Raw genomic sequence first — 1,132,557 nt, 5'->3', positions numbered from 1 at the left:
ATGTGCTAGAATAATGAAGACACTATTAAAGAAGGCTAGTAAGAGGGAATCTGACCTAGCAGATAGCAAGACACTAGTAATTACAGTAATTAAAAGAATGTGGTATGAGGACTGTAAGAGACAAAAAAAATATATTTAAGACCTAACATCGTGTCTAGAAAGAGATCCACAAATATATGAAAAATGAGTATTGATAAACAGTGTTGCAAGAAATGTAATTCTGGAAAATGCAAGTAATCTAGTCACAGAAAACATCCGAAGGGGCCTGGTTTGGAGAGAGGGGAATGGGTTACCCCAGGGCATGGGGAAACTTTGGGGATAACAGATAAATTCTCAGTCTTGATTGTGTTGATGGTCTCATGACCGTACACTTACGTTAAAATTCATCAAGTTATATGATTTATATATATGCAATTGTACATCACTTATGGTCAATAAGACTGCAACAAGAAAGCATGCTTAAAAGCCATATTTAAGGGCGCCTGGGTGGCTCAGTGGGTTAAAGCCTCTGCCTTCGGCTCAGGTAATGATCCCGGGGTCCTCGGATCAAACCCCATATCGGGCTCTCTGCTCAGTAGGGAGCCTGCTTCCCTTCCTCTCTCTCTGCCTGCCTCTCTGCCTACTTGTGAAATCTGTCAAATAAATAAAATAAAATCTTTTTCTAAAATACGTTTTATATGTGTAACTTGTATAAGTACATAAAAAGCTAAGAAAAGCACTTGTATTTTAAAATAGTTAAATAAAGGGGGAGACTGGGTGGCTCAGTGGGTTAAGCCTCTGCCTTCGGCTCAGGTCATGATCCCGGGGTCCTCGGATCGAGCCCCATATCGGGCTCTCTGCTCAGGAGGGAGCCTGCTTCCCTTCCTCTCTCTCTGCCTGCCTCTCTGCCTACTTGTGATCTCTCTCTGTCAAGTAAATAAATAAATAAATCTTTAAAAAAATAGTTAAATAAAAATCAAACAACAATAACAATATCCAGTTCCAAAATAAAATGACCATATTTGATAACGAGGCCCTCGAGCCCACAGAGGCACTGGAAGGAACCTCGAGGAGCCACCGTCAGGATACCTGTCCGGAGCGTGGAGAAGAGGAGCCAGGCGCAGTGAGAGGCACCCTGTCACCACCTGACCTGGGCAGATCCGCTTTGCACTGAGCGAGGATGATGCATTCACAGGCGGACCCATCAGCATCACAGAGCAACCAGAGGACCCTGAGCCAGCCGCTTCGCCTCTCTAGAGCAGTTGTCCTGTCCATAACAATGAGGGTGCACCAGGAGGTTAGATATGGACTCCCTTGCCCTGATATTCTGCGATTCTCTTTGTCTCTCTTCACCCAATTCCCTCCCCATTACACCCTTTCCAAATTTTGCATTTTCTTGAGATCCCCATGAAAGCTGGCAGGACCTCTAACTCCTGTAAAGCAACTCTGCCTACCATTTGGGTGCTCACCCGTTCACTATTTTTTAAATTTACTCACCGAGAAGCATTTATGCATTTATTTAATTATTCATCCATCCACTCCTTGACTCATTCTGTACACACACACACACGTCACACGGGCTGGGGGCCGACCTGTAAGTGTGGGCCCTGACCCTGAGTCACTTTCTCCAACTTTTCCACACTAATTAAGATTTCCAAAGAGACTCTGTGTAATTGGGTCTTTGGGACATCATCCCTGAAGCACCCCAAAGTTTCTAAGCTGGGCGCCTTTCCCCTTCTCCCTCTAAATTGCCTTGGGGATTGCACAATCCCTTGGCACATAGGGAGCTTTGAAAGGTGCCTACTCCATTTGGCCTGCCTGCTGCCTGGGAGGCCATCGGTCACAACGGAGCTGGGAGCTGCCCAGGTCAGAGAGACCCTGGCCACCCACAGTAAGCTACTGAGGACCCTGTGCAGCCTTGAGCACACCAGCATCTCCTAATTCCACCAAACCTGACACCCTTTAGAGAACCTCCACTGAATTCTGAGTACTTTGCCTAATTCCACCCAATTCTAAAAGCTCCACTTAATTCTTTCAAGTTGCAAACACATCCCTGAATTCTGCACAAATCTAGGCATGTGTTCTTAGTTTGGAAAGCTGGGTCAGTGTGAAACCCTGTGTCCTGACCACCAGGGTTCCCGGGGGGCCCACTTCCTTCTTTGAACGTTGTTCTCCGAGCTGCAGCCAAAGAAGGCTCCTGGCCTCTGAATTATCTTCAGGGAAACAGGGAACATGGATCAGAAAGAGCCTCAAGGTAAGTAAAAAAGAGGAGATGTGGGGACAGGGGAAGGGGCCTTGGCTGGGAGTCAGGAGCCCCAAGGAATTACTGGACCCTTGGCTTCCCCCTCCAACTCAGTATGTGATGATGCTGGGCACGCCTCTTCTCCTCTCCGGGTCTCAGTTTCCATATGGAAAGAGGGGTGGTCTCCATGAGCTTCAAGACCCTCCCGGCTCTGCCAGGTTATTGTCCAGATTAGGAACAGCTTATGATTGTCACCCAGCTGCTCGTTCCCAATTTGTCTGAGCCCCATGAAGTCATAGCAAGACAGGAAAGAGTTGACTATGACCAGGCTGGGGGCTTTAACTTGGCCTTCAGAACCTGGGTGAGGAGGGGAAGGAGGTGGCACCCCTACAGGCTGGCAGGGTAGGCAACAGACGACTTTGGAAATGCCAACACAGGGCCATGGTGCACAAAGGAGAGGGTTCAAACTGGCCTGGGAGAAATAAAAGAAGGCTCCCTGGGAGAGATGACATCTGCACTGGTTTTTAGGTAACCTATGTCCAGGAGTAAGGAGAAGGCAGAAAGGATACTGTGGGCTCTGCAGACAAAGCTTCCTAGCCCTGCTTTGGGAACCAGAGTTCCCCGGCATCCAGCCACATCCCTTCTTGGCCTCTCTTCCTACAGGCCTCCAACCCCCCAGCTGAAGGAGAGACAACAGAGCAGGGAGACCTGCAACTCAGCACTCAGGCTGGAAAGCAGACAAGACATTGAGCTAGTGGTTCTGTGACCATGTCCTCACTCTGATGTCTCTTTCTCCTCCTGGTTCTGCCCAAAGTTTGCTCCCCGCCACAAAGGCTGCTCCTTCTCTACTGTACCTCCAGGGCCCCTGCTTGGTCTCCACTCATCCTAGTCATCCTGCTTGGTCCTCTGAAGCCCTGACCACAAGTCAGAGTGTCTGCACTACTGGTGTGTGTGTGTGTCTGTGTGTGTGTGTGTGTGTGTGTAAGAGAGAGAGAGAGAGAGGGAGGGAGAGAGAGAGAGAGCACACAAGAAAGTGAGAGTGCCTGCTACCCACGTGCACACCTTCACATGAATGACTGTACAGGGACACACATGAGCCTGTGTGTGTCATATATTTGCACAGCCACATATGTGTGCACATGGGGTCAGAGAGTTGTTTGCACATACACACGTGGCTGGGGGCCGTATGTGGGGACATGATGTGGGTGTGTGTATCTGAGATAGAAAGCCAGTGGCTGCCCATGTTTGCTAGTGACTTTAGGGGACAGATTATAGTATGTGGAACCACATGAAGGGGAAGCTGTAGCCTGACCTGACTAGTGGGGCTACACAAAATGCCCTCTCTCTCCACCCACGGCCCTGGCAGACGCTGGTCTGTGGCTATTGACACTCAGTTAAACAGAAGTGCCCCTCCAGGAGCCCAGTCTCAGGTTTCCCAGCTGTTTCTTGGATGGAGCTTGTAGATCACGCTCCCCTGACCCCACAATGTCTCTAGACACAGCCAAGAAGAGACAAGACCTTCTACCTGAGGTCCCAAGGCTAGAGCAGAGCTCTCCCTCTGCAGAAGGGGCCCTTCATCCCTGCGGTGGGCCCAGCACTCTGGACCCCATGTTTGTTCCATGCAGGAGGGAAGCGTCCACAGGGATCACTCAGCCTGTACCTTGCTGGATGGTGTAGGCCCAGTAACACCCAGAGACTCTGTATGAGGAAGGATGTTTTGTGACCCCCCGCATGGCTTGACAGAAAGAGAAAAAAAGTGGGGGGGAGAAGAAAAGTATGTCCATGGGACCATGGGACAAACAGGCTTCTTATCTTACCACTAGAGGCCTGCAGACAGAAGCAGGATGAGGCTAGGCACGGAAACTGGAGAGGATTTCTGCCTAGGAATGGTTTGAATTTAGTGGCCTGGGAGCACATACGTCCTCATTTGTTCCCCTAATGCCTAGCATGGTACCAGGTGTGTGGCAGGAACTTAATCTCTTCATTCTGGAACAGATAAACACGCAACAAGTAAAAGGGAACTGTCTCAGGCAGGTGAGGCACCCCCAGGAAAAGGTGCTCCCTCCAGACCCAGGTCTGGACAGCACGTCCCATGGGTTTATTGACATCAATGGCAGGTGCCCGAAACACTAAGGAAAAGTTGACTTATGCTCATTAACCAGTGGGAAGATTAAGGGGAGAACAGGGGAGAAAGATGTTCACGCAGTGTGATCAAAGGACCACCACCATATGGCCCTTGACAGAAACAAACATCTGCTGAGCATGATGTGGGTGTGAGCATGATGTGGGTGTCATACAGCTGCGAGGCCTGGATTCTGGACTCACCGTGCCACGGACCCATGATGCGATCTGTTTCCTAGCTGCACAGTGAGATCCAACAGGTTCACCTCTCAGGTAGCCTTCCACGCTGATGCCCTACAAAGCCATGGGGTCAAAGCAGCTCTGGCTCAGGCCGGAGAAATTAGGGGTTGGGGGGCCAGGCCAGCTAGTCCTACAAATTGCAGCTCGAAAGCCCACAAGGAAGGCAGATTCTGAAGGTCAGTCCACACACAGTAGCTGACAAACAGGCCCTGTGGAGGGACAGGTGGATGAGCCCGCTGACAGGCTCAAGGTTCAGCCGTCCCTCCAATGAGAGGCACAGTGTATGCCTCATGCATGGAGACCAGAGCTAAGCTAAAGACACAGCCAGACGTCTGCAGGCTGAGAAATAAAGGAGAAGGGCATTCCCAAGAGCGGGAAGAGTGTAAGGCAGCTCAGAGTCTTCCTAAAAGTCAGGAAGACCCTCAGGAACCATCTAGCCCAGGGATTCTCAGGTGTGCCACCACGCTCAGCAGAAGCAGCATCTTGCAGACTGAGTCAGAAGCTCCGGGGATGGAGCCCAGCAACCTGTGTTGTAACAAACTTTCCAGGTGATTCTGCTACACATGAAGATTTGAGGACCTCTGATTTTCCCCGAACTATGTTAGTAGAACACTCGTCTGCTGTAGGGGTGCCCGGGTGACTCTCGGTTTCAGCATAGGTCATGATCTCGAGCCCATGTCCAGCTGTGCTCAGCAGGAAGTCTGCCGGAGATTCTCTCTCTCCCTCTCCCTTTGCTCCTCCCCTCTTGTGCACTTTCTCTCTCTCTCTCTCAAATAAATAAATCTTTAAAAAGGGAAGAATACTTATCTGCTGCAGATTCATGTAAAAAAGAGGACCCATGATCAAGTAAGTTTGGGGATTACATGCCCTATACCACGTTTGGAAGTCACAAATCGCACTGGCCTATATGAAGTCCTGCAGTAAAGGGCTTTATTTACTTTCAGTTAATTTAGTGTTGTCTCAGATTAATTTTTCAGATTGCCTACTAACATTCCCCCTAACACCCTCTCAGGGAAATGCTGATCAAGAGCAACGCTCACGTCTCACACAGATGAACTGCGGCCCAGAGGTGCACGGATTACCGGAACTCAAGGACGGAGCATGTGTAAGAACTGGAAAAGGCCTTAGCAACATATCCCCACCCAAAAGAGGCCCTGTGGGCTGTCCCCCACCCTGCACCCTCCTTCCCTCCATCCCAGCTGTGTGCCCCCTTGAGCACAGCAATATGGAGCTGGTCAATAGGACAGAGATCTCTGAGTTCTTCCTGAAAGGATTTTCGGGCTACCCAGCCCTGGAGCACCTGCTCTTCCCTCTGTGCTCAACCATGTACCTGGTGACCCTGCTGGGGAACACAGCCATTGTGGCAGTGAGCATCCTGGACGTCCGCCTGCACACACCCATGTACTTCTTCCTGGGAAACCTCTCCATCCTGGACATCTGCTACACATCTACTTTTGTGCCCCTTATGCTGGTTCACCTCCTGTCGGCCCAGAAGACCATCTCCTTTATTGGCTGCGCCCTCCAGATGTGTCTGAGCCTCTCCACAGGCTCCACGGAGTGTCTGCTTCTTGCCATCATGGCCTACGATCGCTACCTGGCCATCTGCCAGCCTCTCAGGTACCCCGTGCTCATGAGCCCTCGGCTCTGCTTGTCACTGGCGGGAACCGCCTGGGTCCTCTGTCTCTTCAAATCAGTGACTGAGACAGTCATTGCCATGAGGCTGTCCTTCTGCGGCCACCATGTGATTAATCACTTCACCTGTGAAATCCTGGCAGTGCTGAAGCTGGCGTGCAGTGACACCTCAGTCAGTGAGGCCCTCCTGCTGGCGGGGGCCATCCTGCTGCTGCCTATCCCCCTGGCCTTCATCTGCCTGTCCTACGCCCTCATCCTGGCCACCATCCTGAGCATGCCCTCAGCTGCTGGGCGCCGCAAAGCCTTCTCCACATGCTCGGCACACCTGGCTGTGGTGATGCTGTTCTATGGCACCGTCATATTCGTGTACATGAAACCCAAGAGCAAGGAGGCCCGCATCTCCGATGAGGTCTTCACGGTCGTCTATGCTGTGGTCACACCCATGCTGAACCCTGTCATCTACAGCCTGAGGAACAAGGAAGTGAAGGAGGCAGCCAGGAAAGTGTGGGGTAGGAGCTGGACGTCCAAGTGAGGGAGGCCTGGGATCTTCAGGTTAGTGGGTGAGCCCTCCACAGGCCCACAGTGAGGACAGGTGGTGCACAGGGCTGAGCCTGGAATCCTCCTCCCGGAAAGCCAGCACCAAGTCCCACTGATGCCCCTTCCCTGGCATCGCCCTGGCCGGCCCTCCACATCGCTTCCTGCACCTGTGCACCAGCTCCCGGCTGGCCTCAAGGCTGCACTCTTAGTGGTCCTTCCACTCTGTCATCCCCGGGGCATCCAGAGGGACTTCTAGGAAAAACAAATGGGATCGCATCCTCTCCTGATTGGTAACCCCCAAACGGCTCCCCCTACTCTCAGGACAAAGTGTAAGCTCTTCCCGGAGCATTCTAGGCCTTCACAAGCCGGCCCTACTGGTCCTGACTAACCCCCAGCCTTTTGCCTCACCTTCTCCTCCTGACAGCCACACACAACAGCATGTGTGAGCCCCGATGTTGCCCAGCCTTGCCCAGCTGCGTGCTCCTTCTGGTTCTTTCCATGAGGCAGCCACATCCAGCACGGCTTGACCCTAAAAGGCCCAGCTCAAAGGCCACCTCCCCCAGGAAGCCTCCTCACTGAGCTCCTCCTGCTTCACTTGTGGTGTTATTATAAGAGCAGACACAGTCAGAATCTACTCTGTCCCAAGGTCCGGCCCTACGCAACCCTAGGCCCCCTCATAGGTTTTGTAAATAAATACATGAACACAATGTTGCAGGGTTGATAGTGGCAAAGCCTGAGGTCCTTCCTAAACCTGAGCAGAGCAGAGACAAGTGTTCAAAGATGACAGGCATGGCCTGGTGTCCTGGAAGGCGACAGCAGAGGCAGCGATGAGGCCCAGAGCCCATGATCCCCAGAGCGGTCCAGCCCTAGGGTACCGATCACCCTGAGCAGCCCAGGGCCTGTATTCCCAACATCTGTCTGGAACAGCAACAGCAACCATTGCCGTGCCTCCCAGTCCAGCATCCAGGCCTCACCTGGCTTTGGGGAGACTTGCTCTACCCTTCCTTATCTCATCACAGGGATCCTGCCAGAACTGCCCCTTCCTGGTGCTCAGCCTCTTCCCACTTTCCTCCTGACAACTCAGTGAGCACACAGTAGAAACGGAAACAGATTCACAGAGTATCTCCATTCCCTGCCCACCATTCCCCGCCCTCCCCCCACCCCCGGCCTCAGTGGCATCATCTATAAGAGGAGGAGCTGGCCTCAGCCTCCAAGAAGCAGTCCAGCTCTCCTGTCCTCTGCCACAGGGAAGCCCAGTCCCTGCTAGAGCTCTCAGTTCCCCTCCAATCCCGCTTTCTGCTTTCCATGTTGGTAGGAGAGAGCCCAGCCTGCTCCCTGAAACTCAACCCTCTCTGACCAAGCCAGATGAAGGCTGCCCACCAAGATAACCAGCTTTGAGGCCACGATAGGAGTTTGGACGTTATCACGTGGGCACTGGGGTTTATAATCACATTTACTTTTAGTTAGATCACTGATTAGATACCATTTTTCACCCATGAAATTGGGGAAGAATTTTTTTAATGTCTACTGGTAATGAAGGTATAGTGAAGAAATAATGTCATACGCTACTGATGGAGATGGGAATAACTTAATATAAACTTCCTGAAAAGTCACTTGGAAGCATGAATCAAAAGACTTAAAAAACTGCTAGACTCTATGAGCGAACCCATCTACTTCTAAGAATTAGTCTCATATGATCATTAGAAACACAAAGATTTATGAATAAGGATATACAAATAATAAATCCTGGTGGTATCCAATGACAGAATGTGATGCAGCCTTCAAAAAAATTCCTCTTTCCTGAAGAATATTTGATAATGAGAAATGCCCACAATGTAATTAATAGAAGAAAGCAAAATTCATAATTTTGCATTTACTATGATCCTAATGTTATTTTTTGAAGTATTTTTGTTATGGATTTATGAATTAGTATAGATGCAAAAAATCCTGGGAAACTATGAAAAAATATTGAGTTGTTTCCACTGGATGGTGGGGTTAAATCGGATTGATCAGATAGAGCTGATTATTTTATTTAATTCCAATAGTTCCAATATTTATAACATGAAAGTGACTTTGAACTTAAAAATAAGGTGATGCATTTTTTTTTTTTTATTTGACAGAAATCACAAGTAGGCAGAGAGGCAGGCAGAGAGAGAGGAGGAAGCAGGCTCTCCGCCAAGCAGACAGCCCGATGCTGGGCTGGATCCCAGGACCCTGGGATCATGACCTGAGCCGAAGGCAGAGGCTTTAACCCATTGAGCCACCCAGGCGCCCCAAGGTGATGCATTTTTAAGAAATGGAAGATCACCTGGTTCCAGAATACAGCACTGATGAGGCCTCCAGCCTGAGGGACAAGAAGTGAGCAAGCTGCTGCCCTGTTCCAGGTGCTCATGGTGGGGATGGGAATAAGTCAGGGGCAGCCTGACCCGGTGGGCAACCAAACAGAGAGAGGGCAGCTCAGAAACACTTGGGATACACAGATGACTGCAGAGCTAGAAGATGGAGAGAGAGGCCTGTGGGATGCAGCCTGGGTTTCTGGCTTATTTAGGTAGCCAGCACTGTTGCCCCGAGACAGAGATGGAGAAGATGAGAGATGCAGCGGGATGGTGTTGAGTTCCAGGTATCCACAGGTGACAAGAGGACATTGTTCTATGAGCATGGATAAAACAAGTGGTAACAGTCTTCAAATGTTTGACTTTGACCTGGGATCTTGATAAAGATTCCAGAGGACAAATCACAGTATACGGGGAAAATCTGTAGCTGCTGCTGCTTTATTTAAGGTTGTGTTGTAGTCTCTACAACTGTTTCAGCTGTTTTTCTTTATTATGAAAGGAAGGAGAGGAAACCTGGAGAGACCCAAGCACCTGACTGAACCCAACTCAATGTCCCTCACAAGTGCTCATGGCCTCACGCTCTGTACAGCAATGCGCTTTCCAGAACTTTCATGAGTCCTGATCCTCACAACATTCTGGAATGGAGACACCCTTTTCATAGACCAAGACACCCATGCCTAGGACAGGGGGCCACAGACTTCAATCCTCGGATCCAAGGGGTAGGGTGGCAGCAAGACCCAATCGGAGTCTGTCCGGTGTCTCTCCTGTACCCATCTCACCACAGCCAGGCGTTCCCAGGGAAGCGCACGAATCCCAGGGTCTCTAAGCCCCACAGCTGCCAAACCTGCAAACATGTATAGTTCCAGAGTTTGAACTTTAAATTGGGCAGGGACTGTGAGGTTCCCCAGGGCATAGAGCAGAGAGCTCTGTGGCAGGGGACCAGGAGGCTGGTCCTCGAGCTTTGGCCCTGGCCCAGCCCAGCCCAGTGTGTCTGCTGGTACTGAGCTCAGCACCTGCTGGCTCTGCTCTCCCAAGCCCTGCCTGGGTCAGGACACCTGGCAGCCTGCTCCACCTACCCACCTGTGTGTGCTCATGCCACTGGGCCACAGGTATGATGAGGTAAGGACGATCCATTGTCCAGCATGTGGGCTATTCTCATGAAATCTTTTCTGAACATATGAAAACCAGAGTATTTGCTTGTGAAAGAAGACATAGTGATACTAGTGATATTGGCTACCATGTACTGATTACTTACCACGTGCCAGGCTCTGTGCTAAGAGCTCTGCATGCCCCATCTCATTGGATCTTCAAAATAACCTCACAAGGAAACACTGTGCTTATCTCCACTCGACAGGTAAGGGAGGTGAGACTGAGATAACTGCTAGCAAGTGGCAGGTCTGGGACTTGAGCCCTGGTGGGTCGGACTCCAAAGCCTTCACTCACCTGCTCTGCCATCCAGTGAGGAAGTGGTCAAGCAGGAATCCTAGATCCAGGCATGTCAGGGAAATTGCAACAGAAGCTTCGGTCCTTTTATGCCCATGCCCTTTCTTTTAAAATAATTTGTGAAGCTTAAAATAAAATATTAAATGGTTCAAACTAGATTTGCCAGCCAATGAAATTGATAGATTTACCTTGCAAAGTAACCCTGGGTCTGTCAGACCTTGGGGATGGAAGTTGCTAGACAGAGTGAGGAAATGTTTCAGAAGGGACAGGGTATTATATGTCACCTAATTGAGTGGTTCCATTCACAGGAGAAATCTGACCAAAGTCATACAGCAGAATCAGAACAAAAGCTACCATCAAACCTGAATCCCTCACTCCTGTCACAAGGCTCCCGGTCCTGGTTCATGGCATCACCCTGCCTCTCAGGAGCTCTAAAACTGGGGTGTGGAATTCAATAGTTATTCTCAGATGCACTCAGCTTCCTATCTCTCCGTGAACCTGATTTTGCAGGACACGACAGCGTGTGAGATGCTGGCAGGTAGATGCCAGAGTGGTTTTCCGAGTGTATTGAGAAACCACCTCATGCCCAGATAGTCAACAGATTTCAGGTTTCCCTTCTCCTAGCATGTGGTAGGGTCACACAGGGCCAGTGAAGTGTGGGCAGAGGTGACCCGTGACACTTCTGGGGCGGAGCATGTAACAGCTGGTGTGAATGCCTAGTGTGTCCTTCTCCAGACATAACTGATGATGTCCAGATGGCGGGGCCTCCCTCAGCCAGGGTCTCTGAGGAGCTCAGCAAGGAACAGAGCCCCATGAAAAGCTACAAAGGACATGGAGAACGAGAAAAAAACTGTTGTCATGGTAAGTCACTAAGATTATGTGTGTTACTGCAGCAAAACCTAGCTCATCATCACTGATGCACCCAGGGAACGGGGGCTGCTCCCTGACATCCCCTCCCGTGCCCATGGTGCAGAGTCAAAGCTGCTGGTTACCTGGAAGCATGGTATTTCCTAGACACAGACCTGTTTCTTGGGGGCCAGAAGCTGGTCTCTCCACGAGCTGGCTCTAATTTCCATGAATGTGTCATAATCAGACTCTTAAACTATGAGAGACCCACTCCTCTCTGAGTAGCTCCTCAGACAGAGCAGGGAGAAGCCCGGCACCCCCAGGGCTCTTCTCCAAAAATCACAACAGCTCCTTCTCTGTTGCTATGTGTGTGCTTGTGGGGAAGGTACTCTCAAGACGAGACATCTGGGATGAGGGATTTGGGGCAGTGGAACAGCACAGGCTCTCAATGGCAATCCCCAGCACCCACCGGGTGCTGGCACTGGGGAGCAGCAGTGATGGATCAGACACAAACCTTTGATTACAACAGCTCCCAGTCTATGAGAGAGAGACCGCACACTACCACACAAGGCAAAATTCGAGTACCCTGTGCTTATAGCAGTGAGCATCATGTTGTTGGGATGTGACCATCCCAGAGTTCTACGAAGGCCTCTGAGTAGGCTATGCAGAGGAAGGGTGTGAGAGCCAAGCCTCGAAGGATGAGCAGCAGAGAAAGGTTGATCCAGGCTGAGGAAAGAGCATGAGAAGAGGGACGAGACAGGAGTGTGCGGGTTTGTCCGTTAGTGGGGAATTGTCTAGTGAGGCTGGAGCAGAGTGTGAAGGGATGGGCCCTTCACAGGGTGTGAAGGCAAGTGGGTGGGCCAGCGCCTGTTCTGAAAAGCCCTTAAATGCCTCTGCCATTCTTTTTTTTTTTTTTAAAGATTTTATTTATTTATTTGACAGATAGAGATCACAGGTAGGCAGCGAGACAGGCAGAGAGAGAGGAGGAAGCAGGCTCCCTGCTGAGCAGAGAGCCCGATGTGGGGCTCCATCCCAGGACCCTGGGATCATGACCTGAGCCCAAGGCAGAGGCTTTAACCCACTGAGCCACCCAGGCGCTCCCTGCCTCTGCCATTCTTACTTGGGTCTTTCTGTTATAGAGGAGGGAAGGAAGAGAAACAAGGAGCCAGGTGGTTTCCCATCTTTCACCTGCTTGAGACCCCCCCCCCACACACACCCTTATGTTAGGTGTCAGAATTCGAGGTTAACATAAGTAATTTTGTAATAATGCACCCAATGAAGACCAAACCCTTATACTTGCATCTGAAATGCTGTGGGTATAATCCAGACACATGAAGTCATAACCTAGAAAAGGTACTTCCTTTTAACTTCTTTACAGATTTCAAGTTTTACTTTGTCTTTCCATCTCAGGTTCTCAAAGAGAACCTCAGGTTTTAACGTCCAGAGAGAGGAAGTGATGTGTCCAAGGTCAGCTAGCATGAGGGAATGAGTGTAAACTCTGTTAGGGCGGAAACCGCATCTGCTTCTGCTGTATCCCCACCTCTCAGCACAGGGCCTGGCACAGAGAAGTGCCCCACAGCTATTTGTTTAATGAGTGGATGAAGGAGCCTCCACCACACTCATGCAATTCTCTCTGTTTTTGCCAAACCTCAGCAAGAGAAACCTTAACCTTAGCTGTTCGTGCAGATAAGATTTAAGGTCAGGTGCTGACCCAGATTAATCCACTGCCCCTGTGCACTCTAGAAATGCTCTTAACAATCACCCCGATTCAGGCTGGAGGAGGGGAAAGTGGCACAGGCTCTGGGGATGGAGTGGACCATGAGAGGCTTGAGCTCTCATCGGGAGGTGGCAAGCACAGATCCAGCAGGGGCCCTCTGGCTGAAGATAACAGTCTTTGCTCAGGATCCTCAGACAACAGGTGGTGCTGGGAAGCTCACGAGCATCTTTGTGGGTATGTCTTATCTGAGCTACACAGCACTTCCATTTTTCAAAGGGACACTGAGTCTCGGAGAAGCCACATGATGTAGTCAACCTCACACAGTTAAGTAGGACAGACTCTGGGATGCAAAGCTTGAGTATCTGTTGAGTGACTGCTCTTGACAGTACTCACTGTGGGCAGTGTGGGAAGGAAGGAGACAAGGTCCTGCTCTCAAGTGTAGTAGAGGAGACAAGTGCACAGAACACAGCAGGAGAACACAGAGGGACAGCGAAGGCCTAAGAGAGTGCAAGAAAGGAGAAGGTCACCCCTCAAGAGGCCAGAGGGAGAGGAGAGAGAGATGGAACTGTGGTCTGAGGGACGAGCAGGAAGTCCCCACGGGGGAAGGGAGGGAGGGCACTCCTCTAAAAGGGAACTTCGTGGGGCACAGTGTGGCTCAGCCAGTTAAGCTGCTGACTCTTGATTTCAGCTCAGGTCATGATCTCACGGTCCTGGGATCGAGCATCTAGTTGGGCTCCACGCTGAGCAGGGAGTCCGATTAGGATTCTCTTTCTCCCTCTGTCCCTCCCCCTGCTCACTCGCTCTTTCTCTCTCTAAAATAAGCAAATAAATCTTTAAAACAAAACAAAATAAAAGGGAACTTCTTGGGCAAGATGTAGCACTGGAAAAGACAAGGTCTATTCAGCAGAGGGTGAGGCCACCAGCCCCTAACAAATGCTAGATGCACTGAGGTGGAGGAATAAGGGGCAAAATCCAGCCCTGAAGGCTGGGGCTCCAGTGCTGTCACAGGACATCGGTCTCTCAGTCAGCCCAGGAATGAGGAGGTGACGTAGGTTAAATTTCATACTCAGCTCCAATTTCTGCTTTAGACCAGGGGTCACATGGGCCATAAGACAGCCTTCCTGCCTAACAAGACTGCCGTGCCTTGGGGACATTAGGGCTCCCTCCTGTGAATACCTGACACTGGAATTTTCCCAGGAGGCAGAGCAATGAAAGCCATCTGGGAGAAAACTGAGGCCCTCCCCCACTTGCCCTCCTTTTTAGAACTAGTCACTGACTGACAACGCCCCTGCCAGATTAGAACCTGGTTTTCCCTTCTCCTGGGACATCACTGCCAAAATCATTTATCCCACAAGGCAATATGGAGGCCAAGAAGGGAGTCACTTGGCTTGCATGACCACTGGAATATATATGTTCTTGTATGTTCTTTTAAAAATCAACAGATGAGGGGCGCCTGGGTGGCTCAGTGGAGCCTCTGCCTTCGGCTCAGGTCATGATCCCAGGGTCCTGGGATCAAGCCCTGCATCGGGCTCTCTGCTCAGCAGGGAGCCGGCTTCCCCGTCTCTGCCTACTTGTGATCTCTGTCTGTCAAATAAATAAAATCTTTTAAAAAAAATAATGTTAAAAAAATATCAACAAATGAGAGGGCCACCTGGTTGGCTCAGTCAGCTAAGAGTCTAACTCTTGATTTAGCCTCGGGCCATAATCTCAGGATCCTAGGATCAAGCCCCGAATTGGGGTCCCCGCTCAGCAGGGAGTCTGCTTGTCTCTCTCTCCCTCTGCCCACCCCCACACCCCTTCTCATGCTCTGTCTCTCTAAAATAAATAAATAAATAATTTTAAAAATTCAGCAGATGAGGGAACGGGGAAAAAACGATAGCCTATCATTCCTTAAAGAGAGATAACTGCACGTCGGCTTACACATCCTGTGGAGTGAGAATGTTTGATCCTTAACACCCAAAGGCACCACTCATCCCTCACCCATGGGCCTGCAAGAGCTCATGTCACCTGATTCAGGGACATGGGAAGAAGGGGCAGCCTTATGATAGGTGTGGTATGTTTCTGTCCACTTATTTTTCTTACTGTTGTACCCCCAGCACCTAAACAAGACCTAGCACAGAATCAATATTCAGAGCACATTCAGCAAATGAATGAATCTGAAATACCATGAGCATAATTCAGCCATATGAAGTCATAACCTAGAAAGGATGCCTCCTTCAACAGCCAAGAACACTAGATTATGACAGAGTGTGCCAAACATGAATCCTCCTCTCTTGTCTCCCCTGCCCCCACCACAGGAAGAATGAGGAGCCTAGGGGGCTAGAATGTCCTCATTTCCCTAAGTCACATCAGAGCTGCAGAGCTGAGAGGGCCAGCTTGCAGTCCTGAAGTCCAACCCTCTCATTACACAGATGGTGAAACTAAATCACAGGGGCAGAGATGACCTGCCCAAGGTCAGGTTGCTTGGTTTCCAGGCCAGCAAGAGCTTCTTCTGACTCACGTGTGGTCTGGACAGGAAGGAGGGACAAGGAGATGACAAACCGGACGGCTGTGACAGAATATGTCTTGCTGGGGCTCCAAGAGCACCATAACCTTGAGACAGTCCTGTTTGTGCTCTGCCTGGGCATCTACGGTGTCAATGTCCTGGGGAACTCCCTCCTCATGGGGCTGAGCGTGCTGGACCCCCACCTGCACAGCCCCATGTACTTCTTTCTCAGCAACCTCTCCCTCATGGACATCTGTGGCACATCCTCCTTTGTGCCTCTCATGCTGGTCAACTTCCTGGAAGCCCAGAGGACCATCTCCTTCCCTGGCTGTGCCCTGCAGATGTACCTGACCCTGGCGCTGGGTTCCACAGAGTGCCTGCTCCTGGCCGTGATGGCCTATGACCGTTATGTGGCGATCTGCCAGCCACTTAGGTACCCAGAGATCATGAACGGGCAGACTTGTGTGCGGATGGCAGTGCTGAGCTGGGGGACAGGCTTTGCCAACTCACTGCTGCAGTCCCTTCTCACCTGGAGCCTCCCCTTCTGTGGTCACAATATCATCAACCACTTCTTCTGTGAGATCTTGGCAGTGCTGAAACTGGCCTGTGGGGACATCTCTCTCAATGCACTGATGTTAGTGGTGGCCACAGCAGTCCTGACGCTGGCCCCACTCCTGCTCATCTGCCTGTCCTACGTTGTCATCCTTGCTACCATCCTTAGGGTGCCCTCTGCTGCAGGCCGGCGCAAAGCCTTCTCCACCTGCTCTGCCCACATCACAGTGGTGGTGGTTTTCTATGGAACCATCTCCTTCATGTATTTCAAGCCCAAGGCCAAGGACCCTGACCTGGATAAGATTATTGCACTGTTCTATGGGGTTGTGACACCCTCACTGAACCCCATCATCTACAGCCTGAGGAACGCAGAGGTGAAGGCTGCTGCCCTAGCCCTGCTCGGGGGAGGCCTGCTCTCCAGGAAAATGGCCCACCCTCTCTGTTGCTCTTCACCTCTATCATGCACAGTAGGCTAGGTCCATCGTGGTAGAGACTTAGAATTGCAGTGGCTGAAACCCAGAAGGGTTTATCTCCCACTCCTGCTGCAGGTCCATTAGCAGCTGACTGGTGGCTGGGGTCTGCTCTCAATCGCCTTCATCCCTCTGGGCCTCAGGATCAGCAGCTACCATCAGGAGCACTGCTGGTCACCATGACAAAGCCTGCACTGGCTTCGCTTCCACCTCCACTTCGTCCACCAATGCAAGCACGTGCCACAGCTAACATCAAGGGGCAGACGAAGCACACTCACCACGTGTTTGGAAGGAGCAGGGAGACTGAGAAATCTGTGAATAGTCATCAGCAATAATGGCTGCCACCCTGTCCTACAGTCGACCCAAGAGCCACTAGATATTTGCCTTCCTCTTCTCTCACCATCACCACCCCACACATCCAGTCAGTCATGAAGTCCTAGAGAAGCCATGGCCTAAGACCTAAATGGGTCCCCTCCTTTCTCCTCACAGTGCCTCCTCAAGAAGCCTTCACTCTCTCTCTCAAATACTGCAACAGCTGTGTCACTTTTGTCCTACAAACGCCCTTCAAAATCAACCCTCTGCACTAGCTGTCAAAACGCCAATCTGAAAAAACCCAAAAAACAAAATACCAATCAGATCATGCCGCTCTCCTGCTTAGATCCCTCCAATGGCTCATTTCCCATGGGATAAAAGCCAGACCCCCACCTCTCCATCCACCTCATACCAGCTGCTTTCCTCAGCCTCTCTCCACCCACACACACTCTCCGGGTCCAGGTCCCCTGAACTATTCCCAGTTCCCCAGCAAGTATCAGTCTTTTCTGCCTCTGTCTCCCCCTTGCTCTTCCCTCTCATGTCCAGATGCTTCTTGATCTTTAGCTAACATGTGCTGGATCATAGACCAGGCCAAGCCCTATACTGTGTCCTAAGTGCTTTACTGACTGGGGATCACTTGGAATGAGTGGAGGAATACAATATGGACACTGGTGACCAGAGAGAACCCTCTCCCAACACCTTGGCATTACAGAAATGTATTTAATCCTTACTCAGATCTGCCCCCCTCTTCCAGAAAACCCCTTCTGACCCCTCCTAGCAGGGTGCAGTCTGTCCCAGCTCTATGTCCCTCTTCACAGAAGGACTCTGTCCTGAATCCTACCTATTTGGGTTCAAGCATCCTAATGACCTGACTCTATATATCCTAATATGAAGGACTAGTATTTCTGATACAAGGAAGAGACATCAAGCCCACACCTCTTGACTCACCATTCAGTTGGCCACATCGCTCTACTCAGGGCCCCAAGGAAGAGACAGAATTGCAGAAAGCAGAGAACAAAGGGATTTTTCCTGGTTTTTGAGCTTTAAAAGCCTAGGCTCTAAAGTCTTCACAGGAGAGAATGAAGGCATAGACAAGAACTAAGAGAAAAACCTAAGTAAAAGGGAGTTTTCCCAACCTCCAGATTAATGCTCTAAGCTAGGGAGAAGGGAGAGAGAGAAGGGGAGGCAGTAAGAGCACTGGCAAAGAAGGGTCCCAAAAGGAAGAGGCCCTGAGCCATACTCCCTAGGCCAAATATCCGGACAGATTTGTAGGATCTGAAAGATGGTGGAACTCATGCCTTGTTGGTCAGGTAAAACCCAGAGCAGGCCCCCAAAGTAGAAATGGCTTCAAGGTGTGTCTGGGCTCTCCAGGCCTCACAGGTCTTTGTGGTTGGCACGGAAGTCAGGGAGGGCCGCAGCACTGAAAACGGTTATGCAGATGGGAATAAGACAGCACTCTGGGATGGCCTGCCTACACTGCTAACTGGGGACCAGGTGGAATGATGGAACTCACAGGGGATGGGTCCAGTGTGGAACCCAGTGACCAGAAAACAACCTCCCAACATCTTCCCATTATTTAAGATCCTTAAGACTCAGCTGTCACCCTTATAGAAAGAGAGGAACTCCCAAATTGAAAAAGGATATCGCTCAGGCCAAAAAGAGGACACTCGGGCATAATGGGGGCTCAAAATAGAAGTTATGTTCCTGTGATACTTCTCGCACATTTGTGATTTGTACCAGCTAGTCCAATTTCCTGAGACCTCAGCTTCCTTTCCTGTTGGGCGTGGGCACAAGGGAGGTCTGTCTCACTAATTTAAATCACCCTAGCACGCGCGCGCGCGCGCGCACACACACACACACACACACACACACACCCCTACTCCCAGCGGTTGCAGCCTGCCATGATGGAGCAAAAGACTCCAGCAGAAGCTCCACCAGCTCATTCCATCTGGGCTCCCACCAACCCTGCTCATTTTTTTGGACCCTCTCTTTCTCTCTCCTCCCCACACCCTTGGCCCAAGGAAAAAAGGTGGCACAGAACCAGCAAATACTTCATTGGAGACACACCAAACTCCACCTGCATCAACTCAGGATACCAGTGCCCCCAGCCCCAGCCCCACGTGCCCTGTAATCCCCCTCCCGGCACAGCACAGCATGGCATGGCACGGTATGGCCCAGACGCTGCCTTGGGAAGGAAGCCTGAGACCAGAGTTGCTGAGCTGCTGGGAAGATCTGGAGACTCAGTGTCCCCAAGATGGACTCCATTTCCTCTGGAATGATGCCATATCCTGAGAGGGCTTTGTCTCCCTGGGAAGGAATCCATATCCTTAGGAGGGCTCCACATCCCTGGGAAGGACTCCACACCCCTAGGAGGGACTCCTTGGTCTGGAGGGGCTCTAGGGGCCTACACAGGCTCCATCCTTAAGAAGGACTCCATGGATGCAGGAAGACTCCAGGCCTTCAGGAAGTTCGCCAGGTCCCTAGAAGAGCTCCATGTCCTTAAGAAAGACTCTATGTCCTCGAGAAATACAACCTGTCTCTTATCCAGAGAAGGTTCCACACTCCCAGGAAGGGCTCTCTGCCCCTAGGAAGGGTTCATGTTCCCCAAAGGCCAGGCCCAAAGCCCCACTCAGCTGGAACAGATGCTGCTGACAGTGGCCCCACCTGGACCAACAAGGCCCAGCTCCTCCTGCTCATTGATGCACAGCTGGTAACCGCAGCCCCGGGCCCGAGCTCCAGATGGGACCCGGTGGTCAGTCTTGGCACGTGGGGGCAGCAAGAAGCCCACGCTGCCAGCGATGAGCATATGCCAAATGCTGTGAATGTAGAAGTAGTTGTCTCGGGTCTCCACAAAAGCATAGAGTAGGACAGCACTGCCTGCAATCAGGCTGCCTGGACACAGGTAGAAAAGCCAACGGCGCCATGTGGGTGGGTAGCAGTGCCGGCGGCGGACGCTGCGTACTGTCTGGGGGAAGCAGAGAAGTGGGACTCAGGAATACAAGGCCTTGGAACCCAAGCCAGAACTGGTCATTCCCAGGTTTCCCGGAGCCCTCATCATGACCCAAAGGCACCTGCGAAGTCTGGAGTGGGCACCATGAACAGCACAGTGATGATGACAGGATCCAAGCCCACCTTAAATTGGGGACCAGATCCTTAGGGCCCTGTACCCAAGTCCTGCTGGGACGCCCCCCTCCCCAAGTCCTCCCAACCTTACCCAGGCTGTGGCCAAGATCCCCAGGGCGAAGAGACTGGGTCCAAGCAGGTTCCAGAGTCCATGCCGGTCAAGCTGTAGAGCCATAGACAGCAGCATAGCCCCCAGCAAATACAGCACCTGGAGAGAGAGGACTCCAGGGGCTGGGCCGGGATGGCAGCAGGCTCTTGGCAATGCCCCCAGGGAGAGGTTGGGAGTGAGTTTCAAGTGGACTTTGCCTACGGTTGTCCCCCAGGGCCCACTCTGGACTGACCTGCTTGACTACAGGCTGTAAACGCGCCATGGCAATGACAGTGACCCACACGGACATTAAGGAGCCCAGGAAATCACAGAACTGCAGCACATCGTAGTCCATGATGCAGAAAACCACAATGCCTGGCTGGTCACAGGCATGGTAAAACTGGAGGAAGAAATGACAGGCATTGAGAGAACTTAGGGCAACGGTTCAGGTCCATGAAGCAGGAGAAAGAAGTCACGAGGATGGTGTGCTGCTGTCAGAAAAGCAGAGGTCAGAGGTCACAGACTGAGCAGAACTGGGAAATGCCTGACTCCCTGCTCCTGAAAGAACATGGTAGGGAAGCCTGGTCTGCCTCGTAAGCTGTTATGTATACGCCAGCCCTGACCCTGTCCTTACCTTCCTAATCTTCCCAATTCTGGAATGTACTATGGAGAGCGCAGGCCGGTGGGGATTCCAGGTATGTCAGTCTAAGGCCTATCCTTCCCTTCTTCTCATGCTCACCATGGGTCCCACCTATAATACCCATCACTGGCCCAAGCTATGGGGCTAGACACTGGTCTCTTGGCCACCCTAGACCCTAAGCCTCCCCTGCATATCCCAGTTTCCCCTAATAGCTCAGACTCGGAGTTAAGATTCATCCTTAGGCCTTACGCTAACTGGCCCTCTTCATCCCCTCCCTCCCAAAGTCATGGGTGGAGGGATGAGGGGGAAAGGAAGAGAAAAGGCAGACCCTGGACTATGGAGAAAAGCACAACACTTTACACCATGGAGAAGAATACAGGGAAGGGACAGCGTCCGCCTAGCCTCTACTGTGGGAAGGATGGTAAAGAGGAGTTACGAAGGGGGCACAGGGGACACAGGTGTGATTAGATCAGACTATACTGGGCACCCCAATTAAGAAACCAAGGTCTGAAGTTAGCCCCCCTTGGTCTGTGGTCCCAACCCCTGTGCCTCTCTGGACAATGCTATCATGGCTGCAGGCATCCTGTGTTCCCTTATTTGTAAAAAGGGGCTAACCAAAAATGATCTGCATTCTTTTTACCTTAGAACATTTGCTGTCACCGTCTCTGAACTTCTGTGTAGAATTTATGTGATTTTTCATTGATGCCAAACACTAAGAACATGTATGGTTTTAAGATTATCTTTGGTGTGAAGATGACAGGAACGTGTATCCCTATGAGCTCACCCAAAGACAAGACACTGGATAAGAACTATGAGGACAAACAGCTCCAGACCAGGAATAAACATCACAGTGGCATGCTCACTCTCCTATCACCTGATATTGCCCCTTCTCCATGTCACAAAGAACAGACGGTTGTGGTGATGAAAAAAGAAAATTAAAATGCTATAATGGGAGAGAAAAGGTTTTTGGCCTATATAAACTTGGTGAAAATCTACTCATTGCAGTTGACCTTGAGACATTCCAGCAGATTTTACAGGATCAAAAAACTGACTCAATCTGCTCGATCTCTGTCCCCTGCATGTTAAGCCCAGTCCTCAGACAACCATGGCGGCTGAGGGCACCCCTTGATAGAAACAAGCTGCTAGAGTTGCCATGGTTGGACTGAAGTTCACCAGGCTGAACTGAAACTGGGGCAAGGAGGCTACGGGTTGTACCACCCAAAGGTGGCCATGGAAGTGGCTTGATCTCTGACAGAAGGGGCCCTTCAGGTACCACTTTCAGCCCAGGTCAATCTCTTCATCATTATGGAAAGGCAACCCTAAGTGACAAGGGCTCTGAGTCTAGAAGAGAGGTGGACTTACAGACCTCAGTGAGACTGGCAGCCTGGCCCTCCAGAGGCATATCCGTGACTGTGGGTGGAGGGCAGGGAGATACGGCCCACCGCTGAGGAAAGAAGTAGCTGAGCAATATTACAGAGCATTCTCTTCTGGCAGCAGTGGCCTCTGTAACCTCGGGGAAGGATGGCAATGGGAGAACCTGGTCTCCTGTTTGGATGCATTACTGCTGAGAATGAGAAGGTGGAGGTGAGTTCAGGGAAAAGGAGCATTCTATCCTGAATTCAAATCATAAAGCATGACACCCCAACCTTAATCAAATAGCATCCCCCTTAGAAAAAAGCCGGTGGGAAACTGAAGCAAGTCTATTGTGAAAATTGGCAGAATCCAGTCCAGGAGCAGAGCTGCCAACAGTAGAGTGGGAAGGCAATTCTTTCTTTCTCTTGTACATGCTGATTAATTGGGAGTTGAGTTCCTAAGCAAAAGGATTATTTTGGTCTTTTGCTATTGTAGCTATTGGATATTGATTATTCTCTACCTCTAAGACCAGCTATAAGTACTACAGCTACTAAATTACCCAATACTAGTTTCTGATTTGGATTTTATTCTAAAACACCAATTTTACATTTCAGGCCTTCACCAAGCTTGCTCCATCTGCCTGACTCTCAAGTATATATAAGGAAATGCCCAAACATATCTCAAAGAGGGACTGGTAATAAATCCTTCAATTTCAGATAAGAGAAGATGTGTATCAGAGAAAAGCAAAGCTAAATCACCTAATATTGAAGACACATATAAGGGAATAACTAACTGAAGGCTGATTGTCTCCTAAGAAATTTCTGTGCAATGAAAAAAGAGTAGGGGATAATGGAGAGATTGTCTCTGGAGTAGAGAGGTTTGGGGAGAAATCATTGCACTAGTACTGACTGATTATTCTCCAAGCATTCTAAAAGGTCAGAGAGATTTTTAAGGTCGTAGAAAACCAACAGGAATAGAGTAAGTTAAAATTGCTATGTGAGGTGAACAAGATGATGTACCCTTCACCAATCCTGATCTGGCTATGGTCACCGCTCAGTGTCTAAAAACACCATTGGTAAAGTCCATCACTGACTCCTTCGTGGTGCTCAATTCACTAGGGAAACCAACCATCAACCTGTGTCAGCTTACTTCACTGAAACTTCTCAACCTGGAGAAGACAGCATCTTGTCATCATATATTCTAGGTATCTATCTGTCCCTTCTACCCGCACTGCTTCCACTTGCTTTATTTTTCATGGAGCAGAATCCACTGTCCATTGCCATGGCATCCCACTCATTACCATCTTTAACCAGGAGATACAACTTAAACAAAGCAAAGCAAATCACTTACCACCACAGAGTTCACTGGTATAAACCTACTGCCCATCAACTAGGAGCAACCAGCTGAACAAAACACTGGAATGACCTACTGAAGGCTTAGTTACGGTGTCACCCGGGAGACTCTACTCTGTAAGTCTGGAATAGTCTCCTATGTTTGGTGCACAGTGTGTCCTCAGTAAGCTCTCATCATCTCATACTTTATGCCACGTATGTTCATGAGAGAACATCCCTACACTAATAAACTTTCCTCCATGCAGAAACAAAGAAAGAAACTTGCAATACTGTTGATCCACTGAAAACTGTGGGCTAATTTTTACACTGGTATTTCTTCTGTCAACAGAAATAAAAAGAAATGACAGAAATAACAAAGAAAGATTGGGAAGTTTAAAAAAAGAAATTTAGATTATAAACTGGCTTCTGTTAATATCATTCTAATCTAATTTGACATCTTCCTCAGCTTTGGACAGTTTATGAGGTAAAATTTTTTTAAATTAACCTAAGTTGTTTTCTGTGAGATTTCATATTTTTATAATATAACTATATAGTTCATCTGATGCTTCAAAATGGAGTATCCAGGCACTACAGAGTGTAAAACTGGAGATGCAAATACATTCAATCCATGCAGGGACTGGAATATCTGCACTCAGGATATAATGGAATTTATGGCTATTCCCTTATTATCTGCCTTCATTCCCTCTTGGAAACAGTCAAGTGGGATTTTGCCAAGGGCCACTAAGAATTACTTATGAGGTGTGAGGAACAGAAGAGATAAGAAGAAGGCAGGATATCAGCAATCAGCAAGAAAGTCCCCAGGGACCCCAGGGACTTTCGAACATCAGCTTGTGGGAATGGATTGTGAGGCTCCAACTGACACTGGGAAGAATCCACGGTGTGAACTGTATGGGCAAGAGCCATACAACTGCAGCGTTTGCTGTATTCCCCTTGATGACTTCTTGCATTTGGTTATATTTTTTGGGCTTTTGATCAGCTCTTCTTATCTTTTAAGAATTTGAGAACTATTTTTAAAGAAGAATGTGAGAACTATTAAATGAGGTCGTAAGTTTCTCTACATATTCCAGGACTTCTGAGAAACTGACATCAGGTTAGAAATTTACCAATGCGTCCTCTCTGCCATGGTGCCAGGAGACAATACAGCTCAGTGATTACACGTAAGGCATCTAGAGTCCGGCTGCATGAGAATTCTGGTTCTACCACTCATGTTACACCTCAGACAAAGTATTAAACTGCACTCACCTACAAAAAGGGATGATGATGATAATATAAGTGCCTATCTATTACTCTAATGGTATTGTGAGGACAGTTTGCAGTGTCTGACACACTAGATGTTATTTTGCTGTTTCCATTATCTGAACTGGTCTGGCTATACACAAAACAAAGTGCTGGATTTGTGACCTATTTTTAACATATTTTACATGTTATGTAATATATTTTGCATTTTCAATTTACACTCTAAACTCTTGAACAAACCTACTGTCTGCTCCCATGCCCTTGATAGGAATCGATGCACTACTCCCAGGTAGAGACTGTCCAGGCTTTGAAGACAGGGGAAAAAACAGTTATCCACGCCCTGGTAGTTCTACCTGCAATTTGACCACTGGATCTTTAAATGGAGACTACTGGGGAATGAAGTAAGTGCAAACTAAAGAATGAGAAAGGAACAATGGGGAACCTGCCCAGGAAAACTGGATGACCAGTATCACGTTTGGCCCATGTGGAAAAAGAAGAGGAGTTAGAGCAAGACTACAGGCGACACCACAGAGCCGGCATCATTTCCTTGATTTTTTGCTTATTACCCTATTATTTTTTCTTTTTTAAGTAAGCTCCACACCTAACATGGGGCTTGAATTCATAAGCCTGAGATCAAGAGTCTCATGCTCTACTGACTGAGCCAGCCGGGCACTCTGCTTATTATCCTAGTTAAATGGAAGCTCTGCATGTGATGTCAGCCATTGTAGGCTCCCCTTGTGTTCCAAATGGGGAAAAGGCCTTTTCTTTCAAGGATGATTTGCCATTGTATCCAGAATATAAGGAGTCACCTGGTACTAAACATTCTAGAGCCAACACCCAGGATGCTTGTGCAAAGTGCAGGAGAATGAACACATTCTGATAGTGTTCCAGGATCCTGATACACTTAGGAACTGTTACTGATTGTGAGTCCTATTAGAGCCTCATGCAGCCTAGAGTGGGCTGGTGGAACAGCTGATGCTACAGGATTTGGTGAGCAACAGTATAAAGGGCATCTGGCAGTTAAAAAAAAAAAAAAGAGAGAGAGAGAGAGAGAGAGAGAAACAGTGTCTACTGTAAAAATAGAATGAGGCACTATCAGAGCAGGTCTAAAAAGGGGGACAGCCAACCAAAATTAGAGTGTACTCTTCTCACCCAGCTTAAGAGGGGAAGGTCTCTCTACACAGCATGGTTCTAGCCTCCTCTTCCTCATCTGTGCATGTACATCCCAGAGGACCCTACAACATGCCCCTCAGTTTCAGAACATTCACCTCCCCCTCCACTTTCTGCTAAATGATAAGTAGGATTTTTGTAATTTGGACATATGTCTGATCTATTAATGCCGAACAAAAGGGAAGCACATATTGGTTTTTGTGATATTCTTGTTGCCAAGACATGAGGAAAGTCTGAATCCATCTAAGATTTTTGCAGAGCTCAGAGTCAGGCACTGTATGTCACAAGATGCCAAGAGCCCAGAGAGGAACTGAAAAGATCCCTAGATGCAGCATCTCAGGGGGAGAGTCTACATGAGGGCTAAGTCACGTTAGCAGACTCACTCCTCTATCCTTTCCTTATTTATGGATTTATTTACTATTTATGAAGCTTGCTATATGAACTTTTCTGATTATGGGAAAACACAGAGGGGGACTGTGAACATTCTGTAATGAGAGGTGAAGGATTTAAAACTATATTAAACTTCATCAAAATATGTTTCTTTGCACTGGAATTTGGTATCACGCTGCCACTTCCCATGCCGTCTCAGGATATAGTTGAGTCCACAAAATTTTTTAGGATCCCAAGAGCCAGAATGTTGTATAAATTACCCAGTTATAGAGAACCTCCCTGTCTTCCAAAAGTTCCCATGAGAAATCAAGAGGGCCATGGTGACTGAATGGGGAGATACCTTTTCATACCATGAGAAAGAACAAGCTAAAGATATAGAAATGCCCAGTACAACGAAGAACATGAGCACAGTACAGCCAGCCCTCACATCACCGGAGATGAAAGTGGAGACTCTGTAGAGACACGGGAGAAAGTACAGATCTCTTGTCACCATACCAAGGAGAAAAGGGGAAGCTGCAGACACCATTCCATACTGTAGGACAGCCAGTATATTGCAGAAAAGCTCCCCCTGGCCCTCAGTGTATGAGACAGCTGGAGACCACACAACTCTTTCTAGCAGCTGTTGGTTATCTTAAGTTACAAACAGCCCTGTTCATTTATCCTGATGTGCCTTACAAAAATTACCATATTCTACCCATGCCGTGAAGAGGGAGACATCCTCATATAATGAAGGTGTAGACATGCCCAAACCCGTGGAAAACACGGTGGAAATGCAGACCCCCACCCATCACCATGAATAAGGACTCGGTGAAGACACAGATGCGCCACATACCGTGGAGAAGAACATGGTGAAGGTGTAGACAGCAGCTTCCAGCACATATCGGCTCCGAATGGCCAGGACCACAGGTGGCAAAAACATGAGGTTGCTCAGGCAGAGTAGTAGTGTGGACAGCAGCTGGAATCCATAGGTGAGCGCATCCGCGCTGTCAGTGCAGCCCCAGCCCCTCCACCCTGCGAGTGGGGAGGGCACAAGGTAGAAGGTGGAAGAGGGCCCAAGGCAGCCACAGGTTCGCACTCCTGCTGGAGGCCTCTCGCCAACCCTACGACACTGCCAGGGAAGGTGGTCTCCGGCCTCCCATTCTTTCCAAACCCATCCTCAATTCAAGGTGCCACTGCCCGTCCAGCCCCCACTCCCAACCCAGGAAGCGCGCGCCCACTGCTCCTTCGCCAGCCCAGCCCGCTCACCGGCCTTGCACTCGCAGGCCGCGTACAGGTAGTTATGTGTGCGCAACAGCTTGCACTGGCCGTAGGGCCCGCAGTCGTCCACGCAGGGGGAGAGGAAAGTGCGCAGCCGCACCTCCGCCGTCGCGTTCCGGCACCGCACGTACCTGCGCACACCCGGCTGTCAGCAGGGTCCAAAGCCGCTCCTTCCCTGCCCGGCCCCGCCCAGCCCTGCCCAGCTCACCGAGGCCCCACCCCGCACAGGGAGCGCAGGGTCAGGAACCAGGTCCCAGTCTGTGGGAAGGGGATTCGCAGCCTGGCCACTCTTGAAGTGGCACTGACGGAGAGGAGGAAGCCAGCGAGGGACTCTTAGGGAAGAAGGTAGAAGAGAGGGTATTAGCGAGAGGGAAGAGGAGTCTGTATGGGGTCAAGACCTAAAGAACCTTCACCCACCTGACCCTTCCCTAGCCCATCCTTCCTCCATACCATTCCCCACTGTCACCAGCTCCAGAGTTAAAGACTCTTTTGCTTTGCCCATTCCTCACCCCCACCTTTAGAACACGTCACCGCTGCATCCCCTAGGCTCAAGGGCACCTCGTGAGTCAGGCATCCAAACACCGTCACATTTTCCTGGTGCAGGGAGCTCTGGGGAGGACAGGTATGAAGACAAGGCGGTCACACCCTCCAGACCCTACCATCACCCCGCCACCCCCAGACTCCTACAGCTGTTGAGCCCTCTCCAGAAACCCTTCCAGGAGCTCACTGGACATCCCATTCCTGCAGGTGCTCTCCACCACAAAAGCCGGCCTGCCTGCCTTTCTTTCTTCCTTTCTTTCTCTGTCCTTCTCTCTTTTCTCCCTCTCTCCCTCTCTTATCCACATTCTTAGAAAAACTGGAGAACACCAGATTCTCCACAGCAGAGATCTTTCAAAGACTGATGCAAATGCAAGGCCCAGTTGTCTTTGAGCAGAATTGTTTAAACTCTGTTCAAACAAGAAAGAACACCCTGTTTCAGTCCCATCTAGCTTATAGGAAGGAGTGGGAGGGGGGCTGTTGCTAGATGTAGAAACTAGTTGTGAACAAAGGAAACTGTAAGGTTTTCAATCATCTTCACTTGGGTCTGAAGGCAGAAGGAGTGTAAAGAAATGTACTCTTCCCTGGGTGAAATGATCCTAGGTACTGAACAGCGGAAACAGAATGTGGTGGTGGAGGGGGGCGGGAGATGAAGCAACCTGTCTGGGGTTTAAAGAAACCAGATATCCATAGGAATAAATGTAAGGAGTGTCTATAAGAATAAAAGTAACAGAATGCCATAAGCTCACCTCATTCAGGAAGGATTTGAGGTAGCTTATTAAATGCATATAATAAGGTAAAAAAATGGATGAGGGAGATTTAAAAATCAAGATAAAAAAAATAAAGTCTGTCCCTAGATGTAAGCCATATATTTGATGCTGACTTCCAAGCAACCAAAGCAAAAAAGGAAACATAATGAGTTACCAGATTTTATCTTACAAGTCCATAAGATAAAATTTAATTAGAGTCTCAAGAGAAGCACAGCATCCAAATGGGTGGTTCTCAGGAAAATTCTCATCAAAGAAGCACCATGTTCTGTGATGCATCCTATCTTCAACCACAAGTGTGAATTTCATACAACTTGCTTTAACTTCCCTCAGTGCAAGCCAGGGTAATATACCAAAGTATTATTCCATAAAAGTCATACTAGTGGGAAGCCAAGGCCGGGGGGTGGGGGGTGGGGAGGTGTCCTCTAGGTATGCAGTTCTCCGATCCAAATGTTCAGTTCTTGATTCCAAGGGAAAAAATAAAAATACTCAGAGGGAAAAATCAGAGTAGATGAGCCAATATATCTTTCAGAATAAATATAATGGGTTGTTTGAGGTGTGCAGCAAGTGTCATGGCAGATGGGTGTAATATAAGCAGATGAATGTAGTGAAGGACAGGGTGAGGGGCTGCAGGGGTTTGGGGCCTCTACTCTCAAGATAACTGAGGAAGAACAAGTATGGGTTGTACTGGTCTCTGAAACAGGCTATATAGTTTCAAGGTCAAATCAAGACCTCACTGTCATGGTCCAAAGGCAGTAAGAGTAACAGAGATTTTAAGTATGAAAATAAGGAATGTCTTTGGGTTTAAGAATCTGATCTGTCCCGGGGCGCCTGGGTGGCTCAGTGGGTTAAGCCTCTGCCTTGGGCTCAGGTCATGATCTCAGGGTCCTGGGATCAAGCCCCACATCGGGCTCTCTGCTCAGCAGGGAGCCTGTTTCCTCCTCCCTCTCTCTGCCTGCCTCTCTGCCTACTTGTGATCTCTATCTGTCAAATAAATAAATAAATTCTTTAAAAAAAAAAAATCTGATCTGTCCTTACCAGCAGGAGGACTAAAAAGTTCTGAGCCATGTTCTAAAAAAGGCCACATCTAGCCACAGACCAGGTCTCAGGTTGGCTGAAAGGGAAATGGTTCCCCTCCCCGCAGAGCTGGAGACTAGTACATAAATTATTGGACCGATGCCAATCTAAGACAGTCACTAATGGCCTGACACAGGGCTCTGCCCTAAGCTTGGTCTTATTTAATGCTGAAAATAATAACTAAGAGGTACAGAATGCTGGCTTTTCAAGCATGTGAATTACACAAAGCAGGTAAGACCCAAAACCCAAGCTAGGATTAGGCAGTGGTTCAAAGATGGACATAAATTCTTTCACTCAAGTTAAAAGTTTCACTGCAAGAATATGAGGTGGAAATTAGCAGCGGTTCACGTGAACCAGCTCAGGGCACAAAACTGTGTTCCTTAGTGACAAGTAGACAAACACAGAACTTAATGTGAAAAAGGACTGAGAAGACACACAGTTTTAGGTCTTCTTCAATTTTCCAAAGCTTTGACTTGTGATCCTATTACTTTTATAATAAAAAAGTAAATGTATACAGCTGGTTTGAGAAAATAAAAAGAAAAAAGGAAAAGACTCTGAGATCTTAATTCACCACAACCCCAGGTAATCCCCCAGTGTGATGTGGTAGCTCAAAAAGGCAACTTGACCTCAGGCTGCACAAAACCGCATGCCGCCCCGGTCAAAGCCCCTTGGATCACTTATCTCAGAGACACCAGGACCAGAGGAGACAGAAGAGGATGAGGAGACGTCTAAGATGCTGAGGTTGTTCGGCTTTGGGGAGATGAGGGGCATCTGAAGGATTGCTAAACAGGATTGGAATGTAACAACTGTACCACAATGAAGATGTAAAATAATAGGGGAAACTATGCAGGGAAAGAGGGGGGATATGGGAACTCCCCATACTTTCTGCCCAATTTTTCTGTAAGCTTAAAACTGCTCTGAAAAAAGTCTATTAATTAAAACAAAAAAAGGACAAGGATAGATTTACTGGATATAGCTTCTGGGGCAAAACAAAGATTGGTGGGTAGAAATCCATGGAGGCAGATTTTCATGGAATGTCAAGACAGCCTTTAGCAATCAGAGCTGTCTAAATATGGACTGCATGGCTTCAAGTGGTGGGGAACTCCCCATCACAGGAGATGCAAGAAAAGTGAACACCTGCCAAAGAGGCCCTTGGGAAATAGAAGTTTAGCCTATAAAACTGCGATAACTTAGCCCACTCTGAGTTGCCCTGGCTCACCCAGCCTATCTGTAGTAGAATCAACACTCAGGAATGTTTGTATGTTTGTCTTGGACAGAGACATTGTCCCTAATTGTAAAGTGGGCCCAGAGCAACCCAGATATGCTTTGAGAAGGTAGTAAGAACCCCTATATCCCTGACATCTTCTCCTTCAAGTTCCCCTCCAGGGCAAACCCCCCCACCCCACTTTCCACCAAGAGTACCACATTGAGCTGGAGCTCCAGGCTGAGGACGCCTCCACTGTCCAACACGGGCAGCAGCCTCAGGGCAAACACTGCAGGGCGCTCAGGGGGCAGGGCCACACTGGGGCCGAAGAAGATGTAGAAGTGGACGGAGAAGGTGTCCAGCTCATTGCGCAGTGTCGGGCGCACCGGCCAGCAGTGCTCTGGTGGGGATGTGGCCCCAGGCCCCTCCGCAGAGGCCCCCAGAGAAGGCGGCTCTGGGGGCAGTGGCTGGTTGCCCAGTGACTGGGGCATATTCATGGCAGCTCCAGGGACGAGGACACGGGACAAGCTGGGCTGTGGGCACTCTGTGGGCAGAGGAAATCAGTGCTGGGGACTGCTGCCCTCACAAGACCTACAGCCCCACAAACCAGATCTGAGCCAGATAGGAATTAGCAAAGGGTAGGGAGGGATGAGAATTAGAATCAAATGTCCCTTGGAAGTATGGGGCATCCAGGGTCACAAGATAGGGCCCCGGGGGGGTTCCTAGTGGTCACTGCCAATGGAATGTCATGTGGAGGGAGTCAAGGTCATCTCTCCCTCCCCAAGGACAGTGAAGACACTGTAGAAACCGATGATGGGCTCTCTCACAGATTTGCATGGGCTCTGGCAAGGACAGTGTCCCAGAGGTTTTAGATGCCCCCACCTACCCCCAGGAAACTGAACGAGATTCAATCAAGGGGAGTAATGAGGTCCCTTAGTTAGCCCCAGACAAATGCAAAAAAATATCCAAAGGCCTTCCAATGAATCGAAGATCCAAGTGGAAGGGCTTTAGGGAGTGTGAAGGAGCCTGGGGAGTTGGGGAGATTACAGGGACATCACAGAGGGTCAATGAACACAACCACCATGGCTGCCTCTTCTCGGCCACCAATGTCGGCACAGGCTGAGTGGCCAAGGCAGATGTGGGGCTTCTGACCTTGCAACCGCACACACAGCTGGAACCGGACAGTCCTGCCAGGACCCCGGGATGGGATCTCCACACGCACGTAGACCCAATGCCCCCAGGGGGGCAGTGCCAACTCCAGCTGGCACACCGAGGCACCGCCACAGGACAAAGAGCTTGAGTTGTGCAGGGGTGGGGCCTTGGGACGTAGGCGCAATGTCAGGGGGCAGGCCAATGCCCCGCGGCTCCCCACACATACCAGCTGTGCTGAAACCCTGTAAGTAAAGCTGGGCACAAAGACCCTGGGCAAAAGGGAGGTTGGGGGTAAGAAAGGTGAGAAAGTGAGAGGGACACCAGAATGAGGAAAATGCTTAGGAAGGAGGTAGCACAGAGGGATGGGGAAACAGGAGAACAGGAAGATTTTTTTGCTTCCTCCCATCTTGCTGGGAGGGAAGCAGGGGTCCAACCCACCCTGGGGGCTCTGGGTGACCCCACAGCCCAGGTTGTCCAGTGGAACAGTAGGAACAGGTAGAGAGGCTGAGTAGCCAAGAGAACACTGTTCCCTCTTTGAGGCCAGGGAAAGAAGAGGGAAAGGGTCAGGTTCAGGGGAGTATTCGACTTACTTGTACAGTGCTGAGCGATTGTGGGCCGAGAGGGTTTGCTCTGAGGGACGGCCAGGCACCAGCACAGCAACATCCAGCAAACGCCGGATAATCAGCTGTGGCTGAAGGAGGTACTGACACTCATCCTGGAGACCCTGAGACAAAAGCAGGAGTGGTGGGAGGAGAGACCACAAGGGTGCTACTAAAGCAAGGCAAACAGAATCTGCTGAAGGGTGGGGGACAAAGCTCCCAGGACTAGGACTGAGGTCCCTCTAAGCTCTGAGTCCCTCCTGCCTGGTCTCCACCTCTGTCTTTCCTAGGTGCATAGGATCTGCTATGATCCTCAGCATTGGCTGAGGCTTGGGGGCTCAAAGCACTGCCATCCTGACAATCAGGCCTGCACCTCCTCCACCCTAACCCCTCCTCCTGGGCATTCCTAGACAGCCCCTCGGGGTAATTTCAAAACACTCCATTTCCCCTCCAAGCCTTCAAGAACTCAGAACACTGGCTCTCTTCTGGGGTTAGAAGCTCCGTGAGGCCTCTAGTCCAAACCCACCCAGTCTTCCTAATCTGAATCTCTCATTTCCTTTATTCCCTACTCAGCCCTCCCAAGTGCTGGTCCAGTCTCTGCTTTAACACCCCCAGGGAAGGGCCACTCTACCTCCTAGGCATCTCCAGAGTGTAAGCAATTTGCAAACAGGAAACTTGTCTTATTTTATTTTTGCTCCTCCAGACATGAAGCCTAAAGTAAAATGCATGCTTCACAGACAAATGTCTGCTGAATAAATGAATGAACACAGCTCTGATGTTTATGAAGCCAGAGCATGTTTTCTGTCTCCCCTCCCACTGCTCTGCCTCAGGGGACCCACAGGTACCACTGCTCCTTCTGAATCAGGGTGGATTTCTTCCATTACTAGACACAACAGCCACATGTAAGCGGCTCTTCTGTGTGAGATCCCTGACCCTTGTAGACACAGTTCGCACCACCCCAGCACGTAGAGCCTCCTCACTCCTCCAAGGGCACAGTCCCTTATGGCCCGTCCTCTGCAGCATGTGCAGCTACCTAAGTCCTCTGACCCCAGCAGTTCAGAGGAGGACAGGGCTCCTGGTGAGGCTTTGCTGTTCTTCTGGACAAATGACCTTATGCTGGCCCAATGGAGGCCACTGTTAACTTATGTGGTTATTCTGACCGAGACAAACCTCTAAACCTCATTCTGACAAAAGTTCCAGGCTCTGACATCCTACTGGGTTCCATACTGTGGAACAAGCCCCAAGGTACTGATTTCTAGCAAAGCTCCCCAAGGCTGGAAGGAGGCCTTGATGATGCCAGGCCAGAAGACCTCACTACCCTCTGCCTGGGATTCTTCTGTGCCTTTTGCATCACTGCATTCCCAATGCCTAGCACACTACCTGGCAAATACTAGGTGCTAAAAAAAAATCTGTTGAGTTAAAGAATGGGTGACAAAAAGAGGGTCCTTTCAGGGCACCTGGGTGGGCTCAGTGGGTTAAGCCTCTGCCTTGGCTCAGGTCATGATCTCAGGGTCCTGGGATCGAGTCCCGCATTGGGCTCTCTGCTCAGCAGGGAGCCTGCTTCCTCCCCTCTCTCTGCCTGCTTCTCTGCCTACTTGTGATCTCTGTCAAATAAGTAAATAAAATCTTTAATATTTATATTTATATTTATAGGTATATATATATATATATATATATATATATATATATATATAAATAAAGGGTCCTTTCAGAGAGCTCCTCAACCTACCTAAGTTGCTCAAAGACCTCCATCTCTGGGTGCCTGGGTGGTTCAGTCATTATGTGTCTGCCTTCAGTTCAGGTCATGATCCCAGAGTCCAGGGATCGAGTCCAACCTTGGGCTCTGTGCTTGGCGGGAAGCCTGCCTCTCTCTCTCCCACTCCCCGTGCTTATGTTCCCTCTCTTGCTGTCAAATACATAAATAAAATCTTTAAAAAAAAAAAAAAAGACCTCCATCTCTGATACCCACAGCAGATGTCCTTCATCTTTGGTGTCAAACCCTAAGGATCAGAAATACTACCACACATCATCTCATCAACCCCACTTCCTATGGGAGCAGTCACTGCCAGAATAACCTTGCAGTGAGCAAACTCAAGGGTGAGGGGTAACCCCTTTCCTTGCTGGATGGACAATCCAGGGGGAAGAAACACTTTGTTCCACATCTTTCTTGCTGTTGGCTTAACTGAAGGATTAGTGGACATGACCTTAATGGTTAAAATGTGCTACTTCCTTAAACTATATAATGTGCACATCAAAGCTCCTCCCTTATTGCAGAGGGAAGCATCCAATCAGTGGAGAGCAGGGAAGGTGCAGAGATGCAGCAGCCTTCACCCTGTGATAGGGCAAGAGGAAGGGCACCAGAAGCCAGGTCTTCAGGAGCTGCCAAGGCATAAGCCAAGTAAGAGTGCCCAAACTGAGCCAACATCAGCAGTCATGTAAGGAACGGGGCCAAAGCAAGGACACTTGAGAAACCAGGAGGGCCAAAGTGAGAAGCAGGGTGGGAATAAGTCTGAAAGAAGCTGGGGAGGAAGGCCTTTGACTGAACCCTAGTATGGCTGGGCTGAGTTTCCTGAGGAAGGTCTCAGCAGGGTGGCCAGTGCCAGACTCTGGATAGGGCTTACAGACTAAGATGCCCAAAGATGCTTGCCCTTCCCTATAGGAATATCCCAGGACCCAGCACAGCCTCTGGCCCTCAGTCAGTCAGCACCAATCAACACACAAGAGTGCTGGTCAGACTGCAGGAGGCAAGAGTGCAAGCAGGGAGATGACTGCGAGGCTACTGCGGTGGCCCAGGAGAAAGCTCAAGAAAGGTATGCTCAGGATGAAAAGAGAGAAGCAGATGCATCGAGCATACTTTAGAAGTAGAATCAACAAGACTTTTTCTTTACAGACTAGCTATAAAGAAAGAAAAGGAAAAGAAGAATCAAGTATGCCACCTAAATTTGGGGTTTAAGCAAATGGTGAATGGCAGTGCCATTGACTGAGAAGACCAGAGAGAAGAGGCTTGGGCTGGGAGAAGAATTGGAGTCAAAGAGATTTTCTGTTTGGGTTCTGCTTTGATTTGTATATGCCAAGTCTGAGACATTTCTTGGACATCCAATCAGAGATACCAAGTAAGCAGTTAAATACAAAGTCCAAGATGCAAAGAAATTAGGACTCATGGAATACACTTAGAAGATAAAACTTACAGGTGGTATTTAAAACTGGAGACACCTAGCAAGAAAATGGAGAAATAAAGAAGGAACTGCCTCAGGACCAGGCACTGGGGCCCTACAAAATGCACCAAGCAGAGAAGACATCAAGAAAGGAGACAGAAGGAGTGGTGGGCAGGAGAAAATCAGCACAGTTCTATAACGTCATAAAGGCCACGAGGAGAAAGTACTTCAAGAAGGAAAGAGTAATAGAAGGAACTAGTCAGCAGCTAGTTACTACTTAACTCTGGAGAGAGAAGTGGGGACTGGAAGGAGTGAAGGGAAGAGGAAGACTTACTTTTCACTGTATGTCTTTTGTACCTTTCGAATGTTGTACCAGGTGCATATATTACCTATTTGAGACACAAATATAATAATTTAGAAGGAGGAGAATGAGCACTGTTAGCAGATTTTAATCTCTTCAAGTTGAGATACAGAGTTACACTTGGTCTGGTTGATGGATTCAGTCGAATCCTTTCTTCTCTACTATCTGCTTCTTTGCTTTCCTTATCCTTGATTTCATTATTTTACCTGCTTTCACTTACTTTCAAATCTTGGAGCTGGAAGAAGGAAGCATTTGAGGAGAACACTGCTCCAGACATTTGGAAAACTTTCCCCTAATGAGCCATGTGGTGCCAGATGTTACCTATAGTCCAAAGGCCAGTCCGTCAGTGCAGACTGGGCTTCACAGAATGAACACATGCTCCAAAACAGAGAAGGCAAGGCAATGGAAGGCATAGGTCAAGACAGAAGAGGTGGACAGGAAAAGGGGGAAAAGGAAAGAAATGAGAGGGCGCCTGGGTGGCTCAGTGGGTTAAGCCGCTGTCTTCGGCTCAGGTCATGATCTCAGGGTCTTGGGATCGAGTCCCGCATCGGGCTCTCTGCTCAGCAGGGAACCTGCTTCCCTTCCTCTCTCTCTGCCTGCCTCTCTGCCTACTTGTGATCTCTGTCTGTCAGATAAATAAATAAAATCTTTAAAAAAAAAAAAAAAGAGGAAAGAAATGAGATCAGTTTTGAACACTATGAATTTGAGAAGATAGCAAAAGAACAGTAAAAATCGGCCATGCCCCCACTGTATGCCAGGCTCTGTGCCAGGTACTAGGAATATGGTAGTGAGTGGCACAGACACAGGAGCTCACAGAAGTGTAAGACTAGAGCTCAGGAGAATGGCCTGGACCAGAAAAGTTACTTCCCTTTAACAACCTCTTAAAAGTCCTGATCAGTCTCAGGATAAAGTTCAAATTTCTAGGTCCTTCACGATCTGGCCTCTGCTCATTCCTCTAGCTCCCTTACCCAGTCCAACAACCAGTCCTCACCGAACCACTTCAGTTCTCCCTTCTGCACATTAGCCCATGCTAACTCCCACCACCTGGAATGCCCTCTCTTGCTTTTTCAACATCAGGCCTCACTTCCTGTTTCTTAAAACCACCTCTACCATACTACCAAACTGAGTTAGCCTTTTCTCCTTTGTCCTCTTAAAACATCTCCTGTATCTCATTAATACGCATCTTATTTATCTGTGTCCCTTGCATGCAATCCAAGGTCTGGGACAAAGCAGGTGTCCAAGGACTAATGTCTAAAGAGAGGTCTGAGCTCATCCCCAAACCTGGGGAGGGCCCTAGAAACAGTGCTGCCTTCTTATGGTCAGGACTCTTCAGTCCCCACCTGAGGCCAAGACCCACAGTAAGTCAGGACAACAATATAAGGAAAAAGCAAGTCAAGAAGACGGAGCCCTGGAGGAATGGTCTGGACAATTAACTCACAGGCTGGAGTCTAGGGAATTTACCAGAGAACTTAAGAATCCTTAGAGGCCCATATAAGATTCCAAAAGATAATCAAATTCTTAGAGGAAACACAAGGATGATCCTTGCCCACCCCTCACCCCCAAGTCTCTAGAAGATGCCTTAACTAAAGACCTACATCTCTCATGATATCCAGGTCTGCTGTCATTCATGGGCAAGGTATAAATGTGCCACCTTATCTTTAATATCACCATACCTCAGGAGTTCTGCCCACTAGCCCCCCAGCTTGCAGTTCCAAGTCTCCAGACCCCACTTGCTGTATTTAGATGCAAATGGTTATGTCAAGGCTGGTTCTGACCTCTCCTAACCAGGCACCCAATTCCTCTTGCTCATCCAGAAGTGTTTTTAAATAACGAGAGCAGGGCTTCAGAAAGATTTTTCCTGTCAGTTCTCACAAAGAGAATCAAGGATCAAAGTTACAATCAGGAATGGGCTCTTTGGGATTTGGCCAAAGACCTAAGGCATTTCTTGAAATAGAATAACCCTTAGGTCTGATGAGAATCAAGACCTACCTAGAACCCAGAGCCATTTCTAGGTGAGTTCCCGACATGCTGTCATCCACAGGGCTCCCAGGCCTTGACAAGAAATTCTCTGGGACAGCCCTTTCAGCAAAAATAGGCCCATCACTGAGGCCTTAAGATACGACCTCAGCCACAGTTCCCATCGCTGACAACAGCAGTGCCAGTGCACCTGTCCTGTATAATTCTCAGCTCATTCAAAAGCATCATAACACCTTCTCTGAACACTGTGCTATAGCAGGAGGAGGAGAGGTGAGTTTGGTGTAGTCACAGTGCCGCTGTCCTCAAGGAACTCAGCCTGGAGAGATACAGCTGAGTCAAATCTTCCCCTGATTGGAAATTTCTGCCCTTTTCAATGATCAATGGCCAAGTCCCACTAGCGTTTGTGTTCTTCAGCATCCTGTTCTTTAAATCCTTGCTCTGCTTATGCTCAGTCTTTCACCCTTACCACTGGCCCCACACACGTAGCCACTCCACTCTGCCAAAGGCCAGCTTATCATACCCTCCCTTCTTGCCAATGGACAGGAGTAAGAAACCTATAGATCCTCTCACTACAAGGAGGAAATCTAGCTCATTCCTGGGAGGGACAGGAAAACTTTGTGGCATTTCTTTCCCCTCCAAACCAGAATGGAGAAGCATCCTGACCTTTGAACCTACACTGCACACTTTAAACACCTCTATTCTATGAAATCAGAGCTGACATTTGGAGAAAAGAAAAGCAACAGTCAGGACAGACACCAGCTGCCCAAGGCCTCCTTTTAACAGGAAAGGATTTCCCTGTCCCCAAATGTTCTTCTGTGGCCTTCCAGAGGGTGTAGGGAGCTGAAATCATGATAGAAGAGGAATGTTTTCTCCCAGATGGACCAATAACTGGGCTGGAGCTTATGAGAGTCTGCAGGACTATTACCAGTCAAGATGTAGAACAAGACCAGTCCTGGGTTTGTGCAGCAGCATATAACCAGTCCCTGGCTGGCTTCTGATCACCTTGAATAACCCTTACACCTTCTAACAGGGACACCCCTCCACAGTGCCAGGGCCTGTGACTGACTCCAGACTCTGCACTTTCCCTTCAGGACCCACTATGTCCTCCTAAGGCTGCACTCACTATATCCTCCTAAGGCTCCCAAATTGCCTCCAAAAGATCACGACCTCTGGCCCACCAGGTAAACTGCTGGCCTCTAGCCATGGGCCACCCTAGCCACCCTTATGCTGTTGCCCACCCTGGCACAAGGCTGGTATGCCAGGTGGCCTGTGAGGGGGATTCAGCAGATATGGAGAAGCAGCTTTGGCCCCCTCCTACCCTGGGCAGCATCAACCCACCTTGACAGAGATGTGGCCATGGGCCTGGGGAAGGTGGGCAGCCAAGAACCAGTCCCCAGGTAAGGGGCTGCTGACGTTAAAGATGCCTGAGGTGCGGTTGGGCAGTGTCCAGCTGAGGGTCAGGGAGAAAACCCCAGGAACAGCCGTGTCCCCTGGGAAGTGTGTGTGCAGGGGATTGATGACAGGGGGTGCCCCGGACCGGAAATACCTGGGGGACCAGAATGAGAAGAGGAAGACAATAGGCAATGGGGTGGGAGACGGGAAATGGGGAAAAGAAAGAACTGTCACTCATTGCCAATAGCACACGTGAATTCCCTATACTGAGACATACAGCAACATGTTCCAGGTCAGGAGTCAGGGCATAAAGAGTAAAACATCAGCTCAGGCTCACACAGTCAAACAGTAGTCAGGAGACAGAGGTCTTGTCCCTTACTCAGTCACACTTCAGTCTGGACAAGGGTGAGGGGACAAGGCCAGGAGGTCAGTTTAGATACTCATACAGTCACACTTTAGTTTGGGAAGTGCTCTAGGGTTGGAGGTGGGGGTCAGAATGTTAACTCAGACACTCACACAGTCACACTTTGGTCTGGGCAGTGGTCCCCAAAGGTTCCTCCCTGTTCCTTGAAGATGATGAGGTTCCAAACAGCCAGGAATGTGTCCTCAGGAACATGGAAGTGGAAGAGCTCGGTGCTGGCAAAGGAGCGGAATGGACTCAGCTTTCGGGGTGAGCAGGTGGAGTAGTCAGTCAGGAAGAGGCCTCCTGGGGAGCAGGCAAGAGAGAAAAGAGCAGGGTTGGACACAGGGTACTTTCATTAAGCAACAGAAACACCAGTCTTCCTCACCAATAGCACCAACTCAACAAATATTCTTCCCTGAGCCAGGAGCTGAGGCTCATGGTGGCCTAGTCATCATCTGCTTTAATCCTTATAATGACCTTGGGGGAAAAATGACCTGTTTTTACAGATAAGGAAACTAAGGCTCAAACCTAGATCAAACTGAGGATTCAAACCTAGATCTCACTACATCCTAAACCAGGACCCTTTATATACCCCCCACAGCGTCCCTCACTGAAGAGTCATTGTTCTCTTCTTAGCAAGCTTAACAAAACAGAGGTGTGAATGGCATGTGTTTGGTGGGGGGGCAGACGGTGGGGCACATGGGTTCTTTGGCCACTGAACAGACTAGAACTCCACCTGTGGAGCTTGGGAGTCAGCACTGAACTGTGTAACTTCCTTGTTTATTTTCTTCCCCTTTCTATTCCCCTGTGGTTCCAGGAGCAGTAAAAACCCTCAGAAGCTTCACAAAAGCTGTCTGTATACTGGCTCAGGGCAGGAGGGGCGAGGGGGGGGAAGTGTGGTGAGGATGCAAGGGGCCTGCTTGGGTGGCAGAGGCAAAAACAGGAGCTTGTAGGCCACCATGAGAACTCCCAGGAGAGGAGGGGAGTCATCAGGTCCTGTAGGATTCAGAATGAGCAACCAGAGGGCGTTTCCCCAGAGGGAGGCCCAGTGATGCAGTCAGTCAGTGACTCAGTGGAATCTCAAACCACCTGGAAATATTCACACTTGGGCTTGGGGGGACAGGTCATCTCCAACTGAAGTGTCAAAATACAAGTACCTGATCATGGTTGTTCACAGCAGAGCCAAGGTGAGCAAAAAAGTCTGGTGTCAGCAGCTCTCCAGGCAAATGCATGGGCACTCGGACTACTGTTGACAGTGAAAACCACCCAGTAACTCAGAGGCACAGAAGAGTGTCCCTGATGGCAGGCAAAGTTCTGGAGAATCTGACTGCTCTGGAAACTTAAGATCAGCCCTAGAGAAGCACAGAAGGGTGCCCCCAGGACTGATGAGAAGGCTGGAACGCCAGCAGCTTTCAGGACAAAGCAGGGGATAGAGGGGAAACTGCGGTGGGGTGTTTTCAGCCAAATAGTAAATACCCACAGGGCATACCTAGTCTGACAAACTCCCTTCCAGAAATGGGAGCTATACCTCAAGATGAGGTATTGAAATAACAGAGAAAGAGGCATCTGGGAAAGGGAGGTTGCTGAAGGAGGGAACACTGGAAAGGAAGGTGCTATTGAACTTCAAGGTCACCCTGCAGGGCGCTGCCCTAAAGTATGTAAATATTGGCCCTAGACTGGCCTATGCTCAGCTTCAAAGCCATGGCTTCAAAGCCAAGGACTAGTCAGTCCAGTTCAGACCATAGGATCAGTCTCAACTGTCAGCAAGGAAACCCTGCCCCCTTTCGAAATAAGCTCTGATAACAGAGAAGCCAGAAGCCAAGAGCAGAATAGCCTGGCTACTATTGTTTACAAGGAAGTGGAGCTCTGGAGCACCCTCTGCTGGGTTTAGGGGAGAGCTTCTCCTCCCCAAAGCTGGTACTAGGGATGGGTCATCGGATGGGCCACCGCTATTGCTAGGAAGAAATACTGGCCAGGCCCTCAGGGCAGACCCTCAGAGAACAGGTGGTGAAAAGCAGCTAATGACTTTTGGGAAACAATGGATAAGCACAAAGTACAAAAGTACAAGTCCAAAAAAAACCCTGTGATTCAAAGGAACATGGCAAGGCCTGGAGAACTGGGAAACTGGTTAAGCCACCCAAAAAGTGGCCAGGGGCTACAGAGGTCATAGAATGGGCTGGTGGGAAAAGTGAGTGAGCAGCAACTGGACATGATGGGAGGAACCTAGAAGTTCTGAGGGCAAATGCTAGAGGAGGTGTCCACAGCCCCATTCACTCCAAGCTTTGGTTTGGCATTTCACAATGGCCTACAGAGCTGTGTCCCAGAGGAAGCATGAGTAAAGCCCTAGTCAAGCTCAGACAAACCTGCCCTGGATGTTCCATGCTTCCACATGAAGCTATGGTGATTCTCCACCACCATCTGAAACACACATGCGCATGCGCGCGCGCACACACACACACACACACACACACACACACACACACAGGCAGAGGCTGGTCCTGCTAGTGACAGCACTAAGTAAAACAAAAGGTCACTTCCTGGGATGGCAAGGCACACCTGAGCTACGCAACTATAGTCAACTGAGCCCAAGGAAAAGACCCAAGGATTAGGACAGACCAGGAGACCCAGGAGGTACCTTCCATTCCTAAAATGAGACTGAAGCCAACAAAAAGCATTTACTAACATGCTATGTGCTCTGATGTGCTGTGATGGTCCTGTGACACTGCCAGCCTCTCCTCAGGTGAAACCTGTCACCACCACCAGGTCACAGAGCACCTCTGCAGGCCAGGACACAGCCACCAGGGCAGGGATTATTAACAACATGAAGGGCAGCCCTTAGTAGAGCCTCTTCAGAGCTCTTTTCCAACTTCATTACAATTCTCCCCAAAGCACCTGAGCCTACTTCTGGACAATCGTCTTTTAATCCACATCTTTGAGCTTCCTACAGTTCTGTGGCTGTCAGCCACCGTCCTCTCCTAGCCAGCCCATGCTTGCTCAATGGGCTCGCGAACAAAGAAGCCATGCTGGTAGGGATGGAAGCTAGAACTGGGCTCAATAGTAGATTCTCTCTCACCTAAACTGAAAAACTGGTTTGGCTACTACCTCTACTGAGTGCCTAATTTGCCAGCAGCAGTCATCAACACTGAGCCCCTCTATAGCCCCTTCCTTCCAAGAGTCAGGCTAGGGGCACATGGATTACTCCTAGATGTTGTGGGAGGCAGCAAGCACTGCCTCCAACTAAGAAATGCACTTGGAAAGTGACACTTCGTGATCTGTCTATGAGAGAAGGAAGAGCTGAAGAGGAATATGTGTGGCCACAACACGTACTCTCCCCCTCACGCTATAACATAGGTACTCGGAGGACTTAGGGCCTCATATGCACGCCACAGAACATACTAACCACAAGCATGCATACACACTGCACATGACCAGCATTTCCCCAGTCCCCTCAGGTACACAAACACATAGGTACCCAGATGCCAGTGAACACACATATAGAGCTTGGACACTTCTGCAGGGGCATGACCTTTGGCCTGTACTGATCTCCTCAAGCTTATACACTGAACTAGGTCCCCAAAGCTCACTGAAACTCAACTCCCACCCCAGCTGTTCTGTTATTTTTTTGCCAAAGACTCCCTTAGGCACATCTCCATCCTATCTAGAGTGCCAGAGGGGACTGGGGGCTATGAGGCCATGAAGACTACAGTCATCTCCTTAAGATGGGGCCAACTTGGGGCGCCTGGGTGGCTCAGTGGGTTAAGCCGCTGCCTTCGGCTCAGGTCATGATCTCAGGGTCCTGGGATCGAGCCCCGCCACGGGCTCTCTGCTCAGCGGGGAGCCTGCTTCCTCCTCTCTCTCTGCCTGCCTCTCTGCCTGCTTGTGATCTCTCTCTGTCAAATAAATAAATAAAATCTTTAAAAAAAAAAAAAAAGATGGGGCCAACTTTATGGCCTATCTCCTACAGCCAGGACCCCCTCCTGCTCCCACTTTCCACCCATTAAGAAGTTGGGCCTCCCCTTCTCCAAATCACTTGCACCCTGGATGGTGCTCCTAGGCTAACAATTGGCTAATGAGGAAGAGTTTGTGGATTAAGCACCTGTGTGAGCAGACAGAAGACAGGACAGGTTGTGCTTTCAGTCCTCTCTCAACTGGGTCTATTTTCCTAACAGGCATATGTTGCAGTGAAAACAAAAAACACTAGTATGAAACAGGAATTAGGAAACTTTTTCTAGCCCCAGTACTGCCATTTACAAGCTGTATGACCTTGGGAAAACTGCCCCATAACTGAGCCTCAGTTTCCCGATCTATAAAATGGCCTCTGTATTTCAAGACTGCTCTAAAAGTATCAGGAGGGCGCTTGGGTGGCTCAGTGGGTTAAGCCTCTGCCTTCGGCTCAGGTCATGATCTCAGAATCCTGAGATGGAGTCCTACATCATGCTCTCTGCTCAGCAGGGAGCCAGCTTCCCCTTCTCTCTCTACCTACTTGTAATCTGTCTCTCTCTGTGTCAAACAAATAAATAAAATCTTTAAAAATAAATAAAATAAAAGTATCAGGAATTATTCCTAAGCAAATCAAACTTATCTGGAATAAGACTCATTACAAGAAGAAAACTAACCCATGTCCATCTGTTTGCTACATGCTGTTCTCAAAACTGTTTTCTTAACCCTGTTTTAATGCATGCCCAGTATCTCAAAGTTCAGGCTAGATATTCCCACACTGGACTAGAGGCTCTCTGATATAGGATCATGCCTCCCCCATAGAACTTCCCTTGCAGAAGAAGCTTCCAAGTTTTCCTTCTTGGAAAAGCAAGAGTCAAAGCAGGGTCAGGATGCCACCAGGAAAGAAAACCTTAGGGTCTCTGACCTGGGGACTATTAGGCACATGCTGAGCCTCAAGCCCACAATTTCCTCTCTTCCTACCCTCCCAGTTTCTCTCAGTTGTGTAAGATCTCTCTCCTCCCTATTTCTCCCTACTTCTTCCCCAGTGATCTAGTTGCCCAGGTCCCAAGTCTCCTGAATCCCTCCAGTCCACCCCTCCCTGCCAGAACCCCATCCCTGCCTCAATCTTCCTGCTTCTGCACTCACCAGCCCCTGGGCCAAGGACAGAGAACAGCAACAGCAGCAATAAGGCTGGCGGCAGCTGGAGCCCAGACCTGAGTCGAGGCTGGGAGAGGGGCAGGGTATGAGAGAAAGGGGTGGGTAGTGGGAGAGACTTGGGTAAACACAGAGATGAGGGCAAAGGCTGAGATAATGGATTAGGCTGTGCTGGGCACTGGGGCTTGAACAAGGGCAGGGAATGGGATGGAAGGAGGGGCTGTAATGGGGACTGGGGCAAGGGCAGGATTTGCGCCCCGGGTTTAAGCAAACACTGGGAATGGGGTTGGGACAGGGGTTGGGCTGGGATTTGTGACAGGAGGTGGAACAAGGGCAAAGGAGGGGTTGGAGGCCAGGACAACCACAGGGACTGGGACTTGGACTGAAGAGGGGGCCTGGGTTGAGACTCGGATCTGGGCATTCGCTGGAACCCAGGCCGGGGCAGGGGCCGATTTGGGAAGCGGGGCGAGGGCGGGGCTGGGGGCCAAGGGCTGGATGAGGATAGGACGAGGGGCCGGGACAAGGGCTGGGCCATGGCCGGGGGAGGGGGCGGGGCCGGACAGGCCAGCGCGGGTCGCGCGCGGAGCTGACCCACGGCTCCGCTCCCCACCCCCAGGGAGTGGCTTTCGATGTCCTCGTGGGCCCGGGGCCGGGGTCAGGCCGGCTGAGGCCAGGCCGGGGACCTGGGTAGGAGTTCAGGCCTGGGCGACTCCGGGCTGCGCTGGACGGGCGATAACCAGGCCCCGCGGCGGCGGCCTCAGTCTGACGTAGTTATGACGCTCCGCCCCTCTATTAGCTCGATTGGTTCTTCTCAGTATAGCCCACCCCCTGCCCTATTCTATTGGTCTCCAACTTGATTCTGCGGGCCTCCGAGGACAGACTCCGCCCCAGCCCCTTGATCCCCTGCCTTTCTCACCCCAACCTCGGAGCCCGGTTGCCAACCTCAGATCCTCACAGCCCCCAGTGATAGAACCACAGACATCTCATAGGAACCCTACAGAGACCCTCACAAACCCAGACACCTACGGACGTCCCCCCAGATGTCCGCAGACTATCCAAACACTCTCACAGAGATCCCGCAAACCCCTTTAAAAGAAGTGAACCCTCTAGGCTCGTCCCCTCCGGGTCCAATGCAGCCTCCTCTGGAGACCAGTGCTGTTGCCACGGAGACTCCTGGGCGTTCCGGTTGCCCTGGAGACGGATCCCTCCGCTCCCGGCCCGGGTTCCAGAGGTTTCAGTCAAGCTCCTCCCTCATCGGCCCCGGAACCCCTCATCCCTCCCCGTCCCGCCCTCCCCCAGGTCTGGCCAGAGTTCCTTTGCAAATTTCTGCAGGTGTCCAACTTCCCTCCCCAAGTGGTAGACTTGAAGGCAAGGCTTCTCATTACATAGCAACCGCAAGGCGGGTCTCATCCAAGAGCTATCCACCCCTCGCTAACATTTCCCCTTCCCAGCTTAAGACGAGATTGTGACCTAAGGAAGGACTTGTAACAGCCAAGCCAAAGCCCAGAGGTAGGTGGTTTCTCCAAAGCCTCCTCTTCCAAACTCTCATACCACTCCCCTCCTAACACCTTCTGCCCCTTTCCAACTCAGTCCAACCCCCCCCCAATTCTGTATTTTTCATCCTTACACTCCCCCTCCGCCACGTTTACTCCCCACAATTCCCTCTTCCCCTTCTTTTTCTCCTTCTTCTCCCATCCTCTGGTTCTCCACCCTCAATTATCTTTTTCCTCTTGCTGAATGCCTAGTCAGATTCCTATCACCCTACCTCTCTCCCTACTTAATGTCCCAAACTTCCCCTTTAGAAAGACTCTAATGAGTGGTAAGTGGTGTGTTTAGTATCTCTGGAGCATGGCGGGAAAGTAAGGACAACAGAAGGCTAAGGCTGGAATACTTAGGCTCTATTGCAAATAATGACAGGCCTTGAATTTCAGGGCCAAGAAATTTAAACTTAATCCTTAGGCTGAAACAATTGAGTGTTTTGTTTTGCTTTTCTTTAAAGATTTTATTTATTGGGGCGCCTGGGTGGCTGAGTGGGTTAAAGCCTCTGCCTTCAGCTCAGGTCATGATCCCAGGATGGATCATGGGATGGAGCCCCGCATCAGGCTCTCTGCTCAACGGGGGAGCCTGCTTCCTCCTCTCACTCTCTGCCTGCTTCTCTGTCTACTTGTGATCTCTGTCTGTCAAATAAATAAATAAATCCTTTAAAAAAAAAGATTTTATTTATTTATTTGACAGACAGAGATCACAAGTAGGCAGAGAGGCAGGCGGAGGTGGGGGAGGAGGCAGGCTCCCCGCTGAGCAGAGAGCCCAACCCACGTGGGGCTCAATCCCAGGACCCTGAGACCATAACCTGAGCCAAAGGCAGAGGCTTAACCCACTGAGCCACCCAGGCGTCCCCAATTGAGTGTTTTTAAGCAAAGGAATGACATTTTTAGGTTTATGTTTTTAGAAAGATCTCCATTGGGTCATTAATGAGGACTGACTTCTTTTGGACATCCTTCCAAGACAAATTTGTCACACCCCACTCCAGAGCGTCCTGACCTTACCCCAGCACAACACCAACTCATCTGTATTGTTATTTTGGTTAGCCAGATCTCCTTCCCAGGTTCTTTCAACTGAGTCCAGTGCTTAGCACAGTGCCTAGGTGAAAGTGTAAGATTGAGTTGTTTATAAAAGCAAAAGTTACATAAATCAGTGAAAGAATGGCTGAGTGGATTAATACGCTGGAGGAGGCAGAGGGGTGAAGTTACTATATAATCAAGGTAGAAAATTCTGAGAACTTGAACAAAATTAGAGGGAAAAGAAAAAAGAGAGTGGATTTTGGAATTATTTAGAAGATAGGAAATACAGTCCTTAGTGCCTATTTGTAGATGAGGTTTGAGGGGAAAGGATAAGACCAAAAATGGGGCGCCTGGGTGGCTCAGTGGGTTAAGCCGCTGCCTTCGGCTCAGGTCATGATCTCAGGGTCCTGGGATCGAGTCCCGCATCGGGCTCTCTGCTTGGCAGGGAGCCTGCTCCCCTCTCTCTCTCTCTCTGCCTGCCTCTCTGTCTACTTGTGATCTCTCTCTGTCAAATCAATAAATAAAATCTTTAAAAAAAAAAAAAGACCAAAATAATTCCCATAGTTCAGCTTTCATGCCCTGCCGGACATCCATTTAGCCATGGGTATGAGTGTTAAGTACAGGGATTAAAAGGTCTGAGCTGGAAGTATGGATTTAGGAAATCATCCACATACCAGCTAGAAGTAACTGAAGCCTTGAACTTGAGTGACATCATCAAGGAAGGGTGTATGTGGTCTCTAGACAAAACCAGACTGCACTCAGGGCCCTGCCGAATGCATCATGGCATTGTCTTGTACTCAGGAGCAAACCCCCACTTTGGCTTGGTATCCCAGTCTCTAGAACTCTACTGCCTGACCTCTATGGTCCTAAGGCCCAGGACGTGCTCTTGGACTAGTCAAGTTGCTATGTTCAGTCTCCCTCCTGGGTCACGGTCCTCTATTACCATCTACTGATGGGATTCTGACCGTTTCAGCCTTTTTCTCTCTAAATTCCAGCTCCCTCACAATCTGTGGCCACATGTCACATGGGGTCTAGGCACACAGAAGAACCTCCTGGCACCGAAGTTCATCTTGCTTCCCCCTTATATCTCAGGTGCACAGAAATCCTTATCCTAACTCCATAACCCCCACTGTACTCTGACTTGCAGACCCTCCAGTCCCAACCTAATGAAGGCTGTACCCTATTCTACCACTAGATGGAAGCAGACAAGGTCACAGAAGAGCCTAATAGCACCATGGATACAGAGGAGCACCCCTCTTCAAAGGACCTCTCTGCTAAAGAATCACAGGAGCCCCCTATCCCTGAAACACACTTTGAGACTTCCATCTCTGAGACCCCCTTAGAGCCCCTTGCCGCTGAAACCCTTTTGGAGCCTTCCATCTCTGAGACTCCCTTAGAGCCCCACACCTCTGAATCTCATATGGTGCCACCTGCTTCCCAGGCCCTTTTAGAGACCCATGCCTCTGAAACCTCTTTGAAACCTTCCATCTCTGAGACCCCTTTAGAGACCCACACCTCTGAATCTCATATGATTCCATCCACCTCCCAGGCCCCTTTAGAGACCCCCACATCCAAAACCTCTTTGAAAACTTCCATCTCTGAGACCCCTTTAGAAGCCCACACTTCTGAATCGCCTATGGTTCCATCCACTTCCCAGGCCCCTTCAGAGACCTATACCTCTGAAACCCTTTTGGAGCCCTCTATCTCTGAGACCCCTGTAGGATACTCTGAGAACCCTTTGGAAACCCCTATGCCTGAGACCCTGTTGGAGACTCTCATCTTTAAGGACCCAGAGAAACGTGTTTTTTCTCATACCTCATCACAAGACCATGTTCCTGTATCTTCCCCTGATACTCTGGAGGAAGACCTCTTTAAGTATTCTCCCAGTGAGGTCTTGTGGAGAAGGAAGTCCAGCCAGATCTCTGAGTATGAGAGCCTTCAAAAGCACTCCCTTTCAAGCCCTTCAGCCCCGGTCCACCTGGACACATCTGCAAAGGAAGAGGAAGAGGAAGGAGAGGACAAGGAGCAGGTGGAGGCCACTGACAGCAGCGCACACACAGCTCAGCCAGGACAACAGCCGGGCAAGAAGAAGGGGAAGAAAGGATTTAGCCGTAATTGTGCCTGCACTTTTCCCCATTCTCATCACTGTCTTATACCTGCCCCAGGAGGAGGGGATTGGGTTACTCTTTAACCTGGCCTCTTCTCTTAGTTTTAGGGCCTCCACACTTCTCCTTGGTTACTCAGCTTCTCCCTTCCCAGATTACACAGCCCACCCAGTGGTCCCTGCCGAGCAAACAGAGCTGGTGGAAGTGGCTAAGGCAAGGCCCAGAGAGAAGTTCGGTGCTCAGATGAACTATCTTTTCCAATGGGAGAAGAATGCAGCCCTGAGTGCCATCCAGACAGGTGAGCCCAGAAAACCCTTCAGAAGCCTGTGACAGGCCATGGCCATCCTCCAATCCAACTGGACCAGGGAACCTGCCCTGATCAATGGATTGCTGTCCCCTGTGGAAATGGCAATGCTAACTGCCTTTAATCTAGGAGGGGAGAAGCCAGGTGGGCCAATGTGGATAGCATGGTACAGAAAAAAAAGTGGGGATATTCATATAAAGCCCAGGGAGGGACAGGAAGCTAAACTAAAGTTGTTAAAAGGAAAAAAAAAAAAAAAAGAATGGCCATACACTAGACCCACCTCTAGGGCTCTGAAAGCCTGGACCAAACAGACCTTAAGGCAGAGATGGCCCAGGACCCTAGACAGTCCAGGAGACTTGTGGCTCTGACATGGCAAAAGGCCTTGGTCCCCTTGGTGGAACTTCACTAAAAGGCTGTCACCCAGCATGCCAGACTCATTATCACCTAGGTACCCAAAAGCTGTGAGTCTCTTCACCAAGGAGGAGAGTGGGAACTTCAAGCCCTGTTGATTCCAAGTCTCAGCCCAGAATCAGTACTCTTGCCAGCCCCATAAGTGGCATGCTGTGCTTATGTATGCCTGCGTATAAAAGGTGTGCAGATGGAAACCCATGCCCCCCAGTGCAAGCATGTATACCTGTGTTGCTGAAATTCATGTCTATAGCAAATACCTTCAGAATGAAGGCCACCCCGACCTGCTCTGCAGATTCTGGGGTTTCTAGACAATTCAATAGACAGGAGTTCATTTATTTTTGTCTTTCATACTTCCTTTCCCCTTATGATAGTAAGAGGGTTATGTTGAAACTAGATGGGCCTAAGATATAAAGACAACCAGGCAATCCTATGTCTTCTCACTCCTCATGCAATTTACTCTCCTCATTCTCATGCTGGGACCCTTCCCCCTGTCCCCCTGGCCAAGAAAGTCACAATGATCTCATCTGTCTTAATTCAGGCATTGAAATGGCTTTGTTTGCTTATTTTAACATCTTCTGTCACCCTTATTCTTCCTGGAAATGCAAGGTCATTCTCAGAACCTCCTGCCTGCTCCTCATTTTTCAAGGCTGCTATACTTCTCCACATGGAGCTTCTTCATTTTCCTGTTTAAACAGGCAGCTTTATGTAGTAATTTAAGTGTCATTCAATCCTGAAAAAGGTATTTAGGGTTCCCTCCTAATATTGGGGATCTTGAGTCCCTAGAGAATCAGTATGTGTGCTGTGTAGAGAAGGATCAAATGTAAGCTTTTCTTTTATTTAGTCAGCATTTACTGAGCACCAGCTGTGTGCCAGGCATTGAGCCAGGTGTGGAAGCAGTGGCTGGTGGGATGTCAAAAACAAAATCCTTCAAAAAATGTGTACTCTAGGGGTGCCTGGGTGGCTCAGTTGGTTAAGCATTTGCCTTCAGCTCAGGTCATGGTTCTAGAGTCCTGGGATCAAGTCCCGCATTGGGGTCCCAACTCCAGGGGGAGTCTGCTTCTCCTTCTGACTTTCTCTGCTCTCATGCTTTCTCTCTCTCTCTCTCAAATAAATAAATCTTTAAAACAAAATGTGTACTCGAATGAGAGACACCAATAAGGATAATTATAATTCATTCTAATAATTTCTATGAGTGAGGTCAGTCCACAGTGTCTCATAAGCAGAAAAAAAAGGGCACCTAATCTTGGGTGCTCGGGGAATAAGTCTTGGAAGGGATGACTTCTCAGCTGGAATCTGTAAGATGAGTAAGAAGAGGGGGACAGGTAAAAAGTGAGGGCAAGGTGCCAGTAGGAAAGTGCAAGAAATGTTGAACAGAGCTCAGAGCTCAGCTCTGGAAGGGCAGAAGTGTACAGGCATTTCTGTGCAAAGCTCAAGAGTTGGGATTATAACCTAAGGGCAACTGAGAGTTACCAAAAGGTTTTAAGTGGGACAATAACATGAGCAAATTTGTGGTTTTGAAAGACTGCTCTGGCAGTAGTGTAGACTTCAGAAAGATAAGACTGCACATAGGAAGACTACATTGGGCAGTGGTAATAATAATCCAGGTGAGAAGTAGATGCATGGAGGTGGAGAGAAATAGAACGTTCAAGAAATGTTAAGAAGGTAAAACTGACCTTTGGATCTTTGGATGTATGGGATAAGAGAGAAGGACATGCCTGGAATGACCCCCAGGTTTTTGGCTTAGATACTGATTGGATGATGATGCCATTAGAGAAACAGAAAAGATGCATGATAAGTATGTGTTTGGATGAACAGAAGACAAAGCTTGAGGGCCAGGTTTGAAAGGAATAATTGGCTGTACCACACTTGAAGAGCTGGTGGAACATGCTGTTGAAAAAGTCTGGAGATACCTGACTATATGTCTGGACTGGAGACATCCTTCACGTAAAAATAGCTGTATGTTGTATGGAGATGTTCTAAGCAAAAAGAGATGTTATCACGCAAATATTATATGAGCATGGAATCAATTGTCCCTGTCTGGTATTTTCAGAGTAAACATCTGTGCCATAGACACCTTTGCCACAAATAGTGCACCACAAAATTAATTGACCATAAGGCAATTTGCCATAAAAGATAAAAAAAATAACTAGTTGGTAGTTTTGTTTGGCAGTTTGTTAGTTTCATCAACTGGTTGAGTTTGGTTTCATTTCTCCATTGACACAGTTCTCTTATTTTTTTTTTTTAAAGATTTTATTTATTTGACAGAGAGAGATCACAAGTAGACAGAGAGGCAGACAGAGAGAGAGAGGGAAGCAGGCTCCCTGCTGAGCAGAGAGCCCGATGCGGGACTCGATCCCAGGACCCTGAGATCATGACCTGAGCCGAAGGCAGCGGCCCAACCCACTGAGCCACCCAGGCGCCCCAGTTCTCTTATTTTTATATTACATAAATCTTGGGCTTCATAATTCACTGTGTCTACACAGTGACACAGAGTTTTAAACCCACACAACTTCCCATACAACTTTGGAATGTCTATCAATGGACATGTGACAATCTGTCGAGAACAAAGAGCAGTGTAGAAAGCTTTCAGAACATAATACAAAGCTCAGTTACAAATATGTATCCTAGTACTTGGAAACTGATACCTCTTAGTGAAAGGGAAAATTTTAGCAAAAAAAGAAAAAGTGATGAATAATGAGCAAAAAACAAAACAAAAACAAACTGATGAATCAACACGCCAAAAAAAACCCAAAAACAAAAACAAAAAACAACCAAAAAACAAAAACATATACTACTATGAATTTAAGACTTTGAAGACAAGTGGTTAGGTACGATCCACAAAATAAAATGAGTTATTTGCATGCTATTGCCATGAATCTGTTCTATACATTTTAAATTCATTTTAAATTCAATTTTTTTGCATTTTGCAATAAAGCCATTTTTAATTTTGATATTCAGTTTCCATGTTTCATTATGCCCTTTTTAATGAATGTCCTTTTTTTTTGTAATTTTATCTTTTGTGGCTAAATTGTCTATGGCCAATTGATCATGCAGTGAAAATGTTTGCAGTGAAAATGCTTGGGGCAAAGATTTTTAAGGCGAAACTACATAGAATCACCTTGTACAGAGTCAAAATGGCATCCCAGATAATGCCTCCTCCCCCTGCCAGTCCTTGTCCACTTATAACAGGAAGAGTGTTTGGAATCAGAGCAGAGAGAGGAGGGTTCCACTCTGGACTACATGGCCTGATGTCAACTGTCCCACTTTAAGAGCACGGACACCTATAATGGAGTCTGAGGTATAGTCACCAGTCTCTGTTAAAACTCTAGTCTTCATCTGAGAGCTGAACACTGACTCCTATATCGTTACTTGGACTTGACTCTCCCAGGCCCCCAGGCAGGACCTCAATCTATGGGAACTGACCCTCCTTCACCTCCACACCTCATCTGCTCAGCCTCTAGAAGGAATTCAGAATTCCTCTAGTAGAATCCTGGCCCCCGCTCACCTCCATTGTGACTCTGCCCATACGCTGCCCCTTCGACCAAGCCTTGCTGGTGTAATGGGGTGCTGGCACTGTGGGCTGTCAGTATCAAGACAGAAGTAGCAAAGCCAAAAGCCACATCTGGACAGGCTTTAGACCCTTAAAGACCATGGGTAAGGCAAGAAAACCTAGACTGACAATTAGGCACAGAATTGTGAATTGTGGCCCTGGCCAAAGTCAAAGACCAGAGGACACTAACCTCAGGGATATGCCTATAATACAGGGTCTCTCTTCCCTTCTGAAGGAATTTCCTCCTTCATTTACTCAGTCAAGGAGTCTGTGCTCTCTGAGCACCTATTTCGGGCCAGGCCCTAAGCTAGGACAAGAGATGCAAATGAAAAGCCAGACCCCTCCTTAGAAGAACTTAGTTTAAGAGAAACATAAGTGAAAAAATCGATTCCAATGCATTGTACTGTGATAGGAGTAGCGGGAAAAGTCAAAATCATGGGCCCCTAGACAGAAAGAGGAAGTCAGGGAAAACTTTTTAGCGGAGGTGACACTTCACTGTAGCCCAATGGGAATGGGTCCTATGGCTGAATGTCCCATTCCATGAGGACTCATCCAGGATTCTTGCCTAGAAATTGGAGTACTCTCAGGTCTCCTAAAGGGTGAGAAAATCTGAGTGGAATGTACTCTCTGGCTCTCCTCCCACATTTACATGGCTCCACCCTTGCCTTGTAGTACTGCCGACCTGTGAAGCCAGTTTCAGATCCCACTGTGGAAACCAGGCTCTCAAGGGTTGTGGCATCTCACTGGTGCCTGCTCTCAGGGACACGTCTTAGCCTCACAAGCTTCGATTTCTTGATCTTCACCACTCATGACTTCTGGCCTACCTCTTTCTCCTGATTCTTGGAGAACCATAGGCAGACCTTCTCAAGTTCGCAGACAGCATTAGTTCCGTAACACCAGGAACACAAAAAGGAAATATGAAGGTGCGAACCTTGAAAAGTGAGGAAAGCCCTCCTCCTGGTCCGAGAGCTGCCCAAACTCCTCCTCCTCTGCCTCTGGTGCCTTCAAAAACCATGCTTCTGAGGTGCCAGTCCTCACCACCTCCTCTACACCTGGCCAGTCATCTTCCCTTCCCTCACCTTAGACACTTCAAGGAAACAAAATAAAGTTGGGCTTTAATGTGGGAAGGGGAAGAGATGGGAATCTTCACAGTCACAGAGAACTTGGCAAGATTCATGTTCATCTTCAAATAAAATTTCATTTATAATTTTGAAGATGGTCTTCAGTCATTTCTGACAGGCTAACAGAGATGGAGTGGATCCTGGGGTGGGAAAGGAACTGAAACCCTTGTGGAACACTGAGAAAACCTGGTGGGAAATTGTCTAAAGGGGTGGGGATGGGAACTTCATGGGTGGAGGTGAATACATCTAGGCGGAGAGGTGAGAACGCCTTGGGCAGGGGGCTTGCGCTATTTTTCCTTCTCACTTTTCCTTGTTAATCCCTCCATACTCAGGTCTCTACATTGGCTGGCGCTGCCCCCATTATCTATGGGACTGTTTCCGGATTGGAGATGAGTCCAAATGCTTTTGTGGACACTTGCTGAAAGAGCACCAGATCATCTCAGGTAGGGAGAACTGACCAGCCTCTGTCAGGGGAAGGGATAACTATACTCTGGCCATATGACAGAAAAGTGTGTGTGTTGGTATGGGGGGTGGGGGGAGTTGGCATGGGAAGGCCTGGATCTATTAGGTGTTCCCCATTCCCATTAGACATTTCTCCCCATTCCCTTAGACATATCCGTGCCCTGCAATGTGGGCCAGTGTCGCTGCCTCATGTTCTGCTTTATCCCATCACGCCCAGAGGAGGTGGGTGAGTTCTGGCTCAAAAGACGAGCTACCTTTGACCCCAAGGCCTGGAGGGCCCAATGTCGCTGCAAACACAGCCATGAAGAGCACACAGCTACTGGGTCCCATCCCTGCAGGGTGAAAGGTAATTTCTAGGGTGAGGGGAGTACAGGGGTGGGCATGGGTAGGATGCAAATAGTTTGGGAATAAGGATAGGGGAACTGGTAGAAGAAACCTGTGTTTGTGGTTGGTATGGAAGAGATGAGAATGTAGTCAGCCTAGGGGGAAACACCAATTCCCTATACTTGTCTTGGCTTCCTCCTTGCCCCAGGTTGTTGCTGCAATTGCTTTGAGTCTAATTTCCTCTGTGCGGCCTGTGACCGTCGCTGGGAGGAACATGAGACTTTCTTTGAGACTGAGGAGACCCGGCGACGAGGAGGGAGGCCTCATGGTGAGGGGGCAACCTAGAACAGTGGGGGTCTTAGTCAGAAGGCCGGCAGGAAGGTGCTCCCACCCTCAACCATCCCCTCCAGGACTACCTCACCCTCTCACCCGCTGCACCCCATACTTGCACCGGTTTCTACCCCCAGGAGCAGACTATATGCCTTTTGCAGAGATGCCTACCTTCCGAGAAGCCATCGTCAGCAACTCTGACTCTGAGGCTCTACAGAAGCAGGGGCCCTCTGGCCGTCCTGGCTCCCACTGCAGAATCCCGGGGCCTCCTGGCCCACACAGCCTCTGGCCAGACCCTATGTCTGACTCCCACACCTGACCCTTTCACCTCTGCTTTTCCCTCCTCCAGGCACAGACACTATCAACACCTGGCGCAGGCCTCTTTGAACCTGGCTCAAATCATCAATAAAAGGGAAGTCCCTGGAATCTGGCCTGGTTCTGTATGGGGCAGATAGATCCTAGGATCTTAGAGTTACACATAATGCGGGCAAGAGAGAGGACCACAAAGGAGACAGGCTGGATCAAGCCAACTGCTTCCACCAAACCCACATTTGAGATGCTAGTCTGGCATCAGAAGGACAGAGTGGCTTCAAGGAAGCCAGGGAGGGAGGGGGTTTTTGGAAGAATAGAGTGAACACTGGTGTTGGATGCAGTTGGAGATGCCAGTAATAAAGACTGAAAAATGTCCACTGGATTTTACAATTAGGTCTTTTGGGCACTTCAGATAATGTAGTTTCAGTGATGCAGTGGGGGCAGAAACCAAACCCAGTAAGTCTGAAAGAGTTTCTTTAGGAAGCTTGGATGAAAAGAGCAGGAGAGAAGTCAGACAATATCCAGAGAGAGATGTGGAATCAAGAAACAATTTTTAGGAGGGAAAAAGGGGAGGAACCAGTAAAGGAAGATCTTGAAGGATACCGAAGAGAGAAAGAGATGCCTGGTGAGACATCCCAGAGATGGAGGGAGGAAATGAGATCAGGGCAGAGGTGAAGGGATTTGCTCTGGACAGGAGAACCACCACCTCCTAAGACCAAGAGGAAAGAAGAAGGAAAATGATGGGCCTTCACTGAGCTGCAGGAAGCAGGATCTTGTGGAAGTTCTCCCTGTGAAGTAGGAGACAAGGTCAGTTGCTGGTCATGAAGGCAAGGGGTAGGAGTGGGGAGTAGGAGAGAGGAGAAGATTTGGGAAGGCTAATGTGGGAAATCACAGAAAAACCTAATCAGTGGGCAGTTGAGGATTCAAGTACAGCTGGAAGCAGGAACCTAAAGAGGAAGAGAAACACAATAGTTAGATTGAGTTAGATTGATAGCTGATGATGGGAGGGTGTCAGGAAGGATTATCAGGAAAGTCAAAAAGAAGGCTTGAGAATGTGGGGAGAGCTGACCACACAAATGGACAGAACGTAAAGCCAGGAAGCAACTGACAAACTGAAAAAAAAGAACAAAGGAACAGAAGTCTCTAATGAGGTCCAGTAGCTGATGTAGTGGTGGGGATCAGTACAGGAGACATTGGTCAGAACCTACAGAGAGCTGCAGCTCTTAGATGAGAGCATCTGCCAGGGATCACAAAGACTTGGAGTAAAGAACTGTGGACAAGAGGCTGAAACCAGTGACTGTGGCCCAAATCAGTGAATCATAGTTATTTTTACAAGGAGTAGGAGATTCGGGCTCTAATGGGCTCTGTGATCCTAGGCAAGCCGTCTCTGGGCCTCAGTTTCTGGCTCTGTAAAAGAATAATCACTGTGCTACCTGCTTTCCCTGAGAACCCAAAGAAATAACCAGTTTCAAAGCACTTTGTTGTCGTCTACCATGCCTGGCCAGTTTCCTTCCCCTTCCTAGATCCCAGCTGCTCTTACCTCTTGAGCTTCTCCAAAGCAGCTCTATGGGCTGCTGCGTTCTCAGAGTCACCACAGAGAACTGCATGTAACCTCTAGGGCACAGAAAAGGCCAGTCTTCATTTCCCCACATTTGGGGAAGCTAGCTATACTTCCAAAGGAAGAGATGCAATCTGGACTGCTAGAACTCCTAGAGGAAAGTACAGGGTCAAATGTCTGCCCTTTGGAGGATAAAAGGACTTTCTAACAATAATACAGCTATAGCAAATGTGGTTACTATCTCTGGAAGTAAAGAGTTCTTGGCTGGTGATATGCAATTAGCGCCATAATGACCATTCACTAAAACTAATTCAAGAGTCAGCAGTAAAGGAATGGCTACTGTGAAAACTCATTCAAACAATATGCAGAGGGTGCCTTTGTGGCTTAGTCACTTGGGCATCTACCTTGGGCTCAGGTGGTGATCTCCAGGTCCTGGGACGGAGCCCTGAATGGGCTGAGGCATCCTGCTTCCTGCTCAGCAGGGAGTCTGCTTCTGTCTTCTCGCTCTGCCCCCATCCCACCGCTCATTCTCTCTCTCTCAACTAAAGTAAAATCTTAAAAACTAATAAATAATAGGCAGACATTACAAAGTATATTTACATAGACTAATAATATGGAAAATTGATTGTCAGGGGCATTACATATTATGAAATATTACATATTATGTAATATTTTAAAACATTTTTTAAAAAGATTTTATTGATTTATTTGAGAGAGAATGAGTGAGAGAGAGCATGAGAGAGGAGAAGGTCAGAGGGAGAAGCTGACTCCTCAAAGAGCTGGGAGCCTGATGCGGGACTCGATCCTGGAAGTCCGGGATCATGACCTGAGCCGAAGGCAGTCGCCCAACCAACTGAGCCACCCAGGCGCCCCATATTTTAAAACATTTTAAACATTACATGTTTTAAACATATATATTTTAAACATATTACATATTATGAAAGCAAATGAAACACCAAATATTATTCATTCCACAATCGTTGAGCACCTATCTATGTCAAGGACATGAGCTAAAACAAACAAACAAACAAAAAAAAACCTAAAGATACAGTGGTGGCTTTGTCCTAAGTGTTGAAGTCATACTAAAACTTAACTGTGTTAGTATATCAGCACTCTGTGACCCCTGTTCCTTCTGTCAAAAATATATATTCCGGCAAAACAAAATATACTACTGAGGCATTTTCCCTTGTTCTTCAAACCTGACTAACTGAAAATGACAGGAGCAAGGCTAACCATTTCCGATTAGGAAAGAACACTGGATACCTATGCCTTTGCTTATTAGTCGTGTGGCAAAGACAGGCCCCTCCCGTCGCACCCCCGTTTAAAAAGAAAGGGAAAAAAAGGGGGGGGGGGAATGCCCTGAAAACAAACTGCAGAATCTTCAATCTTGGTGTTTGGACACAAGAACATAAACTAAGGAGAAACTGCCCTTAGATGAGTAAATTTTAAAAATCTCTGAAATGCTCAAGGGGCTGAAATGCCCTTTTAGGAAGGAAGCTGGGTATCTATCCCACCAGTTAAAGGACCCCCCTCCCAATTCGCCTTCTGCCCCACTCGCCTGGAGCCGCCGCCCCGCCCCCCTCCGTGGTCTTGGCCTTCGCGGGTTGCGGTGGTTCCCGGAGCCAGCCAGCGCCGAGGTTTCACAGAACCCGCCCTCTTCCTGGCCAATGCCGGGAGAGGGGCCACGACCTTAGGGGCTTGGTGCCACACGAGTGTGGTGCAGCAGAGCCAATTGGAGGAAAATCCCACCTGGTGGTCTAAGCCTTCCAATGGAGTGAGATACTCTCTTGGCGAAACTACTTAGGGGGCCCAATGGCGAAGGAACCTTCACTCTGACCAGAAGTCGAGGCCAATGGAGTGGAACACTCGCCCTCCAGCTGGCAGAAGAAGCCAATGGGATGAAAAGATTCCGCCTCCGGGGTGGTGGCGGAGCCAGCGGAGTGAACGGCACCACCCTCTGGGCTAAAGGGCAGCGAGCGGCCCAGAAGCGCGACCAATGGGATGGTAGGGCTAGCTCGCGGCGGCTGGCGGAGCCAATGGCTGCCGCTCACTGGCTCCCGGGCGGACCCACTTCGGGCTGGCGGCGGGGCCCGCGTACTGGGGTTCGGAGAAAGGTTCGGCTACTGAGGGGCAAGATGGCGGCCGCCCTGGCGCTGGCTGCTGGGCTGTGCGTGGCGCGCAGGGCGGTGGCGGTGGCGGGGCCGCGGGGGGCACAGGTGAGAAGCGACCGTGGGAGCGCAGAGGGCGTCCCGCGGGCACTGCCGTTCTCCGGGCCAGGGGTTGGCGTTCCTCCCCCAGGCGCGCGCGGCCCTGCGGCCTCGCGGGAACGGAGCCCGGACGCCGGGCAAGGAACGGCGCCCCTCCCGTGGTGCAAGCTCCGGGGCTGTGCAGTGAGGTCGGGCTGGTGGGCAGCGGTGGCCGACGCCCTGCACCGGCGGGGGCGCCGAGGTCGCGAAGGGTCAGTGGATTGGCTGCTGCCTTCTAAGCCTACCTGAAACCCAGGTGACCGAACGCCTGCTCCGGGCAGCCTCCTCGGCGCCCCCTGCAGGAAGTGAAGTTTGTCTTCTCGGAGCCCGTCTCCTGCCCCTGTCAGGCCCTTGGCCGCCTGAGCACGCGTATTAACCTCTCATCTTCTCCACTTGTCAGAGGGGTCAGGTTCATCCCACCTCTTTCTCCCACAATGTGACAACACTGACTTCAGCCTTCTCTGAGCCCCTGGGAAACTGGGTCCTCCCTACCCACAATCCCCTGGGGCTGGGGTTGCTGAGTTCACATAATTCTGCCCTTCACTGATTTAAGGGACTGAAGTTAAAATTCACAGAGGTCAGATCTGACATCAAGACGTGCTTGTGTCAAACTTGAATAAAACGGGTAACACAACTGAAAGATCAGGCAACAGGTAATGGAAATAAGTGGAAACTTAGTAACAAGGTGTGAGTAAATGGAAAGGGCTCCAGTGGTCTCAAAGGTGATACAAACCACTCCCTTTATTTTATATTTAAAGCCAAGAGGAGGGATTTATCTAAGGTAATTCAGTGGTAAAAGAAGAACTGGGACCTAAGTGTCCAGTTCTCATCCTGTGTCCTTTCTTCCGAACAGTAACTAAATTTACTAGACATGTTAGGAACAGGAATCAATTGCACTGCTGAATCCTGCATTGTAATACGGCCTTTATCTAACCAAGCTCAGCACTATAACCCTACTCTCTGCTGCTGATGTTCTGAAATTCAGGAACTTGTCTTTTGGATGGGAAATACTAATAGGTTCTTAGAAGAATGAAGTTAATGACTAACAGAACCCAGCCTTTGCCAGCCCTGACTCACTATATGGGAAAGGTATTGTCAGCTCCCTCCCTCGGGTATGTCTGACACACCTTCAGGTCCGAGGAGCTGCAGGTGTGACTGATGGAAATGAAGTGGCCAAGGCTCAGCAGACAGCTCCTAAGAGAGCAGCCCCAACGGTCTTCTCCCGGATCCTGGATCGAAGCCTCCCAGCTGATATTCTATATGAGGACCAGCAGGTGGGGTGCCTTTAGGGTTCGTCCCCTTAGGAACTTGTGAGATACATCAGCCTGTTAAAAAGTAACATGGTGGCCTCTGGCCTGTCACTACTCCCAGTGTCTTGTATTCCGTGATGTGGCGCCTCAAGCTCCTGTGCACTTCCTTGTCATTCCTAAGAAGCCCATTCCTCGGATTAGCCAGGCTGAAGAAGAGGACCAGCAGGTGGGAAGAGCAGAGCCAACATTTGGCTTTGGGGCAGGGGAGCCCTGGACAACAACTAGAGGTTTTTCCTCCCTGTAAATGAAGCCACCTGTCTCCCTCCCCTTTCCCTGTAGCTTCTAGGACACCTTCTCCTTGTGGCCAAGAAGACAGCAAAGGCTGAGGGCCTGGGAGATGGATACCGACTTGGTGAGTAACTTTTGGTCCTTGAGCCCCTCACCTATAAATTCTCAAACCTGTCCCTCAGTCTGATCTTTAGTCTTTGACCTTTCCCATGTTCCATAACCCCACGCTCTATTTCAGTGATAAATGATGGGAAGCTGGGTGCACAGTCTGTGTATCATCTGCACATTCACGTACTTGGGGGTCGACAGCTCCAGTGGCCTCCAGGTTGAACCTACCAACTGACCAAGAACCCCAGACCTGGATGCTTGGAGTGTGGGGGGGAATGAACCCTATGATGCTAATAAACTTGATCTCCCTCGATTTTGGATCACTGTCTTAAATATATAAAGATACCACAAATAGGAAAGAACACTGATTAAACACAATGATCTCTATCAACTATGGACTGAGTGAGAGACATTAAGGAGGCCCATCCTGTAGTTAAAGAAGCATTTGCCTATAGGTCTGTGAGTCCTCATGACTAATGATCCACCTGGGTCAAGCTTCTAGAAAAGTAGCAGTAGGAATAAGCCTGTGTGAGTAGGAAGAGACTGAAACCCAGGGAGGAGACCTGCTCAATCCTGGCCCTCATTCAAATGCCAAGCCAAGTTCTAGGGGGTCTGAGAGGAGGATGGCCTTAACATGAGGGCCTTTTACTGAAGAAGTAACCACACGAAAAAGGCTGCCACCCTTTGACTGATCCCCATGTCTCACCGTTTTGCTTTTGAGTTGTCTAATGTATTTTCAACCTTAAACATTTTAAAAAGACTACCTCCACTTTTGAGAATGAACTAAGGGGAAGTTACTGTTGCCCCTACACAAGCACACCAAGTATGCTTTAGTCTGATACCCCAGCCCTGTGCTTGTCTCCAACACAAAGAACCACCTTAGAAAGCCTCAAAAGAATCACGCTTAAGTGTAGAAGACAGGGCCGTAGGCCAGCGGAACCTTAAAAGCTAGGCTGAGGCGGAAGGGAGTCTAAATGGAAAGCAAACTTCCCAGACAGCCACAGGTTGAAGACTTCCGCCCCGCAGAGAATTTGCCTTCACCCCCCCCCCCAACACTTCCGCCCAACTCTAGTTCTGCGCAGACTCCTGGAATTATTTGCCGTCTCTATGGCAACCCAGTAGCTGCTGCCGGAAGATGGAGACCACTGAGCCTACCAAGGGATCGCGGTCTCGGTGAGAGCGGCAGCTTTGGCTGCAGGTGTAAGGGTACAAGAAAGGTCAGCCGACTTACTGGGCTGCGCTTTTGATGTATTCGCTTCCTTTTAGATCTTTGGACGTGCAGCCTGGCGCTGGAGGGCTCAGGTCTTCTTCAGAACCGTTTCCTTTGGATGGCCGTCCTAGGTCGGTCCTGGCAGCTGCAAATACTGCATCTGCAGCTGCCTCCACCGCCAAAACCGATGCGTTATCTACGAAGACCCGAGTCCGCTACTCTGAGCCGAGTGTTCTCATGGACCGCTCCTCTGACAGTCTTCCTGGGGAGCCCTGCACTGGAGCCAGCTTTACCCACAAGATAGACCAGAGGAGACTTGGCTTTGAGCCTGTCTATGCTTCCCGTTTCACCCAGGATCCCTGTACTACAAATGACCGTAGCTCTAGTCCTGGCCCTGTTACTGGCTCCAGTTCTGGTCCTGGCCATGGCTCTGGCCCTGGCTGTGACTCTGGTCAAGGGACTGGTTCTGATTCTGGCCCTGGTCCTGCCACTGAATCTGGGCCTAGTCCAGACCGTGGCCATGACCCTCAGCTCAGCCTCTGCAATCTCCCAAACTTCAGAAACCTTGGGGCAGAGCTGGTCCCTAATTATTCCTGCTGGAATCACTACTGCTGCTGGGAACCTCAGAAACAACCCTGGAAAAGTTTGCAAGTCCCAGAACCTGGTGCACGAGGGCAATGGAAGACCCCCCAAGTTGAAGAGAAGTGTAAGGTTCTCAAAGAAACATTGCCACGGGGACACTGCCTTCTCTACAACTGGGAGGAGGAGGTATTAAGGTTTCAGCCTTTTCCTGAAGACTGCCCCCAGTTTCCTGGGGGAGGCAGTAGTTTATTATGAGGGTGGGTACCATAAAGGATATCTTGGTCACTCACCTTGGGGCCCACAGAGAGCCACCAACCACCTGGATCGAGTCCCAAGCATGCAGGATGGCTCTGAGAGTTTCTTCTTCCGACATGGACACCAGGGACTGCTGACCCCACAGCAACAGTCACCCATGTCCTTCAGCACCACCCAGAAAGACTCGTACCAGCCCCCACGAAACTACTATCAACCAATTCGAGGTGGGAAGCATGAGAGAATGGGCATGAGCCCATTAGAGAAAAGAGAGAGGAAAGAATTTCTGGTAGGACTATGGATTGTCTGATGGGTAGAAGGGTAAAACCCGACGATTTTCCTTCCTTTTCTCACATTTGTTTCTTCTGGGCCTGCTTCTTAACCAGACTCCCCCACTCTCTCCACTCCCTGCCCTCCCACAGGAAAGCGGGAAGCCATGCTGGAGATGCTCCTGCATCATCAGATCTGGTAAGAAGCTGGGAGAAGGGTAAAGGGGGTGGGGGAAGACAAAAATCTGGAAAGAATGGCTCTGACATCTCCCAGGACTATATAGTAAAGAGGTGCAGGCAGAGCAGGAACCCACAGGGAAGCACTCTGAGGTCGAGTCTGTGACACACCATGACTACCAAAAGGAGCTGGTACACGCCGGGCCTCCTGCCCCAACCAAGGTGAGAGTTTATCCCATCCCACTTGTACAGCTGGCTTCTAATGGGCTGTGGGAAAGTAGCAGAGGTTAAGAGAGGAAGATTCAAACCAAGAGCTTTTCAGGTTTTCTCCCTTACAGCCTCATGACTACCGTCAGGAGCAGCCTGAAACCTTTTGGATACAGAGGGCACCGCAGCTACCGGTGTGTGAGGGTGTTGGGAGTCGGGGAGAAGAAGGAGGGGAAGAGGCTGTTCTGTTCAGGCTTGGCGCAGAGCAGGATCTGTCCTCATTCTGGCTCTCCCCTAGGGTGTCAGTAACATCAAGACACTGGACACACCATTCCGGAAGAACTGCAGTTTCTCAACACCAGTGCCTTTGTCTCTGGGGCAGCCTTTGCCCTATGAACCTGAGAATTCTTCCCACCAACTGGGAGAAATATCCTCCCTTGCCTGTCAGGGAGCACAGGGTGGGGAAATGGGTAGAACTACTAACTAAGAGTTGAGGCGGGAAGAGGGGTGTGGAATACAGAATCCATTTCCGTCTGTACTGGAGAGGTGGGAAGGAAGGCGATTCTGTCTGTACTTGGTGAAGGGGCTTTCCATAAAGGGTTCTCTCTCACCCTGAGACTGCTATTTCAGTGAGTCCACGCGTTACCATGTTCACATCCCATAACCTTTCCTTGGACTTGCCCCTAACCCAGACTCTGACATCATGACATTTTTTGTTGTTTTATATTTGGCCAAAATATTCTGGTTTAAATACAGATATTTACAGAAGGTAAGGAAGAAGGGAACCTAGCCAGAGCGAGGCAGGTATATGTACAAGGCTGAGCTGCAAAGAGCAACAACTTCCATATAAGGCAGGGTTTGTGCATGTTGGTTTCCATCTTACACAACAATGTCCATTTCTGGTGTGTGGAGAGATGGTGACCACTGCCCACCCAGGTACCAGCAGCAGGAGACTGTCTGACTTGGGAAGAAGTAGGTTCTACAGGAGTCCAGTGGGTCCTTTCCGCTCTCCTAGGAGCCAGTAAGTTCGCATCTTTCCTTTTCCCTGGAAGTGGGGGAGTGAAGATAATTCAGATTCTTCTATGGTATTCCTTCATCTCTGTCTTTCCCCCCTGGTCCCATAATTGCTTTCATCCTCCCTTTCCCTGATCCCTCCTCATGGCCTGCCATCACCTTCATCTCCACATCCCCCCGAAGCTCTAGCTGGAAGCATCCTAGCTCATCCAGGGCATCCTTGGTGGTAGAGGAGACATGGATCTTCAGGGCTGGAGTGGGATGGGGTGTGGGGATGGTGGGGAGATGAATCAAAGAAAAGACAATAGAAGAATTGGCGGTATCGGAGAGAGCGTTACCAGACCACCACCCCTCAGGAGGCTCTCAGTCTTTCCCAGGGCACAGGCACTAGAACCAAAATATGTCCAAGGATGGGGCAGTCAGGAACTGTGGTCTCTCAGATTGAGAGATTTGGAGGAACTCTGAAAAGAAGAAAAGGACAACACACATTGAGGCTAAGGCTGGGGTTGAGGGCTGATGTTTTACCTTGACCGTTAGACTCCATGCGGGAAGCAGTGTTCACCGTGTCTCCAAAAAGACAATAGCGGGGCATCTTCAGGCCAACAACCCCAGCGCAGACGGGCCCTAAGAGAAGAAACAGGTTGGGAGAGCCTGGGGAAAGCAGACACAAGGACTGGGGGGAAAGTCAGCCTTACCCGTGTGGACCCCTATGCGTAGCCTCAGCTGGTCATGGGGTCGGTGCCGGATGCGGAAGGAAGAAACTGCATCCAGTAATGCTAGGGCCATACGAGCAATTTCCGGGGCATGGCGCTGACCGTTTCGGCCTGGGAGGCCAGATACCACCATGTAGGCATCTCCAATCGTTTCTACCTGATTGAGATGGGGATTAAAATGTCACCTCTATGTGTATCAGTGGGAATGGAGAAGCATAGAAGGAGAAAAGCTGGACACCACTGTGAGTCAACTGAACAGCCTGGGAGGCCAGCACATTGACTGGAAAATAAGTGAGAATTGGTGGGGGTAGAGGTGGGTGGGTTCAGTTTAAGGGAATCTTTAAATCCTCCTATCCTACCCCTGTACATGGCGAACATTCAGTAAATGTTTGCTGAATGAATGGATACCCGCTCTGCAACAAGACATGGACAAATAAGTTCTGCTGTCAGGAAATGGGAAGCAAGAAAACAGGGCTGCCCTGAAGAGCACAGAGGCTGGAGAGGAGGGCAAGCAGGCCCATTGAAATAGGCCTCAGACAGCCTGAACTGTGCAAGGTAAGAAAGCAGCCGCTTGGCTTTGTTAATTGTACTGAAGTACACAAAAGAATGGCCTGTTTTTAGGAACTAGACACTGAACCATTTAGGGATAAAGGGGCATCATGCCTGCAACTTACTCTCAAATAATCCAGAAAATAATTATATAGATTTTTTAAAAATAAGGCAAGTGAGGTACATTACAAATAACTGGTGATTCTGGGTGAAGAGTGTACGGGAGTTCTACATTACAGTATGAAAGACATGGTAGAGTAAGTCCAAAGGGAAGGGACAGGAATAGTATTAACTATGCAGTATTAGACACTTTCCACAATAAATCTATTATTCCTAACTTATAGATAAAATTCCTGACACTCAAGGAGATTTTCAGTTACTTGCCCAAGGCCACACAATTAGTCACAAAATCAACACCTAAATCCCAATGGTTTTTACTCTGAAGTATAATAAAGCTCGCTCTGTGCCAACTCAATGACTTAACAAAATTTTTTACAAGGTAGCCTGTCCCTCGCCCTAATAAATCATTCTGTACCTACATCCCATATGATTCTTCCATGTCTAGAAGGGATGGAGAGATTGAGAAAAGATGGATAGGCTGTATTTATAACCCTAGGCAAAAAGTGGCAGATGGGGGCTAAATCCTGTGATCGTTCTGATTAGGGAAGCCTAAAGATTCACAAGAAATCAGAAAGATACAGTAAGAGGGCCAGAGCCTCATTTGTCTACAAAGAGCCCCCAGTATTAGGGTGTTGAGAGCCAGGAGGGCAAACTGACCATCGAGCAGGGTAAGGCATATAGGGTTTGGAGAGATTGGGTTTTCAAAGTGGTCTCCAAAGGAGGGTAGCCCCAGCTCTCACCTTGTAGACGTCAAAGTTGTCAATTATGGCATCAAAGCAGGTATACAGGTCATTAAGAAGTGTCACCACCTAACAAGGATGGGAAAGTAGAGTCCCTGAGACTTGAGCCTAGTTTTCTAAGAATTCTTAACCCATGAGCCCTAACAAAAATATGGGATCTCCAGAACAAATGAATCTCCCCTACTATCAAGGCTCCTTATGCCCCCAACGAAGCTCCCCCAGATCCCTATCCCGCCCCCTACTTCTCACTCCTGGTTCTCACCTGCATGGGGGTGCTCTCTGCTGACAAAGCTGTGAAGCCAACAATGTCACTGAAGTAGATGGTAACACTGTCAAAGGCCTCAGCCTGTACAGTCTCTCCCCGTTTTAACTGCTCTGCCACTGAACTAGGAAGCAAGGGCCAAACTCAGAGAGAGAGGATGGGAGGAGAGAGGAAATGAGTGCGTGGCAGAGCAGAGACACATTATAATGTGAAAGCTAAGCCGGGCAGAAGAGAAGAAAGGTGACGGGACTAGCTCAAGGTAAAGTATTTAAGTGGTGGGGGTTGGAAGGGGACCCCTGGGGATGGGGGCTAAATGTCTCAAATTGGGATTGTCCTATATCCACTTGCTAGAGCAAAGGCATGGTAGAGCCGTGTCCTAAAAAGAAGGGATGGGAAGCCAGGAAGAAGGCAGCATATCTCATTCAGGGACAGAATGAAAACACACAGGCTATAGCCAAAAAGTCTCACTGCGTCAGGATGAAACAAAGCAGGGTTCTAAGAGCTGGGAAGTGAGTTCTCAGGAGCTTGAGCAGGGAGAACCCAACAGCGCAGAATACCAAAGGAAAATCTGGGAAGGTGACCAAAGTCTCACTGGGGTAGAATTTGGTAGAGCAGAGCCTCAGCCTTGCGTTTCTCCTCCAGATAGGCCTGTGTGCGCTCCTCCACCAGCTTCTCCAGGTTATTGGCATACTGCTCCATGCGCAACAGCAGGTTGTCCAATATGCTCGTGCCGCCCTCCCTGGGGGGAGGCCAGGATATGGTACCTGCTCCCACTCTCTCAAGACTCCCAAGACTTCCTACCCAACCTACCCTCTTTGCCCCACCAGCCCCACCTCCTCCACCAAAACTGATGAGGCTTCTATCCCTGGGGAGCCCATGCCCCTTCGTGCCCTCTCACTTGTTAAAGCGGCGAATGAAGCCCTTAATTTGTCCAAAGTCTGGCCGCTCAGTGGGTTCCTGGGCCCAACATCGCTCCATCAGCAAGACCAGCTCTTCATTCAGTTGGGTCCGGTCAATGCTTGGCCGGAAATATGGCCGCTGACCATTTCGGACCTTCTGGACAATCTCTGAGGGTGATAAAGGGTTTGGATGAAGAACAGTGTCCCCTAAGTAGAGGAGTCTATGGGCAGTAGATTGACTCTCACCTTTGGGGCTGAGGTCCAGGCCCTCCAAGTAGAAAGGGCCACTGCGAAGTGCTATCTCCTGTAAGATGATCCCGAAGCTATAGACATCAGCCTTCTGCATGCCCGTGGTTGGCAGTGGGTTCCCGCCCAACAGTTCTGGGGCAGTCCACAGCTTCTCTGAAAAGAGGGAACAGGCTGGCCAGGTCCTCAAAAAGAGTGTCCCCCGCCTGGGTGGCTCAGTTGGTTGGGCAGCTGCCTTCAGCTCGGGTCATGATCCCAGTGTCCTGGGATCGAGTCCCGTGTCGGGCTCCTTGCTCCGCAGGGAGCCTACTTCTCCCTATGACTCTGCCTGCCACTCTGTCTGCCTGTGCTCGCTCTCTCTCTCTCTGACAAATAAATAAATAAAATCTTAAAAAAAAAAAAAAAGAGTGTCCCCAAGCCCATAATACTCCCCATATTACTGTCATTCCATCTCCCTCTCCCATACTCCCTAGGTGGAAATGGTCAAGGCCAGAGGAAAATATAAAAGTGGGTTGTGGGGGAGGGCCTCACTGGCATAGAGGGCGTGGCTGTCATCAGGTTCAGCAGTTGAGCGGAAGCTGGCCAGGCCATAATCTGTGATTTTGAGCACAAAACGACTATCCACCACGCAGTTGGAGGACTTGAGACTCCCATGGGATGCAATAATGCTGTTATGGAGGAAGGCCATGCCCTGCAGGATACAGATCAAGTCATGGGTTTGGATTATATCCGGCTTAGGATACCCCCTTCTCCATGAGATGGGCATTAACTAGGTGTCTAAAGAGCTTGGGACCATAAAAACACTAAGCTACTTTTGGAAGGTGTTCTTTACAGTAAGTTTCTATGAACGGAAGTGGACAGAATAGGAGAGTCATCCCTTCCTGGTACCATTAACAGTATATTGGCACCACAGCACCAGGGACAGGTGAAATGTTTAAGGGGAGGGACAAGGGGAGCTATAAGTTATTGCCCTGGAAAGGGCAGTCAGTCTTCTGAGTAGTGAACAGAACTATGAAGATAAACTCCAAGCATGATATGACTGACACTCGTGATGGCTTCAAATGTATGGCCACTACTTAGGAAGACGTGGCTAGAGACCCCGGTATCCCGAGTACCTAGATGCATTGAGGAAAACTAGCCACTTGCAAACTTTAACATACAGCCATGTCTGGGTAGGCAAGTCAGGATGGAGGAAGAAAGCAGTCTACTAGAGAGAATGCTGGGCAAGAGAGAAAGTGGAAAAAATAATCAATTAGTAAAGCCCTGGACGATGGACAAAAGTGGGAGACAGCTGCCAAGCCAACACAGAAGCCAGAAGAGAAAAACTTTTGCTTATGAGGGACTATAAGGTAGGTCCTAAGAAGGCAGAATGGTGCTTCCCAAAATGAAACCCTGGGAGCCCTCGCAAGTCAGGTAAGGTGGAACAGAAAAAGGAGGCAGTGTTCTGTATGCTAACCAAAATACCTCTGTCTAAATATTTGGCCCTGGACCTACACAATTCATAACTCTAGTGTCTGTGAACGCCTTCCTTTTATTCCTTTTGATAGCAACAAAACCTTCGAGAGTCACCAAATTTGTGAATACAGAAAGGATTAGACTTCTGGCTTTGTTCTAAAACACTTTTCCACTAAATCATGAATTCTCTCCACACCATAAGAGACTCTTAATCTCACAAAACAAACTGAGGGTTGCTGCGGGGTGGGAGGTCGGGGAGTAGGGATAGGGTGGGTGGGTTATGGACATCGGGGAGGGTATGTGCTATGGTGAGTGCTATGAAAAGTGTAAACCTGATGATTTACAGACCTGTACCCCTGGGGCAAATAATACATTATATGTTAATTTTTTAAAAATCATGAGTTCCCTCAAGAGTCCTGTTTTTCTTATATTATCATCACAGTCAGCCACCACATCAACTCTACCTAATATTTTATCTCTCACATGATGGCAAATTTTCACACACAAAGACTGTTTTAAGTAATCTCATGAGAATTAAACAGATAAACCAAAGCCAGCTTCAGGTGTGGTACAAGTGACCCACTAGGCTAGCTCACTGGCTGCAGGAATTGCTCTACACACCTGTCTGACCCATGCAAGATTCAAATTCATACCTTTGCAAACCCATGCACCACTGGGGTCACTTGAAAATAGCTAAAAACTAATATATGGGAAGATACCAAAGGTTTAGTATAATTTTCCTTCGTTTCTCTTAGTTTTACTAGTTAGTGTTCTTTTTTTTTTAATTTTGGTTTTTCTGGGGGGGGGGGGGGGGAAAGAGCAGCTATGCCCAAGTCGGTCAGAGAATAAATGATGAGAAAAAACAGGAGAGAATTATGTTTGGAGACCCCATTCATCTTTATCCTGCTAAGAAATCTTAATATAAACTCTTGGAGGTTTGAAAAAAAAAAAAAGATGATGGTACACGATCTGAGATATCTAAGGCAGGATCACAAAAATTCTTTTCAAGTGCAGGACTTTTTGTGGCAGATAAATCTCCCCCAATTAAAAACTCCAGACCTGAAGACATCCAGATGGCCAACAGACACATGAAAAAGTGCTCCACATCACTCGGCATTAGGGAAATACAAATCAAAACCGCAATGAGATACCACCTCACACCAGTCAGAATGGCTAAAATTAACAAGTCAGGAAATGACAGATGCTGGCGAGGATGCAGAGAAAGGGGAACCCTCCTACACTGTTGATAGGAATGCAAGCTGGTACAACCACTCTGGAAAACAGCATGGAGTTTCCTCAAAAAGTTGAAAATAGAGCTACCCTATGACCCAGCAATTGCACTACTAGGTATTTACCCTAAAGTTACAAATGTAGTGATCCGAAGGGGCACGTGCACCCGAATGTTTATAGCAGCAATGTTCACAATAGCCAAACTATGGAAAGAACCTAGATGTCCATCAACAGATGAATGGATAAAGAACATGTGGTATATGTATACTATGGAATATTATGCAGCCATCAAAAGAAATGAAATCTTGCCATTTGCAACAACATGGATGGAACTAGAGGGTATTATGCTTAGCAAAGTAAGTCAATCGGAGAAAGACAACTATCATATGATCTCCCTGATATGAGGAAGGAGAGACGCAATGTGGTGGGTAGGAAACGAATAAATGAAACAAGATGAGATCAGGAGGGAGACAAACCATAAGAGACTCTCAATGTCACAAGACAAACTGAGGGTTGCCGGGGGGATGGGGGTTGGGAGAGGGAGGTGGAGTTATGGACATTGGGGAAGGTATGTGCTATGGTGAGTGCTGTGAAGTGTATAAACCTGGAGATTCACAGACCTGTACCCATGGGGCTAATAATACATTGTATGTTAGTAAAAAATTTAAAAAAAAAAAAACTCCAGACCTTTACCCATTATTATCCAATCATTAGAATAAGGGGAACTGGAGAGAATGGGACTTTCATAGGACTAGAAGGAGAAACTGAAAGCAAAGATCAAGAAACAAAGGCATTTTAGGGGCACCCGGGTGGCTCGGTCATTTAGGCATCTGCCCTCAGCTCAGGTCGTGATCCCAGGGTCCTGGGATGGAGCCCCACATAGGGCTCCCTGCTCAGAGGGGAGTCTCCTTCTCCCTCTGCCCTTCCCTGCCCCATTCTTGCGCTCTGTCTCTTTCTAATAAATAAATAAAATCTTAAAAAAGAAAGAAAGACATTTTAAAGCAGATGAACTCTTAAGGAAGAGCAGGGAAGACTCACCTTAACTAGGTCATTAATGAGGGAATAACGAAACATCCAGTCCAAGTTGATGCTGTCATTTTCCAAAATATCCTGGTAGTGACATGGAACAGATTATGTGACTATCCTAGGCCCACTAGCTAACATGTGCTTATCTCCCCCATCCCTAAAATCTCTACCTTTCCTTTACCTGTAAACTCCCCCGAGGACAATACTCGGTCACAATGCAAATGTTGGGGGGATCAATGCAGGCACCAATGAAGCGAGTGAGATGGTTGAACTGAACATCTCTCATCTAACAAGAACAACAAAAAGTGGGAGAGGAAAAAAGAATTGAAAGAGATTAAAAATTAGATACAGAAATAAACCACTACATTGAACAGGACCTTTCTCTTAATTGTACCTACAACTTAAAATCCTTTATAAATAAGCCCCTTGCCTTCCTACCCAATTTTACTATTCTCCTTTTCCCCCTCCCCTCTTTTCTCCATTCCTATTTACCCCTCACCCTTAACCCATACACCATTACATACGTGTTTGAGCTCAAACAGGACCTGCCGGGTCAGCTCAATGCGCTTCTTATTCACATGTTTGATGGCAACAACATTGCCCTGATGGTGGGAGTGAAAAGGGGAAAAGGGAAGTTAGTATCAGGAGTTCTTGGGAGGTAGGAAATCCTGGAGAAGTGTGGGAACATCCAGGAGCTCAGCTAGACATAGAAAGGAAGGTTATGAGGGGCAGAGGTGCATGGCAAGAGGTGACAGATGGGGATGAGACAGGATGAAATGGTGGGGACCAGAACAAGCGGATGACTGTTCACCTTGAAGTGACCGGTGTTGGCAAAGATCTGGTATTTCCCATGGGCTGTCATGAGCGAGCCGTAACTGGATCCCCGCTGGGGCCAAGGGCAACATGGAGGCGGAAGGATGAAAGGAACATTAGATGATGGTGGCAGTGCAGGGGCTATCGTTACAAGCCAATGTGCTGGGAAAGGTCCAGGGTACAAAAGAACAGGCACTCAGAGGGAAGCAAAGGGACAGCTGAGACCAGAGCTCACCAGCGACAGTGTGAGGCGACTGCCTGCACCTTTATGATATCGTTCTGAATTGCCAAATTGCAGTTCTTCCCAGCGAATGCGCCACAACATGCTAGCCAGCTCCTTCTCCAGCATCAGCTTTCTGTAAGGACTGCACACCTCAGTTGACTGGCAAGCCCGATCCTCCCACCCCATGAGCTAACAGTGCGGTTGCAGGGGCTTCCCCGCAGCTCCCGGAGCCGCCACTGTTACACCAGAGGGAGAACTTGGAGCAGGTCTGCCACAGGAAGCTGCGTTCCCCACCCCACAAGGATATGTGCCCTGTGCTCATTGCAAAACACAGAGGCTGAAGGTCAAAGTTCTTAAAATGGTAGCATTCCCAGAAAATTCACCTTTGCCCTTAGAAGACCCCATGCAAAACCCCTTTTTAAGACGCTCAGTCTAGGACCAAAAGGGGGAAAACAACACCTAGGCTGAAAGCTCAATGAGAAAGGCTAGAGAAGAAGGTGTTAGGCCTAAGAGGTGACCATCAAGCTAAGAGTCCCGCTAACCTCCAGAAGGCTGAGCGGCGGGAGGGAGGGGCAGGTCAGTGGGAAGCCCAGGACTCACCGGAAGATGAGGAAGCTGGAAACACCAAACATGATGAAGGTGATTCCTGTGCCCAGAGCCACAATCGCCAGTGTTGAAAGTGGAGCTGAAGGAGGGAAGGGACCCTGAGAAAGACTGTGTGGAGTTGTGGATGGGGAGGGGTGGTGCTCAGGGTGCAGGGTGCAGTCAGATTTCTTGAGGGAAAGGAGTGAGGAGGGGGTATACAAGTAGAGGGAGTCAGGGAGAGGAGATGAAAGGATAGAAGTAAGGGGAGGAAGGATGACTCCCAGCCCCTGCACACACCCACTTTTATCACAGGATGGGTCGTCCAAGTCAAAGGCACAGGGGGGATTGTCCAGGGGGGGGGCCCCCTTCACCCAGGGAATAGGCCGTCCTGTCCACCAAATCTGCTTCTCAGCTCCTGAGTAGTGGGCTGCAGGCTGTGAGGAAGGAGAAAACTGGGCCCATGGGCCTGCTCCCACCAGCCTCTCCCCAAGACCCCAGTGTTTTGGCTGCTTTTCTCCCCAGCCTACCACCCACCCAGGACAGAGCTCCAGCCAACAAGTGTCTGCCTTTAGTACCTTGGATTTTCTGCCCCACCAAACCCCTGAAAGCTGGCTATTCAGGGCCTACAATCTCCTCCCTGCCTCCTCCCCCCATCACCTGGAAGTCCCCAGAATCCAGGTCTCCCATGGCCCACAGGACAAAGTCAGTCTCTCGGTCATTGTTCTTGTCCATAACAACCAGTCCAGTTACACCTAAGACAGAAAAGAGTAGCCCTTCCTCTGAGATCTACCCTAGGCCTCTCTCCTGTGCCCGATTCCTCCGATTACCTCGGATCCCTCCCAGCCCATGTTCTTTTTTTTTTTTTTTTTTTTTTTTTGACAGATAGAGATCACAAGTAAGCAGAGAGTCAGGCAGAGAGAGAGAGGAAGGGAAGCAGGCTCCCCGCTGAGCAGAGAGCCCAATGCGGGGCTCGATCCCAGGATGCTGGGATCATGACTTGAGCGGAAGGCAGAGGCTTAACCCGCTGAGCCACCCACGCGCCCCAGCCCATGTTCTTAATACACGGCCACCTTCACCATGTTCTCTGACCCTTCCTAACTCTTTCTCTGCCCCTGGCATCTGTATTTTCTTCTGCCTATTCTGCTCCCTGGCCCAACCACAGCACTCTGGCCTCCACCTGACCCTCTCCATTACCGTGGTATCTTCGTCCCTGCATCTTCTCCACAATTCGAAGTCCATCTTCCCGGGTGCCTCCCTCCTGGATTGTCTCATTCAGGACCTCAGCATACAGCAGGATCCCATCGTAGAAGCAGCCAGCAATGAGGTTCATCTAGGGGTGGTAACTTCAGCAGGGCTCTCCAAATGTCCAGGCCCCTCCCCAGCCCCCTTTCCTGTCTCTGGGGTCTCTTTCTACCTCTTCTCTCTTCTCTGGTTTGCTTCCTTCCTTCCTCTCATTCCTAACATGCCATCCCTACCTCACTGGACAGAAGAGCAGAAGGGAAAACCCTGGATGACAGCAGATGGTCCCCAAATTGGGCTGGCTCCATGGCCAAGGCTGAATTAGGGAGAAGAGGCTTTCCTCAAAGCCTGGCCCAAATCTCAGGAAAGCGAGATCTACTTACCAGGGAGGGGGCCAGCTCCACACCAAAATCTTCCCGGGCTCTTATCAGCAGACGATTCTGGAATTCCTGATACTCGGGATTTGGGGGTTCTCGGTAAGTGATCACCAATACTGTCTGTACCAACAGCACATGGGAGAGAGTGAACAGAATTCAAGATAGGCATTGGGGAGGAGAGGAAGCAGGACAGGGAAGCTCGGTGAAATATTCATGATACACAATATACACAGGTGAGTCTGAAGGGCGAAAGGATACGAAGCTCTGAGTTGTGCGTGTACCTGCGTGTGCAATGTACGTGTGGTGTGTATTTAACACATCGGGGAAGATGGGAGTAGCACTCCTCCATGAAAGGTGCACAGTTCTAGAAAGATGGAACCTGGGAAATAGATATCAACTCCAACCCCCAGACCTGCCCCTCATCTTCCTGAAGCCCCTACCACCAGGTAGCCCTCCCTGCCAGGCTGCCACAGCCCTCACAGCTGCTCCACCCCAGCCTCTCTGGGCACCCACTCGCTATCAAGGACAACACAGATCAGCAGCTCCTCTCTGAGGTGTTCATTACTGTTCATGTGATCAGTAAAATGTTGATATTTTCCTCTGGGCCACTTGGACACAGTGCCTCCACCCAGTGAATTAAACAGATTTCAGGTTCTAGGACACCCGAGGACAATACCTAGAGACAACATTTCTGTCAGTGAAAAGCTGTGGGTCCATTCACTTAACGTGTGCAGAACACCCACCCTAAGCAGCCCTTTCCTGCATACTGGTGTGGTCCTATATGTCACTAAGTAATACACACGTGTCACAGAGAAAACACAGAGTCATATGCCCACATGCATTTCACAGCTACACAAATGACACACTCAATCTCAGCTGGGCCCACAGCTCACTGGCCTTGGGTCAGCGCATCCCTGTCTCTCACTAGGACGCCCACTTGGCGTCACACACTGCCCCTTCCTTAGCTGATGGACGTGTTAGCCTCTGCCTACACCTCAGGCTCGCACAGTGACTGAGACCAGCCTTTGCCTTGGATGGGAAACTGGGCAAGACATCATTCAGATCAACGCATTTTGTGAAATGATAGCTTAAAATCTATTCACTTCTACCAGTTTTGTTCATTCCTGTCACTGAAAGTACATGTGGACAAGGAGATACTAGATAAATCACCTATACATGATTTATTTTATATCAATTCATTCTAGGAAGGAAATAATAAAGTTGGTTTCTAGTATGTATTCATTACATTAGACTAGTGTTTGCTTCATAGTGTAATTATTCTTACTGGAGCATTAGGGTCCTTGATCACATTCTTGTAATACTCTCCCCTACTCAGGTAAAATTTAAAAGGAGAAGGGGGCTGGAATTTAAAAGGAGGATGGGGTTGGAAAAGTTTGTTCAGTAATACCTATTTCAAGAATAAAAGAAAAATAGAAGGGTAGGATATTGTTGACAAACAATGTTTAAAAATGTAAAAAAGCTCAAAAAGATTGTGTTAACACAATTTATTTTTCAATAATAAATGCTGATAACATTTAATGCTTTTTAAGCACTTCATAATTCTCTAGTCTTCTCTGTTTCCTAGACTAGCTGTTATCACACTTTTTGATTTCATGACCCCTTTATACAACTAAAAGTTACTGAGGACCGCAAAGAGTTTTTGAGATTATGGATTACATCTATCAGTATTTCCATTTTAGGAATTAAGACACAAGAATACACAAGTACACCTTCTCCAACTGCCAGGCTGACAAGAGCAGCCCACGTCATGTAGCCTCTGGAAAACTCCACTGTACAATCGTGAGGGATAAGAGAAAGGAGGCAAATAAACATCTTAGTATTGCGTTTTAAATAGTTTTGACCTCGTGGTCCTTCTGATAGGATTTCAAAGGCCCCCAGGGTCCCAAGACCACATTTTGAAAACTGCTATGCTAAACTGTCTTGCTGTGGTTCCTATCTACTTAAAAAAAGAAGAAGAAGGAAAGAAAAGAAAGAAAGAGGAAAAGAAAGCAAAGAAAAAAGAAGACCCTCCAAAGAATTTCTGTGCTTGCTCAGAGCTACATAGAGAGAAGAAGGTAAAGGCAGGTAATGGTGTCCCTTTTCACAGTGGACCCACCCCAGGTGAGAAAAGAACAAGCAAAAGCTGCCAAAAATGGGTTTAGCCGTAGCTGAAGGCAGAAATGCAGCTAGATGCCAGCCTGTGCCTTGAGGCCTACTCTGGAGGCCCTCTACCGCCATGGCAGGAAGCGCTATCAACAGTGGCTTAAACAAATTCTTTGCAGGAGAAAGTCGACTTACACAGCCCTTGGTTCAGAGCTTACTTCCATTCTAGCTGCTGGTGTCCCCCTCTGTAATGCAATCCATACTGGTCACCTAGGCTGTGACCTCTGCCTAGGTTTCAGACCCGGAAGGCCTCAAATGCACAACCTGGGCCTCGGAATCCTTACAGACTGGTCATTTGCTTATTTAGTTCTTTTGTATCTACTTGTTCTTCCCTATCCTGGTTGATCATCTTGGTTTATGGGACCTGCCAGCTCCACTCCTCTGTAGACCAATTCCTATTCCTATCTCCACTTCTCGCCAACACACACCTTACTTCAATTCAGTAAGTATGTGCTAGGCAAATTGAGAATGATCAAGCAGCTGTGGCTTAATGAGAGAGAAAAATAATATCAATATACTTAATTTCAGAGCCCTCTCCCCTAATAGCCCAGATATCTCTAGGGTAAGGGCTCTCTACTCGTTCACCCCTGGCTGGAGCTGACCACCCAACTTCCATCACCCCCTGCCCTGCTTCAGCACTGGAACAGGATAAGTAGCTTTTCCAGAGAACACCCCATTACCCCCTTACCCTCACCCCACGCCAAAGCCTTGATCTTTCCCTCAGCATAGTCTTGATTGCTGATTCCCCCTTCTCTTGTGTCCTAGCAAAATCTCCCTATGTTTTTCTATCTGAATAATGCCTGCAGTGAGTGAGAATTAATTTATCTGACTGTTGGCTGACTTGATCTCATTTCCCCCTACCCTAAGTGCTAGGGCCCCTTCCTTGCCTGGCAGGAATTCCCAGGTAGGAAAGAGAGGTGTTCCTTCCACAAAAAAAAAAATACAGCCCAAAAGGCTATGGAGTCCTCCCATCTAGGAGAGTCATAGAAATCTTCCTCGACCACACTAGCTAAGGTACAATTCCCTTGTTATTCCCTTTACATGAGAGGCCTTTGTTTTGTTTTGGTCTTTGTTTTTTGTGGGTTTTTAAAGTAACATTCATTGCAAGTCATCCTAAGTTTGTATTTATTTGCTTATTTAGTGTCTGTCCATCCTACTAAATGTAAGCTCCAGGCAAGGACTACATCTGTTACATTCTCCACTGTATACCAGTACCTAGCAGAGTGACTGGGATATAATAGGGGTTTGTTAGATACTAACAGAATGAGTCAATCTTTGAATGAATCAAACAACTGAACAATGCGGTAAATTCTACAGAAGACAGAGTTAAGCACAAGAATAGGAAATCCAGTCCAAATCAAGGATTGTTTCCTCAAAGAGAAAATAACTCATCTGAGTCTTAGAGAACACATAAATATTATTCAGACAGACAAAGGTAAGAAGGTTCTTTTAGGCAAAAGTTACAGCATAAATGAAACCCATCCTGCCATGGCCCATGTTCAAGTGTGACAGTCATGGACTCAGACCCAGACATGTCACTCACAGTCAGATACAACCAAATCTATACTGATAGCCACATAAAACTTTACTCATTGGGGAAGACAACAATCAAAGTCCAGCCCTTGTACACATCTACTGAATTTCAGACTCAGAGATTCCCCATAGGCCCCCTCAAATCCTTTTCAGGAAAAGGAGGGATGTGAATAAATAAATAAGAAACACATATATATATAAAATAGTGAAAAATTGGTGAGAGTATCAGGGAACAGTTTGTGGGTATGATTTGAAGAGGCAGAGATTTGGGATGAGGGAAGGAAGTACATTCCAGAAAAAAGGAGCAAAGAGCACAAAGGCAAGAGGACAGGGAGGCCCAGAGGCTAGGGAACTGAGAGAGGTCTGTTTGGTTAGAGTACTGGGCATGAGGGACACCAGGAGGTAAGACTGAAAAACTGAGCTGAACACAGACTGTAGAAGGTCTGAAACGTTGTGATAAGGAGTCAGGATTTTATTATGTAGAAAGTCAGTCATTAAAAGTTTTGAGGATTGGGGCGCCTGGGTGGCTCAGTGGGTTAAGCCGCTGCCTTCGGCTCAGGTCATGATCTCGGGGTCCTGGGATCGAGTCCCGCGTCGGGCTCTCTGCTCAGCAGGGAGCCTGCTTCCCTTCCTCTCTCTCTGCCTGCCTCTCTGCCTACTTGTGATCTCTCTCTGTCAAATAAATAAATAAAATCTTAAAAAAAAAAAAAAGTTTTGAGGAGTGAAATGAATGGAGTCATGTCAATTTCCCCCATAAATTATTTTGTAAATTCATGTCTTTCCACTCCTACTACTGCCACTGTCGTTCAAACCCATATCACTTCACCCTATTCAAGACCCAAGTATAGGCAAGCTTACTGCCTCTAGCCTCCTCCTCTCCTAACCCAACCTGAATTCTGTCTCTGTATTTCTCTTTGAAAAAAAATCTCAAGGACCCCACATTCAAGTCCAAGTATCTTAATCTTAGGTTCAGGGCACTCCTTAATTTGATTATACCTCTGCAACATTATTTCCTATATCTGCTTCAAGCCAACCTTCTTTCTTGGCAGGTCAGTGTCTTCTTGGTCCCCCAAATATGCCCATTCCTATCTTTTTCTCTTTGTTGAGGCTGCTGCATCTTTTCTCCCACCCAGACTAGGAAGATGACGTCTATCTTCCAAGTCATAATAGATTCTTACTCCTTTATGAAAAGGTTTTCCTAAACCCATTCAGTCTCCCTCCTCTGAACCCCCTCAAGTTCTTAGTGTCTGTTCTGGGACACACAAGCATCATCTTTCTCAGACTTGTAGCTAACTGTACTACAATCATGCCTCACTTGTCCAGAAAGGTTGGAAGTCCTCTCAGGGTCTGGAACCAGGTCTTTTCTAGAACTTCTCTCTCTCACAGTATGGGACTTAGGAGTGTTCTGGGGTCTTGGGAGGTAGTGCCGACACCAAAAGAGCCACAAAAGTGGAGAAGTAGGAAAGAATGATATGAAACTTAAAAAGCCTCTGTTCATTTCCCTCCTATAGTTCATAATTCCAGCCCAATGTCTGGGGTTTCTGCGGGTCTTATGAGAGACAGAGAATGTCCAAAGAAGCTCCTCTTCCCCCTCCTTCAAGTCTGGCCCAAATGATACCTGAAAGGCCTCTCTGAGGGCCTGGGCCTGTTCCCGGGTGCGATTGTCTTGCCACGGCCGGCCTGTGGAGCGTGTGGGGCCAGCACGGAGACTCTCCCCAAAGACATCCAGGTAAAAGAAGACATAATCCCCATTGGTCAGGTTCTCCCTCTGGGCCTGAAGAAGAATCTCATGCAGCATCTCCAGAGGGCCACAGATATACACGACTGAGAACAGGTACAAGACAGAGGGGAATTCTTAGAAAGGATCCAGTCCCCACACAGCCCCCTCTCTGAACCATCTGCATTTCCATCTTTAGCAAGGAAGAGAGTGCCCTAACCTATCAACCACCCAACATATGCTCCCCATCCCTCCCCCTTGGAGTCTATGTCATAAGTACCCTGGGGCCTTATGGACCATCTGGCAGAGGTCAGAGTGTGACTCCAGACCCCAGAGGAAGGGGCCTATCAGCTTTAAGCCCCTCCTCTTCCCAGAGCTCTGACTGTTGCCCCAACCCAGCCCTCCGCACTGCCCTGCTGTTCTCTAGGCTCAAAAGCACTGACTGCTCAGAATTTCTCTCAGTGTCAGCTTTACCCTGTCTTTCCCAGACAAATCTGCCGAACCTCAAAAGTTCATTTACGGAGTCCTCACTATTTTTCTGCCACCAAGGGGTATTGGTGCCCCAGTCTAAGAAATCTCTGTTCACAGATGGATACACATGCACTACTCCAGGGCACTCATTTCACACTGCTCCCCAAACTCAATTTCCACCCAATCCCACATTCTTCCCTGACACAGGATTCACCTCTCATTCTACCTTAACTCTTATCCCTGGTTTACAGCTGCCTGTGCCGTCCACGAGCTCCCCTAATAGAATGCCTTCACCCTCTCACAGGTGCTCTGTCCACGCGTGTTTCTTGACCCCAGCCACCAGCTCCTCAGTGCCCACCTCCATCCACCTTCTCCCAGTGCTAAGCTCCAGGGCTATGGCGACCCTCTTCCCCCCCAACCCTGACCTGGACCTGGACCTGGACCTGGACCTGGACCTGGACCACACTCACTGCGCCCGTTGGCCCGGATGAAGTGGGTGGCCTGCTCCGGCCCCCCTGGCTCTCGGGCATACACCTGGTGCTGCACACTGAGGTTGCTGCCCTGCAGGGCTTCAAAGACGCCCTCGATGGTGAAGTAGTGAGGCCGGTCATCGGTGCGGGCGTCCAGATACAGCAAGGCAGCACGGGCCGTCCAGTTGAAGTGCCCGTGTAAGGTCACTACAAACTCACCCAGCTTGGGAGCAGAGGGGCCAGTACGCACCAGGGTACGATAATGCTCATTCTTAGCTGCAAAACCAGAGGCCACAGCACCCGCAGTCAGCAGGGGAAGACGCCAGTGTGAGGCAAAGCGGGCCACAGAGGCAGCAGGGTACACGCAACCGGGGCCCAGCAGAAGGTCAGGATCGTGGTACAGCTTGAGGTCCACCGCGCGCAGTGGTGCCAGGTACTCAGAGCAGGCGCCGTCTAGTTCAGAGCTGACAAACCGGAGGTCCACGGGCAGCGCCCGGCCCAGCGCCTCCATAGCTAGTGCCACTGCGGGACCCACCCGTGGCCAGGCCCAGGCATAGCTCAGGTTGTGTTCCGGCAGCACCACCGCCAGTGTCAGGTTCCGTGCCCCGGGAGGACGCACCCCACCTGCCAGGGCCGCCAGCAGCAGCAGGAGTGATGGCAGTGCCATGGGGAGAAAGCAGCAGCCCCAGCACCCGCAGAACCTGGTGCCACTCTGGCCTAGGGGGGAGGCACGAGCACAGCCCAGCCTGGAACCTGGGGAAGGTGGCCGGGAAGGGAAGTGGGGTAGGCTAGGTAGGCTGGTATACGGAAAGCGGTGGGGATGGGAGAGGGGGAGATGGGACGAAACCCCACGGGTAGAGGCAGGGAGTGGGTCTACCAGCCCGGGGCAAGGAGCGAGGGCTGAGTAGAGTGGCACGAACAGGGAGGGACCAAGGGGGCCTGCGACTGGGATGGGGACTGTGAGAGGTGAAGGAACCTGCTAAAGCTGAGAAAGAAAAGGGGATCAGAGACTGGGGGGTGGGGGGTGGGGGGAGGCTGGTACAAAGAAAAGGCCCTGGGGGACCTCCCCGCTGAAGGGGCTGGGAGGGCTGAGAACTGCGAAAAGGAGGACCAAGGGGGTAAGGTGGGAGGGGGTCTGCGCCGCGGAAGGACTAAGACCATGGGCGGGCGGGGAGCGAAGCAAGGCCTGGGCGGGAGGAGAGGGAAAGGCAGGGGTAAATCTCCCTGTGAAGGCTTCTCCAGAAGCTCCTGCTTGGACTAACGGGCCCAGGGCGCTGGTCCCATCCGGAGCTGCGGCGGCCCCGCCCGTGTCCCAGCTCCTCTCTGCTCCGCTCCTCCTGGGCCCCGGCGGCCGGCGCTGCCCAGCGCTTCCTCCCGCCCCCTGCCTGGGCCCCCAGGCGCGCCGCTTGTCCAGGTCAGGTCGCCGCGGCCGGGGCCCGTCTCCGCTCCCTGCGCCGGCGGCGGCGGCCGAGTGTGACTCCCTGGGCAGGCCGCCCGCCCCCGCCCCCGCCCCGCGCCTTCCCCGCCCCCTCCCCCCCGCGGCCCCTCCTCCTCCCCCTCGGGCCCCACCCTCCGGCGCCTGCTGTCTCCCCCCACCCCCTTCCCTGACGCCCAGGGACAACCCAGATCTCCTACCCACCCAGTGACAACTCGGGGGCTCCACACAAGGGCCTCTCAGGCCGGTGAGGTTCCTGGGTGTCCTCTCACTTTAAGGGCCTACCCCTGTCTCCCCCCAAGCCCCTGGCCCACTCCGCCACTCTCTCCCCATCTTGCACGATGCCACAAGCTCAGAATTCCTCTTCTCCCCATACGTGTACCCCATTGTTCTTGGGGTAATCTCTCAACTCCCCTGAGTCTCTCCAACAGTCTAGTATCCAGAAAGCAGTCAGGAATCCCCAAATATCTGGTATCCTCACTAGTCCTCCGCCTAGTAAACCATAGCACCCTTCCCATTGCCAGGAACCTCTCACTCCTTCACCATGAAGACATGCCTGCTACCTGGCAGATGGTGCCTCCAGGACCAACGGACTCCGATGGCTGATTTTTTTCCTGAGTCCTTACAAAGTCCTTGGGTGGGTTTCCTTCCATAGAACTCAACCCTCCGACCTCCCTCTTCCTTCCCCATGCTCCCTTCTGTAGTCTCCCATGTCCTCAGAGGCCCGCTGTAGCCCACTAGGCCTCTACCACACCATCTGCTCTAGGGACCCAGCCCCGGGACGGCCACTCCTCTTTTGTCTCCCTGCACAGCCCAGGCTTACACCTGATAACAGCTCACAGACTGACTAAGCAAAACATTCCCCACCAACAGTGGAAGCCCATTGTATCCCCATTGGGCCTCCACCCTGCTCCCAAGCCACCAACCTAGAAGGCTCTCCCCAGATACCCCATATCTGGCATGCCAATCTGATCCCAAGAACAGCTTATGAGGAATGATATCATGGTTGCTGGGAGGAACTGCTATGGGACCTTGGGGAATGTCTCTCAAACTGTCATAAAGGAGAAGCATATAAATCCATTTTCCTCCCCTCTCTTTGAGCCAGTTTGTCTCCCCACTTCAAGCCTCTTCTCCAGAAATCACAGTGCCAAGAAGCTGAGAGCTCCAAGAGTAAAGGGAGGGGTGTAGGTGTGTAGGGGGAGAGGAGGGGCCTAGTTTCTCCGAGATGAAGGCGACACCTAGTGGTTTTGAGGGGGAAATTAAGAACAATGACATTTTATTCTTAGGTGTGATATTTCTTTAATTGAACACTGGCTGACTTGCATAAGCTGTAGGGATGAGTACAAGAAAAGCTGAATAATGTAGCCCTTACCTTGGAGGAGTGTGTAGTTGGAATCCATGGGGTGCAGAAGCCAAAGGCAAGCCCCCAGCAACAACTTGCCCAAGTGCAGTAGAAATGGAAGCTTTAGGACTTCTTTGACACAGAGGGATGACAACTCCAAGTCTAGCTCCTGACACTGTGAATAAAAAGGAATTTTGTCCTATCTGAGCAAGGAAGAGAAGGACAAAACAGTCAAAAGGGTGATGGGACAACCTGAAAAAAATATGGTTCTAACTTCAGATCACATCAACCAAATGATATGTTTTAAGCAATGATATGCAGTTTAATAAAAAAAAAAAAAAAGCAAATCTATAATGACACAATCTCTGCCAGAATCACTAAATTTCAGGGCCAGGAGGAGCCTTATAAATATATCGTTCAATAACCTTATTTCTAAAAACCGGGAGCCCAGGTTGGCTCAGTTGGTAGAGCATGTGACTCTTGATCCTGGAATTGTGAGTTCAAGCTCCAGGATGGCCATAGAGCCTACTAAAAATAAAAAATTAAAAATTAAAAAAAAATAACAGAAAACTAAGTCCCAGAAAGGGAAACCATTCCTCCTCCAATCCTACATGGCCTTCTAATAGCAGAGACCAGAATCCAGGTAAAACTCCATCTAGATATTCTCAAGGTGGGGCTCTGTACAGATACTGTGCTAACTCATGAACTTACTGTACGAAGCCATGTTTTTAGGATAAAAGACCACCAAAGACAGAGACAAGTCTTTCTGGAACACCAGCAGACCCTAGTGAGGACGAACACCACTGTTGTCCAGACTCCCACACAAGTTCAAGTACATGATATGTCATTATTCTGAATATTAAGAACAACTCTTCATTATGCTATGGATTAAACTTTTAATCATCTTGCCCCTTTCCTTCCCACTAATACTAGAAAGTGGGAAAGGGCAGGGAAATAAAAGTTAATTGCTTAATCCAGTTTCTTATTACCATCCAGTGAAAGGTTTTTTGTTGTTGTTGTTGTTGTTGTTGTTGTTTTTAAAGATTTTATTTATTTATTTGACAGAGAGATCACATGCAGGCAGAGAGGCAGGCAGAGAGAGAGGAGGAAGCAGGCTCCCCGCTGAGCAGAGAGCCCGACCACACGGGGCTCAATCCCAGGACTCCGACCTGAGCCGAAGGCAGCGGCTTAACCCACTGAGCCACCCAGGCGCCCCGCAGTGAAAGGTTTTTGTTTGTTTTTTTCATTTTTGAGGAGAGACTGAAAATATTATGTAAATGAGAACTTTGGTTGTCTATTTATTCCCATTATCTAAGTGATCACTGTTCTCATTGATGTGGACAAAAAGATTTTGGCTGTATTTGGCAACCTCATTGTAATTCATAGAAAACCTGAGCAATCTAAAGACCCTGATAGCCTGACCAGCACCCAGCCAGGCTCCACCTTTCTCTCCGTAGGGTTGGTATGGCCTCCCACTACTTCGCAGACACCACCTATAATTTCTTCTAGAATAGGGCCCAGCCCAAACACCTCTTTTCTCATCCACTACGAAACTGCCAAGCATCAAATCAGCTAGCTGCTAAAAGCTGCTCTGGTTTCCAAAATGCCCGGTTCCTCAGCAGGAAAAAAAAATCCTACCTCCAGTCACACTCAGGCCAAAGGAAGCTCAAAACCCTTGCCAAGTTCTGGGGCTACCATGGGATTTAGGCTCATGCTAATCCTCTCCGTGGCAGGCCCTGAGGCCCCAAACTGACTCCCAGTTCGGTACTGAACAATGTTAGAAATTACCTGATTTCACAGCTAACTCTGGACCCTGAGGTTTGCTCCACACCAGACCATGCCTCCAGACCATGTCTCCAGACTTGAAGGGTTCCAGGAAAACAAGAACAAAAACAAAACAAAACAAAATGAAAAACAGAAACCACACACCTTCCAGTCTTCTCTCTGCTTGACTGACCTAATATGCAGAAAAGGCCTTTAACTATATGTGAATTTTCTCCTGCATACAACATGGACAGGTCCAAAGGAACCTGCCAACAGAGGGCAGAGAACAGCCATGGAAAGCGGGATAAAATAAAGAAGAAAAGATACACTTCGAAACAGCATTTCAATAAAGGGAGAGGAAGAGGCAGTGTAAAAAAGAGAAACACAATGAAACATATTGAAGGCAAAGAGAGAGTTTACAAAAATTCTACATTGCTTCTTTTAACCCCAGTGAGGGAAGAGAATCCTGAAAACAGGTCAAACTCCATTATCACTCATATAGCCCACTCCTCTACACCTCCTTACTCCCCTCATGTTCTATACAGCAGTGCACAAAATGGCTTCAGACCTTGATAATACTCAATATCTTTCAAGAGCTGCTATTATTGTTTAAAGGGTCAAGGGTTTTTACTTTGTATTCACACATCAGTTAAAAAGATTTTGAATTTAAAGTACTTTCAAGGGTGCATGGGTGGCTCCATGGGTTAAATTCTCTGCCTTCGGCTCAGGTCATGATCCCAGGATCCTGGGATGGAGCCCCGCATCAGGCTCTCTGCTCAGCAGGGAGCCTGCTTCCCTTCCTCTCTCTCTGCCTGCCTCTCTGCCTACTTGTGATCTCTGTCCATCAAATAAATAAAATCTTTAAAAATAAATAAATAATTTTTTTTTAAATAAAGTACTTTCAAATCAGAAATCAGATCCCAGCTTCTAACTTACCTGTCTAGATATGTATGCTGAAAGTCAAACTGGTACCAGACTCTGAGGGCCAGAAACACGAGTTTTGTGAAAAAGTGGTTTTTCTAAGGATTCTTGAGTTTAAGAACGTCAGGAGGAGCAACTGTGTGTTTATCTTCACGACAGTTCATGCCCCAGGTGAACCCTATTTTTTACCCATCTACTCCATTAAAGCCTGGACCTGCACCTCTATGCATTCCCAGTGGTTTCCGTTGTTCTTCCACACGTGACATGTTTTCCCAGATACATATACTGCTTCCCTATGTTCCTAATACCATCCTTCAGCATTATTACCAACCCCAGTAATTACTTAGCTCCCACTGGGAGCACTGGATAATATAAAGCTTCAGATATAATATTCTGTGTATATTTCTTTCTCCACTCCACTTAAAAGTCTACTGTCTTTACAAAATCTTTCACTGAGAAAAAGAGACACATGTTCCTGCCCCACAAATATGTCACATAAAAAGAAGTAAAGGAGGGGTGCCTGGGTGGCTCGGTCAGTTAAGCATCCAACCCTTGGTTTCAGCTCAGGTCCAGATCTCAGAGTCCTGGGATGGAGCCCTGTGTGGGGCTCCGTGCTCTGTGGGGAGTCTGCTTTACAGTCTCACTCCCTTTCCCTCTCCTTCTTTCCCTCCGCCCACCACTCATTCTCCCTCTCTCTCATGAATAAATAAATCTTTAAAAAAAAAAAAGCAGTGGCAAAGGAAACATGACCACAACAGCTTCTAGAGAATGGAAATGTATTAATCACTTTTTAAATATTTCGCTCTACTTAGAATTTCCTAGAGAAGCCAAAGACTGGGAAGAGGAGGAGAAATCTGAAACAGGATCTGACAAAACTGTGCTCTTTTCGCATGGCTACAATATGTCATAAAAACCAAAAGAGTAGCTAGTTTGGGCCATGTAGAATTGGTTGGTAGACAGACTAAAAGCAGGAAGACCTGAAAAGAGGTCAAACTCCATTCTGAGGCTCCTGGAGAAATCCAACATGAACTGCTAAGTGCCTGATCTAGGGTGATGGAATAGTAATGGAGAGAGAAAAACAAATATGCTATAATAGGAAGGAAGAAACAACAGGACTTGGTGGCAGACTAGAGCCATAGGATGAAGTGGAAGAAGGCAAAGACTATGCTAAGGTGGGGGGTCTCACAGGTAAAGGCCAGGGTGAAAAATGTAAATGTGAGAAGGAGCTAGGGGTCTGCAAACCCTGAAGCCCCTGCTCCATCAGATGTGGATGCCCCCGCTCTGGGATGGAGCCCAGAGTCATCAGCTGGTACAATTCTCCTTTAGGACTGTTTCGACAGCATCTGTGACAACTCTCTGGGGCTCCAGTCTCACGTCCCTCCAAGTCATCCTCCATGATGTGCTCCGATGCCAAAGTGACCTTTTGAAACAAAAACCCAAGTATGTCACTTCCCTGCTCAAAATCCTTAAATGGTTCCCCATGGAAGATGTGTTTTTCAAGCTGTTATTTTTAGTATCAAAACCCTTCCTTCAGGGGCGCCTGGGTGGCTCAGTGGGTTAAGCCGCTGCCTTCGGCTCAGGTCATGATCCCAGGTCCTGGGTTCGAGCCCCACATCGGGCTTTCTGCTCAGCGGGGAGCCTGCTTCCTCCTCTCTCTCTGCCTGCCTCTCTGCCTACTTGTGATTTCTCTCTGTCAAATAAATAAATAAAATCTTTAAAAAAAAAAAAAACCCTTCCTTCAAACCACAAATTTAAATGTAAAACAGAAATGAAGCCCAGCTGTTCCAGAAGCAATAGCAGTGGCAGGCCCAGACGCCCATGCCCCCTGCCCTTCGTGGCTCTCCACGCAGAGCCCCCGGGCCTCTGGACGTCTCCCCTTCACACGTGGGGAGCACCGATTATCCAAAATGTATATATGTAAGATGGTTTCAAGGAATCCACTTCCAGATCCTCACCTTCCATATGTACTCATTCCTAAATGAGCTGCCAAAGAACAACCTTGTGCTCACACATACCTCCTGCTTTAAGAAAGAAAGCCATGTCCCTCACTCATGCCAAAGCTAAGGATGAGGAGTTGTTCTAGGGAGTGAAAACTGCTGGGACACCAAGCAAAGGGATATATAAATGAAGACATTGATCCAGGAAAACTTTGAAAGATGAATCAAGGTGCCTTAAATTGATAGGCTTCCTGCCTTTTCCCCACCCTACACATAATTCTGTAAAAGGTAAAACAGCACTGGAAATGGCAGGTTTAGGGGTGCCTGGGTGGTACAGTTGGTTAAAGTGTCCGACTCTTGGTTTCAGCTCAGTTCGTGATCTCAGTCAGAGTCTTGAGATCAAGCCCTGCGTTGGGCTCTGCACTCAGTGCAGAGTTTGCTTAAGACTGTCTCTCCAGGGGCACCTGGGTGGGTCAGTTGTTAAGCATCTACCTTTGGCTCAGGTCATGATCCCAGGGTCCTGGGATTGAGCCCCTCCTTGGGCTCTCTGCTCAGTGGGAAGCCTGCTTCTCCCTCTCCAGCTCCCCCTGCTTGTGTCTCTCTCCCTGTCAAATAAATTAAAAAAAAAAAAAAAAAAAAAAGACTGTCTCTCCATTTCCTTCTGCCCCTCCCTCTCCAAATAAATGAATAAATCTTAAAAAAAAAAAAAAAGGCATGTTTAGCCCAGGCTGGAATTCATTAGCCAAAGGATACATTAGTGATATATTTTGCCCTAAAAGTAACTGAAATACACTAAAATAATTGGATTTTACTATATATAAATTATACCCCAGTAACTTAACTTAAAACAAATCAACCAAAAAAAAAAAAAAAAAAGTAACTGGAAAGTTCTGCAGGTCATCAAAAAATTCATTAAATAAAAACCACAGGTAAGGTAAAAAACTTATTTAGTATTTAGTGTGCTTTAGAAAATAGCTAAAAATCTACTTTATTGAATTGCCATGAGATATCTGCTACAATTACAGTCAATCCTCAGTTCATTCCGACTTGTAAAAATGATCAATGTTGGGGCGCCTGGGTGGCTCAGTGGGTTGAGCCGCTGCCTTCGGCTCAGGTCATGATCCCAAGTCCTGGGTTCGAGCCCCACGTCGGGCTTTCTGCTCAGCGGGGAGCCTGCTTCCTCCTCTCTCTCTGCCTGCCTCTCTGCTTACTTGTGATTTCTCTCTGTCAAATAAATAAATAAAATCTTTAAAAAAAAATGATCAATGTTTTCCATCTCCTATTAACAATACATAAAGGTAAGCTTGGATTATAAATGTGAGATTTCAACTTAAAATTGTGTAAGGGGGTTATTATTATTTTAGGGAGCTCAGGAGCAAAAAAGTTAAAGGTCTGTGGCTCAAAATAACACTATGAGGGGTACCTGGCTGGCTCCATCTGAAGAGCATGCAACTCTTGATCTCAGGGTCATGAGTTCAAGTCCCACATTGGGCATGAGTCTACTTTAAAAGATAAAATAAAGCAACACTTTGAAAATCAATGGCTACATAGTAACTCTTGATCCTATCAAGATGTTAGTTTCCCTTCTGCTAATAAATATTTTAAATAACAGCAACTTATTAACTTAAAATGAAATTCAGAGATAATATAAGCTATCTATACACATAATTTCAAAACACCAATGAAATGTCCTAGCTGTAATAGAAAACAGAAGTAAAAGACAGTAACTGGTGGTAAAATAGTAGGCATTTCAATACATAAGTGATTGGACAGAACTATGATAGAATTTTCAAGGAAGCGGGGCGCCTGGGTGGCTCAGTGGGTTAAAGCCTCTGCCTTCGGCTCAGGTCATGATCCCAGGGTCCTGGGATCGAGCCCCACATCGGGCTCTCTGCTCTGCAGGGAGCCTGCTTCCTCCTCTCTCTCTCTCTGCCTGCCTCTCTGCCTACTTGTGATCTCTGTCTGTCAAATAAATAAATAAAATCTTAAAAAAAAAAAGAATTTTCAAGGAAGCACTCACATGTTTTTGCACCTAATTTTAAAGAACGAGTAAATAAGGATTTAAGAGATCAGAAGCCATCCTATTAAAAAAAAAAAAAAAACCTAGATTAAATATCAGTGTTAGGACAAGTAATAACAGACCAAATTTATTTATATATGATACCCTACACAAATGTTCGGTGGAACATTTGAGAATCATACAGAACTCAGGAGATCTAAATCATGCAGAATCCAGAGCTTTTGACAACCAAAATGTACTGCCAGTGTTGAAGTACAAAGACTGACAAGATAAAATTCCTTCTCTTGTGGAATACATGACCTAGTAGCAAAGGTAGAAAAGTAGAGGTAGAAAGGTAGAAAATACCTGCTTTAAAACAATATTCTCAGTTACATGGATCTGCTCTCACACTGAAGTCTAGCATCTGTGGCTCCAACTACTAACAGGACACGAGCACCCACCTCCCATCACTATAGCAATGAAAAATGTCCCACAAATGTCCAAAACACCCCTCCACGAGCAGTACCACTGCTGTTAAGAACTTCTGGCCTCCAGGATAGAGAACAAGCTCGTTAGCCCATCAGGATCTGGGTGCCAGCTTTTATTTCCTGCCTCCTCTGCAGCCTTCAAAACATACAGAACTCTCTATTGTTCCCTAAGTGGGCCACACTACTCCATGCCCATCTTTTTTCCAACAGACTGAAATGTCCTCTCTTCCCTTGCCTTCTGACTAACCACTCATCTTTGAGGCCTTTCAGGCCACTTTTTGTAACCCTTACTACATCGTCTTTAAAGTAGGTAGCTACTTTCTACCTACCCTACTAGACTATGAATTCCATGAGGGAAAAAATTCTGCCATGTTTAATCTTTGTACCTCAACACCAGCAATACATTTCAGATGTCGTATCAATGTTTTATCAATGAATAAACAAGGGGACAGTTGAAGGGATTCACTTTACAAGAAAATTAGTTATTTCCTCTGAGACAGCAGGGAAAATGGGACAGGATCCAAGGATGGAATTAGTGATAGATAAATTTAACTTCTTTGTTGACCACTGAACTCAGCTGGGCATAAACATAAACTCCCACCCTATCACAGTCTTAATCTGTGCCATGACAAATATCTTCTTCTCACTCATCAGTATGGACAGATTCTATAACTCTCTGTTCCCTTTCTGTTCTGTAAAAACTCAATCCAATCCAACTGGTTTAAAAGCCCATCCCAGGTCCAGTGAGAACTCATCTACCCTCTTCCAACCCAAGCTTAAGCTGTGGCTTAAGGAACCTGAAGTTGAAAGGGGACTATTGGGATGCCTGGGTGGCTCAGTTGGTTAAGCCTCTGCCTTCGGCTCAGGTCATGATCCCAGGGTCCTGGGATTGAGTCCTGCATCGGGCTCCTTGCTCAGGGGGGAGCCTGCTTCTCTCTCTGCCTCTGCTTGCCGCTTTGCCTGCTTGTGCTCTCTCTCTCTCTCTGACAAATAAATAAATAAAATCTTAAAAAAAAAAAAAAGATGGGGCGCGTGGGTGGCTCAGTGGGTTAAAGCCTCTGCCTTTGGCTCGGGTCATAATCCCAGCGTCCTGGGATTGAGCCCCACATCGGGCTCTCTGCTTAGCGGGGAGCCTGCTTCTTCCTCTCTCTCTCTCTGCCTGCCTCTCTGACTACTGGTGATCTCTGTCTGTCAAATAAATAAATAAAATCTTAAAAAAAAAAAAAAAAGAAAGAAAGAAAGAAAGGGGACTATTGTCCCTGCTATGGCTTCTCCTCTTCTGTTTCTAGTTCTCTAGAAGGTTCTCTAGGGAGGCTCTAGCTCTTCAGGGGTTGGGAACCAGGAGGAGAGCAGAAAGGAAAGAAGTAACTGTCTCTTTACTAAACAAAGCAGTTATTGCAAACCACTCCTGGCCATGGATGACAGGCCATTAGAGCCTGTTGCTTGGCAGATATCAAAATGCCAGATATCTCATACAGTGCTTGTCTGAGTTCTTTATAAAGTCCCATGAGGACTCTCCACTGAGCTGTGCTCTAATGTAGACAATCCTGTTCCAAGTCATTTCCCTTAACAACTCCTAACTTCCGTTCAGCAGGTAGCTTCTTGTATGGGCTACCAGCAAGATAGATGAAGCCAGCTATCCTTTTCAGGGTCCCTTTGACCACAAGAAACACAAATAACCTTGCTAAGCCGAACACAAGGAATACAGGTTATTCCACTGCTAACCCCCTTTCCTGCCCTACTTCTCTCTAATTGGCTTTTCTCTTCTCAGATAAATGCAGAGCTGAACAAATCCACTGTCCAAACAGTCCAACCAGGAAATGAGAAATCAGTCGCCTTTATACAGACTCTCTTTGATAGCTTCTTGCTTGGTTTGGGGGCTAAAGGAAGGGAAAGCATTCCCTGCTAGGGTCATGATGCCCTCCCCCTTGAGTCATCTTACATCTTATGCAGACTGGGAGTGAGGTGGGGTAATGAGGAATGGGTGGGACTAGTGGCTGGAGGTTCCAGGGCCAGTTCGGCTCCTTCTTTATAAACGCTGGAGAGAGTGACTGACCCCAATTACTAGCAACTCTCTCTAGAATGTGTGTTACTTAGTGTTTCTTTGTCCCCCATCTTTGGAACCTAGTCACCAACTCCAGGGCAAAAGGAAGGACTCAACTCAATATCTGCTACAATATGCTGAAATGAATGAATGAAAGGGTATATGAAATAAACAGCTCAGCTACATTCCTAAATGAGGAGGCAAGGTCATCTTCCGAGTGACAGAAAGAACCAGGAGTTAAAAGTTCAGGCAGAATATGGGGCACCCTGGTGGCTCAGTCAGTTAAGTGTCTGCCTTTTGCTCAGGTCAAGATTCCAGGGTCTTGGGATCGAGTCCTGAGTCAAGCTCCCTGCTCTGCCTACTTCTCCTTCTCCCCCACTTATGCTCTCTAGCTCTAGCTCTCTCTCTCTCTCTCAAATAAATAAATAAATAAATAAATAAATAAAATCTTTAAGAAAAAAAGGTTCAGGCAGAATAAAGAAGACAGGCACAGACTGTGGATAGAACATCAGATAAAAGCCATGGATAATGTCCCCTCAATTAAAAAAAAGGCACATATACATATTACCCATAAAATGCTGCATATCATTTCAGGGGCACAAGGATCCAGGATCTCTTAAAACATCCAAAGGGGCCAAAGGACCCCAGATTAACAAATTTTAGGCTAAGAGAAAGCAAGCAGGAAGGTAACAGTTGATCATATATGTAGGAGGAAGGAGTGGTATTTATGCAGGTAAAGCAAATGCTAGAAGGTCAGAAATTTAGGGACACAAATACCCAGAGGCAGTCCGTGTCAGATGCCAGTTTTCTTTTTTTTTTTTTTTTAAAGATTTTATTTATTTATTTGACAGAGAGAGAGGCAGAGAGGCAGGTAGAGAGAGAGGAGGAAGCAGGCTCCCTGCCGAGCAGAGAGCCCGATGCGGGGCTCAATCCCAGGACCCCGAGATCATGACCTGAGCCGAAGGCAGCGGCCCAACCCACTGAGCCACCCAGGCGCCCCAGATGCCAGTTTTCTAAATGCAATATTTAATCCAAACTATTCTGATTGCTTAACACTATTCAATTTATTTTTTAGTATCATGCCATGATGCATCCTTCTATATAGTAAATATAACAAATAATTGAGGGACTTCAGAAAAAGGACCAGGTATTTGATTATGCCTAAAAATATAGTTGGGGCACCTGGGTGGCTCAGTGGGTTAAAGCCTCTGCCTTCGGCTCAGGTTGTGATCCCAGGGTCCTGGGATGGAGCCTCACATCGGGCTCTCTGCTCACCAGGGAGCCTGCTTCCTCCTCTCTCTGCCTGCTTCTCTGCCTACTTGTGATCTCTGTCAAGTGAATAAATAAAAAATCTTTAAAAAAAATTTAAAAATTTAAAAAAATAAAATATAGTTGTTAGACTAGAAATCAGTAACACCGATTGCCTCTGTAAGGGGAATGAGTATCTAAGGGGCAAGAAGGGACATATTTTTTTAAATTATATATTATTTTGTATTTCTTTAATTTTGTAACATGTACAATTATTACTCAAAAACTTTAGTTGAAAATTAATATTAACCATAAACCAAAAAGTATAAAAATTTAATATTGATAAAGCATACTCGATACTTTAAATATATTAAAGGAAGATAATGGGACATCAAAACGAAAGATGGCATTTCCTTAAATAGGTAAATCCACATGATATATTCCTCACAGCTGCACTAGGAATATTTAAAATATTAGATAGTGGAATGGTGACATCAGAGCTGCTATAGATTAAATGTCTGTGTCCTCCCAAATTCCTATGTTGAAATCCTAACCTCCAAGGTGATGGTATTAGGAAGTGGGGCCTTTGTCAGGTGATTAGGTCATGAGAGTGAGTCTTCATGAGTGGGATTAGTGCCTTTATAAAATAGATGCCAAAAAGCTCCTTCACCCAAGTGAGGACACAATAAAAAGACCACTGTCTATGAGAAAGCAGGTCCTCACCAGACACAGAATCTGCTGGCACCTTGATCTTGGACTTCCCAGCCTCCAGAACTGTGAGAAATAAATGTTTGTTGTTTATAAGCCACTCCGTCTGTGGCAGTTTGTTACAGTAACCCAAATGCCCTAAGACAAGAGCTGAGAGGCTTCTTCTGAAAACCAGTGACTTGGGGCAAAAAAATCATCAAGTGTTATAGAAGTGTAATCCGATATTAGCAGATCTTAGAGTTAGGACTAGAATGTTTTTACAAGAAATGGGTACTTAAAAAACTCTCCAAACATGATTCAGATAATTTCATGTATAATGTGATAAAAACAAAGCTAAGATTGGTTGGGGTGTCTCTGGCCCAAGAACGCAGTCATGAAAGCAATTTGATTTTCCATAAAGCAATCTTGGCCAAACACCAGACAAGACAAACCATAAGGTTGATTTAGACTCTTGCTTGAGGACTGAGCCTGATTATTAAAACACAGAAGTACGTACATGGACAGTCGGATGAGAATAGGGCTCTAAAAACAACAAGTGTGATATGTATGACTATAAGACCTGCACGGGAGTAGATGAGTCAGACATCGTCCTCAAACACCTGCTAGGTCCCCGAGAGAGAAAAATGGAGTGGTAACACGATGCCAGCCTCTCCAGCCAAATGACAGCTGAGAACCTCTCTCATAGGCTACTGAGTAGCAAAATTGTCTAACAAAAAGGGAATAGAAGGTTGTCCCTCGTGTGAGGTTCAGAAGAAAAGAACCCTAATGTTTCTCTTTAGACTCTAAGCTTTACAATAACCTGGCAGGGATCAAATAAACAGATTCCAGGATCCCCAGACTTATAAGGATCCTTTCCTTATAAGGAACCCCTTATAAGGAAAACAAACATAAATGTACTTTGTAAACTGTCTTGCATTGTATACATGTTAATTATTATGGTAATTATCAGAGATATTTACCACCCAAAAATGAACTAGACCTCACCACCAGCAGGTTGAGGTCATATTCTGGAAGGTGAAATGTTTTAAAATAATGAGATTATTTGCTTTTATACTAGTGCACAAAGGTTTTCAACTTTTCATCTCTTCATTGCAAAGTCCGAAAAGAGGAGCCAGTCAGTGACACATGACCAAAAGAGTTTAGTAACTGTGAAGTTCAGTTCAATAGAAGAAATATTTGTTGAGGGGCTGTCAGAAGATACAAAGGTAAGTGAGATACAGTTCCCTGCTCCACCCACACTTAAGAAGTATACTAACTAGGGGGGCACCTGGCACCTGGGTGGCAGCCCAGGTCATGATCTCAGGGTCTTGGGATGGAGCCAGCCCCGTGGTGGGCTGTCTGCTTCCAGCTTCTCACTTACACTGGCCTCTGGTCTCCTCCCATTGTTCCTTCGGCCTAGGGATGACAGAAGATTCCTGCTGTTGGGAATCTCTGGGTTGCCTCACCTTCCCTTGAATGGCTTCTCAACTCTTCTTTAACTTTTATAGCTAATTCTCTGGATGAAATTCTCTCTGGTTTAAACACTTAGAGTGGGGCCCCTGGGTGGCTCAGTGGGTTAAAGCCTCTGCCTTCGGCTCAGGTCATGATTTCAGGGTCCTGGGATGGAGCCCCGCATCGGGCTCTCTGCTCAGCAGGGAGCCTGTTTCCTCCTCTCTCTCTGCCTGCCTCTCTGCCTACTTGTGATCTCTGTCTGTCAAATAAATAAATAAAATCTTAAAAAAAAAAATTAATTAAAAAATAAACACTTAGAGTGACTTCTGTTTTCCCCGGCTGGAACCTAAATGTGGCAACTAAGTAAAAAACGAATTTACTGGTATGGAGAGCAAAGACCCTGATTCCAAAATCTGCTAAATTCAAAATTAACTGCTATTGGTGTGAGTCCAGATGAGTTATGCAGAGAAGCACAGAGAAAGAACTGATTTCCCTCTTTTCCCAAAAGAACACAGGAGAGAAAAAAACGTTTGGGGAAGAGAGAGAGATGGGAGCATTATGGGTTTCCTACTTCCCCATCCTCAGGGTAATATGGGGAAAGGGCTGCTAAAAGGACCAGGACATAATTGAATCCCTCCTTAAAATCTGGGATGAGTCAAAGAATGGATCTGCATAGGACCAGATTAAGGCCTTTAGAAACCCAAAACACTGAAAGATTATGGCACTCCACCCCCCCACCACGCCCCCACCAAAATAAATAAAATCAATCCTTAAGTGTAAAGAAGTATAACAAATTGATTTTTAACAAAGTAATTACTTTCACATTTTAAAAAATACATCAGATCGGGGTGCCTGGGTGGCTCAGTGGGTTAAAGCCTCTGCCTTCAGCTCAGGTCATGATCCCAGGATCCTGGGATTGCCCCGCATCGGGCTCTCTGCTTGGCCGGGAGCCTGCTTCCCTTCCTCTCTCTCTGCCTGTCTCTCTGCCTACTTGTGATCTCTGTCTGTCAAATAAATAAATAAAATCTTTTTTTAAAAAATACATCAGATCTTTTCCTCTAAATCTATCTGGTAGCCCTGCTTGGCTGGTACCCGAGGCACACACACTTAGTCTGCCCATTGGGTCGTCCAGTGATGAGTCCGTGCAACCTGCCTTGTCCATAGCTCCAGTGGCCAGCTTCTCAGGGATGGCGCATTACATGTTTCTATGGGGATGCTGGGGGTTGGAGGCTGCATCACCTGAGGGCCCAGGAGTAGAGAAAAAGGACTCTGAAGCTCGCATGGGCCCAGACGGAGCTGGTGTGCCAACAAAGGATCTGTGAAAGAGCAAGAGGATGTGCAGGGGTCACCTGCTGGTGTAAGGGTTACAGTGGATGTGTTTCCAAATGGTTAGCCATATATGGAAAAAGCTAAAGCACCATACAACAAAACCACCATCCATCAAAACCACCACTGGGGGGGCGCCTGGGCGGCTCAGTGGTTAGAGCCTCTGCCTTCGGCTCAGGTCATGATCTCAGGGTCCTGGGATCAAGTCCCGCGTCGGGCTCTCTGCTCAGCAGGGAGCCTGCCTCCTCCTGTCTCTCTCTGCCTGCCTCTCTGCCTACTTGTGATCTATCTGTCAAATAAATTTAAAAAAAAAATCTTAAAAAAAAAAATACCACCACTGGCCATCATCTTCTTAGAACCGACCATGGGGGAGGGGAAGGCATGACAAGCTACTGCAGAGAGGAAACAACTAGATGAGACCAATAACAAGGGTATAAGCCTCCCCTATAAGGACCTGGCTATGTACAGGTTCTGACAGAGAGAACCAAATAGGCAGGGAACAGGCATAAAGCCCAGAGATGGAGCTTTGAATTGGACTGGGAGTTGTAAATCATGAATCTTAGTTTCCACATGCACAGGCGTGCACGCACGCGCGTGCACACACACCACTGAATTGAACCAAATATACCAGAAAGATACAATACTAAGTTTTCCTCTATTAGTGTGCGGGGGTGGGGGGGGACATCAGCTCTGAAAACAAAAGTTAAGATCTCTGCACGTCCAAGTCTGTGACTATGCAATTACATACTGACCCACTTCCATGATTTTAGCTAGCGCCAGAGGTCGGTAATGCCTGCATCACCATCTCCAGCTTTACTTGCCTTCTTCCTCAGGTGATTCCTTCTGCCAAGAGTACCCTCACGACTCCCATTACATATTTTGCATATTCAAGTTTAATACTTCAAGATCTGGTTCAAGTGCTGCCTTCTGTCGAGAACTGTCTTACTTGAACCTTCACAGTGTTTTATCTGCCTCTCTTTCATGGAGGCTTTCGCGTCTGGCCTCATAGAACAGTATGGGTATATTTCATTGCTCCTGCTAGGCAGTAAGCTACTCGAAAACAGAAGACATGTTTTATTCATCTTTGGATCCCCTTAGCACTTACGGTATTTGTTGACAGGAAGAACACTATCCTTCAGAGTCTAGATGATTTCTCCTAAGAGGATGTCTTTAAAAACTGTTCCTGAGGGGCGGTCTGGGGGGCTCAGTCAGTTGAGCAGCTGACTCTTGCTTTGGACTCAGGTCACGATCTCAGGGTCCAGGGATCAAGCCTTGCACTGGGCTCTGCTTTTGGCGTGGAGTCTGCTGGAGATTATCCCCCTCCCCCTCTCCTTCTGCTCCTCCCGTTTGCATGCTCTTTCTCTTTCTAAAATAAAAATAAAATATTTTATTTTATTTTTAAGATTTTATTTATTTATTTGACAGAGAGTGAGACAGACAGCAAGAGAGGGAACACAAGCAGGGGCAGAGGGAAAGGGAGAAGCAGGCCTCCTGCCTAGCAGGGAGCCCAATGCAGGGCTCAGTGCTAGGACCCTGGGATCATGACCTGAGCCAAAGACAGATGCTTAACGACTGAGCCACCCAGGCACCCCCAAAATATTTTTTAAAATAAAATAAAAAATGTTCCTGCGACTCCACTTTTGATGCTCCTTGCAGCTTAAGAGTCACACAAGAAAATCAGTCTCACCAATAATTATTGCTAATACTTATTTTGTGCCATATGCCAACTACTGGGCCATGAACTTCACATCTAGTACCTCATTTAATCTGCCTAACAATCCTCTAATACAGGTACTATTATAGTGAGGCTTGAGATTGTTAGAGATGTTAACCAATTGCCCAAGGCTACCCATTAAGTGACACAACTAGGATATGACCGCTTCAGAGTCACATCCACAGTCAATCAAAAACAATATTACACAGACTGTTTTTTCACTTCATTAAATCAATTCAGAATTTTTAGCTTTTTAAGTAAAATTTATCTTCAAAGAATAAGTATTTGCCACTAGTATATCCATGATATTTTATATATATATATATATATATATATATATATATATATATATATATATTATAGTGGCTAAAAAATTGAAATAACAATGAAGGACTACTTTATTTTTACCTATAGAAAAGATTTCTAGTAATAATACCTAATTTTAGCAAGTGTGCAGGAAAATGGTACTCTCATACATAGCCAGTGGGAGAACAATCTGGTACAACTTCAATAATGAGGATAATTTTTCATTCTTATTTTATTTTATTTTATTTTAAAAGATTTGTTTATTTATTTATTTGAGAGTGAGTGAGTGAGTGGGAGGGAGAGGGAGAGGCAGAAAGAATCTAAAGCAGTATCCGTGCTGAGTGCAGAGCCCAACCTGGGGCTCAATCCCACAACCACAAGATCATGACCCAAGCTGAAACCAAGACTCCAATGCCAACTGACTCAGCCACCCAGGTGCCCCTTCTTTTTTTTTCTTTTTTTTTAAGTAGGCTCCACAGTCAATGTGGGGCTTGAACTCATTACCCTAAGATTAAAAGTCACATGCTCTACTGACTGAGCCACTCAGGTGCCCTTATGTAACTCCATTTTCAACGATATGTATTACTCTTATAATAAGAAAAAATTATGAGATTCTTTAAAAAGGCATCAGAGATAAAGGATACCAAAAGATTTTAAGAAAAGTACTTTTTTTTTTTTTTTTTAGGGAGAGAGAATGTCGGGGCAGAGGGAGAGAGAAAATTGTAAGCAAACTCCATGCCCAGCATGGGCAATGTGTGGCTCAATTGCATGACCCTGAGATCATGACCTCAGCGGAAATCAAGAGTCAGACACTTAACTGAGCCACTCAGGTGCCCCCGAAAGATTTTTTTTTTTAATCTCACTGAAATAGGTCTGTAGTTTCCATTTAACAAATATACCAGATAAAACTGATGGGAGTTTTTATATATAAATTACCAGTATATTTATTTAAAACATTTGATGCTTCTTTCATATAACTGCAACACAGTTAGTGTGCAGCTCAATAAAAACTTATTGAATAATCTAGTGTAAAATTTTTATTTAGTGTACAGCTCAATAAATACTTGTTGAATAATCTAGCGTAAAATTTTTATAAATGATTTAGATGAGAAAGAACACAGAGATGTTCCTGGTTTACACATGACAGTAAGTTCCTCTGTTTACATTTCAATCGCATTTGCCATTGTTAACCACCACCTAGTTCTTGAAACCCTCCAGACTTCCAACACAGCTCATTCGCCTAGTTACCCTCCCATCTCAGTATCCACTAATCTCTTACTGGAGCAAAGGTCCTCGTCCTCTGCACTGTGAGCTTCCCCCAACCCCCTCCCCCCTTACCCTGGTCCTCAGCTTTCTGCATTCTTTTTTCCATGCTCATTTCCTTGGTGAGTTCACCTGCAGTCATGGCATCATCACCTGTCACCTCAACGTAGATAATTTCTGATGGAACATGACCTTGTTTCACTGGGTGTGGGCATGTGTGCTGTTACTGCTACATGTAAAAGGTATTCCAGTATTGTGCAACAGTAATGATGAGAATTTTATGCAACTCACCAAGGAAAAGATTGCTTGGAGGATCTGAGGATGAGTTGTTGGCATCAAAGGCAATAAATTCCTTCCCCTCTTTATAAAGTAAACCAAATAAAAATACATAAATAGAAGAAAAGTCAGCAAAGCACATGTGTGAAATTCTCAGGCAATGGTATACCTTGTTTGGGGGAAGGAATAAACTAAGAAAATTAGTTCATTGACCAATAGAAGATTTTTTTTAAGACTCTAGATTCTACATTTATAAAACTCACTTAAATGAAGAAAGCACATATTTTTATTAATCACATCTTTGTTTTATTATTTTGCTGGTAGTCAGTCCTAGTCAGCCAATCACATTACTCTTGTGGACTCAGCTTCAAGACAGACTTTTTTTTTTTTTTTAAAGATTTTATTTATTTATTTGACAGAGAGAAATCACAAGTAAGCAGAGAGGCAGGCAGAGAGAGAGGAGGAAGCAGGCTCCCTGCTGAGCAGAAAGCCCGATGTGGGGCTCGAACCCAGGACCTGGGATCATGACCTGAGCCGAAGGCAGCGGCTTAACCCACTGAGTCACCCAGGCGCCCCCAAGACAGACTTTCTAACTGCCTCCCTCCCCCTCCGATCAGATTTCTTTTTTTTTTTTAAGATTTTATTTATTTATTTAACACAGAGAGAGAGAGACAGGGAGAGAGAGTGCACAAGCAGAGGGAGTGGCAGGCAGTGGGAGAAGCAGCTTCCGGCTGAGCAGGGAGCCCAGTGGGATGATGACCTGAGCTGAAAGGCAGATGCTTAACGACTGAACCACCCAGGTGCCCCTCCAATCAGATTTCTGCACTTAAGTTTCTCCTGTATAAAACTGCAGGCTTGGGGCGCCTGGGTGGCTCAGTGGGTTGAAGCCTCTGCCTTCGGCTCGGGTCATGATCCCAGGGTCCTGGGATCGAGCCCCACATAGGGCTCTCTGCTCAGCAGGGAGCCTGCTTCCTCCTCTCTCTCTCTGCCTGCCTCTCTGCCTACTTGTGATCTGTCTGTCAAATAAATAAATAAATAAATCTTTTTAAAAAATTAAAAAAAAAACTGCAGGCTACAGGGAGCATGCAAATGTATTATTTAGACCTATGGTATATTACTCATAGGTCCTGAAATAAGGGCTATAGGTATTCCTGACCCAATATACAGAACAAAGAGTGTAAAAGACTTTTGGAACAGGAAGATTGAACTTTTTATTAATTTTTGCCTAATCCCAGCAGGAAAGCAAGCACATGGTAAAAAGCTCCACAGAATATTACTCCATAGGAAAGGTCATCAAAACCCTTATGGCCATAAGCAAGACTAGGCCCAGATAGTAGCTCAGAATAGCAATAAAAGCCAAGACTCACTGAAGGGTGAACCAGCCTTTAAGATCTATCTAATAAATAAGCTTCAGACAAGCAAAATAGGAGAAAAGGAGATGGTTGAAGAAAACAACACTTCTAAGGGTCCAAGCCACTAACACCTCTGGGTATCTACAGTCCTGGGCCGTACTCTGTGGTGAGTGCTTATTGGGGCGGTGGGTAAAGAGGCAGCGTCTGGGGCTTGCCAGCCATGCAGAGGGGTTATTAGAAGTATGTATATATGGTGGGGTGCCTGGCAGTGAAGCGGCTGCCTTCAGCTAAGGTCACAATCCCAGAGTGCTGGATCAACCCATCAGGCTTCCCGCTCAGCAGGGAGTCTGCTTCTCCCTCTCCTTACCCACCCCCGCTCATGCTCATGCTCCCTCACTTAACTCTCTCACTCTCTAATAAATAAATAAAAATCATTTAAAAAAATAAGTGTGTATATATGGAAGTTACTACTCAGAAAGTAACCAAAACAAAGACCAAGAACCATGGGAAATGAATTAGGCACCAGAATCAGAATGGCAAAGACGGAAAAGAAGGTGAGGATCAGCTTTGGGAAAGTGGTAAAGTTGTAACAAAATTTGTGGGATGGTTCAGGACAATAGACAGGGATTCCCCTGGATCCTGCTGAACCTGACCAGGTTAAAGGTGGAGCTTTGAAAGTAATACAGCTGTGTGGGAGCCTTCTCCTTCCTCTGACCCCCTGCTACCTCCTGGAATCTAGGTTTCTTCAGATTTGACAGGCAGAAGGCCACCATGTTATTAGGGAGACACTTAACGTGACGGTGAATTCTGGGTCTACTCCTCTGATCCTCTGTAGCCCACCCACCCTATCAGATATTACAGGTAACTTCAGCAGCACCAGGAGTCCAGCCAAACACTCTGACATTTCTCTACAATAGACTATAATGGGACAACTTCTGTGACACCACCATACCATAGGTTTCTTTCAACAACCTGGCAGCTCTCTCTCAGTTTCTTACTGGCTTTTCCTTCACTACCTGTCCCTCGGGTTCATTGGTATTCCTGGAGGCTTTATTCTAAATTTTCTTTTTTCTCCACTCAACTCTCAATAATTCTATCCACACCCATGCATAACTCCAATAACTATTTCCACGTGCCAAGCATGGATTTGGTCAGCTCTATATTAATATATCTAATTGTCTACTGGATCTCTTCACTTGATGGACTTGCAAGCACTTCAAACCCAATGTCCAAAATCAGACACATGATTTTCCCCCAAAATATCTTAACACCCTGAATTTCTCTTACTGGTAACTGCACCATCATCCACCTACATGCTCAAGCCAAACCTCAAAGTCATCCTTGAATTCTCATCTCCCTCACTGTCCACATCTAAGTCTCGCTGGATAGACCTCCAAAATATTCTCTCAAACCATCCACTTCTCCACTGCTCTACCCTACACAGGGAAAACCACCACCATCTTCTACCCGAACCAATGTAACTGCCCTCTAACTTGTCTCCTAGAGTCTAGTGTTGATCCTCTCCAGTCTGTCTATAAAACAGCCAAAATGCAGCACTGGCCAACTCACTCTTCTGTGTACAACCCTAGACTGGCCTCCCCTTTATAGGATGAACTACAAACAACTTATTGTGGATTTCAAGGTGCTCTGTGATCTGTTCCCTTACTTCCCACATGATCACCTCAAAATCATTAATGTCACCATATAAACATAGCTACTTCTTTAAACATTCATTTTAGAGAGAGAGAGTACACTTGAGTGAGTAGGGGAGAGGGAGATAGAGAAACTCAAGCTGACACCTCTGGCATCTATCCTAGCCTACCTAGATGGGTCTAATCAGCCCCTCTTGGCCACAGGTGCACAGGCCTGCATCATTCTACATTCAGTCCTGCCTTACCTTATCAAAGCTGGTGGATGAGCTGATACCCTTTACTCACATGAAGGTCTTGTACATCATCACAGTTGCCGATACCACATCCTTTGGAAGTTCCCAACCAGTTTAACAAGGTCAGATCTGATCATTTAAAGTCTGTAAGTACTGCTCAGACTCTCTTGAATTAAAGTTGCTCAGTCTCTTAGAGAGCCACCTCTCCCCTGCTTTTCTGTCTGGAATGGATCTGGTTGTATGAGGGGAAGGGGACTTTGTGCAGCAAGAAGTTGGACTCCTTGAGCAAGTGGTCCTCTGGGTTCCCAGATCTCCAGTGCAACATTCTTTTGTCTTTGCTGCTTAGTCTGCAATTGTGGCCCAGCTCTGTGATAGGTATAATTCTTCATTCACCCAATAAGAGATATTGGTGAAAAATAAGCACATGAAAAGATGCTCAGTACCATTAATCACCTGGGGAAATGCAAATTAAAGCCACAATGAGATATCACTACACACCTACTAGAATGATTTTAAAAACTGACAATACTAGGGACGCCTGGGTGGCTCAGTTGGTTGGACGACTGCCTTCAGCTCAGGTCATGATCCCGGGGTACCGGGATCGAGTCCCACATCGGGCTCCCAGCTCCATGGGGAGTCTGCTTCTCCCTCTGACCTTCTCCTCGCTCATGCTCTCTCTCACTGTCTCTCTCAAATAAATAAATAAAATCTTTAAAAAAAATAAATAAAAAAATAAAAACTGACAATACTGAGTGCTGATGGGAATGCAGAGTGACCAGAACTCTCAAACAATGCTGAGAATTGTAAAGTGTACAGGCATTTTGGAAAACAGTTTGGCACTTTTCTCCTACATTAGGATAAACATTCACTTACCACAAGATCTAAGATTTCACTCCTAAGTATTTATCCAAGAACAATGTAAACATATATCTACAAAAACACTAGTACATGAATGTTCAAGCAGCTTCCAAAAAGTGGAAAACCACCTAACTGTCCATCAGCAGATGACTGGATAAATTCAGTACCATAATCTTTGGGGAAGTAATCGTGGTGTATCCAACAATGAAATACAGCTTAGCAATAAAAAGGGATGGACTACTTATATACACAAAAACATGAATGAATATGAAAAACATAATGCTGACTTAGAGAAGCCAAGAACAGTATACACACTGTATGATTCCATTTATATGAAGCTCTACAATAGATGGTACTCATCAGCAAATATCTGGGGTGGGGGGATGGGAAACTAGAAAGAATAACAAGAGAATTTGTGTTTGTAGGGGCATAACAGAAATTTCTACAACCTGGGAAGATGATTATATAGGTGCAAACAGCTTTGCGCAGTGGCAGTATCGTAGCCAATGAGGTTTATCCGAGGCGCGATTATTGCTATATAGGTGCAAACATCATCAAAACTCACTACGTTTACACTTAAAACACATACATCATCTTGTTTGTATATTTCCATAAAGTTGAAAAAATAATTATTTTGCAACAGTTGAGGAGTTGTATAAGTCTTTTTTGTTACCTATAGTGGCTGGCCAGCAAATCATTATAGAAGTTAAGCAGCCCATGGGTAGTATAGAATTATCCTTGATCCATCAGCCTGCTGCAACATACAAAGGAATGGATTTTCTGTCCAGTGGAAATGGAAGGAATTAGGGAATTTGCTTCCCAAGTCATAGAAGTTAGAGTGTGAATTTGCACACCCTCTCGTGATTAACCCAACCAAGTCAATCTTTTAAAAGGATTTTATTTATTTATTTACTTATTTGAGAGAGATTGAGAGTGAGCATGAGGGAAGGGGAGAGAATCTGAAGCAGACTCACTGAATGCAGAGCCCAACATGGGGCTCGATTCCACTTCTTCAAGATCATGACCTGAGCTAAAACCAAGAGTCAGACACGTAAACAACTGAGCTACCCAGGGGCCCCTAACCCAAGTCAATTTTTTAAAAATCAGGTCTAAGCAATGGTAACAGTTAAAGAAAACTATTTTTTTTTTAAATCAGGAAGTTAATGCTTCAAAAGTAAAGAATTCCCAGTGTAGGAAAACAAAACATTTCTAATATATGCTCTGACTGGGGTCTGGACCTTCCAAAGAACATGGAGAATCATCTGATGTGTTAGCAGGAACACACACACACACACACACACACACACACACACACACACACACGAGATGAGCAGAAATACCTCCCTGGCTACCCTCTTTATGGCACAGGGGAAGAATGGCTCCACCATCAGAGAAGCAGCCAGACAGATAGTCTTTATTTGTAACTTGACTTACAAATGTTTATTATGATCATTTTTTAAATGGCCGGACGCTGGAAAGGCTTTCATGTAAACACAGGAAGGGCAGAACACAAAGTAAAACCCATCAACTGCCCTTTCTACCTGCTGTCTTGCACTTCTCTCCCTCATCCCCATAACTCACTGCACCTTAGTCTCCAAAGTAAATGCTAAAACTAAACCTGAGGACTTGGGTTAAGCCAAAAGTAAAGAAAGATAAAGTAAAGACTTCTAGGATGGAAGTGTAGGTAAGAATTGAGAGGAGGGGTGATGAATTCAGTGGACATTTGTCCTTTCTAGTTCCCACCATCCGTGCCCCCTTCCTAAGACTACTCTGCCGTCATTTCAGGCAATTAATTCTCCTGTTCTCTGTACATCTTTGTTGGGAGAGGAAAACCAAAAGTTTTCCCTCCCTTCACCAAAACCAAGGACTTTCTTGGGGTGCGGGTGGGGGCTCCTTCTCCTAGACCCTTTCTCTCTATACCCTGATAAAGCCATAGATGGCCCTTGGTTTAAGCTTAGCCAATCAAACGATCTCTTGGGACTTCACTTCTTTAGCAGAGTGATGCAAGAAGCAAAGAAATGGGTGGCAGTGGATCCGGCAAGACAGTTAAGCAGTTCCTTCTCTGTCAGCTCCAAGCCTGCTTCCTCAGGTTTCCCTTCCACCCTGTGAGGCTCTCCTCAGCGGAGAAATAATTATTTTAAGTGCCCCCCCCTTCCTCCACTGTCTCCCACTGTTCTTCAATCTCCCTCCTTTTTTGTCAGAGAGAAAGAGAGAGTGCACAAGCAGAGGGAGCAGCAGCCAGAGGGAGAAACAGGTTCCCTCCCAGATGAGCAGGAAGCCTGATGCAGGACTTGATCCCAGGATCCTGGGATCATGACTGGAGCTGAAGGCAGATGCTTAACAGACTCCTCCACCCAGGTGTCCCTAGAGAAGGTTCTTAAGCAGTGAAATCCCATGATAAAGACAATGTTTCAAGAAGAATAACATGGATGGGGCGCCTGGGTGGCTCAGTGGGTTAAGCCGCTGCCTTCGGCTCAGGTCATGATCTCGGAGTCCTGGGATCGAGCCCCGCATCGGGCTCTCTGCTCTCTCGGGGAGCCTGCTTCCTCCTCTCTCTCTGCCTGCCTCTCTGCCTGCTTGTGATCTCTCTGTCAAATAAAAAAAAAAAAAAAAAAGAAGAATAACATGGCAACCATGTATATAACATAGACTAGAAGAAGAAGAGATTGGAGAGCAGGGAGACTAATTCAGGGGCTAAAAGAAGACAGTTCTGAAGAAATAAAATTCTGGATTACAGTGGGGCCAGAGAAATGAAGAGAAACTTGTACTGAATTATAAGAAGTTGGGCTAGTAGACTGGAAGATTAAGATTAGAAGGGTTCAATTTGAATTCCAACTCTGAAATTTATAAGCTGTGTGACTTCTGGTGAGACCCTTCCCTGCTCCATATCACAGTTTCTTTGTCAGTAAAATGAAGAACTTAGAATATTAGGCTTTTGCAAGTTTTCCCCCCAATGGGACCCTTTTTTTCTGGGGGAAAAAACAAGGCAAGATTGTTCTGGCTGAGCATAGGTAAAGAGATCAGAGCCTTAGCTAGCCTTCAATTCATTTCTCTCAGCCACCTCTGAGGCATTCTTGAGTGATCTCCAGAGGACTAGGGAACAACATTTGAGAAATTTCTAAAGATTCTACTACCAACTCTAATATTCAATGACTCAAGGGGGTAAACTTGGCAGAGGTGCTTAGGAAAACAGTAATGACTTTAAGAGTTGCCACAGAATCATATAACAGAAAGGGTAAATTGCCCTCCAATAAATTTGCCTGCTTTTCCTTCCAGGCCAAACTCAATTTAATGTCCCAACTCTCACCCAAAATCTTGTGCAAGCAGTAATCTAACCTCCATATAAACAATACAGTCACAAATAGTTCACTGCCTAACAATCAGTTCATTCCAATTCGAGGTTCACCAACTAATAGTGGAAGTCTGTCACTCTATCACTGTCATCTGAAATAAAGGTGCTTATTCTAATTTCTGGACCTAAAGCAAGTAAATCTAGCCCCTCCTCCATAGGAGAATCCTTCAGCTTTTCGAAAAGAGCTATAAAGGCTGCCTTATCACCTTTTATTCTCTTTTGCTCCAACCCTCCAAGAAGCTCCATGGAGGTGGCCTGCTCTAGCTCTAGATCGATTCAACATTTTCTAAGCATCTAAGTGCTTAGGTGTGCAAGCAGATATTCATTTATTCAGGGCTTTAAAGACTTAATCAAACCAGATGATCTTCCTTAAAACAAATGACTAGCTTTATGGTGAAATGTAAATAGAATTCAAACTCATTATCTGGTAACTATTCTTTTCTTGCTTAACATTAGCTGCTCCCAGTTTATCAGAAGTAGATTGCTAAGTCTTTTGACCCAAAGCTAATTGTGAAAACATCTCTCCAGGAATCCAAAAAGATCTAAGACTCAAGGTCCACTGAGGCAACTACAAATAATAAAAATAAATTAAGCATTCTGACTCCAAAACCTGTAATGTCATCAACTCGCAAGGGAATATAATTCCCACCATATAAAATTCAATTATCACCAAGGTAACACGGAATATCATCAGTGTTAGTAAGAAAGGTTCATTCACCATTCTCCGTGCCACCCGTTGCGTATTCCACCACCAGATCTGTAAAATCAGGGTCTGTCGCTTGGGCCTGGGCATCTGCCAGTCTGGGGAATTTGGGGATGGGAAGTAGAAAGTAAGACTGAGCCCCTAAGGAGAAATCAAGCCAGTGCAGCCACAGTCCATGATGCCTGTAGGAGCGTAGAACCTTTACAGTTTCCTGTGCTCCAGTTGTCCTGGTAACCTGAGGCCTCCTTATTTGTGTTGGCATCTTGGGGCCAAGAGCGGAAGCAAAGCTGGAGCACCAGCAAGATCTGCAGGAAAAAAATGTGGGTAATGCAGCAGTTATGCCACAGGAAGGTCAAGCCTGGGGCATAAGAATTACCTGGTTAGGGGAGAAGAGGGTGTAGTGTCTTATAAAAATCAGATTTCCAAATTTCATTTCCAATGTTTCTTTTTTTTTTTTAAATATTTTATTTATTTATTTGAGAGAGAGAGAGAGAGAGAGACAGTGAGAGAGAGCATGAGCGAGGAGAAGGTCAGAGGGAGAAGCAGACTCCCCGTGGAGCTGGGAGCCCGATGTGGGACTCGATCCCGGACTCCAGGACCATGACCCGAGCCGAAGGCAGTCGCTTAACCAACTGAGCCACCCAGGCGCCCCATTTCCAATGTTTCTGATTCAATGTTTCAATGTTTCTGATGAGCTCAGAAACCTGCAATTTTAAGAAGCCACCTCCTACCAAGTAAGACAAAGACCACACTTTTGAAAATTCAGGCTAAGCAAACAAATCAGCAGTCGGAGAGAAAAAGTATAGCCACCTATCAATTTCAGAAAGCCCATATTCTAGTACAGTAGTTCTAAACATGGGGAGCGGCTTACTGATTTTGCCTTCCAGGGGGACATTTTGGCAATGCCTGAAGACATTTTTGGCTATCACAGTGGAGGTCAGGGATGCTCCTAAACATCTCACAGGTCATAGGACTGGCGCCAAACAATAGTCTTATCCAGCCCAAACCCCAGTGCCGTGGTGCAGGATATTCTGCTCCTCAGCACCACCATTCCCAATCCACAGAAATCAATGCTACATACACAATTTTGGTCATAGTACAGAAAATTATGTGAAACCCCTGGAAAAAAATGAGACCCCAAAAATCACTTTAAAAAAAAAACAGTGAATGTTATTAAAGATATGGATAAGAAGGAGACTAGAACAACAGACAACACGGGCACGTGGTTGGCTCAATCAGCAGAGCATGTGACTCTTGATCTCAGGGTCCTGAGTTCAAGCCCCACAATGGGCATGGAGCCTACTTAAAAACAAAAACAAATGAACAAAAATTAGAACAGACAATGATGGGAGGTAGGTATGGACAAAGATGGTGAGCCAAGAAGGAAATGAAGAGAGGACAAGGCACCGGGTGACAGCAGCGAACAATGAACACCACTCCCTCAATGGACGCAGCCTCTCTCCACATGTAGAGGATTGGTAAAGAGAAACCTATTAAAAATAACATAAGCAAAAAAAGAAAAGGAAAGGAAAATGGATAAAGGAACTGTAAAGAAGGAGCTTTAGGATACATCAAGCACAGATCCGGAGTGAAAAAAGACAATAGAGATTCCTTTGTAAAAGAAAGCTAAATAAAGACTCTTAAACAATGGTAAGAAAATGAGAAGACTCCTAGGAGGAGATTGGGAATTATGCGAGAAAGGAAAAAATATTTTTTTTATGATCTTCTAGCCCTAATTTCCTCCCCCACCTTCACCCCAAGAAAGATGATCCTTTAAAAGTTCTTTGATTTGGGGTGCCTGGGTGGCTCAGAGGGTTAAGCCTTTGCCTTCGGCTCGGGTCATGATCTCGGGGTCCTGGGATCGAGCCCCGCGTCGGGCTCTCTGATCGGCGGGGAGCCTGCTTCCCCCTCTCTCTGTCTGTCTCTCTGCCTACTTGTAATCTGTCTGTCAAATAAATAAATAAAATCTTTAAAAAAAAAAAAAAGTTCTTTGATTTTATCAAGCAGACATAATGAAGGCAGGGTGGGGGTGGGAGGGGGTGACTGGCTCAGTCAGTTAAGCAGCTGCCTTCTTCAGCTCAGGTCATGATCCCAGGTCATGATCTCAATCTGGGGATTGAGCCCCACATTGGGCTCCCTTCTCAGCAGGGAGCTTGCTTCTCCCCTATCTGCCATTACCCCTGCTTGTGCTTGCTCTCTGTCTCTCTCTTGCTTGCTCTATGTCAAATAAATATGTATTTTTTAAAATCTTAAAAAAAATAAAATAGGGTACCTGGGTGGCTCAGTGGTTAAAGCCTCTGCCTTCAGCTCAGGTCATGATCCTGGGATCAAGCCCCTTATTGGGCTCTCTGCTCAGCAGGAAGCCTGCTTCGCCCCCTCTTTCTGCTTGCCTCTCTGCCTACTTGTGATCTTTGTCTGTCAAATAAATAAATAAAATCTTAAAAAATAATAATAATAAAAATAAAATAAATAATGAAAGGGAAGGGAAGTTGGAGAAAGAGGAGCACACCTAAGAATTCTTTTTTTTTGTTCTTTTAAGATTTTATTTATTTATTTACTTATTTATTTAAGAGAGAACAAGCACAAGCAGGGGAGTGGCAGGGAGGGAAGAAGCAGGCTCCCTGCTGAGCATGGAGCCCCCACAATGTGGGCCTCAAGCCCAGGTCCCTGGGATCATGACCTGAGCTGAAGGCAGACACGTGACTGAGCCACCCAGGCACCCCTAAGATTTCTTCTCAAAGGAGAAGATGGTCGTGCTCAAAAAAAAAAAAAAAAAAAAAAAAAAGACTCAAAGAGAAGGACAAAAGATGTTTTGGGGAGAGAAGAGAAAAGATGAGGGAGAGATCTGGTAGCAACTTGAGGGAGAGGGACTTTAAGGGCTCTTTTTCTTTGGGAAAGAGAAATTAAATGAGGATTTTTTTTTTTTTAAGCATTGTTTCTGGGGTACGAGAGATGAGATATAGCCTTTATCTTCTACCCCTTCTAAGGAACCTTCAGTAAAATCTGACTTTACTTTGGGGATTGGGTCTGCATTTTTTCTCAGTTGTGACAACATGTAAGATTGGCCTTTAGGCAGATCAAGAGCCCAGTTACATACATTTTTACCATGTTTGAAGTGACTGTAAGATTTCCGGAGCAACCAAAAGAAAGCCATATGACAATAAACTAACTCCCAGAGTTTAGAGCTGTACCAACATAAGTTATTCACCTCAAGGGGCTATTTAAATTTAAATTAACTAAAATTTAAAATTCCATTTCTCAGTCACACTAGCTATATTTCAAGTGCTCAAAAACCACATGTGGCTAGTGGCTAAGGATTAGGCAGGACAGGCAGAAAACAGTTCCATCACCACAGAAAGTTCTACTGGACAGCACTGGAGTAAAGAAAAAAGCTTAGACAAATAGCTAACAAAAAATGAACCCTTTTCAAATCTTTAAAGAGCTGCCATATTGAAAAACAAGTAGATTTTTTCCCCATGTTGTTTCAAAAAGCAGAATTAAGGGGGGAAATGAGATGCCGTAACATGACAGATTTCAGTTTAACAACTCTCTAGTACCTAAAGCCAGATAACAGTAGAAGGGACAGCCTCTGACCGCAGAAGGAAGTGACCCGTTTCATTCAGTAGAGACAGTCAAGCAAAGACCAACTTGATCATCTTTCAGAACTAACAAAGAACTAGATGCCTTCTAAGTATCTAGTTTTGATTCTAGAATTTTAAGAAAAGAGCAATTGACAAATAAGATAAAAGTGAGAGTCATCAATACAATTTTAAAAGTCACTACTGCCACAAGTAGACTATAGAGCAGGCAGGAACAATGAAAACATTTAAGTGGACAGGGAATTTAGTCAAACATTAATGGTGGTTAGTTAGGGGTTAATTACTGGTGGTACAGGCTATCATGAATGTGGTAATTTGTAAGGAGAAAAAAAATTGCACGAACTTGTTAAGAATGGTACCAATGGTTCAGAGACAAGGTGGGAAAACTTCAGTACAGGTTATTAATGGAAACTTGACCACAGTTGAAATCGGTACTAGAACCAGAGGATCTTTTCTATTCTCTGCCAAAGAGAACACCAGGCTAAGTATAGCAAATGAATGTTCTTGGAACTCTTGCCCCTCCATCCCATTCCCCTGCTGCTCACCCACGGTCTTATTTATCATCTCTCTCAACTCCTGAAACTCAGTCTCCTTCATGTGATCTCCTCATCTGCATAGGAACAGCTTCTTTCAACCTTCTCATCTCAATAGGGAATGCCAAAGGATGAGGTCTCTTAACTTTCTACCCTAGCTATGAACTTAACCCATCTTCATCCTCCCCCCCAAAATGTACTTGGCTTGATTATAATGTAACATACTGAATATATATTCATATACATGTACTGACTTGTTACATTATCTGTGCATTTTAGTGTTTATGTGTACATGAGAGAATTCATGCACACGCATGTGGTAACATCCTTTCTTGGTCAACACTGAGGAATCTGGCGCCAAAATTGTGAAATTCACTCTTCAGTGGCTAGCACACCAAGCTTAAGTGGAGTCATCCAACGGACTCTACAACTGACCATGTCATGCTTCTGAATGCAAAATAGTGGAAGAAGAGACAGTAGTAGATATAAATTTGAAAACTTTTATTCTTGTAGGAAAAATAGTGGAAACATAAGCGTCTTAGAGGAAGACTAGCTTAATCTAAGGGGAAGGTTGAAGCCTTGGTGAAAGCAAGCATAAGAGGCTTTCCCAACAGTCCAGAATCAGAAAAGGGTGAGAGGAGAGGAAGGAAGACAGAAGTAGATCATACAGAATAAATAAAATCCAACCTTTAAAAAAAAAAAAAATCTAAGGTCTTACCAAAGAGAAAGGTGGAAAAAAAGAAGATTTCAACACGAGTGTTAAAAATGGAAAAGAGCCAGAAAGGGCTGTAGGCTTTAAAAAAAAAAAAAAAAAAATCAATGAAGAAGTAGTGGTGTATGTTGGCAAAGAGAAGTGTAGAGTTGAGGGAAGGGATAGAATTTATGGTAGGGGAAGTTGGTGTGAAGTTTTCCTCTAAAGATGCCCAGCAGAGCAAAGAAGGAATGAAGGCAAAAGCCACTGGGAATAAGGTAGGGCTGGGACTAAAACAGCAGAGGAGAAAGCAACAGGGTCCAAAATAGGAAATTATTTTCTTTTTTTTAATTAACTGACCCAGATTTTCTTGTCTGGGGCCAAAGGCAACTGTAGGATTTAAAGATCTTTAAAATAAATCATAAAGATCCTGTTCCTTAGAATTGCCTTTGGCCCGAAATAAAATAAACTATAAAGATCATGACAGAATTAGTGTCAGTTTCTGAGACAAGTACAAAATACCATTGTGGAGTTGATTTTAGAAATCAGACTAAGTGCTGTTAAAGAAATGCTACTGTGAATAAAACACCTTTACCTTTCTCTTTTTATCAGTCACAGGGTAAATATAGAAACTTCATAGTTACACATGTCCACAGAAGACAGTAAGTGACCTAATATATATGGTAAAACCGAGTTGTTTGTCTTTGTATACTGTAGCCTAATGCCCACCCCCCCAACAAATGTTTTACTTGGTTCAGGATTCACAGGACAGGTTATAGGGCTGCACAGAGAAAAGTTAAGCTTAAAAACAAAGACCGTAAGATGAGGGAGGGGGAAATGAGAGGTGTTGTGCTGATACAGTATATGTGCTGCCGAAGTGAGCACTGTTGTGCTGATACAGAACTGAGGCATTACAAACACAGATTCACGCAAGTCAGCGAGGGGGGGAAAAGGCACAAAAGCATGGCAGTGCCATATAACTAATCTTGACAGCCTCACTGTGGGTGTTAAAACACTGAATCCGGACTTTTAAACTCTTTCTCTTTTTAAAACGTCAACATTTAATAGCTTGATATATGCAGTTATGTGATTTTAAATGACTACTAAAATTAGCACATCAATGCCTAATTCTTTGGCAAAGACCGAATGGCAGGTGGTAATGTTAGACACAGATAACCTCACCTTTAAGTCACTCACTACTCTTCCGGCTCGGAAGGCCATAGATTCTACCTGCGAGGGCAAATCCCAATTCCTCACGCCAGCATTCAAAGCTTTTAATGACCTAGCCACATGGTACCTACATAACCCTAAGTCCCCTACCCCCAAAACCTAGCCTCCACTGTCAGAGTGCACAGACCTCTAGACAGACCGTATCTCTGCGATCTGGCCATTTCCACCTTCCTACCTGATGTGGAAGTCACCTTAATTTACAGGTTCTGGCTCGCCAAGGCCTACACTGGCGCTGCGCTCCTCCAGCACTCCAGTACACCTCGCTCTCGCTCCGCAGCCCCGCAATCCGCCCCTCCCTGGGCCACACCACCTCGCCCACTTGCTGTTTTGCCCCTGGGCCCCTTTCCCTCCCCACCACCAGCTCTCTGGGGCCTTCTCCCTGCCCCCAAGAGATTCTCCCAGCGGACGTTCCTGGCCAGCCTCCATTCGGTCGCAGGCTCTGTATTCGGTGTCTGATAGGGGCTTCAAGCCAGGGGTGAAAATGGGACCTGGACCCCGCAGGACCCGTCCCCGCTTAACTCCCAGGCGCTTCAGTGACCCTCTCGGGGCTCCGCCACCCACCCAGCCACCCTCAGGGGCTCCAGCCACCCAAATCTCCCCGACGCGGCGGGTCCCTCCTATCCGGCGACAGGCAGCGGGGGGTCGGCAGTGACTCACCGGAGGGCCAGCGGCCGGAATACGCTCACTTCCTCTCCGCGCGCACCTGCCGGGCCCCGCTGGAGCGCCGCCCGGCCGGGCCTCCGGCGGATGTTTTTTCTGTCCCCGCGCTCGCAGCCAGTGCGCGCCAACCACCGCCTCCCCGCCGCTCCCCGCGCCCCCTGCAACTGGCACCCCCAACCACCGCTGCCCCGGGAATCACAAAATTGGACCCTAAACACTGACATCCCCAACAGACAAGCGCGCACACACAGAGCAACCACAAGCGTGGCCTCCAGCCCCGCGCAGCTACAGAAACGCACACTTGAGCACACCCACCAGCTGGAATCCAAGTGGGTTCAACCAACACCTTCCAGACACCCACAGCCCCACAACTTCTGAGAGGGATCCTGGCTCAGCCCCAGCCTTTCTTTCCAGAAGCCCCTACTCCTGCCCATAAGCCTACCTTCTCTTCGTTACAGACGGCTCTCCCTTCTGTCCCCATTACCTCACACACCAATCCCCATTGGGCCCCCTTTGCCTTCCAGCATCATCACCACCTTCAAGCTTCCTAGCTTCCCAGTCGTGTCTGCCCCCTACTGGGTTGGTTCCAGGTTGCAGGAGCAAAAGACTGGTCCAGACTTCCAGGGTGTCAGCTTGTCCCCCTTCCCCAGAAAGGCAGCGGCAGAGCTATTGACCACTGACAAGACTTCTGGGCCCTTGTGCTAGAAAGCCTTCTCATCCATCTCCTCCAGCCAAGAGAGCAGTCCAGGGCCATGCCTCCCACACGCCAGCCTACATCAGAGCACCCTGTTTCAACCACTGAGTCTTCTTTTTTCTCTCACTACTCCTCTGCAATAGAAAGGTATCAGACCTGACTAGGGTGAACATGTGGTACAACTTGGCATCTCCATCCACTTAAGCTATCTACTTGGAAGAGGACAGACAGGGAATCTGAGGTGGATGGATGAAGTTGTGTTTCTGAATGGTGAAGAGGTCAGGCAGGGTGGCCCTCTAAAAAGGTCAGTCAGAAGTATTCTTATCTGATCTACTGGGTGACAGGGAATGGGAGTCTTGCAGTAAAAGGGACTGGAGACTCAGAAGGAAAAATAGAATGTCAAAGTGATTAGCGTAGGAGGGGAATAACCCAGATAGGGTCTTTGGAGTGTGGCAGACTGAGAGAGAGGGGCCATTAGTAGCAAAGAGATGGCCCCCATTAGAGTGGTCAGAAAGAAGAACTTGAGAGTTCACATGAGTGGGGATGGGCAGCAATAGATCTGAATCCTAACATGAAAAGCTGGAGCCCCCAAGTTAGCTGGAAGGATAAGAAAAGGACACCTCTTCCCAGGGCAGAAGTGAGGGGACTGAGCTAGGAAAAGTGGGTTTATCGGCAACACTGTTTCTCAAACTGGAGGTGCTAAGGGTGACATGGAACACAATTGCGAAAAGGGCAGACGTCTGTGGTAGGAGACCGCAGCCCCTAACCGAAGCCCTCAGCTATGCAGAGCTGCTCAATGTGATTTAAACAAAGGACTGTACCCATTTTGTCTCTGAACTCTAGCACCAATCACAGCAGCTACTATTTTCTGGGGGCCATGTGGCAGGGACAGTACTAATACCATTACATGTATTACCTCATTGAAAGCCTCTTAACAACCCTATGAGTTAGTATTACTATCCCAATGTAAAGATAAGGAAACAGGTTTTAGAGAGGTGAAGTAGTTTGCCCAAGGTCACAGTCTTAAGTAGAAACAGAATCTGAATCCAACTAGTCTGATTCTATAACCTATGCTCTTAACCACCCACCTCGGGAGTCTCTCGAACCTGAAGGAGGATGTCAGAGGACTCCTCAATTCTCATTCCATAACGTACAAGAGGAAAGCAGCATACCTCTGTGAAATGAGTGACGCATATCGCCTGGGTATTTGAAGACGTTCCTCTTTGAAAGTACCACCCCTAGCTATGGGAAGATCGTGTATCTACTGGGTGTTTGGAGGTACTGAACAATGCATCCTCAGGACGCTTGTGGAAGAGACACCTGCCTCCCCATCTCTGAGGGGTAGCCATGTCTCTAGGATACTTCTGGGAGATTCTGCCATAGGGTCTGAGAGAAATATTCTGCACTCCGGGGGCCTGTTCGCTCTCCTGGAGCCTCTGGCTGTTGCACCCTACTGCACTCCTTGGTTTGGCTGGCGCACAGGATTAGCCATCCCCAGGAAATGCCTCCCTCCGGTCCAGGCAAGGATCCCAGCACACACACCCCTGGAGTGTGTATGTGTGTTGGGGGCAGGGTGGAATGCTTCCTTCTCTCCAGGTCAGGGAAGAGATGGGGGGACCACCTGGGGGCCCTCCCCCCCTCCCTCCTCCTTGCTGGGGAAATGCCCAGTCCAGTGCCCCTTCCATGGCCACCTCCCTCCCCCTAGCTGTGCTTGGGCATGAATCAGCTCTCACAGCTTGTTAAAGCTGGACCTCTTGTTTTCATGCCCTCACCTCAGGAAACAGAATTACAGCTTTTCCAGCTCTACTCAGCAGGGGGCCAGGGTCCTCACTTTATAAACATTCCCAAGCCTGTGAGAGCAGAGGGCACGGAGATGGTGTGAGACAGAAGCCCAGGGGAGAAAGACAGAAACTAAGACCGAAGGAGAAAAAGAAAAGCCAGAGACAAGACCAGAAGAGAGGCCAAGAAGGGATCGCGAGGGCTGTGCTACAGGAATGACCCTAAGGATGCTCTGGGCTGGACAGGCGAAGGGGGTCCTGGGAAGCCGGGGGATCATCTGCTTGGTGATCTCTCTGCTCCTCCAGCAGCCAGGAGTCCACAGCAAGTGCTACTTTCAAGCTCAAGGTAAAGCTGGGGGAGGCATTAGGAAAGGACAAGGAGAGAGGGAGCTGGGGCGAGGGGGCTTAGAGATGATCCTCTACCAGAATACCCAGACTCCCTCCAGCTTGGAAACAGGAGAGACTAAATGTGGGGGCAATATGCACTTACTTTCTCCCATTCCAGACCACAAGCGATTCTGTCGGCCACCACCAATCCCCAAACACACTAACATTTCCTGTTCTTCCCTAGCCCCCTGCCACTATGAAGGGAAATATTTTACCCTGGGTGAGTCTTGGCTCCGCAAGGACTGTTTCCATTGTACCTGTCTGCATCCTGTCGGTGTGGGCTGCTGTGACACGTGAGTGACCAAAGACAGCCAGAGAGAATGGCTCTGACATGAGTGACTAAGGGCTGGCCAGGGTGTAACCAGATTGCTGTGATGTGAGAATGAACAGAACAGAGGTACGAGGCAGGCTGAACCTGAAGTTACCAACAAGAATTTGAGAGATAAGGCTGCAGGCTACAAAGTGAGGGATGTAGGGGTGGGTCTGGAGGGGAAGTATTTCTGCTGTGAAACGAAAAAATCCATATATGGTAGGTGAGAGCTTGGCTGGGGGACCAAGAGGGCACTAAAGATATGGGAAAGATATGAGAGGAATGCTGGCAGAGAGAAGTGTGGGGCAGTGACAAAGGTGGCCCTTCACTGTGCTGAATCCTTTCCGATCATTTGGTTCCCCAGGTCCCAGCATCCCATCGACTTCCCTGCAGGCTGTGAGGTACGTCAGGAGGCAGGAACCTGCCAATTCTCCCTGGTGCAAAAATCTGACCCTCGGCTGCCCTGCAAAGGAGGAGGGCCCGACCCAGAATGGGGCTCAGCTAACACCCCTGCTCCTGGGGCTCCTGCTCCCCACTCCAGCTAAACTCAACTGATCACCCTTCTGCCGACTGCCCACTGCTGCTGCCACTTCCAGGGAAACCACTAGCAGCTGCCAATTTATTCTGAATAAATAAATTAATGCTACAGCTGAAAGCCTGCCTCTTGTGTCCGTGCCATTGGACCCCACGTGGGAAAAATGGGTCCTACTAGAGTCCAGGTGCTGAGTTCTCAGTATCCTGAAGAAAGATAGTGTCACGGTGATCCATTTTCAGATGGTTATGGTGCTGGTGCTGGGGCCTGGGGCTGCATATGAGGCCAGGGTAGGGCTTGTGGGCAGCACCTTGATGGGGAGGTCCCAGCTGAAGGTGTCCACGGGCACCTGCTCAGGCCCTGTCCAGGTGACAGGCTCAGGCTGTTCCAAAGGAGGTAGGAGCACCAAACCTGGTTCTCGTGATGTTACAAATTCAAAATGCAATCGCCACTTCAGGGACACTGTGGAAAAAAAAGATAAAGGCAGAGGCATTAGAAGCCAGGAGTAAAAACGAGTGTAGGATGTGGTTCCTGAATGAGAAAAAAGGCAGTATTCGGGAAGAGGAGGAAAAGCCACAGGGCTAGGATCAAGGGTTTCTCTAAAGAAATCTGTTAACCAGAAATGTGACAATCAGGACAGCAAGGTCAAGCACCTAATAACCACAGCATGGGACAGTCAGGACTTGGAAGCTTGACGTAAACATGCTAGAGCATCAGAGATCAATGTGCCACAGGGTCACAGTGGGCAGGGGAAGGAAGAACACCCACAAAGCTCTTAAAAGTTTAAGTGTCAGTGCATCTAGGAAATAGGCTGAAATCAGAAAAAGTGTTAAGGGTCAAAGGCTGGGTATGGGTATGGCCAGGAATTTGTTAAGAATCAGGACCCATTACACTCTAGAGAAATAGGGCATTTTACTCTCTTCCCCCATCCGATAATGGTCAGGATCTCACCAATGGCTGTGCAGAAGCCTGGGGTGGAGCTGAGAGGGATGGGGAGAGAGAAGCTGGTTCTGGTTGTATGCAGGCAGGACTCCTGGTGCCGGGCATGAGTCACATGAGACACGGAGGGGACACCCCCCGTCCTGCGGCGCCTCTGGTACTCGGGCTGTACACGCTCCTCAGTCTGTAAGCTTACTGAAAACTGGGAGCAAGAAGAGAAGTGGGTGCTAGCAGGCACTGGGAAGTGCGGACTCTAGATGAGAGGCTTGAGCCCAACCTCAAGCTTTTTTACCAAGAGGACCCTGGGTGACCACACTCTTCACTTCTATATACCACCCCTCTTTATGCAGGCCCTTCTCCTTCCTCCCTAGCCCTCCAAGCCCAGCACCCCAAAAGCCCCTTTCCTTCTCACCTGCAAACAAGCTACAGTTCCTTCCCCTAAGTTTAAGGTCCCCACCACATCCTCGCCGAGTCTGTATACAGATTTGAAGATGCCAAATGTCCCAACTTTTCCTCGGCCATCACTGATATTATATAGATCTGGGGAGAATGGGACACTATAAGCGTGGAGTCCACACTGGAGCTTATCAAGGGCTGGCCAAGGTGGGGCTTTTTGTTATAATGTGGGATATCAGTGAGTCCTTAGAAGTATGGGCAATTAGGAAAATCTATAATACTATGGGAGGATTGGTGGAGGGGGCCAATTGTGAAAGGATTCTCACGGAGGCTGCGGCAGGATGTGGCAGCCATGAGACGCTCCCCAGCCAGCTCAGCTATCCATGAATCCTTCTTCCCACCTTCATCCTCTTCCAGGAATGGGCTAGATGGGGCTATGGCCTCATCCTGGGGAAACCGGACATCTTGAAGGCCTACAGAGAGAATGAGCAGAAAATATTGCTAGGAGGGAATGGACAGTAGAGATTAGGTTTTAGACTCCAACCTGTGAAGGCTGAAGGTAATGGGAACCATGCCCCAGGTACCCATCTTAACTTATTGTCCAGAACCTCCCTCCCCAACCCCCCTGCACCTTTACTTAGACCAGGAAGCCTTTCTCCAGCCCCCCACACCCACAAGCCCTCTTTAGATCATTTCTGCTTTGGTGAGGCTCTTCCCAAGCCCTGGATTTCGTCCAGAAATCCTTACTTACCCGTCAGCACAAGAACCCTCAGAGGAACCCTGAGTAAAGTGATGGGTGAGTTGACACGCTGGCAGCCAATGGTCAGTTTGTAGACATACTTGACTGACTGACCCCGAAAGGAGGGTGGTCCCTCTATGGGCAGCACCTCACTGTAGGAGTCTGGTTGGGAAGTAGTAGTCAGGGCAGCCAGAGGCAGCCAGAGAAGTCCTCCCTCCAGGAGCCTTAGAAGGCAATCCAGGGGTGGGGAGGAGGCAGTCACTCACATGATTTGGACTCTCCAGGATCTAGCCTCAGATCACAGAAAAGGATTTTTGGTGGAGTGGAAAGGATACACTGACCTCTCTCACCTAAAAGAGATTAAAACAAAAGAAAACAAAAAAAACCCCTGCAATTTAATGACCCCATTGTCCAGTACTGGATGAAGCTAGCGCAGCAATAGGGGCCACAAGCACTGCCAACAAAGGGCAGCCCAAAGTAAGCTACCCCTCTTTTCTAATTGTAAGATAGGATCAGTCTTATACCCCCAACATTAACAAATACCTTCCTCCACATCTCCGATATGACAAAGACTAGAAGCACCCCCTAGAACAATTTAACAAATTCACTCTCAGGTGGCAATGACTCCGCCCCCTTCCAAAGGCAAATGCCCATCTCTAACCTCGGTGTGGCAGAAAGACAGTCTGGCTCTCTGGCTGGACATCTGGCTGACTGGAGTCAGGGGGAGGTAGTGCTACTCGACTCTCACTGGCATGGAACTGGCAGTGGATTTGGGCACTGGCCCAGGCCAGAGCCTCACTACGGGAGGAGGAAAAGAAAAGCATCAGGGGGGCGATCCTGACCTCACAAATACTCTCCCAAGCTCCCTTATCCCCCTGAGGAGACCAACACCATCAGGTGACTGTCCTAGGAGTAAGGGAATCTAGAACCCCAAAGAGAATCCATCAGACAAAGAGAAGTACGCTATGGGTAGAAACGGGAATGGGGGAGAAGAAAGGAAGGGAGTGTGGAGGGCCCTGTCAATCCCATCTTCTGTTAAACAGCCCTTTCCTACAAGAGAACACAATGAGCAAGAAAGTGGTGGTGTAGCTACACGACAACCTGAGCTCTGGCTTAGCAGTATAGATACCAGGTTTTCTCCCAGAAGAGCCACCTCCTTCAGTATCTGCATACCTACCTGGATGCAGAAGTGGCCGTGGGGGGCAGGGGGTTGGTGACCGTCACTACACACTCCAGCGCCTCCCCCGCCAGAAACACAGGACCTCGGCTCAGCTCTGCTACCACTTCAATCATGGCAGCTCCGGAATGAGAACTAGAGGTAAACGGGGGTGGGGGTGTCAGAGGTCAGTACCATGGCAGGGAGGGGCGTCTGCAGCGAGCCTGGGGGCGAGGACAGAGAAGACGGGCAGTCACCGCCACGGAGTCTGGGAGAAGCATCTGGATTTGGGATGCGGGAGGTGGATGGCAAGTATGGGTAGCAGCTGACTCAGTAAAGATAGGACTTCGCTCGGGGCCCCAGACCCCCGCCCCTCTTAGCGCCGAGTTAGTTCCCTTACCACCCACCCCCGAACCTCCAAACCGGCCTCCGCCGCCCTCCCTCCAGATTCCACGTCCCAGCCCAAGGCCGCCGCTGCCCGTCACCTCGTGCCCCTAGCCCGGGCACCTCGCACGGTCGAAAACTGGGTCTCGGCACACCGAGGCCCTCACCTGCCCGCCCCTCCAGAACCAGGCCAAGTGCGTGGCGGCGTCCGCGACAGAGGCGGGACTTCCCTTCAGCCCCGCTTCCCCACAGAGCGCCTTCCGGCCGGAAACGCCCGGCGGGCCCAACCGGAAGGGGCTCGAGTCGTCCTGCAGCCTTGGGTCACCTTCCCACGGGCTGGCACCTGGGCGCAGGCGCTGTTTCAGACACCAACCGGCGGGACCCGGCGTCCCACCCAGGGAAGGGCCTGGCGCGACGGCCAGGGGACCAGGCTGAGGCTGCCGAGAGCTCCCAGGCGGGTCCCGGGGGCGGTTCCTTGCGGGCTGGCCCCCGGGGCTCCTCCCCTTTCCGCGGACTTGGTAGCTCTTTGGTCGGGCAAGCTAATCACCGCGGCCCAATGACGACGAGGCCCGACCCTTCCCTCCCAGAACCCAGAAAGACTACTGAGGGGGAGCCCGAGGCGGCTTCATTGCTGTTGCCGCCAACACCGCTGCAACAACAGCTCCCAGGCTCCACAGAGACACCAGTTCACCTCGGCTTTCCCCAGCGCCCGGATCTCCGAGACGACACCTAACTACCACAACTCCCCACATCTGGACTTGGCTGGCGAGGTATTTTGTACCAAAAGACTTGGGACCAGGGACCATCGAGGTCGTGCGGACCCAGGATCCAGGGAACATGGGAACTGGAGTCCCAGCCTCGGAGCAGACGAGGTGTGCCAAAGGGGATCCACAGGTTTATTGCCCTGAAAATGCTGGAAGCACTGAGGCTGAGCAGGTTACAGACCTCCAGAGCCCTGAAGACAATCGACCCCAAAGTGAGCCGGGCGGCAGCAGTCCGGAGGACTCTGGGCAACTGATGGCATCCTATGAAGGTAAAGCTAAGGGCTACCAGGTGCCTCCCTTTGGCTGGCGCATCTGCCTGGCTCATGAGTTTGCAGAGAAGAGGAAACCCTTTAATGCCAACAACGTCTCCCTAAGCAACTTGATAAAGCATCTGGGCATGGGCTTGCGGTGAGTAGATCTCATTGCCTACAGTATGTTAGGTTTCACTTTGTTCCAGCACAAGCCTTCCAGCAGAGGTGAGAAAGGGTGAGAAAGCAGGTGAGTGCTTTGTCCCAGTCAAGTGGCCCCCAACCCCCAACATATTCTAAGCCTGTGGTTTTAGGGGGTGAGACTGGATCACATTTCTGCAACCCCCATCCTCCCAGTAACTTAACCTCCTAGTAGGAAAGAACAGGAACATCTGGGCCTGTAGTCAGCCTTTCCCATTTAGGCTCCTTCTCACACACTCCATCTTATCCAAAGACCGCCCTTTGGTATTTGCTATACTTAGTGGCAAGGTGAGAAAGGATAGTCTGGCTGCTGCGGTGCTGACACAATGTTGTTTTATTCAGGAGGAGGAAGTTCTTGACCCTGATTACCCTGATTACCCTGAGCTGCTGGGGTACTCTCTGCCTCATTTAGGCACACATTACGTTTCTTTCCTCAAGCTTTGGCTCCGGGAAGTGGGTTACAGCCTGCCTGCTCTCACCCCAAGGAGAGGGTGTGAGAGGTGCTGTTCACTCTATTCTCGGATAGCCAATCCCTGATAGAAAAAGCAAAGACCTCTGGCCAGAGAGGCAGTGCTGTAAGTGTCCCCGGTAATACAGTGTTCCAGAGCCTGCATTGATGCCCTTTCCGCCAAGGGTTACAGACAACCCACGTGCTTACCCTGAGCTGTAGAACTCCTTTAGATCCCTACAGATCCCCTCTGAGTTCAAAAGCTAGTGATGAGGAGCCACGACCTATTAACAGGAACAGGTGGATATGAGGACAGAAAGCATCACCCTGAGGTCATCCTGAGTCAACCCACACTGTAAACACAGGTGGCGATGGAAGTATAAAGGTTGGAAAACTCAGCCCTAACAGCCTCTAAACTAGGGGATCCTTCCCTCTCTGTCAGTGCTGTAGGGCTGGGCTGGGTAGCCCATTTACCTAACCCCAGCTCTAAGCAGTGGGAAGGACCTGGCACTGCCTGGGTATCTGGCTCCTTTGCTAGATCCTGTGGGTGGCTCGTACCAGAGAACAATCATCCCTCCAGGCTACTTCAGAAACTGACTCAGCCTAACTTTGACCCCCAAAGCTTCTGGGTTAAAATAAGATGGAGGGCTAGCGTGCTGAGAGAAGCACACTGGGGTGCATGTGGTAGGGACACTGAGATCAGGAACAGGTAGGCATCCTAGCCCCTCAGTCCCTCACTGTGAGCTGAGTCAGAGGCCTGAAACTGTGCTAAGCCCCCTGGACCTTGGCTCCACATGCCAGGATAGGGTGGACATCACCAACACAGGTCTTTTAGAACAGAACATGGTCCTGCATTGAGGAGAAAGCAGGAGTGAGACAAGGAACAATTCTGAATGATAATTCTTAAATTGGGGCTGACATATGGAGAAGGCCAAATAGGTCAGGAACGGCCAGCTGCCAAGTTAAGGGAATGAGATGTGAACCCTAAGAGGAAGTCAGACTGGGGGTACTCTAATCAGGCGTTGCAGCAAGCCAGCATTCTCTTGGCCTCATTGTGGGAAGAACTCCATTTTGATTGCTCTCCCTTCTAGCTAGAGTCCATTGGTTCATAAGTATTTATTGAGTGCTTGTTCTATGAAGATTCTCCTTTGTTCAGCATATCTCCCTGTCTTGCATTTCTCCCTTGCTGCCCTAATGCCTGCTGCACCCTCCCCTCTCTTCCCCAGTTCTTTCTGGCCTCTAGTTTCAAAGTCCAGTTTACTCTAAAACGGCAGGACTTTATACCTTCCCCTACTCCCAGAATGTATCCTCCCTATTCTGTAATCACATTTCATCTCCCCTTGCTCCTCTTTGTGTTCATCTGTCTAGTGCCCCAGTGCTTATATAATTATTGGTAAATTCAGCAAATACTTAACCAGCTCCAGACCATGTGCCCGGCCTGTGGTTGAAGCTGCGGGTCATCAACTAGTCTTTGTCAATATCCCTTTCCCCATGGAATGTAAATGTATGTCAGACTTACATGAGGAACACTTAGAAATAACAAGACAGTGTCTGATGGGAGTTCAGATAGTGTATGTACAGGTCACGATCATACCTGACACTCATACTTCACTTGATGGCTTTCCCACTTGTTACACCATTTGCTCTTTCAACCATTCCATGAAGTAGGTAGAATAGGAGGTACCCCATCTTGTAGATGCGGAAACTGAGGCTCTGAGGAGTTACTTACCCCAATTACATGGTTACAGGTGATATGCTTGAACGATGGGTGTAAAATAGGTGGGTAGGGAGGACAGTGGAATTGGGAGAGTCTGGTGGGGCAAGGGTTGCTTAGTGAGGACCCAGTCTGAATGGGGATTTACAGGGCTTGAGATTAGAAGTTAGGCTGAAACAGATGTCAGAGCCTTGGATCCCAAACAGAATCATTTGTCTATTGGAGTTATGACAAGACCAGGAAAGTGTGGGGATTTTTTTAGGCTTTACTAGGATGTTATGAAAGCGCAGACTCAGAAACCTTACAGTTTAAACACTGAACTTTTAAAAAAGACTTAAAAGGATATGCCCCGGGGCGCCTGGGTGGCTCAGTGGGTTAAGCCGCTGCCTTCCGCTCAGGTCATGATCTCGGGGTCCTGGGATCGAGTCCCACATCGGGCTCTCTGCTTAGCAAGAAGCCTGCTTCCTCCTCTCTCTCTGTCTGCCTCTCTGCCTACTTGTGATCTCCCTCTGTCAAATAAATAAATTAATTAATTAATTTTAAAAAAAAAGGATATGCCCCAAAATGTAAATCCTGGTTGTCTATGGGTGGGATTTTTTGACCTTTCATCTGGTATATTCTACAGATTTTCACCTTTTTTTTTAAAAAAAGATTTTATTTATTTATTTTACAGAGATCACAAGGAGGCAGAGAGGCAGGCAGAGAGAGAAGAGTGGGGGGAAGCAGGCTCCCTGCTGAGCTGAGAGCCCGATGCGGGGCTCAATCCTAAGTCCCTGGGATCATGACCCGAGCCAAAGGCAGAGGCTTTAACCCACTGAGCCACCCAGGTGCTCCCAGATTTTCACCTTTCACAACCAGGAAGACAAATAGTCCTTTAAAAAAGAAGAAAGTTATCTGAGTGGGCTGTGCCTATTGGGGGGGGTATAGTTGGGAAACCAAAACTGGCCCTTTCAGCACCTCAAACAAAAGCTCCTGGGCTAAACTCAAGCAGTGGTAGTGGAATTAGAGGTGAGGCAAGGTCAGAAAGCTCCTGAGAAACAAAGGGGAGAAACAAAGACAGTTCCTTGCTGTAAACTGGGGTGACTGGGAAGAGGAGAGGACTTTGAACTGTGGAGAGATAGAGAGGAGGAAAGATTTGGAAGTGAAGGGAATGGGTCTTCTGCAGACCCATTTAATAAATAAATAAATAAATTCTAAATATTTTTATTTATTTTTAAAGATTTCATTTATTTATTTGACGGAAAGAGGAAGAATGAGCACAGGCAGGGCGAGTGGCAGGCAGAGGGAGAGGGAGAGGCAGGCTCTCCACTGAGCAGGGAGCCCGATGTGGGACTTGATTCCAGGACCTTGGGATCATGACCTGAGTCTAAGGTAGACACTTAACGACTGAGCCACCCTGGGGCCCCTCTGCAGACCCATTTAATGGGAAGTTACACCTGGGTGTCTAGAGAGAGGCAGGTGACTGCAGCCCAGGAGGTACCACCTCCTGTCCCTTCCACTCACACTGCCTCTTGCTCCTCAGGTACCTGCAGTGGTGGTACCGGAAGACCCAGGTGGAGAAGAAGACACCTTTCATTGACCTCATCAATTGTGTACCCCTGAGACAGATCTATGGTGAGCCTCACCCCAGCTCTACTCTGCACAGAGAGGGCCCAGCCTCCGGGGCTACTGCAGAGCTAGGCAAAGAGGCTTCTCGCTTAAGCACGTTGCACCACCCCATCGCTGGGGTTTTCTTTCCCCAGCTTTGCTGAGCTATAATTGATACAAAACATCCTGTAAGTTTAAAGTGTACAATGCATTGATATGATATTCCCGTAGTTTTCAGAAAAACTCATCTTTATCATCTAGAAAGAAATGGGCTTCTTTTCCTCTGCCATGCCCCACTAACCATCCTGATTCTACCTCTAGGTTGTCCTTTAGGTGGCATCGGGGGAGGCACTATCACCCGAGGCTGGAGAGGTCAATTCTGTCGTTGGCAGCTTAATCCTGGAATGTACCAGCACCGGACAGTCATTGCTGACCAAGTAAGAACCAGGAGATGGAGGAGAGGTCCAGAACAATACCCCAGGTCAGGAAGAACCTCTTAGCCTGTGTAGGATGTGGACGTTAGATGTGCACATATGCACATGGTTCACTCTAATAAGTATTTTCAGGATGCTTTCCGTGTGCCCAGCCTTGTGCTAGGATGTACTAGGAATAAGATACTCCAAGAGCACACATTTCTTAAAAGCATAAACAGCCCCAGCACTCCCTGTGCCCTCCATTTCTCTAGTAAATGTCTCTTATGTCCTTCACTGTCCCAGCTTCACTAGCTAATCCAGTACCCAGCCACAGAGGGTGCAAGGAATTCCCAGATCACTTAACCTGGTTGAAAGAGTATTTAGTAGGACCAGAAGGGAAAACAAACCCAAAAGTCTATAAATGCGGGGGAATAAAGATGTACAGAATACCCACTATTCACCCTGATTTGCCAGTCTTCAGCCTGAGCTCAGCTCCTCTGCTGCTGATCACTCCTCTGCTGCTGATCTCTCTCTCCAGAGAGAGACCTGAGAGCCTGGGAAGCCCCTCCTCTCCCAGGCATAACTCTCTAGCCTTTTCCCCTTCTCAGAATCTTCACTTCTTTTCGCTCTATTCATTCATCACATCTGGGCCTTCAGTTGCCAGAGTCATGTGGTCTGCCTTTCATCATCATCTCTCCAGCACCCTCAGAGGTGGAGCTGTCCACCACGTTCCCATTTCCTGTCTGAGGGATGCCTCCAGCTTTCAGCTCATCTTCAAAGAAAAAAAATGACTAGCCGACCTTGAGTCCAATTAATGACAATGGCCTTCCTAGTTCAGGTTTACCAGTGCCCCAAGTGCCCAGTGCCCCAAGCTTCCTCTCTGGCTCATCCATTAGGTATCCTGAGGGGAAGTGCCTTCCAGAATTATGACTCTAGAGTTAAAGTAATTATTGCATACTTAACATGTGCTAGAGATTGTGCTATGCATTTTGTACGATATTTAATATTTAAAGACAGTCCTACAAAGTAAGTACTATTATTATGCCCATTTTATAGAGGAGGAAACTGAGATCCAAAGAGATTTTAGTAATACGCCCAAGATCATGTGGTTGGCAAAAGGAAGTATGTTGGGATTCAGAACCAGCTTTCACTGTGGTTAAAAGGCCATGGTCTTAACCATTCTCTACCATTCCAACAACATAAAAAATTATTGTATACATACATTAAAAATGTAATGCATATTTTCAAGCAAGGGAAGAGATACTAACCCCTCATAGACCCTATGCTCCAGAAGCTTATATTTTTATTAGAATGGGACTTTGAGAAAATGGAGACTGTGAGACCATGTAAGAACCAAAATGAGAGGGATAGATAGTACGCTGAGAAAAAAGGAATACTGCTCTAGACTTTACCCATTTTCTCTCTACACATGCCAGCTATGCCTGTCTCTGGTGGTGGAGGCGTAGTAGAGAGGGGGGCCTCAGTGAATTGGAGAGGGCCCTGCCCTCAATGAACCCACAGAGCAGTCAGGGAGTCAGAATGTAAACAAAAACATTATAACATGCTAGACTAGAGAGGTAGGGGAACATACAGGGCAATGACTCACTGCTTGAGGATGGAGATGGCATTTGGCCTAGGCTTTGAAGGATGAAAGGTTTCACCAGATGGAGAATGAGCAGGAGCAAAGGCACAAGGAGGAAATGTATAAGTGCTTGAATAGGTCATAAATACAATGGGCAGGGACAGGCCAGATCAAGGACCTTGAAAGCCAGGTAGAAGAGTTTAGACTTTAGCCTGAGGGCCATGGGGAGTCACTGAAACATAAATACAGACTTACATATCTTGATTCGTGTGTAAGAAAGATCACGCTGATACCAGATGGGAGGAGGCAGAGCATAAACACAGATATGGTGAGGGCACAAAGACCACCATAGTAAGAAGGGAGAGAAAGCCACGGAGAGAGGAGGTAGGACCTGGTGGTGACTCAAAGTGTGGGAGAGGGGCCAAGTGGATGAGCGAGGCTGTGGCACAATGACAACTCCTGTAGGCTCAGAAAGGGGAGAGGAGATGAGTTTGAGGTGCCTGTGGTTACCCCATTCCAGCCTATCTGCCTTCTTTAGTTCACAGTTTGCTTGCGTCGGGAGGGGAAGACTGTGTACCAGCAAGTCCTGTCCGTGGAGCGCCCAAGTGTCCTGCGCAGCTGGAACTGGGGCCTGTGTGGGTACTTTGCATTCTACCACGCCCTCTATCCCCGAGCCTGGACTGTCTATCAGCTTCCTGGCCAGAATGTCACCCTCACCTGTCGCCAGATCACACCCATCTTGCCCCATGACTACCAGGTGAGGCTCCCACTGTGTTTCCTCCATTGCCCTCCCTTCCCTGAAATCTGTCTCTGCTGTAAATTCCATAATCTGTGAAAGAGAGGGGACTGGAACATGACATCATGCTGGTTTTCCAGGACCTCCACTCAGTGGTAAGACAGCCTGCCTGGGAATATGGGGAGATGCAAGTGGAAACTAAAGAGAGTCCCCTGGGGGCAGGGGTAGTATTTGAGCCAGGTCCTGGGTGTGGAGGAGTGGGACCAGGAGGAGCTACACTGGGACCGTCTGAGTACGATCTTTTGCTCCCAGGACAGCAGCCTGCCTGTAGGAGTCTTTGTGTGGGATGTGGAAAATGAAGGGGACGAAGCCCTAGATGTGTCCATCATGTTCTCCATGCGGAATGGACTGGGGGTTGGAGATGATGTCCCCGGGGGATTGTGGAATGAGCCCTTCTGTCTGGAGCGTGATGGGGAGACTGTGCAGGGGCTGCTGCTGCATCATCCAACCCCTCCAAATCCCTACACGATGGCCGTGGCTGCGCGGCTCACGGTACGTTCCAGCCTACTCTAGACCTTAGCCCCCATGCCCTTCCCCTCAACCTGGCCCGAGTGCACCCCATCCCTGAGTCCTGTCCTCACTACCGCCCTTAAGCCTGTAGAACTTGGAGGTGGGAATTACAGCGGGAACTGGAGAGGTAGCCTGAAGCCAGCGTACTTGTGGAGCTTCCCCTGAGTGTTTGGCCCCCTAACAGGCGGATACCACGGTAACCCACATCACAGCCTTTGACCCTGACAGCACTGGGCAGCAGGTGTGGCAAGATCTACTTCAAGATGGACAGCTGGACTCCCCCACTGGTGATGGGGGGATCTAATAGGGAGGTGTGGGAAGAGAGGTTATCCCTGTCTTGGGAGGAGGGGTGAGAGACCTGGTAACAAATAGGCCTTATTTTCCTATATCAGTGATCCCTGGGACTGAAGGGGGTGCCTATGCCGATTTTTCTTGTGCTTCTCTCAGGCCAAAGCACCCCCTCGCAGAAAGGAGTAGGCATCGCTGGGGCTGTGTGTGTTACAGGCAAGCTGCCACCTCGAGGCCAGTGCCGCCTGGAGTTCTCACTGGCTTGGGATATGCCCAGAATCATGTTTGGAGCTAAGGGCCAGGTCTACTACAGGTGAAGGGACCGAGAGAGTACAGGGATCCAAGGTGCCAGAGCTCTGACCTAGAACCCCAGTTCTCATTTTTCCCCTTTCTTTCCATCCCAGGCGGTACACAAGGTTCTTTGGCCGCGATGGGAATGCAGCACCCGCCCTTAGCCACTATGCCCTGTGCAGATATGTAGACTGGGAAGAGAAGATCTCAGCTTGGCAGAGCCCAGTATTGGATGACAGGTGCCAGTGGGGCTGATCTCTTGCCTTTCTCCCGGGCACTCACTCCAGTTGGGATTCCTTGGTTCAGTCTCCACTCACCAGTCAGCAGAGTTGGGCTGGAATTCACTTGGTGCCCCCTGCTCTGCAGAACTCCAGAATCTTTCCCTTCCTGAGAGGTCCACATTCTAATAAATTAGACCATTCCCTCCTGACTCCTCAGATCCTTGCCTGCCTGGTACAAATCTGCGCTGTTCAATGAACTGTACTTCCTGGCTGATGGAGGCACAGTATGGCTGGAAGTTCCCGAGGACTCCCTACCAGATGAGCTGGTGGGGAGCATGTGTCAGCTCCGCCCCATCCTCCGAGAATATGGTCGATTTGGCTACCTTGAAGGTACGAGCTGCTGGTAGGCCGCAGTATGGCAGGCCATAACCATGGGCCAGTTAGTGCCCTACCACAAGCCAGGATGGTGGGTTTTGCCTACCCTGAGGGACTGGTTGGGATGAGGGAGTAAGTGGCAGCTGTGGGCTAGGCTGGTGCCCCAACCCCAACTCCAGGACAAGCTAGGGAGGGGAACTGAAGGGGAAGCAGGAATTCTGGCACGTGTATCTCCCTCCTTTCTCCAGGCCAGGAATATCGCATGTACAACACATATGACGTCCACTTTTACGCTTCCTTTGCCCTCGTCATGCTCTGGCCCAAACTTGAGCTCAGCCTGCAGTATGACATGGGTGAGGGTCCCTTTTGTGCCCCTTCTGCCCTCTTAGCCCGCCACACCCCTGAATCTTTGTGGTCCCCCAGATTGTCTCCACCCTCCTCTTTACCCAACGTATCTGCATCCTGCTTACTGGTTCCCCTCTAGGGTCATAAACACAGTTCTGAGCCCCACTTCAAGTCTGCCCATTCCCTTCCCCCACCTTGTGTGTCTGCTCCCCCAGCTCTGGCTACACTCAGGGAGGACCTGACACGGCGACAGTACTTGATGAGTGGGGTAATGGCACCTGTGAAAAGGAGGAATGTCATCCCCCATGATATTGGGGACCCAGGTAAAAGTTCTTACACCCCACAGTTTATGTCCCTCTCTCAACCTTTATACTCTCTACTCTACCCCCTCAATGCCAATCAGTCTGGTTTCCTCCCCTCCCACAGATGACGAGCCATGGCTCCGAGTCAATGCATATGTGGTCCACGATACCGCTGACTGGAAGGACCTAAACCTGAAGTTTGTGCTGCAGGTTTATCGAGACTACCACCTGACGGGCGACCAGGGCTTCCTGAGAGACATGTGGCCTGTGTGTCTGGTAAGACATGCATGTGCCATGGCCAGCGTGCCAAGAGCATGACTGGTGTCTGGGGGAAAGTCCAGCTGGCTAGTGTTGTCTCTTTTTAGCATTCATCTAGGTCTTCAGTGTCTTGGTCCCTCTCTAGGCTGTGATGGAATCTGAAATGAAGTTTGACAAGGACCAAGATGGACTCATTGAGAATGGAGGCTATGCAGACCAGACCTATGATGGATGGATCACCACAGGCCCCAGGTTGGGGAATAGGGATTTCCAGGGTGCCTGAGGTGGGGAACTGGGCACCAGGGAATTGTACGCTCAAGAATGACTCATTGCTTGTTATGTTGCATGGGAGCGGCTAGAACTGCCAATCTGACCCCCAAACCTGTGTCCCTGATCAGTGCTTACTGTGGAGGACTCTGGCTGGCAGCTGTGGCTGTGATGGTCCAGATGGCTGTTCTGTGTGGGGCAAAGGATGTCCAGGACAAGTTTTCTTCCATCCTTAGACGGGGCCAAGAAGCCTATGAGAGACTGCTGTGGAATGGTGAGTTGGAGGACCCTAAGGAGTCCTAAGGCAGCTCTGGGGACACAAGGAACATTATTTGGTCTTCCTCTACCCCAGGCCGCTATTACAACTATGACTGCAGCCCTCAGCCTCAGTCTTGCAGCATCATGTCTGACCAGTGTGCTGGCCAGTGGTTCCTGAGGGCCAGTGGTCTAGGAGAAGGAGACACTGAGGTGAGAAAGACTAGCAGGAGGAGCCAAAAAGGTGGGTTTTTCCTGGAGGTGGGAAGCAAATCTAAGAAACCGTAATTCTGCCTTTGCCCCTCAGGTATTTCCTACCCGACACGTGGTCTGTGCTCTCCAGACTATCTTCGAGTTCAATGTCCGGGCCTTTGCAGGAGGAGCCATGGGGGCTGTGAATGGGATGCAGCCCCATGGTGTCCCTGACAGATCCAGTGTCCAATCTGATGAAGTCTGGGTGGGTGTGGTCTATGGGCTGGCAGCCACCATGATCCAGGAGGTAATGCACTGCCTTTCCATTTCTCCACCATCTGTCCCTTGGGCTGGCAAACTTCCTCAGCCATCATATACTTCTGTAGGGCCCTACCCACCTGGAAAGCTTCTCCTTCCCCCTGGCATGCCTTCCATTTTCTGCCTTCAGGCTTGTCTGTGGGTCAGGTTTATTTCTGCCACTAGCTGGGAACTCCCTAAGGGCAGAGGCCTTGTTGTCTCTATCTGTGCAGCTTAAGTAGCTATTCAGGGATTGCCAAGTAATGTGACTGACATCTCTTTCCTACAGGGCCTGACTTGGGAAGGCTTCCAGACAGCTGAAGGCTGCTACCGAACTGTGTGGGAGCGTCTGGGCCTGGCTTTCCAGACCCCTGAAGCATACTGCCAGCAGCGGGTGTTCCGCTCTCTGGCCTACATGCGGCCACTGAGCATCTGGGCCATGCAGCTGGCCCTGCAGCAGCAGCAGCATAAAAAAGCCTCCAAGCCAGGAGCCCAGCAGGGCACAGGGCCTAACCTCGGACCAAAGGAAGCCATGGCAAAACCAAAGGAAGCCCTCTGACTGTGGGAGGGAGGCTCTAACAGCCCAGCCTCCAGCCTGGCCTTCCTCTTCATCACTCCCCCTACCCTCCAAGTCTCCTGCAACCCTGAGCCACCAAGACAATCACGCCCCTTCCCTTCTCCCCACCCAGTCGGGCCAGTAAAGAGGGGCTGACAGTGACCCAAGCATCAGAATCACTTATTTATTTCTCTCACCCAATCCCCTCACTGCATGAAATGTTCAAGGAGGTCGGTTGATTCCCCCGGGGCCCATTCATGGGGTGGTAGATTTACATGGGTACAAATAAAAGACCCAGAAAGCCAGTTAAGTGTGGTGTGTTCGGACTCTCAGTCTTCCTGACACAGGACACAGGAGCTCAGGCTAGCCCCCTCCCACCCCTTTCATGTGGACCCAGACTAGGAACCTCAGGCTCTGGCTTAGCCCCCCATATTCACATCTAGCCTGAATATCTGCCCTGTAAGATAACAGATGTGGGGCTGTGAGGAGGGAGCCATCCCCTACCTCTTGTAAAATTTACATGCAGGGGAAGGACGGGACCTGGGCAGGGGGACTCTGAGGAAGGGACAGGAAGTGGTAGCTTCAGGGGAGACTCAGAACCAGGAGTCTGAGGCATGTGGAAGATCAGGCAGCAAGAGTTGCCAGGAGCCTGGAGCTCCTGGTCTGAGCTGTCCTTCGGTGCCTCTGACTGCAGGGCAGGCAGCTCCAGCTGGCAGGGATCCTCACTGGGGAGGGCACGAAGCTGGCGGGACAACACTATGGAAACAAAGACTCCTCAAGGACTGGCCAGGCTTTCCCCCAGCCCTTCCTGAATGGTATTCCCAAGCCTCTCACCTCCACGCTCAGCTAGGAGGCTCCCCCTTGTGTCAGAGGAGTACATAGCAGGTACGATGATCAGACAGAAGGAGAAAAGTAGAACCTGGAGAACAGGAAAAAATGGAGGGTTCTAGGTTGCAGCCCTGTCCCTGCCACCCAAGAAAAGGATCTCTCCTTCCATCACCATCCTCACCAAGACACAGGTGCTGGTACTGCTCGTTTTGTTTGATATCTGAACCACCATGGCCTGAAGTCTCCTCAGCTGGTCCAGAAGGGACCTGGAAGAAGAAGGGGGACAGTGAGCAGCCCCTAGCCTGGCACCCTGAGATAAACAATGAAACCATCCTGTTAAGGCTGCCCCTCCAACTGTGCAATGAATGATCTCTTTTGTTTTTTATCCTATTTTTAAATGGATTCTTCCTCTCTGTGGACAAAATGCTTGAAGTTCCTCATTAAAACACCTTTCTGTCCTGACCTGATTTAAACTCCTTTGCAAATACCTTCAGTGGTTCTATACTGTCCACTCAGCTATTTACACAGTCTTCACCAGGCATTCGATGTTCTCTTTCTGACTCAACTCACTACGTTCAGGTTCATGCCAGACTGCGCTATGCCACTTTCTTTTCTTTTCTTTTTTGCCCTTTTTCTTTCTGCCTAGAGTGTTCCCTATCCTGATCCCCACCCCAGAATCCTATCTACCATCAAATATCATCTGCCCCATGGGGTTTTCTTTTTTTGTTATTTTTTTTAAATTAACATATAATGTATTATTTGTTTCAGGGGTACCTGTCTGTGATTCATCTGTCTTAGACAATTCACAGCACTCACCATAGCACATACCCTCCCCAATGTCCATTATCCAGCCACCCCCCTCTACTCCAGCAACCCTCAGTTTGTTTCATGAGATTAAGAATCTCTTATGATTTGTCTCCCTCTCTCGTTTCATCTTATTTCATTTTCCCCCTATGAACCTCTGCCTTGCTCCTCAAATTCCACAGATCAGTGAGATCATATGATAATGTCTTTCCCTGATTGACTTATTTCTCTTAGCATAATACCCTCTAGTTCCATCCACATCATGGCAAACGGCAAGATTTTGGTTTTTTGATGGCTATATAATATTCCATCGCACACAGACACCACATCTTCTTTATCCATTCATCTGTTGAAGGACAACTAGGCTCTTTCCATAGTTCGGCTATTATGGACATTGCTACTATGAACACTGGGGTACAAATGCCCCTTCAGTTCACTACATTTGTATCTTTGGTGTAAATACCCAGTAGTGCAATTGCTGGGTTGTAGGGTAGCTCTATTTTCAACTTTTTGAGGAACCTCCATACTGTTTTTCAGAGTGGCTGCACCAGCTTGCATTCCCACCAACAGTGCAGGAGGGTTCCACGGGGTCTTTGTTACTCCCTCCTCTCTCTTTCTGAGTACGTAAATTACTAAGTTACTTGTGAATTCGTTCCCCGTTACTATGAGCTTCTTAAAATCAGATCCCCTAAAGGCCAAGCACCAGACCTTGCATGTAGGAGCTGCCCAGTGTGGAGCAGGGGAAAGAGTGAGATGGCATAAAATGGGAGGGAGAAAGGACGATGTTAGGGAGTTACTTACAAATTCTGTTCCTCTAGGAGCTGTACTTTGTTCTGTAGCTCCAGATTCTGGGCTGTATATTTCAAGACCCTGGGGAAATAATAGGATATGGGGATATGGCCTGTATCCCCACTTCAAAACCCAGTGCTTCCAACTACCTCTGCTCCTCACCCCCCACCCTCATCCCTCCCCCTCTTGTACCTGCTCTCTAAACCTCCCAAATACACCTTCTTCTTCCTGCGGCTCTCTTGAGCAGACTTTTTGTTTCTAATTTTCCTCCGCACTCGTGTCAGAACTTGTTCCTCCATCTAAGAGAACACAGAAAAGAAGTCTCATCAGAAGAACACTGGACCAAAGAGTTGGAATGCAACTAAATTCAATCTCCTTCTTAATGCAGGAATCCCTTCTATAGCTTCCCTGACCAACAGATACTTGGCTTCTCTCTGAACACCTCTGAAGGCCACGGGTTAACGTCCTCATGAGCCAGACCATTTTTAACAATTTTATTAATTAAAACAACAGAAACAAAACCAACAACACCCACACCACTCCCCTTGGGGCGCCTAGATGGTTCAGTGCTTGGGGGTCTGACTCTTTTTTTTTTTTAAAGATTTTATTTATTTATTTATTTATTTGACAGACAGAGATCACAAGTAGGCAGACAGGCAGTCAGAGAGAGAGGAGGAAGCAGGCTCCCTGCCGAGCAGAGAGCCCGATGCAGGGCTCAATCCCAGAACCCTGGAATCATGACCTGAGCCGAAGGCAGAGGCTTTAACCAACCCAGGTGCCCTATTAAAATAATTTTTAAAAAAAAAAATCTTCCTTATCCTGAGCCAACAAATGATTTCTATCAATTGGACTTACATAGCATCTACCTCTGAGGCCATATAGAATGAGTAGAATGAACAGTCTTTATTTTAAGGCACTTAACGTTTCTTCATAGTTAAAAATCTGGGCATAAATTTTAACTCCTCATCTTCTCTCCTCGGGATCAGCATCCTCTTAATATCTGTCAAAGATCTGGGTTCAAAACTAGAAGATGTGCTCTTCTGGCCAGTATAAAGGATAGTAAGACGGTCACTGCCCTTCTACAGACAACACCTCCATTGATACAGCCTTTGAACCCCACTCACTTTGTCATCCCCAACTGCTAACTCATCTTATATTTTTAAGAAATTAAAATTCTCTCAACTTTTCTGTACTGTTGATTTCACAACAGTACCACAATACGGTGCTTGTAAAGCTGCCTCTCATTGCTTGAAACTTTAAAACTTAAAACTTGGGATTTTATAATTATTCTTGCTATTAGTCCAGCCTTGATGAATTCTAAAACTTAATTCTACCGTTCAGCTATAGGTGGATTTCGATGAGGCCCTTACTGAAATCTAAGCATTAGGGCCCTTTGCTTGCACAGTCCTTTCCAGGTCCCTATACCAATGTTGCACTGATGATTCTGAACTCTTCTTTCTTAAAGAGAACACCAAAAATTTGTATAAACCCCACAAAACCAGGATTTGCCTCTGCATCTACCTTATTAATGACATGTTCCAATTTCCTACTAGCAACAAATGGTCTAAGTTTTCTAACCTCAGTCCTCCTGTAATAAAATTAACAGAAGTGGGGGCTTGGGACTCAACCCCCGCCCCAACTTTCACTCCCACCAATGAGACTTTTACCTTAGTAAGAGGAAGTGTCCCATGCAGAGTAAGCCCCTCCTTCTCCAACAGCCTCTTCTCCTCATCTGTCAGTATCAGCCTAGCAATTTCCTGGGATTACCAGGAGAGGTGGGCAGCAGAGTTGTAAGGGGAGGTCAGAAAGGAAAGAGGAATCCGCCCCCACCCCCTGCAATGTGGGAATAATCCCGCCATAAATCAACTACCTGCTCTGCAGGCTCCTCCACAGGCAGTGGAGTCGTCTGGGCCCCCTCTTTTCCATAGTTCCCACCATCTGCAAAAGGGAAAGTATAAATAGCCAGGCCCACAAGTCCTCTCCTCCCAGCAAACCTCACTTATTTGAGACTCACCTAGATCTATGGAGACATGCTGCTGTGAGAGAGAGTACGTGTGATCATGTAGAACAAGACAGGAATTAGAGGAGCTAAGGTCGTTCAACGATGCGGCGGGACTCAGCAGGGAACTCAGGAAATCCTCTGCCTCCCATTCACTCAGTGTCTGCACAGGGTTCAAATTAACAAGCCCTGACCTATTATTACCCACCGCCTCCTGAACGCGGTCCCAGCAACCCCGCGCCTCTCCGACTCACAGCCCCACCCACCTCGGAAAGTGGCTGCTCGGCCTCCAAATCTCCGCTTTCCTCTAGCAGGAAGTCCACCAGGTCCTGGTCACCCAAGTCCAACGCCAGTTCCATACCCGGATATCAACGGGAAGGATGGGCAGAAACACAGAAGCTCACTCCACCACCTACTCGCTGCCCTGAACCAGTCGCTCTCAAACCGCACCAGGCCCCTAGACTCGATCCTCCGCCACTTCCAACACCACGGAAGTGACGCTCCTACTCCCGAGACATTCCGGGACTTGGAGTTCCCTTTGACGCGGAAGTCGCTTAGCAGCTGCACGCCACGTCCCGGGAGCGACGCAAATAGAGGGGACGTCTCTGCTGCCTCCTCACACCCTGGGGGCGGGCATTCTGGGGGACGGGCTCCGCCTTGGCCCCCGGCTGAAAAAGGGAAGGGTTAGAGACTAAAAGGGAACTCGGGCGCTGTTCGAGCATTTGCTCCGGATTGTGCCGCACCCTTGCTTCCTGCCGGGGAGGGGCCGCCTGTCTGAGTCTGGCTCCCGAGCATCGAGTGCTGCGGCCAGAGCAGCTTCCTGCTGCCCCCGCAACCATAGAGCGCGGGCCCAGGGCGCCGCCCGCGGATTGGGGACGTTTCGCGGACGGAAGTGGCCGAAAGAGTGTCGAAGGGAGGGCGAGGCCGGAGCCCGATTGCCACCGGGAGAACGAGCGGGTTAGCGGGCCGGCGGGCGGGGCACGAGCCGGGCAGCACAGGTAGGCCGGACCCGGCCGAGCCGGAGCCTCAGGGTGGGGCCGCGAGGCCGGACCCGGGAAGCGGGCGGGCGGGGGGGGCCCTCTGACTCTCCTGCGTCTCCTATTTCGGGTCCTGCTGGAGAGGTCAGAGTCCAGTGTATCTCGCTTGGGATCGGAGTTAAGTAGGCCGTTTTAAGGGAGCCAGGCCCTTCCTGGGATCAGTCCTCTGTCTGGAATAGTTTTGGGGAGGGCTAGATGTGGGTGGCAGTGAGGCGCAGGGCGGGGATCGGGTTTGAAGTTAGCTGATAGCGGGTATGTGGGTAGGAAAGCTTCGGGTGAGTTTGGGATTAGGTAGAGTTGGGTTTAGGAATCAAGGTTAGTTTAAGGAGTTATAAAGCCGGAGTTGGAAATTTAGTTACTGGCGTGAGTCAGGTCCGTTTTATGTAGGTGAAGTTTGGATTAGGTCATTGTGGAGTTTTTTGGTGGTTTTTTTGTTTTTTGTTTTTTCTGGGCAACGTAAGTCAAAGGTGGGATTCAGGGCCGATTTAAGAGTCAACACGGGAATTAAATTAGAAGTCTAGTTTTAGGGATTAGAGAACATTAGCATGGTACTAGGGATAAATACCAAAGAGATGGGTCAGGAACCAAGTGACAAAGGAGTTTTAGGCTTAGAGATCAACATTTAAGGTTAAGGTCAGGGAATTTGGTGCTGGAGGTAAAAATTAGATCCATATTATGGATCAAGGATTGGGTACAGCGTCTGTTAGGAAAGGGATGAATGTCAAAGCTAGTATTGGGAAACAGGAAACAAACTAGGGTCAGGGTTAATGTTAAGAATTAGGGTTAGTTTTAGGGGCGCGTAGGTGGCTCAGTGGGTTAAGTCTCTCCCTTTGGTTCCCGTCATGATCTCAGGGTTCTGGGATCAAGCCCCACATCAGGCTCTCTGCGTCCCCACCCCCACCTGCCTCTCTGTCTACTTGTGATCTCTGTCAAATAAATAAAATCTTTTTTAAAAAAAGAATTAGGGTTAGTTTTAGGAGGGGGTTATGGTTGAGCTTCGGGTAGTTGGCCTCTGATAGATAAAATTTAAGAGATTGGTAGCAGGTAGGTGCACTCCTTTTGTGGGGAGGTCTCATTACTACATAGTTTCAGTGGTTCTCTAGCCCAGAGATATGGTAAACTAATTTCTCATTAGGGTTCTGGGCTTCACTAGAATTGCATGTATCTGGGATTCCAGCTTCTTTATTTTGCTCTCTAAATCCAGTGCTCTTGCTGTGGTCACCACAGTTTAGGGACAGTGGTTTCTGGACTATGTTACTTACAAGATAGGAAGTGGGAATAGGCCTGGGACCCAGGAGATGTACAAGGCCTAGTCACAAATGGGGGACTACTTAGAGAGAAGGGACTGTGATTAAGGAGAGGCTGACCATGAAAACACTGTTGCCATGGGAGAAAGAAATGACTGAATCCTCTGAAAGTTCAGCCCTACTGCCTCCCAGTTCCCTCATTCTCTGGTTATTAAGTCCTCTCTCCAACTCTCCTCCCTGGCCCTGCAGTTCACACCCTCCCTGCATACCCCTTTCCTCAAGCACAATCCTGCATACAGAGTTCTCCCCTCACCTGTAACTTCTTCCATGCTTGTTCATCTTGCCGGTGGTTCCCAGCTGCAGTTCTGCCTCCCTTTCTGTCCCTGATACTGCACCTCCTAACATATTTTGCCCTCCCAAATCTAAGCGTTCACATCATCTTAAAGCACTCTTCCACACTTTCCCCACTCACCCACCTGCACACCTCCTGGTCATCTGCTGAATACCCTACCCAAAGCCTAACATAACTGTCAAGTACCCGCAGGCCCTGCTATGTGCCAGCCCCTGGCTCTAAACCTTCTTAATTTCTTGGTCCAGTTGTAGATCCCCTTCCCCCACTCCCCAAACAGAAAAGAGGAAATGAGACCCAAAGAGGAAACTGGGTCTTGCTGATCCCACGCCCAGCCAGGCCACTGACCACACCCCCATTTCACTCCCAGCCTGACCCTGCCACTGACCACAGCACTATCCCCTACTCAGTGTGACCCAGCTGCTGGTTATGCCCCAGACCCACCCACCCCAATCAACTCCAGCTCTGCTTATATAATGCCACCATCCCATCGCTCTCCCCCCAACACCATCCTAGCCTTATTTAGCCACTGACCACAGCCCCATCTCTTCTCAGTCTCCTGTAGCCTAATCTGACCTCTGACCTCACTCTGTCATTCTCTGTCTTATAATTATTTTTTCCCTTCGCCTAGCCTGATTCAGTGACTGATCATATATGTATTTTTCCTACCACCGTCTTCCCCAGCCTTCTTCCCCATTTCTAGTTCAATACAGTCACTAACCTCATCCCTTCTGCCGCTACTGGTGCTAACCCCATCCCCATCTCCTATGCCCCAGAGCCTCATCTTCATATACCCAGCTTGACCCAATTCTGGCGTTCTCCCCTTCCCAATTCCTTAGTAAACTCAAGCCACCCCAGCCACTGAGTGGCTACTGATGACAGAAGCTGTGGGACTTCAGTCTGACTTTGGGCCCTGGTCCCTGAAGGTTAAAGGGACAAACCGTCATCAGGTCCTGACAGTTCTACCTCTTCAAACTACAAACGAGCAACGTCCTCCTCTCCACCATTCTAACTACTGTCATCACTTCTCATTTGTGCTAATGCAGTGTCTTTCTGACCTATCTCCAAGGTAACTGCCAGAATTATTTTCCAGAATCTAGTTCTAGTTATGTCCCTTTTCTGCTCAAAGCTTCCCTTGGCCTCCTGGTGCCCTCCAGTAGGTAAAATACTCCTTCCTCTCTAGTCCTCCCCTGCCTTTCCACCCTGACCTGACTTCCCCATCGCTGCTCCCTTGCAGGTACCCTGTGCTTCCGCCAGCCCGCCCGTTCACTTCCCTGAATGCTCCTCCGTGATTTCTCGCTCCTCCACCTTTGCTTATGCTCTTCTCTCTGCCTGGAATGCTACCCCTGACTTACCTCCGGCTGGCGTAGTGGAGACAGCTTGGGCTTTGGAGTCAGAGATATGGGTTCAGATCCTGGCTTCACAACTTATTAGCTGGATGACTTTAGAGAAGTTCCTTGAACAAGTATTTAACATCTTTGCACCTCAGTTTCCTAATCTGTAAAAAATGGGTATAATGATACTTATCTTGCCGGGTTATTGTAAAGATGAAATGAAATTACGTATACAAAGAAATTGTATACAAAAAAATCCTTATGATTTTTACTATCTTTAAAGTCCTAACTTCAAATGACACTTTAAACAGAGACTTTTTGGTCCCTTTTCTGTAACATAAAGGGATCTCTCCCCTGAACACACACATCTTGACTCTGACCACATCCTGCCCTGTATTATAATTCTGTATTTGGCTTACCCACTCAACTAACCGGGAGCCCCTTGAAAGTGAAGACAAGGGCTTGCTCTTCTTGCTTCCCAGTCACTGAGAGTTTGGCCTAGGGCCTGTTTCACAACAGACCCGCAGAAATGCTTGTTGGATGAATGGAGGGAGAGTGTCTGTATAATGGGAAGAGAGATGTCGGGGCAAGTTGTTCTCCTAAGGACAGAGGTGTGTTTGTGGGGAAGCTGTGTGCGTGGGACAGGGTCTTTATGGGAAGATAATGTGGTTGTGATAGGGTCTGTGTAAGGGACTGCATGTTTGAGATAACGTGTATGTGGAGACAGTATTAGTAGCTTTGTGGTAAAGAGCTCTGTGCATAGACGGGGGTGCAGTTGGGGAGAGTGGATATGTATAGATAGGTGTAGGTGGTGAGGGGCTATGTTGAGGGAGATCGGGTCCAGCCCGTCAGCTGCCCAGTCCAGCCTGAAATGAGCCTCCAGCAGCCTGAGGCCGGATATGTCAGTCTCACCCACAACCACCACCCCCCCCTTCACCACCCCCCCCCGTCCCCCCTCCCCCCGCCCCGCGGTTGCGGACTCAGAGGCCAAATTTGGTAACAAACTGAGGGTTACTCCCCCAACCCTCATACATTCTGACTTTGTCTTCAGGTTTCTTTCTCCCTTGTCTCTTTCTGTAGCTCCCATTGTGGGTATCTGTTCGGACTATATTCTCCATGTGCCCCAAATTCTTTACCCCCCCCAGTATACTTACATTCCATTCCTTGCTAGGATTTGACCTCTTGTCCTCCACCCCCCCCCCCCATTGCCCAACTCCTCTGGAATGCATCTCAGGAATGTCTTGAGGGAGGAGGAGTTCCCTGGGAGAGGGATGGGGGGGGCATTGTTGCTGTTTCATAAAACATGGTGGAAAAGGGAGCAAAGTTCTCAGGTCAGAGGAGGAACTGGATGGCTTCTCCCCATACTTCCAAGGGGCTTGTTCTGTGCCCTCATCACCCTCTCACTTCTCAATTCCTTTTCCTCCCTCACCGTCTTGTAGCTATGTGGGTGTCCACTCAGGACCAGCCTGGGAGTAAGGGTAGGCATGACTCATCTCCCTTATCGGGGTCTCACCAGAGGTTTCCGTGCTTGAAGAAGAAGGGGGTGTCCATATGTCCGGAGGAAGTGGGGGAGACGTGCCATTTCAGCTTAGGGTGGAGGGTCCTTCCAGTCCTGCCCACAGCTCCTCTGACTCCTCCACTTCGCTGACCCTCCAGCCCTCCAGCAGCCCCACAGCCAGGTCTGTCAAGCTACTGGGAGAGGTAGCCGAGGAATGGGGGAGGTGGGCAGAGAACTGGGGAAACTGGAAGGGTCCTCGCTTGTTTGGAAATAAAGATAGCAAGCTGTGGTTTCTTATGAGACTCTGGACTGTTTATAAGGTCAGAATGGTCTCTCAGATCCCTGCTCCACACCTTTCCCACATATACCTGTCTCCTGTTTCTAGATTTTTCAGTCTCCACCTCATCCTTCCTAATCTCTTCACCTTCCAAAAACCTATCCCTTCCCAACTTCCCTGGTTCTGGCTTCTGTATCGCAGCACTCCTACCTGTTTCTAACCTAACCCCAGTCGTCTGTTTCCCCACTTGGGGTTTGCTGCTCGCCAGGAGGGGAATGGGCAGCCCGAATTTGCTCATTCTCAGTTGAGAGGAACCAATCCCTGTACCAAACTGGGTCACATCATCAGCTGCCAAGGCAGACTTGTCTTCTTGTCCCCTGGGTGCCACCTGCCACCTGCAAGGGTTCCTCCAGCCTGCTGAGAGGTGCCAAGGAGGGTGGGGGAGGTCGGGGTGGGACTGATATCTCGAGGTGCCCTGAAAACACCATCAAGGGAGGCAATAAGATGGAGGCAGAGCTTGAGAAGGGCTTCCCAAAGACTGCAGAGCATGAGACCAGTTGTCGTGAGGACTGGGTATTCACTTGGTGACTTGGAGCAAGGACCAAGTTAGAAGTTAGACTGAGCTCTTCCTCTGATCTGCCTTGAAACTACCCAACCTGCCCCACCATGTCTGATATCCATTCTGCAAAACTGAGGAGTTGACTAGGTAATTTCTGAGATCCATTTGGATTAGAGAATCATCATTCTAGTTTGACTGCCAGGAAAGCCAGATGCAGGGCCAGGCTCCCTGGGAAGGCCCCTCCCTCTCCAGTTAGACGGCGCAAGCCACCGGTGTTAGGTGTTTCGTCTCCCCGCCCAGCTAGCTGGAGTTGGTGTTTGCAGGCTTCAGGATCTCTTGGGAATTAACTAATATAACGTCCTCATTTTGTAGAGAAGGAGGCTAAAGCTGTCAGAGGGGAGGTCACGTGATGAATCAGGGCAGAGCTCTGAAAATCCCAGACAGGATAAAGCCAGTAAGACCTAGTGAGAGACAAAGAGAAAAAGACTGAACTAAGAAAAGATGAAAACCAGGCAGAGGCAGGGCTGGGAAAAGAGCAAGGTAGGGGCCAAGTGAGAGACACTTGGCACACAGAAGGGAGGCAAAGATTCTAGTGGTAGCGACAGGACGGTGTCTTCAGGGAACACTGCATTGCAGACCAGACTCACAACTAACCACTCTTAGGTGGTTAGGATTGGTTTTTTTGGTATAAATAATTTTTCCATCTTTAAAATGCTTAAATAAAACAAAATAACCACGTAACTCTTTGCTCTGGTGGGTCCCTTTCGAAAACACCCCTCCCTGGGCTCCATCTGGGGGTCCTCCTGTCCTCTAATACGGATGTGTGCTAATGCACTGATGCCACGGGCCAGGTAAAGACAGGCTGGAGAGGAGAAGCTGCCACCATGGTTGCGCTTTCGCTGAAGATCAGCATTGGGAATGTGGTGAAGACGATGCAATTTGAGCCATCCACCATGGTGTATGATGCCTGTCGCATCATTCGTGAGCGCATCCCAGAGGCCCTGGCTGGCCCTCGTGAGTCTGAGTACCCTGGTGGCGGGGGTGGGAGTCTTCCGTCCCTCCTTGTTCCCGGGCTCTTGGCTTTAAGGGATGACCTCAAGGCTACTTATCCCTCAGGCCTGTGCTCCCTGGTTCCCTCTCTCCCCCTTAAGCCCTCAGTCTCTGGGGAAATAGTAAGGGGACCATGCAGCCATTCAGCAACACTGGGGTCCTCGTGAGTCTGAGGTGACCCATCCTCTCTTTTAGCCAGCGACTTTGGGCTCTTCCTGTCAGATGAAGACCCCAAAAAAGGTATATGGCTGGAGGCCGGGAAAGCCTTGGATTACTACATGCTCCGAAATGGGGTAAGTATCCCTTCATCGAGGACCATCAACATCCCCTCCTCTACCTCCTGTTTCAGCCATGTCTATTGTCCCTGAGCCTCTCCAGGCTTTCTATCCCAGGCAGTCAAAATAACCTGCTTTTTGAGTGAGCCACCATAGTGTTGCTTTTATTAATCTACTTGCCTCCCCTCTGGAGGAGAAAGGAAGTAATACCTCTGGCTCCAAGGGGGCCCCTTCTCCTGTTCCCGCCCCACCAGGACACCATGGAGTACAGGAAGAAACAGAGGCCCCTGAAAATTCGTATGCTCGATGGAACCGTGAAGACTATCATGGTGGATGACTCTAAGACTGTCACCGACATGCTCATGACCATCTGTGCCCGCATTGGTAAGGGGTCTCGGGGGGGGCTGAGGGCACAGGAATGGAGGCTCCCGCTCCTCTAGAGAACACAGATGTGGTGCCTGGGGTGCCACCGACCCCTCCCCCTTCCCCAGGCATCACCAACCATGATGAATATTCGCTGGTGCGAGAGCTGATGGAAGAGAAAAAGGAGGAGGTGACAGGGACCTTACGGAAGGACAAGACACTGCTGCGAGATGAAAAGAAGATGGAGAAACTAAAGCAGAAGTTGCACACAGATGATGAGCGTAAGCAGAAATCGAAAAAGAGGGCCCTGGAAATGGTCGGGGTGGGGGGAGCGGGGGGGGCTGTTCATTCATTAGTTATGGAGAATCTGCTTTTGCGAGGCGCCATTTGAGACGCAGGCTGCATCAGTAATAAAACAAAGTCTTACACTCGTGGAACTTCTCGGTGAGAGAAGGTAGGAGATGAAGAGCAAAGAGCAGACAAGGCAGGCGCCCTTGGGGCTCGGCATTGAGGGGACTGTGTGTGTCTCAGTGAACTGGCTGGACCATGGCCGCACGCTGAGAGAACAGGGAGTAGAGGAGCACGAGACGCTTCTGCTGCGGAGGAAGTTCTTCTACTCAGACCAGAATGTGGACTCCCGGGACCCCGTACAGCTGAACCTTCTTTATGTGCAGGTGTGGAGAGGATTTGCCTGGGGTAGGGGAGGTAGGGAGAGGGGGGTGGAAGCACAGCGAGGGGTATCCCCACACCGACACCCAACACCCGCCGCCTTGTGTTTTCCAGGCACGAGATGACATCCTCAATGGCTCCCACCCTGTCTCCTTTGACAAGGCCTGTGAGTTTGCTGGCTTCCAGTGCCAGATCCAGTTTGGGCCCCACAATGAGCAGAAGCACAAGGCTGGCTTCCTCGAGTGAGTGACCCACATCCCACACCCTGTCAGGGCCCAGGACTCACTGGGCCCAACAGCCCTGCCCCCCTCCCAGGCTTTCTCTCTCTGTTCCTCCTCCGATGCAGCAGGGTTTGACCCACACTGGTCCCTTTTTTTTGCTGCCGTCAGCTGTTTGTCTCCTTGCTGGCCCCATATGGAACACGAACGTAGCCCAGAATCTCTGTCTCTGCCCCACACCTCTCAAGCAAGCATGTAGCCTCTCTGAGATTCTCTGAAGAATTTTACTGTAGCAGCCAGAGGAAAACAGAACATTTCTCCTCATAGGGAATATAGACTTAGAAAGCTTCACGAGTCTCATCCACCAATACTCCTCAGAATGTGGAGAGCGCAGCGTGGCTTGCTTGGCTTCCTCCATGCATGGTCATCCTTCTCCTGAACTCCTTCTGCTCTTGGTTCCCTGCAGTAGTGCTCTAGACCCTCTTTCCCTCAGGGACTGAGCCTGCAACTCAGGTTCCCCCAGTCCCTCTCCCTGTAGGGAGAGACATGGGCTGCACTCAAGAGCTCATGCTAGGCCGTCTCTTCTTCATGAATAATCCCAACTCTGTTCCCTTGAGCCTTCCTTCTCCCCAAAGATAACACTGTCCTAGACATTTCCTCACACCCCCAGGCCTACAGTCCATGGCCCACATATCCCTGATGCTGTCCACTATATGCTGACCCTCCCTTTTCTGGTGTAGCCTGAAGGACTTCCTGCCCAAGGAGTATGTGAAGCAGAAGGGAGAGCGTAAGATCTTCCAGGTGAATGTGGGTCGGGGAAAGTGCTGGGGATGCCCTGGGAGCTTTGCTGCTTAAGCCTACTGACTGAATGGACCCCACCCCTTCTTTGTCTCCTCCCACCCCGGTTCCACCCACCAAGCTGCTCTTCCACCTCTCCTGTGCGGAGAAAGCCAAAGACCTGGGCTCCATCACTGCATTTGCTGTGGAATTCAGTTCAATATTCTTGTTTTCTTTTCTTTGCCTCTAACATGAGATGACAGTACCTTCCCTGGGTAGGATTGATAGGAGAATCAAATGAGATAGTATGCCTCATATTACTGTGAAAAGTATATCTTTGTACAAATGTGTTATCCCCACTTCTTGAATACTCAGCCAAAAAGCGATCTCTTTGACCTTCTACTTCTTATCTGTTTGTTTCTAGAACATCTGCAAGTTCTTTAACTGTATCCCCTGAATTGTCGCTTCTGCATATCCTTCATCAGCCCCCAGCCCATCACCCTCTCATTTCTCATATCCTGCACCCCCGAACCTTTCCTCTGTCCCCCATAATATGCTTCCATTGTAGTTAACGTCACAACTCCTTGTCTGTGACACTGTCTGCCCACATTCTGCTAAACGTTTTTTCCCGTTTCCTACTCTCAGGCACACAAGAATTGTGGACAGATGAGTGAGATCGAGGCCAAGGTGCGCTACGTGAAGCTAGCCCGTTCTCTCAAGACATATGGTGTCTCCTTCTTTCTTGTCAAGGTGGGCTACAGACCCTTCTCACTGTCTTCCTCAGTCCTGATCTTTCCTTTCCCCTCAAAGTCTGGCCCTGCCTTTGGTCACATTTTCCATCATCCCTACAAGTCCCATTCTCTGCCTTGCTCTGACCTTGTGAAAACTTGCCCTGTTGTCAGCCCTCTGCCACCACTTGGCTCTCAACCCTGTGTTTTCCCTCGAGGAGCTTGTCCCAGCTCCATCTAGATACCCAGTTCAGCTCTCCCCGTGGTCCTCAGCAACCCCTTGTGGTCCAGATCTGATCTCCTTGTTCACTCACTATGGCCTGTAGCCACAGTACCAAAGACAACCTCTGCCTCACAGGAAAAGATGAAAGGAAAGAACAAGCTGGTGCCCAGGCTTCTGGGCATCACTAAGGAGTGTGTGATGCGAGTGGACGAGAAGACCAAGGAGGTGATCCAGGAATGGAGCCTCACCAACATCAAACGCTGGGCTGCCTCTCCCAAGAGCTTCACCCTGGTGAGTCTGGGAGCCCAGAGGGGAAGGCGCTTTGGAATTTCCAGGCGGGGTTAGCTGCAGAGGTCTCTCCACTCCCTTGGGATAGTGCAGTGTGTGTGACTCCAGAAAAAGGGAGAATTTTATAAGGATTACAGGACCATGGAGATCAGAGTAGAGGAGAAGGTTTCCTGGAGAATAAGTGATGCTAAAATGAAATTGTCTAAAAAATCAGCAGGACAAGGGTGCCTGGGTGGCTCAGTGGGTTAAGCCTCCACCTTCAGCTCAGGTCATGATCCCAGGGTCCTGGGATCGAACCCCGCATCGGGCTCTCTGCTGGGATGAGGAGCCTGCTTCCTCCCCACCCCCGCCTGCTTCTCTGCCTACTTGTGATCTCTGTCAAATAAATAAATAGAATCTTTAAAAAAAAAATCACCTAAAAAAAAAATCAACAGGACAGAACTGTCACCAGCAAGCTGAGCTCGCAGAATACTTGAGGAGAGAGAAGGAAAAGGTGGTAAAAAGATAAGATAAGCCTCCTCTCTTTGAGCAGGAACTATATAATAGTTCCCCCCCCCCCCCCGGCTTTATATTTTCGTGTGCTGGATTGGAAACTGATACCACCTTGATGAAGTGCCCCAGTGAGGGGATGAGAATTTCTTAAAGGCTATTTTTCCATTTTGGATACTAGTGCTAACCTTCAGTTGTGGTCAGTGATAAATGTTTGTCTTCCCAATTTTATTATCAGGGGGAGAGAAAAGAGATTTCATGGATGGCATGCATGTGAACTATGCAGCACAAAGACTCTTCTCAGAAATAAAGTGTTGCCCTCCAGGGAGGAAAAGAAAGAGGAAATTAAAGGGTGGGCTTCTCCCCAGAGACCTGTTGGCAGGGGAAGCCCTCACCAGCTCATCCGTGGGGCTCCCATCCTACCCTTTTCCATCCTGGGTAGATGCTGGCTCTCCCACCAAGCCCCCACCTTGTCACCTAGGATTTCGGGGACTATCAAGATGGCTACTACTCAGTACAGACGACGGAAGGAGAACAGATCGCACAGCTCATCGCTGGCTACATTGATATCATCCTTAAGAAGGTGCCCGCCTCAGCCTTTTCCTTATCTTCCCCCACCTTCTACCCAAGCCAGTCCTTTCAAAGTGGGGCACCAGGTTCTGGAAAAAGGCTGACTAGGGGAAAGAAGAAGCTACCTTTTCCCTGCCTCTCTTTTCTTTAATTGTTGTTCCTTTTTCCTTCCCACAGAAAAAAAGCAAGGATCACTTTGGGCTGGAGGGAGATGAGGAGTCTACTATGCTGGAGGACTCAGTGTCCCCCAAAAAGTACGAAGGGAGCTGGGCTGATCCCGTCCATCAGGGGCAGGGATGGCAGGGCCTGACTCCAATGACTGCTGAGGGGTGGGAAATCCCTAGGACGGTTCTTTAACCAGTCACAGGCTCTCCTAAGACCTCACCTGCCCCACTAGACTCTAGGACCTGCAAAGGTAGTAGAGCTGGGTGGGAAGGGGGTGAGAGCACAGAGTCCTCTGAGTGCTTCCCGGGGTGTCCCCTTCTAGGTCGACAGTGCTGCAGCAGCAGTATAACCGGGTGGGGAAGGTGGAGCATGGCTCTGTGGCCCTGCCTGCTATCATGCGCTCCGGAGCCTCTGGGCCTGAGAATTTCCAGGTGGGCAGCATGCCACCGGCCCAGCAGCAGATCACCAGTGGCCAGATGCACCGAGGACACATGCCCCCTCTGGTAAGAGTGTGCTGCCAACAGGGGGCTAAGCCGTTCCCCCACTGTCAGCGGGGCCCAGCCAGGAGCTAGGCAGTCTTTCCCCACATCCCTGTTTGTATTCCTGTCCCTAGCCTCGAGTTCTTTACCTTCTCTTGCCTCTAAGCATTCCATTTCTCCTGCCCTTGTGTGCAGACATCAGCCCAGCAGGCGCTCACTGGGACCATCAACTCTAGCATGCAGGCCGTGCAGGCTGCCCAGGCCACTCTGGATGACTTTGACACTCTGCCCCCTCTGGGCCAGGATGCTGTGAGTACGGGAGGAAGGAGTGGCCAGAGGTGCTGAGGCCCGGACTCCCTGGAGGGATCGGGGTTGACCAAACCAGGGCAGACCCTGAGCTTTGCTTCTCTGTCTTTCCCTCGCAGGCCTCTAAGGCCTGGCGTAAGAACAAGATGGATGAATCAAAGCATGAGATCCACTCCCAGGTAGATGCCATCACGGCCGGTACTGCCTCTGTGGTGAACCTGACAGCAGGTAAGCCGGGCGCCAGGCTCTCCATGTGGTGGGGAGGGGGAGGAAGAACGTGTGTGAGCACAAGTGTGATGGCTCTGGGTGGGACCGCACCTTGACTCATGGAAGAGACCGTGTGCATGTACGTCTGTCTCCGGATGTATGTATGACTAACGCCTCTGACTGTGCGCCTCCCCAACCCATCGTCTGGCCTGCCCGCCTCTCACTCATGCTCCTCTTCCTTGTCCTCCCTCAGGGGACCCTGCAGAGACAGACTACACAGCGGTGGGCTGTGCGGTCACCACCATCTCCTCCAACCTCACGGAGATGTCCCGCGGTGTGAAGCTGCTGGCGGCGCTACTGGAGGACGAAGGCGGCAGTGGCCGGCCCCTGCTGCAGGCCGCCAAGGGCCTCGCCGGGGCAGTGTCTGAGCTGCTGCGCAGTGCCCAGCCTGCCATTGCTGAGGTCAGGGACCACGGGCTGGCACCAGGGCAGAGAGCCCAAAGGAGAAGGGGGCAGTCCAGGCTGTGGGGTGGAGTTGGGGGGTACCCGTGGGCCTGTAGGACTCAGGGGCATGTGGGCAGGGATTGGGCAGCTTCTGACTGGTGTCCACCCTCCACAGCCCCGTCAGAACCTGCTGCAAGCAGCTGGGAACGTGGGCCAGGCCAGTGGGGAGCTGTTGCAGCAAATTGGGGAGAGTGATACTGACCCCCACTTCCAGGTTAGTGACTTACCCAACCCCTAGAACATAAGCTTCTTGGAGGTAATCTCTGACCCTGAATCTAGCTCCTAATCCTGTTCATACAAATCAATGTCTCAGAGCCAGTCTGAGCCTCTCTTTGTAGGGAATGACACTGGGAACCTCCAGTCCCTTTTTTAGGGGATGAGAATTCAGAATTCCTGAGTCCAAACTAAATCTACTAGTTCACACTTGGCTGATTTATATTTTGTAGCCGCTTGTCATATTTTCCTTGTCTTCCCCATATATAGCCCTTGTCCCAGCTTAACATGCTGAAACCCCCTCCATGCCACCCTGAGGACACTATTCCTCTAGCTGCCCCCTTCCCCACCCCATGCCGGTTTCCTCAGCTGACTTGTTATCCTGGATTTCCCACGCAGATATGTGCACCCAGAGGGGCTGGGGCTCGATCTCCCCACGATACCCCCACGGTAACGGCCTCTGGCCTGGGCCTTCCCAGCTTTGTCCTCTCTGAGCCGCATACACTCGCTCTGCACCTCTCCCTCAACCTCCTAGGGGAGCAGAACATGATGGGAGATGGGTAGGCATGTCAAAGGCAGGGCTTAGAAAAATGGGATCAGGGAGGGTTGTACGGGGTCTCGTACTCCAGGGTGACGGCTTCCAACCAAGATTGAGAAGAAATGAAGGAAAGAAGCTGAGGGTGGGAGGAATGCCAAGGGCTACCTCTCTCCATCCCACTGGAACACCACTGCCCTTCCCTCCCCATCACCATCCGAGTGTATCCGCCTCATGCATTTCTCCCTTTGGTGTAGGCTCTGTTTCTCCTGGTGTAGGTTTGTTCCTTGGTGGGGGTTCTGTCCTACTGGGTGCTCAAGGCAGGGGCTTGGGGTATCTTCTGGTTGCTTCTGCATATACTGTCCTATGATTGGAGTCAGTGGGAATAATGAAACAGCTTATGCCTCTGAGAAGGGTCCCTGGATCCCAAGCCCAATCTCAAGCCCTGCTGACAGCTGTTTCCTCACAGGACGTACTAATGCAGCTAGCCAAGGCCGTGGCAAGTGCCGCAGCTGCCTTGGTCCTCAAGGCCAAGAGTGTGGCCCAGCGGACAGAGGACTCCGGGCTCCAGACCCAGGTCATTGCTGCAGCAACACAGTGTGCCTTGTCCACCTCTCAGCTGGTGGCCTGTACCAAGGTGAGCCCCACAGGTGGCGCTAGCCTGTGCTGCGGGGTGATGGTGCCGCACACCGGAGCCTCTCCCTTCACCTCTTCGGCTCCTTCTTACCTCTCCCAGTGACTGCTGCACACACCACAAACACCCCACCTCGAGACTCCTTTCCCCGGCCTTCGTCTCTCATGTGTGGTTTGCCCGCAGGTGGTGGCGCCTACGATCAGCTCACCCGTCTGCCAGGAGCAGCTGGTGGAGGCCGGACGCCTTGTGGCCAAAGCCGTAGAGGGCTGTGTGTCCGCCTCGCAGGCAGCCACAGAGGATGGGCAGCTGCTGCGGGGGGTGGGAGCAGCGGCCACCGCTGTCACCCAGGCCCTGAATGAGCTGCTGCAGCATGTGAAGGCCCATGCCACAGGGGCCGGGCCTGCTGGCCGTTACGACCAGGCCACTGACACCATCCTCACCGTCACTGAGAACATCTTCAGTTCCATGGGTGATGCTGGTAAGGACACCACTCCCAGGGAGACCACGAACCCCTATGAGGCTCCTTGAGCCCAGTGGACATTGCCTTGCAGACCCGCCACCTCCCCCAAGGACTCAGCACAGTAGGCTAGGTGTTCGGTATCTCTGAAACCTCCAGTTTCTCCTCTGTAAAGCAGGAATATGATCCCTGTTCTGCCTTCTTTGGTGCCTTTAGAGAATACACAGAAGTGTATACAAACACAGCTGGAAGTTGGAAGGTGGCGTTATTAAGAGATAGCCTTCCCCACTCCACCCTACCTGTTCACCCCTAAAAGCCTTCGTAAGAACTGTCTTAACTTCTCAAGACTATTTGCTGAAAATAGCCGTTATAGACCATCTTCCTTCCCACAAATCCCGCCGGGAAATCTCCCTCTCCACGATCCTAAACTCAAAAAAAACAGTAACTCCAGGGGAATCACTTCGAGAACTTTTGTGTCTCTTTAACTCTTCTCAAGAGCACAGTCTATCTTGTCTGCACCCTTTCCCCCCACCCCTGGCACCCTCGCAGTGTCTCTGGCTTCCTTACCTGACTGTCCTGTCCTCTCAGGTGAGATGGTACGACAGGCCCGCATCCTAGCCCAAGCCACCTCTGACCTGGTCAATGCCATCAAGGCCGATGCTGAGGGGGAGAGCGACCTGGAGAATTCCCGAAAGCTATTAAGCGCCGCTAAGATCCTGGCTGACGCCACGGCCAAGATGGTGGAGGCTGCCAAGGTACAAAGCCTTCTGTGCACAATCCTAGACTGAGACCTGAAAGGAAGTAGAAAGGTCCAGAGGGGTCACCCTTTCCTGATGGAAGAGACCCAGGAAAAGCAGGGAATACATGAGAACAAAGAGAAGCGCTCAAGAAGTAAATGCGCCCCAGGCATCCGGTGGATGGCAGCCCAGGCTTTGAGCCAGCATGCCGCTGCCCCTTTTTCTTCCCCCAAGTCCAAAGTCTGCTGTCCTTACTTTCCCCTACTTTGCTACCCGCTTCTTAATAATGCTTCCTGGTCTCTCCTGGGAATGCACAGAAGCATTCAGTCCTCAGCAAGGCAGGGGGACACGGACACAGGGTGCAGAAGACTGTCAGGAAGAAGCAGGAAGCTCTCACACTCCCTGGGCTGTGGCATTCTTCAGCTCGCAGGAGTAACCAGGTCCCCTGATGTGGTTTTTGAGATCCCAGCTCTAAACTTTGTCCCCACCCCATCCCAGAGAGCCCCCCTCACCCGCATTTGCTAGTGGCATCTTGTGGGGAGTAGGGAAAGACACATGGCTTCTTCCCTCAAGAGGGACAGAAGCAATAGTTCCACCTAAAGAGGGTCCAAAGGGAATCCAGGGCCCCCTACACCTCCCTCTTGCCTGCCCGAGGCAGCTCATCTCAGCTGCAGTTAGGTTTAGTGTGGAGAGTTAGAAATGACTTGAGGAGGGGCGCCTGGATGGCTCAGTGGGTTAAAGCCTCTGCCTTCAGCTCAGGTCATGATCTCAGGGTCCTGGGATCGAGCCCCGCATCGGGATCTCTGCTCAGCAGGGAGCCTGCTTCCTCCTCTCTCTCTCTGCCTGCCTCTCTGCCTCCTTGTGATCTCTCTCTCTCTGTTAAATAAATAAATAAAATCTTTAAAAAAAAAAAGAAAAAAGAAAAAAGAAATGACTTGAGGAAAATGTTTGAGTCTAGAGGGGTCCGAGCAGAGCTTATTTGGGGTGCACAGGGACACTGAGTGAGGACTGTCTTTCCGCTTCTCTCAGGGAGCAGCTGCCCATCCTGACAGTGAGGAGCAGCAGCAACGGCTGCGGGAAGCGGCTGAGGGGCTGCGCATGGCAACCAACGCGGCTGCTCAGAACGCCATCAAGAAGAAGCTGGTGCAGCGCCTGGAGGTGAGGCTGGGAGGGGAACGTGGAGCAAGGGTGTGGGCGCCATGGGAGGAATGACAGCGGGAAGGAGGAATGAGGGTGGGAAGGAAGGAGGAGAGAGACTCGAGCAGTATCTCCTCATGGGCTAGCACAGCCAGGGTGGGCCAGAGGCCGAGTAGGGCACTGCCTGGGCCTTGTCCTAATGTTCTGTCCTCACAGCACGCAGCCAAGCAGGCTGCGGCCTCAGCCACACAGACCATCGCTGCAGCCCAGCACGCAGGCTCCACCCCCAAGGCCTCTGCCGGTCCCCAGCCACTGCTGGTACAGAGCTGCAAGGTGAGACTCAGTGGGAGGAGGTGAGGAGGGACTTTCCCCCCCGGTCTGTGGCAAGGCAGCTCTCATGATGTTTTCCCCCACAGGCTGTGGCAGAACAAATTCCACTGCTGGTGCAGGGCGTCCGAGGGAGCCAGGCTCAGCCTGATAGTCCCAGTGCTCAGCTGGCCCTCATTGCTGCAAGCCAGAGCTTTCTGCAGGCAAGGCGCCCTCTCCCACCTCTCAGACAAGACCCTTCCCACCCTCTGAGCCCCCAAGATTGCCTACTGTGTAAAGCTCCACCAATAGGCTCCTTCCCGGATGGAGCCACGGCAGTCCCCATGCCCTCACCAGCATCAGTCCGTGTACCCAAGCAGATGGTACGTTCATCTGCCCGCCTGTTCCCCAACAGCCAGGTGGGAAGATGGTGGCCGCTGCGAAGGCATCAGTGCCAACAATCCAGGACCAGGCTTCGGCCATGCAGCTGAGTCAGTGTGCTAAAAATCTTGGTACCGCCTTGGCGGAACTTCGCACCGCTGCCCAGAAGGTATGGGAGCTGGCGGCTTTGGAAAGTGAGGGGAGGGGCGCCTAGGGCACAGTCAGTTAAGCATCTGACTCTTGATTTCGGCTCAGATCATGATCTCAGGCTCATGAGATCAGGCCCCATGTCAGGCTCCACACTCAGCGCAAAGTCTGCTTAAGTTTCTCTCTCCCTCTCTCCCTCCCTGCTGTGTGTGCGTGCCCATGTGTGTGCTCTCTTTCTCAAATAAGTAAATCTTAAAAAAAAGAAAGAGAATGAGGGTGGAGTTCTGGGATGATGGGGAGTCTGCAGAACCACCTAAAACGGGTACTTGTGTAACCTGGGGTATCACTGAGACACAGCAGTACCTCCTGTATCCAAAACCCCTTATCATTGTAGGCTCAGGAAGCGTGTGGACCTTTGGAGATGGATTCTGCCCTAAGTGTGGTACAGAATCTAGAGAGAGACCTGCAGGAAGTGAAGGCAGCAGCTCGAGATGGCAAGCTTAAACCCTTACCTGGAGAGACTGTAAGTATTCTTAATACTTCTTGGGTGCCTGGGTGGCTCAGTCAGTTAAGCGTCTGCCTTAGGCTCATGTCATGATCCAAAGGTCCTAGAATCGAGCCCTACATCGGGCTCCTTGCTCAGCGGGAAGCTGCTTCTCCCTCTGCCTGCTGCACCCCTGCTTGTGTACGCTCTCTCACTCTCTCTCTCGCTCTCTGTCAAATAAATAAATAAAATCTTATTTAAACAAAAAAACCAAACTCTCATCCTTACTTAAACGCTGAGGTTTTTTTTCCCACCTGCACTCCAGAGCTACCCAAAACCTTCATTTAAACTGCCAGCTGATCCCAACTAGCTTCTCAAGGTCCCATTTCCCAGTTCTTTCTGCCTCTGAGTCTCCCACCTCATCCCTAGATGGAGAAATGTGCCCAGGACCTGGGTAACAGCACCAAAGCAGTGAGCTCTGCCATTGCCCAGCTGCTGGGGGAGGTCGCCCAGGGCAATGAGAATTATGCAGGTATGTGGAGGGGCAGGGGAACAGGAGCTGAAGGAGGGATGGCGCTAACCAAGGAAGCCGTGGGGATTGAGGCCTGGCCGTAAAGGCATCTTTTCCCTTCATCTGCCCAGGGATCGCAGCTCGGGACGTGGCAGGTGGGCTGCGATCTCTGGCCCAGGCCGCTCGGGGTGTAGCTGCCCTGACGTCAGATCCCGCAGTGCAGGCCATTGTGCTTGATACCGCCAGCGACGTTCTGGACAAGGCCAGCAGCCTCATCGAGGAAGCAAAAAAGGCAGCTGGCCATCCCGGGGACCCTGAGAGCCAGCAGCGGCTTGCCCAGGTCAGGTCTGGGGAAGAGGCCACTTACCCCATGGCCCAGCCTGACTGGCGCTGAGTCTCATCCACACTGATAGGCCTCTTCCCAGGTCTGCTCTTGACCACTCCTGTCTGGATTCCATCATTTCCCTCAGTATTGGGAGGAGGGTCTCAGTCAGCCTGAGGCAGGGGCCTCACTGAACACTGGGTTCGAGACAGTTCGATCACTATCACTTGACACCTTAACTTCAGCCCCTTCGGCTGCACACCCCCTTTCCTCTTCACTTTTGGAGGCAGTAGGACATGTCCCCATGAGCGGAGGAGGGGCTCTCCCAAATTGTTTCCATTTTGGCAACACCTGTCTCCTTTTCCACCTCAGGTGGCTAAAGCAGTGACCCAGGCCCTGAACCGCTGTGTCAGCTGCCTGCCTGGCCAGCGAGATGTGGACAATGCCCTGCGAGCAGTGGGAGACGCCAGCAAGCGACTCCTGAGTGACTCGGTAGGAAGACCAAGGGTGTGGGGGGCACATAGGAGCTGAAGAATTTCCAAGCTTCTCCTTCCACCTCTAGACCTCTGCTTGACCTTGACTTCCCAGATTTACCCTCTTTCATTACTCCCAGGCTCTGTGCCCACCTCCCAGCACTCCTTGACCAAACTCTCCCTCGCATCGTTCCCCATGCTCACTTCTGACTTTCTGACTTTCTGACTTTCTGACCCTGCAGCTTCCCCCCAGCACCGGGACGTTTCAAGAAGCTCAGAGCCGGTTGAATGAGGCTGCTGCTGGGCTGAATCAGGCAGCCACAGAACTGGTACAGGCATCTCGGGGAACCCCCCAGGACCTGGCTCGAGCCTCGGGTCGATTTGGACAGGACTTCAGCACCTTCCTGGAAGCTGGTGTGGAGATGGCTGGACAGGCACCGGTATGAAAAGGCACAGGGTCTGGCTCGGGTTCGGCAAGTGGTGCCTGTGTGACTGCTCAGTCCTGACCTCTGCCTGCCTCCTTCCCCCTCCCCCGGCCCCTCCCTAGTCTCTAGCAACATTTGAGTGTTTGGGACAGAAGAGCCCCTTTAGAGACAGATAAAAAAGGACTGACTGGACAATGTGTTGACCTTTTCACCTTCAACAGAGCCAGGAGGACCGGGCCCAGGTCGTGTCCAACTTGAAGGGCATCTCTATGTCTTCAAGCAAACTCCTTCTGGCTGCCAAGGCCCTGTCCACAGACCCTGCTGCCCCCAACCTGAAGAGTCAGCTGGCTGCAGCTGCCCGGTAAGTAGGAGCTGGGAAGCCCCGCTCTGCAATGTTGAAGAGACTGGGGCAGGGGGTGGGGGGGAACATTTCATGAGAAGCCCCAGCTTAGGAGTAGTTACACACAGAAGAGAAACAGACACTTCACATGCATAGAGGACCCAAAACTGATGACCTGTGCATGCATCCACTCCACTTCCTGTTCCTCCCAGGGCGGTGACCGACAGCATCAACCAGCTCATCACCATGTGCACCCAGCAGGCGCCGGGCCAGAAAGAGTGCGACAATGCCCTGCGGGAACTGGAGGTGGGCACTTGGCAGGCTGAGTGGTGTGGAGGCTGAGGAAGGTATTCTGGGTTTAGGCGGGGAAGCAGGTGTCTTGAGTCCTACTTTGTCCTCCCCCTCTACAGACTGTCCGGGAACTCCTAGAGAACCCAGTCCAGCCCATCAATGACATGTCCTACTTCGGCTGCCTAGACAGTGTGATGGAGAACTCAAAGGTAAATGCAGTAAGGCGCCCAGGAGGGCGGGGGGCAGGAAGATGGGGTGAACCGGGGCTCCTCTGCCCCTCTGAGGATAGGGGCAGACTCTTCTGACAGCCTCTGTTCCTCAGGTACTGGGAGAGGCCATGACTGGCATCTCCCAAAACGCCAAGAACGGAAACCTGCCAGAGTTCGGGGAAGCCATCGCCACAGCCTCCAAGGCCCTCTGTGGCTTCACCGAGGCAGCGGCACAGGTTATTCCCCTGCGACGGTCCCTGAACGGTCCCTTGCTTTCCCTCCCCCACCTCCTCAACAGCCTGACGCTCCTGTAGATAACCAAGAAGTGATATATGCAAAACCAGCTCTGTGGAAACTGAGTTTCTTTCCCCTCCTCAGTGGAGATGTTTGTCAGCAACCACAGAGTACCAATAGTACTGGTCGCTGAACCCCTGGTACCTTGGGCTATGATGACACCCTCCGGTCATGGGCCCTTGTCCAGCCCTGGGTTTCGTGGTATATGCTGATTAGCATATGCACGTTCTTTTTCACAGTCTCTAGTACCAGAGACTACATTTCCAGTTAATCGAGTCACCACTTAGCTTTGCCTTTTTATACAATTATGAAATATAAAATAACCTGTTAGCTATGACTATTTTGCTTTTGGTACATGAACCCTTAAGGCAGACCGGCTCGAGAGTTCATCTCAGTCTGTTTTCCTGAAAACCTTCTGTCCCGCTCTCCCATTCTCCCATCACCTCCCTTTGCCCTGTTCTGTTGGGTGGACTATTCTATATGTTGTGACTTACTTCTGGGAAAGCATAAAGAGGAACAAGCAGAGTGACCACGTGTTGAAGTATAAATCAAACCTTCTGATGTTCTTCTAATCATAAAAAACCGTTGGCGGCCATTATACCCATCCTTTCCCTCTCTCCAAATCCCCGAAGCTTGGAGGTGTTAAGAATACAGTGACCCTAACAATCGGCACAGGTTTTGAACTCCTACAAAGGGGCTTTGGGTGTGTGCCACATGTATGTGCCTGCCAGGGGGGTTTTCAAACCTTTTTGACTTCTACTTAAGTAAGGAGTCCTTTTTACCTTATGGTCCCCCAGATACACATCTACACAGAAGTCTAACGAAATCCTTACCACGTGGGGCACCTGGGTGGTTCAGTCATTGGGCATCTGCCTTCGGGTCGGGTCATGATCCCAGGGTCGTGGGATCGAGGCCTGCTTCTCCCTCTCCCTCTGCCTCTGCTTACGTTCCTCTCTGTCTCTTTCCCTCTGCCAAATACATGAGAAAAATCTTTAAAAAAACACAAAACAAAACCCTTACCACATGGTTTTCCTTTTTTTTCTTTTTTACTCTTTTAACCTTCTGAAATGTTCAAACACATTTAACAAAGCAGGAGAGGTTTTTTCCTTTTTTGTAGTGTTACTGTTATTTGTTAATATACCACCACTCGCATAGGACCCTGGCTACCAAACTTACCCCTACTCTCCTTTGTCCCCACTGTCACTAGGCTGTCCACTGAGAGACAGTCTTTCTTCCTCACCCCACCCTCACCCCTCTCTCTCTCCAGGCTGCATATCTGGTGGGGGTCTCTGATCCCAACAGCCAAGCTGGGCAGCAAGGACTGGTGGAGCCCACGCAGTTCGCCCGTGCAAACCAGGCAATTCAGATGGCCTGTCAGAGTCTGGGGGAGCCTGGCTGTACGCAGGCCCAGGTAACTTAAGGGAGCAGGTACTATGGGCAAGACTGCAAAACGGTGCCTGGCCAGGATGGACTGGCCCAGGAGAGAGTTGTGGGAGATGTGGGGGGTGCATCTCTGACCTTCCACACACAGCTTCTCTGGGGGTAATTGTCTTTTCCTGCCATGTTTCTTGTCACTCTTAGTTACTGCTAAGTTCAGAACTTCTCTGTAGCTGTTCACTCTCTTCCTTACCCTCCTGCAGCTTCTCCATCAGCGTGTCTGTCTTCCATCTTCCCCTTCCGACACCCTGTTCATCTTTGGGTATCTCTGTCTCCCAAATCTTCACTTCTCAGGTGACTCCATCTTTCCTAATTAGACTTCCAGAGGTCTTGCTCTCCCTCCCTCACCCCTCAGTAGGCTCCCGCCTAGGTGTGTACACTTCCCTCCTGCCCTCAGGGTGGCTCTGCCACGTGTCTTGTCTCCACAGGTGCTCTCCGCAGCCACCATCGTGGCCAAGCACACCTCTGCGTTGTGTAACAGCTGCCGCCTGGCCTCTGCTCGAACTGCCAATCCTACTGCCAAGCGCCAGTTCGTGCAGTCGGCTAAGGAGGTGGCCAACAGCACAGCCAATCTTGTCAAGACTATCAAGGTTGTCAGTTTTTGAAATTCCCAGCCTCCCTCTGACCTGTCCCATCTCCTGTCCCCTAGTCCCTGCATCAGTCCCTGAGGCCTTTGGCCACAGCCCATCTGCCTGAGCCCAAGCCCTTTCGTGTCCATACTGGTCATCCCCAGCCTCTCCCCACGCCCCCAGTCCAGGAGAGCTGGGCTTCACCTCCTTTGCCTGCAGTCAGCCCTGAGGGCCTGTCACTCCTACTTCAGGCACTTGATGGAGCTTTCACAGAAGAGAACCGTGCCCAGTGCCGAGCAGCAACAGCCCCTCTGTTGGAGGCCGTGGACAATCTGAGTGCCTTTGCATCCAACCCTGAGTTCTCCAGCATCCCTGCCCAGATCAGCCCTGAGGTGAGGCGGTGTGAAGGGAGAACCGATGGGCCGGCTGCCCTCTCATCTTTGCAGGAGTCTTGAGACTCCCCTCCCTGCCTCCTCTCTCCCCAGGGCCGGGCTGCCATGGAGCCCATTGTGATCTCTGCCAAGACAATGCTGGAGAGTGCTGGGGGCCTAATCCAGACAGCCCGGGCACTCGCAGTCAATCCCCGGGACCCCCCACGCTGGTCGGTGCTGGCTGGCCACTCCCGGACCGTCTCAGATTCCATCAAGAAGCTCATTACAAGCATGAGGTATTGCAGGGGTAGAGAACCAGCGTGACTCAGGAACATGCACAGTAGCGGAATGGCAGGGAGGGTGGGTAGTGCAATTGGATGGGATAGTGTTGGAAGAGATCTGTTGTCCAAGATTTGGGGGATATGGGGAAAGCTAGACTAGCCTTGTTTTCAAGGACTGTTCTTGGTGTGGGAGCCTATGATATGTCCACAGGGACAAGGCTCCAGGGCAGCTGGAGTGCGAGACAGCCATTGCAGCTCTGAACAGCTGTCTGCGGGACCTAGACCAGGCTTCCCTCGCTGCAGTCAGCCAACAGCTTGCTCCCCGGGAAGGAATCTCTCAAGAGGTAAGGGGGAAATGGGTTATACAAAAGCTTGCCTCTGGGAAGAGAGATGGCAGACTGGAGAAGGATGGGGGAATCCGGGAGTGTGCCTCACAGAGACGTCAGGGGTATGGGAGGAACACGTCCAGGGGAGTGAGTGAATTCAGTATGGAAAGAAGTAGCAGGCCCATTCCAGGTCGCAGTCAGGGCTCAAATTCGCTTCTCTCCCAGGCCTTGCACACTCAGATGCTCACTGCAGTGCAGGAGATCTCCCACCTTATCGAGCCGCTGGCCAGTGCTGCACGGGCTGAAGCCTCCCAGTTGGGACACAAGGTACCCAGAGAGACAAGTGGGGAGTTCCAGGGCAGGGCAAGCGAGTGTTCCTGGCGCAGCTGACCTCCACTCAAACCCCTCGCCTCAGGTGTCCCAGATGGCCCAATACTTTGAGCCGCTCACCCTGGCTGCGGTGGGTGCTGCCTCCAAGACCCTGAGCCACCCGCAGCAGATGGCGCTCCTGGACCAGACTAAAACCTTGGCTGAGTCAGCCTTGCAGTTGCTATACACAGCCAAGGAGGCTGGCGGGAACCCCAAGGTACCAGGAGTGGGAGGGAGGGGCTGCTACTAGGAAGAGGTCAGAGAAGCAGGACCACCACAGCGCCCCTCCGCTCACTCACTCTGCCCCCGCAGCAAGCGGCTCACACCCAGGAGGCCCTGGAGGAGGCTGTGCAGATGATGACAGAGGCTGTAGAGGACCTGACGACAACCCTCAATGAGGCAGCCAGCGCTGCTGGGGTGGTTGGCGGCATGGTGGACTCCATCACCCAGGCCATCAACCAGGTTAGAGTCCTGGGGTGCCTATGGTCAGAGGCCCCCTGAGCCACGGCCCCTGAGCTCAGTGTCAGAGACCCTGATAATCTTTCTCCTTCCCTATTCCGACCCCTCAGCTAGACGAAGGACCAATGGGTGAACCAGAAGGTTCTTTTGTGGATTACCAGACAACTATGGTGCGGACAGCCAAGGCCATTGCTGTCACTGTTCAAGAAATGGTGAGTTTGGGAGAATATAACAAGGCTACCCCTGGGGAGCTTAGTGTAGGCATAACTTTACTTCTTCTTGTCACCAGGTAACCAAGTCAAACACCAGCCCTGAAGAGCTTGGCCCTCTTGCTAACCAGCTGACCAGTGACTATGGCCGCCTGGCCTCCCAGGCCAAGCCTGCAGCTGTGGCTGCTGAGAATGAAGAGGTAAACGTGGGGGCAGCTTCCATGAAGGCCTGCCCCCTGCCCCTCGTAGAAAATCCCAGTGGCAGGCCCCTTGTTCCCATCAGGTCAGTCTCTGGGGCTATCCCACCCTTATTCTGTCTAGCCGCCTTTAAGAAAGGGGAACATCTCCTCAGGGCCACTCTGCTAAAGAGTGATCAGGGATCGTGTAGAGACAGGATCAAAGTCACAGGGATAGAGGAGACAGCCGACAATCTAGAGATTTCCTGGTCTGCCAACATCCCTCTGGGACTGTGGCTGCTTCTCTGCTATTCTGCAGGTCTGTAATCTCTTCTTAGTTCTTCCCTGTCGCAGGCCCATGAAGTTCTTCCTTCCCTAAGCTCCCGGCTTTCCAAGAAAGCAAGTAATTGGATCTTACTACCACACCTAATCCCCAGCCTCATACCCCTCCACATCCAGGCCAAATTGTAATCCGTGGCCCTCTGATTCAAATACCCCAGCATAAAGTGCTTCTTCCCCACCTCCTCACTGTGCTTAACATAATCCTCACCAGTTGGTGCCTACATGCTATTATTTTCCATGTGTAGGAGGTGACCTCCTGCCTGAAGGATATGAAACAGGAAATCTGCGTGCTGGGCACTTTTTCTCACCGCCCTTTTAGTCTATGATGCATGTTCTGTTAGGTCCTTCGTGACTCCTCCAAGCACAATGGAGGTCCCTGAGTGCTTTTTGTAAAGCTCCTCTCCCTTTCCCATCCGCCTGCAGATAGGTGCCCACATCAAGCACCGTGTGCAGGAGCTGGGGCACGGCTGTGCCGCTCTAGTTACCAAGGCAGGCGCCCTGCAGTGCAGCCCCAGCGACGCCTACACCAAGAAGGAGCTCATAGAGTGTGCCCGGAGAGTCTCCGAGAAGGTGACTGAGCTCATCACTGTGGACTGGGGCCCTGGCTCCCCAACCCTGCGACCCTTCCCATCCTCTTCCTATCTTCCCAGCCCCCTCCTTCATCCCATCTCCCCAGCACAAATGACCTTCCCCTTCCATAAGGCACTGACCGGAGTCACCATGTTCCTTTCCTCCCCCAGGTCTCCCACGTGCTGGCTGCGCTCCAGGCCGGGAATCGGGGCACACAGGCCTGCATCACGGCCGCCAGCGCAGTGTCCGGCATCATCGCTGACCTCGACACCACCATCATGTTCGCTACCGCTGGCACCCTTAATCGTGAGGGAGCCGAGACTTTCGCTGACCACCGGTGAGGAGGGAACTGGGCCTCCCAGATGCAGGGTGGGGTGTGGGGCCAGAAGAGGCTGGAGGAGCTAAGGGAGGTCTGTGAAGGGCTGACTAAGCTGGGCCCTCCCTTAGGGAGGGCATTCTGAAGACTGCAAAGGTGTTGGTAGAAGACACCAAGGTCCTGGTGCAGAACGCGGCCGGGAGCCAGGAGAAGTTAGCACAGGCTGCCCAGTCCTCTGTGGCCACCATCACTCGCCTTGCCGACGTGGTCAAGCTGGGCGCAGCCAGCCTGGGAGCCGAGGACCCTGAGACGCAGGTATCCACCTGACTGACGCCCCTACTTCTGGCCAGACCCACTCACCACCTATTCCCCCTGTTCCCTCCCACGGACCGGAGCCTCTGCCCTCTCACGCAGGTGGTGCTGATCAACGCAGTGAAAGATGTGGCGAAAGCCCTGGGAGACCTCATCAGCGCAACAAAGGCTGCAGCGGGCAAAGTTGGGGACGACCCTGCTGTGTGGCAGCTCAAGAACTCGGCCAAGGTTGGAGGGGAAGGAGCGCAACATCAGGAGTGGGGGCGGCTGGCTGTGCTGCCTCCAGTTCCTTAACATGACCCCCTGTCCAAAACCTCGGATGCCCGCAGGTGATGGTGACCAATGTGACGTCGCTGCTCAAGACCGTGAAAGCCGTGGAAGATGAGGCCACCAAAGGCACACGGGCCCTGGAGGCAACCACAGAACACATACGGCAGGAGCTGGCGGTGAGCGAGGGTCTGGGGCACCAGGGACTTGGGTCTGAGAGGGATCGTGACACACTATGAATCTATATTTCACATATTTCCACAGACATGTAAACAGTCACACTTATTCTCCTCATGCACTGCCACACTTCTTAAGTGAGCCGTGCTAGTGTCTGTCCCCTCCTCGCCTACTTCTCAGTTGTTAGCATTTGACACCTGCCTTCTCCCACCCTCCCACTTTCCCCGACACCTGGGTCCTCCAAGCTGCCACATTCAGTGGCCTCTTCTTGGCCTTCATCTTCTTCAGACATTTCAAAATCATCTGACTTGGTAAACAGGCCTCTCTGGAATTTTCTCTTCCTCGGGCCTCCTGACAGCAGCTTTTGTCTCGCTTCTCCAGCACGTTTTCCGTGGCGTCAGCCAGCCACCTTCGGCCTAGCACGCGCCAAGTCTGGCCCAAACTGGTGCAGATTGCCTGCTTTCTCTGTCCTCTACTTTAACCACTTCCACGGGCGTTCTCTAGCAAGTTGGCTTCAGTTCTGAGTTTAGTTATTGTCCGCTGCCTGATGGACCACCGAATGCCAGGCCTCCCCCCTTCTGGCCAGCATGCCACTTCCTCTTACAGTGGTAGCCGCCTCCAGCTGTGCAGAGTCCTCTCAGTCACCTGCGACTTCCTGGTCTCGTTCCCCGATCTGGGGCATTGCTTGTCCTCCCAGTGCCCTCCTTTCCTGTCCCCCTGTGGGGACCGTGGTTGGAATCTCACCCACTCTCCCTCACTGTGACTGCTGCGGATTTTCTGCCTGGGACTCTGCTGGCCTTCGGTCACTGCCATTCGCGTCTTGCTCATTTCTGAATTCACCTTTCTGATACAGTCCTTGGCGATGCCCAAACTGAAACTTAACTTTCTGCCTCCCAAACCTGATCATTCCTTCGTCTTTCCCTTCTCGGTCAGTGGCACATTTTAATAACTCAGATCCTAAAGGCAGGATATATATAGCTGTAATGGTCGTTTTTCTCTCATTGCTCACATCTAAGCGCATTGCCAGGATGCGTCAGCGCTCCCTCCCGGTGGCTCTCATTTTCTCTTTTCCCCGTCCCCACCACCTCCACCTGTCCAGACCATCACCAGTCCTTTGGTGTATTTACACCACAGCCTCCATCTGCTCTGCCCCCTCCCTCACCCCTCTGATGTGCTCTCTGTACACAAGAGCCATAGAATATAAACCAGGTTATGTCACTTCACTGTTTAAAACCCTTTAGTGAGGGCACCTGGGTGGCTCAGTGGGTTAAAGCCTCTGCCTTCGGCTCGGGTCATGATCCCAGGGTCCTGGGATTGAGCCCCGCATCGGGCTCTCTGCTCAGCGGGGAGCCTGCTTCTCTCTCTCTCTCTGCCTGCCTCTCTGCCTACTTGTGATCTCTGTCTGTCATATAAATAAATAAAATCTTTAAAAAAAAAAAAAACAAAAACCCTTTAGTGAGTGTCCTGGCGTCTAAGGCAAAATCCACACTCCTTACCATCGCCTTCCAAGCCCGATGGCTCCTTCAACCTCCCCCATCTGCTCATCCCCCTCGTCCCCCTTGCGAAGCCCCAGTCCCTGCACTCTGTCCCTCCCTTCCTGCTGCAGGCCCTTGCACTTGCTTTACTCCAGCTTTTTGAATATCTGGCTTCTTCCAGTCCTTCAGGCTGCAGCTTAAATGTCCTCTCCTCAGAGGCGCCTGGCTGGCTCAATAGGTGGAACATGCAATGCTTGATCTCAGGGCTGTGAGTTCGAGCCCCACTTTGGGTGTAGAGATTACTTTAAAAAAAATAAAATCTTAAAATCTAAAAAAGCCCTCTCCTCAGAGAGGCTTCCCCAGCCACCTATCTGAGAAAGGACCTGCTTTATCTTTTTCTTTTTTTTTTAAAGGTTTTATTTATTTATTTGCCAGAGAGAGGGAAAGCACAAGCAGAGGGAGTGGCAGGCAGAGGGAGAAGCATATTCTCCACTGAGCAGGGAACCCAATGCGGGACTCAGTCCCAAGACCCAAGGATCATGACCTGAGCTGAAGGCAGGCACTTAACCCACTGAGCCACCTAGGCATACCTTTTTCTTTTTTCTTTTTTTTTTTTTTTTAGAGAAATTTTATTTATTCATGGACCTCATTTTTATTTCTCAGCACGGCACTCTCTTTTTTTCCTTCACAGTCCTGTTTAGTCTTTCGTTTTTCTGCTTATTTACCTCTTTACTGTCTGTTGAAAACGATAGTGTAAACTTCATGAGAACAAGGGCCTTGTCTCATTTATTCCTCACTATACTCCTAGCACATCACACAGAATCTACCACCTGCTGACTTGTAATAATTTGCTGGATAAACATGTACATCAAAATATTTTTTTTACTTATTATGTAAAATTCTAAGTTTCTTGGTCCGATATTCAAGGCCCCAACAACCTTTTCTCCACCATCCCTATAATTCTAGAACATTTCTTGATACTCTCTCACATGACATCCTGGTTATTCATTGCCCCCTGTCTACCGAAAATGCCCGCCTGTTATCTAGGTCTCTTAAGACCCAGCCCCTTGCCCCACCTCTGCCACTCACCCCCTTCAAGGCTTCTAAACTCTCCCCAATGGGTCAGAAATGACTCAGCAGTCTTAAGTTAACTATGATGTGTGAACTTCTCCAAGGACCTGATATACAATAAGTACTCAGTGAATGCTTGCTATCAATTCTGTGGATGAATGGACCAGATTATACAAGTAGAGGGCAACACTGTCTTAAGTCTCACTCACTGTACAATTTTTCTTCTTGTTCGACCCCCAACAGGTCTTCTGTTCCCCAGAGCCACCTGCCAAGACCTCCACCCCAGAAGATTTTATTCGCATGACCAAGGGTATCACCATGGCAACAGCCAAGGCTGTTGCAGCTGGCAACTCCTGTCGCCAGGAGGACGTCATTGCCACAGCTAATCTGAGTCGTCGCGCTATCGCAGATATGCTTCGGGCTTGCAAGGTAGAAACCCGGATAGCAAGGCGGAAGTCTGAGGCGGTGCGGCAGCTTTAGGGCAGAGCATGGGAGGGGAGAAAGGGCAGAGGCTCTGGGGGCCTGGAGCTCTTTGGGATCCTAACGCTAACTCTGTGGGTTAGGAAGCAGCTTACCACCCAGAAGTGGCCCCTGATGTGCGGCTTCGGGCCCTGCACTATGGCCGGGAGTGTGCCAACGGCTACCTGGAACTGCTGGACCACGTGCTGCTGGTAAGGAAGGCAGGCGTGTTCTGCTTCCCACCAGCTTCCCTGAATACAGTCCTCTCCCTGTGTGCTTCTCACCCAGTTCTTGATTCGTTCATTCACATCTCCCCACCCCACTTTCTATTTCCCAAATCTGTTCTCATTCCCAAGCCTCCCTTCCACTGGGGCCCCATCATTCTTAGCATCTTTGGTTTTCCCGCTCACCTCTTTTTTTTTCATTTCTCTTATCTCCTCTCTTCCGTCCTGAATGCCCCCTTCTCTACCTTCGTCGTCTCTTCTTTCTCATTTCATCATTCTCCTTGCTCCTTGTCAGCCGGTGAGTGACACACCGCCCCACGGTCTTCACCACGTGTGCAGTGTGGGGCCGGAACCACACCTTAAGTGGCGGCTTAGGGTTTGAGGGCTGTAGTGAGCCGTCCCAACCGGGGGCGGGGGTCACGGTTGGGCTGTTTCGTAGCCCTAGTAGAAGCTAAGATCTGATGCTTCCTGCTCCCTGGCCTCTCTTCCCCAGACTCTACAGAAGCCAAGCCCAGAACTGAAGCAGCAGTTGACGGGACACTCAAAGCGTGTGGCTGGTTCAGTCACTGAGCTCATCCAGGCTGCAGAGGCCATGAAGGGTAAGCAGTGACCAGGGGCGGGGGGGAGGACACCCTTTGTCATAAGGAGATCTCTGCCTCCTGCTTGGGCTGCTCTGAGCTGGCCTCTGCCCACAGTCCCCACAGGTGCCAGGCCCCACGTGCTGCCCAGTGCTCCTGACCTCCCTGCTCTGCCTTAGCCCTTTTCTTCGTCCCTTCACCCCACTAGGAACAGAATGGGTGGACCCAGAGGACCCCACAGTCATCGCTGAGAATGAGCTCCTGGGAGCTGCGGCCGCCATTGAGGCTGCGGCCAAAAAGCTGGAGCAGCTGAAGCCTCGGGCCAAACCCAAGGTCAGTCCTCCCCTGTCCCTCTTCCTGCCCCTCCTACTGGCAGTGTCCCCACCTTCACTTTGCATCTCTCTGCAACCTTTGTCTGTCTGTTGTAGGAGGCAGATGAGTCCCTAAACTTTGAGGAGCAGATCCTAGAAGCTGCCAAGTCCATCGCAGCAGCCACCAGCGCCCTGGTAAAGGCGGCGTCAGCTGCCCAGAGGGAACTGGTGGCCCAAGGGAAGGTACGTACTTGGACGCCAAGGAGAATGGGCCCAGCAGCCACTTTGCTGTCCATCCTCAAGTTGATGGGGGGCTTTTACACACCCTGGAGAGCACAGGTCTGAGTAGGCCCTCCTCTTTCCTCCACAGGTGGGCGCCATTCCAGCCAATGCACTGGATGATGGGCAGTGGTCCCAAGGCCTCATTTCTGCTGTGAGTACACAATACCCACTAGGTCCCTCGGCTAGGGAGGCTTGAGAAGGCCGGAGAGGGGAAGGACCAGGGCAAGAGGCATATTCTAATCTAATCCTCCTCACCTCAGGCCCGGATGGTGGCTGCAGCCACCAACAATCTGTGTGAAGCCGCCAATGCGGCTGTACAAGGCCACGCCAGCCAGGAGAAGCTCATCTCCTCAGCCAAGCAGGTGGCCGCCTCCACAGCCCAGCTCCTTGTGGCCTGCAAGGTCAAGGCTGACCAGGACTCGGAGGCAATGAAACGACTTCAGGTGAGGAACCCTGACCATCTGATGGTACCTTGGGCTGTGCTGCTTTAAACCGTTACCCCAGCATGTGCTTCTCTGTGAGGGAGTGGGGCGACTCGCTCACCTGAGTTCCCAGCCTCCTGCTGCCTTCTCTCTGCGCAGGCTGCCGGCAACGCAGTGAAGCGAGCCTCGGATAACCTGGTGAAGGCAGCACAGAAGGCCGCAGCCTTTGAAGACCAAGAGAATGAGACAGTGGTGGTGAAGGAGAAGATGGTTGGGGGCATTGCCCAGGTGAGCTTTGCCCCAGACCCTCCACAGAACACTGCTAGGGCCCCGGCGACCCCACACCCTAAGGCACAGACTTCTAAACCAAGCCCCTGCTCTCCATCCCTCAGATCATTGCTGCACAGGAAGAGATGCTTCGGAAGGAACGAGAGCTAGAAGAAGCGCGGAAGAAGCTAGCACAGATTCGGCAACAACAGTATAAGTTCCTGCCTTCAGAGCTTCGGGACGAGCACTAGGGCAGCCGCTTCTGTTTAATGCAGACCCAGCCCAGAGACTGTGCCTGCCACTACCAAAGCCTTCTGGGCTGTCGGGCCCCACCCGCCCAACCCCAGCACTCCCCAAAGTGCCTGCCAATCCCCGGGCCTGGTCCACCCAGTCCCGCTGCACATCCCCTGTCCCATCCCTGATTCCAAGTGCCTTCATGCCCTAGGGCCCCCTAAGTGCCTGCCCCTCCCTAGAGTATTAACGCTCCAAGAGTATTAACGCCGCTATACCTCAGTCTGAACCTGCTAGGGCTCCTGCCCGCTCCACCCTGCCAACAGCTGCCAGCCAGTCCCCACAGCCTTGGCTCTCCTCCTCCTTTTTTGATACTGCCTGCCCCCACCCCCAGCTACCTTGGGGGCCACGGGGTTGTAAGCCCCAAACAGGTCATGCTCCAATAAAGGTGATTCTGCCTGCAACCTCTGCCTGGCTTTATGAGGAGGTGGGGGAGTCCCCTCAGGGAAAGAGCGTGTAGAGGAAAGCATGCGATTCAGTTCTATCACCAACTTCATCTGGCTCAGAAATGGGCTGGGGACACGTTGTGGCATTCTGCCCCCTGCGGCCCCTTCTTCCTGCCTGTACCCAGATCCCCAAAGTCACCATAGTTCGGAAGCTGAGAAGTCCTATTCCTGTTGTCCCCTAGCACACCGGCCAGTGCCTATGCCTCACCAAGTGTCATTCTTTGGCTGGGACAGCAGCTGCCACTGCTCTTTATGGCTACCAGGGACACTCTGTTCTTCATAACTGCTCAAAGTATTTGAACAAATCCAGTTCCTGCCCAAATTCAAAGTTTGTTGTTTTTTTTTTTTAAGATTTTATTTATTTGACAGAGATCACAAGTAGGCAGAGAGGCAGGCAGAGAGAGACGGGGAAGCAGGCTCCCCGCTGAGCAGAGAGCCTGATGCGGGGCTCGATCCCAGGACCCTGAGACCATGACCTGAGCCAAAGACAGAGGCTTAACCCACTGAGCCACCCAGGCGCCCCATCAAATTCAAAGTTTTAAAAAGCAGTTTTGAGGGAAAGAATAAGCTTTTAAGTTACAAGTGTCTGAGTCTCAGAGACCTATGGCCACAGATCTGGTCGAGGCTGTTAACAAGCAAAGAATCCAACCCGAGGGTGCATCAGGTAGGTTCCACTGCTGACAGGGCACTTGTAGGCCCTCCCAGGCCTTGTTACTCCTGCCTAGAACAGCACTTGAAGAAAAAGAACTGAAAAAGCTTGACCCTGGTGTAAGACCTCATCTGGGGGCACAGCTCCCCTCATGGCCAGGCAGGTACTGGTAGCCCCATTCCAGTTGCCCTGCTAATCTGGAGTTAGGTGGAGGGAAGTGGTCAGGGAGGGAGATGTTTCCACTTCCTTCCATGTTCACCCCCGCCTGCCCCCATGGCATGGACCAGGTGGCGGTCCTCTCAGGCATATCATGATTCTCATGCATGATTCTTTAACCAGCTCTGTTGCCCAGATTATTTCCTTGTCTCTCCTTCCAAGTAAAACACAAACATCACCCACTACTATTCTTGGGTGCATTTCACCTTAAAGCTATCTTCTACTCCTATCCCATCAGAGTAAGTTTAAAGTAGATGGGATTACTTTGTCCTCCCCAGAGCAGCCCATTAGGGAAGGTGCCAACTTCCTACCATTGCTCCTGTCCCCTGTGATTAATTCATTCAATATTTGCTAAGCCATGCCCATGCTAAGCACTGGAAAATAGAGCTGCATTATCACCTCTGACGCAGAGGCCTGGCAACTCCAGTACATACCACTATGGCCCCCTCATTCCAGATTCAATGTCTTAACATCGTGAGTTGGGAACCGTAGCATTCAAATCCCTTCTACAACCTCCCCAACAAGTGGTAGTCCAGACTGTCTGAACCCCTCCAGCTATCAGCCCAGAACAGCTGCTTCTCCAGCTGCCACTTCCCTGCTGTGTTCTCAGGAACTGTGACCAATTGCATACCTCTTACTTGAGATGCCTCAGGGAGCCTTCTGGGGAGAGCTTCGAACACCCATTAGACCAGCAGTTCTTAAAATGTAGTCCTTGGGCACCTACTGGTGCACAAGACCCTTTCAGGAATCCATAAGTTCAAGATTATTTTCATATCACTAAGACATTATTTTCCTTCTTTACAATGTTCAACATTTGTACTGACAGTACAGAAACAATGGTGGGTAAAACTGCCTTAGCACCTAACAAGGCACTGGCACAAACTGTATGGATAATCATAATTCTTCACCATCACACACTAGCAATTTAAAAAATAAATGCCAGCCTCACTTAATGTCCCTGATGAAGCAGTTTTTAAAAATTAATTTTATTAAATCTAAATCCTTGAGTAACAAGTCTTTTCAATATTTTTTTTTTTAAGTAGGCTCCATACCCAACATGGGCTCAAACTCATAACCCTGACGTCAAGAGTCGCATGCTTCCCCTGATTGAGTCAGCCAGGTGCCCCGTCTTTTCAATATTCTATGTGGTGAATCGGGACCAGAACACGTGTGCTGCACACCAAAGGATGACTGTGTCTCAAGGAAAACAATCATTTGACTTGTGAACTGAACCAACTGCTTTTTTTCATGGAATACCACATACACTTGAAAACGACTGACAAACCAGGGTTATCAGCCTTTGGTATCTGGCAGAACTTTTCTCAAAAAGGAACAAAGGGAATCTAGAACATCAGGGGAAAACCCAACAGTATTTTTTTTTTTTAAAGATTTATTTATCTGAGAGATAAATCTGGTTGGGGGGGGGGGATGGGGGAGGGAGAAGGAAAGAGAAGGGGGGACTCTCCAGCACACTGAGATCACAATCTGAGCTGAAATCAAGAGGCAGATGCCTAACTGACTGAGCCACCCAGGCTCTCCAAAACTCAATAGTATTTGTTGGCAATTTGAGCTTTCAAGTAAAAATTAGAATTCTGGAAAATGTGTGTCCGCTACCATGAGCTTCACAGCTTCCCAAAACTTAAAACTTAGACTTTTCCATTGATACCAATCATATTAAGGAATTTGGTTTCTTTTTATAACAATGTATAATGAAATACATCAATATTTGGAACATTTGCATAGCTTACTGAATCAATATTTTCCAAGTGACCAATGCATAATGTTACATAATTATCCCTGGGTAGAAAATCCAGCCAAAACGCAACACTGACCAATGGATTTTAATGTAATATAGTACAAAAAAGTAACTGATGTGGTTTCAGATTCCACATTGCAAATAACCCTTAAGAACCTACAATTTGTCAAGTACTAAGGTACTATCAAAGAAGAATATACACAATTACCTGAAAAGACTATAAATATTCTACTCTCCAGCTATGTATCTATGTGAGACTAGATTTTCTTCCTCATATACAGTACTTTTTTTTTTTAAAGATTTTATTTATTTATTTGACAGACAGAGATCACAAGTAGGCAGAGAGGCAGGCAGAGAGAGAGAGAGAGGGAAGCAGGCCCCCTGCTGAGCAGAGAGCCCGATGCGGGACTCGATCCCAGGACCCTGAGATCATGACCTGAGCCGAAGGCAGCGGCTTAACCCACTGAGCCACCCAGGCGCCCTCATATACAGTACTTTAAACAAACCATCCTATAATAATAGATAGAAAACAAGTAGATTCTGAGAATCCATATGTCCTCTATTAAATCAGATATTATATTAAAGAGATTTGTAAAAATGTAAAATAACTGCCATCCTCTCATTAATTTAGGGAGGTAAATATAGTCTTCATTAAAAAATATTTATGTTCAAAGTAGAAAGGTTCTGGGACACCTGGGTGGCTGAATCGGGTAAGCATTTGCCTTTTGCTCAGGTTATGATCCCAGGGTACAGGGATTGAGTCCCGTTGCAGGCTCTGTGCTCAGACCGGAGTCTGCATCTCCCTCTCCCTCTGCCCAACACCCCCCGCCCCGGCTTGTGCGCTTTCTCTCAGATAAATAAATAAAATCTTTTTTTTTTTTTAAGATTTTATTTATTTGACAGAGAGACACAGCAAGAAAGGGAACACAACCAGGGGGAATGGGAGAGGGAGAAGCAGTCTTCCCACCCATGCGCCCCCATAAAATCTTTTTTTTTTTAAAGCCTTCCTATAAAAAAAACAAATGGACAAAAAAATAGGTTTTGGGCACCTGGGTGACTCAATCGTTAGGCGTCTGCCTTCGGCTTGGATCATGATCCTAGGGTCCTGGCATCGAGCGCCACAGTGGGCTCTCTGCTCAGTGGGGAGCCTGCTTCCCCCTCTCTCTCTGCCTGCAGCTCTGCCTACTTGTGATCTCTGTCTGTCAAATAAATAAAAATCTTTTAAATAAAAATAAAAAAATAAAAAATTTTTAAAAAGTGAATGGGATAACATATTTGCAAATGATATATCTAATAGAGGTTAATATACAATATATGTAAAGAACTTACACAACTCAACACCAAAAGAAACAATCTGATTAAAAATTGGGCAGAGTGGGGGATCTGGGTGGCTCAGTGGGTTAAAGCCTCTGCCTTCAGCTCAGGTCATGATCTCAGGGTCCTGGGATCAAGCCCTGCATCAGGCTCTCTGCTCAGCAGGGAGCCTGCTTCCCCCCTCTCCCTCTGCCTGCCTCTCTGCCTACTTGTGATCTCTCTGTCAAATAAATAAATAAAGTCTTTAAAAAAAAAAAAAAACGGGCAGAGGACCTGACCAGACATTTTTTCCAAAAAAGACATACAGATAGCCACAGACACATGAAAAGATGCTCAACATTATTTTTTTAAAAGATTTTATTTATTTATTTGACAGAGATCACAAATAGGCAGAGAGACATGCACAGAGAGAGAGGGGGAAGCAGGCTCCCTGCTGAGCAGAGAGCCTGATGCGGGGCTCGATCCCAGGACCCTGAGACCATGACCTGAGCCAAAGACAGAGGCTTAACCCACTGAGCCATCCAGACGCCCCGATGCTCAACATTATTAATCATTAGGGAAATGCAAGTCAAAATCACAATGACATATCACTTTACACCAGCCAGAATGGCTAGTATCAATAAGACAAGAAATAACAAGTGTTGGAGAGGGTGTGGAGAAAGGGGGACCCTTGTACACTGTCAGTGGGAATGTAAATTGGTGCAAATACTGTGGAAAACAGTATGGCGGTTCCTTAAAAAAATTAAAAATAGAAATACCACACAATCCAGTATTTCCACTACTGGGTATCTATCCAAAGAAAATGAAGACTCTAATTCAAAAAGATATGTGTACCTTTATGTTTATTGCAACATTATTTACAATACCCAAGATACAGAAGCAACTCAAGCATCTGTTGATAGATAAATAAAGATGTGGTGTATTGAGGGGCGCCTGGGTGGCTCAGTGGGTTAAGCCTCTGCCTTCGGCTCGGGTCATGATCTCAGGATCCTGGGATCGAGCCCTGAGTCGGGCTCTCTGCTCAGCGGGGAGCCTCCTTCCCTTCCTCTCTCTCTCTACCTGCCTCTTTGCCTACTTGTGATCTCTGTCTGTGAAATAAATAAAATCTTAAAAAAAAAAACAAAACTTTAAATTAAAAAAAAAAAAGATGTGGTGTATTGATACACACAATAGAATGTTACCCAGCCATAAAAAAGAATGCATTCTTGCCATTTGCAACAACATGGATGGACCCTAGAGAGTATTTTGAAAGGTGAAATAAGTCAGTCCGAGAAAGACAAATACTATTTGATTTCACGTATATGTGGAATCTAAAAAGAATCTAAAAAAACTAATGGACAAACAACAACAAGGGGCACCTGGGTGGCTTAGTCGGTTGAGCATCTGCCTTTGGCTCTACTTGTGATCTCAGGATCCTGGGATTGAGCCACACGTCGGGCTCCCTGCTCAGCAGGGAGTCTGCTTCTGCTTCTCATTCTCCCTCTACCCCTACCCTCCCATTCTGCGCCACTGCTTGTGCTCTCTCACTCTCTCTCAAATAAATAAAATCTTAAACAGCAATAAAACGGACTCTTAAATACAGAGAACAAACTGGTGGTTACCAGAGGGAAGGTGGGGGGATAGACAAAATACGAAATAGATACAGGGCATTAAGAGGTATAAGCTTCCAGTTATACAATAAATGTCATGGAGATGAAAAGTACAGTGTAGGGAATGCAGTCAGTAATATTGTAGTAACATATGGTGACTACAGTCATCGTGGTGAGATTATAGAATTGTTGAATTAATACGTTGTACACCTATAATTAATATAACATCATATGTTAATTATATATCAATGCAAAAACATTTATGTTAACAGGGTTAGTGTATAATGGGTTTCCATTGTTTTTAACGAATTTGTAAAAATTTAAATTTTTTCTGTTTCCCTTTTTTTTCATTTTTAAAGGTTTTATTTATTTATGTGACAGAGAGAAAGAGAATACAAGCAGAGGGAGCAGCAGAGGCAAAGGGAAAAACAGGCTCCTTGCTGAGCAGAGAGCCCAATGTCGGACTCAATCTCAGGACCCTGGGATCATGACCTGATGCTGAAGGCAGTTGCTTAACCACCTGAGCCACCCAGGTGCCCCTCAGGTTCCATTTTAATACGTTAAGTATTGATAAATATAATCTACTTCAACAAAAGGTTTTTGGATCTTCAAACCCTATTCTTAATTTTTAAGAATATAAGAGGTTCTAAAACCAAAAAGTTTAGGGGGAAAAAAAAGCCTGAGAACTGCTGCACTAGATCATAAGTTCCTTTAGATCCAGACAGTATTAATATTTTTGTGTGCATAAAAAAATTTACCCAGCAGAAGTTTATCAAGTGTCAACTCCTTTTTTTTTTTTTTTTTAAAGATTTTATTTATTTATTTGACAGACAGAAATCACAAGTAGGCAGAGAAGCAGGCAGAGAGAGAGGAGGAAGCAGGCTCCTGACGAGCAGAGAGCCCGATTCCGGGCTTGATCCCAGAACCCTGGGATCATGACCTGAGCCGAAGGCAGAGGCTTTAACCCACTGAGCCACCCAGGCGCCCCTCAAGTGTCAACTCTTATGCCTGATGCTGTATTACACACTGGGGATTCAGAGTTGAAAAAGTCCCTGTTCTTAGAGGATTCACAGGCCATTGAAGAAGACACATAGGTAGGTACAAGAACAACTGTAACAGGAACTATGAGAATTATAGGAGCCTACACTAAGAATACCAATCTATTAGGTGAAGGGAATGAGAGGTGCAGTGACCTAGGAAGGCTTCCCAGAAAAGCCATCATTTGATCTGAGTTTTTACGGCCATCAGAATCAGCCAACAGAAGAGCATTCTAGACAGAGGGAACAGAATGCATAAAAAGTGGAAGCTTTAAGAGAAGTATGGTTATTTCCAGGTCCTGCATGTGGTTCAGTCCGAATGCAGCATGAAGTACAAGTCTGTGTATTGGGGGTGAGGATGGGAATGAAAGGAAATGAGGCAGGGAGGTAGGCAGCAGCCAAAACGCGGGACTTCATATACCATATTAAGAAATGTGGATTTTTATCTTAAAAGAGAGAGGCAGGAGGGAGGGGTTTGGGAGTATTCTAGTATCTTATTGGCAGTAACTTTTTAAAAGATTTTTGGTAACAATGTCAAGGTTCTGTTGAAAGAACATGTGAATTGGGGACCCAAGGAGGAAGACCACAGCAGACACAGGCTGGGCGTACTGTAAGGAGCTGCCCAAGACAACCCCAGAGACACCATGTGTAGGAAGGAGAATCCACAGGATTAAGTGGCTGTGGAAAGTGAGGGACAGGGGAGCGCTTAGTAACCCCCAGGGGGTTAGCACTGGCTACTGGGGAGGGTGGAGGTGTCTTCCACATGTTTGGGGAAAACAGGGAGATGGTCGCAGTGAACGCTGCGAGAGGTCAGGTTTGTTCCACGCGTAGCAAATCGGCAGCTGAGCAGATCTAAATACATTTCCGCACCCCGTCCCCAGCGGCCAGGACCCGGGGCCCTCGGTTCCCACGGCTCACGCCCCCACCAACGCTCAGCCTCAGGGGAGCGAGGAGAACCGCTCCCTCCTAGTTTCCTCCGCCGGGAACCCCCTCCCCCCCCTCCGAAGCGGCTCTCCATTTCCTCTCCCCCCCACCCCGCCCGAGGAAGCACGAAAACAAACAGCCCCGCACCCCGGGCCTCACGCTTCCCGACCCGGGAGCTGCTCCCGCTGGGGCGGCCTCAGGAAGAGGAGGCATCCCGCCCCCGACTCCCGATGCCGGGAGCTCAGGAACTCTTCCCCTCGACCCCCGCCTTCCCCGCTTCAGCCCGGCCCCGCCTCCCCACGGGGAAACAGCCCAAAAAAGGGCAGAAAAGAAATTTTGGCGTAAAGTTGGCCAGCAAGAGACAAGAGAGTCCGCAAGGAGAAGGAAGGGAGGCAGGGCGCGCGGGGCAGCGGCGGCGATTGGAAAGCCGGCAGGGGGAGAGGGAGGGGACGGGAGGGCCGAGTCCCGGGGGGTGGGGGCGGGGAGCGCGTCGGGTCGGGCCGGGCGGGAGCCACGCGGAAAATATGCGGGGCACGTGGGGGGCAGGGCGGGAGGGGCGCGGAGCTGGGTACCTAGCCGCCCCGCCACCGTAGGAGGGGCGCTGCCTCAGGGGCAGGGGCTGGAAGGGGAAGCGAAGGGAAGAGAGGTCAGGCCCGCCCTCGGGGGCAGCAGGCCCGGCCTAGTTCCTCACCGGCTCGGGACCCTGGGCTCCCTTCCTGCCTCAGTTTCCCCAAGTCCCTGGTGAGACTCACCGCTGTCACTACCACGTCGGTAATGCTGACCCAGAGTCTGGGACTCGGGGTAAACTGAGGTACTCGAACCACGGAGGAGCCCCGCCTCCCAAGAGACATTTAATCCAGGGGGATTTACAGGAAACTTCTAAATTAAGGGCAGCGACTGCTGCAGCTGAGGGGGGCACGCGGGTCCCTGCGCCCGCGCAGCTGCCGTGAGCTCACGCCCCGAAATAGCCCCAGGGGCCCCAACCGCAGCTGTTACTGGGCCCGGCTGTCACTCAGAGGAACCTTAGAGCCCCCAGCCCGAGGGTCCCCTCCCCTCCGCAAGGCCAGAGTTCTTCCAGCAGACTGTACTAGCTACTTTACCTTCCGACGGCTGGGGGATGGGGGGAGGGGAGGAGCTTCAAGGGGGGCGGTCCCGAGGGGGTGGGCGCAGGGGGCGGCCGCGTTCCCCCACCCGGCTGAGCTTCTGCCCCTACAAGGTTTGGGCCGCGGTGGGGGAGGGTCCCGGCCCCCGGCTCCGCCCGGCCCCTCCCAGCCTTTTAGGCGCCCGCGCTGCTGGGACATCCCAGTCCCGCTTGGTCCTCCTCGCCCTCCACCCGAGCGCCCAGTCCGCGCAGCCAGCCCAGTTCGTCCAGTCCACACTGCCCGCCGGCCGGCCCGCCCCCCACCGCAGCCATGGACGCGATCAAGAAGAAGATGCAGATGCTAAAGCTGGACAAGGAGAATGCCATCGACCGTGCCGAGCAGGCCGAGGCCGACAAGAAGCAGGCTGAGGACCGCTGCAAGCAGGTGGGGGCCCCGGACCCAGTGCAGCGCTCTCCTCCCTAACGAGGGAGGGGTAGGCCCTGCCCTGTGCCCCCTAGCCTGAGGCCTGCGATTGCAGGCTTTCCCGTCCAGTGTGAGGGCTGGCCTTTCACAGTACCATCAGGGAACCAGCCAAAGCCACACTTAATCTCACCCACCATACCTGGGCAGCTGCAGTCTCCCAATTTCCACACCTGCCCCTGCAGAACAATGATGGGCCCAGCTTCTTGGGGCTGGAAGCTTTATCTCTAGCCCCACCAGGTCCCTCTCAGCACCCCTGGCTGCACTGTCCTTCCTCTGCTCTCCTGCTTCCTACCTGACAGCCTCTAAGTACCTTTTAGTAGCCCCCTCTCCCACAGCCGGGCCTCCTTCCTGAGCCCCCCTGCCTAACTAACCAAGGCCTCTCCCTCCCAGCTGGAGGAGGAGCAGCAGGCCCTCCAGAAGAAGCTGAAGGGGACAGAGGATGAGGTGGAAAAGTATTCTGAGTCAGTGAAGGACGCCCAGGAGAAACTGGAACAGGCTGAGAAGAAGGCTACCGATGTGAGTGTGGACCTGGGATATGGTGGGAGAGTGCACTGGGAGGGGTCCCAGATACAGGAATGAAGGGAGAAGGGGACCTGGACATCCCCAGCACCAGGACAGAAATAGTTTCCTCTCAGAAACCCAGGCTAAGGCAAGGTTGCACAATTAATCTAAGGCAGTGGGTAAATCAAAACCACACACCATTTCCCCCAGAAGACGCAGCCTTGTAAGTCCATTTGGTTCCAGCTCTTAGAACGCCCAGTGATCAAGCAGTTAGTCATCGTGGGGGGCGGGGGTGGTACAAGAATTTACCATCGACCTCAATTAATCCTCTAGCTGAAAGTGGAGAAGAGGCTGTAGCTCCATTTGCAGGGTGTGGGGTGTGGGTGTAGGTACTACTGAGTAGGAGGAGGGAGAGGAATCCAGAGATGGGGCCTGACTTGAGTTACACCCCTGGGGGGCCATTAGAAATTCCCTGGCCTTGACCTCTGGCTCCAGCAGCCCTGCTGTGCTCTGGGGCCCAGCTCAGGTTCTAATGGCCCCTCATTTACCCTCATTAAGCTGTCAGCCTTGAGACCATGCCGGGCCACAGGAGGGAAGGACAGGGCCACAAATGCCAAGGCAGCCACCTTACCAAGTCCTGTTCACTCTGATATTTCTCTGTCCACCCTACATCCCCCTAACCACATTTCTCTACCTTCTGCCATTCCCAGCCCCCACCTTGAGGTTGAAGAATGGCCAAATGACCATCCAGATGACTTTGGTTATGAAACTTGTACCATTCTCTGCCTCAGTTTCCCCACTTGCCTTCCATCCAGGATTAAAATGAGTCTATGATTGGAGGTATGGTAGGATTGGCAAAAGTAGGTCTGAACATCTGAGATCTGAGGTGACATTACTGTTTATGTTGACCATTATCCATGTTCTTCCCCAACACCTCTCCGCCAAGGTTGGTTTCTCTGACCTCCAGGCTTGGTTTTGGTTCTCCACCAGCCCTGGCACTTGGGAGGGAACTGACCTGCAGCTGCTCGCAAAGGCAGCCCTGTGTGTTTGACGCTCTATAAATAACTAAGGCCCAGTGCAGCTGGAGGCAGGACTGGAAACCTAAGGAGCTGGGTGGGGGCTAGAGGGGAGGAGGGGAGGACAGGGACAGAGCTGGGGATGCAGGGCAGCAGTGCCAGGAGTCAGTAGCAAACACTGCCTGGACTTATTGTATGACCTTGAACACAGCACTTCACTTACACAATGCCTCAGTTTCTCCCTTCTCTCTTCACATTTATCCAGTGGGGACAGTAGTGCCTGTCCTCTGGTTGGAGAGCAGCATCTATAACTGGGAAGAGCTTGAGAAGTAGAAAATGTCAATTATCAGTCCTGTGATGAGGACCCCAGGACTTCCCAGACTTTTCAGAGTCATTTGTCATCCCACTATCACAAAGAGAGTTTTCCTTTTATCTTTCTCTAGAGTAGACCCCTAAGGTCCCCCAGAGTCATTCTTCCCAATCCCCACTGCTGTCCCCAGAATCCTTCCACACTGAGTCATCTGGTCCTCTGCCCATGATGAGCTTTTGTCACTCTAGGTGGCCTCAAGCACCTGGAGGACAAGCCACAACTTTATATGGTGCTGAGTTTCCCCTGCTGTTCAATACCACCCAGGACCTGCTTTCTACCTGCTCTGCCCCCAGGGCTGCCACCCATCCCTTCCCTCTTTCACTTCTTCCCCTACACTGGCCCTTTCTCCTTTCCAATCTTAAATCTCAAGGTCTTTGTCTCTGAGGGAGAGACAGGGATAACCTAACATTTATGGAGTGCAGACTCTGCACACAGTGTGCCCAAGTGCTTGCCACATACTGTTTTACAATTTCCCAAACTTGGCTTATCATCAAAATCACTTGGAAGCTTAAAAAAAAAAAGAAAGGTGGGGGGCAGATTTCCAAGCTCCTGCCCTGGAAATCTCATTTCAGTGGACCTAGCATGGAGCTAGAAAGCCTGTTTGGTTTTACAAGCCCTTCCACGTGGTCTTGTTGATTATTAGAAGACCTGCATTACCTCAGAACCACCTACAGAAGAGGAACTGCTTGGGTCAACTCATTTAAAATTTAAAAAGGAGGAATCTGAGGCCTGGAGGGACTAAATAAGTTGCCTAAGGTCACACAAGTGTAGAGTGGGTGAGCTGTAGCTGACTCAGAGCCCATGCTCTTAACACCAAACTGCAGTGCTTCTCTCATTTTCCTTTATTGGAGGCCCTTCTTGCTCTGCCTTCTTATTTTCATAAGGTATCATCATTTTCCGTGGGCCATTCCCAAAACCTCCGTGGTTCTACTTCTACTGCAGATCTGGGGCTGCACATGTGTCATTCACACGGCCCTAGCACCGCCTCCAGGTGCCCCTGGCGGGGCGGGGCACTGTCCAGAAGCCCCTTGTTACAGCCACGGATGTCTCCCTTCGGCCGGGCTAGGCTCCAAGCCCCTTACTGGGAGTCTGACTGGCAGCTGGTGACATCACTGAGCTTGACTCTGTGATTGGCTGTTTTTAGCAGCGGCGCTCTCTGGTTGGCTCGATTTTCCCCACCCCCTTGGGCCAGGCTTTGTTGTGGAGGAGTCAGAAGGACTCAGACCTGGTCTGAGCATGGAGCGCTTTCAGTGGGTACAGAAAGGCCTGCAGATAACCATCAGGAAACTATGCACAGCGCTAGAAGAGTCCCTGAAGCAGAGGAGTGGAGCTTGTTAAGGAATGCATGTTTTGGGCTGGAGTAGAGAATCTGGATAGAAGATGGTTGGTTAGCGGGGGGGAAAAATAAGACTGAAAGTCTGGAAGCCAGGAAACAGATTCTTTCTGACAAGACTCTTACCATCCTCTGGAACCTCTCTGATCCTCATCTAAGGCAAAAAAAAAGCCCCCTGATCTCTGGCCTTTGACCCACAGGCCGAGGCAGATGTGGCCTCCCTGAACCGCCGCATTCAGCTGGTAGAGGAAGAGCTGGACCGGGCGCAGGAGCGCCTGGCCACAGCCCTGCAGAAGCTGGAGGAGGCTGAGAAGGCAGCTGATGAGAGCGAGAGGTGGGCAGGGGGCCTCCCAGAGGGCGGGCCAGGCAGGGGCTGGCAGCCTGTCTCTGCTGGTCCTGACCCAACTTCTATCCCGCACCCTGCGTCTCAGAGGAATGAAGGTCATCGAAAACCGAGCCATGAAGGATGAAGAGAAGATGGAGCTGCAGGAGATGCAGCTGAAGGAGGCCAAGCACATTGCTGAGGATTCCGACCGCAAATATGAGGAGGTGACAGCCCTGCCCCACTTCTTTCTCCCTCCCAAACCACAGATGCTCCCAGCCACTAACCAGAGGTGTGCGCCTTCTGTCCCTCTCCCCCCAGGTGGCCAGGAAGCTGGTGATCCTGGAAGGAGAGCTGGAGCGCTCAGAAGAGAGAGCAGAGGTGGCTGAGAGGTAAGGAGACCCTGGGGCAGCAAATGAAACTTGGCCTGGTCCATGGCTCTGGGGTACTCTGGACTGTGGGAGGCAGTTTCCCAGGCTTGGGGCCATAGGGCCAGGTCCTGTCCTCTGACCCCGAACTGCTGCCCCCAGCCGCGCCAGGCAGCTGGAGGAGGAACTCCGAACCATGGACCAGGCCCTCAAGTCCCTGATGGCCTCAGAAGAGGAGGTAGTGACCTCTCTGGACCTTTCTGGGCAGTGGTGCCTTCTCTCAGCTCACCTTCCCCCCAAGTCTCAGGCTGCTCTCTCACCTGCTGGGGGTTGGGAAGGGCCTGGGGCTTCCAAACTCTGCCTGCTGTCACTCTCACAACTTTGCTCTTCTCTTCTCTCTTCCACCCCTTCCTCACTGTGCGGTCTCCACTGTCTCCCACACTGTGCCCTCACACCCCCGCCCCCACCACACACCCCCTGCAGTAAATGTGGGGACCTAGAGGAGGAGCTGAAAATTGTTACCAACAACTTGAAATCCCTGGAAGCCCAAGCGGACAAGGTAGAAGGGGGTAGACGGGCAGTGAGGATGGGGTCCTGCAGGGGAGGGAGGCGGTACGCTCAGGCAGGGAGGGGCTGGGTGTTCCCTGGAGACAAGATCAGGAGTAGCCTGTGGGCTCAGTGGAGTGAAGGATTTGTGGAGGCGACCTCCTGATGGCATGTGTATGTCCCTAAAAGTATTCCACCAAAGAAGATAAATATGAAGAGGAAATCAAACTGCTGGAGGAGAAGCTAAAAGAGGTGAGAGTCCTTCCTATCCCTGTTCTTCCCTCGAGCCCCAATCCCCGTCAGACTCTGCCTGTGGCAGGGACTTTGGGAATAGGGATGGAAGAGGAGGTTAACTTAAGTGAAAGTACCTGGGAGGGTCTAATTTTTGTCATTCCCCCTTCTTACCTTTACTCCCAGGCTGAGACCCGAGCAGAGTTTGCCGAGAGGTCTGTGGCAAAATTGGAGAAGACCATCGATGACCTGGAAGGTAAAGGGATATTCCCCTAATTCCCAAACCTTTTTAAGTGGTCTGTCTCTTATTACTTGTCCCAGATAAATTGGTGTTGGACCACCTAGGACTCCACCAACTCCCAGGGCTGTGCCCACCATTCAAGTAGCTGCACCTGGGTGCGGTGTGCCCGCTCCAGTGCTTCTCGAACTTGAGCCCTGGTAGGGGCAATACTGCTGGTCCTCAGACCACACTTTGAGTAGCACTGACCTAGACAATTTGTCCCCAAGTGTAACACAATAGCACTATATCACAAAGATCTCTTTATTAAAAATAGAGAGCTTTGGTTTAATATCTAAGTTTTCATGACATTAATGGAAAATACTATTTTAAGCTAGATTTGATGAAAATGAACATCCAGGTATTTGCTAATCTGTGGCTATTTCTCAGTAGTAGCAAGAATGTTGTACCTAAACTGTATTTTCTTTTTTTTCTACGATAACCCTTTCACTTTTGTAATTCCCACTTCTCGTGCTTCTAGCCTTCTCGGCAAGCCTCAATTTTATCTCCAACTTTAGGACCTTTGTCCTTTCTGGTCCTAGCACCCTCCCCTTGAAGCAAGCACTCCTACTCATTCAAAGCACTGTGGCCCCATGTCCCTGAGGGAGGTAGGAGCGCCAAGGAGAAGGACTGATTTAGGCTCCAGAGAAAAAAGAGACAGGGGTACAGAGAGGGGAAGAGGGAGCCCTCAGGGCTGTGCAGCCTATTCTCTGGCCGATTTCTCCTACTCATCTTTGTCCACCTCTCTCTGATTCTTGTTCTTTCTTTCCATTACCCTCCTTCCTTTCCTCTTTCCCTTCATTCCCTCTCCCCACACTCCCATCTGGCTCCCTTCCCCTGGACCCCCACCCCCACCCCCAGACGAAGTCTATGCACAGAAGATGAAGTACAAGGCCATCAGCGAGGAACTGGACAACGCACTCAACGACATCACCTCCCTCTGAGCCCCACGCCAGTGTGGCTCCCTCAGTCCCTTCTCTCTCCTCTTTCCGTTCTCAGTGGGGAGGGGGCAGGCAGGAGGAGCAAAATGGTCAGCATCACACAGCCAGGCTGAGCGCCGCCTCAAAGAGCCCCCACCACACCTGCCGCCCACCTTGGCACTTGCTTCGTCCTTCTATCCACCCACTCCACCCTCCAGCCTCTACCTCTTTCTGCTGCTTAATAAACTCAACTTGGTCTCCATGCTGTTTTCCTGCCCTCCAGAGATCACTTCCTCACCCCCTCAGAGACCCTGGCTTTTATAGATACCCCCAATCTTGCGAGCCCCACCCCCACACTCAGCTCACCCACAGAACACTGTGGCCCACACAGAACCCCCTTCACATGGCACTCTCACTCTGTCACTGTCTCACTGCTGCACGTTGGCACAAATCACCCCGTCAGTCACTGTGAGCCCTCTGCTGCCTCTGAGAGACACTCTCTTATGCTGACCTAGCCCTGTCACTGACCTCAGAGCACGCCACTGCGGTTCCAGGATGAAGGAAGGACTGGAGAGGAGATGGGTGGGGAGGTGCCAAGGAAGGGCCAGAAGGTGGTGAAGGTCTGGGGTGACGTTTGGGAAAACCCTTCATCCCAACATGGGGCTTTCACTGCAGGTCTGGTTTCTGCCTCAAGCCTGTCTGTCTGGCCTTCCCCTTTCTGGCTCAGTCTTTGTCTTCCCTTCTGATTCCAACTCTCGTAAACCCTCTAGAGAAGGAGGTAAAGTAGTTTATGACTCAGGCCTCCCCATCCCATCCCCACAACCCCGAAGCCTTGAGTGAGGCATCTGTCTCTCTCTTGGTCAATCCGTCTATTTGCCCCTGGCACAGGATCTTAAGAGTCCTTCGTGCTTATGTCTTCCTGTGCCTTCATCCCATTCCAAGTCTGCCTCATCCCCCATCTCCCCTCATGTCTCCCTGCCCCTCCTCACATGCTGCTTCCCCTCACAGAGACCTTGGCCAGTGCCAAGGAGGAGAACGTGGAGATACACCAGACTCTGGACCAGACCCTGCTGGAACTCAACAACCTGTGAGGGTTGCTCTGCCCCCAGCCGGGCTGCCTTCGCTGCCCCAACACAATAAAATGGATGTTACCTGCATCACGGGGCCCTTTCAACCTTTCTTTGATGTTAGCAATGGTGGTGGTAGTTTTCCAAAGTAGAAAGGCTGAGAGGATGCCCCGGGGGAGCAGTGGAGTGGAAGGGCCCGAGTGACCATACTCCACGGTAGGACTTCCTTTACCAAGGGAGCCAAGGGGTGGGGGCAGTGGGTTCCCTGAGGAGGGTTGTGAACAGACTGAGTGAAGCGGAGAGGCCCCTCTGGGCTGGGGGAACATCCAGACCCTTATTACCCACATCGCAAAGGAGCTGCAGTCAGCCGTCCCGTGCCATTCCAGCAGCGGCCAGTCTGAAGGAAAAACTACAAAGCTACACAGATTTTACTCGAGCAGGGTCAAAGCCTAAAAGCCTCACTATGATTTTAAGCCTAGAGGCTAAGCCTGCCCTACCCACAGACACATATATTGCTGTCTGTGTGCCCAAGGCCATTCTAACTATCTCAGTCATTTCTACACCCTTCCCGAAAACATCTGTGCTAGGTAGTAATGCCCCCTCACCAAACTGTCCACACCCTGATCCTGTGAAAGGTTACCTTATGTGGGAAAAGGAACTTCATGATTAAGCTAAAGATTTTGAAATTAGGAAATTATCCTAAGTTACCCAAGTAGGCCCAATGTAATCATAAAGGTTCTTATAAGAGGGAGGAAAGGTCAAAGGCAGCTGTTAAGAGATATGACAATGGAAGCAAGAGGCTAGGGTGATAAGAGGAAGGGGGCCACAAGCCAAGGAATATTTGGCTTCTAGAACCTGAAAAAGGAAACCTCCCCTCAAAGTGCCCAGAAGGAACCAGCCCTTACTGACACCTTGATTTTATCCCAGAAGATTCATTGTGGATTTCTGACCTCCAGAACTTAAGAGGATAAATTTGCATTACCATTAGTTTGTGGTGATTTTTAAAGGCAGCAATAGGAAATAAATACACCATCCTCCTGATTTGGGGAACAGAGCTGCCTCCCATATATTTTATTAACATTTATTTTAAAAAATATTTGGACCTTAAAAAGAAAGTGGTATAAAGGGTAGGATAGGACAAAGTCTCCAGCTCCCCCTCAGATTCTTCTGGCTGGCTTCTCTGCACATTCTCCAAGTTCCAAGGCCTCTAGGCAACAGTCTCCGTGACCTCTGCTGGGTGGTAGCTAACATTCCCTTTGGTCCCACTTCGGAATCTACACAACACAAAAGCCCAATCAGAAAACTCCAATGTGCATGAAACTGTTCTGGACTCATCGAGGGAAGTGGGCAGGTATACCTTTGCTGCCTTCTCATTTGCACAAGGAAGGCGATGCTTGTGACTGCAAAGAGGAGGCCAAAAACCAGGGCCAGGATGTCACCTGGAGGGAGAGGAGAGGCTGCCTCAGGGTGACGAGGAGTCTGTAGGATTCCCTCAGCCTGCTTCAGTGTGTCCCCACCCTGCCCCCCCAGGTTCTCCAGCTGCCCTCAGTGTCAGAATCCAGAAGAGGCCCACAAAGGAATGGGGTTGGATACACAAGAAAGAATAAGATAAGCACCTCTTTTTCTTACCTGAAAGCAAAGTAAAAGAGGTTGTTTGAGAAGGAGGATGCTAGGAGATTTCTGTAGCTTCATTCTAATTAACTTTTGCCCTGGGGACAGTGGAACCCCCTCTCCCTTGATCTGACACTCTATCTAACTGGGGTTGGAGGTCTGTTTTGCAGAAAAGAAGAAGGGGTAGGAGTGGTCCTAGCTCCTGAGGCTGAATGATGCCAAGGGGTCAGGGGCCAGAGATGGGGCACAGACTCACCAGCAGCAAGGCAGGAATTCAGGTGGACTGAAGAGGAAAAGGACACATTAGAACCAGGGTCTGTGACTGCCAGTGACAGACACAGGCACAAATGAAGACACATGGGAGGATGACGGACCTGGGATGGGGGGTGGGGGGTGGGGCACGGGGCAGGGCACTATGGGTCCCACAAAGCTGCACCTGGCTCAACAGTCCTGGGGCTGCTCTCTGTTTCAGTGACGAAGGAGGCCTCGATTATTCGCCCATTCAAAGGCTGCCTTGCTCGGAAGTTCAGTTGTAGCTGAGAGTCATCAGGTCCCCACAGGGAGCCAGAGAGGGTGTGGAGCTAGGGAAGTCAGGAGACAGCGGTGGGGGTAGGCTCATGACAAGAAAATGAAATGGTCACAGGCCTACTCACTGCCAGCACTCAGGGCTTCACCCGCTCTGTCCCCCTTGTCCCCCATTCAGGGGCTTCATCTCTTTATCCACCTTGATCACATCCCTACACCCCTTTCCCCCACATCCCTTGTCACCACCATGCCCCAGCCCCACCTGCTTCGCACTCAGCCTCACTGTCTGGTTGAACACAGTCCAGATGACCCCCTGGGCGCAGGGGGGTGTGGTTAGAGACCCCTCATAGCGGAAGTAGCGGCTGAGGTCAGAGGGCAGCAGCGCAGATACATCCAGGCCAGGGACCCAAGTCTCTGAGTCTGTGGAGAGGACCTGTGCCGGAATCCCACCTGGACTGCTTCCCTCCAAAGCTCTGGAGTATAGGGATACAGTTTCACCTCCCAGAAGCCAAGCTGATGCAACTTCCTGAGACCACTTCTTCACTAAGTGTGTCCCTTCCCATAACTCAGCACAAGACCTAACTCAGAATAAGGTAAAAAGTCTATGGGGCCTCACAGAGTGAAAAAAGTGCTCCCAAGGTCCTCCCTGAGTCTTCACTCTTATTCTGCATACTATGATAACATGCTGAACTACAGATTTAAACCCAAAATGAATCAAAAGGAAAAAATGAGGGGGTGCCTGGGTGGCTCAGTGGGTTAAGCCTCTGCTTTAGGCTCAGGTCATGATCTCAGGGTCAGAACCACCCCCATCAGGCTCTCTGCTCAGCAGGGAGCCTTTTTCCACCTCCCCCCACCACACCCCTCTGCCTGCCTCTCTGCCTACTTGTGATCTCTCTCTCTGTGTCAAATAAATAAATAAATTTTTTTTAAAAAGGGGGGGCGGAAATGAGCAGAGTAACTTGTAAGTAAATATAAACATTTGAAACCATAAAAAACAGACACAAAACTCAAAAAAGCACAGTTCCCTCTAGTTTGGTAAAATGTAAGTTCTGATAGTGAGGTTTAAAATTACTTAGAGCAAGGGTGCACCTGGGTGGCTCAGCGGGTTAAGCCTCTGCCTTCAGCCCAGGTCATGATCTCAGGGTCCTGGAATCGAGCCCCGAATGGGGCTCTCTGCTCAGCAGGGAGCCTGCTTCCTCCTCTCTCTCTGCCTGCCTCTCTGCCTACTTGTGATCTCTGTCTGTCAAATAAATAAATAAAATCTTTAAAAAAAAATAAAATTAAAAAAATAAATAAATAAAATCTTTTAAAAAAATAAAATAAAATTACTTAGAGTGACTGAAAAGGCAAAGATTTCCAACAAAAGTACAACTTTAAATATTTGATGCTTATGGAGGAGAAATAGAGAATTTTCAGAAAAAATTTAGCTCTCTGGACTCAGCCTCTGAAGTTCCAAATACTTTTGGGGGGGGCTTGTTTTGCATCTTCTTTTGGTTTTTGTTTTGATTTGGGGTTTTGTGGAGTTTTGGGTTTTTGGGGGGGTGGCGTGAGGTTTTTTGTCTGTTTATTTTGGTTTTTAGCCATAAAGCCTGTGGGCCTCTGCTCAGCTTTGTAATTATTGTCAAGCTCACAGTCAGTTCACACGTTGGTTCCCTGCCTGTGGGAGGTAGCCCATCTCCATCCTCACGCCTGAGGGTTCCCAAGGACAGTTCTTTTTTTTTTTTTTTTTTAAAGATTTTATTTATTTATTTGACAGAGATCACAAGTAGGCAGAGAGGCAGGCAGAGAGAGAGAGAGAGAGAGGGAAGCAGGCTCCCTGCTGAGCAGAGAGCCACATGCGGGGCTCAATCCCAGGAACCTGAGATCATGACCCAAGCTGAAGGCAGAGGCTTTAACCCACTGAGCCACCCAGGTGCCCCCAGACAGTTCTTTATGAACAAGGGCATTGAGGGTAGTGGCCAAACCAACAAACTGACCTTCCTCAGTAATTTCTTCCAAATGTGACAGCAACTGCTCATAGGCACTGTTTTCTTCTGGACCCTCCTGGGAAATGATAGTTCAAGACAGGATTTTACAGGTATCCAAGGTCATGGCTGGAGGCCTGAAGGTGAGGTGGGCTTCCCATACTCTGGGAATGCTGGGAGAACACAAAATCTTGTGTATTACTACTCAGTGGGTTTACTTTTATTTGCAAACGAATTTAACCTGCTTGGTGGACTGATTTTCAATGGTAAGTTGGAGGAGAAGGTGGGTCACTTTCCTAGGATAGGAAGCCTCCAGTGACCTGGGTCCTACTATCTTTTCCAGTCTCACTGATCCTATGTCCACATACACACTCATGGTCTCCCCACCGAAAACCATAATAACCTTTGCATTCACATTTCCTCTACATTCACCTGAATAATTCATGTGTTTGCCTTTGGAGCAAGGACATGCTATCTCAGAGGCACTTCTCTGAACTTTGTGCTGTTGAGGCTGGCGTTAAAGAGTCAGTAAGGCAGGGCGCCTGGGTGGCTCAGTGGGTTAAGCCGCTGCCTTCGGCTCAGGTCATGATCTCAGGGTCCTGGGATCGAGCCCCGCATCGGGCTCTCTGCTCAGCAGGGAGCTTGCTTCTCTCTGTCTACTTGTGATCTCTCTCTGTCAAATAAATAAATAAAATCTTTAAAAAAAAAAAAAAAGAGTCAGTAAGGCAGTGACAGAGCCTAGAAGGTATCTCACCATCTGTCCATTTTACTAGCCTCTTCTAATCACTGTGTATGTAGCCTGGATCCATACAGGTCCAAAATGTCACTAAATACTTCTCTAGACTTCACTGCATTACACAAACTGGAAATTAGAGGTTACAGGAGTATTCAAGAAAATTACTCTTCCTGGCGTTCCCCCCGCCCCCACCCCGTTCAACAGCCATTCCCCGAGTGGATATATTCTTACTCCACATACACTGTTGGCTCTGCATGGAACATCTTTTCTTTTCCACTACTGAAGGCTTCAAGTTTGCCCTCCTCTGTGAAGCTTTCTCTGACCACCTCGTTTACTCTGTGCCCTTTGTATCAGCCTCCCCCACCGGCTGTAGGCGGAGCCACGGTTTTCGGAATCCTTTGTGTGGCTCAGCGCCTGGCCTACAGGGCGTGTCGAATGAATTAATGAGTGAATGAGGACCGCCAGGTGCCAGGGTGAGTGTGCTAGGATGGGATCTCTGGGGTCAAGCTACAGTGAGCCCTGGGGCGTGGGGAAGCAGGGGATAGGGGTGTCCCGGGCTGGTACCTGAAGAAAGGCGGCCAACACTGCCAGCCCCCCGGGGCGCCCCAAGGCCTCATCAACTTTGGCAAATGCAGTGCTGAGGTGAACCACATGGATCTGGAGAGAAAGAGGGTAGAAGTGGGCAAGACCCCCGGCCCAGCGCCCCCCCTTCGCCTCTCCGCTGCGCGCTCACCTCGGCTGGGAAACGGTGGCCGTCAACCGTGTGCTCCGAGCCTGGGCGACCCGCAGCCCCCCAGTGCAGATGCAACTGCAGGGCCCGGTACTCCCGCCCGGGACCCAGGGCCATCTCCAGCCCCGGAGGCAGAGTCAGCTGCACTGCGAGGGAAGAGGCAGGTGAGCCGGGAGGACCAACCTACCCGGAAGGGCCAGCCTAACTCCCAAGCACCCGCCTGGCGAGCCCTCGGCTCTGGACCCGTCCCTGTACAGCAGATACCTTCCCCGCCTCCTCCCCGGGTATCCGCAGCGAGACCCCTCCCTCACCCGTGTGGCCATTGTTGCGCAGGCGCAGTTCTGGGAGTTTCGGGAGCTCAAAGCCCAGGAGTTCTGGGGGTTGCAGAGCCCGGCAGAATGCGGCGAGCTCTGGGCGGATATCTACCGGCGATTGGAAGCGGCCTGCGCAGGCTGGGGACACCTGGGGCCAGGGCGGGTCGCCTGGAGTGAGAGAGTGTGGACCGGCAGTCTGGTGACAAGATCAGAAGTAGGAAAGCGGGGTAGAAAAAGGGAGGGAGGGGGTGGAGTGAGAAAGCATGGGGCGGGAAATAGAAATCAGGGATGTGGACAGAAACAGGGAGCAGGCTGAGCGTTGGGGACTGTCAGACATGGATGCAGTGGGTGGGACACCCAAGATCAGAGTTCGGGATGGCTGGGGGGTCAGATCAGCAGAGCAGGGTGCCCAGGCTGGGTGTGCAGGGGGTAGGTGTCTCACCTCCATAGCGCCAATGACTGTGGTCATCCCCTGCATCAATGAGAAGAATGAAAAGCCGGTCTTCAAGCCCAGTCCCTCCCCAGCGGCCAGAAAGAGATGGATCCCCCTTACTAGTAGGGGTTCTCCAACTCAGATGTCTTACAGGGTCATAGCAGGTAACCAAAATACCTAACGTGGCCAGATATAAAGCACAACAGATTGCAACCAAATGTAACACCATAGCTTGGTAGACCAAAGATCCTACTGGTCTCAGAGATACCAGTTTGCAACCGGTGTCTTTGTAAAGTAGGTGGGGGGCCTCAGTCCCCAGGCCCAAATCAATAGACCCTCTTCTCTTTCTCCTTGTCTCCAACTCCCTTCCCAAGGTTCCTGGTTTCTGAATTGAAATACCAGGTTCCCCTACTTGCTATTCCCTCTTCCCAGGTCTTCATCTCTTCCCAATTTCTTCATCTGTAGACTGAAGATGAGGTGATCTCTACAAGCCCTCTGGCTCCTCCTCTGCTCCCCAACCACCCCTGCCATCCTTTCTCTTCTTTTCCCTCATATTCCTACTTCTCTCCACCCGTCTTCTCTCCACATTCTGCATCTTTCTCCTCTCCAACCTCCCTTTTTTTCTTTCTCATCTCTTCCTGCTCACCTTGCTCCATCTGTGCTTTTTGTCTCCCCATTCATCCCCTTCTAGCTCTGAAAGGGGGAAGGGTCTAGTGGCATGAGATCCCCTGGGGATGGGAAAGACTACTGTCGGAGTACAGACTCCATTCCTTCTCTGAATAATCCCTGCCTGGGCTGGAGTTTAGTGTGGGAAGGACAAATCTCCTGGAGTCTAGATTTGGAGGGCTGATGGCCACTTACCTTTGTTGTGCCTGTAGTCATTATTCTGGGAGCCTTGGGGGTCCCTGGGTGCCTCAACAGTAGGCAGATCCTCTAACTTGAGAGAGTCCTCTTTTCCTGGTTCAGTCTTCATTCCAGATGGGTCCTGCTCTCCAGGTGGGTCCTCGTCTCCGGGTGGGGCCTCTCTGGGTAGGTCCTCTTCACTGGGTAGGTTTTCCCCGTCCAGCTGGTCATCTTCCCCAGATGAATCTCCTCCCAACCCAGGCGTCCCCTGTATACGGGACAGGCTCTGGGGATGGGCAGGCACCAGGAGCAGCAGTGCAAGCAGCAGTTGCAGAGCAGGGCCCGGAGAAGGGGCTGGGATCGACAGAGGGAGCCAGGGTCTGGGGCACAGGGGAGCCATGTGGCTGACTGTGGGGTGTCCCAGACACGGTGTGTACGGGCTGTACGTGCATCGGAAACAGGAGCTGGATGGGGGAGGAGCAAGCCTGGAGGGGAGCAGGCTGACTCACAGAGGGCCCTTTTGTAGAGATCGAGCCAAAGTCCTGTGGGTCTGCCTGGCCCTGTGCCCCCTCCCTGATACCAAAGCCTGAATGGGGGTGGTGCGAGGGGCAGGTATGTGTACAGGCAGGAGGTTATCGGGGTCACAGGCTTAGCCTGGAATCCAAGGCACCACCTGGCACTACACAGGCTCCCCCTGGCACCGCCCAGCTGCTCACCAGCCAGCCTCAGCTAACCCTGGCCTGCTTCCCAGGCCCAGGCAGAGAAGGGGAAAGACAGGGAGTTGGGGCCCCCACAGCCTCTGGCTGAGAGGGGAAGCAGCCCATGTATATATCCCTGGCCTAGCCAGGGAGCAGATAAAGGGGTAGGACAAGCTGCTGGGGAAGCCTGGGAGCGGGAGGACAGATAGGTAGGTGGGAGGCAAATCTGAGTATAAATGAAAAACTGAGTGGGGCACCTGGGTGACTCAGTCCTTAAGTGTCTGCCTTCTGCTCAGGTCATGATCCCAGGGTCCTGGGATTGAGCCCCGAATGGAGCCCCCCATCAGGCTCCCTGCTCGGTGGGAAGCCCACTTCTCCCTTTCCCACTCCCTCTGCTTGTGTTCCCTCTCTTAGTGTGTCTCTGTCAAATAAGTAAATAAAAAAATCTTTAAATGGAAAACTGAGTATATGTAGAAGAGGGACTGTGATGACTTTACAATAAATTTATTTTTCATCATATTATACATCTGCTCGAAAACCTTCATTGGCTTCCATCTGCCCATCTTCTTCCTCTAGTTGACTTTCAAGTCCTTCAAAATCTTACCCAAGAATCCTTTCCATTTTATCTCCTACTATTCTCCCTCATACTCCAGCCAAATTAAAACATTCATTTCTCCCCCCAGACCTCTGACCACCTTTGTTTGTCTAGTTCTCACTGCTGGGAATACCATTCACTCTTATATTTAACAAAATTTATTTAGCATCTACAATGTCCAGCACTGGGCTATGGACTAAATGTACAGAAATGAATAAGACACAATCCCTGTCCTAAGAAGCTCACTGTCTAGTGAGTGAGGGCACAATATTCAGTAGAGAGAGATTAATTCTGCCTTAGAAAGTAATACAGACGTAAGCAAAATCTGATCTGGATTTTGGAGAAGTAGCAATTCAATTGCTAAAAACAATGGGGAGAATGGTATTTTGTGCAAAGGAAAGCCATCAAGTATCTTGTGCAGGAGAATGACAGAATCCAATTCTCATATTAGGTTGTGTTGAGTGCTGGTGTGGAGCATGGATTTGAGGGGGAGAGCAGGTACAAGGAGATGAAGACTGAAAGGACCCTAAGAATGGACTTGGGGTTCCCAGTATGCCTGTTCATTTGAGAAACAATGAGCCTCCCCTAGGGATGCAGCACTGAACTAGAGAACCACCTCTACTGTTCTGTAGCTCACATTCTAGTAAGGTCCCCACAGCTTCAACAAACCAAAAGAGAATAAGGCCATCTCAGGAAGTTCCTATCTGGGGCTAAATTCAGTAGATATGCGCCAGTATGATTGTATGCATTAGAGAAATATGTTGAAATATTTCTCATCCTGGGGGCGCCTGGGTGGCTCAGTGGGTTAAAGCCTCTGCTTTCGGCTCAGGTCATGATCTCAGGGTCTTGGGATCAAGCCCCACGTCGGGCTCTCTGCCTGTCAGGGAGCCTGCTTCCTCCTCTCTCTCTCTCTCTCTCTGCCTGCCTCTCTGCCAACTTGTGATCTCTGTCAAATAAATGGATAAAATCTTTAAGAAAATAGTAAAAAACAAACAAACAAACAACAACAAAAAGAAATATTTCTAATCCTGTTGAGAACTAGTTCCTAGGTTCAGGGCACTCCTTCTACCTCCCTCTTCTCTGGGGACTCTACTGATCTCTTATCTAAAGAGGTAATGCCTAGGGCACCTGAGTGGTTCAGTGGGTTAAAGCCTCTGCCTTCAGCTCAGGTCATGATCTCAGGGTCCTGGGATCAGGTCCCACACTGGACTCTCTGCTCGGCAGGGAGCCTGCTTCCTCCTCTCTCTCTCTGCCTGCCTCTCTGCCTACTTGTGATCTGTCAAATAAATAAAATCTTAAAAAAAAAAAATAGGGGCGCCTGGGTGGCTCAGTGGGTTAAAGCCTCTACCTTCGGCTGAGGTCATGGTCTTGGGGTCCAGGGATCAAGCCCTGCATTGGGCTCTCTGCTTGGCGGGGAGCCTGCTTCCCTTCCTCTCTCTGCCTGCTTCTCTGCCTGCTTGTGATCTCTGTCAAATAAATAAATAAAATCTTTAAAAAAAAATAGGGGTACCTGGGTAGCTCAGTGGGTTAACCCTATGCCTTCGGCTCAGGTCACGATCTCAGGGTCCTGGGATTGAGCCACGCATCATCATCGGGCTCTCTACTCAGCAGGGAGCCTGTTTCCCCCTCTCTCCACCTGCCTCTGCCTACTTGTGATCTCTCTGTCAAATGAATAAATAAAATCTTTAAAAATAATAATGATGATAATAATAATACAGAGGTAATGCCTGGGGCGCCTGGGTGGCTCAGTGGGTTAAAGCCTCTGCCTTTGGCTCAGGTCTTGATCCCAGGGTCCTGGGATGGAGCCCCACATCGGGCTCTCTGCTCCGCAGGGTGCCTGCTTCCTCCTCTCTCTCTCTGCTTCTCTGCCTGCTTGTGATCTCTGTCTGTCAAATAAATAAATAAAATCTTAAAAAAAAAAAAAAAGAGGTAACGCCTGGCACAGTAGAGCCCAGCCAGCTTCCACTGTCATGAATCAGTACTTCTGTACCCGCTACCCTGTAAAATAGTTTTACTGTCTGTCCTAAGTCCCTCCTATGATTCAAGACTTAGCTCAAAGGCCACCTCCTCCACTCTCTTCCATAGGAAGAGATTTCTGGTGCCTCTGAACCACCACAGTTCTTTGCCTACCCTTACTAATAACCTTGCCCACCATCCAAATTATATTATGGTGATTTATGACATTTTATCTGCTCTAATAGCATTGAGTTCCATAAGGGCAGGGTCCAGTATTTGATTCTTTTATTCACCAACCATTATGGAGCATTTTTCTCTCTGCAGATCACCTTGCCAAGACTTGAGGAAAACCAAATCAACTAAGATGGCTTCCCTGCCCTCAGGGAGTACATTGTCAGATGACTTGTGTTTGCCAAACCACAACTGTTCCAAGAGCATGAGGTCACATTTTTACAGCACCCCAAATTATCTGCCTTGTCAGATTAACTGTCAGTGTATACCAAAACTTGCACAGAGCTGAACAATTGCTGTCCTCCAAGGAGGGAGGCAGTCTAACAATCCAGGTTGCTATTTCTGGAGCCAAATTAAGAGCCATCCATGGAAATCTGATCCAGTGTGCAATGTGGAAGGTCAGCTTATTGTCTGGGTTGGCTGTGATGTCAGCACCTTGGTTAGACACTGACACATGGAGGGTACATGCTAGTACCGAATTGGATGGACTTAGACAAGACAGAATGTAGTAATGACAAGTCTAGTTGAGGTGGAAGAGGTCATGGGCAGCCACAGTAGACAGAAGCACCATGCTGTATGTGTGGAGATCTTTCTCCAAGACCCATCCCAGCTTTACTTCATTTTCCCTCTTTCCAAATGTTCTTCATATTTCCATCGTTTTCCTTTTTAGGTCTCTGTCAAGATTTCCTGGTACACTTCTCTGTAGCACTCTATGTCCACCTGCCTCCCTGTCATCTCAGCTGCTTTTAGTCAATGTTTCAGAGCCTAGATCCGTGTCCATGTGCAGGTCTCTCTCTGTTTCAGCCTTTTAATTTTCCAAATGCCATTCTCCATGCTGCCATCTCTTTCTTAAGCACTCTGTTTCTGTGTGTGACTGTGTCTCTGGTCTGGGTGGGGAGTATAGACTCTGACCCTGGATCATGCTTTTGCAGCTGGGAGACTGCCAAACTCTAAGACAGGTTCGAGCTCCCAGAGTCTTACTCTGGGAACTTTCCCAGGTTGGGACATGGTGTACTCAGGACCAACTGACTGGGGCACCACCTGCCTGTGCATGGCCTCTCTGTGGTGTTTATGGCCAAGTCTTTGGTCATTAGGGTCTGTGCCTTCAGACATTTAGGGCCATGTTTCTGCTCATCCCAGGGCTGCAGAAGAGACTCATAGTGATATAGATTACTGTGGGATTATCTGTCCCATTTTGCCATGAACTCCTGGTGTGGACTGCCCCACATTCACTGAAGAGTGTGTAACTAGTCCTCACCTATATGGTATCATCAGTTTCCTTGAGTCCAAGGTACAGTCTGACCCAAACTTTCTCTTTCCGCCATCCAACCCTTCAAGTTGTTTTTCCCTGGTCTAAGTCCAGCATTTCTCCTTAGAATTCTTAGAATGTCAGTGAGCTAGAGGGGACCTCAAAACCCTAACAGTACCCTGGTTTTTGTCTTGGGTTCCAAATTCCTAGAGTTCCACAGTGGGAGGAATGCAGGGTCTGAAAGTTTCTTAACATTTTGGTCTTTAATATTATTTTTTTTCTGGTTAAAAAGTAATGCATGCAGGGCACCTGGGTGGCTCAGTCATTTAAGCAACTGCCTTTGGCTTAGGTCATGATCCCAGGGTCCTGGGATCAAGCCCTGCATCAGGCTCCCCTGCTTTTCCCTCTCCCTCTGCCTGCCACTCCCCCTACCTGTGCTCTGTCAAATAAATAAATAAAATCTTAAAAAATAATAAATAAAATGTAACGCTTGCATGCTCCAGCAGAAAACTTGCAAAAAGGAGGAAAACATTAAGAGAATTTTAAAAATCACCTTATTTGTCCCATTCACCCCTTTAACCTCAGCGATCCAGTGCCTGACACAGATTAGGTGCTTAAAAAAATATTTGTGGAGTGCATTAACTTCAATCCCATCACCCAGAGATAACAACCACAACTACCTCTTGATTGCTTATCCTTCCAGTCCTATATATGCTATACCTAAATGGGATCATATTGTACAGCTTTGTTAGCCTGGTTTTTTTGGTCTTGGCAATATACTCTGCATGTTTTTCCATATTGATAGGTTTTTTACATTTGTAATGCTTTCATATTCCTTCAAATAGCTGTACCATAATTTTCCTAGCCAATTCTCTACCACTGGACATTTAGAAGGCTTCCAATTTTATATCATTACAAACAACACTGTACCACCCATTCTGGTATACATATTTTTGTTCACATATCTGTTTCTTTAGGGTGCATTCCTAAAAATGGAACTTCTAGGTGATAAGAGTAAGCACATTTTTAAAAAAAGATTTTATTTATTTGACAGAGATCGCAAACCGGCAGAGAGGCACGCAGAGAGAGGAAGGGAAGCAGGCTCCCTGCCCAGGAGATAGCACGAAGCGGGGCTCTATCCCAAAACCCTGGATTCACGACCTGAGCCGCCGGCAGAGGGCCCAACCCACCGAGCCACCCAGGCGCCCCAAGAGTAAGCACATTTTAAGACTTCTCATACATACTGGCAAAATGGCTCTGCCAATTTATCCTCTAGGGCTACTGCCAATTTCTCGAAAGACCTAACGAAGTAAGGAAAATCTGGTCCATTTTATCTTTGACGGGGTAACACAGACTAATCAACTACAAGCTTGAGCCTTTGGCCAGAATTACAGCAGTTCTGACCACCACGTTATTGACATTTGCTGATCAGGAGCTAATGGGCTGTCAGGTTTTGGATCAGTATGAAAGGAAAAAACGAGTTAGTAACTTAAAACCTATAAACTTTTGTCCAAGGGCCAAAACATTTCAAGCCTTGTGACCCCTGAGGTTTCCTAGTAGTGAAAGCACTGGGGACGACTGGACCCCAGATCTGGCACAGGCCCAGGAGAGAATATGTACGGTAATTATTGCCCCCTTCCTAATTTTACAGATAGGATACTGAGGTCCCGCTGATGTCTGCTTTCCAAGGTCCAGACTACAGCCCCAGACTACAGCCTCCAGAGGAGGGCCACCCACATGCCTCACTCAACGCTGCCTGAGCTGGCTTCTCGCACCTGCAGCGCCGCCCTGGCGGTAGGGCAAGCGTAGAGACTCAAGGCCTTTCGGCGGGCCGCCGCGCATGCTCCGTCCTGCGCGCAGCCTCCCGGCGCCAGGGGGCGCACTCCTCTCTCTGGCCCCGCCCCCGGAGCGGTTGGGATTTGAATCTCTGGCGGGCTGCGGCCAGAAGAACCGACCCCTCAGCCTGGCATGGAGAGATGGGGCGCCAGCGGACGGTGCACAGTTCAAGAGCAGCGTGCCCGTTGGGAGCGGAAACGCGCCTGCACTGCCCGGGAGCTGCTGGAGACCGAGCGGCGCTACCAGGAACAGCTGGGGCTGGTGGCCACGGTGCGGCCGCGCACGCCCTCCCGTATGGGGCGGGGACCCCAGGGTATGGGAGGGTCTCTGCGAGGTCGGTGATCCCGAGTATAGTGGGTCTTGGGCCGTCCGCTTGCATTTAGGGAGCTCAGGCATTCTAGTTTCTAGCAGCGGCTTGGCATTAGCCTCCTCTTCCGGCAGATTATATACCCGTACTCTCCTTCCGCAGTACTTCGTGGGGATTCTGAGAGCCAAGGGCACCCTGAGACCAGCAGAACGTCAGGCCCTGTTTGGGCCCTGGGAGCTCATTTACGGCGCCAGCCAGTGAGTAGAAGGGGCGAGAGGAAAGAGAAGAGGGGGGGCCTCGCCTCTGGCAGAGCCCGAAGCTTGGAGTCGGGGGAGACCCAAGTTCATATACGGAGTCTGCCAGTTACCTCAACTGTGGTCTTGGCCCAGTGCCTTACCCTGCCCCACCTTCCATCTGTAAAATGGGATAATACCACTACCTCCAGGGCAAGGTTATGAGAATTCAATGAGGTGGTGCCTGAGTAGTTGTTGGACTGCTTTTACTATCCTCACCCACGCAGAGAGCTGCTTCCCTACCTCGAAGGAGGGCACTGGGGACAGGGTCTGGAAAGCTTCTGCCCCCACCTGGAGCTCTACACCCAATTTGCTGCGAATGCAGAGAGGTCCCGGACCACCCTGCAGGTAACCCAAAGATAATCTCAAGTTCTTCCCCTTTTGCCCCATACATTGCCTCTTCCTCTGGAGCTCCAAACTTCACTCATACTGTTCCTACATTTCTACAGCCCCGTAGGTGTCCCCCATCTCTCCAAAGTTCACTGTAGGGCTTCTCTCAGGAGCACACAGTTTACAGAGGGCTGGGGGGTGTGTACACAGATGAATACAATATAAGGAGTGGCTTCTCTCCCTGCTGCCAATCCTTTCCCTATCACTCCAGGAGCAACTAATGAAAAACAAACGTTTCCGGAGGTTTGTGCGACTTCAGGAAGGCCGCCCTGAGTTTGGGAGCCTTCATCTTCAGGACCTGCTCCCTCTGCCTCTGCAGAGGCTCCAGCAGTGAGTAAACTCACCTGGATTCAGCCAACCTCTCTTTTCTGGGTCTGTATGATCCCTGCTCTCAGCTTTGTGGGGTTTATGGCTTCTGTCCCATTGCCTCTCTCCTGGGACCAACCGCTCTTAAAAACCTCTTGCAAGAGTAAATGTGAACCCACTGGAGTAGCTGGAGTCTGCAGCTCAGGCCCTTAGCTAGGAATGTGGAAGTCAGTACTGAAGTGAGGGGGCCTGTAATAGAAGCAAGGTATGGAAGAGTCTGTTGAGATGAGAGGTTTGCCTACCTTAGATTTCTGTTCCTGGGGATGTTAAGAGCATATAGTCAGGTTGTCTCTAGCATCCTCCTTGGATGGATTAATTTTCATTAATCTTGGTAACTAGACTCCCAAATCATGGTCAGTCTGCTCCTGACTCTTCAGTGTGGGAAGATGGAAGCAGAGGGCCATGTGGGGTGAGCCCGGGTTCTGAGTCCCAGATGAAAGAGAGGGATGCAACCATCAGAAGCAGGTCTTTCCTGGCCTTGCAACTAAAGTGTGTGTCGGGAGCGATCTGTAGGTCAGGCAGAAGGAATTCTGCCCAACTCTACTTCCCCTCGTGGACTTCCAACTGTCTAATTCCAGGTATGAGAATCTTGTTGTGGCTTTGGCTGAAAACACAGGTCCCAACAGCCCTGACCAGCAACAGCTCACACGTATGTTCTTGCTCCTCTGAAACACAGGCAGGAGGCTGCCTCTCCTGTTCTGGTTCTGCCCTCTAACAATGTCTGGTATGTCCCTATCTTCCACTGACATGTAAACAACATGCCTGTTGCCCTGCCTGCTCTCTCAGAGGTTAGACCCTCACCCTAGTCCCCTCCAGAATAGCCTTTCCTCACCATCAGTCACCCAAAGTCAAAGCTGTACCAGGAGTGGGGTGGGGGATATTGTTCCAGGGGCTGCCCGGCTGATAAGTGAAACCGCCCAGAGAGTCTACAGCATTGGTCAGAAACAGAAGAATAACCAGCACCTCCGGCGTGTTCAGGCTTTGCTAAGTGGCCGCCAGGCAAAGGGGCTTACCTCAGGTACTGCACGCTCCCCTTCTCTGTGCCCCACCCCATCCCCAATCCTCAAACTCCCCTTTTCTGTATTGCCAGCACAAATGCCCTATTTCCTTAGCCTCCCCTTCTTTCTGCTCCCATGGATCATGGTCCTGGAGCTGCACCAGAATAACAGCTCTCCCCCCACCCCAGGTCGCTGGTTCCTACGCCAGGGCTGGCTATTGGTAGTGCCTCCCCATGGGGAACCCCGGCCCCGAATGTTCTTCCTCTTCTCCGATGTGCTCCTCATGGCCAAACCTCGATCCCCACTGCACCTGCTGCAGAGTGGCACCTTTGCCTGCCGTGCCCTCTACCCCATGGCACAGTGTCAACTCCACAGAGTCTTTGGCCACTCAGGAGGCCCTTGTGGTGGACTGCTCAGCGTAAGTTATGGGCGGGAGCCCTAGTTCAGTAGGAGAGGCTCAAAACAGGCCTCGAATGCCTATGTACTATTTATCCCCTTGGCCTAGGCCCAGGCCCCCTTCAGAGGAACTAAGCCACCTGCATTGAGATGGGGGGGGTTGGGGTTCATCCCTAGTTCTCACCTCAGCCCTGAATTACCTTCATGGAAACAGCAAGGCCTTCAGCTTTAGCCTGGACCTTTCTGAGCCCTGCACTAAGTGGTGATTTCTCCCTAGCTGTCCTTTCCCCATGAGAAGCTACTGCTTATGTGCACAGACCAGGAGGAGCTGTTGCACTGGCACCACAGTTTGACTCTGGCCATCAGGTAAGAGTGCTGTGATGAGGCCCATGGGCCGGGAGCGAGCAGTTCTAATCCTGTCTCACATCTGACACCTGCTAGGCTGCCCCACCCCCAAGGCCATGGGTGATTTTGTCTGAAGAGAGTGCTCATGCCAGTGCCTGAACTGACCATCTTCTCTCCACAGCAGCCAGAAGAACTAGAAGAATCTTAATTCCAGAACCCAGTTTACTTGAGAAACAAGTCAAAGTCAGAGGAGTACAAAGAAATCTTCAGTACTAACTAAACAAAACACACACAACACTTCATGGTTGGAGAAGGGTCATTTCGGGTTTGCTTGGGACCAAGCCGTGCCAGCTCATCTGACCAGCCCTTGAGAATCAGGAAACCAAGTCCCACCCTGGTGAAGCTCTGCTGAACCAGCCCCTTCAATGCAGATGAGGGAATTTAGGACTGATTAAGCTCAGTGCTGGGTCCCTGGGTGGTCGTTTATCAGGACTGCAGCCTTGTAAACATGGATGTTTTTATGTTGAATACAGTTTCTGTAATTTATTTTCCCACTGCATTTTAGTAAACATTTTTTTTCTTCCCCTTTTTGGAAAGGCCTTTCTGTCTCAGCTCTGCAATAAGGGAAAGAGAGGTGTTTGTGCCCTGAAGGCTGCCCTGCTGGTGGCCTCAGGAATACAAGGAAAAGAGCTGGAGCTCCCTCTCTCTCTCAGCTCTCACACTGGAAAGTGGCCTCTTTTTATCCTAATAAGGGAAGCTTTTCAGGAAGGCCCAGTTGTTCTTGGGCACCTAGTATGGGTGTGTATAGGACCAGCTGGAATAGAAAAAGCACACAGGAGTGTCCAGTCACAAGCACAGACTTTGTTTTACTAAACCTTCAGCGGTCATTTCTCCTTGCCGGCGGGGGCTGTGACTGCAGCCCTTCCCACAGCCTTGCTGCATCTTCTCCTTAGCCCCTGCTCCACTTCCCAAAGAGTAGCTAGGTTTCTTGTCTCTGTGCTCCAGTGTAGGGGCTCCTCCCAGGCCTGACTGTCACCAGCCTCCGCCGCCTCCTCTTCTATACATAAGTCCTCAGGAAAGGGTAGGCTGGCCTCTGTGAGGGGAAAGATCAGGGATATTCCTATCTCAGAGACTGTCTCCACCTCCACAAGACTCACACCACCCAACCCTTTACCTGGTTCTGGAACGTCCACACCCTTGTTTGGCTTGCTGTCATTTAACAGCTGGTGGATGGTCTGAAGCTTCATATTCAGAAGCTCTTGCTGGGCTCCAGCCAGGGTAGTCACACTGTAGAAATATCCACTCAGAGGCTAGCCGATCTGTCGCCACCTTTTCCACCTATCACAAAGCTCCCCTGGCCACAGGGTCACTGCTCTTCTTACCGCTCAAAAAGGGGGTCCAGCTGGGCCATCAGATTGTTCAGGTGTTGCTCTGTCTGGGCTAGCTGTTGTGTCAAATGGGCCAGCTGTTGCTCTGGGGGTAAAGGAGAAAAGGAGAGCAATGGTTATTTGTATCTTCTGTGGTCCTGTAATCACCTACCAAATACAGGCTTGTGCAAAACCCACCTGACTGTGATGATTCCTTCTTGCCTTCCTCCTCCTGGAGAACTGCAGCCTCATCTTTCCCCTGATGAAATAGAAGAAAGAGAGGGCTAGCCTGCAGGAACAAGCTTCTCCATCACCTCCGTCTCCAAAGCCATGAGAGGAGAAGGATAATTTTGAAGTCGAGAAAGCCATGGAGATTTTAGAGAATTCATAATCACACCTAGTCTAGCTCCTCACCTGGGATGTGAAGCAACATGTCAGTATGCCCCCACACGGGGTCATTCAGTCTAATGAGACACTCCCAGGAATGAGCATCTCTCTCCAGTTTGATAAAGCTCTGGTTGTTTGTTTATACACAAAACCAAAAACTTTCCTTTATGTATCTTCTTTCCATGTTGCCTTCCAAAACCATGTCTTTTCAACATGATAGCCACTCAGGAATTTGAAGACAATGGTCTTTGCCCACTCCCCTTCCCTATGTCTTCTCTGGTTTAATATCTCTAGTTTTACTCAGTCGCTGTTCATTTGATATGGTTTTCTCTGGTTGCTCTATTGGGCACATAGTGTTCTTAGAAGTAGTTCCCTGAAGAGAATAAAATTCTCTCGAATGTTCTGATCAGAAGATGAGATGCAATACCTTGTTCCTAGCATTGCCTGGGGAAGTGGGTTTCACAACACACGACTGAACTTTATTATTCAACTAATAAACTGCTGCTAAGTTATATGTTTCTTCCAGATAGTACTTGGGTCCACAAATATAATTTATTATTGATTCTCTTTAAATTTCATCGTGATAGTCCCTCATCATAACCTGTCCAGTCTATTTGAAATCATGACTAGCTATCCCTTTTAATTTCATATCCCCTCCAAATTGGTTCAGCCTTCTACTTCCTAATGCAAATAAGTAATCAGGCCAGGTTTGAGGATAGAGCCTTGGAAGGTATTTTCCATTCCAACCATTTCCATACACTAAAATCTACCGTCATTTTACATTTCAGGGCCTCCTTTCTTTTTTTTTTTTTTTTTTTAAAGATTTTATTTATTTGACAGACAGAGATCACATGTAGGCAGAGAGGCAGGCAGAGAGAGAGAGAGAGAGGAGGAAGCAGGCTCTCCACCGAGCAGAGAGCCCGATGCGGGGCTCGATCCCAGGACCCTGAGATCATGACCTAGAGCCGAAGGCAGAGGCCTTAACCCACTGAGCCACCCAGGTGCCCCCAGGGCCTCCTTTCTAAGGAGAACATGAGACTAGGGCCTTCCATATTGTGGCTACAGCAACCAACATTTTGTGCCAAGACTAGAATTTTACCAGCAGCCACACTTCCGTAGTATGGACACATACTTGCTGGGTTCAAATCCCAGTTACTACCAGCTCTGCGTGACTTTGAGCAAATGACTTAATCTCTTCATTGGACTGTTGGGAGAATTAAATGTGGTGGTCATTATTTATTTACAATTTACCAAGAACGCTTCACATCTGCTACCTCGCTGGATGCTCAAAATAACCCTCTAGTGTTGGAAAGCCAAAGAACTACCGTCTCCGTTTTACAAACTGACGAAAAGAAGTGTCTTGTTCATGGTACCATAGCGCCCCCATGGGAGATTCAGGCCCGGAGCATCCCCCCCCCTCGTCTTCCCGCACCTGCAAACACTTGTACAGCACAAAAGCCACGACAGCTGCGGTATACAGCGCCCCCAAAGGCAGAGCTCCCGCCCGGGCCCGCTCTCGCTGGTCCTTGGGCGGCGACCGTCGCCGGGGTTCCGTGGCCTCAGGGCCGACCTGGGCATGGCCCCCTGCTGAGGACGGCAGAGGTGGGTCAGTAGAGCCGGGGCCTGGGGACCCATGGGCAGTCTTAGCCTCCCTCCAGAAGCCCTCGCTGATACCTGGGTGTGCCCGGAGGTCGGGGCTGGGGCGGTCTCCGAGGACCCCGGGCAGTGCAGACACAAGTAGCAACCCCAGCAAACCCGCAAACGGGACCGACCCCGCCATTGCAGGCCACAGAACGAAGGCCCCAGAGGCGCCAGAGTTGGCCGGGAGTCCCGCTGCGCATGCGCAAGAGGGGCGGTGCGAGGGTCGCGTACCCGGACACGCTGGGAGGTCACGCCCACTTAGTGTGTGGGCGGGGCAAGCTTATTAGCATAGGACCTTGGCCCAACTTTACCAAATGAATTCATTTCTCGTCTATTTAGGAATTCTATTAGCCAGAATGCTTCTAGGAGCCTACAATCTTATAAGATTATGCTAGCAAATGGATTTTATTTCTCATACTCTCAACCTATTCACCCTAATCAAAAAATGCTTAGGACAGCGAACCTTAAAAGAATGATCGTGGCGCTCTCCCCATAGTTCGTGCTGAAGGCCTGTTTCCTAGGCTACAGACGAAGGACTTGTTCCTTATTCGTGCCTAGGGGAAAGTCCCCGGACCCTTCGGCAGAGAGTGCCGCGTGCGCGTGCACGTTGACTTTCCCTGCTTAGCACTGTAACGTCCGCCGAGAAGCAATCCCGTGTGCTTCGGGGGAGCTGAGCGGCGTGCTGCGGGGCAGTCGTCCGTCAGCCTTTCTAGTTACGCAGGCAGTGCGCGCGCCTGTGCGCACCAACCACACGGGGCTCATTCTCAGCGCGGCTGACTTTTAGAAGTGGGACTAATAGACCCTCCCTTGCGGAGGGTCTCTGTTCCGGGTTCTGTTAGCGGCTCAAGGATGGAACCCGCAAGTGGATTAATTCACCCCTGAGTCATTTTCTCCTATGACCTAACGCGCTGCTCATACTCTCTCTCTCCCTCTCAAATAGGTAAATATTAAAAAAAAAACAAAACAAACAAAGAATGAAGAAACAAAGGTTCAGGAAGGTTAAGTAAGTTCATCAGGTAAGAGGCAAGTCAGAGATTCCAAAGCTTTCTGCCTGTCTCCCTATCAGTTACCACATATCACCCCCCAAGCCCCCAGCCCTTCCTTTCACCTCCAGGACCTCAGGCAGCTGGAGAGTTCCCATGTTTCATGTTGCCTTTTAATTGTCTGGGACGCATTGGGTCATCTTCCTAATTAGATCAAGAGCCCTTTGAGGAAAGAAACCATTTCCCACTCACATCTTTATCTCCAAAGCTTGGCACATAAGCAAGCAATCGGCACAGGTGACAAATGAATGAGGTTTATGTGTGCTAAATAAATGAATGAACTAGGAGTGTATCTTCTTATTCTTCCAGAAATGGAGGGGGCAGGGCCAGGAGGAGAGACCCGCAGTCACAGGAGTTACCATAGTCTAACTGATCTAGAGGCAGCCTGGTTGCAGAGCCGTGTAGTCCAAACCTTGACCCTAAGCCAGCTGGCATAGTCCACGATAAGTGGCCCTTGACTGATGGTTGCCTTTAGGGAATTTGGGCCCACTATTGCCAGACAGATCACTGACCTCTGGTCTAAGGAACTTGAAATCCTTCTTCCGCATCGATAGCAGCCCATGTGGTTGGGCTGTATTGAGCAGTGCGGGTGCTCCACTTCCTGAAGGGAACAAGTGCAAAGACATGGCTCAGTTTCCAGGATGTACTGGGGTAGAGGTTTCTTTGCCTCAACTAACCTTTGAGACTGACAGTTCTTGGGACAGTTTGGATAAAGTGGGTCGGGAGGGGGAGAATATAAGTTTCCTCTATGCCCTAAACTATTATACCAGTAATAATGACAATGGTCATCTTATCTCCTACACTCAGCCTTAGGGTGTGATGGAATTTTAGGTACTAGGAGGCCTCCCCGTCTCATTCCTCTTGATAGTATGCTCAGTGAGGAATATATTCTCTCTCACGGGTCTCAGAGTGGGAGGGAAAAGGCAGACACCCTGTGGCAGAGAGGAATCTCTGTCCTAAGGCCTGGCTTCCTTGTCTTGTTGGTCCTGCCCCATGATACGTTGTCTCCTGGGAGTCTTCATGGGCTCACCTGCACAGTGGCACAGAAATTGCAGGTCTGCTTCTCTTCTCCGGCCAAAGAAGGTATGGGGCCGCGAGGGGTGGGGGCGGAAGCTTGGGAGATGCTGGGTGGCGCAGGTGCAGGCACAGGGCGGTGTCTTTGTTCTTTCGCTCATCCCTCCCCTCCCCCTTCCTCCCCGGAAACCAGTGACTCTGCCACCAGCAGTATTGGGGATGAACTGTGGGGGCCAGGCCTGGGGAGGGCTGAGAGTAAAAGGGCCTGCAGCAGCAATCAGGCCGTAAGCCAGGCTGACCCCTCAGCGCAGGGCTTGCAGACTCAGCTCCCAGGTCAGCAGTCATGAGCAGAGGTGCCAACTGCACAGAAGTCACAGAACTGCTAGTGCCCGGTGAGCTGGGCGGGGCAGGGGCAGGGGGAGGGATCACATGGCCCCTTGTCCCACCTGCTGGGACCTGGAGGGCTGGGCTGGGCTGGGCAGTAACAGCCCCCATACCCTGGCGTCCACAGGAATCCCCACTGTGACTCAGGCCTGGGGATTGTGGGCCCTCTTAGGGGCTGCGACGCTGCTGCTTCTCATCTCACTGGCTGCGCACTTGTTCCGATGGACTAGTGGCCAGAACAGAAGCCATCCGGGACAGGGACGGTGAGTAGGGACAACAGAGATAGGTGACTGAGAGTTCCCCCTTACCCAGATGTCCCCTCATCCCCTCATCTCTGTCTTGCAGCTCTGGAGGATCTGTGGAAGAGGTCCCCCTATATGGGAACCTACCTTATCTTCAGACTGGTAGGGAACTGGCAAAGGGGAGGGGCACCAAGGCCATGCATGTCCTGGGTGGGTGGGATGAGGGATGGCAGGAGGAAGAACAAGAAGTGACCAGATTACTACTGTTCCCTATCCCAGGTCGGCTGTCTCAAGAACCAGGGCCAGACCAGCAAGATCCAGCTCCTAGAGACCCCGTCACGGTGAGTCAGTTGTGGCTGAGGAAGGGGGGAGGGAAGGAAGTGAGGGCTTTTCCAAGGGTCCAGTGAACTTCTAACAGCCTTGCATCTCCAGGCTACAGAAAAAGTGATGTGCTATACCAGCCTGCAGTTGCGGCCTTCTCAGGGCCATCTCCCCAGCCCCGGAACCCCCATCAAGTACTCAGAGGTGGTGCTGGATTCTGAGCCAAAGCCCCAGGCCTCAGGCCCCGAGCCGGAGCTGTACGCCTCAGTGTGTGCCCAGACCCGCAGGGCACGGGCTTCCTTCCCAGACCAGGCCTATGCCAACAGCCAGCCTGCACCCAGCTGAGACGGAGGAGCTGGCAGAGTGGGACGATCATCACCCCAGCCTCCTCTGCTGCAGGGGTTACTGCTACCCTGCCCCAGCATGACTGTTTCCCAACCACCCCCCAAAGACAGGTAGTCAATGTCCGGTCACAGGAGGTAATGTTTCCCAAACTTCCCTTCTAAGTGAGGGAGACACTTCAGGGGAACGAGTAGGTCCCTGGTTTCTTGGGGATGGAGGAAACGATCTATTCCCCTAAGGCCCCAAGCTCCCAAGTTACTCACTTCCCATCCTTGTGGATTTTAACCAGATCCTCTCTGTTCCGGCTCCCTTAAAGTCTATAGTTCGGTGTCCGCTCAGATACCGGAAGTGGGCAGTGGTGGAGGGGGTAACCGCCTGAGAGAAGGGTGGGTATTCTCCTTGGGACCCCATAGTCTGGAGGGATCCTGGAACCTAGCGACCCGAGGAACCCAAGCCTGGCTTCTTATCTGAGAACCCTGGCTGGAGAATACCAGCCCACATCCTGCTGCCTGTGTTATGTCCCCAAGTTTTCAAATAAAACTTCTCAGCAAGTGTTTAGATTTTTATCTGGAGGCTTCAGACCTGCAACAGGCGCTACATGGTAGGGTTGTGAGCTTTGCTCTCTGTACAGAGCACTTCTGGGGGCGCCTTGCTGGGGAAGATGGACCAAGAGCGTCAGTGGCATCAACACAGCCAGGGTGAGTGCTGGGGTGGAGGCTGGAGCCCAGCTCAAGCTGTACTTGCTGCTAGATCATCGTTAGAATTTGCACTCAGAGCCACCCCACTCCCATCACCTGGTGTTGCAAGCTCCCCAGCTCCTGACCCACTCTCCCCGTGGCCTCTATGACTGTGCTGTCACAACCTCAAGTCTCCACCACTTCACCCTACGGCTTCTGTAGAGGTAAGTCTGGCTTAATAGACCTTTCTGAGGTTTCAGGGCCAGAAGATAGTGGAAGCCAGGCTTCTACTTCCAAACATCTCTCCTTCCCACTCACAGTCCCAGAGAAAACCAGAGTAGGGAACCGTGCTCCTGAGCCTTACCTGGTGGTCCCAATAAGGCAGACCCTCTACACACACAGAGAGAATAACCCAAATGCCAGATCCGCCTCCGTGGACCTCAACTTGGGCCTCCCTCAGCAGAGGCGCCGGTCGCGGTAGGAACAGGCTGCTGAGGCTGTGTGGGAGGGAAGGTGGCTTTGGGGGCCGGCACCGGATGCGGGGAACCACTGGCAGCGGGATGTGGGGTTCTGAGGATTGCTAGTCTGCAGACCGCTCAATTCCGCGGACTGGGGGACGTGAAAGACAGGTTCTGTAAGAGAAGGGGCTTGGGGTCCCGCCAACCCACTGGGACGAGCGGAAAACTGCAGCCGAAGCCTCAACCACCACCATCGCAGGACTTAACACTCCGCCTTACATCCACTCTGTCCATCTCGGGACCAAACCCGGAGCGCCCCCGTCAGGCACATCGCAGCCTTGCCACGGTCTCTGCGCATGCGTAAAACTGCCCCGCCCACAGCATTCTGGGAAATGTAGTCCCGACAGTTCCCCACCCTTCCTCCCTTAATCTTACCCGCCCCACGAGTTTAGCCCTACCCTTCGCGGAGCCGGGACACTGTGGTTCCCAGAACAGCGTTTCGCGGTTCGCGGGACGTAGGGACTCGCTAGATCTGGAGCTGGATGCGGTTTGAACGTTATTTTCCTTCTGGTCCCTGAAGCCCGGATCTTTTACCTTCTCTCTTCGCTACAACCTTTTAATTTTTCTGTCTTACTCGTCTGTCTCCGAGGCTCGTGCCCTGGCCGAGGCCCTCAGGACTGAAGGCCAGGACTGTGTGGCAACGTTCTAGTTGGTCCCTGCGTCTAAGAAAAAAAAAATTGGGGCGGCCAGCTCCACCTCAGACATCTTCGGGGACCCCCTTGCCTCATCTCTCTAAGCTGGTCAGCTCGTTTCCCAAACACCTTGCAGTTGTCTCCCCTTCTGTAGCTCCAGCGGTGCTTTTCTTAGTGGTCTCCCTTCCCTGACTGGTGTAAGATCCAGCCACTAGGAATGCCCTGTTCCAGGGCGCCTGGGTGGCTCAGTGGGTTAAAGCCTCTGCCTTGGGCTCAAGTCATGATCCCAGGGTCCACGAGCCCCACATTGGGCTCTCTGCTCTGCGGGGAGCCTGCTTCCTCCTCTCTCTGCCTGCCTCTCTGCCTACTTGTGATCTCTGAAATAAATAAATAAATAAATAAGTAAAAAGGAGTACCCTGTTCCTGGCAAATTCCCAGGGGAAGATCATTGGGGGAAGCCATGAGAGCCCTCTGGAGTCTGGAGCCCCAGCTTTCCCCCTCTTCCTGTCATCTCAGCTGGGAGGACTGGGGACAAGCCCAAGATCCAAAGAGGAAGGGCCTTTGGGATGGTCAAATGTTCAATGATAGAAGGTTCTTAAGGAATCACTGGTAGGGGCACCTGGGTGGCTCGGTTGTTAAGTGTCTGTCTTCCGCTCAGGTCATGATTCCAGGGTCCTGGAATCAAGTCCCGCATCAGGCTCCCTGCTTGGCAGGAAGCCTCCTTCTCCCTCTCCCACTTCCCCTGCTTGTGTTTCCTCTCTCACTGTGTCTCTCTCTGTCAAATGAATAAATAAAATCTTTAAAGGGAAAAAAAAAAAAAAGGAATCACTTTTAGGTGGAGAGGGGGGCCTATGAAGCCATCCAGCCAAGACCCCCCCCCCCCCATCTTTGGCTTTGCTCTGTACTCTGTAAAGATGAGTCTAAACTTCCAAGCTTGTTTTGGCTTGTTTTGGCTGTAAAGAGGGAAACAGAGCTGGGACATGGAAAGAGACCAAGTTGTAATGACTTCATTTGGAACCTTGGATCCAGACATGCCTAGAGCTAGATCTGCCTCCTGAACTTTTTGGTTATGTAAGCTAATGCATTCTCTTTTTTGCTTAAGTCATTCTATGAGGGAAAGATCAGCACACTAGAGCCAGCAGAAGATGCTGAACCTCTGAGATCTTCCCTTATTGCTCAACTCCTCCACCAGCCCATCCTCTGCTGACTTATTTAAATGAACTATAATGCCATTTGACCCTCAAATATTTCTGCTTGGTGTGTGCCTCTTGCCAGGCTTTTAAATTTCTAGAATTCTACAGCTGGGAGGAGGCAAATCTGGCCCAAACTTATACCCACTGCAGGAGCCATCCTGCCAGCCACTTCTTAAACATTTCCAGGACTAGGGACCTCACTACCTTAACCAAGCACTTATTTCCGATCTTTCTTTTTGAGAGAACTTTTAGGTGGGGAGTGGGGGGGACAAAATCTGCCTGTTACTTTTGTCATCAATTCTCCCTCCTGAGCTACAATCATATAATTGCCCTTCTCCTTCCTGTACATGATAGCCCTGATGGATGGCCTAAGTCTTTTTTTTTTCCCTCCCTCCCGGAAAAAGCTTTCTAGAATTCCTTTTACAGATATTGGCAGCTACTCATCATTCCCACTGTTTTGCTTGAGCAGAGTCTTCAAGTGTGATACTAAGAGGTAAATATAGAACTGGTAGGAAACTGTGGACAGTCCGTCTCTTCACTGGGCACCAAGTCTATGGGGCTTTGTTTGTAAGGAATACACTCACTTAGCCTTGGTTAAGTGAAGGGGTGTTTATTGTTAGGACACTTGTGGCAGGGAGGAAGCCGAATGGAATGGGAATTGCAGAACAGTAGCTATGGTATGACTGGGCCTCTGCAGACTGTTGCTGGATTTCAGATCTCAAATCACAGCCTTGCTGGGGACCTTGGTGACAGGAGTATGCGGGTCTTCCCACTCCGCTCCTCCTGTCCCATGACTCTGACAGAGTTTCTGTGTCTTTTATTTATTCCCAGTTTTTTCCTACTTTGCTAACTTGCTTCCTCATCCTCTACTTCTGGTTTCTGCTTCCTCTCAACTGCTTGATATTTTCTCCTCTGTCTCATGACCTCGGTTCAATGTTTAATTTTAGGAATAGTGTGAATACATGTTAAAAAAAAAAAAAAAAGAACTGAAAGGTAGACACCAATGGTTCTCCACCAGAAGTGACTTTGGCCCCCAGGAGACATTTGGCAATGTGCAGAGATACGTTTGGTCTTCACAGCTGGGGAGTGCCCCGAGGTACTGATCTATAGGGGGTAGAGACCAGGGATGCTGCTAACCAGCCCACAACACACAGGTCAGCCACTCACCATACAGAATTTCGGTCCCCAAAAGTTAAAAGTGCTGAGGCTGAGAAATACTAGAATGGGGCAGTGGGGAGTAAAAGGCCATCCCCCCACCCCATTCCTACTTCTGGTTGTAGTTCACGGAGGCACTTGCTATTAATGGGTTCTGTGTTTAAGTCTTCTGGTGATTATCATTCTGTCAATAATAAGAATACTTCGAGCAAGAGGATTCTAGGTATGTGCAAACCCTGGTGAAGCTCTCCCTTCCACAACCCCTCTGACAACTACCAGCTACAGAGAATGAACTTTAAATGGGCTCTGCTGAATTCCTGGCAGAGTGAATTTCCTGCAGACAAGTTTCTGGAGAACAGTCTCAGAGCCAAGAAAAAGGACCTTCAGGAAGGCAGCAAGTCCCAGAAACAGCTGGCTTCCCAGGAACAATCAATGGCTTTGCTAAGTCTCTCCAGCTCTCTAAAAAACTAATGGTGGAATGAATTTCTCAGCCTTTGAGGCCAGGAGAATGCAGACAAACCAGAGGGCGGAGAGACCTGCTGGAGGAAACAAATGAATCTCTGACTGAATGAGAGCCTGGGGGAGATATTTGTGAAGGTCAAACATAAAAGATTTCCCTGAACTAGAAAATGTGATATCAGAGCTAAAAACTTCCAAACATAAAGCAAAGGAGAGGATGGTTACTGCTAAAACCCCAAAAAGAGGTCCAGAAAATTAAACAGATGAAATATCTCAAAACATGTAACAAAAATACGGAGATGCAAATTATGTGGTGAAAGATGGAAGACTGAAACAGACCCAGGAGATTTAGCCTGCAAATTCTATGAGTTCTAGGAGAAGAGGAACAGGAGAGGAGACGTCATAATTAAATAATTTAACAGGGAATGTCCCTGAGCTGAAGAAATATATAGCCCCATACCGGTGAAAATTTCTGAACTCTAAGGATGAGAACAATGTTACACACATTTCCAGGCAGAAGGAAAGTTCATTTTTCTTATTTGCAATCCTGGAAGTTAAACAACAGCGAAAAGGAATGTGAGGTAATGAAAGAAAAGGCCTGCGACCAGGACCTAGCAAAGGGAGAAAGAAAGATAGTTGAAGATTTACAAAAATCATTCAGTATCTCATGTGAGAAATATTTTAAAGAAAAGGCTCTAATGAGACAACAAATGAATCAGAACAGACTTCAAGATGGGGGAAGGTCAAGGGAGGAGGAGAGAAATCAGTGGGATGCAACGAGCCATGAGCTATGTATTTATATCTATATTTCTACATATGTATAACACATCACTCAAATGCTAAACACCCTTGAAACATAAGGAACACGTTGTAAGGGAAATTCTAATAAGGACTAAATTATCTCAATAAAACTCTGGAATCAGGTAGTGAGGATAAGGGGAAGGTGAGTGTTCTAGGATCCGAGGGGGTAAGGAGGAGGAGGTAGAAAGGTAGTAAAAGTAGTCTAAAGACCATATCTTACTGAGGTGGAGAGGAAGTAGAAGGTAAGTAGAGTACGATGGAAATAGTTGTTCTGTATTCATGAACTAGAACAATCATGTGCATCTATTTAAGAGAACAGGGCAAGGGATGGTAACTATGAATAGAACAACAAACTCCAAATTAACAAGGAGAAAATGGGATGAACAGCCACTCACTAAAGTCCAGCAAAGGTAAAGAAGAGTTCCCAACACTGTTTACACATTTAAAAACAAGTAAGATGGAAATAAATCAAATTTATCCCTTGGTACAGGAAATATGAGTGGACTGAATTCTTCCATTAAAAGACTCTAAGACTCTGTTAGAAATCAAATTCTGGTCAATACTACTTAGAAGAAATATACTTAAAGCAAAGTGATCAAGAAAGATTCAAAATAAAGACGTGGGAAAGGGATACCAGACAGATAAACAGAAAGCAGTGGTAATGCTGGTATCCAAAATGGGAATATAAGTTACCAACTGGAAGTGGAGTGAGGACTGCCTGTGAAGGGGTAGGAAGGAACTTTTAGGGAGATGGGAATCTTCTGTACCTTGACTGTGGTGAAGGCTGTATGACTGAATACATTTGTCAAAACTCATAGGACTGTATGCTTAAAATTGACAAAACTTACTGCAAATTACAATACAGTAAAACTGGCTTCAAAAAAGTACAAAATTATAGTATTTACAAAATGTAAACAATGAATGAAAAAATAGTGAATACTGGATACTCTCTCAATTACCCTGTATCATACATCCTCAAAATGCTATAAAGACAGCAGGCTTAAAAACAGAGAGAGAGAGAGAGAAAATAAAGGGGGTACTTATTTCAATAAATTATAAAAAGAACAAGAAACCAAAATTAATCCGGAAATATCAAAAGCTGACATGAATGAAATGGAGAACAAACAAAAATACTAAAAAGCATGAATATAAAGAAGTTCTTTAAAAGGGTTAATAAGGGGGGCACCTGGGTGGCTCAGTGGGTTAAAGCCTCTGCCTTGGGCTCAGGTCATGGTCCCAGGGTCCTGGGATCGAGCCCCGCATTGGGCTCTCTGCTCAGCAGGGAGCCTGCTTCACCCCCCACCCCCCCCACCCCGCCTGCTTCTCTGCCTACTTGTGATCTCTCTCTCTGTTAAATAAATGAAGAAAAATCTTTAAAAATATTATTAAAAACTAGAAAGGCTAGGGGCGCCTGGGTGGCTCAGTGGGTTAAAGCCTCTGCTTTCGGCTCAGGTCATGATCCCAGGATCCTGGGATCTAGCCCCGCATCGGGCTCTCTGCTCAGCAGGAGGCCTGCTTCTCTTCCTCTCTCTCTCTCTCTCTCTGTCTGCCTCTCTGCCTACTTGTGATCTCTGTCTGTCAAATAAATAAATAAAATCTTTAAAAAAAATAAATAAAAATAAAAAATAGAAAGGCTAATAAAGTAAACTTCTTATAAGCACAAAGAAAGAGAAAAAAGAGCAAAAATAGACAAGATTAGTTCTGAGAAAGAAAACACGACGGAAGAAAAAACTAAAGAATTAATAAAAGGTGGGATGCATGGGTAGCTCAGTCGGTTAAGTGTCTGCCTTCAGCTCAGGTCATGATCCCAGGGTCCTGGGATAGAGCCTGCATTGGGCTCCTTGCTTAGTGGGGAGCCTGCTTCTCCCTCTGTCTGCCGGTCCCCCTGCTAGTGCACGCTTCTCTCTCTCTGACAAATAAAATCTTCCAAAAAAAAAAAAAAAAAAGGAAAGAATTATAAAATGGTGCAATCTAAAATTCCACATCAACTAACTTGAAAATTTAGAGGACATATATACATTTCAGGAAAAAATGTGAATGACCAAAACTGGACCAAGAGAAAGAAGAAAGCTTGAATAGCTCAATCTACCTTTGAAAAAACTAGAATAAGAAGGTGACTATAGAGCTACTTTTGGAAAAGATTGCATTCAAAGGACACCAGAGCTGAGTTTTATCTATTCTTTTTTTTTTTTTTTTTTTTTAATTCATGGGGCAGGAAGAGAGAAAGAGAGAGATGAGTTGGGGAGGGCCAGAAGAAGGAAAAGCAGACTCTTCACTAGACATGGAGCCCAAAATGGGGCTCTGGGCTCGATCCCAGAACCCTGAGATCATGACCTGAGTCAAAGTCAGATGCTTAATGGACTGAGCCACCCAGGCACCCAAGTTTTATTTATTCTTCAATAATGATAATTTCCATGCCATTTAATCTAGTCAAAACTATAGGAAAAGAAGAAAAGCTCCCATATTTAATATTTAGAACCAGAATAATATATTCTTTCCTAATAAAAATTCTAAGTAAAAATGAAAAAGAGGAAAACTATTGAAATATAATGAAGACTTTCTACTAAAACCTAACAGCAGATACTGTTCTTGATGGTGAAATACTAAAACCACTTCCATTAAAATAAACGTTTAGACAGAGGTGCCTGCTATTATGCTTATTTAACATATCTTGGATGATTTAACAAATGCAGGAAGTCCTTAACTACATTTACATTAAAAAATTTTTTTCTTGGGCGCCTGGGTGGCTCAGTGGGTTGGGCCGCTGCCTTCGGCTCGGGTCATGATCTCAGGGTCCTGGGATCGAGTCCCGCATCGGGCTCTCTGCTCGGCGGGGAGCCTGCTTCCCTTCCTCTCTCTCTGCCTGCCTCTCTGCCTACTTGTGATCTCTGTCTGTCAAATAAATAAATAAAATCTTTAAAAACAAAAACAAAAAAAAATGTTTTTTCTTAATAGATTTTATTTATTTGCCAGAGAGAGAGTACAAGCAGACAGAGGAAGAAGCAGGCTTCCCTCTGAGCAAAGAGCCCAAACTGAGACTTACCCCCTGACCCTGGGATCATGACTTCAGGCGAAGGCAGGTGCTTAACTGTCTGAGCCACCCAGGCCCCCATGATGGCCAGTCTGGAGAAGTGATGTGAAGGTCAGTATTGCAAAGACCACGTGTGATACACATGGGGAAGAAGGATCCTACCCTCACACCCTAGTCCGAAAAGAAGGCACTGGAAGGGAAAGCAGAGCATCATAAGGGGATGGGTAGCCACCACCAAAAGGGCTAAGGAGGACAGAGATGCAGGTCCGGCCTTCTTTTTTTTTTTTTAAAGATTTTATTTATTTGACACATAGAGATCACGAGTAGGCAGAGAGGCAGGCAGAGAGAGAGAGAGAGCAGGGAACCAGGCTCCCGGCTGAGCAGAGAGCCCAATGCGGGGCTCGATCCCAGGACCCTGAGATCATGACCTGAGCTGAAAGCAGAGGCTTAACCCACTGAGCCACTCAGGTGCCCCCAGGCCCGGCCTTCTTAATGTACCCATGCCATTGTGGAAACGCAGTCTAGCTCATTCCATTGGCATCCCGGTGTCCTTCCTTCTGAAGCCTCCCCAAGGGCCCGTTTAGGCAGCAGACCCATTGTTTTTTTTTTTTTTTTTTTTTTTTTTTTTTGAGCATATACTGGAAACTTGGTTTGGCATTTTACCTGGTGTCCAGGCCGTGTTCACTTGTGTGTACTGGTTTTGAAAACTAGGGCATTGGGGTGCCTGGGTGGCTCAGTGGGTTAAAGACTCTGCCTTCGGCTCAGGTCATGATAACAGGGTCCTGGGATCTCCCTCAGCAGGGAGATTGCTTCCTCCTCTTCTTCCTCCTCTGTCCACTTGTGAACTCTGTCTGTCAAATAAATAAATAAAATCTTAAAAAAAAAAAAGAAAAAGAAAACTAGGGCATTACCTACAGTTTACTGAATTCCTGCAAATGTTCCCGCAACTGATCTACAGAGAAGAGGCCCCTACCCCCAGACACCACACCCGGTCTCCTGACCACCCGCACCGGCCTCTGCCCCCAGCTGCTCTATATGCTCCCACTCCATCTCACAGGCCCCAGAAGCCCCCAGGGAGCCACCGACTCCCACCACCGTCTGTTATCTGGAGGAAGCCCTGATGGGGGGCTGGGGGAGGGGACCGGGTTGTTGGAAACTTTAATTAAGCAAGGACGGTTAACAGCTGCAGGGTCACCTTAGGAACAAGTGAGCTTGAGAAAAGAAATATTTCCCTCATCTGTCCCCATGACCTTTTAAGACTTTTCTGCAAATGGCTCCTCATTCCCTGTCATGTCTGCAAATGGCTCCTCATTCCCTGTCATGGTAAAAAAAATAGCAGCCATCACAGGCACCCTTCAGCCCACAGAATCCTCTGAGCTTACTCCTTCCAGCAGGCCTTGACCCAGATGCTCACTGCACACAGACGCCCCAACAGACCACGAAGACCTGAGGATGCCTGTTCACACATGCACACTCACATGCATGCACACACCTGCCTCTTCTTCAGGTGACAAATGTGCTTTCCTACCTCGGCGGGCACTTTCTCTGGGAGGGCTGCATGGTGCTGTTGGGCAGAGCTGTCAGCAGACCCACAGAGCCGGGTACAACACCTCTCCACACACCACTAGTCATACACTACAGCTGTCAGTGTGCGGTGAGCACCTCTTCCCCCTTTTTTTTTCCTCCCCACAGGTGCAGCGTGTCAAGAGGTTCTGCGGGGGCAGATGCCACCTACTGCAAGTGGGTTTTTTCCCACCCACAGAGCCTGTCTTGTCTCAGCCCCTTTGCACCCGCAGAAGCAAGCCCTTCTAGGGTCATAGCTTGGTAAAATAATGTTAGGCAGCACCTCTGAACCACCACTGCTCAACAACCCTCCTCTCCCAGCCGGTTTCCCTCCCTCCCATCAGCCATGCCTTCACCACCCATGAGGGCCTCCCAGTCCCTGGTCTTCTCCCACAAACACTCCCTTTTCCCTTGGGGCTGGGTGCAAAGGGACAATGTTGAGGCTTTTTAAGGGACAAACTTTAGGAAGGAAAGAAAAAACAAAACAAAACAAAACAAAAAACCAAGAAAATATCAAAACCTCAGGTCCAGAGTCTGTGTGCTCAACACCCAGCCCTGCTTTGTTTCCTTGCCTCCCTTCTAAGAAGCCACTGCCCTTCTTCATCCCCACCCAATTCCTTTGTTCACCTGCCCCCCAACCCGACCCTCCATGAGGGTGCACAAGGCTCTCAGTACTGCAGGTTTTTCCAAAGGTGCACAAGCTTGGGATTGTCCCTCATCCTCACCCCCAGCCCTAGCTTGTCCGCAAGCCTCTGCCTCCCCGACTCAGTTTGCTGGCTCCAGCCCTGATGCTGGGACATAGGATGCCATGTCCAGCAGGGAACAGGATGGGATGAGGAAGGGGCTGATTGTCCAAAGGTGTGATCAGGAGGGAACAAGGGTGGACAAGGCCAGGGAAAGGCTGTGGAGAGGGAATCTAGGGCAGTTTGCAGAAGAGAAATAGTGTGGTCCCAGATCCATCCTCCAAAGCACTGCCACATTCTCAGGAAGGGCTTTGGGGTGAGAACCTCCCTGTGTGTGAGACCCTCAGCAAGTCTGTAGGACTACTGCAGGAGCGGAGCTGGGTCTACCCTGAAAGCCTCCAAACTGACAGGGAAAAGAGCTCCACCAAATCAAAGGCTCCTTACCTGCAAGGAGCCCATACCTGCTGGGAACCCCAGGATGAGGAGCAAAGGCTCCACACTAGGACCCCCCAGTATGATGGAGAGGATGGAGCTCCACTGTGGGAGATCCTCTGGGTTCAGCTGGGCACAGAAGAGCTCTGACAACACATGGATAAGCCCGTAGACAGAGCAGCACGGGCAGAGAAGAGCAAAGGGCAAACCAGAGTAGATGATCAGGAAGACACGCATTTAGAGCCCAGCACAGCCCAAGTGCATCTGGGACACATGAGGGGGGAGCACAGGCAGGATGAAGGAACAGGTCTGAGTAGTGATCTAGTGACACTTCCAGACTCAACCCCCATGTTCCGGACCTCAGTTTCCCATCCCCTGTCCCTCTAGCAGAGGCTCGGGGATGCAGTCTGCTTCACTGAACCCATTAGTCTGACACTTGTTGACGTCTTCCTCTTTTGTAGCTGAAAGTCACAGGGCAAAGCACTAAGCTGTGCAGTCACAGAAGAGTCTAAGGGTGTGAAGGGACAGAAGGGAGAGTGTCCAGGGAAGAGTGTCAAGGGTGAAGAAGGAGGAGACAGGTGGGAGCAGAGGTGCTCAGGGCAATGGCTGAGGCCATCACCTATGCTGATCTGCGGTTTGTGAAGGCTCCCCTGAAGAAGAGCGTCTCCAGCCGGTTAGGACAGGGTAAGGGTGGAAGGGGCATCTCCTTGATTTTGCATCCCTAAACTCCCTCATGGCCCCACCCCCACCTCCACCTTTTCTCTCCTCTTCCAGACCCAGAGACTGATGAGGATGAGGAACTCACCTACGAGAATGTGCAAGTGCCCTCAGTCTCAGGTGGGCCCTTGAGCTTGGCTTCTTCTGGAGTAGGGGACAAAGCAGGTACGGAGACCCCAAAGGATATATGTTTGACGGGGTGGGGTGTGTGTGGGGTGTGTGGGGTGTGTGTGTGTCTTGAGCTTGGACTCTAGGGTATTCTTGAGCGGGGTTGGGGCCGTACACAATATCCCTGGGAAAGGAGGGGATGCTTAGGAAAGAGAAGAATGAGCCCTGGATAAATGGGAGTCAGGTAAGAATAAAGCTCCCAGGGGCAAGGTGGAAGTCCCAGTGCGGAGACAAGGGCTCAGCGAGGAGACATGAAGGCAGCCCCCGTGGGGAGACGATTTCGAATGGGAAATGGGGAGTTACAGGACAGAGAAGAGGGTAGGAGAGAAGGATGAGGGCACTTTTGGGGAAAAGGTTTAGGGGTGCTGAGTAAAACCTAAAGAGAGACCCAGGAGGGAGACTCGGAAGAGTAGTAAGACCCGGGAGAGACACAAGAGTCCTGGTGGAGATGCGGGACTCCAGGGAGTGCTAAGGGGGTCCCAGAGCATCTCAGGAAGTCGCAGAAGGTATCTCGGGCCAGACTGGAGAGAGAGAGGGGGAGGTGGAGAGGGTGGAAAGAACGGAAATTTCCCGGGTCTTCCCCTCTTGGAAACCGGAGTCTCTGTGGGTCCTCAGGGCTCCAACCCGAGCAGCCAACTGCGTCCTGGGGCTCCGTGACGTCACCGGCTGCCGGGAGGCTCCTCAAGGGTGAGTCCCTCGCCCTCCCTGCGGCGCGCGCCCCCAGCGGCCCGGCTGGTGCTTCGGCGCGCGGGGCGGGGTCTCGGGCTGGGCGGCTCCCCCAACTGCGCCGACCCCTCCCGGCCGCGCGGGCTGTTCACGGAGGGCGAGCTGGCGGGGTCCCAAGGGCATGGTGCTGGGCCCTGCGTGTGCGTGTCCGGTACCGAGAGTGAGCCCGGGTAGCAGCCCTCTGGACTGCGCGGGCAGCCCCGAGAACCCTGCCCTGACTCTTTGACCCCCATACCCAGATGTATCATTCCCACAGGTTGACCCAGATCCTCCGTCCTTCCCCTTTACGGTGGTCCCATTCACATACCCCCGTCCTCTGTCTCCGTCTGAGATTTAGCTCCCATCCTACCAGGTAGCGCCCCTCAATGCTTACCAGAAACGATCCAGCCCTTATTCTGGAACATCTTCCTTTTGCTACCTGCGGAAATTCACTAACCGACAAAACCCATCATGCCTGCACCATATGCTCTGAGAGGTGCTCTTTCCCATGAATGTCCCCCACCCACCCAGCCCCTCATTCTCTAAACTTGGCTGGGGCTCTCTGCCCTTCTTCCCACTATCTCCCTAAGGTCGCGCAGCCTGTATGCAGTACCTCTTTCTCGGCCTGCTGCTCACCAGCCTGCTGTTAGGGGTGGCCGCCATCTGCCTGGGAGTACGCTGTGAGTATGGCTATCCCCCATTTCCCACTTACCCCAAGCCATTTTCTCCCCTACTCTCTACTCTCCCCAACAGCTGCCCTTTCCCTGGGCAGGGCTCAGAGTTACCACCACCATATCCTTAGCTTTTCAGCTAGTTTCTAGTCGGGTCTATTTTAGAGTGCTGTGTCTTCCTAATCCAATACCTCCTAAAGCTTTAGGCAGTCAGCTCTTATATTTCATCCTGTTTTGCAAAAATTTGCAAGAAGCAGAAAAAGGACGGACGCTGAAGTCTCAGGGCGGCAGGGCATGGCTGAAGATGACCTCCAAATCTCTCATTATGGCCAAACAGATCTGCAGGTGTCTCAGCAGCTCCAGCAAACGAACAGGCTTCTGGAAACCACTAACAGCAGCCTGCGACAGCAGCTCCACCTAACGATGACCCAGCTGGGGAAGAAGGAGGAGGATCTGCAGGGGTCCAGGAGGGAAGCAGCCCAGAGTCAGGAAGCACTACAGGAGAAACAGAGGGTTTGCCAGGCTACCCAAGAACAGTTACAGGCCTGCCAGTCTGAGATGGAGAAGACAAAGGAGGACTTGCAAAGTAAGGAGGTGCAGAGGATGACCTTGGAGCAGAGGCTGAGCAGGATGCGCGACACACTGAAGCCCTTATTCACGTGCCCCTTAGAAGGTATCCACTCTGGGAGACAAGAGTTGGGAGGGTCTCTGTAAGGGATGGATTGAAGCGAGGAGACACTCCTGGCAGGTGTCTCTCTGTCGGGGGGGGGGCATTGAGTTGTGGAGGAAAGGGATAGTAAATGAGAGTGGTGGCCAATAGAGAGGAGGATCAAGCTGAATTCTGGATTTAGGGCAAGTCACCCAGCTCTAAGGCAAATCCTATAGGAGGAAGGAGACAGATGGCAATGCAGATCACACTGTCCAAAGCACCAAACTTAAGTCTCTGCTTTTGATATCAATGTCAAATTATCTGGGAACCCCCTGAACTGGGATGTGGAACTGGTTTTTTGCACTTTTTTCTAAAGAGAGGGTCTATACCTTTAATTATTTCTCACCACATCTGAGATTCCCCAAGTGTTAAAAAATCCTGATTACTGAGGTGCAGCGTGGCGGGTGGGGGGCGAGGCAGCTGAAGCTCTCAAGTGTGGGCAGCACTCACAATGAGGTGGGTGGGGGTAAGGTGGGGGAGAGAGCTGGCGGGAAGAGTTCATCTATTTTGAAGGCAGGAGCCCAGGCAGTATGTGGGGATGAGGGAGGGGCCACAGAAAAGGGGAGAGGCTGTGTAAGAAGCAGGCTGAGGTTCGGGGTGGGGAACCAGGCCCAAGGCAACCAGAGTGTTCATGGCCTGGTTACCTACGGTCCAGGTTAGGCTCTGTCTAGCTCAGGGGGCACCCAGAGACTCCCCCAGGCTTAAGATAGTGAGTTGATGTACAGACACCCCCAGCCCTTGTGTCTTTAGCCTTCTCATTCCCTGTGACCCTCAGTCCCAGGCAGTGCTGCCACCCATTCCCTCAGCTGCACCCCAGACCCAAGCAACCTGAACTGTTCTTCTGCTAGAAGGCTGGTTCCAGACCACTCCAACCACAGCTGCCTCCTCCAGTCTTTCCCCACACTTCTTCAATCTCACTGATGCCTCCAACTCACTGTCTCCCCTTTCCTCCCTTTGCCTTGGCTGTCACTTCTCTCTCTACCCATCTTGGCTTCTAGGGCCCATCACTTCAGCCACTTGCTCTTTTGTTCTGTTGTCCTTCTGGTGTACCAGAGGGGCAAGATATTAACTCTGGATGAACTGCCCCCTCTGCCCCTTCCGCACCCAGGTGTGCCATATTGCGGATCATTCTGCTTGGTGCCACCAAAACTCTAGTCTCAACCTCAGCCCAATCCTCGGTACTGCCTGGCAGCAGTGCAGAACTCCTTATCCTACCACCATCTCTCCCACTTTTAGCAGGTGCCGCACTCCATTTTCTACCACTGAGCCTATACATCCATTCACATTTTTGCTCACCCCCATTTTTTGCAAGGATCACTGTGACAGCTTGCTGCGTCATTTCTCCTAAACATCTCTCTCCCTCTCCCACCCATCCACTTGTCATGTGGAAGCCAGGGTAATTCTTTAAAAACAAAATCTGATCATGTCATTCCAGTTAATTAATTACATCTAAAGTCATTGCATACATACTACATGTCCAAGCACTATGTCCAAGCACTTGGGATATAGCCAGTGAACAAAACTTCTCTATGTAAAATGCTACATTGACTTACTCTTCCCTGTAATATAGAAAATTTAAAAAAAAGCCTTAGCCTGGCTTCCAAGGTCCCTGCCTACTTTCAGCATGCCACTTAGCCTCTCACCCTCTTCCATTTGGCTACACTGACTTTGTATTCCCTTTAGTTGCCATAGGACAGAAACTCAAGAGGGTACCTGGGTGAGGACATGAGACAATGTAGACAGAAAAGAGGGAGCTGGGGAAGGAAGGAGGGATCTTTGAGTGTCACAGGTAGGATTCCTGGAACAAAGCAAAGAGAGAGGTGGGTTGGGATCAGGAGCACAGATGGGTGTATGGGTTGTGAAAGAAAGAGGGATTTTTTTTTTTTTAAAGATTTTATTTATTATTTATTTGACAGAGAGAAATCACAAGTAGACAGAGAGGCAGGCAGGCAGAGAGAGAGAGAGAGAGAGAAGCAGGCTCCCTGTCGAGCAGAGAGCCCGATGCGGGACTCGATCCCAGGACCCTGAGATCATGACCTGAGCCGAAGGCAGCGGCTTAACCCACTGAGCCACCCAGGCGCCCCCCAAGGGATGTTTACTGCTTAGAGATAGCCAGGACAGTGGAACAGAGAAGAGAAATTTTGGGGGGCAAGGGAGGGAAATGGAGAGAGTTCACATCAAGTGTCTGACAATTTCAGCAGAACAGGAACCAAGGTTTTTTTTTTTTTTTAAAGATTTTATTTATTTATTTGACAGAGAGAGCTCACAAGTAGATGGAGAGGCAGGCAGAGAGAGAGAGAGAGAGGGAAGCAGGCTCCCTGCTGAGCAGAGAGCCCGATGCGGGACTCGATCCCAGGACCCTGAGATCATGACCTGAGCCGAAGGCAGCAGCTTAACCCACTGAGCCACCCAGGCGCCCCGGAACCAAGGTTTTTACTTATGGAAGAGTGGAGAGAGGGAAGGAGGTGGCTAGCAGCTTGGAGGGTGTGGGCAAGTTTTGAATATGCAGCGAGGAATGCTTTAGGGAGTGATTGAGATGATTATGAGGTTGATTGAACACTTGGGGGGGGGGCAGGTGAGGTCAGCCAAAGTGTAAGGGGGGGGAGATTGCAATCATTCAGAAATTGGGAATAGTACCTCCACCCTATTAAAATAAACCTCCCGGGGCGCCTGGGTGGCTCAGCGGGTTAAGCCTCTGCCTTTGGCTCAGGTCATGATCCCGGGGTCCTGGGATCGAGCCCCACATTGGGCTCTCTGCTTGGCAGGGAGCCTGCTTCCCTTCCTCTCTCTCTGCCTGCCTCTCTGCATACTTGTGATCTCTCTCTGTCAAATAAATAAATAAAAATCTTAAAAAAATAAAATAAAATAAACCTCCCAGACTGTTAAGGAGTGCTGTTGTGAATATTAAAGACTTTTACTAAAGTAAATGCCATAGGAATGGCATTACCAGGGGAGGCCAAAGACAGATTGCAAAGGTGAAGGGCTAGAAGCTAGTGAAGGTGCTGGGACTAGACCAAGGGGGGCACTGTTAGAAACCACACTGAGGAATCATCACTTTTGTCTCAAATGGGGAGATCTCCCTCCTGGGTCTGGGCTATGCTGTTACATTCTTTCTGTTTTATAGATTCCTGCTGTCCCATGGGATGGATACTGAATGAGAGGAGTTGTTTTTACATCTCATACATGGAGAGAAGTTGGGAGGAGAGCCAAAACTACTGTCAATCTCTGTCCTCCGACCTGGCCATGTTCAGTGACATTCCTTATTCAGTAAGCATCCCCTTATTTGCAGACTGTAGCAGGTACTGTTGGGCGAAGGGATATGTGTCAGTGAGTCAGGAATGGCGGTGCACAAAGCACGCGTTCCTTTTCCGGCAGCTTCTCAGCACAGTGCTCCAGGTAGCCCCTACTGGCCTGAGTCGGCACGAGAGTTGAAGCTCATGAACCAACTTTACTTGAACCTGTTTCTCATCTCAGCTTTCTGGTCAACTCTCCAGGGCTGCTTAACAGTGTCTTTGTCTCTCAAGACCTCTCAGGCAGAGGTCCCATATCTGGGGGGCTAGATTGTTGGGATTGACTCCTTATGACCAGAGCAGCCCATGGAATGACTCCTCTTTCAAAGGCTGGCAGAAATTCTTCACCAGCCTGGGGGTGAACTGAAGGGCGAGCCTGCATCTGCAAGGTGGCACTTGAAGGCTGCAGGGACAGGTCCCCAAGTAGCTGATGTCTTGTGCCAGTCAGAAAGGAGTCCTCTTGTCAAAGCCGAGACCTCCCCATAGTGCTCATTTTCTTTCATTGGTCCACATCCCCCCTCCCTACACCGCACCCCCACCCCGGCCCCTCGCGCTGGAATATTTCTCATCATTCTCCACATACCCCTCCTCTGATTCTCCCCTCAGGTTATGAACCACAACAGCGCAAGGAAGATGTTGATGCAAATTAGCCCACCTGGTTCATTTTGGGTTAATCACAGCTTTGCTAAGAGGTGGCAGCAGGTTGACGGCAAACGAGGCCCTGGGTAAGTCTGTTAGGACTTCTGGGCATATTCAACCCCGTAGCTCCTTCATATAGACATAGTAATGAGATTCTCCTCCTGCTCCCAAAGTTTTGGGAGGTCCTGCTCCCAAAATTCTTTCACAAGTCAGTATTGTAATTGCCTACTTGTCTGTTTCCTTTACTTAAAACTCTTTAGGACAGCCTTCTTCTCTGGCGCCTTTCCAGTACCTGGCAGTCCCAAGCACTTTTTTTTTTTTTTTTTTAAGTTACTAGGTTGGGACCTATGTTGTTTTTCTCTCAGAGGGAGAAGCTGAGGCTTTAGCTAGGACTTCACAGCTCATGAACCCCGGCATTCAACTTCCCATCCCTTGACAGCACTACCCAAACTGAGATGGCACTTTCTCAGTCAGGGCCTCTTGGGGGCACTATAGTTACCTCCAGGAAGGGAGCAGTGGGGCAACTTTGAAAATCAACTCCAGGAACCCTGAAACAGGCAGTCAACTCCTATGTTCCCCATGGAGTTTCCATCTTTAATATTTTTGGGTGACTTTTTTCCTCCTCTGGTTCTAAAGCCTCTTTAAGAGTAGCCATCTGTCCCTGAACCATACCCAAACGTGGCCTTAGGCAGGCAGGGCAAATTAGGACTTCACTGTGTTTAACATAGGGCAAGGGGAGAAAGGGGAGCAAAGGCAGGGTGGGAGAGGAGAGGCAGGCCTTGTCCCAGTTCTACCTCACCAATCTTTAGGTATTATAGTCAAAGCTCAAGATGTTATAAGGTACAAAGCAGTTGGCCAAGAACACAGCAGCATGACTGTACTTCTCTTCTTCCCTGCATCTGTGAGATGACAGCTTTCAAGCACCCAGATAGGGACCACTTTTTGCCCTGAGTTGGGTAAGCATGACCACCCACTGAGGCATGGGAGTTGGGGAACAGGGAGGGAGAGGAACTTAGAGCAGGGGCTCGGAAGCCAGAGGTAAAACTTATTCCTGAGAGCGATGGTCACCTCTACAGCCTTCAGGGACTTGGTCTGCTTATGAAGGAGGGTGTTCAGCCGGAAAGTTCTGGAACTGAAGGGAGGCTGTGGGTTCGGCTGTCCAGGGAGGTAGGAGGAGCTGGATGAATATTCTTAGCAATAGTCTACTGCGGACCTCACTGGTGCTTTACTCTTACAGGCACTCATGCCAACAGAAGCCTGCACCCCTCACCCTAACTGCAGTTTGCAGGCCCTAAGATCATCTCCCTCTAGCATTCTCTCACTCTGCCTGTGCAGTGCCTAGCCAAGGGCAGATCCATGCCCAATACTTCTAGCCAGCCTGTTGCCTGCTTGAAATCCTGCCCCAGAAGCTGGACTGTTCCTGGGAAACTGGTGAAGAAGTCACTAGAAGAGATTTTGGCCTCCCCAAGAACTTTCCATAGTGGCACTTCCCATAGTGGCACTGTAGGGGGGTGGAGGAGGGCGCATGGGCTGAGTGGATAGGGGCAGCCCGGAGCCAGCCAGGCAGTTTTATTGAAATATTTTTAAATAATTTGCACGTGTTAGTCTCATGTGTCAGCAGTGCTTTGTCTGGTTCAGTGATCGCCCATGGGAGAGCAGGCCCAGGGGCTAGACAGGAAATGTTCTGTCCCTTGAGTCCATGCTGAGGTTCCCCTACATGGGGAGAAGAGCCGGTCAGCCCTGCTGGGGCTGGCACTGTCCAACATGTGTGCTCTGTCCTCACAGGGCATCCTGAAGGCCAAAGTTGGAGGCCAGAGACCACAGGCCCCACTGTTAAGAGCGCGCCCCGGGCAGCTGCAGGCCGGGTGTGGGAGGCTTGGCATGGTGCCCTCGGTGGCAGAGGAGACTGCCCGCCTCACAGTTCAGGTTGCGGTAGCGGGCAACAGCTGGTGTGGGGCGGGGGCACATGGATAGGAAGCCAAAGCTAAAAGGGCCAAGACAGCAGCCAGGGCAGGGCAGCCCCTCATCAGACTCCCGGGGAGCTGAAGGGGGCGGCGAGGGTTCTGTCCGCTCCAGGGCTGCTGCCCGGGGCAGGCTATGCTGGGCCCGGTTCCACGGCTCCCCAGCCCAGCCTTGTGGGGAGTTCACCACCACAGCTGGGGGGTTGTTGTTAAGGGCAGTCCCTGATCTAGGGGACCAAGGCTGGGAGGCTGAGGAACAAGTGCTGATGAAGTTGTCTGTGGCCACGGCCAGGGGCAGCTGGGGAGCTGGTCCTGGGGGTTCTGGCTCAGGGCTACTGCCCTCACACTCCATTCTTTCTTCAGCCGAGGGGCCCACACTGGGAGGGCCAGGACCTGGCAGTGCTGTTTCCATACGTCGGGGGAGCTCAGGGGATGATGGGAGCGAGCGGCAGCGACGGGCAGGTGTCCCAGGCTGGATGAGGGTCTCTGGAGTGGTCACCAAGGGCAGCTGCGAGGAGGGCAGTGGTGATGGTGGAACAAGGGGCAGGGGGGTAACTGGCTTGCTGGGTGTGTCCAACAGCTTGATCTTGCCTCCCCGGAGGTCTTCCCGGAGTGAGAAGGGATTGACTCGAGTCAGACTGTCCCCCCAGTTGGGGGGTGAGTCTGGTGATGGGGGCAGGAAGAGGTCTGACCGGCTTCGGGAAAGCCGGGGGTCTGGCCTAGGAAGGGTGGCAGAGGGACCCCCTCTTGAAACAGACCCTGTAGACAGAGAAGTCTGTGGTTACTGTTCTCAGCGTTGATCATGGCTCCTTGAGGCCTCATTATTCACCAGGAGGCTGGTGGGACTACAGCTTACAAAAGGGAGTCCCACTGGGTATTTTAGACAGGGGAGATGTCACCTCTAGCCCTCCTTCACCTCTCCTTTCCTTCTTCCCCTCTCTTGGTTCTAGAATTTGAAAATATTTAAGATGTCCTTTCACACCCCCCGCCCCAACCTTCTCAACTAATAAATACAATTTAGTCTTAATCCCTTGAGTTCTAAGGAAGAGGCAAAAAGAATTTAGTTGCATCAAGGTCATGCTCACTTACTCTGATTGTGTGTCAGGGAAGCTCTGGTGAGGGGGGCTGGCTCAGGCAGCTGCTCCAGGATCCATTCCAGATGCTGCGTGATTTCAGTGAAGGGAGCACGAGTGCTAGGTTCCATCTGATGGGTAGAGAGAGGGATAGCTTCACTCAGTGCTCCAAAAGAGAGTCCCTACATTTTCCTCCCACCACCTGGAGCAGGAAAGCCTTGCAGCTGATAGATGGGGGTGGTGGGCAGGGAGAGAGAGGCTCTTACACTGCAGCAGTGGATGGCCAGGAGCAGGAAGGGCAGTGGGCAGTCATCCCCTACCAGGGTCCGGAAAGCAGGCACATCCAGGCCAAAGTCCTGCAGGGACAGAGAGAAGGGGCCTTCAAGTCAGCCTTCCTTGGGTTCTCCTTCTGACCCCCAATCAGGACCTTAACCTCCAGGGAACCCTCCTCAGTTATAAGCTGCCCAGTCTGGAGCTCCCCCTTTTCCAAACTGGAAACATTATTCACCTCAGTTCGGGGTAGGTAATCTGGGTCCGCAGGTACTCGTGCAATGAGCTCACAGAGGACAATCCCAAAGGCAAAGACATCGGCCTCGGGGGAGGAGAGAACGTCAACGGGAGGAACTGATGGTTTTCATGTCAGAATTTTGTCAGAACATGTCAGAATTTGGGGGAGGTCATGATAGTTTCATGCATTGGAGGGGTCCCTATGAGGGGACAAGGGGGAATTTGGGAGTCTCCTAAATATTCAATAAGGCTATTGAAGAACTTGGGATGGGGCCTTATGAAAGTATCTCAAGGGTCTCTGGAAGGCCTTGGAATCTGAAGGATTGATGTCTTACCTTCTCATCATACAGCTCACCCCGCAACACCTCTGGAGCCATCCAGTATGGGGAACCTACCACAGCCAATGGCTCCTTTCTTGCCCCTTCCCTGCAGGGGTAGGGGCAGAGTGATCAGAGACATCCCACTCAGATAACCCCCCTAAACAAAAGGGGATGAGGTCAGCCCCCTCCCCACTCCAAAGGATATGTCTCTGGGGGCTTCATTTAGATAGGGACCTTCTAGAAAGTTTGGGGGGGGGGGGCACAAGGGCATTCACCTCACCTATACACAGGAATCTTTTCAGCCAGCCCGAAGTCACCCACAACAGCCGTGAAGCCTCGGTCTTCCCGTCGGATCAGACAGTTCTGACATACATACAGCATCCCCACACACCCATCACCTTCTGTTTTCTGTTCTCCCAATATATACCCCAAAGCCCTGTCACTCCAGAGTAACTCCAACCCCCTCTGACCTCTCAGTTCTCCAGTGCACCCCAATCTTTCAACATCATCACTCCAAACATAGCATGGTACTCGGCCCCTCAGAGCTCCCCATCATCCCAGTCCCCATTCTCCAGGGCCTTGCTACTCTGGACGTCCTAACAGGTCTAATATCCACACTCCAATCCACACTCGAATCCCCTTTCATGCCTCCACCCACCTGGCCAGCCTACCTTGGATGTTAGGTCTCGGTGGAATACACCTTTGGCATGCAGGTACCGCAGGCCACGGGCAATGTCCAGAGCCAGGCGGAGCCTGACTGGCCAGGACAGGGGTTCTGGGGAGCTGAGCAGCTGTTCCAGGGTCCCCCCATTCATATACTGGGGTATAAGGGGAGAAGGGGAATCAACGTCAAGGTTTCCGCCTGTACTCTACGTCTCCCACTTATAGACCAGGGGACACTAAGGAGGATCACAAAGGTCAGAAGGGGGAGTCTGTGCTCTAGAGTCTCCCACTCATGTTCTAGGGCTGTCCTTCCAAGACATGTGCAACTATTTGAATTATTAAGTTTAAATAAAATTAAACATTTAGTTCCTCAGTCATATTTCTATTGGTCATATTTCTACTGCTCCCTGGCCACATGTAGCTGCAGAACATTTTCATCACTGCAGAAAGTTCTACTGGACAGCACTTGTTATAGCGCATATAGAGAATGTGACCAATGGAGGAATTTTATTTGTGGTTAGCCCAAAGGAAAGTTCAGGGAAGCCTCTCATGGGAGGGGGTCCTGCTGCCTTTCATTATTCCTCAGCAAATGCACCGGGCGTTGACACTCTCTCCCCTTGGTGGTGGTGGGGGTCCCCTCCTTTCTGGCCCATCCTCACCTCTGTAAGAGCGTGCAGCTGCCCCTGGTGCACACAGACCCCCATGAACCTGGAAGAGGATGAAGAAGATAGGAGGGTAGGCTCCTCTAATAAGAGTCCGGGCCCCTCTGCAGTTCCCACTTTTCCCTCGGGATCTTTCCTTTTCTCCCAGCAAGCTTCTCAGCAAGCGGCTGGGGCCCGCTCACCTTAGGATGTTGGGGTGTCGGAGCCGGTTCATCAGCTGCACCTCCCGTAGCGTGTTTCCCCGGTTACTGGGGAGTCTGTTCATTTTCAGCACCATGACTTGCCCTGACTGTCGGTGCCTAACCTGGGGGCGGCAAAGGCTGGCGAGTCCCGGGCAGATCCGCCAGGTCGCGCGGGTCGTTCGGGTCTGGGCCCCTTAGCTCCAGCCTCGCGTCTAAGGCTCGGTCCCGCCCCTCTGCCCTCTCTGCTGATCCTACCTTGTAGACCTCAGAGAAGAAGCCGGCCCCGATCTTCTCCGCGCAGTGGAAATCGTCCACGCGCGCCAGGCTGGAGACGGCGCTGCGGAGAGCCCGGTAGGAGGAGGGGCGGCCCCGGCCCGGGCCTCCACCCGTACTCCCCGGGCCCGGGGGCCCCTCCCCCGGCGCTTCTCCCGGCCCTGGTCCAGGGCCCCGCAGTGGGGGCCGTTCTCCGGCCATGGCCGGGCCCCCAGCCCGGGCCTGCCTCACATGGCAGGGTCCCCGGGGCCCGGGCAGGCCGCGCTTGCCATGGGCGTGCGCCGAGCCCGATCCGGGACGCCGGAGCTCCCGCTCCCGCCCTGGAGAATGGAAGATCCGCGGCAGATCTTGGGCCCGCCCCCGCCGCGCCGGTTTGCAGGGCCCGGGTAGACGCCGCTCCGCTTCGCTCTGCGCAGGGCCTGGGCCTGGGCCTGGGCCGGGCGGTGGCGGTGGCTCTCCTGGGCGCCGGCGGGCAGGCGGGCGGGCTCCCCGCAGGCGGAGGCGGGCTGGCGGGCGGGCGGGCGGGCTGGCGACCGCTGCTCCGCTTCGCCGCTGGGGCTCAGGCTCCGCGGCCTGCCGGGGGCGGGGCTGAGCCGGGCCTCCGCTTAACTCCTTCCAGCCCGGCTCACGGGCAGCGGCCACGCCCCCTCAGGTACGCAACCCCCAACCGGTGGCCGCGACACCCGAGGCGAGTGGGTCCGGGACGTCGAGGCCAAATAAGTTCAGGCCCGAGCTGAATAACTGAAGGAAATTATGGGCTGATTGTGCGTACGCGCAGCTCAAACGTCTTTTAGCTGCCCTAGGAGTCCTTTCTCTCTTCCCACCCTCAGGCCACTGTCTGAGGAAAGCCGGGCTCAGGAAGCCGCCGGATTCTTGGACTCCGACGGCCAGCAGGGCAGAAAAGTAGACCCTTCACGGCCAGCCACAATCGGAGGTAGCCCAGCAACCTGCCTACCTGCCGGGCCTCCGCTCTGGCCCAGCCTGCCCATTTCCCAGGTCTCGGCCCCTACACCTCTGGATTCCCTGACACTTTCCCCTTCTCGGGTGGTGGTGATGCCTCAGGCCTATATAGTGAGCCCGCGGCCCGCCCGTCCCCGGTGTGACCCCACATCTCTTTACTCCATCCCGCCTCCCTCGAATAAAGTTCAAAGGAAGAAAGGTGTATCCTCCCGGTGACCACCCAGCCTGAACCTTCCTCTTACTCTTTCCTCCAAACGGCCCTCTCTGCAGAGAACCCTCCACCTGCCCGGAAGCCCCGCCTTCCGTGGGATTCCACCCCCTCGGCAAAAACCCGCCCCTCCGGGAGACTTCCCTTCGGAGACCCCTCTCCTCCTTAGTGAGACCCTCCCTTCAGAGGGACCATTCCTCAACACGATACTGCCACCGTCAGTGTGTGCCAGAACCCCTCTGTGCGACACCCTTCTTCTGTCTGTTCCTCCCACACAATGAGACCCCACCTCTCAGAGTGACTCCACGGGTCATTGTGACCCCGCCTTTCAACGTGACTCCTCCCCTCAGTGTGGCCCAGCCCTTATCTGTGTGACCCCTCTCAGGAGGTTCCGCTCTCCACCTCGTAAGAATCCGGTCTCCCCCTCAGGCTGGAGGAGGAGCTGCAGCTGGTCTCTTTTAAGGGGGCTCTGGGCCCTGAATGCGCACGCGCTGCGCACAGCCGTCCCCATTGCTTCCGGTTCCCCGCTGGCGAAATAGCCAATTATCGCCAGGGATGAGTGACGTCTCTCGAGCTGACGGACGCCTCCTGGGCAAGCTATTGTGGGCGGCACTGAGCAGCTCGCCACCTAGCGGCGGAATGGAGGGCGGCGGGAGTGGGCGCTGCAAGTCTCGGGAGCCAAATGCGCTGGGACAGAGCTTGAGGGAGCAAGGCTGAATTCTTACCAAAAATTCTCACTCAAGACTGAATTCTTTTAAAAAATTCTCAAGTACTGCATTTCTATTTTTGTGGTAAGATGTAAAGGAAATTTATACAAGCCCAGTCCGCATCCGTGTGGGTGCTCGCCTTCTGACAAGAATCCTGTTTATGAGAGTTGGAGCCGAGTTCTATTTAATTGTCCATTTTTTATTAAAGATTTTATTTATTTTACCTGACAGACAGAGATTACAAGTAGGCAGAGAGGCAGGCTCCCTGCTGAGCAGAAAGTCTGATTCGGGGCTCGATCCCAGGACTCTGGGATCATGACGTGAGCGGAAGGCTTTAACCCACTGAGCCACCCAGGTGCCCTTAATTGTCTAATTTTATTGAGTAGAGAAAAAACAGTCTTCGATTACAAACGGTGCCTCGGGGTGGAGAGAAGGCTAGAGGCTGTGCCCATGCACTGTGCAACTGAAGGTTTCTCACAGGTTTGGAGAGAGAATGGGCGAGATTCAAGGTCGTTCTAGAGCCGGTGGAGCCAGGCCAGTCTTGAGAACAATATATGCCTGGGCTTTGTGCCTCATACTCATTCTCCCAGAGACCGTTCGGTCTCAGCAAAACAGACTCATTCATTACCTTAATGTTAGCATCCACAACTACTTAATTTGTAAGTTTGGTTTCTATAGCTGTTTGAGATCTATAAACACTAGCACTTTATGCTTCATTTTGTTAAAATAGTATTATAATAGATAATTTAATTCACATATATCTGATCCTTTATCTAAGTTTGAAAGTTACTGTTGTTGGTGGTAATAACTCCAAGCAGAGGAGCCAGGATCCTGTTCTAGAAAGATCACTGTGGTTGTTGTATGGAAGCAATGAGACTTGCCAATGCTTGAGTCACGAGAGGATGAGAGACTGAACTAGGATAGGGATAATAGGGAAGGAGAGGAGGAAACATTCAACTAATATGGGAAAACTTGCTGATTGATTTAGTATCCAGAGTTAGTTAGTTCAGTGAAGAGAAGGAGCATCAGCCAGTACAATTTTTTTTTAAGATTTTAATTTTTTATTTGTGAGAGAGAGAATACAGTTAGGGGTGGGCAGAGGGGGTGGGGGAAGCCTGATGCAGGGGCTCGAGCCCAGTGACCTGAGTGGAAGGCAGATGCTTAACCAACTGAGCCAGCCAGGCAGGCACGCTGGCCAAGATCATTTTTATGTTTGTAGCTTAGATGACTGTATGATATCAACTGGGATAAAGAACCCAGAAGGAGGAAAGGTTGGGTGGGGGAAGACAGATGACTGCCATAAGGAAAGGGGTGATGATAAAGGAAATTTTGAAGGTAGATGCCATCATCCAAGTAGGGTGTATAGAGGAGAAATGGGCTGGCAAGAATCCTGGGGAACACCAACATTAAAAGAGAGGGTGGGTGGCTCAGTCGGTTGGGTGTCTGTTTTCAGCTCAGGTCATGATCCCAGGGTCCTGGTATCAAATCCTGTATCAGGCTTAACAGGGAGTCTTTTTTCCCCCTCTCCCTCTGCCCCTCAGCCTACTTGTGCGCTTTTTCTCTCTCTCTCTCAAATAAATTTATATATATATATATATATTTTTTTTTTTAAATTTTATTTATTTATTTGACAGAGAGAGATCACAAGTAGGCAGAGAGGCAGGCAGAGAGAGAGGAAGGGAAGCAGGCTTCCTGCTGAGCAGCGAGCCCGATGCGGGACTCGATCCCAGGACCCTGAGATCATGACCTGAGCCGAAGGCAGTGGCTTAACCCACTGAGCCACCCAGGTGCCCCCTTTTTTTTTTTTTTAAATGGTGGATCGATGAAGAGAATTTCATGAAGGAGACTGAGAAGAAACAAGGTGAAAGACAGGAAGAGAATCTAGAGAGGATGGTGCCATGGAATCCATGGAATGGGGAATTTAGGGAAAGTGGAATAATGAATAGCATTAAATGTATTGAATAGTATTAAATGTAGAGGGGGTCTGCTAAGATAAATTTTAAGTATTGCTCAAGTTAGGCTATTAGAAGATCCTTTTGTTTTTGTTTTTCAGACTTTTATGATGGGAAAATGTCAAACATGAAAAGAAGAACAAGTTGAGAATAGAAAAATGAACCCTTATTTACCTCTGTAAGACCATTTGTGGAGATCCTTGCACTAAATCACTTACGCCTGGGTGGCTCAGTGGGTTAAAACCTCTACTTCAGCTCAGGACACAATCCCAGAGTTCTGGGATCAAGTCCTGCATTGGGCTCTCTGCTCAGCAGGGAGCCTGCTTCCCTTCCTCTCTCTCTGCCTGCCTCTCTGCCTACTTGTGATCTCTGTCTGTCAAATGAATAAATAAAATCTTTAAAAAAATAAATCACTTACCCCTGCCTCAGTTGTGTTGTTGACATAAATGACCTGGCTGAGGTGAAAGTACCTGCTTTTATGTACCTTTTGTGCCAGTGATTCTCCAATGATCAATTCTTGGCCAATCTTGTTTCATATATACTCTGTACCCCTGTGCTCTCCCCTCACCTAATTATTTGGTGTATATTTCTGATACAGCATTTCATCAATAAATATTTCAATATGTTACCTCTAAAAGATAAGGATTCTTCTTTAAAACAAAATCACAGTACCATGTTACATCTAAACCCCCCCCAACTCCTTAATATCAAGTATCTATTTGCTCACATTTCCCCCACTGTCTTATGTTTAGTTTAAAAAAATTGTTTAAATCAAAATCCAAATAAGGTCTATACTTCACAGCTGATATATCTTTTAAATCTTTTCATTATTATTTTTTAAAAGATTTCATTTATTTATTTGTTAGAGAAAGGGCAAGTGGGGGAGCCGCAGGCAGAGGGAGAAGCAGGCTCCCTGCTGAGCAAGGAGCCCAGTATGGGGGCTTGATCTCTGGACCCTGAGATCATGACCTGCCAAAGTCAGCCACTTAACCAACTGAGCCACCCAGGTGCCCTGGGGGCAGATAATCCTTGATTGTTAGGTGGCTGTCTGTGCACTGTAGGATGTTTAGCTGGATCCCTGGCCTCTATCCACTGGATGCCAGTAGCAGCTCCCCTAGTCGTGACATCAAAAATGTCTCTAGACATTGCCAGTTTTCCCCTGGGGGAATGTAGGAGTTAGAAAACAATACTCATGGGGCGCCTGGGTGGCTCAATGGGTTAAAGCCTCTGCCTTCGGCTCCGGTCATGATCCCAGGGTCCTGGGATCGAGCCCCGTATTGGCTCTCTGCTCAGCAGGGAGCCTGCTTCCCTTCCCCTCTCTCTGCCCGCCTCTCTGCTTACTTGTGATCTCTGTCTACCAAATAAATAAATAAAATCATTAAAAAAAAAAAAAAAAGAAGGGGCGCCTGGGTGGCTCAGTGGCTTAAAGCCGCTGCCTTCGGCTCAGGTCATGATCCCAGGGTCCTGGGATCCAGCCCCGCATCGGGCTCTCTGCTCGGCGGGGAGCCTGCTTCCCTTCCTCTCTCTCTCTGCCTGCCTCTCTGCCTACTTGTGATCTCTGTCTGTCAAATAAATAAATAAATAAATCTTTAAAAAAAGAAAAAGAAAAAGAAAAAGAAAAAGAAAGCAATACTCATTCTATTCTTCCTTCCTTCCTCTACAAAGAGAAACTTTTCTATACCTGTTTGTTATGCAGAGATATATTTCATGTAGGAAAGGCAAGAAAAATGCTTGTTTTCTTTTTATTTTCCCAGCTTTTAGTGAGTTGGTTCCCTTACATCCTCGAAAAGTTTGTTTGTTTTTTTTTTAATGTCAGGGTTTTTATTTTTTTATTTAGAGAAAGCATATGAGCAGACGGGGGCATAGGGAGGGGGAGAAAGAATCTTAAGCAGGCTCCATGCTCAGTGTGGAGCCTCATGTGGGGCTCAATCTCACGTCCCTGAGATCAGGACCTGAGCCGAAATCAAGAGTTGGATGCTTGACTGACTGAGCCACCCAGGCACTTTGAGGGTTTTTTTTGTTAATACCCCTTTGTGGTTTTTAGTACCACTGTGAACTCATAGTTTAACATAAGTATGATGTGTCTCAATTGTTGGCTGTTTTTATCATTTTTAAATTGTCCTGTTTTGGCCAGTGGGAGTGAGTCCTTTTGACACAACCCTTAAGGTTTCTTCCTATTTGATATGGTAAAATGTTCCAGGCTCATTTTGTGCACTCCTAGACTAGAGCTGGTATCAGCTATTTTTTCCAAGGATTCATAGTTGCTTTTAGTTAGAAATGGTATTTAGAGAGCACAGTTTGGCTACTAGGAATATAAGATTATTTGGTCTAGGAAGAGCAGTTTTGTGAATACAGTCAATTACGTATTCTTCTCAAAAGAGTCCCCTCTACTATCTCTTTATTCTGAAAATTCAAACATGAAGAAAAGTTGAAGAAATGTACAGTGAATACCTGTGTACCTTCATTTAGGCTCAACAATTGTTAACATTTTGCTGTTCTCTTTGTGTGTCTCTAATGTGGTATATGATGTATGATCTGACAGAATATAATACATTTTTATTGTAGCATTTTTTTTTAAGATTTTATTTATTTGCTTGACAGACAGAGGTCACAGGTAGGCAGAGAGGCAGGCAGAGAGAGATGGGGAAGCAGGCTCTCCGCCAAGCAGAGAGCCTGATTCAGGGCTCAATCCCAGGACCCTGGGATCACGACCCGAGCTGAAGGCAGAGGCTTTAACCCACTGAGCCACCCAGGTGCCCCTTATTGTAGCATTTGAAAATAACTTGTAGACATCATGGCACTTCATTAGCATTGTCTCCTAAGGTCATTTCTGTGTAACCAAAATACCATTATCACATCTTGAATTACTTTCTTCATTTAATTTCTTGATTCTCCTCATATTTTATTGGCTCTTTCTTCTAGGTCTCTTTTGCTGGTCTTCTAGATCTTCCTGATCTCTAAGCAGTGACATACCCAGGGCTCCATCATTGGACATCTGCTCTTCTTTCTACACACTTATGTGGCAGGTCATTCCATTAACTCCATGGCTTTAAATACTATTCATATGCTAATAATTCCCATTTTCTCTCCCACCTTTCCTCTGAACTCAGCTCCTATAATCAGTTGCTTACTCATCAGCTCCAGTTGGATATCTTTTTTTTTTTTTTTTTTAATTTATTTGTCAGAGAGAGAGAGGGAGAGAGAGCAAGCACAGGCAGACAGAATGGCAGGCAGAGGCAGAGGGAGAAGCAGGCTCTCTGATGAGCAAGGAGCCCGATGTGCGACTCGATCCCAGGACGCTGGGATCATGACCTGAGCCGAAGGCAGCTGCTTAACCAACTGAGCCACCCAGGCGTCCCAATATCTTTTTTTTTTAAAAAAGATTTTATTTATTTGAGACAGAGAGAGAGAGTGAGTGCACAAGTTGGGGGAGGGGCAGAGGGAGAGGGTCACCTCTCAGGCCAGGCGCCCTCTAATTGGCTTTTCAAAATCAATGGGTACAAAACGGAACTCTTGAATCTTGTACCTCTTTCCCAGTTTTTCTCTAAGGCTTTCCCATCTCAATAAAATTTAATCCATTGGGTGCTCAGGCAAGACAATTCAGAGTTATCCTTGACTTTTCTCTTTTTCTCTACCCCATATTCAGCATATCAACAAATCGTGTCTGCTAATGTTTGAAATTTATCCATATCTTGATCACTTCTGACATTTCCATTGTCTGTGACCCAATTAAGCCACCTCTGCCTCTTGCCTGGGTTGTTGCAATAGCCTCCTCTTTGGTCTCTCTGCTTATGCGTCTGTCTCCCTATAATCTCTTGTGTATGCAGCAGCCAGAATACTCCTCTTTAAAGTGTAAGTCAGTTCATTTTCTTTCTCTGCTCAAAATCCTCTGTTATTCAGAATCAAAATCCGAATCTTTACTATTGGGACGCCTGGATGGCTCAGTCAGGTAAGCGTCTGCCTTCCGCTCAGGTCATGATCCCAGAGTCCTGGGATTGAGTCCCACATCAGGCTCCTTGCTCAGCAGGGAACCTGCTTCTCCCTCTACCTGATGCTCCCCCTGTTCATGCTCTCTCTCTCCCCGCCCTCTTTCTCTTTCTGATGAATAATAAATAAATCTTAAAAACAAAACAAAAAAACCCCAAAATCTTTACTATATTTTATTTCTCTTCTAATATTTATACCTTTGGTTTCTGTTCTTTTGCTTGAGACCTTCAGTGTAATGTTGAGTGAAGTAATGGCAGTAGACACCTGTATCTTGTTCCTGATCTTTAAAAGAATGCTTTTGATTTTTCACTATCAAGTTTCATCTTTATTGTGGGTTTTTTTTTGTAGCTATGTATACCTGTTTTTTTTTTAAGATATTTATTTATTTATTTGACACAGAGAGAGAGAGACAGCGAGAGAGGGAACAAAAGCGGGGGTGGGGGTGGGAGAGGGAGAAGCAGGCTAACCCCTGAGCAGGGAGCCTGATGCAGGGCTCCTTCCCAGTACCCTGAGATCATGACCTGAGCTGAAGGCAGATGTTTAACAACTGAGCCACCCAGGCACCCCTACCTGTTAGTTCTTATCACAAAAGTGTCATGTAACTAATCACATCCAGTGGCAAAGGGGCATCTGTGTGGCTCAGTCAGTTAAGTATCCAAATCTTGATTTCACCCTGTGACAGACTTCCCACTCAGTAGGGAGTCTGTTTGTCTCCTCTCCCTCTGCTCTTCCCCCTGCTTGTACTCTCTCTCTCAAATAAGTAAATAAATCTTTAAGAAAAACTTTTTTTTTGAGAAAGAGAGAAAGTGCAAGCAGGGTGAAGGGTAGAGGGAGAGAGAGAGAATTTCAAGCAGGCTTCATGCTTAGTGCAGAGCGTGATGAGGGGCTCAATCTCAGGGCCCTGAGATCATGACTTGAGCCAAAATTAAGAGTCAGATACTCAACCAACTGAGCCACCCAGGTGCCCCAATAAATAAATCTTAAAAAAAAAACAACAACACAAAAACCTGGGGCGCCTGGGTGGCTCAGTTGGTTGTGTGTCTGCCTTTGACATGGGTCATCATCCCAGGGTCCTGGGATCAAGCCCCATGTCAAGCTCCCTGCTCAGTGGGACACCTGCTTCTCCCTTTCCCACTCCTCCTGCTGGTGTTCCTTCTCTCACTGTCTCTCTGTCAAATAAATAAATAAAATCTTAAAAAAAAAACACTTACATAAAACAACAATTACTAATTCTCCTAAATCCATGGGTTGACTGGGTCAGCATTCTAAACTAGGACTGGCTAGAGTGTTTTGCTGTGTGCCATCTGTCTCTCTTCCTGGGACCACCTGGATAGCCTAGGCATGTTCATGGTGACAGAAGAAAGGTAAGAGGACAAGTATGGTTTTGCAACTGCTTCCATGTCTCTGGGTCCTAACTTGTCTGTCAACATTCCAGTGGCCAAAGCAAGTTATATGACCAAGCCCAAAGTCTAGAGTGGGGATGGTAGGAAGGGAGAAAAGATTTCTATGCAATGATATAATACATTAATTAATTTTCTAAAATTAAACTAACTTTGCATTTATAGAATAAGTCTAACTTGATCTTGATGTTTTTTCTTCTTCTTCCCCTCTTCCCCCTCCTCCTTCCTTTCCTCCTCCCCTCCTTCTACATTATTAGGCTTGGGTGTTTTTTTGTGTTTTTTTGGGGGGGGTATTTTACAATTTAATTTTTATTAGTTTTATATTGAAATATAATTGAAATACCATATAATTCACCCATTTAAAGTGTAAAATTTAGTGTTTTTTGTTGTATTCACTGAGTTTTGCAACTATCATCACAATCAATTCTAGAGTATTTTCATCATTCTAAGAAACAACCTCATATCCATTGGCAGTCACTCCCTACGTCCCCCTCTGACTCCTTCACCCATAGTTCTAGGCAACCATTAGTTAAAACTTTCTCATTGTGCAGATTTGCTTCTTCTGGACACTTCTATATGGAATGGTGCAATATATGGGCTCTTGTATCTTGCTTTCACTCAGCCTAGTGTTTTCAAGGTTCATCCATGTGCTAGCATGTATCAGTACTTCATTCTTTTTTATTGCCAAGTAATATTCCATTGTGTGTGAATGTACCATGTTTATTTGTTCATCAGCTGATTGTCATTTGGGTTATTTCCACTTTTTGGCTGTTACGAATGATGCTCCTATGAACATTCATGTATGGGTTTTTGTGTGGACATACATTTTCATTGCCTCATGTCCCTTTTGATGTGTTTGTTCCTCTGTTCCTCTTTTACTATCTTTGTTTGGTTTAAGCTAATATTTTTTAGCATATAATTCTAGTTTTCCTAATTTCTTAAACATTTTAGTGTAAGAATTTTAGTTTAGTCTAAGTATTTTAGTTACTTTCTTAGTGGTTGATCTAGGGATTACAATCTAGTCAAATTATTGAAAGGCAAACACACAGTTACCTAATGCAGTTGATTTGCTTATGTAGTTGATTTGCTTTGGGTAATCCTCTAAGGACCACTTAGATGTTCTGAAGTCCCCCAGCATGACATGTAACTGGTAGGTGCTGGCTAGTAAAGCTATTCATATTTGAATTTATTTTTCATGTAATAAGCCGTCTTATACTACTCTTATTCTCATTGTTTTTCAGTGATTTCTTATCTAAGTAGATAATTATTTTCTTCTTTTCCAACATTTATGGTTCTTATTTTTGTTTCATGTACTGTCTACACTATCTAGAATAATGTTGAATAATAAAGGTAATAGTGATTAGTCTTGTCTTGGTTCTGACTTTTAAAAGATTGCCTACGTGAAGGACTATCAACTCTACATGCTGGGATTCTTTTTTTTTTTTTTTTAAGATTTTATTTATTTATTTGACAGTCAGAGATCACAAGTAGGCAGAGAGGCAGGCAGAGAGAGAGAAGGGGGGGAAGCAGGCTCCCTGCTGAGCAGAGAGCCCGATGTGGGGCTCGATCGCTGGCATTCCTCTTATATCCATGGCAAACATAGCTAATCCTTAGCACTTTTTTCTGCTAAGCCATGGCCCTTTTTCAGAAATCTCACAGTAACATTCCCCTAAGTGACTAGTTAATTGGATTTGGCACAATGAATGAGATCTGTTTGGCCTTGGCTTTTCTCTTTGATGTAGTTTGATGTTGGCTGTTCATTTCAAATATTCTTTTTCATGTTTCTGTTCCTGGTTTACTAAAAAGCCTTTTAAAAATCACAAATGGATATTTAATTTTCTAAAAGATTTCCCCAGGGCCTGTTAGAGTGATGAAATGGCTATTTCCTTTGGTTTATTCATGTTAACTACATTGATGAATTTAATAGTTCAATCATTGCTGTAGTCCTAGAAACCTACTAATCTTAATGTGTATTATTCCTTTACAATACTGGTGGGTTTTGTTTAGTTCATATTATGTGCCAGACAGCTCTGCTGCATGCTAGATACACACCTGTGAACAAGATAGACAAAGTATCTGCCTGTATTGGGCTCTCAATTCAGAGGTAATAAAGAGAGAACATTTGCCAGTTATCCCTTATGCTGAGCCTTTGGCAGAAATCACTCAAGGTATGCTGTCTTGATATGGCTCTCCCTTTGTCGCTCCCCCTGCTTGTACTCTCTCTTGAATAAATAAATAAAATATATTTTAAAAAAAGGATATGCTGTCTTAGAGAGCCTTGAGTAGTCCCAGAATGAGGCCATGATCATTTAGTGGTACCTGCCATTAGACTGGAGGACAACAGACAAGCATCCTGCTATTTGCTATCCCTGGTTTGATGTTTTATTTAGAATCTTTCATTGTATAATGTGTGTGAGGTTGTTAGTTCTTGAATATGTCAGGTCTTGAATTAAGTTAACACTAATTTGGTGAATTAAGTGTGATGTGGGTCTTTTGGTGGGAGGTATTTATCTGACCACTTTTTCAGGTTCTTCAGTGGCTATTATTGCATTCGGATGTTCTGTATCATTTGGGTTGATTTTGATTTATATTTTCCCAGACAATATTAATTGCACTGAGACTTTTTGGTTTGGTTACATGGAGTTTTGCATAGTATTCTTCTTCTTCTTCTTTTTTTTTAAGATTCTATTTATTTATTTGAGAAAGAGAGCACAGAGGGACTAAGAGGGAGAAGAAGACTCCTGCTGAGCAGAGAGTCCAACATGGGACTCGATCCTGGGACCCTGGGACCATGATCTGAGACTAAGGCAGATGCTTAACTGAGCCACCCAGGCGCCCCAGGAAGTTATTTTAAGGATATCTTAGGGGTGCCTGCTGGCTCAGTTGGTGGAGCATGTGACTCTTGATCTCAGAATAAGGAATTTTTTTTTAAAGATTTTATTTATTCATTTGAGAGAGAGAGAGCATGAGAGCTGAGAAGGTCAGAGGGAGAAGTGGACTCCCCATGATGCTGGGAGCCTGATGCGGGACTAGGTCCCGGGACTCTGAGATCATGACCTGAGCTGGAGGCAGTCGCTCAACCAACTGAGCCACCCAGGCACCCTGGTAGTTTTGTTTTGTTTTAAATGTAGGCTCCATGCCCAGCATGGAGCCCAGTGGGGGGCTTGAACTCATGACCCTGAGATCAAGACCTGAAATGAAACCAAAAGTTAGATGCTTAACTGACTGAGCCACCCAGACACCCCATAAGGTAATTTGTTTTTGTTTATCTCCCTTGTGGCATTTATTGTGTTTTAACTTTCTCTGTACCTCTGTCTCTTCTTTAAAGATGTAAAATTAATGTATATATATATATATATATATATATATATATATATATATATACACACACACATATGTATATATGTATATAAAATCACCAAGGTTAGGAGTTATATCTAATTCGTCTATTCATCTCTGTATTGATCAGAAGGTAAGTGCCTGGCAGACATGTTTGATATAAGTTAGTGGACTGAATAAATTAATGTTGATCCTTGTGGATTTGAAGAATATTATACATGTAAAAAGGCTGGAAGGAGACTGTGACATCTCCTTTGCTTTGATCCACCCTCTGTGCTCAGAGCAGTGATAACCAGATAGTGGCCTATTTTTAGGAGAACTTATAGTTTAATAAAATTCAACTGGAGCTGCATCCTAGGAGGAAAATGTACATTTTAAAGATCAATGAAACTGTATGGAACTTTTACAAATATAGTTGAATTTAGAAGTGACTCTGAAAGCATGTCCAAGTTTCTTTCTCTCTCTTTTTTTAAAGTGTTTGTTTTTTTAAGCCTATTAAACATTTGCACTGGCAAATAGAGAGGGGAGTTAGAACTGGAAAGGGTCTTTTTTTTTTTTTTAAGATTTTAAGTAATCTTCACACTCAACATGGGGCTTAAACTCACAACTTCAGATCAAGAACTGCATGTTCCACTGACTGAGTCAACCAGGCACCCCAGAATTAGAGTCTTAACCATCCAGTACATCTCTTTCATTTTACAGATGTGGCTCAAAGACTTGATTTGCTCAAAGCTATACCATTATTAGTTCCATGCTCTAGTTAGGACTAGACTATATAACCAGTTTCTTTTTTTTGAAGATTTATTTATTTATTTGACAGAGATCACAAGTAGGCAGAGAGGCAGGCAGAGAGAGGAAGGGAAGCAGGTTCCCTGCCGAGCAGAGAGCCCATATATGACCAGTTTCTAAAGTCCAATGCCCAGATTTGGTTTATCATAATCCTTGGTTTATGATATAGTCTCATCATTGGTCCTGCTTTAATTATTAATGTTTAATAATAAGCATTTATGAAGCCACTATCCCAAACAAAAACTGAGACCTTGATAGTAACGTACATCTAACTGTATGGTCTCTCCTCCCATTTTGTCTCACTCCCTATGAGGTAAGCATCTGAAACTCATGCTCAACATTATCTTGCTTTCCTTTTGATGTAGTTTTATTTCAACTCTCCCTTTCTGTGTATTTCTTTTTGCCTATTTCAATCCTCCCCTCTGTCAACCACCACTTTGTTCTTTATGCGTGTTTCTGTTTGCTCATTTTTTTTTTTTAAGATTCTACATATAAGGGAAATCATGTGGCATTTGTCATTCTCATTCTGACTTACTTCACTTATTAGCATAGTACCTCTAGGTCCATCCAGGTTTTTTGCAAATGACAAGATTTCATTCTTCTTTTATGGCTGAGTAATATTCCATTGTGTATATATATACACACCACATATTTATGCATTCATCTATCAATGGACACAGGTTGCTTCCATATCTTGGCTATCGTAAATAATGCTGCAATAAACATAGATAGGGGTACAGATACCTTTTGAATCAATATTTTCATTTTCTTTGGGTAAATACCCAGAAGTGGAATTATTGAATCATTGTATCTACTTGTTTTACTTTTGGTGGTCTCTTGATCTGAGGAATTTTTTTCAAGGGCCCTGTGATTTTCTTTTAATTCATCTCCACTGAGGGGGATTTATGCTTGCCCAGTATTGTCTTAAAATCAAATGATCTGGGATCCACCTGAAATTTTTTTTTATATATATTCCAAGTGATTTTAAAAATTAAGAATAATAGTTGACATATAATATTAATTTCAGCTGTACAACATAATGATTTCATATTTGCACTTATATGAAATTTTACACAATTCCTGGTCAGGATCGAAGGCAGAATGATAGACTTATAGATTGCTATTTCGGAGACCTAACAGGCTGTGTGGGCAGGGCAGGGCACTGACGTGGCTTTACTAACTGGAACCTCATTTTTTGAGTAGGTGTAATCCCAGTGAAACTTTCTTTCCACCTGCACTGGCTGTGCTGCTCCCAAAACTGGGGTTGCATTGCCATGATGACTATCCCCCGGAATCAGGGGGCACAGAGGCAGTGAGCTATCCTCTGGGCCCCTCAGCTAGTTCTTTCACTTCCTTCCCAGGTTAGAACACCTTCTGATCTTCAGGGACTTAGAAATACCATTTACACAGAAACAATAATAGTAACAGACCATTCACCAAGAGAAGTGGACTGTTTCTTCATAAACACAAATCTAAGACTCACTGTAACTTGCTTCCTAAATTGTATTAATTCACACAGATTCTAACTGCCATGGTCAGTGCTGCAGAATTTGTTCCAGCCTCTACCTTCTACTCTATATCCCTACCTTCACATTCTAACCTTTCAATTTCTTAGCTTCACATGCGTTCCCCTGAACCCCCAACCTCTGTTACTGTCCTCAGCAGTTTTCCTTTCTCCCATTCCCACCACATTCCAACCAAATACTATGAATGGCTCTTTAGTTAGCACTTAACATCAGCTAGACACTGGGGCCAATTGCTCTTTACGTACCATCTTGTGCTACTGTTTTGTCCTGCTCTTTTGTCCTATTCAATGAAGTAGTAACATTAGTGTCTTCATTTTATGGATAAGAGACTGAGGCTTGTTAAGATGAATTTGGACAAGGTCCACATGTCCAAGAAAGCTAGGATTTGAACTACTTTTTGTTGTTTTTATTTTTATGTTATGATGCCTTGTCCAAGTAAAAGAAAACTTAAATTGGCTTTAACAATAATGAAATTATTCATATAAAAAGGTTGGTTAGTTCAGTAGCTCGTCAAGGACCTAGGCCTTTCTATTCTCCCACCCATCCTTGCTGTATTAGGCTTTGTTCCCAGGTTAATCTAGCTTCCCACAAGGTTTCAGAATGTCTACTGAAGTTCTGTCATGTTTGTAGAAATTCTAGAGGCAGGGAGGGACACCATTCCTCCTTGTCCATCTCTCTCTCTAATTTGTCATGCATTAAAAAAAAAAGATTTATTTATTTCAGGGGGGTAAGGGGCAGGAGTAGAGGGAGAGAGAATCTTTTTTTTTTTTTTTTTTTTTTTTTTTTTCAGGGATAGAGAATCTTAAGCAGACTCTGTGCTGAGCATGGGATCCTTCCTTGATCTCTTGACCCTGAGCTCGTGATCTGGGCTGAAATCAAGAGTCATACACTTCACTGACTGAGCCACGCAGGCGTCCCTGTCATGCTTTTAATTTTTTTTTATTTTTTTTTTTAAAGATTTTTATTTATTTGACAGATCACAAGTAGGCACAGAGGCAGGCAGAGAGAGAGAGGAGGAGGAGGCAGGCTCCCTGCTGAGCAGAGAGCCCGATTTGAGGCTCCATCCCAGGACCCTGGGATCATGACCTGAGCCGAAGGCAGAGGCTTTAACCACTGAGCCACCCAGGCACCTTTTTTTTTAAAAGAGCATTTTGAGTTGCTTATTTTTCTTATGACTCTCTCTTATCCTGGCAGATTTTTTATTGTCCAGAATGCCATAAACCCGTGCTCACGAATCACTGGCAAGGGGAATAGGACCAGAATCAAGGGCTTAAAGTAATCAAGACTCATTCCCAGGGCTGGCTTCAAGCTTCTTTGAACCACCTAGCTGCTCCACAGAATAAAATTAAAGTTCTGTTAGGAAGAAGGGAGATGGGGGTAGAGAATGGGTATTCAGTGTGCAACCAGCAATGTCTGTTATAGAATCCAAAGGTCCAGGTTGTGTTTTGTGTGTGTGTTTTTTAAGTTCAGGTTGTTAACCTTGCCACACTGCTGCTTTTCTGGGTTCTCCCCACAGTTCCCATCCCCATCCAGCATATTTCCTTAACAGTGAGCCAAGTCTACAACCATAGCTCTAAATGACACATACCAAGGCTGTCCTTGACAGAACAGTGAGGAACATGAAATATATTCCTTGGGGCTGGTGCTCCTGTGGAATCCACAGGTCAGTGACCCATGCTTGGTCAGACTGGGCGTGTCACACTTGGGTGGGGAGAAGAACAGGGGCTCTACCTCCTGGAAAGGTAGACTGGCCTGACCCTGACTCAGCCCCAGAGCTGAGTTCCAGGCATGTTCCCCCCTCTCTGAGAGCTCTTTTCTGGTCCATACTTCTCTGCTCTTAGGATATTTATTCTTTTTCCTTCCTTCCTTCCTTCCTTCCTTCCTTCCTTCCTTCCTTCCTTCCTCCCTCCCTCCCTCCCTCCCTTCCTCCTTCCCTTCTTTTCTCTTTCCCCTGTTCTTTTCCTTCCTTCCTTCCTTCCTTCCTTCCTTCCTTCCTTCCTTCTTCTCTTCCTTTTCCCTTTCTTTTTTAAGTAAGTTCTGCAGCCAGTGTGGGGCTTGAACTCACAACCCTGAGATCAAGAGTTGCATGTCCTACCAACTGAGCTATCCGGGCACCCTCTGAATTGTTTTTTTGTTTTTTTAATTTATCTGACAGACAGAGATCACAAGTAGGCAGAGGCAGGCAGAGAGAGGAAGGGAAGCAGGCTCCCTGCTGAGCAAAGAGCCCGATGTGGTGCTCGATCCCAGGACACTGGGATCTTGACCTGAGCTGAAGGCAGAGGCTTTAGCCTACTGAGCCACCCAGGTGCCCCTGAATTGGTTTCTTAACAAATTCTAATTTGTCACCAGTCTTAAAACCCAACATTACCATCACATTTCCTTTCCTTAAACTCCCACAGTAGAAAAACCCTTATCCACTGAATTTACTAACCAGTCACAGGTCTCCCATGTGTCTTAGAAACTTAGAGAAAATATTAGACAATAGAGAAGAAAGTTAAGTTTTAATAACTGAGTGCCAGGTGCTGGGGTAAATTCTTTCCTACACTGACTTTATCCTTAACAGCATCCTGGTTAAGTTAGGTTATTTTAACCTTCACTTTGGGTTTAGGGAATTCACATTCAGCAGAAGTTATGTCGCTTGGTCAGATGAGGTAAGGTTGGCTTGAGGCCACAAGCTAGTAGGAGCTTGATAGCATGATCTCAAGCCCATGGTCTTTCCTCTCCATCCTACATGAACTCCATCCTACAAAGACTACATGATCTTTGCTGGTACAAAACACATTTGTATATATTTGAGCCTCACAACAGTAGCAGGGTAAGTCCTGGTATCTGCATTTTGTAAGAGGTGCAGAGATAGGAAATGACTTGCTGGAAGTCATGTGGAGCTTGGCTTTTCTGACTACAAAATATGCCTAGCAGGGCATAATGGTATTTGTTAAATGATTATCCAGATGATGGTGGGTATTCAATAACTGTCAAAGTAAAACGATTGAAAAGCAACTTAATGTCACTGCTTAGAGGTCTCTAGGATCCTTTTTCTCCCTGTCACCTCCCCTCTGGGATCCCCTCAGAGACCTTCCTTTCCCAGGAATTCCATCACTTTCAATCAACACTCAACAAAGAGTAGCACTCACGTGTCTTCAGGCAGGGGGTTTAAGAAGGAAGGGCCCTCTTTAAGATAGAGCTGAAAGGACCTAACAGTGTTTGTTCTCTCATCTCCCACCTGGAATGGGGAGGCAACACTCAGACTTTCCCCTACCCCCACGTGGTAGGCTGCATTTATTCTGGAGTAGACAAACCAGTGCGCCCCGGCTCTCCTGTTCTGCTAGCCTTGGCCCTGGCAGTCCTCACTGGTGTCTCTCCCCTCTCTCCTCCCTTGGCACCGCCTCCTGCCTCTGACCCCGCCCCACAGTCCTGGACACAGTACACACAGCCTGGAGCTTCAGCTCCAAGGGAAACAAAAGCTGGATTCTCATGGCTATGACCAGCACCTTCATACCAGGGCTGAACCCTAAGAACCCTCATTATATCCCAGGGTAAGACTTCTATCTAAAAGCACACCCCTGTTTGCTTCTGGGAATAGGGATGTAAGGACAAAGGAGCTGTGCCACCTAGACCTTGGGGGCCAGCAGACAAACTGGTATGGTAGGCCCAGGGCTGAGATATTTACGGTGCTGGATGGAAAAGGAAGAGCAAGGGGATAGTGGTAGCTGGGCCCAGCACAAAGCTCTGTGTTGTCTTCTCCATGGTAACAGGGTAACAGCAGAGGGGAAGGGTTGAAAACCCAGAGAGGATGGAGAAATGCCTGCTTTAAACAAACATAGAACTGAATCCAGAAAAAAAAAAAAAATCAGGGCTTCAGAGGTCTCTGTTTGTATATCTGGGGGTGGTGGAGCAGGGGGGAGTGTAGAGGCGAGCAGGTGAGTCCTATGCTACAGGTACACTGGACACTGCCCACTACTTCAGTTCAGCATGGGCCAGACCTATGGGCAGATGACCGGTCAGCTACTTCGAGGATCTCCTGGCCTAGCCTGGCCCCCTGCTCATCGCACACTTCTGCCTCCCATCCGGCCTCCAGCATCTCCTGAGGTTCCCAGGCAAAGCCTGCCTGTCAGGCGTGGGCATGAAAGGCTCAGCTCCAGCATGATCCCTGGGTACACAGGTATGTATGGATAGTCTGAACAGATGTCCCAAACCCAGAATGTGTGCCCCAAACACTAATCAAAATCTTCCTTGCCCCCTTCCTCCCAGGTTTTGTGCCCCAGGCACAGTTCATCTTTGCCAAGAACTGCAGCAGGGTCTGGGCTGAGGCTCTAAATGCTTTCACTCAGTGGTCTGGGGGACAAGGCAGTCAAGAGCTGCCAAAGGAGTCCAAGGGTAAAAAAGACACCGAGAAAGACCAAGAGCCAAAGCTGGAGTCAGAGCTGGAGGCAGAGAAGGAGCCAGAGCTGCAGCAAGAGGTGGAACAAGTGAGACCAAGAAGGGTAGAGGGGGTCCAGGGACTTAGGAGTGGGGAGCCTGACCTCTTGTGAGGCTGGGCCTAAGGGTGGCCACCAGTAGCATGGCTATGGGTACCGGGAATGTGGACTCAACCGCCAGCTCCACCTCCCAGGGAGCTTCTGTTGGAGCATGAGGGCTGAACTGGATAGCCTTATTTTTTCTCTGACTTCTCCTCCCAAGGCTTCCCCCTATTCCATGGATGACAAAGATCCTCGCAAGTTCTTCATGCCAGGTGAGAGGAAGTGGGTAATGACTAAAGGCATGGGGAGGCCCCCAAAGGGTCCTGATTCAGTATCCTCACCCCCCAGGCTTCACTGGTTACGTGCCCCGTGCCCGCTTCCTCTTCGGCTCCAGCTTTCCTGTCCTCACCAACCGGGCACTGCAGGAATTTGGACAGATGTATTCAGGGGGCAGACCCCAGAAGGATCCCAAACCTCTCCCTCCACTTTCTAGGACCTACCCTCAGAACCTGGGCCTTTTACCTAATTATGGGGGCTATGTGCCAGGTAAGGATAGCCCCAGAGGGGACTGGACTATTTGTGTGTGTGTGTGTGTGTGTGTGTGTGTGTGTGTGTGTGTGTGGAATGGGTGGAAGTGGCTTGGGAGGGTTGGAATAGATATGGGGGGAGGGTCTTTGGATCATGTACTTTAGCTTTCTCACTGGGCAAAAAAGGAAATGGAGATAGCTCACAGTGGGAAGTTGTGACTGGATTTTAGAGGGCTTAGAAACTGGTTGAGAAATAAATGACTCTCCATGCCACTGGCTACAAGTGATGTGACTCTCTTGTCCATACAGGGTATAAGTTCCAGTTCGGGCACACATATGGGCATCTCACCCATGATGCACTGGGCCTCACCACCCTCCAGAAGCAGCTCCTGGTGTAGGTACCTGGACTTCAAGGTCTTTCTTCTCTGTCTTCCTATCCCAGTCATCCTTTTGGAAGGAAGAGAAGTGGGCCCGAGGGTGAGGGGAGGCACAAAGAGAAATGGTTTGGAGGCCGAGCACCTTTTTTATTAATAGGTGTAATAAATAAATAAATAAATACATAAACAGAAGCCTGGGCTCCTCCTCCCTCTTCTGACCACCAGGCACTGGCCACAGCCTATTTACATTTGGGGACTTAGGGAGCTGGCCCCAATACTGTCACTTCTCCTCCTCACTACCTGGCCTAGGGAACCCTGCAAATGGGCCTCTGTTCACCTCCCTCCACAGGGACATGCTTATCTGTACCTATGGAAGGGCTGGCCCAGATGGGCTGGGGAAATCCTGGCATCCCAGTGTTGCATCCCTTCCCTCCTTTCCTGGGTGGAGGTCTGGATGAGGTCACTGGGACAGTTAATGGGGAGTAATTAATACTGAGCACAGGGATGTATGGCCCCCAGCTCTCAGTCTACTCTCTGTGGCCAAGCCAGAGGGCTTGGGAAGGGCTCTCAGGCTCTGAGTCAGGGGTTATGAGGGTCCCTGAGGCCACCAGCATGCACAGGGCCTCAGTTTTGGCTGCTTCCGGGGGTTGGACTTGGAGTTGGGGTCAAGGTCACATAGGCCAGAGGCACCAGGCCGGTGTCAGGGCCACGGCTGCAGCGCAGCCAGTCTCCTCCAGCTGGCCCCAGCACCCGTAGGATATCTCCCTTGTGGAAGCTCAGCTGTCCAGGGCCTGTAGCCAGATGATGGCACAGTGCCTTCACCTCGCTGGGGAAACAACAAATGGAGGTCAGAGAAACCCCACCCAAAGCCAAACCCAGCCCCCCAATCCTATCTTCCAGGGCTTACCATGGAGGCTTGGAGGCCAAGACTGGGGAGTGTGGCTCCTGCAGGCTCTCCTTGGGCTCTGGCTCTCGGCGGGCACCCACTGTCTGTGCCACTAGTTGGAACATGGACTTGTCCAGGCTCAGCCAGTCAGACGGTAGCCTAGGGGAGAGCAACCAGGGCTCTGGCTCTATCTGTGCTTTGGCTTAGATAGGCTCCCCAAATTCCTCCATCTACACCTTGGGTTGCCTCTCACCTGTTTGTGGGCCGGGTCTCCCGCTGAGCCTTTCGGGAGCCAAAGAGATGTCCCCACTTGATGCCCCCAGGTGAAGGCTCTGAGGCTCCTTCCTCATTTTCTGCTGGGGGGACAGTGGACCCCTCCCTCTCCCGGCTACGCCTCAGCTCAGCCAGCACAGAATCGGGGGGGCTTCCCATCCAGAAGGGCCAGCCCCTGTCCCGGCCAAGGGTCTCCTCAGGGGCAGGGCAGGCCTCTGCTCCCTCAACTACTCCCTCTCGGGGGGGTGGTCCTCCGCCTCCGGCCCCTTTCTTTTTCTCACTGCTGTTATTGCTGCCACCACGGGGGAACCTAGAGCCCTCAGCTGAGCCATCTATGTAGACCTGGGAACTCTGCATGAGCTGGTACCACCAGCCAGCCTGCCCGCCTCGGGCCCACCTGCCACGCCCTGAGCCCCCAGCTGCCTCTGCCACCTCTTCTGTCTCCTCTTCCTCCTCATCTTCTCCACCTTCAGGGGCACCCACACCCTTCACCCGCTCCCCATGGACTGCCCTGTCCATGTCTCCAGGCCCCTCCTGGCCCCTGGCCCGGGCCAACTGCAATGTCGAGTGCGCGGACAGCAGCAGATCCTGGGACACCCGCAGCAGCTCCTTGTGTTGCCGCTGCTGCTGCCCACTTTGCAGGAGCCGGTGCTGGAATAGCAAGTCGAGGCTGAAGGGCAGCAGGGCCAGGGGCTGCAGTAGCAGCAGTAGTTCCTCGAAGAGGCCGGGGCACACGGTATGCGCTGCACTCAGGAAGCCCCACGGTTGGTAGTGGGTCTGGATGATATCTAGGGGAGCAAGAGAGAGAGCCTGAGCCCCACAGAGAAGGAGAGCCTGGCCTGGCGGGGTGGTGCCTCCAAGAAGCGGCCCTGGCAGAGCTGCTGCATACTGCTGCACAGGCGAGGCACTGTGGCTTTGGTAGACACCAGCACAAAAGAGGCCATCTGAAGTTGGTGCAGGTCGTGACCTCTACAACCCTAAGTGGCGGCCTCAAGTTCACAGGAGAGGTGTGGGGGTTCCTGGCCACCCTGACCTCCAGATTTTCTGAGTATCCTGCTGACTCCAAGGCTCTAACACAAGTAGAAGCTGGGGAGAGACTGGGCTGGAAGTCCAGGCTCTGAAGATGATCGCTTGGGTGGTCTCCCTCCCCACCTCCATCATCTGTAAAGAGCCATGTCTCCCTCTTCTGAGCCTCTGAGATCTAGCCTATATTGAGTTTGCAAGAGAGAGTAGTGTTCCGGGCATTACCTTCATGGTTATAGAGGTGATTAAACCAGAACTCCAGGGACCGGATGCTGTAGGAAAATAGGCAGAGTTGAATCTTTGTGAAGACAGCCAGATGATAAGGTACAAAGGAGACAGACAGGGGGTCAAACACAGGCAGAGGCATAGGTGAACACCTCCCTTCTATGGCAGGAATGTTACCTAGTTCATTTCATGTAAAATAGTTCTGGAAAGTCAGTGGGGGATGTTGGGAGGGGGGTGAACATGTGATTCACAAGTCAATGACATCCCTCTAGAATGGATGTGGCTTGCCTAGGGCCCCAGAAGTCAGGGCAGCTACTGAGAGTACAGGGTACACATCCCAAAGGGGATGACCCGGGCTCATACTTGAGAAGCAAGGATACTGTAATGTGGATCTCAAGGGGATCTTATGGTCAGGCAGGATTTGGAAGTAGTGCTGGAAATGGGTGGATAAAGGTTTACAATATCCAGAGAACCACATTAATTTCCAAATAAGCCAGATTATGAATTTATAAAAGCAAAAGACCATGTTGGTGAGCAATGCCAGAGGGCTATGGGTATGGTGGGAAACCAGGGACACACCGAGAGAGGCTGAAGCTAGATGGGGAGAAAGTGAGCCTGGGCCCTGGCCACAGAGCCTGCAAATTCCCTTGCCTCTCTCAGTCTAGGGAGTTGGTTCCACAGACGCGGCAGAGCCCAGGGGTGATGGCTGTGGTTTTTGCTTGCTGCCCCACACACTCACTTTAGCAGGCCGAGAATGAAGGCGTTGAAACGCATGGTGTGACTGGTGAGTTCTGGGAACTGGCTGACCTTGTTGTAGAGGCCATGCAGGACCTTGGTGGACGGGCCTGAGGGGAAGCCAGAGTTAGCAGTCACATGCCCAGTCTCCTGAATCTGAATCTTCACCTGGGGTCATCTTGCCACCCAGCATTTACCTAGCTGTGTGGAAGCCTCAACCACACTCCACGGCATGTTCTTGCGTTGCCCAATGATGACATCTAGCACGAAGGCCTTGAGCCCATCCTCCAGCACAGCCTGGACTGCAGGGCACAAGTACTTCAGAACCAGGTGGCCCACATTGGGGCTCACAGAACTGTTCCCCAGCTTTGCCTGTGGATGCAGTAGAGAAGAAGAGGAAATCGTGTGAGGCCCGACCTTGGTCTTCTCTGACTCTCTTAGGCCTCAGCGTGCTTCTCTTGTGCTCCCCAGCCCAAAGTACCCGATTCTGGTTTCTAGGTGCAGGAGAGCAGAAGGTGGCAGCATAGAATGGGTGAAGGTCATCAGGGTAGAGCTCAGCTTGCCAGTTTTTTGCCTACCTTCACCCCAGGATCCCGGCTTGTGCCAAAATGGGCCACGATGAGGTCCACGGCAGTGTTAACCGCCTTCACCAGCCCTGCAAGTGAGACCTCCATGTTACGGGTTCCTGAGCAAGTCCCTCGGCAACTCAGCTGAAACTGAGCCCTCAGTAGAGAGAGAGAGGGGCGTCCACTCTCTCTCTCTGTCCCTGCACATGGGTCTCAGTCTTACTGAGGACCAGGCCCCGGCCTCTTCCTGTTTTTGCCCAGTTCTCAAGCCTTGTACTGTTTTCACTGCCAGTGGGCCCGTCCCAGTGATTGCATCTTCAAGACCCTCTTACTCCAGTCCTGGATCAAACTAACTATCCATCTTCTTCGCTATGAGAAACCAGGCTAGTGGCTGTTGGAGAAAGTCCAGGGCCACTCACAAGAGTGACCGACAAGGGTACCTCTTTGACACACTGCCTTTTGGTGTGTCTGTTATGCTCTCACATTGCCAAGTTTTTACCCTCTTCTCAACCTCTTGGTTTGACTTTACCAAGAGAATAGAGGCCACTGGTCATCAATTCAACTTCACGGTCCATTCAAAAGACATAGCTACGTTCTGTCTATCTTCCTTCCTGCCCCCCTCAATCTCTATCTTGCTCAAGGTTCTTCCCTTTTCCCAGCTTTGAACTCCACACTCTGCCTCTACAGGGGACTTCAGCTTCATCCTTCTCCCTTCCCACAGGCTTCCCTTCAGCCCACAATTATGCTCAATTCTTTCCCCATCATCTCACTGAAACAGCTCTCTCTTAGTCCAATGGTCCCTTATTTGCTGAGTATCTTAGTAGATGTTACCATCATGCCTACCCAAGCTGTTAGGCCCTGTAGTACTTATACTCCCATTAGAGCTCGTGGCCATTTATGACACAGCGATCTCCCTCACTCTCCTTAGCTCCCTGAGGTAAGAGACCGAAGCCTGATTCTTAAGCATCTGATAAATGATCCTTGTGCACTCATGCACACTCGCCTTACACAATGCACAGACTTCTGCCTCTTGCCCCAGTTCCTGTGCTGATTCCTTTCTAGCACTTTCCCTATCTAAATAGGGAAATATTCTGGAGGACTAGACAGTAGGGCAATAGGCACAAAAAGGTACTGACAACAGAATTCCTGGCTTGACCTGGGGGTCATATTCACCTTTTTTCTGAAGCAGGTCAATGGAAATGGCCTCTGAGTTGCCATCTGGGGACAGACAAAACTCAGCTGGAGGCTTCTCAGTCAAGGAAAAGGGATCTTGGAAGTCAGGGCAGGTCAGTGGTAATGGCTTCACTATTTGACCTGGAAAGAAGAGAAAACTCAATCTCAAGCAACTTCCTTCCAAGAGTCGCAGATCAGTTCAGTGCCTCATACTCTCTGGGACATGTTCCTGTGGGACTGCCCTCTTCCCCAGCCCTACCCAGCTGCATTAGAGCCTGCCCTGGGCATCCTGGGGATCTGGCCCACACACCATTCAGCCGGCAGTTCAGATGGCCAGCACCATTGAAGGAGCCAGGGAACTCAAAGATGGGGTTCCTTCGGGCCAGTCGAGCATCCTGTGGCCTTCGGTCTAGGCTCCCTGACAATCCAGGTGGCCCTAGTGGGTTCTTCCTCCTGTATTCCCGCCACTTGAGTGCTTGAGGGGATAGGTGGTTGGCTGAAAGCAGAACAGATGAGCAGAAGAGACGGGCAAGAGTTAGCAGGAGACAACATTTCACATCCACCCAGTGTGGCCATATAAAATGAGGGCTGGGAGTGCTTGGATATTATTCATAGAAGCTGGGGAAGGAGATGTAAACATGTTAACCCCTGACCCCAGGTCGGAGAATAAGAAAGCATTCAAAGGTGGCAGGGGAGGTGGTGGCGGGGCGGGGGGCGGGGGGCGGGCAGAAATGCTTGCGGTGGAGGGTAAAGCTCATACCGTTATTGGGCCTGGAGGCCATGCTGCCCTCACCACCTCCCCGGGCTAGGCTTTCTGCTCGACTGAGGCTAGATCTCCAGGAGCCCAGAGGAGGCAAGCTTCCTGTTCCATGGAGACGGTACTCAGCCAAGGTCAGTAGCTTCTGATCCTCCTTCTGTGGCTGCTGGGAGGTGGCAGGCCGGGCAACAGGAGGACAGGAGCGGCTCCATGGGGGTGGGCTTTCTGTGGCTGTGGCCTGCTCTGGAGGGGAGCACGAGGTGGAAGCAGAAGAGTCGGTGCTGGGCCCAAAGGGGCCAGCACTGCGGATGGGGGAGTAGCTACCCAGGGGTGATGGGCGTGAGGTTTCTGGCTCAGGCCCAGCTTTCCTGGCACCTCTGTTGGCAGGTGCCTGTGACTCCCCTGAGGGAGCTAAGGCTGGGACTTGAGCAGTGGGGGCAGCCAGTGGGGCAGGCTGCTGTGCACGGCTGCAGCCAGAGAGGCCGTAGAGCTGGGAAAGGCTATGGAGGGCACGGGCCTTGGCCAACTGCTTTGGGAAGTGGTGCTGGAACACGAAGGGCTGGATGGGCAGCGTGGTTGGCCTCTGCTCCTTGCTGTAGCGAAGGACTGGTCGGCTGTCCGCACCACCCCCTGTGGCAACAGTGATGAAGGAAGAATCAGAGAGACAGACCCTAGGACCCCCCAGGGGAGGAAGCAAAGAAGCAGACAGATAATGCTCACAGGGGAGAGGGGAAGAGATGGGCAGGACCCAGGTTGTAGGAATTGAATGCGGGGTAAGGGCAATCCAAGTTTGGGAATGTGACAGTGCTCCTCCCATCTTTTGTAAAACTTTTTCTATTGTTTCTACGATGCTGAACTCTCCTGTACTCTTGACTAGTCACCCCTTTTTCATTTTCTTGACTTCAAGTGTGGGTATATCTTAAGGCTCCATTCTTAGATCTCCCTTTACACTTTCTCCCCTGCATTGTTCAAGTTCAGACATTCATACAGAAGACTCCTGAACCCATAGCTTTAGCCCCCACCTTCCCCTTAATCTTTGGATTATTCTGCTTGAGGATTCTGCTTTCACTTAAAAGGTACTATTTTAAGCGTGTCTGGGTGGCTCAGTCAGTTAAGCATCTGACTCTTGATTTCGGCTCAGGTTATGATCTCAGGCTCTGTGTTGGGCTTGGAGCCTACTTAAGATTCTTTCTCTCCCTCTGGGGTGCCTGGGTGGCACAGCTGGTTAAGCCTCTGACTCTTGGTTTCGGCTCAGGTCATGATCTCATGAGTCATGATCTCATGGGTAGTGAGATCAAGCCCCATGTTGGGCTCTGCTCTCAGTGGGGAGTCTGCTGGAGATTCTCTCTCACTCCTTCTTCCTCTGCCCCTCCCCTGCCTCGCTCACTCTAAAATAAATAAAATCTTAAAAAGAAAAAGACTCTCCATCTGCCCCCCTCCCCATCAAAATTTGCTATTTTAAAGAAGTTCATCTATCACCTTTCCCCTCATGACTTCCATTTCTGTCAAGGGCAGAACTACCATTTCCTTGTTTCTAAGCCTAAAGAGTTGGGAGTAAGGATCACAGATATTCAAGGTAAGATGTTATTTACTTCAAGCTTTTGCTCATCACCAGTCTCCACTAAAGGTGACTCATTTCATTTTTAAGCAAATCTAACCATAACATTTCTTCATTTGCAGCTGGAATCAGCCTCCTGTCCCCTCCACCCACCCCATTCCCACTCTTTCATGATCCTGGCACTGGAGCCTCAGGATCCACATTTGCTCCCTCTACACAGAACTGCGGTCCCCAACACTGGTCCTCTCCTGTTCTTTCAGCCAATCTTCAGGTCAGCATCTCTCAACACACAGGGCTCAGAACTAAACACAAAACTCCAGGATACTGCACAGCCTGTCTGGGTGTGAGTTGTGCTTCTAATAAAACACTGCACGCACTGTAAACATCTGAATTGACACAAGGTGGTGCTACAAGCTTCCATGAAGCCAGAAACCCTGGGTGTGGCTCACTAGACAACTCTGGCTCAACAAATCTATGAGACAGGAATTAATATCCTTACCTGACAGCTCAGGGTATTGGAAATTTAGAGAGATTAAGTCATTTGTCCAAGGTTACACAACTAGGAAGTGCCAGAGCTAGAATTCTGCCTAAGCCGGAGTCTGACTAAGGTGCTAATGTTCTCTTTATCACATTGCACTACACAGGAAATGGTATCCCTCATCTTTTTCCATTTATTTACTTCATTGATTCTTAAGGGGATAGTGATCACAACCCCAACAGGGAGGGGTTTAGAATCACTCCCAGGGTATATATTCAAAATATACCCTCCTGTCATCTCCAATCTGTGCTTAGAGAACCTTTGTCATTCTCCCTTGCTTATTACTATGCTCCAGCCCCACTTCCTTCTGTCCTTAAACATGCCAAGTTAATTAACATCTCAAGGTCTTTTGCACCTGCTGGTTCTACCCGAAATCATCTCATCATTCAGGCATCAGTTCAAATATCACCACCCCAGTGGTGACCACCCCAGTCCCTCTGGGAAGTCACACTCTGTCTCATTACCCTGTTGTATTTTCTTTTCAGCATTTTATCCCTATTAGAAATTATCTTATTTGTTTATTATCTATTACTCCTCATAAGGACTCCAAAAAAGCAGGGTTTTTGAGTTGTTCATTGATGTATCCCAGTGCCTAGACTAGAGCCCAGTATATAGTAGGTACTGAATAAATATTTGTTAAATGAATGAATCCCCACAGTCACCCTTGGTTCAGGCTAGTCTTGTTGCAACCAGATCTTACATAAATCAGATTTCTTCATAAAATACCAGTTTTATCACCTGTGGCCCTACTGCCCACAGAATGAAGTCTAATCTTCTCAAATAGGTATCCACACTTGCCACCAATTAGATTGCTCCACTCAAACTCACACACCTGCCATAGACACGGCTCTTCCCACCCCATTCCCATCTTTAAGTACACAGCCTTTCCTGTTGGGAATGCCTCCTTCCTTTCCATTTATTTAAATATCAAATTTCAAGGCTGAACTGACCCTGGCTTTCAGATTAGGCCTTCCCAACAGTAGCTTTATTATGCCTGCTATATAAAGTATGTTTGAATTAGACTGTTTATTTCTACTCTTTAAAAAAAAAAAATCCTCCCCAAATCCCCAGGATAGGGTTTGAGGCAGAGGAATGAGATAAGGGAAGAAGGAGGGGTCTGACCTGGGGAGTGCGTCTCAGTTTTGTCCCCAGGGAATATAGAGACTAAGGTTTCTCACTTTTCTGTGGGACAGCCCTTGAGAAAATCAGAGACCACATTCACCCAAGTTTGCTGTTCTGTAGGTGACACAACCACAGTCCTTCAGTTCCTTCCTAAAATGGAGTACCCAGAACTTGTAGGTGAGCGCTAACTGGTTCAGAGGAGTAGAGGACTATCAGCTTCTCCCTTCTGGAGTCTATCGATGAAGACAGTCATTTGAACTGTGTGGAAGCCCTTCCAAACTGCTGACTCATTCTGAATGTGCAATCAATTAAATATCACAAGTCAAGTCCAGCTTACCTATCAAACTTCACATTAGCCCCTGCTTTTTTGTTTTGTTCTTTCCAGATTTGGTAAGATCTTTTTGAATCTTGACTCTGCTGCTCAGGATGTCAAAGAGATCTCAGCTTCTTTTGTCATTCATGAATTCATTGAATTGTCATTCACTCTTTAATTTAAAAAAAAAACCAAACAGAATTGAGAGAGGAGCCCTATAGGAAGTCACTGGAGACTTATGCTACAGAACAGCATCTCTATATGAGAAGTCTTATCCAATAATTTAAAAAAAACACACACACAACACTTTAAAATGCCTCTCCCATCTCTGACCAGGACTGTTCTTGCCTTCAGAATGCCAGCCACAGCATCCCCTGGGCCGAGTGGTACCCACCAGGTAGTGAAGTCTAAGAAGGGAGTGAGACTCTGGCCAATCTCTGCTGTTTCAGAACCCCTCCTCCTTGGGGCTTCCCCTTTCATCCTCCATCCCAAAGGCAGCTCCTCGGTGTCTTTTTAGGAGTGTGAAGTCTTCTCAGGCTATGATCTCCCCAACAGCAGAGATTATACCATTAATGGTTCTTTAACCCACTCCCTTCGAGAAGCCAAAGGACCCGACCCGAGCCCACAGCATAGCACATGCCCTTTCATCTCCCTTTCCCTGCTTTATCTCTCCTTCCAAACCTTCTGAGATCCCAAATGTTGTTTTCGGGATTCTTCAGCCTTAATGTTAGCAATTTCTCTTCAAAACTTTGTTGAACCCAACTCTTTTTTTGAAACTTTCACCTCCTCTAGTGCCTGTGGTTTTACTCTCCCCTGATTTTCCTAATTCTTCTCAGAATCTGAGTGTTGCTCTGCTCACCCTTAAATCATTATATCCTCAGGGCTCTCTGTCCTTGTTTCCTTTACAACTCCACACATTCTCCCTGGGGGCTCTCATCTACTCGAAGCTTCAGCTACCTCTATTATTCTGATGATTTTGATCTTGGTGGTCTCCTGACCCCCAGGGCATCCTTTCCAATCCACCTTTCACCCGAACAACCAGTGATCTTTCTAAAATGCAAAGAACATTCCATTAAGCTATTAAAAACAACCAAAATGCCACTTCCCTGATTAAAATCCTTCAATAGTTCCCTCCACACCCTACCAAATTATTTGGCTATACCAAATTACTTACAGTTTTTGTAAGCATCAAGTTACTCTTCACCTTTGTGGTTTTACACAGACAACTGTATGAACCCAGAATATTCTTCGCACAAGTCTCTACAAAGCCTATTCCTCATCCTCTTTCTAGACTGGTTTTAAATATAAATTCTGTTAGCAGTCTTTCCCTGACATTTCAGTCTGTCTAGAGATGCCTCTCATAGACCAGGACTATACACCTTCATCTCTGGTTTTTATTCTTAAGTAGGCTCCAACACAGGGCTTGAACTCACGATCCTGAAATTGAGACCTGAGCTGACATCAAGAGTCGGCTGCTTAACCAACTAAGCCACCCAGGCGTGCGCCTCACCCCATCTCCGTGTATTAATTATGTTACCTTTTCTGTTTTCATCCATAGTCAGAATTCCTTGAGACTAGAGACTGTCCCTCACATCTCTCTATCACCAACATGTAACACAGAGCATTTATAAAACAATTATTTAAATGTAATAAAATAAATAGGGAAAGAGCAGGCCCAGGGTGCTTAAAGGTCAAGTGTCTGGATTCAGGCTCTTTGAAGAGCAGCAACAATCACTGGCCAAAGTACGAACCTCACTGACACCCAGTGTGCTTTGTCTATGGGACATATCTCTTAGGCACTGCAAATTCCTAAATGTCCCAAACTGAACTTGAGACTTTCTCCTTTTTCCAGGAAATCCACTTTTACATCAGTATCTGTGGTCCCTATCCATGTACCATCATCTTTCCAGTCATCGAGGCTTACTATCACAATCTTCTGCATACTTCCTTTCCCAATATATCAATCTCTGACATTTCAGTGTTATTTTTTATCCTTCCCTCCATTACAACTGTAGGACATGACCTGGACTGGAAAGATGATGGATCTAGGCTGAGGAACCTTTAGTGGTTATGGATAGGGTGGTTTTTAGGGCCCTATCACTGAGGAGGCCATGCATATATATCCTGGTATTCTCCAGCCTCTAGGTTCCTTACCGTCAGCTCTAGCTCTTGCATCCTTCTGGGTATGGCTGTTGGCTGGGCTCCCTGAGAGAGCAAGCCCTGGATCCATCAGCTGGGCCAGGGGGCCTTGCCCAGCAGCTCTGAGGCTAGCAGGTGGCATCTCACTGGACTGGGGGCCCTGACAGACCTGGGTGGACCAGGGCTCTGGGCCAATTATGTCCATGCCGGGCCCTGAGGGCATGGGTGGTAGGCTGTGGCTACAGCGAGTGCCCTCGTCCAGTGGGCCCACCCTATCTTGTTGGGCTTCTGGGATGGGTGAGAACTCCTGGGAGGAGTCCCCAATGCTCACTCGAAGTGGCGGGGAGCCAGAGCCTGCAGCTTTCTTCCGGCCCTTGGCGAGCTCAGCAAAGGAGGTGACTCGCCGAGGTGGGGAGCCAGGCCCAGTGAGGGCTGCGGGACCCTCACTCAGGCGCACTGGGCAACTCAACATGCGTTCCAGTGAGCCCAGGCGGACAGGAGGGCTGCGCGCGAGGCTGCGATCACAGCTCCGAGAGCGCTGGCGTCCAGTGCTAAGGTTGGGGGGTGAAGTGTTAGTATACACTTGCCCCTCGATCACACCGGGGCCCACAGGAGCTGCTGCTTCCACCGAGGAACCCACCACTCCTTGTTCCTCTGTCTGGACTTCTGGCCTCTGGAATAGGTAATACTCAGAGGGCTGGCTAGGGCCAGGGTCTGGGCCAGGGCCTGGTGCAGGGCTTATCTTGGTGTGTTCTTCAGAGCAGCTAGTGATGGAAGAGCCAGCTGGGCTTGGGGATGACTGGGAGGAGAGGTCACAGGTGACAAGTTTATAGTAATTCTGGGTGGCCACAACAAGACGGGCCTGGCTCTGGAAGCAGGCTGTGAGGTCAGCCACACCTGGGCAGGGCTCACAGTGTGGGCGGTAGGAGTTGCAGTTGGCATCGAGCTCAGGAGATGAGGCATGAGGACAGCCATAGCTCCCTTCTCTTCCTCTGCTGTCAGGGTGGTGGGACTCATAAGACATCTTCGACTCGGCTGGGGAGGGCTGCAGGTCCAGGTAGAAGGCGCCAGGGTCTGAGTGGCTACAGAAAGAAGAGTTGCTGCAAGACTGTGGGGCGGAGTTGAGATTGGCACGGGAGTTGCCATGCATCTTGTTGTAGAGGGTGCTGAAGGTGACCAGCACACCATCTGAGCTGTTGCAGGAGGAGTCACTCACGTAGCCCATGGACTGGTCAGCCGCCTCGGACTGACTGGAGGTGCTACTGCAGCGGCAGTGCTGAGGCCCCAAGCCTGAGCATCCTGGGTTCCTTGGGGACTCATCTGAACTGAGCTTCCATTCCTGATCGAAGGAAAAGCCAGAGGTATCACTGGCTCCACCCCCACTGCCACTCCCCCCAGGTCCCCCACACTCGTCCAGCTCCATGGTCTCTGCTTCTAGATCTGGCCGGCAGCAGTGGCTAGGGCTGCAGTGCTGGCTCTCCAAGGTGGCCACTGGCTCCTGTTCCTGCCCCTCCACTACTCCAGCCCGACTACGTGTTGCCCCCCATGGCCTGCCCGCTCTGGGGCCATGTGGTGGCAGCTGGAAAGGGGACAGATGGAAGGTGGGCTGACCAGCCCTATGCAGGTGGAAGGACTGCTGGGTGGCACTATCACCAATGCTGTCGTCATACAGATCACTAAGTCCTGGCTCAGCCGCACCCTCCTGCAGCAGGAAAGGATTGTGCCGTTTAGGGGCCCCAGGGCCTCTGCCATCCCGAACCCTACTCTTCGTGCTGTCTGCAGGCCGTGTGGATCCCCCCGCAGCAGAGTGCAGACTGTTGTATAGCAGCGAGTCAGCTTGTCCTAGGTCTTGATCAGGCTGGGTGATGCCCAGGTCAGGGGGGCAGAAAGGATTAGATCTGGTGCTCCCACTACTTCCACTTGCCCCTCCACAGCACTGCCTGTCTGGGACCTGACAGTGCACCAGGGGGATGTGGTGGACGATGAGGGTCTCTCCAGCCAGCTTTGGGGGACTATCCATTCTGGAAATTTCGAACAAGGGCATCAACAGCACCAGACACTGCCCCCGGAGCCCAGTGGGGCAGAACACATTTCATCAGGAGAGCTTGGCACCTGGAGAGAGAGGGAAAGAAAGGGAACCTAATGTCACCTCCCTGGAAGTCAGGGACATGCCCTTCCCCATAGCATTTTCAGATGGAGGAGAAAAGACTCAGAGTCAAGATGGAGCTTGAGAGCACAGCCCGACAGGGTAAGGCCACCCTGCTGGACTTTCCACATGGCACAGGTCCAGCTCCTGAGTGCCTGCTCCATTCCTCATCGGCCATACATCCACCCGTGACAAAGGGCAAACCCCTTTTCATGCCACCTATGAAGGTCTGGGGATCTCAAGAACAGTAATTTCTCCTTTTCTTTCAAGGACATGTTCTTAGCAGTAAACGATGATGATAAGTCCCAACTATAAAAAAAGTATGAATAGTACCTAACTTAGAAAAATCATCTAGGATGCTGAAAGGGTGCTCGGCACTGAGGGGGACAGAGAGATGCCATAGACCCAGCTACAGTTTGCCAGCTCTCAGACAGGGGTAAAATCATGAATACGAACTACATCATGTACTCATGGCAATAAGCTATTAATTTTGCAAGAAAACTGTTTTTAAATATTCTGTATGGTTTGCCCCCATGTCACTTCATTTTCTCCTTTGAGCCCCAGAATGCTTGTCCCTCTCTGTTGGCTGTGGGCTAGTGATTCTCACTCTCCCTCCTACTGTCCTGGAGCTTCTACTTATTTTCCTTTTTCAAGACTTTATTTTACTTTATTTTTTTAAAGATTTAATTTATTTATTTGACAGAGACACAGTGAGAGAGGAACACAAGCAGTGGGGAGCAGGAGAGGGAGAAGCAGGCCTCCCGATGAGCAGGGATCCTGACATGGGGCTCCATCCCAAGGCCCTGAGATCATGACTGGAGCTGAAGGTAGACACTTAATGACTGAGCCACCCATGCACCCCTCATGATTTTATTTTTAAGTAATCTCTGCAGTGAATATGGGGCTGGCACTCACAACACTGAGATCAGGAGTCACATGCTCCACTGACTGAGCCAGCCATGTACCCCTGTCCTGGAGCTTCTTGAATACAGAGACCGAGTTGGGCATCAGAGTGACTACAAGTACGGGTGATGCCAACCTCCTCACTGAGGGGATGGGTGTCTATTTCTATCACTTTTGTATCACTCAGGCACACAGAAGGCCTAGCAAACATCATAGGCATAATACACTCTTGTCCGGCTCAGGATACAGATCTTCTGAAGTGCCCAAATTCTGCCCAGTTTCAGTCCAGAACTTTCACTATCAGGGTCCCCTAGAAAGTATTCTCTTCCCACTTTTTCCTCTAACAGGCTAAGGTAAAGTTCTCTCCTGTTCAAAGTCTCCTGGTCCTAAGCACACACAGCCCATTCGGAGATTCTCTCTCTGATCTGCTGGCTGGACTGTGGCCAAATGGCTTCCTCAAATTCTAGTCTCCTGTGCTACCAAGTTCAAGTCCTAACAGTCGTCGCTTGCTCAGACTCCTCCTATCTAATTTTTGAAATTAGAAATTAGAAATTCATTCATTTCTCTTCTTTCCTTTTTTATTCCTGTCATTTTTCTTCCACCCACTATGAATCTAAATTCCTTAATGCCTAAGTTTTCCGTCATTTAGTTGAATGCTTAACACCAATTTTTAAAAATTTAACTCATTTAGATTACAGGATCACTGCTCTTCATGTGGAGTATAGAAAAGATCCGGGTAAGTCACACATGCTCAAGGACATGAACAGGCAACACATAAATGAAAAAATTCAAGTGGCTGATCAATACGTATGTGAGGAATACAGTTTAAAAATTTATAAATTAAATTACATCAATATTAAAAAGCGAGTGTTGATCCTTTCTCCCCGCCACCCCCCACCTTTACTTTCTGAGAGGAAGACTTCTTTGTTGGACTTCCAACCTTTTGGGAGTTGATTGGGCGTAACGAGTTCATATGGAGAAAAGTAGAAACCAGAGAGGCTAAACTGAGCTATGAGGTTTGAGTTCTACAAGAAAACATGGAAATAATATTTGTTATCTTGGATTGGGTGATGGTTTCTCAGATATGATAGATAAGGTGGACTTCATAAAATTTAAAACCTTCATGCTTCAGAGTATACCATTAAGAAAAGACAATCCACAAAATGGGAGAAAATATTTGCAAAGAGATTACTGATCAAAATATATGAAGAACTCTTATAACTCAACAATAAAAAGACATATAACCCAATTAAAAACTGGACAAAGAACTTCAATAGACATTTCTCCATAGAAAACTTACAAATGGCCAATAAACACATGGAAAGATGCTCAACATCATTAGTCATTATAGAAATGAAAACCATATAGATACCACTTCATCTCCACCACGATGTCTAAGATAAAAGATAGTAATAAATGTTGGTGAGGATATTGGCGGAGATATTGGAAACTCAACCTTGTTTGAGGCATTGTAAAATGGTACAGCCACTTTGGAAAATCAGTCTGACAGTTCCTTAAAATGTTAAACATAGAGTTACCACATGACCCAGCAATTCTACTCCTATGTATATATCCAAGAGAAAGGAAAACACATGTTCACACAAAAGTTTGTATATTAATATTCATAGCAGCATTCACAGTAGCCAAAAAAGTTGTAGCAAGCCATTATCCATTAATAGATGAATGGATAAACATAATGTGATACAGAGGCACCTGGCTTGCTCAGTTGGTAAAACATGTGATTCTTGATCTCAGGGTCTAGACTTCAAGCCCCCCACTGGGTGTAGAGCTTACGTACTTTATTTTTTAAATTTGGTTTCTCTTCTTTTCTTTTTTTTTTTAAGATTCTATTTTTAAGTAATCTCTTGACCCAAAGTGGGGATAGAACCACCCTGAGATCAAGAGTTGTGCACTCTACCAACTAAGCCAGCCAGGAGCCCCAGTGTAGATAGATAGATAAAGCTGCAAAAAAACCCCTGATGTTAAAAAATAATTTGATATAGGGGCGCCTGGATGGCTCAGCCATTAAGCCTCTGCCTTCGGCTCAGGGCTTGATCCTAGGGTTCTGGGATTGAGCCCCTCATCGGGCTCCCTGCTCAATGGGAAGCCTGCTTCTTCCTCTCTCACTCCCCTGGCTTGAGCTCCCTCTCTCGCTGTGTCTCTCTCTGTCAAATAAATAAATAAAATCTTTTAAAAAAATTTGATATATACATGCAATAGAATATTATTTAGCAATAAAAGGAATCAGGTAGTGATCAATGCTACAATCTGAATGAACCTCAAAAAGATAAGTGAAAGAAGCCAGTCATAAAAGGCTTCTTTGTATGGTGTTGTATGATTCCATTTATATGAAATGTCCAGAATAGGCAAATCGAGGGAAAAAGAAAATAGATTAGTGGTTGCCAGGGACTGGGGAACAGGGAGTGACTTCTAATGGGTATGGAAGTACTTTCTGGGGGTGATGAAAATGTTCTGAAATCACACAGTGGTGATAATTATGAAAGTCTGTCAGTAAAATCAAATCCATAGATTTTTATGGCATGTAAATTATACCTTAACAAAGCTTTTATTTAAAACCTTTTTTAAAAATAGAAAAAATATTAGGATTTATGAGAAGAGGAAAGGGGAGATGAGGAAGGGAATGGGTGATGAGCAATGGAGGGGATTAGGCATTTGCAGAGACAAACTGAGAAAGACAAAAGAAAGAAAGCTGCCTTCAAGTATGGGATTTTGTTGAGAGGAATAAAGAGGATTTTTAGGAAATTTAGCTATGAAGTACATGAGATAATTTTCCCTTCACTACTCCCCATCTCTTTTCTTCCTTCACCAAGAAAACTTGGGTTCAAATATATATGCTACAAGGATAACAGAAAGTTGCAAACAACCTAAAATTCTAGTAATAACAATCCACAAAAAAGTACAGAGCAGAGTATCATTAAAATAATGTGTTAATGTGGTTACTGACTTGGGAAAATGTTCATAAAATGTTAAGTAAAACTGCAGATTACAAACAGCATGTAGTGTATGACACCATTTTTGTAAATAAATACATGTCTATTACATGTCTTAGTCTGTTCAGGCTGCTATGACAAAACATCTCAGACTATGTGGCTTATAAACAGAGAAATTTATTTCTCACAGTCTTAGAGCCTGGGAAGTCCAGGATCAAGGTGCCAGAATGGCTGCATTCTGCCCTCTTCCTTGTTCATAGCTGGTACCTTCTAGCTGTATCCTTGTATTGTGTAAGAGACAAGGGAGCTCTCTGGAGCCTGTTTTGTAAGAGCACTAACCCCACTCATGAGTGCTTTGTCCTCATGAGCTAATCACCTCCCAAGGTCCTACCTCCTACTACCACTACCTTTGAGGGTTAGATTCAACATATGAATTTTAGGGGACACAAATATTCAGACCATATCAATATGCATGAGAGAAAATTTGAAGGCATATACAACAAAATATTAATAGTGCTTATCTCTATTGAGTGATTTCGGATTATTTTTAATTTTACTGTTTCATCTATATTTTCTTTTTAAAATTTTATTTAAATTAGTTAATTAACTTATAATATATTATTAGTTTCAAAGGTAGAGTTCGGTGATTCATCAGCATATAACACCCAGTGCTTATTACATCATATGCCCTCTTTAATGCCCATCATCCACTTCCTCAACCCCCTACCCACGATCCCTTCAGAAACCCTAGTCATCTGTATTTTCTAATTTGTATATAATAAATATCTATTATGTACATAACTTAAACAGTTTTGTTTTCTCTCTTTTAGATTTGGGGGGAGAGGTGTGGGAGAGACTCTCAAGCAGGCTCCACACCCAGCATGGAACCTGACGTGGTGCTTGATCTTACAACCCCGAGATCATGACCTGAGCTGAAATCAAGAGTCAGATGCTTAACCAACCGAGCCACCTAGATGCCTCATTTTGTTTTCTTTAAACAACACAGATACGGTGGGTTCAGGGCTTAGAGAGGGCAGCTTCCCCTTACATAGAGTATTAAGTTTCCCCAAAGTCTAGGCTATCATATGACGCCTGGACTAAAAGGAGCATAGAAAACTGTCTTGTACGGATAGGAGTACTTTCAGGAAAACCTATGGGCTACAGCCATCATTTGATCTTCAATGAATAGCAACCACCCCCTGCCCCCAGCACTATTTTCAAGTAGCATTCACAAATAAAATATACACACATAAGAACTTTTGATTTGATTCACAAAACTATTACTGAGTCATACATGCTTCAAAATGGAAAAACATAATGACATAGAGTCTAGAAGGCTGATCCTCTAAACCAGGGAGAGAGAATAAATGGATACAGAAGATGATGAAGAACCTTTGGCTGGAGGATACAGAGCTGTATTACAATGTTGTTTTATGTATCTGTCCCCCAAACTAGAGTTCATTTCCTGAGGTCAGAAACTGGAATATAGTCAACTCCATGTCCCTAGAACCTATACATAGTGCTCGGAATGTGGTAAGTGCTTGGTTATTTGTGGACTCATAAACGTGACTTGTTTATCTTTTTATAATTGAGTTGTAGGAGTTTTAAAATTTCCTTTGTCAGATAGGTCTTTTTTTTTTTTTTAAGATTTTATGTATTTATTTGACAGAGACACTGAAAGAGGGAACATAAGCAGGGGGAGTGGGAGAGGAACAAGCAGGCTTCCTGCCAGCAGGGACCTGATGTGGGACTTGATCGCAGGATCCTAGGATCATGACCTGAGCCAAGGCAGATGCCTAAGGAATGAGCCGCCCAGGCGCCCCGTCAGACATATCTTGAGAATATTTTCTCTTAGCCTGTCTTGCCCATTTGTTTTCTTAATGTTGTTTTTCAATTAATGGGAAGTTTTTAATTATATAAAATCACATTTATCTTTTTTTTCTTTTATGGTTAAAGCTCTTCATGTCCTATCTAAAATGTCTTTGCCTATCCCAAGATCATGAAGAAAATTTTTCCTTTTTTTCCCCCCTGAAAGCTGTATAATTTTAGCTTTTATATTTAGGTTGTGTTGAATCCTATTTTAACTATAAAACTACATCACTGTTGGATTCATTTTATATTTTTGTATCTTAGAGAAGGTCTTATTCCTCCCTGATCTTCACACAACCAAGGGAAATGCCTGCCAAGAGTTCCTTCACAGACAACTCTAGCTCAGCCAACTAAGGTGAAGTTCTGCAGACATCCTATGTGATTTTGTACTCATGCCTCTGCCCCCTCCCCCCCAGCCCACAAATTGTTGTCTCACTGATCCTCACAACAACTCACCAAAGTGGCAGAGCCACTTTCATTTTAAAAAATGAGGAAAGCAACAATCCAAAAACAAAAGGACTTGTCCAAGATCACTCAATGAATAAATGACAGATTAAGACAGGACTCAGGAATCTTACCTTTTGATCAGTTAAGAATGTAATGAGAGTATACTATACATGTGACTTTATTTCAAACACCACAGAGCACATACCTCTTAGACTTCTTTCTTGGGAATAACTTGTTCTATAATAATACAAGTTTAATACTGCAGCCCATGAGCTCTAATAAAGTAAAAGAGAAAACAATGGGGTAGAAGAGCTAATTCCAGACTCATTCTGTACCCTGATTAAGTGGAGAGACATGGAAGATGAAGATGCAGAAGGAACAGAGAATCCAGAATAGGAAGAAAGTGGAAGAAAGCTCTCAGAAGATGGGCCCTCTAGCTATGATTACTAGACAGATAGTGGTGGGTTCAGCCAGCATCAAGTGAGGAAATCTAGCTCTCTAGAACCAGGGTAAGCTTTCCATGAGAGCCCTTTTCCTGGCTCCCATCCCAAATTGGTGTCTCCTGGCCTATCGTAACAATACTATTTATTAGTGATCATTCATTGATCTCTTGCATGCCAGGTGATTTACATTATGTCATCTCTAGTTCCCCTATAACTTTTTAAAGATTTATTTATTTATTTTAGGGGGAGAGGGACAGGTGGGGAGGGGCAGAGGGAGAGAGAGAATCTCAGACTCCCCGCTGGGCACAGAACCCGATGTGGGACTCAATGACCCTGAGATCATAACCTGAGGAGAAATCAAGAGTCAGATGCTTAGTCAACTTAGCCACCCAGGTGCCCCACCACTCTAATCTTTTAAAGTAGGCATGATCACTTCCATTTTACACATGAGAAAACTGAAGCATAGCAAGAGTTAAGTAGTCTGCTCATAATTACACAGCTGAGATGGGACACAAACTCAGGTCTGCCCAATTCTGCCCAGTTCTTAATTCTTTCCACTACAACTCCCTCCCAAAGAAAATGATCAGGGCCACACCCTCTTGGCATTTACCCTGCCAGGCTGCTTCCTACCTTTCCTGTATAGGCCTAAAGTCTTGGCATTTACCCTGCCAGGCTGCTTCCTACCTTTCCTGTATAGGCCTGCACTCTAGCCTCCACTTACATAATTTGTGTTTACCCACTTCTCTATTCTCTAAACCCACTGTCCCTTTCAATATTACTGCCCCAGTAATATGAGTGTTACTAAACAGTCTTCAATTCACCTTCTATTGCAGCTCCTGGTCCTCATCTCCCTGCCCCCTTCATAGTTCCCAAGGCCCCCTTTTCCTGTTCTGTAGTTCACATTCCTAGATGCTTCCTGGGAACTAACAACCTCCCACAACTTCCCAGTGTATTCCCCAACCACATATTTGCACAAAGTGGAACTACTGACTCCTATTAGCATATTTTTGAATCATCCACCAAAGTGGTGAATGGAAATGGGAATTTAAGGAACTCTACCTGCTCAGCAATAAGGTAACTCTGGGCAGGAAAATGTTCTACACTCCAGAAGAAAGGTTTCCTCTGTTTTTGGTCATCAGCATCTCTCTGCCAGTCATTGAACGCCTTCCCTCTTTTTTTGGCCTTCTGAAGGAGGACTGGGATGACAGTGGTACTCAGTTGCTAATATCTAAAAATCTGACCTTGACCTTAGGTCCCATGAGGAGCATCAGTAGGACGGATAGCCTTTTTCCTGTCTGGGTCCCCTCTGTGGCAGGACCGAGAAAGGAGAGGTAGAGGGTGCATTTGGGAGTATCAGCTTATGGTCGGGTCCCTTCCTGTTAGGAATCTAGGTCTGATAAGAAGACCGATTATAACAAGTCAGGTGCCCTCAGTATAACAGTGACCACCTCCCTGCGTGCCCCCAGTAGACTGTGGAGCCTCTTGGTCAACATTCTTTCTTATTCCATCCTTACCGAGAGCCTAGTGGCTTCCATGGTACCAGAAGATATGTGTCCATAGGTATGTATGTTTTTGTATGGAGGAAAAGGAATGGGCTGGATGTTTCCCAGCCCCTCCTCTTGAAAGCTGCTCAAATCCCTGCATTTTCTCCAACATAAACTTATAATAGGTTTGGGGTGTCTCCTCCCATTAAGCCTTTGTTCTTAGATCTGAACCCCTCCACCCTGGCCCACACTATAGTACTTCATCAGAAACGCCCAGAGAGGAAGGAGGGTATCTGCTTCTTGACAAAACAGCATTAGCCCAAGCCTCTGCACCACAGCCCAAATATATGCAAGGATGAGCTCGGCTAATGTTTGCTCTCATGCTCTCCCCCTCTTTCTCGCTCGCTCGCTCTCTCTCTTTCGGAAAGACAAAGCCAACCCTCAGAAACCAGGGCCCAAATGTGCTGATCGGTTATCCTAGCGTCTCTGCCCTGCCCCTCCCCCAGCTCCGCTGAGCCATACCTCTGTAAGGAGCCTTGAGCTGTACCCGGAGGCTTCTGTTCCTTTTGCACTCCAACCAAGCTCTACCTTGACAGTTCCAGCTGAGGCATTGTTCCACGGGACCACACAGAGGGAACTGAACCGATTTCCTAAGATCTGATTTCTGCTAATACAATGGCATCGTTGCTAATGCAGGGAGCCTGCGCAATCCCAGCCCCAGGATCCTCACTGCTGCTGCCGCCGCTGCCACTGGTGCTGCGGTGACGTTGCTGCTAAGGGAAGGGGGAAGGGAAAGGAGCAGGCATGCCCACAGTACAGCCACTCAGCCTCCCTCCCTGTCAGTCCCTGTGGGCCCTTTAGCCCAGGGAGGGGGGAGGGGAGGGAAAGGAGTCAGCCACAGAGGGCAGGCAGTGCTGGAAGGCTGAGAACTCTAAAGGCAGCTAAGAAAATTAGGGAGAGAGCAGGGCCTACCTAGCTTCTCTCTTGTCCTTAGGAGTCTCAGGGAAAGTCTGGGCAGAGGCTTAGAGCTTCCTTTCTTTATGCCCCTCCTTTTAGATCTTAGCCAGAAACCTCTCCCTCCTCTCTTCAACCCACTCTGAATGACTCCTTGTTTTCTAGCTTTTTCCTTTCACTAAGATTCCAGACTAGCCTCAGGGTGGAGCAGCCAGCCTGAGAGGGGGTTCCTGAACCTTGAAGGGAGGTTGTAAGGACCCTTCATCAATCTACCAGCAGGGAGAGTCCTTGCGGATCCCAGTTGGACTTAGCACTAGGCAATTTAGGGTGTGCCTCTTCAGAGAAATGAGGTCTGTCTCAGAGAAAAAGGGAGACTGGGCCACAGGCAGGCTTCTTCTATACACTGGGTGGTAGTGAGACTGAGGACCAAGCTGGCAACAGACCCCTTCCGAACAAGGGTCCAATTCAGTTCCCTGGATTTTCATAGGGCCTATTAGTGTGGCTGGAATAGAACCTTTCCCTTTCACCTACATTAGCTTTTGGACATGTGTCGAGTGGGGTCCAGCTGGGCCTGTGATGAGGCAGAATCCATTTGGCCAGGGTGAGGGGCCAGGAAGCTTCTTTTCCTAGGGAAAGGAAGGCTAAGGAAAGGGAGTGGTCTCCCCTCAGCCACAGAAAAATCTCAGTTCTACCTGTAGACCTACAGAGCCCTTCGCTTCTTGTAAGCTCCACCTTCCTCAGGTTCTGGGGCAGTTCTGAGGGGATCAGTGAACAGTGGAGAAGTCACAGCCAGAGCCAACTGTATAGCAAGCAACAACACTGTCCACTTCATGCCACCACTCCCTGCTGCCACCCTTGAACACAGAGATAGTTGCAAGCAGGGCTTGGCCCCCAGGTATTAGCCCTGTCTAGGTCTCCTCCCAGTGTTGACCAGTATCTGGATTCCACAGCCAAGCCCTTGGATTTCAGGTCCCTAGAAAGAAGCCTGGTATCCACTGGCCGGGACCACAGCAGCCACCACTCAGGATACAGAAGAGATGTAGTTTATCTCCCTTATTGCTTCTTCTATTCCCTGTGAGACCCACTGATGATATGCTGGGAGGTACAGAGTTGTAGAGAGAACAGAAGTGGGTGAGAACCCCCAAACCTACCTCCAACCCTGATCTTTTTGAGGGGCCATGGCACCATGATCCTATAAAGCAGAAACAGTGAGGAAGAGGAGAAAGGGAGTCTGCTTCCTAAAACTAACCATTAGTGATCCTCACAGGGAAGTTGAAAATGGCAGATACGGTGTCACTGTACAAGCATACCTCCTTTTACCGAACTTTGTTTTGCTATGTTTTCAATACTACTTTTTTTTTTTTTTAAACAAATTGAAAGTCTGTGGCAACACTCTGTGGAGCAAGGCTCTTTGGTGCCATTAACATCATTTACTCAATTTGTGTCTCTGTGTCATATTTTAGAATTCTCACAATATTTCAAACTTTTTCATTATTATTATATTTGTTATGGTGACTTGTGATCAGTGATCCTTGATATAAAGCTATTGTTAATTACTTTGGGGTGCCATGAATCATACCCATATAAGATAGTGAACTTCATAAATGTTGTATGTGTTCTGACTGCTCTATTCACTGGCTACTCACCTGTATCTCCCCTTCCCTGTGGGCCTCCCTCTTCCCTGAGATACAATATTAGAATTAGGCCAATTAAAAACCCTAAGATGGCTTCATGGTTTTCAAGTGAAAGGAAGAGTTGTACAACTCTTACTTTAAATTAAAGCTAGAAATGATTAAGCTAGTGAGGAAGGCATTTTGAAAGCTGAGATAGGCCAAAAGGTAGGCCTCTGTGCCAAATGCTTATCTAAGTTGTAAATGCAAAAGAAAGTTCTGGAAGGAAATTAAAAGTGCTACTTTGCTGTAGCATGAGTAGCACTTTTCATATGAATCATTAGAAAGCAAGAGACTTATTGTTGCTATGGATAAAGTTTCAGTGGTCTGGATACAAGATCAGACCAGCCACAACAGTCCCTTGCTCTGGATGAGAGCAAGGCCCTAACTCTTCAGTTCTTTGACGGCTGGGAGAGGTGAGGAAGGTTCAGGAGAAAGCTGGAAGCTAGCAGGGGTTGCTTCCTGAGGTTTAAGGAACGAAGCCGTCTCTGTAACATCAAAGCGCGAGGTGAGGCCCCAGGTGCTGATGCAGAAGCTGTAGCAAGGTCTGGAAGATCGGGCTAAGATTGTTCATGAAGGTGGCTCCACTAAGCCACGGGTTTTTGATGAAGATGAAACAGCCTTCTACTGGAAGAAGATGCTTTCTAGAACTTTCAGAGTTAGAAAGGAGAGAGAAGTCAATGCCTGGCTTCAAACTGCAAAAGGACTGGTTGACTCTCTTGCTCGGGGCTAAGGCAGCTGGTGACTTTAAGTTGAAACCTTGTTGACATACTATTCTGAAAATCCTAGGCCCTTAAGAATTCTGCTGAATCTGCTCTGCCTGTGCTCTGTAAATGGAACAAAGTCTGGATGACAGCACATCTGTTTACAACATGGCTTGCTGAACTTAATTTTAAGCCCACTGTTGAGACCTCCTGCTCAGAAAAAAGATTCCTTTTGAAATATTACCACTCATTGACAAGGCACTTGGTCACCCAAGAGCTCTGATGGAGATGTACAATGACATTAATGTTGTTTTCAAGCCTGCTAACAAAATATCCACCCTGCAGCCCACGGATCGAGGAGTCATTTTAACTTTCAAGCCTTATTTTTTTTTTTAATTTTTAAATTTTAAATTTTATTTTATTGAAGATTTTATTTTTTCATGAGAGAAAGAAAAAGAGAGAGGCAGAGGGAGAAGCAGGCCCCCCCACAGAGCAGGGAGCCCTATGTGGAACTCAATCCCAGTTCCGTGGGTTCATGACTTGAGCCAAAGGCAGACGCTTAACTTACTGAGCCACCCAGGTACCCTCAGGTCTTACTGTTTAAGAAATCTATTTCGTCAGGCTATAACTGCCATAGGTGGTGATTTCTTTGATTGATCTGGGCAAAGCTAATTGAAAACCTTCTGGAAAGGATTCGCCATTCCTGATGCCATTAAAAACACTGGTAATTTACAGGAAGAAGTCAAAATATCAACATTTAACAGGAGTTTGGAAGAAGCTGATTCCAAACCTAAAGGATGACTTTGAGGAGGTTCAACACTTTAGTGAAGGAGGTAAGTGCGGATATGATGGAAATAGCAAGAGAACTAGAATTAGAAGTGGAGCCTAAAGATGTGTCTGAATTACTATAATCTCAGGATAAAACTTTAACAGATGAGGAGTTGCTCCTTATGGATGAGCAAAGAAGTGGTTTCTTGAGATGGAATCTACTCCTGGTGGAGATGCTGTGAATTCTGCTGAAATGACAACAAAGAATTTAGAAATTACATAAACTTAGTTAATAAAGCAGCAGCAAAGTTTGAGAGAATGGACTCCAATTTCAAAAGAAGTTCTACTGTGGGTAAAACACTATCAGACGGCATCAAATGCTACTGAGAAATTGCTTGTGAAAGGAAGAGTCAATTGGTGCAGTAAACTTCACTGTCCTATTTTTTTTAAGATTTTATTTATTTATTTGAGAGAGAGAGAGAGAGAGAAAGAGAGAACACCCATGCATGAGCACAAGTTGGGGGTGGGTGGGCAGAGAGACAAGCAGATTCCTACAGCTAACCAGAGAGCCTGATGTGAGGTTTGATGCCAGGAGCCTGAGATGACAACCTGAGCCAAAGTCAGATGCTTAACGGACTGAGTCACCCTGATGCCCCTTTAGTTGTCTTAGTTTAAAAACTTGCTACAGCCACCCCAGCCTTCAGCAACCACCACCCTGATCAGTCAGCAGCCCTCAATATTGAGGGCAAGACTTTCCACCAGCAAAAAGATTCCAACTTACTGAAAGCTCAGATGATGGCTGACATTTTTAGCAATAAAGTATTTTTTAAAAAGATTTTATTTATTTATTTGAGAGAGAGAGAGAGAGAGAATGAGAGAGAGCGAGAGAACATGAGAGTGGAGAGGTCAGAGGGAGAAGCAGACTCCCCAATGAGCAGGGAGCCCAATGCAGGACTTGATCCCAGGACTTCAGAATCATGACTGAGCCAAAGGCAGTTGCTTAACCAACTGAGCCACCCAGGTGCCCCAGCAATAAAGTATTTTTTAATTAAGGTGTGTACATTTTAAAAGACATAATGCTATTGCAGACTTAACAGACTATAGTATAGTAAAAACATAATTTTCATATGCACTGGGAAACCAAAATATTCATTTGCCTTGCTTTTTTGCAACATTCATTTTATCGCGGTGATCTAGAACAGAACCTACAATATCTCTGAGGTATAGCTGTACTTCCCTCTCCCCTGACAGACACCTCAAAGTGGGTTGGATAAGCAGCTTTAGTATAGGACAAAGTCATTCTCCATGACCAAGTGCTTGGACTTCTAGCTTCTTACTGTAAGATTTCTAGGTCCAGGATCTTGTTCCCTGAAATTTCTGTGAGGCTAAGCCATGTATCACACTGGAGAGCCACTACTTAGGAAATGCTGGTAACTTTCAAATTTTCTATGTTTGGCTTATTTTACCATATCATCACCTACTTTCTACCCACTACTGCTAAAAATCTATAACACCTTTTTTTTTTTTAGTTTGTTTTTTTTTTTTTTTAATTCATTTGACAGGGAGAGAGAGAGATCACAAGTAGGCAGAGAGGCAGGCAGAGAGAGAGGAGGAAGCAGGCTCCCCGCTGAGCAGAGAGCCCAACGTGGGGCTTGATCCCAGGACCCTGAGATCATGACCTGAGCCGAAGGCAGAGGCTTAACCCACTGAGCCACCCAGGTGCCCCTAAAAATCTGTAGTGCTTCTGATGAAAGATCAAATTATTTTCTGGTTACCAACAACAAAAAAATTTTGACACACTATAAACCTCAACTGGCTCCTAATTAGTATTCTCACTTGCAATTTACCTTCCACAACTGCCAGATTCATCTCTTTAAAGTACCATCTTTCTTCAATACGTGACTCCTCTTGCCCCTTTTTAATGGCTTCCCATTACCCAGAGAATCGGCTTTCAAGGTCATCCATCTTGGCTATCTATCTACTCTCTCTTTATACAAACTTACTTCTGACACCCCATCATGTAGTCCTTCAAACCTGTTTCATAATCTCATTTCCACTCTGCCACCCTTATTCACATTCTCCTACCTGTTAAAGTTGCCTGTATTCAGAATTATCCAAATTCTACAAGGCTCAAATCAGTTCCTTCATCAAGTCTTCACTGCCAGAAATGATCTTCCTATCTTCTGAACCTGTGGCTACAGGTTGTTGGTTTTACAGACAAGAAAAGAATCCCACAAAAACCAGTAGATCTATATGGGATCGCTAATTTCTTACATTGCCAAACAGCATCATTTTAAAAATAATAATAAAACTTCGCATCAACTATAATCATTGCATAAGAGAAAGCATATTGTCATTATTTTTCTCACTTCACTGTATACTGATGCAAACTTCATCAAAAAGTAGTATCAGTCCATGAACAGTTTTATTAAATAAATCATTTGTCCTTTGATATGTTTAATGTTCTTTTTTCATATCTACCTTAATGTCTCTTTTGACTGCAAAATCCAAGTTAAATTCATCTTTTTAAAAAATTTTATTTATTTAGAGGCGCCTGGGTGGCTCAGGGGGTTAAAGCCTCTGCTTTCGGCTCAGGTCATGATCCCAGGGTCCTGGGATTGAGCCCCACATCGGGCTCTCTGCTCAGCAGGGAGCCTGCTTCCCTGTCCCTCTGCCTAACTTGTGATCTCTCTCTGTCAAATAAATAAGTAAAATCTTTAAAAAAATTTTTATTTATTGGGCGCCTGGGTGGCTCAGTGGGTTAAGCCGCTGCCTTCAGCTCAGGTCATGATCCCAGGGTCCTGGGATCGAGTCCCGCATCGGGCTCGCTGCTCAGCAGGAAGCCTGCTTCCCTTCCTCTCTCTCTGCCTGCCTCTCTGCCTACTTGTGATCTCTCTCTGTCAAATAAATAAATAAAATCTTTAAAAAAAATTTTTATTTATTTATTTGGCAGAGAGAGATCACAAGTAGGCAGAGAGGCAGGCAGAGTGAGAGGGGGAAGCAGGCTCCCTGCTGAGCAGAAAGCCCGATGTGGGATTCGATCCCAGTACCCTGAGATCACGACCTGAGCTGAAGGCAGAGGCTTTAACCCACTGAGCCACCCAGGTGCCCCAGTTAAATTCATCTTCGCCCAATACCCAGTGTGTTGGACAGAATCATTTTTGTTCTATTTCCCACAAACCTAGCACAGTGGTTGGCAGATACAAGGTGGTTAGTCCAAATCTTGCTAGACGATAGTAGTGTAAAAGAAATGTGCCTTGAGTAAATGAGAGTGAGTGGTAGACAGATCTGACTCAAAAGGCTTAGAAGACCCTGCTATTCATGTGGGGGGGATGGTCTATTAAAAGAAAGCTCAGGTTAAAGCCTCTGCCTTCGGCTCAGGTCATGATCCCAGGGTCCTGGGATCAAGCCCTGAATTGGGCTCCCTGCTCAGTGGGGAGCCTGCTTCCCACCCTCTCTCTGCCTGCCTCTCTGCCTACTTGTGATCTCTGTCAAATGAATAAATAAAATCTTTTTTTTTTTTAAAGAAAGCTTAAAAAAAAAAAGGAATAACTCTTCATAATCTTGAGTTAGGCAATATATTCTTAGACATTCTTAGACAATACCAAAAGTACAAGTGACAAAAGAAAACATACATAAAGTGGACTTTGTGAGAATTTAAAGCTTTTGTGCTTCAAAGGACATAATCAAGATAATTAAAAAAAAAAGCCCCACAGGATAAGAGAAAATACTTGCAAATCAAATTTCTGATAAGGGATTTCTATCCAGAATATATGAAGAACTCTCACAACTCAAGAATAAAAAGACATATAACTCAATTAAAAAATGGGCAAAGGATCTGAATAGCTAGCTATTTTTTCAAAGAAGACATAAAAATGGTCAACAAACACATTAAAAGAATCCCAACATCATTTGTTATTAGGGAAGTGCAAGCCAAAACTAAAATGAGATACCACTTCACCCTACTAGAATGGCTAAAATCTGAAAGACAGATAATAACAAGTGTTGATGATGTAGAGAAATCAGAACCCTCATACATGGCTGGGAGGACTGTAAAATGGTGTAATCACTTTGGAAAACAGTCTGGAAGTTCCTTGAAATCTTAAATATAGAGTTACCATATGACCCAGAAATTCTACTCCTAGATATATACTTATACTAGATAAGAAATGAAAACATATGTTCACACAAAAACTTATATATGGGGACGCCTGGGTGGCTCAGTGGGTTAAGCCTCTGCCTTCGGCTCAGGTCATGATTTCAGGGTCCTAGGATCGAGCCCTGTATCTGGCTCTCTGCTCAGCAGGGAGCCTGCTTCCCCTTCTCTGCCTACTTGTGATCTCTCTCTCAGTCAAATAAATAAATAAAAATCTTAAAAAAAAAAAAGCTTGTATATGAATGTTCACAGCAGTATTCATGATAGCCAAAAAGTGCAAACAACCTCAGTGCCTTTCAGTAGATGGATAAATAAAATGTAGTATGTTCATAAAAGAGTATTATTCAACAACAACAAAAAAGAATGAAATACTGAAACACATTATAACACAGAGGAACCTTGAAAACATGCTAAATGAAAGAAGCCAAATACAAAACGTCACATATGGTTTGACTGCATTTATACGAAATGTCCAGATTAGGCAAATCAATGGAGACAAAAGTAGATTAGTGGTTGCCAGGGACTTGGGAAGGGGAAAATAGAGATTGATTATGGGATTTCTTTGTGGGATAATGCAAATGTTCTAAAATTAGATTATGGTGATGGTTGCTCAACTCTGTGAATATGCTAAAAACAACTAAATTGTATACTTTAAATGATGAAACATGGTACCTCCATTATATCTCAATAAAACTGTTAAAAACAAAAAGCAGCAGCCCAGTGAACAGTGTTGTTTAGCTCCACAGAGAGAGTTTTTGAAGGCTCTGTAACTGGGTGGGGATGGTGGAATTTTAGGTGTACAGAAAGCGGCATCTCCAGCATTGCTGGCATGTCAGCCCAAGGACCTCAGACAATTCCCTCTTTCTTTCTTTCTTTCTTTTTTTTTTTTTTTTTTAAACACAAAAGTTCAGGGCACCTGGGTGGCTCAGTGGGTTAAGCCTCTGCCTTTGGCTCAGGTCACGATCTCAAGGTCCTGGGATCGAGCCCCACATTGGGCTCTTTGCTCGGCCAGGAGCTTGCTTCCCCCTCTCTCTCTGCCTGCCTCTCTGCCTGCTTGTGATCTCTCTCTCTCTCTCTCTCTGTGTCAAATAAATAAATAAAATCTTAAAAAAAAAAACACAAAAGTTCTTTAAAAATAGATTGTATTAACTTTAGTTTCTCCTTAACCATTTCTTAACTACCAGAAGTCTATCTTCTTTTTTTTTTTTTTAAAGATTTTATTTATATATTTGACAGACAGAAATCACAAGTAGGCAGAGAGGCAGGCAGAGAGAGAGGAGGAAGCAGGCTCCCTGCTGAGCAGAGAGCCTGATGTGGGGCTCGATCCCAGGACCCTGAGATCATGACCTGAGCTGAAGGTAGAGGCTTTAACCCACTGAGCCATCCAGGCACCCCAGAAGTCCATCTTATAATACTTGGACTATCTGAACTAGTTTAGTTTTGAACTTATATTACTTAAATTTTCTGATACTTAGCTATCTTCTCCTTTTGAAACCCTCTTCTCCCTTTGGCTTCTGTAACACCAAACTTCCTAGAGCCTCTTCTTATATCAGTCTTTCTTCATTGTTTAATAAAAACGCACTGATAATAATACAATAATAGTAAGGGACTTTAACACCACACTCACTGCAACAGACAGATATCTAAGCAGATCAATAAGGAAACAAGGGCTTTGAATGACAACTGGGCCAGATGGACTTCACAGATATATTCTCAGTATTCCATCCTCATGCAATAGAATACAGATTATTCTCAAATGCACTTGGAACATTCTCCACAATAGATCACATACTGGGTCACAAATCAGGTCTCAACCAGTACCAAAAGATTGGGATTATTCCCTGCACATTTTTAGACCACAATACTTTGAAACTAGTACTGAATCAATTTGGAAAAGTCTCAAATACATGGAGGTGAAAGAGCATCCTACTAAAGAATGGACAGGTGAACTAGGAAATTAAAGAAGAATTTTAAAAATTCATGGAAACAAATGAAAATGAAAATACAACTGTTCAAAACCTTTAGGATGCAGCAAAGACAGTCTTAGGATGGAAGTATATAGCAATACAAGCCTTTTTCAAGAAACAAGAAAGGTCTCAAGTACACAACCTAATCTTAAACCCAAAGAAGCTGGCAAAGAATAGCAAATAAAGCCTAAACCCAGCAGAAGAAGAGAAATAATAAAGATTAGAGCAGGTATCAATGAAACAGAATCCAAAGAACAGTTGAGCAGATCAATAAAACTAGGAGCTGGTTCTTTGAAAGAATAAATAACATTGACAAACCCCTTGCCAGACTTACTAAAAAGAAAAGAATGAAAGAGGAGAGATCAAAACCAATACTGAAGAAATACAAACCATTATAAGAACATATTATGACCAACTATACACCAACAATTTAGGCAATCTGGAAAAAAATGGACGCATTCCTAGAGACATATACACTACCAAAACTGAAACAAGAGGAAGCAGAAAAGCTGAACAGACTTATAACTAGCAAAGAAATTGAATCAGTAATCAAAAATCTCCCAACAAACAGAGTCCAGGGTCATATGGCTTCCCAAGGGAATGCTACCAAACATTTGAAGAATTATTAACACCTATTCTTCTTAAACTGTTCCAGAAGATAGAAATGGAAAGAAAACTTCCAAACTCATCCTATGAGGCCAGCATTACCTTGATCCCAAAACCAGACAAAGACCCACTAAAATGAAGAATTACAGACCAATATCCCTGATAAACATAGAAGCAAAAATTCTTACCAAGATACTAGCTAATAGGATCCAGTAATACATTAAAAGGATTATTCACCATACCAAGTGGGATTTATTCCTGGGCTGCAGGGGTGGTTCAACATTTGCAAATCAATCAATCAATCAATGCGATATACCACATTAATAAAAGAAAGGAAAAGAACCATATAATCCTCTCAATAGACGCAGAAAAGGCTTTGACAAAATACAGCATATAATACAGTTTTTCCTGATTAAAAACTCTCCATTGTGCAAGAACAGAGGGAACATACCTCAATATCATAAAAGCCATATAGAAAAGACCCACACCAAATGTCATCCTCAATGTGGAAAAACTGAGAGCTTTCCCCCCAAGATCAGGAACATGATAAGGATGTTAAATCTCCCCACTGTTGTTCAACAAGTACTAGAAGTCATAGCCTCAGCAATCAGACAAGAAAAAGAAATAAAAGGCATCCAGATTGGCAAAGAAGAGGTCAAATTTTCATGCTTCGCAGATGACATGATACTCTATGTAGAAAATCCAAAAGACACCACCAAAAATTTGCTAAAACTGATACAGGAATTTGGCAAAGTCACAGGATATAAAATCAATGCACAGAAGTCAGATGCATTTCTATACACCAGCAATGAGACAGAAGAAAGAAAAAATCAAGGAATTGATCCCATTTACAACTGCACCAAAAACCGTAAGATACCTAGGAATAAACCTAACCAAAAAGGTAAAGGATCTGTACTTTGAAAACTATAGAACACTTATGAAAGAAATTGAGGAAGACACAAGTAAATGAAAGAAACTGAGGAAGACACAAATAACTAACTCATGGATAGGAAGAACAAATATTGTTAAAATGTCTATGCTACCCAAATCAATCTATATATTCAGTTCAATCCCTATCAAAATATCACCAGCATTTTTCACAGAGATGAAACAAGCAAACTAAAATTTATTTGGAAAAGATCCCAAATAACCAAAGGAATGTTGAAAAAGAAAACCAAAGCTGGAGGCATCACAATTCCAGACTCTCAAGGTCTATTACAAAGCTGTAATCATCAAGAGAGTATGGTATTGGCACAAAAATATGTACAAAGATCAATGGAACAGAATACAGAACCCAGAAATGGACCCTCAACTCTATGGTCAACTAATCTTTGACAAAGCTGGAAAGAATATCCAATAGAACAAAGGCAGTCTCTTCAACAAATGGTGTTGGGAATATTGGACAGCCACATGCAGAAGAATGAATTTCCTTATGCCATACACAAAAACAGACTAAAAAATGGATTAAAGACCTAAATGTAAGACAGGAATCCATCAAAAGCCTAGAGGAGAACACAGGCAGCAACAGCCACTTCTTGCTAGACACCTTTCCAAAGGCAAGGGGAACAAAGGCAAAAATGAACTATTGGGATTTCATCAAGATAAAAAGCTTTTGCCCAGCAAAGGAAACAGTCAACAAAACCAAAGACAAGTGACAGAATGGGAGAAGTTACTGGCAAATGATTTATCAGGTAAAGGGCTAGTATCCAAAGTCTCTAAAGAACTTATTAAACTACAATTAAGAAATGGGCAGAAGACATGAACAGATATTTCTCCAAAGAAGACATACAAATGGCCAACAGACCCATGAAAAAAATGCTCAACATCACTCAGCATCAGGGAAATACAAATCAAAACCACAATGAGATATAACCTCACAGAAGTCAGAATGGATAAAATTAACAAGTCAGGAAACTACAGATGTTGACAAGGATGCAAACAAGGGGGAACCATCTTATCTTACTAGTGGGAATGCAAGCTGGTACAGCCATTCTGGAAAACAGTATGGAGGTTCCTCAAAAAGTTGAAAATAGAACTACCCTACAACCCAGCAGTTGCACTACTGGGTATTTACCCCATAGATACAAATGTTGTGATCCAAAGGGGCACCTGCCCTCCAATGTTTATAGCAGCTATGTCCATAATAGGCAAAATATGGAAAGAGGACAGATGTCCATAGACAGATGAATGGATAAAGACGTGGGGTGTGTGTGTGTGTGTGTGTGTGTGTGTGTGTGTGTGTGTATAATGGAATACTTAGCCATTAAAAAAAATTATGAAATCTTGCAATTTGCAATGATCTGGATGGAACTAGAGGGTATTATGCTAAGCAAAATAAGTCAACCAGAGAAAGACAATTATACTATCTGACTCATATGTGGAATTTAAGAAACAAAACAGAGGATCATAGGGGAAGAGAGGAAAAAAATAAAACAAGATGAAATGAGAGAGGGAGACAAACCATAAGAGACTGTTAATCTGTGGCGCCTGGGTGGCTCAGTAATTGAGCGTCTGCCTTTGGCTCAGGTCATGATCCCTGGAGAGCCCACGGTGGGGAGCCTGCTTCTCCCTCTCCTACTTCCCCTGCTTGTGCTCCCTCTCTGGCTGTGTCTCTCTTTGTCAAAGAAATAAAATCTTAGAAAAAAAAAAAAAAGAGAGAGAGAGAGACTCTTAATCATAGGAAAAACTGAGGGTTGCTGGAGGGGTGGTGGGTGGGAGGATGGGTTGACTAGTGATGTTGGACATTAAGGAGGGCACATGATGTAATGAATACTGGGTACTATATAAGACTGATGAATCACTGACCTCTACCTCTGAAACAAATAATACATTATATGTTAGTTAACTGAATTTAAATAAAAAAAAAAAACACCTGTCACACATATAAATGTAGATTTATAGTCAACTTTACTTAAATTGTAAAATTTAAAAGATAACAGTGGAAAAAAACGTAGATTTATAGCAAGGCTCAGAGGTGAAGTCTTTCCAACTTGAGAAGTGTTTGGCCCTTCCCATTATGCTGCTGATTTCTAAATCTTACATTCTACCAGAATTTCCAGAATCAAATCTCTAATAGCCTACTATACACTTCTTACCATTACCTCAAATTCCACATATCTAAAGTCAAACTGATTTTTCTATTTTTTTTTTCATTATTTATTTATTTGACAGAAGTCACAAGTAGGCAGTGAGGCAGGCAGAGAGAGAGAGAGGGAAGCAGGCTCCCTGCTGAGCAGAGAGCCCAATGAGGGGCTTGATCCCAGGACCCTGAGGCAGAGGCTTAACCCACTGAGCCACCCAGGTGCCCCTGATTTTTCTATTTTAAATCAGCTTTCTTTGAACCATCACTAAAACAAGCTTGAAAACACCAAGAGTCATCTGGACTCTCTCTTTATATTCAGACAATCAACCAAGTCATGCTGAGTCTTTTTTCCAGTGTTTTAGGCATGGATCTAATAATTAATTGTACTTTTACTATATTTCAACTATAATGCTAAGCACTTACTTACATCATCTCATTAGTCTATATAACCACTCTTTAAGCTAAGTGTTATTATTTCTATTTTATGGATGAGAAATGAGGCTCGGGGATGTTAAATCATTTTCCCAAGGTAACATAGTAAATATCTGATCTGGGATTCAGATACAGATCTGTCTGATTCCAAAGTCAGTGTTCTTAACCACTCATTATATTGCCTCTCAAGTTCCCACCCCTACTCCTATTATTCTAATTCAGATCTGCACTAATCTCTCCTCTGAATTATTATATAGTCTTTCTACTAGTTTTATGGCTTTCATTCTGGCTCCTTCCTTCCAGCTATCCTATATGATGACATAAGAGTAACCTCCTCAAAGCACTGTCTTCAATATGTCACCTTATTACTAAGAAGTCTTCACGGCTCCCTATTGCCTACAGGATAATCCCAATTCCTTAATGCGACATTCAAAGTTCCTTCCTACTTATTCAATCATGTTCCCTCACATGCCAAATTTATTAAGAATTCTGAGTTTTGGCTTTCCACTGGGATGATATCTGGAATGCTCTCTTCCTATTTCCCTTGGCCCTCCCTGCAACCTTGAGCTGAGGGGAGGGGAAGGGACAGGAGGGGAGGGAAGGGAGGAAGATAGATTGAAAACCAAAAGGCTGAGCCTTATTAAAAAAAAATCTCAATGCCAAGATCTTAAACTCTTAACCTCTCATTTCTCTCAATTTTCATACTGAGGATGGAAATATGACTAAGCAGCTGTGTCTTCAGTAAGCACTTTCCTACCATTTATTCTGTTATGATCCTAGAACATACACTGCAAAGTCACTCCTTTTGTGTCAACAAGTTTTATGTGGCTTGCAGTCAAAATGCCTCCATAAACATTTTGGAGATTTCTTAAAAAAAAAAAAAAATCATCATCATCATCATCATCATCATCATCTGGATTTCCAGTTTGTCTTGCTCGAAGAATCAGAACTGACCATACCAGGCTCTCATTTCTAGATGGTAACCACTGACTGGAGTTGAGAAGCAGCTGCCTTCATAAGATAGGCATGTGCCCTTCAGGCTGACATGTTCCCACCACTCCTTATGGTCTTTTGCAGCTTCACTGGTTCATTTTATTCATCTGCATTATTTGCCAGGATCCTATAAAGCATTTGAATTTGGAACTCTTGCCCACAATAACAGTTATACTTTTTCTCAATATCCTCAACCCCTGATTTACGTTACATTTCTACAATGATGTTCACTGCAGCAAAAAATTAAAAATATCCTAAATATCCAAATAGGATTGGTATTTATTTATTTATTTACTTATTTATTTATTTTAAAGATTTTATTTATTTATTTGACAGAGAGATCACAAACAGGCAGAGAGACAGGCAGAGAGAGAGAGAGAGGAGAAAGCAGGCTCCCTGATGAGCAGAGAGCCCGATGCGGGGCTTGATCCCAGGACCCCAGGATCATGACCTGAGCCGAAGGCAGAGGCTTTAACCCACTGAGCCACCCAGGCGCCCCAGGATTGGTATTTATGACGGCTGTACAGAAAAAGGCTTAAAAGCTAATTAAAAAATGTATGATATCAAAAGATACAAAGAGGCTTCTCCTTGAATATGATGAACAAGGTACTAAGGAAGTCCTTTCTACTGCAAAAAAACCTAGATCCTGTAGAACATATACCTTTGAAAACATTTCAAGGCTCACCGTAAATAGGAGAAATCTCCCAGGCTACTCCTTGAAGGGGGAAAAAATCATGAGCTATGGAGTAAACAAGGAGGAGGAACAGGGTTCCTTGTGGGCCAATTCCCAAAACATTCTAATTGTGTTCAAAATGACAAGCTCTGGACCAATAAAGGTGGGGGGTCAAACCTGAGACTCCCACATTAAGCTGAGACCTTTGAAGTATGTCCAAGTGATTCAGGGCTAGTGGTTCCCCTTCCCCCAATTCTGGGCAAGAAGCAGATACAAATTTTCACTAGAGGAAACTACTCCACCTTAACTAGATAGGATTCTCAAAATTAAAGAGCAAACAAAAATTTATATCAAAGATCACAAATACACATGGAAGCAAAATACCACGAATGAATAACAGAGAAAACAACAAATAACAGATTTAAACTGCAAGCATTTCAAGTATTAAAAATGTCATACAGAATACAAGCTATGTGTCTATAAGTGAAATGTTTTAAATACAGGATAAAATCTCAAAGATAATCAAATAGCCAGAGATCTAGGGGTGGTAAAAAAAAAACGTAAATGAATATAACCACTGGCTACTAACCATTCCTATTCCTGGTCCAGGCTATTTTAATGGGGTGGGGGGGGGGCACAGATGTCACAAGGTGAAAAAAAAGAATGTGAAGGCTAAAGGAGACACATTATACCCCCAGCTACAGATGTGCAGTAGCTTACTCAAAACACAGTGTGTGAAAGTGCTCTATAAACTATAATTGTTTTATAGAAATGTAAAGCATTGGTACTGCTCTTTAAAAATGCTAGCATCTGGGGCACCTGGGTGGGTCAGTTAAGCATCTGCCTTCAGCTTAAGTCATGATCTCAGGGTCCTGGGATCAGCCCTATGTTTGGTTCCCTGCTCAGCAGGAAGCCTGCTTCTCCCTCTCCCTCTGCATACTCCCCTCCCTGCTCCTTCTGTCTCTCTCTCCCTCTCAATAAATAAAATCTTTAAAAAACTTTTTTTAGGGGCGCCTGGGTGGCTCAGTGGGTTAAAGTCTCTGCCTTCGGCTCGGGTCATGATCCCAGGGTCCTGGGATCGAGCCCCGCATCAGGCTCTCTGCTGAATGGGGAGCCTGCTTCCTCCTCTCTCTCTCTGCCTACTTGTGATCTGTCTGTCAAATAAATAAATAAAATCTTTAAAAAAAAATTTTTTTTTAAATGCTAACATCCATTCATGATTTTTGCTTGAATCAGCTATTACTCTTTCTACATTTATTAGTTGGCATTCTAATACAAGAAAAATTTCTTTTCTTCTTCCCTTCCTCTCTCCCTCCCTTGCTTCCATCTTTTCTCCCCTCTCTCACTCCCTCCCTCCCTTTGGTATCGTATAGAATCTTGGGCTTTTTAAAAAATTGAATGGGTTGTAACCTATTGTTGGTATTGATTTTGATGATCAGATTGTCTCATATCTGGCATTATTTGGCTTTTTTTCATTGTGAAGATCTTTATTGCTGTGTATAAACTCTTTAAAATTATTTATTTTGGAATAATTTTCAATTTTAGAAAATTAACTATTTATTTTATTTAATTTTTATTTTTTTAAGTAGGCTCCAGGCCCAGCATAGAGCGCAATGTGGTGCTTGAACTCACAACCCTGAAATCACGACCTGAGCTGAAATGAAGAGTTGGATGCTTAAATGACTGAGCAACCAGGTGCCCCCAAATTCACTATTTTGAAATAATTTTTGAAGTATCTAAGATTGTTCAGAGAGTTCCTGTATGTCCTTCAACCAATTCCCTGTTATTAGTTTACATAATCCTCATACATTTATTAAAACAAAGAAATTAACATTGAACACATTACTATTAACTAAACTTGCAAAGTATTTGGGTTTTGCCATTCTTCCCACTAAATGTCCTTTTTCTATTATCTGTTTTTTTTAAAAACTAAATGTATATATGACTTTCATAAAACATATGTTAATTATAAACAAAATAAAGCAAAACAAACAAACAAACAAACAAACTCAAAAAGATATTTAGGTGTATACTGGAGGCTGCAGAGAAGCAGCTTGGATGTTGTTCTAAGTGCACCTCAGTAAAGAAAAAGATCTGCATTTTCCACAGTCAAGACACTGAACAGTTCTGGAAACTATCTAGGCAGATGATTTTTAGTGAAAGCAAGCAGTATTTAAAAATAGATAAGACTGGGGCACCTGGGTGGCTCAGTGGGTTAAAGCCTCTGCCTTCAGCTCAGGTCATGATCCCAGGGTTCTGGGATCAAGCCCCGCATAGGGCTCTCTGTTCAGCAGAGAGCCTGCTTCCTCCTTTCTCTGTCTGCCGCTCTGCCTACTTGTGATCTCTCTGTCAAATGGATAAATAAAATCTTTAAAAAAAAAATAGATAAGACTATGTGATCTTACTAGACCTCTGCCCCAAGTCTTTCCCAATAATTACTCTGCTTACCTCAGGACACTCTTCTTTGGAAATCAACAGGAAGTACTTTTGCTTGTGACCTAATCAGATATCCTCTACACCAGCAACAAACTTATTGGTAACAACTTTAGCCATGTTTTCACCAGAAATTGCATGACTGATTCCAGTAGGAAAGGTCAGAAGTGGTCAAATCATAACAAATCAAATAAACTAATGACATACTATACAGTAGTCCCCCTTTATCTGCAGGGGTTCTGTTCTACGACACCTCGTGAATGCCTGAAACCGTGCATAGCACCAAACCCTATATACATCATGCTTTTTCCCTATACATACCTATGGAAGTTTAATTTGTAAATCAGGCATAGCAAGAGATTAACAACAATAACTGATAATAAAACAGAACAATTTTAATATCCTATAATAAAAGTTATGTGAATAAGGTCTCCCTCAATATATCTTACTGTGCTGCACTTACCCTTCTTGTATTGATGTAAGATGGTAAAATGCCTCTGTGATATGATAAAGTGAGATGAAAGACACAGATACTGTGATGGAGCTTTCGGCTACTGACCCTTTGATAATTGTCAGGAGGAGGATCATCTGCTTCCAGAAGGACCATGGTTGAACATGCATGGGTTAACTGAAACCACGGAAAGTAAAACTATCCATGACTACTGTATACTTCTCCCTGATCTAGAAGCATCCCAAGGCCACTAATTAATATCATCTCGGGAGTTAGTTAAGGAAGCAAGCAAGCAAATGAACCACAAACATCCTACTGTGTATAAGCACTATGTTAAGAGCCCAACTTGAGGGGCTCATAATTTTGTTAAAATCATTGTCAACAAACCTCTCCAGAGGGCTAAAGAAGCAAGAAGGACATTTCAGTATGTGAGACAAGGGTTAGAGCAGTGGTTTCAAACTTTTTCAGCCCTCATACATAAAACAGAGCTACTCTGGTTGAAGCAGGGGAGGCCTAAAGCTGTATATACTCCAAATCTCTCTCTCCAATGTGGGGTCCCCAAAGGCACTTCCAGGGGACCCTAGGGCTTAGAGGAAGAAATTCTGAAAACCTCAAGACAAAGGCAAGACTGGCCAACATGCTTTGTTGGGCCAGGGAATGGAATGTGAAATAAATGATTAACTGACAGAGACCATCTCCTCTCTCTTCCTTCATGGCTCCCAAATAAAATAGGCCTGGAAAACAACATCAATTAGCTGCATTAATAACAGACTTACTTCTGAGTACAGAAATGAACTTTTGCATTAATTCAGGAAAATCAGTTTTATATAACTACCCTCTATGCCTACACCAAGCTTCTAGGTCTTTATAGGGCATGAGATTTGATGGAGACTGAATTTGCTGTAAGGTAAGTACTTCTCTTTGAAATGTGTAAGAGATGCCAAAAGAATTAAGAGATTTAAGAATTGGTGTGATAGTGATTCCTGTGGGTGTCCACACTGAGCTACTAGGAAAGAATAAACAGACTGTTGGAGGCCTGAGAGCACCTGGTTATGGCATCAGCAGTCTGATTCCACGAATGAAATAGCAGCCAATGCCCAGAGATCATTTGTCTTTCTTCCTGGTTACATGTAGCTGCTGCTAGCTGAGGAGGCTAGCTGAACTGGTATTATGTTATTTTGGACTCCAAATGAGGCCAGCCAGCATGCTGGGAGTGTGCTGGAAAAGGCCTGCAGGGTTGTCCTAGACACACCCAGCTGCTTCCTTATCAGGACTCCCTAATATAGAATCCTCTTTCCAAGCACAGGGCTTGTTTTGCTTTCAGCTTCTCAAATTATGTTACAGAAAGGTTCAGCTCCAAGTCCACTCCCTAAAGTCCAATACAAACACTATAGAAAAGGCCTGGCTCTGAAGTAGAATGGGCTCTTTCCTAGGACTACCTGGTATGGATAGATCTTTTCCCTAAGTCTATCTCCTCACTTATGGACTGGAAAAATGCAGGCACCTTAAGTGTAACCAAAATCACTGGCAGAACATCCAAGGGTGGAACCTCTATTAGGCCCCAAGCCTTTTACCTCTCAGGTTCAGCTGTGTCCGAAGCTCCCAAGGCCCCAATTCAATGAATGGAGACACAGCACTGGAAATTATAGGCAGGAAAAGAATAAACTAAAAGTCACTAACCCTCACTGAGCTATAAAGAGTTGCTTTCCTTTATTCCATTAAAATTTGGTAATAATAGGGGCACCTGGGTGGCTCAGTGGGTTGGAGCCTCTGCCTTTGGCTCAGGTCATGATCCCAGAGTCCTGGGATCGAGCCCCGCATCGGGCTCTCTGATCAGTGGAGAGCCTGCTTCCCCCCTCTCTCTGCCGGCCTCTCTGCCTACTTGTAATCTCTGTCTGTCAAATAAATAAATAAAATCTTAAAAAAAAAAATTTGGTAATAATAAACCTAGCTTTGTCCCAGAGTCCCTCTTTACTCAAAAGAGGTTATACCTAGAAAAAAAAAAAAAATTCTTCTCTTCTACTCATCCAGCCAGCAAGTGTATAACTTTCCCCAGTAGGTCAATTATTTTATTCCTTCCGTAGTTCAACTTATAGCACCTGTTTAGAGGCACAAGGCTGAATCACATGACTTCTTAAGGTCCCTTTCATATTTAATTACAAACTAAGCCAAATTATAACTTGAGGCTTGGGGCGCCTGGGTGGCTCGGTGGGTTAAAGCCTCTGTCTTCGGCTCGGGTCATGATCCCAGGTCGTGGGATCGAGCCCCACATCGGGCTCTCTGCTCAGCAGGGAGCCTGCTTCCTCCTCTCTCTCTCTCTCTACCTGCCTCTCTGCCTACTTGTGATCTCTGTCTGTCAAATAAATAAATAAAATCTTAAAAAAAAAAGTTTAAAAAATAAAACTTGAGGCTTAAGGAAAGGTTCCTATGCAGGGTGCTAATTAATGTACTTCCACTCACCCTCCTGCCTTTCAACAAAAATAAACAGACACACACACACCTATACCTCCAGGTGCCTGGTTTCTCATTGCTACAGTTAGGAGTCTCTAGAGATTGAGAATTTGCTAAATCCTACTTTTCCCTTCTGAAGATATAGGTTAGGGAGAAAAAAGACCATAGAGAATTAGGAAAGATTTAGTTCCTACCTTGACAGACCAAGTTCTTCAACTGAGGGAATGAAGATGAAGATGGGAGAGATTAAGCCTTCCAATGCTGGGTGTAGGTGAGCCACAAGGGAGGAGAAAACCACCAAAACCTGGCACAGTGTGCCAGAGATGGAGAGTCAGACGCCCGGCTTAGGGTGCTCTGCTAGGAGGAAAGCTCTCAAGTGTGTATCTACAGGAGCAAGTTAGCTGGGACAAAAAAGGCCCAATGTGATCAATCCCTTGTTTTTTCTTTGGCTGTTCCTTTTGGCTCCTAGGCTCCAGGAAGCAAGGCCAGAGTGCTCTCTACTTCCCCTCCCCCAAGGCAGTGGACTGAGACATGCAGGCTGGTAAGCTGCTGTTCTGTCAGTCTTTCAAAAGCTGTAAATAAAGGGCCACAAGTGCACATGGACTATGAGAAGAATCTAGATTGAATTACACAAGCCGGTTGTGGAGACAGGGTGGGGGAGATAAGAGAAGAAGAAAAAGAAGTCTATCCGCCCTTCAAGGAAATATTATCATCTAAACACACTCCTCCCTCAGTGGGACGGCTAGAAGCCATCAAAGCCTTGCTCCCTTAGGAAACTGGGCTCTAGTCTGGGCTTTTTCTTAGTGGAGGGGTCCTAGTCCCTGAGAAATCTTGACCAGAGTCAAATCCTTTTCCCAGAGGTGACTTATCTTCTGACAGGCTTTAGAAAATAGTCTGAGTCCAGGGGTGCCTGGGTGGCTCAGTGGGTTAAGCCTCTGCTTTCAGCTCAGGTCAGGATCTCGGGGTCCTGAGATCGAGCCCTGCATCGGGCTCTCTGCTCAGCGGGGAGCCTGCTCCTCCCTCTCTCTCTGCCTACCTCTGTCTACTTGTGATCTCTTTCTCTGTGAAATAAATAAATAAAAATCTTAAAAAAAAAAAAAAAGAGAGAATAGTCTGAGTCCAGCTCGCCATGCTTGGTGAGAGCACTGGGGCTGCCTCATTAGCAGGTGGTGGCAAAGACCATTTCTGTGTATCAGATACTGTATTTGCTTTAGTTTTAAGACTAAAACGAGAGGGGCACCTGGGTGGTTCAGTGGGTTAAACCTCTGCCTTCACCTCAGGTCATGATCTCAGGGTCCTGGGATCGAGTCCCACATCAGGCTCTCTGCTGGGTGGGGAGCCTGCTTCCCCTCTCTTTCTGTCAAATAAATAAATAAAAATCTTAAAAAAAAAAAGACTAAAAGGAGAGTAATTGATGCATACTTAAATTTTAAAAGCAGGTGGCTAGGGTCTGGCCTGAATCCTGAGTATTCAGGAACCTAGGTTCTCTAATGATTCAGAGCATGGATTTTGGTGTTAATAGGTCTGGATTCAAGTGTAACTCACTGCTTGCTAGCTATGGACTTTGGGAAGTTACTCAACTTCACCAAACTTCAGCTTCCTCATTTGTAAAACTGTCATGTCTTCCTTCAAAGGCTTGAGGTAGAATTAAATAAGATACTGCATGTAAAAGATAAGTGCTCAATCACGGTCACCATTATTATTGTATTTTTGGCAGATGATCATTGGAATCTTTTCCTCTCTTCTTTCCCAATTTCCCAGAAAACCTAAAGCTGCCAGGTCCAGAAAACTGGTAGGTAAAAACTCTTAAAAAGATCCAAAAGAAATGGAAAGAGTCATGTTTCTTTTTTCCCTCCCCTGCACTAGGAATGAATCAGTCAGCCTGTGCCGATTACACTCTAGACTGGTAGGCTGGCCCTGGGAGCCCAAGACTCTCCTAAACCAAAGATACTAATCCATCTCTAGTATTACCTGTTGTGGGGCATGCTCCCAGACTGATGGTGCTTCTCCAAGGGCCCCAGATCAGATCCCAGTAGATGTAGAAAAGAAACAGTCTGATCCCAAGCTGGCAAGATAGGTCCGACCAGGCTGTTGTCTGCCCATCACAGCTGCCTATGAGGCCTATGGGTTAATAATAGCAACTCTGATGCCAATGGATTAAGACAGCACTGTAGGAGGTGTTTATTTTTACACTCTGGCGTCAGTATCAAGTTCTACTGGTTACTGCCCAAATCTAGGACAGCTTCCTGCTATAAGACTGGCCTCAGGCTTCTCCAGGATGCTAAACTGGATCCTGAGGGAAGCAAGCCTTGTTGAAAACAGTTCAGAATTCACAGAGACAGGGAAGGGGAAAGGAAACAAACAGAGCTGTCACCATGTCCAGCTGTATGGTCCTAAATTTCTGGGACTAGGAGGACTTCAATTGAGAAGTGTTCTTCATCGCATTCTCCGGAGCCAGGCAGGCCCCATACAAGAGACCTAATACACTGTTTTGGAAGCGTGTACATACATACACACGATACAAACCAGCTGCACTCAAACCATCTGAATAAAATCAAGAAAAGACTGTGACTCAACTAACCAGAAGCTCAGCCTTATCAGTTACAAGTCCCAGATTAGTGCTGACATTTTAAGAAAAATATATCTGAAACAAAGAATGGTTAGGCTGGTCCTTAACTGATTTGCGTAGAGTTTTTAGCAGGTAGATCAAATCCCTTGAAAATTTATTTGGCCAGAGCTCTTCCTAGACATGGCACAACAGGATAGAGGCACCAAGAAACCAGATCTCATCTTTCTGGCCTGGAGCCAATGCCCAGAACATCTTTCCTGAAGTCTTCTTTATCCCTCAAGGCCTACAGATTGGGGTCTCAGGGACCTTGCAGTTTGACTAGTCTCTGGCTCTCTGTGGCTATCCTACTCATCTCCCTGAAAGGCAGCTTCTAACACAAATTTCATCTTGTCCTATTAGGCAGACAGGGATGTGAAAAGGCTGACAGCTGGACAGCTGATGTAAATAACCTATTAAGGGTCCATGTGCACAGCAGACTGCTGTGGAATGATAAAAATGTACCACACATCAGGTAGGAATGCTGAAGTGCAAAGAAAGCAGCCAAGCAGCCAAGTGCACAGTAACAGTGACTCCATCATCTCCTTGCCTGTGTCTGACTCATAATCATCATCAGTGATAAAATAATCATTATCTTCAGGAGCCAGGGTGCTGGCAAGAAGGTAGGCTGGTGAGCCACTCATTCAATACATTTTTTTCCTGTTATTCAAGGCTTAATCTACCTGATCATCAGAACAACAATGCAGCCTCAGAAACAACCAGATCTGATCACTAGAGATACAGGATTTGATCTCAGTTCCATCTGAAAGCTACCCATGCCTAGGATAGTGGCAGGATGCCCAAGGACAGGAACACTGCTTTCACTCTTGGCTTTTTCTGATTTTCTGGTCATCTGGGGGCAGGGTATCTGTCCTCTCAAAGGTAAAGGAGCTAACCGTATCCATCTTCTAGTGTTGTAGCAAGGAAAAATATTTGAAAAATTAAAACATTAAGTAGCAACAAATGTGAATGCGGTAAATTTTTTGGACCAAAGTTTTTTTTTTTTTAAAGATTTTATTTATTTGACAAAGAGAGAGAAAAAGAGAGAGAGAGAGAGAGCATAAGCAGGGGGAACAGCAAAGGGAGAGGGAGAAACTGGCTCCCCGCTAAGCAGGGAACCTGGACAGTGCTTAATCCCAGGACCCTGGGATCATGACTTGAGCCCAAGGCAGATGCCAGCCACTCAGGGGCCCCAAGCACCAAAGTATTCTAGAAATATAATTGTCATTCATGCATATAGGTCTGGAGCCCTGGCCTTTCAGGTTTTTCCTTCTAGGTCATGGGGGTCGTGTTGGGAAGTACAGTTCCTTTCCTCAGGCCTTCTGGTTTGCGGAACAGTTGAAATAGTTAGATATCTGCTTACCCAGACATAAGGTATTATTTTCCACAAATGTGTAACAAAGAAAGTAAAAACATGCAAGCAGAAAGAACACCTTTACTCACCAACTTGCTCCATCTACACATCTAATTCTCCCTAACCCCTGAGCCCAGGCCACTGATCTGAGGCTTGTATCCTATTGATACAGCAGTTAGCAGCAGGACTTACCAACTGGATTTAGCCTAAAGGCCTGAGAAAGCAACGTTAATGAAAGGATGTATTCCACTGCTCTGTTAGAACAAAGGCAACACTGTGTTCTACACCCAATACAAGCCTTCACTCTTTCTAGCCCAGCAATCCCTCACTATGGGGTTAGTTTGCCAGGTCTCCAGAGTTCATGGAGAAGAGAAACAGAAATCTATTCTTCACTGATGTGACACCTCTTTTTCTGCAAATGTCTACACTGGCGATTCAAAAGAGATGTTCTGATATCCTGCAGCCTCTTGTCAGACCTACCCTCCTTATAGCACACTCTATATGTAAATATGTAAAGGGCCAAAGAGGAAATATTTAGGCTTCATGGGCTGCTTGTATGTGTGTGTGTGTGTTTTTAACAACTCTTTAAAATGTACAAACCATTTTCAGTTTGTGGGCCATTATAAAATCACCCTGGCGTGGGCCACAGTTTGCTGACTCTAGACCTTAAAGGCCCCTCTAATCAAGGTCTGGATCTTCGAATTCTGACTCTGCTGGGCCTGCCTAGAGATCCTCTTGCCTCTTCCTGCGGGGCTTTCGGAGGCAACTCCCCTCTAAGGAGCCACTGAAGAATGTGAAGGAAGAATTCTAGGGTTATTTGTATTGGAGCTAACAGACACGCTAATTCCCCTCATATAAAGCACTTAAAAAACATCTGTGGAATTCAGCATATTGCATTATCATTCTGGAGTGCAGACTAAGCCATAAACAGTCTTATAGTCTTATCTTTCTATTTCTGCTTAAAATACTATACCATGCCTCTGCAAGGCCTTTGTTGTTTGTTTGTTTGTTTTCCCCCTGCTCCCAGGTTCCAAACCCACATTTGAATTGGCTCAGGTCCCAAGTCTCTCTCTCCTCCCCATCCCTTCCACTTCTGTATGTGGTATGGTTGTGGACAGCAAGGAAACTATTAACAGTCAGAAGGGTTTGGGCATGGTAAATATGGATGAGAGGTATGGTGGCAGGGAGGGAATAGTTCATTTTGAGCAATAACTTAGGGCTGACTGTGAATCTACGCTCTATCACAAACACAGGTTTGTGTTTGTTTGTTTGTTTTTTTCCAAGATTTCTTAAATTTATTTATTTGACAGAGAGAAGTCACAAGTAGGCAGAGAGGCAGGCAGAGGGAGAGGAGGAAGCAAGCTTCTTGCTGAGCAGAGAGCCCGAAGCAGGCCTCATTCCAAGACTCTGAGATCATGACCTGAATCAAAGGCAGAGGCTTAACCCACTGAGCCACCCAGATGCCCACAAACACAGGTTTTATAAAACTGGCTCTAACTGCTATAGAAGCAACCTAAGAACAGTGTACATAGGGTCAGGAATATTGGGAATTTTACCTCTCCACAAACCATGGATTAGAAAGAAGTAAATGACTTACAGCTAAAGACTAATACTTATATCAAATCTTCACAATGAGCCTGCAAAGTAGCTATTATTATTTATTTTTTTCCTAAAGACTTCATTTACTTATTTGAGAGACGGAGAGATAGCGAGCAAGAGAGAAAGCATGAGCTGGGAGGAGAGAGAGAAGCAGGCTCCCTGTGAGCAGGGAGCCGGATCGACCCCAGGACCCTGAGATCATGACCTAAGCCAAAGGCGGATGCTTAACAGACTAAGCCACACAGGTGCCCCAACAAAGTAGCTATTATTATCTCTTCTCTGCAGTTGAGGAAACTAAAGCTCTTGTTGAGATAACTTTATCCAAGATCACAGAGCTAGAAAGTAGGGGAGTTGGGCTTGGAATTCCTGTTAGACTCACTCCAAAACCCTTGCTTTTTCCACGTCATACACTACTAATATCCTTGGTGGAGAACAACAATCAGCAAATGTCTTTATTTGGGTCCTATTTAGATTTTGTTCTAAAGAGCAGCAATCTGTTGGTCTGTTCTTTTCTTTTTCTTAAAATATTTTAAGTAATCTCTATACCCAATGTGGGGCTTAAACTTACAACCCCAAGACCAAGAGTCTCATGCTCCTCTGAATAACGCAGCCAGGGATCCTGGCCGGTTCTTTCTTATGGTCTGAATATTAATGAATGACAAGGTGCTTAAAATTACAAGCATGACAATTTTGTGTGATAGTGATTCAGGTCACATCAATACAGCTATATTCACATTTAAGTTGGGGCCTTATCTGAACTAACATACTGTGTTAAATCTCTGCCTAGTTCCCAAATAAATCTCTTTTCAATAGTGGTATATGTGTATCTTTGTGTAAAAATCAACATTACCTTGTAATCAATTTGGCTGAATTGTAGTTCCTACCTTCCCAAGCCCCAGGTTGTTAGTTGCCAATAAAACATCTATTCTCTCTCTTTCAAATTAACAGAAGCCTGATATTCAGCTGGGTATAATGTTTTCCAACTAAAATTCTACTTCCCTTTGAATGAATGAATGAAATTCTCAAAGAGGGTAGCTAAGCAACATGTAACAGAATTTGAAATAAGTATTCTCTTTAATCTACTTCTAGGAAATAAATCTAAAAGAAATAGCATGATAGGGGCACCTGGGTGGCTCAGTGGGTTAAAGCCTCTGCCTTTGGCTCACGTTATGATCTCAGGGTCCTGGGATCGAGCCCCACATCGGGCTCTCTGCTCGGCGGGGAGCCTGCTTCCTCCTCTCTCTCTGCCTGCCTCTCTGCCTACTTGTGATCTCTGTCTGTCAAATAAATAAAATCTTAAAAAAAATAGCATGATAAAAGTACATGAAGATATATACATAAGGATGTTCATTGAAGCACCATTTATAGAAGCAAAAATTTAAAAAATATTCTAAATTCTCTTTCATTAGTGTATTGGTTAAATTATGAGGTAGTCCATAATGGAACAGACTACAAAGCATTAAAAAATATTGTTTAGAATAGTGTTGAGACAAAACTATACACATATTCATCAGCTTTATATAATACTCAGCACTCATTCTATCTGGTGCCCTCCTTAATGCCCATCAACCAGTTACGCCATCACCCCACCGACATCTCCTCCGTAACCCTCAGTTTGTTTCCTATAGTTGAGTCTCCTATGGTTTGTCTCCCTCTCTGATTTTGTCTTATTTTTTCCTTGCCTTCTCCTATGCATGATATAGTTTTTTTAATAATGTAATTTATAAGGTACGATTCATGGTGTGATCCAATTTTAATTTAAAAAAAATACACACATTTAGTTCTTTTTATCAGTAGTTTGAGTTTTCTAGCGGTAAATGGGTTGATGAACCTTTTAGGCCAATTAGGATCCTTATAGGCTGGAAGGTCTGGGCCTCCTGGACCATATCATCATAGGAGACATGAAGGACCAAAAGAGGACAGACACTTTTATCGATAAGTACGTATGAAATGCCTAATACCTATGTCAGGGAAGAAGCAAAAACTACAGGCATGTTCTAGGGCAAATTACAATTCATTGAGAAAGTTATCTTATTTTCAAAGATTTAGGTTATATTTAAAGATCTAAAATGCCTTACATTAGCTTGAAAAAATTATGGAAATAAAAACAACTAAGGTGAGAATATTCTTAAAACTTGTGCCTGCCTCTTTCAGGAGTAATTTGGTAAAATAACTGGTCACATCTGAAGAGGGGAAATTTTGTTGTATTTTTCTTTAGCTTGAATTACCTAGGACATTAGTTCACAGGTAGACATAAACTTGATGGTTACCTTTGTAAGAGTTAAGAACACAAGAACCACATGAAGTAAAAAGAACTATAAAGCAAAGAAATGTATTATAACTAGAATATACATTTCCTCTTTCCTCCTTGGTTGCGTGTTAAGGATAGAGACTGTCTTGCTCATCTCAGTAGTCACTTAACCTACTATAGAGCCTTACATGTGCCTTAAAGTGTTCACTGACTTTAACTAAGGAGTTCACCAAGCTAAACTGGAAATTTTTTTTTCTAGAGCAGAATTTGGTCATTACAGTGGTAGTCATATTTACACACTAGTTCTAGTTCTTTTGGGATGTGAGGTACTGAGAGGATCAAGCGAGTACAGCAGCAGGCCGCCTTCTGGAATGTGCAGGGCAAGTATGCCTAGGTATAATTCCTCTCCGGGAGTTCCCCTCACACCCAGCTCAGCACTCTCCCTACTGCTGGCAGGAGCTGAAGCAAGAGAACCAGAACTGTATGTTCCAGCCACAATGACATACCACACCCCCTCCTCTTTCTTCATCTCTCCCCACTTAACCTCACTGGTCTTCAACTCTGTTCTATGAGCTGCCCCCAGTGGGGCTGCTGAGCATCTAGGAAGGAATGCAGGATGTGTCTCAGAGAGTCCAACACTAGCTGAGGAACAATTTGTTTTTTCCTAAAAATGGGCAGTCTATAAAGTTACGTAAGACCCAGCTCTCTCTGCTGGGAGCTTTTCCAACTCCAGCTGGAGAGATTCCTCAAGCTATTTAGAGTTTCAGGAAAAGGGTTTGGAATTTCCTGACTGGCCAGCTTATACTGGAGACATCTCTGGGCAGAGACAGGGAGGTTCCAGCAAGGAAAAGAGTAACTGAACTCCCACTATACAACTGAACTCCCACTGCCCCTCGAGTGTGGACCCACTGAGTTCTCCTGGAAATAGCCTGATCCGTTTGTATTTAAAAATCTCAGAACGACAAGCCCCACTGCCAAAACCAGAGCCCAAATAGAAGCAAGTCTTTGGGGCTCACTCAAAAGACGCTGGGTCTGGGAAATCTAATAGCCTGACCTAGAAGCATACCAACAGGGCTTTGGAAGGGCTTCCTTTCCCACTTTAGGCAGATGTATGGAGGAATTTGCTATTGGCTTGAAGAACCTCAGATGCCAAAGTCTTGCACAAGGACTGGATTGAATCAGTCAATAAACACTGACTGAATACCTGTGAAGTGCTACAATATGTGAACAGAAAAGACCCGGTGCCTTCCTTCCTGGAGCTTATAGTTCACCTGGGGAGACTGAACAAATAATTGAGTGACTGTGACCATATAAACTATAAAGTAGGCCTCTGGAATATGCTACATTCAAAGGAAAGATAGCTAATCCATAAAAGCCAGTTCTGTGCAGGGAGGCCAATTAACATATTTGTTAATCAGGGATCAGTTTACACTGACTTGGCAACTGAAATGATCTGTATTTGAACTGAAAATTCTGGTCCTCGATGGTGTCACTATAATCTATCAATATAATCTGCAATTATATATCAATATAATCTGCTGGCATTTTACTGACATTCATTTTGTTGGAGTTCAGTCCCTGTTGACTTCAAACACTTTTATTTAAACATAGGAACTCCAGCTAACAAGTTACTGTCCATTTACAGTGAAGAAATAGAACCTTGATTTCCAGCTAGAAGCCATTCATTTCTTTTCCTTCTGGTCAACAGAGAGAGTTATTAAAATGTCAGCATGTAATCCTGTTCTTAAGGACTAATTCTGTAGCAAGGGGCAAGTTATTGGATCCTCCTCAGCCTGTGTTTCTTCACCCTATAAAATGGGAATATCTCTCTTATAGAGTGGCAGTGGGATTGAGAAACAAGATACAGGGTCACCTGGATGGCTCAGTGGTTAAGCATCAGCCGGCCTTCAGCTTAGGTCATGACCCCAGGGTCCTGGGATAGAGCCCTACATCAGGCTTCCTGCTCAATGGGAGCCTGCTTCTCCCTCTCCCACTCTCCCTGGTTGTGTTCCCTCTCTTGGTATGTCTCTGTCAAATAAATAAATAAAATTAAAAAAAGGAAAGAAGATACAGAAAATATCTTGTACAGTGACTGATATTTAGTGAGGGCTTGGTATATGGCAACTATAATAAATGTTAACCAGGAATCTCTTCTTGAACCCAGTACCTCCTATTGCCTTTTCGAGACTGTTCTACTGTTCAATTTACTAATTTACAACAGAAACCTTGCCACATTCATACCCACGTTTTTCTTTTCAATAGGCATACCATTCTAAATTCTTCAACCTTTCTTCATGGCTCTATTCTTTATTCCCTAAGTTGTAAAGTGGTTCTGTCTCAGGAAACATCTCAAAGGAATACAAAGAAAGAAGGTTAGAGTGAGTCTGCAACTCGTCTGTGAATCAAGAATTTCCTAACCAGTGAACACAGTGAATTCAGGCTCTGGACCACCTGAACTGCTCAGGGTCAGCTGAACATGGTGCATGGGCTGACAAGAGTCTCCTTAAAGATCTAATTATTTTTAGACATGTACACCATGAGACTCTTCTCAAGTCCCATAGCTTCTGTGTTAAACGTCTTTCTGGTCTATCCTCTCTTCTAATTCCTACAATTATTACTCTAATTCTAGGTCTTCCTTCAAAACCATTTTCAAGGACTATATTTCAAGGACTATAATCTTTGGATAAAGATTACATGGGCCAGGAATTGAGACTATTGCTAGGAATACAATGGTGAACAAGAGATATTACCCCTGCCCTCACTGAGCTTACAAGCTAATAAAGGAAGACAGACAATCACACAAATAAAAATATAATTATAAAGCGTGATAAATGTCATGAAAGGAAGTACAGAGTATTAAGAGGACTTGATTAAGACTAATTAAGGCACTGGTGAAGAGGTCAGGGAAGGCATCTCTGGAGAAATGATGTTTAAGGTGATCCTTGAAAGGTGAGTTGAAAGGAAGTTAAACGGGTAAGAAGGGGGAAAAAATCCCAGGCGGAGGGAATGACATGTGTGAAAGGCCCCAAGGAAGAAAATGGATGGTTATCTTAGAAAAACTGAAAGGAAGTCACTGTGGCTCAAAGTGTTCATTGTATTTGACAACTTGGAGTTCACTGGTGATCCTGACATAAATCATTTCATGGGAGTGGTAGGAAATGAAGTTAGAAGAGGGTTCAAAAGTAAATGGAGGGGGTACTTGGGTGTCTTGGTTGGTTAAGCGTCTTACTCTTGATTTTGGGTGAGGTATTGATCTCAGGGTTGTGAGATTCAGACCCATATTGGACTCTGTGCTGGGCATGGAGCCTGCTTTTGAGATTCTCTCTTTCCCTCTCCCTCTGCCTACCTGCCCCTCCAAACCCTGTGCACGCATTCTCTTTAAAAAAAAAAAAAAAGAGAGAGAGAGGTACCTGGGTGGCTCCGTTGTTGAACATCTGCCTTCAGCTTAGGTCATGATTCCAGGGTCCTGGGATGGAGCCCTGCATCGGGCTCCCTGCTCGGCGGGAGGCCTGCTTCTCCCTCTCCCACTCCCCCTGCTTGTGTTCCAGTTCTCACTGTGTCTCTCCCTCTCTATGTCAAATAAATAAATAAAATAATTTTTTATTTTTAAATGAAAAATGGAGTAGTGGCGATAGTACAGATGGTCAATGAAGATTGGCTGTTAGAATGAAGAATTAGAGAGTAGAGAAATGGGACAGTACTAAGAGAATGATGTGTGGTCAAAGGTCTTCTAAAAAATTAGTATTTATTTTTATCAAACTGATAAATGCACATGCTTACAAAGCTAAATAGTATTATCACATTTATAATGAAAAATAACAATCTTCAGCCCCAACCTTCCCACCTCTGTGTCATTCTTGAGACCACTACTTTCAAATCTTTTAGCTGTCTCAGCAGGCATTTATGTCGTTTATAAATAATGTGCTTATTTAGTTTCTTGGTTTTAACTTTTTTTTTTGAAGATTTTATTTATTTGTCACAAAAAAAAGAGAGAGCAAGCACAAGCAGGGGAAGCTTCAGGGAGGGACAAGCAGGCTCCCTACCAAGCAAGGAGCCGCGGGACTCCATCTCAGGACCCTGGGAATCATGACCTGAGCCAAAGGCAGGTGCTCAAGACTGAGCCACCCAGGCATCCCTTTAGTTTCTTGGTAAACATTCCCTTTTTACTTCCTCGTATAAGACAAAAACTCAGCAATTTCACACCCACCTTCCTCACAATTTCTAGTTAAATTAATATCTAGTGTTTACTGTGACTTGGTAGCCTGTGGATCCTCACTATTACTATATAATTTATAATACTTGTCTCTCTTTTGGTTTAGTTTGCCATACATTTGCCCCTAATTCTTCCCAAACGGTCTAGCAGAACAGTAAAAATCCCTCTCAATATAATTTTCCAAATGGTCAAATACAGTTTTTTTTGTTGTTGTTTTTTCCTCTAGAAGATCCTCCTGGAACTTTCTATTCTCCTGATGCATTCTGAAGGGACTCTTTTCTGTGTTTATGACACCACTATCAGACTGGGCTTCCCTTTATCAGCATCCTAGGAATTTCCTTTGCCTCTCTCTTATATTAGTTGCCCTAGGTTCTAGATCCCATTTTTTTTCTTATTTACTCTCTTATTTTGCTGCAGCATATTCTTTAGTAGCATCCTAAAAAATGATACACAGAAGGAACATTTTTGAAATGAGTATCTGAAAATATATAAACTTCCACACATACACAAAAACTTTCACAGATGGTAATTTGGTTGTGCATAAAGTCCTAGGCTAGAAATCAATTCTTCTGGGGCACATGGATGGCTCAGTCAGTTAAACGTCCAATTCCTGATCTCAGTTCAGGTCTTGATCTTGGGGTCATGAGTTCAAGCTCCATGTTGGCCTCCACACTGGGCATGGAGCTTACTTTAAAAAAAAAAAAAAAAAAAGAAAAGAAAAACAAAAAGAAAAAAAAATCAATTCTTCTCAGAAATTTGGAAGCATTGCTCCATTGCTTGCTAATTAGATTCCATTATTGTTCAGCCCAATGCCATTCTGATTCCTGATATTTGTATATAACTTTTTCAAGAAGAGTTTTGGATTTCTCCATTATCTCCAGTGTTCCAAATTTTGATGATGAGGTACCCTTGGGTAGGTTATTTCTATTGCTGTAGTAGCACACACTGCGCCCTTTTAATTTGGAGACTCAATGTTCTTCAGTTCTGGGAAATATACTTGTCTGCCCTCCTTCCTTCCTTCCTCCCTTTCCTTTCTTTTCCCTAATTTCCTCCCCACTGATGTTGAATATTTAGAAAAGGGAGGGATTAAATGATAAGCAATATCCTGAGAAGCAGTAGTAGCTCCAAAATTGCTATATAGATTGAATTTGGGATTAGCAAACAGATCAAAAGGTGTGGTTAGGAGTTGGGTAGCATTAGGGAATTGCCTTGAAGTTCCATCTGTATAGCAATCACACTGTTTTTACTCAGGATACAGATTTATTTGGAGTAGCTTAAAAAGTGTATCATTTAGGTATGATACCCTGTGCTGAAAGGACATAAAAAAACAATCTCAAAGCACCTTAAACAATAGAGTAAATTTATTAATCATATCTATCAAGAAGACCAGAGGTAGAGTTACTATAGGGATAGTTAATTCAGAGCCTTAGCATGTCATTCAGATACTCTATTAGGTGAACGGATGACTATCACCATCTCAACCATTACATCCAGCTATGTTAACTTCAGAGGCCAGCAGAGAGGAAGGTAGGCAAACTCTCCTAAATAAACTCTGGTTTCAGTGGGCAGCTAATCAACTGCAAATATTTCAGGGTACTACAATAGCTTAAAAAATAATGAAGGAGGATATGCAATCCCGTGCACCAGGAAGAATCGGCCTTTGCTGAGAGCTGGGATATCTCCCCCATTCCAGTTAGTGAAGAGAGGATGGCTGCAGACACATTTGTAGATTGATAGTAGAAAGTGAGAGAGTTCATACTCTAAGACTTCTTTTCTCTTTCTGAAGTGCATAAGTCAAAGTCATCAACAGAGTGCATGGAGGGAAAAAAGGAGGGTCAGGAACTGCAGAAGTTAGTGAAGGTATAAAATATTTGTGACAAAGAATGGAGGAACAACTTTGTTAGAAAAATATAGTAAGATTGCTGGTCACTGTAAGTTTGGTGATGATGAATTTAAGGTGATATTAAATTTGCTGGGTTGTACAAATTTTCTCTGGCAATGTGTAGCAGTTTGAGTATGACAGAGGAAGGTGAAGGATTATGTTCTTTCAGGGTAAAGGTTTTACTAGATAAATAAATAAATACACATATATATGTATATATATATAAATTTTTTTTTAAAGATTTTATTTATTTATTTGATAGAGACATAGCAAGAAAGGGAACATAAGCAGGGGGAGTGAGAGAGGGAGAAGCAGGCTTCCCACCAAGCAGGGAGCCTGATGCAGGGCTCGATCTGGAATCATTACCTGAGCCAAAAACAGACTCTTAACGACTGAGCCACCCAGGCGGCCCTAGATGTATATATATATATATATTTTTAAAGATTTTATTTATTTATCTGACAGACAGAGATCACAAGTAGGCAGAGAGGCAGTTAGAGAAGAAGGGAAGCAGGCTCAACACGGGGCTCGATCCCAGGACTCCGAGATCATGATCTGAGCCGAAGGCAGATCATGAGCCACCCAGGCACTCCTAGATGAATATATTTTTAAGAGAATGGTTATGTGAATGAAGTTAAAGGGCTACCACTGAGGGTGCTTCAACAAGTGAATGGAATACACTAAGTCATAAACTATAGGGCCTCAATAGCAACATGGAAAAATGCTTAGAAATAATGTTAGTTAAAAGAAAGTAGAGTACAAAATAATTTTATGTTATAATTATATCCCTACAAACTTTATATATGCATGTAAACAGAAAAGATAGGCAGATCTACATGTGATTTAAATTTATTTTATTATCGTTTTATTTTTGTTTTTAAGTATTTTTTTAAAAATTCCTACTTCCCCTTCACTGAATGCCAGCTTGATTTATAGATCTTCTTTTTATAAGGTCTTCATCTAGCTTACCAGTATTAACTGACCAGTCTATCTTCTTTAAAACTTGTTTTAGGGGCAGCTGGGTGGCTCAGTGAGTTAAAGCCTCTGCCTTCGGCTCAGGTCATGGTCCCAGGGTCCTGGGATCAAGCCCCACATCGGGCTCTCTGCTCAGCAGGGAGCCTGCTTCCCTCTCTCTCTCTCTGCCTGCCTTTCTGCCTACTTGTGATCTCTGTCTGTCAAATAAATAAATAAAATCTTAAAAAAAAAAAACACTTGTTTATAGGGCTAAAACCAAACTTATCCTGGGGCCAGGCTAGAATTTCTATGGATGTTAATATCATGGATCTTTGGTAAAAGCAAAAAAATCTTAGGAATATAGATTTGCTGAACTAGACTTTAAGGCAGTTCAGTTACCATAATTCATTCATCACACAAATATTAATTGAGCTTCTATTATTTGTCAGACATTATGTTTGGGACATGAGTATATGTCCCTAGGGAACGGAAAGATCTTTGGCTCAAGTCTGACATTCACACAGGGCCTCAAACTTAGCCTTTTATCCTTATATACAAATGAATTCTATGTATAAATTAGGTATGCAAAATAGCTTTACTGTACATTTTTAAAATGTACAATCAGTGGGTTTTAGTGTATTTATAGGGTTGTGCAACCATCACCACAATCTAATTTTGCAGTATTTTCATCATCTCTAAAAGAAACCCTATACCCATTGATTTTATATCCTGTAGTCTTAATGAACTCATTTATTAGTTATAATAGTTTTTTTGTGGATTCTTTAGGACTTTCTATATACAAGATCATGTCATTTGCTAACAGAATAGTTCTACTTTTTCCTTTGTAATCCGGATACCTTTTAGTTCTTTTTTTTTTTTTTTTTTTTGCTTAAATGTGCTGGCTAAAACCTCCAGTATAATGTTGAAATGGCAAGAACAGATATCCTTCTCCTGTTCCTGATCTTGTAGAGCTTTTAGTTAGGTGCCTGGGTGGCTCAGTTGGTTAAGCAACTGCCTTCAGAGCTCAGGTCATGATCCTGGAGTCTCAGGATTGAGTCTGGCATTGGGCTCCCTGCTCAGTGGGGAGTCTGCTTCTCCCTCTGACCCTCTCCCCTCTCATATTCTTTCTCTAATAAATAAATAAAATCTTTTAAAAAAGAAGAAAAAAAAAAGAAAGCTTTTAGTTGTCTTTTTCCATTAAGTACAATGCTGGTGTGGGGTTTTTTATAGATGCCCTTTATCAGCCTGAGGGTGTTCTCTTCTATTCCTGTTTTTTGTTTTTTTGGTTTTTTTTAAAAGATTTTATTTATTTATTTGACAGAGAGAGATCACAAGTAGGCAGAGAGGCAGGCAGAGAGAGAGGAGGAAGCGGGCTCCCTGCTGAGCAGAGAGCCCAATGTGGGGCTCGAACCTAGGACCCTGAGATCATGACCTGAGCCAAAGGCAGAGGCTTAACCCACTGAGCCACCCAGGCACCCCATTTATTTTTTTTTTCTTATTGTAGATGAATATGCTCACTGTGGAGAATCTAAAAAATAAAGACAAGTATAAAATGAAAATATGCTACTGAATAGTTCTGAAAGCCACATTTTTAAAATTGAGATATAATTGACATACAACATTTGATTTAGTTTCAAGGGTACAACATAATGATTCAATATTTCCATAAATTGCAAATGACCACCACAAAAAGTCTAGGTAACAACCATCACCATACATACTTACAAAAATTTTTTTCTTGTGATGAGAACTTTTAAGATTTACTCTCTTAGCAACTTTTGAATATGCAGTATAGTATTAACTATAGTCTCCATGCTGTACATTATATCCCCAGGTCCTTTCTTTTATAACTGGAAATTTATACCGTTTTTTTTTTTTTTTTTTAAAGATTTTATTTATTTATTTGACAGAGAGAGATCACAAGTAGACGGAGAGGCAGGCAGAGAGAGAGAGAGAGGGAAGCAGGCTTCTCGCCGAGCAGAGAGCCCGATGCGGGACTCGATCCCAGGACCCTGGGATCATGACCTGAGCCGAAGGCAGCGGCTTAACCAACTGAGCCACCCAGGGGTCCCAAAAATTTATACCTTTTTACTCCCTTACCCATTTCTCCCACCCCCCAACCTACCCTCCCTCTGACAGTGACCAGTCTGTTCTCTGAATCTAAGAGCTTGGGTTTTTTTGTTTTGTTTAGATTTTGCATGTAAATGAGATCATATGGTATTGTCTTTCTCTGTTTGACTTATTTCACTAAGCATAGTGCCCTCGAGGTCCACCCATGTTGTCACAATTGGCAAGATTTCCTTCTTTTTTAATGGCTGAATAATAAGAGGAACTCTCTACATTTGTTCTGACTGAAGTCCTTACCCTCACCCACAGAAATATTTCTTTGACTTCTTTTAGAATCTACTCATATGACATCCTTTCTGAAACCTTTCCTAATCACCCCTTGCAAACTTAGGTATGATTTCCACTGTGCTGCCAGTGGCCTTGTCTGGGGCTCCATTATAACAGTTAACACCTAATGGTAAACTCTGGGTGCAGGAATAGTCTTTGAATCCAGGATCTCTCAGAAATCTTGAGAGATCCTGGTCTCATCCAGTATTTGATTTTTAAAAAAAATTTTTTAAGTAGTCTGTGTACCCAACATGGGGCTCAAACTCACAACCTTGAGATCAAGAGTCATATGCTCTACCAAGTGAACCAGTCAGGTGCCCCTAGTTTTTGAAGTTCTTTGTATATTAAAAATGACAGGGCACCTGGGTGGTTCTGTAGTTAAGTGTCCAACTCTTGGTCTCAGCTCAGATCTTGATCTTAGGGTCATGATTTCAGGCCCCACAAATTTTTTTTTTTTAAATGACTGAAATCCAAAAGAGGATTATAATAATTTCAGCATATTTTAAATATTTACATAAACAAACTCTGTGTAGGATAAGAATCACATGATCATTTCAATAGATGCAGAAAAACCGTTTGACAACTTCATAATAAAAACACTCAACAGGGGCACCTAGGTGGCTCAGTGGGTTAAGCCTCTGCCTCTGCCTCAGGTCATGATCTCAGGGTCCTGGGATCAAGCCCCACATTGGGCTCTCTGCTCAGCAGGGAGCCTGCTTCCTCCTCTCTCTCTGCCTGCCTCTCTGCCTACTTGTGATCTCTGTCAAATAAATAAATAAAATCTTTAAAAAAAACACCATTATTAAAAAAGAAAAAAGAAAAAAATGCAAAATATTTTTCAGAAAATATCTTTAAACAATTTTGCTTTAAGTTTCAAAGAGAAAATGTCATAGTACATTTCATTTCATCTTTCTCCATAAAAAGACACTTAAGTTTAAATATTTTCTAGGTTAAAGTCTGGGCAGCTAATAGCATTTCCTTAGAACGATTCTCCACAATCCCTTAATCTTGAATGAGTGAGAGATTTATAATCCTAATCTCTAAAGAAATAAAATCCAGTGTGGAAATGATATGCTCCAAATAACACTCTTAGTGGCACTTTTGCCTTCAATTCTTGGGTCCTGTACATGGGGCTCTCCCCCTGCACCTCCTACCCTCTAATGAAAGTTTTTATATTGATCAACTCTGAAAACCACTGATTAAAAGGCTGAGATCAGAGTGTAGATCTAATAGTAGTTCTGTTCAAAGTGTGGTCAATAGACCAGTAGAATCAGCTTCATCTGGGAATTTATTAGAAAGATAAATACTGGGGCGCCTGGGTGGCTCAGTGGATTAAAGCCTCTGCCTCTGGCTCAGGTCATGATCTCAGGGTCCTGGGATCGAGCCCCGCATTGGGCTCTCTGCTCAGTGGGGAGACTGCTTCCTCCTCTCTCTCTCTGCCTGCTTCTCTGCCTACTTGTGATCTCTTGTCTGTCAAATAAATAAATAAAATCTTAAAAAAAAAAAAAAAAAGAAAGGTAAATACTGTGACACCTGGGTGGCTCAGGTCATGATCCCAGGGTCCTGGGATGGAGTCCTATACTGGGCTCCTTGCTCAGCAGAGAGCCTGCTTCTCCCTCTGCCTGCAGCTACCCCCTGCTTGTGCTCTCTCTCTGACAAATAAATAAAATCTTAACTAGAAAAGAAAAGAAAATGAAACAGAAAAAGAAAAAGAAAGGCAAATACTTGGGCTCCAAGCCAGACTTATTGAATCAGAATTTCAGGGGTGATTTAGGTGATTTTTATGCACCCTCAAGTTTGAAAAGCACATGTCTAGAGGAAATTGGGCAAAGAGGCTAAGGGTACTCAAAAGGAAGGAGGTACAGAGCTCCCCAATGTTGAACATATACATTTTTAAAGCATATACATTATTATAAAATAGTCTAAAGACAAAATCTTTTATTTACTATAAACCAAATGAATGGGTAGAAAAATTTTTCTTGGCTTTGAGCTGAAAAGGGTCAACAAATTAGCACAGGTCTTAGATGAAAGGGCAAAAGGTATCTGTAATTCATGCCTAGTTCCATGAAGTTTGTTAAATTAAGACTATCAGGGGTGCCTGGGTGGCTCAGTGGGTTAAGCTTCTGCCTTCAGCTCAGGTCATGATCTCGGAGTCCTGGGATCGAGCCCCGCATTGGGCTCTCTGCTCAGCAGGGAGCCTGCTTCCCCCTCTCTCTCTGTCTGCCTCTCTGCCTACTTGTGATCTCTGTGTGTCAAATAAATAAATAAAATCTTAAAAAAAAAAAAGACTACCAATTTTTTTTTTAAGATTTTATTTATTTGAAAGAGAGAGAGGGAAAGCAAGAGGGAGAGAGAGAGCATACAATCCCCTGAGCTGAAGGCAGATACCTTTTTTTTTTTTAAAAGATTTTATTTATTTACTTGACAGAGATCACAAGTAGGCAGAGAGGCTCGGAGGGTGGGGGGTGGTGGGAAGCAGGCTCCTCGCTGAGCAGAGAGCCTGATGCGGGGCTCTATCCCAGGACCCTGGGATCATGACCTGAGCCGAAGGCAGAGGCTTTAACCCACTGAGCCCCCCAGGGGCCCCTGAAGGAAGATACTTAAAGGACTTAGCTTCCCAGGTGTCCCAAGACTATCAGTTTTACATAGGAATTTGGGAATCATTTGGTTATATTTTTGCAAAACACATTTCAGTTATATTTTTTTCAAACCATGACTGGCTACTAGTGGGTAGTCAACTGAAGATGGGATCTCAAATTCAATCATTTATGTGAACCTCTTTCTACTTTGGAATCATGACTCAGCAGGAGAAACATCTTTATCAGTGGCTTTCAAACTGTGCTTTACAGAGCTCCCTCATGGGACTGTGAGACAGGGAGATGAAGGAGATGGAGAGGAAAGGAGGGAGAGATGACCAGGTTAGACTCTATTTCCCCAACTCCTTGCCTGTTGTCAACCAAAACAGCTCGGATTTTATCTTTTTGTGTCCACTTTCTTGTGGAATATACTTGAACAAAGAAGTCCCTCTAAAAGAAGTCTGAGATTCTCTACTACAGATCTTCCCAACTGACACAAAGTCACAGCTGTCTTTTGTTCTCATGAGATCAATGACCCTTGTTAACTATCTATTACTACCACTTGGTTGGTAGAAAGGACTCACAAATGCATAATCAGGCAGGTGGTTCTGCTTCCAGGCCTTCCTTCTCTGAGCACTATCATTAGGGATGAATAAACTAGTAGGTTACTGTGTTGATGTCAAGCAAAACACTTTACATAAACCAGCCTATAAACCGAAATAAACACTACATTATCTAAGAAGTTAACTATAGCTTTAAGTATAAAGAAAAGAGAATAAGGGACGCCTGGGTGGCTCAGTTGGTTGGACGACTGCCTTCGGCTCAGGTCATGATCCCGGAGTCCCGGGATCGAGTCCCGCATCGGGCTCCCAGCTCCATGGGGAGTCTGCTTCTCCCTCTGACCTTCTCCTCGCTCATGCTCTCTCTCACTGTCTCTCTCTCAAATAAATAAATAAAATCTTAAAAAAAAAGAAAGAGAATAATATTTTAAAGAAGTAGACTAGCTCTTTTACAACCAAGAGGTAAGCTTCAAAGTAGTCACTTTGAAAGACTTATTTCATTACAGTAGTGCTCCTATACAAAATATTTCTAGAACTCCTGGGATGCCTGGGTGGCTCAGTTGCTTAGGCATCCAACTCCTGATCTCGGCTTGGGTTTTGATCTCAGGGTCGTGAATTCAACACCTTCACCAGGCTCCATGATGGGTGTGGAGCCTACATTAAAAAAAAAAAAAAAATCTAGAGCTCCTATAACAATCTTAAAAAGGGGGCACCTGGGTGGCTCAGTGGGTTAAGCCGCTGCCTTCGGCTCAGGTCATGATCTCAGGGTCCTGGGATCGAGTCCCACATCGGGCTCTCTGCTCAGCAAGAAGCCTGCTTCCCTCTCTCTCTCTCTGCCTGCCTCTCCGTCTACTTGTGATCTCTGTCAAATAAATAAATAAAATCTTTAAAAAAAAATCTTAAAAAGTATCTATGTTTAAAAAAAAAAAAAGCTGGGGGCACCTGGCTGGCTCAGTCAGTAGAGTATGTAACTGTTGATCCCAGGATCTTGAGTTCATGCCCCATGTTGGGTGTGGAGCCCACTCAAAATAAAAATTAAAAAATTATATCAAATATATATATATAAACATTTCTAGAACTCCTCTTTTGGAACTGCAAAAAACCCATCTAGCCAACTCACCAAATTGTGAGGCATAATCATTGTTTTAAGCCACTAAGTTTTGGGGTGGTTTGTTATACAGCAATATATAATAAGTGAGACAGAAAAGTTTAAATCAGGGGCACCTGGGTGGCTCAGTCGGTTAAGCGTCTGCCTTGGGCTCAGGTCATGATCCCAGGTCCTGGGATCCAGCCCTGCAGGGAGCCCGCTTCTCCCTCTGCCTCTTCCTCTCTCTCTCTCTCTCTCATGAATAAATAAATTTTTAAAAATCTTAAAAAAAAAAAAAGTTGAAATCATTATGCTTTGGGGGGATATTGAAGGGAAAAGATTAGCCTTACAGAAAAACTCTAGCTATGCAGCTGTATCTTTTTTTTTTTTTAAGATTATTTATTTGAGAGAAAGAGAGAGAACGCACAAGCAGTGGGGAGAGGGAGAAGTAGACTCCCTACTGAGCAGAGAGCCCGAAGTGGGGCTTGATCCCAGGACCCCAAGATCATGACCTGAGCCAAAGACAGAGGCTTAACCAACTGAGCCACCCAGGTGCCTGTATCCTTAAATAGAATACAACACTTTAAAAAACAAGTAAATAATATTTTGTAAGAGAACTCCATAATGAATGGGATCAGCAGTAGATCCCCAACTTTCTTGAGCTTTTGCTTTTTTCCTTAGGGTCACCTGAACCCTATCTATTTTGACGTTAGGAATACTCTGTTCTCCTGTTCTCTTTACCTGAGCATGGATAAAAATAATTTTCCATTTCTCTCTGAGTACACTAAATATAAGGATACATTTTCTCTTTAAAAAGAGCTGTATAAGAAAAGAAAGTACAAAAGTATAAAAACAGATAAACAAGTTAAATATAGATTTTAGGATACTAAGATAAGCAAGTTAAGTATAGACTTTGGATCCTAAGATAACTAAAGTGTAACCAGAAGCTGGCTGGCCCTGTTTTTCTCTCTATCCAGTTATCAATACACTGTCTTTGACTATAGGGCCTCACACAAATAAAAAACACAGCAGATTATTTCAAAGCTCAATGTCTTAACTTCCTGGAGAAAAAAAAAAGACTATCCTATTAAACCAAGAATTCTAGAGAACAGAGGATTTCTTCCTGAAGCATCAAAATTTTTTAAAAATTTTAGGTATTTTGGTAAATTCCCTTTATTTCTTTTTAAAGATTTTATTTATTTGACAGAGAGTGAGAGAGGGAATACAAGCAGGGAAGTGGGAGAGGGAGAAGCAGACTTCCCATGGAACAGGGAACCAGATGTCAGTCTCGACTAGATCCCAGGACCCAAGAATCATGATCTGAGCCAAAGGCAGCGGCTTAATAGCTAAGCCACCCAGGTGCCCCTTGGTAAATTCCTTTAAAAGTACACTTTTAGGGGTACCTGGGTGGCTCAGTCGTTGGGCATCTGCCTTCAGCTCAGGTCATGGTCTGGGGGTCCTGGGATCGATCCAGCCCCCGAATCAGGCTCCCTGCTCAGCAGGAAGCCTGTTTCTCCCTCTCTCTCTAGCTGTCTCTAAGTAAATAAATAAAATCTTAAAAAAAAAAAAAGATAAAATCTTAAAAAAAAGAAAGTACACTTTTACTGGGGCATCTGGGTGGGTCAGTTGGTTAAGTGCCTGACTCTTGATTTCGGCTCAGATCATCTCAGGGTCATCGGATGGAGTCCCACATCAGGCTCCATGCTCAGAGCAGTCCCCTCGTCCCTCTCCCTCTGCTCCTCCCCCAGCTCATGCTGGTTCACGCTCGCACTCTCTCAAACAAATAAATAAAATCCTTTAAAAAATAAAGCTACACTTTTACTTATACACTTTGTTTCACATACAATATATAGGTAATAACTTTTTTTTTCAACTTTTTCTTAATGATTCACTATGAACACTAATTAATATACTAGGCTAAAATACAATTTTGTTCTCAGTGTCTATTAAGGACTTGCATACCAAATTATCAAACCCCTTTCTAGTCAATAGGCAAGAAAAAGAAATAAAAGGCATCTGAGTCTCTGTTTGCAGATGACCTGATCTTACAAGTAAAAAACCCTAAAAATACCCCACAAAACTGTTAGAACTAATAAATTAATCCAGTAGAGTTGCAGGACATAAAAATCTGTTGTGTTTCTATACACCAGCAAAGAAAGATATGAAAAGAAAATTAAGAGAACAATTTCATTTACAATAACATCAAAAAGAACAAAATACTCAGGAATAAGCTTAACCAAAGAGGTAAAAGACTTGGACACTAAAAACTATGAAATGAAAACACAAATAAATGAAAAGATAACCTGTGTTCATGGATTGTTAAGACTTAATATAGTTAAGATGTCAAAACCTACAATATGTGACAACATAAATAGACATTATGGTAAATGAAATAAGCTAAGCATAGAAAGAAAAACATTACCTGGTGTCACTTATATGAGGTATCTACAATAGGCAAATTAATGAATCAAAGAGTGAAATGGTAGTTGCCAGGGGCTGGAGGAGAGGGAAATGGGGAATTGCTGTTCAATGGATATAAAGTTCCAGTCAAGTAAGATGAATAAGCTCTAGAGATCTGCAGTACAACAACGTACCTATAGCCAACGATATATTGTTAAGTGTTCTTTCCACATTAACTAAAAAAAAAGTACTACCCAAAGCAACCTGCAGATTCAATGCAGTCATTTTCAAAATCCTAACAATATTTTTTGCAGCGATGAAGAAATCCATCCTAAAATTCATATGTAATCTCAAGGGTTCCTGAATAGCAAAACAATCTTGAAACAGAAGAATAAAGCCAGAAGGCTTCTCTTTCCTAATTTCAAAACTTTCTAAAAAGCTGCAGTAACCAAAAGAGTGTGGTATTGGTATAAATACAGAAATATAGACCAATGGAATTGAATACAGAGCCCAGAAATAAACTCTGGCAAATCTGGTTGATGATTTTTGACAAGAATGCCAAGACTATTCAATGGGGGAAAGGACAGTCTTTTCAATAAACGGTGTTGGGAAAACTGATATCCATAGTGCAAAGAATGAAGCTGGGCTTTTGTCTTACACTATATACAAAAATTAACTCAAAATGGATCAAAGACTTAACCACAGACATAAGACTATAAAAAACAGAAAAAAACATAGGGGGAAAACTTCATGACACTGAATTTGGCAATGATTTTTTTATTGCCAACATTGCACCAAAACCACAGGCAACAAAAAGAAAAACAAATAAACTGGTTTTCACCAAAATTTAAACCTTTGTGCATCAAAGGTCAATCAACAGAGTGAAAAGGCAACCCACAGAAGGGGAGATATTGTCTATCACATATCTGGTAAGGGACTTCTATCCAGAATATATGAAGAACTCACATAACTCAATAATAAAAAGATATGTAACCCAATTAAAAAATGGGCAAAGAAGGGGCACCTGGGTGGCTCAGACGGTTAAGAGTCTGCCTTTGGCTCAGGTTATGATCTCCAGGTCTTGGGATCAAGCCCCATGCTGGGCTCCCAGCTCAGTGGGGAGTCTGCTTCTCCTTCTCCCTCTGCCTCCCCCCCACCTGTGCTTTCTCTCTCCCTGCCTCTTCCTTAAAAAGGAAGGAAATTCAGATACGAGCTGCAAAATGGATGAACCCTGAAGATATTATGTGAAGTTAAATAAACCAGTTGCAGATAAATATGATTTAACTTACAGTGGTCAAATTCACACAGTAATCTAGAGTAGTCAAATTCATAGAGGAAAGAAAGCAGAATGGTAGTTACCAGGGGCTCTGGGGAAGAGGGAATGAGAGTTATTGTTTAATAGGTATGGAGTTTCAGTTTGAGAAGATGAAAAACTTTTGTAGATGGATGGTGGTGATGTATGGATAACAATGTGAATATACTGAATGCCACTGAACTGTATACTTCAGAATGGTTAAAATTTCTCCAAAGAAGACATCCAGATGGCCAAAAGAAACATGAAAAGATGCTCAACATCACTCACCATCAGGGAAATGCAAACCAAAACCACAATGAGACACTGCCTCACACCTGTCAGAATGGCTAAAATCAACAACACAAGAAACAAGTGTTGACAAGGATGTGGAGAAAAAGGAACCCCCTCTGCACTACTGGAGAGAATGCAAACTGGTGCAACCACTAAGGAAAACAGCATGGCGTTTCCTCAAAAAATTAAAAATAGAACTACCCTATGATCCAGTAATTGTACTACCCCCACCCCCAGAAAAAAGCAAAAACACTAATTTGAAGGGATGCATGCATTCCTATGTTTATTGCAGCATTATTTACAGTAGCCAAATTATGGAAGCAGCATAAGTGTCCATCGATAGATGAATGGACAAAGAAGACATGGTGAGTGTGCGTGTGTGTGTGTGTGTGTGTATAAAATACAGAATATATATATTATAGGATATTCAGTCATAAAAAAGAATGAAATCTTGTCATTTACAACAACAAGGATAGAGCTAGAGAGTATAACACTAAGCAAAATAAGTCAGTCAGAGAAAGACAAATATCATATGATGTCAATCACATGTGGAAGTAAAGAAATGAAACAAATAAGCAAAGGGGGAAGAGAGACAAACTAAGAAACAGACTTTTTTTTTTTTTTTTTTAAGAGAGTGGGGAGGGGCAGAGGGAGAGGAAGAGAGAAATCCTAAGCCTACTCCATGTCCAGCATGGGGCCTCACACAGGGCTCAATCTCATCACCACCTGAGCCCAAATATGAGTTGGATGCTTAACTGAGTGAACCACCCAGGAGCCCCCAGACTCTTAACAAGGGAGAACAAACTTATGGTTACCAGAATGGAGGTGGGTGAGGGAATGTGGGAAATAGGAAATGGGAATTCAAAAGTATAATTATGATGAAAAAATGATTAAAAAAAGAATGGTTAGAATGGTAGACTTTATGTTATACATATGTCACCACAATTAGAAAAAAAGAGAGAGTTAATGTGGTACAGGAGGTTCTGCTATGTGTTGTACTTTTTTGTTAGAATCTATTCACCCCCATCCCACTCTCATCTCCATTCCTGGCCATCACTCTTAGAGCCATGTTGATATCTGGCCACTCAAAATAATATGTTCATTTTCCATGACAGATTCTTTGACAGGTACTATAATATTGTATGCCAGTGTCTGAGTGGGTGTTTTCTGGGTAACTCAAACACTGATCAATCAGACTACCTTCACAGAGCTTGCCCTTACCCTAATGTGTCATGAGCCACCCCAGTCAAGTGACTTTTAATAGGGTGCTCAAAATTGTGTATGAGTAACAGAAGAGAAGGGTGAGTTATTGTCCTAAGTTTGCAGAGAGAAAATTAGAACGCATAAGCCTTCCCATGAACTAGGGTTGCCAGATTTAGCAAACAAAAATACAGGACACCCTGTTGTTTATCTGAAATTCAAATTTAACTTGGCATCTTGTATTTTATCTGGCAACACTATGAAGTACTAGAAGTTGAAAAGAAAATCAATAAAATAACCCAGAGTGTTCAGGGGTCCCTGAGGTCCTACTTGATAGGGAGTCTAGACAGGTTAAAGTAAAAAAGCTCCTTAAAAATTGGTTCCACTTCCCCCACCAAAAAAACATATTGATCTCCACATGCAATGCTCATGTGGACTCCATCTCAGGAGCCCCTCCCTGGTTTGGGTATCTATGGTCCAGGACTTACTTTATAAAGACAGATCAGAGGGTGAAGAAAAAAAAAAAAAGTGAAGAAGAATAAGTCAAAGCTAGAAATGGGTGAGAACATACTCAGCTTCCCGTTAGGCTGTCCTGGCCTGGAAAAGCGACTTTCAGCACTTAAAATCAGGGGAAATCAGATTTTGACCTGGCTTAAAGTGGAAGAGAAACAAAGGTGGTAAGTATCCTATGGCACTTATAGCAGGAGGGGCACAGGTAACAGAACACAGGAATAGTGGTGGGATCTCTCTTCCTTCCACAAAGCCATACCACTGCCTCCTAAGAAACTCCAATCACTATTTGTACTTACTAATACTCTGAACCCCAGTTAAAACAAGGCCACTACTGGTCAAGCAACTACTTGTCAGCTTATCAGCGCCTACAGCTTCCCAGCCATTGTTTCATGACTGCAGTATCACCTACTTCCCCACAGAACCTGGGCTAAAACAGGTCTCTGAACGCTGTCCCACCTTCAGGAATCTGAATCTGTTCAGGTTATCCTCCTAAGAATCAACAAAAACAGATTTCAGGCTATTCTTTGAGAACGCATCTTTAAAAAGGTTCACATTCTCGTTTATTACTGACACTGTTCACATAGTGGTAATCCCTGTCTGACTCTGGTCTACTGAGCTATAAATGGCTCAATATGGCCTGATCATACTACAGCAGTATTTAGGAATCTTTGATATCTATCACAGTAGGCCTGCCTGGGAGGTCTACCACTCCAGTCTCTGAGGGGTGTGGGTGGGGGTATCCAGGAGCTAAAGAGTAAAATCAATGAGGACTTTCATTCCTCAACCTGTCCTGAACACTAGCTGACTGGCTACACTGAGTCAGCGTTAAAGGCTGTGGCTGACCTCCAGAATTCTTCCCCAGAGGGAGTAGTTAGCCTCTAGGGCAAGAGGAGCAGGTCACTTGGGCAAAGCTCTTTCAAGATTATCTGGGCAGGCTCTAAGGCACTTACCAATAGAATTTCTGCAGCACCCCCGCCCCCTTTTTAGAACATTAGTGGAAAACAGCTGATACATAGAAGGTCCTACCTGAATGAAGTTAGATGTGTGAATTATAAGACTGAATATATTCCGTTGTTGGCTTGCCACATGAGCATCACAAGTAACCGTCCAGATACACCCCCCCATGTTAACTAGAGACACCTTTCCCACCAAAGCACTCTGCCTCACACCTTCTACATTGGGGTCATTCATTCATTTATCCACCCGTCAAATATTACTGGGTGCAAACATGTCAGGTACTGTGCTGGGGCGCTGGAGATACAAAAGAATACAGTATGTTCTTTGCCCCCAGGGCAGTCCCCTGGCGTCTGCTGGGCCAGCCTGACAGTCCCAAACCAGCTCCGGGCACGGGATCACCGTGCCCTTCGCAGCAGGTAAGTGCATGGGTGGGGAACCGGCAAAATGTCCTAAGGTGAGAGCGAGAGAAAGATCTTAGCCTGACTCAGGCAGATACCAACTCCGGAACCAGGGACCAAAGGGGCGGAGGGCACCGACGGCCTGGTTGGGACTGGCTGTGCGGAAGCCCCCGCCACGGTCACGGGGCTGGCTGTTGGGCCGCTGCGCTCTCTCAGGGCCCGCAAAGGAGATGTGGATACAACGATACAGCTGGGCGCGAGTCAGCTGAGGGGTGTCACCGCAGGGACAGTCTGAGGAGACGGTTGGGCTGGATCTGAGGTGACGCCTAAAGGGATGTTTGGTCCTTGGTGCTTGAGGGTTCAGCGGATGGTAGAACTGTAAGGTCAGGAGGAGGTCGGTCCAGAGGGTGGGAGCGGACCGGGAGGGTGGGGATGAAGGGCCACCTACAGGGCTGAGGGGAAGGGCGGGGGCACGGAGGGCTTTCTCCTAAGGGATCCTTTGGAACGTGAGAGCAGTGGGTCTTCCGGACCCCGCCAACCCCAAAGAGGCGTCCCTACCTCGTTTCTCGCCTCAGCGTGAGCCTACGGTGCCGGCGGCGAGGGTGCTGGCGGCGGCTGCGGCGCCGGCGGCCGCGTCTCGCGCCCTCCTGGGGTAGTGCTGCAGCTGGGACAGGCCGGCGCCCCCCTCCTCTCCGGCCGGGTTGGTAATGTCCGGGCCCCCCTGCAGCCGCGGAGCCGATGGTCCGATCTGGCTTTCCCTCCAGCCGCCCCTCCGGACGGCGCGTTGGTTCGGTCCTCTGGGCCGGCCGTGCTTGCCCACCTCCCAAGCTGCTCACTGCGATGGGTGCCGCGAGTCACGCGCAGTGCTTTCCGGCGACCGGAGCCGCGAGGCTTCGGCCGCAGCCCCGCCTTCTGCGGCCCCTGCCCCGCCCCTTTGGGGTGGTGCGCCGCAAGCACGGCTGCGGTACCGAGAGCCCAAGGGACCGTAGGCGCCGGCCTAGTGGCATTAAAGATAGGTATATATCCGTCCCACCCTCTCGTAAAGCAGCAGTTCTCAACCCTGACACCCCAGCAGAACTTCTTAGGGAAAACAGAAACTCGAAATACAGCAACAAAACCAAGGCTTGACCTCGGCAGAGATGGGCTGAATCAGGATCTCCGGGGTGGGAGTGTAGTGGTCCTTGGGTGGCGCCCAGATTTTAATATTTTTAAAAGTATTCCATGCATCACCAGGATTAAGAAGTCCTGGTAAAACCCGGAACTGACGAAGATTTCTCTCTTTTGACCAAAACCTTAGGCTCTTCTGAATTCCCTGCTGGACGAGGCCTGACCTTGGGCTTCCCTGGAGAATCCAATTTGAGGAAGAATCCTAATTTAGTGAGAATCCCCCACCTTTGGTATCTGACCACCCTCCATATCTTAACAGCTTGACCTGCCTTTAGCAATAATTATTAAGACCATCTGTGGTTTGAATGTGTCTTTTAGAAATCCACACATTGAAATACTCCCAAACGCTATGGTATTAGTAGGTGGGTGGGGACTTTATGAAGTGATTGCCTCTCGAGGTTGGAGCTCTCGTGAATTGGATTAGTGCTCTTACGGAAGAGATCTCTCAGAGGTCCCAAGTCAAATTCTCCAGGTGAGGTTACAAGGGGGAAGTCTGCTGCCCAGAAGGGAGCTCTCACCCATCCTTGCTGATGAAGTGGCAGAGCTGGGTTCTTGTCCCAGGAGTGGAAGAATGAATCTCCGTGACAATGGAGAGTGAGTAAATGGATAGAAGTTTATTAAGTGAAGAATCTGAAAAAGTTCTCAAGAGTGAGAGAGGTCCCAACAGGGTTGCCAGGGTTGGTTTTCTATAGAAAGCTAACCGGGGAACTTAAATCCTTTTCAATTAGCAATAATCGCGCCTCGGATAAACCTCATTGGCTACGATACTGCCACTGCGCAAAGCTGGAACTTAAATCCTTTTAACATTCTACTGATATCACCATTGAGCAAGGACTAGTGATAACACCTTGAAATGGCTTACTTCATTTTTAGGGTCTGGTTATTCTTTGTTGGTCTCAGGTGGTTGTCATAAAAAATGACACCCATCCCTCACACCTAGGGCAGGTGATCCACTTTGTTCCCTTATCTCTGGTTTCCCCACAATTCCACATTTTGGGGATTTCTGTGAGCCTGATCACACAGCCCCCTATCTCTCCCTACCTAGCCCTACGTGTCCCTTACTCACTGGTACTCTGATCTTGGATTTCTAGCCTCCAGCACTGTGAGAAATAAATGTTTGTTGCTTATGAAGTGGTATTTCATTATAGCTGCCTGCGCAGACTAAAGACTGCAGTTTTGCATCCACTGCCCCCTACTGTGCTCCTTGGCTAGAAATCCCTGATGAGGGAGCAGAGGGCTAGCTGAAGACAAAGCACGAGTTGACCCCTTGAAACCTCCCCCCACCCCCAACTTCTGGGTGGGACACTTTTGACGTTCTTCAGGGATTTCCCAACTAAATGTTAATACCTTGCTAGAGGGAAAAACAACATTAACTTGACAGTGGCAAGACCCCTGGTATTTTGTAGGTATCTTATAGATCAGTCCTCTTTAGCATATGAAAGTTCTTTTGAAACCTCCCTTTTCCTTCTGTCCCCCAATCCCTGAATATATAATCAGCCCCTCCCCAAGATCCCGGGACAGCAGCTCTTTCTTCCCACAGGTCCTGTCCTCCTGCTTTAATGAGCCACCATTTTGCACCAAAGACATCTCAAGAATTCTTTCTTGGTCGTTGGGTCAGGACTTCAGCCCACCAAACCTCACCTATATTCCAAAACCCCATCAATCCCCACTGTCCTTGAGGGTGTTTGAGTTGAGCTAAATCTCTAGAGCACTATAAGACCCCATTGCAGTGGTCCCATACCAATTGTGATGCCCCTTAAGGTCTACTTTACCATCTTTAACAAGTGTCATGAAAATTTTTTTCTTCAAGAGAATGCATGCTCTTCTCATGGCAGGCCGGATGTATGGGGACATTGGGAATTCTGCTGTCTCCTTCCACCCAAAGTGGCAGGCGGGGGGGGGGGGGGGGGTGGGGCGGAGGCAGGCAGTCATTCAGTAGATAGTTACTAGAAGTTCACTGGTTTCCATGCCCCATGGAAGAGTTAGAGACTAAGACACTACCACTCAGAGTTGTTAGGTCAAAGTCAAGGAAGCAGCTAAATGTCATGCTGTGTAATGCATCCTCAGGCTTCACAGAAGTGGTGTGAGCTGAGTTTTGAAGAATAAGTGAGAGGTAAAGGGTTGGGAATCAGCATGTACAAAGGAACAGAGGGGCAAAATAACTGGTATGATTGAAATGTGGGGTACCATGGAGAGAGCACAGCAGAGATGGTCCGGCATGTGATGAAGAGCCGCCTATGATATACTAAAGAGTCGGGGCTCATCCTGTAAGCAGTGGAAAGACACGGAAGGGCTTTATGCAGTGGGAGGAATGACAAATCACATTTGAATTTTAGAAATAAAATTCTGGGGTGAAGTGGAGAGGGCTAGGACTACCAGTAGGGAGATTAATGAAAAGCTATATGCTTGTACAGTTAAAGTGGTCCAGGGTAGGGACTTAACCCAAACTAGGCCAATTAGAATCTCTTCCCTAAGATTATTATCCCTTGTAATTGGGGGAGAACTACACCCTTACTCATGGCTAGGCTTACAATGGAAATCTGTGACTATCTTTTACTTGCTAAATGGCCTAAGTAGCAAAGAAAACCAGTTTGCTGAGAAGGATCAATCTGTTGCAAAGAGAGGAGCCAAGTCTAGACACAAAGAGACTACTCCCCAACTTCTTGGGTGACCTTCTAGCAGTGGGTTCTCTTCTGAGGGTCAGCTTGATTCCTGCCTTGGGCTCATGGCACATCTTTCTGTCCTTTCATATAGTCTCATTTTTGTCTTCAGCAAGCTTAGGTTACTTCCTGTTATTTATGTTAAGGAATAATTTTTTTAAAGATTTTATTTATTTATTTGATGGAGAGAGAGAGAGTGATCACAAGTAGGCAGAGAGGCAGGCAGAGAGAGAGGAAGGAGGAAGCAGGCTCCCTGCTGAGCAGAGCCAGATGGGGGCTTGATCCCAAGAGCCTGAGATCATGACCTGAGCCTAGGCAGAGGCTTAACCCACTGAGCCATCCAGGCGCCCTTGTTAAGGAATAATTTTTAAAAAGGTAAAATCGTGAGTCTTATACAAACATAAACACATATTAAAACTCACTAATTAATGAGGGGGCCAGTAAGATACTAAAACTGGTTCAGATGAGGATTTGACTTTCATAAATGTGTATTTTCTACCAGGCAAAATTAATTTGCATCATCAGGAACAGGAATCATTTGCTTTGTCATGGGCAGAAACATTTTGCATTATTACCAGTACTCAAAAAGACTTGCACTTTAGAAACCTCACTCTAGTAGGAGCGTGGATATTGAAATAGAAGAAGGTAAAGAGACCAGTTAGGAGACTGGTAATTCTGACGAAAAGTGAGAAGCTCTAAATTAGAACAGTGGCTGAGGGGTTAGAAAAGAGGAGATAGATTTAGGTTATAGAATACGACTTAAAATGGAGGCCCCACTGCCTGAAAATATGTGACCTTTTAGCTACTGTCCTCCTCACTTAGTTTCTCAGAGTTCTAATTCTAATTTCTAGAGAGACAGAAACTACAGTGTGTTATATATCCACTCTTGGCCAGTTGTGTCTAGGGATAGTGGAGTCAACTGGCACCAAGCATGACCACCTAAATTCACCCCTTCATCAGGAGCTGTGTGGAAAGTGTCAGTAATCTATGAATTTAGTACCCTGATTATCAGAGAAGAAGCCACTGAGTAAATCCACAGGATCATTTGCTAAACCAGTGTTTGCATCTTTGGTAGCCAAACCATGAAGTCCTTTGATTCCACCTTCAAAATATATCCTTTATTCAACCACTTATTTCTCCACTGCTTCTATCCTAGTCCAAGACACCACCATGCCTTGTCTAGACAACTATAATTGCCTCCTAGTCTTCTTGATGTTACTTTGCACCCCTATTGTCCATAGAATAGCCTGAGTAATCTTTCAAGCTGGCTTTTTTAAAGTCCTCCAGTGTTTCCCATCGTATCTATCTAAATGTCCTTCTCTTCGCTCACCATGTTTTGTCTGCATTGGCTTCATTTTGATACACACAAAGCTTGCTCCTATCTTAGGGACTTTTAACTAGCTATTTACTTTGCCTTCAAGGCTTTTACATCAGGTTTTTGAAAGGCTAGATCCTTCTAGTCATTTAGGTCTCATTTCACATGCTACTTTCCTCACAGAAAGGGCTTTTCTGACTATAAATTATAAAGTAGCTCCCCTCTTCCTCTTCACAGTCCCTCATTGTTAAAGTATCTTCATAGTACTTATTATCAGAATGATCTTGTCTGTTATTGTCTCTCCTACTAGAATGTAAGATCCATGACAGTAGAACTACCTTCTTGATTTTTGGCTTTCACTGTATCTCCACATCTAGAACAGTACTCAGATTATGGCAGATGCTCAAGAAATATCTGTTGTATGGATAGATGAATGTGATCAGAGAGACAGTGGGAGAGCAGGAGAGAGGGAGACAGGGAGAGAGAGAAGCTGGAACCTTGAAAGAATGGGATTTGTGGGATAGGGATGACTATAAAATTATTTTGTCTTCCACTCTTTAAACCCACTCATGAATTTTCTGGTCATTTTTCAGGTAGCAACCAGTACTTACCAATTTGTCTTACTTTAATAATTAAAATGTTCAGATGATGAAATAGTTTTTTAAACTTCAGACTTTAAAATTACGTTTTTTTCCTGTCTCTGAGCTTGGCCCTACTATAGATGCCCATGTTTATTTGGGAAAAGGTGTGAAGATGAGTAGATGTCTGTTTTTTCTCCTTTCCCCCACTTGCTAACCTTCTTTCTTCAGAGTTTGAGCAGGGTGGAGGGGGAAGAGATGAGGAAGGTTTTTTTCCTTGACTAATGCTACCACAAACTAGTTTTAGTGCTTGGCGGGTGTCTAAAACTGACTCTTTCTCAAGGAACCCTTTTGTAGGTTGTTCAGACAGACCCTCTCTATTGGTGGAGATATTTCTCCTATACCTACTTTAACGTTAGTTACTTTAACGTGGGTGAATTCAGCTCTAGTTGGTCACTTATGACTCCTTTACAAATCTCAAAGAATTAGGGGTTCCTGGGTGGCTCAACTGGTTGAGGGTCAGAGTATTGGTTTCTGCTCAGGTCATGATCTTAGGATCATGGGATCGTTGCACTCCACATCAGGGGGGTAGTCTGCCTCTCTCCCTCTGCCCATCCCCCTGCTTGTACTTAACTCTCCCTCTAAAATAAATACATGAATCTTTTAAAAAAAAACCCAAAACTCTAAGAATTAAAAAGCAACTTTATTGAAGTATAATTTACATACAATAAAATTCAGATACTAAGTGTACAGTTTGATGAGTTTTGACAAATATATACACCCATGTAAACACTTCCAAAATCTAGATACAGCAAATTTACCTTATGCCCCTTCACAGGCAATCAATCCCACCCTCCGGTGACCTTTTATCTAATCAGAAATCTCTAAGCATTTGACAGCAGATCTATTGCTTCCTTCTGCTGAGATCTCCTCAGCTTTTCAGATGCTCTCTCTGACAGAACAAAGAAACTAGCTAACTAGGTCTGTTAGATGGCCCATAAGTAGGTGGTCTATGGGGAGTTTCCATTCATCCCTTTGTCCTGAAAAACACAGTGTAGGGAGTGTAGGCCAATCTCACTGCAGCCACCAGCAGCCACCGCTTCTAGCTCTGCCATAAAACAGATAGCTGATTGTTCTCCTGCTTTTTAGATTTTCCAGGTATGAGTTAGGTGTGCATTCTCTGTATCCCCCAAACACATTTATCATATCAGCCTCTCCAAATAATTTCCTTAAAAACCCTCCCAACTTGAACTGAACTGAGGGTAGACTCAAAGCCCACTAGCAATTCTCTCCATAGATCCCTTATCAATGACTGAATCTCTGGATCTTTTCTCAAGGTGGGTGAGGTGATTAAAAATTGCACATAAAAATTGTTTTTCACACTCCCCTTTTCCAAGTCTTGCATGGCCATCTCACCCCTCAGTGTGCAATATGGCATGTGCTATCTTGGATCCTCAGCAGAGATGGAGACTCATATCTCCCAAGATGCACATAAACCACTGGGAGAGGATGCTGATTGTTCAGGAACATTGGAGGATAATTTAGGTCCAAATTATTTTCTTACAAATGCCTTATAAGGGAGACCAGACCATGAGTGGCCATGTTTCATAAAAAGAGACCCCTAAAGTATAACTAAGCACTAGATACCAAAGGATAAGATTCATTTTGAAAGGACGGGGTAAGGAGTTCCTGGGTGGCTCAGCTTGTGGGGCGACTGCCTTTAGCTCAGGTCATGATCCTGGAGTTCCAGGATCAAGTCCTACCTCCCTGCTCAGCAGGGAGTTTGCTTCTTCCTCTGACCTCTCCCCTCTCATGTTCTCTCTCTCATTCTCTCTCAAATAAATAAATAAAAATAAAATCTTAAAAAAAAAAAAGGACAGGGTAAGAGGCAAGTTTAGGACAAATGAAAAGTAGGAAATTTTATTAATTTACTCATTCACTAAAAAATATTAACAATCTAAATGCTAATACAATGGAACAAAGTTCTTGTCCTCAAGGAGAGCACCATGGCCTAGTAGAGAAGACAGAGAAGTAAATCACAACTAAAATAGGCATGGGAGTGATAATATATTCAAATATTGGGAATTGAAAATAAGAGAAATGTACGAGGTGGTCTAATATAAGGAAGGTCTGGTGCAAGGAAGAGGTACCCAACTCAGAATAGGAGGCTGGGTGTCAGTGAAGGCTCCCAGAGGAAGTGACCAAAGCTGAGAGTGAAGAGCAGTTAGACATTCACTAGACTAGGGAGAGAAGTTTATTTTAAGAGGAGAGAATACAAAGAGCCAAAGCATAGAGGTTTCTGAAGACGATGGAAACTTTGTGAGGAGTTACAAATAGTTTGATATGGCAGAAATGAGAATATATGCAACAGAAAGTAGTGACAAAGCGGGAGAAGTGGAAGCGCCCAGGTAGGAAAGCTACAATGAGTCATTAAAGGATTTTAAACTGGTAAATGACAAGACCTCATTTGTATTTTGAAAGATCATTCTCTGTGGTATGGATAAAGGATTGGAAAGAAGCAGAGTCAGAGGCAGGGAGACCAAAGAGGCAGAGGTTGCTCTAATCTAGACAAGAAATGATGAAAGCAATGGGGCTGGGGATGAATAGTAAGGGAGAGATTTGAAGATATTTCTAGCATAGAGTATATGTAACTTGGTAAAGAATGGACAGGATTGGGCGCCTGGGTGGTTCAGTGGGTTAAAGCCTCTGCCTTTGGCTCCGGTCATGATCCCAAGGTCCTGGAATCGAGCCCCACATGGGGCTCTCTGCTCAGAGGGGAGCCTGCTTCCCTCCCACCCCACCTGCCTCTGCCTACTTGTGATCTCTGTCAAATAAATAAATAAAATCTTAAAAAAAAAAAAAGAATGGACAGGATTAGAAGAAGGAAAGGGAGGAGTCCAGAAAGACCTTAGGTTTCTGATTTGAGCCAGTGGGTGGTGATGCTGTTCAGGAAAGAAGAAAACCAGGCAGAGAAGCACATATGTTTCATTTGTTCATTCTTTGACAGACATTTATTGAAGTCCTATTATATGCTGTGAATAGACAAGTACATCAATGATTCCAATGCCCTGTGATAAAGTGTCACTGAGAGAGTTATTAACAGGGAAGCAAGTAAATACATAGGATAGGTATATAAGTCACACTGAGGGAATTCGGGGAAGCTTTTGGAAGAGACTGCCTAACCTGATCTTTCAAAAAAAAAAAAATCAGGTGCCTGGGTGGCTAAGTGGGTTAAGCCCCTGCCTTTGGCTCAGGTCATGATCTCAGGTTCCTGGGATCGAGTCCCACATTGGGCTCTCTGCTCGGCAGGGAGCCTGCTTCCCCCTCTCTCCCTCTGCCTGCCTCTCTGCCTACTTGTGATCTCTCTCTGTCAAATAAGTAAATAAAATCTTAAAAAAAAAAATTGAGAGGTGCCTGGATGGCTCAGTGGGTTAAAGCCTCTGCCTTTGACTCAGGTCATGATCCCAGGGTTCTGGGATTGAGCCCCGCATCGGTTCTCTGCTCAGCAAGGAGTCTGCTTCCCCCTCTCTCCCTCTGCCTGCCTCTCTGCCTACTTGTGATCTCTGTCAAATAAATAAATTTTTGAAAATCTTTAAAAAAAATTGAGGGGAAACAATTCACCATACAATTCACCATTTCAAAGTACACAATTCAGTGGCATTTAGTACATTCATAATGGTTTTCAACCATCACCTCTATCTAGTTCCAACTATTGTTTTGAAGGGTGCCTAGGACTTTGCTACACGAAGAAGGGAGTGAGGGAAAACATTTTAGGATATGAGAATAGCATGTTTGACGACATGAAGACCAGATGTGGCATGGCTGGAGTGAATACAGATGGGGGAGTAGTAGAAGGCAAGGCTAGAGAGGGCCCAATAATAAAATGTCCAAATTTTAACTTTATCTAGAAGGCACAGAAAGCCACTAAGGGGTACAAAGTCGGGGTTTGACATGATCAAGTTTGCTATTTATTTATTTAAAGATTTTATTTATTTATTTGACAGACAGAGATCACAAGTAGGCAGAGAGGCAGGCAGAGAGAGAGAGAGAGAGAGGAAGGGAAGCAGGCTCCCTGCTGAGCAGAGAGTCAGTGGCCACAGGGCTGGATCCCAGGACTCTGGGATCAGGACCTGAGCCGAAGGCAGAGGCTTTAACCCACTGAGCCACGCAGGCACCCATCAAGTTTGCTATTTATAAATATTACTCTGGAAGTAGTATTGGTGGGATGCTTTAGATAGGGGAAAACAAGGAATGTGAGTTGGGAGACTTTATGCAATAATTCAGATGAAAGATGATCGAAGTCTGAACAAGAGTAGTAATGATGGAGGGAACCGAAAACAAGACATAATAAAGAGGCAAAGTTTACATTTCCTTTTTTTTTTTTTAAGATTTTATTTATTTATTTGACATAGAGAGACACAGCCAGAGAAGGAACACAAGCAAGGTGAGTGGGAGAGGGAGAAGCAGGCTTCCCACTGAGTGGGGAGCCTGACACGGGGCTTGATCACAGGATCCTGGATCATGACCTGAGCTGAAGGCAGATGCTTAACGACTGAGCCATCCTGGCACCCCAGAGTTTACATTTCTTGATGACCTATTAATAGACATCAGACTAGAGGAGGAGTGTGGAATGATTTCCATCACTGCCTTGGGTGACTGAAATCATGGTGGCAGCATCCTGGGTGAAGTTTTGGGGGAAAATGATTAATACATGTTGGTGGACTGAGTGTGAATTTCCTAGGATTCAACTAAATGAAGGATTTCAGAATCAGTTTAATAAATGGATCTGGTTCTAAGAAAGATCTAAGATAGTTTAGAATCTTCTTTCTGTTGATAAACGAAGTCTGGATGAAGTCACTCAACCTAGTACTAAGGTGTGTAAAGGGGATAAAGCTCCGTGGCCAAAGGATGTGGTCATATTGAGGTCAAGATAGAGTTTAGCAACAAAGGACAGAAAAGTGAAATGGAACTGCAAAAGGAGAGAAAGGGGTGGATAGGGCAGTGGGGCCAATGATACTGCTTGGATGTTACTGTCACTGGTATCCAACAGATCATACACATCTCTCCACTCCAAAATAAGCAATTTATTACTCCATAAACTTCTCAGAAACAATTTCCCAAGTACATACAATTTCTTCTCAAAGTAATTTTATGGAATGAAGACAAATGTTCATCAATTGTGGCTTATACCCCCTCAAGAAAGGATTTTTAAACATCCCCAGCAGTCTCCTTCTCCCAGTTCTGAAGCCCGAAAAGGTGTCAGTTCTTGGGTAAAAGGGGTCAAAGAGAGGGGAAGAAGGCAAAATCTTGAGCTGTCTTATCAAGGCAGGAACCAGCTCCCCACCCCACCCCCCCTTTTTTTTCTCTTTCGTCCATAAACTCTCCTTCAGCTTTTTATGACCAACTTCTCATAGCTGCTTCCTCCTTTTGAGACCCAGGGCTAGCAAAAGACTTACCCTGAATTCCCCAGATGAACCCGAGAAAGGTATCTGGTGAGATATACTTGTGTGGAGCCCTGGCAATGTTTACAGTTGCTCTGGGTATGGGAAACAGGACCCAAAGTAAGATTCTTAGGAGATATATATGTATCTATCTATATTTTCCCCCTTTCTTATGTTGCCCCTCTTCACTCACCACTTCCATAGTTGCTTGTGTGGATTAAAACTTGGAAGGGTTGGTGGAAGGGAAGCCTGACGTCACTTTTTCTCGAACCGCTGCAACTCTGACAGATATCTGGAGGTCCTTTCTTTAGCTTTCCTTGCCTTACCTGGCCACAACCTTCTAGGGAATGAAGAGGCTGAGCCCCTAGAGTGAGAGCAGAATGGCAGGTTTATGCTAGTTTCCCTGGGGCTCTAATCCATCCTTATTAATTTGTGTGGATACAAGGGAGGAAGAGCAATGACTGATTCCTTTGGGATTTCCCTAAGGACCTTTACTTTTTAAAAGGAAAGTTGTTTTTCTTGAATACCTTGTCCTTCATTGTTTTGCCTGAAGTGATGAGGGCCCCAAAGCCCTGTTTGTGGGAGAATGCATAGGCAGAACGTCGAGGCCTTCTGTGTCTCAGTTTGGTCTGGGTAGGGGGTAGCAGTGGATGTCTTGTCCAAAGATGAATTCTGTTCATAATCTATAGTCAGAGCATGGAGGACAGGGTTTTTATCCACCGAGGCAAAGGCAGAGAGGACCATGAATTATATCTGGGTAGATTCCTTGTTCCACTCACCTTGTCCACGTCGGCAGGCCAGAACAATGGTTTGAGAAATCGGTACCCAATCACAGGCAAAATACAGAGGACCACGCTGAGGATAATAATCAGCCACATTTGTGGCAGGTTCAGAGTGTTCCTGGCCACACCTGTAAACAATGAGGTGCAGGAGGGAGGCTGAACCAGAGCCTAGAGGAAGGGGACTGTCAGCCAGAACTTAGATAACTCTCCATTCCAAAAAAGGAAGTTACTGGTTTGGAGACCATTAAGTTTCCTAATAATATAAATGCAGAAGAATTACAGTGAGGTCCTTTGGAAAGCCAAAGTCACTGTGAATTCACATGCCTTCATCTCCCTCTAAAGGCTGGGCCGGGCAAGAGAGTGGGGGCAGGATATAGGAATCCTGGAACACTGGCCTGGACACAAAAATGGGATACAGGTTTTTGGAGAGGAAAAATGAGTGGCTTGATGAGAGGTGAGAAGCAGCTACATCTATTATCTACTCTCACTGTATTTTGTTCCCATCAAAGTAGAATGAAAGGTAGGGAAACTAATATGGGAGACAATAAGGCAGTACACCACAGTATAAAGGATACTGGACTGGGAAGCAGGAGAGCTAGATTTGAGTAATTTAATTTTTAAAAACCTTTAGTCTCTAAAATGGTGCTAATAATTCTTGCCATTTCTACCTCATAGGATGCTTGCAAAGATTAAGTTAGATAAGAAATTTGAAAATATCTTAGAAAATCTAATAGGGTAAAGTATTCCCCTGGCTAGATTTTGAGTCCTTCTGGGGCAGAGGCCATGTCTTATTCCTATCTATATCCACTAAGCCTAGTACATAGTAATACCTGGTCAGTGAACCTTTATTAAACAAATATACTTTGTTCACACTTCCCAACCCTACCCTCCACCTACTTGCCACACACTGAGTGGGCATAGCCTTACCTAGGAATTGGAAGACGTTGGGGAACATTAGGCACAAGCCATCACTGTACAGGAGGAATAAGATGCAAAAGTAGAAACCCAGGCTACCCCAGGTGAAGATGTGGCTTATCAACGTCCAGTAGGTTGTGTCCAGGGCAATCTGAAAGGCACTCTTTTATGTGCAATACTGTACAACCTGGGACATATCAGCCACCTCCCTTCTCCAGTCCATAGTGGAGGATATCCCTTCCCACTTTCCCTCCCTCCTTCTTTCCCTTTCTTCCAGACAGGCTCCCCACCCACTCCTCCTCCATCACCCCTTCCTCTCCTCCCCCAGCCACACCTGCACTGTGACCACGCAGAGCAAAGCAGTCTGCACTATCAGGGAGAAGGACTGGTAGTCAGAGATCTCTTTCCCATCACTGTCCATTGAGTTGTGAATGGTCCTCATAGGGATAAAGAACAGCACGAAGGAACTATAGATCCCACGCACTAAACACTTCACAAACTCCTTCTTGTTGAAATAGAGGTTGTGCTGGCCTGGGTCATACAGCTCTGGGAAGCGTAGACTCCATGTTTCATTCACGTCCTGGAAGTACCAAAGGGTAAGGAGGAAAGTTCAGGGTCTCTCCATAGAAGTTCCCATCTCCATCGGAGTAGAAGTTTCTCCCCTCACTGCATCTGCTGACAGCCTGCCTAGGAACTTCTTCATGGATTACTTGAGAAGTGGAACCAGAGAACAGAGCAGTGACCATAAACCCTTCCTGAAGTCCTACACTCTAGAAAAGGATCTAGGCGGTGGAAGAAAGCTAGGAGAAGGTCAAGGTGGTGGTAAGGACCTGGAAGCAGTTAGGAGAGGGGAGATGGGGAGTAACTAGGGTTGGGGGTAGCTGGAAGGGAGGATGGGAGCTTAGGATGGGGGGCAGTTGGTACATGAGGCCCCAATTTTAAGTGTTCCTTTAGTTGAGTAATTTTTGTGTCAAAAGCCAATAAAAGGAGAGGGGGAAGTCAATGGGGACCAGCTAGTCACATGGAGGTATCCATGTTCTGTAATGCTCTTCCCATTTCCATAGCTAATGGTGAACTCAGGTGACAGTATTCTCTGTGTGAATGCCACTGGATCATCTTCATCTCCTAAACCAGAAACTTTGGATAACAAAGCTTGCAGCTTGTTTTTGAGAGGTTGTGGATCCTTAGAATTAGTCAACTGAAGCTTCATTGGACACAACTCATCCCTCTTGTTGCTCTGTAGCTAACAGCTACCTTGTGGAGAATTTGACTTCCTACCCTGATGGAAACCAGGAAACCATGATGCCATGGTGTCCTCTTTCAGCTATTTTATTCCTCTTTGGAGGCTTCTTTTCTATTCAAAGTGCCCAAGACAGGAAGTTGGGACAGAAAAGGAAAGAGAGGTATGATACTAGGACCCCCCAATGCCCAGGAAATTTCTGACAGGGACAGATGATATCCCCTAGGATGACTCCCTAGGACTCAAAATATCATACTCACATTCCCATGCTTGGCCTTCAGGACTCTCACTAGGCCACCCTGCTAGATCCTGCATTGGCTTGCTTTATCTCTGTATGTGTCTCTCACTTCTTGAAGCTCCTTGTTTTACCTAGTCTTGCCCTAATAACTCTATTTCCTTTCACTACCTTTTATACACACTCAATTTACTATAAAGCACATTTACTATGTTTCTCTCTACAAAAATAAAATTAACACAGAAAACTTGGATTTCTAAAACTGATTATTCTCTGTGGAGGAAGATTCTTTACTTTATCCCATGATGCCTCTCCAGGTGATAAGCTCCCTTCCTTGCTCTAGAAATTATTCCATTTACAACTGACTTTGTAGAACTCAGCTCTTGTCCTTCCCACTCTTGGGAATACTCCTCAAGGGCCCAGGGGCTTTAGTCCTGACTAAGAGGCTTGCCGCTGGTCTTACCTGGTCAAACAGACTCAAGCTCAGGACAGGGAGGGAGGTGTAGACCAGGTTGTAGAAAGTGATAAACCAGGTATCATAAACTGTCTAAGAGAATACCAAGGAGATTTCTTAGATTCCTCTGTTTCCCAAAGTCCCAGCTCCACCTCCCAGGTTCAAGAGTCCCTTCTGGTCCCCACCTACCCACCACTACACTAACCTAGGGCAGGATTTGGATTTCAGAAATCTGACAGAGAAGGCTGACCCCCATCTCTGTTTGGTCCTACAGAAGTCAGAATTCTGTGTCCCAGGCTGGGGCAAGGCCACATCAAGCTTGTTTGTGGCCAACCCTACAAGGCTGATTTGGACCAACCTTACCATGACCTGCACTGCCCATCCATGCACAGAAAAGATCCAGAGTGCCTGCTAGGGAATGCTAGCTGTACCCCTGAACTTTCAGGCATGTAAGCCTCTGGGCTCTTTAATCTGATTTATGACATTCAGTAGCTTCTACAACACTGGATACTTTCTAACAGTGGTAAGTAGAATAGACTCAGTAACCCTTTCCTAGCTGGGTGCTCCATCCTTGGGGCCCAGAGAGGGCTCCTTTACTAGCCACAAGAGGTCAGCAAAACACACACATATGAATACACATATGAATGACTTTGTTACACCATTGGTGGTATACAAGTCTATTACTTTCTGCTGAACAATCTGTTTCCCCCAGAGCCCAAGGCAACAAAGGTAGTAGAGATTTCCCAAGATAATAATTCCTGAGGTTGTTTTTCTTAGGAATGTGAGAACCCTGAAAAACTTCTCATAGGAAAAAGGATTCCTCATAGAATATAAAAATCCAGGTCCTACTTCTTTCCATTACTGTGGGGGAGATTTTATACTCAAACGTGGAATTAATTCATTAGAGCAACAACAGTATATGTTTGGGGCACGGAGAAGGGGTGTCAGGGTGGGGAAGCACCCAGTAAGGGAAGCTGTGTTATGAAATGGGGCTACAGGTGAACACCATAACTAACCTGTCTGGCAAGACTCAGAGGCCCCTTGAGGCTTAGTCTGTTCCATAAAGATTGCTTTGGATACTAAAAAAACTACCAGATCCAAGAATTTCCACATACTATCTGTTTGGAAACTAGGTCTCCATGTCAGGTAAAAGGTGAAAATATCTTATGGAGAGTTTTGGAGATAGGAATCAAGTCCAAGTCAAAGCCAAGACAGAAAAGTTAGGGTTTGGAAATCTAAGGTTAAATATAAGGTTAGATGGGATCAGTATGGTTGAGGACCTTCATGCTTAACTGAATGAGCAACCCAAGTGCCCCCATGTGAGAAGCTTTATGGATGGATGACAAGGTCTCTAGAAAAGAAAGGGTCTGAGATGGCTGAAGTGGGGGTGAGTAGAAAAGACCCAGCTGACCAGAGTGGGGAATGTCACCAGATCTCCTACCTGTGCAGAGAACCCGCTGAAGAAGGCATACCAGAAGTGCATCAGGGTGAAGGCAAAGTTTTTGTAAAAGAAGTAGCTGAGAAACTTGCACATGCGATTGTAGGACCATCGGCCATGGACCAAGAGTAGACGCTGAAGATAGTGGAACTGGGAGATGGCATAGTCACTGTTGAGCATGGCCTGCATTCCCTCCTGGCCAGTGATGCCAACCCCAATGTGGGCAGCTGCAAAGAAATCCCATAAGCTTCTCAACCACAAAGGTTGTCTGCTGGGCTCCCAGGTTGGGAAGTGTAAAAGAAAGGCTGAGATCATGTTGTATAAACACCTTATTTTACATTGGAAAACACTCAGGAATGCCTGGCATGGCTTGTACTAGAAAGCTCTCCTAGATGGTCTTTGTACCTACTATAGCCATCTAGGGTCTTTCCTGCTGTCCAGATGCTGAGGTAAAAATTTCTTGTTATCTCTCGAAGCCACTTACATCAATTAAAGATGCAGGATGGATGTCAATCTAATACAATATTTAATTACCAAAGTTTATCTAGAGCTAAAATCCATCTGTTAGGAGGAAATAAATGATGTACCTACTTTGTTAGTGAGAAGCAAGTTCTTCAAGAGGCCTAACATGACTTTTTCTAGATAAAATAAGGATTACACTTGATGGAAAATAAGACCAAAGTTCCTAAAAGTTTTAATTAGTCTCTTGTAGTTTAGGGTAAATTCATTCATCTTCTGGTATATACCTATTGCATTGCTTAATGGAATCGTTGAAATTTCTAAGGCCCTAAAAACCAGAGAAATTCTAGAAAGTGAGGAAGCTATCAAGAACACTTCCTGGTATTAAAGCCACGGCTAGAATGTCTGCTAGTGTTTCCTGGATGGGGAGAGTGGTTGGGCTAGAGGACCTCTAGATGTTGTCCATATTTGACAGAACCACAAGTTGCTGGAAGCTAACAACACTCAGCTGAAATTAAAACAAGTTTCAGCCATTTGCTTCTATTGGTTCAAAGCATCAGTAAGTCTGCTATTCTTCTCCAGCCAGGTGAGTCAGGACAAGTTCTAATGAACACTTCCTCGGGGAAGAAGAAATCCCTACATTGTGCTTCATAGCTAATGCCCTGGTTGAGCAGTCTTGTCTTCTGCTTAACATTGCTCAGGCATACAGCTTTCAAAAAGGGAACAGACTATGACTCTTGCCCAGGGGTTTTTCTGTAGGCTTTGATGCCACCTTGGAAAGATGGTATGGTAGTTCCATGGCCTATTCTGTGAATATATGCATATGTTCTTATGGAAGCCAGGCATATTTGTGTATACATGTGTTAAGTGCATGAAGTTAAATGTGTGCATGTCTGCATATGGACTGATGTATGCTTGTGTAAATAAGTGGGAATGCAGGTATAGAGGAGCATGAATGAAGTTGCAAAACATTATAAATATACAAATATATGATATGCAGGAGTATGAATCCAAAACACAGTGCCACCCAGGTTGGTTTTTGCCCATGGAGGAAGGAAAGGGCAAGCCCTTGGTTGGAGGTTATGGTCCCCCGTCCCTCACATGCCTTTGATCATGCTGACGTCATTGGCCCCATCCCCGATGGCCAGTGTCACCACCTTCTTGTACCTCTTCATCAGCTCTACCACCTGGGCCTTCTGAAGGGGTGTCATCCGGCAGCAGATCACTCCCTTGCACATGCACACTGTTCGCAGCAGTTCCAACTCCAGGTTCCCTTCTAGAGCATAGGCCTGCAGTACCAGGACACACCCACATTTCAGGTTGCCCAAAAAGGCTCTCAGAACAAGATCTTCCTAGGCCCTTCCCCGTAGCCATACTCTCCTGTACTACAAAGGTCAGGCATAGTGGCTTCCAGGTGCTCCACTCCTGAGGGAGGCTAAGTCCCCAAGTCACTTTTAGGCATCCTCACATCTGACCCAGCCTCCAATGGGAAACTGGTCAGCCTTTCTCACTGGGTCAAATCAGTTAACTGGGCTATAAAGGCCAAGCGACTTTTTAGAGGACCTGGTTCTGTTTGCTCCCCACTTCCTCTAACTGATAAGCCGAATCAGTAGTAAAGAAATTGGATAAGGAAGGAACATGTCCTTGGCTTCTCTTTCCTCATTATTCCTGCCTAGAGAAAGATAGGGAAAGGTGTCTGTTAGGAAAGAGCACCAGAAGAGAGGGGGAAAAGGTGACTCGTGAACTAGAGAAGGGGTCTTAAAATTTCCCTGAAGCAGGCTGGACCTAGGAAAAAAAATTCCTTGGGGGAAGAGAATAGAGTTGTAGCTCTGTGTTGCCCACCAGACTGTAGCCATTGATGATCAAGCCATAGTTGCCATTGGGCACCTCCTCAGGTATTCTGAAGGGCATTTGGGGCTTCGTGTTCAGGTAGGTGTTTACTGGGTCTGATTCCAGTAGAGACTCAGGTTTCATCTTGTTCCTTGCCAACCTGAAAGCCAAGAGTAGTGGTTAATGTCTGACTGAAAGCTCCAGAGCTTAGGAAAGTGAAAGTGTCCTAGAATGAAAGTGGGCAAAGTAGGTACATAGCCTCTATAAAGCACCAGCCAAACTCAACTGCCTCCCGAGAACTGCCATTGTCTCAGGTCCCTGACCATCCACACACCACACTTCTCCAACTCCTTGAGCCCTAAAGCTTCTTCACAAAATTATCTCAAGTATTTTAGGGTTTTTTTTTTCCCCTCTTCTCCGTATCTTCTTTGTTCCTTCTGACAGTGTGGGAGTCATACTAAGTGAAGAGCTGTGGCAGTTCTCCCATCTGTACCTGAGTTCTTGCCGAACAGTCTCATCATTCTTGCCTTCCACAATGAATATTCCATCCATTTCTTCCTCAAATATGTTACAGGCATAGGCAACGTTCACAGCAGTCTCTGCAGGGAAGGGGGGAACACTGGCCACATTTTGGCTGGGACAGGGTCTTTACAAAAGTATATATGTACATAAGCACTAATGGTGGGCAGCAGAGCCCATTTGTCCACATTTGCCATGGAGGCAGTCAAAGTATATTTTTCATGAGTCAGTGGAGACCATATTCAAACACACAGGAGACACTCAGCCTAGTACAGACTTGTGAGTTACTTATCAATAACTAGGATCATTCTGGCTTAGTCTTTCTTTTTCTTTCATTTTTTAACAATGAACACTTCATGAATTTGCCTGTCATTCTTGTGCAGAGACCATGATAACCTTCTCTATTTTATTCCAATTTTCACATATGTGCCGCTGAAGCCAGCACCATTCTGGCTTAGCCTTCCAACGGGGCCTTCCCTTATTTCCTAAAACAATTCCAGTCTGCATCCACTTTTCCAAACAGGATGTATTTCCCTATGCCTGCTTTTATGCCAGAGTTTATGGGGAACTGTTTTGGTTGTGGTCTTTACATCAAGAACTCTGGAATTTGGAATAAATTCATACTAAGGAAAACAACTTATGAAAATTTAATCCCGAGCCCTCGCTGCAATGTTATCAAAATTCAGAGGAGAGGGGTGCCTGGGTGGCTCAGTGGATTAAGCTGCTGCCTTGGGCTCAGGTCATGATCTCAGTGTCCTGGGATTGAGCCCCGCATCGGGCTCTCTGCTCAACGAGGAGCCTGCTTCCCCCTCTCTCTCTGCCTGACTCTCTGCCTACTTGTGATCTCTCTCTCTGTCAAATAAATAAATAAAATCTTTAAAAAAAATTCAGAGGAGAGATTGTAATGTCATAGAAACTTTCTTGGGAAAAGACTTTGAAGGACGAGTAAGACTTATTTAGGGGTCAGAAAAAAAACCATTTCAAACAGGGAAACAACCCAAACAGAGGCCCTAGAGTAGGAACTGGATTGTTTGGGACATACTAAAAATAATGGTCACATCAGGATGGAGATAAGTATATGTAGGTAGCAACAGATTATCAAGATCTTGAAGGCTGTACAGTGGAGTCTGACTCTACTACATAGAGTTTCTGAAGGTATCTGAGCAGAGGAATAGCATATAAAAGTAGTATATTTTAGTAAGATCAAGCTGATGGTTGTATATAGCCTATACAAAATCAATAAGGACAAGAGACAGAGATCAGAAGTTTTTTTGTAGACGTACAATCAAAGGGGACAAAGGCTGAACTACGGTGGTGGCACAGTCAAAAGGGGATCTTCAGAACCCTTGGTGGGACATGGTGAGACAATGAATCTTTGGGACAACAGAGAGGGTATATTCCAAGGTAATTCCAAAGTTTTTAGCTTGTGGGTTCCTGGATGACAGGGGTCATGTCTGACTGAATCATCTCCATGTCCTCACTGCCTAACACAGGATCCAGCATAAAATATACTCTTAGAAAACTGTGTACAAAATTAGGAGTGAAGGTGTTCTGTAAGGACTTGACCTGGACTATAAGGTATTTGTCAAATAAATGGCTAAGATAAAAAGAAAATGCAAAATAAAAGAAATGGCTAAGGTGGACAGGGAAGAGAACTGGTGAAGTGAGGAGCTCCCCTTTACCTTGCTTATCTCCAGTTAAGACCCATATCTTAATTTTGGCTTTGTTCAGGATGGTGATTGTCTCAGGTACACCATCCTGGAGCTTGTCTTCTATGGCTGTGGCCCCTAACAGCTTTGGACAGAGAGAACAGTGAGTGAGAAGGAGGGAGAATGTCACAGCATTTAGTGCTACCCAACAACTCAACTGGCACCTCATCATCCTCGTTAGCAAGCTGGCTCTGTCCTGACATAAGGATCCAAATGTTATAAAATTCAGCACCCTCTGCCTCACAACAGATGCAGCTTTTCAACCACATAAATCAAATTGAGACACAGAATGTCAGGGATCAAAGAGGGAAAAGACTTGCCCAAGTCATACATGAAGCTGTGTGCCACTTCTAAACCATCTGTTTCTCAACACACTTTCACTGCTCTTTTGCTTCAGAGCACACTTTCCGGCTTTCCAGTGTTGACCAGAGGGATGGGCACCAGGACTCAGTCTGAGGAACTGACAGATGGACAAACAATTGGCTGATTTCTTTTAGGCCTCCAGAAGGACAGACTAGAACTACTAACTGCTGAACTGATGATGGAAGGAGATGTATGACCTCTGGGATTTCTGTTTTCCCAACTGGTATCAGAAATTTCTGTTTTTAGCCGAGCCAGCCTGTGTCAGTCTGGTCAAAAACTTTTTCTTTTTGACTCAGGTTGTGATGTCAGGGTCCTGGAATTGAGCCTTACATCTGGCTCTGCACTCAGTGCAGTCTGCTTGTCCCTCTCCCTCTGCGCCTCCCCCTGCTCATACTTATTCTCTCTCTCTCAAATAAATAAGTTTTTTTTTTAAACTATCACATCACTTCTTTCATTGAATTCTTCAATGGCTTTCCATATCTCATTGTGAGTACTTATGCTGGCTTATGAGGGCACTCTACTACTTCTCTGTCTCATGACCTTTATTCTCTCCTCCTCACTTATACTTTATCAGCCCCACTAGCTGACTTGCTGTTCAACTAACAAGTTAGGCCTACTCCTGTTTCAGGGCTTTCACTTATGCCATTCCCTCTGTCTGGAAAGCTAATTCCCCCAGAGATCTGCTTGGCTCACCACCTTCTTCAGGTTTCTGCTCAAAGTACCCTATATAAAATAGTAACTATACTCTGCCCTCTCCAAAACATACATGTGTATGCTGATATTCCCTAGCTATCTCCCTGGCTTTATTTTCTCCCATAGCACTTCATTACCTAACATCATATATGTCATTTTTGTCTGTTTTTGTCTGCTGCTACATGCTCAGGGCTTAAAACATTCCTGGCACATAGGAGGCGCTTAGTAAATATGTTGAATGAATGAGTGAATATTTTTATCAGTTAGTTCTGGATTATCTAATCTATGCATTATTCAGATCCTCATTTCTCCCAGATTACTTAGCTTCTGTGAGTAGCTTTGGGATAAAATTTACAAATAGTGCATTCCATCTCCTCACCCCCCCATTATTTATTGATTTCAAAGATCCAGGACATTCTGAATCAGCCTGGATTCCAGTATCCCGTATCCAAAGCACCTGAACCTATTGATTTGCTGGAAGCCACTCTTAGAGACCTTGCTCAGTCTGCTGACGGCCACCCCCAGTGCTACCCCCTATCTGTCCCTGGATTCTTCACACTAACCATCAAGTCTTTTTCCATCTCTCCATAGACATATGACATTTTATCTTCCCGATTTTCCAAAGACAGGCAGGCTTCACTGTGCTTCTTGCTCCAGGCCTGGTAGAAGGCATTATCCACTTCTCGGTAGGCCACCATGAGGGTGCGGAGACCTTCAAAGGCAAAATCCTGGAAGACATGTGTGTGCACTGAGTAGGCCTTGGCTGGGTGAGGGCTGAGTTTAGGAAGAAGCCAACTGACCTCACTGCCTATCTGCCTGCAAAATAGGATTTAGTGATTAGTACCATGGGGCTGGTAGTACCCAGCCTAACCACAAAACAACTGTTAAGCTTTCTCAGAATAATGTCTTAAAGGTGGTGCCAGCATAACTGGGGGCAAAGTTTTGAAAGTACTTCTGAAATATAGAGAGTTCTAGCTTTTACCTGTAGTTAGATAATTTCCTGTGTGACCCTGGGAAAAATTAAGCCTTCTAGATTTTTTTTTTTGTTGTAAAATTGGGATAGTAATTCACTGCCTACAGAGAGGATAATGATGTCTGTAATATGAGAATAGAATACTAAAGTAAAAGGAGTTGTTATAAAATATAATCAAAGGACTTACTATTTTTTCAAGCATACGTTCATTTTTTAAAAAAAGATTTTATTGGGGCGCCTGGGTGACTCAGTGGGTTAAGCCTCTGCCTTTGGCTCAGGTCATGATCTCAGGGTCCTGGAATCGAGCCCACATCGGGCTCTCTGCTCAGCAGGGAGCCTGCTTCCTCCTTTCTTTCTCTGCCTACATGTGATTCTGTCAAGTGAATAAATAAAATCTTAAAAAAAAAAGATTTTATTTATTTATTTGAGAGAGAGAGAGTGCACAAGCCGGGGGAGTGGGGAGGGAAAAGCAGGCTCCCTCCCCCCCCCCCCCCCCCCCCCAGGGAGCCTGATCAGGACTCCGGGATCATGACTTGAGCTGAAGGCAGATGCCTAATTGACTAAGCCACCCAGGCGCCCCATACATTCATTTTATTTTCCTCTTTCCCTGCCTTCCTTCAAGTATCAACAGGCCCCTCAAAAAGCACACACACACTTGTATATTAGTCTACAGCTGATTGGCTGACTCAGTTGATTAGCCACAGCCAGCCGTGTTGACGAGGCACTGCAGAAATGGTCTCTGGGTGAGTTAGCATCTTTTTGCTCTATGGCCACCAGTATATCCTATCTTGTAAACTATATTATATCCTATCTTGCAAAGTATACTCTGGGTCATAAGGAGAGCCAGGTGAGAGTGTGGGTAGTTTAGGGGAGAACTCACATCCAACTGAGGGTGAGTTAGATTTTATTTCCTGAGAATTGCACATGAATAAAAATTCTCCATGATCACTGTTATAGTAAACTTCAAAATAATTCACTTTGGCATTATAAGAGCAAAGAGAAAAAGAATTTTATTATACTGATATTCTGCTCTTAGTTGCCTGTGAAACTCCTGAGTGTTTGACTTTAGCTGTCAGGTGAAATGAGCATAAAACAATGTATGTATGGAATATCATATCTTAAACCTCTGTGCTGTTAGCAGAAGAAGCTACAAAGAGAAGCCTGAGAGAAGATGTCAAAGACTTCTTAGAAGGAAGAGATATGGCACAAACTGATCTTGCATAGGATACTAAACGAGGTTTAACACGCTGACAGATCCTTAATTCATTCAACAAATAATTTAGCAGTCTGCATTGAAGTTATTTCTTACTTACCTCTTACTTGTGTTTTTTTTTCTTTTCTATTGTGGTGGGCAAATCCTGACTGTTGCTTGTTTTTATATGAGCCGTTTGCTGATTCCTGTCTTAGAGGGCCTGGAGCTGTGTTTTTGTAAGAGTTTTTGAATCTTGGGGCACCTGGGTGGCTCAGTCGATTAAGGGTCTGCCTTTAGCTTGGGTCATAATCCCAGAGTCCTGGGATGGAGCCCCTTCTTGGGCTCTGTACTCAGTGGGGAGTCGGCTTCTCCCTTCCCTCTGTCCCTCCCCCTGCTTGTGCTCTCTCAAATAAATAAAATATTTTTTAAAAAAAGAGGTTTTGAATCTTGACTTCTGAGTATAAGCTTCACTCTTACAAGTTTCTCATCTGTGGTTAACAGATTGTAGTGTAGTCAGGCTCCATTATGTGTGTCTGTAAAGGTGGGTAGCAGGACGCAGGTCAAAATATCTGAAACAGTTTTATGACCCACTTTGGAGCCAGCCTGTGGAAATGCTCTCTGAGAAGATACCCCAATTCATGTGTTCTGGAAGGTTAAAAGATAAGTTTTTCAAACTAGCCCGTAGAAAATACTGGGAACCTGTATAGGACATAAGAACTGTCCTATGTTGGATACTCCACCAACTTTTTTTAAAACCTGAAATATAATGTATAGATCATAAAATTCATACTTTTTAAAGTATACAAATCAGTGGTTAAAAAAATTACACTCATACAGTTGTGCATCCTTTACTATCTAATTCCAGAACATTTTCGTCACTCCCAAAGGAAATCCTGTACCCATTAGCTGTCATTCCCATTCTCTTTTCCCCCAGCCCTTGGCAACCACTAATCTACTTGTTTCTGTAGATTTGTTTATTCTGGATATTTCATATAAATGAAATTATACATTATGTTGCCTTTTGTGACTAGCTTCTTTCACTTAACATAATGTTTTCAAGGTTCATCTGCATGTATCAGTATGTTGTTCCTTTTTGGGACTGAATAATATTTGTTGTTTAGATATACCACATTATATTTATCTATTCATCCATGCCATTCATGATGGACATTTGGGCTGTTGCTACTTTTTCACAATTATAGATAATGCTGCTATAAACTATGTGTACAAGTTTTTGTGTGGATGTTTATTTTCATTTCTTGTGGGAATATACCTAGTAGTGAAATTGCTGGGTCATATGATAATTCTACCCTTAACTTTTTTAGGAACTGCCAAACTGTTTTCTAAAATGACTACATCACGAGGTGCCTGGGTGGCTTAGTCCATGAGAATGACTGCATCATTTCACATTTCCATCGGCAATGTATGAAGGTTACAATTTCTCTATACCTTGCCATTACTTATTATTATCTGATCATCTAGCTGTCCTGGTGGGGTGAAGTAGTATCTTGAGGTTTTTGATTTGCATTTTCCTAAAAGTTAATGAAACTAAGTATCTTTTCATGTGCTTATTGACTATCTGTTCTCTGACTTCTGATTATGTGTTAATGTGGGTCAAACCAAAGTGGCTTAATAAAAGAGCATTTTCTTCAATCTATTTCCTCTTAAAAAAAATTTTTTTTTCTGATCTGCCCCTCTCCCATCCCATCTCTTTCCTATTCCCTCAACCCTTTATATATCTAGGTTTATGAGTAGAAATCTTGGAGAATATAGATTTGGTTTTCCTTTCCAGTGCCAGAAGGCTGGAGCCATTCTCTTTCAGATCCATCTCAAATCCTAGAGGGTGGAAGGAGGGTGGGATAGGCAAGGGGGAAGGTACCCCTGGGGAGTCTAATCGTGTGATAACAGAGAATGGTAACAAACAATAGTCCCCTAAATAGCCCAAGCCTGGCTCCTTTTCCTCTATACCTTCAAAGCTGCCATGGCTGGTGAGGTAGCGCCTCCTGTACCAGCAGGCCCAATTCTGAAGTAAATTCTAGGTCTGACCATGGTACCTCCTGAGCCAGGAATCACAGAGAGAACCATTTTGATTGTAGTAAGTGTCCCCACAGATACAATTCTCATCATGCCTTTGTGCCATCTAACTTTTTTTTTTTTAAGATTTTATTTATTTATTTGACAGACATCACAAGTAGACAGAAAGGCAGGCAGAGAGAGAGAGAGAGAGAGAGGGAAGCAGGCTCCCCGCCGAGCAGAGAGCCCGATGCGGGACTCGATCCCAGGACCCTGAGATCATGACCTGAGCCGAAGGCAGCGGCTTAACCCACTGAGCCACCCAGGCGCCCCTGTGCCATCTAACTTCTTGACACAGAAGTTGGCAATGTAGTCGTTAGGAATGCCATACAATGAAGTAGTCTTTATTCTTCCATCAATTAAAGAGACACAGATACTAAAATACATCCATAGAGAAACACACGGACACAATATATGTGGATGCATAATCCATGTACAAAGAACCACCCACAGCTTCCCTCCCCTGCGACCTAAACACTTACATCTAAATGTTCCATGGTTACATCTCTGAGGGATCTACAGGATGGATGGAGCAGCTGACAGAGAATGGTGTCTGCACCCTTGCAGAATAACATTACTCGATCTTCAGGTGTCCTCACTAAGGGCAAACAAAAGAGTAACCATATAGGCCCATTGTTACAAGAACTTGTCTGGGCCACTGAGGGATAGCATGAGGCTGTTCCCATTACATTTGTTTCTGATTCTTTTGGGGGATAAGCACTCATTGAGTGGTTACAGAGGATAAATGTTGCAGTCAGTAAAGGCTGGTGGGAGTGGAAAGAGACCTTATGCAACCAGTTCTTCTATGGGTTCAATGTCATCTTGGAAGACTCTGATGCAGAATCACATTTAGCTTCCCAAGTACAAGTTCCAGACCGAGGCCCATACCTAGTAAGGACCAAGAATGAAGAATGACCCTCTTCCTCTTCAGTCTGAGGCTCAAACTATTTGAGAGTATGATAGTATGAATTTCCCTTATATTGTTTCCCCCTATCTCTTATGGGTTTATTCTCTATTCTTATCTTGGCTTTGAGGTTTCAGATAGGCCACTATCCAGGAACACTTAAGAGGTATATGGTAGCAAGCTCTCAAAGAGAAAATATATAGGATATGTGAAGGAGAAAGTAGGAATGGCTATGTGTTTGTGTTTGAGGCATGGTACCTTTAAAAAGGCATTTGAGTAGGAGAAAACATTTGTGTGTATATAAAAGAGAAAGTCAATGTGTGAATGTATATGAAAGACAAATATAGGGAGAGGACTGAGTAGGAGGGGCACCTACCAATAACAGACATCCTCTTGCGCACATTGCTGAAGTCCAAAATAGCCAGCAGTTGGTAGACTTTGGTCTCACCCATTTCAACTACTATGATCGTCTCAGATGTGCGGGAACGGAATACAAAGCCAAAGTTCCTGGCAGCAGTGACGAGGGCACCTTCATCTGGGGACTGAGCCTGGTACACCAGCTTACCTGGCAGGAGAGAAGAGGGCAACCAGAGCCCAGAGATGTGCAGCTGAAGTCAACCCAGAAGTGACACCAAGGGGCTTATGTAAAGATAGAGCCCAGGAGGGAACATTTTTCTTCAAACTTCCTTACAAGTTTAGCTCTAAAAAGCTAGGCTGCATACAGGTCAGTTTTTCTTTCCCCTTTCCAATATTTTCAACTTATTTCACAGACTTGAGTTAGTATTATAGAGGCACATGGTACATGCAATATACATGAACAAACAAAACATAGTTCACTCTCTGATTTTAGTGGGTAAAGATGGGTCAGGGGGCTTGTTAAAAATGCAGGTTCCTGGGGCGCCTGGGTGGCTCAGTGGGTTAAAGCCTCTGCCTTTGGCTCCAGTCATGATCCCAGAGTCCTGGGATGGAGCCCCACATCTGGCTCTCTGCTCAGCAGGGAGGCTGCTTCCTCCTCTCTCTCTCTCTCTGCCTGCCTCTCTGCCTACTTGTGATCTCTGTCAAATAAATAAATAAAAATCTAAAAAAAAAAAAAAGAAGAAGAAAAAAGCAGGTTCCTAGGCTCTACTCAAACTTACTGAATCCAGAGTCACAAAATATGAGAGGAGGACTCAGGAAATTGAATTTTTAACAAATCTCCTAGGTGAATTTCATGCAGGTTGTTCTGCATACACTGCTCCTACGTAAGACTGGCTAAACCTTGATAAGATAGGTCTATAAGGATAGGATATATAGAACAGGATAATAGGACTGATGATAATAAGACTGATGATTTAACAAACAATTTATATATATATACATGTATATATATATATAAATGAGTATTGTCACCTTTAAAACTCTCACCCTGGGACGCTTAATGATTCACTCTGCTGAACCAGTCTGTCAATCTTATATGACTCAAGACATTTCTGTAACTCCTCTTGAATATTTTTTAAAAGATTTTATTTATTTGACAGAGAGAGATACAGTGAGAGAGGGAATACAAGCAGGAAGAGTGGGAGACAGAGAAGCAGGCTTCCGTCTGGGCAGGAAGCCCAACACGGGGCTCAATCCCAGGATCCTTGGATCATGATCTGAGCTGAAGGCAGATGCTTAACAACTGAGGCACCCAGGCGCCCCACTCCTCTTGAAATTTTTTACAGCGGAGTAAAATAAAATTTATTCTTTCCCATTTTGCCGTTGTAAGGTAATTTCTCTCATGGTTTTCAGTGTCCATTGTTGAAAAAATATTTTCCTAGATTGTGAAGAAACACTTCAGAAAATTAATAACAAAATGCTTGAGGGGTGCCCAGGTGGCTCAGTGGGTTAAGCCTCTGCCTTTGGCTCAGGTCATGATCTCAGGGTCCTGGGATCGAGCCCCGCATTGGGCTCCCGGCTCTGAAGAGCCTGCTTCTCCCTCTTTTTTTGCCCCTCACCCTGCTTTTTTGTCCATCCACTCTCTTTCAAATAAATAAAATCTTTAAAAAAACACCCCAAACTGTTGAATTCAATCCTCAGTTGTGACAGGTATTATTTTTTTCTCATCACAAACTACTGTATTCTAATAACTGGTTCAAATTATTTTGGTCATAAAGAAAACAGAACAAAAACTGCACTGATGAATGCAAACACTATAGCACTGAAAAATGCTTAACTCCTCTTTTAAAATATTACCACAACCTAAGGTATATTTTGGATTATTTCTCTTCTGAAGGTCAATTTGATTTTTTTTATTGTGTTATGTCAACTTGATTTTTAAGATTTTATTTATTTGACACAGAGAAAGAGATCACAAGTAGGCAGAGAGGCAGGCAGAGGGAGAGGGGAAGTAGGCTTCCTGTTGAGCAGAGAGCCTGATGTGGGGCTCGATCCCAGGGCCCTGGGATCATGACCTGAGCCAAAGGCAGAGGCTTAACCCACTGAGCCACCCAGGTGCCCCCAACTTGATTTTTTTTTTTTAAAGATTTTATTTATTTATTTGAGAGAGAGACAGTGAGAGAGAGCATGAGCGAGGAGAAGGTCAGAGGGAGAAGCAGACTCCCCATGGAGCTGGGAGCCCAATGCCGGACTCGATCCCAGGACTCCGGGATCATGACCTGAGCCGAAGGCAGTCGTCCAACCAACTGAGCCACCCAGGCGTCCCCCCCAACTTGATTTTTAAAAACAGTTATGTATCATCAGAGTCTTATACTTGTGAATAAGGCACATGGGACATATAATTTTAGGTCAGATATAAGATGTATCTCTGGGACAGTAAGACTATTGTCTTGTTTCCTACCTCGTCACTTAAGGCAATAAATAAAGACATGCTTCAAGTAATAGCAACTTGGTAGAATGTCAGGTCTGGAGACACCTGTGGTGGGGCAAGATCTCATGGCATGAGATTTGGGTTCTTTTTTTTTTTGTTGTTTTTATTTTTAAATTTTTGTGGTGGGCAGCAAAGCAAAGTTTATTGAGAGTACAAAGCTCCTGAAGAGGGAGGGAACCCGAGAGGGTTGCTTGGGATTTGGGTTCTTTTTTTTTTTTTTAAAGATTTTATTTATTTGACACAGAGAGAGACAGTGAGAGAGGGAACATAAGCAGGGAGAGTAAGAGAGGGAGAAGCAGGCCTCCTGCAGAACAGGGAGCCCCATGCGGGGCTCGATGTGGGGCTCCATCCCAGGACCCTGGGATCATGATCTGAGCTGAAAGCTGATGCTTAAGGACTTAGCCACCCAGGCACCCCTGAGATTTGGGTTCTTACCTCTGCCTTCTTAACTACAGGATTTTAGGCAAGTCATTTAATCTCTTTTAGCTCCAGTTTCTCTCTCTATAAAACTGGGTTCCTTTTTCTTTTTCTGCTTACTTAAGAGGACTGTTGTGAAGATTGTGGGAGATAATATTAATGCAAGCAATTTGGGGCACCTGGGTGGCTCAGTCAGTTAAGTGGCTGTCTTTGGCTCTATTTGTGATCTTGGGGTCTTGGGATGGAGCCTTGTGTCTGGCTTCCCTGCTCAACAGGGAATCTGCTTCTCCTTCTCCCTCTGACTCTCCCCCCTGCTCAAGCTCTCACTCTCTCTCTCTCAAATGAATACATTTTTAAAAATCTTTAAAAAACATGCAAGCAATTTGTAAAACTATAAAGTGATACACAAATATAAGGTGGTCCTAAGGGTAGTAGTATGTTAAAGGTACATTGATTTTATTTATCTATTTAGTTTTTAAAGATTTTATTTATTTGACAGAGAGAGACATAGTGAGAGAGGGAACACAAGCAGGAGGAGTGGGAGAGGAAGCAGCAGGCTTCCCATGAATTAGGGAGCCTGAGGTGGGGCTCGATCCCAGGACTCTGGGATCATGACCTGAGCTAAAGGCAGATGCTTAATGACTGAGCCACCCAGGCACCCCAGGTACATTGATTTTAAAGGATATGATTGATTTGGTTACCTAAATACTTGTTTGTTACAAAAAAAAAAAAGCCTTCTCATTTTTTTAAATTTTAAGTAGTCTCCATGCCCAGGGTAGAACCCAGTGTGGGGCCTGAACCCACAACCTGAGATCAATACTGGAGCCGAGACCAAGGTCAGATGCTCAACCGACTGAGCCACCCAAACGCCCCAAAAGCCTTCTTAATTTTTAATCAGTCATTTCTCATTCATTGTTTCTAAAAGAGGTTTAAGTAAATTCATGGATGTCATAGTCATATTTGATTACTAAAGAAACTAGGATATGTGGGGATACTGTGAAATTGTGAAGCAACAAGACAACTCAACTCCTCTTTCAGGAAGTCTTGTCAGAGATAATGGGACTGATCTTGGGGACAATTCAGGTAGACTCTGCGACAGAACACCACTGAAAATCAAGGTCAGAAGCATCAAGTTTGAACCCTATACAATAACTGAATCTTCTATATGACTAAGAGGTTGTCTTCTACTTGAATATCTCCAGTGACTAGAAGCTCACTAGTTGCCTATCCATCCCATTGCTGGACAACACTCCCTATTAGAAAGCTCTTAGATTAAGCCATTACAAATGATATCAAACCAAGCCCACCTGTAGCCGTCCTAGATTCTATGACATATTCTCTATCAATGAGTCCTCAGGCCCCTCCTCACCTTCCACTTTCTCTTCTGACATCACAGTGTGACACAATGAGAGTGAGAGGAAAAACAAGTGCACCCAGTGATCTCCCTTTTTCATGGCTTCCACCAAAGTATTGTCATAAAATGAAAACTTAGGATCAGCCAGTTTGTTGTAGGAGAAGTCGACCTTTTCTGTTTCCTAGAACATATAAGCCAGAACAAACTTCTCAGTGGCAGCCTGACACTTTACAGAAGGTCTGTTTGGGGACAACTTCTGGAATGGGATGAGAACTCTTAGCAGGAGGATGGGAAGAGAAAATCAAGATAAATAGAGGAGACTCTGTGCTGGTTTCTAAGGCCTTTCTAGCTCTGACTTGGACCATCCATTCCCTTGGGCCAGAAAAGATCCATCCCACAGGAGAAAAACTGAGGGCTGGTTGGCAGACCCTTCTTGTCCCCTTTCTTCCCCAGCTACCCTGAATGATCAATGGCCATCTTTAGGCTCTATTCTTCCAAGTCCCAAATCCATGGTAATCAAACCTGAGGAAATGGGGGTGGGTAACTGCTCCATAACAGTAAATGGTATCTGGAAAAATTTTGTCTCTGGATGCCCTCTGTCTGATTTTGGGGGCTGGGAAGGGAACTTAGCCCTAAGTACAGTGATATCACTGTGTTGCACTATTTCTATCTAACCACACAGGTGGCTAGAGAGAAGGAGCAGGGAGAGAGGGAAAGCAGACTCCCTGCTGAGTGGAGAGCCCAACTCAGGGCTTGATCGCGGGACTCTGGGATCATGACCTGAGCCAAAGGCAGATGCTTAACTGACTGAACTACCCAGGTGCTGTTTCCTATATACCATCTAGAAGGAGTTTTGTCACAGCAGTGAGGAAGTATGGTCAGGTCCAGAACCAAGCCCCAGTCCTGGCCAACCACAGAACTGTGAGTTTTGGGAAGTTTGTGGGTTCAGTAATTTAAGATAATTCACTATGTAGCATCTCCTGAGGCTTTTCTAGAACTGGGATCTTACACCGGCACACTCTTTGAAACTGGAAGCTGGTGAGTGATGAGAGAAAAGTTGGAGGGTAGGCATGAGGTAGATCCTGCATTACCATCTTATATGCAATAGGGAGTCATAGAAATTTTTTTTCTGGAAATGATATAATTAGATTTGTGTCAGAGAAAGTCCTCTGGCAGCAGCAGGAGAATATACTGGAACTAAGAAGATGTGAAGCAGGGAGACCAGTTAGGAGGCCATTGAGTAATTCACAAGAGAAATGATGTAGTAACAATAAATATTAAATTAAGAGGATAGTTTAAAAATATAGGGAGCTAGAACTGATACATGCTATGAGGGGTGACAGAAGGAAAGAGTTAAAAATAATTTTATATTTCCTAATTGGGCCCCTGAATAGATGAAAAGAGCATTCACTGAGATAGGATACCTGTCAGGAGGATATTTTTTACAGTCTGAACTGGAGATACTTGAAGGATTTACAGGTAGTAACGAAAGCAGGCATATATAGTTTGAAACTTAGGTTGAGATCTAAGCTAGTTTCTAATCCCCCCCCTTCCAGACGAGTAATGTTGGAGAACATTAGACCTGGCTGGATACAGGAGTGATACAGGGCAGTCTTGGAGCTGCAGTACAGCATGATCTGAGAGGCAGAATTCATGGAAAATTCTGAAACTGTAAGCCAAAGAACCAGTTAAATAAGGTGGAAAGGCAAATCCAGGTACTACACACAAGGATGGAAACTGGGGATATCAGGTGAGAGGAAAGGGATTCAGAATGGAGGGTAGAGGTAGTAACCGAGTAAACTACTTAAGACACTATGACATAGCTATAGAGAGTTTCTATAAAATATCTTTAGTCATGGCCATGGGTAGGAGGGAGCAACAAAGGATTCCTTAGATAGATGGATTTGGAGGTCATCAATAAGTAGGTGGTAGTTAAAGCCATGTAAATACATGAGATTATTCAGGGAAACTATACAGATGGGGAAGAGGTTCAATAAGAGAGCCTTGGAGAACATCAGCCCCGATGGCCAAGTTGATGAGGAAAAGCAATTAGACAGGAAGAAAAAACAAGAAGAGAGTTATTTAACAGAAACCAATAGACAGGAACTTTAAGAAAAAGTGGAGATGAAGTGTTAAAATCTGCAGAGAAGTTGGGTAAGGATTTAACAGCAAGGTAGTCAACTAGTGACCTTGGCTAGGATAGTTTCAGTGGATATGCTAGGACAGAGTCTGACTACAGAGAGTAGATTGAAGAATGAAAGAAAGGTGAGGAGTTAGAGACCTCTGTAATTGCCTTTTTTACTTATGTGGCTCCTCCTCCAGTCTGCCAACTCTTTGAAGGTAGGGAACATGTCTCTTTTGTTTTTTTTCCAACCTTTAGCATTTACTCAAAGTCTGACATATGGTTGATAGTATTTTGGACTGGTGGAGACAGAAAATGGCTAGAGGGTAATGCAAGAATAGTTCTAAGTGCTTTTAAAAAATATATGAATAAAAATAAAATATAAAAATTTATTATTAGTGGTTATTTCTGTTTAATGGGCTAAGGGTTATTTTACTATTTTATTTATTTTAACTACATATTTTATTTTAAATTAATACTCTTTATTTTTTTAAATTTTATTTTTAAAGATTTTATTCATTCATTTGACACAGAGAGAGAGAGAGCACAAGCAGGGAGAGTGGGAGAGGGAGAAATAGACTCCCCGCTGAGCAGGGAGTCTGACGTGGGATTCAACCCCAGGACCCTGGGATCACCACCTGAGCTGAAGGCAGATGCCTAACCGACTGAGACACCCAGGTGCCTAATACTTTTTTTTTTTTAAGATTTTATTTATTTATTTGACAGAGCGATCACAAGCAGGCAGAGAGGCAGGCAGAGAGAGAGGAGGAAGCGGGCTCCCTGCTGAGTAGAGAGTCTGATGCGGAGCTGGATCCCAGGACCTGAGATCATGACCTGAGTTGAAGGCAGAGGCTTAACCCACTGAGCCACCCAGGTGCCCTGCCTAATACTCTTTTTTTAGAGCAGTATTGGGTTTAGAGAAAAATTAAGCAGAAGTACAGGAAGTTCCCATATACTCTCTCTCCCTCCTTTCTACCCTGGTTTCCTCTATTAACAAACATCTCACATTAGTGTAGTACATTTATTACAATCGCTGATCCAATATTGATACGTTATTATGAACTAAAGTTTGTAGTTTACACTAGAATTCATTCTGCATTATACAGTTCTATGGGTTTTGAAACATGCATATTTTAATGAATCCACCATGACAGCATCACACAGAATAATTGCACTGCCCTAAAAATCTCATGTGCTCCACTGCTTAATCTCTCTCTCCACCTCTCTCCAAACCCCTGGCAACAACTGATCTTTTTACTGTCTTTACTATTTTGCCTTTTCCAGAATGTTATATAGTTGGAATCATACAGTATATGCCTTTTCAGATTGGCTTATTTCATTTAGCAATATGCTAAGTGAAAATTTAAAGTTCTTCCCTGGGGCACCTGGGTGGCTCAGTCATTAGGCATCTGCCTTTGGCTCAGGTCCTGGGATTGTGCTGCACTGGGCTCCCTGCTCAGCAGGAGGCCTGCTTCTCCCTCTCCCACTCATCCTGTTTGTGTTCCCTTTCTCCCCCTGCTTGTGTTCTCCCACTCCCCCTGCTTGTGTCTCTCTCTGTCAAATAAATAAATAAATAAAATCTTAAAAAAAAAAAAAGTTCTTCCCTGGAGGACCTGGGTGGCTCAGTTAGTTAAGTGTCTGCCCTCGGCTCTGTCATGATCTCAGGGTTCTGGGATCAGCTCTGCATTGGGTTCCCTGCTCAGTGGAGAGTCTGTTCCTCCCTCTCCCTCCACCTGCTTGTGCTCTCTCTCTAATAAATAAATATAATCTTTATTAAAAAAAAGTTCTTCCGTGTGTGTGTGTATGTGGCTTGACAGCTCATTTCTTTTTACTGCTGCATGACATTCCATTGTATGGATGTACTAAGCATTATTTTATTTTATTTTTTAAAAGATATTTATTTATTTGACAGACAGAGATCACAAGTAGGCAGAGAGGCAGGCGGCGTGGCGGGGTGGGGGAAGCAGGCTCCCCGCTGAGCAGAGAGCCCGATGTGGGGCTCGATCCCAGGACCCTGATCCCAAGACCCTGAGACCATGACCTGAGCTGAAGGCAGAGGCTTTAACCCACTGAGCCACTCGGGCGCCCCAGCATTTTTTTAAAGAAAGGGAAAACTTGAGTTGAGGGGAAAGAATCACATTAAGGAGATAACTTTCAGATACTAAGAAAGAGAGAGCTTAGGACTGACTGGGGTTCCTGAAGAAGTGGGAAGGATATGGGAAAAAAAGAATTCTCATATACTTTGGTGGGATTATTAATTGATGCAATCTATCTGGAGAGCAATATGGCAATATTAAATGCATTTAAAATGTGGCCACCCATTGACCAGCTTGTATTCCCTACAAACTACAACTTTATTTATATTGCCAAGGTCATTACCAGAGTGCCTGGAAGAGGATTGAAAACAGAAGAAAGAAGAAAGAAGAAAGAAGAAAGAAGAAAGAAGAAAGAAGAAGAAGAAGAAGAAGAAGAAGAAGAAGAAGAAGAAGAAGAAGGGGAAGAAGAAGAAGGGGAGGAAGAAGAAGAGGAAGAAGAAGAAGAAGAGGAAGAAGAAGAAGAAGGGGAAGAAGAAGAAGAGGAAGAAGAAGAAGAAGAGGAAGAAGAAGAAGAAGAAGAGGAAGAAGAAGAAGAAGAAGAGGAAGAAGAAGAAGAAGAACAAGAAGAGGAAGAAGAAGAACAAGAAGAGGAAGGAAGAGGAGGAAGAGGAGGAGGAAGAGGAGGAGGAGGAGGAAGAAGAAGAAGAGGAAGAGGAAGAAGAACAAGAACAAGGAGAGGAAGAGGAAGAAGAAGAACAAGAAGAAGAAGAAGGAGGAGGAGGAGGGGGAGGAGAAAGATGTTCTTTCCCATTCCCAATATTTTTGGAGAGATATGAATGAGGCAGTAGTTGGGAGCTGGAGTTAGCTATTTGGTACATAAGTCAAGTGGCTAAGGGTTTGGAACTGGTTCTAGAAGGAAAGGGACAGGGTAAGGAGTACCATGAAGGTAAAAGAGAAAGCCCTATGAAGGGATGCTTAAAATCAAATCCATAAACATAAACTGAGATTTAATACTTGAGAAAATAGTCAAAATGAACCAGCTAGAAATAGGAAGAATGAATAGGAAGATATTTTTATAATTGTGTGAGTTAGGACTATTAAGTATATCACAAATCCTAAAACTATAAAGGAAAAAGACTGACAGACTTGGTCACACACATTAGAAACCTCTACACAGAAAAAAATGATAAACAAAACCCAAAAGACAAAAATGGGGAAAGTAACTATAATGTACGTGCCAAAGGAAGAGTTGGTGTTTTTACTATATAGAGTGCTTTCAAATAAGAAAAAAAGGGCAAAGAGTATGAACAGGCGACTCATAAAATATTATAAATAGGAAATAAAGTGGGAAGGGGAAGGAAAATAAGCACATAAAAATGATTCAATCTGATTAGTAATCAGAGGAAGATAAATTACATGAGATGTCATTTTTTACCAATTAAATTTCTAAAGATTAAAAGATGATTAATAGGGCGCCTGGGTGGCTCAGTGGGTTAAGCCGCTGCCTTCGGCTCAGGTCATGATCTCAGGGTCCTGGGATCGAGTCCCGCATCGGGCTCTCTGCTCAGCAGGGAGCCTGCTTCCCTCTCTCTCTCTCTCTCTGCCTGCCTCTCTGTCTACTTGTGATCTCTCTCTGTCAAATAAACAAATAAAATCTTAAAAAAAAAAAAAAAAAAAAAAAAAAAAAAAAAAAAAAAGATGATTAATACCCAGTACTGATATGGATATGGGAAGAAAAGAATTCTCAGATACTTTGGTGAGATTATAAATTGATGCAATCTATCTAGAGAACAATATGGCAATATTAATGCATTAAAAATGTGGCTACACTTTGACCAGCCAATTTCAATTCTAGGACTTTATTCTAAAGAAATAATTATCAGAAGAAGAGACTAGAATGTATGTACCAAGCTGCTTACCCCAATATTATTTATAATAGCAAAATAAAATGGAATAAAAATAGGGGGTTGTTTAAATAAATTAAGGTACACCAATACTATTGGATATGTGACTCATTCAAAATGATGATGCAGACCTAAATTTACTGACATGGAAACAAGACTACAATATACATCAAGTGCATAAAAAGGAGGGTGAAAATAGCACATATGCTATAATGCTTCTTCTTCCCTTCCTTTTCTTTCCTTCCTTATTTTCTTTCTTCTCCTTCCTTCCTTCCTCCCATCCATCCATTCATATGTCTATCATTAGATCTCGATGTATATGTGTGTGCATATACACACATGAAAAATATCTGAAAGAGTATACCTCTAAATTTTACACTGGTTTTCTATAAGGGATTGAGTGACTTTAACTTTCTTCTTCATACATTTCTGTATAGTTTGGACTTTTTTTAATAGTAAGCATAGATTGTTTTTTAAACAGAAAGAAACAAAGGTATTTTCATTTTAAAACACAGATTTCAAAAAAGAATTAATCAACAAATGGGAATTTGAACTATAAAATATGAATATTTAAAATGCAAGGAATTCTTGGGATGCCTGGGTGGCTCAGTCAGGTAAGTGTCTGCCTTCAGCTCAGGTCATGATCCTGGAGTCCTGGGTTCGAGTCCTGCATCAGGCTCCTTGCTCAGCAGGGAGCCTGCTTCTTCCTCTACCCCCTGCTTGCGTTCTCTCTCTTTCTTTGACAAATAAAATCTTAAAAAACAAAACAAAACACAAACCCAAATCCCCTCAAATAAACATAGGCCATTTGTACAATGCTTTCTGATATTATGGGGTCAATAAAAGCTTTACTATTTCAGGAGCTAAGGGACTCCCAATTTGTGTCAACAATGTCGCTATGCAGCACAGCCTTAGCTCCCACATGCATTTCACAGGGAGCTGCAATCACTCACCTCAGAGACTTTTACCTTCTGTCCATTCTTGTCATAGCCACAACCTGTTGGTGAGGAAACAGAGCAGAGACTTGGCAAGGGTTTTATTTTATTTATATATTTTTATTTATATAAAAGAGAGAGAGACTCACTGTCTCGAGAGAGGGAACACAAGCAGGGTGAGTGGGAGAGGGAGAAACAGGCCCCCTGCAGAGCAGGGAGCCCGACGTGAGACTCAATCCCAGGACCCTGGGATCATGACCTGAGCTGAAGTCAGATGCACTTACTGAGCCACCCAGGTGCCCCTTGGCAAGGGTTTTAAAGAAAGGTTTAAATTGTTTTGTTGTGGTAAAATACATGTAACATAAAATGTTAACTATTATTTAGTGTACAATTCAGTGGCATTCATTATGTTCCTTTGATAGCTTCTCTCAAGCCTGCTTATTGGTCTGAAGTAGAACCAGGAGATTAGCAGCTTCATCAACATGCTGGTTTCTCTGTCTGATTTAGTATGAGTGAACTGACATTCTCAAGACATCAGGAATACCTTGAGGACAGAGATTAAGTCTTGTACATGTTGGTATTTCCAATTTCCAACACAATGGTTTACCTCTATTAGGTGTTAAATAAATGCTTTTTGGTAAGCAGGTAAATGGAGTCGGGGATCTTTGCCTAGCAAATAGGGAAGGCTGAGGATTAAGAGGTAAATGTGAATTTCAGAGGCATATAGATTTAGAGGGAGATTACTCTTGGAAACAATTTGCAAGGTAGAATTTCTCTAGGACTCAGGGAAAGCAGGAAGGCATGCATACCATAGATTATCCCATTAATAGAACACTTATTGAAAATCATGATGTTCTGAGTCAGGGTTCCGGTTTTGTCGGAGAACACATATTTGACCTGGCCAAGTTCCTCATTAAGGGTGGTGGTGCGAGCCTGTGCTGGTGTGTTCTTTGGTGCATAATACATCTTCCGATCCCAGTTGATATAGCAACTGTTGCCCAATCTTATTATCTCAACACTGAAGAAAGCAAGAAAAGAAGGGTCCTGGGTCAGAAGAGATCAAATACATCATCCTGGTTTCCTTCTTAACAGTCCTATGATAGGTCAGGGTGAGGACCTGAAAATCAGAGTATCTTCCTTGGGAACCTACCAGGGATTTTGAAGGATTCTTCCCACCAGCCAACCCAATGTAATTCTGATTTTGACCATTATTATTCAGGGCTTTACCACATGAGACATACTTAATTTTGCTGAGGCATAACCCCTTTTCATTCTTTCTTCTTCCAAAACATACCCAGGAAAAGTAAAATATTTTGAATTTCTGCAGTAATGCAAAGCCTGACAGAATTAAGAACTAACTACTAAAAGGCTGCCTAGGTTAAATTAGAGGATTACTGTAACTGTCATGTAAATCCATGGTGAAGAAGAGAGAGAAACTTGAAACACTCAGAAACTTCTTTGTACATAAGAAGGGAAGGATGTCTGAAAATTAGAAACAGCTGATTATAGAAGCTGACCTGATAAATTTCCAGGCAGACCCAATCTGCCTGTGGGGTAGCTTCTCCCTCACCGCCAACCCTAATAGTGTCCTCCTTACTTTATCTGAATTTTCCCTATTGCCTTTGTCACATTCCTCTTCTATTCCAAGTCAGGTACATTATAGATTCTTTATGGTTAACAAGCATCTTCATTTTAAAACAGTTAAGATTTTTAAGGGGCCTCCTTCCTATCATCATTCATGCTTAATGTGTGTTAGTTTTGATTGCTTCTAAGAGACAGCTGCACTGAGCAATGTGGATTTTTTTTATTTCAGGTGAGGTGAGAGGGTTCTAGCCCGCATTATTGACTACTAGACCTCATGCACTGACTCTTGATCCCTCCCTTCCTTGCCATACTAACCAACACAGCAATTTCTATAAACCCAAACATTTGATCAGATTATTTCTATCCTTAGAAAGATCTTTCTGGCTTTTAGGATAAAATCCAGACTACTTGTCCTGGCATTTAAGGCTCTCTTGGATCTGATATTAAATTACCACCCAACATTTTATCCTAGCCTACTCACTGTTCTTTGACTAGATCAAGCTTTTAAAAAACACCAAACCTTCATACAAACTGATCTTTCTGTTTGCAATATTGTTTTGCTATTTTTACTTGGTGAATTCTACTATTTTCTCAAGTATCAATTTGATTGTTACTTTTTGGAAATCCCCAAGGTTCTCCAAGTAGAATCAACCCATTCCTCTTCTAGTCTCCTACAGCACCCCCATACATACTCCTACTACATCATTTTCTATACTGTACCATAATTTTTAAAAGATTTTATTTATTTATTTGACAGAGAGAAGCACATTCAGAGAGGGAACAGAAGCAGGGGGAAGGGCAGAGGGAGAAGCAGGCTTCCTGCTGAGTGGAGAGCCTGATACGGGACTCCATTTCAGGACCCTGGGATCATGACCTGAGCTGGAGGCAGACGCTTAACCTACAAAGCCACCCAGGGGCCCCCGTACCATAATTTTTAAAATATCTGTTTCCGTGGCTATGTTATAAGCTTATCTAGAGAAGCAGCTGTCTTGTTATTCATGCTTCTATTTCTAACACCTATTATAGTGCTTGGCACATAGTACGTGCTCAATAAATATTAAATTAATAAGATAATTTTGTCACTTAAGGTGCTTTTCAGGTTGGACTGTCACAGTGCAGGGCTTAGGAAACTTGGAAAGAAGGATACGAAAATGTGTCTGGGTGCATATTGTGAAAGGGAATGATGAAAACAGAAAAAGGAGATCAGAGTAAAAATTTATTTTATCTATTTCAAATTTTTGTCCATGCAAAGGAGGAGGAAACATCCTTTTCTGTACCAACTTTTAGAAACCAGAATTTAGGTCATAATTATACCTATCTACCATTTGTCACATTGTTTCTATAGGAAAACAGAATGTGAGTTCTGATTAAATGATTTACAAATGAATATTTGGAACCTATCTCATTGATTAACTGTGGCTCCCTGGCTTGTGCTTTAGCATCACCCAATTTCTGTACATTTTTTCTAATTATTGTATGGGTTTATATGTCTTAGTCTTTTTTAAAAGATTTCATTTATTTATTTGACAGAGAGAGATACAGCGAAAGAGGGAACTCAAGCAGGGGAGTGGGAGAGGGAGAAGCAGGCTCCCCATGGAGCAGGGAGCCCAGGACTCTGGGATCATGACCTGAGCCAAAGGCAGATGCTTAACAACTGAGCCAATGAGGTGCCCCTAGCCATTTACATTATAAGCCATTTGAGGGTAGGGACGGTTTTCTTTTGTATAACTCACATAGTATCTAGCACAGTATTCTGGATATGGAAAGCACTTACACAATCTCTAGACATTTTTTTTTTTTAACACTTGGATAAGAAGTTTGGCAGTTTCTTATCTTTTTTTTTTTTTAAGATTTATTTATTTATTTGAGAGAGAGAGAGAAAGAGAAGTACAAGCAGAAGGGAGCCAGGGAGAGGGAGAGAGAATCCCAAGGTTACTCCACATTGAGTGTGGAGCCAGATGTGGGGCTCAATCTCAGGACCCTGAAATCATAACCGGAGCTGAAACCATGTTGGTCTTTTAACTGACTGCGCCACCCAGGCACCCCTATCTCTAGACATTTCTCAGAGTGTTTTGTACACTGGGTACTGTGGGAAGGAAACAGTTAAAGAGCACGCAATCTATGTTTTCTAAACATTCACAGTCTATTTGGTGAGTTAAGCAGGAAGTAAAAAGTCAGTTCCCTCCCCCTATAACACAAAGTGGTCAAAAAAGCCTACCTGACATAAAGGGAAATGGGCACCATAGTGTTGAGAATAATGAAGTAGGACCAGAATGTGAGGATGGCAGAGACAACTGATGAAGACACATATTCTTCCCATGGTAGAAAATCCTGGAAGTAGTAGCCTTTTTTGTTTTCCCAAATGCCATGCCCAATTGCTAGGATAAAACACATGCCGCCTAAAAACAGGAAAATCTGAAAAATCAAAAAAAGAATTAACATTTTGTCCAAGACATATGCTGCTTCAGATCTACCTTTTGGAGACTTATCTCTCAACAAACTTCTCTCTCTTCTTGGAGGTGAGGGGGGCCCTATAGTTCATAGGCTCTAACCAGTACTACCCAGGACAGAAAAAAAAAGCCCAGCAGGAGGCATCTTTGGGACTTTGAAGGGAAATAAAAGTAACTAAAGTAGGGGAGCCTGGGTGGCTCAGTCGTTAAGCATCTGCCTTCAGCGCAGGTCATGATCCCAGGATCTGCTCCATGGGAAGCCTGCTTCTCCGTCTCCCACTCCCTTGCTTGTGTTCCCTCTCTCGCTGTGTCTCTCTCTGTCAAATAAATAAATAAAATCTTAAAAAAAGTAACTAAACTATATTAAACACTTATTAAGTATCAGCAACTGTGCCGAGTACTTTATGTATATTATTTAATTTAATATTTATAAAACCTCTCTTTTAGTAATAGATAAGGAACTTGATATTAAAAACAGAAAAGTATATTAAACTTGATATTAAAAACAGAAAAGCTGCTAACTAGCATGGAACCCAATGTGGGGCTCAATCTCATGACCCTGAAATCATGACCTGAGCCAAAAACAAGAGTCAGCCGCTTAACTGACTGCACCACCCAGATGCCCCTAAAGATGATACCTTCCTACGCAAGATCATGGTTCCAAATTAGCTCAATCTGCCATCAGGTTGAGAGAGAAAAGGGTATAGAGGGACAAGGAAGCAAAAAAGACAAATTTGAGAATGATGTTTAGAAAAGAAGTTTGGGAAGAGGAGATAATCTTCCTGAACTCATTTTACAAGGCCAGCATTACCCTTGTACCAAAGCCAGATAAGGACACTACAAGAGAAAAAAGCAATAAGCCAATATCCTTGATGAATATAGATGCAAAACTTCTCAACAAAATACTAGCAAACCAAATTCAACAACACATTTAAAGGATCAAACATTGTGATCAATTGGGATTTAGACACTAATGAAAGAAAGTGAAGATACAAATAAATGGAAAGATATTCTATGTTCATGGACTGGAACAATAAACATTGTTAAATTCTATACTACCCAAAGCTATCTATAGAGTCAATGTAATGCCTATAAAGATTCCAATGTCATTTTTTTCCACAGATAGAGAAAAACTAATCGTAAAATTTTGATAGAACCCTAAAAAACTGTGAATAGCCAAAGTAATCTTGAGAAAGAAAACTAAGCTAGACGCATCACATGTCCTCATTTCAAACTATATTACAAAGCTATACTAATCAAATCAGTATGGGTGCCTCAGTTGGTTAAGCAGCTACCTTTGGCTCAGGTCATGATCCCAGTGTCCAGATTAACCCCCACATCGGGCTCTTTGCTCAGTGGGAAGCCTGCTTCTCCCCTGCCTGCCGCTATCTCTGCTTGTAGCTTGCTCTCCACCACCCCGCCGTGTCACATAAATAAAAGCTTAAAACAAAAAACAAAAGCAACAGTATGATACTGGCATAAACACAGACATATACACCAATGGAACAGAGTCAAGAGTCCAGAAATAAACCCATGCACATAAGGCCAACTGATACTGGACAAGGGAGGCAAGAAAACTCAATGGAGAAAAGACAGACCCTTCAATAAATGGTGCTGGAAAAACTAGATAATCATATGTAAAAGAGTGAAACTGGACCCCTATCTTATACCTCTCACAAAAATTTACTCAAAATGGATTAAAGACTTAAATGTAAGACCTGAAACCATAAAATTCCTAGGAAAAAAGCCCAGAAAAAGCTCTCTGACAGCAGTCTGGCAATGATTTTATGGATGTGACAACCAAAAGCACAAGCAACAAAAGCAAAAATGAATAAGTGGGATTACATCAAATTAAAGTCTTCTGCACAACAAAAGAAATAATTGACAAATAAAAAGGCAATCTATGGAGTGAAAGAAGATATTTGCAAATTGTGTATCTGATAAGAGGTTAATATCCAAAATACATATGGAAGTCATGCAACTCAACAGCAAATAGCAAAAAAGCAAATAATTCGATTAAATAAAGGGCAAAGGACCTAAATAGATAAGAGGTTTATTTTTTAATTAAATTTCGTTTAAGATTTTATTTATTTATTTGCAAGAGAGAGAGAATATGCACACACAAGTGAGGAGGGGTGAGGAGCGAGGGAGGAGAAGCAGACTTCTTACTGCAGAGAGCTGTACATGGGGCTTCATCCCAGGACCCTGAGATCATGACCTGAGCTGAAGGTAGGCATTTAACCGACTGAGCCATCCAGGCACCCCAATAATAGGTTTCAAATATTTGTTTCATATTTAGATTTCAAATGCCCAAAAGGTATGTGAAAAGATACTCAACATCACTAATTATCAGGGAAATGCAAATCAAAACCACAATGAGATGTCACCTTAGAAATGCTATAATTAAAGAATGTTAGAATGGCTGTAATAAAAAAAAAAGATAACACGTACTAGGGGGGATGTACACTGTTGATGGGAATGTAAATTGGTACAGCCACTATGAAAACAGTTTGGATGCTCCTGAGAAAATTAAAACTAGAACTACCATACAATCCAGTAATTCCACTTCTGAGTATATGTCCAAAGGAAATTAAATCACTATCTTGAGGAGTTATCTGTACCCCCATGTTCACTGTGCCATTATTTACAAAAGCCGAGACATGGAAATCACCTAAGTGTCTACTGACCGATGAACAGATAAAGAAAATGTGTTACACACACACACACACACACACACACACACACACACACACACACACACACAGAGGAATATTAGTCAACCATAGAAAAGAAGAAAGTTCTGCTATTTGTGACAACATGGATGAACCTTGATGGCATTATGCTAAGTGAAATAAGTCAGAGAAAGATAAATACTCTGATACTCTATATGTGGAATTTAAAACAAAAACAAAGTCCCATAAAAACAGCAGATTGGTGACTGCTAGGGGCTAAGGGTAGGGGAGGAGGAGTGGGGTGAAGGTGGTCAAAGAGCACAAAGTTCCAGTTATAAGATATTTAAGTTCTGGAGTCATAATGAACAGCATGGTGACTAGGCCTAACAATCCTGTATTGTATATTTGAAAGTTGCTGAGAGAGTAGATCTTCAAAGTTCTTACCACCAAACTAACAAACAAAAGAATTATACCTCTGTGAGGTGATGAATGTGTTAACTATCCTTCTTGTGGCAATTACTTCACTATATATTTGACATATGCATATATCAAATCACTGTACAGTACACCTTAAACTCATACAACATTACATGCCAATTATATCTTAAAGATAAAAAAATCAAAAAATTTTATGTGAATGGAATCATATATGTTTTTTTTGACAGCTTCTTTTGCTCAGCATAATTTTTTTATTTTGAGATTTATTTATGTTTTTGCATCTACTGATGGTTCATTTATTTTTATTGCTGAGTAGCCTTCTATTGTATGGATATTGCACAATTTGTTTACTAATTTGTTGGACATTTGAGTTTTTCCAGTTTATGGCTATTGCAAAGAGCTGTGCCAAATATGTGTGTACAAGATTTTACATGGATATATGCTTTTATTTCCTTAGTAAATGTCTAGAATTGGACTTGCTGGATCCTACAGTAAATTTATATTTAACTTTTTAGGAAACTGCTAAATGCTTTCCAAAGTTGTTGTACAATTTTACATTCCACTTACGTTAGATGCCCACATACATTTAGAGCAGACAGATATGATGTTACTGTTGAACCATTTCTAAGTCTACTCAATGATCTTCACACCTGTGCACTTTGTCACAAAGTGTAACTAGCTCAAAGCAACACATTCCCACTGCTAGATGGCTGGAGTTCTCATCTTTGAGTTGCTGATGGGAAAAGTACTTGTTTTTGAGGGGAAAGTCTTTGAAGACAAATGTATAAAAGGCAGAAGGAGTAGGTCTAACTGAGACCATTCTCAGAAAATGAGATTTAAAAACATTTTCTATTATGAAAAATTTCAAATATATATTAAGTTATATAAATAGTATAATGAATACCTATGTACCCATCACTCAGTTTCAATAACTATCAATTCATTGCCAGTCTTACTTCATTTAAACTTCCTCTTCCCCTTTTCTTTTTTCTTTTTCTTTTTTTTTTTTTTAAGATTTATTTATTTATTTATTTGACAGAGAGAGAGATCACAAGTAGGCAGAGAGGCAGGCAGAGAGAGAGGGAAGCAGGCTCCTCGCAGAGCAGAGAGCCCAACGCGGGGCTCGATCCCAGGACCCTGAGATCATGACCTGAGCTGAAGGCAGAGGCTTTAACCCACTGAGCCACCCAGGCGCCCCCCTCTTCCCCTTTTCTTAAAAAAATTTTTAAAAATATTTTATTTATTTATTTGATAGAGATCACAAGTAGGCAGAGAGGCAGGCAGAGAGAGATGAGGGGGGAGAAGCAGGCTCCCCGCTGAGAGAGAGCAGAGAGCCCAATGTGGGACTCCATCCCAGGACCCTGAGATCATGACCTGAGCCGAAGGCAGAGGCTTAACCCACTGAGCCACCCAGGCACCCTCCTCTTCCCCTTTTAAGCAAATTTCTCACATTATATAATTTTATCTGTTTAATATATACCTCTAAAGGATATTATTTAAACACAAAACCACAATACTTTTATCACTTAAAAATTAAAAGTAAATCCTTAGTGTCATTCAATATTTGAGATTTTAGTGTTGAATGCATAATGGGATGGGGGAGAACCAAACAGAGGAAGAGTGAAAAAAAAAATTAAAACCTGCTTTTATTTCTAGTCAAACGCAGATTCATACTGAGTAGCTGAGCTCTTTGTGATGGTCTCTCTGGGGCTATAAAACCGTTTCTTCTCAATCTTATTCCTATTTCTTTCTCCTTCTCTTCAATGTGAACACAAGGCTATCCTCATTATTCAGATCAAACCTCAATGATGAATTCTATTGGTCCCACCTTCCTTTTTGGATAATCTATGTGGCCAGCATTAAATTTGAGTCCATATTTGGCACTATTTCATCAGCTCCAGTGGGAGAGAAAATGGGGAAGGTAAAAGAATAAATTATTATTTATAAATAGAGATTTATTTATAATTTGTTTATTTGTTATAAATTATTAAATTAATTATTTCTTTCAAAGCTGTGGGAAAATATTACAGGGGAACTTCAACATACTCCATCTCTGTTGCCTGGATAACGGAGAATTACCCATGATTTCTAGTGATGTGACCTGCCTCTACTGTGAGACCATGAGTCCCCCAGGGCCAGATCTTTCTGCTCAGATTAAGCCACCAGAAAGGAAAATTACCTCTATGAGACCAAATTCCATAGGGCAGAGCTTCCCCTTCAGTGTGAGGCCTGTAGGGGCAGGACACAGTCTGCTCTTTCCTCATTCCCAGAACTTTTCCTGCTATCCCAAGGCTTTCTAAGCCCTTGCAGATGTTCTGTGCTCTTATTGTGATGGAGTTTATTGGTATGTAGTCTCTAACACTTCATCTTGCTTCTTTTCTACAGTTAGAAACAAATAAGAAATTGGTTGTGGCTACAAACCCCCAGGTTGCTTGTTTATTATCAGAGCCAGTCAGATCCAAGAAGAGCAGACAGCATTCCATTTCACAAATGTAGTACCAGTAAACACTCAGAGATACTCAATTTTGTCACTGCTGACAAAACTAACAGAGAACTACTAAGGATGTCCCTGTCACAGGGGAGCTCCCAGGTTTCACAGGCAGCTGTAAACAAAAAGTATTCCTTGGTCCTTTGACCTTCACATCTACACTTTTCATTGTTCCTTACCCCCAAAATATATTCTAGATGTCTGGCACCACTCAAATTTCAAACACTCTGCTTCTTTACTCAATAGACACACTCTTACTTAATAGTGTGGGATTTAGAACGCAGTGTCACTGTGAGCTCTGGTCCCTGGGGAGAGAGAGGGGATCAAACTCCAGCTCAGTTGTGGACTCATCAGGAAGCAATTTTGCTAAATATGCTTTTTGTATCTGCCAGATTTTCCCCTAAGAAACATTTCCAAAAATGAAGAAAATGAAGTGTTTAAACCAGGTAAGATTTGTGCTGTAGCTTCAAGAACTGAGAGTGCGTTACATCTAATTACATTAACAATCTCCTGGCAATAAATACCATATAAACAAAACTACAGCGCTGACAAGAACCTAGCTAATTCAAAAAACATTTCCTCATTTAGTAACCATTCAAAAGGTACTTCCTGAGCATTATTTTGTGCAAGGCACTTCCAAGAATATAGAGATGAATATGACCTAATCTCTACCTTAGAGGTTCATAATTTGGTAGCTCAGAGATTCATTCATTTTCTTCATGAACTCAACAAAGAATAGTAAAGCTCTGTTATGTATCAGGCATAGTTCTAGGGACTGAAGATGAAGTAGTAAAAAAAAAGGACAACATCTTTACTCTCAAAGAGTTTACACTGCTGTGGAGATAGGTGACCAAGAGATAGGAAGTTAAAAAAAAATTAACTAGTGCTAAGTGCTATGATGAAAATAAAACAGGTTAACAGAATAAAGAAGGTCTTGGTGGGAGTGACTACTTTAGACAGAAAAGAGGCTTCTTTGAAAAGGTGGCATTGAACTATGAACAAGAAGCAAGCCATGCAAAGATCTGGGGCAGGCCTTGACATGAAGGGTAAAAGTCTTAAGATAGTAACAGGTTTGTTTTTTCACTTGATTTGTAGTTTTCCTGGGTATAGATTTCTGGGTCAAAATAACTTTCATTAAGACCTTCGAAGGGATGATCCTACTAATTTCTAGGACCCAGTTGTATGGGTAGGAAATCTGGTACCAACCTAATTCTCAATTTTTGGTTGGTATCTTATTCTTATCCTTGTGAAAATTTTGAGGGACTTCTCTATACCCTTGAAGCTCTAAAATTCATGATGCTTATTGGACACTTTAGATCTGAAACTCATATCCTTTTTGAATTCTAGGAAATATTCTTTTATTATTTCTTGACAATGTTGTCCCCTCCATTTTCTCTTCCTGATACTCCTGGTAGATGAATTTGGGGGCTACTGGTTTGGCTCTCTATTAAAAAGAAGTATTTATCTCATACATTTTATCTCTTTACCTTTTTATTGGAGAGTCCTTTGACTCTTTATTTCAGTCCTTTTATTGGCTTTTTAAATTTCAGCTATTTTTACTTCTCGAAATTCTTTTCTATTGCTCTTGGATTGCTTTTTTCTTTTTCCATTTTTTAGCAACCCTATTCTTACTTTATTTATGCAATTGTGTCTTCTAAGAATAGTAATAAGAATTTTTGGAAGTTCTTTTCCTTTCTCTGAATTGTGTCTTTTCTGGGGTCAGTTATTCATTTGATTTGGTTTCTTTTGGTTAATTTTGTTTCCCCAGTAGGCCACTCTCCTGAATGGGAACATGGAAGCATGTGTTTTGTGTAGGTAGGCAGTATGTGTTATTGACGGAGCTCACCTTCAGGTGCACAAGGAGCATGCAAGCACATTTAAGCCCCATAACTACCTACCTACCTACCTGCCTGCCTACGTGAGTTATGCTATTTATTTATTTGAGAGAGAACAAGAGAGTGTGTGCGCATGTGTTGGGGAGGAGCAAAGGGAGAGAGAGAGAATCCCAAGCAGACTCCCTGCTAAGTGAGAAGCCTGCTGCAGAGCTTGATCCCAGGATCCATGAGATCATGACCTGAGCCAAAATCATAACCAACTGAGCCACCCAGGTACCCTGCCCCTTGAATTTAAAATGAGTTTTACTCTAAAGTGATGTGATACCCACATTGAGGCACTAGCGCTCTGAGAAAGGTTGTTAAATTTCCTTAGAAAGCAGTTCTCTTGTCTGAGACTGGAAGGCAAATACATTTGTTATTGCTATATACATGCTATAGGGGTGGCAGGGTGGTACAGAGGGCCAATTGTTGCCCACGTTGTTTTATGGGCAGTTTTAAAATTAACCATCCCAATCATTATCCCACCTACCACTTCTGTTCTCCATACCTGCTGATGCTAGCTTGGAGCTATTACCAAGCTCTATCAAGAAGAATGCATTTGCATTGAAGCTTTTACTACTCTGGTTTATCTATCAATATCATCGATCTACTTTCTGCCTTCCAAAAACTCAACACCTTGGGTCTGCTGATGGTTCATCCCCTGTCAGGGCTGTTAGGTATTTACTTCCCATTTGTACTTCTTTACAGTCATTTCATTAAGCATCTCAATGTTCTTCTTAAACTGGATGCCCAAAACAGAATGCAGTAGGCCAGATAATATTTCATACTTTCTGAAGGAAAGATTGCATGAATGACCATAGAAATATAGGAATTTATAGCAACTACTCTGCCAGCTTAGCTGCCCCCAGCATTTTCACTGACTCTCTGCTGCCTCTATCTTGTGAGAACCTGAGCAGAGAACTACATTCTCTCTCTCTGGAGACCCTCACCGCAGGTACCTCAATACTCCTGCTCTAATCTGCACTGGAGTTCTCTAGGCTTGCTATTCACCTATCTTCCTAGGACTCCCTTTCACTTGTCCCCATGTTTTCGGGCTTCTATAATCTTTTTTCTTCGTTTACTTTCTTGTTTTGCTTAAGTATACATACTAGGAGCTTCCTAAGAGGAGAGACATAATGAATGAATCAATTTTTTTGAGGCTTTACAATATGGATATTTCTTTATACTTGAATTTTATCAATAGTTTCCCTAGATTTAGAATTACAGGTTACAAGTAATTTTCTCACACACCTTTGAAGGCATTGAGATTTATCTTCTGCTGTTGCTGTTGAGAAGGTTAATGGTATTCTAATTTTTGATCCTGGTATATGACCGTTTATTCTTCTCCAGAAGCTTATGGGGTTTGCTTTTTAGTTTTAAAATTTCTTCATATGTGGCAATCTGCCTTTTAAACAGGACTTGTCCCTCTAACAGATGTCAAGTATTGTCACTGACCTTCAGATAGGTAAATAAGTAGGTGAACCTTCCTGGGCATATGGGAGACATCTTGTTTTGAAAATAAGTCTAGGCTAAATGACCTAACTTAGTACCTAAAAATACATGTTCCTAATATTGTCAGAGGCGTATTTACCTATGTCATCTTCCTGAATTCTCAAATGTGACTGTCTTCCTCATCAAGAAAATAAGAAATGTCATTTTGTTTCGATTGCTGAAAGCTATGCAGACAATAGAAAGAAAAAGAGTGTATACTAGCTTCTGGTCTCAAAGCCAAATGAACTTTCCTAATTTTCTAAAACCCCATTTACTAAATCCAGAGGATTTAGGGAAAAAACAGTGATATTTCCCATAATTAATAAGGGAGAAGAGGCAGTTTATCATTCAGATATTAAAGAGATATACAGAAAGAAAAGACATTTTTGAATTTTCAGTCCAAGCAATAGAGTAAAAATAAAAATGAAAAGTCATTGAATTAAGTATAGGCACCACTGAAATTGCTGTTATGCAAACAAGTCTATATCTAATAAGAATGAAGGTAACCTGTATAGGGTAGCACAGAAATAAATCTTTAAGTTTCTGTTACCAAAGATATTATTGTCTGTTGAGTGCTTTTCAAATTTCATTTCTTAGCAGCAGAATCTATATTCCAACTGAAATTTTATAGAACAGATAAATATCAAGCTGCTCTTCTTGAAGTAGAATATCAGGATGAGGGGGCCAGAACAAAACTCACTTGATCTTTTCAATCCTCCCTAGGACAGACCTTAGACTCTTCTAAGGAAACAGTTTGAAAATCATCCAGTGTTAAGTAAGGTGTTCTATTAGTCTAAGTAAAGTTTTCTTAAAGTGCTCATGAGTGATACAGGCTATGAGGAGATAAAAATGTGTCAGTGTCTAAAGCAGGGTCCTTGGTCCATCCCAGAATCACTAATCAGAGCACGAAATCTTAAACAAATTGTGACTGTTGTCTACAACAGAGGTGTAAACTAGAGAGAGACTCCCTTGTCAACCAGCTCTGTTCTTTTCTGCTTCTGGTATTAGGAAATAGCGTACCCAAAACCGCTTGAGTTTTTCAAACAACTAAAATCAGTGGGAAATGCCAGCTACTGCCATGAAAGGAAGGAAAGCATGTCTATTTGTAAAGAAGCAAAAAAAATGTCTTTAACTTACCCAGAGCACAAGGACATTCAAGAGATGGTCCATGTGTGTCCGCTTAAAGGTAGACTTTCCACAGTTCTGCATTAATTTGGTGTCTGGTCCTAAGTGAAACAGGGAGACCAGCTCTTAGAATCATTGAATATACTCAGAGGATTGAAAATGGATTGAAATATACATTTCTGATCACCTAATCAAACCTCTCACCAATGGCAGGGGATAATGTAGGTTTGGAGAAATGCTTGCAGTTGGTGCCAATAACTAAAAAAAATGCACATTTTGTTTCTAAGAATAATCCCAACTATTTCTGCAAAATACATCAATGTTAACCCCTTTTTTTGCAGCACCTTAGGCAGTCTAATCTTCCATAGATGGGTTAAGTCAGAATAGGAGCCCCAGGTTTTTTTGTTTTTTAAGTTTTAATTTTAATTCCTATAACTTAACAAGCAGTGTTATATTAATTTCGGGTGTACAATACAGTAATTCAACACTAGGAGCCACAAACTTATCATCATCATCGTCTGGTTTATTTAGCTTAGAAAAGAGATTTTTTGATAAGGAGCTCTCCACCTTCTTTTGATGAAACCCTCTACTGGGCCAGGCTCTATTTCAAGTTTCTAATTGGGAAAGGAAGAACAGAAAAGGCAATGGCAGTGATTTCTTCTGAGGTGGAAGCTGGGGCTTTTCTGGGGCTGAGAAAGACTATATTTCTTCACAATAGGCAGATGGTAAGTATAAGTAAAGAGTTTTAGTGGCCAATGGGACTACAGTTGGGTATTACTGACCAGAAATATGGCTGCACATAAAACGTAAGAGGTTTAAAAGAAAGTATAAGCAGCAATTTCTCTGGTTTTTACCACCTGATTATTTTTACATGTACTCTAATAAAGGAATTTCATTAATGTTTATAGATGAGGGAGCTGGAACTTCCCTAATAATGTGGGCAGACACTGAGAATACAGGGCATAAGCTAAGGCATTTCATGAAGGGCCTAAAGTCATGAGAAGTTTGTCTCAGAGCCTGGAAGCTACAAGGAACAGGATCTTCCAAGGGTCCTTAGAAAGAATGACCCTACCTCATGTTTCAAGAAGGATGTGGAGATCACAGTAGAACCTGGGAACCATGTAGCAGGAACAGCAACTAAATTCTGCACTGAATACTTCAAGATGGTTTTTTTTTCTTTTTTAAAAAGATTTTCTTTATTTATTTGACAGAGACAGAGAGAGAGAAATCACAAGTAGGCAGAGAAGCAGGCAGAAGAGGAGGGAGAAGCAGGCCCCCTGCTGAACAGAGAGCCCGATGCGGGGCTCAATGTGGGGCTCAATCCCGGGACCCTGAGATCATGACCTGAGCCAAATGCAGAGGCCCAACCCACTGAACCACCCAGGCACCCCTTCAAGATGTTTTTAAGTGTTATCAGTTCTCCTTTGCTCTCAGTTTCCCAAAGCTCCAAGAGACTTTTCACTAACATTTAAACGAAGAGTCAATTTTTGGTTTGCGCTAAATTTGTGTTGGTTGGCAACCTCACTGCCATTGCTTTAGAGAGAAACCCTTTGCTGAAAAAATGAGCTTTTTCTGAATGGCGATGTGTAGGAGTAGCTGCTGAAGTACAGTGAAGAAAATAAGTGTACTTCAAATCTTTTGAGTTTGGAGTTAGTTAGCCTAGAAGCTGTCACTATAACTCAAGAACTAATGAAAAAAGTTCCACCAAGGCCTCCCTAGACTCTCAAGCTTCTCTCTAGGGTTTGGATCTCATTATTTTCTCTAAAAGTGAGACATCTAAGATCCCCCTGTCTAAGGGTGAATTCTTTAGAAGGGGAGCTATGAGTTGAATATTCACCGTGGTAAATCTTCCTTGATGCTTTCTTCAGTGATCCCCATCCTTTTACTATGGTTGTTGTCATCAATGCCCATTGTCACCAATGCCCATTATCCCTAAGGGCACAGGGTGGCGCAGAAGCTTCCTCCATCTTCCCAAACACATTAAAATCCACCAAAAAACCTTCACCAGGTATAAGGGATTATGGTTCTAAATGACATCTGAGAAGGGGCCACTGATAATGATTCACATGTGCCTTTTCTGTGGCTTGAATCCTTACATTTTGTATTCTTCTCCATAGTGAGCACCGTGTGTATTCTCTCCTGGGAGTAATCCACATATATACACTCTTCTTTCATATGTTCCCCTCTCACATGGTAATTCCATGTGTACTCTTTCTATATGTTAATCTTCTCCTGTGTCCAGATATGATTAGAAAGACTCATAAGTGCTTTATGGTATTAGAACACAAAGACTTCCTTTAAAAAGGCCGAGCTGATAATGTTGGCAGCTCATTTCTTAGGCGGGGGGGGGGGGGGGGGGGGGGGGTGCCTTTTTTTTTTCTTTTTCTAAGAAGAAAGGTTTTTCTTAAATATTCCATCCACTCATCTACCCATTTATCTACCTCCCTTTCTGTTTGTCTCAAAGCCATGGTGTATGTACATCTGAGTCCCATATTTACATCCTGGAAACTGAGTGCTCATAAATTGATCATGAATGGAGTATAGCAGTTTGGGGTCTGACTGTGACTCTCAGGAGACGTACCAGTGTAAATCACCAAGCCATAGCACCAATCTGTATTCCTGATGATGCAGCCTCGGAGTAGCAGCTTGTCATGGTCCAGGGTGTAGTTTTTTCCCTTAAAAGTCAGTATTCCTGTGAATTTGTCCAACTTGTTATTGGGAGACTCACACCTCACTTTTCCTGAAGAAAAATGAAGGAGTAAGAGTCCAGGCTCTGTAATCTTAGGCCTTTCCTAACAGCAGGCTTAATAGAAAAGAGGAAAGAATACCTCTCTTTCAAAATACATACACATCTTTTTCCTATCCTCTCTCAGCTGCTGCCCACTTCTCACTAGCTTCCTTTAGAAAGGCAGACAAAGATTTCTGGGCACCAAAGATGAGTAATTCTGTATGTGACATGGGTCATCCAGAGAGAGAAAAACCCACGTGATAACTTATCACCATCAGTACTGACAGATCATATGATCTCTGAATCTGAAGAAATTAAAAACTACTTAAAGCAAATCTAGTATTTTTCTCAAAGTGGAAATAATTTGGTTTTTTTCCTGATTACTGAAGTAATATATGTCTTTTGTAAATACATATACAATACTAAGGAGGAGAAAGGAGAAAGTAAAATTGCCTGGAGATAAGTGCTATTATTCTTTTGAAGTACTTCCTTCCAAGTTTTCTATAGATGTACTTGTAAACATATATGCCTCAAAAAACAAGCTTATGTTATTTATTTATTTAAGATTTTATTTTTTTACTTGACAGACAGAGATCACAAGTAGGCAGAGAGGCCGGCAGAGAGAGAGACAGAGGAGGAAGCAGTCTCCCTGCTGAGCAGAGAGCCCCGATGTGATGCCATGCGATGCGGGGCTCAATCCCAGGACCCTGAGATCATGACCTGAGCTGAAGGCAGAGGCTTTAACCCACTGAGCCACCCAGGCGCCCCAACAAGCTTATGTTATATACACTATGCAGAGTTGACTCTTTAATAGTTTTTTTTTTCACTTAATGATATGTTCTGAATATTTTTTTCCATGTAAAAAATATCAACTTGCGGGGCGCCTGAGTGGCTCAGTGGGTTAAGCCGCTGCCTTCGGCTCAGGTCATGATCTCGGGGTCCTGGGATCGAGTCCCTCATCGGGCTCTCTGCTCAGCAGGGAGCCTGCTTCCCTTCCTCTCTCTCTGCCTGCCTCTCTGCCTACTTGTGATCTCTCTCTGTCAAATAAATAAATAAAATCTTTAAAAAAAAATATCAACTTGCGTATTGTTTAGTAAGTTATGAAGTTAGTTAAGTTACTGTACTTTATTTAACCAGTCCTCTACTGATAAACATGTTGGGGGGCGCAAACCTACTTCCTAACTCACCATCAAAAGCAGACAGCAGCCCCAGGTTATCTTCCAAGTTACTGGTAATTGAGATGGACTGCTTCACTTTCAGGTTGGTTTCACTAAAGCAAATGGCACAGAGTCACCAGAGCACAGGACACATGCACAACAGCAGCAGGGGTCCAGTTTCTCCCACTAGGTCATGGGATTTTAGAATACAGATACTGCCAGTAAAGCTTGGGCTACAGGTTTGAGCTGTGAGAGTCACATCTACTCTTCTCTCTCAAGGTCAGTATTGAGGTAGATGGCTCCACAAGGAAGCCAAGTGTTAGCCCACAGTCCCCTCTCCCTGCTCTCATTCCCTACAACACACCACCTCTACTTCAACCAATCCATGAAATCGTGCTGGTCAGGTGCTCTTGATCAAGCTGAAGAGACATCACAAAACAACCTGAAGGTGGCACCTGCTCCCTTCAAGAATAAGGAGCAGGTCTTGGTAAGACTGCTGCACACTTCCAAGTAAACATACTCCTCATATCATAAATAGTTATAGGACACATGAAGGAATCCCAGTTAACCATTTGTTGATACAGGAATGCATAGAGACAGAAACAAAAATGGAAGCCACATTTCAAAAAGCTTGTGAGCACCAAGAGGAATAGTTGTAAGAATGCAATCGATAGAAAACCCTATAGGACAAGCTCTCTGAAGATGGCCTCTATCTTCCTAAGACCTTAGCTTTTGCATGTTAATTAATCTCTACCTTAAATCCTTTATAGAACACGGTATTTTATCAGTAAATAATTGCTCCCATGCTCATCCTCCCCACCTCCTTAACTCCCACTGGAAACTATGGAACTCTTAAAAAAAATTTCTGAAATTTTACAGTTCTATTCACCTCTTTCCTATCACTCAGCATTACTGAATATAGCCAGAGTGTCTCCAGTTTAGAGATGGAGAATATAGAGTTTATTTGTTCAGATTCTGCACCCAGTGGATGCTTGATTATTGCTGTTAGGAGCTCAGTCTTAGACTTGAGGTCCCAAGGGCCTGGCCTTCTCTTTTCGCTTATCTGGATATTTCTAGCATATTTGGCGCTTGCATCTGAGAAAAAAATTCATTCTCTGCATCATGCTCTCCCTCAGTGAGATATTAAGGTGGCTCAATTGTCTTAAATGACTATCAGGAAGGGACACTTACCCATCCAGTTCTGCTGTTTCTATATATGTCAGACCATAGGGCTCACTGCTAGAGAGTAATAGCACATCAGCCTGTGGTCAGAAAAGTCAGAGAAGGTAAGGAAAGCAGGAAGGCAGACTTTTAATATTACAGTGTGACAAAAGCAATTACCTCATGAACAGATATTCATCCTAAAAATTTTATAGACACTTGGTTTTTTCTCTTTGTCTAGGACCCTCTGCTGCTACCACATACAGCCCCCCCCCCCCCCCCCCCCCCCCCCCCCGCCCAAACAAGTCATTCTTTATCTGTAGCTATGGTGAGAGACAGACAAAAACAAGCTTCTTACCACAGGAGCTGTTAATCTCTGGATGCAAAGTGAGGCAGAGAGAGGTCACCAAAAGCAGTGGCCGCAGCAGTGCTAAAAGTGTTCCTTTGTACTCACTCAAGTCAAAAAAGAAAAAGCCACAGCCCAAAGAGGTACTCACCGTGACAGGCTGATTATTTTTTAGTTTTATTATATCTCCCACTTGAATATTCATCCATTTGTCTTCCTTTATCCTGTAAGAAAATGAGCCCTGAATGCCTGCTCTGAGAATTTCTCCACAGCCCTTCTTTGACAATCAAGAAAAGAAATAAAAAAGAGAAAGAAAAAGGCGGAGATGGAGTCAAGACTTACAGGAGAACCAAACTGGTTTGTGATGAATCCTTGCTATAATCAAGAATGTGGCCCATTTCTCTTGACTTCAGGTTATAACGATTTTCTAAAACTCTATAAAAGCACTTGTAGTCATATGCACACATAATTATTCTTTCACTAAAAGGAATATGCATACTGTAAATATGCATATATGCATATGGTAAAAAATAGTTCAACTAATACAGAAGTATATAAAAGGAAAAATTCTCCTCTCTCCCCTGATTTTAGTTCTGCTTTTCAAGGTAGCAACTGTAATTTTTTGTATTCCTTTCTAGAAAATATCAATCCAGTAATAACACATACATTTAAAAGTTACACACTAGATACATAATTTGCTACACTTTGCATTTTTTATGTCTTGCAGAGTACTTATAGAAGATGTGCCTCACTAATTTTTTTGGCTCACTATTTTTGATAAAAATGTATTCTATCATACAGCTGTACCAATTTTATTTACTTATGTTAAAATTGGATTGTTTTATTTATTTTTTTCTTTAAGATTTTATTTATTTAACACACAGAGAGAGGAATCACAAGTAGGCAAGAGAGGCAGGCAGAGAGAGAGTGGGAAGCAGGCTCTCTGCTGAGCAGAGAGCCCGACGCGGGACTCCATCCCAGGACGCTGAGATCATGACCTGAGCCAAAGGCAGAGGCTTAACCCACTGAGCCACCCAGGAGCCCTATTTAAAAAAAAAATTTTTTTTAAGATTTTATTTATTTATTTGACAGAGAGAGACAGCAGGAGAGGGAACACAAGCAGGGGAAGTGGGAGAGGGAGAAGCAGGCCTCCCACTGAGCAGGGAGCCTGATGTGGACCCTGGGATCATGACCTGAGCTGAAGGCAGCTGCTTAACAACTGAGCCACCCAGGCGCCCCTGGATTACTTTTTTAAAAAAATTCAAGTTAGTTAACATATAGTGTATTATTAGTTTCAGGGTAGAGTTTAGTGATTCATCAGTTGCATATAATGCTCAGGGCTCATTATATCAAGTTTCCTTAAAATTGGATTACTTTTGACCCCTCAAATCCTCACTTCCTACAAAAGGCAGATGGCAGTAGGAGCAGATTCTATAGTAGTAACTGGCTCTCTCCCTTTCTTTTTTTTGTATCTCAATTTCCCTAAATGCACAGAGGCCCTAAATCTTTCTGAGAAAGAACTAAGCAAGATAGACACAGTGCTGTGAGCATTTTGGAAATACGAGCTACCTCTTTGCAACAATTCTGTTATGCTAAGCACCCAAAGATGTGGCAAAGAGAAGGCATACCTGGATGCCATTGCTTGTTTTACCTTCAAATGAAGACTTGTTATCTGTAGGCATGACATACATCACAACTTTGCCAGACACACAAATGCATGGGTTTTCTCAGAATGCCTTTTCTGGGAAGATAACTTCTTTAAGAAGGGCCAAATTTCTTTTATCCAAAAAAAAAAATCTTTTATATAAATTCACTCTTTCTTTTAGACAATTTTCTTCCAATTCCTGGGTTATATTTCTTTAAATCTTTTTACAAATTCAATTTTCTCTGCCTGTTATTATTTTTAACAATATTATTTATTTTTGTGGGGGAAGGGCAGAGGGAGAGGGAGAGAAAGTCTTACGCACTCTCACAACCCTGAGACTGTGAACAGAGCCAAAACCAAGAGCTGGAGGCCCAACCAACTTTGCCACCCCTCTCTGCATGTTACAACACAAATGCAAGACTTTGTTGTAAAACCACTATTTATACATCCTCCTTCCCTTGGTTTCAAGTGTCATCTTTACGCAGATAAAATCCAATACCTTTACTTATTTTGTTACTAATTTTCGAATCTGCTTTATAGTTTTGTAAGGGAGTAGCTAAAAGACTTGCAGAAAAACATCTGAATAACTGTTTTGCTTTGTTTTGATGCCACATTCACTTTTGCTAGTTCTCTGGCATTCTGTCTGCCATGATTTTCACCAGTAAAATGTGGCAAGAAGGGCTACACCATTTGGGCTTCTCCAAAAGATTTAACAGCTTATATTTTATTATTACATAGGAGCTTCAAACTATTACCAATTTTTTTCCTGGACATTATAACAATCATGTGTCCCAAATTTAGGATAAGGAAAAATACTGCCTTCCGGTTTAAAATATTAAATCCTGTTATGCCATAAGAATACTTTCCGGGCATTGCATTCTAACTTTTGGTTTAGAAAACACAACCCGAGAGCTAGAGAAGGCAGGGGTTTGACTCCAGAGGAGACCATTCACATTACAGTCTCTTTTTTTGGTGAATGGTACCTCCTGAAGTTCTGTGACATAATGGTACCTTTTCTACTACCAACATTTAGAAATGCTAGATATGCTAAGGCAAACATTCTTTCAAAAGTAAGGCTACGCTTACCACAAAGTAAGGAACCAGGAGAAACAAAACAAGAATCTCAAATCCAAAACAGTCAGCATGTTCTGAAGCTGTTCTTGCTCTGAGTGAAGGAAGGAATTGCCAATCTTAATAATTAGTGACTTGAATTTTAATTTAGCCCACTGAGGGACAGGACATGAAGCCTTAGGATCTTGAGAGGCAATGAGTTGGAACTAAGAACCCCTCATAAAGCCAGGACTCTGAAAGGGCAACACCTTTAGGGAAAGGGTAGTCTAAAAAAAATTCAAACCACTGGCAAGAAAGTTTGTCTGTCTTACTCTGGAGGGTTGAGCATCAGACAGTGAGAACTCCCCCTTAAGAATGTATAGACTAATGAGGTATGGGATTCAAATTTATAACTCCTCAAATTGGTCTCAGTAGGTGATATCCTTGAGTTATGTGGCAGAAGCAAACACACAACCCTCAAGAGGGATACAACCTCAACTCAGAAGATTTAGAATTCTTATAAAGAAAATTCCACTAATGATGTGCTTGTAACCAAAATTATTGAGAAATGAAAATGGCAGAAATCACAACTTGCAAGACAGACAAATTTTTCAATAGCAGTTCTATTCAAAACTATGTATTCTAGAAAAAGAAAGCCACTTTCTGGAATACAGACTGAACAATCAGCTTCACTGAGTGTTCAATTAAACACTGGCTTATAAAAACTAACCAGGGCCCTACTTGTGACCTCCCACCCTAAAACCACTCTATGACAGATTATTTTTAGTCTTAATTTTAGTCTTTTTTTTTTTTTAAGATTTTATTTATTTATTTGACACAGAGAGAGACAGGAAGAGACGGAACACAAGCAGGGGAAGTGGGAGAGAGAGAGAAGCAGGCTTCCTGCTGAGCAGGGAGCCCAATGCAGGGTTGGATCCCAGGACCTGGGGGATCACGACCTGAGCGAAAGGCATACTCTTAATGACTGAGCCAACCAGGTGCCCCTCCAATAGTCTTTCAAAACCCAAGTGCCCAAACTACTTGAGGAGTTCATTTGACTAAATCCATTTGGTCAGTAATTCCTTAGCCCTGAAAATTTCTAAGACACTGAGTTTTGTCTTTTCTTTTCTTTTTATTTCCTTTCTTCCTTTCTTTTAAATTTTCTTTTTAATCACAACTGACTTTTCTGGTGGTGTCTTATGAGAGGCTTCAACAGACCAAAACACTTGAGGAAATAATCCACCAGGAATAAGAATGAGCTGTAACAATAAATAACAGGATTAGATACCCAAGAACTTCACGTAGAAGAATTATGTGATTAAAACTACAGCTCCTGGGGGTTCTGTAAGGCCACTGTGAACAAAGACTGGACTTCAATTTTGAAATTCTTCATGTTCGTGCTTATTTACAATCATGTTACTGCACACACTGGTCATTTTTTCCTGTTTTACAATCTCTATTTGTTGAATTCTTCCCATTCCTTAAGGCCTAGCACAGACATTAGCTATTCCAGAAAGTCTTCCTTGATACCTTTAACCAGTTATGATTTCTCATTTTTATTAATTCTTATAATAATTTTTTGTATCTTTTATGATAGTCTCCATATTTTGTTTTATGTAGGAATTATGGCTGCCTCTGTATATTCCTGACAAGGTAAATTGCTTAAATTTTGTAGGACATCATCAAATATAAACACAGACTCATTGACAATACTTTAGACAGTTATCACCAAACACCACAGCAATAGAGTCAACACCAATACTTTCTTTATTTTTATTATTTTTTTTTAGCCAATACTTTCTTTAGATTGTTAATGAAGATATGACCTGATCAAAGGTTATATAGTATAATGGCCAATAAGCCATTCCAGAATCTAATGATGTTCTAAAGACACATATCTCCATGCTGACAACTACATTAATAATAATCACTTGTATGTCGTAAATTGCTAAATACCTTAATATATATTATTTCATTTTCATTTTTGCAACATCCTCCAAGGTACAGAATATTATCTTCGTTTATAGATAAGAAATATGAGGCTCAGAGAGACCTGAGGTCACACAGCAAATTCAGTGTATGCTAGATCTAGAAACAAATTCTTATGTTCAACCTTAGGTTCTTTTCACTGTTCTGAATTACCTTTCCAAAGTACCCAACACCATCAAGCTTTAGCAAAGACAACCCTTTCCCAGAACTGAGCTACCTAAACTGGTTTCCCTATGACTTACCTGCCATTCATCACCACCAGAACAGAACGGTTGTTGACGTGATTGTCATTTTGGTGCCTTTTCTAAAATTACACAAGAAAATGTTCAGGAAATAGGCATAGAGCAAACTGCATGTAGAAGGTTAGTATTCTGAAATACTACCCAAGGTAGTACTCCTTATTTATAATTTTCCTTTACCTCCTAAGCCTTTCTATCATTAAAACCAGGTAAGAGGTTGATTGTCTCAGAGAAGCTGGGAAAAAAGGTCAGAAAAAGAAGAGAAAAGAAAGAGACAAAATCTTGGCTTTAAATATCAAAAGCCAAAGCCTGGGGGAATGAGAACAAACATCTTAGTTAAAGCCACAGAGGAGAGAATGAAAACTGATGGACAGGACCAGAGTCCCTGTGAACACCTTGGTAGGAGCAGGGAAAAGTTAAGAATTCTCAAGCATACCTCCACTACAGTCAACACACAGAAGCTTCTACAGGAGATGCACTAAGGAAAGAGCAACAGAGGTCTTCTATTCAAAAACCAAATAGAAGTATATGTCCTGATGCTCCCATGAATCTTCTACTTCCAGGTGAGATTACTCCCTGGGAAAAAGGCAGGACTATGAAGAGGACAGGGGGAATCTTGAATTTGTCAGCATGCTTATGCTAAAAAAAGTAAATTCTAACCCAGAAGTAACTGGGTTACCTTGAATTGGCAAATTTAGTTTTCAGCTCTCATTAAAAAGGTTTGGAATGGTGGGGTGGTAGTTGTGAGATATACTGAGTTTAGCTGTAGAGAAATAAAGTCACATTTTGTACATCTGAGTTTTGACTAAAATTTCACTACATGGCTAATTATGGATTTAAAAGAGTTGCAGAGTTAAAAAGCTAGCGTAACATCAAGCTCACAAACTTTGGTCTAAAAATCTATCCTGGCAAAATCAGAAGGACTCTCTTAGGGAAGCTGGATGCAGGTCAAGAGGTCTGACTTCCCAAATCCCACTAGCAGGCTTGGTACTGGGGCTTCACTCTCACCGTTCTATGCCAGGCCTGCTGTAAGGAGCAAAGAGGATGCCAAGCAGCTCACTGTGAGCCAGTTTCTCCCTCCAAGACCAGGAAAGAAACTGGCCTCTGTTTATGTCCTAAGGAGTTCTAAACCCAGAGGGTTCCTAGCTGTATATACCTTACAGAAGTGAAAGTTGGAATGGGAAGTAGGGAGAGCTAGAGAGGAGAAGGGGAATGTGGAAATGGGAGGAGAAAACTAAGAACAGATCAAAGAGGGAGGAGGGGACAGAGGGAGGAAGGGAACAGGAATTAAAAAAAGGGAGAAGGAAGAAGATGAGCACAAACTTGAAGAAAGCCAAGTAAGGGAAGAGGTGGGTTATTAAAAAGGAGCTGGAAGAAAGCCTGAAAGGGGGCTAAATGGTGGCAGAGGAAGACAGAGAGAGGTCTTGCACTGCTACTTTCTGGCCATGCATAGACCACCAATCTTGAGGCTAAGGGAATTACATTTTCTTCTGGGATGGATAAGGAAGCAAGGAAAGGAAACATCTCTTTCCATTCAGTGCTTCTTCCTTGCACTAGGTAATTCTGGGAAGCCTTTTTTGCCCCCCAACCCAACTAGGTACAGTGAAGGACTAGGAGCCCAAAAAGCCACTTCACCACATCATCGATGGCATCCTTCACTGCTGTTATGGATAGCACCACCATCAGGGGTATCACAGTCGTGTACCATGCCAAGGGGGAGATCTGGGGAATCAACTGTGAGAGGAAAAAGGAAGAAACTTGGCTCAGAAAGCTTAAAGGACAATATATTTCCTACCAGCACCACCCACCCCCAAACTCTTTCACTTCCACAGGTTCATAAAAAATTCAACTATCCTAGTTGCTTTCCACTGTTTTGGAAATATAAGTATTATAAGTAAATATATAATACAGATATAAATATTTTGTAAACATCACCAAGAAAAAAAAAAAGAGGAAAAAAAAATCACCAAGAAAGGACAAAAGAATAGGAGACAGTAAGTTGCCAGCCATCTGTCCCAAATCCACTACAATAGTCTTTTTTTTTTTTCTCCATTACAATAGTCTTGATGGGCTATTTCTCCTCTGATGATGAAGGTTCTGGTGAGAGGTAAGGGGAACTGGGAGAGAAGAGTGGACATTGGAAAACCACATCCCCTCATTTATCCCTCAACATAAGGGGAAAAGAGACAATCCATTCCTCTCTCCCAATTTGGTCCAGAACTGCCCTGCTTCCTCGCCCTGTGGTGGTACTCATATGTTCTAAACCATTCTTTTTCTCAGAATTCCTGCATGTTAACTTTCTGTCAGGAAGACTGGGAATGAATGAGAAATGGAGTTGTAGTTGTTGTCGGGGTGAAGAGTATGTGACCTCCTGTGGTCAAACTGAACTGTGGCCATGCAGGCATGGTGGGGAGCTCTCCTTCCTTGGGATTCAGTGATCTTGTGTCCTTCCTTTTGTAGAGACTTATTTCATCCCACCTAATCCTGACCACAGGTACTCTATAGGATTGCCCAGACACTCCAGGCCATCCATTTGCCTGTTATTTAAAGAGACATTTCTCAGTTTAGGGAGAAGAACTGATTATGTAACCAGATCCCAGAGATAGTGACAAAATGCTCTGTGGAAAAGATCCCAAAAGTTAATACCTGTAGGAATAGCAAAATGAGGAAATATGCATTTGCAAGTCTCTGGAATTGTTCAAACAGGTTCAGGGGCAAGAAGTTAAAGACACTGTATCTTGAGGTCTTGATGGTATTGTTCTGTGAGTAAAAGAAAACAAGCACAATTAGAGGAACAAAAGACCCCACCTCCCAGTTTTAACAAAAAGCACCAAGACCACTCCTTGAAACAGAAAGTCTTAGTTCTTCTACCATGGGGTGAGGGGGAGGGAGGGAAAAAGTGTTTGTCTCACACTTTTCTTTTTTTTTTTTTTAAAGATTTTATTTATTTATCCGACAGAGAGATCACAAGCAGGCAGAGAGGCAGGCAGAGAGAGAGGAGGAAGCAGACTCCCTGCTGAGCAGAGAGCCCAATGCGGGGCTCGATCCCAGGACTCTGAGATCATGACCTGAGCCAAAGGCAGTGGCTTAAACCACTGAGCCACCCAGGTGCCCCGTGTCTCACACTTTTCTTGGAGACCTAGAGAATGCAAGAAGGTAAGTCTGATCAATATGGGACTTTTTTGAGGCATGGAATTCTTTGTTTATTGATGTTATTAATAATAATGATGGGGCGCCTGGGTGGCTCAGTGGGTTAAGCCTCTGCCTTCGGCTCAGGTCATGATCCCAGGGTCCTGGGATGGAGCCCCACATCAGGCTCTCTGCTCAGCAGGGAGCCTGCTTCCCCCACCCCCTCTGCCTGCCTCTCTGCCTACTTGTGATCTCTCTGTCAAATAAATAAATAAAATCTTAAAAAAAAAAAGAAAAATGATAATAAAATCAACAATAAAAGCTTACCTTTATTGAATACTTACTACATGCAAGGCACTGTTCTAAGCATTTTATATGTAGCAGCTTATTTATTCCTCACAATAACCCTATGAGGAGAGGACTGTATGATCACTTTTTGAGGATGAGGAAACTGAGGCACTGAGGTTATTTGCCAAAGATCACACAATCAGTTGCAGAGATGGTACTGTGCTGTCCCCTGAGCCCCAGTTCACTTGTATAGCTATCCAAATGCCTTATTTTCATAGATTCAGAGATCCTTCAGTGTCATCTTACCTCACCCACTAGTCCTTCTCAGCCCTAAATAGTAGGCAAGTTTGCCATTTATATTAGCTCTACTCCAGAGGTCTCAAATGAAGTTTTTCTAAGCCTGGCAAATTCAGTTTGGTGTACCTTTATGTACTGTTTTCAATGCTGAAGGATATCAGGTGCCAAAAGCAAATTACTCTTTCAAGTTGAGCCCACTGAAGATTCCCATACTGATCCCTGTCAGCATTGGGAAGTCACTTGCCTTTTAACTGTCTTGACAGTCTGAATAGTTTTGGTTTACATGTGAGTTAGGATTTTGCTGAGTGAAAATGGGAACTTGCTACCTCTTCAATTCTGACTTCAAGATGTTGACAGGATCATCTTATTTTCTACCTTTGGGTCTTCGATCATTTGACTTAAGATGTCAGAGCTTGAATGTAAGAGCTCAAGAAAAGCAAAAGAATAACAATTTTAACCAAACAATTTCCTAAAGACAGGCTTCTCCCCTACCTCCTCCATCTAGAAGGCCAAAACAAGAGAAAAAATCCACATGCAGTCCTGGAGTATAAATATTGCTCAAGTATGAAGAATCTTGCTGGACTCTGCCTTGGGAAAGCATCAGAGACCTTCTCTTGGAAAACCATTTAGTCCTAAGTCTAAAACTTGCCCAGGAAGACTAGATAGGCTCTTCGGTCAAGACATGACTTTCTATTTTCCTAAGGAAGAGAAGCTAGTCATAGACCTTAGGAGTTTAGAGATCCAAGTTACAACTAAGATTTCCTTGGTGTTTTCTCTATGATTTTCTAGTTTGTAATCAATCAAACACTATAGATTTCTCAAGGCTTCTTCTGTTCATAGCCCTATTCTGGGCTATACTAGTAGAGGCTGAAAAAAATTAAACAATATCTATCCCAGAGAAGCTCATAGGTCTGTCTTGAATGAAGTTCTAACTAAATGATTTCTATTAGCCATTCTAACCCTGAGAAAATGTTCTTCTAACATAGAAATAGCTTTCTTTGATCATGAGATACTCTAAATTTTTCAGTGTCTAAGTACAGAAGGTTCTGAAACTTGGAACCAAAGACCTTTTCTGATCTTCAGCCTTACTGAAGTAGCAAGCCTTCACTACTGATTTTCCATTTGATTTTATAACTAATTATCGTATTTCAGGTTTCTACCCACTTGGTAGCATTTGTTTAGTAAACAAAGACAAAAGCCTTGCAGATTCTATATCAAGACAGAAATATCAGTTTTTCTTTACTAACTTGGCAACCAGAATGTTCTGTTCTATGTCAAACCAGAAGGAATATCTAAAGAATGTAGAACATCTGTTTAACTATGAATTTCTTCGGTGTTCAGTTCTTTTTTGGCAGAGGTGACAAAATTTAAGCATGATAGAGGTGGTGGATTTTGGTTTGGGCTGTTTATTTAGGTAGTAAAACCTGACTGTTGGCTAAATGAGGGAATAGAGGAGAACATAAGGCCAAGGCCACAATGGGAATCAGAAGTTAGAGGCTGAGAAGAAGAAAAGGAATACGACTGGAAAAGAGTAGAGAACAGGAGAAAAATCAGTAATTGGCCATGGATATGAAATGGTTGTTAAATACATAAGAAAAGGTATTTATTCAGTAAATTTATCAAATGCCATTTTATGTGCCAAACATTGTGATGCAAACTGTGGATACAGAGATGAATGAAACTTGTACTCTTTCCTCAAGAAGCAATAGTTTCTTGCAGAAAGAGAGACAGTATTATTCACAACTATGTCTAACTCCCACAAGCACCATGTAAGGTGAATTAGGCCCTTTTCACAGATGAGGAAACTCAAGAACAGAAAGGTTAAAAAACATAACTAAAGATGCAAAGTTAGTAAGGAGTAGAGCTGTGCTCAAACTCAGATCTGATGTCAAAATCTAGTTTTATTGCATTATAATGTCTCTCATATATGTCTAGAAGATAGAAAGGGGGAAAGAAAATCTGCTCCCATGGCCATACCCTGAACACTGTTATTATCCAGAACCTCTCTAACTCAGAAATCATAAACTAATGTCCTAGAGAGACTACAAATATGTATGGCTATATATGTATTTATATACCTACAGCTATAGATAGATAGATAGATAGATAGATAGATAGATATAGCTGTACATGCACAAAATAACGTGTATAAAAACATTGCTTGTAACTGTAAATGACTAGAAACAACCCAAATGCCAATTTTGAGAAACTGGTTACATAAACTATGCTAAATCTACATAAGAAATACTATGCAGGTGAAAAAAGAAAAGAAGGAAAAAGTTATTATGAAAACATCTCCAGAATATCTGTAAAGCTTCTGAACAGTTTAAGAAAGCAGCTTTGCTTTATTTACACAAAGAAGCACTGATGAATATACAAGAAAGTAAAATGAATAGTTCTCTACAGGGAGCAGCAGTGGGCAAGGATAAGTGCTGGAATATGAATTTGAAATATATATCTCTTTATGAGTTATTAATAAGTAAGTGAAAAATGAGCAACCTAATAGAAAATGGGCAAAGAGGTAGTTTCCATAAAAAGAAATATAAAAGGTTAATTAGCATGAAAAGATTACTGAACTCACTTGAAATTAAGAAAGGATAGATAACAAAACATCATTTTTCATTCAAGAGCCCGGCAAAGATGAAAAAGATTGATAATACCTAGTCTGGCAGCAATATGGAAAAATGAGCAGTCTCTACTGTAAGTGGAAATATAAGTAGATATAATCTTTTTAGAGGGAAGTCTGGCAATATGCATCACAATTTTTAATGTGTTTTTCCTTTGACCCAGCCAATTCACTTCTAGGAAATTTTCATAAGATATATTCACACAAGGGGTGCCTGGGTAGTTCAGTCGGTTAAGCGTCCAACTCTTGGTTTCTGCTCAGGTCATGATCTCAGGGTCCTGAGATAGAACCCTGCCTTGGGCTCCCCGCTCAGCAGGGAGTCTGCTTCCCCTCCTCTCCCCTTCTGCCCCCTCCTCCTGCTCTTGCACTTTCTCTCTCTCTCTAAAACAAAAATGTCTTTTAAAAAAAGATATATTCACACAAATGTGACAAAATTTATGATTAATGGTGTTCATTCAGAACCCTTTATCATAGCAAAACACTGGGGACTATTTTTTTAGAGGGGACACCTGGATATGAATGGAGGCATTTTATTTTTTTAAGGTTTATTTATTTATTTTAGAGAGAGAGAGAGTGTGTGTGTACATGAGCCAGGGGAGGGGCAGAGAAAGAGGGAGAGGGAAAATCTCAAGAAGACTCTGCCCTGATGTGGAGATCAGTCTCACCACCCCAAGATCATGACCTGAGCCAAAACCAAAAGTCAGACACTTAACTGACTGAGCCACCCAGGCACCCCTGAATGGACACATTTTAAATGTTCATCAATAGGAGACTGGTAAAATAAATTAAGATGTATTGAAAACAGTGAAAAACCATTCCACTGTTAGATCTGTGTATTATTACAGATCTCCAAGTGGAAAAAAGATTGTTGAACTACGACTTCATTTGTGCAAGAAAAAACTACAATATTTCTTTTCTAGAAGTTATATATGAAACCCAAAATCTGAGATATATTCTCTCCTGAGCCTAGGTCACCAGAATTAATTTTGGTTTCTGAGCCCTCACTATACCAGCCCTCATTGTATAGGAGCTTGAAAGAAAGTAGAACCTATGTTGTAGGATCTACATCTGCAATGAATTCCTGCCCTACTCACAAAGGGGAATATTAGAGGAGAAAACTAACCCCTGAAGTAACTAGAGGCCTGATACTCACGGGATATCCAAAGGTAGAGTTGAGTTCTCTGCTATTAGCTTGCAGATATCTCACTTGTTCTGAAAAAGAGGAAAGAAATGATGAGAAGGATAATCCTCTAATGATCAGCCTGGGATGCTGGCTGCTAGTGAAGACTTCACTAGATCTTCACACTTTCTCACTGAGGAGGATTATGTCTACAAATGGGGCTTTTGTCTCTATTAGAAGAATCAAGAAATACAATAATAATGGAAATCCTCAAGTGTTAAAGCGTTCTGGAGGCAACAGGACCAGAAACTTTCGAGGTGTTTTGTACCGTGAATGTCTCTCAGTAATAATCCTAGGTGATGTCACCACAGACAACAGGATGGCTGTACCAACATCACTGCTAAGCACAGAAACCCAGCCCTCTCCAATTAGTCAATCCCAAGACCTTATTTTAAGGTATTTGAGGTTCTTTCCAAGGCAGCTTTTCCTAAACTTACTTAATGAAATTTAAATCAATACATCATTATTAGGCAGCTATTGTACAAAGGCCAGTGTGTTTGATCTTGTGGGGGGATAAAAAGATGAGTAAGACACAGTCCCTGACTTCAAGGACCTGCAGTTTGGTAGTAGTGAACCTGATAACTATAACACATGACAAAACCATCACATCAAAATGCGTAAGTGTTTTATGAACTATTACAAACAGTGAGCCCAAGGCACCTGGGTGGCTCATTGGTTAAGCAATTGCTTTTAGCTCAGGTCATAATCTCAGGATACTGGGATTGACTCCCACATTGGGCTCCCCCTGCTCTGTGGGGAGCCTGCTTCTCCTCTCCCACTGCCTGGCACTCACCCTGCTTGTGCTCTCTCTGTCAAATAAATATAATCTTAAAAAAAATAGTGACCCCATTATTGTGTTATGAAAATTTTTTTGTGTGTATTTCTATCTTGTATTTTTATTTTTTTAAACATTTAAAAATTTAAATTAATTTAATTAACATATAATATATTATTGGTTTCAGAGATACAGGCCTATGCTTCATCAGTTTTATATAATACCCAATGCTCATTACATCACATACCCACCTTAATGTCCATCACCCAGTTACCCCATCTCTCCACATCCCCTCCCTTCCAGCAACCCTCAGCTTTTATCCTATGATTAAGAGTCTCTTATGGTTTGTCTCCTTCTCTGGTTTAGTATTGCTTTCCTTTTTCCTCTCTTCCCCTATGATCCTCTGTTTTGTTTCTTAAATTCCACATACCAGTGAGATCATATGATAATTGTCTTTCTCTGATTGACTATTTCACTTGACATAATACCCTTTAGTTCCATCCACGCCATTGCAAATGGCAAGATTTCATTTTTTGATGGCTGTGTAATATTCCATTGTATGTATATACCACATCTTCTTTATCCACTCATCTGTCAGTGGACATCTGGACTCCTTCCATAATTTAGCTATTGTGGACATTGATGCTATAAACATTGGGGTGCCGGTGCCCCTTCTGGTCACAATATTTATATTCTTTGGATAAATACCTAGTAGTGCAATTGCTAGATCAGAGGTTAGTTTATTTTTAACTTTTTGAGGAACCTCCATACTGTTTTCCAGAGTGGCTGCACCAGCTTGCATTCCTACCAACAGTGTAAGAGGGTTCCCCTTTCTCTGCAACCTCACCAATATCCTTTGCCCTGAGTTGTTAATTTTAGCCATGGTGAGGTTGTATCACATTGTGGTTTTGATTTGTATTTTCCTGATGATGACTGATATAGAGCATTTTTTCAGGTGTCTATTGGCCATCTGTATGTTTTCTTTCGAGAAATGTCGTGTTCATCTCTTCCGCCCATTTCTTAACTGGATTTTTTTTTTTTTGGCTGTTGAGTTTGATAAGTTCTTTATATAGTTAAGTATTAAGTATATGACAAGTCATTTGCAAATATCTCTCCTATCCTACAAGCTGCCTTTTAGTTTTGTTGACTGTTTTCTTTGCTGTGCAAGTTTTTTTTATCCTGATTAAGTTCTAATAGTTCATTTTTGCTTTTTTTCCCCCTTGCCTTTGGAGAGGTCTCTAACAAGAAGTTACTGTGGTACTGTGGCTGAGGTCACAGAGGTTGCTGCCTGTGTTCTCCTCCAGGATTTTGATGGTTCCCTGTCTCACATTTAGGTCTTTCATCCATTTTGAGTCTGTTTTTATGTATGGTATAAGGAAATGGTCCAGTTTCATTCTTCTACATGTGACTGTCCAATTTTCCCAATACCATTTGTTGAAAAGACTGTCTTTTCTCTATGTGAATATTCTTTCTTGCTTTGTTGAAGATGATTAGTTTGCCATAGAGTTGAGGGTCCATTTCTGGGATCTCCATTATGTTTCATTGATCTATGTGTGTGTGTGTTTGTGACAGTACCACATTGTCTTGATGATTACAGCTTTGTAATAGAGCTTGAAGTCTGGAATTGTGATGCCTCCAGCTTCGGTTTTCTTTTTCAACATTCCTTTGGCTATTTGGGGTCTTTTCCGGTTCTATACAAATTTTAGTTTGTTTGGTCCAGATCTGTGAAAAATGCTGATGTTATTTTGATAGGGATTGCACTGAATGTATAGATTGCTTTGGGTAGCATAAACATTTTAACAATATTTGTTCTTCCTAACCATGAGTTTTTCCATTTCTTTATGTCTTCCTCAATTTCTTTCATAAGTGTTCTATAGTTTTCAAAGTACAGATCCTTTACCTCTTTGGTTAGGTTTATTCCTAGATATCTTATGGGTTTTGGTGCAATTGCAAACGGGATCGATTCCTTGATTTTTCTTTCTTCTGTTTCATTGTTAGTGTATAGAAATCCAACTGACTTCTGTGCATTGATTCTATATCCTGTGACTTTGCTGAATTCCTATATCAGTTCTAGCAAATTTTTGGTGGCATTTTTTTGGGTTTTCTATATAGAGTATCATGTCATCTGTGAAACATGAAAATTTGACCTCTTCTTTGCCAATCTGGATGCCTTTTCTTTTTCTTGTCTGATTGCTGAGGCTATGTCTTCCAATACTTGTGCAACAACAGTGGGGAGAGCTGACATCCCTGCCATGTTCCTGACCTTGGGGGAAAAGCTCTCAGTTTTTCCCCACTAAGGGTGACATTTGGTGTGGGTCTTTCATATATGGCTTTTATGATATTGACGTATGTTCCCTCTACTCCTGCACAGTGGAGAGTTTTTATCAAGAAAGTATGATATATTTTGTCAAATGCCTTTTCTGCATCTATTGAGAGGATCATATGGTTCTTGTCCTTTCTTTTATTAATGTGGTATATCACATTGATTGATTGATTTGCAAATGTTGAACCACCCCTGCAACCCAAGAATAAATTCCACTTGGTCATGGTGAATAATCCTTTTAATGTACTGTTGGATCCTATTAGCTAGTATCTTGGTAAGAATTTTTGCATCCATGTCTATCAGGGATATTGGTCTGTAATTCTTTTTAGTGGGATCTTTGCTTGGTTTTGTGATCAAGGTAATGCCAGCCTCATAGGATGAGTTTGGACATTTTCTTTCCATTTTTATTTTCTGGAAGAATTTCAGAAGAATAAGCATTAATTCTTCTTTAAATGTTTGGTAGAATTCCTCTGGGAAGCCTGGGAATCTGGCCCAGAACTCTTGTTAAAGGAAACTAGATTCCCCTCCCCCTCCTCAAGAGCTTTGTACTGTCACTTTGCCATCACTCAATAAACCTTACTTTGCTAAAGACAAAACAAAACAACACAAAACTTTGCTTTGCTGCCACAAAAAAAATAAAAGAAAGAAAGAAAGAGAGAAAGAAAATAGGTTCCAAAATAAGACAGTAAAACTTACATATATATAAACATAAAATATAATAAATTAAAAGGAAACAAAAATAAAAAATATAACATACATATAAAAATAATAATTAAAAAGGAATAAAAAAGAATTGAATAAATAAGAAAATAACCCCCAAAATAATACTATAAGACTAAAGAATAAAAATAAAAAGAATACCATACACTGTTTTCCCCAGGAGCTGAAACTTTGCAACCTTCTGTGATCAGTAAACTTGGTGTGATCCAGTTGTTTGTGCTGGTCTTCTGGCAGAGGGGTCTGTTGCACTGATTCTCAGATGGACTCGCCCTATTGAAAATGTGCCTCCCTTGCACAGAGGCTGGGCTCAGTGTAAGCAAATCTGGATTCCACTCTGTAGCACTGTTTTGCTCCTGAAGGCTTTCAGCACTGATGGGTGGGGTGAATATGGTGGCACCCCACTCTCTAGCCCCAAGCTGGAAGTTTGCACCCCCCCCATTCTTCAGTGAGCCTTCATAGAAAAGCAATCCATCACTCTTGTCTCCCTGGTTTCCGTCAGAACTCTGTGTTCACCTGCCCTGTGACTGAGTTGTTTTTATCTCAGGCCTGTGACTAAATTTCAAAACCCCCAATTTTATGGATTCCTATGGAGTAGACCTCCACTGTTCCTCCTGGGGGAGGGAGGAGGGTCTCACTACCTTCTGCCTTTTGCTGGACCCCTCCCAGGAAAGTGATTGTGCAACCATGTAACAGTTCACAGTTTATGGCAATGTAGAGCAGAAAGACAGCACCTAGACTTAGTGTTTTCAGCCTGCTTCCCAACTCCTACATCTGTGAACTCTGCCCCACTCAGGCACGCCCCATTCTTCTTCTGACCCTGGGGTCCTGAGACAATGCTGTCACATTCTGGAATGTTTCACCACCTAAGCACCTTTAAGCCAGGACATCCCCACTGTAGCAGACTTCTAAGAGTTCTAATTCTGCACTCCACTATTTATAATACTTTGCAGTAGCCTCTGTAAGCAGACTCCCTCCTCTCTGCCATATCCTCAGCTGTATCACCCCTGATTCAAGTCTCTGCAGTTCCTACCTTCCGAAAGGTAGATGGCTCTTCTACTTGTAGACTTGCAGCATTTCTTTTCTCAGATCTCTGATTGGTTTCTCAGGTATTCAGAATGATTTGATAACTAGCTAGCTGTATTTGAGGGACAAGACTTAGGGTCTCCTGCTCCTCGACTATCTTAATTCAACCTTTCCACTTTTGTTTTTTAAAAGATGGGGCAGCGGGAGGCGGGGAGGGTCTCAAGTAGGCTCTACACCTAGCATGGAGCCCAATGTGGGGCTTGATCTCACAACCTGAGATTATTACCTGAGCCGTTATCAAGAGTCAGATGTTTGGGGCGCCTGGGTGGCTCAGTGGGTTAAGCCTCTGCCTTCAGCTCCCGTCATGGTCTCAGGGTCCTGGGATCAAGCCCCGCACTGGGTTCTCTGCTCAGCAGGGAGCCTGCTTCCTCCTCTCTCTGCCTGCCTCTCTGCCTACTTGTGATCTCTCTCTCTCTCTCTCTGTCAAATAAATAAATAAATAAATAAATCTTTTAAAAAAAGAAAAGAAGGGTGCCTGGGTGGCTCAGTGGGTTAAAGCCTCTATCTTCAGCTCAAGTCATGATCCCAGGGTCCTGGGATCGAGCCCCGCATTGGGCTCTCTGCTCAGCGAGGAGCCTGCTTCCCCCACCGCTTACCTGCCTCTGTTACTTCTGATCTCTCTGTCAAATAAATAAGTAAAATCTTTAAAAAAAAAAAAAAAGAGTCAGATGCTTAACCAATTGGGCTCCCTTGGTGCCACTAAATCATGTAACTTTTTTTAAAATTAACATATAATGTATTATTTACTTCAGGGGTACAGGTCTGTGAATCATCAGTCTTACACAATTCACAGCACTCACCATAGCACATACCCTACCCAATGTCCATAACCCAGTCACCCTATCCATTCCCCCTTAACCCCCCAGCAACCCTTAGTTTGTTTCCTGAGATTAAGAGTCTCTTATGGTTTGTCTCTCTCCCAATCCCATCTTGTTTCATTTAAATCATGTAACTTTTAATACAGGATAGCAAGTCTTTTTTTTTTAATTGTGACAAACATGCTATATTAATCTAAGATAACAACAGAGGGTACTGATATGGGTATTTGGGAACTGTCTGTACTATTCTGGTACTAATTCTATAAATCTCTTTATTTATATACTTTTTAAAAAATTTCTTTTCAGCGTAACAGTATTCATTGTTTTTTGCACCACACCCAGTGCTCCATGCAATCCGTGCCTTCCTTAATACCCACCACCTGGTTCCCCCAACCTCCCACCCCTGCCCCTTCAAAACCCTCAGATTGTTTTTCAGAGTCCACAGTCTCTCATGGTTCACCTCCCCTTCCAATTTCCCTCAACTCCCTTCTCCTCTCCATCTCCCCATGTCCTCCATGTTATTTGTTATGCTCCACAAATAAGTGAAACCATATGATAATTGACTCTCTCTGCTTGACTTATTTCACTCAGCATAATCTCTTCCAGTCCCGTCCATGTTGCTACAAAAGTTGGGTATTCATCCTTTCTGATGGAAGCAAGTCTTTTTTTTTTTTAAGTCTTCTTGGCTCTTCTTCTTTCTCTTCTGATAAACTTCAGAATAATTTTGTCCAGTTTCCTCAAGACTGAGAGGCAGAGCTACCTCCCATGGGAGAAACAGTCAGGTCTGGGGAATGATATTACATTTCTCAGGAGCATAAGATCATAGACTTTTTTAAAAGTTTTCATTTTAATTCCAGTTAGTTAACATGCAGTGATATATTCGTTTCAGGCATACAATATGGTGATTAAACAATTGCATACATTATCCAATGTCATCACAACAAGTACACTCCTTAATCCCCATCACAAATTTTACCCATCCCCCTCCACCCACCTCCCCTCTGGTAACCATCAGTTTGTTCTCTACAGTTAAGAGTCTGTTGATTGATTTCTCTCTTTTCCCCTTTGCTTATTTGTTTTGTTTCTTAAATCCCACATATGAGTGAAATCATATGGTATTTGTCTATCTCTAACTTATTTTGCTTAGCATCTCTGGTTCCAAATAGCAAAGATTTCATTGTTTATTTTTCTGGCTGAATAATATTTCATTGTATATGTATACCACATCTTTTTTTATCTATTCATCAGTTGATGGACACTTGGGCTGCTTCCATATCTTGGCTACCATAAATAGTGCTGTTATAAACACAGGGGTGCATATGTCCTTTTGCACTGGTGTTTTTGTGTTCTTTGGATTAATAGCCAGTACTGCAATTGCTGGATTGTAGGATAGTTTTACTCTCCAGCCCCTGCCCCTTTTTAAGTAGGTTCTATGTCCAGCAGAGAGCCCAGTGTGGAGCTTGAACTCATGATCCTGAGATCAAAACCTGAGCCGAGATCAAGAGTTGGACGCTTAACTGACTGAGCCACCTAGATGCCCCAGGGTAATCTGTTTTTTAATTTTGAGGAACCTCCATACTGTTTGTTTTCTAGAGCAACTAGACCAGTTTGCATTCCTACCAACAGTGTACGAGGATTCCTTTTTCTCCACATCCTCGGCAACACCTGTTGTTTAGATCATAGACTTTTCAAATATAGCTGAGGAGATTATAAGGCAATGATAAGGCAGGGACTTTCATGGTTCTTCACATATCTTATTCCTCCTTTGTCCATCAGCAAAAATGCTAAAAATCAAGAAGTTATAACATGAGTAAATTTCTTATAGAAAATACCTAATGGGCCAAAATCTGCACATTGGGCAGTACAAAAATAGAGAATTATGAGGAAGTTCAGGGATCTGCACAAATTATAGGAAAGGTAAAACTGGGATTTTTAGTTAGTTTTACCCCAGGATTTGAGAGATTATACAGATTAAGTGGCATGGAGTTGACATTTTTGCACTGTTAGTCCCCTACTTAGTGACATACTATATATCCCTGTGAGGAAGATAGTTGTTGGTGTATCCCTGAGAAGCCACTCTTTGGTGCATTATTATTTTATCTGTATAGTTATTTTGCTAGCAATATCTATGAGTCTTCCTTGGCCTAGGTTTATGATCCAGCTATGCACCCCTAGTATGTTCTACCAAACTAGTGCATTTCTTTCACATTGTTTAATTCTGGTGATTACTAGGATTACGTGAATGAAGATGGGTAAAGTTGAAAGGAACTGATAGGATCTTTTGTTGGGTCTTGTTTTGACGAGTTAGTGGCGTATTTACAACCTTGTGATACAAGAGCTTCAGTTAACCATTATAGCTTACGTTATTTGAAGAAGTGGAACATGTATGGCTCAGATAATTTAGCTGCATCTAGGATTTAGAGTTGCTAGTTGGCCTATGCAATTTGTGGAGGGACTTTTTTAGGGGCCCAGATAGTTGCCTGATTAGGGCAGAGTATCAGGGAAGCACTGGTATTTCTACCAGTGTTGAGCTTATTTAACCCCTGAGTAGGCTAATATACTATGTTCATACTCAATCAGCTTAGGCAATAAGTAAAATCAGTCTCTCCCATGCCATTTGCCCCTCTAACTATACCCAACCAACCAGCACAGCCTCTCCATTTATTAAAAAATATGTAACTCTCCATGAAGTTCTAATATTTTCTTATTGAATCTTATATTGCTTATTAAATTTAGTCCTAGATATTACTGATTATTTTTTAATTTACCAAGGATCTAATAGGTTTTTCCAGCAACTCATCTGGATGCAGAGGGCTATTCTCTCTAAGCCCACCAGTCCCAAGATACACATGGAGTCCAGGCTCTGCAAACAAAATAATACATACCTTCCTCTTTGAGTCTAAGAGTAAAGTAAAGCAGGTAGATCCCAAAGTTCAGAGCCTGAGTTGGTGGAGATAGACTGAGACTTCAAAGTGGGGGCAGGAGTAAACTTCACCTAACCTTCATCTAGTCTGTTTGATATCACATCTTCCATGAAAGAAGAGAAAGGAGAAAAGAAAATAGGATTTCCAAAAGGAAGGGAAGAGGAATCAAGGCTACAAAGTCAGATTTCAGAAGATGCGTCTAAAAAAGGAAAAATAGGAATGAGGAGAAAAGTGGTTGAAATGTCAGTTGGCACAACCATTTAGGAGAAGAAACTCAAAGTCTGAGACAGAAGACAAGCCTAACAAAAGAAAGTAGTCAGTCATATTTGAGACAATAAAGGTAGGCAGGCAGTTTTCAGATTGGATAATAAAAGATTAATTCAAGATTCACCAAAACGACCATGACAACGACGACAACAACAACAAAAACAACAAAAAAAACAATTTGCTAGGGCTTGTGACTACTGTTGAGAAAAGACTGGAATGACTAATTGCTTACCCCATTACTTGTTAACTCAAAGTTTATTTCTGTTTGGCTGAAACAAGAGTGACAAAATGTGAATTATGGATGAGAGGTTAGAACAATAGAAGGCTAGAAATTAGATTAGACAAGGAGAGTCTAGAAGACAGTCTAGTTGAAGAGGTCCTGACTATGGAATTCAAGGGCACAAATACCTACCTCAGCCTCTGGTGACTAGAAAATGCATCCATCTTTGGTAACTAAGGGTTGAGTCTACAGCCTATTGACTGAAGGCCTGGTTTCACAGGGACCTGTGTTGAGATCAGAGCTGGGCTGTGGGTGGTAAAATAATTGAACTGAAAGGGCCAGACATCTTGGTGAAGCAAGGCAACTCGGTATTATAAAATGTGAACTGGACTTAGAGTTTAAAATCACGGTAGCCTCCAACAGTGGTTAATAACATGAGCAGTTGAGTCAAGCTGCCAAGGTTTAAATATCAGTTCTCCACTTACCAGCTATGTAGCCTTGAGGAAATCACTTAACCTCTCTGAGACTCATTTTCCTCATCTGTAAAATTGAAATGATAATAATATCTACTCATAAGGTTATTGTGAGGATTAATAAATTAAGGCATATACAGTATCATTTTAGAACAATTCTTTTTTTTTTTAAACTACTTTATTAATTGGATCACCTAAGTGGCTCAGTGGGTTAAAGCCTCTGCCTTTGGCTCAGGTCATGATCCCAGGGTCCTGGGATTGAGCCACAAATCGGGCTCTCTGCTCAGCAAGGAGCCTGCTTCCTCCTCTCTCTCTGCCTGCCTCTCTGCCTACTTGTGATCTCTGTCAAATAAATAAATAAAATCTTAAAAAAAAGATTTTTTTTTATTTATTTGACACAGAGAGAGAGAGAGAGCACACACAGGGGAAAGGAAGAAGCAGACTGCCCACTGAGCAGGGAGGCCCATACTTCCTTTTGAACTTTCAGCTATCTACTGTGGATGTGCAAAGCTAATCTAGTCAGTAAAGAAAGAAGGGTACAAAAGCCACAGTCTACTGAGGGGAACTCTACTCAAGCCCTTGGTGGGATGGTAGTAGAAGAAAAGTGTCAAAATAGAAGAAGCCTTTATCTAACAGTGCTAGTATTTTTATTCAAATGCCAGGGTGAAAAAGTTAGCTCTTATTCAGTCTTGATGTAATCCAACCTCAGGTTATAAGGGTTAAAGCTACGGAAGATTGGAGATTAGTTTAGACAAGGAAATGGCAGAAACTAAAAAGGAAAATGAGCTCTGTTAAGAGGGAACTAGAAAAAGAGGCACACTGAAAAGTAAGTAACCAGGAAGAAGAAGGAGGAAGCTAGAAAAAGGGAAGAAGGCCATTGGTCAGGTGGCAATCAGATTTAGGAGGATCTTAGCAAGTATCTCCTTGCTCAATAGTGGGAACTCAATCACAAATGGAATTTTCCAGCTAAGAAAGAAAAACAGTGAGATGATTTTTAGGAGTACAAGTCTCTAGCAGATTAGTTAGGCCCTCTTTCCTTACACCACCAAACTCCCAACTCAATTAAGTCCACGTGCTAGTGGGAGAAACTCAGCAATGGCCCCTTGTAGTCATTCTAGATCAACAGGTCTAGGTGATTTCACCCAAGTCACATAATGCATGTGACTAAAATTTTTCCATCTCTGAAAAGTGAGGAGAGCTGCCAGAGGAAGGATAATTGGCCAATTTCTGTAATTTCTGGTCAGATTATTTGGCATCTTTTTACTTTAGGAATAATGGAATTTTAAAATTCCAAACGATCACAATTTATCCCCCTGTCATCAAATAGTATAATATGAAACATGACAGCTACCAGTAGATTCAGCTAACCATATGACTTCAAGTCTTGGGTACACACATAAAAAAATTTCTATCTCCTCTTCACAGACTGCATTTTTTTTTAATTTAATAATTTTTTTAAAGATTTTTATTTATTTATTTGACAGAAGGAGATCACAAGTAGGCAGAGAAGCAGGCAGAGAGAGAGAGGAGGAAGCAGGCTTCCTGCTGAGCAGAGAGCCCAATGCCGGGCTCGATCCCAGGACCCTGGGATCATGACCTGAGCCGAAGACAGAGGCTTTAACCCACTGAGCCACCCATGCACCCTGACAGACTGCATCTTTAAGATATCTGGAGTTTAGCCAATGAATAATATTTCCATCTAGGAATGGTAAGTAGAATACCTAAATGACATAGAAGAGAGTCATAACAAGAAAGCCAGGGCCTGTAGTCCTGCAGAATAAACAGTAATTCATTTGTTTTCTCATCATTTCATTATGTTTTAGATTTAGTCTATCCACTGCTATGTCTCATGGTTTACATTCAACTCACTTATCTTATTTATTTATAATACTGTAGTCTTCTCCTTCTAAACAAAGAGATACTTAAAGGTAGAGACCCTATCTTTCCTTTTTTTTTTTTTTCCCCTTTAAATCTCTGTATCCTACTACTTAGTTCAGCATTAGGCATTGGATTGAATGAAGATTCACTGAATGAATAAGCATACAAGTAGATGTTTAAAACATGCTTTGTTAAACAGTGGTCAGATTTCTGTCTAAACCCCTCCAACGGAGGATAATTGCCTCCTGCTTGTGGGAGTTTCTACAGAGTCACAGAACAGCTGGGCTGGAAAAGAAACCTCAGCTAATTCTTTGTTGACCTTTCTTTCCTTCTCTCTAAAGATTTTATTTACTTATTTACTTATTTGAGAGAGACAGAGATAACGAGAGAAAGCATCTTTTTTAAAATTTTATTTATTTATTTGAGAGAGAGTGACAGAGATAGCAAAAGAAAGCATGAGTGGCGAGGAAAGGGAGAAGGCGGCTCCCGACTGAGCAGGGAGCCCAACTCAGGGCTTGATCCTAGGACCCTGGGATCATGATGTGAGCCAAAGGCAAAGGCTTAATCAACTGAGCGACCCAGACGCCCCCTTTGTTGATCTTTCTATGCCAAGGTCAGCAAACAGAAGGATATTCAGCATGGTTGGAGAGGGTGGATACAGTGTAGTATCAAAAAGAACCTGGACGGGAGGAGTCAAGATGGCAGAGAAGTAGCAGGCTGAGACTACCAGAGATCAGCTAGATAGCTTATCAAACCATTGCAAACACCTACAAATCCAACGGGAGATTGAAGAGAAGAACAGCAATTCTAGAAACAGAAAATCAACCACTTTCTGAAAGGTAGGACCGGCAGAGAAGTGAATCCAAAGTGATGGGAAGACAGACTGCTGGGGGAGGGGCCGGCTCCCGGCAAATGGCGGAGCAACGGAGCACAAAATCAGGACCTTTAAAATCTGCTCCACTGAGGGACATAGCTCCAGAGGCTAAACCAGGGTGAAGCCCACATAGGGCCAGCGTGGCCCTAGGTCCCGCAGGGTCACAGAAGGATCGGGGGTGTCTAAGTGTCGCAGAGCTCACAGGTATTAGACTGGGGAAGCTGGCTACAGAGACAGAGCCGAGGAGTGAGCTCTCAGCTCAGGATTACCTTGAACCGGTCGCAGGCTGGGTGAGCTCGGAGCACGGCCAAAGGCCAGGGAGACAGGAGTGATTGCGCTCTTTTTTCTGAGGGCGCACTGAGGAGTGGGGCCCCAAGCTCTCGGCTCATCCGGTCTGGAGACTGGGAGGCTGCCATCTTCATTCCCGTCCTCCGGAACTCTACAGAAAGCATTCAGGGGACAAAAGCTCCTGAAAGCGAACCTGAGCAGATTACTTAGCCCAGCCCCTGGTAAGGGCAGTGCAATTCCGCCTGGGGCAAAGACACTTGAGAATCACTACAACAGGCCCTTCCCCCAGAAGATCAACAAGAAATCCAGACAAGACAAAGTTCACCTACCAAGGAGAGCAGCAGAATTCCAGTGGAGGAGAAAGCAAAGCTCGGAACTCATGGCTTTCTCCCCATGATTCTTTAGTCTTGTGGTTAATTTAATTTTTTTTTATTTTATTTTTTTTCTTCTGCTAATTTTTTTTAAACTTTTACCCTTTTCTTTTTTAATGTTTTTAAACTAGTTTATCTAATATATATATATATATATATATATACATATATATATATTTATATTTATTTTTATATTTTTTATATTTTTTATATTTTTTCTTTGTTTTCTTTTTTTAATTTTTTTCTTTTTTTTCTGAACTTCTTTTTATCCCCTTTCTCCCTCCCACGATTTGGGGTCTCTTCTGATTTGGTTAAAGCACATTTTCCTGGGGTCTTTGCCACACTTTCAGTATTTTATTTGCTCCTCCATATACTCTTATCTGGACAAAATGACAAGGTGGAAAAACTCACCACAAAAAAAAGAACAAGAGGCAAGTACTGAAGGCTAGAGACCTAATCAGTACAGACATTGGTAATATGTCAGATATAGAGTTCAGAATGACGATTCTCAAGGTTCTAGCCAGGCTCGAAAAAGGCATGGAAGATATTAGAGAAACCCTCTCTGGAGAGATAAAAGCTCTTCCTGGAGAAATAAAAGAACTAAAATCTAACAAAGTTGAAATAAAAAAAGCTATTAATGAGGTGCAATAAAAAATGGAGGCTCTCACTGCTAGGATAAATGAGGCAGAAGAAAGAATTAGTGATATAGAAGACCAAATGACAGAGAATAAAGAAGCTGAGCAAAAGAGGGACAAACAGCTACTGGACCATGAGGGGAGAATTTGAGAAATAAGTGACACCATGAGATGAAACAACATTAGAATAATTGGGATTCCAGAAGAAGAAGAAAGAGAGAGGGAGCAGAAGGTATATTGGAGAGAATTATTGTAGAGAATTTCCCTAATATAGCAAAGGGAACAAGCACCAAAATCCAGGAGGTGCAGAGAACCCCCCTCAAAATCAACAAGAATAGGTCCACACTCCATCACCTAATAGTAAAATTTACAAGTCTTAGCGACAAAGAGAAAATCCTGAAAGCAGCCCAGGAAAAGAAGTCTGTAACATACAATGGTAAAAATATTAGATTGGCAGCGGACTTATCCACAGAGACCTGGCAGGCCAGAAAGAACTGGCCTGCTATATTCAGAGCACTAAACGAGAAAAACATGCAGCCAAGAATACTATATCCAGCTAGGCTATCATTGAAAATAGAAGGAGAGATAAAAACTTCCAGGACAAACAAAAACTGAAAGAATTTGCAAACACCAAACCAGCTCTACAGGAAATATTGAAAGGGGTCCTCTAAGCAAAGAGAGACCCTAAAAGTAGTAGATTAGAAAGGAACAGAGACAATATACAATAACAGTCACCTTACAGGCAATACAATGGCACTAAATTCATATCTCTCAATAGTTACCCTGAGTGTTAATGGGCTAAATGCCCCAATCAAAAGACACAGGGTATCAGAATGGATAAAAAAACAAAACCCATCTATATGTTGCCTACAAGAAACTCATTTTAGACCCGAAGACACCTCCAGATTTAAAGTGAGGGGGTGGAAAACAATTTACCATGCTAATGGACATCAGAAGAAAGCTGGGATGGCAATCCTATATCAGATCAATTAGATTTTAAGCCAAAGACTATAATAAGAGAGGAGGAAGGACCCTATATCATACTCAAAGGAACTGCCCAACAAGAAGATCTAACAATTTTAAATATCTATGCCCCTAACGTGGGAGCAGCCAACTATATAAACCAATTAATAACAAAATCAAAGAAACACATCGACAATAATACAATAATAGTAGGGGACTTTAACACTCCCCTCACTGAAATGGACAGATCATCCAAGCAAAAGATCAACAAGGAAATAAAGGCTTTAAATGACACACTGGACCAGATGGACATCACAGATATATTCAGAACATTTCATCCCAAAGCAACAGAATACACATTCTTCTCTAGTGCACATGGAACATTCTCCAGAATAGATCACATCCTGGGTCATAAATCAGGTCTCAACTGGTATCAAAAGATTGGGATCATTCCCTGCATATTTTCAGACCACAATGCTCTGAAGCTAGAACTCAATCACAAGAGGAAATTTGGAAAGAACACAAATACATGGAGACTAAACAGCATCCTTCTAAAGAATGAATGGGTCAACCAGGAAATTAAAGAAGATTTGAAAAAATTCATGGGAACAAATGATAATGAAGACACAACAGTTCAAAATCTGTGGGACACAGCAAAGGCAGTCCTGAGAGGAAAATATATAGTGGTACAAGCCTTTCTCAAGAAGCAAGAAAGGTCTCAAATACACAACCTAACACTACACCTAAAGGAGCTGGAGAAAGAACAAGAAAGAAAGCCTAAACCCAGCAGGAGAAGAGAAATAATAAAGATCAGAGCAGAAATCAATGAAATAGAAACCAAAAAAACAATAGAACAAATCAACAAAACTAGAAGCTGGTCCTTTGAAAGAATTAATAAGATTGATAAACCCCTGGCCAGACTTATCAAAAAGAAAAGAGAAAGGACCCAAATAAATAAAATCATGAATGAAAGAGGAGAGATCACAACTAACACCAAAGAAATACAAACAACTATAAGAACATATTATGAGCAAGTCTATGCAAACAAATTTGACAATCTGGAAGAAATGGATGTATTCCTAGGGACATATAAACTACCACAACTGAACCAGGAAGAAATGGAAAGCCTGAACAGACCCATAACCAGTAAGGAGATTGAAACAGTCATCAAAAATCTCCAAACAAACAAAAGCCCGGGGCCAGAATGCTTCCCACGGGAATTCTACCAAACATTTAAAGAAGAACTAATTCCTATTCTCCTGAAACTGTTCCAAAAAATAGAAATGGAAAGAAAACTTCCAAACTCATTTTATGAGGCCAGCATCACCTTGATCCCAAAACCAGACAAGGAGCCCATCAAAAAAGAGAATTATAGACTAATATCCTTAATGAACACAGATGCGAAAATTCTCACCAAAACACTAGCCAACAGGATTCAACAGTACATTAAAAGGATTATTCACCACGACCAAGTGGGATTTATTCCAGGGCTGCAAGGTTGGTTCAACATCTGCAAATCAATCAATGTGATACAACACATTAATAAAAGAAAGAACAAGAACCATATAATATTCTCAATGGATGCTGAAAAAGCATTTGACAAAGTACGCATCCCTTCCTGATCAAAACTCTTCAAAGTGTAGGGATAGATGGCACATACCTCAATATTATCAAAGCCATCTATGAAAAACCCACTGCAAATATCATTCTCAATGGAGAAAAACTGAAAGCTTTTCCTCTAAGGTCAGGAACACGGCAGGGATGTCCATTTACTGCTATTCAACATAGTACTAAAAGTCCTAGCCTCAGCAATCAGACAACAAAAAGAAATTAAAGGCATCCAAATCGGCAAAGAAGTCATCAAACTATCACTCTTCACAGATGATATGATACTATATGTGGAAAACCCAAAAGACTCCACTCCAAAACTTCTAGAACTTGTACAGGAATTTAGTAAAGTGTCAGGATATAAAATCAATGCACAGAAATCAGTTGCATTTCTCTACACCAACAACAAGACAGAAGAAAGAGAAATTAAGGAGCCAATCCCATTTACAATTGCATCCAAAACTATAAGATACATAGGAATAAACCTAACCAAAGAGACTAAGAATCTATACTCAGAAAACTATAAAGTACTCATGAAAGAAATTGAGGAAGACACAAAGAAATAAAAAAATGTTCCATGCTCCTGGATTGGAAGAACAAATATTATGAAAATGTCTATGCTACCTAAAGCAATCTACACATTTAATGCAATCCCTATCAAAATCCCACCCATTTTTCCCAAAGAAATGGAACAAATAATCCTAAAATTTATATGGAACCAGAAAAGACCTTGAATATCCAAAGGAATTTTGAAAAAGAAAGCCAAAGTTGGTGGCATCACATTCCGTCTTCAAGCTCTATTACAAAGCTGTCATCATCAATACAGCATGGTACTGGCACAAAAACAACACATAGATCAATGGAACAGAATAGAGAGCCCAGAAATAGACCCTCAACTCTGTGGTCAACTAATCTTCGACAAAGCAGGAAAGAATGTCCAATGGAAAAAAGACAGCCTCCTCAATAAATGGTGTTGGGAAAATTGGACAGCCACATGCAGAAAAATGAAATTGGACCATTTCCTTACACCACACACGAAAATAGACTCAAAACGGATGAAGGACCTCAATGTGAGAAAGGAATCCATCAAAATCCTTGAGGAGAACACAGGCAGCAACCTCTTCAACCTCAGCTGCAGCAACGTCTTCCTAGGAACATTGCCAAAGGCAAGGGAAGCAAGAGCAAAAATGAACTATTGGGACTTCAAGATCAAAAGTTTTTGCACAGCAAAGGAAACAGTTAACAAAACCAAAAGACAACTGACAGAATGGGAGAAGGTATTTGCAACCGACATATCAGATAAAGGGCTAGTGTCCAAAATCTATAAAGAACTTAGCAAACTCAACACCCAAAGAACAAATAATCCAACCAAGAAATGGATTCTGAAGACATGAACAGACATTTCTGCAAAGAAGACATCCAGATGGCCAACAGACACATGAAAAAGTGCTCTACATCACTCAGTATCAGGGAAATACAAATCAAAACCACAATGAGATATCACCTCACACCAGTCAGAATGGCTAAAATTAACAAGTCAGGAAATGACAGATGCTGGCGAGGATGCGGAGAAAGGGGAACCCTCCTACACTGTTGGTGGGAATGCAAGCTGGTGCAACCACTCTGGAAAACAGCATGGAGGTTCCTCAAAATGTTGAAAATAGAACTACCCTATGACCCAGCAATTGCACTACTGGGTATTTACCGTAAAGATACAAATGTAGTAATCCGAAGGGGCACGTGCACCCGAATGTTTATAGCAGCAATGTTCACAATAGCCAAACTATGGAAAGAACCTAGATGTCCATCAACAGATGAATGGATAAGGAAGATGTGGTATGTATATATATACAATGGAATACTACGCAGCCATCAAAAGAAATGAAATCTTGCCATTTGCGACGATGTGAATGGAACTAGAGGGTATCATGCTTAGTGAAATAAGTCAATCAGAGAAAGACAACTATCATATGATCTCCCTGATATGAGGAAGTGGAGATGCAATGTGGGGGGTTGGGGTGTAGGAGAAGAATAAATGAAACAAGATGGGATTGGGAGGGAGACAAACCATAAGTGACTCTTAATCTCACAAGACAAACAGAGTTGCTGCGGGGAGAGGGGTCAGGAGAAGGGGGTGGGGTTGTGGACATTGGGACAGGTATGTGCTATGGTGAGTGCTGTGAAGTGTGTAAACTTGGCGATTCACAGACCTGTACCTCTGGGGATAAAAATACATTTTATGTTTATAAAAAAATAAAAAATAAAAAAATAAAGATTAAAAAAAAGAGAGAGAATGAAAAGATTAAAAAAAAAAAGAGGGAAAAAAAAAAAAAAAGAACCTGGAGACGTATTCATTCCATAACAGGAAGCTTATATTTCCTGAATAAGTCATGGGAATAAAAGGCACAGCACCAGGAATATAGCCAATAATATTTTAATAGCGATGTATTGATGTATCAGGATAGATGCAAGCCTACACGTGTGGTAAACATAGCATAATGCATAAACTTGTCCCATCACTATGTTGTGTACCTGAAGCTAAGCAATATTATGTGTCAACTATACTCAAATTAAAAAGAAAGAAAATAGGGGCACCTGGGTGGCTCAGTGGGTTAAAGCCTCTGCCTTCGGCTCAGGTCATGATCCCAGGGTCCTGGGATCGAGCCCCACATCGGGCTCTCTGCTCGGCGGGGAGCCTGCTTCCTCCTCTCTCTCTCTGCCTGCCTCTCTGTCTACTTGTGATCTCTATATGTCAAATAAATAAATAAAATCTTAAAAAAAAAAGAAATAAAATAAAATAAAATAAATAAATAAATAAATAAATAAATAAAAGAGGTAAAAATGTTTAGAACATGAAAGGCAGGGAGAAACAGAGACGTTTCACACTGGAGGAGGCTGAAGAGATAATAGGAGCATGTGTTACTGGAAGGGATAGTGTGCCAGAAAGGAAGAAGAGACATTGTTAGGGAAGTTAGTGAAATTTAAAAGGAGGGGACATGGTCGGTATAAGAGTCTATTAACCAAATGATAGTTTTGTATTAATGCTGCTTTCCTGACTTAGAGTGTTACATGGTAGCCAAAGTATCAAAATGTTCTGGATGAGGAGAAATATATATTCAAGTATTTAGTGGTGATGAGATATCATGGATGCAACTTGTTCTCAAAAGTCTCAAAAAATGGAGTGCATGGGTGGCTCAGACAGTTAAGCAGCTGCCTTTGGCTCTGGTCATGATCCCAGAGTGCTGAGATCCAGCCCCACATCAGGCTTCCTGATCAGCGGGGAGTCTGCTTCTCCCTCTCCCCTTCCCACACCCTCCCGTCTCATGCTCTTTCTCTCTCAAATAAATAAAATCTTTTAAAAAAGGCTCAGAAAACAACTAATTATTATATATGTAAGAGATATGTTATATATAAATATATTTATTATATTTATTTAATTTATATATTTATTATATTTACATATATACAGATGAAGCAAATGTGTTAAGATATTAGCAATTAGAAATCTGGGTGAGGGGGGCGCCTGGGTGGCTCAGTGGGTTAAGCCTCTGCCTTCGGCCCAGGTCATGATCTCAGGGTCCTGGGATCGAGCGCCGCATCAGGCTCTCTGCTCGGCAAGGGAGCCTGCTTCCCCCTTTCTCTCTGCCTGCCTCTCTGCCTACTTGTGATCTCTGTCTGTCAAATAAATAAATAAAATCTTTAAAAAAAAAAAAAGAAAGAAATCTGGGTAAGGAGATTATGGATAGTCATTATGCTGTACTTGTAATTTTTTGAAAGTTTAAAAATAAAATCAAATTTATTTTCAATTAAAAAAAAAGAATCTGGAGAGGAAGCTCACTAAAGTCTTGAATGTTATGAAAAGTCCAGTTCTTGAGCTACTGTAGCTCTTCTGTTATCTCTGCCTCTGTCCATGCTCCCCATAGCTTCACTAACTCTCCTGTCCAAGTTGAGTGGAAATAAGAGTAGAATTACTCAAAGGACAATCAAAATAGTAATAAAAGAAAATAAAATAGTACTAAAACAAATAGAAAATCAAAATAGTAATAAAAGCTAATAAAAACAAAACAAAGCACCCACCAAATCCTAATTTAGTAGTAGGGTACCATAGAAGATCTGTCAGTTGGCACAGTTCAAGACTTGATCAAAACTAAAGGTGGGGGGGGGGGGGGCTCCCGGGTGGCTCAGTTGGTTAGGCATGCGACTCTTGATTTCAACTCAGGTCATGATCTCAGGGTCATGACATCAAGCCCCATGCTGGACTCTGTGATCATCAGGGAGTCTGCTTAAAATTCTCTCCCTTTCCCTCTGCCCCTTCCCCCGACTTATCCTCTCTCAATCTCTAAAATAAATAAATAAATCTTAAAAAAAAGAAACAAACAAAAACCCAAACCCAAACCCAAAAAACAAAACTAAAGGTCCTATCCACTATTCCTGTTGGAAACCTTGGGTTTCTTCCCTCTCAAGGGAGAAGCTGAAAGGAATATCCTTCATATCACTCCACATAGATGGAAATTGGGAGTGGTGCTTTGCCATTCTGACATCATTTGGAAAGTAGAGCCAATGATTTTTTATCAATGTGGTAAAAGTAAAATTGATCATGTTTGATTAAACTGCTAGATATCACATTCAGGGTTTCCCAGTCATAAAAAGTTCCTTGGGATAGGAGATGAGAGGTTGGGAAACTTATAATCAAGTCCATCACTTAGAAACAAAATGCCATTCACACAAAGCTGGATCTAATAGTAAAATCCTGGTGATACTAAAGAAGCAATTTCACTCTAAGAGATTCAAAACTTAATTCTCTTTATGACTGCCAGGTTTAGCAAATAAAAATACAAAACCAAAGTATGTCCTAAATATTTATATGGGACATTTTTATACTAAAAAATTATTATTTATTGAGATGCAAATTTAATTTATCTTGCTAACTTGCTCCTGTTACTGGGGTCAGGAAAATTTCCTATGAATTAGTTCAACTGTTAACTTACATTTTCTAAAGAAACATAATTCTAGAAACTAACTCTAAAAACTATAGATGTCTTTTCTATTCTAAATAACTTTATTGAGATATACATACCATATAATTTACCTATTTATTATTTTTTTATTTTACCTTAAGATTTTATTTCTTTATTTGACAGACAGAGATCACAAGTAGGCAGAGAGGCAGGCAGAGACAGAGAGAGGGGGAAGCAGGCTCCCCACTGAGCAGAGAGCCCGATACGGGGCTTGATCCCAGGACTCTGGGATCATGATAGTTGAAGGCAGAGGCTTTAACCCACTGAGCCACCCAGGCACCCCACAAGTCACCTATTTAAAATAAAATGTACAATTCAAAGGTTTGTAGTATGTTCACACAGTTATACAATATACATGTCTATTTTTTGTGTTTAAATGTGGTATTGTGTAGGATTCTATTATTAAAGCTCTGATTAATTTTCTGCTCCAAATGCCACAATATCTATGCCCCTTCTCCTTTCTATTTTTCCTTTTTTTTTTCTTTTTCTGTCCTTTCCTTTTAGTTTCTCCAACTTCCCTCCTTTTGTGATTACACTTTCTCTCTTTTTTATTTATTTGACACAGAGAGAGGGAGATCACAAGTAGGCAGAGAGGCAGGCAGAGAGAGAGGGGGAAGCAGGCTCCCCACCAAGCAGAGAGCCCAATGCGGGGCCCAATCCCAGGACCCTGAGATCATGACCCAAGCCGAAGGCAGAGGCTCCACCCACCAAGCCACCCATGAGCCCCTACACTTTTTCTTTAATGATTTTTCAAACAACCCAAAGTAACACATAAATATATTTTAAATGTAAAAGTTCTAAAATCAGAAATATAAAGGAAAAAAAGTTAAGTTTCCTTTCCCCTCTTTCTCCTTTTCCCAAGGAAAGCACCATTAACAGACTGGTATATACCCTTTGCATCCCTTCCTTTTCAGGGTATTTACATATAAATGTATACATATATACTTTCCAAAACAGAGGAAACTCTGTAGGCACTGTGCCAATTACAATTTAGTAGAATCATACAAGATATAACCAAAACAGTAAAGCAAGAATTCAAAATAGGATATAAGAAAGACTTAAAATGAATTGTAGATTCAAGAAAATTGACATGATATGTTCACACAAAAGCTTATACATGAATGGTTATAGCAGTATTGTTCATAATAGCTCCAGAGTGAAAACAACCCAAATGTCTATCAACTGGTGAATGGATAAATTGTGGTATATACATACACTGGAATGGTATTCAGCCTTATAAAGGAATGGAGTACTGATACATACTACAACATGAACCTTGAAAATAGTAAGTGAAAGAAGCCAGTCACAAAAGGCCAAAAAATAAAAATAAATTTTTTTATCAAAATAAAATTTTGATTTTATTTATGCCATGTCCAGTATAGGCAAATCAAAAGAGATAGAAAGTGGTTGCTAGAGGCTGGGGAAGGCAGGAATTGGGAGTGACTGCTAATGGGTATGGGGTTTCTTTGGGGGTGATGAAAATGTTCTAAAATTAAATTATGGTCACGGTGGTACAATTCCATTAATATATTTTAAAAATCACTAAATTGGGGGCACTTGGGTGGCTCAGTGGGTTAAAGCCTCTGCGTTCGGCTCAGGTCATGATCTCAGGGTCCTGGGATCGAGCCCCGCATCGGGCTCTCTGCCCAGCAGGGAGCCTGCTTCCCCCTCTCACTCTGTCTGCCTCTCTGCCTACTTATGATCTCTCTGTCAAATAAATAAAATATTTTTTTTAAAAATCACTAAATTCTATGCTTTAAAAGGGTAATTCAATGGCATGTAAGTTATATCTCAATAAGGCTATTATTTTTAAAAACTGCAGAAGCTAAGCACTGTAAGTAATCAAGATGGAAAGACAATGCAGGGGAGGGGGCAGGGGGAGGTTGGTGGCTGGAATTGCCAGAGAAGGCTTCATGGAGATAAACTTTCACTAAATCTAAAAGATGAATATAGGTTCAATATAAATATAGGAGACAGGTACGTGGGCAGGAAGAAGAACCTAATGAAAAGTTTGGCACTGAGACCGGACAAGTTGTATGATAGTACAGAAGTAAGAAGAGTCTGAAGGAGGCAGGAAACAAGCCTATAAAGTCAGGGCTTTAATGTTAGGCTGATGACCTTAAAATTATTAGTAGCTGACAAGGAATCCCAGAAAGACTTTGAGCAGGGAAAAACATGATAAAATTGGAATTTCAGAAGATTAAGATGACGGATTTACAGAGGAAGAGACTGCAGACATAACAATGATTTAAAAGATTACTGTTTAGGGGCGCCTGGGTGGCTCAGTGGGTTAAGCCTCTGCCTTCGGCTCAGGTCATGATCCCAGGGTCCTGGGATCAAGCCCCGCATCGGGCTCTCTGCTCAGTGGAGAGCCTGCTTCCTCCTCTCTCTCTGCCTGCCTTTCTGCCTACTTGTGATCTCTGTCTGTCAAATAAATAAATAAAATATTTTAAAAAAATAAAATAAAAGATTACTGTTTAATAGTCAACTTTCAAAATGATGACAGGCTGAACTAAGAAAGGGGTAAAAAATAGAAAGGAGAAGGTAGATAAGCAAGACACTAGAACCAATCAATATTCACTCTATGTACTGTAAGTTTTCCAACCAGAATAGGTTGATAGCCTAGAAAAGGACAGAAGCCAAATTACTGAGTTTGCCACTGTTATTTTGTTGACTCAAGCTAAAAGGCCAACATCTTGGAGGGATCAATATTAATCGCTCATCACTCAAAACAGCACCAGCAATAACTCTAATGTAGTAGGTAGGATTTGCCTACTTAAAGGGGTTTAGGCCAGGAAAAGTGGTTTCAATTATTTTTCACTGGTAAAACTTTGGACTTTTGAAATAACCCCATTTATAAATGTTCAAGTTCTTAATTATCTTTCTGAACAACAACAAAAGCATCAAAGCTCCTATAGATTAGATTATTTTTTTTTACATATTTACCTAGTGTTTACCATATACCAGATAACTGTCCTAAGTGCTTTACAAATATTACTTCATTCAATCCTCACAACACACTTACGAGATAGCACTGTTATTAGCCTAATTTCATAGATGAAAAACTGTAGCATAGAGAAATGAAGAGATTTGCCCAAGATAACATAGTATGTGGCAGAGCTAGGATTGAAGCCTAAACAGTATGGCTCCAGAATCCATGCTCTTAACCACTATACCCCCATATGATCTTTACTTCACAGCACTTATTATAGATATAATTTGTTATTTCTCTGTGCTATTATTTGATGTGTTATTACTTAATTAACGGCTGTCCATCACTAAACCATAATTTCCATAAGAGCAGGGATTCTATCTAGTTTTGTTGCCATTGTATTGCCGGCATGTACCAGAGTGGCTGGCATTCGTTTGATGATCAATAAATATTTGTTGAGTCAGTAAATCAGTCTTTATTGATGACTGCCACTTGTTCTTTTGCCTGAATTTACTGTTCCCTCAAGTATTCTCTCCCATATTTTCTGTTCATAAGAAGATGTAGGAGAAATTGATCAGTTAACTTGTTTTCCTAGCCTTCTTTCCTCTAGCAGTTCTGAGAGTAGGAAAGGACTCCCTGGTTTTTCCCTCAGTTGGGACATCCCTGACTTCCTCTTTCTGGAACTAAAGCCTGTGCCCTTGGGATGGAATTCTTCTTTATGGAACTATGTGCTCTTGAAATAAATTCCCTCCAGGAATCAGACAACTGCACAATGACAGAAAGTAAAGAACGTTTAGTGTGACCTGAAATCAGTAACCTAATTTCATTCTCTGCACCTTCTTCATTCCTCAGAAGGAAGCTAAATATAGAACTACATTCTGGCTTGCTCTTTCAAAACTTTATGTCAGAAAAAAAACCTTTTCATGTCAGTCAGTTCTAAATATAGAACTATATTCTGGCTTCCTTTTTGAAAATTTTATGTCAGAAAAAAATTTTTTCTCATGTCAGGCTTAGGTGTGATTACTCCAGCTCCCTTTAGTACTTGGATGCACCACAGGAAAGCATGGAAATGGTATGGAAATCCTAATATCATAGCCAGATCTATTTGCTCCATTCACAAAGAGTCTGCAAAGGAGGACCTTATCTGTTTCAGCAACTTTTCACACTGACCACTTCTTTTTAGCAGGAGGCAGTTGTGAAGGAGGAGGAGAGGAAAAGGAACACAGACCTTTCTGGTGAATTTCCAAATAAAAGTACAATATAAAATAAAAATAGATAAAAATACAAAAGAGACTGGAACTACTCACATCAGAATTCTTAGATAACCAAACAGAGGAGCTTGTACTTAGAAGGACAAAGTACTTACTTCTGCAAAGTATATTTCCTTTCCTGGTCAGTTGTTTGGTAGATTGGTGTGGTCTGATTGATAGACTGGCCAGTCAGTTTTGTCTGTCATATGTATATTAGCACATGTACTCATGCATGCAGTAATAATGACACAGAGACTTAAATATTTACTAAGTTCAACTACCTTCACTTTGTCTGTCTTCACTTTGGCTTTCAACTAGAGACATTGCAGAATAGTACCAACTATAATTCCATGGAATTTCTGTAAAGGAAATAAAGATTCAGTATAAGAATTTCTCATGCCAATACCATTTCACTTAAACATGTGCTTAAGAAATTTGGAACTTGTTCTCTGAAATCCAAAATAATCTACCTCTAAGATACATATGCTAAATTTTATAATTCATTTCATATATCCTCATCATAAAGCTATATTTTCAAAGCTTGGCAAACAGATTCCACTTTCCGGCAATTAAGTCTAGACTGATGACTACATTTTGTCAGGAAAATTATCTGTAACAGAGCATTGGAAACAGGCAAAAGAATTATTGGGTGTCTCTTAGTACAGTTTTTTTTTTTTTTAAGATTTTACTTATTTGAGAGAGAGAGAGTGAGAAACAGCATGAGAGGGGAAAGGACCAGAGAGGGAAGCAGGCTCCCTACCAAGCCGGGAGCCCGATGCGGGACTCAATCCCAGGACTCTGGGATCATGACTCAAGCCAAAGGCAGTTGCTCAAACAACTGAGCCACCCAGGCATCCCTCTTAGTGCAGTTCTTGATTGACATTTTAAATTTTCTATTGATGGGACTATTCTATAACTCTGTAGGCAGAGCTTAACGTGTAGATTTCTATCCCATAGAGATACAAATATTTTTTGTTTGATGAAAAAGGTAACTCCAAAGGTTATGACTTGTGCACTTTAGTACTTCAGTTAGTTTTATGTATAATTCAGAAATCTTAACTTTTCTTTATTATATTTCCTGTAAATACTTAGCTCCTACATTTTCATTTGAACTGGTCTTAATTTGTTTCTGATTACATCATTAATTAATGAGTTACATAAAATATTCGACACCTGCTCATTGTATTTATGAGTAATGTTTTTTAACCAGTTGAAAATTATACTTTATGAAACCCCATGAGTTTGCTATACAGAAAAACTCTTCTTTCTCTTGATCCTTAACCACACTGAGAAAAGGCCAATAAAGTACATTTATTTTAATCTTTAATTAAATTTGTGTATAATTGTTCTAATATGGTATATAAGATATTAACACAAAAGTACAGTGTGTGAAGAGTATATGGAAATTCTCTAGAAAAGAGTATATATGGAAATAGTATACATATATACTATTAAATCTATTTCTTACAGGTCTCACAAGTCACTAAGTGTGGATAAGCCAAGACTAGAAAACTTTATAGGTATTTTCATCTTAATCATCCCAAACAGGATTAGATGGGGGAAAATTAATAAATTTAGGGAAATGTAAAAGTCTAAATAAAAGGATATTTCCAGCCAAGATCAGGAGAAACAAAACAAAACAAAAGAAAAAAACACAAAAACAACCCACACACAGCTAGCTGGAAAATTGTGATTTGGAATAACAATTTATCTTTCAGTTCTGCTCTGTGTAAGGACCAAGTGACCTCATTAAAGATAAAATTTAGATTTCAGTAATCTAGGCAGAGTTGCGGCAAATAACTCAAATAGGGGCCAGGAAGTTATCAGCAATTAGATGTAAAACAATAGGAAATGAAATGCTGGGTATTGTGACAAACTGGAGAGTGCATGCTTCCTATAAAAGTGTCCAAATGAAAAAGAAAGAAAATTAAATACTGTGCAGGCCAAACAAGATTATTTGTATTTGTTGGCTACTAGGTTTGTATCCCAACCTACTATCTATTTCTCTGTCAATAGAATCTGTGTTTTCCTGTCTAATATTAGCAGTTCTAATATAACCATTCTCTAGGCATCCAGTCTTTCTGTAAGTTGCCTACATCTTCACAGTAGGCTTGGGGTTTCTACAGCTGCCAAGAAAGAAGAGCCAAGTGTGGGATGTCCTGAAGTTCTGGCTTCTCTCCATCCCCTGCAGGGCCATCAGCAGCTCTGAGAGAGTAGTCTGGCCAAATCCACACAAGGAGCATAGCTAGAAATGTCAAATGGTTATAAGGCACTTACTGGCTAGCCAGGGGCCCGAGTTACGACTGTTTAGCTAGAATCAGGAACTCACCCAATCTGGTGACATTCTCTGCACGCACATCACATTACACAGCAGCCAAGTGGAAAGTATATTTAAGCTGTTTAACTCAGAGGAGGAAAAGAAAAACAAAACAAAACAAAAAAACTTCAGAGGGGAAGAATGTCAGGGAAGGGAGGAAGAAATGGAATTTGGGAGGAAAAAGGGAAGAGAGAGAAAAAAAAGACAAGAGAAAAGAAAAAGATTAGGAGCTACAGAACCAGGTTTAATTTCGGTCTGCTACTAATTAATGATAGTTTGAGCTGAGGCAAGTTATTAACTACTTAGAAATCACAGAGCCTTCCCTCAAATTTCTTCTAGACTGAGATTTTAAAAAAAGGAAGAGGAAATTAATTAGGGAGATACAGGATGTTGAAAGGCCCATGAAAGAATAAATCTGTCAGAGAGATGGAGAGTTGGGGGTAATTATGTATTATAAACCAAGTACAGCATTAGTTTCTATTACAGGACTGAGAAGAAGAGTTATGAAAGGATTAAGTTAAATAAGGTATGAAAATGTCTGCCACAGTGCTTGATTCAAAGTAGATAATCAATAAATGGCAACATTTAAAAATTTTAATATACATGCCTGCTAAATTGGTAAAAAGTTTTAAGTCTAATAATACTGTGCCAGAGGAAAAAGTAGAACCAGTGGAACACTTACATACTGTTGATGGTCTTAAAAACTGAAGAAATAGTTTGGGAAACAATTTAACTTTTAGAGTTGATGGGGCATTTACCCTACAATCTAGCCAGTCCATTTTATGTATACACCCTAGAGAGACTCTCATAATATGTCATATACAAGGATGTGTATGGTAGCATTCTTCCTAACAGCAAAACTGGAAACCAACCAAATAGTTATTAATGATAGAATAGAGAAGTAACCTGTGGTATGTCCATATAATGGAAAGCTACATAGCAGTGAAAATGAATGAACTACAGGTAAGCACATTAACATGATTAAATCTCAGGAATATAATATTTAGGGGGGAAATTGTAAAAGAATGCATATGATAGTTCACTTACATAAAGTTAAAAATTGTGCAAAACTGTATCATTAGGGAAACATATTTTCAAGGTAAACCTATAAAGAGAAGCAAGAGAATGAAAAGTACAAAATTCAAGATAAAAATTAAGAGAGGGTGGGGAGGGATGGAAAAGGCGCACTGAGAGCTTCAAGCTACTCTTGTGTTCCTGTTATTGTTACTGTTTAAACTTACACATTTATTATAAACTTTACATCTCTTCAACACATAATAATAAAAGAACTAAAAAATTAAAGTTAAATTAAATACCAAAAGAACTAAAGAAGAAAATATACCAATCATATGAAATACCCTTCCTCTCTTATTCAGGAGAGTAATTTTTAATTTTTTTAAAAAGATTTAATTTATTTATTTGACAGGGATCACAAGTAGGCAGAGAGGCAGGCAGAAAGGCAGGCAGAGAGAGAGGAAGGGAAGCAGGCTCCTCTCTGAGCAGAGAGCCTGATCCCAGGGATGCTGGGCCCAATCCCAGGACCCTGGAATCATGACCTGAGCTGAAGGCAGAGGCTTTAACCCACTGAGCCACCCAGGCTCCCCAGGAGAGTAATTTTTTAATAACCCTTATTGAAAGAAGAGGCCAGTTTGGGCCACCACATTTAAAAGAAAAACATTTTACTTTGAGATTATTTCAAACTTCAGAAGAGCTGCAAAAATAGTATAGAGAATTTCCATATACTCTTCACACAATGTATTTTTATATTAATATTTTATATACCATATTAGAACAATTATACACTAAGAATCTTAACCTTCATATAATAATATAAACTGAAGCGACACCTGGGTGGCTCAGTTGGTTAAGCGTCCGCGTTTGGCTCAGGTCATGATCTCAAGGTCCTGGGATTGAGTCCTGCATTGGGCTCCTTGCTCAGCAGGGAGCCTGCTTCTCCCTCTGCCTGCCTCTCCCCCTGCTTGTGCTCTCTCTCTTTCTCTGACAAATAAATATATGAAATCTTTAAAAAATACATAAACTGAAGTACAGAAATTATTTTTTACCAATTCTTTCCACTAAAGTCCTTTTTTTTTTTTTTTTTTTTTTTGGCTCCAGGACCCAATCCAGGATCCTACATTGCATTTAGCTGTATGTATTCTTCAACTTGTGAATTATCCTGATTCTTTACTTGTTTTTCATGATCTTGACACTTTTGAAAGGTACTGACCAATTGTCTTGTAGAGTGTGCCTCAACTTGGGTTTGTCTGATGTGCCCTTCTCAGTGCATCCTTTCAGGGGATATGTACTGTCATGTGTATTTCTGGTGATATTGAACCTAGATTGTTTAAGATGGTGTCAGCCAGAATTCTCCACTGTAAACTTACTATTTTTCCCTTTGTAATTACTAAATATTTGGGGGCGAGACTCATTACATTTTAAAGAAGGTTGGAAAACACTAGAGATATAAGAAAAGGCATTGAAGAGAAATCAAGGAATAGCACCAGCATCTCTAATACATGGTTATAGGATCTGGGGCACCTGGGTGGCTTGGTCAGTTAGGCATCCAACTCTCGATTTCAGCTCAGGTCATGATCTCGGGGTTGTGGGTTTGAGTCTGTGTCAGGGCCTGAGCTGAGATCAGAGCCTGCTTAACCTTCTCTCTCCCTCTTCCTCTGCTCCCCGCTTCCCACCACTCTCACATGTGTGCTCATGTTCTCCCTCTCTCTCTCTCTCTCTCTTAAAAAAAAAAAAAAGACACGGTTATAGAATCTAAAACTCTTTCATTTAGATATGAGAATGAAAGGTAGAAATAACAGGTCCCACCTTCAGCTGATTATCTTTAAGCTGCCTAGTCCTTGAACTGAATCACATAACATAAAGACAACCTTACTGAAACTTGGGGTTGGGGATGGAGTATTGATCTACCGGTTTCCAGTCTTCCAACTGGCAAAATAGTTCAAACCAACTTCAAGTTCCTCCAAGCCCTAACTGTGATTCTGTGGTGCCAGCATCCTGCATCCCCCCGCCCAGTTATTATACATAAAAAATTAGTAAATTTATTAAATATAAAGGTTGGAGAAAGTCTTTAAGTTTATATTTAGCTCTGTCTGAAAACTACATAAACTATAATAAACACAATGAAGTCTGGCAGTGGCATATTTGTGATAACAGCATAGCTGATGACTCTCAGTACTATATTATCATAGACTGCATGCATACAATTCATAATTGGCTCTTAGTGAACAAATCTGTCTTTCAGCAAATACAGTTTTTCATCAACAAAGGAACAAACTTCCGCATGTCAGAATTTGAGGATAGGACTCTCACACAGAAGTAGATGTGCTCATCATCCCCTGACTAAAACTAAGACCTATATTTCCCCCAGACTGTCATACAAAATCATGAAAGCTTTCAGACTATTCCATTAAGGTTTCCCAGAGTTAGCTATTATATCCAACCCACAAATCCCTAGTTACTCCAGAAATCAGGTTCCCCCATCCCAATTCATATCACATGAATCTCAGCAAAGCTAACAAAAAAAATTCTTTTAGGGCGCCTGGGTGGCTCAGTGGGTTAAGCTGCTGCCTTCGGCTCGGGTCATGATCTTGGGGTCCTGGGATCGAGTCCCATGTCGGGTTCTCTGCTCAGTGGGGAGCCTGCTTCCCTCTCTCTCTCTCTGCCTGCTTCTCTGCCTACTTGTGATCTCTACCTGTCAAATAAATAAATAAATAAAATATTTTAAAAAAAAACAAAAAAAATTTTTTTAAGCAATAGAAGCACATACACAATTAAAAAGGAAGTTTACCCAAATGCTTTCAAGAAGCACAGTCCAAAACCCACCAGGACTCCACATTCTCCCTTTCTTCTCAGTTACAGTCCCCACTTCATCTCTTTATTTCAATCACAACTACTTTCTGACAGGAAAACACTTAAGGGAAACAAGGATCTTCTTTAATATTCTGGGAGGGGTAGGAGGATATTGAAACATGTATTTGTCTATGAGACCATTTAGATGACAAAATTTCCTTCTGTTTTCTATTTCTAACAGCTTCTTGGCTTTGGGAACTTGCTACATTCCTTTGTTGTGGATTTTCTTTCTTTCTTTTTTTTCTCCTCTGTTTTCTCTAGATAGGGAAAGTGAAGTGAGTCTCAGTACCTTGATTTTCAACCTGCTTCTTCCAAAAGTGATTCATAGACCTTGAATAACCTTTCAATTAACTTGGATTTGGTTTCAGGTGGTTTAAAAGAACTAAAGATTAATATAAACTTCAAATACAAAATGGGTAGAAAGAAACCTACAAAATACTACAGTTTCTTAGCTGCTGCTTCTATTTTCAAACTCCAGGTCTTCCTCAGGAGTTATCTGCTTCATCTAGAAGGCAGGTTTTATAAAGCAGTTTTGTGCTACAAAAACCCTCTCTTGTCTGCCTAGAGCTTAAAATTGGGTCTGACCAAATAATCTCCTCCTGGTGCTTGTAATTTTGCAGTCTCACAACGTAAACTCCTTATTAAGTAGTAAAATATGTTTTTGGATATTTTCCTTTTCTTTTAGTCTATATAAGTAAGTTAATGTTTACTTAGTCTTAACTGTTTTGCACATATAGGTAGTTAACAAATGTCTGTTGAATGCAATCTTAGAAAGCAAATGTTATGTTCCTTTTTAAACAAATAAAATTTGTTTTATAACTGGAGTCAAGGGCCAGAAAGAACACTGACTAATGGGGAGTTTGGAAACCTCTGTTCTATTCAGAGTTAGATTCCTAAATTATTTGCACCTAAAGCAAATGACTTTTACCTTCACTTTTCTAGATTTTCTTATCTATAATAATAATCACTTCCCTTTCTCATTCATGAAAAAGAGAAAGTATAGCAGGGGTTTTCAAATGGTGTTATGTAAAGCAGGCAGGTTCCTCTGGGCCTGAAATACAGTTAAGGGTAGAGAGGAGCAAGGAGGAAGTAGAGGGTATTTCCTTTCTCTCAACTTGAATAACTCTACATTTATCTGGTATTTTCCTTTATTTTAAGTTAAAAAAAGCAGTTTCACCTGCTCAAAAGAAGGTTGGAAAATCACCTGGATACTTGTGGGATAAGTGTTTTAGTAAGTTAAAATGTGTAATTGTAGATGAAACTCAACTTCCAGCTAGGCCAAACACAGTTCAAGGTCCCTTCATAGCCTTTCCTGATGTACCTAAGCCCGGCGTCTATGTGGCCTTGGAACCGATTCCCAACAAAAGCTGGAGTTACTAAGAACTATCTGAAGACATTTGCTTCCTTACCAGTCTTTTCTATCCCATGGCCACCACATAGTTCATTAAGATACTTGGGCTTTTCTTTCTTTATTCTCATGACAATTCATTTCCCTCATTTTTCTTCCCCTACTTCTTTGATTGCTTTGCAATGTGTTGTAGCCGTTAGGCTGACCTAAATTTAAACCCTGGAGCCAACACTTATTAATTATGTGACCTTGGGGTAATGAGGTAATCACTCTGAACTTTAGTCTTTCATCTCTCACATGAAGATAATTGCTTCACCTTAGTTGCAAAGACTATATTAAGTATATCAAGCATTTTCTACAGTGCCTTGAACATGGGCTATTCCCCAAAGCATTATTCTCCTCTCTAATGTCTGTGTGTGCTTTTCTTGAATCATGATATCAAATCCTCTCTCTGCATCTCTATACCAGGCTCCTAAAACCATCTATAGTCCCAAATCCATACTGTTAGACATTTCCTCTTAGGAAATGAATCACATAACATAAAGACAATCATTGTCTTTATATAAAGATTGTCTTTATGTGATTTTTTGTTATGTGATTTATATTGTTTTTTATATTTATATTTATAATATTTATAATATATATTTATAATATTTATATTTATATTATATATTATATTTATATATATTTATATTATGAATCACATAACATAAAGACAATGATTGACAATTAGAATATGATTATCAAGATAATCATGTTCCAAAATGATATTTCTTACTTTCCTGATTTTAACATATCTGTTCTTCTGTCTTACTATTCTAACTTGTTCAGGAAATCGAAGAATCACCTTCAGTTCCCCATCTGATTACCTGCCAGATCCTATATATTCTTTCTGAGGATCTCTTGAAGCTATTACTTCCTTTCTAATCCTGCTACTATCATCTCAGATTCCTTTTACTTTCCTTCTGGATTCAATATCCTGTTATCTGCTTCTGACTTTAATAAACTATCCACTGTCACCTTAAAGCAGAACACTGATCAAGTCTTCTTCCTGAGCAGGTCAAAACCTGCAGTGGCTCCCCATGGATTACAGAATGAAGTCCAGATATCAGCCGCACATTCAAGATGCTCTCATTTGAACCCTAACTATTCTTTCATCTTTCTTTTCCACTATTTACCTTTAATGAAACTGACTTATGTACAATTCCCTAAATACAGCCCAGACTTTCCTGCCTCTATGCCACTACTCACACTGTCCCTTCCAATGGTAATGTCCTTGCTCTGTATCAGTAAAAATCCTTCAAAGGTTATCTTAACAAAGGCAAGCTTAAATTCCATGAATCCATGTAGTTTCTCCCTTTCTCTGATCCAGAAATAATTCCCCCACTTCTCCCAACTGCTATCTTACTTCATTGGTATAATTCTAATAATTAGTTCTTCCTTATGTTATAATTTTTTCTTGAATTGTATCTCCTCTATCAGATTGACTAGTGTGAACATGTCTAATTAATTTCTGTGTCTTCTAGAACCCTTGCACAGAGCCTGGCTTCCAAGTAGGGGATTGGCTGAACTTGAAAAAAAAAAAAAAGAATGAAGACAAGCAGTAGGTAAAATTATTAAGAATATTAGCCCTTCTGAAAAATACAAGTATAAGATGTCTCTTGTGATAACTTCATCAAGACAAGTGCTATAAAGCATACAAACACTTTTTCAGGTGATGTTTAAAATCAGCTCTGGGATCTGTACATCTCTTAGTTAAAATCAATCCAAAGACACATTAACTTAGCTTAATTATTGTAGCTGCCTTACTTTATTACAGATGTGGCAGCCTTGAAGTGGAGAGGGTCTGCAACTCACAGAATCCAAAATCGTAAGTTGTGAGGAATTTTCTGGGCCCCACATGTCAGTTTTCTGCTAGTGGTCTGTGCTCTACTACTCTACTTTACGGCAGAAGGCAGAATATTCCTAATGGTACCAGGTCAACAAGCTGTGGGAGTTGAAGACACTCCAGTATTAATTAGGTTCCCTGCTCTCATGTCCCCAGGAAATGCTGGCTTTGAGACTAAACTAGGAACATACCTGGATCATAGTGCCAAATGGAGTTGTCAAGTGGTTTTCTCATATCATAAGGGGTTTTATTGGATCTAAGCAGAGTCATTGAATGACCAGGGTGAACTAAATTAAACTAAGCCCAAGTAAAAATAATTACTTTCAGAATTGCTCTCCACTTCCACCAGTAATGTCTGTTCTGGGAGCCACCCTGGATCCTGGAGAGCCTCTCAGAGTTACTCTGATCCTGGAAATTACAGAATTTCACAACTAAAAAGGGACTGGGAGATACATAATCCATCTTTCCATCCAGAGCAGTCATTCCCTGTGTTTAGCAACCCTAACTAAGTCACATAAATACTTCCAGTATAGAAATCACTCTCTCAAGATGGTCTCTACATTTTCAGACAGCTCTACCTATAAATTCCTTTATTCATTAAATTTCTCCTATAAGCCCTGGAGGCAAGCAAGAGCCAAAAGAAAGCCTGTGTAAGTTCTATCTTTATCTCTTCCCAGCTGGTGAGTACTAAGATAAACACCCAGTCCTTGAGTGTGCTACTTAATATAGTATCATCTTCACCTTCCAGCATATGATAATTGTGGTAACCACATAGGTGTTCAGGGTCCTGAGCCCTAAAATCTGGCTGATCTACTTATTTACTGAATAAGCAGCAGCCAATAAAATGATTTATGAGCACTTTACTAGTTTCTCAGCATACATCTAGGACATTTTGGCTTTGCTGCTTAAATGCACTCCACTCCAAGCTTATCCAACTTCAAACCCTTTTAGTAACTTCAATTCTCCAATTTATTTTTCAGATATTTCCAACATAACTACTGATATTCACTCTACATATTTTCCTTCTAGTCCAACAATTCCAAATCACATGGTCCCACCCAGATAAATGCTGTCTAAAGCAAGGGTAACAGTTCTGACAAAAGATTGAGCAGGTGGGCAACTCCACCTAACAGAAAATCATGACAATCCCTGAATTTCAATAACTACTGATGGGTCATGCTTAGTGGTCAGTTTTATAGTTGATCTCAAGAAGCTGTGTTATGTTTCATAGGGAAGCCATAGTACCCGAAAAAGGTATATACAGAATTGGAAACCAGATTTTAAACATACTCACCAGGCCCTTGAAAGGCAGTTAACAAGAATCAACATTAATAAATGTTTAACCAAAAAAAAAAATGTTTAACCCATCTTTGGAAATATTCCTAAAGTAATCTGTTTAAGAGATGATAGGGGCACCTGGGTGGCTTAGTCAGTTGGGTGTCTGACTCTTCATTTTGGCTCAGGTCATGATGTTAGGGTCATGTTCCACCCTGAGTGTGGAGTATGGAGCCTGCTTGGGATTCTCTCTCTCCCTCTTTCTCTGCCCCCCACCCCGCCACAAATATAAATCAATAAATAAGCAAGCTGGTAAGATTAAAGTACAGCCTAAATATATTTCACACGGAACTTAGGGTTCCTCTCTAGACAGGAAGCCATGAAGTTAAAATAGAGCTAATCTAAGAGAGGCTCTACTCTTTAAAACTAACATGTTGGTCAGGAGAGAGTGAAGGAATGACAGTTTTTAGAAGAGAAAATATTGAAACATTTATCACTGTTTTCAGCCCTTGCCTAGGGAAAGGTTTCTCTCATTGTGATACCTAACAGAGTTATTTGGAAAGAAATATCATTGGATATTTATCTAATATAATGATTAGAACAGAAAAGACTATCAGAGTACATATCTTAATGTAAATACCACAAAAAACATTCAGTTCTCTTTGCTGTGATTCTGGGATCTCTAACTTGTTCTCCTGGGTAGAGATGGCCATGAGAAGACAATGTCCTGGATGTTATTAGATTTTCCATGTTGAACTTCCAACTTAGCTGTCTTGTTGATAAATTATTCTTGCTAGAAAGAAAGGAGTGAATTGATCTCCTGAGACCTGGTCACTCCTAAGACAGGCCATATATTGAACTTGTGAATTTATAAAGCTTAGATTGGTGATGACCACATCAAGATGCAGATTTGAGAGGTCCAACTCTAGCAGTCTATTGTCTCAGTCTTGTTCCCTAACCTCTTTACTATATTTTGTCAAACTCAATGACTAGAGATTCATAAGATCTAAGATTTCAATCAAACCTGTTTGGCCTACTCTGAGTCTTATCTGTACTTGAGAAGGCTGGACAAGAAAATTTCTACTGCCCCTCCCTTCCACTCTTAGAACTACTCCATGACTCTAGAAATTATAGAAATAACAAGATTTTGGTAGGTGCCCAGTCACAAAACAAATTTATAATGAAATAGCCTTTCTAGATACTTATAATAATCACTTAGAAAAAATAATAGAAAAAGTACCACTTAAATGGCAACAAAATTTAAAATATCTATGAGTAAACCTAACAATAAATGTATGGGTCTATATGAAAAAGATACAAATTTTACTGAGGGCCACAGAAGAAAACCTGAATTAATAGAGAAATACCATGTTCCTGGATAAGGAGACTCAACACTACAAAAATACAAATTATCCCCCAGATTAATCTACAAATCTAATGTGTTCACAGTCATTATTCAATAATTGAAATGTATAAATAATTAAAAATGTGTCTGTAAAGAGACTATTCATTCACTACCTCTTTCAAACAGGATTTCCTAGAGCAGGTAGAAATTCATGAGTCCTTTGAATAAAGGGAATATCTGTATACTTTTTGAGGTCAAAACCCATAACTTACATTGTTTAATACATCATCAAGCCTAGCATATATATATGTGATATTGCAAACCTGGCATTCTCAGATTCAATATTTATATAACTTTCAGGAGCAACATTGAAAGCTCACAACACCTTGAAAATCACTATAGAGTGATTTTACTGAAGCATAAATCTCAATTGGATGCTCTGTGTGGGGTGCAGTACTCATTAAGGTAGTGGGTGAATGTAGCCAACTCCTTAGGATTTTCATCTCAAAGATTTTTGTCTACTTGCTATCATTTATGTAGTAATTTTCATTTATGAGCCAGAGGTTACCTATATTTTAAATTACATTTTATTTAAACTATTTTTATTCAATCATATTATATTCTATGGGAGGAATTCTATATTAAAATGATATTTCACAAACTTAGTGATACCTGAAAATCTCATTCATTAATGGACACACATGCACACACACATGGAATCTGTTGGTCATATGATTCTGAAGAAACAGCAAGAGTGTGACGAGTTCAAAGTGGGTAAAAAAAAGTAGCTAGGGATAAATGTTCAAGGATCAAAAAGGAAGTGCAGATTGGAAGAGATGAAAGGAGAATGCAGAAGCTTGTTGAAGGTTAAATAAAATGAATAAAATTATAAAAGAGGTTCTTAGATTCATTTAACAAATTAAGTATTACATTAAGAGCTAGGGAATATAGAAAAGAATCACACAACATCCTTCTCACTGCTGTGAACAAATTCACTTTCTGGTAGAGAAGACATAGGAGTTAAAAACTGCTCTACAGTGTAGTGGATAGTATGATAGAGGTAAAGATAGGGTGTCATGGAAGTGCAAAAGAAGAATATCTAAACCAAATTGTGGCGGTCAGGTAAAGTTTCTTGGAGCAGATCCTGTGCTGAGCCTTAGAGCATAAATATAAGTTAACTTAATGAATATGTGAGACAGAATTTTCCAGGCAGGGCTGAGGAACAACATATGGAAGGTCATGGAGTGGAGGACATTGCAGAATGCCATTAAATACTTTAAAAAGTTAATATAATGTTTTGAAACTTATGATTTAAAGATACATCAGTGTGAAGTGTAGTCTGACTGATGGCCAGAAAATGAGTTGAGATGCTACTATTGTAATCCAGAGGAAAAATAATAAATAGGTGAATAAATAGGCATTGGCAATGGGGAGGTTGTGAAGGGGTTACATTTGACAGTTATATGAGATAAAATTCAAGAAAGTGGAATTTATCTTGTTGAATTCACTTAAGTCCAAAATCTGGACTTCAGTTTTTAGGCTCAGAAACCTGGTTTTGGCTCTTTACTGAGATAGAATATATAATTCAAACTAAAATTAAAAAGGGGTCAGAGGCTGATGTAAAACCAGAATGCTAGATTATTATTTGCAATGAAATAGATTAACTGTCATAATAATGATAATATTTGCTTTGGCATGAAGTTCAGACATTTTCTCCTTGTAAAAAGATACACATAAGAAATGAGACATAATCAGAAAGAAAGTTGCTTGACGAACTTGGAATTTGAGGTAGGGAAATTAAATTGGATGTTTCAAAGGTTTAAGCATCAGGCCATAGATAGGAGATAGGAATATCCAACTTGGTTGGCTACATTCTTTTCCTGGGACAGCTACAACCGCAGTATGCCTTTCAAAGTCCTGTTTCTATGTTGCTACTGCTAACCAACAGTCCTTCAATGAATATTCTTGAGATAAATATCTTTTTTTTTTAAAGATTTTATTTATTTATTTGACAGGGACACACCGAGAGAGAGAACACAGCAGGGGGAGTTGGAGAGGGAGAAGCAGGCTTCCCGCTGAGCAGGGAGCCTGATGTGGGGGGCTTGATCCCAGAACTCCAGGACCATGACCCGAGCTGAAGGCAGCTGCTTAACTGACTGAGCCACCCAGGCGCCCCTTGAGATAAATATCTTTAGTCAAGATTCACAGACCTGTACCCCTGGGGATAAAAATATATGTTTATAAAAAATAAAATTTAAAAAAAATCTTTAGTCAAGTCTTAATTTGTCCAGATTTCCTTTTTAAGGTTATTTTTGATAACTTTGCCTTGATATATATTCATGTTTCAATTTAATTTTCAGTCATAAGTCTAATTTCCTTTATTTCTCTAAGATGGTGGAGTAACAACTGACCTCTCTGTCACTATTTACTTTCTACAAACTCCAGGTGAAAGTTGAAAGACAGTGAGATAGAGAGGGAAATGGGTGGGTTCCAAACAAAATGTGGTTTACAAAGAGAAGGCTCCTAAACTTGCCTGGCTGGCTCAGTAGATAACAGCAGGCAACTCTTGATCTCAGGGCTGTGAGTTAAGCCCCATGTAGGCTGTAGAGATACTTAAAACAAAACAAAACAAAAACCCAAAACAACAACAAATAAAGAAAAGATTCTTAAGGGCAATTAACCCTACCATAGGCTGAATATGTAAAATTCATCACTTAAATGAATCAAATCCTGACATTTTACCACTGAGCCATCTGAAGAGATTGTCTTTCATATAGTCATTTAGCCAGATTTCTTGTCAGAATATACTTTATTTATATTAACACATCTATCATTTACTTAATACCCACAATGTTCCGGTACCAGGAACTATGGGGAAAGTGGAAATTACCAACATATAATCCCTATTCTTACTGAGCTCACTATTTAGAAGGGCAGACAGACATAAAAAAGTAATTACACAACAGTGGGATAATAGAAATAGCTTCAGTTGGAGCACAGAGGAAACAGTAATCACTCCTGTTTGGGGAAACGCAGGATGCGGACAGTAAAGAGTTATGTCACAAAGGACATAATGCCTGTGTGTTGACTCATTACTACCAAAGTTAAACTTGGCAACTGGTTTATTGGAAAGATCTAACTGAATGGATACCTCCACATAGCAGAGGGATTTAAACCACAACTATTAACACTGATCATAAAACACCTCAAATTGTTCTAGCTTTTTCTAAAGTAATGAAGAGATCCTAAAAGTTAAATCTATTAAAGTTTACTGTTTAGTTTATTAAAAGCAATAGAAACAAGTTTGATAAGGGGTACTGTAATACCAAAATCATAGATACAGGATATCACAGTTGCAAAAATGATGGGAATCCATGATACCTTATTTTCATTTTCTAATTTAATCTTTAGTCTATTAAATGTTCACTTAGTACCTACTATGTGCATTTTGCAATATATAAAATTATCATGTTGTAGCTCTTAAACTTACACAATATTATATGTCAATTATATCCCCTCAAAGCTGGGAACAAAAAAACAAACCAACAAAACCCTACCAGTACATGTTACAGTGAGATATAAAAATAAAGACTATGAATGGGGAAAGGAATTAGATCTAATGGTACAAATAAATATAATGCAAATAGTCATTGCCTTAAGGGAACTTGGAGGAGGGGATAGTAAACAAAATACCAAAATGGTTCGGAGGGAAGATAGTTCTTCTAGTTAGAGAAGTCAAGAAGGGTTTAATGGGGAAGATGATATTTGATCTGTGTTTTACAACAGCAGTGTAAATCTTGGTGAAGAATAAATCCAAATATTTTTTTCCATGATAATCGAATAACCTTTTTAAATAAAGATAGGTGTGTAAAGGAAAAACTTCAGTTTTTTTCCTTCCTGTGTAGAGAAAACCCAGTCTTCTCTACTGTCTCTCCTTTGAGTCTCCTTTACTACTCACACAGAACACTTCACCTGACACTTTTGGTCACAAAATGTATGAGGTGGGTGGGGGGGGGTTACAATAATCAAGTCTCTGACAACACCAGCTGGGTATCCTATAATAACTGAGATAGTATCAGATCTCAAGGTAAGGTACAGCCTTACAAGACTCCCCCACTCCCCAATTTCAGACATTAAACTGTAAGTTGTGCTTCTCACCAACCAGCTGTAGATCAGAGGTTCCAATGACCTTCTTCTCAGTTTCAATTAATTTTCTAGAGCAGCTCACTCAGGGAAACATTTATCAGTTTATTAAAGGCCATGACAGAGGATGCAGATGAACAGCCAGATAAAGAGATACAGAGGGCGAGGTCTTAGAGCCTGTGAGCATCTGAGAGCCTGAGAGCAGGAGCATCCGCCGCAGTGAAGTTGGGGTACAAACCCAACTCCTCATGTGGATGCATTTGATAGCCTAGAAGCTTTCCAAACCCCACATGGAATTTTATGGAGGCTTTCTCATGTAGGCATGATCAATTATTAACTCCGTTTCCAGCCCCTCTCCACACTCTGGAGGATGGGGTAGTGATGTAGTGCTGAAAAATTCATGTAGGCCTTACAGAAAAGACTGGACTGAGCAACAACTTGAAGTGGACAAAGGAATTACTCAAAGGCCTATCTGGAGGAAGAGTGTTGCAATCAGAAGGAATAATGAATGAGACCAAAGACTGTTTAAGGAAAAGCAGGAAAGCCAGAGTAGCTGCAACAGCAAGGCAAGGAGCAGACTGGTAGGAGAGATCCGGCAAGGTAGGGGCAGAATATACACAATCTAAAAGGCCATGCGAGGACCTCGACATTTTTTTTTTAACTCAAGTATAATTAACATACAGTGTTACATTAGTTTCAGGTGTATAATATAATGATTCAACAATTCTATACATTACTCAGTGTTCATTACTGTAAGTGTACTCTTGATCCCCTTTATCTGTTTCACCCCTCACCCCACCCACCTTCCCTCTGGCAGCCACCCATTTGTTCTCTGTATTTAAGAGTCCTGGGTTTTTTGTTGTTGTTTGGTAAGGACCTTGGTTTTCACTGAGTGAAAATGGGAGCCATTGTATATCATTGAGGAACATGCCCTGTTTTGCCATTTAAATATTCAGGGCATCCTTTTGTCCATCAATAGTTAAAGTTTTCTTCATATATGTTTTATGTATTTCTTTTTATGCTTAGTCCCAGATATTTTAAGATTTTGTTGCTAATATGAATGGAATCTTTCTTGGATTATATTCTCTAATTGGCAATTGCTATTAAGCAAACTACTGAGGGGTGCCTGGTTGGCTCAGTAGGTCAAGCATCTAATTCTTGATTTCAGCTCCAGTCATGATCTCAGGGTCATGAGATCCAGTCCCACACAGAGCAGATTCAGATACTAATAACCACCTAAGCTGGGTGTGAAGTTGGTAACCTCCTCATGAAAATTAAGAGAACTCCAGATATATAATTAATATAAAAACCAAGTTTTTCAAAGATTTACTTATTCTAGACAGAGAGAGAGTGTGTGAATGAGCAGTGGGGAAAGCAGAGGGAGAGAATCTCAAGCAAACTCCCTGCTCAGAGTGGGGATGGATACCTCAAACTTGATACTATGACCCGAACGGAAACCAAGAGTTAGTTGTTCAACTGACTGAGCCATCCAAGCACAACTGAACAGGGTTTTTTCGTTTTATTTATTTTTTAAAAAGATTTCATTTATTTAGAGAGAGGATGCATATGCATGTGCATGAGCAGGGGGCAGGGCAAAGGGGAGAAGGGGAGGGAAAGAATCTCAAGCAGACTCCAAGCTGCTGGAGCCCAAGCCCTGAGGGTCATGACCTGAGCCAAAACTAAGAGTCCGATGCTTAACTGACAGAGCCACCCAGGTGCCCCTTTTCTGTTCTCTTAACACATCCCTCCCTATATACTGGTGCCTTAAAAAGTTCTTAAAATGTACTAGAGTATAGTCTCAGGGCGTTTTTCCAAATTTTTTGTCCCAAACCTGCTCCACTGCATCCATTAGGATGGCTATTATTAAAAAAAATAAGTATTGTTAAAGATATGGAGAAATTAGAATTCTTGTGCATTATTGGTGGGAATGTAAAATGGTGCGGCTATCACGAAAAACAGTATGGTGAGTCCTCAAAAAATTAAAATTAGAATTACCATACAATCCAGCAATTTCACTTCTAGGCACACACCCAAAAGAACAGAAAGCTGGGGCACCTGGGTGGCTCAGTGGGTTAAGCCTATGCCTTCGGCTCAGGTCATGGTCTTGGGGTCCTGGGATCAAGTCCCGCATCGGGCTCTCTGCTCAGCAGGCAGGGAGCCTGCTTCCCCTTCTCTCTCTGCCTGCCTTTCTGCCTACTTGTGATCTCTCTCTCTCTGTCAAATGAATAAATAAAATATTTAAAAAAAATAGAAAGCAGGGACTTGGGGTGCCTGGGTGGCTCAGTCAGTTAAGTGGCTGCCTTCAGCTCAGGTCATGATCTCAGGGTCCTGGGATCAAGTTCCACATCAAGCTCGAAGCTCAGTGGAGAGCCTGCTTCTCCCTCTGCTTGCTGCTCTGCCTACTTGTGCTATCTCTCTGTCAAATAAATAAATAAAATCTAAAAAAACAAAAACAAAAACAAAACACCTCATTGAAAAAGAAAGCAGGGACTTGAAGAGGTATTTGTATACCCATGTTCATGGCAGCACTATTCATAAAAACAAGGAACAGAAGAAACCCAAATGTCCAACAACATATGAATGGATAAACAAAATGTCTTATATATACATACACTGTAGTATTCAGTCTTAAAAAGGATATTATGACACATGCTATACTATAGATGAACACTGAGAACATTATGTTGAGTGAAATAAGCCAGTCACTATATGATTCCACTTATATGAGGCACCTCTAGTAGTCAAATTCATAGAGACAAAAAGAAAAATGGTAATTGCCAAGAACTAGGGGTTGGAGGAATGATGAGTTAGTGCTTAATGGGTACAGAGTTTCAGTTTAATAAGGTGAAAAGAGTTCTGAGATGAACGGTGGTAATGGTTGCCCAACAATGTGAATGGACTTAATGACACTGAACTGTACACTTAAAAATGGTTAAGATGGTAATATTCTAGGGGTGCCTGGGTGGCTCAATTCAGCTAAGGTCATGATCCTGGGCTCTCTACTCAGTGGTGAGCCTGCTTCTCCCTCTCCCTCTGCCTGCCGCTCCCCCTACTTGAGTGCTCTCTCCCTCTGTCAAATAAATAAGAAAAATCTTTGGAAAAAAAAGATGGTAATATTACATGTGTTTTACCAATTCTATTTTTTTATATTAAAGAAAATTTTAAACCTTTAAAACTTTAAACCTATTTTAAAGAAAATTTTAAACATCAATGTTTGTGTGTTTCTTGTTGCCTCTTTTATTCTGTGAGGCCCAGTTTTTCCTCTGCCTAGGGCTTTGAACTCAACCTTCCTCATTGACCTTTGTTTCCAGTGTTACCTTTTTCTGGGCCTGGAACTCCTGGAGTCCCTCAACATTCACCTTTGCCCAGATTATGGTCTGTTCCCCTTTTCTTTGAGCTCTTGTCAGCCTTTTTTTTTTTTTTTTTAAATCCAGTCTTGTTCCTAAGACCCCCAGCATGGGCCAGTCTCACTTCTAAAGAAAGATCTCAGAAATAAAGCACACAATTCTAGAATACAGACTATCTGTATTCCAGGTATAACTATGAACTTAATGCTGTTTAATATAAATTAAGAAATCACATTTATGGAGAATTGTTTGAAGGATATACTGTTTAGCCACTGCTTGGAATCAGTTTGTTTGCTTGTTTTCGTTTTCTTTTCTAAGTTTATTTTTTTAGTAATCTCTACACCCAACATGGGGCTTACAACCCCAAGATCAATAGTCATATGCTCTGCCTACTGAGCCAGCCAGGACCCTGCCTGTTTTTGTTTTCTGAGCCAAGGCTCAAAAAAGGAGCTCTAGAAACTTTGCGAACCTCCTGAAATTGTCTGTAAAAACCTCTGTGATTTTAAAAGTTCTCAATATACTCTATTATTTATTCCCCCCAGAAAAAGAGTTAAGTATTTCTATATATATTCTAAAATTTGTTATTCCTTGGATTGAAACAGATCATCAAAGCCTTACCTCAACTGGAATATTCTGCCCCAAGCTCAGAATGGGTTTCACTTAACAATGCTTTGGCATTATGCCAAAAACTTACATGGAAGGACATTAAAAGGAAACAGTCTCAATTCTAAAAATCTATTTAGGGAACTACCATAAAAACAAAGAGAGCAAAACAAAGGTGGGCACAGATCTGCCTGGATATCTCAAGATTTTAACCAGATAATATGTCTATAAAGGCAGAAATACGCTGATGCTATCATTAGACAAGAAGAGATTATGAACAAGGCCAAGGAAAATGAAATTCCTTATGTAAGAACTGAGTCAAATGTAATGGCAGCACTAAAGGTTCTTCCTTTAGTGGGATTTGGAGAGCTACCAATGCAGATAATAATGGCAATTTTCAGATAAATGTATATAACATTTACATATACATTGAGTATACCTAAGTTAAAGAAAGGTTCAAACTATAAAAGATAACATGTGAAATTTTTAACAATTCTCCCTTTCCAATTTCAGGATAATTCTCTTTAATGTAACTCTCACATTCCTTGATTTAGCTAAAATCCATCTACCCATTCTTCAAAGCTCAGCTTTAAAAAAAAATATATATATATACTTTATATATATATTTTAATTATATATTATATATAAAAATAAATGTAATTAAATTTTTAAAATTTTATATATATATGTATATATATATATGCATATATATGTATATATATGCATATATATATATATATATATATTTTTTTTTTTTGGCTCCAATGTATTTTGGCTCCACACCCAATGAAGGACTTGAACTCATGACCCAATGATTAAGAATCTCATACTTTACTGACTGAGCCAGCTAGGTGCCCAGTCAGCTTTTAAAATTATGAGAACAAATAAAGTTCAAGTCGAATTCCTTTTGTTTCACTAAACCAAAAACCACCCTCTCTCCTTAAACACACACATGCATAGCTTTTTTTTTTTTTTTTTAAGATTTTATTTATTTGAGATCACAGGTAGGCAGAGAGGCCAGCAGAGAGAGAGGAAGGGAAGCAGGCTCCCTGCTGAGAAGAGAGCCTGATGCTGGGCTTGATCCCAGGACTCTGGAATCAGGACCTGAGTTGAAGGTAGAGGATTAACCCACTGAGCCACCCAGGTGACTCACATGCATAGCTCTTTTACTCTTTTTAAAATTTTTCATAAGCATATCCACAAAGAACTATGACAAAAAGTTTTCCTTTTGTTGGAGGGAACCCCCTCAAATAGTCAACAGTCATTTAGTTGGAATTATGTAGAGAGTTTAGTTCCAGACATTGGTAGCAAGTCTAAGCTTTCTCCAACAGCCACAACAGAAACTGACTAATATTGAGGCCAACTGTGATATTAAGGATGCAAAGTATATGGTCTGGGACTAGAGAAATGAGTTATTAATATAGATGTCTATAGAAAGGGAAATTCAATAAGACCCTTTTGATGGTCTTATCTTAAGCTCACATGGAAAAAAGATGTCGAGTGTTCAAATCGTGATTCATCTTACTATAATATCAATAATTACAATTAAATCAATGAGCACAGTGAAAGTTTCTGTTGTACTACTCCTAGTTCCCTTTGAGAGTTCACAGATGAGAAACATTCACTCAACTTTACCTCTTGCTAAAGATACTTAAACCATGGTTATCACAGCAGACTCTGGCTTTCTGTTTAAACACCTTCAAAAGTAAATCATGCATCTGCCTCAGGTCTTTAGGTTGAACATTCTTCTCACTGCCCTCTAAGAAAAACCCTCAGGGGTGCCTGGGTGGCTCAGTCATTAAGTGTCTGCCCTAGTCAGGCTCCCAGCTCAGCGGGGAGACTGCTTCTCCCTCTCCAACTCCCCCTGCTTGTGTTCCATCTCTAGACTCTCTCTTCAAATAAATAAATAAAATCTTCCAAAATAATGTAATTTAAAAATTAAAAAAAAAACCACTTAAACATTACTGTCTATGTGAATTAATGGGAACTAGTATCATCAGTGGTTCTAGCCAAAGACTTTCTACAATAGTCTCAAGTTCAATTTTTAATTTTTTTTCCTCCCACCTTTGCAGCAAAAATAGTCTCAAAGCCAGGTCAGAGGAAGTTAAGTCTGTGTACTCCCCTAAGAAGTTTTTTAGAGATTCAAAATTGCAAGAAGCTTTTTGGTGGACTTTAGTTCAATCCTTTAATGAGTGCTCTGAGAGCACAGTAACCGATTTCCTGGCTTTGTGGTTAAACATGGTACAGTATAGTAGTTAAATAAGATGTTGAACTTGAGAATCTCAGCAGATATAAGGTGAGCACTTACCTGAAATAAAACATTTTATGTATTTCATTTCAGAGAAACACCACCTAAGGATAAAACAAAAACTTATCAGTCCAGGCCCTGCTGACATACTTATTATTTATCAAAAGTTACTGTGTGTTGGAAACTTTACTATGTGCTTTACCAAGATCATCTTATTTAATTTTCACTAAAACCTGGGCCTGGAAAGAGGATATTATTCTTTCCCACAGATGGAAAACCTGGGCCTAAGATTAAGTCTTGCTCATTGTCATAAAATCAGAAAGCGGTAGAGTCACAGTGGGTAGAGATTTGAATCCCTGCTTGCCTGGATGCTCTTTGTCACAATTTTTATCCTCTCTCTTGTAGACTTCGCCACAGATGAAGAGATGACTGTCAGGTGCATTTCTAGGGCAGTAACTGAAAACTGTGGTCAAATAGAGTAAAATTTGAAGTCTTAAATGCCCACACGCTACTCTTCGGTAGCTCTGGCACTGAGCTCAGAAGAAAATCCTCTATTCCACTATGTCTCTACATTTCAGCAGCCCTTTTTTCTTTACTTTTGACTGAGAACCTCTTAGGGCAATCATTCCCAAAAGCATGGTCCATGAACAAATTGTTTCAAAAACATTAAAAGCCTTTGTGGAAAATACAGACACCTGGCCCCCACTCCAGATGTACCGACACAGAATCTCTGGGAGGGGTGGCAACAAGAAACCCAGGAAATCATTTTGCCTATTAAATTTTAGACTATTCATTGCCTTGCAGCAAAAGAGCTAGCGTAATCAGCAGGAGGTAAACTGAAAGCTAGCCTCCATAATAATCAGTCTGATGCTGGGTCAGATTGGTGTTAAGAAAAAGATAGGACAGAGATCTTGTGAGAAGGCATAGGGTCATAACATTGTTTTGCAGCTGGAAGAAATCTTGAAAACGGTCTATTTCAATGTTTTTCTAATAGTGTTTTATGAAGCTTTAGGAGTTCTAAAATGGGATATGAGAAAAAAAGGACCGGCAGCCAGAGCTTAAAGTCTTAAAAAAATTACTGCAGAAGCTTTACTGGTAACCTGGAATTTTGTGTAAGACTGTACCTGAATACAGTTTTGCTGATTTAAACAAACAAAACAAATCTTGGCTGCAAAAGAGAAGAAAAAATTCTCAAGGCCCAGCATGCATCCCAAACTAATTAAATCAAACATATGCTAGTTTGTTCCAGATAACAGCATTTTTCCATACCAAGTGATTTCAATGTATAACCAAGAGTGAGAACCACCATACCAATTTGCCCTGTGCTTCCTCATTTGAGATAAAAGAAAATTAAGACCCAAAGAATTTAAAGGCAATCAGGATTGAAACCAGCATCTTGACTTCTAGCTCACTATACTGTGTTCTCGCCACAATCCAGAATGAACTAATTATCCCTCTAAAATTGAGGGCATATAAATCAAGATTATTATGTAACCTCACATTTACAGAGTTCTCTGGACTTTTAAAGAGTACTTTATATGTATTCTCTTTTTAGATTTTTATATACTGGGAAGTAGGCAGGGCAAAACCATATCTGTCTCAGAATGAGGAAAAGAGAGGTCAGTTAAGATAACTCAAAGTGGCTTAGGATTAGGTTAGAACCCTAACCCTAACTAATTAATCTTCTAACTTCTGGATTAAGTAAATCTAATTTGACAAGTGTTTGTGTGCCTAGTATGTGTTAAAACATGGTCAAAGATAAGACATCATCCATGCCCTCAATTAGTGTACAATCTTTTTAGAAAAACAGAAATAACTAAAATCCTGTGCAGTCTGGCTTATCCCTTGGACTAGCAGAAGCTGAAAACACTGCCTGATTGGCTTTGATAACAAAATCCAATTCTCTTCAAATTCAGTCTGTGGCTTCTACTTTCTTTCTGACTATGGCAACTAATGTTAGGGAACTCAAAGGATTTGTATATAGCTATTGCATCTCTAGGCAAGGCCACATAGCTGAAAAACGTCTTGATAAGGGTAGAGAAGAAAGAAGAAGGGTGCAGTTTCAGTGAGGTTCATTTCATAATCTCTGAAGCCAAGGCTATGACTTAGCAAAAGACTGGGAGATCCCAAAACAAAGGACTGGATGGATAAGAAAGAATATTCACATAAATAATTATTTCCTTTTCCATGGCATTTTAATAACTTGACAGTTTGTAATTTATGTTGAAGATAAATACTATACACCAAGGAGAAAAATAACATGTAGGGAATAGTATTTGTATTAGTAATCAGAGTGGTGGAGAAGGTCACAGATAGACAAGAATGTTCAGTCAAGTTTTCTCATGAGGAACTCATCAGACATTGCAAAATGTTGCCATCCATATTTTAGCAAATAAAAGATAATGAGAGAACCAGGACACCATGTTTTATTTATGAACTGAAACAAGTTGGCCAGGAATGGTCTATCACAGTTGTTCTCAAACTTTAATTTTCATCAGAATCACCTGGAAGGCTGGGTCCCATGAGTTTCTAATTTAGTAGGTCTGAGGTAAGGCCCAACAATTTACATTTCTTACAAATTCAGGTGATGTGATGTTGATGCTGTTGGTTCAGATCCCATACTTTGAGAACTACTGGTTTATCATAAAGTCCACAATATACTAGATAACACAGGCATGCACACATGCTTGTTGCAAATTATGACAACTTAGTCAATTCTCTATTGTTGCCCTTGTAAATGATACTCTCCAATACCTAATGGCCAAAAATAAGATTAAATCAGGAAGAAGTTAGGGTTAGCCACTTAATTAGACCATCTATTTAAAAGCACAAATGAATGAGTTTATGAAATGAATGTTTGGGTATTTGACAAAGGCAACAAGTGAAGTATATGCAACAACTAGGAAATGACATCGCCCTTTAAAAGACTTTACTTAATCTTGAAGAAGACATCAAATTTATTTCTTGTATTTAAGAGAAGACCCTTTGGACTTCTCACTTTCTTAAATGTTACCCAAGGTCCTATCCCCATTCTTTTCTCACTACTCACTTTCCCTGAGTTTTCTTAATCACTTCCACACCCCCCAACACCAGCTTCATATACTATATACATCATTTGCTAGTAACTTTGTTAAGGTTAAGAAATTCATTTGAGAATCTGATTAATGCCCTTTCTTCATAAAAATAAACATACACACTGGGGCACCTGGGTGGTTCAGTCAGTTAAGCATCTGCCTTCTGCTCAGGTCATGATCTCAAGGTCCTGGGAATTGAGTCCTGCTCAGTGGGGAGTCTGCTTCTCCCTCTGCCCACCGCCCCCACCCCTTGTGTACTCTTTCTCTCTCTCAAATAAATAAATAAAATCTTTTAAAAAAACATACACACCTATATACATTTTACATCTAATTCAAGACTGAGATTTTTCATTCAAGTCTGTAGGCCCCAGATTAAGAACTCTCTATGTACTAATGATTCCAAAATCTATATCCTTCAGTCTGAATTTTTATTTTGAGCTTCAGTATTACATATCCAAAGAGCTACTTAACATCTGTTTTTGGATGTCACACAAGTCTCAAAATCTACAGGTATCGAGGAATGATTGCTTAATATGGATGGGGTTTCCTTTTGGGGTGATGAAAAGGGTCTGGAATAAGCATTAGTGATGGTTGTACAATACTGTGAATATACTTAATGTCACTGAATTGTGGTTAAATTTTTATATAAAGTAGTAAGTTTCACATAATGTGTATTTTCCCACAATTAAAAAAATCTACATTTACAAAACTGAAATAATCTCTATTCCTCAACTCTCACACACCTAGAAGCTGTGCTTTCTCTTGTATTTCCGGTCTTTGAATATCAGTTACTAGTCTAACCATTCACCTAGTGGCCCAAGCCAGAAACCTGAGTCATCTTTGACAATGTTCTCTTTCACTCTCCCATTTGTAATTAATTAGGAAGTTCTGTTTTCTCCCTCATTAATAAAGAGTAAACTCAGGATAGTCATCTACTTCCTCTATCCTCAAAGCTTCTACCTAAGTTCAGGCCACTGTTATTAACTGCAGGGTCTCCAGTGTTGTTCCTTCCCCCCACTTCACAGAATCCTCACAATCATCCTGGGACAAAGGCATTACTATCCTCATTTCACAGCTAAGGAGACTAAGACTTAAAGTGGATTTTGAATTTGAACTTAGGTAATTCTTAGTAAGAGTCCAGAATGATGACTTTTCCTTCCCTAGGTCCCTTGTATGCTGGTTATTCTGTGTACTGTGTCTTCCCCCACCCAACTCCCTCTGCCCTATTTGGGAAGCTGACCTCTCTGAACTACATCATCCAGACTACCTTACGCCTAGGCTTATTTGGATTTTGCCAATGGAAAGTACTAGCTGGAGATATGAGAGCAGGAAGAGAGAGAAAGATTAGAGCATTTATTTCTTTACTTCATTTCTGCTTATAGCAACTGCTTAGCCCTTCTGGCCACAGCTCTTGTCAGGCAGTCCTCTTCCAGATTGTAGCTGTAGGTGGTCTCTAGGAACAACACTCCTTCCCCTTTCCCCTCTGGCCTAGGAGTCCTACTAACTTGCCACTGTTGATGTGTTTCAACATTTCTTTCTAGTTCCTGTGAATACTGATTGTACTTTTGTAAACAATCCTTTGGTTAAACTCTTCATTTAAACCCTTTTGAATGCACCAGCTATTTTTCTGCAAGGATTCTGATAAACTAGGAAAACAAAACAAAAAAATGGCATGTTGTTGCACTTCGATTCATTCAATTTCTAATATCATTAATATTAAAGGAGTCTCCTTTTCCTCTGATCTAAAGTTTTCCATCCTTCTGGGACTCCCTGGTCTTCCAAGAAGCCTCTCTAAAATACTGTTACCTACAGAAAAACACTGTTGTTGCCACTATTGTGCCGTGTGGCATATCTAGTGTGACATTAGTACTCTATTGTCCTATAGTTCTATGATCATTCAGTTTTTTCAGTCTGATCATCCCTGCAGGGCAATAAGCTCTTAGCAGTAGGGAACTTCAGCAATTAGAATCTAATGACAAACACATTTTAGAAGGAAACTTAGAGGTTACCTTGTCTTTTTTATTTTATAGATGTGGTTTAGTTTTACACAGCTACAGAATAGTGGCAAACCCAAACCCATCATCTAGATTCTTCCTATTGTTTCACATGCTGTGATACTGCGCTGGGTATGCAATATGCTAATGACTCGTACTTAAATTTTTTCAGTTTTTGTTTTGTTCAATGCTAAGCCGTGTGCCTAGACAACTATCCAGCATACAGAATATGTCCAGCAAGTATTTGCTCATTTTGAACCTGTGATGCAAGACTAATTCCTTAGAAGTTAATCAGAATTCAGAGGATCGTTATAATAGTAATCCCCCATACACCTAGAGAAAGTGAATAGTTTCAAGGTGCTTTCACATTTAAATGAGCCCATTTGCTCCCTCTGAGGTAGACATGGCAGGAATTATTAGTCTATTTTAACAGATGCAGGAAACTGAGCCTCTGAGAAGTTAAAAAGTAAGGTCCCTTTATTAGTATGTAGTAGAGCTGATACCAATATTCATGTTTTTTTACTTCCACTTCAATACCATTTCCATTATTCCATGTTGCTTCTTCAGCTTTGCTATTCCGCTTCTAGGTATAGCAGTTTCATTCATGGAGTGAGTCTGAATATTCACAATAAATAGGTAAATAAGTAAATAGGTAGATCATATACTTGTGCTCAAAGAAGTGATTTTGCTCCTTTAAAAATCCACTGTTGGGGGCACCTGGGTGGCTCAGTGGTTAAAGCCTCTGCCTTCGGCTCAGGTCATGATCTCAGGGTCCTGGGATGGAGTCCCGCATCGGGCTCTCTGCTCAGCAGGGAGCCTGCCTCCTCCTCCTCTCTCTCTCTGCCTGCCTCTCTGCCTACTTGTGATCTCTACCTGTCAAATAAATTTAAAAAATCTTTAAAAAAAATTTTTTTTAAATTAAAAAAAAAATCCACTATTGGGGCACCTGGGTGATTGGTTAAACAAAGGATTCTTGGCTTCTGCTCAGATCATGATCTGGGAGTCATGAGATTGAGCTCCACGTCAGGCTCTGCTCTCAGTGAAGAGTTTGCTGGAGATTCTCTCTCCTTCTGCCCCTCCTGCTCATGTTCTCCCTCTAAGATAAATAAACCTTTTTAAAAATCCATCATTAGGGGCGCCTGGGTGGCTCAGTGGGTTAAGCCGCTGCCTTCGGCTCAGGTCATGATCTCAGGGTCCTGGAATCGAGTCCCACATCGGGCTCTCTGCTCAGCAAGAAGCCTGCTTCCCTCTCTCTCTCTCTCTGCCTGCCTCTCCGTCTACTTGTGATCTCTCTCTGTCAAATAAATAAAATCTTAAAAAAAAAAATCCATCATTAAAAGTACTTCTATTCTACTTCTGATTAGATAAAGCCTGCAGATTATCACCATTCTTCTTTCTTTTTGAGATTTTATTTATTTGACACAGAGAAAGAGAAAGAAAATGAGACAGAGGACAAGAAGGGGTAGTGGCAGGCAGAAGGAGAGGGAGAAGCAGCCTCCCTTAGCAGGGAGCCCGATATGGGGCTCAGTCCCAGGACCCTGAGATCATGAGCCACAGGCAGATGTTTCACCGACTGAGTCACCCAGGCACCCCAGATTATCACCATTCTTGATTATTATGAGGCCTGTTATTTCCCTGAGGGAGGAAGAAGGTTATCATCGGTGTGTTTTGGAACAAGGGAGATAGCACTTTTGAGACATGACTTCCTATACAGATCTCTTACACTTCCTGTACAGCTGGGGCCTTATAAAACTAGGTCTTCAAAGAGAAACGAGTAACCTCTTGTCCTTGGCCTGACCTCACCAGAGAGGGGCTAGGCACACTGGCTTTCTTTAAGACCAAATGCACCGGAGAACTACTTATAAATATTTTGATTGAATTCTCTTACCACAAAGACTTTGGTACAGATTTCACCCTGGGTTTTAGGTATTAGGACGATTTCTGATCCTAATCGGAACACTGCAGAAACCAAAAAGAATCTAAACATATTAGCCATCTTCTTTGGATTTCAATTTCCACTAAAAGCTCAGAGTGTTGACTCAAAAAATGACCCAAACTAAAGTCCTACATCTTAACAGGGGCACAAACTCAAATGCCTACCAGATGCCAGGCAAATAAAGCAAAGCTCACTGTAAGTAAACAAAGAGTAATGGAGTCTGTAATGAACTATAGTAAATTAACAGTCGCTTTTCAGTTCCAACCACCAGTTGCTTAGTGGGAATGTGAGTTAAAAGTTAACAGATCTCCTTTAAAAAAAAAAAAAAAGGCTGTAAATCTGCATTGTTAAAATGTGAAATCTGGTTTTAAATAGCTACTAATTCAAACTTGCAAGGCTGTTGCAAGCCGTGGGTAGCCAGCCAGAGTTTGACTTTTCTTTATGGAGTAGGTCTCGTGTGTCATATGAGAGAATGATAACAAATGTGCCACTTTCAAGTCAAATGTAGTATAAGATCTATGCTTTTTTCGGTGAATCTGGGTATTGCTGGAGAAATGGACAAACTCCGTGAGTTAATAGAATGCGCCTTAGCTAGGAGTTTGGGGGTATCTGTTTCAAGAGGTAACTGGGTAAATGTGTCCCACTTTGGGAAGTATGTGGTGGGGAATAAAAATCCCCTTTGCTAGGTATTCAGGCAAACTTATCTTCTCTGGAGTGTCTGGGAAACCCTTATGTATATTCAAGTATGGGGAAGGGGCAATAACCTCAGGGAGTATCGGGAGAACAGTTTACAAGAGAGTATGAGGATAGACAGGTGTTAGTGGGAAGTACACACAGCTGTACCCCAGTCAGGCAGTCTCTTCAGGGTTAGTCTCTTCAGTGTTGGGAGGGAGAAGGCAATAACCTCTCCTCCGGCGCCACCTTCGGGCGCTTCTTGCTCACCATTGCCGTGCGGCCGCCAACTTCACGGATCTCCATCTTAACGCTTTCTGCGCAAGCGCCCTAGAGCCCCAGGGTAGGGTTTAGGGCAGAGTCCCGCCTCTGACCACGCCCCTCCTCACTAGCACCACCCCCCCAACCACGCCTCTCTTCTCAGGAGCCCGCCAACTGCCCCTCCCGCCTTGGTTTCCCAAAGCAGTCCTGTAGCTGTTGGCCTCGCTCTAAGTTCCTGACGCTGGGGAATACAGATGAAATACTCAGACCCTGCCTTTGGGTAGATAGCAGACTTTTGAGGAAGACAAACAAGTAAATTATAACTTTTAAGTGCTCTGTGAAGGGGTCCAGGGTTGGTTGGGTCCTAAAGGCTGCCATGAAGTAGCAGAACCTAGAAGGCCATGGAAAAGCCTGCAGGCCATTCCAGGAAGGGGGAACAGAATGTGCAAAGGCACTGAAGCATAGGAGTGCAGTGTGTGTGTAGGGTTGGAACTACAGGGAAGAGCTTTAGAACAGCTAACTACAGGATGGCAGGGGGGTGTCTGCACTGTCCTGGAGGATCTTAGAATTTCAGCCCAAAGGCTAGGATAGGTAACTACTGAATAGTTTTAACAGGAGAGAGACTTACCAGAGTATGTGAAGAGGGCTGGGGCAGAATGGAGGCAGGTGGTTATCACAGTAATATCCAGATAAGAGGAACTAAAAGCCACTATTCCATTTGTGGTACTGGGAACTGAGGTAAGACAATGGATTCAATAGGTAAGTTTAAGGCAGAAATGACAGAGCACAAATGGCTTCCAAAAGAAGGAGGAAGTTTTAAAAATGACTGGGGAACTGAATTGTAAGGATTTATTTAGCAAGCAAATGGAAATGAGGAACTGGAAGGCTGGAGTTAATTCCCTATCCTATGCTCCCACTCAGCTCCCACCCCACAAGGGTTAAGAAACTAGGTAAGCACTTTTTTGTGTCAGTTTCTCTGATCTCCCTGCCAGGAGGCCTCATTTTACCTTGTTTCTTCCAATATAGGAGGAGACTTTTTACTCCAGCTTTATTTCCTTGAATCTTCCCAAATGAAAGTCCAATTTCTACTCTTAGGCCTATTCCTCTGTCCTGTACATGGCAGCCTCAGCCCTCTATCAATCCCCAGAAACACACCCTTACCTTGTCCTCACAACATGGACTAGTTTATACTACTAGCACATGACATCTCCTATTCTTCTGGACCTTTTGCAGGAAGCTGATACCTTGTGTCCCCAGGACTCTGTTACTGGATTGGTAGTCTCAGGTCAAGGCCAAGATGCTAGCCCACATTACCTGCTTTACTGCTTGGTACTTATCCAGAGCTGTTTTACATTGTTGGGGAGAAGAGGCAGCAGAGCCAGGTAAAAAATTTACCATTATACAGGCTTACACAGGATAGTCATTTCTATAGCTTTCCATACCTTAACAGAATTACAGGACCCCAGAGGCTGCTCTAAGATAATTTATTATAGACTAGCCAAAAGTGTCCTGTAACAATGGCACATACAGTAATTAACAACAGCAAAGATGCTTAGTTTCTTGTTATATGTAATGGCTGGTACAGCTGTGGATAACACGGAGTCCTCAAGAGGTCCAGGAGGCTGCTACCAAGGATATCCAAGAACCATGTCACTTCTCTGATCAAGGGCTGAGAAGTTCATATGACCTTCTAAAAGAATTTGTCTTTGACTTCCCAAGGAATGTTGATGGCCCCTCTATCCAGCCTGTACAGAGGGATCATAGTCCAAGCTCCTTCTGTAGGGTTGAACATCTGTGAGGCGAACAGCAGCTGACCTAGATGAAAGGGAGTGAGGCCAAAGACTAGATTCCTTCTGCAAAGGAGAGAACAACCAGAAGGCAGTAGCCATAGGTGAAGAGGACTCCTTCTAGACTGGTTTCTACAATTTTTGGCTTTGTTCAGAGTCTATCCAAGAAGAAAATACAGCCCTCTTTCCTGGATCCTTCAACTAGCCCTCAGGTGCACACACAGAGGAATAGCCTCTCATGTTCTGAAACAACATTGTTCCCCTTCCTCCAGGAGTGAAGGAGGGGGACTCCTGGGCAGGTGGCCTCTTTGGAATATTCTGCTCAGGGCTCTGAAGTATCATGTGAACCTCATTCTACTCATGACATATTTGGGGAAAAAGATTAGCACAGCTCATTTCCAGAAGGTATCTTGTTCAGTCTCAAAGCCTTGTTTTCATGGAGCCACACAAAACCAGTGGATCCTGCTCAAGGGAGGCTCTAAATTCTCTTCTGTACATTCCTGCCCCGGCCATACTCCAATCCAGACTATAGGGCTCAGCAACACCTTGAGGCTCAACTGACTATTTAGCTAACCAGATACATGCTCCAGGCTCTCTAAACTTGTTCTTCTAATGGCTGATATGTATGGGTCTAGCTGGATAAGGTGTGGCATGGAGAGGGGTGTCTACAAAGAATGGCTGATACTCTCAGAAATGTCTGTCCCTCCCTTTATGGAAAACTTCCCTATGCAGTAATACCCACAGGCCAGCTCCTAACACCACAGACCTGCTGGTCAGGGATTCGTGACCCTTTCTGTGAAAAGCCATACTTTCATCACCCCAAATTTTTCCTTTAATGTCCTCAAACTGAAGGAGTTAGCCTCTCAACTATGAGGACCTTTAGCTGACTACACAGTAACTCTCACTGGCACTGATTTGTGGAACTGATGCCATCTGGTTGGCATAGGAACCTAGGTGCTCAGCTCTCCTCTTCTATGGAACGAGACTCCGATTTGAGCTTCACAAACTCTCGAGCCACTTCGTCATTGCTCCTTTGAGATAGAATCCGGAGAATAGTCATTCCTGTCTCATCCATGTGGATCTTCCGGCCCAAGGGGCACCAGCAAGCACAGCTGCCCTTGGCTGCCACATCCCTCAGAGGCATCACAGCCAGCCCCAGAACACGATCCTCACGGGCAAAGCAGTAATCCTTCACACATATTTGCAACTCATATGCTTCTGGTCCCTCTTCATTTCCCAGGAGGCTGTGAGCACAGGGTGGGTGGAAGGGAGGAAGCCAGAGCTGAAAGAGTCTTCAGATGAATTTACCCCAGCCACCATCAGACCCATTCCCTCCTCTTCCCTCTCAAGTCTTACCTCCCAGCTCACCCCCACCCCAGAGTCCTAGAGGTCCCCTACCCTGTAACTCACAAGTGAAATGTCTCATTGTACTTGGGGGCCCAGTTGTTGCTCTTTGATTTGGTTGTGAACTTCCTCTTCTTGTCACTTTGGTGTGGGCCAACCATGGTCACTTCCACAAAGGGCCGGAACATACCTGCTGTCTGCCACTTGAGGTCATTGGCTGCTACCACTGCCCAAACAAAGGAAGCCTGTGAGGGATCCCACCACATGTTCCCAGTTCTTGAGCCCCCAGGTGGCAATCCCCTTGGAGGAAGGCTAAGTTCGAGGACTGAGATAAAGCAGCCCCTGCCTTTAATTGATGAGGCTAGTGCATAAGAAACAGTCTACAACTTGTAAGTCTGTGCCACTCACCTTTCACTGTGACCTTGTGCTCCCCAGTTCCAGGATGTGTAAACAAGTCCACCTGAATGGACACTTCTCCCACAGGATCATCTACACCAGACCCTGAAGGACAGATGGACAGTTGGTCCCTCACTGAAGAACACTAAGACTTCAGGCCTAATTATCCCAGGTAAAACTGAGGAGTTAGGGGGCCACCACCTTATATCCTAAAGTCTGAAGCAATCACCCAAAGTAGCCATGGGGAAGTAAGCAATGGGAGAAGGGAAAGCAAGAGGATAAAGAATGAAGTTGTGTATTAAAATACATTAAGGTGACGACATCTTAGGTGAAATGTTCCAAAAATGCACTGGGAAATCTCTCAGGTTCCCCAAACCTCTCTTATCTCCCAGGCTGAAGAATTTTTCATTGAAAGATATTAGAGAGAAGGACAGTATTGCCACCTTGTATTTTTGTCTGGGAATTATGGCCACCCCACAGTGTCTCAATGGAACAATGTGGGTCCCTTCTAGCCAAAGGCAATACTCTCCACTCTCCCACCTATCCTTGGATTCCGGGACGTCCCTGGTTGGGAGGCTGCCGTGCTCAGACTTTGTCCTATTCACACCTGGACCCCTCCACAAGTCCCAGTCTCTGGCCAGTTTGTAGGCTCCCCTCAGCAGAGGTCTCACTATTTTGATAAAATACCGGTACCCTGCACCCCAGATAAAACTCTGTCCTCAAGTGGAGGGGTGGGGGAATCCTGAGGACAGAACTACTGTCAACCCCTTCTCAGACTGTATGAATACAACACTCATCTCTGAGACTTGGGATAGAGCTTCTGAACTTTGACACATAGCTCCCATACTGCCAGCCTAAGCAGCAGCTCATTCTAGTTCATAGGGAACAGTGTTAGCCTATGTTAGATTCACATGTGCAAGGTATACAACATACCCTTTTCCGGCCGAATGTCCTCATTAGCTGTAAACCTAATACCTTTCCCATCATGCACTGAGTGAGAACAGGCAAGTCAAGAAGTAGTAGCAGCAGCAGGACAGAGAAAGAATAGTCAGTTAGAGGTCTAAGGTGTTAACAGCCATCTGGAGCAACTCTACACATATTTTGAGGGATCACAGAGCTGAGGTGGAGAGAGAAGTCAAAGAGCTGGGGTCAATGCCTCAGTGCTCCAAATTAGACTTCATGGGTCAAAGATCAACCAGATCATGGGGGAAAAGCAAAAGAACATACAGAGAGAAGGTATTTGAGACCATCAGGCCAGGAAAGAGAGATGTTGTAGGCTTTAATTTCCTAGGCCTTAAATGATAAAACAATGGGTACGAAAGGTATACACACACACTTGGATCCTCCCTGCAGGTACTTGCTCTTATCACATACGTGCCCATTTCAGCCTTTCCTCATCTTTACATCTAGCTTAAAGTTCAGGATTTCTAAAAAGTCTTTCTGGATGAACTCAGATCCTCCCCTGATGTTACAGGTCTTTCCATGTACAGCTCTTTAAAAGATCTCCTTGCCCCCTTGAGCAAGGCTCATAACTCCTTTGCTCTCTTTTCTTCCCATCCTGGACTTGAAATAAGAACAGGTGTGGAAAAGGGAGCAGTGCTACAAGTCCCTTGCATCTTTTCACCTTCTATCAACTCTAGTCTAACTGCTTAGATCCCTCTTCCCCTTCAGGTCAGCTCTGCGCTCTGAATCCACAGCCTAAGAAAGCCTAAATTCTCCCACTCCCGCCATCAGATTCACTTGGCATCACACCCAGGGTTCCCCAGATGAAATAATAAATGTGCCTGAAAGTCTTTTCTGGGAGGGCTCTGATCCAGGGCTAGGGGCAGAATTTCAGTCTGAACCATCTCTAGGTAGATGTGTTTTGTTTATAGAGAGGACTGCCTAAAGACAGGGAGGGGTTCTAAGGACTGGAAGTCCCTGGGAGAAAACCAGCTACCTGGGCCCCTACACATAGGCATCACCCATGAGGCTGGAACCTCAGCTATGCACAGAGCCCCAAGATCCACATCCTCTTTTCAACTGCTCCCATAGTTTGCCTCTCCTAGTCTTTTTTCTCATCCACACTAGACAATCTGTAGTCTTTTGCTTTCTCTCTCCAGGATAACTTCCAACAAGATTCCCAAAGCTATGAGTTTTCTTGAGTGTCTCAATCACTCATTCTCCAGGCTTCCTGACAGATACTTCCTAACAGACAGGGTACACTCCTTGATAAACATGCACTAGCCCGGCAATGTCTGGAAAAAGAATCTCAGGCACATTTCCCAGGTACCTGTCATTTTCCTGTCTGGTATGGGTATGGTGTGGGGGTGAGTACTGGGGTCCCTCAAGAAATCCTGGGATCTGAGTTTGATAGGCTCTCTGGAGAAGTACCTGGATCCTTCCTAAGGGCTGGAAGCTAGTGACTCCCTAGAGGCAGAAATGTATCAAGGAACGGAGATAGGGACCCAAAGCCCTTAGGCCTTACCCTGGGCAGTCTGTGAGCGCACAAAGGTTTTGATGAGTGTGTCAGTGGTCTGTGTGTACAGAGATAGGGCATAGCGTAGGGACTGCAGATCTGGGCTCTTCTCCAGGAAGGTTTTCTTCAGCCCATTACCTCCTGCATGAAAGTATTGCTGAAAGACAAAAGAATACCTGCTATAGCCTCCTCCTCTTATAAAGAGGCAGCTTTCCACACTGTACTCAGAGAAAAATCCTATCTGAGCAGAAGCTCAATGAAGATGCCAAAAGAGGATGATGAGGACAATAAACCATTCAATAGACAACAAGATTGGAAAGACCACGCAGAGTCACAATCTCTCAGGTGAAGAGTTACTATTTGTGTAGGAGCAGTGAGGAGGGATGGCCACATTCCTGGATGTGGGTCTTTGAAATATGGATCTATCCAGACAAGCAAAGATATGGAATAGAAGCATTTCAGGCAGAGAATTGCCAGAAGTGCTCTTTTACCCCTCTGAACTCTTATTAGAGAACATTATCCTTTAACATAATTCTCCCAACTGCCCCATATCATGGTTTATGTGTACCTGCCTTACCAAATTATAAGCACCTTAAAGCTAGGAACTATATCGGATTTTCTCTGTACCTTCATGCACAATGTCATGTGCACATGTTGCCTGGCTGAATGAAGGAATGGGTAGTAGAAAGCCCAAATAAATTTATATATAAGTGGAAGAGGGAAATTTCTGCCAGATCTGGGGTATGAGGATCTGAAAGATTAATTCCCAGTGGCAAATATTCAGGAATGGCAATGTGAACTAAGTAGACTGAACTATACTCAAAACCCAGGAATAAGTGCTCTGGGTCTGTGGTAAGTCATCTGAGACCATAAAGGAGGTAACTTTTGGTTGCTCCCAAGCAGAAATATGGATATAACAGGGAAAGTAACAAACATAAAAAATCACTCTCTTCTGGATGTGGGGTGGCAAGAGCCCAGGGGACACCAGTTTGGCAGAGTGGAATTCCAGGAACATGAGGTATGAGTGTCTGGAGAAGAGGCAGGTCTCCACCTTGATGGTGTCCAGAGCGAGGTCAAGGACGGCACACTGCTTTGGAGTGAGATTCCGGGTTTCCTCTCGTACCATGTGGTCCTGGAACCCCAGAGAAAGCAATAGCATCAGGACAGCTTGGGGCTGCCATGACAGTCTTTCCCCATCTGCCAGCTTATATTACATGTTCCTCTCATTCTTTTCCTCTTCCGTCTCCAAAGCTCAAATATTCTTCCTCCTGGCATCCTGTCACCCCCAGCCTGAGAAGGACCCCATACATCCACAGTACCTTGAGTTTGGAAAGATGGCTCAGCTCCTTGGCAGCGGTGAAGATTAGCTGGGTGCCCTGCGCAGAGAGGGGATTGGTCAAAAGCAGAGGACTCCAAACTTGATCAGGAAGTGTGGAGCAAGATAGAGGAGACAGCAGGAGGAAGTGGAAGGGGAGCATCCTTACCGTCTGGTCAGTGAGTGGGGGCAGAACAATCATCCTTTCCATTGTGTTCATCACCACCCGCCAGAGCTCCTTCAGTACACGCTTCAGGACGGTCTTCTCACACACAGTGGCAAAGAGTGTGAGGCTATGGGCCCATGTAACAGGTAAGACTAGAGCTAGAGTTTGAGAGCCCCTTTCCCTGAGAGGCTTCTCCATGTGATTGCCTCTGCCTTGCTTGTCCCACAGGACAGCTGAGTGCTGTACTCACTTGCCATCCAGGAAGTCCATGAGAGGCCGGAGCACACTATCTGCATCCTGAGCCACTGAAGCCCTGGCGTTGGGGGATGCATTCCCTGGGCCCCGAACCTGGCCCAGGATGTCAGCCATTTGTCGAACACACTCATCAATCCGCACCTGAAAACTACACATGTGCCCGCAGTGCAGCCCTCCCCTGCCCAAACATGCACTGTCCTTGGAGCAACACCAGCTATTCAGTCCCACTCCAGCATACTCCTGATGCAGCTCCAACAGGGACAGCCAACAGGAGGAAAGGAAAGATCCACATCCTACAGCTGGATGGAGGGTGTGGGGCAGGGGCTTTGGGACTGGCCAGGGGCCATACCTGGCTCTATGGCTGTATGCTTGGGGCCACTGACCTGTTTCCAAATACCATGCTGAGTTCATCCAAAACTGTATTCAGTTTCACCTGCAGCTCCTTCAAACTGTCTGCAGCTTCAGGGTCCAACTATATCCACAGAAAGTATGCTTGGCTGAGCTGGGTTTTGTATACTTTTCTTCCCTCCTGCACCCCTAAACCCTCCCTCAGAAGGCCTTTACCCCAGTGTCTATTTAAATCCCTCAGCTTAAACCAGCCCAGACCCTAAGCTAAATTGCTGGCATATACCTAGTCAGGAGATGGTAGAGTTCTATGGCCAGGGAGCCAAGGAACAAAGGGAAAGCACAGCAACCCCACACCCTGAGACCTACCTCCTTGCCTCCCATGGCCTCAAACATTTTCTCCAGCTGGACCCTCAGTTGCTGCATGTTGTTCATCAGGATGCAGGGCTTTGGGGAAGATGGAGCTGTTGAGTCTTGACTTCTTTTGGCACAGGACCTATCAGACTAAGGTATCTCTCTCATACTACTCCAAAAATGACACGGAATTTACAACACATATTATATGCATCTCTTCCTAAGCACTGAGATCTGGAACCAATTCAGACAGTTCTCCTTGAACGAAGACTAGGAGCAAATGTTTCCGTTTTTAAGCAGGGTGGTGGGCCTCAGGTGTTCATGGCGTTATTCTTTTAACTCTTTGAATGTCTTAATTTTATTTTTTAAGAAAGATTAAGTAAAGCTCTAGCTTAGTAGAAAATTAAGTACCAAATGGAGGCTCAGACGAAATCCTAGTCAAGTTCTTCTTATTTTGTGTCATAATCTCAAAAGAAGCCCTACTGGGAATCAAGTCAGGAGCATCACCCCCACCCTCAGCTCTGAGGATAGCCTCAAAAGCAAGGATTCAAATGTCTTCCACTCTCTTCTCTAGGCTCCCAGGACCTGACCCTCACCATTTTCTCCTTTGTGCAATAATCTGGGAAGCTCTTTGATAAGATGTTTGCATATTGCATCAGCACCTTCCCGATGGTCTGAAAACAAAAAAGAAAAAGAGAAAAGGAAAGGGAAGGGAACCCTTAGCTTTCCCTACACAGATCTTTCCTGAGATCATACCTGTCATCCCAGAACAACAATAGGGAGGTAGAGAGGAATCTCATAATAAGGGACAAAGCTCCCTCTCAACCCCAGAAACACACCAAGATAAACCCACCAGTCTGCCCCAGACACAAGCAAATGAGAACGGGGTGATGCCAGACTTTACCAGAAGGCCACCACAGCAAGGAATTGAGCTCAGGCCTGTGATGAGGCTGTGAGCATGGTAAAGGCAAATGGAAGGGGAAAGGGAGGGTCATGGTCACCTTAGCAAATCTCCTCATGTAGTGGGCAAGGATGCTGGGGTCTGGGCATTCCAGCTTCCGGATGATTTCAAAGCTCTGGTTTAGCTGTGTGAAGACGTCCACCACAGAGCAGGAAAAGAGTGCATGCTCTGATGTCTGCTGGAACTAAGGAAGGCCAACAATAGGATTGTCATCTTTAGCCACTACGTTTTCCCAAGTATATAGGGTTCAAAAGGGCTCTGCCTAGCAGGGGAGGCTCTCTGGCCCTCCTTACGAACTCCACAGGGAAGAAACTAAAGCCCTGGAACTTATTTATTTGACAGAGAGATATCACAAGTAGCAGCAGAGAGGCAGGCAGAGAGAGAGAGGGAAGCAGGCTCCCTGCTGAGCAGCGAGCCCTAAGTGGGACTTGATCCCAGGACCCCGAGATCGTGACCCAAGCCGAAGGCAGCGTAAAGCCCTGGAACTTTTGCTGGCAGCTAAATGCTGGGACACCTGGCCTGACCCAAGTGTAGTCCAAGGCTCCAACTTACCCCATCCTTCTTATCTCGTTCCAGGGCCCCACGCAGGAATTCCAGGGACACATCCTCATTTTCATCCAGCCATTGCAGGACAAACTGTTCAAACCACCTGCAGCCAGGCAGGAGAATTGGGGGTTAAAGCCAGTGGTTGGCATATGCCATGTGCTTAATTAACAGCTCCACCAGACTAGGGTCTTCTAGAAGATAGGGCACAGTTTGATGCTTTTCTCTTTCTACAACAGAGCCTAGAACTGGCAGTCTTAAGACTGGCTTGCTGAACTGAAATGAAGACATAGGTCCTGCCCACCTCCTAAGATGGAGGGACCCCTTCCCTTCCCCATGTAGTGCCCACATGATGACTCACACTGGGTACTCAGGCACCTGCCCCTGGAGGGCAGGCAGATCTCGCACGTATTCATTGTGGAGCCACTTCACCTTGAAGTGTAGGTTCATGTAGTCAGCACTCTTACACAGCCGGTCTTTCTCATGCTCTAGTGGTGGGGAAGGAAGCTGAGTCAGGTCCCAGCAGCAGAGGCCATGGTTCTTGAGCTTTCCCAAAGCAGCAGATGTGGCCAGGCAGCTCTATCAGAAGTCTTAAAACAAGGGTGATTCCCAACCACTTCCTCACAACCATCACTCCCTACCAGAACTCTGCTCTCCAAGAGCCTGGCCCAAATCTTTTAGAGACTAAACCAAACTCCCCGATAGAAGTCTTCTTGCTCTAGCTTCTAGAAGTGTCAACTGAGATACTGGCATCTGGTGAAGAAGAGGAGAAAGAGATGTGGGTGCTAATGTTGATTAGTGGAGAGGCTGCCCAGGACTAGTGAGGGATGGTGGTTTCCTAGGACTTCTCTAATCCTAGTAGCTGGGCCATTCCCTCAGATCAGCTTAGATGAAGCGATGAGCAGCTACACACAGCATGAATGTGTCAATGACAACTACAGAGACAGGGAAAACCACAATGGGCTGACAGAAAGAGCAGTTAAGCAGCCAGTGTAACAGCATCTTAAGGTAAACTAAAGTGCCCCAGAATACAGTTGAGACACTGAGAAAATGAACTCTCCGAGAAGTATGCAAATAAGAATAGTCAGTTTGGAAACCACAGGAACACAGCAGATGAAAGGGCTATTACTCTGTAAAAAATGGGATGCTTATTATGGACTTTTAAGGTCATCTAACTGGATCTTCAGAGCCTTCTGGAGAATCCAGGACAAACACCACCCATGGACCAGAATGCCTGGCGCACTGGCTACAACAACAGGTTCTCTTCATCCATCCCCTTTATAAATAAAAAATTAATTTGAAATAATAAAATCGAACAATGTGCTTACATATAACATAATGGAGAAAAAGCAGGCAAATGGGGGAAGAGTACTGAGTGACAGAGAAAGGAAGCTCAGGGTCCTTGTGACCTCTACTGCTCAACTTTGAGTTGCTATGGGTGATGCTCCTCCACAGCAAAGCAGAAATCCAATCTGGGGCAGTTGGCCCTTGTGAATTAGTACAACAGACCCTTGTGGAGGAAATGGGAGCTTGGGATTCAGCCGCAAAATGCTCCCAGTCCCAGGAAAGTTCATCTCCTGGCACGGCAGGCAGCACCACCTCTGGGGTCATCAGAGAGACTTCTCAGGGCTTGCCCCTTCTCTTCCACCCCACACTCTGCTATCCTTAAACCAGTGCATGAACCTAGAGACAAAAAAATGTACCATGAGGAGGACTCTCTTTCCTTCCTGTTCAGTAGCCCACTAGAAGTAGAGGCAGTACTGCTCCATCACTCCCCAAACTCCCTAACTGCTTTCTTCTAGGGATCTTCAAGTTACTGTATTTATATAATTCTCCCTTTCTCTGTCAATCCATTATCTGTACTCTGATCCCAAAACTCAATTTCAATATTAATTTCTGTAGTACAGAAACTAACAGGATGACTGCTGAAACAGTGGTCACACTTTATTCTAACAAGTACTATGGAGTCAAGCCCCAATAAAGTTGCATGAGGTTGTTGTTGATAGAAGTACAGGGATGGTTAGTCTCTCCTAAAGGGCTACTGAGTCTCTAAATCTTCTCCTGCCCCTGATTTCCACATCCCTACTTCCACGTATCTTTCATCTTTGGAGTTCTTTCAACCTCATGATTTCAATTATTCAGCTTGCTGCTATCTCCCCCCAAATCTCTCTTTGGTTCTGGTACAGTCTAAGGCCCTACTGGCCATTTCACTTTGCCAGAGTTTAACTCTAGTCCCCATCTTTCACAATTTAACATCTCAGCTGAAGCTGAACCGAGTACACACACTAATTGTAGCCTCTTGTTCAATGATGAGCATCATCATCTTCCTTCTTCCTCTTTAGACATGTATTTGTCAAATTCATCAAAATATAGAGTGTTTTTATTTTATGTATGTAAATTATACCTCAATAAAACTGACTTTAAAAAATTGGGTGAATGATACCATTTTCACAGTTGGAGTCAACACTATCCTTTTATCATCCAGGTCTCCAAACTCCTCCCCTTGTCTTACCCTCCACATTCTGACATCATGAAGTCCTGTTACAACTTCCTTCCAGTGGCTATCGAAACTCATTATTCTCTCTCCAATTCTCTACTATAACCCCAACCACTCAGCCCTAAATTACTACAACATCATCTGCAGTCCCTACTTCTAGTGTCTCCTTGTTCTAGCTGTCCTATTTTCCCCTAACGTGAACTCTTATAAAAATGCTGGGTGATATACTCAACTAATGGATCAATGAACATATCAAAAACTAATCATTTGCTGTACCTTGGCTAGTTGAACTTAAGTTAAAAAAATGCTGTTTTGCAGGGTGCTTGGGTGACTCAGCTGGTTAAATGTCTGACTCTTGGTTTTAGCTCAGCTCATGATCTTAGGGTTGTCAGAGGGAGCCCTGCATCAGGTTCTGCACTAGGTGTGGATCCTGCTTAAGATTCTCTTTCTCCCTCTCCCTTTGCCCCTTCCCACCCACTCACAAGCTCTCACTCTTGCTCTCTTTCTCTCTCTTTAAAAAAAAAAAAAAAAAAAAAAAAAAAAAAAAAAGGCTACTTTGCTCATACTGCATCTCTGCTCATGAGCCTATGGGGTTTTTTATTGTCTTTAATAAGATTTATTCAATGCCGAGTAAATGCCAAGCAGTATCCTACGTGTGTTACACATTATTTCATCAGCTCAATGAAACAGATGCTATTATCACTCCCGTTTTATGGATAAGAAAATGCGAGCTCACAAAAATTGGTCTAAAAACACAATGCTGGGGCACCTGGGTGGCTCAGTGGGTTAAAGCCTCTGCCTTCGGCTCAGGTCATGATCCCAGGGTCCTGGGATCAACCCCGCATTTGGCTCTCTGCTCCGCAGGGAGTTTGCTTCCTCCTTTCTCTCTCTGCCTGCCTCTCTGCCTACTTGTGATCTCTGTCTGTCAAATAAATAAATAAAAATCTTAAAAAAAGGGGCTCCTGGGTGGCTCAGTGGGTTAAGCCTCTGCCTTCAGCTCAGGTCATGATCTCAGGGTCCTGGGATCGAGTCCCGCGTCGGGCTCTCTGCTCAGCGGGGAGCCTGCTTCCTCCTCTCTCTCTGTCTGCCTCTCTGCCTACTTGTGATCTCTGTCAAATAAAAAAAAAAAAATCTTAAAAAAATTTTTTTAAATAAATAAAAATAAAAACACAATGCTGATTAGGTTGTGAAAGTGAGATTTGAAACCAGGTTAACATTACTTCTCTGTCTTAAAGCAGTTTTTCAATCCTTTTGTGTTTGTTGTAAACATTAGCAGAACTCCCCTTTCAAAAGAAATCTCATCTAGAACCCCATATAAAATTGATAAAAGCAGAACTGACTTAACTGGCACCAGGTGAAAGTCCTGGAGCCCAGCAACCCTCTCCCCCTACCTGGCTATTCCCTTTTCACTTAGCTCCTGAGATACCTCTGTTTGAAAACCTCTGCCCCACCTCATACCATGCCTCTTGTGAAACCGATATACTTTTCACAGGTATTTGCCTCCCCACCACCCCCCGCCAAAACCCCTCAGAGCTGGGATTCTTCAAGAACTTGGACCATACTCCCCCAAATTAGGCTTGCTGAGTGCTACTGGAGAGGGGACAAGTGACTTCCTAACTGGCCTGAAAGGGTAAGGCCTGGGCTACAGCCCCAAGCTTGACCCAGTGTGGGCAAGAGGCAGCCATTGCTCTGGGGCAGAATTACAGAATGTACATGTACAGTTTGTGGCTGTCTCCAACTTAAAACAGATCTTCAAGGTTTCTTTTAACCTCAGCTTCTAAACCTCAAAAGTTTAAGTCTGAGGGTTACCCATTTTCCCTGCCACTCCACCAAAATAACAGATCCAGACTCTGATTTGTCCTTACCCCAGGCTGCTCCCTTTCCTTTTAAGTCCACTTGCACAGACTGAGGAGGCAAACTAACATATAGAAACAACAGGAAAGGCAGCTAAATGAGTGAACACAGAAGGGTACAAATGGGAAGGTAGTATACAGGCAGACAGTGATATCTTTGTCAACCAAAGCAGGAAATGGATAAAAGAATAAGCTAAATAAACAAGATGAATAATAATTTGTCCATGACACTGCTTTATAGGAGAAGGGAGGGAAGAAGTATCTTTCTGGCTCTGTCATACCAATCCAGAACAGCTTTTAAGGAAAGCCAGGCCAGGCAGTCTCTAATAAGAGAAAATAATCTTATCTATGTATTTAAGGTTCTATGATTCTTTAAAACTGTAAAGATAAACTTCACAAGACCACTCATACTCCAGAAAGTGGGCCACTTGACAACACCCAGCATGGGATGAGTTGATCTTTGGGTGAGGAAAAGTCTTAAACAGGCACTTGGTCTAAAGCTGGAAGGGGAAATTCACATCCATATAGCCATTTCCATTATTACTTTGGCTGAACCTTTGCCTACCTAAGGACTCCTGACATTACTTAGAATCTCTCTAGTTTCTCACTATACCATTCACCCAGAACTTACAATTGTCTGGGAGAGGAAAGGGACAGCAAACAAGGTGCTTGGGCTAACGGCCTATAGCCCACTACCTTTGGTGTACCCTTACCCTCCAGTGCATATTTCATGTCTTGGGCAAAGAGCTGCCACATCACTTCCGCGCTGACTTTTCCCACATTCAACTCCTGAGGGAACCTGGATGATGGAAGAAGCCACAGTCAGAGAACAAAGCAAGAGCTATTTGATTTGACTGATTCCAAAACTTATGTGCCTAATCTCTTGGAAGTCAGATTGAAGAGAGGAGAAGCCTAGGAAATAGGACTGGGCTCAATCTGGAGAAAAGGGACCCAGGAGCCAGTGGAAGGACAAGTGGGGTAAAGGATTCCCTCAGGCAAGGTGGTCCAGGGAAGAGGATGCCCAGAAGGCAGGGACTTGAGGCCCAGAGAAGGGTTGGAGCTAGAAGGCAGGCCCAGGCTAAAGAAGGTAGACGAGAAAGTTGAAGGAGTGGGCCTAAGAAAGCCCATTATTCACAGTGGACAAACACATACACACATGGTCTCTGGATCCCCTGGGGCTCCTATGGCAGCCATTCCCAGGGGACTTTCACTCCAGGGAGGCTGGCTCAGTCTGGATAGGGCCCCCCATTATGTTTCCACACCTGTCTCCAGAAACAGTTACTCAGATAGATACAAGGGACAGAGGGACAGACGGACGTACAGGAAGAAGAGGTGGCACTGCAAACACACAGAGATAGGAAAGAAAGAGGCTGTTAGACAGATGGACATGCCAACCACCAACCACACAGGGCCAAGTGGATTGATACGCACTGGTTCAGAACGAGTGTGTAGGAATTCTTATCTTCCTCTACGATTGACACAATGAGCGTGATGAGTTTGGGCCAAAAATCCAGGTTCCGAATGCTGGGTCCTTGTTCCTCTGGAGGTAGTTCCTGTTTCTTGTTCCAGAGGAGACAGTGAGAGTCAGAGTAGAATACGGAGAATGTTTCCAATCTTCTTTCTCTTTCCGTCCCCATACCCCTTCCTTTAGAATCAGGTGCCCTTCTTCTCCTAGAGCCTGTCTTCCACAAGACTGCCCATGTTCTGTCAGAGGGGTGACTGTTGGGAGGTCCTTATACACAAAGAGTCCATTCCAGAGAACTTCTCTCCCCACCTCCAAGGAACTAATATGATACGCTTGGTCGGTCTAGGAGACATAAGGATGCCTGACCCCCTTCCTCATTCTCTCAATAGCTATGAGTATAGTGACTCCTCAGGCAAAGTAAGTTGCCCCTCCAGCCTCACTAAATAGGTCTAGTTCCATGTGACCTCACTGGCAGTCTCCTCTGACACCTCCCCTAAATTATCACACACATACATATACATCTCAGCTCTGAGAAGCTCCTTCAAGTTCTGCAGGAGCTACTGCACAGACCTAGCATGCAAGTGGGTCCAACCTTCAGTGGGTTAAGGACTTCCCTTAACCTCATGAATGCTATTAGGAAGAAGAACTGTATCTAGGAAGCTATTTGCCTAGTTGTATAAGATAAGGTCTTGATGAGCCAAGAATACTCAATGTGGATATGAGATAAGATAGTCTCTTCAATAAATGGTGTTGGGATAACTAGATACTCACATGCAAAAGAATGAGCCTTATACTTATTCTTATACTTCTCATAAAAACTAACTCAAAATAGATTAAGGGCTTAAATACAAGACTTGAAAACATAAAACTCCCAGAAGAGAACATAGGGAAAAAGTTCCTTGACAATGGTCTTGGCAATGATTTTTTGGATATGATACCAAAGTACACACATCAAAAGCAAAAACCAACAAGTGGAACTACATCAAACTAAAAAGTTTCTGTAGAGCAAAAGAAACAATCAACAAAATGAAAAGGCAACCTACAAAATGGGAGGAAACATCTGCTAACCTTTTATCTGGTAAGGGATTAATATCCAAAATATAAGTAATTTGCATAACTTAATAGAAAGCAAAAAAAATCTGATTAAAAAATAGGTAGAAGACTTGAATAGACCTTTCTCCAAAGAAGACATACAAATGTCCAGCAGCAAGAGGTGCCTGGGTGGCTCATTCGGCTAAATCTGAGCTCCGCTCAGGTCATGATCTCAGGGTCCTGTGATCAAACCCTGAATGGGGCTCCCTGCTGAAATAAATAAACAACAAAGAATGCCCAGCAAGTACATGAAGAAGTATTTAATATCACTAAACATCAGGAAAATGCAAATAAAAACCACAAAGAGATGTCATCTCAAAGAGATGTTAGAATAAATATTTTCAGAAAGGTAAGAGATGACAAATACTGGCCAGGATATGGAGAAAAGGGAATCCTGACACACTGCTTGCAGGAAATGTAAATTGGTAGAGCACTATGGAAAATACTATGGAGGTTCTGCAAAAAATTAAAAAGAAAACTATCATATAATCCAGCCATCCTACTTCCAGGTATATATTCAAAGAGAATGAAATAACTATCTCTAAAATTTACTGATACCTCCACATTTATTGTAGCATTATGCATAAAAGCCAAGACATGGAAACAACCTAAGTGTACACCAGTGAATGAATGGATAAAGAAAATGTGGTATATAAATATAATGAATTATTACTCAGCAATGAAAAAGGAGGAAAGCCTTCTTTTTGCGGTAACATGATGGACATTGAGGGCAGTATGCTAAATTAAGTAAGTCAGACAGAAAGAGACAAATACAGTATGATCTTCCTTATACATAAAATCTAAAAACACCAAACACATAAAAAGAGTGGAGTGGTGTTTGGCAGGAGATAGGGACAGGGGAAATGGTGAGATGCTGGTCAAGAGGTACAAACTTTCAGTTCAGATGAATAAGTTCTGGGGATCTAAGGTACAGCATGGTTGACTATAGCTAAAATACTGTATTATATACTGGAAAGATCAATATGAGAGCAGAGCTTTAATGTTCTCACCGTAACAACAAAAAATGATAATTATGTGAGGTGCAGGCTTTACTGTGGTAAACATCTCACAGCATGCACTTGTATCAAATCATCACATTGCACACCTTAAGCTTACACAATGTTATACATCAATTATATCCTAGTAAAGCTGGGGGAAGAAAAAAGACTTGGTTGGGAAGAGGTAAAGGAATACAGTGGTGAATCTCAGAAAAAGAGAAGCAAATCTACATTCAGACCCTGGACAGGACAAGGAGGGGTCACTGCTGGAATGGACATTTGTTTCCCACTGGGACAAAAGCGAAGTTGGAACCACACAGAAGAAGAGGGATAGGACTTTTATGTGGGATGCCATATGTCATCACAGTCTCTACAGTCCTTAATAAGCCTGTATTACATGGAAGTTACTAGAAACCAGGACAGAACCCACAGAATGTAGATTCTGCCTGCTTAATATCACTTAAATACATCTTTTCCTTTAACTTTTTCTGCCACTACCCTATCCTTATCATTCAAGGGTTTCCTAACTGGTTTTAATCTTCATTCCAGTCCCCTTCCACATAGTTGTTAGTGATCTTTCGCAAAGAGAATCTCATAGTGTGACTCCTCTGCCCTTCAATGGTCTTCAGTTAAGGCCTTCAGTAAACTTCAATTCCACTGCTTGACACAAAAGGCCTTCAGTATATGATCTGTCAACCCCACACCTTACCAATTCCCTTTCCTCACAGCCATCACTGCCCCCCTACCACCACTTATTTAGTGCTTATTAGGTGCCAGGCACCCTAAGAACTTTACGTGGGTTATCTCATTTAATCCTCCTAACTGCTCCATTGGGTGGAAATTACCATCATCTTAATTTTACAGAAGAGGAGACTGAAGGCAGTGAGGTTACACGACTTGCCCAAGGTCTTATAGCTATAAACAGTAGAACCAAGAACTGATCCCAGATAGCTGAACTCCAAAGCCTGACATGTAACTACCCTAATTATATTGTTTATATTTCTTCAAATAACATACTCATTCAAAATTCTGTGCCTCCAAACATTCTACTACCTCTATATGGCATCCCTCTCTTCCCCAACCCCTTTCATTAGCCAACTCCTACTCATTCCTCAAAATTCCAGTTGAGCTTTACTTTTTTTGAGTATTCCCTGATACCCGTGGTCTGCTTAGATGCCTCCCCTGTTAAGTTCCCAGAACATGCTCTATGAACCTTTGGCAACTACAATAAAATGCAGTAACAATAAATAATAAAAAAGACAATAAAGTAAATAAAAAAAAAACAATAAATCTAGTAATTTGTCCCACCTACCTCCACTAAATGATGAGCTCGCCAAAAAAAGAGATGTGTCTTGATCAACTTTACATCCCTACATGTTCAGTTTGTTAAGGGATTAAATGGATGAATGAACCAATGACTGAGTGGTTGAAAGAAATAAAAAGACACCAATGGTTTACCTCACTGTAAATAATGAATAATGAGAAAATGAGAGTGAAAAAAGTAAAAAACTGTTGGCAAAATTCAAAAGTTAAAAAAAGTGCCTGAATGGTTTATAAGCCCTCTTTCAAAGTCCAGGCTCATCTCATGCTAGGGAGCAGAGACTAAATATTCAGAAAGACCCCTGCATAGTTGAAAAATCAAAGCTGAGAACAGTGTCTTCTCCAACCAAAGAGAATCTACAGATAGATGACAGAGGAGCCCAGAGTGTGGTAAGTTAAACAAAGGCCCCAGGAAAACCTCCCATGAGCTTCAGAACCAAGGGGAGATTTTATAAAACTTAAAAGGAGGAAGCCTTAAAGATAGGGCTGGTGGGGCGCCTGGGTGGCTCAGTGGGTTAAAGCGTCTGCCTTCAGCTCAGGTCATGATCTCAGGGTCCTGGGATCAAGCCCCGCATTGGGCTCTCTGCTCAGCGCCTGCTTCCTCCTCTCTCTCTCTCTCTCTCTCTCTGCCTGCTTCTCTGACTACTTGTAATCTCTATCAAATAAATAAAATATTTTAAAAAAATAAAAAAATAAAAAATAAAAAAAAAAGATAGGGCTGGCACAAAGAGTATGTTTGGGAATGGGAAGAGACAGTGTGAACAAGATTTTAGTCTCTACTGAGGTACTCCTAGGAAGCATTAAAAATTAAATGTATTCGTCAAAGGGCAAATGTTCAAGAGATTTAAGTTGTCCTCTCATTATTTGCAGTCCAAATCCTACTATCTTTTAAGGTTTACGTAAAATGCCCTTGTTTTAGTAGCTTTTCCCAATACCTGATCAAGAGTGACTTCTTCCTTCTTGGAATCCCTTCAATTTTATTCAGCTTTCAAGGCACTTCTCACAGACTGCTTTGATTAGAATTATATATATGTTTACGAACTGTGAACTAACTGAAGGAGCTCTATGCTTTCCTCATACCTGACTCATTCAATACATATTTGTTGGACTAAAGGGCATATATTTTGCAAGTGCATGGTCTGTAAGAATTATTTTGACAGAAACTGTAATCTAGTAACAAGACCCAAAAAGAAGTCCTGGCTTTGAAATGAGAATAAAAGATACTATTGAAAGGATCTTGAGAAACAAACACGGTTACCAGGTAGTAAGTTAGGATGTCAGCATAGAACAGATGATGTAGCTCAGCCTCAAAGACAGAGAAGAGACAGCCTTGACAGTCAGCTGATGAATATATCTCAGAAGACCATGTAGTGCAGAGAGAAGCATCAGAGGGAAAATTTTAATTTTCACAAGCCGGTAGTTCAGAGAGACAACTACAGATCTCAGAGGAAAGCAGCCTGTAACAAATTAAGCTTGGGAGAGAAAAAAGACTCTAGGATGGACCGAGAATTCACCTACTCATCCTCTAAAACTGCCCAATTTTAGTCACTTACTTTAGCACCAAACTAAAACTTACTGTTGCCACTTCTGCTCAACTCAGTTGTCACATCTCATCCAATGGTCCCTATTAACCCACAAATGTCTCACATGGTTTAGAAGGTCCTCACTCTACACTTTACTCATCCTCAAGAACAACAAGGACTTTGGCCTGAGCTCCTTTCCACCATTACCACAGTAAAGGAAAACTGAGGATCCAAGAGCCACTGACAGTGGATCCCACCTGATCCTGAACCTCTTACCAGCTGGTACTGACGACTGTACAAGTCATGGCAGTTGTTGAAGATATACTCATATGTGGAGTTCAAACAGGCCTTCACACAGTCCTTTACCACTTGGCTGGCTCTTGGAGGGCTCTGAAGTTCTTGCACCTGCCAATTAATAAAAGAAATATGGGCCCATGGTCCTTCCCATCTGAGTTGATCTCCTCCTAGAATTCCCCTCAAACTACTCCATTGCATCATCTCTCAACGGGTCCCTGGACCGTACCCTAGGATGAAATTGCTAGGATATCTGATTAGGAGAACCACGCAGCCCATCCCTATTCATCTACAGTCTTCTCAGAGGTAACCCAGAGAACAGGTGTATGGAAATGTGGGCTTAGAGGTGATGAATACTATAGCTTAAGATTGTACCCAATGATTCTTATTCTTCATGTTCCTGTGGCCAGGTGCCCTGTCCATCACCATCTAGCCCAGTTTCTCTCTTACCTTCATTCTGAAGAAAGTAATGCTGGTCAGCAAATCCACTGTTGACTTTAAGTCCTGAAGCCGCTCAGGGCTTCCAGCAGGGAAATTATTCTGTTGCAAATTAAGCAAATTTAAGAAAGGAAAAGAGAAATATGAAAGCCTTCCCTGCAAAAAGCAATGAAATAAAAAGCTTCCTTAACTGCTACCCACTGGGATTTTCCCCAGGTGAGCTGAACTAAAAAGCTGTTAAACTAAGGTCTCCCTCTTTTTTCTACTGACACAGACAGGCCCTTGCCAAACACAGGGGTTAATAATCCCCAGCCCAGCAAGCAACGCCTCCTATGCCAACCTACTTCCTATGCAATGTGTGAGCATTTGTACAAATGGACACACAGACACACAGACACATATATTTTATACACACATTTTTCTTGGGTGAAGATTCTTACACTTAAACAGTGAGTTCTTCGAAAGTTACAATGTAACTATATATTCTGGAATATAAATGGAGCCACACTACGGACCAGACTAAGATCAAGGGTATATACTTTCTATACAAGGGACCCCAGCTATTCCACTTTCCTTCCAGAGCCAGAAGATGGCACAACTCTGAGCAGAACTGTTTTGGAGTGAGTTCTTTAAGACCTTCCCACCATGCCTCACTTCATTCCCCTTGGCATGGGTTTTAGGAGGAAGCTGCCAAGGAGAGCTGAAGGGAGATGTTGAGCCACTCTCCATTTTAAGGGTTGCTTTTTTAAACGCTCAAATGGCTACTTATATGCCAAAATAAGATACATAGTCAACTCTCCATTATTCATGCAAATGGAGGGCACTGAAATTGCAGATAATTAAAACTCCACTTCTTTTTGACTTTGAGGTTATTTTTATACTTACTTTTTAATGTGGGTATATTGCCTGTTCTGGAAATTCACAACAGTTTAAAGCAAGTAACAAAGCCATTCTAAGAAGATCTAACTTAGGAAGAATTGGGAAACTGCCCGTTTTCGTGTCCTTCCCTGTCCCTGGTATCCACCCTCCTAATATATCTATTTTCTCCTTCCATTCTAGGAATGGACATGACCCCTGCTACAAATCACTTGTTGAAGCCAAGCTATCTTTTCTCTCCCTTTAGCCAGATTCTCATACCTCCCTTGAAAAATAAGGAGAATATGAAAAATACAAAAAAGAAATATAGGTATCTAATTTTTAAAGGGGCATTTCTGGAAGAGATATCCACCCTAATGAGAATGTCATCAGAGAGTCTGACAGAGTGACATCAGTATGGTTGAAGAGCCAACTGCCTGTAAAAAAAAATGCCACACCTGTTATTTACAATAGCATGGTCTTTGGAGTTTGGAGAATCACTGGCCCTGTATGTAGGTGTGATGACAAGGACCAATTTTCCTTGCCTTTAATCTTTAGAACCAAGATTGGACTATGGTTTCTTTAGACAGAGCTTGATATGATCTGTTATTCCATCTCACAGTCCTGTCTTCACTCACCCTGTAGGTAGAGAGGTCAATCCTCAGTGAGTTGTGCAACTGGTCCAGTAGTTTTACAAATCTCTCTTTCTGAAGGTAGGAAACAAATAACAGGGAAGAGAGAAATAATCTGAGTTCTCTAGACTGTAGCAGAAACAGAACCATCTCTGGGTGAGGAGGAGACATTGGTTTAGGGACACATCCTATCTCATCCCTGCCCATGAGAAGAAAGAACAATGTAACAGAGGACTGGGATAGGTGGCCCCTGTTCCATCTGTCTCAAACTGGGGAATCTTTTCACACTGGCAAGGTGACAGGAAGTCCCCAGGAGAGAAACTGCTCTTTCTATATAAGAGTCAACGGGAGATGACTCATGCATCTCCATTCCTTTGGGACTCTAACTTCTCTTAGTCAAATAAGAGGAAACTCAAAACACATTCTCCAACTTATTCCTGAGTCTGTGGTCTCCTGACTTACCTTCAGGCAGCTCTTAACAGTTAAATAGCCACTGTCTACCAGTAATCAAGCAAGGTGATCAAGCAGACCTGAGAGCGTTTCTCTTTCAACCATGTTCCACATCTTTTTCCTTAGTTTATATATTTTTTTAAAGATTTTATTTATTTATTTGTCAGAGAGAGAGAGAGAGAGCAAGCACAGGCAGACAGAATGGCAGGCAGAGGCAGAGGGAGAAGCAGGCTCCCTGATGAGCAAGGAGCCCGATGTGGGACTCAATCCCAGGACGCTGGGATCATGACCTGAGCTGAAGGCAGCTGCTTAACCAACTGAGCCACCCAGGCGTCCCAGTTTATACTTTTTTAATGTTAAGATAAATAACATGACACTATTTTTATTTTATTATTATTTTTCACTTAACATATAATGTATTACTTGTTTTAGGGGTACAGGTCCGTGATTCATCAGTCTTACATAACACCCACACTCACCACACTATTTTGATAGTTGATTTTTATAGAAAAGGTATAATTAAATGTGGGGAATCACATGCCTATAGGCTGTTGGTATAGCACTCCTGGAATTCATATACTGATTATATGACAGATCATTAGGTCTTACGTAAATATATAAAATGGGATGAGATAATGAAACACATATTTGAGTGGCTTAATCAATGATGTTAATTCATCTACATAAAGACTCTATCAAAATAAGGGAAGGTGGTTACTCCCAAAAAACAGGACTCAGAGACCCAGTAGATTTGGGAGTATCAGCAGTGTTATTCCTAAAGAGGTAATCTTTGTGGCTGGTCAAAGATATTTCATCTGGTTTACAATGAACTTATGTCAGGTGACATTCTGAACAAAGATTCAACTTCTCAAGTAACTTAAAACCAGGAAAGGGCATATCCTGGATAGGATAAACAGTCCAAACACTAGAAAAGGGATAGGCTCAGGAATATACTGGTATCTTCACTTAGACATCAGTCTCATATGAGCGTGAGTGGATAAGAGTCAGAGAGAAACCATATAAGGTTAAGGAAAGTCTACTTGTGGACTTGCAGAACTAAGGAACATGATGACTCAACCAAGTTCTTGGCCTAGAGAGGTTCTGCCTGAGCCGAGGTGGTACCTCTGAAACCATAGTGATGCTATTCCACTTTCTCTCATTTATCCATGTCTAAGGAGAGTCCATTAGTAAGTCTATCTATCCATAATGAAATAAGGAAGAGTCTACTAGCATGGTCTACACATCCATAAGGAAACAAGTACATCTATCTAAGTGGCAGCTCTCTGAATTTTAGGCATATAAAATAACTCTATAGTACCTACTGGGAAAAATCAAATTTTATTAACTGATAACAAATGAGTAGGTATGTTTTTACATCACACTCACCCCAAAGTTGGAGGCTGCAAAGCGATCAGATGCAGAAACATTGGTGGAGGCAGTTGTGTGGGCATAATAAGCATTGATGTTGGCCAGTAAGGTGCTCATCACTGCAGGCACACCAGGACACATGTACTTGGATGACAAACATGCAAAGTGCCTGAAAAATAGCATCCTCAGCCTCAAAGACTCTTCAGAGCTTGCAGCGAAAACCAAGTAATTAAAAGAGCTCATTGGTGTATATGAAGCTTCCAATAACCTTGGCATACAAGGATCTTCATAATTGGTTCACTCAAATATACATTAGTGAACGCCTACCATGTGCCAGGGCCTGTGCTATGTGCTAGAATCCAAAGATGTGATAGTCTGGCAGAGAAAGCAAGTGTTAGAAAGTCAATAAGCCAAGGCATGCTAGGCAAAACCTAGAAACACACAAGAAGATCACCTCAACCAGAATGGTTGGGGGCTGGAAGGGATTAGAGTAAGTCTTCTCAAAGAAGAGTTGATTGAACCAAGACTTAAAGGATTAGTAGGAATTAGTCAAATGGAGAAGTGTGCAGGCAAAGGAAAACTGCATTGCAAAAGACAAATATATATCAGAGAGACTGATTCATTTGGGAAACCTCAGTTATGGCCACTGTTCAGGTATTTGATAGAGGAATACCAAGAAATGAGAGAGGAGAAGTAAGCATAAAATAGTTAACAGAACTATTTCATAGATAGATATAGATAAAGATATTTTATATTTTACAGATAAACAGGAGAGTTTATCCTCCATATGGTAAATTTTTTTTAAAAGATTTTATTTATTTGACAGAGAGAGGGAGATCACAAGTAGGCAGAGAGGCAGGCAGAGAGAGGGGGGAAGCAGGGTCTTTGCTAAGCAGAGAGCCCGATGTGGGGCTCGATCCCAACACCCTGAGATCATGACCTGAGCTGAAGGCGGAGGCTTAACCCATTGAGCCACCCAGGCGCCCCACCATGGTAAATTTTAACATGAAGGCACAATGTGATCAGACTCGTTTTTCAGAAAGCTCCCTTTGATGATAAATTGGAAAAGAAGGCTTGGAGAGAGATGAGACAAGGACAGAAAGAGCAGTTGCAGAATTAACAATAATCATTCAAAAAAGAAGCAATGAAGCACTAAATGGAACAGAGAAATGGTTAAGAATACTGATTCTACAGCAAGGTTGTGTTTGAATCTCAGCTCCACTATTTACTCAGTGACTTTGGATAAATTTCTTAAGCTTCTCTATGCCTGTTTTCTTACCTGTAAAATGAGAAAGATAATGATACTCCCTCACACGGTTAATATGAGAATTAAATGAGTTAAAATTCATAAAGTGCTTAGACCAGTGCCTGGGATATAAGGAAATGCACAAGGGAGTTGTTATTGTTATCATTATTATTGTGCTATAGTAAAAGTGATGGGTTAAAAACATTTTAAGGAGATACGAATCCAGGTTTCAGAGTTTGGATGTTGGGAGTTAAAGGGGCAGTAGTAATTATGAAAGAAAAGTTTAGGCTGACTCCTAAATTTGTGTGAACACCTGCCTAGAAAATTATTCCACTTACTAAAATAGGAAATATAGGAAGATATCATATATTTGGTGGAGATGATGTTGATTTGGAATTTAGCCATACTGAGGAAGCAGCTGACAATGGATCTGAAATTCAGGAAAAGGTGTGATCTGGAAAAAGAAATTGGGAGTCCCTAGACTATAAGTAGTGGTTAAGGTCATAGGTTTGGATGAGATCATAGAGGAAGAATGAACAGAGTAAGAATTGTAGGGAGGCATTCTCAAAGCTCATTCCTCACCATATTTCTTCACTCCATCTATAATGAACTTCTTGTAATTCCTTGAATAGTCTATGGTCGACTGCATCTCAACACCCTAGCACATGCCTTACTGGAAATGCTCCTCTACCTTTCCTGTATTTCAAGACTCAGTTCAAGTGTCAAGTCTTTAATGGCTTCCCTCACATGCCTCCCCTAAAATTTTTTTTTTTTAAGATTTTATTTATTTATTTGACAGAGAGAGAGCTCACAAATAGACAGAGAGGCAGGCAGAGAGAGAGGAGGGGAAGCAGGCTCCCTGCTGAGCAGAGAGCCCGATGCGGGGCTCGATCCCAGGACCCTGGGATCATGACCTGAGCCGAAGGTAGAGGCCTTAACCCACCGAGCCACCCAGGCGCCCCTCCCCTAAAATTCTGATGCTCTCATAATACCCTGTTATTACTTCTACCATATTATATTGTAATTGTTTGTTTAATGGTCTCTCTTTCCCACTAGACTCAATTCCCCAAGCATAGAGGTCCCATCTTATTCATCTTTGTATTCTCAGCACCTAGCACAACATGTGACACCTAAAAGGAACTTGATAAAAGTTTTTAGAATAAATGAAGCACATCCAGGGCAATAGTTACCCTCTGTTTACCTGGGGCTGCTTCCTGAACACAGCTCTAGTGGCAATCTCGCCAATATACAAACAAAACCTCTTCTCATAGCAGGCAAAAATTTCCAGCATAGGAGTCTTGGTCAACTCCAGACACAGTGGCTTTCCCTATAGTTTAATGACCTCTCTGATATCCAGGCCAATCTATGAAAGCTTGTCCATCACACACATATACATAAGAACACATGTGGTATCTCCTCAGGCCTGTGATGATTGGGCAAGTTTGTCCAGGCATATCCTCTTATGTCCTTTGCCCTTCTTATCTCTGAACTGTCGGGGAGACAGATAAATACCTTCTCCCTGAATTCCTGATAAATATACTCCCTTTTTACATATATTTTCTTTGCCTTGGGGGCAAAGACCCAACTCACCTCAGCTCAGGAAGGAGATCAACAAATCACTGCATACTACCCCACTAAGGACCTGTTCACCCTTCATTAGCCTCCCCGAGAGTTAGCAGCCACTTCCCAAAGCCCCAGGAGAGCCTCACGTCATGGCCTGATATATGGACTCGATGCCATAGCGCATGGCAAATTCATCCACAATTTCTTGGGCAGTCTCATCAAAGTACACCTTCCATGCATCGTCTCCTCGAGCCTCAGGAATCAGGACTCCTCCACTACCCTGAATGTCTGTGAGGTAATGGAAAAGGTTCTGCAGGAGACAGAGCAAAGGAAAGAGTTAAATACGTATTAAAAACAAAACCAAAAACTGGTGGTAAAGTCCAGGAGAATGTGAATAGGGTTCCAAAGAAATTCTGTCTTTCAAGTCATTACTAATTTCTCATGTGGCCCCAGTAGGCTGCTCTTACATTAGTGAAAGAAAACTAAGGCTGGGACTATTACTTGGGCCATCTGGGGTAGCACAGTGAATAAAAAAGAGGGCTCAGATCTTCAACCACCCAGCAATCCCATTTACTGTCAAGGGCCCTTCCCAGCACAGCTTTCTGATACCCCACCTACAAAGGACTAGCTCACCTCATGGAGACACGTATACTGCACATGATATGGTGCTACCTTCTCCTCCCCCTTGATCTCCACACTGATTTGTAGTCGGATAGCCCCTGAGACAGCTGATTTATCTGTCCTCTTCTCTAGGAATAAAAGAAGACGGAGATTGACACCACTGCAACTACAGAGAACACAGACATCCCCCATCCCAGCTTAACCCAAGGAAAAAGAGGACTGATCCAATCAAAGGTTCACCTAATAGGGTGAACTTACTCCAGCAACCACATTGTCTACAAATACCCCAAATATTCCCCATAGAAATTCTCTTATGCCATTAAGAGAACCGGGAGCTAAAGCCATTAGAGGTGAGCATGAGGATTAAAGGGCCTTCTGGAATCTGAAGAATGTCCAGCCAGAGTGAGTGCCAGCCACTTCCACACTTCTGTCCCCCATCTCTACTCATGATCAGTTCTCTGCAGGTAAGGCAGACTCTATATAGAGGAATGCTTTAGGGACTGAATGTTGGTTTTAGTAGATAGGCTTTTCCCTAGATTTTTCACTCATGCTGTCCCTTCTCAGCAACTTTCTCTGGTCTTATTTCCTTACCCAAGTTGTACCAGACATCCATCTCGCCACTCAGTGTCCGAACCTCTATAATGGTTTGGCCAAGGAAATCATCGGATTCTCGCTTCAGCCGCTGCTTTACTCTTGACTTGATGTCATCATCCTCATCCCATACACGTACCTTAATGCGGTCAGAAGAGTTGTGGCACTCGCTGTGAGAGAAATAGGCAAAACCTATTAGGGACCAACCAAGCAGCACCCATTCCTAGTACTTCCAATTTCCTCCCAAAGCTCCATCAACTGTACTTGAGGCCCTGCAAAGGAAGAAAAGGAGTCAGGGAACAGTGTACTAAAGTTCCAAGTGAGTCAAACTATCCTAGTCAGCCTGGAAGGCTGTACATACCATTATCCAGTCCTTATTCCCTTGACACAAAGAAGGGTGAGAGGGGAAGAATAATTAGGGACAATTCTGATTTCCTGTGCAGCTAGCTGTTATCAACAACATCAACAGGTGGACAAATGTCACAGATCCCTAGGAAGCAATTGCTACTTCCCTTCCCAGAGTCAGTAAAGGTGCTAACGTTCATGATATGTCCATCTGGTCATATCTGCTTAGCTTTTCATCCAGCTACCCCATCTATCTAAGTATGTGCTTGCTGAACTTCAATTACAGTTGAATTGTCATTTTTCTCTATGATGTTTCCTTTGGAAAAGGTAGTTTGGCCAGGTACCCTCCCATGTACTCCTTCCCTCGCAGGGGCTTACTGGGTCCTACTGCCTCATATTTGTACTTGATAGAATTTGCTGCTTTTTCCCCTCTGTATTCTCATAATATCTTTGCACATTTCATTAAAATACTATAGTATAACCGCTGGTCTACTGAAAAATAAACATATCAACAAAGAGCTTCTCAGAAGCAGGAATTGTCTTACATATTTCATTTTTTAAGATTTTATTTATTAGAAAGACAGAGAGAGAGAACAAGCAGGAGGAGGGAGAGGCAGAGAGGGAGAAGCAGACTCCCCGCTGAGCAGGGAGCCAGAAATGGGGCTCAATCCCAGGACCCTGGAATCATGACCTGATCTGAAGGCAGATGCTTAACCAATGAGCCACCCAGGTGCCCCATGTCTTATACATTTTAGACACACAATATCATCTACAGTGTTGTGTATAGAATAGGGGCTTAGGAATGTATTTGCTAATATGATCTCCCTGATATGAGGAAGTTGAGAGGCAAAGTGGGGGGTTTGGGGGGTAGGAAAAGAATAAATGAAACAAGATGGGATCGGGAGGGAGACAAACCCTAAGAGATTCTTTTTTTTTTTTTAATTTTATTTTATTTATTTATTTGACAGAGAGAGAGATCACAAGTAGGCAGAGAGGCAGGCAGAGAGAGGGTGGGGGAAGCAGGCTCCCTGCTGAGCAGAGAGCCCGACACAGGGCTCGATCCCAGGACCCTGGGATCATGACCTGAGCCGAAGGCAGAGGATTAACCCACCGAGCCACCCAGTTGCCCTCCTAAGAGACTCTTAATCTCACAAAACAAATTGGGGGTTGCTGGGAGGAGGGGAGGAGGGAACGGGTGGTGGGGTTATGGACATTGGGGAAGGTATGTGCTATGGTGAGTACTGTGAAGTGTGCAAACCTGGCGATTCACACACCTTTACCCCTGGGGCTAATAATACATTATATGCTAATAAAAAAATTTAAAAAAAAGAATGTATTTACTAAATGGATAAAAGCAGCAAAATGACTATACAGTCAGTTTATTTAGAATTAATTTAGAATAAACTGAATTCAAGCAGGAACCACTCAGATTCTCAAAGAAATAGGTGCTCCCCCCAGTAACTATTACCTCTGGACTGGAAGCCAATTGTACTAGGCCCCAATCCCTCACATGAGTTCTCTCAGGAGCCAATAGAAGAAGGTCTCTACATAACCAGCCTGCTTAGCTAATTCAGACTCTTAAGTCCTGGTCCTTGGCCATAGGGGTGTGACAAAGCGTCCAGATTCTCCAAACATTATTCCATGTCCTAGATTAGAGCTTGCAATTTTTCAACAACCATCCCTTACTATCTTAAGAAATAGTCTATAAGAAAGTGACAATGGGAAAAGGAATAGGGGTAGGAGCGGAGGCAGGAAAAAAGCAGGGCCTTTTAAGGGAAATGGAAACTTCTCCCGATTCCAGATTTCCATCTTCAAGCCAGAATTACCCAGTTGTAGGGCACAGGCATTCCTTCCTAACTCTCCAGAAGAGTCTAATCCTTCCTTGGCAGGATGGAAAGGCTGAGAGGTACACAATAGGGTGGTCAGTCCCTGGTTTTGTCACTGAGCAGTAGGAAAATCTTTCTAACTCTAGAAAAAGCAGTATGGAGTGCCCAGGGTCCCCTTTAATAGCCCTAGTTAAGACAGGGCCTGGATAAGGTAACCCTGATATAACAGTCCATGAAAGAAACCCAGGAAATAAATGGCTGTTGCCCAACTGAAGCCTGTGAGAAATGAGTTTTCCCCAGTGCCTCTGCCCCATCCTCTTAGGGTCCACCCAAGAATAATACTATTTAATGCTGCTTCTAAAGCACATACAGTCCCAGGTAAGACAAAGCCCTCTGTGACTTACAAATGGAACTTCTCTTCCCAAACAGGATTCAGGTTCCCAAAAATAGTCTTGGTACGCTTCTTGGTTTTGCCCACTTGCACAGTCACGTAAGGGTCACTGGATCCTGTCTTGTCCTTGGCTTGTAGGCCCTGGGCACACACCACTGCAACCCAATTACAGAGGAGGAAGCTTTAGAGTATGCTCCAGAAATCCAAAGTCTTCCATAGCACCACTCGTATGTTCTCCATCTTAGAGCAGTCTCTATCTTCTCCTTGCAAGGGAACGCTAATCTCAATCTTCCCCATCTATGCTTAGTCCTGGGCCACCAGTCTTCCTCTCAAAGCTTGGCCCAAGAATCCCACCTGCTCACCAGAGCCCTAACTCACCACTTACCCCTATATTGATATATACATGGGTTAGCCACACCCATCTAACTAGTAAAACACTAGTTTAACTATTCCCTGATCTCCTACTTATCTTGTTTCCCCCACCCCTACCTCTTACAATATGAGACTGTTAACTAAGTACATAACATCAGATTGTTATCAAATCCTTCATTATCATTCCTGTCACTTGTAGGTGGTGCTGGACTTGCTCTCCCAGTACCTGATAGCACCATGGTCTAGAAAAGGAAGGCCCTCCCTTCTCCCTCAATTCTATCCTCTTTCTCTCTAGCCCACTGCTCCCTCAAATTCAGGATGCTTCTTCCTCCATGTTTCTCCCCACAGCCTAGGCCTTCCTGTCCTCTCAAACTTTTGCCTACTCACCAGTGATGGTAATTTTGGCCGACCATTTGGAGGTGCCATCCAGTACACTCTGCTTCACTGTTTTCATCTGTTGCACATGGGCAACTTTGCTCACAGTAAAGACATCTCGGATAACCTCAAAGATCTCTGGCTTATTCCGCTCTCGGATCTTCATGCGGTCCTTCATGGCCATGATTATATTCTGGGTCCGGTCCTCAGCTCCATGTTTAGAACTCTTTTCTGCAGCCCCTGAAGAATGGCCAGAGACAGAAAGTAAGGTAACAATAGGCCACCCACCAGACTAAAGGTAAATCTGAGGAATGGAGCCTGGGAGAAATCACTGAGAAGTGGAAGAAGCTTAAGACTGGGATGGCTCTAAGAAAAGCTAATCAATATGGGACCTGCTGAAGTTTAATGCCTGGCTAGTGGAATTTAAGCACCAAAAACTTGATAATTATTATGGGGATTTATTATGCTATTCCACTTAGATATATGTTGAATTTTTCATCAAAAAAAAGAAAGAAACAAAAAAGTGTAGCTTAGCCTGAAGTTGGCCTTGTCTTTCTTCTACCCCACATGGTGGTTGAGAGGTACCTTTCAAGTTGAAGGCCAAAATACCACCAATGGGTATCTCAGTTATCAGGGAGGGTGGGTGGGTGCACATGACAACTCCACCAATCTCATCCAACTTCCAAGCCATGATACAGATCTCAGAGTTCTTCACCACACACACTGGATTCTGCCTCAGGACTCTAACGCCTTTAATCTCAGAAAATACTATAGTATGGTAAGAAGAGTATGGCCTTTGGAATGAGACAAAGTTGGATTCAAACCCTCACTCCACCACTCCTGTAAGGACCTATTTAGCCAGAGTGACTCCATCTTGGTTAAAAGCCATTTTGTCATTTGTGCAATAAAACTTAAACTGACCCTGCCCCCCCTCCCCTCAGAGAAACTTTTACTGGGAAACCAGTAAAATATGGTCAGCTAGATCCTAATAACAGAGCCCAGAATACAAGGCCAGGTCGGCCAGTTCCTGATAACAGAGCCCAGAATACAAGGACGAGTCGGGCCAGGTGGAGACATCCAATCAGTAAGAAACACACATACTTTTCCTCTAACCACCAAAGAATGTAAACCCTGCCGTTTGGGTGCCAACCTTGAGCACCAATTCTGACCAGAGTAATAGGTTAGGTCAAACAGCTATTATAGGGTAAACTGTAATTCAATTGGCCACCTGCGTGTGACCTAACATGACTATAATCTCATTGGCCACCTATGTGTGGCCAGACTTTTGCTCTATAAAAGGTAGTCTGTAAGATGGGGAAGGGTCGCTCTCTTCAGAGGCGGCCCTGACCGGTCAGTCAATTCTTGAGCCTGTAAGCTGGGGGTGGTCACTCTCTTCGGAGACGGTTCTGGCCAGTCAGTCTAACTTCTAATGCTTGGCATAGAATAGAGCTTTGCATAACTTTAACTTGTTTCAGTCTTATTCCCCATGGCCGATCAGCCTGACTTCTAATACTTGTCATAAAATAAAGCTTTAAATAACTTTTACTTTGTCTCAGTCTCGTTTCGTTTAATAACGGAGCTAACATCTCCTAGCTGGGTAAACCAGTTTCTTCTAAGAAAATGGCACTTAACTCTGGGGATTGTAAGAAGCTTTATGTTGGCATATATAAAGCATCTGGCCCAGAGCCTGACACCTAGCAGGAACTCAAATAAATGGTCACTTTTATTGTTATCAGCATCACTACTACCCCCGCAGAGATGGCGAGGGCCATCTTCACCAGCTCTGACCCCAGACAGCTCATCTCAGAGGCTAACAGGTTTTCCCTACTACCCTAAGGACTGTGGCAAAACAGACTCCTCTGATGTATTTCACCAAATGGGCTTGTCAGAAAGGCCCTCTTTTACTGGCCCTGCAGACTGGCTCTTACCTCGCTCTGTTTTCCAAAGGCCTAGGCCTTTTCTGTAAAACCTGGAGCAAACATTAAGGCCAACATCTGCATCCTAACCCTGGAAAGATGGCAAGTGGATCTTCTGTCACAGGAAGCCCACAGTAGGGCATTTCATTCCACTCTAAGCTTCACAGAAGCTTTAGGCAAAAGATATTTTCTGATAAATGAAAAATGACCTGGGCTGCATCCTAGTCTTTCCATTTAGCTAGCACATCCCATACACTGCCACCTCCTTGAACTGGGACCTCTAGAAGGCCCTTGAGAAAAAGGTAGATACCCTTGCTACAGAGCAGCATTTCAGAAGATTTCCATCAAGCTACCTATGCAGTCTGTCTGGCTGCTAGTTCTCAGCAATTAAAGCAAGAGTCTGCTGGCACCTGTGCTTGTAACCCCCTTATAATGGGTTTGGGAAAAGTCATCACCAGCATTCATATTCAGTCTTTTCAAGGCCCCATCTCTTCCACTGACTTTGCTGTAGCCATGCCACAGGTACCAATTTAGGGATCTTTACAGAAAGACATTTTAAAGGAACAATTCTTTGAGACCTCTCTCTGGGCACCATTTATGTCACATATCTTTCCTTGGGATAATGAAGTGCTTATGAGTCTAAAGGTAATCTTCCTTTCTCCTCCTACCAATCCTTGAGGCTTTCATTGCTATGGCTTGGCTCTGAGTAACACATGGAAGACCTGGAGGGGCAAGAAAATATTCTCTCATATCCCTAACCCCTGCTCCTCCTAAGGTCTAGTCACAGTGGTACAAGCCCTGCAGGAGCAGAGCAAGGAGCAAGAACTTGGAGGGTTACCAACTCCTTTGACAGAAACTTGTTGCTTTTCCTGCTCCTATTCGCCCCACTCCATGATGGCACCACAAATCATGAATTTATTCAGGGTCTTAGGAGTTTGGCACATTCTCCTCTGGGACCTCTGCCTGATCCATTTGACACTTCTCTTCCTGGCACTATCTCTAAAAGCTACATCTATAATCAAGGAAAAAGTGCTGCCTTCCCTGGCTCCTAGGGTCTATACTTGAAGACGTTCTTCTCTGAGGCATGGAACCTCATAGAACTCTCTCTTATTAGTTTTGGTCCCCAGTGAAACATGCTCTAGTCATTTGAGCAATATGGCCACTACAGTGTGTATACTACTCAAGCAGATTCTGGGATTATCTGAATCCCAGAAGAGATCCAGTTCTGCCAGAGGGCCACAGAAAGCTCAAAAAATTTTTTCCTAAAGGTGCTTAAGAGAGTACTATAAGACCTGTTATTTGGAAAGGTAATGCCCCTTGACTCAGGACCCTACTTTCTCTGAAAAAGAAAGAGCTTCACAATCAGGTAAACCAGAGGAATCACAGCCTAGCCATTGTAGCTTTTTGTTGAAAGAATATTTTGGAGAGGCCCCTGCTGTCCCTGCTCCACACCCCTCACCACAGGGGCACTCACGCTGCAGGCAGTCGGCGTTGAGCAGGTCCTGGCACTTCTCATGGCACTTGACTCCACACTCGCTGCAGCGCATGCCCTGCCGGGCGATGCCCCAAAGCAGACCTTCACACTCATAGCAGTAGGTTGGGGTAGTGGCCGTCCAGACCTCAAAGTTGTGGGGTGTAGTGCACGAGATGGGGTAGATTAAGGCCTGCAGAGTTTTCTTATACACATGGGATTTCTGAAAGACACACACCCCAGCACCCCCCAACAACTTTAGGTCTCTGCTGAGAGATATCAGAACTGAGATCCTTGCAGGGTAATACAGACCCTGGTTTCTCCTCTGGCAATAAAGGAGATGTGATAGCCAAGACTGGAAGAAAGAAGCCCCACTATGTCATGTGCTCCTGGTCATCCAAGAGAGATCTGACTTGAATGCTGTATCTGAACCTTTTCCCAGCATTCAAGCCTCCTAGGGAAACAGGGTGCTAGCCCCACCATAAAACCCTGAATTCACTGGTCACGTACTCCAACATGAGACTTGGTCTTACCTCTGTTCTGGTCCCATGCCTCTTCCAGTGTGGAAAACTCAGACCAAAGCTTTTTATCTGTTTCTTTAATGATGTTGTGCCCAACACTCTTGAATGCTCAGTTAGTATGGCTATAAAGATGATAACCAGTTTTTAGGCCTGTGGACTCATGGAAGCCCATGGGTCACTTACCAGCTCTTCATCCTTGAGAGATGTGCGTGTAGCCATTGCAGAAGTAATCCCTGCCTTCCGGGACTGGACCAATGACTGTGAGAGAAGACCTGCTGTCAGCCTTGGCTACTGCCAAGGGCTGGCAAAATCCTAGGAAGGGAGTTTCAGTGACCAAAGTGACTTAACTACTTGACTTAGTACCTTCTCTCTAATTGAACTGCCATTCACAGGAACTACCCATGGGTTCTAGGTAACACAAGTCCCAAGTTAAGATCCAAAGCATAAGGCCCTCGGGACTGTTCTAACAGTATTAGAATGGCACTTCTCTTACAGTACCTATCATCCAAAGAGTTTCTCTTTCCTTCCCTATTGGTAGCTTTCCTACCCCTCATTTATAGGAAGGCAAAGGAAAATGACAAGTTTAGAATTACTGTAGGAAATAGTCATTAAGAACAGAATACACTATGTCAGAGTCATATTTAAGAACCATCACTGCAAATGATGCCATGCTATCGTTTATCCCTGGGTACCACCTCACACCCACACAATCCCAGGCAGGTGGCTATAGAGGCCAGCAGCCCAAATGAGGACACTTGGGAAGTGAAAGGGCAATGTAACATCAGTCAATCAAGACAGCGATTAAGCCTGAGAGCTGGGACTGCTCTGCTAGCCAAGCTGTCATGTAGAGGAACCTAATGTATCTACCAAGCCCAGGCTTTAGGAACAGCCCCTGAAGAGGCACATGGTTTCCCTAAGGCAGTGGCTATTGGGCAGACAGGAGATACAGTATCAGCCTAAGCAGGGGAAAGAGTTGGGAGCAGCCCAGGTGGTTTGAGATACGGATTCTTACGAAAGATGGAAAGGGGCTCTGGAGTCACTCACCATAGCCTGTGCAGAGGACAGCAGAAAAAGGAACAACATGATGTTAAAGCCACCCCCAAGAGCACAAAAACACTTGCAGAAGCAACTGAGAGGTTTTTCCACGTAGTCTAATCAATGTGGAGGACAACATCCTAACCCCTTCTTCCTCTACCACTAAAAATTATCTTCAACGCACCCAGGTGTCCAGGGCCTAGAGCTTCTGCTCTAAGAAAGAGTCATGCCAGAAAGTGAAATATAGGCAAGGTTAAAAGATGAGGATGGGAGCGGGAAATGACTAAGACACTGTTATTCAATTAATTAAGCAAAGAGGAGCTGATGTGCAAGAGAGATGGGGGTAGGCAGAGGTGGAGAAAAAGTAGGAAGACAAGAAAAAGGAGATGGAAGATAATGAAAGTAGTAAAGAAGAGATGACCTTAGAACCTAATCCTCATCCAACCAGCTTGATGGTAAGTGGAGACGTACATTAGAAAGAAAAAAAAAATAGAAAGGAGAGATACACATGCAAAAAAAGAGAAAAAAAGAGAGAGAGAGAGAAATGGCAGAGGATTAATCCCATTCAGTCAACTAGGGACAGAGAAACTGGGGGGTGGATTGGGGGGAAGAGCAGGGAATGAAGGAGAAATGGGAAAAGGAGTGGATAGAAAAACAAAACAGACTGAATGGGGGAGGGGGAAGAAAACAGGAACAGAAGATAGTAATAAGAAAAAGGGTTCAAGTCTTACTGAACTTCGAGCTTTAGAGCTCTAGGATTCTGGGAATGCCTGGGCCCCACTCTACCCACACTACCCACTAGTCCATGGAAAATTCTGAGTTGATCCTGCCTCAGGAGGCATCACCCAAGGTGGGACCTTCTAGTTATTCTGGATGTCGTGAGATCAGCTTTAACTCCCAAGCTTGTTTCAATTCAATTCCACAATTTTTTTTTTTTTATCATTATCTCTCAGTGCCAGACACTGATTTAAATACTAGGGACACAGAAATACTCCAGAAAAATCTATCTTAGGAGGAGACTGTCACTTGATCTCCAAGGAGTAGCATCAGTCATGCTCATTATACACTAAATGATCTAGCTCAGTGCTAGGCAGTTATATTCACTTCTATTCTATTCTATAGAGGCAGCTTCTATTCCATATCATCAAAGAAGGTTGTAGAAAAACGTAGAGGAACAAGACACCTAGAGGACAACTTTGGAGCCCAAGCTATAGTTCCAGGTTGGAGTTTTAGCTAATGAAGAACCTGCGACTCTAATGAGGGAGTAAGTTAGAACAGGTCCAACTAAAGTCTCATCACTAAATCTCAATAAAGCTTTAGATGAAACATCTTCAGTCTAATATCTGATGCTAAATGGACCATAACCAGTCCTAATAACATGCCAAGGCCTATTGGGGGATACCCCAAGCCTACAGCCTAGGTCTGCAAAGAGTCACTCACCAAATCACTGACAAGCGGCAGTGGCTTCTTTCTGCGTAGATCTGGCATGCTGTCAATGCCATAGAGCCCTCCAGCTGGCCTGAGGAGAGAAGAAAATATGTCAGGACCTCCAGTCCTGCCTTGTTACTGGCAGATTCAGTGTTCTATTCTCCTTGCTCACTCTGTCTCCAGAGGAAAATTTCTACCATGTGTCCCTGAGAGGGGTAAGGAAGACACAAACCGAGAGAAATAAAGCCATAGAATGACGATCAATGGAATCTGCTCTGAGGGTGCCCTTCTGAGTCTCCTTCCATAGTTCTGGCCAAAAATCGAGAGCTCTTTTATACCATTACAGCACTTCAAGAAACCTCTGTTTATTTGAAGGCCCTTGGTACTCCATAATGCAAGCAGGGAACTGGTAGTTAAGAGGGCTGCTCCCCACACTCAGGCCAGAGACACTGCTCCCCTAAGATCAGGGTTTCCTGGTCTATGCTAGAACAGAGCCCATAGGAATGGCTCTACAGAAGAGGTGCTGCATTAGTAAGCAAGACTGCTAATGACATGTAGGAGATAATCTTCCCCATCCTGAGTAAAAGAGTCACCAGTTCTGTCCATCCAAGCCTCCTGAAGAAAAAGGGTCTCCACAGAAAGAGGAGCTTGCATAACCAAGTGGAAGCAGGGAAGGTGCTTCCTTCAAAAGGCCACTTAGAGAGGAAAAGAGACCATTCAGGAAGGAAACAACAGAATGACTCTGAAAGTCTGGCCTAGCCCTATGGATACTTAACAGGGAATGGGGAAGAAAAAAAAAAAAGAAATTACAGCTGGAGCAACTGGAGATTTCTAAAATTTCTATACCTTTTCTATTGTTATTTTGTTGTTCTTTGCCATTTCTTCCAAAACTATATACAATAAAAATAAAGAGAATGTCCTAGAACACCACTCTCACAATGAGATAACCTGGATTTTATCCCCAACTCTAATTCACTACATGTCCTCCACCAAAATTACTTCCTCTCTTTGGGTCTTGATGCCAATTCTTTTTTTTTTTTTTTAATTAACATATAATGTATTATTTGCCCCCGGGGTACAGGTCTGTGAATCATCAGGCTTACACATTTCACAGCACCCACCATAGCACATACTCTCCCCAAGGTCCATAACCCAGCCACCTTATCCCTACCCGCTCACCCCCCAGCAACCCTCAATTTGTTTCATGAGATTAAGAGTCTCTTATGGTTTGTCTCCCTCCTGATCCCATCTTGTTTCCTTGATGCCAATTCTATAAAAGGAATGAACTACAAAATTTCTCTGACATTTTGGAAGCTGTCATTCTGAGCCTCAATGAAAAGAACTCATGTACTTAACTTTAATGAAAACACGGAAACAGGGAAGGTGGTAAGGTAGTTGGGTGGTGTATCATAACCGGTCTGAAAAGGGATGTTGAGAAGAATAAATAGGTACTGCCAGCTAGCTATATAGGCAAAGAATGAAGCCATGAATTAGGTCAAGGCCAAGAGCTGCAACAGGCAATCTGATATGTTGATTCCTAATAAACTAGCTTCCCAAACACAGGAAATGAACTTTGCTTTCAATTAGACTACCAGACCTAAGGAAGTTCTAAACCTGTGACAGCTTCCAAGGACTCAGCTGAAGGAAAGGAAAGACAACAACTGGGAGGCATTTAGAAAATTACTATACGGCCCCATTTAAAAATAGCTTTAAAAATTAAAAATAAAAATAGCTCAGATATGTTTGTCATGTACGTATTTTCCAACCATTAGAAGAAAAAAGCTAATGTCCTGAAGAAGGGTTGTAGAAAAAGCACCTGGTACCACAAGTTTGTGGTTAATTCTAAAAACTACAGTATGTACCACTTAAGCTTTTTACAACATAAATGGGCTTCAGACAACAGAAAAAAGGATAGTTCATTCAAATAACCAACTCTTGATTTAAAAAGAACAAATCACAAGGAAAAGGAGCATGTGAACACACAGTAGAAAACTTTATGATCTGCTCTTATTTCTTCCCTGGTCATGATGAAGAGGAGGCATCCACTGGGAACTCTCATGTCAGAAGGCCTTTACGGGACAAGGAGAAAAGGAAGATCCTGAGAAATAATGGGTAGGGAGAGGTTGGGGGGACAGGGGTAAACTCTTCCTCTCTTAAGAACAGTCAGTTATAGGCAGCAGTTGAGCCGCTTAAAATGACTCTCTGCTGCAGTCACATGGGCCTGAGACTCCCAAACAAGAAGCACAGACAGAACACACTGAGCTCATAAGGGATGCTACTTATGTCTTGACTAGAGTAGAAGGGAATAAGTAGGTGACTCACAACAGCTGAAGTCAGGACAGAACCCAGAGAGTAATCTAATCGACCATGCTTATAAACAATGCAATAAAAAAGAACTGTGTCAAAGGTAGATATTTTTCTAGTTTCCTCTTTCTTCTACCTAGAGGGTATATAATTACTAAGATGCAAAGAATCGGAAATTCTAGAGGCAAGGATAGAGAAGCCCCAAAGCTCCCTTCCCAGCTCCAGGGGAACCACTCTATAAAGCTCTCTCTTCTGTCTCTGAGGGATCAGTCTGCAGAGTTCTCTCCTCTCCCCAGAAAACCAACCAATCTGTATAGCAGAGCCTCTTCTTCTCCAGGATCCAACTGAGGAAGCTTTTTCTACTGCTTCCCAGGGGAAAAGCTGGAAGTTGAGTGAAAGCCTGTAAAATCCAAGGAAATCTTGTAGGGAATCACTTACCCTTCTGGGAGCCACTGAGGCAAAGAGGAGTGACCATCATCCGGAATCTTTAAAAAGAGATAGGAAAAAAGTTAGATCCTAGAAAAGATGGTAGGCAGTCATCTTTCTTTGGTCAGGCAGTGAGCAGTAAAGTAGGAAACTCAGAGAAGTGTAGGTTACATACAATCTGTGGTGACACAGCCAGACTGATGTCTAAGCCAGTGCCCTGATCAGCCAGAACAAAAAGCAGGTTGTTGAAATGAGCACTACTTTGTCTCCCTTCTCCCCAGTGAATAAGAAGGATATAAAGTCAAGCTCACTGAGATCTCAAGGCTAAGGTTCACTGGGAGTGTGAGAGGTGCCAGAACGTCCATCCCCCTCATACACTTCACTGGTATATATAACAGTAAGTCAAAGCAAAAAAAAAAAAAAGTCCATTTGGGGCTTCCAGGCCTCACCTCACTCACTTAAGCAAAAGGACAACTTCATATAGAATCTTCTTCTAGTTATATTCCTAAGTTCCCTTTGCCGTCACAGAGTGGTGACTTGGTCTTTCTAGATTCCCATTTCATCTTGTGATTTGACTTGGCTTAGGTTCCTTGAAGTCCTGACTCATAGACATTCTACATTTGATAAGCTCTCTCTCTATATATAACAAGAGAACCCAGGATAGATTTGATACTTAGAGTCTATCTTCTGGTGGACATTATGAGCTCTATAATGAGAAATTGAAAACTGAGGTACCAAACAATTCAAAGAAGAAAGTTTGAAAACAGTTTTTAAAGGGTTCTCCATAAGCAAATGAACAAACAAACCCACAGAAAAAAGTCCTTTAAGCAGTGTACAGAGCAAAGTTCCAAAGCTTTGGAACTTTCAGAGCTCTCCAGAGAGCCAATGGTAAAGGCTGTTTAGGCTCAAAAAACCTAGTGCTAGCAGGTCTGGGGCTTCCCGCCCCTTCCTTGTTCCCTTCCACCCGCCAAAACTTTCCTGACTCCTAATACCTGGGCTCCAGCTAGCTATCCTGGAACAAAAGGGCTCCAAAGCAGGGAAGGCAGAAGTAAGGTGTTTAACTATGTACAGGGGGTAAAGTTTTGGGAGAGCCACAGATGGGAGAAGTTATAGATAAAATTAGGCAAGACAAAATAGAAAAGGGAGAGTTAGGACAGCCGTGGCACAGTTGATGTAAAAGTGGATAAGAATTACCCTGGGTCAGCAGTAGGCTCAAGATGAACTTTGTATTTAAGACCCTTCTCAGATTGTCTGTATTCTAAGAAAGCCTATCTGCCTGTTTCCTATAGCCCTTCATGAACCTATTTCACCTTATCTGGCTCTTGCCCTGGTTCTGTGGGTGGGATAGTACTGGCAAAAGGAGAACCAAGCCCAAAAGGAAACCAGAAGTGGTTGATATACCTCTCCTAAGGTTGCTTCTGAGGGGTAGCTCTATCCCTAAATCCCCAAATAGTCCCAAATCCCTAAATCCCCAAATCCAAAATAGTCCACTGTACTGAGCAGATTTTTATTTCCTGCCTAGAATTAGATGTTTGCCAGAAACCACAGACTTTAAGGAAACAAAGTCACAAAAGGTCTCTGGGAACCAGGTTCAACGAGCTCAGATCATACACATTTCCTATGCTTAGAGGAGGTAAAGGGTCTGCTAAAGTCTGCAGACAAAGCATAGAGCATGCACACAGAGGTACTGAAGGAGGACTGAAAGAGGAGATCCAAATAAAGTACCTACAGCAGATATATTCATAGACACAACTTATGCCTGAAGGAAACACATGGTGGTCACGGATCCTGCACATAGGGTGATAAAACATGTGCACACACCCATTTGAAGGATTCAGTGTTCCCCATGGCTGGAATCATAGGCAACAGCAAACCCTCACTGTCTTCAAAAACCAGTGCTTACGGGCACAAAGCATTAGTTATACTGTGCATTCACATGGCATGGGGGAACCACATCACAGGTCTACAGAACCTTGTGCTCACAGAGAGACCAAGAAACCTTTTCAGAAGCACAAAGCACATTCACACTTAGGACCCCAGGCAAGAGGCACAAAATGCCCATAGCAACTCCTGCTCCCAAATACAAAGTGTATGCATGCTGGGCTCAGCCAGGGTTTACAGCATATGCCAACCTGCAGCAACAAGCAAAAAAATGGACAAACACTGTGTAAAGTAGAAGAGGGGGGCAATCAGTGTTTGGGGTAGTCAAACTGAGTACAAGTATAAGCACACACATGCTACATTGAATGTGCACCATGCTGGCACACACATTCTCACACTGTGCTCCAGGGATGTCTGTACACGAGAACGGAGCATGCTTACAAACTGCTTTCAGGAAAAACAAGACTATCTGCAGGAGCCAAAGGTCAGGGGCACAGATCATACATGTGTGTGCAGGGACGCACACATACACACATGTGCACACACATGCACACCGTGCTCAGGAGAGAAGGGTTGAAAACAGACAACAGAAAGGGCCCAAGGGGCCAGAGGCACAACCTGAACGGCTCCTCGCTTTCCTTCTGCAAGGAGAGAAAGAGCAGGAAAAAAGAGCAGAAAGGTTAGTAGATTCAGTCCCATAGCATGGAACCCCAAGAAAATGCCAGCTAAATCTCAAGGGACATGGAGGAAAGAAAAAGGTCCCCTGAACAGCTGGGCAGTTCGCAGAGCCTAATTTCCAGAATCCCTACATACTATATTGGCTGGCCCCTCCTTTTAGTTTAGAACAGTTCCTGTCTGGCTACTCATCCTAAAGGACAAAGTCTACCTGGGAGTTTCAGTCACCCACTTCCCCTTTCCAAGCTGGCTTGCATGCAATGTCAGGGAAACCAGGGCCACAGATTTTGTTACCAAGGGCCACTCCGACAGGCTATCTGAACTGGGTAAGCACAAAGTGAGTTCCTTCCTCAGAAGCTATATGTACTCTCACCCTGGATCTGGGGTAAGTCCTCAAGCCCCAAAGTCCTGGTAATTGAACCATTTCCCATTTTACCATGCAGGCTTGGCCATGCATTTGCCCAGCAAACCCTGGCCTGTTTCCCCAAAGCCTAAGTTAAGTTAGGACAGGTTAAGGTCTGAATTTAAGGCTAGGACCAGGGTGCTTAAAGGCTATAGCTGGAGGCATCACCTGGCCCCTGCCCTAATAGAAGTCACCAAGATCTAGATGATAAAACCATGATAGCAACCCCAGGCCTGAATATCTATTAAATCCAGAACAATACTCCAAAGGAAATGGATGCTTCCAGAAGGACCTTAACAAGCCACAGTAGAGAAAGATAAAGTCCAGAGATTACTCCTTCTACTCATCAGGCTACATTACCTATTAGGAGACATGGATAGCTCCATAGGTTTCCTTCTCTAAGGCAAGTCCATTCACCTGGACTGAGCAGCTCCCCTCCACTTTCTTTTCCCTCCCTTTTAAAGATCTACTGATATTACATAACAAGTAAAACAGAGAATCATAGAAACTAATTCATAAGTTTCCAATTTTTCAGTTATTTCTAATGGCCTAACGGGTCACCTGACTTGACAGAAAAGTGAACTCGGGAATAGGAATCCTCCAAAACAGTGCAGCTACAGAAATGTGGATAAGATGCAAAAAACACTTGCTGGAATGGGGCCATATCTCTTTTACATCTACTCCCACCTCCCCTACTGAACTCTGCTCTCTTTGAAAAAGAAAATAAGGCAAGGAACACTTTAACTGACCTGTGATTCAAATTAGAAAGGTTTCTATCTCCACTATCTTAAAAATACACTCTATACATCATGTCAAAGTTAAGTTGTGTCTTTCTATTCTTCCCAGAGTTCCCCATAATGCGTAAAAATCTGATGACAAGGCTGTCCGTATATATATATAATTTTACTTTTGTAGCCCGAGGGCTTAGGACATTTCCTAGCATTTGTATATGGCAAAAGGAACCTAAACTTTCAGGACTTAGAAAACAATAGCTTCTAAGAACATGTGTTTTGCCCATCACCAGAGAAAACATAGGTCTCTTAGCTAACAGTCTGTACCATTTTTCAGACCCCAAGGAACTGCTGTACTAGCTCTTCAATTTGTCCCACCCACTGGACAAACATAAGAAAACCTTTTTCTTGTTAAGAGTCAAACTTTTTTGTGCGACCTAACTTTCTAAAATGCCTTAACATTTTTCCACTCAGATTTAGTTTTCAGTTTAAGTGCAATGTATCTGTAGAACACCCACTCTGCCAAGAAAAAAAAAAAAATCCCTGACCCCTAAAAATGACTGCACTCTTGTCGAGAATACATTTTATAAGGAAGTAACATACTTCTTCATTATTAAAACAATCTTAACTTCATTGTACTTGGGAGTCAAAAGACTTGAGATACTCAAACTTATTTGAGCCTGCATTTCCTTATCCGTAAAAAGCAGATAAGACTGCTACCTCCCAGGCTTACAGTGAGGATTCATTTCTTCAACAAGTACTTATTGAGAACCTACTGCACACTAGGCACTGTTCTCAGCGCTAGTGATGAAGCAAAGGGAATGAAACAAGCTCCCTGATCTTGAGAAGCTTCTATTCTAGAGGAAGAGCTGATGACTGATCATGACAAAGGTGATGATAGTAGCTAACACTATGATGTATCTGTCATTTTATTTGAATAAGCTCATTTATTTCTCCCAACAACTCTACTGAGTAAATACTATTATTATCTCCATTTTTTTGTTGATTAAACTAAAGATCATCAGGGAGGTTAAGAAAGTTGCCTGAAATCACAGCAAGGGACAAAGCCAAAATTCACAACAGGGCATTTGGTTCCATGACCTAGATCTATATACACACCGTATCTCTTGTGACAGAGACTCTACTTCAAAATTCAGATAAGGTGGGGAAGATAATGCCCCCTATGGTGACATTACAGTTACTATTTTTTTCTTAAAAATTTTATTTATTCAAGAGAGAGGGGGAGTGAGCATGATGGGAGGAGGGGCAGGGGGAAAGGAAGAAACAGACGCCCATCTGAGCAGGGAGTCTGACACAGGGCTTGATCCCAGGACCATGAGGTCATGACCTGAGCCAAATGCAGATGCTTAATCAAGCCACCCAGGTACCCCACTTTAAAAATTTTATAAAGGTTATCAGGGAGGCCTCATCGATAATGTGACATCTAAGCAGAGACCTGAAGGAAATGAGTCAAGAAGTTATTTGGATTCTAGAAAAGACATATCCTAATCCGAACCAGAGCAAGTACAAAGCCTGAGGTAAGATACATTGCACTTAAACTGAAAACTAAATCTGAGTGGAAAAAATGTTAAGGCATTTTAGGAAGTTAGCAAGCACAAAAAAATTGACTCTTAACAAGAAAAATGTTTTCTTATGTTTGTCCAGCGTCTGGTGTTCATGGAAGATGTCTGGGCCAGAGATATAAACCTGGGAATCCTTATGAAACTCATGATATTGAAATAGGTTACTTAGCCCTATAAAAAGAAGAATAAAAAGCCCGAATAAAAAAGAATAAAAAGCCCTATAATAAGCCCGAATAAAAAGAAGAAATCAGGACTGAATTCTGGGATGCTACAGGTTGGGAAGATGAGGAGGGACCAGCAACGATGGCTAAGAAGGAGACACCTGGGTGGTTCAGTTGGCTAAGTGTCTGCCTTTAACTCAGGTCATGATCTCAGGGTCCTGGGAAAGAGTCCCACATCTGACTCCTTACTCGACAGGGAGCCCGCTTCTCCCTCTGCTTGCAGCTCCCCCTGCTTGTGGGCTCTCTCTCTTTCTCTCTCACAAATAAATAAAATCTTAAAAAAAAAAAAAAAAAGGTGGCTAAAAAGGAATGGTCAATAGTACTGGGGTAGAACAAATACAGAGAGGTGGTCTAGAAGACAAGTGAAGAAAGTGTTTCAAAAAGCAGGAACTGAGGCATAAGTATAGACTGCAAGAGTCTTTTTTAACAAATGGTGGTGGAACAGCCATATGTATATGAATGAAGTTACAGCCCCATCTCACACCATATACAAAAATTAACTCAATAGGGATCGTAGACCTAAAAGAGCTAAAACTAAAAAACATTTAAGAAAAAACATAGGTGGGGCGCCTGGGTGGCTCAGCGGGTTGGGCTGCTGCCTTCGGCTCGGGTCATGATCTCAGGGTCCTGGGATCGAGCCCTGCATCGGGCTCTCTGCTCGGCAGGGAGCCTGCTTCCTCCTCTCTCTCTGCCTGCCTCTCTGCCTGCTTGTGATCTCTGTCTGTCAAATAAATAAAATCTTTAAAAAAAAAAAAAAAAAAGAAAAAACATAGGAGTAAATTTTTGTGATCTTGGGTTCAACAATGGTTTCTTACCTGTGAAACCAAAAACAAAATCCACACAAGAAAAACAGATAAATTGAATTTCATCAAAATCTAAAATTTTGCACTCTATTTCATACCCATTATAATGGCTATTACAAAAAAAAAAAAGGGAGAGAGAAGTAACAACTTTTGGCAAGGATGTAGAAAAATTAGAACATGTTGGTAGGAATGCAAAATGGTGCAGCCACTGTAGAAAACAATATGGCAATTCTACTTTAGTTATATACCCAAAGGAAACGAAAGCAAGGATTCAAAAGAGATATTTATATACCAATGTTCGTACCAGCATTATTCACAATAGCCAAAAGGGGGAAGAAGCCCAAGTATCCACCTACAAATGAGTGGAAAAACAAAATGTGGTATATATACATACAAAGGAATACCATTCAGCCTTAAAAAGGAAATCCTGACACATGCTACAACATGGGTGAACCTTGAGAACCATTACAAACATTACGCCAAGTAAAACAGACCAGTCACAAAACAACAAATATTGTGTGATTCCACTTATACGAGGTACGTAGAGCAATCACACTGACAGAGGCAGAAAGTAGAATGTGGTTGCCCGTGGCTGGGGGGAGGGAGAATGGGGTTAGTTTAATGGGTAGAGAGTTTCAGTTGTGGAACATGAAGAAGTTCTGGATATCAGATAATGGTGATGGCTGCACAACAATGTGAACAGACTTAAAATGGTTAAAATGATAAATTTTATATTATGTATAATTTACGGCAATAAAAAATTTTTTAATAAAACATGTATGCTTCAAAAAAAAAAAAACACATCAAGAAAGTGAAATGACAACACAAAGATTGGGGGGAAATATTTACAAATCACATATGTGATAAGAGGCACATGTCCAGGGGTGCCTGGGTGGCTCAGTGGGTTAAAGCCTCTGCCTTTGGCTCAGGTCATGATCTCAGGGTCCTGGGATCGAGCCCCGCATCGGGCTCTCTGCTCTGCAAGGAGCCTGCTTCCCTCTCTCTCTGCCTGCCTCTCTGCCTACTTGTGATCTCTCTCTGTCAAATAAATAAATAAAATCTTTAAAAAAAAAAAAAGAGGCACATGTCCAGAATATATAATTTATATATTTATATAATATATATATACATAATATATATATTTATAATTTATAATTCAACAACAAAAAGACAACTCAATTTGAGTAGACATTTCTCCAAAGAAAATACAAAAATGGCCAATACACATGAAAAGATGCTTAACATCATTAGCCACTAGGGAAATGCAAATCAAACCACAATAAGATACCACTCACACCCACTGGGATGGGTATAATAAAAAATACAGACACTAATAAGTGTTAGCAAGAATGTGGAGAAATAAGGACTTTCATGCCTTACTGGCTAGATGTAAAATGGTGCAACCACATTGGGAAACAGTCTGGAAATCCCTCAAAAATGTTAAACTTAGAGTTAACCATATGACCCAGCAATTCCACTTCTAATACATACCCAAGAGAACTGTAACCATACGTCTGCACAAAAACTTTTACACAAATGTTAATAGCAACATTCATAATAGCCAGAAAGTAGTAAACAACAAAAACCACAAGCCCATCAAATAACGAATAGATAAACAAAATACGGCATATCCATATGATGGAATATTTTCCCACGACAAAAGGAAATGAAGTATTGATACATGTTACAACATGGCTGACTCTTAAAAACATTCTAAGTGGAAGAAGCTAGTCATAAAAGGCCACATATCATATGAATCCATTTATATGCAACATCCAGAACAGGCAAATCCAAAGAATCAGAAAGTAGATTCATGGTTGCTAGAGGCTTGAAGCAAAGGGGATTACCTAATAGTTAAGGGGTCTCTTTTTGGGGTGATAGAAATGTTCCGGAGTTTGATGGTTGCTTAATCCTATGAATCTACTAAAAAAGACCCAATTGTATACTTTTTGAGGGAATTTAAAGGTGAACTTTGTTGTAAGTAAATTATAACTCAATAAAGCTGTTATAATAAAAGAAGGATGTAATCAATTATGTCAAGTTGTTGATTAAGAGGAAGACTAAAAATGGAACAGGAGTTTGACAACATGGTGGTCATCCAATGGCCTTGGCTAAAGCAATTTTGCTAGAGTCGTAGAAATAAAAGAACTGGATTTTCATACAACGCATGTAACAGTACTTAAAACAGTGCTATGTACCCCCTGAAACAGAAGAAAAAGGATAAAAAATAAGAACTCAAATTAGTGGTAAGCTACTAGTAAGCTTAGGCCCTGAGGCCTCAAGCAGAGCAGTGAAAAAAGCTGATTTCTTAAATGTTTCATTGTAGTAGTAGCCACTGTTACTAATACTGAAATATACTGATAAAAGCTTAGGGTGGCGCTGTTGTGGGTGAAAGGCTAACCCTGCCCTATTCTTCCTACCCTATGGAATGCTGTTGGGAGTCAGGCCTAGACCCAGCACCCTTCTACCACTCCCTCTGCAGCCCACAGACCAGACTTGATCTTGGCTAGGGCCCAGAACTCTGGTTTGCTTTCTTACTAGTGCTTCAGAAAACCTACTTTGTCTCATTATCACTGCTGCTGCCACCACCTGCTTACCACAGGTACAAGTTCCTGCATGGCCCACCAGGATATCAGCTTAGAAAGGGAATTTTGCAAGCTGAAGAGCCAGACCAAGTGTGCTGAGTACTCATAACATCAACTGCCACCATTGCTTAAGAAGCTGGTAAGGGGAGCGCCTGGGTGGCTCAGTGGGTTAAGGCCTCTGCCTTCAGCTCAGGTCATGATCCCAGGTCCTGGGATCGAGCCCCGCATCGGGCTCTCTGCTCAGCAGGGAGCCTGCTTCCTCCCCTCTCTCTCTCTGCCTGCCTCTCTTCCTACTTGTGATCTCTCTCTGTCAAATTAAAAAAAAAAAAAAAAAAAAAAGAAGCTGGTAAGGAAGTACTGCTTTGATATTTGTTGTTTCCATTGTTGCTGTGATGTAGTAACTTTTAAATGCCCAGGGAAAAGGAAAAAGGGATGGAAAATTAAGAGGAGAAAGAAATCTCTTATAGCTGAGTAATTACAGAAAGCTTCCTGGAAGAGGTGATATTTTGATTGTATATTAAAGAACTGAGTAAATTCTGCTAGGCTGATTTGATGAACACAGCACCTTAGGATAAAAGAAAGCACGTATATGTGAATATGCTGAGAAAAGACAGTACAAGGTGAATTTGTGACAGCAAAGTTTCCTTTTGGGTGGAGTATAGTGGGACAACTGGAGGTAAGCCTGCAAATGGAAACAAGGGACCAACTGTACTGGTTCTGAATGCCAAGTGAAGGAATTTAGACTTTTCTCATAAGCTATAAGTAGTAGCTTAACTCTAGGGATACTTGAAAGGAACATGATGTGATTTTAATTTTTAATTTTTAAATTTTTATAACTTGGTATCACATTTATTATTCAAATTCTAAAAAGTATTTTAAAAGGTTTACAATGAAAAAAAAATCTACTTTTCACCTTAGTTTTTCACCCAATACCTTTGCTCATGGCAATCAGGTATCAATCAGTCTCTTACGTATCTTTTTTTTTTTAAATTTTTATTTATTTACTTGACACAGAGAGAGAGAGATCACAAGTACGCAGGGAGGCAGGCAGAGAGAGAGGGGGAACCAGGCTCCCCGCCAAGCAGAGAGCCCAATGTGGGGCTCGATCTCAGGACCCTGAGATCATGACCTAAGCTGAAGGCAGAGGCCTAACCCACTGAGCCACCTCTCGTACGTATCTTTGTTAGATATTCTATACAAATAGACACAGATACTATGGGTTTGTGTATTCTTTCCCTCTTTCTTATACAAATGTAGACATTTTATAATACTGTTCTGCATCTTGCTTTTTCATATGGCAATATATCTTAGATACCTCTCCATTTCAGTAAAGAGCTACCTCATTCTTTTTATAGCTGTATGGTACTTGTGGTACTGTATTATATGGTTAGGATGTGCCAGTAGGTTATTTAACCAGTCCTTTTTTTTTTTTTTTCCAAGATTTATTTATTTAAGAGAGAGAGAGAGAGCTTGCCTGAGTGGGGGAGGGGCAAGAGGGAGAGAGTCAGAGACACAGGGCTCCAACCCATGACCCATTAGATCATAATCTGAGCCAAAACCAAGAACTCAATCGAGTGAGCACGTAGGCCCCCCCAAACAGTCTTTCTTAACATTTAGGTTGTTTTCACTCTTTGCTACTAAAAACAATGCTTCAAAAATAGAACATATGTCCTTTACACATGTGAAAATAAACCTGCAGGATATATTCCTGGCAGTGATTTTAGGGCTCAAAGGGTATATAGAATTCTGATATATTTTGCCAATTGTCTTCCTTAGAGGTTATACCAATTTACACTCCCATCCCACCAGCAATGCAGGAGTGCCTGTTCCCTCACACCTTTGTCAACACAATATGCTTCATAATTTTAATTCTCCCTTAGAAACATTAATCAGGTTATATGCATAGGAGGACAACCCCACTTACATTTAAAACTGGATGAATATAGCATATGCTCTTTGGATAAATTTAATTTTGATTGGGAGAAGTAAATTTAAAATGCTGCCTAGAAAAAAAAGTACTCTCACTCCTTGAGTCAAAACCATTCCATTCTCCAGTTTAGGTGAGGACCATTTAGCCAGAAATGGAAGGAGTATGATCTGTGGAAGGCAGAGTCCGGTTCCTGGGTAGGGCAAGGACTGGACAGCTTCAAGTTGAAAATAAGGTTCTGTGTTAAGTCCAGTACTGGGAAGAAGAAACATTAGGATAAGGGAAATTCCCACAATGGCCCATCTCCCTGCTAGGGAGATGACAATCTTATCTCAGCAAGAAACCCATTTAGAATAATTTCAAAATGCAGTGTAGGATTGCATCAGCCCCTCCAGTGCCTGTGAGCAATATATTCATTCCTGCCTCCTACACCATACCTACTTTACAGTGGCATATCCTAAAGGACCTGCAGCTGTAAACTACTGTCTACATATTCCTCCCTTTTTGGAAAGGTAGTTTCTAAAGCTGCCCTCAACTCCTCAATACACTGGAAGCTTCCTACAGGCAGGAACTCCTTTCCTGTTGCTTTAGAACCCTCTTACACTCCATTTCCCACAAGGATTAGCTTAAAATCTGTATTCGAGTAATTTAGACTAATTTAAGCTGTGGCCCTCCCCCATCACCTTGTGAAACTCACCACCAAGGTGGGTCTCAGGCTAGCCTGATAGAAGCCATACCCAGCCAGCTGTGACCCCAATAAATATAGATTTAGAATACCTGAGTGTATGTCTTCTACTGATATATTCTTTGCCTTCTGTACTAGCTCATGCAAAAGTTTTTTCTGCCTCAGTCTTTTCTCTCTCAGAACATTTTTGAAATTGTTGATGCACTTGTTGAGGTAGATGGTCTCTGCACACACTTGTTCTAGGCTTAGTATGCCCTGCTTGGGAGATTCAGGCCTGGAACACTTTTCACCTCCCAGACATGGAGCCAGAGCAAAACCTGGTAATGAATATGCAATAGGTGAGGAGTTAGAAGCAAGAGAGAAGTTGCTGGGATCCTGAAAGGTTTGGTCTCTCTGTGTAGAGGTGTCCACTCCACCAGAGACCACACTGAGAAAGCTCTCACTCTCCTGACTCCCAGGGCTCTCCACAGAGAAATCTTGGGCACCCTCTGAACCCACTGTCCCAAGAAGTCTATCACTGTTCTCCGACTGAGAACCACTCTCATTGCTTTCCAGGTCCTCAGGACTGATTGACCCACTATTTTCCAGCTTCTGAAACACGCCCTGCAGAGCTGAACGGAAGTGGTGAATTGCTCGGCCCAGTTTGCTTTTGTAAAACTTAATTTCAATATCTTCATCCTCCTGCAAGCCAACCAAGCCACAAGATGACTTTTCAAAGACATCTTTAAGGACCCGAGTAGCATGTTCCTCCTCTTCATTCAAGTCAATATGAACCATGTCACTGAAAGTCTCAGGCCCTATGATGATTTCCTCCATCATGTGGTCATGGCTCAGAGTTGCAAATCTTTTGGACTTGTCTGTTAAAAGGTCCTCTAGCTGCTTGGAGCTCAGAATATCAAGCCCAGCTTCACAGGCCATGAGCTTGTCCTCTGTCTTCAGCAACCCAGACAGCGACAGGCAGCTGCCAGTCTCACTTTTATTGCTGCAGTTGTTTTCTCTTTTTGCTACACTACATGTTTCAAATCCTTGGCTGGACTGTTTGAAAACCTGGGATTTCCCAGAACCCTCCTCTTCTGAGATTAACACTGGGGAAGGTTCCTCAGAAGCTTCTCTCCCTGTCAGCTCACCACAACTGCCACTGGTAACTTGGGAGGCTCCTGAGGTTCCTTTTACTTCATCTCCTGGCTTAGATACATCACTTGGCTTTGTGAAATTATTCCTGGGTGGAAAGCAAAGGCCTTGCTGCTCAGGGGTTTGAGGTTCTCTGTGTTGATTTTGAGCCCTCATTTGACATGCTCCAGTTATGGGTCCTGGGTCCCCTGTTTCCATCTGAAGAAGTGGTTCATGCTGGTTTAAAGAATTTGCATTATGATCCTGAAGTTGTTGCAAAAATGAAAGAGACTCCTTTTGAGGATTCTTATAGCACTGTGGCCAGCTTGGTTCTTCTTTGGTGGCAATTCGGACCCCTACACTCTGCAAAAGGATGGATTTCTGCAAGATGAAGTCTCTATGCTCTAGATGGGCAAGTTTCACAACAGTAGGCCTGGGAGCTGGGGCTTTGCCTGCCCTGTAAGCCTCTTTGATGTACCTGTTGCACTGCATGCCGTTAACACGGAGGTGCATGGCCAGAAAGCTGTGTACCAGCTCCATGGTATTTTCCCCGTCTTGCTCAGGAAGTCCATACAGATACAGAATGGCTTCTTCACCGGGGCTGTCCACATGGGGTTCCTGGGCCATTTCCTCCACACACACCTTGGCCAGGGAGCTGCTGCCTACCTGCAAGCCTTCTATTCCACTCAGAACCGAGTCTACACAGCTAGACACTTCATCCACTGAACCCCGGACTTGGCTCAAGTGCTGCTGCAGCTCAGCAATTTCAGTCTGGAGACGGCTGATGCCTTGTAGCTCTCTGATTATATAGTCTACTACATCCCCCAAAGGCTCTCTCTGTTCACAGCTGCAGCCTTGGTGAAGGCCTCTGGACAAAAGGGACTTGGCTTGATTCCTTTCTGAGGGCTCTTGACAGCTTGTGCTTATGCTGACAGACAAGAGGTCCTGAGATCCAGATCCTAAAGCACAAGGAGTGGAGCCCAGAGGAAACTGGCTGCCGGTCTGCTGCTCAAAGCTGCAATGCTGAGCCAGGCCCCCATCTCTATCCCCACCAATGGTTGAGGCTGTTGAGCCACAGTGAGGGAGCAGGGAGCTATCCTCTGGTAAGGATTCAATAGGGCCTGAGGACTTGTTCTTGATGCCACACATAGTCTCTGACTTAGCCTTATCTGGAGAAAGCCTGGAAGAGGGTCCCAAGGTGACCATGATTTCTTCCTCTGACTCTTGCAACAATCGTTTCATTTTCTCCCTCAGGGTCTGAGGGATTCTCTGCTTCTTCCTCTTTCTGGTCAGGGTGCTTAACAGAGATTGTCTTGGAAGACAATATACTGCCCTGCTCTTTTCAGTCTATTTCTAGCAATTATGGCTGGCTGATGCCTTGGGTTTAGCCCACAGTACTGTCTGGAATGATCCCATGTGTAGTCTCCAAACCTGATACATGCCCCTGGATTCTGGCTTCACTCTTATCCTGCAGCTAGTGAAAAAGGAAAATAGTGCACTCAGGTCAGAAAGCAGCAGGATAATTTTAATCTGAATCAAGCTGTCAAGCAGGAATAAGAACATTACCTTCTAAGTCTATAGAAGCCAACCCTGACCTGTCTCCCACTGCTGGCCTTCAAGGCTGTAGGCAGTCACTTCTCTTTTCTTGGCTTCCCATCAGAGTATTGATGTATCAACTCCTTGTGTTCTGGGCAAGTACTCAAAGCCATTAAAATTAAGACAAACTCCTGGGAAGTAGGTGGGTAAGGTCAATGAGTGACTGAACCTTTACAAAATACAACACTAGGGTCTGATTCAGGAATGAACAAATAGATGCTTAACTACCAAAGCTCAAATTACATACACAGTGAAAGACAGAGACAAGACATGGAATGTTTGTTTTCCCAGTTGGATGTTTTGCTGAAAACTTAGCAATTCCAAGGTTGGTTCCTGCCTGTGTTTATAGAGACAGCTTTCTTTCACTTGGAAAAAAAGACCATGGCAATTATTTCAAACTTGGAGGGCAAAAAAAAAATGTTTTCTAAAAATTCTGGAACAAGGTGGCATGACATAGGCAAAAATCATTGTCCAGACCCAGGTGCATTAAGCATGTTTGGATCTAGTGGGGCATGTGGCCAAAGATACACATATGGTGGGTCAGCTAGGGATGAAGGAAGCTCAGGGACAGCCTGGAATCCTGAACTCCATTTAATAGTCCCCAAGCGCTTGGTGTAGCCTAATCAACACACAGGTTTGGCTTTTCTCCTCTACCGTGCATTCAATCTAAGACCTCCTTCAGAGCACCAGGGTACTCCTGGAGTACCGTGGTGTAACAGAGGATTGCTCTAGCCTTCCAGATGGCCTGGAGAGAACAATGCATGGGACAGGTGGGGAACTGGTTATATCACAGAGGGCTTGAGGATACTTTGCTATTCTTCAAAAAGGTGAAGCTAGCCTGCCACCAGTCTTGCCCCATACCCTAAACTACAAGTGACTACTACAGAGGTAAAGATGACTATTACCTTACATGGGGCTGGTATCCTTTTCCTTTTTACTGGGATCATGCAGAGCGTAGGGAAGGAGCAGAGTAGAAAGTACAAAGGGAAAAGCTAGGCGTCCAGGATTACATGGGACTACCAATACTTTCTGGTTCTACTGGGTTCCCTGGGAGAGGTAAAATTGGTTGGCGGGAGACATGCAATCCTTCATGTTGTACAATCAGAGATGACTTCCCCATTGTCTAGATTTGATCTAGATTTCTAAATCATCTAAACTCCTGCCTCCTTTTCTTTTCCCAGTAACTCAAGTTAACCCTAAAAGGGGAAAACTGCCTGTGAAGATCACAAGCTGAAAGCTCCCACAGCAATTCATTTTCAGGAAGGGCTACTATCTACAGTTTATGTGCTTAAAAGTTAAAAACACTGTGCTTTCCCTTCACAGGAAGAATCAGAAGCATGAGTCATAAGACTTGGGATAAAGATTAAGCTAACCCCTTTCACTGGAATTAACCAGGCCAAGAGACTAGAAACCAAGAAACGAGATTAATTCCCCTTTCATGTCTTCCCTTCCGCTCTGTAGTTCTTCTAAAAACTCTACTTCATTTAGGATCTCCTTACCTAAAAATGCTACCCATTCTGTGAGGTACTGCCAAGGCCCAATCACTGCTTTTTTAGCATTGTTGCTTTACTCCTATGTCTCAAGGGGCCAGGATCAGCCACACCCTTAACTGGCCAACTCAGTATAATCTGTGTAAGAGAGGGAGATAGAGAGAAGACACTCCATGTGCACAATCAGAACCACTGGGTCTTGGGCTTAGTGCCTAACTGCCTAGACAGCAAAGCCCCCAATTCTAGGACTGACTGGTCAAATTATTCCTTCTCTCCTTCCACAAGTGCACAACTATATTTCCGAAGCCACCCTTCTCTTTCCCTCAACCCCGGCCCCAACTGTGCAAGTTCTAGGTTCGCCTGATTTTGTCTTGGCACCTGGTATTAGCTTTGAACAAGGTCACTGGTCTGATAAGGGCTGGAACTGGTAATCAGCCTTTCCAGTTTGTCTCAAAGAGAAAGACTGTTTACTAAACCAAGATGGAAGGTCCGCATACGACCACGTGAAGCCGTGAGTAAGTGCTACTAAATTGAGGATCAAAACGTGAGTAAGTGCTACTAAATTGAGAATCAAAAGACTTAAATTCGGTCTTGCTTAATCAGTGACCATGGATTAAACCCTTGACTTTTCTGTTCTTTAGTATCCTCATCTATAATGTGGGGAAGACAGTCACAGGAATGTTGCCAACCATGCAACCACCTATAAAAGGGTAAGGTTTGAGTAAAACATGATTTCTATCTAACCCCAAAACCCCTATCTTTCCCAGTGTCTTTTAATGGTCTGCAGCACTGCTTGGAACCATACCACTGGAGTGTGTCATCCTTTCTTAATCCTGTTTTCTTCTAGAAGTTGTTTCTTAAGATTAAAAAAAGAGAGGGCAAAACAGTGGGTTCCCAACAATTCATTTTCATTCAGGTGACAAGAGGCTTGCCATGCTCCCTCAGGCAGTCTGAAAGCACGAGAAAGGGGCAAACAGCTAGAGAAGGCAAACTTTTCCTTTTTAATGCTGATGAGACCCAGAACTCATTGCCAGGTCTTCCAAGAGACTAACCCCACTTTGGTCCAGAGAAGGCAGCTTTTCCAGAGCAAAAGTGAATCTGATTCTCCTGCTGCATCAGTGCAAGTCAGGTTAACTGCAGGCCTATTTCTGCTTTTCAGATCAATACTCCAGATAGGCTTGGCTTAAATTCCTGGACAGACTTGCCAAGTGTCTCCTCTGAGAGTACAGTGCCTTCAACAATGGCTGGCTAGCCATACAGGGGGCAAATGGCACAGCCACTGTGTTCAGAGTCCTTTCCTACAGCCTCCTGAAGGACTAAAGGCAAAGCTGCCTGGTTTCCTGTTACTAACAAATAGGAAATTTCCAACTATAGCAACTTCTCCCAGACTCAAAGAAAGAGCGTGCTTCCATATCAAACAAACAAACAAACAAACTCCCCCCAAAACTTCTTATGAGTTATAACCACTGCCCGTAGATGAACCTAAGAATCACCTCCTGGGGATATGGGTTCCCTAAAGGCACCAAACCCATTCAGCCATCCAGATATTTGGGTTTTGAAGCAGGGGACAGAGTTCAATGTAATGTCCAGAGAATCAGCCAGTCACTTGGCTCAGAACCCAATAAGATACCAGGATCCAGAAAGCCCAAGTCAAGTCCACCTCCCTCTGAGCCTCTCTTTGTTACTAGCGTCCACAAGAATGAAATAACAAGGGCTAAAGAGTGAGGACAGTTTGATCTCTGAATCCATTCAACTGATTTGTCAGGCACTAAGCTTTGTGCCAGGGATATAAGACACTGTCCCTGCATCCTAATATATCAAGGTTTAGAGAGGGAAATAGGCGCATAGACAATCACAAAATTAAGTGAAACATGTTATAACAAAAGTTGTAATAAGTCATAAATAATAAGCATTTAATTCCAGTGATGGGGAATGAGAAGACAGTGAGAGGCCCAGCAAAACCTGGACAGGAAAAGCCATGGAGAAGAAGTAATATTTAAGCTGTAATGGGATGAGGCACTGGGGTCCACCCAGCTCAAAGCTGACCCTCTGGATTCCTTCAAGGTATCCAGTGCTCTCATTCTGCCCTGCTCTATTAGCCTCTAGTTAACTCTCCAAATTTCTTACATACACTCTCAAAAATGGCCACACCTTTCTGCTATCTTTTCCTAAGGAATGCCTGAAGCTGGGGAAAATAAGGCAGCCCATTCAAGGGATAACTGTCTGAAAAGAGAACATATCAAAACAAAATGTATCGATCCAAAGGAGTAAACTTCAAGGATGGAAAGCTGAGAACTATGGCAGGGAGTAGACCCTTAAATCACATCAGCACCAGACTACCAAAAAAAAGTCAAGAGGAAAAAAAACCCTCTGTTTTCTGAAATGGCTGATTCTTTTTGTCTCTTTCTCTGACATCAAATAAATGTGATTAGCAATGGGAGTACTCCTTGTAAAATTGCTTCTGACCCAACTATTGGCTGGGAGGACCAACTGGGGACCTCTGGGAACAGGGCAGAACTCTCTGTACATATTATCAAGCAGCCTCTCATTCTGGGTGAAACAAGTCCAGAAGACAGAAAGCCAGGAACTCTGAGCACACCTCCGCACACCACTTCTACAGAGGTCAGATCATTCCTGGGCCATTTACCAATTACACTGTATGGCTAACAAGGTGGGAGGAATGGATTTCTAGGGCTACAACAGGAAGGAGTTCTTTTAGGATGTTAATCTTTGGGAAAGAATCAATGTTTACAAAGATTGTCAGAGAAAGTGGTCAGAGTCACACGGCATGAAGAGTGAGATTAGCTAACAGGAATAAAGAATGCCCTAGATCAAACTAGGCACTACAGTTCCTAGGACTTGCCATTCCTCCTCATCAGCATTAGGAGGAACCCCATTTACACACCAGAAGCTAGACATGGTAAAGGAAAGAAAACCTCAAGCATTATATCCAAAAGGGGAGATAGAACTTTGGGTAACATAAAGTAGCATGAGGAAGGATGCAGCCTTCAGAGGGTTAGCATATCAAGACCGTAAAATGAGGAAAGAACACCAGTCACAAGAGCTGGATATTCTTACCCTGTCCAGGGCTCCCTGTCAGCAGTACCAGGTTTACTATACCAAGGAATATAACCAACCATAAAACAAATACATATGCACCCAGAATCAGATACTCATGACAAAGACTCTTTCTTTTGACCAAATCTGAGTCTGGTTGCTCTAAGTCCTCTTTCTGACTAGGCCCCTGATTTTGAGCTCTGTTTAGTCCACTTTTGCCAAGAATCCTGCTGGCTCAGCTTATGAACACTCTTCATCTTTGATATCTGACCAAATTCCTTATCCACCACCTTGGCCTCCCTCCAGCAAAACTCATGTCAAGTCAGTTTAGTCAGACTTCGCCCTACCCTTGCTGTTTCCTCTTAGTAGTTTTGATCCACAGACCCTCCACCTGCTCCCTGACTATAAATTCTCACTTCTCCTTATATTCAGAGTTGGGCTCAATCTCTCTCCCCATTACAATACCCCAATGTAATAATCACCTTGAATATAGTCTGCCTTAATGTCTTTAACAAATATCACAGCATTTTTTTTTTCTGAAGCATGCATTATAATCTTTTTTCCTTACTACTTCATGGTTCTCATGAGTAGACTGAAGAAGTCATGTGAGCAGGAATCTGGTTAGCCCCTGAATACTAGCCCCTCCCAACAAAAAAAATCCCACAATCTCTATCTCCTTACTCTGCTATAGTTTCTTCAAAGAACTTACTACCACCTACCTGATAGGCAATAAACAAGCAAACAAATATATGATCTATCTCTGTAACCACCTCTCTATTCTGGAATGTAAGCAGGAACTTTGTTTTGGTCATTACTATATTCCCTGCACCTAGAACAGTGCCTGGCATGTATGGTGCTCAAAACAAACAAACAAACAAATAAACAAAATCTTGCCATTGAATAAAAGGAATCAGAACACCAAATCAGAAAAGTTTAGAGTTGAAAGAGTCTTTGATAGAATATTAGACCCGTGATCTCATACTACATTGTGATCTAGCTTATGGAGGAGTTGTATTTAGATATCACAGTGTTTTTTTAAATTTTAAATGTATAAGTCTTTATAGGCTAGGCAGCTACTCTAGATCCTCAGAAGCTCTATTACCCAAGTTTAAACCCATGACCTAAAATGACACCCTTGTTGTTGTTAATCTGTTTTACTTCGGCAGACCCCTAAAGGGGAGGTTCTTGCTTAAGGACCCACAGTGGATATGAATTCCATTACATAGGAAGTTGTGCTTTGTTTTTTAATTCCCAACGCCTAGCACAGAGCACTACTATGCCAAGCATATGGCCTGGCAAGGAAAGAATAAATGCCATGGAAAGAATAAATGAGTGATGGTAGAACTGCAATAGTCTAGTCTCCTAAATTCTAATTCACTTTTGTTTCCATAACAATACGTGGCTTCGAGTTCTAGGTTACTTCTAGATTGATGGCTTACAACCCCTTTTTATTGTAAAAACTAAGTTGGAAACCTCTCCTCGAATACACTTAAATTTTCCTGAGGACTCGTGCAGGACAGATAAAGAAGGTAGTGGCAGCAGCTGTGCCATGGTTCCTACCATCCCCAGAGCTGCTATCATGGGGCTTTCATTTGCCCTTCCAGCTGGAAGAGCTACCCCAATCCTTGTGCTGGATGACAGGTCTAGAACAGCACTGTCCATTAGAAACATAATGTGAGCCACATTATGTAATTTAAATATTTCTAGCAGTCACATAAAAAGTTAAAAAAAGTATAATTTAATATATTTTATATAATTCATTATCCAAAATATTAATCATTTCAGCATGTAATCAATACTAAAAAATTATTCATCATTGGGGCGCCTGGGTGGCTCAGTGGGTTAAAGCCTCTGCCTTCGGCTCAGGTCATGATCCTAGGGTCCTGGGATCGAGCCCCGCATCAGGCTCTCTGCTCAGCGGGGAGCCTGCTTCCCTTCCTCTCTCTGCCTGCCTCTCTGCCTACCTGTGATCTCTGTCTGTCAAATAAATAAATAAAATCTTAAAAAAAAATTATTCATCATGTATTTGCATTCTTTTTTCATACTGAGTCCTTGAATTCTGGTATATATCTTACATCTGCAGCACATCTCAATTGACACTAGCCTGCCTGCCAAGTACTCAACTACCACATGTGGCCAGTGGCTACCATATTGGACACACAAGTCTAGAAGGGTGAGAAAGGGGAAACTATATAGAGCCTTCAAAACCTGACACAGATGGCTGGCTGCCATCTCAGGGGCAGCAGAATGCCCTGTTCTTTTACTCATCTATTCACCTTCTCACTTTGATCCTAGCTAGAGCTAGTATATTTCCATTTTGCGACAGGTTCAATCCTCAAGGCTACAAAGAATAAGGCCCAAAACTACAGAGGATGAGACCTTTTCTCTCTCTTAATCTAACCCTTTGTAGACACTCAGTAGCAATAGGTAGCTTTTTTCCAATACTCTGGGCAAAACTACAGGTTAAATCTAATTACTTCGATAAAAGCTACCCTTCTGCAGGGAAGACTTACGGACCTCTTAGACAAGAGCACAATCTCAATGCAGCTGAGTCAAAGACTATCCTATACAACTCACACTAGAGGGACATGTAACAATAGTAAAATTATATTTGTTTAGAATTTTACAGCTTACATGACTCCTATTTTATCATGACATATTATCATCATAACCCTATGAGGCAGGAAGATTCTTCTTATTTCATAAATGAGAAAAATTAGCTCAGAGAGGTTAAATGACTTGACCAAGGTCACTGAGTAGTTAGGATTTGAAAGGGGATCTTCAATCTATAGAGTTAGTGCTATTTTTATCACACACACATGATGCAAATGGACAGATTATTATGCATAGTGTATACACTCAAGACTGAGAAAACTCAAGATGACTTTTCTGTCTATACGGCATATGTACACATGTGAGGAAAAAATTAATACATCACACAGAACAGTATACACACACACTCACACACTGGAAAAATAGTAGGGTTTCTTAATATATAAAGGCATATACCAGAAGAGGAAAGTTACCCAAGTATATACACACATGCATGAGATAAAGAGATTTTATCTATGTACGCACATGGAGGGAGATATGGCTTGTGTATATTCATTTAAAATGAATGAATGAGTTGAGTGAGTTTCTATTATGTGTGTACACACAGGAAAGGAATGGTCAGTTTATAAACATATGGACATATCAAAAGGGAGAAACAGATTATTTGTATGTAAGTATGCACACATTCAGAGGGGTGGCTAAGTTATTTATATACATACAGGAGAGTACCAGATTATCAGCATATAAACACATGCACATGAAAATTCTACCCCCAGTGCTGAGTATGCTATTTTTCACCCATTTTAATGACCCCCACCAGCAAGTTGGCTCAAGCAGTTATGTAATTAATGTAGCTACTCTGTATTCCACCCACAAATGCTTTGCTTTTGTCCCTGCTTGTCGTTCAGAGTCAGTTATACACTCGATACCACTTACCTTGCTGCTGCAATCAAAATAAGAGTTAAGGAAATGAAAAGGAAAAAAAAAAAAACATTAAAATCACAAATTCTCAAGTTTTAGAATGCAAGTGCTGTCTTTAAGAGGAAATCCGCTCAGGAGCACTCCTTGGTTTAACAGAGAAGCCACAGGATGAACTTTCTAAGCCACAGCATGGCTGCTTGCCCAACGGACAAACAGAGCCAAGGAGCTATTATTCTCAGTTGCACCAGCTGGCTGGCTCCACCGTGCAAAGTTGATGATAGGAACAATGCCCAGCAGAGAAATCCCCTCAGTGAAAGGCTGGGCAGGAGTCTCGCTGGCTACAAATCTAGGAATCCAATCTGGTCCAGACTTCTGCTGAGGGGGACTCTGATGACCGGCCCTGCTGAAGGCAATAGCAGCCAAACTTCAATTGGATGTGGAATTCTAACCCAATCGATTCCAGGCTTTGAGACTGAGACAGAAAGCAGGGCAGCTACTGCTCCTGCTGCTGCTCCTCCTCCTCTCCAGCTGCTTCCTGCCTGCAACCTCCCATAGGGCACCAGCCCTCCTCACACGTTTCTGGCGCACACACCCCCTTTCCCAGAACACTCACGCACACACAAACCTCGCCAGCAAGCTCACTCATACACCCTTGGTGAGTGTCTCTCCCTCTCACTAAATATAGATCTTACTCTCTCCCCTCCCCCATTTCTTTCTCTCATTCTTCTCCCCGCCTCCTTTCTTCTCCCCTGACTATCTACCTCTCTCATGCCTGGGCTATCAGATATAAAGAGACATAGGACCAAAGACCTATATACTTTGAGGAGCTCCCAGTCTCAGAGAGAAGACAGAATACAGCAAGAAATTGCAAGAGCACAATACAAAGCAAGTCTTGCCTTCTACTGAAACAAACTGTAGGTTTTTTTGATTAGTTGGTTGTTTTGGGGCTTTTGTTTTTGTTTTTGCTATATATAATCTGTTTTCTGCATTTGGCAAAGCTGGAAAACAGGTTAAGTACCCAAGATCAGTTAACATCAAATAGCACTATGCTCTCAGAGTGGATACTTAGTCCAGTTCTTTCTGAACAGCCACAGCAAAATAACCAACTGGAAAACAGGAACTCCCTTAGGCTATGCCAAGGCAATGATTAGGGAGAAGCAGGGGAAGCTGGTTGGGCTGAGGTAGACCCTCTACTGCAGAAGTCTGGACCACAGATTGTTTTGGGATCCAGAATTAGGAACTAAGTAGACTAAAGTGAAATCACATTGACCAAGCTATTAAGATTCAAGGCCCCAGTTTCATGATCCCAAATTTTGCAGTTCCTCTTTGCCAATGGCAGCCCCATCTCCATGGAGAGCTGCTAGTCAGGTGGTTCTCACGAGGTCCTAATTTCTAATAACTCAACAATTCTACTTAGGACTCATCAGGAAATTGAATGTCCTTATCTTCAAAGAGCACTCAAGTTGTTCATTGCAACATAATGCCAAACATAAGCCTGAAATCCTTGAAGCCATGGAGCATAAAATGCCAAATACATCAAATATACAATATTCCTTTCCACTCTGCACCCACAGGATAGGAAAAACACTGTTTTAGTCCAAAGAAACTCAGAATTCTTTTCAGTATAGGGCTCCAATTAACCAGTAACAATCCAGTGAAGCCATTCCTATTCCACCTCCTCTGAGCCTGATTAAATAAGAAGGCCCTTCTCTTCTTCAGGCCAAAGGAAGGTGGACAGAATTGATTCACCCAGCATGTCCAAGCCAGGCTCTCAACATTCTGCTGTCCTGCAACATTCTTCATGACAATCCATAATCAAACATGGCCTTAATTAGCCAGGAATCAGGAAGTCAGTCTATGGGAGCAACCCGAGAAACTGTCACTGCAGAACAGGCAGCCCTATATGGTAGATAAAATAAGCTTTTAAATGAAGAATGATTTCTTGGCTTATCCAAGATCCTGAGGAGAAAATGCTGATTCCAGAGCCAACATTTGCCTCCCTACTGCCTTTTTCCAATAACATTGCTTCCCCCTCAACCCAGGAAGAAAATTTAGATTCCAAGAGATGTTAAACAACCCATTTCTTAACCATCTACCTCATTATGCAGCCAACACTAACAGCAGAGCAAATACCTCCTAACCCAGTCGGGAGCTGGCTGGATGACAGAAGAGATAAGGACTGACAGTGCAACTATAACCACATCTAAATACAGAAAAAAAAATCACTTGAAAAGTGTCAAATTTCAGTGGAAGTCACAGCCAATTTACTGAGGAGCTTCCCATATTTCAGCCAGAAGAAAGAGGCAAAGGGTTTAAAACAAGAAATACAGGAAAGACTGATTAAATCAGAATTCCCTCCCACTCATAAAGAGCCCAGAGAATGGCTGTCATTATCAGGTTTGGGTGTGGGCTTCCTATTCTGAGAAGCTCAAACTCTCAAGAGTAGGAATGATCTTCAGAGCTAGGACACTGACTAAAAAACCCAATTCTTCCTGCCTCATCCACCAGTGGCGCCAGGACCTGGCTGAGGCTTTAGATGTTATACCTGAGGTTAATGTGACCCTTTCTTATCCAGTTGCCTATTCAAACACATTCAGCTCATCTTCAAATCAACTTAGGTTTTCCAGGAAAATAAAGGCTCAGACAGGAGAAGACATGTTTACAACAGAAGGCATAACAAATTTGCAACCTCTAGTTATGGTCTTCAAACTTCACAAGAGAGTTGATATGGCTTTGACCAAAAATTACCTTTATATCTTTCCACCTTCCCATATTTCAGCAAAGTACGGAGAGTAAGTGGGAAAGTGGTAAACAGCTGTCAGTACAAGCTCTTGTTTTTTAAAAAAAAAAAAAAAAAAAAAAAAGCAGCCTCCTTCTACCAATCAATAGGGCCCATAGACTGCCAGATATCATATGACCAAAGGACAGTTAGTTAGACCTCTTCTGTCTAGCCTTTTGGGATAAACACATACTTTCTGTTTCCTGAGCCATATGAGTAACAATGCAGCCTCCTTGTCACAGTGGATTCGGCTCTCAGGAATCCTAGGCAGGCTAAAAGGATGGGGGTGCTTTTAGGGGTAGGAAATAGCATAAGCACCCACCTCAGTTGGGAAGCTTCCTCAAAGCAGGGCTTTTCAAGAGCTAGCTGGGCAGAATTGGAAAAACAGATTGGGTTAAGAAGGAAAAGGCATTTATCCAGAAGCTGTGAAATGCTCTGAACAGACATTCTCAAGGTCTGGTTCCCAATTTAAATCTTTGCAGGGATCTTCGCCTAGAGATAGATGAGTCAAGATGGAAATTCAACATGAGACACTGACACTCACGCAGAGTTGTGGGAAGGTTCGGAGCTGCAGGAGCTCTAAAGGGGAACCGAATGGGTGGGTTAGTCAGAAGACCACCTGGCACACAAAATTCATCCTTGGTTAAAGCGTCTGAGTGGAGTCACAGGGATACTGGAGGAGGGGCTCACCAACTACAATTCTCCCCTTTTATATAAACCATTGAAGTTGGGGCACCTGGGTGGCTCAGTGGGTTAAGCCTCTGCCTTCAGCTCAGGTCATGATCTCAGGGTCCTAGGATCGAGCCCCACACCAGGCTCTCTGCTCAGCGGGGAGCCTGCTCCCCCTGCCCCCCGACCTGCCTCTCTGCCTATTTGTGATTTTTGTCTGTCAAATAAATAAATAAAATATTTTTAAAAATAATAATAAACCATCTAGGGGCGCCTGGGTGGCTCAGTGGGTTAACGCCTCTGCCTTCGGTTCAGGTCATGATCTCAGGGTCCTGGGATCGAGCCCCGCATCGGGCTCTCTGCTCAGCGGGGAGCCTGCTTCCTCCTTTCTCTCTCTCTGCCTGCCTCTCTGCCTACTTGTGATCTCTGTCAAATAAATAAATAAAATCTTTAAAAATAATAATAATAATAATAAACCATCTAAGTCTCCCTTGGGCCAGATATGACTGGTTCAAAAGCAAAGAATGGGCCTGCTCCAAATCTGGTCTGCCTTTCCAGGTGTCGCTGCCAGGAAATGGTGGGGTCAGAACCAGTAGGTGCCTACCTCATCTCCCAATGTTGACAATCACATACAAGGATGCCAAGGATAGGTGGAGCCAAAGTCTGACTTATATCAGAGTAAGTCCATGACTCTTTTTCTTCTCTACCACTAAGTAAAGCCATAAGCAACAAGAGAGACAGACATGGGTCACACAAGTAGGATCTGTTTCATCAGGAAAATAGTTTGTTCTGGTGCCTGAGAAAATTCTTTGTTCCCCCTAGAATTATGCCCTCCATAAACTACTCAGAAATTGCATGCAAGAGAGAATGATGGGCAATGGGAGGTGATTCTCCTTCTCCCAGGAACATGCCTCCCTAGGGAAGTGATGAGCCTGGCAGGGAAGTGATGAGCCTGGCAGAGATGTGCTGACTTTACTGATATATTGACACATAGCTGCTACACAGACTAAATCAGACCTGACAAGCTGCAAGGCAGGCCTAAGAGTCACAAACTGCTGATAAATTTCAGTTCTACAATCAGGTCAAGCACCATCCCTGATTAGCAAAAACTTAGAGGGATAAACTCCTCAGGACTACCAGGTTAAACAGGTTTTTAGCCTGTACCTCCAAAGGCTGTGGCCCCATTTCTATTCCAGGACCAAATGATTAAAAACTCATAATCGAAGGAGTCTACATGTTTATTGCCCTCTCACATAAACCTGTTCAAATGTCACAGCTCCCAGATTTAGAACTAAGACTGGTCCCGAACTAGTACCTACTTAAATACATCTCAGTACAATCCACAAAGTACACTGGCCCTGCCTCAACCTCTATACCAAGGAAGCCAAGGGACCATATGTGAAGGATTCTCTAATAGGAATCCAAAATTTGAAATTTCATGGAGAAATGAACCCTTTATACCATAAGGTGGCTATATTCTAACTGGCTTAATATCGATCAAATATTTGTGCTTGTTCTGAGATATACCTTAGGGTAAACCCAAATCTGGAGAATTCTTTTAGTATAAGACCTTGATTCCATAAGCTTTTCAAAATACGTTCTTAGCTAGCATATGAATGCTAAGTGTCCTGGGAATCAATGAAGGGACCTCAAAGAGGAGGGTTCTCCATATATTCAAAAATATCTGGTATGAAGCACTGAATTATAAAAAGGTAGCTAACATTCAAATGGGGAAAGAGGCAAGTACTCAACTGGATGAGTCAAGAAAGAAAGCTAGACTTAGCTGGCAAAGCAAGGAATGCCAAGGGAAAGCCTGTTGGTGGCAGTGGCACTGGAGTCCTACACTGCCAACTCACCCATACCAATCACACAGGGAGATGACCTCTGCTCAAACACAAGGCCTTTAAAACCTCTATATTCTAATTCTCCATCCAGTGACAGAATCCCCTGCAAAACCCTCTGTCCATCTATCACATGTCACCAAGTCTAATCTATTGTACCTTTCTATCTATAAAATCTTTCCCCTTCTGGGGGGCCTGGGTGGCTCAGTCATTAAGCATCTGCCTTCAGCTCATGTCATGATCCCAGGGTCCTAGGACAGAGCCTCGCATTGGGCTCCCTGCTCAGAGGAAAGTCTGCTTCTCCCTCTCCCGCTCCTCCTGGCTTGTGTTTTCTCTCTCGCTATCTCTCTGTCAAATAAATAAAATCTTAAAAAAAAAATCTGTCCCCTTCTCTACAACCCTTCATCTAGGCTTCATTATTTCTCACTTGAGTTATAGCAAAATATTCATCCTCCCTAGTCTACCCTCCTGCAATACTACCTCCTACTCCCCAACCATTTTTGACAATTTGTAAGAATACCTACCTTTTATAGCCCTTAGAAGGAATTAACCCTGCTGACACCTTGATCTTGGACTTCTAGCATCTAGAAATATAAGACAATATACTTCTGTTGTTTAAGCCACCCAGTCTGTGGTACTTTGTTATGGCAGCCCCATTAAATAAATACAGTATGTTTGAGAATTACAAACACAATTCTACCAAAAAATTTTTTAAATAAGTAATAAATGAATACTTACTGAGTAACCTAGGTGTTGTACCAGGCATAATGAAAAGATATGATCCTTGCCTTTAGGTAGGTCATAACCTAACAGGGAAATGTTATGATATGGGCATTATTATATCCATACTATATATTTTAAGGGAGAAAAGTATTAGATTTTGTGCTTGGGTGACTGGTAGTACCATTTACTGAAAGGATATACAGGAGATGAGGTGGAGGAGACAGAAAAGACAATGAGTACTGTTTGAACATACTGCACGTGGTGCCTAAGAAAATTCTGGAAACAAGATCCACAGGCAGCTGGATATATGAGTATAGAATTCATGAAAGAAGACTAAGGTAGAGATAGCAATTTGGGAATTACCAGTTTATGAGTAAAGCCAAGGTTGAGATTATCTAGGGTACAGAGAAAGAGGTGGAAAACAGAGTCCTAGGAATCACCAAGTTTTAAGGGACAAGCAGATAAGGAAAAATGCTGTATAGGAAACAAAGATGGAGCTATCATAAGAAAAGGACTTGGAGGGAAAGATATCACAAAAGCCCAAGAAGGAAGAATGTTTTAGGGAGAAACCAGTCAACAGTTTTTTATCTCACCTGTCACAAGAAATGCTCTTAGGTTGCTCCAAGGGCATCTAGAATGCCATCCCTAACTTGTCATCATTGCCTATTTATGTTTGAATGTCCTCAGGTGTGGACCAAATAAACACATTTCCCTAGTATGCTTGAATATGACAACTAGCAAAGGGAAGCAGAAGCCTACAGAATAAGGGGAAATTATTTGTTACAATTTACCTCTTTCCTTTCGCTTCAAGAAGTCCTATTTTATACACTATGGCCGTACTACAGGATGTGCCTATTTTGGAATGGTGGGTTGTTTACAGAAAGAATGTTACTTATAAGGAGGCATGGATCTCCATATAACTTAATGTTACACAGAAAGCAAGTTACCCTTTGATTTCCATCTTTCTAAGTTCATATTACTTTATTTTTTAGGCATTTCTTGATCCTTAATAACAATTGCTGACTTAGTACCCTCTGGGAATTCCTCTTTTTTTTTAAAGATTTTATTTATTTGTTTGTTTATTTATTTATTTATTTGAGAGAGATAGCAAGTGAACAAGTGAGAGCACAAATTGGGGTGGGGTGCAGAGAGAGAGAGAGGAAAAGACTGCCAGCTATACAGGGAGCTTGACTTGGAGATTGATCCCAGGACCCTGGGATAATGACCTGAACTGAAGGCAGACACTTAACCAACTGAGCCACTCAGACGCCCCTCTTTTGACTTTTCTGACCACCCTAACTCAAAGGGTTTGCTCCCTCGATTTTCTGTTACAAGTGTTAATCATTTCTTTTGCAACCAATTACTTATATTGCGGTGTGACTTCATTTCATAGTTTTAAGCAAAACTTTACTGTCTATTAAGTATCAGAGTTAATCAGTTTTTTACCTCAAGTGCAATCTAACAACAGCCCCCCCATCCCTGCAAAGGTAATCACTATTCTACAATTTGATACCACAGATTACTTCAACCTGTTTCTGAACTTAATATAAAAATAATCATACAGTATATATTCTTTTAAGAAATACATAATCTTGGGGTCAAATGCTCACATATTCCAGGATAATAGGATAAACACCAAAACTGACTGTATATGAAATACAATAGAAAAATAGAAATTTTAGTATCTAACTACCCAGGACTTTGAGGAAGGCTTCAAAATATGTGACATCTAATTCGAGCCCTGAGCATGAATGGTAGCCAGGACTAGTGCTCTGTATTCAGAAAGACAATGCTGGCAGTGGTATACACAAGGTAGTCCAAGACAAATAAATAAGATCAAGATAACCTTTGGAAGGTTGACACTATACGCAGTAGAGAGGACCTGAACACAAAAGGGAACAGAGAAGAGACTTATAAAAGAAATCATGGAGAGAAAAAGAGCAAGGTCTGGCAAATGATCCAATGTGGGAGGCAAGAGAGAAGGAAGAATGACACCATGATTTTGAGTGGGTGACTAGCAGAATGATGGTATTTTAATACAAACAGAGAACAAAGAATAGGAATAGGCCCAGGAGGGAAGTTTCAAACTTTGGGAAATTGTGGTGAAAATAACTAGTAAATAATTAGACATGAAGGATAGAACCTAAGGGGAAAAGGACAGTTAGAAGTATAGATTTGGGGGGCGCCTGGGTGGCTCAGTGGGTTAAAGCCTCTGCATTTGGCTCAGGTCGTGATCCCGGGGTTCTAGGATTGAGCTCCGCCTCGGGCTCTCTGCTGAGCAGAGAGCCTGCTTCCTCCTCTCTCTCTCTCTCTGCCTGCCTCTCTGCCTACTTGTGATCTGTCTTTCAAATAAATAAATAAATAATCTTTAAGGAAAAAAAAAGAAGAAGTATAGATTTGGGAATTGTTTGCTTAGAAAGGCCAGCTGGAATTCAACTGGCTACCTAGCACAAAAACCAGGATCAAGCACAGTACTAGCTATTATATAGTAGTTGCTCAATTAAGGATTCTGGATTAGAGGCTGAATAGAGATTTGAGATGCAAAAAAAAAAAAAAAAAAAATGCCTGTGGGGGAATCTATAGAAAGAGACAAGCAGGGAAGGAGATTGGCAAGGTAAGAAAGGAAGGAAGAGAATGGGAAAATCTAGAATAATGGAAGTCACAGAAATAGGAAGTTACAAATAGGGAGTTTCAAAACACACACTGGAATGCTGCAGAGAAAAATGACAATCAAGACTGAGGAAAGTATCTGGGAAAAAAATGAAAATATTTAACTTAATTATTTCTATCTCCCTTGTGGCCTACAAACTCCTAAATGATAAAAGAGAGTCTTAAAATAGCCCCAACACACCCAGTGGTACCCACTTACTGGTTGGCTTGATTAAAAGAGGAATAATTTTATCAGTTGCTCCTTTTGCATAATTTTGGCAACAGGATTTTCTCTCACAGAGGAAAAGTTCCTTCCCAGCAATATCATCAAATGTTCCCATTGGATGGATGTTCAAACAAGCATCAAGAGTCAGAGAAAGTAACAGAAAGCAAGAAGAGCTGCTTTATTATCTAGAAACAAGTAATTTATAATTTCATACAGAGGTATCAATCAGACCAGTTACATAAAAGTTTACTAAGTACCACTCTTTACTGATATTATGCCCAGAAAACACTGCCAGCTGGAGCTAAGCCTGCTGCCAGTATCTGATACCCTCCTCTGACTCTAGGCAAGTCAATGGTATCACGGCATTCCTCAGAGATGTTTTGATATGCACCTCAGAAACCACAGCCAGACTCCACTGCTTCAAAAAAAGCTGCCCCAAATCCCAGGCACAGATGTGACATCTTATAATTCACAGGGTTCAGTCACAGCCTAGAACCAGATCTAAGATTTACAGAAGACCAACCACTGATAAACATCAACATCCAGGCCATAAACATGTCCAGAACACTTCAGGGGGAAAAAAACCGCTGAGAAATGTTAAGCATTTCTCCTGATAAGCACACAAAAGCAGCTCTTGGAAAATATCCTTACAATACTGGAGGCTAGAAGTCCCAGCAGTACCCATGGCAGCCTTTGTCCACCTCCCCTAGACTCCTCCGGGTAAAGCATTCTACTGACTTCTTCCTCTCAAGCCCCAGAGAAGCACCATTAAACTAAATAGAGAGCCTTCTCTGAGTGATCTTTATAGTTATCCCAGGAACCCCATGCTACCAAGGAATCTAGATCCCTATAAAAACCTGAAATCCTATGGCACTGGCTCCTTCCTGCTTTAGCCATCAGAAGCAGTTTCGCTGTGTTCCCACTCAGTAGCAAAGGCTCCAGTTGTGGGCAGCAACACCTATGACAGGTCACTTAGTCCTAGGCTAGGAAGGTATGTGTGAGCCCTGAAAACCAACACTTCTGGTAATAGAAGGCTTATTGTTAACTCTCAAGCAATTATATCTAGAGCTTTACACTTAAATAAATTCAATTTTCTATGATCTCACCAGAAATCTGTAAGAGAAGACAGTTATCCTTAATTTTACAATTGAGGAGACTGAGAAATATAGTGATTTGTTCAAGTTCTCTCGGGTTTTAAGACTGAGCTACTGCGGGGCGCCTGGGTGGCTCAGTGGGTTAAAGCCTCTGCCTTTGGCTCAGGTCATGATCCCAGGGTCCTGGGATCAAGTCCTGCATTGGACTCTCTGCTCAGCGAGGAGCCCACTTCCCCCTCTCTCTCTCTGCCGGCCTCTCTGCCTACTTGTGATCTGTCTGTCAAATAAATAAATAAAATCTTTAAAAAAAAAAAAAAAAAAAAAAAGACTGAGCTACTGCAAGGACCCAATTCTATTTCCAGTTAGTCCATTTTAGTAATAAGAGGGATAATAGTAAACGGATACAAAAGACATGGTACATTGTGAATGGGTTCTCCATATACCAGCCTGGCAACCACATTTCCCACCAACTAGACCTCAGAAAACAGACACAGAAGCTTCTTCTATCATCTTCTTTCCCCTTCTACCTTGAAGGTGTATTAGTATGCTAGGGCTGCCATACATAATATTACAGACTGGGTGGTTTAAGCAAGAGATATTTATTTCCTTACAATACTGGAGGCTAGAAGTCCCAAGATCAAGGTGTCAACAAGGTTGGTTTCTTCTGAGGCCTCTTTTCTTCACCTCAGATAGCCATCTGCTCTCTGTCTTCACAGGCTCTTCTATCTGGGTCCTAAACTCTTTTTATAAGAACACCATTCAGATTGGACATGAGATCATCCAAAACACCTCAATTTACCATAATTACCTCTGTAAAGGTCCTCTCCAAATACAATTACATTCTGAGATACTAAGATTTCAACATATGGGAGGGGAGGTACACAATTCTGAAATCAGGGTTTTGGGGGTATTATGGATTTAAAAGGCAGAAGAAAAAAGGAGACAATCCAGATTCAGAAGCCAGGTACCCTGGTGTTTTCCCTTCCTTTGTAGGGAGACTTTAGAATGGAATAGAATAGAGCGCCTGGGTGGCTCAGTGGGTTAAGCCGCTGCCTTCGGCTCAGGTCATGATCCCAGGTCCTGGGTTCGAGCCCCACATCGGGCTTTCTGCTCAGCGGGAAGCCTGCTTCCTCCTCTCTCTCTCTGCCTGCCTCTCTGCCTACTTGTGATTTCTCTCTGTCAAATAAATAAATAAAATCTTTAAAAAAAAAAAAAAAGAATGGAATAGAATAAACATACTGGCTGTTCGCTTTAAAGGAAGAGAACTTGCCCAGTCTCAGCTTCCTTCTCTGTGTTGGATTGCTTCCTAACAGAACATGGGCAGGAGAACCATGTGTGTCCTTTCCCGGTACTTCTGCTCTGTTCAGTGCAGATGGGGATGGAAAAGGTAGAGGGCCTGTCTTCATGTGTAAAAGAATAAATTTCTTAAGGATACCACTATTAACACCCACGCAACTTCAACTTTGGAATTTCATTCTACCTAAGATTTTAGTTTTTACCAAAGCAGATGAATTCCAAGGACTAAGCAAGATTTGTGTATTAGAGGAACAGAAAAGGAGGGACTGACATAGGCAAGCTACTTCAAAACCCTGTAAAAAAACAGCTTCTTATTATTTCAAAGGCTCAGGTGATGTTGCCAATTTCTCCATAGATAGGCAAGACAAAGAGGAGAAAGAAAGGTTGCAGATTAGCGAACAATTATGGCATAATATGGCAAATTCAAGAAAGGTTCAAAGAAGTTTAAAAGGAACAGGGCTGTTCCTTTTATGCAAATCATATCCTAGATGCAAATCATATATTTGATAAGGGACGTCAATCCAGAATATATTAAGAAATCTTTTTTTTATGTGATTTTTTTTTTAAGATTTTTTAATTTATTTGTCAGAGAGAGAGAGTACAAGCAGTGAGAGCAGCAGGCAGAGGGAGAAGCAGGCTTCCCACTGAGCAAGGAGCCTGATGTGAGACTCGGATCCCAAGACCCTGGAACTGTGACCTGAGCTGAAGGCAGACACTTACCCAACTGAGCCACCCACGTGTCCCCAGGATATATTAAGAAATCTTACAACTCAACAATAAAAAGGTGAATAACCCAATGTAAAAATGGGCAGAAGATTTGAATAGACATTTCTTCAAAGAATATATACAAATGGACAATAAGCATGTGAAAAGATGTGAATTAGTCACTAGAGAGATGTGAATCAGAATCATAAGAGACACCACTTTACACGCACTAGGATGGCTATAACAAAAAGATTAACAAGTACTGGTAAGGATGTGAAGAAACTAGAACCCTCATATGTTGTTTATGGGAATATAAAATGGAACAAACTGTTTGAAAAAACAGTCTGACAGTTTCTCAGAAGGTTAAATGTAGTACCCACATAACATAGCAATTCCATCCCTATGTGTATACCCAAGAGAACCAAAAATTTATGTCCATACAAAAATACGTACATGAATGTTCACAGCAGCATTATTCATAATAGCGAAAAGGTGAAAGCAAACCAAATGTTCAACCATAGATTAATGGATAAACAAAATGTGGTATATCCACAGAATGGAATATTACTCAGCCATATTAAGGAATCAAGTACTGATAGATGCTGCAACATAGATGAACCTTTAAAAACATTATGTTAAGTGACAGAAGACAGATACAACAAGCCACATATTGTATGATTTCATTTATATGACATGTCCAGAACAGACAAATCCATAGAGACAGAAAGTAAATTAATGGCTGCCAGAGGCTAGAGCAAAGCAGAAAATGAGGAATGACTTATTAACGGGTATGGCATTTCCTTCAGAGTGATGGAAATGTTCTGAAATTAGATGGTGATGAAATTGATGGTAATGGCTGTACAACATAGTGAATATACTAAAACACACTGAATAATATGTTTTAAAATGGTGAATTTTAGGTTATATGACTTGTATCTCAATAAAAAGGATATCTGTTACTTAAAAAAGGTGGGGGGCACCTGGGTGGCTCAGTGGGTTAAAGCCTCTGCTTTCGGCTCAGGTCATGATCCCAGGGTCCTGGGATCAAGCCCCGTATCAGGCTCTCTGCTCAGCAGAGAGCCTGCTTCCTCCTCTCTCTCTGCCTGCTTCTCTGCCTACTTGTGATCTCTGTCTGTCAAATAAATAAATAAAATCTTTTAAAAAAACAAAAAACAAAAAAACAGATATCTGTTACTTAAAAAAAGGGGGGGACGCCTGGGTGGCTCAGTTGGTTAAGCCGCTGCCTTCGGCTCAGGTCATGATCCCAGCGTCCTGGGATCGAGTCCCACATCGGGCTCCTTGTTCTGTGGGGAGCCTGCTTCTCCCTCTGCCTCTGCCTGCCACTCTGTCTGCCTGTGCTTGCGCTCTCTCTCTCTCTCTCTCTCTCTGACAAATAAATAAATAAAATCTTTAAAAAAAAATGCGTTGGATTTTAGATGCTGATGGGACAAGCGAATATACAAGAAGCAGTTAGAAATATGAACCTAGAGTTCAGGGGACAGATTGGGGCTAGATACACAGACAGAAGAGCAATCCACATATAAGTAGTAACTGACGTAATGAATGAAATTTCATAACAAGAATGCTGGGGATTTGTATGAAAAGAGGATTGAGCAAAGAACCCCAGAAAGACCAACATTTAAGAAGTGAGAAAATAAAAGAAATCAGAAAAAGGAGCCTAGGGGCGCCTGGGTGGCTCAGTGGGTTAAGCCACTGCCTTCGGCTCAGGTCATGAACTCAGGGTCCTGAGGATCGAGTCCCGCATTGGGCTCTCTGCCCAGTGGGGAGCCTGCTTCCTCCTCTCTCTCTGCCTGCCACTCTGCCTACTTGTGATCTCTGTCAAATAAATAAAAATAAATAAATAAATAAATAAATAAATAAGGAGCCTAAAGAGAGCTTAGGGAAGAGTGACAATGAGGATAGTTTCTTAAATGTCAAAAGAGGAGTGGCGCCTGGGTGGCTCAGTGGGTTAAAGCCTCTGCCTTCGGCTCAGGTCATGAACTCAGAGTCCTGGAATTGAGCCCCGCATTGGGCTGTCTGCTCAGTGGGGAGCCTGCTTCCTCCTCTCTCTATGCCTGCCTCTCTGCCTTCTTGTGATCTCAATCTGTCAAATAAATAAATAAAATCTTTAAAAAAAAAAAAAAAAAAGAGGAGTGTTCAGAGTGTTGAATACTGCAGAGAGGTCCATTAAGATTTAAAAGCAACCACTAAAAAAATTCAATTAATTAATTAATTAAAAAATAAAATAAAATAAAATAAAAGCAACCACTAAATTAGGTAGCTATGAGCTCAATGATGATGCCCAAAAATGCAGTTTTAATAAAATGATAATGAAATCAACTGAGACAGACTTTCTTCAAATGTATTCCTTGGAAAATGAGTCCTACAGAATGCTTCTCCAAACAGTTGTATGGTCAAATAAGTTTGCCATAACACTATGCACATTATATCCTCCTCTTAAAGAAGCATAACAAGCCTATAATAGAGTAATCTGTTGATGTTACACTCTACTGGAACCCACTGTTTCCCAAATTTCTTTGACCATGGAACTCTTTATCACATAATAGAGAATCTATTGACAGTTGTAGAAACTGAAGTTCTGTGGACAGAATTTTTCCATACTCTGGAGTTCTAAGATTATGGTGGGAAATAGTGTTAAAAACATAGGCTCCAGAGTTAAATAGATCTAGACTTGAATGCAGTTCTCTTACCAGCTAAATGACCCCAATCAAGTTTCTAACTGTCTAAATCTCAGTTTTTTTAATCTATAAAATGGGCCAAATAACAAAGCCTGGTTTGTAAAATTACTGTGAGGGATTCATTTGGATAATGCATGTAAAGTATTTATAGTAATAGTAATATCCAGGGATGCCTGGGTGACTCAGTTGCTTAAGCAACTGCCTTTGGCTCAGGTCATGATCTCAGGGTCCTGGGATCAAGTCCCGCACCTGGCTCCTTGATCTGTGGGGAGCCTGCTTCTTCCTCTACCTGCTGCTCCCTCTGCTTATGCTCTCTCTTCCTTGCTCTCTGATAATAAATAAAATCTTTTTAAAAAATAGTAATTCCCAGTAAGTATGGTTATGATGATGATGATTGCGGCAGTAGTTGAGATCAAAAGGAAAATTGTGATATAGGTAATAAAGTTTTCATTGAAGGAGGAATTATGGAAGAGTTGGGACCTAACTGCAACAAGGAAGCTGAGGATCAGAATAGGTTATGTGAATATCTAGTAATGGCCTGGAAGTGGCACAGAGAGACTGAGAAAACTAAGCCTCACTCTTCACCCAGTAACGGGGCATGAAAAAGGCATTACCCTCCCCCTTTAGAAAGGGCTTTAGTGGTGCCTGGCTGGCTCAGTCAGTAGAACATGTGACTTTTGATCTCGGGGACATGAGTTCAAGCCCCACGCTGAGGGTAGAGTTTACTTTAAAAGAGGCGGCACGGGGGGGGGGGGGGGGGGGGCAGGGGGAGGGGGCTTTAGCAAACAGCCAGGTTTTAGTCAGTAGAAAATATACTGATTCCAGTCTCAGATGTCAGTAAGAACTCCAGTTTGCAAAGGGCAGAAGGGACCTGTTGGAGCAACAGCTGGAGCCCTCGTCTAAGAGAGCTTTCTCTAGTTTGTGAAGCAGTAGTAGGACCTGATCTTGAGTAGGGATTACCACGAAGTTTGAAGAGAGATGCTAAAAGTTGTGGTTGAAAAAAAAAAAAAAAGTAAAAGCTGTAGTTGAGAGAGGTCTACAAGTATTCAGGCTTATTACAGGATTTTCATTTTCGACAGTGTTAAGTAGTAGCACAAGATTAGAAACAATTAAAAAATCCATCAAGAGAGGACAGAGTATATAAATTATAATATATCCCCCAAGAGAAATATTACAGAGCTATTAAAAGAGAATGGAATGGCTGTATTTGGACTAATAAGGAAAAATCTCCAAGATATAACATTAAATTTTAAAATGTGAAGGGCAATGTATGTAAATATACACAAGCATGCATGTGCACATACATGCTTATAATTACACAGATTATCTGTGGACTGATTCACAAAACACAGGTAACAAAGGGGGAGATAGGGACTAGAGGCCTGGAAGTTTGAAGTAGGAAGGAAATATTGCACTATACATGTTTAAGTTTATGTTTTGTGTAATTTTCTATTTTTACACTTATTACTTATCCAAAACATTCTTTAGTTTTTTAATTGTTTTAGTAGCGATGGTTAGGAAGAGGGATGACAGATTGTGGGGAAAAAGGAGGGATAAGTGTGGCCTCAATTAGGGCAAAGAGTTGAAGTGGTGAAAGTTAAGATAGGCAGACTTTATCAGAGCAAAATCCTGGAGTTTAAAATTATAGAAAGAATGCTTTCCTGGTGCAACTAAGTCTAAGAGATGGGGTCCTCAAAGGTGCTCCACTTGAGCATTTTCCCCCAAGGGGAATACCTTTTTCAGGGTTTCAATAATAGCAGAGGAAGAAAGTCTCCGCTAGAGAGAGAGTCACAAGAACACAACAGTACTTTGTGGGAGAGTTGATTCATTCTGTCTTAATGATCTTCCCTGAGAAAATGCTGATCCATCTCTCAGGCTGACCAGCCCCAATCTTGGATCTCATGGGATTGCTCCATTTAAACACAGGCCTTCTAATCTATTTGCTCAGTTCCATTTCTGCTTACTAAATAAATCTCTCCTTCTTCAGCTTTCTTTAGCAACCCAAGAGCTTCTGTCAAGGCTTCCTCACGGCCTACCTCCATGTCTTCTCCTTCACTGTCCCTTCCACCTGGAACACCCACCCACCTGCTGCCACCGCAGTCTCCGTTTCTAGAGCTAAAAGTCTCACCTCCTCCCCCAGATTTTTCTGCAGCTAAGCCAAATAAGGTACAGAATCATATCCATTCCACCCACACTACTAACATTACTGCAATGTCATCAAACACTTATTAAGTACATATGACCAGGTGCTCAACCAGCCCAGATACAGAGATGACCTATATGACCTCTCCCCTAAAGCTGCTTATAGGCATGGCATAAGGTAGCTAGGTTCCTATGGTAGTTCCTTAAAGTCTACGGAATGCAGTTATCAGTTGAAGAAGCATGAATGTCCTATAAATTTATCGGAAATATTCAAATCACAATCAAAGAAATGCAAATTAAAACAAGGAGATACCACTCTTCTGAAGAGAGATGTTATTTTGCCAAATTGGCAAATATTTTCTAAAATAATACTCAGTGTTGGTGTGGCACATTCAACTACTTAAAGTATGGATTGGAAAAACCTTTCTGAAAACACATCAGAAGTTTATCAGAAGTCTTTAAAAGGCATATACTCCTTAACTCAGTAATTTATTTGAATCTACTTTGAGAAATCTAAGTTAAAGAAATAATCAAAATCAAAAACAGACTCATGCACAATAATGCTCATCATAGCATTATTTGTAAATTATAAAGAAATATAAGTTGTTATGGAACATCAACAAAATGGAAGATTATTAGTTAATAATAATCATGAAATGTTTCCAAAAAATATTTAATAACCCAAAATAGGGGCGCCTATGTGGCTCAGTCGTTAAGCGTCTGCCTTCGACTTGGGTCATGTTCCCAGTGTCCTGGGATTGAGCCCCACATCAGGCTCCCTGCTCAGCGAGGAAGCTGCTTCTCCCTCTCCAGCAACCCCCACCGCCTGTGTTCCTTCTCTCGCTGTCTCTTTCTGTCAAATAAATAAATAAAATCTTAAAAAAAAAACCCTCAGAATAAAGCTCACAAAAATAATCTAAGTGAGGAAAATTTTATTTTTTTATTTTTTTAAAGATTTTATTTATTTATTTGACAGATCGAGATCACAAGTAGGCAGAGAGGCAGGCATAGAGAGAGAGAGAGAGAGAGAGAGAGAGAGAGGAGGAAGCAGGCTCCCCGCTGAGCAGAGAGACCGATGCGGGGCTCGATCCCAGGACCCTGGGATCATGACCTGAGCCGAAGGCAGAGGCTTTAACCCACTGAGCCATCCAGGCGCCTCTAAGTGAGAAAAATTTTAAATGCACACATAGTATGGTCTAAATTCAGTAACTTTATATTTAATGCATATAAAAGTTATATAAGAAAACATAGCTAATATTTCATAGTTACTAAGCCCTGGAAAAAAATTAAAAATAGATTTAATTAAGAGATAAAGAGGCATGTGGAGACTTCTGTGAAAATGCTGACAGAGTTTTTTGACTAGTTAAGCATCCATAAAAGTTTGGCTAAACACTCTGCTAGGATCTCTACAGGGCTTTCGAACAGCAGCAATAAACAGCATAGCCCCAACAATCAAGAATCTTACAAGTACAGAGGAAAGTTAGATCAAACAGTAAATAAGTAACTATCACACCACAGTAAATGTCAGTCTAGAAAATGTATGCACAGAGTCTGGAAAAAACCTCCAAAACTGACACCTGACTGGATTTTAAATGTGAATAAAAATTTAGCTAAGTGGAGAAAGAGAAAGAGTATTCCATGCATGGCAAACAACACGTGCAAAGTCTCTGAGATTAAAAAAAAAAAACAGAATAGCACAAAGAGGTAACACCAGAAAGGCATGTAAGGTCTGTATCAGTGCTTTTCCAGTTCTTTTTGTGGAGGATTTGTTTTTTTTATTCCAACATGTCATGGACTGATATTTTTTGTCTAAACCCTGTTCAATGAGACAGGGATATTATCATGCACATGGTATTACAGCAATCCAAACTGCCTCTAAATGCTCACTTAAAGTACTTACTTCAATTTCAGTACTTACTTCATCAAAAAGTAGAAAACACTGGGAGTCACACTGAAATTATCAAGGTTTTATTTTATCATGAAGGCAATGTGGAGTCACTGAAGTATATTTTTTCTGATTTCCTCTGTTTTTAAATCATAGTTTTACTAGATAATTTAAAACCCTAAAAAAGGGTACTATTACTTTCCCCATCTTGTGGATTAGGAAAATGTGGCTCATTAAGGTTAAAAAACTTTCTCACAAGGATATATTGAGAAAAAAATATGGCAACTCCTATCACAGGTGTAAGGGCCTACTTAGCCAGAGCGAGCCCATTTTGTTGTTTATGCAGTAAACTTAGATTGAACCTGCCCCTTCCCCCAAGAGGAAAGCGCTTAGAAACAGAACTGGGAAAATACGGCCAAATAGCCCCCGATAATAGAGTCCAGATACAAGGACGTGTCTGGCCAGGTGGAAACATCCAATCACGGAAAGCGCACGTATTACCTCCCTACCCGCCAAGGACGTGTTCGGCCAGGTGGAGACATCCAATCAGGAAAGCACCTCCCTAACCACCCAAAAATGTGGGCCCTGCCTTTTGGGCCGCCAATTCTGACCAGAGTGATAGGCTAGTTCAAATAACTACTATAGGGTGAATTGTAATTCAATTGGCCACCTGTTTGTGGCCAGACTCAACCACATGGCCTTTGCTCTATAAAAGTTAGTCTGTGAGGCTGGGAAGGGGTCGCCTCTTTGCAAGAGACGGCCCTGGCCGGTCAGTTTGATTCTCGATGCTTGGTGCAAAATAAAGCCCTGCTTAACTTTCGCTTTGTATCAGTCTTGTCCTTTTGTCTACAGACCCTTTCAACAGGCAAGGATTAATCTCCCTAAAACTAAGCTCCTGGAATAAAAAGTTCAATAGAAAAAAAAATGAGCAAAGAATATGACTAGACTATTCACAAAATAGTAAATACTAACAGCCTTTACTTGTATGAAAATATTCTTAACTGTACTAAGATACACACACTTAAATTCTACTGACAAAACACTGCCCAGTAGACTAGCAAAAATTCAAAAATTTGAATAAATCACTCTATTGGTGGATTTGGGAAGAAAAAAAGCACCCTCATGACATTACTAGTAGGAGTATAAATTGGTACATTATCTGTGGAAGGCAGATACCCTTTGGGGTAGTCATTAAAGCTGCTCACAAAAGCCTTCTCCTTCTCTTTCGGGTATACTATACTGTTCACTTGAGGTTAAATATGGTTATATGACTTGCTTTAGCCAGGGAAATGTGAGCAAAAGTGACATATTGTATATTCTAGGTGGAAGTTTTTTTGCTTGTTTTAAAGATTTTATTTATTTATTTATTTGACAGAGATTGAGAGAGAGAAAGTGATCACAAGTAGGCAGAGAGAGAGGGGGAAGCAGGCTCCCCACTGAGCAGAGAGCCAGATGCCGGGCTGGATCTAGAACCCTGAGACTGACTGGAGCCGAAGGCAGAGGCTTAACCCACTGAGCCACCCAGGCGCCCCCTGGGTGGAAGTTTTAAGAACCAGAGTGCAATTTGCTAGGTTCTCTTTCATTTATCTTTTCTTTCCCTCCACCACCCATACTGACAAATGTCCTAGATGCAGAACTCCTTGACATGCAGGATGACAAGCAGCATGAACAAAATAAACCTTTACTGTTTCAAGCTACTGACAAATGGAGGGCAACATGACAATATTTATTGAATTTACAAATACATATCCTCTCAAATATACTTGCAAAATGACATATGTAAAAGGTGCTCATTTACAACATGGTTTGTTATAGCAAATGACTGGAAACAACCAAATGAACCAAATTAACATCAACAGAATACTAGTTAAATACTTGCAGGAACTTCATACAGCAAAATATCTGTAACTATTGAGAAAAAATTCTCTTAAAGCTAATATGGAAGGATCTCCAAATGAAAAAACAAGATGTTCTCAGTATGTACACCAATTTTGTTTAAAAAAAAAAAAAAAGGTGAGGGGGTACAATATATATTCATATTTTCTTGTACTTGCACCAAGCAACTATGGAACAGTAAGAAACTAACAATTATTACCTTGGACAGACCATTAAAGGGTGACTCGGTGGAACTTCCAATTTACTCAGGAAAAATATTTGGGGTGCTGTACTTAACTTCCTACTGTCACAACCTCAATTAAGTTAGGCAAATCTCATGTTAAGTATAAATAGCGTACTTCTACCTCTATCTGAAACTGTTCTGATACTCTTCATTAAACTCTGGCTTGTCTTTATCCTCTTGGCCACATCTAATCAGCTTCTAGTTACATTACCTGTGTTATGTATATATTTACTACTGTTCTCTTATTAAGCAATGGTTCTGTTTTTGCTATTCTTTTTGAGAGATTCTGAACTGCCTCTTAAAAAGAAAAAAATCATAGCAAACTGTGCCTGCTCCAATATATTCTTGTTTTTCTCATTCAGAACTTTTATGTGGATGTTATTTGTTTTACTTTCCTTTATAATAAGAATTATAAAACCCTTGCTTATGGAAAATTGCAAATAAAAAGTTAGTAGGTATTCTAACACTGTCTCCATAAATGTTCACTTTAAATGTTTTTGTTTTTTTTTTTTATTTAAAGATTTTTATTTATTTATTTGACAGAGAGAGATCACAAGCAGGCAGAGAGGCAGGTAGAGAGAGAGGAGGAAGCAGGCTCCCTGCCAAGCAGAGAGCCCGATGCGGGCCTCGATCCCAGGACCCTGAGATCATGACCTGAGCCGAAGGCAGCGGCTTAACCCACTGAGCCACCCAGGTGCCCTAAATGTTCACTTTAAATGTTTATATCCTGTCACTCTAGACCAACAGACTCCAAATCTAAAATCTATATACATGTATAACTGTGTTAATACATTACATTATAAAAATGTAAAAAGCATAAAAGAAATAATCATTTAAGATTTACTAATGATAAAAAAGGTTTTCTGCTGTCACTAAAAGTACTAATAATATTTTTAGTGAAAGCAATGTGATACAATATGCCTCATTATTTTTTAAATCTCGGTTTAACATTTCGTTATAGGATTATTTGAAGGTCTGGTTCCACTTTCAATTATTTCAATACTTGGTTTTCAAAGCTGCCAAAAAGATACAGATACATCAGTCAAATGAAAGATGTGCAAGTGGTTCCTACGTAGCAATTATTCAAAGATTTTGTTGAAATTTGGCTAATTAAGTTCTCATTTTCTCTGATATCTTACCAAATAGAAATATTTTTAACAAGTAAGTTCAAACCTCACTGAAAACTTTCATTATAAGTATTTTCAAATATGTTAATAGCTTCTTTCCAAGATTTTAGAACATGTAGTTACTGGGTTTTATAGGTAACAGTCATTGTTTCTGGGAAAAAAAAAAAAAAAAGAACACTTACACAAAAGAAAGATTCTTAAACATCTGTATTCACAGCCGCTACCTTTCCTTTTCTTTTTTTTTTTTTTTTAAAGATTTTATTTATTTGTCAGAGAGAGAGGAGAGTGAGCGAGCACAGGCAGACAGAATGGCAGGCAGAGGCAGAGGGAGAAGCAGGCTCCCCGCCAAGCAAGGAGCCCGATGTGGGACTCGATCCCAGGACGCTGGGATCATGACCTGAGCCGAAGGCAGATGCTTAACCAACTGAGCCACCCAGGCGTCCCACAGCCGCTACCTTTTCAATCATTATTAAAACATCTTCTCTCTGAAGGGTCAAATTAGCAATGCTTGTAAGAAGCTAGAACAATATGAGTGACAAAATAAATGATAAAAATGATTATGACTGTAAAATGTAATACATTATATAATAAATTAGGTATCTATGAGTCCACAGTGACATAAATAAATTGATGGGAGAAAAGGGAAATCTCTTCCCTATAGTAGAATGCCAACTAATGAATGTAGAAAGTATAATGGAAATAGAAAGTTACCATTTGGCAGCCGCCATTAGTGATGTAAGATTCAGACAGGAGACATCAATGAATGCTTAGCTCATTGGTGGAGGTGCAATGCGGAATAAGATACTGGCATATTTTCAGAGTACACAAAACACTTACCAGTTACATCAACTACAAAAGGAAATAAAGGTGCCTCAACAGGTTGGAAACCTGGTCAATAAAAACTTAACTAGGTGACTGAGATTAATATTAAGGGTAGTGTAAGGACCTATTTTATATTTTTATATCTTAGCCAGAGGCTTCCATTGAGGTTAATAACATTGTTGTTTAACCTTTAAACTGTCCCTGCTCCCCTTCCCCCAGGGGACTTACTTAAAAACAAGTCTCAGGTAACAAAGCATAGATACAAGGATGGGTCAGGCCAGGTGAAGACAATCCGATCAGTGGGGGGTTACATACTGTCTCCTTAGCTACCAAGGAGTATGGGCCCCGCCCTTTGGGAGTTTTTTGCGCGCCAATCCTAACCTAAATTGTAATTCAATTGGTCACCTAGCAACACTGTGCAGTTTCTCTGTGTGTTACAATTTCATTGGCCACCTATGCGTGGCCAGGCCCAACCACATGGCCTTTGCCCTTAAAAGCCAGTCCAGGGACGCCTGGGTGGCTCAGTTGGTTAAGCAGCTGCCTTCGGCTCAGGTCATGATCCCAGCGTCCTGGGATCGAGTCCCATATCGGGCTCCTTGCTCGGCAGGGAGCCTGCTTCTCCCTCTGCCTCTGCCTGCCACTCTGTCTGCCTGTGCTCACTCTCGCTTCTCTCTCTATGACAAATAAATAAATAAAATCTTTAAAAAAAAAAAAAAAAAAAAAAAAAGCCAGTCCATAGGGGCGCCTGGGTGGCTCAGTGGGTTAAGCCGCTGCCCTCGGCTCAGGTCATGATCCCAGGTCCTGGGTTCGAGCCCCACATCGGGCTTTCTGCTCAGCAGGGAGCCTGCTTCCTCCTCTCTCTCTGCCTGCCTCTCTGTTTACTTGTGATTTCTCTCTGTCAAATAAATAAAATCTTTAAAAAAAAAAAAAAGCCAGTCCATAAAGGAGAGCGGGGTTGCCCTCTCTCTAAGAGGCGCGGCCTTGGCGGGCCAGTTTGATTCTTGATGCTTGGCACCAAATAAAGCTTTGCTTGACCTTCACTTTGTATCAGTCTTGCTCCTTTAATCACGGACCCATTATTGGGGCATAACAGGTAGCACATGTTGACACGTGTACTTTCTGATACAACTCACTAAAAAGAGCCCAGCATATTTTTGTGTAATTCCTGCCAAGAAAGCATGGCCTGAGTCTGAACATGAGGAAACACTGGATGGACCCCAAATGAACATGCTACAAAATAAAAGGCCTATACCATCTGCCCAAGATAAAACTGAAGAACTATTCCTGATTAGAGGAGACTAAAGAGATATGACTACTAAATGCAACATGTCAGCCTGGATAGTATACCCTGGACTAGGGAAGAAAAGAGACATTGTTGTGATGGCAAAATTTGTATGGCATTTTTATGATGGTGTTGCCATTGTTGATTTCCTCCAGTGGGTAGTTACACTGTGCTTATATAAGAGAATAGCTTTGGCTTTTTGGGAAGTACAAATAGGACTATTTAGGAGTAACACAACATCATCTCTTCAACTTTTTCTCAAATGGTTCAGAAAAAGATTAATCACACATAATGGACAGAAGGTGATGAAAACTGGTGACATCAACAACTAGAGCACCTTGGCAAGAAAGATTTAAGAGTTCTTAATACTGTTATTTTGGCAACTTTTCCCTAAGTCTGAAATTATTTCAAAATAAATTATTTTTCAAGTGTGTTTACACACGTGAGCATGCTTGTATTTTTAATGGAGGTATCTGCCAAGTACTATACTACTGACAGCCACTTGTCATCATTTAAAAACATCCTTTCTGTATACATCACAAAGGCCCCCTCTAACAGGTGAGGCAGTGGCCTTGAAGTGGGTAGCCAAGGGAGACAACAACTGACTCTAAGAGGCCTTGTAATGGTTCCCCATCCTAAACTCAAAATGAAAAGGGCTCAAAGTGACAATGGTACTGAAAAAAGCATTTAACTTAACCTTCAGGCTCTCAACCCACTAGGTCTATCTGATTTCCATTAAACAGCATAGAAGGAAACCAACAGCCACCTCCCATCCCTTAAGGCTCTAGCTTACTTGTCATGCATCCCCAGATGCACACTATAAGGAGATGACTAATCAGTGACTGCCTCGTCAGCACCATATGTCTCCAAATTTCAAAGGAAAAACTGTCCCAACTAGTACTAGAAAAACAGATTTCCTACCTCCTGCAGCCGGAGTCGAACCTTGGTAACTGCTCGGATCCAGTGTGCTCTGGCTTGGGTAAATGGCGAAGAAGCATTCTCCTCAGGAAAACTTGTAACAAAGAAAGGAATGTTTCTTAAGAACAGCCCAGGCCACAGAGTGACCACTTAAGGCAAAAGTGCCAAATAACTTAAGTAAAATACTTTGTATTCATGCCTAGACTTGTTTCATGAGTCAGGCCACTATACAGCATAGTCCTAAATAGCCAATGTGGGGGAAAAAAATCCTCTCTAAAATGACAACTCCTGGGGCGCCTGGGTGGCTCAGTGGGTTAAAGCCTCTGCCTTCGGCTTGGGTCATGATCCCAGGTTTCTGGGATCGAGCCCCGCATCGGGCTCTCTGCTTGGCGGGGAGCCTGCTTCCTCCTCTCTCTCTCTCTGCCTGCCTCTCTGCCTACTTGTGATCTCTGCCTGTCAAGTGAGTAAATAAATAATCTTAAAAAAAAAAAAAAAAAAAACTTTAAAATGACAACTCCTTTTAGCTTTTTATCCATTCCCTCTCTTCTTTCCCCATTTTTCACTTACCCAATAAGCCAGCTCACTAGGACAGTCAGATTTCAGGATTCTAGTAAAAGCAATGGCCAAGGGCCTTGAATCAATGCTAGCACAAAAACTATGCAGACATGTGGACTAATCCTTGTGCCTTGCCTCTCAAGACCACCAGTCTCCCTTGGGCATTCTACATGCCATCCATCCTTAGGGCACAATTTTGTTCCTGCAAACCCTTCCTGCTCCACTAAAAATTTTGGAAGGCTTACCAATTCCTAGACTACAACAAAAATGCTAAGGAAAAAAGCACAGCCTATCTCCTACCATAGTCTTGTTCCTTGAGCTGCCTTAGGGACACCCTCAATGAAATAACAATAAATATAACTAACTAGTTTTGGGACAGGAACACTACACTGTATTAGAACAAATCATCATCTAGTTTCTTAACTGTGGAACAGTAGTCAGTTCTTGGTGACAATGCTTCTCCTCTCTTCCACTGAGGTCTAGTGCCAAGGCAGCAAACAAGCATCCACCATCTAGACATCTGAAATATAGGCCAACCTCTGCTGTCATCTAACTGGATCAACTGTTTTAAAACACTGTGGCCACTGGTGACCAAGGTAGAACTGGACCTCACTTGAACAGCTAGGATCTGAAAGGACACAGCCAGTAGAGAAGGACAAATACTTGTGCTGGGCACTTCTGCTGCTCTACTAAGAACTCTACCCACACAACAGCATCTGCCAAATCTAAGGTCTACAAAAAGCCATTTTTCAGTGGGTCATCAACCACAACTCTTGGATGTCTTGTCTATTAGATGAGCCACTAGAGAGATCTAAAAATCAGGAAAACGTAAGGAGAAAAGAAAGTTTGTATCTTCAGTGGTGGAGTATGATGAAGTTCTTGAACCTAGGTGAGGTTCAGTGGGGAGAGGTTCGGAGCCGACGGCTAAGAAAGAATTCTTAAGACGTCTTTGGTGCAAAAAGGTGGTTTATTAGAGCACGGGGACAGGACCCGTGGGCAGATGGAGATGCTGCCCCATTATCCTGAGGAGTGGCTGATTATATACACAGGAGTTGGGTAGGTGAGGACAAAGGGAGTGATGTTAGTCTCTAAGGAATTTTGCAAGCAAGGTCTCCAGGACCTTGAGGGGCTAGCTATTGTTGGGAGAAAGGTTATTCATTACTAGTAGTAAAAATCTTCTTGTGAGACCCTTTAGATGTATATCAGTGGGCCATATGCTTGGGAATGATTCTCGACACTATCTTGGAGATCTAGAGATAAAGTTTCACATTTTGCCTATCAAGTGTCCTTGTTAGTGAGATTTGGGTTTAGAAGAAATTTAACTTTATTTAGTGCTTGAGGAACTGAGTTACTTGCCTCTGGAAATTGTGCTATTGTTAGATAGCTTCTTTGTTGTAAATCTCTAGGACATTGGTAAACCAAGGGAGACTCCTGTCTTGCAGGACTGTGATCTCTGCAAGTTAACTATTTGTTTTTCTTTTAGGGCAGCCAGATGTGCCTGAGGAATGTCACACATATTACCGAGGGGAGCGGGTGGAGAGGGGGTGCAAGATGCCAGCTTTTGCTTTGTCCTCAGCCAGACTCTTGCTCCCTCATCAGAGCAGATATACCAACAATTCTTCAAACTTTTACCACTTATAACTGCACTCACTGCTCTGACCTTTTGGTGAGAGGCATTATTTTTAGACCTTGAAATCTGAGAATCCAAGTCACCCTAGCCCTTATCACTCTACCACAGTGGTTTTCAACTGGGGACACTTTTGCCCAGCATGGGCAATGACAACATCCGGAGACATTTTTGGTTGTCACAACTGGTAGTTGCCACTGACAAGTAGTACAGAGGCCAGAGATGCCACCATACATTCCACAATGCCCACAATAGCTCCTCATAACAAAGAGTTAACCTGGTCCCAAATGTCAATAGTGCCAAGATTGAAAAATCACACTCTGCCCCAAACTATCAACAAATCTACTGACCAATTCAGCTCAATAACACTCAAACACAGTACTAAACTTCATTACAAGACTGCTAGAAACACAAGTTTAAAATTTTTCTTCTTATGGGTACCAATGAATTCTAGAAACACTGCTAGACCCTGGGGCAGAAGGGTGAGTTAGATCTAACTCTTAGACCAATTCTTTCTTAACTCTGTCCTAGTTTTCTCAATCAGGAAAATACAAAACAAAACAATGTTCACGTAAGAAATTTAAACATTAATAGGCTAGGAGGCCTATTTCATCCAAAGCAGGTCTTTTTAATGAAGCAAGTTGTAGGGCTTGGATCAGTTCCAGACTCAGAGGCTCCCATATATAGGTCAATTAGTAGGCCAATAACTGCAGATTTAAGAAGGCCTGGTACACTGCAGCTAACTACAAAGAACCCACGTGTTCCTCTGAGAGCCTCAAAATATTTAGGGAATTATACCAAAAAATCAAAGGAAGCAGTGCAGACCTAAACCTCAGTATCCTGAATCACTGCCATACCCACCTGTACAGAAAAACAAATGAAAAGCACTTACATCCTGAAATACCACAGGCAGGTACTAAGGAAACCACGTGAATTCCTCAAGGCAGCTATAACCTACCTCTCCTGGGGGCCTAGGATGTGGTCTTTGTGTAGCACCAGATCTGGAGGAGGATGGATTGAGGCATCTTCTTTCCTTTCCTTGGGTTCAAATGCTCTCCCCTTCTCTTCTTCACCTGTTATCTCCAAGACTTTCTCTTGTTCTCCAAAACCCGCTTGGCCATCTCTGGAGAAGCTGCCAGAGCTGTGGCACGAATGAGTTGAGTCCCTCTCCCGACGGTCATCATCTTGTTCGTGACACTGGTCTAGTTCACTCAACTGAGAGCTTCCTTGACTTACATTACAGGAGGAGCCATACCTACTACTGCTGGTGGGGCTGTGAGAATGAGAGGAAGACAGATGAGTATGTACATGCAAATTAGAAACCAGGACAAAAGTAATGGATAAATCCAGAAGTAATGATTCTTTCAGTGGCAAGAATCACAAATACTAGGTTCCTGGGAAGACAGAACCAAACTTCACAATCTAGAAGAACTAGTTTCTAGTCAGCAGAAGCACAAAGGAAAAACAATACAACATGCTGGGTTCTCTAACAGCACTTAATCTCAACCTGTGGCAGACGCTGAAGCACACTTTATCTCAAAGTAATTTTTTAAGTAGCAGTTTAACCTTAATTATTAAGAATTACTAAATATAAAAGTAGCCTCTTGTTTACACCTAATATTCTTTACTTGGACTTCTAAAGAATCTTGTCCAGTGGCTGTGATTAAAGTATTCTAATTTCCATAAAGTAAAATGGATGAGCTCTACTCCCCTTTTCTATTATTTACTAAACTGATGTGACCTTTTCTTCCTCTGTAATTATAAACGTGAATGTCTGTTCCTTAGGATGAGCAAAGGAGATTGGAGATGTTCCTTCAATTATCTCTCAACTATCTACATGATGAGGTAATGGACACGATTGCGAGATGAAATCTATGACAAAAAAAAAAAAATTCCTCTGGGGAATGGTCTCATCAACATGAATGTTACAATATATCCCTGGCAGCACAGGGAATGTCCTAATGAGAAACTTGCCCACCTGTAACTGAGTTGCTCTTGGAATATGGCTCGTTTGGGATAAATAGGACAAAAGCCAACTCCAGAATCTGCATCAGGACCACACTAATATGTTTCTATACTTGAGGAGAGGCCAGCCCAACCCTTACTCAATCACTTGAATTCCCATACCCATAAAAGAAATTTGTTCCCCTGCTCTGACAGCACCTATAGCAGAGAAAGTGGCAGTGAATCATGATTAGAAAGAAGAGCAGTATCCACAAGTTACTCCCTTGAGCTATACACTGAATTTAAGGCAGTCAGTTCTACTCCAGCTAGAGCTTCTAGGTGATGATCTTTAAGACCTATCCCAGTTCATATGGATAGTTCTATCCCAAATCAGGGGAACCCTTTCACCTCCAGTATCCTGCTAAAAAGCTTCCATGCAAAAGGATGAAGAATTTCCTTGCCACAGAGTCAAACCTTTAACTGAAGGGCTTATGTTTACCCTTGACTAAATGAAGATAAATCATTATTGTTCCCCAGGGATATTTTTCCCTATGGTACCTCCTGATTACCTGGTATTTTCAGGCTAATTTCTGATCCTTTGTCCCATGGCACCAGGACAGGTACCAGGTCACTATTATGAACAGTTCCTAACACATGTGTGTATACACACACACACACACACACACACACACACACACACACACGATCTCTAAAATCAACCCCTTTGGACAGGTTTTGGGAAAGAGGTCCTGGCAGCATTCTTAAGTTGTACTGTATACGGTGTTTCTTCTTAGGGGAAATAACGTGATCTTTTCCACGTGGACCCTGCACAATGCTCCAGAATAAAGAACGACAGCAAAGGACAGCCTTAAGCTCCTGTGACACTTTGCTCAAATCACTTACCAGACACCAGTCTTAAGGGTACAAAAAGGCAAAGACTGGAAGAAGCTATGCAAATCCATGTGGAATAGGACATAGAATATAAATTAGCCCAACCTCTGTATCTTACATTTTACTTAATAACCTCATTGCCACTGGAGAAAGCATCTTAGAAGCCTTGAAAAAGCAAAGCACAGTAGATCTCTCCCCAGCTTGTATATATAAAAGTGCTAAAGGCCCAAGGAAGCATCCTAACCTATCATATGTGGTTGTAATTAATATATGCTACACTACTACTTGCTGCCTCTTCCTGACCTCCATTCTCCATTCCACTTTACACAAGGCAGAGAAAACCAGAGTGAGTAAATCCCAGGGTCCAGCCTTTCCTTTAGCAGTAAGTTCCTTCTTCCAATAAATGAATTACATCTGACACTAGAGAGAGGGGAGAGGATGAAAAGACCCTTACATTATTTCTTGTTACTGAACCCCTAGTTAACATGAAGCTCAGATGCTAGGAAAGACATAGGAAAAATAAAAAGCAGGCTACCATTAAACTACCACTAAGTCACTGCATCATAAATGGTCAATTTCTTAAAGTCATTTATGATGCTTAGATTGACAACAGGCCTTTTGTCGGTCTTTGGTTCCTTGATGCCATGGAGAGTAACTGGTTGCTGTATGTCTGAAAGAGAGTCAGTGCTAGCAGGCAACACCTCCTCCTTTTGTGTTTCTGGCTGGTGAAGTAGCTCATTGACAGTGCAGTGTTCTTCCTTATGAGTGCCTGAAGGACAAGTGGAGCTAGAAAGGTTGCTATTGGAACCCCAGTGTTCTCCTGATGCTGAGACTTCTTGCTGGTTTTCCATTTCTCCAGGTCCTGAAAGCTCATGAGCACATATACTTGGCTTGGTCTCCTGCTGCTCAGAGGTCCCAGAGGGCTGACCAGCTGGCTCAGCACTAGCCTCAGTCATTTGAGAAGACTCTAAAGCTTTGTCAGCCTCCCTAGCATTAAGGTCTTGATCACTGCTGATAATCAGAGCTGGAGAAGAGGGTTCTGCAGGCGTTTGTTCAGGGCCCCCTTTGTTCTCTTTTGGCCATGTGAATGAGAGATCTAGCTTCTTTCCAAACCTTAGTTTTAGATCACTTGCCATAATGCTCCCTTTCCCCTCACTACCTCCCTCAAATAGAGTTGACAACTTTTTAAAACTGGCCATTAAACCAGGCTCTACTGCTCTGTTGCCAGAGGAAGGAGATGGGGAAAAGAAAGAGCTCAGTGGTTTCCCACAGTCAGTGGCAGAGGATGGGAAATGGAGTTTTGGCCAACTGGGCATGTTTGGGATCTCAAAGTGAGATCTTGGCTGCTCTGTTTCCTGGGGGATTGCAGGTAGATCTTTCTGAGTATCAAGTATCCCACAACTTTCTTTAGCACAAAGCACAGGTTCCTCTAGCACAGGGTGAGAAAGGTATCCCTGGGTTTCTGGTGTGGCACTCTGGCCAACACTTGCCTCACTCAACAGTGGAGTACTGGTTTCCAGTGAACTGGCTGCCTGTAGTTCCAAGAAATATTGGTTTGTGGAGTCAGACTGCAGAGATGGCTTTGCCTCAAGGGGAATAGATGGCTGAACCAGAGGAGGAAGCTCTTTGGCAATACAGGTAGGATCTGAATCCACATGTGATGGCAATGGAATATGCTCTGCTTCCAATGATGCATCTGTGTCTGTGCCCTGCAACAACCCCATGTCTCCTTCATCACTCAGAGACAATACTCCTTGCCCAGTATCGTCCTCTGAAACAGAAGGTGCAGCCCCAATTGTTTCAGAATCTTGGGGTTCTAGAATATTGTCATGAATATTATTGTTTTCCATTTCAGTTGTTAGCTTAGTATCATCTATCAGAGTCTCTGAGTCTGACTTTGCACTAACTGCAGTCATTGTGCAGTCACTGAGAGTAGCTTCTGAATTGAGGGCTGGAGAGGAAACTTCTCTCCACAAATTTTCTGGAGGTACTGATCCTACAGTATCTCTGCAACAACCATTTTGAGGCCATGCAGTAGCCGGGATAGGTGATTCTTGTTTGTATGCCTCTGGTTTGGGACTTTTAAAAATTCCAAGTAATTCACCTTTGAGGGACTGAGATGATGCACCAGAAGAAAGAGAGAAAAAGGAGTTTTTCTTTGGCAGTTTATGAGGGGAGAAAAGTCCAGAGAAAGTTTTAGGAGGTTCAATTAAGCACCCGGAGAAAGATTTCACTTTTGTCACAAACCCTGAAAGCACCTCTACTGAAGAGCCCAACACTGATTTGTCCTCTTCTTTATCTACCTCTGCTCTCTGGAGATGCCTTGTACACCCTGGCTCCACAGAGGGAGAGGTTGGCTCCAAGATCTGTGTTAAGACTTCACCAGGGGCCTTTTCTAATGGCAAGTTTAAGGGGTCACTAGTAAATCTTTCATTTTGGTGGTGGTTAGTACAAGTGTCTGAATTGTTGAGCTTTTCAGTTGAATGGTTATCATGCGAAAAAGACTGTGCCAATGAGCCACTTGAGAAGGCTTCTGGTATGAAAGGTTCTTCATAAGGAGCTATTCCAGTAGTCTCTAGACCAATGAGCAGTGTTTCAGTCTGTGCCTGAAATTCTGGTGAATGAGGAACAATGTCATTCTGCAACTGATTCATCTGGAAATCTGCTAAAGATGTCCCTAGTCCGTTACTAGGATCTAGTTTTCTCTGATAGTCCTTCTCTCCCTTGAGCTCATCTGTAAGGTAAGTAACCTCAATGCTGTTGCTAATGGAAACACAAGGAGCCGTTTGCTGTTCATGAACTACCTCCTGGACTATGCTATCTCCAGTGCTACTGGAACTTTCTCTAGTCATTGTGCCACCCATGTCTACAAAAACACCTGACTTCTTACAGGGCTGGGAAGTCACTGGAGCAACAATTGAAAGGCTGTGTTTTTCCCCAGGAGTCTGCTGCTTTCCATCCAAAAACGGTAAGCTGAAGAAACTAAAAGAGTTATTATGAGAGGCATCCTTCTTGTTGCTTGAGTTAGTAGTGGAAAAAAAGGAAGGAAGTGTAAATAGCCCTTCTGCTTGAGATTTGGTTCTCAGAGGAGTAGCAGAGGCCCGGTTCTCAGATTTTTCAGATCCAGTCAGGAAAGAAAATATACTCTTTCTGGTGGGCAACTCTGGTTGAGATGGAGAAGTTGTGGGAGTTGAAAAACTCCAATGCTGGTCAGAAAAATGATCTTGTTCCTTTGAATTTCTTGGGCTTGGAATATCAAAAGATAATTTGTTGCTTCTTAAAACTTCTGTCACTGTAGACACATCACTAGTTTCTATTGAAGAATCTCTGGAAGACTCTTCAAGACAGTTTGCTGAGAAAGACTGATTTGGTGATTGCTGGATTAGGTGGTCTCTGGAAGGCACCTCTTTTTCAGTCAAATTATTACCCTGTATATCCCTAGTCAATGGTTCTTTTAGCCCACTGTCATCAATAGTCATCTGCTTGTTCAGACTCCTAACTCGAACCTTCCTTTTAGAGGCAACTGGTATAGCAGAAATTGGCTGTGCAGGATTAGGACTTGATTTGACTTCATCCTTATTAACCAATGAAGAAACAAACATATTTTCATTTGTCTGTATAGAAGATGCATTGGTTTTAAATAAATCCCCAAGGGTACCAAAAAAATTTGAAACACCAGGAGATTCATTCTTTTGTTGAGAAGATATCTTTCTATTTTTATCACCATTCTTTTCTAAATTTGGTGGTCCTTCTTTTTTCACCTGGGTTTTAAAGAGGTTCAAAAATCCAGATGCCTGTTTTCCATTCGATACTGTACTTACTGAAGAGTCTTCTCCCCGAACAAAGAGTTTCAATGCACTTTTAAATAATGTTCTCTCAGACTCTTTGGAAGACTGGTCCTGAGGAATCTCACAGTTCTTGGGTTCATCCCTACTAAACTGTGATTCAAGAGGAATTGAAACAGAGTCAACTGTAATAATTTCATTATCTTCTATATGTGATTTAGCCTGAGGAGTTGTTTGGCTTACCTGTGCGGCAGATTTTAACAAACTTTGTTTTTTCTCATGAAAACTTTCACTTAAAGGGAATTCTTGCTTCATAGTTTTAGTAAATTCTGGTTGCTGAACGTTGGATACTTTTTGTCTTTCTAAATCCTTCTTGAAAAGATTTTCTTCATCTTGTAAGTTACTCTCTAATCGTTTATTCAAGATAAACGACCAAAGACCATCATTTGTGAGCTCTGCTAAGTCTGACTGCTGATCTGTTTTCTTCATGACCAAAGACTCTAAGGATTCATTCTCATCAAAATACAAAGTATTTCCAACTAAAGCAGAAAATAATGAAGCCACTTCATTCAATGATGACATTTCTCCTGTTTGCTGTGGACTGCAAGTCATATTTTCAGGATGAACCAAAGAGGTAGCTTCCTCAGAAGACTGAACCCGGTGTAAACTAGAAGGGTAAACTGATGAATCCTTTGCTAGAGACTGGTTCTTATTTCCTTCTATAAAGTGGTTTTTATTTAAGTCATGATTTATAATAGTTCGGGGCTGATTTCTGAGATCCAATATATATTCAAAGTCTTCATAACCACACACCCTTTCTTCAAAAGATCCAAAATTTCCATTAAATTTCTGAAGATTATAGCCAGAAAAATCTAATGGTTGATCCTTCTGGCCACAACTTGACTCTTCAAGTACTTGTGAAAAGGTTCCTAAATTTAGATACACTGGTCCCTCACTTCTTGGCAAAACTACAGATAAATCAAGAGGGTCATCAACTGGTTCCTCTTTAACACACCAGAATAATTCATCTTCCTTAAAACTATAGGCAGAAATAATGCTGTCATCCAACATAATACTTGATAGATCATTTGTCTGTAAGCCACAATTCAAATACTCTTGATAAGAACAATCAGGTATAAATAAATATGCATATTGCCCAGTAGAATCAGTGAGGATGTAATACATATACTGACCATCATGGAACATATAATATCCATAATTTCCATCTTCTGATGGCCACCACACTCCACTTTGAAGACATGATAACCATTCCTGGTATTCATAACCAACACTTGTAAAAATAAAATTTTCATCCATTCTTAATAATTCTTGATCAACTATGGAACATGTAGTCTTCTCATAACCTGAAGAACAACTTAAGTCAATGGGCAATTCTTCCAGTGAATTCTTAGTCTCAATAACTGGAAAATAAGAATTTCCATATAATGAGTACGCTGCCCACATGTCCCTTCTTAATAAGTTATCTTCATTAAATGCTAACTGGTCCAATGATTCATATGGTAAGTCATGCCAAATGACACTGTTTGGATTTGTTTTCCCCTCCAAGACATTTGCATTTTGATCCTTCTGGCAAAAATTTATTGCTGAATTTTCTGAGTCAGGCCACAAGAAAACATCACCTGATGGGTATGTATTTTGATTCAACATATAATAAACTGGCTGAAGTTTTCTGGAATTTTTGGAGAAATCTTTTATATCAGAGTCCCATTCATAACAGAAAGGATTATTAATCTCTTCAAAAGCCTGATAGTGGTTTGATAAATTAAGAATGTTAGTATTTAATATAGGTAGATATAACTTATTTGAATTTTCATGTATTTTCGCCTTAAGAACATGGTGTGGTGTCAGCCTCTCAGGCAAGGATTTCTCTAAGAGGCCCTGTTCAGTGCTTGGAGCACAGTGAAATACCCTGTTCTCAGAAGAGGGGCAATTCTTTTCTTTTTGCTGGTTCTTCCATGAAGAAGGGCAATGGTTGTTATCAACCCAAGCATCAGATAATGGTATGTTTTCTTTAGGTAAGGATAAAGAGCTTTTTACGAATCCACATATTTCTTCTTTTTCAACATGGTTCTTCTGATTTCCAAAAGTCACACATGAAGTAACAGGGATCTCATCCAAGGATAAATGTTTATTTTCATTCAAACTTTTTATGTTGCCTAAGGACATGGACTTTGCTTCATCTGGTTTATAATCAGTCACACTGTTATTGGATATCAGGTTAAATATTCCCGAGAGTAAGCCTGGGGTATTATTCTTATGATGAGAATCATCACTCTTCAAATTTAATTCTTGTCGACTAGACAAATTTTCAAGAGAAGAAAACCTGTTAAACAGACCAGAAAGGAGGCCTCCTTGAGTTCTTTTCTTGGAAGCTTTATCTACAAGTCTGTCTTCATTAATTTCATTAACCACGGTGGATTTTGAAATGACAGAAGTAGATGCTAATGAATAGTCTGATACTGTTAAAGATGACATTTGTGTAAGAGTCTTACTTAATTCTAAAGAATCTGAAGGAATATATTCTTTGGACACAACTCCAAGGACGGCTGAGGTATCTATCAGACAGTTATCTACTGCTGCATGGTCACTTGAATTTAACCTCTCTATATTCCCAAATTCCCCAAAATCATTATTAATAATTGGAACTGAATTAGACTTTATTTTATTAAGTGTGTCATCTTCAGGACAATTTATTTGGTCATTTTTATTAAATGCTTCTGTATCATCAAATTTCCCTAAATTATTACGAATATTTGGAACTGAACTAGATTTTATTAAACTAAGTTTGGCATTTTCATGGCAGTTTCTTTGGATCTCTTCATCAATGGTTACTGCTGAGTCAGGAAAACTCTGGTCACTGACCGTGATACAGTTGTCAGTGAAAGGAAATTTAAACAAAGGAAAAATGCTTCCTTTCTCCCTTAAATCCTGCTGCTTTTCAGAATGACTAAGAACGCTGAAAAATGGAACATGTAGTTTTCCACTAAAGGAAAAAGAATGTCCATCTTTCTTAGGGTCCCTCTCCCATCCACCCTCCTCCAACTGGTGACTTTTCATAGATTCTGATGAAGTTTCCTTTGAACAGGTCTCAGGTGCAGTGAGCAAAAACTGGCTAAATGATTTTCTGAGTGGCTTGAGAAAATCATCATCACTAGTAACTTTATCCCCCTCTAATGGCTTTGAAGAAGGCTCTTTATTTGCAATTCTACTGCCAGTTATATAAAGTTGTCCTGGAGTGTCTTTAGCACATATTTTTGATTGATTTGGTAACAGAGACAAATCTGTACATGGTTTTCTTTCCAAAAGACTTTCAATATCATCTTTTTTATTTGCAGAACTGCCTAAGTTTGAAGGTTCATTGGCCACTTGGGAAGACAACAATAAATCCTCACTTGAGGGCATTTGGGTTGAGCTTGCAGTTTTTCCCTCATTCTTATCTAAAGTGATGATACTACTGTTATTGCCAGGAGTGTTTTCCCTTTGATTTGACTCTGATCCACACCCAACAAAGTTTTCCTTTCTTGTTGGCTTGTTCTGATCATCATCTTTTTTGGCTTCATCCTTTTCTGAAAAGATCTTTAATGGATTTAGCATGCTAAAAACAGCCTTTATAACTGAACTCTGACTCTGTGGAGTGGAGTCCCTTCCAATAGTCTCTGTTACATCCTGAAAGCTTAAATTTCCAGTTTTACTACCTGTGTGCTCATTTTCAGAAGTTTTGTCATTTCTGCCAAAATCCTTATTATCAATTGCTTGAGGGGATAATGGAAATTGCATGGAAAGATCCTTCCCCAATACTGACTTGGCTCTGGGTTTAGATCCCGAATTAACCGTCTCTATTTGATTAAGAGTTCCTGTTTTCTCTGGAACTAAAGAAACCAGCTTTTCCACGGAGGTTGTTAGATGCTTTGTGCCTGAACCCACTTTTTCTGTGAGTGAACTGAACAAAGAACCAACAGCACATTTCACTCCATTCAGCTCAGGGAAAGAGACAGCCTTGTCCTTGTCATTCTTGACAATGGATGAAGGTGGTATTTGATCCCCAGGCATTTTCTGTTCTCCATTATCAACAGTACTGTTGTGTTTAACTGATTTTTTAGTTTCTGAAAAGGAACCAAATGTATTAATCTCCTCTTCCTTCTCTGCTAAATATTCTGACACTGTTTCTACCAAACACTGAAGCTCACCCATTGTATCAACATAGTCCTTCTTGGGTTCCTCAAGAGAGGAAGGGGTCATCTCTTCCAGGGGGCACCCAGACAGATCTCTAAGTGTGTTTGCATCACAATTTACCTCGGGTAATGAGAATACTGGACTTGTTACATGATATTCTTCAGGTAAGTCTCTAATATGATGGATATTGGATGGATGACTTGTTGGTGACAGTAAACCTTCCTGTTTATCAGTAAGAGGAGAACTCAGAAGTTCATCAGAAGTACTGCTAGTAGAATCTTCAAGAATATCTAATGGAGTGAAATTAGTGGCATGCTGGTTTAAGCCAGATGACTTCCCACAATTCTTAAAACAACCAGAAAGATCATAATCATGATTTTGCAACTTAGTGGTCCATATGCCACTCTTAACCACAAAACCATTTTTGTAAGGGTGCAAAATTGGGTAATTTTGTTTCTTCTTTTCAATGTGGCAAATGTTACAATTTTCAGTGTTAGGATATGTACTTTGGAAGTCAGTGTTAGCTCCTAATCTATCACCATACTGTCTTCTTTCACTGTCTCCAAAATGATGATGTAAGGGCTTGTTTTTCTTTCTCTTATCTATTGTATCATATTTCTGAGGATATCTGAAGAACACGGATGTTTCAAACTTAAGGTCAGAATTAAAGGCAGTAGAATATTCAGTTTCTTGACCCGGAAATGGTATCTTTTTCCAATTCTTGTACTTCAGTTGTTCTTGTTGGCTATAACATTTATCAGTTTTTGAAAGAGTTCTAATTTCTTTTACTTCTGCTTCCTTTAAGTTTATGTTACTGCTTTCCAGAAACTCTTGTGGTATTTTCCCCTCTATTTCCTCATATATACTTTCTTGCTCTTCATAGTCAACATCAGAGAAAGCTGAAATAATCCTAATTTTGTCATTTTTGGCCTGCAAACCTTGTCTGATGTAAAGGGATAAAATCGGAGGAATAATAAGGCAAAGAAAAGAGAAGAAACAGGGAAAAGGAAGAAACAAAGTATAAAATTTAGTGCATATTCAATGAGAAAACTAAAATAAAAAGTCAATATGATAAAAACCATTCAGATTGAAAATACATGATAAATTTGTATGTTCTTAACTCAGTATTAAAGCAATTTAGTCAGTTTTTCCACATCAAAAAAAGAACGGCTATAGCAATAACCATAGCTACTTGCTACTATGAGCTTTTTATGATCCTTTTATTTTCTAAGAATGATAGAAACAAATGAACATGTTTCCTCAGTATTAAGGTTACTTAAAAACCATGTAATTTTGGGGGTGCCTCTCTGAGTCTGTAGGTTAAGCATCTGCCTTCAGCTCAGGTTATGATCCCAGGACCTTGGGACTGAGCCCTGTTTCAGGCTCCCCGCTCAGTGGAGAGTCTGCTTCTCCATCTCCATCTGCTCCTCCCAACCTCATGCTCTGTCTTGCTCACGTGCTCTCTTCCAAATAAATCAATCAATAAATCAATAAATAAATAATCGTAATTTTTTTCTCTGCTAGATATGAAAAAATATTCACTCTTTAACCTCACTTCATATACTGATAGAGTAAAATCAAATTTATATGGGATCAATTAAAAAATTTTAGCACTCTAAAGTGTATCACTAATACTCCTCTAAGTATTATTAATAGGAAATAAAATAACAATAGGGTAATAATTGGGTAAAATGCAGTGCTTTGGAAGAGTATGTTGTCATTTAAGTTGATGTGCCACTATTACTGCTGGCCTACACATCTGAGGTTAACAAATACAGAGGGGAAAAGAGAGTCAAAAGTAGTGGGTTTTTTGGGGGGAGGAGTCAAGATGGCGGAGAAGTAGCAGGCTGAGACTACTTCAGGTAGCGGGAGATCAGCTAGATAGCTCATCTAAAGATTGCAAACACCTACAAATCCAACGGGAGATCGAAGGGAAGAAGAACAGCAATTCTAGAAACAGAAAATCAACCACTCTCTGAAAGGTAGGACTGGCGGAGAAGTGAATCCAAAGCGACGGGAAGATAGATCGCGGGGGGAGGGGCCGGCTCCCGGCAAGCGGCAGAGCAACGGAGCACAAAATCAGGACTTTTAAAAGTCTGTTCTGCTGAGGGACATCGCTCCAGAGGCTTAACCGGGGTGAAGCCCACGCAGGGTCAGCGTGGCCTCAGGTCCCGCAGGGTCACAGAAGGATCGGGAGTGTCTGAGTGTAGCAGAGCTTACAGGTATTAGAACGGGGAAGCCGGCTACAGAGACAGAGCCGAGGAGTAAGCTCTAAGCTTGGGGTTACCTTGAACCGGTCGCAGGCTCGGTCAGCTCGGAGCGCGGCCGGAGGCCAGGGTAACGGGAGTAATTGGGTGCTGTTCTCTGAGGGCGCACTGAGGAGTGGGGCCCCGGGCTCTCGGCTCCTCCGGGCCGGAGACCGGGAAGCCGCCATCTTCATTCCCGTCCTCCGGAACTCTACGGAAAGCGCTCAGGGAACAAAAGCTCCCGAAAGCAAACCCGAGCGGATTACTCAGACCGGCCCCGGGTAAGGGTGGTGCAACTCCGCCTGGAGCAAAGACACTTGAGAATCACTACAACAGGCCCCTCCCCCAGAAGAGCAACAAGAAACCCAGCCAGGACCAAGTTCACCTACCAAGGAATACAGTTTCAATACCAAGGAGAGCATCGGAATTCCAGAGAAGGAGAAAGCAAAGCACGGAACTCATGGCTTTCTCCCCATGATTCTTTAGCCTTGCAGTTAAATTTTTTTTTCTTTTGTTTTTCAATTTTTATTTTCTTCTTCTGCTAAATTTTTTTAACTTTTACCCTTTCTTTTTTAACGTTTTCTAACTAGTTTATCTAATATATATATTTTTTTCCTTTTTATATTTTTTCTTTATTGGTTTTCTTTTTTTAATTGTTTCTTTTTTTTCTTTTTTTTTTCTTTTTTTTTTTCTTTCTGAACCTCTTTTTATCCCCTTTCTCCCCCCTCACGATTTGGGATCTCTTCTGATTTGGCTAAAGCATATTTTCCTGGGGTTGTTGCCACCCTTTTAGTATTTTACTTGCTCCTTCATATACTCTTATCTGGACAAAATGACAAGGCGGAAAAATTCACCACAAAAAAAAGAACAAGAGGCAGTACCAAAGGCTAGGGACCTAATCAATACAGACATTGGTAATATGTCAGATCTAGAGTTCAGAATGACGATTCTCAAGGTTCTAGCAGGGCTCGAAAAAGGCATGGAAGATATTAGAGAAACCCTCTCGGGAGATATAAAAGCCCTTTCTGGAGAAATAAAAGAACTAAAATCGAACCAAGTTGAAATCAAAAAAGCTATTAATGAGGTGCAATCAAAAATGGAGGCTCTCACTGCTAGGATAAATGAGGCAGAAGAAAGAATTAGCGATATAGAACATAAGACCAAATGACAGAGAATAAAGAAGCTGAGCAAAAGAGGGACAAACAGCTACTGGACCATGAGGGGAGAATTCGAGAGATAAGTGACACCATAAGACGAAACAACATTAGAATAATTGGGATTCCAGAAGAAGAGGAAACAGAGAGGGGAGCAGAAGGTATATTGGAGAGAATTATTGGAGAGAATTTCCCCAATATGGCAAAGGGAACAAGCATCAAAATCCAGGAGGTTCAGAGAAGCCCCCGCAATATCAATAAGAATAGGTCCACACCCTGTCACCTAATAGTAAAATTTACAAGTCTTAGTGACAAAAGGAAGATCCTGAAAGCAGCCCGGGAAAAGAAGTCTGTAACATACAATGGTAAAAATATTCGATTGGCAGCAGACTTATCCACAGAGACCTGGCAGGCCAGAAAGAGCTGGCAGGATATATTCAGAGTACTAAACTAGAAAAACATGCAGCCAAGAATACTATATCCAGCTAGGCTATCATTGAAAATAGAAGGAGAGATTAAAAGCTTCCAGGACAAACAAAAACTGAAAGAATTTGCAAATACCAAACCAGCTCTACAGGAAATATTGAAACGGGTCCTCTAAGCAAAGAGAGACCCTAAAAGTAGTAGATCAGAAAGAAACAGAGAAAATATACAATAACAGTCACCTTACAGGCAATACAATGGCACTAAATTCATATCTCTCAATACTTACCCTGAATGTTAATGGGCTAAATGCCCCAATCAAAAGACACAGGGTATCAGAATGGATAAAAAAACAAAACCCATCTATATGTTGCCTACAAGAAACTCATCTTAAACCCGAAGACACCTCCAGATTTAAAGTGAGGGGGTGGAAAAGAATTTACCATGCTGATGGACATCAGAAGAAAGCAGGAGTGGCAATCCTTATATCAGATCAATTAGATTTTAAGCCAAAGACTATAATAAGAGATGAGGAAGGACACTATATCATACTCAAAGGAACTGCCCAACAAGAAGATCTAACAATTTTAAATATCTATGCCCCTAACGTGGGAGCAGCCAACTATATAAACCAATTAATAACAAAATCAAAGAAACACATCGACAATAATACAATAATAGTAGGGGACTTTAACACTCCCCTCACTGAAATGGACAGATCATCCAAGCAAAAGATCAACAAGGAAATAAAGGCTTTAAATGACACACTGGACCAGATGGACATCACAGATATATTCAGAACATTTCATCCCAAAGCAACAGAATACACATTCTTCTCTAGTGCACATGGAACATTCTCCAGAATAGATCACATTCTCGGTCCTAAATCAGGTCTCAACCGTTATCAAAAGATTGGAATCATTCCGTGCATATTTTCAGACCACAATGCTCTGAAGCTAGAACTCAATAACAAGAGGAAATTTGGAAAGAACCCAAATACATGGAGACTAAACAGCATCCTTCTAAAGAATGAATGGGTCAACCAGGAAATTAAAGAAGAATTGAAAAAATTCATGGAAACAAATGATAATGAAAACACAACGGTTCAAAATCTGTGGGACACAACAAAGGCAGTCCTGAGAGGAAAATATATAGCGGTTCAAGCCTTTCTCAAGAAACAAGAAAGGTCTCAGGTACACAACCTAACCCTACACCTAAAGGAGCTGGAGAAAGAACAAGAAAGAAACCCTAAACCCAGCAGGAGAAGAGAAATCATAAAGATCAGAGCAGAAATCAATGAAATAGAAACCCAAAAAACAATAGAACAAATCAACGAAACTAGGAGCTGGTTCTTTGAAAGAATTAATAAGATCGATAAACCCCTGGCCAGACTTATCAAAAAGAAAAGAGAAAGGACCCAAATAAATAAAATCATGAATGAAAGAGGAGAGATCACAACGAACACCAAAGAAATACAGACAATTATAAGAACATACTATGAGCAACTCTACGCCAACAAATTTGACAATCTGGAAGAAATGGATGCATTCCTAGAGACATATAAACTACCACAACTGAACCAGGAAGAAATAGAAAGCCTCAACAGACCCATAACCAGTAAGGAGATTGAAACAGTCATCAAAAATCTCCAAACAAACACAAGCCCGGGGCCAGAATGCTTCCCAGGGGAATTCTACCAAACATTTAAAGAAGAACTAATTCCTATTCTCCTGAAACTGTTCCAAAAAATAGAAATGGAAGGAAAACTGCCACACTCATTTTATGAGGCCAGCATCACCTTGATCCCAAAACCAGACAAGGATCCCATCAAAAAAGAGAACTACAGACCAATATCCTTGTTGAACACAGATGCAAAAATTCTCGCCAAAATACTAGCCAATAGGATTCAACAGTACATTAAAAGGATTATTCACCACGACCAAGTGGGATTTATTCCAGGGCTGCAAGGTTGGTTCAACATCCGCAAATCAATCAATGTGATACAACACATTAATAAAAGAAAGAACAAGAACTATATGATACTCTCCATAGATGCTGAAAAAGCATTTGACAAAGTACAGCATCCCTTCCTGATCAAAACTCTTCAAAGTGTAGGGATAGACGGCACATACCTCAATATTATCAAAGCCATCTATGAAAAACCCACGGCAAATATCATTCTCAATGGAGAAAAACTGAAAGCTTTTCCGCTAAGGTCAGGAACACGACAGGGATGTCCGTTATCACCACTGCTATTCAACATAGTACTAGAAGTCCTAGCCTCAGCAATCAGACAACAAAAGGAAATTAAAGGCATCCGAATCGGCAAAGAAGAAGTCAAACTATCACTCTTCGCAGATGATATGATACTATATGTGGAAAACCCAAAAGACTCCAGTCCAAAACTGCTAGAACTTGTACAGGAATTCAGTAAAGTGTCAGGATATAAAATCAATGCACAGAAATCAGTTGCATTTCTCTACACCAACAACAAGACAGAAGAAAGAGAAATTAAGGAGTCAATCCCTTTTACAATTGCACCCAAAACTGGGGCGCCTGGGTTGAGCCGCTGCCTTCGGCTCAGGTCATGATCTCGGGGTCCTGGGATCGAGTCCTGCATCGGGCTCTCTGCTCGGCGAGAAGCCTGCTTCCCTCTCTCTCTCTCTCTGTCTGCCTCTCCGTCTACTTGTGATCTCTCTCTGTCAAATAAATAAATTAATCTTTAAAAAAAATAATAAAAAAAAAACAATTGCACCCAAAACTATAAGATACCTAGGAATAAACCTAACCAAAGAGACTAAGAATCTATACACAGAAAACTATAAAGTACTCAAGAAAGAAATTGAGGAAGACACAAAGAAATGGAAAAATGTTCCATGCTCCTGGATTGGAAGAATAAATATTGTGAAAATGTCTATGCTACCTAAAGCAATCTACACATTTAATGCAATTCCTATCAAAGTACCATCCATTTTTTTCAAAGAAATGGAACAAATAATCCTAAAATTTATATGGAACCAGAAAAGACCTCGAATAGCCAAAGGAATATTGAAAAAGAAAGCCAAAGTTGGTGGCATCACAATTCCGGACTTCAAGCTCTATTACAAAGCTGTCATCATCAAGACAGCATGGTACTGGCACAAAAACAGACACATAGATCAATGGAACAGAATAGAGAGCCCAGAAATAGATCCTCAACTCTATGGGCAACTCATCTTCGACAAAGCAGGAAAGAATGTCCAATGGAAAAAAGACAGCCTCTTCAATAAATGGTGTTGGGAAAATTGGACAGCCACATGCAGAAAAATGAAATTGGATCATTTCCTTACACCACACACGAAAATAGACTCAAAATGGATGAAGGATCTCAATGTGAGAAAGGAATCCATCAAAATCCTTGAGGAGAACACAGGCAGCAACCTCTTCGACCTCAGCCGCAGCAACATCTTCCTAGGAACATCACCAAAGGCAAGGGAAGCAAGGGCAAAAATGAACTATTGGGATTTTATCAAGATCAAAAGCTTTTGCACAGCAAAGGAAACAGTGAACAAAACCAAAAGACAACTGACAGAATGGGAGAAGATATTTGCAAATGACATATCAGATAAATGGCTAGTGTCCAAAATCTATAAAGAACTTAGCAAACTCAACACCCAAAGAACAAATAATCCAATCAAGAAATGGGCAGAGGCCATGAACAGACATTTCTGCAAAGACGACATCCAGATGGCCAACAGACACATGAAAAAGTGGTCCACATCACTCGGCATCAGGGACATACAAATCAAAACCACAATGAGATATCACCTCACACCAGTCAGAATGGCTAAAATTAACAAGTCAGGAAATGACAGATGCTGGCGAGGATGCGGAGAAAGGGGAACCCTCCTACACTGTTGGTGGGAATGCAAGCTGGTGCAACCACTCTGGAAAACAGCATGGAGGTTCCTCAAAATGTTGAAAATAGAACTACCCTATGACCCAGCAATTGCACTGCTGGGTATTTACCCTAAAGATACAAACGTAGTGATCCAAAGGGGCATGTGCACCTGAATGTTTATAGCAGCAATGTCTACAATAGCCAAACTATGGAAAGAACCTAGATGTCCATCAACAGACGAATGGATAAAGAAGATGTGGTATATATACACAATGGAATACTATGCAGCCATCGAAAGAAATGAAATCTTGCCATTTGTGACGACGTGGATGGAACTAGAGGGTATCATGCTTAGCGAAATAAGTCAATCGGAGAAAGACAACTATCATATGATCTCCCTGATATGAGGGAGAGGAGATGCAACATGGGGGGTTAAGGGGGTAGGAGAAGAGTAAATGAAACAAGATGGGATTGGGAGGGAGACAAACCATAAGTGACTCTTAATCTCACAAAACAAACTGAGGGTTGATGGGAGGAGGGAGGTTGGGGGGGGATTATGGACACTGGGGAGGGTATGTGCTGTGGTGAGTGCTGTGAAGTGTGTAAACCTGGCGATTCACAGACCTGTACCCCTGGGGATAAAAATATATGTTTATAAAAAATAAAATTAAAAAAAAAAAGTAGTGGGTTTTTAGCAATGTTTTTTTTTCCTTAAAGTAGAACAATATAAACAACTAAAATCAAATAAGTAAAAAATACAAATATTCAGCTAATAAACCAGCAAGAAGTAAAGACCAACTACAGTAGGATTCCTGGCATGTTTCTTTTTTAGAATCAGATTATAAAGAGTAAAAATTCTATGTGATGGTTGATATATGAAAAAATTCACTGAAAATATTTTCAGAGGTGATAGTAAACTGAGATAGGATGTTGTCTAGGAGGTAGGCAACCATCTGAGGGTCAGGATAAATATTCACCAGTTTGGTAAAATGAGCAAAAAGAAATATGTTATGGTATGGTGAATTTTAGCAACCAAAAGTATAAGCTAAACTAGAATGGTTTTTAAAATATTAACCTCCAACCAATAATTGATTCAAGCAAGGATCATCAATGGATATTAAATTAATGGGTAAAAAGTTGGGGAAATAGAATAACGACACAATCTAAGAGAGAATGAAATAAAAGTAAATGTGCCAGAATGTTAACACAATTGATGAATCTAGGCAACATGAATACAGGTGTTAATGTAGTATTTTCCCAAATTTTGTCTGAATTATTTTTTAAAGTGGGGGGGAGACAAACATATGCATATGTTTGGTTTTATACTCCTAAATTATGTGATAGTAGTGTATGGAAGGGTACATAAGAAACAAACAAGGGTGGTGTGAGAGCTAGGAGATAGGAAGGGGACAGAATAGAGGAGGACAGGTACGGGTGGGAGATTCTTCACTGCATCTGTATTGTACCTTAACATTTTTTTAAACCATATCAATGTTTTATATATTTAAATTTTTTTTAAAGTTCCAGCATAAGTACTGAATCTGCTATTAAGAGATCATCTGAAGTTCCCAGGGAAACATTTAGGTAGGAAGGATTATCCAAACATTTAACATCTGTGATTTTCTTTCTTTAATCGTGGTGAAGAGTGTATCAGAATCACTAGGCTGGGCAGAGGCATGAGTTGATTTTTTTCAGTGATCCACCCCAAGTTAGGCTGCTCTCACCAGTTGAGAATCACTGATCATAAAGAGAATAGTAATGACAGAAATGTCTAAATGTGAATGTACAGAAGACAAAAAAGAAGACTGAGAATCTATATAAAATGGCTGTGGCTTGGTCTGTCATTCTGTTATACTCCCACTACCACCTCAGGTTAAAGCATCCAAATACTGTCAGTTGCATCTTGGAAACTACATTCCAGGGAGAGAAGTGCTTTGTTTCCAATACCCACCTGAGGGCTCGCCGCTCTGGATAATCAAGATCGTAACTTTGCATTGAGTCATTGTAGGAATCCCGGGAATTGCCCTGAAGTAGCAGCTGTTGTGGCAATCGCACTGGCACAGGGAACTGATGCACAGAAGCGTTGGGCTGGGAAGTCGTATGGTAAGGAGGTGGGATGCTATTGCTGGTCTCGCTGCGATAGTCACTATCTCGGTCATCAACAGCACTATCAGGATCTTCAAAAGCTGTAGAATAAGCACAGTCAATCAAAGCATCCCAGCTTTATTAGCTTTTTAGAATTTTTTCTGCTTCTCACTTAAGTAGCCACAAGCCTAGACCTTGAGAACAAGAGCAAGCTGAGCTGCACGTGAGCCAAGTGACCGCAAACCCATGTGCAGAACTGTTTCGGTTAAAACTCGTAAGTTTCTTTCCTTATTAAATAAGACAAGATCCTTGCTTTCATTTTAGTGTTGATTCTCAGATAAGTTCCAAATTGTATTTTCCCAATGCAGAACTCTCTGGAATTCTGATTCTCTAGCTATCATAACTCTAGTGAAAATCAACTTTTAAATGTCATAGATTGTATTCCTCTATTGTTATCAAAACGGGCAGAAGAGAAATTTTCATTTAGAGTTCACCTGCTGTTTTTAGACTTAAAAAAATACATAGCTGAACCCAGTAAGCAGGTCCAACACCAGAAGGTGGGGAAATAATCAGGAAGGACAAACCCAAGGCTCTAAAGAACCAAAAGTTCTAGATACAACTAAGAACAGTAGCAGTCTTTTACATACTATGCCAAACTTTATTTTATTTGTATTTTTAAGTAAGCTCTAAACCCACTGTGGGCTGGAACTCATGACCCCAAGATCAAGAGTCACAAGTTCCACTGCCAGAGCCAGCCAGGACCCCCAAAACAGTAATAGTCTTACTCTCTGGCTGCAACAACAGGTTTTTCTAACAATTACTACCAAGTACCTCTACCCTGGGGCTCAGCATTTCCACCCAAAATCTGGGGCTAAAGAAGAAAAGGAAAACATAAGCACTATCAATGGGATCTTGCTGACAATCCAGCCAAGTTTATCTAACAACAGTGACTATAATTTCATAGAATTATTTCTGTTCTTCAGGCCAGCATCTAACTGGATAGTTTTATTCTTGATGTTAACTAAAATGACTATAGTTACAAATCCTGCTACAAACACAAATAAAAATATTTAACACAGTACTTGGAAAGGGAGCTCAGCCTAATAGTCCTTCATGGTTTATTTTATAGAGAAGCCATTTCTGACACCAACTCCGTATGTGTATAATTAAGAAGGTCCCAGATGTCCTGTCTTGCCAATTTCCTATTTGGCACAGTGAGGAAAAGGAACATTCATTATCCCAAAGTGGAGATACTTTTAGCAGATGATGAACTACTCATATTAGCAATTTTTAAAAAAATTCTTGATAGTTATGTAGGCAGTAAGAGCTTTCTGAAGACTGTAAGATTGGGCCTTCACAATCACTCAAGCAGGAGATAAGAACCTGCATCCATGCCATGGAAATGTAAAAGAACGGATGAACTAGAAAAAGAAATCCAGACAAATGATAATATGTGGGGACAAATGGAAGGTAACAATGACATGACACCTTGGCTTGCACATCAGACTATCTGGTAGATAATAATTCCACTAAAAGAGACAAGAGGGTGCAAACATGTGGGTTTTACAAACAACAAAGAATATTTGAACACCAGATTCCAGACAACACCATGGATACAGAAGGAGTACGGGTAGAAGATCTCATGAACTTTTCCCTTTTGAGTTTAAGGCAACATGTGAACATAAAACAAGGAGAGTAACCAGAACCTCAGGAGAAAAAAAAATCAGTATGAGAAAGAGGCTAGGGGTTCCTGGGTGGCTCAGTCGGTTAAGAGTCTTCCTTTGGCTCAGGTCATGATCCCAGGTCCTGGGATCAAGCCCTGCATCAGGCTCCGTGCCCAGCAGGGAGTCATCTTCTCCCTTGCTCCTCCCTTTGCTTGGGCTCTCTCTCTCTCTGAAATAAATAAATAAAATCTTAAAAAAAAGATACATAAGAGTATTAAAAAAAAAGGAAGAGGCTAACCTTGAAGTGGTCAGGAAGGGTACTAGTCAAAAATTAGGGGATGCAAAGCATTCTGCTCAGAAAGCACTCTCAACACATATTAGGAAAAAAAAAATAAGACTTCAGGGGCATTGGTTTCTATCTTGATGCATTTGTCATTCTGAACACTAGAAAGAAAGGATCAACGGACAAAAACCAATATGTCTTTCAGACTTAATTCTTTCTGAACCCACAGAAGGAGTCAGTGGAAGAAGAAAGGTGGATTTTTCATGCATACAGATAAGACAGCAGAGGCAACAAGGGAGACAAAACCAAAAGTCTACTTAAACACCACAAAAGTATCAACATATAACCCAGAAAACCAAAGAGGGAGCAGCGATGGACAATCCCACTCATTATGAGGCCAGGAGAGAGTAGCTCAGCCAGAGTTAGGAGCCCACGATCCAGAGCCAGAAACTGTTGGACAGACCCTTGGTTTTTCACTGTGTCTGACCTATTACTCCTAATTAATGCTCTGCTTATTTATTTTGCTAGGCTAAGGGGAAGAATACTCCCAAACTTTCCTAAAAGCTGACATTTCTATACTAAAAAATAGAGGGCAAATATGAAAAAAACAAAGTGTTCATGGAAAGAATAGGTTAGGAGTAGAAGAGAATATGAAAAGTAGGAGAGGGGATGCCTGGGTGGCTCAGTCAGTTCAGCAGCTGCCTTTGGCTCCGGTCGTGATCCCCGAGTCTGGGATCAAGTCCCGCATGGGCTCCTTGCTCGGCAGGGAGCCTGCTTCTCTCTCTGCCTCTGCTTGCTTGTGTTCTTTCTCTCTCTGACAAATAAATAAATAAAATCTTAAAAAAAAAAAAAAAAGAAAAGTAGGAGGGTACAGGAAAAAGGAAATACAAAGAAGTGAGGTGAGACAAAGAAGAGAAACAGAAAAAAGGCAGATGAGGGCAAAGACCAGATTTTTCTCCCCTGAAACTATCCCTGATCTCCCTAGAAAGAAAACCTCCAACCACCAAGGCTGATTACAGACTAAGAAGGGATATTAAGAAAAACGTTTGAGGGACACCTGGGTAGCTCAGTAGGTTAAAGCCTCTGCCTTCGGCTCAGGTCCTGGGATCCAGCCGCGCATCGCATCGGGCTCTCTGCTCGGCAGGGAGCCTGCTTCCCGCCACCCCGCCGCCCCCCCCCCCCCCCCCCCCCGGCTCCTCTCTGCCTACTTGTGATCTCTGTCTGTCAAATAAATAAATAAATAAAATCTTTTTAAAAAAAGAAAAAGGTTTGAATGAAAGAACTGCGCTTTCAGTGTGGCAGTGACAATCTCTTACTGGCTCTACTCTACTCCACAATACCACTGCAGCTGGCTTTACTGAGAAAAAGAACCTGAAAGCAGGTTTGGTTACTCAGCCTAAGAAGGACTTGTGGGCTAGGTTGAGGGCAAAAATTGAAAAGCCCTTGAAAAACTAAAAGGCTGGGAAAATTCACTAATTCAAGTATTAACTGAGTGCCTTTAAGTACAAGGCTAAACAACACAGAAGATTCAGAGTACACAATCAGTCTAAAAGGAGAGAGAAAATATGGATACAAAAACAAAGAAGTAACTATCATGAGAACAGTACACACCAAATGTTATATGAGTTGAAGGTAAGGTCACTTCCTATTAGGGTGAGCAGAAAAAGCTTTATGGAGGAGACAACTTTGAAAGACTGGTAGGTTTTCAACAGGTTAAGTTCAGAGGGGAAGGGGAAACACCTTCTAGAATCAGGATAAAAACAATGGCATGAGTAAAAGCCCAACAGTGAGAAAGGCCATATATATTTTTGAGAAACACTTTGTAGCTCATTTGGCAGGTACATAAAAGGACATGGAAGGGAATGACAGAAAATAAACCTGGGGAAAGTAATCTAATCTGGGGCAAAAATGGGCCCCCAGGTACAGAGCAGGCACTCAAACAATACTGAATGAAATACTAAACAATGAGGATTTCTGGTCCTGGATTGAAATCCTGTCTTTAAATCCAGAATACAGGGAGAACTTTATCAGCCTGAGAAAAAAGGAAAGAGAATTCAAACCATTTTTTTTCATGGCTTAGTTACTTTTTTCTTTGAAAATCTTAAATTATCTCCGCTTTCTTAAGCTGCCTTAGAGCAGTTCCCAGTGGAAACACTAAGGGATCACAGAAAGTACATAGTCATAAGAAATTTCAGGGGCAGAACAAAATTTGGCCCCTCTTAGCACATGCTGGATACCAAAGCACTGGGACTCAACCAAACCCCCTGTAAGATGGGTAATATAGCCAGTAATGACAGCCTAAGGCTGTGTATCTTGCTGGAAAGAACTGACTGTCCACTCTCAAAGCTCTAGAATGAAGATGGCCTCCAGCCTAACTGGGCTGCTTGAAGGAAAGTCAAACCATGTTCTCAGTTTCTTGCTCACAAAAAATACACTTTCAGAAGAAAACTTCCAGTCACTGCACTCCTTAGCCAAGAGACCAAAGGAGAGAGTTTCCCACACTAGTGCTGATGATAGTACTTATCTCTGGGAAGGAAAAATCTAGATACTGCCAAGATTATAACTGGGACTTTGGTTTGAAATTTCTCTCTCTCTCTCTCTCATGCACACATACACACACACACATGCACACAGTCTTCAAAAAATCCAGCATGAGGGGCGCCTGGGTGGCTCAGTGGGTTGGGCCGCTGCCTTCGGCTCGGGTCGTGATCTTGGGGTCCTGGGATCGAGTCCCGCATCGGGCTCTCTGCTCGGCGGGGAGCCTGCTTCCTCCTCTCTCTGCCTGCCTCTCTGCCTACTTGTGATCTTTCTCTGTCAAGTAACTAAATAAAATCTTAAAAAAAAAAAAAAATCCAGCATGAAAGGATTTAACATTCCACTGCAAGTAATGGTCTTTAAGATTTAAGTAGGGGAGGAGAAGGGAGTGAAATTATATTTGCTTGTATGCATGAATATCCAGCTTCACAGTTCAGAGGGAATGTGTTAAAGGGTAAAATCAAGAAAATTATAAGGAATTCAATCTTACGTACTCTGCTGCTCTCCCCAGCCCAAATAGGTCCAGTGACCTAAGAAAACCGCAAATGGTAGCAAAAAAAGAAGAGTGACAGAGACAATTTTAGGAATAATTCAAAGACCATTTCCCCATCCCACCAATGATTATACACCTTACCTTGCTTGAACCTGCCCTACTTGTATTCCATTAATTTTACATAACATGTAGAGAGCCTTCTGCCTTCTATCAGGGATGAGACAAATCTAGAAAATACCGTTGCTCTAATTCACTATATAGAGAATAACAAAAAACTGCTTCTACACTTTTTAAAAAAGTTTTATTTATTTAACCATTTGTCTGTTGAAGGGCATCTCGGCTATGCCTTCATCAGAAAGGATGAATACCCAACTCTTTATCAACATGGACAGGACTGGAGATTATGCTGAGCGAAATAAGTCAAGCAGAGAGAGTAATTATCATATGGTTTCACTTCCTTGTGGAGCATAAGGAATAACATGGAGGACATTAGGAGAAGGATAGGAAAAGTGAATTGGGGGAAACTGGAGGGGGAGATGAACCATGACAGACTGTGGACTCTGAGAAACAAACAGAGTTTTGGAGGGGAGGTGGGTGGGGGGATGGGTGAGCCTGGTGGTGGGTATTAAGGAGGACACATATTGCATGGAGCACTGGGTGTGGTGCATAAACAATGAATACTGGAACACTGAAAAAAAAAATAAAATAAAATTACATTTAAAAAAAAAAAAAGATTTGAGTAATTCCGACACCTAAGGAGGAGCCCAGAATCATGACCCTGAGAATCAAGAGTCACACACTCCTCTGACTGACCCAGCCAGGTGCCCATGCTTTTATGCTCTTTTAAAACTCCTTCTGGCCTAGGACTCAGAACATTATCATTTAGGAGCTAATATACCTTTCCTTATTCAAAATGACAAAAATTCAACCTCTCTCTAAGAAATCCTTCCTATCTCTTCGTTCACCAAACCTGAGCCTACCATAGTATTTCCATGAGACTCTCAAACCTGATACAGTGGAAAAGAGAGTGATTTCCTTGTCTAGGAGTGATGATGTCTAATTTTGATGCTCTCTATTGAAAATTAAAAGGCCAAAGAATGGCATTAATATCTAATCTTCCAAGTAATAAAACACTGTAGCCTTCTGCTCAGAATCATTTTTTCAAATGCCTGCAAAATTTAATAAAATCCATTAAAATACAGAGGCTTTGAATGATGAGAGAAAACTGAACATTTTCTACTCATTTTTCAAAATAAAAAATTCAATGTTAATTACATTTAAATCCTATTCCATATTCAAAACTGAATTTGAGGCAACTAATGTCACACACACACACACACACACACACACACACACACACACACACTAAAAATAGGTCTTTATCCCAAGAAACAAGGAGTAATTTAGCTTCATAATTAAGAATATGAGAACTCAAGCCAAAGCTAAGTTCTTCTAGCTCTACCACTACTCTTTAAAAGGTTATTATAGATATTTCTTCAACTATAATATAAGAATATTATGAGTCTCATTGTTACCGAAGGATTGTAAGAGAAAAATGCATGTAAAGAAACTAGTACAGGCCCCTGGAATGGGGCAAACAGTTGGCATTTCTTGTTGTTGTGTCATGTTGTCAAGTTTTTGCTTGCCTTATAGGTTCCTAATAAATAGGTAGCAGGAAGATCCACACACTGATAACCCTAGTATCTGCTAAGGGATTGTCTATGTTTGGGTTAGAAAGTCCTCAGAGAAAGGAAAAAAAAAAAGTCCTCAGAGTTCTAAGGGTGCAGTTCCCTTGAAAATTTGCTATTAAGACTCAAAATTCTGGAAGCGTTGAATGATGCCAACAGAAGCTGGTTTCATTACCTGAGCTAACTCCCAATCCTGGAAATCAGGGACTACTAGTCAGTCACAGTTCAGGTGTAGAATATAATGATTCAACAATTCCATACATTACTTAGTGCTCATCATGTTAAGTTTACTCTTAATCTCCTTGACCTATTTCACCCATCCCCCATCCACCTCCCCTCTGGTAACCATCTGTTTGTTCTCTATGGTTAAGAGACTGTTTTTTAGGAGCACCTGGGTGGCTCAGTCGGTTAAAAGTCTGCCTTTGGGGTGGGGAGGCCTGGGTGGCTCAGTGAGTTAAGCAGCTGCCTTAGGCTCAGGTCATGATCCCAGGGTCCTGGGATCCAGTGCTGCATGGGGTTCCCTGCTCAGTGGGGAATCTGCCTCTTCCTCTCCCTCTGTCCCTGCCCCCCACTTGTGCTCTCTCACTCTCTCTCAAATAAAATCTTTTTTTTTTTTAGTTTATTTTTTAGTTTATCTCTTTATTTTTCCTTTGTTTTGTTTCTTAAATTCCACATATGAGTGAAATCATATAGTATTAAGCATGGGAGAGAAGAATCAGATTTGTCACTTTAAAAAGAGAATGGTGGTACAGTGTGGCCGAACGTTTGTAGGGTAGATGGACTGGAGGCTGGTGTCAGGGAGGCTGGTAAGGAAGCTACTGCACTCACCTAATGATTGCCCAAACCAGGAAAGTTGCAGAGGGAGTGGAGAGATAGATTCATGAGATAAAATCAAGGGCTTTAGTAAGTGATTAAATGCAGGAGGTGAGGAGAATAAAGCTTAAATAATACTGCTTAGGTTTTCAGCTTGAGCTACTGGGTGGATATGATATCATTAAGAAGAGAAATATGAGAGTGGCAGACTAAAGGAAATGATGAATTCAGTGTTAGATTACTGGTTTTGAGGTATCTACGAAGTATTTTAAATGAATATGTCTGAGAAGACAGCTGGATATATGGTTGTGGAGCTGAGGAAAGATATGTGAAGTCTTAAGTTTTTAGAATACAAGCTGCCATGAAGACAGAGATTTTTCTGCTTTGTTCCTTTCTATATCCTTAGTGCCTAAACAGTGCTTGGCACGAAACAGCAACTCAACAAATATTTGTGAATTAATGGATAAAAATTATAACGTAAGTAAGAAAAAACAATGAGGCAGGGGTCCCTGGGTGGCTCAGTGGGCTAAACAGCCAACTCCTGATTTTAGCTCGGTCATGTTCTCAGGATCCGGAGATTGAGCCCTGCAACAGCCTCCACCCTCAGCAGGGAGTCTGCTTGGGATGCTCTCTTTCCTTCTACCTCTGCCCCTCCACCCCCCACTCTCTCTCTCTCTCCTTTTTGCAAGAATGCAAAGTCGCAGGCCACTTTGGAAAATAAACTGGGTATTTCTTATTAAGTTTTATATATAATCATAAAACCCAGCAATCCCTCTCATATGTATTTACCCAAGAAAAATAAAACATTCACATAAAATCCTATACATGAATGTTCACAGTTGGTTAATTCATATTCACTAATAACCATAAACATAAATGCCCATCTGCTGAATAAACAAACCATGGTATATCCATATAGCAGAAGGCCATTCAGGAATAAAAAGGAATGAACTGACACACACAGATAAATCTCGAATGCAGTATGATTAGTGTAACAAGCCAGACTCAAAAAGCTACATATAATATGATTCCACGTATATGACTTTCTGAAAAATGCAATACCATAGGGGCAGAAAACAAATTAGGGTTTTCAGGCCAGGAATGGGAGAGGTTGACTAAAAAGGGTTCTAGAAAACTTTTAGGGTTGATGGAACTGCTCTATATCTTAACTATGGTTATGGTTACAAAATTGTATGTATTTGTCAAAACTCATATAACTGTACACTAAAAGGTAGAATTTTACTGAATGTAAGTTATACCATAATAAATCTGACTTTAAAAAAAAAAAGGAGGAGTCCATGAAGGAGGCTGTGAAGAAACCAAAGAGAGGAAAACAATGGTGGTGTGGTCTCTGACAGAAAAAAAACAAGGTTTCAAGGAGGCAGTGATTAACAAGTGTTAAGCGCTGCAGGGTAGTCAAACAAAATAAAACTGAAAAAGGCCTACTGGATTTAGAAACAAAAAGGTTAATAAAAACTTCAATAGAAATTTTAATGAATGAAAGCTGGAGTATAGACTGTTAAGAAGCAAATGGAAGCACATACAATGGAATAAGGAGACATCAAGAGATTCTGTAATTCATACAGTAAAACACTGAATATGAGCAAGATGGTAGACACTACTTATCACAGATGCCAAAAAGAAGCAAGCAAGGAACAATCACCAAATGTGTTACAGAAAAAACTGAGTATATTAAGAGCTTCTTACAGAACCAGCAACATTCTCAAATTGGGCATTCACACATATCAAATGTGTGTCAAACTGACAATTATAATGAGCATGCTAATGTTTCCCACCTCCCTAGAGCCTCAAACCTCTTCAGTTCACATATTTAACAAGTGAATAACCAATTACCCTGTAGCTCAGTGGCACCTGATGCTAAGAGTCAGGCAGTCTAGAAAACTAGAGCCACCACTGGCAATGACATTGTATTTACAATGTTATGAGCTTTGTGCAGATTAACTTTACCAAGTTCACCTTAAGCCCAAAACCACTGAACTTCCAATACTTCAAACAGAAACTACAAGACCATTCCAAAATTCCTCTCTACTTTATCTCCCATTTCCAATCTGTCATCAAACTTAATAGTTAATTCCACTTAAGTCTCCTTTCTACTGTCCCTTCCTCCTAGGTTTCACAGTCCTTATCAAGGAACTCGTTACCTCATGCCTGAATTATTACAGATTTTGGCTGAACTTATGACCTTCTAATCTCTGTCCCATTCAATCTACTCAGCAGATGGCAACTAATTTTCCTAAATCCAGCTTCTAATCACATCATCGCCCTTTTAATAACTTATAACCTCTCACTATGTATAAAAGAGTGTATTTCTCTTTCCAGCTTTCGAGTCCTCTATAATCTGATACCAAATAATATCAAAACACACTGTCAACCACTCACCCAAAACAAAGTCGTTATTGGCAAACAGGTCACAGTTCCTGTATCTGCCACACTTGGGAGATAGAGGAATGAGCCTGATTTCCCCTATTTGCCCCTCAACTTCTGAAGCTGGAAGGTCCTTCTTTTCCACTGCTTGTTGGTGTAATGGAAATGGTTTTGAGTTTTGGAACCAGATAATCCTAGGTCCAAAGCCATCATTAGTAGCTGTGTGACCTTAGGCAGGTTAACTTCTCTGCCCTTGTATTCGTCATCTGTAAAAAATGAAGAGTAATACCACTTACCTCTCAAATTTGCATAAATATTGAAAATCATGTATGTAGCATTTAACTCCATGTGCTAGATGAATGATAATTACTCAGTAAATGTTCCCTGTTCTCCCTTATTTGGTTGGTACCCATTCTTAAGTTCCTTTTAAACATCTTTCCTTACACAATGCTCAATGACTCTAGTACAATGTCTCTTATCAAAACAAAAGCCATTTGCCCGTTTCCTTAAAAAGTTAAACACAATCAAAAGATTGGGATCATTCCCTGCATATTTTCAGACCACAATGCTCTGAAAGCTAGAACTCAATAACAAGAGGAAATTTGGAAAGAACCCAAATACATGGAGACTAAACAGCATCCTTCTAAAGAATGAATGGGTCAACCAGGAAATTAAAGAAGAATTGAAAAAATTCATGGAAACAAATGATAATGAAAACACAACGGTTCAGAATCTGTGGGACACAACAAAGGCAGTCCTGAGAGGAAAATATATAGCGGTTCAAGCCTTTCTCAAGAAACAAGAAAGGTCTCAGGTACACAACCTAACCCTACACCTAAAGGAGCTGGAGAAAGAACAAGAAAGAAACCCTAAACCCAGCAGGAGAAGAGAAATCATAAAGATCAGAGCAGAAATCAATGAAATAGAAACCCAAAAAACAATAGAACAAATCAACGAAACTAGGAGCTGGTTCTTTGAAAGAATTAATAAGATCGATAAACCACTGGCCAGACTTATCAAAAAGAAAAGAGAAAGGACCCAAATAAATAAAATCATGAATGAAAGAGGAGAGATCACAACGAACACCAAAGAAATACAGACAATTATAAGAACATACTATGAGCAACTCTACGCCAACAAATTTGACAATCTGGAAGAAATGGATGCATTCTTAGAGACATATAAACTACCACAACTGAACCAGGAAGAAATAGAAAGCCTCAACAGACCCATAACCAGTAAGGAGATTGAAACAGTCATCAAACATCTCCAAACAAACAAAAGCCCAGGGCCAGACGGCTTCCCGGGCGAATTCTACCAAACATTTAAAGAAGAACTAATTCCTATTCTCCTGAAACTGTTCCAAAAAATAGGAATAGAAGGAAAACTTCCAAACTCATTTTATGAGGCCAGCATCACCTTGATCCCAAAACCAGACAAGGATCCCATCAAAAAAGAGAACTACAGACCAATATCCTTGATGAACACAGATGCAAAAATTCTTGCCAAAATACTAGCCAGTAGGATTCAACAGTACATTAAAAGGATTATTCACCACGACCAAGTGGGATTTATTCCAGAGCTGCAAGGTTGGTTCAACATCCGCAAATCAATCAATGTGATACAACACATTAATAAAAGAAAGAACAAGAACCATATGATACTCTCCATAGATGCTGAAAAAGCATTTGACAAAGTACAGCATCCCTTCCTGATCAAAACTCTTCAAAGTGTAGGGATAGAGGGCACATACCTCAATATTATCAAAGCCATCTATGAAAAACCCACGGCAAATATCATTCTCAATGGAGAAAAACTGAAAGCTTTTCCACTAAGGTCAGGAACACGACAGGGATGTCCGTTATCACCACTGCTATTCAACATAGTACTAGAAGTCCTAGCCTCAGCAATCAGACAACAAAAGGAAATTAAAGGCATCCGAATCGGCAAAGAAGAAGTCAAACTATCACTCTTCGCAGATGATATGATACTATATGTGGAAAACCCAAAAGACTCCAGTCCAAAACTGCTAGAACTTGTACAGGAATTCAGTAAAGTGTCAGGATATAAAATCAATGCACAGAAATCAGTTGCATTTCTCTACACCAACAACAAGACAGAAGAAAGAGAAATTAAGGAGTCCATCCCATTTACAATTGCACCCAAAACTATAAGATACCTAGGAATAAACCTAACCAAAGAGACTAAGAATCTATACACAGAAAGCTATAAAGTACTCATGAAAGAAATTGAGGAAGACACAAAGAAATGGAAAAATCTTCCATGCTCCTGGATTGGAAGAATAAATATTGTGAAAATGTCTATGCTACCTAAAGCAATCTACACATTTAATGCAATTCCTATCAAAGTACCATCCATTTTTTTCAAAGAAATGGAACAAATAATCCTAAAATTTATATGGAACCAGAAAAGACCTCGAATAGCCAAAGGAATATTGAAAAAGAAAGCCAAAGTTGGTGGCATCACAATTCCGGACTTCAAGCTCTATTACAAAGCTGTCATCATCAAGACAGCATGGTACTGGCACAAAAACAGACACATAGATCAATGGAACAGAATAGAGAGCCCAGAAATAGACCCTCAACTCTATGGGCAACTCATCTTCGACAAAGCAGGAAAGAATGTCCAATGGAAAAAAGACAGCCTCTTCAATAAATGGTGTTGGGAAAATTGGACAGCCACATGCAGAAAAATGAAATTGGATCATTTCCTTACACCACACACGAAAATAGACTCAAAATGGATGAAGGATCTCAATGTGAGAAAGGAATCCATCAAAATCCTTGAGGAGAACACAGGCAGCAACCTCTTCGACCTCAGCCGCAGCAACATCTTCCTAGGAACATCACCAAAGGCAAGGGAAGCAAGGGCAAAAATGAACTATTGGGATTTTATCAAGATCAAAAGCTTTTGCACAGCAAAGGAAACAGTGAACAAAACCAAAAGACAACTGACAGAATGGGAGAAGATATTTGCAAATGACATATCAGATAAATGGCTAGTGTCCAAAATCTATAAAGAACTTAGCAAACTCAACACCCAAAGAACAAATAATCCAATCAAGAAATGGGCAGAGGCCATGAACAGACATTTCTGCAAAGACGACATCCAGATGGCCAACAGACACATGAAAAAGTGGTCCACATCACTCGGCATCAGGGACATACAAATCAAAACCACAATGAGATATCACCTCACACCAGTCAGAATGGCTAAAATTAACAAGTCAGGAAATGACAGATGCTGGCGAGGATGCGGAGAAAGGGGAACCCTCCTACACTGTTGGTGGGAATGCAAGCTGGTGCAACCACTCTGGAAAACAGCATGGAGGTTCCTCAAAATGTTGAAAATAGAACTACCCTATGACCCAGCAATTGCACTGCTGGGTATTTACCCTAAAGATACAAACGTAGTGATCCAAAGGGGCATGTGCACCCGAATGTTTATAGCAGCAATGTCTACAATAGCCAAACTATGGAAAGAACCTAGATGTCCATCAACAGACGAATGGATAAAGAAGATGTGGTATATATACACAATGGAATACTATGCAGCCATCGAAAGAAATGAAATCTTGCCATTTGTGACGACGTGGATGGAACTAGAGGGTATCATGCTTAGCGAAATAAGTCAATCGGAGAAAGACAACTATCATATGATCTCCCTGATATGAGGGAGAGGAGATGCAACATGGGGGGTTGAGGGGGTAGGAGAAGAATAAATGAAACAAGATGGGATTGGGAGGGAGACAAACCATAAGTGACTCTTAATCTCACAAAACAAACTGAGGGTTGATGGGGGGAGGGGTGTTGGGAGGGGGGGGTGGGGTTATGGATATTGGGGAGGGTATGTGCTATGGTGAGTGCTGTTAAGTGTGTAAACCTGGCGATTCGCAGACCTGTAACCCTGGGGATAAAAATATATGTTTATAAAATTAAAAAAAAAAAATTAAACACACATCTACCCATATGATCCAGCCATTCCACCTCCAGATATTTAACCTAGAGAGATGAAAACATATCATCAAGCTGATGTTCATATTATTCAAATAACTAGGAAAAACCCAAGTGCCTATCAACAGATGAGTTGATAAAAAAAAATGTGGTATATCCATAATAGAAAACTACTCAGTAATAAAAAGAAATGATTTACTGGTAAACCCAATAAAATGGCTGAGTAACAGAAGCCAGATACAAAAGAATATATGGTATGTGGTCCCATTTATATAAAACTCTAGAAAGACAAATTTAATCCACAGTGACCAAAAACCTAACAGTGGTTGTCTCGAGCCAGGAGTAGGGAGAAGGATGAAGTACAAAGGGCATGAGAAAACATTTAGAGGTAACAGAAATGTTCTGCGTCTTGACAGTAGTGGTAGTTTCACTGGTATATACATCTATCAAAACTAACCAAACCGGATAGTTCAAGTGGGTATTTTTTGTGTATATATATCTAAATAAAGTTGATTTAAAATTTTTTTAAAGATTTTATTTATTTATGAGAGTGAATGAGGAAAATAGTGCATGCACAAGTAGGGGGGAGGGGCAGAGACAGAGAGAAGCAGACTTCCTGCTGAGCAGGGAGCCCGATGTGGGGCTCAATCCCAGGACCCTGGAATCATGACCTGAGTTGAAGGCAGATGCTTAACTAACTAAGCCACCCAGGCACCCCTCAATATAGTTGATTAAAAAAAAAAAAAAACCTTTATTTTTTTATTCTGTTAGTCACCATGTATTACTTCATCAGTTTTTGATGTAGTGTTCCATTATTCATTATTTGCATATAACACTCAGTGTTCATTATTTGCATATAACACTCAGTGTTCATTGCAATTCATGCCCTCCTCTAATACCCATCATCAGGTTAACTTATCCCCCCATGCCCCACCATCTGAAACCCTCAATTTGTTTCCCCGAGTCCATAATCTCTCATGGTTCGTCTCCCCCTCTGACTTCCCCTCCTTCAGTTTTCCCTTCCTTCTCCTAATGTCCTCCACGCTATTCCTTATGTTCCACATATGAGTGAAATATGATCTATGAAAATAAAAATGAAATATGATCATTGCCTTTCTCTGCTTGACTTATTTCACTTAGCATAATCCTCTCCAGTTCCACCCATGTCGATGCAAATGGTAGGTATTCATCCTTTCTGATGGCTGATATATACAATATTCCATTGTATATATGAACATCTTCTTTATCCCTTTGTCTGTTGAAGGGAATCTCCGCTCCCTCCAGTTTGGCTATTGTGGACAATGCTGCTATAAACACTGGGGTGCATGTGCTCCTTCTTTTCACCACATCTGTATCTTTGGGGTAAATACTTAGTAGTGCAGTTGCTGGGTTATAGGGTAGCTCTATTCTTAACTTTGTGAGGAAACTCCATACTGTTTTCCAAGTGGCTGAACAAACTTGCATTACCACCTACCGTGTAAGAGCGTTCCCCTTTCTCCACATCCTCTCCACAATTTGTTTCCTCCATTGTTATTTTTGGCCATTCTAACTGGTGTAAGGTGGTATCTCAATGTGGTTTTGATTTGAATTTCCCTGATGGTTAATGATGTTGAACAACCTATACTTTCAATGTCATCCCTATCAAAATACCAAAGACATTTTTCAAAGAACTGGAACAAACAATCCTAAAATTTGTATGGAACCAGAAAAGACCCTGAATTGCCAAGGTAAAAAAGAAAAACAAAGCCAGGGGCTTCATGCTGCCTGATTTCAGCCTATATTACCAAGCCGTGATCTCCAAGACGGCATGGTATTGGCACAAAAACAGACACATAAAGCAATGGGACAGAACAGAAAAAACTTTCTTTAAAATTTAAAAAAAAAAAAAAGACAAAAATAAAAAAGAAAAAAAATAAAATTTAAAAAAGAAAAATCAGAAGTTAAAAAAAAATTTTTAATAAAAATTTTTAAAAACCTGCATTAGAGGGGTGCCTGGGTGGCTCAGTGGGTTGAGGCCTCTGCCTTTGGCTCAGGTCATGGTCCTGGGGCCCTGGGATCGAGCCCCGCGTCGGGCTCTCTGCTCAGCAGAGCCTGCTTGCTCCTCTCTCTCTGCCTGCCTCTCTGCCTACTTGTGATCTCTGTCTGTCGAATAAATGGATGAAATCTTTAAAAAAAAAAAAAAAAAACCTGCATTAGAACTTATCGCTTGCCTTTGTCCAATCCATCCATCCCTAACCTAGGTTGTAAGTTCCTTGAGGGTAAGATAGAAGTTTAATACTTCCTCTATATTTCTCTTAATGGTTGGCACAGAAATCCTATACTGAAGGAGATAACTGAATAAAAGTAGGTTCCTCTTGGGCACGTAGATGGCTCTGTTGGTTATGTATTTGCCTTCAGCTCAGGTCATTATCCCAGAGTCCCAGGATTGAACCCAAATTGGGCTCCCCGCTCAGCAGAGTCTGCTTCTCCCTCTGACCCCCACCATCTCATGCATACTCTCTCTCAAACAAATAAATAAAATCTTAAAAAAAAAAAAAAAAGCAGGTTCCTCTTAATCCAAGCAGGGTCTTTAAATTTTAATAAAAATTACTTAACAGGAGCACCTGGGTGGCTCAGTTGTTAAGCATCTGACTTTGGCTCAGGTCATGATCCCAGGGTCCTGGGATCGAGCCCCGCCTCGGGCTTCCTGCCCAGTGGGAGGCCTGCTTCTCCCTCTCCCACTCCTCCTGCTTGTGTTCCCTCTCTTGCTGTGTCTCTATCTATCAAATAATAAATAAATAAAATCTTCTTTAAAAAAATTACTTAACGGGGTGCCTGGGTGGCTCAGAGGGTTAAAGCCTCTGCCTTCGGCTTAGGTCATGATCCCAGGGTCCTGGGATCGAGCCTTGCTTCCGGCTCTCTCCTTGGCGGGGAGCCTGCTTCCTCGTCTCTCTCTCTGCCTGCCTCTCTGCCTACTTGTGATCTCTCTATGTCGAATAAATAAATAAAATCTTAAAAAAAAATTACTTAAGGGGCGCCTGGGTGGCTCAGTGGGTTAAGCCGCTGCTTTTGGCTCAGGTCATGATCCCAGGTCCTGGGTTCGAGCCCCACATCGGGCTTTCTGCTCAGCAGGGAGCCTGCTTCCTCCTCTCTCTCTGCCTGCCTCTCTGCTTACTTGTGATTTCTCTCTGTCAAATAAATAAATAAAATCTTTAAAAAAAAAAAATTACTTAACAGTATGCCTTTAACTTAACGGTAAGCCTGGCTGACTGTCCGTGGAGTGTGCGACCCTTGATCTTGGGGTTATAGGTTCAAGCCCCACCTTGAAAATAAAATCTTTAAAAGAACAAAACAAAACAGAGCGCCTGGGTGGCTCAGTCAGTTGAGTGTTCAGACTCTTGATTTTGGCCCAGGTCATGTATCTCAGGGTCATGAATTAAGCCCTGCCTCAGAGTCCATGCAGAGACTGGAATCCGATTGGGATTTCTCTCTCCCTCTCCTCCCCACTCACACACTCTCTCCCTCTCTAAAAAAATAAATAAAGACAGAAACAACAACTTAAAAAAAGAAACCAAACTGAGACTCATGTTATAAAATGCAGATACCTAGACCCTACTCCCAGAGAGTCTCATTCAAAACCCCTGAAATGGCTTCAGAATCTCTATTTGTTGTTGTTGTTATTGTTGGAATATGCCTTTTCAGTAAGAAGCTGGGACTCTCATGTCAATGATTTTAAATTACAATTTGAAAAATACAGTTGCAGACTTTCCTATATGAAAAAAGCCAGTCTCTCAGTCAAAAGCATAGTGTTCCTGGACTGATGGAAAAGAGGCAGCCAGATGTACTATCCTATTAAGCTCAAAGACTAGTTCATTGTAAGCATACACATAAGTGAAAAAATTCTAGCAGGTCCAGACCCAATTAAAAATGAATCCTCTTTCCTAGAAGGCAAAACTTCTTCATTTATCCCTACTGATAAGGCTACAGCACATATTCATAGGCTTCTTGTTCTGCCTATTTCATCTTGTTTCTAGTGGAAAATATAAGAAATCAGACATAGTCACATTAAGAAATAAGGCTGATAATTACCAAACAAAACACCCCCAGGCAACTGTTACATCATCAATCAATAGTCCAGTGTTGGTCAATTTCTCCAAGACAATGAAATGACAGGATATTTGATTTCAAGTGAACAGCCATCTGTCTAGGCAATGACAGAACTCCATTATCAATTACTAAACTGTAGTAATTACCAGGTAGCTCACAAAGGACAAAAAAAAAAAAGTCAACCATTAGAAGTTATTCTGTTCTCCCTTTCAAAACAGATAAGTACCACAAAACTTTTCCTTCAATTGAAAATAGTTTTTTAAAAATCTATAATTAAGAAAAGTACTTCAAACCTAACTTAAGAAAAAAAAAACTATTGACCAATCTTCTTTGTGAAGATATGTATTAGAATACAAGCAAATTTAGCCTAACATTATAGTAAAAGAATAATTTACCATAATCGAATAGGGTATATTATAGGAAAACAGAGATGATTTATCAATAGAAACTGATTAATGAATTCATCACATTAATAAGTCAAAGGAACAATGGATACCCATAAACAATTGGGTAAGTACTACTGAGCAATTCTGAAATGTTCAACATCTACTCCTTATTTTTAATACAGAAGCTCTACTGAAATATAAGATGCAGAGAAGTATACAAATCATAAGTGCATTGTTCAATGAATACTGTGAACACACTCATGCAACCATTACATAGATGAAGGAACAGAATAGACCAACATCCAGCAGACCTCTTCCTACTCCTTTTCAGTCATTCAACCACCCTCCTTTTTTTTAAAGTGGGTTCCAACCCCAGCGTGGAGCCCAGTCCAGGGCTTGAACTCACAACCGTGAGATCAACACCTGAGCTGAGATCAAGGGTTGGACACTCACCCTACTGAGCTACCCAGGCACCCCTCAACTAGCTTCTGAACCAGCTATTTCCTCTGTGCATCACACTTTCCCCAGAGAGCCACATTACTAATTTCCTCACCTCCAAGTTTTACACAAAAGTCATCTTCTCACTGTGGCTTAAGCACTAACTACCTTATTTATAATTACAACCCAATTTCAATTCTAGCATTCTCAATTTACTTTCACCATCTACTCTTTTATTGGTCCACTCTCTAAATTCCTACATAATTTCCTATAGGAAATATAATTTCCTATATAACTGGTCCACTCTCTAAATTCCTATATAATTTCCTATATAATTTCCTAAATTCCTATATATATAATAATGAATATAATGTAATACTCATTACATTTACTGTTTCCCCCGACCCAGGAGCTTGATGTGTTTTGCTTCCTCATATATCCCAAGCACCTAGAAGAGAATCGAGACTGTACCAAAAAATGTTTGTAAGGTGCTTGCTGGTTCAGTCAGAAGAGCACCCAACTCTTGATCTTGGGTCATGAGTTTGAGCCCCATGGTGGCTGTAGAGATTACTAAAAATAAATAAACTTTATTTTTTTTAAGATTTTATTTATTTATTTATTTGACAGAGAGAGAGAGAGACAGAGAGCACAAGCAGGCAGAGAGGCAGGCAGAGGCAGAGAGAGAAGCAGGCTCCCCATTGAGCAAGGAGCCTGACGCAGGGCTCGATCCCAGGACCCCGAGATCATGACCCGAGCTGAAGGCAGTGGCTTAACCCACTGAGCCACCCAGGTGCCCCATAAATAAACTTTTAAAAAATGTTTGTTGAAGGAAAGGATCAAGAGATAGAGGGGAAAGAGGCAGTGTAGTTGGAGGTGAGAAAATGAGTATCAGCAGTATAAATACAGATACAATCTTTCTAGAGTATAATTTGACAACATCTAACAAAACTAAAAATGTGTGTATTCCTGGGGCTCCTGGGTGGCTCAGTAGGTTAAGCCTCTGCCTTCGGCTCGGGTCATGGTCTCAGGGTCCTAGGACCGAGCCCCACATTGGGCTCTCTGCTCAGCAGGAAGCCTGCTTCCCTCTCTCTTTGCCTGCCTCTCTGCCTACTTGTGAGCTCACTTGCTCACTCTCTCTCTCTCTCTCTCTGTCAAATAAATAAATAAATCTTTTTTTTTTACAGTGTGTATTCCTTAACTCAGTAATTCCACTTAATAGAAATGCACTAATTCAACTAATATTATTGAGCAAAAGTACTAGGAATACACAAATAAGCATTTTCCTTATAAAATTTATGGCCTAGAGAAGAAAAATATAAATCAAATAATCATATATATTAAGTACTATGAAGGAAAGGTACATAAAATAATGTATGATAGGGAAAGGGAGATTCATTTGCATGTTTACAAAAAACATTTATACAAAGTTGTTCACCATAACACTGTTTTAGGAGCAAAAATTTGGGAAAAATCCAAATATCTACCAATAGGGGAGGAGTTTTAAATTATACATTTCAAATGGAATATATCAAATTTGAATTTCATCAATCTTCTGGTACAACTACCAATTTACAAAAAAAAATATGAAGGACAGAAAAGTAAACTATGCTATGAGAATATACACAGCAAAATTCACAATATGGGAAACTATGAGTCAAACAAAGACATGCAATTAAATGGCTTCACTGCCTCAATAAATAATTGCAAGGAAAAAATTAAGACATGGAGAAGGAATCCATAAATTTTAAAAATTATAAGCTATATCAAAAAGATAAAACAGGTAAAAATAAATTCTAATGTTTAATGATGCACACTTGAGTGATAAAACATAAAGCAAGGAAGTCACTGTCATAAAGGCTGGTAGTTACTTTTAGGAAGGAGATTGGGAAGGGCATGTGGAAAGCTTTCTAGGGTGCCTGAGAAAGGGTTTTTTTTTCCTATCTTATATGAATTCATTAAATGTTTGTTTTATAAAGTTGTCTATCTGTGTTACATTCTACAATAGATTTTTTTTAATGCCTCAAACAAACTGGGTATATCATTACAATTACCACCATCTGATGATTTCATTTCTCTTAAGTCTTCAAAAAGTGCCTCACTGTCTTCAAGATAAAATATAAATAGCTTGCTATGGCTTTCAAACCCAGCATGATATGAAGACTCTATATGCCTTATCTCTGACCCTGCCCCACACTTATTCCCTGCCCTCAAGTCATCCAGAATTTTCAACATGCTTACAAATCATGATTTTTCATATTAATGTCCTAGTACCATAAACTCTTTTCTCCTTTACCTGACTGACTCTTACTTATCTTTCAAAACTCAATTTATGCCAGAGGTTTCAGAGGAAGGAAGGATAAACAGGTAGGGCACAGAGAAATTTTAAGGAAGGGAAACTATTCTGTATCATATTACTAGGGTGAATACATTTGCCAAAACCCACAGAACATACAAGGCAAAGAGTGAACTATAATGTAACCTATGGGTTTTTGTTGACTTTTAAATTCTTTTCAATTTAAATATCATCTTCTCTGGGAAGCCTTTCTTTACTATCTAAAAATTGGATTAAGTTTTCTTCCTCTACTACTCACTGAATCACAAGGCAGTAAATTTCTTTTCCTCTCTGGACCTGAGCGCACTAACGTCAAAGACTTTCATCTCTATATCTCTAGTTCCTAGCATGGTTCTTGATATGAGGAAGAGGTGTCCAATAATTATTTGTGCAACAAATAATTCTAACAATTGTTGACCTCAACAGTACTTTTGTTAATCATGTTTTACCAAATTCATTTCTTCCCACTCTGAACCAACAAAACCAATAATAACAAACCAAAGATGACCATGTTTTTATGGGAATAACAAACTGTCGTATATATACAACAAATACTGTGCCCAGGTTAGGCAGTTATGTGCTATAATCAAATGAAACTTTTTTTTAAGATTTTATTTTTTAAGTAGTCTCTACACCCCACATGGGGCTCACACTCACAATCACAAGACCAACAGTAGCATTTTCCACCAACTGATCCAGGCAGGAGCCCCTCAAACTTGAATACATTAATCTGACATTTTTAACATACATAATTGTGTGCCATAATAATTGAAAATAAATGATAATAAGTTGATGTAATAACTACAATTAGCCACCTCAAATTCTCTCTGGAAAAAGACAGAATAGAAATAAATGAGTCAGAAGACTACAATTAATATTATTTTTATCAGGCAAACCATACTGTTATAATTTCTCTCTTTTCTTTGTTTGCCAAAACCTATAATCATCATCAATATCAACTGCTTATACAGATACCACATGTACAGGGTAAAACTCATCACCCACTCTTACTGACAGAAGTCCCAGACTCACTGCACTGCCCTATTACTAAAATAAGACTCCCTCTACACTCTGTGGAGTCTATAACCAGTATATTTTCCTGACTCTGAGAGTCCTAACCCTGGAATAAAAGTTGCAAAACTATCAATTGATTGATCATCTACTCCCACTACCCAGGGAGGATGTTCTAGCCAGTTATTGGCCAGGACTGAGAGTGGAGGGGGCTATCTTTCAAATTTTCCCTTCATACTTTTCTTTTATCCTACTATGAATATCTTTTTGTTAATTCAATACATTCTAATTAGCTTCTTCAAAGCCATCTCTAAACTCACATCTTCTGGAAAGCTTTCCTGAACAAACTACATGACATTCTTGTTTTTGTTTTTGTTTTTGTTTTTTAAGATTATTTATTTATTTATTTATTTGGCAGAGAGAGATCACAAGTAGGCAGAGAGGCAGGCAGAGAAAGAGAGAGAGAGAGGAGGAAGCAGGCACCCCGCCAAGCAGAGAGCCCAATGTGGGACTCGATCCTAGGACCCCAAGATCATGACCTGAGCCACCCAGGCGCCCCACTACATGCCATTCTTAACCATCTGCTTCTTCCTCAGCCACCTCAGGAAGATACGTGACAAAATTAACTCTAAAATAAATGTACTTCCAGGGCACCTGGGTGGCTCAGTCAATTAAGAGTCTGCCTTCGTCTCACTCATGAGACGAAGGCAGGGTCCTGTAATGGAGCCCCTCATTGCACTCCCTGCACAGCAGGGAGTCAGCTTCTCCCTCTCCCTCTCCCTCTGCTCCTCCTCTTGCTCATGCTCTCAATCTCTCTCAAATAAATAAAATCTTAAAAAAATAAATAATGTTTTAATTAATAAAATTAATTTTATGTAAATTAATTTCATCTCAATTTTTAAAGTGTCCATTAATAGGAACTGGTTCCCTATATAGTGTATATTCAACATATTAAGTGTAGTATATATTCAACATATTAAGTATATATTCAACATATTAAGTGAAAAAAAAGTAAGATATGTTAACATTGTGCAAAGCATACTACATTTGTGAGGGTGACTTTAAGTATATTACATGTTTATGAATGCATAAACTTTTTCTAGAGAAATCCATAATAAATGGCAATAGTGATTGCCTCAAGGCAGAAACTGAATGGCTCAAGGATAGGGTAGAGGGGAAAAAAGCACTGTTTTTCATAGCATACGCTATAACTTTTGATATAAAAAATGAAATTTATGCATGAGGTTCCTTTAAAAAATAATAACAAAAGGGCAAGGAGGGGGTCCTAGGTTCAAGGTAACCAAGAATCAGCTACCCAGGGAACACCAATACGATTAGGGTACTTTAATGTAAGAGCCAGAACAGAAGACTCAAATAGAAGTGGTAAATGGTGGAAGACAGATGGCAAAGAAAGAATATGAGCTCTGGGGTTTTAGTAATGAGAAAGGGAAAAACAGAAGAAATTGATGAGGTGGGAGAATCTGCAGGATAGAGGCCAGTTGGTCAAGCAATCCTATTTTCCTGAGGGCTTATGGTTCATAAGTAAGTGGAAGTAACTAGTGATGTAACACCTGCTTTTCTGCTTTCATTGCTCACAGTAATCAGTCATAAGCCACCAAGATTTTAAGTGGGACAAAGCTTTCAATCCTCTAACAAATTAAAAACGAGAAAGGGTAATAGGTGACGAGAAGGACACTAGGACCTAAAGTGAGAAAGGTTTTCCCCCTGCTGACAGAAGACAGAAAGACAGGAAGGAACGAAGGAAGGAAGGAAGGGACTCCCAGAGGAGTGAATCTGCCAAATTGGGCCAGCCCTGTTTTTTTTTTTTTTTTTTTTTTTGTCAGAGAGAGTGAGCACAGGCAGACAGAGTGGCAGGCAGAGGCAGAGGGAGAAGCAGGCTTCCTGTTGAGCAAGGAGCCCGATGTGGGACTCGATCCCAGGACGCTGGGATCATGACCTGAGCCGAAGGCAGCTGCTTAACCAACTGAGCCACCCAGGCCTCCCCGGCCCTGTATATCTTTACTCTTTGAAGAAGATGATGTACAAAAGAGGGACTCATTTTCCTCAGCACAGTAGCAAGTACAACTTTGGTATCACTCTATTCTCTCCAAGTCAATATGGTCCGCATATAATTTGGCATCTTTTTAATCCTCTTCCCATACTTACCACGTATCCTAGTATGAATAATCTTTGCTTTCAATCAACACATTTCAATTAGCTCCTTAAATATCATCTCTAAACTCATCTCTCTGGAAAGACTTCTTGAACCAACTTTATGCTATTCTTAACTATTTGCTTATTCCTCTGTCACCCAAGTACTTTCCTATTTCCAGGGTATCACATTGCACCTGAGGCTCATCTCATAAATAAGAGCCAAGTTGCTACATTTGTGTATTTGTCCTCTTCTGACCTAAATAGGCTATAAGCTAAATCTTCTGATTCTTTTTCCATCTTTCCATCATTCTTCTTTGAACCCCACAAATACATTCTCTTGTCTATGTATCTATTCATTAAAAACAAGAATACTCCGGGCGCCTGGGTGGCTCAGTGGGTTAAGCCGCTGCCTTCGGCTCAGGTCATGATCTCAGGGTCCTGGGATCGAGTCCCACATCAGGCTCTCTGCTCAGCAGGAAGCCTGCTTCCCTCTCTCTCTCTCTCTGCCTGCCTCTCCGTCTACTTGTGATCTCTCTCTGTCAAATAAATAAATAAATAAATAAAATCTTAAAAAAAAAAAAAAAAAAAAAACAAGAATACTCCATGAAAATACAGAAGCTTCTGGAGAGGAGGAAATGAAAAGATTTAATGGATAAACTTATACCAAAAAGCTTTGAGTTTCTTCTCTGTAATGCTTGTCTGGAGTTTCCAAGTTTCACAAGAGAAGTTAAGAAAAGTATGACAATTCTTTCTGTCTGGCATCTGCTAAAAAGTCTTTATTTCTATGAAGAATAAACATGAACAATTTAATGCTTATAAATTACGACACAGCTCACAAAGCTTTAGTTACTGCCAATATCACCTATCAGTTACCTGATTATGAGTCTTAATATCAGTCCTATTATAGAAGCATCCTCAGAAATCTACACATTCTGAAGAAACTAAATTTTCCCAAAGAAAAAGAATACTTCCTTCCAATAAATAATGCAAATTATACTTTTTCAATAATCATTTTTCTTTTTTCTTTTTTCTCCAGAAAACTTTTCCCCCAAAATCCACATGGGCTGAGGTCTCTCAGAGGCAAAAAGCCAGGCTTCACTCCCTGGTACCTAACATATCACAGAGTGAGATATAGTTGTGCAAATTCCAAAAGAAACAGAAGACTAAGTCCTTGCTCCTGCAATTCACCAGTCTAGTGGAGAAAAAATCCTACCAACCAGGAAAGGAAAGTCTAAGAAAACATGTAGAGTACATCACACTAAACTCTACTAGAAAATAATGAGAGGTGGTGGGCTCATGGGTATTAATTAGCTCCTTTATTCCTCTCCAAAACTTAAATGTGTTACAAGTACTCTCTCACATATTCAGGTACTGCATAATTAAAAATTTTTAACGTTTTCTTTAAGATTTTATTTATATGTTTGAGAGAGACTGAGCAAGAGGGAGAGAGCACAAGCAGGGAGGAGAAGCAGAGGGAACGGGAAAACCAGACCCTCCACTCAGGGAGCCCAACAGGGGGCTTGATGCTCCACTCCAGAGTCATGACCCAAGCTGAAAGCAGACGCTTAGACTCCCAGTACACTCTGTGTACTGAGCCACCCAGATGGCCCGTGCATAATTAAAATTTAACTTGTTTTTTTAATGGGGCACCTGGGTGGCTCAGTCGTTAAGCATCTGCCTTCAGCTCAGGTCATGATCCCAAGGTCCTAAGATGGAGCCCCACATCAGGCTCCCTGCTCAGCAGGAAACCTTCTTCTCTCTCTCCCACTCCTCCTGCTTGTGTTCCCTCTCTTACTGTCTCTTTCTCTGTCAAATAAATAAATAGAAACTTTAAAATAAGTAAATAAAATCTAAGTTGTTTTTTTTTTTAAAGAAAAATTAAGATGTTGGAAGAGTATACTCCAAATTGTGAAAACTAGTTATCTTGGAGTCGGCTGGAGAGGGAGTATTATAGATAACTATAACTGTTTATAATACACATTTCTCAATCACTTAAAAATTTTTACAGAGAAGACATTATGTATTTTGGGTTTTTAAGTTTAGACTAAAAAGGGAATTGATTTAGTATGCTGGGGCGGGGGGCAACAATGCTTTATAACACGTTGCAAAGTAACCACAAAGTTTCCACACAAATTTTAAATTCCAACACATTATCTGGACATGAACTGCCAGAATTTCTTAACCCAGTAACAAACGTGTGAAACTCATTCTATCAGGGTGAATGAGGACAGAGGAAAATTCCTACTGTAGTCAAGGCCAGGATTTCAGGGAAACAGATCTTTGCCATGGCAAGCAACCCAAAAAATAAACAATCTATTCCTTATGACTTCAAGAAATTTTTAAAACATAGTAAGAACCCAAAAGGGAGTATTCAACTCAAAAGGGGTATTCAACTCCAAGTTAGCTCTGAATATTTTTTTTGTAACACATGGTACTCTAAGATCAAGTCAAAGGATAGAAAAAATAATCAAAACGTTTCTCTGATGTATGCACACATACATTTTGACATGTGTAAAATCTCTCAAATTATTAATAAGAAACTGTTAATGATGACTACTTCTGGGGAGAAGACCCAAATAGCTAGGTATAGGAATGGAAGGGAGACCTTTTTACTGTATTCTCTTTAATATTTTAAAGTTTGTGTGGCATATGCATATTTCCTATTTAATGAAGTAACTTTAAAATAACACAAAAGGCAGAAGGCAAATAAGAAGAGCATATTTTTCTGAATTATATCACATTAGATTTTTGACATCAAGAGGTCATATAGGGAAAAGAACATGGACCTTAAGAGTCAAATAGACCAAGGTTTTAACCCCAGTTCACACACTTCCTAGAAACAAGTGGCACAAAAGAAGGTAACCGGTGAGAAGCCCTGATAAAAAGACTCTGGGCTGCTTTCTTCATGCTACCATGCAAAGTGGCCATCAAGATTTTTTTTTTTTTAAAGATTTTATTTATTTCTTTGACAGAGACAGATCAGAAGTAGGCAGAGAGGAAGGCAGAGAGAGGAGGAAGCAGGCTCCCTGCTGAGCAGAGATCCTGATGTGGGACTCGATCCCAGGACCCTGAGATCATGACCTGAGCTGAAGGCAGAGGCTTTAACCCACTGAGCCACCCAGGCGCCCCGGCCATCAAGATTTTAACAAGAAAAGCAATACATTGCCCAACTTTTAATACAAGTGACTTGAAATGAGACCAAATTTTAACATTGAGGACATTGAATAGAACCTTCAAAATTCATGATATGTATTGAAAGCCACATTATGACAAAAACAACTGGGACAGTTTATGAGGTAGCACCACAATGGATGGAGCTAAAAGCCAGCTGGCAGAGGGACTAAACAGCCCACTAATCAGGCTTTGAATTTAAGTGAACAGCATAAGTATTATGGCTTGGGGAGTGAATATATTTGTGATTAAGTCAAAAGTGACAGTGTCCAAGAGGAACCTGGGACAGGAATTCAATAATTTTCTAGGTGTCCCAGGACTATCTTGGACACCTATCACTCAATTTCAGTGCAGGGCATTGTTTAAGAAAGCTATCTGAAGTCTTAGTATACGGTGCTAATGTATGGAAGGATCCTGCCATGCAATAGCAACATGGCGTTGCAAAACATAGGACAAGCTGAGTTCTGTCCGTTCAAAAGTTATGGTGAGGGATTCTTGATCTCTTCAAGACACTGTGGGAAACAGATTCACCCAGCATATGCTCCTAAAAGGATGCTACTCCTAGTCGAGACTGTGAAGCCACAAAGTTCTCTAAGATTTAGATCTCCTGATAGGTAGAGGCTACCAGCATGGAAGCCACTGTCATCTGGAAATAGTAATACAGAAAAGAAAATTGCTGGAGAACAGGCCACAGGACCTGATGCCAGCCAAGCTTCCTTTTTATCTGCAGCTGTGCAAGGTGGTTAGGTCTGAGAGTCATGACGTGCAAGTTGGTGTCCTCTGGTATAAAATGCTGGAGTGACAGTCTCATGGTCTACTCCATATGATCACACCCTGACACAGTAAGTACTTGCTAACTGGGTCTACTCCTTCTGGCAAGGGCTGGGTCCAGAATGAAAGAAGGAAATTCTTAATCAGACACAAATAAAATTTCCTGCCTATTAGAATCCACCATCACCTGACTGGGAAAACAAGTCCTGGTCCCCACGGAGAGAAAACCAGAACACCCCAGAAGCTTAAAGATAGTCTTTTTTATGGTAGGGGGAGAACTAAGATTAAGAGCAGCACTGGCAGTATCAGCCCAGAGTTTTGTTTTGTGTCTGCTTGATTTTGCTCAAGGAATTATACCATCATCTGTATAGTACACTGGAATCTAATCTTCCAGATGGGGAATAACTGGTTATATATAACGAATGACCCATTTCTCTGCCTCCCCAAAAAGGTATATTAGAAGTAAGTCATAGCATGGCAGTGGACAATTTTAGATGGAAACCAAGAAAAATAGGAGAATCTTAGAGGACTATTGGAATGTAGTACAGACTAGGGATACTGCATGTCAGGCCTGATGGCTTAATAGTAGTGGGAAGTACTTCCCACTAGCTCCAGCTTTCTATCAAGGAATCAACAATATCAGTATTATGGATCGCCAGGAAATATAACAGAAAGTTGAAAAGGTAGGGTAAGTCATCTTATAAGAATATGTCTCTTTTCAGTATGATGGCAAAAAAGACCCTTTTGAAATTAGTGGTGGCCAAGATGTCACAACTTAGTAGCTAAGTTGATACTGATTCTACTTCTCAATGTTTGGTCACTATTATTCATGGATGTGACTCACATCCACTCTTCTGAACTGATTCATACTTTTAAGAAAAATGTTAAACAATATGTTGAGCTATGCCCTATTTTACTAATTTAAAAGACTGATTCATACTCAAGAAATTCTGGTTTATGACCTGATATGTCACTATTTATAAGAAATATTGTAATAAAACCAGTGAAACACATCCTTCACAGATAATCAGAGAAATCTCTGAAACACCAATGGTGGGCTGTATCTCAAAAGTTCAAGCTACCTTCAAGGTCATATTACAAATGGAAATAACATAAACCCCAAAACCTTTTTATTTCAGACACAGTAATTGATTAGGAGAGACCTTAGGAATAATCACCAATAAAAGCAATACTGAAACTTCAAGAACTACTTAGAACTCTCGGGGCGCCTGGGTGGCTCAGTGGGTTAAGCCTCTGCCTTTGGCTCAGGTCATGATCTCAGGGTCCTGGGATCGAGTCCTGCATCGAGCTCTCTGCTCAGCAGGGAGCCTGCTTCCTCCTCTCCCCCTCTCTGCCTGCCTCTCTGCCTACTTGTGATCTCTCTCAGTCAAATAAATAAATAAAATCTTAAAAAAAAAAAAAGAGCTACTTAGAACTCTCAATCAAGGAATCAATCACTAGTATTATCAAACTAAACTGTGTCAACCTCAACAACCAACTATTGTTCAATTAAGTCTCAAATCCAAACTGAAAAAGGAAATCTACATGACTTGCCTCTACAATGTCAGGCCTAGGACCATTTTCTGATATTTATTGCTTTTTTAAAATTATCACATACAAAATGCATTTGGAGAAAAACTGCAAAGTTCAAAAGAGTATAAAGAAAAAAAGTAAAACTTCCCTACAATCCTAACCCTGAGAGCCACATTAACACTGTATTTTAGGGGCACCTGGGTGGCCCAGTTGGTTAAGCATCTGCCTTCAGCTCAGGTCATGATCCCAGGCTCCTGGGATCAAGCCCCACATAGGGCTCCCTACTCAGCAAGGAGCCTGCTTCTCCCTCTGCTTGTTCTTTCTCTCTGTCAAATAAATAAATATGGGCGCGTGGGTGGCCCAGTCGTTGAGCATCTGCCTTTGGCTCAGGTTGTCATTCCAGGGTCCTGAGATCGAGCCCCACATTGGGCTCCTTGCTTAGCAGGGAGCCTGCTACTCCCTCTCCCACTTCCCCTGCTTGTGTTCCCTCTCTCACTGTATCTCCCTCTGTCAAATAAATAAATAAAATAAAGAAACAAAATGCTAATAAATAAAACCTTTAAAAAGTACAACTAAATTGTATTTCCTTAGAGCTTTTCTTCCTATGCTTAGCTGTATATAATGTATTCTTTTTTTATATAATTTATTCTTTAGATAACTGAGATCATACTATTTATCACCTTAGGATCCTCCTTTTTAAAGCTTCTTTTTTTTTTTTAAAGATTTTATTTATTTATTTGACAGACAGAGATCACAAGTAGGCAGAGAGGCAGGCAGAGAGAGAGGAAGGGAAGCAGGCTCCCTGCTCAGCAGAGAGCCTGATGCAGGGCTCGATCCCAGGACCCTGGAATCATGACCTGAGCCGAAGGCAGCGGCTTTAACCCACTGAGCCACCCAGGCGCCCCTAAAGCTTCTTCATATAGATATCTCCCATATCTTAAACTATTTAAAAGCATAATACTCCATCACATAGAAATGCCACAATTACCCATTCTTTCAAAATTTTTGCAATTTTTCTCCACTATAATTAAAGTTTATATATAAATGTTCCTTTGCATCTCAACTTATTTTCCTTGAATATCACCTAGAAGTAAAATTACTGAGTTAGAAAGGTTGTGCTAACTTAGACACCCCGAGAGAATGTGTGAGTAGTCATCCCAGCAAATCCATGCCAGATACTAAATCACTTTTGACTCACTTCTCAATTGCAACCAGTGATACCATCATTAATAATACAGCAGGTGTGTTATAACAACCAGACATGTATAAAAACTGAAAATAGCAGGGGATGCCTGGGTGGCTAAGTCAGCTAGGCGTCCAACTCCTGATCTCAGCTCAGGTCTTGATCTCAGGGTCATGAGTTCAGGCCCTGTGTTGAGGGGCTCCATGCTGGGCATGCAGCCTTTAAAAAAAATTGAAAATAGCAGAAAGTTGTAAAAATTAGTAGTCCTAAGGTCATTTTGGTGTGGCAACATGGTGTGCTGTTTCATTCTTTGACAAGACATAGGTAGAAATATCCTTACTGAAGAATGAAGTTTGAATACCTTAGAAAATTTAAATACCTTTGGAAAAGGAATAAACCAGTTTATCTCTCTACACCACCTTCCTGTATGTTTAATGTTGTAACTAAGGTAAATTCACATTATACCATTTGTTGCGAATGAGATTTCTATCTAATCTGCAGACCAAATTGCAGAGCCTCAGAATAGCTCAATAAATTGAACAAGAATGATATAAATATGAAAAAGCTGGCATGCAGATAAGACCTGCAAAAGTAAATATGAGGTTCAAACATGCAAAAAGCATGCATCTGTTGGTATCTGCCACCAACCCTCAGTTGAGGACATATCTGAGGAACACATCCTAAAAACAAAAGTATATTTGGGCACCGGTGTGTCTCAGTTGGTTAAGTGTCTGCCTTCTGCTCAGGTCATGATCCCAGGGTCCTGGAATTGAGCCGCACATCGCACCAGGCTCCCTGCTCAGTGGGGAGCCTGCTTCTCCGTCTCCCTCTCCCTCTGCCAGTCCCCATTTGTGCCTGCTCACTCGTTCTGTCAAATAAATAAATAAATAATCTTTTTTCTTTTTTAAGTGTACTCTCTTTTATGTGACCCTATAAGATCAAATCTGCTAAAAAGTTCTAGAACAAAAGTAATGGGCTGTTGTGCTGGTACTGAGAATGACGTCAAAAAAAGATATAAAGGCGGGGTGGGAGGGCCAGGGCCGGAGGAAGGAGTACGGGCCGCTGCCCGCTGCTGCCCTGCCCGTCGGGCTGTCCGCCCCGCCTACCCCGAGCGAGGCGGAGCCGGCGCCCGGAGGAGCGGGAGGCGGAGGAGAGGTCGGAGCTGTCTTCAGGAGCCCTTAGAGACCGAGTCCCCGGTCGCGGCGGCGGGGGGAGCGCATCGGCAGATTCATTCCACCACTTACAACCTGAAAACGGTGGGCCCCCGGAAGTCTTACTGGTTTCGGGTAGAAACAATAGTTGAAGATGTCCAGCAAAACAGCAAGCACCAACAACATCGCCCAGGCCAGGAGGACAGTGCAACAGTTGAGAATGCAAGCCTCCATCGAGAGAATAAAGGTTTCAAAGGCGTCAGCGGACCTCATGTCCTACTGTGAGGAGCATGCCAGGAGCGACCCTTTGCTGATAGGGATACCGACCTCAGAAAACCCTTTCAAGGATAAAAAAAAACTTGCATCATCTTATAGAGGAACGCTGAAATGGCTCCTCGCCTCTTCTCAACAAAGCAAATTTTGAGCAGCTCCTTGGAAGAAATTCACTTTCAGCTTATTTGGTAACCACTGCTAATAACTAAAATACTCTAACTTGGGGAAAAAAAAAAAAGATATAAAGGCAATTCAGTGGGGGAAAAAAATAACAGCCTTCTTAACAAATGATGCTGGTACAATTGGATACACACATGCAAAAAGATTATCTTAGACCCTTAATTCACACCACCTACAAATGGCAATGAATGAACCTTAGTTGGATCCTAAATTAGGACAAAAAGGCGGCAGGGCATTGGTGGTTCAGTGGTAGAATTCTTGCCTGCCTAAATTAGGACAAAAAGGGCAAAAATATTTTTAGGAAAATTAGAGAATTTTTGTATAAAGAGTAGACATCAGAAGCCACTATGAAATTCTGTTAAATTTTTAGGTGTGATAGTTTTGTAATCCTATGTGAATTATACCCTAAGGTAAAATACAACTTAAAAAAAAAAAAAAAAACTTTCAAGAACACTGAATTTTAATTAGTAGGCCTGTTGTTACTAATAGCATTGGTACATTAATCCTGAAATTTGCCTGTGCACATGATAGGATAAAGCAAATGAGTACATAATTTGATATTCTTGGGAACAAGAGTTCTCACTGAGAGAAAAAGGAACATACAAATATGGAATGGCAGAAGGTGAGGAAAAACCCTGTCATGAAAGTGTTAATTGGTAATAACAGTATGAACATATGAGTTAGGTATGTATGTTTGTTTTCCTAGTTCTGTCCATTCAAAGAACCAAAAAGCAATACTACTCCAGTAGCATTTTTTTTTCATATTCAGTCATTTTAATACACCAATAAATGCGGGAAGGGCAATCAAGACTAAAGAAGGTGCAATGCACAGAGCTGGCACTGGTGGCTAGCTACAAAGGTGACTTGTCTACTGAAGACGCATGGGATCCACCTGTGATGAACGAAATCTGAGATGAAGGCACGCATTCTGCATTACTCTGACCTTTTAGCAGACCTTCTGGTCTGGCAGTAGTGGATTGCTCTGAAGTGAATTCAAATGGCCATTGATGAGAGCTGTGGGTCTATCATGTTCACAAAATAAACTGCCATTGATGTAGTGAAACCGATCTCCCGGGACCAGGCGATTCCGGCAGGTAGAGCATGTAAAACACTTAAGATGATACACATTGCCTTGGGCTCTCATGACGAGTTTGCTCGCAGGGATCGACTGTCCACAAGCACTGCAAGCACCGCTATTCCCAAATAACCTAATGTAGTCATTAGGTAGAGCATGACCAGTTCCAAGATCTTGATTTCTAAATACTATTCCCCACTAAAACAAACCAGGGCTTGCTGGAGAAGTAACTTATTCTAAGACTGAGGCAGTGAAAGGACATGAAGAGCATGGAACATCTACCACCGAGAAAGGAAGGATTTATTAAAGAATGATGGGGCCATGTCAAAAGGACACAGGATCTGGTTTAAAGGGAGTCTCAAAAGCCAAATTTGGGGAAATTTGAGCAAAGACAGTAACAGAGCTATATTATAAAACACTGAGTTAAAAAAAGAATACATGAGGGGTGCCTGGGTGGCTCAGTCAAACATCAAACTCTTGATTTCAGCTCAGGTCATGATCTCAGGGCTGTGATATCAAGCCCCACATCAGGCTCTATGCTAGGTATGGAGCCTGCTTAAGATACTCTCTCTTCCTCTCCCTCTGCCCCTTCCCACCCCCTGCACTCTCTCTCTCACTCCCTCTCTTAAAAAAAAAAAAAAGTATATCCAAATAATTGGGGTCAGAGAAACCTTCACAGCAAAGCTAAGAGTAAGGGCTTCTTTAGAGGAGTAGTCATTTGTGAAAACATTTTGAAGGCATCTCACAAGTAACTGCAGAAGACTGACCCTTAAAGAAAAGGCAGTGGAGGGACCTGTGAAGGTATCTCAGGATTAGGAAGTTACAGGATCATGTGATATGACAGCTAAAAGAAACCTAGAGACACAGTCTTCAGGGACAGGTGGGCCGTGGGGAACATGGTGGCAACAGACATTGCCAAGATCACAGATGTGAACATCAATTCTCATGGCGTCTTCAACTGACATCTGTGACAAAGTACTGGGCAAGACACAGAAGAAGAGCTATAGTGCCTGGGAAGCAGGCCCATCTCCCACCAGACCCAGGACAAGAAGATCTACATGTATGTCTATTCAATGGGTTACGGTCATGCCCAACACTCCATCTCCACCAAGAAGATCAAAGCCATGTACCCTGACTACGAGGTCACCTGGGCCGATGATGGCTACTGAGGTCTGCTTAAGGGGCCAGCTGTACCCCCTGGCCAGACGTTGGAGACCAATACCAGTTTGGCCCAAGCACCCCGGTTTATCTCACGTACAGGAATTAAAAACATTATCACCCCTGCTGCCCCCAACACCCCGCCAAAAAAAAAAAAAAAAGAGAGACCTAGAGACCATTTAGACTAACTCTCCCCTTTTATACATCAAGAAACTGAAGCAGACAAGAAGACTTCCAGAGTCACTCAGAGAGATAGCAGCAAACCCAAATTTAGAACAAGGACTAATTATTCCATTACTCTTCTTAGAAAGTTTTAGCTATTAAAAGTAGTACACTGGGGACGCCTGGGTGGCTCAGTTGGTTAAGCAGCTGCCTTCGGCTCAGGTCATGATCCCAGCGTCCTGGGATCGAGTCCCACATCGGGCTCCTTGTTCTGTGGGGAGCCTGCTTCTCCCTCTGCCTCTGTCTGCCACTCTGTCTGCCTGTGCTCGCTCTCGCTCTCTCTCTCTGACAAATAAATAAATTAAAAAAAAAAAAAAAAAAAGTAGTACACTGTTGGGAGTGCCCGCCTGGCCCATTCAGTAGAGCCTGTGAACTTTGCTCTCAGGATCATGAGTTCAAGCCCCACACTGGGTGTAGAGATTATTTTTTTTTTAAAGTAGTACATCATTAAGTATTTAGAAAATGTAAGATGCAAAAAGGGGGTTAAAAAGTCATAATGCGGGGTGCCTGGGTGGCTCAGTGGGTTAAGCCGCTGCCTTCGGCTCAGGTCATGATCTCAGGGTCCTGGGATGGAGTCCCACATCGGGCTCTCTGCTCAGCAGGGAGCTTGCTTCCCTCTCTCTCTCTCTCTCTGCCTGCCTCTCCATCTACTTGTGATTTCTCTCTGTCAAATAAATAAATAAAATCTTTAAAAAAAAAAAAGTCATAATGCCATAGATGAACAGATAAAGAAGATGTGGTATACATAATGGGACACTACTCAGCCATAAAGAAGAATGAAATTTTGCCATGTGCAATAACATGGATGGATCTAGAGGATATAAGTGTAAGTGAAGTAAGTCAGTCAAAGACAAATACCATATTATTTCACTCATATGTGGAATTTAAGAAACAAAATGAACAAAGAAAAAAAGAGACAAAAAAACAGACTCTTAAATACAGAGAACAAACTGGTGGTTACCAGAGGGGAGGCGAGTGGGGGAATAGATGAAATAGCAGTAAGGGATTAAGAGTATACTTATCATGATGAGCAATGAGTAAATGAGCAATGTACAGAATTGTTGAATCACTATACTGAATACCTGAAACTAATATAACACTTTATGTTAATTATCTGAATTAAAACAAGAAGGAAAACAATAGGTAGTACCACATAAATGTTCTGAGGTTTGAGTCCTTCAAAATAACCTGCTGGGGGGCGCCTGGGTGGCTCAGTGGGTTAAAGCCTCTGCCTTTGGCTCAGGTCATGGTCCCAGTGTCCTGGGATCGAGCCCCACATCGGGCTCTCTGCTCAGCAGGGAACCTGCCTCCTCCTCTCTCTCTCTGCCTGCCTCTCTGCCTACTTGTGATCTCTGTCAAATAAATAAATAAATAAAATCTTTAAAAAAAAAAAAAGAGTCAGACAAAATAACCTGCTGGACTTTCATTTGGAACTACTTATTGATTTCTTTTAGGTTAAAATTGGAAGGACAAAAAAAAAAATGTCAATCCCTCATACCAGAGACAAATTTGATTAATATTTTGGTACTTCTATTTCCAGGTATTTTTCTCCTAATTATATAAATACATTTATATACATGTATTAATCTGCATGGGCTGCCATAACAAAATGCCACAGATTGGGTGCTTAAACAGCAGAAATTTATTTTCTCAGTTTCCAGAGGCTGAAAGTCAAAGATCAAGGTTCTGGTAGAGTTCAGTTTCTACTGAGAGCTCTCCTACCTTGCAAATGGCAACCTTCCTGCTATGTCCTCACATGGGAGAGAGAGCTCTGGTGTCTCTTCCTCTTTTTAAAAGGCAACCCATCCTTTCAGATTAGGGTCCCCCCATGACTTCATTTAACTTTAACACCTCCTCACAGATTCTCTCTCCAAATACAATCACATTAGGGGTTAGGACTTCAATATACGAATGTTAGGGGAACACAATTCAGCCCACAGCATTCCACCTCTGGCCCCTTCAAAATTCATGTCTTTATCACATGCAAAATACATGTTTTCCATCTCACCAGCCCCACAAGTCTCAAATCCAGATCAACCCTAAAGTCTAAAATCCAAAGTCTCACTTAAATAGCAACTAATTAGATATTAGTGAGACTCCAGGTATGATTCCTCCTGAAGCAAAATTCCTCTCCAGTTGTGAACCTGTGAAGCCAAACAAGTTACAACGGTGGAAGGGACAGGAATAAGTGAGAGATTCCCATTCTACAAGAAAGAAAAAGGAAAGAAGGAAGAGCTGACAGATCCCAAACAAGTCCAAAACCTAGCAAGGTAAATTATATTAGATGTTAAAGCTGTAGAAAAATTCTCTTTGGTTGATGTCCCACCTTCCAGACCCACTGGGTTAGCAGCATCACCCCCACAGCTCTTCAGGATGGCCCTGCCACATGGCTTTCCTCAGGGGCCTCCCTCTGAAACAGAAGAGCATTGCCTCACTGGGCCTGTGCTGGGAGTAGCAGCGCTGATATTCTCTGAATTACCTTCCAGGTCATTCTTCCCTTTCTTCAAGAAAAGCACATGTTCACACCAAAATAACGCTACGGTCTGATCCTGTAGAATCCAAGAAGTCCAATAGCCTTCATTCCTTCCCTCTTTGTCTCTGTTAGTTGAAACTGGCATATATACACATATATACAGGAAGTTTTATATAGTTTCTAAAAGATATTTTTAAAATAATCTCTACACCCAACTTGGGGCTTGAACTTAGAACCCCAAGATCAAAGTCACACATTCCTCTAAGCCAGCAGACACCCCTGTTTTATATACCTTTTAACTTAAAGGTCTTTTTTTAAGATTTTATTTTATTTTGAGAGAGAAAAAGACGAGTATATGAGTGGGGAGGGGCAGAGGGAGAGGGAAGAGTTGGACGCTTAACCAACTGACCCACCCAGGGGCCCCTTTAAAGTTTCATAAAACGGTCTCTATTATTATTCAAAGCATAATTTTAATTAATGCATAATACTCAATCTTATGATTATCATTTACTATTAACTATAGTCATTTTTTAACTTTATATTTAAATATTCTGTAAACATCTTTATACACAAATCTTTATCTTTTTTTTTTTTTTTTAGATTTTATTTATTTATTTGACAGAGATCACAAGTAGGCAGAAAGGCAGGCAGAGAGAGGGGGGAAAGCAGGCTTCCCGCTGAGCAGAGAGCCTGATGTGGGGCTCGATCCCAGGACCCTGAGACCACGACCTGAGCCGAAGGCAGAGGCCTCAACCCACTGAGCCACCCAGGCGCCCCCTTTATCTGCTTTTTGATTACTTATAATAAACTCCCAAAAATTCAATGACTGAACCGAATGATCTTCTGATTGGAAAAAAATATATACCACTATAATAAATGACCAAAAAGGCAAGGATTTTTTTATGATTATTAAAGTATATTAAAAAATCAGGACAACTAAGTTAAATGTGTGATTCCTGACTGGATCATACAATGAGGGAAAAAAGAGCTATAAAAATACTTGGGGGATAACTGGGGAATTCTTAATATGCACCATATATTAGATAATATTATTGTGTCAGTGTTAAATTTCTTGATTCTGATCATGGTGATTTGGTTATGTAGACTGTCCTAGCTCTAAGGAGATACATGCTGATGTGTCATGAAGTCTGAAGATTACATCCAAATGGACGGCTCCATACTGAGGCTGCCTGGATGAGGTTCACCAGGTTGCTCTGTCCACCGATTCATGATTTTCTGCCATTTCTTGGCAAAAATGGCAACTAATGGTGCTGTTCTGAAGAGACTGGAACAGAAGGGTGCAGAAGTAGATCAAATTATTGAATATTTAAAGCAGCAAGTTGCTCTTCTTAAAGAGAAAGCAATTTTGCAGGAAACTTTGAGAGAAGAGAAGAAACTTCGAGTTGAAAATGCCCAATTAAAGAAAGAAATTGAAGAACTGAAACAAGAGCTAATTCAGGCAGAAATTCAAAATGGAGTGAAACAAATACCATTTCCATCTGATTATCTGCTGCAAGCTAATTCTACAGTTTCTGAAAATGTGATACAGTCTAGACCAATAACAACTATAACTGCTGGTGCCAAAGAACAGATAGGAAGAGAAGCAGAAGAAAAGAAGATGAAAGAGAAAACTGAAGTGAAAGGAGAGAAAAAGGAGAAAAAACAGCAGTCAGTAGCAGGAAGCATTGACTCTAAGCCAGTAGATGTTTCTCGTCTGGGTCTTCGAGTTGGTTGTATCATCCCTGCCAGAAAACCCCCCGATGCAGATTCTTTATATGTGGAAGAAGTAGATGTTGGAGAAACAGTCCCAAGTACAGTTGTCAGTGGCCTGGTGAATCATGTTCCTCTTGAACATATGCAAAATCGGATGGTGAGACGCACCTGGGGGGCTCAGTGGGTTAAAGCCTCTGCCTTCCGCTCAGGTCATGATCCCAGAGTCCTGGGATCGAGCCCCACATCAGGCTCTCTGCTTGGCGGGGAGCCTGCTTCCCCCTCTCTCTCCCTCTGCCTGCCTCTCTGCCTACTTGTGATTTCTGTCAAATAAATAAATAAAATATTTTTTAAAAATAGGATGGTGATTTTACTTTGTAACCTGAAACCTGTAAAGATGAGGGGGATAATATCTCAAGCAATGGTGATGTGTGCTAGTTCACCTGAGAAAGTTGAAATCTTGACACCTCCTAATGGGTCTGTTCCTGGAGACAGAATTGTTTTTGATGCTTTTCCTGGAGAGCCTGACAAGGAGCTGAATCCTAAGAAGATGATTTGGGAGCAGATCCAGCCTAATCTCTTTACTAATGATGAGTGTGTGGCTACATACAAAGGAGCTCCCTTTGAGGTGAAAGGGAAGGGAGTGTGTAGGGCTCAAACTATGACTAACAGTGGAATAAAATAAAATTAAATGCTTCATTTACTGAACTACATTGGAGAAAACTTTAATAACAATAGAAAGAAATACATTTGTCACTTGTAAAAAAAAAGATTATATCCAAATGATTCAGAAAATACGTGTATTTTTGTGTATGCATATACATAGAAAGAGAGAAATGAGAGGTTGGGACAAGGGAGAGCAAGTGTGGCAAAATGTTTACCACTGAATCTAGTAAAGGATAAATGGGTCCTCATTATACGGTCAACTTTTCTGTTTTGGGGTGTTTCTTTTCCCAAAAGATAGGAACAGACTATTCACAGAAAAATAAATTAGCCAATAAACATATGAAAATTTTAAAATTTTTTTATTTTTAAAAAATATTTTATTTATTTTTTATTTGTCAGAGAGAGCTAGTGAGCACAAGCAGGGGAGTGGCAGACAGAGGGAGAAGGTGGCAGGAGAAGCAAGGTCTCCACTGACCAAGGAGCACAATGTCGGACTGGATCTCAGGACTCTGGGATGAGGACCTCAGCCGAAGGCAGACACTTAACTGACTGAGCCACCCAAGTATGTCAAACCTATTGATTATTTATGGCCTTTTATTTCTACCAGCTCTTTTGGCATTTGATCTCCAGTCACTTCAACTGAACTTCAAAAAGGGTGCAGGAAGGAAAGGGAAGTGAAATCTCAATCACTCCATTTCACATCTCATTAGCAGTCCTGGAGAAAGGTTGAAGAGATTAAAAAGGTCAAGAGTGCCTGGATGGCTCAGTCAGTTAAGCAACTGACTCAATTTCGGCTCAGGTCACAATCTCAGGGTTGTGAGATCAAGCCCCATGTTGGGCTCTGTCCTGATCATGGAGCTGACTGAAATTTTCTCTCTCTCCCTCTGCCCTCTCACTCTCTCTATCTTGCTAAAAAATAACTAAATAAATAAATAACTTAAAAGGTCAAAACTAACTCATTAGAATGAGTTCTGGAAAGGACCTATAGACTTTAATTTACAGCCTGGTTTTCAATTTAGATTCTTCTGGTCTCTTATGACCCTAAATGTTTGATAAATTCGAAGTCCTATATGGAAAAAAAAAGTTAGCAATAAGTAAAATGAAAAATTGCAGACTTTCTCTAAAGAAAGAAAAAATGTTGAGGTCTGCCACTGGTCATACTTTTATCAGGAAAGAAGCCTATAAAATGGAAGACAACCAATGGACTGACAAACCATGAATGGAGGTTTTCCTTCTCAGAAACACTATGAAGGTTATAATGGTTCCAAGTATTGGCTGTGGAGTTAGGTAGTCTGTGTTAGAATATTTACTTAACTACCTACTACCTATCTGATTTGTGTCAAATTACTCAATCTCTTTATGCCTCAGTTTCCTCATCTGAAAAATGGGACAACAGTAAAAACCATGTCTTAGGGTTATTGTGAAGATTAAATAAATTAGTACATTTTAGTTCTTTTTTTTTTTTTTTTTTTTTTTTTTTTTTAAAGATTTTATTTATTTATTTGACAGAGAGAGATCACAAGTAGACAGAGAGGCAGGCAGAGAGAGGGAGGGAAGCAGGCTCCCTGCTGAGCAGAGAGCCCGATGTGGGACTTGATCCCAGGACCCTGAGATCATGCCCTGAGCCGAAGGCAGCAGCTTAAACCACTGAGCCATCCAGGCGCCCCAGTACATTTTAGTTCTGATGACAGCATCTGGCATACCATAAGACCTCAATTTATGTTACTATGGTTACTATGGTTCTTATTATTACCACTATTGCTACAATAACTACTACAACAATACAACTACTACAACAATACAACTACTACAATAACTGCTACAATAACTACTACAACTACTACAACAACTTTCAACCAGCAGCTATTTAGAATTTGGCATCTGGTTCAGAAAAACTATACTAACACAAAAGAAGCACAAAACACACACACAGAGCGGGTGAAAAAGTGAAAGACAAAGACTACAAGTCAGTCCTTTAGTGTCTCCTCAGGCTATTTTGAGAGACACTGAGAAGGGAAAACTACACCAACAAAACACAGCTCATTTCAAGAGTGAATCTTTGTAGTCTGGATAAATTAATCTCAAGAGAAATGACAAATTCTCTCAGTCATTCATCAAACTTTATTGTGGCTTTCTGTACTATGATTCAGGTATTCAGAAAGAGTCTAGAAATATAAAACAGAAGAATGTTTATGCCTATAAAAACTGTGTTCTTACCAAAGAAATATAGACAGATTATAATATATAATGGGTTATACGATTAATGTATGCATAGGATACTATGGAAGCAGAGGAGAGACACCCAAACTAGACATGGGGTAGGGAGGAAACAGCAAGATTTCCCAGGGGTGATGACACTGAAACTGAACTAACTTTAAAGGACACTAACAGGTAAATGGGATACAATGGGGAAAAAAATCATTCCCCCATGGTAAAAGCTTTCACATGGAGATAAAAGATGAGCACCACTGCCCTGCTTACAGCCACACAAAACCAAAAGGACTCTTCCAAACACTAATGACTAGATAACCACTGCAGATATGGGCCTGAATAGGTATGCCTCCAGAATATCTTTTGTTGACATCTCCACCCTCCCCAACTCAAAAAAAGCCATGTTTGGAGAACTGACAGAAAGCTTAGATCAATGATACTCAAAGACAAGTTTCTCACTTACAACACTGGGCGGCAGCAGTGGGCAATGGCTTCCTCTGGTTTTCTTCTTGACTGGAACACTAGAAGCAAAAAGGAGAAAGAAAAAAAAAACACTGATAAGAGGCCCAAATACAGGCAAAAAAAAAAAAAAAAAATCACAGCTGCTTGTGAAAAGATTTAGTGTTTGACTAGAGTTAAATTTTTATTTAACAGAAACAAGTCATCCTGCTGATTTCCCTGTATGATCCTGATATATAGGCCAGACTATATGTCAGATTATGGCCCTTGCCCAATTTAACAGGCTAACTAATGCGGGAGAGCAGAGAGATTGTTTTGATCAAGGGCACCTGGGTACGTACCAGCTCTGCCAGACAGCCCTGGAAGGCTTCGAGGAGCCTTAGAGAGCTTAGAGAACTCAGTCCTCTGAGTTTTCTTATGGATAACATACAGATTTCCGTTTGGTGTGATGGAACTGAAAACCTCTCTGAAACGGGAGTTTTCCCGTCTTTAAAAACATAATCGTGCTTCTTTCCTCACAAGGGCATGTGGGAAGTAAAATTACTTATTTAAGCATGTAATGCAACATCTCATACCTACTACAGTTCCCTTTCCATTCTAGCCTCCCCAACCCAATACCACCATCACAACCAAAAAAACAAATACAGATTACTGAAGCCACTAAAAAAAAAAAAAAAAAGTTCTGTAAAAGAGAGCATAACTAAATGCAAGTCTTGAGGATGGGCAAGATTTGTAAAGGCAAAACAAGAGAAAGGCATAAACAAGTTAACAAAGGTACACAGTCTGAAAAACAAAATATTTTGATCAGAGCCTACTGGGGGATTCAAAAGACATAATTTGGTCCAGCAATTTGCAAATATGAAATCTGGAGTTCTCATCCTGATTCTGCCACTTATTACTATGCTCTGATGTACTGGGCAAGACAGTTCTCTAACACTGCCAACGAATAAGTCACTCATTCAGCATAAAGTTCTTAAGAACCCATTATCTACAAAGGCCTTGATGGAGTTTGTACATCATGGTAAGGAATTCAGATTTCATTCTAGTGTACTGGGAAGCCATTTATAATTTTAGACACAAAAGGGATATGATTCGATTACACTGTAAAAGTCTTTCTGGCTAGTGCATATGAGTGTGAACTATAGGGAACAAGAGGAAAAGACTAATTACTGCAATAATCCAGATGAAAGTTTATGGTGGCTTACATAGGAGTTATTAATGGTAAAGGACATCTCAAGTAGTTGAACACAAAATACAAAACACTTTTTGTATGTAAATATAGTTTTATATGTGAAGTACTTTATAAACGATTAACTATGATACAAATATCAGAGTTAGATACTGCCATTACTAATTCCAATAGAGAATAATGAGAAGTCAAGCACAACCTAAATAATAGTAATAGTAAATCTGCCAATCATAAAAATGCTCAAAAAGGGGGCGCCTGGGTGGCTCAGTGGGTTAAGCTGCTGCCTTTGGCTCAGGTCATGATCTCAGGATCCTGGGGTCGAGTCCCGCATCGGGTTCTCTGCTCAGTAGGAAGCCTGCTTCCCTCTCTCTCTCTGCCTGCCTCTCTGTCTACTTGTGATCTCTCTCTGTCAGGTAAATGGGTAAAATCTTTAAAAAAAAAAAAAAATGCTCAAAAAGTTCTTGAAAGTTAAGCAACCCACCAAAGGTAAAAAATGGACTTGGTTATAAATAGTAACCATTACAAATGAGGATGATTTTTATAGGTAGTACACAGATCTATCAGTGAGAAAATTCTGTAACTTTAATTTTTAATTATTTTTAAGTAGGTTCCACACCCAAAATGGGATTTGAACTCACAGCCCTAAGATTAAGAGTCGCATGCTCTACTAACTGAGCCAACCTGGAACCCCCAAAATTCTATAACTTTAAATATTAAACTAGAAGAATTCAGATTTAAGAAATGAAAGTAGAAGGATGCCTGGGTGGCTCAGTCACTTTAGTGTCTGCCTTGGGCTCAGGTCATGATCCTAGAGTCCTGAGATCTGTCTGCATCAGGCTCCTTGCTCAGTGGGGAGGTCTGCTTCTCCCTCTGCTTGCCTCTCCCTCAGCTTGTGCTCTCCCTTTGTGACAATATTAAAAAGACGCTAAAAAAAAAAAAAAAAAGACAATAGCAGATATTTTCAGAAGACATATTTCATGAATATCCTCTAGGCCCAAAGCAGAAAGATGGAAAACCAACTAAAGCCTAATTAACAATATTAAAAGAGCTAAGGAAAAATCTATCATACATATGTACCAAAACAAAACAAAACAAAACAAAAACAAAAACAGAGGGGCACCTAGCTAGCTCAGTTATTAGAACATACTCTTGATATCTTGGGGCTGTGAGTCTGAACCCCAAATTGGGGGTAGAGTTTACTTCATCAAACAAATGAACAAACAAAAAAACCATACACACACACACATACACACACAGGAAAAAAAATAATCCTAATTATATCCAATCTCATCATGAATATAAGTGGACAATTCTGAAGAGATTACTAAGTCAAATCCATCACATTATTTATCTATAATATATAAGTATTATAATGTTAATATGTAAAGATATGTTTGTACACTTTAAATGTATGCATTGTATGGTATGTGAACCCTATTTCAATAAAGCTTTTAAAAATAACAAGAGGGTGGGGCGTCTGGTGGCTCAGTCAGTTAAGCAGCTGACTCTTGATTTTGGCTCAGGTCATGATCTCAGGGTCCTGGGATCCAGCTCCATGCTCAGCAGGGAGTCTGCTAGAGGATTCTCTCTCTCTCTCTCTCTCAGCCTCTACCTCTACACCTGCGCCTGCTTTCTCTTTATCTTTCTCTTAAATAAATAAATCTTTAAAAACAACAAGAAGAGGGTTATAAAGGAAGGGATGAAAGAAGTAAACTGAGTGAACTCTGAATCCTAGAACAGAAACAAAAAGCAAAAATCTTAGAAGAAGTTGAGAACCACAGACCAAGAATCACCATTTTCAGAACTGTAAAATTCTGCAGTACTTGTATAAGTTACATTCGGTTTTTTATTGTTTTAACTTCTTCATCTGATTCTGCATAGTGACACACAGTAAGCCTATAAAATCAAAAGTACAATGTGGGGTTTTTTTTATATTTTATTTTTAAGTAATTTCTACACCCAGTGTGGGACTCAAACTCAACCCTGAGGTCAAGAGTTGCATGTTCTACCAACTGAGCCAGCCAGGCATTCAGAAATGTGTTTCTTTAAGAGGGAAAAAAAGAAGATGGGAGTTTGGAAAACTGTATACCAGTCTACACCCAGGCTGTGGGAAAAAAAAAAGCACAATGGGTAAAGTGGATATAATGATAAGAGTCTATGTGGCATTTATCAAGGGATGAAGAAAGATTGAAGCTTTCAACAAACAAAAAAAGTTGAGGTGTTGGCTTGGACATGAGAAGAGTTACAAAGTTTAATAATAGGAAGCCTAAAGAGGATTCAGTTAAATTAAGAGAAAACCCTGACAAGAGTAATTTGCAATTATCACAAATTCTATTTCTTCATCTTTGATTTAACTCATTGTGTGTTGAACTGTGTACCTCAAAAAAATATGAAGGGGCGCCTGGGTGGCTCAGTGGGTTAAACCTCTGCCTTCGGCTCAGATCATGATCCCAGAGTCTTGGGATCGACCCCCCGCATTGGGCTGTCTGCTCAGCGGGGAGCCTGCTTCCCCATCTCTATCTGCTGGTCTCTGCCTACTTGTGATCTCTCTCTGTCCAATAAATAAATAAAATCTTTTTTTTTTAAATGAATGTCTTAATCCCCAGTACCTATGAATGTGACCCTATTTGTAAACGGGGTTCTATAGATGTAATCCAATTAATCCAATGACTGTTGCCCTTACAACATAAATGTAAATTTGGACAGAGACACACCAAGAGAACACACTGTGAGGACAGACTGAGAGACAGAGAGGCATGTGATTAACAGAGGCAGAGAATGGAACAATGTGTCTTCAAGCCAAGGGACAGCAAGGACTACTGAAAACCACCAGAAGGCAGAAGAGAGGCATAAGACAATTCCTTAGAGCATCCAGAAGTCCCTGCCAATAACTTAATTTCAGAATTCTAGCCTCCAGATTTGTGAGAAGATAAATTTCTATTTTTGTAAGCCACCTAGATAGTGGTACTTTGTTATGGCAGCCCTAGGAAACAAATACACTCATCAAAATATTTCATTTTGGCTTCCCGCACTAATCCAGAGATATTGGTTATTAATTACCAAATGCAACAGCTCCATTTCACTCCTCATCATCTTTTTTCTCAATAACACTTGACAGTATCAAGAATTTCTGCCTTGGGGCGCGTGGGTGGCTCAGTGGGTTAAAGCCTCTGCCTTCGGCTCAGGTCATGATCCCAGGGTCCTGGGATCGAGCCCCACATCGGGCTCTCTGCTCAGCGGGGAGCCTGCTTCCTCCTCTCTCTCTCTGCCTGCCTCTCTGCCTACTTGTGACCTCTGTCTTTCAAACAAATAAATAAAATTTAAAAAAAAAAAAAAAAGAATCTCTGCCTTAAAACCCTTTGTTCCATGAACCTTTTTCTCTTTCTCCCACTTACTCTCTTCAGGCAACTCTTTCTCCACCTCTTTGGTTTTTTCCATATTCTATCTTTGATGTTCCCCCAAGGTTTTGTCCTCATTCCTCCTCAATACCTTCTATATATTCTACCTGAGTGAATTCTTCTATTCCTGGGACTCCAAATGCTACCATCGTGTTCATGAATCCAAACTCTATGCCTATAGCTCCTAACCCTATCTAACCCTGAGTTTCATATTCTTTCATGAGGTTGCTTACCAGACATTTCCATTGAAATATCCGCTGGCACTCCAAATTCTACCTTAAAATCAGACCAATTTTCTAACAGCCCAACATGCCCCAAAATGAAAATCTTATCTTTTCCCTTCACCACCAATAACAAAACCATTCCCCATTCCTGACTGCCCAGGCTGAGTTGACTGTGTTCCCTTCTGTACACCAGACTTCTCTGTAGAGATAAGACAGGATCAAGCAATGCAATACTCTAAGCATCCCTAAAAAGAACATACTAATAACAATATACAGTTGACTCAGACAATGGGGGGGGTACGGGCACTGACCTTCAACACAGGCAAAAGTTTCCATATAATTTTTTTATTTTTTAAGATTTATTTATTTGAGAGAGAGAGAGAATGAGAGAGAGAGAGCGAGAGAGAGCCCATGAGAAGCGGGAGGGTCAGAGGGAGAAGCAGACTCCCTGCCAAGCAGGGAGCCCGATGCGGGACTCGATCCCAGGACTCCAGGATCATGACCTGAGCCAAAGGCAGTCACTTAACCAACAGACCACCCAGGCGCCCCACATATAACTTTTGACCCCCCAAAAACTTAACCACTAAAAGCCTACTTTTGACTGGAAGCCTTAATAATTAACAGTCAATTAAAGCATATTTTGTATGTTATATGTATTATATACAGTATTCTTACAAGCTAGAGGGGGAAAAAAGTTCATAAAATCACAAAAGTAATAAATACATTTACAGTACTGTATTTGTTTTTTAAAAAATCTGTGTACAGGACACCTGGGTGGCTCAGTCAATTAAGCATCTGCCTTGGGGTCAGGTCATGATCCCAGCATCCTAGGACTGAGCCCATATCAGGCTCCTTGCTCAGCGGGTAGCCTGCTTCTCCCTCTGCTACCACTCCCCCTGCTTGTGCACTCACTCTCTTTCTCTCTCTCTCTCCCCACCATCTCTAACAAATAAAATAAAAATCTTAAAAAAAAAAAAATCTGTGTACAAGTGAACCCACACAGTTCAAATTCCTGTTGTTCAACAGTCAGTTGTATATCCCAAAATCTGGGAATTAGCAGAAGAAATGCTTTTCACTCACCTGTGTAACAAGAGGACAGTTTCCCTAGTATAAGCTCCCACTCAAGAGTCCTCAGTCAGACTAAATACCAACTCAGCGATTGATGGGGGACAATGAGAAAAACAGAAGAAGTGGGAAACAGATCCTTCTAATGAATGTCCAGTGATCTTCCAGTTGCTTTCTTTCTTTAATGCAGCTTAAATTCTTTCATTTTTTAACATGCTCCTAGGTCCTCCCTTGGCAAACTATAGTGTCCTAGAAAGAAATTTTCCCCATCTTTCTGTATTGCATATAAGGCAGTTCCTACCTCACTATTAGCTCCCAAGACATTGATTTGTTCCAACTTGTAGGTCCAATATCTGGCTTCCTCCTCTGGGATATCTACCATGAAAAAGAAGAAACTAAATTACTAGGTTGTTAATTTAATCATGGTTCAATAGTCCTTTATTCCATCAAATAATCAAAGTTAGAAAGTGATGGACTAATTTTACTGGAAGGCTTGGTTCTTGCCATGAACTTCATCTTGAATCTTCACAAAAAAACCAAAATAAGGTACTATTATTCCCATTAGATCAGAGGACTTAATATTGTTAAAATGTCAACACTGCTCAGTGTGATCTATATATTGAATGCAATCGCTATCAAAATCTCAATGATGTTTCTTTGCAGAAACAGAAAACCCCATTCTATGGATAAAGAAGATGTGGTATATGTATACACACACAGACACACATATACACACTGGAATATTACTCAGCCATCAAAGAAATGAAATCTTGCCACCTGGGTACCTCAGATGGTTAAGCATCCAACTCTTGGTGTTGGCTCAGACTATGATCTCAGGGCCATAAAATCAAGCCCCTTGTTGCGCTCCACGCTCAGTGCAGAGTCTGCTTGAAACTCTCTCTCCCTCTCTCTCTGTCCCTCACTCTCTCTCAAATAAATAAATTTTTTTTAAAAATTTTTTAAAGATTTTATTTATTGTGGCGCCTGGGTGGCTCAGTCAGTTAAGCATCTGCTATCAGCTTGGATCATGATATCAGGGTCCTGGGATTGAGCCCTACATAGGGCTCCCTGCTCAGCAGGGAGCTGCTTCTCCCTCTCCTCTGCCCTTCCCCAGCTCATGCTCTCTCTCACATAAATAAAAAAAACTTAAAAAAAAAAAAAGATTTTTTCAAATTTATTTGACAGAGAGAGAGACAGCAAGAGTAGGAACACAAACAGGAGGAGCGGGAAAGGGAGAAACAGGAGGAGTGGAAAAGGGAAAAGCAGGCTCCCCGCTGAGCAGGAAGCCTTATGTGGGGCTCTATCCCAGGACCGCAGGACCTGAGGCAAAAGGCAGACACTTAATGATTGAGCCACCCAGATGTCCCTAAAAATTTTTTTGAAAATAAATGAAACACAGGGCGCCTGGGTGGCTCAGTGGGTTAAGCCTCTGCCTTCAGCTCAGGGCATGATCTCAGGGTCCTGGGATCAAAGCCCTGCATCGGGCTCTCTACTCAGCGGGAAGCCTGCTTCCCCCTCTCTCCCTGCCTGCCTCTCTGCCTACTTGTGATCTCTCTCTCTGTCAAATGAATAAATAAAATGTTTTTTTTAAAAAAGTAATAGACAAAAGTTTTAAAAAAAAATAAAAAGAAACATATCAACATGTAAAAAACATCTCTAGTTGATGAGGTCGTAAGAAATTTTCATGTTCTTTTTGCATACCTATATTTTCTAAACTTTCAACATAATAAATCATGTTACTATTTTTAAAAGATAATGGTATATAACTGAATAGAATATTTCACAGGTTTCTGAATTATCCAAAAGAAAATTCCATTGCCAAAATACGGCAAACTGTAAGCTAAAATTCTTCCCTTAGAAAGACCCTTTATTAAGCCTTTTTAGTTTTCTAAAAGATTTATTTATTTATTTTAGAGAGAGAGCCAGTGTATGCATGCAAGCGGGAGGAGGGGCAGAGGGACAGAGAGAGAGAAGCAAAGTCCCCACTGAGCAGGGAGCCCTACTTGGGGCTCTATCTCATGACCCTAAGACCATGACCTGAGCCAAAAACAAGAGTTGGAGCCTTAACTGACTGAGCCACCCAAGCACCTCCCTTTCTTTTTTTAAATTAATTTATTTATTTTTTATGGCACCTCCCTTTCTTTTTTTTTTTTTAATTTTATTTATTTATTTGACAGAGATCAGAAGTAGGCAGAGAAGCAGGCAGAGAGAGAGAGGGAAGCAGGCTCCCTGCTGAGCAGAGAGCTCGATGTGGGGCTCGATCCCAGGACCCTGGGATCATGACCTGAGCTGAAGGCAGAGGCTTTAACCCACTGAGCCACCCAGGCGCCCCGGCACCTCCCTTTCTTAAGCCTTTTAAAACTGTATCCCCAAAAACATGAAAAAATAAAAAAATAAAACTGAATCCCAAATGTGGTTATCATAGAGGCACAAGCTTGGCACATTCACATTCACTTATCTGAGGTTTTACCTTAACATTTATTCAAAAACCCATTTATCAGACACCTATTATGTGCCAAGCAACTCAAAAGATACCAAAATAAAATACACAAGAGCCCTCATGAAACTGAAATCTAGACAGAAATGTATACAGCCACCAATGACACAATGTAAGTGATACAGTGTTTAAAGAGAAGAATGTCTTTTTAAAATGCCTTGGTGCAGCGGGGGGCCTGACTGGTTCAGTCTGTGGAGCACATGACTCTTGATCTCACGGTCGTGAATTCAAAAGCCCTATGTTAAGCATGAAGCCTACTTAAAATAAAAATAAATAAGTAAAATAAAATGCAATGAGGGATGGATTGACAGTGTGAGGAGCTCCACAGATCCACTCTTTAGCAAAACTGTATATATACAAAAAAACTATTTTTGCCATGATCATGTATTTTTCAGTTTTTATTAAAATTATTTTTATTTTTCATTTAAATTCAATTTAGTTAACATAGAGTATATTATTAGATTCAGGGGTAGAATTTAATGATTCATCGGTTGCATATAACACCCAGTGCTCATTACATAAGTACCCTCCTTAATGCCCATCACCCAATTACCCCATCTCCCGACCCACCATCCCTCCAGTAACCTTCAGTTTATTTTCTAGAGTTAAGAGTCTCTTACAGTTTGCCTCCCTCTGTTTTTATTTTATTTTTCCTTCCCCTCCCTTATGTTCATCTATTTTGTGTCTTAAATTCCACATATGAGTGAAATCATATGGTATTTGTGTTTTTCTGACTTAAAAATTATTTTTTAAATATTTTTCTATTTATTAATGCTACTTCAATGTTTAACTGACAAATCACAAGGTATACATTCACTTCAAGACAATGAATATTAAATTATCAAAAGAATAAATCTTTGTTCTCTAATAAGCAAGTATTTCCTGTCATTAAAATGTCAGAGAAACCTATTGACTTGAAGAGAATGCGCTTAGTATGGATTCTTTAATGAGTACCACTCTACAGTCTGCACCATTTCTGGGCTAGGTAGATGACTAAAGTAGAAGATGTCAGAATGCCCTCAAAGGAGATAGCTGACAAGACAAAAAATACAGTAATCAGACTAGCAAACAATTGTTAACAATATGATAAAAAGTGTTAAGTGGTTTTTAAAGTCTAATTCAATAGACTCACCAAAAGGCAACTCAAATCTTGTATCAAGCAAAATCTTATGAGGAGTCGGGTTTTTCGTTCCACAGATCTCATCATCTTTCATCAATGTCTCTGCCTCCAATGTGGACCACTCCCCAGGCCCTTCCTAGAAAACAGAGGATCTAAGATTAAACTTTATTTCTTCATGACTCCCCTCCTCCTGTTTTAAGAGTTGGGTGTTTTTTTTCTGAATGTCATTGTTGGAGAGCTCCTGGAGACCACTCACATCCTGATGAGGCAAACACACCACTGTCACCACTTGTCTCTGCTGCTATGTGGCTTCTGTTCTCCCTCTTTGGTGGAAGAGCAGCTTACACCATGCTCAGCTCTCTGCAAGCCCAGTGAACATAGAATTCTGGAGTACCAAACTCAAAAACCAAACATCTCAATAGATCAATATTTAATCTGCACAACTTTTAATGGCTGTATCACTTAATATGTATTACTACTTCTAATCAGTAAAGAGCTACTAACATTGCTACTTAAAGTAGACCTGAACTGGAGCCACAATAAAAACGAACTGTCCATCTGCCTAGGGAAGTAGAGATAGCTAGAACTAAAAGACTTTAGGAAAGAGAGGCAAACCTTCACTATTTCTACTCCCAGAGAAAGCACATAGTCAATGTTAAAGCCAAACAGGAATATAATACATTTTTTTCCAGGTTGAAAGTGAGTGTGTATGGGAATATGATGCTGAGTTATGTTTTAATCTGGGAAAATGGAGTAGAAAACCACTCTTGGAAATAATGTATAGAGACAGGGTGAATAACAATTGCTATCCATGTTAATGTCTTAAACTCTGTTAGGGTTACATGTGGAAGATGGAAGACTAAAAGCAGTTCCCTGGCAATTTGTGACTCAAAGAAATAAAGCAGAGAATGGGATCCAGGCTAAGGAATTTTAATGGAACCTCTCCCAGGATAGCATCTTAGAGGAGAATGCAGAAACCAGAGGTATCCTAGATCACAAACATACACTTACTCCCCCTCTTCTCTCCTTTTCCCTCCGAACTCTCTGTCTCTCTCTCTCCCACATACACAGTACTCAGAAGGGGCTATCTACCTAATATGTTCTAAAAAGATGTTCTGGCACCTCTGAGTTCAGTCATAAAACAGAGAGAAAACAAGAATTAAATAAAATCTATTGAACCTCTGTGTGAGGTTAGGAATAGGCTGGTTGCACGCTCACAAATTAGGAAGGGGGACAGAGCAATCTGAGATGCATGGTGTGAACATTAGCTGAACGGAGCCAGGACCGGGACAAGCACGGCTAGAACTGTACCTCCAAATGGGCAATGCATTGACTGACCTCATCCGACTGACGAACAGTCTTCAGTGCAATCCACACGGTCCCCACCATGGTGTCCCAGATCAGTCCTTTGTTCCATACCTCCACACTTAGACCTAGGTCCAGGCGACTAATTTCACTGAAGGAAAAGAAGAAAGCCCTTTAAAGAAGCCAGATAGGGGTGCCAGGTGGTCTCAGTAGGAAGAGCATATGACTCTTGATATCAGGGTTGTAAGTCTGAGCTCCATGCTGGGTGTAGAAATCACTAAAAAATAAATAAATAAATTTGAAAAAAAAAAAAAAAAAGGAAAGCCAAATAATATGAAATATGTATCTCCTACATCTACATCTCCTGTTTTGCTAAACCTTGAATACTTTCTCACCAGGATCCTATTGTCAGGAAAAATCAAAATGTCCCAGAATGCTACAACCATTCTTCAGGTTCCTAGAAAACTATGTAATTATCTATACAAAAATGCCTTTGTCCATCCGTCTCCTCTCCTTTGGAATTACAAATATGGTTAGATTAATGCACTTGCACAAAAAAAAGGGGGTAAATAATAAGGGCATTACTGCCAGGCCTGCAAGTCTATAATCTCTACCCTTACTAACCACTTTTATATGTTTTATTATTAATAGTAACACTGCCCTCAACTTACACTTACAAACTATATATAGGAAACATAGGAAAAGGCAAGCCTTCTTTACAAGACTTATAAAAGGGATTCCAAGCAGAAGTAAATAGGCCCTTGAGAAGATCTAAGTCTGATGGGAACTTGTGGTCAGAGGCAGGTAAGGAACACTAAAGTATGCCAGTTCACTCCACTCAGCCCCTGGAACACCCAGTTAAAACAGACACTGTTCCTTCTAAACAAAATGTTTGTCAGAGGATAGTGATAAACACAATGATTATCCTGTAATAACTAGGAAAAAAATTTTTGAAAAGAAATTCCAGAAAGGGCCACTAACCACTAAGCAAAAACAGCATCATACATGGTAGAATATCAGCTTGGAAGGGCCAACTTAAATATAATTATAGTCTTAAAGGGGAACAAGCAAACACTTATATTATGCTAAAAACATCCTCCAGAAAGCTCTTATTGAAATAGAGAGTTATTTGAAAGGAAATGCAAGAAACATTAAAAAAAAAATTCTAGCAGAAAAAGTAGAAAGGTATTCTCAGTGAGACAAAAGCTATTCATTACATGAAGTTTCAAGTTCGCAGTTTTCTGTTTTTTGTTTTTATGGTGAAAAAATTTGTATTTAGATTTAGCCAGCTCGACTCAGTTTAGATGATCCAAATTTTTTTTGAAACATCCAAAGCATTACAGTCAGGAGCCAGTCAAACATATGCCTTCTTCTCTCCTTCAGGCCTCATCAAGGTATTGACCTTGGCCACATCAATATCATAGAGGTTCTTCACAGCCTGTTTGAGCTGGTGCTTATTGGCCTTGACATCCACAATGAACACAAGTGTGTTGCTGTCTTCTATTTTCTTCATGGCTGACTCAACAGTCGGGGAACTTGATGATGGCATAGTGATCAAGCTTGTTTCTCCTAAGGGTACTCTTTTGAGGATATTTGGGCTGCTTTCAGAGACACAGATTCTTGGCTCGTTGGAACATAGATGACGTGTGGGACAAAAAAATGTGTGACTGTGGATGCCTTTCAGCTCCATTTTCTTGGCCTTTAAAGCCTTTGCTTTGGCTTCAGCTTTCGGAGGAGCAGGGGCTTCCTTCTTAGCCTTACAGTGCCGTCTTGGTAAAAGGGAAATTCACACTTTAGAGAAAGTTTGGTTTCCCTCTTCTAGTCAGATACATGTTCTCGGGCACCTGGGTGGCTCAGCCTATTAAGCATCTGCTTTCGGCTCAGGTCACAGGGTCCTGGGATCAAGCCCCACTTCGGGTTCCCTACTCAACAGTGAGTCTGTTTCTCCCTCTCTCTCTGTCCCTCTGCTTGCTTGTGTGTGCTCCCTCTCTTTCTCTCAAATAAATAAATAATCTTTAAAAAAAAATACACATTCTCAGAATCACAAGTTTAGGATGTGGTATTAGAGCCAAAGACTTCTCATCAAGTATGTTGAAAACAAGTGAAGCAAAGAAAAGTCATCCCTTTTACATAAATACACTAGAACAGAGAATGTACTGAGTTCATTTTTTCACTTAATTAATGTTTCCTCAGCACATAAAATACATATGGTTTGGTATTCTGAGCAAGACACACTATATAGGACCTAATTCCTATCTCTAAAACCTTCTAAGCTATCTTGAGAGCTGTTCAAAATCACAAAGTGACTAAACCCAGCCAGTAAACTAAGGTGTTCACGGCGTGAGGAAACTAAGCTTTTGTCACACAGTTTCATTCAACCTAATTAATCAATTAGCCTTGGAAAAGACATCTGACAACCCCAAATCTTTTGAATATGTAAAAGAAAAATTGGTTGGAGATACATACATAATGTTCCTAAAGCAAGTCCTAAGCAACATATCAATCCAATAGATGAAAGAAATAGCCAGAGGTCTTTACAGCTTAACTGGGACAGAATAAAGTTCTTTAGGGAACTCTGGGTAATAAAACTCAATGAGGCTATCTCCTATAAGAAGCTTCTTCACTCATCTATGTGTGTTCAACAGGCCCAACTTAAAAGAAGTCTGAGAGTTCTGTTCATGCCTCATCCCTAAAGCTCTGGGGAAACTTCTTTTCTCTATTAATTAATCAACAAGTATATATGTATATACATATACAAGATTTGGGGCTAGGGAAATTCACAGTAACTAAAGATGCCCTGCTTACCCTTATATGAATAATCTAGTCCTAGAAATAAGATACAAAAATATTAAAGATAAATAACAAAAATACAAGAATGACTATTAGATACCACCATATAATACATCAGGAAGAAGGAAAAAGGAGAAAGGGAGACAAGAGACCAGCAATGGAGCTGTCAGTAACAAAAGAACAGGGTAGGAGGAATAAGGAATAGGAGCAGAAAAGAGGAAAATGTAGCTAGTAAAATTCATGTATAACAGGGGACAGAGTAAAATTCACACAGCATCTCAAGGTGGGAGATGAAAAAAAATTCATATCACAGAAGGATTGAAAGAGGAAGTGCTATGGGTAATTAGAAAATAAACACACAAGAATAAAGCTAGTTATGCTGATGAGAGGCTACAGAAGATTGCTAGGTTTCATACAATGGGAACAGTTGTAACAGTAAATATTACTGCCAAATGGAAGTCAGAATAAAGTGGAATTTCTGGATTTTATATGCCAAATAGCCATGGGAAGAGACCTGAATAAACCCTCATAGCTGACTATGTACACTACAGGTATAAAGAAACACACAGTCTCACTCTAACATCACTGTAACTGAGAAAGGGAATGAATGAGGCTTATAAACTTGAGAGAGAGGCAACCAATGAGAAATGTGACAACACTGGCCCTCTCTCTTCTTGAAGCCCCAATTCTCTCTCAGCTTCTTGTTTCTCCTTCTCTCTGTTCATTCCTATTTAGCCCCCTCTGTCCCACTTAAAATGCTGGTGCCCTTCCAGGCTTTACCCCAAGCCCTGTTCTCAATTTACTTAGCATCTCCCTAAGCTTCCTCATCTACATCTACAGTTCCAACCGACCAAAATATTTCTCCAACCCTGACTTCTTTCCCAAGTGCCAGGTTCAAGTTCTTAACTATCTTCTATACCTCTCTTCCTATTAGTCCTGTAAGAACCTCAAATATAAGCTCATCCATAACTGATCTTATTATTATCCTCTATCGTAATGAGTAATACAATACCTACCCAATTATGCAAGACAAGTCTACCTCCTTAACACCTTCTTTCCATCTTTTTCTATCCCTTTTGCTACTGTCTTATTAACCCAGCTGTTCATAATCTCACCCTTATTTACAATCTAGTTTCCTAAATGGTACTATAAGAAGTAATACATTAAAAGCTCAAAGGATTGGAACATATCTACAAGAAAATAATCATCCCTATGTGCTTCTGAGGTGCACTACAAAATTTGTAAAGCAATTTCACTTCCATTTCAAAATTCACAGCAATTTTAATACATTTTCTTGTTTGACACCCGCATGCCTAAGTTCCCAGAAAACAAGCATAACCTTGTAAGAAAAATACACCTATATAGGTGAAGTAACTGGTACTCAGAGAAGTTCAATGATTTGTACAGTCCTTCAAAATGATATTCTACATTTTCCCCTTTTCCAGAGCAGGAAAAAAAGGTCTGAAATTTCAGAGGAAAAAAGGGAAATGTCAGGTTTTTAAAGCCAGAGCTTACAATGTACTACATTTTGTGTAATACGTAAGAAATTCTAATAGTTACTCATTTCTATTAATTAGGGGAAGGTAGGACATTTCACTCTATAAAGCAAAAGGATTTTAAGCACAGAAATCCTTATCTTCTATAGCAGGTAATGTGGATATACACACACATATACACATTCTCTCTGTCTTTCTCTCTGTCTCTCTTTCTCTCTCTCTCTCACACACACACACACACACACACACACACACACGCATGCACGCATGAGCACACATAACACATTCCTTCAAGGAGCCTTCTGAGAATCGAAGCAAGATTCAAATTATGTTTACTTTCATGCAAAGTATATTGTACTATATCTTAATTCTGACCACTGGGAAAATCTGACCAGGCAGTATATTTACCCACATAAATGAACTGGGAGTTTACTTACATTCATAATTCGCATAATGTAGGTCAATTACAAACCCAGGAGAGAACAAAACTGCAGATTTACTTCACCCCACCATACCCCTCACTTGTTCTTATAACTCTGTAGTTTTCATAAAGAATACTGTAGGCAGCTACTGCTGCAAAGCACTTACAACATAAAATCTTGTTCCCAAGAAGGTTGATCACCACGAACTGCTACAGTTGTGCTCTTCACATTCTGCACTTTCAGGGTCACATATGTGTTAAATTTATCTTTAAAAAATTGCAAAAAAAATGCACAGTGAAGATGTAATACTTAGTGCTCAAATTGTTAATCTCACAAAGTCTTTGGAACTGAGTAACCCAAATTAAAGTATTATATGATGAAGAAAAAATAAAAGTATATATTGTACTATATGGCATCATTCTAAGCATACAGAGCCGTAAAAGATTATTAAACACATTCTCAAAACACATTATTCTCATTCTAAGCATACAGAGCCATAAAAGATTATTAAACACATTCTCAAAACACATTATTAAACACATTCTCAAAAGCACAAGCTATAATAGTTTTTCAAATTTTAGAAATACATATTTGACCCTGTAGATACACATACACACAAATGAAAACAAAGCTTCATGAAATACATGATGTGATACATTGATATTTCCTGTTCTAATTTATTTAAACTATTAAAACATTAATCATAACCAACTGAATTGATTTTATAGCCAATCTTCAGTTTGAAAAAAACAAATCTAATTGATCTAATAGAAAAGATACATAAATTAACAAAATGAGTAAGTACCATAAGAGAAAGAGAAAAAATGGTAAAGATTGAAGGAGAGGAAAGGATTATCTCTAGCTGTTGAAAGGGACAAGAATTGAGAAAAAAACCTTCATAAAAGAAAGGGATTCCAAGCTTCATCTATTCAGGCTGTCCTAAAACACAACTTACATAAAAAGCAATACTGGGGCACCTGGGTGACTCGATCCATTGAGCACCTGACTCGGTTTCAGCAGGTCTAATTGAGCTCCCCTCTATCCTCACAGGCTCTCCACTCAGCAGGAGTCTGCTTGGGATTCTCTCTCCCTCTCTCTGCCCCTCCCCCACTGTGTACTCACGCTCGTTCTCAAATAAATAAATTAAAAAAAAAAAAGATTTATTTATTTATTTATTTATTTGAGAGAGGGGCAGCACAAGTAGAAGGGGCAGAGAGAGAGAGAGAATCTCAAGCACACTCCATGCTGAGCATGGAACCTGACACAGGGCTCAACCCCAGGACTCCGAGATCACAACCCTGGCCAAAACCAAGAGTTGATGACTTAACCAACTCAGCCACCCAGGCTCCCCTCAAATAAATAAATCTTTAAAAAAGAAAAAAAGCAATATTATTATAGAGTTCGGAAAAGGAGATTCTTTAACCTGAGAATATAAATTGAGTACTACTGCTTAAACACAGCACCTTTATCATGCCCCCTAATACACTGACATGAACCATGATTAGAGGCACTGAACTAATAGTTTACTTTTCTATGTAAGAAATTAATCTTAACATTTTAAAATGAAAAAAAGAATATCATTTTTGACTCCTCAAATAGGCAAAGATTATTTAAAATGATTACCTAATGTTAGGGGTATGAGTTAATAGGCCCTGATATGCACTTCTAACAGAAGGTAAATCTTCTCTAAAGCATTGTTAGAAATTGTGCAGTCTCACAAAAAGCAGAATCATGGGGGACCTGGGTGGCTCAGTTAGTTAAGTGGCTGCCTTTGGCTCTGGTCATGATCTCAGGGTCCTGGGATGGAGTCCCAATTTAGGCTCCCTGCTAAGCAGGGAGCCTGCTTCTCCCTCTGCCCTTCCCCTCACTTGCTTTCTCCCTCCCTCTCTCTCTCTCTCATAAATAAATCTTAAAAACAAAACAAAACAAAACCATGCAGAATCAGACCCAAAAACACAGAGAACAAACTGATGGTTGCCAGATGGGTGGGAAAGGATAAAATGGGGAGTGAGAGATACAGGCTTCCAGTTATGGAATGAATAAGTCACAGAAATAAAAAACACAGCAAAAGGAATACAGTCAAAGGTATTGGATACTACTATATGGTGACAGACAGTAGCTACACTTGTGGTAAACACAGCGTAACGTATAAACTTACAGAATCACGACATTATACACATAAAGCTATAACGTTGTATGTCAACTATACTCATTAAAAAAATTTTTAGGGGTGCCTGGGTGGCTCAGTTGGTTAAGTGTCCGACTCTGATTTCAGTTCAGGTCACAATCTCAGAGCTGTGACACTAAGCCCCATGTTGGGTTCTGCACTGGTCATAGAGCCTGCTTGAGATTCCCTCTCTCTCTCCCTCTGTCTCTCCCCTCTCAAAAAAATGTAAATAATAAAAGTGAGAATAATACAATGTTCTAAGTTTGTTGTGATAATTAAATAAGACATTTGTGAAAGTATTTAGGCAACACCCTGATATAGCAAGTGTTCAATAAATCATAGCCATTTTAACTATTAGGACTATCATTAAATCCTTATGAAATCATTTAAAAAATTACATAGTTTTATACTTAGACATTAGAAGTTTACCAGAATTATACCTAAGATATATGAAAATATAAGTCTGTCTACATGAGAGAATCCCCATCCATATTCAGTAGCAGTGTAATAGACCACTGAGCTATGTTTCCTATCATGATTTTGTACTCCACCCCCCAACATCCAACCACAGCTGACCAGAGCAGGTTTAGATGCCACCCAAGAGCAGCTAATCCCTGAAGTGGTCAACAAAACAAAAACCAATCCAGGGGCACCTGGGTGGCTCAGTGGGTTAAGCCGCTGCCTTCGGCTCAGGTCATGATCCCAGGTCCTGGGTTCAAGCCCCACATCGGGCTCTCTGCTCAGCAGGGAGCCTGCTTCCTCCTCTCTCTCTGCCTGCCTCTCTGCCTACTTGTGATTTCTCTCTGTCAAATAAATAAATAAAATCTTTAAAAAAAAAAAATCCAATTCCCTCTCAAAAGATCTTAAATAAGGAAAATAAAGAAATAGTGACACAATTGGTGGTTGGTGCTGAAGCTCAAAGAAGTATATATACTCCACTGGAGCTGCCATCAAGGGCTATGTACACAACAGGTAAGCAAAGAAAGCCAGCTAGAAGAGAAAGGAAAATAAAACAGATTCTCTGAAAGAGAGACCTCGCTAGTGGAGAGAACAATAGGCTCAGTAACTGTTCTAGTTCCTATTGTACCCAAGGTTTGGTTTTTTCAGTGTTCCATGGGTTCCTAATCATGTTCACTTTTCCCCCGTAATCCACAGTACCTTCCCTTTTCCCCAGCAATAAACAAAATAAGTCTCTGTAACTTGACATTCACAATTAAGAAAATGTATATTAAAACAAGTAAAGACTATTTTCACCTTCTGATGAGTAAAGATTAAAAAGTTTCATACTGGGCACCTGCGCGGCTCAGTGGGTTAAGCCCCTGCCATCAGCTCAGGTCATGACCTCAGGGTCTGGGATCAAGCCCATCGGCCTCTCTGCTCAGTGGGGAGCCTGCTTCCCCCTCTCTCTCTCTGCCTACTTGTGATCTCTCTGTTAAATAAACAAAATCTTTTTTAAAAAAAAGTTTCGGGCGCCTGGGTGGCTCAGTGGGTTAAGCTGCTGCCTTCGGCTCAGGTCATGATATCGGGGTCCTGGGATCGAGTCCTGCATCGGGTTGTCTGCTCAGCGGGGAGCCTGCTTCCCTCTCTCTCTCTCTCTCTGCCTGCCTCTCTGTCTACTGTGATCTCTGTCAAATAAATAAATTAAAAAATTTAAAAAAAAAGTTTCATACTACCTAATGTGGATAAGAATTTGGATAAACACTCATTTTTTTATTACGCTCAGTTAGCCAACATAAACTACATCATGAGTTTTTGGTGCAGTGTTCAATGACTCATTAGTTGTATGTAACACCCAGTGCTCATCAACACTCATATACTTTTAAGTATAATCTCCCCAAAACTTTCAGAAGTGCAATGTGGCAGCAGCTACCATATTTTTTAAAAATGCATACTCTTGTCCCAGCAATTCTCTACTTCTGGACTCCAGTGTATAGATACATTTACAAAAGCAGACAATAATAAATGCACAAAAACATGTATTGCTTATAATAGTAAAAAATGGAAGCAACCTAAATATTCATCAATCAGGTTCCTAGGGTACAAATTTATAACAAAATTCTGTACACTTAAAAAGAAAGGGGGTGCCTGAGTGGCGCAGTGGGTTAAGCCTCTGCCTTTAGCCCAGGTCATGATCTCAGAATCCTGGGATCGAGCCCGGCATCGGCATCAGCATCGGGCTCTCTGCTCAGCAGGGAGCCTGCTTCCCTCTCTTTCTCTCTCTGCCTGCCTCTCTGCCTACTTGTGATCTCTGTCTGTCAAGTAAATAAATAAACTCTTTAAAAAAAAAAAATTTTTTTTTTTAATAGAAAGAACCAGAGGGGTGCCTGCCTGGTTCAGTTGGTAGAGCATGTAACTCATGATCTCGGGGTCATGAGTTCGAACCTCACAATGCGCACAAAGTTAAATTTTTTTTTTAAGATTTACTCATTTATTTATTTAGACAGAGAAAGCATGCATGCACATACATGCACAGCGGGGAGGAACAGCGGGAGAGGGGGAGAAAAATCCAAGCCAACTGCACTGAGCATGGAGCCTGATGTGGGGCCTAGCCCCATGATCCTGAGATCACGACCTGAGCCCAAACCAAGAGTCAGACGCTTAACCAAGAGTGCCATCCAGATGCACCCAAAGTTAACTCTAAATAATTAAATAAAAATAAAAAAGAAGAACTAGATATATGTATACACACACTAAAAGTGATGTGTTATTGGAATAAAAGCAGATTGAACAAGGTTAATCTATTTGTTTATACGTGCATATACAAAGAAGAAATTTGAGAAGGTATATACAAACCTTTAGAGAGTTACGGGGAAGTAGAATTGAGTTGGCCAAGAGTTAAGGGGACTTTAAGTTTTCACTAGATATGTTTCTTTAATGTTTTACAACAGCATTGATTTTTTTCTAGCTTTGCTGAGGTATAATTGACAACTTAAAATTGTTTTGTTTTGTTTTTTATAGATTTTGTGTATTTATTTGACAGAGACAGACACAGCAAAAGAGGGAACATAAGCAGAGGGAGAGGGAGAAGCAGGCCCGATGCGGGGCTCGATCCCAGGACACTGGGATCATGACCTCAGCCGAGGCAGGCGCTTAACAACTGAGCCACAGTCGTCGTTGTCAGGTACTCTGACAGCTTAAAATTGTATATATTTAAGGTATATGACTTGATCTGATACACATTATGAAATAACCACCATAATCAGCTAATTAATATATATTAATGTATTCATCACAACTCATATAATTACCATGTTCTTTTCAAGTTTGTGTATGTACACAACAACTTGAGATCTATTCTCTTAGCAAATTTCAAGAATACAGTAATCATTAATTATGAACATGTATGTTAATTCTCTAGAAATTATTCATCTTGCATTACTAAAACTTTGTACCCCTTAACCAACATCTCCCCATATTGATTTTGAATAATTTAATAAATTTTGTGAATTTAATCAGTGAGTTAAATGAAATTAATGACTGTTTAAAAGACTGATTTTTTTTTAAAGATTTTAAATCACAGCAAGTATGAAGGGAAAAGACATAATAATTAAAGGTTGGCCTTACCTGGTGAGCCCTGGAATTTGGCTCTTTTAACTGCAAGAGAAAAAAAGAGGACACCATGAAGAATTTTTACAAATTCATTAACTAAACCAACATTTCTTAAGCATCTACTATATACCAATGGTAGAGTTAGAACTAGATTTGTAAGTCTAAGTCTAAGAGAAAAGATGCTGGGACATCTGAGCAAAGCTTGAAGGCAGAGAGTTAGAAGGGCCTTTACAAATCATCCAATCTCTTCCTCAACACAGAAATCTCTTACAGCCTCTTGACAACAAGATAGAGGAAACTAAATTACTCCTATGGCAGGCAACCAGTTTCATGTCACATATCTAAGGTTTAAGTTATATGTTTCTCATTTAAAGCCCATCATAGAAACTCCCTCCATTTCATTCATGCCAAAAGACAAGCTCAACAGGCAGATTTAAACAACAGATTTTAAACATTGGGGAGAAGTAATTTCTTGCTGGGAATAAACAAGTTAACAAGAGACGCTCCTATCCAAATGATCACAAAGAGCTATTCACCAAACCTCAGCGCAGGACTGCAAAGAAAAAAGCCCTCACTAGGATTGCAGCATGCCAGCTTCTAGGAAAGGTCGAAGACAACAAACATGCAGGAGAACTGCTAAATTCCAGTAAACATGAAACATTTTCCCATTAATGAAGAGTAGGACAAAGTGTGCAGGGATAGGGGGAGAATAAAAAGAAATCCCAAGACAACTGAAAGCTTCTCCTTAGCTGATATCCAAGCTCTTCCTAACACATCCAAGAGAATGGGTAATTCAGCACCTTTTTACAAGACCCTCTCCATTTTTAGGAGATTTCAGGAAACTTTAGCATTAACACTTAATGCTAAAATCTATTTTACTGAATCAAAGTATGTCTCCCACTGGACTGTCCCTTACAGTCTCACATCAATCCCTCTTCCCAATTATTCAATTATTCTTTAATAGTTTCATTTAATCTAAGACTTACTATAAAGCTACAGTAATAAAGATAGCATAGCACTGGCAAAAATAGACATAGATCAAGGAAATAAAATTGAAATATATATAAGATATATAACTATAACACATTATCTTTACTTCATATACATGTAAAACTTGAAATGGATCATGAACAGAACTAAATATGAGCTAAAACTATAAAATATCTAGGAGAAAAAGGAAAATCTTAGTGATCTTGGGCTAGGCCAAGATTTCTTAAATTGAAAAAAAATCATGAACTTTAAAAGAAAAAAATGGATAGACTAGACTGAGAATTTAAAACATGCATTCCTCAAGACACTATTAAAAAGGCAAGTCTGGGGGCGCCTGGGTGGCTCAGTGGGTTAAGCCGCTGCCTTCGGCTCAGGTCATGATCTCAGGGTCCTGGGATCGAGTCCCGCATCGGGCTCTTTGCTCAGCAGGGAGCCTGCTTCCCTCTCTCTCTCTCTCTCTGCCTGCCTCTCCATCTACTTGTGATCTCTCTCTGTCAAATAAATAAATAAAATCTTTAAAATAAATAAATAAATAAAAAGGCAAGTCTGGGGCACCTGGGTAGCTCAATCAGTTAAGCTTCTGAGTCTTGATTTCGGCTCAGGTAACAATCTCAGGGTCATGGGATCAAGCCCTGTGTCCAGCTTCACACTCAGCATGGAGTCTGCTTGGGAGTCTGCTTAGGATTCTTTCTTTCCTTCTCCCCCTCCCCTGGCTCGCACACATGCTCTCTAAGTAAATGAATAAAACCTTTAAAAAAAAAAAAAAAAGGCAAGTTTAGGAGGAAATATTAGCAAAACATGTATGGTAAGACTGATAAAGGACTATAAGAAGAAATCTCAAAACTCAATATTAAGAAGTCAAGAACCCACATTTAAAAACTGTAGAAAGGAAGGCACTGGGCTGGCTTAGTTGGTAGACCATGTGACTGTTGGTCTATGGGTCATGAGTTTCACCCCCACACTGGGTGTAGAGCTTACTTAAAAACAAAACAAAAAAATTTTAAAACACACTTAACATTTACATTAGCACAAAAGAATTAAATACTTAAGTATAAACCTAAAAAATATGTACCAGATCTAGACGAGGAATACTACAAAACTCTGATGAAAGATATAAAAGAAGTAATTAGAGAAATAATCCATGCTCATGGATAGGAAGAGTCAGTATTATCAAGATGTCAGTACTTTCCAACTTTAACCTAGAGATTCAAAACAATCCTAATCAGGGCGCCTGGGTGGCTCAGTGGGTTAAGCCACTGCCTTCGGCTCAGGTCATGATCTCAGGGTCCTGGGATCGAGTCCCGCATCGGGCTCTCTGCTCAGCAGGGAGCCTGCTTCCCTCTCTCTCTCTCTCTCTGCCTGCCTCTCTGTCTACTTGTGATCCCTCTCTGTCAAATAAATGAGTAAAATCTTTAAAAAAAAAAAACAATCCTAATCAAAATCCCAGCAAGTTAATATTAAAATTTCCTGCATCATTAAAAAAAGCAGTTCAAAAATAATACTTTACACTACAACCCTGCATGACTAAGATTTTGAACATCTAAATTGATGATTTTTACCCATGAGTTATTTAATATTGTTAGCACCATAATATTATATGAGTCACTTATATTTGTATTACCATGTAATGGTAATTGTATGTAAACGTAATGATGTAATTAAACAGAATTCTGACCGTCATAGTCTGCTAACCTTTAAAATGTCACTTATTGGGCGCCTGGGTGGCTGCTCAGTGGGTTAAGCCACTGCCTTCGGCTCAGGTCATGATCTCAGCATCCTGGGATCGAGTCCCGCATCGGGCTCTCTGCTCTGCAGGGAGTCTGCTTCTTCCTCTCCCTCTCTCTGCCTGCCTGTCTGCCTACTTGTGATCTCTGTCTGTCAAATAAATAAATAAATAAATAAAAATGTCACTTATTCCTTCATTCATTGGCTTGCTACTTTCAAAATAAAGTAAAAGGCTATTTAAAAAAAAAAAAAAAATCCCAGCAAACTATCTTGTGGATATGGACAAACTGATTGTAAAGTTTATATGGAAAAGCATAACACCCACAACAGCCAACTCTATGCTAAGTTCCAGACCAATTTTACCCAATTTTGGAGACTTACTATAAAGCTAATAAAAGCTAGTATGGTTTTAGTGAAAAAAACAGACAAATAGATCAAATAGAACAGAACAGAAGAGCAAGAAACAGACCCACATAAATATAGCCACCTAATTTTTTTTTTAAGATTTTATCTTTCAGCAACCTTTACATCCAATGTGGGTGTCAAACTTACAACCCTGAGAGATACCTGCTCCATCCACCAACTGAGCCAACCAAGAGCCCCAGTCAACTAATCTTCAACAAAGGAACAAAGGCAATACAATGGAGGAACAATAGCCTTTTCAACAAATGATGCTGTAACTAATGGATGTGTACATGGTGGGAAAAAAAAATCTAGAGACAGACTTTCACAAAAATTAACTCAAAATGGATCACAGGCCTAAATGTAAAACAAAATTATGAAATTCCTAGAAGATAACATAAGAGAAAACGCAGATGACCTTGGGTATGATTAGGACTTTTTTAGACACAACACGAAGGCACAATTCACAAAAGAAGTAATTGATTAGGGGAAATTCAGTAAATTAAAAACAGCTCTGTGAACGCTCGCTTCGGCAGCACATATAAAAACAGCTCTGTGAAAGGCCATGCCAAAAAGAATGAGAAGATAAGCCACAGAATGGGAAAAAGTATTTGCAAAAGACACATCTCATATAGGACTGTTATCCAAAATACACGAAAAACTACTAAAACTCAACAGTAAGAAAACACACAACTTGATTTTTTTTTTTAAGATTTTATTTATTTATTTGACAGAGATCAGGAGCAGGCAGAGAGAGAGAAGGAAGCAGGCTACCTGCTGAGCAGAGAGCCCAATGTGGGGCTCGACCCCAGGGACCCTGGGATCATGATCCAAGCCAAAGACAGAGGCTTTAATCCACTGAGCCACCCAGGCACCCTGCACTACTTGATTTAAAAATGAACAAACGACATTAAAAGACACTTCACTGAAGAAGATATACAAGAGGGCGCCTGGGTGGCTCAGTGGGTTAAGCTTCTGCCTTCAGCTCAGGTCATGATCTCAGGGTCCTGGGATTGAGGCCCGCATCGGGCTCTCTGCTCAGCGGGGAGCCTGCTTTCTCCTCTCTCTCTCTATGCCTGCCTCTCTGCATACTTGTGATCTCTCTCTCTGTTTCAAATAAATAAATAAAATCTTTAAAAAAAAAAAAAAAGAAGAAGAAGATATACAAGATAGCAAGTAACCCCATGAAGAGATGTTCAATATCATATGTCATTAGGGAATTACAAATTAAAACAATGGTGTTAAGCAAGGAAAAAACTGCCTAAAAACTGAATTAAATGGATGAGGTAGCTATTTGTCTTCTGGGCTCCTTAGTATCAAAACACTCTCCTTCTGAAGTAATCCTGAGAGAGATGGGAGACAGGACCTAAAACACACTACAGAAGCCAAAGGCAACTGACATAGATGCTGTAATCACATACTCCCAACTTCAATTTTGAGGGAGTGAAACAAAGATACAGGGTTGGTTAGAGAAAGCTGCAGAGAAGAGTTCTAAAGGACAACAGTAAATTTCCAGAGTGTTAGAGCACCCCAATGGACCTTTCCTGTTAAGAGATGTTTGGAGCTTATGCTAATTTTCCTTTTTATCTCCATTTTACAGATTAGCAAAATTCAAGCTCACAGAGCTTCTATGGAAGGGTCAGATTAAGAATCTGTTGGCAACATCATATGGATAATAAGTAATGGAGCTTGATAAAGGATTTATGTCTTCTGACTAAAAATTTAGTTCTTCCCATTTCACCAGAATGCCAAAGCAGCAGCAGAAGGAAAAGAAAAAATGAAAAACTACAGTCTCTATGCTAAGGAAGTTGGGAAAGAAAAAAAAAAAAAATGCAAGCACACAGAGGAAAGATCCAATCATAAAATTCATTGTGAGTCTAGAAACCAAAAACCAGTGTTTGGGTGAAATGTGCCACAAAGAAAAGATCAATGAGGAGGGTGGGATAGTAATCAAAGTCTTCTAATGGGTAAAATATAGATAAGAAAAGAGACATAAGAAATAGCATTAAAGGGCGCCTGGGTGGCTCAGTGGGTTAAGCCGCTGCCTTCGGCTCAGGTCATGATCTCAGGGTCCTGGGATCGAGGCCCGCATCGGGCTCTCTGCTCAGCGGGGAGCCTGCTTTCTCCTCTCTCTCTCTATGCCTGCCTCTCTGCATACTTGTGATCTCTCTCTGTCAAATAAATAAATAAAATCTTTAAAAAAAAAAAAAAGAAATAGCATTAAAAAGGCATGGGAAAAAAATCACTGGAGCATCTTTTTCTACATTGTCATGAAGGTAACAGCACCTAAAATCTGAGTGTTTCCCAACATTCCAAAGGCAGGCAAAGTCCACTAGCCCCACAAAATCTCCAAGAGTTTGGGTACAGGTATTTGGGGTTAGTTAGACACGGAACTAAAACAAAGGAGTTATAGTATCTTAAATCCAGAGTTTTTCCTATTTAAGAATAAATCTTAAAAAAAAAAAAAAAAAAGGAAATCTTTCTAAATCTCCTTTGGAAAGACAGCACAAGGATACCAGAAAGTAGAAGTGGACACATTTTGTTCACGTTTCAGCTTTTTCTAGGTATAGTCCCTCTCTTCCTCTTTTATTATTACTTGCTCCTCCTTAAAACTGTGCCAACATGCCTTCCCTCCCATTGTGTATTACCATAAATTCTTAACCTTTTAAAAATTAGACTCCTTTGATAATTCAACAAAAGCTACAGATCTGCTCTCCAGAAAAATGCACATGTATCCACAAAACAATGTGCATATCAAGGGCAAATTCATGCAGTTTAAGATCATCTCCTAATAAAATTGTTTTTTGCTAAAGTTACCAATGTTGTCATTCTCCTTAGATTTTTCTAGTTTATATTTGCAAAAGCCTACTTTACTGACTAGTCTTATGTCTATTTGCTCTATTAAAATGGGCTAATGACATGGTGTTTGCCCATGGTGTCTGCAAGTTATCTCTTTGGAATCAATTCTAATTCAGGGTCTACTCTAGCAGTAGGAATAATGAACATAGGCCCTTGAGAAAATCACAGGAACATGTTTTTCTAAGTATTTGTCATAAAGATACGGCACCTAAAATCTGAGTGTTTCCCAACATTTCAATGATAACTCTTGAAATGTTACATTTAATTCTACAGAAGTGGAACAAAAATAGCAGCAGCTAATGCTAGAAAACCATTGCAGTTATTTGGGAAAAGCACAGGACAAGGAACCAGACCTAGATTCTAGACCTGGTTCTGACACGGCTCATCTGTGGGCCCTTAGATTTAAAAAAAAAAAAAAAAGCATTATCTTAGCCCTCAGGGTTTTCAGATAGAAGGTGAATATTATGTCTGTTCTGGAAAATAAAAGTTCTTGCATATTGAGTTTCTGTGTAAATGGGGAGAGAGGGAGATAAAAGAATTGATGTGAAAGGACAGTGAAATGTAAAAAAGCATTTATTTCAGTTCCCATTTTTAAATTAACTCCTATTTTTACAAATTAAAATGTTTTCATGACATGCATATTTTAGTAAAAGCAACAGCACAAAAATTCACTTGAAAAGTCAAACTGCACTGGAGTTACTTGAAAAATAAGATCCTCAGAAGTCCTGGTGACCTAGTTTTACTGATTTATTTTGGAATTTGGATACTTATACATAGAGAGTAACAAAGATTGCTTCAGCTATCATTATTTTAAATCTTAGAATGCTATATTAAAGTTGACCTATGTCCTATTTTTTACTTTTCTTTACTTGTCATAATATATATGTATATTTAAGTATCACGTACTTTTCTTTATATAACTATAATGTTATTTTTAAAATCTTGATACCAGCTAAGGCAAGAGACTCCTGCCTAGTTCTTTAGTGTTTTGCTTACTCCTTTTTTGCATCTCTTAACATAAGGTTTTTCCCCATTAATTTCTTAATGTTGCTATTACATAAACAGGTTTTCAGATGATAACCAAACCTTTATAAATTTTATAATCAAATGGCAAGTTCCCAAAATCAGTGTTAAGATTGATCAGAACTGCATTTAACATCTATAAATCAAATAAGCAAACTTTACATTTTAAAAATATTTAGGTTTCCGCTGGCGGGTGGAACAGAAATTTTTAGGTTTCTTATACTTGAAAACAGCATGTCTATTTATTTAACCCTTCTTTAACGTCTTAGTTTAATTAATTTAATTTGGCCCCATACATCTTTTGCTAGAACTCACTACAGAACTCTTTTTTTGCTATTGCCACTGATATTTGTACTACATAGAAATGTGGTTAACTTTTTTTTTAAAGACTTAATTTATTTGACACAGAGAGAGAGATCACAAGTAGGGAGGCAGAGAGAGATGGGGAAGAAGGCTGCCTGTTGAGCAGAGAGCCCGATAGAGGGCTCGATCCCAGGACTCTGAAATCATGACCCGAGCCAAAGGCGGAGGCTTAACCCACTGAGCCATCCAGGTGCCCCGAAATGTAGTTAACTTTTGAAAACTACCTTAAGTCCAATAATTCTGTTACATTCTTCTTTTAGGCCTAGATTCTCTAGTTTTCTTTTTTTTTTTTTTTAAGATTTTATTTATTTATTTGACAGACAGAAATCACAAGTAGGCAGAGAGGCAGGCAGAGAGAGAGGAGGAAGCAGGCTCGCCGCTGAGCAGAGAGCCCGATGTGGGGCTCGATCCCAGGACCCTGAGATCATGACCTGAGCCGAAGGCAGAGGCTTTAACCCACTGAGCCACCCAGGCGCCCCAAGATTCTCTAGTTTTCTTTACAGAAAATCACACCATCTATCATTTTTTTCTTTCTTTCCACCTAAAATTTTCCATTCTTTTTCTGATCTTATGGCAGAGGTTAGGACTTCTAATAAACTACTGAAAGTAATAAAAGTTGGCACCCTTGAATTGTTTGATTTTAAGTGGGATTTTTTTTAAGATTTTATTTATTAAGATTTTATTTATTTGACACAGAGAGAGTGTGCGCACAAGCAGGGGGAGCGGCCGTCAGAGGCAGAGAGAGAAGCACTCTGCTGAGCAAAGAGCCTGATACAGGACTTGATCCCAGGATGCTGGGATCATGACCTGGGCTGAAGGCAGATGCCCAACTGACTGAGCTACCCAGGTGTCCCAAGCAGGAGTTTTAAAATATTAACACCTTGGGGCGCCTGGGTGGCTCAGTGGGTTAAGCCGCTGCCTTCGGCTCAGGTCATGATCTCAGGGTCCTGGGATCGAGTCCCACATCGGGCTCTCTGCTCAGCAGGGAGCTTGCTTCCCTCTCTCTCTCTCTCTGCCTGCCTCTCCATCTACTTGTGATCTCTCTCTGTCAAATAAATAAATAAAATCTTTAAAAAAAAAATTAACACCTTGAACTTCAATTTTTTTATTGAAGTATAATGCATAGTTACATTAGTTTCAGGAGTACAACAATGATTCAACAAGTTCTTATGTTCACAAGTGTAGTTACCATCTGTCATCATGCATTGCTATTACAATTACATTGACTATATTCCCTATGCTTTATCTTTCCTTCATCCCTATAATTTATTCATTCCATAACTGGAAGCCTCTATCTTTCATCTACTCCTCATCACCCATTTTGCCCATCTCCCCCACCATCCCAACCCCCTCACATAACTGTATTTATGAGTTTGTTTTTGTGTTTATGTATTTATGAGTTTGTTTCTGTATTTATGAGTTTGTTTCTGTGTTTTGTTTGTTCATTTATTTTTTAGATTCCATTTACAAGTAAAATCGTATTGCATCTGTCTTTCTCTTACTTATTTCGCTCAGCATAATACCCTTTAGGTCTATGTTGTCGCAAATGGCAACATCTCATCCTTTTTATGGCTAAGTGATTCCTTTATGTGTTTGTGAGTGTGTGTGTGTGTGTGTGTGTGTATACACATAAATAATTTTTTAACGTTTCAATATTGAACACAATGTTTATTATAGGACTTTTACTTTGAAATAATTATAGATTTACAGAGAGTTGCAACGATAATAGAGGGATCCAAGGTACCCTTTACCCAGTTTCCCCCAACAGTTAAATCTTACAGAAATCTTATATAATCATACACAATGATATTACAATATCAAAACCAGGAAATTGGGGCGCTTGGGTAGCGCAGTTGTAGAGCATCTGCCTTCAGCTCAGGTCATGATACTGGGATCCTGGGATCGAGTCCCACATTGGGCTCCCTGCTCAGCAGGAAGCCTGCTTCTCCAGCTCCTACCCCCTGTGCTTCTGTTCCCTCTCTGTCTTTCCCTATCAAATTAAAAAAAAAAAAATCTTTAAAAAATAAATAAAAATAAAAGAAAGTGGTCTTTCAAGATGGCCTTTTTCCACTCAGCATAATGACCCTGAGGTCCATCCAAGCTGTTCTATGTATTAATATAGAGCTATGTTTTTACATCCATTTTGCCAAACTCTTATATACCTTGATCATTTACATCTAATGTAATTCTTAAACTGTTAGGGCTTAAGTCTGTCATTTTTTGTTTTCTGTTTGTTCTCAGGTTTTTTTTCTATTTTCTTGACTTCCTGTGGGTTACTAAACATTTTTTTTTGGAACTCCATTTTTATTTATAGCATATTTTAATGTATCACTTGGTACAGATTTTAGCAGTATCCCTTAATATTACATCTTACACATATAACATCACAGTCTAAGGTTATCAACATCTTACCAGTTCAAGTGAAGTATAGAAGCTGTTATATTGCCTTTAAGTCACCTTACCATTCCTCTACTTCTATTATAATGATCTTAAATATTTCCAATACAAAGATAAGAACCAGGGGCACCTGGGTGGCTCAGTGGGTTAAGCCTCTGCCTTCCACTCAGGTCATGATCTCAGGGTCCTGGGATCGAGCCCCACATCGGGCTCTCTGCGCAGCAGGGAGCTTGCTTCCCCATCTCTCTCTCCCTCTGCCTACTTATGATCCCGCTCTGTCAAATAAATAACTAAAATCTTTAAAAAAAAAAAAAAAAGAACTACATAGAACAATATTCCAATTATTGAACATAATTTAGAAACTCAAGAAGCCTATTTTATTTATCCACATTTTTCTCTTTCCATTGTTCTTTCTTCCTGATGTTCCTAGATTTCTTCTTTTATCATTTCCTTACTGTTTGAAGAAGTTTCTTCATCTAAGAACATGTTCATTCTTCAAAGATATTTTCACTGAATGTAGAATTTTGAGTTGACTGCCTTTTTCTTTCTGAATTTGAAAAGTGTTGTACCACTTCCTTCTGGTCTCCATGGTTTCTAATGAGAAATCCACTGTCATTTAAACTGTTTTTATTCTGTATATTTCTCTTCTGCTGCTTTCAATATTTTTGTCTTTAATTTACCAAAGTTTAATTATGACGTGTCTCGGTGTGGACTTCTTTTATTATGTTCAAGCTTCTTAAATTTGTAGATTTATGCTTTTTGCCAATTTGAAAAGCTTTCAAGCCATTGTTTCTTTGAATACTTTTTCATCCCCATCCTCTTTTTCCCCTCTGAAATTCTGATGACATGAGTATCAGATCTTTTCCAGTAATCCCACAGGTCTCTGAGGTTCTCTTCACTTTTTTTAGTCTATTTTCTCTTATTGAAAGAGCACAGTTTCTATTATCCTATCTTCAAGTTCACTGAACCTTTGCTCTCTTCATTCTGCCACTGGGATAATTCATTGAGGGTTATTTGGCGATTGTATTTTTTATTTCTTTAAAATTTCCACTTGGTTCTTCTTTAGATTTTCTATTTCTTTCCTGAGATTTTCTAACTATTCACTTATTTCAAGTGCATTTATAATTGTTCACTGGAGCATTTTTATGATGGCAGTTTTAAAATCCTTGTCAGGTGATTCTAATAACTGTATCATCTCAGGTTTGGCACTTGTTGATCATCTAACACAACGCAGCAAAAATATTCCCTTGAAATAATCAGAGTGATAGTCATAATATGAATGGTTTATAAGAAAGGCCAAATATGTCTTAGATTACGCCTCCCCAGTAGCATTTAACCATACAAAACCAATGTTTTAGTTTAGCTCAAAATGTATGGATACATTAAAATGGAAATCAAAGTACAGCCTGAAAGCAAGTGGTCTAAAGTTTGGTTTGGAACAGAGTCTGGGTCAATACACAGCTGGCAAAGGTGACTGCCATATCATATCAATGCTCCAGAATGGGAAGTTTACAAATTAGAAAAGTTAACACCTTATTTTATCCATAGACTTTTTTTTATTCATAGACTTTTTTTTTTAAGATTTTATTTATTTACTTGACAGATCACAAGTAGGCAGAGAGGCAGGCAGAGAGAGAGAGAGGAGGAAGCAGGCTTCCCGCTGGGCAGAGAGCCCGATGCAGGGCTCGATCTCAGGACTCGATCTCAGGACCCTGGGATCATGACCTGAGCCGAAGGCAGAGGCTTAACCCACTGAGCCACCCAGGCGCCCCTATTCATAGACTTTTAAAATACAAAAGATATAAATGACCAGAAAAGATATCCAGGATGTATTATCAAGTAAAAATATATAATACACTTCATGTAATTATTTTGTAAAATCAAACAAAAAATCTCACACCATATATAAAATTAACTCAAAATAGATCTAAGACCTCTAACTGTAAGAACTCACACTATGAAAAGTCTTAAAAGCACAGATGTAAATCTTTATGACTTTAAATTAGGTCATGTTTTCTTATATAAAACACCTAAAACACAAACAACAAAAGAAAAATAAATTGAACTTCACACTTAAATTTTCTTGTCAAAGGACATGATTAAGGAAGTGAAAATATAACCAGAGAATGGGAGAAAATATTTGCAAAGCATATACAAGGGTTTTGTATCTAGAATATATAAAGAACCTCTATAACTTAATAAAAATAAACTGATTAAAAATGTGCAAAGAATTTGAATAGATGCATTTCCAAAGAAGATATACAAATGACCAACAAACACATGAAAGATGTTAAACATCATTAGTTATTAGGGAAATGTATGTGAAAACAAAACAAAAATGTAAATCGAAATTAGTATTCACAAATGAGATACCATTTCACACCCAATGGGATGGGTAAAATAAAAAAAAATACCCTACTGGCTTGGATATAGAAAAATTGGAATCAATATTCACTGCTGGTTGGAAATGTACAATGGTACAGATACTGTAAAAACGTTCACAGTTCCTCAAAACATTATACACAGAGCTACCATCTGGCTCCTAGGAACAATTACACTCTCAGGTATACATCCAGGAAAAATGAAAACACATGCCCACACCAAAACATGTATACAAATGTTTGTAACATTACTCATAATATCAAGCAATATTCATAGTATCCAACCCAAATGTCCATGAACTAATAAATGGATAAATAAAATGTGATATATCCATACAGAATATTATTCAGCCATAAAAAAGAATGAAATACTGAGGGGTACCTGGGTGGCTCAGTTGGTTGGGTGTCTGCCTTCAGCTTGGGTCATGATCTCAGGGTCCTGGGATCCAGCCCCACATAGGGCTCCCTGCTCAGCCGGGACCCTGCTTCTTCCTCCTCTCCCTTTGCCCCTCCCACCTCTCATGCTTTCTCTCTAATAAATAAATAAAATATATTTTAAAAAAAAAGAATTAACTACTGATAAATGCTACAACATGCAAAAAGGTTGAAAACATTATGCTAAATAAAAGAAACCAGTCACAAAGGACTACAAACTGCATGATTCCTTTTACATGATACAATATATCCAAAATTGGAAAAGCCAGAAGGCAGATTAGTGGTTACCAGGAGATAGAGGAAGAGGGAGTGATTACTTAATAATTATGGGGTATTTTTCTAGGATGATGAAAAAGTTTGAAAACTTCAGAGAGGTGGTGATTGTACAACCATTTTAAATATACTAAATCTCACTGATTTTAATTTAAAATGATTAATTGTATGTTTTATGAGTTCTGCCTCAATTTTTAAAAAATTGTACATAAATGTTCTTAGCAGCATTATTCATAATAACTCAAAAGCAGAAACAACCCAAACGTCTATTAACAGATGAACAGAAAACAAAATATGGTATATCCAAACAATGTAATCTCATTCAGCCATAAAAGGGATAAAAGTACTGATGAAAGCTAAAACTTGAATAAACTTCAAAAACATTATACCAAGTGAAAGAAACCAGCCATAAAAGACAATTATAGTGAATAATTCCATTATATAAAATATCCAGAAAAGTAATTCTATGAAGAGTAAAAGCAGATTAGCAGCTGCCTAAGACTAGAGAGATTGGAGGGGAAAAGCAGAGTAACTGCTAATGGGTAAGGTATTTCTTTTGGGGTGATAATGTTCTAGAACTGATTGCACTGATGGTTGAACAACTCTGAATATACTAAAAACCACTGCACTGTAAACTTTAAGTGGATAAATTGTACAGTATGTGAATTACCTAAAAAAAAAAAAAAAACCTGTTATTTAAAAAAGGAAACAAAAATATATATGTAGGGGTGCCTGGATGGCTCAGTAGGTTAAGCCTCTGCCTTCCATTGGGGTCATGATCCCAGGTTCCTGGGATCAAGCCACACATTGGGCTCTCTGCTCAGCGGGGAGCCTGCTTCCCGCCCCGCCCCCCGCCACTGCCTGCCTGCCTGCCTCTCTGCCTACTTGTGATCTCTGTCAAATAACTAAATAAAAATCTTTAAGATATAATATATGTATATATGCTTGTATATTTCTTACAAATAGGAATAAGAAAGGCGTAGAAAGATACACGTCATGTTGGCTGTTAGTTACCTCAGGAAATGAGACAGGGATAGATGTAAGGTTATCAAATTTTTTAAAGTTTTTAAATCCTTATATATCTTCATATTGTCCACTTATTAAAACAAACAGGTATTAATTTGGAAGTCTGAAAGGTTTAAAGTTTGAAAAGCATTAAATACGTATTTAAAATAAAACATTATACAACTCTACATTATCAACAATTTCCTCAAATCGTTAAAAAAACAGATGAATAAACAAACTTGGTATCTATCTAATTACAAAACTAATTTAAAAGTAGTATTCTCACAGACAAAACTGGGAAGGGCTCCAATCCCCTTTTATCATCTAATTTCACACTACTATTATGTACTTTAAAAAAAAAAAAGTCATAACTGAACAGTTAGGCCCTTTAATACTCCAGCAAACATGGAAACCCTGGAAGTCAGGACTAAAGAGAGAGTCCACAGGAAGAGCATTTGGCCCCAAACTCCTTATAAATAAAAAGCAGAAATAAGAGAAGATACACTGTGCCTAACCCTCAAACCATTAACTTCAGCCCTTGAGTTTCTCTGACCTTGCTGAAGAATCAAATCTACAACTGGCACCCGTGAGATTACAGGAAATAATCCTATTCACACTGAGTCTGCATCCGGTGACCTGGTTCCTCAGACATAGGGAATGGCTAACCTGCCTTGTTCAAGCTTGTCCCACTCAAGAAACAATAATCCCACTGCTGTTTTCAATCTGGCATGGTACACATTTTATATTTATGTGTGCATACATGTATACCTGCAATTATCAATTTGTATATTTTGTTGTATTGCACTTTTACATTTGTCAAATACTTGGACATAAAATTGCACTACTGTGACTTCTGTCAGTCAACTGACCATAGGAGTTGACTTAGCTGTTATGACTGGCTAACAAGATGTCCTTTTTCCTCTCCCCTCCTTTATGAGTAACCAGCAAAGCTGAACACTCTAAAAAGAAAACTATACAATGAAAAATCATTTTCCTCTTAAAGTGATAGCAAATATTTTTTCACGTCTATCCAGTCTTTACAACTATCATTTTTAATGGTTCCCTAAAATAATCATGTTCTAAGTACCATATTATATATTAAATCATTCTCCCATGAATTTACATTTACAAATTATTTTTTTACACTGTCTTAAGCTACTCATTTTTATGAGGGAAAATGAAATTTGGTCCTTAAAAGACATCTGGGTGCCTCAGTTGGTTAAGCATCTGCCTTCAGCTCAGGTCATGATCCCAGAGTACTGGGATGGAGTACCTCATCACCATCATCATCATCATCATCATCATCATCATCAGGCTCCCTGCGGAGCCTGCTTCTACCTCTGCCCGCCACTCCCCCTGCTTGTGTGTGCACGCTCTCTCTCTGTCAAAGAAATACATAAAAACTTTAAAAAAAAAAAAAGTTTCTTGGGGCGCCTGGGTGGCTCAGTCGTTAAGCGTCTGCCTTCGGCTCAGGTCACGATCCCCGGGTCCTGGGATAGAGCCCAGCAACAGGCTCCATGCTCAGTGGGGAGCCTGCTTCTCCCTCTCCCACTCCCTCTGCTTGTATTCCCTTTCTCACTGTGTCTCTATCAAATAAATAAATAAAATCTTTTAAAAAAAGAAAAAAACTTTCTTTATCAAAAGTACTTTGCAAGACTTCTTGGGACCACGGACTGAGAATGCAAGTCTGACTCCTACTTGGCCCTGATAAATCACTTGATAAATTCTTACTGAAATAAGCAAAGACACACAAAACAGGGGAAAGCCTGAAATTAGGGAAGTGCACAAAATGTTTAAGATTTTTGGAATTCTTGATACATACCATACACAAGGAAGTAGCAAACTAGCAGGATTTGAGAAGAGTTGTGGACAGGAGCTCAAAGAGGGTCTTGGCATTGGAGGAACATTCTTACTAAAGCAGTGGGAGGGACCCTCCTCTCATAAGGTGAGGTACAGCACCTGGAGATCAACTTGGCAGAATTTGAGGGTAGTTATATCAGAAAGCCTGGGGCATGAACGTTAGTTGCACAAGTGGCAAACCATTTTCTAGTGTAGCAAAGGTAGCTACACGAAACAGAGCCATACAAGGCAGTGGGGTGGCCGTATTAGAGCTGAACCTGACATAGCAACTTTTCCAAAAACAAAATCCTACAAAAAGTTAAGTTTCCCCTAAAAGAGTACCTTGCAGCCAGGGTTCCCTCCTCATTCCCTTGAGGTTGCCACGTTACTTAACCGGCAATGAGGATCCTATGTTAAAATCTAAGAGGAACTGGAAGTGACATTATCTAAGAAATGGTCATTTGCCTGTTTTGAGGGGGAGAGAGGGATGAGGGGAAAGCCACATATGAATGAAAATCTCATTATTCATAGAAAGAAAAAAAGAACATTTAAACTGTTTTTGTTTGTTTTTAGAGAGGGAAAGGTAGAGAGACAGGGAGAGAAAGAATTTTAAGCAGGCTCCAAGCCCAGCATAGAGCCAAATGCATGGCTTGATCTCATGACCCTAAGATCATGACCTGAGCGGAAATCAAGAGTCAGACGCTTAACCGACTGAGCCACCCAGGAGCCTTCATTTAAATTGTTTCTAAAAAGACCATGAGGGGAGACTGGGTGGCTTAGTGGGTTAAAGCCTCTGGACCCTAAGATCATGAACCTGAGCGGAAATCAAGAGTCAGACGCTTAACCGATTGAGCCACCCAGGAGCCTCCATTTAAATTGTTTCTAAAAAGACCATGAGGGGAGACTGGGTGGCTTAGTGGGTTAAAGCCTCTGCCTTCAACTCAGGTCGTGGCTGCGGGGTCCTGGGTTCGAGCCCCGCGTCAGGCTCTCCACTGGTGAGGAGCCTGCTTCCTCTTCTCTCTCTCTGCCTGCCTCTCCATCTGCTTGAGATCTCGGTCTGTTAAATAAATAAATAAAATCTTTTTTAAAAAATTAAAAATAAATAAATAAAAAGACCATTAAAAAAAAAAGAAACAGACCATGAAATGATTCTAAAACCATGTAAGAACATAACATTCAAGGGTAAAGAGACACTTTTGAAATTATGGATTGCAAAAAGAAGATTCTAGGTAGTATTCCAGAGCCTCTAGTTATTTTCTTAATGGAGTCATAGAAGTAAAAGAGAAAAGGTAAAACAAAAGACTAAAATACTAAGGAAGCTTGATAAGAGATAGACAAAAATAAAAAGGAAGCTCAGTGAGATAAGTATACTGAGGTAAACATGAGGGGAAAAAAAATTTTTAAGACTATTTTTTTTTTCAGTAATCTCTACATCTAACACAGGGTTCGAACCTATAATCCCGAGATCAAGAGTCACATGCTCCACTGACCAGTCTTAAAAATAAAATCTTAAAAAAGAAAAAAAGCACCATCTATCTACAGCTTCTAACAACAAAATATTACAAGCAAGGAATTCTCTGCCCACCCAGTTAAAACCATTCATATATGAAAAAGGAGCCCATTATGCTCTAGGTGCCTCACTAAAATAAATACCTCATCATTGGCCCTGAGCTAAGGAAAAAAGCCCAGTGCAATTCTTCATATTTTTAAGTACTTGTGCCCAAAATGTAACCCTAACATCCTGTCCTCCTTTGATTATACCAAGGGTGATTCTCAAGCCCAAAGGCTACAAAGCAGCAGCAGCTCAACAAATGTCCTGAAGAAAAAACTATGCCAAAAGTAAACACTTATAAGGGGCAATCACTGACCAAATCAATCAGCCACTTAGGGGAAATGTAACTCACAGACACAAGTCTGAGAGTTGGGAGTAAGGCCAAATTAGGGGTGGGGGGGCAATCAAAAACAAAAAAACACTGTCTTTGCTCCATATTGACAAATTTCTGAGGCTAAAGGGTTAACAAGATAGCCTGTTTATTAGAATTGCATTCATTCCTGAACAACCTTTTAGTTTCCAAACTTTTAAGTTCTCTCTACTCAGAGACTGATTCCTAGTTGTGTGGCTTTGGGGGTTTTCATGAAGCTAGGCTGAACATTTGACAGTTCTCTTCATATCTTTCCTTTTAGATATATCATCAAAGGTGAGTGGGAAAAAAGTATTTTGAGGAATCACTGGTAGTTTGATTATAATCAGAACTTAAAGAGTGAGGGTAAGAAATGGCAAAAGTTAAAGAGAAAGCCAGAGACAGCCGTGAAGGGCCTTGTAAACCACATTAGGAATCTGAGGGATTTTAAGCAGGATAGTGCCCTGATCAGATTCACATTTTAGAAAATTTATTCTGGCTACAGTACAGAGAATAAACTGGAGGAAGGCAAGTTGGGGACCAATAAGAAGTCTGTTGCAGGGACACCTGGGTGGCTCAGTTAAGCATCTGCCTTTGGCTCAGGCCATGATCCCAGGGTCCTGGGATCCAGTCCTGCAAAGGGCTCGCTGCTCAGCAAGGAGCCTGCTTCTTCCTCTACCTCGGCCTACCACTCCCCTGCTTGTGCTCACTCGCTCTCTCTCACACAAAAATAAACAAAATCTTAAAAAAAAAAAAAAAAGCTGTTGTAGAATCCCAAGTTAGAGAGGATAGCAGTCTGTACCTAGAAGAGAGATGAAGGAAAAGATGATGAAGTTCTTAACAGGAAAGTCAAAGACTGGGAGAGCTGAGCAACTGCTATAACTCATGGCTGGCATCTCCATATAGAACTGGAGATGCACTGAATGCCAGCCACCCTACACCCCAAGGTGAAGTACAGCATAAGGAAAGCAAGCAGTAATTATCTCAAGGGGAGAGTGGAACAGGTACACAGCTTCTCCTCCCATACCTTGCATACAATAGCAAGCACTAAACTTACACTTCTAATGGGAAGGGATGGGTGGGGGGGGACTGATGTTTGTCCTAACAAAATTTATAATGTTTACTGACTGGCTGTTTACTTTTTTTTAAAAGATTTTATTTATTTGACAGACAGAGAGATCACAAGTAGGCAGAGAGGCAAGCAGAGAGAGAGGGAGAAGCAGACACCCTGCCAAGCAGAGAGCCTGATGCAGGGCTCCATCCCAGGACCCTGAGATCATGACCTGAGCCGAAGGTAGAGGCTTAACCCACTGAGCCACCCAAGTGCCCCTGATTGGCTGTTTAAATTATATGCACATGTAACTTTGATTAAAATATATATATATATATAGATATACATATATATCTATATATATATATAGATATATGCATATATATCTATATATATATATAGATTTTTTTTTTTTAAAGCAACATCTAGCAGGGAAGAAAAAGGCAGGAAAAAAAGATTATAAAGAGAAAATATTTAGAGGCACCTGGAGTGCTCAGTAGATTGAGCATCCAACTCTTGGTTTCAGCTCAGGTCATTACCTCAGGATCCTGAGATCAAGCTATGCACTCAATGTGGGATCTGCTATTCTTCTCCCTCTCTTCCTACCCTGCTCTCTCTCCTATAAATAAATAAAATCATTAAAAGAAAGAGAGAGAGAGAAACATCCAGCTTAATAGTCAGTTGTGGTTGGTCCTAGAATCTGACTACAGAGGTTGGAACCCAAGCTACTTCCATTTATTACCATATGATCTTGGGCAAGTTAATTACTTAATCTGTCTGGGCCTCATGTCTCATTTCCTTTAAAATAAAGATAACAGGTTTGTGAAAACTGAGTTAATAAATGTCAAGCACTTAGAACAGATTCTGGCATAGAATAGGCAATCAATAAATGTCAGCTATTACAAGGATTACTCATAATCTCCTATCAAAATATACTCATATCAAAAATGGCCAAGAAGGGGGCGCCTGAGTGGCTCAGTCAGTTGAACTTCCAACTCTTTATGGAGGCTTAAGTCAAAATCTCAGGGTTGTAAGATCAAGCCTCCACACTGGGCTCTGTGCTCAGCAGGGAGTCTGCTTAGGATTCTCTCCCTCTCCCTCTGCTCCTACCCCCTGCACTCACGTTCTCTCTCTAAAATAAAGGAACAAATCTTTTCAAAAAATAATAGCCAAGAAGTAGATTACATATTTTTTTTAAGATTTTATTTATTCATTTGACACAAAGAGAGATCACAAGGAGGCAGAGAGGCAGGCAGAGAGGGGGGAACCAGGCTCCCGCTGAGCAGAGAGCCCGATGTGCGGGGCTCAATCCCAGGACCCTGAGATCATGACCTGAGCTGAAGGCAGAGGCTTAACCCACTGAGCCACCCAGGTGCTCCTAGATTACATATTATTAATATGACTCCTGTCCTTAATAAGGACAGTCACAGTATACTTCATTTCCACATGTTCAAAATATTCCTCATTTTTCAACACCAAACACAAATACTATCTCTCCTACTAAACTTCCCAATTTTTTCCCCAAATACTATCAGTCAAAAATACTGTCTCTTTGTTCCAAATTACCATAGCAGTTTTTATGTACCTCTTGCTTTCTTTCTCTCCCCTCACCCAGCTTTTATATCAAAATCTTAACTCCAGAGGCACCTGGGTGGCTCAGTGGGTTAAAGCCTCTGCCTTCGGCTCAGGTCATGATCCCAGGGTCTTGGGATCGAGCCCCGAATCGGGCTCTCTGCTCAGCAGGGAGCCTGCTTCCTCCTTTCTCTCTGCCTGCCTCTCTGCCTACTTGTGATCTCTGTCAAATAAATAAATAAAATCTTTAAAAAAAAAAAATCTTAACTCCAATAATGAGCAAAAGCTCTTTAAGGACAGGATTCTTTTTTTTTTTTCCCATCATATCATTGCTCTAAAAATTTGTTGAGTATAATTTTGCTAAGAAGTCCCTGAAACAATTTCTTTTTTTGGAACCTATAACACTCTTCCAAATAACATAAATGTCTTTTTGCCACAAGACTTTCTTTAGTAACCCAACTAACAATTCCCTAAAGTAATTAGAAATCTGTGGGCCTTACATATAAAATTAGTTGATGCAATCTAATTATAGTAAAGCAATTTTGAGTTTAAGTGCCAATGCTACATATAACATATATGATTGGCTTTTTACTTCAGTATTTTCAAGAAGCAAGGGATTATCTGTGCCCAGTCCCTGAATGCCCGGACATATTAAAAGAGTCTAGACCACATGTAGTTGGCTCCATAAAACAAAAGTACCAATGGCCACTTCATTGGGACAACTATAGACAATGGAACTGATGGTTGAAGGGCTAAGGTTCTTTGGGGACCCAAAGGCTGACAAAAGAAACCTACCCATCTTTCTTTGATGTCAGTATATAGCAAAAATATGTGACTCTTGATTTTTGTATTTAGCAAAGGAATTATCCCTTTCTTCCCCACTAGATCTCGGTAAGCAATATTAAAGCTTGCTTTTTTTATCAATCCTTTGTAAGTCTGTGTACTCTGTACAAAAGTCCACTAATTTAGAAGAACTCAATGTTAGTCTTATTCAGATTAATCCAAATATAGATGGCATGTCAAGTATACTAGGCATGGGATGCCTGGCTGGCTCAGTGGGTTAAGCATCTGCCTTCGTCTCAGGTCACGACCCCAGGGTCCTGGGATCGAGTCCTGAATTTGGCTCCTTGCTCGGCGGGGAGCCTGCTTCTCCCTCACCGTCTGCCTCTGCCTGCTGCTCCCCCTGCTTATGCTCTCCCTCTCCCACAAATATATAAATGAAATCTTAAAAAAAAAAAAAAGTATACTAGGCACCATGGAATACAAATTTTAAAATGAGTCTCTTAAAGTGTCTGAGAAAATAAATGTAGAAACAGAAAGTTACAACACAAATGCTATAACAGAAATAAATACTACACTTCCTTGGAATGGGGTAGGATTATAGTGGTAATAGTGAAAACCGTAAAAACAGTAACTACAACTAACATTTTTGAAAACACACTAACTGTACTTAATCTCTTAAATGCTCTCTTAATCCCTACAGAAACTTACAGATAAGCAGCAGTATTATTTCCATGTTATAGATAAGGAAATTGGGTCTTAGAGGAGTTTAAACAATTTGCCCAAAGTTATATAGTAAAAGAGCTGGGACTCAAATTCAGGCAATCTGAATTCAAGTTCTACATATACTCTTAATCAATACGGTAGACTGCCATTCTCATGGCCTGGATAGTATGGATAGGTATCCTTGTTAGATTCCTTCATTTTGAGTGGAAAAGGCTTAAGGAATTTAGTAATTATTTCTTCCTTCAGACCTAGAGAAAGGAAGGCTCAGTCGGTGCCTGTCGTGTATATATATTAGAAACCCTTCCTGAGGAACTGGATTAGGTGGTTAAAGAGGTAGAAGAACATTCCCATTCATGTTTTAATTGGATCTTGAGTCTTAAAATATACTTGTTTTGAAGCTCTTTTGAAGCTTTTCTCCCTGCCAATGTTGTTTTTCCAGGTATATTTTTGGGGTTGGAGGGAAGAGATGGGGAATAGAAATATACAAGAATCCTTCAGTATCAGAATATCAGTTCTTCTAATTCAGTAAATAGAACAGATTTTATTTTATTTTTTTTTAAAGATTTTATTTATTTGACAGACAGAGATCACAAGTAGGGAGAGAGGCAGGCAGAGAGAGAGGGGAAGTAGGCTCCCTGCTGAGCAGAGAGCCCAATTCTGGGCTTGATCCCAGGACCCTGGGATCATGACCTGAGCCGAAGGCAGAGGCTTTAACCCACTGAGCCATCCAGGTGCCCCAGAACAGATTTTAAAAGTGTAAGATATATAATGAGAAGTCACTGGAAGATCGGGGTAGACAGGCAACATGATCCAATTTACATTTTTAGAAGATAGCTCTGACTATTGTTTGGAGAATGTACCCCAGAGAAGCACAAATGAGGGGCACCTGGGTGGCTCAATTGGTTAAGTCGCTGCCTTAGTTAGGCTCAGGTCATCACAGGGTCCTGAGATCGAGCTCCATATTGAGCTCCCTGCTCAGTGAGGAGTCTGCTTCTCTCTCTCCCTCTGCTGCTCCCCCTGCTTGTGCTCACTCAGACTCTCAAATTATTAAAATCTGTAAAAAAGGGGGTGCACAAATGAAAGAAAAAAGATACATTAGAAAGCTATTTCAGTAGTCCAGACAAGAGATGATAGTGACTTAATGTGCATTAATGTAGTAGAGGCAGAGATGGTGAAGAAAGATCTGTGAAAATAAATTCTGTGAAGGATTATGAATTTGCTTCTAGAGCCAAGGCAGAACAGATGAGCATTAACAGACTCTGATACACAGATGTCTTTCCATTTTCCTTCTTCATTTTTCATGCCTTCAATATCGAATGCCTATTATCAGGCAATGTGCTACATATTAGACTAAGAAAGATAATGATACTGTCTCTGCCCTCAAGGATCTCAGAATCTAATAAGGCAATGACCGCACCAGACAGTGTGCTGTTGATGCCCAGATTCTGTTTGACTATCACAGCTGAAGGACATTCTTCCTCCAGTTTCAGTATCAAAACAACCATTTAATTAGCATCCGGGCCCACGAAGGGCTCCTATGGTCAACTCTTTTTATTTTGAAATCCAACAAAAAATGAAAACAAAACAAAACAAACAAACAAAAAAAAAACAGCAAAGGGGGATGCCTGGGTGGCTCCTGATTTTGGTTCAGGTCATAATTTCATGGTTGTGAGATGGAACCCTGCCTCAGGCTCTGCGCACAGCAGGGAATCTGTTTGAGATTCTCTCTCTCTGCCCACCCCCCACTCACATGCTCTCTGTAAAATAAATAAATCTGGGGTGCCTGGATGGCTCAATCGGCTAAGCATCTGCCTTTAGCTCAGGTCATGATCCCAGGATCCTGGGATCCAGCCCTGCATCGGGCTCCCTACTCAGGGGAGGGTCCGCTTCTCCTTACCCCTCTGACTGCTGCTCTGCCTACGTGAGCTCTCTGTCAAATAAATAAAGTATTTTTAAAAAATAAAACAAAATAAATCTGTAAAAAAAAAAAAATGCAAACAAAATACCAGCAAAGGACCTGATATCTCAACTCAGTCCTGAATTATATGCTAGACCCATCTTCAACTTAACTTCCCAACCTGTAACTGGGTTCCTTGGCTCCTTTCATTTCATATTTTCAGGTATTCAACTCATTCCTACAATTTCTTGTACTTTTACTTTTTTTTTTTTTTAAGATTTTATGTATTTGACAGAGACAGAAGCTGACTCCCCACTAAGCAGAGAGCCCAATGTGGGGCTAGATTGCAGGCCCCTGAAATCATGAACTGAGCCAAAGGCAGACACTTAACCAACTGAGCCACCCAGAAGCCCCTCCTTTTATTTATTTATTTTTTTTTAGTTTTTATTTTAATTCCAGTTGGTTAATATAGTGTTACATGTTAGTTTCAGGTGTAAAATACAGTGATTCAACACTTTCATACATCACCCAATGCTCATCACAACAAGTGCACTCCTTAATCCCCATCACCTGTTTCACCCAACCCTCCCCCCCCCCCACCACCACCACCACCACCTCCCTCTGGTAACCATCAGTTTGTCCTCTACAGTTAAGAGCCTGTTCCTTGGTTTATCTTTTTCCCCTTTGATCCTTTGTTTCTGAAATTCCACATATAAGTGGAACCATATGGTATTTGTCTTTCTCTGACTTCTTTCACTTCACATTACACTCTCTAGTTCCATCTGTGTTGTTACAAATGTTAAGATTTCATTTTTTATGGCTGTCAAATACCTCTCTGTCAAATACCACATCTTCTTTACCCACTCATCAATGGACACTTAGGTTATTTTTATATCTTGGCTACTGTAAATAATGCTGCTATAAACACGAGGTGCATGTATCCCTTTGAATTAGTGTTTCTGTATTATTTGGGTAAATAACCCAGTAGTGGAATTGCTGCATCACAGACTAGTTTATTTTTAACTTTTTGGGGTATTCTACACGTTCAAAGAAACTTCTCTAGTAACAAACTATAGAAATGATCTGAAAGTATAGTCTTTATTTTTAACATTTTTTAAAAACTTACGTAGTGTCTTCCAGAGTGGCCGTACCAGTATGCATTCCTGCCAACAGTATAAGGTTCCTTTTTTTTGCCCACGTCCTCGCCAACACCTGATGTTTGTGTTTTTTAATTTAGCCATTTTGACAGGTGTGAAGTGAGATCTCATTGTGGTTTTGATTTGCATTTCCCTGGTAAGTGATGATGAGCATCTTTTTACGTGTCTGTTGGCCTCACTCCTGCCAATCTGATGATTGATACTGCTTCTCTGAATCTAAATAAGCAGACTAAAAGAATTACAAAATTATGAGACCAGAAAGTGGTTATTTTCTCATCTCTGTACTCTTTTGACACAGTACCAATAATGCCTTCTCTTTAGGAAACCCCTGTGGCCCATGGGATTTATGCAGTTCTAGGGCCAGAAAAAAATAATCAAGTAGGTACTTGGGCCTGGACCTGTGAATACTGAGATCTCCTCAGATACCTACTTTCCTCACTGGAAAAGGAAAGCAGATAAAGAATCAAGGTAGAGGGGTGCCTGGGTGGCTCAGTGGATTAAAGTCTTCGGCTCGGGTGGTTGTCCCGGGATCAAGCCCTGCATTGGGCTCTTGGCTCCGCGGGGGGCCTGCTTCCTCCTCTCTCTCTCTGCCTGCCTCTCTGCCTACTTGTGATCTCTGTCAAATAAATAAATAAAATTCTTTAAAAAAATAAAATTAAAAAAAAAAAGAATCAAGGTAGATGCCTTGGTTTAGAATAAAGAGTGTTTATTAACATGAATCATCTGCTGGATATGTCTCTCTTACATCCCCTAATACAGTAAAAAAACATCTAGATGGAGAGCACAGAAATGTTCAAGACAAAGGAACACTAAAAGGAGAAGAGTAAAATGGTAAGAACTTAGGAGAATGAACTCAAAAGGAGGAATAACTAGCATAAACTCAACACTTAAAAACCAGCTTGGAGGAGTGCCTGGTGGCTGAGTTAAGCATCTGACCAGTGATTTCAGGTCAGATCATGATCTCATGGGATCAAGCCCTGCACAGGACAACATGTTGGAGTCAGCTTGAGAGTCTCTCTATCTCCCTCTCCCCCTCCCCCCACTTGCCACTCCCTCATGTACTCTCTAAAATAAAAATATTTAAAATAAAAAAAGTTCGAATTCTAGGGTGTCTGGCTAGCTCAGTCCAAAGGGCATGAGACTCTTGATTTTGGGGTCATGAGTTTGAGCTCTCACTGGGTGTAGAGATGACTAAAAAAACTATAAAAAGTTCAAATGTTTTGCTTTTAACCTAACAATTCCACATCTAGAAATGTATTATGGTTTTTTTTCTATTATGAAACTGGTATATAGTCATTGAAAACATCATAGGGGTGCCTGGGTGGCTCAGTGGGTTAGGCCGCTGCCTTTGGCTCAGGTCGTGGTCTCAGGGTCCTGGGATCGAGTCCCGCTTCGGGCTCTCTGCAAAGCAGGGAGCCTGCTTCCCTCTCTCTCTCTGCCTGCCTCTCTGCCTACTTGTGATCTCTCTCTGTCAAATAAATAAATAAAATCTTTAAAAAAAAAAAAAAACATCATAAAAGATCAACATTTTCCACAGTTCTACCATGTTAATCATTTTAACATTACTATGTACATATTTTTAGTCTTTTATCAATATACATTATTTTTGTTTTACTTAGCTAGTTTGGAATTTACTGTACCTAGCTGGTTTTACAAGCTGTTTTTCCCCATTAACAATGTTTTATGAAACACCTTTCAATGTTACTAGATATTCATTTATAACGTGATTTTTTTAGCTGTTACGGACTGAATGCGTCCCCTCAATGTGATCATATTTGGAGGTGGGGCCTTTTAGGGTAATTAGGTTTAGATGAGGTCATGAGGGTAAGGTCCTCATACTGGGATTAGTATCCTTATAAGAAGAAACCAAAAGGCTAGCTCTCTCCCTCTCTACCATAGGAGGAATGAAAGCAGCCACCGGCAAGCCAAGATGATGGATTTCACCAAGAATTCAACCATGCTAGATACTTGACCTTGGACTTTCCAGCCTCCAGAATTGAGAAATATCAATGTCTGTTGTTTAAGCTACCCAGTCTATGGTATATTGTTGTAGTAGCCCAAGCTGAAACAGCTGCATAAATGGTATTTATACTGTTCACTCTTTCAGGACTTTTACCTTGCTTTCAATTATCAGATATTATTGTTATGGTGTGAATTGTATTCCCCTAAAACTCAAATACTGAAGTCCTCACCCCAAGGAATTCAGAACGTGACCTTATTTGGAAATAGGATCATGCAGCTATAACTAATTAAGGTGAAGTCTTCAGAGTAGACCGTAATCCATTATGCCTCATATCCTTATAAAATGGGGAAGTTTGGACACAGAGACATGCATACCAGGAGAATACTGTGTGAAAATAAGGCAGAGATGCTTCTACAAGCCAAGGAATGCCACTGATTGCCAGAAAGCCAGCAGAAACTAGGGGAGAGGCATGAAATAGATTCTCACACAACCCTCAAAAGTATGCTGCAGACACCCTGATCCTGGACTTCAAGCTTCCAGAACTGTGAGACAAATTTCTGTTGTTCAAGCCACTCACAGTTTGTGGGATTTGTTGATGGCCCTAGAAAATTAATACAATTATAAATAACCATGGATGACTCTTCTCAAAGATAATAAGGGATATATAAAAATTTCACTTTCTTAGGTTAAAGTCCTAGAAGTAAAATTGCAGTAAAAAAAAATACAGTTTAACGGCATATAATATATAATATCCCATTTGACTGGTATTTTCTCAAGAGGCTCTCCTTTAACTTTTCCCTAGGATCCCCAGAAGTGGTTAAGGCAAGAATTATTAGTCCCCTTTTACACACAGGGAAACAAGTTCAGGAAATTCACTAATGTGTCAGTAATCAAACCTACCACTTTTTTTAAAAAGATTTTATTTTTAAAGTAATCTCTACACCCAACATGGGGCTCAAATTTACAACCCCAAGATCAAGAGTTACATGCTCTACCGACTGAACCAGCCAGGTACCCCAAATCTAGCATTCTTTTCAACAGACTAGAGCAGCACTGACCAGTATGGTAGCCAACAACCCCAAAGGGATACTTAAATTAACCAAAATCAAATTAAAGATTCAGTCCTTAGGTCATACTAGCCACAGTACAAAAGCTGAATAGCTTCATCTGACTAGCAGCCACCATACTGAAAGAGCAATAACATGGAACATTTTCATCACTGCAGAAAGTTCTATTCAACAGCACTGGACTAGAACATACTGAGAATCTATAATGCAGCCTTATAATGCTTGGCACAACAGATCTTTGAGTAAGTACTACAAGTAGTTAACCAGGATCGTCAAGAAATTGCTTTATGATGATGTAGCAAATGACATATGTAACATAGTAAAGGCAGGAGCCAAGACATACTGAAGCATAACTATAACAAAAGTCTATCTGAAAAACTACAGGAGCCTCTTAAGGGTAATCACAAATACTGTGACTCGTGCTTGTAGAGCAATGGGCAAATAACATGCACAGAAAGGAGATAGATTCATACAAAGAAATATGTCTAGGTTGAAGCTTTCGTTCCTTATCATGGAAATACATCCACTAATTCTACTTGATATATTTTTACCTATGTCTACATTGAACTAAAATCTTACTAGAGGGGCACCCGGGTAGCTCAGCTGGTTAAGCATTTATTTGCCTTTAGCTCAGGTCAGGGTCCTGGGATAGAGCCCTGTGTCAGACTCCCTGCTCAGCAGAGAGTTTGCTTCTCCCTCTTCCTCTCCCCCCAGTTCATGCACTCATGTGTGCTCTCTCTCTCTCAAATGAATAAAATCTAAGAGGAAGAAAGGAAGGGAGAGAGGGAGGGAGGGAAGGAGGTTGAAAGATCTTACTGGAAAACCTAGAAGATCACCTAAGTAGGTTAAGCCCTCATTTGTAGAAAACTCATTATTCTCTAGACCATAAAACAATGTGCTATTTTTAATAGATATCACTGAGTGTTTTATCAGTGTCATGAATTGGGTACTAATTTTTTTTATATTTTATTTATTTGACAGACAGAGATCACAAGTAGGCAGAGAGGCAGGCAGAGAGAGAGGAAGGGAAGCAGGCTCCCCACTGAGCAGAGAGCCCGATGAGGGAACTCAATCCCAGGACCCTGAGATCATGACCCGAGCTGAAGGCAGAGGCTTCAACCCACTGAGCCACCCAGGCACCCCCTGGGTACTAAATTTTTTAAGGAACTGTGTTTTTTATTTCAATATTTAAAACATACAGGGAAAACAAAAAAAGATTTAAGACCACCCGTATACCTAACAGCCAGACTGGCCAGACCATTATTTTGCCATATTTGATTCAGATTTTTTTCTCTCCAGTATTTATTACAGATACAACTAAAATCCCTACTTAATCCCATTCCTTCCCTCCCTTTAACTATCCATCATCCTGACACTAATATGTATCATTCCAGTCCAAATTTTTATATTTGTACCCATAAACAATATATGGTACTGTTTTTCAATGATTTTAAGTGTTAAATATATGGTGTTGGGGAAACTGGGTGGCACAGTCGGTTAGGTGTCCAACTCGGTTTCCGCTCTGGTCATCTCAGGGCCGCAGGATCAAGCACTTCATAGGGCTCTGTGCTCACTGTGAAGTTAGCTTTGGATTTTCTCTCCCTCTGCCTCTGCCCCCCAGTCATGAACACTCTCACACTCTTTCTCTCTCTCTCTGATAGATGAATCTTAACCAAAAAAAACAAAAATTAAAATTTTTTAAAATATATACATATATTTCATATATATACCAAAAAACAAAAATTAAAAATAAAATATATATAGATATAGATATATAATGTCATACTGTAGTCTGTCTGCAACTTGCTTTTCTACCCATTTTGATATGAAGTCAATCATTATTGATAAATAAAGTTTAGTGTATTTTTTTTTGTATTCTTTTAACTTAGTTAAGTTTAGCATTTCATTTGATTAACACATCACATTATCCACATTTGATTAACATAGCACGCATGGGACTTTTAAGACGTTTAAGTTCTTGCCATTATAAACAATGCAGCAATCAACATCCTCCTGCATGTCTCCCTTGACACAACCACAAGAATTGAAAACACTAGGCTGTAACATACTCTTGTCTTCACCTTTTCTAGGCATTGCCCAATTGCACTCCAAGTGGTCTTAGAAACTTACACTCCCACCTACCATGTATGAGTTCCCAAAACAATACTTTCCCAAAACCTTTCTGTGTCAAGTAATTTTCTAAATTTGAAGTAACAATCCAGTTTTTTATTGTACAGCTCTTAGAACAAAGACCAAATCTGTATAAACGCAACAAAATACAAGAAAGCCAAAATCTCCAATACGATTTCTCCATCTTTCTCTCAGTGTCTATCTATCTATGTTAGGCACTTAATCCTAATGACCATATAAGAAAATATTTATAAAATGTTTATGATAAGAAATATATCTTACAATGTATCTTACAATGCAACAAAGTTCCCATATGCTTACCCACATATGCATTATATACATGTATATATTATGAAACAAAAGTCTCACAAAATAGCATTTTCCCTTATTAAATGCAACTCTTTGTTTATGTATCTTTTTCTCCTTTCACCTGCTAAACTTATTTCAGAACTAATGAATCAGGCCTACAGTTTGAAAAAATACTGCTATAGAGTGTACAATTTCCACTTTACAGATTAACTAAAACAGAAATGTTAAGTAACTTGTCCAAGGTCTCAGACTTAAAACAGTGATATCTGAAACTCAAATCCAGATTCAAAAGCCTATACTTCTTGTGGTCTGCAGCTTTCTCCCTGCAACATTAATGCCAAAATCACACCAAATAAATAGCCAATTCTTTAATTTATGCCCACATAAACCAAGACAAGACAAACAAATTCTGTAAAAATACGGTGGTATAGAGTAATAAAAAAATCAAAGTTGCAAATAAGTAATTATACCTATGATTTCATTCATACACATTTCTCGAAAATATCACTGCAAAGCCTCTACTTGACTTTATAGCTATTTGTCATAACTTAAATAGAATATTATTATAGAATACATAAATATGCTACTCAGTCCTTGAAAAAAGTTTCTGCAAGAATCAACAAGATTTACTACCTATAAACGTCTTCTCAAACCAAAAGACAAACAAGTACTTACGTCAAACTTCAACTAACAAAGCCGATGACTAATTCTAAAGTAAACACAGTCTAGGTTATAACTGAGCACATACAAGTGCTCAAATATACCTTTTTTAAATGTTTTCTAAATAAATAAAGCTTAGATGGAATAGAGTTTATATTAATATACAATCAGATTTCTATGGTAACTACTTATCAGAAATAATTCAAGCTTAGTTATACATGGACTGCACAAGGTCAGTCTAGCCATTTAGCCACCTAATTCCTTCATTAGGCAACTGTCTTACAGGCTATACTGGAGTATAAAGAAAAATCAGGACATTATTTAATTCACTTAGCTTAATGTCATAACTTCAATAACTAAAACCATTATAATAATATACCTTATCTTGCTCATAACTCCTAACTATTTCTTGGTCTTTATTAAAATCCAGTAGGTCTTTATTAAAATCCAGTAATTATCCTACAGAGAAGCCCACAGGATAATTGTTGGTATATACATATATTAAAACAAATCATATGTTTATTGAACATTACTTATCCTGTAAAAGGTTCCCGGGTCCTTTAAGATACTAAATAGGGACACCTGGGTGGCTCAGTCGGTTAAGTGTCTGCCTTCGGCTCAGGTCCTGATCCCAGGGTCCTGGGATCGAGTCCCACATCAGGCTCCTTGCCCAGTAGGGAGCCTGCTTCTCCCTCTGTGCCTGCTCTGCCTACAGCTCTCCATGCTCTTCTGCTCTCTCTGACAAACAAATAAACTCTTAAAAAAAAAAAAAAAAAGAGGGGTGCCTGGGTGGCTCAGTGGGTTAAGCCTCTGCCTTTGGCTCAGGTCATGATCTCAGAGTTATGGGATTGAGCCCCATGTTGGGCTCTCTGCTCAGCAGGGAGCCTTCTACCCCCACCTCCTCTGTCTGCCTCTCTGCTTGTGATCTCTGTCAAATAAATAAATAAAATCTTTAAAAAAAAAAAAAGATACTAAAACTAGCTACAAGCTAAAACTCAAGTCGCAAGGGCAGAGAGGAATGCACACATCTGTGTGTGTCTCTGTGTGGCTTTATTTTTTTTTATTTAATTTTTTATTTTTTTATAAACATATAATGTATTATTAGCCCCAGGAGTACAGGTCTGTGTGGCTTTATTTTTTATGTTTAGATTGGGTTAATACCTTGAAATGTTGATGCTATATAAATATTATAAATAAAATTTAAAGGCAAACTATAAAATGTATATGTTATTTACAAGTACTATATACAAATATGTCATTAACATACTGATTAATCATTAACAGATCAAAATATTAATAATTAATAATATATAAAGACCGCTTACAAATCAATATAAAACACTAATATAAAAAACAGGGAAAAAGGAAAAATAGATGATTCACAAAAAAGATAAATGAATTTCTACTCTAACATGAAAATTTAACTTCACACATGTACAAAATACACTTAGAAAAATTCATGAAAAAAAATTATCAGAAAAAAAATTAAGTAAAAAAAAATTAAGTATCAGTAATAGAGACAGAAAACTGGATGCTGGTGAGGGTTTAAGGAGATGAGCACTCTTACACACAACTCATGAAAATATAAATTGGTATGAGGTAGTACATAAAACAAAATCCTTTTCTACAGAGTAGTTTGACAAATTATAAAAGATCCTTAAAAAAACACTCATTTGGGGTGGCTGCGCGGCTCAGTCATTAAGCGTCTGCCTTTGGCTCAGGTCATGATCCCAGGGTCCTGGGATTCAGCCCTGCATCAAGCTCCCTGCTCAGCGGGAAACGTGCTTCTCCCTCTCACTCCCTCTGCTCCTATTCCCTCTCTCCATGTCTCTGTCTCTCTGTCAAATAAGTAAATAAAATCTTTTAAAATATATATATATTCATTGAGGTTTAACAATCCCAACTTCTGGGACTTTGTCCTTGAGATATAATTAGAAATACAACCAGAAATTTATTAACAAGGATGTTTTTTAAGTTTTTTTTTTTTAAGATTTTATTTATTTATTTGTCAGAGAGAGAAAGCACAAGCAGGCAGAGTGGCAGACAGAGGCAGAGAGAGCCAGCCAGGCACCCCTTGACAAGGATTTTTTTTTCTTTTTAGTGATTTTTAGTAGCTTACCTCCCTTCTCTAGTTGCAACAAAGCATATACAGACTTAGATCTCAAGAAATATAGAAAAGCAAGTTTTCTGGACATTATAAAATAGCACTCACAGATCATAGCAAGAAATACCTGTTATCACCCTGACTCTAGACTACAGTACTGACTCTAGACTGCAGTACTGCTAGAAACGGCTAGATCATTCCAACCAGAGCAACAGATACTGACACCACAAAGAGTTGTTTAGCACCATCCTCTAATATCAAATATTGGTACCTCATTTCATTTCAGTGACTTATTGTGGTTTACTTCACTACAGTGATCACTGAATGGTAAGAAAATTAGATTAATACAGCAATTAATACATGCCCTTGTCTATTTTATTTTTCATATACTTTCTCAAATAGCTTAAAAAGTGCTATCATAACTTCAATAACTCATCACACCTGGAACATCTTAGCTTCCTAGAGTTTTAGCTTACTAGATTCTAAAAATCCTTTCCAATTTCCAAAGAGAGAAGCCTCATCAGAGACAGAAGTAAAGGAGAAGGCTTATCAAATTCTAATCTATATGATAATATCCCACCAGGAAAAAGAAATCAGGGTAAATTTTACATAAAGTAGGATACAATTTTATGTAAAAGAAAAAAGTTCATATATACACATGCCCTACACAAAAGACCAGTGGAATTATTTTTATTTTTCTCTTGATGATTTATTTCCCAAAATTTCTGAAGTGCACATATATCACCCATATGAGAAAAAATAATGGTCACCAAAGAGCATTCCCTTATCATTCCCCAGATGAAATCTATTTCAGTTGTTCCTCTATAATGTTACTTACATTCTGTTCGGTGTCAGGCATATTCTCTCATATTTGTCTTCTCTGTTAGAGTGCAAACTAGTTGGAGGATGAACCACATCTGTTTTTATCTTTGTAAGCAACACAATATGATGTATACAATAAAGCCTTAATATGTATTCCCTAAGGCAGCTTTATGCTTCAGCTAAAATCAGGCATATGGAGCTAACTTCAAAGAGAGCACTTAGTTTCTTGAATACACTATTGGATTGGCAGCAACAAAAACTCTCAAAGATAAATAGATAGATAGACAGATAGAATGCATCTACCGGGGCGCCTGGGTGGCTCAGTGGGTTAAGCCGCTGCCTTCGGCTCAGGTCGTGATCTCAGGGTCCTGGGATCGAGTCCCGCATCGGGCTCTCTGCTCAGCGAGAAGCCTGCTTCCCTCTCTCTCTCTCTCTGCCTTCCTCTCCGTCTACTTGTGATCGCTCTCTGTCAAATAAATAAATAAAATCTTTAAAAAAAAAAAAAAAAAGAATGCATCTACCAATATGAAAGTTCTCTTAACTAGGTATGTTCAAGAACACCTGCGTGGCTCAGTGGGTTAAGCCTCTGCCTTCAGCTCAAGTCACGATCTCAAGGTCTGGGATTGAGGCCTGAATCAGGGCTGTCTGCTCAGTGAGGAGCCAGCTTCCCCGCGAGCTCTCTCTCTGCCTGCCTCTCTGCCTGCTTGTGACCTCTCTCTGTCAAATAAATAAATAAAACCTTTAAAAACTAGGTATATTCGGGCGCCTGGGTGGCTCAGTTGGTTAAACGACTGCCTTCAGCTCAGGTCATGATCCTGGAGTCCCAGGATCGAGTCCCGCATCAGGCTCCCAGCTCCATGGGGAGTCTGCTTCTCCCTCTGACCTTCTCCTCGCTCATGCTCTCTCTCACTGTCTCTCTCTCTCTCTCAAATAAATAAATAAAATGTTTAAAAAAAAAAAAACTAGGTATATTCAAAACCAGTATCATTTGCCCAAGGCCAGCAAACCAGCACCTTGCCAGACCTAAACAAGTAGGAAAGTCTACAGTTTTAACCTGAGTTGTCTTGGTATAGAATGTTCCAATATAATAATTACCTTTCTCATTTTACATGAAAGGCTGCTGCTGTATTTCAGTGGAAGCCCAATTAATTCCCAACTAGTTCTTATATCTTAGATCAGGCTTTAATTTTTTTTTTTTAAGATTTTATTTATTTATTTAACAGAGAGAAATCACAAGTAAGCAGAGAGGCAGGCAGAGAGAGAGGAGGAAGCAGGCTCCCTGCTGAGCAGAAAGCCCGATGTGGGGCTCGAACCCAAGACCCGGGATCATGACCTGAGCCGAAGGCAGTGGCTTAACCCACTGAGCCACCCAGGCGCCCCATTAATTTTTTTTTTTAAGATTTTATTTTGGAGGGGCACTTGGGTGGCTCAGTGGGTTAAAGCCTCTCCCTTCGGCTCGGGTCATGATCCCAGGGTACTGGGATCGAGCCCCACATCCGGCTCTCTGCTCAGGGAGCCTGCTTCCTCCTCTCTCTCTCTCTCTCTCTCTCTGCCTGCCTCTCTGCCTACTTGTGATCTCGATCTGTCAAATAAATAAATAAAATCTTAAAAAAAAAAAGATTTTATTTTAGAGAGAAAGAAAGAGCACGTGCATAGGACCCAGGGGAGCAGCAGGGGGATGGGGGGGGAGGGAGAACCTCAACCAGACTCCACACTGAGCATGGAACCCGATGGAGGCTCAATCCCACAACCCCGAGATCATGACCTAAGCCAAAACCAAGAGTCAGTAGTTTAAATGACTGAGCCACCCATGTGCCCCTTAGGTCAGGCTTTATGAATATTTCCAGCTCCTAAACTTTTCAGAATAATTATACCTACCGGTCTGTACTATCTGAGTCTTTTTTTAAAACTACACAGTATTTGGGGCGCCTGGGTGGCTCAGTGGGTTAAGCCTCTGCCTTCGGCTCAGGTCATGATCTCAGGGTCCTGGGATCGAGCCCCGCATCGGGCTCTCTGCTCAGCACTGAGCCTGCTTCCTCCTCTCTCTGCCTGCCTCTCTGCCTACTTGTGATCTCTCTCTCTGTCAAATAAATAAAATCTTAAAAAAAAAACAAAACTACACAGTATTTTTTTAATCTGTCAGTCTGACCCTCACTCCAATCCAGTAAGACTGGTATGTGTTTTATCTCTTCCATTTGACACATGATTCTGAATGAAGTTAAAAGACTAATAGATAACATTTTAGTCATTACCTAGTGAGACTCAAAACAGGGTTCTCCCGAATCCAAAATCCTGGATTTCCCATTATACCACATATCGTCCCAAGAATAAAAAGAATATAAGTTGTAAACACTATTACAGTAGAGCCATAATGAACTCTCCAATCTATAAAACACCTGTTATTATACTGCCCCGAATACATCCTAAGCAAACAGAAACCACAGCTATAGTGACTGATTCAGAGGCAAGAGTGCACCAAGCTATCCTCCCCTAAACATTATTTATATAGATTTTTTCATGTTCCAAAGCATTATCCTGTATTATTAATTTCAGCTTATACTAAGGATAAAAAGATCTAAATTCAGCATTACAGGATGTTAAAGTAGTAACTTCTGTGAGTCCAGTGCCCTCATCTGTAAAAAGAAAGTAAAGATAAACAAGATTATTAGAATTAAATTTTTTTTGAGATTTTTATTTACTTATTTGACAGAGAGAGAGAGACACACAGAGAGAGAGAACACAACCGGGGGAGTAGGAAAGGAGGAAACAGACCTCACTCTGATCAGGGAGCCTGACGAGGGGCTCAATCCCAGGACCCTGGGATCAGGATCTGAGCCGAAGGCTTGACCACTGAGCCATCCAGGCACCCCCAGAATTAAATTGTTAATGCTTACCTACTTACTGGCAGGCAGCTTGGCAAAGAGAAAAAGGCTCATTAAATGTTAGTTTCAGTATGTCATTGATTTCTAAGACAGGGGGACATTTTCTCATTTAAAAACTGAAATCAAGGGACGCCTGGGTGGCTCAGTTGGTTGGACGACTGCCTTCGGCTCAGGAAATGATCCTGGAGTCCCGGGATCGAGTCCCGCATCAGGCTCCCGGCTACGCGGGGAGTCTGCTTCTCTCTCTGACCTTCTCCTCGCTCATGCTCTCTCTCACTGTCTCTCTCAAATAAATAAATAAAATCTTTAAAAAAAAAAAACTGAAATCAAAACGTGTCTTAAAATCAATTACATAGGTTTTTTTCCCCCAAAGATGACACACAGATGACCAACACATAAAAGATGCTCAACTAGCCACCAGAAAAATGAAAGTCAAAAATGATGCAATATCCCATCAAACCAGTCAGAATGGCTACTGTGAAGACAAGAAATAACAAGTGTTGAAGAGGATGTGAAGAAGGAACCCTTCTGCACTGTTGATGGAAATGTAAATTGGTACAATCATTGTGGAGAACAATATGGAAGTTCCACAAAAATTAAAAATAGAAATACCGTATGACCCAGTTATTCCGCTACTGGGTGTTTACACAAAGAAAACAAAAACTCTAATTCAAAAAGATATATGTGGGGCTCCTGGGTGGTTCAGTGGGTTAAGCCTCTGCCTTTGGCTCGGGTCATGATCTCAGGGTCCTGGGATCGAGCCCCGCACATCGGGCTCTCTGCTCAGCAGGAGCTTGCTTCCCCCCTCTCTGCCTGCCTCCTTGTGATCTCTCTCTGTGTCAAATGAATAAATCTTAAAAAAAAAAAAGATATGTGTATCCCCATGTTTACTGCAGCATTATTTACAATAGCCAAGATACAGAAGCAACCCAAATGTCCATGAATAGATAAATGGATAAAGAAGATGTGGTGTGTATATATATATAATGGACTATTACTTGGCCATAAAAAAAGAATAAGACTTTGCTATTTGTGACAAGATGTATGGACCTGAGGGTATTATGCTAAGTGAAATTGCTAAGAGAAAGACAAAACCATATGATTTCAGGTATATGTGGAATCTTCAAAAAAAATTACAAACAACAAGAGAAGATAAACAGACTCTTAAGTACAGAGAACAAACTGGTGGGGAGGGAAGGAGGTAGGATGGGCAAAATGGGTGAAGGAGATGAAGGAAAGTGGGAAATATAGACTTTCAGTTATAGAATGAATAAGTCACAAGGATGAAAGGCATAACATAGGGAATATAGTCAATGGTATTGTAATAGCAGTGCATGGTGACAGATGGTAGCTATACTTGTGATAAACACAGAATATACAGAGTTGTTCAATCACTATGCTGTATACCCGAAACTAATATATCATTGTGCAGCAACTGTATTTCAACTAAAAAAAAAAAAAAAAAATTAAAGCAAAAAAAAGTCAAAGATGTGTTGTAGTTCAATCAATAGTATTTCTTTCTTAATGGTACATTAAAAAATGGTGTGTCTTACACTCTCTGGCTTCTTACAGTCAATGAAACATAATATATATAAGTAAATGTTCACCCTGACACCATTCCTCCACCCAACAGATCCACAAAGAATCTACACACCTCTAACCATGATCTACCTAGTCATATGTCCAACTGTAAAACATGGACTGCAAGCCCCTCAAATTTAACTTGTCCAAACCAAAATCATCTCCCCCAAAACTGTTAATCTTTGTTTCATATTCCAATTAATGACACCACAATGAAACACCTGACTCCACTTTTACCTCCTTCCTCCCCCAGCTAAGTAAGGCCTTTCCTGTCTCTCACATGGAATCAATCACTTCATTTCTACACCCCATTTTATTTTGTACCCTGTTTTAGAAATTACCAAAATGTATCCTGCAACATATTTAGTTGTATACACAACTATCTCCCCATCTTGGCTGTTTCTTAAAGCCCATTTCTTACTCACTTTTATATACTCAGGGTGACTAGTTCAATGCCTCGCCCATAGTTAAGTGTTCAATAAATGTTTATGGAACTGATCACATCCTCTTTGTTTTTAAATTTCAAAATACTTAAGCCTCTATGGAGAAAAAGTAGACTATCCAAAAGTAATACTTAAGCCTCTATGGAGAAAAAGTAGACTATCCAAAAGTAATACTTAAGCCTCTATGGAGAAAAAGTGGACTTCCAAAGGACTTTCCCACATATGCTCTCATTTAGAATTTAATTCTCAACTCAATGAGGTACATTGACCAGAGAATAACATTTCATTTTAAATTATAACTTAATAAGGGGCGCCTGGGTGGCTCAGTGGTTAAAGCCTCTGTCTTCGGCTCAGGTCATGATCCCGGGGTCCTGGGATGGGAGCCCCCACATCTGGCTCCTCGATCAGTGGGGAGACTGCTTCTCCCTCTCTCGGTCCCCACCACCCTCCCACCATGGCTTGTGCTCTCTCTCTCAAATAAATAAAATCTTAAAAAAAAAAAAAAAATCTCGGGGCGCCTGGGTGGCTCAGTGGGTCGGCTTGGGCCATGATTCCAGGGTCCTGGGATGGAGCCCCACGTCAGGCTCTCTGCTCGGCAGGGAGCCTGCTTCCTCCTCTCTCTCTCTCTCTCTCTGCCTGCGTCTCTGCCTATTTGTGATCTGTATCTGTCAAATTTTAAAAAAAGAAAAAATCTTTAAAAAAAATTTAAAATGAAAAATAAATCAAACTCTTTAGTACAAACTATAGGACCATGTATGATTTAGTCCTGCCTACCTATCACCCTAACTTCCAATAATTCCTTTTGTCCTTCCCCTCAAAATATTTGCTTTCAACTCCCTTTGCTTAAAAAACTTACCTCAGATCTCTGACTGATGATTCCTTCTCATCATTCAGGTCTCAGCCCATATGCCACCACCCTAGTGAGGCCTTCCTGGACAATCCTATTTCAAATAATTCTTCTACTCAAATCACTCTTGGCCCCTTATCTCACTTTTGTCACTACAGGTATCGTTATCTTAGGCTTAATTATTCATTTATTTTATTTCTGTATCTTCCATTAATAGAATGAAACTCCATTAAAAAAAGGGACTTAAGGAGCACCTGGCTGGTTCAGTCAGCAGAGCATGCAGCTCTTGATCTCAGGATCATGAGTTTGAGCCCCATGTCGGGCCTAAGCTTAATGAAAAACAAGCAAAGAAAAAAGAATAGGAACTTACACTTTCAGAACTGATATATGAATATTAAAGATCTGGAAATTAATATTCAATGAGATTAACATATGTAAGGGCACACAACTCACAAGCGGTAGGGATGTATATTCACCAATTCAGGTCTGCCTAAAAACCAAAGCTTTTTAATATCTACCCTATATTACAGTAGAAAAACACAGTGAGACTAAAAGCTAGAAAGACAGATGGGAGAATACAATCAGATAGGTGATGAAATTTAAGATTCCAAAAGTAGAGCGCCATTCCAAGGAGTGACATGCTTTATGATGTGATCATGGGTGTAGATGACTGAAATGAGGTGGACATAGACGTCTATATCTGTATCACTTACCCCCTTCTCCTTAGCAGATTTCCTTTATCTTTCTGTAAATGAAAGCCCTATAAATCTGAATCATAATAGAAATCATTTAAGTGACTAGTCCTTTGATTAAATCATTTTTATCCCCCCTTTAATCACATATAAAAGCAACTACCTTCCCATTGTACAAAGACTAGTCCCTCCTTAGCTTCTAGGCAGATCTTCCTCACTCACTGTCCTCTAGCCTTTCTTCTCAACGTCACTCACAATAAAACACTGTAAAAATTAATAAAGCCAGGATGCCTGGGTGGCTCAGCAGGTTAGGCATTTGGCTCAGGTTGTGATCTTCTGGATGGTGAAATCAACCTCCACCCTACCCCGCCCACCCCTTCTGGGGCCCAGTCCCACCCCCCCACCCCCCCAACCCCACCCTGCCCCAGCCCCCACCTGGCCACCATGCCCCTGCCCTACCTGATCTGGGGACCACCCCACCCCACCAGGGGACCACCCCACCCAGGACCCCACTGGGGGCCCCACCTGGGACAGGATGGAATCTACTTGAGATTTTCTCCCTCTGCCCCTCCCCTCCACTAGAGCTCTAAATAAAATATTTTTAAAAAAATTAATAAAGTAGGGGCGCCTGGGTGGCTCAGTGGGTTAAAGTCTCTGCCTTCGGCTCAGGTCATGATCCTGGGGTCCTGGGATCGAGCTCCGCATCAGGCTCTCTGCTCAATGGGGAGCCTGCTTCCTCCTCTCTCTCTGCCTGCCTCTCTGCCTACTTGTGATCTCTGTCAAATAAATAAATAAATAAATAATAAAGTAAAAAATTTAATAAACCAAACAGTTCCAAGAGAAAATTAACAGCCAAACACAATCCAAAGGCCTATGTGTTCTCCAGTCCAACCAAGTAAGTACTTACTGCACAGAAAGAGAAGCCACGAAAGCAGTAAGAGAAAACAAAACAGGCCTTTCACGGAAATCTGTATTTCCTAAAGGCTCAGAACTGCCTTTCCTAACTTATATTTTTTCAGGAGAAAAGAGTTTGTATACATACACACTAACACAAACTTGTTCCTGTCATATCTTGACCACATTTTTTATCACTCTGGGGTTCACTAACACAAAAAAGGAGCCCTCATGACTTTTTTCCTTTGATGCCAGGGGCCTCTCTCACATGTTCAGTGGGTAGTTGCTTTTGGAGACAACATGAGAATGCACATTCTATTTTTATTGAAGATAAACAGAAAAATGAAATAGATTCCTTGCTAAATTGGACAAAAAATTCTACCATATGCCAACATTTTTACTCCATTTCTCAGTAATCACAAAGAATCTTAACAAAGCAGGAAATGCAAAGCTGTTTATCTAACTTTCCTCATCCACACCAGCTACACCTAAGTACTGCACACAGAAGAAAATGGGACTTATTTTTAAGAGACCTAGAAAAATGAGTTTCACTGCTTTTCTGCAACAGTTCAAATCTCAACAAGAAATTTTAATTTACATTCAATCTAAATTACTCCTGCTATGATTTAAATGCCTTTAATTTCTCCCCCACTTAATCCAGTTTAACAGTCACCAGATTAATAAATACACTAAAGCAGTACTTACACGTCAGGCAGATTCAAATTTAACAAACCCATATGCATAACACTGTCTGTCACTAGGACAAGCACTTTTCTAATTAGTCCTTAATTTTTTTTTGAGATTTTATTCCTTTATTAGAGAGAGAACAAGAGCACAAGAGGGGGTCAAAGGGAGAAGACTCCCTGCTGAGCAGGAAGCCTGACCAAGGACTCAATCCCAGGACTCTGGGATCATGACTTGAATGGAAGGAGACGCTCAACTAAGCTACCCAGGCACCCCCGCCCCTTAATTTCTTTTTTTAAGTAGGCTCTACACCCAACATGGGGCTTGAACTCATGACCCTGAGATCAAGAGTCACATGCTTTACTGACTGAGCCAGCCAGCAGACTCTGTTCTATTTAGTCCTTATAACACTCCTATTATGCAGAATATTTGAATGGTTTTTAAATATCTCCTACAGGGGCGCCTGGGTGGCTCAGTGGGTTAAGCCTCTGCCTTCGGCTCAGGTCATGATCCCAGGGTCCTGGGATCGAGCCCCGCATCGGGCTCTCTGCTCAGTGGGGAGCCTGCTTCCTCCTCTCTCTCTCTGCCTGCCTCTCTGCCTCCTTGTGATTTCTGTCTGTCAAATGAATAAATAAATCTTAAAAAAAAAAAAAAATATCTCCTACAAGGTGCTTATAAGTTACAGGGAACAGAGAGGACACCGGAGAAAAGTTAAACAATATTTAACCAAAATAAATCAAAATTTATTTCACAAAGGAGAGATATGATGTGTGTTTTCTTTTTTTTTTTTTTTTAAGATTTTATTTATTTATTTGACAGACAGATCACAAGTAGGCAGAGAGGCAGGCAGAGAGAAAGGAAGGGAAGCAGGCTCCCCGCTGAGCAGAGAGCCCGATGTGGGGCTCGATCCCAGGACCCTGGGATCATGACCTGAGCCGAAGGCAGCGGCTTTAACCCACTGAGCCACCCAGGCGCCCCTGATGTGTGTTTTCTGATGTTGACACCCTGAGAAGGACACAATATCAACTACTCCAATTCAGATGCTTAACATCAGACAAACCAAAAATGATGAACATTCTACTAAAAAAGGAGAGGACTGCATCCTTTAAAAGAAAATGCCAATATTACAAAGCAAAAATTGTTTTAAGGCTAGGGAAATGTTCTGCATTAAAGGAGGCTGAAGAGATGTGACCACTAAATGGAAAGCCAACTCTTAGACTGGATCCTATACAGGAAAAGGAAAATGTTACAATGGACATTTGACAACTGGGACAACTGGCAGATTAAATAAAATTATTGTACTATGGAGTATTATGCCTCCAGCAGAAAGGATGGATACCCAACTTTTGTAGCAACATGGACGGGACTAGAAGAAATTATGCTGAGTGAAATAAGTCAAGCAGAGAGAGTCAATTATCATATGGTTTCACTTATTTGTGGAGCATAACAAATAGCATGGAGGACATGAGGGGTTAGGAGAAGGCAGTTGGGGGAAATTGGAAGGGGAGGTGAACAATGAGAGACTATGGACTCTGAAAAACAATCTGAAGGGTTTGAAGAGGTGGGGGGGTGGGAGGTTGGGGGAACCACGTGGTGGGTATTAGAGAAGGCATGGATTGCATGGAGCACTGGGTGTGGTACAAAAACAATGAATACTGTTATGCTGAAAATAAATTTAAAAAATGATTAAAAAAATTATTGTACTAAATATTGTGCTAAATTTACTGAAAGATTACTGTGGTTATGTCAGAGACCATCTTTATTCTTAGGAAATATACAATGAAGTATTTAGGGAATAGAGAGCAATGTTGTCTGAAACTTACACCAAGTGGCTGTTCTTATTTTTACTTTTGCAACTTTTCTAGCAGTCTGAAATTATTTCTAGATTAAAAAGTAAAAAATTACTGATGTGTGGGGGCACCTGGGTGGCTCAGTCATTAAGCATCTGCTTCAGTCAGTTCATGATTTGGGGGGGGGTCCTGGGATCGAGCTCTGCATGGGGCTCCCTGCTCAGCGGGAGGCCTGCTTCTCCCTCTCCCACTGCCCCCTGCTTCCATTCCCTCTCTGGCTATCTCTCTCTTTGTCAAATAAACAAATAAAATCTTTAAAAAAAAAAAAATTACTGACATGAGAAAATGCATGTGAAAATTGAGCGCAAAACAAAGTGGTGGGGAGAGTGGCCAAACAGTATGAGGAGGAGTGCTTAAAAGGATTCACATCAAAATATGAACAGTAAGAAGCTCCTAGTGGCAAAAATGAACAATTTGTATATCAGTAACAACCACATAGACTGAAATAAGTTTAAATCTATGACTTCATAATAGTACTGAAGGCAATACCAACTAATTAATTACTGTTAGAGAGTGCTGAGACCAAATCACTATTTTGTGAATTGATAAATAAAAGGAAAGAACCAAGCATTTATCCTGACTTTCCTGTAAGAACCCACTGAGTAGCTAAATAGTAAATATGAGGAAGGGCACTTGGGTGGCTCAGTCAGTTGAGTGCCCAACTCTTGATTTAGGCTCAGGTCATGTTCTCAGAGTTGTGGGATCGAGCCCCAAGTCAGGCTTCACGCTCAGTGGGGAGTCTGCTTCTCTCTCTTTCTCTCCCCTTCTTCCTTTATCCCTCCCCCTGTCACACACTCTAAAATAAATAAATCTTTAAAAAATATTTGTGGTAGTTTCTCTTTACTGAAATATTCTAGCTAACAAATGAAGGAATTATTAGATTATCACCATTTTGCAACCCCTAATGAATTTACTAGACATTAAGTATCAAAAGGCACCAACATCACCAAAAAAAAAAAAGAGAGAGACAGACAGACAACCATTCTGAGTCTTTTGATGAACAACCCAACATTACTCATGAAGTAGCCTTAAGAGAAAGAAAGATCAAGTCTTTAATTCTAACTTCAACATTATAGGAAATATATATATTTTTTAAAGATTTTATTTATTTGACAGAGACACATTGAGAGAGGGAACACAAGCAGGGGGAGTGGGAGAGGGAGAAGCAGCCTTCCCACTGAGCAGGGAGCCCGATGAGGGTCATGATCCCAGAACCGTGGGATCATGACCTGAGCCGAAGGCAGATGCTTAATGACTGAGCCACCCAGACACCCCTAAAGATTTTTTTTTTTTAATCTTGGGGTTGGGAGGGGGTAGTGAGCACAAACAGGGAGAGTGGCAGAAGGAGAGGGAGAAGCAGGCTCCCGGCTAAGGAAGGAGCCCGATGCAGGTCTTGATCCCAGGACCCTGGGATCATGACCTGAGCCCAAGACAGATGCCTAAAAACTAAGCCACCCAGGCTTCTGTAAATATATATAGTTTAAGACTCAAGACCATGTTAAACTCTGCCATAGGGATACAAAAGCAAAATCCAGACTAGGGGACAAGACAAATGATCCAGTTTCTTCAACAAAGAAGTTGAAAAGAACAAAAAAGAGAGTAGGAGAGATGGAGATGAAACCTAAAGAATAAGAGACACAAAAGAACTATCAATCAGGGACACTTGGGTGGCTCAGTCAGGTAAGCCACTACCTCCGGCTCAGGTCATGATCCCAGAGTCCTGGGATCATGCCCCTTATGGGACTCCTTGCTCAGGGGGGAACTTGCTTCTCTCTCTGCCTCTGTCTGCCTCTCTGCCTGCTTGTGTGTGTGCGCGCGTGCTCTCTCTCTCTCTCTCTCTGACAAATAAAATCTTTAAAAAAAAAACAAAAAACTATCAACCAAAAGCAATGTGTAGACTTTATAGTGATCCTGATTCAAACACTCAAATTAATGTTTGTTCATAAAGCATTTATGAACAAACTGCAAATTCAAACAATGGATATTTGGTGGAATTAAGGATTGTCTAAAATGTGATACTGGTTTTGTGGAGGTTTTTTTAATCCTTATCTTTTAGAGATACATACTGAAATATTTACAGATGAAGGGGTGGTGTATGGATTTGCTTCAAGTAGATAAAGGAAGGAGACTGGATGAAGTTATTAAAGAAATAAGAACTGATAAATGTTGAAGCTGGGTGACAGGAACCTGTAGGTTCATTACACTGTTCTACCTACTTTTACATATTTTAAATTCTCCACAGTAAGTTTAAAATCAAACAAAATAACAGTAATATTGAGGGATGAGATTTTAAGTGATTTTGGGGTTTTGTCCTTTGTGTTATTTTACTTTACCACTTTCCCATATTTTAGAGTCGTCTTCATTAGGCCTGTAATAATGTCTGTAAGCTCTGTGATGGCACAGACCACATTTACCTTGTTCACCTACTTCTATATTCTCAGTGTGCCCAGTGGTGCCTGACATATACAAAGCTGATAAGCACTTGAATGAATAACTTCTCTCTTTAGAAAAATGGTATTCCTTCTTAAAAGTATGTAATGTCAGTAAGTACAGGGACTAGGCTATTGTCTTTATCCAACATTATAAACATTAACTCAGCATTTTTTCAATAAATTGTGGCCACAAATTTTAGTATTAAATGTGAGAAATCATCTCAAGCATAATAGATCTCTTCAGGTCACTAAAAAAAATTAAAATAGATATATGTATACGTAAATATCTATTTTATCAAGCCTGAAGGATTAACATGTAAAAATTATGTACTAATGCCTATGAAATGATTTGATAACCTGGCCAAATGCTGAGAATTAAGGGCCATTCAATTCTTTTTTTTTTTTTTTTTTAAGATTTATTTGAGAGAAAGAGAGAGAAAAAGCAAGCCCACTTACACAAAAGCAGGAGAAGAGGCAGAGGGAGAGGGAAAGACTCTTAAGCAGACTCCCTGCTGAGCAGGGCCTGCTGTGGGAGCTTCATCTCACCACCCTGAGATCATGATCTGAATCAAAATCAAGATCTGGGGGCGCCTGGGTGGCTCAGTGGGTTAAGCCACTGCCTTTCCGCTCAGGTCATGATCTCAGAGTCCTGGGATCGAGCCCCGCATCAGGCGCTCTGCTCAGCAGGGAGACTGCTTCCTCCTCTCTCTGCCTGCCTCTCTGCCTGCTTGTGATCTCTCTGTCAAATAAATAAATAAAATCTTAAAAAAAAAAAAATCAAGATCTGGCCACTCCAATGACTGAGCCACCCAAGCGCCCCTCAATTCTTTTCTAAATAATGAATATTAGAGGGGCACTTGGGTAGCTCAGTCAGTTAAATGTCTGGCTCAGTCATGATCTCAGGGTCCTGGAATTGAGTCCTGCGTGGGGCTCCCTGTTCAGCAGAGAGTCTACTTGTCCCTCTCCCTCTGTCTTTGCCCCTCCAACCTTGTGCTCTGTCTCTCTCAAGTAAATAAAATCTTTTAAAAAAATGAATATTAGGAAAACAGTTACAGGAGAGTAAATTGGTAGATTTTTGGAAAACTGTTTCATGTTATCAACTACAGTTGAACATAACCATAACTTATGACCCAGAAATTTTAGTACATCATATATACAAACAACAGAAATACACACAAGGTAAGACCAAAAATACAAACGCTAAGATGGGGGGAAAATATCCAAAGATAAATAAACTGTGGTATATTCATATAATGAGATACTACAGAGCAACTAAAAATCAGTGAACTACAGCTATGCATCAAGTGGAAACATCTGACAAGCTTGTTAGGCAAAAGAACCCAGCCCAAAAGAAATACTGTATAATTCCATTTATTAAAAGTTAATTTGTCAATTCTATCTTTTAATTTTTTAAGGATTTTATTTTTAAGTAATCTCCATAGCCAATATGGGGCTTGAACTCACAACCCTAAGATTAAGAGGTGGCATGCTCTACCAACTGAGCCAGTCACCCAGGTACCCCTCTATTTTGATTTTTTTTAAAGTTCAGAAACAAGCAAAACTTTATGCTCAGTTTTGCTATGAACCTAAAACTGCTTTTAAAAAATAACTGATCTCAGGGTTGTGAATTGAGCCCCACAGTGGATATAGAGATTACTTAAAAATAAAATCTTTAAAAAATTAAGTTTAGGGACACCTGGGTGGCTCATTCGTTAGGTATCTATCTTCAGCTCAGGTCATGATCCCAGGGTCCTGAGATTGAGCCCCGCATCTGACTCCCTGCTTGGCAGGGAGCCTGCTACTCCCACTCCCTCCGACTCCTGCTCCGCCTTCTGCTCACTCTCTGTCAAACAAATAAAATCTTTAAAAAAAAAATTCAGTTTATTAAAAAACAAAAAACAAGCTAAACTACTCTGGTATTAAAGTCAGGTAATAATAGCTTTGGGAAAGTGGGAGGAAATACAGATTGACAGGAATGCTAAGATGGGCTTCTGAGGAGTTAGCAGTGTTCTACTTCTTTTTTTTTTTTTTTTTAAAGATTTTATTTATTTATTTGACAGAGAGAGATCATAAGTAGACGGAGAGGCAGGCAGAGAGAGAGAGAGAGGGAAGCAGGCTTCTCGCCGAGCAGAGAGCCCGATGTGGGACTCGATCCCAGGACCCTGAGATCATGACCCGAGCCAAAGGCAGCGGCTTAACCCACTGAGCCACCCAGGCGCCCAGTGTTCTACTTCTTGACCAAAGTAATGGTCACATGAATATGTTCACCTTGTGATAATTCAGTGAGGCATACACTTTTTTTTTTTTAAGATTTTTATCTATTTATTTGACAGAGAGAGAGATAATAAGAGAGGGAACACAAGCAAGGGGAGTGGGAGTGGGAGAATCAGGCTCCCAGCCAAGCAGGGAGCCAGATGTGGGGCTGGATCCCAGGACCCAGGATCATGACCTGCGAGCCAAAGGCAGATACTTAATGACTGAGCCACGGAGGCGCCCCTCAGTGAGCCATAAACTTAAGACCTGTGTACTTCTCTGTACATACACTATAAATCAATTTTTAAAAATGTTTGATATACAGGGGCACCTGGGTGGCTCAGTGGGTTAAAGCCTCTGCTTTCGGCTCAGGTCATGATCCCAGGGTCCTGGGATCGAGCCCCGCATCGGGCTCTCTACTCAGCGGGGAGCCTGCTTCCTCCTCTCTCTCTGCCTGCTTCTCTGCCTACTTGTGATTTTGGTCTGTCAAATCAATAAATAAAATCTTAAAAAAAAAAAAAGTTTGATATACAAATAGCAAATCTTCCCTGACTTGGACTGTCTAAAACATTTCCCAAACTTAAAGAATCTTGCTTTGAATGTTAGTAAAAATACTGCAGTATCTCCCCACTCCAGTAAGAACTTAACTTATTCTGCTTATCCTAGTTCAGACCTAATAGTCCTAATTCTGGATTTATCTAAGAAAGGAGGGGGCGCCTGGGTGGCTCAGTGGGTTAAGCCTCTGCCTTTGGCTTGGGTCATGATCTCAGGGTCCTGGGATCAAGCCCCGCGTGTGGTGTCGGGCTCTTTGTTCATCAGGGAGCCTGCTTCCCCATCTCTCTCTGCCTGCCTCTCTGCCTACTTGTGATGTCTCTGTCAAATAAATGAATAAAATCTTAAAAAAAAAAAAAAAGGACATTTTTGTTTTGTTTTGTTTTTTAACTTTTATTTGCATTTATTATGCTGATTTACTCCTGGACCATAAATTTTTTATTTCTTCAGGGGTATCTTTTTTCTTCTGTGGAACCTCCTCTTCTGCTTTAGTAACAACCTGCTCTTTTCAGTAAGAATCACCTCAGTGTGGCACGGAGAGTTCATGGTTGGGTTAACCCAACCATGAACTCTATAAGTTTGTTATCTAATCTTAAGGACTTTGTTCACCTGGATATGCTCAATGACCAGAGAATCTACATCTAAACCCTTAAGTTCAGCATCACTCTCTGCATTTTTAAGCATGTGCAGTAAAAATTCAGCACTTTTTTGGAACCACCAACCGTGTGTCCAGCCCCACTGTTTGGCCTGGGCGCACCTGCCAACTCCATTCTAGGAACAGAATAGCACACAACGCTTCACTAAAGTGACCCTTCAGGTATTTGGTGGCTTTTCAGATATGCATATCTTTGATGGCCTGGGCAGTTTCACCTGTGTACCTACAGTGACTACAAAGATTTGAACCTCCTGATTTGCATGATTTTGTAGGGTTTTCTGGGTCAAGGGAATAGCAAACCATTTTCAGAGATCATCTCAGGCTGCTCACAGGAAGAAGAAGAAAGCAGATGTTTTAAAACCTTTAGATTCTTTGGGCTCTTATCTACTATACAGATATGTATCATAAACAGGCAGAGAGAAGGCACTCAACAAATATTACTAATGATTCAAAGCCGAAACTTTAAACAAATTTACATAGCAAAGTCTGAAATACATAGCACAGGCAAAATAGGGTAAAAACTCAGCTTACTGGCCTAAAAAGTACAACTTTCAGAAATCCCACTTTTACAAACCAAGAAATTACAGAATATACTGCTTTTTAGGAAGAGATCAATTCATGACAATTCAGGAAACTGGTCCTTTCCCCTTTCACTCCTGCCTGGCTCAGACAAGGCACAACCTCCTAATGTCATAGCTAAGTGAAAAGAACACAGCAGCAATTCTGCTTTTAAGGACAGGAACTAACTACTCAAACCATGATAGGATAGAAACTGAGCAGCAAGGAGTTAGCAAAGGCAGATGACAATGTTAGGGAAAAAATAAGGTGAAGAAAATACTTGATCACCTGTTCTTGTGCCTGAAAATTCTAAAATCATTACTCTTCTGGGGCACCTAGCTGGCTCAGTCGGTAGAGTACAACTTTTGATCTCAGGGATGTGAGTTTGAGCCCCATGTTGGGTATAAAGATTACTTAAAAAACACATAAAATCTAAAAAAGAAAGAAAGAGAGAGAGAGAGAGAAATTAATTCATTACTATTCTGGCTTCCCACAGTGGCAGTATACCAAAATCTATCTGAAGTCTCCCCAGCCTAGAATTGATCTACAATCAATATGTGTCCTGAATGTCCATCAGAATTCATTTTAAGTTTTTTTTTTTTATTTGAGAGAGAAAGAGAGAGCACATGAGAGAGCACATGCTAGTGAGCACTAGCAGGGGGTTGAGGAGAGGGTGAAGCAGACTCCCCACTAAGCAGGGAGCCTGACCTGGGGCTTGATTCCCCCAGGACCCTGAGGTCATGATCTTAGCCAAAGGCAGAGGCTTAACCAACTGAGCCACCCAGGCACTCCCAGAAATCACTTTCTAGAGAGTCTCCTAGTAGTATTTTTTTTAGTTAATTAGGTAACAAATAAATGATGATAAATATAAGTTTTTCTTTTTTTTTTTGAAGATTTTATTTATTTGACAGAGAGAGAGAGATCACAAGCAGGCAGAGAGAGAGGGGAAACAGGCTCCCTGCTGAGCAGAGAGCCCAATGCGGGGCTCAATCCCAGGACCCTGAGATCATGACCTGATCAGAAGGCAGAGGCTTAACCCACTGAGCCACCCAGGGGCTCCAATATAAGTTTTTCTACGGGCAAGTCAACGTAAATGACTTGATATTACTCTCATCACTAGTGATATTGTTTAAAAACACAAGTAATTAATGTTCAATATGGAAAATAATTTTGCAAAAAAATGTTTGGAAATGTATTTTTTAAAGTTATTTAAATTCTAGTTATTTAAATTCTAGTGCAATATTAGTTTCAAGTATATAATATAGTGATTCAGTATTTCCATACATCACCCAGTACTCATCACAATAAATCCAACTCCTTAACCCCATCACCTATATTACCCATCCCCCTCACCCACCTCCATTCTGGTAACCATTTGTTCTGTATAGTTGAGAGTCTATTTCTTGGTTTGCCTCTTTTTCTTCCCCCCCCTTTCCTCATTTGTCTTATTTCTTAAATTCTACATTTTTGTGAAATCATATGGTATTTGTCTTTCTCTGACTTATTTTGCTTAGCATAATACTCTCTGGCTCCATCCATGCTGTTGTAAATGCCAAGTTTTCACTCTTTTTTATGGCTGAGTAATAGTCTACTGTGTGTGTGTGCATGCGCACGTACATATCACATATGTTTTAATATTTTATTTATTTATTCATGAGAAACAGAGAGAGAGAAAGAGAGACAGAGGATGAAGCAGGCTCCCCACTCAGCAGGGAGCCCCATATGTGACCTGATCCCATGAGATCATGACTTGAGCCAAAGGCAGGCGTTTAACCATCTGAGCCACCCAGGCATCCTCACACCGCATCTTCTTTACCCCCTCATCAACTGATGAACACTTGGGCTGTTTTCATAATTTGGTTATTGTAGATAATGCTGCTATGAACCCTGGGTACATGTATCAATATGAAAAATAATTTTTAGGGGCACCTGGGTGGCTCAGTGGGTTAAAGCCTCTGCCTTCCGCTCGGGTCATGATCCCAGGGTCCTGGGATTGAGCCCCGAATCTGCTCTGAGCCTGCTTCCTCCTCTCTCTCTGCCTGCTTCTCTGCCTACTTGTGATCTCTGTCAAATAAATAAATAAAATCTTAAAAAAAAAAAAAGAAGAGTACATGGAAATCATAGGTCAAACTTACAAAAGCTGAGGTCTTTTGTCTTCTTGATAGGCATAAAATATTTCCTACTGGTAAGGACCTGCCTCTATAGAGGATGCTTATCTGAAAGATGCTGAGGCATGTGATTTGCTAATAGGTCAGTTGAGTGTAATTATGCCAAGGAAACAGCAATGAGCAAACCACACCCAGAGTCCAGGTGGAAAGCTGATTAGAGATATCCAAACAGAATAAAACTATCCACAAGGATGTTCATGGTAGCATTGTTATAACAGCAAAATGAAAAAAATTATTACTGTTCATCAATATAAAACTGGCTAAATTATGTATGCTTATTAATGTGTATGGAATTACACATGGAATTCTCTGCAGCTACTGAAAAGAATGATTTAGGGGTGCCTAGGTGGCTCAGTCCGTTAAGCATCTGCCCTCAGCTCCAGTCAGAAAATCGGAATCCTGGGATTGAGCCCCACATGGGGCTCCCTGCTCAACTAGGAGTCTGCTTCTGCCATTCCCTCTGCTCTCCCCACCCAGACTCGTACCCCCTCTCTCTCAAATGAATAAATAAAATCTTAAAATATATATATTTATTTTTTTTAAAGATTTTATTTATTTATTTGAAACAGAGAGAGAGAGAGATCACAAGTACAGAGAGGCAGGCATAGAGAGAGAGAGGAGAAAGCAGGCTCCCTGCTGAGCAGAGAGCCCGATGCAGGCCTTGATCCCAGGACCCTGAGATCATGACCTGAGCCGAAGGCAGAGGCCTAACCCACTGAGCCACCCAGGTGCCCTATAGATTTATTCATACACACACACACACACACACACATATATATATATATAAAGACTCAATTCTCAAAATGCTTATAATTTGTTGGGAAAAACTACTGACAAATACCAAAACACCAAAAGTTAAAGAAAATCCTTTACTCAAGTTGCTCATGTGGTATTAGACCTTTTGGAAGCAAAAAGATATCAGTAGTATGAAGAAAATTGTGCCAAATTTTTAAAGAAAAACTAAGTGAATTCTATGAAAAGGCGGTTTCTTAAAATTCATCAAGTCCAACCTCCCACTCAATGTCTTTCAGAACATTCTTACCACTCATTCAGTTTCTGCTTAAAATGTCCTTAAAAAAAAAAAATCATAAGTAGTCCATTCCCTTTAAGAACAGCTCTAATTTAACTTTCTTCCTTACTTTATTTTTTTTTTTAAAGATTTTATTTATTTATTTGAGAGAGAGAGAGACAGAGAGAGCATGAGCGAGGAGAAGGTCAGAGAGAGAAGCAGACTCCCCGTAGAGCTGGGAGCCCGATGCGGGACTCGATCCCAGCACTCCGGGATCATGACCTGAGCTGAAGGCAGTCGTCCAACCAACTGAGCCACCCAGGCGTCCCAAACGGCTTCTTGATTAGCAAGCACACACGCGTGGCTGCCACTTCCTTACTTTAAACTAAAATCATTTCCTGGGGCGCCTGGGTTGCTCAGTCGAGAAGCATCTGCTTTTGGCTCAGTTCATGATCCCAGGGTCCTGGGATCCAGCCCCACATCAAGCCTCCAAATGAAGCCCAGGATCCTAAACGGGAAGCCTGCTTCTCCCTCTCCCACTCCCCTTGCTTGTGTTCCCTCTCTCTCCATCTCTCTCTCTCTCTCTCTGTGTCAAACAAATAAATAAAATATTTAATTAATTAATTAATAAGTAAATATCATTTCTTCTAATTTTTTTAATTTAAATTCAATTAGCCAACATATAGTACATCATTAGTTTCAGATGTAGAGTTTCTTATAATTTTCAATCACTGGTCAACTTGCCCCAGATCTGCCCTCTGGAATGAAGTTTTATTTTTGTTTTTTAAGTAATCTCTACACCCAACTTGGGGCTCAAACTCACAACCCCCAGGTCAAGAGTCACATGCTTCATGGACTGAGCCAGAGAGACACCCCTGCAATGAAGTTTTTTAAAACAATTTTCATCTATTATGATACTTCCCCTCTTAAATCATCTCAAAACTAAACCTCTCAATTCCTCAAATGTTTTCTACCCCCTTCATTATTCTAATGATTCTCCTCTGAAGAAATTCTACTTTCTCAATGTGCCTCTTAGAATCAAATACCCCAAATGAACACAAAATTCCAGATCTGATCTGACCATTGTCATTATTTTCTTTGTCTGGGTCACCATAAACAGGAAAAGAAAAGTTGCCCAGCAGTATACAATTCATTGACAAATTAGTAGTACTGTTCAGCCCATAAGTAATTTATATTTAAAGGCATTTATAGTTTAAAAGTGTAAAGGAGAAAAAAGATCACTGAGGACAGGAACTCAGGAACATTTCAACAACAACAACAAAAAAAGTAGACCGTATGCTGGGAAAGGAAGAAAATATTTTTGATAAGCAGAAAATTCAAAAAGAATATTTCAGGGGGTACAAATGCAGAACAGTGGTGCAAAGGCAGGAATGAGCAGAGTTAATGCTATAGCTAAATATCTGTATAAGGATAGGCAAAAATATAGGGCCAAAAAAGAGACCTTAACCCATGGGCAAAAAGACATGATTAAAGGGTTATACCAAGAAACTGACTTTTTTTTTTTTAATTTTTTATTTTTTCAGCGTAACAGTATTCATTATTTTTGCACCACACCCAGTGCTCCATGCAATCCGTGCCCTCTCCAATACCCACCACCTGGATCCCCCAACCTCCCACCCCCCGCCCCTTCAAAACCCTCAGATTGTTTTTCAGAGTCCATAGTCTCTCATGGTTCACCTCCCCTTCCAATTTCCCTCAACTCCCTTCTCCTCTCCATCTCCGCTTGTCCTCCATGCTATTTGTTATGCTCCACAAATAAGTGAAACCATATGATAACGGACTCTCTCTGCTTGACTTATTTCACTCAGCATAATCTCTTCCAGTCCCGACCATGTTGCTACAAAAGTTGGGTATTCATCCTTTCTGATGGAGGCATAATACTCCATAGTGTATACGGACAGAAACTGACTTTTTTAAGATTTTATTTATTTTTGAGTGAGAGAGAGAGAGAGAGAGAAAGCATGTGACCATGAGTTGGGGGAGGGGCAGAGGGAGAAGTAGACTCCCCACTGAGCAGGAAGCCCAATGCAGGACTCAATCCCACAACCCAAGGGAGATGTTAAACCGACTGAACCACTTGGGTGCCCCTCTTCTAGTGATTTCCAATGATACTGTGCCTTTGGTAATTTTGTACTTCTCAGGAGAGATGTAGAGTTTCTTATCATTTTCAACCACTGGTCAACTTGTCCCAATTCTGTCCTCTGGAATGAAGTTTTGTTTTCGTTTTTTAAGAATCTCTACACCCAAGGAGGAGCACCCGAAACTGACTTCTTTAGATGTCTGGAGATAACTAAATACCAGTTTGCCAATTTCTACACCAGTTTCTACTACTGTTTGAACTTTGACTACAGGGGAAAAGTTTCTAATTCAATTCTACACCAAGATGAACTGATATTGAGTTCTGCAATATCATTACACAGGCTTCTTTCATAACATGAACATTTTTAACTGCCAAAATATAATGCAAGAATATCATTTTAGAAAGATTTATTTTGATCCATTTCTGTAAGTTCTCCCAGAATGGATACTTTGGCATTTAATATGAATACTTCTGTATGAGGTACCTGCTTGTTTCAATAATTAATAATCTTCAGGATCTCCATTCAAAAGACAATAACCTGCTGGTCTCTAATCCCCCAGGTTCAAAAGAAGAGAGATTCGACTAATATAATGTGAAAACAGAAAGAAGTTAGCTAAATAGAATTTCTAGACAATGATAGTTGCCCAATATTAGAACTGCAGCAGCTCCTTCTCTGAAGTTATTTAAATGCAATTAAATTGGAATTTCTGGTTTAATAGAGTTGCTGCCTAAACAGTCTTTCATAAGGACTAGCACTATAATACAGTACAGCAGAAGAGATTTAAACTGTCCAAGGGACATTGCAAAACCCAACCTCCCAAATCCTGCTACTCAACAGCAGGGATCTAAAGGAATAAATAGATTCCCAGCTGCTTAGAGAAAATGTCTTACTAAAAGCAGAGCAAAATTCTCATTAATGAAAAATCAACCATGAAGAAAAAAAATTGCCTCCTAATCCCTTGGAAATAGTCAAATCCATTTTGGGTTAATGGAGATTTAACGAAACAGTGGAAGAGAGCAGAGCAAAACAGTTCCCTTTGCCAGGAGCTGGGGGAAACACCCATCAGAGAAATCACAAATAACAATGCTTCTAATCCACAGAGCCAAAAGAAACATGAACTCTATCCAGTGAAGGGTACCAGGAAAAAGCTCTTGCAGATAAATTCTTTCTCTCATCATCAAGCCACCTTATCCTACATCTTGTTGAACACTGATATGATAGGCTGTAACTTCAGTTGTCCAAGATCAAATGCAATGGGTAATCCAAGCCCTGCTTTTTCTAATCAGATAATCTCTAAAATCACAGTACTCCCGTGCATTTATTCAAAGCCAGTACTGAGCTCCTGTGTCAGGCACCAAGAATACAAAAACCTGTAAGAAACAATCTCTACCCTCACAGAGCTTAATCCATGCACCTTGCCTCATCTTAACCCCCAAAGCTCTTGCCTTAAAATATCTTCTTAGATGGGTCAAGCGTCCTCAGCGAAAAAGCAATAAAGGCCCTTTGATTACTGTGATAGAAGCTAATACATAAACATACATATAGGTCAATGCTCTGCTCCAAAAGGAGAGAAGACAACACACCTTTCCAAGTCGAATATTAGAATAACCTTATCCTACACTACAGAGAAGCAGGGAACCAGACAAGCAACAGAAGGTGCCAGCCAAGATATACACTAGAAGAAGGGATGTGACAGCTGTACTACATCGCATTTAAATAGCGATAAAAAGAACCTTCTACTAATCCGCCTGCAGTTTCACGTGCAGGGAAAAGGAAGGGAGACTGCCCACTGTTGACACCAACTATTAGCGGTTTCCTAGCTATTCCACTCTCACTGGAAAAGAGCCCCAGTCATTGTTTAATAGGATCTGGGCCTGCCGGCCAACAACTCTGTCACATGGCCACGGAAATGGAGAGGTTAACAGTCCCCCACAAGAGAGTGAGGGAAAACAAGAAAGGGTGGAAAGAACCTCTTTAAATGTTTATAAATGTGTTAACATAATCGCCCCCCGAGGCACGAACGGGAAGTGAAGTTTGGAAAAGGTGGTAACCCCACGCCCACTGGAAGCGTGTGGGGACACCTCGACGACCCTCGCCCCCTTACCCGCCAGTCCACACACTCACCGCGTACACAGAGCAGTGACATGGCCGAGGCACCGGCGAGCCTCCGCCGTACCCCAGCCGCGCCGCCGCACCCGGCCGCTCCCTCTTTCCTCTCAGCAGGTGCCGCGGCTGCTCCCGCTATCGGCCCCACAGGTCTGACCGCTCCTCATGGTCCCGGTGGCAGGCAGCGTCCCGCCGCTCTCTCGGACCCGCGTCAATTCTCACCGTCTGACTGGGCTCCCAATAGCTGTGAGTACGGTTGGGGAGGCAGGAGACTGGGCGCGGCACCGCGACGCCATCGCTGGGAGACAGGAGCTACCGGGACTACCCCCCTCCTTTCGCTCCACGGGGATCGCGGCGAGCGTCTGGAAGGAGCCTACCCGTGGCGCTCCGCCTCCCAGCCAATCAACTCACGCCCAGTCCACCGACCCCACCTCCCATAAGCACGTAAGAGGCGGGGTTTCCTTCCTCTTTCCTACGTGCAAGAATGAAGGCAGCTCCGCCCGCTAATAAGCGTGGAACAGAGAGGGCGGGGCTTCTCCTCACTAGGAGGAGGTAACTGAAACCCTCTGCTCCTCCTACCCAAGAAGATTTTTTTCATTGAAGAAATTTCCGTTTGACTTCTTACTCTATCGATTACAGCTGACGGAACCCCTACTGGTAATAATTTAGCAAGATCATACCACAAGACAAACATGTTTTAATTAGCAACTACAAAAAAAAAAAGTAAAATAACTGAGTGAGCATAAAGTAAAATGTTTGGAGACCAGTTCTTTTTTTTTCTTGCACGCCGTTGTATCTCCAACGGCTGTAATAGCACCTGGTATATAGAAATGAGGCCGTAAATATTTACTGAATGAAGGATAGAGGGACAATAAGTATTTTAAGCTAGGACTTCTCTGGTAGGATGACAAATGAACATGTGAGGAAGTGAAAAAGATCAGAACAGAAAACAGGAAGACACATAGTATAACGTACAGATCCAACACCCCTTCCACACCACAGTTCTAATCTAATTGGTTTGGGGTATAGCTCAGGAATCCTATGTTTTAAAAGCTCCCCAGGTGATTCTAATGTGATGCCAGGGCTGAGCACCATTAGAGAGGCTTTCTCCCATCCAAGTACTAATCAGGCCCGACCCTGCTTAGCTTCTGAGATCAGACGAGATCGGGCGCGTTCAGGGTGGTATGGCCATAGATGAGGAGAGGCTTTCTAAGACCTCATTAGGCCAACTAAGATTTCAGCATTTGCAACTCTTGGCCCCACGGAATTCTGCCGGCAGTCCCAGGGAGGGTCTGTCAATCTAACAGGGTCTTTGCCCTCCAGAAGCAAACCCAGCTATCATATGATTTCTCTCGGTGGAATAGTTGCTATGAGAGAGTGACACTCCAAATGCAATAGCAAGCAGTAGCAAATGCAATGAAGAATACTTGATCCTTCCAGTGTTCATCCAAATTTGGAGCAATACCCCGAGGAAGATTTTGACCACGGCAAATGAGCCAGCCTTGTCAACAGAGACGCTGACCCTCAAAATAATGGGCATTCTCTGGACTGCTGGAGGTTGGGCTACCTAGCTATCTAGCCCAGCTGTCCTTTATAAAATTGAGGAGAGCATGAAACTTGAAGCCAATCAGATCCACCTGGTATATTATCTATTTTTGTGCAATAAATTACTCCAAAACTTAGTGGGTTAAAACAACATTATCTCACAGTTTCTGTGGGTCAGGATTCTGAGTATGACTTGATTGGATCCTCTGGCTCAGGTTTTTTACAGACTGTTATCAAAGTGCCAGCTTGACTAAAAAAGCATCCACTTCTAAGCTCACTCATGTAATTGTGGGCAGGACTCAATTCCCCCTAGGCTGTTGGCCTGTCTCACTCAGTTCCTTGTCATTGGGCCTTTCCCACATGGCTGCTTGCTTAAAGCATACAAGCGGAGAAGGCAATAAAGTCTTTTAGCAAAATGGAAGTCACATTATTTTTTAGCTTAATCACGGAAGTGACATCCCCTCATTTTTGCTGTATTCTATGCATCAGAAGCAAGTCACATTCAAGGGAAGGGGATTAAACAAGGACATGAATACCACCAGAAACTGCCTCACAGGGACAGCCATCATTGGGGGACCATCCTAGAAATCTGCCTACCACACTTGGATTTGAGTTCTAGCTCTAATACTTTGACCTTGGGCATGCTACATGGCCTCAATTTCCCAAAGAATAATAATCTGCTTTATAAGATGGTTTTGAAGTTTAAATGAGGAAATGCATTTAAATTACCTAGTACATACAAAAGTGCCCAATACATGTTTGTTGTTAACTTAGTTTTGTGGACATGAAGGTAGGAATGTGGCTGGGAAGTAAAGGGAAGGTAAGCAGAGCAAGAGCCACTGTCTAAAGTTTGTGATGTAAGCTCTGAGGAATCCCAGTGTCCCAGTTAAAAGTTCAGAAAAAGGGCACCTGGGTGGCTCATTCAGTTAAGTGTCTGCCTTCAGCTCAGCTCATGATCTCAGTGTCCTGGAATCAAGCCCTACACCAGAATCCCCGCTCAGCAGGGAGTCTGCTTCTCTCTCTCTCCCTCTCCCTCTGCCTCTCCCCCTGCTCCTGCTTTCTCTCTCTCTGTCTCTCTGTCTCTCTCTCTCCTTTCAAATTAATAAAATCTTTTTTTTTTAATGTTCAGAGGAAAAACACAATGATGTCTTTGGTCCTCTTGGCCCTTGACAGGCACCAGTTATACTCATCAACAAGATAAATGTACCTTCAGAAGCAACTCAGACAGGGATAGAAAACCAGCCCTCCATGCCGCACAGTCTTCATTAGTTTTTCCAGTACAGTACTTGAAAGTTCTTCAGCATTTGAATGGAATTCATACTTCAGGTTTAGTTGGCAGGTAGCTGAGAGCTAGGACTCTGAAATCCAGGAAATGAGAAGGAAGAGGGGAGGGATCAAGGAAAGTAAGTAGTGAAAAGAATCCAAGAATCTCAAGAGGTTCAGACCGAAATACCTAAGTTTGGCTCTGTTGCTGCCTTCTTTGGGAGCCCTCAGGCAAGAAAGAAGGGGTCCAGATTAGAACCCTGATGCAGGGGAACCATCTACCAACTTTATGACTATCTTTAAGTCATGCTCCAAGGCCATTAAAAGTTCACTCTTCCTCCAAGTTCCCTATCTCTTAGAAAATATCTCCCAATGCCTAATGAGAAATTTAATATAAATAACTAATTAACACATATTTATTAAGTGTCTTTTAGATCAGTCTTTTTTTTTTTAAGATTTCATTTATTTATTTGACAGAGAGAGAGATCACAAGTAGACAGAGAGGCAGGCAGAGAGAGAGGGAGAAGCAGGCTCCCTGCTGAGCAGAGAGCCCGATGTGGGGCTTGATCCCAGGACTCTGAGATCATGACCTGAGCTTCTGAAGGCAGAGGCTTTAACCCACTGAGCCACCCAGGCGCCCTTAGATCAGTCTTAATGAGAGGATGCAAAAGCAAACAAAGCACAGTTACTATCCATAAAAAGTTTACAAGGTGTTGGGAAAGATCTGTGAAAGAGCGAAGAACTTAACTGGGGCAGTGAATATTGGAACTGAGGGGTACAAGAAAAAACAATCCCTTTAACATATCTCAGTGTTAAGGAACTAATGTGATAGAACTTGGCACACAATGATTGTGAATACAGGGGAGAATAAGAATATCATTTCTTTAGTAGCGAACCATTGGAGGGAGAGAGAGTTTTAAAGTTGGATTGACTGAAAGGATGATGCTACAGTTTACTGATAGAGAGGAAACCAAGGTTTGGGGAGAAACGTTTCCTTTTGGACATATACATTAGGCTTGAGATTGTCATATGTACCCACTAGATAGATAATGTGGACTTGAACCCTGAGAAAGCAGTCCAAGCTAGAGATAGATCTTCCAACCAATAAAGATATAACTATTTTAATCCCCATTTTTAAAATAAAGAAAATGAAGCAAAACTAGAATCCAAACCCAACTGTATCTTTCACCAGAGCTCAGTTAGCCACACTGCTATATTGCCTCTTAAGAACTGGAGAAATTCAGCAGAAGCTATGGAGGAATCAAGATAGGCTTCACAAGAGAGAAGTAGCATGTGGAGGAGGTGGATCTCAATGTATGGACAGCACTGAACATGCACATATGGAAGAAAGGGTATTTCATATATAGAGAGAATAAGTTGCATGATCAAATCAAGAAATGGAATCACTGAACCTGTACAGGTATTTAAGAGTAAGTTGCAAAGAGTTTGAGAGCCCTATGGTTGCTAGGAGACTACATAAACTCAGAAAGGAACAAAGGTCTTTTATGGAGAACACCTACTTTTAAGGAGTAGGAAAACGAGATGGAAAAGAAATGGTCAGAGAGGGTGAACAAGAAAATAACCAAACTACCTGTATATTGTTCCATATAGATCTTATCTTCTTGAAAAATAATTGCATATCTATCCTTTCTTTAGACACAGAGCTCCTCAACAACAAAGAACCTGTTTTCTATATCTTTATCCCTAACACATAACACATCTGGTAATGATGCCCAAAAAAGACTTGTTGACTAATTGAATACATGAATAAATTAATGAATGAGAATGTTTTTAGACTTGGTTATTGTCAAAAATAAAACTGGACATTAGTCAAAGTGATTAGGACAGGGACACGTGGGTGGCTCAGTCGATTAAGCATCTGCCTTCAGCTCAGGTCATGATCTTAGCATCCTGGGATCAAGTCCCACATCAAGCTCCTTGCTCAGCAGGGACCCTGCTTCTCCCTCTGTTTGCCACTCCCCCTGCTTGCGTTCTGTCTCTCTCTGACAGAAAATAAATAAAATATTTTTAAACCATGTTTTTTCTTTTAAATGTTCATTTATTTATTTATTTGACAGAGAGAGAGACAGCAAGAGAGGGAACGCAAGCAGGGGGAGTTGGAGAGGGAGAAGCAGGCTCCCCGCTGAACTGGGAGCCTGATGCAGGGCTCGATCCCAAGACCCTGGGATCATGACCTGAGCCAAGGCAGAGACTTTAACCCACTGAGCCACCCAGGCGCCCCTTAAAGATTTTATTTTTAAGTAAACTCTACACGCAACATGGGGCTCAAACTCATGATCCCAAGATCAAGAGTCATATGCTCCACTGACTGAGCCAGCCAGGTGCCCTTAGCCCAGCATATTTGGAACTCGGTAAATACTCCCAAATGAATAAAATTCCACTGTGGGAATATATTCCATGAAAATAATTCAAATAAATGGGGGGAAAGCTGTGCAAAAAGATATTTGTACAGGATTATCTAAGTAGTGAAATCTGAAAATCAGAATGCCAAATAATTCAATGAATTTCTATAAATCAGTTTAGTCATTCCTATCAAATATTTACTTAATATCTATTTATTAGTAACACTGTAATCCTATACAAATGGATAAATATCAGAGAAAGAGACCTTACAAGAGATGTAAATAAGTGTTGATGCATTCAAGAAAAATTTATTGAGGGGCGCTTGGGTGGCTCAGTGGGTTAAGCCTCTGCCTTCCACTTAGGTCATGATCTCAGGGTCCTGGGATCGAGCCCCACATCGGGCTCTTTGCTCGGTGGGGAGTCGGCTTCCCTCTCTCTCTGCCTGCTCTGCCTACTTGTGATCTCTCTCTGTCAAATAAATAAATAAAATCTTTGAAAATAAAAGAAAAATTTATTGAGCATCTACCAAGTACTACATATCATGCTACAGACACAAAGAGGAATAAGACATTTCTTCAAAGAATGCACAGTCTGGGGATAGACAGACCATGAAAAGTGCTATGATCATGGTTAGAAGGAAGAAGTAGGTTGTTTGCATACATACCTGGAGGTTTCAGAATTATTTGAATACTTAATAAGTGGGGAAGGTATGGTTAACTTAGCAAATATATAAACTTCATGAAGGAAGGGACATGTGTTTCTCACTATTAGAAAAAATTATCCAAGACTTGCAAACAAGCAAAAGAAATTGCTGGGTGTTCTTGCAATTTTAGTACCGGGCACTGTCTAGAGCAGAGAACAGCAAACTTCTTCTGTAAAGGACCATTTAGTAAATACTTAGGTTTTAGGCCAAAAAAAGCAAAATTGAGGCTGTTGTATAGGTACTTGTATAACAAGAGAAGAAACAAATTTCCACAACTTTTTAAATAGTAACATTCAAAATAAACCAATAATAATTGAATACAAGTTTTTGGCACAATAGGTCTACTAATGAGAAGGATGAAATTCTTTTGCAGAGTATGCATTTTGCTTAGTTGGGGTTCAAGTATTATTAGAATCAACTGCAAATGTTCAAGTACTAATGTTGATCTGTAATGAGATCTTATGAATCTCATCTGTCTTTTCTCACAGATAACTACTGTTATATACTGCTATCAGCCCATGAACATGCGATTCAACTGAGCATATTCAATGCTTGGAAAGCATTTATAGAATTCTACTAGATTCTCCTCTTGACATTTGCTCAATTTTCTAAATGAAGTTTTTATTTATTTTTAAAGTAATTGCAGAAAAAATAAATAAACAAATAAATAAAGTAATTGCAGGTTGCCAGGTGACTCAGTGGGTTAAGGTCTGTCTTCAGCACAGGTGATGGCCCAGGATCCTGGAACTGAGTCCCTGCTCAGCGGAGAGAATTCTTCTCTCCCTCTTCCTCTGTCTGCTGCTCCCCCTGCTTGTGCTCTCTCTCTCTCTCTCAATCTCTGTCAAATAAATAAATAAAATCTTTTTAAAAATATATTTTAAAAAATAAAAAATAATAATCTCTCCCCCCAACGTGGGGCTCAAACTCACAACTCTGAGATCAAGAGTCACATGCTCCACCAGCCAGGCACCCCTGCCTAATTTTTGCTCAAAATATCATAATAAAACATTACCAATACTAAGCCATCAAATTGCTGTGGAGTGGGGCAAAGCAAGATATTCAGCTTCTATTTCTCACAAAACAAAAAACAAACAAACAAAAGCTACAGAATTGATGATGGTTGTGTTTGAGAGTGAATGAAGTCAACTGCTGACACTAGTAGTTTAATAACCCATGATAAATTTACATATTTTCTACAAAGTACTTTCTGCAGTGAATAATCATACACTTTTTTTGAAGATTTATTTATTTGAGAGAGAGTGTATGCACGAGCACGCATGCACCCACACAAGTGTGGGGAGAGGGACAGAGGGATAGACTCTTCAAGAAGACTCCCCACTGAGCACAGAGCCCAGCATGGCTGGATTTCACAACCCATGAGATCAAGGCCTGAGCCAAAACCAAGAGTCAAATGCTCAACCAACTGAGCCACCTAGGCACCCCATGAGTAACTGTACACTTTAATACATGACATTTTCACTAGACTTGTAAATTTGTTGAACTAAGCCTTTTTTCTGCTGCACATATATTTTTGCCACCATCAGCTGTGACACAGTTCAGCAGATTCCACTTCAGGTTGTGCTGAATTAGTGCTATCTCAACTTCTTTGAAAACGTTTTTACCTGTAATTATTTCATGCAGACTATTCATCAAGGCTAACTCTTCAGTCACTTCAAATTCATCATTTACTTGTCAAAAAAACAACAACTAAACAGTATTGGCAACTGCAGACTCATCAGGAGCCAAGGAAAACTACTTAAAATAATTTGCTTTAGTTTTTTGTTTTGTTAATCTCTATAGCCAATGTGGGGCTTGACCCCACAACTCTGAGATCAAGAGTCATGTGCTGGGGTGCCTGGATTGGCTCAGGCAGTTGTGTCTGCCCTGGGCTCAGGTCATGATCCCAGGGTCTTGGGATCAAGTCCCATGCCACTGAGTTCTCTGCTCAGCTGGGGGTCTGCTTGTCCCTTTCCCCCTGCCCTTCCCCCCTGCTCTCATGCTCACGCACGCTCTCTCTCTCTCTCAAATAAATAAATAAAATCTTAAAAAAATAAAAAAGTCATGGGCTCTTCCAACTGAGCCAGGCAGGTGCCCCTAAAAATAAAATCTTTAAGGAAAAAAAGACATTCTTAAATTTTAAATTCTTAAATCTACCAAAAGCAGGCTACAATGCATGATCACATAAAATGAACTTTACTTCTTAGCGTTACAAATGTTAGAACACAAAAAGTCCAAAGATGGCTATTACAAGAAATGTACAAAAGAAATTTGCTTAAAAAATAGCAAAAAGTTTTTAAATTGATTTCTCCCCCAAAGTCCAAATAAGTGTGGTCTAGGTAACCATCAGAGTAAAGGCTTTTTTTTTTTTTTTTTAAGATTTTTATTTATTTATTTATTTGACAGCTAGAGATCACAGGTAGGCAGAGAGGCAGGAGGGAAGCAGGCTCCCTGCTGAACAGAGAGTCTGATGTGGGGCTCGATCCCAGGACCCTGGGATCATGACCTGAGCCGAAGGCAGAGGCTTTAACCCACTGAGCCACCCAGGTGCCCCAACCCACTCCCATCTTTATTGTATTCTTCCAAACCACGGCTGTGAGGTGTCCTGTCCTGGAGGTGAAGTCAGGCTGCTGGAAGCTGTAGTTCTTGATTTCTTTGTACCATCTATCAGCCATCTCCTTTCCTGTCTGATCATAGGAGGCCCATTCCAGGTTCTCTCCAAACTGGCTGTGACTGGACTCTGGGTTTGAGCATCCTTGGGCTGGCCAGGACTTCTGAATAATGCTGAGCCTCCTGGTTTGTCTTCTTGCAGAGCTTCAGTGTGTGGGGGGTGGGAAGGGGCGGACACAATGCTGCTGTTGGCACTTGTTGGGGGTCTTCAGGACCTCATTATTAAACTGTTGGGGAGCTGACTTGCCCATGCCCCACTCGGTACTCTCCCCAGCTCCCACTGCTGCTATGCTGTGCCCTCTTGCCTGGTCCTGGGCTTTTGGAGATCAATTCCTATCTTTATAAACCTGCGCAGATGGGCAAATCCAGGTAACTAAAGGAAGTCAACCCTACTGGCAAAAAGAGAATAGTTACTGTTTTCAAGAGCAAAAACATACAAAGGGCCAGAAAAAGGAATAGAGATTTGGGAGTTAGTTAACTTTGGGGGTTATTTGGGGATGCGGTAGAGAGAAGGAACTCAGAACTCACATAGCCCTGCCCAGTGGTCAAGGCACCATGAAAAACTCTATGGCACAGACCAAGGCCTGCCCACAGCCCCAGCACATATACACACAATATCTAGGGCCCCCTTGCTCTTTAATCTCTGTTACTGAGGCTCATTTTCCTCCTCAAATTAGTTAATATAGTCATGAAATAGAGCCCCAAGTCTCTGTGTACAGCCCATTTTTTCCTTCACAAATTCTAACCTTGCTTACATTTGTAAGCAATAGATTCCAAATCTGTGTCTTTAGCTCAGACTGTTTTCATCAGCTTCAGACCCATATGTCCAACAACCTGCTAGATTTCTCTACCTGAAAACTATTCTGGTACCTCAAACTCAACATGTAAAAATTTAAAACCATTGAAATAGGGACACCTGGGTGGCTCAGTTGGTTAAGCAGCTGCCTTCGGCTCAGGTCATGATCCCAGCGTCCTGGGATCGAGTCCCACATCGGGCTTCTTGCTCGGCGGGGAGCCTGCTTCTCCCTCTGCCTCTGTCTGCCACTCTGTCTGCCTGTGCTCACTCTCCCTCTCTCTCTCTGACAAATAAATAAAATCTTTAAAAAAAAAAAAAAAGATTTAAAACCATTGAAATATATTAAAATATACATTCAACTTGTTGACTCACGAATTCCTCTTGGGAAAATAAAATTTCCTTCAATGTTTTGTTCTAAAAGATCAGTGTGCTTAGAGTCATCAAATTATTATATTTCCTTTGGGCTTAAAGTGAAAAGATTCCCATAAAGTCCTACAACCTCCTTATTAAATAAAGGAAAGTTAACATTTATTTGTAAGAGCAAAAAACTAGAAACAATCTAAATGTTTTGTCCGTAGATTCAACACAATCCTAATGAAAATCCTAGTAGGTAGGTTTGTGTGTCTGAGTGTATGATAAGTGATAATCTGGAGGGGAGGGGAGTGGGAGGGTTGGGGTGGCTGGGTGATTGGGTGATGGACATTAGGGAGGGTATGTGCTATGGTGAGGGCTGTGAATTGTGTAAGACTGATGATTCACAGACCTGTACCCCTGAAACAAATAATACATTATATGTTAATTTTAAAAAGTAATAAGGTGATCTTAAAATTTATATAGAGGGGCACCTGCCTGGCTCCATCTGTAAAGCTTATAACTCTTGATCTCAGGGTCATGAGTTTGGCCCCACACTAGGTGTAGAGTTTAGCTAAAAAAAAATTTGATATGGAAATGGAATGGCCAAGAATAGTTAATATAATCTTACAATCTTGAAGTTAGAGGACATGGGCTACCAGATATCAAAATTTATTACAAAATTATAGCTATGAAGAACACTTGTGATGAATACTTATTTTATGAAAAAGGAGATACTGTAGAGCAGTGGGGGTAAAGATAGTTTTTTTTGACAGAAATCATCCACAACTTGGAAATCCTGCAAAGAAAAGGCAGTAGGGCTACTCAAAGGTAAACTATCAAGGCAATATACTTATGCTTAACTCATTCTCTACTTATCATTGATTAAAGACTAAAACTCTGTGAAGTCATGTGTTAACTTATAGATTTTTGTCCAGTAATGATGTAAAGGATTTCTGACTAATAGAAAAAGCTATGGGACACCTGGTTGGCTCAGTCAGAAGAGCATGTGACTCTTGATCTCAGGGTCGGTCATAAGTTTGAGACTTATGTTGCATGTAAATATTACTGAAATAAAGAAATTTTAAAAGGGGGTGGGCACCTGGTCAGTCAAGTGTCTGAGTCTTGATTTTGGCTCAGATCATGATCTCAGGGTCATGAAATTGAGCCCCACATTGGGCTCCATGCTCTCTAGGTAGTCTGCTTCTTTCCCTCTCTCCCTCTCCCCCTCCCCCACTTGTGTTTGCATGCACTCTCTCTCTCTCTTTCTGTGTAAAATAAATAAATAAATAAATAAATATTTTTTAAAAAGAAGAAAAGAAAATGTTATGGTGTTATTATCCTGTAGACATTAACCAGTTTTAACTAACTTTTATCTAACATTCTTTTTTCAAATGCCTATAAGTACCTGTGATGGTTAATTTCACATGTCTGTTTGACTGGGCCGCAAAGTACCCAAATATTTGGTTAAACATTATTCTGGGTGGATGTTTCTGGATGAGATTAACATTTGAATAGACTGAGTAAAGCAGATTGCTCTTCCTAATGTAGGTGGTGGGCCTTGTCCAATCAGCTGAAGCCCTCACTAGAGCAAAACGGCTGATTAGAAGAATATTTCTCTGAGTGCCTGGCTGGCTTGCTCTGTAGAGCATGTGACTCTTGATCTCAGGGTTGTGAGTCTGAGTTTCATGTTGGGTATAGAGATTACTTAAAAATAAAATCTTTAAAAGAGAAAGAGAGAGGAAATTTCTCTCTGACTGGCCAGTTCTTTAAAGTGGGACATTGGTCCTTTATCCTACCTTTAGATTCAAACCGAAACATCAGCTCTTCCTGCTGGCTTTCAGACTGGAACCAGACTGCTGGTTTTTTATCAGGCCTTTGGACTGGGCCTGGAACTATACCATCACTTCTTCTGCGTCTCCAGTTTGCCAGCTAAAGATCTTGGGACTTGTTAGCCTCCATAATCCTGTAAGCCAATTCCTTATAATAAAATTTCTCTATCTCTATCCCTATTTATGTGTGTGTGTCTGTATATGCATATGTATGCACATATATATAAACACATGTATATATGCGTACACATATATGTGCATATATATGCATATATATATATATATACACAAACATCCATATCACCCCCCCACCACAACTCTAATACAATACCCAATTTCCTTGAACGCTCATCAAACATGCTTTACCATCCTCCTTATCCCCTCAATAATGAGTTAAATGAATCTCTGTTATGTTTTCATTCTGTATTTTTATAAGAATCTTGCTTTGGAAATTGTACTTGACAATGTTTTCAACAAAAAGTGCTGGATCATGGGGGCTCAACTGATGAAGCATCTGCATTTGGGTGGGGTTGTGATCCCGGGGCCCTGGGATCGAGTACTGCATAGGGTTCTCTGCTCAGTGGGGAGCCTGCTTCTCCCTCTCCCTGCCTCTCCCCCTGCTTGTGCTCGCTCTCTCTCTCTCTCTTTCTCTCTGACAAATAAATAAATAAATATCTTTAAAAAAAAGTGCTGGATCAATTCCATAACCATATGAGGAAAAAAATGAACCTTGACTCCTACCTCACAAGATATACAAAATCTATTGCAGATGACTTATAAAAGGTAAAATAATAAAGCTTCTAGACAATGACATAAGAGAATATATTCATTTCCTTAGAATAGGCAAAGACTTCCTTTTTAAAAAAATATTTAATTTATTTATTTGACAGAGAGAGAGAGAGATCACAAGTAGGCAGAGAGGCAGGGTAAAGCAGGCTCCCTGATGCAGGGCTCTATCCCAGGACCCTGAGATAATGACCTGAGCAGAAGGCAGAGGCTTAACCCTCTGAGCCACCCAGGCGCCCTTCCTTTTTCTTTTTTTTTAAGGTGGTTTTATTAAACCACAGGTACAGGATCCGTGGACTAGAAGTACTGCCAGGCAAAAACTTCTCAAACAGGTATAAAATGCATTATCCACAAACTATGAAATATATTGAACTATATTAAAGCAAGAACTTCTGTTCATTGAAAAACACCACTTAGAAAATAAAAAAGCAAGCTACAGTGGGGAAAGGTATTTGCAATAGATTTCTCTAACAAAAGGATCAGATCCAGAATATACAAAGAGCTCCTACAAATAGAAAAAAGACAGACAACCAAATAGAAAACTAGGCCGACTTGGCCAGGCAAGTCATGAAAGGTAACCAATAAACATAAAAAAAAGGTGCCCAGATTTACTAGATATCAGGGAAATGCAGACTAAGGCCACAGTGAGATACCAGTGCATATACACTGGAATAGCTAAAATTAAAAAGACTGACAACATCAAGAGTTGGCACGAAAGTGGAGAAACTAGACTTCTCATGTGTTGTGGGCATGTGAACTGTTATAATCTCTTTGAAAAAAATATTGGCAATATCTACTGAAGCTAAACATATACATGCCCTATTACTCAGCAGTTCTACTTCTCAGTATATATCCAACAGAAATACATATACATCAGTCAAAAAATTTATTTTTAAAAAAATGTAAAGGAAGGGGCGCCTGGGTGGCTCAGTGGGTTAAAGCCTCTGCCTTCGGCTCAGGTCATGATCCCAGGGCAGGGTCCTGGGACCGAGCCCCGTATCAGGCTCTCTGCTCAGCAGGGAGCCTGCTTCCCCTCCTCTCTCTCTGCCTGCCTCTCTCCCTACTTGTGATCTCTGTCAAATAAATAAATAAAATCTTTAAAAAAAAAATGTAAAGGAAAAATAAATACCAGTTTGGAATAGTGGTTACTTCTGAGGAGAGAACATGAGGAGCAAGTGAGAGAATGGAATGAGATTAGGAAGGAGTACATAAAAGCTCAACCTCTCTGAAATATTAGTTTCCTGAAGAGAGAATTCAAAGCAAATGTGGTAAAATATTAAGACTTCATAAAGTTCTGTGAGAAGAATGTGGATGCTTGTTATAGTATTCTTTATAACTTTCTCTGTGCTTAAAATATTTCATAAAGAAATCTTTTTTGGGGGCGCCTGGACTGCTCAGTCATTAAGCGTCTGCCTTCAGCTTAGGTCATGATCCCAGTAGGATCGAGTCCCTCATGGGGCTCCCTTCTCAGCAGGAAGCCTGCTTTTCCCTCTCCCACTCCCCCTGCTTGCGTTCCCTCTCTCGCTGTGCCTCTCTCTGTCAAATAAATAAATAAAATCTTTAAAAAAGAAATTTTTATTTATTTTCTTTAATTTTTAAAAAGATTTTATTTATTCGTTTGAGAGAGAGATTTAAAGTAAAAACCTGTAATATGAGTAAACAGTATAATGCCAATACTGTGTATATAAACATACCACATACACACACACACACACACACACACACACAGATTGACATGATATGATGTGATGAAACTGGACTTTTTATTTTATTATTATTATTTTTTTTTTTGGTGAGCAGCAAAGCAAGATTTATTGAGTGACAGCAAAGTTATAGCACAAAGCTCCTGAGGAGGGAGGGGACCTGAGAGGGTTGCCACCAGAACTTCTAAATCTAGGGTTTTTATGGTCTTGTTAGTGGGCTGTTTTAATCTGATTAAACCTTCCTGTACTTGTCATCCAATCAGGTTTTTGTCACCTATCTATCACATGGGAAAGGGTGGAAGGCTCCTTGCAGGGTGGTGTAAAATCCTTTTAAAGGTGGTTTCCTCTTAAGGCAGGAGCCCCCTGTTCCAGCTTGCCTGCCTTCCAACTATCCTTCATCATTTCCTGCCTCTGAAGAGGTAACCCTAACTCCTGTTAGGGAAAAAGGGTGAAAACTAATGGTAGCTACTTCCTGCTGGTCAGGATCTTTGGACTGGGCAGCAGTTAGTGAAACTGGCACTTTAAATCAGGAGTCATCCTTCCCTGAACCCATAACCTCAGTCTAATCATGAGAAACACATCAGATAAATCCCACTGAAAGACATTCTATAAAATATCTAATGGCGGGGTGCCTGGGTGGCTCGTTGGGCTGTGCCTCTGCCTTCGGCTCAGGTCATGATCCCAGGAATCCTGTGATCAAGCCCTAAATCGGGCTTTCTGCTCGGCAGGAAGCCTGCTTCCTCCTCTCTCTCTCTGCTTCCCTCTCTGCCTACTTGTGATCTCTGCCTGTCAAATAAATAAATAAAATTTTACAAAAAAAATCTAATGGTGAAACCATCAAGGTCATCAAAAACCAGGAAGTCTGAGAAAATGTCACAGCCAAGAGAAGTTTAAGGAGACATGACAACCAAATGCAATTTGAGATCCTGGATGGGATCCCGGAACAGAGAAAAGGCATAAAGAAGAACTAAGGAAGGGGTATCTAGGTGGCTCAGTGGGTTAAGCCTCTGTCTTCAGCTCAGATCATGATCTCAGGGCCCTGTGATTGCACCCAGCATCAGGCTCTCTGCTCAGCAGGGAGCCTGGTTCCTCTCTCTCTCTGCCTAGCTCTCTGCCTACTTGTGATCTCTGTCAAATAAATAAATAAAATCTTTAAAAAAAAAAAAAAAGAAGAAGAACTAAGGAAATCTGAATGAGGTATGTACTTTAATTAATGATAATGTATCAATATTGGTTAATTAATTATAACAGATGAATCATACTAATTTAAATGTTAATAAGAAGAGAAATTGGGTGGTGTACAACAGAAACTCTGAATTGCCTTCATAAATGGTCTATACATCTAAAATTGTTCTAAAAATAATTAAGTTTATTTTTTTAAGTCAAGTAATTTAGCGAAATTCATACAGGTAGTAAATACCCAATACCTAAAGTTCAAAGGCCAACACAAATGATTACAAACCCTATGGTTTTTCCACTACCCCAAACCCTTCCAATTTTACTGTCTGTAGGATTATCTAGGTAATTGTATGACAACCTAAATAAGTTCCTTTAGGATAGAGAAAAAACCCTTTTTTTTCTTTGCATACAATTGGTGTTTAGTAAATTATCTTAAGTTAACTACTCACAGAAAGTCCCAGAAACCTAAAGAATCTTCCACTTTCAGAGAACTTTACCAGGTTTGACCGACAGTCTATACCACCAGCTCTATAGAGAGCCGCGATAGGCCCTGGGCTCTCAGCCCTTCAGTTCTGCAAGGGTCCTGTGCTGCCATCTACAGGTATCTGGTAAGCGTGGACTTCCCCCTGCTATATCTTGGGAACTAGTAGGGCGAGTGTAAATAGGAGAGAAGACTCAAGCGCTAATTAAATTACAGAACATATGTAACTGTCACATAGGTCATTTGACACTTGTACAAAGCAAGGGCCCTGCTTCTCTCCGGCGATTGCAGACTCTTCTAACTTCGTATTAACACTTAGGCTTCTAAAATTCACAGAATTCCTTTCTGACCCACCTTCCACAGGTACAGATCTGGCTGTTACGGCCCATCTCCCAGAACTCAGATTCTCCCGTACGGCGGTAGGCTGTAGACACTTGCTCAACCTCACAAACTTGAGACACCACCAACCAGATTCTCCCGTCTTTACAGACTCCTGAAACTCCTTGCAGTACCTTGCAAACCCCATAGACCTCCCCCATTAAAGCAAATGCGTGCGCTAACCCAAACGTCCCCAGAAAAATGCTCAAGTTCCGCAGGCAGTTCACACTAACGCGAAAGCCCGGGAGAGCCCCAGTCAGGCTCGGTACCCTCAGGCTAGCGCTTTGATGCCAGCTCCCGCCCCCCCACCCCCAGTCCCATCCGGTCAGCCAAGGCCCGCACCCTGAGGGCCAAGGCCCCGCCCCTCTAGACCTGTCATCACAGAAGCCGCACGTGGCCGGGGTGGGACCTCGGGCGACCTGCAGCCATCACTTTGTCTCCCCCGCCATCCATTGGGGCCGCCGCCGCCAATCAGAGCCAGCGGATCCGGGCTGGAGCTCTAGCGCCCGGGTGAGGCGGGCGGGCGAAGGGGCGGGGGTAGGAGGGTCTCTGAGACCCGCCCGGGATCGGGGTGGAAGAGGGCCTGGCCTGGATTCTGCCAGGCTGGAATCCGAGGGGCGGGTCCCAGCGAAAGGCAGAGAAACCAGAAGAGGGCGGGGATCAGGGAAGGGGCTAGTGACGGATGTTCCTGGGGAGACGCAGGGGAGAGAAGGGGCGGAGCCCTGGGGCGGAGCTTTGTTACAGGGGAGGAGCCAAAGGAATTAAAGAAACTAGGAAAGGGGACGAGCCCAGAGAAGGTGGGAGGTGGGACAAGGGAGGGGTGGGCCTGGGCGTTGCGGGGGCGGGGCTCGGACTGAAGGGGTGAGGTTTGCAGGCCGAGGCTGCTGCTAGGGCCTCTCTGTAACTGCCCCAACCCACTACCTCCTCAGGTGCAACGGGACTCACGGAACTACAGGTGTGGGGTGGGGTGCGCGTGGAAGGAGGGACAAGGATGGGGGTGCGCTTGGGCAAACAGGAGGTGAGGGGCACGTTAGAGAAGGAGAGAATCTGAGGACTGCTGTGGGGGGGGGAAGGAAGACAGAGTTGGGGGAGGACTTGGGGGCTCAATATGTGGGTAAGCAGGTGCATTCTCCAGGGGCCCTTGTGGGGGAGAGACCGGAGTGTTTTGCGGAGGTTGGAGGTACAGTGTGAGGGGGCTAGGTCGCTGTCTGATGTGGAGGGTTGGAGGCTGGCTATACTTGAGGGGGAGGGGATCTAAAGTTGCTTTGGGGAAAGCAGGTGCCCTATGACGGAGAAGAGCTGGTGGTCCAGAGTGTGGGAGAAACGGAGGGACAGAGGGACTATGCACAGAAAGAAAGGATGGGGTTGTGGGCACTGTGTGAGGGGAAGAGGTTGTAGGCCCCAACTGAGGGGGGAAGAACCACTAGTCCTTTGAGAAAGTCCTGGGGCTTTGTAGAGACTCAGGAAGAGGCTTATGTACTGTGTTCTAGGAATGGTATGATGGAATTGGTGGGGTAAAGAAGCCAGTCCCTAGTGCTCCTGGCTCCTTGGCTCCTAATAACACCTTCAGGCTACCACTCTTAGGGAGGATCAGACCCCACCACTCTTAGGGAGGATCAGGCCCCACTTGCTACTAGGTCTTCTGTGATTGTCTCCTCAGTTGGCTTTGGATCTGTCTGGGTAAGACTGGAGTTTCTTCCCCCAGCTGGTGTTCCTGTTAACCCCCACTCTAGTTCCTGTTCCTCCCAGAAGCTTGCCTTGGTCCCTGTCTTCCCCCTCCCCCACTTTGCCCTGCCCTATGCTCTGGGTGTGCTCATTTCCCACTTCCTTCCTCGCCCTGGGGCCTGGCCTGGGACTTGCCCGTCCAGGAGCTGTGCCCTGCCCGGAACTTTGTGCTCAACAGCCACAGACCCTAGTTACCAGGAGCAAGGCCCAGACCCCACCCCACTCCTACCAATATCTCTTCCAACAGCCTCCACAAGTGACTGGCTGCCACTTTTTCACCACTTGCCACAAACTTACTTTCCCCACCCTTTTCCTTCTCCTGGGTGGGGAACCCTAGGACCTAAAAAATGGGCTTCTTTGGGAAGGCTGAAAATTACTGAGTCTTGGATATATGTTTTGAGAGATGGGCTACTATGGCAGGCCGAACTCCAGAAAGGATATGAGGTTCCAACCTTTGCTGGAAGAGGAAAAAAGAATGACTCCCACACTCCTGGCTTGGAAGCTGATGGTCAGAATGGAGACAAGGGCTTAGACCTCCAGTGAGCCCCTCAGGTTTCCTGAGGAGCCTTGATACAGTGCCAAAGTTCTATTTGCCCCTGGGCTATCTGGGAGAGGGTGAAAAAGGCCAGCCTTCCCCACAGTGGCTGAATGTGTGTGACAGTGTTACTGAAAGGGGCCCCTAGCCAACCTCCTTCTAGCTGTGACTGGCCAGGGAGGGAGGGGGTGCTGAGGCCAGACAAAGCCTTTGGGTAGGGTGGGGTAAGGGAGGGCAGGCTGAAGCCTTTTGAGGAGGAGCTGATTGCTATGGCAACACAGCTTCCCAGACCGTCTCTCAGAGAGGCGGGACTAGGGCAAACACTCCAGCTTCCTCAGGACTGAGGCATTTGTTTGAGTGGGTGGGGCATGAAGAGAAAGGGCATCAGTTTGCTGTGCTGAGGCTGGAATATATAGCCTCTGCTTCAATAAAAGTGGGAGGGCATTCAGACATTTGGGTCCATCCTCTGAAAATGAATTTGAGTGAACAATCGCTATTAGAAACATAGCAATATAAGGCCAGAGTTGCAGAGGCCCTTAGTGGCCATCATTTATACAAACTCCTCATCTTACAGAGTTGAAAATTTACAGCCAAAGAGATTGACTTTCTCTGGGTCTCACAGTGAAAGAGCAGGAATTAGGATCCAGGCCTTCTGATTGTGTTCACGCAGCCCAGGGCTCATCATTTCTTTCAGCCAATGTTTATTGAGTGGCTATTATGTGCCAGGCAATGATGTTGATTCTGGGAATACTGGTATGAACAAAACAACATTGCTGCTCTCATAGAGCTTCCATTCTAATAGGGGGAGAAAGAAATGCGCGTGAGTGTGTGAGGCAGAGAGAGGCCATGCGGTGATAACTGCTATGAAAAAATAAAGCAGGGTAAGAGTTTGGGACAGCTAGGTAGGGCCTCTTGATTGTACCATGCTGTTTTCCTAGGGTACAGAGAGGCCTAGAACATCTTTGATCCTTCCCGCTGAAATGTTGCCCCCTGACCTTTGCAAGTAACTAAGGCCTTAGCCTATGTTAGTGGCAGTAAAACAGAACTTACTGCCTGTTCTGTGGCATCACCAAGGGACTATTAATTTCCTGTAGTGTTCTGTGTCTGTTTGTCTTCCCAGTAAGCTTTTACTAAGGCAGGCAGGTTCTTTCTTTGGTACTCTGCCATTTTGTTCAGGATTTTGAAAATTTCCTGAATCCTGTTCCTTACTATTAGAGAACCAATGAAGAAGTGAGTCCACCGGAACTGGGTTCTTTTTCAGGGTTTTTCTCCTGGTCTGAGGTGAGGAGAGAGGGCCAGAGAGAAGGGTTACTTAGTTTTTCTTCCTAAGTCTAAGGCTGAAGGAGGAAGTAGGGGGAGGGGAGCCTTTCTTTACTGCACACTGACAACCTCTGGGCCCTTGGGGCCTACAGCACAGGCAAGGTAGAAACAAGGATGTTGGGCCTTCTTTGGGCTCTGAACTATGGAAGAATGGACTTCCCCTCTTCTGGAGGCACAACCAGAGAGTCTACCCTCGCTGATGCCAGTTCTCCAGGCATCAGTTTGAGTCTTCCCTCTTTGTTTTGTGTTGTTATTGTTTTAAGATTTTATTTGTAAGTAATCCCTACACCCAACATGGGGTTTGAACTTCCCACTCCAAGATCAAGAGTTGCATACTCCTCTGAGATGATGCCATGAGTCTTCCCTCTTTTGATTCTGGTGTTTGCTTGCTTCTGTGGAAGACTGAAACAAAAAGCTTCTTAAGTTTGGAAACTGACTTATCAACAAGTGCAGACGGGAAGATTGTCAGGGCTACATATATTCTTAGCTTGCCCCTAAAGCAGCCCCTCTAAAAAGTATCTTTTAATGCCCCATCCATGCAGAGGTTCCCCTCCTGGTCATTTAAAGGGTAGAAGGACAAGAATTAAGAATGCTGATTCTGCTGCCACTTAATTTGGCTGATTCTGGCCTGAGCCTGGAGCCCAGTGACTCAGGGGGAGGATAGGGAGTTTCAGAGGAGCTGTGAGTCATGGAAGTGAGCTCCATCAGAAGAGTTTGGCACATCTCACCACACTAATGGCAAAAGCCTTACTATCTCACTTCCCCTGGGTGCTCTGTCTCTTATAAAGAGAGAGTACTGGTAGAAAGGACAAAGCAGTCTGGTCTCAGAATGGTAGTTCAGAGACACAAAAAAGGATGTGTAGGTCCCTGAATTAAAATGTATCCCTATCTCAGGAGTCCTTGGGGTCACTCTCATGAAGGCAAAAGAACATCAATATAGAGTAAGAAAAGGAAGAATACCATTTCTCAGTGGAAGGACACAAGGTCCCACTGCTGGACTATTTCATCTGTTCTGGCATGAGGGATGCTTTCTAGACTTCAGCAGTCCTCTGGTCTCTGAAGCTCTGGTTTGCAAGGAAGGGAGAGATGAGTGGGAGTGGGGATATTTGGGGTTTGGTGTGGGAAGAGCAGGCCGACTTTGGAGATTGCTGAACTTGTCTATGAAAGCCCTAGGGCGTCCTATTAAACACCGTCGGAAGAGGTAGGGTGGAGGTGAGAAGTGGGAGGCCCAAGCCTTTGAAAGGGTTAAATGGAAGGGGAGGGCGCGCCTTTGGATTCCGGCAGATGAGGGGTTAAGGAGATGGGCGGGGTGGTCCCGGGTAGGCCTGCCCCCTTGTGGACCAATGGGCGTGCGTCTCTTGAAGGGGGCGTGCCTCACACTTGAGGTCGTGGAGAGGCTGGACTCCTATGGGCCAATCAGCATGATCGCTGCCCATGGAGGGCGTGGCCTTAGGGGGCGTGGCGGCCGCGTTCGCCGCGGCGGGGGTGTTGGGGCATTGGGCGGGGCGGGCGGCCCCATCAGCTGGTAGGAAATGGCCTGTGAGTCAGAGGGGCAGCGGAGTCGGCAGCGCGGAGCCGGGGCGGCCACCGGGAGGGACAGTCGCTGGGAGGGGTGCGGCAGTGGCTGGGGGGCTGCGGGCTCCAGAGCCCGCTAGTGTTGCACACGAAGCTGAGCAGAGAACAGCCTAGCAGAGCAGAGCTCTGCCTGAGCCACCCTTTGTCTGGGTTGGGGGCCCGTGGCGGGGAGGACCCGGGATTCGAGGGGAGGGACCGGGACGGGACGGAAGGGCCCGGAGCAGCGGCCGCCGCGGCGGAGCCAATTTAAGAGCGGGGTGAGTGTGTGCTAGAGGGGAAGAGCAAATCTCCGAAGCTCCACTAGGGAATGGGGCCTGTCCCAGGGTCTGGGGAGGAGAGGGGTGAAAATGGACCTGGGAGACTAAGCAGGGGTGGGGGAATAGTCCAGAACAAGGAGTCCAGGAAAAGGGGTGAGTTGGCCGGGCTTAATTTGGAGGAGGTGCTGACATCTGCTCCCTCTCCACTGAAGGTAGAGGGTTTTAGGCCAGCCGTCAAGGGGCTGATGAGAGAGCAGAGCTTGACTTTTGTAATCACAGTGGTGGTCCATGGGAGTAGCCCCCCTAGCGTGTGTGGACACGTATAGGGAAAAAATGCAGAGCAGCTGGCTGTTCTCTCTCAACTGGATGAGGGTAGAAAGCACATGGAGAGGAATTCTCCTTCCTGTCACCCTCTTTGATCAGTGTAGAAATGGGTATCTTTAGTACTGAAAGGAAGGGGAGAGTGAGCCTGGAGCTTATATCTATACCAACACCCACCTACCCCACCTCCCAGGCCTAGCAGGTGTCTGAGGTACAGAACCCATGGTATTCTGGGACTTGTTGTTTTTGCTGGCCTTGCTCCCTGGGCATGTTGGGAACTGTAGTCCTTGCCAGCCACAGCCTGGCACAGCTGTTTGACGCCAGCTGCTGCCCACCCCCTGCACAGAGTGAGGTTTGGCCTACTCTGCCCCCCTCCTCCACAGTCCTGCCCCATGAGTCAGCTTGAAGCCATGATCTAGAGCCAGACAGGCTGGGTAGCAGGGAAGTGAGTCTTAGAGCTTCTCATTGACAAAGCAGGAACTGAGAGGGCTCTGGGAAAATAAGCAGATGCCAGGCATGCTGGGGTCAAGTAGGGCATCATGTCATCACCTGGCTTTCCCAGGGCAAGGACTCAAGAGGCCAAGTTGGATGACCAGGGGGTGGAGTGTTATAGAAAAGGCGGTTTCTGAATCTGTATGGTTTGGGTAGAGAAAAGGAGGGGTAGAGATGAATACATGTTGTGCCACTGACAGTGTTGTCATTGGAGTTCTGCCCTTTCCAGATACCCCAACCACCACAGAAAACCAGAATTTTCTTAGGGGTCTTACTTCTAATGAGAATGTGGTGAAATAGGGTAGTGTTAGAGGCAATGATAGGAACTTGGTATAGGAAATCTTTTCAGTCTCTGGGGTACAACTCTCTTTCCCTTTCTCCCTGCCCTCCACTTCCACCTCTCTCGTTGCTGCCTCTCTCTATACAAGAAATATCTCTCTGCTTCTCTCATTCGGGGAGTTTTTCTCTGCACTGCCAGGACCGATTGCACTGCCGAGATCTCTGGGGCTTCCATTCTACTTTTTTGAGCCCTGCTATGTGCTTAAGCCCTATACTTGAAGTTTGGTGGAGGAACAGAACACAAACCTATCCTAAAGAACCCCATAGTCTGTCTAGGAGAATTCTTTCTTTTTTCCTTTCTTCCCCCTTCCCTTCCTTCCTTCCATCTGTCCTTCCTTTCAGATTTATTTATATATTTTAGAGATTTAGAGAGCACAAGTGTGAGGGGCAGAGAAGAGGGAGAGAGAATTTCCAGCAGATTTTACACTGAGTGTGGAGCCAGCACGGGTCTTCATCTCATGCCACTGAGATCACCTGAGCCAAAACCGAGAGTCAGATGCTTAACTGACTGGGCAACCTAGGCACTCCTGTCTAAGAGATTTCTTACCTACAAGAGCAAGCACAACTGTCACTGGATTACAGAAGATAATGACACTGATTTAGGTGGAGTCCAGAGAGGAGAGAGAGAGATTTATGGCTTAGGGTGGCCAGAGTAGGCTTTCTGGAGGGAATGGCGTTTGGGCTAGCCAAGGAGTAAGGACAGGACTTAGGTAGGCATACAGGGGATATTCTTTGAAGGGGAAGAGATATTGTGGATGGCAGTCAGCACAGGCTACTGCACAAAGGAGAAGCTTGATCCTGGAGGCAATATTTCCTTACATAAAGGAAGATGGCCTTCAATTTGACATTCCCCTCACCTAGTATGGGATCCTGGGGATGAACCAGTCAGTAGAGACCATCTTGTGCCCTGGCAGAAAAATAGTGGTTTGCATTTTTGTTTGTGGATCATGTTGTGGCAAAGCGAGGAGGTAGTCTTAGTTGCTTCCAGCTGTCTGACTGCCCCTGCCTTATCTCTAGTTTGCAGGGCCTAGGGGGAGGGTAGGTCCTGAAAAGTGCCTTCTGGCAGTGCCTCCTCCACTCCCCCTCCACTTGTTTTTGATTAGACTTGTTGCCTCCTATTAAAGGGATAGACTGCTGGAGGCAATTGGGAGTTTTACTTTCGAAGGGCCACCTTTGAGCTGACCTGAGGTTTGTACCTCTGAGGAGTGCTCAGGGGATACGAGTTTCTGCAAGATCTCTGCCCTTAGGGCTTTGGGGTAGCACTGTCCCTTTGGAGATAGACTTATGGGAAGGAGTTACACAACTCAGTGGCCTGGACTAGGAGGGCTGAATGGAAGAATTCATTCTTTCATTGTTGGCCCTGACCAACTCTCAGGTGGCATGATCTCTTGGATCCTGGATATTACATCCCCCCCGCTAAAGTTCAGGGCAGAAATCTCTTTGCTGGTGGCCCTGATAAGTGGTCATCCTGCCACAGCTTACTTCTCAAATCCTTACTCCACTGAATGGAGACCTGCCTCTCTCTGACTCCTTAGGTAGCCCAGCTCTGCCCTCTGGGCTCTGGATCCCAAGACTGCTCCTTCTGTTTCTGAAGAGCTTTTCATATGGGAGAAGGATATCCTGGAGGGTACTCTGGGAGCTCACAATTGGAGAGGAGCCTTACCATTGGCTCCAGGCATTCTGGCTTATGTCTGCTCTTCTTTCCTCAGGGTCCGGCTGAGCCCAGGAGCTGCACGGAATGGTGGCAGTCACCTTGCCAGTGCAGCGGGAATGGACCAGACTGCAAGCTAGGAGAGCAAGGCATCAGTCAGGAAGAGGGAACACACATCTAGGCTTAAGGCCTCTTCATCGGGGTGAGTGCTAGGGAAAGGGAGGGGAAGCAGTTCCAGTAAGAAACCTGAGCTAAACATGTTACCCTCTTAGAAGTTCTCGCACTGGTCTATTATTAATGGGATCAATATTCTATTAATTTTTCTGGGGATTTGGACACCTCCACCCCCAGGAACCCCACAAGGTCATCTCTTCAGGCTGGGGGAGGATCTGAAACTCAGGTGGAAGGGAGAAGACTCATTGATTCCTCTGATGGTCTTTTCTTCTCTTCTCTTGCACAGATGTCCCCAGGCCTCCCAGCCCAGGCCCAGCATAAAGGCTGTGTGGGGGGGCCCCCCTGACCCAAGGGGGGCTTCATGCGCCACGTGCAGGCGGAGCCGTCTCCATCCTCAGAACCAGAGGCTGGCCCTTCGCAGCCTGCAGTCAGGCAGGGGGCCCTCCAGGGTGGCCTGCTCATGGGCTACAGCCCAGCAGGGGGGGTGACATCCCCCAGGGTCTACCAGGTATCCATCTTTTCCCCTCCAGCTGGTGCCTCCGAGCCTCATAGGGCCCTCAAACGGCCAGCCCCACCCACTGAGGTTCCCAGGGAGCTGAAGAGAGGTCCTGGGCTGGGGGCCAGAGAGGGACTACCCCCTGAAGAACCATCTACTGTGAGGCTACTAGGCCCAGAGGGACTGGGGCTGGGACTGGGTGTGACCAGCCAGCATTTCTGCCATCATGGCCTCTGTGTTGTGGAACAGGGAACTAGCTCCACCTCACCTTGGACTTCAGGGGCCCAAAGTCCCCCCTGTTCCCCATCAAATGCTTCCTGCAACAGTTTGCACACCAGAGACTGGGCTTCCCCAGATCCAGGGAGACAGGGGTCCCTGGGGGAGTCTCCAGGGCCAGCCCCTCTGGGCCAGCTGCACACATTTGACACTGATTTGCACAGTCTTGCACAAATAGGGGGTAAGAGCCCAGTGGCTGGGGTGGGCAACGGGGGCAGCCCTTGGCCTAGGGAGTCCCCTGGCACTGCCAATGGGCATAGTCCCGAGCACACACCCCCTGGCCCTGGACCTCCAGGCCCCTGCCCCACCAAGCGAAGGCTGCTTCCTGCTGGAGAAGCCCTGGATGTCAGCTCTGAGGATGAGGGGCCAGCCCCTCGGAGGCGCCGGGGAACCCTGGGCCACCCTCCTGCTGCCAACAGTTCTGATGCCAAAGCCACACCCTTCTGGAGCCATCTGCTGCCTGGGCCCAAGGAGCCTGTGCTGGTAAGCCAGGAGAGGAGATGGTCTACTCTTAAGTAGATACATGTATGGGAAAAGGTGAAGACTAGGGGTGGGGGATGTTCCTATGAGAGCTTGTAATGAGTTCCTGCTTACAAACATACTTGGCCTCCACCCGATCTCTTTTTGTAATCTTTCCTCTCCATAGGACCCAACAGACTGCAGTCCCATGGGGCGGAGGCTGAAAGGTGCCCGTCGCCTGAAGCTGTGAGTGATCAGCTTCTCCCCCTGCTCTGTCCCTGCAAATGGGGCAAAAGTCTGTAATCCTTTTTCCAACCCCAGGGTAGGGGACCCCAGGGCAGGAGCCCTAGATAGTGGCAAAAGGTGAACCCAAGGACATGAGTAAGCATAGCAGAATGCTTTAAGCCAACACACTGTGTGTCCCCTCCCCTACCAGGAGCTCCCTTCGAAGCCTCCGGAAGGGGCCAGGCCTGCTGAGCCCCCCCAGTGCCTCCCTTGTTCCTACCCCTGCCGTCAGCCGTACCCTGCTGGGCAACTTTGAGGTAGTTCCCCTTGGATTCTGTGATTGGGGGGCTTTGGGGGAAGTGAGATGGTGGAATGTGGCTTGAATGGGTAAGGAAAACAGCTGGTGTCTGTCTCCTAATATGCTTTCCCCATCTCCACCCCAGGAATCATTGCTGCGAGGACGCTTTGCACCATCTGGCCACATTGAGGGCTTCACGGCAGAGATTGGAGCTAGTGGATCCTATTGCCCCCAGCATGTCACGCTGCCTGTCACTGTCACCTTCTTTGATGTTTCTGAGCAAAATGCCCCGGCCCCCTTCCTGGTATGATCTGACCTCAACTCTAAGTTAGCTTGTGAGGAGGATGAGGGGTTGGTGGCAGAAGGAATTCTTTAGGTGTTCAGGGCCCGGTGGGGAGAACTCTTGTGTGGGGCGAGGGCCAGGCCCAGAGTGAAAGATTATGGAGATGGATGAGACCCCACCTTAGCTGATGGCTCCATGGCCTTTCTAGGGTGTCGTGGACCTGAACCCCCTGGGGAGGAAGGGTTACAGCGTGCCCAAGGTGGGCACCATCCAAGTGGTAAGTTTTCCCTGAGGAGGAGGGAGAGTAGGGAGAGGAAAACAGCCCCTAGACCCTACGAACTTTGTTCTGTCCTGCCCCCAGACCTTATTTAACCCCAACCAGACTGTGGTGAAGATGTTCCTTGTGACTTTTGACTTCTCGGACATGCCTGCTGCCCATATGACCTTCCTGCGCCATCGCCTCTTTTTGGTGCCTGTGGGTGAGGAGGGAAATGCTAGCCCCACCTGCCGCCTCCTCTGCTACTTGCTGCACCTCAGGTTAGGACAGTGCCCAGGGGTGGTTGGGAAGGCCCAGGGAAAGAATTTTCCCCACCCCGGGTTTTCTCTTCTCTGAATAGGATCTCTCCTGGCCTCTAAACTGTCTGGATCCTTTCTTTGATCACCCTGTCCTCCCCCAGGTTCCGGAGCTCCCGCTCAGGCCGCTTAAGCCTGCATGGAGACATCCGCCTGCTTTTTTCACGCCGGAGCCTGGAACTGGACACAGGGCTCCCCTACGAACTGCAGGCAGTGACTGAGTCCCCTCACAACCCACGTTATTCACCTTTGCCCTGATTGTCAGTGCCCTGAACCCATGGAGGCCAAGTACCAGCCCATCCTGCTCCATCCCGAACAGAGCAAATACGTGGAAAGGTGGCAAAAGATCCTTCAGGCTTGAATTAAAGCCCTCACCATGCTCATGCCCAAATTGATTATTTGGGTATTTAAGGCTTCCGATCCTTACCACACTCTGCTCTACTTTGGGTACTCCACGTGCCTCCCCACCCCCTTGGATTTCCCAGGCCAGCTTAGGTAGTGGGGAGACGCCAGAGCTATCCCAAGGTTATCCCAAGTTCCCAGGCAAGTTATGCCAGCGTTGCCTCCCTGTCCTGGGCAGGGGCCACTTATTATTTTATTTATTTTTAATTTATAATTTATTCAAATTGGATTGCCTTGGTAACCTCCCAAACCTGGTAATTGGCATTGCCCCTCCTCCATTCCCACTCTCAGATATTGCTCCAAGCTCAGGAGTTGAAGAAGCTGATGTGGGGGTTAGGGAAGAACTCTTTTTCCTCAGCTGACAGCAGAGAGGTTATCCCAGAAGGACTGAGTCACTAGCCAAAGACTCAGCTTCCCGTGCCCTATTTTATACCTTTCACTTCCCCTACCCTCTGACCCCTCTCTGAAAGCCAGCTGTGTGTGTGTGCATGTGTGTGAGTGTGTGCATGTATGTGCGCACATGCAAGCTTGTATTTGTGTGGTGTGTGTGAGAGAGAGCTTGCATGCATGCACACACACAGGTTAACCACCCCTCATCTAAGTCTCCAGATTCCAGTTGTCCCTCTCCTCTTGCCTGTGTCTCCTTGCTTTGGGGTCCTGACTGAGGAAGGTGTTCAGGGGGCAGAGTCAGGGCCAAGGACCGGGGTGCCTCCTCTCATCTGGCCAGACTCTGACCCACCTACCTCAGCTGGGGTGAGGGACACCCCTCACTCCCAGTCATGTGATTCCCAACTACCCCAATACCCACACCAGATTCTGACCCAGCCTTAGCCCTAACTCCTGGGGCTGGGCTGAGGGGAACAAGCAATTGCTTGAAACTTGAACAAAAAGGAAAAAGGAAAAAATTGTACCTGGTACTTTTTTTCAAGAAAAAAACAAAAACAGAAAGAAAGAATAAATTCTTGTTTGGAAACTTGAGCTAAACCTTACTTTTTCTGTTGGGGAGTCTATGGTAATGGGGATGGAGGGCCTAACTGGAGCTCAGACTCTGCCCATTTTTCCAAAGAGGACACCTGAGGCCTAAGGCCATGAAGTCTTAGGCAAGGTCCTAAAGATTCTCAGGATCTGGTCTTGCTCTTTTCAGATAAATGGGGTTGGGTGGTGGGGAAGATTCAGTCCATAAAAGCTAAACTCTCTGAATGTAGACCTGCATTCCTATAGTGGTTCTTTTGTTACTGATTTTAGCCCCTCTTGAACTTATGTGCCCCGAAATGTAAAATGAGAGTGATTTAATGGAGGTCTCTTAAAAGACGTGACCGAGCATCAGGGATGTGTCCAGTGACATGATCCAGAGAAGGCCGAATGTAGGGGCTGTGTGGGGCGCTATGCAAGGGTGCTAGGCCTGATAAACTGACTGGGAAGAGGTCGAAAGAGGTAGAAAAAGCTGTGGTGCTTTGCAAAAAGAGGGGAAGGGGAAATCTCAGTCCAATCACTAGGCATTGATAGGCCCAGTCACCACGGCGACGGGAATGGGGTCAGTCCCTAGTGGGAGGGCTGGATACAACACAGCTGGGCTACCTGACTATGTCACTATGGCAACCGTAGGAAAGAGCTCCAATCCCCTGGTCGCTATGGTGACAGGAGCGTTTATATGCTCAGAAGGGTAAACTGAGTCTCCGATGGAGGTAAAGAATTCGATGGGAGGTGTTCTTGGGCCAGCTGCATGTGGAAAATAGCCTGTATAGTCACCATGTCCGGGATCTTGGACTGATCAACGAGAACTAGAACGAGTTCCACCCTCCGGCCTTCACTAGAAGGCCTGCATCTCCAAGGAAACAATTTGATACACACTGTAGCTGAATAATGCTGATTGGCTGAGGTTGGGGGCGGGGGACAGACGGCCGGAAGTACGTCTGGGGAGTGGAAATATAGGAGGAAAGGCTCCGGTCCGGGATTCTAGAGCGACCTCTCTGCTCCTCGTCTCGTTGGTTCCGGAGGTCCTTCGGCCGTGGGAAATGCTGGCGCGCGCGGCGCGGGGGACTGGGGCCCTTTTGCTGAGGGTGAGTTCGGGGGAACCTTCTCCAAAGGTCGGGCCAGAGAGCACCTGGGTCCGTACCTGGGAAGAAGCGGGATTCTAAGTTTGGTCAGAGAACTGGGGTCAGAGGTCATGGTATCCACGTGAGTTCCTCTCGGAGGACCCTTTAGGGTCGCGGTTTAGGAAGATGTCTCCTGGACCGGCGCCGAGAGGGGCGGGGTGCCCCGCCGGCTGGGGGTCTCAGCAAATCCTTGTCTTTTCTTTAGGGCTCCGTACAGGCTTCTGGTCGTGCTTCGCGTCGCGCCTCCTCTGGATTGCCCCGAAACACCGTGGTACTGTTTGTGCCGCAGCAGGAGGCCTGGGTGGTGGAGCGAATGGGCCGATTCCATCGGATCTTGGAGCCTGTGAGAACCTCTTCTGCCCACTCAGGGCCAGCCGGATGGCGAATTCCCCCATGACATGGGCGAATGGGGTGGGATCTCCTTTGAGCCTGCCCCCACCTTTGGCTTCCAACTCCCCCAGCCAGACCTAGCAGACCCCAGGCTGCTGAACTTCATACCCATGTTACCATCTTTTCCTGTTTGCTCTAGCATCCCACAGACCCCGTTCTTGGGTATCTCCCCTATCTACTCTCTCAGCTCCACCCCTCTGCTACTCTGCTGGCGCCTATTCCCTTGATTCTCTCTTCCATTCAGTTGTGCCCCCTTGTATTCCTATCCTCTTGGGTTTCCCTACCATTGACACCCCCAGCTTTCTGCTGTACTTGAAATGTTCCACATGTTGATTCCATACCCACTCCAGGCCTAGCTTGAATCCCAACCCTACAACCCTCATCCTGAGGACCCATGACTCCTCTTCCCAGGGCTTGAACATCCTCATCCCTGTGTTAGACCGGATCCGATATGTGCAGAGTCTCAAGGAAATTGTCATCAACGTGCCTGAGCAGTCGGCTGTGACTCTCGGTGAGGGGTGCAGGGTGACACGGGTTTTCTGAGGCCATTAGGATGTGGTTGCAGGAGATCCAGAGCTCAGGAGAAAGAGTTGACTGAAAATTGGAGGCCTCATTTTCCCCCTTTTCTCTCCCACTCCTGTACCTGTAGACAATGTAACTCTGCAAATCGATGGAGTCCTTTATCTGCGAATCATGGACCCTTACAAGGTATCTCCTGCTTGCTTTATTCAGCTTCTGAGTTGCTTTTCTCACTAAAATCCTGCACTCAGGCTTCTTAAACTATCCATGCTCTTTTCAGGCAAGCTATGGTGTAGAGGACCCTGAGTATGCTGTCACACAGCTAGCTCAGACAACCATGAGATCAGAGCTCGGCAAACTCTCTCTGGACAAAGTCTTCCGGGTAAGGGGATCTGAGCCAGAGTTAGTGTTGAAAGACACATACCTCTCACTCTCAGTTCTTTCTGGGGGTCAAGATCAGTCAGAGGCACTTCTCAGCTTAGACCCTTGATCAGTGGGTTGAAGCCATGGAACTTATACCTCTTTTTCCAGGAGCGGGAGTCCCTGAATGCTAGCATTGTGGATGCCATCAATCAGGCTGCTGACTGCTGGGGCATTCGCTGCCTCCGTTATGAGATCAAGGATATCCACGTGCCACCCCGGGTGAAAGAGTCCATGCAGATGCAGGTGGGGGCCAGGGAGGGATGGGGAAGAGGAGTTCAGGATGCTCCAGTCTCATGAGTACCTGGACTCCCTTCCCTATCATGATGGGTACAATTACAGGTCTCTGTAAGAGTTTATTCTGGCTTCTTTTTGATGGGGCTTGTTGGGGGCTTCTAGGTGGAGGCAGAGAGGCGGAAACGGGCCACAGTTCTAGAGTCTGAGGGGACCCGAGAGTCAGCCATCAACGTGGCAGAGGGAAAGAAGCAGGCACAGATCCTGGCCTCCGAGGCGGAAAAGGCTGAACAAATAAATCAGGCAGCAGGTCCGCAGAGGGTAGAGGCTGAGGGAGGAGCAGGGTGTGGATCTTTGAGGGTTGGTGCTGTGACAGGAGCATTGACGTACGCTGACCTCATGAGTAAAGCTTTGTCTCTTTTCTTCCAGGAGAGGCCAGTGCAGTTCTGGCCAAGGCCAAGGCTAAGGCTGAAGCTATTCGGATCCTGGCTGCAGCTCTGACACAACATGTAAGAGGCCCCAGGGTGGGAGTCGGGGACAGGAATTGACACTGGAAGAGGTTTTCTCATCTACCCTTGGGAGAAGTTCCTGCCTTTGTGGGTTCCATTGAGCCAGATTACATGATCTCTTGTATTGTGATCTGCATTGTGATCTGATCCTTTTTTCAGGAATCCGACTTCTTTTTTCTCCCCTTCCCTCTATGTACCCTCTGTCCCCAACCCCTTGTCCAAGTCTGTGATCTGTGTTTTTTTCCCTTCTATGGCCACAGAATGGAGATGCAGCAGCCTCACTGACTGTGGCTGAGCAGTATGTCAGTGCTTTCTCCAAACTGGCTAAGGACTCCAACACTATTCTGCTGCCCTCCAACCCTGGCGATGTCACCAGTATGGTGGCTCAGGTTAGAGTGCCCCGAGGACCCAGCACACCAATGCCAGAAACTGAGACCCCACCACCACCATCACAACTTACACACCATGGAGGCTTTTGGAGTTCCATGAGACCTAGACCTCCTGTTAGCCTCTATAGAGAATAAATCTCTAAAAATGAAACACTCCTTACCCCTGTAGATAGGGGAGCTCTTGAGACATCTCCTTTTTTGGGAGATACCTACACCAGTATTTTGAGGGTGACCCTGTTTTGACAGCTTATAAGATTCTTAGAATCAGCTCAAAAGTTTGAGGCTTGAGAGAGAGAAAGGAAAAACAACCATACTGGGCCCAGCCCCCCTTTCTTTTTAGTCATTGGTGGGTTGGGCTGTGCCTTCTCTCATGTGTCCTCATGGCTCTCTCTTTGTCCCTCTTCTTAGGCCATGGGTGTATATGGGGCCCTCACCAAAGCCCCAGCGCCAGGGGCCCAGGACTCAGTCTCCAGCGGGAGCAGCAGAGGTGTCCAGGGCACAGATGGAAGTCTTGATGAGGAATTTGATCGAGTCAAACTAAGTTAATGGAGCTGGGCTTGGCCAGGGAGGCTGGGGACAGGGAAACAGTACTCCCAGACTCTGGCTCTAGCTTCCCTGCCAAGATTTTGTTATTATTTTTTTATTTGAACTTTAATCATGTAATAAACTTGCCAGTGGCAAACCAGAAACTGTCTTCTTTGATTGGGGAATGAGGTTGGGAAAAAATCACCATTGTTTTCTGTGGATGTCCGCTTCCATCCTCCAGGCCTCTCAGGTCTAGGAAGCTGATTCCTCCACGAGTAAGAATGAACGTGTAAATAAAATCATCCTTTCTATCTTCAGGAGAAGCTTGGGATAGGGTGGAAGGATTAAGCCACAGGTCTACTAAACTGCCAGCTGGGGAGTGTAGTTCCTCCTCCTGCTAACTATGGGATGTGAATTTGAGCAGGGTTTTGGGGGGATTGGTTTCATTTTGTTTTAAGTAAACTCTATACCCAATGTGGGACTAGAACTCACACCCCCAAGATAAAAAGTCACCTGCTTGGGGCACCTGTGTTACTTAGTCCTTCAAATGTCTGCCTTCAGCTCAGTTCATGATCCCAGGGTCCTGGGATCCAGCCCTGTATTGGGTTCCCTGCTCAGCGGGGAGTCCAGTTATCCCTCTCCTTCTGTCCCTGCCCTTGCTTGCATGCATATGTGTGCTCTCCTAAGCTCTCTCAAATAAAGAAAACCTTTTAAAAAAAAAAAAAGTATTTCACATGCTGGATTCCTCTGCTCCACCAACTGACCCATCCAGCAGGTACCCCTGGGGGGATTTTTTTTTATGGGAGGCAGAACTATGCCGGCAGGACAGCCCTGCTGAATGCTTAAAGAGTTTTCAGGAACTGAAGATACTTATTCCTTCAAAAATTTCATGATGTCTACCATAGGCCAACTTCAGTCCTAGACGTAGGTTACAAAAGCATTTTAGACCCACCCAGTGGTTCTTGCTTTCACAGACTCAGGTTGGGCAGGGAAGACAGACAAGGAAATAGATACAAAGTGATAAGTGCTAGGATGGAAGAAGGTTCTGGTGTGGGCAACAAGGCTGCCAACTCTGCCATTGAGCTCAGGCTGGAAAAATTAATGCCTTCACCAGGCTAGGGCTTGGGAATATGCAGAGGCCCACAGTTCCAGAGAAGTTGGAACATTCAGAGTTTGCGAAGGGTGAGGGGTGGGATGTTAGGGTGTGTAACTGTATGACAAGGTCCACAGCACAAGGAGATAGAATACAAAGAATTTGGACTTCAGCCTTAGGCTGGGGAGGGAGCCATGAAGGTTTTCTTTTTTCCCTTCCTGAATTCTTTTAGGAAGATTAAGGTAGTCGTATTAGTGTTTTAGATACAACTGACCTGGTGCAATGTGGACAGGGTATTTGAAGAAGAGATGGGAGGCAGAAAGACAGTAGGAAGGCGGCCTCAACAATCCTGGAAGGGATGATGAGGCCTGAACTGAAGTAAGGACCTATCAGGATGGAGGTGAAGGGATGACATTTTTCAACATATGTCTGAATTAGAAGTTACTCATTTAACCATTTGATAACTATTGAACCTCAAAATACATGCCAGGCACTAAGGATATATAATAATGAAGAACTAAATTCCAGGCTCTCAATGAGTTTAAGGTTTTTTTCTTTTAAGATTTTATTTTTATTTTATTTATAACATTTAATTTTTTAAAAAAGATTTTATTTATTTATTTGGCAGAGAGAGGTAACAAATAAGCAGAGAGGCAGGCAGAGAGAGAGAGAGAGGAGGAAGCAGTCTCCCTCCAGAGCAGAGAGCCTGATTCGGGGCTTGATCCCAGGACCCTGAGATCATGACCTGAGCCGAAGGCAGAGGCTTAACCCCCTGAGCCACCCAGGCGCCCCATAACATTTAATTTTTAAGTAATGTTTATACCCAACTTGGGACCCCAACTTAAAATTGCCAGATCAAGTCACACGCTCTACCCACTTGAGCCAGTCAGATATCCCTCAATAAGTTTTGTTTTTTTTTTTTTTTTTTTTTTTATTTGACAGAGAGAGATCACAAGTAGACAGAGAGGCAGGCAGGCGGGGAGAGAGAGAGAGAGAGAGAGAAGCAGGCTCCCTGTCGAGCAGAGAGCCCGACGCGGGACTCGATCCCAGGACCCTGAGATCATGACCTGAGCCGAAGGCAGCGGCTTAACCCACTGAGCCACCCAGGCGCCCCTCCCTCAATAAGTTTTAAGTTCTATTTGGAAGGGACAAATCATTAATAAGATGTTTAGTATTTCACATGCTGGTGAGTTGTGCTATAGAAGAAAAGGAGGGAAGGTGGGAGAGGAGGCTGTAATCTGTAACATTAATTAGAGTGTTCCTGGAAGGCTCTGGAAGTTATATTTGAGCTAGATATGGAGATGAGGGGAAGATCTATTTGGGCACCTGGGAGTAAACCTGGAGATTCTAAATGTGACAGCGGTAAGGCCATTGTAACTGGAAGAGCAAAAAAGTTACAATAGATGGAACAGACTTAAGGAAGCAAAGAAGCTAGATAAATCAGAGAGGGAAGCCAGAGCTGGCGTGTAGACTTGTAGGACCATGCAGGACTACTACAAGAACTTGGGCTTTACTGTGAAATGTGAAACCAATGGAGAGGGTTTTTGTTTTTGTTTTTTAAAGATTTGATTTATTTATTCGACAGAGAGAGAGATCACAAGTAGGCAGAGAGGCAGGCAGAGAGAGAGGAGGAAGCAGGCTCCCCGCCGAGCAGAGAGCCCGATGCGGGACTCGATCCCAGGACCCTGGGATCATGACCCGAGCCGAAGGCAGTGGTTTAACCCACTGAGCCACCCAGGCGCCCCAGGGTTTTTGTTTTTAACAGTAGCTTTACTGAGGGGCACCTGGGTGGCTCAGTGGGTTAAACGTCTGCCTTTGGCTGAGGTCATGATCCTGGGGTCCTGGTATGGAGTCTTGGGATTGAGCCCTCATTGAGCCCCATGGGGAGCCTGCTTCTCCCTCTCCTTCTTTTTTTTTTTTTTTTAAAGATTTTATTTATTTATTTGTCAGAGAGAGAGAGGGAGAGAGAGCGAGCACAGGCAGACAGAATGGCAGGCAGAGGCAGAGGGAGAAGCAGGCTCCCCGCCGAGCAAGGAGCCCGATGCGGGACTCGATCCCACGACGCTGGGATCATGACCTGAGCCGAAGGCAGCTGCTTAACCAACTGAGCCACCCAGGCGTCCCTCTCCCTCTCCTTCTTGCTTGTGCTCTCATTATCTCTGTCTCTCTCGCTCTCAAATAAATATTTTTTTTTAAAGTAGCTTTCCAGGCGCCTGGGTGGCTCAGTGGGTTAAGCCGCTGCCTTCGGCTCGGGTCATGATCTCGGAGTCCTGGGATCGAGTCCCGCATCGGGCTCTCTGCTCAGCAAGAAGCCTGCTTCCTCCTGTCTCTCTGCCTGCCTCTCTGCCTGCTTGTGATCTCTCTCTGTCAAATAAATAAATAAAATCTTAAAAAAAAATAAAGTAGCTTTCCAAAGAAGATATGGTACATCTATACAACGGAATATTACACCTCCATCAGAAGGGTTGAATACCCAACTTTTCTATCAACATGGATGGGACTGGAGGAGATTATGCTGAGTGAAATAAATCAAGCAGAGAAAGTCAATTGTCTTATGGTTTCACTTTGCAGAGCATAAGAAATAACATTGGGAGGAGGACATTGGAAGAAGAAAGACATTGGGAGAAGGAAAGGAGAAGTGAATTCGGGGAAATCAGAGGGGGAGTGAGAGAATGTGGATTCTGAAAAACAAACTGACAGTTTTGGAGGGGAGGGAGGTGGGGGGGTTGGGTGAGCCTAGTGTTGGATATTAAGGAGGGCACATATTGCATGGAGCACTGGGTGTGGTGCATAAACAATAAATCTTGGAACACTGAGAAAGTAAAATAAAATGTTTTTTAAAAGTAGCTTTCTTGAGATGTAATTCACATAACATTCACCCATTTAAAGTATAAATTCAGTGATTTGTAGTGTATTCAGAGTTGTGCAACCATCACCATTTTAGAACATTTTCATCATCTCTCCTCCATCCCTACCACACCACCAAGACCCTGTACCCATTAGTAGTCACTCCTCTCTTCCCCCAGTTTTAGGAAAACACTAATGTACTGTCTCTGTAGCTTTATGTATTCATGTAAATGGAATAATATAAAATGCTATTTTGTGATTGGCTTCTTTCACTTAATAAGTTTCATCCATGTAATAACACATAGCAGTACTCCATTACTTTTTATGGCAGAATAATATTCTATTGTATGATATACCATATTTTGTTTATCTATCTGTCTATCGGTGAAGGCCATTTGGGTTGTTTTGCTGCTATGAACTGTCAAGTGCAAGTTTTTGTGTGGACATATGCTTTTCATTTCTCTTGGATGTATGTCTAGGAGTGAAACTGCTGGGGCGTATAGTAACTCTATATTTAACCTTTTGAAGAGCTGCCAGACTGTTTTCCAAAGCACCATTTTACAATCCCCAAATCAGTGGATGAGGGTTCAAATTTCTCCACATCCATTGCCAGTACTCGTTTTTTGTCCTTTCTATTACAGCCATCCTAGTGACTATGAAGTGGTATCTCTAGTATTCCCCTGATGCCTAATGATGTTGGACATCTTTTCCTATGTAAATTGGTGGAATGTTAATGTGTATATTTTCTTTGGAGAAAGGTCAGATCTTTTGCCCATATTTATTTATTTTTTAAAAAACATGTTTGTGTTTTAAAAGTTTATTTATTTTGGGACACCTGGGTGGCTCAGTTAGTTAAGTGGCTGCCTTCAGCTCAGGTCATGATCCCAGGGTCCTGGGACTGAGCCTGCATCGGGCTCCTTGCTCAGCGAGGAGCCTGCTTCTCTCTCTGCCTCTGCCTGCCACTCTGTGTGTACTCTCTCTCTCGACAAATAAATAAAATCTTTAAAAAAATTATTTAAGTAGTATCTGCACCAAACGTGGCTCAAACTCACAACACCAAGATCAAAAGTTGCCTGCTCTTCTGCCTGAGCCAACCAGGCGCCCCTTCTTTGCCCATTTAAAAATCTTATTTGGGTGCCTGGGTGGCTCAGTGGGTTAAAGCCTCTGCCTTCAGCTCAGGTCATGATCTCAGGGTCCTGGGATCGAGCCCCACATCGGGCTCTCTGCTCAGCAGGGAGCCTGCTTCCCCCTCTCCCTCTGCCTGCCTCTCTGTCTACTTGTGATCTCTGTATATCAAATAAATAAATAAATAAAAATAAATAAAATTTTAAAAGATTTTATTTATTTGACAGAGAGAGAGAGATCACAAGTAGGCAGAGAGGCTGGCAGAGAGAGAGGAGGAAGAAGGCTCCCTGCTGAGCAGAGAGCCAGATGTGGGGCTCGATCCCAGGACCCTGAGATCATGACCTGAGCTGAAGGCAGAGGCTTTAACCCACTGAGCCACCCAGGCACCCCTATTTATTTATTTTTTTTAAAGTGGGCTCTATGTCGGATGGGAGGCTTGAACTCACGACCTCAAGATTAAGAGTTGCGTGCTCTAGCGACTGAGCCTGCCTGTTGCCACACCTTTGCCCATTTTTAAATTGGAGTATTTTTTAAATTACTAAATTGGAAGATACAGTGAAAATACATGAAGAGGGGGAATAATAAAATCTATCAGTTGGAGTCAGCTAAGCAAAAAGGAGAAAATAAATACTTATCACTACTTTACCGATGAGGTAATGCCCGATAATGCCAGCGAGTGGCAGAGCTAAGATTCAAGCTAAGTTTGATTCCAAAAGGACAGTTCTTAGGCTTAATCAAGAATGACCAGTGCGGGACGCCTGGGTGGCTCAGTTGGTTGAGCGGCTGCGTTCGGCTCAGGTCATGATCCCGGCGTCCTGGGATCGAGTCCCACATCAGGCTCCTTGCTCGGCAGGAAGCCTGCTTCTCCCTCTGCCTACCACTCTGTCTACCTGTGCTTGCTTTCTCCCTCTCTCTCTCTCTGACCAAAAAAAAAAAAAAAAAGAATGACCAGTGCTTCCCTGAGCTCTTCTAGCTTAGCTTCCTGCTCCTAATTCTCTTAAACTACTATGATCTCTCATCAAATTCTCCTGGGGCCAGCCCTGCGCTCCCCGCCGAACTTCTTCGGAGGCGCCGGAAGATGGCGCTGAGGCACCCGCGGGCCGCTCTGTCTGGCGTGCGCTTGTCTGTGGTGCCAGTGGGCAGGCGTTGCTGCTGCGCTTCCGGGCGTCGTTCAAGGTGAGCCAGGGTCTTCGAGAATCTACTCGCTCTTCCTACTGGTCACTCCTCTTTTCCGAAGGGACCCATCCCCCGCAGCTCGCAGCCTAGTGTTCTAAATACCGAAGCCGGGCGCCCAGGAGAAGTCCGGGTAGCCACCAGATGAAGCAGAGTCGTCTGGACGTGTGGGTCCCGGCGAGGCCCAACAGGCTCTAGACCCTGTGACTCTGGTTTGCTGCGCGGGGTAGGTTGCGACTCCGGTCTCCTGGCTATGCTGGCCATCCGGAAGCGGAGCGTGACTCCTCCCCTTGGTCCTCTTGGTCCCCACCAGGCGGCGCCGTCAGTCCCGCCCGGGTTGCCCTGTGGCTGCAAGCCCTGGCCACCCCAGGGATTTTGAGATTGGCAAGGAGAGAGGTGAAGAAATGAGCTATCAGAGAGCTTTCTACCACTAGGAATACGTTTCCTTCGTGGACTGTGCGTTTCATCGTTAGAATCTCTTGGAGTACATGTGCAAAGCCCTAGCTCCACCCCTAAAGATGCTGATTAAGTAGACCTGGGGTGGGGCCTGGAAATCAGCATTTTAAACAACTGCTCCAGGTTGATGCCCATAGTCTGCGGATCTCATCTTTGGAAACACTGGTATAACTGATGGAGAGGAACATTGCATTGGGTTGGCTATGGGGCTGTTTATCTTCTGGAAGGCTTCCAAGAGGAAGTGATTTTAGCTGTGCTTTGTATTGAGGGACCAGAATATACATTACCCTACAGTGATGAATATCTTCCCCGCTACCAGCAGGATGCAGAAGATCTCAGTGCTGCTCTTCCTGGCCTGGGTCTGCTTCCTCTTCTACGCCGGCATTGCTCTCTTCACCAGTGGCTTCCTGCTCACCCGTTTGGAACTCACCAACCATAGCAGCTGCCAAGAGCCCCCAGGCCCTGGGTCCCTGCCATGGGGGAGCCAAGGGAAGCCTGGGGCCTGCTGGATGGCTTCTCGATTCTCTCGGCTTGTGTTGGTGCTGATAGATGCTCTGCGATTTGACTTTGCCCATCCCCAGCGCTCCCACGGTCCTGGAGAGCCTCCTGTCTCTCTGCCCTTCCTGGGCAAATTGGACTCCTTGCAAAGGATCCTGGAGATTCAGCCCCACCATGCCAGGCTCTACCAATCTAAGGCTGATCCCCCCACCACCACCATGCAGCGCCTGAAGGCCCTCACCACAGGCTCACTGCCTACCTTTATCGATGCTGGCAGTAACTTTGCCAGCTATGCCATAGTGGAAGACAATCTCATTAAGCAGCTCGCCAGTGCAGGTTAGTTTGGGCCCCTTTGGAAGCCAGAATACCTTACCATATTTTCTCTTTAGAGGTCAGAGAGCCAGAACTTTGGGTGCTCAGCTGCATGCTAGACTATGCTGTGCGAGGACAGGGGAAGAGAAAGAGACCAGAGCCCTGCATGCAGCAAGTGCAGGTGTGGGGCTTTTTCGTTCTGTAGTTTCTAATCTGCATGGAGTGTTGGTTTGCTTTTGGGGAACTTTCAGTAAGAGGCAGTAGAGCAATGAAGAGGAGATGATGTGAGTCTGATATTCTCACAAGTGTGGAGGAGAGTGCAGAGGGTCCATACCTTGTCCACTCACTGACTTGGAAAAAGCAGCATATACCCAGAAAAAACAGAATAGCAAAAATAGCCAGGAATTGAGAACTAGCAGAGCCTTTTGTAGAAACAAGGAGTGAGAAGTCTGGTTATTGGGGAAAGTATGGTTATCAGGGAAAGCTTTGTGGCAGAAAAATTTAGGCCTTGAAGGATAAAGAGTTGCTGGATGAAATTGCTGGTTGAGATTTCTGAAACGTCTATAAAGGGCCTCCTCTTCTCTTTCCCTCTGCCTTGACTCTTGCTCAGGTTGTGACCCACTCTCATGTCCCTGCAGGAAGGCGTGTGGTCTTCATGGGAGATGATACCTGGAAAGATCTTTTTCCTGGAGCTTTCTCCCAAGCTTTCTTCTTCCCATCCTTCAATGTCAGAGACCTGCACACAGTGGACAATGGCATCCTGGAACACCTGTATCCAACCAGTGAGCATGGGGCCAGAGTCAGGCCTAAGACTGGGAGCTGGGGAGGGCTACTTCAGGTCACAAATTCTGAGCTTCCCGTGGGTGCAGTGGCCTGGGATTGTGTCCCTTCACATAGTGTCAGAGCCTGGCTGGGGTTGAGGAGTGGGCCTTAGTCCCCTGTGCTTAGTGTTTTTCCTTTCACAGTGGACAGTGGTAAATGGGATATGCTGATTGCTCACTTCCTGGGTGTGGATCACTGTGGCCACAAGTATGGCCCTCACCACCCTGAAATGGCCAAGAAACTTAGCCAAATGGACCAGGTGATCCAGTGAGTGTGGGATATTGGCTGGGGGAATGGGTTTGTGTCTGAGAATCTTAGGATATATTGACCCAAGAGAAAAAGTCTTTATCTTGGAGCCTCTTTCCTTGCTGAATTCTGTCTTTTCTAGGCATTTTTCTGAAGCTAGGGGCATCATCCATCTTGAGTAACTCAGCATGTGGCTTTGGGCAGTAGGGTCATGACTGATGAGGTATCTCTTTGCCAAATGTCTAGGCCCTCCTAATGGAAGTTATGGTGGGGGAGAATGGGTCTCCTAGGAAAATCTTTATCCATTCCTACCTCCTGATGTATTTCTTGGCCCTCAGGGGACTTGTGGAGCGTCTGGAGAATGACACACTGCTGGTCGTGATTGGGGACCATGGGATGACCATGACTGGGGACCATGGAGGAGACAGTGAGCTGGAGATCTCTGCTGCACTTTTTCTGTACAGTCCCAAAGCCCTCTTTTCTGGTGCCCCCCCAGAGGTGAGGCCTGAGGTGTTCTTTGTCTGGTCTCTTGGTATTCAATTGAATCATGATCACAGCATTCTTGTGGCTCTCTCCATTTTTGGCCCTCAAATTCATGACTCTGGGCATCCCCCACTCATTTCCTACTGAGGTCGCTATGTCTTCCATCCCAAATCCTGACCTCAGCTCTGTGGTGAACCCATTGGCCCCTCTCCTTTTCCTCTAGGAGCCAGAGATAGTTCCTCAAATCAGCCTTGTGCCTACACTGGCCCTGCTGCTGGGTCTGCCCATTCCATTTGGGAACATTGGGGAGGTGATGACTGAGCTGTTCTCAGAGGTTGAAGACTCCCAGCCTCACTCCTCTGCTCTGGCCCAAGCCTCAGCTCTCCATCTCAATGCCCGGCAGGTAAGTGATGGACTAGGGTGGGCATAGGAGAAGCATAATGATCACTTGTTGTCATTTTTTCACTCTTAATCCCACCTTCCATAGCCATGTCCTCCTTCCCTCCCTTTCCCCCTGTCCCAGACAGAGTTCAGGTCCCTGATTTCCAGATACCCCTTTTGATAACACCTATCTTTGCCTCTGTCCTGGTTGATATCTCTGATGTCTTCCCTTGGTCTCTGACCATTTTTGCCAGGTATCCCGGTTTCTTCACGCCTACTCAGCTGCTTCTCAGGACCTTCAAATTACAGAGCTTCATCGGCTGCAGAACCTTTTCTCCAATGCCTCTGCTGACTACCAGCGGCTTCTGCAGAGCCCCCAGGGGGCTGAGGCAGCACTACAGACTGTGATTACTGAGCTGCAGCAGTTCCTGCGGGGAGTTCGGGCCATGTGCATTCAGTCTTGGGCTCGTTTCTCTCTGGGTCGCATGGCTGGGGGTGCTGCTCTCATGGCCGCTGCCTGCTTTCTTTGTCTGCTGGTATCCCAGTGGGCGACATACCCAGGCTTCTGCTTCCGCCCCTTCCTCCTAATACCCATGGCCTGTGGTCTGGTTGGTACCATATTGTGTGCTGGACTCCTGACAACTACTGGGCTGAAGCTGGATCCAGTGGTCCTAGGGGCTATGGCTGCAGTGGGCTCACTCCTGCCTTTTCTGTGGAAAGCGTGGGCTGGCTGGGGGTCCAAGAGGCCCCTGGCAGCCCTACTTCCCATCCCTGGGCCTGTCCTGTTATTCCTGCTCATTCGCTTTGCTGCTTTCTTCTCTGATAGCTTTGTTGTAGCTGAGGCGAGGGCCACCCCCTTCCTTTTGGGCTCCCTCATCTTGCTCCTGATTGCCCAGCTTCACTGGGAGGGCAAGTTGCTCCCACCTAAGCTGCTCACAATGCCCCGCCTTTGCTTTCCGGCCTCCACAGGCCCGCCCCAGCACAGTGGCACTTATGCCCTGGGACTTGGAGTAGGGTTGCTTTTATGTATAAGGCTAGCTGGGCTTTTTCATCGCTGCCCTGAAGAAACGCCTGCTTGCCGTTCCTCTCCCTGGCTGAGTCCCTTGGCATCCATGGTGGGTGGTCGAGCCAAGAATTTGTGGTATGGAGCTTGTGTGGGGGCTTTGGTAGCCCTGTTAGCTGTCGTGCGCCTGTGGCTTCGCCGCTATAGCAATCTCAAGAGTCCTGAGCCCTCTGTGCTCTTTGTGCGCTGGGGGCTGCCCCTTATGGTACTGGGCACTGCTGCCTACTGGGCGCTGGCGTCAGGGGCAGATGAAGCACCCCCACGTCTCCGGGCCTTGGTTGCTGGGGCATCAGTTGTGCTGCCTAGAGCTGTGGCCGCGTTGGCCGCTTCAGGGCTCATGCTGCTGCTCTGGAGGCCCGTGACAGTGCTAGTAAAGGCTACGACAGGGGCCCCAAGGACCAGGACTGTCCTCACTCCCTTCTCAGGCCCCCCCACTTCTCAGGCTGATTTGGATTACGTGGTACCTCAGATCTACCGACACATGCAGGAGGAGTTCCGGGGCCGGCTAGAGAGGACCAGGTCCCGGGGCCCCCTGACTGTGGCGGCCTATCAGTTGGGGAGTGTCTACTCAGCTGCTATGGTCACGGCACTCACCCTCTTGGCCTTCCCACTTCTGCTATTGCATGCAGAGCGTATTAGCCTGGTGTTCCTGCTTCTGTTTCTGCAGAGCTTCCTTCTCCTGCATCTGCTTGCTGCTGGGATACCCATCACCACCCCTGGTAAATACGTTTCTCAGCCCTTATTCATCCAAGGACAGTAGTGATGTGACTTCGGCCTTGCTTGTTTTCAGGGAGGTGTTGCTCCTCAGATTCTTCACAAAGTTGGGATGGTCTTCCTGGTGTAGCCAAGCTAACTGATCCCTGCCACTGGCTCTCAGCAAGGTTCATGAAGGAGGGAGACAGGAGTACTCCAAGACTCATTTCTTAGTGGAAATGCTGCACCTTCATGGACTTCATTTCCTGATTTTCCAGTAATGGGAGTGGGGAATTACAAGTGTGTAATGTCGTAGTGAGCTGTGTGTATATGAGAGAGAGAGAGAGATGGACCACAGTTCAGATTAGAGAAATGGAGGCTTAGTGCCAAAGAGAGAATTAGAAAAGCAGAGTGTTGCATGTAAGGAGGCCGGGGTGAGGGACATGTATGTGTGTAGCACTGAAGCAGTAGGAGGATCTGACCGCCAGGCAGTAGGCTATGGATTAGGGAATGGGATGTGACTGTGAAGAGGTTTCTGTCTTCCCCCAGGTCCTTTTACTGTGCCATGGCAGGCAGTCTCTGCTTGGGCCCTCATGGCCACGCAGACCTTCTACTCCATGGGCCACCAGCCTGTCTTTCCAGCCATTCATTGGCACGCAGCCTTCGTGGGATTCCCAGAGGGTCATGGCTCCTCCACCTGGCTGCCTGCTCTGCTGGTGGGAGCCAACACCTTTGCCTCCCATCTCCTCTTTGCAGGTACTTCATTCCTCTGTTGCTTCCATTGTTTACCCTGACTTTCTGGAGAGAAAGGAGACCCCTGGATTTGAGTGGGGAGAGGTTATTTTGTTGGCTCTTTGGGCACCCCTTGGCCAGCGCTCCCTGGAGCCTTAGTCAGCTAGGGTGGTTGGGGGCTGGGGTGGCCTGGTTCCTAGGGCCTCCACTGATTCTAGTCCTGCCTTCCCCCTGAGGCAGTAGGTTGCCCATTGCTTCTGCTCTGGCCCTTCCTTTGTGAGAGTCAAGGGCCCCGGAAGAGGTGGCAGTCCCTAGGGAATGAAGCTGAAGCCAGAGTCAGGCCTGAGGAGGAAGAAGAGCCACTGATGGAGATGCGGCTTCGGGATGCACCTCATCACTTCAATGCAGCGCTGCTGCAGCTGGGCCTCAAGTACCTCTTTGTCCTTGGTATTCAGGTGGGTGCAGAGAAAGAACACGGAGTTAGTGACCTTTTCTCATGCCTGTACATCACATTCCTTCATACTTTGCCGAAACCCCGGGGGAGAGCCTGGACCGAAGTACAGATAAGCAAAATGGTTGCCTAAGGCTGTGACCTCAAGGGGCTGGCTGTATTGAGACTTGAACTTGGGTCTCCTTAATCCTAGCCTTGGATTGTTTCCTCTCTATAAGCTAGATCTGGACCCTGCTGATTGCATTTGGAGATTCCTCCATTAGTGGACAGACAGGAAAAACTAAGGTGATGGCCAGGATTCTTTCCCCAGACTATGTCACAGGTCTTCCTTCCCTTCAGAGGCAGAAGGTGTGACTGACATCTTCCTCCCAACCTGGGAGGCAGAGCCTGAGTGTGATCAGCACAGATGGATATGCTTGCCCAAGGTCACACAGTGAGTCATGGTGAGGCCAGGAAAAGACTTAAGTTTAAGTGTCCTGACCCCTAACCTAGGTTTTTTTCCACTGACATGCACTACTTTCCTACTCCTCCCAGTCCTCACAGGGGCAACTCTCCCTTTGACCTGTTTCCTCCTCCCCAAGTAACTTGACCTTTCCTGTCCTCCCTAGATTCTGGCCTGTGCCTTGGCAGCCTCCATCCTCCGCAGGCATCTCATGGTCTGGAAGGTGTTTGCCCCCAAGTGAGTGGATTGGCTTGAGAAGTATTGGTGTTGGGGAGGGTGAAGCCTGGAAGAAAGAATGAACATTAGGGTGGGCAGGTTTTGTCTCATCAGGGAAAAGGCTCTAGACCTACTCTCAGTGTCCCCTGAGAATTCTCCACTTTTCTTTACAGGTTCATTTTTGAAGCTGTGGGCTTTATTGTGAGCAGCGTGGGACTTTTCCTGGGCATAGCTTTGGTGATGCGAGTGGATGGTGCTGTGAGCTCCTGGTTTAGGCAGCTAGTTCTGGCCCAGCAGAGATAGCCTAGGCGGCTAATGCTGGCTTATGGCCACAGGCAGAGCTGGAGAACAGTCTAGCCTGGCCTATATAGGTGCTGGATCATCTGCAAGAGAGGCTTTGCTACACTTTTCCTCCATGCAGCCAGGAGCTACTGACACCTGGGACTTCATTATTTTATAATTCAAAATCATAGTGGGGCCTGCTCCCTAACTCTTGCTTTGGAGGGTGCCCTCCAAAGAAGAATAAAATAATAATGTAAATATGTGTGTCTGAGAGGTGGCGGAGCCCCCATTGTCCTACAGGGACTGGGGGATGATCACTCTCCCCTTCCATGAGGCACAGATAACATCGGCCATCTTATGCAGACCTGCCTACACCTGAAAACCTTTGGAAAGTGTTTGAAAGTGTCTGAATTCTCTTCCCTTACTTCCTCCTGAATCATTCCTGTTATCCCACCTGCCATTTTTCTTTGCCATGTAACATATTTTATTAAATTCTTATCCTTTGGCTGATAGCAGAGACTGCTGGAAAGACAAGCCCAGGCATCATGGAGTACACAGACTCGTCTAAAACCCCAAACGGTGCTGTATTCCCTCCTCTATTGGGTTCTTTCACTCCGGAACACCCTTTGTCCTTCACTTCTAGGACAAAGTGGCCTAGGAGGCCACCCTAGGTTTCCAACCTTTGCTATCATTTATCAGACCTAATGCCCTTCTTACATAGCATTTCATCTTGTCCCATTAGATTATTCCAGACTTGAAACCAAAATTATAAGTTTAAAGCATGACTCTTCTGCTCTCCATCCATCTCACTACTGTGTCACATTGAAGTGCTGGCATGAAATTCTCATAGAAATGTGCATCAAAGGAGGGTGGGGGGAAGCTCTGAAGAGAAGGGTCAGGCCTGCTATTTGATGTTCAAGAATACCCAGGACAGGAGGAGATGAAACAACTGAAAGAAGAACAGATGTAAAATTGTGGAATAGCACTTCTCCTTGGCAGAAAGAAGACAAGCTGCTTAGCATGATTGTGAAGGAAAGGCATTCACTGCTGTGGTAGCTAGAGAAAGAGATGGAATTATTAATGGCTAATAGTCTGTAGTGCTACATAGGTCAAACAGAAAGATGATAAGAAATATATACTATTTCAGGCAGTTAGAGGATAGGACATTGGTAACGTTACCCTGGCAAGAATACGCTAAAAAGGTGAGAGAAGTTAGGCCCCAGCTAAGACTAAAAGATGAATTAGAAAAAAGTCCCTTTGCTTTTCTCTGTCTCGTGGACATGATTCCCAAGCATTATTTAATAAGCACACAGTACCTCTGTGAGAAGAAAAGACCCTATTCCATCCCTAGCACCAATGGGAAGGATTTCAAGACTCCAGTTCCTCAGCTTCTCCTAGTCAGGTTCCACCTCGTCTTTTTTTTTTTTCCCCTTGGCAGGGAGCCTCCTTTCCTGAAGCCTGAAGCCTAAAGCCTAAGGAAAGTATGCCGATCTGCCAACCATCAGCTAATTCCTTTTCTTCTGATCTAACTTCAAGATCCTTTTGGAGAAAGATATATGGTTAAAAATTCTTTTTTTTTTTAATTTTTTAAGATTTTATTTATTTATTTGACAGAAATCACAAGTAGGGAGAGAGAGAGGAGGGGAAGCAGGCTCCCCGCTGAGCAGAGAGCCAGATGCGGGGCTCGAACCCAGGATCCTGGGATCATGACCTGAGCCAAAAGCAGAGGCTTTAACCCACTGAGCCACCCTGGTGCCCCTATGGTTAAAAATTCTTATCCCTGCCTCCTAGTTGACATCAAAACACCCATTCCACACTCATTGTTTTTCTAAAGAGCTTTACTGAGGTACAATTCATATAAAATCTGGCCATTTAAAGTGCACAATTCAATAACTTTCGGTATATTCACAGAGTTGTACAACTCAACAGAGTCAATTTCAGAACATTATCATCACCCCCAAAAGAAACTCGGTACATTTTCCTATCACCCTCCAACCCTCCCCTCCTCCATCCCTAAACTTAGGCAACCATTAATCTCCTTTCTGACTGTATTTTCTATTCTGGACATTTTATATAAATGGAAACCTACAATATGTGCCCTTTTCTGTCTGGCTTCTCACTCAGCCTAATGTTTTCAAGGTTCATCCATGTTGCTTCACGTATCAGTATTTCATTTCTTTTTTATGGCCAAATCATGTTCCACTGCAGGGATATATAACATTTTATTTATCCATTCATTCATTGATGGCCATTTGGGTTCTTAACACCTTTCAATTTTTACAAATAATGCTGCTTTGAACATCCATGTAAAAGTTTTGTTTAGATGTATGTTCTCATTTCTTTTTGGTTTATACCTCGTGGTTAATTGTGGAATTGCTAGGTCATACGGCACATCTATGTTTAATTTTTTGAGGAACTGCCAGTTTGTTTTCCAAGGCACCGTACCGCGTAATACTCTCATCATTAGTGTATAAGGGTGCCAATTTTTGCACATCCATGCCTTATAATTACTTACTTTTGATTCTAACCATCCTAGTGGGTGTGAAGTGGTATCTCATGGTTTTGGTTTGCATGCCCTTGATGACTAAAGATAATGAGCATTTTTCTTGTGCTTGTTGGAGAACTGTCCATTCAGAGTCTTTCTCTGTTTATTAATTGAGTTTTCTTCTAATTTTTGAGTTATAAGCATTGTTTATATATTCTAGGTATACATACCTTGTCAGATATATGATTTGCAAATATTTTGTTCATTCTCTTGAGTTGTCCTTTCATTTTTTTTTTAAGATTTATTTATTTGAGAGAGTGTGTGTGCAAGTGTAGGGAGGGGTAGAGGGAGAGAGAAAATCTTCATCAGACACACTGAGCATGGAGCCCTAGGCAGTGCTTAATCCTAGGACCCTGAGATCATGACCTGAGCTGAAACCAAGAGCTGGACGCTTAACTGACTGAGCCATCCAGGCGTCCCTCTTTTTTTTTTTTTAGGTAGACTCCACTCCTGAGTTGGGGCTTGAATTCTTTTGACGCTGAGATCAAGAGACCCATGCTCTACTGACTGAGCCAACTGCCCTAGTCTTTTCATTTTCTTGATAGTGTTCATCTTCTTGATTGTCTTTGCAGTACAAAATTTTAAAATTTTGATGAAGTTCAGTTCATCCTATTTTTCTTTTGTTGCTTGTGCATTTGGTGTTCATATGTAAGAAACCTTGTTTAATGCCACAATTTGGTTTTAGAAAAAAATATTTTTTAAAGATTTTATTTATTTGACAGACAGAGATCACAAGTAGGCAGAGAGGCAGGCAGAGAGAGAGAGGTAGGGAAGCAGGCTCCCTGCTGAGCAGAAAGCCTGATGCAGGGCTCAATCCCAGTGTCCTGGGATCCTGACCTGAGCCAAAGGCAGAGGATTTAACTCACTGAGCCACCCAGGCGCCCCTAGTTTTAGAAAAATTTTATCACTCCTACAAAATCCCTATACTTTGTTTACAACTGATCCTCAGTTTCACTGTAGGTCACTGATCTGTTTTCTGTTTTTCTAAATTTGTCTTTTCTGAACATTTCATACGAATGGGGTTATCAAATACGTGGTCTTTAATTTTTATTTATTTGACAGACAGAGATCACAAGTAGGCAGAGAGGCAGGCAAAGAAAGAGAGGGGGAAGCAAGCTCCTTGCTGAGCAGAGAGCCCAATGTGGGGCTTGATCCCTGGACCCTGGGATCATGACCTGAGCCAAAGGCAGAGGCTTAACCCACTGAGCCACCCAGGCACCCCAATGACTTAGAATTTTTTAAGGTTCATCCATGTTGAAGCATGTATCAGTTTTTGCCTCTTTATTGCTGAGTCATAGTCCATTGTATGGCTATGATCTGCTAATGGACATTTGGATTGTTTTTAAGGTTTTTTGGTTTTTTAGCTATTAAGAATATTTTTGGAGCTGCTGTGAGCATTTGCATACCATTCTTGGTGTAGACATGTTTTTATTTTTCTTGAGAGGTTTCCCTAGAGTAGAATTTTTGGGTCATATGATAAGCTTATGATTTACTTTTTAAGAAACTGTCAAACTATTTTCCAAGGTACTATAACATTTTATATTCCCACTATGTGTAAGAGTTCTAGTTTTTCCACATCCTCACTAACATTTGGTATCACCTGTGTTTTTTTAAATTAATTAATTAATTAATTAATTTTAAGTAGGCTCCACACCTAATGTGGAGCTAGAACTCAAAACTGTGAGATCAAGAGTCACACGCCCTACGGACTGAGCCAGTCAGGTACCCCTGGCATTATCTGCATTTTAAGAATTGTAACCATTCTGTGTGTGTACATGTGTCATGGTATTTTATGGTTTTATTATTTTTTAATTTTTAATTTTTTAAAGATTTTTTTAAAAAGATTTTCTTTTTTTTTTTTTAAAGATTTTATTTATTTATTTGACAGAGAGATCACTAGTAGCCAGAGAGGCAGGCAGAGAGAGAGGAGGAAGCAGGCTCCCCGCCGAGCAGAGAGCCCAATGCGGGGCTCCATCCCAGGACTCTGGGATCATGACCTGAGCCGAAGGCAGCGGCTTAACCCACTGAGCCACCCAGGCGCCCCAGATTTTATTCTTTTAAGTAATTTCTGCACCCAACGTGGGGCTTGAACTTGCAACCCCAAGATCAAGAGTCACACACTGAGCCAGCCAGGTTATCTTCTGGTTTTAATTTGTATTTCCCTGATGGCTAATCATTTTTTAATATGGTGCTTAGCCATTCATTTTTTCCCATAAAATTCCTTCATGTTTTTCTGTTCATCTTAAAATGGTTTAGATTCTTTTCATTATTGAGCTTTGAGAGTTCCATATTGTGGATACTGGTCAGTTCTAAGATTATAAGGTAGGTAATAATCAGAAAATAATTTCTCCATTTTTGACTTTGAATTTTCTTTCTTTCTTTCTTTTTTTTAAAGATTTTATTTACTTGACAGTCACAGATCACAAGTAGGCAGAAAGGCAGGCGGAGAGAGGAAGGGAAGCAGGCGCCCTACTGAAGAGCCTGATGCGGGGCTCGATCACAGGACACTGGGATCATGACCTGAGCTGAAGGCAGAGGCTTTAACCCACTGAGCCACCCAGCCACCCCTAATTTTCTTGCCTTTGCAGCAAAAGTTCTTTTTTTTTTTTTTTTTTTAAGATTTTACTTATTTATTTGCGGGGCTCGATCCCAGGACCTTGAGATCATGACCTGAGCCGAAGGCAGAGGCTTTAACCCACTGAGCCACCCAGGTGCCCCTGCAGCAAAAGTTCTTAATGAAGTTCAGCTTACCCATATTGAGTTGGTTTTATCTGTGGTAAGGGTCACAGTTTTGCTTTGTTTTTGCGTACTGATAGCAGTTCTCTTGGGTCTCATTTGTTGAAAGGGACAGGTACTTTTTTAAAAAAATATTTTATTTGTTTATTTGACAGAGAGTTAGAGAGAGAGCACAAGTAAGCAGAACGTCAGGGAGAGGGGAAGAGAGAAGCAGGCTCTCCGCTGAGCAGGGAGCCCGATGTGGGGCCGGATCCCAGGAGCCTGGGATCACGACCCAAGCCGAAGGCAGCCGCCCAACCAACCGAGCCACTCAGGCGCCCCGGGACAGGTACTTTTGAGCAGAGCGGGTTGTGCAAGCCCAGGGCCGTTCCGCCAGCAGTCGCCCTGCATAGGGTTGAGTAGAATGCGGTAGCGTGCTGGTGCTCCATGGTGAGCAAAGAAAGGATAGGCGGATTACCAAGGGCCTTGGTCTGGTCTCAGTTCGTTTTTGGAGAAACTTTGTGCCTCGGCTGGGTTTTTTGTGGCGACTCCGCGCGGTACTACAATTCCCAGCATGCAATGCGCGGGCCTGCTCTCTGCGGGGGCAAACTAGACAGACCAGGAAGTGTGGCTGCGAGAGAAGGGCTGGGACACGGTTTCTAGTACTGAGATCGATTTCTCAGGGTTTTGGCCTGCGCGAAGGACTAGCAAGCCGAACCCTGAGAAGTACCACTTCCCTCCTCAGACACATTCCCGCCCTCTGGTCCGCTGTAGCCTCCCTCATGGATCGCTACCCGACTCGTTTCTTCCTCGAGTTTCCCGCGGGCACTAACCCTTGAAGAGGACCAACCGCAGCCGAGAGTTTTGCCGACCGGGCCAACCAGAGGCGAGATGGAAGAGGCGGGGGTGGGAGCCACCACAGTGTCCAGGAGAGAGTCCATTTCTCGCATAAAGGGCGAGTCGCTCCTGCTGGGGCCCGGAGGGGAGCAAAGGAGCTGCGGGGGGTTGCGGAAGCGGAAGGACCCCTCGCCGCTCCGTTGGGGACCGCGGCGGGGCCGGGCTTACCTTTCAGCGGTCCCCTCCAGATGTCCAACCCCAGCCTCGGCCACCATGTCGCACCAGACCCCTCTGGGCACCTCAGTGCCACACGCCAGCTGCCTAGACCTGTGGAGGGAAAAGAATGACCAGCTAGTTCGACAGGCCAAGGTAACACGGTTGCTGGGACCCTCGCTTACCAGAAAGGGGGTTTCCGGTGGATTTACCGCAGCTGATGGGGGAGGGATTGAGTTTGGCTTCCCCCATCAGGAGCCAGAAATGACTGGAGAATGTCATCCCTTGCCACTGTTGCAAGGGGAGAAATAAGGATTGATCCTCAATGATACCTCATCCCACATCTGTTAGGTGGCTCAGGACTCGGGTCTGTCTCTGAGGCGACAGCAGTTGGCTCAAGATGCACTGGAAGGGTTCAGGGGACTCCTCCGTAGTCTGCGGGGTAAGTAGGATACTCCTCAGGATAGTCAGTTACCTTCCCCCAGCTAGAGACCACTTCCTGTTCTGCATTTCTGGAACTGAGAAAATTCCTCAGGGGGCAGGGGATCCTATTTAAGTCACAGACAGGACTGGAGTGGAATTCACTTCGGTGCAGGTGAATCTCTTTGCCCCGTCACTCGCCCTTTCCAAACTGTGCAAATGGCCATTTTGGTTGGGGTGAGGTGATCTTTGGGTTTGGATCTTATTTGGGGAATCCTTCTGCAGGGAGTGGTCTGTGAGATCAATTTGTGTTCCTCAGGGCTCCCTGCAGCTGTTCCTGTTCTCCCCTTGGAATTGACTGTTACCTGCAATTTCATTACCCTGAGGGCGAGCCTGGCCCAGGGTTTCACTGAGGACCAGGCACAGGATATCCAACAGGGCCTGGAGAGAGGTGAGGACCAGAGATTGCTTTCCATTTCCCTGCCAGACTGTCTGGGTTTAAGTACTTGCAAAGGGGATATCAGGAGCAATAATATTTGTCACTTCCATGGAGAGAGTTGCTATTCTCTTATCCTCCAGGTGCTCCTCAAACCCGGAGCACTTTTGTGATCTTTGGGCTCCTGCAGGAAGAGAAAAGGAGAGATGAGGTCCCAACCTCAGCTGTATGTGTGTCCTCTACAGTGCTGGAGACCCAGAAGCAGTTGGGGCCCAGACTGGAATGTGGGCTCAGGGGGCTGTGGGACTCCGTTCTCCATTATTCCACCCTTCTCCTGGAGGTGCTCCCTGCCCTTCATCACCTGGCTGGCCTGCAGGCTGCCGTCTGGCTAAGCACTGACTGTTTGGGGGACTTGACCTTCTTGCTGCAGACCTTGAATGGCAACCAGGTAATTTGGGAAGTAACCTGGATCTAAGGGTCTCTTCCTATCTCTCACCTGTCTCAGTGGCAGTAGCATCATTTTGTGCTGGAAAGGCTGCTGGGTTGGTGGTTAGAAGACCTGGATTCTCTCTGGGACTCTTGGTGACACTGCTCTGGTTGGTCTTTCACTGGGGGGATTCTCTTGAGTGGTGGTTTGTTTTTAATATTTATTTATTTGTTTTGAGAGAAAGGGAGAGGGGGCACATGCATGGGGTAGGGCATAGGGAGAGGGAGAGAATCTCAAACAGACTCAAGCGTAGAGCCAGATGTGGGGCTCGACCTTACAACCCTGAGATCATAATCTGAGCCAAAATCAAGAATCTTACACTTAACCAACCCAGCCACCCAGGTGCCTCTTGAGTGTTTTTTAAAATTGCTTAATGATCTTGGATAGGGTTAGGGCTTTTATTGACCTTGCTGAAGTCCTCTCCCAGCTTCAGTGTTCTCATCAATAACCCACACATGGTTCTTGCCCTGAGTCCTCTGGGCTCATACTGAATGAGGAGGCTCATTAGAACAGATCATCAATGCCCCCAAGGTTTTCTTCCTCCCTTTATCCTCGCCCCATAGCTATCTATATCTTAAAACTGAGGGAACAGGAATCAGGAGGACCCTTGATTTCAAGGTCCAGTCAGGATAGACTGAGATAGGAGAGGAGAGATGGTTTATAGGCTTAGAGCCTCTGATCACCCTTCTTTCCTCAGAGTGAGGCCTCTGAGAATCTGCTGCTGCTTCTGAAAACTTGGAGTCCCCCAGCTGAGGAGTCAGATGCTCCATTGACCCTGCAGGATGCCCGGGGCTTAAGGGATATCCTTCTTACAGCTTCTGCCTATCGCCAAGGTCAGCTAGCAGTCCTACTCATCCCTTCCTCCCCACTCCCTGTCTTAAGGGGTCCTTTGGCTCAAACCTTCCCTGTCATGTTCCATTCAGCTCACTGGAGCTTCTCTGTACTTCTTGTTACCTATCATCCCCCTGCTTCCTTAAGTTTAAACCCTGAATTGACCTTAGGCCTCCAGGAGCTGATCACAGGAAGCCTGCCCAGGGCACTGAGCAGCCTGCAAGATGCAGCCTCAGGTCTATGCCCACGGCCTGTGTTGGTCCAGGTGTACACGGCTCTGGGGACCTGTCTCCGTAAAATGGTAAAGACAGTCCTAGGATGTGTTGGGGAAATTATGAGTGTTCTGCTTCACGAGGGTAGCTGAGGCTTGTGTCCTCTCAACCTTCTAGGGCAATCCACAAAGAGCTCTGCTGTACTTGGCTGCAGCCCTGAAAGGGGGAGCAACATGTGGTCCCCCGCTTCTGGAGGCCTCTAGGCTGTATCGGCAACTGGGGAACACAGCAGCAGAGCTGGAGAGTCTGGAGCTGTTGGTTGAGGTAAGGGACTGAAGATACAGGGATTGCTGAAGTGTTTGTGTTAGGGAGACTAATCAAATTGTAAATAGAAGGAAATAGGGCTCCCAAAGATTAAAGATATACTTTTTTCTTTTTGTCCCTTTTAGGCCTTGAATGTCACTCATAGTTTTGAAGCCCCTCAGCTTCTCATTGAAGTAGAGTTACTACTCCCCAGACCTCACCCAGCCTCACCCCTTCATTGTGGCACACAGAGCCAGGCCAAGTACTTGCTAGCAAGCCGATGTTTACAGGTGGGAAGGTGAGGTTCCACTGTAAGGCTCATCTGAGCTCCTTTTCCCATTTCTGATGCCTTCCCTGGGGTGTGATTCTGCTTCTGTTCTTGCACGTCAGCTGTGTGGACGAGTAAATGGTAGGACATAGGTTTCCACTCCTCGACCTTCTGCCTTATTGCTGGAACTGACTCTTCACCCAGACACTAAGCTCTTGTATCTTTAAAACTCTGAAATCAATTGCTTCTTGGCCTTTTGGCTAAGATCAAGTGTAAAACCCTGAAATCTCCTCCCAAATCCATTTTGTAAGGAGGGTAGCTCCATACTGAGCTTGGATTGGAGCCCCAAGCTCCCACTCTCCCTACTCCCCAGGGACCTTGAGCATCCTTTTGTTAGTTTAGAGCCCTTGGAGGACCCTGCTAAGGGCCTAAGGTGAAGCTCATAGGCTATGACTTCTCAGGGCAGAGGATGCTGCAGAGCATTACTTGGACCTACTGGCTCTGGTGCTGGATGGCTCGGAATCAAAGGTGGGTATGTCTTCAAGATTCTCTGTAATGGAGTGAGAGGGTTGGAGTCTCCTCTGGAGTAGAACAGGACTATTGTTTTCTCTTTTTTCTGCTACTCTGTCTGTCCAAGCTGGAAGGCCAGACCAGGAAGGCTCTCGAGCAAAAGGTCTGGGGTAGCAAGCAATGGGTGGTCTCTGTGGTAGCAGAGCCTGGTGAAGAGGTTGGGGATGGTGACTAATGTCTCTTTAAGACACTGTGTCCTCTTCCCACCCCAGTTCTTCCCCCTGCCTTCCCCTCCAGGGCCTTGTATGCCTGAGGTGTTCTTAGAGGCAGCTGTAGCACTGATCCAGGCTGGCCGAGCCCAGGATGCCTTGACTGTATGTGAGGAGCTACTTAGCCGCACGTCATCTCTGCTTCCCAAGATGCCCCAGCTGAGGGAAGATGCCAAAAAAGGAACCAAAGAGTCACCACACTGCCCATCCTGGGTCTCTGCAACCTACCTGCTTCAGGGTCAAGCCTGGGTGCAGCTGGGGGCCCCAAAAGAGGCAATTAGTGAATTTAGCCGGTGAGCTCAGGAAGCCAACCAGAATCCTAGGGGAAGTGTGGAGGGATAATTTGCTGATTGGGACCCGAGTAAGCTCCATTCTTACCGACTCCCCTTAGAGTTTCTGAGGTTGACTCTTCCTCACCTCTATTCTGTGTCCCACTTCAGGTGCCTTGAGCTGCTTTTCCGGACCACACCTAAGGATGAAGAACAAGGTGATCTAGACTCTCAGTTTTCCTCTTCCCTCCTGGAAGGGGAGGGTTGGTGAATGTGTTGCCTTTCCTTGCGTCCTAGCCTACCTTTTTACAAAAAGGTCGCGGGGCGGGCGGGGAGGACTCCAGACATAAGAAGAGAAGGAGGAGTACTTGGGATTCTGTAGTACTACGTGCCTGTGTAGCAGGGACACACTTTTTGACTTCGGGGTGGTCCCCAGGGCCTGCTTCCAATGGTGAGAAGGGGTGTATATCAGATGTGGCACTACAACAGCTTCGGGCAGCTGCCCTGATTAGTCGTGGACTTCAGTGGGTGGTCATTGGCCAAGATACCAAAGCCCTACAGGATTTCCTCCTCAGTGTGCAAATGTGCCCAGGTATGTATATTTGCATGATATCAGCTATGCCCAGATGTACAAGGACAGAGAGGGCCATGCGGGAGGTACTTGGGGATCAGTGGAAGAGTAATGTTCCCAGATAGAAGGGGATGAATGGGGTTGTCCCGTATATACCTAGGGATATACCCTGGCTTGAAGACGTTTGCAAGTGTGTGTGAAGGTTCTTTGGAGTTCCTCAGTCTTTCCAGTGTCCTCAGGCACAAAGACCACAACTATGCTCGGAGTATGCTGGGGAGAAGCAGAGTCAGCTGAGCCCTTTTTCTTGGGCGGGCAGTACCCGGGAGTAGGAATGGTTGGGAATGGAACCTCCTAGTTCCATGTGTGACTGTAGAAAAGATACTTTCCTGCTCTAAGCCTCAGTTTCTCCTTTTATAAAATGCTTAAGGCTGTGTCAGGTTCTAAGCCTTTCTACTTTGGGGTGGGGCTACAGGTAATCAAGACGCTTCCTTTCACCTGCTTCAGACTCTGAGGAGGATGGATCGGAGGGATGAGGCCACTGCTCTCTGGTGGAGGCTAAAGGCCCAAACAGAGTTGCCACAGGAGAATGCTGCATGGTGAGGCTGAGGCCTGCAGGGTTGGGCTGAGGGCAGTTGGCTTCCTGGAGTCCTTGAGTCTGTTGGGGGTGGTAATGAATGAAAGGGATGGAGTGGCTGCCTATCCTTCACCCTCAGACGTCATTCTTTTTGCTCTCCAGGTCTCTCCCCCTGTACCTAGAAACCTATCTGGACTGGATTCATTCCCCCGACCGTGAAACCCTTCTTGAGGAGTTTCAGACATCTCTGCCGGAGGCTTGTGATCTGTAGCTGCCACATTTTAAAGAGCCTGAGCTGGGGCTCCAGTGGCCCATTTCTCCATGGGGAGGGCTTTCTGCTTTACTATTCTTGAGCAGTGTGGGTGAAATGGATCATTCCTGTATAAGTCTGGCATTGGAGAAGTTGGTAGGAGTCCTGCAAAATTTGGCCTAGTTACTGCCATTCTGGTTCCTTTGCCACCAAAAAGGCATTAACTTTGCTTATAACATCTTTTTTCCTATATTCCTGTTAATTGTGTTGAGTAAAATGAATATTTATCTCTTGTTTGCCTACTACATATACTTGAGTGGGAAGGCTCACAGCTGTCTGATTCAGTTGAGTGCTGGTTATCTAAGATGCCCTCTCCCAACATCATCTACCTTATGAGATTGAGTTCTGGGTAGAAGAAATGGCCACAGGAATCCTTGCAGTGGCTTTGGTTCTTTCTGTTGCCTAAAAGTCAGAGTCTCAAAGCCCAGGATCCTGTGCAAGGTCACAGAATGAGTGGAGCTGGGTCTGGAAGGTGGTCTGGGCAGACCTCTCAGGACAAGGGCAAACATTTGGTTCTTAGAGGGGAGGGACAAGCAGACCTCTGAGTCTCTAAGTGACTCCCTACCCCTATCCCAAATTCTAGAAATTTGGGATTTGACAGTCTCAGTCAACCCTGCCTGTGTGGATAGGAGGTGAAGGGTGAATTAATATAATCAGCATGATACCAAATCTGTTTATTGAATTTAGTCAGGGCTAGCTGGCATTTGGGGCCCAAGGACTTCAAGTCTCAGCATGCAGTTTTCTTGCTGCTTTGGGTTCTATTGAATCTACTGGGTTCTGTGGTTGCCTTTAGACTCCTTTTTGGACTTGAGTGCCCTCCCTCCTCTAGCCATTAATATAAATACCCAGTGGTAAGAGGAAGCATGTACCTCCAAGCTCTGAGGAACTGTAAAGCCTATGGGATTAGGGTTACCAGAGGGTGCCACAAGAATTGGGTGGAGTGGATTAAAAGGTGGGGTGCTAGTCAAAGGGTTCAGAGTAGGCATGGCTCCAGTCGGCATTTTGAAGAAGCCAGGAGAAGGTTTAGGGTGGATCCTCAGGTTTGGAAAGAAAATGGTGTGTAGGTTATCACTGCAACAGGACTAGACTAATACAAGGGTTCAGTCCATTGTGCCAGGTTCTTCAGCAGGGTAAGATCAGGAACCAATGAACTGGAGCCAAGTGGGAGAGTCCGCCTTCCAGGGATTAAAGGCTCTTTTTTTCCGCCCGTCGATCTGGCCCCATCCTTTTCGTTGATTGGTCGCAAATTCCGATCCGTCGAGGAAGCGTAGCGCTGCGGCCAATTGACGTGGCGTTACTAGGCGTGTTGCATCCCTGAGGCGGGAGCCAGGCCGCAAGCGAATTTCCTGATTGGCTCTGGTCGGCGGGTTGCTGGGGAGAGGCGCGGAGAGGCGGGAGGAAGTCCCCAGGCCAGGCGCTGATTGGCTGAGGTGAGAGCACCTCTCCTTCCGATGATTCGGCTCTTCTGGGTTCAGTCTCAGCGCAGCGTCTGCAGCCGTCGTTTGAGTCGTTGCTGCCGCTGCCCCCTCCCGGATCAGGAGCCAGTGTATACCGCCCGCCCACCGCCTCGGTACCGCTAGGAGGAAACGAGAAGGAGGCCGCCTGCGGGTTTGTCGCCGCAGCTCGCCCCCTGCCCGGGAGAGCCGAGCCCCGGCCCAGTCGGTCGCCTGCCACCCCTCGTAGCCGTTACCCGCGGGCCGCCACAGCCGCCGGCCGGGAGAGGCGCGCGCCATGGCCTCTGGAGCTGAGTGAGTGTGTGCGCGCGCCTGCCCGCCTGCTGCGGGTGCGCGCACCTGGGGAGTCGCCGCGCTGGGTAGGCCCGGCGGGGCCTGGCCGTGGGCGCGTCTAAGAGGTGGAGGCAGGGAAGGAGGGAGACAGGGAAAGCAGAAGAAGGGGGGTGATGAGGGGCCGCGGTCCGGTCTGGGCCTGGCTGCGCAGCCGCGCGCCCCCTAGGCCGGGCTTGCGTTGGGCCTGGGTCGGGGCCTGGGCCAGATCGTGCTGTGTCATGCAGGCCCGGCCGGCCTGATTGGCTCCCTGGGAACCACTGTCCCGTTCTTATGAAGTCTCCGGTCCACATGGCCGGCGCGGAGCCCCAGGGCCTTAGGGCGCCCACCTGCGATCAGGTCTACTATCCGCGGAAGGCCTTTGGTCCCCAGAGGGAGCAGGCCCTGTGGGCCTGACGCCCTAACTGGGCCCGGTGGGCGTGGACTTTAGGCCACGTGAAGGCCTTAGGAGCTGTGAGACAGGCGGAGGCCGGGCCGGGGAACTGGGAAGACTCGGCGAGCTCATGGAAGCTCACGACGGCTGTTTCGGAGCTGGGTCGGCCTGTCCCTTGGTTGACATCCTCACGACCTGAGTAGTGAGGGGCTGTTAGGGAGGGGGGGGGCGTGGGTTTCTGGCCTTCGTAGTTTATGTTGGTTGTTCACATGATAAAGCTTTAGTCAGTTTTCCTTAATGTTAGGAAGTGGGGGGTGGGAAGTAGGAACTTTTCTCTACTGTTTTGGGCGTTTGCTAAAGTTCGAATCTCAGTTGGTAATTTGCGGGCCTTCCTCGATATTAGCCTTTGTGATAAGAAGGTTAGAGTTGCCCTAACTCTGAACACACACGCTCCTTTCTCCAAACCGCTGTGTTGAGAAATCTTGGGTCGTCAGTTCCTCAGGAAAGCATCAGATAAGAGATGACCACCTCAACCCCTCTGCCCATTATATTTAGAATCAAGAGCTTTAGATACTGAAAAAGGAAAAAAAAAAGCCATCCTGTGGAAACTCTTATGCAAATCACTTTCCTGACTTGAAGAGAATTAAGTTTTTTGAGGTGTGTTTCTTTTTTTTTGGTCTCTAAACCGAAATGAAGTATTACTTGGGTGTCTTTAAAAGGACCATTACTTGTTAATACTTACTCTCTTAGGTTATTTAGTCAGTCATTTATTTTCAAGACTAAAAATAAGAATTCAAAATTCTTGGAACGTGGCATCATAGATGGTTTCTAACCTCTAGGTCATCTTGATGACTCTTACCTGAATTCCCTCCAAGTCCCCTGTGGCCCATTGGAGTTCTGGAAAGGGCCTGACTCATGCAGAAGACAATGGGGGATGTCCCCAAAGAGCCTCCAGGACTGCTGTTGGCCCACGATCAGGCTGAAGCTCTCTTTTAGAGGTTACTTCCTTTGATCTTAGTAGATAGATAGGGAAGTAAAGGTCTTTACCTTAAGAGAAGGACATACTGCTCATCTCCATTGCCAGGGTCAGGAAGGGTAGGCAGGTTAGTTTTCCTAGAATGCGGCTTTGGGGTTAAAATATAAACTGTGATGACTAGAGGCGTCTGGCATTTTATTTTTCTCTAGCCCCAGTACCGTAGATTAAACAGGAAGGTAGGCAGTCTTTGGAAGGTATTTTGATGTGTGGGAGAGAGGGAGAGTTGATGGGATGGAATTGCCTTCAGCTGCCATATTGACCATACTTGTTCTCCAGCGTGTTGATAGGCACTGGAAGAGTCTGCCTGCTATGCAGCATTGTGCCCAGAGTGCTACATTTTTAGGTTGAGGAGGCAAGTTTAAGCTGAGAAAACTCCACTCTTAGAAATCAGTTTTGAGGTGATGATTAAAGATGTAGCCTATGTGAGAGGATCAGCAGATTTGCTAGATGAATGGGATTTGTATTTCTGTTGGGTATATCAGGACCAAAAGATGAAGAAACCTCACAATGCCCTCGCTGGTATTCTGGAATGTAGGCATCTTTTTTTTTCTTGCGAGTTGTGAAGATACATCCAACATAGGAGGGTGTCTGGCCTGTAATGTATACTTGCTAATTTGTTAAATGAAGGAATAATTAATGGGAAAGATTCCTTTTTATTTCTTCATTTTCTCCGTTTTCTGGTCTCCCTGTTTTGGTTAATATTCAGGTTTTCCTGAGCCTTAGTAAAAGAGGATAACTTTTCAAAGGGAAAGCCCACTGAGTCTAGTTACTGAAGATTGAAGAAGAGGTAGGTAAAAAGTTGGTATAAAGTGAATAATCTTCAAGGAAATGATTGAAACTATTTAGAGGGCTTAAACTGAGCTTAGACTCAGGCAGCCTTGATTTGGGTGAGGGATTTGGATTTGCTCCATGTCTCAGCATTTCTTGGTTTTGACTTTTTGAGTCAACATTGTGGAATTGTATGTCTTTGCAGCGATTTGTGAAGCTGTTTTTGAGCTTGGCCGTCTTTTTGAAGGTTTCATATCTGTTAGTTGAGTTGTTTTGTTTTCCCCAAACATCATGGTCTTTATGCTTGGCATTTCTGTGGTATATCAAATGCGCTGGCATTCAGCTGGTTTAGCCAGTAAGGACAGTAGTGCTAATGATTTTGCTTCATTGTCCCCAGGCTTGCTTGGTGGGACTTTGGGCTTCGCTGAGCCCTACAGGAAGTTGTCTTGCTCACTTCATTCTCCAAGAAGGTTAGCAAAGAAAGAGCTTATGCTTTGTTCTGCAGTGCTAATCATTGTGACCATTAATACCATGTGCCAGGCATTGTGTTGAACATTTTGCATTCATTATCTCACTTAAGACAATAATCCTGTAAGATAGGTACTACTGTATTCACCTCTCTACAAATGAGGACATCAACTTCCAGAGAGGTTAAGTAACTTGCCCAAGATCACAGTTAAGCAGTGGCAGGGTTGGGATTTAGACCTAGCAGGTCTTACTGTGAGCCCCTTCTCCTAATTGCTGTCTCATATTAAAACTGTTGTCATTTCTCTAATTGTTATTCAGCCTCTACATCTATTTAGTCTTCTCAGGCCATAGTTTCCTGACTCTGGGGCAAGATCACTTGGGGCCTTTACAGCTAGGTTACCAGTGCTCAGAATACCAAGAGCTGCTGGAATGGGAACTGTATGTGCTAAATGTTACTCTATATGACCTTGGCTGAATATCTTTTATCTCACATCTCTGGTTTAGGGACAGCTTCATTTATCCACTATTTCTTTCCTAAGTGTGAGTTTTAATGACTGGTGGGGCCCTTGGGACTAGTGTATGTATTGGGACTAACTTCATTTTCTTTCTAGTTCAAAAGGTGATGACTTATCAACAGCCATTCTTAAACAGAAGAACCGTCCCAATCGGTTAATTGTTGATGAAGCCATCAATGAGGACAACAGTGTGGTGTCTTTGTCCCAGGTAAGTTGGGTCCAATGTCTAATCTTTCCTCATTGCACTTAACCTGAGGGCTTTTCCCAGGTTTCTTTCCTTGGGTTTTTTGTTTGTTTGTTTGTTTTTTGCAGTGACCGCAGAAGAGCAGGGTTTACTGGGTATTCTAGCTTCCAAGGGCTGCTGCTTAACCCCTGGCCCAGTGACCCAAAGCCCTTAACCTTCTTTTCTCAGCCCAAGATGGATGAGCTGCAGTTGTTCCGAGGTGACACAGTGTTGCTGAAAGGAAAGAAGAGGAGGGAAGCTGTGTGCATTGTGCTTTCTGATGACACATGTTCCGATGAGAAGATTCGAATGAATAGAGTTGTTCGGAACAACCTTCGCGTACATCTAGGAGATGTCATCAGGTGTGTGTCGGGTTCTTGTCCCCTCAGGGATGGGAGGCCAGAGACAACCTGAACTATAGACAGGACCCCAGCAAAGTCCTTGGCAGCTACACAAAGCAGAAGCCTCCTAGCCATGGGAAGACTTAGTATAGCAAGACTGTCTAGGTTTTGTTTCTTCCTCCCTGGGACTTCAGAATTTACTTCTGCTGACCCTTGGGACAAATTGGATTTCATGACTTTCATGATGCCTGTCTTCCTTCCTTCCTTCTTTCCTTCCTTTCTTTCTTTGCCAGAGGTATAATTTATCACATGCTAGACACTGGTTTAGGATGCCATTTGAGGGTGTGTGTCTATAAAATGATCTCACTGTTATGTTGAAATAATGGCTTGTATTGGGGCCAGAATGAGGTGGAAGTGTGGGCACAGAGGGTGGACTCCCGAGTAAATTTTTTTAAGGATCCAAGTTAATATAGGAGGGAGGAATAGTTTGAGTCAGATCCCTGAATAGCTTCAGTTGGAGTGATTTTGCCCTTAACTTTAGGCAAGAGGCTTCCCCATTTTGGAGTCATTATTAGCCACTGCTGTTCAGCCACCTGTCATCTGGCCAGGAACATCTCAGACTTCCTGATTATTTTTCATGGATTCTAGGTTTCATGTAGCCTTCTTCCTAGAGGTGCTTAGTCACTTTGTCAAGATGCTCTGATCACTTCGCTGAGAAGATTTTTTTCAGTTTTGTTTCTTTGATCCTGACACTTGTCTGAGGCCTCCCTTTGTAATATTGGGTTACTGATACAGAATGGGTCATCTTTGGATATCTCTCACTGAAGACCCTTCCTCCTGTTTTATTTTGGGGGCTTTACGTGTGTGGGTCTTCCTTTTGGCTTGCTGATGAGGAGTGAGCAGCCCCAGTAGCTTCTTCTAAAGGCTCCTGCTACTACCCAACCTGAATATGACTTGTCTTAGTTCTACTTGGCTGCTCCTTTGTCCTCACTCTCACACTACCGTCCTGCCTCTCTTCACCTAAAGCCATCCCTGCCTTTTCTCTTTCGCTTGCCATCAGCTTTCTGTGCCAGGCCCTTTTGGACACCCAGTGCTTGGGGCTGCAGTGTGGTTGGTAATGTGGAGTCTGCTTGTCATCCTCAGCATCCAGCCGTGCCCTGATGTGAAGTACGGCAAACGTATCCATGTGCTACCCATCGATGACACGGTGGAAGGCATCACTGGCAATCTCTTCGAGGTATACCTTAAGCCATACTTCCTGGAAGCTTATCGACCCATCCGGAAAGGTGAGAGCTAATTTAGGGACTGAGTTTAAGGATGGTTGGTTGTAGGGCTACCTAGGAGTAAACCTTGGATTGTCTTTATCTCATTCTCATATATGTGTGCTTATACATATATTCTGCACCCATGCTTATGTGTCCTCTCCTTCCCTCTTTCTCTCTTCCCCCTGCCTCGTTTTCCTACTTCTACTCCCTGTTTCCGTAAAGTAATCTATCTTCTTTGTCCCAGGAGGACGACTTGGGCACTTTTGACTGTGTCCCAGTCCAAAGTGTATTTAATATTTAGCACATCCTGACCATTGGTGGTGGTTGTGAAAGCTTGGTTACTTATAGCCCAGAAGTCAAAAACCTTATGGGCTTTAGGCCAGAGGCTAAAACCTGATGTACCAGAAAACCCATAAGGTTTTGTTCAGCGTCCTTGAATGGCAGTGGGACTCTTCACAGCTTAGCTTTTTCCTTTTGCCTGATGGCTTAATAAAGTGGAGGTGGGAAGGGAAAAGCAATATCTAATGAATTTGGTGTTTTAGACTCCAGGTACTGATGACAAATTCTCACTTGCTCTGGTATTTGACCTCTCTGACTTCACTTGTGCTAATTGCTCTCACAGGAGACATTTTCCTTGTCCGGGGTGGAATGCGTGCTGTAGAGTTCAAAGTAGTGGAGACAGATCCCAGCCCTTACTGCATTGTTGCTCCAGACACAGTGATCCACTGTGAAGGGGAGCCTATCAAACGAGAGGTGAGTTCTCTCCTTCATTCCAGTACCCACTTTCATAATTATAGAAGTGGGGTAGTCATGTGGTAACTACTAAAATAGGGTGGGTGCTCTTTGGGATGCCTGTGTGGCTTGGTCTGTTAAGAATCTGACTCTTGATTTCAAGTCAGGTTATGATCTCAGGGTTGTGAGATTAAGCTCCGCTTTGGGCTCTGTGCTAGGTATGGAGCCTGGTTAAGATTTTCTCTTTCCTGGGGTGCCTGGGTGGCTCAGGTGGTTAAGCATCTGCCTTACGCTCAGGTCATGATCCCAGAGTCCTGGGATCAAGCCCCACATCAGGCACCCTGCTCACCTTCTCCCTCTTCCACTCCCCTTGCTTGTGTTCCTGCTCTCTGTGTCTCTCTCTGTGTCAAATAATTAGATAAAATCTTTAAAAACAACAAAAAAAAGATTTCTCTCTTTCCCTTTCCTTCTCCCCCCACCAAAAAAAAATTAAAACTGGTTGCTCTTTGGAACTAAGCTCCTTTCCAGAGGTGGGAAAATTTCTCAACTATTCATTTTCAGACCCGTGTGTTTCCTAGAAGTATGTGATACCAGGGATTTTTTTTTTTTTTTTAAAGATTTTATTTATTTGACAGAGACCACAAGCAGGCGGGGTGGGGGGAAGCAGGCACCCCCGCAGAGCAGAGAGCCCAATGTGGGGCTTGATCCCAGAACCCTCAGATCATGACCTGAGCTGAAGGCAGAGGCTTAACCCACTGAGCCACCCAGGTACCCCGATACCAGTGATTTTTAAGATCTAGATTATTTGGGATGTCTGGGTTGCTCAGTCAGTTAAGCCTCTGCCTTCAGCTCAAGTCATGATCTCAGGGTTCTGGGATCGAGTCTCGCATTGGGCTCCTTGCTCAGCGGGGAGCCTGCTTCTCTCTCTGCCTGCCCCTCCCCCTGCTTGTGTGCTCTCTCTGATAAATAAAATCTTTAAAATAAAATAAAATCTAGATTGAACCCGAAAGATCTTAAGTGGTTAGAATAATTTTTGTAGAAGTGATATTGATGATGGCATCCAGACTTCTGCCTGTTTCCCAGAGTTTCCAGCTTTAGGTCTATGGGGGAGCCCTTATTAGTAATAATACTAAGGATAGTAGTGTGAAAGGGAAAGGCTGTGCTAGAAATCTTTGCTTTGGGATTTTTAGAGTTGTTCTTTGAGTCAGGATCCCCTTAGAGGAAATTCTACACTAGATTATAGAAGGGTTTAGAGAAACTCAACTTTTGGTGTTACTGATATCCTGCCTTCTTTTTTCGTTGTCTCTATATCCAGGATGAGGAAGAATCCTTGAATGAAGTAGGCTATGATGACATTGGTGGCTGCAGAAAACAGCTGGCTCAGATAAAGGAGATGGTAGAGCTACCTCTCAGACATCCTGCCCTCTTTAAGGCAATTGGTGTTAAGGTAAGCATCCTGGGCCCCGTGAGACATAATCTCGGCTGGTGACTAACTTAGAATCAGGTAAGTCCTTTCTTTGTTACATGTCTATTTTTTTTTTTTTAAAACAGTCCTTTAAAAATGTAAAAAACCAGGGCGCCTGGGTGGCTCAGTGGGTTAAGCCGCTGCCTTCGGCTCAGGTCATGATCCCAGGTCCTGGGTTCGAGCCCCACATCGGGCTTTCTGCTCAGCAGGGAGCCTGCTTCCTCCTCTCTCTCTGCCTGCCTCTCTGCTTACTTGTGATTTCTCTCTGTCAAATAAATAAATAAAATCTTTAAAAAAAAATGTAAAAAACCATTGTTATCTCATGTACCCTATAAAAACAAACACCACAGTTTGCTAGCTTGTTTATAATAGTATCACCTAACAGAAGTAGAACTTTCAGGAAATTTGCAATGTGAAGGGTCCTGAATCCAAAACATTTGAGAACTGCAGATCTACAATGTAACTTCCTAACCATTTGCATATCATGGGGCACACTGAAGATGAAATTACCCCTTTATCTAGTATGTACCATACAAATAATTTTATCTTTTGCGTGGGCATTTCCCATGTGCAGCCTGTGAATGAGGCCACTTAGGTGGCTAAGCTAGTCCTGGCCCTTGTCCGTCCAAAGTCAAGCCCTTGACCTAGTGGCCTCTTGCTATTTTGTAGTCCAGGATCTTCAGACTTAGCCACATTAGAGTTTCTTAGGTGGTTTCTGTGCTGAGTCTTGTATGCAACGTATGTCATAAATGTCATAAATGTCAGTTTTCTGACTGTATTTTCTCTGCTAATAAGAGGAATGCGTGAGTATGATCTGAAGTAAACTTTTCCTAGCAGTTAATGCTGAGAGCTTATTTTTATTGATGTCAGGGTCAGGCTCTGATTCTCACCCTCTCTAGATAGAGCCACAGTCAAACCATTTTAGAGTGGATGGCGTTGAAAAAAGGTAGGACTCTGAACCTAAACATATCCTCTGTACTGTTCCTCAGCCTCCTCGGGGAATCCTGCTGTATGGACCTCCTGGGACTGGGAAGACCCTAATTGCCCGAGCTGTGGCAAATGAGACTGGAGCCTTCTTCTTCTTGATCAATGGTAGGAGACTTGATTCACCTTTTTTTGGCTGGATCATACTCTGAGCTGAGCATGATCCAGGTTCATGAGCTGGAGAACTCATGGGCGTTTATTTCCACACATGTCCTTGTGTATATTTCATCATCTTTCTTCTGCTAGGGTACATTATGGACAGATAAGCAACAAGGGGAAGGTATTGTACTCTGGTGTCCCCAACTTATCCCCCTTGAGAAAGATTGTGGAAAGGCTGAAGGCATTTAGAGGGAGCAAGATAGAAGGAGAAATCAAATTTTGTCTGCAAATTTATTTGAGAGGTTTTGGGGGAAGACTGGCTGAGATTACCTGGCTCCTTGAGAATGTAGAGGTCTAACTGGTGTGCTGCTTCTCCTGCTCTGGCCAGAAGTCCCAGAGCATGTGCTTTCGTCTTGACATTTAGAGCTTGACTATGAGGTGGGTGTTGTGTGTTCCTTGGCTTTTCTTCAGCCTAGTTTGGTGGCTGTCCTGGGATAGTGTCTGGTGGAGTCTCTGAGAAAGTAGGCAGAGGTTACCACATTTTCATACAGTGCCTGTCTCTGGGCTGGGCAGATAAGAGATTATTTCTTTTTGGATTGAAGAAGGATACAGTTTTGTCATTGTTTGAATTCTGTATCCTTTCAGGTCCTGAGATCATGAGCAAGTTGGCTGGTGAGTCTGAGAGCAACCTTCGTAAAGCCTTTGAGGAGGCTGAGAAGAATGCTCCTGCTATCATCTTCATTGATGAACTAGATGCCATCGCTCCCAAAAGAGAGAAAGTAGGAACTTATCCGAGGGGATAGTGGGGGTTGAAAGGTCCTCACTTCACTTCTGACCAGACATCCTGTCCTGACAGACCCACGGGGAGGTGGAACGGCGTATTGTATCACAGTTATTGACCCTCATGGATGGTCTAAAGCAGAGAGCACATGTGATTGTAATGGCAGCAACAAACAGACCCAATAGCATTGACCCAGCCCTTCGACGATTTGGTAAGGACCCCAGATTTCTTTCAACCCTCCTGTTGTTCAAAGGGAGACTGTAGCTTTACTGAGTTGAGTCTCTTTGATACCATGCCTGTCCTTCATTTAATCTGAGGATTTCTTGAAGCTCCTTGCAGTGATAGGGCCTGGGGTCCTTTCCCTTATTCTGTGTCCTGTCTAGGGTGACCAGCCATTGTGGTTTGTCTGAGACTGAGGAGTTTCCCAGGACATGCAACTATCAGTTCCAGGACAGTCCTGGACAGAAAGGGATGGTTGGTCACCTGAGACTTGTCCCTTCTTCCCTCTGGACCAGAAATGAGCCCTGTCTGTGTTCACACACTGTCCCACAGGTCGCTTTGACAGGGAGGTAGATATTGGAATCCCTGATGCTACAGGACGCTTGGAAATTCTTCAGATCCATACCAAGAACATGAAGCTCGCAGACGATGTGGACCTGGAGCAGGTGGAGTGATGAAGAGGGCTGGCCCTGAGTTATGATACCTGTTCCTGGGCAGTTAAAGTGAACATAAGCTTAAGATGTAAAGAGACTGATTTTGATTCTTGGACAGGGGAAAGGAAGTGATCTGAGATTGAATCCAGGAAACTGGAGCTGGCATATTTCTCTGTTGACCCCACATTATAGTAAACCAGAACTTTGAGGTCAGCTTTATTTCCAGGCCTCAACTCTAGGCTTGACTACTTAAAACCCAGCCATGAAAAAACTGCTAGTATGTGTTCAGGGAAATGGGAGGACCCAGAGATAGGAGTATCGGGAAGGGGCCAGGATTTTATATATACTCTGAGCCTCCTAAGGCAGCTAGGTCTTACAGAGTAGTAAGTAGATCTTTTCTCTGCAGGTCGCCAATGAGACTCATGGGCATGTGGGTGCTGACTTAGCAGCCCTGTGCTCAGAAGCTGCTCTTCAAGCTATCCGCAAGAAGATGGACCTCATTGACTTAGAGGATGAGACTATCGATGCTGAAGTCATGAACTCTCTGGCAGTTACTATGGATGACTTCCGGGTAAGGACTGCACCCCTATCTCAGGTATACACACGTGCATTTTGACCTTTCCATTGGTAAATCTCATCCCCAGTTTTCCTTTTTAGTGGGCCCTGAGCCAGAGCAATCCATCAGCACTGAGGGAAACTGTGGTGGAGGTACCACAGGTGACCTGGGAGGACATCGGGGGCCTGGAGGATGTCAAACGTGAGCTTCAGGAGCTGGTCCAGGTAGGGTAACTGGTCCAGAGTGAGTCATTGCTTCAATATATTCTAGATGGCTTGGGGTGTTAGTAGTTGAGTTCAAGAATTGTGAGAGCATAATTCATGAACCTGCTATTCTCAATTTATAGGCACCAAGGACCCTGCCCCTAGAGAACCAGATTTTACACCATAGGAGGGATGCTGCTCTTTGGTTAGGTTTGTTTCAGACTATGGGGGTGTGCCAAACCATCTTTCCTTTTCTTCCTAGTATCCTGTGGAGCATCCAGACAAATTCCTCAAGTTTGGCATGACACCCTCCAAGGGAGTACTCTTCTATGGACCTCCTGGCTGTGGGAAAACCTTGCTGGCCAAAGCCATTGCTAATGAGTGCCAGGCCAACTTCATCTCCATCAAGGGTCCTGAGCTGCTCACCATGTGGTTTGGAGAGTCTGAAGCCAATGTCAGGGAAATCTTTGACAAGGTGAGCTACAAGCAGTTGAGCTGTCTATTCACTTGTTTGGCAGCAAGGCAGCTTTTTCTTGGGAGAATTGAAGCCATCTTGTTCTGGAGCAGTGAAGATCACTTTAATTGCCTTTCCTTCTCAGGTCTGAGAGACCCAGTTATGTTAATGCTTGAGTCTGTGTATCTTTCCCATAGGCCCGCCAAGCTGCCCCCTGTGTACTCTTCTTTGATGAGCTGGATTCAATCGCCAAGGCCCGTGGTGGCAACATTGGAGATGGCGGTGGGGCTGCAGACCGAGTCATCAACCAGATCCTGACAGAAATGGATGGCATGTCTACAAAAAAGAATGTGTTTATTATTGGCGCTACTAATCGACCTGACATTATTGATCCTGCTATCCTGCGACCTGGCCGCCTCGATCAGCTCATCTATATTCCTCTTCCTGATGAGAAGTCCCGTGTTGCCATCCTCAAGGCCAACCTGCGCAAGTCTCCAGTTGCCAAGGCAGGTGCAAGGGCATTGGTGATAAGGGATTTCTGTGAGTGCTCAGCCTAGTATGGAGTTCAATTCCTGGAAAAGATTCCATTGGGGGAAATCCATTGGGGTTAGGGATGTCAGGGGAAGATGGAAGATTTGAAGGTATTAATACAGTTCGTAATCAGGAGTAAAACAGTGGCGGAAGATGGCACGGACTAATATTAGGAGTGCTTGGGTGGCTCAGAGATCAGTGTATTGCAGGGGAGGAGAGGCTAAATGGTAAGGTTCTATTGCTTCTTTTAGGATGTGGACTTGGAGTTCCTGGCTAAGATGACTAATGGCTTCTCTGGAGCTGACCTGACAGAAATTTGCCAGCGTGCTTGCAAGCTGGCCATCCGTGAATCTATCGAGAGTGAAATTAGGCGAGAACGGGAGAGGCAGACCAATCCATCTGCCATGGTGAGTTTGCATCTTTTCCCCGTATGTACCTGTTGTGGGGAGCCAAGGGCAATCTCTACCATGCTCTGGAGTTAAGAGTTGTAAGGTTTTGTAAAGATACCTGATAAATGCCCTGTTAGGTGGACGTCAGAGAGAATACGGAGTATTAATCTCTTTAGTCTGGAATTGTAAAAGCTGAGGAGAGATGCGTAGTCTAGTCTGTATGCTCAGCCTGAAGTAGGCTCTGTGAAGGAAATCAAAATATGATTGTGCACATAAACAAAAAGAGCAGGATTTAGAACCTGCGATCCATGGGCCTGTGTACCTTGGTGATCCATGGACCTCCTGAAATTAAATGCAGAATTTGGAGTGTGTCTGTAAGCTTCATAAAGAAAAGGAATCTATATAATCTTGTATGTTTTCTAGTGTATTTTGGCACCGTGTTAGAGACTTCATAAATGAATAAATGAATGAATGAAAAACTTTACCTTTTGTAGGAGTTTTGAGATACCCCTTCTCTCCCGTAGAAGCTTAGAAACTATTGATATACTTAATTCTGTGGAGCAGTCCCTTATGTCACAGCAATCGGAGTGGCTTCTTAGTGGAAGAGCTAGAGTTTGAGCTGTGTTATGAAAGGAGATTGTAAAGGCTAAGGAATAAGGAAATAAGTAGCCCAAATAACTGGCTCAAGAAATAGGATTGCAGGAATTGGGGGAAACCTGGATAGATTTAAGAGGGCATATGTTACTGGAGTGAGGCCATGAGGTAAGGTGTCATCTGGATGTGGTAAGTGCTGAAAGTCATTTATCTTTTTAAAATTTAGGTGGTTTCGTTTTTTTTTTTTTTTTTTTAGAAACTGTATTTTTAAAATTTAGCTTTATTGAGATATGATTCACATGTAGTAAAAGTCATTCTTTTTATATATACTGTCTCTGTGCATCTTGACAAATGTATTTAAGTTCTATAACTATTATCACAGTTTAGATAAATTTCTGCCCTAGAAGGTTCCCTCATGCCACTTTAGTACTACAGCTTCTTCTTTTTACCCTAAGCCCTTGGCAACCACTAACGTGATTTTGTTGCCACAGTTGGGCTTTTTCCAGAATGCACTGACGGGTTTTTAAACAGGGCACTGACTCAGTTTTAGGAAGATTGGCCTTTCAACTTAACTCGGTTTGGATTAGAGGAGACAGTAAGGGAGGGGAGTGTCCAGGAAGGCCAGGAAAGGAATTCGGGCTGGACTTTTAGCCCTGGTGGTCTGTGTTTACCAACCTTATAGGAGGTAGAAGAAGATGATCCAGTGCCTGAGATCCGCCGAGATCACTTTGAGGAAGCTATGCGCTTTGCCCGCCGTTCTGTCAGTGATAATGACATCCGGAAGTATGAGATGTTTGCTCAGACCCTCCAGCAGAGTCGGGGCTTTGGCAGCTTCAGGTAATTTCATTACAGTGGGCAGTTCTTAAGTTGTTTTCGGGTAATGATACGACCAGGATTATGGAAATCCTAAGGAGGCTGGAGGGTTAGTTGTGAAAATCCTACAGAAGCCCTATCCTAACTCTCTTTTTTGGCTCTGCTTTTGTGCATACAGATTCCCTTCAGGAAACCAGGGTGGAGCTGGCCCCAGTCAGGGCAGTGGAGGCGGCACAGGTGGCAGTGTGTACACGGAAGACAATGATGATGATCTGTATGGCTAAGTGGTGCTGGCCAGCATGCAGCGAGCTGGCCTGGCTGGACCTTGTTCCCTGAGGGTGGGGGCATTTGCCCAGGAGGGACCAGGGGTGTGCCCATGGCCTGCTCCATTCCTCAGTCTGAACAGTTCAGCTACAGTCAGACTCTGGACAGGGGGTTTCTGTTGCAAAAAAATACAAACAAAAGAGATAAAATAAAAGCGATTTTCATTTGGGAGGCAGAGAGTGAATTACCAACAGGGAATTGGGCCTTGGGCCTACGCCATTTCTGTTGTAGTTTGGGGCAGTGCAGGAGACCTGTGTGGGTGTGAACGAAGGCACTGCTGCCACTCCCCACAGTAAAGCGTCTGCACTTCACTCAGTGCTACCCAAGCCCTCCCTCCTTCCTTCTACCCAGCCTGGGCAGGAGGTTGAAGGGCCACAGTTGCTGGGTGTTTATATAGAGAGTAGGTTGATTTTATTTTACATGCTTTTGAGTTAATGTTGGAAAACTAATCACAAGCAGTTTCTAAACCAAAAATGACATGTTGTAAAAGGACAATAAACGTTGGGTCAAAATGGAGCCTGAGTCCTGGCCCCTGTGCCTGCTTCTTTTCCTGGGAAGGGCCTTGGGCTATCCCTTACTGTCAAGGCCCTCTTCAAATGTGAAAAATTAAAGATTGCACCCTCTTTGCCCTTTTGATTTACTGTAGTATGAACTGCCACCTTGCCCCATGTCTGTATCATCACTGAGTAGGACTGCAGGGGAAGGGGTGCAGCCTGCCTTATGGAGATCCAGTTATGTTTGATGTGGATGGTAAGGTTAAGCCTGCAGAGCTCTCTTTTTTTCCTGACCAACGACTGAATTCAGCTGCCCTCCAAAAATCTTAAGGGTTGCAGAAAGAGAATCTCTGTCTGAGGTGGATATTGTTTACATGCATCTGAAAGTCCTAAACATTGATGCTCTGGTTGAGGATTACTAATTATGTCCACCTTTATGTAATTTGTATTATAAAAAATATGGTTTTTTTTTCCTTAATATAAAATTCTAGTATTGGATGTGTTTTTTTCCTAAACTTAACATCCTCCTCTGCTCACCCTTTTCAGATGATTGCTTGCATAGTCTTGTCCATGTCCAGGTCTAGAATATCCTTTTTGTTCAACGGGTACCAACATAATCACTTAATGCTTTTGGGATCAATACTGTGATGCCTTACCTAGAGAGGAGTATGGTGCAGAAAAAATAATCCCCAGTCAGCTTTTTTTGGTCTTCCTAGTACTTATACCAGTCACTGGTATGGATTACAAAGATAGATAATCTGCCAGGACAAGATAATTTTATTGGCTGATGGAACTGGGGCATTTTGAATTCGTGTGCTGTGAAATAGAGATTTTTGGACGTTAGATAATTGGGTTGACTCTTCCCTTATTCTCCATGATACTTTCTCTGCCACATTCTGTCTTTCATCCTCTTCTGGTTTTCCCACCATTTACGTGTCCTGATGGCTAGCCTTCAGTCTTATTTCCACTTTGAACATTGTTATTCTGTCATCCATATGGCTTATCGCTGGGTTGGCAGCCTAACTTCATTGTGGGCCAAAGAGACAATCTTTTGGGGGAAAGACATTTGGGTGGTGCCTCTGCATCAAGCTATAGGATCAGATTAGAAGACAAGTGGTATTTTCTTGCAAAATATGTAGAGATACTGGTTGATATGTGAGAAATTTGAGTTGGAATGATTGTTTTGCTTTTACATGTCACACAAAGTGTGTTTGTAGAAGACTGATGGAGCTCTATAGATCCTTTAGGAAAAACCAGGGAACAAGACTTACAGTGAGAGAGAGGCCTGGTTCTGGTTTTGGCACTGGAGCTTATAGCGGTGTAGCTTTGAAAGGCACTTAATTCTTCTGGGGCCTCTGATAGGTAAAGTGGTTGACAGTGCTTAGCAAACTGTAGAAAGCAGTGTGAGGAACTGTCCGCTTATACCTGCAGACACCTGCATACCTAAACCAAGAGGCAAATCATGTAGGCAGTCCCATTTTTTCCTTCCAGTGTTCATAGAAAGAAATTGGATTTTACAATTTTACTATAGCTAATTGCTTCTTTCATAGGACAGGTGCTACAGTTTGGAGATGGATTTCTAACCAAGAATTTGGCATGAAACAGACTATAGAGGACCAACAGTATACTGCAAATGGAAAAGCAAAGATGAAACTATAAACCCAGTATCTTAAGATATATTCGTTTTTATTGCCTTTTTAAGGAGGCTCCACACCCAGCGTGGAGCCCAACACAGGGCTTGAACTCATGACCCTGAGATCAAGACCTGAGTGAGATCAAGATTCAGATACTTAACCAACTGAACTACCCAGCACCCCAGGATATATTTGGATTCAAGATACTGATCTTAAAAGTTGCCGTTAAAGTCTAGTCACAATGCATATGAGAGCACAGGTCTGCCAGTCGTTAATTCAGCTGAACTGAGCCAAATGTTAATGGTTTGTTATTCTTTTCCACCAAGGGCTTAAAAAGATATGCATAGACTCATGAAATGCCCCTGTGACAAGTAGAAATTAAGAATTGCATTGTGTTTGGGGTGCCTGACTGGCTCAGTTGGTAGAGCATGCAACTCTTGGTCTCAGGATTGAGTTCAGGTCCCATAGTTAGCATGGAACCTACCTAAAATTAACCAAAAAAATTAAAGAATTGCAATGGCTTTGAGATTATTTGGGAGGCGGGGGCAGTAGTTGGGAAGAGGGAAAATATCTTCAGTTCCACTCCTGGCCAGCAGGTGGTGAGTTCTGGGCTAGGACCCTCTGGACAGGTTTAGGCTAAAAAAAAGTTTATTTAAGCTTTGGAACAGAAGAATGACAGGAGGCGGAGGAACAGCATGTACTGTCTGTTTTTGTCCATTGTATATATGGAATAGAGGGAATATTGTGGAATGAAAAGTTTAGCAGTGGATTGGGAATGTGGATTTGACCTCATAGAACCTCAGCTTCTTTTTTAGGGGCTTGATAGCCATACTATAAGCAAACTGGTGCTGTCAACAAGGTACAGATTATGTGGCTGCAAAGAGGCGGAAACCATACCAAGACAGGAGAATCAGAAGGCCCTAGAGGTAGTCTGAGCTGGGCATTAAAGGAATGTGGGAGACTTGACATGGAGCTCAATTTGAGCAAAAGGCACAAAAATCAGGAAATACGGAGCGTGCTTAAGAAGTATCAGGTTGACTAGCAAGGGAGTGTATTTGGAAAGGTCAGCCACATCATGAAGAACCGTAAATTCTGGGAATGAAGTTTATTTTTTTTATTGTTTTTTTTTAAAAGATTTTATTTGTTTATTTGATAGATCACAAGTAGGCAGAAGGCAGGCAGAGAGAGAGAAGGGAGGAAGCAGGCTCCCTGCTGAGCAGAGCACCTGATGTGGGGCTCAATCCCAGGACCCTGGGATCATAACCTGAGCCGAAGGCAGAGGCTTTAACCCACTGAGCCACCCAGGCGCCCCAAAGTTTCTTTATTTTTTTATTTTTTTTAAAGATTTTATTTATTTATTTGACAGAGAGAAATCACAAGTAGGCAGAGAGGCAGGCAGAGAGAGAGGAGGAAGCAGGCTCCCTGCTGAGCAGAAAGCCCGATGCGGGGCTCGAACCTGGGACCTGGGATCATGACCTGAGCCGAAGGCAGCGGCTTAACCCACTGAGCCACCCAGGCGCCCCGTATTTTTTAAAAGATTTTAAGTACTCTACACCCAACATGGGGCTTGAACTTACCCCCCAAGATCAAGAGTTGCATGCTCTACTAACTGAGCTAGCCAGGTGCCCCAAGTGAAATTTATTTTTTTATTTTATTTTCCCTGCTACATTAAAAAAAAAAAAAAGATTTGTTTTAGAGAGAGTATGTGTGCATGTGCACATATGCAGTGGCGGGGGCGGGGGCAGAGAGGGAGAGTAAGTCAGGCAGACTCCCTGTTGATTGCAGAGCCTGACATAGGGCTTGATCCCATGACCTTGAGATCATGACCTGAGCTAAAATTAAGAGATGCTTAATCGACTGAGCCACCCAGGTGCCTCCCCAAGTGAAGTTTATTTTTCTTTTTTAAGATTTTGCTTTTTTATTTGACAGAGCACAAGGAAGCAAAGTGGCAGGCAGAGGGAGAGAGAGAAGCAAGCTCTCTGCTGACCAGGGAGCCTGATGCGGGGCTCGATCCCAGGACCCCGCAATCATGACCCGAGCGGAAGGCAGCCACTTAACCAACTGAGCCACCCAGGTGCCCCATGAACTTCGTTTTAAAGTTGTGGGTTTTCTGGGCGGTTTAGGCAGGAAGTGATAGGTTTCAGTGCTAGACAATTCACTTATTTCCCTCCCCTGTTTTTAATTGTGGCAAAAAAAAAAAAATTCACTCAATTTCCAAGTGTACATAATATTGTCAGACATATGTGCATTGTGCATAGACAATTCACTTTATTTTTTTAAAGTAGTCATGCCCAGTGTGGGTGTTAAGCTCACCACCTAGAGATCAAGAGTTATACCCTCTACCAACAGCCAGGCACCTTGACAATTCACATTTTAAAAACTTTTTGTTTTTATAGAAGCAGTAATGTGTATTGTAGAATTTTAGAAAAATACAAGCAAATTTTATGGGGTACCAGGGTGGTATAGTCTGTTGAGCATCTGACCCTTGGGTTTCATCTCAGGCTGTGATCTCAGGGTTATGAGATGGAGCCCTGTATCCGCACTCAGTGCAGAGTCTGCTTAAGACTCTCCTCCCTCTCCCCCTTCCTGTGTTCTGTCTCTAAAGTAAATCTTTTAAAATACATATGAGCACATTTTTATTTTTATTTTTTTATGAGCACATTTTAAAAATCATCATCTTAATAATTGGTCTATTTAATTACATAAAAATTTTCAAGCTTGGTACAGTGAAAGTCACCTTAAACAAAATTAGAAATTAAGCTACAGATTGGGAGAAAATATTTGCAGCCTGCATAATAGGATAATATCTGTGGTAGGTAGGCCCTTCCAGGAGGTCCACACCTTAATTCATGGAACCTATGAATATATTATCTGGCACAGGAATTAAACATTGCAGTTGAAATTAATGGTTGCTGTCTTTAAAATGGTTAGACTTCAAGATAGGAAGAGTATCTCGGATTATCCAGATGGACCCAATGTAATTACAGGTGTCCTTAAAAGTTGAAGAGGGAGGGGCGCCTGGGTGGCTCAGTGGGTTAAAGCCTCTGCCTTCAGCTCAGGTCATGATCTCAGGGTCCTGGGATTGAGTCCCGCATCGGGCTTTCTGCTCAGCGGGGAGCCTGCTTCCTCCTCTCTCTTTCGGCCTGCCTCTCTGCCTACTTGTGATCTTCTCTCTTGTCAAATAAACAAAAACAAAACAAAAGTTGAAGAGGGAGGCAGAAGAGAGCAGAGCAGTAAGAACTTGACTTGGATTTGCTAGCTTTGAAGATGGAGGAAGACAGCCAGTAGCCAAGGAATGTGGGTAGCTTCTAGAAGCTGAGAAAGACAAGGAATGAATTCTCATTGCCTACAGAAATGAATGCAGCCCTGCCAACCTTGATTTCAGCTCCATGGAACATGTCAGACCTCTGACAAATTTGTGTTTTGTGGTAAATTTGTTAGGGCAGCGGTAGAAAAATGGGTAAAGGGTATGAACAGGCAATTATAGAAAAAATCCCCATCGCCACTGAACATACAAAAAGGCGCTTATTTTTATGTTCTTGGGGATAGATGAATTCAAAGAAATGGTCAGAAGTGTAGAGAACTTGTGGGTCAAGTGGGCGAAGAAGGGGACTGTACGGAGGATCAAGAACAGCTGACTAGACTCAGACCAGTTGTGTTCATGTGAATGGATGTATTTTTCTAATGTTCACTTGCTCTGAAGTTTTTCTCTTGGGTAGCATTGGACTCTGTTCTGTCGTTATAGTCTCCCCATGTAGAGTAGGGATGTGTGGACTCCAGGCTGATGATCTGAAGGGTTTGAAAAGTTAATTAAGCCTGCAAAATCCTGAGGTCTCTAATTCTCGGATCCTGAGGTAGTACAGCTATAGCAGAAGTTAATAGGGAGCTGATATTCTCAGTACCGCAGACTCCAAAGATGACGTGAGAGGGATTGGTCTAGTTAACCTAGTTTATTAGGATTTCCTCTCCCCACCCCACAACTGGTTTGGCTTCAAATCTTAGGGTATTGGGTGCCAGTACTACCAACCTTTCCTCTTATAGTTTTGGTTGGCAGGGGCCATGGGTGACCAGAAACTTGGCTAACATTCTTTGGAGACCCTTGGTAAGGGGAATCTGAGGTGTGGGGGAGGAGAAATGCTTTTCCATGTGGGCCCAAGGGCAGTGCTTAGAGTGTTGGGTCAGGATGTGACCAGCTCCCAGCCCGGCTCCTCGCTGAATTTGGGGACCTGCAGCCTTAGAGTGAAGGTGGTGAGGAAGAGCAATGTGTAGAGAGTTCTGGTCTTGGTGCTGAGGTCTTCGGGAAAGTCTGCTTACAGGGGCTTCTACTGGTCGTCTTGCCTGGGCTGGGTAGCTTTTCCCTGTAACTGTGGATGACTCCAGTCTTGCATCCCCTCTTCTGTAGTCTCCTGCTTTGGGTTTCCTGGGGCTCTCTCTCTTTTTGGCTGAAGATGGGGCTAAAGCCTTGTTCTGTCTCTTACCTGAGGCAGGAACCTCAGGGTTTGAGGACTTGCTTAGGTTTGAGCAGTTCTCACCAGTCTCCATGCAAGCACATGGCCCCTGGCACGAGACCTCAGCTACTGTCTTCATCTTCATTCTTTCCTCTGTCTGAGACCCTTGTTCGGCCCTGCCAGACCCTTGTGGCTGTGGCTGGGAAGAAGAGTGTGAGTGGTAACAGTGGGAGATCTGGACAGGCTGATGTGGGCTGTTAATTTTGGAGGGATGACAGCTTGAAGAGTGGGGGCACAAATTAGAGGGACGATTCTGCTGTGGGGGGCAGGAAGAGAGTCTCCAGGAGCCTGGAGTTGTGGAGCTCAGTGCAGAGTTGCTGCCAAACGACTGACTTGGGTCAGGGGATCTGGAAGCAGGGCTCTGCTGTAGTTTTTTCAGCCTGAGTTCCAACTCTGTACTCCAGTGCCAGGCCTGGATCCCAGAGTTAGGGGGCACCTCTGGGACAGCCTCTCCCTGGGAGGATGGAGTCTTTGCCTTAGTCCCTGGAAACAGTTCTCTCTTGGGTAGGTCAGGCTGGTTGGGCTCAATCTTCAAAGCTTTAGCTAAGGTGGCAGGCCAGGGTTTTAGGTGCAGGGGATCCACTGCTGGAGGACTGGAGCCCTGGGGGATCCCTCCTGGTTGCACATTCCTCCACACAGAGTCAATATGTGGATCTGGTAGAGGGACAGAGAGAGAGCTGGGGGTTGGGGTTGGGAGCTCAGTGGCCCAGCAGTTGTCTCTCTGCTCCACTGTTTCCCCCTTCGGCTTACAGATATGTTGGTCTCTAGGAGGCTCACTTATGTGAGACTTTGACTTTGAAGGTGAGAGTTTGAAGGTGAGAGTTTGACTTTGAGAGTTTGAAGGTGAGCTGGGGCCCCATAGTGGGGACCCAGGAACACAACAGGTTTCTTTCTGATGCTTGTTCCTCCCAATAGGCTCAGAGTCAGATAGGGCTCCCAAGGATCTGGCTCTATGTGGGTCTTGGGGTAAGCTGCAAGCTGGGAGCTCAGAGGCCCAGGAGTTCTTTCTCCTTTTTATATCCCCACATCTATCCTCAGAATCAAACAGGACCCCCATGGGGCTAGCTCTGAGGGGCTCAAATTTAAGAGCTGGGGATGGGCTGAGGGCCAGAGATGGAGGCTCAGAAGGCCAGGAATTCCTAGAATGCTCTATGTCCCTCCATGCAGCTTCTGATCTAGTGAGGCCTCCCATAGGATTGAGTCTGTGAAGTTCCAGAATGGAAGCTAGAAATGGGCTGTGGTCAGGGGCTGGGGATTCAGAGGTCCAGCGGTTCTCTCTCTGCCCTTCCAAAGCTTTGGACTCAGACAATATTCCCTGGGAACTCATTCCTAGGGATACCAGCAAGGAAGATGGAGGAAGCCTGGGAGAAGAAACGGGGTCTACAGAGACCCAAAGATTTTCTCTACTCTCCCTTCCATTCCACGAAGTCTCAGATCTTGGTGGGACATATACAGGGCTGGTTGAATAGAGTGCTGGGTTGAGGTCCAGGGCTGGGGGCCTAAAGGCCCATGGGTTTCCTGAATTTTCTCTGTGTCCCCACTGGGGCTTATACCTAGATGGATCTTCCAGAGAACTTTCTCCCTGGAGTTCTTGCAGGGGACCTAGGGGAGGGCAAGGGCATGGCATTGGAGACCTAGAGGTCCGAGGGCTCTCTCTGTGACTCATGGTTTCCCAGAAGTCCTTTGGTGCAGAAGGTCCTCCTTCAGGGATGACTTTCTGGAGTTCTGACAGAGCATCTCGGACTTGGCAGGGAGCTGGCATTGAAGGCTCAAAGGCTTGAGAACTCTCTTTATGTCCTGCAGTTCTCCACTGAGTTTTATATCCAGGTGGAACTCCCAGGGGGCTGGTTTCTTGTGTCTCTGTCATAGGGTCTGCAGATTGGCAACGGACCAGGATTGAAGGCTCAGAGATTTGAGGATACTTTATTTGCCTTGTGGTTTCCCAGAGGGCCTTAGCTGCAGGCAAGCCTTCTATAGGGGTGACTTCCTGGAGTTCTGAAAGGGAAGCCAGATTTGTGCTGGGAGCTGGCATTACAGGCTCAGTGGCCTTGGTGTCCTCATTTTGTCCCATAGTCTTCCGTGGGGCCTCAAGCCTTGTCAGGACTCCCAGAAGGCTAGGAGGATATAGTGGAGAGTCAGAGAGTGAATCTAGGATGTGTTGTTGGACGCTGGGATCTGGTGGCACATCCCACCAAACCTCAGATAAGAGGGAGAGCTTAGAAGGTCTGGTTCTTTGGAGTTCAGGCTGTAGGTACAGGGGTTGATCCTCAGAGATCCAAGGGACCTCTTTCTGCTGCATAAGCCACTGTGTATATGCCTTAGCACCACATAGGACTCCCTGGTGGTCCGTGGGAAAGGACTTAAGATGGAAGGGTAGCGATGGGACAGAAGGGGAAGAAGGAGGAGGAAGTTGCTGAGGATCAAGGGCTATCCCTTCTAGATCTTCTGTAATACAGATTTTATGGGTAGGAGGCTGAATTGGGGAGCAATACTGGGGAAGCAGCAGATTGGACCTAGCCAGGAAGGCAAGCTTGTTGAAGAATACAGAGGGACCAACAGACAACTTCAGGGGAGAGGGGCCACTTGAGCTCAGGAAGATGGTTTCCAAGGACTCACTGTGCAGAGAGGGGAGACCCCAGAAGAGCTGGCTTTTTCTCTGACATAGGTAGCTTCCTGATTCTGTTTTGTGCCTCACAGGCAGGTTGGTCAGGATCTGAAAGGTGGGAAAGGATCTGGAAGAGCTTGGGCTCTGTGTTTGTACTTGATTTGGTGTCCTTATGGCTTTGTGGAGGTCCTCAGAACCACAGGATGGTTGAGATGGGGCTGTGGTGGCTTGCTCTCCAATGGAAGCTTCTTTGGGAAAGGAACATGGCTTCATTGGATCCAGAGATGTCTCCTCTTCTTCCTCCTCCTCCTCTTCTTCATCCTCTGACTTCTGCTTCCACAGGTGATCAAAGAAAGCCACATTGTACAGAAGTGGTAGGCCCTGGGGAGTGGAGAAAGATACTTCAGGCATGAAACCTTTCAGAGACACAAGGTGTGTCATAAAGCCCTTAATCTCTGTTCCACATCCAGAGGGAAGTTACTCACCCGGCCCCCACGTCTGTGGTCAGTAGTCACTTACCCATCTGGGCCATGACCTAGACCGTATTTAGAGATTAGCATTCCCTACCATAACTACATCTAGGGTCAGTGATCATTCACCTGTCTTTAAATCCAGTATCCACGGTCACTCATCCGGCCTCACATTTAAGACTTAAAGTCCTTCCATGTCAATGATTTTTTTGCCTGAACTCAACATGTGATATCAAGAGTCATTCACCCAGCTGCACATCCATGTCACCCACCTTGCCTTGCATCATGTCCCCACAGTACCAGGGCTGAAGCTGTCGCCGCCTCCCAAGCTGCCACCACCTCCGGATCTGCCAAATCATGAACAGGAATAGTGTCACCAGATTCCCTGGACTCTGGAGGCAGCTGCTGCCACAGTGTCTGCAGGCCAGGGCATGCGTCAACTGGCTCCACAGAAGCTCCATGTCCCCTTCAGCCCCAAGCAGGCCTTGTAACAGCCATTCCATTTTCCTCAGCCTAGTGGCAGTTTACCCTGAGGTCATCACTGCATCACAGAACAAAGAACTCCCATCCCCCACATGCCTAACAGCCTTTTCCCTGAATTTAGAGCCAAAACATTGCCTCTGTCAGGCAACTAATATTTCATAATAGTGAAACCTTAGTGATCCCTTTTGTCTTGATTGCCAGAGCCAGATTTATGTTTCAGACATTGTCATTAAGAACGTGGATTCTAGGGCACCTGGGTGGCTCAGTGGGTTAAAGCCTCTGCCTTCGGCTCAGGTCATGATCCCAGAGTCCTGGGATCGAGCCCCACATCCCCACATTGGACTCTCTGCTTAGCAGGGAGCCTGCTTCCCTTCCTCTCTCTCTGCCTACTTGTGATCTCTCTCTTTCTGCCTGCCTCTCTGCCTACTTGTGATCTCTCTCTCTCTGTCAAATAAATAAAATAAAATCTTAAAAAAAAAAAAAAACGTGGATTCTAGCATCAAACTGCTTTATTCAAATCCTGGTGCTGCTACTTCCTGTCTGTGAAATCAAACTGCTTAATCTTCTAGTGCTTCAGTTCTCTCACCTGTAAAATGGGGGTCATATTACCACATAGAGTTGTTATGAGGATTAAATGAACAAATTCATATGATTAGGATAGAATATAGTATATGCTAAATATCTCTTTTGGGGCACCTGGGTGGCTCAGTTGATTTGAGTGGCTGACTCTTGGTTTCAGTTCAGGTCATGATATCAGGGCCCTGAAATCAAGCCCCACATGGAGCTCTGCACTCATTGGGGAGTCTGCTTCTCTCCGTCTCCCTCTGCCCTTTCCTCTGTGCGCGCGTGTGCATGTGCACTCTCTTTCTAAAATAAATCTTTAAAAAATTACTTCTTTTAATGTTTTTAATTATAAGCCTTGTTCCATCTTTAATATAAGGACTCTGTTTCCACCCTTCCCCCTTTTAAAATCTCGTGTCAGCTGTGAAATGTTTTATTTGACTTTAAGTTGGTTAAGATCTTTTTGGCAAGCATGTATGTGAATACAAATCAAATATGCTTGACCATTTTTCTTCATTTGCCCCTCTTTATCCTAAAACCACCACTCTGTTCCAAATGGACTCTTCCTTTCAGGGCCAAACTTTAATCTCCACCTTTGAGGTACAATTTAATGCCTCTCTTCCTCATCCCACCCCCATCAAAGGCCCTCTTAGTTTGATAGAAAGAGCACTGAGCTGAAATTAAGACTTGGGTTTCCTAACTCTGTCACTAATAAGCTCTGTGATTTCAGACAAGAAAGATTTCTCCCCTAGGTATCATGAGTTGGACTAGATTTATTTATTCATTCATTCTTTCAACATATTTATTGATTGCCTACTATGGATCAGGTATTGTCTCAGGCTTGAGGAGATAGAAATAAGACAGTCTCTGCACTAAAGCAGGTCCCATTACAGTGGGGGGGGGGAACAGTCAAGTAATAGACAATTAAAATAGAAATATACACAGGGTACTATGGGGTTAGAGGAGGGTATCTAACCAGCCTGGGGTTTCTTGCCAGGGGCTGCTTCCCAGATGAGATGATTAATGCTTGGTTTGAGGAGCCAAGAAAATGAAAGTATAGGGAACAAGAGAAGGACAATTCACATAGGAGGAACAGCCTGTATAAAGGTGCTAGGGCAGAGAAAGCATGTACCATTGGGGAAATTGCAGGTATTTCAATGTATGGGGGTTGGAGAAGCAGTAAAAGATGGACCTGGAAAGACAGGATCACCAAAGCCCCTCAATTTCAGTCTGAGAAACTGAAATTTATCCTGAAGAGGATGGAAAATCATTGAAAAATTTGGAGCATAAAAGTGACAAGATCAAGTTTTGTGTCTTAGAACACTGGCTCTAGTGAGGGCAAAGAGATTGAGGAGAGAGTAGTTAGGGAACTCTTGCTTTAGTTTAGTTTAGATGAGGCCTAAACCAAGGCAGTGAGTGAGAATGGACAATAATGAATTCAAGTAGAATTCCAAAGATACAATTGGTTAGACTTCATTACTAATGGCATGGGGTGGAGGAGAGTGGGAGTTGAGAATGACTCTAGGGTTCCTAACTCAGGAGGCTTGGTGTGTATATTAGTGCCATTTTTCTTTAAGATTTTATTTGTCAGAGTGAGAGAGAGAGCACAAGCAGGGGGAGCAGCAGCAGAAGAGGGAGAAGCAGGCTCCCTGCTGAGCAGGGAGCCCGATGTCAGGTTCTATCCCCCAGGACCCTGGGATCATGACCTGAGCTGAAGGCAGGTGCTTAACTGACTGAGCCACTCAGGCGTCCCTATTAGTGCCATTTTTTTGAAATAGAGAACACAGACCTGGGAACCAAGTTAGGGTTGGGGGGAGGGTAATGGGCTCCATTTAGACATTCGAATGTGAGATTTTTGTGACAAGGAAAAACTGGGCAGGAGGCAATTAGATACATGGATCTGAAGCTTGGAAGAGCAGTCTATGGTGGAGATGTAAAATTCGACAGCTAGCAGCATATATGTAGCAGCTGAAACCATAAAAGGGTTAAAAATTATGTACTGATATGTACCATTTGGTTCAATGTGGCCAGCATTAAAAACTGGAGTAGCCAACACTATAAAACTAGCAGATTATACATAATAATCAGTATTTCAAGTTTAAAATCTGGCAGCAGAGACACTCATTTCCACTAAGTAAAGACCACTTTTTTAAAAAGATTATTTATTTATTTATTTGACAGAGATCACAAGTAGGCAGAGAGGCAGGCAGAGAGGGAGGGAAGCAGGCTCCCCACTGAGCCGGAAGCCAGATTCGGGGCTCAATCCCAGGACCCTGAGGTCATGACCTGAGTCAAAGGCATAGGCTTAACCCACTGCGCTACCCAGGCACCACTGAGTAAAGACCATTTAGAGCTAAGTAGCAGTGGCTCCCCTTCACCATGGTTCTCTCCATGTTCTCATCATTGATGTCAAAGCTAAGGCTAGTTGCAGTTTATCTATTGTTCCTGTGATTTTGTTTGCTTATATGTGTCCATTTTTACTTGTATTGCCTGCCTTGCATTTGAGTTTGCTACCTGTGGATGAAGAAGGTAAGTTGAGTCCTAATGGGAAACAGAAAAAGCAATGTTGAATACTTACATACTTACATTTATGGAAGGACAATTTACCAAGCTGTTAATTGTTTTCTCCTACTTCTTGCCAAAGGAAACATCCAGTAGGATAAAAAGGTAACTTTTTATGTTTTGTATAGAATTCCTCTCTTCCAGGAGTTCTAGGTTTCTTGTCTCATGGAATTGGTAATAGATTTTAGTTTTCTAGTCCCGAACCCAAGTTTCAAGACACCCAGTCTACAACTTTATCCAGGCTCTTGTGTGGGAGGGGGAATTTAATTTAGCTAGGTGTTCTTGAGAAGGAGAAGATGGAGGATGATTGAAAGAAGACTTGCCCAAGGATAGAAGTGCGTTCAGAAATTTGAGAAAAGAGATAATAATAATGGGTTCCATGAGTGACAGGGTCTGTACAGAAGTCCACTGGGAGGCAGCAGGATTTTGGGGGAGGGGGGCAATAGGGCTTCTAATGGGGAGAGCCAATTTAATGGTTAGGGCACTGAACACCCAGCACATAGTCTTGGGAACTATGGCAGAAATGCTGTGTGCATACCTGAGAGAGATGCTGTGGAGCCACCTGCCTTTGAATGGACTGTATGCATTTATACAATGCACATCCTAGTGGCAACTGTGATATACTCAAGAGCAGAGGTTATTTTCTAAGCTGTTTTTTTGGGGGGTGGTGGGGGAAGGGTTGTTTTGTTGGTGAATGTATCATGCTAAAGAGGAAAAAAACCCCTGCCACATCATGATTTAATAATGGATGTCTTCCAACACTAGTAAATGAGATTTGAACCAGATTTAATTTAACAGAAAAATTAAGTAATGTAATGTTTCTTGTTTCTCAGTGTTGTGGAACAAATTTAAAATCTTAAATTTTTACTCTTTAATAATACTCTATTAATCTTTACAACTTTTTTTTTTTTTTAAAGGATTTTATTCGTTTGAGAGAGAGAGAGAGAGTACAAGCAGGGGGAGAGGCAGAGAGGGAGAAGCAGGCTCCTCACATGCAGCTAAATCACAGGACCTGGAGATCATGACCTGAGCGAAGGCAGATGCTTAACCATCTGAGCCACACAGGCGCCCCTACAACTCTTTTGTTTAATCTTTACAACCCTTTGAAGTAGATATTGTTATTTTTTTCCACATAAATGGAAACTGAGGCACAGAGAAGTTAATATAAATTATATAATTTATATAATTATATAATTTATTACTAATATATTAGTATAATTATATTAATTATATAATTTGTTACTATGCAATATTATATATTATGTTATATATATTTAATTTATATATACATATATAATTTATATGTGTATATATAATTATATATAATTTATATGTATATATAATTATATATATAATTTATATGTATATATAAAGTATATATAAATATATAAATATTTTTATATTATATATTATACATATAATATATAATATGGCTATCCCAGAAAGCAGAGCCAGAGTTTGAGGACCCCCTTGCATTGTGAGGAGTCATTTGGATATAAGAGACAGTAAATGAAATCTAATAGGTGTAAGCAAATGGGATTATATTGACTCTAACTGAAGAGTTAGGACTGGCTGGTTTCAGGTAGTAGGGTTGATTCAGGAACTCATTTCAATGTCATCAGGATTCAGTTTCTGTTTCTTTCTTTTCTTTTTTCTTTTTTTTTTTAAGATTTTATTTACTGGGGCACCTGGGTGGCTCAATTGTTGAGTGTCTGCCTTCAGCTCAGGTCATGATCCCAGGGTCCTGGGATCAAGCCCTGCATCGGGCTCCCGTCTGCTTCTTCCTCTCCCATTCCCCCTTGTGTTCCCTCTTTTGCTATGTCTTTCTCTGTCAAATAAATAAATAAAATCTTAAAAAAAAAAAAAGATTTTATTTATTTATTTAAAAGAGAGAGCACACAAGCAGGAGGAGGAGCAGGGGAGAGGGAACAGACCCTTCCTGCTGAGCAGGGATTTTCCCCGCCTCCCGGCAGGGTTTGATCCCAGGACTCTGGGATCATGACCTGAGCCAAAGGGAGATGCCTAACCAATGGAGCCATCCAGATGCCCTTATTTTCTATTTCTTGGCTCTCTTCTGTGCTAACTATATTCTCAGGTTTTGTGTCATAGCAGGTTCAAGTGAAGCTGAAAATGTGGTGTTGTGCTGACAACATTGTGCTTATGGGTTCCAGTTGGTCATGTATCCATCCCTGAACTACTCACTGAACTGCTCACAGGGAAAGAGAATGCTTCTTCTAACAGGTCAGAGTTACTTACACTCTACCTGCACATGGACTGAGACTGAAGAAGCCGGGATGTTGTAGTTCCTCCAAAGGAAGCAGACTGTTTTCAGAAAAGTGTATGCATGTTGGTATCAAAACAAAATAAAACAAAATAGATGTCCACTACAGCCCTCTCTAACTTTTCTATTCTGTTTTCTGGCTCAGCCATGCCATTATCCTTTTAGGATCTAAGACTAAAGTTGAAGTATGAAGGCAGAGCCTCTGAAGACTGGGGAAGGGGCTGGATGGAGCCCAGAACAGCATCTTTAAGAGGAGGGTATCTATGGGAAACGTAAACATCTGTATGGATAGCCCATTTAATGACTCTCAATTCCTAGACTTTTTCATCTTAGAGTCCTTTACCTCAGCTTCAGTCCAGATATGCCATATCTGAAGCCTCATCATGGACTGTTTTGCTCTCTAAAATAGTTTGGCATCCCATCCTCTGACTTAATTGACTAAATAGGCCAATTCTTCAGCCTTGTCAGAACATCCATTTCACTTTCTCCTTGTCCATCAACAACCTCTTGCCTTCATTTCCTCCCTTTTTATGATAGACTTCAAGGTCTATCACTTAATCACATCCCAAACACTTCTAAGTTCTTCCTTTCATCACTTTTACCTGGCAAAATCCCAATTCTGCCTCTGCCGAACTTGCCCTTTAGAAAGTAGCTCCGCCCTGATGTGTAAAATTGTACATGTTCGTATCACTGTACATTCATGGTCTGTAACTAATGGTCAGCTCCACTATCACTTGAAAAGCATTTATTCATGCATTCCATTAAGTGCCTACTATGTGCTAGGCACTAAGTACTTGGGATACATCAGCTTTTGAAACAGGCAAAACTCCCTGCTTGTGGAGCTTATTTCATTTATTCCTTAAATGCTTTCCCATCCTAGGGACACCTGGGTGGCTCAGTTTGTTAAGGATCTGCCTTCGGCTCAGGTCATGATCCCAGGGTCATGGAACTGAGTTCCACATTGGGCTGCCTGCTCAGCAGGGAGCCTGCTTCTGCCTCTGCCTGCTGCTCCCCCTGGTTTTGCTCTTTCCCCTTCTGACAAATAAATAAAATATTAAAAAAAAAAAATCTTAGGGGCACATGGGTGGTCCAGATGGCTAAGCGTCTGACTTTGGCTCGGGTCACGATCTCCAGGTCCTTGAATCAAGCCCTAGGTCCAGCTTCTCGCTCAAGGGGGAGTCTGCTTCTCCCTCTCCCTTTGCCTCTCCCCCTGCTTGTGCTCTCTCTCAAATGAATAAATAAAATCTTAAAAAAAAAATCTTAAAAAAGAAAACAAAGTTTCCCATTCTATTTAAAATAAATTCAAACCTTCTTTACTTTCTTCAACTTCTCTTGCCCCTGCTCCTAGCAGATGGGCCAGATCTCCACTTTTCAAAGGAATGGAAGCCATCATATGGGAATTTTATCATTAAAAACTCTTGCGTTCAGTCTCCTTCCTTCTTGCTGCAGTGAAAGGTGTCTCTACGGGAGGCCCTTCTTCACCTTCCCAGGCTAGGATGGGTGCCCTTATCCTACCACACTGTCGCCCCCCCCCCCCCACCCCCGGCACTTTCCACACCAGACTGTAACTTGTGCCTTAATAATCTGAGGGCAGAGACCTTGTCTACCCAGTCCACTGCTTTAACTCCAGCATCTGCCAGGTAGTATTTGGCGAGTTCAGTATCTAGAATGAGCGATGGGCGGGATTTCTTGGAGAAGCCCCGCCTAGGTCCTCTTCGCGGGCTTCGTAACTCTTTCCTCAGGCTTCCTTGAGGCCTTGGCCACCTCTTGAGGCCTCATCTCCAGGTTGGAGGCCTCCAGTCTGGTGAGCCTCATTGGCTTCCGTGAGACGTGAGCTGGGCAGTTAAGCTCACAGCCGAGGTTCAGGCGGGACTTTAACGACGCCCCAGAGCCCTTCCCGCCGCGGGACTACCCCACCTCCCGCGATGAGGTTTCTGGGTAGGGGGCGCTGCGCCGAGGACCCGCCGTGGGTCCGAGCGTTGACGCGTCGCGGCTGCAGCGGCTTCTTCGCTGCCTAACCCGCTAGTCGTTCTTCCTCTCCCTCCTTCTCCCTTTCCTTTCCCCCTCCCTCTCCCCTTCCTCCCGTCCCCGCCCTTTTTCTTTCCTCCCCTTCTCCCCGCCTCCTCCATGGCGATGTCGCGGGAAGGGCCCCGCCAGCAGCCCAGCCCCACTACCCTGGCCGCAGGGACATGGTCTTGTCCCGTGTCCCGGAGAGGCCCGGTGTCCTGAACATGTCTGGACTGGTCAGAGGACAGTGAGACCTCACGGAGCCACTCCTCCAGGAGAGGTCAGTTTCTCAAACTCTCCTTCCTTCTCACTTATCCACAGGAGGCGGGATGCCGGACCTGACCCCGGGGAAGTTTCAGAGGAGGATGAAGGGTGCTGTGAGGCCGCGGGGGGCGCCAGTGGGAGTGGTGGGAGGCAGCCCAGCACAGGCCCACTAGATAGGGCAGAGTGTCAAGCGGCTGAGGTGAGGCGGGCTCCCGAGGAGCCGAGGCCACGGTGGAGAGGCCTCTAGCAGACAGGCCAGGCCAAGGCTTTTAGAACATAGCAAGATCTGGGGCGCCTGGCTTGCTCGTTGTTCTTGGGGATGGGAGTTGGAGCCCCACGTTGGGTGCAGAGATTACTTAAATCAATAAAATTTTAAAAAGAAGATAGGAAAATCTGAGGCATCTACCTTCAGATCCCAGGTATCGGTACTTTACTGCATGTATTGAGGGGCTACTGTGTGTAAGGTTTGGGGTTTGGAAGTTTAGCTATGTCCCACTAGAGGCAGGAAGAAATATTGCCTTTTTTTTTTTTTTTTTAAACATTTAAGATAGTATTATATACTGAATTTAGAAGATATGAAAAACTTGGGGCGCCTGGGTGGCTCAGTGGGTTAAGCCGCTGCCTTCGGCTCAGGTCATGATCTCAGGGTCCTGGGATCGAGTCCCGCATCGGGCTCTCTGCTCGACAGGGAGCCTGCTTCCCTCTCTCTCTCTCTCTCTCTCCGCCTGCCTGCCTCTCTGTCTACTTGTGATCTCTCTCTGTCAAAATAAATAATAAATAAAATCTTAAAAAAAAAAAAGATATGAAAAACTAGAAGGAAGAATCCCATAAACTTCCAATCTCAAAATAATTTCCCTAGCACTTTGACATATTTCTTTTCAGACTTTGCTATTCATATTTTTATGTTGATTAAATAAATGTAGGTTTTTATAAGGTAGGAAGGCAGTTAATATTTTAGTGTAAGCCTTTTCTACTCACTGTAAACTCTTCCTAACCATCAATTTTAATAACTATGTTATTCTCTAAAGTAGGTTATCTTAGGTAGTCAGAAGCCCCTCGTGTGGTTAGTTATTTCTACACTGACTTCTGTGGGCTTCAGTCTAGTAAATCCCAGTTGCTTGCTAAACATCCCCAAGCTCAGTTTACCACAGGTACCCCAGGTCTATCATCTTCATAACTTAAACCATTTTCTCCTTCTGTCCCAGTCTGCTCTTCCTGCTGTGTTCCCCAAAGCAATTAGTATCACCTAATCACCCAGGCAAGAAGCAGGAGCCAGGGGCACCTGGGTGGCTTAGTCATTGAGCGTCGGCCTTCAGCTCGGGTCATGATCCCAGAGTCCTGGGATCAAGCCTCGCACTGGGCTCCCTGCTTGCCAGGAAGCCTGCTTCTCCCTCTCCCATTCCCTCTGCTTGTGTTCCCTCTCTTGCTGTGTCTCTCTCTATCAAATAAATAAAATCTTATAAGAAAAGAAAAGAAACAGGAGCCATTCTACACTGGTCCCCCTTTATTTTTTCCAACTTTTGCTAATTTTATCTGCTGTTTCTTAAATCTCTCTTCCCCATTCTCACTGTCATCCTGTTAGTTCAGGCTCTCATCATTTCTCTCACAGACTGTGCAATTGTCTCCTAGCTGATCTCATTTCTCCAACTTTGTCCGTCTTAAGTACTCTCTCCTCACCAAAAATGACCATGATACTACCCTCTTTAAAATCCTTCAGCGAGGCCATATTTCCTACACGGTGTACAGAACCCTCCACTTACAGATCTTTTTGTACTTCCTTGCTTATCTTGCCATGACCTGCTTGCATTTGTTCTAATAAAGAAGAAGAATGTTAGTAGTTTCCCCTGAGCCCCCTGTGCTCATTATTGCTTTCATATCTTTGCCCATGATGATTCTTATTTCTCTCTCCAGAATGCCCTCACCACTTTTTTCTACCTGGGTAATTCTTAAGTGTCCTTCTGTCTTAATTCAAACAGTATCTCCTTAGGTAACCTACCCTGAAGATACAGGTAGGTCTAAATGTTCCTTCTTTCTGCTCTGCATAGAGATGATCTCTGTCTTTTCACTTAAAACACTTTAAATCTATTTACTTTGTGTACTCTTTCTTATAATTTCAGTATCTGCAGTCTGAACATGTCTTATTTTTCTGTTTGTAGTTTCTCTGGACTTTGGTTTATGGAGGTCTTATTCCTTATATGTTTGATATATGTATTATTAGGAGCTCATATTTGGTTCAGTTTTAGCTTTGTGAATCTTGAAGAACCTGGAGCTGTTTCTATTTCTTGTATTGGGATTTCTCATTCTGTGAGTATGGTATAAATTCAAATCCCAGGATTGCATGAGACTAGGATTATGATTATAAATTATTAGGGAAAATCATTAACATTAATGTTGTTAGTCTTTCCACTCAGTTTTGCAGACTTTGTCTATTTCTCAAATCAGTCTCTCCTCCCCATTCTTAGTGTCACCAGAGACAGATTGATTTTCTTGTTGGTTCCTGTTACTAGCATGTAGATTTTTCTGTTTACATCTTCAAGATATAGTCCTTTTGGGTGCTTTATGTGCTGTCCTTAGATTCAGTTCCCTTTGTTAAATCTAAACACTATTCCTCAGTGGGGCTGATAACCAGCAAAGCTTTAGGTTTCTGGTTTGGGCATATTCCTAAGGCAGCCCTGGTGTCAGTGTTGGCTTTCCATCTAATTTTGGCTCTAGTGCTCGCTTCGGCAGCACATATACTAATTTTGGCTCTAGAATTTTTTCTTCCTTCCTTCTTTCCTCTCCCCGGCTTCCTCCCTTCCTTCTTCCTTTCCTCCTCCCGCCTTTTTAAAAATTTTTAAATTTTTTTAAAGATTTTATTTATTTAAAATTTGACAGACAGAGATCACATGGTAGTCAGAGAAGCAGGCAGAGAGAGATGGGAAGCAGGCTCCCCGCCGAGCAGAGAGCCCGATTCGGGGCTCGATCCCAGGACCCTGAGATCACGACCTGAGCTGAAGGCAGAGGCCCAACCCACTGAGCCACCCAGGCGCCCCTCCCTCTCTCTCTTTCTCTCTTAAGATTTCATTTTTAAGTACTCTCTGCACGCAACATGGGGCTTGAATTTACAACCCCCAGATCAAGAGTTGTATGCTCCATGGTCTGAGCCAACCAGGTGCCCCCTCCTCTCTCTTTTATTTGTCTTTTTCTTTTTCTCTTCTTTTTTGTTTACTAAAAGCTTCCCTTACTTCCTTATAAGCTCAGCAATGCACTTAAAAGTGTATTTGCTCTAATTTATCAGCATTTGTGTGTTTTGCAGTGGGAGGACATTTCATAATACCTAGACTAGCTAAAGTCAGAGATGGAAATCTTATAGACTTCATTTTATAAATTGGATTATTTCAGGCTTACTTGGAGATATTTTTGAAATTTAAATTCAATTATCCAACATATAGTACATCATTAGTTTCAGATGTAGCGTTCAGTAATTCATCAGTTGCATATAACACCCAGTGCTCATCATGTCACATGCTGTCGTTTGTGCCCATCACCCAGCTACCACATCCCCCTACCAACCTCCCCTCCAGCAACACTCAGTTTGTTTCCTTTTTTTTTTTTTTTAAGATTTTATTTGTTTATTTGAGAGAGAGAATGAGAGAGAGAGAGAGAGTGTGTGAGAGGGGAGAGAGTCAGAGGGAGAAACAGACTCCGCACTGAGCAGGGAGCCTGATGCGGGACTCAGTCCTGGGACTTCAGGATCATGACCCAAGCTGAAGGCAGTTGCTTAACCAACTGAGCCACCCATGCACCCCCTCAGTTTGTTTCCTATAATTAAGAGTTTCTCATGGTTTGTCTCCCTCTCTGATGACATCACAGTTTTCCCTCCCTTCCCCTATGATCCTCTGCACTGTTTCTTGTATTCTGCGTATGACTGAAACTATATGATAATTGTCTTTCTCTTATTAAGTTATTTCACTCAGTGTAATACTATCCAGTTCCATCCACGTGGAATCTATGTGGAGATTTTTATAATGCAATCTCTATCAAACATCTGTTTGCTTTTTTTCTTGGTTATTTTTAAAATTAGTTTTTTTTTTTAAGATTTTATTTACTTATTTGACAGAGAGACAGAGATCACAAGTAGGCAGAGAGGCCCGCAGAGAGAGAGGTGGAAACAGGCTCCCTGCTGAGCAGAGAGTCCGATGCAGGACTCCATCCCAGGACCCTAAGATCATGACCTGAGCCGAAGGCAGAGGCTTAACCCACTGAGCCACCCAGACACCCCAAATTAGTTTTTTTTTTAAAATCAGAGTAATATATGCCCATCATTTTAAAAATCAGTAGTTTAAAATTTTTGTTTGTTTGTTTGTTTTGAGAGAGTGAGTGGTGGGCCAGTTGAGGCAGAGGGAGAGGGAAAGATTAAGATTCTTCTTAAGCAGGTTGCAAGCCTAGTGCAGAAGCTGAGGCAGGGTTGTCTTATGACCCTGAGATCATGACCTGAGCCAAAACCCAAGAACCAGATGCTCAGCCGACTGAGCTACCCAGGCACCTCTGTGGTATAATTTCTAATGCCCACTCCTCCACCCCTCAGTTAAAATTCAGACTATAGGTTCCCCAGTGCTTCCCCAGCCCTGAACCCTGCTTCATTACTAGCCCCTACCTCCAGCCAAACTTCAACCCTTGCTCCCACTCCTACTACCTTCTTTTTCATCCCAGATTAGGATCTCTGAGGTATCCTTTCCTAGAATCCAGCATGAGGTACAATCTCTCACCTTAAATGAAATTTAATACCTGTTACAGAAGTGGTTTGTAGATTTGTGAGTTTTAATCTTTTTCAGTATAGCCTGGCCTCTCAGACCTATGTGGCAGTTTCCATTCTTCCTAGAGAATTTACTATAAGCAATAATATTTGGAACCAACTAAAGTGCATCACCTTTGAAAGAGTCCATGTGACAGTGGTGGGTCTTGGCTTGCATGATCCAAGAGTCTCTGGTATTGATGCAGCCTCGTGGCAACCAACAGACAAATCTCAGCTAAGGAACAATCATAGACTTTCACAGCCCTATGTGTTTATGAGCCAAAGCAGCAAGGCTCTAAGGAAGATTGGATTGTGACACCCAGGAAGTTCCTATGTGAGGAAGCCACAAAGTTCCAGTTAGGGATGACCAAGGGAAGAGTCTGAGGCATAGTTAGAAAAGACCTATCACAGAATTGTTACCTATCAAGGAGTTCAGAAGGCTATCGAGTGAGGCTTTGGGGCTGGTTCTGTAGAGGAGATAAAAAGTGACTTGTTGAGTTATTGAGAGAATTGGTCAGAAAATGACTTTTCAAGGTGTTCAAAAGAGAAACTAAATTGGAAGCAACTGGAAAATGCATTGGTTTACTTGGACAGGAAGCTGGGACAAGTCTATCACAGTGGGATCCCTATAGGTGTGTATTGTTCATGGCTTGCTGTCTATTATACATTTGCTGCCTCCTGGGAAATCTTATAGCTGCTTAGAAACTGGAAATTTGGTACCCTCAATGAGTCAGGAACACTGGCTGAATACCTCTTGAAAGGTATCTTCCCTTCCTTGATCTAGGTAGGTACTAGCTAAGCACTAGGAAGCCCAGGTTATATAATTTTGGGTGTGGCAGAGGTAGAGCTTACCTCACCAGGTCCTTGAATCATAAAACTGTTACATTGTTGGAGACCCAATCATGGTTTCTTCCCTGGTCCACTTTTCTCTCTCAGCCACACATGTTTTGGGAATGGCTAAGCCAAGGTTGCGTAGCTCTTTGAAAGAAACCATTGTGTAGGTCAGAGGATAGGCTGATCACAAAAAATTCAGTCCCTACCCTGTATAGTTCTTTTCCTGCTTCCTGTGACCAAGGAAGCCAGAGGGCCCTGAGATGCTGGTTCTGGCTCACATAGGACCCTCAGTCCAAGAAGAAGAGCAGACAAACTTTCACCCATCATTCTGGACAAATCATGGCAGAATGCAAGTGTATGGGGGATAAGAGAGGCAGTCCAGAGTCACTTCCAAATGATGGCAGGACATGACCCAAGGGTTAAGAGTGGAGTTGTATACCCACAGACTCCAGCCATGGAGAAGCAGTGCCCCAAACGCAGAGGAGGAGTGTCTGGAGGGGGATGGCCACAGAGGGGAGCATCTTCTTGGAGTTTCCACTTTAGGAAAAGGATATTGGAGATTAATTTAGGGATTCCTTCAAGGGTCAAATAGTCTAGGAAGATAGTGAAGTCCAAGAAGACTCCAGATGCTAAGGTGTTCTGAGTCAGTGAGCTGGGAGATGCCCAGAAGCTAAATGGCTATCTGAGTGGTCAAGGAGCTCCAGTGACCAAGAAATGGCCCCTACCACCAAGAGTGATGGCTGCCTAAGATTCAGGATGGCCAGACCTTAAAGAACATTTTACTGTCATACAAATGAGCAAATGACAGTCACAGTACTGTCATTACAAAATTATACACATATACACACACACTACTATAAAAGGCTTCAGGGGCTTCTCAAAGTGAGTTAAGACCCCACTGCCCAGGACCTGGCAAAACTAGTCTTTCCCTTAGCTCTTTTACTATCTTGACTTTTATGTTGGTAGGGATGTGTGTGTGTGTGTGTGTGTGTGTGTGTGTGTGTGTGTGTGTGTGTAGGGTTACACAGGCATTAAATGACCACAAATCCCCCATGCCACCTCTAAGATGGGAAAGGCTCAAGTTGCAGTTGGAGCAGCAGAACCAGCTTCAGGGTTTTCTCACGGGAGTGCCCCTGGCCTCAGATAGCCTGGCTTTTAAGGACTCATATTATCCCCAGAGGGTGCTCAGTGAGATACGACAGTTTCCCAGGTCTTACATTTACACACTGAAGCCAGAGGAAGTAGTCTGGCTCAGCAGACCTGGATCCCAAAGCTTCAGGCCTCGGGAAAGAGCCAGGACAATAATTTAGTCCTAAGCAAAGAGGACAACCTAGGGGACCCAAAACAAGAAAGCCCAGAGTAGCGGATGCAGGGTTGGGGATCTCCCTGCCCAGGCCAGGAAATTTGCAGACACCTTTGTGAACAAGACCCCTTGGTTTCTGCAGTGGAAGGAACAGGCTCCTCCCCAAAGTACCATAGGTAAAAGGATGATAAGCTTTTTCACTGGCACTGTCCCAGGGGAAAGGCAAGGACAGAAGTTCCTTGTTAAAGCTTAGTTTGTGTTAGCCTCTGCATGGAGCCTAGGCCCCAGTGAAGGCAGAGGTGTCTTCATGGCACTGTGAAGCTTAGGAGGGCATGGTTCTTGTAGGCTTGATCTTGAAGAATCCGGGGCTCAGGCATGGAAGAAAGTCAGCATCAGGAGGAAGTCCAGGCCCAGGCATATCCTGCAGGTGGCCATTCCTACGACTATGGGTCCCCTCCTTACCCAGATCCAAGGAGACTGACAAGTGGATCAGGCAGGCCATATGCAGCCCCTGAGGATCAGAGTTGTCTCAGCAGGGATAAGTAGTTCAGAGACAAGGACAAACATCCCCAGAAAATTGTAAGATTTAAGGATCAGCAACAGTGTTCATGCCTTCTAGGGAGCCTGCACCCCAGCCAGGTCCTGCCAGCATGGGCCAGAGACAGCAGCCAGCTACCTCTAGTCGCTTTTCCACTGCCCCAGGCTCTGTCTGTGGGGATGATTCTCTTCTAGTTGCCAGAAAGTCCTCCTTTATCCCCTCGTAGGAGGAACATTTTTCTCAAAGGAAAATTCCAGTCCATGTAGAGAAAATATATTAGTTCTCATGCTAGCACATCCTTCAAAGAGGATAGTCTGTATTTCTCATAACCAAGGATATTTATTCTTTCTAAATAGATTTGTTTCTTCTAATAGTTGAGTGGTGTCTTCTGTTTTTGCTGTGTTTGGGGTATAGGTTTTAGAAGTCCCAGGAGCCTAGGCTTAGAGGAAGGAAGGGGTCCACTTCAGTTTATATTGTGGGACTTCCAGGATTTCTTTGCAGTGACCAGGGCCCTGGAGGAAGTTGAGTGGTACTTCACATCTGCCCCCATCCCAGGTTCATTGTTCCTGCTCAGATGCCTTATTTTTAAAATACTTTATTTTTTTTTCATAATACTGTCATTACAAAAAAATACAAAAAAACTACTATAAAAACATTCAGGGGCTTGTCAAAGTGAGAAAACCTAAAGACCCCACCCCAGGACCTGGCTGAAGTCATCTTCCCCTAGCTTCTTCACTATTTGACCTTTATACAACTGTGGGAGTGGGGTGGGTAACAGACATCAAAGGGCTGGAAATTCTCCCACGCAGCCTCCATGAAGGGTAAGAAATAAGTAGCTTCACATATCACAAAAGTGGGATTTGGAAGTTTGGGGGTGGCTAGGCCCTGAGTTCAGAGGTGTGGGGAGAAACCTGTGACCCTGAATCTCTTGGTGGGGAATAGCTGCCACCTGACCCCAAAGCCCTTTCCCTTCCTGATGAAGGCTGGGGGATGGTCCTTGCCCCCCACCTTCTTAGCAGGCCCTCTTCCCCTCCCCCCACCTTGCACACTCCTGAGAGCAGCAGGGAGGACAGAACTTTCAGCTCTGTGGGATCTGGGCAGGGAAGCTCTCAGGGAGGCTGCCAAGGGCCCTCCTGTTCACCTTCCTGCCCCAAATGAAAAGTGTCTCGTGCTCAGTGGCCCGGCTCATGGGTTACGGACCTTCTCTTCTTATCTCGACTCCGAGAGGCACAGATAGCTCTAGGTGAGTGCTTTGTGTGAGTGAATATGTGTGCATTAACCTTAGACACTGTGGACCTAGGGGTGGGATGGGGGTGGGGAAGGCAGTGCTCTTTCTATCTTCTTTATTCCCCAGTAGGAGGAAGCTGAAGAGAAGGGAGAGGGGAGGTGTTAGCAAAGCTGAGAGGGGAAAGAGGACATGCTATTTACAGGCATGGACAGGGAATCTCTGTATCTTCAAGTAGCACTCAGGTCACTCTCCAGCTACTGGCGTGGTTACTGGATTCAAAACAAGTGACATGAAAATTGACCCCTGGCCTGGGCTAGCTCTCCCCACCTCCCACCCACTTCCCCAAGGCAGCCCAGCTCTGAAAAGGGTCAGGGACAGGAACATTTTCCTGAAATCCAGTGGCTTTTTTTTTTTTTTTTCCATTTTAGAAAAAGTTGCCCGTGTCCGGTGGACACCAAGCTGGGTGCACACTGGGTGGGGTGACTGTAGGGGGTATTGCTGTGGTAGACTCTGGGCTGGCTGGGGCAGAGCCTAAGAACAGGGTAGGTGCTGCTTAAGGATCTGTCGTGTCTGTGGTGTTAATCTGTCTGGGAAGCGAACTTTGAACTCGACAATGAGGTCTCCTCGCTGGGTGGGCACTTTGGGGAAGGGAAGGCCCTCCCCACGGAGTCTCTTCACGGTGCCTGGCTTGATGACATCATTGCAGGGTAATGGGATCACCCGGCCATCGATAGTGGGAATGTTCACAGTGCAGCCACACAGCGCCTGGGGAAAATGAGGCAGAGTGAGGAAAAGGTGCCACAGAGTGGGAAGGGAGGAAAAGATTGAAGTGAGGAAAGAATGTGCCCATTTTCCCTCCCCTCCCCAACACACACACAACCTGACCCAAGCCCTACCTCCTTGAGGCTAATCAGGGCACTGTAGAGCACGTTGGTGCCATCTCGGCGGAAGTGTGCATGGGGCTTGTCTTTGAGCACAAAGACAATGTCAGCAGGGATGTTGTCAGGTGTGGCATCACCCTCTTTGGGAAAGGTGATCTTGGTGCCTTCCTTCCAGCCACGCTTGATGACAATGTGTAGGATCTTGTCCTCGGTGCGCACAGTTCGGCCATCAGGGTTGAGGCGCCGCCTTGTGATCTTCATGCGCTTGGTGGAGCCGTGGTAGATCTCTTCCAGGGACACCCGCAGCTCATGCACCACAGGAGGGTCTTGTACCTTGCGCCGAGGGTACAGTGGTTCTGGGGCTCGCCTTGGACCCCTACTCAGCCCATTGAAGCCAAAGCGGCCAAAGGCACCAAATGGATCCTCATCTTCATCCACATCCATGTCCTCTGGGTCAAAGCCACCAAATGGTCTAGTGGACCGGCTGCTGGCAAAGAAGATATCGAAGGGGTTGGAGCCACCAAAGAAGGAGGCAAAGGTGGCATGGGGATCCCCATGAAAGGTGTAGTGAAAGGAGCCACTGGAGCCACCTGATGAACCACCGCCGGTCTTCAGGCCTGGAGGGAGGAGAAGTTAGGCATAGTGTGGCTGGTCCTGGCTCCACCCCAATCTCCGCCCCTGCCCTCTAGCTCCTAGTTCATGGGCCTAGAGAAAGAAGCCCCCTTCAACTCGCATAGAGAGGACTGGCATAACAGAGTAAGAAAAGTCTCTGATAAGATTAATTTCTATTCTTAATTATATGTTTAATAATAAAGCACATCATGAGGTTCAAAGAAGCTGAGTTACCTAACAGGTAGAAAAGCCAAGGCTAGAAGACTTGGGAGGATAGGACTTCCAGTCATGTAATCTCTTCCATGTCCCCACGACCCAAAGATATCTCACAAAGCCTTGAGTGGCTGGCCTGGGATCACATTACAGTCATACCTGACTCCCAAATCTTTGTTTATCTCCTAAGACACACAGAGTGAGAGGCAACTGGACAGGATTTAACTGTATAGGAAGCTAGTAAGTGACCTGTCCCAAATAATGTGGGGATACCATCCAGGAGGAAGCCCACGCTCATTCTGCTTCTAGTGTTCTTCTTCTTCCTGACTCCTACCCAAATGGGAACTCAGGAGGGCCCCAAAAAGCAGGAAAGCTCATTAGCTTGGAGATGAGGAGCTATTTCTTTTTCTTTGTTTCTTTTTTAAAAATATTTTATTTATATCAGAGAGAGAGAAAGAGAGAGCAAGAGAAAGACAGCGTGCCCATGAGCTGGGGGTGGGGGGTAGGGGGGGCAGAGGGAGAGGGACAAGCAGCTTCCCTGCTGAATAGGGACCCCTATGGTGGAGTGGGGGGGAACTGGACACAGGGCCTGGACACAAAGGGGCTGGATGAGGGGGCAGGACTGGGAGGCTTGATTCCAGGACCCCTGAGATCATGACCGGACCCAAAGTCAGATGCTTAACTGACTGACCCACCCAGGTGCCCCAAGGAGCTGTTTCTCTAGAAAAAGTTTTCAGATGTTTTGCTTTCACACTCAGAGCTCATGGTATTGTACAACTCCAGGGGTGCTGTTCACACACTGGACAGACACAGAATACAAATGGGAATAGTGCTTCTTGGACTTCTACAACACCAAGCCCCGCACCCTATACCTGATGTCAGAGCAGCCAAAATGTGCGAATGTGCTGGCACGTTGTGGGTAGTGGCCCTAGCTGCTCTCTCACAGTCAGGTCCTGCCTAAGGAGCTCAGATTGCTGGAGGCAGCCTTCATGGGGGGGATGGTAGTGGTGGTGATGGGATGGGGTATGGGGAGGAGTGAGGGAGGGGGTTAACACTGCAAAAGGATCTACAGTGTGTAGACTCGGGTGGGGCACAGGCTAGGTGAAGGGACTCTTCTCTTTGAGGCTTTTTATCTCAAATTTCAATTGGCTGTGGAAATCTAAGCCTAAAATAATTAGCCTCTTATTTCCTGGGACCACAAGGACAGACTTAGGTTTCATTAGAGAGGCCAAGTGGCAGGCAGTTCAGAGATTTGTGGCAGCTGTCTCTTCATCCCTCCCCTGAGACTCGGGGTCTGTTCTTTGCTTATATTGAGGGTCTGATTATCAGGTAAGTTCAAGAAGCTTGCCAGAGCTCAGTGAGAGAGAGAGGTTGGACTGGTAACAGCAGGAGGGGAAACTTCTCTGTAGGCATCCCTGTTGCAGTGGCAGTGACCACCCCCTTTTCCAAGCTGGGAACAACTTGTCCCCAGCCAGGGTTGTGCAGAGTGTCTCTGTGCACACTTCTGCTGGCTGGCTTTTGGGGCGGGGGCAGGGCCAACAAATATAACCCACATTTTCAAGGCTGGTTCTCCTTCCCCGGGCCCTGGGTTTCTCCTTAAGGTTGTGCTGCATTCTTTGGAGACCACCTGGGCTGTAGATCGACAGCAGAACCCAGTGTCTGGGTCTAGGGGCTGAGCTTTGCCCTTCACTCAGGCTTGGTCATGCAGGCGGGGTGAAGTTTCTGGGTAGCTCTTCTGCTAATAAAGGTGAGGCCAAGTGGAGAAAAGAGTGCAATTCCTAGGGGCGCCTGGGTGGCTCAGAGGGTTAAGCCTCTGCCTTCAGCTCAGGTCATGGTCCCAGGGTCCTGGGATCAAGCCCCGCATCGGGCTCTCTGCTCAGTAAGGAGCCTGCTTCTCCTTCTCTCTGCCTGCTACTCTGCCTATTTGTGATCTATCTCTCTGTCAAATAAATAAATAAAATCTTAAAAAAAAAAAAAAAGAGTGCAATTCCTAGACAGGTCACACGGTGGCATGGTGTGTACACTGCTTCCCTCTTCCCCCTCCACCCCCTCCACCCCCTTCACCCCAGAGAGAAAAATGTCTTTGCTGAGAGAACACTGGGGATTCCAGCAGATGTCTGTGAATCTGGGAGCTAGCAAGTCTAGGAGGTGAGCGGGTTAAAACTGAAGGAACTAGTGGCATGGAGAATGAGGATGGGGTTGGGAGAACTGGGGTGCAGAGAGGCTAGCATGGGACACAAAGCTAGGAGGAGAGGAAAAGAACACTTTTGAGCACACTCTGTAGCAGGTACATTACATATCATTAGCCCATCTAGTTTTGAAGCTGGAGTGGGGAGAGTGAAGAGGAGAAAGTGGAAGGAAGGTAGATGCTATTGGGCAGGAAGGACAGTTCCTCTTGGGAAGGAGAATCTTCAGCTGTGACAACGTCTCTTAATATAGCCTAACAGGTGCCTGTGGCTGGCGGGTGGCGGGTGGCAGGCGGCCCTGAGGGGCAGGCCCAGAATTAGCAGCTACCTCATGCCTGTGGGATGTACTGGGAGGGGCCGCCCTCTCAGAGGCTTTATTTGGGCCTTTCCTGCCACCCTGTGCGAGGCCATCAGCTACTTCAGGGAGGGTGGCAAGATGCCAGCAGCAGTTCCCCTTCCATCCTTGGATCCCTGCCACTTCCTCAGGGAGGCAAAGCTCCCCCTCCATTATGCTGGCTTAAAGTGGGCAAGGAAGGGGAAGATCATCTTTCCATATCAGAGGTTAATTCCCAGGCTGCTTAAGGGCCAAACTTTGATGCTGATGAATGTAAATGCTCTGTCCTCAGACCGCCAAACCACACACACTCCTTCTCCCTAACATTCCCTATCAGCCAATGAAGTGGCTGGGACTTCAGACTGGACTAATAAGGCCGGGAGGGAAAAATGGGTGGGGGAAGGCCTCTGCTCCTGACTCCAGAAGTCTCTAAGGCCTGAATTTGAGGAGAGAGAGGAGCAGAGAGAAGTGGGGAGAACTATGGTAAGCCAAGGCGGGGTAGTGGGTGGTCTCTCCTTCAGGTGTCAGTGCTGAGTACACTTGCCTCCCTCACCCCCTCCTCAGCTTCCAGTTGCCTATGAGAACTGGGTCACCCAGCACCCCAGACAAGGACAGGGGTCCAGTATCAGACTGGAGCACTGCCCTCTTACCTTCCTCCCCATACTGGTCATACAGGCCCCGTTTCTTGGGGTCACTCAGCACATCATAGGCCTCTGCAATCTCCTTAAACTTCTCCTCAGCATTGGGTTCTTTGTTCTTGTCTGGGTGGTACTTCAAGGCCATCTTCCGGTAGGCTTTCTTGATCTCATCCTCGTTGGCTCCCGATGGGATCCCAAGAATCTTGTAATAATCCTTTCCCATCACAGCCACTGGACCGGCACTTGTCTCCTTGTTTCTGAAAGAAACCCAGGGGCAGTCCTTGAAGCCCCTCTTCCCTCCTGACCTAGCCCTGTTCCTGATGATCCTATAATCTCTAAGTAACTCACTATGTGACTTTCAGCAGGTCATGCCTGTTCTGTAGGCCTCTGCCTCCCCATCAGTGAAATGAAAGGTTTGGACTAGATGATCTCTTCCAGCTCTGACATTCTAGGATTCTGTGATTCTTTCGTCAGCTCCTGGATTTTCCCGGCAAGAAGCTGGGGCTGGGGCCTACTAGGGGCTAGGCTAAGGCCCAGGTCCTTGGGCCAGACTGAGGACCCCTGAGAGGTCCTGCTGCATGAGGTGGCACCATGGACTGACAGGCCCACATACAGAAGCTGGCAAAGATCAGTGTGCTGGGTGAGGTCACCTGAGCGTTGTGGTCTTTTACACCACTCCTCAGGCATGGTGCCCGGGCTAAGGGCAGCTGGGGCAGTGGCCCAGGACTAGGGACAGGCCCGATCTTTAGCCAGCTGTCCTGGCCAGCCAAGCTGAGTCAGGGTGTGGGTGCCTGGAGTCCTCTCCACTAGTGAAGACCCCAGGCCTCCTTGTCCCTGCTCCCCAGATGATGCTAAGCCTCACGTGTGACTCAGATCAGAGGATGACTCATAGCCTTTGGAAACTGGTGTTTCTAACTCCCTTATTAGCAGGGGGAATGACACTGTCCTTCCTCCAACCAGGGCAACAGTTCCCTTTACTCATTTCCCAGTGTCTACACACAAAATGTATGTGAAGACATGTCTTTGCCATCTAAGCACTAGTGTTAGTGAACAAAAGCATCCTGGGCATAGGGCCTTTCTTAACCTTAGTTGTCAGAACAGTTAGGCACTAGTCACTATTTCCTTAATACCTTCCCTTCCCTACCAGTCCCTCCTTCTCACCTGCCCAGTGGTTCAGGATCTGGCCCAGGGCCAGGTTCACACTCCTCTGATAGTTCCTTCTAAGCTGGATGCAGGGGCATTTGTTTTGTGAGGGAGAAACATAGGGCCCTTATTCTTCGCCCTAATCCCCCTTCATCACTGACTACATGGTAGATAGGAAGGGAAGGGGACTGTTCTGTAGCTGGGGAGATGGCCAGAAGACATTCTCCAGGCCTTCAGCGGCTTGGCCAACCCCTACCAAAGCCCAGAAAATCAGTCTTTCTAGCAATGTCCTGGGCTGGCAGCCATAGCTGAGGCCTGGTTTTCTGCCTCTGACTGCTTCAGTGAGGTATACAGGGTTTCCTGGCAGGAGTGAGGGGTGTAATGGGTAAGGGGAGGCCTTAAGGCCCCAGGAAGGCAGGGACAATGGCCCTAGCTCCTGCCCCCACAGGGCCTGTTGCAGGTGGCTGAGTTGACTCATGGTTCTGGGAGTCACCTCACTCTGACGAAGAAAAGGCTCCATAAAGGCGGGTACTCCCCCTTATCCCCCTACCAGCATGTCACGCCTGGTGGGGGAAGCTGGGGTTGGAAGAGTGAGAGAAGAGCATTTGGGGGTGGGCAGCCATTTTCGGAAGCAGCGGTAAAAGCCGTCTGAAAGGGAACTGGGGGTGGTCTGCCATCTCTGCCTCAGCCCACATCTTCTCCCCATCACCCCAGGACTGGGAAAGAACCTTAGTACACCAAGAGGGTGCCCCCAGAGAGTCACACAGCAGCTTCTAGGCAGAGGGCAAGTGGAACAGCTTGCCAATGCTCCCACCCTCCTCTTGCTGTCCCGGTATTACCTCCTTATCAGGCCAGCTTCCTTCCTGGCACTCACCTGATAAGCATTCTAGACCTACAATTCTCTTGTCTCCACAGACACAGGCAAGCTTTTTCAGGAATTGCCTTTTTCCTCCTCCTTTCCTCCCTCTCTCCCTCCCTCCCCATACCCACAAGCCACGTGTTGGAATGACAAAGGAACCCCATGGCATGGCATTGCCTTGGATGGAGAAGAATGAAGAGGATGTTCATGTAGAGGCAGGAGTGAAAAATGAGAAATAGCAAGAAGGCCTGTATAGGGAGGGGAATGGTTGATACAGAAAATGAATTACTGGTGAAGGGGACAAGGGATGACAAATGGAAATGACGGAGGTGGAAAATGGGTTACCAATGGGTTGAGAGAGAGATGTAGAGAGTTGAAATACTGGAGAAGATGTCTGTGGAAAAATGGATGGATGCCCAAAAGGTTTGGTATAGGAGATGAATGACAAGGGGTGCAGTTCATTCAAATGTAAGGGTGAGGTAGGAGGGGGGTTCTTACATGTAATGGGGATGGGATGAGGATGATATGGTTGGCAATGAAGGGGGATATGATGTGGAGAATTTGACGTGGTAGGGATATGAGTGCCCTTCTCCAGAGGGACTTACCGGAACTTTACAAACCCATTCAGCGTCCACGCTCGAAGTTTTAAGGGCTCCAGCTGAATTTTAAACATCAAGCTGGCTAAGAAGTCTTCTCCCCAGAAGTGTGGGAAGCTCCGGAAAGCTCCTCGGGCCTGTAGTGGGGGTGCTGCTGGGGATGGGCAGGAGAGCACTGTGCGCTTAAACATGCCCAGCCCAGCCCCTCACCTCTGATCGCTCCACAGGAGCCTGCTTGGAAAGCTGCAGCTCTGGAAGCCACCTCCTCAGGTTCTCAGAGGCACTTGCCCAGCAAGTCCTGTCCGGTGCAGCAGGAGCTAGACCTGATCCCCAGGTGTGGAGAGTGAAGGAATAGGGTGCAGCAGCCACCTGCTCTCAGGTGCAGCAATGTCTGTATGAATGGCTGTATGGCAGTGTGACAGTAAGGCTGGCAGTGGCAAGCGTGTGCTTGCTAGTGGCAGCCTGTGTACCTGTGGCAGGTGTGATTGTGAGTGCCTGAGAGGCAGTGAGTTCCTCTCGCCTCTCTCCAGGGAGGATCCGACCCCAATCCCCGAGAACCTACTCAATGAAGTCACTGACCCGGAGTCTCCTCCCTCGCAGATGGGCGGGGAGGGGCGGGGCGGAGCCGAGCTCGCCCCGGACAAAAGGCGCGGCAAGGAGAGGAGGGGAAGGGAGGGGAAGGGGCTCGGGCGGGGGAGGGTGGTCGGTGATGTCACCGGCGCTGACAGGCTGGGCTGGCTCAGAAACGCCTCCGCCGGCGGAACCCAATCCGACCCGGTCCGACCCTCCCCCCAGCTCAGACGCTGGCTACCCCCTGTTAGAGGGTCGCACACATCGAGCATTTGCAGACCCCAGTCCCCGCACCACCACGGCAGAAGAAACGATGGGCCTTCAGTGTCCCAGCGCCCCACCCGTTTCCCCCATCCCCTACACCAGGACCCCTGGCTCCGCGACGCCCCCGCTCCCGGGATCCCTGAGTCCTGGCTCGGTGCCCTCACCAGTGAGGAGCTGCGGGCGCCACCGAGGTCCGTCAGACAGCCGCTGCCCCCTCCCCTGGCTCCGGCTCCGCCGCCTCCACTCGGGACAGGAGTCGCCTGCCCGCCGGCCGCAGACAGCGGGCCGGGGAACCCGCCCCCACGGCTCCGCCTCCGCGCCGCCCATTGCGCGGCCTGGCCGTCACTCAACCCAGCCTCCGCTGTAATTGGACAGCCTTCAACGAGTGCCTTCGTGATAGCCGCCCATTCTCCGCCCCTGTCACCCGGCCACACGCGCACACATTCCGGGCAGTGATTGGTGTCCGTCTGATTGGTGCACTCTGGGATCAGTCAACCACACCTCTTCGCTAGCTCGTCGTGTCATTGGTGAAAGGGACAGAGGGCGGCAACTCTAGGCGCCCTTTGATTTTATTGGTTAGTCTATCGGGCTCAGACCCGAGACTGGGGGCAACTATATTAGTCCAATCTCGGGTTTGAGAAGGTGGGACGTACTGGCCACCGCTCGAATCCCGGGAGAACCTTCTGGAACCTGTGTAACGTCAAAGGCAGCCTTAAAGGAAAACTGCCTACCAGTTGGCGGTGATTTCTGGGCATTCTTTCCTTTCTTGATTTAGGAGGGTAGGGGAGAGAACAGTGCGCTTTGCGAGGTGTAGTCTCGAGCGGGGTCAAAAGGTCACCCCTTCTTACCTGTCTTCCATCGGGGCTCTGAACTGACCTCGACCAGACCAGATTCAGCTTTACCTTATCTTGACCCAGAATTGACCTGAGATGACCTAACAAAACAGACCCCGATAGACATGCAGAATTTAAGCACCCTTCCGCTTTCTCCTTTGTAATTTACACTGGTGGTTGTTTCCAGGTTTAGCGCCTCCTCATTCCCTTTGTGAGTCCCCTATTCATCCTCTGTATAATCCTCTCATCCCAGCTCCCTTGTGAGCAGCCCCTCCTCAGCAACCCCCACAATTCTCATTAACGTTCTCTCTGTAATTTTTCATCCTACTTCCCCTTTGAGTCCCAAATGTTAGCCCACCCTTTCTTTCCCCTCTTCTTGGCTGGATATTATCTTCTGCCTCCCCCCGGCCCCCTCCGCATCTTCCGTTTCATCCTATTCTTAATCCGTTATCTACTTGTACGATCTGTTCTATCCTAACTCTCCCCTTTAACCCTTCATCTCAGCTCCACATGATTTCTTTAACGCACTCAGAATCTCCCATCTCAATCCCAACCCCCTCCCCCCGCCATTAAATCTCAGCCCTAGTGTCCCCGGTGTTCAGAGCAGGCAGGGCTGCGGAGGCGGTAGCCAGCGGAAGCCGACGCTTGAGCAGACACGGTGCCTGGCGCCCACGTCACTGTCTCCCAGGACCATCTGTGCTACAGGGAGCGGGGGTGGGGAGGGGGTTATCCGGGGGTGAGGAAGGGGAAGGAGTACTTGGGAGGTTTGAGGACAAAGGAAGGGCCAGGGCAGAAGCTCTTACCTCCCTTTCTTTGCCATTTCCCAGAAATAGTTTGGACACTCATGAGTTCGTGCAATCTGGATAGAGGTGGAAACTGAGGCTTGAAGGACATCAGTACCTGGGCCACAGAGCAGAGCAGGAGAGAGATCTAGGGGGTTCCAAGGTCAGGTCTGCATATTCTCCATTATCTGCCTTATTTCCAGTACTCACTATGGTGATTCCAGATGTAAAGGGGTGTGAGCTGTGACATAAGGAAAGGAACTGGGGTAGAGGATAGAGAAAAGGTGGAATGAGGGAAATGAGAGGAGGGAGGGTAGATGGGGTGAGGGGGATGGGAAGAGGAGGGGAGAAGAGATAGGGTGGAAGGTAAGGAGGGGCCCTGAGAAGGGAAGGAGAAGTGGGAAACAAAGACTAGAAGGGAGGGGAGATGGGATGATGAAGGAATGGAATAGTAGTGTGACATGGAGATGGGCAAGGTAGGATGAGGGGGCTCAGGATAGATACTGACTACTTCAGTCTGGGGGATCTTACTCTGCCCCCTCCAGACTCAATGGGGGCCCGGGCTGTGGGTGGCTCTACTTCTTCCTTTTCCAGTTCTATCTATTTTGCCTCCTCCAGCTTTGCCTGTGCCAACACGGAGGCAGAGTTTAGTCATTGGCCGTTACCTGGTCCCTGCTAATGCTATATTGTGGGCTTAGACCTTTGGGGGTGCAGGGCCTTGCCTTCAGGTGCTGGTAGCATGGATTCCATTGTCTGCTGGGTTTTTATTTTCACCCTGGGTCCTATTGCCCTGGGTATCAGGTGTGCATTAGGAACCAGGGTGCACAATGTGGCATAGGTGTAAGAATGTAGGCTCTGTTGACCTTGTGAGATTGCTTGCCACATCTGTGCCTCATTTCTTTGTATCATGGGTATAGAAAAGAGCAGTACCTCATAGGGTTGTTGTGAGGGTTAATTAAGGTTAACATATGCAATACATGTAGTTCTGAGCTTGGTATGTAGTTATTGCTCAGCAGAGTTAACTGTTACTCTGTATGTTCCAGGTATCTGGATGTGTGAGTGCATCTGTTTGATGTTCAAGTCTGATTGAGACTTATTTGTACTGTTGTATCTGTAGTGTGATTTGTAAGTGAAAGTGTATCTGTGTATATCTGTGTAATATTTTTGTGAGATAATATGCCTGTTTCTGTATTATTTGTTGTATATGTGATTTTGTGTTAATATACATGTGTGATTAAATGACCATGTAGGTCTGTGTCCATGTGATGAACCGTGTCATGCATATTGACACGCTGACTGCCAGTGCATGCATGAACCCGTGATCATGTCTGTTCTGAACACCCGCATTCTCCTCCCTTCCTATGAAGACGTCATAACCCTAGGTGTCCCTCATTTTCTCACCCTGAGGGAACCGGAACCTGGGGGCAGGGGCGGGGGTGGGTGCCAGTGAGGAGGTGTTTAGACAGGAGCACATGTTCCCTCCCAGACTGTGTATGGGAGGGGGAGCCCCCTATCTTGCACATATCCTGAAGGCTCCAGAGGAAGTGCTCCCCCCCCAGCCCATTCTTAGTTCCCTGTCTTGTCTCCATGGCAGCAGTTGCCAGGGGCTCCCACGGTTGCTAAGGTCTAGGTGTGGGAGGCTGCTAGGCCCTGTTGCCAGTAGAAACAGAGAACAGGAGTTGAGGGGAAGGAAGACTACCCCCACAGCTGCGCTTTCTGTGGTGGCCCGACTGGTCCTTGGACCTCTCCTATCCCCAAACTGTACCTTTGACTTGTAAGTGGCAATACTATTGTTGGTGGGGGGCTTTCACAGGAAGCTGGAACTGGAATATAGGGATCCACCTTCTGAGAGGACCGTGGCTCTAGCCTGCCCTTTACCATCTTTAAAGTTGGGAGGCCCTTAGAAATTAGTGACTACTTCATTCTGTCCCCCAACCCTATACTTCTCCCCTAGCAATGTCTTTGCTTGAGTTCTCCTGTGGCTGATACTTATTACCTGATGCTTTCACCTGGTATCAGAATGCTACATTGACCCCTGGATGCTGACTGACTTCTTCCTGAGGTCAGACTCTTAGCATCTCACCTGGATACATACTTCATGCTGACACTTGAACCCAGAATTCAGTTTCACACAGAGTACCAATTTTGACCTCACCTGGGTCACTGACCTTGGCCTTAGTCCTGGACCAGTCAGTTCCCCAAACTCAACACTAGCCTAAGCCCTTTCTAGACATGGATGAGCCTTAATCCTACTTGAATTCAACTGCAGATTCAGTTCTGGTCCTGTTCACTGACTGGACACTGACCAGCGATCTAACTCCCTGGTTCTCACCTGGTCTAAACCTACATTGACACATAGTACCTTAAGGGTTATTTCTTGCCTTGGAAGTTAGAAAATAATGCTAGAAATGACCAGCAGATGGCGCGCAACATCAGGTTCTAGAGGCAGGCTTTCCAGAGCCCATCTGGGAAGGGGGTATTAGGGGTATTGAGACCTTGGCTCTTATTCTCTCAGGTCAGGACCCAGAGCTGGAGGCAAAACAGTCAGTCTATGAGGTTGAACTAAAGAAATTAAGTTTCTTGGGTCTTTAAAATCTTGAATCTGCCTGTATCTCAGCTGGGCTCAGGGCTGGGCATACACCAGAAGGTGCTTCACCGTTTATAGGTATCACAAATCTCAAGAGGACTGTATATCTGGTAAGGTATCCCACCCCAAACTCAACATTTCTATCCTATACAGCTTCACTACCTTCCCTGGTATCCAGTTACCTTTTTGTCCTATTGAGCAAAAATCTGCCTCTCCTCCACCTTTGGTCTTAGCTCTGTTTTTGAGTTCACATTGACCTCATCAGTCCCATCTACATCTACATCCCTGAAGTCTGCTCCTCTCCAGGATGATTCACCTCTCAGACCTTCATGGGTTCCTCCTCTGCCTTATTCCCTTCCAGCCCCTAAGAGTATGCTCCCTTGGCTGGGTTTCAGTTCATGGTGCCTGGGTCTGATTAGCTTTTTCCAGGAGTGCTGGTGCAGTGTACAAATGAGCCAGCCGGCCTTTCTCATCTGACTCTGAACTTCTTCCTACATAGCCTCATGTTACATCAGTGTTTTTGGTAGCTCTCTCGTACTGTTCCTCCATATCAAGTGAAGACTATAACCTCCTCTTCCTGAGCTGCTGGATCACTTCTTGCCCATTTGTACAATGCTACAAGTGTACAATTGCCCAAACGTTATGATTTTGAAAGGAGTGTTATATTTATTTTAAAAACAAAGATACTTGAAAAAAAAGAAACAAACATTTTTGCAATACTTTTTGCATTTTAGAACAATCCTTGGGCCTGCAATTCTCTACATTTATGTTTACTTAAAAGTGGGATAGGAGAGACTGAAGTGCTTGCTTCAGCAGCACATATGGAACTATACAGAGAAGATTAGCATGGCTCCTGCACAAGGATGACATGCAAATTCATGAAGCGTTCTATATTTTTGGTTTTGATGAATGTTAAAATGTAATAATGTAAAGCGAGTGTATATATGAATAAATTAGTATATTACCACAAAAGAAAAAAAAAAGAGAGAGACTGAAGATACTCCACCGTCTCAGCTATGACTTCAGCACTGTGGACAGAGGACATTAGCGGTACCCCCCCCCCCCCCCCCCCCCCCCCCCCCCCCCGGCTATGCCTGTGATTGTGGGTGGATGGAAGATGATACATGCACAACTTTTAGATAGGGCCAGAAATCCTTGCTGCTCACTTAATGCCTTATAGTTCCTCTGACCAAACTCTCTGTCCTCACTTGACTATCAGCCCAGGAGACAGGACAAGAATTGTTTCCCAGACTTTTACAGCTGAGGAAACAAGTTCAGCAAGGTCAAACTTCAACAAACACTTTGCATAGGGTGGGAGAGAGAACTCTATTCCATGTTTAGCAAATTTAGCAGCTACTTTTTCTCCTTTGAGGAATGACTTCCTCTAGAGGTAAGAGGATTGCATTTGACCCAAAGCAGGGCAGGGTGAGTGGAAGTTTGTATGTAACGGAGCTCCAGCCAGCCCTGGGAACAAATAGCAGGAGGAGGAACAATCCTAAGAGGATCTAAAGTTCATCAAGACCGCCGCACTGAGGGTAGGGAAATCTTGCTTTTCATTAGGGTCCAGAGGCCCAGTTTTTACATCTCTTTTTCTGTCCTAATGCTTTGTCTTCATTGAACTTGGAGACAGAAGGGACCCTTAAGATCTCAAGCTGTCCTGAGCCTGATGGACCTCCATTTGAAAATTCCAGGGAGGAGAGAGAATGGGAGCTATGTGAGTGAATGGGATGAATTGTGCAGGTTGTTAGAAATCCTGTGACAGTGGCTACAGGACTGGCTGCTTATGTGTCTGTTCCCAGGGTGGAAAGGGGATAGCTAGACTACACAGCAGCTGTTTGCTTGAGGTTTGTTCTGACAGGCAGCACAATAAAGTGGTTAAGAACATGGGCACTGAAGCCAGACTACCTGGTTCCCCTGCTTCGTATGTGACTATGTAACCCTCAGAAACTCTCAGCCTCTATTCCTGACTTTTATTTGTAATACAAACCTCAGGGTTGTTTTGAAGATGATTTTATGTAAAGCACTTAGAACTGCCCAGTGCGTAGTGACTGCTCAAAAGTATTAGCAATGATTTGTATTTGGGGCCCTTTTGGTTTAGAAGTATGACTATACACTGCTGATCCACACTCTAGAGATGCTTTCTTGCCTATTAGGTACTAACTCTGCTCTTACCAGGTAAAGGAAATGAAAAGGGGATTTCACAGACCTCTAAAGGCTTCTCTTGACTTTAGTCTACCCAACTCTATCGTATATTAAAACATTACAAAAACGGGGAGGAAATTCTCTACCAAGAAGGACCCAGAGGACCAGGAGAAAACATAGCCAGCTAGCTTCCCTACTTTGTCACCAAACAGGGATTGGGAAGAGAAATGTGCCTAAAACTGGCCCTTGGTGGTGGTGATTGTGGAATACATTACACACAGCTTAGAGGCCTTACCTCTTCCTCAGTTTCTTAGAAAACTCTGGCTTCTCTCTTCAGTGCTTTCATTTCCCTCTCTGTGTCCATGGTGGAGCCCCTGCCTCCTCCCACCCATCACTTGATTCTTGGGAAAGTCAGTACCAGGAAAACTCTAGAAAGAGCCATAACGTATTGCAATCTTCCTGGAGGCCACAGCAGCTCCTTAGATTCAAGAATTGGCTAATGATAGGAAACCACACAGAAACTCAGCAGGTGCCCCAAATAATGGGAAGCAGGAAGCCAAAATAACATCGCAATCTCTTTATTATGATTTCCACTGTGTCCAGCCTCTGGGAGCATCAGCTCCTTCAAGAGTTAAGGCTGAGCCGTGGAGAGGAGCATGCAGCTGTACTGGTGGGAAGACAGGGCTTGGGGATGTTCCCCTCAGCTGAGTCAAGGTACCTTCCACAGAAAAGAATGTAGGAAGGGTATGAGGGACCAGAAGGCATTGGATCCTCCAGTTACTTAAGTGTTCTCAGAACTCCCCTCACAAGCCTATGTTTGGCTGGGAGACAGATCACAGGCCATCTCTTAAAGGAGGGTAAGCTTGAAGGCTTTTATTTCACATGGATATGGAAAGTCTTTGCTGCTTATACCTTGACTTTCTCATCTGTGGTCATGCCAACCCATGCTATACAAACTGGAATGTGATTGGACTTCTTAGTCACTAGCCCAGACCAGATGTGACACATTGTCCACAATCGGGGTCATCAGGTCATGTGGCTCAGAGGGAAGGTTTTCCTTAGTGCTAGTTGGGTCTAGTAGAAATTCTGTTACCGGTTTATTTTCTTTCTAAGGTTGCCAAAAGCAGTGGCAGCAGGAAAGCAAGAGCAGGGGAAATGCCCAGTCCCACCACACTCCAGGACTGAGCTATAGGAAACAGGTATGATGCATTAATATTTTCCATTCTCCATCCAGTTCTCTGTTGTCTGAGCTGTAGCCAGGGCCCTGGAGAGAGATCCTGGGCAAATTCAAACTAAGTGGCACAGGGAAAGTAACAATTTTATTCCACTGTAAATTGAGGGAAAAGAGGTGCTGCCTGGATGTTATTCTGACATCCAATTGTTCTGTCTTTTGGTGCCAAGTATATACCTGCCTTTACTCTGCTAGTTTGAAGGGGTCATGCTTGTAGGATCACTAGAGCCTGCTATCAGTCCTGCCTGGGTTATTCTTGGCTCTGGGGTGGTCATGGCTAGCCTGAGGCCCTGACAGACAGCTTCTGCTGAGCTTCCCTTTTGTCTTTAGGGCTTCCTTGCATCACTCTTACTGAAGCCATGAGACCTGCAATGGTTGAGGTTGTGCTTCAGACTAAGAGGCCTAGGCATAATCCTGGGCTTACACCCCAGCGAGGTGCCCTCTTCCCAGTTTGATTCTGTACTTCCAATGTTAGTGATAGGAGTGGGGGAATTCCAAGATATGGCCATAAGGCCAGGGTGACATCCCATAGGGAGCACTAGGGCTTAAAGGCATTATCTGCCCTTTAGCCCCAGTCACTTGGGCTGAAGATGGGAAGAGGCAACGTGCTCATGGCTTTGGCCATTTTCAAAGAAGAAAAGCACTTGCGAGTGGGTCAGTACCTGGGAGCAAGGGAACTGCTCCATCTCTGGGATCCAAAGGAGCCACTGCCCAAAATCACAGAGCCTACCTCTGTTGAGGAAGGCTGGTCTCAGGAGAGGAAGCCACAGAGAAGACCTGAAGAGGTTATGTAGCCACAGCTAACCGCCTCCTCTTACCTTCTGTCCCTGCAGCTCAACTGTGTCATCCAGAGGCCCCTGTCTTTAAATCTGAGCATAGGGAAGAGGAGTATTGGGTGAAAAATAGGCTTAGGGCAAAGAGTCTTCAGAGGAGCAACCCTAACCTCTGTTGATAATGGGTAGAGTGGCTGGTGTTTCTAAAAAGTGTTGATTTCAATTCTGGGCAGCCAAGAAGAAATGACTAGAACATTTCCTCAAACCCTTAGAGTCAGACACTGATTTTTTTTCTTGGCAGAATTTCAGATAGTCACAGTGATGGAAAGGCTTCATGAAAAGGAAAGGGAATGAGCTTCACTTGGTTTATAAAAGTTTGAACATCTTCATATGTACTGCAGAGGGGCTCTATGGATTAGAACACTGCAGGGGGAGATCCTAGCCAGGGGGGTTGGGGTGGGGCTTCTCTGACTCTGGTCTGGGGGAGCAAGGGAATCTTTTCATTGGTAAAAAGGTAGATGCCTAATGGTAAAGAGGCTAGTTGCTCCTCCATGTTTTTCTGCTTCTTAGGATTCTTGTGGACTGGAGCTCTATGCTGGGATTCCCGGGGCCCTCTGTAGCATGCCCCTACCAAGAAAACTTGCTGTCTTGGAATAGGGAGAGGAATAGTCGCAAAAGGGCCTGATACTACCTTGGAAGAAATCTTGCTTTGCCAGGCCCTGAGATATAGCTGGCCTGATCTGGCCCATGGTCTTTCACCACTCATCCACGGAAAGCTAGAAGGTGTAGCTTCAGAGAGGTAAGCATCACCTTGTCTGTGAAGGATCAGGGAACAAGAAGATAGATTTCTAGTCCCTATGCCTGATGATGAAGCAGAGAGTAAAACTGTTCAGACAAAGCCCAGAGCTTGTCTCTACTCAAAATGCCCTGTGAGATCCAGCAGCCCAAGGTCATTGGCATACAAGGTGATTTACCAGGAGAGTAAGTGAGAGCCCCTGTGCTGAATGTGCTTTCATCTTTTTCAGTGCAAAACCCCAGGTTTGGCTGCTTCAGAGGCAGTCCTTGGGCCCAAGAGTCATGTGCTTTCACTTTTTTTTTTCATTCTGGCTAAACTGAACAATGGCCCCACTTACTGATCAGTCTTGGGAGTATGGCTAAGCAGTATTTACAAAAAGCTTTTTTTTGTTTTGAAATGTTCAGGGCCATACACATGAACCCAGATTCACCATCTGTCTGCTTCATTTTAGACCTGAATAATCCAACCCCTGAAGCTTCATTATCTGTTCTATGTTAGGCAGTTTCTACAGAAGGTGCTGTTACCACAACCCTGTTATAGCTCCCCACTTTCCTCTGAGCATCTCAACACTGAGCTGTATGCTACTTCTGTTAGCACCCAATTCAGTACAAGTGCCTTGAGCAATGGAGATATGTTAGCTTTTACATGATTGAACCAAGCCCCTCTCTAGTATTTAGACTGGGAACAGAAACTGGATTCCAGGAACAGGCCTGCCCCACAACATGCAGTGACTTGAGAATTTAATGAGAACTAGGGAGCACAGCTGGGACTTAGAGGCCAGGCTTGGTAGGGAAAGACATGTAGTGAGCAGCAGGGAGAAGCAACAACTCAGGCCATATCTCAGTGAGGGGGAGAAGGATGAACCTTCTTCTGTGAGGCTTTGCTAGGACTTCCTCTGCTGAAGAGGTGAGTTTAAAAAAAAAAAGAGGGGTGCCTGGGTGGCTCAGTGGGTTAAGCCTCTGCCTTTGGCCTACGTCATGATCTCAGGGTCCTGGGATTAAGCCTCGTGTCAGGCTCTATGCTCAGCGGAGAGCCTGCTTCCCCCTCTCTCTTTGCCTGCCTCTCTGCCTACTTGTGATCTCTCTCTCTGTCAAATAAATAAAATCTTAAAAAAAAAGAAGGAAAGAGCTGAGATGCAAATCCTCTTCTTGAATCCAGCTTGTCAGGGTGGTTGAAAGGAGTCCTTGCTGCTCTTTCTGGGCTGGAAGAGGCTGGCTCTTGTTCTCCACCCAATGGCACACTCTTCCAGGTCCACATCTGGGGTGAGGTGGAAAGATGGAAAATCATGAGCTTTCTCTTGTTTTCCATCCAAACCTTGTCTTCATTGGAGATCAGGCTTCAGGTCTTTGGGGTAGTTGACTTGGGTGAAGCATCTAATACAGAGGGCTGTGACTTCTGCCATCATACTTGTTCTATTCAGGCCCTTTGGGCTCTGGGCCATGTGGTCCCATCTGTAAAACAGGGGCCAGGATGGCTTATCTTCGTTTTTGACTCTTCTGCTAAAGACTTTTGGACTCGAAAGACCTGGCTGAGAGGTTCCTAGAATCCTGGGTTCCTGGGAGGGCTGCCTTCCCTTCTTCTAATTAGGACTCCATAGACTAGTTGCCTTCTCTGTCACTAGGAATTAGAATTTAAATAAAGAATGGGCTGAAGTGCAGTGGTGGTTTTCAGTAATTTTCCCACCCCAACATACCCGAGGGACATAGCACATACCTATCAGAACAGTGGCTCACCACAGAAGGGATTTTCAACAGAGGAAGAGGGAGCCTATCAGCATCTCTAGGATAGCATGTGAGTCTGATATGCCCTATTATTAAGAATCACTTGTCTGGGTGATGGACATTGGGGATGTATGCTATGGTGAGAAAATAAATTAAAACAAAAAAACAACAACAATCACTTGGCCAGAGACTTGTCTATTGGAAATCAGAACTGGCCAATAGAAGAAGTGAATAGAGACCCCTCTCATCTATACCAGGAGCTTCACAAAAGGAACTCTGGTCCTTTTTAAGCAAGAAGAACCAGATCTCTGAAGGCATGGACAGTGAGGTGTGTGTGTATGTGTGTGTGTGTGTGCGCGCGCGCGCGTGTGTGCGCGCGCACATATGTGTGCAGTGGCAGGTCCAGTCTATGATGTGAGGGCAGGGGGGTGGCTCCAGGAGTGGATACTGCCACAGCTCCCAGGGCTTTTCCCTGCAGCAATGCATATACTGCCTCTGTTGTGAGGGGAGCAGTGATTTCAGTTCCATAAAGCTTAGTGGCAAATTGAGATGCTGGCAGTGCTCCATCCCCACAAGTCTCAGTACCAGAGGATGTTGGGGGAAAGAGGGAAAGAGAGAAAGGAGAGGAGGGAGACCACTGTCCCCGAACTGAGCTTCTCTGCTCCATGCTATCCTGGGGGTTTCAGATGAATTGCTGCACTGTTGGGGCGAGCAGCCAAGATGTAGACAACATTCTCCCGCAAGAATGTAGGCCAGTCCACAAATCTGGAATGGAAGGAAAGAACAGGTTTGTGAGGTTGGCCACAAAACCTGGATGCTCATGAGACCTGATCCCAGCAGCAGTATGGATTAAGCCGGGCAAAGCTCAGGGAAGCCCTGGCTTTTGGCTGACATCGGTATGGCTGGCTGTGCTTCCAAGTTGACAGCCCAGCCAGGTTACCCTATGGATCTGGGATCAAATGGACATTTTTAGAGCCTGGTTTCTGGGATAGGCACTTGCTGTTTTGGGGTAGCAGTGGGCAATGCTCACTTATGTGTATTGAAGGGTTAGGAGTGCAGACAGCCTGGTGGGGGAACCTACTCACCTGGACTCCTGCTCTGTGGGCAGCAGAGCCTTGTCCTGACTCTTGCTGCTGCTGCTAGCTGGGCTGCTGTCTGCTATGGGACCCACATGGCTGATGCTATTGGGTACAAGGATATGTGGTTAGGAGTAGGAAAGTGAAAGGTCTGGCCCCTCCCAAACTCTGGGGAACCCATGGCTCTAGATATGCATGTCCATGCTTTTCTGATATGAGCCACAGTAGAGGATGCCCTATGCCTTGAACAATAAGAGGCAATGTCCTACGTGTAATGCACAGGAGGATTCTCTTGACAGAAGAAACAGAGAGGTACCTTTCGTACCAAGGGCCATTTGGTGTGGAAAAAGGAGGAGGGGATGTGAGTGGTAGCAGGGATTGGTAGGGAACAGACCTGACACTGCAGGAAGGAGCCTCTGCAAGGCGTTTGCAGAACCAAGAGTGCTGGGCTGCACGGCACTCTGCCTCACTGATAGTACTCCCGTTGCCCCGGGCGAGAAAGGTGGCCCGGGCTCGTTCCCGCTCCTTGACTGTCAGAAGCCTTAACAGAGAGTTCTGGGGAAAAAGCAACAAGTTAAGATCTTGGAGGTGAAAATATTTTGTAAAATGTCAAACCATAGAGAATCCTACCTCCATTACTACCTCTGTAGCCTCCCTTTGAAGCCGCCCAGAGCCTTTCTGGTCGTATTAACATTTGCAGTTGGGTCCAGTGCAAATCAATCTTCCTTGGGCAGTTTCCCCAGCTTAGGCACTGGATCATCTGTCACTGGGTGGAATGTGAGCCTTTCCTGCTGTGGTCCCTGCTAAGACAGTACCTAGTGCTCCTCCAACCTGCCCAGCATGCTTCCTAAGTCTCTGTCACCCAATATCCCATAGACATTCACCCCAGTTGGCCCTCACCTGGGGACGCAATTGCTGCAGAAGTAGGAGGGACTCATGGGACAAGAAGTCAGACCACTCTATGTGTCCTCGATGTTCAGGGTCCAGGGCTGCAAACTGGCGGGCTGCCTGTTCCTCTTGCTCCTCGCTTAGAGCCCTGTCACTGTCCCCCCGCTTTGCTGCTTGGTGGCGGTAGCGCAGGAAGTCCTCCAGTGTCAGGGAGCAATCTGTGGGAGGCACCCCATACTAGCCAAGCCCACCCTTTCCTCAGCCTCTTTTTACTTCTAGGGTACCCTCTATTACTTCTAGGGTATACTCCAGAACCCCTATATCCATAGATTCTTGTCTTTTTCTCCCATAGCCAGGATAACTCAGGCTGTGGTGGGTGGGGAAGATGGGTGGGTATGTGGGTGCCCTGCTGGCCAACAGCTTGGGAATAGGGATCTATTTACCCCTACTCTCCAAATTCCAGCATACTCCTTTTTATGGGTCACCCTAGAAAGTATGGAGGAAAATGTGCCAGCTCCTCTCCATCTGGCAGCACTGTCCGGCCTTACCAGGAATGACTTTACACTGCTGAAAGGTCTCTGTGAGGCTGTACATTTCCTCCTCAGTTAGCAGCAAGTTGAGATTATCCTGAAAAAAAGAAAAATCTGAGTCAGTGGCCACATAGACCAGTAAGAAAGGCCAAGGATCAATCAAGAAAGATGGAAATTGTATTTCAACTTGAAGGCACCTCTGGGATCATCTAATCCCAGTCTGTAATCATAATCAAAGAGACTGAAGCTCTAGAAAGGGGAAAGGATTTGCTCAGAGTTGCCCAACTCTGTAGCAGAATCTTCTCCAGAAGCCAGGTATCTTGATTCTAGACCTGAGACTCTTTTACTAAATAGTAGTTTTAAAATTATTCTGAGATACCCTAGGGAATCCTTGGAAGTGCCTTAGGAAGCTGTTGCAAAGGAAAAGGAGACTAATAAGTGGGCAGGGTTGTGAATTCCCTGCTCCATCAACCAAAACAGCTCCATCTTTATTCATTTTATGTATTTGGCCTCTATGTTAGACTGTGCTCAAAGATTATTTCAGTTAAAAAAGAAGTTTAATTCTAACTCTGCTCCTAGTAGGCTGTGTTACTTTAAGAAATCCAGAGTGGTTTTGAAAGAGATGCCATTATGACGAAGTTCCTAAAACAAAATGAGTTTTTTGTGGTGCCATAGAAATTTTAATTCCAAAATAACAGTGATATGTTATTTTATTAATACTAATTTACAGTCTTATAGTCTTTAAGCTGTCAAAGATTCTTTCCAGTGGGTTATTTTTCTCTCTTAAAATACTAGCAAAGAAGAGAAACAGACATTTCATGAACATTCATTTGTGGATTTCATAACTCAACTCTTTCAATAAGCACTTATTGAGCACCTGGTATATGCTGGGCACAGTGAGATGTAATATTGTGAAATGTCCAGTGGGGCTGGAGTGTAGGGTGTGTGTGTATGTGTGTGGAGGGAAAATAGAGAGGAATGACAAAGATAAGGGAGAGCTAGGCAGAAGCCTGACTGTGAAGTGCCTCAAATACCCATTATTGAGCTTTTCAAATGGGCTTTTATTCTGAGGTCAAAAAGGAGTCACCAAATGTTTGTGTTTTAAGTAGGGTCTACACCCAGTGTGGAGCCCAATTCAGAGCTTGAACTCACAACCCTGAGATCACGACCTGAGCTGAGATCAAGAGTCGGACACTTAGCCGATTAAGCCATCTGGGTGGCTGATCGAATGGTTTTTAAGGGCATATGTAGTGCCATGGTCAGATCTTTGCTGCATGGAGAATGAATTGGAGGGGCAAAGTCTAGAGACATGAGAAGAGTTAGTTAGCTGTTGCTATAGTACAGATTAAGAAAAGATGAGTGGTTGGGGTGCCTGGGTGGCTCAGTGGGTTAAACCTCTGCCTTCGGCTCAGGTTATGGTTTCAGGGTCCTGGGATTGAGCCCTGCATTGGGCTCTTTTCTTGGTGGGGAACCTGCTTCCTCCTCTCTCTCTGCCTGCCTCTCTGCCTACTTGTGATCTCTCTCTCTCTCTCTCTCTCTCTCTGTCAAATAAATAAATAAATAAATAAAATCTTAAAAAAAAAAGAGAGAGAGAATGGTCGAGTTTCATTCTTCTACATATAGCTGTCCAGTTTTCCCAGCACCATTTATTGAAGAGACTGTCTTTTTTCCACTGTATATTTTTTCCTGTTTTGTCGAAGATTATTTGACCGTAGAGTTGAGGGTCCATATCTGGGCTCTCTACTCTGTTCCACTGGTCTATGTGTCTGTTTTTATGCCTGTACCATGCTGTCTTGGTGATCACAGCTTTGTAGTAAAGCTTGAAATCAGGTAACGTGATGCCCCCAGTTTTATTTTTGTTTTTCAACATTTCCTTAGCGATTAGGGGTCTCTTCTGATTCCATACAAATTTTTGGATTATTTGCTCCAGCTCTTTGAAAAATACCAGTGGAATTTTGATCAGAATGGCATTAAGAGTATAGATTGCTCTAGGCAGTATAGACATTTTAACAATGTTTATTTTTCCGATCCAAGAGCATGGTATGGTCTTCCATCTTTTTGTGTTGTCTTCAATTTCTTTCATGAGTGTTCTGTAGTTCCTCGAGTACAGATCCTTTACCTCTTTGGTTAGGTTTATTCCCAGGTATCTTATGGTTCTTGGTGCTATAGTAAATGGAATCGATTCTCTAATTTCCCTTTCTGTATTTTCATTGTTAGTGTATAAGAAAGCCACTGATTTCTGTACATTGACTTTGTATCCTGCCACATTGATGAATTGTTGTATGAGTTCTAGTAGTTTGGGGGTCGAGTCTTTTGGGTTTTCCATATAAAGAATCATGTCATCTGTGAAGAGAGAGAGTTTGACTTCTTCATTGCCAATTTGGATACCTTTTATTTCTCTTTGTTGTCTGATTGCTGTTGCTAGGATACAGTGGAAAAAAGACAGTCTCTTCAATAAATGGTGCTGGGAAAACTGGACAGCTATATGTAGAAGAATGAAACTCGACCATTCTCTTACACCGTACACAAAGATAAACTCAAAATGGATAGAAGACCTCAACGTGAGACAGAAATCCATCAGAATCCTAGAGGAGAATATAGGCAGTAACCTCTTCAATATCAGCCACAGCAACTTCTTTCAAGATATGTCTCCAAAGGCAAAGCAAAAAAAAGCAAAAATGAACTTTTGGGGCTTCATCAAAATCAAAAGCTTCTGCACAGCAAAGGAAACAGTCAACAAAACAAAGAGGCAACCCATGGAATGGGAGAAGATATTTGCAAATGACAGTACAGACAAAAGGTTGATATCCAGGATCTATAAAGAACTCCTCAAACTCAACACACACAAAACAGACAATCATATCAAAAAAATGGGCAGAAGATATGAACAGACACTTCTCCAATGGAGACATACAAATGGCTATGAGACACATGAAAAAATGTTCATCATCACTAGCCATCATGGAGATTCAAATTAAAACCACATTGAGATACCACCTTACACCACTTAGAATGGCCAAAATTAGCAAGACAGGAAACAACATGTGTTGGAGGGGATGTGGAGAAAGGGGAATCCTCTTACACTGTTGGTGGGAATGCAAGTTGGTGTAGCCACTTTGGAGAACAGTGTGGAGATTCCTCAAGAAATTAAAAATAGAGCTTCCCTATGACCCTGCAATTGCACTACTGGGTATTTACCCCAAAGATACAGATGGAGTGAAAAGAAGGACCATCTGTACCCCAACGTTTATAGCAGCAATGGCCACGGTCGCCAAACTGTGGAAAGAACCAAGATGCCCTTCAACGGACGAATGGATAAGGAAGATGTGGTCCATATACACTATGGAGTATTATGCCTCCATTAGAAAGGATGAATACCCAACTTTTGTAGCAACATGGATGGGACTGGAAGAGATTATGCTGAGTGAAATAAGTCAAACAGAGTCAATTATTATATGGTTTCACTTATTTGTGGAGCATAACAAATAGCACGGAGGACAAGGGGAGTTAGAGAGGAGAAGGGAGTTGAGGGAAATTGGAAGGGGAGGTGAACCATGAGAAACTATGGACTCTGAAAAACAATCTGAGGGTTTTGATGGGGCGGGGGGTGGGAGGTTGGGGGAACCAGGTGGTGGGTATTGGAGAGGGCACAGATTGCATGGAGCACTGGGTGTGGTGCAAAAACAATGAATACTGTTACGCTGAAAATAATTTTTTTTAAAGATTTTATTTATTTATTTGACAGAGAGTGATCACAAGTAGACGGAGAGGCAGGCAGAGAGAGAGAGGGAAGCAGGCTTCCTGCTGAGCAGAGAGCCCGATGTGGGACTCGATCCCAGGACCCTGAGATCATGACCTGAGCCGAAGGCAGCGGCTTAACCCACTGAGCCACCCAGGCGCCCTGAAAATAAATTTAAAAAATTTAAAAAAAAGAAAAAAAAAAGAAAAGATGAGTGGCTAACCTAAGACATAAGGATGGAAAAGAGAGGAAATTTGAGAGGTATTAATAGGTAGATCAGTAGGACCTGTTGACTTACTGGATGTGAGGGATGAAGGATAAAAATGAGTTGGTATTGGCATCTGGAGGGCTGGTATTACTATTCAGAGTGGTAAGAAATTTAGAACAGGTTTCTGGAAGAAGAGGCATTTTGGGGCATGTTGAGCGTGAAGTACCTGTGAGGCATCAAGATGAATGTAATGCCAAGAGATAAGAAATTTAGGATTAGACATGCAGGTTTTGGAATCATTTGTGTTTAGATGGTAGCTGTAGCCACTGAAGTAGATGAAATAACCCAGGGAGAGAATGTGTGTAATGAGAAAAAAAAAAGTATTAACAACAGAACCCCAAGGAAGACCAGTGTTTAGGACTGTGATAAGAAATGAACTAAGGGCACCCAGAATGGTCAGAGAAGAAGGTAGGAGAATCAGTAGAGAGCACTGGAAGCCAAGAAAAGAGAGTTGCACAACATAGAAGGTAAGGTTAACAGTGGTGATTCAACTATGATGGGACTTTACTGATTTTCTATTTTCTCTAGTTTCCTTATTTTACATAATAATTCTCATAAATACTTAAATCCTCTGCAAAAAGAGAAGGCAATAAGGGAGAAGGCAATAAGAGAAGGCTAAATACCTCATAGAGGTCAAGTAAGAAGATGCCTGAGAAAAGGTCACTAGACTTGACAGGTCACTGTCAGAATGACAGCAGAATGACGGATGCAGAAGCTGAATTACAGGTGGTTGAGGAGCCACAAGGAAATGATGGAGTCTTTTCAAGAAGCCTGGCTGTGAAGGGAAGAAACCTTTGTAAAAAGTCTGGCAAGTGGCAGTAATGATGGTAGGACTGTGACAGAAAGCCAGGAAGGAGTTAGGAAGGAGACACCTTCAGCAGGGTCCCACATCAGCAGAACCCTGCAGGGCAGAGTTGCTATGAGTGAAAAGCTGGTGTTTGGAGAGGTGGTGACTAGAGAAAATGGTGTGTAGAGCAGGGTCTACTATGGCATACTTCAGCTGGGGAAAAGGTGTGTAAGGGGCTCAAAATAACTGTTCTATACTTGATTTTTTAGGCAAGCCTTAGATAAAGTGATATTTGTTAGAAAGTGGTACATCTTTGCTTTCTTTTAGGCAGTAGGAAGAAGAGGGGGGAATGTGCTAAGATGTTTCTTAGAAGATATCTGCAGGATAACAGACCAATAAAGCAAGACTTAAATTCTATTCAGATATGCTAAGAAATAGATACGAATCTGGCTTTTGTCTTTTTTTTTTTTTTAAAGATTTTATTTATTTGACAGAGAGATCACAGGTAGGCTGAGAGGCAGGCAGAGAAGGTGGGGAAGCAGGCTCCCCGCTGAGCAGAGAGCCCAATGTGGGGCTCGATCCCAGGACCCTGAGATCATGACCTGAGCTGAAGGCAAAGGCTTAACCCACTGAGCCACTCAGGTGGCCCTGACTTTTGTCTTTTTAAAAGTTGGAAGGTGGGGTGCCTGGGTGTTTCAGGGGGTTAAGTGTCTGCCTTTGGCTCAGGTCATGATCTTAGGGTTCTAGGATTGAGCCCTGCATCCAGCACCTTGCTCAGTAGGGAGCCTGCCTCTCCCTCTCCCTCTGCTGCTCACCCTGCTTGTGGTTTCTCTCTGTCAAATAAACAAAATCTTAAAAAAAAAGTTGGAAGGCATTTATATATAATTTGCAAAGTTCTGAATCAACAAACATTTGTTATTTAATTTACATAATGATCACATTAGAGATGAAGAACAAATGCTCCTAAGAGTTAGGTGGTAAGCTAAGTGATGATCTTTGGACTAAGAAGTGTTACTGTGTTAGAACCTATTCCTATTGAAAGCAAGTTGGTTAGGTTGGTTTTTCAGATGAGTACAATGAATGACAACTATAGACTACTAGAGAAAGCACTACTCTAAGCAGTATTACTTTTGAATAATTAGGTCTCATCCTAACCATTGATTCCTTTAGCTCAGTGTTTCTGAGCTAAGGGGACTCTGAGGGGACAAGTTTGCTCCCCTAGGACACACTGGGTAGTATCTGGAGACATTTTTGGTTGTCACAACTGAGGGTGGGTGCTACTGACATCTAATGGGTTAGAGGCCAGGGATGCTGCTAAACATACTACATTGCACACATCCCCCACAACAAAAAAATTACTCTGTCCAAAATGTCATAGTACTGAGGTAGAGAAAGCCTGACCAAGTTTGAGGATATCTGTATCTACAATTGGAAAAGTCTTTTAGGTCACTGCCTAGGAACCAATGTTCTAAGAATGGGTCTCCAGAAAAGTGCCAAGTTCCCTGCAGTGCTGCGGCCCACAGTCCCTGCTGTCCGGGCTTACACAGTAGTGGCAGCTCCAGCCAGTTTCTGTGTGGGCTGTCTCAGTCACCTCTGCCACGCTATCTCCTTGGATGTAGCCCATGCGGCGCAGACAGCCATCATGGAAAACCCTGGTACAGATCCTGCATGGGAAGAGGCTCTCAGCTGTCCAGACCTCACAGACATCACACATCTCATCGTTGACAACCTGGCAAAAAGAATAAACAAGGAGTGTATTCATTGCAGTGTAGGCAGCAAGGTCCTATGGCCACCAAACACAGTTATCCACATGGGGCTGAATATCCTTGGAGCAGCCCAGAAGAACAATTCCAACTGACGTCAGTGCTAAGGTGATAGAGCTTTCTCTCTGAAAGATAAGAACCAGCAAGCTCTTCCAACTGCTCAGGTCTCTGTGCCCATTTTTCTGAACAGGGATGCTACTAACATTTTTGGAAAAAATAATCCATTCTGAAAGACTGTCCCAGACATTGCAGGACACTGAGCATCCCTGGTTTTCTTGGCACTAAAAACCAGTAGCAACTCCCAGTGATGATGACCTTCTTGAATGCCCATAAATTTCCAAATGCCTCCTACAGGGAACACTACTATCCCATAGCGAGATGGATGGCAAGAGACCTGCCATGGTGTCATTCCTTATCACCCGTCTTCCAGTCTTTCACTAAGACCAACCCAGGATGTAACATTTTTATTCTTGCGGAAAAAATTCAAAGATTATTCCAGACTCAACTGCACCTTTTTGGAGTTTTTTCTTTTTGGGTCTCACTTTAACTGTACCCAGGCCTCCCTGTCTTGCTCCCTGATCCTCAGAAGGTCTAAGACTTGAGGACTGTGCCCTAACTGGATACTCACAAGTTCTCTGGGCTCCAAGCAGATATCAGGAGGCTTGTCATCATCCAGCTTCCGGGTGGGGCGGATGAAAGCCGGCGGCGTGAAACGATTACTCCTATCGAACTCCTCTGGCTCCACTCCACGCCCATCTCGGAGCCTCTCCCAGGCTGCTCGTTTGGCACTGCTCTCTTCTTGCAGCACTGGGGTACTTGCTTCTGCTTCCTTCTCCTCCTGTACCTCCTGGACAGAGCCCTCTACAGTGCCACGGCGGGACCCTGGAAGCTCACCGGTGCGCCGGATGGAAGGCCTGTCCCGTAGTCCATCCTTGAAAGCAGACACAGCCAGGCTCACCTTCTGTACCTGCTCTACTGTCTGCCGCTTGGACATCAACACCCCCATGGCTCTGTGGACAAAAAGCAGAGGGGCCCAGATTCAGCCAATGGCGGACCATGTCAAGCCAAGCAATTTCAACCATTCACCTAAGTGGCAAGTGTTATTAAATAGTTTTTCCTGGGCACCTGGGTGGCTCAGTGGGTTGGGCCTCTGCCTTCCACTCAGGTCATGATCTCAGGGTCCTGGGATAGAGTCCCACATCAGGCTCTCTGCTCAGCAGGGAGCCTGCTTCCCTCTCTCTCTCTCTGCCTACTTGTGATCTCTCTCTGTCAAATAAAAATTTTTAAAAAAAATTTTAAATAGGGACGCCTGGGTGGCTCAGTTGGTTAAGCGGCTGCCTTCGGCTCAGGTCATGATCCCAGCGTCCTGGGATCGAGTCCCGCATCGGGCTCCTTGCTCAGCGGGGAGCCTGCTTCTCCCTCTGCCTCTGCCTGCCACTCTGTCTGCCTGTGCTCACTCTGACAAATAAATAAAATTTTAAAAAAAATTAAAAAAAATTTTAAATAGTTTTTCCCTCTTCTGGAACTCAGAGGCATGGTGGGATAGAAAAAGCACTTGTTAATGAGTCAGAAGACCCTGGTTCTATTTCTGACTGGCGCTGTGATTTTTGGTTTTCATACTTGTAAAATGAAGGCTGTCTGCTCAGTGCACTTCACAGGGCTGTCATGAGGATAACATTAGAAAATGTGCTTATTAAGTACTTAGTAGACTGGAAAGTATTCTACAAATGTGAAATGGTATCTATTTATTTCTTGCTGTCCCAAAGCCATTAGGTCCAGGGGTCCCAGGCCTCTGGAGATGGTTGGAGACTTTAGAGCTTAAGTCTCTCCTCTGCCCCGTGAGATAACCCAAGCTTAAAGCAAGATTATAGGAATACATTTCAGACTTCTGATTGAAGAAAAGCTCCTCCAATAAGTTCTGTGCTCACTGCATCCAGGGATAATCCACATCAAATTCTCACTTTTTCAGTCAGAGTGAATGCACTCCTACTTTTAGGGGACTCCTGGATTAGATAGGAAACTCTACCAACCCATCCACATGGTCAAGATCACAAAGACTCCTTTGCCCTCTCTAATTAGCTATGGTTCTTTGTGGGTCTGTTTGTCTTTTACAGACAACCTGCCCATTATAAGTGCTTAAAGTGCTTCTCAGACTTTTAAGGCTTCACTAATGTTGCTCCCATATTTTCTCTTTTGATTTTCTGAGCTGTTTAATAAAAACTTCACAGGTTAAGAAGTAACATTATCCCTGCTCTTCTGCCATACCAGGGTACAATACCGGAAAGTGAGGGCATGACATGGCATATTGCAAAGCTGGTTTACTCTTTCTGAGCCTCGAGGGTCTTCTGAAGTAGAATTCGGCTGGGGAAAGCGTGTTCTAAGTAAAGTGAAACGGAGAGTCCATTTTAGCCTTGTTCTCAATCCTTATAATCAAGACTTATTGAACAGTACTGTGTATCAGGTACTAACTACTCATCATAGGAAATAAAAGACAGGAGGACAGTCTCACCACTTAAGCTACTTAATATCAGAACTCAAAGAAGAGGGCATCTAGATGGCTCAGTTTGTTAAGTGTCTGCCTTTAGCTTGGGTCATGATCCCTGGGCTCCAGCCCAGTATTGGGCTCCCTGCTCAGTGGGGAGTCTGTCCCTCCCACTCCATCTGTCTCTCCCTTACCTTCCCGCTGCTCATGCTCTCTCTCTAATAAATAAAATATTTTTAAAAACCTCAAAGAGTGAGACAAAGTATCAGAAATGCCTAAACGAAGGTTAAGACCGCAGTACTGGGAATCAAAGCGGACCATGAAGAATGGGTAGGAAGTTATCCTCTGTTTGTTTGGATGAAAGGGGGGCAGAGGATAGGAGGAGAAGTTAGGGCCACTTAGAAGACTACTATAATAGTCCAGGCAAGATGTAGAGGGTTTAAACTGAAATGATGGCAGCAGGAATAAAGCTGACTGAGTCTTCCTGATACCATGGGAATAGAATTAGAAAAATTTGGGAATAAATTGGTAACTGAGTGGATAAAGGTTAAAGGGAAAGAGGACAGTTTCATAATTATTTCCCAGCTTTACTAAGATATAATTGACATATAATACCATGTAAGTTTAAGATATACAATATGATGTTTTGATATACTTATATATTGCAAAATGCTTACAATAATAATGCTAGGTTGCTCATCCTTTACCTCACATAATTACCATTTTTTCATTGTTGTTATGGTAAGAACATTAAAGCTCTATTCTCATAGCATCTTTCAAGTATACAATGTAGTTTTATTAATTATGGTCACCCTGCTGTACCTGAGATCCCTGGAACTTATTCATTTTATATCTGAACATCTATACCTCTTGACCAGTGCTGCCTCACCATTTCCTCCTCTCCTCAGCCTTTGGCAATGGTAATTTTATTCTGTTTTTATGAGTCCAATGTTTTTAGATTCCATGTGTAAGTAAAGTTATATGGTATTTCATTCAGCCTTTCTCTGCCTTACTTACTGAGAGAGCAGTTTTAAATCAACTAACTAGTGGAATTTAAGAAACAAAACAATCATAGGGGAAAAAAAGAGAGAGGCAAACCAAGAAACAGACTCTTAAATATAGAGAACAAACTGATGGTTACCAGATGGGAGATAGGTGGTTGGCTGGGTGAAATAGATGACGGGGATTAGGGAGGGCACTTGTGATGAGCACCAGGTGGTGTATGGAAATGTTGAATCACTACATTGTACACCTAAAACTAATATTACACTGTATATTAATTAACTGGAATTTAAATAAAAACTTAAAAAAAAACCTAGCAGAATGGTATTGCCATTTACAGAAATTGGGAAATGAAACAGGATTTTGTACATGTTGAATTAAAGATGTCTGGGACATTCCAGTCTTATGTTATCCCCTGCTTAGAACTTTTAAATGGCTTTCTACAGCTTTCAGGATAAAGTCATTCAAATTACGTTTTTTTTTTTTTTTAACCATTGCTTGTGAGGCCCTGCTTGGTCTGGTCTCCTTTCTTACTCTGTGTTCTAACCATACTGGCTTTATTTCAGTCGTTGTTTGCCATGCTTCCTATATTTTTGGGACCCTTGAACGTTCCTTCCCTCCGTTAATACCTATTCATCTGTCAGAGCTCAACTCAAGTATCACGTTCTCTGGAAGTCCAGATTGGAGTGTGCACATAACACTAGATCTGCTCTGGAGCACTTATCTTTGTCATTACATATTCAGCAGGATAATTATCCAATCAATATCAGTTTCCTCTATTAGATTGTTTTTACCCTGGTTAGTACCTATCTCCACTGACTAACAATGTGTATGAAAAAGAATGACAATAAACATTTCCCAGGGTGCCTGGCTGGCTCAGTCAGAAGAATATAGGACTCTCAGTCTTGTGGTAGTGAGTTTGAGACCCACATTGAGTGCAGAGATTACTAAAAACATTAAACTTTAAAAAAATAAACATTTCCCAATTAATTAATAGTGGAGCTTTTTTTATTTTACTTTTTTTTGTTATTTTGTGTTTTTGAAGATTTTATTTATTTGATAGACAGAGATCACAAGTAGGCAGAGAGGTGGGGAGAGAGAGATATGGGGATGCAGGCTCCCTGCTGAGCAGAGAGCCCGATGCAGAGCTCGATCCCAGGACCCTGGGATCATGACCTGAGCCGAATGCAGAGGTGTTAACCCACCGAGCCACCCAGGCACCCCTTTTTTGATATTTTAAATAAAGTCTTTTTTAAGGAATTTACTTATTGATTTGAGAGAGAGAGTGAACAAGAGTGCATGAGCGGTGGGAACAGAGGGAGAGGGACAAGCAGACCCTGGGACTCTAGAACCACGACCCAAGTCTAAGGCAGATATTTAACTGACTGAGCCACCCAGGTGCCCCTTAAATAAAGTCTTAATACACATAATACCTTTTTTTAAAAAAAATTTTATTTATTTGAGAGAGCATGAGTGAGAGAGAACATGAGCAGGGGGAGGGGCAGAGGGAGAAGCAGACTCCCTGCTGAGCAAGGAGCCTGATGTGGGGCTCAGGGCTCACTCCTAGCACCCTGAGCCTAAGGGTGACCTGAGGCTCAGGTCATGAGCTCATGACCTGAGCCTAAGGCAGTCAAATGTTTAACTGATTGAGACACCCAGGTGCCCCTACACATAATATATGATGACAACTCTATCTTCATTCCAGAAACAACTGTCATGTTATCATAGTGGTGCAAATTTCCACACTGCCTGGAATTGCCTGCCATCAATTGTTACCAAAGAAACAACCCATGTTTTTGAATTCAGAGAATGGTAAGAAAGTAAGTATCCCCTCTCCCCATTTGTAAAATTTGCTTATAAAATTAAAGTGCATGACTAAGGAATATTTAATTTGGTGTTTTTTGTTTTTAGAGATTTTAAGTAAACTCTACACCCAATGTGGGGCTCAAACCCATACCTTGAGATCAGGAGTTGCACACTCCACTGACTGAGCTAGCCAGGTGCTCCAGAAATATTTACTTTGAATAAATAACTGTCGTTTACAGGACTGTGCAAAGAAGACTGAGTAAAGATTTATTGATCAGATTCAGGAAATTGTATTCACGTTAAGGTGCTCATGCCCAAGTGGACATTTTTAAAAAAGTATTTTATTTATTTGAGAGAGAGAAAGAAGGAGAGAGCCCAAGTAAGGGAGAGCATGAGGGGCAGAGAGAGGGGCTGAGAGAGAATCTCAAGCAGACTTCCTGCTGAGTGTGGAGACCTGACCCACAGGGGCCCTATCTCACAACCCTGAGATCATGACCTGAGCTGAAATAAAGAGCCTGACTTAACTGACTGAGCCACCAAGGTGCCCCCAGTGGATAATAATAAATTGTGATTTAAAAAATCCTTTTTTGGCGGTTCCTGGGTGGCTCAGTCAGTTAAGCAGCCAACTCTTGCACCCTAATGTTTATAGCAACAATGGCCACAATAGCTAAATATGGAAAGAGCCCAGATGTCTCTCAATAGATGAATGGATAAAGAAGATAAATAAAATGTAGAATATATATACAATGGCATATTACTCAGCCATAAGAAAGAATGAAATCTTGCCATTTGCAATGACATGGATAGAACTAGAGGGTACTATGCTAAGCGAAATAAGTTAGAGAAAGACAAATACCATGTGATTTAACTCATATGTGGAATTTAAGAAACAAAACAGATGAACATAGCGGAAGGGAAGGAAAAATAACATGAAAACAGAGAGGGAGGCAAACCATAAGAGACTCTTAACTATAGGAAACAAACTGAGGGTTTCTGGAGGGCAGGTAGGGGGGATGGGGTTATCGGGTGATGAGCATTAAGGAGGGCAACTAGATAAAATGAGCCCTGGGTGTTATATGCAACTGATGAATCACTAAATTCTACCTCTGAAACTAATAATACACTGTATGTTAACAAAGTTTAATTTAAATTAAAAAAAAAAGAAAGAAAAAGAAATTCATGTGACCTAGCCTGGCGGGGGTGGGCCCAGGGGTAGAGAGGAGAGTATGTGTATGTTAGAACTTTTGCTATGGAGTCAGATGATTCTTTACCTTTTTTTTTTTTTTAAGATTTTATTTATTTATTTAAGAGAGAGAGAGCAAGCATAAGCGGGAGGGTAGGGAGAGGCAAAGGGAGAGGAAGAAGCTGACTGCCCTCTGAGCAGGAAACCCAGTACAGGGCTCGATCCCAGGATCCTGAGATCAAGACCTGAGCCGAAGGTAGACACTTAACCAACTGAACCACCCAGGTGCCCCAAAGGATCCAGAGGATTCTTGAAGAGGCTGGATCTATAATCTTCAGAAACTGTCCACATGACTCAAGAGTACCAGCTGTACTCTATGGTTAGGTGGAAAGCAAGCCCCCCACTTAGAGCAAGAGGAATAGGCATACCACACCAGGAGGGAGAACGTAAAACTGACACACAGCCCTTCATTATGGACCTTCTTCATGATCAATTATTTCCAGGTTTATCAGCAAGAAAGTATGGGTTGAAAAAAAAAGTCGTGAAATGCTTATTTGGAGACCTAGAATAACCATATGAAATTCACTTTTTCAAGAATGAATCCACGGAAGGAAAATCAGTGATATGCATTTGGCTCTTACTGGCTTTTTCAGATAATGTAATGAGTTCTCAACAAAGGCCAAAGAGGAAGGTTACTCTGTAAGTGGACTGAGTCATTAATAGTGTATCAGCAAATTAACCACAGGCATCTCCCAATACATTGTAGTCCTGCTACAACCCATTATTCTCTGTAAGGATAGTAAGAATCACTATTAAGCTATCTCAATTGTTAATGATGTCACTGCAGTGGTTTGGGGAGTTAATCTTTAAAGGAATTTCAATGAAGACTGAAGATGACATCCACCAGCAAAACAAACATAAAAAGAAATTAAAAACCACCTTCCATTCCTGACCACAGGATCCTGGAATTGTTACTACTTTTACCTAAGATGGTTCAGTTTTCTAGGCCATTTTGTGCTCATACAGGCAGAAAATGTAGAGCAGAACCTCAAAAAGAAACCATCAAATCCAAACAAGACCCCAAGTCATTGTGAATAGACATAGCTTTGATTTTGAGAGTAAACTGTGAGGACACAATAACAGTAGGCTTCAAAGAATGAGGTTGAAACTCTTAGTGCTTAATGGAAGATCAAACCTGTATACAAGACACCTTGATTAAATGCAGGTGTGCTGAAATACCCACGATGTGCCCGAGTGTTTGAGAAATTAACAAAATGAGCTCTAATTTCTAGAGGAACAAGTGGTAGTGATTAGTGACAGGTAAAAACAAATGCCTTGTGAGAAAACCTGGCTTTTCCTGTGTGGAAAAAGACCTAGCAAGAAAAAGTGAGTTAAAAGGAAATAAGTTGGGGGCGCCTGGGTGGCTCAGTGGGTTAAGGCTGCTGCCTTCAGCTCTGGTCATGATCTCAGGATCCTGGGATCAAGCCCCGCATCGGACTCTCCGCTCAGCAGGAGCCTGCTTCCCCCCTCTCTCTGCCTGCCTCTCTGCCTACTTGTGATCTCTCTGTCAAATAAATAAATAAAATCTTAAAAAAAAAAAAAAAGGAAATCAAGTTGTAAAGATCCCACAAATGATAGTTAATGATTACTTCTTTGGCTGGTGGGTGGAATTGGGTTTTTTGACTCCCTAAAAAGGATGAAAGAAGGATAAAAAGACGTTGTCTCAAGAATGATGTCACTGCCAGAGAATTTGTAGTATCTAAGTTAGGCTTGGAATAAACCTCAGGAGGGCAGGAGCAGGTGGTGGTGAATAACAGAGGGACAAGAAGGTAGAATAGGGCTGTGTAGCTATATGATCCGGAGAAAATGAAAACAGATAACAAAAAACAAAATCTTTCTTTGGGTAAGAGAAGTCTGTCTAAATGTATTTGCCAGGGGGTGCCCGGATAGCTCAGTGGGTTAAGCCTCTGCCTTCGGCTCAGGTCATGATCTCAGGGTCCTGGGATTGAGCCCCGCATTGGGAGGGTCTCTGCTCAGCGGGGAGCCTGCTTCTGCCTCTCTCTGTCTGCCTCTCTGCCTACTTGTGATCTCTCTTTGTTACATAAATAAATAAAATCATTTAAAAAATGTATTTGCCAGGTAGTAAGACATATGTGGGCACCTTGAAATGTGTGTGTGAGAGACACACCCATTCTCTGCAGAGCACATGCTTAGAACACAGTGAGAATACTTATAAGGGCAGAGTGGTGGGAGTGAGAGGAGGAAGGGTTGCTCCACAATAGGAGCTGGTAGAAAAATAAGGAAGGAAAAGGCAGCTAGGGACTCTTTTCCCAAGCTCTCGATTTGTACCTGAGAGGTGCCTGGCTGGCTCTGTTGGTGGATCATGTGACTCTTGATCTCAGGGTTGTGAGTTCAAGCCCCATTTTGGGTATACAGAATACTTAAAAAAAAAAAAAAGATTTGTAACTGTGAGAAGCCTGGGGAGCAGCCCTACTAATAGGCAGGAGTCTCCTCATTTCACATGTTAAATGTAAAGAACATTTACTGTACTTGCTTTTATCTGATTTCTTTTTAAAAATTTATTAATTTTGCATTCTGAAATTTACTGAATTCATTTATCAGTTCTAATAGTTTTTTGGTGGAATTTCAGGGTTTTCTATATATAGTAACATGTCATCTGCAAATACTGCAAGTTTTACTTCTTTACCAATCTGGATGCCTTTTCTTTCTTTTTTTTCTTTTAAAGATTTTACTCATTTATATGTCAGAGAGAGAGAGAGAGAGAGAGCAAGCGAGCGCATAAGCAAGGGGAGTGGCAGGCAGAGGGAGAAGCAGGATCCCTGCCAAGCAAGGAGCTCGATTCAGGACTTGAACCCAGGACTCCAGGATCATGACCTGAGCTGAAGGCTGATGCTTAATCGACTGAGCCACCCAGGCATCCTGCCTTTTATTTCTTTCATTTGATTCTTCATATAGGACTGGCAGCTGTTTGAAAAGGCTCAGAAACATCTAAAAATGATTGCTTGGAGGTTATGAAGGCTTTCCTAGGTGGGAGCAAGGCAAAGAAAACCTCTGAGTGGAGGGACAAGGGGAAAAAAACAGACTGGGTTGAGCAGGTAGAGAAGGGAATTTCAGGTTTTCAGTGATATCAAGAGGGAGAAAAATTTAGATGGTTCTCACTATCTTCCACAGAGCACGGATTCTATAAATCTTTGTTGAGTGAATGTTGCAGAGATGACTGGACAACATAAAAAGTTTGAGATCATGGTGTCAGTACCCTTTCTTTTCCTCAAAGTTGGCCAGAGAGACTGATCAAACTAAATCTTCAGAGTTCAGGTCTAGAAACTACAGAGTCACCACCTCATCTCATCCCATCCACTCTACTTCTCCAGAGGTGGACCCTGTATTACCATAGTAGTTCAGGGCTAGCAGGGATGAGAATGGGTAACCAAATAGTAGTTACAGGTGATTACTTTGACCACAGGGGAGAGCTACAGAATTTTGGAATTTAGCTAGTTTATACAAACACAGTAAGAAAAGAGATAATATTACCAAGGTCAATGGTCCCCTTCATTTATGCTGTGTCCTGTGGCACTGTGTCCTGGCCCACAGGAGGGCTACTGCTCTAAGGGCATGTGTAGGAAGCTTGAAAATATATCTCCTCCCTCCTAGGTTTGGGCTGGAGAAATTTAGCATGAGTAGCATGGGCACATGAGGGTAAAAATTTCAAGGTGGCTGACAGCTGGTTCATAGAAGTATGTTCCAAAAAGACAGAGAGCCTTGGGGAAAGGTATGTACTTAACAAAGAATGTAAGCAGCCACAAGGGTATGGAAAACCAGCAGAACCAGGGTCTAAGAAATGCAAAATGCATAGCACAGACTCTAAGCTTACTGTGGACATCAATATCAATCTGAAGATTTTTTTAAAAAGTCATCAAAAAGAGTTTTGGTTTAGGAATGCAGTGTCTCATGACAGTGTTCTGGGGCCCTGTTCATAGTCAGCCATTCTGTGGCCTAACAGTATCGTACAGCTTTTAGTTTTCACATCTGCAGACCCTAAAAGGGTCTACCTAGTATCTCCCTGTCTTCCTCCAGTCACCCTATTTATCCAGCACAGCAGCACTGGGTTCAGTTGGTCCAGGGAGACAGTCATTCCCAACTGCACAGGGCTCTTTTGGTATTTTCAAGCAGCAGAAGGGCTAAAGACTGAATAAAACTGTCCTCCTGAACTCTGCTCAAGAGAGTAAGTCATGACGGAGGTCCTGTTTTTAATATTTACTGAAAGCCAACAAAGCTCTAATATACATGAGAACAAAATTATGGCACGATCTTTAGCCTCTGGGGGCTTAGGGTGAGTCTTCATGAAAAGCTACAGTGCTGGCTTCCACAGAAGCAGAGCAACAGTTAAGAAATAGCACACTATCGGTGATTGGCTGGTGTGACTGCACTTAGCAAGCAGAGCTTTTCAGCAAGATGGAGAAGCACTCCCTCTTCTCTGCTCTGGGCCCCTGAAGCAGAGATTCAACCCAAAACAAATGGGGTTGAATGAATTATTAAATATTAATTATCTTTGTTTATTGATTTTGCTAGTATTTGCTGAGTGCAACCTACTATGTGTCAGGCACAAATCAGGCATTTAATAACTTGGTAGAATGAACAAATGGAATCTCGCTCAGCCTGTGAGAATGCAGTGTATATGCATGTGTAGGGGGCATGAGTGTAGGATTTTTAAAAAAAGGTGTTGCTTGAGCTAAATTTTGAAATATGAGTGGGAGTTACCCCAGTGGCTAAGGGAAAAAAAAAAAAAAAAGCATTCCAGGAAGAGGTAAAAGCACATGCCAAGGCATGGACTGCTATATGGGGACTCTAGCTTAGATGGTATGAAGCCAGCCGGTTGCTGGATAGAAATAGGCAAGGAAAACTGCCTTCACATTATGAATCAGCCCCCCAAATTGGTTTGAGACAGTATGCTTAAAATATTTGTTTAGAAGGGAATATGTATTTGAATTTTAGGAGGTTAAAAAAAAACCCAGAGAATTGAATTTTCCAAGGCCAGTTAGTAGGATAGCCCTGATAAGTACCAGAGCTGACCAGTAGCACATTGCTTGGCCTTTGGACCCAACAAGAAACTCCTCTCCATAGCATAAGTGCTGCTAGGTGGTGACTGTAGTGAATCACTGGGCTTTCCCTCTGGGAGACCCATAAACTTAATTAAGAGACTCCAAAAAGAAAAAAAAATGGAGAGAGAGAAAGTGATCTAGGCAGCCCACACACTGTTGTTTTAGTGAGAAGACCCCAGTAAGATGAAATATTTCTCACAAACAAATGGCAATCAGGTATGTAAAAGGGCTCTAACTACAACGTGTTATCCAAATATAAGACACTGTCATTATTATCATAAGAAGCTAAGAGTGTGGGGGCGCCTGGGTGGCTCAGTGGGTTAATAAGCCTCTAACTTCGGCTCAGGTCATGATCTCAGGGTCCTGAGATCGAGTCCTGCATCAGGCTCTCTGCTTGGCAGGGAGCCTGCTTTCTCCTCTCTCTCTCTCTGTCTGCCTCTCTGCCTACTTGAGATCTCTCTCTGTCAAATAAATAAATGGAATATTAAAAAAAGAAGAAGAAGCTAAGAGTGTGGCTAGTTCACTGAAAGCACATGGGCAAAAGTAATTTTGACAGGGCAATGGCAGGGGGGCTCACAATGGAGCTGCCAGAGGAGGCACAGAAACAGCAGCTGCCTTTCACTGATGCCTGGGAAAAGGCATACTTACTCTACAAAGATTCCTATAGATACTCTGTAAAACTGTAATTTCCCCTCACTTTTCTTACTCTATAGTAAATGATTGGAGAAATGTGGACTGTGGGGACGATTGGGTGGCTCAGTGGGTTTAAGCCTCTGCCTTTGGCTCAGGTCATGATCTCAGGGTCCTGGGATTAAGCCCCGAATCAGGCTCCCTGCTCAGCAGGGAGCTTGCTTCCCCCTATCTCTCTGCCTGCCTCCTTGTGATCTCTCTCTCTCTGTCAAATACATACATAAAATCTTAAAAAAAAAAAAGAAATGCAGACTGATTCTATGTGAACTCCTCAAGAGCAACCAACTGTCATATTTATCTAACATAATGCCTGGCAAGTAGGTAGCACTTAGTAAGTACTATCTATGAGTCTCTGAGGGGATTGCTGGAAGGCGACAAGGTTTGGAAAGGGATGTTATAATGGAAAAAATAATGTCTCCAGCTACAAATTGATGGTCTTGGTTTCTTGATCCAAAGCTGGTAAGCAACTCTTGTCAGAACTTGGTCATTAAGATTGAGGGGTGGAGTAAATGATAGTACTCTCATCAGAACTGAATCAATCAATCCAAGAAATGAAGATAGCAGAAATCAAGAGCACTGCTGGAGAAAAGCACGTGGGACTAGAAGATAATAGATTCCGTGACTAAAGAGAAAGGAAACTATTTGCATAAATATGATCCACTTAGGAACAGGTGTACTGGAAAAAATAAAGGGAATGTGGGAAATGGGCTGGAGAGAGTCCTACTATTCATGTTTGAGGAAAAGGAAGCACTGTCAAAAATATGGCAAATGTAGGAGGAAGAATACCGTAACAATGTGATCAGAGAAGATGTAGAAGATTAAAGGCTAAAAAATCCTTAAGTAAAACCCAGATATATCTGTGTACATGCAAGTGAAATTCTTTCCCTTTTCATTATCCTTTGGAGAAAGCTTTTTTTTTTTTTTTTTTTTTTTAGTAGATTAAGGCAACTACTTGACATCCTTCACATCCATTCTGGAATGATTTGGCTTACATTGTGATTAGGGGAGAGTTAGACAGTATTCTTAGGATTTTCATAATCTTTATGTTTATCCAAACCTGGACATCAAGGAGATGATATTCAAGGTCCAGTATGCAATCTTTCCAGGGACACGAGAGGGTGTGATACTAAGAGCGCTCAATGAAAAGACCAGTGTAGAAAAAAAACCAACCCAATGACATATTCTGAATTGGAGCAAAGATCACATTTGCAGGCTTGTTCCTTCTGATTTTCTTAAAAAGCTACATATGGATATTAAAAAACTATATGTGTATATGTATCCATATATCCATATCCCTATTTATTTTTGTGTGTTAAGCTGAATAAAGGGGTTTGAACTGAAAGGGAATTATAAACAGTTATAAACAACTTTGTCATGGGGAGGTGATTAACCAATATAAACCTCTGTCGGAATTTACTCCACTGAGGAGCTGTGCATGAGGTGCCACACCCATGCTTCAGGCAGCCATTGACTTAAAGCCAGCAATTGGTAAATGAGGTTGTTTTGTTTTCTCACAACCCTGATCTTTCTTAAGTAACCCCAGGAGCCCAGGGAAGCCACTTCTGTTATAGGAGAATGTCTCTAGGTTTGGGTATGAGGAAGGATAAAAGGGGGGGGATGCAGGAAAACTCAAAATGGTTCTCTAGAGAATTACATTACTTACTTCCCTCGACACTCAATTTTTGGGCAAGAAACCAGAATCTCTCCTTGGTCCCAAATTTGCACCTTGGAATTCAGGTGGAATGAAAGCACCACCCCAGCCAAGGAGGTGAGATAAGGATGTATCACTGTATCAGGCGAAGAACCCTTTTCCCTCCCCAGACAGTGGACTTCCAATAAGCCTTCCTTGGTTGTACACCTGTTTAGCCCTCCTCCTCATCATGCAGAAACACTTTTTGGAAAAAGTGTCCTGCGTGTTATCTGTGGACCAGTGTCTATGGTGCAATACTCAGATGGCCACAAAGATACTGTGAATTACGCTTCCTAAAAGTGACCCTGTCTCTCCCTCTGCTCCCTGCAAGCTGGGAGGGTAGTCTTAGAAGACCATCCTCTGGAGGGTTCCTCTTGTTCCCCAGAGCAAGTCCTATCAAAGGCCACACGCAGAGGCCTCTTTCAGACCCATTAAGTCCGGAGACCCTCAGAGGTATCATTACAATGAGGTTGCCAGGAAAGGAAGCCACACCCTGAAATCTGGGGATTCAGTGGGTATCAGTTCCTGCAGCAGTCTCATCCCCAATTAAACTGTCCTTGTTCACTTACTTAATCAACATATTTACTAACCATATACAAAGCCCTATGTTTGGTATCTTCATGCAACTTAACAAATATACATTCTTGCTTCTGCCTCTCCTTGATACTTTTTTCCAAAATAAACTTCCAAAAACAGATTTCATGATTCCAAGCTTTGTGACCTTGGACAAACTGGTAAACTTCTCTGAGTCTAAGGTGCCTAATGTTTAAAAGGGGATACTTTCATAATGCTGTTGTAAGGATTATATGAGATGTTAAATATCCCTGGCATGATACTTGGCACATGAGTGCTCAATAATCCTAACATATCCTTTCTTTCCTTCAAAGGACTTTCTCTTCCAGGACCTGCCAGCATCAATTATTCCACCTGATTCTTCACTGCTTGCTTGTGGATAGTCAAGCCCAGGGCCCCAAGTCTCCTATCTTTGCTTCAGAGGCCTCACTGGTCCTCCCTTCCCTTTTGCCCTTTGCTCTAACAGAAGTTCCTGCCTCCACAAAAATCCAGCTTGGAGCCAACCTGGGCTACGACGGAGAATAAAATTTCTAATGGGGTGGGGGTTGGAATGGACAAAGGCAGCAGTCCCGCAGGGCCCCAGCCTCTCGACCACCTTGGAGGGACTCAATTTAGGGCACACCGAGCCCGAGAAAGGTCAAGGCCAAAGTGGGCATATGGGGAGTTACTCCTGGCCTAGATCCATGGCAGGCTCCTCTCCTTCCAGTCAGGTTCCTTCCAGGCAGTTCTAAGGCGCAGTCTAAAGTATGCCTTTATACTGGGGTCCTCTGTGGGGTCCATCTCCACCGCGCAGGCTCCTGAGGCTCCCGAGGCTCCCCTCTGTTCTCAAATGGTCTTCCACTGAGACAACATCAGGGACCACCCTTGCCCTCCGGTAGTCATACAGACGGTCTCTCTGCGGGGACAGTGCCTCCACACTGCGCCTCCCCATGGCAGCAAATGCAGAGCAAGCCCTGGGAGTCTCCATTCACACAGGGGTCCTCCTTGGGGGCGGCTCCCCGCACCGCCTCCGGGGCTCTCCCAAGGGGCAGAGGCAGGGACACTCGGGGTTTATCCACTTACTCAAGGACTCCCTTCGGGGCGGCTCCCACACAACACCTGAGTCCCCACAGGGTTGTCCGAGGCCCGCAGACCCGTCCCTTAGGGTGCCTGCCGGTCCCCGCCGCCCCCGCCCCCGCTTACCGGGACCGTCAGGGTGCGGGACGCGGGTCCGGGACTGGCGGACTCTACACCGCGAACCCCGCGCCGCCCATGGCCGTTCGGGAGCCGGCGTGCTGGGGCCAAGCGCCGGGAGCAGGCGGCGCGGGCGGAGCAGCAGGCTGAGGCGGCAGCGGCGGCGACGCACTTGCCCCAAGCACACCCACCCTCCCCACCCCCCGCCCCGCGCGACTGCGGCGCGTGCGCCCGCGCGAGACGACCTCCGCGGGACGGTGGGCCAGCGCCCCGCCCCGCCCTCTGGGCTCAGCTGGCAACCTCGCGTGGGACTGAGGCGCTGAGGAAGCGCAGGAGGGCGGCGGCCGGCTCCGACGACCGGTGGGTCCGGGTAGCAGTGGGCGGCCCCGACCAGCGCCCAGCTCTGTGGCGCCGGGTCTTCTCGGCGTTCGGGCCGCCAGCGGCAAGGTCAGTGCCGGCCCGGAGGAGGCGTCCCGAGAGGGGACTCCGCTGCGGCTCGCGGCTCGCGGCTCTCGTCGCCCGCCCGCCAAGGCGAAGCGTCCTGCCACCGCACCTGCCTGGGGAGGTGAGAATGACTCATCCAAGCGGCCTCGGCTGGAGCCCTTCCCTTTCTCACCAAACCCAGGTCCCCGTCAAGGCCTTCGGGTCGACGACCCGCGCGTTAGGGCACTCACCTTTGCGGTACCCCACTGCGGAGTGTCCAAATGGGCCCTCACAAAGTGCTCTGCTGGCCCAGCTGCTCCTGTGCGCTGTTTTCTGAGGTTATTGGTCCTCCATCTCCAGCAGCAGGCAGTACTGTAATGTAACCCACTTTTGGCTGCAGCAGCCTCATCCCTCAGACTATCTGAACAGCCAGCGTGTGAGGAGGCCCGCAGCCCTGAGGGCTATAACATGCATTACACCAAACTGCATCCTCTGACGAGGGTAAGAATAAGATCAAGTCATAAAGCACCTAACAACTAATTATATAGAAATAACTGAAGATATGCAAATGAAATGCAAAAACCCTTTGTAATTTCGCTTACATTTTTAACATACCTTCATTTTCTTGTGCATTTAAATACATATCTCAAATACAATTCACATAATTTTTTGAGCCTCTAGTATTTGTTACACCGTATACTAGGCAGGTACTAGGGGATTTAAAAAAAAAAATAAAAGGAAACTCATTTTAGCGTTAACATCGTGGGACTGCCAATAGGGGATATAAGATTAATATAGTACTACATGTTGCTGTCACTTTTTAAAAATTCAATTTAATTAACAGATACTGTATTCGTTTCAGAGGTAGAATTCAGTGGTTCATCACTTGAAGTAATGAGCACTGGTGTTGTATGCTATTACTTGTAAACAAAGTACCAGGTACTATTCTAAAAACTTTTATTCTAAAAAAATATATTAAGTCGTGAATTTTTTTTTTAAATATTTTGTTTATTTATTTGACAGATCACAAGTAGGCAGAGGCAGGCAGAGAGAGAGGAGGAAGCAAGCTCCCTGCTGAGTAGAGAGCCCGATGGGGGGCTCCATCCCAGGATCTTGGGATCAGAGCCTGAGCGGAAGGCAGAGGCTTTAATCCACTGAGCCACCCAGACGCCCCGAGGTCGTGAATTTTTATACCATTCTTTTGAGGGACTGCATTTTGCTAGTGATGAAAATGCAACACAGAGAAGTTAAAAATTTGCTTAATGTCACATAACTAATACATGGTAGAGGTTGAGATTGAAATCCTTAAATTCTGACTTCAGACTCCCAGTTCCTATTTTACTGTACTGCCATTGAGAAAAAAAAGGATACTAACACTTATATATGGAATTTTAAAATTAGTACTTATTGCTTAGGAACCACTATCCCTCCTCTCCCTCCTCCCTGCTTGTGAAAGTAACACAAAAGAACAGACAGCTTTCTATTAGCTTGGAGGCCCCTAACCTTCTTTAGAATTACATCATATCAACAGTTTCACAGATACAATTCTCTGAACTCTTTTCAGTAAGTGCTTTATTTCCAGGCTGTTTGACAGGATATATGGAAAAAAAGGCTATAATAATATCACCATAGAAATCTCTGGTGGTTAATTCTTTCCTTCATTCAAAAAAAAAAAATGTGTATTGTGCACCTATAGTATGTCAGGCACTGTGCTGAGAACTAGAAGGGGTGCAAATAGGATTAAGAAACAGTACTTTCCCTCAAGGAGTTGAATCTCATAGAGGAAGCAAGCATTGACAAAGAACCATAATATAAAACAGAAAATGATTTGTGCTCAATAAAGGAATAAAATGCAATGGGAATTCCAAGGAGGAGAGAGACAGATTATTTCATGAAGAGAGGAGCTTGGGTTAAGGAAAACACATAATTGTTATTTAAGTTATTGTTGATATTTAAATGTTTTAAACAGTATGAGAGGGGCACCTGGGTGGCTCAGTGGGTTAAGTCGCTGCCTTCGGCTCAGGTCATGATCCCAGGTCCTGGGTTCGAGCCCCACATCGGGCTTTCTGCTCAGCGGGAAGCCTGCTTCCTCCTCTCTCTCTCTGCCTGCCTCTCTGCCTACTTGTGATTTCTCTCTGTCAAATAAATAAATAAAATCTTTAAAAAAAAATAAACAGTATGAGAATTTTTCAAATTCCCTTATTTCTTAAAAATTACATGCAAAGTTCTCATGTTCAGAGAAGACAACTTTTTTTTTAAAAGATTTTATTTATTTCAGAGAGAGAGAGAGAGAGCATGAGAGGGGAGAAGGTCAGAGGGAGAAGCAGATTCCTCACAGAACTGGGAGCCCGATGTGGGACTCCATACCCAGACTCCCGGATCATGACCTGAGCCAAAGGCAGTGGCTTAACGAACTGAGCCACCAAGTGCCCAAAAGACAACTTTTTACTGTAAGAATTGCTCTGAGTATGGAGAGGTTAGTAAATACAAACTTTTTGAAGATGGTTTACCTTATCTCTCCTAGTGAGGGGCACAGAATAGAATGATGATGCGCAAGATAAGATTTCAAGGTCAAAGAAATAGCAAAAAAAGTAAGGTGGTTTGCATTTCTCTGCTGATTAGTGATGTTAAACATATTAGTGATGTTAAACATGTGTCTGTTGGCCTTCTGTCTGTCTTCTTTGGAAAAATGTCTATTCAAGTCCTCTGCCCATTGTAAATCAGATTATTATTATTATTTTTGGGGTGTTCTAGAAGTTCTTTATATGTCTTGGATATTAAGCCTTTCAGATATATCGTTTGCAAATATCTTCTCCCAGTCAGTGGTTGCCTTTTTATGTTGTTGATGGCTTCCTTTGTGCAAAAGCTTTTATTTTGGTACAGTCCCAATAGTTTATTTTTGCTTTCTCCTGCCTGGGAAGACATACCCATAAATACGTTGCTAAGACTAATGTCCAAGAGATTACTGCCTATTTTCTTTTAGGACTTTGATGGTTTCAGGTCTCACACTTAGATCTTTAATACATTTTGAGTTTATTTTTGTGTGTGGTGTAAGACAGTGGTCCAGTTTCTTTGAGCTATCACCTCATACCAGTCAAACTTACTAGTGTCCAAAAGACAAGAAATAACAAATGTTGGCAAGGATGTAGAGAAAAGGGAACGCTCAAACCGTTGGTGGGAATGTATATTGGTACAACCAGTTGGAAAATAGTAGGGAGGCTCCTCAAAAAGTTAAAAATAGAAATACCATATGATCCAGTAATTCCGCTGCTGGGTATTTTCCCAAAGAAAACAAAAACACTAATTTAAAAAGATATATACGCCCCCTGTATTTATTGCAGCATTATTTAAAATAACAAAAAATGGAGGCAATCCAAGTGCCCGTTGGTAGATAAATGGATAAAGAAATTGTAGTATGTGTACACACACACACACACGAATATTATTCAGCCACAATAAAGAATGAAATCTTGGGGCGCCTGGGTGGCTCAGTGGGTTAAGCCGCTGCCTTCGGCTCAGGTCATGATCCCAGGTCCTGGGTTCGAGCCCCACATTGGGCTTTCTGCTCAGCGGGGAGCCTGCTTCCTCCTCTCTCTCTGCCTGCCTCTCTGCCTACTTGTGATTTCTCTCTGTCAAATAATAAGTAAAATCTTTAAAAAAAAAAAAAAAGAATGAAATCTTGTCATTTGTGACAACATGGATGTACTTAGAGGGTATTATGTTAAGTGAAATAAGTCAGACAGAGAAAGACAAATACATTATGATTTAACTCATATGTGGAATCTAAAAAACAAAATGATTGAAGAAACGATAAGCAAAAATAGACTTGTAAATACAGAGAACAAACTGGTGGTTGCCAGAGGGGAGGTGGATAGGCAGATGAGTAAAACAGGTGAAAGGGATTAAGAGGTACACATTTCCAGTAATGAATAAATTATGGAGATTAAAAAGTATAGCATGGGAATATAGTCACTATATTGTAATAATATTGTATGGTGACAGATGGCAACTACACTTATTGTGGCAAGCACTGAGTAATGTGTAGAATTGTCAAATCACTATGTGGTACATCAGAAACTAATATGTCAGCAGTACTTCAATTATATATATATGTTATTTAAGTTATTGTTGATATTTAAATGTTTTAAACAGTATGAGAATTTATATAATTCTCATGTAATTATATATTATCATATCTCATATAATTATATAATTTATATATATATATATATATATATATATATATATATATATATATATATAAAATGCAGGGTGTGAGGGAACAAGGTATATTTGGGGCAGCCAGGACTCTGACAAGACTGGGTCAAAGATTGCTGGAGAGTAGTCTGTACCACACAGAATTGCTCTTGCAAGATAGAGATTGTGTTTTCAGCTTTTTTTCCCTTGTCTTTTAATTATGACAAACACATCCCACAAATCTTCTGGGATGGTCTGAGTTCAGAAATTTGATGCCATTATGCCCAGAAGTTCTTGTCATTAAGATTGACAGATATGGTCAGCATATCCATGTTAGTGTCTGGAAAGTAGAGATCATTGTATATTCAACAAATTTTTTAAAAAATATATTATTTATTTATTTGAGAGAGAGTGCGTACGAGGAGGGAGGGGGGCAGAGGGACAAACAGAATCCCTGTGGAATGCAGAACTTGACACAAGGTTCGATCCCAGGATCCTGAGATCATGACCTGAGTCAAAGTCAGATGCTTAACAGACTGAGCCACGCTGGTGCCCTTCAACAAATGTTTAATAAATAAGGAGTTTGGAAAGGCGGAGAGAGGCTATTTGATAAAGAACTCTAAATAGTTAGATGTTTTAATATGGTAGGTAATACGGAGCCCATACAAGTTTTTGAGCAGGTAGTTGCATATTAAAGACCACCCTAAGCATTTAGAAGTGTTATCTTTTATTTATTTATATGACAGCGAGAGAGTACAAGCAGGGGAAGCAGCAGGGAGAGAGAGAAGTAGGCTCCCCACTGAGCAGGGAGCCTGATATGGGGCTTGATCCCAGGACTCTGGGATCATGACCTGAGCTGAAGGCTGAAGCCCAATTGACTAAGCCACCCAGGTGCCTCTAGAAGTGTCTTCTTTTAGATAAAGGACTGAACAGAAGTGCACATGATCTTCTGTCAGTAGTTCAAACAAAATGTTACTTTTTTTTTTTAAGATTTATTTATTTATCTGAGAGAGCACAAGCAGGAGGGGCAGGGAAAGAGAGAGAGAATCTCAAGTAGACTCCTTGAGGGGGGCGGAGCCTAATGGGGGGCTCAATCTCACAGCCCTGGGATCACCACCTGAGTGGAAACCAGGAGTCAGATGCTTAACTCACTGCACCACCCAGACACCCCAGTTCAAACAAAATTTTTAAAATATAAACGTGAGAATGAGTGTATTCTCTCTTAGGCCTTAGACAAAAATCTGTTGGGATATTGAGAAAACTGTGAGGGGAAAAAGTAATCAGAATGCCACTGAATCCTATTTTGTACTTTTCATATTCTGAAGGTGACCTCCAGTGGAAGGTGCACACTTTTTGCTTACAGTACACATCTCTTGGGGCAACTACCTAGCACACAATTTCCCTTTGCTGTGTGTGGCTCTAGAGCACAAGGATAAAATCCCAGTGGCCTTCTTAGACTTAAGCAACTCACCCTCCTGGTTGCTGTGAGTTGATCCAGAGGTAGACGCCCAACTTAAATTGGTGCTGTCACCGTTTCTCCCAAATTTGAAACTCAGAACCAAGCAATACACAGTAATTCTATGTTTAACTTTTTGAGGAACTGGCAAACTGTTTTCCACAGTGGCTGAACCATTTTACATTCCCACCAGAATTGTATGAAAATTCCCATTTTTCTATACCTTCACAAACACCTGTTAAATTTTTTTTCTTGTTTTAGACATTGTAGTGGATGTAAGTGGTACCTCAGGGTGTTGTTGTTTTTTCTTAAGATTTTATTTATTTATTTTCTAGAGAAAGAGAGCACAAGTGGCAGAGCGGCAGGCAGAGGGACAGGGAGAAGCAGGGTCTCTGCTGAGCAGGGAGCTTGATGTGGGTCTCGATCCCAGCACCCTGGGGTCATGACTTGAGCGGAAGGCAGCCACTTAACTGACTGAGACACCCGCTCAGGGTGGTATTGAACATGTTTTTCATGTGCTTGTTTGCCATTCGTATGTCATCTTCAGAGAAATGCCTATTCAATTTATTTGCCCAATTTTTGTTTGCTTTTTGTTGTTGTTGAGTTATAAGAATATTCTGGATGCTAATACTTGGATACTAATATTTTGGATACTAGATTGTTATTATATATTTGATTTGTAAATATTTCTCTCATTCTATATATTGTGAATGTACTGTATATCACTAAATTGTTCTCTTAAAATGGTTAAATTTGTGTTACGTGAATTTCCTCACAATTAAACAAAACCCAAAATCAAAACAAAAGAACCTAGCGTCACAGAGCTTAGGAATTGATAGACTTGAGTTAGTGGCTGTCCTGAAGAGAAGACCCACCCACTGTTGCTGCTGTGACCCCAAGACTGTGTTGGTTGGTCCCTGTTCTTCCTGCATCTTGGTGGTTCTTTTCTTTCCATTTCTTTCCCTTATGCTTCAGCCAGTCAGTTGAGGGACATTAGGGCTGTTTCTAGTTTTTGGCGATTATGAATGAAGTCACTAGAAATATTTACTTACAGGTTTTTGTGTGGTACGTTTTCATTTCACTTGTGTAAATACCAAAGTGTATGATTGCTGGGTCGTATGGTAAGTATATGTTTGACTTTATAAGGAACTTACAAAGTGTTTTCCAAAATGGGTATATCTTTTTGCATTCTCATCAGCAATGTATGAGTGCTCCAGTTGTTCTACATCCTCTCCAGTATTTGGTATCGTCAGGTTTTTGTTTTGTTTTTAGCCATTATAAGTATGTATTGGTATCTCATTGATTTTATTAGACTTTATAATGGCTAATGATGCTGAACTTTTTTTCCTGTGCTTATTTGCCATCCATTTAACATTTTTAAAAAAGATTATCTTTATTTATTTGAGAGAGAGAGAAAGAGAGAGAGAGCATGTGTGAGCACAGTGGGGGAGGAGGAGCAGAGAGAGAGGGAGAAGCAGACTCCCTACTGAGCAGGGAGACTGACTTGGGCCTTGACCTCGGCCAAAGGCAGATGCTTAACAGACTGAGTCAACCAAGCACTCTCCATTTAACATTTTTTTTAAAAGATTATATTTATTTATTTGACATAAAGAGATCACACGTAGGCAGAACAGCAGGCAGAGAGAGAGAGAAAGAAGCAGGCTCCCTGCTGAGCAGAGAGTGCCCCAAGTTTATTCTTTCTTAATGATACTAGTTTCCTATTGCTGCTGTAACAAATTTCCACAAACTTAGTGGCTTTAAAAAAACCCACAAATTTATTATCTCATAATTTTGAAGATCAGAAGTCCTAAATGAGTATATGGGACCAGAGATCAAGGTGGCAACAGGCCTGTATTTCTTCTGGAGGTTCTGGGGAAGAATCCATTCCTAGGGGTACCTGGGTGGTTCAGTAGGTTAAGCCTCTGCTTTTAGCTCAGGTCATGATGTCAGTGTCCTGGGATTGAGCCCCACATCGGGCTCTCTGCTCAGCAGGGAGCCTGCTTCCCCCTCTCTCTCTGCCTGCTGCTCTGCCTACTTGTGATCTCTCCCTCTGTCAAATAAATAAGTAATATCTTTAAAGATTAAAAAAAAAGAATCTATTCCTTGCCTTTTCCAGTTTCTAGAGGCCACCTGTATTCTCTGGCTTGTGGCCCCTTCTTCTGTCTTCCAAGCCAGCAGTGGCAGGTTAAATTTTTCTCACATCATATCACCTTGACTTTTTCCATTGTCACATTTCCTTCTCTGACTTGCCTGCCTGCCTATTTCTCTTATAAGGACCTTTGCATTTACACTGAACCCACCTAGATAATCCAGAATAATCTCCCATTTTAAGAATCTTAATTTAGTCACATCTGCAAAGCCCATTTGCTACGTAAGGTAACTTATTCACAGGTTCTTGAAATAAGGGCATTGGCATCTTAGGAGAACCATTATTCTGCCTACTATGCCAGTCATACCCTCATAGGAGAACATAGCCCAGCCAACATCTTGATTGCAACCTTATGAGACCATAAACAGCATCCAGCTAAACCAAGCTTGAACTCTTAACCCACAGAAAGTGAGAGTTAATAAATGTGTAATAAATGTGTTGTTTTAAGCTACTAAGTTTGGGGTTATTTGTTAAACAGCAGTAGAAAACTAATAACAACGGGCATGTAGCTGTTCATGATGTTTCTTCATTAACATTTTAACATCTGTAGGATCTGTAATGGTGTCCCTTACTTTATTTCCTTTTTTAAAAAAAGATTTAATTTGGTATCCGAGACAGAGAGAGAGAGAGAGAGAAAGAGAAAGAGAGAGAAAGATCGTGAGCAGGGGGAAGGAGTAGAAGGAGAAGCAGACTCCCCGCTAGCAGGGAGCCTGATGCAGGACTCTGTCCCAAGACCCTGGGATCATGACCTGAGCCAAAGGCAGATACTTAACTGACTGAGCCATCCAGGTGCCCTATTTTATTTCCAATATTAGTAATATGTGTCCTTTTCCCCACTTTTGGTCTGTCTGGCTAGAGGCTTGTCAATTTTATTATCATTTCAAAGAATCAGCTTTCGTTTTCATTGATTTTTCTCTATTTTTCTTTATTTATAATTTTACTGTAAAACTGCTCTTGGGGTACCTGGGTGGCTCAGTCAGTTAAGCATCTGCCTTCAGCTGAGGTCATGATCCCAGGGTCCTAGAATTGAGTCCCATGTTGGGCTCCCTGCTGGGAGCCTGCTTCTCCCTCTGCCCCTCTCTCTGGTTGTGTGCTTCCTTTATCTCCCTCCCTCAAATATATAAATAAAATCTTTTTTTTTTAAACTGCTCTTACCTTTATTATTCTCTTTCTTTTGTTTTCTTTGGGTTTAGTTTGTTCTTCTAGTTTTAGTTTAAGGTGGAAACTTAGATTTTTGTTTTGAGACTTTTTTTCTTTCTTTTATGATTTTAAATTGAGATATAATTCACATACCATACCCACCTTTAAAAAATGCAATTCAGTGGTCTTATAGTCACATTGTTGTGTAATGGTCACCACTGTTTAATTTCAGAACATTCTTCTTTTTTTTTTTTAAGATTTTATTTATTTATTTGACAGACAAAGATCACAAGTAGGCAGAGAGGCAGGCAGAGATAGAGGAGGAAGCAGGCTCCCTGCTGAGCAGAGAGCCTGATGTGGGGCTCGATCCCAGGACCCTGGGATCATGACCTGAGCTGAAGGCAGAGGCTTTAACCCACTGAGCCACCCAGGCGCCCCAGAACATTCTTCTTTATTAACACAAATATCTTCAAGTTTTATATGTTGTATTTTCTTTTTTTTTTTTTTAAGATTTTATTTATTTATTTGACAGACAGATCACAAGTAGGCAAAGAGGCAGGCAGAGAGAGAGAGAGGAGGAAGTGGGCTCCCCGCTGGATGTGGGGCTCGATCCCCGGACCTTGAGATCATGACCTGAGCTGAAGACAGAGGCCTTAACCCACTGAGCCATCCAGGTGCCCCTGATATGTTGTATTTTCATTCAATTCAAAAATATTTTCTCATTTCCCTTGAGATCTATGCTCTGGTACATGAACTATTTGTAGTGTCTTGTTTAATTCCCATCTATTTTAGGATTTTCCCAGATACTTTTCTGTCATTGATTTCCATTTTATTTCATTATGGTCCAAGAACAGACTCTGTATGATTTCAATTCCTTTAAATTCATTGTAGCTTATTTTATAGTCTAGAAATATGAAATATGGCCTATCTTGGTGAATCTTTCAAGTACTCTTTCTTTGTGTGTGTGTGAGAGAGAGTGTGTATGTGCATATGTGCATGAGTTAGGGTGGGGCCTGGGGAGGGGCAGAGGGAAAGGGAGAGAGAGAATCCTAAGCAGGTTCCATGCCCAGCGCTGAGCCTGATTCATGGCTTTATCTTACAACCCTGAGATCATGACCTGAGCTGAAATCAGGAGTCAGAAGCCCAAAGACTGAGCCATGCAGGCACCCCTCAAGTGTTCTTTAAAAGAATTTTGTTAGCTGTAGTGCTCTATAAATGTCATCTGTGTCAAGTTTTGTTACAGTGTTCTTCAGATCTTCTATACCCTTACTGATTTTTTATTTATTTTTTCTATTGATTACTGAGAGAACGGTGTTTAAGCTTTCAGATATACATGATGAATTTTACTTCTAGTAATACTAGTTTTTGCTCTCTGTATTTTGAACATCTTTTATTAGGTATATATACCTTTAGGATTGTGATGTTTCCTTTGTGAATTAACCCTTTTATTATTACATAATGTGAATGTTTTTCCTGGTGATGGTCCCTGTTCTGTTTAATATTAATATAGGAACTCCAAATTTCTTTTAATTAGTTTCCAGTGGTATTTATTTTTCTATCTTTTTACTCTTTATTTATATCTTGTTATTTAAAGTGGATTTCCTATAGATAGCGTATAGTTGGGTATTATTTTTATTTATTCTGACAATGTCTATTGTTTAATTGGTGTGTTTATACTATTTATATTTGACATAGTTATTGATATATAGATTTAGCTCTCTTCCTCTCCATGTTCCTTATTCATTCAGCAATTGTTTTTAACTCCTTTATTAAGAATTAATTTATATACCTGAATCCACTTACGTGAACAATTCGTGATTTTTAGTACATTTATAGAGTTTTGTAACCATCACCACAGTTCAGTTTTAGAATAGTTTTACCATCACAGAAATACCCCTCTTACCCATGTAAAGTTACTCCTCTTTTCCTAACCCCAGTCATCCATGAATCTACTTTCTGTTTGTATAGATTTACTTTTTCTGGACATTTGGTATAAATGTAATTATACAATATATGGCCTCTTGCATCTGGATATTTAAATGTAGCATGTTTCTGAGGTTCATCTATGTTGTAACATGTATCACTGCTTTCCTTTTTATTGCCTCCTAGTAAGTCCATTGTATGGATGCCATGTTTTTTGTTCATCCATTCATCAGCAGATGGACATTTGGATTAATTCAAGAAGTTTCTGGCAATTTAGCCATTTATTTCTGGACTATCAATTATCTTTTATTGATCCATATGGCTGTCCTTACACTAGTATCATGCTGTCTTGATTACTATAGCTTCACGTTAGTTTTGAAATCAGAAAGTATAAATTTATTCTTCAAAATTGTTTTTTCTATTTTGGGTCCTTTGACTTTTCACATAAAACTTAGTATCAACTTGTCAATTTCTGTAATAAAGACAGCTTGTATTTTAATAGGGATTGCATTGAATCTATGGATAGATTTGGAAAGAATTGCTGTTTAATAATATTTCATTTTCTAATCTATGAACATGGAATGTCTCTCAATTTATTTAGCTCTTTTTCTTAGCAATAGTTCATAATTTCCTGTGTATAATTCTTGTATTTCTTTTGTCACACAGTAGAGATCACAAGTAGGCAGAGAGGCAGGCAGAGAGAGGAGGAAGCAGGCTCCCTGCTGAGCAGAGAGCCCAATGCGGGACTCGATCCCAGGACCCTGGGATCATGACCTGAGCCGAAGGCAGAGGCTTTAACCCACTGAGCCACCCAGGCACCACTTTTGTTAAATTCTTAAGAGTTGTTTTCTTAATTTGATTTGTGGATGACTGAGTGTGATATTTAGAAATGAAATTTCTTTTTTGTGTATTGATCTCGAATCTCATGAACTTAACTCATTCAAAACTAATTTTTTGTTTGTTTTTTCATTCTTTAAGGATTTTTTACTCACAAGATCATGTTATCTATGAATAAAGATAGTTTTATTTCTTCCTTTCCAACATAGATGCCTCTTATTCCTTTTTCTTGCCTAGTTGTACTGGCTAGAATCTCCAACAGAATGTTACATAGCAATGGTGAGTGCAGACATCATTGCCTTGCCTTGATTTTAGGGGGAAATCACTCAGTATTTCATAATCTCCATAGGTATAATGTTAGCTATGGGTTTTTCATATTAGGTTAAGGAAATTCTCTTGTCTTCCTAGTTTGTTGAATTTTTTTATACAACAGTACTTGTACCTTGATGAAAAGGGCTCTATGAGGTTCTCTTTTTTCACACAACAGTTAAATTACTTGGGTCATGTCTCTCAATTAAAGAGAATTCTCCTTGTTCCTCAACTATTAGACTTGTAAATCTATGACAAACTTAAAATTAAGAATTTTCCAGGAAAGAAAAAAAACTTCCCACAAAGCAGACAATAAGGCAAAGCAGATAGGTTACACCAAAGACCACTGAACAAGATTCTATTAGATCGCCTTTTCTCCAGAACTCATTTTTATAACAGTTATTGTGATATTACTCTTTTACAAACTAACACAAAACTTTCATACTCATTTTCCTTTTTCTGTTAGAGATTTTCTCTACTCAAGGCCTATCACTCAATGCATACCCTTCTTTATTAATCAAAATGATTGTTGGTTATTAGCCACTTAAATGTTTAGGAAGATTCTCAGTTAATATTAGAACCAGCTCCTCTACATGCTTGGATGACAGAAAAATGGCTTTACAAAAAAGAATGGTATCCATCCCTTGGCCACTCAACTAATACTTATAACCCATTAATCTGATACTAGAAGGAAGCTTGGAAGCCAAAGGATGCCCCGTAACCACTCAGACTTCATTGCTACAATCGTCCTTATGCATAGAAAACCTTAAAGGTACTGAACCTAATTTAGAGCATGTTCTAGACTCACTTTGTAATCACACAGTTTGGTCTGACTCATGATGGAGATTGGACTTCTATATATAGTAACACAGATTTTAGAATAATGACAATAGATAACTTTGATTATGCTATTAGGAAAATTACTGTATCCAACCTTAGCTTATTCTGCAAAACAAGGGAAAACTACCTTGGGCTACTTCTTGTATATACCTCTGAAAATCATAGATAAAATTCAGATTGTTCCCCCAAACCGGCATGAGGTGGTCACTTCTAACCAACCCTCAATCATTAGGAAAACTCTAATATAATAAATCACTGAAAATAATAAACAACCTCTCCATTCGCACTATTTAAGGTATCTTATAACAGTATCCTTTGAGTCTCAGTACGTGTTAGTTTGAGAGCTCCCAATTGCAAACTATTTTTATGCACACAAGAAACTCTGACTAATTAAAAAAAAGAAATTTTTTTCTCACGAATTGCTGTTGGAGCTTGTTGAATGGTTTTTCTGTACCTATTAAGGTGATCATATAGCTTTTGTCCTTTTTTATATTACCATGATGTATTGCATTAGGTGGTTTTTATATGTTAAATCAGACTTGTATTCCTGGGATAAATTCCATTTGATCATATTGTTTAATCCATTTTATATTTTGCTAGATTCTATTTTTCTATTCAATTTCCTGTTATTTTGTTGAGGATTTTTGTGTCTGTATTCATGAAGCATTTGGTTTATAATTTTTTTCTTTTTATGTTTTTGTCCAACATTTGTATTTGGTGATATTAACCTAAAAGAGTAAGTTGAGAAGTGTTTCTTCATTTGCTATTTTCCAAAGAGTTTGTGAGAGATTGGTATTACACATTCTTGAAATTTTGATAGAATTCACCACTGAAATTAACTGGGCCTCGGATTTTATTTGTGGAGATATTTTATTTTTTTTTTATTTTTATTTTTTTTTAAAAGATTTTATTTATTTATTTGACAGAGAGAAATCACAAGTAAGCAGAGAGGCAGGCAGAGAGAGAGGAGGAAGCCGGCTCCCTGCTGAGCAGAGAGCCCGATGCGGGGCTCGAACCCAGGACCTGGGATCATGACCTGAGCTGAAGGCAGCGGCTTAACCCACTGAGCCACCCAGGCGCCCCTGTGGAGATATTTTAAATTATTAATTCACTTTCTTTATTTTTTAAAAATATTATTTATTTATTTATTTATTTGACAGACAGAGATCACAAGTAGGCAGAGAGGCAGGCAGAGGGAGAGGCAGGCTCCACTCCAAGCCGAGAGCCCGATGTGGGGCTCGATCCCAGGACCCTGGGATCATGACCTGAGCCGAAGGCAGAGGCTTTACACTGAGCCACCCAGGCACCCCTCACTTTCTTTATTTTTATGGGTCTAGTTGGATTTTCCATTTCTTTGCAAGTTAGTTTTGGTAATTTGTGTCTTTTTAGAACTTTATCTGTTTTATATAAGTTGTCCAAATTATTGGCATAAAGTGTTGATATCATTTCTTTTATAACCCTTTAATTTCTCTAACATTTAAATCTTTAAAAAACAACAACAAAAAAAAAAACAAAGAACCAAGGGCACCTGTGTGGCTCAGTGAATTAAGCCTCTGTCTTCGGCTCAGGTCATGATCTCAGGGTCCTGGGATTGAGCCCCGGCATCAGGCTCTCTGCTCAGCGGGGAGCCGGTTTCCCCCTCTGTCTCTGCCTGTCTCTCGGCTTACTTGTGAACCCTCTCTCTGTCAAATAAATAAGTAAAATCTTTTTAAAAAACACCAAAAAACCCCCAAAGAACCAACTTTTGTCTTTATTGATTTCATTGTTTTTTTTCTATTTCATTGATTTTTATTGTGTTCTTTATTCCCTTTTTTCCTGCTAGCTTAGCATTTATTTATTTATTTTATTTTAAAAAGATTTTATTTATTATTTGTCAGAGAGAGGGAGAGAGCACAAGCAGGGGAGTGGCAGGCAGAGCAGGCAGAGGGAGAAATAGGCTCCCTGCTGAACAAGGAGCCTGATGAAGGACTCAGATCCCAGGATGCTGGAATCATGACCTGAACCAAGGCAGCTGCTTAATCCGCTGAGCCCCCCAGGTGTCCCACTGCTAGCTTAGCATTTGGTTTATTCATCTTTTCCTATTTTCTTAAGATTAAAGCCTAAAGTTATTGATATGTGATTATTCTTTTCTAATAAAAGCTTTTAAAAAAATTTAGCTATGTATTTTCTTTTGCTTTCTCATCTTCTTAGATTGCTGCAATAGTGCCTCTTTTTTTTTAAGATTTTATTTTTTTAGTAATTTCTGCACTCAGAGTGGGGCTTGAACCTACAACCCTGAGATCAAGAATCAGTCCTTTACCAACTGAGTCATCCAGTTGTCCCATGCCTCTTTTTTTAACTGTCAGTGTTGGAATTTCCTTTGTATGGTTTAGGAATCACCAATTTTATGAGATTTGAAGGTTGCAGAGGGGCAATCAGTGTCTTGCACTGGACATCCATTATCTAGTATCAGTATCCACCATTCAGTGCCAGCATCCAGTATCTAATACAACAACATTGACATTTTAAGCTAAAGAATCCAGAGTTCAATGATGGCAGCAGGAGTACTTTCATTGGATGCATTCTCTGGTATGATTTTGACTGTGTTTACTCTGAGCATCATCTTTTTGTTCCTGTCTATTTTTTAATCTTGCATCATCAGTCTTTCTAGGGGTTCTCTGAGCTACACAGCACATTTTTAAAATAAAATTTTTCTAATTAAATCAGCCAAAGTTGTTTTCTTTCTTTCTTTTTTTTTTGTAACAAAAAGTAATCAAAAGATTTATTATCTGAGTGACTGGAAAAAAGTTAATAGACCTATCCAGGGTAGGAACAAGAAGCTGAAATAGTGTGTTTACAGAAGCAGTCAAGAGGAAAAATAAAGGGAGCCTGGGTGGCTCAGAGGGTTAAGCCTCTGCCTTCCGCTCAGGTCATGATCTCAGGGTCTTGGGATCGAGCCCCACATCGGGCTCTCTGCTCAGCAGGGAGCCTGCTTCCTCCTCTCTCTCTGCCTGTCTCTCTGCCTACTTGTGATCTCTGTCTGTCAAATAAATAAATAAAATCTTAAAAAAAAAAGAGGAAAAATAAAATTGCTGCTTTATAACTCTATAGGGTTCCTCTCTTTTAACATGTTATACTACATTTTTAGAGATCAAGTAAATTTTTAAGTAAATCTAAAGGTTTTATAATTTCACATTTATACAGCTTGATATCCTTTATTTATCTATCATTCTTAAAGCTAATGACAAGCCTAGTTTTCAAATATGAAAGCTTGCTATTACTGAGATCTTCAATGTTTTCTGCAACTCCAAATCCAGGAATGTTTCACACAATTGCAGGACTTTCCTTTTTAAGGTGATTACTCTTAATGTATACATATATACTCATTTGCCTACACTTGCCATACAGTGCAATTACAGACTGTAATACCTCATAACTGATTAAGCTGGAGTCAAGCTGTCCAAATGACTTCTAAAGATTTTATTTATTTATTTACCCACATGACTTCTAGTTATTTCTCTTCTAAGACTCTCCAAGAGCAAATTAATGAATATATGACATTTACTGAAAAGAAAAAGAGAAAAGAAAAAAGAAAAAGAAACATCCTTCATGGTCTTTCATTCATTTCATCTTTCTCTATAATCTGGTCTCTCCTATGACCTGAGTTTTCTCTTTGCTGTTCATTCTGTCCAGTACAATTGTTGCTATCATCAGCATCCATTGGTTTAGTTTTTACTTTCATCCCTGCTTCTGAATGAGGCAGATCATCAGGCAAAGAAGCCAGGCAATTCTGAATCATCTCAATGACTCGTTCCAGATGCTTCTGAAACCGCTCATCTGTTTTAAGGCGTTGACATTTCTGCACCTCCATTATGACTCTCAATGTCTCTCTTGGTTGGTGGGGTTGGTGTTCATTTATGAGATGATGCACATGTACAAAAAGCAGCTTAAGATCTTCTAGTTTCTCTTCTCATTTTATACTTCCAGGGCTCCTTATCATGATATCTAAGACGTCTAAGAAATTAATAAGAATAGACATACTGAGTTTTCTCAGTTCCTTCCTGTGATCAAACTGCATAGGATGAAGCCGTCTGATGCCCTTTCTAAAGGGAGGATGATAAGATCATCACATTAGAACTGATTGCCAACCATTATATAACTGTCTTTTATTGGAGGTGGAGGCTTGGGAGCTAGGTCTTCCTGAATATTTTCATCTGCATATTCCTTGATGTACTGCATTGGGGGTGGTGGAAGAGCACTCACTTGTGGCTCACTCATAGCAGAAGATCAAGATCCTCGGCTAAGGGTTTATACTGGAGCCGCCTTTGCCTCTGCAACTGAAATCCCCAAAGTTGTTTTCTGTTGATTCATAACATGACAGGTCTATGCATCTTGCCTTACTTTGCCTGTCAGTTTTGCTTTCTAAAACACATCTTTTTAAAAAGTCAGGTTAAATATTATTTCCTCCATACCAGCTATGTTAGTACCCGTCTTCTGGATTTACATAGTACCCTGTGCTTATCTCTGTCATTTCTATCATTGGCCATTTTGTACTATTATCTGCAGGATTTCTGTCTGTATTACTAGCCTGTGAGTTTCTTAAGGGCAGAGACCATGTTTTATTTTCAGTGTCTGAGATGTGGTGGGTCCTCAAAGGCACAAACATAAATGTTTGGTGGGTATTACTTTTAATATCTTTAGATTCTTTATTTTCTTCAAAACTGAATTATTTGCAGTATGGGACTCATCAGTGATGTAGATCTATGAGGCCACTGAAGCTTGTGGAAGCCCTTAGTCATTCCTTAGGGCTCAGTTGCTTAGTTTCCAGCAAATGAAATTTAGCTAATTTCTAGGATACACTGCCTGGCTCTAAGGTATTAAAAAGGCAATTTTCTCTCTTTGAGTATGTCTACCATATTTAGGAGAGTAGTTGATAAGTATGCTTGTTTTTCTGCAGTTATTTGTAATTTTTGCCAGTAGCATGTGACTTTAATAATGGGGCTGTTTTAAAGTTCCGTAAAATAAACTGTTCAGAGATGGAGAAAAGAGGGAAAAATAACACCATAGGTAGAAAAATCTGGGCATGAAAAGACCTTTTTGTATGCTCCTTGAGACCTAGGATAGGTTACTCTTCTTTGTTTTCCTCACAATGGCTCGCACATAATAGATATACTAATATATGATTTTTTTAAAACTCTCAGTTCCTTCTTACTCTAAAATCTCTTGATTCTCTGATCATGGGCAGTTCAGGAAATGTTTGGATTGATAGAGTATATATATCCAGAGAAAAAAACCAAAGTGATTTTGGACCAAGAAATTTGTAGATTTAGGTAGTCTTAAAGTCTTAAATGTAGACTGAGTGATGAAGTCAGAAAGAATTTTTCTAAATCTGGACTCTGGGTCTGCTCTTTGTATGTGTGACAGCCCCTATTGTAAACAGTTTTGAAATCTTTTGGTGATTGTTGGGAACACCCTTGTACAAGTTATTAATCTGGTTTAAGGAGTCCTGTGCCTTACGGAAATAGACTGCACTAATTGAAGTGTCTGGAAGCCCCTGGAAAGCCAGAGAGTAGTCTTCTAAGAGGATTTCTACTTTCAGGAAAGCATGCAGAATTGAGATGAAGTGTTAGAATTGGTGATTCACTATCTCAAGAGGAAGTTCTCTAAGAAAAGACAGGTAGGTAGGGCTCCTAGGCAAGATTCTTGTTCTGTAGTACCCTTTGTGGGCAAACAGTAAACAAAGTTTTGTGAAGAAATAACTCTCTGAGATGGCACAGAATGGAGGTATAGAAAACAAAAAGTTCAATTTAAATTTTCTTTTGGAAAAGATGGGCAAATAGGAGTGGATTTACAATGAAATGATTTGCCTAGGCTCCTTCCAAGGCTCTGCCTGGAAAGGGCTTAGCAATATTATATAAGTAATATTTTTTCTTAAAGATGCCCCCTCAGATGCACACAACCAAATTACATAAGCTTTAGGGCTCATAAAACCTAGATCTACCCTAGCATTCAAGTACATCAACAATTATGGCATGTTGTGATAAAGTATCATAAAGGTATTCGGACAGTTCTATAGAAGGTCTGAAGAAAGGCATCCAGCATTTGAAGAGAGATCGAATTCACCAGGAGGGCAGAAATTTTTGTCTTTGTATTCATCACATAGTATCCAGTACCTAGAATATTGCCTGGCACGTATCAAGTGGTCAATAAACATTTTATGAAAGAATGGGAGTGATTCAGGATAGACAGCTGGAGGTTATGTATGTGTGGAGGGACTAGCAGTCTAATTTAGTAAGTGCCTGTGGGTGAGTGGTGAGTGATATGGCTGGAGAATAGGTAGGCAGGAGCCAAAGCATGGAGGTTTCAGTTATATCCTGCTTAGGTTTTGGACTATCCTAGGGCTATAGTGAACCCACTGAAGTCATTAAGCTCGGGAGTGGTATGATCTAATTTGATTTTAGAAAGATCATTCTGAAAGCTGTGTGGAGAATAGAGCAGAAGGGATTGAGGTTTGAGTTAAACTGCTTAAGTAGACTGGTCAAGAAATTATTGAAATATTAGCTAAGACAATGGCATTTTATATCTATCTATCATCTATCTATCTATATAGATATAGATATTTTATTATGTTAGTCACCATACAGTACATCCTTAGTTTTTTTTTTTAAAGATTTTATTTATTTATTTGACAGACAGAGATCACAAGTAGGCAGAGAGGCAGGCAGAGAGAGGAGGAGGAAGCAGGGTCCCCGCTGAGCAGAGAGCCCAATGTGGGGCTCGATCCCAGGACGCTGGGATCACGACCTGAGCCGAAGGCAGAGGCTTAACCCACTGAGCCACTCAGGTGCCCCATATCATTAGTTTTTGATGTAGTGTTCCATGATTCATTGTTTGCCCATAACACCCAGTACTCCATGCAATCCGTGCCCTCCTTAATACACATCACTGGTCATCAGGGTATTTCTTGAAGCCATGGATAAAGTTGAGATCATCCATGGAGAGGGAATAGAGAGAACATAGAAGGAGACCAAAGACAAATTCTTTTAAGGAGCCAGAAAAAGAAGAAAAGCCTTTGAAAGAGACTGAAGGGCAAAAAGAAAAACTGGGAAGGAATGTGACCAGAAGGAGCAAGGAGCCAGAGGAAGGCAGGAGAATAGAGCAGGAGGCGACCAACTCAGTAATTGTTGCTGAGTTCCAGAACAGTAAGCTTTTAAAAAAATAGTTATTGGATTTGGCAATGTGGGTGTTGCTGGGGACTGGGAAAGAGCAATTTTAGCGGAGGGACTGGTGGCAAGAGCCAGACTGGAAGTAATGGAATTCCAAGTTATGTCCTGCCAATATCTAGCAAGATGATAGATGACCACTTTAGAGGGAATTGGTGAACATATTACACTTAGCCCAGGTTTTCACAAGCCTAATGGATTCTCATACAGAAAATGTCTTTCACTGAGGTTATAAGTGACAACGAGGACTTAGGTACTAAGTATCCTGGAGACAGAGAAAAAAAGGAAGAGTCTTTTCTTTACTATAACTATGGAAGACCTTCTTGTGTTTCTGGTTTCTCCTTTATTTGATATAAATTTCTTTAAATACCTTGGACAAAATGATTGCAAAGGGCAAGGAAAGAGTGACTATATATTTTCCAGTCTTCTGGGGATTCTGATGAAAAGAGAATAAATCCCTCAGAAAGTAACTACAAACCTTTGTGCTCCTGATGGCTCTACACAAGAATTACCATTATATCAAATCAAATTCTACTGTCTGTGAAACTGTCAGTGTTAGACTTCAGGTGGAGTAGAAGCTCCATATTCTAGCTCTAAGTTATTAAATATTGCCAGAAATTTTATTATCTGGAAAACAGATATTCATAATAATTCCATGGTTTTTAAAAAAGATTTTATTTATTTATTTATATGACAGATAGAGATCACAAGTAGGCAGAGAGAGAGAGTGGGGAAAGCAGGCTCCCCACTGAAGCAGAGAGCCCAATGCGGGACTCGATCCTAGGACCCTGGGATCATGACCTGAATCAAAAGCAGAGGCTTTAACCCACTGACCCACACAGGTGCCCCATATTCCATGGTTTTTAAGAACTCCAGTGAGTAGAGAGATTATGAATATTAGTGAAAGGACATCTGTGAATTTTAAACATTTTAGCCACAGGTCATAGACACAAATTGACTTCAAGAGAGACCATATAATATGCTGGTAAAGGGCATGGGTTCTGGAGTCAAAGAGATCTGTATTCAGATCCTAAAACTGCATTTAGTAGATATCTGTCCTTGAGAGTGGTTCCTTTTTTTTAAAGTTTATTTTTTTTTCAGTGTTCCAAGATTCATTGTTTATGCATCACACCCGGTGCTCCATGTTAATACATGCCCTCCCCATACCCACCACCAGGCTGAGCCTGGTGGTTAAGTTTATTTATTTTTAAGTACTCTCCTCACCCAATGTGGGGCTCAAACTCAGATGCCAAGATCGAGAGTCACACTCTCTTCCAGCTGAGTCAACCAGGTGCCCCAGAGGTGGTTTCTTAATATCTCTGAGTCACAGTCTTCTCCTCATCTGTGAAATAGTGGTTAAATAAAGTAATGTATACAAAGCTCTTAGGGTCATGCTTGGCATAAAGCATGCACTTAATAAATATCAGTTATTATGTTGCCCAAGATTATAAAATTGTTCAATGCTGGAATCCAAATTTCACAAACAATATTCTATTATACCTATAGACATCTGGACATAATAGGGATGGTATATATTTTTATGTACTGTATATGCTTATCTATTAGTTTGGAAATATAGGCTTTCTTATTCTGGCATTGACTCCTTTTAATCTTCCTTTCATTACCTCAAACTTGTATATCAAATCAGTTCTCTCCTTAGGTATCTGAGTTCTCTTGCACTTAAAAATGACAGAAGCCCAATTCAAAGAAATGTGAACAAAGGAAAACAAATTCAAGCAAAGGTTTATGTAATTGGAATGTCAGGGGTGGAGCTGACTGTAGGTTCTTTAAAAATGTCATCTCTTAGGTCTGGTTTTTCCTCTCTGCATAGCTCCTTCCATTCACATGCTGCTGCACTGTGAACCTACCACTGCATTTGCATTAAGGGTGTACTTCCACTGACTGTTCTTAGCCAATGACTGAGTACATTAGCCTTACTAAGGCAGGCCAGTCCTTCAAGACAGAGGACTCCTTTGGCAGGTTCCTTTGGCTTAATGATCTCCCATTGGCATTGCCAAAATTTTCTTTGGACTGAATGACTATCTAAGACTCTTCCTACCCAACCTTTCTTTTTTCTTTTTTGCCTCTCCTACACAAGGGGACAGACCTGTATCATGGTCTGATAGCTCTCTCACCCTTCTGTGGTTCTCTCCCCATTTTCTCTCACAGGAGTTCATCTTGCTCCCACCACAGATCTCTTGTGTATCTAATTTTATCTTTTATCTTGACTTCTGCTCCTTAGATGGTTCAACCAATACATGTGGCCCAAGAAAACAGGTGGTAAGATGGGATTCTGGGTATGGTTCACCTGTTTCCCAATGGGTGATATGTGAAGTATGAATAGTCCCTGGTACAGAGGTGGGCCAGTGAAAAATTCACTGTGAAAGATTCTTGGTTAAGAGGATTGACTGTGCTGATTTTTTTTCTTTGATTCAGTTATTTAGAAGGCATAGGAGAACAATGCATACAAAGACAGTCGAGTTGGTTGGCTACTGCTAAGTTGAATGAACACTCACTTGGCAGGGGATGAGAATCAGAAGGCTATTAAATAGTTAAAGTCTAAGTATGAGAGCCTTATACATTGCAGTGGAAGAGAAGACATAGCTGAGCAGCAAACATATGATCTAATTAGAATGGCAGAGCCCCAGAAACATTTTTTAAAAAGATTTATGTATTTGTTTTAGAGAGAGAGTGCATGTGAATGGAGGGGACAAGGGAGGGACAAAGAGAGGGAGAGAATCTCAGACTCAGGCTTCCTATTGAGTGTGGAGCCCAACATGGGGCTTAATCCCACAACCCTAAGATCATGAACTGAGCCAAAACCAAGAGTAGATGCTTAACCAATGGAGCCACCCAGGTGCCCCAAGCTCCAGAGACATTTAAATTATCAGTCAAGCCCGGTCTGTTATGCTAAGGGTCCTGACTGGGAAAACTGGGGACCTAGATTTATGGGATAGGGACATCTGAATGGATGCTTCTAAGAATTTGTCTCTAAAGACTCCCCCAAAACCTAAGAATTTGCAGAGGTAGCCTACTCTTCTATAGTAAGAGCTAGCACTTTTGCATTGATAGACATTGTATTATAATGTAAGTTCTATAGTTCCTTCTCCCATAAGGCAGCAGATGCCCCCTCAGCTGCCCTACTTCATCTCCTGGCCAGTATGTCAATAACTTAGGGTGAAATACTAGTCCAGTCTGGCTAGAGAAATGCTGGACCTGGTAAGAGAGGAAAGATGTTATACACTGAAGGAACTGCAAGAATTAGGTACCAGAAGCAAGGTGGTATACCTGGGATTATATTTTGAGGTTGGACTGTAAGACTGGATAATCAGGTATTCATAGACTTATAGACAATTTTGGGGGGTCACAGGATTTAACACACTGGCAAGAACCCTAGAGGATGAGGTGGTTCTTAGAGTCTTTAAAAAAGGAATGGCCACCAACAGTGTAAGAGGGTTCCCCTTTCTCCACATCCTCTCCAACACATGTTGTTTCCTGTCTTGCTAATTTTGGCCATTCTAACTGGTATAAGGCGGTATCTCAATGTGCAATACGTGCCCTCCATAATACCCACCACCTGGCTCCCCCAACCTCCCACCCCGCACCCCTTCAAAACCCTCAGATTGTTTTTCAGAGTCCATAGTATCTCATGGTTCATCTCCCCTTCCAATTTCCCTCAACTCCCTTCTCCTCTCCATCTCCCCATGTCCTCCATGCTATTTGTTATGCTCCACAAATAAGTGAAACCATATGATAACTGACTCTCTCTGCTTGACTTATTTCACTCAGCATAATCTCTTCCAGTCCCATCCATGTTGCTACAAAAGTTGGGTATTCATCCTTTCTGATGGAGGCATAATACTCCATAGTATATATGGACCACATCTTCCTTATCCATTTGTCCGTTGAAGGACATCTTGGTTCTTTCCACAGTTTGGCGACCGTGGCCATTGCTGCTATAAACGTTGGGGTACAGATGGCCCTTCTTTTCACTACATCTGTATCTTTGGGGTAAATACCCAGTAGTGCAATTGCAGGGTCATAGGGAAGCTCTATTTTTAATTTCTTTTTTTTGTGTGTATTTATATATTTATTTTTTTCCAGCATAACAGTATTCCTTGTTTTTGCACCACACCCAGTGCTCCATGCAATCCGTGCCCTCTCTAATACCCACCACCTGGTTCCCCCAACCTCCCACCCCCCCGCTGCTTCAAACCCCTCAGATTGTTTTTTAGAGTCCATAGTCTTTCATGGTTCACCTCCCCTTCCAATTTCCCTCAACTCCCTTCTCCTCTCTAACTCCCCTTGTCCTCCATGTTATTTGTTATGCTCCACAAATAAGTGAAACCATATGATAATTGACTCTCTCTGCTTGACTTATTTCACTCAGCATAATTTCTTAAGGAATCTCCACACTGTTCTCCAAAGTGGCTGCACCAACTTGCATTCCCACCAACAGTGTAAGAGCACTGGGTGTGGTGCATAAATAATGAATTCTGTTACTCTGAAAATAAATAAATAAATAAATGAAAAGGAATGGCCAATGTTGACTGAAATAGAAGTGCTTGAGCTAAGGAAAGTGGGCAAGCAGGAATGGCTGTGTTATGTGAGGCCACAAAACATACTGGTTGAATTTGTTCTCTGGCAGACCTCAGAAGACACACCATTCATGAGGCCATCAGGAAAGCACTGGTGAGATTAGCATCAGCATCATAGTGGTAGCTCTCCTCTGCAGGTCAGACCTGATAGTAGAAGAGGTGGTTACAGAGTGGGGCTCATTAATATCTGTAGGGATTATGACTTTCAATGTAATAGAGGCTATAATAATTATAATGACCTTCAAGATCTGAGGGTACAGCCAAGGGACCTGAGCTGCACAGAATTGTAGAGATGGTAATAGAGAATGATGTCTCTGGCAGAAAAAGAAGTACTGCCACCATAGCAAGTACATACTACTCCCCTAGTTCTCTTTTATTTTATTTTTTTTAAAGATTTTTATTTATTTATTTGACAGAGAGAGATCACAAGTAGGCAGAGAGGCAGGCAGAGAGAGAGAGAGAGAGAGAGAGAGGAGGAACAGGCTCCCTGCTGAGCAGAGAGCCCGATGCGGGACTCGATCCCAGGACCCTGAGATCATGACCTGAGCCTAAGGCAGAGGCTTAACCCACTGAGCCACCCAGGTGCCCCCTAGTTCTCTTTTAAAAGGTACCTCTGACAGTTTACTTGGGTGATTGTGTACTGGGAAAGAGAAAATGCTCAGACATTTTTGGAACTCAATCTGAGTTGTTATTGATACCTGGAGACACAAAGCATCATTAAAGTTCTAATAAAAGGGAGGACCTACAGATACTGGGTAATAAATTAAGTCCTCACTAAAGTCTGCTCAGAATGGGCCTTCTAGGTTAATGGATGCATGCAGTGGTCATTTTGTCTGTTCCTGATTGCACTGATACACTTGAATATTAGAATAACCCTCGCATTAGGTTCTGTACGGTAAAAGAGTGAGGAAAGCCAAGTAGAAACTGTTGAAACTGTTCCTTCCCCTTCTTTCCTTTCCCAGCCAAGATAATAAACCAGAAACAATATCACATCCCTAGAGAATGACTGAAGACTATTGCTGGCTTAAACAAGGAGTAGCCTTCATCATAGCTACTGTGCCAGATACGGCCTAATTGCAAGAGCACAGCAGTAAGTCTTCAGATACATTATATATGGCCATTGATCTGACAAAAGCAATTCTTTTCAATTTCAGTCAGGAAGGAGGATCAGAAAGAGTTTGTATTCATGTTACGTGGCCAACACTATTCATTTATACTTTGGCCTCAGGGCTGTGTCAACTTTTCTGCCCACTGTCATAATGTAGTTTGATGAGATCTGGACTGCCTAGGTATCCCACAGAACTATCATGCTCTTCCATTTCATCGATGGCATGCTGATGTGCCCCAGATGGTGGGAGATAAATCCTACAAAGATTAAGGAACCTGCCATTTCAGTGAAGGTTTTAGGAATCTAATGGTCAGGAGTATGTTGTGATAGCTCTCCAAAGTAAAAAATTGCAGCATCTTTTATTCCCTACCGCTAAGATGGAAGCACAGTGCCAATAGACCTGTTTGGGTTCTGGAAGCAATGTATTCTATACCTAGGATCATTGCTTTGGTTCACATACCAGATAATATGGAAGGCTGCCAGCTCTGAGTGAGACCTGGAAAAGAAAAGGGCTCTGCCAATAAGATCTGGAGAACCTTCTGGGGTTGGAAGTGTTGATAATGGGAAAAGATGCAGTATGGAGTTTCTGTTAAGATCCAGTGGGGGAGGGGCAGCTGGGTCGCTCAGTTGGTTGGGCGACTGCCTTCAGCTCAGGTCATGATCCTGGAGTCTTCGGATCGAGTCCTGAATTGGGCTCCCTGCTCGGTAGGGAGTCTGCTTCTCCCACTCACCTTTCTCCACTCATTCTCATTCTCTCTCTCTCTCAAATAAGTAAATAAATAAATAGTCTTTAAAAAAAAAAAAAAGATCCAGTGGGGAAATCATAGTGCAGGCATTTAGAATTCTGACTATTGTTTCCTCTGAATGTTTAACTTGTCAACAATAGAGATCAATGCTGAGCCCTTGATGGGGCACTATTCTTTGAGGAAGCCCATCAGGTACTTGCTGGCAAGTCAACTACACTGGGCCTTATCTATAATGGAAGAGCTGGTGGTTAGGGATAGGTGAACAGGGATAGATGGGATAGGTGACTTATTTTGGATATGAGTTTGCATTTCCTACCTGTAGTGCCTTGGCCACCATCACTATAGGCTTATGGAATGCCTAATCTACACACAGAATTCTCACACAACTTAGTTTCCAAACATGGAACCTCCTTCACAGTAGAGGATTTGTGAAGTAGGTATGGGCCCACTGGTCATATATTGCACCATCCAGGGTCAGCTGGCCTTAGAAAACGTTGGAACAGTCTTTTAAAGGCAGAGCTGAAGTGCCAGCTTTGTAATAACACTCTGAAAGGATGGGAAATATATAGAGAAAACTTTTGGTGCTAGGCCTCCAATGGGAAGAATACACGGGTCTGGGAACCAAAGAATAAACGATGCTGCAACCTGAGAAGGGTGTGATTACCAACTATATGATTACCAAACCCTTTAGGAATGAATGTTCAGGTCACACCACCAGGTAGGCCACCAAGACCAGCCAAGGTGACAGATGACAGTGAAGAGAATTTAAAATGGAGAAGGCAGAGTATCAGTTGCAGGCCTGAAATCAACAGCAGTGATGAGAGCTGCAGCTCATTCCACTAACCCAGCCCTTCCTCAAGAAGAAAGTCCCCTGAGAACCAAGGAGGAGCTGCTCCACAATCCCCTGTAGAGAGGGAGATGTGCAACTATGAGAATGTGCCTCTCAGATCTCCTACTGTGGGGAGCATTATTACTGATGCCCCGAACTGCTGTATCTAAATACACCACTGCATTTGCTCAGAGGCTATGTTTCCTGTGGTATCTTTTAGCCAGTGAGGTGCACAGCAGAGATATTGCAGCAAGCCCAGCCCATTCCTGTGAGACAGAGTTCTCCTCTGACTGATGGTTTTGGCCCAATTATTCTATATCAGCTTTGCAGAAACTTTCTGAAAGCTTCATGGCAGTCTAAGGCTTTTTCTATCGTACCTTCTTTCACATTCTCCTTCCTATGGGTGAGATGTGTGTCATTCTCTGACAGATGACCTCCTTCTCCAGCTTCCTCTCCATTTTCTTTTTTCCCCCCTCTCCATTTTCTTTCACAGGCATTCCCACCAATTTCTTGCAAGTCTGATCTGATCTTGGTGTTTACTTCTTGGAGGACCTGAATGAACACAGGTAGGAATAAGTTTACCCATTATAGAGATGAAAAAACTATGCTTCAGAGAGGTTAAATGACCTGCACAAGGTTATACAGCCACTTAATGGCAGAGCAATGATTTTAATCCAGGATTATCTGACTTCAAAGCCTGTGTGCCTAGATTTCATATTCTTGTTTTCCTGCCTCTGCCCTTTCTGTTTACTTCATTCTCTCTTAGTCTCCTGGAAAGACTTTTGAATATTCCAGTCTGTCTCTACCTTGCAAAGGTAGGAAGAGTTTTTTTACCACACTTGTACCAGAATGTGAAAAGAAGAACATTTGTATTCCTGGGGTCTGTGACAGTTCTTGGAATTAAAGAGTCTCCATGGGGAAGGAGAAACTCAGAGAACACAGTTGGGGCAGCTTTGCTGAGCTTGCCCTTTCCTGCTTGGAAATTCTCCTTGGAGAATTAAATTATGTAAGTTCAGTTAAGGGGGAAAAAAGTTCAATTTTGTTTTATAAGAGAAACCATATACCTTTATTCTCATTATCTTATTAGAACATGTCTCTCCACATAAAATCTTCTGTGATTTTGTAAGGTTTCTTCTTTTTTATTAACTAAAACACAAAATTTTAATGGTTAACACTGAAATGAAAACAAAGGGCTATCTGGATTTTGTGGTCCAGGTGCTATGCCTATGGAATTCATTCACCTTTTCCTGACCAGTTTCTCTGTTCTCCTTTCTAGCAAAACTCTTACCTGCCTCCCCTGCCTCTCTTCCCATTCTTTGTTGAACTCCCACATCATTTCCTACCATTCCAAAGAGAATGTTCTTATGAAAGTCCCCAGTGGCCTTTAGGTTATAAAACTCAACATTCATTTTCTCAGTTCTCACTTTGCTTGTCCTCTAGGCAGTATTAATGTGCTTGATCACTTCCTCTTACCTTAAAGTGGTTTTTGTCAGAGGTGCCTGGGTGGCTCAGTCATTAGGTGTCTGCTTTCTACTCAGGTCCCAATCCCAGGGTCCTGGGATTGCCCTGGCCCTACATCGGGCCCCCCACTCAGCGGGAAGCCTTCTTCTCCCTCTCCCACTCCCCCTGCTTGTATTCCTTCTCGCTGTCTCTCTCTCTCTGTCAAATAAATAAATAAAGTCTTTTAAAAAATGGTCTTTGTCTTCACCTGTCTTTGGAGACACCACAGTTCCCTGGTTTTCTGCCATTTCATGAACTGCTTCTTCTCAAAATATATTTTTTTTTAGAGGGGGTAGTGAGGGCGGAAAGAACAGAAGGAGAGAGGCAAAGAGAGAATCTTTTTTTTTTTAAATTCAGTTTAATTAACATATAGTGTATTATTAGTTTCAGAGGTAATTTAGTGATTCATCAGTTGCATATAACATCCAGTGCTCATTACATCAAGTGCCCTCCTTAATGTCCATCACCGAGTTAGCCCATCCCCCTACCCATCTCCCCTCCAGCAACCCTCAGTTTGTCTCCTATAGTTAAGAATCTCTTATGGGGGGCGCCTGGGTGGCTCAGTGGGTTAAAGCCGCTGCCTTCGGCTCAGGTCATGATCCCAGGGTCCTGGGATCGAGCCCCACATCGGGCTCTCTGCTCAGCGGGGAGCCTGCTTCCCTTCCTTTCTCTCTGCCTGCCTCTCTGCCTACTTGTGATCTGTCTGTCAAATAAATAAATAAAATCTTAAAAAAAAAAAAGAATCTCTTATGGTTTGTATCCCTTTCTGTTTTTGTCTTATTTTTCCTTCCCTTTCCCATGTTCATTTGTTTGGTTTCTTACATCCCATATATGAATGAAATCATGTATTTGTATTCCTCTGACTTCCTCTGACTGACTTACTTCACTTAGCATAATACCGTCTAGTTCCATCCATGTCGTTGCAGATGGCAAGATTTCATTCTTTTTAATGGTTGAGTAATATTTCTGTGTGTGTGTGTGTGTATAATATGTTTTGTATGTGTATATATATATATATATATACACACACAATGGAATACATATATATATATATATATATATATATATATCTGAGCAAACAATGATATATATCATTGTTTGTTCAAATGCTGGTGGCATTTTGATAGGGAGTACATTAAATGTATAGATTGCTTTGGGTAGCACATGCACCCTGATGTTTCTAGCAGCATTATCAGCAATAGCCAAACTATGGAAAAAGCCCAGATGTCCATTGGCTGTAAATGGAAAAATTAGATGTGGTATATACAATATTACTCAGGCATCAAAAAGAATGAAATCTTGCAAGGGGAGATGGAGAGGAGAAGGGAGTTGAGGGAAATTGGAAGGAGAGGTGAACCATGAAAGACTATGGACTCTGAAAAACAATCTGAGGGTTTTGAAGGGGCGGGGGGTGGGAGGTTGGGGGATCCAGGTGGTGGGTATTGGAGAGGGCACGGATTACATGGAGCACTGAGTGTGGTGCAAAAATAATGAATACTGTTATGCTGAAAAAAAAAAAAAAGAATGAAATCTTGCCATTTGCAATGACATGGATGGAGCTAGAGTGTATTATGCTAAACAACAGCAGTCAGCGAAAGATAAATACCATATGATTTCGTTCATGTGAAATTTAAGAAACAAAAGAGATGATCATAAGGGAAGGGGTGGGGAAAGGGAGAGAGTGAAGTAAAACATGAGAGACTCTTAATGATAGAGAACAAACTGAGGGTTGATAGAGGGAATAGGTGGTGGATGGCCTGAATGGGTAATGGGTGTGAAGGAGGGCACTTGTGATGAGCACTGGGTGGTATATGTAAGTGATGAATCACTAAATTCTACACCAGAAACCAATTTTACCCTATATGTTAACTAGCTAGAATTTAAATAAAAACTTGAGGTTAAAAAAAGTGAAATTCAGGGATTTTGAAAGGCTCAAGTCTCAGTCTGAACTCTTTTTTTCTGATTAATATCAGCATTCAGCCTTTTGCTAATCACCTGGGAGTAGGAAGTATGTAGGAGTGAGGAGGAGAAGAATTTCAGTAGCTGGGGGGAATGTGGGGCAGCTTATTCATAGGGTCTGAGAGAGAGGGAGTTTACTTTATTTGTTGAGATGTGGTGATTAAACCCCCAAAGTGAATTTTGAGAGACGGCTGCACATAGAAAAGAGATGATGATTAAAATTAATTACTGTTGTTGTAGATATTTTGCATTTCTACAGTAATTTGTATTTACTAAGAATTTTGTAATCACTTATTAACTCTCCCTCACCAGAGCCTTGTGACATAGGCAACATTACTGCAAATGTTTGTTTTTGTCTTCTGGGAAGAATATGAGCTGCTTTGGCCACATATCAGGATTAAGGAATCAAAATCCTTACTGCAGCTCTTTCACTCGTGTGATTTTGAGAATCCATATGAGAACTTGAACATTGTCTTACTCTATAATTTTATTATGAAGAACAATTCATAAAGATGGATCAGGCGTTTGGTAAATTTAAAAAGATATATGTAGGAGCACCTTGGTACCTCAGTTGGTTAAGTGTCAGACTCTTGGTCTCGACTCTGGTCATGATCTCAGGGTCATGAGATGGTGCCCAGCATTGGGCTCCGTGCTCAGTGCAGAGTCTGCTTGAGATTCTCTCTCTCCCTCTCTTTCTGCCCCTCCATCAGTGATCCCATCTTGGGGTCATGAGATCAAGCCCTGAGTCGGGCTCCTTACTCAGCCAGGAGTCTGCTTTTCTCCCTTTACCCCTCTTCCCGTGTACACACTCTTTCTCTCTCTCTCAGATAAATAAATCTTTACAAAGAAGATATATGTAGGTATGTAATAACAATACTAACGTCTCAAAATTCATTTTCCTCCAGGTTTTTAAAAAATAAAATGAATAATAGTAACTATATCATATTTTTACATATCAAGTATTTAGCCCAGTGCCTCACATATTAATAAATACTTGATAAACATTACCTATTATCAATACTGTAATAAGACCCATATAATATATGCATTTTTTGCTTCCATTTGATTATATTAGTGTTCTGTCTTTGGATAAAGATGCATGCAGGCATACATTCACTTACTCAGCAATATTTATTGAGTGACTACCATTTATTATGCAGTGTTCCTGGAGCTAGAGATACAGTGGTAAACAAAAAGGACTTCCTGCTCTCATGAAGTTTATATTTTGGTAGGAGGGAGACGACTCACATTATCATGGTGGTGGGCTTATATTCCAGTAGGAGTGCAGCCAATGTAGAGAGATAGAAGCATGATTTGGGTATATTTAGAAAATATGTGGGAAACTTTTTTTCTGACTTTTATATAAAAATGGTAATTTATTATAGCAGTAGGTTAAGTACGTAGAAGCTTTTCATTTTTATAAAAGTATTAAATGTATAATTACATATTATATTTTTAAAAATATACATATAAATTTAGAAAATTTTGAAAAGCAAGTATTATTTTATTTATAATTATGTAAATAATACCACTATGTTGAAATTTTAAAAAATTTTTTTAAATTTATTTTCAGCATAACAGTATTCATTATTTTTGCACCACACCCAGTGCTCCATGCAATACGTGCCCTCTCCAATACCCACCACCTGGTTCCCCCAACCTCCCACCCCCCGCCCCTTCAGACCCCTCAGATTGTTTTTCAGAATCCATAGTCTCTCATGGTTCACCTCCCCTTCCAATTTCCCTCCATAATCTCATTACAATATTATTCTTTTTCAATTGCCTTAGCGTATATTTGTATATAGTTTATTCAGCATACATTTCCCAAGAATTTTCCCATGCTGTTTCAGCATGGAAAAAAATGGGCTGTTTCCTGATATTTGGCCATGGCTTGGGGCTGCAGACAGTGCAGTGGGATGGTAACAGTGGGAAGGAGTATCACATAAAGGCATTCTGAACTTAGCCCAGAGCCTGCTTTGAAGGGATGAGATAAAGAGAGGTATATTGGCATTGCTGAGAAGATGAGTAGACAGAAGCAGGATTCAATCCCTGGGATATGTCAGTGCCTGGAGACCAGCGAGAAGGTTCTAGAAGTAGAGATGAGCCTCAGATTCTCACTGTTGCCTTCTCAACCTTAGGTGATTTCTAGAGAAATACTTCCCCTACCCCCATAACAAAGACGTGCTTTTTTTCTGTTAAGATATTGGGGTTATGGGAATGCCTGGGTGGCTCAGTTGGTTAAGCAGCTGCCTTCAGCTCAGGTCATGATACCAGCGTCCTGGGATCGAGTCCCACATCGGGCTCCTTGCTCGGCGGGGAGCCTGCTTCTCCCTCTGCCTCTGCTGCCACTCAGCCTGCCTGTGCTCTCTCTCTCTCTCTCTCTGGCAAATAAATAAATAAAATCTTTTAAAAAAAGATATTGGGGTTATGGATTGAGATGAAAGCCATAGCCCCTTCTGAGATAATTTTGAAACAAGTTAATTTTGAGTTGTATAGGCCATGGATTTGGCCTTTTGCTTTCTTTTCTAGCTGCCACCAATGTCTTAGGCTGAGTTCTTGCCTAGATACATCTAAATTGGGCTGCAGTTTCCTAATTTATTCCGTACTCTTCAGATACTGAAATGAGTTTATGAACAATTTTTAGATTTTTAGGGTTAGATTAAAGTTATAAAATTGAAAAAGATGTCAAAAAGATCATCTGAGAAATTCCTCTCTGTGTCCCTGACCCTGTTTGAAATGTTCATTGGTCTCTGTTTAAAATGTTAAACTTAAAAAGTTTATTGTTCTGTTTAAAATGTTAGTTCCCTGATGATGAAATTATGTAAAATAACAACAGTCACACAATTATTAGAAATCTTCATAAGTACTAGGGGTAAATGTCCCTGATTTTTATGTAAATGTGTTTTGGGCTCTTCTGCTTCCTTCAAGCCACTTTCCTGAGACACTACCTTGATTCTGCTCTGGACGTGAGCACTAGCTGCAAAACCCACAGGCTTTTTAATTAAATTTTTATTTATGTATTTAGTTCCAATATAATTAACATACAGTGTTTGTATGTGTGTGTGTGTGTGTGTATTGCCATTTGCAATGACATGGATGGAGTTAGAGTATATTATGCTAAGCGACATAAGTCAGTTAGCGAAAGACAAATACTATCTGATTTATGGTTTATAGTATAGTGATTCAGCAGGTTTACAGTATAGTGATTCAACAATTCTATACATTATTCAGTGCTCATCAAGATATGTAGAGTCTTGGGGCACCTGGCTGGCTCAGTGGAGCATGTGACACTTGATCTTGGGGTTGTGAGTTTGAGTCCCATGTTGTGTTGAGAGTACATAAAAATAAAATCTAAAAAATAAAAAAAGATATATGTATGCTTAATCTCCTTCATCTCTTTCACGCATCCCCTAACCCACCTCCTCCGCTCCCTGCCCCCTGCCATAATCACCCATTTGTTTTGTATATTTAAGAGTCTGGTTCTTTGTGTGTCTCTCTTTTCTTTGTTTGTTTTGTTTTTGGAATTCCACATATGAGTAAAATCATATGGTATTTGTCTTTATCTGATGAACTTCTTTCACTTAGCACTATACCTTCTAGATCCATCCATGTTGCAGCAAATGGCAAGATTTCATTCTTTTTTATGGCCAAATAATATTCCATTGTACATATAAACCATATCTCCTTTATCCATTCATCTATTGATGGACACTTGGGTTGCTTCCATAATTTGGCTATTGTAAATAATGCTGCAATAAACATAAGGGTGCATATATCTTTTTGAATTAGTGTTTTTGTATTCTTTGAGGAAATACCCAACGGTGGGATTACTGAATCATATAGTGACTTTATTTTTAATTTTTTGAGGAACCTCCATACTATTTTCCATAGTGGCTGTAGCAGTTTGCATTCCTACCAACAGTGCATGAGGGTTCCTTTTTCTCCACATCCTCATAAAACTTGTTATTTCTTGAGGCGCCTGGGTGGCACAGTTGATTAAGCATCTGACCGTTGTTTTTGGCTCAGCTTTTTTTTTTTTTAAAGATTTTATTTATTTATTTATTTGACAGACAGAGATCACAAGTAGGCAGAGAGGCAGGCAGAGAGAGAGGGGGAAGCAGGCTCCCTGCTGAGCAGACAGCCCAATGTGGGGCTCAATCCCAGGACCCTGGGATCATGACCTGAGCCAAAGGCAGAGGCTTTAACCCACTGAGCCACCCAGGCGCCCCTTGGCTCAGCTTTTGATCTCAGGGTCATGAAATCAAGCCCCAAGTAGGGATCCGCACTGGGCGTGGAACCTGCTTAAGATTCTCTCTCTCCCTCTGCCCCTCCACCTGCTCCCTCCCTCTCTCTTTCTCCCCTCTCTCTCAAATAAATAAATCTTTAAAAACTTATTATTTAATGCTTTTAATTTTAGTCATTCTGACAGGTGTGAGGTGATAGTTCATTGAGATTTTGATTTGCATTTCCCTGATGATGAGTAATATTCAGTTTTTTCATGGTCATCTGTATGTCTTCTTTGGAGAAATGTCTCTTCATGTCTTCTACCCATTTTTTAAATTGGGTTATTTATTTTTTGGGTGTTGAGTTGTAGAAGTTCTTTATGTATTTTGGCTACTAACTCCTTCTCAGATATATCATTTACAAATGTTTTCTCCCATTCAGTAGGTTGTCTTTTTGTTTTGTTGATTGTTTCCTTTCCTGTGCAGAAGCTTTTTACTTTGATGTAGTCCCAGTAGTTTATTTTTTATTTTATTTCCCTTGCCTTAGGAGACATATCTAGAAAAAACCTTCAAGCTATTTACTCTAGACATGAGGGCCACAGGATTCCTGGTACCTCCTTTAATGGAGAGGTATCCATGCTCTGCCCTTCTGCTGGAAAATCCTGTAAGGGTAAGGAGCAATAGAACATTTCAGGAGAATATGCTCAGATGATGTCTCTGATCTCAGGTTCCTTCTATTTTACCAAAGAAAAAGTCAACCCGGTCATCACCTGATATAAAGAGACCCAGGTGTAAGCCCCCAGTAGCAGTTAAGTATGTGGAGGAACCTACACAAAACATACGTCATCTTAGGCACTGAGAAATTAAATTTCAGGCTTGGATTAAGCCCCAAGAAACATTAGGGAGACAACCAACAATTTTTCTATTTTACATGTAAATGCTAATTTCACTTGCAAAAGAGAAGTACTAAAATAGTATTATGATTTTAACAGTAGAAATGTAGGAGTATGAAATTTGTAATGTTATAGACAAATTAAGCATGAAAGGCAAATACCACATCAGAGTTGGCTGGGTATCCAGATTTCAGCTGACATTCTCTGAAAGGGTTACAATGGCTAGCTAGTTCCACTGACTAACGGGCCCTAGTGTTAGGAGAAGGAAGAGGTAAAAAGAGGATATAGAGAGAAGGTGAGGCAGTTTTAATGTTTGTGACATTTTCTTAGTTCTTCTCAGGAGGCTGTTCTTGGATTTGAATATTTATAGTAGTGTATATTCTCTTACTAGAGTATGTGTACTTGAGATTTAATTTAATAACTGTTACTTGGGATAATACAGACTGCTGCTTATGATGACTGTGATAGCTTGAGGACTATCTTAATATGCTTGGGCTTCTATATCAAAATACAATAGACTGGGTGGCTTATAAACAACAGAAATTAATTCTCACAGTTTTGGGGCTGGCTGGGACATCCAAGATTAAGGTGCTGGTAGATTCAATGTCTTATGAGGGCCTGCTTCCTGGTGATCTGCTTGCTGTAACTTCAGATGGCAGAAAGCCTAGAGGTAAAGCAAGTCATTTCCTGACTCTTATAAGGGAACTCTAATCCCATTTGTGAGGCCTCTGCATGCATGACCTTATCTAATCCTACTTATCTTCCAAAGGCCCCACTTCCTAATACCAGCACATTGGGGTTAGGGTTTCAACATATGAATTTGGAGGGGGGAACACAACCATACAGTTTATAACAAAAATATTTGATAATCTGCAAATCTGATTGCTTCAATCCTCTGCTCAAAATCCTCCAATGGGTCCCAGTGCCAACAGCACAAACTCACTCATTATCTGTTGGTTTGCTCGTATTATTTCTTCATTCTTTCTACAAATATCTATTGAGTAGCAGAAATTGGAGATATAGCAGTCAAGAAAACAGACAAAGGTGACCCATTCCTCCTGCAGCTTGTATCTGTGGTTGAGCCAAACAATTGGAGATGATATTTTGACAGTAAACTAATGTGGCTTTTTTTTCATGGACATCCTAACCCCAATCATATTTCCCATATCCAATCATATTCACCTGCAGCCATTCCACCAATACAGTCCCTACCTAAAGAAGGTACATATTGTAAAATTCCCTCCAGAGAGGAAGATGAAGTAAAAAGAAGCACTTTCATTGAGAGTAGAGATATGAATGTGGGAAGATGCAATGGAAATATTGACATTGGGAGAAGGGTGACCTGAGATCCTTTGAGCTTGGTGGCAGGTACAAGCCAAGGAAAAGCTGTGTTTGACATGCAGATAGAGAGGGGAGAGTGGGCAGCAGGGGAGCATCTGTGAAGGCAAGTATCTAGGTAGACCTTTTCAAATAATGCTGCTGGTTCCCAGTGGTCTGTATTGAGAATATAAGAGATTCAAAATGCCTCTATGGCCCCAGAATTGTGAACACAGCAAGACCAGGAACTCCTGGGTTACTGAGATGATGGCAGTAATGGAGGTTGGTGCCCCCAGAGTTCTGGTGGTGGTGTTTTTTCATCCCAAATGGATTCTAGAAGGATAGAAACTGACAGGGATGGATTAGATAGAGATAAACAGGATGAAACAGCTCAACTGCAGGCCAGCAGAAAAAGAGCATGGAGACCAGCTATACCTCCATGTTACCAAGGAAGAGTAATAAGCATTCCCTTAGAACAGCACGGTGTACTTGAGAAGGAGGAAAGGGAAGGGAAGAAGACTCCTATGAGGGCTGAACTTTGAATTGACTTAAAACTTACCAGAAAACAGGGTATCTGGGTGGCTCAGTGGGATAAGCCTCTGCCTTCAGCTCAAGTCATAATCTAAAGGTCCTGGGATCAAGCCCCGCGTCGGGCTCTCTGCTCAGCAGGGATCCTGCTCCCCCCCACCTCTCTCTCTGCCTGCCTCTCTGCCTACTTGTGATCTCTCTCTCTGTCATAAATAAAAAAATCTTTAAAAAAAATCTTGAAAAGATCAAGGGGCAAAGGAGAGAATGAAAACAAGGCTGAATTGATAGGAAAGGTTTAGCTCATGAGAGTCTTTTTCACCACAAAGCAGAAGTATAATATTTGTTGATTAATGTTTTAAAACACAAGTTTCAGGATGTTACACCTCTGCTTAAAATTCTCCAGTGGTGGGACGCCTGGGTGGCTCAGTTGGTTAAGCGGCTGCCTTCGGCTCAGGTCATGATCCCAGCGTCCTGGGATCGAGTCCCGCATCGGGCTCCTTGCTCGTCAGGGAACCTGCTTCTCCCTCTGCCTCTGCCTGCCATTCTGTCTGCCTGTGCTCGCTCTCTCTCCCTCGCTCTCTCTGACAAATAAATAAATAAAATCTTTAAAAAAAAAAATTCTCCAGTGGCTTCTCACTGCACTGAAGATGAGTCCTAAATTCTTTTTTTTTTTAAAGATTTTATTTATTTATTTGACAGAGAGAAATCACAAGTAGGCAGAGAGGCAGGCAGAGAGAGAGGAGGAAGCAGGCTCCCTGCTGAGCAGAAAGCCCAATGAGGGGCTCGAACCCAGGACCTGGGATCATGACCTGAGCCGAAGGCAGTGGCTTAACCCACTGAGCCACCCAGGCGCCCCAAGTCCTAAATTCTTAATAGAGCCTAGAAGCCTCCATGATATTTTGGCCCTGCCTACCTTTACAACACCTGTGACCATTCTAGTTTAACCAGTTATTATAATAACAAACTAATATTTATTGAACAATTAAATTACTCACCTCACAAACACCCTATGTGGTAGGTATAAATGAAGAAACCAAGGTCCACACAAGTTATGTAAATTATCCAAGGTCACTCAGCAAGTGGAGGGGGATTCAAATCCAGGCCATTTGGCTTTGGAGCCTGGACTTTTCACCATCATACTGTACTGCTTGTTTTACTTCCTCATGTGCAGGTTCTTTCCACTTCAACACCTTTTCTTTTTTTTAAAGACTTATTTATTTATTCATTTATTTTTTGAGAGAGAGAGAACAACGGGAAGGAGCAGACGGAGACGGGGAGAGAGTCTTAGACTCCACAGTGGGCACGGTTCTCAGTCTAACAACCCTGAGATCATGACCTAAGCCAAACCTAAGAGTCAGATGCTTAACCAACTGCGCCACCAGGTGCCCCCCCTTTTAAAAAAGATTTTATTTATTTATTTGACACACACACAGAGAGAGAGAGAGAGAGAGAGAGAGAGAGAGAGAGATCACAAGTAGGCAGAGAGGCAGGCAGAGGGAGAGGAGGAAGCAGGCTTCCTGCTGAGCAGAGAGCCGGATGCAGTGCTTGATTCCAGGACCCTGAGACCATGACCTGAGCCAAAGGCAGAGGCTTAACCCACTGAGCCACCCAGGCACCCCTGGGTGCCCCTTTTCTACACCTTTGTATACATTATTACCTCTGTGTAGAATGCTTTTCTTCAATTTAACTCACTCTTTTGGTCTCAATCTAAATATTACTTCCTCCGCAAAGCTTTCTCTGACAGCCACATCCCCAAGGTTAGGCTATGTTCCAGTGCTATACACAGTCAGAATACTCTACTTTTTCCCAAGTAGCACTTTTGTGTGTGTGATTTTATATTTATTTGTGTGATAATGTAGTGCTGGTGGGAGGTTGGATAAAAATTTTAAAACTCAAACACATATGCCAAAGAAAAGTAACTTAAAAAAAAAAACTGATCTAATCTTACTTTCCAGCCCCTTGTTTGTATTTCTGACTTGTTTTGAACAGCATTAGGAAAGTTCTTTTTTTTTTTTTTAAAGATTTTATTTATTTATTTGACAAAGAGCACGCACTCAAGCAGGGGGAGTGGCAGGCAGGGAGAAACGGAGAAGCAGGCTCCCTGCTGAGAAGAGACTGTATTTCTTATGCTTTGTCTTTTATTCCTGTCTTTTATTCCATAACTGGAAGCCTATATCTCCCACTCTCCTTCACATATTTTGCCAATCCCCCCAACCCCTACACCTTGGCAACCATCAGTTTGTTCTTTGTAAGGTCTTTATAGGTCTGATTTTGCTTTTTGTTTGTTCATTAACATTTTTTATTACTATTTATTTCTGTATTTATTTATAGAGCCTATGCTTCCATCTTATTATAATCTTTAAATTTTGTTTATTATTTTTACAATTTTATTTATTATTCATTTATTTTTATTTCATTTTAATTCCAGTGTAGTTAACATACAGTGTTGTGTTATTTCAGGTGTAAAGTATAGTGATTCAGCAATTTCATATATCACCCAGGTTCATCATCAAAAGTGTACTCCTTAATCCCCATCACCTATTTCACCCATCCTTCCACCAACCTCCACTCTGGTAACCACCAATTTGTTCTCTACAGTTAGAAGTCTGTTTCTTTGTTTCTCTCTTTCTTCCCCTTTGCTCATTTTTATTGTTTCTTAAATTCACATATGAGTGAAATCATATGGTATGTCTTTCTCTGACTTATTTCACTTAACATTATACTTTCTAGCTCCATTCATGCAAATGGCAAGATTTCATTCTTTTTTATGGCTGAATAATATTACATTGTGGAGATGAGTGTGTGTGTGTGTGTGTGTGTGTATACACACACACAACACACATATATACACACACACACACACAACACAAACATACACACATACATACCACATCTTCTTTATCCATTCATCTATGGGTAGACACTCAGGCTGCTTCCATGATTTGGCTGTTGTAGATAAGGGTGCTATAAACACAGGGGTGCAAGTATCCTTTGGAGTAGTGGTTTTAGGATTTTCTTCAGGGTAAATACCTAGTAATGCAATTATTAACTTTTTTAGGAAACTCCATATTGTCTTCCATAATAGTTTGCATTCCCATTACAGTGCATGAGGGTTCCTTTTTCTCTAATTCCTTGTGAACAGTTGTTTCTTGTGTTTTTTATTTTAACCATGCTGACAGGTGTGAAGTGATATCTCATTGTGGTTTTGATTTGCAATTCCCTGATGATGAGTGATGTTGACCATCTTTTCATGTGTCTCTTGGCCGTCTGGATGTCTTCTTTGGAGAACTGTCTATTCATGTCTTCACATTTTAAAATTTTGATTGTATTTTGGGTGTTGAGTTGTAGAAGTTCTTTATATATTTTGGATACTAACCCTTTATTGGATATGTCATTTGAAAATATCTTCACTCATTCAGTAGGTTACCTTTTAGTATTGTGTTGATTGTTTCCTTTGCTGTACAGAAGCTTTTTATTTTGATGTAGTCCCAATAGTTTATTTTTGCTTTTATTTCCCTTGTCTCAGGAGACATCTAGAAAAATATTGCTATGGCTGATGTCAGAGACATTACTGCCAGTGTTCTCTTCTGGGATTTTTATGACTTCGGGTCTCATATTTAGGTCTTCAATCTATTTTGAATTTATTTTTGTGTATGGTGTAAGAAAGTGGTCCAGTTTCATTCTTTTGCCTATAGCTAACCAGTTTTCTCAGCACCATTTGTTGAGGAGACTAACTTTTTCCCATTGGGTATTTTTTCCTGCTTTGTCAAAGATTAATTGGCTGTATAATTGTGGGTTTATTTTTGAGTTTTCTATTCTATTCCATTGATCTATATGTCTATATTTGTGCCAGTACCATACTGTTTTGATTACTACAGTTTTGTAATATAACTTGAAGTCTGGAATTGTGATTCCCCCAGATTTTATTTTCTTTTTTCAAAATTGCTTTGGCTATTTAGGGTCTTTTGTGGTTTCATATAAATTTTAAGGTTTTTTTTTCTGTTCTAGTTCTGTGAAAAATGCTGTTGGTATTCTGATAGGAATTACATTAAATCTGTAGATTCATTTGAGCAGTATAGACATTTTTTCCCTTTTCTTCAAGAAACATTTTTTAATGATTTTTTTTTTTTACTTATTTGAGATAGACTGAGAGAGAAAGAGAGAGAGAGAGTGCTCACATGAGAGGGGAGACAGTCAGAGGGAGAAGCAGTGTCCCTGCTTAACAGGGAGCCTGATGCAGGATTCGATCCTGGGACTCCAGGATCATGTTGCTTAACCAACTGAGCCACCCAGGCAACCCCTTTTTCCCCAAAAATTTTATTTAAATTCTAGTTAGTTAATATATATTGTATTATTGGTTTCAGGAATAGACTTTAGTGATTCATCATGGGTGGTATAAACATTTTTTCTTTTTTTTTTTTTTTTAAAGATTTTATTTATTTATTTGACAGAGAGAGATCACAAGTAGACGGAGAGGAAGGCAGAGAGAGAGAGAGAGAGGGAAGCAGGCTTCTTGCTGAGCAGAGAGCCCGATGTGGGACTCGATCCCAGGACCCTGAGATCATGACCTGAGCAGAAGGCAGCGGCTTAACCCACTGAGCCACCCAGGCGCCCTTTTTCTTTTTTTTTAATTTTTATTTCTTTTCAGTGTAACAGTATTCATTGTTTTTGCACCACATCCAGTACTCCATGCAATCTGTGCCCTCTCCAATACCCACCACCTGGTTCCCCCAACCTCCCACCCCCCGCCCCTTCAAAACCCTTAGATTGTTTTTCAGAGTCCATAGTCTCTCATGGGTCACCTCCCCTTCCAATTTCCCTCAACTCCCTTCTCCTCTCCATCTCCCCTTGTTCTCCATGCTATTTGTTATGCTCCACAAATAAGTGAAACCATATGATAATTGACTCTCTCTGCTTGACTTATTTCACTCAGCATAATCTCTTCCAGTCCCATCCATGTTTAACAATATTTGTTCTTCCAGTCCTTGAGCATGGAATGTCTTTCCATTTCTTTGTGTTGTCTTCAATTTCTTTGATCAGTGTTTTATAGTTTTCAGAGTACAGGTCTTTGACCTCTTTGGTTAGGTTTATTTGTAGGTATCTTATTATTTTTTGGTGCATTTGTAAATGGAATTATTTTTCTTAGTTTCTCTTCTGTCGCTTCATTATTAGTGTATAAAAATGCAGCTGGTTTCTGCACATTTATTTTGAATCCTGTGACTCTACTGTGACTCTTTATTTATCAGTTCTAGTAGTTTTTTGGTAGAGTCTTTAGGGTATTCTATATATAATATCATGTCATCTGAAAATAATGAAAGCTCTACTTCATTTGGATGTCTTTTATTATTTCTTTTTGTTGTCTAATTGCTGTGGCTAGGACTTCCAGTACCATGTTGAATAAATTGGTGAGAATGGACATCTTTGTTTTATTACTAACCTTAGGGGGAAAGCTCTCAGTTTTTCCCCATTGACTATGATGCTTGTTGTGAGTTTTTCACATATAGCCTTTATTATATTGAGGTATGTTCTCTGTAAACCTACTATCTTGAGGGATTTTCTCATGAATGGGTGTTGTACTTCATCCAAAATCCTTTTTCTGTGTCTACTGAAATGATCATATGTTTTTTTTCCTTTCTCTTATTGATGTGCTGTATCACTTTGATTGATTTGCAAATATTGAACCATCTTTGCATCCCAGGAATAAATTCCAATAAATCATGGTGAATGATTTATTTAATGTATTGTTGGATTTGGTTTGCTAGTATTTTGTTGAGGGCTTTTGCATTTATGTTCATCAGAGATATTGGCTTGTAGTGCTCTTTTTTTGTGGTGTCTTTATCTGGTTTGGGTATCAGGGTGATATTGGCTTCATAGAATGAATTTGGAGGTTTTCCTTCAAATCTTTCCTTTTTTGGAATAATTTGAGAATTAATAGGTTTTTTCCTATTTTATTTTATTTTTGACATTAAAAAATTAATTCCAGTAGAATTAATAGGTATTAACTCTTCTGTAAATGTTTGATAGAATTTGCCTGTGAAGCCATCTGATCCTAGACTTTTGTTTCTTGGGAGTTTTTTGATTACTCATTCAATCTCCTTGCTGGTAATTGGTCTGTTCAAATTTTCTGTTTTTCCCTGTTTCAGTTTTGGTAGATTATGTTTCTAGGAATTTATCCAGTTCTTCTAGTTTGTCTAATTCATTGGACTATAGGGTTTTGGGGGGGTTCAATCTAAACATTTTTTATTTAAATTCAATTAATTAACTTATAATACATTTTTGGTTTCAGAGGTACAGGTCTGTGATTCATCAGTCTTCTATAATAACCCAGTGCTCATTACATCATATGCCTTCCTTAATGTCCATCAGCCAGTTACCCATCCCTATGCCCTTTTCCCCCCAACAACCCTCAGTTTGTTTCCTGTGGTTATGAGTCACTTATGGTTTGTCTCCCTCTCTGGTTTTGTCTTCTTTTATTTTTACTTCTCTTCTCTTATGATCCTCTGCTTTGTTCCACATATCAGTGAGATTCTATGATAATTGTCTTTCTCTGATTGACTTATTTTACTTGGCATAATACCCTCTAGTTCCATTCCCATTGCAAATGGCAAGATTTCATTTTTTGATGGCTGAGTAGTATTCCAGTATGTGTGTGTGTGTGTGTGTGTGTGTGTGTGTGTGTGTGTGTGTGTGTGTATACCACATCTTCTTTATTCATTCATCTGTCAATGGACGTCTAGGCTCTTTCCATAGTTTGGCTATTGTGGACATTGCTGCTATAAACATTGGGGTGCAGGTACCCCTTCAGATCACTGCATTTGTATCTTTGGAGTAAATACCCAATAGTATTTCCTTTTTGAGGAACCTCCATACTGTTTTCCAGAGTGGCTGCACCAGCTTGCATTCCTACCAACGGTGTAGGAGGGTTCCCCTTTCTCCACATCCTCGCCAACACCTGTCATTTCCTGACTGGTTAATTTTAACCATTATGACTGGTGTGAGATGGTATCTCACTGTAGTTTTGATTTGTATTTCCCTGATGCCCAGTTATGTGGAGCACTTTTTTCATGTGTCTGTTGGCCATTTGGATGTCTTCTTTGGAGAAATGTCTGTTCATGTCTTCTGCCCATTTCTTGATTGGATTATTTGTTCTTTGGTTGTTGAGTTTGGTAAGTTCTTTACAGATTTTGGATACTAGCCCTTTATCTGATATGTCATTTGCAGATATCTTCTCCATTCTGTCACTTGTCTTTTGGTTTTGCCAGCTGTTTCCTTTGCTGTGCAAAAGCTTTTTACCTTGATGAGGTCCTAATAGTTCATTTTTGCCTTTGTTTCCCTGGCCTTTGGAGATGTGTCTAGGAAGAAGTTGCTGTAGTTGAGGTCACAGAGGTTGCTGCCTGTGTTCTCCTCAAGGATTTTGATGGATTCCTGTCTCACATTTAGGTCTTTCATCCATTTTTAGTCTATTTTTGTGTGTGGTGTAAGGAAATGGTCCAGTTTCATTCTTTTGCATGTGGCTGCCCAATTTTCCCAACACCATTTATTGAAGGTACAGTCTTTTTTCCATTGGGTATTCTTTCCTGATTTGTCAAAGATTAGTTGACCATAGAGTTGTGGGTCCATTTCTGGGTTCTCTATTCTGTACCACTGATCTATGTGTCTGTTTTTGTGCCAGTACCTTACTGTATTGCACTGTACTGTATTGGTTGATTACTATGCTGTACTGATGATTACACCTTTGTAATAGAGCCTGAAGTTTGGAATTGTGATGCCACCAGCTTTCATTTTCTTTTTCAACATTCCTTTGGCTCTTTGGGGTCTTTTCTGGTTCCATATAACTTTTAGGATTATTTGTTCAGCTCTGTGAAAAGAAGTTCATGGTATTTTGATAGGGATTGCATTGAATGCTTAGATTGCTCTGATAGCATAGACATTGTAACAGTATTTGTTCTTTCAATCCATGAGCATAGAAAGTTTTTCTATTTGTTTGTCTCCTTCAATTTCTTTCATGAATATCCTATAGTTTTCTGAGTATAGATCCTTTGCCTCTTTGGTTAGGTTTATTCTTAAGTATTTTATGGTTTTGGGTGCAATTGTAAATAAGATTTGTTCCTTAATTTCTGCTTCTTCTGTCTCATTGTTAGTGTATAGAAATGCAACTGGTTTCTGTGCATTTATTTTATATCCTGCCACTTTGCTGAATTCCTGTGTGAGTTCTAGTACTTTGGGGGTGGAGTCTTTTGGGTTTCCCACATAGAACATCATATCATCTGCAAAGAGTGAGAGTTTGACTACTTCTTTGCCAATTCAGATGCCTTTTATTTCTTTTTGTTGTCTGATTGCTGAGTCTAGGACTTCTAGTATTATGTTGAATGGCGTGGTGAAAGTGGACATCCCTGGTCTGTTCCTGACCTTCAGGGAAAAGCTCTCAGTTTTTCCCCATCGAGAATGGTACTTGCTGTGGGCTTTTCACATATGGCTTTTATAATATTGAGGTATGTTCCCTCTATCCCTACACTGTGAAGAGTTTAAATCAAGAAAGGATGCTGTAGAATGGCCAAAATTAGCAAGACAGGAAACAACATGTGTTGGAGGGGATGTGGAGAAAGGGGAACCCTCTTACACTGTTGGTGGGAATGCAAGTTGCTGCAGCCTCTTTGGAGAACAGTGTGGAGATTACTCAAGAAATTAAAAATAGAACTTCCCTATGACCCTGCAATTGCACTACTGGGTATTTACCCCAAAGATACAGATGGAGTGAAAAGAAGGGCCATCTGTACCCCAGTGTTTATAGTGGCAATGGCCACAGTTGCCAAACTGTGGAAAGAACCAAGATGCCCTTCAACGGACAAATGGATAAGAAAAATGTGGTCCATATACACTATGGAATATTATGCCTCCATCAGAAAGGATGAATACCCAACTTTTGTAGCAACATGGATGGGACTGGAAGAGATTATGCTGAGTGAAATAAGTCAAGCAGAGAGAGTCAATTATCATATGGTTTCACTTATTTGTGGAGCATAACAAATAGCATGGAGGACATGGGGAGTTAGGAGAAGGGAGTTGGGGGAAATTGGAAGGGGAGGTGAACAATGAGAGACTATGGACTCTGAAAAACAATCTGAAGGGTTTGAAGAGGTGGGGGGGTGGGAGGTTGGGGGAACCAGGTGGTGGGTATTAGAGAGGGCATGGACTGCATGGAGCACTGGGTGTGGTACAAAAACAATGAATACTGTTATGCTGAAAATAAATTTAAAAAATTATTTAAAAAAAGTAGAGAGTAGAAATTAGATGACAGAAATAAAGCTTAAAAAAATCTGTTATGATTATGGACACTGGGGAGGGTATGTGCTATGGTGAGTGCTGTGAAGTGTGTAAACCTGGCAATTCACAGACCTGTACCCCTGGGGATAAAAATATATTATATGTTTATAAAAAAAATTTTTTTTAAAATTTTAAAGTTCAAAAAAATGCTTTTCTTACTGAAGCAATAAAGTTATTCTATATTTCTAAAAAAAATCTGTTATGACAGTAAGTGTTAATACAAAGAAATAACTGAATGTGTAAAAAGAATGCTCAGATTGGGCCAATAAACTAAATCTGATTATAAAAAAAAAAAGAAAGGATGCTGTACTTTGTCAGATGCTTTTTCTGCATCTATTGAGAGGATATTATGGTTCTTGTCCTTTCTTTGATTAATGTGATATATTGATTTGCAGATGTTGAACCACCCTTGCAGCCCAGGACTAAATCCCACTTTGTCATGGTGAGTAATCCTTCTAATGTGCTGTTGGATCCTACTGACTGGTATTTTGGTGAGAATTTTTGCATCCGTGTTCATTAGGGATATTGGTCTGTAATTCTCCTTTTTGGTGGGGTCTTTGTCTGGTTTTGGGATCAAGGTAACGATGACCTTATGGAAAGAGTTTGGAAGTTTTCTATTTGTTTTTCAAGCATGTGTTGTGATGAGCACTGGGTATTGTATGCAACTAATGAATCATTGAACACGACATGAAAAACTAATTATGTACTATACAGTGTCTAACTAAACATAATAATCAAAAATGAAACAGCTTCAGAAGAATAGATATTAATTCTTCTTTGCTTGACTTATTTCACTCAGCATAATCTCTTCCAGTCCCGTCCATGTTGCTACAAAAGTTGGGTATTCATCCTTTCTAATGGAGGCATAATACTCCATAGCGTATATGGACCACATCTTCCTTATCCATTTGTCCGTTGAAGGGCATCTTGGTTCTTTCCACAGTTTGGCGACCGTGGCCATTGCTGCTATAAACGTTGGGGTACAGATGGCCCTTCTTTTCACTCCATCTGTATCTTTGGGGTAAATACCCAGTAATGCAATTGCAGGGTCATAGGGTAGCTCTATTTTTAATTTCTTTTTTTTTTAAGATTTTATTTATTTATTTGACAGAGAGATCACAAGCAGGCAGAGAGGCAGGCAGAGAGAGAGGAGGAAGCAGGCTCCCCGCTGAGCAGAGAGCCCGATGCGGGGCTCGATCCCAGGACTCCGAGATCATGACCTGAGCCGAAGGCAGCGGCTTAACCCACTGAGCCACCCAGGCGCCCCTCTATTTTTAATTTCTTGAGGAATCTCCACACTGTTCTCCAAAGAGGCTGCAGCAACTTGCATTCCCACCAACAGTGTAAGAGGGTTCCCCTTTCTCCACATCCCCTCCAACACATGTTGTTTCCTGTCTTGCTAATTTTGGTCATTCTAAGTGGTGTAAGGTGGTATCTCAATGTGGTTTTAATTTGAATCTCCCTGATGGCTAGTGATGATGAACATTTTTTCATGTGTCTCATAGCCATTTGTATGTCTTCATTGGAGAAGTGTCTGTTCATATCTTCTGCCCATTTTTTGATATGATTGTCTGTTTTGTGTGTGTTGAGTTTGAGGAGTTCTTTATAGATCCTGGATACCAACCTTTTGTCTGTACTGTCATTTGCAAATATCTTCTCCCATTCCATGGGTTGCCTCTTTGTTTTGTTGACTGTTTCCTTTGCTGTGCAGAATCTTTTGATTTTGATGAAGTCCCAAAAGTTCATTTTCGCTTTTGTTTCCTTTGCCTTTGGAGACATATCTCAATTCTTCTTTAAATGTTTGGTAGAATTCCCCTGGGAAGCCATCAGGACCTGGGTTCTTGTTTTTTGGGAGATTTTTTATTACTGCTTCAATTTCCTTGCTGGTTTTGGGTCTGTTCAGGTTTCTGTTTCAGTTTTGGTAGTTTATATGTCTCTAGGAATGCATTTATATCTTCCAGATTGCCTAATTTGTTGGCATATATGTTCTTACGTGTTTTTATAATATATTCTTATAATTGTATTTCTTCAATGTCAGTTGTGATCTCTTCTCTTTCATTCATGATTTTATTTATCTGGATCCTTTCTCTTTTCTTTTTGATAAGTCTGGGCAGGGGTCTATCAGTCTTATTAATTCTTTCAAAGAACCAGCTCCTAGTTTCGTTGATATGTTATTTTGGTTTCTGTTCATTAGTTTCTGCTCTAATCTTTATTTCTCTTCTCCTCCTTGGTTTAGGCTTTATTTGCTGTTCTTTCTTCAGCTCTTTTAGGTGTAAGGTTAGGATGTATATTTGAGACCTTTCTTGTTTCTTGAGAAAGGCTTGTATTGCTATATACTTTCCTCTTACAACCGCCTTTGCTGCATCCCAAATATTTTGAACAGTTTTGTTTTCATTTTGTTTCCATGAATTTTTAAAATTCTTCTTTAATTCCCTGGTTGACCCATTCATTCTTTAGTAGCATACTCTTTAATCTCCATGTATTTGAGTTCTTTCCAAATTTCCTCTTGTGGTTGAGTTCCAGTTTCAAAGCATTGTGGTCTGAAAATATTCAGGGAATGATCCCAGTCTTTTGGTACAGGTTGAGACCTGATTTGTGACCCAGTATGTGATTTATAGACTGTTCCACGTGAACTTGAGAAAGTGTGTATTCTGTTGCTTTAGGATGGAATGTTCTGAATACATCTGTTAAGTCCATCTGGCCCGGTGTGTCATTCAAAGCCCTTATTTCCTTGTTGATCTTCTGCTTACATGATCTGTCCTTCACAGTGAGGGGTGGGTGTTAATGTTCCCTATTATTATTGTATCACTATCAATGTGTTTCTTTAATTTTGTTATTAATTGCCTTATATAATTGGCTGCTCCCACGTTAGGGGCATAAATACTTATAATTGTTAGATCTTCTTGTTGGATAGAACTTTTAATTATGATACAGTGTCCTTCATCATCTCTTATTGCAGTCTTTGGTTTAAAATCCAGTTTGTCTTATATAAGGATTGCCACCTCAGCTTTCTTTTGATGTCCATTAGCATGATAAATGGTTTTCTACCCCCTCACTTTAAATCTGGATGTGTTTTGGGGTCTAAAATGAGTGTCTTGCAGACAGCATATTGATGGTCTTGCTTTTTTATCCAATCTGATACCCTGTGTCTTTTGATTGGGGCATTTAGCCCACTTACATTTACAATTTACAATTTACATTCAGAGTAACTATTGAAAGATATGAATTTAGTGCTGTTTTATTACCTGTAAAGTGACTGTTACTGTATATTGTCTCTGTTCCTTTCTGGTCTTTGTTACTCTTGGGCTCTCTCTTTGCTTGAAGGATCCCTTTTAATATTTCTTGCAGGGCTGATTTCATGATCACAAATTCTTTTAGTTTCTGTTTGTCCCGGAAGCTTTTTATCACTCCTTCTATTTTTTTTTTAAAGATTTTATTTATTTATTTGACAGAGAGATCACAAGCAGGCAGAGAGGCAGGCAGAGAGAGAGGAGGAAGCAGGCTCCCCGCTGAGCAGAGAGCCCGATGCGGGGCTCGATCCCAGGACTCTGAGATCATGACCTGAGCCGAAGGCAGCGGCTTAACCCACTGATCCACCCAGGCGCCCCTCACTCCTTCTATTTTGAATGACATTGTGGCTGGATGAAGTATTCTTGGCTGCATACTTTTCTTATTAACACCCTGAATAAGGGCACCTGAGTGGCTCAGTGGGTTAAAGCCTCTGCCTTCAGCTCAGGTCGTGATCCTGGGATTGAGCTCCACATGGGGGATCTCTGCTCAGTGGGGAGCCTGCTTCCTCCTCTCTCTCTGCCTGCCTCTCTGCCTACTTGTGATCTCTGTCTGTCAATTAAATAAATAAAATCTTTAAACACACACACACACACACACACACACAACACCTTGAGTATATCATGCCAGTCCTTTTTGGCCTGCCAGGTCTCTGTGGATAGCTCTGCTGCCAATCTAGTATTCTGCCCTTGTAGGTTACTGACCTCTTGTCCTGAGCTGATTTCAGGATTTTCTCTTTGTCTCTGAGATTTGTAAATTTCACTATTATATGTTGGGTTATTGACCTATTTTATTGATTTTGAGGGGGGTTCTCTATGCCTCCTGGATTTTGATGCCTGTTTCCTTCCCCAGATTAGGGAAGTTCTCTGTCATAATTTGCTCCAGTATACCTTTTGCCCCCTCTCTCTTTCCTCTTCTTCTGGGATCCCAATTATTCTAATATGTTTTGCTTTATGGTATCATTTATCTCTCAATTTCTCCCCTCCTGATCCAGTAGTTGTTTATCTCTCATTTTCTCAGCTTCTTGATTCTCCATCATTTGCTCTTCTATATCACTAATTCTTTCTTCTGCCTCATTTATCCTAGCAGTTAGAGTGTCCATTTTTTATTGCATTTCATTAATAGCCTTTTTGATTTTGACTTGGTTAGATTTTAGTTCTTTTATTTCTCCAGAAAGGGAATCTAGTGTCTTCTATGCTTTTTCAGTCCCAGCTAATCATTATTCTGAACTCCAGTTCCAACAATTTACTTATGTCCTTACTGATTAGGTATCTGGCAGTCAGTACTGCCTCTTGTTCTCTTTTTTGAGGTGAATTTTTTCATCTTGTAATTCTTGCAGAAAGTAGTCACTTTTCTATTAGTAGAGTTGCAGCTATTCTTTTCTTAGATCTCCAGTTGAGTTCACAGGTGTTCAGAATGATTTGATTGCTATCTAGCTGAATTCCTGGAACCAGATGAAATTAAGTCTCCATTTCCTTCACCATCTTGGACTCCTCCCTGGAACCTATACTTCTAAATGTGTCAGTTTTCTCCTGGGGCACTGACACCTCTTGATCTTGCTCCCCCAGCAGCCAGCAGAGCCTGGCTAGAGTGCAGGGGCTATGGCACCACCAAGAGTCTGTTATTATATATTCATTAAAGAAATAGCTAATATGCGATAAAAATGGAAGATGACCTGTGTCATCTTTCTCTCCAAACCCCATAACCCCAGTATATTCATGAGAACAACAACAGAAAAATTCCAGTAGATGTTATGTCTTACAGTGTACCTGACCAACACTCCTCAAAACTGTCAAGGCCATTTAGGACGCCAGGTGGCTCAGTTGGTTAAGCATTTGCTTTCAGCTCAGGGTCCCAGGGTCCTGGGATTAAGCCCCACATCAGGCTCCCTGCTCAGCAGAGAGCTGGATTCTTCCTCTACCTGCTGCTCCCCCTGCTTGTGCTCTCTCTCTCTGACAAATAAATAAAATCTTTAAAAAAAGCAAACCTGTCAAGGCAATCAAAAACAAGGGAAGTCTGAGGAACTGCCGCAGTCAAGAGGAGCCTAAAGGAGACATGACAACTAAATGTGATGTGGTATCCTGGATAGCATCCAGAAATAGGAAAGGAGCATTAGTTAGAAATTATCGAAATTTGACTAAAATGTGGACCTTAATTAATAATGTATTACTGTTGGTTCATTAATTGTAACAAGTGTGCCACTCTAATATAATAATAATAATAGTAAGGGACAAGGGAAAATGTGTGAGGGAGGTGAGGAAGGGAAGGAACTTTTAACACTGTCACTTCAATTTTTCTGTATATCCAAAACTTCCAAAAAATAGTCTGTTAAGAAAGATAGTTAAACTACATTTTAAAAGTGAAATTAAGTGCTCGCTTCGGCAGCACATATACTAAAAGTGAAATTAAAACCAACACTTAAGAAATGTTTGAAAGTCCCAGAACACTTTGCTAGAACCCAGGATTTTTCAGAGCACAATATGAAAACTACTAGTCTAATCAATATAAATTATTCTTACGGTAATTCAGTTTCCAGCACAGACAGTTCTTACTTTGCATAGTAGCCTGGGGCCATAAAAAGGACTGTGTAAGCTGAAACCATGTAAAGTGATCTTAAATAATCAATGGGGAAAATTACAATTGTTTAGCGACCTTTAAAATTGTTCTTTCAAAATATTAAAAATCCTCTTATTGCCGTTAATAAAGAAATACTGAGATTTCAAGTGTTTTATTTTTATTTTTTATAAGGAAACTTAACAAGGTACTACTGGTAAGGATTTTCCCTGTCTGTCTCTAAACTCAGAACCGGTATCTTAAAGCTTTCAGATTGGTCTTTCCTACTTACAGGAGACATTTTAGAGGATATGTTTTATATCTTTTTTTTTCAACACTGAAGAATTTTATAGGTGTGAACACTTCAGTAACTTTGTAAATAAAAAATCCTCCAAGATTTTTGTTCATCCATATTCTAGTATTCAAAAGCTTGTAAGCTTTTTTAAAGCTTATTTTTTAAATATTTATTTATTTGAGAGAAATAGAGCACTAGCATGAGCATGAGAACAGGGGGTGGTATAAAGGGAGAAAGAGAGGGAAAGAATCTCAAGCACACTGCCTGCTGAGTGTGGAGCCTGATGTGGAGCTTGATCTCACAACCCCAAGACAATGACCTGAGCCGAAATCGAGAATCAGATGCTCCACCAACCAGGAGCCCAACCTTGCAAGTTTTCGAACTATTCAGTGATATTTTAAATTTTTCAAAGATACAGAATAATTTATATAGGAAAATAGGGCTTTTATTTTTAGTATATTATTGTTCATGTACATGGAAAGTATGTATTTCTCTTTGAAAACCTATCCTTTTATAAAATCAATGCACAGAAATCAGTTGCATTTCTTTACACCAACAACAAGACAGAAGAAAGAGAAATTAAGGAGTCAATCCCATTTACAGTTGCACCCAAAACCATAAGATACCTAGGAATAAACCTAACCAAAGAGGCAAAGAATCTATACTCAGAAAACTATAAAGTACTCATGAAAGAAATTGAGGAAGACACAAAGAAATGGGAAAATATTCCATGCTCATGGGTTGGAAGAACAAATATTGTGAAAATATCTATGCTACCTAAAACAATCTACACATTTAATGCAATCCCTATCAAAATCCCATCCATTTTTTTTCAAAGAAATGAAATAAATAATCCTAAAATTTATATGGAACCAGAAAAGTCCTCAAATAGCCAAAGGAATATTGGGAAAAAAAAAAAGCCAAAGTTGGTGGCATCACAATTCCGGACTTCAAACTCTATTGCAAAGCTGTCATCATCAAGACAGTATGGTACTGGCACAAAAACAGACACATAGATCAGTGGAACAGAATAGAGAGCCCAGAAATAGACCCTCAACTCTATGGTCAACTAATCTTTGACAAAGCAGGAAAGAATGTCCAATGGAAAAAAGACAGCCTCTTCAACAAATGGTGTTGGGAAAATTGGACAGCCACATGCAAAGAAATTAAATTGGACCATTTCCTTACACCACACACGAAAATAGACTCAAAACTTATGAAGGACCTCAATGTGAGAAAGGAATCCATCAAAATCCTTGAGGAGAACACAGTCAGCAACCTCTTTGACCTCAGCCGCAGCAACTTCTTCCTAGGAACAATGCCAAAGGCAAGGGAAGCAAGGGCAAAAATGAACTATTGGGATTTTATCAAGATCAAAAGCTTTTGCACAGCAAAGGAAACAGTTAACAAAACCAAAAGACAACTGACAGAATGGGAGAAGATATTTGCAAACGACATATCAGATAAAGGGCTAGTGTCCAAAATCTATAAAGAACTTAGCAAACTCAACACCCAAAGAACAAATAATCCAATCAAGAAATGGGCAGAGGACATGAACAGACATTTCTGCAAAGAAGACATCCAGATGGCCAATAGACACATGAAAAAGTGCTCCACATCACTCGGCATCAGGGAAATACAAATCAAAACCACAATGAGATATCACCTCACACCAGTCAGAATGGCTAAAATTAACAAGTCAGGAAATGACAGATGCTGGCGAGGATGCAGAGAAAGGGGAACCCTCCTACACTGTTGGTGGGAATGCAAGCTGGTGCAACCACTCTGGAAAACAGCATGGAGGTTCCTCAAAAAGTTGAAAATAGAGCTACGTTACAACCCAGCAATTATACTACTGGGTATTTACCCTGAAGATAACAAACATAGTGATCCAAAGGGGCACGTGCACCTGCATGTTTATAGCAGCAATGTCCACAATAGTCAAACTGTGGAAAGAACCTAGATGTCCATCAACAGATGAATGGATAAAGAAGATGTGGTATGTATATTTATACAATGGAATACTATGCAGCCATCAAAAGAAATGAAATCTTGCCATTTGCGATGATGTGGAATGAACTAGAGGGTATTATGCTGAGTGAAATAAGTCAATCGGAAAAAGATAACTATCATATGATCTCCCTGTTATGAGGAAGTGGAGATGCAACGGTGGGTGGGGGGGGCGGTTAAGGGCGTAGGAAAAGAATAAATGAAACAAGATGGGATCAGGAGGGAGACAAACCAAAAGAGACTCTTAATGTCACAAAACAAACTGAGGGTTGCCGTGGGGAAGGGTGTAGGGAGAGGGTGGTGGGGTTATGGACATTGGGGATGGTATGTGCTATGGTGAGTGCTGTGACGTGTGTAAACCTGGCGATTCACAGAGCTGTATACCTGGGGCTAATAATACATTATATGTTTATAAAAAAAAAAAAAGAAAAAAGAGAAGAAAACCTAATCCTTTTAACAAGGTTGCATAGTGTAACTGTGTGATAATGCTTTCTGAACTGTCTTCCTAAGATTTAATAATATACTTCCAAGCCAAAAAAATTTATCAAGAATGATTTGAATCATGCTTGCCTTCTTATAATGTAACTTAGGGTATGGAGTGAGTATCTTTTCTGTGCTTTTGCAGATTATCATACTCCTAAATCTGGATCAGCTTCCAACATTTTATCCTTTGCACTTTCAGTGTTACAAAGGATCTCTGACCGTTACATTAATGTGGGGTATTTTGCTGGCATCACTTTTTCTGGGACATGATCATTCTTTCCCTATTTATGTTAAGTTCACCTTCACTACATTCCTCTTGCCACATATCTAAGGTCTCTTGAATGATGGCCGTGTCACCCATGGTCATTGGTTTCTTTTCTAACTCCATTTACTTTACATTTGATTCAGATTTCACCCCTAATATTATTACTTTTTGTTTCTTTGCTGTACTCTCCTCTTTGTTGACTAATTCCCTCTGTCAAACATCTATTTTTAGTAAAGTGTGTGTGGTTTATCACCATGAGATAAGGAGGCAACACAACTGTACTTTCTTTGTTATCTCTCTGTAAACTGATTAATCACAGGTGATCAATCACTGACAGACTTTGAAAGAAGTGATGTATTGGCCACTGACCCATACTTATCTGTTATTTACATAGGGATTTGTGGACTAAAAGGTTAGTATGAAGTTTGTACTTCATGCAATTATTCGCAGTTAATATACCGTGGTAACTGAAATCTCAACTATGTTGTTTGGGAACTGGTGTTATTTAACTGACTGTGGTAACTGAAATTTGTGCATTTGGGAACTATGCCAGGTAAGTTCTGCCTATAACCTACATGTCTACAAAATTTGCCCTAATCCTTTTACTGTCTTAAAATTTGGTTAGCTGTTATGAGGAGACTATGTCTTATTGAGATGATTTGTACTCATTTTATAGGGATACTGAAAAATGAGAGGATTCATTTGGTCTCAACTCTGTATTCATTGCTAACACTTAAAAATTCAGAGCACAAGTGTAGGGTGATGAAAGTCATCATCAAATAAATTTATTTTAAGAGCTGGAGCTATGTGGTACTGATGAAAACATGGAAGATTAAAGGCCAGAAGACAGAACCTTCAGATCATAAGAGCTTGAACTGTGTGTGGAGCAAGATATTTCCCTGCATCTACCACACAATCTTTTGGTTCTTATAGAGGCTGAACCTTGCTCAAAAGAGGGACTTGGGCTAATAATGTTTTGGAATTCTCTCAAATCCCTATAACTCCTAAGTAGGAAAACCCCCAAATTTATTATTTCAACAATTAGGTTTATTTAGTATGACTATGGACTCTGAAAAACAATCTGAAGTGTTTGAAGAGGTGGGGGGGGGTGGGAGGTTGGGGGAACCAGGTGGTGGGTGTTAGAGAGGGCACGGACTGCATGGAGCACTGGGTGTGGTACAAAAACAATGAATACTGTTATGCTGAAAATAAATTTTAAAAAATGATTAAAGGTAAAAAAACAAAACAAAACTGTAGATTAAAAAAAAAGAAGAAGAAGAACCATAGACCGCTCCACACTCACAGTAGCCAAGCCTTCAACATGTGCCCCCAGAATTAAAGTACTTACTTATGGGAGATCCACTTCTTCCCTTCTTTGGTGAGGCCCCTTCTCCAGACAGCCTCCACACTTCCTTTTGGTTAATACAAAGAACTGATCTTGTGGATAATCTGCTTCTAAGGGATCAAGGGAATGGACTCTACATGCATGTGTACTGTGATTGCAAGAGACTACGGAAAGATATGCATGCTTTCATGCTGTCTATCCATATAAAATTGAAGTTAACCATCTTATGTTTTCACTTATTTTTGGAGCATAAGGAATAACACGGAAGACATGGAGAGCTGGAGAGGAGAAGGGAGTTAGGGGAAATTGGAGGGGGAGACAAACCATGAGAGACTGTGGACTCTGAGAAACTACCTGAGGGTTTTGGAGCAGAGGGGGCTGGGAGTTGGGTGAGCCTGGTGGTGGGTATTATGGAGGACACGTATTGCACAGAGCACTGGTGTGGTGCATAAACAATGATTTCTGGAACAATGAAAAGATATTTTTTAAGAAATAAAAAATTAAAAAAAAATGTTTCCCTCCCCAATATACTCTAAGTTCCAAATTGGTAGCAGCAAACATTTCCTCATTTCCTTCTCTCTGAAGGATGAATTACTAGCTAAGATTGTCATGGATAAGTTGGTTCCATGCCCATCCACCTACCTGTATTGTAACCACTTTCACTCAAGCACATACAAAATCATACAACCAATTGTTCTATGCCACCCAGTAAGGGCGAGACACTTCACTGGGTGGCTCAGTCAGTTAAGTACTTACCTTGGGCCCCGGTCATAAGCCTAGGGTCCTGGGATCGAGTCCTGCATGGGGCTCCTTGCTCAGGGGGGGAGTCTGCTTCTCCCTCCACCTGCTGCTCCCCCTGCTTGTTTGTACCCTCTCTCTCTCTCTGACAAATAAATAAATCTTTAAAAAAAAAAAGATACCTCACTGGCTGCAGAGCCAAGTTCATTTATAAATACCCTTCCTTAGGGGCACCTAGGTGGCTCAGGGGGTTAAACCTCTGTCTTCAGCTCAGGTCATGATCTCAGGGTCCTGGGATTGAGCACTGCATCAGGCTCTCTGCTCAGTGGGAAGCTTGCTTCCCTCTCTCTCTCTGCCTGCCTCTCTGCCTACTTGTGGTCTCTCTCTGTCAAATAAATAAATAAAATCTTTAAAATAGATAGATAGATAGATAGATAGATAGATAGATAGATAGATAGATAGATACCCTTCCTTAGGGCATTTTTTAGGTTAAAATGTTTTTGCCACCTATGCAGCAAGATTCCCACAGAGGCTGCTCTGGTGCTAACTTACAGAACAAACAGTTGTCAAGTCCACTTATTGCTAGTTTCTTGGAGACGGTGTTCAAAAGCTGTCTGAAAGAATGGTATACTCAAGGTACAGACTTAAAAATAGAGGTTATTGTGCTAAGCAAAATAAGTCAACCAGAGAAAGACAATTATCATATGATCTCACTGATATGAGAATTTGAGAAACAAGACAGAGGAGCATAGGGGAAGGGAGGGGAAAATGAAACAGGGCGAAATCAGAGAGGGAGACAAACCATAATCTTAATGTCAGGAAACAAACTGAGGGTTGCTGGAGTGGAGGGGAGTGGGAGGGATGCGGTGGCTGGGTGATGGACACTGGGGAGGGCATGTGCTATGGTGAGTCCTGTGAATTGTGTAAGACTGATGATTCACAGACCTGTACCTCGGAAACAAATAATACATTATATGTTAATAAAAAAAATGCAGTGAGTGGATGAAGTTGGACTAATTTCAAAAGTTTTAATGGTGCCTGAGGATAGTAAGTAGATTAGAAATAGAAAAGCAATAATATACAATTTAGAAGCTAAACTTGAGTTCAGATTTTATTTCAGACTCCACTATTTATTTTATTTGATATTTTTAATAAGGGAACCTAGTTGGTCATTAAGTTCCAATGCAGGACTCCATTCTCTGGAGTCTTGAATAACTGTAGGGATCTAATAAATATTTAGGGCCCAAAAAGTGACATAGAGAAGGGAAGCTAGAGTCCAGTGAACTATGAGGCTCTAATAAAATTCTTACAGATAAAACACCAGTGGGCTTGCAGGATATGCTTATAATTGAACTGATAGTCCTGGATAGATCATTTGCCAGTGTTAGTTTCCAGGGGCTGATGCTAAGAAGGTGTAAATTCATGAAGTACCTCCTGAAGCAAGCAGCAGGATGATTAGAGGGAAAGTTATAAAGACAGTTTGTAAGCAAAACTGAGAGTCAGGCTAACAAGTCAAAAGCAGTTGAACCATCTGGAAGTAGGATCAAGGCTGAAGATGAGAGGAAAAATGAGAAAAATTCACATACAGGTTTTTGTGTGAACAAAGGTTTTCACCTCAATTTAGTAATAAGTAAGACTGGAGTTACTAGGTGGTATGGTAAATATTTTACATTTGTAAGAAACTGGAAAAATGTTTTACAAAGTAGCTGTACCATTTGGCATCTCTACCAGCAATGTATAAGAGTTCCAGTTGTTCCATATCCTCACTTGGTATTCTCAGTTTTCATTGTTGTTTTGGTTTGTTTCTTAGGCACTCTACTAGACTTATATTAGTATCTCATTATGGTTTTAATTTGTATTTCCTTAATAAGTAATAATATTGAGCATAATTTTTTAAAATTTTATTTTATTTTTTCAATGTTCCAAGATTCATTGTTTATGCACCACATCCAGTGCTCCTTGCAATAAGTGCCCTCCTTAATACCCACCTCCAGGCTCACCCAACCACTGACCCTCCTCCCCTCCAAAATCCTCAGTTTATTTCTCAGAGTCCAGAGTCTCTTGTGCTTCGTCTCCCCCTCCAATTTCCCCCAACTCACTTCTCCTCTCCTCCCAATGTTCTCCGTGTTATTCCTTATGCTCCACAAGTAAGTGAAACCATATGATAATTGACTCTCTCTGTTTGACTTATTTCAATCAGCATAATCTCCTCCAGTCCCATCCATGTTGATACAAAAGTTGGGTATTCATCCTTTCTGATGGAGGCATAATACTCTGTTGTATATACGGACCATATCTTCTTTATCCATTTGTCTGTTGAAGGGCTTCTTGGCTCTTTCCACAGTTTGGCGACTGTGGCCATTGCTGCTATGAGCATTGGGGTACATATGGCCCTTCTTTTCACTACATCTGTATCTTTGGGGTAAATATCCAGTAGTACAATTACAGGGTCATAGGGTAGCTCTATTTTTAATTTCCGTACTTGAGGAACTACAGAACACTCATGAAAGAAATTGAAGAAGACACAAAAAGGTAGAAAAGCATTCCATGCTTATGGATCAGAAGAATAAACATTGTTAAAATGTCTATACTGGGGGCACCTGGGTGGCTCAGTGGGTTAAGCCTCTGCCTTTGGCTCAGGTCATGATCCCAGGGTCCTGGGATAGAGCCCCACTTCAGGCTCTCTGCTCAGGAGGGAGCCTGCTTCCTCCCCTCTTTCTCTGCCTGCCTCTCTGCTTGTGATCTCTCTTTCTCTGTCAAATAAATTAAAAAATATATATATTTTAAAAATGTCTGTACTGCCCAGAGCAATCTATACTTTCAATGTCATCCCGATCAAAATTCCACCGGCATTTTTCAAAGTGCTGGAACAAACAATCCTAAAATTTGTATGGAACCAGAAAAGATCCTGAATTGCTAAGAAATTGTTGAAAAAGAAAAACAAAATTGGAGGCATCACATTGCCTGATTTCAAGCTTTACTACAAAGTTGTGATCACCAAAACAGCATGGTACTGGCACAAAAACTAGACACATAGACCAGTGGAACACAGTAGAGAGCTCAGATATGGACCCGTAACTCTATGGTCAAATAATCTTCAACAAAGCAGGAAAAAACACACAGTGGAAAAAACAATAAATGGTGCTGGGAAAATTGGACAGCTATATATAGAAGAATGAAACTTGACCATTCTCTTACACAATACACAGAGATAAACTCAAAATGGATAAAAGACCTCAACATGAAGCAGGAATCTATCAAAATCCTAGAGAAGAACATAGGAAGTAACCTCTTTGACATTGGCCACAGCAACTTCTTTCAAGACATGTCTCCAAAGGCAAAGGAAACGAAAAAGAAATTCTTAGATTTTATTTTAAAAAGACCAAGCTGTATAACTATACAGTGCTTTCAAGAAACCTATTTTAAATATAATTATACATATATACAATTATATACACACACACACACATGAGTTGAAAACATATACTATACAAACATTAATCAGAAAAAAGCTAGATTAGCTCTTTAATATCAGAAAAGTAGTCTTCAGAACAAGGAAAATTACCAGCAATAAAGAAGAAAATTATATAGCAATGAATGGGCCAACTACCAAAGTAGATGGAACATTTTTTAATGTATATGCACCTAAGGACAGAGATCCAGAATACATGAAGCAAAACCTGGCAGAACTGAAAACAGAAACAAATGCACATGTTTAGCTGGAGACATCAAACACTTTTTTCTCTTTAATAGGTAGATAGAAAATTAGCAAGGATAAAGAAAACCTAAATAATACTATTAACCAAGCTCACTATATTGATATTTATTTTTATAAGTTTTATTTAAATTCCAGTTAGCTAACATACAGTGTAATATTGGTTTCAGGTGTACAATATAATGATTAAATACTTCCATATGACACTCAGTACTCATCACAAGTGCACTCGTTAATCCCCATCACATATTTAACCCATCCTCCTGCCCCCTTCCCACTGGTAAACATCAGTTTGTCCTCTGTAGTTAAAAGTCTGTTTCTTGGTTTGCCTCCCCACTTTTCCTCCTTTGCCCATTTGTTTCGTTTCTTAAATTCCACACATGAGTGAAATCATATGGTATTTGTCTTTCTCTGACTGACTTATTTTGCTTAGCAAAATACTCCTAGCTCCATCCATGTCATTGTAAATGGGAAGATTTCATTCTTTTTAATGGCTGAATAATATTCCATTTTATGTAAATGTATATATACCACATCTTCTTTATCCATTCATGAATCCATGGGCACTTGGGTTATTTCCATAATTTGGCTATTGTAGATAATCCTGCTATAAACATCAGGGTGCATGTATCCTTTGAATTAGTATTTTTGTACTCTTTGGGTAAATAGTAGTGCAACTGCTGGATCATAGGTTAGTTCTATTTTTAACTTTTTGAGGAACCTCTATACTGTTTTCCAGAGTGGCTGCACAGTTAATTCCTACCAACAGTGCAAGAGGGTTCCTCTTTCTCCACATCCTTGCCAACATTTGTTGTTTCTTGTTTGTTGATTTTAGCCATTGTGTCAGGTGTAAGGTGATTTCTCATTGTGGTTTTGATTTGTATTTCCGTAATGATGAGCATCTTTTCACGTGTCTGTTGGCCATGTGTATGTCTTCCTTGGAAAAATGTCTATTCGTGTCTTCTGACCATTTTTTAATTGGATTATTCATGCATTATTGCATTTTATAAGTTCTTTATATATTCTGCATATTAACCCTTTGTTGGATATATCTCTTGCAAATATCTTCTCCCATTCCATGGGTTGCATTTTAGTTTTGTTGATTATTTCCTCCACCATGCAGAAGCTTTTTATTTTGATGAAGTCCCAATAGTTTATTTTTCCTTTTGTTTCCCTTGCCTCAGAAGACGTATCAGGAAGAAGTTGCTATGGTCGATGTCAAAGAGGTTACTGCCTGTGCTCTCTTCTAGGATTTTTATGGTCTCACATTGGCATTTATAGAGCACTTCACTCAACAAAAGCAAAATGCCCATTCATTCCAAGTGCACATGAAGTAACTCATTAAGACAGAACATATTATGGGTCATAAAACAATATTTACATTTTTAAAAAATTGATATTGTACAAAGTATATTATCTCACCATAACAGAATTAAACTAGAAATGATAGTTTAAGGATTAGAAATATATCTGGAAAATCCCCAAATATTTGGTTATTACAAAATGTTAATGAAGGAAATCAGAGAATACCTAAATAAAGCAACATATTAAGTTCAAAGACTGGAAAAGTTAATATTGTTAACATTTCAATTTTACCTAAATTGATTAGTTATTCCCAGGAGGATTTTTTGGGTAGATTTATATGGAAAGGCAAAGAAAGTAGAATACCCAAAACAACTGAGGAAAAGAAAAATAAAGTGGAGGACTCACATTACTTGATTTTAAGACCTACTATAAAGCTACAGTAACCAGGACAGTGTGGTACCAGGGAGAAGAGAGAAAAAAATCAATTAAATAGAGTAGAGCAGTTGGTAAACTGCAGCTTGTGGTCCAAATCTGACCCACTGCTTATTTTTGAAAATAAAGTTTTATGAAACACAGTCATGCCCATTTTACATATTGTACATATGGCTGATTTCATGCTAAAATAGTCAAGTTGAGTAGTTGCTAATTGCTACAGGGACCACATGGCCTGAATATTTTACTAGTAGCCTTAAATATTTGCTGTTTGGCCCTTTAAGGGAAAAAATGTCAATACCTAAAATAGAGAGTACAGAATTAGACCCAACACATAAATGGTCAAATGATTTTTGACCTAAGTGAAAAGACAAAACATAGAAAAAAGATAGTCTTTCAACAAATAGTGCCAGAATAATTGGGCATACATTTGCACCCCACCACCATAAAAAACCCAACTGAATCTTGACCTATACTGCACACATTCCAAATTAAGTCAAACTTGATCACAGACCTAAATGCAAAATATAAAACTATAAAACTCTTAGAAGAAACATGAAAGATCTTTGTGACTTTAAGCTAAGCAAGGAGTTTTTGGATACACCATCCAAGCAAGAACCATAAAAGAACACATTGATAAACTGGACTTCATCAAAATTCTAAACTTCTGCTCTTTGAAAGATACTGTCAAAAGAATGAAAAGACAAGCCACAGACTAGGAGATAATATTTGCAAATCAGATATGTGACAAAAGACTTGTATCCAGAATATATAAAGAACTCTTAAAACTCAACAGTATTAAAACAAAGGGCCTGATGAAAAAATGTTTATAGCAGCAATGTCCACAATAGCCAAAATGTGGAAAAAGCCCAGATGTTTATCTACAGATGAATGGATAAAGAAGATGTGGTATAGATATACAATGGAATATTACTCAGCCCTTTCAAAAACAATGAAATCTTGCCATTTGCAACAACATGGATGGAACTAGAGGGTATTATGCTAAGCAAAATAAGTCAGAGAAAGACAAATACCATATTATTACATTCATGTGGAATTTAAGAAAAAGAACAGATGAACATAGGAGAAGGGAAATAAAAATTAAGATGAAAATTGAGAAGGAGGCAAACCATAAGAGACACTGAACTCTAGGAAACAGGGTTAGGGATAACTGGGTGATGGGCATGAAGGAGGGCACTTGATGTAATGAGCACTGGGTATTATATGCAACTGATGAATCACTAAATTCTACCTCTGAAAACTGAAAAAAAAAAGGGGGGGGGGGCTAAAGACCTTAATAGAGACCTTACCACCTCACCAAAGAAGACATACAGATGGCAAATAAGCATATGAAAAGATGCTCCATATCATATGTCATCAGTAAATGCAAATTAAAACAATGAGATACCACTATACAGCTATTAGAAACACTAAAATCTGGAACACTGACAACACCTGGTGAGGAGTGAGGCAACAGGAACCCTCATACATTGCTAGCAGGAATATGAAATGATACAGCTACTTTGGAAGACAGATTGGTGGTTTCTTACAAAATGGAACATACTCTTACTATATGGTCCAGCTTCGTGCTCTTTCATATTCATTCAAAGGAGCTGAAAACTTATTCCACACAAAAACCTACAGCTTTATTCATAATTGCCAAAATTTGGAAGCAACCCAGATGTCCCTCAATAGGTCAATAGATAAATGAACTGGTACATCCAGGGGCACCTGGGTGGCTCAGTCATTAAGTGTCTGCCTTCAGCTCTGGTCATGATCCCAGGGTCCTGGGTTCGAGCCCCTCATTGGGTTCCCTGCTCGGTGGGAATCCTGCTTCTCCCTCTCCTACTCCCCTTGCTTGAATTCCCTCTTTCACTGTGTCTTTGTCAAATAAATAGGTAAAATATTTTAAAAAATAAACTGGTACATCCAGACAATGGAATATTATTCAAAACAAACAAAAAGAAACAAACTACCAAGCCATAAAAAGATATGAGGAAACTTTAATGCATATTAGTAAATGAAAGAAGCCAATCCGAAAAGGCTACATATGTTTGATTCCAACTATTTTACATTCTGAAAAAGGCTGAACTATGGTAATAGTACAAGAATCAGTGGTTACCAGAAGTTGGGAGTCTGGGGAAGGATGAGTAGGTAGAGTACAGAGGACTTTTAGGGCAATGAAAATATACTGTATGATACTATAATGATGGATACATGTCATTATACATTTATCCAAACCCATAGGCTGAAGCACTGGAGTGAACCCTAGTGTAACTGTGGACTTTGGATGATTATGATGTGTCAATGCAGGTTCATCAACTGTAACAAATTTACCACTCTGGTGGGGGATGTTGATAATGGAAGAGGTCATGCATGTGTGGGGGTAGGAATATATGGGAACTCTCTGTACCTCCCTCTGAATTTTGCTGTGGACCTAAACTGCTCTAAAATGGTAGTCTTTAATTTTAAGTGAAAAAAAAAATCAATGCAAACTCTTGACACCAAATTTAGTACTTTGAAATAATCTATAGTTTTTTTAATGGGCAAAAGACTTGTATAGACACTTAACCAAAGAAGATGTACAGACAATTACCATATGGCTTCAGTCATATGTGGAATTTAAGAAACAAAACAGAGGATCATAGGGAAAAGGAGGGAAAAAGAAAGTAAAGTGAAATCAGAGAGGAAGACAAACCATAAGAGACTCTTAACTATAGGAAACAAACTGAGCGTTGTTCGTGGGGAGGTGGGTGGGTGGATGGGGTATCTTGGTGATGGGCATTAAGGATGGCACATGAATATAATGAGCACTGGGTGTGATATGCAACTGATGAATAACTGAACTCTACATCTGAGACTAATGAAACACTATATGTTAAACTGAATTTAAATAAGATAAATTTTTAAAAAGATGTACAGATGAGATATTCACAAATGACACTACAGACAAAGGACTGTGATATCCAAGATCTATAAAGAACTCCTCAAACTCAACACTCAAAAGACAGATAATCATGTCAAAAAATGGGCAGAAGGGGGTGCCTGGGTGGCTCAGTGGGTTAGGCCTCTGCCTTCAGCTCAGGTCATGATCTCAGGGTCCTGGGATCGAGCCCCACATCGGGCTCTCTGCTCAATGGAGAGCCTGCTTCCCCCTCCCTCTCTGCCAGCTTCTCTGCCTGCTTGTGATCTCTATCTGTCAAATAAATAAATAAAATCTTTGAAAAAAAATGGGCAGAAGACATAAACAGACACTTCTCCAAAGAAGACATACAAATGGCTAACAGACACATGAAAAACTATTTATCATCTTTAGCCATCAGGGAGATTCAAATAAAAACCACATTGAGATACCACCTTACACCAGTTAGAATGGCCACAATTAACAAGACAACAAACAACAAAAGTTGGAGAGGATGTGGAGAAAGGGGAACCCGCTTACACTGTTGGTGGGAATGCAAGTTGGTGCAGCCACTTTGGAAAACAGTGTGGAGATTCCTTAAGAAATTAAAAATAGAGCTACCCTATGACCCTACAATTGCACTGGATATTTATCCCAAAGATACAGATGTAATGAAAAGAAGGGCCATAGTACCCCAATGCTCATAGCAATGGCCACAGTCACAAACTGTGGAAAGAGCCAAGAAGCCCTCCAACAGACAAATGGATAAAGAAGATATGGTCCATATATACAACAGAGTATTATGCCTCCATCAGAAAGGGTGAATACCCAATTTCTGTATCAGCATGGATGGGACTGGAGGAGATTATGCTGATTGAAATAAGTCAAACAGAGAGAGTCAATTATCATATGGTTTCACTTACTTGTGGAGCATAAGGAATAACACGGAGAACATTGGGAGGAGAGGAGAAGTGAGTTGGGGGGAATCAGAGGGGGAGACAAAGCACGAGAGACTGTGGACTCTGAGAAACAAACTGAGGATTTTGGAGGGGATGGGGGTAGGGAGTTGGGTGAGCCTGGTATTGGGTATTAAGAAGGGCACTTATTGCAAGGAGCACTGGATGTGGTGCATAAACAATGAATCTTGGAACACTGAAAAAATAAAATAAAATTTTAAAAAATCTTAAGAATTTCTATATTTTAATTTATATGTATAGACCACTCACATTTACTATGATAATTGAAATGGTCGTGTTTAGGTGTACTACTATAGTATTTTTCTGTCTGTCTTCTCTGTTTTCTGCTCCTTTTTTCCTATGCCTGGCCTCTTTTGCAATTTTTGCTACTTATTAGTATTCTATCTTATCTCTTTAATCTATCTATTGGCTTTTTGGGTATATAGCTTTGTATTATTTTTTTAGTGGTTGCTCCAGTAATTATAAAATACATACCTAGCACTCACAATCTATTTAGATTTAATATTTTATCACTTCAAGTGAAACACAGAAGCCTTATAAACACAATGTTGTAATTATTGCTTTCAACATTATTATGTATTTTGATAGGAGTAGAAAAACAGTCTATTTACCCTGATATTTACTCTTTCTGTTGCTCTTCTTTAATACCTGAATTTCAGTTTCCTTCTGGGATCATGTCCAAAGAACTTCTTTTAGCATTTCTTTTAGAGCAGGTCTGCTGGCAGCAAATTCTCTTAGTTTTCTTTCATGTGAGAATGTTTCTAGTTCATCTTTATTTTAAAGGACATTTTAGCTAGCTATAACATTGTGGATTGATAGTGTGCTTTTTTTTAAAAGCAACTTTAAACATGTTGTTACACTGCCTTCTGGCATATATGGTTTTTCATGAGAAATTCAGTCATCCTACCTGTAACATATTGTTTTTCTCTGGTTGTTTTCTAGATTTCTTTGGTTTTAAGAAGCTTGATTATGATGGGTCTAGGAATGGGTTTCTTTTATTTTATCCTGTTTAGGCTTCACTGAGTTTTTGGATGTGTGAATTTATAACTTTCATTAAATTTGGGCAATTTTCAGCCATCATTTCTTTTTTTTTTAAGATTTTATTTATTTATTTGACAAAGAGAGAGAGAGATCACAAGCAGGCAGAGAAGCAGGCAGAGAGAGATGGGGGAAGCAGGCTCCCCGCTGAGCAGAGAACCCAATGTGGGCCTCAATCCCAGGACCCCGAGATCATGACCTGAGCCGAAGGCAGAGGCTTAACCCACTGAACCACCCAGATGCCCCAGTCATCATTTCTTGAAATATATTTTCTATACCAATGATATACATACCATATATGTATATATTCATTTAAATAAAATGGTAATAATGAATGTCTTTTCAGAGGAGTTTAATTTTATGGTATTCTTATAATTCTAGAAGTCATAAAGGTATAATGTATTAGCTAAAATTGTATTTCCAGATTCTTAAGTCTTTACTTTTTAAAAAGATTTTATTTATTTGACAGAGAGAGAGAGATCACAAGTAGACAGAGAAGCAGGAAGAGAAAGAGGGGGAAGCACACTCCCTGCTGAGCAGAGAGCCTGATGCCGGGCTCAATTCCAGGACCTGAGATCATGACCTGGGCCAAAGGCAGAAGCTTAACCCACTGAGCCACCTAGGTCCCCCAGATTATTAACTCTTTAAAACTTCAATCATTAAACAGATAATTAGGTTAATTAATAAAAAAAAATTTTGAATCCCTGGAGTATATCTAAAGAAACAAATGTAGAAATACTGCTCAGAAAAAATTTTGATTTCTCCTGATTTCCTAGAATGGCAATATATTAACAAATATGAAAAAATATGCAAATACACTGGATGATTATTTACTACATCAATTTTCTTAAAATGATATATAATAGGTTTCTATAAAAAAAAACTAGCTAAAAAAACTAGCTAAATCACTTTTGCATTTCTGTCTTTTAATTTTTTCCTATGTCTGGAAAAAAGAAAAGTTAGTTACTTTCAATAAAGATGATAATTAATATAATTGGTTGGCATGCTAGGTAATTTTTCTGTGTCTCCAGTAATCAGAACAAGGCCTTTAACATGCACCAAAGTACCCAATTAAAATTTGTTGAATCAATGAATGAACTGACTGTGGCAGTGACAATAAAGACAAAAGGCTAAGACTGAGCCTAAAATATCTTTACAACAAGAGGGACCTACCCCTTTCCCAATTTAAAAACAATCAATTCTGGGGTATGGGTGGGGTATGGTATTAGCTCCATACATTAGAAAAAGAAAGGGGAAAACAGAAAGAGAACATTTCAATGGAGAAAGGAATAGAACTGGAAGGATAAGAAATGAAAGGAAGAAATAAAACTTTATTTTTGACAACCAAAAAAAAAAAAGGAAGGAAGGAAGAGGAAATTAAAAGAAAAAAAAAAACACTCCAAAAAGAGGGTTAAATTGGATGAAAGGAAGGACAATGAAAAGAGACAGAATGTGATGGATTAAAAACTGGCATTTTGAAACACTAATCTTTTACCAGTAAATGTTATTTTTTTTATTATTTTTTAAATTTATTTTCAACATAACAGTATTCATTGTTTTTGTACCACACCCAGTGCTCCATGCAATCTGTGCCCTCTCTAATACCCACCACCTGGTTCCCCCAACCTCCCACCCCCCCACCTCTTCAAACCCTTCAGATTGTTTTTCAGAGTCCATAGTCTCTCATTGTTCACCTCCCCTTCCAATTTCCCCCAACTCCCTTCTCCTAACTCCCCATGTCCTCCATGCTATTTGTTATGTTCCACAAATAAGTGAAACCATATGATAACTGAATCTCTCTGCTTGACTTATTTCACTCAACATAATCTCTTCCAGTCCCGTTCTATGTTGCTACAAAAGTTGGGTATTCATCATTTCTGATGGAGGCATAATATTCCATAGTGTATATGGACCACATCTTCCTTATCCATTTGTCCATTGAAGGGCATCTTGGTTCTTTCCACAGTTTGGCAACCGTGGCCATTGCTGCTATATTTAAAAAGAGCTTCTGAGGTCCGTGTGATAATGAATTATCAACTACTTAAAACACTAATAATGTTTCACAGGTCCATATTTGGGCTTCATACAGGTTCCTCTCAATAGCTCACTTTCTTCCCCTCTACCCTGCCACCCTTCTAATCCTTCCTCTGTCTTTCCTTCCTATCATCTCAGGACTGCATGTGCATACACCCACAAAGACCAAAATATCTGCAGAGAAATGCACCCACACACGTTTATACCTAGAAACACATATGGTCAGATTCAGGAGACCTATCTCCAGAGTTTATGTCCACATCATGCAGAAAAATACAGCCGCAATGAGATATCTGCAACCTCGGTTTCCACACAAAGGCAAAATGAAGTCTAAACCTCACTGCACTGAGATAAAATATATACAAAATAAAATGTACCCAGAGTAAAATAAATATTTCAAAAATCCTTCTGTTATCCCCACATATCATTACACAAAAACACTAGCAAACTCTATGTGCATACTGACTCCTGCATTTGGATCACTTTCTCTTCCAATTCCACACATTATAATTTTCTCTCTGCTTCAAGCAGTAGATTAAATGCCATTTTCTACATGAAGCTTTCCCAATTCACTTCAGCCAAAAATAATCTCTCTCTTCTTTATATGAGACTTATATAGCAGTTTGTCTGTATGAGGTACACTCTGAGATATTTTGAGTATTTTTGTATAACTACCTATTATTTCCTACCAAGCTGAAAACAAAACTTTAAAGTGATCTGGATTCACTTCTAGAAAACATTTACTACCTCTCATGCTTTATTCATTAAATAGGCTTTAATAGATACTACTACTTTTTACTAATAGGAGAAAACTGAGGCACACAAGAGGAAGGCAGCTTAGATTGAGAAACAGTGGCTCTCACTCGCCTCTGAGGATGCTGGAGATTGTGGTCATTGCAGTAGCCTGAGGTTTAGGACCGCTCTCCTTGCCTGTGCAGCTGGCTGGGAGGATGGAAACTACTAACTAGGAAGAACAGACAGGAGGGTGAAGTAGGAGTACAGCATTTCTCAGCTTTACAAATAGAAAGACTCCAACTTGTCAAAGTTCTGTGAGCCAACTGGTTTCTTCAGGACGGACAAACTGTAATTAAATGTAAAAGAATGTTGGGCACCTGGCTGGGTCAGTCACTGGAGCATGCAACTCTTGATCTCAGGGTGTGAGTTAGAGCTCCATTTGGGTGTAGAGATTACTTAAAATCTTTTAAAAAAATAAAGAACCTGGGACATAAATTATAATACTAATATACTAATTTATACTGGAAAATATAATCCCAAGAGACCTGACATACTCCCATTTGCTGGTCAGGGCATTCTCTTCTTACAAGTTTATTTATATTGACAGTTACAACCTAGTCAGAGTGATGAGCCTGTCATCAAGCCGGGAGTATGAATGGGACAATCTTAGAAAGGCTCCTCTTTCTTCCTTGCATTCTTGAATTCTTTTTTAAAATTAACATATAATGTATTGTTTGTTTCAGGGGTACAGGTCTGTGATTCATCAGTCTTACACAATTCACAGCATTCACCATAGTAAATACCCTCCCCAATGTCCATTACTCAGCCACCCCATCCCTCCCACTCCCCTCTACTCCAGCAACCCTCAGTTTGTTTCCTGACATTAAGATTATGGTTTGTCTCCCTCTCTGATTTCGCCCTGTTTCATTTTCCCCTCCCTTCCCCTATGCTCCTCTGTCTTGTTTCTCAAATTCCTCATATCAATGAGATCATATGATAATTCTCTTTCTCTGATTGACTTATTGTGCTTAGCATAATACCCTCTAGTTCCATCCACATCATTGCAGATGGCAAGATTTCAGGGTTTTTTGATGGCTGCATATTTCATTGTATATACATACCACATTTTCTTTATCCATTAATCTGTTTATGGACATCTAGGCTCTTTCCATAATTTGGCTATTGTGCTATAAATATTGGGGCGCAGGTGCCTCTTCAGATCACTATATTTGTATCTTTGGGGTGAATACCCAGTAGTGCATTGCTGGGTCGTAGGGTAGCTCTATTTTTAACTTTTTGAGGAACCTTCATACTGTTTGCATTCTTGACTTCTTAACCTCCATTAATAGTTCACTGTCTACATTAGGTCATTCCTAGAGATAACCAAACTTATCTAATATAGGAGGATATTTTACAATATCATCACATAGATTTTATGACTCTTTTGCTGTCACCCCTTTCACTCCACCCTCCCCATGAGAGCTCTTTCCTTTTTAACTGAAATCTGTCATAAATAGGAATTAAAATTTCAGAATATTTAGAAGCACTTCTTTAAATGGGAAAAAAAGTATATTTAAAAATCATTTTAATTTAAATTCAATGTAATTAACATATAATGTATTATTAGTTTTAGGGATAGAATTTAGTGATTCATCAGTTATATATAATAGCCAGTGCTCATTACATCAAGTGCCCACCTTAATGCCCATCATCCTGTTACCCCATCTCCCTCCCTCCCTCCTCCCCAGCAACCCTCAGTTTGTTTCCTATAGTTAAGACTCTCTTACTCTTATGATTTATCTCCATCTTTGATTTCACCTTATTTTGTTTTTCCTTCCCTTCCCCTATGTTCATCTATTTTGTTTCTTAAATGCCACATATGAGTGAAATCATATGGTATTTGTCTTTCTCTGACAAACTTATTTTGTTAGCATAGTACACTCTAGTTCCATCCCCATAATTGCAAATGGCAAGATTTCATCTTTTTGATGGCTGAGTAATATTCCTGTGTGTGTGTGTGCGTGTGTGTGTGTGTGTGTGTGTGTAATTTTTCATAATATTCTCTTATGATTATTTATACTTCTGTGGTGTTGGCTGTTATCTTTCCTCTTTCAGTCATGATTTTGTTTATTTGGGTCCTTTCTCTTTTTGATAAGTCTGTCTAGGGGTTTATCAATTTTATTAATTCAAGGACAAGCTCTTAGATCATTGATCTATTCTACTTTTTTGTTTGTTTCTATATAATGTATTTCTGCTCTAATCTTTATTCTCTTCTGCTGGCTTTAGGCTTTATTTGCTGTTCCTTTCTAGCTCCTTTAGGTGTAAGGTTAGATTGTGTATTTGAAACTTTTCTTGCTTCTCGAGGTTGGCCTGTATTGCAATATACTTCCCTTGGGACTGCCTTTGCTGCATCCCAAAGGTTTTGGACTGTTGTGTATTCATTCTCATTTGCTTCCATGTACTTCCATGTACTTTATTTTATTTATTTATTTTTTATTAACATATCATGTATTATTTGCCCCAGGGGTACAGATCTGTGAATTGTCAGGCTTACACAATTCACAGCACTCACCATAGCACATACTCTCCCCAGTGTCCATAACCCAACCATCCTCTCCATATCCATGTACTTTCTTATTTCTTCTTTTTAAAGTTTTTTTTTTATTTTTTAAAGATTTTAATTTATTTTTGAGAGAGGAGAGAGAGAACGTGTACAAGTTGGGGGAAGGGCAGAGGGAGAAGGAGAAACAGACTCCCTACCCAAGCAGGGAGCCTGATGGAGAGCTTGATTCCAGAACATGAGGATCATGACCTGAGCCAAAGGCAGACGCTTAACTGACTGAGCCACCCAGGCACCCCTTTATTTCTTCTTTAATTTCCTGGTTAACCCATTCATTTTTTAGTAGGATATTCTTTAACCTCCATGTATTTGTGGTCTTTCCAAATTCTTTCTTGTGGTTGACTTCAAGTTTCATAGTGTTGTCATATGATTATATGCATGGTATGATCTTGATCTTGATCTTTTTGTACTTGTGGAGGGCTGATTTGTAACCCAGTATGTGATCTTTTCTGGAGAAGGTTCCCTTGCATTGAAAAGAATGTGTATTCCACTGCTTTAGGATGAAATCTTCTGACTATATCTGTTAAGTGCATCTGGTCCAGTGTGTCATTCAAAGCCATTGTTTCCTTGTTGATTTTCTGCTTAGATGATCTGTCCATTGCTCTAAGTACAGTGTTCTAGTCCCCTACTATTATTGTATTATTATCAGTGAGTTTCTTTATGTTTTTTAGTTTATTTATGTGTTTGGGTGCTCCCAGGTTGGGGGCATAAATATTTACAACTGTTAGATCTTCTTAATGGATAGACCCCTTAATTATGATATAATGTCCTTCTTTATGTCTTACTACAGTTTTTATTTTAAAATCTAGTTTTTCTGATACTTGGGCTTCCTTTTGGCATCCATTAGCACAATAGATGATTCTCCATCCCCTCATTTTCCATCTGCAGGTGTCTTTAGGTCTAAAATGATTCTCTTTTTTTTAAATATTTTATTTTTATTTATTTGACAGAGAGATCACAAGCAGGCAGAGAGGCAGGCAGAGAGAGAGGAGGAAGCAGGCTCCCCACTGAGCAGAGAGCCCGATGCGGGGCTCAATCCCAGGACTCTGAGATCATGACCTGAGCTGAAGGCAGCGGCTTAACCCACTGAGCCACCCAGGCGCCCCTAAAATGATTCTCTTATAGACAGCATATAGATGGGTCTTATTTTTTTAATTCATTCTGATGCCCTCAGTCTTTTGATTGGAACATTTAGTCCATTTACCTTCAGAGGGATTAGTGATATGAATTTAATGTCATTGTGTTACCTGTAAAGTTAGTATTTCTGGTGATGTTCTCTGTTCCTTTCTAGTCTTTGTTGCCTTTGATCTTTTTTACCCTAGAGAGTCCCCTTTAGTATTTCTTGCAGGGCTGGTTTAGTGGTCACAAACTCCTTTAGTTTTTGTCTGGGAAACTCTGTCTCTTCTTCTATTCTGAATGACAGCCTTGCTGGATAAAGTATTCTTGGCTGCATATTTTTTCCATTTAGCATGTTGAAAACATCCTGCCACTCTCTTCTGGTCTGCCAGGTGGATGGATTTGCTGTGAACTTAAGTTGTCTTCCCTTGTAGGTTAAGGACTTTTTTCTCTTGCCACTTTCAGGATTCTTTCCTTATCTGTGTATTTTGTGAGTTTGACTATGATATGTCTTGGTGATAGCCAGCTTTTGTTGAATTTAATGGGAGTTCTCTGTGTTTCTTGGATTTCAGTGTCTGTTTACTTCCCCAGATTAGGGAAGTTTTCAGCTATAATTTGCTGAAATAAACCTTATGCCCCTTTTTCTTTCTCTTCTTCTGGGACTCACATGAATGTTACAATGCTTTAAGGAGTTCCTTAGTTCTCTAAGTCTACATTTGTGATTCAGTAACTTTCTTTCACTATTCTTTCAGTTTCATTATTTTCTTTAGTGTCTTCAATGCTTTTCTCAACCCCAGTGTCCTTAATGATTATTGTTTTAAATTCCATTTCAGACATCTTCTATATGTGTTGATTAAATCCTTTTCTGTGACTTCTTCCTTTTCTTTCATTGGGGTGAATTCCTCCATCTTGTCATTTTGTCTGGGTCATTTTTTATGTGTGATTGTTAGGACAGTCTGCTGCATTCCTGCTCTTGAAAGTAATGGCTATATTAAGAAGAGAAGAAAGAAAGAGAGAGAGAAGGAAGAAAGATAAGAAAGAAAGAAGAAAAGGGGAGAGAGGGAGGGAAGGAAAGCAGAAAGAGAGAGAGAAAGAAAAAGGAAGAAAGGAAGGAGGGAAGAAAAGAAAGAAGGAAGGAAGGAAAGAAAGAAGGAAAAAGAAAGAAAGAAAGTGGGGTGCCTGGGTGGCTCATTCGGTTAAGCAGCTGCCTTCAGCTCGGATCATGATCCCAGAGTCCTGGGATCAAGCCCTGCATCAGTCTCCCTGCTCAGTGGAGAGCCTGCTTCTCCCTCTCCCTCTGCCTGCCTTTCTGCCTACTTGTACTCTCTCTCTCTCTATCTCTCTGTCAAATAAATAAATAAAATCTAGAAAGAGAGAGAGAGAGGAAGGAGGCTAGATCCTATTTCCCCTAGAGCTGAAGTTTTGCAGCACTCTATGATCAGTAGACTAGGTTCTTGCAAAGGTTTATACTGGTCTTCTGGGGGTGGCCCTGCTCCACTGATTCTCAGGTGGACTTGCCCCAGTGGAGATGCACCTGCAGGGTGCAGGGTCGGGGCAAGGCTTGGTGTAAGCAGCTCCAGCCTCCACTTGGTGGCACTGTTTTGCTCACTGAAGTTGGTCAGTGTTGATGGGCAGTGGGAGGAAAATGGCATCACGCCACTCTCTTCTCCTCACTGTGGGCAGCTTACACCTGTCACTCTTCTGGAAGCCCTCACAGAAGAACAAACAGTCACCCCTCCTGTGTCTCTGGCTTCTGTCAGATCTCTGCCTTCACTCTGTCTGTGTCTGAGCTGTCTGCCTGCCAGGCAGTACAGCACTCCCATGTTTTATCTCCAGCAAGGCTGGGTTTCAAAACTCCAAACTTCAGAGACCCCCAGAAGCATGGACCCACGCTGATCCTCTGGGGAAGGGTTGCCTTGCCATGGCCAGGTACTGGTTTGTCCCACAAAATAGTCGTGCCTGAGCACCAGCTGGGAACTTATGGTAAAACATGTAGCAAAAAGCCAGCACCAAGGCTTGCTGCCCTCAGCCAGAGTCCCTGTTCCTATGCTATTGAATGGGACAGCTTAATGGCATCTGCTGGGTCTTTTGTCCCTGGAGAGGCTATGCCACCCCTCCCAAATGCACTTCCAAGAAGGGGAACTGTTTTTACCCATGTGACCTAGGGGATCTCCAGAATCCCTGGTCTCTACCCTCCTTCTGCTCCAGAGTACTGCTAAAACTGCTGGGTGCAACGCTGGCAATGGCATGGACCTCTACAACTTCAGACTTTGCATTCCATTGCTTATAAAAACTTGTGGTAGTTGGCCCCTCCCCTTTCCCCAGTCAGTAGTTTTGGGGAAAAGTTTTTCTTGTGCGATCTCCTGCCCATTTTCCTGTTCTCTCTCTCCCTCTCTCCTTCCTACCTTTTTCTCCTTCCCTACCCCTCCTCCCTCTGATTAGTGCTGTCTCCCTTCCATAGCACTGGCAGCACTTTACTCCCCCAAATCAACACTCTGTAATTCATAGCTTCCAGGATATGGTCTTTTTTTTTTTTTTTTTTTTTTAATCTCTAGTTGTGCAGTTTGTTCTCTCAGATTGATTTCTTGGGTGTCCAGGATGATTTGGTATTTATCTAGCTGTGTTTGAGGGACAAGGCAAGCTTAGGATCCCCCCCCAACTCCTCTACCTCTTAACTTCCCCTTCTACTTCTTCTTGAGTAGGTTTTTTATTTTTAAAGATTTTTTAGTTATTTGTCAGAGAGAGAGAGAGTACACACAAGCAGGCAGAGAGAGAGGAGGAAGCAGGCTCCCTGCTGAGCAAGGAGCCTGATGTGGGACTCCATCCCAGGACCTGAAGATCATGACCTGAGCCAAAGGCAGCTGCCCAACCAACTGAGCCACCCAGGCGTCCCTTCTTGAGTAGGTTTTGATGGTTTGTGTCTTTTACAGAATTTGTTCATTTTATCTAAGTTGTTGATTTATATATGTTAAAATTTTCATATACTAATTTATTATCCTTTTAATGTCTAGAATTTGTACAGAGTCACTTCTCTCATTCCTGATATTGATAATTTGTGTCTTCTCTGTTTTTCCCTTATTTTTCTTTTCTTTCTTTTTTTAAGCTTTTATTTATTTATTAGAGCATGTATGGGAGAGAGAGAGAGAGAGATAGCAGGAGCAGGGGGAGAGGGAAAAGCAGACTCCTTAGTGAGCAGGGAGCCTCATGCAAAGTGAGTCTTGATCCCTAGACCCTGAGGTCTTGATTCCATGGGATCATGACCTGAGCTAAAGGCAGACACACAACCAACTGAGCCACCCAGGTGCCCCTGTTTTTCCCTTATTTTTCTATAACTTCTCAGAATATAAAGGACTCAGAGCTGTGGTCTTTGTCTTGGCATGTGTAGTACACTCAAATTAGTTTCCTTGGGTTTTTAGAGTGTTGATAAATGAAGTCTTGACCCTTTGATGTTAAATCAAATATTGAGAGTGAGGAGAGAGACAGTTTCATGAGACACTCACAAAGGTCTAGAACAATGTAAGAACTGTTGCTCTGACCTAAACAGACATACCAATCAATGGAACAGAATAGGGAGAGCCCAGAAAGAAACTCATGCATTTATGATCAATTAATTTATGACAAAAGAACCAGGGATATATGATGGGGAAAGGATAATATCTTCAGTAAATGGTTTTGGGAAAACTGGAGAGCCATGTGCAACAGAAATAAAACTGGACCCCTATCTTACAACATATATAAAAATCAACTCAAAATGGATTAAAGACTTGAATATAAGACCTTTAACTTGAGTATAAGTCCTAGAAGAAAATTAGGGGGTAAGTGCCTTGACATCAGTCTTTGCAATGATTTTTTTGGATTTGACACCAAAAGCAAAGACAACACAAGCAAAAATAAACAAGTATGACTGCATCAAACTAAAAGGCTTCTGCACAGCAAAGGAAACCATCAACAAAATGAATAAGCAACTATAGAATGAGAGAAAATATTTGCAAATCATATATCTAATAAGGGGTTAATACACAAAATATATAAAGAACTCATACAACTGAGTAGCAAAAAAAATCTGATTAAAAATTGGTCAGGGTGCCAGAGTGACTCAGTTAAAGCTAATGTCTTGATCTCAGGGTTATGAATTCAAGCCCCACATTGGGCTCCATGCTGGGCATGGAGCCTACTTTAAAAAAAAAAAAAAAGCAGAGGAACTGAAGAGACACTCATCCAAAGAGGACATACAATTGGCTAGCAGATACATGAGAAGGTCCTCAATTTCACTAATCATCAGCAAAATGCAAATGGGAACCACAATGAAACATCATCTCAGATGTGTTAGAATGGCTGTAATCAACTGTAGACAAAGGACTGATATCCAAGATCTATAAAGAACTCCTCAAACTCAATACTCAAAAAACAGAAAATCATGTCAAAAAATGGGCAGAAGACATGAACAGACACTTCTGCAAAGAAGACATACAAATGGCTAACAGACACATGAAAAAATGTTCACCATCATTAGTCACCAGGGAGATTCAAATAAAAACCACATTGAGATACCACCTTACACCAGTTAGAATGGCCAAAATTAACAAGACAACAAACAGCAAAATTTGGAGAGGATGTGGAGAAAGGGGAACCCTCTTGCACTGTTGATGGGAATGCAAGTTGGTGCAGCCACTTTGGAAAACAGTGTGGAGATTTCTTAAGAAATTAAAAATAGAGCTATCCTATGACCCTACAAATGCACTACTGGGTATTTATCCCAAAGATACAGATGCAGTGAAAAGAAGGGTCATCTGTACCCCAATGTTCACAGCAGCAAGGGACACAATCACCAAACTGTGATAAGAGCCAAGATGCCCTTCAACAGACAAATGGATAAAGAAGATATGGTGCATATATACAATGGAGTATTATGCCTCCATCAGAAAGGATGAATACCATGCTTAGCGAAATAAGTCAATCATAGAAAGACAATTATCATATGATCTCCCTGATATGAGGAAGTTGGGAGGCAACATGGGGGGTTTGGGGGTTAGGAAAGGAATAAATGAAACAAGATGGGATCGGGAGGGAGACAAACCATAAGAGACTCTTAATCTCACAAAACAAATGGAGGGTTGTGGGGGAGAAGGGGATAGGGTGAGGGTGGTTGGGTTATAGACATTGGGGAAGGTATGTGCTATGGTGAGTGCTGTGAAGTGTGTAAACCTGGCGATTCACAGACCTGTACCCTTGGGGCTAATAATACATTATATGTTAATAAAAAATAAAAATTAAAAAAAAGTAAGGATGAATACCCAACTTTTATATCAACATGGATGGGACTGGAGGAGATTATGCTAAGGAAAATAAGTCAAGCAGAGAGAGTCAATTATCATATGGTTTCACTTACTTGTAGAGCATAAGGAGTAACATGAGAAATGAGTTGGTGGAAATCGGAGGGGGAGATGAACCATGAGAGACGGTGGACTCTGAGAAACAAACTGAGGGTTTTGGAAGGGAGGGGGGTTGGGGGATAGGTGATAGGTGAGCCTGGTGGTGAGTATTAAGGAAGGCACGTATTGCGTGGAGCACTGGGTGTGGTGCATAAAAAATGAATCTTGGAACACTGAAAAAATAAAACAAACAAATAAATAGAAAAGAAAGACATTGTGTCAAAAAAAAAAACCAAAAAACAAAAAACCACCCAGATTGATAATCTCTATCTTAATTGGACTTCTAATTATTTTTTAATTGTTTAGTCCAATTATATATAATGCAATTATATATATGGTTGAATTTGTGGTTTGTTTTCTGTTTATTTTATTTATTTTCTCCTTTACAGCTTTGTTTTGATTATTCAAATGCTTATTTTCAGTATTCTTTTTATATACTTTATTACTTTTTAGCTGTATCACTGGGGGGTTTTTTGTTTATAAATTAGTACTGTAGAAATTGTACAACCACCCTGAAATTACCACAATCTGCCATGAATTGACATCATATCACTCTTTGTAGAATGAATAAAAATCTTAAAATATTATTTAAAAAAAAGAATGGCTGTCACCAAAAAGACAAGAGATAAAAAATGCTTGTGAGAAAAGGGAGCACTTGTTCCCTGCTGGTGGGCATGTAAATTGATGCAGCCACTATGGAAAACAGTATAGAGGTTCCTCAAAAAATTAAATATATAGCTACCATTAATCCAGTAGTCCTACTTCTGGGTATATAGCTGAAGGAAACAAAATCACTATATGTGAATGAATATATACGAATGAATAAAGAAGATGTGATATATATATATATATGTATATATATATATATATATACACATACATACACACACACACACATACATACATACAATGGAATGTTATTGAGGTGTAAAAAAGAAGGAAATCTTGCTTTTTGCAACAACATAGATAAATCTTGAGGGCATTATGTTGAGTGAAAAGAAAAACAGTGGAAGACAAATATTGTATTATCTCATTTATACATGTAATTTAAAAAAAAATTCCTAAACTCACAGAAACAGAAAATAGATTGGTGGCTGTCAGTGGCAGGGGGTGAAGGGTGGAGGAAAGCAGGGGAAGGTGGTTAAAAGGTACCAACTTTCAGTTAGAAGATTAGTAAGTTCTGGGGATCTAATATACAGCATAGTGACTATAATTAACAATACTATATATTGTATATTTGAGCTGCTGAGAGAGTAGATTTAATTTAAAAGTTTTCATCACAAAAAAAATTGTAACTTTGAGGAGATGGATGTTAAACTTACTTGGTAATCATTTTTCAATATATACAAAAATCATTATGTTGTGCACCTTAAACACCTTAATACAATGTTATATGTCCATTATGTCCATTATATCTCAGTAAAACTGGAAGGGGGTTGGGGTGGCAGTTGCCGGTATCTCCAAATATACACCCAGACCTTGGTGCTTTATTTCTTGAGGATTATTTTTTTTTAAGATTATTTATTTATTTATTTGACAGAGAGAGATCACAAGTAGACGGAGAGGCAGGCAGAGAGAGAGAGAGAGAGGAGGAAGCAGGCTCCCCACCGAGCAAAGAGCCCGACGTGGGACTCGATCCGAGGACCCCGAGATCACGACCCGAGCCGAAGGCAGCGGCCCAACCCACTGAGCCACACCCAGGCACCCCGAGGATTATTTTTGATATTTCATATATAGATTGCTGGACCCTGCCCCTAGATATTCTGACGCATTAAGTCTGGAATGAGGCCAGGAAATCTGTATTTTTACAGGCTTCCCAGTGATTCTGATGTAAGGCTAGGATTGAGAGCCACTGGAACAGATGACCTTTTAAAGTTAGTCATTAAGGGGACACCTGGGTGGCTCAGTGGGTTCAGGGTCTGCCTTCGGGTCAGGTTATGGTATCAAGTCCCGTATTGTGCTCCTTGCTCAGCAGGGAGCCTGCTTCTCCCTCTGCCTGCCACTTCCCCTGTTTGTGCTTGTGCTTCCTCTCTCTGACAAATAAATTAATAAAATATTTAATAAAAAAGAAAGTCACTAAGAGGGCCCTGGACCAAGAGCATTGGGTGGGCAAGTGCTGCCCTCTAGTGTCGCTGGCTTCTTGCTACACTTAATGCATCCTGCAACCTGCTGCATGAGCCCTGGTGGTCTTGCTGCCTGACACAGCTATTGGGTTTCCTGTCCAAATCCTGCAAATTTTAACTCTTAGGCATTAATAAAAAACACTCATGTATAAAAAGGTTGCTTCTGAATAGCACACTGTGCTTCTCTATCCCCAGAACCTCAACACATCTTAGATGTTCAGCAATATTTTCTGATACTGAGACACAGCAGTCAGAGTCAACAACTCTGAACAGAGTCAGTAACACAGAGTCAACAACTCTGAACAGTTTCCTGAAGAAATTCTACTATTACAGTAATTGTGGCACTGTGGCACAATCATGGAAGCAGATTCTAGCTTTGGCAAGTTTTCTGGAACCAAATGAATGTGAATTTATGGTTGTGTAGCCCTCCAGAGTCCAGAGAGGCTTTTCAGGTACTTCATCTCCCTTGTTTGCTCTTCACGATAAGCTGTGAAGCAGGAAGGGCAAATATGAAGATCCATGCCCACATCCTTGATGTGTTCATCACATGAATGTGCCTTTGTTTGGGAAGACTCTGATCCCACCGTCCTAACTACTCAAGCACCCTTCATCTATGAGTACCAGATCAATAAACAAACCTGTACTAAAGGTCTACTCTGCAAAAAACACATAAGATTGTCTTTGGCTCTACCTCCTGAGTTTGGAGACAGGAACAAGGGTGAGTGAGTTGCTGCAGAGGGGTTCGCAGCAGATGGTTTTAATGGCTTATTAGTGGGCTATCTGTAAGGCAAATAGTGCACTGGTTGGAGCAGGTGCAAGGTTTGCACAATCTGGTGGTTTTGTCATGGGCAGGAAGTTAGGAGGAGACTGAGAACTGTTTCAGCAGTGAAAAGGCAGCAGGAGCTGCAGGAAGCAGAGCTGGTTGGGTAGGAAATACAAAATTCTGTTCACCTTCTCTTCATCCCATTGGTGAGAGAGGGAGTGTCCTAGGGTTCTGGACGTGGCTGAACTTATGACACCTGACACTGGACCTCTGAGACTGACAACAATTTATTAATCATATATATTCACAGCCCAGGTAAGAGGACACCAGTCACCATGCAGGGCCACGTTAGGTTATGCTAACGGAAGACAGAACTGTTGAAGTAGCCTAGAAGGCAGAAGCAGCTGCAGGAAGCAGGATAGAAATTGGGTAGAAATAATAAAAGTTGAAGACTGAAGCTACATTGTAGGTATCTTGACCTGCTACTAAAAAGGTGATGCAAGCTCTTTGTTAACTTGATATTCAGTGCTCTTTGGTTGAAAAAGTCTTCTCATTTAAAGATGTTAAAATAGCTCAAATTCATCCCATCATCAGGGTGAGACTCTTCTTAAATTATTTTAAATGTAAGGATACCTTTTGTTTGTGTTTTGTTCTATATAAAAAAGGACACTTAAGAAAAACATTCACTGATCCATTTTTTATTAAATCATTTTCAGAGTATTCTTTCTCATAGCTAATAAAGAAAATCCTTCATACTAATGATTGGTAGGGAATTTTTGCCGTTTGTTTCTGAAATTGTGGTATATATACTTAACATAAAATTTACTGTTTTTTTTTAATTTTTTTTAAAGATTTTATTTATTTATTTGACAGAGAGAGATCACAAGTAGACAGAGAGGCAGGCAGAGAGAGAGAGAGAGAGAGGGAAGCAGGCTCCCTGCTGAGCAGAGAGCCCGATGCGGGACTCGATCCCAGGACCCCGAGATCATGACCTGAGCCGAAGGCAGCGGCTTAACCCACTGAGCCACCCAGGCGCCCAAAATTTACTGTTTTAACTATTTTTAATGTATAGTTCAGTGTCATTTAATACATTTACAGTGTTGTGCAGTCATCTCCACTATCCATTTTCAGAACTCTTTCAACATCCCAAATAGAAACCCACTGAATAATAACTCCTTAATCCCTTCCTCCCCAAATTCTAATAAGATTGAGTCTTGATTCATGTGAATTAGTTTTATCTTTGTAACTAGGTTCGTTAAGTGTCTTGAGAGAGGGCGGGTAACAACACAAATGTGTTTGTGCTTTTGATACTGCCTAGTTTAAGGATGAACTCAGATTGAATGCTCACCACACCTATCTGGTGTTAGATTGGATGCTGGAGGAAGGACCAAGTAGCACTTTCAGAGATTTTCGGCCTAAGAATTTGGGGGATATGAGACCTCTCTTATCAGGGCAAGAACTTAAGGAATTTCTGGAGTCCTAGGGTGTTGGAGGCATCTCACAATATAGACAGGGGCCATGAAGTTAACATTAATATGTGAATCTGTGGACATAAGAGTGGTGGGTAACTGAGGTTGGACAGGAAAAAGCTTGCCCTGCCTAAAGGTATTCAAATTCAGACTTCATAAAACATTTAGCCAAACATTCCAAACATGTTGAATTGAACCAAAGAACCACAAGTTTGTATTCCTTAATCAAAAATGTTGCCAGTGACTCATCTCCAGAATAGGCAGGATGCTAAAAGATCTGTAGAGCTATTCTGGAAAATCAAGCTCCAGAAGAGAGCTTCATTTATGTGCCTCATGGAAGGCAGTATTTACAGTCTTTTCCCACCCATCCCAAGCTTGACCATAGACTGGGAGGAATCCTTCTTTAATTCTAGAAAGTTATTTTAAGAGACAAGAGCTATATCATTTCCTTGACATATCAGACATGATCTTCTTCTTGAACCTCTTTTTTAAATATATTTTTTATTTTTTATAAACATATAATGTATTATTAGCCCCAGGGGTACAGGTCTGTGAATCGCCAGGTTTACACACTTTACAGCACTCACCATAGCACATATCCTCCCCAATGTCCATAACCCCTCTTAATACTGACCACCAATTGCTTGTAACATCAAAATCCTCAGTTTCTTTTTTTTAAAGATTTTTATTTATTTATTTGAGAGAGAGAATGAGAGAGAGAGAGAGCATGAGAAGGGGGAGGGTCAGAGGGAGAAGCAGACTCCCTGCCAAGCAGGGAGCCTGATTCAGGACTCGATCCCAGGACTCCAGGATCATGACCTAAGCTGAAAGCAGTTGTTTAACCAACTGAGCCACCCAGGTACCCCAAATCCTCATTTTCTAATAGTTAACAAGACAATGCATGTCCTAGCCTCTTGTGTGTTTTTTAGTTATCTTCCCAGTATAGGTGATGTAGTTCATGGGGTTCCTCTGACCTAGCCACTCTCTCTCTATTATAGGGCATGCTGTGTACATGAAGACTAACTTATATAAGGATAGATGCCAGACTGTTGTCTTAAGAAGAGACCTAAGCCATCGGGTTATAGGGAATAAATGAAATGATATATGCTGCCTGTGACCTTGGCACCTCTAGGGCCCAAGCTCTGCAACTCATACAGGCAACCAGATACTTCATCTAAACACTGCATCACATGAGCTTCTCCCAGACAAATAAAGGTCTGTGATGCTCTGCACGCCTTTTGAAATAGGAGAGCTTTGTGATGTAGTCTAGTGATCTGGTTCCATCTTCTGTGAGGCAGAGATGACAAGGTCTAGAATTTGGAGGCATTAGGTTCCAAGTCCCTGAAAGCATAGGAAGAGAGATGGCTAGTGAGGATTAGATTATGTTGACCCCTACCTTTCTTCTGTGGGATGTTGGATATCCCTTATACACTTATGGCTCCATCATTATTATTGCATTAATTATTTGGCAAGTGAAAAAGAGCCACCAAGAATTAAGGTTGGGACCTAACAGGAGCTGTTGCCGGGTAGGGAAACACAATGACCATAACTAAACTGATTAAGCTTCAAACAAGATTTTATCCTCTTACTTTCTCCTGTTACCCTGACCCCTACATTTTTATGGGGGTTTCCTCATGGATCCCTTAATAGATCCAAATTTGGGTTGATTCTTCTGGTTGGGAGACATTCAGGACCTTGGGTAGCTAAAATTCTTTGGCTGCTAGACCTCTTATCCTTTAATCTGTTCATATTTTCTCCTGTCTCATTCTGATATCCTCACAGAATTTGTTCAGGGAGTAGGGGTAGAGGTATATAATATAGTAGAGCCTTAAAATGAATGAGTAGTAAGAGAAGGGAAATGATGGGTGAAAAAGATAGAGTAGGGAAAAGAATGGTAGGAGAGTATATGAAATTGGAATATAGAAAAAGTGGGAAATATTTACAGATTGTCTTATTTAGAGACAAAAAGTAAAAGGTGCCCCAGCTTAATACTCTAACTTTCTTGTTTTCAAGCATCACCGGAGAGTCAAACAAAGGGCTAAAGATAGAACATCAAGAGGTAAAGTCCTAGTTTCTCCTTGGACTCCCCTCGCTATGGGCAAGATTCCCTGATTCCTGTACTCTATGACCCCTGGAACAAGTAGCCAGGTGCTCTAACCACTGAAGGATCCTATTGCCTCAGCTGACAAACTCTCCCAGAAGACTTTCTTGGGTGGGAAATCAGAGCCTAGGAATGTCCCAAAATTCTCTACCTTACACCTGCCCCTGGGAATGAAGAATGAGGAAGTAGGACAGAAGCCTTTTTTTTTTTTTTAATAGTTTTACCACCCTGTGGAAGTCACTTCATGTCTCAGTTCGTGGTCCAGGAAACGGGCGTCTCATGATCCTGCCTCACTCACAGTGTGGTTGTGATGATCAAGTGAAATTGGGTCCAGGATAGCATGTTGCAATGGGTTAAGTTGTACACAGACATGCCTTAGAGCATTGACTCTTGGGGTTTTCAACCTCCTTTTACTCAAGGCCTTCAGCTTCCTATAGGATATCCCTGCATCCTCTCATTTCTTATAACACTGTCCTGGTTTTTCAGCTAGGAGACATTCCCGAGAAGAAGCTGAGAAGCCGTGGGAGCTGCTCTCTGTCATGAAAAGGTGATCACTTCTTCTTTGTAGTCTCCAAACTCTCAGCCTGCCCTGTGATGATTTCTCTGCTTGGCCTGGGGCAGGGAGGAGAAGAGGGATAATGTCTGGGAGGGAGTCAGACACAGTGGATGGTGAAGACTGGTTGAGAGGGTTGCCAGGGCAGAGGGGGATCAGGTGTCTCAGGTAGGAGGAGTCTCCCAGTTCCGCTCTGGGCTAGGTTCACAGTGGTCCTGAAATTCAGGATTTCACTACTATGTAATTCACTGAAGATGCTACATGAGTTTGCACTCAGCCACAGACAAGTTATCCAGTCAGGAGAACAGATAAATGCATGCACAAATAAATGACCAGGCCATATTCCCTTTACAGTTACAGCTATTCAAGGGCAGACCCCTGGAGCCTGCTGATATTACCTCCATGGTTTTGTCTTCAGGGAGGCCAATTCCTGGGACAGCCCTCAGAAAGGAGCCTGTCATCCTCTTAAAAGCTCTAGGAATGGGATTAGCTCTCAAGAGATGCTATGTATAGGAGCTAGGACACTCCATAATCCCCAGAATGCGGAGTTCCCACAAAGACCTCATTTTCCACAGCTTAGGAATATGAATGCCAGGCTATGGCCTTCTTAATCCCAGATGAGTCTGACTCCCCGTTCTCCCTGGTAATGTTCCTGGTGATGCCCCATCAGCTAACCATTGGCCCCCCGCTTCTGCCTTGTTCCTTTTTCCTGGTTCAGCTTCTCAACATAGATCAACAGAGAATGTACCCCACCTCCTAGTCTCTCATGGCCCTGCATTCCCATGGATTGTCTGAGACCTTGCCCAACAAGCTCCAGACCCTCAGCCCAGCCCAGCCCAACATAACTTGACAATGGCATATTCCTAGGAGGAAAAGGGGGTGGATAAACACCCTGGGGGTATAGGCCCCAAGGCTCCCAGGACTAGGGGAGGGTGGACCAAATCTCCAGGCCACACATATTCAAAGAGGCAGGTGTTGGGGTGCCTGGGTGGCTCAGACGGTTAAACGTCCCACTCTTGATGTCAGCTTGGGTCTTAATCTCAGGGTTCTGAGTTCAAGCCCTGCTCTGGGCTCCATGCTAGGTGTGGAGCCTATTTAAAAAAGCAAACCAATCCAAACAAACAAACAAAGAGGCAGGTGTCACTCCATCAGTAACTGTTGTCATCTTCCCTTCCCAGCCAGGGCTGGCTTCCTCAGGAGGGAAGTGTGAGGCGGCTCCTGTGTGCAGATCCTTCCTGCCCCATCTGCAATGCTGTGGCTCTAGAGATTCAGCAGTTGCTGGCGGGTGAGAACACCCTGATCTCTCCCCCTTCATCAGGGCCATCGCAGGGCTCCTCTTGCCTAGAGATTTTGTCCATGTCTAGTCTCTCTTTGGAGCAGAGTCAGGGTTCCCTGCACTCCAAAGATCTTTCACTTCCATCTGTAACCCCCATAAAGTTACAATTAACGGATCAGAAATCCTTAACACAGTCAGCTGTCCAGTCAACCAGTGTCAGCCTCCAAGATCACCAGGCTGAACTCCTTCAGCGAAGGAAGGGATTTCAAGTGCCAGATGTATCCAGGGATGCAGGAACTCGGTCTTCTTCAAGTGAGGAGCCTAGGATTCCTGTGAATCAGCAGGACAAGAGGAAGAGCCACTCTGAATGTGTGCTGGAAAAACAAGGTCAGCTGCCCTTGAATATCTGATTCTCTTTCTTTCTCTGAATTCAGAACTCATGAACCTGAAACACCCCATTGCCTTGAATATGCTTATTTCCCCAATCCTTAAGTACACGTATATAAATGCATGCATTTCTATACCTGAGGGCTTCCAAGATCTTTGGAAGAGTTCCTCTGACAGCTTATAACACATAGCCTCAGATACTTTCCAAGCCTGGGGGGAAAAATAATCATTTCTTTCATCATAATGCTACCTCTAAGGCCGCTATTGAAAATATGGGGTATCTTCCTGATCCTGGGTTCATGAGAGTTGAGCCATTCCACCCAAACTTTCTGGTTTATAGAAGGATCCACTATGAATCCAGAGCAAATACCATTGCAAGCAAATCCCAAACTCCATAGCTCTGGCTCTACCCTCTACTACATTTCAATTTCTAAGTGGCCTCTATCCATTGCCTGGAGGACCCACTGAGGCCTCAGTGTGCTATCTGCAGCAGAAACATAGCTACCTTTCTGGGTTCCTCTTTTCTGCACAATGAGTCCTCAGTCTCCCCATAAAGATCTCTCCACAAAAGGGGAGCCCAGTCCCCTTATTCTTCAAGAATTTCTTCATAATCTCTGTACTGTCTAAAATTCCCTTCACCTAAGTTAGCCCCACCTTCTTTCCACATTCCCAAATTTGGGCTTCTCCATCTGACTAACAACAAACCCATTTCAATATCCCATTTCCTCCTCTGGCCAAGTGTGAAGACTTAGAGCAGCACCAGCTGCAAAGGCAGCTACATCTTCAGTGGGGCTTGCCAGCTGTTGCCCAGAAATCTCTGTAGGTGCAGAGAACCATACAAAATAAGCCCTGAGACATGTTTCCGCCTGTCCCCAGGGGCCTACCTGTTAGGAGAAACCCCTTTCAATCTGCAAGAGGGAGGTGGTGTTTCCCTGGAACATGCCCAGAGCTGCTTGAGTTCTACTTTCAGAAGTTGTTGATTTAGCAAGTTGATTCACTATTGCAAGGGCCTGCCCCAGAAGATCCAGCAGTCCAAACAGTTGCTCCTATCTCCTCCTGACCAGCAGCCCCTGCCCCAGAGCAGCACACTGACCAGTGTGAGTGTCCCCTAGCTTGCAGACCTAGAGGCCAGTGGAGATAGTGAGTTGTTTTGATCCACTGTGGCAGTAGGGCCAGTCCACAGTTGCTTGCCCAGGCTAAGGCACTGTTGCAGAGGTACGGTGACTACAGGTGTGGGGAAAACTGCTGGGGCCTTATTACTGTTCACATTTGCAGCTGTTGGGACTAGAAATCATTGGGCCTGCAGCATTCCAAGGGCCCTGACAATAGCTTGGTTCCCTTGTGCCCAGAAAGAAAGTCTCTAGATGTAGGGGTAGCTGTCAGCCCCTACATGGATCAGGAAGCCACATCTTCAACACTGATAGGCCTTGACCAGCAGCAACAAGCCCCACTTGATGCTGTCACTGATCATTCTGGTCAGCACCTGCCTGGGTATCTTCCCACGGGGCCACTGAGAAACTGGAGACAAGTTTTGGCCTTACTGTCAGGGCTGCCAGCTTTTTATTATGTGGCTTTCTCCAGGGCCATGACCATAGCAATCACTGGCCAATCTGCATTCACAGAGATGTGCCTGGGGCTTTTGAGGGCCCAGTATAACCTATGGCTCAATATCATCTAAACATCAATGCATAAGTCCTGGGCCAGGTTTTCAAGATGCCAGTGAGACTTGTTCTGACAATATATAAGCATTCCAGGTTGAAGTATAGGTGAATGGAGATGGTGCCTCTAGAGAGCCAGACATATTGCTGGCCCCTGTTCACTCAAGATATCCATCTTGACCAAACTAAATTTTAATCTGAAAAATTCCTGTAGATATATTTGGGAAATCTTATAAAGAAAAAGGAGTCCAGGAACAAATTGTGGCTGTCCCAAGGAATATCTTTTCCTAGAAGTCCTTTCAGAGTCTAAACAAGCAAGGAAAAACATTGCTCCAGGATCTCCCCATCCCACCAGGCATCATCCCATGTACTCTAGAATGCTCTGCCTTAAAGAATAGCTTGCAGATAAACTAAGGCAGTGCAGGAGAACCAAAAGCAAGCTAGTCCCACCGGGCTTCCAAGATCTCACAACCCACTGGGGACACAACAGGGTCCCAGATGCTTTGTATTCACCTGGAGGCCATGTGAACAAGCTCAGCCTGGAGGAGCCCTGGAACACTTATCCCTGCAAAGGTGAGCACAACTCCCTACCCCAGCAGAGAAAACAAAGGATCCAGGAAGACTTAAAGCAACAGAGAATCACAGACAAGGGGGGTTCAGTTTTGAAGCTCTCCCTAGCCAGAGAGAGCATCTACTCTGCTGAGGCCAGGAGGGACACTTATAAATAGAACTCTTAGTGCCCCTGACTTCCCAAATGTATCTCTAGGATCTTTCTCAGGTAGGATTTTAGTTAGGTCAAGATGGTTTCCTTGAGTGAGCTGGACTAGTAAGGATCTGACTGGATCTGCAGAGCCACTATTTCTATCCTCTCAGCTGACTGATCCCTGTCAGCACCTTCACAAGTTTCTCCTTCACTTTGAGTTCCTAGAGTATCCCCCAGGATTCCTTGGGTCAAAAGACCAGATGAGAATGGTCTGTAAGGCTGTTAAAGCAAGCTGAATGACCTCATCCAAATAAGGATTCCTCAGAATGCCAAAACTAGAGTCCCAGAGCTTAATGGGCCAGACCTTACATGACCAATTTACTGGGTAATTATTTTCTGGACCAAACTGTAAGTCCAGCATTTAAAGTGACCACATTTTTGAGATCCAAACTTTGCAGGGCCAAAATTTATAGGGCCACACTTTCTAGGGTCAAAAGCTACAGGGTCTAGTAAAAGCAGCCCATATTCACAAGATCCCATTCTTCCAGAACCTGCAGAAGCTGGCTTGGGAAATAAGGTGAAGCACTTTTCACACTGGATTAATCCTGAGATGAAAGGTCAAGGGCATAAAGAATCCATTCTCCTCTCTAAGGATGAAACAGTGCCCAAACCCATGACAAAAATGGTTGAGAAGGCTCCACCCCCGACCGGACACCCTGTAAGAGGAGCCAAGTTGGAGAAGAAAACAGAGGAGGAGGGCATGACCTTCTTTGATGCCCCCCAGTCTCTGGACAATGAACTCAAGGAACAATCCCTTCAGCCCAGACACTCCTGGTTCCTATGCCTTTCCCGAGATGGCTCCAAGCATTGTCCTCAGCTGACTTGTGCCACTCAACTAGAAAATCCATCCCACGTCTCAGCTCTCACCTCAGCAGAAGGCACTGGTCTACAGAAAGAGAATACCCAGTCCGGGAAAAAGGAGTTCATAGGTTCCCAATCCTCTGCATGCCCATGAAAAAGGCTGTCATCATTTCTGTTAATGTGCAGGTGAGGCAGGACCCTCTCCAAATATACTCTATACCTCTAAGCAAAGAACCATCTGTTTCTGCTTCCTTATTTCTAAGGTTGTATGTGATATATAGAGTAAAGAAGGTATATAATACTTTACAGAATAGGAGCTTAAGTACATATTTCAAATAGATCAGCATTTTCCATACAACTCTTTCAGTCCCAATCTGAATTATGGATTGGGGGACTTGAGCAAAGAAGGAAGACCCTTGTCCAAGGTGCATGGAAGGTGCATCAGGCTTGATTTCTATCATGTCTTCCTGTGGCATCTATGGGCCCTAGAGGAGCAATGTGGACATGAGAATAGTATAAGAAGTAGCAGCCAGGAATCTAGTGCATTTTTGGCCCATAGGCACAATTCACCAATAACTTCTTTATATGCCCAGAGTCTGAAGGGAGGTTTTTTACAGGAGTGTCACAGTGCTCATCCTTGATAAACACAAAAGCATACAGGTAATGTGACGTGTGTCAGAAGCAGATGATAGAATCTCCCCTCTCTGAACACTGTTATTACTGATTAGATCTTTAAAAGGATTAATCATCTGGGAGTCTGCTGCAGCCTCTTGCCAGTTTGACCCCCATTGCCTTTCAGCTGCGTGGAATAAATGCCTCCTAGAATGAAGATCAGTTGAAGAGAAGGTTCCCAAAAAGATCACAATAAAAATGACTTTGACCTGAGTCTTAACATTCAATAGTTCAAATATTCAACCACTATGTGCCAGTACTATGCCAGACACTAGGAGCACAACAATGAACAACAGGCCTTCCTCCATTGAGCTTATGGACTCATGGAGTAGACAGTCAAATAAAAAGCTACTAAAACACTTTGATAAGGATAGGTTAGAGGAAGTAGGTGAAAATACACAGGAGGGCACTTACACTAATGTGGTAGGGGGAGGGGGTTCATGGAAATTTTCTTAGAAGAGGTGATATGTAGACTGAATTTCAAAGAATAAGAAGTTAGCCAGGAAGGAAGTGGAGAGTCTCTGGGTTTCCCACAGCCTGAGTGTACAAATTGTGCAAATGTATGGTGTCAAACAAATGGACATGCTATGTAAGAGAACAGTAACTTGCTGGAGAAGTGCTTATAATAATCAAAAGCATATTAAAACTTTTGAGGGATCAGAATGAGATTGCCAAACTGGGGAATGGATGGCATTCACTCATGCATTTTTTTCATTTCTTCAACTAATACTGAGCATCTACTATAGGCCACACACTTGTATAAACACTGAGTATACAGCAATGGACAAAAGAGGAAAAAACAATGTCTTCAATGAGCTTACGTTGATGGTACAATAGGGAGGGAGAGAAAAGAAGCATAAGTAGGGGCTTCTGGGTGGCTCAGTCGGTTAAGCATCTGACTTCGGCTCAGGTCACGATCCCAGAGTCCTGGGATAGAGCCCCACATTGGGCTCCCTGCTACGCAGGAGGCCTGTTTCTTCCTCTTCCTCTCACTCTGTTGCTCCCCCTGCTTGTGCTCTCTCTCTCTGTCAAATAAATAGTTTTTAAAAGAAGCATAAGTAAAAAATGCAATAGGTAGAAGGTGACCAAATATGTAAGAGGTAAGAAGTTTGGGGAAGGATTCCAGGGCAAGTCTCACGAAAAAATGTGGGCATGGGTGTATCTGTGTGGCCTTTGGCTCGGGTCATGATCCCAGGGTCCTGGGATTGAGCCCCTAGATGCATTGGACTCCCTGCTCAGTGGAGAGTCTTTTTCTCCCTCTCTTCCCCACTCATGCTGTCACTATCTCTGCCCTTCTCACAAATAAATAAATAAAATCTTTTTTTTTCCCCAAAATGTGGGCATATGGGATGCTTGGGTGGCTCAGTCAGTCAGCTAAGCACTTGCCTTTGGCTCAGGTCATGATCCCAGGATCCTGGGATTGAGTCCCTCATCAGATTCCTTGCTCACAGGGAGCCTGCTTCTCTCTCTGCCTGCTGCTCCCCCTGCTTGCATGCTCACACACTCTCTCTTTCTCTCTGACAAATAAACACCATTTTTAAAAAGGGGGGAGGGGGGTTGGGAGAGGGGGGGTGGGATTATGGACATTGGGGAGGGTATGTGATATGGTGTGTGCTGTGAAGTGTGTAAACCTGGCGATTCACAGACCTGTACCCCTGGGGATAAAAATATATGTTTATAAAAAAATAAAATTAAAAAAAATGTAGGCATGGACTAGAGAGAGATGAGAGAGTAAATCACATAGATAACTGAGGAAATTTCATGTCAGACATGGATAACAGGAACTTTCATGTCAAACGTAAACAGTCTGGAGGCTGGAATATGCCTGAGCTATTCCAAGGAAGAAGCACAGTGAGCCCAAAGCAGAGTTAGGGGGAAAGTAATGGTGGACAAAGTCAGAGCAGTAAAGGGGCCAAATGGGGTAAGGCCTAGAAGGTCATTGCAAAGTCTTTTGATTTTTGAGTAAATGGAAGTTGCTGTTAGAGGATCTGCTTAGATCTCCCTTGTGTTTTAAAAAGTCACTTAGGCTGAGTTGCTAACAGCAGTGTTGGGGATATAGAGCTGGAGAGACGCAAGGAGATTAGTTATGAGATTATTCCAGTAATCTTAGCAGAAGATGCTAGAAGTGTTTAGATGCTGGATTCATTTTGAGGTACAGACAATAGGATACTGATATCCATTTGCTGATACATTGGATGTGGACAGTTAGGAAAAATAAAAAATCAAGGATAACGCCAATGTTTCTGGCCCAAACTTCTGGCAATATGGAGTTACCATTAACTGATACGAGAAATGCTAGGACTGGAGCAGAGTGATATGTGTGATTGGATGCGGGGAATGGTAATCAGGACTTCACTTTCTTTTAATTTTTTAAAATTGTGTTCAATTAGGAGTTCACGTTTACATAGAGATAGATACTGAACATTCAAGTGTATATATTGATTAGACAATTTGAGCAGATGATCCTGGAATTCATGGAAGTGCCCAGGCTTTAGGCAGACAGACAACTAGATAAATAGATATACATAGATGATGATGATTGATGATGATGATGATAAATAGATAAACATAGTTGATGATGGTGGTGGTGGTGGTGGTGGTGATGGTGATGATATAGATAGATAGGTAGATAGATAGATGATAGATAGATGTATTTAAAACCATAAACCATGTGACTAGGCTAGAGAGACAGAAAAATTATTACGTTGGTATGATGAGTGCTATGATATATGGGGTCCTGCCCCAGAAGGAGGTACTCAGCAGATAAGGAGAACCCTGAGGTCTCAAAAAAGTTGTCACAATAAAAGTGACCTTGAAAGACATCTTACATCCAACAATTAAAATATTTGAGTATGTACTGTGTTACAGAAACTATGGCAAGCATAACAGTCACCAAGACACAGGCCTTGCCTTTATGCAGATCATGATCTCCTGGGTAGATAGTCTCACATGCCAAAATTGGCTCATCAAAATAAATACATGGATGTGCAACATTCATCTCATAAGTGAACTTCTGAATCCCTGTGCCCCTCTACCACAGAATCACACATACCAGACCCAGTAGAAACACAGAAGCTGCCCTGAGTGGAAGATCTGGATCTATGTTTTGGACAGAAGGTGGTACCTCTGCATTCCCACCTTCTGACCTACCACACAGGAGCCAAGAGCTAAAGGAAGTGCAGGAAGTGCTCTAATCTCCCTATAATGTGGTATGGGGGACTATGGGACACTCCTGCTCCACTGATTGGTAAGGAAATCCAGGATGACTCAGTATCCCATCAAACCAAGAGGTTGTGGCAGGACTGTCTTCCACTGACAGGACCTAATGTGTCCACCGCTCACAAGATGCAGAAAAGCCAGGATGGGAAGAAGCATGAATGTGTCCCTCCTCTGAATGATGATTTTGTGCCTAATGGATGGCATCCCAGCCCCTGTTGTGGCCCTCAAGGTGAGGAGGCACAAGGCCCAAGCCTACTGAGCCAACACCCTCCAGGCGTTTTCCTAAAGCATCCTCGCAGATCATAGGAGGTCTTGTGACAGGCACATCCTCACGGCCTGGTAGGAGTTGGGCAGAGAGCCAAGTAGGAGGATGTCCAGGAGAAGGAATGTGACTCAGAAGGGTCACAGGAGCATCAGGAGAAAAGCCAAGGTTAATGTGCACACATCCTGGCTTAGGTAGAGCAGGTCCTTCCCATGGTCCCCCTCAGTCTCCTACCTTCCCCCAGTAGATTCCTATCACAGAAGTTTCAAACAGCTGACCATAACAGCTAGACTTTTGTTCCTGTTCATTCCACTGTGGCAGGGAGGTCATAGAATATTCTGAGCACAGGAGTAAGTGTGTGAGACTTCATTTCCTTGCTCTTGCTCAGTTCTGTCATGCCAGCCTCTTGCCAGCATTCTATGAACATGAGTTGAAACTTCCTGCCCTACTCAAATTCCTAACCTGTTGGAGATGCTTAGAGGCAAGGACTCAGTTATCTTTGCTTATCCACTCAAAATTCTAGTCTCCCTACTCCGTAGGTCTTTGGGTAAAATATGTCTTGTCCCTAAATTCTCACATCCTCTGAATCTCATCCTCCTTTCCACAGCCTCATCTCTATTTTGGCCTAACTTCCCATCGCCACCTTATACTTGCTCTTCTGTGTCCAGGCTGAATCCCTGGCAGGATGGTAGTAATATATGAACATAGTAGTCAAAAAAAGCAAGTTATAAAAATAATTATATTACAATCTCATTTTTAAAAAATCATAGATTTTATTTTTATTTTTTAACTTTATTTTTTCTGTGTTCCAAGATTCATTGATTATACATCACATCCAGTTTTTATTTTTAGAGTGGTTTTATGTTTGCAGAAATATTGAGCAGCAAGTACAGGGAATTCCCATATATCTCTTTCCACCCTTGACCACATATAGTTTCCCTTCTTTTAACATTTTGCATTTAGTGTGGTAAATTAAAATTGATGAGCCAATATTGATACATTATTATTAACCAAGGTTCATAGTTTACATTAGGTTTCATTCTTTGTGTTATACATGCTATGGGTTTTAACCAATGTATAATGATGTGTATCTACCATTAAGGTATCATACAGAATAGTTTCTGTGCCCTAAGAATTCTGTGTATTCCATCTATTCATTCCTTTTTCCCTTCTTCCAAATCCTTGGCAACCACTGATCCTTTTATTTTTTTAATGTTTCTTTTTTTAAATTTTTTTATTTCTTTTCAACGTAACAGTATTCATTGTTTTTGCACCGCACCCAGTGCTCCATGCAATCCGTGCCCTCTCCAATACCCACCACCTGGTTCCCTCAACCTCCCAACCCCCGCCCCTTCAAAACCCTCAGATTGTTTTTCAGAGTCCATAGTCTCTCGTGGTTCACCTCCCCTTCCAATTTCCCTCAACTCTCTTCTCCTCTCCATCTCCCCTTGTTCTCCATGCTATTTGTTATGCTCCACAAATAAGTGAAACCATATGATAATTGACTTTCTCTGTTTGACTTATTTCACTCAGCATAATCTCTTCCAGTCCAGTCCATGTTGCTACAAAAGTTGGGTATTCATCCTTTCTGATGGAGGCATAATAGTGTATATGTATATATACATAGTGTATATGTATATGTATATGTATATGTATATGTATATGTATATGTATATGTAGTGTATATGGACCACATCTTCCTTATCCATTCATCCATTGAAGGGCATCTTGGTTCTTTCCACAGTTTGGTGACCATGGCCATTGCTGCTCCTTTTTATTTTTTTTTTATTTTTTTTTTCTTTATTAGAAATGACAAGTAGGCAGAGAAGCAGGCAGAGAGAGAGCAGGGGGAGGCATGCTCCCTGCCGAGCAGAGAGCCCAATGCGGGGCTTGATCCCAGGACCTTGAGATCATGACCTGAGCTGAAGGCAGAGGCTTAACCCACTGAGCCACCCAGGCTCCCCATTGCTGCTCCTTTTTAAAAACTGTGGTAAAATATACATATAACATGAAATTTGCTATTTTAATCATTTAAAAAAATTTTTTAAAGATTTTATTCATTTGAAAGACACCGTGAGAGAGGGAATACAAGCAGGGGGAGTGGGAGAGGGAGAAGCAGGCTTCCCACCAAGCAGAGAGCCCAATGTAGGGCTCAATCCCAGGACCCTGAGATGATGACCTGAGCTAAAGGCAGACACCTAATGACTGAGCCACCCAGGCCCCTATTTTAACCATTTTTAAGTGTATAATTCAGTAGCATTAAGTACATTCAGTGTTGTATAACCATCATCACTATTTCTAAAACTTTTTCATCAACCCAAACAGAAACTCTGTATACATTAAACAATAACCCCCAACTTCCCACCCACCCACCCCAGTGCCTGGTAACTTCTATTTTCTGTCTCTATCAATTTCCTTATTTTAGTTACTTCATATAAGAGAAATCATGCAATATCTGTTCTTGTGTGTCTGGTTTATTTTTTTTTAAGATTTTATTTATTTATTTGACAGAGAGAGAGATCACAAGTAGGCAGAGAGGCAGCCAGAGAGAGAGAGAGGGAGGGAAGCAGACTCCCCGCTGAGCAGAGAGCCCGATGCAGGGCTCGATCCCAGGACCCTGAGATCATGACTGGAGCCAAAGACAGAGGCCCAAACCACTGAGCCAATCAGGCGCCTCTGTGTCTGGCTTATTTGCATCTGACATAATGTGTTCAAGTTTCATCTATATTGTATGTGTATCAGAATTTAATTTCTTTTTATTGCTAAATATTCCACATTGTGTATATGTTATATTTTGCTTATCCATTTACCCATTGATGGGCAACTTGGATTGTTTCCTCTTGTAGCTACTGTGAGAAAAGCTGTTAGGAACATTTGTGTCCCAGCTTTCTATTTCTTTGGATAGAAGTGGAAGTGGAATTGTTGAATCATATGGTAATTCTGTGTTTAACTTTTAGAGAAACTGCTACCAAATTGTTTTCTACAACAGCATTTTGCGTTTCCACCAACAATGAATGAGAGATCTTATTGGTCCACATCCTTACCAGCATTCACTGTTAGTGTTCTGGATTTTGGCCATTCTAATAGGTGTGTAGTGGTATCTCATAGTGGTTTTAATTTTCAGTTCTCTAATGACATATAATGTTGAATATCTTTCTGCATCTTTTTTTTGGTGAAGGGCTCAGGTCTTTGGACCATTTTAAAAATTCTTATTGTTGAGTTTTAACATTTTTTTTTGTATACTTTGGATATCAGTCCTTTATCAGTTCTGTCTTTTGCACAAATTTTCTCCAAGTGTGGTTTGCTTTTTCATTCTCTTAGTGTCTTTTGGAAAGAAGTTTTTAGTTTTAATGAAGTCCAGGTTAATTTTTTTCGTGGATTTTGCTCTTGATGATGCATCTAAGAAGTCATCATCAAGGTCATATGGATTTTCTCATAATCTCATTCTTGAAAGAAAAAAATATATGTTTCCATTTTTCATCTTTTGTTAATCTATATTTTCTGATTTTTACATTGCAAATTAATTATAAACTTTATTATATAATTTTAAAATCCCAGATTTGGCAACAAGGTAGCTTCTTTTAGTTTTACATATAGCACTCTGTGACCCAGAAGACAAAGTTTTACCACTTTGGGTTTCAGTTTCCCTATCTATCAGTGAGTACTGAAACAGAGATATTACAGAGTTCCCTTTTTGTCATAACATCTAGCAGACTCATACTTTTTTTTCAAGTGGCTTAAAACGTCCATGGACTTAATTGGAGCATGCAGCCTGGATTCTCTCTAGAATCCAGTCATGGGGCAGGGGAGGACTGTGTGTATATGTGTAAACATTTTTTAGGCTCTTCACCTAGGATTTTATTGAAGTAAGAAGGTGGGTCTATAGTTTCCAGACACTGTCCACATGCCTCATGAGCACCAGCTGTGCTCTGTGGTTAGGTGGGAAAGCAGGTCCCTATGAGAGGAATAGGCACACCACACCAGGGAGGAGAATGTGAAACTGACATACAATCTGGAACATAAATTGGTACAGCCACTGTAGAAAACAGTATGGAAGATCCTCACAAATTAAAAATAGAAATACTGTAAGATCCAATAATTCCACTATTGGGTATTTACCCAAAGAAAATGAAAACATTAATTCAAAAAGAAATATGCACCCCTTTATTTACTGCAGCATTATTTCCAATAGCCAAGATATGGAAGCAACCTAAATGTCTATCAATAGATGAATGGATAAGGAAGATGCAACACACACACACACACACACACACACACACCTTATGTATATAATGGAATATTTTACAGCCATAAAAATGATGAGATCATGCTATTTGAGACAATGAATGGACCTAGAGGGCATAATGCTATGTGAAATAATTATTGCCAAATATTCCACTTTGTGTATATGTTATATTTTGCTTATCTGAATGCCATATGATTTCACTAATATATGGAATCGAAAAAATGAATAAACAAAAAAGCAGAATCAGATCTATAAATACAGAGAACAAACTGATGGTTTCCTGAGGGGAACAGTTGGGGTTGTTGGGCAAAATGGGTAAAAGGAGAGGGAGATACAGCTTAAAGAATACAGTCAGTGATATTGTAATAGTGATGTATATGGACAGATGGTACCTATACTTGCAAACATTGCATAAACTTGAATCACTATACTATACACTGGAAACTAATATAGTATTTTGTGTCAACTATGCACAAAAAATTTAATTTAAAAATCTGCTCTGCCTCTCTCCCCTGCACTCTCACACACACACACTCTCTCAAATAAAGAAATCCTAAAAAAAAAAAAAAAAAAAAAAAAAAGTGGGGCACCTGGGTGGCTCAGTGGGTTAAGCCTCTGCCTTCGGCTCATGGGATGGGATGGAGCCCTGCATCAGGCTCTCTGCTCAGCAGGGAGCCTGCTTCCCCTCCCCCTCTCTTCCTGCCCTCTCTGCCTACTTGTGGTCTCTCTCTCTGTCAAATAAATAAAATCTTTAAAAAAAAAAAAGGCAGGGTGGAGCACCTAGGTGATGCAGTCAGTTAAGCATCTGACTGGTTTCAGCTCAGGTTATGATCTCAGGGCATGAGATCGAATTCCCAGTCAGGCTCCCTGCTCAGTGTAGAGTGTGCTTGAGACTCTCCCTCTGCCCCTCCATGCTGTGCACTCTCCTGTACACACACTCGCTCGCTTTCTCTTTAAAGAAATTAAATTTCTTTAAATTAATTTGTTTCTCTAAAATAAATAAATCTTTAAAAAGTGGGGGAGGGGCACCTGGGTGGCTCAGTCTGTTGAGCCACTAAGTTTTGGCTTTGACTCAGGTCATGATCTCAAGGTCCTAGCATTGAGTCCCATGATGGGCTCCTCAATCATCTTACAGTCTGCTTGGGATTCTCTCTCCCTCTTCCTCTGCCCCTCCCCCCACTTGGTCTCTCTCTCTCTTTCTCTCTCTCTCTCAAAAAGACAAAAACAAAAAGCTGACAAACAATCCTTCATTGTGGACCTTCCTCATTATCAATATTATTTCCAAGGCCACACTTTTCCTCAGAAGCCTTTTGTGGTAAGCCTTTCAGACTTTTATTTCATTTCACTTTTTTTTTTTTGATAGAGTGAGTGAATAAGCAAGCACAAGTGGAGGGCAGAAGGAGGGGGGAGAGAGAGAACTATTTTTGTATAGGTATGTTCATAGCAGCTTTATTTACAATAGCAAAAAATGAAAACCTTAGTGTTACATTCACACTATGGATTACTATTCAGCAATAACAAAAACACACTAGAGAAGAAAAACTAAGGTGAAAAAAATCATAAATTATTATTACTTATAGGCTAGGCACTGGCTGAAAAAGGATACAAGGGAACATTCTGGGGTGTTGGAAATGTCCTATACTGTAATATCCTTTTGTCAAAAGTATACAGTTAAAAATTATACACTTTAGTGTATGTAAATATTACCTAAAAGAACGATATATTAATGATGATGATGATGATAGAATGAAAGTGGTAGAGAATAGGTGAAAGTATAAATGATATAAAAATGGCAGAATATTGGGGTACCTGGGCGGTGTGGTTGGTTAAGCATATGACTCATCTCAGGTCATGGTCTGAGATGGTTTCATCTCAGATCATGGTCTTGGGGTCCTGGGATTGAGGACCCCCCCACATCGTGCCCTCAGCGCAGTGTCTGCTTGGGATTCCCTCCCCCTCTCCCTCTGCCCCTCCTACTCTCTCTCTCTATCTCACTCTTTCTCTCTTGAGAATCTTTTTTTTTTAAAAGATTTTATTTATTTTATTTGAGAGAGATCACAAGTAGGCAGAGAGGCAGGCAGAGAGAGAGGGAAGAGGAAGCAGGCTCCCTGCCGAGCAGAGAGCCCGATTCGGGGCTCGATCCCAGGACCCTGGGATCATGACCTGAGCCAAAGGCAGAGGCTTTAACCCACTGAGCCACCCAGGCGCCCCTCTCTTGAGAATCTTAAGCAGTCTTTACACCCAGCACAGAGCCCGATGTGGGGTTTAATCTCACGACCATGAGATCATGACCTGAGCTGAAATCAGGAGTCAGATACTTAACCAACTGAGCCACAAAGGTGTCTCATCATTTTTTTTATAGTGACCTATAGCAAGAAATATAGCTGTAATACACAGTTATAAACATGCATTCATAGATCTAGAACTGAACCCAAAGTTTTGTGAAATAATCCTACTTTTACTACATGTGATGTTCCCTGATATTTTCTATCATTTTTATCTATTCCATTAAAACAATCCTGATAGTGACTCTCTCAGATGATTTTGTGACTTCCCAATGAGTCTGGACCTACAATTTGAGAAACACAGCCTTAGGATAATTTTACATTTTTGACTACAGAACTACATTTTTATCTTGATTTAAAGATGGTTACCTCTAAAAGACAAGGACAACATTGTAGAGTATAAGGTAAGCTTTCCCCTTGACTTCTGCAGTGCAAGAACAGAATTCTCAAGCTTGTCTTAAGAGTCTGTGTGGTTGGAAGGTCTAACAGAGATGGACAGCTACTAATGTATCTTTGACTGAAAAAAAACCTGTACTCTATGAAAGGCTGATCCTTTTAGACCTGTGAATATATAAAAAAGAATATTTATTGGAGCACTGTTTTTAGTGATTTAAATATGGAAATAGGGGCACCTGGGTGGCTCAGTTGGTTAAGCATCTGCCTTTGGCTCAGGTTGTGATCCCAGGGTCCTGGGATCAAGCCCCATGTTGGGCTCCCTGCTCAGCGGGGAACCTGCTTCTCCCTCTCCTCCCTGCCCCTGCTCTCTTGCTCTCTCTCTCCAGTAAATAAAATCTTTTTTAAAAAAATGTGGAAACAATCTCAACAGGAATACAAAGTCTAGAGCAATGATTCTTTTTTTTTTTTTTAAAGATTTTATTTATTTATTTAACAGAGAGAAATCACAAGTAGGCAGAGAGGCAGGCAGAGAGAGAGGAGGAAGCAGGCTCCCCGCTGAGCAGAAAGCCCGATGTGGGGCTCGAACCCAGGACCTGGGATCATGACCTGAGCCGAAGGCAGCGGCTTAACCCACTGAGCCACCCAGGCGCCCCTAGAGCAATGATTCTTAAATGGTGGAACTGGATGGATCCTGGGCAGGTGGGAGGGGTCTATAAGAATCTCCAAGAAGAGGGAGAGAAATTAGTGGATTGAAAAAGCATATTAATTAGAACATACATATTTATATTTGTAAGACAAATATTAAAACACATTATCCCCCCCTTTTTTTTGGTAATATAAACCAAAAAGGAGCAGAGGTTTATAGTATCTTCTTTGTTCTTGGGAAGACACAAAGTACCAGCTTTTTAAATAGTTTGGGGAAGCCCCCTCCAAAAAGCTATATCAGAAGTTTTAGGGAGCAGTCATAAAATGTTTATATCTTAAAAACTGGAAACACTTGTTCAAAGACCTAGAATAAACATACTTGAAATTTTAATTTCAAGAATTATTCCTGGGACACCTGGATGGCTCAGTTGGTTAAGCTGCTGCCTTTGGCTCAGGTCATGATCCCAGAGTCCTGGGATCAAGTCCCACATCAGGCTCCTTGCTCAGTGGGGAGCCTGCTTCTCTCTCTGCCTCTGCCTGCCACTCTGCCTGCTTGTGCTCTCCCTCTCTCTCTCTCTGACAAATAAATAAATAAATAAAATCTTTTTTTTTTTTTTTTTTACAGAATTATTCCTTGGAGGAAAATCAGTGGTAACCATTTAATTCTTATAGTTTTTTTCAGGGGCACCTGGGTGGCTCAGTGGGTTAAAGCCTCTGCCTTCAGCTCAGGTCATGATCCCAGGGTCCTGGGATCAAGCCCTGCATCCGGCTCTCTGCTCGGCGGGGACCCTGCTTCTCCCTCTCTCTCTGTCTGCCTCTCTGCCTGCTTGTGATCTCTGTCTATCAAATAAATAAATAAAATCTTTTTTTTTTAAAAAAAGCTCTTATAGGCTTTTTCAGACAACATAGTAAGAGTTATTGAACAAAGGCCAACCAATTAGGAGTTACACTTTAAGTGAACTTACTCATTAATATTGTATCAGCAAATTAACCACAGGCCCCTCTTAATACACTGTAGTCCTGCTACCACTATTATTCTCTATAAGGATAACAAGAATCACTATTAAGTTATCTCAATTGTTAATCATGTCATTATAGTGGCTTTGGGAGACTGTCTTTGAAGGAATTTTAATGAACTAAAGTGGACATCTACCAGTAAAAGAAATACTAATTAAAAAACCCCACATATCCTTCCCAGAAAAAACACCCAAATACCCCAATGCTTTCCAACCCTGACCACAGACTCTAAGAGGACTTCTGCTCCTTTTACCTGAGATGGCTCCTTTCTTAACAACCTTTTTCCCTCTCTAAAGGCAGAAAATATAAAATAGAACCTTGAAAAGAAAACAGGAAAATCCAAACAAGATCCCAAGTCATTTTGAATTGATATGGCTTTGATTTTGAGAGTAAACTGTGAGTTCTCACAAGAGAACTAGGCTTAGTGAATGAGGCTAAAGGTTTTAATAGTTAATGGAAGAGAGGTTCAAACCTATAAACAAAAGATACCTTGGTCTCTTCATCAGATGGTGTTGGGAAAATTGGACAGCTGCATGCAAAATAATAAAACTGGACCACTTTCTTATAAATTCAAAATAGATTAAAGACTTGAAAACGAGAGCTGAAACCATAAAAATCCTACAAGAGAACACAGGGAGTAATTTCTATGCTATCTTTCTAGATATGCCTCCTGAGGCAAGGAAAACAAAAGCAAAAATGAACTATTGTTCTACACCAAAATAAAAAGCTTCTTCACAGTAAAGGAAACAACCAAAACTAAAAGACACTCTACTGAATATAGAAGATATTTGCAAATGACATATTCAATAAATGGCTGGTATTTAAAATATATAGTGAATTTATACAACTTAACACCAAAAAATAATAATAATCCAATTTAAAAACAGGCAGAAGACATGAACAGACATTTCTCCAAAGAAAACACACAGATGGCCAACAGACACATGAAAAGATGTTCAACATCATTCATCATTGAGGAAATGCTAATCAAAACCACAATAAAGGGGGCCTGGGTGGCTCAGTGGGTTAAGCCTCTGCCTTCGGCTCAGGTCATGATCCCGGGGTCCTGGGATCGAGCCCCGCACCAGGCTCTCTGCTCAGTGGGGAGCCTGCTTCCCCCCCCCCTCTCTTGATGCCTGCCTCTCTGCCTACTTGTGATCTCTGTCTGTCAAATTAATAAATAAAAAAATATTTTAAAAAACACAATAAAGTATCACCTCACACCTGTCAGAATGGCGAAAATAAAAAACACAAGAAACAAGTGCTGGCAAAGAATGAGAGTTTTGTAAGTGAGCCCTCTTGCACTATTGGTGGGAAGGTAAACTGGTACAGTCACTAGAGAAAACAGCAAGGAGATTCTTCAAAAAGATAAAAATAGATCTATCCTATGAAATCACACTACTGGGTTTTTGCCCAAAGAATACAAAAACTAATTCAAAGGGATACATGCACCACTATATTTACAGCTGCATTATTTACAAGAACCAAATTACGGAAGCAACCTAAATGTCCATCAACTGATGAATGGATAAAAAAGATGTCATAAACATATACATATACATATACATACAATACACATACATATATATACATACATACACAATGGAATATTATTCAGCCATAAAAAGAGTGAAATCTTGCCACTTGCTACAACATGGATGGATTTAGAGAATATAATCCTGAGGGAAATAAACCAGTCAGAAATAGACAAATACTGTTGGTTTCATTTATATGTGGAATTTAAGAAGCAAAACAAATGAACAAAGGAAAAGCAAAAGAGACAAACCAAAAACCAGAATCTTAAGTGTATAGAACAAACAGTTACCAGAGGGGAGGTGGGTGGGGGAATGGATGAAATAGGTGAGGGGGATTAAGAGTATACTTATCTTGATAAGCACTGAGTAATATATGGAATTATTGAATCACTATACTGTATACCTGAAATGAATATACAACGTAAATTATGTTAACCACACTGGGATTAAAATTTTAAAAGTAAAACTTGAAAAAAATTTAAAGTGGATAAAAAAGACACCTTGATTAAAAGTGAGTGTTCTCAAATATCCAACATGTGCACATGAAATATTTGAGAACTTAACAAAATCAGCTTGAATTTCCAGAGAACCAAGTGGTTCTCTGGTAAAAACAAATGTCTGGAGAGTTCCAGCTAATGTAATAAGACACAAAAAGGAAATGAAAGGTATACAGACTGGAAAGGAAGAAATCAAACTATCTTTGCTCAAAGATGACATGAATGTGTATGTAGAAAAACCAAAAGAACTGACAAAACTGTAATAATTATAGCAAGGTTGTAGGATATAAGGTTAATATACAAAAGTCCATTGCCTTCCTAGGTACCAGTTATATAAGGAAGACTACAAAATTCTAATGAACAATATTTTTTTAAAAAAACTAAATAGATATTCCATTTTTAAAGAAAATGAAGGCTCAACATTATCAAGATAATCAGTTCTTCCCAGATGATCTAAAGATTCAATGCAATTCCAATCAAAATCCCAGCAAGTTATTTTATAGATATCAATACAACTGATTCTAGCATCAAGGAGGGCACCTGAAGGAAGAAGTACTGGGTGTCATATATAACTGATGAATTACTAAATTCTACCTCTGAAACTAGTAATATATTACATGTTAATTAAATTTAATTTAAAATTTTTTAAAAATCCCCCCAAAAACCTGATTTTAAAGTTTTTTTTTTAAAGATTCTATTTATTTATCCGACAGAGATCACAAGCAGGCAGAGAGGAAGGCAGAGAGAGAGGAGGAAGCAGACTCCCCGCCGAGCAGAGAGCCCGACGCGGGGCTCGATCCCAGGACCCCGGGATCCCGACCTGAGCCGAAGGCAGAGGCCTCAACCCACCGAGCCACCCAGGCGCCCCTGATTTTAAAGTTTATATAGTAAATTCAATTTTGAAGGAGAAGAGTAAAAGAGAGACAAAAATGTATAAAGGTATAAGACCATCTAGTTGTTTGAACCAGAGGAAATGAAAGCAGATGACAGCCTGAATCTTTCCTTGGTACTGTGGCAGCCAAGAAGTCTGTCTAGATGTCTTTCTAAGGTACTAAGATATACATGGCAACTTGGGTTGTGTGTTTATGTGTGTACAAAATATGTCTATTCTCTGCAGAGAATTTGCTTATTTATAAGTGCAAAGTGGGAGGAGGGGTGCTGCTTTGCATCAGGAGACAGGAAAGAGGGAATTGGAAGGCAGTTTAGGAACCTCTCTCTGTAAGGCTAAATAACTGAGAAAGTAAATAATAGCAATCTCCTGAAAAGTGACAGGGCTTCATTAGGCAAAAACAAACCAAAAGAAACCTCTGGAAGGGGAGACAGTTGGAAACAGCCAAAAAGGGCTCAAAAGGTGGAAAAGAAAGCCCTAACTTTTCATTAAGATCAGAAGAGGGGTAAACAAATCTAGATGATTCTTGCTGCCTTCCAGAGAGCATGTATTTTTTATATCTTTGTTGAATGAATGCTGTATCAATGAATGGGCAATAGAAAATGTGTGAGGTTATGGTATCAGTACCTTTCTTCCCCTCAAAATGGACCACAGAGACTGAACAGACAAATCTTCAAAATTCAATTCTAGAAAATACACAGTTACAAGGTTCATTACATCTACTTTGCTTCCCCAGAGGTAGAGCCTGAATAACAATTCAGGGCTAGCAGGGATGAGAATAGGCAATTATATAGCTATAAGTGATTTCTCTGACTACAGAGGAGAGCTACAAAAATGTGGTATTTAGCCAGTTTCTAAAACTGCAATGATAAAAGAGAGACCGAAGTCAAAAGTTTGCTGCAATTATTCTGTGTCCTGGCGCACTGTGACCTGGCCCACAGGAGGGCAGCTGGCCTAAAGGCATGTGTAGGGAGCTTCAAAATGCATCCCTTCTGCCCTGGGTTTGAGCTGGAGAAATTGAGCACAAGCAGCATCTGCACATAACAGTGAAAATTTTCAGAGTGGTTGATAATTGGCTTCTGGAAGCATGTGCCTGAATGATTGTGGAGCCTCAGGGAAAGCCATATACCTAACATAGAAAGTGGAAAACCAACAGAACTCGGGTCTGTAAAAAAAAAAAATGTAGAATGCACATAACAACTACCCAGAACTCACACATAACTGCACATCTGGCTGTTATTAACACCGATGAAGCTTTAAATATAACCAAAACAACAACAAAAATTCTCTTTATGCAACTAATGAATTGTTGAACACTGCAACAAAAACTTCCAATGTACATTTTAAATGCTGGCTAACTGTACATAATTTTTTTATTTTTTTTTAAATTTTTTTAAAGATTGTATTTATTTATTTGACAGAGAGAGAGATCACAAGTAGGCAGAGAGGCAGGCTGAGAGAGAGAGAGAGAAGCAGGCTCCCTGTTGAGCAGAGAGCCCGATGCGGGGCTCAATCCCAGGACCCTGGGATCATGACCTGAGCTGAAGGCAGAGGCTTTAACCCACTGAGCCACCCAGGCACTCCATCTGTACATAATTTTTTAAATGTGAATTTATATGGGGAAAGAAAAGTCTCTTTACCCTTCCATGAGACTCCTGCTCTTTGAGGAAATCCAAGTCCTAAGTGATTTGCCTGTTCTCCAGTCACTGGCTGTTGCTTTAGGAATGGAGCACTTCCCCACAGTGCTTTTGGAGCCTATTCTTAGCCAGAGAGACTTGGCATGCTATTTTTAGTTTCCATCTCTGTAGATTCAGTGTCCTTCCATTCACCCTCGTTTATCCAGTACAGCAACACTAGCTTCAGCCAACCCAGAAAATATGGCCACCCTAAATTAACTGAGTTATTTTGGGGTTTCCAAGAATGGAAACTGAGTCTTCCTGGACTCAGCTCAAGAGAATGAGGCATCTGTGAGGTCCTACTGGTGCTTAATATTTACTGAAAGCCCACAAAGCTCTAATATATATGGAGACAAAATTATGACATGATCTTTAGCCTCTGGGGCCCTTGTATGCATCTTCATGAAAAGCTACAGTGCTGGCTTCCCACAGAAGCAGAACAATAGTTAAGGAATATCCCATATCAATGACTGGTATGACTGCATTTAGCAGGCAGAACTCTATAGCAAGATGCAGAGGCACTCCCTGTTCTCTGCTCTGGACCCATGTAATAGATTTAGTCCTATTTAATGCACTCATTATATGTTTGTCACCATTTACTTATTTGCTGATACTACAAACATTTGCAGAGCGCAACCTTGTATGTATCAAGCACACATCAGCCTCATAATAAATGTGGTAAAATGAACAAATGGAACTTCGCTCAACCTGTAGAATGCAGTATGAGTATGTGTGTGTAGGGTGCATAAGTTGAAGACTTTTTGAGAAGATGCTGCTTAAGCTTAATCTTGAAAGATAAGTAAGAGTTTCTGCAATGGATATAGAACAGTCAATCCAGAAAGAAGTAAAAGCACACAGAAAGGCAGGCGCACAGATCTACAGAGACTGCCCCCCCCACCCCTGCATTGTGGCTCAGGTAGTATGAAACCAGACTGGGTGCTGGGAAGAAATATATTGGCAAGGAAACATGCTTTCACATAGAATTATCACTAGCTCAAAGAATTGATCGGAAATAATACGGTTAAAGTAATAAGAAGGAAATGTGTCCTTGGGTTTCAGAAATTAAAAATAAACTAACCTAGAGAACTGGATTTCCTGTGGCTAGTGGGGTAGACAGTCTCTCAAATGGCTCCTGTTCAGCCCTGCTTCCTGATATTCATGGCATTATATAAACCCCTCCTGAGTACCATGCTTCTGGCCAACAGAAGGGTTGGCAACATTGAGGGGTATCATCTTTCATGATTAGGTGACAAAATATTACTTTTATCTTGCTAGCCAAACTCTTTCTATTGCCTTCTTAATGTGCACACTTTTATGAATTAAGCTGTCATACTGGAAAGGACCACCCCACTGAGGATGACCTATGGCAAACAACTAGTGAGGAACTAAAGCTCTCAGTCCAAAAGAGCCTGATGAACTGAATTCTGCCAACAACTATGGAGTGAGCTTGGAAACAGATTCCCAGTTGAAACTTTGGATGAGACTGCAGACTGCTGGCTGACGCCTTGATTTTGACCTTATGAGACACCATGAGGTAGAAGATCCAGCTAAGCTATGTCTGGATTCCTGACCCATAGACACCATGAGATAATAAATATGTGTTGGTGTGCCTAAATTTTATAGTAATTTGTTATGCAGCAATAGTAATACAGACAGGAAGTGGGTTAACTCTGTTAAAGTTTCAGGGCTTTCAATGTATGTACTACAGTCTGGCAAAGGCCTTGGGATGTGATATTCCTGTGCCTCACCAATTCTCTGGTGAAGTGCGTGTTTAAATCCTTTCCTGTTTTTAAAATGGCATTGTTTGGAGAAAAAAAATGTGTTGTTTGCTTTCATATTGTTGAATCTTGGGAGTTCTTTATATATTCTGGGTATGAGTCGTTTTCCAGATAGATGACATCCAAACATTTTCTCCCACTTTATGACTTGTATTCTCTTAACATTGTCTTTCAGAGGCAGAAGTTTTAAAATTTTGATGAAATATAGTTTACCCACTTTGTCTTGTATGAATCATACTTTTGGAATTATATCTGAGAAATCTTTGCCTAACTCATGATCATAGGTTTTCTTCTATGTTTTCTATAAATTTTATAGTTTTAGGCTTTACATTTGATCTGTAATCCATTTTGAATAAGTTTTTGTATAAATTATGAAGTAGGAGCTGAAATTCATTTTCTTGGATATTGATAACCAGTTATTCCAGCACCATTTGTTGAAAAGACTTTCTCCTTTGTTGAAAATTTGCTGTCCATACATGAGTGGGTCTATTCTATTCTCTATTCTTTTTTTAAAGATTTTATTTATTTATTTGACAGACAGAGATCACAAGTAGGCAGAGAGGCAGGCAGAGAGAGGGAGAAGCAGGCTCCCCGCTGAGCAGAGAGCCCAATGTAGGGCTCGATCCCAGGACCCTGAGACCATGAACTGGGCAGAAAGCAGAGGCTTAACCCCCTGAGCCACCCAGGTACCCTATTCTCTATTCTATTCCATTGATCAATTTGTCTATATTTATACTAATAACACATTGTCCTAATTTCTGTCACTTTATAAGTCTTCAAGTAATTTATCAAGTAATCCTCAAACTTTACTCTTTTGCAAAATTGTTTTGGCTATTGTGGGTTCTGTGTATTCTCACAAGAATTTTTATTTATTTATTTATTTATTTATTTATTTATTTATTTACTATTTTGGTGCAAAAAGTGGTTTTATTAAGGCACAGGGACAGGACCTGTGGCAGAAAGAGCTGCCCTGGGGTCATGAGGAGTGGCCCATTATACACTTTCAAGTTGGGAGGAGGTTAGAGATAGCTAAGTCCCTAAGGAATTTTTTTCAGTGTTCCAAGATTCATTATTTATGCACCACACGCAGTGCTCTATGCAATACATGCCTTCCTTAATACCCAGCACCAGGCTCACCCATTTCCCCACCCCCATCCCCTCCAAAACCCTCAGTTTGTTTCTCAGAGTCCACAGTCTCTCACAGTTCATCTGCCCTCTGATTTCCCCCAATTAACTTTTCTTTCCTTCTCCTAATGTCCTCCATGTTACTCCTTATGTTCCACAAGTAAATGAAACCAGTGATAATTGACTTTCTCTGCTTGACTTATTTCACTCAGCATAATCTCCTCCAGTCCAATGTTGATATAAAACTCCAATGTTGATATAAAAGCTGGGTATTCATCCTTTCTGATGCCAAAGTAATATTCCATTGTATATATGGACCACATCTTTATCCATTCATCTGTTGAAGGGCATCTTGGCTCTTTCCACAGTTTGGCGACCGTGGCCATTGCTGCTATGAACACTGGAGTACTTATGGCCCTTCTTTTCACTACATTTGTATCTTTGGGGTGAATAACCAGTAGTACAATTGCTGGGTCATAGGGTAGCTCTATTTTCAATATTTTAGGAATCTCCACACTGTTTTCCAAAGTGGCTACACCAACTTGCATTCCCACCAACAGTGTAAGAGGGTTCCCCTTTCTTCACAACCTCTCCAATACTTATTGTTTACAGTCTTGTTATTTTTGTCCATTCTAACTGGTGTAAGGTGGTATCTCAATGTGATTTTGATTTTAATCTCCCTGATGGCTAATGATGATGAACAGTTTTTCATGTGTCTGTTAGCCATTTGTATGTCTTCTTTGGAGAAGTATCTGTTCATGTCTTCTGCCCATTTTTTGACATGATTATCTGTTTTTTGAATGTTGAGTTTGAGTTCTTTATAGATCTTGGATATCAGCCCTTAGTCTGTAGTATCATTTGTGAATATCTTCTCCCATTCCATGGGTTGCCTCTTTCTTTTGTTGACTGTTTCCTTTGCTGTGCAGATGCTTTTGATCTGGATGAAGTCCCAAAAGTTCATTTTCGCTTTTGTTTCCTTTGCCTTTGGAGACATGTCTTGAAAGAAGTTGCTGTGGCCAACGTTGAAGAGGTATTATGGGCATGTATTGCATGGAGCACTGGATATGGTGCATAAACAATGAATCTTGGAACACTGAAAAAATAAAATAAAATTTTAAAAAATCCATTAAATGCACTGGCCCTCCATCAAGGGACCTAAAACCTGCTACTCCAATATTTTGTCATGAGTCCTCTCCAATCTACCCATCTCCATCTCTGCTAGAGATAGACTGCATTTCTTACTGCCAAATTCACTACATGGCCCATTGCTCTGTGTTCTGCATTTATTCATAAGTTTCTCTTCCACCTGGAATATGCTCCATCCCCACAGCCTGCACTTTTAGACCCAATTCCTATGTCACTCTACCCAGGAGCCCTCTTGACTACCCTGATCCTCACTATGGTTTCTCTCCTCTGAAATGGAATATTCATAACCTGGACTTCGCAAGTGAGTACGTAATTCTATTTGTTCTAGATTATTAGCTCATGCTTTGTGTGAATTAGTCTTTTTTTTAAAATTTTTAAAATTTCTTTTTGGTGTAACAGTATTCATTGTTTTTGCACCACACCCAGTGCTCCATGCAATACGTGCCCTCCCTAATACCCACCACCTTGTTCCCTCAACCTCCAACCCCCCCCACCCCTTCAAGACCCTCAGGTTGTTTTTCAGAGTCCATAGTCTCTCATGGCTCACCTCCCCTTCCAATTTCCCTCAACTCTCTTCTCCTCTCCATCTCCCCATGTCCTCCATGTTATTTGTTATGCTCCACAAATAAGTGAAACCATATGATAATTGACTCTCTCTGCTTGACTTATTTCACTCAGCATAATCTCTTCCAGTCCCGTCCATGTTGCTACAAAAATGGGTATTCATCCTTTCTGACAGAGGCATTATACTCCATAGTGTATATGGACCACATCTTCCTTATCCATTTGTCCGTTGAAGGACATCTTGGTTCTTTCCACAGTTTGGCAACCGTGGCCATTGCTGCTATAAACATTGGGGTAGAGATGGCCCTTCTTTTCACTACATCTGTATCTTTTCACTACATCTGTAAATACCTGCAGTAGTGCAATTGCAGGGTCATAGAGAAGCTCTATTTTTAATTTCTTGAGGAATCTCTGCACTGTTCTCCAAAGTGGCTGCACCAACTTGCATTCCTACCAACAGTGTAAAAGGGTTCCCCTTTCTCCACATCCTCTCCAACACATGTTGCTGTCTTGCTAATTTTGGCCATTCCAACTGATGTAAGGTGGTATCTCAATGTGGTTTTAATTTGAATCTCCCTGATGGCTAGTGATGATGAACATTTTTTCATGTATCTCATAGCCATTCATATGTCTTCATTGGAGAAGTGTCTGTTCATATCTTCTGCCCATTTTTTTATGTGATTGTCTGTTTTGTGTGTGTTGAGTTTGAGGGGTTCTTTATAGATCCTGGATTAGTCTTATCTTGGTAACCAGATATTTAAGTGTCTTGAGAGCTGGAAGGCAAAACAACTCAAATGTCTTTGTACCCTTGACACTGCCCCGCTTAGGAATGAGCAAAAGAGGGCTCACCATGCCAGGTGGGTGAAGGACTGGATGCTAGAGAAGGGACCAAAATAGCCTCTTCACAGATTTTGAGCAAAAGTGTGGGAGGCCACAATAAGGCTTGAGACGAGGACCAAACCAGGCCCTGACTTGTGCCTCCTTTAAAGTCCAAATAACGTAACGAAAGGTTTAGGATGGGAAAAGTTGAATAGCACTGAGAAAGGGTCTGTGCTATGTGTTGTGCGCTCGCCTACGTGACTTTCCACGTGCTTGCTAAACAAATAAGAGCAATTCGGTTGGGGTCATAAGTTCATGGCTGGTCCTTGCTGCCCTAGTACAGCCCATAAATTACTTTCAGGTTTGCTGTATCAATATAGAACAATTAATTGTACTGGCATCAGCCGTTTGGTGTCACGAGGTCTGCTTATAGTTAATTGTGAAACTTATTAAGGGTACTCATGGTTGTTTAACTAGACACAGATGTATTGCTTCTCCTATTGTAATATCACTATATATATGGCCTTAATGCTTTGAATAAACTTAGCACTGTTGGACATCCTTCTCAGTGCTCCTCCTGCCCCCATCTCTCTGCTTCTTGAGTTCTTTTCTTCATTCTCTTACCCTCATGTTCCTGGTCAATTTGTCACGCTAGCCGTGACAAAAAGGATTTTTTTGGGCTGTGAGACTGCTGTCCACCAGGGTAAGATTCTCAAGGAAATTCAGAAGTTCAAGGTTGGAGAAATATGACAATAACCACAGATATCAATCAGGTAACATAAATGTATGAATAAATGGGCAGAGAATAGACTTGGGCCCCAGGAATCAATTAGAAAACAACTAGCTTGCTTAAAGTTATCAAAAATCCAAGTTTTAAAAAAATAACAAAACCAAAAACCCTCTTCAGGCAAATAGCATAGATACAGAGTAGATAAGTAGATTTAACCATGATCACCAACTAGTTTATGACCTTAAGTCAGAAGTGGCCACTAACCCCTCTCTGGAGGTAGTCATATCCATGAGCAGACAGAATTCTATAACATGGTAAAAACAGCTCTAGAAAACTAACTTTTAAGAGCTCAGTAAGTGAATCTCATTACTGTATCTCCATGGAAGGCAGTGTTTATATCTCTTCCCACTTATCTGTAAGCCTGAGGCCACACAGACCAGGAGGTATTTCTCCCTGCTTCCCACAATGTCTTTTAAAGATGTCACCTTGCCCTTTTCCTCCTATATAAGCCATGGTCCCCTTGATACACTTCTGATTCCCCATCACCCAATACCTGTAATATCAAAGCTCTCCATTCTCAAGCCATAACCAGAATCTGCCCTCCCTATGCTCAGAGTGCTTCACAGATATATTTCTAGTACAGGTAGGGGAGTTAATGGAGATTCCTCTGTCCAAGCCACTCTTCCTAAAAAGGTTCCCTATGTCCCTAAACATTCAGTTTTCTGGGGACAGGTCACCAGATAGTTATAAAGGAGAAAGCCAAGACATCAGGCCGATATAGAGTGGGCTGAGTAAAGATAAAGTAGAGGCATAGACACTGCCTATGAGTAGACACCTTTAATCCCAGGCTCTGTAGTCCTTACAGACAACTGAACACTATCTACAGATTAAGTCACCATATAAGCTTCCCTAAGACAGATAAAAGTCTTTGATACTACACCTGCCTTGTGAAACAGTAGGGCTTTGTGATGCAGTCTGGTGACCTGGTTCCATCATCTATGAGGCGGAGATGACAAGGCATAGCACTGGAAGTCATTAGGCACCAGGACACTGAATGTCTAGATATAGGGATAGTTGGTCTCCTCATGCTAATGAGGTTTAGACCATGTTGAGCCATAATGTTGTTCTGTGGGATTTCAAGTATCCCTTATATACCTATGGCTTCATCTTCATTATTCTTCTAATTATCTGGCAAGTAACAAGGAGTTACTGTGGATTGAGGTTGGAACCTAAAAGGATCTGCTGCCAGGTAGGGAAATATTATGACTATGATTGAACTAATTAACGCTTTAGATAAGAAGCTTTTAAGATCTCAGAGTCTCTCCTTTTATCACCACCCCCTAATTTTTATACCATGCATTTAGTAACTCTCATATGTTACTTCTCAGAGACTAGAAATAATTCTTTTCCAGGCCACCCTACAGTGTATACTAGTTGAAAAATAAAGAACCTTTCAATCTGGTTTGGGTTGGGACCTACATGAAATGGAATCTACATCCTGGATCTCAGACTACCTTCCAATAAGTGGAATTTTTCTGGTTGGTGGTTTCTATAGGCATTTGTTAACAGAAAATCTTTGGCTATTACACCTACACACCCTTTAATCTGTTCTACTTTTTCTCTCGCTTCATCATAAACTTCATGCATAACTTCTCCTGGAAAATAAATGAGAGGTATTGAGTATGGGAAAGCCTTAAAATAAATAAAAAACAAGCAGATAAGGGAAAGTTTGAGGTGAAAAGAAATGGGTATGGAAGGAAAAGTTAGGGAAATAAATAAAATATAGACACAGAGAAAGGGATTAGGAAATGTGTATTAGCTTTGTCATGTTTTAAACATGAAAAAAAAAAATGGTGTCCCAGCTTCATACTCTAACATTTTGTCTTTAAGCGTCACCGAAGAGTCAAGATAAGAGATGCAGCAACAAGAGGTAAGGTCTCAGTCTCTGTTCTGACTCCCCTCACTATGGACAATATTCCCCTAACTCTGTCCCTCTATGACCCCTGAAACAAGTAGCCAGGTGTTCTAACTACTGAAGTCTCCTATTCCCTCAGCTGACAAATTCTCCCAGAAGACTTTCTTGGGTGGGAAATCAGAGCCTAGGAATGTCCCAAAATTCTCTACCTTACACCTGGCCCTGGGAGTGAAGAATGAGGAAGTAGGACAGAAGCCTTTTTTTTTAATAGTTTTATACCCTGTGGAAGTCACTTCATGTCTCAGTTCATGGTCCAGGAAACGGGCGTCTCATGATCCTGCCTCACTCACAGTGTGGTTGTGATGATCAAATGAAATTTGGTTCAGGACAGCATGTTGCAATGGGTTAAGTTGTACACAGACATGCCTTAGAGCATTGACTCTTGGGGTTTTCAACCTCCTTTTACTCAAGGCCTTCAGCTTCCTATAGGATATCCCTGCATCCTCTCATTTCTTATAACACTGTCCTGGTTTTTCAGCTAGGAAATTTTGCCAGGAAGAAGCTGAGAAGCCATGGGAGCTGCTCTCTGTCATGAAAAGGTGATCACTTCTTCTTTGTAGTCTCCAAACTCTCAGCCTGCCCTGTGATGATTTCTCTGCTTGGCCTGGGGCAGGGAGGAGAAGAGGGATAATGTCTGGGAGGGAGTCAGACACAGTGGATGGTGAAGACTGGTTGAGAGGGTTGCCAGGGCAGAGGGGGATCAGGTGTCTCAGGTAGGAGGAGTCTCCCAGTTCCGCTCTGGGCTAGGTTCACAGTGGTCCTGAAATTCAGGATTTCACTACTATGTAATTCACTGAAGATGCTACATGAGTTTGCACTCAGCCACAGACAAGTTATCCAGTCAGGAGAACAGATAAATGCATGCACAAATAAATGACCAGGCCATATTCCCTTTACAGTTACAGCTATTCAAGGGCAGACCCCTGGAGCCTGCTGATATTACCTCCATGGTTTTGTCTTCAGGGAGGCCAATTCCTGGGACAGCCCTCAGAAAGGAGCCTGTCATCCTCTTAAAAGCTCTAGGAATGGGATTAGCTCTCAAGAGATGCTATGTATAGGAGCTAGGACACTCCATAATCCCCAGAATGCGGAGTTCCCACAAAGACCTCATTTTCCACAGCTTAGGAATATGAATGCCAGGCTATGGCCTTCTTAATCCCAGATGAGTCTGACTCCCCGTTCTCCCTGGTAATGTTCCTGGTGATGCCCCATCAGCTAACCATTGGCCCCCCGCTTCTGCCTTGTTCCTTTTTCCTGGTTCAGCTTCTCAACATAGATCAACAGAGAATGTACCCCACCTCCTAGTCTCTCATGGCCCTGCATTCCCATGGATTGTCTGAGACCTTGCCCAACAAGCTCCAGACCCTCAGCCCAGCCCAGCCCAACATAACTTGACAATGGCATATTCCTAGGAGGAAAAGGGGGTGGATAAACACCCTGGGGGTATAGGCCCCAAGGCTCCCAGGACTAGGGGAGGGTGGACCAAATCTCCAGGCCACACATATTCAAAGAGGCAGGTGTTGGGGTGCCTGGGTGGCTCAGACGGTTAAACGTCCCACTCTTGATGTCAGCTTGGGTCTTAATCTCAGGGTTCTGAGTTCAAGCCCTGCTCTGGGCTCCATGCTAGGTGTGGAGCCTATTTAAAAAAGCAAACCAATCCAAACAAACAAACAAAGAGGCAGGTGTCACTCCATCAGTAACTGTTGTCATCTTCCCTTCCCAGCCAGGGCTGGCTTCCTCAGGAGGGAAGTGTGAGGCGGCTCCTGTGTGCAGATACCTGCTGCGAAATCTGCAATGCCATGGCTCTGGAAATTCAGCAGCTGTTGGTGGGTGAGAACACCCTGATCTCTCCCCCTTCATCGGGACCATTGCAGGGTTCCTCTTGCCTAGAGATTTTGTCTATGTCTACTGTGTCTTTTGACCAGAGTCTGCAGCAACATTCCCTACACTCCAAAGCACTTGCACTTCGATCTACAACCCCCCCAGTGTTGCAATTAGTGGATCAGAAATCCTTAACACAGTCGACTGTCCAATCAGCTGGTACAGTCAAGATCCATGATTGCTGGACTGAACACCTCCAGCTGGGGCAGGGATTTCAAATACAGGAGGTGCCCACGGGCCCAGAGACTTTATGTTGTTCAAGACTTGAGGAGCCCAGGGTTCTAGTGAACCAGCAGGAGATGCTGCAGAGTAGCCCCACCCTTGACTATGGAAATCAAGGGCCACAGCCCTTGAATTCCCAGGTCTCTCTGCAGACCCTGAACCGAGAAATTACTACCCTGACACACCCTATGGCCTTGCATGTGGTTACTGTCCTCCCTGCCCACCTGCCATTCCTCAGTCCTGAAGTACTGAGGCTTCTTGAGGTACATGTGAAAAAATGGATGCATTTCCAGAGGTGGGGGCTACCCAGACGTGTGGAGGAGTCCCTGAGGCAGCTTATGCCAAATCCGCCATTGTGTTACCAACCTGTAAACAACCAACCAGTTTCTTTCATCCAGAAGAACAATTCTAAGTTCCCTATTGAAAAATTTGGGACCTATTCCTACCAGACCTGGGGTTCATGTATGGCCAGCCAGCCTACCCAGGCCTTCTGGGTTTCTGAATGGTCCATTATGGATCCAGAACAAAGACACCACCACCAGCAAATCCCAAATAATATGGCTGTGGCCTTGCGCTCTCCAGGTCTTGAAGACTCAAGTGGTCTCTATGCACTTCCTGGGTACCAGGATCATGATTCAGTGGGCCATATGCAGCAGAAATACAGCCAGCTATTCTGTGGACTCCCTTCCCTGCACAGTGAATCATTGGTTAACACCTTCCTAGGCTCTCAAAGTTTCTCCATGAATGGGAGCATGTCCAAGCATCCTTTGAAGGATCCTTTTCTTTTCAAGGAACTCTCCATTCTCCCTCTGCTACCTAAAACTCCACCCCAGTCAACCACACCCTCTTCCCCATCCTCCCCAAATTGGGTCATTCCATCTGACTACCAACAACCTCAAATAAGTGTCCCATTTCTGACCCTGGCCGAGTGTGATGCCTTGGAGTGGCACCTGCTGCAGAGGCAGCTCCAGCTTCAGTGGGGCTTGCCAGCTGTTTTCCAGAGACCTCAGCACACCCAGAACCCCATACAATATAGGCCATGTGGCAAAGGCCAGTCTCCTGAGACAGTGAAAACTTCCTGGCCAGTGAAGCCCATCACAGTCTTCACTAGGGAATTAGTCTTCTTCCCAGAGCATGCCCGGAGGCTGCTAGAATTCCACCTCCAGCGGCAGTTAATTCACCATCGCTGGGGCCTGCCCCAAAAGATCCAGGAATCCATCCAGTTACTTCTATCCCCCAATGATCAGACAACTCTGTCCTGGAGCAGCACAGCCCTAGCCAACGTGCATGATCCCCAACCTACAGCCCTAGAGGTCACTGAGGCCGGTGACCCATTCTCACCCATCACAGACCCAGAGTCAGTCCCCATGCCACACTTGTTTGACCAGGCCAAGGCAATATTGCAGAGCCACATCAACTCCAAATGTGGGCAGATTCAGCAGGGCAAGGTCCCTGCTCGTGTATATAGCTCTTGGCAGTGCATAATTCCTGGGGGCCTGCAAGTGGCTCCCTTCACTTACATCCCAGAAAACAAGCCCTTGGAGCTACAGGCAGCAACTGACCCTGCCCTACAGCAGAAAGCTATGCCCTGGATACCAATGGCCCTTGACCAACAGCAACAAGCCTCACCAGATGCTGTCACTGAACACCCTAAGCTGCCCCAAGCCCTGTCCGAGGGAGCCATTGAGAAACTAGAGACAACATTGCGGCACAAGTACCTGGCCTTCTTGTCAGGGCTGCCAGCTCTTTATTATGTGGCTCTCTCTAGGGCCATGGCACCGGCAATCTCTACCCAAGCTGTAATCACAGGAATGGTGCCTGGACCTGGTGAATTCCCAACTGAACCTCTGACTCAGATGATCTCATCTGAAGAGCAGTCTCTGAGTCCTGGGCCAAGCTTTCAAGATGCCAATGAGACTTGTGCAGACATTGAAGATGAGCTCCAGGTTGAAGAGCAGGTGGAAGATTTGATCAAGATGGTGCCTCTAGAAAGCCAGGCAGAGGCCTCTGGGCCTTATACACTCAAGAAAACGATCTTAGCCAAACTAAATTTCCATCTAAGAAAGAAGATCCTAGAGATACAACTGGGAATTCCCATAAAGGCAAGGCTGTCCAGAGAACAAACAGTAGCAAACTCAGGCAACACATCCACACAGGATTCTCTAGAGAGTCTAGAGAACCTAGGAAAAACATTGCTCCAGGATCTCCCCATCCCACTAGACACTCCTCGTGTCCCAGATCCAGAATGGCTCCACCTTAAAGAACAGCTGGCCCTTGAGTTAAAGGCAGTGCAGCAGAACCAGAAGCAACCTAGTTCAAGAGCAGTATCTCATGGTTCTGCCCACTGGGCCTCTAAGATATCACAACCCAGTGGGGACATGACAGAGGCCCAGGTGCTTTGTGTTCAGTTGGAGGCCAATGTGAACAGCCCCAGCCTGGAGGAGCCCTGGAGTCCTGAGTCCCAAAGCCCTGGCCACAGCAAGGACTCAGCCCAAGTCCCCATGCTGGCAGAAAAGAGAGAGGACCCAGGGAAACCCAAATTGGCAGGGGACCATGGAGAAGGAGATGCAGGGTTTGCACACTCCTCCACAAGAGACATAAGCCACCCTGATGAAGCCCAGAGGCCAGAAGGGATGCTTCTGAACAGGACACCTCACAGCCCCTGGCGACGGAGCCGTAGCTTTCATCTTGATGCTCCCTGTGAACACAGTACGCGACATCACCCTCAGATTAAGCTTTCAGAGCCACCTCCAGGAATCCCTGGGGTGAAGGTATCTGAGAAGAATGACCTGCACAGCAGTCAAACCAAGCTTAATGTATTCCTCAAACCAGCAAGGATTCCTAAGAATGCCCAGCCTGTGGTGCCCCAGGCATCACAGGGTCAGCTTTTCCTGGGCCAACTCATTCAGGGTAAGCCTTTGCAGGGCCAAACTTTGAAAGGTCAGGTTTTGCAGGGACAGGTGATGCCGGTCCACACTCACAAGAGGCCCAGCCTTCCAGAATCAGGCTTGAGAAGTAAGATGAAATCCTTTCTGCACTGTTTTAACTCCAAGGCAAAAGGCAAAGTGCAGGAAGAACCCATGTTCTCCACAGCTGGGAAAGTGGCCAACACCAGAAAAGAAAATGCAGAAAGGGGCCTGGCTCCAGCCAAAAGTTCCATGGGGCGAACCAAGACAGAGAGGACAAGAGGGGACTCCAAGGCCCAATCTTCCCCCACTGAGAAGCAGGAGGGCCTGACCTTCTTGGATGGTCCCCATTCCCCTGACAGTAAGCTCCGGCACCGCTCCCGCTCTCACCAACTCCATTCTGCCTCAGTCCTGGGCCACCCCCGCCACTGCCCTAGGCACTGTCCTCGAGTGGCTTGTGCCACCCAACCAGGGAATGTACCCTAGACCTCACCTCCCACCTCAGAGGGAAATGTTGGCCTGCTCAAGAAGACCCAACACAATCAAAAGTCATTGTAGGCTCTCATCTGTGTCCCTTGAAGAGGATTGCTACTGTCATTTTCACTTATGGTGCAGGTGGGGCAGAGTGCCACCCAAAATACACTCTATGTCTCTAAGCAAAGCACTGTCTGTCTCCTCCTTCTCTCCACTGTGGTGTGTTAAGGGAAGGCATGAGGGGAGGCTGAAGTGTCCTTCCCATCTAGAGAAGGAACTTTAATCCACTCTTAAGCTGGGTCAGCTTTCCAAACAACTCCTCCCGGCCCACCCTGGACTGTGGATAAAGGGGCTTGAGCAAAGAAGGAAGGTAAGGTAAATAAAGGTCAGGCTTGAATTCTATCATGGCTTCCCATTGGTGTCTTTAGGCCCAGAGGAGCAATGTGGACATGAGGATAGTAGTGATGAGGAGGATTGGCCAGGAATCCCACAGGTAGAATCACTCATGGCTTCCATAGAGGCCCACAGTCTGCGGGGGAGGTTTTTAGAGGAGTGCGATAGTGCTCCAACCTTGAGGAGGTATGTTGTGTTTATCAAAAACATGTAGCAAACATGACAGGATGTCAAAAGCAAATGATAAGGAAGATGTGGTCCATATACACTATGGAGTATTATGCCTCCATCAGAAAGGATGAATACCCAACTTTTGTAGCAACATGGACAGGACTGGAAGAGATTATGCTGAGTGAAATAAGTCAAGCAGAGAAAGTCAATTATCATATGGTCACTTATTTGTGGAGTATAACAAATAGCATGGAGGACAAGGGGAGATGGAGAAGAGAAGGGAGTTGAGGGAAATTGGAAGGGGAGGTGAACCATGAGAGACTATGGACGCTGAAAAACAATCTGAGGGTTTTTAAGGGGTGGGGGGGTGGGAGGTTGGGGGATCCAGGTGGTGGGTATTGGAGAGGGCACAGACTGCATGGAGCACTGGGTGTGGTGCAAAAATAATGAATACTGTTACGCTGAAAAATAAAAAAATTAAAAAAAAAAAGCAAATGATAGAATCTCCCCCTTCTATGCTCCCTGGTGGTTATTGGCAAGATCTTTCTGGAGAGCTCATCTGGGAAGCTGCTGTAACTCTCTTGCCTATATCCTGCCCACTGCCTGCCAGCTGCATGGACTCTTGGAATGAAGATCAGAGTAGGTCATGAAAAGGGACTTGTCCCCCACTCCCAAGGGCAGGCAGGGAGAGAATCAGGGAGGGGGAGCATGTAGATGGGAGATCAGAGTACCTGGGACAGAGGCTGACTGTTCTGGCCAGGGTATGATAAGGAAGCAAAGCCAATTTACTTTGCACTCAAAAGAGCCTGGAGCCAGGACGCCAACCCAAGGTTCAAGTGTTTTGCGGGGAAGTAGGTGAATAAATCTGAGCTTCAATCTATTTGTTTTTAGTGTGATTAAGAGTGGCTGGCTAAGTGTTGAAGCTTCTGGGAAAGAACCGTAAACACAAGTGGTTTTCCAAACACATCCAGTCTTGTGCTTGTGCTATGAGTTATTTGTATACCACCTACAACTGCGATCCTTCTCTACTTTCCTTCTTTCCACCAGTCTTGCCTTCCTGAATATACACACACATATAAGTGTATATATGTTCATTTGTATGTGTTCATGCATGTTGTATGGTGTTGAAATCAGCTTTATCCTCTCCCAGGATCTGCCTGGTATCTTCCCCTCAGAGGATGACTCTTCTTTCCCCAGCCAAATTAGTCGGCCCACTCCCGCCTTTGATGCCTGTCATCTTTCCCCATTTCTTATATCCCCCTATATTTCAGAAAACACCAGAACCATTCACTTTGACTCTCAAAACAAAACAGAAAACAAAACAAAACAAAAAAAAACCTTTTAGGCTTTTGTAGTGTGCTGTTCCATTAAAAGTCATGGAAAATGGACAGGGATCCAGAATTTAATGCCACACAGGGGGCTCCAAAGCAGGTAAGCTGCTCAGAACTGAACAGGGACTATGGTCCTTTCGATTTTTCTGGAATGTGCAATAATTGGCTATTTCATAGTAATATCTGTTTATCATTAATGGAAAGATGACATGAAGTTTTCTGAAACCCCTGGAATGTAATGGAGAACCCAAGAGGAAGACTGAGAGGTAAGCTGAGATCTGACCATATCTTGTCTATACACTCCCTCATACATAGACTAAATGAAGTCCCTCCTACAGACCTGTTTTATGAGGACTCTCCAATAGCTTGCCATACTAAGGCAATATTAGAACTCTTTCCCACTTCCACTTCAGTCAACCTACTCTCCCACCTTCACCCCCAGCACCACTAGCAGCCTCTGTAGCCCTGGCCACAAAGTGAATCTCTTAACAGTGGCCATCAGACTCATATTCTCTGACCTCCCAAGGAGGTGTGATTGGACCTGTCCTACCTTTCCCCATTAACTGGGTTCGGGCAGGCATGGTGTCCTTGGAAGGAAGACTGGAATCTGGCCCTTAAGGAGGCTACAGCGGAACAGCATAGCTGAAAGTTGTGCTTATTCCACTCAATATAAGGTTAAGTATGAATAAAAGATTTGGGTCACCATGGGAGGCCTGGGTGGCTCAGTGGGTTAAAGCCTATGCCTTTGGCTCAGGTCATGATCCCAGGGTCCCGGGATCCAGCCCCGCATTGAGCCCCACATTGAGCCCCACATCACATTGCATCTGGCTCTTTGCTCAGCAGGGAGCCTGCTTCCCTTCCTCTCTCTGCCTGCCTCTCTGCCTACTTGTGATCTCTTGTCAGGCAAATAAATAAAATCTTAAAAAAAAAAAAAAAGGTTAGGTCACCTTCAGAAGGAGACTTCTGACTGAAATGACCAGAGAATGACTTCAGAGAAAGATGACAAGCATGAATAAAGGGCAGCAAAACTACAACACAAGGAAAACATTACAAAATCCTTGAGCATGTGTTTTTACAATTTTCACGCCAAATGTGTGACCCTTGGACAGGATACAGATTTTAAGGTCAAAGTCACAAGAATGGAATGTGAAAAAAATCAGAGTTAGAATCCTAACTCTGACATTTGGCAAGTTTCTGAGCCCCAATTTCTTTATCTGGAAAGGGGGACGACCGTACATCCATATCCCAAACCTCAATTACTGTTAATATACTGGTGATTCCCAAAGTCACTTTGTTGTTCTAGTCTTTCCTCTGAGCTCCAACTATATAGCCAGCCAATAGATAGGAAGAAGCTCCATCTTGCTCCAAACACAATGCAGATTAATACAAAGTTTCTAAACATCTTCTACCCCACCAAACTGCTTTCTAATGTCATGGAATGGTATCACTATACATCCACTTTATTTGCTTGGACCATACATCAAGTCAGTCACTGGGTTCTAATTTTGATATCTCTCAAATTACCCCTTTCCTCTTTTATTGCCTCTGCTTAGAGTTCAGTTTCACATCCTTTCTTTCCTAAAAAAATTAAAGTAATCTCATATCCCCAGGGCTTACGATAGGGGCTGGCATATCATAATACCTTAATAGACTTGACTCTAAAGTCTGGTCTGAGGAAGCAGATAAATTATTACATCAGTGTGATGAGTACTATGGTCTATGAGGTCCTGCCACAGGAGTAAGTACTCAACTGATGAGGAGAACCTTAGGGTAACATAAAAGGCTCACAATAAAAATGACCTTGAGAGGTATCTTGCATTTGACAAAATATTTGTGTACTTAATATGTGCCAGGAACTATGCCAGACAAAATAATCACCAAGACACAGGCCTTGCCTCCAAGGAGATCATTACTCTATGGGGTAGTCTCGTGCCTCCAAACTGTCTAATCAACATATACAGAAGTACCTGGGTGGCTCAGTTGGTTAAGCATCTGCCTTTGGCTCAGTTCATGATCCCAGGGTCCAGGGATCGAGTCCCACATTAGGCTCCCTGCTCAGTGGGGAGCCTGCTTCTCCCTTTCCCCCTGCAGTTCCCCTACTTGTGCTGTCTGTCAAATAAATGAAGTCTTAATAAAAATAAAAAATTAAAAAATAAGCACAAAAACCTGATGGTCCTCAGAGAGAGATGACTGATTGGATTGACTAATTGATGTACATAAAACCATGAGACTAGATAAGATCACCAAAGGAATGAGTGAAATTAAGGAAAAACTCCTAAGGACTGGGCTTTGGAATATTCTAACAGTAAGAAATTGGAGGGGAAAAAGTGATATAATAAGAGAGGAGACTGAGAAGCTGTAGCCAGGGAGGAAGGAAAAGCAGAAGAGTGTGGTATATCATAACCAAGAGGAGAAAAGTATTGCAAGGAGATATGAGCAATTGTGTCAAAAGTTGCAAATGGGCCAAAGAAAATGAGGACTCAGAATTGACCATTAGATTCAGCAACACAGATCACTTATGGCATTGAAAATAGTTTGGTAAATGGTGGACATTAAGGCATGACTGGAATGTATTCAAGAAAGAATGGAAGCAGAATAACTGCTGATAGCAAGTGTAGTCATTCAAGGAAGTTTGTTTCATAGAAGTGCAGAAAAATGAGGAAATAGCAGTAGAAGGAAGAGGGACCCAGAGACGACTTTTTAAAAAGGTGAGTGACATCAGGGATGTCTGTGTGTCTCAGTTGTTTAAGCGTCTTGACTTTGGCTCAGGTCATGATCTCGGGGTCTTGGGATTGGGAGTCTTCACATGGGGCTCCACATTCAGTGGGGAGTCTGCTTCCTCTCCCTCTCCCTCTGCTCTTTTCCCTGCTCAAGCCCTCTCTTTCTCACAGATAAATCTTAAAAAGGGGGAGGGGGAGGTTCATGACATCAATGATAACAATAAAGTCTGATTTAATAGCCAAATAATGGAAACTGCTCAAGTGTCCATCAACTGACAAATGGATAAAGAAGATATAGAATATATGGAACTAGAGAATATTATGCAAAGGAAAATTAAAGAAAAACACCATGTGATTTCACTCATTTGTGGAATTTAAGAGACAAAACAAAAGGAAAAAAGAGACAGAGGGGCAAACCAAGAAACAGACTCTTATTTTTTTTTTATTAACATATAATGTATTTTTGTTTCAAACGTCCAGGTCTGTGATTCTTACAGAATCCACAACGCTTACCATAGCACAAACCCTCCCCAGGGTCCATCACCTAGCTACCCCATCCCTCCCACCCCCCTCTACTCCAACAACCCTCAGTCTGTTTCCTGAGATTGAGTCTCTTATGGTTTGTCTCCTCCTCTGGTTTTGTCTTGTTTCATTTTTTTCTCTTTCCTTATATGAAATACCACATATCACTGAGATCCTATGATAATTGTCTTTCTCTGAATGACTTATTTCGTTTAACATAATACCCTCTAGCTCCACCCACATCATTGCAAATGGCAAGATTTCAATTTTTTGATGGCTGCATAATATCCCACTGTGTATATATATACTATATATATACTACATTTTATCCATTCATCTGTTGATGGACATCTAGGCTCTTTCCATAGTTTGGCTATTGTGGACATTGTTACTATAAACACTGGGGTGCACATGCCCCTTTGGATTACTACATTTGTATCTTTGGGGTAAATACCCAGTAGTGCAATTGCTAGGTTGTAGGGTAGCTCTATTTTCAACTTTTTGAGGAACCTCCACACTGTTTTCCAGGGTGGCTGCACCAGTTTGCATTCCTACCAACAGGGTAGGAGGCTCCCCTAAGAAACAGACTCTTTAACTATAAAGAATAAAGTGATTGTTACCAGAGGGGAGGTGGGAGGGGATGGGTTAAATAGGTGATGGGGGTTAAGGAGTAGACTTGTGATGAGCACTGGGTGTTGTATGGAAGTGTTGAATCACTATATTGTATACCTGAAACTAATATACTGTATGTTAACTAACTGAAATTTAAATAAACACTTAAATAGATTAAAATAAAATAAAAATGGGCAGAGGAACTAATTAGACTATTTTTCCAAACAAGACATTTGAATGTCAAACAGGTGCATGAGGAGATGTTCAACATCACTAATCATCAGGGAAATGCAAATCAAAACCACAATGAGATGTCATCTCACACCTGTTACAATGGCTATACTCAAGAAGACAAGAGATGAATGTTGGTGAGGATGTAGAGAAAAGTAAACATTTGTGCACTATTGGTGGGAATTTAAATTGGTGCAGCCATTATGGAAAACGGGAAAAAAGTGAGAGACATAACATGTTGCATGTTGACTGAAATGATGCAATCAGGAGGGATAGATTGATAAGGGAGAGCAAGAAAAGAACTGCTGGAGTAATGAGGCAGTGTAGAAGTAGGGGATAGGACCAAATGCACATGTCCTAAAGATGACCTTGTCTAAAAGGACCACAAGAAAGATTCCCTCATGTGTTGTGCCTGGGTGGCTCAGTCGATTATGCATCTGCCTTCAGTTCAGGTCATGATCCCAGGGTCCCTGAGATCAAGCCCAGCTTCAGCTTCCCTGCTCAGTAGGGAGCCTGCTTCTCCTCCTCCCTCTGCCCCCACCCCCGTTTATGCACTGTGTCTGTCTTGCACTCTCTCAAATAAAATCTAGAAAGAGAGAGGAAGGAAGGAGGGTAGGAAGGAAGGAAGGAGAGAAAGAAGGGGGAGAGGGAGGGAGGAAGATTCCCTCACATGTAACAAAGTGTAAGCAAAGGCCCAAAAGGATGAGGAAAGAGCAAGGAAGAGACCATGGCTGGGGATGGAGAGAGGGTTATGGAAAATCAAAACCAAAAGCTGGAGGTAGAGATGGATTCTGGAAGTTACCATGGCAAATTACTATTAGAGTCTATGGAGTAGGTGTCCAACAGAGAGACCAGGTGGGCATAAAAAGGTGTTTCCACTGCTGATTGTGTGTATAAAGATGCTCTCAGATGAATGGAAAGGGAGAGATTTCAGAGAAGTTTTAGATGTGTGGAGCCTAGTGCATTAAGTTAGAGACCAAGAGGGCAGGTATAGCATCCTAGTGTTCAGAGATTAGGGATGTTTAGGGGTGGGAGGACAGTACTGGAAGGCAGAAAAAAAAATATTGTCCTGGGGCACCTGGGTGGCTCAGTGGGTTAAAGCCTCTGCCTTCGGCTCAGGTCATGATCCCAGGGTCCTGGGATAGAGCCCCACATTTGGCTCTCTGCTCAACAGGGAGCCTTCTTCCCTTCCTCTCTCTGCCTGCCTCTCTGCCTACTTGTGATCTGTCAAATAAATAAATAAAATCTTTTAAAAAAATATTGTCCGGAGTGGATGGGATGGACCTCTGTTTTGGATACCTCACATTTCTCAGAAGGTGAAACCTCTGCATTCCCACTTCTGACCTACCACATAAGAGCCAAGAGCTACAGGAAGTTCATGAAGTGCTGTAGTCTCCCTTTGAAATCCAACATCCCATTAAACTAAGAAGTGGTGGCAGGACTCCCTTCCATGATAGGACCCCAGTACTTACCACAAGGTGTCCACTGCTAGCAGGATGCAGAAAAGCCAGAATCAGAAGCAGCATGAATGTGTCCCTCCTCTGAATGGTGACTCTGTGCCTATTAGATGAGGGCCCAGCCCCTGCTGTGGCCCCCGAGATGAGAAGATACAAGGTCCAGGCCTGTTGAGCCAACACCCTCCAGGTGTTTTCCTAAAGCATCCCCAAATATTAAAGGAGATCTTGTGACAGACACATCCTCCCTGTCAGGTGGCAGTTGGGCAGAAAGCCACAGAGCAAGGAGATAAGAGGGGGGCCCAGCATGAAGGGAATGACCCAGAAAGGTCACAGCAACATCATGTGGGAAGCCAAGGTTAATGTGCACACATCCTGACTTAGGTGGAATGGGTCCTTCCCATGGTCCCCTCAGGCTTCTACCTGTCCCAGAACAGTGTGAGTTCATAGTGCTGACCAAGTCCTACAACAAAGGGTCGAAAGGCATAAAGATGAGCCAGAACAAACACCTTCAGGATTCTCAGAATTCGGCAAAGCCAAGAGCTGAAAGAAGATAGGGTCAGAGCCTGTGATTCACACAGGATATTGTTGAGAGATGAAGCCTTGTTCATCCCATCCCATTACCCTAGCACAACCCCCACCCTCCAGCTTTCCCTCTGTCTCAACAGAGGTAAAATCAGAATAAAAGGCCTCATGGAGGATAGAAACTCAAGCATTTACACCTCCAGGGGTGGTGGCAGGTGCTAGGAATATATCAGTGCTTGCTTGGCAACTCTGGAGTACACCTGTGGCCCTCGCAAGTAACATGCCATGGTGAAAGGCTCAGACCTTCTGGAGCCCTTCCCGACTTCTGTGGAGGACACCTAAGAATTCTATGGAGAGAATTTCAGGCAACTGACTACCTGCGATGGAGGAAAGTGGCTTCTCCACAAAATCACTTCTCCTGTCAAACATTGAGTCCTAGAGGATAGAGACCATGACTGCTGCATTTTTGTACCTGCTTACCACAGCCCATCCAGGGAGAACAGTGAACACAGAATGAGAACAGGAGTAAACCCCACAGATGCTACTTTCTGCACCATGTGAGAGGGGCCTGGGCTTCTGCTCCTTCCCAGCCATCCAAAGCCTAATGTTCCACCTGGGTCAGGGGCCCATGGCAGAGGCCAGGTCTGTCACAGAACAAGGAACAAGAGTGGTTACTGCGTCCAACATAGGAAGAGGAAAGAAGAGAAGACAGCCTGGGCTTCAGGTGCAGAGATGAGGAACGAACACAATGCAGGCATGGAAGGTACTGGGGGACACAGAAGACCAGATCCCTGTGGCTCTGGCAGGGCCTGCAGAGGAATGTCCATTCCTATCCCCAGAGATAGGGAGGCCAGGACCCTGAATACTTGATCTGGATGAGAGCATAGGGAGGGAAAGGGGGCCTGGGAAGGGGCCAGAGGGAGCTCTCTGTTTCCAGAAGGAGGGGTGGGCTCTGCCAACTGCCCCCCCCCTCTTCTGCCTTCCCCCTCTTCTCCACTGTAACTTCTCCGGGTCCATGGCCATGCAAGGAGCATGTTGGGGGCTTTCCAGAGTATATCGCTCTCAAGGTCGAGTCTGCTACAGAGGCCACAGGGGCAGGACCCTGGGCAGACAACTGGTCTCGTGGGAATCCAGACAGCGGGAAGGGAAAGGAAACCATTCCTTGCGGTAAATGATGCTGGCAGCTGGGGAGTGTCAGGGAAGAGGGGCAGGGTAAAGTGAGAGGCCAGAGCAGAATCCCACACATGGTCAAAGACACATGGACACAGACATCCAGCCACACAGATGCATAAACACAAAGACACAAATTCAGTGTTCCCACTGCAAAACTAATTCAGAGAACCCAGAGACATGTCCAGGAAACACACCTACCTAGACTCAAGAACACCCTGAGTCAGACATGCAGGAGCAGATGCTGGCACCAGCACCATGCAGGCACAAAGACAGTCTCCCCATTGTAACTGCAAACAGATGCAGACCATCTTGCAGACCTACAAACACAAATGCAGTCCAAATTCGTCCCTCAACGTTGCTCTCCTCCATAAAGCTCCTAGGTCACCTTAAAGCAGGCCTGTCTTTCCCTCCTCTAAACTCTGCTTTCTGATTTCTGTCTCATTGCTTCTCCTTTAATAAGGACAGTCTTGGATTCACATGCATACCCTGGTCTCAACAACATGGCCGTGGGCTTTCAAAGAAATGACAAGGTCAGCAAGTGAGTCCACTGCCCTCTTCAGCAGCCCCATCCCTCACCTATACACCCATCCCCATCCTCAGGAGTGTCCCCACTTTACTGCAGGGTCCTGACCCCCAACCTCTCAGCAGACACAGACCTAAGGGAAGAATAAACCAGACCTTTCAAGATAATGCTGGTGGGTATTGCCTCCTAAAATCTTTACCTTGCCTTATGCTTACCACTGTCTACCTCGAATCTGTAACCAACTACATCAATGCTATTCCAAGCAGTTACCTAACCCTAGATGGCTACACACTGAGAAATGTCTGTGCCTCCACTAAGCCCACGAATATCACACACTGATGACAGTATGGGTCATCTGCACTCCAGGAGATCAGTAGCCCCTTCATTAACACCTGCATAGTCATCAGAGCAGGATATCCCTGGAGGGCTCAGTGCTCAGTTGGGAACCCAGGAGCACCAAATGCCCAGGCCATTTGACCCTTGCTAGACAGAAAAGCCTGCAGGGGCTCAGCCCACTCCAAGCCCTGTTTTGGGACTAGCCAAGGCTTTGAGCTCAAATTTCCACCATACCCTTCCCTGGCTCCTTCCTGTCAAACAGGGAACATCTGTTGCTCTGGAACTTCACCCAAGCAGAAGCAAATATGCCTCCGACCTGGGGATGAAGGATGTGGGGATTTCCAGACTCTTGCAACAGTCATACCTAGGAGCTCTACTTCAAAGCCTGGCCTATGTGCCTCTTCTAAATAGACAGTGGACCTACTGACACTGGGGGAGAATAAGGGTGAATGAGCACACCTCCTCTTCCTCTACTCCTGAAGGGAATGAAAGGGTATGTATATTCACAATGAAATCAGCAGAGATAAAGCTGAAGTCAGCCATTGTACCTCCCTAATCCACTTATCCCTCACTTCCCAACTCCAGGCACCAGAATCTCTAGTACCGGACTCCTCTGAACCCCCGCCACCCTAGAGATTGTCAAACACTACTTAGGCTCTGTCAGGAGTTCACCAAGCCAAAATTTTCACCCAACAGACTGCAACTCTTTGGTGGACACTCACAACTCAGACGTTAGCCATCCAAGCTTATGACCTCTTCCCCAATGTCTACATCCAGTCTGGCCTGGAGACTAAGAGATGGGCAACCTTAGTTCAGGGCGGCAAGCTCCAAAATATGAACAAGGTGCTTGAGAAATTAGCAAAATCAGTTTTAACCTCTAGAAAAACAAATAGTAGTAATTATCAAGAACAGTGCAGGGGCTGGGATTTTGCTCTATTTTTTAAAAAATATTTATTTATTTATTTTAGGTGGGGTAAAGAGCACAAGTAAGGGGAGGGCCAGAGGGAGAGAGTTTTAAGCAGACTCTGTGCTGGGCATGGACCCTGACGCAGGACTCGATCTCATGACTCTGAGATCATAACCTCAGTCAAAATCAAGAGCCAAATGCCCAACCGACTGAGCCACCCATGCATCCCTAGATTTTACTGTGGTTTTTTTTTGTTTTTGTTTTTTTTTTAAAGATTTTATTCATTTATTTGACAGATAGAGATCATAAGTAGGCAGACAGGCAGGCAGAGAGAGAGGAGGAAGCAGGCTCCCTGCTGAGCAGAGAGCCTGATGCGGGGCTCGATCCCAGAACCCTGAGATCATGACCTGAGCCGAAGGCAGAGGCTTAATCCACTGAGCCACCCAGGTGCCCAATTTTACTGTGTTTTTAAGTTAACAAGATATCCTATTACTGCTTCATGAATGCTGGCAGAAGACACAAGACTCCTGGGTGAGATATCAAGGATTTTACTACTCACAGTACAACCATAGCAAGAGCTTTAGCATGGTTTTTCTGTATTAGTTCTCCGTGTCTATCAAATGCCTTGGGTGTAGCACAGGATCTATGACAGATACCTACTCATACAGTGGGCTGTATTACAGGAGAGGAATGCTAAGGTTTGGGGTTTCACACCTTTTACAGGAAGAAAAAGCAAGCCTGATCATTGTCCAGGGAGAGATGTTGCTTTATTTTTCAAGGTTGCTTGTTGTAAATACAATTCTGAGAAATGGCCTGGAAAACAGTGACCTACATTGTTGACCTACCCAGTAAAAACATTCAAGGATGCTAAGAACCCATGCTAGGTTGTCTTTCCTACCCATGATTAACAATGGTTAAAAACAAATGAATGGTGAGGGGGAAAAGTGTTTTCCATGTTCTGGAAGAAGTCCTAAGAGAGATACCCAGGTTAAAAAGAAAATCAAATTTTGATTTGGCCCACAAAATTATGCTTAATGATTATACTTCTTTAGCAGATAACTAGAATTATGGTTTCCTGTGTCCTTATCAAAGAAGAAAAGAGAGAGATAAGATATTATCATAGAGACAACATGAATGTTGAAGAATCTGTGGTAACTTGAGAAGGGCTTGAAAAAAAAATTCCAAGGGTCCGGGGCAAGTGGTGGTAAATCCCAATGGGACAAGAAAGTAGAATAGGCCCATTTAGTCAAACAAAATTTAAGAAATGAGATGACAACCTAATCCTTTTCTTGGTACTTTTTGTGGGGAAAGTCTCTAAGCTGGTTTCCCCCATGTCCCCAACCCCTGGTGTTCATGCTTTGTGTCATTCCATCCTCTTGAGTGTTGACAGATCTGCGATTTAGTTGTAATTAACAGAATGATGGCAAAAGTAATAAGGTGTTACTTTTGTACTTATATTACATTATATAAGACTGTCTTCTAGCATACTTATTCTAAGTCTCTCCTTTCTGGCTTGATAAAATGGCTATTTTGGGAAAGTCCATGTACCCTCTAGGAACTGTAAGTGGCCTTTAGATGCTGACCATGGCCTCCAGCTAAGAGACACCAAGAATCCAGTGCCCTTGGTCATATGACTGCAAAGAAATGAATTCTGCCAACAATGTGAGTGAGCTTGGAAGATTCTTCCCCATTCAGGTCTCCAGTGAGAACACAGCCCAGCCAATATTTTACAGACTTCTCAGACCATAAACAGAGGACTAAGTTGGAATTCTGACTCACAGAGATTGTGAGATCATAAATTGTGTATTATTTTAAGCCACCACATTTGTGGTAACTTGTTTCAGAGTAACAGAAAGCTAATACACTGCTGTAGCCATGAAAGTAAGTGTCTGATAGTCAAGTATATGTGGGCAGCATGCAGCTTGTATGTGTCCAAGGCACACCCATTCTCTGTAGAGCATCTGCTTAAAGTTCAGTGAGATTATTTACAAGGGCAAGTGGAGTTAGGATGAAGAAGGAGCTGTTCCACAGTACGAGTTTGGGAAGAAACAGAGAAGGAGAAGCTATCTAGGTAGATCCTCTCCCTCAGCTCATTCTATAAAGACACATAGCTATAGAGAGTGTGCTGCTCTCTTAATAGGCTGGAACCATCTCATCCTACATATTAAATGTAAATTACCCTTTTGTGCTTTCTTCTGATTCTTGATATGGGAATAGTGAATATCTGTGAAAGGCTCAAAGATGTAACTGGCAGTGATCTTGTAGAAAATGGGGAGGGATGTCACCCAGGAAGTAATAGAGTAAAAGAAACCTCTGAAAAGGAAAGTGGAAGAAACAACCCAAATCAGTAAGTTTCACAGGTAGAAATAGGAGCTCCAAATTTTCTTTGAGTTCAGGAAGGAGGAACAATCAGAATAGTTTCCACTGCTTTACACAGAACAAGTGTTGAATAAATCTTTCTTAAAGAAATGCTGCAAAGATGGTTGGAGGAAGCAAAGAGTTTATTTGAGATCACAGTGTTAGTATCCTCTCTGTAGTTCAAAGGGGGCCAGAAGGGTCTGAGAAGACCAGTTCTTCAGAACTTGTTTCTAGAAACAATGTAATCAAGAACTCATCATATCCACTGTGCTTCCTCAGAGATGGAACCTGATTGGTGAGTTGGAGTTAGCAGGGATGATGATAGGTAACCAATAGTATAGAAATAGGTCATTTCTTTGATCACAGGAGAGAGCTACCAAATGTGTAATTTGGCCAGTTTCCATATCATATCACATTTCTTTTGGATATATAAAAAAGAGTAGAAATTCTGGGTCATATGAAAATTCTTTTTAAAATTTTTGAGGAACCATGAAACATTTCCACAGCAGCTACACAATTTTACATTTCTACCAACAATGTACCAGCATTCTAATCTCTCCACATCCTTCCATTATTTTCCATTTTTTTGAGAATAGTGCTGGTTAGCCATTTATGTATCATCTATGAAGAAATGTCTATTCACATCCTCTCCATTTTTGAATCGAGTTTAGTTTTTGTTGTCATTGACTTGTAGGAGTTCGTTATACACAGTAGATATTAGGTGTTTAGCAGATATATGATTTGCAAATATGTTCTCCTATTCCATGGGTGTCCTTTCACTCTCTTCAGTGAATCTTTTGATGCACAAGTTTAAATTTTGAGGAGGTCCAATTTTTCTATTTTTACTCTCATGTTTGTGCTTTTGATGTTATACTTAAGAAACCATTGGCAAATCCAAGGTTGTGAAGATATTTCCCTTAGTGTTTTATATAGTTTTACCTCTTAAAATTAAGCAAACATACATTCTTGCTTGTCCCTCTGATATCTCTTCCCAAATAAAATCTGAAAAACAGAATTCATGATTCCAAGCTTTGTGAACTTGGACAAATTGCTTAAAATCTCTGAGTCTCAGTTTAATGATCACTGAAGGGATAATTTCACAAGGTTGTTTTTAAGAGTCATATGTTTAAACATAGTATAGTGCCTAGCATACTGGAGCTCGATAATCCCATGCATTCTTCTTCTTTCCTTCAAAGACTTTCTCTTCCAGGACCTGCCAGCATCAATTATTCCACCTGATCTTCACTGCTTGCTTGTGGATAGTCAAGCCCAGGGCCCCAAGTCTCCTATCTATGCTTCAGAGGCCTCACTGGTCCTCCCTTCCCTTTTGCCCTTTGCTCTAACAGAAGTTCCTGCCTCCACAAAAATCCAGCTTGGAGCCAACCTGGGCTACGACGGAGAATAAAATTTCTAATGGGGTGGGGGTTGGAATGGACAAAGGCAGCAGTCCCGCAGGGCCCCAGCCTCTCGACCACCTTGGAGGGACTCAATTTAGGGCACACCGAGCCCGAGAAAGGTCAAGGCCAAAGTGGGCATATGGGGAGTTACTCCTGGCCTAGATCCATGGCAGGCTCCTCTCCTTCCAGTCAGGTTCCTTCCAGGCAGTTCTAAGGCGCAGTCTAAAGTATGCCTTTATACAGGGGTCCTCTGTGGGGTCCATCTCCACCGCGCAGGCTCCTGAGGCTCCCGAGGCTCCCCTCTGTTCTCAAATGGTCTTCCACTGAGACAACATCAGGGACCACCCTTGCCCTCCGGTAGTCATACAGACGGTCTCTCTGCGGGGACAGTGCCTCCACACTGCGCCTCCCCATGGCAGCAAATGCAGAGCGACCCCTGGGAGTCTCCATTCACACAGGGGTCCTCCTTGGGGGCGGCTCCCCGCACCGCCTCCGGGGCTCTCCCAAGGGGCAGAGGCAGGGACACTCGGGGTTTATCCACTTACTCAAGGACTCCCTTCGGGGCGGCTCCCACACAACACCTGAGTCCCCACAGGGTTGTCCGAGGCCCGCAGACCCGTCCCTTAGGGTGCCTGCCGGTCCCCGCCGCCCCCGTCCCCGCTTACCGGGACCGTCAGGGTGCGGGACGCGGGTCCGGGACTGGCGGACTCTACACCGCGAACCCCGCGCCGCCCATGGCCGTTCGGGAGCCGGCGTGCTGGGGCCAAGCGCCGGGAGCAGGCGGCGCGGGCGGAGCAGCAGGCTGAGGCGGCAGCGGCGGCGACGCGCTCGCCCCAAGCACACCCACCCTCCCCACCCCCCGCCCCGCGCGACTGCGGCGCGTGCGCCCGCGCGAGACGACCTCCGCGGGACGGTGGGCCAGCGCCCCGCCCCGCCCTCTGGGCTCAGCTGGCAACCTCGCGTGGGACTGAGGCGCTGAGGAAGCGCAGGAGGGCGGCGGCCAGCTCCGACGACCGGTGGGTCCGGGTAGCAGTGGGCGGCCCCGACCAGCGCCCAGCTCTGTGGCGCCGGGTCTTCTCGGCGTTCGGGCCGCCAGCGGCAAGGTCAGTGCCGGCCCGGAGGAGGCGTCCCGAGAGGGGACTCCGCTGCGGCTCGCGGCTCGCGGCTCTCGTCGCCCGCCCGCCAAGGCGAAGCGTCCTGCCACCGCACCTGCCTGGGGAGGTGAGAATGACTCATCCAAGCGGCCTCGGCTGGAGCCCTTCCCTTTCTCACCAAACCCAGGTCCCCGTCAAGGCCTTCGGGTCGACGACCCGCGCGTTAGGGCACTCACCTTTGCGGTACCCCACTGCGGAGTGTCCAAATGGGCCCTCACAAAGTGCTCTGCTGGCCCAGCTGCTCCTGTGCGCTGTTTTCTGAGGTTATTGGTCCTCCATCTCCAGCAGCCACTCTTTGCTGGGGCAGCAAACTACGTCAACATTCCTCAAACTACCCCGTTAGCGGTTCTGAGGGCTGTTCAGACATCACACCATAACTAGTTGGCTTTGAAGAAAGTGAGGGTAACAAAAAGAATGTCAGTGAAGTCGTGAAGTCCCTAACAGCTAATTATAAAGCAGTAACTGAAGAAATACAGATGATATGCTGAGGATTTTTATTTAAACTATTTTTAAATGTTTAATATTTTGTTTACATTTTTAATATACTTCCTGTTTACAGGTAAATTCAGAAATACAATTCAATTCATCCTGTGGGTGATACAAAGACAAACTTATTTTGTTTTTACCATCATGAAACTTAACAATATGGAATATAAAGTAAGTACAGTACTATATACAGCTATCCACCTTTAAACAAATGCCAAATACTAAACACTGTATATGTATTAAGTAATTTAAACTTTACAACATCACCATAAAGTATTGTATTTCATTGCTTAGGTTATACAGATGCAGAGAGGCACAGACAGGTTAATCCACCTGCTTAAGATCACATAGCTAATACATGGAATCTAGGTATTCTGACCCCAGATCCCATTCTCCTAACCATTTGTTTTGCTGCACTGCCTCCAGAACCACCTTGAGGATATGCATCATCCCACAAAAATATTTTTTTCAAGGACACTTATTATGTAAATAATACTGTTAAAAGATGTGTTATAAAATTCATGATCCTATGTGGGGTATAATGTTTTATTAATGAAGTTTGAGATAGTGGGTATAAAAGTGGTACTTACATATTTGTTTGCAGTTATATCAGTGCACATAAAGATTTGGTACTATCTATATACCATCTCTTTCTGTCTTTATTTCATATTCACCATTGTTGGCAAGTTTTTTTTTTTAATTTTTAAAAAGATTTATTTATTTATTTATTTGACAGAGATCACAAGTAGGCAAAGAGGCAGGCAGAGAGAGGAAGGGAAGCAAGCTCCCTGCCGAGCAGAGAGCCAGATGTGGGCCTCCATCCCAGGACCCTGGGATCATGAACTGAGCCGAAGGCAGTGGCTTAAACCACTGAGACACCCAGGCGCCCCTATTGTTGGCAAATTTTACATCTCACACGAGAAAAATGTAATGACAGTATTATTACTCACAAGACCATTACTTCTCAGAACCTGCGTGTCTTGAAATAAAGTAGGTCTTCTTGCCTCTTTAGTTTCCTAATACCATTTTTTATTTTTTTATTTTTTATTTTTTTTTAAGATTTTATTTATTTATTTGACAGAGAGAGATCACAAGTAGACGGAGAGGCAGGCAGAGAGAGAGAGAGAGGGAAGCAGGGTGCTTGCTGAGCAGAGAGCCCGATGTGGGACTTGATCCCAGGACCCTGAGATTATGACCTGAGCCGAAGGCAGCGGCTTAACCCACTGAGCCACCCAGGCGCCCCCTAAGACCATTTTTTAAATGCTAGTTGTATCATTACTTATGACACCACATCATCCATCTTGCCACCTGTGAATACTGGCTTCTAATGCTCTCCCAAAACTTAATAGAATCAAAAAGAATAAAATATCTAGGAATAAATTCAAGAAAAGAAATATAAAACTAATACTCTGAGAACTATGAAAAATTGTTGAAAAGAAATTAAAGATCTAAGTAAAGATTTTTTACATCCATGTTCATGAATCTGAAGACAACATTAAGATGACAGTATTCTCTAGATTGATGTATAGATTCAACACAATACCTACCAGAATCCCAGCTGACTTCTTTTTTAGAAATTGTCAAGCTGATTCTAAAATTCATATAGAATTACAAAGGATCTTGAATAGCTAAAATAATCCTGGAAATGAAGAATAAAGTAGGAGGAATCACACTTCCTAATTTCAAAATTTGTTATAACGCAGTAGTCAGTGTGTTACCGTGTAAACACGGATAGACATTTGTATCAATGAGACAAAATTGGGAGTCCAGAAATAAACCCATACATCTATGGCCAAGTGATTTTCAACAAGAGTGCCAAAACTATTCAGTGAGATAAGGATAGTTTCTTCAACAGATGGTGCTGGGACAACTGGATATCCACATGTAAAACAATGAAGTTACCTTATACCATATACAAAAATTAACTCAAAATCATCAAAGACCTAAACATAAGAGCTAAATTATAAAACTCTTAGAAGAAAACAAGGGGAAAGTCTTCATGACACTAGACTTAGCAAAGATGTCTTGGATATGACACCAAAGACAGAGGCAACAAAAGGAAAAACAGGTAACTGGACTTCACCAAAATCAAAAACTTCTGTGCATCAAGGTACACTATCAACATTGTGAAAATACAGCCTATGGGATGGGATAAAAGTATTTATAAGTCATATATTTAATAATTTGCATCTAGAATATGTAACTTAATAACAAAAAGATAATCATATTCTAAATGGGCAATGGATCTGAAAGACGTTTCTTCAAAGATATACATATAGCCAGAAAGTACATGAAATGACATTCTATATCATTAATCATGAAAGGAATGCAAATCAATAACACTATGAGATGTCACTTCATACCCGCTAGAATGGCTTAAATCAAAAAGTCAGATAACAACAAGTGTTAGCAAAGATTGGAGAAATGAAATCTTCCTACACTGCTGATGATAATATAAAGTGGTGCAGCCACTTTGGAACACAGTCTGGCAGTTCCTCAAATTATTAAACATAGCGTTACCATATGACCCAATAATTCTACTCTTAGGTATATTTTCAAGAGTAATGAAACATATCCACACAGTAACTTGCACATAAATATATATAGCAGCACTATTTATAATAGCCAAAAGGTGGAAATAACACAAATATTCACCAATGGATATCTGGATAAGTAAAATGTGTTATCTCTAAAGGAATAGTATCCAGCCATAAAAAAATGAAGTGCTGAGGGGCACCTGGGTGGCTCAGTCAGTTCAAGCGTCTGACTTCAGCTCAGATCATGATTTCAGGATCATGAGATCCAGCCCCATGACAGTCTCTGTGCTTAGCAGGGAGTCTGCTTGTCCCTCTGCCCCTCCACTCTCATGCTCTCTCTCTCAAAGAAATAAATAAAATCTTTTAAAAAAATAATGGTAGGTGAAAGAAGCCAATCACAAAAGATAACACACTCTATGATTCCATTTATATGAAAATCCAGAACAGGGAAATCTATAGAGAAAGTAGATTAGTGGTTGCTTAGGATGGAAGGTTGGGGAGGACATAGGATTGATAGCTAAAAGGTATGATGTTTCTTTTTTAAGTGATTAAAATGTTTGAAAAATATATTAATGGTTGTACATATCTGTGAATATACCAAAAATTGAATTGCATACTATAAGTGGATGAATTTGGTATGTATGGTATGATATGTGAATTAAATCTCAGTAAAACTTTTTTTTTTAAGTGCATGCATTCAGGAATAGAGAGATCTATGTTCAGATCCTGAAAGTGTAATTAGTAGATATCTGTCCTTGGAATAGGTCTTAATATCTTAATATCTCTGAGTCTATGAAATGGAGATTAAAATAATACATATCAGACACTTAGCATGCCTAGAATAAAGTATATATCTAGTAAGTGTCAGCTACTGTATTGCCCAGTCTTGCAAAACTGTTCAGTTCTGGAATCCCAATTTCGCAAACATTGCTATGCCATTTATAGAATACTCCCTTTAAGCCTACAGCCCTGAGCACATAGTAAGAATGGTATATAGGAAGTTTTATGTTGCGTATGATGATGTGTTAGCTTAGAAATGTATACTTTCTTGTTTTGCCATTGACTCACTGCTTTTAATTGAAATCACCTCAAACTTACTCATCAAATCAATCCTCTCTTCAGATTAATGAGCTATCTTCCATTTGCAAATGACAGACATCTAATTCAAATAAATTTGAAGAACAAAAATAAAGTTATTGGTTCATATAACAGGAAGTTGGGAAATCCAGAGGTGGAGCTGAGCTCACATACTCAAAAATTATCATTTCTTTCCAATCTTGGATCTTATTTCCAATCTTGGATCAATGACTCCTTTTATTGGCAGAGTCTTTAAACAAAGTATAGTCAGGCTCCTCTGAACTCTACTCAACCAAGCCCTGACTTTTGACCTTCTGTGTTATCTCTGCATTGTCCAATTTTAGCAAGAATCCTACTGAGTCAATTCAACCAGAATCCCCCATCCTTGATATCTGATCACACTCAATATCTGATAGGGTTCATCTTCCACCATTCCTCAGGTGAGGTAGATCTCCCTGGCCTGCCTTCAACAAGAATCTTGTTAGGCTGGCCACCTGGGTGGCTCAGTTGGTTAAGCAGCTGCCTTCAGCTCAGGTCATGATCCTGGAGTCCCTGGATCGAGTCCCACATCAGGCTTCCTGCTTGGCAGGGAGTCTGCTTCTCCCTGGGACCCTCCCCCTTCTCATGCTCTCTCTCTCACTCTCTCAAATAAATAAAATCTTAAAAAAAAAAAGAATCTTGTTAGGTTGTTTTTCTAGACTCCTCCCTTAGTTTTGATGTTTCCTTTTAACTTTCCATCTACTGACCACCCTCTCTACTCCTTGACTATACACTCCCACTTTTCCTTGTTATATTTGGGGTCGAGCCCAATCTCTCTCTTCTACTGCAAAACCCATTGTAGTGGTCCCTATATGTATTGTGATAGTCACCTGAGTAAAGTCTGCCTTATTATTCTTTAACAAGTATCACTAATAATTTTTCTCTTTAACATCACACCTACTGAGTCATACTGAGACAGTAGGATCATAGCTGCAAGCAGTTTCAGGATTATGTCATTCCAGTTTAGCAGGCCCAGAGGGAAGAGAAAACATCTTTCTCAGCATCTCTATTTTAAAAAATCTAAGGGATACTTGGGTGGTTGGTTAAGCATCAGACTCTTGGTTTCAGCTCAGGTTGTGATCTCGTGGGTCTATGATTAGCGGAGAGTCTGCTTGAAGATTCTCTCCCTCTATCCCTGCCCCTACTTGTTCTCTCTTTCTCTTTCTCTCAAATAAATACATTAAATCTTTCAAAAAATCTAAGAGATTTCTCAGAGCAGCTTTGTGAAGGATGGATTTTCTAAGCTTAAGAGAATGCATATTAATACCACATATTATGTATTATGTTCCTCTCCAGCATTAAATGTGTATTTTGCTTTAGTACTTAAAAGGGTCTACAAGGAGCCAATCTTTATTGACCAAGGAAGAGCATAAATGGTGCCTATTTCAACTGAAAATGGCATGCTAGACATCTCTTCCATAACGATTTTCTTGAGGAAGGCTCTTAGAACATTAGTCTGATGAATTGTTGAACCAGGCTTGATACACCCAGTAGAATAATGGAACCATTCAGGCTACATGCTACCAAGCTGCTGAATTTCAAAGGAAATAGATCCTGGCCTTCTCTTCAGCCTCTGTCTTTATACTCCATACCTTACCCTTTTCCTTTTTTCTTTTCCTTTTTTTCTTTAAGTTTTGTTAGTCAATATACAGTGCGATATTGGTTTCTGGAGTAGAATTCAGTGATTCATAACTTACATACCATACCCAGTGCTCATCACAAGTGCCCTCTTTAATACCCATCACCCATCTACTTCCCTCCATCTCCTATTGCTTTTTTCTTTTCTTTTTTTTTTGTTGTTTTTTAAATTTTTTAATTTATTTCTTTTCAGCGTAACAGTATTCATTGTTTTTGCACCGCACCCAGTACTCCATGCAATCTGTGCTCTCTCTATTGCTTTTTTCTGACCTAACTCTGGCCTCTTGACAGATTCAGAACATGCTGGGTCCAGGATTCTGGTGGTCTACTGCTTTTAAAATTTTTAATTTTAATAGACTTCATTTTTTAAAATTTATTTATTTATTTACTTGTCAGAGAGAGAGAGAGCAAGTGCACATGAGCATGAGCAGGGGGAGGGGCAGAAGGAGAGACAGGCTCTTGCTGAGCTAGGAGCCCCATGCAGGACTCGATCCCAGAACTCTGAGATCATGACCCGAGCTGAATATAGACGCTTAACTGACTGAGCCACCCAGGCATCCCTAGATTTTATTTTTTAAAGCCATTTTGGTTCACAGAAAATTGAGTGGAAGATACAGAGATTTCCCATAGACCCCTGGTCCCCCCAACACACACAGCCACCTCCATTATCAATATCCCCTCATCACAGTGGTACATTTGTTAACAACTGGTGAGCCTACATCAGGTCATCATCAGAGTCCATAGTCTACATAAAGTCTTGGTGTTGTACATTATATGGGTTTGGGCAAATGTATAATGATGTGTATATATCACTATAGTGTCATGCAGAATATTTTCACTGCCCTAAAAATCCTCTGTGTTCTGCCTATTGATTCCTCCCTTCCCCCAACCCCTGACCTGACAACCACTGATCTTTTTACTGTCTCCATAGTTTTAACCTTTTCTGGAATGTCATATAATTAGAATCATGTAGTATGTAACCTGTTCAGATTGGTTTCTTTCACTCAGTGAATACACATTTGTGTTTCTTCCATATATTTTCCTTTTGGAATTTAGTAAGTTATAGCTTCCCCACTAAAAAGTTAGAGTTTTGTTTTGTTAGTATTTTTAAACTCTATTTTAATTCCAATATAAATAATATACAATATTATATTTGTTTCAGGTGTACAATGTAGTGATTAAACAGTTCCAGACTTCACCCAGTGCTCATCACGACAAGTGCACTCCTTAATCCCCACCACCTATTTCACCTATCCCTCCAGTCCCCACCCCCTCTGGTAACCAACATTTTGTTTTCTATAGATAAAAGTCTGTATTTTGGTTTGTCTCCCTCTCTTTTGATCCTTTGTTGATTTTTTAAAATTTTATTTTCTCAGTGTTCCAAGATTCATTGTCCATACACCACACCAAGTGCTCCATGCAATACATGCCCCCCTTATTACCCACAACCAGGCTCACCTGGTCACCCCCACCCGCCTCCCCTCCAAAACCCTGTTTGTTTCTCAGAGTCCACAGTCTCTCATGGTTTACCTCCCCCTCCATTTTCCCCCAATTCACTTTTCCTTTCCTTCTCCTAATGTCCTTCATGTTATTCTTTTTTTTTTTAAGATTTTATTTATTTGACAGAGAGATCACAAGTAGGCAGAGAGACAGGCGGGGGTGGGGGGGAAGCAGGCTCCCTGCTGAGCAGAGAGCCCGATTCGGGGCTCGATCCCAGGACCCTGAGATCATGACCTGAGCTGAAGGCAGAGGCCTAACCCACTGAGCCACCCAGGGGCCCCCTCCATGTTATTCTTTATGCTCCACAAATAAGTGAAACCATATGATAATTGACTTTCTCTGCTTGACTTATTTCACTCAGCATAATCTCCTCCAGACCCATTCATGTTGATATAAATTTGGGTATTCATCCTTTCTGATGGAGGCGTAATATTCCACTGTATATATAGACCATATCTTCTTTATCCATTTGTCTGTTGAAGGGCATCTTGGCTCTTTCCACAGTTTGGTGATTGTAGCCATTGCTGCTATGAACATTGGGGTACAGATGGCTCTTCTTTGCACTGCATCTGTATCTTTGGACTCAATATCTCTTGGTTTATCAAAAAGGTATTCATCTGGGATATGTTCTAAAGAATTTGTTCCTTACTCCAGTTTTCCTTAGGGTATTTTTTTTATTTTTTTAAAAAGATTTTATTTACTTACTTCACAGACAGAGATCACAAGTAGGAAGAGAGGCAGGCAGAGAGAGAGGAGGGGAAGCAGGCTCTCCACTGAGCAGAGAGCCCAATTTGGGGCTCGATCCCAGGACCCTGGGATCATGACCTGAGCCGAAGGCAGAAGCTTTAACCCACTGAGCCACCCAGGCACCCCTCCTTAGGGTATTTTTGACAGGGAGTCTTTAAAAGACCCCAAATTCCTCTTTTGTAACCCAATTTATGCTTGGAAAATAGATCATATTTTTAGATGGTTCACTGCTTAGGCATGGGATATGCATACCCCTTGAGGTACAGTGTGAGAGGTGTGAGAGTGAGACAAGTCAGTGAGAGGACAGGATTTATTCATGTTGAATCAGGGACCTGTCAGAATTCTGACGGCAGGTAATCTGAAGACCATCTGAGAAGGCCATTTGAGAAGAAGGGTTTTTAGATGGAGTTAATAAAGGTCAAAGTAAAACACAAAAGCTGACTCGTTCTCAATACAGTGAGTTTATTTTGAGGCAAAGTTTGAGGTTTTGTAGTAGTAATCAAATCAAACAGAAAGGCCACAGAGTCAGCCTCCTTAACATTTAATGTTATTATTGATATGGTCAGATTTATGTCTGCCATTTTGATTTTTCTTTTCTATACATCTCATGTCTTTTTTGTTCTTTTCCTCCTTATTGCCTTCTTTTACATTAAGTGAATATATTATAGTGTATCCTTTAATGATTTCTTATGATGACCATACTAGGTAATAAAGTTTTTTACATATGCTTGTTTCCTCAAGACAAATTTCTAGAAGTCAAATTACTGAGTCAAGAAAAAATGGCACATTCTTTTTTTTTTTTTTAATTTATTTGACAGACAGAGATCACAAATAGACAGAGAGGCAGGCAGAGAGAAAGAGGGGGAAGCAAGTTCCCTGCTGAGCAGAGAGTCTGATGCAGGGCTCCATCCCAGGAACCCAAGATCATGACCTGAGCCGAAGGCAAAGGCTTAACCCACTGAGCCACCCAGGCGCTCCAAAATGGCACGTTCTTAAGCCTTTGATATCTAGAGCCAGATTTCTCTCCAGAACAGTTGCTGCAGTTTATATTCCCATCAGCAAAGCTTTTATGTATTGTTGACTGATCCTAGGTATCATTCTCTTGGAGAGTTTTAACTTAATTCATTATAACTGGCTCTTATATAGGTAGTGGAATTTGAGCTGAAATCTAGTAAATTAAGGTTAATTTAATGTTCAGATTGGAGATCAGCTAAGAAATGAGCATTCTTGTATTTAACACCTGGGGTTATTTAATGGTGATTAATTTCCATAATAACATCTTGATACTGGAAGAAGTATTAAAGTATCCATAATAAAGTTGAGATAAACATTTTTATCTCAAATCCTAGCATGTCTCAGCCAATCCCAGAATGAGAATGAGAACAAGGCCATGTTGATCTGTTTGACTACAGCCTCAGCCAAACTTAACATTGGAGAGATGTAACACAAATGCATGCTTGCTTGCTTGCCTTTTAAAAAAATTGTATTTATTTATTTATTTGACAGAGAGAGCGAAAGAGGGAACACAAGCAGGAGGAGTGGGAGAGGTAAGCAGGGAGTATGACGTGGAGCTCAATCCCTGGTCCCCAACCTCAGACCCTGGGATCATGACCTGAGCCAAAGGCAGACACTTTTTTTTTTAAGATTTTATTTATTGGGGCGCCTGGGTGGCTCAGTGGGTTAAAGCCTCTGCCTTCGGCTCAGGTCATGATCCCAGGATCCTGGGATCGAGCCCCGCATCGGGCTCTCTTCTGAGCAGGGAGCCTGCTTCCCTTCCTCTCTCTGCCTGCCTCTCTGCCTACTTGTCATCTCTGTCAAATAAATAAATAAAAATTAAAAAAAAAATGAGAAAAAAAAAGATTTTATTTATTTATTTGACAGATAGAGATCACAGGTAGGCAGAGAGGCAGGCAGAGAGGGGGCGGGGGGTGGGGAGGTTGGGAAGCAGGCTTCCCGCCGAGCAGAGAGCCCGACGCGGGGCTCGATCCCAGGACTCCGGGACCACGACCCGATCCCAGGACTCCGGGACCACGACCCGATCCCAGGACTCCGGGACCACGACCCGAGCCGAAGGCAGAGGCTTTAACCCACTGAGCCACCCAGGCGCCCCACAAATGCTTTCTTTAAAGCAAGTCATTCTGAGTCTAAGCCCTAGGCTCAGGCCTAAATTCTTAACACCCCAAGCTGACTGCTTTCCCTTTAGTATGTACTATGAAATTCTTTCTTCTTCTTGTGGTGATGGGATAATTCTATATTTAGGTAGTAATTGTGATTACACACATGTGAAAGAGTGGCTTAAAATCACATACATATTGTGTCAATGTTAAATTCCAGTTTTGATATTTTACTATAATTATGTAAAATGTAGCCATTGGGAGAAATTGGGTAAGAGTACATGGGACCTCTATACCGTCTCTGCAATTACTCAATAAAAAATTTACAGAAATTCTCCAAGAGCCTTTTATTTTTTGCATAGATGAATTCACATGGATTCAAAACTCTCACTCTCTATTTCTCCACCCAACCCATTACCACCATTTCTATTGCTTCCCTTACTTATTTTCTAATATATACTTCTAATGTATTTTATATAATTACTTGAAAATATGAATATATATTCTTATTATTCCAGCTTTCCCACCAAAAGGATATATGTTAGTCTGAGTCCTCAGAAAAGCTGTTGTCAAGACAGAATTAAATGTAAGAATAGGGGCACCTGGGTGGCTCAGTGGGTTAAGCCTCTGCCTTCGGCTCAGGTCATGATCTCAGGGTCCTGGGATCGAGTTCTGCATTGGGCTCTCTGCTCCGTGGGGAGCCTGCTTCCTCCTCTCTCTCTCTCTCTCTGCCTCTCTGTCCACTTGTGATCTCTCTCTGTCAAGTAAATAAAATCTTTAAAAAAATGTAAGAATAATTCTAGAGTTGTAATTGTTGGGTCAAGGGAAAATGTACTTGCAATTTATAACAAATATTTCTAAAATTGTTCTCCTTAGTGATTGCACCATTTTACACTCCCATCAGAAAAATATGAGATTGTTACTTTCTCCTCACTTTGCCAAAAGAGTGTGCTATTGAACTTTTGAATTTTCAATCTGCTGTAGTGATTTTAATTTGCATTTATCTTATTAAGAGTGTTTGAATGTCTTTTTTATTATTTTTTATTTTTTTTTTAAGATTTTATTTATTTATTTGACAGAGAGAGATCACAAGTAGACGGAGAGGCAGGCAGAGAGAGAGAGAGAGGGAAGCAGGCACCCTGCTGAGCAGAGAGCCCGATGTGGGACTCGATCCCAGGACCCTGAGATCATGACCTGAGCCGAAGGCAGCGGCTTAATCCACTGAGCCACCCAGGCGCCCCTGAATGTCTTTTTTAAAGATTTTTATTTATTTCAGAGAGAGAAAGCACAAGTGTGAAAGACAGGCCAAGGGAGAGGGAGAAGCGGACTCCCTGTTAGGGAGGGTTCTATCCCAGGATCCTGGCATCATAACCTGAATCAAAGGCAGCTGCTTAACTGACCAAGCCATCCAGTCACTCTGTCTTTTCATGTTTTTAAGAGTCATTAGTATTTCTTTTTCTATGGACTGTTTCTGTCCTTTACAAATACTTCTACTGGCTTACTAAGTGCTTTTTATATGTAAGAGGAGATTAGGCTTTGTAAAAAGATTTGCAATTCAGGTTGTAATTTGTCTTTTGGCTTTTTTATGTGTGTTCTGACATATGTAGATATGGCAGAAGATATTCTATGCAAAATAAATTAATCATTTATTTTATGGTTTCATAGTTACTAGAAAGGCTTTCCTTTCTCCAAGGTTCTAAAACAATTATTCCATGTATTCTTCTAGTACTTTAATCTATAAACTTTTTGTATGATTTTTAAAATTAAATCTGTTGATTGGAAGTTTATCTAAGTGTATAGTACAAAATATGAATTCACCTTTCTTTAAAATCTATCCAACTGTCCTAAAACCATTTATTTGAAAGATACGCGTGTTTAGTGGTGCCTGGCTGGCTCAAATAGAAGAGCAGGCAACTCTTGGTCCCATATTCGTGATTTGGAGCCCCACATTGGGAGTAGAGATTGCTTAAATAAACAAACAAACAGACTTCTAAAAAATTAAAAAATAAAAGATACATGTTTACTGTACTGATTTGAAATGACACCTCTATCATATACTACTATGTGTTTGTTCTATTCCTGAACATTGTCATTAGTTCCATTTATCTGTCAGTCTATTCATGCACAAGTACCATCATGTTTTAATAATTAAGGTTATAAAAATTTTAAAATTATTTGATATCACTAATCTCAGTTCTATCATAGTTCTTCCTTTTGAGAGTTTTACTATTTTTGCTTACTTCCAACCATAAATTTAGAAATCAGCCAAGTTGTCCTCAGTTAAACCTATTGGTATTTTTATTGAGATCACATTAAAATAGGAGCATCTGGGTGGCTCAGTTGGTTAAGCATGGAACTCTTGGTTTTGGCTCTGGGTGGTGAGATCAAGCCCCTATAGGGCTCAGACGGAGTCTGCTTGGGATTCTCTCTCCCTCTGCCCCTCCTCCCACTCGCACGTGCACTCTCTCTCTCTCTCTCTCTCAAATAAATAATTTTAGAGAGAGAGAAAGAAAGAGCAGACAGGGAGAGGCAGAGGGAGAGAATCTCAAACAGACTTTCTGCTGAGCCAGGAGCCTACCAGGGCTCTATCCCGGGACCCATGTGATTATGACCTGAGTTGAAATCACAAGTCCCATGCTTAACTGAATGAGACAACCAGGTGCCCCAATAAATAAATATTTTTAAAAAACATTAACTTATAATTAACTTTGGGATTTTTTTTTTAGTGTTCCTATCCCTAAGAATGGTATGTCTTTTTTGTTGTTGTTCAAGACTGCATTTATACATTTGAAAATGTTTTAATGTTTTTCTCAAAAAATTTTTGCTGTTTTATTCCTAAGTATTTATTATTTTGGGTTGCTATTATTTTGGGAAAGGGGATTTTCTTCTCCAATATATCTTCCGATCGTATATTTGTATATACAAAGGCTTTTGATTTCAGCATGTTAATTTTTGTATTCAACTACCTACTGAATTCTCTGTCTCTCTTTCCATTACACACTCTCTCTCTCTCTCTCTCTCTCTCTCTCTCGGTGGTAGTAGTAATAACACTAGTGGTAGCAGTAGTAGTAGTAATTTTTGAGTCGATTATCTTCTGTTTTTCAGACACAATCATATCACCTTCCAATAATGACAGTTTACTTTCATCTTACTAATTTTTTATGCTTTCAACTTATTTCTATTTTTTTATTGTGTTAGCCACTCTATCCTCTACCAAGTGAAGACAACGAGAAGCCAGGTAAGCAGGTATTCAGAGATTCTAGAAGAGGCCTTCAGTGAGGGTGCATCTTAGATTGGTGTTTGTCAAATATTTTTTCTTTCATTGTAGCTATCAGTTGTGCCAGGCACTGTGCTAAACTCTCTTGTTTTACAAAACCCCCCATAATCCTACAAGCACTCTATTGATGTTTATACAATTACCATCTTCATTTTACAGATAAAAGATTTAAAACGCGGAAAAGAAGAAACTTACCAAGGTAAAACTGAGATTCAAATCCCATTATAATTCCAAAGAAACTACTCTTTTAAAAAAATTTATTTTTATTCATTTGACACAGAGAGAGATCACAAGTAGGCAGAGTTGCACGCAGAGAGGGGGCAGGGAAGCAGGCTCCCTGTTGAGCAGAGAGCCCCATGCAGGGCTCTATCCCAGGACCCTGAGATCATAACCTGAGCTGAAGGGAGAGGCCTAACCCACTGAGCCACCCAGGTGCCCCCAAAGAAACTACTCTTAATTGCCAGGCTAATTGGATACATCCGAGAATACCATAAGGCAGTCTTTGCTGTAACTTTTCAGACTATAAGGAGTCTGACTTTGCTAAAGACCCCTACATCTGAGCTGTGGTCTGTGGTTTTGGCAGGATCCATTCTCATTTCTTTTTTTTTTTTTTTTAAGATTTTAGTTATTTATTTGGCAGACAGAGATCACAGGTAGGCAGAGAGGCAGGCAGAGAGAGAGGGGGAAGCAGGCTCCCTGCTGAGCAGAGAGCCCTATGTGGGGCTCCATCTCAGGACCTGAGATCATGACCTGAGCCGAAGGCAGAGGCTTTAACCCACTGAGCCACCCAGGCGCCCCTCCATTCTCATTTCTTGTTGAGGTTCTTGATGAGGCTCCCTAGGATGTCCTTGAATGGATTTCTAATTGCCCATAGCCTCTGAAATGGAATAAATTTTTGTGTGGAGTGTAATTTTATTTTGTATTTTGTAAGTGGTGTCTAATGAGATAATGCAGTATTCATGAGTAAAGACACAGGGTCATGTATGTCTGCCATTCCTTGCTGCTCCATTCACATGGAACATTTGCATGTCCCCATAAACAGAAATCTTGTGGACCCATGATGTTGGGAATTGTTCAAGACCCAAAGTGAATACAAGGTAAGCATAGTATGAAAGTCACTGACTTCCATGGAGTGTTACTAAATGTACACTTATCAAGAAGTAAAATAAAAAATAGAGTTAATTTTGTTTAGTGTTTCCATGTTTTGGTAAGATTGAAGTACATAGGAGAGCCTGGGTGGCTCAGTGGGTTAAAGCCTCTGCCTTCAGCTCAGGTCATGGTCCCAGGGTCCTGGGATTGAGCCCCGTATCGGGCTCTCTGCTCAGTGCAGAGCCTGTTTCCCTTCTCTCTCTGCCTGCCTCTCTGCCTACTTGTGATCTCTATCTGTCAAATAAATAACTAAAATATTTAACAACAACAAAAAAAGAATGAAGTACATATGCACGAGTTAGTTACAAAATATGAATTGTGGAATGTTGTTGATCCTGCATAAAGGTTAAATGACCTGAAATTTACATTTAAAACTGGCATTGTACAATACAATGATTAACAGTAAAATTCAGGATTATTATTTAAAGTTCTAAATATTTATTTAGAATAACACTAGACAAGTAAACAAACAAACAAACAAAACACCAGGACAAGTCAGGAAAGGGGGAAGGAGGGACTGTAGTAAAAAAGGAAAAATTTAATATTTTAGTACCTTTAAACACTTTTTTTCCTACTTTTTTAATATAGGGTCAGCATTTTCATTTTACTCTAGACCCCACAAATAATGTAACCAGCCACTTTTTTTTGGTAATTTTATTTTATTTTTTTCAGTGTTCCAAGATTCATTGTTTATGCACCACAGTGCTCCAAACAATACGTGTCCTCCTTAATACCCACCACCAGGCTCACCCAAACAAACCCTCACCCCACTGCCCTCTAAAACCCTCAGTTTGTTTCTCAGAGTCCACAGTCTCTCATGGTTTGTTTCCCCCTCCTATTTCCCCCAACTCACTTCTCCTCTCCTTCTCCCCGTGTTCTCCCACACAAAACAGATAATCATGTCAAAAAATGGGCAGTAGACATGAATAGACACTTCTCCAAAGAAGACATACAAATGGCTAACAGACACATGAAAAAATGTTCATCATCATTAGCCATCAGGGAGATTCAAATCAAAACCACATTGAGAAACCAGCCACTTTTTTTTTAAGATTTTATTTATTTATTTGACAGAGATCACAAGTAGGCAGAGAGGAAGGCAAAGAGAGAGAGGAGGAAGAAGGCTCCCTACTGAGCAGAGAACCCGACGTGGGGCTTGATCCCAGGACCCTGGGACCATGACCTGAGCCGAAGCCAGAGGCTTTAACCCACTGAGCCACCCAGGCGCCCCAACCAGCCACTTTTTAAAAATATTTTACTCATTTATTTATTTATTGGAGAGAGAGAGTTGGGGATGGGGAGCAGCATAGAAAGGAGCATGGAGCCTCACACGAAGCTCCATCCCATGACCCCAAGACCATGACCTGAGCCCAAAACAAGAGTCAGATGCCCAACCAACTGAGCCACCCAGGTTCCCCTGTAACCAGCCATTTTTAACAAACCTTCCAGTGATTCTGAAATAAGGGCAGGATTGAGAACCACAAGAGCAAATAATCTTTTTAAATTTTTAATTGTTTATTAACATATAATGTATTATTAGCCCGAGGGGGAGCAAATAATCTTTTAAAAAAGTTCTGGTCACTGATTCTGCAGAACCAGGAGCACTGGGTGGGTGGGTGCTGCCCTCTAGTGTCTCTGGCTGCCATCTAGTAATACTCACTACATTTTTATGTCATATAGCACCCCGTTACGTAGGGCTTGTGGTCCTGCTGCCTGATACTACTGTGCAAAGATTTCCAAGGAAATCTTAGCTCTTGGGCATTAATAAACATGGTCATGTGTAAAAATGTTATGTAAACACACAAAAATATGAAAAGAAAACTAACTGAATAGAAAATTAAGAAAATTCCAATTACAATAGCATGAAAAGGGATAAAACACTTAGGAATAATTTAACCAAGGAGGCAGAGTTGTTCAATAATTAGGGTGTCTCCGTTTTGTCAGAAGAAAAGTTTCTAGACATCTATTGAACAACACTGTGAATGCAATTCACACTAGTGAGCTATACACTTAAAAATGGTTACAATGGTAAATTTTAGGAACTGAAGCCATAAAACTCCTGGAAGAAAACATAGGCAGTAAGCTCCTTGACATAGGTCTCAGCAATGAGTTTTTTTATCTGACCCCAAAAGCAAAGATAACAAGAGCAAAAATATATAAATGGGAATACATCAAACTAAAAAGCTTCTGCACAGCTAAGAAAATCATCAACAAAAGGAAAAGGCAGAAAGGGAGAAAATATTTGCTGATTATATAGCTGCTAAGGGGTTAATATCAAAAATATTTCAAGAGGGGTCCCTGGGTGGCTCAGTCAGTTAAGCATCCAACTCTTGATTTTGGCTCAGGTCGTAACCTCAGAGTTGTGAGATGGAGCCCTAATTGGGGCTCTGTGCTGGGCATGGAGCTTGCTTAAGATTTTCTCTCTCCTTCTCCCTCTGTCCTCCCTGCTCAAAAAAAAAGAAGAAAAAAAAAAAGACCAGAAATAACAAGTATTGGGAGGGATGCAAAGAAAAGAGAACCATCATACACTGTTGGTGGGAATGTAAGTTGTTGGTGCAGGCACTGTGGAACACAGTATGAAGTTTCCTCAAAAAATTAAAAATAGGGGCGCCTGGGTGGCTCAGTTAGTAGAGGGTCTGCCTTCGGCTCAGGTCATGATCCCAGGGTGCTGGTATCGAGTCCCACATCAGGCTCCCTACTCAGCATGGAACCTGCTCCTCCCTCTGCCTGCCACTCCCCCTGCTCTCTCTGACAAATAAATAAATAAAATCTTAAAAAAATTAAAAAATAGAACTACCATATGATTGATCAGTTCTAATTCTAGGTATTATCTGAAGAAAATGAAAACACTAACTTGAAAAGATAAAGGCATTTCCATGCTGCAGCATTATTTATAATAACCAAGATAGGGAACAACCTAAATATCCACTGATAGATGAATATGTAAAGAAAATGTGATATACATACACAAATGGAATACTATTCAGCCATTAAAAAGAATGAAATCTTGCCATTTGTGACAACATGGATGGACATCAAGGGCATTATGTTAAGTAAAATAAGTCAGACAGAGAACAACAAATACTGCATGATCCCACTCGCATATGGAATTTAAAACAACAAAAACCAAGCTCACAGAGAACAGATTGGTGGTTGCCACAGGTAAGAGGTAAGGGGTGAGAGAAATGGGTGAAGGGAGTCTAAAGGTACAAACTTCCAGTTATAAAATAATTATGTCATGGTGATTTAATGTACAGCATGGTGACTATCATTAACAATACTGTGTTGCATATTTGAAAGTTGCTCAGAATATATCTTAAAAACCCTCCTTACACTGTTGGTGGGAATGCAAGCTGGTGCAACCACCCTGGAAAACAGCATGAAGGTTCCTCAAAAAGTTGAAAATAGAGCTACCCTATGGCCCAGCAATTGCACTACTGGGTATTTACCCTAAAGATACAAATGTATCCGAAGGGGCACGTGCACCCACATGTTTATAGCAGCAGTGTCCACAATAGCCAAACTATGGAAAGAACCTAGATGTCCATCAACAGATGATGAATGGATAAAGAAGAGGTGGTATATATATACAATGGAATACTATGCAGCCATCAAAAGAAATGAAATCTTGCCATTTGCTACGATGTGGATGGAACTAGAGCATATTATGCTTAGCGAAATAAGTCAGTCAGAGAAAGACAATTATTGTATGATCTCCCTGATATGAAGAAGTAGAGAGGCAATGTGGGATATTTGGGGGAGTAGGAAAAGAATAAATGAAACAAGATGGGATCGGGAGGAAGACAAAGCATAAGAGACTCTTAATCTCACAAAACAAACTGAGGGTTGCTGGGGGGAGGGAGGGAAAGAGTGGTGGGGTTATGGACATTGGGGAAGGTAAGTGCTATGAAGTGTGTAAACCTGGCGATTCACAGACCTGTACCCCTGGGGCTAATAATACATTATATATTAATTTTAAAAAATCCTCATCATGAGAAAAAAAGATTTTTGGCAAACTTGTCAGGTGATGGATAGTAACTAGAATTGTGGTGATCTTTTTGCAATATATACAAATGCTGAATCATGTTGTATACCTGAAACTAATATAATGTTATATGTCAATTATACCTCAAATTTTAAAAAATGATACATTTTATGTTACATGTTTCTTTTAAAATATCATTTGTTTATTTATTTGAGAAAGAGAGAGAAGGAGAGAGAGAAAGTACATGAGAGAGAGCACAAGTGGTGGATAGGGAAAAGCAGGCTGCCTTGAAGACCCTGGGATCATGACCTGAGACGAAGGCAGCCACTTAACTGACTGAGCCAGCCACTGTCCCTCTATGTTACATGTTTCTTAACATAATTTAAAATTTAAAAAAATTTTAATGTTGCTGTTAAATAGCAGCAACTATGTTTTTCTGTCTCCAGTACCTAATATAATGCTGGGCAAATCTTAGGTATTCAGTAATATTTTCTGAGAATAAAACACAGCAGCACAGCAGCTCTTCATAAGGTTTGTCTGGAGAGACAAACTCACATCAGTGGCATGTCTTTCAGGATTTTTCTCTATGGGGCTCTGATAAGACCCATGGTACATATGAGTCAACAACTCTGAACAGTTTCCTGAAGAAATTCTACTATTACAGTAATTGTGGCACTGTGGCACAATCATGGAAGCAGATTCTAGCTTTGGCAAGTTTTCTGGAACCAAATGAATGTGAATTTATGGTTGTGTAGCCCTCCAGAGTCCAGAGAGGCTTTTCAGGTACTTCATCTCCCTGTTTGCTCTTCATGATAAGCTGTGAAGCAGGAAGGGCAAATATGAAGATCCATGCCCACATCCTTGATGTGTTCATCACATGAATGTGCCTTTGTTTGGGAAGACTCTGATCCCACCGTCCTAACTACTCAAGCACCCTTCATCTATGAGTACCAGATCAATAAACAAACTTGTACTAAAGGCCTACTCCGCAAAAAACACATAAGATTGTCTTTGGCTCTACCTCCTGAGTTTGGAGACAGGAACAAGGGTGAGTGAGTTGCTGCAGAGGGGTTTGCAGCAGATGGTTTTAATGGCTTATTAGTGGGCTATCTGTAAGGTAAATAGTGCACTGGTTGGAGCAGGTGCAAGGTTTGCACAATCTGGTGGTTTTGTCATGGGCAGGAGGTTAGGAGGAGACTGAGAACTGTTTCAGCAGTGAAAAGGCAGCAGGAGCTGCAGGAAGCAGAGCTGGTTGGGTAGGAAATACAAAATTCTGTTCACCTTCTCTTCATCCCATTGGTGAGAGAGGGAGTGTCCTAGGGTTCTGGACGTGGCTGAACTCACAGCACTGGACACTGGACCTGTGAGATTGACATCAGTTTATTAATCACATATATTCACAGCCCAGGGAAGGAGGACACCAAACACCATGCAACATCACACTGGGCTGCTTTCAGGAGTAGAGTGAACAAATGGGGAGTTTGGGAGGCAGGCTTTGTAGTAACAAGAAGATGGGGTTTCCATGGGAGGATGTAATTGGCAAATAATTCCACAGGCTGCAGGGTAAGCCCATTAGGTTGAGGAAGAGTTAGGTACAACTGGTCCAGCTGATAGGGAAACTAGCAAAGTAGGGGGTTTTCCTGCTGGGTGAGGGGTGTATCTGAGAAGAGTTGAACTCATAGTTAGATCTTTGGGACCTCATAAGGCTCAAAGATGTCAGGACAGCACATTGAATTTTAGGCCTCATAATAAATATAGGACAATAATAAAAGATTAAGCTACTTTGTAGGTTTCCTGACACAAGCTTCTTTTTATTTGTATATTCACCATATTTTATTTGCATTAAACAATCATTCATTGTTCTTTGTTAGAAAGAGTCTTCTTGTTCTTGTATTCTGGAATTTTTAAGTTCAAAAAAGTTACTGAAAGATCTCAAATTCATCCCATGTTTAGGTAGGAATACTCCTAAACTATCTTAAATGTAAAGATCTATTTTGGTTTGAAGATATAATAAGGTCTCTAAAAATAACATACAGTAATTTGTTTCTTTATCTTAAAAATAATTTCCCAAATTTTCTTACCTGGGGGAGGGAAGCCTGCATACTAATGGGTTTTTTATTACAGCCTTATAGAGATATAATTCACATACCATACAATTAGACAACTTAAATTGTACAATTCGGTGCTTTTTTACATATATTTACAGAGTTAGGCAACCATCACTACTCTCAATTTAAGAATATTTTCATCAGGGGCACCTGGGTGACTCAGTCAGTTAAGCATCTGCCTTCGGCTCAGGTCATGATCCCAGAGTCCCGAGACCAAGCCGCACATCAACCCCGCATCGGGCTCCCTGTTCAGTGGGGAGCCTTATTCTCCCTCTCCCTCTGCCTGCTGCTCCCCCTGCTTGTGCTCTTTCTCACTCTGTCAAATAAATAAATAAAAATCTTTAAAAAAAAAAAAGAATATTTTCATCACTTGAAAGACCTAACTGTGAGTCAGGAATCTATCAAAACCCTTGAGGAGAACACAAGCAGCAAACTCTTTAACTTCAGCCACAGCAGCCTCTTCCTAGACACATAGGTAAAGGCAAGGAAAACAAGGGCAAAAATGAACTATTGGGACTTTATCAAGATAAAAAGCTTTTGCACAGCAAAGGAAACAGTCAACAAAACCAAAAGACAACTGACAAATGGGAGAAGATATTTGCAAATGACATATCAGATAAAGGGCTAGTAATCCAAAATCTATAAAGAACTTATCAAACTCAACACCCAAAGAACAAATAATCCAATCAAGAAATGGGCGGAAGACATGAACAGACACTTGTCAAAGAAGACATCTGATCAACATCACTCGGCAACAAGAAAACACAAACCAAAACCACAGTAAGATACCACCTCACACCAATCAGAATGGCTAAAGTTAACAAGTCAGGAAAGGACAGGTGTTGGTGAGGATGCAGAGAAAGGGGAACCTCCTACACTGTTGGTGGGAATGCAAACTGGTGCAGCCACGCTGGAAAACAGTGTGGAGGTTCCTCAAAAAGTTGAAAATAGAGCTACCCTATGGCCCAGCAATTGCACTACTGGTTATTTACTCCAAAGATACAAATGTAGTGATCCAAAGGGGCAATATTTATAGCAGCAATGTCCACAATAGCCAAACTATGGAAAGAGCCTAGATGTCCATCGACAGATGAATGGATAAAGAAGATGTGGTGTGTGTGTGTGTGTGTGTGTGTGTGTGTGTGTGTGTGTATTTAGGAATGGAATATTATGCAGCCACCAAAAAATGAACTCTTGCCATTTGCAATGGCACAGATGGAATTAGAGGGTATTATGCTAAGTGAACTAAGTCAATCAGAGAAAGACAATTATCTTAGGATCTCATTGATATGTGGAATATGAGAAACAAAGCAGAGGATCATGGGGGAAGAGAGGAAAAAATGAAACAAGATGAAACCAGAGAGGGAGACAAACCATAAGAGATTCTTAATCTTAGGAAACAAACTGAGGGAGCTGGAGCAGAGGGGATTGGGAGAGATGGGGTGGCTGGGTGATGGACATTGGAGAGGTTATGTGCTATGCTGAGTGCTATGAATTGTGTAAGACTGATGAATCACAGACCTGTACCCCTGAAACAAATAATACATTTAGGTTAATTTTTTTAAAAAGAATATTTTCATCACCTCAGAAGAAAACCCATATCCTTTAACCATTGCCTCTCAATCTTCCCATATCCCAACCCTAGGCATTCACTAATTTACTTTTTGTCCCTATAGATTTGCCTACTCTGGACATTTCATGTAAATAGAATCATACAACATTGGTCTTTTGATAGTGGCTTCTTTCCACTAAGAAGAATGTTTTAAAGGTTTATCTATGTTGTATCATATATCAATATTTCATTTATTTTTATGGCTGAAAAATATTCAATTATATGGATATAACACATTTGGGTTTTTTTAATTTAATTTAATTTTTTCAATGTTCCAAGGTTCGTTGTTTATGCACCACACCATGTTCCATGCAATACATGCCCTCTTTAATACCCACCACCAGACTCATCCATCCCACCACCCCCCTCTCCTCCAAAACCCTATTTGTTTCTCAGAGTCCACAGTCTCTCATGGTTCACCTCCCCCTCCAGTTTCCCCCAATTCATATCTCCTTTCTGTCTCCTAATGTCCTCCATGTTATTCCTTATGCTCCACAAACAAGTGAAACCATATGATAATTGACTCTCTCTGCTTGCCTTATTTCACTCAGCATAATCTTCTCCAGTCCTGTCCATGTTGACACAAAAGCTGGGTATTCATCCTTTCTGAGGGAGGCATAATACTCCATTGTATATATGGACCATATCTTCTTTATCCATTCGTCTGTTGAAGGGCATCCTGGTTCTTTCCACAGTTTGGCAACTGTGGCCATTGCTGCTATGAACATTGGGGTACAGATGGCCCTTCTTTTCACTACATCTATATCTTTGGAGTAAATACCCAGTAGTGCAATTGCAGGTCATAGGGTAGCTCTATTTTTAATTTCTTAAGGAATCTCCACACTATTTTCCAAAGTGGCTACACCAACTTGCATTCCTACCAACAGTGTAAGAGGGTTCCCCTTTCTCCACATCCTCTCCGCACTTGTTGTTTACTGTCTTGTTAATTTTGGCCATTCTAACTGGTGTAAGGTGGTATCCCAGTGTGGTTTTGATTACCTTTTTTCTTTAAAGATTTTATTTATTTATTTGACAGAGAGAGAGAGATCACAAGTAGGCAAGAGGCAGGCAGAAAGAGAGGGGGAAGCAGGCTCCCTGCTGAACAGAGAGCCCAATGCGGGACTCGATCCCAGGACCATGAGATCATGACCTGAGCCGAAGGCAGAGGCTTAACCCACTGAGCTACCCAGGTGCCCCTCAATGTGGTTTTGATTTGACTCTCCCTGATGGCTAATGATGATGAATATTATCATTCTGTTAGCCATTTGTATGTCTTCTTTGGAGAAGTATCTGTTCATGTCTTCTGCCCATTTTTTGACATGATTATGTTTTTTGAGTGTTGAGTCTAAGGATTTTTTTATAGATCTTGGATATACCACACTTGTTAATCCATTCATCAGTTAGTTGATAGGCATTTGGGTTGTTTATGCCTTTTGGCTGTTATCAGTAATGCTGTTATGAACATTCATGTACAGATTTTTGTGTGGATGTATTTTCATTTCTCTTTGGGTACATGCTTAGAGTGGAATATAGGTCATATGGTAACTCTACATTTGACCTTGAGGAATTGCTAAACTTTTCCAAAGTGGCTATAGTTGTCATATGTGAGGAGTGAGAGTTTAAATTCTTCTTTGCCAACTTGGATGCTTTTTATTTATTTTTGTTGTCTGATTGCTGAGGCTAGCACTTCCAGTACTATGTTGGCAACAGTGGTAAGAGTGGACATCCTGTCGTGTTCCTGACCTTAGAGGGAAAGCTCTCAGTTTTTCTCTGTTGAGGATGATATTCACTGTGGGTTTTTTGTGTATTACTTTTATGATAATTGAGGTATGTTCCTTCTAGTTTTTATCAAGAAGGGATCCTGTATTTTGTCAAATGCTTTTCTGCATCTATAGAGAGGACATATGATTCTTGTCCTTTCATTTATTAATGTGATATCACATTGGTTGATTTGCAGATGTTGAACCACCTTTGCAGCCCAGGAATAAATCTCACTTGTTTGTATTGAATAATCCTTTTAGTGTACTGTTGGATCCTATTATCTAGTATCATGGTGAGAATTTTTGCATCCATGTTCATCAGGGGTATTGGTCTGTAATTCTCCTTCTTGGTGGGGTCTTTATCTGGTTTTGGGATCAAGGTAGTGCTGGCCTCATAGGATGAGTTTGGAAGTGTCCTTCCATTTCTATTTTTTGAAGTAGTCTCAGATCTATTGATTTTTATATATTGATCTTCTATCTTCTATTTATTGATCTTCTATCTTGTTAAATTCTCTTATTTATTCTAACAGTTTTTATCTGAAGATTCTCTCAGATTTTCAGCATATAAATCAAGTAATCTGTGAAGTATGGCTGTTTTATTTCCTTTTTTCCAATCTGTATTACCCCTTCCTTCTTTTCATGTATTAGTACATTGGCTAGAACCTCTGGTATATGATTAATTATAAAGAATAATAGTAAGCATACCTCTCTCATTCCTTATCTCAGGGGAAAAACCTTCAACATTTCCTTTTTAAATATAATATTTGCTTAATAGAAATTCTTTATCAGATTTCTTCTATTCCTCATTTGAGAAAATGTTGTTATGAATGGATGTTTAATTTTTTTTATCATTTTTTATTTATTTTCAGCATAACAGTATTCATTGTTTTTGTACCACACCCAGTGCTCCATGCAGTCTGTGCCCTCTCTAATACCCACCACCTGGTTCCCCCAACCTCCCACCCCCCCACCTCTTCAAACCCTTCAGATTGTTTTTCAGAGTCCATAGTCTCTCATTGTTCACCTCCCCTTCCAATTTCCCCCAAATGTTTAATTTTATATAAACTTCTTTTTCTACATTCATCAATATGGCCACTTAATTTTTCTTCCTAATTCTTTTAATATGAATTGCAGTGATTGCATTTTCAGTCATAAATTTGCCTTGCACTCCCTAAATCCATTTCAGTCATAGTGGATTCTTGTTTTTATATATTTTTATTTAATTGGATAATATTTTGTTTAGGCTCATAAGACCTCTGTTCATAAATTGGATTAGCTTGTAATTTTCTTTTCTCATTCTGTCTTTATCAGGTTTTGGTCTTTTATGGCTGGAAGGTAAGCTAGAGGCACTGGTGATCCCAGATCATCTAGTTAAATCAGAGACTGAGAGGATTCAACGTGGATTCCATCCCTGTGGGGGTTTTAGTCTCTTTACAATTCATACTTACTGATATGGGCCCTCCCAGGTCTCAGTCAAAAGTCTTTGGTGTTTACCAGAGCCTCTCCTCCTTATCAGGCCCTGACTCCAATTCTTGTTACCTCTATCCTGTGAATTTGTGAAATTTTCTGCTCATTTAAGCCTCTTGGTCATTGTCATTGACGATAGCCTTAAGGGAAAGGACAGCACTAAACGTCACACTAATCTCTGAAATCTTTCCTTCTTGCCTCAGTCTTGGACCCATAAATCCTCACTGTTTTGGTATTGCCTTCAAACAGATTTTTTAAAAGTTTTTATTTAAATTCTAGTTAGCTAACATACAGTGTTATATTAGTTTCAGGTGTACAGTAAAGTGATTCAATACTTCCATACAACACCTAGTGCTTGTCACAACATGCACTCCTTAATCTCCATCACCTATCTAACCCATCCTCCCACCCACCTCCCCTCTGGTAACCATCAGTTTGTTCTCTATAGTTAAGAGTCTATCTCTTGGCTTGCCTCTCTCTTTTTTTCCCCCTATGCTTGTTTGTTTGGTTTCTTAACTTCCACACATGAATAAAATCATATGGTATTTGTCTTTCTCTGACTTATTTCACTTAGCATAACACTCTCTAAACTCTATCCATGTCACTGAAAATGGCAAAGATTTTGTTATTTTTTATGGCTGAGTAATATGAATATCACATATTAAATATATACATATATATGTATGCAGATACATATATATCTCACATCTTCTTTATCCATTCATCAGTTGATGGACACTTGGGTTGTTTCTATAATTTGGCTATTGTAGACAATGCTGCTATAAACATTGGGTGCATGTATCCCTTTGAATTAGTATTTTTTTATTCTTTGGGTAAATACTTAGTAGTACAATTGCTGGATCATAGAGTAATTCTATTTGTAACTTTTTGAGGAACCTCTATATTGTTCTCCAGAGTGGCTGCTCCAGTTTGTATTCCTGCCAACAGTGCAAGAGTGTTCCCTTTCTCCACATCCCCAGCCAACACCTGTTGTTTCTTGTGTTGTTGATTTTAGCCATTCTGACAGGTGTGAGGTAATATCTCATTATAGTTTTAGTTTGTATTTTCCTGTTGATTAATTATGTTGAGTATTTCTTCATCCAAATCAGATTTTTAAATTTTTTTTTATTTTTTATTGACATATAATGTATTCTTAGCCCCAGGGTCACAGGTCTATGAATTGCCAGGTTTACACACTTCACAGCACTAATCATCAAATCAGATTTTTAAATAGACTTTATTTTTTAGAGCAGTTTGAGGTTCATATCAAAATTTAGAGAAAGAGGCACAGATTTTCCATATACCCCTCTCCCAACATATGCACAGTCTTCCCCACTATCAACATCCTCCACCATAAGTGGTATATTTGTAACAATAGATTAATCTACATGGACACATCATTATAACCTAGAGGCTATAGCTGACCTTAAGGTTTACCCTTGTTGATGTACATTCTATGGGTTTGAACACATGTATAATGACATGTATCCATCACTGTGCATCACACAAGAATAGTTTCATTACCCTAAAAATCCTCTGTGCTCCACTTACTCATCCTTCCCTCCTCCCTAATCTCTGGCAACTACTGACCTTTCAACTGTCTCCACAGTTTTGCCTTTTCCAGAATGTCATATAGATGGAATCATATGGTATATAGCCTTTTCAGTATGACTTCTTTCACTTAGTAATAAGTATTTACATTTCCTTCATGGCTATTTGTGGCTTGATAGTTCATTTCTTCTTAGTGCTGAATAATAATATTCCATTGTCTGAATGTACCAGTTTATTTTCCATTCACCTATTGAAGGACATCTGGGTTACCTCCAAATTTTGGCATTATGAATAAAACTGCTATAACATTTGTGTGCTGGTTTTTGTGTGGGCATGAGTTTTCAACTTCTTTGCATAAATATCAAGGAGGATGATTGCTGGATTATATAATAAGAGTATGTTTTGCTTTATAAGAAACCACCAAACTGTATTCCATTCTTTTTTTTTTAAGATTTTATTTATTTATTTGAGAGAGAGACAGTGAGAGAGAGCATGAGCGAGGAGAAGGTCAGAGGGAGAAGCAGACTCCCCATGGAGCTGGGAGCCCGATGTGGGACTCGATTCCGGGACCCCGGGATCATGACCCGAGCCGGAGGCAGTCGTCCAACCAACTGAGCCACCCAGGCGTCCCACCAAACTGTATTCCAGAGTGGCTGCACCATTTTGCATTCCCATCAACAGTGTCTGAAAGTTCCTGTTGCTACACATCCTCATCAACATTTGTTGTTGTCAGTGTTCTGGATTTTGGCCATTTTAACAGATGTGTAGTGATATCTCACAGTTTTAATTTGCATTTCCCTGATAACATATGATGTGGAGCATCTTTTCATGTGCTTTTTTGTCATCCTTATATCTTCTTTGGTAAGGTGTCTGTTAAGGTCTTTGGCCCATTTTTTAATGGGGTTGCTTGTGTTTTTTTGAGTATTTGTTCGTTTGTTTTTGCATATATTGGAAAACACCCCTTTATCAGATGTGTCTTTTGCAAATATTTTCTCCCAGCCTATGTCTTCAAGGATCATGCCTCAAACAACATTTTAAAAAATTTGTCAGTCTTTTCTGGTTGTTCTTAGCAGGAGGGATAGTCTAAATAAACAATCTATCATTAGATTGGCAGCCCTCTAATTATTTACTTTGACATGCTTTTTAAAACTGTAGAAGTAAAGTGACATATTCAGAAAATGAAAAATTATATATTTAACAATTTTACCTCCCTAACAATTACTGCCAACAGTCTGGGCTATTTCTTTCTGGTCTTTTTTCTTATGGGTATATTTTTACACAATTATACTTGTGATGCTCAAATAATTACACATGCTTGCTTCTTCACCTAACCTTATCACATCAGTGTTCTACCTACCTACTTCTCATTGTAAATATCATTTTCCCAAAAGATTAATTAAACACCATTTTTTTCATTCTCTCAAGAGAATACCTATAGCTCTTTCTTACACCCCAGTGAACCAGCTAGCCTATGCAAAAAAAAACTAATGGTGGATGGAAAATACAGTAGCCCACTCTGTTCATCCTCTTGGTCATGGCTCACCAAGTTTGGCCAGTGTAGCTGTTGAGCCAAGAAGCCAGGTACTGGGGAGGAAGAATAGGAGGTTTGATCAGAATTAGTAATACCTTAGCTATGGAAACCTGATATTCAGCCTATTTCAGCTTCCTCCTGCCCCCTCCTCTGCTAGAGTCCTGGAAATTAGTCTGTCAGTTGTCCACTCTTTGGTCTAATCTCTCCTTTACTTCAGTGTGCTCAGAATACCCACACTACTCCTTCAGCATCCAACCCACCAATAGTACTAGCTTCTGCCTAAGCCTGCTACTAAGGAGATGGCCTTGTCTCCTTTGCATTATGCTAAAGTGTTCCTGTTGAGTTGTACCTAAGCCATGTCTTCTTCTTCCAACATCTGTCTGGCTGGTGGAGCAGGCAATTAATTAGTATGTTATGGTCCTGGATATATGTGTAAAAAGAAAGAAAGAAAACCACTTTAATATTTGATACTCCCTCTTCTACCTACTAGGAATATTCCTGTGCCAAAGATTATCTGATTTTGGCAGGACATGTTGTTTAGAGAAATGGCTCTCACACTTTTTTTCTGCTCCAATACATTTGACAAATGATATTCAAATGCTCAGTATACTCCTGGGCACGATTTCTAGCATACATGTTGTAACTTCACCCCTTTCTCTCCCACACAGCCAAGAACATCTGAAGGGAGGTAAGAAAAAGCAGCGTATTAGAGAGATAAACTTAAATCATGTTTATTTTTCATTGGATAAAACATTCCACAGATTTTGCATGATATTATTTGGTGAAAAATCATCAAGATTGAAAAACACTGCTTTGGAGGAAAGTAGTTATTCTTCTCATTGGAAAATAATTACTGAGAACCTTTTGATACACAGCACAGATCTGTGTTGCAACCCAATATGCGGTTGGTCATAAAAAAGCTACTTTTGTTATAACTTTTAGGCTGAACACAAACTTACAGGTCCATGATTAAGCATTATACCTTTCTTACTCTAATAAAAAGGTAGTTTATTGGTTATTCAAAATCCCAAACCTATTTATTCTCCAATGAAGTCATTGATATAATACCGAGAATCAGGTATCTGACTATACTTTGGCTCCCCACTGGCAGCCATTCTTGTCTCTAGCCCCTAATCATGGGTACTTTTGCCAGCTTAGAATTAAGGTTGTTTGGGAGAAATAGGGAAAGAGTAAGGAGAGGACCAGCCATCTTCTGAAGGAAAAGAGGCAATGTTTTTTTTTTAATTTTTTAAAGATTTTTATTTATGTATTTGACAGAGAGAAATCACAAGTAGGCAGAGAGGCAGGCAGAGAGAGAGAGGAGGAAGCAGGCTCCCTGCTGAGCAGAAAGCCTGATGCGGGGCTCGAACCCAGGACCTGGGATCATGACCTGAGCCGAAGGCAGCAGCTTAACCCACTGAGCCACCCAGGCGCCCCAAGAGGCAATGTTTTTTAGGCACCTCTACTGGACCCATACAAAATTCTTTGCCCAAACTTAAGAAGAGCTGTAAATATAAAAAAAGACACTCCTACGATACTTGAGGGATATTCCCTGACATAAGAATGCTGGCTAATGTCATGGGTCCTTCCCAAATCCCGGTATTTAAATCAATTTGTGGCCCTCATATTTTCAAGGGATAGATGCAGATGAATAGAAATGGCTAAACAACCTAAAAATCTTTCTGCAGTTACCTGGAGAGTTAAGAGCAAGAAACCAATGTCAACTTTAGGGTTTAGTATGGTTGTAAATAATCCTCCCAAATGGACACTCTAGAGGGATTTTACCCCTTTTGTGTTCAAAATTCAATTTTTTCCGTTCTATATTAAAATGTGTCCCTTTTTCAGTGTAAAAACTGGTGCTAACCTAAAGGTGCTTTACAGAGTTTACTGCTTTGTAGTAATGCAATGCCATATGTCATATAAGATTAAAATATTTATAAAAGATTTATAATTTTTGATAAAGGAAAAATTTTTATATAGCATTTGTACCTAGAGAAATAAAGTCTTGGGGGTAAGGTATATATACTTGCACAAGGGCTTGGGGAAAATATAACATAAAATAAAATATAGAGAGAGATATAAAGTCTTTGAGGGTAAGGTATATATACTTGCACAAGGGCTTGGGGAAAATGTGTGATACAAATGAGAGAATATATTGTTACTGAAACTGTTTCTCATTTAACTACTGGTATCATTTAACTAGTGCTGTTGGAAGCCACATTTTTAGATAGTAAATATTTTAGAGTAGCAGGTCTCGTTGCAACTACCCAACTCACCCATTGTACTGAAAAACCAACCACAGACAATACATCAACAAATGGACATGACTGTATTCCAATAAAACTTTATTTACAAAAATAGGCAACTTGATATCTGAATTGTACTACATTTTCATGAAGCAACCTTTACTATAGGTAATAGTTACCTATAGGTAATAGTTAAAATGTGACTTTTGGGGGCACCTGGGTGGCTCATTCAGTTAAGCGACTGCCTTCGGCTCAGGTCATGATCCCAGGGTCCTGGGATCGGGTCCCGCGTCGGGCTCCCTGCTCAATGGGGAACCTGCTTCTCCCTCTCCCTCTGCCTGCCTCTCTGCCTACTTGTGCTCTTTCTCTCTCTGTCAAATAAATAAATAAATAATCTTTTAAAAGGTGTGACTTTTTAAAATGCAAGTGTTCAATGCAAATTCGTATATATAAGGCACATAATTTTTCACCCTATGCCAAAAAAAAAGAGTAGATCTACCATATTCACTGATGTAGTTAGTGGTCACTTTTTCTCTGTGTTGGTTGTGACAACCAGAAGTCACCTGAAACACAACTCTTTGTTGGAGGACCTGCAGCAATGTTCCCGATTTGCAAAGAGGTGTCTACTATGTGGAAATGCTGAGAGTAAGGAGAGAGGTGCTCCAGGACTAGGCCATGGGCAGTGTTCAAAGTCATTTGGTTCCCTCCCCCTACAGCCCACTCTCATAAGTCTGTTGTTCTGATTGTGGATTTGTGAGGCAGTTTTTGTACCTAGAGAAATAAAGTCTTTGGGGGTAAGGTATATATACTTGCCCATCTACTTATTGTCCAGGTGATATCTTCTATATTCATCTACTTATTGTCCAGGTGATATCTTCTATATTCATGAAATCAAAAGTTGGTTAATGTGCCCTCAGTCCAGGTACATTTGCACTATACCTTGCTGAAACTTCACAAAATATAAATGCCCTTCCAGTACAGAATTGGATTTTTTTTCCTATTTACTAAATTTCTTGGACAATTCAAAAGTGATTTTGAAGAGAAAATAATTAAATGGAAAAAGAAATCTAGTTAAATGAGTTCAGTGTTCATTGGCAGTTCTTTTATACCATGACTTCTCTTTGCTCTGTACTTTCAAGAATTTTCTCAAGACGAGAATACATGGTTGCAACAGAGTAAGCCCTGCATATCTTTTTTTTAAAGATTTTATTTATTTATTTGAGAGAGAGAGAGAATGAGCATGACAGGGGGAAGGTCAGAGGGAGAAACACACCCCTTGCTGAGCAGGGAGCCCAATGCAGGACTTGATTCCAGGACTCCAGGATCATGACCTGAGCTGAAAGCAGTCGCTCAACCAACTGAGCCACCCAGTCACCTAGCCCTGCATATCTTAAGAGTACTTTCTTTTTCCCTTTTTCCTTCCATTTAAAATATTTATCATGGACTATTTAAGCTATATTCTTGGTATTAGCCCCAGTTCCCAAGAAAACAGAGCCCAGGAAAAGCTTAAGTACCAATTATTTATAGAGAGGATGAAGGAAAAGGGAAGTGAGGTAGGAAAAGATGGAAAGCAATTACAGAGGCAGCCCAATTCTCACTTAGCCATGCAGGACATCTCTGAACAGGGAATACAGAAACAGTGTACTTTTGTAACAATCTATTAGAGAACAGAGAGAGATTTCATCTGCCTGTCTAGTACCCAGCCTCCAAGATGGTCCTTAACAATCTCATTTTATATATATATATATATATATATATATATATATATATACACACACACACACACATATATGTGTGTATATATATAATATAAACATAAATATATTTATATAAATATATATTTATAAATATGTTTATATTATGCATAATGTAAACATATATAATATAAACATATATAATCATATTATATATTATATATTATAAATATTATAGATATATCATATATAATATAATTATATATAAAATATAAATATATATTTGTGTGTTCCCATGGGTTTTTTTTACAAAAATGAAAGGGTACTAGATATACTTGTTTCACTTACATGCAAGAGCATATATACTGATCTCATCCTTTTTAATGGTTGCATAGTATTTCATTGTGTGGCTCAATCATAATTTAATTAATCAGCCTCATGTTAAGTTGTTTCCACTCTTTCACTGTTACAAAGAATGATGCAGTAAACATCTTTACACATAAGTCTCTGTGAGTTTATCTATTAGATAAATTCATAGAAGAGGAAATGCTAGGTCAAGGGCTATGTGCATTTTACATTTCCTATCCTTAATTGCATCCCAAAAGCTTGTTCCTTTTTATGTTCCAACCAGAGTATGTAATAAAGCCTTTTTCCCACATATTTCCTAATTGATTTTATAATCAAACTTTTTTTTCAATCTGAGAAAGATTTTCTTCTAGAAAATCAACTCAAAACAAAGAAGACACAATTGAAAACTGCACCTTAGGTGAAACTAGGAAATAGCTAGCTATAACCCAGAACTATGGTACATGAAAATGAAAGGTAGTTCAAAGAAATATAAGTGCTGTGGCTCAAAAAATATAGTCAAACCCAAGAGGTTCCAGTTTCTTTTCAATTTGTTGATGCCATCAAACATCCAACCACTATCCATTCATCTCCATCATCCTCAGATAATGATATTTTAACCTAGAGATAGGAACTCAGGATCATAAGATGGCAGCTCTAGATGTAAATATTACAGGAGTGCTTGCTTAGCTCAACTGGTTAAGCATCTGCCTTCAGCTTGGGTCATGATATGCAGGTCCTGGGATTGAGTCCCACACTGGGCTCCCTGCTCAGTGGGAAGTCAGATTTTCCCTCTCCCTCTGCCCCTCCCCAACATCCCTCCCCTGCTCATGTGTGTGCACGCTCTCTTGCTCTCCCTTTCTCTCAAATAAAAAAGTAAAAATCTTTACATTAAAAAAAATAGATGTAAACATTACACCTGCACTTCTTATTCAAGACAGGAAGCAACGGGTCATGGGCTGGAGAAATAGAAGCAAGTTCTCTATCTTGTCTCTTTAATCCCAATGCAAATTCTTCCCCAGAAGCCCCCAATAAATTTCATCATATATCATATTAGGCAGAATTGGTCCATATGTCCATCTTTAGATACAAAGTAGTCTAGAAAATCCACCTCCAGTGACAGGTGATTCATCGTCACAAGGGCCTGCCACAAGAGATCCACGAGTCCATCCAGTTACTTCTGTCCCCCACTGATCAGTCAACTCTGTCCTAGAGCAGCGCAGCCCTAGCCACAATGCATGATTCCCAACCTACAGCCCTGAAGGCCACTGGAGCCAGTGACCCATTCTCACCCATCACAGACCCAGTGTCAATCCCCATGCCATACTTGTTTGACCAGGCCAAGGCAATATTGCAGGGCCACATCAACTCCAAATGTGGGCAGATTCACCATGACAAGGTCCTTGCTTGTGTACATAGCTCTTGGCAGTGCATAATTCCTGGGGCCTGCAAGTGGCTCCCTTCACTTGCATCCCAGAAAACAAGCCCTTGGAGCTACAGGTAGCAACTGACCCTGCCCTACAGCAGAAAGCTATGCCCTGGATACCAATGGCCCTTGACCAACAGCAACAAGCCTCACCAGATGCTGTCACTGAACACCCTAAGCTGCCCCAAGCCCTGTCCGAGGGAGCCATTGAGAAACTAGAGACAACATTGCGGCACAAGTACCTGGCCTTCTTGTCAGGGCTGCCAGCTCTTTTTTATGTAGCTCTCTCTAGGGCCATGGCACCAGCAATCTCTACCCAAGCTGTAATCACAGGAATGGTGCCTGGACCTGGTGAATTCCCAACTGAACCTCTGACTCAGATGATCTCATCTGAAGAGCAGTCTCTGAGTCCTGGGCCAAGCTTTCAAGATGCCAATGAGACTTGTGCAGACATTGAAGATGAGCTCCAGGTTGAAGAGCTGGTGGGAGAAATGATCAAGATGGTGCCTTTAGAAAGCCAGGCAGACATCAAAATAAATGAAATCTTGCCATTTGCGACAACGTGGATGGAACTAGAGGGTATTATGCTTACAGAAATAAGTCAATCGGAGAAAGATAGCTATCATATGATCTCCCTGATATGAGAAAGTGGAGATGCAACATGGGGGATTTGGGGGGTAGGAAAAGAATAAATGAAACAAGATGGGATCGGGAGGGAGACAAACCTTAAGAGACTCTTAATCTCACAAAACAAACTAAGTTTTGCCGGGGGGAGGGGGGTTGGGAGAGGGTGGTGGGGTTATAGACATTGGGGAAGGTATGTGCTATGGTGAGTGCTGTGAAGTGTGTAAACCTGGTGATTCACAGATCTGTACCCCTGGGGCTAATAATACATTGTATGTTTATAAAAAATTTTATTAAAAAGAGATAAATAAACAAATAAAATTTTTAAAAAAGAAAACCAGGCAGAGACCTCTGGGCCCTACACACTCAAGAAACCCATCTTAGCCAAACTAAATTTCCATCTAAGAAAGAAGATCCTAGAGATACAACTGGGAATTCCCATAAAGGCAAGGCTGTCCAGAGAACAAACAGTAGCAAACTCAGGCAACACATCCACACAGGATTCTCTAGAGAGTCTAGAGAACCTAGGAAAAACATTGCTCCAGGATCTCCCCATCCCACTAGACACTCCTCGTGTCCCAGATCCAGAATGGCTCCACCTTAAAGAACAGCTGGCCCTTGAGTTAAAGGCAGTGCAGCAGAACCAGAAGCAACCTAGTTCAAGAGCAGTATCTCATGGTTCTGCCCACTGGGCCTCTAAGATATCACAACCCAGTGGGGACATGACAGAGGCCCAGGTGCTTTGTGTTCAGTTGGAGGCCAATGTGAACAGCCCCAGCCTGGAGGAGCCCTGGAGTCCTGAGTCCCAAAGCCCTGGCCACAGCAAGGACTCAGCCCAAGTCCCCATGCTGGCAGAAAAGAGAGAGGACCCAGGGAAACCCAAATTGGCAGGGGACCATGGAGAAGGAGATGCAGGGTTTGCACACTCCTCCACAAGAGACATAAGCCACCCTGATGAAGCCCAGAGGCCAGAAGGGATGCTTCTGAACAGGACACCTCACAGCCCCTGGCGACGGAGCCGTAGCTTTCATCTTGATGCTCCCTGTGAACACAGTACGCGACATCACCCTCAGATTAAGCTTTCAGAGCCACCTCCAGGAATCCCTGGGGTGAAGGTATCTGAGAAGAATGACCTGCACAGCAGTCAAACCAAGCTTAATGTATTCCTCAAACCAGCAAGGATTCCTAAGAATGCCCAGCCTGTGGTGCCCCAGGCATCACAGGGTCAGCTTTTCCTGGGCCAACTCATTCAGGGTAAGCCTTTGCAGGGCCAAACTTTGAAAGGTCAGGTTTTGCAGGGACAGGTGATGCCGGTCCACACTCACAAGAGGCCCAGCCTTCCAGAATCAGGCTTGAGAAGTAAGATGAAATCCTTTCTGCACTGTTTTAACTCCAAGGCAAAAGGCAAAGTGCAGGAAGAACCCATGTTCTCCACAGCTGGGAAAGTGGCCAACACCAGAAAAGAAAATGCAGAAAGGGGCCTGGCTCCAGCCAAAAGTTCCATGGGGCGAACCAAGACAGAGAGGACAAGAGGGGACTCCAAGGCCCAATCTTCCCCCACTGAGAAGCAGGAGGGCCTGACCTTCTTGGATGGTCCCCATTCCCCTGACAGTAAGCTCCGGCACCGCTCCCGCTCTCACCAACTCCATTCTGCCTCAGTCCTGGGCCACCCCCGCCACTGCCCTAGGCACTGTCCTCGAGTGGCTTGTGCCACCCAACCAGGGAATGTACCCTAGACCTCACCTCCCACCTCAGAGGGAAATGTTGGCCTGCTCAAGAAGACCCAACACAATCAAAAGTCATTGTAGGCTCTCATCTGTGTCCCTTGAAGAGGATTGCTACTGTCATTTTCACTTATGGTGCAGGTGGGGCAGAGTGCCACCCAAAATACACTCTATGTCTCTAAGCAAAGCACTGTCTGTCTCCTCCTTCTCTCCACTGTGGTGTGTTAAGGGAAGGCATGAGGGGAGGCTGAAGTGTCCTTCCCATCTAGAGAAGGAACTTTAATCCACTCTTAAGCTGGGTCAGCTTTCCAAACAACTCCTCCCGGCCCACCCTGGACTGTGGATAAAGGGGCTTGAGCAAAGAAGGAAGGTAAGGTAAATAAAGGTCAGGCTTGAATTCTATCATGGCTTCCCATTGGTGTCTTTAGGCCCAGAGGAGCAATGTGGACATGAGGATAGTAGTGATGAGGAGGATTGGCCAGGAATCCCACAGGTAGAATCACTCATGGCTTCCATAGAGGCCCACAGTCTGCGGGGGAGGTTTTTAGAGGAGTGCGATAGTGCTCCAACCTTGAGGAGGTATGTTGTGTTTATCAAAAACATGTAGCAAACATGACAGGATGTCAAAAGCAAATGATAAGGAAGATGTGGTCCATATACACTATGGAGTATTATGCCTCCATCAGAAAGGATGAATACCCAACTTTTGTAGCAACATGGACAGGACTGGAAGAGATTATGCTGAGTGAAATAAGTCAAGCAGAGAAAGTCAATTATCATATGGTCACTTATTTGTGGAGTATAACAAATAGCATGGAGGACAAGGGGAGATGGAGAAGAGAAGGGAGTTGAGGGAAATTGGAAGGGGAGGTGAACCATGAGAGACTATGGACGCTGAAAAACAATCTGAGGGTTTTTAAGGGGTGGGGGGGTGGGAGGTTGGGGGATCCAGGTGGTGGGTATTGGAGAGGGCACAGACTGCATGGAGCACTGGGTGTGGTGCAAAAATAATGAATACTGTTACGCTGAAAAATAAAAAAATTAAAAAAAAAAAGCAAATGATAGAATCTCCCCCTTCTATGCTCCCTGGTGGTTACTGGCAAGATCTTTCTGGAGAGCTCATCTGGGAAGCTGCTGTAACTCTCTTGCCTATATCCTGCCCACTGCCTGCCAGCTGCATGGACTCTTGGAATGAAGATCAGAGTAGGTCATGAAAAGGGACTTGTCCCCCACTCCCAAGGGCAGGCAGGGAGAGAATCAGGGAGGCGGAGCATGTAGATGGAGGTCTGAGTACCTGGGACAGAGGCTGACTGTTCTGGCCAGGGTATGATAAGGAAGCAAAGCCAATTTATTTTGCACTCAAAAAGAGCCTGGAGCCAGGAAGCCAACCCAAGGTTCAAATGCTTTTTGGGGGAAGTGAGTGAGTAAATCTGAGCTTCAATCTGCTTGCCCATGGTGTAATAAAGAGCAACGACTGAGCCTTGTTATCCAAAGGTAATACAAATAAATTCAAAATCAGAACACTCTCCCTGTACCCTACCAAACCACAGTTTTTAGATGTCTTGTAATGGTGTAACTAGAAACACATTGTTTGCTTAGCCCAAATATGAAGTTAGTCACTGAGTTCTAAGCTTGATATCTGTCAAGTTTGCTCCTTTCCTCTACTATTAATGCCTATTTGTATTCTGTTTCCATCCATTCTTGACAGATAGTTTAAATAATGGCTCATATCCCCAGGGCTTAGAATAGTGGCTGATCCACAGTAATACCTTAATACTACTTAAAATTCTGAGCTGGGAAGCAGACAAATCACTACATTAGTATGATGAGGTCTATAGAATGGGGGATCCTGTCACAGGAGGAAGAACTCAGTGAAGAGGACCCCAGAAGGATCACAGTAAGAATGACTTTGAGAAGTGTCTTACATTCAACAATAAAAATATTTGAGCACTTACTATATCTAAGGTACTATAGCAAACACAACAATGAGAAAACAGAGGACTTACACAATGGAGCTCATGATCTCATGGGATAGAGTCTCACATGCCAATATTGTCTGATCAAAATATATGTTTGGATGTCCAATATTCATCTCAAACTACAGAAAAGTGAACAACTGATTCCCCACCCATCACCATTACCCAATCACACATACAAAACACACTTTCTGGACAGTATTTACCATATCACTTAATGGCAACTCCATCTTATCATTTTCTCAGGACAAAAATATTGGTGTCATCTTTGACCTTTTTTTCCATAGTCCATATCCAATCCATCAGTAAATCCTGTCTCCACCTACAAAATGAATTGAGAACATGACCACTTCTCATTCTGTCTCTGCAGTAGCCACATAACTAATTTCCCAGCTTCTTTTTTTTTAAGATTTTATTTATTATTTATTTGACAGAGAGAGAGATCACAAGTAGGCAGAGGGACAGGCAGAGAGAGGTGGAAGCAGGCTCCCAGCCGAGCAGCGAGCCCAATGTGGGGCTCAATCCCAGGACCCTGAGATCAAGACCTGAGCCGAAGGCAGAGGCCTAACCCACTGAGCCACCCAGGTGCCCCAATTTCCCAGCTTCTTTCTGAGACCGTATCTCAACATTCTGTTATCAACACAGAAGCTTGATAGCCCTCAAGGAGGGTCCTGGCAGGCTGTGGATGATTAGATAGATAGAGAGAGAGAGAGAGAAAGAGATAATAGATGATAGGTAGGTAGGTATAAAACCATGAGATTGGATAGGATCACCAAAGAAATGAGTATAAATGAAGGAGAGTTCTAGGACTGGGCTCAAAGACACTCTAACATTAACAAATTAGGGGCAGAGGGGAATGCGGGAATCAATAAGTAAAGACTGCAAAGTAGTAGCCAGTGAGGTAGGAAGAAAAGCAGTAGAGTATAATATACCAGAAGCCAAGGAAAAGAGTATTGCAAGGAGATAGTGAGAAACTGCATGAAAAGTTGCCGATCAGCCAAGTAAGATGAGGACTCAGATAATTTTTAGGTTTAGCAACATAGAGATCATTCATGCCTTGAGAAGAATAGACTCAGGTGAGTAGTGGAAATGAAGGTGTGATTGGAGTGGATTCGAGAGAGAATGGAAGAGCAAGTGGTCATAGCAAGTATAAGCAACTGTTCCAAGGAATTCTGTCCCACAGACATGCAGATAAATGAGGACATAGAGCAGGGTTTTTAAAGGTGGGAGACATAGTATGTTGGATGTTGATGGAAAAGACCCAATGGAGAGGAGTAAGTTGACAATGCAAGAGAACAAAGTAACAAAATAGGAGTGAGTCCCCCCCAAAAAGGGGTTGGCCTTGACTAAGCACAGACGATGCACTGGTGGTAAGTAAAGAGCAGGTGACATTAATAAGGGAGGACTTTGTATATCAAGAGAAAAAAGGTTCCCCCACAATTAAGAGAGTGGGGACAAAGATCTAGAAAGGAGAAAGGGAAGCTGGGAAAGGATCATAGCAAATGGGGGAAAGGACAAAATGGAAAGCCAAAGTCATAGGTGGAGGAGAATTCTAGAAATTACCATGGTGAGTTATATTTAAGGCCTAAGAAGTCAGTAGTAGCATGTGAGCCCAGGTGGTCAGAAAAACTGGTTGAAGTTAGTGATCATCTGTGTGAAACAGTTGCTCTTGGAACACAGTAGAAGAGATGGCAGAGAAAGCTCTAAATGCATGGAACATAAGGAAGAGGAGAGGACTTGAGACAGAGAAATAGGGCAGCTGTGGTGTCCTGGTGTCCTCCCAGGGACTAGGGTAGTTTGGACGGGGGGAGGAGAGAAATGGAAGGCAAAAAGACAAAGAGCCTCTGAGGGCTCCCCTAAGTGGATGGAAAGAATCTGTTTTGAACACTGTGTATCTCTCAAAAGGTGGCATCTCTGCATTCCCACCTTCTGGCCTACCTCTCAGGAGCCAACAGCTCAAGGAAGTGGAGGTAGTGTTATAGTTTCCCTATAATGTGGTATGGGGGACTATTAGATGCCCTGCCTTATAAATTCCTAAGGAAATCCAGGATGACTCAATATCCCATTAAACCAAGAGGTGATGGCAGGACTTTCTTCCTCTGATAGGACCCAATGTGTCCACTCCTAGCAGGATGCAGAAAAGCCAGGATGGAAAGAAGCATGAATGTATCCCTCCTCTGAATGGTGACTCTGCCTAAGGGATGGGAGCCCAGCCGGTGTGTGACCCTCAGGATGAGGAGGCACAAGGCTCAAGCCTGCTGAGCCAACACCCTCCAGTGTTTTCCTAAAGCATCCCCAGAGATCACAGGAGGTCTTGTGACAGATACATCCTCCCTGTCAGGTGGCAATTAGGCAGAGAGCCACGGAGCAAGAATGTGGGGCGGGGGGAAGAGGGGACAGCATGAAGGGAATGACCCAGAAAGGTCACAGCAACATCATGTGGGAAGCCAAGGTTAATGTGCACACATCCTGACTTAGGTGGAATGGGTCCTTCCCATGGTCCCCTCAGGCTTCTACCTGTCCCAGAACAGTGTGAGTTCATAGTGCTGACCAAAGTCCTACAACAAAGGGTCGAAAGGCATAAAGATGAGCCGGAACAAACACCTTCAGGATTCTCAGAATTCGGCAAAGCCAAGAGCTGAAAGAAGATAGGGTCAGAGCCTGTGATTCACACAGGATATTGTTGAGAGATGAAGCCTTGTTCATCCCATCACCCTAGCACAACCCCCACCCTCCAGCTTTCCCTCTGTCTCAACAGAGGTAAAATCAGAATAAAAGGCCTCATGGAGGATAGAAACTCAAGCATTTACACCTCCAGAGGTGGTGGCAGGTGCTAGGAATATATCAGTTCTTGCTTGGCAACTCTGGAGTACACCTGTGGCCCTCGCAAGTAACATGCCATGGTGAAAGGCTCAGACCTTCTGGAGCCCTTCCCGACTTCTGCGGAGGACACCTAAGAATTCTATGGAGAGAATTTCAGGCAACTGACTACCTGCGATGGAGGAAAGTGGCTTCTCCACAAAATCACTTCTCCTGTCAAACATTGAGTCCTAGAGGATAGAGACCATGACTGCTGCATTTTTGTACCTGCTTACCACAGCCCATCCAGGGAGAACAGTGAACACAGAATGAGAACAGGAGTAAACCCCACAGATGCTACTTTCTGCACCATGTGAGAGGGGCCTGGGCTTCTGCTCCTTCCCAGCCATCCAAAGCCTAATGTTCCACCTGGGTCAGGGGCCCATGGCAGAGGCCAGGTCTGTCACAGAACAAGGAACAAGAGTGGTTACTGCGTCCAACATAGGAAGAGGAAAGAAGAGAAGACAGCCTGGGCTTCAGGTGCAGAGATGAGGAACGAACACAATGCAGGCATGGAAGGTACTGGGGGACACAGAAGACCAGATCCCTGTGGCTCTGGCAGGGCCTGCAGAGGAATGTCCATTCCTATCCCCAGAGATAGGGAGGCCAGGACCCTGAATACTTGATCTGGATGAGAGCATAGGGAGGGAAAGGGGGCCTGGGAAGGGGCCAGAGGGAGCTCTCTGTTTCCAGAAGGAGGGGTGGGCTCTGCCAACTGCCCCCCCCCTCTTCTGCCTTCCCCCTCTTCTCCACTGTAACTTCTCCGGGTCCATGGCCATGCAAGGAGCATGTTGGGGGCTTTCCAGAGTATATCGCTCTCAAGGTCGAGTCTGCTACAGAGGCCACAGGGGCAGGACCCTGGGCAGACAACTGGTCTCGTGGGAATCCAGACAGCGGGAAGGGAAAGGAAACCATTCCTTGCGGTAAATGATGCTGGCAGCTGGGGAGTGTCAGGGAAGAGGGGCAGGGTAAAGTGAGAGGCCAGAGCAGAATCCCACACATGGTCAAAGACACATGGACACAGACATCCAGCCACACAGATGCATAAACACAAAGACACAAATTCAGTGTTCCCACTGCAAAACTAATTCAGAGAACCCAGAGACATGTCCAGGAAACACACCTACCTAGACTCAAGAACACCCTGAGTCAGACATGCAGGAGCAGATGCTGGCACCAGCACCATGCAGGCACAAAGACAGTCTCCCCATTGTAACTGCAAACAGATGCAGACCATCTTGCAGACCTACAAACACAAATGCAGTCCAAATTCGTCCCTCAACGTTGCTCTCCTCCATAAAGCTCCTAGGTCACCTTAAAGCAGGCCTGTCTTTCCCTCCTCTAAACTCTGCTTTCTGATTTCTGTCTCATTGCTTCTCCTTTAATAAGGACAGTCTTGGATTCACATGCATACCCTGGTCTCAACAACATGGCCGTGGGCTTTCAAAGAAATGACAAGGTCAGCAAGTGAGTCCACTGCCCTCTTCAGCAGCCCCATCCCTCACCTATACACCCATCCCCATCCTCAGGAGTGTCCCCACTTTACTGCAGGGTCCTGACCCCCAACCTCTCAGCAGACACAGACCTAAGGGAAGAATAAACCAGACCTTTCAAGATAATGCTGGTGGGTATTGCCTCCCAAAATCTTTACCTTGCCTTATGCTTACCACTGTCTACCTCGAATCTATAACCAATTACATCAATTCTATTCCAAGCAGTTACCTAACCCTAGATGGCTACACACTGAGAAATGTCTGTGCCTCCACTAGGCCCACAAATATCACACACTTATGACAGTATGGGTCATCTGCACTCCAGGAGATCAGTAGCCCCTTCATTAACACCTGCATAGTCATCAGAGCAGGATATCCCTGGAGGGCTCAGTGCTCAGCTGGGAACCTAGGAGCACCAAGGTACCCAGGCCATTTGATCCTTGTTAAACAGAAATTCATCCAAGTCTCTGTGTTCTGTTCCCCAGTGCCTACATTCCAGCCTATCCTGAGGATCAAATGAGGGGCTTGGTTCAGGGCTGCAAGTTCCAGACTGCCACACCAAGCTTAGGGCAAGTGGAACTATGAGTGGAATGAACCAAGGCTAGCAGCTGAGTGCCCAGGAATGGCTGTGTGGCCGACTTGTGTTCCCAGAGAAGGATAATAACTCCTTCTATTGTCTCAACCCCTGTCCTGTGGACTCTATCTATACCAGGTCTCCACTATCTTCCAGACTCTCTCACTGCCTCCCTGCCATGTCCCCCACCTCCACCTTATAGGCTCAGTCACCTGCAGCCCAGTGTGTGGCAGAGACTTGCTGTCACCTTCCTGCTCTGACAGCAGCTCTTTCCAGTTCTAGCTCTTTGTCCAGCCAAGTATCTACCTCCAGCAAAGTCTTTACTCTTTCCCTTGCTTTTCCCGGGGCCCCTAACTTAGGTTCTCAGTCCTAGGAATAAGCATGGATGAAACATCCACCTCCAAGATGAAACATCTCTCAATAGCTGATCTACCACTACAAGCTCAAGTTCAGCGGTAGGGACTTATAGTAGACCCTAGAAAAAGCCTCCTGAGCAGAGGAAGTGCAGTCAAGGATGGAACCTAAGGGGGCTTTGGACCATTTGACAGAAAAGAGCCTCCCTCCACGATGGTATAAACAAGGGGAAGGACAAGATATCTTGGGAGACAGAGGGAAGCCGGGATTTGAGGAGAGGAAATAGACTGTCCCCAACTCTTCCCAGCCATCTCTCCCTTTTTCTATACATTGTGCCAGGCCAGAAAGTCCTTTCCCTCAGGAAGGTTGGGGGTGTATCACTCTAGCTTCCTCTTCTCCCAGGCCATCTTTGTTACCTACTACAGGTTCTGTGCCCATCTGGAGTTTGGGATGGGGTGCAAAACAGACCAGGTGGATCTCGAGCCCCACCCCACCAAATGTTTGAAAGTGCATGGAGAACTTTAAAAAAACACAAATCCTTTGACTCTATTCTAAGATTCAATTTAAGATGGTCTGGTGGGGGTGGGGGGAGGAGGCAGGGAAGCACCCAGATGACTCAGTTGGTTGGGCATCAGACTCTTGATTTTGGCTTGGGTCATGATCTGGGGTCATAGCACCGAGCCCCAGGTCAGGTTCCACATTCAGAGCAGAGTCTGCTTGTCCTTCTCTCTCTGCTCCTCCCCCTGATTGCTTGCTTGATCTCTCTCTCAAATAAATAAACAAATAAAATGTTTAAAAAAAAAAACTTGGTCTAGAGTGGTGTCTCTAATTCTGTATTTCCAATGAGCTCCTCAAGTGATTCTGAAGTACAGCCAAATTTGGAAAGAGTAGAAACAATTTAATATGATATACCTCTGGAATCATCTACATTCCCCCACCACCACCCCAGACCCAAGCTATCCTACCTCTCTGGGAACTCTTAGAAACAAGCTGCTCACTCCTTACTTAGTCACTTCCACAGAGGGTGGGGGTAGGTGGGGAAGGAGAGATTGAAGATATGGGAATTAAAAGCTTTCTCATGCCAGGATTTACCATCAGACCAGGTAAATGACCCAAGAAATCTTATCTCCTTGTTTTTGCCCAGTCCTGTCCCAAGAATGCAACCTCTTGCCAGCTGAGTCCCTGCTCTGCTTAAGGTCTCAGCCTGTTGTAAAACCTCAAGCTCAAACAACAACAACAACACCACCTCAAGTTCCAGAGCTCAATTATCTCTCCTTGAATTCATTCAGATTCCAGTCTCTCCACTCAGTGGATGGGATAAAACACCACATCCTCATCCCCAAACAACAATATCCCCATCTCCAATCCCCATCCCTGCTGAATCCCACAAAAACACCCCAATCAAGGGCACAATCTTTCTGTCACTATCTTGTACTTGAACCACCCTATCCTGATTTTATTCCTCCCAGTTCTTATCCTCTCCACATTTCTCTATCGTCTCCCTATCCCAATACAACCTGTCTTTCAGAAATCTGGGATAAACCTAGGGAAAAGAGCACATGGTGCTGAGTTTAGCACTCTGGGAACTAGATGGATTTTCCAGTCGTAACTTGATAAACACAACTCTGAGGTTTCAAGCTGGTTAAACACTGTCTACCAACAGTGTAAGAGGATTCCCCTTTTATCTCCATTGTATTTTCTCCACAATTTCTCCAACATGGGTGTTATACACAATGAATCATGGAACATTACATCAAAAGCTAATGATGTACCATATGGTGACTAATATAACATAATAAAAAAAATAAATATAGATTCTAAGACATAACCTAATAATACACCATATACCAACATAAATTTCAAATGGATTAAAATCTTAAAACATTAAAAACTAAACTACAGGAATGACAGCATGCAAAATGGCAGAGCAGGAAGCTCTAGAAGTTGTTCCCTCCAATGAAGCAACTATTGAACTGGAAAGAGCAATTGGAAGCACCTATTTCAGAACTCTGTAACTTGATTAGACACTTATAACAATCAGGGGTATGCTTGATGAAGGGAGAGGATGCTTGATCTCTCATAAGAGAACATCATGCATCAACTAGCTATAGCTAATGCTGTAGGGAAAGTGGCCCACATTCCTGGAGTGTCTGGATGGTAGCAGAGAATCTTGTCCTCCAAGAGTTGGGGATTATGCATTTTGGTTGGTCTGGTGGTTCCCTGAAGGACAGGTGCAGATGCTTGCCTTGGTTGCAGACCTCTTGGGCTACAGCAGCTTCCACAGTGGCATAAATCACAATATTAAAAGGGACAGAACCAGGGGCATCTGGGTGGCGCAATGGATTAAGCTTCTGCTTTCAGTTCAGGTCATGATCCCAGGGTCCTGGGATCAAGCCCTGTATCAGGCTCTCTGCTCAGCAGGGAGCCCGCTTCCCCCCTCCCCACCTGCCTCTCTGCCTATGTGTGATCTCTGTCAAATAAATAAGTAAAATCTTAAAATAAATAAATTAATTAAAGGGGCAGAACCATTTTAGTGGAGATGGATAGAGAAACTTTGTCAGGCCACTAGTTAACTACAGAGATAACAGGAACAGAAATCTCAAGGACCACACATAACAAAGAATACACACCTGGCAAAAATTGCTTGGAAAAGTCAAAACACATGGCTGCAGTCCTTAACAAACAAAATATCTGCAACTTCTAAGGAATGAAAGAATCAGATTTCCACAGATACCACATTATAATATTCAGAATGTCAAGTTCTCAAAAAAAAAAGTTACAAGACATAAAAAAAAAAAACAGGAAAATACAGCCCATTCACAGGAAGAAAGTATTTGACAGAAACCATCCATAGGGAAGCCCACACATTGGACATACTAGATGAAGACTTTAAATTAACTGTCTTAAATATGTTCAAAGATCTGAAGGAGACCATGGGCAAAGAAGTAAGGGAAATCTCAAAAAAGATGTATGAACAAGAAGAGATTATCAATAAAGAGGTACAAATTATTAAAAATGAACCAAACAGGGGCACCTGGGTGGCTCAGTGGGTTAAAGCCTCTGCCTTCGGCTCAGGTCATGATCCCAGGGTCCTGAGATCAATCCCCACATTGGGCTCTCTGCTCTTCGGGGAGCCTGCTTCCTCCTCTCTCTCTCTGCCTGCCTCTCTGCCTACTTGTGATCTCTGTCTGTCAAATAAATAAATAAATAATCCTTTAAAAAATGACCCAAACAAAAATTCTAGAGCCAAAAAAGCAATAATTTAATTTTTAAAGACTTTATGTATTTGAGAGAGAGGGAGAGGTGGGGCAGAGGGAGCAGAAGAGTGAGCACAGAGTCCAATGTAAGGCTTGATCTCAGGACCCTAAGATTATGATCTGAGCCAAAACCCAGAGTCAGATGCTTAAACAACCAAGCCATCCAGGTGCCCCAAGCCAAAAATACAATAACTTAAGTGAAAAAATTCGTTGGCAGAATTCAACGAAACTTGAGAAGGTAGAAGGAAGGATCAAATACTTGAAGATAAGGCAATCAAAATTATTGAGTCTGACTTGATTATAAAATCTGAAACCATAAAACTCTTAGAAGAAAACCTAGACAGTAAACTCTTTGACATCAGTCTTAGTAATATATTTTTTGGGGGGCCAATCTCCTTAGGCAAGGACAATAAAAGCTAAAATAAACAAATGGGATTACATCAGACTAGAAGGCTTTTGCACAGTAAAGGAAACCATCAACAAAATGAAGGGCAACCTGTTGAATCAGAGGAGATATTTGCAAATCACACATCCAAGAACAGGCTAATATCCAAAATATATAAAGAACTCATATTTAAACCTAATATTACATTTATTAATATTAATAACTTAATATTTTAAAACCCCAATTTAAAAATAAGTAGAGGATTTGAATAGACATTTTTCCAAAGAAGACATATAGATGGCCAAGAGGCACATGAAAAGATGCTCAACATCACTAATGATCAGGGAAATCCAAATCAAAACAATGAGATATCACCTCACACCTGTCAGATTGGCTATTACCAAAAAGACAAAGAATAACAAGTATTGGTGGAGAAAATGAAACCACAATACACGTTGGTGGGGATGTAAATTCATGCAGCAATGGAAACAGCTGGAGGTTTCTATTGGAAAATAAAATCATAATTGAAAAAGAAGACATTCTAACAAATACCATACAAATACAAAGGATCATAAGAGACCACAATGAACAATTATACACCAACAAATTGGATAATCTAGAAGATATGGATAAATTCCTAAGAATATACAACCTACCAAGACTGAATCACGAAGAAATAGAAAATCTAAATAGACCTATAACTAATTAGGACATTAAATCTGTAATAAAGGGGCGCCTGGGTGGCTCAGTGGGTTAAGCCACTGCCTTCGGCTCAGGTCATGATCCCAGGGTCCTGGGATCGAGCCCCGCATCGGGCTGTCTGCACAGCAGGGAGCCTGCTTCCCTTCCTCTCTCTCTGCCTGCCTCTCTGCCTACTTGTGATCTCTCTGTCAAATAAATAAATAAAATCTTTTTTAAAAAAAAATCTGTAATAAAAAAATTTCTCAACAAAGAAAAGCCCATGACCAGATAGATGGTCCTGGTAAATTCTACTAGGTGAATCCTTCACTGGTGAATTCTACTAAACATTTAAAGAAGAATTAATACCAATCCTTCTGAAACTCTTCCTCAAAACTGAAGATGAAGGAACACTTCCAAACTCATTTTATGAGGCCAGCCTTACTCTGATACCAAAGCCAGACAAGAACACTGCAAGATAATAAAATTACAGGCCAATATCCCTGATTAACATACATGCAAAAATCCTCAACAAAATACTTACAAATCATATTCAGCAGCACATTAAGAGTCATGCACTATGATAAAATGGGATTTATCCCTGGGATCCAAGGATGGGTCATATACTCAAATCAACAAATCTGAAACACCACATTAACAGAATGAAGGATAAAAATTATATGATCAATTATATGATCATCTCAGCAGATGCAGTAAAGCATTTGACAAAATTCAACATCATGTCATGATAAAAAAAAACTCTCAATAAATTAGGTATACAAGGAACATATCTCAATATAAATAAGGTTATAGATGACAAGCTTTCAGCTAACATCATCCTCAAGAGTGTAAGGTTGAAAGCTTTTCCTATAAGATTAGGAACAAAACTGGGGCACCTGGCTGTCTCAGTCAGTAGAGCTTGAGACTCTTGATCTAGGGGTCTGAGTTCAAGCCCCATATTGGGCATGGAGTTTACTTAAAAAAAATAGTTGGGGCACTTGGCCAGCTCAGTTGGTAAAACATGTGACTCTTGATCTCAAGGTTGTGAGTTGGAGCCTCATATTGGGGAAGATTAGGAAAAACATGAGGGTGCTTACTATCATCACTTCTATTCAACTCAGTACTAGAAGTCCTGGCCAGAGCAATTAGGCAAAAAAAAAAAAAAAAAAAAAAAAAAAAAAGTAAGAAAGAAAGAAAAGAAAAGAAAAGAAAAAAAGAAATAAAAAGCATGCAGATCAGAAAGGAAGAAGTAAAACTTGTAGATGTCATGATCTTATATATAGAAAATCCCAAGGACTTCACCAAAAAAACTGTTAGAACTAATAAACAAATTCAGTAAAGTTGCAGGATACACAATCAACATACAAAAATCAGTTGCATTTCTATATACTAATAACAAACTAGAAGAGAAATTAAGAAATAATCCTACTTACAATATCATCAAAAATAATAAAATACTTAGGAATAAATTTAACCAATGAGGTAAAGACTTATAAACTGAAAAATATAAGACACTGATGAAAGAAATTGAAGAGGAGACACAAATAAACGGAAAGATATCCTGTGTTCTTTGATTGGAATATTAATAGTGTTAAAAGGTCCATCCTACTTAAAGTGAGCTACAGATTCAAAGCAATCTTATCAAAATCCCCATGGCATTCTTTCACAGAAATATAAAAAAGAAAATGTAAAATTCATATTGAACCACAAAAGACCCCAAATAGCCAGAATCTTGAAAAAGAAAAACTAAGCTGGAAGCATCATACTTCCTGATTTCAAACTATAGTAAAATGCTATACTAATCCAGGCACCTGAGCAGCTCAGTCAGTTAAGGATCCAACTCTTGATTTCAGCATCAGGCTCCACACTGGGCAAGGAGGTATGGAGAGTCATCAGAGAAATGCAAACAAAAACCACAATGAGTATCACCTCATTCCTGTTAGAATGCCTAGTATCAAAAAGACAAGAGTGGGGTGCCTAGGTGGCTCAGTTGGTTAAACATTGGTCTTCTGCTCAGATCCTGATCTCAGGGTTCTGGGATCTAGCCCTGCATTGCATCAAGGGGTGTCTGCTTCTACCTCTCTCTCTCCCTCTGCCCCTCACCCCTCTCACTCTGGTCCTCCCCTTCTCACCCCCAACCACCTCACTCCGCTCATGCTCATACTTGTGCTCTTGCGCTCTCTTTCTCTCTCTCAAATAAATAAATTATAAAGAAAGACAAGAGATATCAAATGTTGGAGATGATGTGGAGAAAAGGGAACCCTGTACCTTATTGATGAAAATATAAATTGGGGGACGCCTGGGTGGCTCAGTTGGTTGGACGACTGCCTTCAGCTCAGGTCATGGTCCTGGAGTCTCAGAATCGAGTCCCGCATCGGGCTCCCCGCTCCGCGGGGAGTCTGCTCCTCCTCTGACCTTCTCCTCGCTCATGCTCTCTCTCACTGTCTCTCTCTCAAATAAATAAATAAAATCTTTAAAGAAAAAGAAAATGTAAATTGGTACATCCATTATGAAAAACAGTATAGATATTCCCCCAAATAATTAAAAATAGAACTATTGGGGACGCCTGGGTGGCTCAGTTGGTTAAGCGGCTGCCTTCGGCTCAGGTCATGATCCCAGCGTCCTGGAATCGAGTCCCACATCGGGATCCTTGCTCAGCGGGGAGCCTGCTTCTCCCTCTGCCTCTGCCTACCACTCTGTCTGCCTGTGCTCATGCTCGCCCCCTCTCTCTCTCTTTCTAACAAATAAATAAATAAAATCTTAAAAAAAAAAAAAAAAAGAACTATTGTATGATCCAGCAATCCCTCTTTTGGGTATATATCCAAAGGATATTTGTCCTCCCTCGTTCATTGCATCATTATCCACAATAGCCAAGACATGGAAACAACTTAAGTGTCTATTGATGGATGAATGGATAAAGAAGATGTGGTATATACATACAATGGAATATTATTCAGCCATTAAAAAAAGAAAGGAACTGCACTTTGAGACAACATGGATGAACCTAGATATCCTTTTAGTAAGAGAAATAAGCCAGACAGATAAACAGAAATACTACACAGTATCACTTATATATGCAATTAAAAAAAAATTCAAACACACAGAAACAGAGTGGTGGTTGCCAGGGGTTCGGGGCAGAGAGAGAATGGGAAAATGTTGGTCAAAGAGTACAAACTTTGTTAGAAGATGAGTAAGTTCTAAGGAATGAATGTATAACATGGTCACTTTAGTTAATAATACTATATTATACACTTGAAGTTTTCTAAGAAAGTATATCTTAAACATTCTCACCACAAAAAAAGAAAAAAGTCACTATATGAAGTAATGGAGTTGTTCATTAACTTGATTGTGGTAATTATTTTACAATGTATACCTATACGAAATCATCACATTATAATGCTTAAAATAAACACAAATTTGTACTTTTCAGTTAAACCTCAATAAGGCTGGGGGAAAAACAAGTGGAAATCTTCATGGCCTTAGATTGGCAATGATTTCTTAAAATATGACACCAGGGCACCTGGGTAGCTCAGTGGGTTAAGCCTCTGCCTTCAGCTTAGGTCATGATCATGGGGTCCTGGGATCAAGGCCTGCATCGGGCTTTCTGCTTGGCAAGGAGTCTGCTTCTCCCTTCCTCTGCCTGCCTCTCTGCCTACTTGTGATCTCTCTCTGTGTCAAGTAAATAAATAAAATCTTTTAAAAAAATATGACACCAATAGCACAGACAACAGAAAAATAAATAGGTAAGTTGGACTTCATCAAAATTTAAAATTCTGTATATTAAAGGACACTATCAAGAGAGTGAAAACCCACAGAATGGGAGGAAATATATGCAAATCATATATCTGATAAAGGTCTATTATCCAGAACATAGAAAGAACTCTTACAATCCAGTAATCAGATGTGCATTTTAGGAACAGTCCTCAGCCTGATGGAAGGATGGGGAGAGTATGGAACCTGGAATGCAGTGAAGAGGCAGTCTTCCTGGGGAATATTCCAGGGGAGAGGTGGTGAGGCCTGCACCAAGACAGTGGTCAAAGGTAGAACGAGGGCCTGACAGATTCACCTGATATTGAAGGGAAAGACTCGGGCGGCTTAGGACCCTGATGAGCCATGTGCAGTTTTTGTTTCCGCATACTAGTGAGGCTGGGTGCCAGGACAGGATCTGCCTTTCAGGAAGGAAAAGGAGGGAGATCCCTATTCCTGCCTGGACAGAGTGACTGGGGATGGAGGAAGTGAAAGTGCCTGCCTGCATAAATAGGCAACAGACCAGTGAGAGCCGACACACGGACCCCCCAACTTGCAGCTGTCCACCTCGCGCACTACTCTGGCCTCGCCCTCACCCTCCACCACAGCCATGGCTCAGTCACTGACTCCGAGCCTTCTTGTCCTAGTCCTGGCTTTCTGCATCCCCTGGACCCAAGGTACCAAGGAGGGAGTTGCCAAGGATGGGGACAAGGGTAGGCCTGGGTGGGAGCCTACAAGAAGCCCTGGCTGCCTGTAAACCTCACCCTGCAGGCAGTGATGGAGGGGCCCAGGACTGTTGCCTCAAGTACAGCCTAAGGAAGATTCCTGCCCGGGTTGTCCGCAGCTACCGGAAGCAGGAGCCAAGTTTGGGCTGCCCCATCCCAGCTATCCTGTGAGTGAATGCAAGAAGGTGGGTGCCACTGAGTGGGAGGGCATGGTGGGCAAGACTAGGACAGGCTTGCTAATGCCCAACCCCCAGGTTCTCACCTCGGAAGCGCTCTCAACCAGAGCTGTGTGCAGACCCTAAAGAGCCTTGGGTGCAGCAGCTGATGCAGCGTCTGGACCAGCCGCCAGCCCCACAGAAACAAGTCCAGGGCTGTAAGAAGGACAAAGGGACTCCTAAGTCTGGCAAGAAGGGAAAGGGCTCCAAAGGCTGTAAGAGGTGAGGAAGCTAAATGGACGGGGGTGGGGAGAGGGGAGTGAAGGGGAGCCTCGCTGGGGGAGCCCCTCAAGCCCCTCCCCTCTTCTGCCCTCCCAGGACTGAACCGCCACAGACCCCAAAAAGGTCCACAGCCCAGTGACCAGCCTAGAGCCCAGGAGGCCCCCAAACCTCACCAGGGCTTGGAGCCCCGATCCAAGGAGCAAGAAGTGGGCTAGGAGAAAGGATGGGGTCCTCTTGCTCAGGGGCCCCAGAGCAACCACCTCATGCTGGCCTTGCCTCACCCCTTCTCCTGCTTCAACCATCCCTTCTATATTCCCAGCCCTACCCTGCATGGCTGAGTTGCCCACACCAGGCCAGGCCCAGAAACATAGAGGAGGGCGAATCTCCCAGAAAGCATGAGAGGAGACAGCAGGACTGTCCCCTCTGAGGAAAGGTCACCCAGGACCCTCTGGACCTGACCCTGCTCCCGCTGCACCCTACTGCTTCCTTGTAAACATGATTTCTACCTAACAATAAAAAACTGTTCCAGCCTCCCACCCAAATATCTGTTCCTGTGTGTTTGTGTCCTCGGGGAAGCCAGTGTCGCTACAGAGTGGGGTCACAAACTCTGGGGTCCCAGCCAAGAGCTAAACCTGGAAAATCCTATTTTCTCACTTAGTCCAAGAGTTTCTTTGCCCCCCAGGTACCCTGGCAGTAGAAGGGACCTGGGCTGTCCCTGGTCTCTGAGAAATCTCTACTGATAAGAGATGTTGGACCCATAGCACATATCCCTAAAGGCTCTGCAGGCGTCTGAGACCTTGAAGAGAGCCCTTTCCTGATTCTATCCAGCATTCTCTCACTCTAGGAGTGACCTCCAGATCTTTTCCTAGCTCTACCTGGGACTGACTCCACTTTCCCTGGAACCTTCTGAATGTGAACTCCCAAGTCCTTCTTTGGAAGGGTCCCCGGGAGAGAGACCTGTAACACGGGCAAACTCAAGTTCTACTAAACCCTACTAAACCCTACCCTATTGCACAGTTCCAGCCCTGGGACCCCTTCAGAGCCCCATCTCTTCTCAAACATCCAAGAGGATTCCCTTCTGCCCTAATCAGTGAAGTTGGGTCCCTCTTTGTTTAATAGGGCTGTGTGCTTCTCTATCCCTATCTGGGCTTCTTGACTCCCTCAGCTCCCTTCCAGTTGGGAAAGCCTCCTCCCCTTCCTTTCTTTCCTCCCCTAGGGTCCTTTAGCCCCTCTAACCTCTGGACACCAAGCCCCTTTAACCTCTGGCAGTGATTTAGAACCCCAGAATTCAGATGTAAATCAGTGTCCTGAGCAAGAAAGACTCTTGCCTGGGTCTTCTCTATCTCTTTCTCCCTAGAGCAGAGATCCTCTTATTCCCTCCTTCACTCTTATATAGGGAGAGGGCCGACCATCAGGTGGGCCAGGCCATGTGAGAAAGAAGGAAATAGATCCTGAGGAGCAAGAAGCTAGAGGCAACTGCCCCACCAGCTTTTCCTTCGTTGGGAGCCTGAGCACACCATCTCATTTACTACTTATCGTGAAGTAATTAAGTACTTGCTATTTGCTCCTCCTGTAACCAGTGAAAACAGGGACTCTGCCTAGCTCTCCTTGTGCAGCAGATGTGACCTTAGTCTGCAAACTCAGGTGTGCAAGAATTACTGCATTTTAGGGGCGCCTGGGTGGCTCAGTGGGTTGGGCCGCTGCCTTCGGCTCAGGTCATGATCCCAGGTCCTGGGTTCGAGCCCCACATCGGGCTTTCTGCTCAGCAGGGAGCCTGCTTCCTCCTCTCTCTCTGCCTGCCTCTCTGCTTACTTGTGATTTCTCTCTGTCAAATAAATAAATAAAATCTTAAAAAAAAAAAAAGAATTACTGCATTTTAAAAAGTTCTTCCAATGACCTCAATCCTACTCCAAGTCCCTGCACTGGGGTGCTAGTGAGGAATTCAGCATCTGGCAGTCCTGAGCTCCCACCTACCAAGAGCTGGTGTCAGAGAAACACCAAGGCACAGAGGAGGCTTCCTACTCGGCCCCCACACACACCATCCCATCACTGGACATCAGTCTTACCAGTGATTGCTAAGGTCCCTATAATACTAGTTGGTATGGCTTTTCAGGTGCTGGACTCTTAAACTCTTAGCTCTGTGCCATATTCGAGATATGGAAACTCAGCTATGAGAGCCTCTGGGCTTGTACCTGGCTTCCCCAGACACCCCCAGAGCCATGTACTCACGTGCTGCCACTTGCTTCAACACAACCCACTGCTGAACCTACACACCAATCCCCTCCCAGTCATAAAAGCCTCTCTTCAAAATCCTCTTCCCAGGCCCTCCAGGACATAACCTTTCCCCAGGTTTACTTTGGACTTTTACAAAGGCAGAAGGTCCTTTGACATCAGGCTGCCTCTGTTCTCAGCCCTGCCAAAACTCTTGCTTGCTCCAGAGAGAAAGGAAACACATAGGCAGAAAAAACAAAACTTCCTACTTTGCTAAATTATCCTGCCACGTTGCATGCCGCATATGTGTCTCAAACCCTGCCCTGAGCAGATGCGCAATATATCCTCTATTCTGTCAGAAAATGAGTGACCGCTTTCCTTGTCTGCCTTCATCTCTGACAATGTTATCCTGTTCTTCCTTTTTCCTGTAAGATGCGTAATTTTTACAAGATCAAATAATACATATTCATGGTTTTTTAAAAATATTGAAAAGTACCAAATGGCTTATTCTGAAAACCATTTCAGGCAAATCTTAACTCTTAAGGTACGTCTTCTAGGAGTTGGTGCCATACGTCTAAATATTTTGTTCCTGGGAGCCTGGGTGGCTCAGTGGGTTGAGCCGCTGCCTTCAGCTCAGGTCGTGATCTCGGGGTCCTGGGATCGAGTCCCACATCGGGCTCTCTGCTCAGCGGGGAGCCTGCTTCCCTCCCTCTCTCTACCTGCCTCTCTGTCTACTTGTGATATCTCTGTCAAATAAATAAATAAAATCTTTTTAAAAAATAAATAAATAAATAAATATTTTGTTCCTACTTCTGTTTCTTGGTTTATCTATTTTAAATATGGCCAACTGACTTCCTATTATAAAAAGTGGAGATTCGGGGCACCTGAGCAGCTCAGCCAGTTAAGCATCTGCCTTTGGCTCAGGTCATGATCTCAGGGTCCTGGGATCGAGCCCCAGGAGCCTGCTTCTCCCTCTCTCTCTCTGCCTGCCTCTCTCTGCCTCTCTCTGCCTCTGTGCCTACTCCGTCTGTCAAATAAATAAAATCTTAAAAAAAAAAAAACTTAAAAAAAATTAAAATTAGGGGCACCTGGGTGGCTCAGTGGGTTAAAGCCTCTGCCTTCGGCTCAGGTCATGATCCCAGAGTCCTGGGATCGAGCCCTACATCGGGCTCTCTGCTCAGCAAGGAGCCCGCTTCCCCTCCTCTCTCTCTGCCTGCCTCTCTGCCTTCCTCTCTGCCTTGCCTGCCTCTCTGCCTACTTGTGATCTCTGTCTGTCAAATAAATAAACAAGATCTTTAAAAAAATTTTCTTTAAATTAGAGGCGCTTGGGTGGCTCAGTCTGTTAAGCTGCTGCCTTCAGCTTGGGGCATGGTTCCAGGGTCCTGGGATCAAACCCCTCATCGGGCTCCCTGCTCAGTGGAGAGCCTGGTTCTTCCTTTCCCTCTGCCTGCTGCTCTACCTACTTGTACTCTCTAATACTGTGTCAAATAAATTTTTTTAAATATTTTTATCTATTTATTTGACAGAGAGAGAGAGAGATCACAAGTAGCAGAGAGTCAGGCAGAGAGAGGAGGAAGCAGGCTCACTGCTGAGCAGAGAGCCCGATGCGGGGCTCGATCCCAGGACCCTGAGATCATGACCTGAGCCGAAGGCAGAGGTTTAACCCACTGAGCCACCCAGGCACCCCATTGTGTCAAATAAATTTTTAAAAAACCTTAAAAATTTTAAAATTAAAAACGGAACAATATGGGGCTAACAACACAGCACCACTGACACACTTGGCATCTTCTACCTTGCATTATGGTACAGGAAGGTCAGAGAGACTAGGTCTATACCTGCTATTTATGAAGCTCAAAATCAATTTGTTTCCTAGCTTTAGTCACTTACCTGTGAAAATGTCTTCAGCTTCACTGGCTTCTCTTGTAAAGTTGTTTTTCTTTCCCACATCCGGGTGTTATTTTTCCTTATATTTGGGACAAAATGATGCTACACTGTTTTAATAAAATCATTAATGCTTCTGTCCTTTGGCATCAGTCTTGACCAATGATTATCAATGCTGAAGTTGCCAAGTCTTGTTTCCTAACACCTATATTTGTATTTCTTCTATTGGTGTCTACAGCTCCCCTACAGAGAGTGTGTTAGCTATGCCAAGAAGCTGAAGACTTTGTTTTCTTCAAGACATCCCTTTCTCAGTTGGTGGCAAACCAAAACATCCCAGGCAAACTCTGATGCTGTGTTCTTGAAGACTTTGCTTTAGACCTATGGAGTGTGGTCATAATAAATGTCAATCTAATATTAAAATAACCAAACTCCGCTTTTGGTCACCTGGGCAGCCAGAGCCTATTTTGGTTCAGAATCCCCGTCACCACCATCACCACAACCGCGCGAAACTCCACTTGGCTGTGTAGCTTCATCGCCCCGTTCCGCCACCAGGAGGCAGCATCGTCGCCGCGATCCTCGGTCAGCTAAAGGCAAACAGCAGGCTTGTGGGTTTAATTTTCTATTCTCATTGCCTTCCATCTTTCTGGAATCAGTTGTTTGGGTGTGTGTGTGTGTGTGTGTGTGTGTGTGTGTGTGTGTGTGTGTGTGTGTGTGTGTGTGTGTGTGTGTGTGTTTTGTGTGTGTGTGTGTGTGTGTGTGTGTGTGTGTGTTTTCTGGGATCAGTTTTTTAAATTATTTTTGTTAGTTATCCTCAAGTGCGTCTCATGATAGTCCAGAGGTCTAGAGGTTTCCCGTGTCCCCTGACAAGTAGGACAAACTGCTTTTCTGCTCGTGTCCGTGTTAAAGCGCTTCATCTTCTGGCGCCGAGCCTCGCGCCCGGTACAGTTAGGCTTTCAATAAACCCCCGCTGACTAAAGAAACCTTTTTTTAGAGTAGGCACCGTAATTATGCGGCGTAAGGAGTCGATCGGGTGCAGGTTATTCTGTGAAGGAAGTGCCGGAGAGGGGTGTGAACTTCCTTTAGCGTTTAAGGCAAACATTATGTCAAGTCTTCTAAGTTGGGTGCCTTGGACTCAGGGTAGGTTTCAGGGGGGGTGGGACAGAGAAATATTCGTAGCCAAATACGGGACTTCGCCCGCCCACGCGTCTCCGCCAGCCCTCCGGGTACCTGACCGGTTCAGGACCTGAGTGGCGGGGATGTGGGGGAGTGCTGTTGTCCTAAGCCTGGGGTAACGGCCTCCCGGGAACATCCGAGACCCACGCTGGCCCCACGTCCTCGGGGATGGGACTCCCCCCAGTCCGAGTTCTCCCGCATCCTCCGGGGTGGGATCCCACCTACAGTCCGAGTCTCCCCGCCGTGCCTCCGGCCCGCTCTCCGGACCCCGGGACGGGCTAGGATGCTCGGCCTTGGGGCCCGCGGGTGCCTGGAGCGGGGAGGGCACCAGAGGCGGTTCCGGGCCCAGGGACTTTGGGCCCAACGCCCTCCTCAGCCTCTGAGGGGCCCTCCGAGTCAAGGCCTCCACGCGTTCCTGCTAGAGCACCCCCAGCCAGCCACAGCTTCCCTTCACCACTCCACCAGAGCCCTACCCTACTCCAGAGCCCCCTTCCGGGGCTAGGGCGCCCTCTGCAGGCCTGGGAGGGGTGACACACAGCCACACACACAGCCACACACACAGCCGCCCCCCCCACACACCCCTCTCCAGGAAACATTCATCCACTCAAAAAACACTAAGCACCTAATAGAGGTCCTCTCCCTACACTCATTCACTTCCCTGTACTCTCACCCCTACCAAGGACTTGGTTGACTTCCCAGGCCCAGATGCTACCTCCCCTGCCCCAATAGCTAAGATGCCCACCATCCAAGATCTCTGCTCCTGGAGCAGGGATTCTGGTAGGACCCAGAAGCATGAAGACTGTGTGGGATCCTTGGAGGAGTGTGGGTCTAGGTTGGAATGGGCTGCCCTGAGCTGTAAGGTGACTGCTCCAGGGTTTGCAATGAACCAAGAATCCCACAAAGACGACTTGGCTGGGAAGAGTGAACTAGGTGAAGCATGCAGCCTACTTAGGGTTCTGTTTGGTCAGAAACTGTTTCAAACCCACCTCCTTGACATCCAATCTCCCACTCCCACCCCCATTAGATCATCTAAACCAAAGGCTAGGAAGTGGGTGCTTTAAACCTTCCATGGGCCCTGTGTCCTTTCACTTTTTTCCATGATAACGGGTACCATCATCACACTGACAGCTCCCCTCCTTCCCTGATTCCTCTTCATATCCCTGATCTGTCAATCTTGGGAGCTTCAGGACTTAGAACAGGAACCTCTTCTATCTATCCTCACTCCCTTGGAGATTTCAAAGTCTTACGGCCTTATATACCATTCATATGCTCTCAACTTTGTAAAATCTCTCCCCTGATCTTCAGACTCGTATTACCAGCTGCCTACTTAACATCTCCACTTATATGTTCAAAATGTAGCTTCGTCTTAATAAGTCCGAAGAGGCCCCTGATCTTCCCACAAACCCACTCCTCCGTACTCATCCACATTTTGATAAATACAACTCTGGCCATCACACAGCTCAAGCCAAAAATATTGCAGTATTCTTGCCTCTTCTTTCTCTCTCATCCTATGCTGAACCCCTTAGCAAAGCCCGTGACTTTACCTTCAAAATATTCCAGAATCTAACCACTTCTCACCAACTCCCAGTAACATCATGTCCCCTTTCAGTTATTGCAGGAGCCTCTACCTGGTCTCTGTGCTCCCCTTCTTGCATTACTTTGGTCTGTTCTCCATTGGACAGCCAGAGGAGCCTTTAAAACAAGTCAGATCATGTCACACCTCTGTCAACTCTCCAATGATTTCCGATCTCACTTACAGTAAAACATAAACCCTATGATGGCTTCCAAACCCTTACACCATTTGGCCCCTGTTATTATCTAACGATATCTCCTACCACTCTATTCTATGCTCACTTCACTCCCAAACACGGGGCTCCTTTCTATTCCTCAAACACACTCTCATCTCAAAATCTTCTCACTTGCTATTTTCTTTCTTTTTTTTTTTTTAAAGATTTTATTTATATATTTGACAGATAGAGATCACAAGTAGGCAGAGAGGCAGGCAGAGAGAGGGGGGGAAGCAGGTTCGATGCAGGGCTCAATCCCAGGACCCTAGGATCATGACCTGAGCTGAAGGCAGAGGCTTTAACCCCACTGAGCCACCCAGGCGCCCCTCACTTGCTATTTTCTTTACCTGGAACTTCTTCCCCAGATCTCTGCAAGGCTCTCTCCCTCACCTTCTTCACACAAGCTTTCTTCTCAAATGTTGTCAGTTAAGTTTTCCCTGACCATCCTCCCCAGTGCTACCTATCCCTCTTGCCTTCTTTATTTTTCTTCATAGCACTTACTGTCATCTGAAATACTGTATATTTTGCTTGTTTGCTTATTGCCTGTCTCCTTCATTAGATTAAGAACTCCGCAAGAGCAGAAATGTCTGTTTTGTTTACTGCTATATCCCAGTGCCAAGAACAGTGTCTGGAACATAGGGGGCTTTCAGTAAATATTTATTGAATGAATGTGTTACAAATCCCTTGTTTATTATTATTTCATTATTTCACTCTTTCCTGCTGATTCTTGGGATCTTTCCCAACAGGCATTCCAGGTAGACAGCATTAAAATTTAATCGAAACTTCTATGTCAGCTTCGGCACTATACTCTTATATCATTCAGGATCTTGGTGGGAAATAAATTGCATGTCCAAAAAGGTTTAATGGGGGAAAATGTGAGGGAAACTTTTACAAAAGTGGGGGCAGGGTTGTTGTAGGCAGCCATTGCTGGTGGCACCTCCAAACCTCAGGCCATCTCTCCTTCCAGACAATGTTCACATTCAGTGTACTGCCTGAAATTCTGCCCACTGAAAGGACTTCCCTTCACCACCGTCTTCCAGGGCCAGTCTGCCTTAAAGACCCATCTGCGGCACCTGGGTGGCTCAGTGGGCTAAAGCCTCAGCCTTCAGCTCAGGTCATGATCCCAGGGTCCTGGCATCGAGCCCCGCATTGGGCTCTCTGCTCAGCAGGGAGTCTGCTTCCTCCTCTCTCTCTGCCTGCCTCTCTGCCTACTTGTGATCTCTGTCTGTCAAATAAATAAATAAAATCTTTAAAAAAAAAAAACATCTAAAAATCAAGACCATGCATTTTCTCTCTCTGTTGACTGTAGAAAACTTCTCCATGAAGGCGTGAGCATGATCAGAGGAAGACACTATACAGATAGGCATCCGAGCCACCTGCCCATGCTTTTACTCGCACCTTCTGAAACTTCTAAGGCCTGATCTCGTGTGTTCAATGACCATTTAACAATGGAATGCTGTTCTGCACCTCCCAATTATATGATCTGCTATAGGTAACACTCTTAGACCACATTGTCACTGGGGGAATTAGAGCCTGAACTTTAGACCAGGGCCCAGTGGCAAATCTGTCACTTGACCTCTATAAAGCCTCACTCCGACTGGTGGACCCCAGTGGGATTTTGGGTCCCCAAGATTAGTATTAACATAAGACAGACAGTATCTAATAATGTCCCAAAGTTCTGAGTATGTCCTGTTCCACATTCAGACTCACCCTAGCAAATGGCTACAGATCTCTCTGAAGAGAAGCCTTGGAATAGTTATTCTCAAACTTTAGCATACATCAGAATCACAAGAAAGGCTTGTTCAAGTACAGATTGCTGGACGAGTTGCAGAGTTTCTGATCCAGTGAAGTTAGGCCAGGACCCAATAATTTACATTTCTGGCAAGTTCTTAGGTGATGCAGATGCTGTTGGAGATGCACTAGGAGAACTGCTAACTGGGAGAAAGATTTATAGAATCCACCTATGGAAGAGACTCAATCCGTCCCACCTCCCACCTCCCATCTGATTAAAGGGCTTTGAGTCTGGCAAAATGACTTAAGTAGAGGAATTGGGTAAAAGACTGTAAATCCCCAATACAATTTGGATCAAATTTCTTCCCACCAGGTCTAGCTGTTTCCACTTACACAGGTCAAGTAACACATCAGTAAGCTGTCCATCTATTTCATTAGTAGAAACACTATGATCAATTAGCTAGCACCACAGATCCCCCTGGGCGAAGCACATAAATTACCACTTGTCCCTACAGTTTATATAGTAATCTCTTTTACCTTAATGCTCATGGTCATGTGCCAATATCTGACCTCTTCCATTTATGGATTCCATTATTCCCCTTGAAATAAGATTGCCCAGTCCCAAAAAGGCATCCCCTAACCCTATCTCTTGCCTACTAAAGAAGCCACAACAGTGCTTTTCCAAGAAGCTACTGTTCCCCTCACTAATGCATTTCTTGTTGCCTTGGAAAAGGAAGTATCTTTTGGGGCCTTCAGAGGTATACAGTTAGTGGTTGCACACCACAGGCACAGTCTAACATTCCCATCTCTCTAAACTTTGCACTCCTTCCTCTACTTTGCTCCTTAAAGTATATAGTCTGAGGACCAGCAGCACCAGCATCACTTAGAAGTTTGTTAGAAATGCAACATTTTGGGTTTCATCTCAGACCTAGTGAATCAGAATCTAGAGTTTAACAAGACTCCCATGTGAATCACATGTACATCAAAGTTTAAGAAGCACTGTTGTACAATATGTACAGTGAGGTTCTAACATCTCAACCTCATTGATCAAAGGCCACTGTTGAGTCTACACTTCCAGTGACCAGCCCAACAGACTATTAACATCACTCCCAAGTGCTGAGCTAATACAGTTCCACCAATATCAATAAACTTAACAGCTCCCAGGTGATGCTGCTTCTGCTATCTGAAGACCACTCTGAGAACAACTACCAGACAGAAAATTATTCATTGCCAGGACTACAGCAAGATGAAGGATCTGGGGAATTAACATCTCTCTCCTATTACCCACTCATCTCCTGCTGCTGCTCTTGTGGACCAAACTCAAATAGAAACTGGAGGGTAAGGAATCCTGAGTAATTCACTCTATAGAGGTCAGCCTTCCAGAGAACAGAGCAGGGGAGAGAAGAGTGGGAGGGTGAATGAGGGTGGGACAACGGGGAATAATCAGAACCGCCAGAGGCAGGAGGATGCATAGGTCAATGAAAAATGGATAGATAGATGAACTGACATATACCTGAATGAAAGGATAGAACAATAACACTAGTGAATATTTGATGGGTGTTTATTACATGCCAACCTCTGAACTAAGGGCTTTACTCAGATTACCTCACTTAATCCTAAGAAGTAGTTCTTGTACCATTCCTACTTTATAGATAAGGGCAATAAGACACAGGAACTGGATAACTTGCACAGGGTGACACAGTAAACAAGTGGTGGAATTGGAATCCTAAGCAAGGCATTCTATCTGTAGAGTTTCACTCATCGGTACTGTTCTGTGATCAATGGACGGTTGGCAGACAGGCAGCATGGGATAGCGGCAAAGAGTGCAAACCTTAGAGTGAAAGACACCTACGTATAAGACGCTTACTCACCGTATGGTCTTGTGCTCTGAACCTCATGCTCTTTATGCATAAAATAGAAACAATAATATGTTAATGATAAAAATTACAGGCGCCTGGGTGGGTCAATCAGTTAAGAGTCTGCCTTTGGGGGCACCTGGGTGGCTCAGTGGGTTAAAGCCTCTGCCTTCGGCTCAGGTCATGATTTCAGGGTCCTGGGATCGAGCCCCACATCGGGCTCTCTGCTCAGCAGGGAGCCTGCTTCCTCCTCTCTCTCTACCTGCCTCTCTGCCTACTTGTGATCTCTGTCAAGTAAATAAATTAAAAAAAAAAAAAAAAAGAGTCTGCCTTTGGCTCAGGTCAGGTCCCAGGGTCCTGGGATTGAGTCTCACATTGGGCTCCCTCCTCAGCAGGGAGTCTGCTTCCCCCTGTGCCCCTCCCCCACTCTTGCGCAAGCACGCACTTGAGCACTCTCTCTTTCTCACAAATAAATAAATAAAAATAAATTACTTCATAGTTTTGTTGGGAAAGTTAGTAAAGTGGCATTCTTGATACAGAGCCTAGTATAGAGTAAACAATAAGAAATAATAATAATGTTACTATTATTATTATAATTAATGGATGAAAAGAAAGATAAGAGATGAGATAGATAAAGATAAAGAAAGATAAAAGATGAGAGAAACACCACCCCATCCAAAAGAGGATCCAGAGCTTGGGCGGGTTTGTTGAACGGGTGTTCCACATATTAATTTCCCTTTTGAGTCCTGGTCTTTCTCATAAGGATGGGAAATCAGTTGTCCCCTCCTCCATCTGTCGATTCCTTGAAATTTGGGGATTGTCTGATTATAAGCTGACCAGCCCCTCTCCTTAAAAATCCCCTCTTGGTTCCCAGGATTGAGAGCAGGGGAAAGATGAAGGGAGCTATTCTAGGCCAGCCTCCCTCCAGCTGTTCTGCTAACCCAGGTGTTAGACATATGAACATGGCAAATAGAGAACAGGGCAGTGCTGGCTGAGCCAAGAGACTGAATCCCAGAGGCCTGAGATGTGGGATGGGTGCCGGGCCTCTTCCCAAGGGACATTCCCTTTCAACTCTGCTTGTCCCAAGTAAAGGACTGGTTCCCAGATAACAGATGGGCAGCGCTGAGAGGCTACCTCAGGCTTCACGATTGTTCTGAGAGGACCAGAGACCTGTCCTCACCACCACCCACACCACAGAGAAGAGAAGAACCACAGAGACAAGACCGAGAATGAGGCATAAACTTAGGGAAGCAGATGCAACTCTTCACTCTGACCCCCCAGTCCCGAACATCACCTCTGAAAGCCAGCTCTATGGTTAATGAAGCAAATACCACCTAGAAGGTGATAGTGCAGACACCCTATCTTTGGCTGAGGGGACAAGGTCCCTTCTCTTGGCTAGATTGCCAACTGCTTAGATTCTCAGAGATGAAGCCAAAAAAAGCAGAAAAGCAGTAAACTATTGAGGCAGGAAGGAGGGGGGCAGGGGCAGTTTCCCTCAGAAAATGGGGGGAGGGGAATCCATGGAATGGATGTGGAGGGGAATTTCTGAGCGGGGAAAGTGAAAGCTCTGAGCCATAAATAAGAGGCAGTTGCAGCCTCACACAGGCGTTCACACACATTCCCAGAGCCCCTCACACCCCACAAGGACGCCTGGGCGCTTCCCACAGCTCCCTCCCACTGCCAGCCAAGTGTCAGCCTCGCAAGACTCCAGCACACCCCCAGGGATTCACCCACGCTCACGCTCAGCTCACTGTCGCTCTGCCTCTGTCCACCCTCCATGGCATTCCGAGCAGGAACACTACTGACCCTCAGCCTGCTGGCTCTCTGCACCTCCCCTGGTAAGGCTGAGGGAAGGCTTGTGGTGGGCATAGGGGAGGGGGCGTCTAAATCTCAGGGTGCTGGCCATGAGGGACACTGAGTTAGGTCTGCACATTTGGGTCAACCTGGGGGTGCCCTGAGCCCTGTGTGTGTACCTGTGAGCGTGGGTATACCTGAGACCCTGAATGCTAATGTCTGTCTCTTGGTGTCTGAATCCCCGGGGTCTGTGGCTACCCCTCCCTCTGCAGCTTGTTTCCTGCTGCCTCCATTTCCCAGACAGGAGAGAACAGTACGCATTTGGGGAGGATGGGAGATGCTGAGACAGGGCTAATAGTCCAAATATTTTACAATTCATAAGTCCTCTAATCTCAGTCTCCTACTACCCCTACCCCTCACCCCCCAACCCCATGCTGTGAGCAGCATCAACTCTGCATTTATGTGGCAGTTGAGAGATCCTGGGAGAGAGCTTGGGGTGATCAGGGCAGCGGGAAGGCATTTGTGGGGCTCAGGGCAGTGGTGGTTTACCAAATAGCTCAGAAGTACTCCAGTATTTTTAGCAACAATTAGGGCCATATGGGTATATACCAGCTAAATAACAGATTTAACTGCCCCCCCACGACACACCGCCCCCCCACACACACGCATGCGCACGCACATGCACGTGTGTGTCCTTAATCCCTGTAGGACCCTGGCCTCCCCTCCTCAGGGTCCCTGTGTCCTGACACTCCCCTCTTCCCACCCCAGCTCTGGGTGGTGCCAACGATGCGGAAGACTGCTGCCTGTCTGTAACTCAGCGCCCCATCCCAGGGAATATCATCAGAGCCTTTCGCTACCTCCTCATCAAGGATGGCTGCAGAGTGCCTGCTGTTGTGTGAGTTGTGGGGAGGAGCTCATCTAGCCTCATCCCCCCCATAAGCCACTGGTGATGCCCCCACCTTCTTATCTGTCTTCTCCTTGCCAAGCCCAACCTCTTCAAGGAAGCCCCTGAAACAGGTTCCCATATGTGGTCCCCAGCCTCTGCCAGGGCCTGGAAGTCTGGGTTCCTGGGCTCCAGTCTCTCTGACCTCTGACCTATGACTCCAGGTTCACCACACTGAGGGGTCACCAGCTCTGTGCACCCCCAGACCAGCCCTGGGTGGACCGCATCATCCGGAGACTGCAGAAGAACTCTGCAAAGGCAAGCCCAGCCCTCCCCACCCCTGCCTCTTTCCTCAGAGCCCCTGCCCAAAACCCCAGCTCATGACTCTGCCTTTCCTTCCTTCCCTAGAACAAGCGCCACGGCAGTTAGCCCCTGACAGCCCCAGAGAGAGCCCTGTGTCTGAGTGAAGGAATGTGATTCACTGCAGTCCTGAGGAACCAAGGATCAGAAGGGAGGACCAGGCTTCCAGCAGCTCTGCACCAGACCTAACCCAGCAGGTTCAGGACCTGGAGTGTCAATGGGAGTGTGAGTGTGAGCAGGGGTGAGTGTGGCAGGAGCGCAGCTTCTCCTCCACACCCAGACCACAATGCTTCCAATAAAGCCCAGCTGGTACCCATGGACCTGTCTGTCTGCTGTTTGTTGTCTGTCTGAGAGGACCAGAATGGGAAAGGGGGAGATGCAACGGCAGGATCTCACTTTCCCTCTGCAACCTGAGCAACCTCCTCATGGACCCCTACTTCACACCCAGTGTTCTGGGGATGAGTTCCCACGATCAGAGCCCCACCTGGTCTCCTCACAGCCCTCTTACTCTCCACAGTTCAGCAACACCAAACCTGTGTCTTTTCTCTGATTGAGCCAACTCTTTTATGCCTCTCAGTCTTCTCCAAAACAAAGTATCCAGGTGTTTCAGGGATCAGGTGTCACCAGGGGGAGGGGAAATGTCAAGAACCAGCTTTCCTGGCCAAGGGCAAGAAGAGGCCCAGCTATGCTTGGGGGTGTGGGGTGGAGGAGAGAGTCCCCATCCATATCCCCCCACACCCCCGCCTTTCCCTCCATCTGGAACACTCTTCTCTCTCAGCAGCTCACCTGCCTTCCCTTCTAGGGCTTAATGACTCTTAATCCAGGAAGCTTCCCCTGACTCCAGGCTAGATTAAGTAGCCCCCCTTCCTCCCAAGCTCCCAGGGCCCTTGCCCCCTCCCCTTGCAGCACCATCACATTGAGTTCTTTCTAACTGATAGTTTGTCAGCCTTCCTCAAGAGATCTCATGTCTCTTTTGGTTTCCACTGTCTCCCTGGTGGTGGTGTCACTGCCTGGCAAAAGGTAGTCACTCAATAAATATTATCTAGAAAATGAATACATATGTGAGGAAAAGCTCAACAGCCAGCCTTGTGGGCCTATCTGTCCACACAGAATCTGACCTTCAGGATATCCTTCCTCTCTCCTCAGGCTGGGCCAGGTCTAGCCCCGTCTGAGCAATCCTGGGGTCACATTTCTGAGGGATACTGACAGAGAAACCTGGGAGCCAGAAGTCAGAGTGGAAGAGGGCTTAGAGGGTGGAAGAAGGAGCAGCCAGGAAGCCAGGGAGATTGAGCAAGGAGGAACTTCGCCACCACCCCTGCAACCTCTAAGACGGAGGCAACACTAAGACCAGGGAGTTACAGAGAAGGAGTCTCCTCTTGGGGACATGAAAGCACTGTGATTCTTGGAGCATACTGCAGGGCTGCTCTGGAAGGAGTGACCTCCTCATGCCCAGGAAGTCCCTGGGGAAGCTGCTGCTCTCCAACTTGGGCCTCTAAGGACCTGTCCCACTGAGGGCAGTCAGGCTGTGGCACTGGGGTTGAATGACAGCTATGACAGCAGACTGGGCATTGTTTCCTGGGAAGGGGGTCATCCTTAAAGTAGACATACCTCATCTGGTAACAAAACCAGGCCTGGGCAGCCTAGAGAGTGGAGCAGTGGTGAGGGGGGTGTGCCAGCCCCTCCTCACTGAGCTGAGTACACAGCAGCCTCTTTCCCCCCCTCTACTCCCAGAAGGAAGGTATTCAAGACCTCAGATATCCCATCTCTTAGAGTCACAGGAGTGGGTGGTGAAAGGTCCCCCACTAATGGGTCCGTGATTAAAGGAGCGAGACTGGTATAAAGCGAAGGTCAAGCAAAGCTTTATTCTGCGCCAAGCATCAAGAATCGAACCGACCGGCCAGGGCTGTGCCTCTTACAGAGAGGGCGACCCTTCTCTGCTTTACAGACTAGGTTTTAAGGGCAAAGGCCATGTGGTTGGGCCTGGCCACGTATAGGTGGCCAATGAGATTGTAACATACAGAGAAAGCTGCATAGTCATCCTAGGTCACACACAGGTGGCCAATTGAATTACAATTTACCCTATAGTAGATGTTTGAACTAGCCTATCACCTTGGTCAGAATTGGCACCCAAAAAGGCGGGACCCACACTACTTAGTAGCTAGGGAGACAGTATGCGCCCCCCACTGACTGGATACCTCCACCTGGCCTGACCCACCCTTGTATTTGGGCTTTGTTACCTGGGACTGGTTTCCTGGGCTTGCTTTTAAGTAAGTCTCTGCGGGGGGGGGGGGGGGGGGGGGGGGGGGGGGCGGGGGGGCAGGGTCAGTTTAAGTTTTACTGCATAAACAACAAAATCACTGTTTAACCCAAGATGGAATCCCTCTGGCCAAATAGACCCTTACAGGTGGGATGGGGATAGTTTGCAAGAACAACTGCTGTAGCTGGGAAGTGTGGTTTTGCTGCCTGGAGGAAATTAGCTGTCCAACTCATGCCCCCATGAGTCCATCCATTGAACCATCTCTGTACCCATTAGGCTGCCGTCCATCCATCCCCTCCTCTACCCGTGTACTCCTTCATGCATTGATCCATCCCTGAAGGCAGTCAACCGTGGAGCTCCAGGGGTCCTAGCTACATACAGACACCTTCTGGACCCCGTGCCCTGTACTCCAGCAAGCAAAGGACAAACACAGGTGTGAGGGGAGCACATTGCCTCACATCCTTCTCAGTTCCCAGGAAAGAAAAGCGGAAGTCAGCCTGCCACAGAGGAAGACATAAAGCCTCCCCTTTGGACTCTTGGGGGAAAATCCCAGATAGAGTAGAGGAAGTGAGGGCAGGAGACCTGAGGAAGATGCTGCTATGACAGAGGTCCTAGACACTCCCTCCCTCCCACTGCCACTGAGGGGAGGGACACGAACAAGTCCTGAGCTCAGTGCCCAGCCCACAGTCCTGCTTCAGTGCTTCCTTGTGCCACTCCAGTCAAGTCTCTTCCTTACCTCCCATCTCTAAAACCTCAGTTCCCCATCAGTCAGGTGTTTGGGGAGAGGTGCTTAATTTCTCCAAAGATTTGGGTCTCAGGCTAAACCCCCAGCATTCACACAGGCTCCCTCAAAGTCATGCACATTCAGAAATGTCCCTACTTCTTGGGGCCCCAGGGGCCACCCTCTGGGAACAAAGAAAGAGCTGAGACTCAGCAAGAGAGAAAAGAATTCAGGAGCTAGTGAAGGGGCTTGAATTGAACAGTCTCTGGCCAGACCCTAGAGGCCTGAGGAATAAAGAATTTCAAGAAAGTCTAAGGGCGTAGACACCAGAGTACCACAGAGAGCAGGCATGCAGCCCTCCCTAACTCTTCCCCAGCCCATGCCTCCCCATCCCCAGCCACCAACCTCTTCTGGGCACTGAGTCCTAGCCTCTTATCTCCCTGCCAGATACATGAGGGCTTAGCCCAGCCACCTGTGACTTGTCCCGACCACCCAAACATTCTCAGCACTGTGAATTCATCTAATCACACCTGCTCCCTGTTTTACTATGATTTAATGACAAGTGTTATGTCGCTATCCTGAGTTCTGGCAGGCCAGAAACCTCCTGCCCGCCTGACAATGCTGAGGTCTGTGTCTCTGAGAGACAGTATGAACTAGCTCCCCCACCAGAATATAGGGGCCTTGCTGCCTGCCTCTGAGTAGACACCTTCCTGTCTAGGGCTCATGGCTCCTACTACCAGTTTAAGGCCAATAGCAGAGGGAAAACTCTCTACCCTGAAAGCCCAAGACCCCAGCAGCCAACACCTCCCTAAAGGGACCTGACATTCCTTCTCAGAGAACTCCCAGCTCCCATCTACATGATAGACAAAAAGCTCCCTGCCCTGTCTGTGGATAGGCTTCCCAGAAAACGGGATTGGACCTATTCGTCTCCATTGCTAACATTGCTCTGTTCAGGGGCTGGCCCAGAACAAGCCCCAGAACTCATTTAATTAACAAAAATGGAACTGAAAATGGCCCTTTCCCACGATGCCCCGCCCAACTCCTACCTGGAGCACATCCAGTTCTTAAGAGCTGGGGCTGTCTCTGTTGCATGGGTAACTGTTTGGTAAGAGCCAGCCCCATACGGTTTTGATCATGTTTTCATCATCTCATGTTCGATTTCTCGGTAAGCCCCCACCCCCAGGCTCCCCTTTTCTGGCCTCCGGGAAACTCAGAAACAGCCAGAAAAATCTTGGAAATAACAGTCTCACAAAGGAGCAGGACTCCCAAGTGGGGAATTTCCTCAAGAACCCCTCTGTAAGAACAAGCCGGCACTTCTCTGGTCAGAGGACTTCCTCAGTGACCCCTGAGAGCGGGCCACATGGAAAGACCATCAGGAACACCATGCCTTCCAGGCAAGACGTCAACATTGTATAACTCCGAGGACACCATGTTCCCTGTAGTCCATGTAAATGGCGCCCCTCGGCACCTCGGCACGGCAGCCCTAGGTGTCAGAGTATCTGTTAGTGTAGGGCCCCCAGTAGTCTCAGGGCTGCCATGATCTAGGGTCCTAACCCTGGCAAATCCTTGTGTCCAAAGGGATGCCACATCACTGGAACCCAGAACATATTTATTCCCACCAGGCACTGTGTTCAGAGCTCGTGATACCATCGTGAACAAGACAGATATGGTCTCGGGCTTCATGAAGCTGAATGAAAGCCTCTAATGAAGGTTACACTACCTGCCCCCACACACAAAAAAGTGAATAGACAAATGTATTAACAAGGATTCTTACTTGCAAGCTACTAAACCTCATTAGCTAATTTTTTTATTTGTTTTACAATTTTATTTATTTATTTGACAGAGAGAATACAAGCAGGCAGAGCAGTAGGCAGAGGAAGAGGGAGAAGCAGGCTCCCCACGGGGCAGGGAGCCCAATGTGGGACTCGATCCCACAACCCTGGGATCATAACCTGAGCCAAAGGCAGACTCTTAACTGACTGAGCCACCCAAGCGCCCCTTGTTAGCTGATTTAAGCAGAAAAGTAATTTGTTGAAAAGACCCTGAGAAATTGGAGAGAATGGAAGAGCAAGAGAACCCGAGCAGCTGGAACAGCTTGCGAATCTTGTAGTAGAACCAGGCCAAGCCAGACAGCCCTTCAGACAGCATCCCTAGAAGGGATGCCAAATGCCAACACCACCCTCATGTCCAAACAGCTGGAGCCCCTGCCCTGTGTCCCACGTTTCAGAGGGCTCTGCTCTGGCTCTTCGCCAGTCATATATCTGGGCACAGAGCAAAGAGTACACAGGGCTAAGGGGACATATCCACCTGGAGCTTGTCTTCTCCTTCTAGAGCACATTTCAGAAACTGAGCACTAGAGAACTCCCTGCCTAAATGGCCCCAAACAGCTTCCAGAGTCCGTGCAGGCCTCTTCCTGAGAGTCATCCTTCCTAGAATGGACTGTGCCACTCCCAGCATCCAGAGGGTTGCCAAGAGGTAGATATTTCCAGGGAAATGTATGTATGGGGCCAGAGTGTCTACACCGGCACATGAGGCCTTTCATGGTTCATGATGAAACCGAGGAGGCTAGAAGAGGAGCTGGTGAAAGAGAAGGGGACAAGTAGAGAGCGAGAGCTTGGCTCTCCTCTTACCACCTCATTCCATCATAGAACTCCAAGGAGTCCAAGAATTCTAAATTTGAACCTCGCCTTTGAATTGCTCTAAAGGCATATTTTTCAAGGCAGTAAGAGAGAGACATTTTTATCTGACAACGTGTTAGCTCGATTTATAGCTTCTAAATAATTTTTTTTAAGATTTTATTTACTGGGACTTCTGGGTGGCTCAGTCTGGAAGATTTTATTTATTTATTTGAGAGAGAGACAGAGAGCACAAGTCGGGAGATGGGTTACAGACAGAGGGAGAAGTGAATCCCTGCCAAGGAGGGAGCCCAACCCCAGGCTCGATCCCGAAACCCCATGATCATGAGCTGAGCCGAAGGCAGATATTTAACCGTCTAACTGGCTGAGCCACCCAGGCGCCCCATAACTTTTAAATATTTAGATCCGTGGTATGCTGCCCTTCATTTGTACCGTTGCTCCAAACCCCGAAAATGTTAGGTGATCAGCTCACCAGATTCTACCTCTGGGATCACAGCTCCCGTGCTCCTGGAAAACACATATCACTTCTGCCACCACTCCTGTCACCATCAAAATAGACTCTCTACTAATCCTGCTACTTTGCATCACTGCTAACTTCCTACTCACAATCCTTGGAAGGTGCTTCTGATGGGCTAAGTCCAAGTCATACGTCCAAGGTCAAACAGCAAAGGGGGGCAGGAATTAGTATGTGACCTTGGGGTATTTTATGATGGAAGAAAGCTATTGGGAACTAAGACTAATATAATAGGAAATTCCTCAAATATCGAAAGGGGTTAAGGATGTGGGCAGTGAAAACAATAATAAATACCTCTATAGCCTACCCTCTGGCTAGCCAACATCAAAATATACCCTTTGTCTCAAACCCTAGGCCTCTTAAAAATTTAAGGGTATCACCTAATATAGTAATCACTTTTGCTTATACAACCAAAAAACTTCACTCCTCCTCAAAGAGAGACTTCAGAGTTTTAGCAATTACCACATCTGTCTTAGTCAGCTTGGGCTGCCAAAATGAAATACCATAGTCTGGGTGGCTTAAACAACAGACATTTATTTTCTCACAGTTCTGCAGATTACAAGTTCAAGATCAAGGTGCCAGCATGGTCAGTTTCTGGTGAGAGCTCCCTACCTGTCTTGCAGATGGCCGCCTTCTTACTCTGTCCCACGACAGAGAGAAAAAGATCTCTCTCTCTTTTCTTTTTTTTTTTTTAAACATTTTATTTATTTAACAGAGAGAGATCCCAAGTAGGCAGAGAGGCAGGCAGACAGAGAGAGAGGAGGAAGCAGGCTCCCTGCCAAACAGAGAGCCCGATGTGGGGCTCAATGTGGGGCTTGATCCCAGGACCCCAGGATCATGAACTGAGCTGAAAGCAGAGACCTTAACCCACTGAACCACCCAGGCACACCTCTCTTTCTTTTCTTATAAGGCCACAGTCCTAGCAGATTAGGGCCCTACCTTTATGACCTCATTTACTTTAAATTACTTCCTAAAGATCTTATCTCCAGATAAGGTCATACAGAAACAATTCGGCCCATAGCAAAATCCAATTCTAAATCCAAGATCTCAGGGTGACATCCATTTTTATTCTAGTTTGTTATAATCCCATCTCTGTTGTACAATGCCTGGTAACCACCAAGGACACACCTGATTGGTCAGGATAGGCTAGGTTATGTTGCAATAACAGATGACACCAAATCTGAGTGCCTTAACACAACAAAACTCTATCCCCATGCATTCCAAGCCTGCTTTGGGTCTAGGCGGGTCTTTAGTACAGCTGTTTTCCATGTGGTGGCTCAACATTCTAGGCTGCCTTGATCTTCTGGCATGCTCCTTCATCTCCACACATATTTCCAACATCACTGCAGCCAGGAAAGATGGGCATCTCTTGTTTAAACACTTCTATCCACAAATGACACATGCCATTTCTATACACATTTCATTGGCCAAAGTGTGCCAACCACACTTAACTTTTTTAAAAAAGATTTTATTTATTTATTTGAGAGAGAGAGAGAGAGATCATGAGTGAGAGAGCATGAGCAGGGGGAGGGGCAGACAGAGAGGGACAAGCAGACTCCCCACTGAGCAGGGAGCCTGATGTAGGGCTGGATCCCAGGACCCTGGGATCATGACCTGAACAGAAGGCAGACGCTTAACTGACTAAGCCACCCAGGTGCCCCCAGTCATACTTTACTTGAAGGAAACAACGGCCGGGAGGAGAAGTAAATCAATGTCTTGGTGAGTAGTAATAATATCCCCCACAAAAATCTATCTTCAAGAATGGACTAGGGGCACCTGGGTGATTCAGTTGGTTAAACATCTGCTTCTGGCTCAGGTCATGATCCCGGGGTCCTGGGACCAAGCGCCAGCCCCCTCCTCAACTCCTGCTCGGCAGGGAGTCTGTTTCTCCCTCTCCCTCTGGTCTCGCCATCATGCTCTCTCTTTTTTTTTTTTTTCAAATAAATAAATAAATAAAATCTTAAAAAAAAAAAAGAATGGAATAAAGGAGGATGAAAGAAAAGGGGAGTCAGTTAAAGAAAGAAGGGCATTTCAAAGCCAGGAGGAAAATATGGTTAAAAGCTATAGTCTGGGGGCGCCTGGGTGGCTCAGTGGGTTAAGCCGCTGCCTTCGGCTCAGGTCATGATCTCAGGGTCCTGGGATCGAGTCCCGAATCGGGCTCTCTGCTCAGCAGGGAGCCTGCTTCCCTCTCTCTCTCTCTCTCTGCCTGCCTCTCCGTCTACTTGTGATCTCTCTCTGTCAAATAAATAAATAAATAAATAAATAAATAAATAAATAAATAAATAAAAAAGCTATAGTCTGGGGGCACTTGGGTGTCTCAGTGGGTTAGAGCCTCTGCCTTTGGCTCAGGTCACGATCCCAGGGTCCTGGAATCGAGCCCGGCATCGGGCCCACTGAGCATCAGGGAGCCTGCTTCCTCCTCTCTCTCTGCCTGCCTCTCTGCCTACTTGTGATCTCTGTCTGTCAAATAAATAAATAAATAATCTTTTAAAAAAGAAAAGAAAAAAAAAAAGCTATAGTCTGTTGTTATGAAACTCTTCCTGGGGCTTAACTAACATTTATTGTCTTCTTCCTTCTCATACTCATTTTCTATTGCTATGTAACAAATCACCACAAACTTAGCAGCTTCAAAAAATCCAGATTTACTATGTCACAGTTTCTATGGGTCAAGAGTCCAGGGACATGCTGACCGGGTCCTCTCTGCTCGGGGTCTCACCAGACTGAACTTAGACTCAGTCCGGGCTGCAGTTGCATTTCAGATTCAGATTCGTCTTTCAAACTCATGGGGTATTGGCAGCTGTGCTTGTAGGACTGAGGTCCTGAGTTCCTGTAGCTGCCCGCCACATGGCCCCTCTACAACATGGCAGTTTGCTTCTTCACAACCAACATGACAGCATCTGCTGCTGCTTATTTCTCTTTTTTTCTTCCTTTTTTCTAAGTAAACCCTATGCCACACATGGGGCTTGAACTCATGACCCCAAGATCAAGGGTCACATGCTCTACCAAATGAGTCAGCCAGACACGTTCCCCCTTTTTTAAGAGAGAGACAGAGAGAGAGATTGAACACATGAGTCGGGGAGAGGGGGGCAGGGGTGTGTGTGCAGAGGGAGAATCCTAAGGAGGCTTCACACCCAGCATGGAGCCTGGCTGCAGGGCTCAATCTCACAACACTGAAATCATGACCTGAGCCAAAATCAAGAGTCAGGTGCTTAACCAACTAGCCACTCAGGTGCCCCAAGGCACCCCCTTTAAAAAAAATTTTAGGGGCGCCTGGGTGGCTCAGTGGGTTAAGCCTCTGCCTTCAGCTCAGGTCATGATCTCAGGGTCGTGGGATCGAGCCCCACACCGGGCTCTCTGCTCAGCAGGGAGCCTTCTTCCCCCACCTCCTCTGTCTGCCTCTCTGCCTGCTTGTGATTTCTATCTGTCAAATAAATAAATAAAATCTTTTAAAAAAATTTAAGGCTACTGCTTATTTCTAATATCTAGACACTTTTTTAAAGAAACCACCTGATTAGGCCAGGCCCATCCAAGATAACCTCTCTTTTGATTAACTCAAAGTCAACTGATCAGGGACTTTAATCACATCTGCAAAATCCCTCCATTTTGTCATTTATCATAACCTAATCCCATGAAGGATATTCCTTCATACTTACAGGTCAAGAGGTCAAGGTGATCGCAGATCAAGAAGATATAGGCATACACACCAGGGGGCAGGAATTTTAGAATTATGTTCACCACACTTCCCTTGTGACTCATTCCCTCTACCTCCAACTGGCACTTCAGCCAGCTGACATTCTGTGACTGCAAAGAGACTCAAACCTTCACACCCAAGGGATACTAGACCCTAGTGGTCCTGCCTGATTAAGGTCACAAGGGTCATCCATTAACTTTGACCACTAGGCATGGCATCACCAAGAGGAAGTGCCCCAAGTACCCCAGGTATTACCCACACACATAGAGCCTCTCACCACTTGTCCTTCCCCTTCCTTGCCCACACTGGGATTAATCCCAAACCCCTCTCCCTCCTCTGAGCCTCTGTGCTTACTGTTCATTCTACTTGGAATGGCCTCCCTCCTGCCTCACCCATCCTCGAGGCTCTGCAGAGGTCCTTCCTCATGTAGCCTCCTCTCTGACCTTCAAGGGTTTGAAAGGTCCCCCAATAATGGGTCCGTGATTAAAGGAGCGAGACTGATACAAAGTGAAGGTCAAGCAAAGCTTTATTTCACGCCAAGCATCGAGAATCAAACTGACCAGCCAGGGCCATCTCTTACAAAGAGGCACCCTCTCCCTGCCTTACAGACTAGCTTTTAAGGGCAAAGGCCATGTGGTTGGGCCTGGCCATGCACAGGTGGCCAATGAGATTGTAACACACAGGGAAAGCTGCACAGTCATGCCAGGTCACACATAAGTGACCAATTGAATTACAATTTACCCTATAGTAGATATTTGAACTAGCCTATCACCTTGGTCAGAATTGGTACCCAAAAGGTGCCCAAAAAGGCGGGGCCCATACTCCTTGGTAGCTAGGGAGACAGTATGTGCCCCCACTGATTGAATACCTCCACCTGGCCTGACCCACCCTTGTATTTGGGCTTTGTTACCTGGGACTGGTTTCCGGGACTTGCTTTTAAGTAAGTTCCTGATTGGGAGCAGGGTCAGATTAAGTTTTACTGCATAAACAACAAAATCACTGTTTAACTGGATGGCATCGCTCTGGCTAAATAGGCCCTTACAGATTCTTCATCTCCAGCTACGTATATCACTTTCTATTTTGGGTTCAAGGACCCTTGTTTCCTGCACTTCTCCCAGCAAGGAACCTTGGGGCCTGGAGTAGCCCGAATTGCAGGAAACGAAGGAGAGGGGATGTTAGAAAATCCTGGCACTGGTGTTATTTCAAGCTCCAGAGGGCAGAAAGCAGGAAAGGGGGGTGTACTATTGCTCAAGACTTCTCCCTCCTGATGTCCTGTCATCTCTGGAAGTCCTGTGCAATGTTCTACCCACACCCTGAGACCAAAGGGCCAAGCTCTGCCCCTCTGGCTGGGCCAGGAGCCTCTGAATATGGAAGAAGGTTTAGAAAAGGATGGGATGTGAAGCAGACCCCTTCCCACGATCAGGGACTTTCGGGGGCTGAGTCATTTGGTTTCTTGTTCATTTCCAGCTCCTTTCTGGAATAAGACAGCCCAGCCTCCTCAGGCCAAAGCCCCCACTCCGCAAACTAGGAGCCACACATTCTCATTTTCTGCATACCCTGGACGCCCTCTACAGGCCCCGTGAGATTGAGAGCCCAAGCCGGAAGCCTCCTATCCCCTTTCCGTACGCAATAGGAGCTGCCTGCAGGCGCTGTGAGATTGGGAATCACAAAGGGATGGACTGAACAGCAACCAGAATACACACACACACACACACACACACACACACACACACACAAGTGCCGACACCCTTACCCACTCACATATGTCCTACCCACGTACGCATACACAGTCCATCACTCATATACATCAAAGGACACACCGTAGACATTTAATCTTAAAATCACAATATGGACAGACACAAGGGCATATCAGACACACATGATTCATGCACGTGTCACAGACACACAGACACACAAACACACATGGATGTACTCTTTTCTCCTGAAGAGGAGTATTTGTTTGGAAGAAATGGGTTGAAAAGCCACCGGGGGAACAGGGTAATATTCTGAGTGATGTAAAAGGAGGCTGAACCTCTTCTAGGTCTAATAGGGCTTATTGACTAGAGAGCCAATTTTCTGTTTTGCTGGGTACTAGAGGGGTTTTCCGTTTGGAACAGCACAGATAAGAGATGGGGTAGAGCTATTAAAAAGAAATTTGGAAAAAAAAAAGAAATTTGGAATTTGCAAGAGCTTAATCTATATAACTTGTACAAAATCTCATTCTTAGAAGCTGTACTCCTGAACTCAGCCGGCGGGGTTGAGCTGTCCTCACTGTATCCAGGGTACCATATGGAGAAGTCTCTTGATACTGGCGATACGTGGTAGGTGATAAATGAGAACAGCAATGGACCTGACCTTCACTGATTTCCCACCGTGAGTCAGGCACATGAACTACCTCATAGAATATACATTAGTTCTATTTTACAGGTAAGAAAACGGTCATCTCTCCCCTCATTTGTCCAAGGTTATAAAGCCAGATTCAAACACGAGTTTGAATATTAAAATCCTGTTGTTTTCCTTCATTGGTAATGACAAATGCTAGGCATACATGCTCCCACTCCCAAATCATGTTCCCAAAAATATTGATCCAGACTAAGGATTGGCAAACTATGGCCCGTGGGAGAGATCCAGCCTGCCACCTGTTTTGTAAACAAAGCTTTATGGAAATGCTGCCATACCTGTTCATTTATATATTGTCTGTGGTTGCTTTGGGGCTACAACAGTAAAGCTGAGGAGTCACTACAGAGACAGTTTAACCAGCAAAATCTTAAATATATACTGTCTGGCCCTTTACAGAAAAAGTTTGCCAGCCCCTGATCCAAACTCCACCCCAGAACTGGAGTTAGCAAGTGAGACAGGCTTATTGTCTTCAGATTCTTAGCCCTGAAGGGTTAATCATGTAAATAAATGAAAGGGATAGAGCACGGATGATTGCACAGGTGGATGGATACTATAGGTAATATACCAGAGTTTGCATTCTAAATACCAATGTTCTGCCATTTATATGCTGGAAAACCTTGGAAAATTTTCTGTGTCTTAGGTTCCTCATCTGTAAAATGGGAATAATTGTAATCATTATTCAGAGCTCCTCCCATGGCAAATGACAAAAATCCAACTTAAAGTGCTTAAACAAAAAATTAAAATTGTTGTATCACAGAACTAGGAGCATTAAAAATAGATTTGGGGGGCACCTGTGTGGCTCAGTCAGGTAAGCATCTGCCTATTGATTTTGGTTCAGCTCAGGATATCAGGGTCGTGAGATTGAGCCCCACATTGGACTCTACAGCTGGGTGTGGAGCCTGCTTAGGATTCTCTCTTTCCTGCTCCCTCTGCCCATCCCCCCGACTCATGCTCACTCGCGCGCGTGCGCGCTCTCTCAAAAAAAAAAACACCTTTTTTTTTTAATACATTTTAGTCTACTTCTGCCCTAGGGGTCCAAATGATTTTAACTCCTCTTAACTTCTAATTCTTTTTAGGGGGGTTCATTCCTCTTGTAGATAGGTACTCTTCTAACAGCAAGAAATATGGACCCTAGAAGCCTCAAGTCTACATTTTAAAGATTTTATTTGTCAGAGATAGAGAGAGTACAGGCAGGCAGAGTGGCAGGTAGAGGCAGAGGGAGAATCAGGCTCCCTGCGGAGCAAGGAGCCCGATGTGCGACTCGATCCCAGGACTCTGAGATCATGACCTGATCCGAAGGCAGCCGCTTAACCTACTGAGCCACCCAGGCATCCCCTCAAGTCTACATTTTATAGTGAGCCATCTAAAACAGAGGTTGTCTGGGGTACCTGGCTAGTTCAGTGGGTATAGCATACGACTTTTGATCTCAGAGTTGTGAGTTCAAGCCCCATGTTGGGTGTAGAGATTACTTAAGAATAAAATATTTTAAAAATAGGGGCACTTAGGTGTCTCAGTTGGTTAATCATCTGCCTTTGGCTCAGGTCATGATCCCAGAGTCCCAGGATGGAGTCCTGCATTGGGCTCCCTGCTCAGTGGGGAGTCTGCTTCTCCCTCTGACCTTCTCCCCTCTCATGCTCTTTCATTCTCTCCCTCTCTCAAATAAATAAATAAAATCTTTTAAAAAGTTTCTGCTTGAACAAAAGCATAGTCCACAGCACTCTACTTCATAGATTTGCCATGAGACAATGAATTTAAAGAATTTAGCATGGTGCCTGGCACTCAAGTACCAACAAATAGGAATTATTAACATAACTAATAGATGGATAAACAAATACATTAATAGATGATGACTGGATTAAAATGGTTGAACATATGCATGTACAAATGGAAATGAAGATATGAAAAGATATATGAAAGATGGAAGAAGGAAGAATAGACAGATAGACAAAGAAGGGTGGACATGGACCCGTGGATGGGTGACAGAGAAGGTAGAAAAATTTGGGTCTGCAGTTAAGTTTGTCACATCATGCTCTAGGGCTGGAAAAGGAAACAGAGGAGCGCTCCACAATTCGTCTATTAGGGGAGGTCTCCTCCTCTGGTCTGTCTCTTGATCCTCTTATCAGGTAAGGAAAGCACTTGCTCCTCTTCCTCCTACCTAGTTTCCTTGTCTCTGTAAGCTGACCAGCCTCTCTCAGAAATTCTCTCTTCATTCCCACGATAGGGAAAGCACAGTAGAAGGGGCATTCTAGGCCAGATTCCCCTCAAGCTATTCCTCTGACTCAGCTCGGGGCAAAGGGTCAGTGCTGGCTGGGTCAGGAGGGTGAAGCCCTAGAGTCCTCAGATGTGAGAAACAGGAATTGGATCTGCTTCCAGAAAACTTTCCCTTTAGCAAAACTTGTCTGAGGGAAGACCAGGTCTCAAATGACAGATGCATAGACACTGTGATGGGCCTAGGGAGACTTGTGAACCTGAGAAGGGAACTTCTCCAGGTTTTTTTTTTTTTTGCTTTTTAAAGACTTTATATTATTTGAGTGAGAGAGAGCATGCACATGCACATGGGCAGGGGGGTAGGGGTTGGCATAGAAGCAGAGGCAGAGGCAGACCACCCACTGAGCAGGGAGCCCCACCCATCCAGACCTCCATTCCACGATCCCAGGATCATGACCTGAGCTGAAGGGCACACACTTAACTGAACCACCCAGGTGCCTCACCTTCTCTAGTTTCATCTTGCTACTTTGTCATTGTTCTAGGAAATCTGGGGAACCAGCTGGCTCCCAATTTTCCCACTCCTCCCATCCCCCAGTATCTTTTTTTTTCTTTTCTTTTTTTTTGGATTTTATTTATTTATTTGAAACACACAGAGAGAGAGTGCACACACAAGCAGGGGGAGCAACAGGCAGAGAGAGAAGCAGTCTCCCAGCCTGAGTAGGAAGCCTGACTCAGGACTTGATCCCAGGACTCTGGGACTGTGACCTGAGCCGAAGCAGATGCTTAACTGACTGAGCCACCTAAGTGCCCCCCATTCCCAAGTGTCTTAGAACCACAAAGAAGAGGTAAGTTGAGAAGCCTGGGAAAGGGAGATACTACTTACTCTGACCTCTAATCTGGAACCAGATTGTTCAAATTCCTCCAGGAGAGGACACTGTAAAGATTCCCCTAAGGGTGACAGTGCCAACAGCCCCCACACACATACCTTGCCTTGTACAAACTGCTGATTTACTAAGATTCTCAGAGGTAAAAGATAAAGAACGGGAAATGGGTGTGGGGAGGCTACTGAGGATTTATGAAAGGAATAGAAGGTTCTTCTAGATATACAGTGGGTAAAATATTCAGTGGAGCCTGGGTGGCTCAGTTGGCTGGGCAACAGCCTTTGGCTCAGGTCACGATTCCAAGGTCTTGGGATTGAGTCCTGCATCAGGCTCCCTGCTCAGCGGGGAGTCTACTTCTCCCTCTCCCATTCCCCCTCACCCCACAACCATCATGTGCTCTCTGGCTCTATCTCTGTCAAATAAATAAATAAAATCTTAAAAAAATATATTCAGTGGAAAGGTATTCTACCAACTCACGTACTCCAACTCAGTTCATACACTAACCACTCTGCATCATACTCCACAAGCTTAAGGGCACGGTCCCCAACACGTCTGCCCCTACTTGTGGGGTTCCCAGGTGATGTGCATTTCTGACCAACTGGCTATAAGCCCAGGGAGATCCCATGATCCCTCAGCTTCAATATTTCACTAGAATGACTCGTGAGAGTCGGGAGGGCTATATTTACAGTTTTTTGTAAAGAATATAAATCCGGGGGGCGCCTGGGTGGCTCAGTGGGTTAAGCCGCTGCCTTCGGCTCAGGTCATGATCTCAGAGTCCTGGGATCGAGCCCCACATCGGGCTCTCTGCTCGGCAGGGAGCCTGCTTCCTCCTCTCTCTCTGCCTGCCTCTCTGCCTGCTTGTGCTCTCTGTCACATAAATAAATAAATTCTTAAAAAAAAAAAAAAAAAGAATATAAATCCGGAAGAGCCAAATGAAGATACACACAGGGCAAAGTCTGGGAAGGTCTCAAATACAGAGCTTCATGCTCTAAACCTCATGGGCACATCATCCTCCTGGCACATCAATGTGTCCACCAACCAGGAAGTTCTACAAGTTCTGGTGCCCAGGATTTTTATTGAAATTTCATTATGTAGGCATGACTGAATTGGCTGAACTCAATCTCCAGTGCCCCTCAAAGCCCCGACTCTTCAGTGACATGGTTGGTTTTTCTTGTGACCATCCCCCAGATGATCCTAAGTCATCCCATCTCTTAGCATAAACTCAGGTGTGACTATCCAAGGGGCTCATAAGTAACAAAGATATTCCTATTACATGGGAAATTCAAAGATTTAAAATCTCCCTTTCAGAAATCAGAGAAAAAAAAACAGTCAAATTCTTTATTATACAACAGAAAGGAAGAAATTTTTGGATATAAAAAAAAAATGAAGGATTCAGGAGGCCATAAACAAGACAGCAAGAGCCTCACATACACATCACAGAACCATCATGGATCCCTCCCCCTTACCGTCACTATTCCACTCAATCTCTGCCATCCAGCCTCACAGTCTCACAAAGACTGCACACAAGCAGGACTCCTGCAATCCACACACTTGCTGCTTGCAAAGAGTCTATCCATCTGTCCATCTCTCCCTCCATCTTTCGTGGCCTCCTGCACAGCACCACTCCTCTTCTCAGCATACTGCTTTCTTGGTCTCCCCTGGGAAGGGGAAGGGGTAAAATGGTAAGATGAAGGGCAGAGGAGGGAACAGGGAGTCTGTGGAGGACACTGTGAGTTCAGGTCCGAGTGAGTCTCTGAACCTGAGAGTGTACACATGCCAAATGAGTGTGCCCTTGTGATTGCATTCTTGTGTACTGTCGGGTGTACCCGTGCACTGTGCACATTCATGTGCCATGTATACACAGACTTGTGTGGTGTGGGTGTGCCCATGACCCAGGTGTGCACCTGTGTGATACAGATGTGCCTGTGCCCCTGCTATTCCTTAATGTGTCAACAGCTGGATGGGTCCTGGGGCCTCTGGCTGCCCTTCTCTGTAGAGGGTCTATCTCCTTTAGCCTGGGCTTCCAGAGGAAGAGGAGGCTAGTGCACGTGGACGGAAAAGAAAGGAACACTAAAGCTATGGTGCAGCAGATAGGCATCCTGAATTCTAGTCAGTGCTGTGGTCTTCCCATGTAAAAGTCCCTCAAACCCTAACCCTTACACCCACACCCTAGCTCTGAGTGATGCCAACAACTCCGAGGACGCTGTCTCTTGGTGAACCAATACCCGATTTCCAGGAACATTTCTGGTGCCTTTTTGTTCCTGGCTCCTTCTCAATGATGGCTGTAGGGTACTGCTGTCTTTGTGGGGGAGGCAGTGAAAATGAACCAGTCTCTTCCTCTTCCAATCACCTCCTCTGTCACCTGGGCCTCCACTCATCATTTTACTTCCCTTCTCCTTGCCAAGCTCCTCATCACAAGGAAGCCCCTGAAACAGGTTCCCAGATACGGTCCTCAGTTTCTGCCCCTCACACCAGGGCCTGCCAGGAAGCTGGTTCCAGGACTCTTCCATTCCTTCTTATTCCAGGTTCACTGCACTGAGAAATAACCACCTTTATGCCCCTCCAGACCAGTCCTGGGTGGACCGCATCATCTGGAGACTGCAGAAGAACTCTGCAAAGGCAACCCCAACCCTACCCAGCCCTGGCTTCTCCCTCACAGCCCCTGCTCAAGACCCCAACCCATGACCCTGCCTCTCCTTCCCGCCCTCTCCTTCCTGCCCTAGGAGCACCACGGTAGTTAACCCATGGCAGCCCCAGAGGGAGCCCTGTATCCGAGTGAAGGGATGTGACTCACTGCAGTCCTGGGGAACCAAGGATCAGAAGGGAGGACCAGGCCTCCAGCAGTTCTGCACCAGACCTGACCCAGCAGAGACAGGGCCTGGAGTGTCAATGGGAGTGTGTGTGTGAGCAGGGGTGAGTGTGGCAGGAGCGCAGCTTCTCCTCCACACTCAGACAGCAATGCTTCCAGTAAAACCCAACTGGTACCCACGGACCTGTCTGCAATCTTGTTTGTGGCCCAGGCAGGGGAAGAGAGGTATGAGAGGGAGAAAAAAGGTGGGATGGGAGAAAAGACTAGTGTACCCATTTGCCACACTTCAGCCTGAATGACTCTGGTCACTCCCCTACAGTCTAACCAGAAGGGTCTCTTCCTCCCTCCCCAGATGATCCTAAGTCATCCCATCTCTTAGCATAAACTCAGGTGTGACTATCCAAGGGGCTCATAAATAACAAAGACATTCCTATTACATGGGAAATTCAAAGAGACAGCTATTCCCAACCTCCCACTCTTGGTTAATTGCGCTCTCTAGGTTCTACTGCAACACGCTCTATTGCCTCCAACCACTGTGCTATGTTTCCTGTAATAATCTGGCTGCTCTACTGCTACCCATTCCTAGCGTGATATATCCGCTGACCTAATGACTGACTGTAGGAACAAAAAATCAGAGGAAGATAAATTTCAGCGCAGAGAGGAAGGGCTGTGACCCCCTGGCCATTAAGTGACTTGGACAAAGCCACTCACACATCAAGTACTTCTGTAGTCTGCTTCATCTAAGCTGAGACCTCTCTGGAGACCTATTCCTTCTCAGACCACAGCCAAACAAGTGGCAGGGTAGAGGGCAGAGCAAGACGAGAGAAGACTGGGAAAACAGTACTGGATAGCGTCCCAAAGCTCTCATCTTGCTGCCTGGGGCTGAGGTCTCCAGAGAGAGAGTTCCACAATCTGATACTATCCCTGACAAAAGACAGTCCCACAATCCGTCCGCAACCTAGGTAATAGGGCCCGACTCCGCCCCTTTAGTGATAGAAGGACCCTGGCTCCACCTCCAGCGTGACACTTTAACTCCTCCTCCTCTGAAGAAACGCTCAGACTTCGCCCCTTCCGGGTAATAGGCAAACCCCACCCCTGGAGCGCGACGGAGTCCCTATGACGTAACGGTAACGGTCTGTTTCCGGGGTGGAGCCAGGGAGGGCGGGAGTTTAGGCTGCGCCGACCCCTCAGCCCCCCTTCAGGTGATGCCAGCCCCCGAAATCCTCACCTAGGGCCCCAAATATCCCAGGTCCATGACCAAAAAATCTTTCGTCCTGACCCCCTGGATGCCCCAGGCCCCCGCGGTGACCGACCTCCTAATTCCTTAACGTCTGATGCCTCCCAATTCTTCAGTCCCACCCTGTCCCAATGTGGCAATTGAGGCTTCCCGGGGGCACCTGCCTCAGATTATCTGAGAACAGGTCAGACTGGTCCCGAGAATGACAGAAGGGGACCTGGGGTTGGAGTATCCTTGATCCAATCATGCCGCTCCCCAGGAGACGTTCGGAGCCCAGGACATGTCGGGATTGAGGAGATACGAGGTGGCGCTGGAGGCGGAGGAGGAGTGAGTGGAGGCGGGTTCTGCGGAGGAGGAACCTAGCCGCTCCGGGGTTGGGGGAGGGCGCGAGTTCTCCGCGGGCGGGAGGCGTGGGGCCCCTCAGGGGGCGTGGGCTGCGGAGGGAACCGCCTCCAAAGGGCGGGGCGGAGCCTTCCAGGGGAGGGGTGAGGCGTCTGAGCGGCGGAGTCCGTGGGGTCAGCCCCGCCCCGCCCGGCCCGGCCTTCTCTCTGCAGGATCTACTGGGGTTGCTTCTACTTTTTCCCCTGGCTGCGCATGTGGCGGAGGGACAGGAGGTGAGGGGGCTGCGACACCGCGGACCCGCCCGGGGCGTACGAGGCTCAGCCTCAGGAGAACGGATGGGGGGAATCCGGGAGTTCCCTCCCTGCCTCATGCCACTGTCGGGTTGCCCCACAGCTCGGCGCATCCCCGGGAGCAGAAGCTGGAGCCTCTACGAGGCCTGATGAGCTGTCTGTCAAGCGGCCTGGGCCCTGCCCCCCAGCGCTCGGGTCGCGGCCTCCCCCGCCGCACCCCCACCGCCACTGCCCAGCCAGCCGGTGCATTAAAGATTTAAACCAAAGCCACCGTGCTGCCCTCCTGACTTTGCCGCCGCTGCCGCCATTCGGGAGCCCCTCTACACGCCTGCTTTTCGTTACTGACAGGGCTTCCCTCCCTGATAGGGTGCCCTTCCATATCCTGGCCCCGGTTATTACTAAGGATCCCTTCTCAGTGTCAGGCCTCCCATTACTGTCACTGACTGCCCTGCGCCACCTAACCCCTCCCCCCCCCCACACACACACTTCACTGTAAATAGCCTATATGCTGGGAACTAAGTAGCCCTGTCCCCGTCTTCCTCCCAGCCTATCCCCACATTGATGTGTTCCACCTTCCTTCTAGACAGTGCTTGGCCAGGTGTCTTGGAGAATCTTCTTCTGAGAGTGAATCTAAACTACTGTAAGCCCAGAGTTGTAGGAGGTAGGCTGTGAGAGGAGGAGAGGATTCCTAGATGCTGACTCCCTCAGCCTGCCACAGGGGAGTGACTTTGGATGGTTGGGAGATCTTTCCTACAATTAATACCACAACTTCTGGCTCCCCCAGTGTTTCCCAGGTTAAAGACACTTGGCATCAGCTTACCTAGCAGTTCTTGCTCTATCCCTAGGAGAACCCAAAGGCCACAGCTCCCTGCCACCCCTGTCTTGTCACCTAGTTGACCTGAGACTCTCTAGCTCCTGAAGTGCTGAGGGTGAGGGACTCCTAGTGGGCCTGCTTTCAGTTAGGGAGGAGACGCAGCACCAGAAAAGGTACAGGGAAGATTAAGTTAAAAGAGACAGCCCAATTTATGGGGCAAAGCTAACTTTCAGCCTTGGGCTCCCCCCAGCACAGCCAAAGGGGAGAGATGGGTGCATACCTGGAAGAATTCATTTCTTGTCTTCCCAGGTATCTGGACCGATTGGTCCAGGAAAGACCACAAAGTATGTGGCAGACAACCAGCTGATGGAGATCTGGGATAAGTAAATGGTATCCCAAGAGCTGCACCCAAGCTCTGGGGCACAAGTCCAGACTGGAGGGTGGGAGAGAGACTCCAAGGCCTCTGGTACTAGCAGTTCAAGATGAGTGACCTCTGGGTTGTGGCCACCTTCAAGAACGGACTCAGGTTCCTGAGCCATTTCCTCAGAATGTCTACATCAAGAACCCTGTCAAAAGTGGAGTGCCCTGTCCAGCCCTGGGCCGACACCTCACCAGGACACTGTCAGAATTCCTGAGTATCCACAAGACAAACTCCAGGAAAGGGCCTTCAGGCCTCATGCTGGACAGGAAGGAGGAGAAGCTCGAGTTGGTCAGCATGGGACGGGAACTAGTTCTTACTCTTGGAACGGATGGTCCCTCCCACTTGTTTCAGCAGCCCTGCAGCAGCAAGATGCCCAGGATAGGTTTGCGTCCCTATCCCCAGAGAAGGCCTGTCCCTTAGAGGAGAGCTGGCCACAGAGCAGAATGCTGCAGAAGGCACCCTTACAACAACCAGATAAGGTCTGGATTACTAGGTTATGACTCAGTTTATGTTTCAAAAAGAAAGCAGGAGTTGAGGATTGAAATCCCCAGACCAGGAGTGGGAAATTCAAGGTGCCAGAGGCACTAAATTTAGCAGCTTGTCCCCACCACAGGCAATCCCTGGCTTCCTGGAAAGGACAAGAGGAGGAGGAGGACTTTTGCTTTAGGGGGTAAGGGGAAGAAGGGAGTGGGGGCTGGAAACGCAATTAGGAGACAAGAGACAGGAAGGAGAGGAGAAGTTAGGGTTTTAGCAAGATGATGGGATGCAAAATGTATAAGGGTTGGGGGCGGGTGTTACTGGATCTGGGTGGGCAGCAGGGAGAGGCTGGAATTTGAATAGAACAAAAGAGAAGTAATTGAGCTCTTGAGTCTGATATCTCAATAAGCCAGGACTGAGTCTGGAACACCCAGGCCCCTGCTGGCAAGAGGCTGCTATTTCTGGGATAGGACCAGGCAAAAATAGGAAGGTAAGATTTCTTGGGTCTTTTTCTTGTTTGACAGCAGCAACCTGGCACCAAAGAACTTTATCTTCTCTTATCTTTCCGCCTTATCCACCCCATCCTTCCGCCCTGTCTCATCTCCCTGGGTAAAGCAGCCCTCACCTCAGCATCCCAAAGGTACCCCAGTAGCACCCAGCTCCTCACTCTGGATGTGACTGTCCTAGCCAAGACTCATCCTCAGCCAGCAGAGCTTGCTTTAAGGATCCATACCCATCAATTTTTCCTGATAAGACAGGCAGGCTAGGGCAGGAAGGAGAGAGGGGAAGATGAAGGCAAGTTGGTGCTGGCCTGCCCTCTGCTCCCACCCCACCCACAATCCCTATGAGAATTTGTGTGTGATTGAATGATTGTGAAGACACAACTATGTGAGAGTGGGACTTCAAGTAGAACTGGGGCTATGTGATTCTGTCTCTGGACATAAGGTTGACTGAGTGAGGTGTGACTGTGACTGTGGGTTTGTGAGTGTGAATGTCGATTCCTGGACATGTGGATACTTAGGTGCCCTTACTCAGTCACTGTACCATCAGTCTTCATATCAGGCACTACCCCTCTCTCCAGCTTCTCTGTCCAGGGCTTAGAAGCCAAGCGAAATGGCAGCCCTGGAAGAGGAAGGGGTCTGTGGCAATTAGGGCCCAGGAATGTCACAGGATGAGCAATACATCTTCATCTGCCTCTGACTCACCTGGTGCCCCAGGTAAAAGGCACCAGATAAAAGGTAGAGGAGAAGGAGGAGGAGAGAGAGAAGTACCCAGGCTGAGCAGCATGAAGGGGCCCTCATCCACAAGCAGCCTCCTGCTGCTGCTGCTGTTGCTGCTGAGCCCAGACCCTGGAGCAGGTGAGCACTTGGGGGGTCTAGAAGGGCATTTCCTCAGAATGCCTCTGGGTGAATGGGATGGAGGGAAAGGGACCAAGGAAGTCCATCCTCCAGGGGTCTGATGGAAGGGTTTTGGGTCAGGAGCCCTCTGAACACATGGCCCCATTGTCCCCTAGCACTGCCACTGCCAACCAGCATTACCTGCTGTACTCAGCTCTACCGCCAGCCACTCTCGAACAAGCTACTGAGGAGGGTCATCCGGGTGGAATTACAGGAAGCTGATGGGGACTGTCACCTCCAGGCCTTCGTGTGAGCTCTGACCCTCTCCCTTATACAGACCCCTGACCTCAGTCCCATCCCCTGATGCTGATCCCAACCCCAACCCCAACTGCTAATTCTGATGCTGACTCGGGTTTTCATCTAGCCTTTGCCCTAACCCCTGGACTCTAACCTCATTGCCAAGCTATGACTATGGCTTTGCACCTTTCCTTTCCCAGGCTTTACCTGTCTCGACGCAGTGTCTGCATCCACCCTCAGAACCGCAGCCTGGCTCGGTGGTTCGAGCGCCAAGGGAGGAGGCTCCAGGGCACTCTGCCTAACCTAAATTTGGGGCTGATAGGGAAAATGGGCCAGGGCCCCCAAGAGCTGGAACAATAAAGCAGCACTGGACAACAGTCTCTGACTGTGGTTTCCAAATTCTGTGCATTCTCCTGTGGGCCCTGAATCTGAAGCTGGGAGACGTGTTAATAAACAGAAGAACCTCCTCGTTCTCTTTATTCACATCATCACAAACCCCTCCAGGGGCAAGGCCAAGTGCCAAGGAGCCACAGATACTCCCCAGGCACCTACATGCATACATTGAGAGAAAACATGTTCCCTACCTCACATACACATGGGCACACATGGACACAAACACACATCTACACACATTCCTCAGGTGGACCTCCAGCTCTGAGATGAAATGAGAGGTCCAGGCACCTTTCAGTTGGCAAGTCTGGAACAAAGTCTGACAGAACTGGGTTCCAAACAGAACCTCCAGCTGAGACCACTCCCCGCCCTCCTGTCTCCATGGGGATCTACTATCCTGCCTGGGTTCTATATGTCCATCCACACCAGCAAGACAGAGTTATAGGTGGAATCAGCTGAAGCCCTCCTGGGTCATCTACAGGTTTGGGGCTCCTAGAAGAAGCAGGAGGCAAATCAAGGAAGATAAAAGGACTAGATTTTGGCCCAGACACCCTGAAAATGAGGGAGGGGATGAAGGTCTGAGCCCACCACCAAGAATGAGTAGGGGAACCCAGCTCTGAACCCCAACACCCTGAAGATGAAGTGTTCCTAGTTCTGGACCCAGATACATTGAGAATAAGGGAGGGGACCCAGCTCTGATCTAAGACACCCCAGAATAAAAGACAGATATCCAGTTCTTAGCTTAACACCCTGAAAATGAGGGGGGGCCCAATCAAAGAACCCAAATACCATGTGAGGGAAGGAAGAGACCCAACTCTGAGCCCAAGGACTCAAGAATGAAAGGTCCATCCCTGAGCTCAGACTTTGTATGAATGAGGTGACCCAACTCTGATTGCCAACACCCTTAAAGTGACAAGAGCATCCAGCTATTAATCCAGACACTCAAAATGAGGGTACACACCTCTGAGTCCAAACCTCCTAGATGACCTACTCACCTGGAATCTTGTCTACTGGAATCACTGGAGCCAAGAACCCAGGCTTTTGGGGTCCATCCTTCCCATCTGGTCTCAGTCTCAGCCTGGAGCACAAAAAGGTAGTGGGCATCTTTGTCTCCTCCAAAACAGTGTATAAATACAAGGTCAGGAGAGAAATCAGTGCAAATAATGAAGTAGGGGTTGGAGGGAGAAGGGGGGAGTTGTTCCAGAATCAGAGAGTTTCCCTAGGAAATCATGAAGGGTGGGAACGTGTGTGGTCTGTGGGTATCAGAACATCTGTGTGGGATCCAAATTTGAGGGACCACTGGCAGTTACTTACCAGAGCCCCAGTGCCAGGGCCCCAGCTGCCAGTCCCAGGAAAGAGAAGATTCCCAAAGATGCCAACACTGCTACCTGCTCCAGCGGGTCTCTGTGGTCTGAGGCGGGAGGGTCACAGGCCACAGTTAGCGAGGCTGCCTGACCAAACCCTTTCTCTCCAGGGCTTTCCCATCCTACACAACCTTTGTTCACCTGCCCAAGCTTACCAAGTGGCTGTGGGTCTGGCAGGAGGGAGGGCCTGGGGGGAGCGGGGCTGTCTGCCTGAGGCTCTTTCTCCAGGGGCTTCTGTAGCTGTCCCTCAGCTGGCATCTCCTTCAGCAAAGGCCCTGAAGGGAGGCGAGACCTGAAGAGAACTCTCCACACAGGGTGGTGGTGGAAGACAGGTTCTGCGAGGGGAGGCCAGGGCCTGGCTTGGACACGGGGGGAGTCTAGGAGGTGGAAGCCGAAAGGGTAGAGCCAGCTTCTGAGGACCTAACAGAGATGGAGGCTGAGGGGCAGGGCTTAAACTGGGGCAGGGCTGAGGAGAGCCAAGGCTGAAGACTGGGACCTCAATTGGCACTGGCAGGGGATGTGCGTGTAGCCCACTTGCACACCAATCCAGCTGACAGATGCTGCGGGACGGGCTTGGTGCCCGTGCCCTGGGCTCAGTCTCTCACCAGTGCTCGGAGTTCCCCAGGCCTCAGGACTCCAAGCACTCCATGTGCCAGCGTCCAGAAAGTCCCGGGCACTGACTCGTACAGCGTGGGGCAGCCCAGCCACGGCGTCCGTGATCACCTCCTCCAATCCAGCTGGCTCCACCTGGGAATGAAGATGGCTCCTCGGCCAGTTATCTAGGTTGTTAATGCCAAGCCTATCTCTCCCCAGCCTTAGTTAGCAAAGAGCACCCCTTCCTCCCAGTTCTATCCCTGTCAGACTGGGGGAGCTATCTGGGCCTCACGTGGGGTGGCTGGTGGCGTCAGGTGTACACCAAGTATGTGGAAGATGAAAGTGCATAGTGGTTACACAGGCAGCCTGCCTGGGTTCAAATCCTTGCTGTAGCACTTACTGAGTGACCTTGGGCCACTCTGTGCCTTGGTTTCTTCATTTGTAAAATAGCGGAGAATATACCCGAGTAAGATAATGCATACTAAATGTGTACTATGGTGCCTGGCGGGCAGGCAGCGACCAATAAATACTGGGCATTATCTGAAGCCGCTGCTCCCCAGACTTGCTGCCAGCCAATCTTTAATATCTTCAGAGGTGGAAATTTACTACTGTCCTCATCTGAATATATGAATGTTTGTATAAGAATGTGCCTCTGGGTGAAAGGCACTCCTTTTCTAGAAAAGTCATTTGCAAAAAGCCACTCCTGTCCTCCCACAGATGGGCTGGCATCAGAGTTACAGCCTACACAGGCCAGAGACTGGGCCTTTCGCACCCAGCGGCAACCCCAGCACCCAGCACAAAGGATCACCCAGGGACAGTACTCTACTGGGAGAGGTGACAGGGCTCTGGTGACCTGTCAGTACGCCACGTAGAATAGCCAGGGACATGAAACCAGAGGCAGAAGCCATAGCCCCAGACTGGGACACATTCCAGGCCTCACCGTGGACCAGGCCGGATGCTGCGCTGGACGGTACTGCAGTCGGAACTTGAGCAGAAAGTGGGGCTGGCGGGGCCAAGAGGCAGGGTATGTCCAGCTGGCATGCAGGCGGCGGGGGTAGCCAGGAACTGACTCTACCCGAAGCCCCTGGGGTGGGTCAGGGCGCACTGAGGGTAGTGGAGACACAAAGTCAGGACAGGACAAAGGCATATACCCACCAAGGGAAGGTGGGTATATGCCTAAAGTTACCTGAAGGAGGCATTTCCAAGGGGTTTGGGGAAATCTTAAGCTTGATCATCCTCTGGGTTCAGGACCTGTCTGTTATCCTTGTTATAAAATGAGCTGGGGCGCCTGGGTGGCTCAGCCAGTTGGGCGTCCTACTCTTAGTTTCGGCTCCGGTCAGGATCTCAGGGTTATGGGATTGGGTCCACGTCAGGCTCCATGCTCAGCATGGGGTCTGTTGTCTCTCTCTAGCTCTTTTAGCTTTAGTTCCCCCTCCCACATACGGATCAAAAGGAAAGAGGGGCCAGCAAGGGCTTACACTGGGCAGGGAGGACACAAGGCATGGCTGCCTTTAGCACAGGGCCTGGAACCAGAGGCAGTCTGGGGTTAGGAACCCAGGAAGAACTTGTGCACTAGAAGCCAGGAGGGGCTAGGGGTAGCAACCTCTAGAGGCTGAGGTAACCCTGCCTCCTGGGCTGATCTCTTCGGCTTCTTAGTCTCCACAGTAGCTACCTGTGTGCTAAAATGGGGTCTCCATCAGGAGGGAACTGTTTGGGAGCTCTGGCAGGTGGAGGTTCGGTGTTGGGGTTTCTGTGCCCTGAAGTCCATCTGGGGTCTCTGAGGCGCAGTGGGAATGGGTACTCACAGATGCTCTGCAAGCTCACATCCAGCAGGCGTGTGCTGGCCCCCAGCGGGTTCACCTCAGTCACATTTATTCGGTACTGGCTCCAGAACTCTGCCCCATGGACTACACAGCGGGCAGCCCCTGGAGGATCCTGCGGGCATGACCAGGGCCCTGTGGATGGATTCATCCTAGGAGGGACGATGTGGTTGTGGGCTTTGGAAATGCTCATTAGGGGATCCAGCTGGAGTCCCCAGCCTCTCCTTTATGTCCTACCTCACGCCATCAGCTCCTGGTACGGTCTTCTTCCTGGCAGGAAGGGGACCATCTGAGGTCAGGAAGGAAAAGAGGATCCTCCCTCCCTCTAAGGCCTTCTGCCTCCCACGCACACCCAAATGTATAGGCTTACACACCCAATCATGCACACACCTGTAGGAGGTGAGGTAGCGGGTGGGTAAACCGCTGACCTGACTGGGACTCCAAGTGCAAGAGAAGTTCTCATAGTCAGCTGCTTGGCAGGAGACAACAGGGCGGGCTGGGGGGTCTAGAGGCAGAAGGTGCAACTGGAGTCTAAGAAGTCCCCAGGTCCTTCCCATCCTAGAGGGCCTACTCAGGGCCTGGATGCCCTCAACAGCCCCTTGCCTCATCGAGGCCACCCAATACTCCCTCCCCAACTCACAGCCCAGCTGCAGGGTCACAATTCCCCCAAGTGCACCATCCAGGGTCCGGCAGATGTAGGTGCCTTCGTCGGTGCTGTCTGCCCGGGCCAAGACCAGTTCATGCCCTAGCCCAGAGTCAGGTCCCTGGAGCAGTCTCGTCTCCCCGTCCCGAAACCAGGACACCGGGGCCCTGGGGGTGAGACGAGGTGATGATAGAGGGAAGATTTAAAATGTTAACCTAAGCCATAGCTCTCCACTGGCTTCTCACTGCGCTTGCAATAAAACCCTTTTAGGTCCTTTAAATCCAGGGGCTTACAAAGCCCCTGGTGATCTAGCCCTTGCCTTCCTTTCCTTCTTCAGCTCCTCCCTCTCGCCCCCTCACCCACTACACTCCAGACACATTGGTCTTCTTTCTGTTCAAGAGTATTGAACTCATTCACACCTCAGGGCATTTGCACTAGCTATTCCTCAGTCAGGAATGCCTAACATGTGCATGGCTGCCTCTTTCTTGACCTTCAGAAATTAGCTTCAATGTCACCTCCTCAGAGAAGCCTTCCCTTATTACCAATAAAAAGTAACGAATCAGAGGCGCCTGGGTGGCTCAGTGGGTTAAGCCTCTGCCTTCTGCTCAGGTCATGATCTTGGGGTCCTGGGATCGAGCCCCGCATCAGGCTCTCTGCTCGGCAGGGAGTCTACTTCCTCCCCTCTCTCTGCCTGCCTCTCTGCCTACTTGTGATCTCTCTCTCTCTGTCAAATAAATAATAAAATCTTAAAAAAAAAAAAAAAAAGAAGAAGAAGAAGTAACCAATCAGTTATCCTCTTCCACATCACTTTCTTCTGATTTTCTGCCCTGCAGGTACCACTCCCTAGCAAGATTTATATTTGCTGGGGCGCCTGGGTGGCTCAGTGGGTTAAAGCCTCTGCCTTCGGCTCAGGTCATGATCCCGGGGTCCTGGGATCGAGACCCGCATTGGGCTCTCTGCTCAGCAGGGAGCCTGCTTCCTCCTCTTTCTCTGCCTGCCTCTCTGCCTACTTGTGCTCTCTCTCTGTCAAATAAATAAATAAAATCTTTAAAAAAAAAAAAGATTTATATTTGCTTATTATCTGTCTGGCCTACTAGAATCTAACCTCTACATAGGCAGGCATCTTGCCAGGCATGTGTGCTGCTAGAGCCCAGAGCCTAGAACAGACCAGGGACTGAGCAGGTGCTCAATACATGTTGGTTCAAATTTTCCATTGAATAAGGATGGTCTGAGGGTTAGGATAGCTAAAGAGATGAGGATTAAAGACACGGGGCAAGGATGGGAGGGGCACGAGGACTGGACAGAGTCAAGAAAGGGTCATGACTGTCAGCCCGGTGGGCAGGGATGGGGGGCTTACCCAGCAGTCACTCCAGGGCAACACAGTGTCATGGGCCTGCCAGCCTGCCCATACTGGACCCCTGTGGAGGACATTTCTGAGGAAAGGCTCTTCCTATCCCTCTCTCCCATCCCAGCCCCCTCTTAGTGAGCACGACGGGGTAAACAGCAGACTTTTAAGCCTGGGTGGGGTCACTGGCTCAAAGCATCATGTTATAATCTAGAGACAGAGGTCAGAAGACAGAGCAGAGAAGGAATATTGCCTGGCTGGATGTCAGGGGTTGGGGGTCACAGACTAGACAAGGAAAGGGTTCACAGGGAGGGTGGCAAGTCATAAGTCAGAGTTGGAGGCATACAGCAGGATTCTTCTTACCTGGGGGGCCCCAGGCCTCGGGACAGGGGGAGGCGGCGGACACCAGGGCTACAGCCAAGGCAAGCAGGACCCTGCTCAACCCTGAGCAGCTGCTGCTCATCTGTGGAGAGAGAGGCAGGGTCAGCAATCCCCCATGCCCAGATGTGAGGCTAAAGCGTGCCTCCTCTTCTAAACTGGGAACTTCTAGGAAGAAAACTGGTCCCAAATGGGATGAGGATATCAGAAAACAGCAAGGGATCTGATCTAAGGTCCTCCTTTCCACCATACACCCATCCACATACATGCAAACACACAACACACACACAAAAAACACACACACACCCTCCATCTCAGTCCTGGGCCTAAGGCCCAGAACAAAAGCCGGAGGCGACAGACTATGCCAGAAGTACCCCCCACACACACACCACACTTGGCGCCCACCCCTAGCACCAAGTGCTGGCACCAGCTCAGTCACTCCCATTAACTCCTCCAACCCAGCTGTTGGGAATTCAAGTGTCTACCCCCACCTGGCCCAGGGCGACTCACTGCCTCTGGTTAACCTGAGAAAGCCTTCATCAAACTTGGGTGGGGGTGCTGTCGTGGTGGGTCTGAGCCCACGTTGTCTTCCTACCACGAGGCCTAGCCCTACTTTGGCTGCCAGGCCTCTTCTCTCCTGAGCCCAGCTCCTTAGGCCACTCATCTGGGCCTGACTCTGGAATCTTGTTGGTCCCAAGCCTGTGAGGCTGGATGGGGCTGGGGTGCAGGCTGAGACTGCAGAGTTAAGCAGATCCAGATGCCTTGGCTGCTGCCAGAGGCTGGAGGTGGGCAAGGAGCCAGGAGATGGAGACAGGGTGTCGGGGAGGGGAGAGAAGGCTGAGGAGTGAGAAGCCTGCAGGGAAGGGGCCTGGGGTGGAGGCTACAGGACCAAAAGATGCTCCGACATCAAAACCAGGAGGTGTTGGGGTTCAGGGACGCAAGGGCTGGGCTAGGGCAGAGGGAACTAGAAAAGCAAGGGAGGTGTATGATAACCACTGCCCGTGGGAGTGCTGGGAGAGAGGGATTCTGGATGGGAGAAGAGCAGGATGAGAAAGGCAGTGGGGAAGTGGCCATGGGCACAGGAGGAGCACATAGGGAGAGGGCCCAGGCAAGCAAGGGCTCCAAAAGAGGAAGAGCACTGAGCCCTCTCAAGCAGAGCAGAACAAGGGCCTCCACATGTCTGTGTATCGGTCTGAATGTGTCTAGTGGCTCACACTCCCCCCCCCACCCCGACCCCAGCCACATTCACCCTGCTCAGCCCCGCCCTACCTCGGTGATCCCAGTAGCTGACTGTCCATGGCCTCCAGGACTTCCTCCCACCAGCTACAGCACCCGTCTCAGCTCCACTCAGTTCTGGGACCCCAGAATCATCCCCTCCTTCCCCTTCCCTCCTCCGCCCCTCTGGGCCCTAGAGCTCAGCCGCCCTGAGTGAGGCCCCTACCTCCCTCATTTCTCCTCCCTCCTCCCCTTTTGCCCCCCCTCCCACCCGAGGCCCTGGGAAGGGAAGAGGCCTCCCCCCAGTCTGGAAAGGAAGCCACAGGCACAGCCAGGGCCAGCAAGAGGGAAAGGAGGGCTGCTTATGTCCCTGTCAGGGAGAGATTCCCTATGTTTTCACCCAGCCACATTCATGCGTGGACTCAACTAGGCACAGTCAACAAAAAGACACTCCCTTGAACACACAGCGGCATAACCAAATGAAAAATCAGACACAGACTCCTGCCCCCACTCTTTTCACTCCCCAGCAAATATTTCCTTGGGGCATAGCTAGCTGTTTTTTGAGGGAAAGGGAGGCCCCAGGTTTGGAGGTATAAAGAAAACCCAGAGTCCAGTCCCTCTGCCCCTGGATGTTCCAGCCATTTCTCACCTCCTCCTCCACTCTTTGGGCCCCAGCACCAGGAAATGCCTTTGGTCCCTTGGTGCCAGATACACAAGACCCACACTTACCCTCAGACACACACTCTCAGATATAGCCACTCACAGTCAGTCACATGGACACACTCAGACACCCTCACTCAGACCCCTACCCATACCCTCACACACAGACACACAGACACTTAGCACTCTGCCCCAGGATGGGGACGCAGCACTCCCTAAAAGCAAATCCTCATGATGGTTTCAGCCCCTCTTTCAGGGAGCTCTTAGCATGGCAGATCCCACATCTCATCACCATTCAGGCCTCCATGTACCCAAAGAGACAAAGGTGAGCAGGGGAGCTAGGCACAGGGGTACAGAGAGAGAGAGAGAGACAGAGATGCAGAGGACGTGAGAGGCAGATACACAAGAGATACCTGGGCAGACAAAACTGTGAGGAGGAGACACAGATGACTGACAGCTCTAGAAAGACAATAGTAAGGAGAGAAAAAGAAATAAAAGGAAACTGAGACAGGGAAACAGAAAATAAGCAGTAGACCAATGAAAGGGATTCCAGGGCACAGAAAGGAAGGGAAGATAAGTGTGCTGGCGTGGGTCTGTCTTTGCTGGGCGTTAAGTAGATAGGTCAGTCCCACTGACTAATGAAGTTGGTCCCCATGATACAACACAGCTCCACTCTCTCGCAGCACACAGGACACACACATGATATAAGTCTCCCTCTCGCTCTGCTACTGCTCAAGTCACACAATGCACACATAAACCCAGCCACCCACTCTCACATAGTCTTAAACCCCACAGAGACCTTCCCCAAACCCATTCGCCATGCAGTGATAGGCCCTCTCACACACCAACAAACAACCCAGTCTCTCACCAAAAACTGCACATGGACAGAACACATAATCCCACACTCTCACAGCCGCATGCACACTCGACCACACGCGCACTGACACACGCAGTCATGTAACTGACAGCTGCACCAAGCGGTACTCAGTTACAGGTCCACACGCTGACATCGTCACACACAGCCTAAGAGTCACACGCACACACTGACAGTCCGTCAGCCGGTCCAGGCCCTTCAGATCGTTCATTACCCTGCCCCGCCCTCTCCTGGCAGGCCTTCCCCGGGGACTCCCGCCGCCGCCACCACTCTCCCCCCCCCCCCCACCCCCGCCCGCCAAGGCCTCACCTTCTGCGGCCTCCGCCGCCTGCGCCCTCCGCCCTCGCCCTCTGCCCCAGCCTCTACTCCCTCCTGCCCTGGGGCCCCAGCAGAGGGGGCGGCTCCGCCCAGGCACCAATGGAAGGACAGGGGTAAAAAGGGAGGGGGTCTGGGCCCATTGGAGCCTCCAACTGCCAATCACCTCCACCCCACCTCTGCCGGACACTTCCTGTCCCGTCCGGGACTGAGGAGACTGCTGGGGGACAGAGTGTGGAGCTGGATTCCTGGGTCCTCGCTTACAGCACTGCCCTGCTGGGACAGCAGGACTGGAAGTTTTCAGGCCCCTCCTCCTTCCAGCAGTCCAAAAACAAAGCCACAAGTTCAGTGGCTCGGGAGCCATTGGGCAGGTGACTGGAGAAGCTGAAGGTGCCCCAGACTCCAGATAAGGAGGACTTCTGTGGGGCAATGGTTCTCAAACTTTGCTAGACCTTGTGGTTTTAAAACTGGCAAGCCACACTCCAATTAAATCCGAATCTCTGGAAACTGGCCTTGGCATCGGTGTTGAAAACTCCCAAATGATTCCAAAATGCAGCCAAATCAAGGGTGTAGGATCAGGTGTTTGTAGGTGTATGCCTTAAGAAACCAGCCACCCCCATTCAGGGTTCACATCTACTCCCCAGTCACTGGGGTCTCAAGGGAGATGTGTACCATGTCTGTCTGAGCTCCCTCCAGGCGCCCAAGTCCCAGGCCCTACCCCTCCAGGGTCTCAAGGAAAAACAAAAACAAAAACAAAAACAAAAAAACCCTGGACTAGAAGGCAAGCAGCCAAGGTACTCCTGGACCAAGTCATCACTGCCTAGCCTTGGCATGACAGCCCCTCCCGAACTCAGTTACCTTGAGAGAAGAACTGATGAAAAGCCTCAGGCCATCCTTGCATTGCTCACAAGCCCTATCCTCACCTAAAAGTTTGGAGGGCACTAGGTGGCATCAGGTCTCCTGGGTCGCATGCCCTATTATTGCCACACACTCATATAATCTTACCAAGGGAACAGGTGCAGAGGGGAGGGAGTAGACTCAAGGGTCCCTTCTTCCCAGGCTGGGGCTCCTAACTCTGACAGGCCCTTTCCTGCCAAAGCAGTTTTCTTGCTTTCCTTCCCCTGCAATCATGGGGGCCCATGGGCAATACAAGTGGGCAGAGCCTGCCCATATACGCTGCACGTTAAAGTCTAGACAAGTCAAGGACACAAAGCCATGTGCACGTTCCCTACCCACCCCTTCAGCCCCTGTGGGCTGGAGCAGGGCCAAGCTGCAGCCACTCACAAAGCCAGGGTTCTGGCCAGCAGCCCAGTGTCTGGCCACTGACCACTGGGACCAGGATCCTGTTCACCAGCTCCCCACCAAAGCCTCAGGCCTAGGCCTAATGAGCTGATGTATCATCCTAGGGGTGGTGGTAAAGGGGGCTCTGGGCTTCCCAAAGCCTTAGCCACAGACAAGAACTCAGGATTTTAAACATTTCTTGAAACTATGATGCCTTTGTTACTCCAGAAATAAGAGAATCTATAGGGCAGATATAGCACTGAGTCTTCATTTGGGTTGAGATGTGGGGTGGAATTTTTGTACTCTAAGTTTTTGAGTATCAGCAGGCAAAAGTAAAGTTGTGGCTGGTGCTCTGCCATCGGCCTTTAACCCAGATCCCTGAGGATTATAGTTCATACTCCTCTGTCATTAGAATATGTGATTAAAGTTTGAGAAACACAGTTTAGTTTTATTGATTCCACATCTTCCCAATCCCAGTCCCTGGTTCCCTCAAGCAGAAGGCCCTGTGGTCAGCGTGGTTAGGCGATGGTTGCTGTCTCCCTATCCTTCTGCCCCAGGCAGTAATGAACCTCGGGAAGTGTCCTTAGTCTCTCCGCAGCCTGGAAGGGAACAGGGGACAATCAGGGAGGATAAGGGCTGCCCAGAATGGTGGTGTGGAGTCGTATGAGTGGAACAGTAGTAACAACTGCCTAGGAGACACTGGGGGGAAGGCTTGTAGGACCAGGAGGCTGGTGATAAGGACTGCCAGAATAACCAGAAGTAGAGCTGAGCAGCTTGAGTCCTTAGGAATGCCTAGGTTATGAGGTTTTCAGGGTCATGATTGTTAGGTTCCCTTGGAGAAATGGAAGAGAAAAGGATCCCAAGAACCCAGGGTGCTCTGAAATCTGACCTGCTCGGGAGTGAGGTCCCTCTGGGCCTGGGCAAGCATTTCATAGCCAACCATGAATTTCCGGATGGTGGCAGAGCGCAGGAGTGGAGGGTAGTAATGAGCATGCAGCTGCCAGTGATCCCAGTTGGCTCCAGCCTCTGATCCCGTCGGAGCTCCTAACAGGAAGAAGAGAAAACTAAAGAGCCCATTTTTAATTCTTCCACCTAGCCCCTACCCCCAAACCAGGTTGGGTACCTGAAAACTACATCTCCCAGCATTCCTTGCCAGTAAGTAGACCAGGCATTGGAAAACACTGGGAAACAGTTTCACCAAGTCTGTTGTTCCACTTTCAGTCCCAGCATCCCTGCTCAGGACACTTCCCCCCAAAAGTATTTCAAAGCCTGCTGGGAGCTACAGTCCACTAATCTCGGCCTCAGGACCTCAGACATTGGGGCTAGGTATGGATGCTCAAAGTCTTACCATGCCAGCCCATGGAGTAGGGAAAGGACGTCTCAAAAAGGTTGTCATACTTGGTCAAGAGCTTCTTCATGATAGAGGCTAGATCTGGAATCAGAGCCTGACTCTCAGCTAGGGCCAAGATGTTGGCCCTACCAGAGCCATCCCCATCCTGTACGTGGCCGCCCCTGGGTCAGTTGGGAGACTCACCATCACGCTCAGCAGGGGTCAGCTCAGGCAGGCGCCGCACATGCCTACGGGGCAGCAGCAGTGTCTGGTAGGGCCACACTGCCCAAAAGGGGACCAGTACCAACCAGTGCTCACTGGTTAAGACCAAACGTTCCTGGGCAGACCGAGAGGAGATGAAGTCATCAAAGTGGGGGAGAGGTGAGACGGGGGAGGGGTTGTCAGCAAATAGGAGGAGAAAAATCGTACTCAGAATCTGATGACTTCTCGCCACCTCCACCACTACCACCCAATTTAAGCCACCATCCTCTTTCCTTTAGATTACTGCTATGGCTTCCCATCAAGTCTCCTGCTATTTCCCTTCTGCCCTTCTCCTTCACAGACCTTTCTCTTCTGGAGTGAGATTAGGGGTTCCTTGGGAAAACAGGGTCTGGGTTTTTCCCACCTTTCTGAGCAGCTCCTGGTGGCCATATTCCATTAGCAGGGGCTCTCCACGCTGACTCTGATAGGCCCGCTGAGTTCGCTCCTCACGCTGGGCAATATCCGGCAGAAAACTACTGGCCCACACCTGTCAAGGGACAGGAGAAGAGAAGAGCTGGCAGATCCTTCACCCCCAAGCCTCCACATTACTTAGTCTGTCCCTCCAGTTCCCTTCCCCACAATACTGCCTTGGACTCAGCCCAGAAATCCACTGGAGCCCCTGACACACTTACCTGGCAGTGGGGATGGGGGTTGGAACAACCCATCATAGCTCCTTTGTTTTCAAAGATCTGTCAGGTAGAGGTAGGGAGCTTTAGAAGCCAGAGAGACAACAAATCAGCTCTCCCAACCATACCCTTTGAGAACAGGAATACCGCTTCCCAGCACCAAAGCTGTGTCACCCCCTCCCTGCCCATCCAAGGGAGGGGGCAACCTCACAGACCTGCACCCAAGGATACCGGGCTCCCAGCTCCTCTGTCACTGAGGCCCATGCATCAATGACAGTGCGGATCTCAGGCACCGACATGAGTGGTAGTGTTACATCCGACCAGGGGTGGAAGCACATGACCTTACTAGGTAACGTGGGAGAAGAAATGAGAGAGATATAGGGCTTAGCTGTTTCTAAGAGCAGAGCCCAACCCTAGCGCTCAGTCGAAGCCCTGGGTTGAAGAGAGGAAATCCATAGTTACCAAACTCCTCGAGCAGCCTCTGCTTGGAAAAGGGGATGATCACTGGGTCCTGAGGTAAAAGGGTGTCGGTCTGCAACAGATGTCCCCCAGGAGGTCCAGCCTCTCTTCCCCACCCTCCCCCCGCCCCGCCAAACAGCAGCTATAGCCAGGTTACCTGGATTGGGGGCATCAGGCTGCAATGCTGGGAAGTCGTTGTCAAACACAAAGGTGCCGTCATAGTAGGGATTCACCTACTGACGAAGTTTTGGTAGAAACATTTGCTGCTCCCTACCCACAAGTCACGTGGGCTTCGGGGCTGGACAGGCTACAAGGGGGTGTGGAAGATGGGCTGTGGGGTCAAAGACTTGGTGGGACCTAACACAGAAGGAGGTCTACTCCCTTGTGGGTGAGGGGCAGCTCTAAGAGGGAGCTACTACTCCTGGTCCGGTTGCAGAAGTAGGTTCTAAAGGCTTACCTCTCCATTGGCCCGTGTGGCCCCAGGACACAGAGGGTTGTGGGGGTCATGGCGGGGAACTGTCGTCAGGAGAGGGGGCTCTACTTGCCCCTGCCAGGGCCGCTTCATGCGGTGCGCTGACACCAGCACCCACTCATCTTGAAGCGGGTTGTAGCGGATATGCTGATGTTCTGGGGACAGAGAGACAAGATCAGTCGGCAAAACTCTCTGACCCTCTCTGCCCTGGGTCTCACCCACCAGCAGGCCCAACCTCAGAAGCACCCTCTCAGCCTTGTCCGGCTCAGGAGCCAATGGCCCGGGCTTGAGCCTTCCCAGCTTCCATTAGCCTGGGACCACAACTCAGTCGCGCCCGCTTGGCGTGGGCGCGCCAACCTGGGGGGGAAGGGACGATGACTTTCTAAGCAAAGGGAGGGCTCGGCTCCGCGTTCCAGCGAGTCCCAGACGCCCTGCAGTTACCGCTGGCCCGGAAGGTGGTGGCGGTGCCGTCTGCTTCTGACGCCTGCTGGCGCTGCTCAGGAATTGATCCGCCGCGCGACATTAGACCACTTGTGTGGGTGGGGATCGTCTGGAACTGTACAGAGCCGACTCTCACCCACCTCGGGGTCTGCTCCGCCCTGTCCCGATGACTGGCCAGTAGCCAGCACGTGACTGCCAAAGGGCCCGCCCGCGCACCCGCCCAATCGCGAGCGGGACTCAGGAAAGCCTAGCACTTTGGAGGGGCGGCTTTGGTCATCCCAGTACACCCCTGGGCCAAGTCGCTACCTTAGAAGACTCTCTGTAAAAGCCACGTATTGCAGATCCCTCAGCTCCATGACATTTACAAGATTTCTTTGCTGCATGCAGTGGTCCATTCGGTCATTCATTTAGCAAATATTTACTGAATATTTGTGTGCCAGGCCCCTCGCCTAGGCTCCATGTGGGGCAAAGGGATGCCCGTGCACCAGTCAGGTATGGTCTCTGCTCTCCCGCAGCTTACAGTCTAGGGCCAAGTAGGGGTATAACCCTGGATCTATAGCTACCTCACTTACTTGCTCAATATCTTTGGTGGAGGAGAAGCAAAATGGTAGGGGGTTGAGGGTGGGAGTGATCTGCTTTAGCTGAACCCTGGCCTCCAGTTAGTACCTGGAGGAATGGAGAGCTCTCCAAAATCACACCTCACCCCGTCCAGGCAGGAGAAACAGGTTTGGGGAAAAAAGGCTAAGTAACCATACTCTCTCTCATACGCTCATGCCGAAAGCACAAGAAGTAAGCAGTGTAAGAGGGCTATAAGAAATCTGGAAGTGGGGCGCCTGGGTGGCCCAGTGGTTTAAAGCCTCTGCCTTCAAATGGGTCATGGTCCTGGGGTCCTGAGATCTAGTCCTGATTTTGGGATCTCTGCTCAGCGGGGAGCCTGCTTCCCCCTCTCCCTCTGCCTGCCTCTCTGCCTACTTGTGATCTCTGTCTGTGAAATAAATTAAAAAAAATATATATATTAAAGAAAGAAAGAGAGAGAGAAAGAAAGAAAGAAATCAATCTGGAAGTAAATGGGGCACCAGAGTGGCTTAGTCCACTAGGCTCTGCCTTTGGCTCAGGTCCTGATCCCAGGGTCTTGGGATTAAGCCCTGCTTTGGGCTTCCTGCTCAGCGAGAGTCTGCTTCTCCTGCTCCCTCTCGCTCCCCTTGCTTGTGCTCTCTGTCAAATAGTAAATAAAATCTTTTTTTAAAGAGAGAAAGAAAAGAAAGCACACCTTCTTATTTAAAAAAAAACAAAAGAGGGACACCTCGGTGGCTCAGTTGGTTAAGCCACTGCCTTTGGCTCAGGTCATGATCCCAGGGTCCTGGGATGGAGCCCCACATCAGGCTCCTTGCTCAGCAGGGAACCTGCTTCTTTCTCTGCCTCTGCCTGGCACTCTGCCAGCTTGTGTGTGCACTCGCGCGCGCTCTCTCTCTCTCTCTCTCTCACAAATAAATAAATAAATAAAATCTTTAAAAATATAAAATAAATTTAAAAAAAAAAGAAGAAGAAGAAGAAAAGAAAAGAAAAATCATGAAAGTGTGAAGAAGACCCCATGGCCAGTAGCTCCAGCCACCACCTAGGTGGGATCAGGGGTGTTTCCTTTACACTAGGTTAAAATCCAAATTAATCCCCCCCCCCGACACTTTTAAAAAGACATCTAAATATTGTTTCAACCTCCCCCATATTCCACAGTGAAGAACAGAAGCCTAAGGTCAGCCAGAGGATTAGTGGCCTAGCTAAGATTTGAACCCAGGTTTCCAGGCTCTTCTCATTGCTCTAAAATGCCTCTGAGATTTCAGTGAGACTCAAGACAGAAACCTAGTGAGCTAGGAACCCCACAGTAGCAGGGAGGCCCCTTCCCCCAACCCAGGCCAGGCCAACCCAGTGTTTTGCAGCTCAGATGCAAAAACTGGGTCTTTGGTCATTGACCTAATCTCTGCCCTAGGTCCTCAGACTGGAATCTAAAGAGGCTACTAGGTAGGGGGCAGAGAACTGAGAAATGAGGCTTTTACATATACCACTGGCTTTTCATTCTTTGGAGTGGAGGTGAGGGGAGCTGAGATAGATTTGTTTTCCTCCTCTCTCAGCCATCTTTGTTGTTGGGAGTGACTAGATTTTGGAGGCAGCCCCATTTTCCCAAGAACACCAGTGCTTTGGTGCCACTTCTTGGATTGTGATGATGTAGTTTTGAATGTAGGTGAGGTCCAGAGCCCATGGCCAAGAAGGAATTTTTAAGACGTCTTTGGTGCAAAAAGGTGATTTTATTAAAGCAAAGGGACAGGACCCTGGACAGAAAGAGGGGCTGCACCAGAGTTGTGAGGAGTGGTTGATTATATACTTGGGAGTTGGGGTAAGGAAAAAGGGTTTTTTTGGTTTTGTTTTCTCAAAGATTTTATTTATTTATTCATTTGACAGAGAGAGACACAGTGAGAGAGGGAACACAAGCAGGGTGAGTGGCAGAGGGAGAAGCAGGGCTCCTGCAGAGCAGGGAGTCCAATGTGGGGCTCAACCCCAGAACCCTGGGATTATGAACCGAGCCAAAGGCAGACGCTTAATGACTGAGCCACCCAGGTGCGGGGTGGGGGGTGGTTAAAACTTTCATATGGTAAAGAGGATCTTCTAGAGATTGGAGGCTCTGTCCTCTAGTAAAGCATTAACCTGAAGATAGTTGGGAGCTTAGTTCTGGAAGTTGGGTTATTGATAAGAATGTTTTTTTCTTGCAAATATCACTAAAACATTTGTAAATTGAGGGAGGCAGCTGTCTAGTTGGACTGTGATCTCTGTAAGTTAAGCATTTGTTTTTCCTTTCCTTAGCTTTCCGGCAGCCAGCGGGTCCTGAGGAATGTCACACTTGTCCCACAAATGTCACATTGCCCCCTGTGTAGGGGGAAGGGGCTTGCTTGTGGTGTCAGCTTGTGCTTTGTCCTTGCTTGCCTTCTGCTCCCTCATCAATGCCAGCTAACTCCTCACCCCCTTCAGAAACATCTCTTCAGGAAAATTTCCAAACTTCTCTTCTATCTCCCCAAGATCACTTTTTGGGGGAAGAGTACAATGGTTGAGATGGGCCTACAGAGCCCTTCTCCTCCAAGATCTCTTCTACAATGTTGTTAAAAAGAACACTATAGGGGCACCTGGGTGGCTCAGTGGGTTAAGCCTCTGCCTTCAGCTCAGGTCATGATCCCAGGGTCCTAGGATCAAGTCCCCCATCGGACTCTCTGCTCAGCAGGGAGCCTGCTTCCCCCCTCTCTCTCTGTCTGCCTCTCTGCCTGCTTGTGATCTCTCTCTCTGTGTCAAGTAAATAAATAAAATCTTAAAAAAAAACACTATAGGCCCAAACTGACGTCACATATGACAAGTTTTCAAACAGGGGCTTAATGCCTCATCCAACTGTGGTTTCAACTTCCCCAGCAATGTTGTCTTCCCTGGTCAATCAGAATTTTCCGATTAGCACCAATGATTCCCTACCTGGGCCCTCTCCCGCAAAGGAAGACAAGGTAATCTGCATAATAAGAGTCCCTGCTTTTCCCCTTAAGGCAAAAGGAACAGGACTGGACCAATCCTTTTCTCTTTCAAATCTTCTTGTCCCAGACTTCTTCCTTTAAAAAAAAAAAAAAACTTCCACTTCCGGGGTACCTTAACTGTCTGACTCTTGATTCTGGCTCAGGTCGCAAGGTCTATCTTGAGATAGAGCCCTGAGTCAGCACCCCACTCAGCCGGGAGTGTGCTGGAAATTCTCTCCCTCTTCCTCTGCCACTCCCCATTCCGTGCACAGGGGCATGCTCTCCCTCTCTCTCAAAATAAATATTTTTAAACTTTTTTAAAATTTTATTTATTTATTTATTTGGCAGAGACAGCAAGAGAGAGAACACAAGCAGGGGGAGTGGGAGAGGGAGAAGCAGGCTTCCTGGCGAGCAGGGAGCCCGATGCAGGGCTTGATCCCAGGACCCTGGGATCATGACCTGAGCTGAAGGCAGATGCTCAACAACTGAGCTATCCAAGCACTCCTCAAAATAAATAAATCTTTAAGAAATAAAAATAAAACCTTCCACTTTATATACCTCCTCTTTGGAGCTCCCTTCTACTTGCTAGATGGGGTGCCGCCTGATTCACGAATTGTTTAAGAAAGCCAATTAGGTCTTCAGATTTACTTGGTTGAATTTTGTTTTGTAATATCTAAATATGGCTGTGACTAATTTTTTTATAAAACAGTTTGTGCTAGAGAAGCCTTCTGAAAGACCAGGGAAACTGCAGACCTAAACAGTCCCAGAGAGTTCTGCCTAAACAGGGGCGCAGAGGCCAGATTTTGGGGTTAGCCCCTGGTCCTCAGGGTTCTTATGAGAATGATCAGCTCAGGAGTGTCACAGAAGCCAGAGCCAATAAAAAAAATGTTTCCACCATAGGGGTGCCTGGGTAGCTCAGTGGGTTAAAGCCTCTGCCTTCGTCTCGGGTCATGATCCTGGGGTTCTGGGATCGAGCCCCACATCGGGCTCTGTTGAGTCCATGGTCAAAGGAGCGAGACTGATACAAAGTGAAGGTCAAGTAAAGCTTTATTTCGCGCCAAGCATCGAGAATCAAACTGACCAGCCAGGGCTGTCTCTTGCAAAGAGGCGACCTCTCTCTGTCTTACAGACTAGCTTTTAAGGGCAAAGGCCATGTGGTTGGGCCCAGCCATGCACAGGTGGCCAATGAGATTGTAACACAGAGAAAGCTGCACAGTCCTGCTAGGTCACACTAAGTGACCAGTTAAATTACAATTTACCCTATAGTAGATATTTGAACTAGCCTATCAACTTGGTCAGAATTGGTACCCAAAAGGTGCCCAAAAAGGCGGGGCCCATACTCCTTGGTAGCTAGGGAGACAGGACGCGCCCCCACTGATTGAATACCTCCACCTGGCCTGACCCACCCTTGTATTTGGGCTTTGTTACCTGGGACTGGTTTCGGGGACTTGTTTTTAAGTAGGTCCCCTGGGGAGAGAGGGGGCAGGGACAGTTTAAGATTTACTGCATAAACAACAAAATCACTGTTTAACTGGATGGCATTGCTCTGGCTAAATAGGCCCTTACAGCTCTCTGTTCAGCGGGACCCTGCTTCCTCCTCTCTCTCTCTCTGCCTGCCTCTCTGCCTATGTGATCTCTATCTGTCAAATAAAGAAATAAGTAATCTTTTAAAAAAAATCTTTAAAAAAAATGTTTCCACCATCATGCAGTCTCCTCTAGATAATCCCTTCTTTACCTTAACCTTCTTGGCCAAGTTTCTCAAAAAATAGTCCATCTTCCCAGCCTTTACTCTTACCTGTACAATACACTGTAACATGTCTAGTGGTCTGTATTAGATTAAGTAATCTTAGCTGCTGTAGCAAATGACACCCCACCCCCCAAACTCAGTGGCTGAGCAACACAGTCCATTGTGGGGGGATAGGGAAAGCAGCATTCAGAATTCGCCACTACTTAATTCTCTGTAATTAAGATAATAAATGAGAAAAGAATGAAAATGTAAAGAATTTCACAGGTTTTAGGAGCCAGATCTGAAAGTGGCATACATGGTTTCTGGCTATACTTCATTGGCCAGAACACAATCATATGGCCTCATCAACTACAGAGTGTACTGTGGAATGTAATCTGACTGCCCAAGAACAAAAGGAAATAGATTTGTGAATGTATATCATCATCTGTGCTACATGTCCCTACTAAGAAACCTACTGACCATTTCCCATCATTTTATCAGAACTCTCAACTACATTTGTGTTGACCCTTCATTCCATCACAATCATGTATGATGCTATGCTCTTCCAGTTCTCTTCACCTTTGTGTTTTAGTTATAAAACAAACACATATGTCACCACTTGCCAGGCACTAATTGCCTTATAAATATTAAGTCATTTAAGCTTCATCACAACAAAGGTATGTACTATGAGGTAGGTACTTTTATTCATCCCATTTCACAGATGAGAAAACTGAGTCACAGGGTTTAAATAACTTACCAAGATCACACAACTAGTAGGTGGCCAGAGCCAGGCTTATTAACCCAGTCCAGCTCCAGTCCAGTCTCTTTTCTTTCTTTCTTTCTTTCTTTTTTTTTAAGATTTATGTATTTGACAGACAGAGATCACAAGTAGGCAGAGAGTCAGGCAGAGAGTGGGGGAAGCAGGCTTCCTGCCAAACAGGGAGCCTGAGGCAGCGATGGATCCCAGGATCCTGAGATCATGACCTGAGCCAAAGGCAGAGGCTTAACACACCGAGCCATCCAGGCGCCCCTCCAGAGTTTCTTTCTTAATCACTGCACTTTGCTGCCTTTTTTCTCCTTTGCTCCTCTTCCTTTATCATTTCCCTCCCTGTAACCCTGTTGGTTTACAATGCCCTCCTCTCACATTTTGTGCTTCAAAACAAAGAATGAATCGTAGGCTCCAAAAAACCCCCCATGCTGTCTCTTCACGGTGTCTTTGTTCTTGGAATAGGCCTCATTCGTAGAATGCCTTCCCCATTTCCCTTAAATACAGAGCTCAGGCGTCACCGCCTCCGGAAAGCCTTCCGTAACATTCCCAGGCAAAAGCGCCTTCTCCTACTTTCTGTGCTAGCAAAGGTGACAATCACAAGTCCCAGGAGGCTCTACTTCCGGGCTCGCCTTATTCACCTGGGAGCCCAAACAGGCCAGTCCATTCTGAGTGTCACGGCCACCTAGCCCCACCCACACCTGGTTTGGCAAGCGACCCCGCCTGTAGCCCCTAAACACGGCCGCTGGGAAGGCTTAGCCTCGCCCCTTCGCATCACGCGCGAGGCTCCGCCCCACCCCTTCGCGCTCCCCGCTTCCCGAGAAGAAATGGTTCAACCCGAGGGGCGGTACCCGGGTGCCCGGACTGTTCTGATTGGCCAAGGCAAGCCGTACCACGGCGGTGGCGGGGGAACGGTAGTGGACTGCGCTCCGCAGGTTTGGAGGAAGTGGGAGTCACAGCTCAGGCCTCAGTTCGGTCCTTCGCTTTTCTGTGCCAGGCCGCCCTCCGGGATGCAGTGGACACTGGGCCGGCGGTGGGTGTGGGCCGCGCTGCTCCTGGCTGCCGCGGCTGTGCTGGCCCAGGTGGTCCGGCTCTGGCTGGGCACGCAAAGCTTCGTCTTCCAGCACGAAGAGATCGCGCAGCTGGCCAGGCAGTACGCGGGTGAGCGGACGGATGACCCGGCGAGTGAGCGGGTGGAGGGCAGGGGCCTGGGGAGGTCCGAGCTGAGCTGAGAGTTTCAGAAGCGCCTTTCCAGTTCGGAGTGGTTCTGGCTCTGACTCTGTTGTTCCTCTGACCCCGCCAGGGCTGGACCACGAGCTGGCCTTCTCTCGGCTGATCGTGGAACTACGGCGGCTGCACCCAGGCCACGTGTTGCCCGACGAGGAGCTGCAGTGGGTGTTCGTAAACGCGGGCGGCTGGATGGGCGCCATGTGCCTTTTGCACGCCTCACTGTCCGAGTACGTGCTGCTCTTCGGCACCGCCCTAGGCTCTCGCGGCCACTCGGGTCAGTGCTGGCGGCGGGCCTAACTGGGAGGCTGGGGCTGTGCAGGGGCTCATGCCTTCCTTTCTGATGTTTGGCCAAGCCATGTATTGGCGCTGATACCCTGATCTTCGGTGTTCATCTGATTGTCCCTCAGGACGCTATTGGGCTGAGATCTCGGACACCATCATCTCTGGCACCTTCCACCAGTGGAGAGAGGGCACTACCAAAAGTGAGGTCTTCTACCCAGGTGGGTAGGGGGGCTCTGTCATGTGGGTTCGTTAGTTCTGGGGTGCCCATAGTTGGAGGAGAGCCATATCATGGAAGGGGGGGTGGGTTGGGGGCTCTTCTCTGGTTCCCTTACCGCCCGCGGGTATGCCACAGGTCCTCGGTTGAAGCAGGTCCAAGTGCCCCTGTTGCTTCCCACTGTCAAAAGGAAACAGAACAGAACAGCTTCCTGTTAAGACACTGTTCTGTTCATCCAACATTCCAGCAGTTGTTGGGGAGACAGTTGGGTAATCAGATATGTTCTCATACCTCCAAAGACAAGACAGATTATCGTCGTCTTTGTTTCTGTGGTTAAAACATTTTACATAAAAAGTAGAGCTTTGGACTTCTATATAAGTTTGAGGTTGAGTGTTAACAGGCATGACATATGACAGCGGCATTTCTCAGAAAGCCACACGAGTCTTATTATCACTCCCTCCCTATCTAACAGGCCCAGCCCAAGTTTAGCTAAATTTCTGCCTGACATGAGTGAGGTTTGGGAATGCAGACTTCCAGGACTCCCATACAGTGGCCCATGGCCTGGTGAGGTGGCCCTCCCTGGCTTCCCCCCAAAGAGGACGTGAGCCAGGTGGTGGCACAGAGGAAAACTTAGGAGTGGCTATCTTGGCTTCTTACTCTTCCAGATGGGCGACAAGGCCAGTGAGGTAAGGCCTTTTCTTTCCCTGAAGATCCTACTCTGTTCCCTGCCCCTAGATAGCCCGTGGGCTACGGAGGTGGCAGCAATGGAAGGACAGGGCTAGGCTTCTTATGTGCATGCTCCCTGTTCCCCAGGAGAGACCGTGGTGCATGGGCCTGGTGAGGCAACGGCTGTGGAATGGGGGCCAAACACATGGATGGTGGAGTATGGTCGGGGTGTCATCCCATCCACCCTGGCCTTCACGCTGGCTGACACGATCTTCAGCACCCAGGACTTCCTCACACTCTTCTATACTCTTCGCGCCTATGCCCGGGGCCTCCAGCTTGAGTTTACCACCTACCTCTTCGGCCAGGACCCCTGACCAGCCAGGCCTGAAGGAGGACCTGTGGATAGAAAGGAGCGGGCAGGCCCGCATACATCCTCTTTCTGGAGCTCACGTGAAAAGACAGGGACATATTCACAACATGCAACTATTCCAGTTCCTGGTGTACGAGCAGGGACATACATGCTTATACAAACAAACATAGACTCATGGGAACATATGGGTCATACATGCAGATACAGTCCCATGTGTACAGCAGCATCATGCATTCACACCTGCCCAGAGAGGGAGCCCCACACATACCCAGGGGGCCAGTCATATTCAGACACACATACTATAGGCTTGACTCAATAACTCAGGCCTTTCAGAGCTTCCTTGCCAGCAGTCAGGGCTCTGGAATTAGGGATGGGTGTGGGTATTACACTCTTGTCTGGGCCTGACCCCTCAATCCAGCAGCAGTTGAGGGGGGAGGAAGATGAAGGGTTGCCTGTGGCGGCCCCCATCATCTCCCTGTCCTCACCATATGCCTTACCCCCATTTCTCTTCCCCTGCTATGCAAGTGCTCTTGTGGCCTGTACCCCACTCTCCCAGCAACCAAGTCAACTGGGGAACCGTAAGAATGGAGAATGCTGAGGTCAGGGTCCTCTTATCCTGAAAGACCCTGCCCCCAACCCCATTCATCCCTCAGGAGTATGATGGGGAAGCTGGCCTCAGCTCAGGACCCACTGCTGGGCAGGGGACCTAGAGAGGTTAGCCTAGGTCCAGGGAGCCATCCCTTGCCTAGAGAAGGCCTGCATACATATGCCCCCCATCACAGCTTTCAGACACTGCCTTTGGTGCACTGTCTGTCCATCTGTCTCTGTTAATAAAGACCTGTTGAACAGTTTCACTTCTTTGTGTGTCTCAGCAGCAGGAAAACCTGATAATGTGAAGAAATTAAGGGCTGGGTGAGATAGTGTGTGTCTTCTTGCCTTAACCTCTGCCTGTGCCATTCTGCAAATAGTCCTGGGACTTCAACCCTGGATGGCCACTGGGTGGCAATGTATACCCACTTTTGAGCTGAAGGAGGCAAAATCATTTTTCTGTTTTCAAGGACAATAATGCCCACCCAGAGTAGGAGTTCTTCCTCTCCAGTCTTTCTTTTCTAGGACACCTGACTTTGTAGAAACCCCCAGGGGTGGAGAGCAAGAATACTACCTGGTGGTTTCCGAGGTGTCCTGGTGCTAGGGTGGGGCAAAAGAGGTGCCTAAGGTGCTGTCACTCCCAGGTACACCACCGTTGACCTCTTAAATTTTGCGCCGTGGCATCTGGCTGGCCTCACCTTCCTCCTGGCCTTGTTCTGAGGTTGAGTAAGAGCCAGGCTACTGTCACTTCTTACGCCTCCTGCTATATTAAGAAGAGAAGGAAACTGGTTATAAAAATACACAATTTTTAAAAAGATTTTATTTGAGATGGAGAGCGAGCACTAGTGGTGGGGAGGGTCAGAGAGAGGGAAAAGCAGACTCCCCATTGAGCACAGAGCCTGAAATGGGGCTTGATCCCAGGACCCTGAGATACAACCTGAGCCCAAGGAAGACGCTTAACCAACTGAGCCACCCAGGTGCCCCCAAAATACTCCGTTTTTATATACAAACTTAACATTATATACAATTTTTTGAGAGAGCAGCAAGCAAAGGGAGAAGTAGAGTCCCCACTGAGCAAGGAGCCCAGTGTTGGACTAGATCCAAGACTCTGGAATTATGAGCCGAAGACAGACACCCAACTGACCCACTCAGGCATCCCCAAACAACATTCTAATGAACAACAACACAAAAGACTACATGTAAAATCACTTGGAAACTATCAAAAGTTTCGGTTTGTACCTCAGTGAATGTGAGGCCCAGGCAAGACGGCCATTCTCACTACCACAACCGTGTTGGCTGTGACAGGTCTTGGCTGGGGCTTCTCCACTGGGTTGCAAAGCCATTCCTCTAAGGATTTCTCCATCCTGTAACCCAGCTCTGCCTCAGCTCAGAGACCACATCTATCAGGAATGCCCTAGCTCCGCTTGTCCTCTTTCCTCTTTTCCACATGGGGCTAGGCTCCCAGACTCCTCCCTATCTGAGTTGCGAGGTCCAATGGGTATTTCTTTTTTTTTTTTTTCCAAAGATTTTATTTATTTATTTGACAGAGAAATCACAAGTAAGCAGAGAGGCAGGCAGAGAGACAGGAGGAAGCAGGCTCCCCGCTGAGCAGAAAGCCCGATGTGGGGCTCGAACCCAGGACCTGGGATCATGACCTGAGCCGAAGGCAGCGGCTTAACCCACTGAGCCACCCAGGCGCCCCCAATGGGTATTTCTTTTTTTTTTTTTTTTTTTAAGATTTTCTTTCTTTCTTTATTTTTAAAGATTTTATTTGTTTATTTGACAGAGAGAGATCACAAGTAGGCAGAGAGGCAGGCAGAGAGAGAGGGAAGCAGGCTCCCTGCTGAGCAGAGAGCCCCATGCGGGACTCGATCCCAGGACCCTGAGATCATGACCTGAGCTGAAGGCAGAGGCTTAACCCACTGAGCCACCCAGGCGCCCCCAATGGGTATTTCTTAACTTTCATTTGATGCAGTTAATTCCTCATAAAACACTCAAGTTTCCTTTTCTCCATAAAATTTTTAAAATTTTTAATACTCCTCCCTTTAAGAGGTGAAGACTAATTCCCTTCCCCTTGAATATGGCCTGGACTTAGTTATGTAATTTTAACAAATACATGTCAGAAGTGACTGTGATTTCCAGGATTAGCCCATAAAAAAGCATTGCTGCCTCTTTAGTCTCTCTTGGGTCAATCTGGGGGAACCAACTCCATGTTAGGAAGACACTGAGGCACAAGGCCCTGTCCTCTGGAGAGGTCCATCAGGGAGAACAGCTTCCCACCCACAGCCATGTGAGTGAGCCATCCTGGAGGTGGATCCTCCAATTCCAGTCTAGCCTTCATGGAGCTGTAGCTACAGCCAGCATTTGCACTACAACCTCATGAGAAGTGAGCCAGAACCACCCAGCTACGCCACTCTCAAATTCCTGATCCACTGAATTGTGAAAATGTTGTTTTAAGCTTGCCAAGTGTAAGTGTAGTTTGTTACAATGTAATGGGTAGCATGTATCCTTCCCTTTCTATTCCCCTCAACCCAGATTTATTTTTCCCCATTTTAATTATTGCCATCTGATATACTGTGTATTTCCCCCAATGGAATTATACCATTATAATATGTTTTATTTATTCCCATGTCCAACAGCATCTAGCATAAAGGTGCTCAGTAAATATGTGTTGGATGAATGGAGGTCTATGTCTATCTGTCTGTCTTTGTCTCTGTGAGGTGGTTTAGGATCAGATGGGAGTTCAGTGAGGGTGTAAGAGACAGCCTCTCCTCTTTACAGATGAAGAGAGAGATAATGCTTATTGCTTACTCTCAGTCCTTCTCAGTTGTAGCCCTCCTGGCCCAGACCCCAAGGACAGGTTTACTATGCTTGATTGAAGATTGATTTCCTTCCTTTTGGGAGTAGTTGCCCAATCCCTTGCCCCTGTCCTCTTCCGCCCTCTGCAAAGCAGTCTCCAAACTCTCAGAAATGGAATTTCCCTAAGCTAGTTTCTATCTTTCCAAGAAAATCTTAACCATCTCTCTCTCCAGGTACTCCCTCTTCTCAGAGCAGGGGTTTGGGTATGGGGTAGAGTTTAAGGGGAGCAGGGTGGGCACAGGAGTTCTTCAGAGCTCTACCCTCTGTCCTCATTCCCCAGGAGCCCCTAGGACATGTCTGCCAGCTTCTGCACCTTCAGATTCTCCCCTCTGGGTCTGGAAGAGGGAGCAGGACTCTTTAGGAGAACTCACACCACACAAAGCTATGGGGAGCAGGCATTAGTACTGAAGGCAGTTGGATCACCAAGGCTGCTTCTTTGGAGGTTAGGGTTGTCTGGCTGTCAGGTCTGAAATGTAAGCAGGAGGACACTGGAGTGAGCCAAAGGTGTGAGCAGTACTGAGTTTCAGTATGACCATGGATGGGTCAAAGAGAACAAGGACTTAGTGCTGCAGTGGAACCTGGGCGAGGGACAAGGGTGGAGGTTAGAGGACAAGAAGAGTGGCAAGGTGGGTCACCTGGGTGGCTCACTGGGTTAAGCCTCTGCCTTCAACTCAGGTCATGATCTCAGGGTGCTGGGATTGAGCCCCACCTGGGGCTCTCTGCTCAGTGGGGAGCCTGCTTCCCCCTCTCTCTGCCTGCCTCTCTGCCTACTTGTGATCTCTCTCTGTGTGTCAAATAAATAAATAAAATCTTTCAAAAAAAAAAGAAGAAGAAGAAGAAGAAGCCCTGCAAGGTGTTACTGAGCACAAGAAGAGAAGTGAGAAGAGCTAGTGATCCAGGCCAAGACAAGCTGGGTCTGAGAGGAGGGAAGGGGAGGGGAGGGAAGGCAAAGTCACACCTGGATTTCTGCCTCCTGGAGGAATCTTGGCCCTGGGAACAGTGTGCCTCACTGGGTGTGAAGTCAGAGGATGGTCCCTGGTGCTGGCTCTGACATAGCTGAGTTTCATACTCAAACCAGGTATCAAACCAACAGATACAGGTTGTTCACTCACACACTTGGAATCATTTCTGGATGGCTGTCATGCTTTTGGTAGGTCCATCCCATTGGGCACAGGAAGAAACTGGAGAAGTTATGAGGGTGCCTAGGAAAGGGAGGGGGTATCCAAGCTTCTCAGAGGAAAAATCAAATCGTGGCCTGCCACTCAGTGCCCCCAAATAAGATAAAGAATCTCAGCCTCTGGGGGATCACTGGAGGTAGAGTGGGCCTGGAACAGTTGGCTGAAGGGGTCTGGAAATAGAAACTGTGGAGTCACACACAAAATGGTTGAGGAAGCATGTGAAGATTGGCAAAATGATAAGAATGACAGTTGAAATGTGGGATGGATACCAGAGGTTCATAATACTATTCACTCTCCTTGGGTATATGTTTGAAAATGTCCATAACAGAAGATTACAAAAGCTTTAAAACAAAACAAGAAAAACAAAGTGTGAATGTATCTGCGTGTGGCGTGTGTAGCCTGCTGATGTGGGTGCTGAAGCAGTTCAGGGACCTCTGCGTGTCAGTGCAGATGTGTGCCTTCACCACCGTGGGCACGGACTGTGCAAGCTGCAGCGTGCCTGCGGTTGGGGACAGCGCTTGGGCAGGGCAGGGGGAAGCTTTTGCTCTATGCAGGCCCTCCACATTCACCTAGCATCTTGCGGATTGAGACCCCCTCATGATCACAACCTGCCCAGGCCACTGGTGCTGTAATGTCCATGTAACCAGATATGTGAGACAGGGCGGCTATGTGCCTGAACTTGTGACAGAGTGTGAACACGGTTATCTGTGTGTGAATGCCAGGCACTGAGTGTGGATTTGGGGGGCACGACTTGGTGTGACGGGGCCCTGGTCCAGAGTCCAATGGTGTTAGACTCCTCACTCTCCTTTGAACGATCCCCGGCAGCTCTCCAGCGCCCCCTCCCCCCCTTCTGATAGTACGTAGGGGGAAACACCTGTTGGGGGGCTGGGATCGGCAGAGGCCCCCAGGGCCTCTCCCCCGGCGCCCCCGCCCGCCCTGCCCCTGTCGGGTCCCGCCCCCGCGGCCGCGCCGGCAGAGCCGCTCGTGAGCGCACCGCGGCCAGAAGAGCGCACGGCGGCAGGAGCGCACGGCGGGGGACCCCGCGCAGGGAAGCGAGCCGAGCAAGTGGCTGCCCGAGAGGCGGGCGGAGCAGAGGGAGCGCCGTGGAGACGCCGGGGGCACCGGGCCGCGCCAGGCTGGTGAGTGCGCCGCGGGCCGTGGGGAGCCAGAGAGCGGGCGTCGAGACCCCGCGGTCGTGGTCCCTAGCCCGCCCGGTCCCAGGCTCTGTCCCCGCCGCCCTCTGTTCCCGCGCCTCCTCAGTGCTGGTCCTCTGCGTCTCTGCCTCGTCTCTCCGTCTGTTTCCTTGCTTCTGTCTCTGTTTCCCCCTATTTACTGTCTCGCCCTGTTTCCTTCTAATCTCTTGTCTCTCTTCAGTCTCTGTCTCCTTCGTGCTGCGTCGCTATTTCCCGGTCCCTCTCAACCACTGTCTCACTATTTGTCTGTCTCTCCAGGTCTGTCTCTGTCCCTGTCCCTCTCTGGACTGACTGCCTGTCACTCAGGTCTTGTTATTTATCTCTTGCTTCTCTATGTCTCTTACCTTCCCTCTTTACCCAGCATCTCTATCAATCTCATCTCTCCCTACTTCTGTCTCTCCGCTCTTGTGTTTGCTGGATATCTCTGTCTCTTCCCGCCTCTATCTCTCATTATCTCTCAGTCTCATCTCTATTTCTATTTCTGTACCTCTCCTGTCATTGTCTCTCCCTTGGATCTCTCTTTTGCTCTCCCCTTCTCTCCCCACTCCTTCTCTCTGTTTCTTGGTCCTTGTCACCCTCTCTGATCTGCTGTCTCTACCTGTCCTCTGTCAATGTCCCTTTCCATCTCTTTGGATCTCGTTTCTTGTCTCTCCTGCTCTTTCTACCTCTGTCTGTCGATCTCTGGGAAAGCTATCTTTCTGCTTTTTTTCTTGTGGCCCCCTTACACTTCCCTGAAACAGTGACCAGCTCCTCTTGTGCTGGGGGTTGTGGGGGCAGCAGGGCCCAACACTCATAATTCCCACCCCCACAGGCGGCCCTTTCCTCTGGGCCCCGCCTGGTGCCAGCCCCTTCACCAGCTGGGGGACTGCGCCTGGAAGCTGTAATGGAGGCCCTGCAGAGGCAGCAGGCAGCCCGCCTGGCCCAAGGGGTGGGGCCATTGGCCCCCCCACGCTCACTGCCACCACCACTACCTCCTTTGCCTGGCCCCCGGACCCTGCAGGCCCCTGACGGGGCCTTGGGGGAGGTTGGGACTGAAGAAGAGGAGGATGCTGAAGAGGATGAGGAAGGGGAGGAAGCCGGGGCAGAGGAGGAGGCAGCCGAGGAGAGCCGTCCAGGGACACGGGGCCCCAGCTCACCTTCCAGCCAACCCCCTGGACCTCATCCCCATGAATGGACCTACGAGGAACAGTTCAAGCAGGTAGGACCCCCTCGATGTCAGGCCCTCTCCCCTTTCTCTGGGCAAAGGCAAAACCAGGGGATTCTTAGCCCACCCACCCCCACTGCCCTCTGCAGGATGGAAAGACAGAGACACAGAGACTTGGAGAGAGGGGGAAGACTGAAAAATAGAAAATGACAGGAAGGGAGAAACAGACATCCAGAGACATGGAAAGAAGTGCATAGGCACACACTGAAAGGTGCAGGAGACGCCCAGAAACATGGAGGCATGACAGACTAGAGGCTTTTGGTGAGGCTGGAAGGAAAAGTGGGAGGGGTGAGGAGCTTCCAGAATTCTTTTGAGGGAGCGGGATCTGAGGAATGAGGATTCCAGTGCCAGAACCATCTTACCCTCCCTTCTCCCACATCAAGTCACAAGGTCATATTCCAGCAACCAGTTTGGGTTTCCTGGGCTGCCTATTTCTGTCTTTTGAAGCAGGCTGGAGGTTGCTAGTCCTCTGGCAAGCTGATAGCCCCCTCATCTCTTCCCTGGTGCACTGCCCTCATCCAAACCTCTCCCTGGCCTGAAGTCTGTGGGTGACAGTTCCTAGTCTATGATGGCCACTACAGCCGCAGTGTGACTAAAGGACTCCTGCACAGCTGGGAATGACAAGATCTTACTCATAGAGCCTTAATTTGAGGTTCTTCCTCTCTGTGGAATGCATCTGGTTGTTATTCTAAGGCACTGCTTCAGGTTGTCACTATGAGGGTATTATGAGGGACTCTGACTCTAGGTGTGTTGTCCTGGTAATGTTACTTGTAGGATGTTGGTCTTGGGTATTTTCCAGAAGTATTCATCTGTGCCTAGTACTCTGTGGCATTAGTGTCAAACTGGAAGAGTTATTCAGAGCTCTGTGGTTCTAGCGACTGTTTCTTCTGGCTGTAATTCTGGGAATTATTACTTGGAGAGCATGTGTGTTATTTGTTTGTATCCATCTAATACTTCAGGCTCAGTTCTTGTGGGAGTGTAGGTCTAACGTGAAACTCTAGGGTTTGTTACTTATGGGTGTTTTTTTTTTTTTTTTTTATTCTGAGAGTTCTTCTTGGGGAATGGAATGTTACCTATTGGTGTTACTCAGGGACTGTTATTCTGGGTAAATGACTGTTACTCTTGGGGATTGTTTCTCCTGGGTGGTATTTGGGAGGTGAAACTGGAGATGAGGCTCCAGGTGACTGGAAATATGTGGAATGACCTCTGGGCCTTCCAAGTTCTGACCCCGCAGGTCCTGGGTGGTGCAGGGCCATTACCTCTGTGGCAGCCTCTATAGTAGAGAGGTCGCTGTCCCTGGAAAGAGACCAGAAGGTGGGCTGAGGGGCTCCAAGTTTCAATCCAGGAGCTTCTGAGCATCCACTCTGCCTGAGGAATGGTTTAGAGGTATCTCTTGCCCTTCGTCCCCAGCCTTGATACATGGAGATGTGAAAAGCAAGAAGCCTTTGCAGGAATGAGCAAGAGTAAATGAGTGCCTCAGAGACATCTGTCAGTTTCTTCAATGTGATGCACTCTCCTAGCCTGACTTCCTCCCTAGGGCTCTGTGCATGCCCTGGAGGGCAGGCTGGGCCTCCTAAGCTTCCTCTCAGTCCCCTATTCCCCAGAGGAATTGTTTGAGTTTCCCAGGGCCTGCCTGGCCAGTGGAGGGTCTCTGCGTATATTAGAAAAAAGTGCTCCTACCTACCCTCACAGGGAGAGAGTCTAATGCCAGGGAGTCCACATTTCAGACCCTACTCACCCTTTCACTAAGAACCCTTATTCAGGGTATAACCTGAGTTGGGGTTCCAGAGGGCGGGGGGAAGCCAATGGAGCTGAAAAAATGACCTCAGTCCTTCCCCAGCTGTACGAGCTTGATGCAGACCCCAAGAGGAAGGAATTTCTGGATGACCTGTTTAGCTTCATGCAGAAGAGGGGTGAGTGGGGTGATGTAAGGGAAGGACCCCTACTTACCAGTTTTGAGGAAGGGAGACCCCAAGGTTTAGTCCCTAGGTTGGGTCCTCTCTGCCTGAGCTTGGCAACACCTATCCTTTGGGCCCTCAATAGCGTCTTTAACCTCTGACCTTGCCCCCCTCCTCCACCCAGGGATTAATTAGTGGCCAGCCCACTGGCAGGTTAATGAGTGTGGGATCAATTGGGAGGGTGGGAGGGGGAACTGGTAAGGGGTTGGCTTGCGGGGGTTCCCAGGATTGGGAGGCTGGGAATGCCTTGTTCCTCTTTCAGTGGCCCTTTGTCCAGCCTTGTCTCTCCTCAGTTTCCCCTTGCTTTAGGCAGGGGACACCCAATGTGCTCCACAGCAGGAAGGACTGGGATTAGACTGAAGGAAGGACTTCCCAAGGGGTAGGCTGGGGACCATGTGATTTGGGGTTGTGGAGGAGGAGGAATTCCTTTCCAGGAATCTCAGAGCTAGAAGAAAATGCAAGGGTCCAGGAGATCAGGGTGGGCGGCAGTCCATCACTTAGGCTTCTCCCCAGATTCATGGGTCGGAAGACTGACTCATTATCTCTCTCTACAAAGCTAATTAACTCACTTGGAGCTTGGCCTGATAAGCCACTAATTAACTAGCTGCACTGCACCCCCCCTCCCTTAGTGCAGCTGCTGGTCAAAGTCCCCCAGGCTCCCACTGCAGGCCCAGCATCCCCTTTTGGGATCCTTTCTAGCCAGGGAGCATCAGTGGGACCCCAGGTCTTTTTTGCTTCCTTGGGAGGCCCAGTCATTCTCGAGGTCTGCCTCCGCTGGGGAAGTGGGGTAGGGTGGTCTGAGCAGGTCCCAGCATTCCCTCCCATCACCCTCAGGCCGGGAGCTCTGCCTCCCTCCGGTCCCTGCCTCCCTCCGCTCCCTCTGCTGCGGGAGGAGGTCCCGCGGGACCGATAATTTCCCCCCATTAATCAGGCCGCAGCTAATTGTTCGGGTCCAAAGGCGGCGGCGGAAGGGGACGAGATCGGTAAGGAATTAACTGGGGCCCATCGCTCAGCGCAGACAGGCCCCTTTGTCAGGACTGGCCAGCGGGGGCGGCGGCGTGAGCTGCGGAGTTGGCGAGCCGAGCTGGGGGCTGCTGCTTCTCCTATCACCTATCCCCCGGTCTCGGGCAGCCATCCTGGGGCCCCTACTTAGGGGAGTCCAGCTCTTCAGCACTATCAGGAAGTCCTTACTACGGTCTACCCCAGGAGTCTACCCCAGGGGTCGGCAAACTTAAGCCTGCTGGCCAAATCTAGCTGCCAACGGGATAAGAATGGTTTTTACATTTTTAAATAGTGGGAAAAAATTAAAAGACGAATGACATTTCAGGACCTGTGAAATTCGAATTTCAGGGACTGTAAATAAAGTTTTTATTGCAACACAGCCGGGCCCATTCCTCTAAATATACTCTATACCTGCTTTCAATCTATGGCAGAGTGGAGTCGTTCGGATAGAGGAGGTTTGACCCTCAAAGCCTGTAATATTTACCGTCTGGACCTTTACTGAAGTTTGCCGACCCCTGATCTAGTTTCCTGTCCTTCCTGCTACAATGCAGGGCTTGGGGGCTCTGTGGACTCTGCCTGGAATCCCACCTCCCCACCCCTCCCTATTCTCTTTTCTCAGAGGTCTTGCGCTGTACCCTGGCCTCGCCCAGGTAACTGACTCCTTCAGTCCTTGAGGATGTCCGCAGACAGGATCTCAGTCTTAATGTCCTGACTCTCTGTCCACCTCCTACCAGGGACGCCAGTGAACCGTGTGCCCATCATGGCAAAACAGGTGCTGGACCTGTATGCGCTCTTCCGTCTGGTGACAGCCAAAGGTGGCCTGGTGGAAGTCATCAACCGCAAGGTGTGGCGGGAGGTCACGCGCGGCCTCAGCCTGCCCACCACCATCACGTCGGCAGCCTTCACACTACGCACCCAGTGAGGCCAGGCGCGCGAGCGTATCGGGGAAGGCGCGGGAAGGGGACCACAGAGCGTGGAGGGCCCAGGGGTACTTTCGTGGTGGGCTTGATCAGTTGGGTCCAGCCTCCCACCCACCCTGCCTTGTTCGTCCGTCCCTAGGTACATGAAGTACCTGTACCCCTACGAGTGCGAGACGCAGGCACTCAGCTCCCCGGGGGAGCTCCAGGCAGCCATCGACAGCAACCGACGCGAGGGCCGTCGTCAGGCTTATACCGCCGCCCCGCTCTACGGCTTAGCTGGGCCTACCCCTCGGGGAACCCCGGGCCACCTCTCGGTTCCGGGCACCGCCCAGCTGACGCCTACGCCCAGCCCCCGTCCTGCCCAGGGCTCCGCCTCAGGCCTGCCGGCCCACGCCTGCGCGCAGCTGAGCCCGAGCCCCATTAAGAAAGGTGTGAGGGGAGAGGGGCTGAGGTTTGGGCGTCTCTGAGACCTAGGGGGTGTGCTGAAATATAGAGAACATTAAAATGTGGCGACTCTGAAGTCTGGGAGGCATTGAGGTATGAGGTCAGTAAGGACTGACAGGGCGCTGGGGTTTGCCGATCACTAAGGTTCAGATGTACCGAGGTTTGGGGTCAATGAAGCCGTGGGAGGTCTGGGGTACAGGTTACTGCGATGTGGGCCTGAAGCTCAGAAAAAGGCCATTTATCTAGAGGAGGTCCATTCCACACCTGTCCAACTTGGGCTCCTATTTGCATGTAGTTTTTGCCTCCTGTGACCTGTATTATTTAATAACTAAGAACAAGGAAAGCCCCCACATTATCTTGGACCAACCTAGGCATATATTGGCCCTTTGGGCTCGCCAGCTTGAGAGCCTCGAGGCTGAGACTCTGGATGGGGCGGGGCGGGGGCGGGGCGGATCACACTTGGTGCTTCAGCTTGGGTAACCTCCATTGGTCCCAGGCCTGGGAGGTGAACCAAATGCAGAGGCAGAGTTGGTTGGTCCAGAGAGTTGAATGACCTGTTCTTCCAGAGGAAAGCGCAATTCCAGCCCCTCGACTGGCACTGCCTGTGGGCCTGGCTTTGGGAACTGCAAGGGAGAAGTTGGCACCAGAGGAGCCGCCAGAGAAGAGGGCTGTGCTGATGGGGCACATGGACCCACCTCGACCTGGAGTTCCCCCCAGTTTCCTGCCCCGTGGCAAGGTTCCCCTGAGGGGTGAGGAGGGGTCTGTGCACTGAAGGAGAACATAGATGTTGGAGGTGGGGCAGAAAGATCCCTCAATAGACAACTGTATGATTATAGGTGTTGGGCAGAAGTGGAATGGGGGTTGTCTATAAGGATGGAGGGGGGAGCTTATAAGTCTGAAGCCTGATTCTCCAAAATGTGACTCCCTGCCCCTCCTGGACAGAAGAGCGGCTGGATGGGCCTCTCAATCTGGCAGGCAGTGGTATCAGCAGTATCAACATGGCACTAGAGATCAACGGGGTGGTCTACACTGGTATGGGTACTGCAGGCTGTCTATACTGGCATGAGGTCAGGGGTATTTGCTCTGGCATGGGGATTTTAGAATTTCTCAGCTAGCATGAGGTTCAGGGATATCCAAACTTGCATGGGTAATGTGGTGGTCAGGGGATTGCTACAATGGCATGGGTTAAAGTGGTGTCTACAATGGCATGGGGTCTAAGGCATGACCTCTCTGGCATGGGTACCATGGGATGTCTGCCTTGTCATGGGCCTATGTATCAGTGTAAATATTTCTTGTTTACCTGTTTGAGGGTATCTATATTGGCATAGGTGTCTCCACTGACCTAAGGGGTTTGTCCTCATTGGTTTGTGGCAGGGATATGTGTGTGGTGTTCTAACAATCAAGACACTGACTTTTGTTTTCCTCTTCTGTTTCTGTGCCCACCCTTTCCTGCCTGTGTTTTCCCTCTACCATCTCCTCACCCCTTTGTCAGGTGTCCTCTTTGCCCGTCGCCAGCCTGTGCCAGCTTCCCAGGGTCCAACCAACCCTGCACCTCTTCTCCCTACAGGACCCCCTTCCAGCACCTCACCATGAGAACTCCCACTTGGAATTAAGAGTCCCAGCTCCAATGCTGAGGGGAGGGGAGGGGACATCCCCCACACCTTGATTCTTTCAGGGTGCCCACTCTAGGACCCAGCCCTGGGACATGACCCCCCCACCCCCAAGATGCCATGTGGGATTGAAGCCAAAGAGTTTTCTTTCAATGTTACATCTACCTCATTGTAAAGGGAGAGCATCTCCTCCCTGCCTGACCCCAACAGCATCAGCATCTACCAAAGAGTTCTGCCCCCAGTAACCTCAGTCATGTCCTCATGTGCCTCCCTGTGTCGATGTCATCTCTAGGACCCCACCTCTTCAAATCATACCTGCTTCTCTTCAGAAGCCATGTGAAGGGTTAGGTTGGGGTGTTGTGAAGGAGTCGTCCCTCAGGTCATATCTGAACAATAAAGCTGCAGTCCCTCCCTCTCCAGTGCCTCCTCTCCTTTTTCTTTGGGTCTGGGGGTTGAGGCCAGAGGTTCTCAGAGGGGACGAGAGAACAGCAAAGGTCCATGAAAGTAGAGGGGCTGGGGCGGGGGGTGCCTGGATGGCTCAGTAAGTTAAGCCTCTGCCTTTGGCTCAGGTCATGGTCTCAGGGTCCCGGGATCGAGCCCCCTCATCGGGCTCTCTGCTCAGGAGAGCCCCCTCTCTCCCTACTTGTGATTTGTCAAATAAATAAATAAAATCTTTTTTTAAAAAGGAAGGAAGGAAGGAAAATAGAGGGGCTGTATTTCATGACTCGGACTGCCTGAGTTCAAATCCTGATTCTACTACTAGAGTGTGGGGTGGCCTTGGGCAAGACATTTAATCGCTTGAACCTCTAAGACTCTTGATTGTGGTATCCCAGGGAGTCTCCTACTGATCTATGGGAAAGGATCAATCCTTTAAAAATAGGTGTATTTATATGGGCAATCTCGAGGAATAGGGTGGGAAACCTTTCCGGTACCCTGGAATTAGAAGAAAGGCAAAACCTTGTCTTGACCAGCAGAAGCTGGAAGCTAAGGTAGGGCTTGACAACTTGTCTAGGGTAACCGTTGCCTAGGTAACCAGACAGCTTTTGACATCTTTCACGGGCCCTGTCGGTCACTTCCGGCATCGGAGGGCTGAATCGTGACGACACTTCCCGTATCGTGGTTCACCCACGCACTCGGATTAGCCAACCTTCTCTATTTGGCCGGATGTCCCGCCTTCTGGTTGATCCCCGGCTGAGGCGGGGTGGCAGTAGCTATGGCGGCTGTGACCGGTGTGCAGCGGCTACAGGCCCGTGTGGAGGAACTGGAGCGCTGGGTGTACGGGTCGGGCGGGCCGCGCGGCTCGCGGAAGGTGAGCGATCTGGTTTCCAGTGCTCTCTTTTTGGGGCAGAGCAAGAGCGGTCTACTGGCCTGGTCCTTGGGATGGATGCTACCACTCCAGTTTCATCTCCCGCAGCCTGGCTTTTGACATAATAAAGGTTCCTTTATTCCTTCCAGAGCTTATCGGACCCTCGGGGTCCATTTTCATATGGCGTGCACTGCGGGTTATTAGCACCAATTGCAATGGGCTCGGTGTGAACTCTGACTAAGACTCCTCCTCTGTCCTCGCGGACTAACTTGGGGAGACCTAACACACTCGAGAAACTGACTAGAGAGAGTATCATGAAGAGCTGGAGTCCGCAGTGGAAGGGCCGTCACAGAGCGCTGCGTCATTAATTGCTAAATACTGTACAGAAGGAAAGCCATGGGACGCCAGAGGAGGCAGAGCAAAGGTGGATAAGGAAGGCCCCCGGGATGGGAGGCGAGGTCTGAAAGAGCCAGGACTAGGAGGGGAAGAGATTGGGTACCCGATGTTGAGATATGGACCGGACTCCTTCACACCAGTGACTGGATTTTGACAACTGTGAAGCTTAGTTCTCTCAACCCCCACCCCCTCATCTCCTTTTTACTATGAGAAGATCTTTTACTGAAGGCGGAGTGTCAGGCATTCCCTGGCGTTAAGTGCATCAGAGGTAATGATGTCTTTTGTACATTTCTTCTGGAATTAGTTGTCAGTAACAGATTATGCCCCATTTGAGAACTGATTTCTCAAAACATTTGCTTCAGTTGACATCTATGACACTAAATCCTAATTTTCCTCCTTCCTCTATAGCTGTTGCTGCTTAGTCCTATTTGCCTCCCCATATATTTGACCCTTGCATATTGGCATTCCTTATCCTGTATTCTAAAATACAGGTTTTAGAAACCTGGGTGAGATCATTCACTCCTATAGCCTCTCCCTTTGTTTAACACTTTGATATTGGGACTCCACACCCTCTACCCCTAAAGTCTAGGTAGGTTCAGCTAGAGAGGTAGGAACCAGGGAATATAATATATAGGATATACTAATGCCCTATGAATGCAATTATAGTTAATTATCTCCCTAATCAGACTTGAAGCTTCCCAAGGACTACATGATTATCTTCCCCTTCACACTGAGGATTCCCGGAAGGTGGGGTTGCATCTCCTTTAAGGCAAAAGAAGGGGCCAGCCTACTTTGTTTGGACAAGATTTGGGAGTCTGAGGGAATGAGTGTTTTTTACCTCTTTCAAGCCTTGAGTCAAGAGCTGAATCTTGGAATTAACTTTCAATCCCCTTACAGGTGGCTGATGGCCTAGTCAAGGTACAGGTGGCTTTGGGGAACATTGCCAGCAAGAGGGAGAGAGTGAAGATTCTGTACAAAAAGAGTAAGTGATTCCATAGGGGGCCTGCCTGACCTTCCTATGCCTGTGCTTCATGGGATGTGGTCCTTGCCCTCCAGCCCAGTAGGTCACTGGAATTGCCCTATAGGGATAGAATGTGAAGATGTTTTCTCGCTGAAATGGTAAAGTGGGGTGTTTGCTTAAACTCCAAGCCCATGATAGTGTCCTAAGTTATGGGATAAGACTCTGCCTCAAAGATCCTCTTGGTAGAGTAAGGAGGAGAGATATGGGATTTCCATAGGCAAGGTTCAAAGGCAGGAAAGAAATTAGACCCTGAGAGCCTCAGGGTCTAATTTTTTTTTTTTCCATACCTTATTTTTTTTAGCCATACTTTTTTGCTATGTCAAAGCAAGCAACCTAAAAATTAGAAAAAGCTCTGACTTGTCTTGGTGACACTAAGGGGCAAGGGACCTTCCACCTTTGTTGAAGATAGGTCAGTGGGAAAGGTGAGGGCCCCAGAATAGTGGAGGCAATTGTGTTCCCAGCTGTAAAGGCTGAGGTTAACCAGGACGTGGTCAGAGGGGAGAGAAAGGGAGATGAGGCCTGATGGAGGTCTGCTGATGGGCACTGTGGATGTCATCTTCCCACTCAAGGCTCTCCCCAAGGTTGACCACTGATATCCTTCTAATATCCCCTAATATCCTTCATAAGACAGATTCCCCACTCCCCAGCCCCATCCCATTTTCCATCTTGCTTCTTTTCTAGTTGAAGACCTGATCAAATATCTGGATCCTGAATACATTGACCGCATTGCCATACCTGATGCCTCTAAGCTGCAATTCATATTAGCAGGTAGCGCTGGACAATGTGTGCACATGCATCTGGGGATTATGGTTTGTGGGGGAAGCTGGGCACAGAGATGGCCACCCTGACAGTTCTCTCATGGATACAGCTCTGAAATCTGCTGTCTGGAATTCTGGCCTAGCTCTGGGCTGAGGCCTGAGGTCATCATGTAGTCCTCTAGTAGGCTTTGGGTATGGTATCATTCTGAGCCAGCTGCAGGCCATAGTGCCAGCAATAGTGGGAACTACTTCAGTGTTCTATCAGTGATCTATCTCTAGGATTTTCCTTCAGAACCTTCCTCACTTCCATTCACTAGACAGGAGAGCTTCTAGGAAAGGGTGGGAGCAGAACATTGCATTTGGGAGAGGCGAGAATATTGGTATGAGTTTCAACATTTTTCTTTCATGTGAGAAAGCACTAGGATTTCATAGTTCTAGACCTGGCAATGTCTGCTACCCAGTTTAATCAGCCACTCCATGAGGTAGGGCTTGCCAAGTACTTTGTTTGTTCATTCATTCAAAAGATGTTTAATGACTGATCATCTGCTGTGATCCAGACCATCCTTGGTGTGAGGTATATGGTGGTGAACCAGGACATCCTTAAACCATTGCCATGGCTGAGGTACCAAGTTCAGGAGATCTTCTCCTACACCAACTATGGAGTCCAGCCTCTCCATCCCTCCCTGTCCACTGCCTCAGTGTCTGTCCCCTCATACATGAATAGTTACAGTCAAGTCCTCTTCCTGACCCTAGTCTTTCTCTCCATGCATGTGATCCAGTATCCTCTTCCCCAAACACATCAATATGCTACTTTGTCTACTTTGGAACCTCAGCTTCTCCATCTCTCTCCTTGCTAGAATAAAATCCTAATTCCTTAGCCTGCCAGTCAGAGCCTTCTATAGTCTATGGATCTACCTTCCCATGCAGCTGTTTCCTGTGCTTTCTTTGCACCAATTCAGCCAATTGACTTCTTTTTCCTCTATTAATTGATAAGCATCCTTGCCTCCCAACATTTGACATAATAGTCATCTCTTCTTGAATGTGCTTCCTACTCACTGCAGCCATTGAAATCACCTGTGCCAGGTCCAGTCCAGATCCTGCTCTTCTCACTGGGCTCTGTTGTTACTGCCCTAGCTCTCCAGAAGCTTGTAATTGTCCCTGCCTCTCAGGGCCACTGAGCAGAACCTGCCGGATAGTCTGGCGCATGTCTCCTCTTTCATACCATCCCAGGAGTCCTTGGGCATGGAGACCCAAGTCTGAAGTACTTTGTCTCCTGTGGTGTCAGAGGGACTTACTGAGTTTGCTAATAGGAGGCTAAAGAGGCCCTAGAGTTAAGACTTTTTTTTTTTTTTTTTTAAGATTTTATTTATTTATTTGACAGAGAGATCACAAGCAGGCAGAGAGGCAGGCAGATAGAGAGGAGGAAGCAGGCTCCCTGCTGAGCAGAGAGCCCTATGCGGGGCTCGATCCCAGGACTCTGAGATCATGACCCGAGCCGAAGGCAGCGGCTTAACCCACTGAGCCACCCAGGCGCCCCTAGAGTTAAGACTTTTAAGACAGGTGGGATTTGGAGAAATGTAGAGGCTCTTTGGGCTCAAGATGGCTCATACCAGAGGCATCTAGGAGAGGTGGGGGCAGAATGGGGGAATATGCACCTAGAGAAGGGGCAGTGGGCAGAGTAGCTGCCCCATGCTCCAGGACTCAGCCATCTCCCCTGCCATGTTCTCAGCCCCTCACATAGAAGTAGCAGTGCCCAGGCTTACCTCACTGCCTTGTCTGTTTTTGCCTCAGAGGAGCAGTTTATCTTATCCCAGATTGCACTCCTGGAGCAGGTGGAGGCTTTGGTGCCCATGCTGGACAGTGCTCACATCAAAGGTACCTCTTTGGGGCTGCAGCTCTACTATTCTGCTTGGGGAGGTGGGTGGATGGCTAGGACTTTCCTGTGCCTCAGGTGCCCTGGGTTCAAGCTAAGTCTGTTCCTTATCTTTACCCTCATCCTGGGGCTACCTGCTACCTGCATTGGGATTAAAATGGCCAGAGCAGAGTCAGTTTCAGAACCTCAGGCAGTTTGGACCTAAGGACACTAGTTTAAGTCCAGCAGCCCCCAACTCTGGGTATTCCTTCTACCTTCTTCCTCACACTCTCAGCATCTGTTCTGCATGGTGCTGTGAAGCCCGAGTTCCTGCCAGGCTTGTGAATGTGTGTAAATTCTTCCCACCGCACTTCCCAGATCAGTCCCTGGGCCTGTTTTTACAGGCAGACAGTGACTTTAATTGAATCCAGATATCCATCTTGTCTGTCTCTGGAGGTATTTTTTCCCAGTTCCCTATCCCCACCCCTGATCAGCTATCTGCTGAGGGTCTGACAGCCCTTAAGCTGAGGGCCCAGCATGGTGGCCAAGGCTCTGGGTGTTGGATTCCAGGTGTCCAGCATAGGAACCTGGCATTCATCTTCAACCCACCTGCAGGCTCCCTATTCCAGGCAGACCTGGTCCCACTGGCTGAGAGCAAAGGGAGAAATCCTATGATAGGCAAAGCTTTTTTACTTCATCCTGCTTACAGCACTGGAGTGGGGGCATGGGGCAACTCTGGGGACCCCCTCCTTGTTTTCTCCTAGGAGCCTGTATCTTCACCCCCTCTGGGTCCTAGAGTAAGATGGGTGGGCATGGAGCCCCGCCACCTTTAGCTGCAGTGGTCGATGAAGGCTGGCGTTTGCTTAGCTTCTCCACTCAATACTCTAATCCTGCTGAAGACCTAATGGACTATTGAGCAGTCCCAGGGGAAGGCACAAGCATCATCAGGCAGTGTGTGTTGTGTTTTACAGCCGTTCCTGAGCATGCTGCCCGCCTGCAGCGCTTGGCCCAGATCCACATCCAGCAGCAGGTATGGGAGGGGAGAGGACTGGAAGGGAAAGTAGAGGTGGTGAGGCTCCTAGTCCCCACCCGTGCTACCTGGGGAAGCAGCTTCAGGCTACGCTCATGTCAGCTCCAGGGGAAACTTGAAGATTTATCCTTTATCTTCCATCTGCCTTAGGTCTCTTGCCTCTGAGTAGGACTGTTCTGAGACACCAGAAGGTTGATAATGGGAGGTGCCCAAGAATTTCTGGGGATGGTGTGTCCTTGACTATGAGTGGAGGAGCTGTTTTCTGTTTTGTTTTGTTTTACCATTCCCAGGCCTTAGATTAAAGTTCAGAGAGGATTCAAACGTAGGGGACAGGAAAGGAGGTATATATATGTCTATAAACTAACAGGAATATTTCCTTAAATGAGTGGTCCACTCCCCCTTAGGACTGCTGTTAAGGTACCCATCTTGGAGCTTGATTGTGCCTTGCTAGAAATTTGCTCCTTTTGGCTCTGGGGTTAAACACTACCTTTTCTAGGCTTTATGGGGAGTGAGGGCCCCTTATAAGGCAGGAAAGTGAGTGGGAAGTGGGGACTTTATCCATCTCCTTTCTCTGTCATATTTTGGCCCCATAGGACCAGTGTGTGGAGATCACTGAGGAGTCCAAGGCTCTCCTGGAGGAATACAACAAGACTGTATCCTTTCTGCTCAGCCAGGCCCCTAAAGAATGCTGCCCAAAGCCCTGTCCTTTTGTTCCATCTCCAGCTCTGGCTGTTTTACCCCATCCCAATGACCCTGTCTATTCCCCTCCTCCCCAACCCTTTAGCAGGTGGAAGATCTCTCCACTCCCTCATTCAAGCTCTTGTTCTCACCTTGACCTGCCACCAGACGATGCTTCTCTCCAAGCAGTTTGTGCAGTGGGATGAGCTACTTTGCCAGCTAGAGGCCGCCAAGCAAGTGAAGCCAGCAGAGGAATGATGGCTGCTTCCCATTCCTGGGTGGGCCAGGACAGCCAGGCTCCAGGGCCATGTGCTAAACTGCCTTTGTAACAGGGCAGAGGCAGCTCTGTATTTACTGGATTCTCAGCCTACCTGCATTCAGGTGGGGCTCTGAGGTCAGAGCTCTAGCTACTTGATGTTTGCTATTTGCACCCTTTCCCCACATCAGTGTCCTATTCCAGTGACAATAAACTATAGAAATCACTGGAGGTGTGTGCCAACTTCCTGGTCTTTGATGGGAATGATGGTGAAGATGAGGATGGTAGAGGGCAGAATTGTCAGCCTTGCTAGTGGTTGGACCAGGAGCTATACTCATCCTGGTCTGGCTTTCTGGGGGATGTAGAGCTCTCAGCACAGATACTCTCATTTTATTAATATGAGTGGAAGATTTGTTTGTGCATTCATTTATCTCACATTTATCAAGTATCCTCCAAATGTCAGATACCATGCTAGGTGGGGAGGATGTGATCCCTGCCCTGCACAAACTAGCTGCAGAGATGATCAAGGAAAAGACCCATCCCACCAGTTGGGCACTGGGTCCTTTGGAGCACCAAAGAGAAAGGGATGGGGGAGGCATCCCTGGAAGGTGATATGCAGGGTATTCGGGAGCCAGGGGAGCAGCATGTGCAAAGGCAGGATCCTTGAGGTTTCTCTCTTAAAAGCTTACTTGGTGCTGTTAAGCGGGAAGAGGAGCCCAGAATAGGTTTGGTTGCAGGGCTTTGGGCTCTTTGGTGGGCATGGGCTGTTTTTGGAGTGGTGGGGGTGGGGGTGGCTGGGATAGGGACGGAGGGAGCTTGATGGAGCGGAGATGGAGATTAGTGCCTCACTCCACCAAGTGTTTGCTGCCCCCTTGTGGTCTCAGGGAGCGCTGTGGCCCCAAACCCCTTTAGAGCTGCCTGCCCGCCCGCCACCCCACCTGCACCGTTTCTCTAGCATCTCAAATTCAGCATGTCCTAAGATGGGAACTTGGCAGTCATCCTAGATTTTTCCCTTCTTCTCAGTACAGTCACCAACTCACCAAACCTACCTCCTATTATCTCCCAACTTAATCTACTTTTCTCTATTCCAACTGCTATTTCTGTTTCATTCTCTTAAATCATTTAACAAATATTTGAGCTACTATGCGCTAGGCACCATACGAGTCTCCGTGGGCACGCCCCCGGCACCCCGCCGACTGTTCACCCGCGGTTGCAGACCAGTTTCCCCGCTCCCACCCCCTTTGGCGGCAGCCAGAGTGAGCTGTGCACACAAACTGGTTTGACTGGCCCCTGATGAAAAGCCAACGTGGCTCGCCATGCCCACAGGATGAGGTCGAAGCTCAGAACTCGGTGACCAACGCTCTCCCCCGCGCAGCAGCAGCCACTTCAAACGGAACCTCTTGCCCCGTCAAGTGAAACCCACTGCTTCGCCTTTGCTATTGCATGCGCTCTACTGGTGACGCCCCCCGGCCATCTTCTCAGGGCCGGATCCTCCCCATCTTTGGGACGCGAATCTCTGATGGTGGCTCCTCTCCGCGGGGCTCTTCTGCGCCCCGGTAGGGGTACCCCTTCCCCAGGGCGTAACAGCGGAGACTGCCTGTATGTTCATGGTCTCAGGCTGCCCTGGCTCAGCTCACTCCTAGACGGCCAACCCATCCTCCGTTTTGCCGCTGAGGCACCGCGGGCTACAGCCGGGTAGGCCACGGCCCTGCAGCTCCCGCCTCTACCCGGCGTGCGCGGCCCCGCGGCTTCGGCGCGCTCCCGGCGTGCGCGCCATCTTGGCTCCATATTGAACCGGAGGTGTGCGCAGCCGTGGCGGTGAGAGCTGGAGCGCGGCGGGTTTGGGGTCGGTGATACGGGTGTCTGGATGTACAGGGAGGAGAGCGGAGGCTGGCTCCTTGGTGTCTGAGGCATACTGGCCTTTGGACCGCCCGTGGCGGTGGAGGGGGCCGTGCTGTGGACCCCGCTCTAGGAGTAGCCCACGCAGCGCCCCGCGTCAAGCCTCTGTTTGAGTTTCTGAGTGACCTGGGTTGGGAGCATCAACACTGGGAATCTCAGGGTGAGAGGTGCTCGGCCCTATTCTTAGGATCCCGGAATGGGGGAGGGGTTCAGTTCTGTTTGAGGAGCATGTGGAGGAGGGTTCTTTGCTCTTGCCAGGCAGCTTGGAGTGTAGGAACCTCTGCGAGCGGAGTGAGGGGTCCTTGTCCCTGTCTTAGAGAGCTGTGGGTGAGGGGCGCTTAGTCTTGTTTTCAGAAGTCTGCGGCAAGGTTGTAACCGGGGCACGGGGACGCAAAAGCACCTGGCTCTGGGGGTCCCGAACAGAACAGATTGTGCCACTCCCGGCTGACAAAATCCAAAGGCAGAGAGATGAGTGTCGATAAAACAAGAAAGAACTTTATTTCAGTGGATCCAACACTGAGAAGACAGCGGACTCAGTGCTGTCTCAAAAACTGTCTTCAAAGTGCTGACAGTGCTTCTGTGTTTATACAAGGAGAACGTGGGGCAGCAGTAAGTCTGTAGGTGCAATGGGCAGTAAAAGGCAGGTCCTCATTGTCTTAGGGCCAAAGAGGATCTTGCTGGCCTTAACACAGTCCTTACTGCTTGAGGGGTAGTTTTGGTTCCCATCAGGGGATGCTTTGCTTGCAGGGTCTTTTGCCTGAGTTAAAAGATAGCTAAAGGGGTGCCTTGCTGGCTCAGTAGAGCATGCAACTCTTGATCTTGGGGGTTGTGAGTTGGAGCCCCACGTTGGGTGTAGAGCTTTAAAAAAAAAAAAAAGACTGGAAGAAAGATAAACTGGAAAGAACTTCATTAGAAAGTACAGGTTGAGGTAAAAATGGAGGTACTTGAAGTCCATGTTGAAGGGCACAGCCCTGTCCCAAGGAGCTCAAGGTGAAGGAGGCTCAGTCCCAGTCCTAGGGAGCTTAGGATGAGGGGGCCGGGCCTATCCTAAAGAGCCCAGTGTTTGATGAATTTGGCCCTGTGTCAGGGAATGCACGGTGGAGGGAGGCTTATGGCTATGTCCAGAAGAATGGGGCATTTGGGATACTGCCTTTTCCCAGGATAAAGTAGGCATGGCACCTGTGCTGAGAAACCAGGGGTGAGGGGATACAGTCCTGTTCCTGGGAAGTCTGGGATGAGGAGTGGGACCATTTCCTGGAGAGCTGGGGTTAGAGGATGGCTTGGGGCGTATTGCCCAGCATTCATCTGACACTTCCCTGCAGTGGACCGTGAAATTCAGACACAACAGCAAGTGGAATGGAGCACTACCGGAAAGCTGGCTCCGTGGAACTCCCAGCACCTTCTCCGATGCCGCGGCTACCTCCTGATACCCTGGAGATGCGGGTCCGAGATGGCAGCAAAATCCGCAACCTATTGGGGCTGGCACTGGGTCGATTGGAGGGTGGTGGTGCACGGCATGTGGTGTTCTCAGGTTCTGGTCGGGCTGCTGGGAAGGCAGTCAGCTGTGCTGAGATTGTCAAGCGGCGTGTACCGGGCCTGCATCAGCTTACTAAGCTGCGCTTCCTGCAGACCGAGGACAGCTGGGTGCCAGTCTCACCTGACACAGGCCTGGATCCCCTCACGGTGCGCCGCCATGTACCTGCAGTGTGGGTACTGCTCAGCCGGGACCCCCTGGATCCCAATGAGTGTGGCTACCAGCCTCCAGGAGCACCCCCTGGCCTGGGCCCCACATCAAGCTCCAGCTGTGGTCCACGACCCCGAAGAAGAGTTCGCGACACCTGGTCCTGAAGGTGTGCCAAGCAAGCTGTTTTCCACGCACAAATGTCTAAGATGGCTTTGCCTCAGGAAAGCCTCTTGTAACTGTTCAACATCCCCAACAAGACCTGAATCCACAGAAATGGGCCTCCCTGTCCTGCTTCCCCTTCTTTCTGGAGTGTGAAAAGGGACTGCTACGAAGAGTTACAGGTGTGCAGTCTCAGCTGGGGTCTGGATTGCTTAAGAAGGGTTTACTTGGCATTCTACCTACTGTGCCTCTGTCCTTTCTTCTGACAGAGATCCAGGGAGTGGGTTAGGAAATAAACGTTCTGCCCATTTGTTTGATGAGCCTCTGCTTGACCTGCTATGTGGAGGTGAGAATAAAGAAGGGGGAGTCCCTGTACCCTTCCATCCCACCCCTAATTTAGGGACATTTTTCTTTTGCAGCATTTTTTACATGGTAGTGATTTACAATGTAGTGATTAAGGTCATGATCTCAAGTACTGACTACCTGGATTTGAATCCTAGTTCTGCCATTTGCTAGTAAGTTACTGCTTTGTGAACTTGGGCAAGTAGTACTCTGAGCCTTAGTGATCCCATCCATAACACAGAATATATGTGGTTTTTACCTCATAGGGTTGTTATGAGGATTAAATGTAGAAATACACACATATAACTCTTAGATACCACCTGGGCGTATAGTGTTATATAAATGTTAATTGCTATCATTATTAATAACTCCACTTACAAACACATTTTTTTCTATCTTAAAAACAACTCATGGGGCACCTGGCTGGCTCAGTTGGAATATCGTGTGGCTCTTGATCTCAGGGTCATGAGTTCAAGCCCCATGTTAGGTATAGAGATTACTTAAATAAATAGACTTTAAAAAACAACCTATAGTTTGGGGCGCCTGGGTGGCTCAGTAGTTTAAGCCTCTGCCTTCAGCTCAGGTCATGATCTCAGGTCCTGGGATGAGCCCCATATCAGGCTCTGTTCAGCCTGCTTCCCACTCTCTCTGCCTGCCTCTCTGCCTACTTGTTCTCTCTGTCAAATAAATAAATAAAATCTTAAAAAAAAAACCCTATAGCTCAATTTTATATCTCCTCTCCAGGTTTCATCCTTCCTTTTTACCACTTGCTGCTCCTTTTCTGTCTCAACTTGGCCATAGACTCTTACATTCACCATGGTAAGGCAGGGGCATGAGGAGAGAGGTAAAGATTGCAGTGGTAGCCAGGAGTCTGCAGGAACAGAGCAGGATTGTGGGCAGTGTAGATTCAGTGAAGAGTTAAGTCAGGTGAGTCTCCCACTGGATTTTGAGGTCTTCTCCAATGTATTCAGTAGATTGAGTGTCCACCAGGAAAGTACAAACTTGGGGCTCTTCTGGGTTCACATTGTGGCATGGAGGGCCCAGCAATTTGAGAGTGGTGAAATGATATTTGGCTGAGTCTAGGTGGGAGGGGTTAGGAGGTTGGGAGAAATGGAGGACAAAGGCCTCAATACGGGCTTTAGGGCAGGGATTAGGGGACCAACCATAAGGCCAGAAGGCTGTGGTCAAGCTTTGAATGCTGCATTCTGTGCTTTCCAAGGGAGGTTGCCCAGAGTAATAGAGAAGACTCTGAGGGAGAGGCAAGTGATGCAGATTCAGGGGATATTAGAGACGTGAAATCCTCTGAGCAGCTCCCCAGCCAGGCCTCTCAAACACAGAAGGTCAAGGAGCATCTAACACACCCCTAGAAGCTCTGGCAGGCACTCTGGTGTCTTGCTAGCAGCAACTGCCTGACTTCTCCCTATTCTCTTTGTGGCTAACTCGGGGTTTTCCTCCTTCCCAACTTCTGCATATTGCCTTTTCTCTAAGCATCACTTGGTGTTTTCTACCATGAACAGCTTTCCGAGTGTCACTAGTCCCCAGAATTTCAGGGCCAGCCTCTTGAAGACTGTTGTTACATACCTCAACATCCTATCCTGATCCAGTCTGCTCTAGCCATGGTGTAATGGTCAAGTGGAATAAACATGGTGACTGGTACTGAATGAATGCTTCAGTAAGGTGGTATCACAAGCCCTCGGAGTCCTAGGAGGGGCTCCCATTTGGGCAGCTCACTGAGGAACCACCTGGCAACTCCAGGATGATGGCAGGGGTATGTGTGAGGGAAATAGCTGGGGTCAAAATTGGGAGGAACAGGATCTGCAGTTCCAAGAATCAGGAAATAGGCCAGAAGCTTAGAGAGGGATGATTAGTGATTCTGGGGTATTTTTCCTCCTGGGTTTCTATGGGGCCCTATTGGAACCTAGAGGAGGAATTATAGGGAGGGAGCCAGAGAGAAGACAGGCCTTTAGAGCCAGAAAGCTTGACCCAACTTTGGAGGGACATAAGAGTTGTATGTAACTGCTGATTTAGTTTCTTCCCACATTCTTTTTTTTTTTTTTTTATTTTTATTTTATTCATTTATTTGACAGGCAGAGATCACAGAGAAGCAGGCAGAGAGAGGAGGAAGCAGGCTCCCTGCTGAGCAGAGAAGCCAATGCGGGGCTCGATCCCAGGACCCTGGGATCATGACCTGAGCTGAAGGCAGAGGCTTTAACCCACTGAGCCACCCAGGTGCCCCTCTTCCCACATTCTTAATCCACTCCAGTGTGGCTTCTGCCTCCATAATTTCTTAGGAAAGGTTATGCTTTGGTATGAAAGGTAAGGAAGTGGAGATAGCTTTTTCAAGAAGTGGGATTGTGAATGGGAGGAGAGGTGGTAAATGTAGAGGAATGTGGGATACAGAGAGTTTTTTATTTTAATGACTTAGAAATTTGAGCTTACTTGTAGGTTAGTGGAAGAAGCTAGTAGAGAAAGAGAAAGATGCAAGAGACTGTGGTTAACTCAGAATGAGACTCTGTAAGAGGTAAAAGGGAATGGGAGCCAGAACCATGGAGGTATGGGCCTCCCAAAGGGGACAGGAGAGAGGACTCCCTGTAAGTTCCCAGGGAAGGAGTTGAAGATGCGTGTGCATGAGGAAGGGTGTGGAGGTGAAGGTGGGATATGAGGGAGTTCAGAAGGATTCTATCTCTTCTTGAAGCAGGAATCCAGCTCTGCTGCTGAGAGTGGAATGAGGAGGCTGGTGGGAAAGTGGTATGAGATAGTTGTTGCAGGAGAGAGAACCAGAGAGGTACAGGAGGATGACCAGGCAGGGGTAAAAGCCCAGGTGAGGCTGGTGACCATGAACTTGTAGTGTTATCAGAGTGTGTGAGCTTCAGTAGCATCCATAGGATAGGTGAGGACTCAGAGAAATCACTGTTGCATTCTTCCAGACTGTGGTGGAGACTGGCAGAAATGATGAAAGAATAGTGAGGAGAATAGCAAGATGTAGTGAAGGGTCAAGGAATCCAAAGTGGGCCAGGAGACAAGTGAAGATAGAAAGGGGTAGAAGTCACTGTCCTGGAGATCCACATGAAGATGTCTGGGGTGGGGTGGAATGAAATGGAGTAGTTGAGAGAACTAGGACAGGGCACTGCCCTAGGGCAGTCATACCAAAGTACCACAGAGTGGCCTAGAACAACAGAAATGTATTGCCTGACAGTGTTGGGAGACTAGAAGTCTCAAGTCAGCGTCAGCAGGGCCATTTTCTCTTTGAAAACTATGGGAGAATCCTTCTTTCACTTGTCCTAATTTGTTTGTTTGTTTGTTTTAAAAGATTTTATTTGACAGAGACCACAAGCTGGGGGAGTGGTAGGCAAGGGGAAAAGCAGGCTCCCCGCTGAGCAAGGAGCCCGAAGATGCAGGGCTCCATCTTTGGGCTCTGGGATCACGACCTGAGCCCAAGGCAGACGCTTAACCAACTGAAGCACTCAGGCGCCCTAGACTCATCCTAATTTCTGATTTGTCATCAGTCTTTGGCCTTCCTAGCTTTTAGATGTCATTCTAAAATGACTCTAGTCTTTCATCTTCACACTTTTTTCCCTTGTGTCTGTTTCTATGTTCAGTTTTCTCCTTTTTATAAGGAAACTGATCATATTGGATTAGGGCCCACCCAAATAGACTCATTTTAACTTGATTCCCTCTGTAAAGATCTTATTTACAAATAAAGTCACCTTTTCTCGTACTGGGGTTAGGACTTAAACATATCCTTTATAGAGGGACATAATTTAACATTAACTAAAGGATGAGATGGAAGAAGGTGGTTTTGAGAGTTTTAGGAGCTGACTGGACTTCGTTGTGGCCATCAGAGTGGATAGCTGGGTGGTCTGGAGGGAAAGTCACTGAAGATGAGGTTGAAGAATTAAGAGGCTGGGGAGGGTGGCAGTGTGTTGGGGGCAGGAGTTGGGCATCAGGATGGGCAATGGAGTCATCCAAGATGGAATGTGCTGAGCATTCTTTTTGCCTGGTTTGGAGATGTCATGTCAGGTGATTTTATTAGTCTTGGGATGGGGACTTAGAAACACAATATGAGGGCGCCTGGGTGGCTCAGTGGGTTAAGCCTCTGCCTTCGGCTCAGGTCATGATCCCAGGGTCCTGGGATCGAGTTCTGCATCAGGTTCTCTGCTCCTCGGGGAGCCTCCTTCCTCCTCTCTCTCTCTGCCTGCCTCTCTGCCTACTTGTGACCTCTGTCTGTCAGATAAATAAATAAAATCTTAAAAAAAAAAAAAAAGAAACACAATATGACTGGTGGTGTTATATACCTTCCCCGTGCAAGCAGGCACCACGTCCTGCCAATTTTGCTTCCTAGGTGTCTCTCCATTCCCACGGCCTCTTGTTTTGTGCCCCTCATTATCTTAGAACATTCTCCTTACTGGTCTCCTTGCTTTACACCCTTCTGAGCTCTCCTTCAAACCAAGTTCCCTTTGTTCAGAATGCTCTTCTGCCAGATTCCTGCCTGGCTGTCTCCCTTCCTCTTTTAAGCCTTTGCTCAAATGTCACCTCAGCAAGGCCTTTTCTGACCAATCCATTTAAGATTGCAGTCAAGCACTTCTGTACTTTTTTTTTTAAGGGTTTAATTTGTTTAAAAAGAAATAAGAGAGCACGTGTGAGCAAGAGTAAGCAGGCAGAGGAAACGAGAATCTGAAGCAGACTCCACACTGAGTATGGAGCTCAACACAGGGCCCAATCCCAGGACCAGGAGATCATGACCTGAGCTGAAACCAAGAGTCAGTTGCTTAACTGACTAAGCCACCCACGTGTCAAGTACTTGATTTCCCTTACCCTACCCCCCCCCCCCCCCCCCCCCCGCCTTCTAATTTACTTCTCTAAAATAGTGTTTTTGTTTATTGTCTTGTCTCCTCTAGATGAGAATGTAAGCTTGGAAAGGGCAGGAATCTTTGTTTTGTTGATTAATGTAACCTAAGAATCTTGAACATTGCTTGGTTACATAGTAGGTGCTTGATAAATATTTAATGTAAGAATGAACGAATATTGAGCCTCCAAGCATTTGGCCATACCCAGATCTGTCATTCTCCCTCAACCTCCCCATGTCCAGATTATAAGACAAAATCCAAATTCATTCACTGGATAGTCTTTTTTTTTTTTTTTTTTAAGATTTCATTTATTTATTTGACAAGGAGAGAGAGATCACAAGTAGAGAGGCAGGCAGAGAGAGGGGGAGGCAGGCTCCCCACCAAGCAGAGAGCCCATTGCGGGGCTCGGTCCTAGGACCCTGAGATCATGACCCAGGCGCCCCCATTTACTGGATAGTCTTAAAGGACCCCCTTGCTTAGTCACTGCCATTGCTCAGCTCATCTTTGGCCCACTGCTCTTGGACCTGGGCTCTGGCTACACTAATGCCTTACTTTTCCCACATGCCATGATATTTTCTGCTTCTGAGCCATTCTGTCTCCTTGGAACTCATCAGAACTGTTCAAAGAACAATAGCTCTAAGCTCTGGGCACTCCGCCCTAAGGACGTCCCTCCTCACCACTCCTCCCCGCCACCTCCCTCCGCCATTTGGAATTTGGCCTGATTCTGATGGGTACCTCCAACTCCCACTTTAGTCCTACCCCTGGGAAGGTGATGTTTGGCTGCGCTTCTAAACATGATCACAAGGTGGCAGCATTTACAAAGGGATGCCCCATCCTGTTGCAGGGTTTGGGCAGAGGTTCCCAGGAGCCTCAAGACAGGATGGTTAGTCTAGGTTTACCAAGATTATTTGTTTGTTCAACAAACAGCCAATGGCTACCCTTAATGTGACAAATGCAGCCACTGGCTTCAGAACTTCCCACCCCAAGAGGCCAATAGCCATATACGTAGTTTCATTATTGGTATGATACATAGAGGGATTAGAGAATTTTGTTAGACTTCAAGAGTTCAGAGGCCCTCGTCCAGTACGGACAAAGCTTCAAAGAAGAGATGATGCCTGTGTAGAATCTCGAAAAAGCTCCAGAAGTAGAAAGTGAAAAGGACATTCTAGGTAAAGGACAGGCATGAACTGGGGCGCCTGGGTGGCTCAGTTGGTTAAGCAACTGCCTTCAGCTCAGGTCATGATCCTGGAGTCCCAGAATCAAGTCCCACATTGGGCTCCCTGCTCAGCGAGGAGTCTGCTTCTCCCTCTGACCTCTCCCTTCTCATGCTCACTCTCGCATTCTCTCAAATAAATAAATTTTAAAAATTTTTGTTAAGGACAGGCATGAACTAAGGCATAGAGGTGAGAAGAGCACAGGGGTCATCACTGGAGCATGAAGTTCAAGGCAGGGAATGTGAGGAAGGGCCTGAGTGCTGGGCCAAGGAGCCTGGATTTTTTCTTGAGGGTGATGGAGAGTCACTGAAGGCTTTAAGGAGGAAATGTGGCGTATCAGATTCACGTCTTAGAGCTCTGGCTGCTCCAGTGTGGATAGTAGTTTGGGGGCACAGGTCAGAAAGGGCAGTGAGGAGGTTTCTGTAGGGGTCCGGGGAGAGATGGTAAAGCCAAAATGATGTATGGAGGCTTAGAGAAGCCCCTCCCAGTCCACAAGAGCTTTTAAAGACTGGCACTTTGAAAGAGTTCTTGGCCCTAGGCACCCTGTTTACCACCATTTAAGCCACCTCAGCCCTTCTGTTTCAGAGGCCCCTTTTGTCTCTGTCTTAGCGCTCCTGGTTATTCTGGTTGGAACCAGGGTCCCTTGTCAGTTTCCATGTGAGGCCCACAGTTCCTACATCCCCATTCTTTTGGTAGATGTGTCAGCCTTCAGTTCACATACATCCCAGCTTCCCTCAGCGTGATCCTTTCACCCACCTCCTTCTTTGACAGAAACAACAGACAGAAGTGTGACTGAGGGGCCTCCTCCTCCACAACTGTCACTCCCTGCCATGCCCCCCACCCCACCAATGTGTGTGTGTATGTGTTTGTACGTGTACATGTGTACCTCTGGCAGGACTGATGCTGAGGGAAGGGCATCTCTGGCAGGCAGGGGGCATCACCTGAAGAAAGGTCTGGAGATAGGAAAGTACAAGGGAGTGTGGGGGGGAAAGGGGGGAATGTTTTAACAAGGTCTGGCTAACCCTTGAGGTTGGGCCTGGAGCCATGACCATGTACTGCCGGCAGGGGGCACCACAGCCAGGTTTTGAGCAGGGATTGAGAGAGTCACCTTCATTCACAGTCTCATGAATATGCACAGAAACCTGTTGAATTATGCAGACCGAAAGGATGTAAATGTATATGCAAATTTAGTGCTGCCCTCCCTGTTGCTATGGAAACCAAAGAATAGCAAAGGGGGGCCCAAACCCTGGGGAGGCCAGGCTGGAGAGACTGGAGACCAAGAGGCTCTCCTCTATCGCCTGCTTTTCCCTTTCCTGCTGTTTTGATCATTTTCTTTGCCTCACTCTGTCTTTGTCTCCTTGCTCTCTCTCCATCTCTCTGCCCCCCTTGATCTTTCTATCTCCATCTCTATTTCTCCCTCCTGTTTTTTCGTTTCTGTCTCTCAGTCTCTGAGTTCTGTCTGTCCCTGTCTGTATATATTTGACTCCATGTCACTGTTCCTCTATGACTCTGAGACAGTATTTCTCTGTGACTTCATGTCTTCCCTTATCTTTGTGTCTTAAATTGCATGGCTCTCCCTCCTGCATCTCCCTTTCTCCATGTCTCTGACTCACATCTTTTTTTCTCTGCATCTCTATTTTTGTGTCTGACTCTAATTGTGTCTATTTCTTGGTCTCTCTTCCAGGTTCTCCCCCCTCTCTTTCACTCTGATTCTCTCTCTGAACTTCTTATTCCAATTCTTGTCTCTGTCTGATGGGAAGGAAAGAAAGCTGCATATCCGTCCTTGCCTGACGGCCCGACTGCCTGCATGTTCGAAGTTTCCTGAGTGCTCTGCCCACATATAATCCAGTTTCAGGTCTGGTTCCTGTCAGCCTTGGCACAGAATCCCCGTGACAGGCCCACACTGGCTGCCGGTACACGCGGGCTCCTGTTCCAGCCTCTGCCTGCTGTGTGACCCGACCTAGTGTTTCTCTCTCTCTGGATCTGTAATCTCATCTCTCACTCCATGAATCTGGTGGGCATCCTGAGGCAATGATGTGTAGAGAACAGGCAATTGAGAGGTAAGTCTTAGTGGTTCACCCATCTGGCCCTCTGCCTAAGGGCTGACGTGAGGGGTCTGGCTGGGGTCCAAGTATGGGGGTGTCTAGGGCTAGTTGAGACCAATCCTGGCCCCAGAGAAGACTCCTTGTTCAGCCACAAAATCAAGCAGCAATGTATCCACAGTCTATCCATGCTCTTGTCTGTTGCAGCCTTAACTATCCAATTACCTATTCAGGGTCCTTTGTTTGCCCCTCTGTCATTGGGTTTCTATTTATAGAGCACCTGTTCTACACCATGCCTCTGTCTTCACAGATCCACAGTGATAGAGAAATGACATCTGGACTTTTTGCATCCTCCCCCTGCCTCCCCCGCCCCAGAATGTGCTCTTTGGTCCAGGTGGAAGAACACAGACTCTTCCATCCCACAGCTTCCTATCCCTGGTGGGCTCATTAGGGGGTGTAAAGCATACCCAGCTGCAAAAGTCATAGATCAAGGTTAGGAGAAACAGAGACACAGAGATAAAGATAGAGAAACAATATGTCTCCATACAGGGTTTGGGATGGGGTGTGGGAAACGAGGCAGGACTCAGGGTGAGGGTGGTCCAGAATGTTTTGAGGGCAGGTAAGCCACGCTACATAGAGGTAGAAGGCTTCCCCCTTCAGTCCTGGGCTCTGGGCAGGTTGCCTTACCTCCAAACAGGCACTAGACATGGGGGATCTGGCTTGGGCCCAGGTGTGGGGGCAGTCAGAGAAGTCAGGGCAAGTCCCCCTTGCTCCAAGAGAGTGCCAAGTTGAGCCCCCAGCTCTCCTGTCTCTCCAGAGAGGACACAGACATAATCACTCTTCCCACCAACTGTGATTCACCCACGTTCAGGCCCAGGCGTGATCCTGCTGTCAGGAATTCCATGTTTGAATTAAAAACCTCCCTGGACACCCCACCCAACTGGGCCAGTTGTGCCAACGGGGTTGGAGCAGGGTCAAACAGGCTGTCTGGGGGGCTTCTGGCAAAGCCACATATGGGGAGAGAAAAAGGGATCAGGGGAAAAATGGAGAGTGAGAGAGACGGAGAGACAGAGGATGAGATACATAGAGGGAGGTGGAGGAAGACAGAGGAGACATAAAGACATTGATGGGGAGAAAGCTGAAGCCAGCAGATGAAGGGGGGTCTGGTGCCCACCAGGCTAGTGCTCAACACTTGACTGGATTATCTCATTTAATTGAATCTTCACAACAGCCTTAGGAAATAGGCACTATTATGATCCCATCTTACTCCTGAGGTAATTGAAGCACAGAGACATGAAGTCATTTCCCTGAGGTCACAAAGCCAGTAAATGGTGGAGTAGGTATTTGAACCCTACAGTCTCACCGAAGAGCCAAGAAAAGAGACAGATATAGAGACTGAGGTGGGGACAGATTATCCCACCAGCGCTCATGGGAAATCTGGGAATCCTGGAGTCATCAGGCAGCTGGCAGGGGAGGGCGTTCCCACAGGTCAACAAGCACACAACTTCCCATCCTTTTTATCAGAGACAAGGACTGTGACAGAGAGAGACATAGAAGGAGAGAGAGACAGAAACCTCAGAGCAGGGAGAGAGATGGAAAGGGATCTCCAGGCCACAGAACTCCTTGTCAGACCCTCCTTCCTGCCTGGTGTACAGCCTGTCCTGCTCCTGATTCGGATCTGGCCCAGCCAACACCTTGCCTTGGTGGGACCCAGACTTTGAGATTCATTCTTTCTTCCCTACAGATTTACTGAGCGTCTACTAGTAGAGGCATCCCTGCCCCACATCTCCTACCTCTTTCTCTTTCCCTATTGAGAAACCCTTCCTATTGTCTAATGTCAGTCCCTGAAGATAAGTTCTGCAGTAAAGGATCAAGATTAGAATTTGGGGATACTTCAATATGAAGGCTTAGCCTAGCTAAGCACAGAGAAGAGGTCCCTAAGGACTGGTTTTGGGTGCCTTCTGGTTAGAGGCCCCTCGTAGTTGGTTTGGGGAAGAAGGTCATGGCCCAGCTGGTGGGGCCCAGAGAGCTGAGCTGTCAGCAGCAAGGAGGATAGGGTTGAGAAGAAAACCAGGAACTATCCTGAGGGAGTCGGGGAGTTGGCGTTATGGTTTCTAATGTCTTAACCCTGGTTTCAATTACCCCCAGGGTCCCCGGGGTTCCCTGGCTGTTGAGGGCTCCCAAGCTTGAGGAATGCTCAGGACCTTCCTGGGAATGCCAGAGACTAGAGACTCAGGGATAGGAGGCTGGGGGCGAGGGGGCTTTTCCAACCTTTTCTTCCCGATGTCTGGCTGAGAGAGGCCCCCAGACCAAGCAGGGCTTTGAGGACAGCAGGGAGGCTGGGAAAGGAGGGGCCCACCCTCTGCTCCCAGGCTTCTGTGGAAGGGCTACATCAGCCAGCTCCTTAACACCAGCGTGGTCCTAGTGACCTCAGCCCAGTCCTGGCTGCTAAAGCCCAGAGCTCTTTCTTGGCCTCACCAGCCTCCTTTTTGGTCTTGTGACATCCCTGACTCCTGCTCTTCTGTCTCTGAAGCAACCACACTTTCTCTGCCCTCTCTGTTTTTTTGTTTGTTTTATTCTTTAAAGATTTATTTATTTGTTTGTTTGTTTATCTATCAGAGAGAGAGCACACATGCCATACTAGCTCTAGGGCAAAGGGAGGGACAGAGGGAGACTGTGGGGCTCAATCTCAAGACCTGACATCATGACCGGCGCTGAATTCAAGAGTCAGAGGCTCAACTGACTGAGCCACCCAGGCGCCCCAGCCTCTCTGGTCTTTTTTTTTTTTTTTTTTTTTTTTTTAAGATTTTATTTATTTATTTGACAGAGAGAGATCACAAGCAGGCAGAGAGGCAGGCAGAGAGAGAGGAGGAAGCAGGCTTCCTGCCGAGCAGAGAGCCCGATGCGGGGCTCGATCCCAGGACCCTGAGATCATGACCTGAGCCGAAGGCAGCGGCTTAACCCACTGAGCCACCCAGGCGCCCCTCTGGTCTTCTTCAGTCATGGTTCCTAGGGCTTCGCCTCCATGCTCGCCACCCCTCCCCCTCCCTCTCGTTTTCTCTCCCCGCTCCATGATGTTTTTATCTCCTACCTCACTCAGAGTGCCTGGATCAGTCTGAGACTTTGATGAATACCCACACAACCCCCAAGAGCTAGTTACAGAGGGCACTGGGAGCTACTGAGCAGGGAGCATCACACTGCCAGCCAGGCAGCCCTCTCTCACCTTCTGTGTTGTCCTCCCCATCCTTGTCCCTGCTGGCCATCATCCCACAGACCCTTCGACCGGACATGTCAAGCCCCAGCTCTCTCCAGCTCAATGAATGGCACCATCATCTCCCCATCACTTATGCCAAAAAGCTGGGAGTCATCTATGCTTTTGTACACAATGTTCCCTCTGGCCCTGGCACACAGTAGGTGCTAATAAAATGTCTGTTGAACTGAACTTATTTCAATTTTTTCTCTCTTGGACTCCCATCTGCTTCTGTCTGTTTCTTTGGGACTTGGTGTTTCTGGCATTCGGTCTTCAAATCTCGAATTTTCCTCTGTCTTCTGAATCACTGCAGGGAGAAGTTGGGCCTCTTTTCTTCCCTCTGCCCTTGCCCCGGAGAATTGCAGGCTGCCTAGAAATGGAGCTGTGGGAGCTGAAGAGAGGGAGCCAATCTTGGAGCCATGTTCCTATTTGGAAATCCCAGTGCCATTATCAGGGAGGCGGCCCTATAGTGGTGGGGATTGAAGTCGGACTCTGGGCTGTCACTGGAAGGAGGCAGTTCTTTGAAGACAAAAGCCTCCTCCATGAAGGATTGTGGGAGAAAGGGATCAAGACCCACTGGAAGGGGAGGAAAGGTAGGAGGGACTTTGTGCTTCGTTTGGAATTCGTTTCATGCAAATTTTTACAACACAAAATGAAAAATTGCATCTGTGGTTTTGCAAGTCTATGCCCCTGCTCTAGCCTTCAAACACAGTGTCCTAATTCCTAGTTTCTCTGTCCTCTCTTGTCCCTCTCCCCACCCTGCCTCCCCATCCTCTCTGGATCCTTTTCTCTCTCCCTGACCATCTGCTCCTTTCCCAAACTTATTCCAGACTCCAGGATCATGGTGGGGAGGGTCCTTAGAAGAGCAGATGCTGGGCTAAGTGTCCAGGGATCTCTTCTCTGTGTACAGGGCAACACAGGGTTTCCTCCATCATGGGAGCAGGTGGAGATGAATCTGAGTGCCCACTCTCCCCGCTCAAAGCTCTGTTCTCTCTTCAGCCCCATGGCCCTGCCCCAGCTTTTGCTAGAGCTCTCCCTCCTAGGGTAACAGCAAACACCTGTTCCCTGGGTGTCCCACCTTTATCTTCCATCTCGCCCACCACCCCGAACAGCAGCAGCCTCAGGGATCAGACTAAAACACAGATCTGGTGATGTTCCTCACTTGCGTCCTGCCTTTCCAGGCCTGCATGGCCTTAGCACCAAATGCACTTCAGGATGAAGTCTCTGAGCCACTCAGGCTGTCTCAGTCTGTCTTCTGGGTCTCTGCTTAATCCCTTACTGCCTACCAAACCTTTCCCACCGCTTGAGGCTGTAACCCGTTCAGGTAGTTTCCCTCTCCTGTGCCCTGGGACTTGACTCCTCCAGGTCAACGTTGTCCTGCTTGCTTATATCGTTTGTTCATTCGTTCGTTTGTTCATTCATTCATTCATTCATTTAATAGTTCCTTAAATCTAATTCAAATGTTAGGAGCACCTTTTCTATGCCAGACCCAGCTCTAGCTGCCACAGGGCTGCCCTCATGGAGCTCACAAGTAACTAGGTAGTTAAACATCACACAAATTACCATAAGGAAAAAGACTATGGCACTAAGGGAGAAGACAAAAGGGCTTAATCTACGCTGCTTTTAGGTGACATTTAGGCTGTCACCTCTTGCTCAAGGGGGCTGAGTCAGACATGGCCCTCTCATGTGGACAGATTGTATCCTTACCTATTTTGAAAAATCGCATCTGTGGTTTTGCAAGTCTATGCCCCTGCTCTAGCCTTAGTTTAGTATCCATCTTCCTTGACTAGAATGAGAGTTCCATGAGGGCAGGGGATGTTTAAACTTTTTTTTTTTTTGACAAAAAATAAAGAGTAAAGTACACAAACCTTAAGGGTACAGCTTAAATTTTGAGGCATGGGTCTAAACTCTTGGAACTGCCATTCCCCCCCACCCCAATAAAAGTAAGTGCAATTCCAACTTCTATCACCATAAATGAGTTTGCCTGTTCTTAGAGCGTTATTTTTTTTAAAGAAATATTTTATTTATTTATTCATGAAAGACAGAGAGAGGGAGACAGAGGCAGAGGGAGAAGCAGGCTCCCTGTGGAGCAGGGAGCCCCATGTGGGACTCGATCCCAGGACCCAGGGATCATGACCTGAGCTGAAGGCAGATGCTCAACTAACTGAGCCCCCCCAGGTGCCCTGTTCTTGAGCTTTATACAAATGAAATCATTCATTATGGACCCTTTTGTGTCTGGTTACTTTTTTTTCTTTGCTCAACATCTTATCTGCCAGCTTTATCCATTTTTGGTTACGTGTAGCTCCTGTTGGTCTTTTTTATTGCCATTAACTACATCATAATCTCTTCATCCGTTTGGGTTGTTTCCAGTTTGATAATATTATGAATAAAACTGCTATGGACATTCTTTGTGAGGTGGTAGGGTATATCTATGTTCAGCTTAGTAGATCCTGCCAAACAATGTTTCCAAATGGTTGTACTAACTTGTACACATATCAGCAGTGTGTGGCCTCCTAGTTGCCCCACATCCTTGCCAGGGTGGGGGATTTTTGTCTGTTTGGCTCACTGCTCTGTTCTATCACTTAGATCAATGCCTGGCATATAGTAGATGCTCAATATATACTTATTGGCTACCTTATGAAGGGGAGGCCATCAGCATTCCTGGGGTCCTGTTCTGGCTCTGGCACTAACTTGCTGTGTGACTCTGGTCAGGTGAATCCCCCTCTCTGAGTTGTTGCCCTATCTGTAGCATAAGGGGACTGACTGTAGGGGCTTTGCCTTCCAGTGCCAGCTAGGCTCTGTGAGAGCTAGACACCTGTTCATTCACTTACTCCGCTTGTACCAATCAAGGTGCTACTGGGTACCAGGATGGCGAGAGTGTGATCTGTGACATACCATTCACAGCTTCTTTCAGGTCAGCCCAAATCAGGGGTCACTGCTCATCTTGTCCCCAACTCATCCTTCTGGAGCTTGTTCCTCCTCTCTCTGTCCAGCCCTGACCCAAGGGGGAGAGGGTCTGGACTGAGCCTGTGGATGGAAAATGTGATTAATAATCAAAAAAACATCCAAGAGGAAGAGACCAGGAAAACAACTTGGGGAAAGCTCCTCGCCCAGGGGAGGGGGGCCATGTCCTGGGCCTTGGGACAGCTCCGGCTGCCCTCCCGCCGCCCTTTCTGGGAAGCTGCCACAAGAGTGGGTAATTTTAGCCAAAAGGGAAAAAAAAAAGCCTCTCTAATTATTTATGAAAAAAGATGCACCCCCATGTAAATTATGTTTCCTCTGGAGGCTTCCTCCTACTGTTACTCCACTCCTAGTGATCCCTCTGCTTGGTCAGCCTGGGGGGCCCTAGAGACACTGGGTTGGGGGCAGAGGAGGAATTTCAACATGAAATGTTTTGTTCATTAGCAGAGAACATAGGGGGAAATTCCCTTGCTGCCTGGGCCTGGGCAGCCCAGGCAAATACTCAAAAGCTATTTTGAAAAATAGAGTCTGGGCTTCAGAGTAGGGTGGAGGTTATTTTGGGGGGTGGGGGGTGGAGGAGAGATACAGACATTTTCTTCCCTCCTCTTAGACTCCTGACTTTCAGGGGCTTCCTGAACCTTAATCCTTCCTCCTTTCAGGGATTTCATTCTCAATGTCTCAGGTTGCCTTCCAAACTTCCTTCTTAGCAAAACAGGAGGAACTGGGGTTAGACTGGCATTAGAACTTCCAACTAAGGAGGAAGGAAGGGTATCAAAGAAAAGGAGGGGAGGCTTTGGTCTATCCAAATAATTTAGAATTCTTGTAGAATACGATGGGATCAGTAGGCAGCAAATCTGAGGGGGGCCTGGAGCAGGACTGAAAGCGCTGTTTCTATCAGAGTAGTTTAGAAGGCCCCAGTGAGGAGGGAAGTGTAGGTAACTCCGGAGAACTGAGGGCAATTTGGGCTGAATACTTAGGTTTCCCCATTAGAGTTGCAGCTCTCTCCTAGTCTCTACCTTTAGGGAATCTTTGCCCTTTTCTGGTGCCAAGGTTGGAAGGGTCAGGGCACACTTAGGCAGTGGTCCAAATAACAGAATTCCAGAAAGGGCTCTGCAGCATGGGAGTGTGGTAAGTGAGCCCAAGGTGCTGTCCCAGAATAGGGGTGAGTCCTCCCTGGGGAGCCGGGCTGGACCCTGAGTGTGTGTGGGGGGGGTGCTCAAGGGGCCCCCCTCCCTGGCTCGGCCTGGGGCTGTGTTAGGATCGGGTTTCTCGGCGCCTGGAGCCTCCGCGAGGCCGAGCTGTTCCCGGTCCCCGGCCAAGCCGCCCCGGGCGCTGGCACTGCGAGAGGAAGCAGGGGAGGGGGGGCGCGGTGAGGGGGAGTGAGAGGGGGGAGCTATGAGGGCTTTTACGTAACTGCCTCCCAGAGCCCGCCCCTACTGCTAAACCCCAGTGTGGGACTTTGTGTGATTGACAGTGTGTGCCTATGCCTGTGTGCCTCTGTGACACGTGGTGTGAGTGAGCGCATGGCTGTGTGTGTGGCTAGATCTGTGTGTGGGGATGGTGTACAAGTGTGTGATTTGGTGAGTCCTGCCCTTCTAGGACCTCTAGCTGCTAGTTGCAAGCAGAGGACCCTGATGCCCAGTGGACCATAGTAAGGTTGGATATAAACATTTGACTCTTTGAGACTGAGTATGTGACTTTACATGATGGTGTATTTGGCATTTGAAGGCAAGACAGAGAGCCTCTTTGTATTTGTACCTTTGGGTAGCCAGATATGTGACCACAGTGGAGCTTTCTGATGGTATGGCTGGTTAGAAGAGCATCATTTCCCAAAGGAGCACTAGAAAATGTAGACCTCAGGAGGTGGGTTCGAAGCTCTCCTTCCCTGAGGGCACATCAGTAGGAATGGGGGCAAGGGTCCTTGCTACCCAGTCCTGGGATGGCCAAGTTGATTCCTGGGAGCGAGGGGCACAGGTGGTCCCAGGCTAGGTCACGTGCCATGGTGGAGCAAGGTGGAGCCAAAAATCCTGCCATAGAGCCACCTTTCATGGCAGGTGTAAAACTCCAAGAATTCAAGGTCAAGGAGAACTTCCCTCAATTTCCCAAGGCCTTCCAGGGTTATCAAATCTGGAAACTACACTACTTGCTCGCAGGAGAGCTCTGAACTAAGGGAGTTATTTCCTGCTGCCCCTCAAGGGAGAGGCAGATGTTGAAGAATGATGAAGATGGGATGGGGCTGGGGGGAGGGTATCAAGTGAAGTGGGGTTTAGTTTAAGGATAAGTGCACCATGAAGGAGAAGGGGGCTGGTGCAGAGCTAGGGCCGCTGGGAAGAGGGGTGCCTAATAAAGCTTGAGAGGAGGGGCACCCGGCTGGCTCAGTCCCTAGATCATGTGACTCTTGATCTCAGGGTTGTGAGTTCCAACCCCACCTTGGGTGTAGAGATTACTTTAAAAAAATTAAATCTCGGGGCGCCTGGGTGGCTCAGTGGGTTAAAGCCTCTGCCTTCGGCTCAGGTCATGATCCCAGGGTCCTGGGGTCGAGCCCCACGTCGGGCTCTCTGCTCAGCGGGGAGCCTGCTTCCTCCTCTCTCTCTGCCTGCTTCTCTGTGATCTCTGTCAAATAAATAAATAAAATCTTTTAAAAAAATTAAATCTTAAAAATAAATAAATAAATAAATAAATAAATAAATAAATTTATTTATTTTAAAAAGCTTGAGAGGAGACTCGACCAGATCCTGCAAGGGTTTTTAAGCCCCACCTAAGAAGCCTGCCTGTGCCCCCACGGCTCTGGGATATGGGAGGGTTCAACAACAGAGGCTTAGGAAGCTCATAAGCTCCTGGGCAGATAGGGCATTGAAGGCGGCAGGAGCGGAAACGCACGAGTAATCTGTTGCCCCAGCCCGGGTGGTGGCAGAATCTTTTCGGAGGGCGGCGGAAGCGAAGGGGCCGCACCCACAGGTTGTTCCGTAGGTGGGCGCTGCCTCTGAAACAGATCTGCAGACTTAGGGGTTACGCGCCTCTCTAACTTCCCGCCAGGTGTCGCTGCGGCACCGAGGAAGCGAGAGCGGCCGATGGGTGCAGCGCCTGGAAGTCGCTGAGGATCAACGGATGCCGGGATCCGGTCCGACGTGCGCCTCTTGTCCTCGCTAATCCTCTGACATACCGACATGTCCGGCTCCCGGATTCCGGCTGCCCCGCGCAGACCCTGCCCCGGGACCCGCGGACTTCGGCACCGCTGACTGCAGCCCCCGAGTCCCCCGGTGGAGAAGGGATGTTGTCCGGGGCGAAGTCCCCACTGCTCTCAAGAAGGAGGCAGTGTCCGGGACACTGGAGGCTCTGGAGGTCAAGTCTGCCCACCAATGACCCGCCGATCTCGACGCCCTTCGGCCCCTCGAGGGGAGCGGGGCCTCTTGAGCACCCAACCTCATCCAGGCCTATTTTCGCGCTGGGCCCTCCTTCCTTCTCCCAGTTTCTTCGCACAGCCCCCGCTCTTTCCCGGTGCCCACCATCTCGTCCTCGTCCGTGGCTCGGGACTCTGGAGGCTGCGGGCCCAAGAGACCAACCAGGGGACGCTTACTGTGAGTGGAGATGGACGGGGTCTCAGCTGAGCGCCATTATTTCGCTGTGTGTCTTTAAGCGCCAGCCAGCCCTCTCTGAGCCTCAGCCCCTGCTGACCCCTACCGGTTGCACCGAGGGGATTTTTGAAGCCACGGAAGTGAAAGTGAAAAGCCCCGGCAGTGGCTCGAAGAAGGTTTTTCCTTTGCAACTAGAATCCCTGAGGCACTTCTTGGGAAAGGGCCCGGGCACTTTGGGCAGCCTACTGGGGAAGGGCGTAAGGAAACTGCGAGATAGTTCCTTCCCCTCTCCCCGCCCCCAGCCCTGGACCGGCTCCCAGGAGGGGCAAGGCGCAGGGATTATGGGTCAGAGGTCAGGTGAAAAATCCATGGGGTGGAGACGGGGGTGGGTCACTCGCTCTCCGCTTCTGGCATTCAACCTTTCTGTTCCGCTCTCGCTTGGCTTCAGAAATTGGTCGGGTTGTCTAACCTTAATCCCGCATGCTGTAGCCGGACTGGAGGCCTGGGGGCAAGTGAAGTGAGCACACTGGACGCTTAGAGGCCCAGGCTGCGAAAGGAAAACTCGAGGGGTGAACCTCCAGCGCCAAACTCGCGCATGCCCAGCATTCTGGAACTGCCCATCCAGGCATAGAGGGGGCACCCTCCCTACCCGGTTTATCCCAGCGGAGGTTTCTCCCCAGGCCATGGGTTCCGTGGGGCGAAGAAAGCCAAGGTGGTTGTGGTCACCGGAGACTTGGTGGGATATGAGGGCCTGGGCTCCCAGCCTGTCCATCCTGGTCAGGGGGGCGTAGAGCCCCCTTCCCTCCGCGCGGGGAGTGTGTGTTTGTGACTGTGAGGGTAGTCTTTGCTGGGAGCAGCAGGAATAGGGGAGGGGCAGAGACTGCTGGCCTCCAGTACCCAAATTGGGGCCTGGGGGCTCTGGCTGTGCTCCTCTCACAGAGATGCCGGCGGCTGGACCCTCAGAATGGGCCCAGGGTGTGCCAGGGTGTCGGTACGAGGCACTCAGGGCCTGAACAAGCGGGAGTGTTCAGCAGTAGAGACCTGGCCAAGACTGAGTGAGAGGGAGCGTGAATGAGCGACCTGGGAGGAGGGGGAAAGGGGGGGCGCGCCCAGCGTCCCTAGGGGATCCGGCAGAGTGGGTGCGGGTATGTGTGTACGCGCGTTTTTGAGACCCGCGGTCGGCCCTGCGCGAGAAGCACAGGGGCCACAGCCGTCTGGAGGGCGTTCCCAGGAAAGGGCGAATGTGAGCGGGCCACGCGTGCCAGTGCGGGCGAGTGTGCCAGCGGGGGGAGGGTGCGTGCGAGCGCGAGTCGAATGGGAGTGGGGGCTCACAGGCCTGAGCGGAGTGAGCGTGTCCGCGCGTGCCAGGCGCGGGAGCGTGCCAAGGCGGGGGCGCGCGGGGGCAGTGGCCGGGAGGGGGTCGTGGCGCGCGGCCGCGGAGGCGCGGGGAGACAAGGCGGGAGGGGGAGGGGAGCGAGGGCGCGCGCGGCCGAGTGGGCGCCCGCGGTCACATGGGCGAGGGAAGGAGGGAGGGAGCGCGCGAGGGAGGGAGGAGGATGGGGGGGTTAAAGCCGCCGAGCGCCGAGGAGCCGGTGCAGAGCGGGCGGCGGCGGCGGCGGAGGCGGCGGCTCCAGCCGGCGCGGCGCGGGGCTCGGCAGCGGGATTCGGCAGCAGTGCTAGCTCTGCGCTCCGTGCCTCGCTCCCTGCCCGGGGTGGTCGAAGGGCGAGGCGCGGAGTCCCCGTGGCCCGAGGGCGCGGTGAGTACCCGCGGCGGACCGCGCGCGGCCGGACCCTCAGACCCTCCGGCTGACCGACAGACCCGCGGCTTTCGTGCGCGCGGGAAGAGGGAGAGGACACGCGTGGGCCCCTGACCCGGGGGGAGAGGGAAACGGGAAAGTTCAAGGGAAACTTTGCCCGCAAACTCGGGGGCGGGGGCGCGTGAGAAGCCGCCCCCCGCGTCCGGGCGCGTCGGGGGGTTGGGCGTGGTGATGGTGGGGGCGGACAATCGGCTGGGGGGAGGTGGCCGGGGCGGATTGTCCTAGCGTCCCTATTTTCTCTCACCCCTCAGCAGCGCGCGCGGGGTCTGGGAAAATTCCGGAACTGGGGGTCGTAATGACCCCCGCGCGCCCGGAGGCGGCTTCCTTCTCCCGCAGAAATCTAGACTTCAAAGCGCCCAGGGGTGTGAACGGACGGCTGCGCGTTTGCCAGCGTTTGTGAATGCGCGCGCGCGCGCGCGTGTGTGTGTGTGTGTGAGAGATCCTGCCTGTGGTTTCCTCGTGAGTCCGCCTGTATGTACCTCCATGTGGTGGGTTTCCTTCAGGGTCTCTTTGTAAGGCCTCCTGTGTTGTGTGTTTGTGTGAGTCCGCTTGTGGGGTATCCCCATCTCTTTGTGAGCCTGCCGGTGTGTGTTTCCTCCGGTGCGGCTCTGTGTGAGACGGCTTGGGTGTCCCTGTGTTGCTCCGAGGAGTGTACCTCCCCGTACGTGGGGGCTGGGCCGCGGGGAGGTCACCAGACGGACAGCTCTGCTTCTCGGTTCCTCTCCTCTCCCGAGCCTCTCCTCCTGCATCTAGCTCTCGAACTCGCTCGCTCCCTTCGTCCCCTCCCCCCTTCAGTAGCTTCAGGCGGGCAGGACTATTTCACGCCTTGTTGAAAATTCAGGATTTTCTTTCCCTTTCCGTCTAGTCTCTCTTTTGAGAAGCGTCTGTGTGTGTCTTTGTGGCTGGCAGCTTGTATGCAAAACTAGGTGTATGTCTGCATGCCACTGGGGGAGTGTGTCTGTAACTCTAGTTGTTTTGCTTGTAACACTTGGTATATTTGTGTCTGTGTCACTGGGAGTGTTCATGTGGCTGTAATCACGGAGGTGGGACTTTGAAATGCTGGGTATGTTTGTGCCTTTACAATTGCTGTATGTCCAGGGGGTCTGAAACTGTATTTTTGTGTGTCTAACTCTGGGTGTGATGGTGTATCATTGCATGTGTGGGGATGGGACTGGAACAATTGAATATTCCTATGGCTGCAGGGCTAGCTAGGGCTTGAGGGGTGGAGGGGCCTGTGTTTCTCAATAAACTATGCCTCTCTGTCTCCACTGTCAAAACCCCCACAAATCCTCTGAATTGGTTCTTGGTGTTCCTGGTCAGGATTGGTGACATGGAGCTAAGGTTCACACTCCATCAGGACTAATAACTCCAGCAGATCCTGACCTTATACAAAGACTAGGAGTTTAAAATTCAAATTCAAGGCTTCTTGGAGCTTCAGAATTCATATCCAGATTCACACTGGGACATGTAAATGCATACGGACTCACATTTAGAATTCTCAGAACAGTGGGACTCACACTCACATTCATACTTAAATTTGGGGGCTTATATCCAGCTCTACACTGCAGTCCTAGGGTTTACAGTCTGACTCACACTGGGACTCCAGGCTTACACTTAGATTCACATTTCTGTCCTGAGGCTCATAGATTTACATTGAGATCTAGAGCCCATGCTCAGAATCTCACAGGGTTCTTATGTTCGTACTTGGTCCTCATTTCAGATTCACACTTATATGTTGGGGCTCATACTCAGAGTCACTTTAAGACCAAGGGCTCACACTCAGACTCCCAGGGGAAACTGGGGCTCACATTTGAACTCAAGGACTCACACAGGACACTGGAGTTCGTGAACTCATGTTTCCATCTTAGAGCTCACTCTCAGATTCACACTAGCAAGATGATCACTTCCATCCTGGCTCACTTAGAGACCCGGTGGTCACACTCAGACTTATATTCCTGGTGATTACATTAAACTCACTTCTATCCTGGGGCTTAGACTCACACTAAAGCTCTAGTGCTCACACTCAGACTTATGCTTCCGTCTTAAGACTTTTATATTCCCCATGAGGGCCCTGGGGTTCACACTTGGAATCACACCTAGTAATGGCTCCATCCTGGGGCTCACATTCAAACCCAAACTAGGATTGTGGTGTTTACACTCCCAGTGAAACTTGGAACTCATAGTCAAATAAACCCTATTTTCTTTGGTTTATGGTGTTTATGAGGGTAGTTGGGTAAGGAGCAGAGACTGTGACAAGACCTCTCCCTTCCAGAGGTGGGGAGGAGAGGGGATACATGTTTAGGCATGTCACTCACTTGGGCTGTGGGCTGATGGAGAGGGTGGTGGGGAAACCCTGACCCAGTTAGGGTTGAACATTTCTGTCTTTCTTTCCACGTGGAGACTAGACTGTATTGGCAGAACGGTCTGAGTGGGTTTTTGGTACAGGAGTGATATATACTCTTTGAGTCTCCCATGTGCCATGTACATCACATCCCCCTTAAATAGTTTTGGGTACCCCTTTTGTGGTAAGAGAATCACGTGTGGGTGTGGGGGAAGACTCATGTCCTCCCAAGACATTTTTTCCACCCGTCATCCTTAGTATGGAAGGAGTATGAAGGTTGACTTGGTAAGAGGGTAGACCTCTGGCTCCTTTGAACATTCCAGAGCGTGGGATCCCTGATTGGAAGGGAGATGGTAGCCAGATCTGTGGTGAGAAGGTAGCTGAAGGAGGAGACTGGACTGAAACCCACCTTCCCTCCTCTGCCCTGGCTGGAGAGGAGGGGTAAGGGCAGAGTGTTATATTGTGTCTCACGATGTCTCAATGTCTTTTGGAATGTCTTTTGTGCTCTTATCCTATCTCTGTGGTATGACCAATGTTCTCTTCTCCCTAGAGCAGAGAACAGTAGCCCTATGGGGGAGAGTTGGGCTAGGTTGTAACCTATCTTAGGACTCCACCTGCCTTAGAGATGCTGCTGGGCTTACACGCCCTCCCTGTTATGGAGGCTAGCAAGTTAGGGCTTCCTGAAGTACACAGTCACCCCATGGGCACCTCGAGGGCAGTAGGAATCTGGCTCAGATGGCTGGGCTGTATCAACTCCCTGTCCCTGGAGGGGACACATGCTCCCCAGTCCCCCTATGAGGGTGGGGGGCTTAAAGGCAAGGCGGCCTGCTCTCTGCCCCCCCATGGTGAGTTGAAGTGTAAATGAATCAAAACATATGGAGCAGATTTTCTTTGAAATGCAGATGGGTTGGGGGGACCATGTGTGCCTGGTTTGGTGGGGGGGGGTCCCAGAGAGCTAGGAGGCTGAGAGAGCTGACCCCTCCTCCAGACCCACCATGGGGTGAAGGGAATTGGGGAGACCTCAGCTGTGTAAACTGTGGCCCTGGGTGACCACATCCACCCAGGCTCCAGCTTCCTGTGGGGAGGGGGTGGGGAAGCAAGAGGTCCCTGTGGGCTGAGAGTGCTGAAGTCATTACCCTCCTTTATCTCAGTCTCTAAAGGGCAGAGAGAGCCCCCAGAGCCCAGAGCCGTGCTGGGTTGGTGGGGGGGTCACCACGGCCAGGAGCTCTGGGGGCCAAGGGGTGGAAGAGGGAGCTGGGGCAGATGTGAGGCAGAATTAGACCCTGCTGCTTGCAGAACCAAGTCCTGGAAGCTGGGACTACAGCTGCAGTGGAAGGAATGGAAGCCAGACTATGATGGTGACTTCTGGTCAGACTTTAGGAAGGTACTGAGGAGTCCTCAATCCTGTCGGAGTTTTTCCAGACCTGGGAGGGTCAGTATGCCCCACCAGGCAGAAC

General features: G+C 44.4%; 45 protein-coding genes, 2 long non-coding RNA genes, 1 other non-coding gene and 8 pseudogenes across 148 annotated transcripts in view; 36 read left to right on the top strand and 20 right to left on the bottom strand.

Annotated features, from left to right (window-relative positions):
• The first annotated feature begins 5,789 nt into the window (after positions 1-5,789).
• Positions 5,790-6,746, top strand: LOC125083652 (olfactory receptor 13J1-like). The gene has a single exon (XM_047700478.1). It carries the CDS (start codon positions 5,808-5,810, stop codon positions 6,744-6,746), a length of 939 nt encoding a protein of 312 aa, XP_047556434.1. The 5' UTR covers positions 5,790-5,807.
• Positions 6,747-15,605: 8,859 nt separating this feature from the next.
• LOC125082982 (olfactory receptor 13C7-like) lies at positions 15,606-16,603 on the top strand. The gene has a single exon (XM_047698891.1). It carries the CDS (start codon positions 15,623-15,625, stop codon positions 16,601-16,603), a length of 981 nt encoding a protein of 326 aa, XP_047554847.1. The 5' UTR covers positions 15,606-15,622.
• Positions 16,604-18,946: 2,343 nt separating this feature from the next.
• Positions 18,947-49,744, bottom strand: TMEM8B (transmembrane protein 8B). 8 transcript variants are annotated; one of them, XM_047700973.1, is made up of 13 exons: positions 49,613-49,744; positions 40,256-40,445; positions 36,344-36,398; positions 33,486-33,602; positions 32,846-32,979; positions 31,322-31,647; positions 28,034-28,127; positions 27,727-27,850; positions 27,507-27,649; positions 27,094-27,272; positions 20,374-20,520; positions 20,124-20,240; positions 18,947-19,874 (listed from the first exon to the last, which is right to left on the bottom strand). In XM_047700973.1, exons 5-13 carry the CDS (start codon positions 32,916-32,918, stop codon positions 19,539-19,541), a joined length of 1,539 nt encoding a protein of 512 aa, XP_047556929.1. In that variant the 5' UTR covers positions 32,919-32,979; positions 33,486-33,602; positions 36,344-36,398; positions 40,256-40,445; positions 49,613-49,744; the 3' UTR covers positions 18,947-19,538. The 8 variants fall into 8 exon arrangements, with proteins under 8 accessions (XP_047556929.1, XP_047556925.1, XP_047556927.1 ...); XM_047700969.1 differs by lacking the exons at positions 33,486-33,602; positions 36,344-36,398; positions 49,613-49,744 and adding exons at positions 32,256-32,524; positions 39,686-39,893; positions 45,228-46,090; XM_047700970.1 differs by lacking the exons at positions 33,486-33,602; positions 36,344-36,398; positions 49,613-49,744 and adding exons at positions 32,256-32,524; positions 39,686-39,893; positions 45,228-46,090 and having other exon boundaries at positions 19,650-19,870.
• Positions 45,195-58,115, top strand: FAM221B (family with sequence similarity 221 member B). Of its 6 annotated transcripts, none has more exons than XM_047700985.1 (8): positions 46,235-46,745; positions 48,993-49,112; positions 49,167-49,908; positions 50,057-50,200; positions 55,621-55,731; positions 55,899-56,096; positions 56,283-56,402; positions 56,542-56,747. In XM_047700985.1, exons 2-8 carry the CDS (start codon positions 48,993-48,995, stop codon positions 56,721-56,723), a joined length of 1,617 nt encoding a protein of 538 aa, XP_047556941.1. In that variant the 5' UTR covers positions 46,235-46,745; the 3' UTR covers positions 56,724-56,747. The 6 variants fall into 6 exon arrangements, with proteins under 6 accessions (XP_047556940.1, XP_047556941.1, XP_047556939.1 ...); XM_047700983.1 differs by adding an exon at positions 48,793-48,889 and having other exon boundaries at positions 48,993-49,908; XM_047700984.1 differs by lacking the exon at positions 46,235-46,745 and adding an exon at positions 45,195-45,322 and having other exon boundaries at positions 48,993-49,908.
• Positions 58,116-60,110: 1,995 nt separating this feature from the next.
• On the top strand, positions 60,111-62,479 carry HINT2 (histidine triad nucleotide binding protein 2). 3 transcript variants are annotated; one of them, XM_047701000.1, is made up of 5 exons: positions 60,111-60,278; positions 61,654-61,794; positions 61,892-61,996; positions 62,110-62,182; positions 62,297-62,479. In XM_047701000.1, exons 1-5 carry the CDS (start codon positions 60,276-60,278, stop codon positions 62,386-62,388), a joined length of 414 nt encoding a protein of 137 aa, XP_047556956.1. In that variant the 5' UTR covers positions 60,111-60,275; the 3' UTR covers positions 62,389-62,479. The 3 variants fall into 3 exon arrangements, with proteins under 3 accessions (XP_047556956.1, XP_047556954.1, XP_047556955.1); XM_047700998.1 differs by having other exon boundaries at positions 60,126-60,388; XM_047700999.1 differs by lacking the exon at positions 60,111-60,278 and adding an exon at positions 60,336-60,490.
• A 112-nt stretch (positions 62,480-62,591) lies between these two features.
• SPAG8 (sperm associated antigen 8) lies at positions 62,592-65,588 on the top strand. Of its 3 annotated transcripts, none has more exons than XR_007122417.1 (7): positions 62,592-63,339; positions 63,433-64,144; positions 64,263-64,437; positions 64,633-64,678; positions 64,764-64,878; positions 64,979-65,057; positions 65,162-65,244. XR_007122417.1 is itself a non-coding variant. In XM_047700987.1 (7 exons), exons 1-7 carry the CDS (start codon positions 63,302-63,304, stop codon positions 65,348-65,350), a joined length of 1,338 nt encoding a protein of 445 aa, XP_047556943.1. In that variant the 5' UTR covers positions 62,592-63,301; the 3' UTR covers positions 65,351-65,588. The 3 variants fall into 3 exon arrangements, 2 of the variants coding, with proteins under 2 accessions (XP_047556943.1, XP_047556944.1); XM_047700987.1 differs by having other exon boundaries at positions 64,995-65,057; positions 65,162-65,588; XM_047700988.1 differs by lacking the exon at positions 64,263-64,437 and having other exon boundaries at positions 64,754-64,878; positions 64,995-65,057; positions 65,162-65,588.
• NPR2 (natriuretic peptide receptor 2) lies at positions 65,570-87,352 on the bottom strand. 5 transcript variants are annotated; one of them, XM_047700968.1, is made up of 24 exons: positions 87,274-87,352; positions 85,516-85,660; positions 82,709-82,984; positions 81,669-81,874; positions 76,361-76,474; positions 75,933-76,068; positions 75,396-75,490; positions 75,040-75,172; positions 74,754-74,838; positions 74,166-74,295; positions 73,929-74,003; positions 73,642-73,719; positions 73,299-73,403; positions 73,130-73,201; positions 69,938-70,097; positions 69,407-69,562; positions 69,160-69,328; positions 68,854-69,000; positions 68,262-68,385; positions 68,000-68,068; positions 66,573-66,747; positions 66,403-66,501; positions 66,037-66,128; positions 65,570-65,908 (listed from the first exon to the last, which is right to left on the bottom strand). In XM_047700968.1, exons 2-24 carry the CDS (start codon positions 85,541-85,543, stop codon positions 65,843-65,845), a joined length of 2,790 nt encoding a protein of 929 aa, XP_047556924.1. In that variant the 5' UTR covers positions 85,544-85,660; positions 87,274-87,352; the 3' UTR covers positions 65,570-65,842. The 5 variants fall into 5 exon arrangements, with proteins under 5 accessions (XP_047556924.1, XP_047556920.1, XP_047556921.1 ...); XM_047700964.1 differs by lacking the exons at positions 85,516-85,660; positions 87,274-87,352 and having other exon boundaries at positions 82,709-84,268; XM_047700965.1 differs by lacking the exons at positions 85,516-85,660; positions 87,274-87,352 and having other exon boundaries at positions 74,166-74,286; positions 82,709-84,267.
• A 20,130-nt stretch (positions 87,353-107,482) lies between these two features.
• Positions 107,483-107,658, top strand: LOC125084222 (uncharacterized; annotated as a pseudogene).
• Positions 107,659-117,513: 9,855 nt separating this feature from the next.
• On the top strand, positions 117,514-121,487 carry MSMP (microseminoprotein, prostate associated). Its single transcript, XM_047701001.1, has 4 exons — positions 117,514-118,102; positions 120,245-120,591; positions 120,817-120,925; positions 121,307-121,487. Exons 2-4 carry the CDS (start codon positions 120,462-120,464, stop codon positions 121,485-121,487), a joined length of 420 nt encoding a protein of 139 aa, XP_047556957.1. The 5' UTR covers positions 117,514-118,102; positions 120,245-120,461.
• A 45-nt stretch (positions 121,488-121,532) lies between these two features.
• Positions 121,533-125,525, bottom strand: RGP1 (RGP1 homolog, RAB6A GEF complex partner 1). Of its 7 annotated transcripts, none has more exons than XM_047700995.1 (9): positions 125,432-125,525; positions 124,726-124,860; positions 124,210-124,346; positions 123,815-123,898; positions 123,561-123,710; positions 123,136-123,282; positions 122,826-122,953; positions 122,426-122,615; positions 121,533-121,936 (listed from the first exon to the last, which is right to left on the bottom strand). In XM_047700995.1, the coding sequence occupies exons 2-9, from the start codon at positions 124,839-124,841 to the stop codon at positions 121,713-121,715; spliced, it is 1,176 nt and encodes a 391-aa protein (XP_047556951.1). In that variant the 5' UTR covers positions 124,842-124,860; positions 125,432-125,525; the 3' UTR covers positions 121,533-121,712. The 7 variants fall into 7 exon arrangements, with proteins under 7 accessions (XP_047556951.1, XP_047556946.1, XP_047556947.1 ...); XM_047700990.1 differs by lacking the exon at positions 125,432-125,525 and adding an exon at positions 125,256-125,392; XM_047700991.1 differs by lacking the exon at positions 125,432-125,525 and adding an exon at positions 125,197-125,314.
• Positions 125,526-125,843: 318 nt separating this feature from the next.
• Positions 125,844-137,303, top strand: GBA2 (glucosylceramidase beta 2). Of its 4 annotated transcripts, none has more exons than XM_047700978.1 (17): positions 125,844-126,260; positions 129,986-130,077; positions 130,372-130,487; positions 132,584-132,802; positions 133,094-133,333; positions 133,536-133,638; positions 133,799-133,952; positions 134,044-134,169; positions 134,369-134,541; positions 134,775-134,879; positions 135,087-135,194; positions 135,298-135,449; positions 135,577-135,683; positions 135,830-135,972; positions 136,051-136,166; positions 136,261-136,452; positions 136,732-137,303. In XM_047700978.1, the coding sequence occupies exons 1-17, from the start codon at positions 125,926-125,928 to the stop codon at positions 136,999-137,001; spliced, it is 2,751 nt and encodes a 916-aa protein (XP_047556934.1). In that variant the 5' UTR covers positions 125,844-125,925; the 3' UTR covers positions 137,002-137,303. The 4 variants fall into 4 exon arrangements, with proteins under 4 accessions (XP_047556934.1, XP_047556933.1, XP_047556935.1 ...); XM_047700977.1 differs by having other exon boundaries at positions 130,372-130,531; positions 133,099-133,333; XM_047700979.1 differs by lacking the exon at positions 134,775-134,879 and having other exon boundaries at positions 130,372-130,531; positions 133,099-133,333.
• CREB3 (cAMP responsive element binding protein 3) lies at positions 137,169-141,919 on the bottom strand. The gene is made up of 9 exons (XM_047700997.1): positions 141,685-141,919; positions 141,434-141,581; positions 141,290-141,357; positions 141,087-141,176; positions 139,612-139,718; positions 139,432-139,500; positions 138,008-138,092; positions 137,833-137,917; positions 137,169-137,754 (listed from the first exon to the last, which is right to left on the bottom strand). Exons 1-9 carry the CDS (start codon positions 141,775-141,777, stop codon positions 137,438-137,440), a joined length of 1,062 nt encoding a protein of 353 aa, XP_047556953.1. The 5' UTR covers positions 141,778-141,919; the 3' UTR covers positions 137,169-137,437.
• Positions 141,920-141,999: 80 nt separating this feature from the next.
• Positions 142,000-174,889, top strand: TLN1 (talin 1). Of its 5 annotated transcripts, none has more exons than XM_047700959.1 (59): positions 142,000-142,375; positions 148,571-148,733; positions 148,965-149,062; positions 149,299-149,428; positions 149,536-149,688; positions 149,939-150,081; positions 150,191-150,318; positions 151,035-151,095; positions 151,717-151,821; positions 152,158-152,313; positions 153,281-153,382; positions 153,547-153,623; positions 153,857-154,037; positions 154,209-154,322; positions 154,439-154,547; positions 154,780-154,988; positions 155,146-155,244; positions 155,643-155,693; positions 156,248-156,415; positions 156,596-156,890; positions 157,458-157,624; positions 158,636-158,764; positions 158,960-159,076; positions 159,160-159,273; positions 159,465-159,599; positions 159,972-160,100; positions 160,491-160,593; positions 160,704-160,912; positions 161,267-161,386; positions 161,610-161,807; positions 162,014-162,153; positions 162,345-162,438; positions 162,543-162,632; positions 162,746-162,868; positions 164,194-164,337; positions 164,792-164,953; positions 165,184-165,324; positions 165,418-165,599; positions 165,796-165,928; positions 166,136-166,237; positions 166,326-166,496; positions 166,592-166,741; positions 166,849-166,950; positions 167,028-167,147; positions 167,889-168,035; positions 168,206-168,372; positions 168,483-168,666; positions 168,766-168,891; positions 168,993-169,109; positions 171,897-172,082; positions 172,217-172,324; positions 172,632-172,634; positions 172,830-172,935; positions 173,123-173,247; positions 173,343-173,468; positions 173,596-173,658; positions 173,768-173,950; positions 174,089-174,217; positions 174,322-174,889. In XM_047700959.1, the coding sequence occupies exons 2-59, from the start codon at positions 148,604-148,606 to the stop codon at positions 174,445-174,447; spliced, it is 7,680 nt and encodes a 2,559-aa protein (XP_047556915.1). In that variant the 5' UTR covers positions 142,000-142,375; positions 148,571-148,603; the 3' UTR covers positions 174,448-174,889. The 5 variants fall into 5 exon arrangements, with proteins under 5 accessions (XP_047556915.1, XP_047556914.1, XP_047556918.1 ...); XM_047700958.1 differs by having other exon boundaries at positions 142,000-142,416; XM_047700962.1 differs by lacking the exon at positions 155,643-155,693 and having other exon boundaries at positions 142,001-142,416.
• An 8,779-nt stretch (positions 174,890-183,668) lies between these two features.
• Positions 183,669-191,024, top strand: TPM2 (tropomyosin 2). 4 transcript variants are annotated; one of them, XM_047698759.1, is made up of 9 exons: positions 183,669-183,944; positions 184,374-184,499; positions 187,404-187,537; positions 187,635-187,752; positions 187,847-187,917; positions 188,056-188,131; positions 188,629-188,691; positions 188,857-188,926; positions 190,876-191,024. In XM_047698759.1, exons 1-9 carry the CDS (start codon positions 183,831-183,833, stop codon positions 190,956-190,958), a joined length of 855 nt encoding a protein of 284 aa, XP_047554715.1. In that variant the 5' UTR covers positions 183,669-183,830; the 3' UTR covers positions 190,959-191,024. The 4 variants fall into 4 exon arrangements, with proteins under 4 accessions (XP_047554715.1, XP_047554714.1, XP_047554713.1 ...); XM_047698758.1 differs by lacking the exon at positions 190,876-191,024 and adding an exon at positions 189,809-190,129 and having other exon boundaries at positions 183,681-183,944; XM_047698757.1 differs by lacking the exon at positions 188,056-188,131 and adding an exon at positions 188,377-188,452 and having other exon boundaries at positions 183,683-183,944.
• A 953-nt stretch (positions 191,025-191,977) lies between these two features.
• Positions 191,978-199,076, bottom strand: CA9 (carbonic anhydrase 9). 3 transcript variants are annotated; one of them, XM_047698743.1, is made up of 11 exons: positions 198,109-199,057; positions 197,257-197,286; positions 196,812-196,982; positions 196,504-196,646; positions 196,335-196,427; positions 195,047-195,113; positions 193,333-193,490; positions 192,982-193,126; positions 192,802-192,828; positions 192,292-192,373; positions 191,978-192,208 (listed from the first exon to the last, which is right to left on the bottom strand). In XM_047698743.1, exons 1-11 carry the CDS (start codon positions 198,488-198,490, stop codon positions 192,142-192,144), a joined length of 1,365 nt encoding a protein of 454 aa, XP_047554699.1. In that variant the 5' UTR covers positions 198,491-199,057; the 3' UTR covers positions 191,978-192,141. The 3 variants fall into 3 exon arrangements, with proteins under 3 accessions (XP_047554699.1, XP_047554702.1, XP_047554700.1); XM_047698746.1 differs by lacking the exon at positions 196,812-196,982 and having other exon boundaries at positions 198,109-199,063; XM_047698744.1 differs by lacking the exons at positions 191,978-192,208; positions 192,292-192,373; positions 192,802-192,828; positions 192,982-193,126; positions 193,333-193,490 and adding an exon at positions 194,405-194,785 and having other exon boundaries at positions 195,003-195,113; positions 198,109-199,076.
• A 5,184-nt stretch (positions 199,077-204,260) lies between these two features.
• On the top strand, positions 204,261-209,314 carry ARHGEF39 (Rho guanine nucleotide exchange factor 39). Its single transcript, XM_047698747.1, is given in 10 exon segments — positions 204,261-204,780; positions 204,783-204,925; positions 205,125-205,219; positions 205,483-205,603; positions 205,857-205,975; positions 206,590-206,660; positions 206,901-207,029; positions 207,198-207,427; positions 207,683-207,771; positions 207,932-209,314. Coding segments are annotated over 10 exon segments (1,134 nt in total). The 5' UTR covers positions 204,261-204,659; the 3' UTR covers positions 207,948-209,314.
• Positions 208,592-211,346, bottom strand: CCDC107 (coiled-coil domain containing 107). Of its 2 annotated transcripts, none has more exons than XM_047698760.1 (6): positions 211,179-211,346; positions 210,937-211,091; positions 209,316-209,376; positions 209,133-209,223; positions 208,925-209,037; positions 208,592-208,843 (listed from the first exon to the last, which is right to left on the bottom strand). In XM_047698760.1, the coding sequence occupies exons 1-6, from the start codon at positions 211,282-211,284 to the stop codon at positions 208,635-208,637; spliced, it is 735 nt and encodes a 244-aa protein (XP_047554716.1). In that variant the 5' UTR covers positions 211,285-211,346; the 3' UTR covers positions 208,592-208,634. The 2 variants fall into 2 exon arrangements, with proteins under 2 accessions (XP_047554716.1, XP_047554717.1); XM_047698761.1 differs by having other exon boundaries at positions 210,937-211,088.
• A 2,032-nt stretch (positions 211,347-213,378) lies between these two features.
• SIT1 (signaling threshold regulating transmembrane adaptor 1) lies at positions 213,379-216,091 on the top strand. Of its 4 annotated transcripts, none has more exons than XM_047698765.1 (5): positions 213,383-213,594; positions 213,714-213,849; positions 213,932-213,990; positions 214,108-214,169; positions 215,123-216,091. In XM_047698765.1, the coding sequence occupies exons 1-5, from the start codon at positions 213,546-213,548 to the stop codon at positions 215,336-215,338; spliced, it is 522 nt and encodes a 173-aa protein (XP_047554721.1). In that variant the 5' UTR covers positions 213,383-213,545; the 3' UTR covers positions 215,339-216,091. The 4 variants fall into 4 exon arrangements, with proteins under 4 accessions (XP_047554719.1, XP_047554721.1, XP_047554718.1 ...); XM_047698764.1 differs by lacking the exon at positions 215,123-216,091 and adding an exon at positions 214,261-215,049 and having other exon boundaries at positions 213,390-213,594; XM_047698763.1 differs by having other exon boundaries at positions 213,379-213,594; positions 213,932-214,169.
• Positions 216,092-226,079: 9,988 nt separating this feature from the next.
• CD72 (CD72 molecule) lies at positions 226,080-234,125 on the top strand. 3 transcript variants are annotated; one of them, XM_047698749.1, is made up of 9 exons: positions 226,080-226,319; positions 226,410-226,517; positions 227,136-227,207; positions 227,816-227,905; positions 228,234-228,569; positions 231,730-231,872; positions 232,502-232,620; positions 233,353-233,490; positions 233,772-234,125. In XM_047698749.1, exons 1-8 carry the CDS (start codon positions 226,238-226,240, stop codon positions 233,483-233,485), a joined length of 1,083 nt encoding a protein of 360 aa, XP_047554705.1. In that variant the 5' UTR covers positions 226,080-226,237; the 3' UTR covers positions 233,486-233,490; positions 233,772-234,125. The 3 variants fall into 3 exon arrangements, with proteins under 3 accessions (XP_047554705.1, XP_047554706.1, XP_047554704.1); XM_047698748.1 differs by having other exon boundaries at positions 226,082-226,319; positions 233,344-233,490; XM_047698750.1 differs by lacking the exon at positions 227,136-227,207 and having other exon boundaries at positions 226,081-226,319; positions 233,344-233,490.
• TESK1 (testis associated actin remodelling kinase 1) lies at positions 234,074-239,615 on the bottom strand. Its single transcript, XM_047698742.1, has 10 exons — positions 238,158-239,615; positions 237,903-238,024; positions 237,718-237,766; positions 237,067-237,213; positions 236,676-236,758; positions 236,411-236,501; positions 236,077-236,160; positions 235,835-235,924; positions 235,585-235,699; positions 234,074-235,254 (listed from the first exon to the last, which is right to left on the bottom strand). The coding sequence occupies exons 1-10, from the start codon at positions 238,374-238,376 to the stop codon at positions 234,368-234,370; spliced, it is 1,887 nt and encodes a 628-aa protein (XP_047554698.1). The 5' UTR covers positions 238,377-239,615; the 3' UTR covers positions 234,074-234,367.
• Positions 239,616-256,315: 16,700 nt separating this feature from the next.
• On the top strand, positions 256,316-258,561 carry FAM166B (family with sequence similarity 166 member B). Of its 4 annotated transcripts, none has more exons than XM_047698755.1 (6): positions 256,316-256,579; positions 256,982-257,205; positions 257,295-257,541; positions 257,721-257,774; positions 257,919-258,049; positions 258,340-258,518. In XM_047698755.1, the coding sequence occupies exons 1-6, from the start codon at positions 256,518-256,520 to the stop codon at positions 258,426-258,428; spliced, it is 807 nt and encodes a 268-aa protein (XP_047554711.1). In that variant the 5' UTR covers positions 256,316-256,517; the 3' UTR covers positions 258,429-258,518. The 4 variants fall into 4 exon arrangements, with proteins under 4 accessions (XP_047554711.1, XP_047554709.1, XP_047554708.1 ...); XM_047698753.1 differs by having other exon boundaries at positions 256,320-256,579; positions 257,295-257,503; positions 257,724-257,775; positions 257,997-258,049; positions 258,340-258,561; XM_047698752.1 differs by having other exon boundaries at positions 256,324-256,579; positions 257,295-257,512; positions 257,724-257,775; positions 257,997-258,049; positions 258,340-258,561.
• RUSC2 (RUN and SH3 domain containing 2) lies at positions 258,536-330,698 on the bottom strand. Its single transcript, XM_047698741.1, has 12 exons — positions 330,385-330,698; positions 269,731-271,827; positions 264,049-264,675; positions 263,599-263,784; positions 263,289-263,429; positions 262,128-262,204; positions 261,747-261,921; positions 261,554-261,659; positions 260,815-260,861; positions 259,547-260,354; positions 259,315-259,452; positions 258,536-259,233 (listed from the first exon to the last, which is right to left on the bottom strand). Exons 2-12 carry the CDS (start codon positions 271,757-271,759, stop codon positions 259,032-259,034), a joined length of 4,536 nt encoding a protein of 1,511 aa, XP_047554697.1. The 5' UTR covers positions 271,760-271,827; positions 330,385-330,698; the 3' UTR covers positions 258,536-259,031.
• A 954-nt stretch (positions 330,699-331,652) lies between these two features.
• LOC125084214 (uncharacterized) lies at positions 331,653-331,778 on the bottom strand (annotated as a pseudogene).
• A 9,370-nt stretch (positions 331,779-341,148) lies between these two features.
• LOC125082826 (phospholipid-transporting ATPase FetA-like) lies at positions 341,149-457,437 on the bottom strand. Of its 5 annotated transcripts, none has more exons than XM_047698635.1 (29): positions 455,988-457,437; positions 448,201-448,244; positions 426,041-426,118; positions 400,313-400,371; positions 395,466-395,579; positions 394,455-394,553; positions 392,823-392,884; positions 388,048-388,120; positions 387,581-387,651; positions 386,420-386,502; positions 385,086-385,244; positions 382,517-382,605; positions 372,185-372,381; positions 369,192-369,400; positions 368,401-368,444; positions 361,401-361,566; positions 357,143-357,331; positions 356,345-356,460; positions 352,188-352,352; positions 350,542-350,653; positions 348,834-348,939; positions 348,353-348,500; positions 347,616-347,799; positions 346,055-346,278; positions 344,623-344,706; positions 343,019-343,264; positions 342,697-342,835; positions 341,767-341,897; positions 341,149-341,670 (listed from the first exon to the last, which is right to left on the bottom strand). In XM_047698635.1, exons 2-29 carry the CDS (start codon positions 448,226-448,228, stop codon positions 341,479-341,481), a joined length of 3,567 nt encoding a protein of 1,188 aa, XP_047554591.1. In that variant the 5' UTR covers positions 448,229-448,244; positions 455,988-457,437; the 3' UTR covers positions 341,149-341,478. The 5 variants fall into 5 exon arrangements, with proteins under 5 accessions (XP_047554591.1, XP_047554592.1, XP_047554593.1 ...); XM_047698636.1 differs by having other exon boundaries at positions 456,087-457,437; XM_047698637.1 differs by lacking the exons at positions 448,201-448,244; positions 455,988-457,437 and adding an exon at positions 445,260-445,399.
• LOC125084151 (U6 spliceosomal RNA) lies at positions 349,198-349,304 on the bottom strand. The gene has a single exon (XR_007122508.1). It is a non-coding gene; the product is annotated as a U6 spliceosomal RNA (small nuclear RNA).
• Positions 457,438-457,547: 110 nt separating the features above from the next.
• UNC13B (unc-13 homolog B) lies at positions 457,548-688,812 on the bottom strand. Of its 9 annotated transcripts, none has more exons than XM_047698629.1 (40): positions 688,456-688,811; positions 630,914-630,943; positions 625,349-625,448; positions 620,508-620,625; positions 619,182-619,305; positions 615,854-615,927; positions 609,681-609,738; positions 572,175-572,210; positions 567,065-567,299; positions 547,555-547,869; positions 544,418-544,508; positions 497,230-497,276; positions 494,500-494,578; positions 492,208-492,282; positions 491,507-491,726; positions 488,129-488,356; positions 487,383-487,524; positions 484,808-484,977; positions 484,229-484,344; positions 483,742-483,905; positions 480,805-480,955; positions 478,975-479,043; positions 477,494-477,583; positions 477,026-477,154; positions 471,783-471,910; positions 471,065-471,150; positions 466,363-466,489; positions 466,011-466,107; positions 465,499-465,642; positions 465,094-465,171; positions 464,513-464,590; positions 464,182-464,270; positions 463,794-463,946; positions 463,547-463,670; positions 463,382-463,438; positions 463,114-463,194; positions 462,072-462,219; positions 459,617-459,709; positions 459,275-459,434; positions 457,548-459,108 (listed from the first exon to the last, which is right to left on the bottom strand). In XM_047698629.1, the coding sequence occupies exons 1-40, from the start codon at positions 688,475-688,477 to the stop codon at positions 458,823-458,825; spliced, it is 4,812 nt and encodes a 1,603-aa protein (XP_047554585.1). In that variant the 5' UTR covers positions 688,478-688,811; the 3' UTR covers positions 457,548-458,822. The 9 variants fall into 9 exon arrangements, 8 of the variants coding, with proteins under 8 accessions (XP_047554585.1, XP_047554590.1, XP_047554583.1 ...); XM_047698634.1 differs by lacking the exon at positions 572,175-572,210 and adding an exon at positions 460,538-460,594; XM_047698627.1 differs by having other exon boundaries at positions 463,382-463,670; positions 464,513-464,647; positions 688,456-688,812.
• LOC125082830 (guanine nucleotide-binding protein G(I)/G(S)/G(O) subunit gamma-12-like) lies at positions 599,230-599,684 on the top strand (annotated as a pseudogene).
• On the top strand, positions 605,817-607,096 carry LOC125082829 (aminoacyl tRNA synthase complex-interacting multifunctional protein 1-like). The gene is made up of 2 exons (XM_047698649.1): positions 605,817-606,500; positions 606,705-607,096. Exons 1-2 carry the CDS (start codon positions 605,859-605,861, stop codon positions 607,023-607,025), a joined length of 963 nt encoding a protein of 320 aa, XP_047554605.1. The 5' UTR covers positions 605,817-605,858; the 3' UTR covers positions 607,026-607,096.
• LOC125084207 (uncharacterized) lies at positions 655,521-655,616 on the bottom strand (annotated as a pseudogene).
• A 6,979-nt stretch (positions 688,813-695,791) lies between the features above and the next one.
• LOC125082981 (Golgi-associated plant pathogenesis-related protein 1-like) lies at positions 695,792-697,418 on the bottom strand (annotated as a pseudogene).
• A 7,454-nt stretch (positions 697,419-704,872) lies between these two features.
• On the top strand, positions 704,873-716,864 carry ATOSB (atos homolog B). 7 transcript variants are annotated; one of them, XM_047698646.1, is made up of 10 exons: positions 709,611-709,897; positions 712,759-712,902; positions 713,161-713,827; positions 713,942-714,129; positions 714,293-714,351; positions 714,542-714,647; positions 714,774-714,932; positions 715,120-715,188; positions 715,273-715,448; positions 715,589-716,864. In XM_047698646.1, exons 3-10 carry the CDS (start codon positions 713,236-713,238, stop codon positions 715,740-715,742), a joined length of 1,503 nt encoding a protein of 500 aa, XP_047554602.1. In that variant the 5' UTR covers positions 709,611-709,897; positions 712,759-712,902; positions 713,161-713,235; the 3' UTR covers positions 715,743-716,864. The 7 variants fall into 7 exon arrangements, with proteins under 7 accessions (XP_047554600.1, XP_047554599.1, XP_047554598.1 ...); XM_047698644.1 differs by lacking the exon at positions 709,611-709,897 and adding an exon at positions 704,873-704,995 and having other exon boundaries at positions 713,161-714,129; XM_047698643.1 differs by lacking the exon at positions 709,611-709,897 and adding an exon at positions 704,925-705,022 and having other exon boundaries at positions 713,161-714,129.
• A 924-nt stretch (positions 716,865-717,788) lies between these two features.
• Positions 717,789-721,132, top strand: STOML2 (stomatin like 2). Of its 2 annotated transcripts, XM_047701003.1 has the most exons (10): positions 717,789-717,946; positions 718,188-718,325; positions 718,784-718,883; positions 719,022-719,080; positions 719,172-719,273; positions 719,423-719,557; positions 719,711-719,855; positions 719,975-720,054; positions 720,315-720,443; positions 720,852-721,132. In XM_047701003.1, exons 1-10 carry the CDS (start codon positions 717,902-717,904, stop codon positions 720,987-720,989), a joined length of 1,071 nt encoding a protein of 356 aa, XP_047556959.1. In that variant the 5' UTR covers positions 717,789-717,901; the 3' UTR covers positions 720,990-721,132. The 2 variants fall into 2 exon arrangements, with proteins under 2 accessions (XP_047556959.1, XP_047556960.1); XM_047701004.1 differs by lacking the exon at positions 717,789-717,946 and having other exon boundaries at positions 718,723-718,883.
• Positions 721,133-727,128: 5,996 nt separating this feature from the next.
• On the top strand, positions 727,129-736,911 carry PIGO (phosphatidylinositol glycan anchor biosynthesis class O). 12 transcript variants are annotated; one of them, XM_047700401.1, is made up of 11 exons: positions 727,129-727,209; positions 727,985-728,496; positions 729,111-729,254; positions 729,438-729,561; positions 729,879-730,038; positions 730,247-730,426; positions 730,659-732,186; positions 732,710-732,916; positions 733,133-733,347; positions 733,952-734,022; positions 734,175-736,911. In XM_047700401.1, exons 2-11 carry the CDS (start codon positions 727,986-727,988, stop codon positions 734,302-734,304), a joined length of 3,270 nt encoding a protein of 1,089 aa, XP_047556357.1. In that variant the 5' UTR covers positions 727,129-727,209; position 727,985; the 3' UTR covers positions 734,305-736,911. The 12 variants fall into 12 exon arrangements, with proteins under 12 accessions (XP_047556357.1, XP_047556364.1, XP_047556359.1 ...); XM_047700408.1 differs by lacking the exon at positions 727,985-728,496 and adding an exon at positions 728,550-728,653 and having other exon boundaries at positions 727,171-727,432; XM_047700403.1 differs by having other exon boundaries at positions 727,171-727,432.
• Positions 736,912-739,542: 2,631 nt separating this feature from the next.
• On the top strand, positions 739,543-746,286 carry FANCG (FA complementation group G). 5 transcript variants are annotated; one of them, XM_047699585.1, is made up of 16 exons: positions 739,548-739,679; positions 739,893-740,429; positions 740,629-740,749; positions 740,945-741,035; positions 741,333-741,464; positions 741,593-741,897; positions 742,634-742,769; positions 742,938-743,068; positions 743,157-743,303; positions 743,429-743,580; positions 744,012-744,078; positions 744,333-744,622; positions 744,770-744,816; positions 745,035-745,190; positions 745,642-745,765; positions 745,906-746,286. In XM_047699585.1, the coding sequence occupies exons 3-16, from the start codon at positions 740,654-740,656 to the stop codon at positions 746,012-746,014; spliced, it is 1,983 nt and encodes a 660-aa protein (XP_047555541.1). In that variant the 5' UTR covers positions 739,548-739,679; positions 739,893-740,429; positions 740,629-740,653; the 3' UTR covers positions 746,015-746,286. The 5 variants fall into 5 exon arrangements, 4 of the variants coding, with proteins under 4 accessions (XP_047555542.1, XP_047555541.1, XP_047555539.1 ...); XR_007122236.1 differs by having other exon boundaries at positions 739,543-739,679; positions 739,893-740,749; positions 745,674-745,765; XM_047699583.1 differs by having other exon boundaries at positions 739,550-739,679; positions 739,893-740,749.
• LOC125084203 (uncharacterized) lies at positions 743,791-743,941 on the top strand (annotated as a pseudogene).
• Positions 746,287-747,508: 1,222 nt separating the features above from the next.
• VCP (valosin containing protein) lies at positions 747,509-761,920 on the top strand. The gene is made up of 17 exons (XM_047699582.1): positions 747,509-747,801; positions 751,094-751,205; positions 751,410-751,582; positions 752,705-752,847; positions 753,449-753,579; positions 754,874-755,005; positions 756,013-756,115; positions 756,752-756,885; positions 756,963-757,098; positions 757,440-757,552; positions 757,947-758,111; positions 758,198-758,320; positions 758,562-758,774; positions 758,951-759,259; positions 759,536-759,691; positions 760,950-761,104; positions 761,259-761,920. The coding sequence occupies exons 1-17, from the start codon at positions 747,785-747,787 to the stop codon at positions 761,362-761,364; spliced, it is 2,421 nt and encodes an 806-aa protein (XP_047555538.1). The 5' UTR covers positions 747,509-747,784; the 3' UTR covers positions 761,365-761,920.
• Positions 761,921-766,884: 4,964 nt separating this feature from the next.
• On the bottom strand, positions 766,885-771,618 carry C13H9orf131 (chromosome 13 C9orf131 homolog). Its single transcript, XM_047699070.1, has 2 exons — positions 771,388-771,618; positions 766,885-771,026 (listed from the first exon to the last, which is right to left on the bottom strand). Exons 1-2 carry the CDS (start codon positions 771,616-771,618, stop codon positions 767,568-767,570), a joined length of 3,690 nt encoding a protein of 1,229 aa, XP_047555026.1. The 3' UTR covers positions 766,885-767,567.
• Positions 771,619-787,300: 15,682 nt separating this feature from the next.
• Positions 787,301-796,538, bottom strand: DNAJB5 (DnaJ heat shock protein family (Hsp40) member B5). Of its 2 annotated transcripts, XM_047699071.1 has the most exons (5): positions 796,411-796,538; positions 795,422-795,566; positions 792,827-793,071; positions 788,847-789,448; positions 787,301-788,715 (listed from the first exon to the last, which is right to left on the bottom strand). In XM_047699071.1, exons 2-5 carry the CDS (start codon positions 795,487-795,489, stop codon positions 788,482-788,484), a joined length of 1,149 nt encoding a protein of 382 aa, XP_047555027.1. In that variant the 5' UTR covers positions 795,490-795,566; positions 796,411-796,538; the 3' UTR covers positions 787,301-788,481. The 2 variants fall into 2 exon arrangements, with proteins under 2 accessions (XP_047555027.1, XP_047555028.1); XM_047699072.1 differs by lacking the exon at positions 796,411-796,538 and having other exon boundaries at positions 795,422-795,603.
• Positions 792,599-812,084, top strand: LOC125083116 (uncharacterized). Its single transcript, XR_007122179.1, has 3 exons — positions 792,599-792,659; positions 803,704-803,789; positions 812,031-812,084. It is a non-coding gene; the product is annotated as an uncharacterized LOC125083116 (long non-coding RNA).
• On the top strand, positions 801,249-801,346 carry LOC125084134 (uncharacterized; annotated as a pseudogene).
• On the bottom strand, positions 807,291-832,796 carry PHF24 (PHD finger protein 24). Of its 2 annotated transcripts, none has more exons than XM_047699074.1 (8): positions 832,556-832,796; positions 816,791-817,172; positions 815,943-816,128; positions 809,624-809,702; positions 809,088-809,293; positions 808,582-808,742; positions 808,197-808,292; positions 807,291-807,876 (listed from the first exon to the last, which is right to left on the bottom strand). In XM_047699074.1, the coding sequence occupies exons 2-8, from the start codon at positions 817,166-817,168 to the stop codon at positions 807,780-807,782; spliced, it is 1,203 nt and encodes a 400-aa protein (XP_047555030.1). In that variant the 5' UTR covers positions 817,169-817,172; positions 832,556-832,796; the 3' UTR covers positions 807,291-807,779. The 2 variants fall into 2 exon arrangements, with proteins under 2 accessions (XP_047555030.1, XP_047555029.1); XM_047699073.1 differs by lacking the exon at positions 832,556-832,796 and adding an exon at positions 831,891-832,028.
• Positions 828,334-924,857, top strand: SPATA31F3 (SPATA31 subfamily F member 3). Its single transcript, XM_047698890.1, has 6 exons — positions 828,334-828,429; positions 831,853-832,446; positions 919,034-919,079; positions 919,608-919,668; positions 920,853-921,337; positions 924,247-924,857. Exons 1-6 carry the CDS (start codon positions 828,334-828,336, stop codon positions 924,711-924,713), a joined length of 1,749 nt encoding a protein of 582 aa, XP_047554846.1. The 3' UTR covers positions 924,714-924,857.
• On the bottom strand, positions 848,742-849,421 carry LOC125083701 (mediator of RNA polymerase II transcription subunit 7-like; annotated as a pseudogene).
• A 24,200-nt stretch (positions 924,858-949,057) lies between the features above and the next one.
• On the top strand, positions 949,058-956,024 carry LOC125083605 (protein FAM205A-like). The gene is made up of 4 exons (XM_047700376.1): positions 949,058-949,309; positions 949,951-949,990; positions 950,514-950,574; positions 951,759-956,024. The coding sequence occupies exons 1-4, from the start codon at positions 949,166-949,168 to the stop codon at positions 955,528-955,530; spliced, it is 4,017 nt and encodes a 1,338-aa protein (XP_047556332.1). The 5' UTR covers positions 949,058-949,165; the 3' UTR covers positions 955,531-956,024.
• Positions 956,025-1,003,681: 47,657 nt separating this feature from the next.
• On the top strand, positions 1,003,682-1,008,480 carry SPATA31F1 (SPATA31 subfamily F member 1). The gene is given in 4 exon segments (XM_047698889.1): positions 1,003,682-1,003,702; positions 1,005,291-1,005,627; positions 1,005,630-1,006,135; positions 1,006,580-1,008,480. Coding segments are annotated over 4 exon segments (2,259 nt in total). The 3' UTR covers positions 1,007,975-1,008,480.
• Positions 1,008,481-1,023,800: 15,320 nt separating this feature from the next.
• Positions 1,023,801-1,024,989, top strand: CCL21 (C-C motif chemokine ligand 21). The gene is made up of 4 exons (XM_047700377.1): positions 1,023,801-1,023,962; positions 1,024,057-1,024,177; positions 1,024,265-1,024,447; positions 1,024,544-1,024,989. Exons 1-4 carry the CDS (start codon positions 1,023,896-1,023,898, stop codon positions 1,024,584-1,024,586), a joined length of 414 nt encoding a protein of 137 aa, XP_047556333.1. The 5' UTR covers positions 1,023,801-1,023,895; the 3' UTR covers positions 1,024,587-1,024,989.
• An 11,682-nt stretch (positions 1,024,990-1,036,671) lies between these two features.
• CCL19 (C-C motif chemokine ligand 19) lies at positions 1,036,672-1,038,443 on the top strand. The gene is made up of 4 exons (XM_047699952.1): positions 1,036,672-1,036,924; positions 1,037,649-1,037,775; positions 1,037,988-1,038,081; positions 1,038,172-1,038,443. The coding sequence occupies exons 1-4, from the start codon at positions 1,036,864-1,036,866 to the stop codon at positions 1,038,190-1,038,192; spliced, it is 303 nt and encodes a 100-aa protein (XP_047555908.1). The 5' UTR covers positions 1,036,672-1,036,863; the 3' UTR covers positions 1,038,193-1,038,443.
• Positions 1,038,444-1,051,720: 13,277 nt separating this feature from the next.
• LOC125083418 (uncharacterized) lies at positions 1,051,721-1,073,417 on the top strand. The gene is made up of 3 exons (XR_007122270.1): positions 1,051,721-1,051,800; positions 1,059,192-1,059,195; positions 1,073,405-1,073,417. It is a non-coding gene; the product is annotated as an uncharacterized LOC125083418 (long non-coding RNA).
• On the bottom strand, positions 1,054,756-1,071,173 carry IL11RA (interleukin 11 receptor subunit alpha). 5 transcript variants are annotated; one of them, XM_047699939.1, is made up of 14 exons: positions 1,071,048-1,071,173; positions 1,067,975-1,068,074; positions 1,067,624-1,067,684; positions 1,066,264-1,066,433; positions 1,066,014-1,066,128; positions 1,065,861-1,065,893; positions 1,065,609-1,065,775; positions 1,064,744-1,064,907; positions 1,063,815-1,063,956; positions 1,063,365-1,063,484; positions 1,063,160-1,063,256; positions 1,062,841-1,062,923; positions 1,060,853-1,060,943; positions 1,054,756-1,055,089 (listed from the first exon to the last, which is right to left on the bottom strand). In XM_047699939.1, exons 2-14 carry the CDS (start codon positions 1,068,072-1,068,074, stop codon positions 1,054,912-1,054,914), a joined length of 1,521 nt encoding a protein of 506 aa, XP_047555895.1. In that variant the 5' UTR covers positions 1,071,048-1,071,173; the 3' UTR covers positions 1,054,756-1,054,911. The 5 variants fall into 5 exon arrangements, with proteins under 5 accessions (XP_047555895.1, XP_047555896.1, XP_047555898.1 ...); XM_047699940.1 differs by lacking the exon at positions 1,071,048-1,071,173 and adding an exon at positions 1,069,259-1,069,472; XM_047699941.1 differs by lacking the exon at positions 1,054,756-1,055,089 and adding an exon at positions 1,058,447-1,060,584.
• Positions 1,057,736-1,061,835, top strand: CCL27 (C-C motif chemokine ligand 27). 5 transcript variants are annotated; one of them, XM_047699951.1, is made up of 6 exons: positions 1,059,089-1,059,096; positions 1,059,958-1,060,014; positions 1,060,235-1,060,311; positions 1,060,903-1,061,179; positions 1,061,335-1,061,467; positions 1,061,656-1,061,835. In XM_047699951.1, the coding sequence occupies exons 4-6, from the start codon at positions 1,060,993-1,060,995 to the stop codon at positions 1,061,813-1,061,815; spliced, it is 480 nt and encodes a 159-aa protein (XP_047555907.1). In that variant the 5' UTR covers positions 1,059,089-1,059,096; positions 1,059,958-1,060,014; positions 1,060,235-1,060,311; positions 1,060,903-1,060,992; the 3' UTR covers positions 1,061,816-1,061,835. The 5 variants fall into 5 exon arrangements, with proteins under 5 accessions (XP_047555905.1, XP_047555906.1, XP_047555904.1 ...); XM_047699949.1 differs by lacking the exons at positions 1,059,089-1,059,096; positions 1,059,958-1,060,014; positions 1,060,235-1,060,311 and adding an exon at positions 1,057,736-1,057,804 and having other exon boundaries at positions 1,061,039-1,061,179; XM_047699950.1 differs by lacking the exons at positions 1,059,089-1,059,096; positions 1,059,958-1,060,014; positions 1,060,235-1,060,311 and adding an exon at positions 1,058,033-1,058,091 and having other exon boundaries at positions 1,061,039-1,061,179.
• Positions 1,072,758-1,076,088, bottom strand: GALT (galactose-1-phosphate uridylyltransferase). 2 transcript variants are annotated; one of them, XM_047699944.1, is made up of 11 exons: positions 1,075,924-1,076,088; positions 1,075,468-1,075,637; positions 1,075,168-1,075,243; positions 1,075,014-1,075,062; positions 1,074,767-1,074,896; positions 1,074,558-1,074,614; positions 1,074,290-1,074,412; positions 1,073,869-1,074,001; positions 1,073,683-1,073,766; positions 1,073,224-1,073,378; positions 1,072,758-1,072,933 (listed from the first exon to the last, which is right to left on the bottom strand). In XM_047699944.1, the coding sequence occupies exons 1-11, from the start codon at positions 1,076,003-1,076,005 to the stop codon at positions 1,072,853-1,072,855; spliced, it is 1,140 nt and encodes a 379-aa protein (XP_047555900.1). In that variant the 5' UTR covers positions 1,076,006-1,076,088; the 3' UTR covers positions 1,072,758-1,072,852. The 2 variants fall into 2 exon arrangements, with proteins under 2 accessions (XP_047555900.1, XP_047555901.1); XM_047699945.1 differs by having other exon boundaries at positions 1,075,840-1,076,009.
• Positions 1,076,089-1,082,851: 6,763 nt separating this feature from the next.
• SIGMAR1 (sigma non-opioid intracellular receptor 1) lies at positions 1,082,852-1,086,801 on the top strand. Of its 3 annotated transcripts, XR_007122272.1 has the most exons (5): positions 1,082,852-1,083,115; positions 1,083,258-1,083,458; positions 1,083,592-1,083,684; positions 1,084,153-1,084,366; positions 1,084,494-1,084,631. XR_007122272.1 is itself a non-coding variant. In XM_047699999.1 (4 exons), the coding sequence occupies exons 1-4, from the start codon at positions 1,082,965-1,082,967 to the stop codon at positions 1,085,780-1,085,782; spliced, it is 453 nt and encodes a 150-aa protein (XP_047555955.1). In that variant the 5' UTR covers positions 1,082,852-1,082,964; the 3' UTR covers positions 1,085,783-1,086,801. The 3 variants fall into 3 exon arrangements, 2 of the variants coding, with proteins under 2 accessions (XP_047555955.1, XP_047555954.1); XM_047699999.1 differs by lacking the exons at positions 1,084,153-1,084,366; positions 1,084,494-1,084,631 and adding an exon at positions 1,085,775-1,086,801; XM_047699998.1 differs by lacking the exon at positions 1,084,153-1,084,366 and having other exon boundaries at positions 1,082,853-1,083,115; positions 1,084,494-1,085,567.
• Positions 1,086,802-1,089,094: 2,293 nt separating this feature from the next.
• ARID3C (AT-rich interaction domain 3C) lies at positions 1,089,095-1,098,087 on the top strand. Of its 2 annotated transcripts, XM_047699997.1 has the most exons (7): positions 1,089,095-1,091,732; positions 1,093,579-1,093,651; positions 1,095,433-1,095,616; positions 1,095,758-1,096,047; positions 1,096,629-1,096,811; positions 1,097,005-1,097,094; positions 1,097,555-1,098,087. In XM_047699997.1, the coding sequence occupies exons 1-7, from the start codon at positions 1,091,418-1,091,420 to the stop codon at positions 1,097,653-1,097,655; spliced, it is 1,236 nt and encodes a 411-aa protein (XP_047555953.1). In that variant the 5' UTR covers positions 1,089,095-1,091,417; the 3' UTR covers positions 1,097,656-1,098,087. The 2 variants fall into 2 exon arrangements, with proteins under 2 accessions (XP_047555953.1, XP_047555952.1); XM_047699996.1 differs by lacking the exon at positions 1,097,005-1,097,094.
• A 742-nt stretch (positions 1,098,088-1,098,829) lies between these two features.
• On the top strand, positions 1,098,830-1,105,200 carry DCTN3 (dynactin subunit 3). 2 transcript variants are annotated; one of them, XM_047700000.1, is made up of 7 exons: positions 1,098,830-1,098,981; positions 1,100,272-1,100,356; positions 1,101,077-1,101,163; positions 1,102,945-1,103,028; positions 1,103,977-1,104,035; positions 1,104,629-1,104,688; positions 1,104,882-1,105,200. In XM_047700000.1, exons 1-7 carry the CDS (start codon positions 1,098,886-1,098,888, stop codon positions 1,104,969-1,104,971), a joined length of 561 nt encoding a protein of 186 aa, XP_047555956.1. In that variant the 5' UTR covers positions 1,098,830-1,098,885; the 3' UTR covers positions 1,104,972-1,105,200. The 2 variants fall into 2 exon arrangements, with proteins under 2 accessions (XP_047555956.1, XP_047555957.1); XM_047700001.1 differs by lacking the exon at positions 1,104,629-1,104,688 and having other exon boundaries at positions 1,104,823-1,104,927.
• A 1,454-nt stretch (positions 1,105,201-1,106,654) lies between these two features.
• On the top strand, positions 1,106,655-1,109,028 carry RPP25L (ribonuclease P/MRP subunit p25 like). 2 transcript variants are annotated; one of them, XM_047700003.1, is made up of 2 exons: positions 1,106,655-1,106,787; positions 1,108,191-1,109,028. In XM_047700003.1, the coding sequence occupies exon 2, from the start codon at positions 1,108,225-1,108,227 to the stop codon at positions 1,108,714-1,108,716; it is 492 nt and encodes a 163-aa protein (XP_047555959.1). In that variant the 5' UTR covers positions 1,106,655-1,106,787; positions 1,108,191-1,108,224; the 3' UTR covers positions 1,108,717-1,109,028. The 2 variants fall into 2 exon arrangements, with proteins under 2 accessions (XP_047555959.1, XP_047555960.1); XM_047700004.1 differs by lacking the exon at positions 1,106,655-1,106,787 and adding an exon at positions 1,106,831-1,107,028.
• Positions 1,109,029-1,128,525: 19,497 nt separating this feature from the next.
• CNTFR (ciliary neurotrophic factor receptor) overlaps positions 1,128,526-1,132,557 on the top strand; it is a 37,893-nt gene continuing 33,861 nt past the window's right edge. For all 4 annotated transcript variants that reach the window (XM_047700800.1, XM_047700799.1, XM_047700798.1 and 1 more), the window contains exon 1: positions 1,128,526-1,128,699. The gene's annotated coding sequence lies outside the window, so the exon portion shown is untranslated. The remainder of the gene's footprint in view (positions 1,128,700-1,132,557) is intronic.

Source organism: Lutra lutra, chromosome 13, assembly GCF_902655055.1.
Source record: "Lutra lutra chromosome 13, mLutLut1.2, whole genome shotgun sequence".
Classification (NCBI taxonomy): domain Eukaryota; kingdom Metazoa; phylum Chordata; class Mammalia; order Carnivora; family Mustelidae; genus Lutra; species Lutra lutra.
The sequence above is the reverse complement of the archived record's forward strand: the minus strand, read 5'-3'. Positions and strand labels throughout refer to the sequence as shown.

What these genes read in the sequence shown, in the direction of transcription:
- LOC125083652 (XM_047700478.1), top strand. Translation starts at nt 5,808, where the DNA reads ATGGAGCTGGTCAATAGGACAGAGATCTCTGAGTTCTTCCTGAAAGGA.
- LOC125082982 (XM_047698891.1), top strand. Translation starts at nt 15,623, where the DNA reads ATGACAAACCGGACGGCTGTGACAGAATATGTCTTGCTGGGGCTCCAA.
- TMEM8B (XM_047700969.1), bottom strand. Translation starts at nt 45,771, where the DNA reads ATGGCCCAGCCCTTGTCCCGGCCCCTCGTCCTATCCTCATCCAGCCCT. An exon ending in CCAGACCAAAGTGTGACTGT is followed by an intron (nt 39,894 to 40,255) that starts GTGAGTGTCTGA and finishes CTGGTCCCCCAG; the next exon opens with GTATTTCCGGTCCGGGGCAC. An exon ending in TACAGCCTGTAGTCAAGCAG is followed by an intron (nt 20,241 to 20,373) that starts GTCAGTCCAGAG and finishes CTCTCTCTCCAG; the next exon opens with GTGCTGTATTTGCTGGGGGC.
- FAM221B (XM_047700984.1), top strand. Translation starts at nt 48,993, where the DNA reads ATGGAAGCAGACAAGGTCACAGAAGAGCCTAATAGCACCATGGATACA. An exon ending in CCATCCCTGCAGGGTGAAAG is followed by an intron (nt 56,097 to 56,282) that starts GTAATTTCTAGG and finishes TCCTTGCCCCAG; the next exon opens with GTTGTTGCTGCAATTGCTTT. An exon ending in ACGAGGAGGGAGGCCTCATG is followed by an intron (nt 56,403 to 56,541) that starts GTGAGGGGGCAA and finishes TTCTACCCCCAG; the next exon opens with GAGCAGACTATATGCCTTTT.
- HINT2 (XM_047700998.1), top strand. Translation starts at nt 60,173, where the DNA reads ATGAAAAGATTCCGCCTCCGGGGTGGTGGCGGAGCCAGCGGAGTGAAC. An exon ending in TTCTATATGAGGACCAGCAG is followed by an intron (nt 61,795 to 61,891) that starts GTGGGGTGCCTT and finishes CACTACTCCCAG; the next exon opens with TGTCTTGTATTCCGTGATGT. An exon ending in CTGAAGAAGAGGACCAGCAG is followed by an intron (nt 61,997 to 62,109) that starts GTGGGAAGAGCA and finishes CTTTCCCTGTAG; the next exon opens with CTTCTAGGACACCTTCTCCT.
- SPAG8 (XM_047700987.1), top strand. Translation starts at nt 63,302, where the DNA reads ATGGAGACCACTGAGCCTACCAAGGGATCGCGGTCTCG. An exon ending in CTCCTGCATCATCAGATCTG is followed by an intron (nt 64,679 to 64,763) that starts GTAAGAAGCTGG and finishes AGGACTATATAG; the next exon opens with TAAAGAGGTGCAGGCAGAGC. An exon ending in GGCCTCCTGCCCCAACCAAG is followed by an intron (nt 64,879 to 64,994) that starts GTGAGAGTTTAT and finishes TCTCCCTTACAG; the next exon opens with CCTCATGACTACCGTCAGGA.
- NPR2 (XM_047700964.1), bottom strand. Translation starts at nt 83,375, where the DNA reads ATGGCACTGCCATCACTCCTGCTGCTGCTGGCGGCCCTGGCAGGTGGG. An exon ending in TGGAGCTGGCCCCCTCCCTG is followed by an intron (nt 76,069 to 76,360) that starts GTAAGTAGATCT and finishes TACCACCCCTAG; the next exon opens with ATGAACCTCATTGCTGGCTG. An exon ending in ACGCATAGGGGTCCACACGG is followed by an intron (nt 66,502 to 66,572) that starts GTAAGGCTGACT and finishes TTCTTCTCTTAG; the next exon opens with GGCCCGTCTGCGCTGGGGTT.
- MSMP (XM_047701001.1), top strand. Translation starts at nt 120,462, where the DNA reads ATGACCCTAAGGATGCTCTGGGCTGGACAGGCGAAGGGGGTCCTGGGA. An exon ending in GTGCTACTTTCAAGCTCAAG is followed by an intron (nt 120,592 to 120,816) that starts GTAAAGCTGGGG and finishes GTTCTTCCCTAG; the next exon opens with CCCCCTGCCACTATGAAGGG. An exon ending in GGTGTGGGCTGCTGTGACAC is followed by an intron (nt 120,926 to 121,306) that starts GTGAGTGACCAA and finishes TTGGTTCCCCAG; the next exon opens with GTCCCAGCATCCCATCGACT.
- RGP1 (XM_047700995.1), bottom strand. Translation starts at nt 124,841, where the DNA reads ATGATTGAAGTGGTAGCAGAGCTGAGCCGAGGTCCTGTGTTTCTGGCG. An exon ending in CACATCCTGCCGCAGCCTCC is followed by an intron (nt 122,954 to 123,135) that starts GTGAGAATCCTT and finishes CATTCTCCCCAG; the next exon opens with ATCTATATAATATCAGTGAT. An exon ending in AGGCTTCTGCACAGCCATTG is followed by an intron (nt 121,937 to 122,425) that starts GTGAGATCCTGA and finishes TTTTTTCCACAG; the next exon opens with TGTCCCTGAAGTGGCGATTG.
- GBA2 (XM_047700977.1), top strand. Translation starts at nt 125,926, where the DNA reads ATGGGAACTGGAGTCCCAGCCTCGGAGCAGACGAGGTGTGCCAAAGGG. An exon ending in ACAGCTGGACTCCCCCACTG is followed by an intron (nt 133,639 to 133,798) that starts GTGATGGGGGGA and finishes TGCTTCTCTCAG; the next exon opens with GCCAAAGCACCCCCTCGCAG. An exon ending in AGCCCAGTATTGGATGACAG is followed by an intron (nt 134,170 to 134,368) that starts GTGCCAGTGGGG and finishes CTGACTCCTCAG; the next exon opens with ATCCTTGCCTGCCTGGTACA.
- CREB3 (XM_047700997.1), bottom strand. Translation starts at nt 141,777, where the DNA reads ATGGAACTGGCGTTGGACTTGGGTGACCAGGACCTGGTGGACTTCCTG. An exon ending in GCATGTCTCCATAGATCTAG is followed by an intron (nt 141,358 to 141,433) that starts GTGAGTCTCAAA and finishes TCCCTTTTGCAG; the next exon opens with ATGGTGGGAACTATGGAAAA. An exon ending in GTACCAGCACCTGTGTCTTG is followed by an intron (nt 137,918 to 138,007) that starts GTGAGGATGGTG and finishes CCTGTTCTCCAG; the next exon opens with GTTCTACTTTTCTCCTTCTG.
- TLN1 (XM_047700959.1), top strand. Translation starts at nt 148,604, where the DNA reads ATGGTTGCGCTTTCGCTGAAGATCAGCATTGGGAATGTGGTGAAGACG. An exon ending in CCTCCCAGTTGGGACACAAG is followed by an intron (nt 166,238 to 166,325) that starts GTACCCAGAGAG and finishes CCCTCGCCTCAG; the next exon opens with GTGTCCCAGATGGCCCAATA. An exon ending in CCCGGAGAGTCTCCGAGAAG is followed by an intron (nt 168,036 to 168,205) that starts GTGACTGAGCTC and finishes TTCCTCCCCCAG; the next exon opens with GTCTCCCACGTGCTGGCTGC.
- TPM2 (XM_047698759.1), top strand. Translation starts at nt 183,831, where the DNA reads ATGGACGCGATCAAGAAGAAGATGCAGATGCTAAAGCTGGACAAGGAG. An exon ending in TGATGGCCTCAGAAGAGGAG is followed by an intron (nt 188,132 to 188,628) that starts GTAGTGACCTCT and finishes TGTCCCTAAAAG; the next exon opens with TATTCCACCAAAGAAGATAA. An exon ending in GACCATCGATGACCTGGAAG is followed by an intron (nt 188,927 to 190,875) that starts GTAAAGGGATAT and finishes TTCCCCTCACAG; the next exon opens with AGACCTTGGCCAGTGCCAAG.
- CA9 (XM_047698743.1), bottom strand. Translation starts at nt 198,490, where the DNA reads ATGGCTCCCCTGTGCCCCAGACCCTGGCTCCCTCTGTCGATCCCAGCC. An exon ending in GCGCAACAATGGCCACACGG is followed by an intron (nt 196,647 to 196,811) that starts GTGAGGGAGGGG and finishes CTTCCCTCGCAG; the next exon opens with TGCAGCTGACTCTGCCTCCG. An exon ending in TGTTGGCCGCCTTTCTTCAG is followed by an intron (nt 195,114 to 196,334) that starts GTACCAGCCCGG and finishes ATCATTTCCCAG; the next exon opens with GAGGGTCCAGAAGAAAACAG.
- CCDC107 (XM_047698760.1), bottom strand. Translation starts at nt 211,284, where the DNA reads ATGGCGGGGTCGGTCCCGTTTGCGGGTTTGCTGGGGTTGCTACTTGTG. An exon ending in TGCTGTACAAGTGTTTGCAG is followed by an intron (nt 209,377 to 210,936) that starts GTGCGGGAAGAC and finishes CTATTTCATCAG; the next exon opens with GGGAAAGATGAGGCTGCAGT. An exon ending in TGTGGACGTTCCAGAACCAG is followed by an intron (nt 208,844 to 208,924) that starts GTAAAGGGTTGG and finishes TTCCCCTCACAG; the next exon opens with AGGCCAGCCTACCCTTTCCT.
- SIT1 (XM_047698762.1), top strand. Translation starts at nt 213,546, where the DNA reads ATGAGCAGAGGTGCCAACTGCACAGAAGTCACAGAACTGCTAGTGCCC. An exon ending in AGCCATCCGGGACAGGGACG is followed by an intron (nt 213,850 to 213,931) that starts GTGAGTAGGGAC and finishes TCTGTCTTGCAG; the next exon opens with CTCTGGAGGATCTGTGGAAG. An exon ending in CTCCTAGAGACCCCGTCACG is followed by an intron (nt 214,170 to 214,260) that starts GTGAGTCAGTTG and finishes TTGCATCTCCAG; the next exon opens with GCTACAGAAAAAGTGATGTG.
- CD72 (XM_047698748.1), top strand. Translation starts at nt 226,238, where the DNA reads ATGGCTGAGGCCATCACCTATGCTGATCTGCGGTTTGTGAAGGCTCCC. An exon ending in CTCCAGCCGGTTAGGACAGG is followed by an intron (nt 226,320 to 226,409) that starts GTAAGGGTGGAA and finishes CTCCTCTTCCAG; the next exon opens with ACCCAGAGACTGATGAGGAT. An exon ending in ATTCACGTGCCCCTTAGAAG is followed by an intron (nt 228,570 to 231,729) that starts GTATCCACTCTG and finishes TCTGTTTTATAG; the next exon opens with ATTCCTGCTGTCCCATGGGA.
- TESK1 (XM_047698742.1), bottom strand. Translation starts at nt 238,376, where the DNA reads ATGGCCGGAGAACGGCCCCCACTGCGGGGCCCTGGACCAGGGCCGGGA. An exon ending in TCTTCTCTGAGGTCTACAAG is followed by an intron (nt 238,025 to 238,157) that starts GTAGGATCAGCA and finishes TGCCGCCCCCAG; the next exon opens with GTTAGGCACCGACAGTCAGG. An exon ending in TTCCCTGACACACAATCAGA is followed by an intron (nt 235,255 to 235,584) that starts GTAAGTGAGCAT and finishes CTCTGTCTACAG; the next exon opens with GGTCTGTTTCAAGAGGGGGT.
- FAM166B (XM_047698751.1), top strand. Translation starts at nt 256,518, where the DNA reads ATGGCTATGACCAGCACCTTCATACCAGGGCTGAACCCTAAGAACCCT. An exon ending in AACCCTCATTATATCCCAGG is followed by an intron (nt 256,580 to 256,981) that starts GTAAGACTTCTA and finishes CCTATGCTACAG; the next exon opens with GTACACTGGACACTGCCCAC. An exon ending in TCGCAAGTTCTTCATGCCAG is followed by an intron (nt 257,776 to 257,851) that starts GTGAGAGGAAGT and finishes CTCACCCCCCAG; the next exon opens with GCTTCACTGGTTACGTGCCC.
- RUSC2 (XM_047698741.1), bottom strand. Translation starts at nt 271,759, where the DNA reads ATGCCCTTGTTCGAAATTTCCAGAATGGATAGTCCCCCAAAGCTGGCT. An exon ending in TTCATTCTCGGCCTGCTAAA is followed by an intron (nt 260,862 to 261,553) that starts GTGAGTGTGTGG and finishes ATTTTCCTACAG; the next exon opens with CATCCGGTCCCTGGAGTTCT. An exon ending in TTGGCCTCCAAGCCTCCATG is followed by an intron (nt 259,234 to 259,314) that starts GTAAGCCCTGGA and finishes TTGTTTCCCCAG; the next exon opens with CGAGGTGAAGGCACTGTGCC.
- LOC125082826 (XM_047698635.1), bottom strand. Translation starts at nt 448,228, where the DNA reads ATGAAATACATAAAATGTTTTATTTCAG. An exon ending in GCTGCTGTCTGCTTTTGATG is followed by an intron (nt 385,245 to 386,419) that starts GTGAGTTAGGAA and finishes ATTTTTCTTCAG; the next exon opens with GAAAAGTGAGGTGTGAGTCT. An exon ending in AGATGGAAAAAGACTTGATG is followed by an intron (nt 350,654 to 352,187) that starts GTTAGTGTGAAG and finishes CTCTGTCCAAAG; the next exon opens with CTGTTAGGGGCCACAGCCAT.
- UNC13B (XM_047698633.1), bottom strand. Translation starts at nt 511,063, where the DNA reads ATGAAACGATTGTTGCAAGAGTCAGAGGAAGAAATCATGGTCACCTTG. An exon ending in CATGAAATATGCACTGGAGG is followed by an intron (nt 466,490 to 471,064) that starts GTAAGGGTACAC and finishes CCCCACCACTAG; the next exon opens with AGCATGAGAAAGACCGGCTG. An exon ending in AACGAGATAAGAAGGATGGG is followed by an intron (nt 465,643 to 466,010) that starts GTAAGTTGGAGC and finishes GGCCTTCCTTAG; the next exon opens with TTCCAGCAGACATCAGAGCA.
- LOC125082829 (XM_047698649.1), top strand. Translation starts at nt 605,859, where the DNA reads ATGATTTTCTGCCATTTCTTGGCAAAAATGGCAACTAATGGTGCTGTT. An exon ending in AACATATGCAAAATCGGATG is followed by an intron (nt 606,501 to 606,704) that starts GTGAGACGCACC and finishes AAAAATAGGATG; the next exon opens with GTGATTTTACTTTGTAACCT.
- ATOSB (XM_047698644.1), top strand. Translation starts at nt 713,236, where the DNA reads ATGCGCCACGTGCAGGCGGAGCCGTCTCCATCCTCAGAACCAGAGGCT. An exon ending in GGCCCAAGGAGCCTGTGCTG is followed by an intron (nt 714,130 to 714,292) that starts GTAAGCCAGGAG and finishes TCCTCTCCATAG; the next exon opens with GACCCAACAGACTGCAGTCC. An exon ending in AGGTGGGCACCATCCAAGTG is followed by an intron (nt 715,189 to 715,272) that starts GTAAGTTTTCCC and finishes TCCTGCCCCCAG; the next exon opens with ACCTTATTTAACCCCAACCA.
- STOML2 (XM_047701003.1), top strand. Translation starts at nt 717,902, where the DNA reads ATGCTGGCGCGCGCGGCGCGGGGGACTGGGGCCCTTTTGCTGAGG. An exon ending in TCCATCGGATCTTGGAGCCT is followed by an intron (nt 718,326 to 718,783) that starts GTGAGAACCTCT and finishes TCCTCTTCCCAG; the next exon opens with GGCTTGAACATCCTCATCCC. An exon ending in GCAGTCGGCTGTGACTCTCG is followed by an intron (nt 718,884 to 719,021) that starts GTGAGGGGTGCA and finishes CTGTACCTGTAG; the next exon opens with ACAATGTAACTCTGCAAATC.
- PIGO (XM_047700402.1), top strand. Translation starts at nt 727,959, where the DNA reads ATGAATATCTTCCCCGCTACCAGCAGGATGCAGAAGATCTCAGTGCTG. An exon ending in GATACCCATCACCACCCCTG is followed by an intron (nt 732,187 to 732,709) that starts GTAAATACGTTT and finishes GTCTTCCCCCAG; the next exon opens with GTCCTTTTACTGTGCCATGG. An exon ending in TCTTTGTCCTTGGTATTCAG is followed by an intron (nt 733,348 to 733,951) that starts GTGGGTGCAGAG and finishes TGTCCTCCCTAG; the next exon opens with ATTCTGGCCTGTGCCTTGGC.
- FANCG (XM_047699583.1), top strand. Translation starts at nt 740,435, where the DNA reads ATGGAAGAGGCGGGGGTGGGAGCCACCACAGTGTCCAGGAGAGAGTCC. An exon ending in ACTCCTCCGTAGTCTGCGGG is followed by an intron (nt 741,036 to 741,332) that starts GTAAGTAGGATA and finishes TGTGTTCCTCAG; the next exon opens with GGCTCCCTGCAGCTGTTCCT. An exon ending in AGACCTTGAATGGCAACCAG is followed by an intron (nt 741,898 to 742,633) that starts GTAATTTGGGAA and finishes TTCTTTCCTCAG; the next exon opens with AGTGAGGCCTCTGAGAATCT.
- VCP (XM_047699582.1), top strand. An exon ending in CTTCTTCTTCTTGATCAATG is followed by an intron (nt 756,116 to 756,751) that starts GTAGGAGACTTG and finishes GTATCCTTTCAG; the next exon opens with GTCCTGAGATCATGAGCAAG. An exon ending in GCAAGTCTCCAGTTGCCAAG is followed by an intron (nt 759,260 to 759,535) that starts GCAGGTGCAAGG and finishes TGCTTCTTTTAG; the next exon opens with GATGTGGACTTGGAGTTCCT.
- C13H9orf131 (XM_047699070.1), bottom strand. Translation starts at nt 771,618, where the DNA reads ATGGAATGGCTGTTACAAGGCCTGCTTGGGGCTGAAGGGGACATGGAG. An exon ending in GGGACATGATGCAAGGCAAG is followed by an intron (nt 771,027 to 771,387) that starts GTGGGTGACATG and finishes TCCACTCCCCAG; the next exon opens with GGCCTACCACTTCTGTACAA.
- DNAJB5 (XM_047699072.1), bottom strand. Translation starts at nt 795,603, where the DNA reads ATGTTTAAGCGCACAGTGCTCTCCTGCCCATCCCCAGCAGCACCCCCA. An exon ending in AATGGGTTTGTAAAGTTCCG is followed by an intron (nt 793,072 to 795,421) that starts GTAAGTCCCTCT and finishes GGTTTCTTTCAG; the next exon opens with AAACAAGGAGACAAGTGCCG. An exon ending in CCCTGATTAGCCTCAAGGAG is followed by an intron (nt 788,716 to 788,846) that starts GTAGGGCTTGGG and finishes CATTTTCCCCAG; the next exon opens with GCGCTGTGTGGCTGCACTGT.
- PHF24 (XM_047699074.1), bottom strand. Translation starts at nt 817,168, where the DNA reads ATGGGGGTGTTGATGTCCAAGCGGCAGACAGTAGAGCAGGTACAGAAG. An exon ending in GCTGGAGCTGCCACTACTGT is followed by an intron (nt 809,703 to 815,942) that starts GTAAGCCCGGAC and finishes TCTTTTTTTCAG; the next exon opens with GATAATCTCAACTTGCTGCT. An exon ending in TGCAGCAATTGCGTCCCCAG is followed by an intron (nt 808,743 to 809,087) that starts GTGAGGGCCAAC and finishes CTTTTTCCCCAG; the next exon opens with AACTCTCTGTTAAGGCTTCT.
- SPATA31F3 (XM_047698890.1), top strand. Translation starts at nt 828,334, where the DNA reads ATGGAGCTGCCAGAGGAGGCACAGAAACAGCAGCTGCCTTTCACTGAT. An exon ending in AAGATTCCTATAGATACTCT is followed by an intron (nt 828,430 to 831,852) that starts GTAAAACTGTAA and finishes CCCGTCCCTTAG; the next exon opens with GGTGCCTGCCGGTCCCCGCC. An exon ending in TAAAGATAGAACATCAAGAG is followed by an intron (nt 919,080 to 919,607) that starts GTAAAGTCCTAG and finishes CTGGTTTTTCAG; the next exon opens with CTAGGAGACATTCCCGAGAA.
- LOC125083605 (XM_047700376.1), top strand. Translation starts at nt 949,166, where the DNA reads ATGTTGAGCCATAATGTTGTTCTGTGGGATTTCAAGTATCCCTTATAT. An exon ending in AAGAGATGCAGCAACAAGAG is followed by an intron (nt 949,991 to 950,513) that starts GTAAGGTCTCAG and finishes CTGGTTTTTCAG; the next exon opens with CTAGGAAATTTTGCCAGGAA. An exon ending in CTGCTCTCTGTCATGAAAAG is followed by an intron (nt 950,575 to 951,758) that starts GTGATCACTTCT and finishes TTCCCTTCCCAG; the next exon opens with CCAGGGCTGGCTTCCTCAGG.
- CCL21 (XM_047700377.1), top strand. Translation starts at nt 1,023,896, where the DNA reads ATGGCTCAGTCACTGACTCCGAGCCTTCTTGTCCTAGTCCTGGCTTTC. An exon ending in TGCCCCATCCCAGCTATCCT is followed by an intron (nt 1,024,178 to 1,024,264) that starts GTGAGTGAATGC and finishes CCCAACCCCCAG; the next exon opens with GTTCTCACCTCGGAAGCGCT. An exon ending in GGCTCCAAAGGCTGTAAGAG is followed by an intron (nt 1,024,448 to 1,024,543) that starts GTGAGGAAGCTA and finishes CTGCCCTCCCAG; the next exon opens with GACTGAACCGCCACAGACCC.
- CCL19 (XM_047699952.1), top strand. Translation starts at nt 1,036,864, where the DNA reads ATGGCATTCCGAGCAGGAACACTACTGACCCTCAGCCTGCTGGCTCTC. An exon ending in GGCTCTCTGCACCTCCCCTG is followed by an intron (nt 1,036,925 to 1,037,648) that starts GTAAGGCTGAGG and finishes TTCCCACCCCAG; the next exon opens with CTCTGGGTGGTGCCAACGAT. An exon ending in TGCAGAGTGCCTGCTGTTGT is followed by an intron (nt 1,037,776 to 1,037,987) that starts GTGAGTTGTGGG and finishes CTATGACTCCAG; the next exon opens with GTTCACCACACTGAGGGGTC.
- CCL27 (XM_047699946.1), top strand. Translation starts at nt 1,059,788, where the DNA reads ATGCTGCAGAAGGCACCCTTACAACAACCAGATAAG. An exon ending in CCTTACAACAACCAGATAAG is followed by an intron (nt 1,059,824 to 1,060,902) that starts GTCTGGATTACT and finishes CCCTCTCTCCAG; the next exon opens with CTTCTCTGTCCAGGGCTTAG. An exon ending in TGTCACCTCCAGGCCTTCGT is followed by an intron (nt 1,061,468 to 1,061,655) that starts GTGAGCTCTGAC and finishes TTCCTTTCCCAG; the next exon opens with GCTTTACCTGTCTCGACGCA.
- IL11RA (XM_047699939.1), bottom strand. Translation starts at nt 1,068,074, where the DNA reads ATGAGCAGCAGCTGCTCAGGGTTGAGCAGGGTCCTGCTTGCCTTGGCT. An exon ending in TGCCCTGGAGTGACTGCTGG is followed by an intron (nt 1,066,434 to 1,067,623) that starts GTAAGCCCCCCA and finishes TCTCACCCCCAG; the next exon opens with GGCCCCGGTGTCCTGGTTTC. An exon ending in GCCAGACCCACAGCCACTTG is followed by an intron (nt 1,063,257 to 1,063,364) that starts GTAAGCTTGGGC and finishes CTCCCGCCTCAG; the next exon opens with ACCACAGAGACCCGCTGGAG.
- GALT (XM_047699944.1), bottom strand. Translation starts at nt 1,076,005, where the DNA reads ATGTCGCGCGGCGGATCAATTCCTGAGCAGCGCCAGCAGGCGTCAGAA. An exon ending in ACCCCCATCCCCACTGCCAG is followed by an intron (nt 1,074,413 to 1,074,557) that starts GTAAGTGTGTCA and finishes GTCCCTTGACAG; the next exon opens with GTGTGGGCCAGTAGTTTTCT. An exon ending in CTACTCCATGGGCTGGCATG is followed by an intron (nt 1,073,379 to 1,073,682) that starts GTAAGACTTTGA and finishes TCTTCCTGTTAG; the next exon opens with GAGCTCCGACGGGATCAGAG.
- SIGMAR1 (XM_047699998.1), top strand. Translation starts at nt 1,082,965, where the DNA reads ATGCAGTGGACACTGGGCCGGCGGTGGGTGTGGGCCGCGCTGCTCCTG. An exon ending in GCTGGCCAGGCAGTACGCGG is followed by an intron (nt 1,083,116 to 1,083,257) that starts GTGAGCGGACGG and finishes TGACCCCGCCAG; the next exon opens with GGCTGGACCACGAGCTGGCC. An exon ending in AGGCTCTCGCGGCCACTCGG is followed by an intron (nt 1,083,459 to 1,083,591) that starts GTCAGTGCTGGC and finishes ATTGTCCCTCAG; the next exon opens with GACGCTATTGGGCTGAGATC.
- ARID3C (XM_047699997.1), top strand. Translation starts at nt 1,091,418, where the DNA reads ATGGAGGCCCTGCAGAGGCAGCAGGCAGCCCGCCTGGCCCAAGGGGTG. An exon ending in TAGCTTCATGCAGAAGAGGG is followed by an intron (nt 1,093,652 to 1,095,432) that starts GTGAGTGGGGTG and finishes ACCTCCTACCAG; the next exon opens with GGACGCCAGTGAACCGTGTG. An exon ending in CAACGGGGTGGTCTACACTG is followed by an intron (nt 1,097,095 to 1,097,554) that starts GTATGGGTACTG and finishes CCCCTTTGTCAG; the next exon opens with GTGTCCTCTTTGCCCGTCGC.
- DCTN3 (XM_047700000.1), top strand. Translation starts at nt 1,098,886, where the DNA reads ATGGCGGCTGTGACCGGTGTGCAGCGGCTACAGGCCCGTGTGGAGGAA. An exon ending in GGCCGCGCGGCTCGCGGAAG is followed by an intron (nt 1,098,982 to 1,100,271) that starts GTGAGCGATCTG and finishes ATCCCCTTACAG; the next exon opens with GTGGCTGATGGCCTAGTCAA. An exon ending in TGGAGGAATACAACAAGACT is followed by an intron (nt 1,104,689 to 1,104,881) that starts GTATCCTTTCTG and finishes ACCTGCCACCAG; the next exon opens with ACGATGCTTCTCTCCAAGCA.
- RPP25L (XM_047700003.1), top strand. Translation starts at nt 1,108,225, where the DNA reads ATGGAGCACTACCGGAAAGCTGGCTCCGTGGAACTCCCAGCACCTTCT.